Below are 1,133,145 nucleotides of genomic sequence, written 5' to 3' on the forward strand. Positions count from 1 at the left end.
ATGTGTACTATATGCCAATTTAGACTCATCAGCCAGTACCCAATTATGCCTAATTTCACAACACTTCTGAACTTGGTCCATTAAGAAAACTTAAAGTAGTATAACTCATGTTCTCTAAGGCAGCAAGAATCTGACTTTAAATGAACTGAATAGGAAATTGCCTGGTGACTGATTCTTCAATTTAATTATTTTTTTACTGTAGAAGTTAAATGTAGCACTTTGCAGGCTACTGAATCTAGGTCAAATAGATGTGATATTAATAATAACCAGTTCTTTGTGAAATCTATGGGTTATATTTAACAGAATTTTCATTCTGTAGAATCCTGCAAAGCCCGATTTCATGTAAGTCTTACACAGGACAAAGCCAGAATTGTCTGGACTTCTGTAGATATTGGAAACTCACCCAAAATCATTCTTCCCTGGTGTGTTTGCCTCCTCTGTGAGCAATCCTGGGCATCACAGGCACGGAAAGAAGGAGAGGGTCTCTAGGTTGCAATTTTCCTTATCCTTGTTTAATTTATTTTCTTTCTACCTGTTATTAAATAAGTGAAATTACCTATTATTAAATAAGTGAGAGAGACCCTGCAAACTGCCTCACAGAAGAATAACTACAAGTGAAGACATGGGTGCTTCCCTCAGATCCAGGAAGAAAACAGAATCTGTGCTGACCTGGGCAGGAGGCAGCTGAGCTGAAAGGCACTGGGTAACATCCAGTCCAGCCCAGCTCTCTCAAAAGGTACAAATCTAAAAAGAAGGCCTTGCAGGAAAGGTAGATCAATGAAAAGGTTTTGTCTTGTGTGAGCTGAAACAAAATAACAGACTGGGAAATACATAATTTATTTACGTACTGGGTCTGATTTGCTTTTTGGAAAGATACTGGAAGCTTTGGTGACACAATTCTTTATTGCAATGTGTAATTTGCTGTATTTGCTGTAATTTGCTGATAGATGATGTGCACACCTTGGGCTGGGTTCATTCTCCCCCAAGTACGCAGCAAGTACTACCATCCCTGTGGGATTTCAGGGTAGGTTTATTTCTACGCTTGACAGGTAATGATTTTGTACCAGGGATCTGATTAACAGCCCTGGTGACTGCCTGTAATTTATTCAAGCTTCTGGTCCAGATGGCTTAAAAAATAAAATAAAATCCCCTGCATCTCAAATAAGGATAGAAATGAAGAACTGGACAAATGACAGAAAGGGACTTTTAGACCGTGACTGGTAGAAACAGCACTTAAAGTTTTTGTTGAAAATGCAAAGATTTGGGGAGGTAGAGGTGGAGGATATATACAAAGAGTTGTGGGGTTTTTATTTATGTTTGTTTTGTCTTCTTTTTAAGTGAAACCTGAATAAATATGTCCCTTCTGGTGCCTCTTCAATTCACACCTTTTTCCACCTTGTAGATGCAGATGTAGATGCTCTGACACCTTGTTGAAATGCCAGGACAGACGGACACAAAGAAGACTTTTTCCAGGCTTTCTGGTGAGCGCTGTGTGTCCAGACAGGCTTTGGAGAAAATCCTAACAAATGCCAGGTGAGCCGATGCTAACCACCCGCAACGTGCATGTTTGGAGGGTGCTGTTTGCATCTTGTTGCTCTGATACAAACATTAGCAAAACAGAGAAAGGAGTGGGGAAATTCGAAATGTGGCCCTCTTACTGTTGTGTGAATGTGTTGGCAGCTAATGAGGATTTCACTTTTTCCCCCCCAAAATTCCCAAATCCCACAGTAAGCAGAGCCACGGTGCTGGTGGGAGGTTTGATGACACCTGGTGGCAAAAGGGGATAATGCGGCAGGGAGGACACGAGTGACATCGGGGTCACTGACACTGAAGGAAAACGAGATCCAGTGGAAGCATAATGTGAGCTGGAGCCTGACAGCAAGAAGTGGAAAATAATATGTTGTGAATGGGGTAGAGAAGTTTAACGACATTATTTTTAGTAGCAAAACCAGCTCTAATAAATGCGTTGCGTATCTTTATAAAATATTCTGTATAAAGAAACTGTAATGGGCTCTCTGGGATCAGTTACTGTCTATTTAGAAGCAAGTGCAGATAGCAGTAAGATATGACCAATTAGTTTAGCTGGGTAAAGTTGTCTCCTTGGATACCATTCAAGTGACTTCAAGCATTGCTCATGCAATATAACCGGGAATACGAGCTTCAGGGTAATAAATAGGGTGTTCTAGATAACGCTTCATGAAGTGAATCTGGTGAGGAAAAACCTCTGTTCAGAGCAGAAGTTGCAAGGCTTACCAGTGCTGGTGCATGCCTTGCAGCAGGGGAGGGAGCCAGCCCCAAGCCTGCGGTGCAGTGCTGGGGAGGAGACCACAGCCTCTGTGGGCAGCCCCGGTGAGCTGGGGGATGCTCCCCTTCACTTCTTCTATTGCCAGGCTGCATCTGTGAGGCTATTAGGCCACTATGCCAGCAGTTCCATTCCCAGGTATGATCCCTGAGGAAAACCCTTTTACTGAAGGCATGTGTTAATGCTTTTTTTGTTTTCTTTATTCTTCAAAAATAATCTTTGTGTTTTGTGAATGAATTCTGTAGGGAAGTCTGCCACCATTGTTACACACCTGCCAAACACTCCAATTTTCTATCCTACCTCACAAAGAACGACTTCTTTCACTGTAAAGGCTTTTGGCACCTTTCAGTAGCTTGTCTCTTTTGCACTCTGCATTTGTATGCTATTTTCTGTTTGCTTGATAGAAACAGCCCTGAAATCACCTCAGAAGTTTCACTTTAGCTCCTAGTTCCCATGTGATGTCTGCTAATAGATTGCATAGATAGGGAGATGTTTACATGGAAATGGAGGCTGTTGTAACACTGCCACGAGTATCATCCTCTCCATCTCTTGTCATGTGTCCTGTAATGGAAACACTGGGGTTGCATTCAGCCTGCTATCCTTAGGGCTAAGGGCACAACTGAGCCATCAGTTTGAGATTCCTCAGTTGACTGAACATTCATTTAAGAAATGTAATAGCTTATACTTCATGGAGAAGTGAAATTTAAGTTGTTTTCCTCTTTTATATCTCTGAAAATTTCATGGTTGACTCTTTCTCCATTCCATACTTTCTGTTACCTTAAATTGGGTGCTAGGCTTTTTTTTTTTTTGTCTGTTTGTTTTTGTTCAATTTGTTTGTTTTAAGAAGTCTGACTCTTCATCTAAATTATGGGTCTCTAAATTGAAATATCTAATTATCTGAGGGCACTGGTAATAATACGACTTGCACACTGACACACACAGCTCCATTTTTCTGTCAGAATGCCCTCATTTTCACTTTGCAGTACCACAGTTAGAGGTCAGCATTTGCTCCACTTTCAGGACTCTGCTAGAAAAGAAAGCAAGCAGTAAACTTTCAAACATTTTCTGTCCCCAGCAACTTCTCAGTAATTTTTCTCCTGTTAGAGCAATACTCCCAAGCTTTAAAAGCCAGATATGAGGTGTTCTTTTGTCTTACTTAAAATTTGTCTTGCTAATGTTTGTGGGTTTGTTTTTCCAAATTGTATAATTTAAATAGGTCAAACAAAAGTTTGTGAAGAAGAAATAAAATATCAATATACTCACAACATGCAAGCAAAGACTGTGCACAAAAGTGGCCAAGCTCTATCTTAGGCAAGTTGGACAAGCTCTAGCCAAAGCAAGAGTTATTTTTGCTTACAAGTAAGGCGAGAATTAAGCATGTATTTCCAACTTGGAGTCATATTTAAGGCCAATACCTGATCAAGCCTCAGTGACAGCAATCCTGGATTCCAGTGCTCTCATCTATGGAATAAACAAGAGCTCCTGCAGAGGCTTGGGTAGCAGGGATGGGATTTGCAATGATTTGTGGCTCCAGGGCTGATTTAGCTCTTTACATCACTGGACGTGGTGCAGATCCCATCCAGAACTGCTGCCACTCGCAGTGGGAGCTGTGTGCACCACACAGGAAGGGGATCCCTTCACTCCAGCCCCTGCACCCTCTGTGCTTACAGGTAGAGTCTGTAACAGGCTGCAGCAGAAAGGGAGGGAAGAAAGTGCTCTTCATGTTGACTGAGGCTAGCAGGACAGGTAACAAGTTTAAATTTGAGGAAGGAATATTTAGACATTAGGGGAAAAATTCTCATAGTTTGGGTGAGTAAGCATTGGCATTGATTGCTTAGGCTTTGTTCTCAAAACCTACATCAGAGATTTCATAACCTCTCAGCAAACTTTTGCCAAAAATGACTCACTGCAGAGTAATGTGTTGACTGGTACTTTAAGATCCCTTGCCACTACAGATTTTAACAGTCTGTATATGCACGGTTCATTGATTTGCTGGTTTGTTCAATCATTTGACATCTTAGACCCAGTAATTAAATCAAAAGTCTTATATCAGCCACTAGTGCGGTTGTATTACAGAGAGCTTTGATGCACTTTTACTAATTGGCTGCTTCTGTATTATTATTTAGTGTGAGTTAACTTGTAGCCTGACTCATAGAGAACACTTCAAGTGCAAGTGCAAGTACCAAACAATAATTAATGCTGTTAAAAATACTCTGCAGCAAAAAGCAGAAACTGAGAGCACTGAGTGAAATATTTGTTCCTTTTTTCCTCAAAGGCTCTAGAGTTAAAGATTTTACAGTGTCAACTGCTTGCATAACGACAAGGGCTTGTGGCCTTCGTAGTAGGTGAATGCATTTCCATCAAGGATACACTTTTTCTTGGAAAATCTTAGTTATTCAAGACTTCAGAGAACTAAACATTACCTCTTGCAGTCTTTCTGTTGCTTTTCCTGCCACGTACCTGGCAGTGCAGAATGGATGTGGGCTTGTGGGCAGCAACTGCTGAGAGTGGCTCTTCACTTGTGGGGGTGGCTCTCTGACAGACAGAAGTCACACATATCAAAAGCCATCTTCATTTTGTCTCCAGAGGCAATGAGAACAGCTGGCTAGCTCATGTTGTGAAATGTGTCAGGAAAGCCACTGGGACACAGTTTTAAGAAACTTGGTCCCACTTTCCCACTACCTCTAAATTAATAAAGACCATGAGATGTCCCCACTGCTCATTTTGCAGCTGCTAGAAGTGTTAGTCACAAATACACTTTCAGCCTCAGTCACAGGTCTATCTGATGGATAGGGAAACATAAACTGGGAAATAAATATTTATGATGTATAGTCTCTCACATTCTTTTATTTATAGATAGTTCAGTGCAGATGCCTATCACAACAGTAAAACTAAAGCTGAGCTAGATTTCAGCATTTATGATTCATTTGCCATGGAAGGCTTAAATCATCAGTCTACTAAATGGAATGGCTCTGAACTAAATTGTGAAGTCTTTATAAATGTCAACCTTGCAAAGAAAAGAAATTTGTTACACAGTTTTTTGCACTGACTGAAAAGGCTATCTGGAATGCAGGGAACTTAACTATCCCTTGAATACTAACAGCAAAACTGAGAACAACACTAGAAGAGTAGCTGCTGGAGCTGATGTTTTTCCAAGAAGACCATGGGATTCATCCGCAATCCCACCTGGCTGTACAACAGAGAGTTTCCAAAAGTTACTTTTGCTTTGAGAAATGCAGTATCTGTCCCAGATACAGTGAAATGTTGTTATGGTAAGTAAGAGGAATGAATAGTCAATTAAAAGCATCCTCTTCCAGACATTTTACTTCTTTGAAACCCTGGGTACTTATTTTTCATGCGGTTTAACTTTGCTGAGAGAAACGTTCATGTCTGGAGCTCAGAACTTCCTTATGAGTCCACAGTTCTCACCTTCACAGGCACTGACGGCAGTTAAAACACCTTCAAGGAGATGTTTCTTTGTGCCTGTAGCAAAGCATCTGAGTCTAGCAGGGACAAGGGCCTTCATCAGCCTCTCAAGTGAAAGGATGAATACTTTGGCTCTAGCCAATCTTAAGCAGGTAAGAAATGTGGTTTAAGTTAAGCAAAACATATAAAAATGGTTGAAAATAGGTTCAATGCTAACACAGTAAGTCTTGTTTTTAATGTATAGTGCTGGGTAAGCAAAACTTCTGTGCAAGACTCAAGCATCCATTATCATTTTTTATGTGCTGATAGGTAACTCTTAATCTACCCCAGCATTTCTTGCTGGGTATTTGTATTGCAAGTCATGTTAGCCAGCAATCAGGCATCCACTGTGCTTGTTATTGCTCATGCATATCAGAAATGATGATCTCACCCCAGAAAGCCTACAGTTTAGGTATATGACAAGACAAAAAAAAAAAAAAAAAAAAGGTGGAGGAAAAATGAATAGGACGAACAGAGAATAATAGTAATAGAAATGGCATTCCCATTCTGTTGTTAGCATGTAGCTATTGTGCTATGTCTGCATCTCTCTTCCACAGAAAGATCAGTCTGCTTTTGCCCATCCAGCTTTAGGGGATGAGTGTTCTTTCCGTGGCTTCTAGAGTGATCAGATCTTGTCATCTTTACCCCTTAGTTCACATTGGTGTCACTTGCTTTTAGGTGTCATTCACTCTTGGACTTTTTCTGCAATTGTTCAGGTTACTTTAAGAGATGCTGGTCCTTAGCCTGGGTAGATGTTTTCTCTGACCCAGCACCTTGTACTCACTTGTTTACAAAGCTCACTCGCTAAGCCTTCCAGCACTGTGCTTTTAAAGAAAAAAATAGCAAAGGATTGTATCTCCCACATGATGCCCTCCTGTGAACCCTCACTCACTTGTCTTAAGATGTGTCTTCCTCACTGAAACTGTGAACCATTTTTAGTATTTATCATTTTTTTATTTTTCAGCTCTGAAGAGGATCTCTTATCTTTCAAGGCTGATGTTAGGTTTCAAAATCGGATTTATTTCAATACTTGAGTTTTTGAAGACCAGATCCTCTGCTGCTCCCTTGCTACCTTTCCAAACAGGCCTTCATTTGCAGGTAGGGATTGTCACTTACAGGTAACAGGAACAATTTTCTACCAAGAGCTTTATTATATCTAAAGATGGATATTTACTAAGCAAGGTAGAGCTTCTGCATTTTTATAATGCATATTTAGAGTAGTTAAGCAAGTCGTGTTTCTTTGAGTTGAACTGACATGAGATCTCTAATATTTCACCCAGGCACAGTGCCTGTTGCAGAAAGCAGTTTGATCAGTACGCTGTCTTTCATAGATAGTAATGCTATGTTGTCAGATTTCTTTGTGTGTATTTTACTTATATATTTATCTTGTGGCACTGCAGTAGAAAAGCAAGGAAGTTATCAGGCAGGCCAGGGGGAAAAAAATGCCTAATCAACCCTTGAGTTTCTGGTGCTTTCACTGCAACCTAGAGTTCTATCCACTCTGACCACAGTCACAGAGTGAATAGAGGATTAAAAAGTGGGACTTTATGGACTTTTTTTTTTTAATCAGTATTGATTCTACTGTTTTGGTGCATTTTTTTTTTTAATTATCTTTAATCAGTATCGATTCTACTGTTTTGGTGCCTGGTCAATCTAAAGAGTGATTCTTGTTCTAAAGACTTTTCGAAAACTAAAACCTAAGATAGTTAGTCCTGTGGATAGACCTCTGCCTGAACACTTGCAAGCCTTTGTGCTATATGAAAAAGTTGGTTCTTGCAGCCTGTTTTGGTTTGAAGTGCAGTCAGTGCTGGTTAGAAATTAAACAGCACATCTGATAACACAGCTCAAGAGTTGTCCTTCTGCTGACTCTTTGGGAAATAGTCTCATTTCAGTTACTTGTTTGGGTTTTGGTCCAAATCAAGCTGTTTGGACACATCTCTCACTGTGATAATTCACGTTCAATTTCAGGTTTCTTGACTTAATGAAGCTGAAATCGCATCATTGTTTTTAAATGTGTATACTTCCTGGGTAGAAAAGCTCTACCAAATTTTTATACTTTTAGTTGGTAACTTACACTAGCAGGCTGCAATATCATTTGCCCATCTTGTTTTTTTTCTTTTTGGCTTCAGAAGCAAATAGCACAGAAATAGATTGGCTTGACTGAGGGAGACGAGACTGTTCTGGTGCCTAGAAACTAGCTTTGGCTGCTGCTTGAATACAGATGTTTGTGTAGGTGATAGGCTTAAAGGTCTGTCTTCCTACTGAGGGCCTCACAGAGAACTTTTTTTTTTTTTTCTCTGAAGGAGCCCAAATAAGCCTGTTTTGGTCTGTTTTCTTGCCATCATTCTGTTCTGAACACTCTTAGTGGGGTTTACAAGCAACAAGCTTCCCGAGAAGCAGGAGTTAATGCATGAGTAGTCCACCCACACAGTTCAAAGAGGAGCCACGTTTTGTCCTGCATTCTCTGCAGCATGGTGCAGCCACCTCAGTATGGCCACAGGTAACTGTGAGCCTGGTCTCATGCTTTAAAAGGTCACTTTCATTCCTTCCTGATGACAGAGGCCAGACTGTTTAGCTAATTTAGCTGTTCTCTGAGTTATTTGCTCTATAAGCAAGTCTCTCTAATGTGATGAATCACTGAAGGTGAAGAAGCAGGTCTAAAATAGGGGAGTTTAAAAAACTATTGTATCCTTCCCTTAATTAACGGTTTGGAGTGAGGCACATAGATGGAAAGAAGAGATAATGAACTTCTCACTTTAAAGGGGGAAGGAAAATCAGCTACGTGTAATCTTGGGTTTAAACATGTCTGGCAGAATCCCAGCCTGGAACTGCAAGCCTCCTGTGTGCTCCATGAGCCCAGGGAGAGCACCTAGTCCACACCAGGATGCTGATACTCCTTTACCTGTTCACGTGGATGTCTATTTCCATTTTTTTTTTTGAATTGCATACAGTTGAATTTCAGGCCTTCCAGGATTCATATAGAAAACTTAATTTAGCTGCAAGTAACAAAAAGAGAAACTAGAAATTCTTTAAAATAAAACATTCCTGTGACTATCCTACTGGAAGGACAGTGAAGGTGTAATATGAATAAAGAAACAATCATAAGAAAGATCTCTCTCTCAAGTGTCAAGAAGTCTACAGGACTAAGATCACTATGGAAATTCAATCTGCCTGCTGCTGCTTCTGCAGTGGAGGAGTCGAGCTGTCTCGTTCAGGCTGGCAGCAACAATTTCATGTTTGCCATGGCCATAGAGAACGTGCAGTAGCTTTTCAGACCTATGCTGACAGAGTGGCAATTCTTGCAGTGTTCAAAAGACTGAAAAAAAAGAAGGCTATGAATTGATACCCATGTGAGCCTCTTAAAATTCTCGTATCTTCAGTTAAGCATTTGCAGTCCTGTTCGACTCCTCTGCTTGCTGTAAGTCAGAACTTCCCACTTCACTGCAAGTTTGTATGGCTTCCCTTGCCTTCCCAGACAAACTGCAGAGAAATCTGTGATTTATCACATTCAGAGCAAGGAGAGTCTCTTTTGACAGTGACAGACTAGGCTAAGAGCAGCAAGCAGACACTGATACTGGTACTTCCTAGTCGAGCAGATCCTTCTACCAAGCGCAGGTGAAAATGTACATCAGGCTGGTTGCACAGAGCCAAAACGAAGCCAGCTCTTACACTGCTCATCATTAGACAATAAAATACTTCCTTGCTTGGGAATGTGTGGAAGCAGCGAGAGGGGAATCTTACCCTGCAGAAACTGGAGATGTGGTGTGTCACAGGTGCTCTGCATGGATGCACTGGGAGCCCACAAACCCCATTGATGAGTTCGTTGCTCAGGAAGAAGCTCATGGGGGTGTCCAGGCAAGGCAAGGTAGCATTGTACAAGTGCACAAAATGCTTAGATTGCAGAAATTGCCCAGCATGCTGAAAGCTGAGTTACTGTAGGTCAGGTTTCCTTTGCATGAGTTGTCTCACTTAATGGTCAGAGCAGAGAAGCAGCTCCAGTGTCTTATCTGCTCCTTATGGTGCCTCCGTGCCCTTCACAAAGCCTACAGTCATCTCAGGTCTGCTGAAACTGGTGTGCCTAGCTCTGACAGCCACAACTCTTGTGCTGTAAAAAGAAAGTGGCCTGCCTGAGAAAGGTCAAACACTGTGCAAAACAAACCAACAACAACAACAAAATTTGCTGTACAAGTAAGGGATACCAAATACAAGAAATCAGGGGGAAACAGGCTTCAGTAAAGAGATGCTGCAATTGTGGTCTTTGTGGCCACCACTCACCATGCCCCTTCTGTTGTGCCTTTTACAAAGGTAGATGCTTAACTGAAAATTCAGATTAACAAGGCCCCAGTGCACAACCCCTTCTCTTCCTTTGATGCTTTGCAAAAATCCTTTAATTTCTCTTGAATTTGACTTGTTTAACAGAAATGTAAAATGTTATGGTGGCAGACCTGCACCACATCTAATGCTGTGGAAGAACAGGTTGGATTTTTTTCTAGTGTTTTTAGTGGAAAAAAATAATATATATATATATATATTAACAGAGTTTGGAGGGACTTTGTCCTGAAATGGTTTTACCTGCAAACAAATATGAAAACAAAATCCCACTGAGTTTTTAGTTTTTATTAACAAAAAGTATTTCAGTGGGAAATATCAGGTAAATACTACTCTATTTTGATCAACACTTTCCATAGAAAATGTTCAATAAATACTAACTGCTAATATCTTTGCTCAAATGTAGCATAAAAAACAATGTAATAATTAAGTACCGAAGGGAATGTTGGTCTCTGGTATTTTATACTTAAGACTCTTATTGCCTTGGAAGGTAATATATATATAATAGCATCCTGATGAAACCCTGCTGTGTTATAGAGAAAGCTGCAGTGCTAAATTTTCAAAACTATCATAAACGTAATTACCTCCTGCTGAGAATCTAAATGCTTATTCATAGCACCATTACTTTCAATAATTAAGTCTGTAATTTCCTTCAGACTATGATTTGTTCCTTCCTAAATCATAAAAGCCAGGCCAAAAAAAAAAAATTATATTTGATCAGTTAATGTATAGAAATTTCATTAAGTTTGCTCCATGCCAGAATGTACGTTAAATCTTCACTGTTTGAAGTGAATCAAAGCAACTTTTAAATTCTGCCTGAGGTGGTAGGGAGCAGTGAGGAAGGAGGATGACCCACTCAAGGGAGGGGTGTGTGTGTGTGTTTCTGTCCATCTATCTGCCCCAGCGGTTTTTAACACCTGCCAGCCAGCTAGGGCAGGGTGCACAGATGTGCTTCTCCTCTTCCTTATGCAACAGCCAGTTGCACAGCAACAGCTCAGCAGAAGGCACAGGCAGGTTCCTGGTGGTTCTTGCTACCCGCAGAACTCTGCTCCAGGTGAGGCTGCCTTCCCCGGGCAGTGCAAGGAGCTGTGCTTGCCTACGGAAATTTCAGTCATCGTGACGCTTGTCTTTTTTCTACCTCTTTCCGCCTGTAATATGATATAGGTAAGAGAATATAGTCAGAAGATGGTAGATAACGCTTCTTAATGATAGGAAAATCTAAACTAGATTGGTCCTTGATTTTAAACGTGTAGGTTGAGTTAATGCTGTGCAGCAATTGCTGGTTCATACAGCAGAAACATACCCAGATCATTATGCGTGCTGAATGTTAATACAGTATTTCCTTTATTTTTTTATTCAACTCAATTTGCTTCCAATTTTTCTCTTCCTTTACATGTTGTTTTTTTTTTTTCTGTCCTGTCAGGAAAGAAAAATCTTACTGGTTGCTAAGTAACTCTTGCAGTATTGCTGCAGATGTGCAATAGGCGTATCTGTTACTACGATGCTCTTTAGTTTTTGAGTAAAAAATATTTTTCAGTAACATCAATGTGATTTTGAAAATAATGATGGCCTGATAAAAGAGGATGCTTCTTATCCCAGATGTTTCCAGCCATGTATTCATTCAGCTGACTGTAGAAAAAGGCTTTTGGAGGGAACTGGATTAGCCTACAGTGTTATTCTCCAAAGTTTTATGGGAATGCAGTGTAGGTGGCTAACACGGCAAAATGAAGTCCCACCAACTCATTTGCACAGCTCCTTGTAGGTAGCCCATCTGCTATTTGAGTATCATGGCTGTCCTTTCTGAAATCATTTCTCTGAGCACTGCAGACCTGTTTGAGCTCCAGGAGGCCCCACACCAAGCAAAATTCCCCCATTCACCACCAGCACTTCAATCTGTGGCCCATGGGGTGGCAAGTGGTTGTTTCCCAACTGCTCCCTGTGGGGAACAGCAGCGACCTCTGCCATCTTTTCCTCCTCTGTGTCAGAGCACTGTGCTGATGCACACAAAGAATAAAAGCTAAAGTCGCATTGATCATTCATTTGGGAGGAAAATACCAGAATACATACATAAAAGAGAATGATTGCACTACTGATAGATTTCATTTTAGCATTTACTAATTCTGGCATGTTTGACTTTGTACCTGCAGCAAGCTTTCCATGTAGATTCTTTTTAGCAGTAATTATGTATAGATAGACTCTCCTCTTAGCGTGGGAGGAACAAAATAGTTGTAATAGTTGACATTACTCAACATTAATGCATGGCATTTTAAAGATGTGTGTATTGTGTTAATGTTTCATTTATTGTAGCTGGGTTAGGAGGTTTCCATTTATCTATTTATTTATTGTATTCATTTTAATCAGATGTGTCCATTAAATGTAGGATGTGGCATTTGGATTTTTTTAGCGTACGCTTGCAGGAGATTGATTTTTGCCTGAGTTTGCAGAGAGTGAAGGAGTTTGCCCGTGTAATCTCCAAAAAGGTCAAATCTTGACTTAATAAATGTATGATTCAGGAATATAATGCTTGTTCTTTAGGACATCACATTAATATTTATTGGGGTCTGGATTCTACAAAGACCTACTAATTAGTTACAGTGTCTTTTGTGTATTGGTTAAACTGGCTTAAATCCAGTTCTGCTCAAGAGGGATTAAAATTGCTCCCATTATGATAACTCTACTAAGCAGAGGACTCATATTCCCATTAATTCCTATTGCTCAGATTAGTGTATTGGTACATCTTTCTGCCCCAGTAAATAGCTAGTGGTAGCCAACATTTTTAATAAACTCAGTGAAGAATATTTCCAAGGAAAAGCACCCATTAATGCTGATCTTGGAGTGAGAACCAGGTGGCCTTCCAGATATATCTGTCCAAATGTTAATAGTATTAAAAAAAAAAAAAAAAAAAAAAAAAAGATGGTTACCCTTTCGAGACAACTACAGAAAAGCAATGCTCACGCTGGAGCAGAGAGAAGGGTCTGCTGTCCAAGTAAAGGACTTCAAGGCACAGCTATCATTGCAGTACTGCATGGGGGAGGGAGGACTTACCTATATATCATGCAAGATGGTGTGGTACAAACTTCAGCAGGCTGAACTGAGCCTGTAAATCCCCCAGACTTGCTCTGGATGAGTCAGCTATATCTGCATAGCACTAACTAATCAAATATACCCTGCTTCTGGAGTCAGATCAGTTGTTTCTCAGACACCTTTGATTATAGAACTGAGTGGGTAGGAAAAAGTAAGATTAGACAAAACAACTAGTAATCTCAATGTGTTTGTGGAGAAGGAAAGAGAATGTACATAATGTAACAGCTGAAAAAGAGCGTGCCCTGGTAGAAAAATCCCTACAATGAGTGAACTTAAGACAGGCTTACAACTTAAAGCTCATGCCTTATGTTGAGGGAAGAAGCTACAGAGTCAAAATTGGGTTGAAAAAATAGGAGTGGAAAAGATCTAAAAAAGAATCATGTGGCACAGAAGGACACTAAATAGAATCACCAGAATCATCTAGGTGTTTTTTTGTTTACTTGTGTTTTTTTCTTAAAAACAAACAAACAAAAAAAAACAAGAGAAGAACACTGTCCACAGGTATGCCTCTAAAAGGAGCAAAGCAATGGGGGAATAAGAGTATGTTTTGTCAGCCCAGGATGCCCCAGGTGATCATGGTTCTTTACACGGAAAGCTGGTGATATGGACCAAGGTGGGGTGGATGCTGAGGAGCAGGTTCATGTCTCATGGAGATGCTGAAGCAGGGGAAGGAAAGTAAGTACATATATATGCCAGAGGAAATTGAAGAAAGTGTGCTCAGTCATAAGTAACTTCAGTAGACCAATGTAAATCTTAAAAGCACTTTCTGGACCAGGCAGTAAGAGGTAGGTACAGTGGGACTTGCCTGACCTTGAATCAACAGAAACTTCTTTGTTTTCATAGTGAACATAACATCTGATAACAGTGACTCAGCTGAAGAACTTTGCACCTCTGTGAAGTATCACCAACACTGTGGTAAGTCTGGAATGATAATGAGATTTTAAAAAACACTGGGATGTGGCTGTGGTAATCTTAACTCCTGTAATTTTTTTGTTTTGTTTTTCCTTATGACAGGTATTATTCTAGAATAGAAAAATATTATTTCATAAAACCACGTTTAAGCCCCATGGCCTGAATCTTTAGGAATTTCATCTCTAGGTGAATGGGAAAATAATGGGCAGGGAGCTAACCCATCTGCATAAACTATTTACCCAAGCTCCTAATGGGGTAAAACCACAGAGAATATTGGCACACAGGGAAAAGTCAGCAATCAGAAACCTTCATTTGCATCAGCTTTCAGATCAGCACTCCCCCACTGATGATTTTGAGCCAACATAACAGGAAGCAAATTAAAAATTAGTTTGGATAGTTAAGCTGAACTTAAACGTAGGGTTCAGTTCAGAGTCCTCCCTCTCTGCGAGCCCTTGTGGAGTGTCCCACACTATGAGCACCTCGCCTCTGCTCCGAAGTGGTGGCTGGCTGCTTGTATTCCTGCTGCAAGAGAGGTATCAAAATAATGACCTACCTCTAATACTAGCTTAAGGGAATATATTATGTATCATCTGAAACACAGTGCCAATGGCAGTGTTCAGGCTGAAGCTGTGTTTCTCTAATAATAATCTCTCTCTTGCTCACGCTCCCCACCGTTCAAGAATCCAGTGCTTGGAAGAGGGGAATAATTTTTAAGGGCTCTCAGAGGATATATAAGTGGTTCCAGAAATTCTGGCTGAGAGCTTAAAGATATATGCTAAAGACCCTGAAATGCACTGAACCGGTCTTTTTCTGGTTATTCCAATCAGCTAAGAGAGGGCTTATATGCTGTGAAGCTTCTGTTTTTTGTTAACACATGCTCACACACACAATGGCATTCTGTTGAATTGTATCCAGAAAGTTAATTATTCTTCAGAAGGATTTTGGCTTTCTCTGAGGACAGTCTGCACCCCCTCCCCCCTCTCTTTTTTTTTTTTTTTTTTTTTTTTTCCATTTGAGAAATCTTTTGCCTTTTTTTAACAAATAGGTGCAGTGGGGAAATACTTGCCTGGGAAATTTCTGCAGGGAATGAGATGCACAAAGATCTTGATGCTGCAGTCCAAGATAAATAAGACATTTTAATACTCTTAGCAAATGAAAATGCAAATCACAGAAAAGTAGAGGAGGCAAAAATATATTCCCTGGCCTGAACATTCAGTGAAAGGGAGCAGGACTGGGAGGTGTCTGACAAGCACATTATTTGCAGTCTCCTACTAATTGAGCGTTATCTGCATTGCTTGCGGCTGTCATTCCATGACCAAATGTATTTGTAGAAATGCCAGTAGTTTCAGAGAGATGATGCACTTACCAGAGAAAATTCTGAGCACTGTAAGGAGACTATAAGCAAATGCTAACTGATTGAAGGGATGTCCAGAAGGATTCTTTGCACTTGTCAGGAACCAGTCCTTAAAACCTAATTAGTGTGGCAATTAAATTTTACAACTGAAGATTGTAATTGGAGTTTTCTTTGTTTGTATACATGAGTTCAACTTATCAGCATGCAGTACCTCTCTACCACCTAAGAAAGAACTGCTGCCTAAGCAGTGAGATTTAGGTGAGGCCCAAAGGTAGCTGGCAAAGAAGGAAATATTTTTAAAGGGACTTGAGAAAGAGGTGACAACTCTGAGGTTTGGGAAGCAGAGAAATAAAGGAGAAAAAATGTAGTGTCAGGGAAGAATAGATGCGATGATGATGACAGCAGATATTTGAGAAAAGATGTGGAAAAAAAGAGGAATAGGAGTGAAAGAAGGAAGAATTGTGCAACAGTGGGAAAGACTGGATCATAGAGGAATAGAAATTAGGCAGAGGAGAAAGAGAGTATCTTTATTTAACAGATATGCCTTAACAAGTCTTCTGACATGTTAATTTACTCTCTGCAAATTGTAGAAATTATTATGTACATTTTTAATCCTTTCAATGGTAATACAATGTATGTTAATGTTCACTTTCAACTAGAGATCAGAACACATTTCATTTCCAGTGTTTCAACTTTGGGGGAGAATATGTTTTTATGGAGACAGAGCAATACAAATGACTGCATCTAAAAAATTCTCTAATTTCTATTGTGCGGATACCTAATAGAGGCTTTGAAAAATAAACCTTCAAACATTCCAAAGTTTCCAAAATCAGATCTGCATGGAGGCATCCCACTGCTAGCAATGCCACTTGCCAGCTGTCAAATCCCCTGATATATTGTATAGGTTGTGATGCTTTTGCCATGGATTATTGACTGGACCCTGCGGTCAGCACATCATTGGTGATGCTGCTCCTGCCTGCAGGCATGCAGTAGGTGCCTGCCTGCTCTAGCCGTACCAGTGCCTCTCTGTTTTCAACAGCATTCATCATTGCAGAAGAGCAAGAGGGATAACTGAAGTTCCGTGGGCATTTGAAATAGTTCAGCACCACTCTATTCTGTAAAGTCTGTCAAGCTTTATATGTTAGGAGGCAAGTTGAAATTACTGTTTGAACGAAGTATGCAGGCAGAAACAGATTAAAAGCTACTCTCAGCACATAGCACCTCTTTCAAAGTGCTGACCAGCAGTTTGTGTTTAGACAATAATTTGGGGCTGAGAGGATAATTTCAGAGCTATTCCTACCTGCCTCTGGCCAGTGTGAGGGTGTAGGGAAAGGGGATTTTGCTACCAACTGCCTTCACGGCTCTCCTGCTTTCCAGTGATGCTAATCTGGAAGGTCTGAGGACATTCAGGGACACTTACATGCCAAGTTTAAGATAACAAAGAGCCAAAACAAGATTGGACTCAACAGGATTATTTTTCCCCAAATTATGGGTTTGTTTCTTTGTATGCTTTTATAAATGAGGTAAGTTTTAGGACGTTATCTCACCCTCAAAGACTACTGGCATGTACTGTTGGTGAGGACTTGTTTGGAAGATGGCTTCTAGCATATGTTTACACAGATAAATTCAATAATGTAAAAACCCCAGCAGGAACTGCTGCATACAGCTCTATGTGCTTTAGATGATCCCAGAACAGTGCTGCTTACAAGCCACTACGGATGTACAATGTCTCCCAGACAAGTTGCTAATAAAAATGGTAAAGTACTCCCATTCTAATGATGCCATATCTCAAAACCAACCAACCAACCAACCAACCAAAAAAGTCCCACAAAAAGTTAAAAAAAAAAAAAAAATCCCTACAGGTGAGAATGATTTCTAAAGTGAAAATGGACATATTTTTGAGTGCCAGCAAGAATGAGGGAAAGAGCTGTTTATGTCTTCAGAGCTGATGAACATTGAGAAGAAGGAGAGAACTGAAAAAGTACCTGTCAGAGATTTGAGAAATTTTGTGTTAGCTAACATACTTGTCCTTTTGAAACAAGGAGACGTGCTATAATCACACTGGAAACAGTTATAGATCACAATTTGGTCACTGCAGGAATGAAAACAACAGAAAAGAAAGGGTATGGTGCAGTTCAAATATATATACCCCGAAGCCATGGCCAGTTTAAATCATACTGGAATACACACACAATTCAGCTTAGAAAGAATTGCCCTGTTCCTGTAAATACAGCAGAAAGTGTCCATTAAAAGAAATGAAATGTAATGACAAGTTCTGCCTACTATTATGACCAAACTGACTTTTTAATTTACGCAGCAATTTATGTTCTTACAAGGTTTCAGTCAAGCCATTTATTTTATCTCTTATTTTGCTGTTTCAAGAAAGAGCCAGGAAGATCAGCTGTAATCTTCTCTCATTTTAGACAAATGCAATCCTGATGGCTGTGGTCTAAAGGGCAGAGCTGCCATCACTCTGGAGGAGGAGGAGGAAGACATCGACATCTGGTGGCAGGACAGGAACAAAGGGTGGGCTCCAAGACATGCAGCTTGCTGCTGATGGTACAGGTGAGATACTTCTCTGTGCAATAAACAGGCATAGAATAATGCAAGAGAAATTGTGTAGAATATGTACTGCAATACTGAGCATAAGTCCAGACAACTTAGCTCACGTAAATGTGACTTAGTGAGCAAAAGGTGTCTACTGACGAGGCAGGACAGGAAGTCCGTTTAATGTCTCCTTTGGTTAGCCAAGCCCTGTGCACAGTCTGGCTGGAGAGCAGAAGGGGCTGAGGAGCAGGCGCCATTAGCAGAGCTGCAGTGACTACTTACATGAATTTGGAACTGCAAAGGCCTTCTGGGGCCATGGGCAGCCAAGGTAAGCACCAGCACAATCAGTACAGGACAACCTGTTTGAACCCACAGAGCTTCAGGAGCTGTAGCCTTGCTCCCCAGCAGTGTGGGCAACACCATCCCCTCTCCTGACAACTATAACATGACCGAGGTGTTACTATAAAATGACAGAAAGAGCTGCAGGACGCAGCACCAGAAACAAAAGAGAAGTCCGCTTGCACTTCTGGGAAGGAGTGGCTACTGGTTGTGTTACAGCGTTGCCCGGTTCCCACTTCCTCCTTCCCTCTTCCATGAAATACTGTTCTAATATTTGAGTTCATCTGTCAATTACAAGTGGGAATATTTAGCTCCCTTTGTTTTATATAAGTTTTATATAGGTTTCAGGGTATATGTTATATGGTCTTTATTTGAAACTCCTAAAATATCAATCTAGTCCTTTTTTTTTTTTTTTTTTTTTTTTTTTTTTTTTTTTTTCTGTCAGGAAAAACCTGACAGGGGGCTGTGTTCCCCCATCTTTGTAAGTATAGTATTTCCTGAAATATTTTGTGGTTCAGATTTGGATATTAAGCACTAGTAAATGCTCAGAAAAGTGGGAGAAGTTCCTTATGCTGCTATGTACTTCCATAAACTGCAGGGCATCACTGAATCTTCAAATTTGTTCTTGTTTAAATTACATATGTCAACACCTCCCTTCTTATTACAGCCTGAACAAGTGCTCTAGCTATTTCTAATAAACAGGAGGTCATCAATTGCCTAGCAGTTGTTTACAGCACCCACCATTACATTAAATGGCTCTGCAGTCCTTAAAACATTGGCTTGCTTTTTAGTGATGACTTCATACTGTCTACTGTGAGGCACCAGGAGGATAACAAGTGACTCGCAGCCAAAGATCAGTTTGTGTGAGGAGGCAGCATACCCTCCCTCCCTCCACGGGGTGAGGGATGGAAATGGCAGAGATGTTCATGCTGCGCCTTCCTTGGCCCAAGCACGGGGCGTGGCATGATGTTCTTCACAGGGACCTCTAACATCTTTTACATGCTTTCTTGCTCTTGTTCTGAAATACTCTGGAGTTACTCATTTTATGGACATAAGGCCTTACTCATTTGTTCCAAATTTCCGTTAAAGAACGGAAGAAAGCACGAAATGTAGGCCCCTGTGTCTACCCTGGATATCAGCAACTGCTTGTAGGAGAAATGAAATAGATTGTATTTTCATTTTTGTAACTTGAAATGACTGGTGAGGCATTTGTGTATCATAGTTAAGTTCTTTGAACCTAAATTTCAAAAAACAGGAGAAAAACCTGCAGCTTAATGGAAGTTACTGGTAGTTTGGTTATGATTTTGAAGTCAATCTATAGTCTCTGCATACTTTAGATTTGGACTCTGGCAGAGAACTATGAACCTCACATTGCAAAGGTCCTGATGACCTTCATAACAAGTAAAGTTGTACTTCTGTAATGGCCTCTTCCGTGTGCTAATTTCACATCAGAGAATGCTTGTCTATTATTTAGATCACCATACTTTTCTAGCCCATTTTCCAGTGTTGAAGTTACTAAGTAATCATCTGTTACTTCAAATAATATAAAAATAGCATGTCATTACCATTAAGCACCAACTGCAAGGATTTAATTTTAAACCATTTCTCCTTTCCCTGACTGAAGAAATGGCTCTGCGATCATTTTTAACCTTTCATCAGCATAATTGCCAAATAATTAACAATAGTTAAATGATGAGAACCTGAGAGAATTGATAATTATTATTGAAATATATATTTCACTGGAGCAATGACCTACATGAATGTTTCAAAATAAAAGCAATGTATATTTGGCAGCAGAGGCAACACACACTCTTTATATATGCTAGATGTTCTTTATATGTGCTTGTGTCTTAGTCACCTATAGCTGTATAGGCATAAAGACCCATCTCACTGAAGAAAACTGCTCCTCCAAGGTTATTTTATCATGCTTTGCAATGTCTTCATTTCCACTAACACAAATTACTTATTCCACAGAATAAGCAGTGGAAACCAGTATAAAGACTCTACAATCCCTTTCTAATTTTTGTAGCAGATACTGCTTCCTTGCTTCTGCTAGCAGAGCAGATTAGTCTGCTGAGTTTTTCCTGTAGTTTCTCCATTTTTCTCAATGAGATCCATGTGTTGATTTTATTTTTTTTACACACCCTTTAGGAGCTGAAAGTCATCAGCCTCTCCATCCTGTCCCATCTCTGCGAGTCATCAGGATTTACTCACTCCCCTTTGCCTACTAACTTGGGTATGTTTAGAAGCTGCTTGGATCCTGAAGACCTGCTCATCTGGGTGCTACCAGCACATCCTTTCCTGCTCTTTGTTCCAGGCACTCCTATCTATGTTCCACTTACACTAATCTTAACATTTCTACTCCAACTCTCTGCATAGAAAGGGTAGGAAGATGGGAAGGTACTGGGGGTATTTACTGGTGTCCGGAGGAGATCACATGTAGGAGAAACCAAGGGGACACAAATGTGTCAGAAGCTTGGCTGCTCCCAAAAGGAATTATTTTCCTCCCTTCCCCCTCCCCCCCTTTTTTTCAAAAGTTCAGGCACTTATCAGTGCACAGTGTTATGATGACACTATTAGGAATCCCAAATAAAACCTCTCTCTATGGATTTTCATCAGCTCCTTCTCAAATTCATTCTTCTTGTAGACGAGTTTGTCTTTCCAATAGTTTTTTGGTAAAATCATGGAAATTTCTCTGCGGCTTTCACTCCCCTTTTTAAGGGTGTGGATATATTTTATATGTAATCACACTTTCTGCAATATTCTTCTCTTCAGTTACATCATGTACTTTTAGTGGTGGATGTGATGCTGCAGCCAGTGGCTGATGCAACTACCCTTTGAATTGCAGTTCCTTCTGGGTTCGCTCAAGCCTCTCATAGCCACTTCTTTCTCTCTGCTTGCTTTCATCTATTGCCACACCATTCATATTGAGTCCAAGTTTATTTAATTTTCTGGCTAAGGTTTTGGGGGAAGTAGTGGTAGAAAGCATGTTTTATTTTGATTTTTTTTTTCTGCTAGTGGTTCCAAGGTACATTGCTGAAGTACCAGTAGTGCCTATACAACCCTAGTGATCCCTCAACTCCTGTCCTGTATTTAAGCCCTTGAGCTGTTTAAATCTGGAGCACCTGGCTGGAAACAAAGGCAAGGGGCTGTCTGAGTGTTTTCACAAATAGAAGTAATGTGTCTCCTGCTTCAACTACATCCCCGCCACTTCTTCATAGACTATTTAGCACAAGGGTGTTCAGCAGGCTTTGCCTTTGTTCGACACCTGCTCAGAAAAGCTGTTGAATACCAGAGTCCATTGGAGTACGGCAGCCCATTAATGCTTGCTTTTGAAAATGCAGGTCTAACACTAGCACAGCAGTTGTGATCCTTTGTGGGAAAGTGCTCCAAATGCAAATTTTAATCAATGCTATTTCCTTATAAAATCAGTCCCTCCAGCTCCCTAATTATCAGCGCCAGGCTCTGAATTGCCATTATACCTCTCATATTGAGGTCCAGATTGAAACTGATATCTTCCTGTGCTGCACAGGAAAGGATTATCAGCCTGATGCTCTACCAGGGATGGGAGCATACGTCAAGCTGATTAGAACATTTTCCTCTCTCCTGTGCACAAGGTTCCACCACTGCAGCTCTCTTAATGTAAAGCTACTTATTTTTATTCTTCTTATAAAAAATAAAATAATAAAAAACCCTACATGATGCTTCTGTGTATTGTCATTCATAGCTATTTTTAAGAAATGACAAAATCAAGATTGAGCCAACATTAAGCTTATTTTTTTTATGCAGTTCATAAGTACTGTGACCACACCTGCTGTTTCCCTTTCCTCCTATGCTAACATTTTTGCAGCCTCCTGCTTTCTCTGAACAACTAAAAGCCTCTAGATCAATAAAAGAAAGTAGATGTTCAACAGAATGGCTTACAGACACCTGAGCTTTCAAAACCACTGTGAAATAATTTCCCTCCCCAGTAAAATACATGTGAAACTCTTTGGCAAGCGAGTGCATGTTCTGCTTTGTTATGTGTAAATAGAATAAAAAAGAAAGCATGATTACTACATTTGAATTGTTTGGAAAATAATTGTATGCTACCTGTTTCCATTACCAACAAGAAGAGCTAATTTTTTCATTTAATAATATAAAAATCATCATATGCTTTTATTAGGTTGTTTAGTTTCCTTGTGGTTGGATATAACATTGTTATACTTAACTACTATATATATAATTTATTATTGGTGATAGTTATTGCTAATAAAATAGTCAATGAAAATACAAATATTATCATATTTAAAAAAAGTTGAATCCTTTTACTGCAACAAACTGTTTTGCACATTTTAGAACTTCTTTGTAGATTCTTTAAATGGAGAGTCTTAAGAGATTTTTGCAGAGCTTTGAGGAAAGTCTGTCTTTTTGCATTTAAACCTGAAATCAGAAATGCAGGTTATATTTTTACAAGATTTTGCAGCAGCTCAGCACTTGGAATATTGTAGTTTATTAATGACTTCTGGGGGCCTGCTCTGTCAGAGAAGCCTGAAAATGTAATTGAAAAAAAAAAAAGCATAGTGGTCACAGATAAAAATAAGGATATTAATGAATATACAGAATAGAAAAAAAAAATTGAAATCTATTTAAGGGTGAACGTTTTGAGGCATAATCTGGATTAAACCCAAATGCAATGTTTTATTTACCAACTACAACAGAAAGAGACTAGGCTTTTGTTTGCTTCTTATTTTGCTGTGCTGCAGATTAGCTGCTGCAAATGTTTAAAACTGTGTACCTGTGTCCTGCTCTGAGAGAGAAGCAAAGAGATGCTGTGTGTTTGCAGTTGTGATCTGGGAAGTATCCAGCACACTCCAGCTCTGGGAGGGAAGCAGTGTTTGTGAGGAGTAACTTGGGCTGGCCTCTAATGGCTGCTTTACAGAACAGAGGAATCCAAAGGTTTGTCAGTTTGACTATTATTTTCTGCAGCTGAACACTCTTTGTGTGCCTATTCCAAAGGACTTCTGGTAATTAGAAATCTGATTTTGTATCTTTTATATCGTCCATATACTTAAATGGTTTATAGGTGATCTAAAGTCTAGACCACAGCCATGCTAACAGAGCTACAGAAATGTCTGAAATGAACAGGGCTTCTTGTTGGCGGTGGCTGCCTATACAGATCCAAGCACAAGATGTGCACTCTCATGCAAAATATCTAATTCTGCGGATATTTTACTCACATAAGCAGCTTTATATGTGTGAATAGTCACCTTGAATTATAAATATAAGAGAACTAATTGTATTTATGAGGCCTAGCAAGACTGGAACAGGACTATTAAAAGTTTTTTCTTCCTATTCTATCAAAACTGGTTTAATTTCTCACAATAAATAGAAATTTAAAAAGAATGAAGGAAGAAGTCATACATGACAGCCTGGGGAATTGTTGTGCAGTATACAAATACTGACTGATTTTGAAGCTTCTCTATTACCAAACATCTCAGCATCTGTGCGATCTGCCAAAGGGTGTGATGTGCATTCAAAACCAGGAAGCTTGGAAGGCACCAAACTTGGGCTGGTTCCACTCAAGCTTCATTGAAGAACGAAGCTTAGAAAAGCCTGACGATTCAAATCGATTGGACAAGAGAAAAGTCTTTGAAGAGGAGACCGGCGAAGAACTCGGTGTACTCACAGGGAAGGGCATGCATCACTTAACAGGAGAGAATTGCTTTATACCTTCAGGTGGAGTTTGATGAGTGTGTCCTTGGTTAAAGTACTGGCTGAATCAGTCCCAGGGGGCAGAAAAGGAGCTATTTCTGACTTCGGTCTGTTCTCCAGCCTGGCTCACCATGCAGCTGCACAAACCAAAATACTCCCTGAAAAGGAAGGGGCAAGAGGGGCAGCTGCAAATGAAGCAAGGGCACATCAAATCTGGCCTGAGATGAGCACCTGCAGAGGAGAGACTGCTAGAGAAGTCTGGAGGAGATCTGTGCCATCCTTCAGGTTCCAGAGGTACAGGCTGGCAGGTAGCTTGGGCGCAGCAAGAGTTTAACCTAAATCCAAAACGTGTTTAGAGCAGGGAGGAAACCAAACAGAGAAATGCACAACCAGGCCTCTACTGTTAACTAAGTCAAAGCTGAGAAGGCCGTTTATTTCTGCTGCGGCATGGTACTGATGGGGTAATCGCTGGGTGCCGAACAGGTCAGTGAGTCCAGAGAAGGGTTTCGTGTGAGCTGGTGTCCTGGTTTCAGGTAGGACAGAGTTAATTTTCCTCCTAGTAGCTGGCAGGGTGCTATGTTTTGGATTAGAATGAGAAGAGCGCTGATAACATGCTGATGTTTTAATTGTTGTAGAGCAGTGCTTACACCAAGCCAAGGACTTTTCAGCTTCTCTCTCTGTCCTGCTAGCGAGCAGGCTAGGGATGCAGCAGGAGCTGGGAGGGGACAGACCCAGGACAGCTGACCCAACCTGGCCAAAGGGGTATTCCATACCATCTGACGTCATGCTGAACAATATATAGGGGTGGCTAGCCGGGGTGGAGGGGGGGCCGGCTGCTCGGGGATAGGCTGGGCATCTGTCAACGGGTGGTGAGCAACTGCATTGTGCATCACTTATTTCGTACACATTATTACTATTAATACTATTATTATTATTATTATTGTTGTTGTTGTTATTCTTTTCCCTATCTTAATAAACTGTCTTTATCTCAACTCACAGACTTCACTTTCCCGTTTCTCTCCCCCATCCCGGAGAGGGAGGGGGGAGGGTGAGCGAACGGCTGTGTGGTGTTTGGCTGCCAGCCGGGCTAAACCACAACAGCTGGTAAGGATGGTGAGGAAGGTGAAGGGGGAAGAGTTGCCACTAGTGTTAGTGCTGGTAACAGCAACCAGCAGGCATAAGGACATGTTTCTGGGAAGGAGTAATAGGTGGCCTGGGTGGCACAGAAGCCAATGAAAACAGATGGGCCCTGTTTAGCCTAAGGAAGGTTTAAATCCATGCTGCCTCTGATGACACAACCTCGGTATGCTTGTGAATTTTAAGTGGGAAGGTTCATTAGGACAATTTGCTGCAATATAGACAACTCAAATGCTTCTTGCCAGTCCTGAAAACTCTAACTTTTTATAGTTTTTTTCCTATAAACTTTATAGTTTTTATATATTTTAAATAATATGTTAGCAAATTATAAACAAAAGATTTGTATTTAGGATAAAAGGCAAATAGCTGTCTGGATCCAGTCACTGATTATTGCTGGAGGACACTGGTTTTCTTAATGATAAAGTGTGGAAGATAACCACAGTCAGTTATGAAAGAGGGTTTAGAAGAAGAATGAAAAACAATTATTTCATAAAATAATGTGAATTCAGCAGAATCCTTGTAAAATTTTTAAGCAAAAGAATTTCACATCCCTGCTTTTATTGTGTTACTTCAAACCTATCTGTATTTGAAATGTACTTCTGATTCAGTTAAAGCAAGCATTTCAAAAATCCTGAAACGCAAGGCCATGTAGAGATAAGCAATAAATGTCAGTAACAGTTTCAAACTCTTAGGAAGCAATGCATCTGTTGAAGAAACACAGAGCCTGAGAAGCCAGATTTCATTCAGTATAAATTCTGCTTCCCCCTCCATCTCAAACAACCTTGCAATACCTGAAAAGAAATAGAACTGCCACAGTTTTGCGGGAAGGCTTAAGTGTGCGATGTTGCAAATAGCTTTTCGGTGCAGTCTGAGGACAAACACAGCAGCCTGGATAGCTCACCCTAAAAGGATGTAGGAGCCAGGCAGATCAGCGGGACAGATCTGTTGGGTGGGCACAGGCAGGCTGGCGGGAGCGCTGTGAGTCAGCTGCTGCACGGCCTGCACCAGGAGGGGGAGGAAGGTGTCTAGCCAGCTCCCTGAAGCCAAACCAGTTACATGTAAGAAATAACAAGACCTTAGCTCTTATTCCTGAAACATGAAATGGATTTAAATGCCTTTATTCACAGTACAAGAAAGATGCTATTGAAGCAATAAGGTACCCATAGATATTTGTTACTGTGTAAGGAATCTGTTTGTATACATGCAAAAGGACAAATTTAAAATTTCTTACTTAAAGAAAGAACAGAAATGTTTTCTCACAGTGCCATGCCTTAGAAGCGGAGTTGCATACGTGTACATGATCTGTCTCTGGCTGTGCTCCCCGAGAATCCTTTCCCTTTATCTGCATGCACGTGGTAAATTTCCGTAGAATTTGTAAAACCAAAAGTTATTGGGAAGATGTAATTCATGGTACATTGGGTTTTCAACCTGCTCACTGACTCACAGGAAGAATATGAGGACTATTAATGGCCTTGTCTTTAGAAAGGATCATTTGATGAAGTAATATATGCTATGAGTCTGTAAGATCTTTTTATCCTTTTTTTTTTTTCCTTTACACACAGAAATGCACATTTTTTGTGAAATTTTGTTATATACTGTATATACATATATATGCAGTGATTCAGTGCAGGATAACATTCTTTGATAACCTTTCTTTTTATGGAAGTTTTTGTGTTACCTTATTAAGTAAAAATTGTTGCATGACTTCATTCATCTCTGCCCTATTTTTCCCATCTCTCAGTATGAGCTGTTCTGAAACTATGTTCATGTACTAGAAGTCAAAGTGCCAAGTACCTATTTTTGTACTCAACAGTTACATCCAAACTTCAGTTGTTGTTTAACACCAAATACTGTAAAGACAAAAAGCTCAAGAAATCCTTGCCTCAGACTAGAAAATTATCAGCACTTTGGTTTAGACAGTACTCGTGATACTCTGCTTAAATAGTACCTTATTACCAAAGTGGCCTGAGTGACTTTAACAACCTACTTGTAATGCCTGTGACCTCCTTGAATGAGGTCAGCATTGCCACCTGATTCCCCATGACTTCTGATGCACGTGTGCAGAGAAGCGACACAGGAAGCCCTAGGGTTACAAACTACTTGTAAACGGTGCAAAACAACTACCAATGAGTGGGATTTTAAAACACCTCTGTGGATTAGAAAAAAAATCCTGTGATTACCTTCCAAGGGTTTTGGATGTGTTTGAAAATCCTGGCCGTTCCGGGTAAGGTTTCAGAAATATTTTAAGGTTAAGGATCAACACAATGAATTATACTTGAGACTACTTTGTTTGCACACAACAATGTTGATAAAGCAATGAGAAATTACTTCCACACATTCCAAAATATTTTACTTCTCAATTATAATTACAGATGTAATTCCTTTCTTTGGTGAAATTGTTATTTTTTTAGGCATGAAATTCTATCCTTGAAGAGGATTTTTGACACATGAGGTGAACACCACATATTGAGTAACTGAACACCAAGTAACACCCTGTCTCTGTAAAATGACCACTCTTCTACACCAAAGGTTGCATTTTAAGACTCATAAATGCTTAATAAACTATGAAGCAAGGACGCTTTAAGAATATCCATAGACTAGCAGACACAGTGATGAATTTTAACCAGCTCAGGCATTTACTCTTAAGAATGGCTTTTTTTTTTTTTTTTTTTTTTTTGAGAGAGAGAGAGAGAGAGCAAGACAGCAAGGAGTTCTGGGTTATTGCCTCTAAAAATACTTCATATTTCTTATCCTCTTTCAATTCACCTTGTCTCACAATGATTGTGATTAGTATTAGTATACACCCTGGAAGCCAACTGCTGTTTGTAAAGTTAGAAAACCAATCTATAAAGAAGATGAACCTATATATAAAAAAAAAATTATTTAAAATCTGTAACTGACCGGTTCTTGTTAACATAGGCAGATGTGCTATTTTTACACTACAGAAAAAAAACTATTACTGAGACTCTCCTTTCAATGTATTCCCTTTCCAAATGATCCCAGTCTGATCCACAGAAGAAAAGCACAGATTTGTTTTTTTCTCATGAACACACTTGTTAACTCCTCCTGGTCAGAACTGTGCCAATCTCCAGAATCACCCAATATGGGGAATGTGCACAAAAGTGTAAAGCCATCTAAGACTACACTGCAGAACACCTGTTCCTTGATTTTTGACTTTTATCACCATCTAACCACCTTTATCCTGTCAACATTTTGCTATACCTGCTAGGAGTTCATTTTGAAGCTGGAAACTATATGTAAACCTAACGTAAACAAAAGAAAAGGTGGTGGTACTGCGTATAGCTTTTTCGATAGGCAAATGCTAATAAACCCCATGGCCAAAGAGTGAGCAAGCTGCAGAGAGTCAGTAAGTAATCAAGCTTCCTGAGAAAAGTATTTATTTATTTATTTATTTATTATTTTTATATGCAAGCAGAAGAACCAAGCAGTGCAGTTCTGGCAGAACGTTAGGCACTTTGTCTAAGAGTCATTCAAAAGCATCACTGATGACCAGTGCTCTCTCTGCTACTTCTAGAGTTAGCGCTTCAGAGTCCTGTTTTTCAGAGCTGTTATACCTTGTATGACAACTGGTATGGTGAGCATACTTGTTCCTCTTCTTCAGCAAGCACCACAGCAGTAATCCCTGATCATTCTGAGCCATCCATCACCAGGGTATGCTGTAGACAACCCACCAAACCTGCTCTGTGGGATGGCACAAGCACCTAACAGGACAGGTAGGTTGGTGCTCATCTCCTTCCCCAACAGGCACAAAGGTGACCGGAGGCATGCCCATCTCCGTTTTGCTGTCGGGTGCCTTCCCACTGAACCTACAGAGACCGGATCAAGATCCATACCCTTGTTATGCCACAGGGAGACTCAGGCCAGAGCTGGTAGACCATTTTGCTGCATAGAAAGGAGGATGTTCCCCTTATACTATAGGGGCTCGGGGTCTGTTGCCAGGCAGAAACTATTTCTCCTTTGCAAGCTGAAATAAATTCCTGAGGAAACTGTTGAAGAAATGTGCGCAGCAGGACGCTGACCACAGATAGCTTTGCTTCCCAGGAAACATTTCTGACATTTCTCAGGTAGCTAACACAAGCAATGCAGCTTTTAGGCTTCTATTTTATTTTTTCACAAGAAAGCCCTTATTTCCTCAGTAGAAAGGAAAGGACAAGTTATGAAGTATTTTATAGAAGATAAAAAGTAATTAAACAAAGTAATAAATCACTGCAAAGCTTGCTGCGGGACATGCAATCCAACAGGCTGTAATAGTACTTAGATGGATACAATGAGATCAGTGCTTTATTGTTTCCACCTGAGCACAAAGCATATAAAAAAAAGACACAGAATACAGTTTCTTCAGAATCTTGCAAGGATTCATACTACTGTCTCATTACAGACATGTCACTCATGCAAAGACATTTGTAAAACAAAGGCTTTATCTTTTTTAAAAAATAATTTAAGTGATGAACTTCAAAGTTATTGCCAACATGAGATAGCTATTTACAATATTGTTTTATGCACTCTTTGGCAAGTATGATCTTCACGAAACATAGGTGCTTCAAAACCTGTTGCCTTCACAGTGTGCCAGCCTGTGTTGATCAGTAAATGCAATCTCACTGGTTTGGGCTACCTGGGACACCAGTGTGGATTCCATTAGGAGTGTGATTTAAGGCTTTGTTGCAATTGTTTCAGAAGAACCAATCTCTTCTCGGTTCATGATTAAAAACTATCATTTTTAATCATCGCGGTCTACAACTTCCTCGCGAGGAGGAGTGGAGAGGCAGGTGACCTATTCTCTGTTATCACCAGTGACAGGACCCGTGGGAACGGTGTCAAGCTGAGGCACGGGAAGTTTAGGCTAGACATCAGGAAGAGGTTCTTCACCGAAAGGGTGGTTGCACACTGGAACAGGCTCCCCAGTGAAGTAGTCACTGCACCAAGCCTGTCTGAATTTAAGAAGAGATTGGACTGTGCACTTAGTCACATGGTCTAAACTTTTGGGCAGACCTGTGCGGTGCCAGGAGTTGGCCTTGATGATCCTTATGGGTCCCTTTCAACTCGGAATATTCTATGATTCTATGATTCTATGTTTTGTGTTTAAAAGAACATTGCACATTTTTATGCTAATAGCAGGTGAATGTGGCTACCTTCAGAATTCAGTGAGCAGTAGTTCACATATTGAATACTGTAGCAGATCTTTTGTTTGTTTCTGTGATGTTTTGAATGTGCTCTGAATGCTTATGTTTCTGTCAGTTTCACTTCCCAAGCCTTCTAATGTTTATCAACATAGGAGGGACTTTTCCCACTGTTTTGCCAACATGAATCTGCCTGTATGACAAACACGTAAGGCTTTAAAGTAGCAGATATCTTTGCTGCTTACCCGTGAATACGATACCATCTTGTTATGATCATAAAATGCCACATAGAAAACATTCACTGTTTTTTATTTACAATTCATCATTGCCAGCCTACACTAACCCTAGTGCATAAAGTTATTTACTGACTTGCAAATATACAATTTATGAAATGCAATGGTCTGCAACCTATATCTCTACTTACTTATGCTAGATAGTGCTAGCTTGTGCTAATTAACCCTTCACAGTCATTTTTGACCTGCAGGTAAAAACAATTGTCTATCTGCTGCATGGAGATGTAGAAGCAAATAGCAAGCAAGGCAGCAGAGTAAATCATTGCAGCTGGAGGATTTCCAGCCTGCCTGGTGCAAGGCTGTGCCCGGCAGCGCTAAGTGGAGCAAGAGAAAGCTGTGGGAGGCTCCTCTGAGTGTGGCATGGGGTGCTGCACAGGATGGCCACCGTCACACCTGGTGGCACCTGGGACCAGTGTCATGGTGAGGAGCTGCTGCCCACTAGAAGTGTGTGTGTGGGTTGGTTTGGTTTTCTTTGATGGCTGATTTTTCTGGAAGCACAGCAGCTGAAGCTGGAAGCAGTAACTCTATTGTGAGAGCATGGCTCTGCCTGTAACAAAGGCTCTGTTGTGCTGGCACACAGCACAGCTCCCAAGGCTCAGGATGTTTTCAGCCTATTTACTTCTATTCATAGTTGAGTAAATCTGGCATGGCTGCTGGAATATTATAACATGTATGCAGGCCTGTTTTGATCAGATTGATCCTTGATACAAAAATACACTGTGAGTTCTTTTTACTGGTAGTTTGCATGGCAAAGGCCACTAACTACAACTCTGAACTTCCAGTATAACTTCAAAAAAAATTATTCATCTCAGAGTCTATCCTAGCAAATCCCCCAGCAGAGGATACGTGGACAGTTCTTTATCTTCAGCTCTCGCACGTCTGATGGGTTGTGTTCCCTGAGAGAAGGAGAGCTTTGTGACTCAGCGGAGGCCAGGGATGAGGTCAGTACCACAGATGTGCTCCAACAGGGACGCTGAGGGCGAGTCCTACAGCAGATGTTGACTGGCAGCTACAGGGAAAGCAGTGGTGCTTTTGCAAACTGTTTTACTGAGGAAAACCAAACAGTTGGAGCCTCTGCTAGTTACAGTTCTCATATTCGGATTGAGATATAGTAATATTCAATCATTCTGCAAATAACAAGAGCAAGATTATTGTTAGGATGAAGTTTGTAGATACTATTTTTTATTATGAGCAATTACATAGCCCAAAAATGATGTGTTCAGCAGCTTTAAGACTGACACCAACTTGACCTAGGGCAGTTAGACTGAAAGCAAGACAAGAGTCCTGGCTGGTTTTCTTCAGATTTCTTTCCAGCTTGCACATTTTTGCTTGTATCATTTTAGTCTTGGCATCATGTAGTTTCAGGATGTGTGTCCAGGATAGGGTCAAGATGAGAGGTTATCAGCTGCAGTCCGGGGAAACAAATTATTAGCTGTGTGGTGACCGAAACACTGCTGTCAAAGGGCCACAACAGGTGGAGGTAGCAGATAACGGCTCTGCCCATGCCGTTATCAAAGACCACTTCTCACCTGCGGACACCCGAATCAGCTGGCGTCCAACACGCCGCCCGCAGGCTAGCTCATACAAGGGCCCTCAGTAATTAACGAGAAAGGGGCAGCACACCTGGCGGTATCTCATTTACCACAGGGTGCCTCGCAAGGCTGCGTTTTTCGGGGTAGCGCTGCGACCCGCCCCGCCCCGCGCAGCCGCACCCCCTCAGCCGGCCGTGAAGGGCCGGGGCCGGCGCTCGGCACCCCCTAGCGGGGAGGCGGCCGCGCAGTGTCTGCCGCCGGGGTGGGTGGGGATTCTCCTCGCCGGCTCTCGGCCGGGCCAGGACCCGCGCAGCGGCTCGGAGGGAGGGAGGGAAGGAAAGAAGGAGGGAGGGAAGGAAGGAAGGAAGGAGGCAGGGGCGGTCGGCTCCGCGCCCCGCAGGCGGGGGCTGCAGCGGCGCGGGGGCGGCCCCGGCAAGCCACCGTCTTCTTGCTGGCAGGGGAGGGGTCGGAGCCGCCCGCCCCTCGCCGGGGGCTGCCGCCGGCCCAGCGAGGCGCTGCGAGCCCGGCCGGAGCGGGCGGGTGGGTCCCGGCTCCGCCCCGCGTCCGCCCTGCCGCTGGCCTCCAGCCCGGCCGGGCCCCCGGAGCGCCGCAGCCCGGTGAGTAGGCGTCCGGGTGGGGGCTCTCCCCCCTACCGCAGCCCCGAGCGCGGCGAAGGCCCCGCGGCCAGGCCGCGCTTTGTTCCCCGGGAGGTGGCGGAGTTCTGTCGGGCGGTGGCTGGCCGGCTGCCTCGCGGCCCTGCCGGGTACTGAGCGGTGGTGGCCGGGCCCGGCGGTGGGGCTGGGGGCACTGCGCGCCCAGCCTCCCCGCGCGGCGCCGCCTCCTCGCCCGCCGCGGGCGGGCTGACGGCTGCCTGGCCGCTCGCTTCCCTGACCCCTCGCGGGTCTCCGGCCGGGGGAACCGGCGCAACAGGTCCGGGCATTGTTCGCCCCGGCGCTACGGACGGGGCCGCGGCGGGGTGGGGGTGTGTGGGGATGGGGGGGGTGCTCCTGGGGCATCACCGGGCCCCGCTTTTGTGCGGGCGCCGCAGGGCGGTGGCCCCCTCCCGGCCCGGGGCTCCGTCGGGAGCCGCCTCGGCCGCACTTGGGGCTCGCCCCGGGAGCCGCGGCCTTGGCGCTGCCTCGGCGTGGAAGAGCTGCCTGGTCGGGAAAGGTGATTCACGGCCGGAGCAGAGGCTGCTCAGAGCCGTGGTTGCTGTTTCTTTGGGTTTTGGCAGGTCTCTTGTCCAGCGATTTTGCCTTTTCTTCCTCTATAACCGTAGCGTCTCGTGATATCCACTAATAGAGCCTTTCAGGCAGATGGTTGTGGGCAGGAGATGCTTTAAAGCGCTCTGAAACAGTGTGTCACTGCGTGGAAGCAACTGTTTAAGACTTGTGTGGATTGCTGCAGTGTGGCTCTGTGTTTCATGAATTTCTCTCTTCCTCTCAGTAAGCAAAACTGGCAGTGCTTACACGGATTGGTGTTAATAGATGCTCTCATCACTTGCTCTTTCATCTTCATCCCAAAGGAAATACTGGTCCGCTGCGTTCCTAGCACTGCGGTGTTTGCATTGTCCTAACGATTGGATGCTGACTTTGTTCCCTCATTAAAATTCACTGTGGTGAGGAAGCACTGCTTTTTCCCCTTCCCTGTTCCGTGATGTCTGATTCTGATAAGGTTCAGTGCACAGTAAATAACAAATACCACAATTACGTTACAGGAACGGCTATAGGGATGAACTTGTGTGCTAATAAAGGCTGTCATTTTTCTGAATGTATGTCTCTTTATAGTACTAGTGATGTTGTCCATGCCAAGCACGAACTTAATAATGATGGAAGGGGGAAGGTGGACCATAGCGTAGAACTGAAGCTTGGTCAGAGAGGCCTGCTGCTTGTGCTTTGTTTTGTGGGGAAGAGCAAAACAAACAAAACTAGAGACAATTACAGTGTTGCTTCTAGTGATGGCTCTGGGGAGTTTGCACAATTCTTTACAGCATAAGCTGTTGCATCTTGAAGAATCCTGTGAAATCATCTTAGCCAACTGTTTTTCTTAAAATAACATAATAGTTGATGTTTTATTCACAGTTTAGATGGTCTGCGACATCGCTTTTCCGAGAAACAGAAATTAAGAAAACTTTCTGTGTCTTATAAGAAACAGTACCCTGATGTCTCCTTGCATTATAGGCTCTAATTCCAATTTATCTGTGGAATCATATTGCTCAGTAAAGCTTACACTAAGAAGGGAAATGCACATGGTTTTGGAGTTGATTGCTGTTTGCCATCAGCAGAAGGAGTAAGGTAGACTTCAGGTCAGTGTTAGTTTGTTGCTGCTTGAGAGGGAGGGGAATGGGAGGTACTTGTGGAAGAGACTAAACATGTCAGTGGTGAGCTTACTCATGATGCTACACAACTGGCAAAGTTTTTAGGAGTAGAGCATGAAGAGGAATAATTTTATCCCCTCAGTGACAATGAGTGGTTGGGGAAATAAGGCACACTTATAGTAGGCAGCTCCTGATAAAGTAGGCAAAGCCTGCGCAAGGATCTAGTAAGGGTAAGAAATGGTGGCACAGGTCTTCCCCAGCATCTTTGCTCAAGCTATCTTGAGCACTTGCTATTGATATTCTTGTTCCTGATCTATGGGTGTGTACTACTGCCTTCTCTCCGTCTTTCTGGTGTATTTGCCTGACTGGCAAATTTCTGGTAATATCTCTCTTTATGAACCTAAAACTTGTTGTGAGAGAGTGCTGTAATGACTGCTGCAGCTGAGTAAATATAAAACCTGTGAAATGTGTTCAACGTATTGGCTTCACCTGTGATACAATAAACACAGATTTGAGTTGTTGGATGTTATTGTTAGGTGGAATTTGATCATGGCTGCGACGTTTCATGCAAGTCTTGAAGCGTTTGCTGAGGTTTTTCATTTAATGCTTTCTCTTAATCCTGCATTTTCTAATATGTAGAGGGACTATATCTTGAGTTCAATTTCTAATTTGCTTTTTTAATACTAGTGTTTAACTTAGTTAAATTAGTTTGTAGGAATACATTCATCTTCTTTTCACAAAAAAACCCACACTGTTTTCCTTTTGCCTAAAACACTGTGTAGATTACCTCTGCTAGAGAGCGTACTGCAGGGATTCTGGTTCTTGTTACTTTCCCACTGCTTCCGGTGCTGCCTCAGGAGCATTGCCTTCTAATTATAAACAATGTTGATGTCTACCATATGTTTTGGTAGAAAATATGGGATTCCTGCTGTCCTACTCAAGTCGGATGCCTAGCTTATAAGTAAGTATTTGTGAATGTGTAGTGGAGAAGTTGTTTTCTTTATCACATAGCTTTCTAATAAACCCTTGTTTTCAGTCCCAAAGGAAATAAAATTTTAGTTTCAGGATCCATGTCTGAAAATATGGTCAAATACATTTTTATTTTTTAAATTTAAACTTGCAGTATCCAGGATCTGGAGCTCAAACTTTAATGCCTACAGAAAGCGGTGTATTCCAGTACCAATGGTAAGAAAGATCAATCTGTTCTGAAAAGTAGATTGTTAAAAACTTCATCTGACTTACTTGGGTCTTATGAAGCTGATGAATATGCTGTGTTGAAAATTATCTTTGCAGCTGGTGTTGCACGAACTTCTTTTTAAGCTGTTACTTTTGTGTTTAACTTACCCACTTGTTTTTTCATCTTGAGATGTTGTAAAATCTTTAAAACCTGATATAACTAAACCAAAGCTTCAGATACTGAAGTTGTTTGCAGTTTGTCTTTGGCATTATAAAATAGTGCAATTTGTGTTATTGTCTCATAGTGTTAGGTTTCAGAGCAGTGCTCTCAAATGTAGAGGATGCTTACGCAGAAGAATGGAGATACCTGGATTCTAAAGAGAGCTGTGATTGCGGGTGAGAGTAAGGACAGAAGTTCTAAAAGCATCAAGGTAAATTGTTGCTGCTCTGCTAATGATAAGCCTGTGTACAGAAGAAAAATAAGAGACTTGAGCAAGTAGAATAACCCACTGGCAAGACTTCTTAGTCTTAGACTAAATGAGAATGAGAGATCTTGAAGTGAGGATATCCTTATGGGAGACACTAAACTTGACAAGGAAACAAGTAAAAATGAATATGGAGTGTTGTTTTCCTTTTTCTAGGAAAGAAGATGAGCTGCAGCATTTTGGGCAAGCTGAAGTTTGGAATGCTAGGACATAACCTGTTAAGAAGGAAATCACAATAGTTAAGAGGTGATGAAGGTATGACTTAGGGCTTTGCAGCAGCAATGATTCAAGGGAGATAGATGTAGTAGGCACATGAGAATGCAGAGACAGGCAATGGTGTTGGCAGAGTTGACTTTGAGATGTGTTCTTAGAAAGTATCATTAAAGGATAAATATAGACCAGACAAAATAAGGCAAAAAAGGGCACTGGAAGCATAGGATAAATGGATTTGGTGTTAACATAATGTTTTGGTCATTAAATTGCCTGTATGGCTGAACTTGAGAGAATAAATGGACATTCTTAAGGGAGAGGGTCAGGAATAACATCAAATACATAGATTAAAGGTGCTGTGGCTTATCTGTTATTGGGTGTTAATGAAAATAATGGTTTCTAATCAGTGTACTCTTAATGTATACTCTTACTCTTGTCTGTTTTCCCTGTGCTAGCATAGCATTTGCAAATTCTTTCATGATATGTTCTGATTCAGCCCTAGAAAATAGTATCAGTGGAAAATGCATGAACTTGTTATACCTGTGCTTCAGGTAGCAGTTTTGAGAGCTTGACTTTTATGTTCTCTGAAACATGTGACCATCTATTTATTTATGACGGTGGAATACTATGTTTTATTGTGAGGGAATGGAAGAGAGGTGCTGTGGTTACTGCAGGTGGTTGCTGTGGCCAGGTTCTCTTGTGGTTTGGAGCTGTAATGTTCAGGATTTTTCACATGAGAACAAAATTGAAGATAACTGTTCAACTTAAGAAATCTTAAATCTTTCCTTTCACACAGTAACTTAAGGCCAGCACAGTTATTTTGTATAGCAATGAATCTGTAGTTCTGAAATATTTTGAAACTTACAGATGTGCATGAAAGCTATTTATGGCCCAGCTCTGGAATATTTTAATTTTCTATTTTACTTTAACGTTTGGTTAAGATTAGCAAAGTTCTCAAACTACTTACTTATTCCTTATGCAGGGATTTTAATTATCTTCATTGTGTCTACCTTCTGTGCTGTGCAGTGGGGCTTGAGGAAGGAGGCCGCTCCCATATATATTATTTGTAAATACAGAGGAAATTGTTCATGGTGCTTTGAGGCCCACATGCAGACTTATTTTGGAGCTAGTAACTTTGTTTGTCAGATATCAAACACGAAGTTTTAGAGATGTGTAAACAGTCTCTTTATTAGCCTCTCATTAGTTTTCTTTTTGTTTAGGCTATTTTCTCCACCTAAAAAGGATAACTGCTTTTGTCTGCTCTGCTTATGTCTGTGTTCCCCACTCGACTTTCCTCTCAAACAACCCCTTGGCCCCTGCCCCAGACTCTATCTGGCTGTCAGTTTAGAAGAGCATTTCTTTTTGCTTCCATGTAATTGTAGTGATATTATACTGGGCTGAGAAGTGATTCTGAGGGCCTGAGCCGCACGTACTTGTAACCAATGCCAAGTATGTGTATTGTTATGAAGTTGTAGAACTAGATTGTTTTCTTGCATAAATGTTATAAAAGGAACAAGAAGTTCTAATCTGGCACCCCCAGAGAAAAGTTATTTTTCATTTGCTCTAGACTGCCAACAATTGCACTCATCGGTGCAGCTGTTTGTCTTTTGACTTTGTCTTTTGATACAGCTGTTTATGGTATTGTCCAATCCCTCTCCTCTTACTGTCTATTTAGTTAGCTTTATAAAGTACTGAAGGCATAAGAGCTCTCTGATCTTTCATCACGAACTGGTTTTGGCCAGTTATTTAAAGAACTGGTGATAAGGGACTTGTTTTGGCCAGCTCTTTCACTCAAGCTTTTATGGCTGTTGGTTTGTTTTTTTTTTCAGTAGAGGGAGCTAGAGTAGGAGTCTGTCAGTTTATTTTATTATTCTATGAGTTATTTATTTTTCCAACCTGAAATGCAAACCATCTCTACGTGAGAGTTTGCAATCTATATGATTTCTGTCATGTTTCCACATGGTTTTCAACTAAGTAACATTTTAAGAGCTGAACCTGTGTTTTTTATGGTAATTAGGGAAGTGTCATGAGGGAGGAAAAAAAGTTTGTGCTATGCTTTGAACATAACATTTCAACTGACCTATTGGGAAGTAGAAAGGGATGGAAGAAGCCATCCCCCCTAATTGCCTCACTTTGCTTATTCTGTGGTCATTCGATGCTCTGAAGTGAGTTGGGACTGTTCCAGATGACTGCAGCTTCTGCTGCGTTGGCTGCCTGTTGCAAGGGAGGGAATAAGGTAGACCAGAGTCTTTTGCTGCCTGGGGAAACATCCAAAAAGAGCAAGCTATAGAGTTCTACAGAAAGGTAAACACCAGGGCTCTCTGTAGATGTGGCAGAAAAGGAAATATGGAGATCCATCCAAAACCTGAGACTGACTTTCTCTCCTATTGTAGGTTAAAGAAGCCCGGAAACTGCTGTAATTTAACATGTACCGTATGTGTTTGGCTTGGCCTGAGGCTGGAAAGGTTAGAAAACTCAAGCAAGCTATAGTTTTGTGTATAACATGTCATAGTAGTGTTACGGACTTCTGCATGTGTTTCTGTGGGTTGGTGTAAGACTGTCTGTGGATGTGACTTTTAAATCCAATGAAGTGCTGTTCCTATAGAGTGCTAATTGCTGCATAGTCCCGTGCTTGCCCTTACTCTGAGATGACTGAGGTTTAGGTACCTTGTGTCATAACTGTGGGTTGTTTGTTAAATTGTTTGTGCTCTTCCTTTTCTTTACCTCTGACATTTGCTCCAAGTCTGAGGAAAAGCTCTCATTCTGTGAAATGAATGGTTGACAGAGATCAAAGTTAAAACTTACGAGCACAATGTCTTTCTTAGGTTGCATAGCTGCTCTTACTCACTTGTTCTGTTTGCTTGCTCACCATTCATTAACTTGCTCATCACTTCTTTTTGCCAGTCATCATTTATTCACTGCTCACAGAATGTTGAGGGGGAGGAAGAGGGTGGGAAATGAATATGGAAGATGGATCAAATAGAGGAAGTAGTTGTTAGAGACAGCTCTTCTAAATTTTGTTGCTAGCTGTAGTTAATTGACAAAATGTCTAACTTAGGACTTGAATGTCCAGATGAAGATGGGGCAGGAGAAATTGAGTACTCTTTCTGAGCTTAAATTTGGTATGTCTGTGACAATGTGCTTTTTGATGGCTTGGCAAACTGTTAACGCAAATTTAAACAAAATTTGGACATGTTTTCCAGTTGGCATTCATGTGCTGTCACGAGTTGCTGAGTTAAAGTACTAATTGTGTGTCTGTAATGTAACTGACATTGTATGATTGTGTTTTGCTTTCAAAGTACATACTTTATATACTGATGAAATCTGAGTCTATAGCTTTTATTTTTTAACTCCTTAGTGTGAATTAACAGTTTGTGGAAGATTGGGAATAATTTCTTTTGGTACAATTTGAAAATCAGGCACAATGTAAAATTTGAGTATGCCTTCTCTTTTCCACTGATGATTTGGTCAAAAAGAATAATCATTTTATGACTGAACAAAATGGTTGGGGGGAAAAAAAAAATATCTTCCCTAAATGCAAGTTTTTCTTTTTCTGAGGTCTTAAAAGACTCTGACACTTAAAAATAAATAAGTAGTTGCTCCTAATTTGCTAGTTATCTGCATTTGAGTACCTAAGCTGATGTTCATCTACCAGGTTTTATGGTGAATTTGAAACTGTCCAGCTGAGTGACCCAGTTCTGTGTGCTCTTTAATTAGAGACAAAGGTAACAAATGAATGTTTAGAGTCTTTTCTCACTCCTTGGGTAGGCTTAGTGTTCTCAAATTGCCCTGAAGTACCAGTGCTGGAGATACTGTGTCCTTGTCTTTTTGCTACTTCTGATGTTGTCTTGCCCATAGCTTTAATGTAGCTTTAAAGGAAGGTGGAATAATAATCTACATGGATGATCGTGATATTCAGTTTTCTCTCTCACGCATGAATTTTGTGTTGAATGGATGAACTTTTTTTTTAAAGCTCATCCAGGTTGTTTGGGCTAATACTTTGTGGGTTGAAGTTAATGTCTGAAAGAACTTGCATGCTGGTTTCAGGGAATGAAGCTGTTAATTTTGAAGGTCTGCAATTCAGAAGTTGATTTTTAAAGAAAAGAAAAAAAACCTTCACCCTATATGATTGAGGCTTTCTTTGTTTTTGCAGTACTTCAGAATATCTATTGTTATTCGTGATATTGTTTGTGCCTGGACTTGCAAGCTGCTACAGTTTTGAATGTAGCTGCCCATCTGCTCTTCGGTTATTTATAGGCAAATCTATGGAACTCCTTATAATCTCCCAAGTCTGCAAAACATTAATGAATTAAACATAACAATACTCTTGTAAAAAGGGAACTAATGTATAACATCTCCATTTTACAGATGGGGAGATTGAATGAAGACTAAAAGGGATAAATGACTTGCTGAAAGCCATATGTATATTTCATAGCAGAACAAGGAATGGGAACCAGATTTTTTTCTGAGTTTTGGTCCTGCTTAGCAGACCAGCCATGCTGCGTTGTCTGATATGTGATGAGAAAATGGTGAAATTACCTGCTCTTTGAACCTTGCAGTAGGTATTCATGAACAGACTAACCCATTTAAGGATCTTGCTCTGTGTACTGTGCTGAATATTTCAGTTCTAACAGCTCTGAGTAATTGCATGTGTATTAATTCTCTGTGATCCTGAATTCATTTTAATTGTTGATGTTTTTACCAGTGGTTCCCATTGGATTGCTTAGAAAGAAAACACATGTTAATTGCAGAGTCATGTTCGCTCTAGCATTCTCAGGGCATCTTACTTCCAGTCATCAGGTTGGTGCAAGACCTTCAACTTCATCTGCCCTCTCTCTTTAATAGACTTTTAAAATGCTTTTAAACAGTGTCTGATCATTGGTTCTTATTTGGTTAGTTTTATTGTAGGAGACTGAAGATGTATACAGAGCAAACAATATTCTTCATTCATCAGAATTACACACTTTAACTCTGACTAACACACAGTTTTAATTGTAGGTCCTTTTTGTGAATTTGTTTTAATTTTTTAAAGGAATTTTTAGAATTTCAAACTGCCTTGAATTAAAAAAAAAAAAAGTAATTTACAGTCTTTCTAGAGCGTAGCTTTCCAGAGCTTAGAAATGACAGGAAATGCAGCCTGCCTAGTCATGATTTGATTTCACATTGGAGTGCAGCCTGAAATAGTTTGCATTTTTGTTCTATAATTTTTTTGACAACTTAGTGTATCTCCAGTCCTTTTTCCTACCCCTAAACTATATCTATTTAATTCAAGTATGTCTTCAAGAGAATTTTATTCTCAGATAGAATTAGTTTATACTTTGTGGGGTGATGGGAAGAGATTTCTTTTCTTCTTTCTCTGGAACACCTTTCAAATGTTTAGGTCTTAAATACAAATATTGTCTGGATTTAATCTTGCTGTATTTCCATAGAAATCTTCAAAAGAACAAATATGTTATTGGAGGTGAACTTTCATGTATTGATTTAAAAACCTGTAAACCCAGGTCATTCTAAAGGAGTTCATTGAGATTCTTTGGTGTGTTTCTTTTATTTTTAGCATGTTTCCTGTACCCACAAGTTTTATAACTTAGCCAATTAAAATACCATATGCCGAGTAGAAGGGAGGTAGGCATACAGCACTCTAGATTGTTTCTGACCTTGAGCAAATGGATTTAATCTCTTTAACTTGTTTCGTATCTGTATAATGAAGGATTATAAAAGTTAGTCTTTGTTTTGGAATGATAAAATGCAGCCTGTTGAAGCACTTGTCTTTCTGCAAGTGAAATGTGTTCTCTTCAGTGCTTTTGTTTTTCCTGTGTAGCTTTTTTCTCTGAGTCCAAATGCCTTTTTTAATTTTAATTTTTTAAAAATTTTCTTTTAATTTTTAAAGTAGGCACTGGGTCTGCAGCTTTCAGCTAGACAGCGTTACAATACTGAGCATCACATCATTCTTTCCTCATACTAAATAAAAAGCTTGAAGGTCAGCTTAAGACTGTCATTTTGTCTTCTTCCAAACAAGTTAAAAACTTTTTTTAATAGGACTAAATATACTTTTTTTTAACAGCATACTTTAAAAAAAAAAAAATACCTTTGACAGTTGCCAATGGAAAGTAGATGACAACTCTCTTGAAATTGTTTCACTTTCCAGTAGAAAAATGGCATTTAGTTTTAATTCAACCTGAGATTCTCTAGTCTGCTAGGGATAGTGAGAGACAGTAAATGTTTTGTTAGTCTTGGAGGTTTTTATCTGGCATGTTGTGATAGCCTGCTGTTGTGAGAGCTCTCTTCTAGATAGAACAAATCAGAGCTCTCACAGAAGAGAGGTAATTGAAAACTTCCAGAGGTTATGGAACAAAGGGTAGGTGTTTGAAATTATCATAGCTCTGACTCACCTCCCTCCACTCTCAATGAACAAAATACTTCCTTTGGTTTCAGGAAATGCTGAACAAACGAACTATTTTAATCTGCGGACAGTGCCACTATTGTGGCAGAAAATCAAGCAGCACTTGAATTTGAAATAAATCGGTGCTTTTACAACAGCGAAGTAATGTGTTCCCTAAAGTCACAAAGCTGATGCAAGCTTTTGTTCGTATGTGAAAGAATGAAAATTCTGAAGTGTGAGTGTGCAAATTTGCCTTCTTTGATTATAATACAGAGCCATTTGTAATAAGTTTGAAATCCCTCTTGAGAAAAAGGGAAAAATCATTACCAGGTGTGTGTTCCACATGTTAAAGAAAAATGAATACTGTCAAAGCTAAATTGCTCACACAGCATGGTTTGAGCATGGTTGTAGTGGAGAGGCAAAAATGTCTGCTTGAGTCATTCTTGAGTTTTGTATTTTATGCAACAAATAGCCCACAATTTTTTGCCTGAATCATACAGGAAGCTTTAATAGGATGCTTATCTGAGTAATTGTTTAAAGTGCAAGCTGTCTTGAGACTCAGTTTCCTGAAAGAGCCAGAACTTGTTTGTTTCTTTCTGTAATGTGTGAAATGTTTTATATAATTGATGAAAAAGACACTTAAATATGGAGATTTAGAACTAAGGGATGGAATGAACATTGAGAATCTTCACACATTAAAATAGGGAGGTAGGGTAAAAAGTTATTGAGATATTTTTGTTTCCTAATAAAAATAGTTATTTGGCTTCTTTCTGTCTGCAGTGAAGCTCATTTCTTTAACAAAAAAGCACTAATATATTTTGCCTTGGGTGTTCTGTTTGAGGCTTTTTTTTTCCACTTCCACTAGATCGCTTACAGTCTTGATTCTCTTACCTGTTCCTCTTCCAAGGAAAAATGTTATTTGTATACATAAATACAGAATTGCCCAGTGAGCTTCAGGTCTCAGTCTGAAGCCCTGTGCCTGGACACGGTTTTGTGTATTTTTCTTTTCCTTCTGGTTTGAGGTACGTGAGAAGGAAATGAACTTAATCATGTAAGGATTGAGTTAATTTTATATGTTCTTTGAAATTAGACATGCTTAGGAGCTCTGGGTCTTGCTTTATCCTTTCAGCTACAGCAAAAATGATCTTCCCCACTGGGATGGTGATCGTGAGCTACACAGTAGGAGTTAATGTAAAATAACAGTCACACTTTCAGTACTATCTCAGTGGGAGCATCATGACAAATGTATGGAAATAAAGTATTTGTGAAGTTTTCTCCTTGATCAGCCTTCTGTTTCTTTTCTTAGGTCTCTCTTCCATGGCTTTCATGTTTTCTTAAAAAGCTAGGGAAGAAAGCCAGCATGCTATTTGTCAACTGCTGCCTGGATGAATGTCTGTAGTTCTTATTCTCAGTGGGGCTGGGGTGGACTTCAGGTGCAAGATAACTGCATTGTGCTGCTGTGCACAATGAGATGGTAAATATTTTTTCTTTATTTGTATTAAAAAGAGTGGGTGGTCATTCTTTCAGGGTGAAAATCATTGTGTGATAAAGATGTGCAGTGATAGTCATTTGTTGTGCTGTAGGAGTGCTGTTTTGCTTGGGGTTGAGTGAAACCAAGTGCATGGCACAAGTACAGAAAGAAAAGACTCCGACAGCATTATATGACAGCAATAATATTATGACAGCAATTTTAATCTTCAAATGCAGATGTATACATAGAAGTGTATAAAGTAGTAAATTGACAGGGTTGTCAAATACTGGGAAAGTATAAATTGACAAAAATAATGGACAGTTTTTCTTGGCACAGTGAATGCCACCTGAAATATTTTGGCATCATTTTATCCAAGAAAGAGTACGGCCCCCAGTTTGAATGTTAGCAACAAAAAGCTAATCTGATGCTAAATCTTGGTGATCGTATCCTAGCCTTTTGTCTGTTTTGACTGGTGGACTGGAGCGTACCTTCCCAGATGTAGATCTGGACTTAGTGGAGGTTGGTGGAGCTGCCATGGAGTCGCCAAGGAGTCTGTGATACGTGGACCCCATATATCATTCATCCAAGGTGATTAAAAGCCACTCAGTTGAGTCCTCCCTAAATCATACATGCATCTTTTTGGGTACTTGTCACCATCTCCGGCATGCTTGAGAAAACACATTTATTTTTTTAATTGTTTCACATTTACCATTTATATTCTTAGAAATGCTTTTACTCTTCATCCCTAGGAACTTTTTTCCTAAAAGTTTCTGCTCTTTTGCAGCTTGTCATTTACTAGTGTTCAGGCTGCAGTTTTTGGTGTGGCTAGGACCCTAGTCTGTGTCAAAATTCATCCTTTTATTTCTGTGAAATAACTCTACCTGGTTTGTCTAAGTTAGTATTGTATCCTAATGTTCGGAATTGACTCCTGCTCTTTACTTCCTTCAGCTGCTTAGCTTACTCAGTAAGAGTCACTTCTAATATAGTTATTCTATATAATTCTGGTTTTATGTTGCAACAACAAAATGTATCTGTTTACTTCAGCACTGAGATTTTTCTGAAAACCAGTAAACTCAATACACCAATAACCAGTTTATGCCTAGTAAATGAAATGTTTCTCTGTGCTTTTAACTACAAATAAATTTCATGAACCAAATAACTTGCATGTCATTTTTGTGACACTTAGAAATAGAGGGGGAGTGGAAAGTAGTGTTCGAGTATCAAACCAGTTTCTAAAGAAACAGTGTGCTTTGGTGGTTTTCTTGGATGTGAGCCAAGTTGTCTTAATTATTTCACAATTGGATTTTCAGTTTGGTCAGGAAGATTTGTCTCTACGTGCTTTTCTGAAGAAAGTTTGTCTAATTGGGAAGAGTAAATGAATCTGAAAATTGTGATGCTGATCTTGGTGCAGGGGTAGTGGGAGGGTATGAATGACGAAAGTTGGGTGAAGTAAGTTTGTTACGGGGAAAGCACTGTATGTGGTGCTGTGTAGTACAATAGGACATAGTAAAAACAAGCATGAACTCAGATACTTATGGGAGGATGGCAGTTGATGCTTTGTGTGGGCTGGAAGACGAGGTTGTAGTTCTAGCATCCTGTTGATAGCCAATGAAACACTGAAGCATTATCACAGTGAACAGCGATTTATAACACAATGGAAGTGAGATGAAGGTAAGAAGGGATTTGGAGACAGAGCAGAAAAAAGAGCAGAAGCATTTCCATCTGTAGGCTAGACTTGCTTATTTTGGCTGTTAGATGTTTTTTCTTTAATTGAAGACTTTCTAATGGCATGGTAGCGACAGTGTCCTAGCATAAATGTGGCATAAGGTGTTTAATGACAATATCCCCGGTAATTTAAGGTAGACTACCCAAAAGTGGGTGAGAGCACCAATCTTATTCACACTTTCTGTATCTGAATGACAGAGCAAAAAGAAGATTTACATGTAAATTAATTGTACTTTAATGGAGTTGGGGAAATAAGGCTTTTATATGAATTTCTGTATCCTTGGTTGAGATTCCGCTTTGATTTTTCCTTTTTTATGAGGAGGAGGAAGATATGCTTGTTTATAATCTTATGCATTTTTCATGTAAGTATTTATTTTTTCCTCAGTTTTTACAATACTTAGAATTTATTAACTGTAATGAGCTGACTTTTGATTTTGGTGTTCTATATTTTCTTCAGAAGAGTATAGAAGTTCTTTGGCCAGTGTGCTTTCTAGTGAAATATTGCAGTTGATTTTCCCTGCTTGGTGACTTCAATTTCTTGTGTTTCAGAGCTGTGGAAATTAACTGCAGTAGAATGGAAGCGTCAGTAATATTACCCATTCTGAAGAAAAAATTGGCTTTTCTTTCAGGTACAGTTTTTCCTCAACTTGTTCCTTTCTGCATAATTTGGATGGGATTTTTAGTTTGCTTTCTTGTATTCTTTCTTGTATTTATTGGATGTATGTAATGGAAATAAATTATGGGCTAGCACTTCTTCATATTTCAGAAGCATCTGTGAACATTTTTATCTAGTAGCCAAGCTATTGTAGTTGACATCTAGCACTTGTTTTCACTGTAGCCCGTAACTCAACTACACTAAAGCTGATGTCATGAAGTTGCAGCATACAAGTAAAAGAATGATAATTTAGCAGACATCCAAGTATAACCCTTTTTGTTTTGTAAGTGGTTTTAGAAATGCAGGTGGTTAGTTTCAGGATTTCCTTTAGAAAATTTTTCCTTCCTTGTTACCCTTGCCTTTTTTCCAATGTAGAAGTAAATGGAAGCAGAATTAGCCAGGCATTGCCACACTTTTTTACCACCTAGTTAATTCCGGCAAGGTTTAAATGACTGTTCTTTTATTTATTCAAACTTCTTGAGTCTTGGATTAAATGCAACTTTCTCATCTCCCCAAGCCAAAGGAAAACAAAAGGGAATGCTTGAAATGATGAATGATATTCTTTTCCTGATTTCACTGCTGTTATAGATAGTTGTCTTAGTTCTTGGTGTTTAAATGTCCCCTTTAGGGAAGGTAGTTAATTTGCAGAAAACATCTCCACTTTACAAATTGAGAAGTGTTGCAATAACTAAATATTCTTCTGTTTTATTTTATTTTAGCTGGTCTATTTTATCCTGCCAATTCACTTGAAGGGAGGGGTGTTCCTTTTTAAATACAGTTTGTTTTTATTTGAATTTGCTCACTGTCCCAAGGAACTTCAAATCAAACAACTAATTAAAAAAAGAAATCAGCATATATTTACAGTCTGGAACAGTGGAAAACTTCTTCAGTAATATCAGTAGATGCATAGTATGGTTAGTTGTTCAGCATTATACTATAAGGAAATTCTCATTAACTAGAGTGCCTTTGCAGTTTGGCCACTAAAGCTGCCTGATCCACTTTGAAATATAGATGTTCTTAGGTGAAAAGTAATTTATTGAGTACCAGGTAAATGCTAGCAACCTTTCTGAACTTATGTAATAGGTTTGACCTCTTTGGAATTGCATAGTATTAATGGATGTTTTAATTTAATAAATGGTAAAGATTCATGCATTAGTTCTTTTAAGCATTCTTCAGTATAAGTAAAGGAACCCAGCAGACGAACCAGTTTATCGTGTCTCTTTAAAGCAATATTATTCTTTGTAGTTCTATAAATAAAGCCATAATGATTTAAAAAAAATCAGAAAAATGATATTTTAGGGAAAAGTTCTCTGGTGTTTGTATGTTGAAGCCTCTTGTTATTTTAAATTATGTGGGTACAAATGTTGGCACTGCCGCCTCTTTCTGGAAGCAGAACACAGTGGTTTCTAGTGGAACAGTGTCTCCTCAGATTTGGAATTCATGGTGGTGTGCAGACAAAAGAAGAAACAAACAACAAAACAAAAAACACCACCAACAAAAAGAATCACTTCAGTGCAAAATAAATTATGGAATTTCTTTTATGTTTTTAGTTGCTTTCTTTAGCTTACATGTATTTTTTTCTGTTCTCAGTTTGTAAACTGTACCACTTCTAAGTTATGGCAAATCACCATGATGTGTCTCTTGATTTTTTTCAGTTTTAGTTCTAAGCCTAGGGACTTAGCCTGAGAGTAGTGCTCTTTTGTAAGACAAAGAAATTCCAAGTTTATTATGCCTAAAATCATAATCTGATTTTGTGTTTCTCTCTCACCATTGTATTCTGAAGGTGGTAGTGAATGTTTATGGAATCTTTAATATTTAGAAAGGTGTTAAATGTAATACAGCTAAGATAAAAGAGCAATTTACTTTTATTCGATTTAATAGTTTTTGTTTAATGTGTTAATACTGGCAAATATAGACTGTATGATAGCTATCAATTCTTAACTGGTACCCTTAGGGTAATGTTCCTTTAAAGCCTTAGTTTTTCAGTATTTCCTTTAAAAATACAATTTTGAGTTAAAATGATTTTTAGATGGGTAAAAATGAGTTAGCTTTTATGTAAATCACTGGCTATCCTACACTGAAAAAAAGAATGAGTTATAATTCCTGTTTTGTCCTCATTTTATGCTATGACAGGTTGGCAGAATATTTACCTGATGTGTATTTCAGACAAGAAGGCAAAAATCACTGTGCAATCAGAATATAGATGTTTGAATCTTTTCTGCTAATGTTTACAAGATGGACGAAAAAAACTTCAGTTACTCAAGATTACTTGTACTGAAAATTAATAATTTAAGGAAATTATTCCAGTCTGTGTGAAATGTAAAGAGAAGTGTTTTTTTTGTGGGTTCAGCAAGTGCTGTTTTAATCTAGATATAAAAGTGAAAATTTCTGGGTGGCTAGTATTTTACACAAGTGGACTTCAAGTGCGAATTCTAAATTTTGACTTGTAAGACCCTTTTCAACACTGGAGTCTTTCAAGTCTGTAAACTACATATGAACTACTATTAATTGTTAACTTCCTTTGTGTGGATTGGTGCTAGTCTCATGAATCCAGAAATAGCACGTAGAAGAGCAAGTCTTTCAGCTGTGAATCAGCCATGATAAGAGTAACTTTGTATAAATGCAAGAACACATGTTTCTGCAAACCGTCCCACCCCACACTGCATATAACTTAAATGAAATGAACATCTTCAAGCCTCCACCTCAAGATTGCTCTTGAGTTCATGGGAGGAGGTGAAGAGGGAGCATTAGATACAATACCTACAAATCCAGAGCTGCTGCCATGGCTCCTGATGAAGTTTCTGACTGCAGGTCAGACCAAGGCCAACTTTCAGTTGTTCATTATAGAAACGCCTTTATAACTTCTGGTGTTATTACTTTTCCTATCATGAGCTCACTCAGTTTGATCACCAGCTTCTGTCCATTCTGTGTTTTTAATCTTTATGGTTATTTGTGACATTTTTCTTTACTGTGTTAGTTTTTCATACTTCTCCATTTTTGATACATCATACATCTAAACTATTTTTGAACTTAGCTGTTGCAGTTTTCAGCTTTTAGTTTCAACCAATTTATTTTCTAAATTCTTAAAAATTGTTGTCCTCCTGCCTTTCAGAACTTAAAAAAAAAAAAAAAAATCACAGCTTTTTGGATAGGGAAAGACCAAATGATGCCCAACCACATAGGGAAAGGCTTCATTCTTCATTTTAATGTTCTGTTTTTTTCTTGTTGTTGAGATAGCTAACAAGCTACTGTTGAATCAGTATGGCTTCTGAGGTATTATTTTACATCCACACAGCATTTTCCTCTAATTTGTTGGATTTAATGTGGGTTCACTAGCCAGTGTAGACAGTGGGGAGAAATCATTTTTTTCCACTCCAAGTGTACAGATGAGAACAAATCTCAATTTTCTTGTGAGGATTGAGTTACTTTTCCTTCCCTTTTTCTTCCCCTTCCCCTATCCATTTTTCAGGTTTTCTGACTGAAAAGGCTTTTGGCCTGAAACAGACAAGGATGAACAGTCTGTAAACAACTGTTCCTTCAAACTTTGAACTCCTTCATGGATTCTGGAGAAAGGATCTACGTGTTTATCCTGTCTCATATAGTACCACTCCTATGTTTAGAAATAGTTATTAAAATGTGTTATCAGTTTTCCAACAATTCCTCCCCTCCCTTGATTTCTACCCCCCCTCCCTCCCCAAAAAAGAAGGGGAGGGGGAAGGGACACAGCTGTTGGAATAGACCACCTATAAAGCAGTAGTTTTGAAGATGTGGAATAAACTCACCTGGATATCAGTAGATCTTCAATACTATTTGTGGAGCTTGGGCAGCTTTGGAAGCAAGGAAAAAATTGCAATTAAGATGCCAACATATATTGTGCAAACAAACTTTTCATTATCACACCTGCATCTCTAACATTTTGGGGGGAATTCTCAAATTATGCCAATTTAGATATATACATATGCAGGTGTTACTGTGCTGTACTTGTGTGCTTTGTCTTATTTCTCCACAGCGGTTGCTATTCTTTAAAAAGTTCTGCTTCCTGATTTTTTGGGGAGGGGGAAGGCAAAAACATGATTTCATGGCTTTAATCACATAAACAGCACATTTACAATTTGAGAATTTTTTTTCACCTTCAGGACACAGAAAAATTACTTTTCTTTCTAATCCCCAATGAAGCTGAGATTGTCATCACCTTGGTACAGTTATATGTTTTTTTAAAAAATGTTAATACTTTTTTTAGAGTAAGTTTTGAATAAAATGGAAAAGCCTTTCAAATGCTCCAGACTGTGGGAAACTTACTACTTTGAAGCTGGTTTAATCTAGAGATGGGTATTAGTATTTTTTAAATACAAACACCTGATAATTAAAGCAAAACTGTAATGAGCTATAAAGTCAAGCAGTAGGTCCTTCTGGAGTCTGTTCACATTCAATCATGTTTTTCACTTCATATGCAAGTTCTGTTCTCCACTTCTTTACTTTTTCTTCTGTTCCCCTGGAACAACAACAAATTAATAAAAATAGTTGGAGTCTGAAATAACCTTTTTTTAGCTGATTATAGACATTAAAAGATTTAAGGCTAGAGAGGAAAAAAATAGATAAGCTGATTTGCTCAAAATAGTGAATACATGAACTAGATAGGAACTGCTCCAAATTATGTGGAAAGATGCAGCACAGCTACCTCTGGCCTGTTACTGAATTTAGTTCTCCACGTTAACAGATATTTAGGAACAAATTTTTTGATCCCAAGGTCTTGCACATTCAGAAGATCAGCAATGATATCCCTGTACTTGGAGATGCAGTGAATACGGAAGAGTCTGCTGCACACCTGACTGGTTTTCTTCACACTACAAGATTTTCTGGTTGACCTTTCTGATAGAATAGACGCACGTGGTAGGAAGCTGTGTCAGTATTTATTTTTCATGTGATCTTGTTCTATTAAGTATTTTTAGCATCAGTTGCAGTTTAAACTATGAGAAAACTCAGTCCAAATCAATTTTGGTTGCTGGTTTATAGCCATGTGACTCAAAAGTCAGTCTTTTAGAGGAATCACAGAATATCTGGGTTGGAAGGGACCCATGAGGATCATAAAGTCCAACTTCTGTGTCCCCAAAGGACCATCAAAAAAAATAAAAGGAAAGGACCAAAGAGAAAACTTCAGCTGTTTAAAGAAAACTTTTTTCTATTTAAACTGTACTTTTCCAGAGACTATCTGGATCCTGTGTAATCAAAAATGACCGAAACCACAGCTGTAGAACATTCTACTTAAATGCAGCACCTTAGCATCACTTAACAGTTGATCTTACTGGATCTTTGTAGCTGTTACTGCCTGTATTACTTTTATTAGAAGGGTTTAAACACATACAAAGATTAAAGCAACTGGCTTGAAGTATTTATCTTAATTGTGAGGTGACTGTTACGTGTTTGTAAGTAGGTGTGGAAATCTTACGAGTTTGATGCTTGAATTACCAACTTAGAATATATTTCACGGGCAGCCTGTGTGGTAAAAAGATCCTCCTTTGTATAATGGGTGTTTCCAGGAGGTCCTATGTTATTATGTTGAGAGCTGCTGTGTGCTCGCTCACCTTGGAAGCTTACCATGTTTCTTTCAGGCTGGTATTGTAGATGGTTTAGGAAATGCTTTTTGGAAAACATTATCTAGATATGCAAAAATAATGCTTCTGTAAAACTTGATTTAGGGTGACGTTTGTGTTGAAAGCACAAAATGAAAGACTGACCAATATGAATGGGATCTATGCTCTGAAGCTTTGGTGATGCATTAAATATTAGTGTGGTGAATGAATTCTCAAGTCTGAGAGGAGAAACTTCACTTGTGATTTTCACAGCAACTAGAAATACTAGTTTCATGGTGTGTTTTGAGACCATGTAGCTACGAAGTTTTTTGGTGGTGGTTTTTTTTTTAACGTTAACTTTCTAATGACTTTTTCACCCCCCCAAATAGGAGGGAAGGACAGAAGAAGTGGCCTCATTCTGACAATTCCATTATGCCTTGAGCAGACGAGTATGGATGAGCTGAGTGTCACGCTAGACTACCTGCTAAGCATTCCAAGGTGATTTCAAAGGTGTTTGGCTCAGGGCTGCTTGCTTTTCCAGTGATAGAAGGGGTCTCTTGTTGTTTCTTTTTTTTTAATTTGACTTTCAGTACAAAATAAATTTTATGTAATTGGTTGTTTAAAATGTAATATAATTTGATTTAATCAGAAACATAAGTTTGAATAAACCTAGAGATATCTATTAAGGCTTGCCTAAGTCCTTTCATTCTCTGTATCTGGCTTTGGTTGTGGTGTGTTTTTTTTGTTTCGTTTTCCTTATGTATTTCTTTTGTTTTCCTTATGTATTTCCTCACTCCTTTCTTGGGATATTTTTGGTTATTTATTTCTAATGACAGTGCATTTAAATTGCCTTGTAAATTAATGAGCTACCATTGAAATTCTTAAGCTTGCAAAGGTATCATTGCAGTTGCTGAATTTACCCACACTAATAAAGCTTCCTCATCTTTTTTTACTTTGCTATATGCATACTCTTGGTAATCTCTAGAGTTTAAGCATGCACTAAGTTTAAAAATAGATGAAATCTCACTGAAGTTAATGAGTTTACTCAAGTGTTTAAAGTTGATACCGCTTAAATGTGCTGAATTACGACTTGAGTGTTCTGTTGTTCAGTCCTCACTGTAAAATAATTATGTTCTGCTCATGTAACTCTGTAAATTTATAATGACAGTTTTTGGCCCTAGCTTAGCTGCATTTTATTTCTTAAAATGTAGAGACTGGTCTTTATAGTTGCTTTGTATTTATCTAAAAAGGAAAGAAGCCCATCAACTAAATGTTTGCTTGTATCCCTTTAAGTATGTTTTTTGGAAATAAGAATAACTGAAGAACGTTTAGTGCACTTTGTTTATCGCAATCTACAAATGTGTTAAAAACATGGTTAAATAATCCAACTTCTTTTTGCAGTTAAGGCTGTTGGAAAAAAAAAGTTCTGGTTAGGGAGAGAGTGTCAAAGAATAAGTTCAGTATGTTTATAGATAAAACATCAAAATGTGTATGTTGAACCGCATTTTAGCTGTGGAAGCTTTAGGGTTTTTCAAAGAGCTTGTCTTTTTTAAAGTCATGAAAATCCCAAATTGTCATTCATGCAAGTCATCTCATTGACTTAAGGACTTGGCCACGTTTATGGAACAGATGCAGGCATTGTTGTTCTCGCAAGCATTAATTATTCTGCAGTCTCATCCTGGTGTATGTTTTTACATATATTAGCGTAAAAATAACTGTCTGGAAGTTCAACCAAAGCACTCTTTGTACTCTGTACAAACTGGGAAATCTGTTTGAAAGAAAAGTTGTGTTACCACTTTGAATGTTCTGTTTTTCAGTCATGTGGAAAAAATGACCTCTTTTATGGTGGCAGTATGGACAGATCGTTGTCATTTTTGTTTGCATTTTGTTTGGTTAGTGGGAAGTGTGTACTTTTTGGCCTAAGCTCATACCTTTTGTGTTCTGGAAAGAGTTGCTGAACAGTGTTTGAAAAGGAGGGATGTAGGAATGAATGTTGTCCCAACCCTGGATAGCTGTCCAAGAAACATTAATGTTACTTTTTTCCCCCCAAGTTCTATCTATAAGGTAACCTAGTATGTTTAACTTTAAATTTAGTTGTGCATGCTACATATTATAATTGTAACTGTTTTGTAAGGCAGGTTTTTTAGCATTAGTGGATAGTTGTTTCCAGATTTAAGAGGCATAACTGTTTAGTGTCTTGGGTAACGTTCTGTGTGTGAGTAACACTCGTAGATCTTCAGAAAGCACTTTTCTAAAGTTTCAAGTCACCTGTTACACTTTGCTTTGATGCTATTGAAAATTAGAGCCCTATTAAGAATATAAGAAAAGCAAAAGCAGCGGTGTTATCCTATTGCTTGTGCTGGTAAAAGGTTGCTTGCTTTGTTGTGTTCTCTGTACTGTAGTTCAAATCACTGAGTTTTATTTTTTCTTAAATTTTCATATAAACATTTGCTTGATCGGTTGCTGAACGTTTCATAAGTAGTAGCTCACTTTTGGATTTGATTTTTTTTTGGAATGGATTTAGTAGTTGTAGAGAACTGGTATGGATACCTGCAATACTTCAAGATGTTATAGTGCCACTATTCATCTTGTTCTTGAAAGTACTGGTAGTCAGTCTTTGAGTTCATTCTGAATAAATATTGCATGCACAAGGTGTGATTACTGTTTTTTTTTCAGAGTGCTTCCAGGAAAATCACATTTGATTTTACAGGTTCCTTAAGCAAAATCAAAAGGACTTAGGGATTGGCAGCCAACTTTGTAATTAACATTTTCCTAAATAGACATGTGAAACATAATGCTTACTGTTACAAGCAAGTTATGTTGCTTTTTGTAAGCTAAGGAAAAATGGCTTTGTTTTATAATTACAGGTTTGAGAGCCTGGTCACTAAACAGACTGTACAATGCTTTTCCACCTCATGTAAATGTCATGTTTTTTTAGTTAGTTATAACTTTGCCAGATATGATTTCTCAGGTTGAAGTTTTTCTATCTAATGTGGTAATTAATGCTAAAAAAATACAAACACCTTTCCCTGGCTTCTTCTGGCTGCTGCTGTGCTGATGGTCATATCCAGGGGTTGCTGCCACCTTTGAACTCTGAGCTGTTTTGGTGGGCACCTTGCTGCCTGCTTCAGTTAGGAATGAGCTTGCCATCTGCTTGTGTTAATGTACTGAGAGCAAGGAAAGTTTTTACTGTTTTTTTTCTCATTCAGTACTTAGAAATTCAAAAGCTATTTCTGCTTGTCTTTGCAACTGATTTTTAAGCAGAGCTCTTGTACGTAGTATGCCCAGACTCAAACCTTCTTATTAGAAAAGATGTCCGTTTAAAATACTGTTTCTAGATCTGTAGGCAAAGCCTCTGTCCTTGTAGAGGCTTTCTTTGCACTGTAACATTTAGACAACTTGTTCAGGGAAGAAATTCAAGGACGCTTAGATAAATTCCTGCTTGGAAATGCATCAAATGATATATAGCTGTATCCTCAAGTCTGTGCCAATTCACAGTGACCTCGTGAAAACTGGCATCCCTTTGCCTTTCATAGGAAAGGTTGATTTCCAGTTTCATGTCTTTCTGAGGATTTCGTGAAGTTTATAGTGAAGCGGTGAAGTTTATGGTGTAGTTATGAAACCTTTCCAGAGATGCTAAAGTTTAAACATATACTTTCATTAGTGTGAAATACACTTCAGTGCTACTGAGAAATTATGATTTGTATCTATTATAATTTGTAATAATTGTGCATTAAAATTGAAAATTACTCATAAGTGAGCAAACCTAAGTTTTGTAAATACTATTTTCATAATTAAAAAGCTTATAGCTGTATTTTCCAGTATATTTAAATCCAAAGTCATTGTGGTCTGACACTTGTTGATGAATTTTTTACTTTTTTCTAAGCATTTTTCTTCTTTTTAGTGAAAAATGCAAAGCTAGAGGATTTACTGTGATTGTGGATGGCAGAAAATCTCAGTGGAATGTGGTGAAGACAGTTGTGTTAATGCTGCAGGTAAATCAATTTTTATACATTCATGGTTTACAGATTAGTTCTATAGATGTAAACATAGTTGTTTTACTGTAGAGGTAGTAATTAATAGCGAGAGAATTTATGGCCTTTTACGATCACAGAATGTGTGTTCTGTACAGGAAGAAACAATCTGAAAAGGGAATGATTTCTTCCCTCAAGTGAGTGTCAAGTTCATTACCAGCTCAAAACATGAGATTGTAGATTTTTTTCTAAAACAGAGTTTTGGTTTAAAGAATACAGAAGTATGCTCCTGACATCAACAACTATGAGTAGTAGGAATGTCTGCAGGGGACAGTTGGCACTGGTAGTGCATCTAAGTAGGCTTTGATGCAATATGCTGTACTAATTGGCTTCCATTGAAATTGAGTGTAGTAGTTGATTTTGTTGCATGTAGTAGTTTCAGTCAAATTATATCTTGGATGCTATTCAAAATAGAGAGGGGAAAAAAGTGCTAATTCTCAGCTAGAGAAGTTCATAATAATATATTATTTTATCTCTTCAGAACGGTGGGGTAATGAAAAAGTCTTATTTCGGCTAAACAGTGTAGGTTATTTTCTGGTCTCAGTGGTCAAAGAAAATGCAAGATACAGCACACTGAAACAGAGGAGAGAACTTGGACTACTGACTTTCATACTGCATTTTTAGTGAAGCCAATCATTCATGTTTTTCTGTATTAGTACAGCATGGACTAGTGGTTGGACTTCAGGACTGGGAGTAAAGAGGTTAGATTTTTTTTTTCAGTTCTGACACTTTTTTGCTATGCAGTTTAATGCAATCTAATATTAAGTATGATGGAGCCAACATGGGACACAGATGCAGAAAAACTTGTTTAATTTCTATCTGCAAATGTAAGTTTTTGAATAGATAGTGACACTCAAATGGAATTCAGTTCTGTGGAACAAGAAAGCTAAATCTTGAATGTTTTACTAGTTTCTTCCCCCTCTCACCCCAACTTGTTTTACAGAATGTTGTTCCAGCTGAAGTATCACTTGTTTGTGTAGTAAAGCCAGACGAGTTTTGGGATAAGAAGGTTACACACTTCTGTTTTTGGAAAGAAAAAGATAGACTTGGCTTTGAGGTATGTAGAGTTTTGTGTTCTTCAGTCAGAAATACTATTTTTGGAATACTAGAATAATTGGATGCAAATGAATATAATCTTAAAATAGTTTTATTTTAGATGCTCAGTGTGTATCCTTAATAAACCACTGTTTTCGGGTTTTCTACTTGAAAATAATATTAAATGTAGTAATTTCAAATTAGAAATATTTTCCTCAGCAAGAGGATAAAACTGTATTTGGCTAATGTTTTGACCGAAAAATTGCTGCAGTGTTTAGTGTGAATTTTGTTCACGACTTTTGTAATAGATTGTAGAGATGCAGTGTTGTATAGTGTCACCAAATGAGTAGTTACCATTTTGCAGAACATCTTATTGCCGCTGAATGCCTCTCTCAACTTTGATGTTTTTTCTGACATTAGCAACAAAGGTTACAGGGTCTTTCAGCTTTCCAAAAATAAGCTGATAGTATTACCTCATGAGACAGAGTGTGTACAAGAGATTACACACTAATGTTATCAGTTCCATTTTTTATCTTTTTGGGAAGTTAATGAAACTTCAGTTTTCCCTATTTTTAGAAAATTACCCATATCATCAATCTTTCCAACTGTTTTTGAAGCTAAGCTTGTTTGAACTAGGACAAGTTTGCTGTGTTTGCCAAATACTAAAATGCCTGCTTGTTTTGTACAAGGCACTATGAAAGCATCTTTTTTGTGAAAGAGGTTGAAAAGAAAAGATTTTTTGCAGCCTTATCTTACACTGGTAAATTCTCTCAGATGGTAAGATTATAACGTTCTTAAATACTCCTGTAGAAAAGTTAGTTCAGGGAAAATGAGACTTGGAAATTGGCAGCTAAAGGTTATGTAACTAATAAGTAATATAGTCCTATATTAGGAAAGAGATTATCATCCAGATAAAACACTGTTAATTCATATGATTTTTGTTCTCTTAAGTCTTTTATCAGACTTTACGTAAAATAAATGGCTTCGTTTCTTTTTTTTAGAAACAATTCCTGCATGTCAAAGTGGTGTGAAGGAGTGGAACAGATGGCATGGGTTCTGATTTTCAGTCAAGTGGCCAACCCCTTTATTTTTTCATTTTTTTCATTGCATTACTTCATTTTCATTCTTGTAATGTGCTTTAGAGCCTTATAAGTAAGGAAATCCTACATCTTTGTCTTCAGGATGCTTATCTTACAGAATAAGATCATATTTTCAAGTAGTTCCCTAAAGACACTTTCCTTTGAAAAGTAGCCCAAATACAATAGAGCAATGCAAAGAACCCCTGAAAGCCCTGTCTGTGTTTCGGACAGCTAGGTGTTTGTTAATAAAGGTAATAAGGTAATAAAGGTAATTAAGTGCCTGAAGTTAAGGGCTGGAAGTGGTTCCAATTGTGGTAATATTGTGACTTAAGGTACAGTTGTGTTCTCCTGGGTTTCACAGATGCCTGTTTACGTTCACCTAAATCCCTTGAGGGGACTGGCAAGGGGGTGTAGTCAAGGTTTCTGTCTTGAAGTTCAGCGTGTAGCAGCTCAGTCATAGCCTGTTTCATGACAAAGAAGATTACCAGAGCAAAAAAAGATAAGTAGGTGATGTCCACCTATTATATGCTAGTCAATTGTTTGTAGCACATCCGAGATGAGCATTAAGAAAGCAACCGAAGCAACCATCTGTACTAAGAAGTTTATTGTTTTAATGCTGAGGCACCAGAATTTATAGTTTTCATGGCCTTTACCACAAATGGATATGTGACATTTGCATTAAGGAGCTTTTTTTATTCCCTAAAGGAAGCTTACATGGATGTTTTTATCATTTGGGGGGATCCTTTTGCATGTCCTATTGAATATTCAGAAGTTTCCTTTGCTGATTTTGACATCTGCCTCCATCTGTTTGCAGACAATTGATGAAAACGGTTGGGGAAAAAAATGGAAATGACGTAGAGGGAGAGTTCAGCTTTGTACAAACAGTATTCAGAGCTCTTGCATTATTAGAGATTAGTGTTAATGGCACTGTTGCATCAATCAAAATCATGCTACTAGAAAACAATAACTTTAGTGTCCAGAGGAATAAAATACAGCACTTCTACTTTTCCCCAAACAATTGTCTGTATTATTTCTGAAAAGGCTTTAACAATGTTTTGGCAGGCCAATATTGTTGATTAGAGTAGAACAATGATGAGAGGTGTTACCGCTCTTCTAAGTTATAAAAAGAAGCGAGTACAGATGGTGGCAAGCTCTGATCAGTACCAAATGGGACACATTTGAAACCTGTTACCAGTCACCTTACTAGCTGTCACTTTGTCAGAAGGGGTGGGCCGAGTGGGAAGGGAAGCAAAGACTTAAGGATTCAACAGTTAGTACTTTTCCCAGTCTTTGAAAGACCCTGTCTTGCCTTCTGTCCAGACCTATTCATTTTTCCCTTAGGAGATTTAAGATGTTCACATTATAGTCTGCTGCCCAAAGGCTTTTGCTTGAGATTGAAAAAAAAAAATAATTCTAAAGCCAACATAATAAGATCACTTTGGAAAAGAAAAATCAGTCCAGTTGTAAGCAAACAGTAGGATACTTCTATTTTTATAACTGTAAATTGTCTTCGTTTATACCTGTGTCTTAACCAATATTCAGAGCTGGCAATAGAGATGATAGCAATGGGAAGCCATCACAGAGAATGGCAGTCTTCACAGAGGAAAGAAATTAATGAAGATGTTCTTTGTGTTCTTTATGTTAAATTGTGAAATTCGGATGCAAAGAGGATAGAACGCTAATTCATAAAGAAAAAATTGGCAGAATGTGGTGATCTGCCATTAATTTTCACAGAAGGTCAAAGACAATTACTGTGATCAGATTTTGAAAAAGTTTTAGGGATCTGACGGCAACAGTTTGTATGCTCTAAGTGCTGACCTTACAATAGAATTGTCTAGAATAATAAGTAAAGACAGTCTAAGACAATATTCTATTAGTGTGTCTTTGAGAAGGTCTTATCTGTTCTACAACATCACACCTTCCAGTTTTCAACCTTTTTTTTCCCTTGCCTCTCAGCCCATGTTTAAGTAGAGATCTGTGGTAGCTAATTAAAACAGTAATGCAGAGAAAGTTATTAATGTAAAGCAAATGGAGGGAGTTAACATTAACACTGTCACTAGTCTAATTCAGTACAAGAGCTAAATTCTGTTGAGGAACCTCCCTTCCGCTTCCACTTCATCAAAATTTCAAATGATTGCTTTCCTTTTTTTTTTTTTGAAGTTTTCAAGCAGGCTTACTGCAGTTGTCTGAGATAAGTCAATAACTCCGTTAGCTCAAAGTTTTTGAACTGTAGAGAATAAATATTTTTTTTTGGAGCAACATCATAAGTTACAACAAGGCTTACTATTTGAAATTTCGTCATCTTCGAGATCTTGCTAATAAGATGCAAATGAAATTTGTGTTCTTTGATCAAATCTTACTTGTGGGGGGTGGGTGGGGAGAAAGATTTTTTATCTCGTTGCTAATATTTGTTAAATGAAGGTTTTGCTTTGCTAGAAAAGATTTTTTTTTTTTAATGTCTCCATGGAACAAGTTTGTAAAGCGTATCCCCTGCCTGGTCTTACCACTCCCTTAAAGTATTTCAATAAAATACTCAAACATAAGCAGTCTCAGTGCAGTCCATCCGTTTATTGAGGCAGTTTTTTTAGAAGTGATGTTTCAGTGGTATGAACCAGCTACCTTATTTACATTTGTTTCACTTCTGAAATGTCCCGAATGAGTAAATTAATTTTCTTTTTTTATTAACTGAGAGGCATGGGAACAATGTAAAAATTACTTAAACTATAAATATGTTCAGCACATTTGCACAGTAAATAGAGGCGCTTAACTTGTGCGGTATAAAGGACTGCAAGAGTGTACTGCAAATACTTTTACTGCAAGAGAATAGTGCAAACACTTCTAAGTACTTTGCAGCGTGATATCCTGCTACTAAGTTCCCTAAAAATAGATCATGTGAAGTATGGCTTAAGAAGCATCAGTTACCACAAAGAAAACAGACAGGAACCATGTTTATTTCTCCTGCTGTACATAGACAAGGTGGTACAGGTGGTTCTGTTAAAGGATTATGCATGAGATGTAGGCTGCGTATCAAAACTACATGCCTGGTTTAGGTCCCAGTTAACTGCAACCAGTCATAATTGATATGTTTAGCAGTAGGAGGGTCCCTTCTTGTGAATCACAGAGAAGTTCTGGTCAGTACCTCTGGACACTTAGCACAACTTGTCAAGTACTTAAGTATAAACATTGCCTACACCTGTACCTAAAATTTCTTCTATTGTTGCAGGTTATTCTAGTATCTGCTAACAAACTGACTCGGTATATTGAACCATGTCAACTAACAGAAGATTTTGGAGGAACTCTCACCTATGATCACATGGATTGGTTGAATAAGAGGCTGGTTAGTTTCCTCTTTCTTTCAAATGTCTCATTCTTGATCTATATTTTTATTTGTGTAGGAACTGCTAAGTGTATAGATTTTTCCTATGCATAGTATTGCAATTCAAATGGATGAATATACATAATTACTAACACTGGATTTTACTCAAGGGGGTGACTAAGCTAATGTAATCAATTTATTGAACTAGCGTGTTCCTTACTGAAGCTCTCTTAGACCATCACTCTAGAAGAGCCTGAATGTATGGTATAGTGGCTGCAAAGGGAAACTTTTTGCCTACTCATAGGAGAAATCCCAAGCAAGGAGGAAATACTTGGACTCTGCAGGTGTTTTAAAGTTTTCTTATGCCTCAGTTCCTGTGGACTGAGAGCCTGTCTTTAAGCTGCCCTACACTGAAATCTCTGTCAGTGCTGTGGATACAGGGATGCAGTAAACGTCTAGGAGCAAATACGCCCCTAAATCATTAATATGCATAAATTGTTACAGTGACTGTAGGTGCACATAGCACTGCAGAACGTTTCTAATCAGTTCTCCACTGGTATTTGTTTTCCAGTTACTTGAATCTTTAATACAACATTTAATCTTGAAAGAAACTATTCTCCTGTGCAATGTGTTCTTCAAATGTGTATCCTATAGACCCCTCTAGGGTCTATAGGTGGGATTCTGGACACAGATTCTCCACAGTGCTTTCCAACTCCAACTGCCCAAAGCCTTCAAAAGTACCATGCAGCCAATCTCATAATAGAACTTCCCCTGAAAAAAATCTGAGGGCTATACTTTTTTCCCCATCTGGATCTTAGCAAATTAAGATATAAGTGTTCAGACCCGAGGGCAGAAGGACAATCTACTGTGCAGCTTTTTTCTGTTGGACTTTCATCAGGAGCAGTATGTGTGTGTAGGCTAGGTTGTTTCTGCTTTTCCTGAAACCAAGAGAGTCTGGGCACATGTTAGGGCAGAGGATGGGGCAGGGATATTTAATATCTTCGTCTTTCATTTTTTTTGTCTGGTATATACAAATCTGGCTTCTGCTTACTACTACTTACGTTCACAGAGTTGATAAGCACAGTATTTCCACTGTAGCTGGGACTTCTGCTTTATACATTTTAGTTCTGTGGATTTTTGTTTTATAAACCACTCTTATAAATTAGGTTTTAAGAGCTGTCCACCTCTTGTCCTTCTTGTTTTTTCCTGAAATTTAACTGGTCCTACATCGGTTAAGGAAACTTCAGCTCTAGACCATGAATTAATAAATTATGAACATGAGAAAGACCTGAAAGTTACTGCCTATATCAGTTCTGGTACCAGATCATGTCTGGTTCTGTTAAAACTTTGTTCTAGAGGAGTCATGTGAGCAGTACCCAATGTCTGACTAAACAGGCCCTGCTATCTATACATACTCCTACATTTAAAGAAACTGATTAGGAGTATTTTTTAATTTATAACTACTACTCCTTTTATATCAGCTATTTATTACACTATAGCTCTTATTTGTAGCAATGAAAAACTGTCATCTTCACAAAGTTGGTTATTTTAATCCGTTCAAGCGAGCTGTTGGATGTTTTTGTAACATATTCATTCAGTATTATTGTTAAGATTTACTTAAAGATTGAGGCTTAAATGAAACGGTGGAATATATATGTCCATAAGGGCTTACAGGTTTTGCAAAAATCCAAAGATTTGTGAGTGTTTCAGAATTCAGCCCTTCTTTGTTATATTCAGTGTTCTATTTTTTATTTTCCTAAGGAATCTTAGTGCTTCTAAGTGTTCCATGAACAACCCTTTTTATTTTCTGCTATTTTTACTGTGCCATCTGAATGTTGGGCAACAATGTGAAGGTTGAAGTATATTATCAGAACTAGCGGATAAATTTGTAGTGATGCCTTCAAATACTGTCACTTAAAATTGTTTTTCTAAATGTAAAACATGTTTTATTTAGGTATTTGAAAAATTCACAAAAGAATCAACATCCTTACTAGATGAGCTTGCTCTAATTAACAATGGAAGTGATAAAGGAACTCAAGAAAAAGAGAGGTGTGTGGTTAGCTTCTTGAAATTAATGTTTTTGATATAAAATTTCATTGGAATTCAAAGTGATATTGAAAATGCAATAATGTCTTAAATGTCATACAAAATATGTAAGGAAATTTTCAAAGTTTAAAATACAGACTACAAAATTTGTGATATATGGATGCTTGCTTGGCTATTGGTTGCATATAGCTGCACTTCTGGTTTGATAAAAATGAGTACAGAAAGTGAGAATTTTATGACTGGCTGCTTTTACCGATACTTAGAATCAAGATGGGGGAGAGGGATTTACTCACAGTACTTTTCTTTCTAATAAGTAGTTGTGTACCAGATGTAAACAGGCTCCAAAAGAAACTAAGGGACTCTAAGATTTTTTTAACGTGTGTTACAATACATCTCTAAACAATGTCAAAGGCAAGCTGATGTTTTCAGTTATTTCCTGTGACTTTGATAAATGATAGCTCTTTCTATAGATTTACAAAGAGCCTGTTTAGTTAAGGTATTAGGCTGGGATGCAGGATATTTGTATTTCGGTTTTATACTTTGTTGGAAGTCTCTTACGACAGACAGTGCACAAGCTGGTGGGGCTATGATCTTGCTTGGTTATCCCTGCTGGCAGGCCACATTTAAGAACAAAGCCGCTGCCACTGTTATGCAGTTCTGTAAACTATGAATGCAGCTGTCACTTGATCCGTTCTTTACCTATTTTGTAGTATATAATATATTAGTTCTTTGGGGTGTGAAGGAAGGAGAGGTGTGGAGGAAAGTAACACAGAGTCTCTTAATGCTTTGTGGTAGCTCCGGTGTTGGTTGAAGCCTTGTAGTGCTACTGTATTAGAAATGAATGATTAATAACGTGTTTATTACTTTATTCAAGATCAGTAGATTTGAACTTCCTTCCATCAGTTGATCCTGAGATGGTACTGCAGACAGGTAAGTTGAAAAATAATCACGTTGGTTAATAAAGTTCATTATTCATTTTCATGCCCCACATGAAAGCACGGAGGGCATGATAACTATCTTAACGAACATCTCAATGTAATAAACTTACCAGTTAACGTAATCTTTAGGTTAAAAAAGAAATCTTAGCAAATACGTGGAAGAACTCCAAATGATACTTGTCTGTTTAAAATAGGTTTTAGTAGTGCTGATACCATTTTCACGGTGTTACCATAAATTAATAGGTTTAATTTGAGAATACATTGCTTCTAGATGAATCTAATATGTTGGCCTTATGTAATGAATTAATCTCAGTAGCTATCAAATGGCTACAACACAAATAGCATTTTCCTGCACAATTCATATAATTTGCATCAGCCATGTTCTGAGTTGACTATCTGTAAACGTGAAACACAGTCTTCTGACTCTTCACTGCTTGGAATCTCCCTTGAACCTTAAACAATTAATTTTCTTTGAACAAAATGTTTTTTTCAGGTGGATTTCTTATTCACCATAAAGTGCAGTGGCACTGTTGATTTGGAGTAGAAATTTGCTTAAAGATTTGTGCCTTTGTAGAGTATTAAGTAATGAACCATGTGAAGATGGTGATCAGAGTCTGAGGAGTGCTCAGAATCCTTATAGCCTCCTACAATGTAATGTGTGAGTCATGTAACATATGCTACAGAGAACTGCTGCCTCTGCATGCACTCTTTGCAAAGTTTTAGCTTATTTAGATGCGGAAGAATATTGTTTGAGTTAAAAAGTGACATCATAGTTACTTTCTGGAGTCTTTAAAGCTTTTAAAATACAAAGCGTCTGTAGACACTGTCAGTAGATTTTAGTCTAATTATATATCCTCCTCTAATGGTAAGATGTTTGGACAAAACATTTCAATTTGTCGAATAGGTGGCTCCCAAGGAAGTTTGGAAGCATTGTCTATTTTCTTAATTATTGCATAAAAAATTGTTGGAGCTTTTAAAATGTATTAACTTTTATCAAGTCATGGGAGTTCCTCACAGATAACTTTACTTTCTTTTTTTTTGTCAGCTCCACTATATTGAAAGTTAGAGAATAAAAAAAAAATTCCCTGATTAGTTTTGTCTCATAAATGCAAATATGAACAAACCAAATGAAAAGAAGGAAAAATGGTAAAAATTTGTTGGGGTGATGTTCTAAGGTTTTAAATAAAAGCCTTGTCTTCCGTAATAAGTACTGTTGCTTTCACAGGCTCCAAATCAAAGTAAAAACTGTAGTTCTTAATTTAATAAGAATCTAGTTTTAAAAAAAAAAAAGTTTTTACCTTGAAAATAGTAATTATTTACTTCTGAAAAAATACAGTAAAAATCAAAATTATCCTAGTATAACTGACTTGTAAAAACCTTACACTGCTTGCCCTGCAGCTATCTGTGCCTTGTAGTGTTTTATAAGATGGAATAAAGGATGTTTATTTCCACAGCATGGCAAAATGTATTTGAATTCTTAAGATAAGTTCATCTCACAATAAGAAATGCGGAGTAATTGCTTGCTGCAATCTCCAAAGCCTTTGGCATTTTGATTGTCTAGATGATACTGGTTGAATTTAGAGTCTATTTTTCTGCATTTTTCTCGAGGTACTGTAATTACTATTCTGGTGTCTTTTTTTGTTGTTTGCTTGTTTTGGTGAACTGGCATGTTACCGTTTTAAGACCTGAATGGCTGATGTGGGATTGGCAGATTTTTACTTGTACGTCAACACTTCTTTACTGACCAAACACTGTTTTATTTGTTAACTTGTTCATCAAGCTTTTGGGAGTACAAATAGGTTATCTGAGTTGACTAGTAGTATAGTATTTATATGCAGAAAATTTTACCACAACTTAACAATAACTTACATTCTTTGAACAGTTTAATTGGAAGACTAAATAGCCAACCATGCTATTTTCATATATATGACAGTCTTTACACTGCTGGGATTCTGTACCATAACATGGTGTTTAAAAGCACAAATTAAAACATGAGGCCAGTGAGAAAATATTTTTAATCAAAATACTTTGGATTCAGCTACACGCTTTCATAGGAACTTATGTGCATGTTATAAAATCTTGTCAGCTAACAGAAGTGATATGTTTAATTTGTTAGTGCTTTTAGATTGTTCATTTATTCTAAGAATACAAATTGTATGAGAGAAATACTTTGGATGCTATACGATATTTTGAAGTAAACCAGAATACTTACGGTTGTTTCTGACTCAGCATTGTGCTTTGCAAGTGTTCTCTTATATTAATATTACTGTCAGTGAATGTTAAATTCATGTTATCTCTGTTATATGTCTTAAATATACCACATTTTTGCCCTATTTTATGACTGGTACAGCCCTGCAGACTGCCTTGTGCTCTGCATGTTAATAAAATGACATCATTAAATGTGTACAATGTATGAAAGATTAGCTATGGAAATGTACTGCTGGGTGGTCTAAAAGTACATTTGCTGACTCATCACTTGTGTGCTTGTTTTGTATCCAAATTAACCATACCATTATACATTCCTTTAAAGGCCATGAGTTGCTATCTGAGCTACAACAGCGTCGATTTAATGGTTCAGATGGAGGAGTATCATGGTCTCCAATGGATGATGAACTACTTGCTCAGCCACAGGTCATGAAGCTACTAGACTCCCTCCGAGAGCAATATACCCGCTACCAGGAAGTCTGTAGACAACGTAGCAAGAGAACTCAACTAGAGGAGATTCAGCAGAAGGTAATGCAGGTAAGGATGAAGTTGTTCTTGAATAAGGTGGGGAAGAAGGCTTGAGCTCAAATCCCAGACTGTGTTCTCTGCAAAACTAAGAATCAGATGAGGAGCTTCTTGCTATTCTTCATGATTCCTTTCACTCCTGAAACTGCAGCATGCTAGTTTGACTGGATGCTTTATGTTTTGGCTACTAGGAGGGACTTTCTAAAGATTCCTCTGATACATGGGGGTGGTAAGAATGCAGAGCTCAGCTCAACCTGCTTTCACCCCCACATTGAAGAACCTTCACATTGTCCCTTTGTCTGTGACAACATACTCTTACGTTGTTAGAGGGTAGAAACCTGACATATTAGCAAAAGAAAGAACATTGACAAATGAGACACAGTTGACTGTAGTTTTGCTTGAGAGTTGGAAAACTTCCCTGACACGTTGTTGTCTGTTACTGTTACTGAAAGTTCCTGTTACATGAAGGTAAGCCATCATTTATTCCTTTATTTGTCTAGTGTTTGATGGTTTAACTAAGTTAAAGTGATTTTAACACTGTATTTTGAGGTTACTCTGACCAGAATGAACAGAAATCTTCCTAATCAATTGTGTGTTAAAGGTCATAATGAGTTGATCTGGTCCTTCGGAAACAGGCTTGTAATTGGCACTTTCAATATTTTATCAGCATAGTCTCAGTAGAGATAAAATTAATTCAATTTCTTTGATTATTTCTCAAGTGTTCATTACTTGAAATTAGATTTATGTTTTTAAGCTTCTGTGAAGCTTGACCATGCAGAAAATGGAATGGATATTGCTTTTAACCTTTACACACTGACATTTCTAAAGCACGGCAAGTGCAAATCAAGTACTCACACTTCAGTGTTCCAGGTATGGGAAGATAAAAACTAATCAATCTTGTTTTTATTTCTAGGAGTAAAAATATTAATCTACTGAGAGGAATCTTTTTCACTTGTGTAGTCATTCAGATCATAATAAAAAAATAAAAAAAAGTAATCTTCTGATATTTTGAGTTGGAAATAAAAAAAAATATGCAAAGGGTTCACCCTTTGTACTGTATAGAACGCATTAGCATGGCAGTGTATATAATGGGGTGATGAGAATTTTATTCCCTGTGGTAAAGTTATAGTGGCTGAACAAGATGTGCTGATTGAAAAAAGAAATTTATAACTAGCTTGGCCAACTGCCATTGTTAATGCATTTAAATAACTTGTTTACTGCTGCATCAGCCTCATTTTGCAATATTTTTATTAGAAATAGTCTTTTCTTTGCTCTGTCTACACTACGGATGCTGCATAGTAAGTGAACAGTCTCGGTACACAGCAAGAATGTGCTTTAATATTTTACTGAATTAATCTGTTTTATAAAGTGCATTTTATAGCTCTCTAAATGTTATACAAACTAAAAATTACTAAATCTATAAACTGATGTAGTTTCTTTTTGGCTTGTGGGGAAAAAATTGATCTAATAGAGAAAAGTAAAGAAGGTAATGATGGACTGTTGGAGGTAAACTGAAGTGGAATTTATTTTGTCAAAACAAACAACTTACGGTATAACATGCTTGCAGTATTTTCATTTGGAAGGAGTGTGTACAGAGAAAAGTTACTTGCTGTGTTGCTAATTTTTTCTGTTTTGATTTCCTGTTATTTTCATTACAATTGCATCTCTAGTCATTAACGATTAAAAGTATGTATTTTACAAAAATAACATTGCTGCCTTACTCCAGCTCCCTCGGTGACTCTTCTCAGATCAAATATTTGTCACACAAGGATGTTCACGTGCTCTGCTAAGCAGTAGTTTGAAATGAAGTGGTGGCCTTGGTCAGAGTGGAGACTGCTAAGCAGTGGTCTTGCACATGTTGCTGGTGTGAACCCAAACCATGGTTTCCATATGTGAGCTGCCCTTACCATACTGAAGTTACAGTAAGCTATCTAGGCGCCTCCAGTTCAGGTTCCTACCGTATTTAACAAGGCACAGCAGAGATGGTGAGCACACCACAAGGTTAATCTTGAAACAGAAAAAAAAAAAATCAAGAGCAGTAGGGTCTTAATATGACAACTGAGGGTTACTAGAAGTGATAAAAGAGGGAAACCCCAGGATGCTTTTGGAACAAACATTGTGTGTTCTGAAATGGTGCTGCTTATAAGAAGGAGGCTGGGGGGGAAACCACAGACATAATGAATAAGCATGGAGTGAATTGAGTTACCTTCGGTAAGGATGATGGCTCTTGCTTACTGTTACAAAGCGGCCTAGCAGCACTAGAAAAATTGTGCAGTTGTCTCCTGGGTGTTTCATTTATCTTTATAGTTACGGTGTTGCACTGTTACTGTATTTTTTCTGAAAAACTTTGGATCTGTTCTGTTGTCTTTGTTTAAACAAAAGATGCAGTAAAAAATCATAGAATCATGGAATCATTAAAGTTGGAAAAGACCTCCAAGATCATCTGGTCCAACCATCCTCCTTCCACCAACATTACCCACTAAACATGTCCCTAAGTGCCACATCCAACCTTTGCTTAAACACCCCCAGGGATGGTGACTCCACCACCTCCCTGGGCAACCCATTCCAAAGCCTAACCAAAGAAGAAGCTGGCTTCCAATGCTCTTTCATTAAAGTTCAAAATATGGGGGTATTCATAGATTTCCTTACTTCAGGACTTGGTAGTAAGAGACTTTCTTTAGGTTTCATTATGACTATATACTTCCTAGAAATTTAAAGCTTTATTTTCCCTTAAGGTATAATCTGGTAATTCAGATGTGTATAAATTTGAGATGCTCTGCTTTAATTTAAATAATATTAGCAAAAATGAGAATAGTTTTAATAATAATAAAATCTCATGTCATAATCCAAAACTCTATCACCAGGATCCTGCAGAGTTCTGCCAGGGCAGATCCAATAAAATGATGCCATTAAAACTCTGTAAGAGGCTTCTGTAGTTTGAGTGGAGCAAGTTGAACAAAATAAACACCTAAAATACTAAAAGTATAAATTTTGATTTCGGAATAAATATGTATGATGTACTTGTGTGTTAAGATGTTCAACAAAATTGGGAGAAAACTCTCAGGTGTGAGGTTGAATACAGCTGTGCATTGCAATTCAGTTTAAAAAAAAAAGTCTTGTTTAAGTGTCCGTATCAAGAAAATCATGTTTTAACTTGTTGTTGACAGATATGAAGTGACACCAATCTTTGCTAGCTGCCAACTGCTTTTATGGAGCTGACAGGCTAAGGTTAATGAAAAGTAACTTCTACATAATGCTTTTGAAGATACAAATGGATTTAACAAGATATATATATATATATATACGTATATTTCTGCTTATGTTAGAATTATTTTTATACCAGTTTTCATGTAATTGATCTGCTGTTTTGTTCTTTGTCATCTTTATCTTATTTACAGGTAGTCAATTGGCTTGAAGGACCTGGATCAGAACAGCTAAGGACCCAGTGGGGAATAGGCGACTCAATTAGAGCTTCACAAGCATTGCAACAGAAGCATGAAGAGATTGAGAGTCAGCACAGTGTGAGACTTCCACTGTCTTTTCAAGTAGCAAAACAATTCTAAGTGCTTGCAGTTACATGCAATGTTTTTTGGTTAGAGTACCTAGAAATTTTGGGTAGTGAATGATCTTATGGTTTACTAATTAAGCAATTTAGCAACTTATGTTCACTGTATGTAGATGTTATTTTGTTTTCCAGTGTAGAAAAATGATTTCTATTTATGATTTTTTTTTGTTTTATTATGGCAGAGCGTTTTTTTAAGGTTTCATGTAGAACAGGTGGAGTGAATTTTTTTCCTCCCTGCCTCTAGTTGGGCAGGCAGGGGCTGAGAAATCCTATATTTCTTGGGTGAATAAGTTAATATTCTGTTAATAACTTAGTAACTTCTGTTAATAAGTTAACTGTGCCTTAGACTACTTTGCTTCTGTTGGCTGCATCTTTACTATGCTTTTGTTGCTCAGATGAAGAAGCGTGCGTTGTAGGTATTTGTCTGTTTTGGTCAAGTGATCTCATCTCCTTTGTGTTTTCATTGCTTTAAGCTCTTTGAGCAATGTTCTATGTTGAAAAACAGTATCTTCTGAAGTTTAAACCATCTTACACTTAGAATCCTAATTTAAAAAAAAATTCAACTGCATTCTTTATTGACAAAAATAATTGTGAAAACCTTTTAATCATACAAGCACTTCAGACTAACAAGAGAAAAGTTAGAATAGACTTCGTTCTCACTGTCTGTAGCATAGAGAACTATGCTTTAGCTGTGGCTAAATATAGTCTTTGAAGTCATTGAAATCCCAATGAGGTTTACAATATGACCTATAGCTTGCTCATCGCTGTAAGGCACAGAAAATGCCAAACGTTTCCTGGTTCTCTGGTTCTGGCAGGATTTTGTAGAAATGGAAAAGTTACTTTCCATTTTTATACCAACAGTAATTATTAGGATTCCTGTTTATAAATTAAAACAATTTTTTGAAAACAGCAATGGAATGTGGTTGGCCTTTTTCTGTGATTTCTAAACATCTCATAATAGCTGGGTATTTTCTCTCCTAAAAATTGATTTGACATCTTGTTTTCTTTTTCATTCATCTTTTCTTTTTCATTTATTGCTGATTATATTGCTTGTATTTTAAAGACAATTCCAAAGATGCAAACAAGATTTGTTATCTTGTTAGATTTGTTATCAAAGTAGCCTTTTCTGCTTCAGTTTACTTTGAAAGTGGGGAAAAAAAAAAAAAGGTATTTGTTTTGTTTGGGGGTATCCCCATTTCCTGCCTGTTTTATTGATGGGCAGTATACTTGAGCTGTTATTTTTGAGTATTTTTTACATGGTTGAGGTGTCATGAACATCTTCTATATGTCCCTAGTGGAAAATATCAGAAATACACATTTTATTGGTAATTATAAACAAATATTATATTATTAATTAGATATTATATTATAAACCATATTGTATGGTTTACCAGTCTCTTAGTTGCACTGATAACTTGCTGAAAATCAATTACTGCAATCATTTTACTTTCTTTAATGATGAAAATTAATTGTTGACCTAGATTTTTTGTTTGACTTGCCATATTATATTTGATTTGTCATGCTTGGTAAGCTTGATTTGTATGTTCAATATCTAAAGGTAATAACAAGAGTTATGTTGTGTAAACTGAGTTTAATGAGCTTGTGTATCTATAGCACAAGTGTGATGATGGAAGATTTTTCAATAGTATGTCATCCTAGCTGGCTCTTCTGGGGCAGATGAAAGATTTATTCTGCTCTTAAAATTTTGGTTGATTGCCAATTTAACTTTTTTGTGACTTTTTCTTTCCTCATTGCATCTTCTTATATTCTTTCTTACTGTGAGCAGATGGTAGAGAAAGCTTTGGGTAAAAAGAAAAAAACAAACAACAAGAACATGAATATCTATATTCTATAGTTTACATGCTTTGTAAATAAATGAAGCAAAAGCTGAAGGCATAACTTTAAAAAAAAAAAAAAAAAAAAAAAGACAAACATCCTCACTGGAGATTGACAAGAATACTAATTCATTCAGATATTTTAGGCCAATAGATGGTGCTGTTCAATGTTGTTAGAAATGTATAGGGCATTTGAATGTCATTTTACTGCAGGCTAAAATAAAAGCTGTCGGGCAAACGTTTTATTTTTCAGGCATCTAAATAATGCAAGATGTGAGTGTGATCTTGATGTATCAAGTAATTTTTAAATCTCCTGGAATTGTTAAATATTTGAAATATTTGCAAAAGAAAGTACACTACCATGACAACATTAATTAACTCCTGTGTATGCATTCAGTAATCAAAGCACTTGAAAACGAAGTCTACACATTTTGAATTCAGTAGTATAAAGTCTTTCTTAAATAAGAAAGAAGGGTCATTTGAAGTTTCTATATACGGAAAGCCCGTTGTATTTAGAAGATGATGATTACTTTCACTTTGTGAACAGTAGTAGTTTTTTTCTAAAGGCTTAGGAAAATTACTGCCGGTTTCAATTGTGTCACTGAAAGTAACATCTAGATAGTCTTTTGAACACCCTTTGGAATGGCTTACCACTTGTCAAAAATTGCTTTATTCAATAGAGCACTATAGACATGTAAGTATTAGAAGTTTGTTTAAAAAAGGTGGAATTCTTCTGTTGGTTCAGTAAAGTAGTTCGAGTGGGAGTTTGTGCTGGGAGCTAGTAACTATCCTGCTTATGGTTTGTAATTTTCCCATCTTTCTACACCATTTTTTTATATTGCAGTACATGTATTATTCAAAATGTTCTAAGCACTTTTTGAGTTGATTTAAAACTACAAAAGTTCTCCTCTCCTGTGAGATTTCATAATTATAGTGTAAGCTGTAATAAAATCATTTTAAAATCTGATTATTTATTAATCTGCAGTTAGATGCATGCCATATTAAGAGAAAAATGTTTGGTATTATTTTAATAGTATTATTTTTGTGTCTGTAGGAGTGGTTTGCTGTTTATGTTGAGCTTAATCAGCAGATTGCAGCTCTTCTAAATGCAGGGGATGAGGAGGACCTTGTGGAATTAAAAGCATTACAGCAACAGCTGAGTGATGTGTGTTACCGGCAGGCCAGTCAGCTGGAATTCAGGCAGAATCTATTACAAGCAGCACTTGAATTTCACAGTGTTGCCCAAGATGTAAGTTGTTCTTCCTAACTTTTCACAGGCTCACCTGTCAATGTGTTATTACTGTAGTAGTGTAAGCTTTCAGTACATTGGAAAAGATTTAAGGAGGGAAGACATAGAATGTCACTTGGAAAATGCCCTAAGTCTTCGTTTACTGATTGAAACACTGGGAAGATGAATTTCCCATTTTGGGGAGAAAAGTTCATTGCGATATATATTAAATTTCAGTAGCATTTGAAATGGAATGGTTAGTAATTAAAAAAAATACATAGTTTTGCTCTTGCTTTTTTATTAAAATCATGTGCATTACCTGTACCACGATGATATATTCTCATTTTAAAGAGTATTGGATATACTCTTCATAGTTTCTTTTTAAAATTGATATTTATTCCTTTTTTATAGTTGTTTAAACAATCTTGGCTTTTTTTCCCCCATCTAGGGATGTATGCTTTTGGAATTTTATAAGCAGGTGGGACATTTGTCTCTCATCTTGAATTGATTTCCTAAAGATGTGAAAAGACACTTCTGAAATGACAGATTCCCAAACATTTAGGAAGTAGATTGCAGACCCAAGCATCTCAAGCCCAAAATTTCTTTTTAAACAGCAATATTTGTTTTTTGTTTTAGTTGTCTCAGCAATTGGATGGCTTACTAGGAATGTTGTGTGTAGACGTAGCACCAGCAGATGGAGCATCAATTCAACAAACTTTAAAACTACTGGAAGAGAAATTGAAGAGCGTTGGTAAGCATAATATTTCTGCATTTCAGACGGATACATTCTGATGAATGCATTACAGGAAAAAAGTGTCCTTGCCCCCCAAATCCCTTCTAAAAAGGACATCAGACAAAGGAGTCTTCAGATTTCTAGCTGAGTAAAGTTCCACCTAACTACCTTTGACTTGCTGGGCTATCTAGTCTGGGAAGTGTTATGGAGTTGTCTTTTAAATGTTTTACTTATAATTTATATATTGGTTATATACCATTACTATGCATTTCATCTGTTAACAGACTTTTTTTCCCACTAATAGTTCTTAATAACTTGAGAATATAGTGCTTAAATTGTCCCCTTTTTGTTCCAAGAACTGACTTTTAATGACTTAAGATTGTCTTCCACTCGGTTTTAGAATGTTTGTTTCTAACAAGTATTTTGCAGTGTTTTGGAATGTGTATGTTAATAAATGCAACACTTAAGCTTGTTACGCTGTCAAGCTTATGTGGAAGAAGAATTGTAAAGCAAAATTGCATATGGTAGAAATAATTATGCTTAGACTTTAACAGTGTCTTATGCATAAAACAGATATTCCTTTAGGAGAATGAATAGTAAACCTGCCAAATAATAAATGCGACAGCAGATTGTAACAGCATATTTCAGTATTGAAAAATATATCAACCATATCAGATGCGTTATAAAACACTAACTTCTGCCATGGTGGAATGTTTAGGTTACAACTGCCTAGCAGTGATGAACATTACGGGTATTGTGCAACTGTGTGGATGAAAGATGTTAATTAGCTTTTTGTATGCTGAAAATTTAACACTCACTGTCAGCTTTTATTCCTTTTCTTTTTATCTGCTAGATCATAAAATAGCGAAGACTTAGCTCTTTTTTCATCTGGAAGAATACTTGTGCAAACTTAGAAGTTGGAAAGGGTAGAGAAATAGATGTAGTAATGTCCTTTTCACTTTCCAGCCACCCATCTCAGAGTCTCTATTTCATTTCTTCTCTTGACTTGGGGGAAAAAAATAACAAATGTGAAAGTTAAATTTTTGCTTTTTACTTTTTTTTTTTCTTTAGACTTAGGCCTGCAAGGCTTGCGTGAGAAAGGTCAAAGTCTTCTTGATCAGATATCTAATCAGGCATCCTGGGCCTATGGAAAAGATGTGACTATTGAAAACAAAGAAAATGTGGACCACATCCAAGGAGTGATGGAAGATATGCAGCTTAGAAAACAAAGGTAATAACAGTTATAGTCACTAAGATTTTCATGTACTGATAAGTCATCTTAAAATATCTCTTTTTAAAAAATCATCTCTTATAAAAAAAAATCTCTTTTTAAAAAGTCATCCTAAAAAATCTCTTTTTTAGAGAGACCATTTTGCTTTATTTTCAGTTAAGAGATAGATATATTGCAATTTATACTATTCATAATATATTTTTAAAAAAGACAAGTTTCCATGTCTGGTCTACTGGAGCATATTCCTAAAGCCAGGCACCTTTGCATTTCAGTATTTGCTGGGAGAATTTGAATGCTTTCCTATACACATAAATGTTCAAGAATTACACATTCCTTTTATATGCAGTTATGGAACAGATGCAGGAGAGCTTCTAAATGTTATCTGTTTGAGATAATAACACCAATATACCAATACTACAGTAGTGATCATGGCTCTAAAAGTATGCAGTGGTAATGTTCCAAATTTTCTCCTTTCTTTCTCCAACCTCTACCCTTTTAGCTCTGTCGCCCCTGACCAGCAAAAGGGAAGCACAGTGTTCAGCTTTCAAAACATGTTTGGTGTTTTATGTAAGTTTTGGAAAAAGATAGGGTGGGGCATGAAATTTCAGTAGAGGAAAATGCTGGGGAGGATTGTGAGAAGGATGGATTTTGACACCGCTCACTTCATCCAAATTTTCAATTGATTTTTTTAAGATATAATAGTACTGCGGATTGGCTATATTACTGCCTTCTGCTCTATCCCCAGTCTGAGAGAATCAGATGATGATGCTCATCATTACCGTTGTAACACCTGAGACAATAAAGTACTCTCCATAGAAAGTGCCTGAACTTTGCAGATGATGGTCGAACAAAGAGGGGCAGCTAGGGAGCAACGAGGTTTAATGCGTGTCAAGTTGCTCGTTTTAGGAATTACTTCTAAACACAAATTGTTTTCTTAGGGAACTCGGTATAAGGAACCACATATTTTGATAGCACTTAACATCCTGTTTTAAGTATGTCCTCTGAATCCTGTTTACTTGCACAGCGCTGTTGTTTAGAGGGCCAACTGCACAAAGTTTTAGAGGACCTTGCGTCACTGCAGTAAAACAGCAGTTGGAATTCAGAAGTAAGAAAAGAAAAGTACATAGGAAAGGGAAAAACTTGATACATGTAGTGATGGACTCTGAACTAGCTGCTACCTCAGGAGACGAAAGTTGGAGAATTTTTTCAAAAAAGTGTTTTGTCATACTATGAGAAGCAAGTAGAATGCTAATTATTATTAGGAAAGGGGTTGAAAACTAAAAAGAAAACATCTTGGTGCCACTGTATAGGTGTGTGGTGCATTTGTGTTTTAAGTATTCTATAATTCTTGTCCCTCTCCTCAGAAGGGATATAGAAATGTAGGAAGTCAGAGGACAAAAAAAAAAAAAGCAATAAAATGCTTAGACAAATGTATGAGAAGGCTCTCAGATAATGAATGATTAAACCGAGGATCTTCAGCCTGGAAGGGAGACAAAAAGTAAGATAAAGGTCTGCAAGAAAGAGTGAGCCAAGGAAAAGATAGGGATAGTTTTTTTTTTCATTGCCTCTTTCAGTACAAAAGCTAAAGGCATCAAATGGAACTGGCTTAAGCACTGAAAACTAAAGCTGGTAATTAAGTATGTAAATAAGCTGTGGAATTCTTTGCCACAAGTTTAAGCTTAACTAGTTTCAGGAAGAGTTTGGACAAACGGTGGGAGGATAAACATATCAAAGGTTTTTAAATATAGATGCAGCTTGTGCCTCAAAGTCAATGGGCTGGGAATTGCTGGAAGCAAGCACACTTGCATTACTGTAAAATATTGCTGTATACTTAATCTGTTTGGATGCTCTTTCCTAAGTATCTGCTATGCCTATACAATTAAATAGGTCTTTAAATGCTGCCTCAACTCTCTAAAGTCAGTTACATTACATGCCTGTAATTCTTACAGTTGTATGAAGTGATTTGTGAATTCCTTGGTTGAGAAGAAAAAGTCCTGTGCATTCATATTTGAGAGAGCAGATAAAGGCAGCAACTATTTAGATGATGTACCTCTTGATTAAAATGTTGTAGAACATTGTTTTAGCTCACGTCTTCTCTGTTTCAGTCTTTATACTTCAGATTCAGCAAGGATCTTATAATCTCATGAATGTGTTTAACTTGACAAGGTTTCAAAACTAGCAGAAACTCTCATTCTGGCACATTCTGAATCTGACTTAATTGTCAGTCTCCATAATCTTAACCCAGTTGCCCTAGATTAACCATAGCTTCTTGTACCTGTTGTAGTGATTGTTGGAAATTTACTTGCTTTTGTGTTCAGTTTGTGAACTAGATTTTTTTTATGTAATATTGCAGTATATCAAGTGAAACTAAATGAAATTCAAATCAAGACTGAATAGAATCTGTACATTTTATTAGTTTTATCATTGTAGTATCCTTCAGATGGTGAAAAATGGGAATTTGAATTTTAGAATGGGAAATTAAATTTTTATTAGGTTCATGTAACTAATCTGCATAGCTTATCTTGTTAGCTGGAATAAGCTTAACCAGCCGTGTAATACTTCTTATCACAACACCAAAGGTTTCTTGGTTAAGTACATACGAGAGAGCAGGGTTTAGCAGTAGTCTTTTCTCATCAAAAAGATGTTTGTAGAGAGAAATAGAAAATAAGTGGTTGGGAAATTAATGTAATTTATTTCTGCCTTCTGACACTTGTTTGCAAAAGAATCAGTGCGACTTTACTTAGATGGAAAACAAAATTGTCTTAAGTTATAATTGGATAAAATCTTTTTTATTACTTTTATTAATTTAATTACCAAATTGTCATTGTCCACTGAAAAATACAGAAGGGCACCATAGTGTTCAGTAGTATTTTTTGACATTTCATTTTCCTCAAATTCAGTGGAATGTTTATTTACATATACATACAAGCAGTGTAATGTGTATTTCTAGGGACATTTTTCTGCCTTATTTATGCTTTCAGAACACAAACTCTCCCTGCGTTATTAGAGCAACGAATTTCATTTTTGTAAGCATTACAGCACTGCAGGGCACTTAACAAAACACAGGATTATAATGAACTGTTCTTTGGAAGTGCTTATGTTTGCAACCAGTTTGAAAAAGAGAGATGTGCATGCGGTCTTTAGCATTTGCTTATAGTGCTAACTGTTGTTGACATTAGTGATTTGATTTGCTGTGTGAGGCAGGAGTCTGAATCTTGCTGTCTACTTAGGCTCTGAAATTGAAGTAGAAGGGTCGTTCTGCTAAATGTTTTAACATTTAGCTCTCACAGTTGAAGGAAAATGGCTTTCAATACGTGTTAATTCTGGCTACACAAAACTGCAAAATGTTCTTAATTCAGAGCAAGAGAATTGGAATTAGTTTTTGTATGAATTAGAATCATAAGGGTTCAATTGCTGCAATCTTTAGCCTAAAAAATGTATACTGTGATTTTAAACAGTTTACATTTTATTCACCAATAAAGCTTTGTCACCAGCTGACAGAACAAATCACAATTATGGCAGGTTCAAGACAGCTTTTGCCTAAATACTTCAGCAGGAAAAAGTCTGTCTTAACCATGAAAGCCTCTGGCCTGCAAATCTCACCAGTGCAACAGGGTAAGGAATCTGGAAGGTCATGTATCTACTGCTGGCATTACTTTCTGTAGCATAACCATGTCTGGACTTGTTAAGATGATGATGTCTGTGGGTTGTAGCGCTCAGTTCTTTTTATTGCTTACTTGTTTCTTATTATTATGGCAGACAGTATTTATTTTGATCATTCTAAGCAGCACAAAAATGCTTTGGTCACCTTTCCATGAACACTTGCATTTTAATGTTGCTCCTTGAAAACGTTATTGTCAAACTCTGAGTGTATTTTGTCTGCTATGTATGTGCTACTGTTAAGGTGTGAGGATATGGTAGATGTGCGACGACTGAAGATGCTTCAGATGGTACAGTTATTTAAATGTGAAGAAGATGCCGCTCAGGTATGGAAATGGCTACAGAATTTCGTCGTTCTGGTCTTTGTAATCCTCTGGCTAAATTTAGGGGGGGTTGATAGTTGTACAGCATTATTTTTTGTCACTTTCAGATGCCTTATCTAATTAATTTGTACAGTGAAAATAAAGGATATGGCAATGACTGAAAATAGTGGTTTGGGGGATTTCATGCATGATCTACTAGTTTAACTGATACCTTAACTTTTTCCAAATCAAAAGTATACAGTAGTGCTGTAGTTAATTCACCCTGCTGGATGAATGTCATTTTAATTTCCTGGCTTTTATTCTTCTTCTTTTTTTTTAAGGCAGTAGAATGGTTAAGTGAACTGTTGGATGCTCTGCTGAAGACACACATCCGACTGGGAGATGATTCACAAGAAACAAAAGTTTTGCTGGAGAAACATCGAAAATTTGTTGATGTTGCACAGGTAAAATGAACTACTTGTAGCAGTAGTATGGGTTTTGTACAGTTTCAGAAAATGTCTTAAATAGGATTGCCATCTATACGTACAGTAATAGAACAGCTGTTCCTTGTCTTCATGTTTTGTTTTCATGCTTGAATGAATAAATCATGATTCCTGAAATTAGTGATGAGTCTAAAGAGATTTTGAAGTGAAGATTTTGGTGATCCATCACCTATAGTGATGCTGCAGTTCTACTACCGTAGTTTACTCGGCTATGCACATGCAGTGCAAACCACAGAACTTGAATTTCACATTGACCTTTTAAAGGCGTGTATTTCAAACAGTCTTTATAATGATTTTTGAAGGACTCCAAACAAAATGATGAAATGTTGGTGAGCAACATAATTTCAGTCTATTTGGTGCCGTACTTCATGAAACGGAGACTGTTGATTTTCCAGGTAGTTTATTATTGGCATACAATAGTCCTGCTCAAGGAATATCCCTTTAGTAAGTTTAGATCAGCTGTCCTGGCAATGTCCGCTCCCCACCTCTTGCACGCCCCTAGCCTACTGGCTTTGGGGGGCTTTGGAGGGAGTCTTGGTGCTGTGCTGGCACTGCTCAGCAATAGACAAAACACTGGTGTGATACTAGTGCTGTTGTAGCTCCAAGTGCAGAGCACAGCACTCTATGGGCTGCTGCAGGGAAAGCGAACTCCATCCCAGCCAGACTCAGTACACAGGTACATGTGAATTTCACCGAAGAGTAGAATATGTAAAAGCTACGCCTTCTTTAGGTGCTATTTCAGATATATACTGTTTTTAGGAATGTCTAAATCACTGTTGCTAATTAACAGATGCAATATTTTGTAGTTACACCAGTTACACTGGAACTGATTCTCTCTTTTGATGAATGGAGACCATGTAATAATGAGGAGGAATTAGAACTGACCATGACAAGGGAATAGCTTGTTGTCATAATTGTGTGCCATAAAGCACCTGGATGCTGTGTGACCAGAAACATGGTGACGGTGGTGTCAGTGAGACGGTCATCTTGGCAGTAGATACCAAGCATACAATGCAAGATACAAGCAGCTATTCTCTGTTTTCCAGAAGGTCTGCCATTTTGCCAGTATGAACATTAGACATTGGTATTTTTTCATTATTTTTGGGGGAGCATATTTTTATAGAACAAAGAACTGTTTGTGGTCATCACAATTTTATGCATGCTTCAGCAGCATTTTCTAGTAGACCAGATTTGTTCAACGTACTCGGTGGATCTAAGCTGAGGAGGTTTCACAAATGTGTCTGCTGTCATTTTAAGATAACTTGCTCTTAAGTTAAATGCAGAGTTCTTGTGTATCTTCCTGTCCTCCAACTTTTAGAGTACTTATGATTATGGAAGACAGTTACTGCAGGCAACTGTTGTGCTGTGCCAGTCCCTACGATGCACTTCAAGGTCCTCAGGGGACACACTTCCAAGATTGAACAGAGTATGGAAACAGTTTACATTAACTTCTGAAGAAAGAGTACAGAGGCTGGAAATGGCTGTTGCATTTCATTCAAGTGCTGAAAAGGTGAGTTGTGTTTTTGAGAAGAAAAATCTATCAATTTAAGGAAACAATGTAAGAAAAATGAAGTTCTTAGCATTTAAAACAACTTTTTTTTTTTACCTCCCTAAATATAAAAATAAAAGATTTAGAATCTTTTATTAGTTAATTTCAGTACTTAAGGAAAAAAAAGCCAACCTAGGACATGGTAAAAGAAAAAAATTCAGTCTGTCATTTAAGGAAGGCATGGGCTGCAAAGCAGGTTTATATGCTCCTTGCTTGTATTCGTTTCTTGTTTGTATAAATGGAAGATATTTTGGATCCATAGGCATTGGGAGTTGTTGGTGATTCATGAAAGCAGAAATATATCATCTGTGCTGCCGCAGATGGCTGGAAAAGGTTTTACCTGATATCAAATTAGAATTCAGTGGTTCAACTTAAAGTTGATTATCTTAGCCCATATTATGGATGTTCTTTCATTATTTCAGTAGTTAATTGTTATATTTTCAGGCAATTGTAAGCAAGTAAGTGGATGGCTGAAAAAAATTGTCTGTTCATAAGCGTGATTCTTCTAGCACTGTTGTGGCATTATTAATGAGACTGAAATTATATTGCTAATACCTATGGTTCATACAAAAAAATAAGAAGTGTCAGAGGGAAAAGTGGAAGAAAATATGGAATTCAGTACAAGTATTGGGTTCCAATCCAGTCTAGAAACTTAGGTTCATATTTTATAAACCAGTCTGAGTTTTCTGCCAGATACAGATATTTGTTTTGAAGCAGCTTGTAACAGGCCCTTCATAATCGATGTTTTTTCCATTTTATGTGACTGTCTTGCAAGCTGCTTGATGCGGACTACCATACTCATGCATTTTGAATTTGTTGTTGGAATGTTGTCTAGCAAAACTTACTTTTTTTAGTTCTTTGTTCCCACTGAACAGTACTGTAAAACATACCAGTACAGAATATTGGTAGCCCCAACCTATCTTCTTACTCAGTGGTAGCCTAACTGATGTTTTTTGTTCTGGAATTTTATGAATATTTTCATTGAGCTCATTTAAATGTGGCAGTGAAGATGCTGAAGGAACATTCACTCTGCCCTGTAATGGCACTTTGGCACTTAAATAAATAAATTACATTCTATGCCTTGTCTACCTTATTATATTTTTGGGGGTTTTGTTTTTTTATTACAGATACTGCAAGAATGTCCAGAGCAGCCTGAAGCTTTTAATGAAATAGAGCAATTTGACGAAATTGAAGCAGTTGGGAAATCGTTGTTGGACAGATTAACAGTGCCTGTAGTTTATCCCGATGGGTAAGGAAAATGTTATTGTAATGCCTTTTGAATATGTTTTGGGTAAATTTTCATAATGCTTTCAATATGCAGAAGAATCCTGAATGCTTATTGCTGAAATTAAAAAGATAATGCATTAATTCTCATTAATTTTTCCCATCTTTTCACAGAAAGCAGGCAGATCTGATTTCAGACTTTCCAAAGACAATGTGCCCACTATTCTCACACAGTAATTATTAGATATATGCAGTCATTACACCAGCGAAGTATGTAGAAGCAACAGAAGTGACCAGTCCCAGCGTCTCTCCCTGAAAAAAAAATAATCACATTTGAATTGTGATATTTGATTTATTCAGACTTTTAGCTGTCTAAAGTCTTAAGCCAATCCATTGAAGATATATTTACATTTGATTTATTCAGCTAATAAAACATCACTTCCCTCATGATCTACTCATACTAAGTTAAAATTGGTGGCTGTATCAGGCTACAAAACAAAACTGAATTTGGAATTTCAACCACAATAACAACTATTCTGTTCAGCAAACTAAAGTTGTCTGTTGCAATGTTGAGCTTGTGGTTAACTTCTTCCACCTTAGTATTATCTAGTCCTGGAACTAGTCTCTGGGTATGTAAAAGCACACCGTAAAGAATGGGATTTGAAATCTGGGTTTTGATTACTTTGAAATGATATCAAGCAACTTGATTATGGGCTACCTGAAGTTAATCTGAAAAATAGTTAAAAGAAGGTGGTCATGAAAATTAGTTTTGTCATATTGCCAAAATAACATGTTCCCTGTGTGTTGTAGTTTTCTTTGGCAAGGAGTATTTGAAGACAGACCAGCAGCTGAACTAGTAGTGATTTTAATGCCTTTCCAGTAGTGTATTTGAAAATAATGGAGTATTTAACAGCTGCAAGAAAAGAGAAGCGGAGAAATGTGTTATGTTTGAAACATTTTGGTTTAACTTTCATATAGCAGTTGTAGATGTATAATGACCTGGTAAATACAGTAACTTATTCTTAAAACTGGTGTAATTTGCAGATAGACTACTCAAGTGTAAACGGTAATGTTACTGTTTTGTTAAATTTGCGTGGCACCTGTTAGAACCTGGGAAAGCTCTCCATGAAAGAAGACACTTAGTGCACTTTGTGATTTGAGTCCTAACAGAGTGCTCTTATAATTCTAGATGTATATAAATATGTATTAGGTTGACTGAATCCTGAATGTTACTTAAGTCCCCTCTGGCATTTCAGATGGGTTCTGCTTGTCCCCTTTTCAAAGATGGGTGGGATCTTAGCTGTCCCAGATCCCAAGATACCCTGCTGATGTGCCCACAGCATTCTATTTTTAAAGCTAAACATAAACAAAAAATTGCAAAAGGTTCAGCCATTAGTACAAATAGTTTTAAAAATGTAGGGATAAAGAAAATGTCATAAAATGCCTGCAGGCATACTTCTTTAGTCTTCATTTTGGACTTAGGTCAGCGTCTTCTTGAAAGTCTGGGTCACTGTTCCCTGTCCTATTCATGGCTTTTAATCTGCATCAGACAAAATGTCTGCCCTTATTTGCGATCACGTTTGCAGCTGTGCAATCTATTGTATTTCTGGAGATCCCAAGTCAAACTAGTCAACTTCCATATGAAATAACTTTTCTGTCAGTTTATGTCCATACCCCACTCAATCCCAAGTCCTTTGTCCAGCCACCATTTCCTCTGTGCTTCATAATTAGATTTGATACCTGCTCTTCTGAAAGATTTCTTCTGTTCAAATCCTGGCTTTGCTGACAGCTCAGCTAGTGGTTTCCCTAACATTTCAGCTCTCTTTTGTTATATTTAAATAGGAGAAATCTGATTTAACAGCCATGTGTTCTTTTCAATTTGAGAGAGATTATATAATGTTACTGTCAGCATGTGGCTGACTTCATATATAGAGTCCTTCAATAAAGCAGCAATTGTATAACCTCAGTCAGAATTCATGTATAGACAGATTTCCTTGATTGTCATAGTATTAAAAACTGCAAGACTGGATTGGAGAATGGAGATGAAAATAGTGTTGGGAAGTCTCTAGTTGAGCTTACAGAATGGTGCCCTGCTGTTTAGAGAATATTTTGGATGTAAGAGGGTCATTTGCTATTTATAGTAATTTCATCAGGATTGCCAGACAAGTCTCATCACTGCATCTATAAAGCTTTTTAAAGGTAGTTTTTAAATTTCAAGAGAAAAAGTGCCTATTTTCCTTATGTTTCTTGTTTTATAGATTGTCATTTACATGTATATTTGCACAGTCTAACTTGTCACTGATTTCTTTTTTGTCTTTTTTAGTTCTGAGCAGTACTTCGGGAGCCCAAGTGATATGGCTTCTGCAGCAGAACACATTAGAGAGAAGATGAAGCTAGTTAGCCTGAAAAAGCAGCAGCTGAGACAACCAGAAGTCACTACCCCAGAGAGCTAATATTACCCTTGTCTATCAATTCATAATAGGACTTCAGTTTGTAATCCAGCATGTTGTTTGCATATTACAGAATTTGGCATAATATATTAAAATGCATTTCACAGCTGTTATGTCTCATCTTTTTTTCAAAGTAAATGTTCTCAGCATCTTAACACTGTACATCTATCAAGCCATAATTATTTAACATGCTATGAAACCATAGATTCCAAGTATCTTATGAAAAGGAACTGTAAACTTTGCACTGAAATTTGCTGTAAAGCTTTACCTGACCTGTCAGCTGCTTCTTAGTTAAACAGCTGATGCAAGCTTTGAATGGTGCTAATGAAAGTGTTAGGAGTTCCATATTACAAAACTGTAGTTCTTTGCTTCCCCCTATGCCCAGGTGATGTGGTAATTTTAGACTGTAGGTAAAGTACCTGCAGTGTAGACAGTGGTGATCCTATAATTTTAAGATTTTAATTTGAAATACTTTAAAATAAAAGAGATTGTTTATTGTGCCAGTATGCAACCTACCCATCAAATCTTTGGTATATCAGATTCATTAAACATATGTTTTCCTATTTGTATTGATAATGTATTAAAAGCTGTTTGTGCTTAATAAAAATCATCTTTTTAAAATCTAATATAAATCTGTTCTGGCCTGTGTTCCCAAATGTTATTGTTATATTTTGTGATAAATGGTAGTAAACACCCTCACTTCCCCAATATATTTACGCCTCATTTTTGTTATGAACTACACTCTTTAACACTGTACTTGTAAGAGGAACTGCTCTAAACAATTATTATACAGGAGTGAGAGGCTGTGCCTTTTTTTTTTTCTGATAGCAGAACTCACACAAAGGTAAGATACTATGTGCCTAAGTCAGTGTTTTATTAACAATAGCTGTCTTCCCAGGTAAGACTGATACACATCTCTTGTGCTTTATTTTTAGGTCTTGTTTCTTTTTGAATTGGGAATCTTGAATAATGTGAATGCCCTTGGTGTGTTGTACCTTTGAGGTTAAAGATGTTTGTCTAATATGAAATTGTTAACATGAAGTTTGTAAACATTGTAAAACCATGAGATTAGTCATAAAGTGAAATTTATTAAGGGAAGGGAATTGGATTGAAACAAAATCAGCTGTGTGCTTAATTTAGCTAACTTCTTATTCTTCAGGACTTAACCTGCATAAATTGAATATTATATTTGCTGGAAGGTGGTGTGGTATCTGACCATTTTAGAATACTGTGAGGAACAAACAACTAGATCTAAGCGTCTTGTGTTGTCATCTTACTATATTGTGCTCACAGTAAAGATCAGTGCCTGCAGGAAAAGAACATTTTATTGCTCACTAGGTTTTCTTGATGCATCTGTCATTCAAATGTTGTATTTACTTGTCTCAGTTTTTTCCATATTTTTTCCACAGAAAAGTGATGCATCAGATACAGCAATTTCTCTTCAAACACAACAACAAAACATTCAAAATCAATGGTTTCTCTTTGATAAAGTGATAAAGGTATTTTTTTCCCCTCTCAGGGTATTTTGGCAGAGGAAATCCAATTATTCTTCTGATGCATTTGATGTAGTGCTGCAGTATTACATTAATACTAGCTTAAAATCAACTGAAGTTTCACAGACCTTTTTTATATAGACTTTGTCAATGTAATAATTTAAAATTGGATTTGGTTGCTCAATTCTCTTTGAGAAAGCTGCTGACACTGTTGCTAATGTTTGGATGAGATAACTTTATTTTGAAGCATCCAAAACAAGAAAAATCTGATATTTAATACAAAATGCAAACACAGAAGTAAACTAAGACTATAGTCATTAATAAGCACTATGTCTCTAATTCTGCATCACTTGTTTATAAACTGAATTAGTTACAGTAATTAATGGTCTGCAGTATGAAGTCCTGTTAAAATAGTAGCTTATAATGAGTATGTATTACAAATTATATTTGCAAGGTTTTTATTTTTATTCTGTCAAGGGGCATAACATATGCAAAAAGAGAGCAGTATCAGGGGCTTCTGACTCATTCATGTGACTGCTTTGTGCACAGCTTGTAACTGATGACTGTTCACCCTAATAACACTGATGTTAATTGTGGCTCCATGTATGAAGTCCAGTCTTGAGGCTGTTCTTACTTGTCATCTGGCATTCCTGGAGCCCAGTGGAATTCTGACTTTCATCTTATCGTCTCTAATCAAGCCTCTGATATGACACCTTGGGCTATGCCAGCTTTGTGTCTCCCTCTCTGCTCTCCTTTCCTTCCTCTCTGGAATTCCTTGCCTTTAGGGAAATCAGTGGCTAGTAAAGCGCTATTTTACCAGCACTTGTGATTTTTTTCTAATTTTCCGTGCCTCAGGAGAGATAGCAGTGGCTTTCTAGGTCATGTTGCATGGATCTGCCAGATATTTCTGAATACTTCCTGTGAACTCTGAGGCTTCCTGTCCTACTGAAAAATGGAATAAACACCATCTGTTAAGAATGCTGTTAAGTGTAACAGATTCTTGTGCTGGTCTTAGCTAACTCATTGTCTACAGTTGTACTTGCTACCAAACCTTTAGAAATATACAACCCATAAGGGCTCACAACCTAAAATGAAACAGAGAAATGCTAAAATGTAAAACTGTACTTAAGTAATCTGTTGTAACTTAGCTGTGCAGGTACTGCTGCAGGCAGTAGTGTTGACTGATGGTGACTCTTGCTGCGCACTTAGAGTAGCTTTCTGATAGCAAAAACATTGCAAGCATTGAAGTTCGAAAGGATAGAAATAAGATACTTTTAAAATAATTGACTTGCACTGAAGGATACAGTGCTACATGTAAAATGGGGAGATACAAATGGAATACAGAAGGATTATTGTTATTGCAAGTGAACTGTGATTAATGACTTGAAAGTGATCGGGTCAGCCCTGTTCCATTGTCAATATGGAACGTGTACTCATGTTATGAAGTCAATAACAAGAATTTTTATGTTCCTGTGAGCCAACTTTGGATGTGTTTGAAATGTTTCAAGATATTTTATTTCTGCTAATGTAATCCTGAGTGTTTTTTGTGACAATGAACAGAGCAACAGCATTGATAGTTGTCATTCATTCTTAATAGAGTGTCAGTTAGATAGGTGGTCTTATCAAAATGCCTATACCTGTAAGTTCCTGTAATTGTGAAGTATGTGTGGACATTTGTTTCCATAAAAATGATTAATTCTATTTACTTGTTAGCTTTGTATTGTAATTAGGAGGACTAGTGGGATTATTTTTTTCTTGGGGGGCGGGGGGAAACAGGTTTGGAGCACAGAGTCTTGTATAGTAGGTGTGACTGACTTAGCATTCACATAGAGTTACTCTGGAGGTACAGCAGAGGATGGAGAAAGGTTGTCTGTGTAGTGAGGTTGTATAGCACTTTTTATACAATCATACTAGCCTAAGGATATCCCTATCATCTGGGAGCAAGATAGGGGAAGATTTTTCTAACCCAGTTTATTTAAAAAAAAAAAAAAAAAAAAAAAAAGGTAAAATTGTGACTAGGACACTTTTGTAAGCTGAGGTTGTCGTGGGCTTTCAACAACGCTAACATTGTAAATATTTTGCTACCTTCAGTTTCCTAAATTCTTCAAAAAGGATTTTTTAAAATAGTGTTGGAATTATTAGGAAGGAGGAAGAGTAGAAGCTTTTGTAGCTACAGTTGAAATACTAGGTGTGTTGAATAGCACATTACTTGAAGTCAGGAGCTAAAATGCTGGGGAAATGGAGATAAAAGAAAAGGTCTGTGATTCCTACTTTCAAAGTCTAGCTCCCATACATCTCTCCAGACTCTTGGAATAGTGAAAAGAGCCAGCAGTTTAGAAGCGCTCAGTTAAGTAAGATTTCTGCTCATTTTCTTAAATGAGAACAGAAGGTTGGTCTAAGCAGTCAGGATCTCAGCCCATAAACATATAATAGTTGTAAAAGCACCTAAAAGTGAACTTAAGAGCCAAAAACTGTTAAGAGTATCTGAATTTAAATACATTCTTCCACCAAGGTAATTAATTCATTATCTGTTGTCTTTTTTCATGTTTGTGGAAAAGTGATGTACTCCAAAAAAATTACAAAGATGTGAATAGTGTTAAGTAGTGCATTATGGAGATTCAAAATGAATACAGACTGGAAACAAGTAGACTGATTCTCTTCTGTATTGTGCCCCTTCCTTCATTTCCTAATATGCAGCAATGAAAGTGCTAGCTACTGCAGAGCTGCAGGTCTGTCATTTTAAAAATAAAAATTAATTCTCACAAGCATTCCACTTCTGTTTCCTGCACTGAATAGTCCATCATTATGGTACTGATGCTTTTCTGTCAAGACTTTATCTTAATTGATAGCTCTATTAAAAATAGACTGATTATATACCTTTTGCAAGGATATGGAGTTCGGGAGTTCTTCAAGATATTTTTCATCTGATGCTTGTAACAAGTAACTTGCTTGTAGCAACTAACATTTTTGTGAAGATTTATTGTCTGTGGATATACAGGTGAGAATAAATACCCACTCAAAATGAGTTTGATTTCCAGCTTCTTGCAGGTCCCTTTGTACAAATCTTAGATACATGGTAGCTTAGAACCATTTCTCTGTGACTTTATATGGGTGACAATTTTAAATATAAAAAATCAATATTTTACTTATCTGCAAGCCTCTTAGCTGTTTTGCAGACAACTAGCCACTGACTACTCTCATGCAATACTGATGCAAGCTCCTGTCAGGAAATATCTCATGTACCTTGGAGATGTATGTAAATAGAAGGAACATTATATGCTATGTAAAATATCCTTCTGATTTATTAAGCTCAAATATCTCTGCTTAAAATGTCTGAGTAGACCTAATGTATAATGTAAATATCCTTGGCTTCTAACACTTCGTATGTAACAGTCTTTCTCTGGTAAGGCTGATTTAGCTTCAGATCACCTGTAAGTCTTCTATAGTAAACTGTGCCACCGTCTGGATATGACCAAAATTATCTGTATGACTGCTTTTCACAGCTAGCTAACATAGTTTCTTTTATGGAAGTACAAATATACTGAGCTCCACTGAGGATCCTAACATTACATATCCCAATCTTGTTCTGTCTGTTCTGCTGCAATTACTGTCACAATCGGAAAGCAACATGTATGTTAAGCAAATTAAAAAAATAATCAAAAAGTGGTCCCATGGTAGCTGTGGGTCCTGGAACAGGCACAGTAGGCAGATGCTTGGGCAGTTCACTATTGGTATATATCACATGTTAGAACAAGACTGACAGCTCAGTGCAGAAGAGGCTCAAGGCTTTGTGAAGTACTGAGAATCACTGGCTCCATATGAACAGATATAAATGCTCACTAACAATGTACCTATAGGTTGGGCCTTAAAAACTTTCAGTTTGTTCCCACATCTTAAACAAAACACTAATTCTAATAATCTATGCCCAAGATGTTTATAGGAAAAGAGGGAGTGAATAATCAGTGCAACAGATTACCTTTCAATTCTATTTTCCCAATGGAATTCAATAAGGGTGAGTAGAGATCTCAGATACATGCATCAGTGAATAGTGCAAGACCTGAGGTGATTCAGGCTAACGGAAAGGTTTTGATGTCATGGAAATATGTAAGAACATATGTAGAAAGATGTTGCCCAGGGAAAAATAATGATCTTTGTGGTGATGGTGATTAGGAATGGGATTGATGTGAAAGATTCTCAAACAGTAGTAATTAAAGTTCTGGATTCAATAGTCTGGAAACACTGGGGGATCTCCATTGATAGCAATCTTTAAGAACAGTTAGGACTTACATGTGCCAAGAAATTGTTACCCCTCACTACACAGGTGAGGGGTCTGGAGAACAAGTCTTATGAGGAGCGGCTGAGGGAGCTGGGATTGTTCAGTCTGGAGAAGAGGAGGCTCAGGGGCGACCTTATCTCTCTCTACAGGTACCTTAAAGGAGGCTGTAGCGAGGTGGGGGTTGGTCTATTCTCCCATGTGCCTGGTGACAGGACAAGGGGGAATGGGCTAAAGTTGCGCCGGGGAGGTTTAGGTTGGATATTAGCAAGAACTTCTGTACTGAAAGGCTTGTTAGGTATTGGAATGGGCTGCCCAGGGAAGTGGTTGAGTCACCATCCCTGGAGGTCTTTAAAAGACATTTAGATGTTAAGCTTAGTGATATGGTTTAGTGGAGGACTTGTTAGTGTTAGATCAGAGGTTGGACTAGGTGATCTTGGAGGTCTCTTCCAACCTAGATGATTCGGTGAAGAAAACTGCAGGGTTGGTGTAGTTTGGTCCCTCCTTTTGAATCTAGCCCTGTTTGTGACTTTGATTCCGTATTGAAGGAACTGGTAGATCATTCTTGCATTAATTAAAAGTGCAGTTTCTACTCTGATTCCTAAATCATAGCATCAGTTTTAGATGCTCTCACCAACCCCAAGTTTTATTTTCAAAAACAGCTAACAACTTCCAGCTACACAGAACCCGGAAGGAAGTGTCACTCAGCTGTTTCACTGGTGTGATGGTAAAAGTTAAATTATAGAAATGAAATGGAGAATGAAGTTTATCTTAACAGTAAGAACAGCTTCTTAGAGACACTGATGGGAGACCCATTACTCAAGACACTTTACATCAGAACAAAGTATGAACAAATACTTCACCTCTCAAAAATCCGGATTTTTACTTGTTACTGTTATTTTTTTTCAGAATTAGTCAATGCATTAATTTCAGTGGTGTAACTTTTAGACATGTTTCACTTATGCAAGGTTTGTAGTATATGGTTTACCATCTCATTTGGCGGGATTTATTTTCCATGTTCGCTGTTCGTTTTCTAAATAAGAGTTGCAGATGCTGGGCAAGTGACAGCACATTCCCATTGTCATTGCTGACTTTCCAGGCATGCATGGATTGCTGATGTTCCCTGTGCCTCACGGGACTGGAGGTTGCAGAGCTCTGGTGGGTTGGAGAGCTCCATTAAGACATTTGTCTAAAGTATAATGCCAGGATTTATTTTTATTAAAGCCCTTGGCAAGTTGTAAGTAACACTTGATGTTCCATTCTCTTAAGGATTTTTGGACTGCTAGGAAAAAGAGTAACTTTCATGGTGTTTTGAGCATTTTCACAGACACACACAGCATGGTTACTGGATATTTATTATGGTTGTGTGGTGATGTGGGCCTGACTTTCAGAGAGACTTGGGGATAAGCCATGTTCTAAAACTGGTACTAAGTGCAGACTGTTCTTTCTGAACACTTGTATGCAGCTCTGCATGCCTCTATTGGATGATAGATAAGTGCAAGCTAGGCTCAGCAGGGTGAAGATTGTATAATGTATTCAACACATCTGACTGCTACTCCACTTATCTGCAGTGATGATGTGAATGTGATGCCCCACTGTCTGTTTTATATCGCTTGCTGCCTCTCGGAGCATGGCCTTCCTCTCCAAAACAAATGTATACAAAGACACACAGTAAGGTGGTCAGCTGTAGCCAGGGTTTTTATTACTGCTTTTCTTGAAATGGCATAAAAAGGCTGCTGTGAGCTACATGCTCAATGAGCCTTGTAAGGTTTTCATTTTTCTCCATCATATATGGCCAATTTGTTAGGTGGCAGCCATTTGTAGACATCATTTCATGCTGCGTTACCTCTGCAGGACCAATCATTTCTGAAGAAGCCATGGTTTCTGCTCCTGCAGGTAACAGAAATGTGAACTTCTGGGGTTCACCTTGGTATTGTTAGCTGTGGCCCCTTCTCTAAGTATTGTTTTGTTTCCCAGGCCTGATCAGAGAGATGTCCACATTTCTACTGCTAAATTTTCTTCTCTGCTAACGGTTTTGCAAAAGACCTTGCAAGTGATCCAACGTATACTTTAAAGAGTTCCTCCATTGTTCCCAAGGAAGAACTGGTTGAAATGGTTGCTACTTCCAGTGAGTGTGTGCGCGCGCATGCCTGTGTTGGGAGGGGATGACAGCTGAGTTCCGTGCTTCACAGGGGTGCTAGGAAGGAAACCTTATTAGCGTTTGGGAGTGGGTGAGATGTTATAGTCATGGAAGTCACGTACGTGCACAAAGGATATAAAAACTACAGCTGAAATCATTTTCATTTTAGAGCAATGAGGTGATGGGTTTTTTTATCCTATATATAGTAGTGAAATCTGAGGAGCACTGGTTAGCAAAAAGAAAGGAGGGGAAAACCATGCACATGTAATAAAACCAGTTGGTGAACTGAAGGGTTTTATCTGCAATGAAAACGTTTATACAAAACATAGTGCCAAACAGGTGGGCTGTAAGGATGTTTGGGAAGATCAAGCTTCTCCCTTGAATGCGGTTAATCAAATATCCTGCAAAGAGAACAGACCTAGCACAGCAAGAAAGAGTAACTCAGAGAAAAGATTTAACTACAGAATATTTAGTAAATATCAAATCAAGGGTTCAAAAAACTATGAATCCTATTAAGTAGTCCCGCATGCTGTTTTTGTGCCTGGAACACATCAAGCAAGGTTGTAAAACATGCCGTTCCTGAAGATCCTGCTGCATTGACTAGGTACATCAACTATCGCTGCCTTCTGAAAAGACTTCCATATAATGAAAGAATGACAGGAATTTTCAAGAGTTCGAATTAGTTTAGGCCAAGTTCTGGGCTTCTTCACTGAATTGAGGCTTTTAATCTTTTGATTCTCTCCTGGGACTGCTTATGTTTGATGAAAGCTCTGTCTTGGAATTCAAAAATGGAGGCAGTGAAATAGTTTATTTTTTAACTTCATCTTGATTTAGCTAAAGAAATAGAAAGCTCACAGTAATTGTATAGCTGGAAAGAAAATAAATCTTTGTAAATCTGACATTTTATCTTGCCTCTTTGGCTATGAGGATGATTAAAGATTTTTTTTCAAATCACAAGTATAATGTATAACACATTGCCCTGAAGATATCCTTGATATCTCCTATAAACCTTCTGTAAAATGTCAGTGGATTTTTAATGTGACCAGTCAAAACCTTGATATGAAAGTTATTTTGCGTGATGTGAACTTTACCTCAGCACTCTGGTGATGCTGTTGTTGCCAGTGGGGACACAGTACTGTTCTCAGGCCGTAACATTCAAGTAAATTAATGTGTCATCTGAGATTGTATTCCCCAGTACTCTGTCTCAAATAGTCTAATATTGAAAGTGGGTTAAGGTTAAAAACAAATCAATCACCTCTGTGCAATTTTAAAAATGCAAGGAAGGCTTTTTACATTTGTACTTGATTTGACACTTCCTTCCTGCCCCCAACCCTACTACATATGGAGGATACCCAGTGCTGCTTCGTGACAGGCTGCAAATTCTGTTTCATGTATAGAGTCTTGCATATATGTTGCCTGCCTTTTGTCACCATGCTGTGAAGAAGATCACAGGAGGTTATGCCAGAAAATCTTGCAACCACCGTATCTTTAAACTTCGGTTTGTATCCTTTTTCAGTGATTATTGTCCTGTGCAAACCTGTTTTCAAGTGTGAAATTCAAGGTAATTAAGCAATTCTTGGTTGAGACAGCTGACTGCAGAGCTCATTAGTGGACTGACAATTCAGAAGATACTTGTTTGAGAAACTGGAAAAAGTAGAAAAAAATAAAATATTCAGTGATTCACGGGACAAGACTTCTGTCAGGACAAAAGGATCCTGGTCACATTACTGGATGCTGTAAGAAAGTTTAAAGCTCTTGGAAAAGATACACCTGAGTAAATGATTTGTTTGATCAATGCTGGTAACCTAAGGTGAAAAGGGTCATAGCTAGAACTTCTGTCTTGCAGGTCTAACAGCAACAGAGGGGTCACAGTAAATTTAGTGATCAGGTTTGCAACAATAGTGCAGTTTTGAAGTGAATTTCTGACTCCTTTCACTGCATGTTAGGCTACCAGAGCACTGTTGTGATGTATAAAATTTATTTTTCAGAAGAAAACTAATCTGGAAGCTCAAATCCAAATATGATCTAAACTGTTCCAACTCTCGGAGATTAGGTTTTTGACTAATCTGTGTGTCACCTCCCCACAAACTCCTTCAGATTATTTCTGACATGGTTCTCTTGCTACAAAGGGCAAAGTGCTGCGTATGCCTTTGCACTTACTATTAGTTGTCTACCTCTAATTCATTCCTGAAGTTCTCAGCTTCTCCTTTGAAACAGCCTTCTCCTGTTTCAAAATGTTTTCCAGTCTTTTCTCTTTCCCATCCCTACTTAAATTCCTTCTTCTCATCACTTTTATTCTTTAAATTGTCCTTTTTTTCCTGGTTTTAAACCATTTTACCATGGTGAGAACTATGACTTCTGTCTCCTGCTGAATTCCAAGAGGAGAAACCTGAGGTCCAAAGGTGGCTAATCATTTATTTGTGTGTGGGGAGAGATGAAGTCTTTTAGAAACACAATTAGCTGGCTCCTACTGCCTTCCAAACTATTGTCAATTTCTCTTTCTACAGCTGTGGCTGCTCCTTAAGCAACTATTCCCAAACTTGCTTTCCCCTACCCTGTCTCATGGCAGCTTTTAGCAGACCAAGTGAGCTAACTCCTTTTAATCTCCCCTTTCTCCAGTCAGTTCCTCCCTGAGCAGGAAACAGTCACAGGCTCTCATCTCCACCCTGTCCACTCCAGTGGCTGAGGGCAGGGAGAGATGACATCTTTCCAGCAGCCAAGACCTATGGAGCCAGTGGATACCGCTCAGGAGAAAGGAGAGGAAAAATCATTCTTGAGGTTCTGGAGGAAGATATCAAAACCTCTAGCTAAGACATAGGAAAGGTGATGCTGTCCTAAGGATCACACAATCTCACCAGCCAGCCCTTAGATTTCCAGGCCCAGAGCCTTTGGTAGACCACGGGCAAAAATAAAATAAATCATGTTGCCATGCAGACAGCTTGGTCACTATAGTATCATTTGGCAGCAACATGAACTGAGAAGAGGGGTGGGAAGAGAGAGAGAGAAAAGGAGTCTTGGTACCAAGTTTGTCTACTGAACCGATCCTTTTGCTACTGCAGCCAGCAGCATTCATATCCAATGAACTCTGAGCACATAGTCCCAGAACAAGGAACAAATCACCTACTTCTACTGGCATACAGCAGTAGTTTTTGCTGTGGATGGCACATGGTTCCGTAGTGTGCTAATCCACCTGAACTTCAGTTAGTACTGAAAGAGTATTAAGGGGGGAAAAGTTTTTTATTATAGGCAATGCTTCCTAATTTTATGTGGGACTTAAATTATGCAGGGTAACATGCCATCCTTTGTAGGGCATAGGGCATGAAGGGTCACTTGGATAACCTGGGAAGAGAGGGGGCTAATTCTCATGTACTGTAGTCACACCCCAGTTACATTGGGTGTCAGCAGTGAGCGCACGTTTGTTTAACAACCCAGTTCCAGGCAAATGGGGTTGGGGAGGAGAGCTCAATTATTCCTGCTTTTTTTTTTTTACCTCTCGAGTAGATAACACAATTCAGCACCTAAGTGACGGGGACGACAAGGACCTGTTGTGTGCTCGCTGTTTGAGGTACCATGATTTGGAAGATGGAAGTGCATGACTAGAACGTATAGAGGAATGCTCAGCAGCATGAACCTTCAAGTAGCAGAGTTGCACAATATGGAGTTATCTTTTTAAAACAAAACAAAGTGCTCCTATTTATAACTTCACCGATAAATGACTTTTTAAAAAGCACTCTAAAGTCTCATGGCTCTTAACACTTGAAACTCAGCTACCCCATTGAATTTAGCTTTTCTGGATAAATTCTCCCTAGTATTAGATGTCTAAAGCAATGTGTTATTAGAAGTGGGGCTGTGTAACATACTTTGCTTTGTGCTCTAAACTTATCTTTCTGAAATTCGTGCCTATTTAAATCAACTCTTCCAAACAATAGAAACAACATGGTTTGACTTTTTTCTGTGTGTGTGTGTGTGTGGTTAGTATGTTTATTAATCTATAAAATTAGTCTTGTTAAATAAATGACTCATACAGATCTTTTTTGGTATAATTGCTCACTGACTACTTTTGAAGAGGTTAAACAGATGTCTCACTCTTAAATGGTAGACCCCAAACCTAGTTACCCTAATGGTATATTTTTGAGCAGTCCATGTGTTTTTTAACTGCTGGTTTTATTTTTTGAGTTTACTATATGCATCTATGTGTATAAGCATTGAAAAATAAAGGGAAATAGTTTTTTAATAAAGCTAAATTGTAAATATAAACCAGAAATTGGCAACATGGAGCATAATTACCTTATTAGCTGGACAGTTTGTAGCTGCCTTCAGACTAGACCTAGGTTACAATCTGCATCTTAATCTTTTTAAGGAGAAAACATCGCTTGGCTAACATCTATATTTGGTGCAGGGTGCATACTCCTCTGCAATAACACACCACATCAGGAAGGAATTCAAATGCTCCCAAGGAATTTAGTAACAAAAGTCCCGCTGACTTTCCCTACGTGCATGGGTGAGGGAACACACTAATCCTGTTTAATAAAATGTTCTTTTTCTCCTGCTGTTCATGAAGTCCAAATAACAGATTAATGAGCTATCTAATATCTTTGTTCTCCTGATAGAATTGAATGCACTGGGCCACAGTTTTTTTTTTGTTTTTGTTTTTGTTTTTTTTTTGTTTTTTCTGTTGACAGGCTTATACCTGTGAGCTAACTGTTAAAAACTGCTGCATTTTTGTATTCTACAGAATACAGGTGTCCTGGACAACTCCTGGTGAGATATAAATGTTGAGCTTCCCCTCTGGTGCTGATGTTGAAAGTCCAGTTTCCTCAGAATCATATGGAGAATGAAGGTGGTCTCTGCCATTTCTTCAGTAAACTTAAGAGGACACACGATTTGCTCTCTCCCACATCCCAGGTGGAATGAGATGTGATTGTTTCATGTTTCACGCTTGGTGTTGTTTTCTTTTTTGTTTAATCTTGTCACCCTATTCAAGTTAACATTTTCCTTATTTATGTTTTGCCATTACATTGACATTTGAGAAGTCATCAAGTCACTCTTTTTTTTCAGTCTTTCCTGTAGCTGTTATTTTAAGGAAAGTTATAAATCCAGCTTTTGTGTTTGTTATTTTTTTTTCTATTGGCTGTGACAGCAGAAATAAAATTAAACTTGAAAAGAAAAATGATACTGAGAAATTAATGTGTTTGGATTTGGAGACATCTGTTCAGATAAGTTGGTTTAGAGATGCATCTGTTAATCAGTCACAGCTGCCAATGTCCTCAGAATTATTGCAGAGACCTTTGTTGCTTGTCCCCCACCCCCTCTGTGATGCCTAGTGAATAAAAATGTAATTGGTCCCTATTTGTCAGCATTCCTTTTTACCCTGTATATGAGTCAAGTAAAGAATAGCAAGACCCTTTTTTTTTTTTTTTGGAAAAAACATTTTAGAAATAATGGTCTATTACACACAGGTTAGAAGCTGGACTTCTAAATTTAAAGGTTATATGACCTTCCTTAAAATAAGCATGGAGGCTGAAGTGATATAACATGTGGTTGTAAGCCCTAGTTAAATTTGGTGGATCTTTTCTATCATTGAGGAAATAGTAAGGACTTAGGTACTGTTTTGACAAGTGCCAAGTACAAATAGTATGTATAGTTTGTGGAACTCAACTAGGGTCCAATAAGAGGGTAACAGGGAAGAGAGTGCTTTGCAATGAAGGAGGAACATGAAAAATTAATGACTAATGGATGGAAAAGTATCAGCTGTCACTGCTTTCCAGGTCTGTTTACTGTATGGGTTGTTTTAAATGTTGTTGTTCTTGGAAGAACATAAATAGTGATTTTGCTCATATACACTGAATTAGCTTAAACTGTTTGCCAGTTTCTTGATCTCTGATACACTCTGATTTTACACAGCAGACTGTTTTTCTTTCACAGAGACACATTCAGTATGTCAGGGATCAACTAGGATAACTCTTTTTTTGGTCTTTTCTCTGCTTTATGTGACAGTGCTTTTCAAGTAGCTTTTTCTCAATGTGCTGTTTTTTTTGGGTGGCATGAAGTGTCCTCGGGACTGGTGATAATCTAGTGTGAATAGAAGGGTTTTCATTAGGGTGATGTATAGGATGAGTGGAAAGATACAAGCTATAATGTTTAAATATGCTAATATGATTTTAAATAAGATAAATCTGGGAACTGTAAAACAATAATTCAGACATGGATGATGGTTCTTTCTCAACACTTTTTGCTGGGGGTTGTCTCTTATTCCTTGGGCACTCTTTTACAGCTATTTCCCAGCCCTTTACTGGGATTTCTGTGCCTTTTCTTTTTGTAGTACGCAAATATGGCAAAAAAAAAAAAAAAGGGGGGGGGGGGCCACTGGGGTCGCTGTTTTACACATGCCTTTTCTTAAGCTGATGGACTTGTCACTGACAGGGAAATGGCTTCTGCCCATACTTCAACCATTATCCACATGAAGTTAATCTCCTTCACCTGGGCTGGCTCTTCCCCTCCCTTACAAATAATAGTAACCCTGCTCTCGTTCTCTTCCTTGCTCTGCCTTCTGAGCACTGGGACAACATTTTATGCCCAGCACCCTCTTGTCCTGTCTCTCTGGCCCTGAGTAATGGCTGAGGGTAATGTCTGCAAGTGCTTCCATTTCCTGCTGTTTTCTTGTAGCCTTCATAGCACAGGTCTCTGCAAGAAGCACTTATTTCAGTGTTTTCCCTGTACACATGTCAAAACTGTGATTAGGGTTTCTCTTGCCACTCTTCAAATCCTTTTTACAGTTGTTACAGATGATACCTGGCATTTCCCACAGAATTCTCCTGAGGAAGCTGGCTGCTCAAGGCTTGAACAGGTGTGCGGTTTGTTTGATTAAAAACTAGCTGGGTGGCTGGACCCAAAGAGGTGTGGTGAATGGAGTTAAATCCATCTGGAGGCTGGTCACTAGTGGTGTCTCCCAGGGCTCAGTACTGGGGACCGTTCTCTTCAGTATATTTATCAGTGATCTGGATGAGGATAGTTGAGTGCACCTTCAGTAAGTTTGTAGACACAACAAGTTAGGCGTGAGTGTTGATCTACTTGAGGGTAGGAGAGCTCTACAGAGGGATTTGGTTAGACTGGACTGATGGGCCAAGGCCAACTGTATGAAGTTCAACAAGGCTACTTGCCTGGTCCTGTACGTGGGGCACAACAAACCCATGCAATGCTACAGGCTGGAGGAAGAGTGGCTGGAAAGCTGCCTGATGGAAAGGGACCCAGGGGTTTTGTTCAACAGCTGGCTGAACATGAGCCAGCAGAGTGCTCAGGTGGCCAAGAAGGCCAAGAGCATCCTGGCTTGTATCCCGAACAGCCTAGCCAACAGGACTAGGGAAGTGGTTGTCTCCCTGTACTTGACTCTGGTGAGGCTGCATCTTGAACACTGTTTTCAGTTTTGGGCCTGGCGCTACAAGAAGGAAATCAAGGCCCTGGAGCGTACCCAAAGAAGAGCAATGAAGCTGGTCAAGGATCTAGAAAACAAGTCTTATGAGGAGTGGCTGAGGGAGCTGAGGCTGTTTAGCTTGGAGAAGAGAAGGGGCAGGTGAGACCTTATTGTATTTTACAATTACTTTAAAGGGGGTTCTAGTAAGGTGGGGATTGGGCTCTTCTCCCAAGCACCAGGTTATAAGATGAAGATAAATGGCTTCAAGTTATTCTAGGGGAGGTTTAGGTTGTATATTAGGAGAAATGTCTTTACTGAAAGCATTGTGCAGCATTGGAATAGGCTATTTAGGGAAGTGGTTGAGTCACCATCCCTGGAAGACTTCAAGAAACGTGTAGGTTTAGAACTTAATAGCATGGTTTAGTGGTGGACGTTAGTGCTAAGTTAAAGGTTGAACTAGATGATCTTTGAGGTCTTTTCCAACCTGAATGATTTTGTGATAATTTAGACTACAGAGACCTCACCTTTTCTACTGTTTTCCCAAGATTTTTATCTATTGTTTTTTGTTCATTTCTGTTCATTTGCTCTGTTTTGTTATTTCTTATGGACAGCTGGTGAATGCTACAGTTTCTTTTCATTCTTTCTTGTGTCTTGGAAGACACAGCAGTAGCACAGGGAAAACATTTCTCTTTACTAATGCAGATAACCTGCCTGTTTCTGGCTTCTAGCAGGATTTTTGTTTGTTTCAGACAGAGAAAGAAATGACAGGTAACTAAACAAGACTGAGAAAAGCATGCTTGTTAAATTTTGTTTCCCTAGACTCAGCTGAAGTGTATTATCATGCAATGCCAAAATTCTTAGATTTTCCTCTCACAGTTGTGCTGTAAGATCCTTTCTGATTCCTCGCTAAAATTTCTCTGTCTGGTACTCTATCTCATACCTGTCTGTCTCTATCTCATATGCTTTGCTTAAGCCAAATCAATAGAATATCCATGCATTTACTATTAGACATTTTGAATCATTTGACTCTGCTGTTGCCAAAATTGCTTACGGTCAACTTTTTGAGTGGTGTTTTTTCCACAATTTTTGGCTGTTAGCACTACAAAACATGCTTCCTCATTTAACCTGAGTGATAAAAATCTCATGCCTGGTTACTCTGAGATGATAGAATGACCCAACTTGTGCCATTAAAAACACTGTTTAAGTGTGCTTGTGAGAAACTCAAGGACACTTCAGCATAGTACCAAAATTGGCTGGGAATTCCTCTTATGAGACTAATTAGAGGCCAAGCTATTTTTTCCAGTAAGTTTTTCCAGCAGTCAATCCCTAATTGCTCTCAGTCTTCTCCACAGGTTGGAAAACCCAAAGTCACTGTCTTCTGGAATGTTATTTAGAAACCTTGAGTATTTAATAATTTTTGTACAAGGGATCTATCTTCTAATCAATCCAAAATAGGGCTTTCTATTCAGCTTTAGTTGTTGAGTTTTCTTCGTGACTATCCTCCAGTTTTTGAGTGGCTGTTAAATTTCAAACATTTTGTTCTGCCACGCCCATTATATGAATACCCACACGAGTCTCATGAATACCTATGTCATGCTTCTTTCAGTGGCAGGTATTCCTGGGCCTCTTGCAGGTATTACAAGAAATTTTAGAAAAGTACATATTTGTTTTCTTGATGGCAGATTTGAGGGTTCATGGTTCTCTTTTGGCACAAGGAATAGGTTCTGTTTTGGGAATTGTTCTGTTTTGCCAAGCCTGTTTAGTTCAGCACAAATCACTACAACACACTTCAGATACCCTGTTCCAAATTCAAGTTCTGAAGAAAAAATCAGATAAAGATTATAATTTTCCACTAATTGGAGGGAGGACACAATGAACAAGCAAGCAAAGAAAAAGAAAAGATTTGACGTATCAGTTCAAATTCCCTGTAACTAATTAAATTTATTCCAGTCCAAAATATTTTATATTTTTCTTCCAGATCTTGGTTTCACTGCAGGTGTCGGTTCTACTCTCCAATTAGCAAATTTAATTTAGATAAAAAATTTGTGTGTTACTTTTAAACAAATGAAGCAAGCAGATGCTTTGAGGAGAGTTACACATGTAGTTTGTTCAGTGGAATTGTGTTGCCTGAGTGACCTGCAAGCCCAAACACTGATGATGCTTTCTCAGCTGTTCTGTGGAAGAAAACCTAGCAGCTGCTGTCTCATACTGTAGGCTACTTGTGGCATGATCAGTGCTTCTGGCGATAGAATTAATATGCCAAACCAATAACGTTAATACTATTAATTTCTTACACTGAGTTAAAAGCTTAAGTGGATTGCAACCTTTATACAATAATTAAAGAGGTCTTTCTAACACTGATTTAGAACAAAATAAAAACTATAGAAACAATTTATGATTCAATTGAAAAGCAGATATAACAACATTAGGAGGGAATAAAAGACATCTTAAGAATTCATACGGTGTGCTTAGTTTCCTTCTTTGGTTTTTATGGTCACTATATATTTTAAAATTTTAGCTTAAAATTCCCCTGTCTGTTTTAGTTCAGCATCTGACATATACACAGGTTTAAATGCTCTGACTCAGTGGAAGAATTATGTTAAGCAGACGTATTCAATAACTAGCAAACAAGATTTTTTTTTTTATTTGTAGAATGTGAAAATTTAGATTGTATAGTTGCATGCTTTGAAACCTCAGAACACCATATTTGTCTGTAGAGCCTCAGTAGTATAATTGCTTCTAGCTCTTTTAATTTAAGAAACCTTTTTCCTTTGGTTAGTCGGTGCCTGATGAGGTTCACGGTTACAGCACTTGACACTTCAGATGGTGACAAAAAGAACAGACAGCTTAATGCTACCAAACTAGGGGTGTGTCAAATCTCTCTCTCAAGAATGATAAACTCAATGGAGTTGTCTATTTTTAACCTCCTGTTCTTTCCTTTTGGCAGAGTAATCAGTGTTAGCTGAGCTCTTTCACTGAATGAATCCAAGAAGCCCTGTTTGTTGCTTTCTGAAATGAACAGAGGACCTCGTAAGAGCGTTTCCAAGACTGCTTTAATGTATAAAGTCCCATTTTGAAACACAATGTCAAATGAAGCCAGTTTGGGGCAGAAGCTTTCTACAACAACTGTCAGTTCGGTTGCTGTTCATGCCGGGAATGCCAGTATCGTTATAGCTGTACTTAAGGTAAGGCAGCCAGTGCTAGCAAGTCTCATAAGCTTTCTGTTACTTTGTTAAATATTCTGCACAAATGAATAGTTGTTATAAAATGACAAGGCAAGGTAATTTAGTTAATATCTGATAGAGATTCCTTGGACATAAACACTGTTTCTGTTCCCATTTTTTATTTTTAAATAGAATAAATCATTTGCCCAAAATATGTAGGCTCTTAGAGGCAAGGAATTCCTTTTATTATTTTTTTCCATTTAAAAAGTAGGAGTGCCATGAAAATGTGTTAATAAACATGTATTACCTCTTGAGGAGACTCAACTACAATAGTTAATTTTAAGTAAGACTGCTTTTATGTAAAATTATTACTACCAACTCTGTAAATGCAGATTGCATTTATCTGTTTTGGAGTGTTTGCTGGAAATAAAAAAATACTATAACTGATAACGAGTGGTTATTTTTGAAAGCTGTGAATTCATATTCCCCCGTGTTCTTACAGAAGCCCTTATGTGTGTATATAGTTTTACTTATGAGAAGCTAAAGGCCTGTTTATGAGCTGGAATCTGCACCTTCATCTCACACAAAATTTGGCACATGGAGTAAAGTAAACCTGGAGGTCTAGGTACTGAATCCAAGCTGAAATTTTTTGGCAGTTTAATTATTCATTTTCCAGGCAACTTGGAAAGTACCCTAGCCTCAGCCACTGGAGTTTGTCTGTAGTGCAGAATAAGGTGATAATGTGTTAAGGCTGTCACCAAATTAGGGTGATTATTCAGGATGGGGTTACTTCAGTTGTGCCAGTGGGAATGTTTCATCTTCAGTTCTGACCCTTCCTGGGAGACTCCATCTGCTATCACAGGGCAGTGGTTTTGTTGCAAAGTTGCTTAAGTGTAGGATGAAGACACTAATTTTTCCCTTGAATGCTGTGGGTTCCTTGTGTGCTAGCTTTCAGTGGCAACACTGTTTTGTTCCTTCTCATCATCCTCTCTGACTTGTATTTCTCGGACTGTAGCAGTTCTGCAGCACAGGGAGGAAAGAATTAGTTATGCTTTGTGTTGCTGTCATGCTTCCTTTCTTTGTATATCCTCCAGGACAGTGTGAGAGATAGCTGTTTGGGTTCCTATTCCAACAGCTATTAATTGTCCCCACAGCTTTGTGCAATCTCTATATACCCAGTATTCAGGTATATTGGATCTGTGTGCTAGAAATAAAAAGTGGTATCAGAGTTACAGTATCTGGTTCCTTCCCAATCTGAGTTTCCTTAACTACACAGTCTTCAGCTGAAAGGGCAGACAAGTTGGTGGAAAGTTTTTAATTCATTGTGATAATCTTACTCTTCATAGGCAAAAGCAAAATCCCCTCGGAGGCTGAAGAACGAGTCCGTCATTTTGATAGCTTCTTCAAATAAAGCTAGGTTTATATTGTAACCTCTGTCTTCGTTCTGCAACTTAGGACGTGTCTGTGTGTACCTGTGATCCTGTTACCATGGAAAGTAAGTGTGAACTGAGAGTCTCTGTGAGTAAATAAATAAATAAAATCTTGTGTTTTCTGAACCTTGTAATTTTAACTTATTACAGTGTGGAAAATGGGTGAAGCTTCAGCTGGCTGAATCAACACCAAATTTATTAGAAATTGGCAGCAATCAAGATGAGACTAAAAAACTACTACGAGATCACGAACTCCTCCTAACTAAACTTAAGGTAAGATCTGATAAGGCAACACAAAAGTTTATTGAATCATTATATTTCAGATACAACAGTTGGCATAGTTGCTTGGGCCTCCTGTTGTGATGTGTTTGTTAGATCCACATGGTTGTCTTTGTTGATGTTTGTTAACTCCACATAGAAAAAATATCTCACCAGTTGTCAGTATAGTAGATCAATCTTAGGCCTCTGCATTGAAGAAAATATGTTCAATGACAATTATTATTATTCTGACAATAGAAGCAAAGGTGCACTATTTTTTCTGCTTTATGCGTTACTATCAAGTAAAAAGTTCCTGCAGTCTTCAGTAACTGCTAAATGTTTTTTTTTTTTTTTTTAATTACTATTTTTGCTCCAATAGTGTGAAGTTTGGTCGTGTTTGCAACTTCCTAGAAACTAACTAAGCTCTTCACAAGTGTGAAGTGGATATTCCAGGCACATTTTTATTGAATATTAATTGCTGTAAGTTATGGTAAGAATGATACTGTAACATTGAGTATTGCTTGTCTTGAGATAGGAAGATTTTAGCTAAGTAACAGAACTGAAATTAAATTTTAGCATTCGTGAGAGCAGGATATAACAGTTACATTTGGACACAGTGACGTGCTTGTACGAAAAAGCTGATGTATCTTAAATGTTGATGTGGAGAAGAATATAAAGTCTTACAAGAAGGAAATATGTTTTCCTGATTTGAAAAGGCAGATTGATTTTTATATGTGTAGACAAATTCCTTTAAAATCTTAGAGCTATGCACAGTGAATTATTTGTAGACAAATTCCTCTAAAATCTTTCAGCTGTGTGCAGTGATTTATCTTACTGGGGTCTATCTATTTTACTTATTAACTTATTTATTGAGATTAGATAAAAATCAGAGCTGACTGAGCAAACATGACCTGGATAGGTGTTCTCTTGATTTAATATTAGTGACCATGTGCTTCCACAGTCATATCTAAAACATATGTAAGGTAATTTAATATGGCATACTGAGAATATAATCTAATATAGTGTATAGTATGGAATTTGAACAGTATGAAGAATAGCATTACAAAAGAAAAAAAACAAAACAGTGGTTCTGCTGTCTTTACTTGTGCAAGTGTCTCATCTTTATGCCATCAGTGTTAGACTCAGGCATTCTTGGAACAAGCTGCTGTATCCTGTTTGAACAATTCAGAATTAGCCGAATTCTTTACACACTGAAAACATGAAACTGAATTTTGTCTTCTAATACTCAAAAATAATTGTAAAGCATGGAAAAAGAAAACATAATTCAATAAAAATCTTTAAAAGAAAAACAGATGTTCAAATAACATTTTACTGATGAGTCAAACCTTAAAACTTTATATATTCATATTAAATATTGTTTGCTGAGGGGAAAAACTACTGTAAATATTGTTCTAAGAGATCTTGTGGTGTTACTGAAACTTATAAGGACATGAACAATGACAGTAAACCAATAGAATCCTCTCTCTGGACTTCAACTTGAAATTACTATATTATAGAAAACAGAAAACTTTTTTTTTTTAAAAAAAGTATGCTTTGATTGGTGAAGTCCCTAGATGCATCCCCAAGCTATTCTTCTTTTTTTTTTCTTTTTTTTGTTTTAAAATCTTTAAACTAAAGTTAAGTCTTGGATGTTTCTTTTCATTGCAATTTGCTTAAATTGTGAGAAAATCAAATAATTCAAAAGCATTTCATGCTCTCTGATGCTAATTCGGATGTTTGACTAGTATAATCTTTCTATTCCTGTTAGTTTAGATGCATGGAGCCTTAAGTTTGTTTTTAATTTAGCAGCACTTACTTTTTCTACTCAAAACAAGTAGTAGGATAATAAAATAATCACAGATATTTTAGTTAATATTAATGAAAATACTAACATTTTTCACTCCCATTTTTGAAACCTTATGACTGGCTGCTTGAACCCAGATAACCCATCTTTATATGAGTTTGAAAAGCATGGTAGATTGGATCAGAAAGGGTATTATGCGTAAACTGTTAAAGAATCCTAATTGGTAAAAAAAAAAAAAAAAAAAAAAAAACACCACCAACAAAAATTCATGATTTCATATTTCATACCTGTTATCCTAGCAAAATTCAGGATTGTTATTGAACATTCTACAAAAGGATTAAGCACAAAATAAGTATTTTTCTCAATAATTTAAGAGCTGCAATAAAACAAAACTACAATGTCTTTATAATTCTTACTGACTGTGCGTTATCAGACATGACCCTTTCTGTCTTACAATAGTCTGTTAACTATTGCCAGTACTTATTGAGCCCTAAGTTACTAAATCCACTCATCAAAAGTTTTCACAAGAATGGTTCTCAATCTTAGAAGTATTGACAACTTTTTCCACTGTACATTTGTTCATGATTTATGCATAAGTTATGTGAAGAACGTTAAAGAGGTAGTAATGTTTTTCAGTCTTCAACATCTATGAACATAAAGTTTTGATTATTTATGAGAGGATAAAAAAGAATTTAGAAATGTGGGTAGGAGAGAAGTTAAAAAGATGACACAAAATTGCAGTTGTCAGATGACACATTTTGATGTAGTCCAGTAATTCTCTTTGGTCTTTTACCCTTAGTGAGAAACAAAATTTTATAAATCTTAACAATAAAGAATTATGCATAAACAGGGCTTTAGCTGCTATCTTATCCAATGCAGCTTTTAATGCTTTCCTTTGGGTTACAAATTGTTATAGTAATTCACTATCTTGTTCCAGCTGACTCTAACAATGTGGTCTTACAGCAGTTTGTAACTTGTATATACTTTGCTCTTAATTAAATCTTGTCATTCGAAATGTATTATAAATAGTCTAAAAAAGATGAAGCTAGGGTCTTGTGCTCTGGTACAGCTAGCCTTACTACAGTTTCATATAGCAAATCATAAATATCTTGTTAGAACAGCATGTTTATGAAAATGAAAGGTTTCCAAGAAATAAATGATGAATATCCTTCAAACAAGTAATTTTAGTTAAAAATAGTAAATTTATTACACTTAATATTATATTGATGACAATTGGAATCGCTTCAATAATTAAGCTTAACTGAATACGAAAAGTTGGTAGAGAACTTATTAGCTTCATTGCTTTTTATCATCCTTAAACTTTTTAAAAATATATTAGCAAGTTACAGTATAGCAAGAGGGGAAAAAATTTTTTTCTATTGTATTTCAGTAAAAAGAAGGATGTAATCCTTCTATTTTTGAATTCTGGAGCTGGAAATAGTTTACAATGGAAAACAGTGTAATTAAAAATGTCTCCACTTGGATCTCGAGGAAATAATTGCAATTCTATATGTCGTGCAATTTTTCAATCACTGGAATTTAAAGTACAACACCGAGTCATCTTTGATTTTTTTTTTCAGTTTCTCTTTCATGTTGTATTAAAAAAGATTGTGAAATGATCTGGGTGATCTGGGTTTTGATCATCCTTTTAATTTTTAGTTTTGTTAGTCTCATCCAAATATACAAGTATTGTAAGTTATATTCAAAATATTCAGTCCAAATTCTTTTGTCAGCTTTAAAAGTTGAGCTTTTGCAGGTATAAGGAAGGACAAAATTTGGCATGGTAGCCTGTAATCAGTTTATAGTAAGTCTGATGGTACAGGAAAAGGAATGTAATCCAGCTCGCTATTACAGGGAACTGTTATTGGCTCAGCAACGCCAACATGTTAAATAAAAAAAAATAAATAACCAGTTCGACACACAGGTATACAGATGGGGTACATTAAAATATATTAGGAGAAGACCTGATGACTGAGAAATAAGTAATTTCTGGAAAATTTATTCTCTGCTTTTGATTATCAGAATTATTGTGACAAAAATTGTGTGTGCATTAGGATATTAGGAAGAAAAAAACACCACATATACAAAATAATATCCTTTGGGAGAAAGTACTCAGTTATACTCATGACGGATTTAAACTTCTTCCATTTAATTTGGGATTGGAAACACTCTACTTTTTAAATGAAAAGCAAAATAAAACTTTTCAGAAGGTCCACATTTCAAATGTTTATGGATTAGGAAAGAGATATATTGTTAATAAAGTGAAAGAAAAAATGCTGAGGAGGAAATATGTACGTGGTCTTTACAGTATCTAGTTAAAATTCCTTCATGTTCTACAGATCTCATTTTATTTGTATGATGAGGATGTCCTTTAGAGTGGAATTATTCCATTTTGCTAAATTGTCATATTGACTAATAGCATCTCAGAAGGTTAATGAAACTTGTTTAGCAACAGACATTTAAAAGATAAACTATAGTTCAGTTGCCTTATTTTGTTCATTGATGCCTAATTGATCAGGAAAACCTATGTATACTCATCTTTTTTTTCTTTTTAGACAAACATACAGTTTTGTTTTCTTGTGGACATTAAATTTAGAGTTTGTATGTGTTAAAGAACTGAAATAAAATGTCTCTTATGAACAAGGTTAAGAATAATCATAAATGTTTTTAGGTTTGCAACCAGAGCCTTTTCTCTTTGTGATTTGACCATTCAGTATTGTCATCTAATATATTCTGATTTTAAACTAGTATGTTCTATTGTTTTGGTAAATTAGACTGTATAAGCAAAGGCAGTTTTGTAGGAAACATCAACATCTGTAATTTCATGCAAGTCTTTTTCCTGTCGTTCCCTTCATCTTTTTTTTTTTTTTTTTTTTTTTGTTTAGATCATCTTCATCAGGGTTCTGTGTTCTGGGGAGAAAACAAACAAAGTATGCGTTGATTTTTTACAGTCCCAAAAATGTGAGCAGAATCAACCCCCCAAAAGCTTTGGAGACTAAAATTCTGTGGGTAAAATAATATCAACTACAGTGCATATACTGCCTTTCTCCCATTCTCCGTCATTCAGTTTTTTCTAACAGAAGCTCTACCTGGAGATAACATGCTGTCTCGGTGTTTAAATCTCCCAATACTAATTCTTTCTGGATCATTAAAAAAGTGTGTGCACATGTATTGCAATGCTTTTGGCTATGACAATGTTAAAATCTCCAATAAAACAAACAGCAGCATTCTTGGTTTGTCTCCAAAGTTCTGTTTTTTATCATGAAGCAGACTTGCAGAAGTGCTACAAAACAGAAACAAATCCATTCTATAAACTTTAGCATCATCTCAGGGAGGATGGTAGTTTACAACACTGCAAATTTTAAGTTACAATATTCACTGTAAGAATCTGAAACTAGGCTTCCGTATGATATGATTTTGACCTTTTGTACTATCTGATGCATGAAAAGGACTGCCTGAAATTAGTGTTTCCAAGACCCAGGCACCTGATTTTTATGACCCAAGTGTCGTGTGATCTTAACAGAGGATGAAAATTCAAGGATCCGTGTTTTATTTGAGTTCACCTTCACCTCTGAGATCCTAATTATACTATAGTTAATAATATCTATCGTTCACATTGGCATAAACTACTGCAAATTGTGATTTTTTTTTATATTTTTGATCTTTTGATATATATTTTTTTATATTTGTTTGTTTGTTTTTGGTTTGTTATAAATTAGATTGGGTCAAGAGCTGAGTCAGGAGCTGCTACCTGTTTAAGAAGAAATATCAGATAGTATTTAAGGGCAAAGAATATTTTATGATAATCCTGTTGCACAGATGACTGGTTTCAGGAAACAAAAGGTAAATGCTTTACTGACATACAATTTTAGATTTTTTGAGATGCAAAGCAGTAAGGATTTTTAAGAAGAATGAGAACAGTTCTACTTAAATTCTAACTGTACTTAACTGCAAACACTGCCGTGCAGTATTCAGTGACTAATTTCAAATCACATGCCATGCTTGCATTACCAAAGCATAAATTCATATCTGATATTAGCAGCCTTCCAGTGTAGGCCAAAGTTAAATCCCTGTTAAATCCCTTTTACTTAGGAAAGTTTAGTAATCCAAATTGTTGGTAATGCCTGGAGGCCCCAGTCATAACATAACTGAACCTGTGGGATTGAATCACATTTTTTTCACTGGTTAAACAAATAAAAAATATTTTCATGCAATGAAGTAGGGAAATATACATTTTTGTTTAATTAAATAGTTAATTTATCTGCAAAACAAAATACTTGTATTCATTTTTAAAATACTTTGAGCCATTTTTTAACATAAACTGGGTTATGTTCTTTTTGTAATGAGACTGGTAGAACAAAGTTTCACAAATGTCTGCCACTCTTGAAAAGTAAGAGTGAAAATGCAGAATTTGACGTATTTTTAACTTATTTTCTATTGTTCTGTTTGGTTCAGTTGTATGGTATGCTAATTATGATTCTGTGGTATGCTATGTTTGCATTCTTAATTTTAGCTAGACCTGGAATATAAACTTATAGCAACTTTGTACTGAAATAAAGTGGCTCCATCATTCTTTAGTACTGCAGTAACTAAACAATTGCTAAATTATACGTATTATCCATTACTGTTACACCTTGTATTGCAGTACAGAAAACATAAAGACTGCAAAGCACTTAGTGTTGACTGCCAAAACACTCAGAACTGAAAAAGGTACAGTTTTAATCCTGTGCTCCCTCAGTCTACAGGGTCCTCCAGCCTCTGAAGCCCCTTCAGACTCTGCATGCTAGAGCTCCTCAGCAAAATGTGTACCCTGTAATGTTGTATTTTTCCTTCCTCTTCTTTTTAGAAATGATCTATTGTTTGTTTTAGTTGAAACTTTTCAGAAAAAAATGAGCTTGGCACAGATCCTGTTACATGAAATTTAATTCTGAACACTTTCTTTGGTAAATTCACAAGCAACAAGAGTCTTAAAATGACAGTGTCATAATTACAAGCATTACAGTCTGTCTTAGGACTCCATGACCATAAAGCTCCAGAATGCTAAAACACCATGACTTTGAACTTTTTCTTCAAGTGAACATACCAACACCAACAGAATGGTTCTATAGAGCTCTCTTCTGTTGTAAATTTATTGGCCTTCTAAATCAATCTTACTCTAACTTGTCCTCATAAATCTTGTCTTTTCGTTTAGTTTTACCCTGAGGTCAATAGCTCCATGCATCTTTTTGGATTGCAACATGCTCTATGCTATCACCTCTAGGTCCCTGGAATGTTAAAGGTCTAGTATCTAGTATCTAGTCCTTGTTTTGATCAGGAGTTTGCTAGTTTCTGACAGTGCTTCAAGCTCCCTAATAGCTAGTTATCTTGCTCTGTCTGCTCTGCTTCCCACTCAAGAAGCTTTCTCAATGCACAGTAAGGGTGTTCTGAAATGTTCACTCAGGAAGGCAGAATTTTGCATCCCTCCAGAGAGGGACAGTTTTCTCATTTCTTCAAAAAAATACAAAAGCCGTGCTATCTTATCCATCACAGCTTGCATAAAAAGATAACACAGGTTTCTAGACCTTCAGCTATTTCCTCTCTGTCTTTGGTATGATATCAGGCCAAATGGAATGCCCTGAGAATGAGTGGGGTGAGTGTTGTGTGGCTGCACAACTGCTGCATTTTGTGACAACGGTCATATATACCACAGGCCTGGGTTTGTGCCCCTGTTAGTTTCCTGTCAGTAAGTCTTAATCAGAACATTGTTCCTTTCAAGCAATCAGTGTTCCTTTATAGTATGGTGAATACAACAGAGTGGAAATGGAGAGGAAAAATAGCACCTCACAATGAAATTGAAATTGCCCTGTAGTTTTTAAAACAATGTTTTTCTGATGTGGTTTTACTGAGAGCAACAGAAGCTGCATGTTTGTACAAACTCCATTTTGATTACATGCCAGGCATTGCTTATATTGGCAAGCTTCATGCCAGCTCATCTGAGTTCAGAGAAACAGTTCCATTTTGGGGGCTTTAAAGGCAATGAAAGATCACAAAAGGAAACAAATAGTATATGAAGTGAAAAGTACTCTGGATGTGTTCACATCCCATAATTGTTAATCTGAGAAATAACAACATCATATAATCAGAGCTGTGTTTCTTTTCTTTCCCCCAACCTTAATTGGGTAAAAAAAAAAAAAAAAAAAAAAGACCTTTCCAGGAAACAAAATCTTCACAGATTTGTTTCATTGAAACAATAAGTATATCAAAATGTCTGGTTCTGATTTTTCTTTCTGTTATTTTAGAGATAGGAAGCCAAACCAAACCAGAAAACTAAAACATCTGATTCAAAAATAATTGAAATAAATTTAAGGCTTCATTGGAATGCTCTGTAAAGTTAAATCAATTAAAACAAGACAAAAAATACCTCCCCCAAACAAAAATAAAACAGCCCTCATCAAAATTCAGGTTACTGTGAAATATTTTTGCTTTCTATGAGTCAATTTTTTGAATGGAAAAAATTCTGGAAATTGGAAAAAAAAAAAGCACACTTTTTTACACTTTTTTTCTTCCTACTAAGATTGCTTCTAGCACAGAAAATCCAATTTGGAGGGGAAAAAAAGAAAAGGTAATTCTGATTAGATATTAGGGAAAAAACGTTTGTCTGTGAAAGATAGTCAAATACTAGAACAGATTGCCTGAAGAGCTTTTGAAATTTCCATTATTGATGTTCAAGACTTCATTCAATAAGTTCTTGTGTAACCTGATCTAATTGACAGAGGCTGTCAATATCTTATCTTGGAGATGGAGTATTTTAGTGGCAAAATTACAGATACTCAATAAGATAAAAATGTTTAAAATCTTTCTTTACATGTTTCATGAACTAGCTTTTCCGTATATTTCTCTGATGATTCAAATATCTATCATGAGTATGAAAGTGGTTTAATTGATATTAACTGAGTGTGGAAAAAACACTTGTGATTAAATTCAGTTTAGAGTCATAGCTACTCCTGATGAAGTAAATTCAGATCCTGGGAATAGTTGTAAGTCTGATGGGAGAGGGCGTTTCCTAAAGGACAAAACCTTTCCAAGGATGTGTGGAAATGTTCTGAATTTCCTCAGCAGGGACTACCAATATGTTTTTTCTATGGCCCAGACACAATTAAACGTTGCCTTTTTTCCTCTTTTCTTCAAAATAGCCTGTCAAAAGGCACCATAAATTCCATCTGCCCATTGCTGTTTTGCCTTTTTTTTTTTTTTTCAGTGCAGGTTCTAGTCTGAAATCTTTCAATAAAATAAATAAACCTAATGAACAGAGCAGATCACAATGCTTCAAGGCATTAGATTATTCTAGCTTCTTTAGATAAAAGTGGAAAAGCAGGAGCTGATTTCCTTCCACCGTAAGGGTCAATGCAAATATTGGGAGGTAGAGGAAGAAGAATGGATTTGCATATCTTACTAAACATTGTTATTTGGCTATGTTCTGCAAAATAAAAATACTACTTGTAAGGCTGAAAAAAGCATGTATGGACCATAAAGCTATACATGCAAACAGTGATTTTTCAGCTATCATGGTCAAACTCTAAATTGTACATTTCTGTAAATGGTCACAATAACTATGATGGGATTTAATAATAAAAAAAAAAGTTTTATTTTTATTCATCAATTGATTTAGCTCACATAAGCAATACTGAATTGAAAGTATTTGATGATATAGCATTCCATAATTGTTGCTCGGTTGAGAGATTCACAAACTATCCTCCTAACAAATGCCACCACATTTGTGCTGGAAAAATGATTATTTGTGCAGATTCTACTACAGCAGTTTATATCTGTAAAAGAGATGCCCAGGAACAACCTTGCATGGGTTATCCAAATGACTCTGCCATTGCTGTTTTAGCAGTGTTCTGGAGTTGTCAGTATAGGAATGGAGTGCTTCATTCTGCCTGCTCATGCAACCCTCGATGCTTTTTTAATCTAGCATGAAGTTTTGCTGTCTCAAGAAAAACAGAAATGAACAATGTATGTTTTTGGTTAGGAAGGCTAAGATGTGATTCACTACACAACTTCTATTATAATTATTGTTGTTGTTGTTATTATTACTATTATTATTATTATTCAGAACATTTTTGGCTTGGGAAAAACTGTTGTATATTTTTAGAGAGCTATTTAAGTTAAACTCTGAGTGAATTGAACATTAGAAGACCTAACTGTAAGCCATTTTACCTGTAAAACATATTGTTCTTCCTTACCCCACGCTCATTGCTGTACTGTCTTTGACAGTTTTCAAATATTTCTTAAACATGCTATACAAAGGTTAAAGCAAAGCACTTCCTTGGCCCCAGAGCCAAGGAAACATTTTTCTTCACTTCTCTTAATAATATACATTGTCTGAAAAACATTTCATCTGCTGTGCATGGAGCATGGAGCTGGCAACACCTGCCACATAACTCCATTTCACACACTATTTTTTTTTAAGACTAAATTTAATTTTAGTTTATGAATTAAAATTCAAATTGTACTGAAAGCATAAAGAGATCCAATTACCCTTTATTATATATTATATACCCTTTATTATATATAATATACTTAAATACGGGATAGGTAGCATCTGGGGGATTTATATATATATATATCATTCATTATATATGTTGTTATATATTTATTATTTTTAGATATTTGTATGTATTGTTATATATACTATATATTATTATATATATTATTTATATATATTATATACTTAAATACGGGATCTGGAGGATTTGATCTTGTCCTATGAGGCTATTAGGAAAGGGATTCAGCAGAACAATAAGAGCTAGTTTCACTGAGACATTAGAAAACAGTATTTCCCCTTCCTGGTATTCAGAAAATAAAATGGAACATTTGTATTTTTCTCTAAAACGCTGGGTTTTTATTAGGTGCTCTTTATCATGGGTTTCTCACCAAACAGTAAGTGTACTTAATTTCATTAGTGCCATTCATGCTGCTGCTAATAATGACTTTTCCACGTACTTCAGAAAAAGGAAGGTTTGCTTGGTGCCCATTTTGCCACTTATGATATGACAGATGCATCTTTCATATATCAAATTTTGGGTAAAGCCAACAAAAATTATCTAGATTCTTTTTTTTCTTAGTTATCAGTGTGTGAAGGTAAGTTAATTTCTTTTTTTTTCAGTAAAAGAATAAAAAATCCATATTTTTATACCACTCTTACAGTACTGCTCTTAGAAGCAGGTGATGAGCCTCTTCAAGCTGACAGTTTGAACTGTCAAGAGATTTTTGAGTTTTCCCATTTCTTAGTCTTCATTAGTCTGTCATGAGGGTGATTTATCATGGATTTTAATCTGCCTAATATAGATTTCTTTCCCCATTACAAATTCATGTGATAGCACTTGTAATAACAGCAGAAATTGACACTTTATTAAGTCATGTCTATGATGAAGACCTGAGATAGAAAAAAATTAAAATACAACAAACATTAATCAATCTTCTTGATACTAAACATTTTAATATAAGCTGGAAATGGCCCAGCAGTTACCTTTGTCATGGTGAAATTAGCAAAGGGAATGAAACACAATAGAATGATTGTTTTGACCAGAGAATATAGATTATTTGGTGGCCAGCCTTGGCAATATGCAGTAAGCTGATCCTTGAAACATTGCATGTATTTGGTGTTTTCTGGAGAATGCATGCATGTGTTCAAACTACTCTTTTCTGGATAGCATTGAAGTAAACACAGACTTATTAGTAAGTTACAAGATAAATTTTTAAAGCTTTGATTTTTTTTTTCTTTCCCTTTTAATATCAGTAGAGCATGATGGCATATGGAAGAAGATCCAAAATATTTGTACTGCTACTACTTCCAGGAATATTCCTGTGCTTAAGCAGATGTAAAAGTAAATGAGTCTAAATTTTAGAGAGAGAATGATAAATACCCTTAACACTTGTTTTCATATGAAATTTCATAAAAATGTCCCCTCTTAAGAGCAGAAGTAATTCAGAAGTTCACAATGAAACAATCATTAACAGCTACACTCATATCTTTAGGAGCTGGAAATCGAGCATGAATGAGAGATTTTGGATAGTTTCAGACCGACTGAAAAAGTATCCTGATGCCAATATCAGCACTGCATTTTGGGTTCTGTTTACAGAATTCTTTATCTTTTTCTTCTCAGGCTTTGGAAGACCAAGTGTGGGACCTGCTGCATGAAGCAGACAGGGCTGCAGAGGAGAACAAAGACAAGAGTCAGGTGTATGATGCCATGGCAGAGACACTCGGAGATGCATGGGATGCCCTCATCATTATGTTAGAGAAGCGACAGGCACTTCTGGAACTTACTTCAGTGTTCTTTGAAAATGCTCTGGAGGTTTGTTTTTAAATCAAATGTCTCTTGATTGGAAACGTCTTACAGAAACTCTTTCCATTGTATTTTTACTCTGTTATACATGTTAATGGTTTATTGCATTCCTAAGGGTTGAAGTGATTAAGAAAATAATAATCTCTTGATGTATCCTTTCTTTTCCTCCTACTTTGTAGTTCAGGATGAAATGGAACAAAAATCACATAGACTTAAAAAAAAAAAAAAAAAAGAAAAATCTTAGTCATGATTTCTCCAAGATTTGTACTTGACAGAAAAGTGACAGTGAAAAATGGAACTGGGCCAAAACCTAAAATGCATAATTCAGTGGCTGTGGACATTCTCCAGAGTTTGTTTCATTCATTGTGATTCAAATTTGGCACTGGAACAGCTGAATTCTCAGATGTCTTCGCTAACGATTATTAATGATTGGCCACAGAAGGTTTTACACTATAATATACTTACAGTCATTGTAATTATGCTTGCAAACTAAACCTTAATCTAACTTTCCAGGCCTTTACTCAAGACTTCCATGTGCAGAAATACACAAAAAGATATTTGTGTGATTCCAGAAGACAGATTTCAGAATGTTGTTCTTTCCCCTGCTTATTCATTTCTCTGTATCTCTTACCCGAACTTGTCAAAGTGGTGATAATTTCTGTAGCTCCCTGCCTTCAATTTTCCTATAATCTCTGGAATTTATAATAATTGTTTAATAATTCACCTTGATAAATTTCCTTCTACAATGGCTAAGGGTTACATATAAATTACCAAAGCAACCATTCAAATGCTAACTGTCCCAAGAGCTCCAATGAAGGATCTGTATGATCAACAGACTACTAATTGTTGTGTCCTGGCCGTGTGTATTATATGAAGAAATGAGTACAAAGTCGGTAAATAAATTCTGATATGATTCTATCATAACAATATGATTCTGATCATATTCTATATGATAAATTCTGTACCACAAAATGTTGACCTAGTGCAAATTAAATCCTTTAAGGGGTAGTCGAATTGTTCAAGCAACAGGCTTATATCATTAAAGCACAAGGCAGCAGCTGAATCGTAGCACAGATCATATCTGTTATGTACAGATGGAAAGAAAAAAAAACAACAATATTGATTTAAATAGGAATAACCGAAACTTCTTATGGAAAGGCTTTTCTTTATATGACAACCAGTGATTATGGAAATCTTTGTTTTATTGTGGTAGAACACAAACATTATCTCAAGAATTCTCTTTAATGAAAATCAGAAATCAAATCCCAAATGTTGATAACTAATACATTTCTTTTAGAGCAAGAGGGAAGGAAATCTGGAAAAATAGAAAAGGGAGAAAAAGCAGACAGTTTTTCATCTTCCTTAATTTCATCATGGGTTTCAACGTCTTTTATTACACTGAAATGCAAATATGAACTCTACTTGTTTCTTCATTCTTGAAATGAAGCAATAGAATTAATAAAGATTAGCTAAGATACATTATATGTGCCTAGACTCTGTCTGAGGTACTCATACATGAGTTGTGCCTACAAAGGTGCAAGTCAAAGAATTTCAATCCTATTTTTAACAGTCTTAGCAGATTACCAGACCTGCTCCAAGAAACATAGCATGTTTCAATATTTAAAATATGGAACCTATGGCAAAATGATTTGTAAGGAGTAACCTAACTTTAGTCTTCATTACAGAGATGCTGCTTCCCAGTATAGGCAATTAATGTTTACCATAATATTAGCTTAAATTTTCTACTTATTACTACCTTCAAAATATTGCTTTGAAGATTGTATCTGTCTGATGTTTCCCTCAAATGTTTCTTTCCATCAACATATTAACATGGGAAATAATTTCTGGGTAACACAGGAAATAATTTCTGGGAAGGAGATCTAAGTTAAATGCTTAATTCCTGTTAAATGAGATTTTACTGAAAGTTTTAAAATTAACAGATTTTTCCGTAAGACTATATATTTGCAGTGTGTTTGAAGACAATATTGAAAAGATGATTGACATCAACCGAAACTGTAGTTTCAGAGCATTACAACTGAATTTTGGGTCCTCTTAATCAATGAGAATCTCAAAAGAAGATGCACTGAGAACCTGTATTTATCAGTCATTAAGAATGCTTTTTTCCAAGAACTTACAAATTCTAACGATTTTGCCCTATAATACGGAAATTAGGATTGAGTTCTGTAAAAGACAGTTATATTGCATTTCCTCCCACCCTTTGTTTTCCTAATGCAGTTTGCTGTTAAAATTGACCAAGTTGAAGATTTCTTAAAAAATGCTCAAGAATTCGACAATATTGACACTTTGAGAGAACTCCTTCTGCAACAAGAGCATCACACAAAAGGTACAAACAATATTCTGCTCCTGGCGGTGTGTGTGTGTTCTGGCTCCTTGGATAGTTTTCCTTTTCCCCTGAATAATTTTTTGAAAAACATCTCAGAACAAATATGAAAATGTTCCTTTTTTTTTTTTTAATATGCTGCTGAAAGAATTTAACTCTCTAGCAGTTTTTCTTGTGTTAAATGAAAATGTATTATGCTTGTGCATGTTAATAGGTATGCCATTTTAAAAATATTTGAGTAACATTTGAAAAATGCTGTTAGATTTACAAATTATTATTTTTTCCTTGCGAAATTCTTTTCTTACAGAGCTCTTGGAAAAGTCGCTTACACTTCTAAACAAAAGCCAAGAGCTAACTGAATTTATAGAAGGATTCAAACGTGAGGGGCTAAATGCAAATCCTGAGCTGATTCAGGGAGCCCATAGCAGCTGCTTGAAAATTGACAATCTCCTTGAACTGCTACAAGACAGGCGGCGGCAACTGGACAGATTTCTTAAACATCAGCGCCAAGGACTGGAGCAGGTTCTGCAAATTTGTTTGTGGCATCAACAAGAGAACAAGGTAAGACATAATAGTACGGCAAACCACAGTTTAAAAAAAAATAAAATAAAACAAAAAAAAATCAAGGACTGTTTCACAGTAAACTATTATAGAAAAGGAGCTTAAGTATATTTATTAGGGTAACATCCCTGGCTCTTTTTTTTTTTCTCTATGAGATCCTAACTTGAATATTTGACTTCATATATAACATCCTCATAATTTATTTTAATATGTTTAATGCCTTCAAAGCAGTATTTCCATAGCGTAAGTTTCTTCTGTATTATTTCTGAAAAATATATCCTTCTCTGAGTTATCAAATGTGGTGCTTCAAACCAAACTAGATTCCCTTCAAATCAGATTCCCAGCACAGCTAGCTAAATCATCTCTAGCTAAATGAGCTATAACAGCAACTGATAATAGCAATGATAGCTGCAGAAGGCTGTTTTTGGACTAGCCAGTTAAAGAGAAGATATAGTGTAGTTAGCAAATTGGTGTGACTGAAAGGCTGACTGATTATTGTGTTCTTGGAGTCAAATCAAAAGTCTTTAGGTTTCTATATTGTTTAAAGGTTTTCCATGCCTGCAATCTCTTTTTCTTCTTTCTCCCAGCTTAGCTCCCATCTCTTATTGAATCTCTCAAATACATCTTGCTTTTGTACCTTCCTTTCAAAGCCTAGGTATATCTGAATCTTACTCTTTCTTTTCCTCTTTCCAGTCCTACTGCCCTTTTCCTTTTCACTCTTCGTCTCCCAGTGTTCAGATCAGATAACTTTTCTCTGTTTGTGGTGTGCATTATTTGATAAACTTCTGCAACAGCAGACTCTTGCCTGTCATTTTCATTGAGAGACACCACAGACTACCAGAGAAAAGATACAGGGAGAGTCCTGCTCTGCCGCCATGTCTTTGGATAGTAAGCGTGCTCTGAGAAGGGGGAACATATGCAAATTTAACTGCCAAAGTCTAATAAGATTAAAGCTGAGTTATTTTAAGTGTTTTGTTAATAGGTTAAAATTTTGTATGGACCACAAACAGTACAGTTCTGATTGTAATGCCTCTGTATTCATTCCTTGCCTCCAAAATAGTTCCCCATTATCTCAGTGGAAAACGCCATCCTATGAACCATAATCCATTCTGTAGGCACCTGCTTTGCCTGTGAGGTTGCTTAAGCTGAGAAGCACCTTACTCAACAAACAAAACTACTTGCAGTTTTGCATAGAGACAACATAATTGTTACGGTACACAAGCAAACTGAAAGCCTTATTTCTGGAGCACTCAATATCAGTAGCTGCGAGAAACAGAGCAAGAATTATTTAATGATTAGATAGAACAGATAAAAATAGTGTGGTCTTTATGCAAGTGCCCTAATCTCAATATCTAATTATAAAATAGCTGAAAAAAGCCCTTGATCTTATATGCTTACATGGAAATAATGAAAAATGAATGACAATATAGGAGGCTTTATCCATTTCTATGCAAATCATTAAAAAATATCTAGTGCCTGCTTAGAGATGCATATTGCTGTTACTGTTTTTCATGGCTTTTTTTCTTTTTCTTTTTTCTTTTTTTTCTCAGTATTACCACATAGCTATCGCATAAAAGAAAGATCTTAAGTTTAGTGAATTCTAATAAATTTACAACAGCAAGAATTGAACTTTCAGTATCAGTCTAACTCCATGTTGTTTTTCATCTAGGATTAAAAAAAAAATCCTTTGCATTAAAAAGTGTTAGGTATAAATACAACTACCTCATAATCCCTGTGTTGTCCCATAGTATTCAAATACAGAGGAACACTCAAATGGAAGCATTTTTGCTATTGAAGAGTAAGAGATAAATATGTGCAGGGTGTTTTTTTTTTTTTTTGACTCAAGCACACTTTTCAAAAACAATTCACATTGCCTGAGATGGTAAAGCCCACACAATTTCATGACATTTGCCAAATATTTCTACATGTCCTCATCATGCAAGGGCTAAATACTTGGGAGTAACCAAACAGCAGGTAGATAACCAGATAGGTATTTGGGAGCAACCAGACTGACCCTAATTTAGGCATAATTGAAAATACTGTGCAGTGAGTCGTGTGTGTATGCTTCCTTTTCCTTTCAGGTAGGTGCTCGTATCACAAAGAGTAAGAATAAAAACAGTTATCTACTGGCAAGTTTTCTGGTTATCTGGAAAGAGGGGCTAGTATTTAACTACCTGTTAGCTCATACCTGCATCCAGTTCGAGGCTGGTATACACAAGGAGTGACAAATTCAAATAGTTTTTAGAATCATGCTTTTTGGAATATACTTGTGTTTAGCCATTCAATCATGATTCATTACCAATCAAGCCTAGTATAATGTCTGCATCTTGCACAAGTAATATATTCATATTTAAATACAAACACTGGAAAATTAACTTTTAGAGACTTTATGTAAAATGTCTCCCTCTGGTCTCTAAGACATTATGCATATATTTCTGCGCTGACAAATTCAATTCTCAAAGCCTCTCAGCAGATCTGAAATCTAATATTTTAGTCTCTGTATAGGACTGAACTCCTATTGATGTCAAATGTTGCTACATATGTAAGAAGAGCATATTGAACTCCCATTGATGTTAATGAGAGTTCAGGAGATACAGAGAAAGTGGTGTACTGGAGATGAACTCTTGTGTGCAGGATATGAGTGGATTTTTGCTCCTGTGTTTTGCTATGCACAATTATTTGTGCCTAATGCAGAGGTCTGTATTAAAACAAAAACAAAACAGAAGGCTGTAAAGTTTGCTACGTATTAGCTGGGTTCTGAAGAACTAAAATGCAGCACCTTCCTTTGATCTCTAATTGGAACGTGATGATAAGATGATTGCAACATGTTTCTTTATCAGTATTTTCATATGTGTAAGTGTACTTATTATACCTTTAGAGAAGGGTGTGTAACCTTCTTTTTTGGAAGTGTCAGCATACTATTTTCTGATAATCTCATTAATGAAAATCAAAGGCAGATTATACTATTTTGTGCATAATTAATTATCTTTGGAAGTAGATTTATGAATGTAATTTTTTTCAATCGACCCAATCATGCATATATAAGACAATTAAAATTATTTCTGGTCCTTGGTAGCATCAAGGGCAGACATAAGAGCTGAGTAAAATTCAGAGTACAGGTGAGTACACCTACATTGGTTACCCAGACAGATATATAGGAAATAAACTATCTTGGTGTAAGTCACAGCTTCTTTTTTATTTTGTTTTCATTAAATACAGTTTAACTAACTAAAAAAAAAAAAAAAAAAAAAAGTAAGGTATCTTGGTGAATTATTCAGGGTGTTCTTCCCTTTTAATCTTTGCATAATAAATAGGTTTATGATCTTGACTACAAGTATTTATATATGTCAGAATATAGAAAGGTTCTGCTGTTTCTTTACTTGAAACCAAATTTCTGTTATGAAAAATGGATATTTGCATTCTAACATCTAGTAATTAGGATCCGGAAATACATACATGTATGTGCACATACATGAGAAGAAATCTGCAGCAGTAGCTAATGCACCAACACTGCTGTAGAGAATTATCTAAGCTTGGCCTACATCTGTTGGTGGTGTGCTCTTTGCTGATTTTTTCTGATAGCTGTGCCCAGCATAGTGCTGCTTCAGTAGCTAGAATGAAAGCACCAAGTTTAGCTTGGACAGTTTGGAGGCAAATATAACCATTGTCATTTAATGCTTAGAATTATTTGAATCATTAAGATGTATGAAGTTCATCTGTGAACTTTAGACTTCACATTTAATTCCAGCACATTCTGCAAAAGCCATTTTTCATAAATATCAAAAATTACATTTTACGATGAGTGCTGTCATGTAGACCTGAATATAGTTAAGTTATTCAAAATTCTATAATCAGTTCAAATTAAGGCTACTTCTCTGCTAGCTACTTGTCATGGCAAAATCACGGCACCAGTGAATTTAGCTGTAGTTCTGCCATTGTCTTTCTTATGGTCAAGACTTCTCCCCTTTTGTATTTCCAAATGTCTGATCCCCAGTGCTGTTTTTTTCTTAAAATGGTAATTTAGTTTCTCTTACTATTCTTATATATGCATGCAAATTTCATATGGTTCCCAGACTTTGATTCTACAAAGAACCAAAAAACCTAACACCTTGAAACAAAATGAATTTCTGACATCCTGTCAAATGAACCCCATTGTTGGTGAGACATAATCTTTCCAGAGAATATAGGCATTCTTAGTAAAGTATCATGCACCTACATGGGTTATTTGGTCTTAATATTTCACAGTTGCAAACATTCCCTTCAAAGCTGAAATTATTACTCTTATGAGTTAATATTCTAAATAATTTCTGCATTTGGGAATGTTGTCTAAACAGAAAGTCCTTAAAAAAAAAAAAAAAGACAAAGAAAAAGTACACAATGTTTCTGTGTACACAAATAAGAAACTTCACAAATGAGAAACTTCACAAATGAGAAGGACTGCTGCAATATACATGGACTTGAAATGCTTTTCTTGACTGGTATACATCACATTTAGTATTTTGTTGCTGTTGTTGTTGTTACCTCATCCTCCTGCCATTATTCATTTATTAACTTCCAGAGTCTGTTATAGCACTTCTCAAATTTGGTGTTACAAGTTCTTGGATGCTGCAGTAGTGATATTTCCTCCCTGCCCACCTTCTCACATTACATTTTATTACTCCTCTTCTTTACAAGTCTGTACTTGATAATTTTAAATTGAAGTGCTGCATTTTTCTTTTAAAATGTCTGTGGTCCCTTTCTGCCCTAATTTGTTATGAAGTTAATATATATATATATATATGAAATTAAACAAGAATGCTTCACTAGCAATATTGTGAAGATGAATACATTAAAGATTAGGGAAGGGTTTAGGTAGTGTGGTTATGAAGAGAGGGACTTAAATGTCCCCTAGATCTGTACTGTATTGCAGATTGTATTGATGATGTCTTCAGATCCTGATGAGAAAAATATTATTTGAAACTCAAAGTAGTAACTCAAGCATCAGCCACTCAAATGCACTAATGATAAAAGCACTATGAAAACACGGATAAATTCATGGCTAGGGAAAATCACCTGTTGGTAGAGAAATGCACACAATTGACACTGCAAGTAAAAAATAAGTTAAAAAAAATGGTATTTAACAAAAGTCAATAAATTGTGAATACAGTAATTAATTGAGAATAGCTCATCCACATGAAAATATGATGCTTGCAGTTTAGCATTAGTATGTCAGAATATATTTTACAGGCTGCTCAAGTTCAAACTGCCTGAATTAAGGTGTCAGACTTAATTTATGGTGTGTATACATGTGTGCTTTAATACATACTGGAAGAAAGGGAGTGAAAAACAAAGTTTCTCCTGATGTGAATAATTTTTATAAAGAAAAGTGTGTTACTTAATTTCCCTTCACTACTGCATTTTCAGTCTCACACATAGAGTCTGATTGTACAAGAGCTTCAGCATGGCATGGGACAACATATGTGTGTATAAGCTTTGAATTAACATGTGTAAGAATTCCCCTCCTTAAAATACCCACAGTTTCACAAGTGTACTTGGGTGCACACGCCCCGGTCTGGAAGCCGGTGGCTGCAGGGCAGCCTCGGTGAGGAGAGTCTGGGGTGGCGCTGTGCCAGACACAGCTGGTTCCAGCAAGTTCCAAGGGCGCCATGGTGGGACTTGGCTGAGTTCTCCGTTAGCGAAGCTGTTGGTGCCTCAGTGAAAGCACAGTTAAGAAAGGAAAAAGGGCTACACCAGCGGGGTGAAGAGTGAGGGTGGGGAAAAAAACTGTGAGGAACAGCCCTGTGAACACCAAGGTCAGTGAAGAAGGGAGAAGAGGAGGAGAAGGAGGAGGTGGTCCCACAGGTCTCTGAGAAGGACACCTGCAGCCCACGGAGAGAAGCAAGCTGGGAGTAGGTACCCAAACTGTGGAGAGGGTGTATCAATTGAGTAATCTGTGACAGAACAGTAGCCGCAGAGAGCCCATTTTGGAGCAGGGTGTCCTGACAGGACCTGCAGCCCCTGGAGATCTCATGCTGGAGGAGGATAAAAGTGTGAGGAGGAAGAAGCAGCAAAGAGCTGTTATGTACTGACCATAACTCCCTGGCCCCCCTGTGCTGCTTTGTGAGGGGAGAGATGCAGAAGAATTGGGACTGAAGGAGTGAGGTTGAGCCTGGAGAAAAGGCTGGCATGGTGAAGAGGGGGAAAAAAGTGTTTTCATTTTTGTCATTGTTTCTCACCATCTAAATCTGAAACTGGCAACAAATTAAATGAGTTTTCCTGATGTTGAGTCTGTTTTGCCAATGATGGTAAGTTGATACCTTTATTTTTATTGAAGAGCTTTTTCATCCTGTTTTCTCCCCCCGTTCTGTGAAAAATCTGCTTCCAGGAAAAAAAAAAAAATCTTCCGTCAGTAAGTACACATCTGGAGGATATGCTCAAGAAATTGAAGGCTTAGCAGCAAAATAAATTGTTTACCTTCCAAGCTCTGTTGAATAATTTGATAATTTGCTCCTTTTTTGTTTATTTTTTATTTTTTTTAGATGTGTTGGAAATATTTTCAGTTTTAAGGTTCTTTCATTCTTAGAATCCTTTAAATTTATTAAAAATAGCTTCTACATGAGCAGATAGGAAAAAATCTGGAGCATGCTTTAAAAATACATAGTACCTGCAGTACAAAGTAATTCTGAGTATGCTATTCACGATTTAATTATGGTGGTGATTTTCCAGACTTTGAAAAGAATGAAAGAAGTCTACTTGATACTACTATTTTAAAATGCAAAGCTTCACTCAGGAATTCTTGCCATGTGCTGTTTACCATGAAAGTGAGAGGTACCTAACATGAATCAAGTAGAAATAAATGCAAGTCATTCTGTGCAGTTTGCAATAGTTTAACTACTGAAAGTGTTTGCTATAGATATTTGCTAAAGTCTACATCTGTGAGATGTAGGATTTTTTTTCCTTTTGAAAGCTATTAAAGCTGTCTTGTTATATATATTCCAGTATGTGTTTATTTTGATCACAATCCTTTCATTATGTATTTATTAACTTTAAAATAATACAAATGCAAACATTTGAATAAAAGTATCAACATTAGGAATGAAAAATGAAAAGAATGAAAATTAGGGCTGCTTTTATAGATGAAACAGTGTTGTACATATTCAAAGAATGGACAGACATTTTTCAAGTCTTTCATTGACTGAGAATTCTTTATATTATTTATGTAGGTAACATCTTGGTACAAGAAGAACATTAGAGATTATGTACACAAGCAAAACCTAGGCTCGTCTTTATTGGAAAATGAAGAGTTACTTCAAGAGCATAAAGAAATGGAAGTCAAAGTGAAAGTAAGAAATATGATAATTGAATAGTGAACTAACTTTAAAAATAAATATCAAAACATGAACTCATGAGTTTAATATATGAGTAGGTACTCGGTATGTGTACGTGTGGCATATATTTATGTCTGAATTAGAATTTTTTTTCTTTTTACTTCTTTTAACAAAAACCTCCATGTTTGGCAGTATTTTTCACATTTAAAACTTTAAAAGCTATTTACAAGGCAAAAGAAGAGTAATCCTTTATGCCGTTTAATTAGTTTTTCAATTTAGTGGCAATTTTCTAGACTGGTAGTTTACGTATTAAACAACATTGCAAAAATTAAAGAAAAACAATTTAATAAAATGTATCAAAATTAAAATTTTGATAGAATATAAAAAGCCAGCCACTACTACCATAATCCATTGTTACTGAACTGCATATGTGGTTGAAACTGGTGCATATCCATTTATTTATTGGGTACAAAAGTAATTGAAATTTTATTTTCAATGTGAATATCAGTTTTCTAGAGAATAAATCTTTTATCATGACTCATAAAAGCAAGATGGTATCTAAGAAAATGTTGATATCAAAAAATTTTATTTTTATAATGTAAATTGCATATAGTTTAGAACATTTCTTTAGGTGCTCAATTGTGCTCTCATCAGGTAAGTGCTGTTGCTGGGTCAGGATAATTCATCATGATATCATTTCTAGCAGTTGTGTTTGGATAACTCACATGACCACACATCCTGTTTTCATCCAAAGACCATTCCTATAGAAACAAATACAGCATGTCAGAAAACAGATTTTCTTCATTTAGAGAAGTTTGTGTATGAAGAGCTAAATTCTGCTGCAATGCTCGCACAAGCAAAGCAGGAGAAAAGAAAAAAAAAAGGAAGCACACACAAAAAAATATTACATAAATGTGGTACAATTCCATCTTGTTTGGAAAATCTTGGAGCAGAAACTAAAAGTTTCTTTATTAAGAAGACCATGAACTGCACTAGTGCTTTAAAATTTCTCTTCTACAATTTTACTGAGTAATTTTATTACCTCTGATTCTTCAAGGTAAAAGTAGACACCAATTTTTGCTGTATATATATTGAAAGCAATCTATTAAGCAACAGGAAAAATACAGTATCAGATTTTTCTGGTAACACAAAAACTACAGTTAGAATTGCCCTCCCTTCAGGAATCCCTTTAGTGTCTTATATTCTAAGTAAGAAGTAAATTGTTAATATTCTACATTAATTTCAAAGTGAAATGTAGTTTCCAGAAGTCTTCAGAAGTTTTATTAGATCAAACAGATAACTGTTTTATCAGTTCATGTGAGCAAATATGAAAACAGTTGTGAAGAACTTTTCAGTTTATGTGCAGGCATAACTCTGAGGAGGACCTTACACAATACTTGGCTAATTAATTAATTACATGCTTTCTGTGGCTTGGTGATGGCTTAGAGCATAGCTGATGTCTGTTGTCATTTCTGTCTAGTTCCCTGATTCCATAAACTGTGAATGTTTCCAAAAAGCAATTAGTAGCTTTAAAATATTTTATTTACCCCACTGCAATAATAAAGGTAGATCTTGATTAGTGTCTTTCCCATACTGTCTGAATGGCCACTACAATTTCTAATAACATTCTATCAGAAGCAATAAGGACTGATAAAATAATCAATTTTGGGATTTCTGTATTAGGTCTTACAGTGGTGTAAATGCATCTTTTCAAGTAACATTTCATATGTATACTGTAGTTTTGAGAGTGTGGTGAAAAGTTGCTGTCATATAGACAAGTGTTAAGTGTTCCCATAGGGAGTAAGATAATGGAAAGTATTAAAACTGTGTTGTGAACGGTTTCAAACAGAAAATACACTTTCATTTACTTGCATGTATTTTTGCATTAAGATTATCAGGGCACATGATTTGTTTAAATTGCTCAGAGGCAAGACTAAAAAGGATTTAGACTTTTATTTGTGTGACTGGGCTGACAGAAGATAGGAGAATGGTTTATTACATTCTTAAGTTGGTATCTTCTCTTGACCTTGTTGCGAGGTGAAACCATTGAACGTTAGCACTATCTTGTGCAATAATCAAGAGCAAAAACAATGATTCATAAACGAAGGAAAAATAAAACAAAACAGTACAATGCCACCCTCGCAAACATTAAATGGAACCCCTACACACTCCCACTCCAGGTAAGAATTGAGAATAGAGGAGAGACAGATTGAAGGGTGAGTGATTCTAATTCTTTCTGAGTTCATGTCTGGAATTCATATTTCAGTGGGACTATGCTGGCACTTTCTGTCACAGTTCTGTGGGTTGCTTGGCGTGGTAGGAAAGAACCCCTAGCAGCACTTTGTGGCCAAATAGCTTTAGAGATGAAGAAAAGGAGTAAAGAGTGCTGGAATCAGTTCCCCTTTTAATAAGGATTATTTGGAGAGCACTTCTTTCCTGTATAATATATCTGCATGGTTATTGAGTCTGTCATAGCCGTCATAGGTAATAGCATGCTCTACCAATGTTTCAGGATAGTTCTTAATGGCAAAATTCAGTATCACCATCACTGATATTAACTATGTTTTTTGACATTTCATCCATCAGTTGTAACCCTCTTGAAAAATACCTGATCAATCAAATAAGCTAGGAAGAGCTTTTTTTTTTTTTTTCCAGATGGAATAGTGAAAGCAGTGAAAGTAAATGTTTAAAAGGCTTACTACTGTGAGGAAAAAAAAAGGAATAATGATATAAGCTAAGGAGACACATTGAATATAGGCATATACTGTGCATTGCATCTTCAATAGGTCAGAGGAATTCATGCACATTTCTTGTCAAATAAAAAAGTCAAAGTCATAATAGGCTTTGTGTTCTTTATAGGGGAAATGAGTAACAAGTATTTTAGTGCTGACAAACAGACTGTTACAAATTTAACATGTTGAATGCTGAAGTACAGAAAGAACAAGGATTTTTCTGCTGAGTTTGTATGTCCTTATTGACAGGAAGTATAGGCTTTTTATGTGTAGAAATCTTTCCTTACAAATAGAAAGCTGGAAATACTAGAAATTCTCCAGCTATTTTATAGAAAGTTGAACTGGTTTTGAGTGGTGATCAAATAGCTTTTAGAGAGATCAAAATACTTTTAGAGTGTGAAAGGTTGTAATTTCCATACTTTTTTAAAAAACTATAAATTATTGCAATAAATTGTGTTGTTTTATTTTGTTTTTAATGTGTGTGTGAAAAAGGTTATGAAAGAAGTTTGGCTGAGTATAAAAGAGACAGAGTTTAACCTTTGCTTCAAGATTATTTGAGAACTGCTATTGGGTAATATATACCCAATGGATTCGTGAATGTTTTTACAGTGAAATCTTCTTGCAACTCTACAAATTGAGTCATTTTCTTACAATTAGCCTTGCCTGCTGTAATGATGATTTACACATTGCAATACACTGAAACAATTCAGAACTTTTTTCTGTTTTTCTTTATCTGCTTCTAAGCTAACTCTAGAAAATTTCCCTTTTTGTTGCATTAAAATATGCCTTTTTCATTCTTGCATGAAATATTTTTAATTATGATATGAATAGCATAAAAAATGAGGATGCACATATACAACTGCACTTTCCTGGCCTTTTTTTAGTTTATTAGTCCCAGTTAAAAGCTCCCAACTGTAATGTTGTTTTCTAATTCTCATTAATGTCTATATGTTTTAATGTGAACAAAGCTTTTTCGAATATGACCACAGAATACATTTGGTACCACTCGTTCCAGTCACATGTGCTGGAAGATGATGATATTGTGCTGCCGATACAATTGTATGTCAGGGGTCCAATTTAACATGATTTGCTCATAACTAGGTCAATTAAAGTTGTGTGTATGGAGAGAGATCCTGTACTATTTCCAACATAGACACTTAAGGTAAACAGGAATAAATATAGCACATTAGACTATAATTAACCTCAAAAGCATCATTCTTGCTCAACATTACTTAGGTCAGAGAGACAATGAAAGAATTTTGTGAAAGGGGAGTTGTGCATTAAGGAATATAGTGTATGATTTCACTTGATTAAAAGTGCAGACTGAAAATTATTGCATCTGGAATTCATAAGTGGTCATTATTTTTTGTTTCAAATTAATATTAAAAAAATAAGGAGTTTGCTACAGCTATTTGTCAGTAACAGACAAAATGAAAATAATTTAAAAAAAAAATTGCTTTCATTGTGTCCCCGATTAATCTCTCTTTATTTCTCTAGTAAAATAGAGGTGTTTGGTTCAGGTTCTTAAGGAATATTTATACAGAATTAGTGTTTTCTTGGAAAAACGTGCAATTTCTTTGTGCACACTTCAGAGAGTTTGCATGGAAAAATTGCTCTCATACTTTTAGATATTTTTCTGTCTGATTTACCAGACATTTGATACAATTCTGTGGAAGGAAATGCTAAATGAATGTTTTAAAGTTTGTCTTATTTCAAAATACATTTAATTCATTACCAGAAAATGTGGAAGAAAGATGCTACCTAAGGCATGGGAAATTGCAGGATAATAGCAGATGCTCCTTTTGTTTTGAATAGCATGATAAGACACCAATTCTAAGTACGGACAAACACAGCAGGGTCAAAGTACATAATGTAACTGTTTTGGTATTTTATCATTTTCTTTATAAAAATGCAGCAAAATCAAATGACTAAAAACCAAAGCAGTAGTTGTAAGACAAGAAAAGGTAAAATTACTCTTAAAGTAAAACTCTTTTCCATATGATTAAACTCTTTTCTATATGGTTAAGTCATAACCTAAAAAAGATAATGGGACTGAATACTGTAATAGTATTTATCATAGGTTTAGGAAAAAAAAAAAAGTTTTGTGCATGAAGGCTTAATCCCTAAATTTTATGTATAATTTGGGTCAGAACACTAGAAGCACAAGTCAGTTCAGTGTGAGTAGTTGAAAAAAGAAATAGGAGTCAACATAGACAATCAGTTCTGATTAGATGCTTCCAACTGGTGCAATGTATGCAAAGTATATGTAAACTTGTACTGATTTAACTGAATCCATTTTAAAGCACCTCAGTTTTAAAGGACCTACCTCAATTAAGTGTCAATAATGTTTTCGACTGTGGCTTGAATTCCAAATTATGGTCTTCCTTTCTAAAGTACCTTTCCTTCTGTCTGTCACTACCACTAGGAAGGTTCAAGATCAGGTAAGGCTTTGAATGAACTTGTATTTTTGTCCATCAGGAAATCAGGGCAAATGTACAACTGAGAGTTTCAGGGGTGATACCACACTTCACTGTAAAGGGGAAGTCATCTGATTTAATTGATTGCCAGACAGCTCTCAGCAAAAGTTGTCTTACTGGAAGCAGCTATTACCCAGGCAATATTTTAATTTATTCTTTGATGAACAGTTGGTTTTAAGGGGATGTTTGTCATAAAAGTTTTTTTGGTTTTATGTTGTCCAGGCCATCTTGCCTGTGAAACTCTGTAAAAGAATGTAGGATGCCACCACTGACAGCTGTTACAAAAAACATAATTTGCTGAGAAATTCATCCTAGAAGAAATAGCTTCAAACAGTGATAAATTTCAGGCTTGTAAATGCAATATATGTTTTCAAGTATTAGTATGATCATTGTGCAGGTATATTGTTTTCCTATTGGTAGTTGATTAAAGCGGAATTTTTCCTATCAGGAATGGAGCTCCACTGTGGAACAATTAGAGGCTGAAGCACTTAAGATTTTGCTTTCGGAGGACTATACAGAAAAAGAACATCTAAACCTCACAAATCAGAAAATCTGTCTGTTGCAAGAAGAAGTGTGCTGCCATATGGAAGAAAGGAAAGCCCTGCTACAAGAGGCCAATGACTTTTTTAATGCTGCTGGCAAGGTTGGTAAAAAGCCAAGCTTATAATAATGTGATCATAACATTAGTGTACATTTGTGGGATGATAGATGTGGGATTATGCAAACAGTTTTCTAAACAATTTTGAATGGAGAATTGCTAATTTGATTACCCTTTAATGTTATCTCTTTTCTGAAACTTCTATCCAAAATGGCAGATGTATTTTTAAGAAACATTAAAAAAAATTATATTGAGAACACTCAGTTTCCCAAAAAGGTATTTGGGAAACATAGTTTGCCAAAAATTGAATTTAAAGGTCATCGTCTCTGCCATGATATCAGCAAGCTGTATGAAGGGACAGAAGCTGTTCTATAATACTCAAACTATTACAGGCTAGTTAGGATACCAGAAATCGTGTATCTTTACTCACAGTGGTCTCCACAGGGGCTAATGTATAATCAGACATGAGGAAAATCAAGAACAATATACAATTCCTCATATACGGCATACCATACAGTACATGGTCTATACATGACATAATAAAAAAGCAGTCAGTTAAGACACAAAACTCCCTTAATCACAGTGCTAATGATGAGACAAGGCCCATACTTGGGGTCCTTGCTTGACACTGAGGTCAGCAAGATAATGTGTAGGTAGTAATTTCCATCACAGGTGTGCTCACCTGCAGACAGTGATTCAGGTTCCAGAATTAGACTCTTATAGCTCTCAGTGGAGAAGGCTAAGAAGGGGACCTACCTGTCTACTGAATTGCTTGTTTTGTGGAGGTTGTTTAGATACACGCAGCCTTAACTAGTATCTCTATTTAATTTTAAGTAATTTCCTAATCTTGTGTGATGAAAATGGGTAAATTATTGTTGACAAAAAAAGGAATATTTTAAAGCTAAATTTTTTGCTTCTCCACACATCAAGTCTAATAATAGTTACTTGTATGAAAAATATTTTCATAAATTTGGCCATTAATTTTTGTTACATCCTACCTGCAATCTTTTTTTCCTCTTAAAAGGTCATTATCATATTTGGATACTTTAATACAATTTAAGAATTCTGTTTGTTATTTCTATTAGTTTTTTTATTAACTCTTGTGTAAGCATGATAGGAATATTCTTGTAGAATTACTCTTCAAATCCCAATTCCAAAGCAAAAATACCATTTTTTTTCTTCAGTCATCTCCTGAAGTTGTTTTAGGATAGTAATTTTGTAGTCTAATGTGGGTTGTATTTCTTCTGATATTTTTACTAGCTCAGGACTTAAGATTTTAAAATTATTTTAAAATGTTATTTGCAGCTAAAAATATAGAATTATTTTTTAAATTATATTGATTGAAGGGACAGCCCTTTTCATAGGTCTCCAGTTTAAAAAAAAAAAAAAAAGTAAAACGGTCAAGAAAAAAGACTTTTTTTTTAAATCACTCTATAGGAGTACAATACAATCAAGAAAGCACATGTAGAAAGGAATAAAATAATTGACATAATGGAAATGACCTCACATTCAGCCAAGTAGAATTAAAATGGTGAAAGTGTCCTCTTATGTGGAAGCAAAATGAGTCCTCGGACACCAGTGTCTTTGCTTCAAAATGCTCCTGGTTAAAATCTGAAATATTTACAGGCAGGTACACATGTTACTAGAAGTATATGCACTTGTTGTTCTTCTGAGCCTTTCTTTTTTGAGAGACTACATTGAATTTCAAATTAGTCTTCCAAAAAATAAAATGATCCACTGACCAATTGCTCTTGGTATAAGAAAAATGGTTGTAATCCAGTTTCTAGTGGATGTGTGCTCATATAATAAAAATCAAAATTCTCTTTAAATGCTAATTTGACACTAGCTTGTACTGTCTTCTAGAAACTCATCAGAGGTGAAAATAAAATTGAATAAGACAATTTTTCCCCTTTCAAATAGTACTTGAAAAGTCTTTAACTTCCAGTTTCACCCCAAACTGTTAGAACACCAGTGTTGTTCTAGCATTTAAAATGCTGGGGAGGGAAGGAGGATGATGCAGCGTGTCTGCCAAGTATACGATGAAAGTATTTTCTGGTATTGTGTTCTAATATTAATATGCAACAATTTGTTAAATGAACTCTAATTTAGAGCAGAAGGATTAAGCAAGGAACCCTCTATCAGACTGGTGAGCTCTCTTTTTAAAAATGGTTTGTCAATTTTGTTGCCTTGATTTGGGGCATAAACCTTTTGAAACATGAGGTGTTTAGCCAGCAGTGCTGTACCAAGTACATGTTACACAAAAGTTACAGAAAACAAGGACTCGTAAACTTTTTGGAGATACTAAGTGCTTAGAATCTACTATCTGAAGATATCCCATAGTCCAATTGATTTTTAAGTCCTTCAGAGCCTTGAAAATTTGTTGCTACATTTGAAAATTTTCTACTGCAAAGCAGGACCTCAAAATTAATGACCAGACTTAAAACGTGAAAGCTCTTTATTTCCATTTTACAATAAACCTGTTCTTCATGGGCACATACAGCAAGTAGTATTAGCTATGCAAACATTTTTCCAAAACTTTTTGGTTAGAAAACTAGTTAGAGAAGTTCCTAATTTAAGGTGGCCAAAAACCAAGTGATCTGTAATTTTCAAAGCACGTTCTTTGTAGATCACTTACAGAAGCTTTATAAGCAGATAATTTCCAGGGATAGCTCCAACAATAAACTTGATATATCTATTATATATGCTGAAAAAACAACCAACAGCCTACACTGATTTTTGTTTTGAGCACCAGGTGGGGCTCTAATCATGTGTCTTTTAACCTATATGTTCCTTCAGTATTTTTTTTATTAAACAACATGTAAGCAATACTTAGTATTGAAATTATTTGTAGACCCTTGAAGTGACAAAGATCTTTTCCTCCAGTAACTATGATCTTTCTTGATCTCATTTACAATAAAGAAACAGAGAAGGTTAGGTGGAAACAGTGCAAAAACTGTCCTTGATAGTGAATCCCCTTCTAATCTGAACAGTGAGCTACATGAATATAGGTCTGTTGCTTTGAGAGCAAAGGTAGCATCTTTTCATAATACAGGGCTGTGCTATGTGAAAGTACTTGATGAAGACAGGACTAGCTCTTGTGTGTCTGCTCAGCATGCTGCTACTCCTGTTATGTGTAAGAGTGAATAAAACGGGATCTGCTACTCCTGTGGTGCACTGAAACTGAATTACTTTAGTTCAGAAAAGACACATTTTCTATTTATTATGAGGGCATATCTGAACCTTTGGACTATTTACATGTAATGAACAAATAAGCAAAGCAGATTATTAGTTGTTTTGATGCTACTTTTCAGGTCACTGGAAAGCAGAATACTTGCATTGTGTTTGTGTTCATAATTTCTGGTGTGCATTTGGCCATTTCTATTTTTACTGAAATTACTGTTTACTAACTTTACTAATGGAGTATTTAAATGTTGCCTTCATTCAGCATTAAAAGGCAGGAGTTGTCTAAGAATACTTTTGTCACTTTCTTGTTATTTGAACGAGAACCTTCTTGCATTAAAGAAAAATGGAGAACAGGTATAAGAAAACAAAAGTGCATGTCTGCAAAATCAAAGACTGTTTTTAATAAAAATAGATTTAATTATAATTTACTTGTTGAATATAAGTTTGATATATTTAAAACATTAAAAAAAATAACGGCGAAGCTCCTTGAGCGTGCTTCAACAAACCTTAGAGTGCTAACACTGTCAATTGTATTACTATTGCTATTTTGGTTCTGCTTCAGTATTCAAGTGGCCTATTTCTGAAAATTGAATATTTTTAAATTCAAACTAATTATGATTTTGTATGCCCATACTTGCATGAACTTTTGCTGAATTATACCTCTTTTCTTCCGTGACCTGCAAAATCAATATCAGACCCTAAATTAAAATGTTGTTCTGAGAAATGGGGAAACTGAAGAAATGGGGAATGTTAATTGCCCATTGATCATCTGCTTATGTAAAAGAATTTATGCTTGCATTTTAAATAGAAATATTGACAACAGATTTTTTTTTCCAGGCACTTGATGCTCTTGAAGGTATTGAGAATTACCTTAGAATCCTTAATTCAGAAGGCTTAAGTCTGCCTGTCTTGGCAATGAAGTACGAGGAATTAAAGGAAGAAATTAAAGGCTGCACAGCAAGTACTTTGCGAAAAGGACAAACTTTAGTTAATGAAGCAGATTCTCACAGGTATTCCCTCCGTTTTTCATATTTGCTGTGTTTCTCCATATCTACCTGTTGCTTTATTACTGTACTAGTTAACTAAGTAAGTGTGGTTCTAAATGACCATTTCAGCCATACTTACCTTTCATATCTCGCTGCTGGCATTTATACAAACCAATCTATTTAACAAAAATGTTTAGGAACACTACATTCTACTTTCAAGAGTGGTGTCAAGTAGTGCAATTGATGGGCGTGGTTCAGAAATGGTGGTTTAGTTAACACCTAAAAAAAAAACATATGTAAAAGAATGTCAACAGCTGCAAACTCTTCCTGCAGGCCAATGTAATCCTCTTAGACCTTTTTTTCTGCTTCTAAAGAAAAAAAAAAAAATATATATATATATATATATGTATATTTTAATGTCTGCTTGCATCATAAAAATAGGTCCTGTTCTAAGAAAACAAACATAATATGACTTTTCAATGTTTCCCTGCTGTCATTAGACCTCATAGCACAAATATGAGTTTGCCATATATTTCAATGAGTAGTGCTAGTACTTCTGTGCATGTGGAACACTTTACGTGCCTAGGTATGGGCAATATGTAAGGATTACAATCATGGAATAATTTATATTGGCAAGGAACTTTGGAGATCACTTAGTGCAATTTCTTGTTCAAAACTTTCAGCTTAGATCAGGTTACTCTGGGCCAGGGTCTGAATATCTCCAAGGACAGACTTCACAGCCTCTTGGGCATCCTGTTTTAGTGCTTACGCCTTTTCCTTATGAAACGTGTTTTCCTTTTATCTAGCCAAAATTTTTCTTGCTGCAACTTGTGAGCATTGCCTCTTGACCTTTTGCTGTACACCTCTGAAAAGACTCTGGTCCTGCCTTTTGTGTAACCCCACTTCCTCATAGATAATGGAAGACAACATTTAGATCACCTCTTCACCTTCTTGTCTTTACTCTGCACAGTTCCGTCAGCTTGCCGATGTGCATCATGTCCTCCAAGCCCCAACCATCTTGGTGGCCTCTGTTCAGTTCAGCTCAGTTCTGCTCCAGCTTGTCTATGTCTTTCTTGTACTGTGGGGACTCAAACTGGCCTCCAGATGCAGCTTCTTAAGCCCTTAATGGAGGGGAGTGACCTGCTGGCTAGGCTCTCCCCGATGCTAGTTTTCAATGCCACAATGATCCTGACTCACGGCCAATTTTTTGTACACCAAGACTGGGTTTCTTTTTTTTTTTTCTCCCAATCCATAGCTTTTGGAGATACCCAGAATACTCCCAGCCACCTCATAAGCCTAGTAATGGCTGAAGCAATGAGTTCTGTCTGCAAATGTGATAAAGTGTTTATATTTTAGAACAATAATTTCCCCCAGAAATATTCATTTTGAAAGAGGGAAGACAGAGGCCTTTGTCCTTGTCATGTATAAACTAGTATGCTATCCATTAATACTGGCCAATATTTAGCCCAGTGATTAACCCAATGGGACAACAAGATTTGTATGAGCAGCTGAGGGCCAAAGGAGGAAGATTTGTACAGGAAACAGGACTCCTATGAAGACTAAATCCTGATACTATATTCTGTTCCCATTATTGTACAGTTCACTGATAGCCTTAACAGCCTTCACAAACTTCCCTTTTCCTACTTCCCTAGGACTGGAAATCCTGGCAAATACGGGCAGACGCCATTCGAAGGCAGTGAAATGGGTGAATCTGAAAAAATGTAATTACTTTCACAAAAAAACTGCTTTTCCATTGGACAGATGTTTATAGTAGTTGGACTGTGTTTAAGGATAGTGCACTGACTTCAGTGGCATAATTATAAAGCCAAATCACAGTATAAATGAAGACATAAGGTTTTATTTCTGTATTATTTTCAAATCTTAAAGCACGTTACAACCCTATACTGAAGTTGGAATTAGATGATCTTTAAAGTCCCTTGCAACCCAAACCATTCTATGATTCTAAAAGATAATACCAAGTAAGCTAAAACACTGAAAATATTCACATTGGAAGGGGAAGGGAAGAGGACAGAAGGCAATTCTTATAGTCCCTAGAGTGTTTCAAATGAAAATACTGATAAATCTGATTTTGAGCTCATGTTTTTTAAAATAAAAGACATATTTAAACATATTTAACATTTTTAAATTAAAACCAGCTAGAAAAATGAGGGTGCCGCAAAAAGGTGTATTTATTAGCTCTCTGAGCCCTATCTGAAGCCAGTAGAAAATTTCCTTTAATTTTAGAGGACAAAGGAAGAAACCTTGCATAAGTACCTGTATAAAAATAAGTTTATGATGAAACTAAACTAATGAAAACCTTATTTTGAACATTTGTCTTACAAAAATTCTCATGATGATTAAATTTCAGTTATAAATCAATTGATACATGGGTTTCTTTTTTATATCAGAACTTCAGGCCTTAATTGTATGCAGTAACTTTTTTTTACAATTTGAAGAGGATTGCCTCAAGCATCAGATTATGAACTGCCTACCTGATATTAAATGTTATAAATTACAAGACAAACAATTGTTTTGTCATCTTTTCTTCTGTTAAAACATCATCCTTAAAAAAAAAAAAAAGTTAGAATGTATGAGACATTCTTTGTCTACCTAACGTAATAACACTGAAATACTTAAAAGTCCAAAGAAAACATTTTTTTTTAAAGTAGAAATTATATGTTGTATAATTTTGCTCTTTTCAGGGCTGTTCTGCTTGTGGTCTCAGTCTTTAGATAGTATAACTAGGGTCATTGGAACTACTTGTAAAATCAAATATCTCAGTGGATGTGGATATATGGCAAGTGAATCTAATTTATGCAACTGGCAATAAAGATGTTTTTGGAAATGTCATGTCTGTGTGCTACTTGTTACCAGTTTTGTTGGCATTCAGGTTAATATTTTTCTTGATTACTTTCCTTGTAAGGGTCACAGCTTAAAGTTCTTGTGAAATTACTTGTCATAAAAATAATCAGAAAGGTTGTTTTGTTTTTTAAGTCATTAAAAGCCTGATTGCTGAGCAAAACTGAGAAATGCTAATAGTTGCACTTTTCCATTTTAGCTCTTGGGTAACAGAAATTCAGAAAATCATAGAGTATGTTCAAAAAAAAGTGGATCAATTACTCAGGCAGTGTCCAGATTATAAAGAACTTACTTTGAAGAAACAGCAATGGAGTACCTCACTTGAAGATCATCTAAATATGGTACATCATAACATGCCTTCTTGTTAATGTGTTAGCAGTGCATTGCATTTCCGTAATTTAACTATGTGAATATTAAGCTTAACTCAAATAACACAAGTTACAAATAACACTGGTTTGTTAGAGAGCACACAGTTTTAGTTAGAATGCTGAATGTTGTTATCAGAACCAGTGAACCTAAAACTGTTCTGAAAAATGTTTCCATGAGAACATTTTACCAACCATCTTTAATAAAGCAATGATTTGCTTAGATAATGAGCTATTAAAACTTGTTCTTTTGGAAATGAAGTGAGTAATTAGGACTGTGACTTGCATACAGGTTTGCTATACTGTTTCTGTCTTCTGTTTCATTGTGCTGCAGATAAAAGTAGAATTATAGCAAAATTGAGGGTTAATAAGCACGGTGACTGAACTGCAGCAAATTTTTCAGTTAGGCTGAAGAAGAGTGGATTCTTTTCACTAAAATAATTCCTTTAGTTCATTAAGATATGCTTTAAGGAGATCACAGCCTTTTTTAAGCTTTTGAATGTTCTGTGATACTGCAGACTTTTTAAATGATTTGTCAGAGATGAAGTAGACCCATGACTCCTAATTAAGGTTCTATATGTAAATTAAAAACAAATTAAAAAACTTGTAATCTTTTAACAAAGTTCATACGAAGGAAGCCCCAGAGTGTAGACCAAAAAAAAGTACTGAAATTTGATTACTGAATAATTAAGACTGTAATCTGATATTTCATATTTGCATGATGCTTATAATGAACTACTTTGAATCAAATGGGAAGGCAATTTGCAATACATTGGTCCCATAGCACATTTTCAATAGAAGAGGCCTCATGATATTAGAATACAATGAGAATATTGTTGAGTTTAGTTGAAAGTATATTTGCTGATAGCTCCTCTTGGTTTTGGAGCAATGATGTCACCAGCATACCATCAATCTTAAGCTAAAGCTACAATAATGAAGGTAATTTTTACTCAAAAGGTAGACCCTAATATTTACATGGTTTCATTCTGCACAGTTTGTTCTAATAACTTTGTTCTCAGTCTTCCATTAGACGATATTTTGGAGATTTAAGTCATAATACATGATCTTTCATTACAAGGAACAGTGCTCATTGTTATATTCCTACCAAGCAAAGCATTTCTAATCTTATGCTAATACAAAGTATCTCAAAGAACATGGTGCTAAATTCAGCTGCCCTGAGATTTACTTCATATAACATCTTACAGTGACAATGAAATGGAATTGTGTATGTGTATTAGCATGAAAATAGGTCTTCTGGCTTGGCAGAGAAGCTTTAAATGAACTTTCTGAAAAAAGAATGTGCATTCTTTTCATAAAATGGAGCATCACAAAAGTACTTATGCCGATATTAACATACCTAGATATTAATACAGCTGTGCCTTATAGAAATAACAAGCCTGGAGTACTTAGGATAAAGGAAAAGCATTCCAGCAAAATGAGAGCAGACAGGATTTTTTTCTTCAGTTTATGACTGTACCTGTTAGATGTGCAATAGGAGAAGTTTATTCTTTGGTCTTTTCATTTCTTAATTTCTCTGATTATAAAAAGTACACAATAAATAGCAACAGCCAAGTGTTACTTCCTTTTTTTCTCTGCAAAGTGATTTATTTTACTGTCTACTTATTTAAATTAACTATATAAATAATGCTTTCAAATAAAGGTATCACAGTCGATTAAAAAAATCACCCCGAAGCTTGCAGTTGGTGTGGAGATTGATTCCTGTTTGTCTGAGTCAGAAAGAATTTTGAACAAATACCTGGAACTGGCTAATCAAATGAAGGTAAAAAAAAAAAAAAAAAAAGGCAGATTTAATAATGTTAATTAGTCTTAAAAACAAATGCATACTGTATGTATTTCTAAGTAGGGTGAGAGCCTGAAGGTTTCTTGTATATTCTCGGAAAGAAAATAGGTCTATAGTTTTGTTTAAAAACACAGATAACATTGCAAGTCAGTCCTTCTTGCCCATGTTGTCTCTTCATCTCGTTATTTGTTTCTGCGTCAAGACTGTAATGTTGATAGGATCCAAGTGTCACTACCTCGAGATCCTAGTGTCAGCCCTTGAAAGAACAACTCCAAATGTGGATTCGTGCTCCCTCCTGAGGCACGAAATTTAAATATTGTGTATATTAGAGGCACAGAAAACTATTCTCGTGTCTTGTGGTTGTTATGCCAAATAAAGGGGATGAATAAGCAAAAAAAAAAAAAAAAGGGGGGGGGGGATTCTTCATGAAAAAGTAGTTGCCAGGTAGAGGAACTGCAAAGAGGGCTGTAAAGCTACCATCTGATGCATCCATTGGTCATGTAGGGAATGCAGACACTACATGAAAGCACTGCTGTACTCAGCTCTGTAACAAAGATTAGGTTGTTTTCAAGTCGCATCTAGGGCCTTTCCAATTCCTCTAGCAATGCTGCAGTATCTAGAAGTGGGTTAAAGCTACTCCACATTTCATTCCCTCTGTGGTCTTGACAAAGGTGCTTTTGTTGTGGTTAAGCTGAACAATGTTGCACTATGTAGTTTAGCTGTATCCTATGTTTTAGGAGCTCTTAAAAAACACATTACTCCTATGAAGGTGTTTTTTGTTTCAGGCAACTTTTCAGTAGATCAGCAAGAGCCCATTTTTGTAGCACATGACTGTATAATAATTTTTACTGTCTTTGTCAAATTGTTATTTGGAGGTAAGTCTAGGGTGTTATCTCTTTTGCAATGTACTATCAGCCTTGACAACAGTAATCTGTCACCTACCTATTCCTTCTATGGATTGTGATATGCTAGAGTTCGTGCACTTGGCTGAGTGACAGAAATAGATCTGCTAAGTGGTTTGAGTTAAATATTTAGAAGTAGATAGGCACGTCACTATAGATATGCAGTGATTCTTATTATCGAGAGGTATGACACCATTGTCAAAGGATCTTACAAGACAGTGTCTTACAATTTATGAGGTAATAATTCTGTAAAAATCTATTTTAAATAGGTATTGAATACCTTGGTTTCTGAAGTGATTTCCTGTTTCCCAGTTTTCTCATATTTGACTGAAACCTATTTACTTTGGCCTAAGCTGGATGTCATTCTTTCTTTACATTCTTCATATGCAGTTGAGAACAAATGGTTTCTAAAGTTCTCTTTTGGTGTACAATTTCAAGGTAACATTCAATAAGGGAAAATGTACGTGTGCTTTATATATGTTAGATATGATGCAACGGAAAAAGTTGCAACTAAAATGAAGCCTTCATTCCTTGAATGAAGCTATGAGTTAAAGCAGCTGAAAACTATAATCCCAGCTGAACCGTGGAAAATATTAGTAACTCCCAGTGTATCTGCATAGACAGCATACTGTGACTTTCTTCCGGGTTTGAGCAGTTGATGCAGTAACAGATATGACCTACTTTTTGATCCCAGTCTGATTTCAACAGGTTTGCCCCATGCAAGAAAATCTAGCTTGACAGGTAAGGACTAATCTGGAGCAAGGAAACAATTATTGATTCAACAGTGAAATCACAGGTGGAAGTTAGATTAATAAACCAAAGGGCTACAGGGACAGACCTTGAAACAATTACAGCAGTAGACTTATGAAGACCCAGAGACACACTCTAGAGTGTGACTAGAGAAAAAAAATTGGTATGAGATAGAAGCAGGTAAGGGGTATTTAGACACAAGTAATCAGTTCAGAAGATTGGGCGTTACCATTTATTCAAGGTAGCATATCAATTCTGGATAGCTGTGTTCCCATATTCTTGCACTGTGAAGTGGTTTACTTGATCTGAATATGGAGATTGCTATTCTTTTCCATTTAAAATGGCTATTATGATAACTAAATAGATAGTTTTTAGGTTTAAAATGTTGCAGGAAAGAAATGGTGTGTTTCAGCACACAATGGATATTATGAGCTCTTCAACTAAGTAATTGAATTATACAGAAGAAAGTGATACTACTGAGAATTAAAAATGTGTTACCAATATTCACAAGTTCATCATGGTCATTATACATTTTGTTCTATGTTTATGCCCTGAAAGGAAGCTTCACATGAACTGGAAGCAGCTAAGGGAATCATCAAAGATATGGAAGAGTTTGAACCCGAGCAAGTGGCAGCTTTTTCTAGCAAAACTGACTTTCTGAATGAAGAACTGAAAAAAATTGAAAGAAATATTAATTCAAAACTGAAAATCCTAACAACTTATGTAAACTTTTTAAAGTCAGCAGTGGAGGTACAGATTTTTTACTTATTCTCTGACTAAGCAGTGCAAAAATCTTAGAAGTGAAAACATGTTTTAATTTAGCTAAGACAAGTATCCTGTATACCACGACATCCTGTATGAGAAGTATGCCATGGAAGCTCCAGAAGTCTTTGTAAGCTTCTTTCTGCTTTAAAGGAGAGCTGTTCCACCAGGGCAAGCAGCCCTGATCATTGAACTTGCATCACCATCATGAGTAGCCTACGTACAGATTTTCTACTGATCTATATCACCATCATAGGAAGTAATATCACTGGATTTTTACTTTTTCTCTTGTGTGTATGTTCGCTCTTTTTCTCTCATTCTACACATAATAAAAATGCTTACATGTATGTACTCTGGCTTATAAATTTACCGGTTTTGTTTCATATATTTAAAAAATATTTCTCATAACATGTTTATGCAATATGTTGATACGGATATTTATCGCAGTCTTGCACTTCCACTGAAGTGCTGATTTGTCTGAATGGATTTAAAAATGAAATATAAACTAGTTCTAGCTGAAATCATAATCCATTAATACCAACAAAATTTTAACTGTGCTAATGATGCCCAGAGAAGTTATTTTTTCATTTTGAAGTAATGTTTGTTTTAATATTTTACAGCACTGTTGTTCTTTTGTATCTACAAAGAAATTGAGGATGGAATGGAACCTGTCACATAAAATTAGTCATAAGATTTATTTGGTACCTTGAGTTTAAAAAAGTCAAAAAATTGGATCATATCTACTTCTGATTCTTGCTACTGCCATTTACTTGATATTAAACAGATCTGTGAAAATAATTGCATGTGTATAATGTTATATAATATTTATGTAATGATATGTGACAAATTGAATGAATTACTGCTCTCTGCTTGCCATCTACTGGTTTACAGGTTATTTGAAACATTGTTTATTGTTTAGTGTTTGTATAGGTTTTAGGGAGGAAGATAGATTTTAAAACCTGTAAAAGATTCAGTATAACATTAATTTTACCTTCGATTTTATCATGTCTGTATACCTTCTGATTATGGCTATTGATTTTTTTTTAATGTTTATTTTATATCTTTCATAGGTGAATGACCATATTCAAAATCTGAAGGAATTTTATCAAGCAGAACCACTACAAACAAGCAGGGAGGTTGAAAATAAAAGTGCAATAGAGTCAGCTAATACCAAGTGGCAAAAGACTATAAAGATGATTTTTTCCACTGAAAATTTGGGTCACAATTTCCTTAATTTAGCAAATATGGTGAGTTTTTTTTTTTTCATGGAGTTATCACCTTTATCAAGGAACAAACTGAAATTATGACAGATAGGTGTATTGGTTCTGCTATCCTTCATCAAAGAACTTCTCTAAGGCAAAGTGTATTTGTTCTTTGTTTCAGTAAGGAGAGTAGGGAGTTGGGAAGATAAAATGACTGTGATGTTTCTATGGAATCACAGTTAAAACAGAATAATTCTGTAAATTTCTCATTCCCAGTTCAAGAGAAATTTCTCAGAATGAGAAACAATATCCATACTTTCACAGTATGGAGTTGTAAAAAAACCTTTGATTTGAAAATGTCAAAATGTTTACAAAATCGAAGTGAGGGAAAGTTTTAACCTGAAATGTTCATAAGGTGATCAAACATTTTGTACCACCATTTATACGCAACTATGTATAATATGTGGAATGACTTTGGAGATAGAACTTATTTCCCAAAGTTCTGACGTATAATTTTCTCATGTTCTGCATAGAATTGTTAGCTGTATCATGGTATTCTTCACTGTTCTTTTGCATTTACAAAGTGCACTCTGCAGGCTTGGTACTTACAGAAAGGGCAAGAATGTGGAGATGGAGACCAGGAAGCCAAGTTGTAAGACTGAATAAGCCAATCCTGTGGAGTTTAGGCAACAAAGATTATACAGCTAGCGATGCTATTTGTTTTGCTGTTGAAAACCTGAAATTTCACTGAAATCAGAGCCTGCAAATCCGTTGTAATGGAAATATGCCTTTTGTTGATATTAGCTGCGCAGTACAAAATCTGTATAGGTACAGGACCTCTGTGTAGAAATTCTGCAGCAAGTGGTCAAATTCATGGGTTGATTGAGCATCCTATCCTGGTTGATAGCTGGAAAGCTCATATAAAAAGAGTAAAAATCAAAGGAAGAATTCTGGAGGTTTTCATCAAGAAAATCTGCTGTGTGCCTTTTCTCTAGCAGGAGGGAATTGACTTCTTGTTTTCTGTGTAAATTAGCATAATCTGATGAACTGCACTGAGTATTTGATGTTTGCCTGTGATGAGGTTTAATCCTAATTCTGTGACTGATGGTTTGTGACTTCTCCAGTAGCTGTCGTTAAAGGGAGTAATTCTGCTATATATTTGTAAGATATGAAAGTGTGAGTGCTAATGGCATTGTAATTAATATAAAAAAAAATCTTGATTGGCAATGAAGTAACCCTTAATAAGTGACCCAATATATGCACATAAATATAACACATGGACATATCCATTTTGCTCATATTAGAAAGAAGCATATATGTAAGTGCAGGATTTGGTTTATTTTACTTCCACTAAGAGTTATTCTTTACCAATGCAGCGTATGAAGTTCTAAGAAAATGGGTGCTAGAGCTGCTTCCTTACAGATAATCTTTCCTGGTGTTGTTACATTCTTTCTTGGGTTCAGCTGGATTGCCTGGGCATCCTTATCTAATTTTCCAACGCCTCTTCATGATTGATTGGTTGAGATTTGCATACTGTCATTCCCTAAGCCATGCCTCCTGAAGTGATCTCAATTAATGTGGATAGCTTAGATACACAGCTGTTATTTCTGCTTTCCTTGGAGAGATTAGAGAGCAATTACAATGAGCTGAGAGGGTGAGAAGGGGCAGATGATCATGACAACATACAGGAGCAAGTAAGATGAGCTGGAAAAACCTACTCCGGGAAGGTATTCAGGCAGTTAGTGTGGGCTAAAGAGCGCGCTGTCACAACTGGATACAGACAGGCATAGATAAGATAGTGTACAGTCAAGCTGAATATGTCTCAATATGATGTCACTTAAAATCTAAATGTATATCCAGATGTTCTCTCTCTAAAGACCTGGAAGTGTGTTGCCACCATATTTTCTGCTACTCTCTTCTCATGATACTCTTAGGTTGTAGTTTTTAAGTGTCTGTAAGGATACAGATCATACTAGTAATCTACAAACACTTTTCTTAAAAGAGAAATTCTGAAATGAGAAAAGCAAAAAGAGCATTACCAGGTTTTCTACAGTGCTTCTGATATAAGCTGTGCTAAAAAGAGGAAAACCCACCAATATTCAAATGCTGAACATGTTATCTCTCCCATGCTTCAGTGCTGCTTTGGTTATCAGCACAGAGTGGTCTGTTCTTCATCCCCTTCACTTTCCAGCTGCTACTCCCCAGAAGTAGGTTTTTGGGTAGTTCTGTCTATTCATAAATTATTTAAAGACACCTAGAGTACCAGAAATTTTCAAAGAAAGTATGCTAGAATAATTGCTTTTTATTAATTTTTTGGGGGACTTTAATGATTTTTTTATTGTATTTTTTTTGTAAAAATTCAAATGTGGGAAAATGTGTGTTTATTTATTTGCCAGGCAAATGAGAGCTTAATATTAAAAGCAGAAAAAACTGTACAAGTAACAGAAGATACCATTACTAATCTGAGTAAAGGAAAGAAAGAGCTGACTGATCTTTGGGCAATCTGGAATTTTAAAATTAATCAAGTAAAACCCATCAAGCAACAGTGCTTGATATTTAAAGAACAACTAACTAAGGTAAGTAAAAAAGCAAGAAAGCAACTGCGACAAGCATTTCTAGATTGTTACTGGTTTGTCTGTGACTCTGTCATCAACTATTATAGGTATCATTTAAGAAAGAGAAATCATCAGTAAGATAATTCTCCATAGTCTATTCCACCACTCAGATAGTCATCAAAAAGCACAAAATGTTTTTGATTTTTTTTGCCCTTATTCAAACACATACAAGTCCTCATTTCAAATTTTCAGTTTTAATCAGTTCTCTATACTATAGCAGAAGTGCTTTTTATATGCTTTTCCATTTTTTAGCACCATCTTGTTGTAATTTAAGTTACCAAACTAATCTGTGTCCTATTACTTATTAAAGTCAAGTCCAACAATGTTTGTAAGAACAGAGGATTGAAACCTCCTTGGCACTCTGTACAGTGTGCAGTGTTCCTTAAAAGCAATGCTAGCTGTGCTAGTAGCAGAACCAGAGGCTTATGGGCACTGTTTATGTCCAGTGTGACTTACCACTAAACCACCACATCATCTGTTTTCACAAAGAATGCACTGTGTGCATAGGTGCTCCCATCTCAGTGTATGAATCGTTTTTGTGCACTATGTTCAAGATCTCTTGTCACCCTTGTCAAAGTCAGAGGGTTTGAGACAGAGGTTTATAGCCGGAAAAAAAAAAGTTAGACTACATGAAAAAATACAGCTATCAACTTCAGAATCTCCTCCTTCACCCCGTTTCCCCCCCCCCCCCCCCCCCCCCCCCCCCCCCATTTTCCTCCTAGACTCTGTTTTAAGGAAATTTACTGACAGCTTTTATATCTGGTTTGGGAAAGGTTCTTGTTACAAATTTAGATTTGGGTTTAACTATTTTTTATTTACTAAAGAAATACTGAAATATCTGATTATCTTTTAGACTACCCATGGGCTGAAGATTCTTCAAGAGGCTCTCAGGCTTATATCAACAGTTGATCTTGGAAGCGACCTTTGTATTGCCTTAGAACTACAAAAGCTTAACCAAATAAAACCACAGTTTCAGGTGAGAAACTGGGATAGCGGAGTGCATGGTGGATCAAAACCTTTTTTTTTTTTTTTTCTCAAGTAAATAACAACATTGACATTGCTTTTAGACAGGGTGCCTGGGGTCTATTTTACGTTGCAAATTGATTTTCCAGAAGGGAGGTTTTGTCTGTGTTGATGAGGTAAGGGAGAAGATGTTTTACCTTCAGCATCCACAGAATATCTTGTGGAATGTTAGCTGTGTATTGAAGTGACACACAGGCATTGAGGTGGGGAAGAGTACAAGGAGATCATCAGCTTTACACTTTGGAGTCAGAGCTGGTCAGAGGCTGAGGTATATCGTACTGAGTGTCCTGCATCCTCTGGATACTGTTACTGAGTTTTAGCGAGTAGGACAGTCTCTTGTTCCCCTAAGCATCAGAACTTGACACTGTTGTTTTGATTAAAGACTGTTTCTGGGTGATAGTTGATATTCAACCTAGCAAAGAGTAAAGAATATGGAGAGTATTTTAAAGAGGCATTTATTTTTCCCTAAGATAATTTACTTTTCATAGGTTGTTTTATTTCATAAAATGTGAGGGAAATTGTGCAAACGTATTTCTGTAATTTCTGCTCCTTTTTGCTAGCAACTGAATGCTGAACTTGAGTACATGATAAAAGTATTAGAATCGCCAAGTCAGAAAGGATTTCCTGTGAAAGAGAATTCTGAGAGAATAAGTGAGCTTATTCATCTGCATCAAATGGTAAAGAGCATGATGGCAGAATATGATGAGATTTTCAACAAAACAGTTAAATTCCATCATGTTAAAAAAGAAGTGAGTATAATCTTTTAAAATACATCTTCCTTTTGTAGCCAGTCTCTTTTTTTATATTGGTGTCTGTCATCTTTCCTTTTTCACCCAAATAAACAACATTACCCTGCCTGGTGATCAGAAATTTTGGATCTAAAGCTGCATGAAATTTGGAAAATTTAAAATAAAGATCTGAACCCAAATTTAATTACTCAAAATTTAGGTTAACAAGTTATGGATATGAAAGGAATAGTAAGCTTCCACTCACATTCAAAACACACACTGATTTTCAGTTTAATATATTCTAGCTGGAATGTCTATCAAAATCAGGAGAACTGGATATTCCTGAAATAACTGAGGGCCCTGAAGATGTACACCATGCTAAAGCCTACCTTTTGAATGCTCAGAAGAAGCATGCACATATCAGACAGCTTTATAAACTGGTTATTACCCAGGGAGTGGATATCTTGTCTGCAGTACAGCAAACTGTGAGTAGAATTAGAATGATCTGTGAAATCAGGGATAAATATGAAATAAGATTATAGAGCTATCTTATTGGCTTTTAAATGTACAACAATGTATTAATACAGTGAGAAAAATAAATACAGCGCTTTGAGAAAACTTTCAAAAGAAAACAAAATATAGAATCTATAGTAGTTAATCATTTGAAGATTTTTGCTTTTAGAGTTTGCTGATGTACAGCCATCAAATTAAACAAAACATCTGGGAATTATATTTATTCTTCATTAGTTACTCTCACATTATGAATTGGTTTTGCCAAGAAGAAAAACATGGCATTTTTCAAATCTTGTTTTAATTTTTTAATGATCTGTGAACAGATCTTACATCGGAAAGCCTCAAAATAGGTTTGAGATAAGGAGGAAGTTTTAAAAATATAAGCATTGGGGCAGGGAGAGAGAGAAAGCATGACTTTCTGTTCTCTAGTAATTTTTGTGCAGGTCAAGGCCCTGTTGGTCGTTTCTTGAATGCCACACCTATGTATTAGACTCCTGATACTTTCTAAAGGTTGTTTTGCATATTTATTCTCCTATAAACAAAGGATAAAAAAAGAACAAAAAGGAAATATAATGTGTTACCTTATTAGTGGATTCCAGACTTGCTTGTATTCTGAAATGGATATAATTTAGAAAGGAGTTATATATTCAGGGCAGGATCGTCATTGCCCTGTATCCATTTACTATGGAGAAAGCAAGACATTCCCTTCTGACCTGCTTAGGTTATCCGTATTGCCAGCCTGTTCTTCATGCTCCATGGCTTGGTTGGCAGCAGAAATGAGCTACCATCCAAATGGTAGAGACTTAGAGTATTCCAATTTCTCTTGGCTCAGAGAAGATACCATGTGTGAGTTGTGACTTTGTTTCCTGGAAATAACCCCCCAGAATACCAGTGAATGAAATGTCTATGTACTTGCTCTTGTTACAGGGGAGGTATAATAGTTTAATCTAAACCATTGTTACTATTTACGCATGCTTTGCCTCAAAACAATTTTCATTTTAGATTGATTGAATTAGTGTATGCCCTGAATTTCATACTTTGTCTGTTCTCGGTTCAGAATTGCTTGAATGTTTCTGTAAAGAATCTGAAGCAAGAACTTGCTAGACTTGAGTGCGACAGCATTAACTGGAGTTCCAAAGCAGATAAATATGAGGAAGAACTGTCACAGCATTTCCAATACTGTACCAATCAAGAGGAGATAAATGAGGTAAATGATATAAATACCCATTAAAAAGGCTATTTGTATGCTATATGTATATATTACGTATATATACATTACTGTTTACTGTTACAGGCTTTCAGTTCTGTCAGCTTCATCTGGAATGTAAGGATCTTCAGATGTCTTCCTTATTAAGCTAAAGTTTGAAACAAAAGTAGAATTTACACCTCTTGCAATTGTTAAGGCTGTTTCTTGTACTATTAAGAAGTTTCAGTCTTTTAATGAGAAGATTTCAGAATAATTTACTGCTTGACGTTTTGTCAGAAATCCAAGATGTGATGCTCAGAAAAATTGTTAGAGGAGAAAGAAATATTCCGTGACATAATATATTAGAATTTTTTATTATAGAACATAGGCTAGGAAAAATTTCTTAGTTAATATGATCATTAATTTAACATCTTAGTAGGCCAAATATAAATCCACTCACAATTTTGCAAGTAAAATGTAAAGACATTTGTCTCTGCAAAAATCAGTTTAGGAGAAATATCCCATAGAATGAATCTTCCTAAAGTGATCTATTAAAATGAGAGGTTGATGGCATTAGCAACTGCACTTGATGTTCTGTAGATGGCACTTCTGGACAGTACAGGAAAAGTACAGAAACTCTTACGTGGAGATTCTTACCTGGAAAGATTTCATAGAATCATTTCATAAAGTCATAGAATTATTCAGGTTGGAAAAGACCTCTAAGATCATCTAGTCCAACTTTTAATGTGGTGCTAAAGTCCACCACTAAATGTTCCCAGAAGTGTGAAACATATGTAGTAGATACACAAGAGGTGGTGTTTTTTGGAAACAAAGGCATTGAAAATTATTTTTTCTTACTTTATCTTTCAGTAAGTAAATCCAGACCTGAATAAAGCAAGACTATATTTTCTCAGAATCACCAACAATGAGGTGACTGAGATTTCTGTCCCAATTATTTTAATGAGGAAATTGTTTTTCTTTTCTTTTACAAAATATTTATGTTTGTGAAAAAAATGTAAAGGTAGTTTGAGAGAACATGTGCAACTATATATATATATATATATATATTTAATCTCAACAGCTGTTCTACTCCATTGTCAGTTATAATCTGAACGTGTTGCACCCTGTGATGATCTGTGCCTCAGTCTCCTGTGATGTAAATTCTTGGGTGATGGTATACGGCGATTAGAATGTCAGGTGATAAATTAGAAGCACTCAGGCTGAGGAGCCATGCTATAGAAATTAATGAAAGCATGAAGTACCTAAACAATAGGTCCTATTATGCTTTGCAGTGACACAGCAGATTCAGAATATTTGAAATTTGAATTTAACTATTCTAGTTTTTTTTGCTGAAAACACCTCTAATTTGCTGAAGAAAAGAAAAATGTTTGCTCAGCAGCCTGTGTGTAAGACTGGCCATATTTGGAGAGAAACTTGCATTAAATGGTTCTTGCCTCTTTCCTTTGTTTTCTGGATTATGTAATGAGTGCAGGAGAACGTGATTCCTTTCTAAGAATTAATTTTTTTTTTAATTTTCATTGCTCATTCTACTTCTAGTGAAAGCAGGATGTAGAAGAAAAAAAACAATAGTCTCTTTCAAATTTAAATGAAGAGCGTGTCAATGACACTTCTTACTCACCGCATGTCCTATATTATTAAATATGATGTCAAAACTTTTCATAGTTGATGGAAACCCACTGCAAAATAATTGTATAGCATACTTTTAATTACGATATTAATTATATATTTTAGATTTTAAGTTGGGAATGCCATCTTGGCTGTATAGGTTAATACATGTTACATCCAGACCTACTTGAATGTTGAGTGTAATCTAACAGAAATACAACTTGCCCTGTGAATATCTTTTTCTTTAATTATATTCAATTTCTATTGAAAGTTAGCATAGAAGATATTTCCTAAACAAAGCTAGGCTAGTATACCTGTATATACATTAATCCACTGCTATTTCTCTTCATTTTTTCATTAATTATTTATAACTAAGTCTGTTTAGAAAGAACAAAGACATTGCAACAAACTAAAAGTTATGAGTATTCACTTGAGTATTTTATATTCTGTTAATTTTAACATCAGAAGTTAGTCTGAATATTGCTAGTATCTGATAGAATTGTTTAAAATAATTTTCTTTACCATCTACTATGTCTAAGAAAATAAATATTTCATTTTATGTTCCAGCAGCAAGCAGCAGCTGCTCATAGCTTTCACAGAGTAAACAGCCAGACAGACAACTTAGTTGTGATTTACCAGTGTACAGAAACTTTAAAATGACAGAAAATATTTAAAATTGTGATGTAAATGTATAAATTCACATACATTTAATGTGGTGAATTTAAGTACATACAAATAAAGACATGTGGCAATTAGGACTCACTGGTGTTTGAAAATACCATACTTAAGTCAGAGTACTTTACTAGCTCCGTGTGTTTGTAACATATTAGTACTTTTACGAGAAGCACAGAAACAAAAAATTATAGCATAGGATACATAGAGTGGGTTTGGAAACAGTCTAGGAGGACAGAACACTAAAATGTATGTCTTTTGTGTGCTTTTGCTAACTTAAAGAGAATTTACAAAGGCCAAAAAATTATTTATGCCTTCTACATCCTGGTAAAGTATAAAGAAAGCTCTTATCACCTTTGAGATCTGCATTTGTAAATCTGGGCTTCCTGCTTCACTAACTAGCTTGAGTAGCAGCCTCTGAAGAACCACAACTCTACACAACATTACACAGCAATGACTTGTGAAAGAGATTAATCAAGCCTCATGTAGCTTAATACTGCATTGAATCTGCTAATGAGATTAACAGTTTCTTATAACCCTCTTATAACATCTTATAACCTTCTTTTAATATGATAACCCTTGCACTTCAAAAGCCTTTTCAATTTACAAATAACATTTGTGTGTCTGCACAAAACTTGTAACAGAAGAGTGACAGATCCTGAAATAGGTTCTCTGCTCTCCCCAGCCATCTCAATTCTTTCCTTTCCACTTCTTTATACACTTATAAAAAGGTATGACTGAAGATATGAATTTTAACCACAGAGAGTAATAAGCTATGTTAGTTCATTAGGCAGTAGGAGCTGATATTTCTTAGCATAATTCTTAACTTGTAATTTATAAATGCTTGTGGTCCCAGAATTAAATAGCCATTAATGACTTGAACAGCACCTTTTTTCTTACTTTCCATCTCCTGGCTGGCTTTACTTCAGCCTGTTCTTTAATCTTTGTCATGTTGAAAATCTGTTTTTAGCAACTTATTTTCATGGACTATTTTGATTCCTAGTGCTACTAAAAGTTTTGTGTGTGAATAAAAAGGGAAGGATAAGTGGTTAATGACACTGAAGTACCTCCTGGAAAGGAAACACAGAAATCAAAATGTTTTAGTGGAATTGTACTGTTAACAAAAACAAACAAAAATGTTTAAAGCAGTTTTATAGCTTGCTTTTTCATTTATGTCATAATTGTGTGATAAATCTTAGCAATTGGCATTTAAAACCCCTCTCCACCCATGACAGGCCAACTATAGTTAGGAACAGCTGCTGGATTAATGACTATGACACAATGGAGAAGTCACAAAGTTCCATTAAACTTGGCTGAAGTCACTGAAGCATATTAGGATGTATATAGACTTAAGTTATTCTCATTGTATTTTTCAGGAAATAGTGAAAAATGGAGATGCGGTCAGGTTTCTGTTTTCTAAAAATTCAGCTATATAGCCTTGGTACAGTTGCTGCTGTTAACAGGCATTGGGTACATGCACTCTGAGAGGATAATATACAAGTCTAAGCTGAAACTGGTTTTCTACTGAGGCTAAAAGAGAAAAGTGACAGCAGCTGCAGACCTTTGACACATGAGCCATCGTATCTGAAACAAGGCGATCTGATTTCACATACTTCTTTGAGGGGAGCTTCTGTCCTTATAACCGATCACTAGCTTATGTATGTGCCTAAGCCAGTGAATAAACTAAAACAAACTCTCGCTCATCTCTTGTTTTCCTCAAAATTAAATCAGCAAATAAGGCATTTGTGTTCTGAATACAAAATACTGTTCTACAGAGGTGGTTTTATTAACAGAATACTGTTAGGTAGATTTTATTATTCTGCATACTTAGGTGGGATAAAGAATTTAAACTAATTGGAGATCACAGTGTAGGTGATAGAATTCCCTTCCTTTCCATTACACTGAGTGTATACCATCTGTCTGTTCAGTGCTGAAATAATGTGAGAGAATCCCACTAGATGAAATGAAAATGAAAAGAATATCCCTTGAGGGATTAACATTAGTATGTGATGATAATGATGAATTGCTAGCTCTCCCAATAACAGCAACTGCAAAATGAGCATTCATTACTCTCTGGATTTGGAGGGGGATAAGGGAGGGTAGGGGAAGAGAGATCTGTAAAATGTGCTTCAAATATTTTAACTAAATATCAAATTGTGGGTGTCACCTAAACTTTTTAACATTAATCAAGTGAAGTTATTTTCATTTATTTTTATCTGGAAGAATAAATCCTAAAGTAATAGAACTGCTGCATTTCTTTTATATCGGTTCCTTTGGATAAATACCACTTTACAGAGTTTATTCTACATTCTTCTAAATGCAAAAGATTGTCAATCTGAAAGAAGTGAAAATCTCAAAAAAAAAAAAAAAAAATCTTTCAGTCCTTTTTATATTCTTCCATTTCAAATGTTACAAATTAACACTTCCACATTTTTTGTAATTATGGAATTGAAAAGTAATTAAAATAGTACCTTTTCTAAGGTATCAGCACCATATTTTAAGCAGGTATGGTTTTTTTTGTTGTTTGTTTTGTCTGGTTCTTTTCCCTGCTCATTAAAGTCATTTAAAAATAACTGTAATATATAAAAATATATTTTACAGATGTAAATGAAATTAAAATTATATAACTTCTAGAGAAAAAGAGTACTGGAAAAAAAACTTTTATACTTAAAAATATATGTATATATAGTGCTATAAATGTATTTTATCTGAGTATGTTTGATATGGTTCTTTATAGATTGTTACTAATACAAAGAATGAGATACAGTTATATGGTTTATTAAGTGTATATGGTGTACACACCCGTACAATGACAATGAAGCAAACAGATACTTAGAGTAGGAAAAAAAAAAAAAAAAAAAAGGAAAGAAAATGCAAATATGCTGTGTGTTATGGTAAAGAAATATAGTTAAAGCTCCCATGGTAAAGAAATACCGTCTTTACAAGTATTGATCGTGTATAACCCTTCTTTTTGGTGTGTTTTAAAATAATCCTGGTAAATTGTCTAGCAAAAAAAAGTGTAGTTTCCTCGAACTCATCAGTATTATTTCTATCATTCTGGATTTTTAAAATATTTTATAGATTGAAGAAAATATAGCCAAATTCCATCTAAGTAACAGAAAAGTTCTTCAGAAAATTTAGCAGAAGTAAATTTAATATTAATTATCTCATAGAATCATAGAATGATTTGGGTTGGAGGGGACCTTAAAGATCATTTAATTCCAACCCCCCTGCCATGGGCAGGGATACCTCCCACTAGATCAGGTTACTCAAAGCCCCATCCAACCTGGTCTTAAACACCCCTAGGGATGGGGCATCCACAGTTTCTCTGAGGAAGTCTCAGCTGATAGGTCCCCCTGAAAAGTCTGGAAAGGCACTAGTAGTTCATTATCAGAGCTACTAGTTCATAATTTATATTATTACAGTAATCATTTCCCCTTATGTTGAATTTGCTGTATCAAGCCAGTACTAACTGGTAAAAATACTGTCGTCGTACCATGTTTATGTAGCAGTAGCTGGGTGAGGTTTTATTTGGGTGTCTGTTAGGCAGAGTCGCTCTGCTACCATACAGAACACTTACTTAAAATGTAGGTGCTCATATAATCTACATCCTGGTTCTGCAAAGAACCAGATTCATCTTTGTATGCTGTGAATAATCGTGCTGAAATGTTTGAACATTTTGTTTGGACATTGTAAAATTGAGCACCTGTGTAACCTCTTCAGATGCAAGGTTTCCAGTCTTATTCCATTGCTAATAGCTGCTGTTTATTCCATCTTATTTCCCCACAGATTTTATTACATATTAGTCCATAGCTGCTGTAGTATAAGGATTATAGACTCACTGAACAATTTAGTTTGGGAGAGACTCCATCTAGTCTTGAGATAAACTCCGAAGAATCTATCAACTTTTCTGACTACTGGATATTAGTTCCCAGTATAGTGATAAATTCCTATTTGGAAAAAAAAAAAATAATAATAAAAATCTGACATAAGTGAAATATTGTACTGCAGGAGAAAGATACTATTTGTAAATACAAATATACTTTCCCAAACCCCGTAAAATGATGTTTTTCTGCAAACTAAATGTGGGTATACATTTACACAGCTACCATTTCCACCAAATGTACTAATGTATGTGTAAGTCACCTGTCTGTAGTTGAAGTCATTGAAAGCTCTAGGACAGGATTGGCTGAGCAAGGATCTCAACCTTTGAGTCAAACCTTTTTAACTCAGCCAGTCTGGAAACAATACTCAGCAGTCAGACTGCAAAACTTTTGATGTAGCAAGATTATGAGTTTCCACTACTAGAAAAAAAATCTGAGGAAATAAGGATGTTTTATGACATGGCACAGTGTTAATAATTTCTGTATTAAATTCTCAGTTTTCAGATTGTGGACAAAAAGCTCATGGAAAAAAAATACATGGAAGCGTGCTGATTTCTTTTTTTACTGACAAATATGCTTACTCTTTCAGCTCAGAGAATCATTTAAGGATCTCAAAAAGAAATTCAACAATTTGAAGTTTAACTATACCAAGAAAACTGAAAAAGCTAGAAATTTGAAAGCGCTTAAAATAAATATTCAGCAAGTTGATACATATGCTGAGAAAATACAGGTAATACTAGAAATATTAGTCTTGATAAAGGCTTGACTGAATTGAAATGGCCTGTGCTTAGCGGTAAGAGATAACACAAAATGTATTGAGTTTCCCTTTCACTAAGCTTGATATCATCCCCCTGTCTCAATCACGAAGACATATTTCATTGTTCTGTTCCTTTAATTCTTCAGTAAAATGATCTCATCCCAATTGCTGACTTCCTAAAGTTCAGTCCTTTTATCCTGTTTATCCTGTTTTTTTTTTCAGCATAACTTTTTATTCTTTCTGCCTCTATTCCTTCACAAGGTGTGACCTAGTTTTCTCTCTCCTTAAAATAAATAAATAAATCATATATCCTATCAAAATTATGAACAAATGAGCACATTCCCTTTTGTATTCATCTATTTTCCTTTCTCATTTCATCATGTAAGCTTTTAGAGCCCTTTTCTGAATCCATTACCTAGAGTTGATCATGCTTATGGCACCTTAGAGCCCTTCTCACTGGAAACTCTTCTTCCAAATCCTCCAATGGCCATTTTAGTAACCAAATTATCCTTTTAGTATCCGGAGCTAGCAGTGCCAGTGTCCTCCTTCATATTTTTTCTCAAGGTTTCGGTAGCTTCTGTGATTCTATTCTTGCTATTTATTTTGTTATTACTTCTGAAACCTTTTTTTTTCTCCTTTCTTGGTGATTTTATCTATAAATGTAAATTCAGATCACAGAATCAGTGGGGTTGAAATGGACTTCTGGAGATCATCTAGTCCAAACTCCTTGGTCAGAACAGGGTCAACCACAGCAGATTGCTCTGTGTAATGTCCAATATCAGATTCTTGTGCAATATGCTAATATTGTAGGGCAAAAAAATGACTTGGTTTAAATTGACTTGTATTTAGTTGAAGTAAGAGTCTGAAGGATTAATAATATTTCTTTTTTTTTTTTTTACTTTGCCTATTCAGTGAATGTTATTTTATTCAAGATCCAATGTTTTATTACCAGGGATATTTGTTTATAAACTGAAAGTTTAATTCAATTCCATATTTAACAAATAATTATGTTGATTTCAATCACATTGTAGATTTACTTTGCTTTTGGAAATGCACATTATACTTACTTGTCATTTTAAAATATGGAAAGAGAATTAGATTTGTATATTTTTCATAGTCTTTTAACTTTTTATTTCTAAAAACAAATATTTTTTGTGGTGTTTAACATTGCTGCATCTTTAAACAGGTGCTTAAAAAGAAGATGGATAATTTAGAGAAGAAATTCATTGACTCTGCAGCAAATGAACTTAATGGTAGAGTCCTCTTGGGGTCAATTAATGAGTTACAAAAACAGTTGAGTGACTTTGGCAAAGTTGTGGAGGATTACAGTCAAAATCTGAATCTCATGGAACATCTGCAACAGATGATGGAAGAGGTACTAGTAAACCTGAGATCCTCACTATGGCTGTAATAGTGATCCAGGGCTGGGGTAAATAAAAGTGTTGATAAATACAGGGAGAATTTGTGACTTCCAAAGGTTTGGAAGGTTCCAAAGGATTGCTAAAAATCTAGATTTTCTTCTGTTTTTTCTTTGTAACTTTGTAGAGAAAAGAGGAAAAACATGCAACTTGACTGTATTCTTGCACTGCTGTGCATAAGACCAGGTTTCAGCTTAGCTGTGATCATACTTCTGAGCTCATTTACTGTAGGTGTATTCTGGAGCATTCTTTGATAGCAGCCAAATGACAAGAGACAGGTCATCACAATACCCAGTTGTCAGGAAGAGCTGTCTGTGAAGTGTGCAATTTTGGAATGGAAATTTAAAATATTCAATAAATTAACAAAAATGTAAAACATTCAATATCTTAACACCTTTTTTTAATACTCATGCTTGGTAAACATACTTTTTTTTTTTTTTGGCCTGTAGCAAAGTCTAAGTCTTTGGGGGGGAATTCTCTAATTTAATATATCTGAGGACTGCCTTAATGTTGCCATATTTTTTTTTAAGTTTGTAAAAGTATTTTCCCTTGTGCCACACTGCATTGGTGCATCTGCTGTGAGTCAAGCACATTCCTGTCATCACTGTTTATTTTTAGAAATAACACTGTTCAAATCTCCAAATTCATCTAAATGTCTGATGAATAAATTCCCTTAATTATGGATCACAATACTAAAGTATGTTTTAAAACGTTTTCATTGTCCAGTGATCACATAAATGTGTTATTTCATCTGTTGTTAGCAAAGAAATTTAAGTTGTACATTTTCATTGTTTAACATATGCCTTGCCCAGCCTTAAACTTTGGAGAGCAGAACTTATTTTCCAGAGATAAACATCAAGATGTTTTTTACTCATTGTGAAGTAGCACCTTTTACTTGTTTTCTTTCAGAGGATAGACACAATCTTAAATGATAATTTTAATGGTACTTAAGTACACTGATTGTTAGCTGCTTGCCATAATGATGTAATGCAGATGATATTGAGTGAGTACCAGATTCAATTCTCTCAGTATTGTTAACCAGAAGTGTTTATTAAGGGTACATTCTAAAGACCTTTTTTGTAAGTAGAAAGAACCTCAGCATCTTTAATGGTTGCTGAGAGTAACTCTATTTGCCAGCAGACTAAATCTAAGCAATCTTGCTGCCCTTACACAGGTATAACTGTGGCCACGATATGAAGTCTGTGAAATTAGACAGTAGATGCACAAAATAGAAAGAACTCAGAAATAAAACGTGTTGCAAAAGCTTTAACTAATAACTTAATGGATCTAATGATTAAAGAAAATGTAGCAGCTATTAATACTTACAACAACATTTGTAATGAAAAAAATGTTTTCCAGGTTAAGTTGTAATCACAGTATTTAAGGCATAGTATATGCCACTGAAAACAAACAAAAAAAAGTCTAAGAATAGTCCAGTCTATTCTACAAAAGCTTGAACTGCTAATAATTATTCATTATAATAGTGTTTTATCCTTCTCAATCTACTTTAGTGTCAATTTTGCTTTGAAGATGTGAGTGCAACAGTCGTTAGAGTTGGCAAGTATTCTGCAGAATGCAAAACAAGAGAAGCAATAGAGACTCTCTACAAGCAATTCAATAAGTTTATTGAGTCTACAGTGCCTCAACAAGAAGAAAAAGTTCAGCAGATTATAGACTTGGCTAAACAGTTATATGGTGAGGAGCTGTCTGGAAATGTTGAAAAAATAAAAATAGAAACACAATAGCTTAGGACAGACAGAAGAGGATTCCTGGATTTGTTGATTTAAGAAGAAAAGGTGTTTTAAAGTATTGACTAGAAGGGGTGAAAGACTTCAGAACAAGTACTTAAAAAATAGAAATGTGAAAGTACTAAATAGTCTGGTAGCTATTTGGGTTTCCATATACAGACTGAGTTCACCCTGAAATCTTAATGTGGATGTCCATGTAATATTTTTGAGCTTGGAATTAAGGCTTCGTGGCTTATGGTAATTCATAATAGACCAACCCTTTGAAGTCAAAATATATTAGAGAGTTATACTTCAGTGCTGAGTGAATTTTTACTTTAATATTGTAAATAGCTAGTGGAATGTGATTGCTAACTTTATTAGCAAAAAAAGGTGGATTGTTCTGTAACTATTGAATTTACAATTGTATTGATTTGTAATGTTGACTTGTTGATTGAAAAGAATGAAGGTCAGCCAGCTTCAGGATTTTGTTTTTTTCTCCAGCTCAAAATGTTTGTATACCTGTTGAAGTTAACTTTATCCAAAAAATAAGGTATCCATCCAAATGTGAAAGGATAATATGTAGCCTAGAAAGTCAAGTAGTAAATATAAGATTTCAATGCTGTGTTTTTAAATTCCTCTAATTTTATGTCAAAAAGACTATTCAGAGAACTGATCACCTTTTCTCCTTCATTCCCTCCTTCCCTCCCTCCCCTACTCTTACCCTCCCTCCTCTCATACTCTCTTCTCCATTCTGTCTTTTGTTTTTTATAGCTTATAGCAGGGATCTAGGTGTCTTCTAGCTATATAATTGGTCTAATAGTTTAGGAGACACTTTGAGGGCAGTGGGTTTTTTAAGCAATGTCACTAATCAGACAGTAGTAATTCTGATCAAGGAGAAGCCCAACAGAAGACACGCGGATACTGTGAGGTCCAATCTCAAGTAAACTAGTAATAGGTTGGAAAACACATTGTTCTGCATCATTGGACTCCAGCAAAAAATAAACACAGAGAAAAATATAATTATTGCATTATATGGAGGATATAATGTATATTGAGTGTTATATGTCTGTTTGAGGTATTTGGGGTTTTGTTTTTCATAAAAGAACTTTTATGTTATTTTGCCTTTGCAGGTTTTGAAGAAGGAAAGAAGTATGTTGAAAAATCTGTATCAAAGTACAAAGAAATTCTTAATTCTGTTGATGAGTTGTGTAGATCTCTGAGAGAATTTAAGGAGATTCAGGTATTTTTCTTTTATCTGGAGAATATATTTCATCTGCATGAACATATCAGGTTTAGTGTCATCTATGGGAGTGTGAAACATTTCTTGATTCACTTTTCCATTACCTGAAGTAATGATTATAAATCAATGAAATGCCACTTCTTTGGACACTAGATACTCACTGTGTGCTTTTTTTTGTTTGTGGTCGATGTTGTTTGTTTTGTTTTTTTTTCCTGGACTTCTTTCAGACCTGTTACTGCTTTCAAGTAACCTTTAGGGGAAAGTGTCACAATTTCTTTCTTTGAATACCTAGACAAATACTTTTTTCATATTTCTTTTTCCCTTGGTACTGAAATACAGATAACTGCCAGATCTATAGAATGCAAAACAATGTAGTTTATTACATTATAGGAAAAATTATCCCCAAATACAAATCATGTTAAAACCAAAGTCATTTACATTTAAAAAGCCTGACTTATAAAGACAACAACAAATGTATTAGTTTTGTATTCTGGTACGCTTCTTTAAGCATACGTAGGTAAAATGTATCAACTAAGCCCAAATTATGGAAGACGGTTGGAGGGATAGATTTCTGTAATAATGACTCAGTCTACTCTATCCCTCAGTCTCAAAGTAATGCATCAAACCACATTCAGCAATAGATGGTGGGGTAACTGTGTGAAGTTAGAAGAGTTAGAGGCTTAAATATCCTGGTTTTGTTTATGTTGAATGCTGTTTCACTTTTCTTTGGTGGAATTTTTCATTATTTCTTATAATATAAAAACTGATCAACATTCAAATTATCCATTAATACACTTAAAAGCAGTAAGAGATGCCAAAAGTACAAATGAGTTTCAAAAGTCATTAAATGAATGGAAAGAAACTTTGCCTGTCATTACTAGCATAAATAAAATTGAATATAAATAACAATTAGCTTCTTCAAGGTTCTCCTTCTGGTTCACATGTACATAATGGTACAAAATGGTATTTTGTGCAGAGCAGTAGCACCTGGTTCTGTCAGAACAGGACTTTATCTTTTGATTTCTTGTTAGCTTAATACAATGTAATACTTTGACTAATTTTGATAAATGTAAAGTTATCTCTTTAACAGAGGTTTTTGGAGAACATTTTTCTTTTCCTCACATAATCATTCATAAATTTTTACTGATTGCTTTAACCTTTCATTTACGTGATTCTTGGAGATGATTAAAAGAAAAAATGCTTCTTACTCAAAATGAATATTATCAAAAGGGAATTTTCTGCAATAGAGAGTAGTTATGCAACTTTTTTCAGATGAAAGATTTTTTTTGTATTATATGGAGTATTCTGAGATTCTAAAACTAACGTTTTTATTGTTTTCCACTGCATCTCAATAGTTGATGTCTGAATCTTATGAGAAATCGTTCAGCAAATTATCCAGACAAATAGACACCATGAGTATGCAATGCCATGGATAATAATTCAATTTCCTGTCATTTTTAAACTAACAAATTGAAAGAAAAATGTCATATTGCCTATCCCTTATTTTCCTTTCTTTATATCAGGTACAAATGGGTTCCTCAGATTCTTGGCCACCCACTTGAGTTCCTCAGTCTTTAGTGTCCTGTGCTTTCCCTACCTTGAAAAAGATCCCCTCAGCTTTGAAAAATGCTTTTTTTTTCTTATCCAGGAATGAATAAATCAGGTTTTGTGGCATATTTTTGCCATAAGCCATATACACCTGTCCTGATGAAAGGACAGGTCTATTTTTATTGTTTAACTACACCACTGTACAGAGCATGAGTAACTACCAAGTACTACCTTCTGTTGTGTATAACCTTAATTTTCTTTTCACATGGCAGAAAGATGTGTTTGCTGAAGAGTTGGTTACTGTGCAAAAAGAAGAAGGAAATAGCCAAGATGCATGTGAGGCTGTTATAGATGAAGCAGAGGAAAAAAAGCAGCGGGTCAGTTCGATTTTTTTTTTAAAATTATTATTATTGTATTTATTTTTACCAGAACTTTATTTCTTAAAAGATTTTGTGCATTACTGGAAACTTTTTTTACTTTTCAGGCTTGAGCTTCCCTGAAATTGAATGCTCTCAGTGTAGTCTTGGTATTTTAATTTCTATTTCAATTTTTTTAGATACCCCTTCGCCCTCCATCCAATGGATATATTCTTCCTTACTCACTTTATTTTTTTTTAGACTTTTTACTCATCTATGTATCTTCTCATTCTCCCCCAACAGAGCACCACATTTATTTTTTTTGAAAATCTTCTTTTCATACTCTTTTACCAATTTTCCAATGTGGTACTATTACCACAGTATTCATAACACAGCCATCTTATGTTCGACTTTTCCTCCTTCCTCAAGGGAGAATACATTATGCACTCTCCTTAAAGGAGACTTAAGGGAATGTAGGAAGTAATAAAGGAGACTCCCGTTAGTATTTCTCAGAACCCTGATAGTCATATAACCTCTAGCGACAAGGTATGGAAGTATTTGAATTAAGAGTAATATGCTATGAGAGAAGACTCAGCTTAGAACTTGAACAAATAATGGTGGGAATTAAGATATTTTGAATCACTGAGGTCTTCATCAGAAAAAAATAAACATTTTCATTTCAGATGGGATCAGATATATTGCTTACAAATTCAAAAAGCGTTAGTGAGAAGAGAAAGAGCATGTCTCCTACCAACACTAAACAGGTATCTGCTTTTCATGTCGAGATTTATTTATTTTAAATCATATTGATGAGCATTGTTGTGTATTCTCAAAGGAATTTTACTCCTTGTTTCATTGCTTGTCAGAAATAACACATTTTTACAGACATTAATGGGCTTAGATTCTCTTAATTACAGTATTAGAAATCCAATACAAAGCCAGAATTGCTTCACTTTTGCAGCAGTGTGAATAACAGAAAAGCAGTCACAGCAAAAACACGATGTAACAAAACTACAGCTGTCAGTAGTTCAGTATGATGACATCACACAATCTGCTGTACTCTTGGTATGACATTATACATCAACAAAACAGCAGAAATTAACATCAAATAGTTTACTTCACTCTCACATCAAAACATTTTAGTTACATTTCAGTTGCCAAAATTCCATGCAACAGAGATCATAAGTTCTGAAGTATGAATTGCATGTTGAAGATCATATACAAAAGCAAATTAGTTATTAGGTATGTATTAGAATGGTAAAAGTTCTAGAAGACAAATGTCTTATTTATGAATACATGGTAAATGAATGTGAAAGATTTCAAATTGTAAATGAATAAATGTAGTCTTAGAAAGACAGGCTTTACAAAAATAAAAAAATATAATTGACTTTAATTCCTTTATCTTATAGAACATTTTGATGCCTTGGGGTCTTGGTCTGCAAAAGTAAATAATTCACTATGTGAAATCTTTCGTGAACATGTGAATGGATGTTAGTATATATAAGTCTTTACAAAGGTAGGATGCATTAGCAATTGATTTAGAGCTCTAAAATTTCTATTTTGCAAGCTGATAACGTAGACCAATACTACAAGACATTAAATTGTGTTTTATAGAGACTCAACCAACATTAACATTCCCTTCAGTTCAATACAGAATATCCTCTTCTCTGCTGATGAGCCAAAATTGAGTTTAATTAACTTTGTCACCTCTGTTCCAAGCCAATGAGAGTTTCACCATTGACTTGTAGCCTAGATTTCACTCAGAATTTTGTGTCTGTTCCAAAAAGCCACCCTCTGGAAAATCACCTCACCCAGCAGATGGCCATAGCTCTATTTCGTATTTTGCTAGGCCACAGCCCTGTCAGTCCTTGTCAGACTGCACATCAGCTGCCAATGGAAGAAGTAAAGGGTATGTAGAACAGCAAATATCAGATGTGAAGTATGACAACTATGATACCTCCACTCTTTTCATCACTCCATACTTCACTTAAAGAAGTAGCAGCTTCTTCTTACTAGGGCTTTTCTGTCTTCCATTTTCATGCCTTCTGAGAAAAGACCTGGCCCACTCCCAGCCTCTCATCCAGTGAGCCAACAGTATATAATTTTGTCTACACTTCTGCAAGCTATTTTTGCAGTATTAATTTGCTTCAGTAATAAGTAGCACCCTCTAGAAAGCGGGTACTTCTCGTGCTTATTTGATTGCAGGTATCACACCAGGGCTGAAAGACCTCATGCTGCCAAAGCCTGTCTGACAGTTGGCTCACTTCCCACCTGCAATTTTTTTCATCAGCACAACAGCAGTTTCCCTAGGGTCATTTTTAGCAGTGTTTGGAATAACTCTGCTCTATTCTGTAGCCCGCCCCCGAGGTGTGTTGACCATGAAACTGGCAGCACAGCCCTGCACTAGGATACTAGATTAGTTAGTGGAGTACTCCAACATCGTTTTGGCTTTCCCATAGTTGCACAAACGTATGTCAATGTGTGCACATATGCATATGCTCTTCAATAGGATGGATCTGGATCATTAATTTCATTCAGACAGTAGAAACTGTCAATTTGGACATTTTGATCTATGCTTTTTACATATACCTGCTCAGAATGTAATATTCTTGAGACACTTAATATTTAATTAGATTTGGTTTATTAAATTTTTTAGTGCAATTCAAACTATAATAGCCTGATTTTTGCTGCCAAAGTGTCTATTAAAACTTAATTTAAGAAAGACTTGCAAATCTGGTCAGGTTTATAACTGACATGGTTACTTAGAACAATACTGATAAGGATAAAAGAGCTGGATGACAAATTTGCAAACCCAAGAAAAATACATTGTATAAGCAAACTGAAATCTATTGCTAAAAATAACTATTTCCTAGGAATAGTTGACAATTAGTTAGAACCCCAGTAAAAAATTTGAATATATGCCAAGTGAAGAAGCAACTCAAGTATTTATTTTTTTCTTAGTAATTGGAAAGGTGAAAAATTGACATATTTCACTAAATTGGAAAGAGAATTATTATGTTTACATCCATGATATATTCATATTCAAAGATATTTTGGGAGTTGATGCTCATCAGAGGATGCATGTGGAAAGCATTTAATACACAAACTTGAGCTTCATCTTACAAGTGAAATGAATGTTTTAGATAAAATAGACACAGTAAAAAACAAACTTTCTTCCATTCATTCATTTGCATACTTGGCACCGGTCACCTGGCTTTTAAATAACGATTTTATTAACTTAGAAAAAAATCTGTATTAATTTTACCATATCTACAGATATGGGTGCATATGTACAGACCAAGTGTGCATGTGAGGTTCTGCTTTTTTCTTTTACTGTGGTAATTAGCGTTCCAATGATTAGGTTCTATAATAAAGCAATAAAACAAAACAAAACAAAAAAAGTCCAAACAACTGTGCTGCTGCAGTTGTGTACTGGGTACTGCCAAAGAAGTCTGGTTTGGAGAACAAAGACACCGGGTGTACCACACAATAGCGTTGAATGAACAGTTTATAGGTGACAGAAACATTGCTTAGTGGATTAAATATATTTTTAAGAGAACAAGAGAATACCATAAGAAAATATTGTGAACACCTTTGCTGTGAGCCCCGACACAAGTGAAGCCTGATAGGCCCGACTATGTGGTTACACACTAAACAAAAATCAAGAGGCAGACTATAATAAATCAAATGTCTTTGATGTTTTGCAATTGAAGTGAATGCACTCGTGATAAATCCAATTACTTGTAAAATATGATGGGTTCAAGGAAATAAAAAATAATTTTACCATTAATTTCTGTTAATATCTGAACAAGATCTTGTAACAACTGTCACAAAATAAGGAAAAGATAAAATGCTTGAAAAAATATCTTAAAGATTTAATTGTAAATCTTGAATATGACCAGTGACTCTCAAATAACAGAAGTCTAGTAACTTAGCTGTTAATCTATTTTTGTTATGTAACTGTTTCCCATTGAGATGTCATTATGCCATCTCCTTTCACACACACACACGCACACACTACAAACACTCTTATAAAAAGCACTCTTATAAAAAGAGCAGGAAATCCACAAGTTGTCATTTGTTTATGGAAAGAGGTACTTTTATTGTTACTGCTGTATTAAGTTCTTGTACTATGTTTTCTGCTAGTCCATCCAAACAGTTAGAAATTCCAGTTAACTTCTGCAAACTTTTCTAATGACTATCCTTTCCTCATGTTTCCTCCTGCTTCTCAGAATAATTAAGCTTAATTAGAGGAAATATTTCAAATATTGTTGATAGCTTCTGCATGAAAAGGCGATGCTTAGAACAGTAACTCATTCTTTCTCTCTCTGTTTTTCTTCTTTCACTTCTGTTCTGTCCCCTTCTAATTTAAGGAGAGGAATATTGATATTCCAATTATCTGCCCAGCTGGTAAGGATCTTGTTTCACAGGATACAGAGCTGTCATCTTCAGCCAAAGAGAAGAGCTCACAGACTGAGTTCCTGGCAGAAGAAATACCCTCTGGAGATGAATATGAGTGTATATCACCTGATGATATCTCTTTGCCACCACTTTCTGAGACACCAGAATCCAACGTCTTATTTTCTGAAACAGAGCTAGAAGAGCAATGCTGTTGTAGTTCTCATAATCTGCATGCCAGTTCCTATAGCTTGCAAATACAGAAAAACACTATTGGTAAAAAGTTGATGGAAGCATCTGATCTCCTAACAAATTCTGCTTATGCTGATGCTACAAATATTAGAATGGAAATTCCATCTGATCAGTTTGAGAAGTTTTATATCTCTTCAGCAGATTCTGATCCAAAAGTCAGAGCAGAAGCTCCTTTGGCTTATAGTTTACGAGCAATATCTGAGGCTAGCACTGCTTCCTGCACAGTGAATGCCAAACCAGTATATAGCATGAGGAGTGAAGTGTGCAAAACACATTTGCAACACCTTGAACTTTGTAAAAGCATGGCAGAAGCACAAGAACAATTGCATGACTTGAATAACTGTACTAAAACCCAGGACAGGCTGCATGCTTTGCCTGATGCATTCTCAGGTTTCATGTTTCAATCAGACGCCACCAGAAGCTGTCAGAGGCAGATGGTTACCCGAGAAGAGATTAAAAGTGCATCAGAAAAGAACAGCATGGCCAGCCTAACTGGACAGGCGCCTAACTTCTCCCAGCTTCTGTCTAATGTAACCGTCATGGAAGGTTCTCCAGTAACCTTGGAAGTAGAAGTAACAGGATTCCCAGAGCCTACACTGACATGGTGGGTAGCTTATAACGAGAAAAACTAAATATACCTATTAGTGAGGCACATTGAACCACTTATATCTATATTCATTAATCTATAGACTAGAATAAATGGCTTGTATCCTTACCACTCCACAGTTCTGCATGTTTCCCACTTTCAAAATTGTTTTGACAATTAACCTACTTGAAATAATCTCTCTGTACTTAATTTTATGAATAATGAGAGTATCAAACAACTGCAAGCATATCCAACATTCTTTGAGCAAGTATGTCAAGAACTTTTTATGTTCTAGGCTATAACAATCCACTTGTTCAGTAATGTCTTAAAAGAAAGACTCAATCCAGATTTACTGTAAGTAATTCATCTGTGTTGTTTCAGGAACTTGCCACAATATACAGACAGACACAAATATTTATAGTCACTATGTGTAGGGGTGCACACATTTATATATAAGTGAAAGAGTTGTCAAAACCAGGAGAGGTTACAGGTTAAAAAACCAAAACCCTAGTGTCTACACTATGAATACCCATTTTATATGAAATACTTGCTCTCTCTGTCTCTCACTCTGAATTGCTATATGTCTAATTAGATTTCTTTATACTCTATTGTGAGAAATACAGATATTGTAATACAAACATATTTTAATATGACTTTTTAAAAGTTCCATGCAAAGATAGATAGGAACTGAAAAAGGAGGCAGGATTCCGAGATTTCAGTGTTAGTCCTGTATTTGCTGGCCTATTTTCATAAACTTTTACCTTTTTTGCCATTCCTTCGCTTATTCCATTAGACTTTCACAGTGGAGGCCTTCCTTTAATGGATTAAAGTAAGATATGCCTCTTAATAATCTTAACTTGAAGACATTTCTAATACTACACATGTAAAACATATATATTGTGCAGAAGACAAAACAAGTAAACTATAAGCTCTTAGTAAGCTGAATTTTCTTCTATAGCACTGAGAAAAATACTGGACTCTGCAGCCTTGGTGGTATACTCTATTGGTATCAATAAATTTAATTTAAATCCAGTTATTCTACACTTTGAGGAGTATTGCTGGTGAAACAAGGTACCTTCAATTTTGTTTTATCATAAGAAAGCATTAATTTAGCTCAAAAGTATGTATACTGATGATACATGGTCTTTTTAAGAATAACATTCAACTGAAAGCATTTTGCAAATGATAAATTTATGAAAATAGAAAATTAATATCTTTGTGATAAAAAAAAATAGTATGGTAACACCAATACCATGTATTTTGTACTGCTATAGACACTTTGTTGGATATATAGTTGGAAAATCATGTATGCATTTGGATTAGGTTAAAAGCAGCTTATACTGAAACACTATCAGGCAAGAAGAGCCAGAATTTTCTCTCACTTCCAATTCATAAATCAGGAGTCAATACCAATACATGGTGACTGATCCTCAAGTGTTAGTATATGACACCAATTTTCTGAAATAAGTCATGATACGTTGTTCTACCCTGTCTATTATGTGAGCTAAGTAAACGTGTGGGCTCATGTGGAGGAATGGGTCCCTGACTGTTCTTTATAAAGTTCTTTATAAGACAGAAAGTTTGTATGTTGCTTGTGCATTTAAGATGCTATTTCCCCTGATTTGAATATGGATTGACTGAACACCTTACTAGCAAAAATGTTTCAGCAAAAAATTGAGGGGACAGGCCTTCGTGCTACTCTCTCCTTGATTACTGCAGTGAGATAACTGGGTGACTTGTCCATGCAAAACCATTTTCAGAGCCACGTTTTCTAGTGTTAAGATTGTCTTCTCCAACAATTTGAATAATTTGAATATGCATCCATATTTGTATATAACTTGGAAAAATGAGGATTGAGAGCATGACAGTGAACTCTCTCTTGCTGCCAACTTTGTGTTCTAGAGGTTTTCTGAATTTGGAAGTTTCTGCTTGACATACAATGATACAAATCTGACTTGAAAACTGACTCTCTGCTTCAGGTACAAGAAGGGCCAGAAACTGACTGCAGATGAGCACTTAAAGCTTTTACAAAAGGAGACAAAGCATACTTTACTCATTCAGAAGGTGTGTGATAAAGATGCTGGCCTCTATGTTGTTCGGGCTAAAAATTCTAGTGGCACCATATCATCAAGTGCCATTCTCCACGTGAAAGGTAACAGGCCACCTATTGCAAGAATAGACTGGATAATGCTGTGTGTCGTCTATATTAGCATATCACTAATGTACTGGCTATTCACAAAAGTACAATATTGACTGCACTGGACTTAATTCTCACATGCTAAGGCAACATGAAATTTATTGTCCTACACTGAATCTTTCACCATCTGTACCAAACTACTTTTATGCCACACTCGATATATTGCTTGTTTCTTAATACCAGTATTATATGATTGTTTTTCTTTCTCATAGTGATGTTGAGATAAAAATAAGTTACAAAGATTTTCTAGAATCTAAGACCTGGTTCCCATTCTAAATATGTTGGCAATATGAAGTGTTGAAAACAGTTTTAATGGCTATTACATGTCAAAATACACACAGGTAGTGCGCTCAGATCAACATATTTTTTATGATACAATTTTTGGTGGGGATGAAGGAGGACACTGAATTTTATTTTAAACATAAGATTTATTATTTCCAATGACATTTTTCTCATCTACCTTTATTTTTATTTTTTTTTATCTGTAAGGTAAAGCTTCTTAGTATAAAATGGTAATATTCATGATTGCACTGCCATAGATCAGATTTAAATTTCAGTCTCATTCCAGAGGATCATCTCCACAAATAAAAGCTGCAGTAGTTCCAATAGAGATGTGATAATCTGCACTACAGAGATTTGACCCAGAATTGTCAGGATTTGTATAAGCAGCACTTAGCATACAGTAGAACAAAACCTGTACATGTTTACAAAATGAGACCTTCCAACATATCCATCTGCTTAGAGAGATGCTTGTGATACTTCTCTGCCTTCTTAAAAATTAAAATTATAAGTATTTATGATAGTTCTCCATATTGTTAATATATAGGAAAAGAAAAATAATAGTTTATGAAATGAGCATTTATGCACATTTAAAAATTTTAATGCACTTATTTCATACAATCACATTGTAGAAATACTCAAAAGTATACTCACACCAAAAAATAATTAAAAGATCAGTCAAATAGAATTCTTCTGTAACTTCAAAGTAGTTAATCCAAAACAGAAATTTATCGACATATTGCATTTCATTCTTGACCAGGACAGCCGTAGATGTTATTTTTTAAGTACTTTGCTTAAATATTTGATAAAAGCAACATAACTGCTAGTGGAAGAATTCATTCATAAATCCTTAAATGTCACTTGAATCTTTCTTTACTTCTAGTATTTGTTTAAGTACGGTAAAACCAATTGAGAGAAAGACAGATGATTTTTCCTGCATCTTTGATTTTCATCTTTCGTATTATGAAATATTCTTTCTTCTTTCATATTATGATTATGGCAGTGTGGAAAATTTAGAGAGAGGAAATATTTACTTTCTCTTCCACATTTTGCTGAAAGAAAATAAGCCTTCTACTGTGCAGCATGCTGTGAGCAGAATACATATTGCAAATTGCACGGCGTCAATGAAATTGAACACTGACATTTAGATATTTTGGCCCAGTGACTGTAACTTTATTAAAATTCCTGTAACTTTGAAACAGGAGAAGTTCTTAAGGGAATACAACCTCACAACTATAAGAGGGAGCTGGAGGAAGAGGAGAGGAGGTGGTGAGCAAATGACAGAACAAAATATTTAACTAAACCCTGAACGAACAATTTTCTGAGTTCAGTCATCTCCTGAAAAGGTTGTTCCATTCTCCCAGCTGTAAAAATCAGTTCTTCTCTAAAAGTTTACTTTCCATTTCACAATAAAACTATTTTTAATTAGTACAATTTTGAATGTTTCAATTTTCATAAAAGTAAAATTCAGTTTAGTGTACTTATGCCCTTGTGACATTATCTGCCTTTAGTAGTTGTTACAAACATTCAGCAAAACCTTCATGAGCAAGCTGACTTACCTAACTGTTCATTCCATTAAGTAGTATTACGGTAAGAACAAACCCCACATGCCTCTCCTACACTCTGTAAGGTTTTGTCTGCTGCACAGCTGCCAGTGCTTGATAACTGTATCCTGTTTATAACACTTATTTTCTGTTTGAAAAAAAAAAATTAGGTGATGGCTGCCTTCAGTGCTCTGTTTTTACTGAGAATTGTGACTCTTCCAGAAGCCCATCATTCAAAAATTAAAAGTACTCATGGATGTTGTTTTGATTTGCTTTCTGCTTTCTAGCTAACTTTATAGAACACTCAGATCATTTTCCCAGGCATTTTTGCCTTCAATCTTGAGGCTAAGTTTATGCACTGAGAAAGGAAAAAATTGGGGGGGGGGGGGGGGCAGGGGCAAAAGAAACAGGAGTGAAAGCAAAGATGTTCTCTTCTGCCTTGCCACTTCCAGAATCAGGCCTTTAAATTATTCACTAACTGTCATAAAGCTAGTACCAGAGTCATAGCTCTGTAGAGGCTGGACTCAAAGCTGCATCTCTGTTTTAATGTGTGGATGCTTCATCTCGAAAACTACAGAAAGTTCATTGCTAGAATAATCATTGTTCTGTCATCTTTATATGGTGAGTGGGTGAGTTCAGCACAAAGTTGACATTTTGGTTGGAGGAGAGCCACTTGTGGAGCAAAACAGCAATGCAGGGTGAGCTTCTGTCCTTCAGGCGTCAAGGATTCTAATCCTGTTCAGAAGATCTTGTCACAACCTCACTTGTAGTTCTATCAAAGTGAAAAAACTTGAACTTTTCATCTTGTCATGGAGCAGAAACCAGAGGTAGCTTGGATATAGACTGGTATTCAGATCCAATTGCTTGATAGCACTTCAAGAAAGACTATTTACTATTTACAGTAATCAGCTCTATGAGTTGAAAAGGCAACAGACAACTCCTAGAGGGGTGTTCTTTCTCCTTCCTAATGTACATCCAGACTGAGGTATTACAAGGGAACAGCTATGCAGACCTTTTCTCTCATACACATTACATTAAATCTGTTTCTGCTCTTATTCTTAATGTTACTTAAAAGGCTTTAGAACAAGCAGAAGAGATCTCAGTTACTTGGTTCACGTGAGATTTGACAGACAATATCTAAAGGTAGTTTGCAAAATTAGGTGAGAGAAAGCTTGAACCCAAGTGGGATTTATTCAGTCTTTTCATTATTATTATTATTAGAAACTAACCAGTAATGTTATCTGATATTGGAGTTTGGGTTACACACGCACTCCCAAGCATAGCAAGGAAGACTGTAATCTTTGCTCCGAGAGAGGAAGAGATTAAGAGATGCTTCAGAGCAAGAGAGTAGATTTTGTTCAAACTGTTGCAAATCTATGCTCTGTATGCTTATGAACAAGTATATTCTACCTTTTACAGTAAAACTCTGCATATGTACCATGCTTCATATTTCTAGTCTTGTATACTTAACTTTTTCCCCCCCTTTGCAGAAAAACGTTTAAAATCTGATTTTCTTCTGAGTTATAGTTTAAATAATTCATGAAATGAGGATTGTTGCTAAAGATTGTGTTTTCCGTATTTATTTTTATCTTTTTTAAAATCATATTTTGAAAGTCCTATTGGTAGTTCATATACTGAACAAGACATGGAAGTAGCTTATCTTAATGGACTTTTTTAAGGCATTGCTATTTGAGTCTTGATTTGGGATGATAGTCTGGAAGACTTTGCAGATGAGGAAGCTGCATTGATGTGATGTCCCTATAGATGATCACCGCTATGATATGGTGTTGAAACACCATCCATGCTCAATTTTGTTGGCTAAAGAAGGACATTCTTAAGCTACTTCTGTCTAGGAAGTCACTAAAGAAAAGCTGCCCTCTGACTGCAAAACTACCAAGGAAGAATGGTAGTGAAAAGCCACGCTTGGTGAGGTTAACACTCCTTTTCCAACTTGAACCATAAATGCCAGTTCTAACTGACAAATTCCGTAGCTCAGATTTCAACAGATCGTCACCAAAGAGAGAGAGAAAAAAAAAAAGCCAATGGTGGTCTTGTCTCCAACTACGTCAAGCAAAGACAAAACAAAAATTTTTCCAATGGAGATGACTAGAATGCTGATAACAGTCTTTGAACACTGAGTAAAATTATATGCGTCTAAAGATTATATGGAAGACCGCAGTAGATTACCTGTCACCCAGGGAAGCCAGCTGCCTTTCTAAAGAAAGCAAGCAGTAGTTTTGCTGTTCAATTCAAAAGCAGATGAAGTGGCTTATAATCTGTGCCCTTGCCAGCACATCCACTTTCATTTTTACTCAAACGTGTTATTTGTGAAAGAATGAGTTTCCTACTATTGGATTAAATCCTAGAATTAAGCTTCTATTTAAATATTAAATAACATCTTTCAAGTTGTTAAAAGAGAGTGAGATGCAAAGGAATCCAACTTTCAAAATCTAAGTATACAGTTGTATTTAAGGGTGCACACAAGTATTACATTCATGCTGTTACTATGTGACACTGTGAAATTGTAAAAGGTCAAAACCAACATATTGTCTTTTCTGAAAATACCATTTTTGCATAGTTGGATATAATTATTAATCAAAAAGGTATAAACATAAGGTAAAAATACTGTAGCACGTCTATAGATCTTAAATCAGTGCAGAAGTTTTTAATCTCATTGTTCAATAAAACTTTCCTCAGAGAATTTGGAAATTTCTGTGAATTTTAGATTAACAAAACTTGATTTTCACATATCTCAGAGTGAGTACCGTATTGCATCAAACTTTAATCAGAAATATTTTAAAACGTGTAATTTTTAATAGTTATGTGGATATCAGCCACATTTTTAATAGCTGCAAGAAATAAAATTTAAAAAGAGGTTAGAGATACCGACTACACAGTGAGATTCTTGAAAGCGTCCTGGTTTTTAATGCTTTGCTTTGTAAACAAAGGTGTAGTCAATACTGAGTACTGCTTTGTTGGTAGTCTGGGTTAAATACTCTTGATTTGATGACTCTGAGTTCCCCCCCAAAATTGCTGTAAAATTCCTGCCAGGCTTCCCTCCCTCTCCCTGCCCCCCACACCTTTTTTTTTCTCTAAATAGTTCGTGTTGTGTATACCTTGCTTCCTCCTTCTTTTAACCATTCCGTACAAGCAGAATAGTACATATGGGTGTTTTGAATTCTGTTTTTTCTGTGTTCTTGTTTTACCATACTGAACTCCCACGGTCACAGTTTTGAACCTATAATTAATGTAAGATCCAAGAATATTTCCATCTTCCTGACTGCTGTCTTAAGGAGCAGTTTTAGATATCTCTTCAGACTCACAACAAAAATATTCTGCTTAGGCACTTTACTAACCTAACCTCCCTTCCTCCTTCCCCATATACAGGCACCCATTAAAAAAGAAAGTGGTGAACAAGATTGCCTGACTAGAAGAAGTGGAATTATGTGAAAGAGTGCTTACACAAGGTGTACAAATTTGGAGGGGAAAGGGGTTAATTCTTTTTATTTCTCAAAAGAAGCAGCCTGATTGTGGGCCTAGGTGTGAGTCAATAGGCAAAGGGAAGCTGAGGCATTCCTCTGGTTGGCTTTGGATCAGATGTGGATGGAGCTGCAGTGGAGAAGGTGGCTTCCTCTCAAATGACTGGTAAGGTATGCCTATTTCTGCTCCTTTTTCTGGAGACTTTGGTAGGCTAAGGTAGTATTATTTTGTGTGTGCGGGGGAGTTTTGTCTTTAAAAATTACAGCTCAGTTTCCTTTTTGAGGCTATACCATGGTATTCAATGAGACTTGAGCTCTGGATATGGTTATTTCCGATCAGCTGGGATCATCGACCCACTTGATGTTTCTTAATAAAATTCCTTGTGTGTTAGTAGCTTGACTAAAACAAAAATCGCCAAACAATAAAATACAGTTTCAAGTAAGAGTAATGCTGACAGAATCCAAATTCTCTGAGCAGCATGGTATGAATCTCAGTCTAGTCTAAATTTTTTTAGAAGATACAGTTAGAAGTTGAGAAAATTTCCTAACATCACATTTCAAGACATTCAGAGATTTGAAATTATGTGCACAGGGTAAACAGACTAAGAATAACTGTGAATCATAGTAATCAAAACTGGCTGCTGAAAACAATTTGGCTTGATCTGGTACCACCTGTGCTTGAGCATCAGTGGGGGTGGTAAAAAAACATGTGATGAAGTCAAGCCCAGGTTTTCCCCCCACCTGCAGTTTTTGCATTGTTCCAGACCTCTGAGTTTTCCTTTTCATGCTTGCCAGTTCCCCAGCTTGCCACAGAATTGTACTGTTTCCAACAAATATATAACATTTAATATTATGAATTGAATAGACAAATTTCTTGGATGAAGTTGACAGGGTGGGTTTTCAGTGGCCCTGACAACCTGAAATGTTGTTTCCTTCCATAAGGCAGGGAAAAAAAATCTGTTCCTGCTAATCCTTTGTGGTTCATACAATGTCTATCCTAGGAATCAATTTTAATTGGCAAGTTGTTTTAGCTTATTCTGGCATTTCATTATGATATCATGGGCAAATCACTGGTGAAATATAACCATATATTTCCTCTTGAAGGTTGCTGTCAGAGGAAGATCTCTCCTTTTTACATCAGAATGTTCCTTTATTGAGTACTGTAGCATGTTCCTCAAAGAGTTGTAGTTACTGCCACTTCATGGTTTTGTTTGCACATACTTTTCACTTTGCTGTCTAGAAACTGGTCATTTTAGTTTCTGTGTTCTGCCGATTTACTGATTCAACATCAAGATGTGATCTGATTGATCATTGTCACAGTTCCATTCAAATCTTTTATTCTTTGGTTGGTTGGTTGTTTCTCCTGTTGAAGTGAAGCTGCAGATTCCAAATCTCTGCAATGTAACAATGGTGGCAGCGTGTGTATGCTAGCTTTCAACAGCTGAGAACTCAACTGTTGATCTACTGAGCTATCTTAGGTTAGCAAGAGTATGAGAGTAAAAGTCACGTACTTCTGCTTTGTATTGTGGCCTCAGACCTACAGGATGGGAAGAATGTTACGCAGCTAAGACTTTATTGAAAGCTTCTTTTGAGTAATAGCTCACCTAAGCAAAGAATTTATTAATACAGGAGGTGAAAATGTCTGCCTCACCATGTTTGACAGTCCCACATTAGACAAATACATCCAAAGGACAGTGGCTAATAATCCATATATTATGGATTTAGATGTTGCTGGCTACTTTTGTGACGTATGCTGTTTTTTGTTTCACAATAGCATAAAGCAAAATTATTTATTGTAATACAATGGGGTGATGCTGGCATAGTTCGTAGTACATTTCAGTAACTTCAATTTCTGAAAAGACTGATGATTAGTTTTGCTCAATATTATGGAGATATATTATAGTTTATCATAAAGAGGAACAAGAATTAGGGAAGCAAAATGTTTATTTTTGTTGTGGTATATATCTTTGTGTGTGTTCTGTGTGTTAGCATCAGGGCTGCTTTGAATTCCCTGAGTCATGAATACTTGATTTGAATTCTGAGGTCTTTTTCTTCTTTTAATGTGGCCACGGAGGTAGAATTTAAGTGGAACTTTGGGTAGAAGTATGATGTTTCATTACATCCAGCTTTACAGCTCATTAAATTTATTGTCACATGAAGCAAAGCTCTGATTCAGTACAAACTGACTCAGATGACTGAAATTTCTTCAAACATTTCTGGTGAGTTAATTTGTATTGGCCAGACTTTGTACTCTGGTATTGGCTCAGGTATCATCTGTCCTCCTACAGTTGGCATGAAACCAATACAAACTCCACCTCATGTGCTCTGGTTATTGCAAAATAAATGCAGTTATGTGCCCATGCTTCATCTAAATCAAATATGTACTGCATAATCTCATAGTGTGTGGCCTTAGTGTTAATGATGGCCAAAATATTGATCTTGATGATAGTAGTACAGAGGCCGTGTTCTGGCTGTAATCATTGCTGTAAATATAGAACAATATATTTTTTTTCAACAACATTTTAGACTGGAACATTGGAATAAAAAAAAGTGAAGTGTGATGTATGACAGTATGCTAAATGCAAGTTAGCTGTCTTAACTTTTTTCCTTTAAATTTGTGTGCGATATTTATTTACTCTTCACTGAAACACAGTAATCCACATATATTAACCTATTACCTACACAAAGAACGTGATTCATTATCATTACCGTGGATCTAATATCACTGCTGATGCATGAAATTCTTGGATGCTTGATATCCATGTGTTTCAGCAAACTTTATATTATATAGATAAATGATGTGTGCTTACTCCTGTCTTGCAAACAAGTTATCCTGAGTTCCAGGTGTCAATGAAGGCTCTCTTTGTCATGGAATGTGGTAAAGTTCTAACTATGAGAATGGATTTTTGCTTCAGTTGCTTTAGTTTTGCCATTTAAAGTAGAGTGAATAATTTTTTTTCAGTACAGGGAAAACAGCCAAACTTCATACAAAAATTTGGACATACAACTCTACAAGAAGGAGAAGATTTAATCCTGCATTGCACTATACATGGAAAGCCCAAACCCCACGTCTGCTGGACTAAGGATGATATCCAAGTGGTAGCTGGAGATATCAGTGTATGTTCTAAAGTTCTTGAAATATTTCTTGGAGAACGATAATACATTTTGCTTTATGCTCCTTATAATTTCCTATGTGCATTCTATTGTTTTACAGATTGAGAAATTAGGAGATACCTATTACCTCTTAAAAAGAAATGTAGTCCTTGCTGATACTGGGAAATATATCTGTGTTGCCAGCAATGAAGTTGGGAAGGCACACTGTTCTGCTGTTGTAACAGTGATAGGTGACTCACCCTGGCCAGCTGCATGCTTTAAGGCACATTGCCATATTAATTGAGAACCTAATTTCCACTTACTGATGTACATGTCTTGTTTCAGAGAAAAATAAAACCCCAGAAATTTCCACCGTAACTCAGACTAAATCAGAATGGAAAGATGGATATTTTTCAGAAAAAGTGAATGTCACCACAGGTGAACTACTACAAACCCAGGACACATTTTATGTGAGAGATCAAAGGCCACTCACTAAACATCTCCCATTAAGGTAATTTGCAGCTTCTCTGTTCTACATCTTGTAATACTCAAATAGCTCTAAAAACTTTAATTTATGAAGCACCCATCAAACACTTTCTGTTCCTATGAATTTTTGCATAATGTAAATGAAGCACATATTGTGACTGCTTTTTGTGCTTAATCCTGCACTAGAAGGTATTAAATTTTGTTAGTTTAAAGACCTTGTAATACAATAGAAAAGTGAATTTATGTGGAACAAGATATTTAGTTTGGTGATTTATTTTTTATATCTAGCTATATTAATCTTAATATTAACCTACAACTGAACAATATTACCTACAACTCGAAGGTAAAAAGTATTCCAGAAGTTCAGGTTGATATCACTTAAGTATTTTTCCTTTGTTGTGCAGATCGGCTTTTGACATGACATTAGAATACACTGATTTTTAGCCCATTAGCATTTCCTTTTTAAGGGAGAAAGTAGTTGCTATACATATCTTTCCTATTTAACATTTGCAGAACACCGTTGTACATTTTGCATAAGCCTTGAATCATTTTCTTTGCAAGAGCATGTTGCCTAAGTAGAGCAGTTGATATTTTCTGTATGTGCAGATATATATGCATAGACACTAATTCTCTTGTATTACTGTAGTACATTATTCATTATTATTATTGTTTATTAAAATGCTAAAAGAAACGTGCACAAAAACCTCTAGTAGCCATTGATTTCTTATTCTTATTATGTGAAAGATCAGCATATTAACCAAATATTGGATCTCTAAGTAATCGTAATACTCAGGTAGCATGTGACCGCAGTGAAGGACTATTTGTCTGCAAAATAATCCCACGTTATGTGATCTACATTTAAAAATTGTGATGTATTAATGAATAAAATAGTTGAAGCCTCCAGGACAAAGTTGTGAAGTTGATAAAGCAGCTCCTTGTCTGCTGTGCCATGCAGAAATTTGTAATATTTTGGACCTTTAATAAGCAAAAGGAAAATGTTCCTTAGGAGAGTAGGCCTCATTTCAATGCCATACATCTAGAACATGAAGTCTCAATAAATGAATATGCAAGCAAAGTTTTCTACTAGGTAAGCATCTTTTTAGAAGTATTAGTAGCAATCCTACTAGCACAGGAGCAATTATTAACTGATTTAAGATGCCAAAGCCTTCCATTATGCACTTTGAGGAGATTAAGTGAGGTATTTCAAGTCAATAGTTTTTGTGTTGACTTCCTGCACAAGATTATATCTTGCCTTCTGAATTTAGGCTCTGATAGCCAACTGTAGTTAATAATGCTAGAACTTCATGTGCTTTGTAGTAATGTGTTCAGGGGTGAGAGAGTTTTTATATCTTGGGACTGTTACTTTATAATTTATGTTCTGTCTGGAGTCACTCTGCATTTGCTCTTTGATCTCTTACTGCCTTAAGACCAACAGCCTATGTCAACTACCACGGTGCTGATTATGAAAGGAAATGCTGCAACAGCCACCATTTTAAAATATAGGAAATATTAACTGGCTTTTTTTTAATAGGTTTAAAGAGAAACTCTGGCTTCAAGGAGTGTATCTTGAACTTGTGAGGCCAACAGAGGTTAGCTTCAATTTGGAACATGATCCTGTTCTTCTGCATGCTTCAGAGGATCAGATGGACTGAACCGCAAAATACCTGATTCAAGAGGGTGTTCATTTTGTTTGCTGTGTCCATTATTGGGTGCTGATCATGTGTGAGGAGAAAATGAGTCTTTGAGTGTTATTTGGTTTATATGTAGGTTACAATTTGTATTTTGGTTTCTCTATAAATCATCATTAATAAAAATTCACCTGTGCACAGCATTTGTTAGACTGGGATTTCTAATTTGTTTTTTTTTTTTCTTTATGTTTTTTTAGACAAATCTAATAGAATAAGATGATGGGAAAAGGGAGACATTATAAATAATGCATATCTCCTTGCTGATTCAGCAGTACCAACTGTTTTGTACTAATTCAGTTGATGACAATCCATCAATAGTTCTTCCTACTACTTTATATAGAGAATTCAGACATAAACTCAGCTTGCAGAATGAGAAATTATGAGTTTATACTGTTTACAGCATAAAGCTCGTAAACTGTAGCACAGTTTATACTGTACTACTTTACTGTTTATATCTATTCCTGTATAATAAATACTGTGTTACCTTATTTCTAACAGCATTGAGACATTTCCAGAAGGGGCTGGGCTTCTAAAGAACTGGTAGCTAATTATTGCAAACCTTGTCTAATGCATACTTAGTACAAATAACGTCTTCATGGAACAGGGAATCTCTTTAAGGCAGCATAATGGAGAATTATATAGCTTCTGTTTTCAGGATTGGATTGCTGTGACAAAGCAGTCCATTTCCAGTTGATGCATGTCATTGTGGTCCAAAGGAGTGGATTTATGAAGCAATACCCCAGCTAGTTTCTAAGCTCATCCTTAGTTTAGCCAAGGGGATTCTTCCCCAGTGGTAAAATTGCTAAAGACCTGCAGCATACATTCAGGATACAGACAAAACCTGAACTGAAAAGTCATTTGGATTGTAGGGCAATCATTAGCAAGATGAAATTTTTGTTTTCATCTCTTGAATTCAGAGACTAGGTGTCTTTTTGAGTTGGAAAGCTCCCTGCAGAGAAAGAGGAGGACATTTGGAGTGTCATCCACTTGCAGCATTAAAACAATTGGCTGAGGAAAAGACCTGTTTTGGCTGGCTGTTTGACTGGCACAGAACATCTAGTTAGACTTGGGACTATCTGTTCTTCACCTTGGTCCTTCTGATTCACGTTTTCGAAGTCATAGTTAGCAAATGATTCCTGTTACTCATTTATCTATTTAGTGTACTGCATGTGGCTTGTATAATACAACAGATGCACGTTTTTTCTCCAACTGCCTATTGTGCAACAATTTGTCATTCTTTTTATAAACATTGATTAGTCCTACACTGGATTTATATGTGACAACAATGCACTCACACTTCCCAGAGGGAGCATACAAGGGTTTAAGAAGCACAACATCTTTGTGCTACATCCAAGTTGATGTCATCTGTGCAAAATAGGGAATTAAATATTTTGACAGTTGCTTCAATCATAATACCAAAACATTAAACATGTTTCAAACAGTATGCAGGTTGGCTGGTAGAAACCTAGATTTCTCTCCAAATTAAAGCACAGTCGTAGAGAGGAAATGAGCTGAAAAAATATCATGTACATGTCTTCACCTGATCACATAAATCACTCGCTTGAAATTATAGGAAAGTCAATGGCATTCTGCCCATGAAAGAGTCACAAGGCTGTGTATATGTGCACATAAATATAGTAACTAAGGACTGATGTTCTTGCTCTTTTTATTTACACTGTATCTTTCACAAAAAAAAAAAAAAAAGTTTTTTCCAAAATGGAATGGAGACGTATTAAACACCCAGTGGATCCCATACAACTACATTTCTGCTAAACCCCTCCTCTGCATATGTTGTTTAAAGATTTCAAAGAATACATTGTTTCTAACTGTAATAGCATTCAGAGGACTGACAGAATACATATCAGATATCTCAAAGAATGAAATCAACCCACCCTATAATAAATGATCTTTTATCAGTGGAACTTTTAAGTATGGCTTATAAGATTTCCTGTTTAAAAAGCCATTCTGTAAAAATGAAAGTAGTATTCAGTGCCTTCTGATCTTAATACCTCAGCAAAGTTGCCTAAGGTGTTGGGTGGCTCTTGCTTTTCTTCTTGATTGTCAGTCTGTAGAAATAACTTGAACTTTATGTTATATATGAGGTGGGCTTTTTTTCCCTGATGCACATAACATGACTTTACTTAAGTAAATAAATAAATAATTTTCTTTAAACTTTTCTAAATAATACATAAGGCAAAACAGAAATCTGTGCCTCTGTTCTGTCATATGTTTTTCTTACGAAACAGTAGAAAGGTTTGTTTATAAACAGATAAAGAAAAAAACTGGCAACCTTCTTTTGCCAATGAGTAGCACAGCTATTGCTCCAAATGATCCCAGGGAATGTATCAGTTATGAAACACGTTAATTTTTTGATTGTTTGTTTCTTGGTTTGTTTGTTTACTTTTTTGCTTCTCTTTTTATAAATTGTTGATGCCCAGGCTGCTGGTAAAAGGTATGAAAAACTTGATGGGGCACATGCATCTATTAAATTCTAAGGAGTGTCTCTGTTCAAGTTAATATTTGTCCCCAGTGTTAAGATTTTAATTATTATTATTTTGCGAAAAGAAATGGAATGGTTAGACATTAGTAAATATATTCTTTACTCGGTGTCTCAGGCGTTGTTGATAGGACAACGTTTTCTCAGGTGAGGAGCTAAGTATTTTTTTTACATGCCTTCCTTGTTTTGCATATGTAAACATGTATTTGAAATTAAAAAAAAAAAAAAACACGTAGGGAAAACTTGCTAAATATGAGCTCTAATGCAATGTCTGTAAATCTTCTCCATAGATATTTCCAAGGATATGACAAGTGACAACTATCAACATGAAGTTATTGTATATGGATCCTGATAACTATTCCACACCCTTTCAAATCTAGTCACAGTTCTCAGTAAGTTGTTCAGACATGAAATAACTAGAGTAGTTTGAAAAATTGCTTAGTGCCTTAGGTATCTTTTCTATGGTGGGAGCAACTAACAGTACCTTTTTCAGTAGTAAGTAAAGCTATTTTCTTCAAGCAAGTTTTAGTTCATGTTGAAAAGGATTAATAGATCTTGCATTAACATGTACAATATCTCAGATAAGAGATGTTAGCATTTGAAAATGTAGCAGCTTTTCAGAAGCCAGCTGCAGCACACAAACATGGTTCTTAATATCATGCAGTTTATAGTGTGTATTTAAAGTTCCCTAAGTTTCATTACAAAGCACTGTTTATAGGATTTACAGGGGAAGGGGAGTTGATGAGGGTAGTGGAAATTTTTGTGTGTTGATTTCAGGTGAGAATTTAATGGTTTAATGGTTAAGAATTTTTTAGTCATTTCTAAGGTTAAAGAAGGAAGGACTGTGAAAGGGGAGGAAGAACTGAAACCAATTGTTTTTTCAGAAGTAGGCTTCAGAAAATTGGAAATTCAGCAAGGATATAAGATATAACTACGTTTCAAGTTGTGTTTTACCAGTCCTGTAAGGATTCAGGACAGCTTCTTATATGTGAGAAGTTTTATTTAAAATAACCAAATGATTTTTTTCATGGCACACTTGGGTTTATATATTCAGTTTGGAGGCAGAATGACATGAAAATAGTATACAGAAGGAGGTATAAAACACATCGCATAGGAAAGGACAAAAATTATGAAAGAACCAAGGGAAAGTAGAAGTAGAGAAGGAAATGAGAGAAATACTGGTTCTTTCCATGCAGTTTGCAAATTAACCTGTAGACAAATGAACAGAACCCTAGGAAAGAAAGCAGGGTTTATGTTATATTGGCTTTGCAGCTGCAGCACATAGCAAACCACTGCTGATTAAGAAATTATAAAGAAAATTTGTGGGTTTTTTTTGTTGTTGTTGTTTTAAAGCAAACTAGGAATTTTCATTTCACTGGAACTGAAATAAGTTGAAAACTTGCCCAAGCAGCTATTTGAAGCTTTCAATATTTTAGAAAGAAAGGTTTTGTTTCTAAGCTCTATTACTATTGAGCTTTCAAGCTACCTTCATGTGGGCCTACTCAAGTAATTGTTTCTTTCGTTTAGCTACGCTCATCAAGTCAATGGGATTATTAGAGTTGAACAAGGTGAATCACATACAAAGTGGTTGTTGGTATCCGTACCGCAATGTTTCATTATGTTTAACATCACCTGCTATTTCTCAAGTGTATTGTTGGCTTACAGTATAATATATATACTGTAGTAACATTGACAATAAATAGTTTCTACTTAAAATAATAGCAGCCTGAAGCAAATGCTGAAACTTGAATAATAATCCCCAGTTTTTCTGTCTGCCTGTGAAAAAAAAAAATCTTCGTCGTTATCTTGATCTAATTTTTCCTTGATCCTGAAGCAAAGAAATAATGTCATGTTTTTATTAGCAATGTCTTTGCTACACAGTGTGAACACTGAACTCGTCCTTCTCCTTTGTATTGTAGATACACTATGTGACACTAAGCATGCAGAAATCACACTGGGCTGACCGTCTGTTAAAGCATGGGATGTAAATTATTCGTATTTCCTTAAGAGAATGAAAGAAATATTTCACTGATCTCATTTCTGAATCCACCAACAAAAGAAAAAGTTGAGAAAGTACAAACTTTTATTAGGATGCAAATAGATTTAGTAGTGATCAAAGGCAATGTATACCTTCTGGGGAAAAAAAATGGGAAGGGACTTTTATTAAAAATCCAGAATATTCTGTTTATATATTTGAATACAGCACAATGCTTTTTCTTATAAATGTCTATTGTTAGCAATTGTTGCTGACTTGATTGAAATTGCAAAAATTGAACTTCTGGCCATCTCATCTTCAAAAGTGACAGTTTTCACATTTCTCTCACTTAGAAATTATCACAATTTCATAAACATTTTCATTGTTTATTTGACTTAGACATCATGAATAAGCTGGCATTTTTCTTTTTTAATTGTTAAATTTGCAGATTTTAGACTGTGTTTTCTCCAAGTTGATTTTTCACTGAATATTTGAGTGTTCAAGTACAGAAAAAAATGCCATCTGTTATTTTAGCATCTCTAGAATCAGACCTTTACACAGATTTCTTCAGACATTCTGTATCCTTTAGTAGAAGACAACTTTTCCTCTCTGCTAATGAGGTGCATTTGTTATCATGCTAAGTCTTATGCAGACAAATTAGGTTCTCTGACATCTACTTGCACCAGAAGTCAAATATGAGGCATAGTACTCTGACTTTTAACCTCTGCAAGAGTCTAGATGGTACCAGTATAAGAGGCTATTCCAGTTTCTGTTGCTGTTGTTACTGCTGCATGCCAGGTGTAGCAGTAAAGTTGATGTTAAGGAATGGATAATTTAAAGGGCAGAGACCACTGTAGTACGGATGGATAAACTGAAGGGCAAAGACCACAGCAGTATGTCCTTTCTCGTTTATTTCAGATCTGTTAGCCATAGTGTAACACCCTTCACAAGAACTATAGTGGTGGTGGTCTCTGTTGTTGGCAGTTTCTGGAGCTCTTGCTGAAGGTTCCTTCAGATCGCTTTCAAACACAAGTTTAGCTGGTATTACAAAACTCCAACCTGTGTTTAATTTTCTAGGTATTCTTTTTATACTGCCTTTCCCAGTTGTACTTTTCTTAATGTTTGGCATTTTACACTACTAGAGCCTTTTGGTTGAGAGATGGAATTGGTACTATGAAGCTGTTGGTCTCCTTCCTTCCTTAGTGGGAGCAAACCTATTATAAGGATAGCTCTCAGGGATGTGCTCAGGGGATCATTTTCAGTGTGGATCTTGGTAAAAGCACACAGCCACTTACCAAAAAGGCTAAGCACAAGCTTGACTTTAACCACATAAATAGTCTTATGAGACAATTATGTGCTTAAAGAGTTTGCTACATGAGTTAGATATATTCAGTTTTATAGGGAAAGAAATGGATCTTTGAATAAGACAACAACAATGAAAACAGGGAGGTGTGGAGCTGTGGTGATAAAACTCCCGTCTATAGACAAGAACACTCTTCTAATTCTGACCACTATTTCTGAGGGAACCAATCTAACAGTACAATTAGCTGCACAGACTGGAGAAGCTGCAGCAGTGGAAGTTTGCAAACTAATATGCTAGTCCATGAATGATTAAATCTTCAGTATGCACGAGGCCACCACAGGTCTAGAAAAAAATGTTGGACTTAAAATCTACTTTTTAAGCAATTACAGTAGTTATCTATGTTAAATTATGCTAACCAAGTTTTTACTTCTGCACTCTGGATACTAGTGTTTAAGCTCAACTGCTTGGAATATCCAACAGAAAAATCATAAAGGAAATAAAAAGAATCAATAGTCAAATCTATACATTTGCAAATACAATTTTACAATTTACTGTTATGGGGAAAAAAACAAACAAACAAACATGCATTTAAACAGTATATTCTAATAGCATACAGCCACATGGCTGAGATCAGTTTACTTATTTAGTCTGGTGATTGACAGATGCATTTGGTAGTTTCTTGTACGTTTTATAAGGCAAGAAAGTAAGGCTAAATCTCACTGACATGACTACTACTGACTTGCCTATGTCCTCTGCCAAAGTTCTTATTAATTTTTCCTCTTGTGCTTATAACTTAGGAAATTTGCAATGGCTTCTAAATTGTACATTATAAACCAAACTGAATTATAAACCAAAATCTTTGGAACAGATGCTGTTTCTTCAGTGAATCCCTTCTGTGCTTCTAAAATTAGTATTGTCAGTCAAACCAACAGGTGGTGTATGGTTACATAGAGTGGGTCCCCTCTCACAGGATACTTTCTTTTAGGAAACCAATCAGAATTGTTCCTGGTATGGTGATGTAGACCTGTCAGCGGAGCTGGGGTATATAAAGTAAAACAACTATGTTAGCACTTCTGAGCAGTCGTGCATTCCCCGCCTCGCCTCGGGTGTAGGGATTGCAAAAACAAAACTACACTGTCAAGACTGTGTAGTTTTGTTTTTATGGTTAGAGGCTCTACAATTCTCATGCTGGGATTGCCTAAAAAAACCTTACTCTGGATAAGGACGTCGTTCAAGAAGATTTCGTTGGGCTTAGCCCACTCCTACAGGCACTTTGAGAGATCAGGTTAGTAACACATTTCTCCTAAAGTAACAAGTATTTTATCAGTCAATAAGCCTAATGTGGTCTAATATCTATGTTTGCTCATATGGGGTATAGATTTCAGACTATGGACATGGATCAAATAAATTCTCTAAAAAGATTGTTTTAAATTTCAGGGTGTAAATTTTGATAATGCTCAGTAAAAAAGTTTATACAGAATGTTGTTAAAGTTGATTTAAATTAAGGTTTGAAAAGTGCATGGAAACATCTGCTTAAATTAAAAACTCCTTTCTGGTCCGAGTGTTCAAGGTTATGCCACCAAGAGATAAACTGAGAAGCTCCAAGAATAGCTCTGATAAAATGCATATGGTATCAGCTAAGCGCTGATGACTTTTTAAGGGAATCAACTGCTAAGGTATCAATTACATGGCAGCTCTGGAACACTTGTCTGTTGTCATTCATATCTGGGAAGGTTATTTCTGGAACATGACATTTCAGATGCATACTTTCAATCCTAATTGTATGAAAAGCCTTGTAAGATCAGATCTTCATCACCAAAATTTGCCTAGACAGTGAAATACATAAATTTTATGTGAACTCAATGACGATTATACTTAATTAAATGATTTCTAATCTATTCTAATGTCTTCAGATTTATGTATAAGTTTTCATACTGTTTACTTATATTGTAAGCTGATTTCCATGTATTTTAGCTGAGGTTCAAAACCTACAATTGTAACGGAAGTAGATCTCAGTGAATTACATGTGAGAGGTATTTTTTTTCACCTTCCTTTCAGAAAACTGCCATTGTGCTAGGACAAACCGTTGGCCATTTCTGTCTAATTTGAACACATTTTCTCCCTTGAAGCTGAAAAGTTTGATAGAAGGCTGTTCTCTGTCAAGCTTGAACAAGTATCCAGATAACTAGTAGGGGCAATAAAAAGCAGGTCAAAATCCCAATATAATATCCACTGATTTCAATGAGAGAGCTTGTCATGAAAAATTTTCACCCCTTTGAAAAGTAGCGTAAATGTGGCTTGTTGTGAAAGGAACTTCACCTTCTCATTAATCTTGAAGTCTGGAACTGACACAAAATCAGGTACAAAAGTCAAAGTAAACACCAGTAAATGTGTAAGATTAATTTGAAAAGATTATGAGGTTAACCATTTTTTAGTAAAACATGATATGCTCAGAGGAGTATTTTTTTTAATGAGAAAAATTGTAACTTAGATATATGATATTAAGATACCAGCTAAGTTTTAAAAAACTGCAAATTTAAAACCTTGAGTTTAACATCACTGAATAAATATGTTTGTGCAAATGTAAAATACTTCTGATAGAAACTTTTTTTAGTAGCAGTATGCTATTTCAAAGTAGGATCTAGTGGCATAAGAGAAGGCAAACTATTTTTCTTTCAGATTTCACATGGGTCTGCAGTTGTTCAAACCATCAGTGTCAGTGGCTACCTTATACCCTAGCTCACATTTCGAAGGTGGTTGTCTCCCCATATTCAAAATTCCACTGAGATACTCTCTAAGAAAGAGTAGTTTTATCTGCATGGTTCTGTGTAAAACGAAATTATTAATTCCTTACAGACTGAATTTCAAAGAGAACTTGCTGGCAACTTTTTAATTATTAAAAGCCAAAATAGATTTTAGACCTTCACATGTTAAGTTGCTGCTTACTGACCTAGTTCTCTTCCCACTGCAGAATGCAAATAATTTGCAATAACAAAATATTTTCAGATCATATCAAAGAACTTTTACATAGAGATTGTTTTCTCTTTAGATAAAGGAGATTAATGGAGAAATAGAGACTAGATGACCTGCACAAGGTCACACAATGAGTCAGGCAGAACTTCTGCTGCACATTTGTAATGCCAATTCACAGCTTTACTAAATATACGTTTCACATCCAACTCAGCTAAGCGTGCCCTAAGATTAACTTGCTATACAACTTTTCAAAACCTACATTTTTCCCCTTTTACCAGGTCAATGTGATTTAAAACTGATAAGTGTGAATTATTATGAGTACAGACATTTCTAATATCTAGCAAGAAGAATGTGTGCAGAGTAGCAATATGACCAGTGAAATCTAATTATGTTTTTGTTGCTTTCAGAGTGCCTGTAAAGATGACGACAAAAGCACCAACATTTACACAGCCGTTACAAAGTGTTGTGGCATTGGAGGGTAGTGCTGCAACCTTTGAGGCTCATATTAGTGGTAAGGTTTTGCTTCATTCTTGCAAGATTAATTTTTATTATTATTGTGATTGATAACATTTATGCTGTGGAAGACAAATGAAAACACTTGTCATAGCTCATAATCTGGGTAAAGATCAGTTGAAATATGAATGCATCCCCTCAGACAGTACCGGTTGGTTCTGTGAGGTGCTGTCAGATTTCCACAAACATACTTTACAAAGTTACAATGGTTCCCAGTCAATAGCCAATCATCCTGCCAATGAGACTGGTATTGCAAGTTCTCATGTATGTTACAGTTGTCAAAACTGGGGGAAAATAGCATAAAAAATGTATATACAGAAAAATGGGTACTGTTCAAATCAGGGACCTTCATATTGATGCAGAAAGTAGTCTTGTTTGGGTGATAATGAGACGGAATGAGAAACCAAGGTGCAAAAGTGAGGGCAAGTGCCAGTTCTTCATTGACCTAGTGCTAAGCCTTATTTTGGTTAAGGCATGCTTCTCGTTCTGTGCCCTTGAGTTTAGTTAATTTCAGAGTTCTGACAGGTTAGAAGCACAAAATCTAGGTTCACATGGCCAATGAGGAGAGTAGCAAACTCTAATTTGCTAGGCAGTAGAGGTTTATATTGATCATGATAGTAGTACAATGCTGGATTAATATAATCTAAGTTGTTATTGCAATTTGAAGATGCACCCTCATTTTATAGGATAATTCTTTTTGCCAATCCACACAAAATGAAAACACCCTAGCATGTGGAAAAAAACAAACAAACATGCAAACCCTGAGACAACGTTACCAGATAACCAACACTGTGTTCTAAGTGTGTCTCTGACCTCAGCAATGACTAAGTAGAAAAGGCACATGTTCTTGCTGAGGGAATTATACTGTCTTACAGGCATTAGCAATGTGATGATCCACATACCATAAAACACTCTTCTGAGTCTGTAACTACACAGATGCTCTGTGACAGGTGCAAACACATGATCTGTCCAACTATAAACCACTGACATCTATGGTCCACTGTGATTCATCACTTGGACCCTTTGGCCAGCACTGATTCACACAAGGTGTTTGAACACCTTCATTTCTGAAGACTAAATCTGTGATATTTTTTCATGTCATTTTTTGCTGTTTGGTCCTGTATCCTTCAGTTAATTGTCCACACCCTCTCTTGTTGTCTGTACATTTATATGAAAAACTTTTATCAAATAAATCCACTGACCATTACAAACAAATACATAAATATGCCATCAGAAACAGTTAGGATGCTAATATTATCGCTCAATGTGTGATTTCAGCTCTTTTCATTTGTGTAATATCATGGAGTACTTAGGGAACTTCATTTTCCTACTTTGAGAAGATATTGTGTTTTTTCTGACTGTATATACCATATTTACCATATTTTTATTTTAGTTCCAAATCTCATGTGAGGATATCTCTCATCAAATCTTACACACACTGTGGTATTTTGGAATACTTCTGCACAAAAAGCATTCACCAAGATTGACAAATTGGATAGTGGTTTAGTTTTTCTAATGCATAAAAAGTGACAGTTTTCTTTCTTGAACTAATTGCGTTAATAATGGGCTACACAGCTTTATTCCTGCTGCATTAGTCTGTCCTTCCCATCAGTCATGAACTATTAGGAACTTGAAATTCAAACTTTTGGTTTATCTCTGATGACTCATATATAAAGGGCAATGTTAAGTATTAATACAGAGCTGTCGTTTGAATGTGGAAAGCCCGGTTAATCTAAGAATACCGTGAAGAGTTTAGCAACTGCCTGAGATGCAATTTTGTGGTCTGTAAGGTGAAACTGTACTGTATTGTATCAGACTGTGCATTAAGTGCCGTATTGCAGAGGATTGATACCTGATAAAAATATCCAGTCTTTCTCTATGCACTCAGAAAGCACAGCACACTCAAACCCCGTGATTCAGAAGCAGTAAATGCTGGAGCAGCTGGTGCATAATCATAGGGGTAGCTCTACTGGGTGAGCAGTGGCTGAGGGGAAATGAGACAGCATGTCACTGTCAAGAAGGTCTGCAGTGCAGCAGGTGTTAGAACTGTGCCCATCCTCATGTCTTCACAGTACTGATCAAGAAGTTCTGTTTCTTTGTTTTGTTTTGTTTTGTATTTTCTTTTTAAAGAACTAATGAGTACTCTGCTTGACTTTCTTTGAACCAATATTTTGTTGTATTACCCAATGCAAGCAATCTTTACATTCCACATACTGTTAAAAGCAGCACATATATATATAGGTTATAGGTTGGCAATTCCCATCACTTACATCATTGTCAGGACAATTTAATAGAATTCAACTTCTTAAACAGTAAAGCTGAGACACTTCATGCTCATATTCTTCTTTTTTAGCAATAAATCTCAAAAAACTTAAGTCATAGTGTAATATGGTATGTATAAAAGTAAATCCCTACTCCATATAAACCAGGCAAAAATAGCAATAATCTGAAGTTGATTATATCTTTTAGTACCCAAGCTTTGTGGCATGGAACTCAGGTTCAGAGTTTCAAAATGGCTTCTAACTTTGGATCCCTTGAACATGACACTCTGAGAAATCAAAATAGCCTCATATTTAAAAAATATTTCCCTTGTTTGATTTACCACACAAACCCATGTTCACTAATCATGATGCCGCATAAAGAAAATAAAAGATATTGGCAATATTTCAAGAAGTTCACTACCTTAATTTCTAATCTCCTCTAACATTAGCTGCATTTTCTCATTCTGTGTGTGTGTTTATATTTTACATGTGTTTAAAAATGTTTTTCAGCTACGAGTAAAACTTTCCTAACCATCTAGTGTGACTACAGTCCTTCCTCAACAGGATTGCCAGAAACTGCAGTCCACTCTTTATTCAAGCAATTTCCTGAATGCAGTTGCCAGTGCCCTTATCCTAATGTTCTATGTATTTTGAAGTCTTTTCTAAAAAAGAATTTCCTTTACTATTGTGTCACTGGAGGTATAATCATAAATCTGTGTCTATGCCATTGCTGTAACTGTGTATGCATGATCAAGTATTTTGGTGGTTTGGGACATACAGGATTTCATAGAATCTCAATCTCAATTTCTCTTCCTTTTTCTCTAGGTTTCCCAGTTCCTGAGGTGAGCTGGTATCGGGATGGCCAGGTTCTCTCTTCTGCAACTCTGCCTGGTGTGCAGATCTCGTTTAGTGATGGCCGCGCTAAACTGGTGATCCCCACCGTGACAGAAGCAAACAGTGGAAGATATACCGTACAAGCCACCAATGGATCTGGGCAAGCCACTAGTACTGCTGAGCTACTTGTAACAGGTATCAGGCAGCTAAAAAAAGATGTTTCTCTCTGCTAGTAACGTGAGAAAGGGAGCAATAGCAGAAGTGTCACAGATGATGAAAAAGGTTGGATGATCAGCAAAGAAATTAAAAAAAAATTTTTTTTTTCTCAAGCAGCCTAGACTTCAGCATATATCCTCACCAATAATTTATAATAGCATCCTTCACACTTTAACTGTATAATCTTCATTTTGTAAACTCTTAATCAGAATTACAAACATCTGTCCTACCCCTGTATACTACTACTCATCTGATCTGTCGTATTGACTACATTCAAACCAGTCATAGAAGAAGGATAAAGTTCTGCAGAATGGAGCCCTCAATGATATTTAGAAGAGTAACTCACTTATAGAGTCAGACACCCTCTGTGGTTATAATCAATGTACTTCTAATTCTAGAAACATTTCTAATCATGGACATAATCAGAAATAACAGAAATGTTAAACATATGGAATAAAGTTAAGGGTGTTTGTGCTTTGGCAAATCAACTTCTAATGTTTTGAATATTTGAGAAGGTCTCTGTCAGTAGCACATGAAGGAGAAATAGACCTTGTGTGCTCATAGTAAAGAAAATACCTAGCCCTTATAATTCTTTTAAACTTAAGTTATTATTTTCTACTTATTTCTTCAATAAAACTGCAGCTGCAACAGCTCCACCAAACTTCTCACAACGTCTACAGAGCATGACTGCAAGGCAGGGAAGTCAAGTCCGTCTTGACGTGAGAGTGACTGGAATCCCTACACCTGTGGTGAAGTTTTATCGGGATGGAGTAGAAATTCAAAGCTCCCCCGATTTTCAAATTTTACAAGAAGGAGACCTTTATAGCCTAATAATTGCAGAAGCATATCCTGAAGACTCCGGTACCTATTCAGTAAATGCCACAAATAACATGGGACGTGCTACTTCAACAGCTGAATTGCTGATTCAAGGTAATGAAGCTGAGATTACAAACTATAAAAATAAGGGTATTTGTTGTTATAATGGTACAATATGCACCACTACATCAAAGTTAATTTATAACTTCTTTCTCAAGAATTTCTTATAAAAAAACGTTCTCTGGTGAAATCTGCCAAAGGTTGTTGTCTGAGAATTTAAAAGGACGCTTTATCCAACATAGGTCTTCTTTAATCTGAGGAATACCGTAGAGAGAATCAAGAGTGGAATAGTTTCTGTTGTTCTCTCTTTGTTCAGCATATTTAGCAAGGTTATATTTTTAATCTGGCTTTGGTAAAATAGATATATTACCCTACATAACTGTACGTGGTCTTGTAAGTAAGCTGGGTAAAAATGACAAATGTTCTTAGAGGAGAATTATAACACTGAATCATTCTACCCAGAGAAGCCTCACTTGGATTTCATCTTTGTTAGACTTCCAGATTGCCTGTGTAGTCTTTTGGGGTCCAGGACTGATTCTGAAGAATCTGCAATAAATGTGTTTTTATTTATGTATGTTCTAATGACATAGTAATGCAGAAAGACAAATATTATTTTGACTTTTTTTCACAATTATCATTCTATGGATATTGCAGGAAAAACAGATGACTGCTTTATTCTTTCTCCATTGTTTATATAGATTTTTATATAAATTGACCATTCATTTATTTCTGCAAATATTTATTGTTGCCATATGCAATTCTCCTGACCATATTTTCTCTTCCGAAAGGTGAGGAAGAAGCCGTTCCTGCTAAAAAGACAAAGACAATTGTTTCGACTGCTCAGATTTCACAAACAAGACAAGCCAGAATTGAAAAGGTATACTCTTCAAAAACGAGGGAGGTAAAGCTTAAATGTGAATGATTATGTCTACAGTATCTCAGACTTTTTTTCTTGGTTTCATTGCAGAAGATTGAAACCCACTTTGATGCCAGATCACTTACAAGTGTTGAAATGGTCATAGAAGGTGCAACAGCCCAACAGCTCCCACACAAAGCACCTCCACGAATGCCTCCCAGACCTACGTCAAAATCACCCACCCCACCAATAATTGCTGCAAAAGCTCAAATGGCACGACAGCAATCACCGTCACCTGTAAGACAATCACCATCACCCGTAAGACATGTCAGAGCACCAACACCCTCACCAGTAAGGTAAACCTCATTAATCTTTCAAATAATATTAGGTTTTGAATCACTTCCACCTACAGCAGAAATGCAATTGAGAGAAATGAAAATACACTGACTTAATATCGACTATGAGTTTATTCTGACTGTGAGCTATAAAATGCTGTATTTGACATTGCTAAAAAAGAAGTATGTACCTCCCTTCTGTAAATTTTCAATCCCATATGGAAGAAGAAATTTGTTTGGAGAATAAATCCCTTTTGACTATTTTACATACATCTGAAGTAGCACACAAAGCTCCAGGCTCATGATGAAAGAAGAAAACAGTTGGGCAGTTGTCCCTTGATGATTATTTTATACAAACAGAGGAAAGAGCAATGACACTTTGATGAGTGGCAAACAGAATGGAAGAATATATTAAAAATGTTCTATGTACGTGCTCGTAATGACTTCAGAAATCACATTTGGAATGTAGGCAGGGTGAATGTGGTTATGGAAAACGAAATCTAGCTCTGCTATGTAAAGGGTCTTGAGGAGGAAGGTGAGTGATTTGAAGAGCAGGACCTGTGGTCTGGGAGACCCTGGTAGGTGTATGCTGAGAGATAGGTAAAGAGATAATTGTTTCAGAAGTCCTGTAGTCCCAGCATCCCCAAGCAATATCTCCAAGCTCAGCAGAACCCCATCTAAATTGCCAATACTAGATGTGCTGATGAATTTTGCCCCAACGAGAATAACTTGCAAGTACAGACAAAAATGAATTGATGCTAACTACCTATAACTAAGACGCTAGGTGAAAGAATAACTCAATAGTGCCATCTAGAGTGCATGTGGAACTAGAAGTCCCGTTCTGCTATGCTAGTCAAACCACTCCTAGACCAACATTACATTAGAAAATAAATCTAAAAGTTAATGTGATGCTGCTGCCCCCTACTGCTGTAATACTGCAACATTTATGAACGTTATCTGGGAAATGAGGCATAATATCTCCAAGAAAATGTAAGTTAGCCTGTGAAAGGATTTTGAAAAGGCCTTTTATATCATTCCTATTAGGAGAATGAAGACAGAGGAAATAGAGACTAATAATATATTTTTATATTTAAATATATGTGCTTGTGTGAAATGCGCTTTGAGATTTGCCCTTATTTCAACTTGGAAATCTAAGCTACTGAAACAATGTGGTTACAGTGATGAGTAGGAAAAGAATACACATTAGGTATAATTTTAAAAATAGATGTATGTAATTTTCAAGTGTAGCACCTCAAAAGCTTAATTTATTACACTATATTAATACTATATCTTGTCATTAGGTCCGTTTCTCCTGCTGGAAGAATCTCCACCTCTCCTATTAGACCAGTGAAATCTCCATCGCCAATCCGTAAAACACAGGTAGTGACAACAGCTGGGGCTGAAGTCCTTCCTCCTTGGAAGCAGGAAGGATACAGTGCAACCACTGAAGCCCAGGTGAAGGAAACCAGAGTATCTACAAGTGCTACACAAATAAGAACAGAAGAAAGATGGGAGGGGAGATACGGGGTCCAAGAACAAGTTACCTTTAGTGGTGGCACCGCTGGTGAGGTTGCAGCTGGTGCTAAAGAGGTAAAGTCTATTTTTGGAAAGAACATTGTTTTTGCTCTGTGTGTGGACTCACTAGTGCTGAATCTGAGAGGCTGTGTATAAAGACTTGGGTGTAACTGCTGTTGAGAGAGTCCTGCTGCAAATCTTTGTTTGACTGCAGTGTTCTTTCTTTGTACTTGTTTTGTGCTTCTTTTGAGTGTATGCAAAACATGAAGAAATGTCTTCTGATGTGACTAATTTAGGTGAGAAAGGACAGTGAAAAAACAGCAGCTGTTGCTACAGTTGTTGCTGCTGTGGATCAAGCCATGGTGAGAGAGCCAGCTCCAAGTGTTGTAGAACAAACTGCTAAAAGGACAGCAATGACTGCAGTACATGTTCAGCCTGTTCAGGAGCAGGTAGAAGTAGAACACAGACATTCAATGATTTCCCCTTTATCCCTTCATCCAACATGCATACAAAGCATGATTCAATGTGAAGAATTAACAAGCTATTACCACAAAAGCATGCATACTCGTATAGAGCATCTGGACTGTAAAGAAATGCTCATGGATCACTTATTTCATCACTTCCCTTCATAGCAGGCTTGAACTAATTATTCTTAAACTTTTTCTAAGTTTAAGAATGCCTTCTATGAAAGTGATCCTGTATTTTCCCTTGTCAGTTTTTTTCTAACATTTTTCATACCCTCATGAAGTCTTTCCTCTAATGTCTTGTTTATACTTTCCCCACTAGAAATAAAATAATTCTCCCGTAGTATTTTTCCTTCACTTGCATTCCTATCTTATTTTTCCTTCTCTTCTTTTCATGATCAATTTGTTAAAATTAATTTTAAGGCTTTGGTTTTTTGTTTGTCTGTTACTACAAAAATCAGATGAGAAAGGAGGCAACGGTAGTACTTACCAGTGATAGAGCTACAAAACAAACAGTAATATCAAGATCTAGAGAAGGAATTGTTACTTCACAAGAACAAAGGCACATCTCTCATGAAAAGGTGAATACAGATGTTACCCACAATTTTCATACCCTATCTTATTTGAAAAAAAAACAAATATGAAGAAGACAAGCCTATGAACAATGAAAATGACATCCAGTGAAATTATTTTCTCCTTTGATATTTTTTCATTCTTCTAGTTTACATTGCTATCATTCTCCTGCCCCTCCTTGGTGATGTCTTTCCTTTTTTTTCTTTTTTCCTTTTTTAGATTTCATTTCCACAGTTAATACTTAAGAATGTGATATATAACTTTCTGAAAATTTAACTTAGAAAAAAAACTATTGTTTATGTTAAATTTTCATATGTTTCTAAGCTTGTAGCCTGCTTTGTTTGTTGGCAGCACAGTGGGTCAAAATAAGGAGGAAAAACTCATTCTGCATTGAAATCAGTTTTGACAATACTAGCAAGTGATTTGGGATTCAGGTTATTTTAGCACGTGTTTTATAAGATAAATTGATTTAATGGAATATAAGCTTTTGCAGAGAAATGTTACATTTGCATTCTGAAATGCTGAAATGTGAGGAAAAAACTGTAACCCATGAGTACTGAGAAACAAAAACCCACCTGGACAGAAAATTACATGCTTGAGTTCAGGTTACATCTGGACTTCTTTGCAAAATGAAACTTACCTAAAACTTGCTTTAAATATCCTACACTTTTTCAAAGTGATTATGATGCAGAACAGTTTTTCTGTGATCCAATTTCTTTTATTACTGCTTTCAGTAGCAAAACAAGCATTTTTTCAACGTTCTATGATTTTTATGTTAAATGCATATACATTTTATAAAAGGGTTATTTATGTTGTTAGCATTGTTTCCAGAGTAGATGATTTTGAAATCCAGATTTGGACATTTTTCCTCTCTTTATTTTGTGTTTATTTTTTTTTTCTTTCGTATCCTCTTTTCCAAATTTACAGAAAATCACATACCTTATATTTTGAACAATATATAATTTTAAATTCCATATTTGTAAACATCCAGGTAAGAAAAGAACCAGAGAAAACTCCAGTGCCCACAGTAATAATTGCCACAGACAAAGCCAAAGAACAAGAAAGAATATCAAGAGCTAGAGAAGAAGTATCTTCCAGACATGAGCAAGTGCACATTGCTCACGAAAAGGTGAGTAAAGACGTTATAGATTTTTATACTCTAACAAGTTTATAATACGTCATTCCTCATCAGATGTCCTCTGCTTCTTTATGAAGAGGAGGTTACAAAGTGAAAACTTTATAAAACAACCTATCCAGATATAGGCCCAGCGTTGCTGCTCCAGATCTACTGAATTCATATCAGCTCTGTTTACAGAGGAAGAATGTAGCTCTAGGTCCTGTGAGGATTATAGCTTTTATTGCCAATTTCATTTGATGATTAATGACCTTTGCTTTTCGTCTGAAAGCAGATTTATGAAGATAATTGTAAAGGTTAATTATCATGATAGGATAATCCTTATTTACATGTGCAGATTGATTTAATGAAGTTCATATTTGTGTGAGGACTGAATGCACCTGCTAGATCATATTCTGGAACTATTGTTCATTGAAGTAACCAATGAAATAGTTCCATGTACTGATGGAAATAAATTAAGTCATTTTTATTCAATCTTTTTCTACAAAACATAGTAATAATATAGTACAATTGACCAAAAGTGGGAAGATTCTTCTGTAATTCACACACAGATTAATGCAATATATTAATGGTTTTGAATGGACTTGGTTCAGCTAGCATGTAAGATAGGGTACAACTTGGACTGTACAAAGGAATTATTCCATTTCAGCAGTAATGTTTTTTTTTTTGTATTGATATACATTCTGAAATCTTGTCCCAATTTCATGAAAAACTGTGTAATTTTGATGACAGACATAATTGATTACTATTATTTTTCTTTACCATAAAAACTAGATAAGAAAGGAAGATGTGAAACCTTCTGTACCTAAGGTAGTAATTACCACTGATAAACCTAAACCACCGGTCATAATATCGAAAAGTAAAGAAGGAATTGCTACCAAACAAGAACAAGTGAGCATAACCCATGAAAAGGTGAATAGCACTATAAAAACCTTATTTGTTTTGTTATCCTCTAGTCTATGCAAATAGTTTCTTTCCCTGAACAAATACTAACTATACATTTACAGCTCATTTTTTTCTAAGATTTTTTCCACTTACAAACTTTTGGGACTGCCATTAATCAGATTATATTATTCCACCTCTCTTCCTCTGCTAAATGTCTTAATTAGTAGGATGTCCATAATTATTTTTGACTGACTTGTGGAGTGGACTGACTGACTCCTGAATTTTAGTTTTTTTTTCTTTTTTTTTTTTTTAAATCATGACTTTTATTTAAATAGTTGTCAGGGAATAACAATACTTATCAGTATACATTTAATACAGAGCTGTCTGCAGTGCACAAGGTTGTAACCCCTTAATTTACCTTCCCTGTTCCCATTCCAAAAATGCTTTTCCATTGTTCAAGTATCTTACAAGATAACTGAAACTTTTATTTCTGCTGTAATAATTAGATTAAAAAGGAAGCTAAGAAAACTACTGTAGTTCCGAAAATAATTGCCACTGATAAAACCAGTGCACCAGTCACAGTGTCCAGAACTAGAGAAGAAATTACAGCCAAGAAAGAACAAATTCATCTAGCTTATGATCAGGTGAATACAGCTGTTGCAGATGTGAAATGCGCTGTTACAACTTATCTTATCTGCAAAACTCACCTTTTAAGACCTACTTGAGTACAATAGAATGTATTCAAATTAATTCGTGATAATATGCGTGTTAGGTGGGTTGATGTCAAGTAATAGAGTCAGTGTGATTAATTAAGTTTCTAGTGATACCAAGATTGATGCCTCACCCTGTTAGGAAATGCCACTTTTAAGACTACATTCAGATATCTCTGTGAAAGCTTACTTACTACCAATGACTTTCAAGTAGTGTTTACTTGTCCAAATTTCTGACTCAGAAATCTTTTTTTCTACAAGCGGATTCCTTGCAATTTTATGGTTGTCAGATGAAACAACTTATCTATATTAAGGCTGGGATTGTATTGTTCTTTGTACAATGAAAACTTTAACATCAATTCAGTTCTGTCCAGTTTATTATTTCTGACAATCAGACACTTGTTGACACTGCTTTGTTCCAGTAGGATTACCATAGTAGAAAAGCTTTTCTACTGTAGTACAGCTAGGAACTCTTATCTATGGCAGAACACTACAGTTGCAAATAGCTTTTACTTAAAGTCTATCTACTTTGTTAGAAACAGTATGGTACATTCATGCAGTACTGTTATAAAATATAATTTAAAGATCATGGCATTTGAAAATTACTAAAAGGAATCAGAATGCAAAAAGATCACAACTAATTGGTAGAAGATGTGAATTGAGGACCAAATTCAAGCTGATATAAACAACAATTTTGAAATTGGCAGCAAACTGAACTGAGGTCCCTGTTACCTAAACACTAATGAAATAATTAAACAACATGTTTGTAAACAATCATATTTTGGCCTTGCTTAAGTCAATTTATTTTAATGCAATAATAATTTTGAAATCAACATTAAATTATAAATTAGTTGTGGAGGTTTTTTTGTCATCCAAAAGGCATATGTTTCATATGCTGTGTTGCTACAGAGGACATCCAGACCAGTTACAGCAATAATAATATACAGAAGGACTAATCATCCTAATATTTACTGTTCAATGACTGGACAGAAGTTTGCACCCTGATAACATTGAAGCTGATGTTATTCATCGGTGATTAGAAAAAAAAAAAGTCCTGATAAAAGTACATTATTTCCAATTTCTCAGAAAGCGTAGATTTTGTTCTTTAGTAAAGTAATTTAAAATAGATTAGCATCTGAATTTACAGATATGCTATGTCAGGCATGCTGACTTTAAAATTGTGTATACACAATTGTGTATACAACATAGCTGTTGTACTCACCGAAAGTAGTCATAAATGTGACTATAAAGTATTAAAAATGCACTTGCATAGAAATATTGATATGCATAAAGCATTCAAGCATAGTTATATTCTGAATTTGTGTAGACAGAGCTTGGAAAAAATATGTCTATATTTGAATCTACTGACTCTGAAGTGTATGGGTGAACATATTTGATGTTTGTTATTACTTTTGCATATCTGTGTATGGAATGTGCTATCTCTTTGTCTTGAATATACTTTACTGAGCAGTATGTGCCAAGTAAAATATAAGTATTTGCCAAATATGCTAGCTGTTAGTATAATGATGAGTATCTGTATAAATTCTGCCCATGTTATTTGTAGATTGAAGCTGGAAAAAGGGCTGAAGCTGTAGCTACAGTTGTTGCAGCTGTTGATCAGGCACGTGTTAGATCACCCTGGGAACCAGAGCAAGAAGATGAAGCTTATGTCAAGCAGAAAGGTTTGGAATATGGATATAAGGAGCATGCTGTAAGAGAACATGTTTCTGAGGCACCAGGAGAACATCAGGTTGTCACTAAAGAAGTTAAAACAGTCTATGTTCCTCCTGAGAAACATATTTCAGCTGCTGAAAAGAAGGAAGTTCATGTATCAACAGAGGTTAGATTCTGTTTATGTTGCATTCTTTTCCAAAAACTATGTCCTGATTAAATCTGTTTCAGTTTGGAGAACAGCATCACATTCTCAACAATCTTTTCATTGCTTCATGTAGATGAAAAGAGACATGGAAACCAAGATAGAGAAAACAATTCATATAGAACACCCGCGACCCCGCACAGCAAGTCCTCACTTCACAGTCTCCAAAATTGCTGTTCCGAAACCAGATCATACATATGAGGTAAGAAGTGAAAACAGTGTATGAAAGGAGAACAGCATGCTCATTTATAATAACCACTAGCCACCCATTTTGCTCTTCCTCCAAATCCAGTATGGTGCTTTCTCGAGAAGAAGAAGGGTTGTATGTTCTCTACAGTTGTTGTTGTCATCTTCTTTGACTAATAAAGAGTAATGCTGTAAACAAACACAAACTGCTAAAATGTGATGTGTAACTATTACTGGTTTAAACAAGATTAAAACATATATAAGGATTCTGCTTCAATATTTTGCCATGCAGTGAAACCATAAACACTTTTCGTACAACTTACATTTTTTAGAGAAGAAATATCCCTTTTCAAGCTTACTATTTGCATCACTTCACTAGCACATTGATAACAGTGCTTTCTTCTTTGCAGATTACCACGTGCTAAGCTATTTATAAAAAAAAATCCAGACTGCATTATATCGCACTGTTTTTAGTGTTTTTTCTGTTCCTCTGACTCCTTCACATAATATTAAAAGTTCACAATTAATCTCTCATTCAAGCAAACCTTTTCTCCTCATCTTGACTTTAAGAATGAGCTGTTTTTTTCTCAAACATAATTAAACACTATAAACTTAATAAATATTTCTCTATAGATTTATGCATGTTTTCCAAATTTATTACACCTGCAAAAACATTTTGAAATCTCTTCAGGTATTTTAATGCATGCCATTTATATGATTAGAGGTATAGTTTGATGTAGAATCTATCAAACTGATGAAATGGAAAGTTAAGGCCTAAAGTAAATAAATGTAGAGGACTTCTTACAAGTTTCACTTAAGGGTTTCTTGACTGTTCAAAGATCAAATTCTAAAGTAAAAACTGAGAAAATATTTGAATATTAGCCAAATAGTAATAATAATGGAGGGATTTTACATCTCCATTACTCTACTACTGCAATCCAAACCTACAAGTCATTTTCATAGATATAGCTTTTGCAGCATCGACAAAGGAACAAGGGGAGCAACTGTTGAGTACACAACCTGCTGAAGAAATACACTATGCCTTCTCTGAAAATAAGAAAACTACAAACTGCAACCCTTTCTCTTCTATTCTGTAGGTTTCAATAGCAGGGTCTGCCATGGCTACTCTGGAAAAAGAGCTATCAGCTACTTCCGCTGTGCAAAAGATCACCAAGCCTGTGAAACCACCTCAGCTAAAGCCACATGAAGTCAGGATAAAAGCAGAGCCAGTTACACCTCCACAGTTTCCCTTTGCAGAGACTACTGAGACCTATAAGAGTCATTATGATGTTGAGACTAAAAAAGAGACAGGTGTAAGCATTAAAGGTGAAGCAGCGCAGGAAGATCACTTGGTGTTGCAGAAAGAAGGCGAAGCAAAGGTATGTCGTTAAGCAAATTTCAATCACTCTGACTTTTATCTTTAAAAATGAAGTATAGCTTATTTGCTATTTCCTCCTTGCAGTTTTCTCACTTTTACAACATTTGACTGACTTTTATTTCTTTGCTGTTTAGCTCAAAATCTTCTAAGGACCTAATATTTACCTGTCTAATTTCTTTTCTTACTTAATTCTGCTGTTTATTTCCTTGGCTTTATTAATTATGTTTTAAACAACCTAGGTGACAGAAACTGCCAGAGTTCCTGTGCCTACAGAAAGCCCTGCTACTCCACCCACCTTAGTCTGGGTAAGGAATTTTTATGTAGATTAAGGGAGTTACACTATGTTTACAACCATTTTGTATCGTGATTTTTTTTTTAATCTTTGAAAACTTGACTGTGAACATTTGGTTTTATTTAATCTTTTTACCCTGTATTAGACATACTCAGCCATACGCTTAATCTCTTATACAAACTATCCTGAATGTGTGTTATGGGGGTGAGTGTTCACAATCATGTAACACAGTAGGCTGACCTTTGCTGTTCTGAAAAAAAATTCTCACCATGATCTGGAATAAACATCAAGCTACTTTTTCATTTTCTTTTTAATGAAAATAATGTTCAAAGATCCCAAATCCAGTTTCAAATACTTCCCTTTTTAAAATGCCTCTTTTTTTTTTTGATGGATACACTGCTGAACAGAACACTTTTTTGTAGTAGTCATTAAATTTTCCATTTAAAGAGGTTTTAGTTGTGTAAATATCTGTTTTCTAGTGAAAATGTGTATTGACTGTGATACTTATTTTTTTTTATACAGGGTCTCAAAAATAAGACTGTAACTGAAGGTGAGTCTGTCACTCTGGAGTGCCATATCTCTGGTCATCCTCCACCTACTGTGACATGGTACAGGGAAGACTACAAGATTGAGAGCTCAATGGACTTCCAGATCACTTTCAAAGCAGGACTTGCTCGCCTTGTGATTCGTGAAGCCTTTGCAGAAGACAGTGGAAGATTTACCTGCACTGCTACCAACAAGGCTGGGAGCGTCAGCACATCTTGCCACCTACATGTGAAGGGTAAGTATACGTATCACTGTAGAAAGATTATTATTTTATTAACTGCATATTACTTATAATGTAACTTAGATATTTTGTCAGTTGTCAAGTAGAAAACGTGCCTTGATTTACACTCCAGGGCAGTTAGGAAACAGAACTGGAAGAATATAAGAAAAAAAAAAAAGAAGGCTGACAGACTCTTAATTTGTACTCCCAGTGCAAGTTCCTGGTCCTCTGACCAACTAGCTACTTAGCCTTCTTCTTTCTCTTTGTGTTAGCTAAACTCATTTCTTAAGCATTATTCTAGTATTCTACCATTCACTATATCATATTTGCTTTGCAGTTTCAGAAGAAACTGAAGCTCGAGAAACCATTTTTGAGAAGGCTGTTACAGAAGAGAAACGGTAAAGTTACTTCCTAAACAGATTGGTCCTACTGTGGTCATTAGTTTCTTGCACTATATTTATGAGAGCTTCAGACATCAGATCACTTACCTGCACTTTAATCTTTTTTCAGCTATGTGGAGACAAAGGATGTTGTAATGGAAGACGTCTCTGTTGCAACAGAGGAAGTAACGGGAGAACCCATACCTCCTTTCTTCATAAGAAAACCTGTAGTACACAAACTAATTGAAGGTGGGAGCATTATTTTTGAGTGCCAAGTAGGGGGCAACCCAAAGCCACATGTCTACTGGAAAAAAGGTGGAGTTCCTCTTACGACTGGCTACAGGTATCTTAAAAAAAATGCACAAAAACTCTTTAAACATATTTTTAATAAATGTTTAATTGGTAATACCATAACTTTGATTCCTTATTGATGCTGAGCTAAATTAATCTGTCTTTTCACTCATTTCTGTGAAAATGATAGGATCGTGATGTGTAACTTGAGGTCTGCTGATTTTAAAAATATAAATATTCAAAAGATCATAAAATGAGAAATGCTACATATTTTAAAAAAAAATCTGGAAGAAATTGTTGTTTTATACTGTCTGTACAGTGTTTGCATTCTGTCTATGCAAATGTCTATGGAAAGCAAAACACTTTCTAGCAGAAAAAATATGCTTCTGTAAAACTGACTCATATATTGACTCATTTAATGACCCGTATTAGAATAAACTATATGCACACTGCATGTATCGTTTTACCATGTCTAATAAGTAGATCTCTGATACTTCAATTCTGCTCTTTGTATTTAATTTTTTAGTGACAGCTAAAAGAAAATAGGCCTGTGCTCTAGTTTCAGTATGGTTACTTTTCCTGAGCTTTTCTGCAGATTCATTGAGTTAGAATTGCCTGCAAAAGTTTCTCTCTTTTTTTTTTTTTTTTTTTTTTTGGTCTTGTATTAGTTGTACAACTAATCAGAATCACTGTTAAAGGAAATTCATGAAAAAGTCTGCTCATAAGAATTATGGAGATCTTGTACTTTTATGTTTTCTATAGATACAAAGTGAGTTACAAACGAGAAACTGGGGAATGCAAACTTGAAATTTCCATGACTTTTGCCGACGATGCCGGAGAATATACTATTATTGTTCGTAATAAACACGGAGAAGCTTCTGCAACGGTCTCCTTACTAGAAGAAGGTACATTGTAAATTAAAGGAATGGGGAAAATACTTTTTACAATTCATTTTAAAAAGACAAAAACATTCTAAATTGTGCTGCAAATTCTTTGCAGTTTAGTTTGTTCAGTTCAAGAAACATAAAGAGAATGTGCTGATACCTGTACTAACTGGTGGCTCTGTTTCTGCCAGGTAAAGAGTTTGACATCAGGTTCTTGATGGATTTATGTTCTTTTCTAGAATGTGTAGCTATAGAAATGTTCTGTATGTTATAAGAGTGTATGTAACACATTTGCAGAGTTATGTGGGGAAAGGAGGTTAAAAAAGTAACAGGCTTTTCTATTACAGGAAAAGAAGTTAGCTGAGATCCACACAATATCCTCATCTATAAATTGAAGAGAGATGGGTTTGAGAGGTGGACTATTTAGTGGATAAGGGATTGGCTGGATGGCTGCAACCAGAGAGTTGTGGTCAACAGCTCTATGCCCAGTTGGAGGCCAGTGAAAAATGGTGTCCCTCAGGGCTCTGTCTTAGGACTGGTGCTGTTTGGTATCTTTATCAATGACATAGAGAGTGGGATCCATTGCACCCTCAGCAAGTTTGTAAATGACACCAAGCTGAGTAGGTGCAGTTGATAGAACAGAAGAAAGGGATGCCATCCAAAGGGAGCAGGACAGGCTTGAAAAGTGGGCCCATGTGAACATAATGAGGTTCCACAAGTTCAGGTGCAAGGTGTTGCACCTGGGTTGGTGCAATCCCAGACATGAGTAGAGACAGAATGGGAGAACTCATTGAGAGCAGCCCTGCAAAGAAGAACTTAGGGGTTCTGGTGGACAAAAAGCTTGACATGAGCCAGCAATGTGCACTTGCAGCCCAGAAGGCCCTTTGCATCCTGGGCTGCATCAACAGAGGCATGGCCAACAGGTTGAGGGAGGTGATAGTCCCCCTCTACTCTGTCCTCATGAGGCCCCACTTCTTGGAGTACTACATCCAGGTCTGGGACCCCCAACATAAGAAGGATGTGAACCTGTTGGAGCAAGTCCAGAGGAAGTCCTCGAAGATGGTCAGAGAGCTTAAGTACCCTTTCTATGAAGAAGGGCTGAGAGAGGTGGGGATGTTCAGCCAGGAGTTAGAGTAGGCGCTGGGGAGACCTCACTGTGGCCTTTCACTATTTAAAAGGGGTTTATAAAAAGAGATGGAAATTGACATTTTACATGGGCAGATGATGATAGGACAAGGGGGAATGGTTTTATATTAAAAGAGAAGAGATTTAGATTAGGTGTTAGGAGGAAGTTCTTCACTCAGAGGGTGGTGAAGCACTAGAACAGGTTGCCCAGAGAAGTAGTAATGCCTCATTCCTGGAAGTGGTCAGTTCCAGGTTGGATGGGTCTCTGGGTAACCTGATCTAGCAGGTGGCATCCCTGCACATTGCATTGGGGTTGGAACTAAATGATCTTTAAGGTCCCTTACAACCCAAGCCATTCTATGATAAAATTCTATGATTATTTTCAGCTGTCCATGTAAAAAGCATGAGAATCATTTAGGTTGGAAAAGACCTCTAAGATCATCAAGTCCAACATTAACCCAGCGCTGTCACATCTACCACTAAAAGAGGTTGCAGGAGACAGAGCTGTGGGGAAGGAAGTAAATATAGTCACTAAAAGTGCTTTCACTTAAAGAACTAGAATACTTATAATGCAGAATAAAACTTTTACCTGTTTATAAAACTAATCTGAGGGCAGCAGTCTACATTTTATTATTAGTTGCATTTTATTGCCTAGGCAGACAGAATCTCTGCTCAAATCACAACCCTCCCCCCTATCATTGTACAAAATAACATCAGTTTTACTAATGTTAATTAATTTCACTGTTGTACAAAAGCAACAGTAAATTAAGTTTGTACTTCTTTTCTATTTCAATCCAGTGCAAACCACAAACACTTAGCAAAGTTAATGTTTTGTTAATTCTTAGCTGATTACGAGGCCTACATAAAATCGCAACAAGAATTGATGTACCAAACTCAAGTGGCTGCATATGTACAGGAACCTAAAGTGGCTGAGGTAGCCCCACCTATTTCATATGGTGACTTTGAAAAAGAATATGAAAAAGAACAAGCCCTAATTAGGAAGAAAATGGCAAAAGATACCATGGTGGTCAGAACTTTTGTGGAAGATGAGGTATGTCTACCACTCCATGCTCATTTTGTATCCTGACGAAAAGAACTGTTTGAAATCTTTTTTAATTTTACCAGTACAAGTCATTTCTTTTCAAGGTCATTACCTGACATATGGAACTAATGGTCTTGCTTTTCTGTACAGGAATTCCATATTTCTTCTTTTGAAGAAAGACTTATCAAGGAAATTGAACTCAGAATTATTAAGACCACCTTAGATGAACTCCTTGAGGAAGATGGAGAGGAGATGATGATTGATATTTCTGAATCTGAAGCTATTGAGGCAGGATTTGATTTAAGATTAAAGAATTACAGAACCTTTGAAGGCACAGGAGTTACTTTCCATTGCAAGACAACTGGATATCCATTGCCAAAGGTACTCCAAACCTGTATGACATTTTTGTATTTAAAAAAACTTCTGGTGCTCTACTTGAAAACACCCTTAACCATCTCACTGTCATAAATTCTACATTCTACACAGAAAATGGCAAATCTCAAAAGAAATGCCATCTTTTGTTTTGATATCAGGCTGAATTTTTCATTTGTCCCTTAATACAGCAGTGTTAGATTGGTTAGCTATTTCAAAGGTACGTTAGGTTTAACAGTTAAGTAGGTCTTGCTTCTGAATTTCTGTGAGTTAGCACTCACAAGTGGGGAGCACAGTAACAAGCCTGGTCTAGATCACTTTGCTCTCCCTCAAGAAAAAGGCTTTATTTCTGTTTCTAGCTCAAGAATATCAAAATTTATGTTTCAGGCTACTGTGGAAACATATTACTTTAGTCTAACATTTTTACTTAAAATAAGAAAATGTTAATACCTCTAGAGCAACAATGCATCAGCTGAAAAATAGAAAGTTGTAATTGTTGTATGTATGGGCCATTACTGGATATTTGTCTTTAGCAGGGTTCACTTAGCATTCCTGTTTCTTTCCATGCAGATTGCATGGTACAAAGATGGTAAGCGCATAAGGCACGGAGAGCACTACCACATGGAAGTTCTGCAAGACGGCAGTGCCAGTCTGCGTTTGCCTGTTGTTTTACCTGAAGACGAAGGAATTTATACTGTCTTTGCCAGTAATATGAAAGGAAATGCCATTTGCTCAGCAAAGCTCTATGTTGAGCCAGTTGCACCCACGGCAACTCCAGGTTATATGCCAGGACCAGAAATTATGAGAAGATATAGGTAGGTACACACTAATACACATTTCTTGAGAATTCACTCTTCTGCAATAAAGACTGTCCAAAACCTCATTATACAGAGGCTAAACCACTTAGGTTATCAAAGCTTGCATACTTCTGGAGAAGTTCTAAATGCTGTTTTCATGGCTTGCACTGATTTATGTGCCAAGTTAATGTCTGATTTGCCTTCTTAGTGAGCACTGCAGTTCCCAGAGTACTATCTTTCACATGCATATCCAGCCACAGTGTCAGATTTACAACCTCAATAGCCATATCTTTCTTAAAGTGGTTATGTTTCAGAAAGAAAAGAAAAAAAAAGAAAAAAAAAGAAAAGAATTGTATTTGGAAGTTTAGTACTGTATGCAACTCTTATTTCCCACTCTTGAAACAGCTGTATTTCTATAACAGAAAAAATCCAATGTTGCCATATTCTATCTAAATATACATATATGCACACACATGCAAAAAGCATACACTGGATTACATCTGTGTCTGTACAGTATCTGAAAAAAATAAATTTCACTGACTGTGGTGTATCCTAATACGATTTGTCAATACAAATTGCTGTCAAAAAGAAAGAAAATTGACTACACAATTTCTCACATAGATAAATTTAAACACTTTAAAATATCTTGTTAAAGGCAAAATTTGAGCTTTGATTATCGTGTCAGCCCATTGCTACATAACATTGCCATATCTTTTCTAATCCTTCCAGGTCTATTTCTCCACGCTCTCCAAGCCGTTCTCCTGCCCGCAGCTCTCCTTCTCGTTCTCCTGCCCGCAGATTAGAAGAAACTGATGAAGGACAGTTAGAGAGACTATATAAGCCAGTTTTTGTGCTGAAACCTACATCATTCAAATGCTCACAAGGGCAGACGGCAAGATTTGACTTAAAAGTTGTTGGCAGACCTATGCCAGAGACATACTGGTTCCATAATGGTACATCAGTTTCATTTTCATAAAAGAATAATTTAAAAAAATAATCTTATGAGAATTTTACATCTTGTTGGGACACATTCTGAGTGCATTCTTTTTTGTTCATTTGTTTCTGCAGGCCAACAAGTGGTTAATGATTACACCCATAAAATAGTGATAAAAGAAGATGGCACCCAGTCATTGATCATTGTTCCTGCTATGCCCGAAGACTCTGGTGAATGGGCTGTAATTGCTCAGAACAGGGCAGGCAAAGCTTCAGTATCAATGACATTGACTGTGGAAGGTATCTACTGTGCATGCTATTTTTAGGTCGCTGGGCAATGTTTTCTATTAAAAAATGTGGTTATGTCAATTCCTATTGTGGTAACCTTCCCTTGCTCTTTCAGCTAAGGAAGACCTAGTCAGACCACACTTTGTGGAAAGGCTGAAAAATGTTAGTGTAAAAGAGGGCTCTAGACTGGAGATGGCTGTGAAAGCTACTGGTAACCCTAATCCTGACATTGTATGGCTGAAGAATAGTGACATCATTGTACCTCATAAATATCCCAAAATAAAGTAAGCAGTTGTGGTTTTTGTTTGTTGGTTGGTTGGTTGGTTTTGTTTGTAATAGTAAAGCAGTTAATAATCACAGTCTTGTAAAGCACTGATTTCTCAGTACTCTGCAGGCAAAACTGCCATTGAATTCAAGGCTTCATATTATCATCGTTGTCTGCTTGATTTGTAGGCACTGAACTCATAAACTTGAATAAATGTAAGCAGCATGTCTAATTGCTCCAGTGAGTTGCCTTTGGAGACTTTGATCTCATTTTGGAGAAGTGCAAAAATGCGTAACAAAAAAGTGCAAAAATGGATAACAATGAAGTGCTAATGTTTTTTTTTATAAATTGTTTTAATATTTCAGGATTGAAGGAACAAAAGGGGCCGCTGCCCTTAAAATTGAATCTACTGCCAGGCAAGATGCTGCATGGTATACAGCTACTGCTATCAATAAAGCTGGGCGGGACACTACTCGGTGCAAAGTAAATGTTGAAGTTGAACATGCTGAACCAGAACCAGAAAGGAGGTTAATTATTCCAAAAGGGACTTACAAAGCCAAGGAAATTGCTGCACCAGAGTTAGAGCCTCTCCATTTGCGTTATGGTCAAGAGCAATGGGAGGAGGGGGATCTTTATGACAAAGAAAAACAACAGAAACCTTTTTTTAAGAAGAAGCTCACATCGTTAAGACTCAAGCAATTTGGACCAGCACACTTTGAGTGCAGGCTTACACCAATTGGTGATCCAACCATGGTGGTGGAATGGTTGCATGATGGCAAACCCTTGGAAGCAGCTAACAGGCTCCGCATGATCAATGAGTTTGGGTACTGTAGCCTGGACTATGGAGTAGCCTATTCTAGAGATAGTGGTGTGATCACTTGCAGGGCAACTAACAAATATGGTACAGACCATACATCTGCTACCCTTATTGTGAAGGATGAGAAAAGCCTTGTGGAAGAATCCCAGTTGCCAGAAGGCAGAAGGGGACTGCAGCGAATTGAAGAGTTAGAAAGAATGGCACATGAAGGTGCTCTTCCTGCAGTTGCAGTGGATCAAAAAGAAAAACAAAAACCAGAAATTGTTTTGGTTCCTGAGCCTGCAAGAGTCCTGGAAGGTGAAACAGCTCGATTCCGCTGCCGTGTGACTGGTTATCCTCTACCCAAGGTCAACTGGTACCTCAATGGACAGCTCATTCGTAAGAGCAAAAGGTTTAGACTCCGTTATGATGGGATTTACTACCTGGATATTGTAGACTGCAAATCATATGACACAGGAGAGGTGAAAGTCACTGCAGAGAATCCAGAAGGCTTTATTGAACATAAGGTGAGAGTCGAGATCCAGCAGAGGGAAGACTTCAGATCAGTTCTTCGTCGGGCTCCTGAACCCAAACATGAACCTGTAGTGACAGAGCCTGGAAAACTTCTCTTTGAGGTACAGAAGGTAGACAAACCTGCAGAGACAACAACCAAAGAGGTGGTGAAGCTTAAAAGGGCTGAAAGAATCACTCATGAGAAACTTTCAGAGGAATCCGAGGAGCTGCGCAGTAAATTCAAGAGAAGGACAGAAGAGGGCTATTACGAAGCCATCACTGCTGTGGAACTTAAGTCTCGCAAAAAAGATGAATCATATGAGGAAATGTTAAAAAAGACAAAAGAAGAACTTCTTCACTGGACCAAAGAGATCCCAGAGGAAGAGAAGAAAGCACTTCCTCCTGAAGGCAAAGTCACCATTCCAACATTCAAACCAGAGAAGGTTGAGCTTAGTCCAAGCATGGAGGCTCCCAAGATATTTGAACGAATTCAAAGCCAGACTGTAGCCCAGGGGTCAGATGCCCACTTCCGTGTGAGAGTGGTAGGGAAACCAGACCCTGAGTGCCAATGGTTCAAAAATGGTGTGCAGATTGAAAGGACTGATCGCGTGTATTGGTACTGGCCTGAAGATAATGTTTGTGAACTGGTCATCAGAGATGTGACTTCTGATGATTCTGCCAGCATCATGGTGAAAGCAGTCAATATAGCTGGTGAGACTTCTAGCCACGCTTTCCTGTTAGTACAAGGTAATTTTAAATCTCTTACTTTTATTCTGCTGTCTCTCATAGTGCCTATTATATTTAAGTTTACATGTCCACTGCGCTGTTGATTAATTGCATATTGTTTTGCAGCCAAACAGTTAATTAGCTTCACCCAGAAGTTACAAGATATTGTTGCTAAAGAGAGGGACTCCATGGCAACATTTGAATGTGAGACATCAGAACCTTTTGTCAAAGTGAAATGGTTTAAGGATGGAATTGAGATTCATTCTGGAGACAAATACAGGATGCACTCAGACCGAAAGGCTCACTTTCTTTCTGTACTAGCTATTGAAGTGTCTGATGCTGATGACTACAGCTGTGCACTGGTAGAAGATGAATCCATAAAAACTACTGCAAAGCTTAATGTTGAAGGTAAGAAGCACACAGCTCCATACCATGGAGTACTTTTAAAGTGAAATTTGCTTCAGGAAGAAATAAAACAATTTAGACTGATGTGTGATGCATGAAGTGTTCTAGCTACTTTCATAGTTTTGAAATCCGGTATTAAAGTTCATATATATATTTATGTAAAGTGGTTACATTTTGTGTGTATATATGTATTTCCTTAGGCTCAGTTTTGTAAGAAATGTTTTCATCATGGGTATCTAATCAAGCTCATTCAGGAATGTAATTATTTTTACCTGTAGGTGCTGTGGTTGAGTTTATTAAAGAACTTGAAGATGTTGAAGTCCCAGAATCCTTCTCAGGTGAACTTGAATGTGAGGTTTCCCCAGAAGATGTTGAGGGAAAATGGTATCATGGTGATATTGAACTCACTTCTAATCATAAATATGTGATTGCATCCCGCCGTGGTCGGCAAATCCTCACTATTAAAGATGTTAATAAAGATGATCAGGGAGAGTATAGCTTTGTTGTTGACGGGAAAAGAACTCACTGCAAGCTAAAGATGAAGCGTAAGTATTTCTAATATTTATATCATCTATATTAATGTGTTTTATATTATGTATTGTTATATCTCACACTCTCTTAATATTCAATATTCTGCTTATCTGTTTTGAGGATTAATTAATTTCATTTCATTCCATAGCTCGTCCCATGATTATTCTTCAAGGACTTACTGATCAAAAAGTATGTGAGGGAGATATTGTGCAACTTGAAGTTAAAGTCTCTCTAGAAAATGCGGAAGGTGTCTGGATGAAAGATGGACATGAAATTCAATCAAGTGATCGCATTCATATTGTGTTGGATAAACAGTCTCACATGTTGTTGATAGAAGATGCAACAAAGGAAGATAGTGGAACTTACTCTTTTAGTGTTCCTGGTCTTGGTCTATCCACCACCGGACAGGTCACTGTGTACAGTAAGTCATTATCATGAATTTGATTTTGTGCTTGATTTTTTGAGTTCTTTATGATAACTCTTTAAAAGTATAGCTTTTTCATGATGTTTGTTTGTGACTTGGCAGGTGTGGAAATAATAATACCCCTCAAAGATGTTCATGTAGTTGAAGGAACAAAAGCTGTTCTTGAATGCAAAGTTTCAGCACCTGATGTATCTTCATCCAAATGGTACCTAAATGATCATCAGATAAAGCCTGATGAACGTGTACAAGCTGTGTGTAAAGGCACTAAACAGAGGCTAGTGGTTACCAGAACCCATGCATCAGATGAAGGGCATTACAAGTTGATGGTTGGCAAAGTTCAAACAAGTTGCAATGTCACCGTTGAAAGTAGGTTTTGTTTATGGTGCAATTATTTTTGAAATAATTTCTTTAAATACAAAGTAGTGGAAGAAACTAATATATTTGTAATGTGCTCTTTTCTGTAGAAATTCAGATTATCAGAGGTCTTCGTGACATCACTTGCACTGAAACACAGAATGTATCTTTTGAGGTCGAGCTTTCCCATTCGGGGATTGATGTAATTTGGCATTTCAAAGGGCAAGAGATCAAGGCTGGTCCTAAATATAAAATTGAAGCACATGGCAAAATCTACAAATTGACAGTGGTGAAAATGATGAAAGATGATGAAGGAGAATATGTATTTTATGCTGGAGAGAAGAAAACATCTGGAAAGCTGATAGTAGCGGGTTAGTAGGCTTAAAGTCCAAGATTCTTATTTTATTGTGATTTAGAAACAATGCTCAATGTACTGTAGTTTGTAAATGTAGCAATTGTGTTATTTCTATACTTTCTTTGCCTTCATTTTATCTTTTATTCTGTTTTCCTTAATCTTCCCCTTATCTTTTCTAATCCATAAAATATGAATTCAACAGAGCTTTTAAGTAAGTGTTTATACATTTTGCTAAATCAGAATCATAGTAACAAACACTGTAATATGCTTTTGATAAAATTAATGTAAGAAAGAAGGTTTTTTTTTTCTTAAATGTTTGGTGTGCCTGTGTTGATAGCAAAAATAATAAGTTAGAATAACTAGGATAGAAGTAAGAAATATTTTTATGACGTTCAGGTCAGATTCTATTCTTGATTTTTCACAGAACTCAGAATGACTATGGGCACGCTGAAAACTAGGGCAGAGAATTGTATTCAGAACCTGCTTTTCATGTGGTTGCATTTCTGTACAGGGGCAAACTGAACAGATGTGCAATGGCAACAAATGTGCTTTTGCTTTCCAACAGGCGGTGCCATTTCAAAGCCTCTCACTGACCTGACGGTGGCTGAGTCCCAGAGAGCTATTTTTGAATGTGAGGTAGCAAATCCTGAATCGGATGGCCAGTGGCTAAAAAATGGTAAACCATTACCTATGACAGATCAGTACCGTGCTGAATCTGATGGTATAAAGAGGAGGCTTAATATCCCTGCCACAAAACTAGATGATATGGGTGAATATAGCTATGAAATAGCAAGCTCAAAGACGTCTGCTAAACTCAAAGTTGAAGGTCAGTATTTAGTGGTTTTGTTTGTATAATAACTATCTGATGCCTTTAAGACAGTCTAGCATCACTCACTGTGTCTTAGATCAGGCCCTGAGATACAAACATATTTTATTTCATATTTTGAAAATAATTTTGTTTTACGACACGCTTTGTGAGGTAGCAAAACTTACTGTATTTCAGACTGTCCATATTTGGAAGTTAGCATGATATTTTAATAAAAAACATTTTATTTGTGGTACTGGCAGGTAGAAATAATTGCTAGCATATCAAAATTGCTAACATATCAAATAAATAAAATTTCTCATGGATAAATAAATAAATATATAGTTTCTCATGGACAGTACAAGTAAATGTTCTTTTTTTGTGTTCCAAGCACATCACTTTGGTGGAAACTGTATAAATTAATATATACATAATAGATTTTAAAATGAAGCACCATAATTCCATTTTATTAAGATTATTATATTTACTATAATTTTTAAATTTTGGTCTGTTTTATCAATACTTTATTTTTTTCCCAGCTGTTAAGATAAAGAAAACTCTAAAGAACTTGACTGTGACAGAAACTCAAGAGGCAGTTTTCAGTGTGGAACTGACTCACCCTGATGTGAAAGGAGCTCTGTGGATTAAAAATGGTGTTGAACTTGAATCAAATGACAAATATGAAATTTCAGTGAAAGGAACTGTTCACACACTGAAAATCAAACACTGTGTTGTCACTGATGAGTCTGTTTATAGCTTTAAGCTTGGAAAAATAGGAGCAAATGCCAGACTTCATGTGGAAAGTAAGTCAATCTATTTTGAAAATTTGCTTTAATGAGTGGTTTGAAATACAAATCAAGCACATTGATGAATCTTGCTAACTTTCTTCCTTAAGCTGTCAAGATCATCAAAAAACCAAAGGATGTGACTGCTTTGGAAAATGCTGTTGTCTCCTTTGAACTAAGTGTATCCCATGATACGGTACCAGTTCGGTGGTTCCACAAAAATGTTGAGCTTAAACAAAGTGATAAATACAAGATGATATCTCAAAGGAAAGTTCACAAGCTGATGCTGCATAACATATCTCCTGATGATGCTGGAGAATATACAGCTCTTGTTGGACAACTTGAGTGTAAAGCTAAGCTGTTTGTGGAAAGTAAGTATTTTAAGTTTGTAAGAAAGTAATTATATGAGTTGCTATACCAACTCATATAGAACAACTTGATCTCACACTTCATAGACTTTACTCTTGTTTTTTGCTGTCTTGCACACATACTGACTTTTAAAAAATACTTTTTTCTTTTCCTTTTTTTTTTCTTTTTTTTAACTCACAGCCATACACATCACAAAGACCATGAAAAATATTGAGATCCCTGAGACCAAAACTGCCTCTTTTCAATGTGAAGTTTCTCATTTCAATGTACCTGCTGTCTGGTTGAAAAATGGTGTGGAGATTGAAATGAGTGAAAAGTTCAAAATAGTGGTCCAGGGGAAACTCCATCAGCTGAACATCATGAACACAAGCAGTGAAGATTCTGCAGAATACACATTTGTCTGTGGAAATGACAGAGTCAGTGCAACTCTGACTGTAAAACGTATGTGAATATTCAATTAACCAGAATATTTTACGGTTAGCAATAATAGAATTTATTTTAATACAGGTAGTTGGTACAATTCAGACAAAAACAGCAGTCTTGTGGAGATATTTTCAAATAACTGTATGCCACATAAGTTACATTTTAAAAAGAGATATAGAAGCTGTGCGCTTGAAAGTCAGGTCCTTGATCCTTCTGTTTATACCAACATCCCTAAGCACCAGGTCACTATAGGAGACAGATTTGGGATTCCTACGTCATTCAGAAGCTTTAGGAAATTTAACTGTAGTATTGATTCTGGACACAGAGACTCAGGCTTTCATTTTCATATTTCCAAAAATCAGGATCTGTCTAAAAGAATTTTAAACATCTCTAAGTTAGTGTGTTTAGAACAAAACAAAACAAAACCCCAAACCCTAAACCAGGTTCATTTCTTTTCTTTTAGCTATCCTAATTACCTCCATGCTGAAGGACATCAATGCTGAAGAGAAAGATACAATAACATTTGAAGTTACCGTTAACTATGAAGGTATCTCATATAAATGGCTCAAGAATGGGGTAGAAATAAAATCAACTGACAAATGCCAGATACGAACAAAGAAGCTCACACACTCCCTCTCAATAAGGAATGTGCATTTTGGTGACGCTGCAGAATACACTTTTGTTGCTGGAAAAGCAGCTTCGTCAGCCACTTTATATGTGGAAGGTATTTGCTGTCTTGATTTGTATATTTAGTGGCTTACAGTGGCTTAAATAGAAGTATGGCTCTCATTCTATTCCACCCTCCCACAGCTCGTCACATTGAATTTAGGAAACATATTAAAGACATTAAGGTTGTGGAGAAGAAGAGGGCTATTTTTGAATGTGAGATTTCAGAACCTGACATTCAGGTTCAGTGGATGAAGGATGGACAAGAGCTTCAGATTGGTGACAGGTAAATGATTGCTTCTATACCATATAGCCTTTTGTTATATGTTTTCTCCCAGGAAATAACTTGTTCACTTTCTTTTCTGATTTCCTTAGGATGAAAATTCAGCGTGAGAGATATGTCCACCGTCTCATCATTCCTTCCACAAGAATGTCTGATGCTGGTCAGTACACTGTAGTAGCAGGGGGAAACACATCCAGTGCCAATTTGTTAGTGGAAGGTCGTGATATTCGTATCAGAAGCATCCGTAAAGACATTCAGGTACAGCATGCATAGGAGAATAAATATTTCATAACTTTATCATTCTACTCAAATAATCATGCAAAGGAAGAGCAACAATATCTAACCTGCAAATGTCCTAGCAGGGCAAACTGTAAATGTAAAGTCAGAGCATTCCTCTAGGAAGGTTTATTGAAGTGTGAGAGCATCTGTAAATACAAAATGCTATTTGTAATATTTCTAATACTTGTTCTTAGGTCGTTGAGAGACAAAGAGCTGAAATTGAATTTGAAGTTAATGAAGATGACATTGAACCACAGTGGTACAAGGATGGTATTGAGATCAACTTCCAGTATGAGGAAAGATACAACTATGTAGTGGAACGGAGAGTTCATCGAATGAGCATCTTTGAAACCACTTACTCTGATGCTGGAGAATATACTTTTGTTGCAGGACGTAATAGGAGTTCTGTTATTCTCTATGTGAATGGTACGTATATCCAAAACCAATACTTTGACTGCATTTATTACCCTTAATTTTTCTGATATTTATATAGCTTTTCTCAAATTCTAACCTTGGAAATAAAAAAATAAATCCAAAGGGAATTTCATCTATGGAACACTGCCAGAATCCTCATGTACCTGGATGTTTCTTGCTCTACTGAAATAGCTGTTTAGCTGCTGAAAATGCAGTGACATTTCTTTTTCCCTCTGTATTTGTTTAGACCGGGAAATTCTGAAGTCCAAATAAAACTAATTTGCTCATATGGACAAATACACCTTGACAGAGGGACCAACCAAACAGTCACTGGAGGCATTTTGCCAAAAAACACTTATTTTAATGCAGCTAGTTCTGTTAAGGCAGTTGTTTATCATTCTTGCTTCTACCAAGGGCAGATTTTCATGAGCAAGCAAGATTGGGAACAACAAGATTAAAATTGGAAATTTCCTTGCTAATATTTTTGAAGCCTCAGTAAATATAATTAATAAGATTTTTCTGTCTTTTTCTCCCTCTCCCTCCTCCCCTTCCCCTTGCCTCCCAATTTGCAGCTCCAGAGCCACCTCAGATTATTCAGGAGCTAGAGCCAACCACTGTGGAGTCTGGTAAACCTGCCCGCTTCAGTGCTATGATATCAGGCAAACCCCAGCCCAAAATTTCCTGGTACAAAGATGATCAACAGCTTTCTCCAGGTTTCAAATGCAAATTTCTTCATGATGCACAAGAATATACTCTATTGCTGATCGAGACTTTCCCTGAAGATTCAGCAGTGTACACCTGTGAAGCAAAAAATGACTACGGAGTTGCTACAACTTCAGCTTCACTTTCAGTGGAAAGTGAGTTTCCCATGCTCACATCGAGCGTGTCTATGAAATGACATTGTCAGTAATTAGCTGTATCTGATCTTCATCTTGAAAAATGGCTTCCTTTTTCTTATCCTTTAGTCCCAGAAGTTGTTTCTCCTGAGCTAGAGGTGCCAGTGTATCCACCTGCTGTCATAATACCACTTCGTGATGCTGTTACATCTGAGGGACAATCTGCTCGTTTTCAGTGCAGAGTTACAGGGACAGGTGGGTTTAATGAAATACTGTACATCTTTTCACCTCTCAGAATTTTTCATCTTCAACTCAGAAAAAATGCTGCACTGTATGTACTGAAATCAGTCTTTCCCTAGAGGTACAGTTGTCTGATATATACACACTGCAGATTGTTACTCATTGACGACTAGCTATTAAGCAAGTTATACATCACAGGGTGGTAGCAAGCATGGAAATTATATTCTGTCTTAAAAAATAAGTATTTCTGAAAAGAATAGCACATCTGATTAAAAAAAAATGTGTCTTGGAGACTTCGGTGTTTCAAATGCTATCCGAAGTTGCAAAACTTTGTCACTGTAATAACATGCAGACTTTATAAACAGAATATCAAGAGAGAAAACCATTATCCTGTTACATGAACATGGCAAAGTTTCTGATGTCACACAGCATTGCATCAATTATCTGAAGAAACAGACCAAAATTGTACTTTGATCACCCTATTATTGCTGAGTACTTCTACAAACTCTAAACTGCCACTGCATTATTTTCCTAGCTTTGTAAGGATTTCTAAGTGTTTACTCATTGTCTTTTTAAGTGTAGAATTTTCCTTAAATACATTTTCTACTTTTAAGTAAATAGGATATCATCTTAAAATTTAAATAATTCCAAGTTAATTAAAAACCAAATCAAACTACATTTCTTCACTTCAGCAAATGGTCTTGAGTATGATTAGTAATAAAATATTCACATGGTAAAGTGTAGAATAAGATCTAGGTCCAATCCCAAAGAATTTGCAATTTTAAAAGATAAATAACATTCCAACTTTAGAAATAATCTTGAGTGATATCTGTATAAAAATCCACAATAAATTGTTAGCACGTGTGTGTGTGTATATATATATATATACACACAGACAAATATATAAAAGTTGCATTTCCATCACTTAAAGTCAAAATTCAGTTTTGATATGTTTCTCCCTTTAAAAAGGCTGGACAAATCTATTTCTGCCATAAAAGTGATGATAAACTCAGAAAATACATATTTGAAAGACTGGCCTGCCCTCTGTGCTAAGCATGCTGATTTAACTTTTTTTGAAAGAACTATATTTATGTAAATGTTGCAGTTTTATTTACAGCACAGAGCATAAGGAACCTTTCATCTAACTCCCCTTTTTTGAATACCCAAATGGATTTGCATACCGCTCACTTGTGTTATGAAAAATGTTTCTATTACCTTAAGTAATACACTATTAAAAAACATTGTTTAATGGTGCACGCTGCAGCTGGCTATTGAAAACACTGCCTTTTTCTTCTAATGACAGTAATCACACTATTTGTGTGGAAAAAAAAAAGATTCATAATATAATACAGTGACAGGTAAAGAAGCACACTTAAAGTCTGCTTCATTCCTTTTCTTTTCCAAGTGTATGAAATCTACAGAAATAACACTTCTTATTTAGGACTATTACAAAGAATCAAAGACAGGATCTTTCTGGAGAAATATGATCTGTAAAACTTACGATATTTACGATAAAAAAGGCAATATATTGTCCTTCTCAGTAAAAAAAAAAATTAAAAAAAAATCCATTTTCATTTGTTCAAACAGTTCAGCCTGACCTAGTGATTTTATAATCTGTTTAATCAGGCAATTGTAGCATAATCCCTTTTAAAAAATGTGACTTTCACTAATTTTAGCAGTAGAAAAATATTTTTAAATTTATACTTTAAGAGAGGAAAGGGAAAAAATGATTTTTATGCAGGACTATAGCCGCACTAGAATAAATTTTCCCATACAAATATTTTCAGGGTAGAAATCAAAACTTAAAAACCACATAGGCCATTTTCCAGTGATCATATGTTATCAGAGTAATGCAAGGCATATTCAAACTGATACTTGAGATAAAGATTGAGATTTCTCTCACAAATAGAAATATAAAAATAGTATTTATTTACAAGTCTCATATCATAACTTACAGATTTATTTTTTTTCTTTCTGTTGGTTGAGCAGATCTGAAAGTCTCTTGGTGTAGCAAAGACAAAGAGATCAAGCCATCACGTTTCTTTAGGATGACTCAGTTTGAAGACACTTACCAGCTGGAGATTGCCGAAGCTTATCCAGAGGATGAAGGAATCTATACTTTTGTGGCTAGTAATTCTGTAGGACAAGTGACAAGCACTGCCACACTGAAGTTAGAAGGTACAGTGTACAATTAAAGATGTCTTGTTTAGGTCATGTTCCAATACTAATCTTAATATACACTGATGATATGTGAGTCATTGTCTGTTGTCTTTTAACTCAACTAGTTGCTACCGTTTACAATGTCCACAACATACATGTTATACAAAGGAAAAAGTATTTCACAATTTTGCAATGTTCCATTCACATGACCTTTTCTTTCTCTCCAGTATTATAATCTGGCATGCACCAAACATGGTAGTAATCTTCTCTCTAATGGAAGTGCTTTGTTTACACATTCTTGCTTTTGATTGTGAGGAGGACCTAAGAAGAGATTTTGTGTAAAATATATTACTTTGAAAATTTTGAAAACATGTTAAATAAGGATGTGTACCAGCCTTGGGAAGCTGAAAAGATATAGTTCACATTGATACATAGAATGGTTTGGGTTGGAAGGGACCTTAAAATCATCTAGAAATACAAACTGATGAAACATTCATCAAAGTTTTAGAGCAGAAATATTGTTGGGAGAATCTGATATTTAAATTTTGTATTGTCCTTGATATTACTTAACCATAAACATTTTCTTTTTTTTTCTTTTTTTTTTTTTGCAACAGATTTTTTAAATGATGCGTTAGAATAATTAATGCTGCTAAGTTGCAAGTAAGAAAAAAATCTTGAAAGAGAAAACATAGCGTAGAGTAAGAAATTAAAAGTTGGCATGCTTCTTTTCAGGATTTAAAAAGGTTGAAGAACTTACAACAAAGTCCCATTGGCATGTTTCTTCATCTATTTCACTTAAGGAGGAATCTATTGGCCAAAGGCCCACCTTTATCCAGCCTATTTCAAGCTGCAGGGTATGCAGTGGGGAAACAGTCAGATTTCAAGCTAGAGTCTCTGGCATGCCCAAACCAGAAATCCAGTGGTTTCATAATCAACACCTCATGTTACCAACAAAAGACTTAGTTTTCCACTTTGATGAGTCTACAGGTGCAGCTATGCTCATAATAGTAGATGCTTTCTTAGAGCATTCTGGCCAATACTCTTGCAAGGCAAGAAATAGTGCTGGAGAAACAACTTGTACAGCTACACTTACAGTGACTGAAGAAGGTAAAGCCCCATTTTTATTTCAAAGGGATTCAGTTTGTTGTATACCACTCTTTTACAATGCTACTAACGTTCTTTCCTCATTTCACACCTTTTCTTTAGCAGCTAATGTTATTAGTACCTACTATCTGTAACCCAGCCACTCTCATTTATTCTGTTTAAACTATAACATATTTGAAGATTTGCAAATTTCTATCTTGATGTAGATCAAGAAATAGAATCATTTTACTGAAGGAGTTCAGATTTTTAAAAATGGAATTAAGTAATGGCTGTAGCATTGACTGAGGTATTTTGCATTATCCTGTAGAAAAGAAAAAGAAAAAAAGAAAAAGAAAATACCTCCTTTAAAAGTTCCATACTAAGCTATCTAATACTGAAATTCACAAGTGAAAGAAGAAACAAGCATCAACTGTGTATCAACTGCATGACTAGACTAGGCATCATTTGTCATTCACATTTGTGAATAGATATTCTTTCTGTCAAGAGCATAGTACATCTGGCATGCTGAGTTTTCAAGTGAAGATCATTCATTTTCATCCTCCGTGCTGTATGATTTTGTTCACATCATGGCCCAGTAAAGTTCTTTAGATACTAATATTGTTATTTTTTGTTACTTGATTACACAGTGCAATCCCTAGATAGGAAAAGTTCTGGGAAAGATGTAAAAGATTCTATGCGGTCACGGGCTCTATCAGAACTTCATGTTGCTCCTTTCACAAAGAAGAACATTAAAGCTTTTCAAAAAGAATTTAAATCAGTGCAACAACCATCACAGGAATTGAGTGTACAGGTTTTTGAAAGCATATCTGAAAGTTTGACCATGAAAGCTACATCACTTGAAGAAACAGAAGCCATGCACACAACAATCCTTTCCCAAACATCTCAGGACACCAGAATCTCTATGGCCACTGCTCAGGAATTGAAAGATGTTCCTCCAAAGATTCTTCTGCAACTCAGAGACTTAAATGTGAAATCTGGTGACATTGCTCAGTTCATATGTGCCTTAGAAAATGAATTCTTCTCCGAGTTTCTTTGGGCTCATGAAGGTGAAAGGATAGAAGTGTCTGAAAAACTGAAGATATCACAAAATGGAAGTGTCCTACTGCTCACAATCTTAAATGCCCAGCTGACAGATCAAGGACTGTACAGTTGTACTGTATATAATGATCATGGAGGGACAACAACTACTGCAATACTAACAGTCAAAGGTGGTTATCTGACTTTAAAAATTATGACTTACCTTTTGCAACTTCATTATCACAGCCTATAGCTCACTAATATTTCTTTAATTATCAGCATTTAATTGAGAAAGCTCTAGTAATAATTCTTTGGGTTCCCACACGCACATACATTTATGGCTCTATTCATAAGTGTTGTAACTTCACACTTCTTCCCAGTACGTAACAGAAGTCTGTGGCTTTTTATTCCTCATATCTTTCATGATATGCAATGAGATGTAAAGTAGAACAGGCTTGTAGGAAATTTTGCATTTTGAGAATTCCTGAAGATGGAGTTTAAGGGAGATAGGGATGTCAGGTAAGCAATATTAAACTACGTCCCTGGTCATTTCAGATTGTAGGGGTCCAACTTGTTTCGCATTAATCAGGATTGTAATTTGCTTGAAAGGATTAATGGGTGCAGGTTCTGTATGACTGCACTAATGGATTGTCTTCTTCCTTTCACTTGCCCTGATCTAAGTATTTATTTTTGCCAAGGCTCCTTTCCCTTCTTCCTGACATCAGCATATTAAAATGTTAGTTGGGTTACTGGTGAAAACTCAAAAATCTATTATCACTACAATAGACAGGTTATAGTATTTCTGAGCTTGAAGGAATCAAGAGCAGAAAAATAATGAGGAAATTATTGATGCAGTGACATTGATTTGGCTCTTACATGCTGACATTTCTTTATTCATTGCTGAGTTGTGCGTAGTAGTTTACATAATTTTCTGCTGCTACTTTTCTGCAGCTACTTCTGCTGTTACATTGAAGCTCTAAAAAATTGAAGATAGGTGTGTATTAGGCCTTATGGACCAAATCTTGGTCCCATGAAAGTCATATAGACTCAACAGGGACCTCAACTTAGCCCAGCAGGAAAAGAGCTCTTAAATGTGTGATCAGTCATATTTAATAGCCTTATGACACTAACATGTTAGACATTCTTTTCAGTACTAATTAATGCTTGTTTTTCTTCCCTGCCTAAATATAAGGATGCTTTTTATTCCTGCAAAACATCTGACCTAATCCTTTTCCTAACTTTATTCTTACCTAGCTAAAGAAGCACAAGCCAAAGCAGTAACAAAAATTACCCTTGAATCAGATACTAAAAGCTTTAAATCAGCCAAAGATTGTCAGTTTAAAACATCTGAAGTTAAACAAGAATCATCCAAGAAAACCTCAAGCTTATTTATATCTACCTCTCAAAGACTACATGAAGCTGAGAAGCAAAGAAGCAGAGTCTACTATCCTGATGTTGTGCCATGGGAAGACATTGCAGAAACTGATGCCAGAGCACCAAAGTTTCTTGAAACTCTGCCTTCAGAAACCATTGTAAAAGAAGGAGATGATGTTTTACTCTTTTGTGTAATGAAGGGTGTGCCTACACCTTGTGTGCTCTGGCTGTGCAATCAGCTAATAGTTGAGGAGTCTGCATTGTGTTCCTTAAAACATGATGGGCCACTGTGCAGTTTAAGATTGTTGAAAGTTGGTCAGAACCACAAGGGTATATACAAGTGCAGAATAGTTAATCCTGCAGGACAAGCCGAGTGCAGCACCCATCTGAGAGTGACAGGTTGGCAACTGCATGCTCCTTCCAAGTATCAATTCCTCTTTCATAACATCATTGCATTACAGTACATTCATTCCCTGGGAGATGATAAAGAACGAGAAACATCTCATAAGCCTGTGGGTTGCTGAATGTTTTCTTCAGGAATTTAAAGCATGATAAAGGCATGTTACAATAGAAACCTTCCCTCACCCTTCCAAAAAACAGAAGCAAATCTTGTAGAAAAGTATACATTACAAACAAGTTTGAAAGCATTCAATTACTCTGTTCTCAAAGTTTATCAAATATTTGAGTTGTTTGGCATGCATTTATGTGTATTTATGTGTGAATTTCTGTATCTTTGCAAGAAAGAGTGAATGTTTTTACTTCCTAAAATGTTGGCTGGTACATTTAGCAATTTTAGCTCAAAAAAATCTGTTGTTTTTTTTTTGTTTTGTTTTGTTTTTCTAGCTCCTGAAAAAATTATTCATGAGAAGCTAGAGGAAGAGATTGAAATGGAAGTGAAAGGTACAGTCACTAATAATGTTACACTGAATAAGTAGTTACCAGTATTTAGTAACACTGAAAAGTGTTTATCTGCTTCTGTGTAGTGTCTGATGGGGAAAAACAGACAAATTTTAAAGCATATTGGAACATGTTGCATGTTTGTTTTGGTATGCAAAGGATTACCTGCTTTATAAAGTTATTTAAGTTTTAAATTGTTTAAAACTTCAAATTTATAATTTTGCAGCTATATTCTGAACTTTTACTTCATGCTTTGCAGCTATTCACAGAGCTTTTATTTGTTCAATTTCCTTTTGAATGCATGGAATAGTTTACTTCAGAAGGAAGCTATACAATTTTTAATCATATTATTTTTAAGCAAGTTATCAACCTAACCTTAATCAGTTCAATGGACGTTATCAGATGGATGAATTCTACTAGAAAGCATTTGTTGTTTAGGATATGTGAAAGCTATACATTCCCATGATTCTTTGCACTTCATTTACATTCATTAATTCATCATTATACATCTCGTACCCTGGCTTGCAGATAGCATATGTGGTTCATGTTGCTTGCTTTTTTTTTTTCCCCTGTGCATAACACTGTGAAGTTAGTGGCTGTATTAGTTCGAATAAACGCCTTCTCATTTCATGTTAGCTAATTACTTATGTTTTTTTGTATATCTTTCAAAATATTTTTTCTCAATTGTTTGAACATTTAATCTATAAACAGAAGGGTCAGAAAGGGCGTTTATTCTACTGTCTGCAAGTCAGGTAAGATTTTCTTCTTTGCTACCCAAAGACACACAGCTTTTCCAGGCAGCAAAAACACACACACAGAAGAACGTGTTATTTTGAAATTCATTTTTGCTTGTTCAAGAAGAAATTTCCACAGTCTGAAGAAAGAAAAGACAACGAACGATTTTCGTGTCAATCTTTTAAACAGAGCAAGGCATTGCGTTTATTCGAACAAATATGGTGAGTGAATTACTTTTTTTTCCTGGGTGTGTGATGAAATGTTGCATGCCCATTCTTTAATTCAATATATTGCTATTTAATTTTTTCAATCAGATAGCAGGCAGAGTGGGGCATGCTGTAATCCAATCTCCTTTTCTTGCAGGGCAGCACAGCAAGTTGAACCTCGAGGGACCTGAGGCAGCAGCAGTGCTGGACTGTCCCCAGAACTGCAAACCCACCTTCATGCAGGGCCTCAAGTGTAGGTCTGTTTTGGAGGGGGACCCTGCTGTCTTCCAGTGCAAGCTGGTGGCATGCCCGCCACCCCACATGGCATGGTTTCACAACAACCGGCCAGTCCACCAGGACTGCCGCAAAGTGATTCGCACTGAGAGTGAGGAGCACATGCATAGTGCCAGCCTGGAGGTGCGGGATGTGCGAGAGCATGATGCTGGCAGCTACAGGGTATTTGCCATTAACAGTGAGGGCTCAGCTGAATCCACTGCCTCACTGCTAGTGGCACGTAGTGGTGAGCTTCAGGGCTTGGGTTTCAGGGGGAAAGTGGAGTTGATGCAGGAGAGCTGGGAGTGCCTGCTGCAGCAGCGGCAGCAGGACCGGCTGCGGGTCGTGCTTCGCTGCACTGGTTCACCCTTTGACAAGGGGCAGGAGGCTGAGCAGCTGCTCCAGAACCTCTCCCCAGCCCAGGGCAGGGTACGAACCATCCGTTTCCAGAGGTTGCCACTAGTGGGATCTCATTGTCTGAGGCCAGCATGTGGTGGGGAGCAGAGAGACACAGTGATGAATGCTGATGAGCTGTTAGATGAGGAAATCCGCTGGAAGCTGCAGCGGCTGCGGGAGGCAAAGAGGGCAGCACTGAAAAAGAAGCAGGAATCCTTCATGTCTATGCCCCAGGAGGGTCCTGCTGGGAAGCTCAGCCCACCTGAGGCACCTGGCAAGATGGATGGCTCTGAGTCCTTCAAGGTGCAGGTGATGGAAGGGTATGGCAGGCCCAAGGCAGCAGGGAAGCGATGGCAGGCACCAGGTGGGCTCCTGGAGCCCTGCCCACCTCTCTTCGTCCAGGAGGTCAAGCCCCAGGAGGCTGTTGAGGGGCACAGTGTTACCTTTTCCTGCCTCTTCCATGGCCGCCCACAGCCAACAGTCACTTGGTACAACAATGCTGAGCCTGTGGGGCGCATCCGGGGCACCGCAGTTCACACCACAGGGTGCCGCTCTACACTGACCTTCCCATCTCTGCTCCCACAGCATGGTGGCAGAGTCACCTGCGTGATCTTCAACCCACTGGGCACAGTCAGCACCTCAGCTGCACTTCATGTGAGGCGGCAGATGCCAGCCTATGAGGCCATTAAGGAGAGGGAGAAAGAGGAAGAGAAGAAAGAGGGGAAAGAAAAAGAAGAAGAGAAGGAGGAGGAAAAAGAAGAAGAAGAAGAAGGGGAAGAAGAGAAGGAGAAGGAGAAAGAGAAAGAAGAGGAGAAAGAGAATGAGGAGGAGGAAGAAGAGGAAGAGGAGGAAGTCAGCCTGGCCTTTGCAGTGGAGCAGGGATTGCCAAATACCATTCCAGACTCAGACCTACTGTCACTGCCTGTGGAAATCAAAATCACTGCCCCCACTCCAACACCAGAGCAAGACACAGACATGAGGGAGACCACACAGCCCTCTCCAGATCAGGCTGCACCTGCCATAAAGCACAAGTTCAAGTTTTCATTTGATGTGGGAAATGAGCCACCCCAAATTGTGGCAGAAACCCCAGCACGCATCCATTGCTATGAAGGGGAGGCAGTTGTGTTGGAGTGTGCTGTGTCTGGGCAGCCTCCACCTGCTGTGGCCTGGTCCCAGAACAGACAGAGTCTCTCTGCAAGTGAGAGGCTTATGTTTGAGGAGGGTGAGAATGGCATTCATCGCTTACACATCCGAGGGGTTTCTGTCTCAGATGCTGGGCTGTATTGTTGTGTGGCCAAGAATGTGGCTGGAACAGCCCAGACTGTCTCTGAGCTGACAGTGCAGCCTAGTGCACACAAGTTGTATAGCAAGGATGGAGGTACTGAGGAACTGCCTGGCATGAACCATACCCCGCAACTCCAAGGCCTCAAAAAACTTGGGAAGGAGGAAGAGGAACAAATCACATGCTCCAAGGAGGAAGAATCCCATCTGTCCTGGCCCTTGCAGTGGTCTCCATCTTCTGGTGAGCAGGTTGAAAAGGATTTCAGGGAAGGTAAGATGGAGGAAACAGTGGTGCTGGATATCATGGAGGTTTGTTCGAGGCAGGAAATGGGTTATACAGAAGAGTGTGTAAGGGATACAGATGATATTTCTAAGATGAGGCAGCATAGGGGAAAAGCAGCCTCTGAGGAACGTGGCTTTGGAATTGATGCCACTGTCCTGCACCCAAGCATGTCCAGGGAAGAGCATGAACTTGTGGCCAAGGACTCAGGTCACTTTTCAGAGGAGCTGGAGGCTGAAGGAGACAAGCTGGCACAACATACAGACAGTCTGTCCTGGGAATTCTTGAAGTCACCATTTATGGAAGTGAAAGGGCAAATGCCTGCCTCTGAGCAGTCTGCTCTGACAAGTGAGTGTGAGGATCCACAGTTTTTCATTCCTGTATCACCACTGGTGCAAGAGGAGAGTGACAGCTACTTGGAGGAGAGTGATGCACCTGCCTGGGAGGCAATGCCTTCTGATGGATCTCCTGTAGATGAGCCAAGTGTGCCCCACCTACAGGACAATATTACAAGCACACCCACAAAAGTGCCATTAGGCTTTTATAACTTCTGTGCAGAAGAGCAGCAGGAGGAAAAGGCTAAGGAGCAAGAGAGATCAGTAGATATTGAACAGAACATTGAGGTTGATGACCATCTTCATAAAGAAGAAATGATTGGTGCTGGGGATGCTGCACACTGGGAAATATACAATGATAGACAAGTGCTGCAGGAAGCAGAGCCTGACACAGGCAACTACTCTTTGGATCTAATTCTTACTCCTCCTGGCATAGCAAAATCAGGTCAGGATTTTACTGAGGAAGTTGAAGTTCACCCAGAAGCTCATTTCAAAGAGCAATTACTGTCATCTGAGACCGATGATATCAGTATCATATTTGATTTGAAGAAGTTTGTGGAGCCTTTCCCAGCTAAAGAATCTGTGAACACAAAACAGGCACAACCCCCTGCAGGTTTGGAGAGTGTTCAGCTGGGAGAAACAGGGCCCATCTCTCCTGTGCAGAAACATGAAGTGCTTGTGGAAGAGATTTCTCTAAGTGAGGAGCTGTGTCAGATCTATAGGATGCAGCTGGAGGAGGTCAGTGTCCAGGAAGAAGCGCAGCCGACAGAAATCAGGCAGCCTCATTTGCGAATCCCCAGTGGGAACGTTGGCAGCATCACACTATCTGCTGAAGAGAGGACTTCTGCTGAAGAAATTCATGAGTCAGAGGCAAATGTCTTTGGGGAGGATTCACTTGAGGGACAAAATCATAGTTTTCTGGTGCAGCCCACAGCAGATTTCCAAAGGACAGTACAGGAAACACATGTGTGGGGGAGTGGGGAGAGGCTGGAGTCAACAGACACTCAGAGTGACAGCTTCATCAGTGACTTGAAAAAAGCTGCACTTGAGAGGAAACCCCAGCCTGGGCATCAAACAGAGGAGGAAGATGTCTCTGGGGTAGAAAAGATCTTTGAGAAAGTAGTGAGCAGTTCCACTTGTGAAATAGAAAGCACAAGTTACCCTGAGGGAATGCTCAGAGACATCCATCCAGAACCAAACACAACTAAGGGTTTCTCCTTTGGGCAACTCCAACTTGGTTCGATAATGGATGATTCTGTGGCACAGAAGGAGCAAAGGAAGGACTGTGGGGGCAAGAAGAGGACTCCCACTAAGAAAGCCTTTGAGAACAGCTCGGATGGTGGAGGACTATGGGAAGATGTTTCTGCAGGTCCAGAGCCCAGTGCTGTTCAAGCCTCAGAGTTGGAGCCTGACTTCTCCCTGACCAAGTATTTAAGGTCAGCGGGGATGCAGGAAGCTCCAGATGTCAAAGGCACAGCTCAAAAGAAACAGCGAGAAACCATCACTTCCCTGGAAGTGGAGGAGGTTACCTTCAGCATGGTTTATGACTATTACAACAACCAGCAGGAGCTGGCCCGGCCCTTCTCTCCTGAGTCAGAAATGTCCATAGAGCTAGAGAGTGGGAATGGAGAGGAGTCACCTGATTCAGACCGTTTCTACACACCTCCCTCCTCAGTGGAGATCTTTGAAACTGCTTCATCAGCATCCTACCACACACCACTCAGCACACCTGAGCGCTATTCCACTCCATCTGAGGGCTCAGAGTATGGCACACCACCTGAGCACTACTCTACACCATCTGATGGATCAGAGTATAGCATGCCACCTGAGCACTACTCCACACCATCTGAGGGATCAGAGTACAACACACCACCTGAGTGCTACTCCACACCCTCTGAGGGTTCAAAGTGCAACACACCCTCTGAGCGCTACTTCACACCCTTCGAGGGACCCAGCTCTGCATTAGGGGACAGAACACCACCAGAGCGTTACCGGACACCCACTGGAGAGTATATGGATGCCCTGGCAATGTTTACTCCCTGTGAGGAAAGCTGTCAGACTCCAGACCACTCATGGGCTGAGGTGTTTAGGACCCCCCGTGAAGCCCTGGAGCCATCAGGCAATGAGATGCCACCTGCGTTCCTCAAGGCATTGAGCAGGAGGAGGCTGTACAAGGGCAGCACACTCAGTTTTGTGGCTGAGGTGGTGGGTGTGCCTGATCCAGGGGTGAAGTGGTATCATAATAAATCTCTTCTGGAGATGGATAAGAGAGTGCGGATAGAGAAGGATGGGAACAAGTGCATGCTGGAGATCACTGACATCCAGAAAGACGATGAAGGACAGTATCTGTGCCATGCAGTGAACATTGTGGGGGAAGCTAAAAGCATTGCCCAGGTGGAAGTTTTGTCTGAAGATGGGCGATCACTAGCACTGCCACCCCCTGTGACCCACCAGCATGTTATACACTTTGACCTGGAGCGAAACACATCCTCACGGTCACCTTCACCACAGGAAATCCTTCTGGAAGTGGAGCTGGATGAAAATGAGGTGAAGGAGTTTGAGAAGCAGGTCAAAATCATAACTAGTCCTGAGTTTAGCCCAGATAAGAAGAGCATAGTGGTTTCCCTGGATGTCCTTCCACTTGCCCTGTTGGAGCAAGTTTCAGGCTTGGCCTCAGAGGAGAGTGAGGATGTGAAAATTGATTTCCAAGTGACAGAAATGCCTCCCCGCTTTGCCGTGCCCTTTGCAGATGTGGAAGTTACAGAAAGCTCAGAGGTAGTCTTTGAGTGTGTGGTAACAGGTACTCCTGTCCCAGTAGTGCAGTGGTTTAAAGGTGACACCTGTGTGACACCCACCTCAGGGAAGTATGTTGTGAGTCAGAAAGAGGGACTTCACAGTTTGAAGGTCCTTAATGTAGGTTCTTCTGATGGTGGCTGGTATCACTGCCGGGCGATCAATAGGCTGGGAGAAGCAATGTGTAAAGGCTCCCTCATAGTCAGAGCTCAGCAAGGAGCAAGTGTTAAGTTAAGCAGTGAGGCAGACATGAGCAGTGAACCAGAGAGGCCCCAGAAGTGTGACTTGCTTATGAGTAAGACTGTGTCCCCAGGCAACTGCTCAGAAGTAGAGCTGGAATTTAAACCACACATGGAGAACTCGGAGAGAGCAATACAGCTGCTTGCAGTGACTGAACAAGAGCAAGAGGTGGAAGGGCAGAAATATGTTGATATTAGTTTTGATGTGTTTGGAGAGCCATCCCAAGAAGAACAGATTGAGTTTAAAGCAGAGGACTCAGAGAGCTGCAGCTTTGAGTTCCAGGCCACAGAAACCCCTCCCAAATTTCTGAGGCTCATTTCTGACTACAGTACATTTGTAGGTGCCTCAGCTTGTTTCCAGTGTCTTGTGATTGGTTCCCCTTACCCGAGTGTTCATTGGTACAAGGATGAGATGTTGTTGGAAGGAGACAGGTACTGTGTGCAGGAAGAGCAGGGGGGTTCTCATAGCCTAACTATTGAAAATTTGATGCAAAGTGACAGTGGGAAGTACAAATGTATAGCTACGAACAGGGCAGGAACTGCTGAGACTTGTGCAGTGTTAACGTTATACTAAATGTCCATAACTTAGAGTCTCTTCTGAAACACTAAATGTTATATACTGTTGTTCACTACAGGTAAAAATGCAACAATCATTTTAGGGGCATTGTTTTTCGTCTCTTTAGGGGTGAAATTCACTCCACATGGGCATGTTTCTATCTCATTTAAATTTACTTTCACTGTGAAATTTAAGTGAGATTTATGGTGTGCATAAGTTTTATGCACACTTTCTGTACTGAGGTACATTTCAGATTCCTCCCAAGCTCCTTACTCATTCTTGTAAAGATATTTTAATTGACGTTCATATATATAGGAATCATCTGTATAGTGTACATATCCCTGTGTGTCTGTAGCCATGCAATTATTATTTTACATAGGCTAGAAATCACCTAAAAATGCTGAATTTACCTTTTTCTTGTAATCTGACAGTATGGAATACTGACTTAGGCTTACTTTTTAGTTTGGACATAATTCCATGAAAGAACTCCTTAAACTGGTATTTCCCCTTCTCACAATGTTGTGTCAGAAAATGTGAGTCTCTCTGATTCAAATCCTGTGTCTACAGTTTCTGTCATTGCAAAACTCTTACATTCATTGGTCTCACTCTGTTGACTCATGGAATCCTATGATTTATTTTTTTTAATTAAGTCAAAGAAAGTATTCTGTTGCAAAGAAAAGTGATACAATGGAAAGAGAATAGAAGTTTTGCTTTAGTAGAGACTGGACAGGATTTTTACTCTATTACCAAGTAATAAACATAAAAATCTATTTTGTACTGTATCTTTAAAAGTTAAAGAGAAAGGAGAGGGAGCTTAATAAATCAATGATGTAACTGTAAATTCATTAATATAATTTTTTTGTCCCCATATTCCAGTGTCATTCATAGGAAATACATAGTAGTAAAAAATGTAAGAGATTTTTTTATGCAGTATTCTTGTTTCACATTAGAACTAAATCTCTACAAATTCTTTTTTTTCCTTTCCTTTCCTTTTTTTTTTTTAATTTTATTAGTAAAAGTTAGGTGTGCTATGTTTCAATATGACCAGAAATAAATAGAATACATTCAATTGTTACCTCTGGCATTTTCAAAGATTTTTATGTTAATGTTCTCAGTTTGAGTATATATTTTTGTATTTAAAACTAATATTTAGGAGGAGGAATCAGCAGTAGCTGACATAATTAAATCAAAACTAAAGTAATCTGTCTTACATAAGCAATGATAAATTGATTAAGCAAGTATGTTAAAGGTATAAAAGTTATTAATTAATATTTATCAGAAGTTAAATAACTGTAATGCATGTGCCAGTTTTCCAGTTGCCTATATGCCAAAGTGAAACCCTAAACAACCCTTAGCAAAAAATACTTTTACTTTAATTATTTGTTTATGATGTTCATCACATTATTTACAAATTGCTGTCTGTTGCCTTGCAAACCTCTTTAAGGAGAATGGTGATTTTAAGTGTGAGAGAACTATTACTATAGTACAGCCAGCTATGTTTATGCATGTTCTTGTTTCTGAGTTTGACATATCCTCACAATGAGGTCAGTGTGCCTCAAAAACTCAGTCTTTTAAGATAATCTCATCACTTACTCAGGATAGCCATTTTTGTTCAAAAGATTCACTTTGCCCAATTGTGCTGCCCAGTATAAACTCAACTTGTAGGAGAGGCAACTTCTAATGACCCAGGATGTGACTGGAGTGGTTAGGTTAATACCATTGTGTCACTTCGGTTTCTTCCCAGTCATGACCCCATAATCAATATTTAAGTATGTTGTTAATAGGTGGAGATAATTTTAATTTTTTTTAGGTAACATTTGGTAGGAAAGAGAAGTGGAAGTGTCTGACCCAACATTGTGATGGGAGTTAATCGCTTCTCTATCTGTCCTTATCCATTCCGTGTGCAGATGTGTAACACTAACTGATTCATGAGGCAGCAGAGGTCCCTAGGGAAGTTGGCATGAATTGTTCTATGCTATGCATTAGCTGTGACATGAGTCTTTTAGGTACAAAGTCAATGAGGCCAGAAAGCCTTTGGTTAGGCCCTAAGCAATTATGACCTGTGTTTAATTTGCACATAAATTAACTGATTTTTTTAGTAGAAATAGGTCTGCTTCAAAGCCTTGTATCCAAACAGGTCCAAGTTCGTAATCATATCTGAAATGTATGGCCAGGCATATTTATCTCTATCTGTGCAGCAGTGTTTGTGTTTTTTTGTAAGTTTAAAAGTCTAATTTTAAGTTTCATACATTGGCCAGGAGCACAATGTTGTGCTTGTGAAGATAGAAAGCCTGACCTAAGATACAACAGTATAAATCTGGAATAATTCTAGTTTAAATAAACTTCCTCTGGGGCAATTGGTATAGCTTTAAGCCATGTTTGATCACCTCCCTTCAAAATGTTTTGCTTTCAAAGGAACTAAAAATATCACAATTTTATTGTCAGATTTAATGTCTTCAATTTTACAAGTCATGTATCTTAAAAAAAAAAAAAAAAAAAGGATGAATTATGTTTGCCACCAATGTGTAAATGTTAGCATGTATGGCTAATTTGTGAAATAAATATGTAAAATATTTAAGTCCGTCGCTTCTTGTACTTTATTCATTTCACAGACATAGCTACAATATAAAATAATCTGTATTTTTTGTCATAAATATGACAAACATGAACACAAAAAAGTGCATTAATTTGTACTCCACTCCTGTATATAATGCCTTCTCATGTCTGTTATCGTAAGTTCCCTTCTGCAATTTTTATACTTTCTTATGGGCCCCATTTCAATTGATCATCTTCAAGTTCACTAGCACATTGTATTTCTGAGGAAGCTGCTCTACTGGTTTAATGAGGCTTTTAGTTAATACTAAGGGATAGATGTAATTTTCTTTTTTTTTTTTTCTAAGTGTCTCTTCTGTGCAGGTGATCACTACGCACTGTGTTATGTCAAGTACACTATGATGTTTGTAGAAAGATTAATAATTGCTAAAACCAATGAGAAATAATTGGGTATGGCATATTCTGTTCTTCTCCATAGCTGTGAGGACAACAGGATTTGATTTCCAAAGGTTTTATTTGCATTGTGCTTTTCCTGGATAGCTTGTTTTGTTCCTGGAAATCTCAGAATTCACTGATGTTTCTAGTGTCTAGGATCTGCAGAGGACAGACAACATGTTCTTTCCATGATGTCTGTTTCCTCACATTTCAAAATCACCATTAGAACAAAGCGGTTCATCATATAACTGTCCAAGTTCACAAAGGCAAGAAGAAAAACCTTGAAGTGCTCTAATGTATTTTTCTTGGGTATAACAATGGTTTTAATATGCAGAATAGTGCTAGGGAGGAGTTTAAAAGCAGAAAGGAAAATCAATGACATTAAATCAAGAATGTAAACTCATGGTTTTAGTAATAATGGTGTTGTAACGGCAAGGGTCTACTGATTAAAAAAAAGGGGGGGGGGGGATGGGGGGCAGGACAAAGCTGGTAAGGGAGTGGAAATATCTTGTGTTAGACAAAAAATAGAGTTGAAAGTAGTGAAGTAACTGCACCAGAAGGAAGTCTGGTGTGCTGTAAAGTTTGTCATATTTTTCCAAAACTAAATCTAACAATCTGTTTTTTCTTGGTGTTTTAAATTAAACCAGAGCCTTAGCACTGTTCTCCTGTACTTGTTTGTATGACTGTACATATAAGTATCTACGGCACATACCACTTTAATTATATTTTTGAAATGCATCAATGTTGTGCAACTGTTACTTGCAGCATACAATGAATACCACAAGAGGTTATGACTAACCCATACTGTGATGTTAGGTTTAAAGAGATGCCCATGTTGATCAAGATAACAAGTTCATAAGTAACCTAACAGCACACTGTGTGTGGTTATTTATGGTAAGTGTGTATTTAACAGAAGGAGGACCTTCTGTTCACGTTCATTGTTACCTGCTGCACAGGAGATTGTTACCTGCTGTGGAGAAAACCTCCACATATACAAAAATAGTTGCACTAACAGAGTTGTATATTACTCTTTGCTGTTTATTGCTGCCTTCAAGTGGTCACTTCAACATTCTAGTAAAACTAAACAATTTTTTTTTCCCATACAGACTTCTCTAGTTCTCTTACTGTGTCTTCTGAGGAGGGAAGAAGTGAAGGCTACAGCAGCAGCCTTCAGTTGCCTGATAGAGAAAAAACACTTGAATTTGAGCCTGAAAAAACAGTTTATTCCAGCCAAACAAAGATGAAAATGGAGGAGGGGGGCAGTGCACCTGTTTTCCTCACACAGGTCTCAGATGTTGAAGTCTGGCAGGGAGATGTAGCTAGGCTTTCTGTTACTGTTACTGGAAGTCCCACACCCAAAATCTTGTGGTTTTTCAGTGGTGTCAGGTTAACCCCATCCGCAGACTGTAAGTTAGTGTTTGCTGGAAATGACCACAGTCTCATCCTCCCATATGTGGGCATGCAGGATGAGGGCAAGTACACGTGCATGGCCAGCAATGTACATGGTGAGGCTGCATGCAGTGCCCACCTCCATGTGAGGCAGCGGGTACCTGGGGCTCCTTGTTTTGCCAGGGCACCAGACAGTGTGCAATGTGCACCAGGCTTCACCGCTGTCTTTGAGTACACCGTGGCTGGGGAGCCATGCCCTGATGTGGAATGGTTCAAGGGGACCGAGCGGCTTTTCTCTGATGCACGTCGTTCTGTGTCTCACCACCCTGATGGCTCGGGCTCCCTGACGGTGTGGGAGTGCATGGAGGAGGACACTGGTCTGTACACATGCAGGGCAGTGAGCACCTTGGGTGAGGCTGCATGCTCCATTGAGCTCCTTGTGCTGCCTGAGGAACATGCTGTGTGTAGGCAGAGCCCAGCCTTGCAGCACTCTGCAGTGGCAGAGGACCAAAGCCCCCTCTCCTATGAGGAGGCCAGCGAGCTTCCCACTGTGAAAGAAGCACTCAGTCTTGAGGCCATGAGGGAGCCCGGGGCTTTCTTCCAGCTCCAAGTAAGCCAGGTGGAGCACATGCTGCCCAAGGAGGGCATCTTGCCTAACCTGCCACTAGCCTGCCTCGCTGTGCAGAGTGTTGAAGAGATGCTGGCCCAGGCAGCCACAACACAAGAGAACAACAGACTTCTGGCAGAGTCCCTGCAAAACCTTCCTACTGGCTCCCAAGGTGCAGTGCCTGGAGCAGCAATTGAAACACAACTGCCAGGCTGCCTTGGGACTGTGGCTGCACAGATGCTCTTGCCCAAAGAGCAAGTCATCCCTGAGGAGGAGGAGCAGATGGCTGTCCTGGAGACAGAAGTTTCCCAAGCCCTTCTGCAGGTGTCAAGCACCACTGAGAGTTGTGCCATAGATGGTGACCACTTAAAAGTCCTAGAGGGCTTCCACGCAATGAAAGGTGAGCTAAAGGCTGAACCCGGATTTCCCTCTGAATTGGCCTGCACTGGGAGTCAAGCTGTTCCCTTGGAGAACACTTCTGCCCTGGAAACAGCAGAGGAAGATTTTGCTGCAAGAATTTGTGAGGGACAGGCTATAAGATTTCCCTTACTGCTAGAAGAAAAACAGCCATTGGAGGAAGAACATGTCGTCGATCTTGCCAGCCCACTTAGGCAGTGTCCAAGGGTAGAGAGACAACCACGTGAAACAATGTACACTCACCAGCTCCAGGCAAGCCAAGTCCTTACCAAAGAGAGCCAACTCACTGATCAAGTTCCCAAGAGCTGCAGCCTTGACATAAAGTCCCAAATTAGAGATGCACTAAAAGCTGCAGTTGTACGTGAGCAAAATGTCTTGTTTACAGAATGGTTGGCTGATAAAGAAAGCATTGAAGTACAGACAATAAAAATCACCAAGGAACATAAACACACCTTGTGCACCTATGTTGTGACCACAGGAGGACTCACTCCCGTAGAAGTCCCGATCTCCCTGGCAGAAGTCAGCATTCAGACAGCAGACCAGAAAAAAGTCTTGAAGGAGGCTTTCTATTCTCTTATTTATGAAGAAAAACATCTCTTAACAGATGAAAAATCCAAAGCATTCCCAGTCCATCCCCATTCACTTAACTCAGGAAAATCCTGTGATGAAACCTCTGAGTTGGAGCCCCAGCAGGCTGAGAGAACTATGGAGGCAGAAATACCCCTGGAGCAGCCTTTGCATGCAAAAGTAATCAATACTGTGACTGAACATGGTCAAATCAAGGATGTAGGGGCAGCTGCAGCCACTGCTGACGTAGTCTATGCAGGTGTTCCTGTTGAGAAACCCACAGAAATACTAAAAAGGAAGGAGAAAAGGGAAGAAATACGTGAGCAAGAGGGCAGAGGGGGTCTGGAAAATAAAGGTGGGAGTCTAGAGGATGAGCTGGGCAAAGAGAATTACCCTATTATATGCAGCAAACTGGTCGACACTACTGTGGAAGAAGGGGAGAGTGTCAATCTAGTGTCTGTCATAACAAATGTCAGAGAGGTGAATTGGTACTTTGAGGGTAAACTGGTGTCTTCAGGCAACAAATTCAAGTGTTTGCAGGATCAAGACACATACACACTAGTAATCAGCCAAGTGTGTGGGGACATCCACCAAGGAGAATACACATGTGAGGCACTGAATCAAGGTGGAAAAAGAGCAACAACAGCAAAAGTCACAGTTGTTAAAAGAGGTTGGATAATGGGGATAAAATTCTGCCTTTCTAATACACTGTTGTACTAATGAAACTGCCCTACTCTGTCTATCTGGATACAGATACAATACTAATATAATCACAACACTAATGACAGGATCCCCTTTCTCTCTGCATTTATGGTCTCCTTTTACCACATTGCAGTCTCTTACTCCTGCATCACACAAGCAAGATCAGGACAAGATATACTGCAGTCCTGACTGCTTCATCCCATGATGAAGTTCAGCTATACTTGCCACTTTTCTCACTGCTGCATCCAGTCTTCAGAGTCATTACACTGTTTCAGCACAATTTCTTAACCACACCACCATTTCTCACAGCTCTAAGATAGTGTGTATATGTTAATATTGCAATATTACCACATTGCTATTAAACAGTTTTCCAGTTTCACCACTGTGTTTTCTGATGTCATTATGCACCATGACACTGTCTGTCCACAGTTTTTTTTCCTTTACAATCACTTAATGTGGATTGCAAATAAATAATCTGTTTTGTTTCAGTTAGTCACTTCACTGTTACTTTCTAGAATGCCAGTATGCATGGCTTTGAATTACTCTCTGCTTCTGATTTCAGTTGCACCAATCCTGAGAAGAAGGCTTGAATCTCTGGAGGTGGCCGTAAACCACGTGGCCAAGTTTACCTGTGAGGTAGAGACTGCTCCCAATGTCAGATTCCAGTGGTACAAAGCTGGCCGAGAGATATATGATGGGGACAAATATTCCATTCACACCTCCAACTACCTTTCTACACTGGAGATTCCGAGGCCTCAGGTTGTTGACTATGGAGAGTATAGCTGTAAGGCTTCCAACCAGCATGGCAGTGTAAGCTCTACAGCCCTTTTAACGGTAACTGGTAAGTACAAAGTCAAAAGCACTTCTTGAAAAAATGTCTTGGTATATTGTAATGCTTTCTGTGGGGTACCTACAAACATTTGTGGTAGTGCTATTGATTGTCATTGTTATACATAATCCATACCTAATTTTGATGAGTACAAGCACAGAGAAGAAATAACTTTTGAAAATGCTGCTTTTAGGTGTTTTTTTTTGTACCTAGTATGAAAAGTTTCAGGAGGGAAGAAAAATGGGAAAAGAGACTGGGAAGAACTATGTTGTCTACAGAATGGGATTGCTTTGTGAAAACATTCTTGAAGAGAGTTTATTGTACTTCCAGACAACAAGCAAATGTGCAGTTTTATATCTGATTTATTTGGTGTAGTAATCACTGGGCAATTACCCTACAATCTTACAGTTATTCTTCAGCTATACTTGTGAGGCAGGCTGTGTGGCGATGCTTACCTAAACATCTGTGTGCCAGAGGAAACTCTGTGTGATGGGGGAATAGATCATCTTAAACAAACAAAAGACAGTTCAAAAGTATTTCATTTTACAAAACTTTTTTTTTTTTGTCTATTGATAACTATGCAATTATCTTCCTTTTTTTCTTCCTTTTTTTTTTTCTTTTAAATATCTTGTGGACCTTTGTGGGTGCATTTTTTTTTATTATTCCTATTCTTCTTTCTGTGGGAAGAGTCTTTATGTAGTCTTTGCTAAATGCCAGATGCTAGAGACTAAAGAAGGGTACTCAAACTGTGCAACATATGCAAACTTGTCTATCTTAAGGGAATCATGCACAAACATGTCACTCTTGGGAAAGGAAATTCTGTCGTTTGCTTTATTTTCCTTTGGTTTGTACATTGTTCCAGAGTCAAAATGCCTTCAAGCTCTAGAGCAATATACAGACCCAAGAAGTACAAAACAAAAAGCCAAAATTCATAATCTTTAACATCTCTTTTCTCCTTCACTGCTCTGGCCTCTTTTGCTTAAGAGTGTCTAAAAACAAACTGCCCCCTCCTGCTCTCTGTCCTTGGGAAACTTGGAGAAACAGCATAAGCTCTATTCTCCACCTCCAGATAACAATGAACCCCTTTATTTTGCAGAAGCACTTCCACCAACATTTCTTACCAGACCCGAATCTATCACCACTTTTGTGGGCAAAAGCGCCAAGTTCCTGTGTACTGTTTCGGGCACTCCAGTCATTGACGTCGCCTGGCAGAAAGATGGCACGACCATTTCACCTTCGGACCACCACAAGATCTCCAAAGTGGAAAATAAGCATGTCTTAGAAATTTCCCTTCTCACCACCAGTGACAGAGGGGTTTATACTTGCAAAGCTTCCAACAAGTTTGGGGCTGACGTTTGCCAGGCTGAAATGGTCATTATAGACAAGCCCCACTTTATTAAAGTTTTGCAGTCAGTGCAGTCAGCAGTCAATAAAAAAATACATCTTGAATGCCAGGTAGATGAAGACAGGAAAGTAACAGTAGGATGGACAAAAGATGGAAACAAAATCCCTCCAGGCAAAGATTATAAGATTTACTTTGAAGACAAAATAGCCTCGCTTGAGATTCCTCTGGCTAAACTCAAGGATTCGGGCCATTACGTATGCACTGTCTCAAATGAGGCAGGAAGCAGCTCCTCTTCTGCCAGTGTCACAGTCCGAGGTAAGATTGTCCTAGGTACTGTTTACCTTTGCTCTTCTTCGGTTTCTGCTTTTTTGTTTTGCAGGTGAAGTCTTCTCTGGGGTGAAATCACACTGTGAAGTCTTCTGAAATCTTTCTTGCTCCATTCACCTCTTGCTTTTTACCCAACTGTCTTCCAAAGCACTGTGTATTGCTTCAATATTTCTTTTGTTAGCCACATCCAAGAGTCACTCCTGCATGTAGGGGAGAGATGGTGGGAGAGGGCAAGAGAGACCACAAGAACTGCAGCTCAGCAAATATTATGCTGATCTTTTCTAAAGTCATGTTTTGTTCTTTCACTAGGAACCAATGTCTTTAAGGCTTTGTATTTCAGACTGCTTTACTTTCCCTCTTCTTTTTCCCCTTTTCCATTTTCTTCTTCTCTACTCGCTCTCTTCCCTTCCCTTCCCTTCCCTTCCCTTCCCTTCCCTTCCCTTCCCTTCCCTTCCCTTCCCTTCCCTTCCCTTCCCTTCCCTTCCCTTCCCTTCCCTTCCCTTCCCTTCCCTTCCCTTCCCTTCCCTTTTTTGCTTTTCTTCTGTTTTCTTCCCATTTTTAGAACCACCATCTTTTGTGAAGAAGGTCGATCCGTCTTACTTACTGACCCCAGGTGACTCTGCACGCCTTCAATGCAAAGTCAAAGGGTCTCCTGAAATCCAAGTTACTTGGTTCAAGGACAATAAGGAAATCCGTGAAACCAACACACACAAGATGTCTTTTATCAATTCTGTGGCTGTGTTAGATATTTTGGAGATGAAAGTTGATGACAGTGGAAGCTACTCATGTGAAGCTGTAAATGAGGTTGGAAGTGACAGCTGCACCACAGAAGTAGTTGTCAAAGGTCTGTTCTTCCTGCTACTTACTGCCAGTCACACACTTGAGGAAAAAGCTTCTTTTTTTTTTTTTTTTTCCTGGGCAATTAATTCTTTCTTGCTGCTTTTATAGAGCCTCCATCTTTCATCCGAACACTCGAACCAGCAGAGGTAGTGAAGGGAACAAACGCCGTTCTTCAGTGTGAGGTTGCTGGCACTGGACCATTTGAGATTAGTTGGTACAAAGACAAGAAACAGATTCGCAGTAGTAAAAAATACAGGCTGACCTCTCAGAAAGCTGTTATTTCCCTGGAGGTGTCATCATTTAATAGTGCGGATGTTGGTGAATATGAGTGTGTGATAGCTAACGAAGTTGGAAAGTGCATTTGCAGTGCAACATACATCTTGAAAGGTCAGTGGGAGAGAGAACACTCCACTTACTGCAGGGAACCTCTTATTTCTTATAATGTATTTTCTCTGAATTTCTGCGTAGCTAGGGTGGTTGGGGATGGAGGGTATCTTCTTCTCTTAAAAAAATTGTATATATCTTAACTCTTACCTGGCATTAAACCCATTAATTTGAAGAACATTGGGCTTAAAGGAGTATTACTCTTATGCTTAAAAGCATTACTCTTTAAGCTGGATAATGCAGCTCTTCCCTTTTCCTGCTCTTTAGCTGAATTGTGCCATGTACTGTGTACATTGTCTCATAAAACTATCTTTGAGCATTAGATTTCATGAAAAGGTGTCATAGCAGATGCATATTTCTTTATGTCTTTTTTCTTTGAACTAGAACCACCATCTTTCGTTAAAAAAATCGAAAATGTGACAGCTCTGGCTGGAGACAATATTACGTTACAAGCTGTGGTGAAAGGGTCAGAACCTATTTCTGTGATGTGGATGAAAGGCAAAGACATTATTCAAGATGATAACAAAGTGAGAGTGACATTTGAACATGGGCTAGCAACACTGCAAATTACTGGTGTCCAGCTGAGCTCTGGTGGTAAATACACCTGTGTAGCTGAGAACGATGCAGGAAGTCAGTCTTGCTTTGGTGAACTAGCAGTTAAAGGTCAGTGGAGGAGTGCTGCGACTTCTGCATTGTCTCCCACCTAAGAAGAGCAATTTACTTTTGTTCTTAACACTGATTGTTTAATTCTGTTGTAGAACCTGCCAAAATCATTGAAAAATCTGAAGTGATTCAGGTGACAGCAGGGGATCCAGCCATTTTGGAGTACACTGTCACAGGCACTCCAGAGTTGAAAACCAAATGGTTCAAAGATGGAAGGCTACTACCTGCCAGCAAAAAATACAGGATCAGCTTTAAAAATAACATTGCCCAGCTCAAGTTTTATGCCACTGAAATGCAGGACAGTGGAGAGTACACCTTTGAGATATCAAATGATGTGGGGACCAGCTCTTTTACTACCAGCTTTACGGTGCTAGGTCAGTACTGACCCTTGGCAAAGAGGCCTGTTATTCTGCTCTGAGCCCAGCAGAGCCAGAAGCAGAACTGTATTCTCTTTTGCTCATGTGTTGGTTTATTTAATTTTTTTTCATACCCAACAGATCGCACTCTCCCTCCCTTCTTTACCAAACCACTGAAGAATATTGACAGCATCATTAACACCTCATGCCATCTAGACTGCAAAATTTCTGGCTCTCTTCCAATGACCGTCTCTTGGTTTAAGCAGGACACTGAAATCACTTCAAGTGCCAAGTACACAATACACTTTGCAGAAGGCTCTGCATCTTTGGAAATAAAACACCTAGATGCAAGTGATGCTGGAGTTTACATTTGCAGAGCCACAAACTCTGCTGGTAGCAAGGACAGCAGTAGTACTTTGTTTATAAAAGGTTTGGCAATGTTTCAAAATTCTTGCTTTTTTTTTATTTATTATTTTCTTGTGATAATACTTTTCTTCCCCACAGTGCAAGCTGTGTGTCTTATTCTTGGCAATTGTTTCCTTTCAATGCAATCTAGAACCACCCAGCTTCATTGTAGAACCGGAGTCTCAAGATGTGCTGCCAGCATCAACTGTACGTTTCAAGGGCACATTTAAAGGCACAACACCACTGACAGTGAAATGGTTTAAAGGTGATACTGAGCTGGTGACAGGAGGAGCCTGCTATATTATGACAGAGGCACTAGCAAGTTACTTGGAGCTTTACGCAGTCAAACCAAATGACTCGGGAAAATATATCTGCAAAGTCTCCAATGTAGCTGGTTCAGTAACATGCAGTGCAAACTTGTTTGTAAAAGGTTTGCATTCTTACTCTCTTTTTAACTTTCAGCTACTGGATTGACCCAGTGGCACTTTTTGCTGCCTTGTTGATACTGAAAGCTTTTCTTAAATCCACAGAACCTGCTGCCTTCAAGGAGAAGCTAGAGCCAACTCACCTGGTCAAGAAAGGTGGATATGCTGAGCTGACCTGTAAAGTCACTGGCACTCCTGAGATTAAAATCACGTGGTTCAAGGATGACAGGAAACTGAAAGAGAGTGACAAACACAGGATGTCTTTTACAAAATCTTTGGCAATACTTCATCTTTCAGAAGTTGAGACTGAAGACAGTGGCGAATATATTTGTGAGGCCAAAAATGATGCTGGGAAAGATATTTGCAGTAGTGTTGTTACGATCAAAGGTGTGTGTGACATCCAACCACTCAACCAGTTTTTCTCTTTAAACTCAGTGCAACTTTCCAGGCTTCCAAAGTGTGATTAATGCAAACTACACTCTCTCTTTTGCACTGTAGAGTCACCTTATTTTAGCAAGGAGTTTCAATCCATGGAAGTCTTGAAGGATTCTGATGTGGTTTTGGAGTGTGAGGTGCTTGGCACACCTCCCTTTGAAGTGTTTTGGGTGAAGGATGATAAGCCTGTGCGGAGCAGTAAGAAGCACAGAATAAGCACTGAGAAATCTTTGATTAGCCTCCATGTCTTCAGGTTTGATGCTTCTGATGTTGGAGAGTATCAGTGTAGAGTAACAAATGATGTTGGAAGCTGCCTCTGCAGTTCGGAGGTCACACTGAAAGGTTAGTGCAAGGTGGAGAATGCCACTAGCATGATCTTATGCTGGTGTGGGTTTCATGCCACATGGTCATGTACCAAACCTGTACTTACTTAGCCACTTTCTTCCTGCTAGAACCCCCACAGTTTTTGAAGAGGATAGAAAACATTAGCTCCCTTCGAGGGGGCACAGTCGTGTTTCAGGCTGCTGTTAAAGGCTCTTTGCCCATCACTGTATCCTGGCTGAAAGACAATGATGAAGTGATTGAAGACAATAATATCAAAATGACCTTTGTGAACAACATTGCCACTCTTCTGGTGAGGTCTATTGAACTGAAACATGATGGAAAATATTTCTGTCAAGCTAAAAATGAGGCAGGAATTCAGAGGTGCTCTGCTCTGCTGACTGTCAAAGGTTGGTCCTACACTGAGTGCTGGCAGTGATCTCAGACAGTTCTCTTGGTTTTTTTTTGGTTGGTTGGTTGGTTTGGTTTGGTTTGGTTTTACAGATGCCCCTAACTCTCTTCTCTGTATCTCTGTTTAAAACAGAGCCTGCTACAATCACGGACAAGGCTGTGTCCATAGATGTGACTGAGGGAGACCCAGCAACCTTGCAATGTAAATTTTCGGGAACAAAAGACATTACAGCCAAATGGTTCAAAGATGGCAAGGAACTGACTTTAGGCCCAAAATATAAGATCAGTGTTACAGATACCGTCTCAGTCCTAAAGGTGCTCCATGCAGAAAAGAAAGATAGTGGGGAGTACGTATTTGAGGTTCACAATGATGTTGGGAGCAGTAGATGTTCTGCCAGCATCAATGTCCTAGGTGTGTATGAGCTGTCTTTTAGTATTTGTTTTTACTTACAATCTCTTCTCCTGACTTTGCGTCTACTACAATCATGGTTGAATTCCATATTTTGTCTTTTTACTCTGTCTTGGATAGATCTCATTATACCACCTAAGTTCACCAAAAAGCTCAAGAAAATGGACAGCATTAAGGGGTCTTTTGTTCACCTGGAATGCATAGTGGCTGGTTCACATCCTATAAGTATCCAGTGGTACAAGGATGGCCAAGAAATAACAACAAGTGAAAAGCACAAATACTCTTTCCATGATAACACCGCCTTTCTGGAAATCAATAAACTGGAAGGCACAGACAGTGGCTCTTACACCTGTGAAGCAACAAATAAGGCAGGAAGCAACCAATGCAGTGGGTTCTTAACAGTCAAAGGTTTGAAATTCTTCTTCTTCTCTTGTGTTAGGTTGCTTATTCATAATTTGGGAATTCACCTATCCTTGAGTAATCCTCTTTCTTCTTTTTAACATGTTATAGAACCACCATATTTTGTGGAAAAGCCCCAGTCCCAAGAGGTTGTGCCCCATGCTAGGGTTCAGTTCAAAGCAATGGTGAAAGGCTCTACTCCTCTGCAGATAAAGTGGTTTAAAGACAGCCAAGAGCTCCTTTCTGGAGCCAATCGCTCTGTTTGGAAGGATGACACATCTAGTGTGCTGGAGCTCTTCTCAGCAAGGATGTCTGACTCCGGGAACTACACTTGTCAGATAAGCAATGATGTGGGGACTGCCACTTGCAAAGCAGCTCTGTTTGTAAAAGGTGTGAAGCCCAGTGTTCTTCTCATTGTCGTGTTTCTGATTTTTCTGTGAAATCTGGGGGGAGGAGGTAGGAAATGCTTCTATTTCCACAAACTACCATGAATATTATAAAGCCTCACCTTTTCTTCTATCTTCTAGAGCCTCCAAGGTTTGTTCAGATGCCTACTCCTGTAGTAGCTTTGCGTGAAGGACAGTCCACCACTTTTGAGTGCCAGATAGTAGGCACACCAGAGATCCATGTCACGTGGTACCTTGATGGGAATGAAGTGACTGATGGAGCTAAGTATGGCATCTCTTTCATAGATGGTCTAGCCACTTTGAAAGTCACTCAAGCCAGAGTATCGGATAGTGGTATTTATGTCTGTGAAGCCCACAATGATGCAGGTAGTGAGAGCTGCAGCATCGAGTTGAAAGTAAAAGGTTGGTCTTGAACATTTGTCACCACCCAGCTATGCCATGTAGTTGGGGTGATGGAATAAAGGAGACCTCTTCTTCCTAATAACCATCAAGGTTACTATCTACTTTTCCCTTATTCTTCTTTGTAGAGCCTCCAACATTTGTTCGGGAGTTGAGACCTACCGAGGTAGTAAAGGGATTGGAGGCCACACTCGAGTGTGAGGTGACTGGTACTCCTCCATTTGAGGTGAAGTGGCTGAAGAACAATAAGGAGATGTTCAGCAGCAAGAAATATGCCATCTCCACCAAAGAATCAATATTTACCCTTAATGTGACCAACTGTGATGTCTCAGATGTTGGTGAATATCAATGCATTATATCAAATGAAGGTGGGAGTTGTTCTTGTAGTACAAGGCTCAGCTTGAAAGGTCAGTCACTAAGAAATGTACCCCAAACATTGTATCCCCCAGATGAAATGTAGTGACTAGGATGACCTTATATGATCTCTTTTCCCTCTTCCCTTTCCATGACTTCTCTTCTAAACAAAAAAACCTCACACCACAGAACCACCATCTTTTGTCAAGAAGCTGGAGAATGTCACTAGCATTTTGAAAGGCACCGCGTTCTTCCAGTGCATTGTAGCAGGTGCTCAACCCTTATCTGTGTCATGGATAAAAGATGAGAAAATACTGGAAGATGATGATTACCACCATATTACCTTTGAGAACAATGTGGCTACACTGAAACTTACCAATGTTGACCTCAGCCACAGAGGGAGATACACCTGCCAGGCAAAGAACGAGTCTGGAGTGGAGAAGTGCTTTGCTTTGCTTTTTGTGCAAGGTGTGTAGAAGTTGTGCCCCTTCAAGCTCATCCTGGATGAGTGCTTTGGAAGTCAGTCACCTCTCTGTAGCTAACAACCATTTTTATACACTTTGTACCCCAGAGCCTGCACGGATCACAGAAAAGGCTAAATCACTTAAAGTAACTGAAAGAGACCCCGTAACTTTGGAGTGTACTGTGGAGGGGACACCAGAACTCCGAATAAGATGGTACAAAGACGGCAAACAGCTTCTGCCCAGTAGATACTACACAATGAGCTTTGAAAACAATGTGGCCAGTTTCAGGATTGAACCTGTATCAAAGGAGGATAGTGGTACATACAGTTTTAAGGTTGAAAATGACTTTGGAAGTAGCACCTGCGAAGCTGTCCTGACTGTGTTAGGTTTGTATTTGGCAAATTCATGAATCCAGCAGGGAGGGATTAAAAACAAACTAACAAACAAAACAAAGAAACAACTAAAAATAAGAAAAGTTTCTGAAAGATAAGCAATAAGGTAACCGTTATGTTTTTGCCATGTTTTGTGTTGGGCAGATCAATCAATTCCACCCACATTTATCAAAAGGCTAACCAAAAAGGATACTGTTCTGGGATCTTCTATCAGAATGGAGTGCAAAGTCTCTGGATCACTTCCCATTACTGCAAAATGGTTTAAGGATGGAAAGGAGATAACTGACAGTGCAAAATATAGAAGCCTGTGCCATGAGAACACCATGTCACTCGAGATTGCTAATCTAGAGCTGTCAGACAGTGCAAATTACACATGCAATATCTCTAACATTGCCGGAAATGACTCTTGCAGTGCTGTCCTGACAGTGAAAGGTTTGAAACTCTTTGCTACTTCTTACTGGAGATGAATGCTGGGAGAATATATTGTATCTTGTGCTAACATAACACTCTTATACTTCTTAATACTAATGCTGAAAACTTGGTCTCCCTTTTCTTACTGTGGATCTTTAACTTCTTATGCATTCAGTGCCTCTGCTTGCCTCACTAACTTTCTTCATTCTTAGACATTCCTGATTTAACTGAATATTTCTTTTTCTTAAAAACTGCAGAGCCTCCAAGCTTCTTACTAAAACCTGAAAGCCAGCAAGCCATCCCAGATTCCACGGTGGAGTTTAAGGCCACACTAAAAGGAACGCTGCCATTTACAGTAAAGTGGTTCAAAGAGGACTTAGAACTTGTATCTGGTCCAACTTGTTTCATTGGGATTGAAGGGTCAACTGTGTTCTTAACCCTCTATTCAGTGGATGCTTCTAGGAGTGGGCACTACACTTGCCATGTTTCAAATGATGTTGGCAGTGACTCTTGCACTACAATGTTGATGGTAACAGGTGTGCACACTTTCTAGTTGTTTTGCAGTCTTTTCATCTATTTGTTTTCTTTCCTTTCTAACAAGCCCACCTTAGTGATCTCTGATACCCTGTCAAGTGAATTCTCTGCCCTGTGTTTGCAACCAACTCTTGTTTGTTTTGCTCTTTTCCCTCCTCTTTCCTTTCCAGTATTAATTCAGACCTTCTGACACCACTTTTCTGGTTTTTTAGAACCACCCAAGTTTGCTAAGAAGCTAGAGACAGCAAGAGTAGTCAAGCAGGGCGATTCAGCCCGACTTGAGTGCAAAGTAAGTGGTTCTCCAGAAATGAAAATAGTGTGGTTCAGAAATGACCATGAAATTATTGCCAGTGAAAAATTCCGGACCTCGTTCATCGACTCTGTGGCTGTGCTTGAAATGAATCATCTCAGTACTGATGAGAGTGGTGACTATATCTGTGAAGCTCACAACCCTGCTGGCAAGGCCAGTTGCAGCACCAAAGTCACAGTGAAAGGTCAGCTGTTCTCTTGTTCTCCAGTTACATCTTTTTCTTTTTTTTTTTTTGTGCGTGTGTGGTTTTCTTCCTTGGAAATCCATAGGAACATGAAATTAATTCCTTATTTAAGGGAATGTCTTTTTCTTCACATTCTGTTTGTTTTTTGATGACCCCTTACCTCCTCTGCCATGGTCTGTACAAGGCAGTTGTTGTTGTTAATACAAACATGTCCTAGGCTAGGTGTTCCCCAGCTCTATGATTGCAGGGTCCAAGACAGGTAGATCTGATATACCATGAAGCCAAAATAAGAAGTAAAATAACAGACCCAAACTGATCAGTGTCAGATTTACACCCTGCATTTGAGACTACTGACAGCTAAATGGGACCTATATCCTGTCTATCAAGGGTCACCCTTCTGTTTACCTTTTATACAGAGGAGCTCAGAGCTCTGAATGCTCGCCTGCCTGTTAGATCATTTCATGATGTGCGCAGAAAATGAGGAAAATCATGTCCCGTTCAGTTAGTTTTCCCAGCAATCTTGTTGTGGAAAAGCTGATATCAGTAAACTGTTGGTCAAATACCTTCAGTCTCTTTTCTAAAAATGCTCCTTTCTTCCCTTGGTAGAACCTCCTGTCTTTAGCAGGAAGCCCTCTCCGGTAGACATGCTCCGAGGAACTGAGGTTAGTCTGGAATGTGAGATTTCAGGAACACCACCATTTGACGTTACCTGGTACAAAGACAGGAGACAAATCCGCAGTAGTAAGAAGTATAAGGTTACAGCCAAAAACTACCAAACAAGCATTCACATTCTTAACGTTGAAGCTGCAGATGTTGGTGAATATCAGTGCAAAGCTCAGAACGACGTAGGAAGTGACACTTGTTTTTGCACTGTTAAGCTGAAAGGTAAGGTATTGGCACATATGCCTTCTTTAGTGCTCCCAGTGGCACTGTATTGCTCTTCTTTTACATGGATACCATAAGTATTTACTACAACTGCATGTTTCTTATCCAGAACCACCAAAATTTCTGACAAAAATAAACAGCGTGACTGTTGTGGTTGGCGAATCAGTAGAGTTACAAGCAAGAGTGGAAGGCACACAGCCAATTTTTGTACAGTGGCTTAAAGACAAGGAGGAAGTTATTAGAGAAAGTGAAAACACAAAGATCACATTTATGGAAAATACTGCAACTTTACAACTTGTACACACAGAGACAAGCAGTGCTGGAAAATATATCTGTCAGATCAGAAATGATGCTGGAAGTCGCGAGTGCATGGCTACCTTAACTATTCTAGGTTGGTAAAAAGCATAAATTCATAAAAAGATATATATATATATTTTAAGTTAGTAACTTGTTAATTTAATATCAGCTGCATGCTTTGCTTATAGCCCTGACTTCAAATAGTCAAAACAGAGAATCGTTGTGTCTCCATTAAATCTTATTTGGGTTTCTTTTTTTCCAGTTGTGTAGGGATAGTAGTGAAAAAAAAAATACAGGCCTTTACATTATGATGGAATTCAGTTGACTGTATTCACAGTCACATCTTCTGCTCATGCCTGCTTGGAAGAGGACAGATAGGTGTATTTCACTCCTAGGAGTTCCAAAATATTTTTACTTTATTTTGGAGAGCATCTGAAATCTCCAGATTAGGGTGGAATAAAGGGTGGAAAAAGCAGACCTGAAAAAATTCCCAAACCCAATGAACTGAGATATCCTTAGTATCAAATGTATAAGCCCCATCTTATAATGCAATAATACTTATAGCTAGTACTAATCAAATCCAGTTTTCACCATACATGTTACTTGTCTCTCCTTCCAGAGCCTGCAGTCATTGTAGAGAAGGCAGAACCAATGAGGGTTACTATAGGAGATGCCTGTACTTTGGAGTGCAAAGTGGCAGGCACACCAGAGCTTTCTACTGGGTGGTTTAAAGACGGCAAAGAGCTGACCAGCAGCCAAAAATACAGAATTACTTTCCTCAACAAAGTATCTACGCTTAAAATTATGGATGCAGAGAAGGAAGATGGTGGATTGTACACTTTTGCAGTGCAGAACGACGTGGGCAAAAGCAGTTGCACAGCATCAGTTGATGTTTTAGGTTGGTTGGGTAGTTTGTCTTCATCTTTTATCAAAACTTTCTTTTGGCCATGTTCTCTTTTCTTCCTTCCATTCATTTACTCCTTTTCTCTCTAACAATGGATGTATTATATTTTCTTATGCAGATCGAATCATTCCTCCTTCTTTCACAAGAAAACTAAAGGAAACACCTGGTGTCCTGGGTTCCTCAGCACTGCTGGAATGCAAAGTGTCGGGTTCACCTCCTATTTCTATTGCCTGGTTCCAGAATGGACTTAAGTTAGTTAGTGGGGAAAAACATCATATCACCTTTTCGGATAACCTATGTATTTTAGAAGTGAATTCACTGAGCAACTCAGATACTGGAACTTATACCTGCAAAGCTACCAACATAGCTGGTTCAGATGAATGCAGTGCTGTATTGACTGTACAAGGTCAGTATATGATGGTCAGCAACCTCTCTGAGCTACTCTTTTCTCTTTTCCTCTTGAAATTTCCTGTGGCCTTTTGTAAGTATACTGAGGAAAATGTATTGACTAGAAAGTAAAGGCTTTGTTCTTTATCTTTGGTAGGTGTGTGGAAATGCCAGGGATACGCTGTATTAGTCTGTCTTATCTCTCCTTTTCTCTTGTGTGTTTAGAACCACCTTCTTTTGAGAGAACACCTGAACCTTTGGATGTTTTGCCAGGCACAAGCATAACTTTTAAAGGTGTTATCAGAGGAACCCCTCCTTTTAAGGTGAACTGGTTTAGAGGGGCCAATGAGCTTGTGCCAGGGGACAAATGTAATATCTACTTGGAGGACTCCATTGTGGAGCTTGAGTTATTTGATGTAACCCCTCTCCAAAGTGGAGAGTACACTTGTCTAGTGACTAATGAAGCTGGCAGGGCAAATTGTACGACACACCTTACAGTAAAAGGTTTGTAAAAATTGCATCTCTATATTTACCCTAAAATGTTGTTTCCTTCCCTCCATTTGTACTGCTGTGCTCAACATTTGTGACTTCTTACCCTTCATTAGAGCCAGCTGTCTTTGTGAAGAAACTGAGTGATCAGTATGTGGAACCTGGCAAGTCCATCATCCTGGAGGGCACTTACACAGGCAGCTTGCCCATTTCTGTGACATGGAAGAAGAATGGCCACACACTCGCTCAGTCTCAGAAGTGTAGCATCACCACCACAGAGAAATCCTGCATCCTGGAGATCCTTGACAGCACCAAAGAGGATGCAGGAGAATACACCTGCCATGTTGAAAATGAGGCAGGAAGAGATGTTTGTGAGGCTGTAGTCTCTACCCTAGGTGTGTGCTCCCTTTGCTTCTTTTTTTTCTTGCCTGTTCTTTTGAGTGTATGCTTTCCAAGGCCTGGCACTATGATGAGCCTTTCTAATTTCTTCTTTTTTTAGAACCTCCATATTTTGTTACACACTTGGAACCTCTTGAGGTGTCAGTTGGGGATTATACAACATTGCAATGCCATGTTGCTGGAACACCAGAAATTACTGTGTCTTGGTACAAAGGTGATACAAAACTCAGGTCTACTCCTGAGTACAAAGTGTTCTTTAAAGACAACGTTGCTACACTCATTTTCAACAAAGTGGTTAGCAATGACAGCGGCGAGTATATCTGCAAGGCAGAAAACAGTGTAGGAACTGCATCTACAAAGGCTCTCTTAACAGTTCAAGGTGATGATTTATATTTACTTGTTGCAAATTCTTCTTTACAGTACTTTTTCTCTTGAAAAAATATATTAAAAAAAAAAAAAAGCTTCCTGGTGCATATTTATCTTTTACTTGCTTTCTTCCAGAGCGCAAACGACCACCTTCCTTCGCAAGAAAATTAAAGGACATTGAACACCCAGCTGGCTTACCCCTAAAATTTATGTGTCGACTCAATGGCTCAGAGCCCATTACTGTGACTTGGCATAAAGATGGTGTGCTGCTAAGCGATGACCACAATGTGCACACATCCTTTGTAGATAATGTAGCAGTGCTACAACTGGCACGAACTGAGATGAATCACACTGGACAGTACACCTGCACAGCCACCAATGCTGTGGGCACTGCCACCTCAAGTGCTAGGCTCACAGTGGCAGGTGTGTTGGCTTGCAGAACTTTTGCCCAGATCATAGGCACCCCCATCCCTTTTTATGTGTGCAATGGTATTTGTATGTTGGATTAACTAACTTTTTTTTTTTATGAGGTATGAGTATTATTTTGTTTTCTTATGTTTCTAGAACCCAAGCAGGCACCTATCTTTGATGCCAAACCAGAATCTATTGATGTGCCTTTGGGAGAAAGTGCTGACCTTGAATGCCATGTTACTGGAGCCCAGCCAATACACATCACCTGGTCCAAGGATGGTCGGGAGATACGAACTGGAGGAAATTACAATATTACATTTGTAGCTAACACAGCTCACCTTCGAGTGCTCAGAGTGGGTAAAGGAGACTCTGGCCAATATACTTGCCAAGCTAGTAATGAAGCTGGGAAAGACTTTTGCTCAGCCCAACTCAGTGTCAAAGGTATTGAGATTAAGTCACCTTCATTTGTTGTTTTTCTTTCGCTTGGATATAAAAGGTCTCTTTGTTACTGAGCTTCATCTTCCACCCATTCCAGCTTGGACATATATGGAAAGTAGCTTTTCAAAAAGCAGACATACCATGAGGTAACTCTCTGCTTCTATAATACTGCATGGCAGTAGAAGCCTTGTGTACCTGCAAAATCTCCAAGGGGACAGGTCTTCTTGCTAAGCTGTTTGTTGGTATGGATAAATGCACACAACACTTTCCTGCTTTTTACTTTATCATTAGAGCTTAAACTACGATCGCAGGGGTATTCATACATATCATTACTATATGGAACAAGAGTAATAGGGTAAATACAATTACTTTGCATTTGTAGACCAGTATTGGTGTCTCTTTCAACTTTTCTGAATGTTTCAGTTGGAGTAATGAATTGCTGATTTAATCTAGGCTCTAAATCGTTTAAGTTCTTCAAGTAGAAATACACTTTAAAGATGTGCAAGCAAGTGAAACTGTACATACCATGTTTCTGCTGCTCCTGGGGTAAGATCTTGGGGGTGATGGGATTGTTGATGCTTTCATGCTGGCTTGGGGACATTTTTGCCCCCCAAAGGAAACTGCAAAAAAAGTCTCTTGGGTACAGCAATCATCCTGCACGTGTCTTTTACAGCTCCAGCTGTCTCAAGCAGCAGGCTCCAGAGTTGATAGAACCTAGTTGTAGTTGGTTTTGCTGTCTTCTCCTTGCATCGTTTCTTGAGAGGAAGCTCTTGTTGGAGATACAGCCAGCTGCTGTAGCAAACTCACCTTGTTGCACCCCAATATTCTTGCGCTCTCTATGACTCTTGCTCAGCACTGTAGATTTCACATGGCAAACGTGTTGTCACTCTCTACATGCTTATTTGTTCTGCAGAACCTCCTAAGTTCATCAAGAAGCCTGAAGCTTTGCGATTTGTGAAGCACAGAGACACAGTTCGACTTGAATGTAAAATCAGTGGCACACCAGAGATCAGGACCGTGTGGTACAAGAACGATCAGGCACTCCAAGCAAGCAACAGGCTCCACATGTCTTTTGTAGACTCCATAGCGGTGCTAACTATCTTGGATGCCAGCACTGAGGATGGCGGCGATTACATATGTGAAGCCCAAAATTCTGCCGGCACTGCCAGCTGTAGCGCTTCAGTAGCAGTGAAAGGTTAGCAGCATGGCTCCGCACACAACTAGAATCCCCGGCTCCTGGTCCTGCTCTCAGGGGCACAACCACCCCCCCCCCCCCCCCCCCCCCCCCAAACAAGAAGCTGCTGCTATGGCAGTCAGTGGCTGCCAGGGCAGTTTCTTTCCAGCTGCTCTCAGATTAATATGCTGATGCGTTGTAGACATCAGAGAGACTAGGCAGGAAATGGTAGTGGGTGTTGAGCGCTGTGCAGCCACTCCTTTGCCTTCCTGTTTAAGCCAATTGCAAGCCGAATAAGGCAAGGTTGTTGGGTCACATGGGATGTGTGAACTAGATGAAGCACCAGCCGTGGTGAGAGAGATGGACACACTTTGCAGACATCCCTCTGCCTGTTTTTTATGTACAGTGATTCTATCAGGAGTGAAATTTAAGAAGCAAGAGAGGGCTGTTGTACTGAGCCTCACTGGTGGTAGCTTTCATGATTGGAAAGAGGTGGGGAAAACTGGAATATGGTCCTGAAGAAAGGGGGGAGGGGCCCTAAGTACTAACTCCAAACAGGTGCAGAAGTGTCATATTTTCTGCCCTTGGGAGTGCTTGGGATGGCTTTCTGGGAGATGCCGGAGGCTCAGCATTTTTTAGAGATGAGACCACATAAGATGAGGATGCTAAATATAGGTTTACAAGAAGAAGTGTAGGCCCCCTTCCTGAGTATATTGTGTCTTGCTACTATCCAGAAACCTACTCAGGGAAGCAGTCTCAAATGTTATGATGTGATTCTTTTTTTTTTTTATAGAACCACCTGTTTTTAGCAAGGTGCCGAGTCCTGTGGACACACTTAAAGGCTCGGATGTTATTCTCCAGTGTGAGATAGCAGGGACTCCACCCTTTGAGGTGGCTTGGTTCAAGGACCGGAGGCAGGTCCGGAGCAGCAAGAAGTTCAAGGTGACAGCAAAGCACTCCATTGCCAGTCTTCACATCCTCAATCTGGAATCTCAGGATACTGGAGAATATCAGTGCAAAGCAATGAATGAGGTGGGAAGTGACACTTGCACCTGCCCAGTAAAATTCAAAGGTTTGTATGGTAGAAGACCAACAGCACCAGCACCTTCTTTTCTTGATCTTCTGGCTGTACCTCTTCCAAGCAGGCACGCGTGATTAACCTTCCTCTGCCTCCTTGTTTTTGCCATCAGAGCCCCCACGCTTTGCCAGGAAGCTGAGTGACACTGCAATCTTCGTTGGAGAGCCAACAGCTCTACAGGCAGTGGTGGAAGGATCCCCACCAATTTCTGTTGTCTGGCTGAAGGACAAGGGTGAAGTTATTAGGGAGAGTGAAAATGTCCAAATGTGGTTTATGGACAACATTGCAACTCTTGAGATTGCCAGTGCAGAGGGAACTGATGTTGGAAAGTACATCTGCCAGATCAAAAATGATGCTGGCATGCGGGAGTGCTCTGCTTTTTTACAAGTCCTAGGTGGGTATAGCCTGTTCCACAAGTATTCTATCTTGCGGCTCTCACAGTTGTCTCTGCCACCCCTTGTTTGCTGCTTGTATCCTGTGCTCACTGGTTTGCAGGTGGATTTCCTGGTGACACACTGTCCCCTCCCTTCCTATTTCAGAACCAGCAGTAATCTTAGAGAAGACTGAGCCGATCACAGTGATGGCTGGCAACCCTTTTACCTTGGAGTGCAAAGTAGGAGGAACACCTGAACTTATCGCCAAGTGGTACAAAGATGGCAGAGAACTAAGGAGTGATCGCAAATACCAAATTACCTTTTTCAATAATATCTCCACTCTGAAAGTCTTTTCTGCAGAGAGGGGAGACAGGGGCTTATATACTTTTGAGGTGCACAATGAGGTGGGGGACAGCAGCTGCACTTCTTCAGTTGATGTTTCAGGTCAGCTCTATATCTTGTCTTTAAAAACAGTGTTGTTTTTTGTTTGTTTGTTTGTTTTCTTGTTTGTTTTTGTTTTCCTTTGCACTGAAAAAAAAAAAAATTCTTATTCTTCTTCTGCCTTGTCTTACTTAGATCGCCTTGTTCCTCCTTCATTCTCAAGAAAATTAAAGGAAACAAATGGGGTGATGGGATCTTCAGTGCTGCTGGAATGCAAAGTGTCCGGCACATCCCCCATATCAGTGGCGTGGTTTCAGGATGGGAATGAGATTGTTAGTGGAGAAAAATATGAAATCTCATTCTTGGATAACATTTGTGCTTTGAAGCTCAATGCCCTGGATGTCACAGATACCGGGCCATATACCTGTGTGGCAGCAAATGTGGCTGGATCTGATGAATGTAGTGCCTTCTTGACTGTACAAGGTCAGTGGAAGGATATTACAGCCCCTTCTGCAGAACACTTCTTCCCTCTTTCTTTCTTACCTCTGATTTCCCATGGCTTCTTTTTCATAGTTTCTTTTTCTGTTTTCTCCCTTGTTATTTCTATTTCTAACCTGCTTCAGTTTTCATCCCAAACAGGAAATCTCCTATTAACATTTTTCTCCCTCTTCACTTCTTTGTGTGACACTTAGAACCACCTTCTTTTGTGAAGACACCTGATCCCCAGGAAGTTTTGCCCGGATCAAGTGTGACATTCACCAGCTACATCAAGGGCAGCACTCCCTTCAAAGTCACCTGGTTCCGAGGCATCAGGGAGCTGGTGCTGGACAGCACCTGTTCCATTTCTCTGGATGAGTCTGTGGCACAGCTGCAGCTGCACAACGTGGAGCCGGGCCACAGTGGAGATTATGCCTGCGTGGTCACAAATGATGCTGGCAGCGTCTCATGCACAACTCAACTCTTTGTGAAAGGTGTGTGTGTGCGTGCATGTGTAGGTATCTCTCTCTTCATGCTCTGCCTGCAGCCCTGCCACATTGTCCCTCTCACTATTGACCTGTGCCTCCACACAGAGCCTGCAGTCTTCATGAAGAAATTAAGTGATTTCAGTGTGGAGCAGGGGAAGTCCATTGTTCTGGAAAGTACCTACGTGGGCACTCCTCCCATTTCTGTCACCTGGAAAAGAAATGGAATGCCTATTGCTCAGTCTCCACGCTGCAGTGTTACAACTACTGACAAATCTGGCATTCTCGAAATCTTCAACAGCACCAAGAGTGATGAAGGCGAATACACCTGTGAGGTGGCAAATGAGGCCGGTGGGGATGTTTGCCACAGCCTTGTATTCATCTTAGGTATGCATCACCCCTTATGCCCAAGGGGACCCCAGTGATGCTCTGTCTCTGCTCACTATGCTCTTTCCTCCCCTAGAACCACCCTATTTTGTCACGCACCTGGATCGTGTGGAGGTGAAGGTTGGCGAGCCTTTGATTTTAAAATGCCAGATTGGTGGTGCACCAGAAATCAAGGTGTCTTGGTACAAAGAAGACACCAAGCTCAGATCAACGCAGGCTTACAAAATGCACTTCAAGAATAACGTGGCAACACTGGCGTTCTCTACTGTGGAGGACAGTGATGTTGGAGAATATACCTGCAAAGCAGAAAATAGTGTTGGCTTTGCTACCTCCACAGCTTTGCTTGTCATTAAAGGTGATGGTCCTGGGGCCACTCTTTCCTGGGGTAGTTTGTAGGAACTCTTTGTTGTCTATAGAAAGGGGTTCTTATTAAGTTCAGTGTTAACTAATTCTAGGTTGACAAGGTAGCTTCCTACTTATGGTGATGATTATTATTATTTTGCAGAACGTCAACTTCCCCCTACATTTGCCAGAAAACTGAAAGATATTCAAGAGACCGTTGGTGCCCCAGTGACTTTTGATTGTCGCATAAATGGCTCAGAGCCCATCCAGGTCTCCTGGTACAAGGATGGGGTTCTTTTAAGCGACAGTGATAACATGCAGACAACCTTCTTAAATAATGTTGCAGCTCTTCAGATCTTGCAAACTAGCATGGCTTACTGTGGCCAATATACTTGCTCAGCGCAAAATGCTCTGGGGACTGCATCTTCCAGCGCCAAGCTTCTCCTCACAGGTCTGTAGCTCACACCTAAAGATATTTTGTACCTATTTGCGCTCTTATTCTTTTACTCTTTCTCCCATTCTACCCACTGCATGGTGGTAAGGGAGTGCGGGCATGGCATGGTCAGGTGTGTGTTGAAGGGGAGCTTAGTGGTGAGCTCTGCCATGCTTTCCTCTTTGCAGAACATCTACAACCTCCCTTCTTTGATGTCAAGCCAGTATCTACTGATGTGGCACTAGGGGAAAGTGCAACCTTTAAGTGCCATGTGACTGGCTCTGTACCTATGAGAATTACATGGACCAGAGACAACAGAGAAATCCGCCCAGGTGGCAACTACAAGATGACACTGGTGGAAAACATGGCCAGCTTGACGGTCCTAAAAGTGGGTAAAGGAGATGCTGGACTCTACACATGTACTGCTAGCAACAGCGTTGGAAAGGATGCATGCGCAGCTCAGCTGGCTGTACAAGGTATTGCTGGGATCTTTACTGTTCATCAGGCATTTCTTTGCAAGGCAGACACCCACAAAAAACCCTGAATAGTGCAGACACGTGAGACTAACAATCTTTACAAGATGTCATGTTGAGATCTTTCATTTCATTTAAATGTTATTTTAAAACCTAAATGCTTATCCATCTTTCTTCTGGTCTGGTACAGTGAGTCTTATCAAGGGAATTCTGTCACTGAGATATTAACTCTGACTTAGTACCCTGTTGTGCTTTTATTAACAACTGTTGGCCAGCAAAATCTGTCTGCCTTAAACTCTTTCTCTAGTAGTGTCATTTGCTAAGTTGTCCAGAAGAGGGAAAGGTAGCTGAAAGAAGCAAGTTCACTTATGAGGCTTAAATGTATTTTTAACGGGTGTGCAGTTCCTGAAAATATTTGAAAACTCCTGTTGTTGAATAGGAAAAATTGAAGGATCTGAGGGCAGACTTGGTGACAAATATCTGCTCTGCCAACACTTTACTTCTCTACATAGTGTGTGGATCTTACGATTTTCAAAGATCTAAATTTATAACTGGATCAAACTGTCCTGGTACAAGTGACACTTGTACCTTACTGTAATTTCCTTGATGTAGGTGGGAACCTTGAATTTATAAATAGATGTTCCGGATACTTTATTCCTACTGATTTTATTAAAGGGCAAATGTAAAATACACTACTTAAATGATGCATAAGTTTAAATGTCCCTGTTGTTTCAGGGCATTCTTCTTTTCTCTCTCTCTCTCTTTTTTTTTTTTTTTTTTTTTTCCTCTGTATAAGTTTGGAGGGGAAATCAAACACGTTACAAGAATAAATATAATGGCTTTTACTCTCTGAGACAAATAACACAAGAAACTGAACTACCACTAGCAAGATTTTTTAATAGGTGCATGTCAAATGTATTATGTCTGGAGTATATTCTATCCATAGGGATTTTTCTTGGTGGGGGTGGGAGGAGTGTGGAAAACTGCACTACCTGTGGACTCAATGGCAAATAGGGATGCTGTTATTACACAGTTTGGCTTAAAAAAAAAAAAAAAAAAAAAAAAAATTGAAATACTGTAGCAAGAAATCTAAGCTCTTTTAAAGATTTCAAGTTTGTTTCCACAAGAATCATAATTCTGTTTATTATTAATGATAACAGTACTAATAGGTTAATTTGACTGGAATTACTCTACATAAAATGATCCTAACTGACCTTATTCATTTTCTTACTCTTCAACTCTTTACTCTTCAACTCTTTATTCATAAAATTGTAAATTATTCTTTTATTACTTTTTCCAGGATTATTTTTCCTTTAATTCTTTAGATTTTGTACAGATTTCCCAATGATGTAAAATTAATTTTGCTCATTGCTTGTCAGCCTATTCCTACAAAACTTGGAAGTGCAAGCTCATATGCGCATTGATTTGCATGGTTTTAATTTGAGAAGATGCTGTCTTATCTCTATGACGTACAGTCTTTTGTTTGTAGAATCAAGATCTTATGTCCAATTGACTTTCAACACCTCCCTACCACCCCCCCTTTTTTTTTTTAAATCTAGTGTTCCCAATCTGTAGTTTTAACACCTGCCTTAGGTTCTAGAAACTACCTAACATTCTAAGTATATACTTTACTAACATATACTCACATTTTTGGAAAGGAATGGAATTACTGTGTGACTAGTCAGCAACTGTTAGTATGCAGATAGGTAATCAACTGTTTATCAAATGAAATCTGAAAACAAAGTAATGAGATTCCAAGAGTTCTTGTGTTAACAAGACAATTTCTATTTTTAGAAATTCTAAGGAAGTTTTGTTACTAACAACATAGGACGTTCTGCAAATGTCCCACAGATTGAAGTGACCCACAGTAAAATAGATATCCTTCCTACATGTTACAGATACACAAAAAGGCAATTCATCCTGTTCTGTAGAGAGATTTGTTAGTTGTTCCCACATTACCACCTCTTGGTTTTACTACTTTTATCTTTGATTCATGAGCATTCAGTCTTGTGATTCTGAATCGTCTCCATGGTACTTTTGATGTAAAGTGTCAAACCTCCCTTTCTTTCTCTCCTTACAGAGTAAAATGTAACCATCTGGTTTACTTTCCAGTCATATGACCTTTAAAACCAATTTCACTAATACCAACCATCTCATAATTCTTCCCAGCATGACTGTTTTGAACTTCTCTTATTTGCTACCTAAGATCCTTGACTTTTAGTCCTTATATGCACCTTTATGTTTGGCTTTGCAATAAATGTGCAAAGGGTTATAACTCAAATACACTTATTGACTGTATCAATTCTTAATGACATATTAAGTTATAAAGCAGTTGCTATAATGCTCAGCCTAAATTCTCTGAACAATAGTACTTAGATGAACAGTTTGGATTCTTGAATTTCCATCAGGCATTTTTATTACCAATGTACTACAAGAGGATATTACTTAAAGAAAACCACACGTGTCAGCTGAACATAGAGAAGTAGAATGAGAAAACAAAATAAGGAGAAACTATCTAAAATGCAAATAGAGAACTTGTTTGCTGCCTAATCTACATTTTGGACAAACTTCAAATCATCTAAAAAAAAATGGCAATTACAAAATAAGAATGATTGCATAAGTCCCCAAAGTTTATATTTTCTGTTAGATATTTGCCTGTTTATTCAAAGAATCTGTGCAGTTAAAAACATCATCTTCCATTTTTGGCTTTCCAGAACCACCAAGGTTTATTAAGAAACTAGACTCCTCAAGACTTGTGAAAGAGCATGACTCCACTAGGTACGAATGCAAAGTAGGGGGATCTCCAGAAATCAAAGTCATCTGGTACAAAGGTGAAACTGAGATCCACCCCTGTGAAAAATACCGAATGTCATTTGTGGATTCAGTGGCAATCATTGAAATGCACAACCTCAGAGTTGAAGACAGCGGTGACTACAGTTGTGAAGCTCAGAATCCAGCTGGTAGTGCTAGTACCAGTACCTCACTGAAAGTAAAAGGTCAGAATCCCAGCTCTTCCCTTGCCTTTCTATCTGTATGTGTACTCTTGTGTGGAAAAGCTGTTAAATCCCACTTTCTTTAATCAGACAGATCAAAGCCTGTCTGAAAAGATGGCAAGTCTCTTGCCTGCTTGTTATATCATGGGAGATCTCTCATAGTGTTCCTTTGCTGCTCACTATCAGTTTGGCTACTTGCATACTCTCTTCTTTAATATCATCAGCTCAAATAACACAAACTTTAACTCCTTTGTTTCAGCACCCCCTATTTTTATCAAGAGGCCCCATCCAGTCCAGACCTTGAAAGGGTCTGATATTCGTCTAGAATGTGAGCTTCAGGGCACTCCTCCATTCCAGATTTCATGGTATAAAGACAAACGAGAAATTCGGAGCAGCAAGAAGTACAAGATCATGTCTGAGAACTACCTTGCTAGCATTCACATTCTCAGTGTGGATACTGCAGATGTTGGTGAATATCACTGTAAAGCTGTAAATGATGTGGGAAGTGACTCCTGTATTGGCTCTGTAACACTGAGAGGTTTGTATAAGGACTGTCACCTTCTTGGAATTTCATTTTTCCTGTTATTTTCCTCCTACTTTTCCCCTCCTGGAGTGTTTTTTACTGTTAAATATCTTCTCTTAAATAGCACCACCAACCTTTGTGAAGAAGCTGAGTGATCTCACTGTTGTAGCTGGGGAGTCGATCGAACTGCAGGCTGCAGTTGAAGGATCACAGCCCATTTCTGTTCTGTGGTTAAAAGACAAAGGGGAGATCATTAGAGAAAGTGAAAATCTTTGGATTTCCTATTCAGAAAATGTTGCAACTATGCGGATTGGAAACACAGAACCAGCCAATGCTGGGAAATATGTTTGTCAGATAAAAAATGATGCTGGAGTTCAGGAGTGCTTTGCCACACTTACAGTGCTTGGTGGGTAGCATGGTATAAAAAACATAATATGTTTTACAATGCTTAAAAATTTTAATTTTTATGGTGCTAATTACTATTGCATTGTTGTTTTTAAAAATGCTGTGACTTGCGTCTCATTGCAGAACCTGCAATCATTGTAGAGAAACCAGGCCCCGTGAAAGTTACAGCTGGAGACTCTTGTACTCTGGAATGCACAGTAGACGGCACACCAGAGCTTACTGCTAGATGGTTTAAGGATGGGAATGAATTGTCTACTGACCATAAATATAAAATCAGCTTCTTCAACAAAGTATCTGGGCTTAAGATCCTCAATACAGATCTAGAAGATAGTGGAGAATATACTTTTGAGGTGAAAAACAGTGTTGGTAAAAGCAGCTGCACAGCTTCAGTGCACGTTTCAGGTTAGTCGACTACTCCTTTTGAGTCACATCTGATCCAAAGTTCTTTTATAATGCCTTTAGATAGCATACTGTTTCCCATGACTGGCAGTCTGGGGGACTCACTGCTTGTATAATCTTTGAATGCTTGGCACTCCACTGTGACAAGCATCAGGAACAGATGCCTACCTAGCATCGGAGGGGCAGGAGTTATAGCGAAGTTTGATTTCTTCAGCTTTAATCCATTTGTCTTTTCCAGACAACTGGTGCAATATTGTTTCATATGAAAAAGAACTGCAAAAAGAAAGGGTATTCCTTAAGTTGATTCCTTAACCATCAACTATTTATTTTTCAGTGTTTTAGACATGCAGGAGCAGATTGCTAATGCAGATACATCAAAATAAACTGGTTTTATTATGCACTGAAAACCCTCTGTATTTTAAGCTCCTGTACTGTAAGTTTTTTTGTTGTTGTTTGTTTTATGTTTAAACAAATGCAGATCGTATTATACCTCCTTCTTTCACAAGAAAACTGAAAGAAACGTATGGTCAGCTGGGTTCTTCTGCTGTACTGGAGTGCAAAGTTTATGGGTCACCACCTATTCTTGTTTCCTGGTTTCATGATGGACAGGAGATTACCAGTGGAGACAAGTATCAGGCTACCCTTACAGACAACACCTGTTCTCTGAAAGTGAATGTACTTCAGGAATCTGATATGGGAACTTATCTGTGCACAGCTACTAATGTAGCTGGATCAGATGAATGCAGCGCATTTTTGAGTGTTAGAGGTCAGTATCAATAAGAAGCCAGAGCTGGATGACTCAAATTTGTTTTCAAAAAGACTTAATTCTTGGTTTTGTTATATATTTCTGATTATGCTCTTCATCGGAAGCTGAATGTACTTCTTCTCTGTTTTATTTATATGCTTAGAACCACCATCTTTCATGAAGAAACCTGAACCGCTGAATGTTTTCTCTGGGACAAACATAACATTTACGAGTATCATAAAAGGCTCCCCTCCATTGGAAGTTAAATGGTTTAGAGGTAGTGTTGAGCTAGTACCAGGGCACAAATGCAATATAACCTTGCAAGACTCACTTGCAGAGCTGGAGCTGTTTGATGTACATCCACTTCAGAGTGGAGACTACACCTGCCAAGTCTCTAATGAGGCAGGGAAGATTTCTTGCACAACACATCTTTTTGTCAAAGGTTTGTCCAGGCTACTGTTTCTTATGCTTCTTAAAGAAAAAAAAATCTCCTGGCTTTATTTAATTTATATTTTTGTATTGTTCATTATAGAACCAGCAAAATTTGTGAAGAAGGTGAATGATTTAAGTGTAGAGAAAGGGAAAAATTTACTCCTGGAATGCACATATACAGGTACTCCACCAATTTCAGTGACATGGAAGAAAAATGGAGTAATATTAAAACACTCTGAAAAGTGTAGCATCACCACTACAGAAACATCTGCCATACTGGAAATCCCTAGTAGCAAACTAGAAGATCAAGGGCAATATTCTTGTCATATTGAAAATGACTCTGGACAAGATAATTGTCATGGTGCAATCACAATACTAGGTGCGTCATCAAGCCACCATCACTTCATCAAGTGTTATTTCAACTACTTGTGGTCATTGTGCAATACCTTTTTTTGTGCTGTTTGTTCTTCAGAACCACCTTATTTCATTACACCCTTGGAGCCAGTGCAGGTGACTGTTGGGGATTCAGCATCCTTACAGTGCCGGGTTGCTGGAACACCAGAAATGATTGTGTCATGGTACAAAGGCGATACAAAACTGAGAGGAACGGCTACTGTGAAAATGCACTTTAAGAACCAAGTTGCCACTCTGGTTTTCAGCCAGGTGGACAGTAGTGACAGTGGGGAGTACATCTGCAAAGTAGAAAACACTGTTGGAGAGGCTGCTTCATCATCTTTGCTCACAGTTCAAGGTGAATTATTCTTTTTTAAAAATTAGGAAAATGGCCTATATTTCTTCGGTATGTTTGTTCTTTCAAATACAAAGATTGTCTTTTAATTTTTAAAAGCTCTATTCTTTTCTGACCAGTAAGATAACCTGTGGTAATGTGTTCTATTAACAAAGGTCTAACAGTAAACCTAACTTAAATATATCTCTTACTGACCACATTTCTTCTGTAGGGATAGTAGCTTCTGCATCTTCATTCCCCATTTAGGATATTGTTTTGACTGTTTCTGCAGTTCAAGAATCCTGAGATCATAAGCTAGCTAGGCAGTCCTGGGGCTTAAATAGTCTCACTGGGTGTAAATAAGGGCAGAATGGTTATATATTTTCTTGAATCCATATGCACTGTGTTCTTTTCACATGAGCTCCCAAATTAAATGATGTACATTTAAATGTAACATTTTTAATAAGTTAAAAGCAAAAATCCACAATACTCTACAGTATTGGTGAGTACAACAACAGGTGCATAGCTTTTGAAAGACCTCATGGTACAATACCTGTTTTCTTACAGAGCGTAAACTTCCTCCTTCTTTTACCCGAAAAGTAAGAGATGTTCATGAAACTGTTGGCTTACCAGTTACATTTGATTGTGGCATTGCTGGTTCAGAACCTATTGAAGTATCTTGGTTTAAAGACAGCGTACGTGTAAAAGAGGACTATAATGTTCACACAACCTTCATAGATAATGTAGCAACTCTGCGGATTTTGAAGACGGACAGGAGCCTTATTGGGCAATATACCTGCACAGCAACCAATGCTATTGGAACTGCTTCTTCTAGTGGAAGACTTGTCCTTACAGGTTGGTGGGCTGTGAAATATTTAATGGAAGTATCTTAAAACTTGCTTTCACTTTATACATGTATTAAATATTGTACAAATAATATTTATTTCGAAAAGATTTAAAGCAAATTTTGATGTTAAAGTGATGCTTTTTAATCTCTTTCACTCTTTAGAAGGGAAGACTCCTCCATTCTTTGACACGCCAATTACATCTTTGGATGGTATTATTGGAGAAAGTGCTGACTTTGAGTGTCACATTTCTGGAACACAGCCTGTTAGAGTCACATGGGCAAAAGATAACCAGGAGATTAGAACAGGAGGAAACTATCAAATCAGTTATGTAGAAAATACAGCCCATTTGACCATCTTGAGAGTTGACAGGGGAGATTCTGGAAAGTATACATGCTATGCTAGCAATGAAGTTGGAAAGGATTCTTGCACAGCTCAACTGAATGTTAAAGGTACTGAGCAGATAATACATTGTGTGTAATTTTTCTTCTTTTAATTGTAAAGGAAGTTGGCATTATTGCTGCAAGAAAAGTTTGAGAAAAAACTTTAAACATAACTTTTGAGATATAGCTCAAAAATATCTATCTGGATGGTATAATACCCATGGATCTTTAAAGAGAAATTGAAAGGATCATTAACAACAAGGGGAGGAGGAAAGAAAGGATATTTTCTTCAGCCTAATTTCTTTATAGTCTTTCTATTCTATAGGCTTATTTCTTCCTTGATAACTCATCAAAAAATCTTGTGTTTTTAAAGGCATTTGACTTAGATCAATCATCAATCAATCAAATAGGTGTGTTTTTTTTCCTGTTGTTTTTCACAAATAAGAAAATCCACTAACACAGTGACTGTACAAGTAAGACACTTGCCATTGATCTTGGAGTACATTCACTAAAACAACAACAAAAAAGTCCTATTTAAATGAGAGCAACTATTGATTCCCCAATGTTATTTTTTTTTCTTGAAACGCTTTCTTTAGAATTTTTTATTTCAGCTTTGGTGCATATGTTCTTTTTTGACAGAACGAAAAACTCCACCTACTTTTACTAAGAAATTGTCTGAAGCAGTAGAAGAAACAGAAGGGAATGAACTTAAACTTGAGGGCCGTGTTGCTGGCTCTCAACCTTTGACTGTTGCTTGGTATAAAAACAATCAGGAAGTTCACTCAAGTCCTCATTGTGAAATATCATTCAAAAACAATACCTTACTTTTGCATATAAAGAGTGTAGAGCAATCAGATGCTGGTTTATATACCTGTAAAGTGTCCAATGAAGCAGGAAGCGTGTTGTGTACATCCTCTGTTGTTATCAGAGGTTAGTAGAAATCATGCTTTTCTTTACTTCTTAATTTTCATTCTGTGTTAGCTGCAAGTAATTAACAATATTATGTTAGCTGCAAATAGCTTCTGTCTTATGAGTTTGTGCAGCCAGTAAAATAATTGTGCTGTGCTTAATTGTTTTTATTTGCCTTAATATTAATAATTTGTACTGAGATGGACATGATAAAACTGCGTTAAACCACAAAATCAATAAATTCTTTTGATTTTGTGATTTAAATTTGTGTGTGTAGGAGCTTCTTTTTCAGTACTTGCTATGACTGATCTAGAGTAAACATTGAAATCTGAAATCTTTAATGTGATGTTTTTTTCTTCTTTTTTTTATTTTGCCTTTTTTTAACTTTATTTGTTTGTTTATTGAAAAACAGTTTTTCTGTGCAATTACAACTAAGCTTGGGCAGCTTTGATGGTGTGTTGTGGCGGCATGGCACATCATCCTAATACTATTGTAGGAGATTGCGTATTTGATTCTCCACAGGTGCCTATGTAGTTTTGCAGTCTAATAACTGTTTTAGTTATTCTAACACTTTTTGCATGCTACTGTCCTTATTTTGTGGAGAAAAGATGTGTTATATAAAACATTTCTTGCATGTTTGCATGCAAAACATATACTGTCTTGTTATTAATTCTATTTTCTAAAACTGATTCATATTCTCAGACTACTTCTTATCCTTGTTCATTGCTTTCCTATGTCTTAAGAATCGCATGTATTTCTTTTTCTCCTATGCTCTTCATATTTTCCTTCCTTGAATCATAGAATCATTAAGGTTGGAAAAGACCTCCAAGACCATCTGATCCAACCATCCCTGTACCACCAATATTACCCACTAAACTATGTCCATAAGCACCAGGTCCAACCTTTCCCTAAACACCCCCAGAGACAGTGACACCACCACCTCCCTGGGCAATCCATTCCAATACCTGACTACTCTTTCTGAGAAGAAATTTCTAATTTCCAACCAAACTGAACCTCCCATGGTGCAACTTGAGTCCATTCCCTCTAGTCCTATCACCAGGTATCTGCGAGAAGAGGCTGACCCCCAGCTCCCCACACCTTCTTTTCAGCTAGTTCTAGAGAGCAATAAGGTCTCCCCTGAGCCTCCTCTTCTCCAGACTAAACAATACCAGTTTCCTCAGTCACTCCTCAGAGGACTTGTGTTCCAGGCCCTTCACCAGCTTCATAGCCCTTTTCTGGACGTGCTCCAGAGCCTTGATGTCTTTCTCGTAGTGAGAGGCCCAAAACTGAATGCAGTTCTCAAGGTGTAGGCTCACCAAAGCTGACTACAGAGGAATGATCACCTCCCTGGTCCTCCTGGCTACACTATTCCTGATACAAGCCAGGACACCGTTGGCTTTCTTGGCCACCTGGGCACACTGCTGGCTCATGTTCAGGCAAGCATTGACCAGCACCTCCAGGTCCTTTTCCTCCGCGCAGCTTTCCAGCCACTCTGGACCCAGCCTGTAGAGTTGCATGGGGTTGTTGTGACCAAAGTGCAGGACCCGAGACTTAGGCATATTGAACCTCATCCCATTGGCCTCTGTCCGTTGATCCAACTTGTCCAGGTCCCTCTGCAGGGCCTTTCTACCCTCTGGCAGATCAACATTTCCCCCCAACTTGATGTTGTCTGCAAACTTACTGAGTGTACACTCAATTCCCTCATCCAAATCATCAATAAAGACATTAAAGAGGATAAAAAGAATTCACTGAAGCACTTTCACCTTCCAGAACCTAAAAAGCCTCCAGTTTTTGACCAGCCCCTTCAGCCAGCAACAGCAGAGGAAGGTGGTAACATACAGCTCAGCTGCCACGTCCAAGGATCACAGCCAATCCGGATTCAGTGGCTGAAGGCAGGAAGAGAAATAAGAGCTTCAGACAGATGCAACTTCAGCTTTGCTAATGGAGTAGCTCTTCTGGAACTTGCTGCAGTTACCATATCTGATTCAGGAGAATATGTGTGCAAAGCTTCAAATGTGGCTGGCACTGATGCTTGCAGATCTAAAGTGACTGTTAAAGGTACAGTAACATGAACAAAATCAAGGATTGTGACGGAAATTTAAAACTCCATCCTACTTTGTTTTGTGTGGAACAAAGACACTAACGTTGTAATAGCAAGCAATTAGTATCTTTTGGTTCTTTTCAAAACTGTAGAATCTGGGAAAACAGTACATTTAACAATAATTTATATATAAATAGCAACATAAACAATGGAATATCATTGTCAAATCAATAGTATATTCTTACCAAAAAGATTAAGAATTTAGTTCCTATAGCTAAACACAGAATTTAAGAAAAATGCAAGTAAGTGAAAATTACTTGGGTCTGCATATTTTATGGGAACAGTGGTGTTTATTTTAAAAAGTACAAAAATAATTTTATTGACAGTGTGGCCTTAGAGGTTAGCTGCTTCAAAATTATTACAGCTCCAACACCTTTGGGAATTTTAGCTAGAAGTAAATGTTGCCTAAGCATGAGAGCTTCCAAGCTTCCATGTAGAGTCTTGTTTTACCATCGCATTCAAGATATGCGGGTTCAGTAAGATGTAGAAGCAGCATCTTTTTCACTACATGGGTGGCAGCAGAGCTAAGAACTAGTCAAAAGAAAAAAAAAAAATGAAAAAAAAAAGAATTTAACACATCAGTGTTACAAAAAGTTCAGATAACTCTGAGGGTGAGATTTCCAGAAGTAGAAAAGAGAACACCTCGCTAAAAAAAATGATTCATTTTAGAAAATTCTTCTTATTTGCATAGCCATCTATGAGCTTGCATCTATGCAGAATAAAAATGATCTGACTGATGTTAGTGGAAAACATAACATGGCCTACAATGCTCAGTTTCATTTGCAATGTAAAATACAAGTTACTTAAAATATGAAAATACTTTACATTTTCTGTATTTCACATAATATTTTGTTTCATCTTGTAACTCATTCCTTTTCACACAGGTAGTTTTGGAGATTTTCAAAAACCATCTGGACATGGTCCTGGGCAAACAGCTTTAGGTGTCTCTGCCTGAGCGGTTGGAAAAGATGACCTTCAGAGGTCCCTTCCAACCTCATCCATTCTGTGATTCTGATAAAACAGTCTGTTTAATTATTTGACTCATTTTATTTATTTATTTATTTTAGAAAAAACAGCAGCTGCACCAGCAGCTAAGAAAGCAGAAGTGGAGGGAAAACTTTATTTTGTGTCAGAGCCTCAGAGTATCAAAGTCATGGAAAGTAAGAACTCTTTTTCAAAAAATTGTATTGTCTTCTATTTGTCTATACCTGTTGCTTGAGATTCTGTCCTGTTGTCATAGAAACACCTGCAAAGACTTATCTTCCTCATTTGCATCTTTCTGTAGAGACTGTTGCAACATTTATTGCAAAAGTTGGAGGAGACCCAATTCCAAATGTTAAGTGGATGAAGGGGAAATGGAGACAACTCAACCAGGGAGGTCGTATTTTCATCCAGCAGAGAGGAGATGAAGCCAAACTAGAAATAAAGGACACAACAAAAACTGATTCTGGCATGTACAAATGTGTAGCTTTTAACCAACATGGGGAAATTGAGAGGAGTGTCAACCTACAAGTTGAAGAAAGGAAGCAAGAAGTCATTGAAGGGGATGTCAGGGGGAAACTAAAAAGGTATATGCAAAGATTTTATAGATTACTTTGCAATCAACACAGAAAAACTTTCTGATTAAATGTGTCAGATCAAGATATAATATTTTGATATTCATGATAAAAGTGTAACTGTGTACTTAAAATAGAAGCACCTAACCAGGTTACTCTAAAAGAGTGCACTACATGCAGTAGTTCTAAGTTGATTCATTTTTTCATTGAACATCTTTCTAGAAATGAAGTATTGTATATTTAACTTATGTCATTGATTCGAATAGAACTCCAACAAAAAGGAAGGAAGATGAGGAAGATCAAACTATTGATATCTTGGAACTTCTCAAAAACGTTGATCCTAAAGAATATGAGAAATACGCTCGCATGTATGGAATTACAGATTTCCGTGGCCTCCTACAAGCCTTTGAGTTACTAAAGCAAACCCGAGAGGAAGAAAGCCATAGATTGGTAAGATACAGTGTGACTACAGCATTGGCTTTGTTAAGAGTAACACAGCCCCTGTGAACAGACTTGGTGTCCATGACGTGATGTTACTGTGTGAACAGGATTTTCTCGTAGCTGTTTAGATCTTTTAGTTCTCAAATTCTTGCATGCTCAAACTGAAAAAGAAGGAATGGCCCTTCTGGCCAGGTATGTTCTGTCTTGACAACTTGGTTGCTATTTTTTAAGATGAGAAGATAGGCTAGATACAGTATGGCTACAGCAAATTTGATGTAGGAACCAGTTTTATGTTGGATAAAAGTGACAGCTTGACATTTAGGATCCTTTAATCTTTAAGTACATTCTGTCTTATTACAGGAAATTGAGCTTACAGAAAAAGCTCAAAGAGAAGAACAGGAGTTTGATGAACTTGTATCATTTATTCAGCAACGACTGTCACAGACAGAGGTAACCTATTTTTGTCCTGATTTGTGAAATATTCAAACCCATAACAGGGAACTTGAAACTAATTTAAATTAATATTTTTCAGCCTATTACTCTGGTCAGAGACATTGAAAATCAGACAGTTTTAACAGATGAGGATGCTATCTTTGAATGTGAAATTAAAATTAACTATCCAGAAATTAAACTTTCATGGTACAAGGGAACACAGAAACTGGACTCCAGTGACAAATATGAAATTAGAATTGAAGGTGATCGCCACATACTGAGAATCAAGAACTGCCAACTTGAAGATCAGGGAAATTTCAGAATAGTGTGTGGACCACACATTGCCAGTGCTAGGCTAACTGTGATTGGTAAGTGTACTTTTGAACTAAGTATTTGAATTCATTTTCTCTTTGATTATTCTACTGTCTGATGTCTGCTAAAAATATATATATATTTTAACATGCTAATAGAACCTGCAGTTGAACGGCATCTTCATGACACAACTTTCAAGGAAGGAAACATATGCACGCTCTCTTGTCAGTTTTCTATCCCAAATGCCAAGTCTCAGTGGTATAGAAACGGGAGGCCCATTAAGATAGGAGGGAGATACTCAACACAAGTCTCCGACAAAGTACACAAACTCATCATCAAGGATGTTAGAACAGAAGACCAGGGACAGTATACCTGCAAGCTTGAGAATCTAGAAACAACTGCAGATCTGGCCATTGAAGGTTTGTAAAAAGATGTAGAATCTCTTTATTACATTAGTGGTAAAGAGTTGCTGGATGTTCCATTAACAGAACAAATGAAAATAAAATGGATTTCTTAGAAAAATATCCTTGAACTCGGAAATGGATTAAACAAGAAATTTTGTTGTTCTTTCTCACTGAAAAATAAATATGTGACATATTCCTGTAAGTTAGTATTTTTAACTAAATCATCATTACTAATGACCCCTTGCTCTCAAATTGTTTGTCATACTTTCTTTTATCTTCTTTTATTCTGTTACTCTCCTATTTTCCTCATATTTCCTCTTTTTCCTTAATTATTCTTTATCTTCTCTTTATTTCCCTAATGGCTTCTCTTGTATATTTTCTCTACAACAATCGTATTATATTTTTATTCATACATCTTCTAATCTTCATTCTTATGTATAATATTTCATGGTAGATGGAATTCCTTTTCTCTTATTTGTTATTACATCTCATTATACTGTAGCTATTTTTATGAAAACAGTGAGAAGGGATTAGGTAAACTAAATGACCTGGTCTTAGTTAATAACAGATATTTTTTTGTTGTCCCTGAAACAGCTGAACCAATCCAGTTCACAAAGAGCATACAGAATATTGTAGTGAGTGAACACCAATCTGCAACCTTCGAGTGTGAGGTGTCTTTTGATGATGCAGTTGTGACATGGTATAAAGGCCCCACTGAACTGAGAGAGAGTCCGAAGTACAGCTTCAGAAGTGAAGGTCGTTGTCATTATATGACTATCCACAATGTTACTGCAGAAGATGAAGGTAAAAATTCATGGCATATTTTGGCTGTGATTTTGTGTTCTTTTTTTTCTAATGATACAAGCATATAGATATGAAAATTTGTGTCTGGTGCAGGTGTATATTCTGTAATTGCTCGTCTTGAACCAAGGGGAGAAGCAAGAAGCACTGCAGAGCTCTATCTGGTAACCAAAGGTTAGCGAATTTTCTAAACAAATTTATGATCCTAGCTACATACAAATTTGTGAGTTTGAAACATGATTCTGGAAAAACAAATAGTTCTAAAAGAAATGTATTACTCTTTTGCAGAAATCAAACTGGAGCTGAAGCCACCAGGTAAAGATAATGCACAAGATTACCACAAGATCATGTCTGTTATCTGTCATAGATATATTGCATTGTTCTGCTTTATCCTTTTCCCCTGGCTATAGTAAGTCAAACCTACAGTCTGGAAAAATATTCCTCAGCCGTGAATATGAGGAACTATTTATTCTTATACATAGTGGCAATGACTACTTTGATAACTCTGAAAGCAGTGATTATTGTTGTGTCTGGGTCTTGTTTTGTACAATATGAGAAGCCACATTCTCTAACACAAACAAGTATATTTTTATTTAAATGACTGAGGAATAGAACAATGAAGAGGTACCAATGAATACATTCAACATCTTCTGCACAGCTGAAAAACAGTTAACCAAGGAAAATCAAAATGGGTAGCAATCATCTCCTTATGATATATAATGACCTTCCTTTCTGAATGTTCTTAAGAGCCTACTCCAAAATGAGGCAAATATATATATATATATATATATTTAATATATATATATATAATATTTAATTTAATATATATGTATATAATATATATATATATATATAAATAAAATGAAACCGTGTAAAGTTTGGCCAGATAGAAAGATTAATTCAAGTAATTATCTATACATTGGATTGTTTATGCTTCAGGAGCAAGTTACAATAATTGTATGCTAGAACATAAACAAATAAAGGCCCGTGAACTAATCTTGGGGATAGCAAATTCAGATCTGTATTTTTTATTCAGTTAAACATTTTGATTTTCCAGATGTTCCTGATGCCAAGGTTGCGGTTCCACCTCAAAAAACAGCTGAAGGTAGGATAAAAAACAAACAAACAAACAAACAAAATACTTGTTGCATAGTGCTCTTTTATATCATCACTGAAGCAGCAGAGTCTTGGGTACTTCAGAGAAAAATCTTACACAGCTCCAGTGATAAAATCTAGTTGATTCTCCCTGTAGAATTATTATAAGAGCAAGCATTGATGTGAATAGACTTCTTTTGCAGCATCAGAGATGAAAATTATACACAGACAAGAACGAAGCTATGTCTCTTAAAAAAAAAAAAAAAAAATTGCCCATCATTCCAGCTTGTTTTCCTGTCAGTCTGCTGTTAACTCCACTCTCCCTTTATTTCTATTTTCCTGTTACAATCATTCTTCATTTTTACCACATAAATATCTTTTAAACAAGCTCTCTGAACTGCAATTTTGAAAAATAAAATAAAGTAAAACAATAATAATAAATTGAAAATAAATGACAAAGTCTTCTGAAGACAGAATAAACAGGTCACATGTGTATTGTCAGTGGACTTCTCTATCCAGGCCCTGTTATTGGTCTACAGACTACAAACATTACAAATGTTTCTGCTAGATTCAATCATTTAGTACAGATTGAGAAGTGCAGTGTTCTTGGTTACATTTCCATGACAATTTTGTAAATGCTTGGAGTGGCAGCAGGAGGGAAAAGACTGATATTTAGATGAATAACTATCAGCAAAGATAGGAGAGTGATGGTAGTAAAGAAAACAAAGCTGTGAAGGGTTGGGGTTCAAATAACGGTAGACTGGAGATTCACATTCAAAATATATTGTTCCAGATACAGTGGGTGGTCAGAATGAGCACCATTTTTCCTTTTATTCATAGTTGCAATAAAATAATCTCCTCTGCCTATTTTCCAAATGCACTAAGATATTTCTTCAAGAAGACAATACCATACTCACACTTTATTCTAAATATATTGTTTTTCTCATAAGCTGCTCCTATTCCTATTCTTCTGCCTCTTGTTCCACCACCAGAGGAGAAGAAGCCAGGTAAGAATATTTAAAGTATTTGGATAGTGTGTGTATGTTTAATTATGACTGTGTTGTTTTGGTTTGTTTTAAATAAAATTTTACTTTTTTTTTTTTTTTCTAAGCAGAAAAGAAGGTTTCAGTAAAGAAAGTCTCCAAAAAGGTGGTTAAAAAGGGTCCTGAAGACGTCCAACCACCTAAAGGTAACTTTAAAAAACAAACAACAAAAAAAGTCTCTTAAGAATAGTAAATTTACCTTCTGGAACAGACATTTGTTTGATTTCTGTCAATATGTTAAACACATACACATTTAAAATCCAAGCTGATTAGGACTGCTGCGGGGAAAAAAAAAAAAAAAAAAGGGGGCACTTAAACTAAACTGTCCGTAAGGGAGAAATCATTTCATTAACTGTGAACATCCAATACACCTTGCAGATTCCAGGCTATATTTTATTTATTTATTTATTTATTAAGTTCCTGACGTTCTGCCAGAGAAGCCCAAAGAGGTCAAAATAACATCTATGGCAAGGAGAGAAGAGATTCATGAAGAAAAAATGGAAATATATGAAAAGTCCAAAGAGCCTTATGAAGAATGGGAAGATGATTATGGAGAAGAACATGATTATTATTTCAAGGAAGAAGGTTATGATGAAGGGGAAGAAGAATGGGAAGAAGCTTATGAGAAAAGAGAAGTGGCTTATGAAGAAACACGAGTCATTCATGAAGAAGGTATGAAAGAGTTTTAATTATCTTACAGTTTGAATCTTAATACGCTGCCAAGTTGTGATTGCTACTTGATAATACAAGGAGTATGGTATGGCAAGATATAGATGCAGATAGAAAGTGATACATTATAATATGATTACAAATGGACTTCGCAGATTGGACCATTTTTAAAACTTAATATGAATTTCTAGTTTGTAAGGTTATGTGTTATTTTTGGTTGTTTTAGTAATTTCTCCTATCATTTTCATGCATTCTACATAAACTTGATTTAGGTTAGATGTTTCAGACATCAATTTTTTGATGTTAATAACTGGATAATTTTGCAAGTCCTTGTACGCTTTAACTGTCTAAGGTGGTAGTAATGTGTATGCCTCTAGGACTAGAAAATGGTTCTGATGAGAAAACATCAAACACGGAAATGAACAAAAAATTTTACTGCAACAGTTAGATCTTCAAAACTCTGTGTATGTTTCAACTTCATAATCATATAATAGTATAACTAATTACTTTTGTCCTTAGTGAGCCTTTAGACAATGCATTTTTCATCATTAAAAATTGTTTTTATTTTTAAAGTGGTTGAAGTTCCTAAGAAGCCTGTTCCTGAGCAGAAGCCTCCAGCAATTACAGCAGAAAAGAAAGAAAAGAAAGAAGTAACAGTTCGTAAAGGTATGACTTTCCTGCAAAACTAACAGCAACATTCAGATTTCTCTCTCTAATACATCCCCTTCAAGCTGAACTGTGATTGCTATTCAGATATCCTTGAACAGGAATTTTCCTCATGTTGGACAGTTACATGACCAAGGGTCATGGCAAACCTTCCTCTTCTTCCACCTCAGATTTTCCAGCAGAGAGAGAATACTGGCAAAGGTGGTTGAAGCAAACCAAGAATTGCTAGCAAAATCAAGCTAAGCTTCGGTTATCTTTCCTTCTCACTATATATTAGCCTTGGGCCTGGGTGGTGTTTTTGAGCCAGTGAAAGCTGCACTTCTGAGAAGTGTCCTCCAAATAGATCACGGCATATCTCTCAGGGGAAGTGGGCCATATCACCTGTTTCACATGTACCTTTACCATTATTGTAGTGAACAATGCCCTAAATAAAGTATTGGATACACAAAGTTTATCACAACTTAAGCGGGGGGGAGGGGGGATCCAGTTCTACCTGTTTTATGTCTAGAAAATAATTTGCAAGATGATTTAAATGATAAATATATATGAATCACTTACAGTTGTCAAGAAACCTGTTGAAGAAAAAGTTGAGATTACCACTCAGAGGGTTGCAGAAGAAAAAGTCAAACAGGCTGAGGGTAACTACTGTTTAAATGTCATACTGTTTAGTGTCATCTTTACATGAAAGTTGCAGTTGTTGTTACTTAGGTGACCTGCATATGCTTTGTCTTCATTTAACATGGATCTGAACAATTTTTCAGCCTGAAACAGCTCTAGTAAAAGCTTCTGGTGAATTGTGTAAAAGGAAGACAAAAAATTTTTAGGGGAAAATAGGAAATGTAGATATTAACATTGAATGCTTTAAAACAGGAAGGGAGCGTAAATTTGCATCAAGTGACAAAATATGTTCCACTCTTAGCTCAAGAAGTGAAATCCCTGTCTTCCTCAGCTTTCCACCTTGACTTGTCTACCAGGGAGTCTTGAATAAATGTTTGAAATAAAGATGCGTCCTTATTCTCTTGGTAACTCACTCTTCTTGTATAGCATTTACCATTCTGCAGCAGAAGCCTGTTGAATAGAATTCAGAACATATCGGGATATGACCTTCTGTCATACATCCTGAGCTACCCACCCCCTTTAGAAGGCAGCAATAAAATGAATGAAGCAAACACATTCCTTCTGTTGCTTTGCACAGTTCTGAAGAGCCTGGCTTAGCTGCTGAGCTAGATTGTTTGTCATGTTTTTTGTGTTTTCAGCATTATTCGTAAATAGCTCTAGATTTATTTTGATCTCCTTGACAAATACATGACTGATTAACCAAATTTAATGTCAACAGTAACAAAGAAAGTTCCACCACCAAAACCTTCAATGATCGTTGAAGAAAAAGTTATAAAAAAGGAAGGTACAGATCAACATCTTTCAATTGCAGTTTATGTTTTCACCAGCACCCTGAGTATTCTTGCATCTCTTGTGACTATGTAGGGCTGTTTATGTACCTGAATTTTTTGTACTGGTCATTCTGTGACTAGTCGCATTGGTTAAAGCATTTGTGATTGGCCTTGTGATTCATCTTTAAATAACTTATAGGATATTGCAGTGTGATTTAGTTTTTTCTCTTCATATACTCTGCCTGCTGACATATGCTTACATAATAATGGCCCAGTGTCCCAACACTTCTTTGAAGAAATGCCTTTGGTGTTATTCTGATACACTAGTTCTGAAAGTCTGTGCATGCATTTATTTTAAATTCTGGGGTTAAAAGTGTCTGTGTCTTTAGACTCTTAATAGATACTACATTTTTACTTGTTATGCTTGTTTTGTGTTCAGTATTTTAGAATGTGAATACTGACTGTCTAAATATGTCTAAGATTTAAGTACATAATACAGATAGAGATTTTGTAAAAACTCACATGCTTTCTACCACTACTGTGGATCTAGGATATAAAATACTAAAACAAAATCCTATCTTTAAAGTACCGACAGTAGAAACATGGACTGTTTCAGAAGAAAAGATGTCGGTTTCTGTCCACAGAGAAGAAGAGTACTCATATGTCACAGGTATGTACAAAACCAAAAAGCTGTACAACCCAAAAAAATAAATAAATAAAATTAAATACAATGAAAAATAAAATTAAAAAAAAAATCTACCTTGCTATACTTTCTTTAAATCTATTTTTATATGTGGCAAATTACATATTTAGACATAATGTACATCTACGTTTCAATATGCATTGCTTCTTTTTGTTTGTTGTGTTATGTAGCCTCAGTTTTCTTTAGATTAACAGATGTTAATATCTAAGCTATTTTACCTTGTTAAAATGCTTTTATTTGAAGAGCCAGCAGAGCATGAGAAGACAGTTGAAGAAAGATTCTTTGAAGCTGTTTACCCAACTGAAGGTAGATCGATTATAATGAGAAGTTAATATTTAAGATTTTTAAAACATTTTGAATTCATTTGTCAATCAAAACTCACTGTGAGATTTGCACATGCTGTTAATTTTCTGGCTGCCTTTTTCTTAACATATTAATGTATGTGTTTCAGTGGACCTTGGTGTACTGGATACACATAGCATCTTCTTAAAAGTATTTCAGATTTACTACAGACATTGACATTTCATATCTCCAAATTTAACATCTTTCAAATTCCCATTGCAGCACGTAAGGAAGTCAAAGAGGAGGAAGAAGAAGAAGAGGTCATTTCTGCAGAACTGGAGATCCCTCATGATGAAGGTGAACAATATCATCATCAAGTGCCTAATTTTTTAGAGCTTTCATCTTATTTGACTGTACTACTCTTTACCAAAGGAGAGCATATTAGAATTCAGATCATTCCATTTCACTATGGCTCTACTCCCAAAAGTTCTATACCTACTGCATTTCTAACCTCTACTTCTTCATGACTGCTTTAATTAATTTTCTGAATATTTTTTAAATGAGACTGTTGTATCTGTCTGATAAAACAAAATATTTTTTGACATACCGTGTTTGCTTACCAAGCATGTTGAAGGCAGCCTACAGTGATTTACTAAATATTTTCAGACTTCTAAATGTTCACCACTTCTCTCTTCAAAGTGCCTGAGATACCAGAGAGGCATGTATCAGAAGAAAGAAAGCCTGTTCCTGTCCCAAAAGAAGTTCCACCAGCTAAAGGTATTTCTACTGCCCTAGTATAAAACACAAACAAACAAAGAAAAAAAAAAGTTATTGTCTGTCATCATATGTTTTTTAAATTGTCTTGAATGTATTTATAAATTTGATATTTATGTGGTTTTGGTTCTGCACTATCTCCTTTCTCTTTTTTTGCTTTGTTTTATAACTTTATTTACAGTGCTTAGGTGTCTCAGCTTTGGCTCTTCCCTTTCCTAACAATTTTGTGTTTGTTTGTATTTAGATTGTGTGGATTTTGCAGATAAGTGTAGGGTGTTTTTCCTTCAATACAGTGCCATGAAAGATGATAGTACATTAATATTAACATTGATATTTTATACTGTATTTTATTGTCTCTCCTAAGTAGTCTGCTGCATGTCCAAAAGGTTGTACAGTGCATTGTGCTGTGGTGCTCAGCTGCTTGTCCAAATATTATGCTTTATAAAGCAATTTTGTCACTGAAATCTGGATAAGTGTTACAAAAACTAAAGCTCTCTCACTTTGACAATGCTTTCCAAAGTGCCTGAGGTACCTAAGAAACACGTTCCAGAAAAGAAAGTTGCTGTTACTAGAAAGGAAGTGGCTCCCCCAGCAAAAGGTACAGCATCTTTTGAAAGTGGACTTTTACCAGTCCTGTACTATTGTTCTAACTTCTAAATATATGTAGACTTTGTGTGCTATGTTATATGTCTGTTCTCACCTAAGACAAATTCATAAACATTGGAAAGATTACTGAAACACATTTTAATATCTTTAAAGTGCCTGAAGTGCCTAAAAAACCTGTTCCTGAAGAAAAAGTACACGTTCCTGTTCCTAGAGAAGAACTTCCACCTGCCAAAGGTATACTTGGTGATGGACTATACATGTACCTCTTAAATATCTGTTTCTGTTGTTGTTTTTGTCACTGTTCTTAACTTATCTATGTCAGGAAAGTACATATATATGTATATATATTTAATGTATAATTGTGCATATATAACACTTTTTAAGGCCAGGTAACATACTTGAACAGCTCTTTCTTCAGTTAAGAAATCAGTTTCAAAACACGTTGCAGTGAACAGTTTAATATTTTTTTACAAATATTTGTTGATCATCTTATATCTTTCCATGTTAAGTGTATTATTTATGTGTTCTGTGGTGTTTCTTGATATCCTTCTAAACAGATGTCTTTCTATAATACTCCAGTAGATCTTTCAAAAACAGAATTCAGTTGTCTTACATTTTATCTTTTTTAAGTGCCAGAGGTGCCCAAGAGAGCTCCCCCAGAGAAAAAAATTTCTGTTCCAAAAAGAGAAGAAACTCCACCACCTAAAGGTATACCTAAATAAAATATCACTCTTTTCTTGTTATCTTAAACATCTTGATTGTGTGGGTAAATTTTCATTTTGATTAAGTGAATCTGGTTTTGGTTGTACTTCAGTTATATTAGCTATGTACCTTTTGTGTCAGTTTTGTCATTCCTTTAGATGTAGTCTTAAAACACCTGTAATTTGAGTTATTTAATATTATTTTAATTAATATACCTGAAGTGCCAGAAGTACCCAAGAAAACAGCTCCAGAAGAAAAACTACCTTATGCTCCCAAAGTAGAAGAGGCTCCACCTGCAAAAGGTACAATATTGTTTATTGTAGTCTTCAGAACATTAATATTTCCTTCAATTTGCTCAGCTGTTGTTTTGTAAAGAAAATATGTCCATGTGTAATCTTCTTTTTCAATAATACATTTATGTTTCCTTTTCCAGTTTTGCACTTTCTAGATCCTAAAACTAAACGCTTTTTTTTTTTTTAAGTGCCTGCAGTTCCTATAAAACCTGTCCCTAAAGAAAAAGTACCTCCTGCTGTTCCTAAGAAAGTTGAAGCTCCTCGAGCTAAAGGTACGCTTTCCAGTAGAATGAAAGAATATGCTGGTTCTCACCTTCTGTGTGGTGTATGTTCTGTGCTGTTTTCAGTCATTGATTTGTGCTTGTTCTGTGAATTGTGCTGTACTGATTTTGTGACAATGCATCAATGGATTATTTTGTATGTGTTGTGCAGTACTTACAAAAATACTATTTGTAAATATTGAATCTCTGTTATATGTTATTTGCTCAATGCCCTTAAGTGATTCTTTGGAAACTTAGATTTAGCATCTCGCAACATTGCTTCCACACTAGGATTAGAAATTCATCCATTTAATGTTATTATCTTTCAAAGTGCCTGAAGTGCAGAAGAAAGCAACTTTTGAAGAAAGAATATTCACAACAGAAGAAAGAATATCTGTAGCCATTCCAGAGGAAATTCCACCACCTGAAGGTACTCTATAAACAAACACTAATGAGAAACTTGTGCTTTTACTAGAAGTCTGTTGTTCTAAAACCAAGATCAAAATAAGCAAAAAAAAAAAAAAAAAATTGTGTTATTTACCTTGAATGAGTTTTCTACTGGAATACTTTATGGACTTGCAGGCAGTTAAGATCTTCTGAGTGCCACTTACCATTTCAGTCCTGAATGCCAGGATCCCAACCCATTTACATGAATGGAAACTCTACCACCAAACACAATGATCTCAGGATCAAGTTCTCATGAAATCATAGTAAGATGTATGTATAGGTGTATAGTGTTGAGGTTAGACTCCAGTACTTAGGACTGTAGCTATGGATTTCTTATAAGCCCTACAATGTTCTCTGAAGCACTGCAGATAGATAACAGTACTATTCTCTCCGCAGCTTTAGCTTCTCACTAGCTCTTTTAGATCAGATTCTCATACTCAAGGGAGGTTGAGATCACTTATTTTAAGTTGGCATAATTCCAACAAAGACCTGTTTCGAGATATCCAAAATCAACATTCTGACTGTTTTCCTATCCCATTAATGACTTGCCAGTCAATACAATTTACATATTCTCTTCAAAAATAAAAATAATTTTTAAAAATAGTTATGGAAGTTTAGTGGAGGACTTGTTAGTGTTAGGTCAGAGGTTGGACTAGGTGATCTTGGAGGTCTCTTCCAACCTAGATGATTCTGTGATTCTGTGAAGTTATCCCTGTCAAATATGAACATGCAAATACATATATTCATATGGGTAGATATACTGTTGATTTCTGTCCCCTGCTTGTCAACCTTTTACCCTCAAACAAGTTGATGTTTTCCCTGATACAGTCTCATTTGTAGATATACGTATGCCAGGTTTTCCTTTCAATACTTGACCTATCCTTATCATCTTGTTTTTGTCCCTCTTACTTTTATGTAGCTGGATCAAAGAGAAACATCTAATTCTTTGGCCCTTGTCTCCCCACATCAGTTGTTGTGATGGAGAGGTTTGGGGAGTTGAGGCATTCTGATGTACTGACCATTGACCAGCGAAAGATATTTGAGACAGATAACAGCACACAATAGGGTACATGAGGCATGCATAACAGACATCATTTAGTGCAAGTCATACTTACGTGTGTGCATGTCAGTTTGATAGAATGAATCATAGAATGGCCTAGGTTGAAACAGACCTTAAAGATCATCTAATTTCAACCCACCTGCTCTGGGCAGGGTTGCCAGCCACTAGAGCAGGCTGCCCAGAGCCGCATCCAGCCTGGCCTTGAATGAAGGCCAGTTTCTGTATAGTATGCATAGTTTCTGTATAGTTTCTGAAACTTCTGCAAGTTTCTATATGGTATGCATATCTGCCAGTGTCATACAGAACTTTTCTTGGTCTTCTTGCCCATCCACTGATCCATCAATCCATCCACCAGAAACACTAAAACTAAGTATTTTCTTTAAAGAACCAACAGTTGAAGAATGGGCTGAAGAAGAAATGGAGGAAGTATCTATTTCCATTCACAGAGAGGAGATTTCTGAAGGTATGACCACAATTCAAGAATACTGGGCAGAAGCAAACAGAGATTTTTATTTTATATCAAAAATATCATAGATTAAGATTTATTCTATTTAAAAGGAAAATTTACTACTGCATAAATATGCCTTAAGTTTCATATCTTATAAACTTTAACACTACGAATGTCTACAATTTCTTTGACTTGCTTTTGAAAAGTGCGGTTAATCCTGTTTTAACACTGTGAAAATAATGAGTTATCTCTTGGGTGTTGAGAATTATCAGCCCTTCATTATTTTTTACAAAAATTCTCTGTTGAAAATTACTCTTTCACCTTGTTTCTCAAATGAAGTAAAATCTCTTCAGAATATCATGATGTACTCTGTTTCCTCAGGCTGTTTCATGGCAAAATGACTAAGTTGTTTCCACCTGTAAATTCATTGGTGGTAACATACCCTGATTGTCTCAATTACCTTTACAGGTGACACCATAGAAAGTATTTACAAAGGATGGCTTTAGCCAAAAAAATTTCTCAAAATCTGGGAGAGAGGCTTTCTCAAAATAGACAAATTCTAATATTAGTGAACTAGTGAATGGAAAGTGCTGATCTGGCATTTTAAATGCTGAACATTTTCAAATTCCACAGAAATACAAGATAGGAGCTCAATCTCAGTTCCGTTTAAATTGCTTGGACTTGTTTCATCAGCTTCAGAGCAAGCAGGAGGGTTTGAATCTAGTTTTTGTAACCTAGTAATACCAGAGGTGTCTTTTAGTAATGCACACTGCTTATTCTTGTCTTATCAAATATTTTATTACTTACAAAGGCCATAAAGACGGTAATAAATGTCAAATACTGAAATTCAAGTATCTTTATTTTACTATTTGCAAGTGACTGAAGAAGAATCTTACTACATAGAGGAGAAGGTAGCTCTTCCTAAAAGAGAGGAGGTCCCACCCTCTAAAGGTACACATTAATTTCATTTACGAAATATTGATTGTTTCTGTGTTCCTTGTTTCATCAGTCTGAGTGTTGTCACTACACGTTTCTCTAGTTGTTTTTTGTTGTTGTTGTTTTGTTTTTAATATATTAAGGAAATGCATGCATGTTGAAGTGGTACTATTCCTCTTTGTAAAACTATGTATTGTAATCTCTTAAAGTGCCTGAGAAGCCTAGGAGAGTTGTTCCTGAACCAAAAATTCCAGCTGCCCCTCAGGAAGCTCCAGCAGCTAAAGGTATAAAACAGTTCCTCATCTGGGTCATGTATTCTTGTTTCTTCCAGGGGGTATTGTTTGCCTTACTGTCTTCTGTGTTGACATGTGCAATGTCTGCTTTCAGTGATGAATGGTTGTCTCAAATTCCATCTTGTACTATGAAAAGTTTGTGTTAACTCAGTAAAATGTTACTAGTTAAAAAAAAAATAGACAATTACAAATGAAGCAGTGTTTAGTATTCTTTCTCATCTTTCCATCTTACTTATTTTTCTGAAGTGCCTGAAGTTCATAAGAAAGCAGCTCCTAAAGAGAAAGTACTGATCCCTGTTCCTAAGAAAGTGGAGGCTCCACCAGCAAGAGGTATATCAGTGGTTTGCTCCTGTTGCAAAAAAATGACTTTACTGCTGCATTCTTTCTTTGACATTTATCATGATATCTATCTATCTATCTATCTATCTATATATCATACCAATTTTCTTCAACATTAATAACAAATTTCATCAACATTAAACATGTGCTTATGTCTGTTTGTCTACAATGTGGACTGTGTTCTCTGTCTTGCTGATGGTATTTATATGCTATTTCATCTTTTATGTTATCCCTTTTGGTGAGATCAATCCAATTTTCTAAAGTTGCACAATCTTTTTTAAGAACCTCCAGAAGAACAAGTGTCCACTTTCGAGACAGATGTTGAAGAAACTCCCTCAACCAAAGGTAAACAGAGAATGACATCATGGAGCATTTTTTGGTTGGTCTTGTGGTACTTGTATTTAGGCATTTTACATAAAATTTGTTTTTGTTAATATCTGAAATCTGTCTGCATCTCCCCGTTCTTTTGGTTATTTACTCTGCTTTGTTTGCACTGTGCCTGTAAAGTACACTCTTCTTCAGTGTCTCATTTTTGTTATTGAAGTTTCTTTAGCATTTTCTGTTACGAAAAAGTCAGATGAAGTAGAAAAAATCAAATATGCCTGCATTTAAAATACTACAATTAAATATTCTTATTCTTTTTAAGTGACTGAAGTGCACAGGAAAATTATCACAGAAGAAAAAGTTGCAGTTGCTAAAAGAGATGAGACTCTACCCAAAAGAGGTATATAATTTTTCAGAGCTACACAAGAGAAGTCTTGTTTCAGAATACTGATTTATATTTGTAATGTCTGATTGTATAAAACAAGTTGTTTCAATGTTTGCTGTCATTTCTTTATTTGACTTAAAGAATTGCCATGTCTCTGCTTTTGTGTTTTGTCATCTGATCATGTTAGCAAACTGTGATTAATTCAAAATCTTTTAAAATAAGAATTTGTTTAAAAATAAATAAAAAATAATAAATAAATAAATAAATTTAATGCCAGCAGTGAAGAAGACTGTGCCAGAAGAGAAAGTTCCTGTTCCAGTTTCACGGAAAGTGGCAGTTCCACCAGCTAAAGGTATATAAGTTCTTTTGAATGTAGAGAAGGCTTCTAAATATCAGATGTATGCATGCATCATATTCATCATCTGCCTGGGTAATAAAACCCCAGGCTCTCCCAACTTGATTTTAAATGAAAAGCAGCTTTGTCATCTCCCTTGCAAAAAAATGCAGAAGGTAATGGAGAACAGTCACACACCTGCGTTCCTTGTATTTTCTAAGCTGCTAGTAACTTAATTGATTATACTATCTGCTTAAGAGCTTTGGAAAGCTGAATGAAGACATTTACTCAGCGAAGACAATTTATTCAACAAATATCAACACATTTAGAAAAAAACTATCAATGTTTTATAACAGTCAATATTCAGAGTGGAGGGTTTCGGACTTAGAAATATGTCTTCTGCTTCTGTCTTTTCTTGTGTCTTCTGCTTTTCTTGTGTTTGAAAAGTAATTTTGTAATGTATGCTTTATATGTGGTGTTTTGTGATTAAATAATATTTCTGAAGAGCCTGGAGACATCTCACCTTCATCTCCATCTTTGTATCTTCAAGTTGTGTCAATATGCTGTTTGCTTTATGATGTGATTTGTATTTCTATTCTGTCTCTGTATTTCTTATTCTAATATTTTATGTATTATTTTAGTATCTTATAATATTAACACTTGATGATATTTCTGCTGTTACTAAACTTGCAAGGTGTTTCAAAGCATCAAATTTACCTAGGGAATTTATTCTTGGAAAAACCCCAAACTAATCCTATACAAAATACTTAATGCATATATAGCTACTATGCATTAAAATTTCAGCTGGTCATTTTCTCTGTGAATTAAATGTCTTTATCTTTGTATGTTCAGTGTAATTGTTGTGTTTATTATAAGATAAGTATCCTTGATATGTAAAAGTGTACTATTTCCCCATAATTGTTTGCCCTTAATTCTTTCCTATGAACTTTGTATGGAAGTGTGTTTTTCCTTTTAGAATTTAGTATTCTTACAACTATTATCTTTTAAAGTGCCAGAAGAGCCAAAGAAAATTATCAAAGAAGAAAGAGTATCCATTGCTGTTCCAAAAAGAAAAGTGTCACCACCACCAGAAGGTATTCCTGCCCATGGATTAATCTATGAACCGACTTCCCTAAAGCAATACCATCAGAGCTTCAAACCTGCCACTGGCATGTTACTTATAGTTCTACTGCCTCAGCATCGTCCCAAATGAACCTTAACAGTGCCTTTGAAAAACACTAGATTTTCCCCAATTACCCTGGGTGTGGGAGGTGTCAGGAAATAATAATTAGTTTTCTAAGAAACACTTAATGGGATATTTATTATTCTACACAATATTGCACCGGAGAAAAAATATTAAAGTTGGACTCTGTCTTTGAAGTACCAACAGAAGAAGAACACTGGGCTATGTCAGAGGAAGTATCCATTTCTCTTCACACAGAAGAGGAGATTTCATACACAGGTATGAACAGACTAAAAAGATTCTATGTCCAAATTTACAAATTGTCAACTACTTAGCAAAACAAACAAAAAAGCAAACAAACAACAAAACAACAACACCAACAAACAGCCAATCATAATTTCTTGTCCTATGCAGATCACCAGTAATTGGTTTATCCCAAAGGTATATCTTGTAGAGTACTAAAGGTACCAAAGGGATACCAGAACAGCATTCCATTCTCACAAAAGGCTGAAATTTCCCCTCCTGGTTTATTGCTTTTCTCATAGCGGAAGACCAACCATTTCACTAGCCCATCCTTTGGAAATCTTGCCACCTCTCAGACCTTTGAGGAAAAAAACAGCGCAGCCTTTTTCTTATTTATATTAATATGCTTTCCTCTTCTGAAAAGAAAGTGTGTGCTTTCCTCTTCTGTGACAGCAATCTCCCACCTAAATCTGAAAGTCAAAGCAGCAGCCTTTACCTTTGCTCTGTTTCCCAGCTGGCTAAGACACTTAGCACAACCCCATGTATTGGACGTACCAGTTCAATGGCTTTGAAGAAAGTCTCTTAATTCATTATCCTATTACTTTGGGTAGCAGTCTATTGATTTGTGGAAAATGAGTCACAAGATGCCTCATATTTACTGCATTCAGTCCTGTTGCTGTTGATAAACATTATCAATCACTCTGAACATATCAGTATGAATTGAAAGATTAATATAATCACACCAATGTGAAGTTAAATAATTTATTTAGTCTCTCTATTGGAGAATGATGAGGGTAAAGGCAGATCATGATTATTATAAGGATAGAAGGGGACCTTTGACCATCTATAAGGCAGGAATAATATTCTAGCTGCTGTCGTAATAGAAGGGTCAAAGCAAAAGGATGTCAAATTCAACAGTTCTCCCATGGGATGCCAAAGAGAGGTGGTGTAGCTGGGACAAAACAATCCAAAATATACTTGAGTTTCCTGACAAGGATACTGACGCACAATGCAGGTTTTGTAATCAAATCAGCTGAAGTTACCAGGTCCAATCAGTTTTAGTTTAAGATTTTAAATGCACAAGTACCTGACCTTTACAACTATACATCAGGAAGGATTCTGCGAGAAAATCTTTAAGGAGGTGGTCAGTGTTCACGTTGCCCTAAAACTAACACCCACAGCAAACATCAAGAGTCGTGGTAGCCATTCACTTCACCTCTACCCTCACTGTAGCCTACCATGAAAAAACCTGTATAAATTCTCAAATCTATCGCTGACAAAATGGATTCCATCTCTAAATATCAAAATATCTCTGATCTGTTAAGAAAAGTCCAAAATTATCATCTTAGCAAGCCCAGCTGTCTCCCAGGTGTTAAAATGCTTGAGTAATTTTTTTGTTCAGTTTCCCTTGATATTGGTCACAAAGTCCCATGAGACCTGCCTCAGAAGACAAAACCTATGCACTGCTGCTCTAAAAAAAGAGAATATGCTGCTTGAGTATAGTGTGCATTCTTTCCTGAATAAATCTTACAAACTGAACATATTTGTATCTTAAACTTTTGGAACTTTTTCTGCCATTATAGGCAATGGTTGCTTGCCATGCCTGAATAAAAAGAAATTGTATAAAGCAATTGACAGAAGACAAACAATACTTTCCCCACTGAACAATGAATTCTTTTGCCTTTAATTAGGCCAGAACTCTTATCCATTGTCATCCACTCACACAGCTTTTTTTCTATGTGCTCCTTTTTCTTCATTTGGAATTTCCTTTGCAAATCTTTTGTTAGCAATGATTGAGACTTTGCTCTATTGCTGAGGTAGTATAAGATGTCACTGTTGTGGATAATGGCAGCCACAGAGGACACAAATGGAATTTAGTGATTTTGTAGCTGGTTGAATTTGGATTTTGAGCTCTGCCCGTTAGGAAGCTTAAATCCACTGCTGGCAGCAGCAGATGAAGCAGGAATCGTCTCAGATACTTATGTTGGAACCTTGAAATGTTTGTTGTTGATTTATTGAATAGCAGTCTAATTGCTTCCTTAATTACGAGTCCATTGTCAATATATGTGGTTGTCTTCTATGTATCAGCCATGTATTTGTAAGATATTTTTAATGTGTTTTGACAATAATATTTTTGCTCTTAAACACCACTTTTTCAAGTTATTAAATATAAATGTACTGTATTTTTTAAGTGCCTGATGTACCAGAGAGGGCTATCATTGAAGAAAGAGTACCAATTTCTCCTCCTAAAAAAATGCCAAGAGCACCAGCCAAAGGTATACTGGATAGACTGAAATATGATATAAATGTTTTTTGTGTCTTGTATGTTCCATGTACAGAGAATAATACTCATTTTTTTTCTAAGGAATGTTTGTCCTTTGGTATATTTTTTACTTGACAATGCTTGTGATCCTTAGTGTCAGTAAGATCTACATGCTATATTTTAAGATTCTTTTCATTGATATCTTTTTAAGCGCCTGAAGTACGCAAGACAGTTGTCCGAAAAGAAAAAGTGTATGTTGAAGTTCCTCAGGATGAAGAGGAAGAAGTTCCACAATATGAAGAAGTAACCAGATATGAGAAGGAAGTAATCCATTACAAGGAGGAAGTCCACCCTTATGAAGAAGTTAGTCCCTATGAGGAAGAAGTTCCTCAGTATGAAGAAGTTTCTCAATATGAAGAGGAAGAAGTCACCCATTATGAAGAAGAAGCTGCTTATTACGAAGAGGAAGTTCCTCAATATGAAGAGGAGGAGGTGGAAGCTCCCCAGTATGAACAGGAGGCTCCCCCACCAGTTAGAGGTATACTTTAATTTTAGGACTGTGTGAGGAAAAAATAGTATCTGTTTCTTCAGTTAATGTATCCAAGTTTTGTTTCATATGTTCCAGTTTGGTTTACATCTTACTTTTTCCAAGGCATTTTATGAATAGAATATATTGTAGAAAACAAGCTGGGCTGCTGTATGCCTACTCTTCACTATTACTTCTACAAATTTAAATGTTCTATGCCATAAATGTTCATTCCTCTTTACATAAATTCTGTGTAACCCACTAAGAAAAATTAATTTAAATTTATCTTGTCCTTGTCTGAGATCAAATTTTCCTATCAGTCTCTGTTTGAAATGTTTAGAATTGCATATGAGAACTGTGTGTCATGAACAAAATTATTTGTATCTGGAAAATACGTGGAGTATTTGAAAATAAGTGATTTTGGAACACTAGTCTTTTTTACTTCCTCTCAGAAATGTTTGAGAAAATCTATATTAATGTATTTATTTTTGAAAGGGAACAATATATTTTCATGGAACACAAAACTACAGAAGTTCTATTAAATCGCCATAGTTAAAATCTCTTACGTTTAGATGTTTTCCTTAGGAATAATGTATATAGTGATGGTGTAAATTTTCACTACTTAGAGAGGACAACCAGTTTTGGTCTAGGTCTTGCTAATAAAGTTTTGCTACATGAAGACATAGGCTAACTATATCTATTTTTCCAAAATTATATAATCATCTAAGAGTACATAAAAATGTATATTTTCCAGTCCTGATTCAAATCACATAGTGCTTCTTCTCCAAAAGGAAGTTCAGGATTTCTTTTGACTAACTAATGAATTTCAAAACTATTTTTAACATTGTTTGCACTAGAATTTTGATACATTGGTTAGCACATTTTCCTAGTAAAGAAAGGGCCATGCTGCACACAGCAAAAGCGAAGTTTATCCTGAACAGGAAATATTAGGATTGGCTAAAGTTTTATTGACTTTATCCTAGCAGTTAAGTTTAATTCATATGTGCATCAATCTTTCTCCAGTATGCTCAGATCAAATGATTACTCTCCTATCATCATAAAACTTGTATGGATATTTAGCCATTTTGGAGTACAAAAACTGTTAAGATAAAGTTTAGTTGAAATTTTTGCCCCACTGTAGTTAAAGGGAAAAATTCTACTTATTTCAGCATTCAGGATTTTATTTTATTTTATTTTATTTTATTTTATTTTATTTTATTTTATTTTATTTTATTATTTTAATTGAAGTACACCACTCATATACAATGTCGGTACCCACCAAATTGTGGTATAAACTGCTGTGTATATTTTGTCATATATTGTCATATATATATTATACATTATATTATATATATATAATATATATAATATATATATTGTCATATATATATTGTCATATATTCATAGTTGTGTGTTAGAGTTAAATCAATTAACAAACTTGATTGGCTTGCTTTTTATATGTAGATAGCACTTGGAAAAATCTGAAAAATAAAATGTAATCGGCAATATATATTCAATATACAAAACCAGCTTATTCAACATGATAAAATTAGCATATTACATGCCTGAGAAGTGTTAGCATCATAGCTCTGGGGGAAAATAAGGAGAAAAGTAGTGAAACGTTAAAGTATTTAATAAAGTAATTAAAGCAGGCTTTTATTGCAATGTTTGTTTTCATCCACTATTAGCATTTTAAATTGCTCCAAAAATTGGAGGAAAAAAATTAAATTTGTATTTTTGCAAGTTTCCCTGCCATGATGTTTCTTGATCTTCTTTAATAGCTGGTTCTAAAAAGTCACTCTCTGTCTTACTCTAAGCAATAAATAAACCTTTGAAATTAAAACTTTTTTTTTTTTTGATGGCATTAGTGGCTGAGCAGGAAGAATGGGCTTAAAAGCAGTGAATATGTCCTGTTTGCTGTTTTATTTTGTCTTAGTGCTCAAACCATTTTAAATCATAGCTGTATGTTTTGGTTATGTACTTGGGATTTGTGCTAGGGGTGCTTGCTTGCGCTTTATTTTCCTGTTGTTTTCCAAGTAAATACCTAAGATATTAATGGTATCTTTCAAGTGCCTGACGTGCCCAAGAAGGCTGTTCCAGAGGAAAAAATACCAATTCTGAAGAAAAAAGAAGCTCCTCCAGCAAAAGGTATATAATCTCTTGATGTTAGCAGACATTCTCTGAATGTGTAATTCACACTATATCTTAGATTACTTTTTCTGTTCTTTTTGGAGGGGGCTCTGCATATGAAATATTTGTGCTGCTGTCTTTTTTGTTTTATTTCTGTTTTAAAAAGTTTGTGGATTATGTTTTAATCAAAATAATGTTTTTGAAGTGGCTGAGGTGCCGAAGAAACCTGCACCTGAAAAGAAAGTCCAAGTGCCAAAGAAAAAGGAAGCTCCCCCACCTAAAGGTATAGCAACTTGTATTAGCTGTGATCAGAAAGGTCTTCTAGACTTTATTTATCTTCTCACTTGTGTTAAACCATATGAAAGCAAAAGGATTATTGATCTTAAGAATGGTGGTTCTATGTGTTTGTGTTAAATTGTTTTGTGTCACTGGCTTTTATGTAAAGGTGTTTTAGCTGATTATTCTAAACTCATTTTACAATAATATCTTTAAAGTTCCTGAAGTGTCAAAGAAACCTATGCAAGAAGAGCAAGTTCCTGTTCTTGTAAAGAAAAAGAAGGATGTCCCACCAGCTAAAGGTATATCAGCTCTTGCCTAAATGTTTGATAAAACAAAATGTTCTTTGTTCACCTTTCCTCTTTAACATAGTATGAAGAATCTATTCTTGTTAGTTCATTTTGTCATTCCATTATATTGATTCATGCCATTCATATTGATTCATTCCATTTTTATTGATTCTTTACACTGTGGTGTAATGAAAAATGAAATTCTTAAACTGTAACTATATTTTTAAAGTGCCTGAAGTACCAAAGAAACCTGTGCCAGAAGAGAAGGTACTTGTCCCAGAAACTAAAAAAGTGCAAGAGCCTCCACCAGCCAAAGGTACACCAATTTCTGATTCAACCAAGTAATTCTAATTTTATTTCTTTGGCTTTAGAAGACAGCAAGTAACAAACCCATTCCTCTTCACTGTATTGTGACTCTTTTATGAGCATTTCTTTTTGTCATGGGTGATATACTTATTCTGTGCTGTGAAAATGTCTATGTTTGTGTCGTACTATTGTTTGTCTTTTTTGGAGAGGAACAAAAGATAATTGTTATTTACATATCTGAATTCTTTAAATGTACTTGCTGTTTCAAAAACAGCTGCTCCAGAAGATAAACAATATTTATCTTCCAGAGATAAACATTTCAAACAGCCAGACTTCCCCCCAACCTTACTACGTCAATTTGTAATGTGGTAGTTTGGATGTTTGTAAGTTCGCATCTGTGCATAAATCTGTGGAAAATTATATACTTTTAAATCAATGATTTTTTCATACACAATTAAATTTATCATATTTGTGTAGTTACCTTATGTTAGTTGCACAGTTATTGTTTTATATTACACTGAAAATGAATTTCTTAAACAAAAATATCTTTAAAGTGCCTGAAGTACCCAAGAAAGTTCCAGAAAAGAAAATACCTGTCCATGTACATAAAAAGCCAGAAACTCCAACAGCTAAAGGTATCTTTTCTCATAAGTGAACCCATGGACAATGTTTCTTGTTGTTTCTGTATGTTTGTTATTAGAATTTCACTGAAGTATCATAGCAGTTTGTGACAAATGTACTTGCTAATTTAAACTCTTCATCTTCTGTGTAAATCATCCGTCTGTGTCTGATGTTGTGTTTAATCTTCTTACAATTAAATACTATCTTTGAAATGCCAGAAATATCAAGACCTCCCCCTGAAGAGGTACCTGTCTTTGTTCCTGAGGAAGAGGAAGAAGAGGAAACTGTTCCAGAGATACCAGCAAAAGGTATAGCATTTCTTCCTGAAAATTACCAAAGAGCTCTGTCCAGTTAATTAAAAGACCTTCATATCTGTTACTTGTTTTAAGCTGGATGTAAATCTTAATTATCTTTTTGAAGTGAGTTTTCTTCTTCTTACGGGTCTTTGTGATCATTTTCCATGTTTTTAGTAGTTTTGATGCTCTAAATATAATTGAAAATTTCTTATCAAAACAATATCTTTAAAGTGCCAGAGGTGCCCAAGACAGCTGTCCCAGAAGAAAAAGTGCATGTTGCAGTTCCTAAAGTAAAGAAAATTCCTCCAGCTAAAGGTATATCACTTTGCAGTGTGTGCAGATAATTCCTCTTCCTTATATTTTCGTATTTCAAAGAAATCTCCTTTTAAAGATCAATTTATAGTCATTCAAAGTCAGGTCCTTGGTTCTAGCACACTTTTGCTTCCCAGCAAGCAGTACTAGATCGCAGATAGGGCTTGATTTTTCATTTTGTTCTTGACCAATCAGAACTCATGTTCCCAAGGAACAATGTTTAAACAATGTTCCTGGAATAATGTCCTATGGGACTTTATCTGGAAATTCTTCAATTCAGAGAGATCTTTCCGACATGCACCTTGAGAATGTATGTTAAAATTTCAAGCTTATTAGCTAAATTTATACAAAAATAAAATGAAAGCACAATGGACTCTATAAATAACCAGAAGATGGACCCTGTCAGCAAACACTGACAATTTTTTATGTTAAAAATTAGACTAAAAATCTTCAACAACCTCTCATTTGTAGCAAATGTTGGTAATACGTTTGGCAATGATGATGTGTAATTAAGAACTGGGCAAAAGAGCTAACCCTCATGTAATTCTTATAACCCAATTGCATTTTGGTATCCTTAGGGAAAGAATGAAAAATAACGAATTTAGTTTGCCTCATGTTTATTAGTGTTGTTATTTTAAAGTTGGTGTCCTTGTGTTTTGTGTTGTGATGTTTTCTTTGGGAAGTTGCACAAGTAAAGTTTTTAATATCTTTAAAGCGCATGAGGTGCCACAGAAAGTTGTGCATGATGAAGAAGAGGAAGCTTTTCCAGAGGAAACTGTACCAGCAAAAGGTACAACATCTCTTGCAAGTTACCCATGTGATCTTTTGAGCTGATTAAAATGCTTCTTTATTTCTTTTTCTGTGTAAACCTTGATGATCTTATCAGGGAGTTTGTGATCTTGTTTCATATTTTTTAATGTTTTTGGTGCTCTGAAAGTAATTTTAAAATGTGTTTGCAAAATAATATCTTTAAAGAGCTGGAGATTCCTAAGAAACCAGTCCCAAAAGAAAAAATACCTGTACCCACTCCTGAGAAACTGGAGCTTCCTCCATCAAAAGGTACATAAATTAATAACTAAGAAAACAATCTGTGCTGTTAGTCTCATTCACTAGCTATATTTATTTTATTTTATATTGTTTGTTATTTATGTTATTTTTGTGTCCCTGCTGTCTTTCTGTATTGATGTCTCAGAATACCTGTCAGATTTGTGGCAAAAAATAATTTCTGAAATGATCTGACTTGCTCATAAAGTCTCGCATGGATATAAAATGTCTTTTTACTTCAACTTCTTTTTTAAATACTTTAAATATGTTCTGCAAATCAGTTATTTCGTTATGTATGTATGTATATGTCTTCTGTTGTCTTTCTAATATTACTGGTAGAGGACATTCTAAAAAGAAAATAATATCTTTAAAGTGCCTGAGATGCCTAAGAAACCCGTTTCTGAAGAGAAAGTACCTGTTCCTAAAAAGGTGCCAGCTCCACCAGCCAAAGGTATTTCAGTTTGTAAATGCTGTGTCATTAATAGATAATATTCTTCATACAAGTTGACCTTAGCACAAGACTTAGTATGTCTGTCTTGCATTATCTTTGTCACTACACTGTAAGTTTTTGTTCTGCTGGTGGTAAGCTTCTGGGTTTGTGTTTATTTAAAAACTGTGCAGCAAGTACACTGAAGTCAGTCATATCTTTAAAGTACCCAAGGTGCCTAAGAAAGTTGTTCCTGAAGAGAAGGTAACTGTTGCTCCCCCTAAAAAAGTGGAAGTTCCTGCTGCGAAAGGTACATATGCTCCATAATGTTATTAATATACATGCTAAAATACTTTTGACCTCCTTCGTTCTAACTTTTGTTTTTGTTATATGAGATTTCTGCTCTAATTTATGTCAAAACTCTTCAGTATCAATGTTTGCATTGTAAAACCATAACACTGCTTATTGTGTTTGTTTTTGTTTTTACTTATACTGCTTTAAGTTTTCATTTTAATTGCTAAAAGAAAACCATATCTTTAAAGTCCCTGAGGTGCATAAAAGAGCTGTTGCAGAAGAGAAAGTACTTGCTGTTGTCCCAAAACCCAAAGAACCACCACTGAGTAAAGGTACAGATATTTTTCTTAATCACAAATTTTTTTTTCCTCTTTCCTCCTAAAATCTTTTAGAGTATATATATTGTTTCAGGAGCATGTTCTTTTATTTTAAAGTAACTTATGCTTGTGGTTATCAATCACATTTTCTGTTCTGTGTGGATGGTCTTGAACAACTGTAAAGGATATTAAATAATTGTAAAGTTAGTAACAATAATACTGTCTCTAAAGTGCCTGAAATATCCAAGAAACTCATCCAGAAAGTCCCTGCTCCTGTAGTGGAGAAGTACGAATATACATATGAGGAGTATGAGAAGTATGAGACATATGAAAGTATTGAAGATTTTGAGAAGGTTGAGGAATATGAAGAAATTGAAGCTTATGAGGAACCTGAAGAACCTGAGGGATATAAGGAGATTCAGGAACAGGAGTATGAAGAGGAGGCTGAGGAGAAGGAAGATATCTATGAGAAGTATGAGTTTAAGGAGAAGGAAGAGATCTATGAGAAACATGAGGAGGTTTACGAGGAGACTTACGAAATCCCACCAGCTATAGGTACATCATGTCATGATTTCTTTATTCTTATCATTGTTTGTTGAGTTTCCAGCCGCTGCTTAAGCCTCCATTTTTATATATTTCCCCATTTGTACACCTATGTATGTCTGCTGATGATGATGATACATCCATTCAAAGGTTGTTTGTGTCCTACTCCTTCCTAAGGAATTCTTCCTTTCAAAGTGGAATAGAAAGATTCCCCATCTGACTGACAGAGCTAGTGTAGATATGATACAAGCAAAGTAAATTATAATTTTCTGGTGCAGTTCAGATTCAGTCTGGATTCAACACTTTCATGTGTCAATGTGTTTCTTTTTCCCAGTTTAGCTCCAATGAGTTACAGAGATGTTAAAACTCAAGTAGGGCCTTCCGTCTTATCATGTTTACGATTACAGGATCATAGGATCCCTCATGCCAAACAGAAATTGCATCCAAAATGCACCAGAAACATGTACACTGAAATTTCTTAGCTTTTGTTGCTCAAGATCTGAGTCAAATGTCTGCTCTCCTGTCTCTGCATAAATTAGGTGATTCTTCTACGAGTGGTTGCTCTGCTTGCTGTCTTTGTGTCTGTTGTAATTCCTCATAAATAATTTAAAATCCATAATTAAATATTTCTTAAAGTGCCTGAGGTGCCTAAAAGACCTCTGCCAGAAGAAAAAGTACCTGTTCCTGTTCCTAAAAAAGAAGCTCCTCCAGCTAAAGGTACATGAGCTATAAGATAAATTTGAAAACACAGTCCTTTGTCTTCTCAGAATCCCCAATCCAGTAGTCAAATCAGAATAGATTTATCAGAATTTATAGGTTTCTTCTAGTGAATGCTGAAATATATATATATGATTTATAGTCAAATCAGAATAGATCTATAAGAATAGATTTGACTGTTAGACCCTTAACTTTTCTTCCCAATACGGTCAAAGACTGGGATTAACATAATAAAAAGATAAGTAAATACTTCTTAAATGAATCAAAACTTAGACAAATTACATGCATTCTGAGGGCAAAGGAATTGTGAGGAGGACCTCCACTATTTAATTAATACCACCAGAATGTAAATTACATTTTTTATCTAATGATTGAAAACAAGCAGATGTAAAAATCAATAAAAGTCTAATGATTGAAAACAAGCAGATGTAAAAATTAATAAAAGTCCATTGAGCTCAAAGTCTATGTCAATTAAAATCTAGTTTCCCATCAAATCCCCAAAACCAAGGGCTTTATTCACCCTAATTACATGCTGGAGTGGGTATAATGTTAATATGTGTTCACTGTTCAGTCTTTATAAAAGCTAAGGGTCATGAATAGAAATTGTCAGTGTATGTTAGTAGAGTTCCTGTACTAGTCCAGAGTTCTGTAGTTTTCTTTTCAGAGCACTTAATTTGCCAGAAACTCATCTTGCACTCATTTTTTTAGCTGTTTCTCATTCAAATTATCAGAATGAAATCAGTGGGAAGGGGGTTAATTTTTGCATGATGACTTGGAGTTAATTGATAGAAAATTATAACTTTACCATATTCCCAGCTGGTATTAATACAGCTGACAGTCCATAAAACCTTATTATTAAGGCATATCCTGCTCAAATGTTCACCAAACAATCAATGTGAATCCAAGCAAAATATCTGAGATCTGTGGCCTTCAAGGTCACCACCAAATAGCAACTGAGTACAGTGTATTTTTATTTTTCTAACTTCTGTGACTCTTTGCATTGCTTGCTTTTTGTTTACCTTTTATTCTTACATAATATTAATACTGCAAATATTCTTAAAAACACAACAATGTTTTTAAAGTGCCAGCGGTGGTGAAGAAGCCTGTTCCAAAGGAAAAAGTACTACCTACTGTCTCTAAAAAGGAAATGATTCCACCAGCTAAAGGTATATACTTCCTCTGCATTGTCCTCACAAACCATGAACTCTGATTTCAGTCTTTTGTCCTCATTATTTGTTGAGAAACATGTGTCTGTCTTATGTCTTCATGGTGCTTTTTCAGCTGTTTGTGATTGAGTCTTTTTTGCCTGTTTATGTCAAGTCATTTTTTGAAAATATGTGAGTTGCATTGAAAAATGTGTGTTCTGTCTTCAAGATACATATGAAAGAAGTTCAGAAAGAAAGAGTATTTTTGGTCACTGTGAAAAGGAGGCAGATTCCATCATCCAAGACTATGGCTGTCTTTCAAGAAAATGTTTTTAATATGTTATTCTTCAGTCTAATCTTCAAAATTAACATAGATATTCTTTCAGGAAACATTTAATCCTTTGTTGCTTCATGAATCTGTCGTAGATTTGTTAGATTTGTTCTTCTTTCTAACTTCTTCCAAGAAAATTTAAAAGCCCTAAAAGCAAACAATGTCTTAAAGGGCTGGCTGTTCTCAAAAGACCTGTTCCTGAAGAAAAGAAACCTACACATGCAGCTGAAATAGAAGTTCCACCAAAGAAAGGTAGAACATTTGATATGAGATTTTACGGAAAGGAAATATTTGCATTGTTTACCCCAACTAACATCTTCTAAAAGAATCCTAAAATTCTTTAGGCCATGACAAGGATATAATCTAGTCTCTAACTGCAGATTCAGTTCTGAGTGGTAAATTGAATGCTCTTAGGCAAACATTTCATATATGTGCTATACATGTGCTAGACAGTAAATACACTGATTTATGAAAGAAAATGTGATGAGAACGTATCGCTACTTACACCATCTGTACATAAAAGCTTCAGTGCTTTTATTTTTGTGATGTAGTTGTAAATTCAGTTTAAACTGGGAGTTGGAAACAAGTATAATGGTCATGATATTCTGAGAAGTAATACGGCAAGAGCAAGTTTAAACCAATAAATCTGTTATAAATATCAGAAGGAAATATCAGCATGAAGATACAGTGTGAAAAGCAAATGGCTTATGCTCTTTGAGAGCAGAAACAATGAATTTCCTACATAATTCATTGTTCTAGACTGTATAATATATCTTTCATCAAAATGCATAGTATTTGGGCCATCAAAAAATCTTAGTTTTCTGGGTTTATTTCTGTTTGGGAATTTAAAAGTTGAAAAATATTTTGAGGTTACTAAAAAAAGGGATAATATCTTTTCAAGTTCCTGAGATTCACAAGAGAGCTGTCCTTGAAGATAAAGTATCCACCTTTATTGTTGGAGAAGATGAACCTACTTTGTATGAAGGTACATCAATGAAATATCTACCAAGAAGTAAACTGCAGAGATTCATGTTCTAGGTTGTTTTTTAAAACATGAGACATTTTCAATTTATGTATTATTATTTTTTAGTTATTTAAAAGTAATTTCTATGCATGTCTTTGAGACTCCCTAACCCCAACATTTATAGTTTAACATTTTTAGATGTTCTTTTCTCTCCTGTTGTTGGGTGAAAAAAGCATAAGAGAGAAACTAAATTTCTGATCCAGGAAAACCCTTCAGCCATATTAGAACAAAAAAATGGACTAAAGTAGATGTTGGCTTAAAAACCATCCTGAGCATGTCTTAATTAATTTTTGAGCTGGGATATAGATAATTAACTCCAGATGGGGAAATGGGAAACTCAATTCAAATACAATGTCCTACGTAACACAGAGAACTAAGTAACTAGAAAATCATTTGATCAGGCTGAAATGAGATATTTAAATAATTTATGTTCAAACAGGTCTTTGTCTATATACATGTCTGTGCATTATAAGTTGTCTGTCTAATTTTGTCTTGTAAATAATATTAAAATCCATAAAATAAACTAATATCTTTAAAGAGCCTGAAGTTTATGAAGATCTTCCAACAGAAGAAAAACTCCCTGTTGTTATTCCTAGTAAACCAGAAGCTCCAGCAGCTAAAGGTACTGCAACTATTCAAACAATATATAAAGTGACGTGTACCCTACAAATCAGTTATTCATTGTCATCATTCCATCTGTGCTCCAGTCAGCTATTTAATGTATTCATTCTAATGTTTCCTTAGATACTATGTGCTTGTCATTGCTTCTTTGTTTTGTTACTTACATTTTGTTATATGATAATGTTCTTAAAAATATAATATCTTTGAAGAACCTGCAGTGACAAAGAAAACTGTCCCACTTAAGAAAATACCTGCTGCTGTCCCTAAAGAAGCTCCTCCAACTAAAGGTATACGATCTCCAAATGATTTTTTTTCTATTCTCTCAAAATTGAGGTACTAAGAAACCCCTCATGCTTGCTTTTTCTGAACAGCATTATAAAGTGCTATATACACACAGTTTTCTTCCCTTTGATTTCCTATTGTAAAAGTAATTTATTTATCTCAGGAAGAGAACATGTATACAGGGAGATCAGAGATGAAAAACATATAATCGTTTTGCAAACACAAAGAAATCCAAATATTTCAGCAGCTTTCTTCATATGTTAAACTAATGAATGAGCAACTACTAAGACAATCATTCATCATTCAGGAAAACAAATTCAATGATCATTCTGTGTAAATTCTTATTTTTGGCTTGTGTCAGGGACTGCTCAAACATATTGATACATTTTGCATAAAGAATTTAAAATTTAAACAGACAAATTTATACAACTACTCCCCCCCTCTCAGAAAATTAATTAAATAAATAAATAGATAAATAAATAAATAAAAATTAGTAGACAGGTAATTCATTACAGGCCCAGGGATTAACCTTATATTTTTTGACTTCTTGTCATATTCCATTTCCCAAACTACATTCTATGTTGCTATTAAAAAAAAAAAAAAAAAAAAAAAAGCTGTGACAGAGCTTGTTCCTGAAGCACATTTTCCAGTCATGTCAGGGGTTCTGATAAAGATTAGGTTAAGACTTCAATTCAGAAAAAAAATCAAAAAACCCACAAAATATTTTATAGAAACAGTTTTGTAATAAAATACAATTCCAGAGTTGAAAACTTTGACAAAATATTTGATTAACTTCACTGGAGTTTTGCTTTGCCTTTTTTAGGAAATTTTTAAAGAAATAAAAACATTTGAATTGACAAAATTCCTAAAGGTTGTTTAATAACAACAACAACAACAAATATTATCCTTTCAGAGAAGAGAAAATTCAGACCTGTAAGTGTTAGGAGTTCCAAAAACAGAGAAATGCATGAAGTTAAGTTGCCAAGTTGTATTCACAGCTTAATACTATATATTTTAATATTTTTCTAGTAGCATTTTTTATTGTTTTACAAAACTGTAATACTTATTTCCTAGTGCAAATTTGTAAAATAAACCAATCTTTTTAAGTTCCTGAAGTACCAAAGAAAGATGTCCGCAAAGAAAAAATACCTCCTGCTCTACCAAAAGAAGCTACGCACCTTAAAGGTACAAGACATTCTGAGTGGGGTTTGAAGGATAAAAGATCTGTTTTCATGTATATATCTTTAATGATTTTGAGAAAATTCTACGTATCATAACCTAAAGTGTAGTTAGCAGCCATGGTATAAAATTTATATATATATATATATATATATATATATATATATATATATCACCTGGAGTTGTTCTTGAGGGGTAAAAATTGTTTAGATTTAGGGGCAAAAAGCAAGGGACCCTGCTACATGAGATCAGTCCAAGGAAGGCAATAATTATAAAACAGACATTGAAAAATTGATAGAGAGTAGTCAGAGAAGTCCATCTCTCAGCACTCAAGAAGTAACTCAGTTTAGGACATAACAAAAATCTTTCTTCTCGCAACCTGCAGAGGTCGGATCATGGTAGTATACAAGGTTATTTCTTCCCTCACTTATAACAAGACTAAATTTGAGGGTTGATACAAAATAGACCTGTGTGTCTTAAGCTGAGCTTGAATATTTGATTTTCTCTGTTATTTGTTTTTCACATCGTCTTGTTGTCTGAAGATATTACTCTGAGTTAATTTAAATATTTAAACTAATATCTTTCAAGTACGTGAAGTTTATGAGGAAATGTACATAGAAGAAGAAATTTCTACTGTTCATAGAAAAGAGGAGGCTCCACCACCTAGAGGTATATGATCTTCTTGATCATCTTTCCTGAAACTTGCAAAGTAATGACCTCCAAAAAAAAAAAAAAATAATAATGTCCATAGTTTAGGTATTGTTCAGTATAACTAATATTTGTGTTCATTCTTTTTGTTCTTTACTTATTTGTCAAACTTATTTTTCTGTGTGACTTGTCTTTCTGTCCTATATAAATTCTTAAAATGAACTAATATCTTTAAACTGCCTACAGTAGTTAAGAAAGATGCTTCAGAAGAAAAAGTGCCTATTGCTGTGCCTAAAACAACAGAACCTAGACCAATGTCTAAAAGGCCAGAATCTCCTCTATCTAAAGGTATTTTAGTAGCCCAATAAACCTGAGGTCTTGTCTTTTAATGATAATATATTTTGTGTTTCTTACGTAGTTACTCATTTAATATTTTATAATCCACGTCAGTTTTGTGATACTCATGTTACACATGCCTGTTCTTCTGTTTCCCTACTAGTCTTATTTATTTGTATGTTTACTTTAAATAATAAAAATTAAAATCAATAAATATGTTTAAACTTCCTGAAGTGCCCACGAAAGGTATCCCTGAAGAGAAACCTGTTCTTCAAACTTCAATTTGTTTTTTGCTGAGACTTTTTTGAACATATAACTGTTGTCAGACTGTCCTTTAACATCTACTTGTTTTGTCTTACTTCTCTGTATTCCATGTTTTATTTTTCTATTTCTCAAAAGTACATATCTTTAAAATTTCCAAGCTACCTAAAGAATCTGTCTCAGAAGAGAAAGTACCTTTTGCTGTACTTAAAAAGACAGGAGTACCACCTGAAGGTTATATGTCAATAAAGGTGACACTCTGAGATTTCTCTTTCTCTTGGGCAGAAGGGTTAACATGAAAATAAAAAAATACCCTTTATTTCTCATTTATAAAAATTCCTAGTACTGTGTAGTACTATACAAATCTTTTTGCATTGCATATTTCTTTTCATATCTAATCTTTTGAATCTTGACAATATTCTTCTTGTGACACTCTTTCTTCTTAATATCACATATCTTTAAATGCCTTAAATGTAACAAAAATAAATGTTGTTTTCTTTAAAGTGCCAGAAGTGCCCAAGAAAATTACAGAAGAGAAAGTACCTATTACTGTGCCTAAAAAACTGGAACCAACACCAGCCAAAGGTATGTTTCATTACATAGAACTAAAACATGGAAGAGAAAAACAAACAAACAAACAAAAAAAACTCTACCTTGATTTGGTGAATTAGTTTTTGACTGTATGTTTTGTACTATTATATTTATTTTCTGTGGCCACAGTTTGTATATGTTACTGCTTTCGAAACTCTCTTTCTTGAGCGATAGCTGTAATTAGCATATCGGTGAGTTAGAAATGCTCATGTAACTGGGCAGAGATGAGATCAATCCTCAAGAACCACAGCAGAAATCTTACAGTAAAAAATTAGCTGCAAAAGAGTGTTTAAGAATCTCAAAATACACAGTGATACAGTCCTCTAACACAGGGGAAAACCCTCCATGAAGAGACAAAAAATTGATAAAGAGATGACATCATCATGCATAGAAGAATGTGACAGGGAAGGCAGAATGGACAATGGCAGCCTTTAGTCGAATGCAGATGCAGGGAGGTCATTGACTTAAATGGAAAAATAATTTAATGTAGAGGGATGTGTTTAAGTCAGCCACCTTGCTGATCTGCATTTGATTAAGGCTTTAAAAGGCTCTGAGGTTTTACCTCAGACTTTACAGGGGCATAAAGGAATGTAAAGTGAATAAACATATGAAATCAATGGTTCCATTAATTTTCAATTTCTACTCCAAAGTTTTGAACATAACTGTAAAATCCTATATATTGAAAATATATATTGAATATATATTTGAACATAAACATATATATATTTGAACATAACTGTAAAATCCTATATATTGAAAATAATTTTTTTCCTCAAAGAGCCTGAAGCACCCAAGGAAGTAGTTCTAGAAGAGAAAATCAAAGTTCCTGTGCCTAAAAAGCCAGAAGTACCACCAGCTAAAGGTACTTGTCATTAATAAATCCATAACAATAATTTGTTTTCCTTCACTGATAAAATCTTTTGATACTATTTCCCCATCTTTTCTATCTCCTAAACTGTGATTTATATACTTCATTTTTGAAGCAGACTCTTTTTCCACTTTCAAATGTCTATCAATCTTGATTGAGAGCAAAAAGCATATTTGGTAAAGGATATTATCTTTAATTGATCCTACTTGGTGTCCTTTTGTTTATTTCTTTTTCTAATTTAATGCTATTTAAATTTCTTTATATTCTTTGTATTAACTTAAGTATTAATTTTAAAGTGCATGAAGAGCCCAAGAAAGTCCCAGACAAGAAAATACCAGTCATGGAGCCTAAAAAACCAGAAGTTCCACCACCTAAAGGTATTTGTCATTATGGAGAAAAATAAAATAATAAAAAACAAAATGGAAAATATTGCTCTTTATTGTTTTGACACTATAGAAGACAATACCCAAGTCCCTTGTGGAGATTTTCTTCTGTTGTCTGAGGTTTTCCAAGTGAGCAAATGTTTTGTTTTTCAACATGGAAAAAGATAATCCTTGTAATTGGTGTACTCACTAACACTATTCTGCTGTTGTTCTTTAATGCTGTTCATGAAATTCTTATAGTAAAAGTTATTAATATTTTTCAAGTGCCTGAGGTACCAAAGAAAGTGGTCACAGAAGAGATTTCAGTCAAAGTACCAAAGAAGGCAGAACCTCCACCAGCTAAAGGTAACTGCTGTAAACAATGAATGACAGAAAAACCCTTTGAGTATTATTTTAATAAATTAGTGTATTATTTTAATAAATGGTTATTTTCTTGTATTATAAATGTTCTATATTTGTTGTTGTTTAAATTGTACCTTTTATATGTGTGAGAGAGATAAACAAAGAAGCTAACCTATTTGTAGCCCGTAAAAGACCATTACCTCAGAGAATATTTTCTGTAGGAATACGAAAAAGTTGATATTTACATCCAAAACCACTGATGTTGTTGATGTCCCTGAGTTTTACTTTTTATGTCCCAAGTGCTAAAGACACTCTGTTTGAATTTCATGCAAATAACAGAAATTACTTTCTTTAAAGTGCCTGAAGTGCCCAAGAAAGTGGTTCCAGAAGAAAAAGTACACACTGAAGTTCCTAAAAAAACAGAACCTCCACCACCTAAAGGTACATTTTCAGTACTGATAAAGTCACACAACATTTTAATTGGTTTATCTGAATGTCATCTTTTTAATTCTATGTTATCCTCTTTGTTATATTCTAATATTTGTAGGTGTTATGGTTTGTGTTGTCATCCCTTGTGAATAACTTATTTAGCAACAATGGCTATTATTGGTGCACATTGGGCAATATTAAAAACAAATAGACTATTTATGAGGGGTATTTTTTTCTGATGTTGTCTGATAATTTTCTCCTTGGAGCTATTGTCTCCTTTTTAATTCCAATTCTTCAAATTCCTGAAAGTAAAATAAATAAATATTTTTAAAGAACCTGAAGTGTCGAAGAAGCTTGTTCCAGAGAAGAAATTACCTGTTCCTAAAACACCAGAACCTGAGATTTTGCCTAAAGAACCAGAACCTGTGGTTGTCCCAGAACCAGAGGCTGTACCTGAAGAACCGAAATCTCTACTAGAGGAAGGTAAATCTCAACATTAATAAAATAATAAGAGCAATATTTTCCTCTTTTCTTAAACACTGTGGTTTTCCAGGTCTTCTGTCTTCTGAGAGACCGGACTGTATTCGTTCTATGTATCTGCATATCTGTGTGAAATAGGCATACAGGGGTCTTTTTGAAGAATAGTGACAAATTCGGGATGTCTGAATTACCTGCATTTTTCACTTCAATTCTTCTTACTATTTGGATTATTCTTACCATTCTACTTACTACATGCTTCAGTTCATGAAAACAACCGTAACTAGTATTTTTCAAGTTACACTAGTAGTAGAGGAGAAACTATCCATTATAGTAGCTAGGAGCAGAACATATCAATATACTTGAAATATCAGAAGCCCTACCAAGAAAAGCTGGATGCCATCACTGATAATTCTTGAGTCTTCAGCTTATTACCTGCAAAATTATTAGTATCTTTTGTCCTGTCCACTTTGTTTGTAAATACTGTGAATTCTACGTAGAGCTTAAGATATACTGTCATTGCATGTGTATGCTTACATATGTGGGGGCATGAGGTGTGTATGTGTGTGTATTTGAAGGAAGAAAAGCCAATATGTGTTATCTCCATCCTTAAAAAGGCTAACATAAATGCTTGGTACCTCATACGTTTTTAATGTTTCCATTCCAATTGTCTTTTTATGTTTTATGATTTACTTAATGTACGTATTTGTGTCTGAGCAACTGTTAATTTAGAACTAATATCTTTTATGTACATAAAGTGGTCAAGACAGCTGTTCTAGAAAAGAAAGTACCTGTTGCAGTTTCACGAAAACCAAAGGACATTGCAGGACCCCCCAAAGTAAAACACTTTGTGGCACCTCAAGAACTAGGACCTGTGACAGTGGCCCAAAAACCAGTGCATGCTGTGTCACCTGAGGTTACAAAGTCTGTTGTGGCTCCCCAAGAAACAGAGGGTGTTGTGGCATCTGAGGAGCCTGAGGCTGTCTTGGCACACCGAAAAGCAGAAACTGTTGCGGCACCTGAGGAAACAGAGCCAGTTGTGGCAGCCCAAAAAACACTACATGTTGTGGTGCCTGAGAAAACCGACCTTACTGTGGTACCTGAGGAACCTAAGCTTGATGTGGCACCCCAAAAACTAAAGCATGGTGTGATGTCCCCAAAACAAAGGCATGTTGTGGCAGCCAAGAAAACAGATCATGTTGGTTTACCTGAGAAACGAGACCTTGCTGTGGTACCTGAGAAACCCGTGCCTGATGTAGCACCCCAAAAAATAAAGCATGGTGTGGTGCACTCAAAACAAAAGCCTATTGTGGAACCCTCCAAATTGGAGCCATTCATGGCCCCTGAGGAACCTGAGATCACTGTGGTGCCTGATGACTCGGAGGCAGCTGCAGCACCCCCAAAAACAGAGCACATTGTGGTGTCCCCCAAAACAAAACTTCGTGTGGCACCCCAAAAAGCAGAGCTTGTTGTGGCACCTGAAGAAACAGAGTTTGCTGGAGATTTCAAAAAATCGAAGCCTATTGCAGTGTCACAAAAATCAAAGCCTGTTGCGGTGCAAGACAAGCCAGAACCTGTTATGGTGCCTAAGGATTCAGAACAAATTTTGGCACCCCGAAAACCAGAGAATTTTGCAGCACTTCAAAAACTGAAACCTGAAGTGGCACCTGAGAAGCCAGAGCCTGTTTTATCACCTGAGGAACCACCACTGGCCAAGACGGCTGAAAAGCCAGAGATTGTTGCCATACATAAAAAACAAGCAGCTCCACAAGCTAAAGGTACATCTTATGAGTAGGATGTCTATTCCTTCTCTCAAGTATAGTATGTTTCACTGCTCATAATAAAGCTTAATATGAATAACTAAAATATACTAATATCTTTAAAGAGCCTGTAATGCCTGAGAAGGCTGTCCCAGAAGAGAAAATTCCTGTAGCTGTTCCTGAAAAATCAGAACCTCCATCAGCCAGAGGTACATATTATCATGAATACATGATAAACACACCTAATCTTCTTAAATATGATTTTAACCTCTTCTGTCATTTTGAACCTTAGATTTTAAATTGTGCTTGCCGCTACAAATCACACTGAGCATGTTTGTGACAGATTATTTCACAAGATTTCACATCTTCTATGTTTCAGTCTGTGTACATATGTTTAAATGTATTTGAATTGTAAAATGAATTGAACTAATATCTTTGAAGTGCCTGAGAGGGCTGTCCCAAAGGAGAAAGTGTCCGATGGTGTACCTAAAAAAGCAGGAGCTCCACTTGCTAAAGGTACATGTCATCATGAGCACCATCACAGAGATGGCGGTTTTGTTGTTCCTGTTTGTGTATTTGTCTTTCTTTCTTTTTTTTTTTCTTTCAATGAATCCCATTTTAAATTGATCTTTTATAGTCACACTCTAGCATCTAAAATGTGAGAGAAATGCACCAGATATGAATTAATATGCAAGGTTGTCAAATGAGGACTTGATTTTCTCAGAATACTCAGATGAAAGATGTTAAAGTTGAAATACTCAAAAACTGTATGCACAACAAATTGATGCACTGCTTCACCGTTTCATTACTTTTAGAAAGTCCCAAATACTGTCTAGAGAAGTAAACATTTTCTCTAGCACCATATTCCGTCCATCCAAAACACAAGGACGTAATTCAAGTGAAGTGCCATTTGCCAATGATGACGTTCAGAGTATTTAAATACTATAAATATTTAAAATGAATATTACATGAAACAGCTGTAAGCAGCATATAGTGTAATACTGAAACAAGAAATGAAAAGATGACAATGAAAGCAAACCCAAGCCCATAGCACACAGTCATGAATGCTAAGCAACAGACCTTCAAGTACAGTTGGATTCCATTAATAAGTTTCTGACCAGCTGTTAGAAAGATGGGGTGTGTTTTCTGCATTTCCACCTTGCCTCAAAAACTGAAACTAAACAAAGACTTCCCATGTCCTGCATGACATCTTTGACACCCTTGGCATACAATGTGTGTGAAGCAGAGCACAACCGGTGACTGAGTGTAAGCACAGCGCTTTCTCAGGGAAGACTGTGTGCGCATGTTATTGATTGTCTTATTGTTTCATATACATCTGTACAGACGACAAAGCTAAAATATACTAATATCTTTGAAGTGCCCAAGGTACCCAAGAAGGCTGTTCTGGAAGAACCCATACCTGTAGCTGTGCCAAAAAAGCCAGAACCTGCACCAGCTCGAGGTACTTGTTGCCCTGCACATTGACCTGAACAAGACTGTTTCTTACTATCTGAAATGTTACTTCTGAAATCTGATGTCCTGTCCATTTGTGATTACCTGAAATTTCCAAGTTCTTTGTGTGAATTGGGAATTCAATTATTTAGTATTTCTATGAACAGCCCAAAAGATATTTTGAATTTACTGTTTCGCTTTCATATTCTAAATCTTCAGACACAAAAATTTGATTTTTAAAATTTGATCATTGTTTTTTTGTAGAGCATTGCCAAACATTATCTTAAATTAACAACACAAATGTCCCCATGACTATTTTGACAGTCTCAGTGACTGTGTATCATAAGCATGAGTCTTTCAGAATTTATAAAACAAAACAAGTTACTCAGAAATGCACATACGAAGGGAGTTATAAGAACTGATAGCATATTAAGTGCTTAAAGAAATATCTGATCATTTCAGAGAACGTAGTGAAGAAGGAATGGTTATAAAATCCAGTGAACCATATTAGCTGTGGGAGTTGCCACAGTGAGAGGAGAATTGAGGGATGAGAACTACTCAAGATAAGAAAATAAACCAGTGAAGTGAAAAGCATAAAGAAAGAATGGGAACGGAGAAGGACAGGAATAGAGATGAAGGAAAACCAGTGGGATTTCTGTTCCTCTCTGTATCAATGCCTGTATGAGGAATGACAATAGATAAGGTATGGGCTGAGGTTGTTCCCAGCGAACCATCAGATCCCAGCAGGGCTGAGAATGACAGTCTCTCTTCCCTGGGAGGGAAGGCTGCTGAGTACATGGAAGGGTACCCTTATTCTCACCTCGCCCTTGAGTCGTACATAAACACAGGCACTCTGTATCTGTTTGTGTTTTTGTGAGCAAGTGAGGGAGAGGTGGGGTTGATACCATGAGACCAGTTTGGTTACTTTCTCGAGGGCACCTTTCGTTTATGTTTCACTGTTCATCATCCTGTTCAATGTATAAAACTGACTGTTACTAATATCTTTAAAGCGCCCGAAGTGCCCAGGAAGGCTATTCGTGAGGAAAAAATACCTGTGGCCGTTGCCAAAGCCCCAGAGCCTCCAGCACCCAGAGGTACCTGACTTCATGGATAACTTGACAAAGAAGATACTTTATCTCCTTCTCTTAAGTGTTGTCCTACCCTCTCTTGGCCTGTCTTTGGCTTAAATCTGAGACTTGCAAAGTTATGCATGCTGGGCGTACTGTGCTGTGCGTGTGAGGTTTTGAACAGGCTTTTGTGGTGTCAGCGTCTGCGTTGCCCTGTTTTTTGTTCCTACTTGGCATGTCTTTTCAGCAATGTAAAATGAAACACACTAATATCTTTGAAGTGCATGAGATGCCGGAGGCAGAGGTCTCAGAAGAGGAAGAGGTGGAAGTACCACCAGAGGAAGCGGTAGCAGTTGCCGAGCCTGGAGAGCCAGAAGCTCCTCCAGCTGAAGGTATATGGTGGTGTCCCAAAGTGCCTGCTGTGCTCTCGGTGTTGACACAGTACTGACTGCTCTTTGCCCCTCTGCCTTCTGTGGGGAGGGGTGTGAGCAGCATTTAGCCATGCTGTGTCTGTACGAGTCCGTATGGGCCTGGGGCAGAGGGTGGGGCTGGTCAGCAAACGCTCTGTCATAAGCCCCCGCTTGGGCTCTTTGCTGCAAGTAGTCCACCTGAAGGAAGTGGTGTTATCTGAAAAGGACTCTTCCTTTCCTGCTTCACTGCTTACCATTAAGCTGTTTGCTGATCTTTGTCCCTGTCAAGTAAAAGGAACTAATATCTTTAAAGTGCCTGAGGTGGTTGAGGAGGAAGAGCCAGAAGAGGAGGTGTCGGTGGTTGTTCCCCAAAAGCCTGTGGCTGTGCCCAAGAAGCCTGTGGCAGTGCCCAAGAAGCCTGTGGCTGTGCCCAAGAAACCAGAAGTCCCAGAAGCTAAAGGTATATTTGTGAGAAGAGCTGCTTTTTATTTTAGTATCTTGATCAATACTTTAATTTCTTGTTAGCCACTTTTTTTGTGTAAGATTTCTTATGTGTCTCCAGCCCCAGCTTCTACTGTGTGTAAGGCTGCATATGTAATTAACCAACCAGTCACTAGATGAACCTCTATCTTTAGAAATATCTAAACTCTTTGCTTCTGTCATCAGTTTTATGATCTTTTGTATTTTTCTAAACTGTGAATTTAAGAGAAAATAATGTCTTTAAAGTGCTTAAGGTGCCCAAGAAAGCTGTCCCACAAGAAAAAACACCTGTTGCTGAACCCAAAAAAACAGAACTACCACCAGCCAAAGGTATATATCATCATTATACTGTCATTATTTGAAATAAACATAATGCTCTTCTGGAATTAAATTGAACTAACCTTATGAATTATGCTCTGAGATACGTGCTTAAGTAATATGAAATGGAGGGGCAAAAATGTGGCATGCATTACAGATAAATCTACTTCATTTAAAAATAACATCAGCTTTCTGACCTTCTTGTAAACTTTAAAAATTAAGATTTGCAGAATGGTTACTTTAAAGAGTATAAAAAGTTGTTTTGAAAAACAGGCTGCAAATATGGCTTCAGTTTAAAATACATAATTTTGCATCCCAGAATCTTTCAATAATCATTATTAATGGATGAGAGCAGCCGTATCAGTTCTCTATCTCTTTAAAAGTGAGTAAATTCCACTAAACTGGAGGTGGACTTACTACCAAAAGACTGGATATATCTGCTGATTTTTCTGTTAGCACATGAAAGGGCAATTCATTAATATCAGCCAACAGAGGGGAGAGAAAGTACACATTTCTGTAGAAAGAGGGATCTGCAAAGACAGGAACTGTGGAAAACTGAAAATGAAAAGGAGGTTAAAATACTGGAAATAACATAGGAAAAAAGAGGGTAATAGTTAAAGCAAATGGAAATTTCGTTAACAATTGTTAGAGTTGACAAAGCAGTCATGAATGCTAAGCAACAGACCTTCAAGTACAGTTGGATTCCATTAATAAGTTTCTGACCAGCTGTTAGAAAGATGGGGTGTGTTTTCTGCATTTCCACCTTGCCTCAAAAACTGAAACTAAACAAAGACTTCCCATGTCCTGCATGACATCTTTGACACCCTTGGCATACAATGTGTGTGAAGCAGAGCACAACCGGTGACTGAGTGTAAGCACAGCGCTTTCTCAGGGAAGACTGTGTGCGCATGTTATTGATTGTCTTATTGTTTCATATACATCTGTACAGACGACAAAGCTAAAATATACTAATATCTTTGAAGTGCCCAAGGTACCCAAGAAGGCTGTTCTGGAAGAACCCATACCTGTAGCTGTGCCAAAAAAGCCAGAACCTGCACCAGCTCGAGGTACTTGTTGCCCTGCACATTGACCTGAACAAGACTGTTTCTTACTATCTGAAATGTTACTTCTGAAATCTGATGTCCTGTCCATTTGTGATTACCTGAAATTTCCAAGTTCTTTGTGTGAATTGGGAATTCAATTATTTAGTATTTCTATGAACAGCCCAAAAGATATTTTGAATTTACTGTTTCGCTTTCATATTCTAAATCTTCAGACACAAAAATTTGATTTTTAAAATTTGATCATTGTTTTTTTGTAGAGCATTGCCAAACATTATCTTAAATTAACAACACAAATGTCCCCATGACTATTTTGACAGTCTCAGTGACTGTGTATCATAAGCATGAGTCTTTCAGAATTTATAAAACAAAACAAGTTACTCAGAAATGCACATACGAAGGGAGTTATAAGAACTGATAGCATATTAAGTGCTTAAAGAAATATCTGATCATTTCAGAGAACGTAGTGAAGAAGGAATGGTTATAAAATCCAGTGAACCATATTAGCTGTGGGAGTTGCCACAGTGAGAGGAGAATTGAGGGATGAGAACTACTCAAGATAAGAAAATAAACCAGTGAAGTGAAAAGCATAAAGAAAGAATGGGAACGGAGAAGGACAGGAATAGAGATGAAGGAAAACCAGTGGGATTTCTGTTCCTCTCTGTATCAATGCCTGTATGAGGAATGACAATAGATAAGGTATGGGCTGAGGTTGTTCCCAGCGAACCATCAGATCCCAGCAGGGCTGAGAATGACAGTCTCTCTTCCCTGGGAGGGAAGGCTGCTGAGTACATGGAAGGGTACCCTTATTCTCACCTCGCCCTTGAGTCGTACATAAACACAGGCACTCTGTATCTGTTTGTGTTTTTGTGAGCAAGTGAGGGAGAGGTGGGGTTGATACCATGAGACCAGTTTGGTTACTTTCTCGAGGGCACCTTTCGTTTATGTTTCACTGTTCATCATCCTGTTCAATGTATAAAACTGACTGTTACTAATATCTTTAAAGCGCCCGAAGTGCCCAGGAAGGCTATTCGTGAGGAAAAAATACCTGTGGCCGTTGCCAAAGCCCCAGAGCCTCCAGCACCCAGAGGTACCTGACTTCATGGATAACTTGACAAAGAAGATACTTTATCTCCTTCTCTTAAGTGTTGTCCTACCCTCTCTTGGCCTGTCTTTGGCTTAAATCTGAGACTTGCAAAGTTATGCATGCTGGGCGTACTGTGCTGTGCGTGTGAGGTTTTGAACAGGCTTTTGTGGTGTCAGCGTCTGCGTTGCCCTGTTTTTTGTTCCTACTTGGCATGTCTTTTCAGCAATGTAAAATGAAACACACTAATATCTTTGAAGTGCATGAGATGCCGGAGGCAGAGGTCTCAGAAGAGGAAGAGGTGGAAGTACCACCAGAGGAAGCGGTAGCAGTTGCCGAGCCTGGAGAGCCAGAAGCTCCTCCAGCTGAAGGTATATGGTGGTGTCCCAAAGTGCCTGCTGTGCTCTCGGTGTTGACACAGTACTGACTGCTCTTTGCCCCTCTGCCTTCTGTGGGGAGGGGTGTGAGCAGCATTTAGCCATGCTGTGTCTGTACGAGTCCGTATGGGCCTGGGGCAGAGGGTGGGGCTGGTCAGCAAACGCTCTGTCATAAGCCTCCGCTTGGGCTCTTTGCTGCAAGTAGTCCACCTGAAGGAAGTGGTGTTATCTGAAAAGGACTCTTCCTTTCCTGCTTCACTGCTTACCATTAAGCTGTTTGCTGATCTTTGTCCCTGTCAAGTAAAAGGAACTAATATCTTTAAAGTGCCTGAGGTGGTTGAGGAGGAAGAGCCAGAAGAGGAGGTGTCGGTGGTTGTTCCCCAAAAGCCTGTGGCTGTGCCCAAGAAGCCTGTGGCAGTGCCCAAGAAGCCTGTGGCTGTGCCCAAGAAACCAGAAGTCCCAGAAGCTAAAGGTATATTTGTGAGAAGAGCTGCTTTTTATTTTAGTATCTTGATCAATACTTTAATTTCTTGTTAGCCACTTTTTTTGTGTAAGATTTCTTATGTGTCTCCAGCCCCAGCTTCTACTGTGTGTAAGGCTGCATATGTAATTAACCAACCAGTCACTAGATGAACCTCTATCTTTAGAAATATCTAAACTCTTTGCTTCTGTCATCAGTTTTATGATCTTTTGTATTTTTCTAAACTGTGAATTTAAGAGAAAATAATGTCTTTAAAGTGCTTAAGGTGCCCAAGAAAGCTGTCCCACAAGAAAAAACACCTGTTGCTGAACCCAAAAAAACAGAACTACCACCAGCCAAAGGTATATATCATCATTATACTGTCATTATTTGAAATAAACATAATGCTCTTCTGGAATTAAATTGAACTAACCTTATGAATTATGCTCTGAGATACGTGCTTAAGTAATATGAAATGGAGGGGCAAAAATGTGGCATGCATTACAGATAAATCTACTTCATTTAAAAATAACATCAGCTTTCTGACCTTCTTGTAAACTTTAAAAATTAAGATTTGCAGAATGGTTACTTTAAAGAGTATAAAAAGTTGTTTTGAAAAACAGGCTGCAAATATGGCTTCAGTTTAAAATACATAATTTTGCATCCCAGAATCTTTCAATAATCATTATTAATGGATGAGAGCAGCCGTATCAGTTCTCTATCTCTTTAAAAGTGAGTAAATTCCACTAAACTGGAGGTGGACTTACTACCAAAAGACTGGATATATCTGCTGATTTTTCTGTTAGCACATGAAAGGGCAATTCATTAATATCAGCCAACAGAGGGGAGAGAAAGTACACATTTCTGTAGAAAGAGGGATCTGCAAAGACAGGAACTGTGGAAAACTGAAAATGAAAAGGAGGTTAAAATACTGGAAATAACATAGGAAAAAAGAGGGTAATAGTTAAAGCAAATGGAAATTTCGTTAACAATTGTTAGAGTTGACAAAGCAGTCATGAATGCTAAGCAACAGACCTTCAAGTACAGTTGGATTCCATTAATAAGTTTCTGACCAGCTGTTAGAAAGATGGGGTGTGTTTTCTGCATTTCCACCTTGCCTCAAAAACTGAAACTAAACAAAGACTTCCCATGTCCTGCATGACATCTTTGACACCCTTGGCATACAATGTGTGTGAAGCAGAGCACAACCGGTGACTGAGTGTAAGCACAGCGCTTTCTCAGGGAAGACTGTGTGCGCATGTTATTGATTGTCTTATTGTTTCATATACATCTGTACAGACGACAAAGCTAAAATATACTAATATCTTTGAAGTGCCCAAGGTACCCAAGAAGGCTGTTCTGGAAGAACCCATACCTGTAGCTGTGCCAAAAAAGCCAGAACCTGCACCAGCTCGAGGTACTTGTTGCCCTGCACATTGACCTGAACAAGACTGTTTCTTACTATCTGAAATGTTACTTCTGAAATCTGATGTCCTGTCCATTTGTGATTACCTGAAATTTCCAAGTTCTTTGTGTGAATTGGGAATTCAATTATTTAGTATTTCTATGAACAGCCCAAAAGATATTTTGAATTTACTGTTTCGCTTTCATATTCTAAATCTTCAGACACAAAAATTTGATTTTTAAAATTTGATCATTGTTTTTTTGTAGAGCATTGCCAAACATTATCTTAAATTAACAACACAAATGTCCCCATGACTATTTTGACAGTCTCAGTGACTGTGTATCATAAGCATGAGTCTTTCAGAATTTATAAAACAAAACAAGTTACTCAGAAATGCACATACGAAGGGAGTTATAAGAACTGATAGCATATTAAGTGCTTAAAGAAATATCTGATCATTTCAGAGAACGTAGTGAAGAAGGAATGGTTATAAAATCCAGTGAACCATATTAGCTGTGGGAGTTGCCACAGTGAGAGGAGAATTGAGGGATGAGAACTACTCAAGATAAGAAAATAAACCAGTGAAGTGAAAAGCATAAAGAAAGAATGGGAACGGAGAAGGACAGGAATAGAGATGAAGGAAAACCAGTGGGATTTCTGTTCCTCTCTGTATCAATGCCTGTATGAGGAATGACAATAGATAAGGTATGGGCTGAGGTTGTTCCCAGCGAACCATCAGATCCCAGCAGGGCTGAGAATGACAGTCTCTCTTCCCTGGGAGGGAAGGCTGCTGAGTACATGGAAGGGTACCCTTATTCTCACCTCGCCCTTGAGTCGTACATAAACACAGGCACTCTGTATCTGTTTGTGTTTTTGTGAGCAAGTGAGGGAGAGGTGGGGTTGATACCATGAGACCAGTTTGGTTACTTTCTCGAGGGCACCTTTCGTTTATGTTTCACTGTTCATCATCCTGTTCAATGTATAAAACTGACTGTTACTAATATCTTTAAAGCGCCCGAAGTGCCCAGGAAGGCTATTCGTGAGGAAAAAATACCTGTGGCCGTTGCCAAAGCCCCAGAGCCTCCAGCACCCAGAGGTACCTGACTTCATGGATAACTTGACAAAGAAGATACTTTATCTCCTTCTCTTAAGTGTTGTCCTACCCTCTCTTGGCCTGTCTTTGGCTTAAATCTGAGACTTGCAAAGTTATGCATGCTGGGCGTACTGTGCTGTGCGTGTGAGGTTTTGAACAGGCTTTTGTGGTGTCAGCGTCTGCGTTGCCCTGTTTTTTGTTCCTACTTGGCATGTCTTTTCAGCAATGTAAAATGAAACACACTAATATCTTTGAAGTGCATGAGATGCCGGAGGCAGAGGTCTCAGAAGAGGAAGAGGTGGAAGTACCACCAGAGGAAGCGGTAGCAGTTGCCGAGCCTGGAGAGCCAGAAGCTCCTCCAGCTGAAGGTATATGGTGGTGTCCCAAAGTGCCTGCTGTGCTCTCGGTGTTGACACAGTACTGACTGCTCTTTGCCCCTCTGCCTTCTGTGGGGAGGGGTGTGAGCAGCATTTAGCCATGCTGTGTCTGTACGAGTCCGTATGGGCCTGGGGCAGAGGGTGGGGCTGGTCAGCAAACGCTCTGTCATAAGCCCCCGCTTGGGCTCTTTGCTTCAAGTAGTCCACCTGAAGGAAGTGGTGTTATCTGAAAAGGACTCTTCCTTTCCTGCTTCACTGCTTACCATTAAGCTGTTTGCTGATCTTTGTCCCTGTCAAGTAAAAGGAACTAATATCTTTAAAGTGCCTGAGGTGGTTGAGGAGGAAGAGCCAGAAGAGGAGGTGTCGGTGGTTGTTCCCCAAAAGCCTGTGGCTGTGCCCAAGAAGCCTGTGGCAGTGCCCAAGAAGCCTGTGGCTGTGCCCAAAGTAACAGAACCTATTCCTGTTCTTAAAAAACATGAAGTTCTGCCAGTTAAAGGTACATATGTCAGTGACTGAGGCCATCCTTTTTTCTGTTCTCTCCATTCAAGTTTATAGACAATGCTTAAACATCCGAGTGTGTAATTTCACTGAAATTTTTATTCTTCATATTTTGAATCTCTTCCTCATCATTGTACTTTTCAGTATTTTGCATATATATGCATCTTAATATTCCCAAAAATGAAAATTAACTAATGTCTTTAAAGCACCTGAAGTGCCACAGAAAACTGTCCCGGGAGAGAAAGCGATTCTTGCAACACCTAAAAAGCCAGAATTTAAACAACCAGAGCCTCCTCCAACCAAAGGTACATATTGCTAGGAGGTTCCCCCATGAAAATACATCCTTTCTATTCTTTTCCCTTTTCTTTACTTATAACTCATTATATAAAATGTGTCAGTTATATTATCTTCTTGACTACCCAGGGAAAGATCTTTTGGAGCATAAACACTCTTTGATTGTTATGGACTCTTATTCACTGTAATTTTCTGTGTGCTAGTTGTCTTTGTCTTTCTTATGTTTCGTACGTATCTTTATACACATGCATGTAAAACGACTTAATATTTTTTAAAGTGCCTGAGGTGTCCAAGAAAGCTGTCCCAGAGGAGGAAATACCCATTGCTCTTCCTAAAATACCTGAACCACTACCAAGTGAAGGTACAGGCCATCATGGCTATTATTGTAAAGATAATCGTTTTTCCAGTTCTTCCAAACATAAGCTTTAAAAATAATTTGTCCTCTTTTTCGCCATTCTAGTGTTTGTAAGTTTTTCACTTCATGTTTTAGATTATATCAGTCTGTTTCTTATATCTAATATTATATTTTCATATATGAGAGTAAAATATAGTTTTTTTAATTAAGTATTTTCACATGATTCTGCATGGAATATTCTTGAGAATGAGTATCCTATATTATTCTCTTTTATACAATAATCAATTCTCACTAAATTCAAGTCTCTTGAAACCTACTATTTGGTATTATATTCATGTTATAATCTAGAATGAACTGAGAACATTACCATTTTTATTCTTTCCAGTAACAATTACTCATCCACAAATTTAATATTTAATTTATATTGTATGCATAAAAAACACTATTCTTCACACAACCTTGAATTAAAATTACATATAAATAGTTTTCTCAAGGCATGCATTAACTGCAGAGGTAACAGTATGAACAGATTCTGAGTGATTATGTATCCTAATGTGTTATTTGTCTGTGTATATTGAATTAGTGTTCTTTTTAGTGATATTTGCATGTTCATGTGAAATGATCTTATCATTGGAAACTTACACCAGTTATCAATGTTCTTTGAAGAATATGAAATCTTAAAGGAAGTTGAACTTGAAGAAACAGAAGAAATTTCAGTTGCAGAAGTAGAGGCTTTGCCAGCCGAAGGTATACAAAGTACCTAGAGGCTTTCAGACACCTTTTATTATTGTGCATTATTATTTTTTTCTTGCTCTGTTGTATGTATACCAGTATGCTCTTATTTTAGTTGCTTTCACTTTGTTTCCCGTCAACTGGAGTCTTCTCATCATTTTGTTTCCCACATTTGTTCTCATGTTATTAACACGTGTTTTTTTATATCAACTTGAATATTTGTGTTGTGTGCAAGCTACAAAGCAATAGCCTAAAGCTCTTTTATACTCCAATTAATTGTGTGATTTTTCATTAACTTCATTGGAAATGGAAAAGTACCATCTTTATATTTGCACTCTTCACACACCTACTGTGGTAGTGAGTTTACACTAAATCTACCTAATGTTATTTAAAGTGCCGGAACCTGAAAAGAAGCTTCCTGAAAAGCGAAAACCAGCAGCACCTACTCCACCAACAGAAGATATTAAATTGGCAAGAGAACTACTTAAAGGTATAAGCATCTGAATCCACCATTAACAATGGGAATTCAAACATATAATCCTTTTTTAATTATACTGATGAATCTTGAAAAGCGTGCTTTAAAACATATCACCATGGTTCTTTTTTTTTTTCTTATTTTTTATTATTCTAATGGTGCGTCTTACTAATGCTAAAGCCTGTATGAATTTTCACCATATTGTGGATAAATATTTTTTACTTCACCAGTGTCATGCCAAGTCAGTTTACATGGGTTCTTTTCAAAACTTATTGATTAAATCCATGTATTTAAAAAAAAATCTTTTGAAAGTTAACACATTCTTCTATTCTTAACATAATTCTGCTATCTTTAACACATTCTTACAAATGAAAAGAACTACCAGCAATAATTTACTGGTGCTACTTTGTGAACATGGTTTTCAGATCAACTGTGATTCATCAGACTTCTAAACAGTTAATCAGCCAGAATCTTAACTTTGTAGATCTTGTCTTTCTACTAGGTCAACAGTATTAATCAGTTGTTTGATTTTTTTGGAAAGTTTGAGGGTTTTTTTAATCTAGTGATGTGTATGATAAAATTCAAATAATTTTCTTTAAAGCTCCTGAATCAAAGAAGAAAGTTGTGACTGCAAAACCTGTTGAGTCTCCGAAATTGGAACCCCCACCTGCTAAAGGTACCTACCTAATAGAAGCGTCTTACTTCATTGAAGCCTCTTTTGAGCCCAGAGTTGTAGCTTTCAGTATCCTCTTCAATTTGCTTAGAAATATCAAACGGTGTCTTTATTAGGTTATAATTCAAGAGTGTACTCCAGTCTTGAATATATATGTTCATGTTGTTGTATTTATGTTCACTTTAATTTCCCATCAGGATATTAACAAACTGCAAAAAAGATAATCACAGAAGAGTAAGAAAGAGAGTGGTTTTATGAGTTTGTCACTTGTGTAGATGTTCATTTCAGTTCTCTGCTTAAAGAGAAATAAAAAGTACTATACTGTTTAAATGTGTATGGCATAGTTCAACCATAGTAACTATTTGTCTGAAATGTAACTTAATTTTGTGAGAAGACAATTTAGAGTTGGCAACGAATTATGAATTGAGCAAGCAGCTTTACGAGTATTCCCTTATATTTTTCATATGTACTGGACCTTTAGACAAACTGCTAAGCAGCACAGTAAACATATCTTGTTAATGCTGCTTAAAGTTTAGCAACTAAGCTGACTGTATCTTTATGAGTATCATAGACAGTGCGGATGAGCTACATAACCATGTAATTCAAGAGAAAAAGGTGATTAAAATGTAACTATAACTCTCTTTGAATACGTAACTTTTCTAGTCTTGTTAGACCATATTTCTCTTTTGTTGTTTTGTATGAAAATTTACCTTTATGTATAAGCCTGTAAGGCAACTGAAAACAAATAATGTGGAAAAAGGATTAAAAATAATTGACTTCAATCTCAGCAGTTTTACCTTTGCTTTGGATGTTCAGTAGTGGACCATCATTTTATCTTTGTGTGTTTGGAGAGGTTAGTTGTTGATTAGCTCTTACTACTGTTATGAACCTGTAATAAAATCTGGAATAATATTCTTTTAAGTTCCTGGACTTGTAAAGAAACCTCGCAGAGTAATTCCTGAAGTTACCCCACCACCAAAAGAAGAAGTTGTTTTGAAAAGAGGTATAGTAGCTTGTAGTGGTATAAAATCCCAGCATATTAACATTGCTCAGTGTATTCCCCTAAATAACATTGCTTTGTATGGTGTGAAAAATTACATGAACAAAGTACTACTTCATGTATGTTTATTGGGGAAAGAGTTTATAGCTGCAGGAATGAAGCAAGAGAATCCCAAAGTCTAACAAATCCAAAGGATCTATGCTGAAAACAGGCAAGAACACTGAAAACTGCTTCCCTATTATAGCTCTCTTCTGTTTTCCTGTTCCATGTAAAGCTTATGGAAAATTTCCAGTGTCTTCAGCTTGTGGACACTTAAATATTTTCCAGCAATAGTGTAAATGTTCTTAAAATCACATAAGTAAAACAGTATTCTCTGTTACGGTTTTCTTAAAAGTACTGCACCACTCCCAAGGGTTAGTGGGACTGTTGGACATCAGTCCTGTTTTCTGCAAAGTCTGGGGCCTTATAAATTACTTTGTGCTCAGTTACTGCTTAAAAAATAGGTAGCACTAATTCCCATTCTCTTTGAAATACGGGCAGGGATCATTATTCATGCCCACGTACCTTGCAGCTCACCTTCTAATTTCAGACAGTCTAGTAAAACATAATGTTCATTTTTCTGACATGTCTCATCAGATACCCAAAATGGATATCTGAGAGGACAATTATAAGTAAAATGAAAAACAGTCACAATAAAAATTTGAGCTCTCCAAACACAACAAATTATTTAGCCTTCTTCCCTCACTGAAGTCAATAGGAGTTTAATCCAGAATCCTCTGTTTTGTCCCTGAAAATTGCCTGTAACTTCAGTTATTAAGGCATGATTATGTACAGTAATTCATCGTTCAAATGTACTACTTGTCATTTTTGGCAGAAGAAGGCATGGGACTGACAGAAGTCATTCAAATATTCTATACAGGCACTTGTCTGCTGACTAAAACTTCAAAGAATAAATCCAATATTTACTCAATGTAGATGCAAAAATACATTAGGAACAGTTCCTAAAATGTATTGAAAAGCAAGCAGTAGGAAACTGAAGTGATGTTATTTAATCTAACACATTTTTAATCTCATACTGGTTATGAGTTTGTAGATTAAAAATAACTTGACATGAAATGTCATTATTAACTAACCTACTTTACGCATATACATGTGTGAATAGATAATGTTATTTTTTAAACCTCAGTATTATAATAATATCTTTTACTGTTCTTCCAGAATATATACCCACCATATCTTTTCCATGAAGGTTCTGCAATAAGAAATTTTATGCTATCACAGACAGTTAACATTCACATCTTTCCTCTCAGAGGGAATGATCTTAAATAAGCATCTTTTTGCTCTAGATGACTTTGAATTTTAAAATGCTTTCAGAATAGTATCTTACTAAGTATTTTATGTGCTTAGTTCTTTATTGTTGTTTACATATGTTTAGTCTTGTCTTGCTTGCTACACTATTCTTTTGTTTATCTGTGCTTTAAAAACTGAAATTCCTTTTCTTTTAAAGTTCTTAAAAAGAAGCCAGAAGAGGAAGAAATTAAACCAGAGAAAGAACCTAAACCTGAAGTTAAACCAGTACCTACACCAGTAGAAAAAATTAAGAAACCTGAAGGTATTAGTTTTCATTCAAATCTATCTGGTGAAACATAATACCAAAAATAAAAAATTAAAAATATATAAATAAATCCCACAATATTCTCTGAAATTCAGAGTTCAAAATTCTCTGAATTTTATAATTCATATTTTAATGGGTGGCTGTCATAAACCTAATTGTGTGAGTTAAAGCTTTGCTGGAAGCACATCCAAATTTGTCATCGCCTTTTCCACATTTGGATCTGGTTTCTGTGTCATGTGATTACTTCTCATCTTCACTGTTAGTAGAGAACTTTACAAGTAATTTATAACACTGATAAAAATATAACTATGTTGAAATAGTTAATCCAAATATTCTTTAGTTAAGGTCTTGCAAATATTTGTCCTTTTGCCCCCTTAGTGTTTCTATTCAAGTCCTCGTCTTAAAGATAGATGTTCCCCAAACTTACAAACATCTAAAACTCAAAGTCTAAAAAGAATGAAAACTTTTAAATATATTAGAGAAATTGGTATTTGGGGATGCAAGAAGTTTCAAAATATCTTACAAAATAATATTTTAAAGTCCCAGAAGTTCCTAAAAAGAAAATTGAGATACCTGTCATAAAAAAGGAGGAGAAACATGTACCTGAACCACCAAAAGGTACGGATGTGTGGTGCTATTTTCCTTATTGCAGCAACTAAATTATATTCCTTGCTGCATTTCATGCTATATTATACTAATACATTACTGTCATCCAGTCTGTCTGTGACATATACTGATTAACCACTTTGCATTCTTCTGGATTTCTTTTTGTCTTTGATTCTTCAGTGCTTGAAAAATTCATCATCTTTTTTTTTTTTTTTTTTCTGTTGTATCTGGCTTTACCAGAATTCATCCCAAGTAAATTTCTTGCTTTTTGGCTAAATAAGATACAAATAAAGTCTGTCTTCTATTAACTTTCTCTGCAATGTTGCTTCTAATTTTAATATTCAATGAGATTTTAAAACATGTAAATTAACCTATTTGTAATCATTGTGTTTGAAATGCCAGAAGCTAAGCAAGCAGCTATCCCAGTTCCTGGGCCTGAATCTAAGCCTGCAGTAGGTAAGTCTTCTTTAGTCATGAATACCAATGCAGCCTTTCCTGTGCATCTTTTTTATTTTCCATTCAGAATTTTAAATTCGGAGATTTCTGGTTAAAAGGACATTAAAAATACATCTCAGCTTTAGTACTATAAAGACTGGAACATTCATACATTCTGCAGAACATCTTAGAGAACACGGTGCCTAAAACAAAATTATTTATTGAAATAAATAAATGAGAACTCCTTTTTTTTTTTTCCCCTCCAGCTTTAAAATCTCCAAAACCAGTAGCAGAACCAACGCCAGCTATTACTACTCCAGTGACAGTCCCTGTGGTTGGAAAGAAAGCAGGTATTTATGTTAGTTCTATTCTATTCATAGGGTTTTTCTCCCTTAGATACATAAATACCTTCAAGATAAAGAGAATTAATTACAAGCTGTACAATCATACAACTCATTCATTACAAGGAGATTTGAGATCCTGTCCCAGGATCGTGTTATTCTTGATACTGCCACCCAATGTAAAAGAAGCTTGTCTCTGTGAAAAACCGTTGAGATAAATCTGTACTCTTGTTTCTGGATGGTTAAATGTTTGCTTTTATTGTCAAAAATTAATATGAAACTATGAAAATTGTGTTTTCTGTTGATTTCTTTATGCAGTTCTGTGTTTTGATGTATGTCTTCTGACTCACATTTTAAGTTTTCTGTGTAGCAAATGAAAGGTTACACGTATTTCTAAACAATTCCTGCATTATTTGTTTTTTTGTTTTATAAATCGTTATTGAAATCATGAGGAACAGTAGCAGTAGTCTTGAAAAACTAGAGTATTACTAGTTTCCTGTTATATGCTTAGGATCCTAGGTCATATCCACTGTGGAAAAAAGAGTCCTTTCTCCTGGAAGCACTCCAAGTCTGAAGTCTGTCAATAGGGCTGATGTACATGCTGCTTGCCCATCATTCAGAGAGCCTTATCTTAAAACACAGCTCAGACCTTGGGCACTTGAGAAGCCCGCTCATGAATGTCTCATGGTCATTGATTTGGTGATGTAGTCAGACCTGCAGTGGCACCACTAAACCATTCTATATAGATGGCCATGTCTTAGAACCATTATTTTCTGGTACTTTCAACCTGGATTAGATTTCGATTGGCAAACTAGTGGGATGATGCTCTGCACCATAACAGAGGTTTCCTTGAGTCCTCTGTGCTGTTTGTGTGTGCAATTCTTATCTTTTCTGTGTGTGTGTTGTGTTGTAAATTTTGTGTTATATGAAGATAGTGTTCTATGTTCATTTTATTTCAGGTATAGCTGGAAATTTTGTCTTAAAATTTATTACTCTTGATGCTTATTCTTATGGATTTTAACTCTCTAAATTACCTGTGAAACCTTTGTAGCTGCAGAAAAGCCCGATGCACCATCTGTACTAAAGCATAAAGGTAAAATGTCCCCAGTGGAAGAAGACAAGACTGAGTCAATTGTGTTAAAGAAGATTTCAGTTGAGAAACACATACATGTCAAAGAGAGAGTAAGTCCTAAGGAGACAGTTCTGGATGTTCAAATGATAGAGCCACTTGAGTTGAAAATCTCACTGGAAACAGCTGATGGAATACTGAACCTAGAGAGAGATGATCAAGTGGCTCTTAAATATTTTGTGCTGACTCCTGAAGGAGGGGAGCCAGAAATGACACACACAGTTTCAAGAAAAACTCCTACCCCTACAGGTGAGAAAAGAGAAGTTACAATAGATCACCTTATTTATGAAAAGGATGAACCACTACTACCTGATGGGGAGTTGAAATTGATCTATATGTCATCTGAATATGAGGAAAGTGATTCCAGAGAAGAAAAGGGCGGTGGAACTAAATTGGCTGTTCATAAGGAACGTGCTATAGAGAGAGTCTCTGACAAGTCTAGGGTTCTTCAGGAAAGAAAGATTCCTGTGCATGAAAAAGGAGAGGAAACTGAGTCAATTTATGTGCCTAAACATATACTCAAAGAGCCTTACGAGCCCGGAGACCAAAAAAGACTAAGAAAAGGGAGAAAATCAAAAATCAGTTTGCACCCTGAAGAATCTCCCATTAAGGATGAAACTTCATTTGTAAAGAATATCACAGAAGCAAAAATAACTGAAACTCCTCTGATTAGAAGTGAGGAGAGTGGAGGATTTACTCTAGAGAAATCTGAAGTTCCTCTTGAAGAATCCATGAAAGACAGTGACATATTGAAGAAAACTCAACAGATAAAGAAATACGGTACTACAGTAGCTGAAATTCGTATTGATAAGATTCTTAGTAAAGAAGCAAATAAAATGGAAACTATTCAAGATGATGAGAAAATGGACCTTACATCAGCAGAACTATATTCCTTAGAACTGTTGAATAAGACTACTGAACCAGCATTGAAAAAAGGTGTTGATCTAGAATACCCCACTGAAGAAGAGGAGGTTCCCAGAGAAAAATCTTACAGAATCTTTGAACAGTCTATTCCTAAGCCACAAATAGTGGAAATGAAAGCAGGAGCTAAATATTCTGCACAGGAAGGAGAACCCACTGAAGTTCATTATGTGGAGGGTTCAGAAATACTGACTGAGAAAGCTCTACTAAGTGATAGAAAAATCAGCAAGAGGATAACATCAGAGAATAAAGACAAAACTACTTTCAGCACCCACTTAAAAGAGAAATTTAAACAGTCAAGTGCCCCTGAAAAGTTGCCTGTGGAGAAAGAAGAATTTGATACAGTGATTACAGGAGGAGGAATGGAAGGTGAAGTTTCCATAGGAGAACATGAAAAGGGAGTCACAGATGAAATAGCTGACAGAACTGAGTCCGTAAAGAAAACGCCTATTCAGCCACCAAAGAGCCAAGATAAAGAACAATTCCATAAAGCTCATACCTCTCCAGATGAAAGTGAAGAAGCTCCATCCCTTAAAGGCAGCAAAACTAAAACTGAAGAAAAGAAAGACTCTTTGACTGTGGAAGAAGTGAAGATTTCTGGAAGAGAGCTTCAAGGTACAGAACCTACTTCAGATGAAAAAACAGCAGCTAAAAATGGCATTAGAAAAAGCACATCTCTTAGCAAGAAAAAAGAGAAGGAAAACCTTCCAGACAAAATACCATCAAGCAAAGGAATCTCTGCAAGTGAAACAATCACTCACTCCTCAAGCATAGGTAAGATAATCACTCCGAAGAATGTAGGAAAGAAGGAGTGCTGGAAATCAGAACCCACTCACATGAATGAGCAAGCCAGTAATCTTTTAAGTGAGGGCAGGAATTTGGATGCAGCTGGAGAATCACATGAATTTCTGGATGTTCCTGCAAAGTCTCATGCAAAGCGAGGTGAGGAAGACTGCTGCCAAATTCTTCCACAAAGTGCTCATATTATTTGCTTCAAGAGAAAATACCATTTTCCATTGTGATGTTTGTTTTTCTTCTTTAACACCATTTACATTTCCATCCAGTGTATTAGCTGGCTGCATTGGCATTCAGCCACTCTCGATATGTTTGTCTTACTCTATGTATGTATATCCATGTAGTTTATGTTCATTGTCTGAGCCTTACATTTTTGTAAGACAGCATAAATCATGTTACATGTCATTATCTCCTCAGAAAAACTAAAACTTTTCTCCTAGTATTCATTTTTCCATCCACTGCAATAAAATCTGTCCTGCATTTCATTCACATCATTCTGACATTAAAAGTGTATTTTATATTTCCTTACACAAAATGATGATGAGAAGCAGTATAGTGGGGGAAATATTTTCAAAAGTTTTAGATGTGTCGTCACAATTTGGGCAACTGATGGAACGTGTGAGAATGTCACATTGTACCAAAACATATATTTAATTTTTACAACTTATATTTTTGTTGTCTTCATTAGTAAAAGTGTGTGCTTTTCTCAATTAACACATTTTTTAATAGATACTTGAACTATTTTGGTTGATGGGTGAGTATTGATCAAGAGTTTAATTGTGAGAAAAGTGTCAGGGAATGGCAGAATTTTACAAAATAAGGGACAAGAGAATAAATTGAGGAACTAGGAGTTCCTAAGCTGCCTTTCGTTCCTCACTGCTGAATATATGACTTTTCCACCCTTGAAGATACTGAACTTACCATTCAGATATAGACTGTATAAGCTGTATAGATATATATTTATGTCTATATCTTCCTTCCCTTGTATGTGTATATAACTAAAGAAAGAGAATATCTGATTTGTAAAAAAATAAAAAAAAAAATAAAAAAAAAATGCTTGTCTTAATTTTCATATGTAAGTCTATTAAACTCCATTCCTAATGCTATTGCTGTTCTGCTTCAGAGGCCAAGCCATCAAAAGAAGAAACTCCGAAGGGTATCAGCCCAGTCAAAGGTAAAAATTATTATAAAATGCCTGTGATGGGGAATGACTGTTAACCTTTCCATGCTTGTTTCAATAGTTAGACATTATGAGAATATTAGATAGGTCCAGAGTCAGATGTAGTATGTATGTAGTTAGAGGTTGTGCAGCCTCCCAGCACAGCTTCATCATGTAAGCAAGGCTATGCATTCCCCTTCAGGGCACAACTAGTCCACTCGGGGCAAAGAAGAGACAGTGGCAGAACTACTCCACCTCCTTTGAAATTCATAAAAATCAAACAGTTGTGAAGTTTAAACACAGTTACCCTCAAAATACCTATCCCTTCAGATTCAAGACATAAATGCATGATTCTGTTCTCCCATGTTTTGGTCTCAGTAGATGAGATTTGGTAATCAGGAGTTTGAAAGATGACATAATAAAACTTGGTCAGCACAATTGTACTAACAGAGACCCAATTATTTCAGTTCAGGTAATATGACAAAAATTTAACATTACTTGCTAGCTCTGTTGAAATTCCATTAAAGGCATAGGGCCAGCAACACTCTGAAATGCATCAGTGAAACAGGTGGGTCACAAACCCATTCCAGTTTGGCTCTGCAGAATACTTACAATAAAAGCAATAAATCAGGGTTAGATTATTAATTTCTGTGTCTGAATTACAGCCAAGAAGACACCTTCACCAGCAGATGCAGAAAGAAGGAAACTCAGGCCAGGCAGTGGTGGTGAAAAACCTCCTGAAGAGCCTCCATTCACTTATCAACTCAAGGCTGTGCCACTGAAGTTTGTCAAGGAGATGAAAGATATAGTCCTGACAGAAGCAGAATCTGTTGGGTCTTCTGCAATCTTTGAAGTCCTTATTTCACCATCCACTGCAATTACCAGCTGGATGAAAGATGGAAGTAACATCCGAGAGAGCCCAAAGCACAAGTTTATCGCAGATGGCAAAGATAGGAAGCTGCATATTATTGATGTCCAGCTATCAGATGCTGGTGAATATACTTGTGTGTTACGACTGGGTAACAAAGAAAAGACCTCTACAGCCAAACTCATTGTTGAAGGTAATCCCTGTTTCAGATCTGTCAATAATTTAAAGGCTAGCTACTCCTAAAGCTTTCTAGCTTTACTGGTACATTCTGAGTTTACAGTGATTGTTAGATGCATTCTTTGATTTTCATTGATCACTACACAATTCGATTTAATATGTAAGATATTCTGCATCACACATTCTGTATACAAATGAGACAAATCAAAACATTGTTTTTCCCACAGAACTCCCAGTGCGGTTTGTGAAAACACTTGAAGAAGAAGTCACTGTGATTAAAGGCCAGCCACTGTACTTGACCTGTGAGCTTAATAAAGAAAGAAGTGTGGTTTGGAGAAAGGATGGGAAGATCATCAAAGACAAGCCTGGGAAATTTGCTCTGGGTATTATTGGTTTGTCGCATTCCCTCACCATCACTGATTCAGATGATGCTGATACTGGCACCTATACTGTTACTGTGGAAGACTCTGAGTTGTCATGCTCGTCTTGTGTTAAGGTAGTAGGTAAGCAATCAAAATCATGTTCTCCTTTCTCTGTGGGATATTGGGGCTGTTTTAAAATTATTATTTTCCACATAGCATTACAATATAAACTGGCAGATAACATTTAACAGATATTAAAAGCTTGTTGTAATATAAAATCTGTAAGTTCTGTTTCTTCTATTTTATTTATATTAAAAGTCCATTAACCTGTATTCTTGTGCAACTTGTTATGCAGAAGTGATAAGAGACTGGTTAGTAAAGCCTATAAGAGACCAGCATGTGAAACCAAAAGGAACAGCTACTTTCACCTGTGATATTGTCAAGGATACACCAAACATTAAGTGGTTTAAAGGAGATGAGGAAATTCCTGCTGAACCGACTGACAAGACAGAAATCTTGAAAGAAGGAAATAAAATTTTCCTGAAAATCAAGAATGCTGGCCCTGCTGATATTGGAGAATATTCAGTGGAAGTTGAAGGTCGCAGATACCCAGCTAAACTAACCCTTGGGGGTAAGGAACCTTTTATTTGCTTTATATTCAAAAATGAAAAGTCAAAATTCAAAAATCTCTAAACAAACAAGCAAAAAAAGAAAAAAAAGAAAGAAAAGGTAACCTGACTTCCTATAAAGCTCTATCAAAACTTGCCCTAATTATTTATGTGCTAATTTGTATATTCTAGAACGTGAAGTTGAACTTCTGAAGCCGTTAGAGGATGTCACAGTTTACGAGAAAGAAACAGCAAACTTTGATACAGAAATATCTGAGGAAGATATTCCTGGTGAATGGAAGCTGAAAGGTGAAACCCTGAGACCCTCACCTGTAAGCATCCTTGATTTAATAACAGTTTACTTAAAATTAAACACTGTGATCAGGTTCGCTTCAGTCATTGTGGTATGATCTTTGCAGGCATGCCATTTTTACTCAGTCCAGAATGTAGAAAGTCTAAACATTTTGGTTATTAAAAAAATGTTTATTGAAATAAGAGTTATGTACCTTAAAGGCAATCTTTTGAACTGCTTTATTTTCTCACAGAATTACAGCATATTATTATGACAATAATAAAAACATCTTACGTACATTGCAGAGGACCATGCTGACATTTAAAAAAAACTCTGGAAGGCTGAAGAAATGTGCTCTTTTTTTATTATTATTATAATTTTTGAGTTAAAAGTGTTACTTTTAACTGAGGAATAAGTCCAGTCTTCTTTCTGACTGACTCATTACTGTGTATCAAATATTTATAGAATTCCTTTATTAAAAATGTATAGCAGCAAGGTATCTGCATTTTATTTACCAAAGTCTGTCATCCCTGCAGACCTGTGAAATCAAAGCTGAAGGAGGGAAACGCTTCCTAACCTTGCACAAAGTCAAGTTAGACCAAGCTGGTGAAGTCCTTTACCAAGCACTTAATGCAGTTACTACAGCTATCCTGACCGTGAAAGGTACAATGCACCATGAAATGGAGTACAACATCAACTTAAAAAGAATTCACTTTGAGTATGTTACAAACTATGTGTTCCATTTTGTTTCCAGAAATTGAACTGGACTTTGCTGTTCCCCTAAAAGATGTCACTGTCCCTGAGAGACGCCAAGCAAGGTTTGAATGTGTCCTTACCAGAGAAGCCAATGTTATATGGTCTAAGGGCAATGATATACTGAAAATTGGAGAAAAATTCGACATCATTGCAGATGGAAAGAAACATATTCTTGTAATCAATGATTCTCAGTTTGATGATGAGGGAGAATACACTGCTGAAGTTGATGGCAAGAAGAGCACAGCAAGATTGTTTGTGGAAGGCAAGTATCTTATTACGTACAAAACAACAAATAATAAATATGTAAATAAGTATCTTTTAAAATCACATTAGCCTTTTTTCCAGCGGTACTTACGTGTGCCTTCTTTCTATGCTATAGGTGTGAGGCTGAAGTTCATTTCACCTCTACAGGATCAAACAGTGAAAGAAGGAGAAACAGCTCACTTTCAGTTTGAGCTTTCTCATGAAGACATGCCAGTGAAATGGTACAAAAATGATAAGAGACTCCACACAAGCAGAACAGTTGTAATTACTTCAGAAGGCAAAGTTCATAAACTAGAAATGAGAGAAGTGACACTTGATGATATCTCCGAAATAAAGGCTGTAGTCAAGGACTTGAACACACAAGCAAACCTCAAAGTCTTAGGTAATTATAGAAACAATATAAAACACCCTATAGCGTAAGTATAAACAATGTTAATAAGTGGAGCATGACAAAATATTGATCTTTTAGTAAATTTATATTACTAATTTAATATTTCATATCCAATATGCCTTTTGTAGAGGCTGATCCATACTTCACTGTGAAATTACAAGACTACAGTGCTGTGGAGAAAGATGATATTACACTGGAGTGTGAGCTTAGCAAAGATGTTCCAGTAAAATGGTACAAAGATGGTGAAGAACTAGTCGCTTCAAGCAAAATTTCCATAAAAACAGATGGTGTGCGCCGTATCCTAACGATCAAGAAGGCTGCAGAGAGTGATAAGGGTGTTTATGAGTGTGACTGTGGAACAGACAAGACAAATGCTAATGTTGGCGTTGAGCGTAAGTCATCATGCCTTGGCTAAGGGAAAGTACTGAAACCTTTGTAAAACGCTGTAGGCAAACAGACACTCTCTAGAGTACAGCAGCAAAAATTGTGCCTTTAGAAAACATGTTGTTATGATGACTAGTTGAAATATCTAAATTTACAATTGTCAAATATGTTTATGAGAAGAGACAGTATATCTTAAGATATATAAATGGCTGTTTTAATGACAGCGATGATCATTTTTTTCTCTATGTCCATTTACAGTCAGGAGAAAAAAAATCAATTGAACTGTAACATATAAGTTAATTACATGGAAAAATATTCTTACTGAAGCTAACTAAACTTTCAGACATATTACAGGAGGAGGTTATATACTGCCCAAACTCGAGCTTTTTTAAAAAGAAGTTAGATAGATACTTGTCGGTGATAGTATATGAATTTCCTAAAGAAGGGTTAATAAGAGAGCTGAAATCCTTTCCAGTCCTGCATTTCTATGTTATAGAATGAATAAGTAGATGTGAACTTTTTTTTTTCTTTTAGCTCGCTTAATTAAAGTGGAACGCCCACTGTATGGAGTGGAAGTATTTGTTGGTGAAACAGCACGTTTTGAAATTGAAATTTCTGAGCCTGATGTCCATCCTATATGGAAGCTGAAGGGAGAGACCCTAACACCTTCACCTGTGAGACTGCTGCTCTATTTTTAGATCATAATTTACACTAGAAAAACATATTTGATGATAATGTTTGCTGAGTAGTTTCCTAGAATACTCATATTTTGATGGGTTCTTTTTTCTTTATCACCAGGAGTGTGAAATAATTGAGGATGGGAAGAAGCATATTCTTCTCCTTCATAACTGCAAACTGGATATGACTGGAGAAGTGTCTTTCCAAGCTGCTAATGCTAAAAGCGCTGCCAGTCTGAAAGTGAAAGGTAGAGTCTGCAGTTTGCCAACATTTCCGTGTGTGTTTCAGGACACTAGAACAAATCTAGTAGCAGAAAGATCTATATAAACCTATTACAGAACTGAAAGTGCTCTTCTTTGATTTCAGAATTGCCTCTCATCTTTATCACTCCACTAAGTGATGTGAAGGTCTTTGAGAAGGATGAAGCCAAGTTTGAATGTGAAGTGTCTAGAGAACCCAAGGCTTTCCGTTGGTTAAAAGGAACACAAGAGATCACTCCTGATGAAAGATTTGAAATTATTTCAGATGGAACAAAACATGCTCTGATTATTAAATCTGTTGTGTTTGACGATGAAGCTAAATATAGTTTTGAAGCTGAAGATAAGAGAACAAGCGCAAAACTAATTATCGAAGGTTTGTCTGACTTTGCCTTTCTAGGAAAGAGTTACACCATAGTTGTCCTTGAACGGTTTTTATTGGTAGCATTATTATTAATGAAATGTTTTGTTGATATAGGTATTCGCCTGAAATTCATTACTCCTCTCAAGGATATAACAAAAAAGGAGCGAGAAACTGCAGTGTTCACAGTGGAACTCTCACATGAAAATATTCCTGTTGTCTGGTTCAAGAATGACCAGAGATTACATACCAGTAAAGTGGTTTCAATGACAGATGATGGAAAATTTCATACACTCACAATCAAAGATCTTACTATTGATGATACTTCTCAGATTAGAGTGGAAGCTATGGGCAAATCCTCAGAAGCTAAACTCACTGTTCTTGGTAAGCATACCCAAAAGAATTCACATGATGTATATTATCAGAAGTATTATTAATGAAAAATGAATAATCATCAGAAAGTCTTGGGATTTGTTTGATTAGGGGTTTGGCCTAAACCTAATTGGTGATTTTTGACAACTTGACAATTTGCTTGTCTTCCTTGGGGCTCCACTTTCCAAAAGGATAATTAAAATCTCTTCAAAATTTCATCCAAGTGTGGTGAAAATAGCTATAAAATACTTGTATGGTGCTCTGAATCTACCAGAACAGCAAAATCATGTTGTCAGTAGCATAAGTAGTACACTGAATTTTTTCTTAGCTATTTGTTATTCTCTCTTTTTGCAACATAACTATGCAATAATTATAAGGACCGTATTTAATCCCCCTTGCAGGGCATAAGCATGAAATGTATCTTATGGTAAGAACCCTTTTCCTTTCTGAAAGACTTAATCTTCACATTAAAAGATGTCCTAACTTTTACTTGCAGAGGGAGACCCTTACTTCACTGGGAAGCTTCAGGATTATACTGCTGTAGAGAAAGATGAAGTGATTTTACAATGTGAAATCAGCAAAGCAGATGCCCCAGTGAAATGGATGAAGGATGGCAAACCAATTACTCCGTCAAAGAATGTTGTTATTAAGGCTGATGGTAAAAAGAGAATACTTATCCTCAAGAAAGCTTTGAAGAAAGACATTGGAAAATATACTTGTGATTGTGGTACTGATCAAACCTCTGCTAACCTCAATATTGAAGGTATGGTTATTTTATTGGGTTGCTATGTCGAAGAGAACTTTTGGATGTTTATTAGTGACTGAGGTAATCAATCACTTTTTCCCACCCGCCTCCCCAGACAGGGATATTGAGATCATACGTCCGCTGTACAGCGTGGAGGTGATTGAGACAGAGACTGCCCGTTTTGATATTGAAATCTCTGAGGAAGGTGTCCATGGCAATTGGAAACTAAAAGGAGAACCCCTGACTGAATCACCTGTAAGCAGATATTTTAGGATGTTTCTTACGTGTGGCTCAACAACTTGCATGGAACTGGGATGTGAGGGAGAAGCAGACAGCTGCAGAAATTAAGTGAAAACTCTTTCTGCTATCTGTAATCATGTATCTGAAGTGCTAAGACCACATAGAATTCGCTTAAAAGTAACGGCATTTAAAAATTGAACCTTTGGATTCGGTGCATTTACCTTTTGTTTTTTTGAGTTATGTTTGTTTTAGATAGATGTGGATCACATTTTCAAACTTTTCACTATTGCTCTGGTAGCTGAAATTTGTTTAAAATGGCATAATGCTTAATTAAATATTCTTAAGTCCTAGCTGGTAGGATATGGAAATTAAAAAAATGGTACAATCATGACTGACTGTAATTTGGCAATGCTTTGATGTTAGAGTACTGATGTGAAAAATACACAAAGATAAAAAGTTCCAAGAAAATCAGTGTGAGGGTAAAAGAAAAAGACCCTTCTCAAGGAAAAGGGACAACAAAAGCTTAGTATTTCCTATTTCTTCTCAGCCTTCTGACTGGTCTGCATCTGCATATATTGGCTAGTCAATCAGCCATACATGCCACCCTCATTAATGCATTGCTTCTTGCCCTTTCTTGCTAAGAGGAAGTAGATTGTGTTAGAACAGAGGAGACTGAAAGGAAAGGGGCTAGACTATGGATGAAAGTTTAGAGGGCATATTTTAGGGAGTTTGGGTCTGAGTTTTGTGGAGGAAATAACGGATCCATGGTATGAAGAGAAGTATGGGCTCTTGTGCTGAGCATGAAAAAGATACTGAAAAAATTTGCTTCACTTTTCTTTTTGAAGGACTGTGAAATCAAGGAAGAAGGCAAAAAGCACTTCCTTACACTGTATAATGTACGCTTAGATCAAGCTGGTGGAGTAGATTTCCAAGCAGCAAATGCTAAATCTGGTGCTCACCTTCGAGTGAAACGTAAGTGTCTTTGAAATTACCTAAATGAAAACAAGGTGGAAAAATCTCTATACTATACTCAACCCAGAGCAATTATTTCTAGAACAGCAATTCAAATATTAATTACTCAAGCTGTCTTCACCTCTTTAAGTTAAGGAATGTTCTTTCTTTCTCCATTTACTTATTTATTTATTTGTAATTTATGTAGTTTATTCATATAGGAAAAGAAAAAGTAAGGAGATGGCCTTGAATGCTTCTTCATGGTCTGGCATCATATGCAGTTATGAAATCAAAGTATCATAAGCAGAGGCTTTACAGCATTGAAATATCATGTTAACCTGAGAGGATGGGATCACAGTGATATCTGGGGATAGGGTTAAGAATGTGATGGACAGGGACAGACCACATGGTTGAAGACCACTTGTTTCCCACTCCAATCCTAGCCCTCGCTATTTTGGAAAACACATGCCTTATCTAACAAGAGGCATGCAGGGCTTGGCAGAGAGACAGATGCACAGCAACTTTCCTGCTGACCTTGTTCAATTTAAAGAAACGCACTCTGCAAATAGGAAATTTTCGGTCACTAGCCCTCCCCCTAAAGCCCCAGGGTGGCCCCTTCTATTTAGGGAATTAAACAAGCAGCACTGCGATGTCTGTCTCTCTTGAGGGAAGCCACCATGGAGATTAGTACATAAGGACAGTGGTTCTCTCTTGGGTACAAGTGACTAATCTGAAAATAATGTTGTCTTCTTACCAAGCTCGAGTAATAGGCTTGCTGAGACCCCTCAAGGATGTAACAGTGACAGCTGGGGAATCAGCAACCTTTGACTGCGAACTCTCTTATGAAGGAATCCCAGTAGAGTGGTTCTTGCAAGGAAAGAAACTGGAGCCCAGTGATAAGGTAAGGAGACTAAACTTTATTTTCCCTCATGTTTGCTACTCCTTCCTCTCTTTCACTCTTCTTCTCCATATTATTTCTCATTTACTTTCTGCCAGTATAATTACTAAGTCACAAGAATGTAATAGTGCTACTGTGTTGAATGGAAAAAATGGTAAATCCTCACTGAATCAGACATGGCTTTCTTTTTTTTTTTTCCCCTGGAGAAGTTGGAGGATCTGGAATACTATAAGTTTTTATTGTACAACGGGAAACTATGACTTAAGTGCCTGATTCTGTGGGAGACTGAGCTACAGAGATACTGAATGATTTTTTTTTTCTCAGATTAATTTCAGTAACAGTGAGGGGGTTTTGAAAGGTTCTATCAGGAAATGCTTTTTTTCTCCTGAATGCTGAGTTGCAGTCCAATTCTGCATATAAGGGGATTAAGAGGATTCGAATTCCATTTCAGGCATTTGTTCTGGCTCTCCAGATAACTTTCTAAGCAGGTTTGCTTGTCAAGCACTTCTCACTAACTATTTTTAACCCTTCATCAAGTGCTGACTCTTAGCTTTGAGATCTGAGTAGTGTGGAATGCAGCCAATTTAATATTTGAAGTTAATGGGAGAGGAGATACTGTAAAAAGCTAAAATAAAAAAATGATATGACTGGTTTTAAGACTTATTTCGTGTTTGTTTGTTTGTTTGTTTTTTACATATTAGCCCTAAGGGAAGTAATGCAAATGAAAGTATCAGTTGTAAACCTCATACAAAGCAAACTTTAAAGGCATCATATGACGTAGCAAAGTTTAAGAACCTGTAATAATGTGGCTAACAATACTTCAGTACATATTTTTTACCTTAAGATATAATTTTAACAGTTTGTTTTCAGTTTTGGAAAATAGATCTTTCAAAGCTTCACCAAATTTGCTTAAATTAAAACTATTTCCTACAAAAAATAGAATATAGAAATCAGAAAAAAAATCATCAAAGAAGTAGCAACCCCATTACTATGTTTAAAGATAGATAGGCAAAACTGAAAATCAACAGAAGAGACATTTAATAAATCAAGGTAATCACTTCTCAGTCTAGCTATAAAAATATGGAAAGCTATTAATCACTACAGTGACTTGTTAGTTATTACTGCCTCACAAGATACTACAAGTTCAGTAGTTCTGTATGATGAAATATTATTTTGTTCTTATCTGTGTTGTCATTTGCATTACATGAAAAAAAAAATTTCCTTCAGCTTACATACACACTCAAAACTGTCATTTGTCTTCAGCTGAAATGTTATGAAGTGGTGTTTATGTAGGAGTACCCTGTTAAAACGCATGATTGCAAAGAATCATGTATTTTAATCATGCAAAAAAGCAAACAAACAAACAAACAAAAATTGAAATGTTCTTTTAGGCAGAACTTTCTACCAAAACTTAATAATAGAAAGTCAATTTAGTATTTGAAAAAGGGAATATGGGGAGGGTGCCAAACCCCTTTAAATTTCTCTAAAAGTTTTTACTTTGATGTAGACAGGAATAATAAATTTTCCCATAAAGTTATAAACTTATAAACTACTTAATTTGGCATTTATTAGTACATGTTCAAAATGAACGTGATCTCAAGGTTCATTCTGAATTTTGATAGTAAACTCAGGTTTTCTAATATAAAGACAGAAGTAAAATGTGTGGTAGCATAAAATTCCAATTTCTCATAAGTGAAAGAAAAAAACAGAAATGATTCTCAAAATCCTCACGACATTTGTACCTTGAGATATATCTAGTGTATACAAAAGGAAATAGTCCAAACTTCATATAAAAGTAAACAAAAAAACTCCACAGGTAGTAATAAATAACAATTAACTATTCCGTTAAATATTCCTCAAATATTTGTTCTAGATATTTACGCAAGTATTTTTTTTATGTACTTTGTAAGGTTGTCACACGTGCTGAAGGGAGAGTTCACACGCTTACTCTTAGAGATGTCAAGTTAACAGATGCAGGAGAAGTTTCACTGACTGCAAAAGATTTCAGAACTCAAGCAAATCTTTTTGTGAAAGGTAAGTCAGTCGTTTTAATTATACCATAGTCCCTATTAATAGTCTGTTCATGATTCACCCTGCAAAAGGACATAATATGTATATGTTATATGTACACCATATATCAGATTAGGAGGTTCATACATGCAATACTGGACTGGTAGACAACTTTCATGATTAAAATATCCACTTAGTTAAAATGTTTATGCTTCACAGAAGGGCTGGGGAAACAAAGGAATACTGGAAACATGTCAGATGTGGGAGTTGAATTAAGGTTTCCAGGGCTTCACTGAAGATTTGAACATTCAACTGGCCTCAACATGACCCATGAATACTGGCCATTATATCTCCTCACGGCTTGCTTCTGATTCTTGCATTAGAGTATCTAGAAACCTGAGAGTACAACTATGACACCAGTCAAGTGATACAATATTGGCTAGATTTCTTAGCTATGTGAAGCTAAGAAGTCAAAAAAAAAAACTGCACACGCTTCTAATTTAGCTATTCAAAGAAGAAAAAAGTTCCTAAAGTTCAGGATAGAACTTCAGAGTCACTGAGCTCACATGGCTGTAGTGTGGCTAAAGAAACTGAGTTGCAAGGCTTTGTGATAATGATTTGTGAGTAAAATCCTCTTGGACAAGGAGATCATTGAAACTATTTTACAGTAGGCTGAAAATGAGGAAATTGGCTGAATTAACTGAATATTATTAGGGATTAAAATAATAAAAAACTTTAGTAGAGAAGTCTAAGAGCGTTGTTAATTATTCAGTCAAAGAAAAAGTTAGTAAACCACATGGGAGAGTTCTGTATTAGCAGAAGGCCGGATAAAATTTGGATCTTTTCTATCAAAAATCTGTCTCCTCCTTTCAGAACCTCCAGTTGAATTTACTAAACCACTTGAGGACCAGACTGTTGAAGAGGAGGCCACTGCAGTACTGGAATGTGAAGTTTCCAGGGAAAATGCAAAAGTGAAATGGTTCAAAAATGGAGAAGAAATTCACAAAACAAAGAAGTATGATATCATTTCTGATGGCAGGGTCAGAAAACTCATTATCCACGGCTGTACACTGGATGACGCAAAAACATACACCTGTGATGCTAAAGATTTTAAGACATCATGTTTTCTCAATGTAGAACGTGAGTCATTTATAAATTTCTAGAAAATAAGTACTAGAGACACTATGTACTATTGTCTATGCATATAGACACTATGTACTGGTGTATATGACTAGCAATAAATAATGATATCAAGTGCAGCAATATGTCTTCTTCTTTTTTTTTCTTTCTTTTTTGTAGCAATTCGTGTTGAGTTCCTGAGACCACTAACTGACCTTGAAGTAAAAGAAAAAGAATCTGCTCGGTTTGAATGTGAAATTTCTCGTCCAGGTGTTAAGGTTAATAATAATATTTCTTAATCTGAGTAATTCCTTTTACTACAGGTTGTTGGGGTTTTTGTTTTGTTTTGTTTTTAATTCACAACTTCATAGTGTTGCAAAACAGCACACAACTGAAATCTATTGTAAGTGTATAAATGTTAATAAGCATGTCAATTTGTTCTAAAACAGGTGAAGTGGTTTAAGGATGGCATTGAAATTAGAAAAGGCAAGAAATATGATATAATTTCCAGAGGCACAGAACACATTCTTGTTATCAGTAAATGTGTCCTTGATGATGAAGCTGAATATGCCTGTGAAGCAAAAACAGCTCGAACTTCTGGCCTACTTACAGTGTTAGGTGAACACACCTTTTTAATAATCTAATATATGAAGAAGAAAAAATCTTATTTTGATGAAAGGTTTTAATTGTTTTTTTCCAAATTCTTGTTGCAGAGGAAGAGGCTGTTTTCACAAAAAATCTTCCTGATCTTGAAGTAAATGAAAATGACACTGTGAAATTGATCTGTGAAATCTCAAAGCCTAATGCTGAAGTTACTTGGTTTAAAGGAGATGAGGAAGTGCCTGATGGTGGTAGATTTGAATACATTTCTGATGGTAGAAAGCGAATTCTTGTCATACGTAATGCTCATCCTGAGGATGCTAGCAAATACACTTGCAAGCTCCCAAGCTCTAGTACAACAGGAAAACTTACTGTACATGGTAAGAGAGTTACTTTTGTGTCTTCGTTTTCTGAAAAAAAAAGGTCAATAAGAACACACAATTTGGTTTATTCTCTTCATAAATAGAAAGTAAAATGTTTACCTACAAAAATATTTTCTTTCAGAACTTGCAGCAGAATTTCTTACCAGACCACAAAATCTTGAGGTTCTTGAAGGAGACAAAGCTGAATTTGTGTGTTCAGTATCCAAAGAGGCAATTACAGTACAGTGGCTTTGGGGTGACACAGTTCTGGAGCCTGGTGATAAGTATGACATAATTTCAGATGGCAAAAAGAGGATGCTTGTGATAAAAGACTCTACTCTAGGAGATGCAGGAAAGTATACTGTCATGGTTGGTGAAGCTAAAGCTACAGCACGCTTAACAGTGATTGGTAAGCTTTATTTTATCAATGTACAGGTACATATTTTACTGTATTCCTTCTACTACATGATGTCATATTTCTTCTGTTTTCTGAATTTCAGAAAAACTCAGGATTATAACTCCCCTTAAAGACCAAGAAGTTAATGAGGGTCAAGAAATTATCTTCAACTGTGAAGTCAATAAAGAAGGTGCCAAAGAGAAATGGTACAAAAATGATGAAGCAATATTTGATAGTGCAAAATATATTATTGTCCAGAAGAATTTAGTTTACACTCTCAGAATCAGGGATGCACAGTTGAAAGATCAAGCTACCTATACTATCTCACTATCAAACCAGAGAGGAGAACAAGTCAAGAGCTCTGCTGCATTAACAGTATTAGGTAAATAGCTTCCACTGTATTTAAGCTGTTTAATCATCCTGTATTCAATTTCACATAAGGATAATGAGGATGTAAATTAATCACATTTTATTTTTTGTCTTAACAGAGGAGGATCTCAGAATTGTTGAGCCCCTTGAAGATATTGAGACCATGGAAAAGAAGACTGTCACATTCTGGTGCAAAGTCAATCGCCTTAATGCAACTCTCAAATGGACAAAGAATGGTGAAGAGATCACATTCAACAAGCGCATTTTGTATAAAATAGATAAATACAAACACTCGCTCATCATTAAAGACTGTGGCTTTATAGATGAAGGTGAATACACTGTAACTGCTGGACAAGACAAATCTGTTGCAGAACTTCTCATCACAGAAGCACCAGCAGACTTCATTGAACATCTCCGGGACCAGACAGTCACTGAATTTGATGATGCTGTCTTCACCTGCCAACTTTCCAAGGAGAAAGCTAGTGTGAGATGGTACAGAAATGGCAGAGAAATCAAAGAAGGCAAAAAGTATGCACATTTTATTATGCTTGTTAATATGCTAAACACATTTGCTTTACTTTGTATCTTTATCTGGGTATTATAATGCTGCTTACTTATTTTCTCCCCATAAAGATATCAGTTTGAAAAGGATGGAAACCTGCACAGATTAATCATAAAAGACTGTAGACTAGATGATGAGTGTGAATATTCCTGTGGAGTGGATGACAGGAAATCTAGGGCAAGACTTTTTGTTGAAGGTATGTATAAAATTAAATAGGATTAATTTGTTCATTATTTAGTGATAGTAGAAATGACACACTAATACAACCAAATGAATTGATGTTTATTTCAGAAATCCCTGTTGAGATTATCCGACCACCACAAGATATCTATGAAGCTCCTGGTGCAGATGTCATCTTCATGGCTGAGTTGAACAAAGATGGTGTGGAAGTCAAGTGGCTGAGAAACAACATGATTATTGTTCAAGGTGACAAACATCAGATGATGAGTGAAGGAAAGGTCCATAGGCTGCAGGTGTGCGATATAAAGCCCCGTGACCAAGGGGAATACAGATTTATTGCTAAAGATAAAGAAGCTAGAGCTAAACTTGAATTAGCAGGTAAGATGTCTGCTTTGTATTTATTTTATAAAATTTGAGATCGGAGAATTAACTCTTCAAGTAAAGTTATTAAAATGAATATGAAATCAGGCTGAGACAAGTGCAAGTCTGTTAAACTGTATGAATTATAATTCAGACAACAAATTTTTTTTATTATACCATGCTTGTCCAGCTGTCAAGGAAATTATCAGTCACTTTTCAATGTCTACAGTAAACAGTAAAGAGCACAAATTGAGCTTACAGGATACAAAATCTTTTCATTAGGTCACTGCAGATGTAAAGTATGCAAATTATTTGACCTACTCATTTCAGTCATATAAGAAAATGAGTTCCTCATTTGTCTTTTACAGGATCAGACCAATAAAATTAATGGTCAAAAAGCAGCTCCCTCTTCCTTCATTTTATAGGAGACATAATGTCTGAGTTTCTTGCTCTCTGGAGCAATCCAATAAATATATGAAGGAATTTCTTTAGAATTGACATAACAGTTCCTTTTACTTTTCTATGTGTGCTTCTTAGATGACTTCACACGTACATCATTCTTATAATTTGTAAGTACTCACTTGTCATATTGATCTTCCTTAGCTGCTCCTAGGATCAAGACTGGTGATCAAAACCTTGTCGTTGATGTTGGGAAGCCTTTAACTATGACTGTTCCATATGATGCCTACCCAAGAGCAGAAGCAGAATGGTTGAAAGGGGAGGAAGGTCTGCCAACAACAACTGTTGATACAACAACTGACTGCACTACCTTCAAAATTTATGAAGCAAAGAAATCAGATAAGGGAAGGTACAAGATTATACTTCGAAACAAACATGGCCAGGCAGAAGCATTCATCAATGTAGAGGTCATTGGTAAGAGCTCCCACTGTTAAAACCTTGACTACCATTTTTTAGGCCAAAACAAATAAAAGATGGAATGCACTAAATTATTGTTGTATGTTTCTTAGATGTTCCAGGTCCAGTTAGAAACTTGGAAGTCACTGAAACTTACGATGGTGAGGTTGGCCTTGCCTGGCAGGAACCAGAAAGTGATGGTGGAAGCAAAATCATTGGCTATGTCATTGAAAGACGTGATATCAAACGTAAGACCTGGATTATGGTCACTGATCGTGCGGAAAATTGTGAATACACAGTTACTGGACTTCAAAAAGGAGGAGTTGAATATCTCTTTCGTGTTAGTGCACGGAATCGAGTGGGTACCGGTGAGCCAGTGGAAACAGAGAGACCTGTGGAAGCTAAGAGCAAATTTGGTGAGCGGAACTTATGAAAAACTCAGTGTTTTATGACTGTGTGGAAAAAATACTACTAACTCTAGAGAATAGATAGAGAAACACATACCTTGTTTTTCCTTTTTGTCTCTAAAATAAAATGCAGAAGTTCCTGGTCCTCCTCAAAATGTAGAAGTTACTGATGTGAACAGGTTTGGTGCTACACTTACCTGGGAAGTGCCTGAGTATGATGGAGGAACTCCAATTACTGGCTACATTATTGAACTGCGTAACAGAGCTTCCATCAAATGGGAGCCAACTATGACCACGGGAGCTGATGAACTGTCAGCTGTCCTGACTGATGTTGTGGAAAATGAAGAATATTTTTTCAGAGTAAGAGCTCAAAATATGGTTGGAGTTGGCAAACCAAGTCCTGCTACACGTGCGGTAAAAATTATGGACCCAATTGGTAAGTATGCAAGTTCTATTATGATTGCATTACAAGTTAAGGACATTTTGGCTATTTAAATACTAAGTGTACAGGAATGTTCCCAAAAGCAATCAGAGAAATGGGTGCTGAAAATAACGGGTGTAGCTAAACTTCTCCTGACTTTAGTATTTAAACATACAAGAAGTACCTTACTATTATTTGACACAATAAGAACTTCCAATATTTCAGCTTTGAAATTAGGACCGAACCCCAATTTAAAAAACAATTTGGAAAAAAAACTCTGCATAGGCTTTAAAACTAGTACTTTAATATACAGACAGCTGATATGCAGAGATACGCTCCTCTACCAGTTGCCAACATTTGTTTCTCTCAAATTATTTTCAGAGAGACCAAGTCCTCCCATTAACCTTGATCATTCAGATCAAACTAAGACATCAGTGCAGCTCACATGGGAACCTCCTCTCAAAGATGGCGGAAGCCCAATCTTAGGGTATATTATTGAAAGGCTGGAAGAAGGAACAGACAAATGGATCCGCTGTAACCCAAAGCTAGTACCAGCTCTTACTTTTAAGGTAAGATGTTTGATTCATCAACAAAGTACACAAAATGTGTAGATCATCTTTAATATGAGTTACTAAATAATTATTTGTGCTTTTTAGGTAACTGGATTGAAACCAGGATCCCGTTATTACTACAGAGTCTCAGCAGAAAATGCAGCTGGTGTGTCTGACCCAGCTGAGGCTATTGGGCCATTAACTGCAGATGATACTTTTGGTAAGCCATATGCTATGTATCAAAGATATTTTATCAGAAAAGATGCACAATGAAAGCGCATCATGTGGTTAAGATGCATATCTTTCACCATCAGTGATGCCAACTAGCAAAAAGAACCTTAGACCTTTGAGATTCTGAGTTATTTCTCCTTCGTCTCCTTCACTTCCTCCTGAAGGAGGAAAAGGCAGAGAAGACTCAAAAAAAAAAAAAAAAAAAAAAAAAAGACTATAAAGACTATAAAGTTTTTATATTAAAGGATAGATTAATCTCCTATCTAGTAATGATGAGATAGCTTATGATCTGACATATTTCTACAAACAAAAACAAACAAACAAAAAAAACAACAACAACATTTAGCTGGGAGAGTTAGGGAGTCATAAGCTACAGCTGCCTAGACAGCTGCAACCTGCTAGCAGAGATACAGTCGGAATAAGCCAGAATAATACAGAAATAATACAGAAATCATACAGAAATCATTAGCCATATTCAGAACATCTGAAAATATTTCATGGAATTAATTTTTCACTTTTTCAGTTGGACCTACAATGGACCTAAGTGCATTTAAAGATGGACTGGAAGTTATTGTTCCAGAGCCAATCAAGATCCGTGTTCCTATCACTGGCTACCCTGTGCCAACTGCCACATGGTCTTTTGGTGATCAAGTCTTAGAAGAGGGTGATCGTGTAACAATAAAGACCACTGCCTCCTTTGCAGAACTTGTAATTACTCCAAGTGAACGTCCAGACAAAGGAATTTATACCTTAACATTAGAAAACCCTGTGTCATCTGTTTCAGGAGAAATTAATGTTAACGTTATTGGTAAGTGGACGGATTCATATATTGCAACAATAACATTTTTAGATTACTAATGTGAAATCACACAACTTCCAGTAAACCAAGAATATTAAAACATAACTAAAAACTAGAAATCCATCCCATAAAAGTTTTTTCTTGTTTTCAACATCCAGCTGTTAGTTGTTTCAGGAAGAATAACTAAGTATGGTAAGTCTTTTGATGGGTAAATGAAATAGAGATGATCTGACAAGTTCTGATTACAGAAGAATTAATAAAATTTCTTTGATTTCTAGCTCGCCCAAGTGCACCAAGAGAACTTAAAGTTTTAGACATAATCAGGAACACGGTTCAGCTGTCATGGGAACCTCCAGAAGATGATGGTGGAAGTCCAGTTACTGGCTATATCATTGAAAAACGTGAAGTAAGCCGGAAAACATGGATCAAAGTAAGTTCATTTTTTCTCAATTCTGCTTCTGTTTGCTATATTGTTTCCACATGTGCTACTGAATTTTATGTCATACTTTTGTGATTGTTCTTTGGAAATAAATTTTAGAAGCACAGTGGATTCTTCCGTCTCTTTAGGTTATGGATCATGTCGTTGACCAAGAATTCACTGTTCCTGATCTCATCCAAGGAAAAGAATATTTATTTAGAGTTTCTGCATGCAATAAATGTGGCCCAGGAGAACCTGCATATATTGATGAACCTGTAAATATGTCAGCACCAGCAAGTGAGTCACCTTTTTCACATTGTTGGTGATTTTCTTGCTGACTGTTTCTAAAAACATTGCTGATTTTCTTTATGATAAGATAGAAAAAAAAGTCTCCCTTATATGGTATCTTAGAAACTAATCTGTATTTAATTTTCAATAGCGGTGCCTGATCCACCAGAGAATGTTAAATGGAGAAATCCAACATCAAAAGGAATCTTCCTAACATGGGAACCTCCCAAATATGATGGTGGTGCCCGCATCAAGGGCTATCTGGTAGAAAAATCACAACGTGGCACAGATAAGTGGGAGACATGCGGGGAGCCTGTTATTGAAACAAAGTAAGTAAATTGACATCTTGTCCTATCACTATCTGCAAGAAGAGGCTGACCCCCAGCTCGCCACAACTTCATGAGTTGTAGAGAGCAATAAGGTTTCCTCTGAGCCTCCTCTCCTCCACACTAAACAGCTACAGTTCCCTCAGCTGCTCCTCATAAGACTTGTGTTCCAGGCCCTTCAACAGCTTCAGAGCCCTTCTCTGGACACACTCCAATGGCCTCGATGTCTTTCTTGTAATAAGGGGCCCAAAACTGAACACAGTACTTGAGGCGCTACCTCACCAGAGCTGAGTACAGGGGGACAATCACCTCCCTGGTCCTGCTGGCCACACTGATCCCAGTACAAGCCAGGATGCCATTGGCCTTCTTGGCCACCTGGGCACACTGCTGGCTCATGTTCAGACGAGTATTCACGGTGGAAATTAGAAGAAATTTCTTCTCAGAAAGTGTGGTTAGTCATTGGAACAGATTGCCCAGGGAGGTGGTGGAGTCACCATCTCTGGGGTGTTTAAAGGAAGACTGGAAGTGGTACTCAGGGACATGGTTTAGTGGGTAATATTGCTGGTAGGCAGACATTTGGACTAGATAGTCTTGGAGGTCTTTTCCAACCTTAAGGGTTCTATGATTCTATAATATCCCTTCAAGTAACTGTATCATCTGCAACACTTTAAATATTTGTTTGTTGATGTTTTTAACAACCAGAATGGAAGTAACAAAACTGAAGGAAGGAGAGTGGTATGCATATCGGGTTAAGGCTTTGAACAGAATAGGAGCTAGCAAGCCAAGCAAGCCAACAGATGATATTCAGGCCATTGATGCAAAAGGTAATTTACGTATATCACTGAATTACAATAGACACTTTATTTCTACCTTTATCACTTTATTATGTGATATATGGTTTCTATAACAATGGCTTACTTTTCTCCTAAATCAGAGGCTCCAGAAATTTTCTTAGATGTGAAACTGCTCGCTGGACTCACTGTGAAAGCTGGAACTAAAATTGAGCTGCCAGCTAAAGTAACTGGAAAGCCGGAGCCCCAGATTACTTGGACAAAGGCTGACAAAATTCTAAGACCTGATGACAGAATCACCATTGAAACCAAACCTAATCATTCTACAGTCACTATTACAGACAGCAGAAGGAGTGACAGTGGAACCTATATTATAGAAGCTGTAAATTCCAGTGGACGTGCTACTGCTGTTGTTGAAGTTAATGTTCTCGGTATGCCTGTATTTTATATTGTTTATAAAAATCATCAGTAACATACTGAGTTATGCAAGCAGAAGATTAACATTTGCATCTTGTCTGCTACAGATAAACCTGGTCCACCAGCTGCATTTGACGTATCAGAAATCACAAATGAATCCTGCCTTCTGACATGGAATCCTCCCCGAGATGATGGGGGTTCTAAAATTACAAACTACGTCCTTGAGAAAAGAGCTATGGACAGTGAAATATGGCATAAGTTGTCATCAACTGTCAAGGACACAAAATTCAGAGCTACAAATTTAACTCCTCATAAAGAATATGTTTTCCGAGTCAGTGCTGAGAACATGTATGGTATCGGGGAGCCAGCACAGTGTAGCCCCATCATTGCAAAATATTCATTTGGTTAGTGGATTAAATGAATATTTAATTTTGACAATATTTTAACAGAAATAAAAACACTTGTGATGGTTTTGATTTTGTTGTTTTTAATTTGTTAATTTATACAGACCCACCAGGCCCTCCAACAGGTCTCAAGCCTATAGAGGTCACTAGAGATTCAGTGACCCTAACGTGGAATGAACCAGATGAAGATGGTGGCAGTCCCATAACTGGCTACTGGGTTGAAAGATATGATCCTGAACAGGACAAATGGATAAAATGCAATAAAATGCCAGTGAAAGATACAACATTCAAGTAAGATATAGTCACTTTAGACTGAAATAGGTAACAGAGATATATAAATGTAAAAGTAGCCTTTTAAACAATTCTTACATTGTGCTTGCTCTTTTTTCCTTGCTTCAGTAAGTTGAGATCCAACTAACATCCGGTGACATACTTCATTTCATAATTAGTTTTAAAAAGAATAATGTCTTTACAGAAGACTGAATCATTCATTTTTTTTTTTAACTGTTATGCTTAATAACTTCTGTGCTTTGTGATTACTCATAAGACATTCTAAAATCTCAGACATAACTACCTAATGCATTGGTTTGCTAACATCCCTTTCTTTTTTCCTCCTGAAACATATTAACTAACAATCATGCAACAAGCAGAAATGCAAGATGGCTCTCAACACATTGATTTATCTATCACAGCACACCATTCTACTGTTGGCATTTTACCTATTCTGAATGTTCACCATTTCATATAATATCATTAACAGTAACCTAGGTAGTCTCAGATTGTCAAAGAAAATTATAATATGAAGAGTATGGAGGATAACATTTTAGGCAAGAGTTAATGTGTAGATTTTGTTTAATCAAATTTAATTTTGATTTCCAGAGTTAAAGGTCTTACTAATAAGAAGAAATATAAGTTCCGTGTCTTGGCAGAGAATCTTGCAGGACCTGGAAAACCAAGCAAGGAAACAGAGCCAATCTTAGTGAAAGACCCAATTGGTATAATAAACACATCTTTTTACTGGTTTAGTTTAACAATATATAAATATGTATGTTTGTTTTCAATCATGTAATTAATATTGGGCCCCTGCCTAGATCCACCATGGCCCCCTGGAAAGCCAACAGTGAAAGATGTTGGCAAGACATCATTATTCCTGAACTGGACAAAGCCAGAACATGATGGAGGGGCAAAGATTGAATCTTATGTCATTGAACTATTAAAGACTGGAACAGACGAGTGGGTGAGAGTGGCTGAAGGTGTTCCCACAACTGAACACTTCCTCAAAGGGCTTATGGAGAAACAAGAATACTCATTCCGTATAAGAGCTGTGAACAAGGCTGGAGAGAGTGAGCCCAGTGAACCCAGTGACCCTGTGCTGTGCAAAGAGAGGCTGTGTAAGTACTGTTTCAGAATGTGTTGCTACTGCAAGTACGCTCTCACTATATTTTTAAAAAGCCCTATGTCTGCCTACTTGTGTAGGTACCAAGTGAACTCTTCCAGGCTTATGAAATACTAAAATCTACCCTACTTCATCTAGGAAAACACAAAGTTTTTATAGTTTCAGTATTATTCTGTGTCTTCCAAGATCTTTTTCTGGGCAATATATCAACCTTTTCCTTGTATTGATATTTTACAGATCCTCCTTCACCACCTCGGTGGCTTGAGGTTATTAATATTACTAAAAACACAGCGGATCTTAAATGGACAGTACCAGAAAAAGATGGGGGTTCCCCAATTACCAACTACATTGTTGAAAAGAGAGACGTAAGGAGAAAAGGCTGGCAGACAGTTGATACAACAGTAAAAGATACCAAGTATACAGTGAGCCCACTGACTGAAGGCTCACTGTATGTTTTCCGTGTGGCTGCTGAAAATGCCATTGGTCAAAGTGACTATTGTGAAATTGAAGATTCAGTTCTCGCTAAAGATACTTTTAGTAAGTATGAGATTTGCTAGCTGAGTGGTCAGTAGAACAGCTCACTTGTCATGAGTTCCTCTTCTTTTCATGTGCGTATGTTTTTTTCTTTAGCAACCCCTGGGCCTCCATATGCTCTTACAATAGTTGAAGTGACAAAAGGTCATGTTGATTTAAAATGGGAACCACCTAAGAATGATGGTGGCAGACCAATTCAAAGGTAAGCTCATTTTATGTTTCTGTAGTGTTTCCTGTAAATGAAGATTTATTTTTTAAATTTTAAATGGACACATTTTATATGAAAAAGAGGTGAATTTATGTTAAAAAAAAAAAAAAAAAAAAAAAAAGCAGCAGCTATATGGTTACAGCAATTAAGAGTTTAAAGTGGAAATTATACAAATAGATATCACCTAATGTGCATAAACAGTGAATGTGTCTAAACATCATCAAAAGAGCATCTAATCAAATCAGATGAAATTGGATTGTAAACAAAATCAAACTTTAACACAGCTGTAGTCTCCATCTCTAGCTGGACCTCTAGCCACTTGGCCCCATCTACCAAGTAACATTGTTACATTTTCCTTTTGCCTGAGTTTCTCATTCAAACTCAGCTAGTGCAAAGCCTCATTGTTTTATGTTTATTCTCCTTGTTAAATTTTTCAAGCAGACATTTTTCCTCCTTTGGGTTTCTTCTAGCTTCTCAATTTCTGTGACTTCTCAAATATCTGAGCTTTGAAATTTATCTTGAATACTAGTTAGATTTTTCTCTTCATATTTTCACCATTCCTCTTCTTCCCAATCACAGCAAGCATATTCTAAACAAACTGACAACTACAGAGCTCTGCCTGAAGCAACATAAATCACTCAATTTGCATTAATTTCCCATAGCCTGTCATAGACAAAATTTTGACAGCTGAAGAACTAATAGATAATATCTACAAATGTTCTCAGTGGAACTTATCCACCGATGACTGAGCTAGTGAATATTTAAGTTTAGCATGGAGGTTCTTTTCTTCACTTCTGCAACTCTTCAAGACCTGAGAACACAGCAGAAGTTCAGGAACAGTCTCTCAAAATTGGCTCTATCATTAATGTCAACCTCATTATATCCAAGACCTACTAGGGCAATCAGGAATATGTCACTGATATATGAAATAAAGCCTACTGAGTCTGTCACACATGAGTGTCTTTACCTTTCAATTGGCCACATCATTCCAGTCTCTCACTATCTATTTTATTGAGCATGAAGTCCAAAATGTTCATATTTCACATGCCTGATATTGTTTACTCCTATTTATTCAGATATGTTATTGAAAAGAAGGAAAAACTAGCTACCCGCTGGGTAAAAGCTGGCAAGACATCTGGTCCAGATTGCAATTTCAGAGTGACTGATGTCATTGAAGGTACAGATGTACAGTTCCAGGTTCGTGCAGAAAATGAAGCTGGCTGTGGTCATCCCAGTGAACCAGCTGACCTCATTCATATTGAAGATCCAACAAGTAAGTAGTGTTGTAACGTACAGTGAATGAGTTATGGAAACAGGGTGTCTATCTAGAACAGATATTCTGGGGGAAAAAATCAAACAATTCTTTTTGATTTCTGCAGGCCCTCCTTCACCTCCTCAGGATTTACATGTCACAGATGCAGGTCGAAAGCATATTTGCATTGCATGGAAACCACCAGAGAAGAATGGTGGAAGTCCTATTATTGGGTACAATGTTGAGATGTGTGAAGCAGGAACAGAAAAATGGATGCGAATCAATTCTCGTCCAATAAAAGATCTAAAATGCAAAGTGGAGGAAGGTGTTGTTCCAGACAAAGAATATGTGCTGAGAGTCAGAGCAGTCAATGCTGTTGGAGCTAGTGAGCCATCAGACATCTCAGAAAAAGTTGTTACCAAAGACCCAGACTGTAAGAATAGATCTCCTTTTTCAAACCCGCATAACTGATAACTGAAAAAAGACTTCGCTGTTTGGCAACTTTCTAATAATATTATACTTACTTTCACAGGTAATCCAACAATTGATCTAAAAACTCATGACATTGTTGTTGTTAAAGGACAGAAATTAAGTATCCCTGTGCCCTTCAGAGCCGTTCCATCCCCAACTATAACATGGCACAAAGATGGCAAAGAGTTGAAAGCTGGTGACAGAACAACAATGAAGAGTGATTACACTTCTGCACTGCTTGAAGTCACAGACAGTGTTCACGCGGATGCTGGTGTTTATACAATCACATTGGAGAACAAGCTGGCATCAACAACTGGCTCAGTCAGTGTCAAAGTCATAGGTAACTAGATTTCGTTCATTCTGTGAGAGAGACTTATCTCCACCTGAACCCACCAACTGATGGGAGAAAAGACTAGTAAAATCTCTTTTCCATGGCGTAGAGGAATCACTTCAACTCAGACGCCGTGTAAATTGCTGTAAATACCTTAATGTTACAAAATCCCACCAAAAAAACACTTTACCCCAAATTGTTATAACTGCTATTTAATGGGTATTGTGTCTGCTCAAAGTCCAATTACTATGAATATTCCTCGTATAAACATAAAAAAAGCTTTTAAGGATTATGGTTTTCTCCACCTTTAAGAACATAAATTCGTACATATGCTGTATGGCCAACATTTGTGGGTTTGGTCTGCTTTCTGCAGAGCAAAGAAATGCAGTATAATTGTATATTTGTAATAATACATATCCCATCTATTTAGTTAATTTTTGTATTAATTAATTTTATTATTTTTATTACAGGTCCACCTGGACAGTGTAAAGACATTAAGGCAAGCGAAGTAACTAAGAATTCTTGCAAGGTAACCTGGGAACCTCCAGACTTTGATGGTGGTACTCCTATTCTGCATTATGTTCTGGAACGCAGAGAAGCTGGTCGTAGAACGTATATCCCAGTTATGTCTGGTGAAAATAAACTTTCATGGCAAGTCAAAGATCTTATTCCAAACAGTGAATATTACTTCCGTGTTAAAGCTGTCAATAAAATTGGAGGAGGTGAATATCTTGAACTGAGAAACCCAATTATTGCAGAAGATCCAAAACGTAAGTTTGCTACTAAGTGACCTAGCAAGATGAATTTCAACTAAAATTTTCATGTTTTTTTTTTTTCTCATATGATCCCTTTTTTGTTACTATTCCACAGAGCCACCAGATCCTCCTGTTGACCTTGAGGTCCACAATCCAACATCAAAATCAGTAACGCTTACATGGAAACCACCTTTGTTTGACGGTGGAAGCAAGATTATGGGCTATATAATAGAAAAGCTTGCTAAGGGCAAGGAGAGGTGGGAGAGATGCAATGACTATCTAGTACCTCTGTTAACCTATCCAGTGAAAGGTCTTGAGGAGGGGAAGGAATACCAGTTTCGTGTTCGTGCTGAGAATGCTGCTGGCATCAGTGAGCCTTCTCGTATTACTCCTTTTGTGAAAGCTGTGGATCCTATTGGTATGAATTGTTTTTTTGATTGTTTTTTGTTATTGCCATTCATCCTCAAACACGTGGGTAGATTCTACTCTCAATTTGTCATTCTGTATTATTACAGAGGCTCCAAAAGTTTTCCTTGCTGCAAACCTGCAGTCTGGCCTTGAAGTGAAGAGAGGTGATGAGATCATACTTGAGGCACATATTTCAGGGTCACCTTATCCATCTATCACTTGGCTGAGGAATGATGAAGTTGTCAGACCAGAGGAAATTAAAAAGAGAGTAACGACATACACTAGAAAGAAGAAGGGTGAAGCTGAAGAAGAACAACCTTTTCAGCTTTCACTGCAAGAACGTATGAGTATTGACAACCATAAAGAAGGAGAGTCTGTGCTATCAATTCGTGACTCCATCAGAGCTGACCACGGCACATTTACAATTAAAGTGGAAAATGATCATGGTGTTGCAAAAGCCTCCTGTGACGTCAATGTGTTAGGTGTGTAGTGAATGTGCTTGTAAACAGCTACTTGTTCAGAGAGTTGTGTGACAAGTGCACTAAATGAGTATTCATCATTTTTCCTTGCTTTACTAACAGATACTCCTGGACCTCCAATAAACTTTGTATTTGAGGATGTGAGGAAAAATTCTGTCATTTGCAAGTGGGAGCCTCCCCTTGATGATGGTGGAAGTGAAATCCTGAACTATGTACTGGAAAAGAAAGACAACACAAAAGCTGAAATGGGTTGGGTCACTGTCAGTTCTACACTCAGGCAGTGTAAATTCCATGTAACAAAACTGATTGAAGGGAAAGAATATCTCTTCCGTGTATTTGCTGAAAATAGAGTTGGATCAGGGCCACCGTGTGTTTCAAAACCACTGACAGCGAAAGACCCTTTCTGTAAGTTTCCATTTTGAAATACAGTCTTTTCAGAAAACCACTGTAAATCTGCACAGGCTCTTAGAAAATTCAACTTCATCCTTGTGAAAGTTTCCCAGAAGAAAATTGAGCAATGTGATTATTGAACACCATGGAAAACCATTATTGAAATCCATGGAAATAAAGGGAAAAAACATCCTAATTACAATAGTGAAGAAATAAGAATAACAGTCACTGTCATAAAACTTTACATTTACACTGCTTAACATCTGAACCTTGATATTCTGTGTTCCATAGACTAATATTCTTACCAAAAGAGAGAACCAGTGCAAGTTTGATGACTGATTGCAGTTAGGAATCAAAGTTACTATGAAAGAGAGTAAAATAATTAAGAATTCCTTAAAATCAGTCATTTCTCATATCTTTGTTCTATCTTAGCTCTGAATAAGACAGCAGTGATGACAAAATTATAACTTTTTTTTTCAGCTCCACCAGATCCTCCTAATAAGCCTGATGTGGAAGATGTTACCAGCAACAGTATGTTGGTTAAATGGAATGAACCAAAAGACAATGGCAGCCCAATCATAGGATATTGGATTGAAAAACGTGAAATTAATAGCACTCACTGGGCTCGGGTCAATAGGAACCTTGTGAATGCTCTAGAAATTAAAGTTGAAGGACTGTTGGAAGGGTTAACCTATATCTTCAGAGTATGTGCTGAAAATGCAGCTGGCCCTGGTAAATTTAGTCCACCATCAGATCCAAAAACTGCACAGGACCCAATAAGTAAGTAGCTTAACAGAAGATGGTAGCAGACTGATGACAGAATAGGATTCATAAACTTTAACTTCAATTTACATATATTTTTTTTATAGTGCCACCTGGTCCACCCATTCCAAGGGTTGCTGATACAAGCTCGACTTCTGTTGAGTTAGAATGGGAACCTCCTATGTATAATGGTGGTGGAGATATCACTGGTTACCATGTATACAAACAACTAATGGGAACAAAAGAGTGGTCACGCTGCACAGAGAAACCCATTAAGGTTCGGCAGTATACTGTTAAAGAAGTCAGAGAAGGTGCAGACTATAAACTCCGTGTTACTGCACTTAATGCAGCTGGCGAAGGACCACCTGGTGAAACGGAACCTGTAACAGTTGCAGAACCTCAAGGTATTGCAATTTTCAAGAAATGTCCAGCTCCTAAAGGTGTATATGAATCTCTGTTTTGAACTAATGAATTAACCATTTCTTCTGCAGAACCTCCCACTGTTGAGCTGGACGTTTCTGTCAAAGCTGGCATTCAGATCATGGCTGGGCAAACTATTAAAATTCCTGCTACTGTGACAGGGCGTCCTACTCCCACCATTGCATGGACTGTTGAGGAGGGTGAATTAGACAAAGACAGAGTTGTTATTGAAAATGTTGGCAAAAAATCAGAGTTAACTATTAAGAATGCACTGAGAAAAGACCATGGAAGATATGTAATTACTGCTACCAACAGTAGTGGTTCCAAATCTGCAGGAACAAGAGTAGAAGTATTTGGTGAGAAAAATATTTTCCGAAATCAACTAAGCATTTCTTTTGGTAAAATAATCTTTGCACTTTATCCTACTTGTTTGATTTTTATTTTCAGATGTTCCTGGGCCAGTCCTTGACCTAAAGCCAGTGGTCACAAACAGAAAGATGTGTTTGCTTAACTGGTCTGATCCTGAAGATGATGGAGGAAGTGATATCATAGGCTTTATTGTTGAACGGAAGGATGCCAAAATGCATACATGGAGACTAGCTATAGACACAGAAAGATCTAAATGCGATATTACAGGTCTAGTTGAAGGGCAGGAATATAAATTTCGTGTCAGTGCCAAGAACAAGTTTGGTACTGGTCCACCTGTTGAAATAGGACCCATTCTTGCAGTTGATCCATTAGGTAGGATAATTAATTATGTTTTTGTTGTTGTTGTTGTTTTTACATAATTTAAATCTCTAGGAATACAGGTTAATAAAACAATAATGCTGTGTGGATTGCTTTCTATACAGTTACAGTGTATTTTCTTTCTCACTACCTGGATAAGGCATCTACCTTTACAGATCATTTACTTAACTCAGATCTGTAAAACAGTTCTGTAAAACTACTGTGTCTCTTTATGTAATGAAATACCAGTGTCTACTGAGGCGCTGCTTGTTGCCTTTTTATTCGTATACATTAGAAACTTTCTAGTATCCATAACCATACTCAGATATTTTGCATATGAAAGATGCAGCTTTAAAAAGCCAGAGCTATTGTAGCTACTGTATTGATATAATTTAAAATTATTTAATATTGTCAATGTTTTTTCCTTATGATTTATCTGTGTTAATAGGTCCTCCAACAGCACCTGAGAGGTTCATGTACACAGAGAGGACAAAGTCAACCATTACACTTGATTGGAAGCCTCCACGTAGCGACGGTGGTAGTCCTATCTTGGGATACATTGTTGAGAAGAGGAGACATGATTCAAAAGACTATGAAAGAGTTAACACAAGGCTCTGTCCTACCACATCACTTCTTGTTGAAAAACTCGATGAGCTCCATATGTATGAGTTCCGTGTCAAAGCTGTTAATGCCATTGGAGAGAGTGAACCATCGTTGCCTCTCAATGTAGTTATACAGGATGATGAAGGTATACCTGCTTTAAAGGGATCCATACAAATATCTCCAAAAACTGCAATACATTTTCTGTTTCATCTCAATCTTCACTGTCTCTTTGTCTATGTGTGTGTGTGTGTGTTTGTGCTTTTCAGTGCCTCCAACTGTAACATTACGCTTGGCTGTGAGAGGAGATACTATCAAAGTGAAGGCAGGAGAACCAGTTAATATTCCTGCTGATGTGACAGGACTGCCAATGCCAAAGATTGAATGGGACAAGAATGAAGTTTTAATTGACCAAACATCCAGTGCACTTAAGATAACCAAGGAAGAAGTATCTAGAAGTGAGGCAAAAACTGAACTTATCCTGCCTGCAGCAGTGAGAGATGATAAAGGCACTTACACCGTGCGAGCTTCCAATCGTCTTGGTACTGCATTTCGCAATGTGCATGTTGAAGTGTATGGTAAGGATGTGACATTTAAATAAAATGACAGCTAATAAAATGTTTTTATCTTTTTCTTAATGTAATTCTGTGTTCTTTTGCTTTCATGCAGATCGTCCTTCTCCACCAAGAAACCTTGCCGTTTCTGATATTAAAGCAGAATCATGTTATTTAACATGGGATGCACCTCTCGATAATGGTGGTAGTGAAATTACCCATTACGTTATTGAGAAACGTGATGCTAGTAGAAAGAAATCTGAGTGGGAAGAAGTCTCCAAAAGTGCTGTTGAGAGAAGATTTGGGGTAATTTATAAAATATTTTTATTATATGCTTCAGTTTGCTTAAAAAAATGGCAATAATTCACACTAAATGAAAACTGCTACTTGCATAGATACCTATGCTAGTGTTTCATTTAGAGTCCATAATTACTGGATGCGTGTTGCCCATCTATGTGTATGTATTTTCCTCATGTGACAAAACAAAATAAGTTGTTCCTTTTTGCTGTTTAATCTCAGCTGAGTTTGGATGACATCTTCTTTTCCATTTTTCAGTCTTATTTGCAGCTTTACCAAATGCAAAGAGAAACCCGGTGACATTTTTATTTATATTTGGTCCTATGAACACGAAATAAAAATATAGCCAGGGCATGGCATGCGGCTATGTAGCTACATATGTAAAAGTATATAAATAATGTTCCAAGATATAATTTAAAGCCAAAACCCCTAAATAACTGCAAATAAACTTATTCTGAAAATAGACGCATGTTGACTGAAATCTTATTTTTCAGGTGTGGAATCTTGCAACAAATGAAAAGTATCAATTTAGAGTCCGGGCTGTAAACAAATATGGAATAAGTGATGAATGCCTCTCAGAAAAAGTTGTTATTAAGGATCCCTATGGCCTTCCTGGACCTCCTGGAAAGCCAAAAATTTTAGATCGCACTAGATCATCAATGCTGGTGACATGGGAGCCTCCTTTGAACAACGGTGGCAGCCCAATAACTGGTTATTGGCTGGAAAAGAGAGAGGTGGGAGGTGTTTACTGGTCACGTGTTAACAGGGCTCCAGTAACAAAACCATCAGTAAAAGGTCTAGAGTACAACGTGCTTCGTTTGGCTGAAGGTGTGGAATACCAGTTCAGAGTTATGGCCGAAAATCTTGCTGGAATTGGCCCTCCCAGTGAACCATCAGATCCTGCTTTAGCAGCAGATCCTATATGTAAGTCTATAATTTGTATGCCTACTTTTAAGGACTGTATCACACTAGAACCACAGTGTGCTAAATGTTGAATTTAGTGCAGTTAATCAAATGCATTGTTTTCCTTAAACCAAAAAGATGTTGTTGATGCAAAATAGTTGCCTATTTTGCTGTTTTTCACTGTTTTTAAGATAATTAGCTAATTTTACTTTCTGACATGTCCTTTATGTACATTAAACTGTGATTATATCTGTGCAAATGTTGCCAAATATACCTGAGTTCAGAATCAGATTTTTATATAATTATTTTCCTTTGTTGTTAGAGTTCAACATTTGTGCCTTTTACCTTAAATATTCCTCAATAATATATGTAACATATGTAATTACTATGCATGTTCTAGAATTATGCATTCTATGTATGACTGGAAAAAAAAAAAAGTGCTTGCATTCTCCTAGAAACTATTCAGGAATACATAGGTAGACACTAACTCTCAGGTAACTTTTGCTTGCTTGCTCTTGTTTTACAAGTTGTGCCTGGTCCACCATCTTGCCCCGAGGTCAAAGACAAAACCAAATCATCTGTGGCTTTAGCATGGAAGCCTCCACAGAAGGATGGTGGCAGCCCAATAAAAGGATATATTGTTGAAATGCAAGATGAAGGAAGTACTGATTGGAAAAAGGTGAACGAAGGAGACAAACTCTTTCCCACTTGTGAATGTGTTATACCCAATTTGAAAGAGCTCAGAAAATACCGGTTTAGGGTGAAAGCTGTAAATGCTGCTGGAGAATCAGAACCAAGTCCTGCAACATCTGAAATACCTGTCCAAGATATTCTCGGTAAGTGTTTTGGGAATTATTTTAGATATTTATATCAAAATGCCACCTACTGCTGAGAATGGTTGAGCAGGAAGACAATCAAGCAGAGTCAAAAGCAATCAAGTAATTATGCAAGAGTGCAATACAAGACTGACATTTTGGAAAGTGTCATGATGGTCCTTACGAGGGTATGATACATTACAACACAGATGAGCACTGAAAGCTATGTTACAGAAATACTTCGTATTTTATGAAGAAATTACTACCCCAAAAAAATGCTTTGTTTATATACTTCCCAGCTTTTTGCACACTCAGCTTTTTCACATAAACATGCATTCTGCACGTGTGACTAGGAGTTTAGACTAGTGCTGAGAGAAATTTACTCAGTAGCTCTGAAAATTTATATACTAAAATATTTTTGCAGAGGAGCCAGAAATCTTCCTTGATATTGGAGCACAGGATTTTCTCTCTTGTCGTGCTGGCACAACAATTAAAATCCCAGCTGTTATCAAGGGTCGTCCGGTTCCAAAATCATTTTGGGAGTTTGAAGGAAAAGCAAAGACAACAGCAAAGGTTAGGAAAAGAAAAAACTTTCTTTTTCATCTATTGCTAGACATGTTAGTATATCGCCTTCATATTTACTTTTTCCCTTTATTTATAGGAGGGAGGTCATAATGTACCTGAAGAAGCTCAGGTAAAGCAAATATTTTTTTAACTTCAGTATTGCAACATCTTTCAAATGTAAATATTTAAAGTTGGTCTATAACTTCTTTTTCTTTCCATGATGCACAGGTGGAAGCAACTGATACACGTTCAGTGATTATCATTCCTGAGTGCAACAGAAGTCATTCTGGACGATACAGTATTACAGCAAAAAACAAAGCGGGACAAAAAACTGTGCATATCAGAGTCAATGTGCTTGGTATGGTTTACACATACTGAAATGTTCAAATAGTAGGTTTTATTTTATTTTTTTTCTGTGTCGTTATGTGACATTGTTTCTATTGCGCTTTTACCTTAACAGATGTCCCAGGTCCACCCAAAGACCTAAAAGTAAGTGATATCACAAGAGGTAGTTGCAAACTTTCATGGAAGATGCCAGACGATGATGGTGGAGATAGAATCAGAGGATATGTCATAGAAAAAAGAACTATTGACGGGAAAGCCTGGACAAAAGTCAATGCAAACTGTGGAAGCACTTCCTTTGTTGTACCTGATCTCATAGCTGGCCAAGAATATTTCTTCCGGGTACGTGCAGAAAACCGTTTTGGTGTTGGCCCTCCTGCAGAAACTATTCAACGGACCACAGCCAGGGATCCAATTCGTAAGTTAAATCAAGGTCAATAGAATTCTTTGAAACCAAATGGTACTGTACGGTGTATTTATTCACATTTCTGTTTCCTTTGTGAAGATCCTCCTGATCCACCTATTAAATTAAAGATTGGCCTTGTAACCAAGAACACAGTGAGCTTGACATGGAAGCCACCAAAGAATGATGGTGGAGCTCCTGTTACTCATTATAATGTTGAATGTCTGCGCTGGGATCGTACTGGAGAAGTGAAAGAGACTTGGAAACAATGCAACAGACGTGATGTAGAGGAAACAAAGTTTACTGTTGAGGATCTTGTAGAAGGTGGAGAATATGAATTCAGAGTCAAGGCTGTAAATATAGCAGGTCCTAGTAGGCCGTCAGCCACTGTTGGCCCTCTCATTGTCAAAGACCAGACATGTAAGTAGTAGCTAATACCAGTAAATACAGATTCCACTCTACAATTATGCAGCATTTTTGTATGTTAATTTTTTTCCAACATTTCATCATAGGCCCACCATCTATTGAACTCAAAGAATTTATGGAGGTTGAAGAAGGAACAGATGTTAACATTGTGGCTAAGATAAAAGGTGTACCCTTCCCCACATTAAGGTGGCTAAAAGCTTCTCCAAAGAAACCAGATGACAAAACACCAGTGCTGTATGACCAACATGTCAACAAGATTGTTGGTGAAGATTCTTGCACTTTATTGATTCAACAATCTCGCAGAAGTGATACAGGCTTATATACTATAACAGCTGTAAATGATCTAGGAACTGCTTCAAAAGAGATGAGACTAAATGTTCTAGGTAGATATCAAGAACTCTTATATGTTACACAAATTGATAACATTCCTGTGACACTTTATTTGAATCACATTTGAAATTAATTCTTCTTTATAAAAATTTATCTTTTAGGTCGTCCTGGACCTCCAGTGGGACCTATTAAATTTGAATCCATTTTGGCTGACAAAATTACAATATCATGGCTTCCACCATTAGATGATGGTGGTTCTAAGATTACAAATTATGTTATTGAGAAAAAAGAAGCAAATAGGAGGACATGGGTACCAGTTACCAATGAGCCTAAGGAATGCTTATTCACTATTCCCAAGTTGATGGAAGGCCATGAATATGTGTTCCGCATTATGGCACAAAATAAATATGGTATTGGAGAACCTTTGGATAGTGAACCAGAAACAGCAAGAAACCTTTTCAGTAAGTAGGAATTTCAAATTATGTCAGTTGTCTTCATACACTGGTCTGTGTGCAGCATCTGCAAAATACTACTACTGCTTTTCTCTCTTCACTTATGTAAACTTTCTAGAGTAGATTAAAGAGGTCTATCATTAGTATTTGGTTCTTAAAAGCATGTGTAATATTGGAAAAACACTTTTTTTCCCCTTGCTATAAATTTAAATTATTTCCAGTTTTTTTAAGGTGTAAATATACAAATAAGGTTTTATCTTAAAGATTTAGGTCAGATTCTGTTGTATTTGAGATATTATTGATCTTATAGATCAAAATTTTTCTGCTTTGAGTATTGAAAGAGAAATTAAACCAAGTAGCTCTGATGTAAAAGGAATGTTAGACTGACGAGAGAAATCAATTTTTAAAACATTCAAGATTAGGCCAGACATTGAAATGAGGTACTGGTCAAGGAAGGCAAGGAAAACTCATTCTTCACTATTGTTATTAGAAAGAAAGATACTTTTTCACAGAAGTGTACATACATGAAAAGGGATAGGAAGATGAATAAAGGAAGGAGTCTTGTGCAGTTGGGTAACTACCTAATGCAATTACTATCATGTAACTGCACAGTTGTTTTGTACCTTAGATGTCTTCATTTTCCTGTAGCATTTTTTTCCAAGCTATGTGTAATTTTTTCCCCCCAGCTGTTCCTGGACCATGTGAGAAGCCAACAGTTAGCAGTATAACACGTGACTCCATGACTGTAAACTGGGAAGAACCAGAACATGATGGTGGCTCACCTATTACTGGTTACTGGTTGGAGCGCAAAGAAACTACTGGAAAGAGATGGACCAGGGTTAACCGTGATCCAATCAAACCTATGACACTGGGTGTTTCATACAAAGTTACAGGTCTCATTGAAGGCTCTGAGTATCAATTCCGTGTATCAGCTATTAATGCAGCTGGTGTTGGTCCACCAAGCATGCCATCTGATCCAGCAATTGCTAGAGATCCTATTGGTAAAGTTTTTAGGTTCCTATTTTTGTATTTGAAAATAATAAAATGAGAACATATAGTATACTGTTATGCTGCAACTGTGTAATGATATCTTTCAGCCCCACCTGGCCCTCCTATCCCAAAAGTTACTGATTGGACAAAATCTTCTGTAGACTTGGAATGGACACCACCATTAAAGGATGGTGGCTCTAGGATCACTGGCTACATTGTTGAGTATAAAGAGGAAGGAAAGGAAGAATGGGAAAGGGTAGGTGAAAAATATTACAGAATCTGAATTTCTTCTCTCAGTGTGTTTATCAAATGAAATCCCTCCAGAAAATACATTTTCACAAATTTTCATTATGCAAGTTATTTTCTAAAACTTCATATTTTTGCACCATAATTATTTTCATATGTTTAAAATATAAGACCAAATTTAAAAGTCAGTAAGTGCCATTGTAGTTTCCTAATCTTAGATTTTAATTCTGTATTTAAAGATGTGACAAAATAGGTAGGTATCTGTGATGGTTTTTTTAAATTCCATGATTAAATATTTGGCAAAGGTATGTAATCTTTGATAGAAACAAACCAAAAACAAAACAAAACAAAAAAAGAAGAAAAAAATAAGCTATCACTGGATTAATCTGTGCCAAATTATTTATAACTACTATGTCCCAACATTTTCCTTCTGTTTTCAGCAATGCATTTCTGACAACTTAAGTGATGCATACCTTGGCCAGTTTTTTGTATCTCCATAGACACTGGGCTGCATTTAAAGTAATACCTAAATTTCCTGCATTGTTTCCTTGCAAACAGGCTTCATATTGGGGTTTATAAAAGAACAAAGAATTCCCTTTTTCCACCGTAGTCACTTATATAAAATTATTTGATAAATAATTCTTCTGAGACTACAGACTATTGTAATTTCTGTAACCTTCTTGGTTGTTAAAAGTACCAAAAATGTCAGTCTTCAGAACAATAGTTTGTATGTCCTGTATTTCTTTGCAGTTTCTGAAGACTAACATATGAGCTAGATCACTGTATGCTTAATACTGTCTTGTGCTTATAAATGCAAAAAAAAAATGTCATCTGCTTCAAACATCACAAAGAATTTGATGGTACCTTGATGGTGGCTGATTTTATAATATTTCTTCCAGGTAAAAGATAAAGAAGTTAGAGGAACCAAGTTTGTTGTGGCAGGATTAAAAGAAGGATGTTTTTACAAATTTAGAGTTAGGGCAGTGAATGCTGCTGGCATCGGAGAGCCTGGAGAAGTTACAGACATTATTGAAATGAAGGACAGAATTGGTATTACATTTACATTTTTATCATTTACATTTACATTTTTAGTTACATTTTCTCAAAATGAGAATAAAAAACACTGATTTTTTTCTTGCCTCCCACAGTGGCTCCGGATATTAATTTGGATGCTAGTGTCAGAGACAGAATTGTTGTTCATGCTGGAGGAGTAATTCGGATTATAGCATATGTCTCAGGAAAACCAGCCCCAACAGTGACTTGGAGCAGAGATGACCAAGCTTTACCTGAAGAAGCTAAAATTGAAGAAACAGCTATTAGTTCTTCTTTAGTCATCAAGAATTGCAAAAGGAGCCACCAGGGTGTATACACTCTTCTGGCTAAAAATGCAGGTGGTGAGCGGAAGAAGACCATTATTGTTGATGTGCTAGGTAAAGAGCAATTCCACTTCTTGTGAACAAGTTAAATTTCATAACATTCAGTATGTACACTTAAATACTCCATTTCTTCTTTGCTTTCAGATGTGCCAGGCCCTGTTGGCATGCCATTCCTTACTGAGAACCTAACCAATGATTCTTGTAAATTGACATGGTTTACTCCAGAAGATGATGGCGGTTCTCCTATTACCAATTATATAATTGAAAAACGTGAATCTGACCATAGAGCTTGGACTCCAGTAAGCTATACAGTTACAAGACAGAATGCTACTGTTCAGGGGCTGACTGAAGGGAAAGCCTACTTTTTCCGAATTGCAGCTGAGAATATAATTGGCATGGGTCCATTCACAGAGACAACAAAAGAGATCGTCATTAGAGATCCAATAAGTAAGTACATTTGACGGTTTAGATTATTGTCATATGAGACGAATTTGCAGAAAAATTTACCATATTTACCATATTTTTTACAAAAATTTACCATATTTACCATATTTTTATATTTGTTCACAGCTGTTCCTGACCGTCCAGAAGACCTGGAGGTAAAAGCAGTTACCAAGAACTCTGTTACATTAACTTGGAACCCTCCAAAATATAATGGAGGATCGGATATCACCATGTATGTTCTAGAGAGTCGTCTCATTGGAAAAGAGAAATTCCACAAAGTTACAAAAGAGAAAATGCTTGACAGGAAATATACTATAGAAGGCTTGAAAGAGGGTGACACCTATGAATATCGTGTGAGTGCTTGCAATATTGTGGGGCAAGGCAAGCCATCATTTTGCACAAAACCAATCACATGCAAAGATGAAATTGGTATGTATATTTCCATAATTTTTTTTGAAAACAGTCATCACGTTTACTGATTTCATATTTTTTTCTTATTAATATTGTTGACATTTGTGGACATTGTAGTTTTTTAATTTCATTTTTCAGCTCCGCCATCACTTGACCTTGACTTTAGAGACAAGCTTATTGTTCGGGTTGGTGAAGCATTCAGCCTGACTGGACGTTACTCAGGAAAGCCTACACCAAAAGTTACTTGGCTAAAGGATGATACTGTTGTGAAAGAAGATGACCGTACAAAGATCAAGACAACTCCTACAACTCTTTGTTTGGGGATACTAAAATCTGTCCGTGAAGACTCAGGCAAATATTGTATTACTGTAGAGAACAGCACAGGATCAAGAAAAGGGTTTTGTCAAGTTAATGTTGTTGGTAGGTTTTCCTGATAAATAGTATTGTCTTTGATGTTTTATAGTGATTAGAATTCATTGAATTTGTAAAATGTTAATGCATCCTTTATTACAATATTTTGATGTATTGCAATTGTATTTTACTGAAATACTATTTACTGATTTTGATTCATAGTTAACTCTGACTTAGTTTATTCAATATGAATAAGTTAATATTTTTACATGCACTTAAATAGTGTCAGTAGAAAATGTCAGTCATCAAATACCTTATACACATTGAGGAATAAGATCCAGTGAGTCAAACAAGTTTTAAAGAAAAATAGTCTTGAGGTTTTGACTCCTTATTAAGAATATGATCCCAGGTTTCTGTTTTCATATTATATTTACTATATTGACACTATTTTAATCTACATCATTATCTGAAGTTCTTATAAAAGCATAAGTATGATTTATTTATTTTTTTCTTAAACAGATCGCCCATCACCTCCAGTGGGCCCAGTTATATTTGATGAAGTTCATAAAGATCATATGGTAGTTTCCTGGAAACCTCCACTAGATGATGGAGGTAGTGAAATTACAAATTACATTGTTGAGAAGAAGGATGCACACAGGGATCTGTGGATGCCAGTTACATCTGCCACAGTTAAGACAACATGCAAAATTCCTAAGCTGCTTGAAGGAAGAGAATATCAAATTCGAATTTATGCTGAAAATCTATACGGCATAAGTGATCCTCTCATCTCTGATGAGATGAAAGCCAAAGACCGTTTCAGTATGTCACTCATTTGCTACCTTATTTTGATACTTTAATCTTTAACCTGTTTGTTGTGCTCATGAATTCTTGTTTGTTTGGTTGTTTTTTTTCTAGATGTTCCTGATGCACCTGAGCAACCAATCATTAAGGACGTTACAAAAGACTCTGCAGTGGTGGTTTGGAACAAACCATATGATGGAGGCAAGCCAATAACAAACTATATTGTAGAAAAGAAGGAAACAATGGCAACTAGATGGGTCAGAGTTACCAAAGACCCAATTTTCCCCAGTACTCAGTTCAAAGTACCTGACCTCCTTGAAGGCTGTCAATATGAATTCCGTGTTTCAGCAGAAAATGAAATTGGCATTGGTGATCCTAGTCCACCGTCAAAGCCAATTTTTGCTAGAGATCCAATTGGTAAAGTATTAAATTTTATTTCTCATTGAATTTTTAATGCATTCTTGATTTTAGTTAGAAATCTGTATTAACGGTTTTCTTTTTTCCTTTTTTTTTTTTTTTTTTTTTTGGTTCATTTTTTAACAGTAAAACCAAGTCCACCTGTTAATCCAGAAGCAGTAGATAAAACTAAGAATACAGTTGATTTATCTTGGCAACCACCACGCCATGATGGTAACGGCAAGATAATTGGCTATCTTGTTGAATATCAGAAAGTTGGAGACGAAGAATGGAAAAAGGCCAATCTTACAGCAGATTCATGTCCCGAAACAAAATATAAAGTCACGGGACTTACTGAAGGTTTGACCTATAAATTCAGGGTCAAGGCAGTCAATGCAGCAGGTGAATCTGAACCAGCCTATGTTCCTGATCCAATAGAAGTAAAGGACAGACTTGGTGAGTATAATAAAATCACATAAGTTTACTTAAGATTTTTTTTTCTCTCATTTTATAAAAAAATACCATTTTGATTCCAGAACCTCCCGAGCTGATACTGGATGCTAATATGGCCCGAGAACAGCATGTAAAAGCTGGAGATACCCTGAGACTTAGTGCTGTTATTAAAGGTGTTCCATTCCCAAAAGTTTCTTGGAAGAAAGAAGATCACGAGGTCTCACCGAAAGCTGATATTGAGATTACAGGAGTTGGCAGTAAACTTGAAATTCGTAACACTGTCCATGAAGATGGTGGAATTTACTCCCTGACAGTTGAGAATCCAGCTGGTTCAAAGACCGTTTCAGTAAAAGTTGTTGTCTTAGGTAATATTTTTGATGTTCCTTTTGTACTGCCTGGTTTTACTCTTTAATTAGAGATTAAGAAAGGAATGTCAGGAAAATATCAGTAAATTAAGATATAAGAAATTACAAAATACTCAGTAGGGAGAAAAACTGAAGCTTATAGGAAATACTTTTTCTCTTGAGGTTTGCTAGTTGTTTGTTGTTGATTTTTTTTAATGCTTTGATTATCAAATAGATAACAGATTTGTTTTTGGCAATATTAGATAAGCCTGGTCCACCTAGAAATCTGCAAATCAGTGAAGTTAGAAGTGATTCTTGCTACCTCACTTGGAAGGAACCAGAAGATGATGGTGGTTCTGTCATTACCAACTATGTGGTGGAAAGGAAAGATGTAGCTTCTGCACAGTGGGTACCCGTCTCATCATCCTCCAAAAAACGTAGTCACATGGCTAAATATCTGATGGAAGGCACTCAGTATCTCTTCCGAGTTGCTGCTGAGAATCAGTTTGGTAGAGGACCATATGTGGAAACGATCAAGCCAATTAAAGCTATAGATCCACTGCGTAAGTGTTATTCATCTGTATTATTTGTTTGTTCAAATTGCTTTAGGTAATTTTTGAATGATTTTGTTGGTACTAATGTGAACGTGGTATGCTGCTACTATATATCGGCCATCTAGTAACTGGTTTGGGTTTTGTATTTTAAAAGATCCTCCAGGGCCACCAAAGAATCTACATCATGTAGATGTTGACAAGACTGAAGTTTCCCTTGTTTGGAATCGACCAGATCGTGATGGTGGTGCTGAGATAACTGGATATTTGGTGGAATATCAAGAAGATGGTGCAGATGAGTGGACAAAGTTCCAGACAGTCCCCATGCTAGACTGTGTTGTTACAGGCTTACAAAAAGGAAAAATATACAAATTCCGTGTGAAGGCTCAGAATATTATTGGCCTTAGCCTTCCAGATACAACTATACCAATAGAATGTCAAGAAAAACTAGGTAATTTTTAGTTTTTCATGTTGTTTCACTGATTCTTTCTCACCTTTAAGTATTCTCTCTGAAAAGCATAACGTAATTTCTGTGTTTGTTTTTTTTTTTTTTTTCTAATTTCAGTACCACCATCCGTGGAACTAGATGTGAAGTTAATTGAAGGTCTTGTTGTTAAAGCTGGTACCACAGTGAGACTTCCTGCAATTATGAGAGGTGTGCCAGTTCCAACTGCAAAATGGGTTACTGATGGCATTGAAATTAAAACAGAAGGCAGACATAAGATTGAGACTGATAATTATTCAACTGTGCTTACCATCAAAGACTGTGTAAGAAAAGATACAGGAGAATATCTACTCACAGTATCTAATTCAGCTGGCAGCAAAACTGTTGCTCTACATCTTACAGTGTTGGATGTCCCTGGCCCACCAACAGGTCCTATTAATATTCTTGAAGTAACACCAGATCATATGGTTATTTCTTGGCGCCCTCCTAAAGATGATGGTGGGAGTCCTATAATAAACTATATTGTTGAGAAGCGTCAATCAAAGAAAGAAACTTGGGGAGTGGTTAGCTCTGGAACAAGTCACACAAAAATTAAGATTCCACGACTACAGAAAGGCTGTGAATATATTTTCCGTGTTCGGGCAGAAAATAAGATAGGCATTGGTGCACCTCTTGATTCAGAACCAACAGTTGCTAAACATATGTTTGATCCACCATCCCCACCTGGTAAACCAACAGTTTATGATATTACAGAAAATGCTGCAACAGTGTCTTGGACCCTACCAAAGTCTGATGGTGGAACTCCAATAACTGGTTACATACTCGAACGTCGGGAAGCATCTGGTAAATGGGTGCGTGTCAATAAGGCTCCAATACTTGATATGAAATACAGAGTCACTGGTCTCTTTGAAGGCAACACATATGAATTCAGAGTTTTTGCAGAAAACATGGTGGGCTTAAGCAAACCATCCCCAAGCTCTGATCCAGTAAAAGCATCACGTCCTATCACTCCTCCTGGACCACCCATTAATCCAAAATTAAAAGACAAAACCAAAGAAACAGCTGATCTTGTGTGGACAAAGCCCCTCAAAGATGGTGGCAGCCCAATTCTGGGATACATTGTGGAATGTCAGAAAACTGGAACTACGCAGTGGAATAGGATTAACAAAGATGAACTCATTCGACAATGTGCCTTTAGAGTACCTGGGTTAATAGAAGGAAATGAATATAAATTCCGAATAAAAGCTGTCAATATTGTGGGAGAGGGAGAACCACGAGAACTGGCAGAAACTGTACTTGCAAAGGATATTCTTTCTCCTCCAGAAGTAAACCTAGATGTGACCTGTCGAGACTTAATTACTGTCCGAGTAGGTCAAACAATCCGTATTACTGGTAAAGTAAAAGGCAGGCCAGATCCTGAAATAACATGGTCTAAGGATGGAAAAGTACTGGTCCAAGAAAAACGTGTTGAAATAGTCCATGATCTACCTAATGTTGAACTGCAAGTGAAAGAAGCCAAAAGATCTGATCATGGCAAATATATAATAGCAGCTAAGAACAGCTGTGGACATGCTCAAGCTTTTGCCATTGTTAATGTACTTGACAGACCTGGACCATGTCAGAACCTGAAAATAAGCTATGTTACAAAAGATTCTTGCATGATTGCCTGGGAAAGTCCAGTGGATAATGGTGGCTCAGAAATTACAAATTATATAGTAGAGTACCGTCAACCAAACCAGAGGGGATGGTCAATTGTGTCTTCTGATATCACTAAACGGTTAGTGAAGGCAAATCTTATAGAGAACCGTGAATATTTCTTCAGAGTTTGTGCAGAAAACAAAATAGGTCCAGGTCCTTGCATTGAGACTAAAACTCCCATCCTTGCCATAAATCCTATTGACAAGCCTGGAGAGCCAGAAAATCTTCACATTGCAGAGAAAGGAAAAACATTTGTATATCTGAAATGGAGAAGGCCTGATTATGACGGTGGAAGCCCTAACTTAAGTTATCATGTGGAGAGAAAACTGAAAGATTCAGATGAATGGGAAAGAGTTCACAAAGGCAGCATTAAGGAAACACACTACATGGTAGATAAATGTGTTGAAAATAAGATCTACCAATTCAGAGTTCAAACCAAGAATGAGGCAGGTGAAAGTGACTGGGTAAAAACCGCTGAAGTCACTGTGAAGGAAGATCTGCAGAAACCAGTGTTAGACTTGAAGTTAAGTGGGGTGTTAACTGTGAAAGCAGGTGATCCAATTAGAATTGAGGCTGGAGTCAGAGGAAAACCACATCCTGAAGTTGTATGGACAAAAGACAAAGATGCTACAGATCTTACCAGATCTCCAAGAATCAGTATTGAAACAACTTCTGACACATCTAAGTTTGTTCTCACACAATCCAGGCGCAGTGATGGTGGGAAGTATGTGATTACTGCAACTAACACAGCTGGTAGCTTTGTGGCATATGCTACTGTTATTGTTTTGGATAAACCAGGTCCTGTAAGAAACTTGAAAGTCACTGACATTTCGAGTGATAGATGTACTGTTACCTGGGAACCTCCAGAGGATGATGGCGGTTGTGAAATACAAAACTACATCCTAGAAAAATGTGAAAGCAAGCGTATGGTTTGGTCTACATACTCTTCCTCTGTCCTAACAAACTATGCAAATGTGACACGTCTCATTGAAGGTAATGAATATATATTCAGAGTTCGTGCAGAGAATAAGATGGGCACTGGTCCGCCAACAGAAACACAGCCAATTATTGCAAAAACTAAATACGATAGACCTGGACGCCCTGACCCTCCGGAGGTCACAAGAGTTAATAAAGAAGAGATGACTGTAGTTTGGAATCCACCAGAATATGATGGTGGCAAGTCAATTACAGGATACATTTTAGAGAAGAAAGAGAAACGATCATTAAGATGGGTTCCTGTTACTAAGACTGCAATCCCTGAGAGACGAAAGAAGGTTACTAATCTCATCCCTGGTCATGAATATCAGTTCCGCGTCAGTGCTGAAAATGAGGTTGGACTTGGAGAACCAAGCTTACCATCAAGACCAGTAGTAGCAAAAGACCCAATAGGTATCGTACTACTGTATACTACTGTTGTTTGTTTGTTTGTTTTTAATGTTAACAGATTGTTAAATTGCATAACTATATTCTTATCTGTAACTTCTATTGTCTTTCAGAACCGCCTGGTCCTCCCACAAACTTGAGGGTGGTTGATAGCACAAAGAGTTCCATAACCCTTGGCTGGGGAAAACCAGTGTATGATGGTGGTGCTCCAATTATTGGATATGTTGTGGAAATTAGACCAAAAGTGGAAGGTGCTGATCCTGAAGCAGGATGGAAACGATGCAATGTTGCTGCCCAAGTTATTCATACAGAATTCACAGCCACTAGCCTGGATGAGAACCAATTATATGAGTTCAGAGTTTCTGCCCAAAACCAGGTTGGCCTTGGCCGGCCAGCTGAACTGAAAGAAGCTGTGTCTCCCAAAGAAATACTTGGTGATTTTTCCCATCTTCTTCATGAGTACTTGCACATAAAGTTTATTTGCTCTGTTTTTCCTTTTTTCATGTACTAAACTTTGCATTTTATTTCTGTGAATTTGTCTTTCAGAACCTCCTGAGATTGAATTGGATGCAAGCATGAGAAAGTTGGTCACAGTCAGGGCAGGTTGCCCTATTAGACTTTTTGCTATTATTAGGGGTCGCCCAGCACCAAAAGTCACCTGGCGGAGAATGGGTGTTGATAACGTTATCAGAAAAGGACAAGTTGATCTAGTTGACACTATGGCCTTCTGTGTCATCCCTAATTCAACACGTGATGACTCAGGCAAATATTCATTGACACTTGTTAATGCAGCTGGGGAAAAGGCTGTGTTTGTGAACGTCAGAGTTCTGGGTGAGTAACTGAAAGAACTACATGTAGACATTGTTTTAACTTTTTACATTGTTTTAATTATATTGTATGTTCTACACAAAAATCTTTATTCCCCCTAATGCTATAATTTTTGAGTACAAATGTATCAACTAATGCTACCTCCCCCTGTCTAAGAGCCTATTAACCCCCTTTAATTTTAATTTATTAAAGAAGAAAAGACTAACATAAATTGAAATTCCTTTATAGATACTCCTGGACCTGTGTCGGACTTCAAGGCTTCAGATGTCACCAAGATGTCATGCCATCTTTCATGGGCACCTCCAGAGAATGATGGTGGTAGCCCAGTGACTCATTACATCCTGCAGAAACGTGAGGCTGACAGGAAGACCTGGGGAACAGTCACTGCAGAACTAAAGAAAACTAGTTTCCAAATTGCTAATCTTGTACCTGGAAATGAATATTTCTTTAGAGTAACAGCAGTAAATGAATATGGGTCAGGTGTTCCAAGTGACATACCAAAACCAGTCTTAGCAACAGATCCCCTATGTAAGTATGCCTTTATGCACATTTTATCATTTTCTCAAATTTAAGTAAGATTTTGCATTTATGAAAGCAGTTGTTTCTAAACAGGGCAATGCTACTATCTACTTAGCAACAAGCATAAATATTTGTGTCAGTTACTTTCAAATAACACAATCTGTGAATATAGTACCTTTGCAATCATTCAAATTTTTCCTCTTTTCTGTATTGTCCTTATTGACTTAGCATAGATAGTATCCAGTATTTCAGAAATTCTTGGTAATTCAGTGTTTAATGTTTCCTTTCCTTCTCCCCATCTGCAAAAGGTGAACCTGATCCACCAAGAAAACTTGAAGTTACTGAAATTACAAAGAACAGTGCCACTTTAGGCTGGCTGCCACCACTGCGTGATGGAGGCTCTAAAGTTGACGGGTACATTGTAAGCTACAAAGAAGATGACCAACCAGCAGATCGCTGGACAGAATATTCAATTGTCAAAGATCTCTCCATTGTTGTAGCTGGTCTGAAAGAAGGAAAGAAGTACAGGTTTAGAGTGGCAGCTCGAAATGCTGTAGGAGTAAGTTTGCCGAGAGAAACTGAAGGAGTATTTGAAATTAAGGAACAACTCAGTAAGTAATTAAATACTACCCATGTTGCAATACTCTCTTTAATAATGAAATGAACAACCATGCTTGTTCTTAGACTGAGAACCGGAAAGTCAAATACTTTATGAAGTCAGCTGAAGGATTACAGTTAACTGTACTGAATATTTTGACAGCTCAGAAAGGATGATGTGTGACCACTAATTGAGAATCGTTAAAGAATTTTGTGGGTGTGGTTTCAGTTTGAACCAGAAGATGAGAGAGAGGGAGAAATAATAAATACATCCAATTAACTAAAAATGAAAGAAAAAAACAGAACAGTAGTTTGGGAGATAAGTGGGCCCAGAAGTGGGCGTTGTTTTAAGACAATAGAAAATAAATTGCTTATATTGTAGAGTCAGTTGGGAATGTAAAGCTAAACGTACCGAGGACAAACTGGGGAGACCCTGAGGTACAGGAAGATGCAGGAGTATGGGACAGATAAGAACAGCCTTCTTCATCCGTGACATGGAAATAGGTACAGGAGCAAGAGACTGAAACATAGCCAATGGCAGGAAGAAAAGTACACTAAGCATATAGCCAGGCATCTTTTGCTATAAATTGGGAAAATTTTGTGCAGAAGAAGTGGGAGAAGGGGCTCTAGTTGAAGAATAATTCAAAGGTAGTAAAAAGAGGCTGCAGAAATGGGTTTAATTCAGTGAGAATTCCAGTCTTTCTTTTCTCTTCCTTCATGTCTGTCTTGTAGAAAGTCAGCAGGAACCCATATGTCCAGTAGGTTAGCAATGACAAATTCCACATACACATGGGAATTATGTGTGCTGGAAGGTGATCCAAACTTTAAAATATTCTCTTATAATCTGGATGAGAATGTGAAAGTAAGACTGGAGTGGATATTGCACACTGCAGAATCTCTAATTGTTCATAAGTGGAACCTAAATTAAAAATTACCAAGTCATTCTTACTGGTGATTCCACTTAACGGAAAAGGAAGAGAACTTTTACATGAAAACATAAGAAAAAGTGAATTAATATGTCACAGAAGTTGAATTTATATGTCTCTGTGTATTTTTCTCCAGTCCCGCCTAAGATCCTGATGCCTGATCACGTTCATATTAAAGCTGGGAAGAAACTGAGAATTGAAGCACATGTATATGGGAAGCCTCAGCCAGTCTGCAAATGGCTGAAAGGAGATCAAGATGTAATTACATCCAGTCGCCTTGCTGTCCATAAAGCAGAAAAGTCTTCTGTTCTTATCATTAAGGATGTGACTAGAAAAGATTCTGATTTTTACACTCTTACTGCAGAAAATAGCTCTGGTACTGATAGTCAGAAAATCAGAGTGATAGTCATGGGTATGTTTCATTTAATTATTTTAAATCCAGCTTTATACAAAACTAGTTTTAGTGTATCCCAATGTTTGCCATTTTCCCTTATACCTATTTCTTAATGTATTTCTTTGTGTAGATAAGCCAGGTCCACCACAGCCCCCATTTGACATTTCTGAAATAGATGCTGATGCTTGCACTCTTGCATGGCATATACCTCTTGAAGATGGTGGCAGTAACATTACAAACTACATTGTTGAAAAATGTGATGTAAGCCGAGGAGATTGGGTAACAGCTTTAGCTTCTGTCACAAAGACAACCTGTAGAATTGGAAAACTGATTCCCGGAGAAGAGTACATGTTTCGTGTTCGTGCCGAAAATCGTTTTGGGATTTCTGAGCCACTTAATTCTGGCAAGATGATTGCAAGGTTCCCATTTGGTACGTCAGTTTTTAGTAGCAGCATTTCTCTTTTTAGTCCTCCTAATAAGAAGGCATGTGATTGATATCCAATTTTGTATTTCTTTATAGATGTTCCCAGTGAACCAAAGAATGCACGTATTACCAAGGTTAATAAGGACTGCATTTTTGTTGCCTGGGATAGACCAGATAGTGATGGAGGCAGTCCAATCACTGGTTATCTCATTGAGCGAAAAGAAAGGAACAGTTTACTGTGGGTGAAAGCTAATGACACAGCTGTTCGCTCCACAGAGTACCCTTGTGTAGGGCTCATCGAAGGTCTTGAGTATACTTTCAGAATTTATGCGCTGAACAGAGCTGGAGCAAGTAAACCTAGTAAACCAACTGAATTTGTCACAGCAAGAGCACCAGTCGGTAAGTCAAACGTATCAATGATTTGCAGCAGGCTGTTGTTTTTATGGTTATTTTCAGTATATCTGCAACTCTATAATCTTCAGTTTGCATTTACATTTATGTTTTTGTGTTTGCTGTGAGTGCACTGTGTGGTTGTACTGTAAACAGGATCCATCACAATTAAAGCCACTTTTTAATATGTTAACCCTTTTGGCAAAACAGACTATAACATGATCTTACTTGCCTTAGATCCCCCTGGAAAACCTGAAGTTATTGATGTCACTAAGAGTACTGTGTCACTGGCATGGACAAGACCAAAGCATGATGGTGGTAGCAAGCTTATTGGCTACTTTGTTGAAGCTTGCAAATTACCTGGTGATAAGTGGGTCCGGTGCAATACAACTCCACATCAAATACCCCTAGAAGAGTACACTGCTACTGATTTGGAAGAAAATGCTCAATATCAATTTAGAGCAATTGCTAAGACAGCAGTTAATATTAGCAGACCTTCAGAACCTTCTGATCCAGTGACCATTCGTCCAGAAAATGGTAAGAAATGCAAAAGCATTTAAGAACTCTGATGAGAGTCTCTCCATACTGAATTCATGTGAAGAATGAGGTGTTCACCTCATACTATATTGATTTACTCTTTTGCTTTTTCCCTTCAGTTCCTCCCAGAATAGAGTTGGATCTATCTATGCAATCACAGCTTACAGTAAAAGCTGGAACTAATGTGCGTCTGGAGGCAAATGTATATGGAAAGCCTATGCCAAGCATCACCTGGAAGAAAGAAGGAGAAGTTTTAAAGCCTTCAGAAGGTGTTAAGATCACTACTAAAAGAAATCTTGCTACTGTTGAACTGTTCAGTGTTAACAGGAAGCAGACAGGAGACTATACTATTACTGCTGAAAATGCAAGTGGATCAAAGTCAGCAACCATTAAGCTTAAAGTACTTGGTAAGCTAAACACTGTCTGTTAATAAATACATTTATGGTTAAATGATATAGCAAGAACTGTAGCTGTAATAATGGGATGTTAATTCTTCCAGATAAGCCTGGCCCTCCAGCCTCCGTAAAAATCAAACATATGTATGCAGATCGTGCAATGCTTTCTTGGGAGCCTCCCCTAGAAGATGGAGGTTCAGAAATTACTAACTACATTGTTGACAAACGTGAAACAAGCAGACCAAACTGGGCCCAAGTCAGTGCCAATGTACCCATTACAAGCTGCACAGTGGAGAAACTAATAGAAGGACATGAATACCAGTTCCGCATATGTGCTGAAAACAAATATGGTGTTGGAGACCCTATCTTGACTGAACCAGCAGTTGCTAAGAATCCATATGGTAAGTGTTTTGTAGGATAGTTTCATGAGTCACTGTTTTTTTATGTACACTTACACATATGAAAATAACTTTCAAATAAATCTTCACAGATGTACCTGGACCTTGTGATCCACCAGTTATCAGTAATGTAACAAAAGACTTTATGACTGTTAGCTGGAAGCCACCAGCTAGTGATGGCGGATCCCCAATAACTGGTTATATACTTGAGAAGCGTGAAACTAAAGCCCTTAACTGGACAAAGGTAAACAGAAAGCCTGTCATTGAAAGAACTGTTAAGGCTACAGGACTCCAAGAAGGAACAGAATATGAATTCCGGGTGATAGCATTGAATAAGGCTGGACCTGGCAAGCCTAGTGCACCATCCAAAGCCGTGTATGCTCGTGATCCTCAATGTAAGCTAAAAGTCTCAGACATTTTCTATGGTATTTCCAAATACTTTTGTATAGCATTCGGTATGAGTAACTTTCTGCTCTTTTAATTCTCAGATCCTCCTGGCCCACCTGCCTTCCCGAAGGTGGTTGATAGTACTCGTAATTCAATAAGCCTGTCATGGAGCAAACCAGCATATGATGGTGGAAGCCCTATTATTGGTTATCTAGTGGAAGCAAAAAGAGTTGACACAGACAACTGGGTCAGATGCAACCTACCTAAGAATTTACAGGCTACACGATTTGTGGTAACAGGGCTGATAGAAGATACAGAGTACCAGTTCCGCATTTATGCTGTCAATAAGATTGGATACAGTGATCCAAGTGATGTTCCTGATACACACACTGCCAAAGATATTTTAAGTATGTTCACTGAAAACATATTGTGATATTAACTTTTGTTTTAATTCATGGGATGGCTTCTAAATGAAGGGTTTGTCACAGATCACCAAAAAAAAAAAAAAAAAAGATTAATTTGGAATGTGTCATTTCTCAAATAAATGTAGTTTAAAAGTGGCTAATTTGGAAGAGAACGGGGCAGTTAGGAACTGAGAAGAATCTTCCCAGTGTCTGCATTTTTAATTTGTATCCCAGATACTCTTCCACCTCCTGTTTTGTTTTTTTCTGTCTGATCCTAAAATCAGACTTTCCATGCCTTTCTTCTCTTCTGAAAACTTTAGTCTTCTTCGTGTCTTCTAAATAGTTTGAAGCCAGACTATTATCCAAAAAATCCACTGACACACAATTTAATTATATGACACATATTCCTTAAGAGCCATGCTGGCTTCTGTATACATTTTGCTATCTGTAGAAAAGCATTGCTTCAGAGAATTGCCTCAGTTCAAGAAAAGCAGTGCAGTCTTTGAAACTCCTTTGGATTATAGAGGAAATGGGAGTCCTTTTCATATGATAAGCAATGTAAATGGTGGAAAAGACAGAAGAAAAGCAAGTGAAATCACTGGAAAAAAAAAAGCAGGTTTACAAATGAGCTTGAAATGGGAGTCAGGACATTAACTCATTGATATCATCATGACATAAGAACAAGCTAGTTAATCTAGTGAAATGCCTGTGAAGAGGTACTTCATGTCACAGACTCTTTAGTGATAGTCTTAAAGATAATGTTTTAATCACATCTTTTTTGTTAAACACAGTTCCTCCTGAAGGAGAACTTGATGCAGAACTAAGGAAAGTCCTTGTGTTGCGTGCTGGAGTCACAATGAGGCTTTACGTGCCAGTAAGAGGACGTCCACCTCCTAAGATTACGTGGTCTAAAGTGGGTGCAAACCTAAGAGATAGACAAGGATTAGACATCAAGTCAACTGACTTTGATACCTTCCTACGTTGTGAAAACGTAAACAAATATGATGCTGGAAAATACATTCTCAGTCTGGAGAACAGTTGTGGCAAAAAGGCATACACCATTGTTGTAAAAGTACTTGGTAAGTGTCAGTTTTCCCCAGTATAATATATTTGTTCACTTTTTAACTGAATTTTTTTTTGTACTTTTGTTTACTAAATCAAATTGTGGTGGGGGGATTGTGTTCTTCCAGATACTCCAGGCCCTCCTGTTAACCTTATTGTAAAAGAAGCATCTAAGGATTCTGCCTTCATTACATGGGAACCTCCACTAATAGATGGTGGCAGTCCAATCACAAATTACGTCATTGAAAAACGTGATGCAGAGAGAAAATCATGGTCCACAGTAACAACAGAATGTCCAAAGACAAGCTGCAGGATAACTAACTTAGAAGAAGGCAAATCCTACTTCTTCAGGGTTTTTGCTGAAAATGAATATGGTATCGGTGACCCCTGTGAAACTCGTGATGCTGTTAAAGCCTCTGGTAAGAAAAATGAATCAATTTCTCCTATTTTGGTATTCAAATCATTTTTATTTTTAGTTTGAAAGGACACTTACTATGCTTTTCTTCCTCTTCTAGAAACGCCTGGGCCAGTTGTGGATCTAAAGGCTTCAGCTGTAACAAAATCATCCTGCAATTTAGTATGGAAAAAACCTGTCAGTGATGGTGGAAGCCGTATTTTTGCATATGTTGTGGAGGTTCTCATTGGTGAAGATAAATGGCAAGAAGTCATGCGAGCAAAGAACCTCCATTTTTCAATGAGAGATCTAAAAGAAGGACAAGAATACACTTTCAGAGTAAGAGCCCAAAATGATGCTGGATATGGAACTCCAACAGAGATCACAATTGTGGCAAGAGATGATGTTGGTAAGAAACAACTTCGGATAATTAATTCTTTTATCCAAACCACATTTATTTCATGCATAACATCATTGTTATGCATGTGTACAAATCAGATGCCTTTAAAAAAGCATCTGAATTTTATCAGAGTTTATGCATAGTTGAATAATTGGTGCCTTGATTTTTCACAGTGGCTCCTGATCTTGATTTAAGAGATCTACCTGATTTGTGCTATGTAGCTAAAGAGGGTAGCAATTTCCGTCTTAAAATCCCAATTAAAGGCAAGCCTGTCCCAACTGTAACTTGGAAGAAAGATGAAGACCAGGCACTTACCGAGAGTGGAAGAGTTGCATTTGAATCTACAGCAGTTAACACCACCCTTGTAGTACGTGACTGCCAGAAAGCTGATGCTGGAAAATACACAATCACTCTGAAGAATGTCATTGGCAGCAAGGAAGGCACTATTTCTGTGAAAGTTGTTGGAAAACCTGGCATACCAACAGGTCCAGTAAAATTTGAGGAAGTCACAGCCGATGCCATAACCTTAAAGTGGGGTCCTCCAAAAGATGACGGTGGTTCAGAAATCACTAACTATGTCCTAGAGAAGAGAGATAATGTAAACAATAAGTGGGTGACTTGTGCCTCTGCAGTCCAGAAAACTACATTTAGAGTTACAAGACTTCACGAAGGAAATGAATATACATTCAGGATCAGGGCTGAAAATAAATATGGAGTAGGTGAAGGTCTTAAATCTGACTCTGTCATTGCAAAACATCCATTTGGTAAGTATACATTATAATTTTCAAAAAAAAAAAAGTTTTACAGGTAATACTTATTTTTAATGCTTCTTTTTTTATGTTGTTTAGATGTGCCAGATGCTCCTCCACCTCCCAACATTGTTGATGTTCGGCATGACTCTGTAGCTTTAACTTGGACTGATCCCAGAAGAACTGGAGGCTCACCAATCACAGGTTTATTGTCTCCCCAAGTCTCCTTAATATTACAGTTCTTAATACTTCTTTCTCTTTGCCAAAGGGTAAGATAAGGTGTTTATTATTTAAACTGAGTGAGTGAGTTAATGATTTCACTGTTTTCCTTCCTACTCTTTCTGTATGATGAAACTTTCAAAGGCTTACCTTAAAAATCAGGAAGAGACTAACTGAGAAACAGTATTTTTGCAGAGAGACAAAACATCTAAAGAACAAATAACAAACTCAACTACATGATACATCACTCGAGGCTGTAAAATCAGACATTTGCATTTGCAAGCATCTCATTCTTGCAATTACATACATCTTTAATGTATGTTCATATCCATTTCTTAATCTGGTTTTCAATGTTGTTCCTGCGCAATTCTTATGTGGCATGCCATACAGACATTATGATATTTTGCAAAGCTAGGTTAAATGAAGATTTATTGAAAATTCCTCATTTTCACCTCATCATTTATCTTTTAGGTTATCACATTGAAGTCAAAGAAAGAAATAGTCTTCTGTGGAAGAGAGCCAATAAAACTCCAATAAGAATGAAAGATTTCAGAGTGACAGGATTAACTGAAGGACTGGAATACGAATTCAGAGTAATGGCAATCAATATGGCTGGAGTAGGTAAACCAAGTCTGCCATCTGAACCAGTTGTTGCACTTGATCCTATTGGTAAGCCATCAGAAGAACAAAAATAAAAATTCTGAAAGTTGAAATCACTCTTGTTTGACCATGGTTCATTGTTTTTTCTTTTAGATCCTCCTGGGAAACCTGAAGTTATCAATGTAACTAGGAACTCAGTAACACTCATTTGGACAGAACCAAAATATGATGGTGGACATAAGTTAACTGGCTATATAGTTGAAAAGCGTGATTTGCCCTCAAAAACTTGGACGAAAGCTAATCATGTGAATGTTCCAGACTGTGCATTTACTGTAACTGACCTTACTGAAGGCTCCAAGTACGAGTTCAGAATTAGAGCTAAGAACACTGCTGGAGCTATCAGTCCTCCATCTGAATCCACAGGAACCATAATATGCAAGGATGAGTATGGTATGTGGAAGATATCAGAAATAAATTTTATTTAACTCATTAAAACTTTTTTTTTTTTACTTTCTTCTTGTTATGACAACCTTGTTTTGTTTTGTTTTGTTTTTTTACAGAGGCACCAACAATTGTTATTGATCCTACTTTGAAGGAAGGTTTAACAGTGAAAGCAGGAGACACAATTACAATGTCTGCTATTAGTATTCATGGCAAACCACCTCCAACTTCAGCATGGTCAAAAGCTGGAAAAGATTTTAGACCTTCAGAGCTTGTGCACATTGAAACCACACCAACTTCTTCTACTCTAAACATCAAATATGCAACTAGAAAGGATTCTGGAGAATACACGATCACTGCAACCAATCCTTTTGGCACTAAGCAGGAGAGTGTACATGTGAAAGTTTTAGATGTTCCAGGACCTCCAGGGCCTATTGAGATCAGCAATGTTTCAGCAGAAAAAGCCACTCTTACATGGTCACCTCCTGCAGAAGATGGTGGATCACCAATCAAATCATATGTTCTTGAAAAGAGAGAGACTAGTCGACTGCTCTGGACATTAGTTGCTGAAAATGTTGAGAGTTGTAGGCATGTTGTTAGCAAGCTGATTCAAGGAAATGAGTATGTTTTCCGTGTATCAGCAGTAAATCAATATGGCAAGGGTGAACCAGTACAATCAGAACCAGTTAAAATGGTGGACAGATTCGGTAAGTAGAACAAGCTAAAAGGTTCAAGTGTGCTTTTATTAATCTCTGAAGACTTGATTTTTGTTTAAACTTTGTACTTTTTTCTTTCTTACCAGGTCCCCCAGGTCCTCCTGGAAAACCAGAAGTAACAAATGTGACTAAAAATACTGTGACAGTTACCTGGAAAAGGCCAGTAGATGATGGTGGAAGTGAAATCACAGGTTACTATGTGGAGAGGAGAGAGAAGAAAGGTTTAAGATGGGTCAGAGCAACAAAGAAACCAGTTTCAGATCTTAGGTGCAAAGTAACTGGTCTCCTGGAAGGAAATGAATATGAATTTCGTGTCAGTGCAGAAAATAGAGCAGGAGTTGGACCACCAAGCGATGCTTCAAACTCAGTCATATGCAAGGATGTTGCATGTTAGTATCATGCCTTTTGTTTTTCAATAGTGTGGTGGGTGGGGGATAAGTTCAGACAGTGTAAGAGTGACTTCCTCTGTAATGTAATGATGTCGTATAATGTGGTATTTTATCTTTTGCTCACTTTTCAGACCCACCAGGTCCACCTGCAAATCCAAGAGTGACTGACACTACAAAGACAAGTGCATCTTTAGCCTGGGGCAAGCCTCATTATGATGGTGGTCTTGACATCATTGGCTATATAGTGGAGCATCAAAAGGAAGGAGAAGAAGAATGGGTAAAAGATACAACAGGGACTGCTTTAAGAATCACTCAGTTTGTTGTTGCTCATCTGCAGCCAGGAGCCAAATACAATTTCAGAATCTCTGCCATGAATGCTGCAGGTGTTGGTGAACCAGCAGTAATTCCAAGTGTGGAAATTAAAGACCGGGAAGAGATTCCTGACTTTGAATTAGATGCTGAGCTAAGAAGAACACTTGTTGTTAGAGCTGGATTAACTATTCGGATTTTTGTGCCAATTAAAGGACGTCCAACTCCAGAAGTTACGTGGACAAAAGATGATGTTTCACTCAAAGGACGTGCCAGTATTGAAAATACAGACTCTTTTACACTCTTGATTGTCACAGAGTGCACCAGATATGATGCAGGAAAATATGTAATGACTCTTGAAAATGCTGCTGGTAAGAAGACTGGCTTTGTAAATGTAAAAGTCTTGGATACACCAGGTCCGCCAATAAACCTTAAGCCTAGAGAAATAACGAAGGACAGCATCACCCTCCAATGGGATATGCCTCTGATAGATGGCGGTTCACGTATAACCAACTATATTGTTGAGAAACGTGAATCAACTCGGAAAGCATATTCAACAGTCACAACCAACTGCCAGAAGTGTTCTTTCAGGATTCCTAATTTGGTGGAGGGGTGTGAATACTATTTCAGAGTGCTGGCTGAAAATGAGTTTGGTATTGGTGAACCAGCTGAAACTGCAGAACCAGTAAGAGCTTCTGAGGCACCGTCCCCACCTGAGAGCCTTAATATTATGGATGTGACACGAAACTCAGTTAGCCTGGCTTGGCCAAAACCAGAACATGATGGTGGTAGTAAGATCACCGGGTATGTAATTGAAGCACAAAGAAAAGGAACCAACCAATGGGCACATATCACAACTGTAAAAACACTGGACTGTATAGTGAAGAATCTAACTGAAAATGAAGAGTATACTTTCCAGGTTATGGCAGTTAACAGTGCTGGAAGAAGTGCCCCAAGAGAAAGCAGACCAGTTATTATCAAGGAGCAAATGATGCTTCCAGAGTTTGACCTCCGTGGTATCTACCAGAAAACAGTCATTGCCAAAGCTGGTGACAATATCAAGATTGAAATCCCTGTGCTTGGTCGTCCAAGGCCAACTGTGACTTGGAAGAAAGAAGACCAGATGCTTAAGCAAACACAAAGAGTAAATTATGAAAATACTGCAACTGCAACCATACTAACCATTAATGAATGTACACGAAGTGATAGTGGTCAATATCCACTGTCAGCTAAAAATATTGTCGGAGAAGTTAGTGAAGTTATTACAGTTCAAGTTCATGACATACCTGGACCTCCTACTGGACCAATCAAGTTTGATGAAATTTCATCTGACTTTGTTACATTTTCATGGCAGCCTCCTTTGAATGATGGAGGTGTACCAATAAGTAATTATGTTGTGGAGATGCGTCAAACTGACAGTACCACATGGACTGAATTGGCAACCACAGTGATACGTACTATATTTAAAGCTACTCGTCTTACTACTGGAGTAGAGTATCAGTTCCGAGTTAAAGCTCAAAATAGGTATGGAATTGGTCCAGCCATTACTTCAGAATCTGTTGTTGCAAACTATCCATTTAAGGTACCTGGGCCTCCTGGTACTCCTCAAGTGATTGCAGTCACCAAAGAAACCATGACCATTAGCTGGAATGAGCCAGTTACTGATGGTGGAAGCCCCATTCTGGGGTATCATGTTGAAAGAAAAGAACGAAATAGCATTCTTTGGCAGACTGTAAGTAAAATGCTGGTATCAGGCAATATCTTTAAATCAACTGGACTTACTGATGGCATTGCATATGAATTCCGTGTTATAGCAGAAAATCTGGCTGGCAAGAGTAAGCCAAGCAAGCCATCTGAGCCTGTATTTGCTCTAGACCCAATAGATCCACCTGGTAAGCCAATACCTCTGAACATTACCAGACATGCAGTGACGTTGAAGTGGACTAAACCAGAATATAATGGCGGTTTTAAGATAACTGGCTACACTGTTGAAAAACGAGACCTTCCTAATGGCCGTTGGCTGAAGGCTAATTTCAGCAATATACTAGAGACTGAATTCACTGTAAGTGGTCTGACAGAAGATGCTGCCTATGAATTCCGTGTGATTGCTAGGAATGCTGGTGGAGCTGTCAGTCAGCCCTCTGAGCCATCAGATGCAATAACTTGTAGAGATGACATAGAAGCACCAAAGATAAGGGTGGATGCTAAATACAAAGACACCTTAGTGCTGAAAGCAGGTGAAGTTTTCCGACTTGAGGCTGATGTTTCAGGTCGCCCTCCACCATCAATGACATGGACAAAAGGAGAAAAAGAGCTTGAAGACACAGCAAAATTAGAAATAAAAATAGCAGATTTCTCTACTGTTCTTATCAATAAAGATTCTTCAAGAAGAGATGGCGGTGCCTATACACTTACTGCAACAAATCCTGGTGGCTTTGCCAAACATATCTTCAATGTTAAGGTTCTTGATAGACCCGGTCCCCCAGAAGGGCCTTTGGCTGTGTCTGAAGTCACTGCAGAAAAATGTGTGCTGTCATGGTTACCTCCACTGGATGATGGAGGTGCAAAGATTGACCATTATGTGGTTGAAAAACGTGAAACCAGTAGATTGGCATGGACCGCTGTAGCCACAGAAGTTCCATTAACTAAACTGAAGGTTACTAAGCTGTTGAAGGGCAATGAATATGTGTTTCGTGTTATGGCTGTTAACAAATATGGAGTTGGCGAGCCTCTGGAATCAGAGCCCATTCTTGCTGTAAATCCGTATGTGCCACCTGATCCACCTAAAACACCTGAAGTAACAGCAATTACAAAAGATTCTATGGTTGTCTGTTGGGGCCATCCTGATTCTGATGGCGGCAGCCCTATAACTAACTACATTGTGGAACGTCGTGACAGAGCTGGTCTTCGGTGGGTAAAATGTAACAAACGGGTTGTTACAGACTTACGTTATAAGGTGTCGGGACTAACAGAAGGCCATGAATATGAATACAGAGTCATGGCTGAAAATGCTGCTGGAGTCAGTGAGCCAAGCCCAACCAGTCCATTCTACAAAGCTTGTGACACTGTGTTTAAGCCTGGTCCCCCAGGTAATCCTCGTGTTCTGGATAGCAGCAGGTCCTCTATTACAATAGCATGGAACAAACCAATATATGATGGTGGTTCAGAGATCACAGGTTACATGGTTGAGATTGCACTGCCTGAGGAAGATGAGTGGAAGATTGTAACTCCACCAGTAGGTCTAAAGGCCACTTCTTTTACCATCACTGACCTAAAGGAAAACCAAGAGTATAAGATCCGGATATATGCTATGAACTCTGAAGGTCTTGGAGAACCTGCTCTTGTTCCTGGGACTCCAAAAGCTGAAGAAAGACTGCTACCTCCAGAGATTGAACTTGATGCAGAACTACGTAAAGTTGTAACTATTAGAGCCTGCTGTACTCTAAGACTCTTTGTCCCAATTAAAGGAAGACCAGCACCTGAAGTAAAATGGACAAGAGAACAGGGGGAATCTTTGGATAGAGCAAGCATTGAATCAACAAGCTCTTATACTCTGCTTATTGTTGAAAATGTAAATAGATTTGATAGTGGGAAATACATGCTGACAATCGAAAACAGCTCAGGTAGTAAGTCAGCATTTGTGAATGTCAGAGTTCTTGATACCCCAGGGGCACCTCAAGATTTGAAAATAAAAGAAGTTACAAAATCATCTGTTACACTCACATGGGAGCCTCCTCTCATAGATGGTGGCTCTAAAATAAAAAATTATATTGTTGAAAAGCGTGAATCAACAAGAAAAGCTTATTCAACTGTTAATGCCAATTGCCACAAGACCAGCTGGAAAGTCGATTCATTACAAGAAGGCTGCAACTACTACTTCAGAGTCCTAGCTGAAAATGAGTATGGAATAGGCCTTCCAGTTGAAACTTCAGAATCAGTAAAAGTCTCAGAAAGACCACTTCCACCAGGGAAGATAACCTTGTTGGATGTGACAAGAAATAGCGTGTCCTTATCTTGGGAAAAACCTGAACATGATGGCGGTAGCAGAATTCTGGGCTACATTGTAGAAATGCAAAGCAAAGGCAGTGAAAAGTGGTCAACTTGTGCTACAGTAAAAGTTACTGAAGCCACTATCACAGGACTGATCCAAGGTGAAGAATACAACTTCCGTGTTTCAGCTCAGAATGAAAAAGGTATCAGTGATCCTCGCCAGCTGGCTATACCTGTTGTTGCAAAAGATCTTGTGATTCCACCAGCTTTCAAACTACTGTTTACCACTTTCAGTGTTCTAGCAGGAGAGGACTTAAAGGTTGATGTTCCTTTTGTTGGTCGGCCCAAACCAGCAGTGTTTTGGCATAAAGATAATGTGGCATTGAAGCAGACTACCAGAGTAAATGCTGAAAGTTCAGAAAATATCACAGTGTTAACAATAAAAGAAGCATGCAGAGAAGATGTGGGAGCATATTTAGTTAAACTTACAAACTCTGCAGGTGAAGCAACTGAGACCCTAAATATTGTTGTCCTTGACAAACCAGGACCTCCAACTGGCCCAGTCAAAGTAGATGAAGTAACAGCAGATAGTATTACCATTTCCTGGGAGCCACCTAAGTATGATGGTGGTAGCTCTATCAATAATTATATTGTCGAAAAAAGGGACACATCCACCACCACTTGGCAGATTGTGTCAGCTACTGTTGCAAGAACAACCATAAAAGCATGTCGGTTAAAGACTGGCTGTGAATACCAGTTCAGAATCACAGCTGAGAACAGATATGGGAAGAGTACATATCTTACTTCAGAGCCGATTGTAGCCCAATACCCATTTAAAGTTCCTGGTCCACCTGGAACACCTTTTGTAACAAGTGTCTCAAAAGACAGTATGGTGGTACAATGGAATGAACCAGTCAATGACGGTGGTAGCAAGATCATTGGTTATCACTTGGAGCGCAAAGAAAGAAATAGCATTTTGTGGGCCAAACTAAATAAAACACCTATTCCAGACACCAAATTTAAGACAACTGGCCTTGAGGAAGGTCTTGAATATGAATTCAGAGTTTATGCAGAAAACATAGTGGGCATTGGAAAAGCAAGTAGAGCATCTGAATGCTATACTGCACATGACCCATGTGACCCTCCAGGTCGTCCAGAACCTATAATTGTCACAAGAAGCTCAGTAACACTTCAGTGGAAGAAACCCGTATATGATGGTGGAAGTAAGATCACAGGCTATGTTGTTGAAAAGAAGGAGCTACCTGATGGTCGCTGGATGAAAGCAAGTTTTACAAATGTCATTGATACCCACTTTGAAGTAACTGGTCTGGTTGAAAACCAGAGGTATGAGTTCCGTGTTATAGCACGAAATGCTGCAGGTGTTTTCAGTGAACCATCTGAGAGTTCAGGTGCCATTACAGCAAGAGATGAAGTAGAACCACCTCATATAAGTATGGATCCAAAATACAAAGACACAATTGTAGTACATGCTGGTGAGTCATTCAAGCTTGAAGCCGATGTACATGGGAAACCAATACCTTCCATTCAGTGGCTAAAAGGTGATCGTGAACTGACAAATACTGCTCGTATGGAAATTAAAAGTACCGATTTTGCAACAAGTCTTAGTGTGAAGGAAGCCATTAGAGTTGACAGTGGTCAGTATATACTGTTGGCAAAGAATGTTGCAGGTGAAAAGAAAGTTCCTGTTAATGTCAAAGTTCTTGATAGACCTGGACCACCAGAAGGACCTGTTGAGATTACAGGTGTTACTGCTGAAAAATGCATGTTGTCATGGAAACCTCCACTACAAGATGGTGGTAGTGATATTTCACACTATGTTGTGGAAAAAAGGGAAACCAGTCGCCTGGTTTGGACTGTTGTTGATTCAAATGTGCAGACCCTTAACTGCAAAGTTACTAAACTTTTAGAAGGAAATGAGTACGTTTTCCGCATCATGGCAGTAAATAAATATGGTGTTGGTGAACCTCTTGAGTCTGAACCAGTACTTGCAAAGAACCCATTTGTAGTGCCACTTCCACCAAAGGCACCAGAAGTCACCGCCATTACCAAGGATTCTATGATAGTTGTATGGGAAAGGCCAGCTTCAGATGGAGGTAGTGAAATCCTGGGCTACATCCTTGAAAAACGAGATAAGGAAGGTATTCGCTGGACAAGATGTAACAAACGCCTAATAAGTGAACTGCGATATAGAGTGACTGGACTGATAGAAAATCATGATTATGAGTACAGAGTTTCAGCTGAAAATGCTGCTGGTCTTAGTGAACCAAGCCTGCCTTCCATTTACTATAAGGCATGTGATCCTATTTACAAGCCAGGACCGCCCAATAATCCTAAAGTCATGGATGTTACAAGATCATCAGTTTTCCTTTCATGGGGCAAACCTATCTATGATGGTGGCTCTGAAATTCAGGGATACATTGTGGAAAAATGTGATGTAAGTGATGGTGAATGGGCAATTTGTACACCTCCAACTGGAATTAAGAATACCCATATGGAAGTAGAAAAACTAGTGGAAAAACATGAATACAAATTCCGCATCTGTGCGGTTAATAAAGTAGGAGTTGGAGAGCATGCAGATGTTCCTGGTTCTGTTATTGTGGAAGAAAAGATGGAGGCACCAGACCTTGACCTTGACATGGAATTAAGGAAGATTGTAAATGTGCGTGCAGGAGGTTCCTTAAGACTGTTTGTTCCCATCAGAGGTCGTCCAACACCTGAAGTAAAATGGGGTAAAATGGATGGTGAGATCAGAGAAGCAGCTATTATAGACACCACTAGCAGCTTTACTTCCCTTGTTCTAGACAATGTTAACAGATTTGATACTGGAAAATATACTCTGACTTTAGAAAACAGCAGTGGAACAAAGTCTGCCTTTGTCAGTGTAAGAGTACTGGATACCCCAAGTGCACCTGTTAATTTAAAAATTAGAGAGATCACTAAAGACTCTGTCTCACTTTCATGGGAGCCTCCTCTCTTGGATGGTGGAGCAAAAATAAAGAATTACATTATTGAAAAGCGTGAAGCGACAAGAAAGGCATATGCAGCTGTTGTAACAAACTGCCACAAGACTTCATGGAAAGTAGATCAACTTCAGGAGGGCTGCTATTACTTCTTTAGAATCTCTGCTGAGAATGAATATGGAATTGGCCTCCCTGCAGAAACCAGTGACCCAGTTAAAGTTGCTGAAGTTCCACAGCCTCCTGGGAAAATAACAGTGGATGATGTCACAAGAAACAGTGTTTCACTAAGCTGGGCAAAACCTGAACATGATGGTGGCAGCAAAATCATACAATATATTGTTGAAATGCAGGCAAAGGGTAGTGAGAAGTGGTCGGAGTGTGCTCGTGTGAAAACACTTGAAGCAGTTATCACTAACCTAACTCAAGGGGAAGAATATCTTTTTAGAGTAATGGCTGTAAACGAAAAGGGTAAGAGTGATCCTAGAGCCCTTGCTGTTCCAATAGTTGCCAAAGATCTGGTGATTGAACCTGATGTAAGACCTGCTTTTCACAGTTATAGTATCCAAGTGGGACAAGATCTTAAAGTAGAAGTACCAGTTGCAGGTCGACCTAAACCAACTGTTACTTGGCTAAAAGATGGCCAGAAATTAAGGCAGACAACAAGAGTCAATGTTAGTGATTTAACTGATCTCACTATACTTAATATTAAAGAAACTAGCAAAGAGGACAGTGGCACTTATGAAATCACTGTGGCTAATGTTGTTGGGCAGAAGTCTGCCTCTGTTGAAATTATAACTCTAGACAAACCTGACCCTCCAGTAGGACCCGTGAAGTTTGATGAAATAAGTGCAGAAAGTATTACTCTGTCATGGAATCCTCCAGTGTACACAGGCGGTTGCCAAATCACCAACTATGTTGTTCATAAGAGAGATACCACAACCACTGTTTGGGAAACAGTTTCAGCTACTGTTGCAAGAACTACACTGAAAGTGACTAAACTAAAAACTGGTTCAGAATATCAGTTCAGAATATTTGCTGAGAACAGGTATGGGCAAAGCTTTGCGTTGGAATCTACACTGGTTGTAGCACAGTACCCCTACAAAGAACCAGGACCTCCTGGCACACCATTTGTGACAATGGTTACAAAAGACTCCATGGTCGTACAATGGCATGAACCGATAAATGATGGTGGCAGTAGGGTGTTGGGCTACCATCTTGAGAGAAAGGAGAAAAACAGCATTTTGTGGACTAAAGTGAACAAGACTATTATTCAGGATACAAGTTTCAAGACAACTAACCTTGAAGAAGGAATTGAATATGAATTTAGAGTTTCTGCAGAAAATATTGTTGGTGTAGGCAAAACAAGTAAAGTTTCTGAGTGCTATGTAGCTCGTGACCCATGTGATCCTCCAGGTCGCCCAGAAGCTATAATAATAAAAAGAAGTTCTATTACTCTACAGTGGACCAAACCAGAATACGATGGTGGAAGTAAAATTACAGGTTATATTGTAGAGAAACGTGACTTACCTGATGGTCGCTGGATGAAAGCTAGCTTCACAAATGTCATTGAAACTCAATTCACTGTAACAGGGCTTACTGAAGACCAAAGGTATGAATTCAGAGTAATTGCAAAGAATGCTGTAGGTGCAATAAGTAAACCTTCTGACAGTACAGGGCCAATAACAGCAAGGGATGAAGTTGAACTTCCACGAATTTCAATGGATCCAAAATATAAAGACACAATTGTTGTAAATGCTGGTGATACATTCAGACTTGAGGCTGATGTTCACGGAAAGCCACTACCAGCTATTAAGTGGTACAAAGGAGATAAAGAGCTTGAGGAAACTGCTAGATATGAAATAAAGAACACAGATTTCAGTGCATTAATAATTGTAAAAGATGCTATTAGAGTTGATGGTGGACAGTATATTTTAGAAGCTTCTAATGTTGCAGGAACAAAGACAGTACCAGTAAATGTAAAAGTCCTGGACAGGCCAGGCCCTCCTGAGGGGCCTGTCCAAGTGACAGGAGTTACAGCTGAAAAATGTTCATTGGCATGGGCTCCTCCTCTTCATGATGGTGGCAGTGATATTTCTCATTACATTGTAGAGAAGAGAGAAACTAGTCGCCTAGCATGGACTGTTGTTGCTTCAGAGGTTTTACCTACAATGCTCAAAGTAACAAAACTCTTGGAAGGAAATGAATATATTTTCCGTATTATGGCAGTTAACAAGTATGGGGTTGGTGAGCCATTAGAATCTGTGCCGGTAATGATGAAAAATCCGTTTGTAGTTCCTGGTCCACCAAAGGCCTTGGAAATTACCAACATCACAAAGGATTCTATGACTGTCTGCTGGAGCCGACCAGATAGTGATGGAGGTAGTGAAATCATAGGTTACATTGTGGAAAAGAGAGATCGAGCAGGCATCAGGTGGATAAAATGCAATAAACGACGAATTACAGATTTGCGATTGAGAGTTACAGGATTAGCAGAGGATCATGAGTATGAATTCAGAGTTTCTGCTGAAAATGCTGCTGGAGTGGGTGAGCCAAGCCAAGTTTCCCCTTACTTTAAAGCTTGTGACCCCATATTCAAGCCTGGTCCACCTACAAATGCCCATGTCGTAGATACCACCAAAAGTTCAGTTACACTTGGTTGGAGTAAACCTATTTATGATGGTGGTTGTGAAATCCAAGGATACCTTGTAGAAATCTGTAAAGCAGATGAAGATGAATGGTCACTTGTTACTCCACAGACAGGTGTACGTGCTACTCGATTTGAAATCACAAAGCTTGTTGAACATCAGGAATATAAACTACGAGTGTGTGCTCTCAACAAGGTTGGTGTAGGAGAGGCTGCATCAGTTCCTGGTACTATCAAACCAGAAGACAAACTTGAAGCTCCAGAACTTGATATTGATTCAGAGCTAAGGAAAGGGATAGTGGTTAGAGCTGGTGGGTCTGCAAGGATTCATATACCATTCAGGGGACGACCAACACCTGATATCACATGGTCTCGAGAAGAAGGTGAATTCACAGATAAAGTTCAAATTGATAAAGGCATAAACTACACACAACTCTCAATTGACAACTGTGATAGAAATGATGCTGGAAAGTATATTCTTATGTTGGAGAACAGCAGTGGTTCTAAATCTGCATTTGTTACCGTAAAAGTCTTAGACACACCAGGGCCACCACAAAACTTAGTAGTAAAGGATATAAAGAAGGATTCTGCTGTATTATGTTGGGAACCACCCATTATTGATGGTGGTGCAAAGGTGAAGAACTATGTAATAGACAAGCGTGAGTCAACCAGGAAGGCATTTGCAAATGTCAGTGCTAAGTGTGGCAAGACAAGCTTTAAAGTTGAAAATCTTACAGAAGGAGCAATCTATTACTTCAGAGTCATGGCTGAAAATGAATTTGGAATTGGCGTTCCAGCTGAAACCACAGATGCTGTGAAAGCCTCAGAGCCACCTCTGCCTCCTGGAAAAGTAACTCTCACTGATGTGACTCAGAGAAGTGCATCACTCACATGGGAAAAACCTGAACATGATGGAGGTAGCAGAATTTTGGGATACATTGTTGAAATGCTGCCTAAAGGAACAGAAAAATGGAGTGTTGTTAGTGAGACCAAAACATGCAGCGCAGTTGTGTCTGGTCTGAGTCCAGGACAGGAATATCAATTCCATGTGATTGCCTACAACGAAAAAGGCAAAAGTGATCCCCGAGCACTTGGAGTTCCTGTCATAGCTGAAGACTTGACAATTGCGCCAAGTTTCAAGTTGATGTTTAATACATATAGTGTACAGGCTGGAGAAGATCTAAAGGTAGAAGTACCATTTATAGGTAGACCCAAACCTACTATTACTTGGACAAAAGATGAGCAGCCACTGAAACAGACAACCAGATTAAATATTCAGGATACATCAACATCAACTATCTTACATATTAAGGAAAGCAACAAAGAGGACTTCGGTAAATATACAGTAACAGCATCAAACACAGCAGGTACAGCAACAGAGCACCTGAGCGTCATTGTACTGGAGAAGCCTGGCCCACCACGAGGACCTGTGCGCTTTGATGAAGTTAGTGCAGACTTTGTTGTTTTATCATGGGATCCACCTGATTATACTGGTGGCTGTCAGATAAGCAACTATATAGTAGAAAAGCGTGACACAAGCACTACCACGTGGAGTATTGTGTCAGCAACTGTTGCAAGAACAACTATCAAATCAACAAAGCTTAAAACAGGTTCTGAATACCAGTTCAGGATTTCTGCTGAAAATAGATATGGAAAGAGCTCTCCTTTGGACTCTAAGCCAGTTGTTGTGCAATACCCCTACAAGGTGCCTGGGCCACCTGGAACACCATTCGTAATAGCAGCTTCCAAGGACCATATGATTGTACAATGGAATGAACCAGTTAATGATGGAGGAAGCAAAGTTCTTGGCTACCATCTTGAACGTAAAGATAAGAACAGCATTCTTTGGATGAAACAGAACAAGTCACTCATTGCAGACACCAAATATAAAACAGATGGCCTTGAAGAAGGTCTTGAATACGAGTTCAGAGTTTCTGCTGAAAACATCGTTGGCATTGGCAAAGTCAGCAAAGTATCAGAATTGTTTGTTGCCCGAGATCCATGTGACCCACCTGGCTGCCCCGAGGCCATTGTCGTTACAAGAAATAATATCACACTGAAGTGGAAGAAACCAGAATATGATGGTGGAAGCAAAATAACTGGATATATTGTAGAAAAGAAAGAACTACCAGATGGTCGGTGGATGAAAGCCAGCTTTACAAATGTGTTAGAAACAGAATTTACAGTAAGTGGTCTTGTTGAAGACCAACGATATGAATTTAGAGTCATTGCAAGAAATGCAGCAGGTTGCTTGAGTGAACCATCTGAAAGTACAGGGCCCATTACTGCCAGAGATGAAATTGAAGCACCATGGGCTTCACTGGATCCTAAATACAAAGATGTCATTGTTGTTCATGCTGGAGAAACCTTTGTTCTTGAAGCTGATATCCACGGGAAACCTATTCCTGACATTGCATGGTCAAAAGATGGTAAAGACCTTGAAGAAGCAACTGCAAGAATGGAAATGAAATCTACCATTCAAAAAACAACTCTTACTGTCAAGGACTGTGTAAGAGTAGATGGAGGTCACTATAGTCTTAACCTCAGGAATGTGGGTGGCACAAAATCTATACCTATCACTGTAAAAGTTCTTGACAGGCCAGGACCTCCAGAAGGACCTTTGAAGGTTACCGGTGTCACAGCAGAAAAATGCTACTTGGCATGGTCTCCACCTTTACATGATGGTGGTTCTAGTATCTCACATTATATCATTGAGAAGAGAGAGACAAGCAGGCTTTCATGGACACAAGTAGCTACAGATGTGCAGGCTCTTAACCACAAAGTAACCAGACTCCTTGCTGGCAATGAGTACATTTTCCGTGTAATGGCAGTGAACAAATATGGAACTGGAGAACCCTTGGAGTCTGAGCCAGTTGTGGCTCGTAATCCGTACAAACCCCCTGGTCCTCCTTCAACACCTGAAGTTTCAGCAATCACAAAAGATTCTATGGTTGTAACATGGGGTCGTCCAGAAGACAACGGGGGTGCCGAAATCGAAGGTTACATACTTGAAAAACGAGACAAAGAAGGTGTCCGGTGGACAAAATGTAACAAGAAAAGGCTGACAGACTTGCGATTCAGAGTAACAGGTCTTAGTGATGGGCATTTCTATGAATTTAGGGTTTCTGCTGAAAATGCTGCAGGTATAGGGGAACCCAGTGAGCCATCCATTTTCTATCGTGCTTGTGATGTATTATATCCACCAGGTCCACCAAGCAATCCAAAGGTTACAGATACTTCCAGGTCATCAGTTTCCCTTGCCTGGAGTAAGCCCATTTATGACGGTGGTGCTCCAGTTAAGGGATATATAGTAGAAGCAAAAGAAGCAGCTGCTGATGAATGGACTACCTGCACCCCACCAACAGGACTACAAGCAAAACAGTTCACTGTAACAAAACTTAAAGAGAACCAGGAGTATAACTTCCGCATCTGTGCCATTAACTCAGAAGGAGTAGGAGAACCTGCTACTATACCTGGTACAGTTATAGCAGCAGACAAGATTGAACCTCCTGAAATTGAACTTGATGCAGATCTCAGAAAAGTAGTTACTGTACGTGCTAGTGGTACATTACGTCTGTTTGTCACCATCAAAGGAAGACCAGAACCTGAAGTTAAATGGGAGAAAGCAGAAGGAACAATTAGTGATCGAGCTCAGATTGAAGTCACCAGTTCCTATACAATGCTGGTAATTGACAATGTGAATAGATTTGATAGTGGTAGATACAATCTAACTTTAGAGAACAACAGTGGCAAAAAATCAGCTTTTGTTAATGTCAGAGTGCTTGATACGCCCAGTGCACCCATAAATCTGACAATCAGAGAAGTGAAAAAAGATTTTGTAACACTAGCCTGGGAACCACCACTTATTGATGGTGGAGCTAAAATTACCAACTATGTAGTTGAAAAGCGAGAATCCACAAGAAAAGCATATGCCACAGTTACAAGCAACTGCACTAAGAATTCCTTCAAAATTACTCAACTGCAAGAAGGATGTAGTTACTACTTCCGTGTTCTAGCTGTAAATGAATATGGGGTTGGCTTACCAGCAGAAACACCTGACCCAGTTAAGGTTTCTGAACCACCTTCTCCACCTGCAAAGGTCATTCTTGTTGATGTGACTCGCAACTCTGCTTCAATTAAATGGGAAAAGCCAGAGAGTGATGGTGGCAGTAAAATTACTGGTTATATAGTAGAAATGCAAACCAAAGGAAGTATAAAATGGAGTGCATGTACCCAAGTGAAAACATTAGAAGCAACAATAACAGGCTTAAGCATGGGAGAAGAGTATAGTTTCAGAGTGATTGCTATTAATGAAAAAGGAAAAAGTGATCCAAGAGAACTTGGTGTCCCAGTTGTTGCAAAAGATATTGAAATCCAACCATCTGCCGAGCTCCTTTTCAACACATTCACTGTGAAAGCTGGAGATGATCTTAAGATTGAAGTGCCATTCAGAGGACGACCTCTTCCATCCATTAGCTGGAAGAAGGATGGGAATCCCTTAAAAGAGACAACCAGGGTAAATGTTCAGACATCAAAGACTTCAACTTCACTATTCATTAAGGAAGCTTCAAATGAAGATTTGGGACATTACGAATTACATCTTTCAAATACTGCTGGATCATCAACAGCTTCTTTAACTGTAGTTGTCCTTGACAGACCAGGACCACCAATTGATGTTCATATTGATGAAGTTAGTGCTGATAGTGTAACTCTGTCTTGGAAACCTCCAGAATATGATGGTGGGTGCCATATTAGCAATTACATTGTAGAGAAGCGAGAAACTACCACAACAACATGGGATGTAGTATCTGCAGCAGTTGCAAGAACATCAATTAAAGTAGCTCGACTTACCACTGGTTCTGAATATCAGTTCCGTATTTGTGCAGAAAATCGGTATGGGAAAAGCACTTACACTAATTCTCCATCTGTTGTGGCAGAGTATCCATTTAAGCCTCCAGGACCACCTGGAACTCCTCATGTGGTACATGCAACTAAAACTTCCATGATTGTAACATGGCAGATACCGGTTAATGATGGAGGTAGCAGAGTACTAGGGTATCACTTGGAGCGTAAAGAAAGAAGCAGCATTCTTTGGGCAAAAGTCAACAAAAGCCTTATACCGGATACACAAATGAAAGTTACAGGTCTTGATGAAGGACTGCTATATGAATATCGTGTATATGCTGAAAACATTGCAGGCATAGGCAAATGCAGTAAATCATGTGAACCAGTTGCTGCAAGAGATCCATGTGATCCTCCTGGTCAACCAGAAGTTACTAATATTACAAGAACATGTGTCTCACTGAAATGGACTAAACCAGAATATGATGGTGGAGCTAAAGTAACAGGATATATTATTGAACGCAGAGAGATACCAGATGGTCGCTGGCTGAAATGTAATTTTACTAATGTGCAAGAAACGTATTTTGATGTAGGTGGACTTACAGAAGACCAGCGATATGAATTCCGTGTGATTGCAAAGAATGCTGCTGGACTTTTCAGTCAGCCGTCTGAATCAACTGGACCTGTGACTGTAAAAGATGATGTAGAGGCTCCAAGAATTATGATGGATGTCAAATTCAGAGATGTTGTAGTTGTGAAAGCTGGAGAAGTGTTTAAAGTCAATGCTGATTTTGCAGGACGGCCAATTCCAGTGATTTCATGGACAAAGGATGGCAAAGAGCTTGAGGGAAAAGCTAGAGTTGAAATAGCCTCAACAGACCACACTACTGCAATAACTGTTAAGGACTGTATCCGAGGTGATTCAGGACAGTATGTACTAACATTACAAAATATTGCAGGAATAAGATCTTTGGCAATTAATTGCAAAGTACTTGATAGACCTGGCCCACCTGCAGGCCCACTGGAAATAAATAGCCTTACCGCTGAAAAGTGTCATTTATCATGGGGACCCCCTCAAGAAAATGGAGGTGCAGATATTGATTATTATATTGTAGAAAAACGTGAGACCAGTAGAATTGCATGGACTCTTTGTGAAGGAGAGCTTAGAACAACATCCTGTAAAGTGACAAAACTGCTGAAGGGTAATGAGTATATTTTTAGAGTGATGGGAGTTAACAAGTATGGCGTTGGTGAGCCTCTAGAAAGTGTTGCTGTCAAAGCCCTAGACCCATTTACAGTTCCCAGTCCACCTACATCTTTAGAGATAACCAGTGTGAGCAAAGATTCAATCACTTTGTGCTGGGCAAGACCTGAGACTGATGGAGGCAATGAGATCTCTGGCTATGTAATTGAAAGACGTGAGAAAACTAGCCTAAGATGGATCCGGGTAAACAAAAAGCCAGTTTATGATTTAAGAGTGAAATCATCTGGTCTCCGTGAAGGATGTGAATATGAATTCCGAGTTTATGCAGAAAATGCTGCTGGCCTCAGTCTTCCGAGTCAAAACACACCATTGATTCGGGCAGAAGATCCAATTTTCTTGCCATCTCCCCCATCTAAACCTAAGATTATGGATTCTACAAGGTCAAATATCACAATTGGGTGGACAAAACCACTATTTGATGGAGGTGCTCCAGTAACTGCATACACAGTTGAATACAAGAAAATTGATGAAACTGACTGGACAACTGCTATTCAGAACTTAAGAGGTACAGAGTACACAATAACTGGGTTAGTATCAGGCTCTGAGTATGTCTTTAGAGTGAGATCCATCAATAAAATTGGTGTCAGTGAACCAAGTGATATCTCAGAACCTCAGGTGGCAAAAGAAAGAGAGGAGGAACCTACTTTTGATATTGATAGTGAAATGCGGAAGACACTAATTGTAAAGGCTGGTGAATCATTCACAATGACAGTTCCTTTCAGAGGCAAACCAGTCCCAAATGTAACATGGAACAAACCAGATACTGATCTCCGTACACGAGCAAGCATCGATATTTCAGATAATCGCACATCTCTTACTATTGAAAAAGCAACAAGAAGTGATTCTGGAAAATATACATTGACATTACAAAACATCCTCAATGCTGCTACCTTGACTTTAGTTGTCAAAGTTCTCGATACTCCTGGCCCACCATCTCATCTTGCAGCAAAAGATGTAACTAAAGAATCTGCTGTGTTATCGTGGGATGTTCCTGAAAATGATGGTGGGGCACCTGTGAAGAACTATATTATTGAAAAACGAGAAGCTAGCAAAAAAGCATGGGTCACTGTGACCAATAATTGTCATCGTCTGTCATATAAAGTAACTGGCTTACAAGAAGGTGCCATTTACTACTTCCGAGTTTCTGGAGAAAATGAGTATGGTGTTGGAATGCCTTGTGAGACCAAGGAGGGAACTAAAATAACAGGTATGTTTCACTAATAAAAATAATTTAATATTATGTAGCAATACATATTCTAAAATGTTTACTTCAAAATAATATAAAAACATGTTAAATCTATTAACTGTAAGAAAGGTAAATATGTGGTGGTTATGTCTGTGGTTTTACAAAAGTAAATGCTAAGTAATAGCTTGAATGTTAAGTTTTGCTTGCATTTTACTTAAAATGTTTCTAATATAAAAATTCATTAAAAATATATTTTCCCAATCCAGATGGCATTCCTATGTAATTGTAACATAAAAAGGAAATACTTCCTATATTGCTTAAGCTGTTAAACTTTTTTTTTTTTCTTGTCAGAAAAACCCAGCCCACCAGAAAAACTGGGAGTAACAAATGTCACAAAGGACAGCGTTTCTCTTTCATGGCTAAAACCAGAACATGATGGTGGAAGCAGAATTGTGAGCTACCTCATTGAAGCTCTTGAGAAAGGACAGCAAAAATGGGTTAAGTGTGCAGTTGTAAAGACAACTCACCATGTTGTCCATGGTCTTAAGGAGAATGTTGACTATTTCTTCAGAGTGTCTGCAGAAAACCAAGCAGGTTTAAGTGATCCTAAGGAACTACTGCTCCCTGTTACAGTTAAAGAACAATTAGGTAAGCTTCCTGACATGAGACAAAAGTTGATATACGTTAAATTGGGTTCATACTTCAAAAGAGATAATATTTTTTAATGATTTGAAAATGTTTTCTTTTTCAGAATCTCCTGAGATTGACATGAAGGGCTTCCCTCATAATACTGTGTATATTCGAGCGGGTTCAAACCTGAAAGTTGAAATTCCAGTTTCTGGAAAACCATTACCAAAGGTGACATTGTCAAGAGATGGTGTCCCACTCAAACCCACCATGAGATTTCACACTGAAACTACAGCAGAAAGTTTCATTATTAACCTTAAAGAAAGCGTAGCTGCTGATGCTGGCAGATATGACATTACTGCTGCCAACTCGAGTGGCACCACAAAGTCATTTGTTAATATTGTTGTGTTGGATAGACCAGGTCCTCCTGTTGGTCCTGTTGTCCTTAGTGATATCACTGAAGAGAGTATAACACTCAGATGGCAGCCACCAACTTATGATGGTGGAAGTCAAGTTACCAACTATATTGTACTGAAAAGAGAAACAAGCACTGCTGCCTGGTCTGAAGTGTCTGCAACTGTGGCTAGAACTGTTATTAAAGTCATGAAGCTTACAACAGGAGAAGAATACCAATTCCGCATCAAAGCTGAGAACCGTTTTGGCATTAGTGATCACATTGACTCACAATGTGTGGTTGTCAAGCTTCCTTACAGTAAGTAATACATTTCTCACACTGTACATCAACATTTTAATGTTCAGATGTTTGAAGTCTCATTTTGTTAACAATTAATCAATTCTTTTGATATCATCAGCTACCCCTGGTCCTCCTTCTACACCATGGGTCACTAGTGTCACCCGAGAGAGTATTACTGTTGGATGGCATGAACCAGTCACTAATGGTGGCAGTGCAGTCATTGGATACCACCTGGAAATGAAGGACAGAAATAGTATATTATGGCAGAAGGCTAACAAGACCCTCATTCGTACAACTCACTTTAAAGTCACCACCATCAGTGCTGGCCTCATCTATGAATTTAGAGTTTATGCAGAAAATGCAGCTGGCATTGGAAAAGCAAGTCATCCATCTGATCCAGTCCTTGCAATTGATGCTTGTGGTATGTATTCTCCAGAAGATGAAGAAGCCCAACCACTGAAGTAATGTTTACCCATCCCCACCCCCCATGATACTCTGTCTTGTACAGGAAGCCAAAACAGCCGTTATTCATTACAAATACTTTCATGTTTCCTACTGCAGAACCACCAAGAAATGTTCGTGTCTCAGATATCTCGAAGACTGCTATTACTCTGTCATGGAAGAAGCCAGCATTTGACGGCGGTAGCAAGATCACTGGATACATCGTAGAAAAACGTGATCTTCCAGATGGCAGATGGACAAAAGCTAGCTTCACCAATGTTATTGAGACTCAGTTCACAGTATCTGGTCTGACACAGAATTCTCGGTATGAATTCCGTGTCTTTGCTAAGAATGCCGTTGGTTCCATTAGTAATCCATCAGATGTAGTGGGTCCTATTACATGTGTTGATACATATGGTAAGTGTTTTGTAATGATATAATGGTATCATTTTATGTTACTAGAAAGCTTAAAGGCAGCACTATTTTGCAGAACCACAGCCTTTTTAATACGGAAAGCTAATTTACCTTGATTGATTTACTAAGCATGAATGATTTTGAGCTATTTGGGCATGGTTGTAATGAGCATCTTTGGCTGTATCTGCATTTTTACAGTCTTATGATATTTTTATTCTTTTGACAATGGAAGTCAGCCCATGGCCAAAGTGATAATATTTATACATTTGGTTGCCTTTTTGGTAGTGTTAGTTCTAACTTGTTCTAGGATTCTGATTTAAGTTATGCATGCTAGCTTTACTTTAACCAATATTTACAAAATGCCTGTAACTGTTCACTTAGAAAAAGTATTATTTATTTTATCTTTATTAAATACAAATTTAAAATAACTATGTTTTTTTTTTCTTATTTTTTCTTAAGGTGCACCTGAAATTGATGTGCCACCAGAATATACAGAAGTGGTAAAATATAAAGCAGGAACTTCAGTTACATTAAAACTAGGCATCTCAGGAAAGCCTGTACCTACAATTGAATGGTTTAAAAATGGCAATGAGGTACAAACCAGTGCACTACTCTCAATGGAAAACACAACAGAATTCGCTTCTATACTCATCAAGGATGCAACCCGACTCAACAGTGGAACTTATGAATTAAAACTGAAGAATGCCATGGGTTCAGCGTCAGCCCATGTTAGAGTACAAATACTTGGTATGTCTTGAGATATGACTGTACTACATTATTAAACAGTAATCTACTAATAAATACTTACATATGATTTCTTGCACCTTCCACAGACAAGCCAGGACCCCCAAGTGGACCTATACAGTTTAAGACAGTCACTGCTGAAAAGATTACAGTAATGTGGGACCCTCCAACAGATGATGGTGGTGCACCTGTAACACACTATGTTGTTGAAAAGCGGGAGACAAGTCGGGTTGTATGGTCTTTAATTTCTGAAAAACTGGAGGGGTGTATTGTAACTACAACAAAACTCATCAAAGGAAATGAGTATGTGTTCCGTGTCCGTGGTGTGAACAAGTTTGGAGTTGGTGATTCACTGGAGTCTGAACCAGTTATAGCCAAAAATTCATTTGGTAAGAAACATATAAGATAGCTAATGTAACTGGATCATCTTGTGTATTATTTGTACATGCTATTGATCAACTAACATATATGTATTTTTATTTCAGTTGCGCCTGGACCACCTAGTGTACCAGAAGTCACAATGATAACCAAAAATTCTATGACTGTTGTCTGGAATAGGCCCACTGTTGATGGAGGCAATGAAATATCAGGATATTTTCTTGAGAAACGTGACAAGAAAAGTCTTAGTTGGTTCAAGGTTACTAAAGAAACCATTCGTGACACCAGACAGAAAGTAACAGGTCTGACTGAAAATAGTGAATATCATTTCAGAGTTTGTGCTGTCAATGCAGCTGGACAAGGTCCATTCTCTGAAGCTTCTGACTTCTACAAAGCTGCAGATCCTGTTGGTAAGAGACAATCCGCAATATGTCTAATTGGTTAGAGATCAATGGACAGCGAACAATTAGGGTGGCTTGCATAAATATAACTGAGACAGATTTTTTTCCTTTTTATGATTAAATGTAAGTATGTCTTTTGATTTTATTTTTTTTTAACTATAACTTACAGATAAACCAGGCTCACCAACAAAGTTGAAGGTTGTGGATACAACGAAGACATCTATCACCCTTGGCTGGATTAAGCCTGCTTATGATGGAGGAAGTCCAGTTACAAGCTATGTGGTTGAGAAAAGGGAGGGTGAAGAGCAAGAATGGACTGTAGTCAGCACTAAAGGAGAAGTGAGAACAACTGAGTATGTTGTATCCCACCTTCAGCCAAGTGTTAATTACTATTTCCGTGTGTCTGCTATAAATTCTGCTGGACAAGGAGAGCCTATTGAAATGACAGAACCTGTTCAAGCTAAAGATATTCTTGGTACTGTACCTTTCAGTGATTTACCACTTTTCTGTGTTTTGATTTTTCAAAGCACTTTTTATTTTACATTCCAAATATGCATTATTCATTTTTATTTATTTCCACAGTGGCACCAGAAATCGATCTGGATGTTGCCCTCCGGACCTCTATCGTTGCTAAAGCAGGTGAAGATGTGCAAATAACAATTCCATTCAAAGGAAGACCTCCTCCAACTGTCACATGGAGAAAGGGTGACAAGAATCTTGGGACTGATGAAAGATATATCATCCAGAACACAGAATCATCTACATTACTTACTATTCCTCAAGTTACCCGAAATGATACAGGAAAATATGTTCTTACAATTGAAAATGGAGTTGGAGAACCAAAATCATCATTTGTGAATGTAAAAGTACTTGACACGCCATCTGCCTGCCAGAAGCTACAGCTTAAGCATGTTTCTCGTGGAACAGTTACACTAGTATGGGAGCCACCTCTCATTAATGGTGGTTCTGAAATAACAAATTATGTTGTGGAAAAAAGAGATGCTACAAAGAGGTCCTGGTCAACTGTAACGACAAAGTGTTCTCATACCACTTTTAAGCTAACTAACCTGTCAGAAAAGACTGCATTCTTCTTCCGTGTTCTTGCTGAAAATGAAATTGGACTGGGTGAACCTTGTGAGACGTCTGAACCAGTGAAGGCTGCAGACATACCTGGACCTATAAAAGACCTAGCTATGAAAGATTCTACAAAGACATCTGTTAAACTGCAGTGGAGCAAACCTGACTATGATGGTGGTAGCATTATATCAGACTATGTTATTGAAAAGAAGCTGCAGGAAGAAAAAGAATGGACATATGCAGGCACAAGCAAGAGCTGTGAATTTGAAGTTGAAAAACTTAAAGAACTTTCTGTCATGGAATTCAGAGTTTTTGCAAAAAATGAAAAGGGCATGAGTGATAGTGTTATGGTTGGACCCATTACAGTGAAAGAACATACAATAACACCTGAAGCTGACCTTTCTGACATTCCTGGAGGTCAAATTGCTGTAAGAATTGGACATAACCTGCATATTGAATTGCCCTATAAAGGTAAACCTAAGCCATCAATGAGCTGGCTCAAGGACAACCTCCCTCTTAAAGAAACTGAACAGCTTCGTTTCAAGAAAACTGAAAACAAGATAAGCTTAAGTATCAAGAATGTGAAAAAGGAACATGGTGGCAAATATACTTTGATTCTTGATAATGTCATCTGCAGAAAAACATTTGCAATCACTGTCATCACTCTTGGTCCTCCATCTAAGCCAAAAGGACCTTTAAGACTAGATGAAATCAAAGCAGATAGTGTAGTTCTGTCATGGGAAGCTCCTGAAGATGATGGTGGAGGAGAAATTACTGGCTACAGTATTGAGAAAAGAGAAACTTCACAAATGAACTGGAAGCTGGTGTGCTCGAGTGCTGCTAGAACAATTTTCAAAGTACCAAACCTTGTTAAAGACACTGAATATCAGTTTAGAGTTCGTGCGGAAAACAGATACGGAGTAAGCCCACCTCTTGTCTCAGCAGACGTTGTGGCAAAGCATCAATTTAGACCACCAGGTGCCCCAGGCAAACCTGTTGTATACAATGTAACTGCTGATGGAATGACCATAGCTTGGGATGCTCCTGTTTATGATGGCGGCTCGGAGATTATTGGATACCATGTTGAAAAGAAGGAAAGAAACAGTATTTTGTGGCAGAAGGTTAATGTTGCATTAATATCTAACAGAGAATACAGAATTACTGGACTGCTTGAGGGCCTGGATTACCAGTTCCAAGTATATGCAGAAAACACTGCTGGTCTAAGCCGAGCTAGTGAGCCGAGCAAGTTTACTTTGGCAGTTTCTCCAGTAGGTGAGTGAATGACCAGTCACACTTCACCTAAGAAAATTCTAGTGTTGTAGACTATGGTGAACAGTAATAGAAATAAACATTTTCTATTTTTTTTTTCCAGACCCGCCTGGTACTCCTGATTACATTGATGTCACCAGGGAAACAGTCACTCTTAAATGGACCCCCCCACTGCGTGATGGAGGCAGTAAGATTGTGGCCTACAGTATTGAGAAGCGGCAAGGAAGTGAAGACCGTTGGCTCCGATGCAACTTCACTGATGTCAGTGAATGCCAATATACAGTTACAGGACTCAGTCCAGGTGACCGATATGAATTTAGAGTTCTTGCAAGAAATGCTGTTGGCACAATTAGCCCACCTTCACAGTCTTCAGGCTATATCATGACCAGAGATGAAAATGGTAAGATTTCTTAATATAATTGTATTTGGGTACTGAAGCCAACTAGAGCTTCTGGAAGATGGGAGGCCAAAGTGGGAGGAATACATGACTGCCCTTCCAGCCAACTCAGAATCATTTCTGTTTGAGTCCAAGGTGGGAGGAGCTAAATTTAAGACCTAAATCTGGTAGACATAGGTAATCAATTGCTGTGTTAGAGTAAAGCAGTAATTTTTTATTCAATGTACTAATAGACTTCTTTTTGTCTTATAAATAGAATTTCGCTGGGATTTATTTGAAAATGAAATATCATCCTACAATATGTTTTTGATGTATTTATGGTTTTGTTACTCTGTGGCAACTTTAACAGTTCATATCATGTACTCTCAGACTTGGCAGACTTAGTTATTCTGAATGGCAGCCCTGTGGTTTTCCTTTCCAAAGTTTCTGATGATTGTGACCTTCAGGAAGGTATTCAGAGTAATTTAAACCTGTCCAGGGAAATCAGTTTCCAGATACTTTTGCTGAAAGTCACGGCACGCTACATGTGTTGGATAAGAAGCAACAGAAAAGTTGGAAAGGAATAATAGACTGTAATAATCTGATGCACTGAGTAATTTAGAAATGAAAATTTGACTCAGCTTGACATGCTGTAACAACAAACATTAATTTATTTCACCTATGGTAATACATTGCACTGATTGCTAACAGGAAAAATAAGTTTACAGTTCATAATTCTTTATACAACAATCGTTTATAATTACTGTGTTTAAAATAGTATCAGGAAAAATTACTTAGCTATATGAGAATTGATTTATGTTTTCCTTTTTTAGTTGCTCCAACAATTGAATTTGGCCCTGAGCACTTCGAAGGCCTTACTGTTAAAGCTGGAGAGAGCATTAGACTTAAAGCTTTAATCAAAGGACGTCCAGTACCTAAGGTGACATGGTTTAAAGATGGTAAGGAGATTGAAAAAACAATGAGTATAGAAATAACTACAGCTATTGGATATAGCACAATCTTCATTAGAGATGCGACCCGGGATCATCGTGGAGTGTACACAGTAGAAGCCAAAAATGCATCAGGCACTAAACGAGAAGATATTACATTCAGAATACAAGGTACTGCACCAAACACTTCCAGCCTATATTTTTTTTAATAGAATTTTAATCTAAGTGCCAGCAAATTTTAATTCTGAACCTTTAATTTTGCAGACACACCAGGAAAAGTTGGTGGACCAATACGATTCACAAACGTTACTGGAGAAAAAGTGACATTATGGTGGGAGCCTCCAGCTAATGATGGTTGTGCTTCTATTTCCCACTACATAATTGAAAAACGTGAAACCAGCAGGATTGCTTGGGCATTAGTTGAAGACAAGTGTGAAGCTTGCAGCTACACTGCACTTAAATTAATAAAGGGCAATGAGTACCAGTTCCGTGTCTCTGCAGTAAACAAATTTGGAGTTGGCAGACCACTGGAGTCTGATCCAGTTACAGCACAAATACCTTACAGTAAGTTTCCATCTCATTCTGTAAAAGTAACTGTTGAGTTAACATTTTGTATTTCTAACGATGTTTTTCTTTTTATTTTTATTTTAGCTCTTCCTGATGCCCCAGGAACTCCAGAGCCCACGAATGTAACAGGAGACAGTATCACACTCACATGGGAAAGACCAAATTCAGATGGCGGAAGTGAGATAAATGAGTATATTCTAGAAAGGAGAGAAAAGAAGAGCATGCGCTGGGTTAAAGTATCCAGTAAGAGGCCCATTGCTGAGAACAGATACAGAGTAACTGGCCTTATTGAAGGCAACGAGTATGAATTTCGTGTCATGGCTGAAAATGCTGCAGGAGTTGGACCTCCAAGTGATGCTTCAAAGTTGATTAAATGTAGAGAACCCGTGAGCCCACCAAGTGCTCCTAATGTTGTAAAGGTGACAGATACATCAAAGACTAGTGTAAGCTTAGAGTGGACCAAGCCAGTTTTTGATGGAGGTATGGAAATAATTGGGTACATTATTGAGATGTGCAAAGCTGACCTAGAAGCATGGCAGAAAGTCAATGCAGAGACCGTTCTTGCTACTAAATATACTGTTGTTGATTTGGAGGCAGGAGAACACTATAAATTCAGAGTTAGTGCTGTCAATGGTGCTGGAAAAGGAGAAAGCTGTGAAGTTCCTGCTTCAGTCCAAACTGTGGACAGGCTTTCTGCACCTGAAATTGATATCGATGCAAACTTCAAGCAGACTCATATTGTACGAGCAGGTGCAAGCATTCGTCTGTTTATTGCCTTCTCTGGAAAACCTATTCCTACTGCTGTGTGGTCCAAAGCAGATGCAAATCTTAGCTTGCGTGCTGACATTCAAACAACTGATTCATTCAGCACATTGACTGTGGAGGAATGCAATAGAAATGATGCTGGCAAGTATGTCTTTACTGTGGAAAACAACAGTGGAAGTAAGTCAATTACATTCACTGTCAAAGTTTTGGACACTCCTGGTCCACCTGGTCCTATTACATTTAAGGATGTGACTCGAGGATCTATTACTTTAATGTGGGATGCTCCTGTTTTGGATGGAGGTTCACGTATCCATCACTACATTGTGGAAAAACGGGAAGCAAGTCGTCGTAGCTGGCAAGTGGTGAGTTCAAAATGCACTCGACAAATCTTTAAGGTCACTGATCTGGCAGAAGGTGTCCCATATTACTACCGAGTGTCAGCAGAAAATGAATATGGTGTAGGTGAACCCTGTGAACTGACGGAACCAATTATAGCCACTGAAGAACCTGCTCCACCTAAGAGACTAGATATTGTTGATACAACTAAATCTTCTGTAGTTTTAGCTTGGCTTAAACCTGACCATGATGGTGGTAGTCGTGTTACTGGATACCTTCTTGAAATGAAACAAAAAGGATCTGACTACTGGATTGAAGCTGGTCAAACAAAACAACTTACTTTCACTGTTGAAGGCCTGGTGGAGAACACTGAATATGAGTTCCGGGTCAAGGCAAAGAATGATGCTGGCTACAGTGAGCCAAGAGAAGCTTTCTCTTCTGTTATTATTAAGGAGCCACAGATTGAACCAACAGCAGATCTCAGTGAAATAAGCAGACAGCTCATAACATGCAAGGCTGGAGGCACCTTTACTATTGATATACCAATTAGTGGCCGCCCAGCTCCAAAAGTGACATGGAAACTTGAGGAGATGAGGCTGAAGGAAACTGAGAGAGTGACTATCAAGACAACAAAAGACAGAACAACACTTACTGTAAAGGACAGTATGAGAGGTGACTCTGGGAAATACTACCTCACACTTGAAAATACTGCTGGTGTGAAAACATTTACTGTCACAGTGGTAGTCATAGGAAGGCCAGGTCCAGTCACTGGCCCAATTGAAATATCGTCTGTCTCTGCTGAATCCTGTGTGCTGACCTGGAAAGAACCTGAAGATGATGGTGGCAGTGACATTACAAACTACATTGTAGAGAAACGTGAATCTGGAACAACAGCGTGGCAACTGGTAAATTCCAGTGTAAAACGTACACAGATCAAAGTCACTCATCTTACAAAATACCAGGAGTACAGTTTTCGAGTAAGCTCAGAAAACAGATTTGGTGTCAGCAAACCCCTTGAATCAAAAACTGTGGTAGCTGAGCATCCATTTGGTAAGTGAAACTTTTTTTAAATCTGTTGTTTTCCTCGGACTACTGTAACTATTTGTAACAACTAACATTCTCCTCACCTCCCATTTGTGTTTAGTCCCACCAAGCCCACCCTCAAGGCCAGAAGTCTATTCTGTGTCTGCAACTGCCATGGCAATTCGCTGGGAGGAACCCTATCATGATGGTGGCAGCAGAGTCATTGGATACTGGGTTGAAAAGAAGGAGCGCAACACTATTCTTTGGGTGAAGGAAAACAAAGTGCTGTGCTGTGAATGCAACTACAAAGTCACAGGACTGGTGGAAGGCCTAGAATATCAATTCAGAACGTATGCTCTAAATGCTGCAGGTGTTAGCAAAGCTAGTGAAGCTTCCAGACCTGTAGTGGCTCAAAATCCAGTTGGTAAGTATTACTTTCAATAGTTGTTTTGTTAATTAAGTTAAAAGAGAATTACATTTCTCATTTTTTGTTTTATTTCTCCAGATCCACCAGGAAGACCAGAAGTAACAGATGTCACCAGATCTACAGTTTCCCTGAGCTGGTCAGCACCCCTTTACGATGGTGGAAGTAAAATTATTGGATATATTATAGAGCGTAAACCATATAATGAATCTGGTGATGGACGCTGGCTGAAATGCAATTATACCATTGTCTCGGAAAACTTTTTTACCGTGACAGCTCTTAGTGAAGATGAAGCATATGAATTCCGTGTACTAGCAAAGAATGCTGCTGGTGTGATTAGCAAAGGATCTGAATCAACTGGTGCTGTCATTTGCAAAGATGAATACTGTAAGAAATACTCATTTGGAACAATTAAAAAATAACGTTCCATTTTTAATACTGTCATGTAATTTGTTTTTAATCTCTTTTTTTCTTTATGACAGCACCACCAAAGGCTGAACTCGATGCTAGGTTGCAGGGAGAAGTTGTGACCATTAGGGCTGGATCTGATCTTGTTCTCGATGCAGCTGTTGGTGGGAAACCAGAACCAAAAGTCTTCTGGTCCAAAGGCGACAGGGAACTGGACCTATGTGAAAAGATCTCTCTGCAATACACCAGCAAACGAGCCATTGCAATTATCAAGTTCTGTGACAGAAGCGATAGTGGAAAATATACTCTAACAGTTAAAAATGCCAGTGGGACAAAACAAATTTCTGTTCTTGTCAAAGTGCTTGGTATGTATTCCATGATTAATATTCCTATATAATATACTGAAAAAAAAAAAAAAAAGGCATTATTTTAAATAAGAGTGAGAAGTTTTTCTTAGCTGCTAATAACAATACCTATCTTCACCTCTATTCAGATTCACCAGGTCCATGCTCAGGCAAAATCACAGTTAGCAGAGTAACAGAAGAGAAATGTACTCTGGCATGGAATATTCCTGAGGAAGATGGAGGTGCACAAATCACTCACTACGTCGTAGAAAGGCGTGAAACCAGCAGACTTCACTGGGTTATTGTTGAGGCTGAATGCCAGACGTTATCATGTGTGGTAACAAAACTTATTAAAAATAATGAGTACATCTTCCGTGTCAGAGCTGTCAACAAATATGGGCCAGGTGTTCCACTTGAAACAGAACCCGTCATTGCCAGGAATGCTTTCAGTGAGTGTTAATACCTTCCATCCTGTGTCAGAATGTGTGGAATGTTTCTCACAGATTTAAAAAAAAATTGGTAAAACTTTTTTTTTTCCACATTTAAAAAAAAAAAAAACCAGCTATCCCAACGCAGCCTGGTGCTCCTGAAGAAGTGAGTGTTGGCAAGGAACACATCATTATTCAGTGGACAAAACCAGAATCAGATGGTGGCAGTGAGATTAAGGACTATCTTGTAGACAAACGTGAAAGGAAAAGTCTGCGCTGGACACGAGTGAACAGAGATTACACAATTTATGATACTAGACTGAAAGTCACTGGTCTTATGGAAGGCAGCCAGTACCAGTTCCGTGTCACTGCAGTGAATGCTGCTGGAAACAGTGAGCCTAGTGAAGCTTCACAATACATGTTATGCAAAGAGCCATCATGTAAGTTGCCACATTTAAAATATATTTTTATAAATATATTTAATATAAAATATATAAAAATATATAAAAATATATTTTAATATAAAATATATAAAGTGTGAAATGTTCCCTGCACCAATATGAAATACATTTTCTTCTTTTTCAAAGATACTCCTGCACCACCTTCAGCTCCAAGAGTTGTGGATACTACCATGCACAGCATAAGTTTAGCATGGTCAAAGCCCACATATGATGGTGGTGCTGACATCTTAGGCTATGTGCTTGAAATGAAAGAAGAAGGTACTGAACAGTGGTACCGACCACATACAACTCCCACTCTGAGGAATGCTGAGTTCACTGTAACTGGCCTTAAAACAAACCAGAAATACCAATTCAGAGTTGCTGCTACAAATGTGAATGGTATGAGTGAATTTAGTGAATCATCAGCAGAAATAGAACCTGTGGAAAGAATAGGTAATTTGAAAACTCAGTGTGTATCTTAAGGAATAATTATGTTTTCCTTCAAAACTACTAAAAGATTAATTTGTTCTGTTTCTTACACCCCTTCATCAGAAATACCTGAGCTTGAGCTTGCTGATGATCTGAAGAGAACAGTAACAGTGAGAGCTGGTGGTTCCCTGCGCCTAATGGTCTCTGTGTCTGGCAGACCTGCTCCTGTAATCACATGGAGCAAGCAGGGTGTTGACCTTGTAAGTCGAGCTGTTATTGATACTACCGACAGTTACACTCTACTTATTGTGGATAAAGTTAATCGGTATGATGCTGGAAAATACGTCATTGAGGCTGAAAATCAATCAGGAAAAAAATCAGCGACTATTTCTGTAAAAGTGTATGGTAAGTACTGCTACAGTTATGTATGGGTATTACACCACTCATAGTGCATGTTGCTTGGGAGTAAGAAACTAAGTTATTTAAAGGAATTTTGCAGTTTAAATAACATGAGAATGTTTGGGAACTCAAAGAAACAATTCAACCCAGAGGAAAATAAGTAGTTTTTAAAAGCTGTGCTAGTTTATAAATCAAATCCAAATGTTGTTTTTCCTCTTTTTTTATTCAGAACTGAATCATTGACCAGAAGAGGAAAAGATCTGGAAGAAAAAAAATAATTTGTTGTTGTTGTTGTTTTAGATACACCTGGTCCACCAGCTGCAGTGAGAATTAAGGAAGTATCAAAAGATTCTGTGACACTTACTTGGGATATTCCAACCATTGATGGTGGAGCCCCAGTCAGCAATTATATAATTGAGAAACGTGAAGCTTCCATGAGAGCTTACAAGACTGTCACTACCAAATGCAGCAAGACATTTTATAGAGTTACTGGACTTCTAGAAGGAGCTTTGTATTATTTCAGAGTACTGCCAGAAAATATTTATGGCATTGGTGAAGCTTGTGAGACATCTGATGCAATACTAGTATCTGATGTACCTATGGTACCACAAAAACTTGAAGTGATTGATACCACTAAGTCAACTGTCACTCTTGCATGGGAGAAACCACCACATGATGGTGGAAGCAGACTGACTGGCTATGTTATTGAGGCCAGCAAAGCTGGAACAGAAAGGTGGTTGAAGGTAGTGACAGTGAAGCCTACTATTTATGAACATACAATTATCTCTCTCAATGAAGGTGAGCAGTACTTGTTCAGGGTCAGAGCACAGAATCAGAAGGGTGTGTCAGAACCACGAGAGATTGTCACAGCAGTGACAGTACAGGACCAAAAAGGTAGGCATCTACTGTTAAAAATAACAGCTGACACCAAATGAACGTGGTATTTATAAAATGGTTACCAAAAATATTAATGTTTTTCTTTTCTTAGTTCTGCCAACAATTGACCTTGCTGGAATACCTCAGAAAACAATTCATGTACCTGCTGGCAAGCCCATTGAGTTAGCTATTCCAATTGAAGGACGGCCACCTCCAGCTGCATCTTGGTTCTTGGCTGGTTCTAAACTAAAAGAATCAGAACGCATCAAAATGGAGACTGTTGCCAAAATGGCTAAATTAACTGTGCGTGAGACCACCATACATGACACTGGCGAGTATACACTTGAACTGAAGAACACAACTGGAACAGTTACTGATACAATAAAAGTTATAATCCTTGGTAAGAACTTATGCAAGTAATTGTCCACGATCTTTAACTGTCTGAACTTTGTCACCAGTGATATGATTCCTTTTCTCAACATTATTTTTTGGCCTTTAAATTTATTTATTTTTTCATAGACAAACCTGGACCACCTGTTGGACCTATCCGAATTGATGAAATTGATTCAAATTATGTTACCATCTCCTGGGAGCCACCTGAGCTGGATGGTGGAGCTACACTTAGTGGCTATGTGGTAGAACAGCGTGATGCTCACCGTCCTGGATGGCTGCCAGTGTCAGAGTCAGTAACCAGGACAACATACAAGTTCACCAGGCTTGTTGAAGGTGCAGAATATGTATTCCGTGTGGCTGCTACAAACCGCTTTGGAATTGGATCTTATCTGCAGTCTGAAATTATAGAATGCAAGAGTAGAATTCGTAAGTCTACCTTTAAAAATATAAAAAAATACATGTACGTGGGCTTATGTAGCCACACAAAAATACAATTTTCTAGATGTAACTACCTCTTTTGTTCAAATAATATACATTATCATGCACAGTAGTCTTGTTATACTTCCAGGGAACAATGCCATCCACAAACCTGTGCAGGTATTATAGATGCACTGCACAGAACCTGGACAGTAAAATTGGATTTTATGCTCAGGTCTACAGTTGACCTTCAAAAATTGATTTACCCCATTATAAAAGCAGGATTATTTCACTGATCTAGTTTCTAAACTACTTTGATATCTGCTGATAAAAAGAATTTGATAGGACATTGATATTACCTTGTCCTACATAGTATGTTCAATATTTCTGTGTGTGGAACCATCTGGTGCTTTCTTCACTAATTCTGTGTTTTCTTTTTACAGGTATTCCTGGCCCTCCTGGCACTCCAGAAGTGTTTGATGTCTCTCGAGATGGCATGACATTAACTTGGTATCCTCCAGAAGATGATGGTGATTCACAGATTACTGGTTACATTGTGGAACGCAAAGAAGTTAGAGCAGATAGATGGATCCGTGTAAATAAAGTTCCTGTTACTATGACTCGTTACCGTTCCACTGGGTTGGTTGAAGGATTAGAATATGAACACCGGGTTACAGCAATCAATGCCAGAGGTGCTGGGAAACCCAGCCGTCCTTCCAAGACTGCCATTGCCAGAGATCCAATTGGTAAGTAATTTCCTGTATAGATTAAGCACATGATAGCAGAATGGAAATGATCCTACTAGAAGTCACTCTTTTTTGTAATTTAGAAATTTATCTGGCTATGAAAATGAATGTCAGGGGAGATTCTGACTGGAGGAAACCAAGGAAAACATTAGTGAAAATCTTTCATTTCAAGTTGCCCTATATAAATCCTATTATGACTTAATACAGATCATATGCTAGAAGTTAGCATTTGTTATGTCTTTTAAATGTTCATAAAAAAATTCCCACTGAGCCTCCCCCTCCCCACCCCCCCCATCTGGTCTTCTCTTCCAGCTCCTCCAGGTAAACCTCAGAATCCAAGAGTCACTGATACTACAAGAACATCTGTCTCCCTGGCTTGGAGTCCACCAGAAGATGAAGGTGGTTCTAAAGTTACTGGCTACTTAATTGAGATGCAGAAGGTTGATCAATTTGAATGGACCAAATGCAATACTACTCCAACCAAGATTCGTGAATATACCTTGACACATCTCCCCCAAGGTGCAGAGTACAGATTCCGTGTGCTAGCCTGTAATGCTGGTGGGCCAGGAGAACCTGCTGAAGTGCCAGGAACAGTCAAAATAACAGAAATGCTTGGTAAGACACTTGTCTTAACTCCCATTGAAAGCTGTCCTAAAGACCTATTTGCCTAAAGGAGGCATATTATCTGTAAAACAGACATAGCATAACATGTTAATTTTCTTTCAGAATATCCTGACTATGAACTTGACGAAAAATACCAGGAAGGTCTCATGGTGAGACAAGGTGGAGTTATCAGGCTTACAATACCCATTAAGGGTAAGCCCATCCCAATATGCAAATGGACAAAAGAAGGACATGACATCAGCAAGAGGGCCATGATTGCAACTTCTGACACTCACACAGAACTTGTGATCAAAGATGCAGAAAGAGAAGATTCCGGCACCTATGATCTGGCACTTGAAAATAAGTGTGGCAAAAAAGCTGTGTATATTAAAGTCAGAGTGATTGGCATACCAAATCCACCAGAAGGGCCACTTGAGTATGATGATATACAAGCTCGTTCTGTCAGAGTAAGCTGGAGACCTCCTACAGATGATGGTGGTGCAGATATACTAGGTTATATTGTTGAGAGACGAGAAGTACCAAAGACTGCCTGGTACACTGTTGACTCTAGAGTAAAAGGGACATCATTAGTAGTGAAAGGGCTGAAAGAAAATGTGGAGTATCACTTCCGTGTTTCTGCAGAAAACCATTTTGGTATTAGCAAATCTCTCAAATCTGAAGAACCAACCATACCAAAGACACCTCTAAGTAAGTCCCCATTTTATATTTTTTAAATATTTTTTTACTACTGTTTACTTACTACAGTATGGTTCTAAAAGTGCCATAGTCTATGCAAATTTTTTAATGTTGTCATTATTATTTCTATTACTTATGTTGTTATCATTATTAACAGATCCTCCAGAGCCTCCAAACAACCCACCTGAAGTACTTGATGTCACAAAGAGTTCTGTTAACTTGTCCTGGTCCAGACCTAAAGATGACGGTGGTTCTCGTGTAACCGGCTACTACATTGAACGTAAAGAGACATCTACAGAAAAATGGGTCCGGCATAACAAAACACAGATCACCACTACAATGTACACAGTCACAGGACTTGTTCCAGATGCTGAATATCAGTTCCGTGTCATTGCTCAAAATGATATTGGTGAAAGTGAAGCAAGTCCTGCTTCTGAACCAGTAGTTTGCAAGGATCCTTTTGGTAAGAAAATGTTTGCATTAACAATTAATTGCTTGTGTATAGCAACTTAGTGACATTCAAAGAGGAATTTAACTTCTGTATATTCTGCAATTTTCAGACAAACCAAGCCAACCTGGAGAAATTGAGATCACTTCTATATTTAAAGACAGCATTACATTAGAATGGGAACGACCTGAAAGTGATGGTGGCAAAGAAATCCTTGGCTATTGGGTTGAGTATCGACAGTCCGGAGAAAGCACCTGGAAAAAATGCAATAAAGAACGGATCAAGGACAGACAGTTTACAGTAGGAGGTTTACTAGAGGCCACAGAATATGAATTCCGTGTTTTTGCAGAAAACCAGACTGGACTCAGTAGGCCTCGAAGGACTGCTATGGCCGTGAAAACTAAACTAACATGTAAGGAAAAAAAAAAAAAAAAAAACACGTAATATTTACTGTGATATTGCCATGATCTTGTGTTTCATAAACCATGGTGCTGCACTTAATATGCTGTTTGCTTTACATGTTATTTGCCAACATGACTGTCTTAAAGCACAGCCCAGTCATTCAAATATAAGAGGCACAATTTTAAATAAAGGTTAAATTCCAGTACCATAGTAATAGAGGAACATTTAATCTTCATTATTTTTTAATGAGGAACATTTCATCTTCATTATTTTTTTAATTTTCTTTATTTTAGCTGGAGAAGCACCTGCCATAAGAAAAGAAATGCAGGATGTTACAACTAAACTGGGTGAAGCAGCTCAACTGACATGCCAGATTGTTGGGAGACCTCTTCCGGATATTAAATGGTATCGCTTTGGCAAAGAGCTGCTGCAAAGCCGAAAATATAAAATGTCATCTGATGGACGCAACCATACGCTAACAGTAATAACAGACGAACAAGAGGATGAAGGTCTCTACACTTGTATGGCTACCAATGATGTCGGAGAAATTGAAACTAGTGGCAAGCTATTATTGCAGGCTCCTCCTCAGTTCCACCCAGGCTTTCCGTTGAAAGAGAAATACTATGCGGGTGCAGGTGGCACCCTCCGCCTTCACGTTGTGTATATTGGCCGACCAGTACCAGCAATAACTTGGTTCCATGGCAACAAACCTCTGAGAGGATCAGAAACAGTTACTATTGAGAACACAGAACATTATACTCATCTTGCTATTAAGAATGTTCAACACAAGACTCATGCTGGGAAGTACAAAGTGCAACTCAGTAACACATTTGGAACAGTTGACACTGTACTTAATGTGGAAATACAAGGTAACTTTATGTTCAGTATTTTTGTGGAATATTTTATGAAATATTAACTGGCAAAAGAACTAAAAATATGCTGCTTTTTTCTTTTACAGATAAGCCAGATAAACCAATAGGACCAATCATTATAGAGTCTATACTGAAGAACTCTGTGGTGATTAGCTGGAAACCACCAGAGGATGATGGAGGTGCTATGATAACAAACTACATCATAGAGAAACGTGAAGCCAAGGAAGGAACTGAATGGCAACTTGTTTCTTCAAGCATTTCAGGCACAACCTGTAGAATTGTTAACCTAACTGAAAATGCAGGCTATTATTTCCGTGTTTCTGCTCAGAATACATATGGCATTAGTGAAGCACTGGAGGTCTCATCAGTTGTTGTTATGAAGCCTCCATTTGGTAAGTGAACACCAAAATATCCAGTTGTGTATGTCCCTATAATTACTAAGGCAAGCTCACTTAATCTTTGAATTATTTTATTCTTTATAGAAAAACCAGGACAACCTGGTCAGCCAGTAGCAAGTGCTGTCACAAAGGATTCTTGTGTTGTCTCATGGAAGCCACCTGCAAGTGATGGAGGGGCAAAGATTAGAACTTACTATCTCGAGAAGCGTGAGAAAAAACAAAACAAGTGGATTTCTGTCACAACAGATGAAATTCGTGAAACCGTCTATTCTGTGAAAGATCTTATTGAAGGTCTTGAGTATGAGTTCCGTGTAAAATGTGAAAATCTAGGTGGTGAAAGCGAGTGGAGTGAGGTATCACAACCAGTCATTCCAAAATCTGATGTACCGATTCAAGCACCACATTTCAAAGAAGAACTAAGAAATCTGAATGTGAAATTTCAAGCTAATGCCACCTTTGTCTGCAAAGTCACTGGTCATCCTAAACCAATTGTCAAGTGGTACAGGCAGGGCAAGGAAATCATGCCAGATGGTGAAAAGATCAAAATACAGGAATTCAAGGGTGGATATCATCAGCTGGTCATAACAAATGTAACAGATGATGATGCCACAGTATATCAAGTTAGAGCTACCAACCAAGGGGGATCTGTGTCTGGCACTGCCTCTTTAGATGTTGAAGGTAATGAAGGATCTTAATTCCCAAGATAAATTATTTTTTAAGTTTTGAATATTTAAATTATTGGTGCTCTTTTCAGGTGTTTTTGCTCAAGTGTTGTTTTTTCCTTCCTCTTTCCTTTCCAGTTCCTGCAAAGATTCACTTGCCCAAGAACCTGGAAGGCATGGGAGCTGTTCACGCCCTCCGAGGAGAAGTAGTGAGCATCAAGATTCCGTTCAGTGGCAAGCCGCACCCCGTGATCACATGGCAGAAGGGACAAGATCTCATTGACACTAATGGACATTACCAAGTCATTGTTACACGATCATTCACATCTCTTGTTTTCCCAAACGGTGTTGACAGAAAAGATGCAGGGTTTTACATTGTTTGTGCCAAAAACAGATTTGGAATTGATCAAAAAACAGTTGAATTAGATGTGGCTGATGTGCCTGACCCACCAAGAGGTCTAAAGGTAACTGACATTTCAAGGGATTCAGTTAACTTAACCTGGAATGAACCAGCTACAGATGGAGGAAGCAGAATCATAAACTACATTATTGAGAAACGTGCTACAACAGCAGAGAGATGGATTCGTGTTGCACAAGCTCGTGATACACGATACACAGTGGTGAACCTGTTTGGCAAGACCACTTACCAGTTCCGTGTAATTGCAGAAAACAAGTTTGGCCAAAGCCAGCCCTCTGAACCTACTGAGCCAATTATAACAAAGGAAGATAAGACCAGAATAATGAACTATGATGAAGAAGTTGATGAGACCAGAGAAGTTACCACAGTTAAAGCGGCTCACTATTCTACAAAGGAACTCTATGACAAGTACATGATTGCAGAAGAGCTTGGACGTGGGCAGTTTGGCATTTCACACCGCTGTGTTGAGGCAGTTTCAAAAAAGACTTACCTGGCTAAGTTTGTCAAAGTAAAAGGTGCTGACCAGGTTTTGGTAAAGAAGGAAATTTCCATTCTAAACATTGCTAGGCACCGAAATATCCTATATCTTCATGAATCATTTGAGAGCCTGGAGGAATTGGTCATGATCTTTGAATTTATTTCTGGAGTTGACATCTTTGAAAGAATCAGCGCTGCTTCATTTGAACTGAATGAAAGAGAAATAGTGAGTTATGTACGGCAGGTCTGTGATGCACTAGAATTTTTACATCGCCACAGCATTGGACATTTTGATATCAGACCAGACAATATTATTTACTTCACAAGAAGAAGCTCAGTAGTTAAAATTGTTGAATTTGGTCAAGCCAGACAATTGAAGCCTGGAGACAGCTTTAGACTTCAGTTCACTTCTCCTGAATATTATGCACCTGAAGTGCATCATCATGATTTGGTCAGCACAGCGACTGACATGTGGTCAGTTGGTGCTCTAACGTATATACTTCTCAGTGGCATTAATCCTTTCATTGCTGAAACAAACCAACAAGTTATTGAAAATATTCTAAATGCTGAATACAGCTTTGATGATGAAGCATTCAAAGACATAAGCATTGAGGCCATGGACTTCATTGATCGCCTACTAGTAAAGGAAAGAAAAGCTCGGATGACAGCTACTGAAGCACTTAACCACGTGTGGCTAAAACAGCAAATAGAAAAGACCAGCACTAAAGCCATCAAGACCTTAAGACACAGGCGTTACTACCAAACTCTAGTAAAGAAGGAGTGGAACACGGTTGTGTCAGTAGCCCGCATTTCCTGTGGAGGTGCAATTAGATCTCAGAAAGGTGTAACAGTGGCTAAAGTTAAAGTTGCACCAATAGACATTGGTCCTATTGCTGGGCAGATAAACCATACTGTTACAGAAGAAGGAGGGCATGCCAAATATGTATGTAGGATTGAAAACTATGATCAGTCCACACAAGTCACCTGGTACTTTGGTATGAGGCAATTAGAAAGCAATGAGAAATATGAAATCAAATACGAAGAAGGTGTGGCAACCATGTATGTCAAAGATGTTTCTAAATCAGATGATGGGACCTACAGATGCAAGGTTGTAAATGACTATGGTGAAGACAGCTCTTATGCAGAACTTTTTGTTAAAGGTGTGAGAGAAATTTCTGAGCACTACAGATGTAGAACTATTAGGAAAGTGAAACGCCGGGTTGATACAATGAGACTACTAGAGCGTCCACCAGAATTTACTCTGCCTTTGTATAATCGCACTGCATACATTGGAGAAAATGTCAGGTTTGGTGTAACTATAACAGTCCACCCAGAACCTCGTGTAACATGGTTCAAATCAGGCCAGAAAATCAAACCTGGTGATGATGATAAGAAGTATACTTTTGAATCAGACAAGGGTCTTTACCAACTTGTTATCAATAAAGTCACTGAAGAGGATGATGCTGAATATAGTATTGTGGCACGCAATAAATATGGGGAAGACAGCTGCAAAGCTAAGCTGACTGTGATTCCACATCCACCTCCAGCAGATGCTACACTAAGGCCGATGTTTAAAAGACTGCTGGCAAATGCTGAATGTCAAGAAGGCCAAAATGTCAGTTTTGAGATCAGGGTATCTGGTGTACCAAAACCAACACTGACGTGGGAGAAAGATGGTCAACCTCTGTCCTTTGGCCCTAACTTTGATATAATTCATGAAGGTTTAGATTACTATGCTTTGCATATCAGAGATACTTTACCAGAAGACAGCGGTTATTACAGAGTTACTGCTACAAACAGTGCTGGATCTACAAGCTGTCAGGCTTATCTAAAAGTTGAACGCTTGAAATATGTCAAACGTGAGTACAAGACTGAAGAAGAGCGGGAGAAGCATGTACAGAGGCAAATTGACAAAACCTTAAGAATGGCAGAAATCCTTTCTGGGGTTGAACCTGTTCCATTGACACAAACAGCACAAGAGGCTCTCAGAGAAGCTGCTATCTTATACAAACCAGCTGTCAGCACTAAGACTGTCAAAGGTGAATATGAAATTAAGAAAGAAGAGAAGAAGGAAGAAAGAAGACTTCGTATGCCATACGAGGTCCCAGAGCCTCGCAAACATGTGCGCACTACTATTGAAGAAGATCAGAACATTAAACACTTTGTGCCTCTGTCAGATATGAAGTGGTACAAGAGGCTGCGAGACCAGTATGAAATGCCAGGAAAACTTGAGAGAACTGTTCAGAAACGCCAGAAACGCATACGTCTTTCCAGGTGGGAGCAGTTCTACGTGATGCCACTGCCACGCATTTCTGATCAGTATAAACCTAAATGGCGCATACCAAAGCTAACACAAGATGATCTTGAAACTGTGAGACCAGCACGTAGGCGTACCCCATCTCCAGATTATGAATTTTACTATAGACCAAGGAGGCGATCACTTGGTGACTTGTCTGATGAGGAATTACTCCTCCCTATTGATGACTATTTAGCCATGAAGAGAACTGAAGAGGAAAGACTGCGCCTTGAAGAAGAGCTTGAGTTAGGCTTTTCTGCTTCCCCACCAAGTAGGAGCCCCCCACGCTTTGAATTGTCTGCACTTCGGTATTCTACTGCGGGAGCACAGGTCAGTTCAGAGGAAGAAAGAAAGAGAGAGATGAGGTATTCAAGCTACCACATTCCAATTAAAGCTGAAACCAGTGCAAGCTATGCAGAGCTTCGTCAGCGGCATGACAGGGCTGCCTACAGACCACCAAAACAAAAACAAAGAATAATGGATGAAAGAGAGGATGAAGAATTGCTCCGTCCAGTTGGCACTGCTCAACGGCTCTCTGAGTACAAGAGTGAGCTGGAATATATGGCAGAAGAGGAAAAGAGTAGACTTAGGAGAAGGAGGGAAAGAGAAATAACTGAGATCACATCAGAAGAAGAAGAAGAAGTAGAAATGGTGCAACATGTTCACAGGGAATTTTCACCTCCCTCTAGATTACTAAGAAGAAGAAGATCTCTCTCTCCAACTTACATTGAGTTGATGCGCCCTGTATCTGAATTAATTAGACCCCGCTCACGGCCTCCTGAAGAAAGTGAGAGAAGATCCCCAACACCAGAGAGAACTCGACCTCGCTCACCTAGCCCAGTTTCTAGTGAAAGATCACTCTCTCGGTTTGAGAGGATGGCAAGATTTGATATATTTTCTCGATATGAGTCCATGAAATCTGCTTTGAAAACTCAGAAAACTATGGAAAGGAAATATGAAGTTCTAACTCAACAGCCTTTCACACTTGACCATGCTCCCCGCATCACCCTGAGAATGCGCTCACATCGGGTGCCGTGTGGCCATAATACCCGGTTCATTCTGAATGTCCAGTCAAAACCAACTGCTGAAGTGAAGTGGTACCACAATGGTATCGAGCTGCAAGAGAGCAGCAAGATACATTTCACTAATACCAGTGGGGTATTAACTCTGGAGATTCTTGACTGCCATATTGACGATAGTGGAACATACCGGGCTGTATGCACAAACTACAAAGGAGAATGTTCTGATTATGCAACATTAGATGTTACTGGAGGAGACTACACTACATACTCTTCTCAGCGGAGAGATGAAGAAGTACCAAGATCAATTTTACCTGACCTGACAAAAACAGAGGCATATGCAGTCTCCTCATTCAAGAAAGCATCTGCTACAGAAGCAAGTTCTTCAGTAAGAGAGGTCAAATCAGAGATATCAGCAACAAGAGAATCGCTTTTATCATATGAACACTATGCTTCTTCTGAAGAAAAAATCACTGCAGCAGAAGAAAAATCATTGGAAGAAAGGACTGTACACAAAGCATTTAAAAGCACTCTGCCAGCAACAATCCTTACAAAACCACGATCGATCACGGTTTCTGAAGGGGAGACTGCAAGATTTTCCTGTGATGTTGATGGTGAACCAGCACCAACAATAACATGGTTCCGTGCAGGTCAACCTATTGTTTCTTCAAGGCGCTTCCAAGTAACACGCACACAGTACAAGTCTACTTTTGAAATTTCCTTGGTCCAGATGTCAGATGAAGGGAGTTATACTGTTGTGGTGGAAAACTCAGAAGGAAGACAGGAAGCACACTTTACTTTGACCGTTCAAAGAGCAAAAGTTCCTGAAAAAACAATTACATCACCTCCAAGAATCAAATCTCCTGAGCCCCGTGTAAAGTCTCCAGAACCAGTTAAGTCTCCAAAACGAGTGAAATCTCCCGAAACCATCAGTAGCCCCCCAAAAGCAAAGTCGCCACCTGCAGACAAAACAGTACCAACAGAGAAAGTACAATTACCAACTGCTTCTCCTCCAAAGATAAAACAGCAGCTGAAAGCAGAAACTCTTGGAGATAAGGTAAAGTTATCCTGTGCAGTTGAAAGCAGTGTTTTAAGTGTCAGAGAAGTGGCTTGGTATAAGGATGGCAAAAAACTGAAAGAAGACCATCATTTCAAGTTTCATTATGCAGCAGATGGCACCTATGAGCTCAAAATTCATGACCTCATGGAATCTGATAAAGGAGAATACACCTGTGAAATTACTGGGGAAGGAGGCATTTCAAAAACTAACTTCCAGTTTACTGGACAAGTATTTAAAAATATCCATTCCCAGATAAGAGGGGTATCATCTGAAACTCGTAAATCAGTTCAGAAAGAAGATGAAGTACTTACAGTTTCTACCCAGAAGAAATCATCAGTGGCAACTGAAGAAAAAGCAGCAGTTCAGGAAGTCATTAAAAAGTCAATTGTTACTGAAGATGTCAAACAACTGAAAGCAGAAGTTAGAGCTTCTTCAACTCAAATGACAGTGTCTGAAGGACAAAAAGTGACTTTGAAAGCCAGCATTCCTGGTGCCTCTGAAGTAAAATGGGTGCTGAATGGAATGGAGCTAAGAAATTCAGATGATTACAGATACGGTGTTTCTGGAAGTGATCAGACACTAACTATCAAGAAGGCTAGCAATAAAGATGAAGGTATACTCACCTGTGAAGGTAAAACTGACGAGGGCATTATTAAATGCCAGTATGTTCTTACCTTTTCTAAAGAGCGCTCAAATGAACCAGCATTTATCATGCAACCTAAGTCTCAAAATGTCAATGAAGGACAAGATGTATTGTTCACCTGTGAAGTTTCTGGGGATCCTTCTCCTGAAATTGAGTGGTTTAAGAATAATCAACCTGTAAGTATTTGCTTAAGGTATTTACTTGAAAATTTAGAATTCTTCATAAATCCGATCTTAATGAAACATTTTTTTCCCTCCTCAGATTGCTGTTTCATCACACATCAGTGTAACTCGCTCTAAAAACATATATTCTCTTCAGATTCAAAATGCTGCAGTAAGTGACACTGGAAAATACACAGTCAAAGCTAAAAATTACCATGGGCAGTGCTCTGCTACAGCATCTTTGACTGTACTCCGTAAGTTTGTTCTCTGGGTCTTGTGTTCAGACTAATCAGGACTTTTTGCTGTGGTGCATCTACTAAAAAGATTTTTGATAAATAAAACTCCGGTAAAGTTGATACAGGTAGTTTAACAAGTTTCTATTTATTTTATATATTTATATATCTGCAAAACTAAAACAGCATTAGAAATCTTCCCACAGAGGAGCACACAGATGCTCCGTTACATCCATAGATGAGTGTTAACAGAAAGCTGTGAACATTCCTTCTAGGATGACCCTGTTACTAAGACCTTGGTCTGGCAAGTACTCTTTTCTCAATTGCTAACCAGAATCTGTTTTGATAAAGTAATTCTGCATTTAAAAACTGTTACGGTAACTTATCCATAACTGAACCAGGTTTAGGATTTTACTGGCTGTACAAGGACATCTCTGTTCCTAGCACCAACAGGTTACTATAGTTTGTTTGGATGAATGTGCTTGTGCTTAAAGGAAAGCTGCAGTGACCGATCTCTTCTGCTTTCTTTGATAGTTACAGAACAGTGCAGTGAAGTATAGAACTCACAATACCATACCTGTAAGAACTTGAAAATGTTTCACAACTTCTACAAATATGAACTGAACACACAATTTCTCAATATCAAATTCTACTAATAGCTTTAATAGGAAATGCTGTGTGATGACCTATTTCTTCTTAAGTATGTTTTTCCTTCAAGCTCATATATACTAGTAACAGTTCTGCTTCCTACTTGTTTCATTTACAAATTAGCATTTGTAACTTGGACATCTTGAATCAAATGATCGTAAAGAATTTTATTCTCCACTGCAGTTTTCCATTGAAAGCAAACAATGCGCTCTTCATTTCTGTGAAATTAACCGTATAGACTGCATGACTTCTTTAGTTAATGTGATGTTATTGGTTTTTCTTCTATGTTTGCGATGCTCCCAGCTCTAATTGAAGAACCTCCAAAAGAGGTAGTATTGAAGACAAGTGGCGACGCAAGCATGCGCGACAGTTTTTCTTCTCAGTCCTTTCAAATGGCTTCTTCTAAACAAGAGGCTTCATTCAGCAGTTTCAGCAGTAGCAGCATGACTGAAATGAAATTTGCGAGCATGTCTGCCAAAAGCATGTCCTCCATGAAAGAATCCTTTGTAGAGATGAGCTCCAGCAGTATTATGGGGAAATCTAGTGTGGCTCAACTGGAAAGTTCAACTAGTAAGATGCTTAAATCAGGTCTGAGAGGTGAGCAATACAATTATTGGTAGAGTTAGTGCTTTGAATATCCTGAAGTAGTCCCTAGAGTAAACCTGCTGCATGTCAAAAGGGCTTAGTGGAAACAGACTAACTTGATATTTCTTCTCCTGTTTTGTAAAGGAATACCACCCAAAATTGAAGCTCTCCCATCTGATATCAGTATTGATGAAGGAAAAGTTCTCACAGTATCTTGTGCCTTTTCGGGTGAACCTGCTCCTGAAATAACATGGTACTGCAGAGGAAGAAAAATTACCAGTCAGGACCAGCAAGGCAGATTCCACATTGAAACCAGCGAAGATCTAACCACCTTAATCATCATGGACGTCCAGAAGAACGACGGTGGACTTTATACCCTGAATTTAGGAAATGAATTTGGTACTGATTCTGCCACTGTGAATATTAATATTCGATCAATTTAGAGAGCTTGATCTGTATTATTTACACTTGTCTTTTTACAAGTGATTAATATATGGACTGAAATATCTGATCTGTAAATAATAAAAAAAAAAAATATTTTTGTACCTACCTGAATGAGACAAAGTCCAGAGATATACATTATGACTTATAGTCATTATTGACCTAAGAATTTTAAACACTTTTTTCACTGACATGTACATACTGTATATAGCCGAAGTTAACGGTTATGAAGTTTTGTACCATTTATTTTATGACATTTTGAAATGTAACTTTTGGAATTAACAGTTGGTAGGAGAAAGTTTCCTAGCAAACGACTACCCTGCTCAACATTTAACTAATTTTTGTGCCTCAACTCATTGTTGATGTCTAAGAATGCCTCAACAGGTAGAGAGGCTCCCTGTTGAAGATTACCTACACCTAAGAGATGATACTGTGCATTGTATTTCTTACGTGCACAAATATTTATGTTGAATCAGAAATGTAAGGCATTAGTGATGTTTGCAGTTACCCTCCTGTAAGCATTGCTTTAATGTTTTACGTTTTATCTGATTATGTCATACTTTCCATGCCTGACTGACAATTTTTGGACAAAGTGCAAGCGGCCAACACTTTGTTCACCCACCGTTTGGGTACTGTTTCTGACACACTGACTGCCTGAATAGCTTTAAAAAGTAACATCACCTGGCCATCCCCTTAATCAAGAAAGCTATTGAGGTACTCAAGTGCAGCAGCAGTACCAACTCTCGGAGGTTCATAGGGTGCAGTGATTGAGTTTGTGTGGTAGTATTAGATACCTAGTAGTCACTTCCAGGCAACTAAGCAGTGAACCACAGTTTGAAAACAAACTGTTGTTACAACATCAAATACCGCCCTGCACTTCAATTTGCTTTAGTTCTTCTAATGTAGTAATAAATCTTGTTAGCTGTTGAGCCTCCTTGAGATAGAATTGTTAATTTGAAATAAAGCATGCTATCTGCACCTTAAAATGTGTGATTCCTTGTTATTTATTTATTGTGCTTTGCTTTTATAGTTCATGTACTATACTACAGAAAGAGAGTTGCTGAAAGAAAAGTCTGGGTAGAGCTGTGATTCCCCACTGTAAGCTGGGTAACTGTTGAAAATTTAGCCATCTATCAGAAACATCCTGGCCATCAGACTATAGAGGACTAACAACAAAAAGTAAAAAATTTTTCATAGGTTCTTCACTGACTAAGGATAAATTCTAGCACATGCCTAAGCATTATGCTGTTTTTATTATGTCTCTGTTGAGTGAATTTCCAGGCCTTCCACTACGCCCTATATGGAAACATTAGTAATCTCTTTTCTTAACAGCTGGTCTCTGCTGGAAGCAGTTTAAAAGCTGCCTCCAGGAAACCCAGCTATTGGCTCCTCTTTTTGGCAGCTGCAGCTAGTGTAGACTAGTTGACATTGACTAATTGCTTGGACCTAAAAGTTCTCACCTGCTGCAGGTCATTAAGGGCCCATACCCCATCAGCTCTTCACCCTTCAAGTCAGCTGACACACCTATGGGGAGCAAAGCTTTTACATTCTGGGGCAGGGGGAGAAAATCACAAATCCCATACAGGCAGGTCACAGTTTTGGGTATGGGAAAAGAGTATCAAGTTCAAAAGAGCAATTCTGTTTCTAGAATTCACTCTGATCAGTAGAAAGAGCTTAAGAGCAAAAACTCAGAGCAATGCAACACTGCTTCAGAGCCTGTAGAAGTCTCATAAGTGGTGCTGGGGAGTTATTTGAAAACACCATGTATTATGACTCCCAGCATACTACTGCTAAAAAGAAAGATCCCAAGTTTGCCAAAAGCAGTAAACACAGGTAGTATGTTTAAAAGCTTATCCTAAAAAGATGCACTAGAGAAACAGACTGATTCTTTTTTCTTTCCTATAAGCCTATATACTATCAACCACTAGCTATCCAAATGATACATTTTTTTATGTATTGTGTAACAGACAACAAATAACAAAAAACCTTAATTACTTCAGCAAGTACCTATGTAGGGCAGTTTTAAACTTAGATGAGACAAACCCTGCATTTGGACCAAAGTAGCAAGCTGTTACTAAAGCCACCACCTCTCCTCCCTGATCCTTGCTACTCTACACTCTTACCAGGCAGGGCAGTTCCACCCCTGGGGCTGGGAGAGGGGGTCCGCACTCACCTGACATTTATCTTCCTTGTTGTTAACACATTTCTAATGGCCACCACAGACAAGCTAGTAGGGATATAAAACAATTCTGAAGAAAATTTTATAGTAATAGAATTTGATAGGGCAATTTAAACAAAGCTGCTTGTATTTAATAATTTTAAGGTACTTAAAAAATAAATAAATAAAATCACTATTTGAAGCCACAGCTTGAGTGTAAATGCCCTCAAAAATCATCTGCTGCAGCACTCATACCACTGTAAACCTACCAAGAGCATGAGAACATGTTTTAGCTGAAGTATGAAACATTCCTAGATATGTTGTCATAGCTGGGGACTTATACTGTGCAGTGTACACAGAGGCTTAACACCCTCAAGCCCCATGCTAATCAGCCTACCTAGGTTACCAGAAACACAAGATCTAGCACCATTCACCATCTGGGAAAACAGACCTTGCTTCTCAACAGGGTATCTTAGCTTAGTGCTATACAGCACTAACAAAGCTGAAATCATCCATGGTGCAAGCTCAGCATCACACGGATAGTGTTAAAGTCACAAAGCCACAGCCAAAGTGAGCTGCTCTCTGGCTAATAAATGGCGAAGAAACAAGGTCTAAAGTCAAAATACAGATTTCAGAAGCTAAGTTTTGGGTCAGGACAAGATCCAGACATTTTCAAGTGATGGAACCATTTAGAAGCAATGAAGATGACAAAGGATTGTGAGAGTGTGCAGTACTTTTTCCTTACAGGCAAAAGTAAAAATGAACAACAAAGTAAGGTTTTAAAAAGGCCATTAATTTTAGTCGTTAAAGCATTCAAAGGGGGGAAAAAAAAAAAAAAGCTCAAGAAACCATTTCATTCTAATTCCATTACAGGTATTAAAAAATAATTTTCAAGACAACACACAAAGATACACAGGTACAGCCAGACAACCTTGTTTCAGCAACTTGTATGCACATATATTTGACAATATTACCACTAAAAATGGACTAGCCAGTAGTCTCAGCAGAAAGTAATAGTCACCAAAAAAAAAAAAATCTGCAGACTTGAGCATGGATTCTATTCCGCAAATGCTATTGAAAATTCAGTCTTCAATGTCCTCTACTGAATCTAGACACATTTCCATGATCAAGTGGAAAACATTCTGGTGTGGCAGGAAAAGCAAGTTTGTTCTGTCTGTAATGATGCCTCAACTCTGCATGGTACTTAAACAAGCACACCTAACTTTAAGCTGATGAGTCACTCCCGCGCCTAAAAATAGAATTTAAAGCACTTACAGGATTTGCTGAAGTACAATTTTAATAGATAATTCTACATGCCAACCTGCTGAGCCATTGTTTTTTACAGGACTACTAAATGAATGCTAATGTAGAGGTGACATTGATAAAGTCACAACATAAAGCTTCAGTCTTCTTCAGTTTCATAGAAGACATCCCAAAACAATTCTCAGATTACAATTCTCAGACAACAGATTAAGCAGTCTCTGAATAAAAATAAATACATAAAATGAAGCACGAACATTTGAAATTATTTGCCTACTCTATTCAGGTAGAATACTGGGATATTTTTACTTTACAGGCTGACACTTGCTCTGTTTAAAAACAAAACCAATTGCACTACAGGACCAAGTTCACAAAAATATACTAGTATATGCTAGCACTGATGTCTGAAGACATTTAGACAAAGAATGACACGTCACAGTGGCAGTGCATAGAAAAATGAGTCAGATCCATGTAAGGTAACAGCACCCTGCTTCTGCAACTGTCATCTAAACTTTGCAGAAAATGTCTGGGCAGCCAAGAAGGTGAAGATAGATACAGAAATAGCCAAAGCAACATTTAGCTCAAGAGAATATGGAAGAAATGATGTGACATTCTTAAATCCTGACCCTCCCACCCCTCCCTTTGAACTGAGAATTACCTTTGACACCCTTAATCAACACCCTTGGAGCCATGTATTTACCCTTTTCTTTAAACATAACGCATTTAATTTGCTTGTTTTTTAAACAGAGCCATAAAATACAGTTGTGCTCTTACCTTTAGCGCTCTCTCCCATATGAGTACTAGTTAAGAACGGTCAGGATATGGCTACGAACGTACTACGGTGTCCTACCCTGAAGAAAAACAAGGTACCAGACAGCAATGCAGGGAAATGGTGTGACTACTTTCTTATGGCACTCACTCGCCAAACAATATTCTGAATTGCTCATGCAGGCTTAACAAATACTAAAATGCCAACTGAAGCAATTAAATTCCTAAATGGCACCTTCAAATCAGTATTGTACACAGTGGGAACAAAAATTGTAATACATTTCTTTTAGCATGTTATAAAGTGGAGCCCAGTACGCTCACTTTCTAGTAAACTTGGTCATGCTTGTGTTATTAGACATCCTCTACAAAATAATGAAGAATGGGTCGCTCTGCTCTATGGGTAGAGGAATGCTTAGTTTCTGAATCTCTTATCATTTCATTGCTTAAACTAGCTGCTAAGCTGCTGAGTCCTTCTGAGACAGTGACAATTCTAAGGGTGTTGTTACAATCATCTGACGAGCTTTACAAGTGAAATAATAATCTGTATGATCCTTTGGTCTTCAGCGTTAAGCAGCAGATATTTTCAGGATAGCAGCTGTGGCTTTGGTCACTCAATTATTTCTACACGACACCCCCTCCCCTTTAATCAGTAACATTCTCTTCTAGAGGTTGATCTGAAATGCTTAGGTTCAGCCCTGGAAGTAGTCAGCAAAGAATGACAGGTACGTTTTACATTAACTCTTTTAAAGCTGAATAATGAGGATCGCCTGAAAAAATAGATTTCAGACAAAGAAGTTTCCTCCATTCGTGTATTATACCTCTGTAAAAAGTTGCTAAGTGTAAGTATAACATCAGCAGTAACAACAGCTACAATACCTATACTGATTGTGGTGTAATGAGCAAAATGTAAGTTCACAGTTTGTGAAATTAACTGTAACACAAATAGTTATGTCATTTTTAAAATACATTAAATGCAAAAATTGTATGCATTGCAATGTATGTATGTATGTTTTGGGATATAGCAATGCCTGTATTCCAAAAACTGACCTCCACTCAGGGCGGGGCAGGAGGGAAATCAAGCTGACACTATAAGCTAATTTACTCACTATACTTCCATACGACGAGTGAAAAGAAATACAAACATTAATTTTCAGAGTTTTAGACTCTGAACATTGTAATGTAAGTATTCATGAATTTCCAAATTATTCTGAGTGCTTGATCATTAATTCTTTATAGAATACAAGCTGGTATGTCATTTAAGTGCACTCCATTTCTAATCATCTACTGTTAGAAACTTCATAGATAAAAGTCAGTAACTAGAAATTAGCACTTTTAGCCTAAGTATATGTAGTATGCTTATATCCTTTAAGTGATAAATGCTTTAAAAAATGAATTTGGTTTCACTGGGAGCTCTTCGGAAGCAAGCGAGATCAAAACAAGAAGCATCAATTACACATCCTATGTTGACATTCAGCTCCCATTCTCCACCAGAAGGAGTAACAATATAATTATCAATTGCTGATTAGCTCTCCCCTAACCCTGGAAATGAAAAGAGCATATAGAGTTTTCTAATCTTACCATACATGGACCACTGTGGTTCTTCCACAGTACCATTTTCCAAAATTACTTCTTAGATCCTGATGCCAAAAGTATGATGGCATATCTTCACTGATTTCCTTTAAATACATTTTAGGATTTTAGCCATAGAGTTTAGCAGAGGTAGATAAAAAGGATGCTCTAACTTTAGCAAGAACATGTTGCATATATATTAAGACATAATTCTAGCTTCAGTCACATAAAGAAACCCAACACAGTGCTGAAGCAATTATATAACCGTTGTGCTGGAATCTAAGCCTTACAACCTGTGTCTAACCAATCCTATTACAAATATTTTATCAGCAGTATTTAAAATGCTGATTTATAACTACATGCACAAATCAGTCTCAACGATCTTTTTTCGCACAATGTGGAGTCTGAACTATTTTTTCTTTAGTAGCTGGAAGCCAGAAATAGATACCTGTTGATGTAACATGAACTTAACTCTGTACAATCTGGAAGAAACCTCAGTGAAATTTCAATAAGTAGCTATAAAACAATATATATGATTCAATGAAACAGCAATATGTTGTTTACTTCTCTGAACATGTCTTTAATACTTATTTTTACAATTAAGTGTCATACAGAATACATTAAAGCAAAATTTCAGGAAAAATGTACAAGCATGTGTGTGGCTGATATGCAAATGCTAGTTGCATGAAAACTGAGCACAAATAACAGCTCTGAGCTGGTATCCATAAATAACTTTACTCACACAAGACCTTCAATTCCATTTGACCCCCAACATAATGGTTCAAAACCTGTTAGGCTAGACAGGCAACAGGTTCTATGTTTTTCCTCAACATTTGGACCTATTTTGATTTAGATGAATCAACGTAACAGAAGTTTATAATGAAAATTTCCATTCCAAGCCCATCTGTCTTTTCCACACTGCTTCAAAAACACCAAATTATTCATATACACCAAAGGAAGACAAGATAGACCAAATTAAAGACTGGTTTATAAAAACAGATTTTGGTATGTGCTTGAGTGCAAAAAACCCTGTGCATTTATTTAGGAATTGTGTAAATCAAAAACAGTAAATGGCTTCCTTAAAGTGCTCTACAGCTAAGACTTCATAGACCAAGTTTATCCCTAAATGAATACCCCAAAAAAAATCCCCCAAAGTTTACAGTGCTAACTCTAGCAACCTTACAGACCAAGGTGCTAATAGGCACTGTTATACTATATAACTCATGAATTATTCAGAGTCAGAATCCGATCTCACTTACAGTAATGCAAATTTACACTGATGTAACTGAGAGCAGAATCCATCTCATGGTTTATACCACCTTGAAATGATATAAAGGAGTCACCAAATCACAAGCTTCCTCTTGTATAAATATGTCATAAATAAAATATGTATAGATACAAATATCCATTTCAACAGCAGCTTCATGGTCTAATAGGTTCAGCTCTTACTTCTATAATACTTTGCTAAAAACACATCTCAAGTGAGCAGAGTAAATCTTAGCCTTGTTGCATTAGCTACTTGTGATGCTACACACCCCAGAAACAATTTATGGACATTTTGAAGCTTTTAGTAGATCCTCGGATCTTTAGTAGTGAAATTAGGTAAAAAAATTCTGATGCAAAAAAGAATAAATAAATAAAAATTATTAAATATCCAATGCTTGGTACAAATGCTTCATATTGTTATTTTCATATTTTTGTTTAGAAAAATACACTAAATATTTCTACTTTCATTGGCTAAAAATAAGGACCGGATTATGTATATCCTTGTGTTTTTAAAGAAGGCAATGTCAATTACCATTAAGCTGCTAGAGTAGACTTATTAGTGCCCAGTCCCACAGCCCTTATGCAGGCAAAAAAGCCACTGCAGGGCTATCAAAGCTCCAGGCAGATTGCTTGTACAAATGACCAGCAGGCCCATGGCACAAATTGCATTTTCTCCAAAAAAAATAAACCTTTTTGCTAAAGTTTTTAACCTGTAGATTTACTAATGTATCAGTCAGACCTTCACACTTTAAAAAGAGCAACATTTACAAATGTAGATGCTTATCTGTTAAACCATCATTTGTTCCAAAAAATGCACATTCAAACTGTGAAATATTAGGAAAATACTCTTGCAAATAAACTATATAAAGATAAAATACACTTCGAAGATAGTTTTTATGTTATTCTATAAAGTGCAGAGAAATCCTTCTAAAAAGGGAAATGACTACTTTCTATAACAACAGTATAATTACAGCAGCCTTTGCATAGCATTATTTATAGAAAATTGAATACTTTCAATTTCTTCATGAAGAAAAGGATGAGAAAGTCTCTTCCAGTTCAGATCTTTCGTTTGATACTGATCTATTTTCTTCAGGAATGGTTGATGATACCACCAGATCTCCATTGACAGCACTTCTAGAACAGTGAGCAGATCCTATGAAGATATCAATAAGTATTTAAATTTCAATGAAAAAACCCTCATCCAATCTGTCAGTTATTCTATTTGCTATTTCCTATTGGACTTCTCCCAAAATACTTCAATTAATACCACGGCCAAGGGTGACGGATACAAAGAATTTTCAGTTAGTATAAATGTGGTAACTTTTTTCTTTTAAACAATGATTTTTATATTATGAACAACAGTAATCTGTGAGGTGCAGACAAATTCTGTATGATGAAGAAAAATTTTTTGAAGAAAAACTGATGAATCAATAATATTTAATTAAAACATTTTCTATTATCAAAATGAGATGGATGACTTCCTGCAAGTTCAGTATTGCTAGGCTACCTGGCACAAAAGAGAATGAACTAAGATAACTAAAAAGTAGTAGAGGGAGCTTCTAACAAAGGAAAAAAATAAAAAAAAAGAGAAAGAAAGTGAGCTAGAAGCTAGAGCTAGTAAGGAACCAAAAACGTCTGGTATTAGCAGAAACACACAAGACTTCTCAGCAATTCTGAAAAGAATCAGACTGGGTGACCAACCCCAGGAGAAGATCCAGATGTTAACAACAGACTTAGGTTACAGAAAGCAAGACTGATCTGCAGCTACCTAGGCAGTGAGATGCAGACTGGGGTCTAAACTAAGTTTATTAGCTTGGGATAGGTGCTAGCAGACCCTAAACAGGTGGCAGGTGAGATGAAAGTGGTGGTTGTCCTGCAATATGTGAGCATCAGAGAACCAAGAAGATGGTTTGGCAGTGCAAGTACTTGTGCCGTGATAGTGTAAAGCATTAGTACCTCTTTGGACTCGCATGGACTTTCAGCACTGCACAGTCCCCAGTTTTTTTTTCAATCCAAATGAGGCACTAGGAACTTCAGAAGGAAGCAAGACTAAACCAGAACTAGCCAAGAAGAACTAGTCATGTTAAAGTCTCCCTGAGAGGAGTTAGGATGGAGTCAAAAGGAGAGCAAGATTCAAGGCTTAAAAAGACAGAACTGGATACTAACTCACTCAGTAGGCCCCTCTAACCAGTAGGGTCTAATATTCTGAATATGACATCACTTTATCATTTTTTTGGTTGTTTTTATTTATTATTAGCAAGGCTGCACTATTTCAGAACGGTGCTGCTCTCCACAACAGGCAAGCAGACACTGAAATGAATGATCTTTCAGCAATGCACTGTGAAGAAATTAACCACACCCCCGCCCCTATTCAGAGGGACCAAAGAAAGGAGAATTTTTTTAGTAATAACAAGCAGATAGCAAGTAACAGTATACCACATCACATACCAAAATAATGTTCATGCAAGGTCCTTTTAGTACAAACACTCTTGTTCTGGTTGGGTCTCCATTTTAGATAACAAGCAGTCCTACTGATTTCAGTACAACTGCTCCAGCTGTAAGATCCTTTTCAACACCGATGAAAGCTAGCAAAAGTCAGCTACATAAAAACCTACACAAGTGCTTCGATTTATAATGTTGCAACCTTACAACCAACTCTTTTTTCTCATACTGATATCAGCACTAAAACAGTTGCTGTAAACAGGGTAATAAATTCTACAGAAAGATAAAAAAGAAAACCATCCCTTTTCCAAACTTACTCTGAGAATCTTCCAGGGGATTATCACTGTAAGATTCTGCATCTGAGTATGTTCTTCTGCGTCGCTGTGATAATCGGTGAAGGGATGAAATTGGTTCTTTTACAGAGTGATTATTCCTACAAATGAAACAAGATATATTAGTAAGTAAATTCTGTAACAACCCACACAAGCTTAACATACTTTAAAATAATTCTGGTTTTTAGTTTGTTAATATCAATAATGTTTTTCACTAAGACAAAAATAACAGAGTCAACAGAACATTTTGATTTTCACAATTTCAATGCCTGAAAATTGAAATAAAAATGTAATATAGTGTTTGCAAGCAGAAGAAGTCATTTGCATAAGGTTTCTAGCATGAAGAAATATTTACAGGGCAAGTATGAGAGACATTATGACACAATGAGCTCCATTATTTGCCACTGACACCAATAATCTGCTCCTTAGTTTTCAAAATTAGATCAATTTATGCCATTTAATTATTTTCCCAAGTGAAAAATTTCTCTCATACTTTTATTTTAATGCCAGCATGTTCAGGGAGGTGTTTTAAGAAATTAAGAAAAAAAATGAAATAGAAAATTACCTTTCTGAATAACAAGGACCAGGGTGGCTAATGGAACGCTTCATCTAGGAAGAAAAAAAAATGCCACAAGCTACTTTCAAGAATAGTATACATACCTACACTAATTTATACTCTATTTACAGCCTCTACAAAGAGGGTGGGTAATCTCTCTTTTTTTTTTTAATATAAATTAAAAATAACTGTTCTTAATGGGAAGTCTGCTTTAACTATATGGAAATGGATGGATTGTTACCAATATTAAAAGTTTTAAAGCATTCACACAGGAAATGCAATTTACTACACAGAATACTATCTAGTTAGAGAGCAACTTGTAAATTGACATGATATAGAAATATTGAAGTATTTTCCCCCACCAAAAGCCAGTTTAAATTCTCCATTACACAATAAAGCCAAAAGTCTGCCTCTTGCTTCTTTGCAGCTCTTCTGATATCACTGCCAAATCTCTATGTGTGAAAGTTATTAAGTTATACAAATGACATACAGAATTGTATGTCGTTTGATGGGATGGAAGATAAAAGGACAATATCCAAGTACAAAGAAAGGGACTCCCACAAGAGAATCCTACAACACAGCCTATCTTAGAAACTACATACGTGATCAGTAAGACATTTAAGATGATCTCACATACACTGTCCTCCTAAAAGAAATAATTAGTAATGAAGAGTTATGCGAGTATCTTTACCGTTATTTACCTTTTTGATAAATAAGGGCATGTTATATTAATATGAACATTTTTGAATTATATACATTGAAAAACAACCTTTGTTGCTGAAGTTCTTCAAGTCACAAGGCAGTTGTATGTTTAACCGAGGAAAAATTAAATCTCATTTATTTATGAGATATCTCAGTACAGGGTCTTGACACATATGACAAATTACCCTGATTATGTGAATGGTAGCAAACGAAGACTGGAAACAGAGAAGTATTGATTTATAAAATATTTAGGACCTGCACTGATCACAGTAGTGTCAAGATTTCATTTGCTGATGTCATAGCACACAGCAATACTATAGTCTTCTGCCATTCTACCCCACATCTAACCAACTACATGACACTTAGAAAAAATAGTATTTTAAAATGTCTAAACCATTTGGACAGGTGATGGTGACACAGGAGAAACCAAGGGATCAGGGTGAGGCAGCTGGAACATTTCTGGCTTAAACTTGGCATTAGCAATCTTCACACATTCTTCAAGTGTTGTGATAAATGTATTACAGGTGGCACTAAGCAAGGAAGAGGCTTCATTCATGTTCTGAAAATAAATGAAAGCACAAGCATAAGCAAGAAAAAAGAATGCAAATACAATTCCCCCCCCCATACCCACTTATTTCCCTCCTTACCACTAAGAACTAGTGAACTAAGAACTTCCATTTCCCATTTACTTAATCAAACGTACACTTACATTGAGGTCAATTAAGCAACTAAATGTGACAGCACTCTTTCTGACATCTGAATTTTTTAGGGTATCAGCCAATGATGCTATAATGTTTTTATTGTAAATACAAGAAGCTTGTCTCAGAATAGCTATCTGGTATCAGAAGGTCAGTGAAATAAAAGAATGGCATGTGAACAGCTTTATCGCTCCAGTGCAACGATTCTGCAGGCCAATTTCACCTTACTGTTGCAAACCGACAGCCATTTTCTCTGTTGCGACAAAGTGTCGACACCTTGCTTTAATTTGCCGTAAGTCACAGAATCATAGAATAGTTTGGATTGGAAAGGACCTTAAAGATCACCTAATTCCAACCCCCTGCCATGGGCACGGATGCCTCCCCCTAGACCAGTTTGCTCAAAGCCCCATCCAACCTGGCTTTGGGAACTTCTAGGCATGGGGCATCCACAGCTTCTCTGGGCAACCTGTTCCTGTGCCTCTCCACCGTCTATAAAGAGTTTCTTCCAAATACCTAATCTAAATCTAGTCTAGTTTAAAACCATTAGTTTTAAACCCTTTAGTTTAAAACCATTACTCCTTGTCCTATCACTACACTCCCTGATAAGGAATCCCTCTCCTGCTTTCTTGTAGGCCCCCTTTAGGTACTGGAAAGCCACCATAAGGTAACCCCAGGGAAGAACAGCCATGTCCCTGGGTGGGCTTCAACCACCACCATTTCAGTGAAGTGGACAACAGTATTTTCCACACACTATTCAAGAGTATAAAGAATGAGGCCCAGCATTAACTTTCATTCAAAAACAGAAATACTAGAATACTTTTATTTGTGTATATTCAGAGAGACTTTGCAGGTTTCCGATTGTAGTGGGTTTACGTGGCAAGGTTTTGGTAGCAGGTGGCCATAAGGGTGGCTTCTGTGAGAAGGATCTAGAACCTGCCCCATGTTTGGTAAGGGCCCCACTGCTGACCAGAGCTCAGTCAATAAGTGATGTTGTTTTGCGCCTCTGTGAGAGCATATTTAAGACGGGAAAAAAAAAAACGCTGCAACACACAGCAGCTGGGAGAGTGAGAGGAGTGATGAACAGCGTTGCAGGCGCCAAGGTCAGTGAAGAAGGAGGGGGACAGGTGCTCCAGGTGCCGGAGCAGAAATCCCCTGTGGTCTGTGGTGAGGACCATGGTGAAGCAGGCTGTCCCCCTGCAGCCCGTGGAAGAGACCACGATGGAGCAGGTGGACATGCACCGACAGAGACTGCGGCCTGTGGAAGACCCCTGCCAGAGCAGATTCCGGGCCGGACCTGTAGCCCATGGAGAGGAGACCACGCAGGAGCAGGTGACCTGGCAGGAGCTGCTGCCCGTGGGGGATCCAGGTTGGAGCAGTTTGCTCCTGAGGGATGGACCCCGTGGTACGGACCCATATCTGGAGCAGTTCTTGAAGAGCTGCTGCCTGTGGGCAGCCCACACCGGATCAGTTCACCAAGGACTGCATCCCATGGGAGGGACCCCACAGCACAGGGGACAAGAGTGATCGAGAATGAGCGGCAGCGAAGAAGCGCTATAGACTGACCATAACCCCCATTCCCCCGTTCCCCTGCACCGCTCGTGGAGAAGAAGTGGAAGAGGGTGGATGGGGGGGAAGGTGCTTTTGGTTTCTTTCCTTTGTTTCTCACTTCTCTAGCTTGTTAGTAGTAAGTAATAAATCTTACTATCTCCCTATGCTGAGTCTGTTTTGCCCATCATGATAAATACTGCACGATCTCCTCGTCCTTATCTCAACCCTTGAGCCCTTTTCATCGTATTTTCTCCCCGTTCCTCTTTCAGGACGGGGAGTGAGAGAGCGGTTGTGGTGGAGCTCAGCCACCCACCCGAGTAAAACCACCACACCGATACCTGTAACACTAGCTCTCACTGACAACAAAATGGAATACTCTCCTAAAGGAAGAATGGACAAACAAGATAGATAGTTTCAACCACTCTGCACATAACAGAGATCTGAAACAAGACAGATTACTGTATAGCTGATGTGACAGCTCTTCTGGCCTTTTAACCAAATGACTCAATAACACAATTGATTCCTAATACATTTTATGGTTAAAATTAAATCATACAGGTTCTTTGTGCACTTATAATCAATGTCAGCATTATGTACACACAACTACTCAAAATCTGACTTAAATCTGAGTTAAAACTCCCAACATTCAGAAGAAGGGAAAAAAGCATAAGATGTCAGCTGAAACTTCAGTTGAACTATGTAATCAGGTTCTCCAATGCCATTCTAGAAATTCAATACCTCGATGCTGGGAGGAGAACGAGTCTCATCACGGTGAACAAATTCTTGTATTGTATGAACTTGCTGCATTAAAAGATCACAGTAGAGACGAAGTTCAGACATTTTGGTTTTAAGAGATTCATTGGTCTCACTTATTTCTATAAGAAATAAAGGAAATGTCAATTTATGCAATATCATTATCATATTACATATTCTAATTTTTTAAGTGCACTTCTCATTTAAATTTAAATATTGATTTAAAAATTTGTTTAAGCTATCACTTGAATTTGAGAAAAATTGGATTCTGCAATGAATCAAGAACTATACTTGAAGCAGACACCAGAGTTTGTACTTTTTGATAACTGATGCTACTTTAATGACCACAATGACAGAGGCATATAACAAGAAAAGATAAAGTTGAAATCTTTCTTAGTTACAGCGTAATGTAGGAAAAAAATCAGTAGATGAAATTTATCCCCGTTAGAGTGGGTAAACGGTTACATCAAGACATTCAAAAAAATATATGTTCTCATGGGTTATATTGACTTCCTTCAGTGGAGGTCATTTCATCCAGTGTGTTTTAGTGTTTTTGTTTTTTCTTCCTCCAGTAAAAGGAAACTTGTACAACGTCCACATACTGAAATTCTAGATGCCTTACTGTCAAGGACAGAGCTGAATACATTCAGGAATTTTAACAATGAAGCATGTGATTGGTTTTACATACAAGTGATTTTTCATAACTTGGACAGAATAAAGACACAGAATATCACCGCTGGAATGTCTGTAAAAATAATATTAGGCATATAACTAAGATGCATGTATTTTCTCAAAAAGGGCCCAGGGAATTAGACACCTAAACCCCATGGACTTTGAGTTTAAACTCCCTGTCCTTCTAACTGTTAGACTCCTAGTCAGACATGCGTATTTGTAGAAGAGAAAGGAGTCTGAACTGATAGCAACTGATACAGGTTTCTTTGAAGTAAACAGAACTCATATTCATGGCAGCTGTGAATTTGATACTTCATATGGTCACAGCAACATTCCTAGAATGCCACACAGATATGAGGTGCAGGACAAATCTGAAGACAGCACAGAAATCCAAAATGGAAAGGCAATACAGAAAACACAGAAGTGATAACGCCTATGATCAGCAAAATAAAGTCAAAAACAGACTATGTAACACAGTGATTTGCATCATTTACTAGCACAGTTCAAACATCATGGGGAAACTTACATTACAGATGGCTAGAAATAATTTCAGTTCATATTTTAAAGACAATAGTACTCAATTTCTAACACAATATTTGTGCTGAAAACAAACATTTGAAAAAGTGGTTAGCTTGTGCGTGCTCAAGGTAACACACATACCTTTTTCTTTTTTTGTTCTAGTATCTGCTAAACAGGCTTTTGCACTCCCCAGTGCTACCAGCCACCTCTGCCTTTCAGCTGCATTAACTGCTTTCATATAGAAATGCTGTTCCCCTGGGATGATTAGCTCCATTCTGGTGTTGTCTGTTGCATGAACTTACGATAGAGAAGAATAAAAGAACAACTTTGAAAAAAAAAAAAAAACACAATCTGGTAACAATTATTTATTAAAAACAAATCAAAGTATTTAGTAATACAGTACACCACAGTAATACAGTAAATCACAATGTGCTGCTGCCAAATAACAGAAAGCCCATGCCTTCAAGTGAAAAGGCAGGAATAACAGACACTAAACAAACAGTGGCTAAACTCAAGTAAAATGGGGTTCCCTTACTGCATTAAGAATTCACCGCATGAATCTGTAGTAACTTTTACACTCCAACTCTGATCTAAATATGGGAAACTGAAGAGTTTTGTTGCAAGGACAATATTTACGGAGGACTAAAAACTGAATTGCCTTTCTACATTAAACCTGTCTTCAGGTCCCAGAGTCCTAGAAACAAGAACTGAGGTGGACTCCATTTACAGTCCATTATATTCATATAATATGATGAGTTCTAAATCTCAAAAAAGAGCTCCAAGTGTGAAAAACATTTTTCTTTGTCCCCATTTCATAATTCACATTTGTTATTATTTGTAAACTAATGACATTGGACTATAAATATACAAAAACAGAGGAGAAAAGTTTGTAATGCAAAATTGATCTCTTCTTGTCTCCCTGACAGCTAAAATTTCTTCTAGCAGAAACGTAATTCTTACCTTTTATTTCACACACAGCCATCTTTATACTTCCTTTGCTGCCTTTGCAAACATCATCTTGTGAATCATAGTATGACAATATCCCATTGTCTAAAACAAACCACCGAGGCTGCCAACCTAGCAAGATCAAAAACAGGAAAAAGAACGTTTAGTCTAATTACTAAATTGCAAATTAAATTCAGCTCTTTGGCTGCTAAAACTTTTACAAAAGATGCAAACATTACACTACTCCCATGACACACCAGGAAGTAAAGAATCTGTGGTCCAAAGACCGGAGCTGCTCTACAATCAAACCAGTATTATACAGCTATTTCATTCCCATTCATTTTGAATGACAGATTGGCAGTATTTCAGTGTTCACTATACTCCATTCTACCGCAGAATGAAATTTTAATTTAGCCACTATGGAATCCCATTTTGAAGACTGATAAATCACATACCTCTGAAGAAAAATCCTTTTTTAAATATATTTTTCAGGTAGACTTCCTTTAGATTGTAGTCCTAGAAATAAATGACTGTCGTCACAAACTGCTATGTTCATTCTCCTCTCTCTGCCTACTATATTTCAGTGAAAATGTCTATATTTCACACTTAACTACTGACATACTGTTTTCTCTGAAAGTAGCCCAGCTCCACTGTCAACAACAATTTAATGGCAGGCATTGTGCTGGGAATTGAGACATGGCTTACATTACTAAGAGTCCACTTGTGAGGACAGCATACACCAGCTCCCCTACTACTGTTTTCACCAGCTTTACATCAGCAAAACTATTTAATGATCTCTGACTTCATTATGTCTACAAAAGAGAGCAGTTTACACATGCACATGCAACTCTCTCTGAGAACTCTATGCAGCATTACACCAAGTAGAAATGCTGATTTATTTTAATCAGAGAGGGCCTTGACAATAATTTATCTCTTAATTTATTTTACAGCTATTTCATAAAGCTCAACACTCAGTGGATGGGTACTCTATTTTTTAATACTACCAGATATGAATATTTTTGCCTAGCAAAGCACCTTGGTTTCTAAAAACAACCTAGAACTAGAACATTCCAGTAGAAGACAGCAAGCACTCAGGCCTATTACAGCCTGGGTCGGCTAGACAATAGGAGCAGACTCTCCCTCTATTTTACAACCTGAGACCAAGCGTATACCTTCCTGCTTGGCTTATGGCTTGGAACAGCAGTAGCGGTGCAGCCAAGAACTCGACACATCTGGCGATATGACAGTGTGGTCCGCGGTTTTCACCATCCTGTCATCCTGAGAGAACAAGGTGCAGCCACCCGGCAGCACCGCACTCTAACACCGGAGGCTTCCTCAGGCATCCACTAGAGGCTTCATACTGCTCACGTGCAGTCATTACCAATTTTAACACTAATTCAGAAAGTGCAGGACCAGACCACATTACATCATGTCACAGTTCCAGGATAAGGAAATTATAATGCGTAACTTTATTTTTTTAAGTTATTTATTAGCTATAATGGTAAACATCTTTATCATTCAAAATGCAGATGAGTAATTAATAAGCAGATCCACATTCTCACAGAAAAAAAGAATTAAAAAAAAAAAAGTAAAAACACTGAGGGACCCCAGTTCCCACAGGAAAGATTTCAAGTTATATGGGCACACCACAACTTACACCAGAGTAATATGCAAACAGCCATGAAATGACTGTATGGAAGACCCCGTCGTGTAAAAGGCAGCTCAGAAACGTACTCGTGTTTTTTTTAAGCTATGTCGTGTTGCAAAACATCGACTCTGTACTGTCCTTATCTCCTAAGTGCATGTCCATGTCAGTGCCTTTCTGAACAGTGTTATTCTGATAAAAAGGGACCCTATATGGATGATTAATTCAGCCTCATATTATGCTGGCTTTGAAAAAAACATCTGCAAGGGATTTAAAGGACCCCGGTGCCTCACAGAAGTAAGTAAAAGAACAAAGCCACTTCTTACTTGAATTTGGGCAAATAAAGTGTCCTGTATTCAACAAAATATTTAATAAATTCCTTCACAAGTCCTTAGATGAACAAGTATTATTTAAGTAAGAAGGAGGAAACTAAATAATGTTTTCCACAAGCAACAATAACAAGCTTCTTTGCTGCTTGGCTTCTACTGTAAATAGTACCACAAATACCGCAGCCTATTTTTGGCTACAAAAACATATACCAGAGTAACAAGAAAGTTGATAACAACTTTGAAAAAATTCACTGATATGCTTTTTTTTTTTTTTTTTAATTTGTTTCCCTGATATTCAGGAAATTCTGGGGAATTTCTGACACTATAATTTTCAAATGCAACTGGAGCAGATGCTGTCAGCTGGGCTACACACATGGAAGGAAGGGTTCTGCAGTTCAGTATATTAGAGGACTGCTGACTTTTAGTGGCAGTTAGCTGCATGTAAGTTTTTATCAAACACCGCAAAGGTTCATTACCCATGACCTTTTACCTTTCACCGAATCACTTCTGGTCACAAAAAATGGAAGTGAGAAATACCATTCTATTTTGAAAAGAAATTTGCACTCATTTTCATACATAGCCACATTTTTTTCCACTATGCTATCTCCCCGCATTCACTGTGAAGCAACCAAAATATCTTATCTAATAGCTATTTAATTCCAGCGCAAATATGGAATCCTTTCACTGGAAGGCCAGTATATGTGGACATGGATTTGCTCTGAAAAATACAAAACTACGTACATTTCAATTCCAAGCAAGCACACAATCCTTGCAGTGTGGGGCCTGCACTGTATAAACGCTCAGAACTGAGTTTTACACCACTCCACATTCAACAACTGAATTCACCGAATTTAAAAAAACAACACAGGCAAAGACCGAGAGGGCAAAGAAGGCACAGACACACTGCCAAAGCTGCCCAAGAGGCCTGGTGAGGCACAGTATGTGATCCGGCTCTGATCTGCTCTACAGGCACAATTACAGCATCAGAAGAGGAATCTTCTTCCCCTTGGAAGTACAGCCTGTCCACTGCTATCTCCAGGGGGAGGTGACGACTGTTATGACAGAGGGTGAACCAAACACTTCTGACAGCAAAAGCAGGCCTTTGGTGCGCTTCTGCCCACAGCACTTCACAAAATACATTTAATTTACCCAGAATGTGTCCTCCAGAACCAAAGTTTGTTTGCATATTTCACAGGTTAGGATACAGACGCAGGGAGTCCAAAAAATTACCATCCCAAATCGGATCAAGAGAATCCAGCCTCGGTAAGCATTTAGCACCCAACATTTAAAGACCGAGCCCTGCGTGACTCCTGAGCCGCACGTGGGGACACCGGCAAGGCTAAGCGCCGCAAACATAAGATGGAGGGGAAAGATGCAACAGCCGCAACGAGCCGCACGGGGCAGCGGCCGCCCGCGGGACGCCCGGCAGAGCCCCCGGCCCGGCTGTCAGCCCCCGCCAGCCCCGGGTGCCCGGAGCCCGGCGCCCCTCACGCAGGATCCGCCGCGCCGCAGGCCCGGCCGCCCCGAGCCGCCCCCGGCCCCGGCGCCGGCGCCTACCCGCCAGGTAGTTGGTCCACTTGTACAGGGCCCCCTCCATCGCTCACAGCCCCGCACCGCCCCGCATCCTCCTGCGCCGCCGCGGGGAAAGCGCGGCCGCCGCCGCCGCGGGGATGGGCGCTCCCCTCCCGTCCTCGCTGCTTCCTGCGCGGAGGCGGAGCCGCTCGGCCCGGCCCGGCTCGGCTCGGCCCGGCCCGGCCCGGTTCAGCACAGCCCCGGCACGGCGGCGGCCCCGGCGGCGCCACCCGGCCGGCGGGGCGCTCCGCGCCTCCCATGCGCGCCCCCCCCGGCCGCTCCCCGCCGTCCCCCTCGCTTCCTGGGGCCGGCCCCGGGAGCCGGCCCGGCCCGCCCACAGCGAGCCGGCCCCGCCGCGACAGTGCCACGCCGGCGGCCTGCGCGGAGCGAGATGGGCCGCGACATGATCCTGGTCCCCATCCTGCTCCTGCGCCTCCTCGCCATCGCCCCGTCGCGGGCCGAGGGCGTCGCGACGGTGGCGGAGGAGGTTAAAATAGAGGTGCTGCACCTCCCCGAGAGCTGCGGCCCCAAGAGCAAGAAGGGGGACCTGCTGAACGCGCACTACGATGGCTTCCTGGCCAGCGACGGCTCCAAGTTCTACTGCAGGTGGGCGGCGGGGCCCTGTGTGCGGCGGGGCAGCTGGGGCAGCGTCTGCTCCAAACCATGCTGACATTGATGCTCCAACCTCCCCCCCCCAAGCCTTCTTTATTCTATTTTTTTTTCCCCTAAACTGAGCGTTGAAGGATTTCTGAAGCCAGCGCCTGGCGGTTTGCTGGAAATAAGTCGTTTTGGACAGAAATGTCAGTACAGGCTTCTGCGTGGTTGGCATGGCGGCTGCCCCACACCAGGCCGCTGTGGAGGCAGCGCGGTTGCCAGGGCTCTCCTCCTTGCACCCATCTTGCCGTTTGAGCGTATGCTTCTTCGCCTCGTCCCATCCATCCGTCAGCAGGCTGTCTCTGCTCGTTTTGCTGAAGCCATTGTGCAAAAGCTTCGTTTTATTTTTAGTCTTAGTTTTAACAGTGCCTTGCTTTTCTTGTTGGCGCATCCTGCTGAGAGTGGCAGGACTCGCTGCGCAGAGCTGCAGAGGGGAAGTCTGCCTTCTTCAAGCTCGTTGCTTGCCCGTATATCACAGATCTGACTGGCATTGATGGGCCTAGTTTATTACCCAACCTTGATTCATCCCCATACTTGTATTATTTAAGAAAAAATCAGTAGAGGATAACGCTACATTTAACTGCCATTTGACTTGCATTTTTTTCCTGTTGGAGTGGATAATTTTGACACATTTAGTGCTGCCCTTTGACTTTTGAGCTGCTCATTCACAGCTCAGTGTAGCTCCCATAGTGGGGACACCTCCTATGAGCAGAAGCTCGCTCAGACACTGTTTTAAGTGAACAGAGCAGCAGGTGAGCACACAGCACCGTAAGCCAAGCTTTCCACATTCCCCCAACACTCAGTTGCGTGCTCTATCCCATCCCATCCCATCCAATCCCATCCCATAGTGAGCTGCTGAAGTCGTTCTCACTTCACAGCAGTGAATTCCTCCCAGCTCTCCTCTCACAGACTTCCTGAAGTAACACCTTGTTTCTGGCATGCAGTATGTCTCATGAGGAGGACTGAACGTTTTTAGTAAGGAGTTAGTTTTTTTACATGTCCTTTGATTTTAAAAGGAGGTTGCCATTTATACATATCGAGATTTGATCATAAATAAATTGTGAGTGTGGCAGAAAAAGTGTTAATACTTAGGATATTCTTGCACTCTAAACATTCTTGTGTTTAAATAATTTAATGCATACTTTTATCAACTGCTAATTTAAAGTCCTTTAAAAAATACAAATGCTAAATTAATTGTTATCCACTCACAATTGTTTTTAATAGTCGGACGCAAAATGAAGGTCATCCAAAATGGTTCGTTCTGGGTGTTGGACAAGTCATAAAAGGGTTAGATATTGCTATGATGAATATGTGTCCTGGAGAAAAACGGAAAGTGATCATTCCTCCATCATTAGCATATGGACAGCAAGGATACGGTAAAAAAAAAGATTTTAAATACTAAACTTATTTGCTCTGTTTTACTGCTCTGAAGTCAGGTTTGAATTTATGATGCTTAAGTGTGCAGTCCATTAAAAAAAAAAATGTTCCAGTAAGAGTATTATGCAGTGTCAGTACTCAGTTGTAGATAACTTAAATTCAGCTCTGGCTTGGGTGTAGTAGTTTCTCTGAAAAAGCAGCTCCTGATGTGTAGTAATTATTTGGCAATGGTATTGGGTTAGAACCGCATGCACTGGTTCTCTATTTGCTAAAATTCCATTCTAGCCAATGAAGTTTAGTAGGAATAATTTCTTGTCCCTTGAGCGTAATGTTTAATAAAAAAGTCTTGTAACAACAAGGAAAAACACTGACACAAAAATACATTCTTTAAATCTAATACTAGCGTTAACTGTTTGTTCTAGGTAGCACTTCAAGAAAATACTGCTTTCCTACAGCATACTTGTCCTCTGTCTCAGCGTATTCCTGCATGTTGGGGAAGATGCCTGCCTAATCTTGAATTAGAAAAGATGCATGTGGCTTTCTAAATCTTTACATGTCTTTCTTTTGTTGGTATGTATATTTGTAAACTACGGGCACCGAATTCTAGTACTGTATCTTTATTTAGTAGGTAGTATATAAACCATGACATATGTTCAGATATATTTAAAACTTCTACACATTCAAGCTTGTAAGATTAAAATCTTTTGAACTCTGAAGCCTGTCATTTTTATACAGATATTTTAGATGAGAAGTGCAAGTAATAGTTTTGTTTGCCTTGTGCTTATAAACAAGTTTATGAAAGATGGTCACAAGCTCAAAATTCTGACAAAATTCTGAGGTTACAATGTCATACTCCTAGCTTTGGCTACGAACAGAAACAGCTTGCATGTTTCCATTTTAATTTTACACTGCATGATTTCTAGATGCTTTTTTGGCTTTACTTTCAGACCTCATTAATTTATTCTTGTCTCTTCCAGTTCCTGTTTTGGCCAGATGCATGATGCAGTGACCTATGCTTATAGGCAAATGCTCTGACACAGGAATAATAGTGTCTAACATGTTTTGGTGTCTTTTTACTAGAGACCAGACAAAATATTCAAGTAGTTCTCTTTTGTTTTTTTTGTTTGTTTTTGTTTTGTTTTGTTTTTTGGTGAATCAGTTGAATTACACATTACTGCTTCTTTCTAGTGAGATGCATATTTAAATCACCATTTTGCATAATGTCCTTTAACCACAGGTATAATTCATAGTAAGTTTGTAAAACCTGATATTACAAGCTTGTTTCTTCAGACAGAAAATACATATGAGTGTTGGCCTAGTACTGTAATCTTTTAAATCACATTACAAATATTAAATAAAGTTATACATCTCTCTCAGTAAGCCCCAGCATATGACAGTATGTGAAATAGTGAGAAGTTCAGAAATAGCTATTTTTCATAACGCACAAACTCTTCTCAGAATCATATACATCTTCATTTTTAAAAGTACCTGAATTGATATGATCAATATAGTTTTGTTTTGGGGAAGTATATTGTTTGTAAATCTCTCTTAAAGTCATTTGTGTAACACAGTTACCTGCTCAATGCATGCCATTTCTGTCTTGCCAAAACATGAACAATCATCCTGTCTAGCTGTGTAATATTTAAATCCAGAGTTTAATCTGAATATTAACAGTCTTTTGTAGTAGGAAAAATAAGACAATTTACATGTGCATTTACCATATGTGTGATCACTGAACATTTTGTTTGATTTCTTAAATGTGTTCTTTCTTTTATTCATAGCACAGGGCAAGATTCCACCAAATGCAACATTGATCTTTGAGATTGAACTTTATGCAGTAAATAAGGGACCGCGCAGTGTTGAAGCATTTAATCAAATAGACAAAGACAGTGACAGGAAACTCTCTGAACTCGAGGTAATAACTAAGTTGGAATAGATTATAAAATTATGGATATACTTCATCAGCGTTATCTTTACATGAGTTACCTTTGTTGCAGTTCATCATGTAAAGCTTCTGTATACTTACACAAACTGTACAGTGCTATGTACATATTTGCTTTCATACATTAATAGTCCCAAAGTTGGTAGGAGACAAACTTCAGACATCTGCACAGCAACTCACACATATACGACAATGTCACAGTAACTCACACATATAGGACAATGGTCTTGAAGATAGATAGCTGCTGAGTACTGCTATAAAAGCCACAATAGTTGATTTTTTATTTCTTCTCTTCTAGGTAAGCCAGTATTTGAAAGAAGAATTTGCAAGAGATGGCAAAAAACGTCACCCCTCAGTCCATGATGAAATCTTAGCTGATATATTTAAGAAGAATGACCATGATGGCGATGGTTTCATATCAGCAAAGGAGTACAATGTCTACCAGCATGATGAACTCTAAACATTCATAAAATCTTTGGCTGTTTTCTGGACACTGAATTTAAAAAAAAAATCCAAAGTAATATTTCATCACAAAATCTTTTGTATTTTTTATAGTGGCATCTTTTTATATCTAAGGTAACTGTAAAAATCTTATTTTTAACACTCAACTAATAAAATATGTTAGGTGTTGCAAAAGAAATAAATACAATTGGAACATAACAAGAACTATTGTTACTGATTTGTCATTTCCTAATCTACACTATTGCTCAGTTGTTTTCCTTAATGTGTAAATTACTGGTCAAAATAATTGTTTCTGTCCTGTCAGTCACCAAAAAAAAAATGGTTCCAGTAGTTGTTGACAAAATGAGAAAATAACTGGATGAATACTTCTAAGTTCCCTGTAAAATAAAAGGAGAAAACAATTCCAGGAAGGTAACTCCATTAAAACGCTGCACAGGCCATTGGCCATTGCAGCAAATTTGTCTATAAAAAGCCTTAAAATAAATGAATCTTGTCTGTGGAATTTCAACACAAAACCACAAATGTTTTTAAAGCAACTTAAAATACCCTCTTTATAATATTAAGTTGAAGTTTGGTGTTTATGAAAATACAGTATTTTCAACGAAGTTTTTAAACTTTGTAATAAAATTACTAATGCAGTTAGCCAGATTGTTCAGCAGCACAACGCTGAAAATCTACAATATCATATTTTATTTGAATGAGGTGGAAGATGATAGGAGATATTCTATATAAGGTAATTATCTGGGCATGAATCTGTTTTCCCTCACTTTGGAAAAATGCAAACTAACACTGATAGTTAATATACGGTACTTCCGCTTAATGAGCTGTTCTGTGTATGTAGATGTCATCACAACACTTCCGTAATGTACCTTTCTAGTGAGAAAAATGATCATTTATTTCAACATGAAATAAGGAGATGTACACAGTGAAAATGGCAGCCTAGGAAAAAAGATTTCTATATATGACTTATCTTAAAACCATTATAAAACATACAAATAAAATTTAATTGTCTTTCTGCTTTAACATAGCGTGGGGAAGGTTTGAACAGTACACTCAACAGCACTCCCAATCTCTGTATTGGGTGCTATTCTCTAGTGCCCCCTGGAGAATATATTCTTAACATCACAAACTTAATTTGTCATAGTTGAGATCTATAGATGAAGACCATCAGCCGGAAGTCTAGTTGGAAGGATTTAGTTCTGTTATCTTTGTAACTTTCATAAACATTTCCTGCTAAACACTTTTTTTTCTGAACACATAAATGGTATGAAAGTCATGAGTAGCTATGACCTAAAAAAAAAAACTCAAAAAAGGTAGACTGGCTGGTACTTATTAGTAAAGACACTCTAATATGAAACTCCCATCCCCAGTTTTAGTTCCCTTTTGTGAATGAAACATTAGACGGAGCTAAGCTTTAGCATGTTTTTTAATCTGATACTTCAATGAAACATTCATGAGAACACTAAATTATTAACAAATATTCTCATTTTACCATTCTATGCCAGTGTAGATAAAGGCAACATTTTGGGGTTTAACAACAAATTTATGTAAACAACTTACTTATAGGTAGGTTCTAGCATATATTTTGACATTATGAAAATACAGTTTAAAAGCACATTTTTAATTATGATAATACAATGAGAAGGTACTAGAAAAAAGAAAAGCAAAATGTCAGGGAATGCATTAGGACATTTTCAAGTAATTAAGGTCATTGTGAAGCAAATCATTTGTATATAATAGTGTTATAAAAAGTTTTGCACTTTCACTATTTTGCATTTAAACAAAATGAGTCACATTTACTAATTCTGAAAAGTCTGTGGCACAGTTATTTATGCCCATGTCTGCAATAGGCACTTACCTACATCAGTTACTTCACTCTCTTATGCCAGAGGTCAAAACAGGGCACAGCATGCAGTCGTACATACTTTTGTCCATTAAAAGAACACTCTAGGCATCCATAGACTGTTTCCCTTTTAGAACTTCCCATTCCACAAAGGACACAGGGACCTTTCGGGATGTTATTATGAAGTAAATTAATCCGGATATGAGCCCCTTCTCTGAGATAGCTTGTAGAGAGATCGGTCAGGCTTGCAGCTTTTTCATAATAGTCTGTAAAAACGTCCTCCAAGTAAACATCAGAGTTAACGATGGTATCCACTACTCTTTTATCTGAAAAAGAAGGCACACAAAAAAGAGCAATGGTTTATCATTACATTATGAACTGCTCACAAAACAATCTGTAAATCTACTGATGGAAATGACAACTGATTCATGAAACCGTTCTAAACATGTCACATCATAGATGACTTCTCATCAAAAGCCCTGCATGATGAAAATTTTCCTTTATTTTCACAAAAGACATTGGCAGAAGCTGGAATTATTTTTATATATGACCTGTATAATAGTAATATTTTTTTTTAGAAATGCACCTAATCAATCACAAATCGCCAAATCACAGCTGTGTACTTTCCTGTTTAAACATTTTCATTTTAGTTTTTCTAATTTTGTTTTATAAAAATTGTTAATTCTGTTTATTTAAAGAAAAAAAAAAACACCATTGCTTAAAAGATTTAGAAAATTTGGAGGACTCTATGCTGCCCTCCTAGAAGACTTCTGAGCATCCAAACACCCCAGGGAGAAGTCACTCTCAGACCGACCTGCTTTTCTCCTCTTTCTTCATGGACTAATTAGTTTAGATTGGATGATAACTTTTAAACAGCCAAAACTAACAATACATAGCATACCCACAGAAGATTTGCTCCCTTAGCATAATACTGGAGCAGAACTGAAGGCTTGGTCCATAAATGTCCTTTGGTCAAGAATGGGATACAGTGGAGCAAGGACACATGGACAGAGCAGCCTTTAGAAGGATGTCTTTGAGTCTTAAGGTTTATCTTCACTTTCAGCTTTGCAGCTTTCCACAACGCTTAGACTAAAAAGTCTTAAAAAAAAATAGGATATTGTTCTACATTCACTAGAACAAATCCCCAGATTTGAGTAATACAGAGTCAGAGATATCCCAAAGAAGACATAGCTACATAAAGTGACACTTAGCATTGTTGGATGTTGTGTTCGTATCAGAATGAGAAAGAGAACTATGATGCTATCATGCCCATATCCCTGCTACGTGAAGATATAGCCTAAAGAGTACATTCTAATATTTAAATTAATGTTGTTTGATACTTAAACTTAGTCATAAAAAGTATGCCCTGAAATACTATTTATAGATTATAACTTGTATTGCATAATGCTCTATGTAAATTGCAAACATATGAAATAAGCTTAATATTAACTGATTAGTTGTATAATTGCTCAATACCACTTTATCATCAGCCATGGACTAATAGATTTTAAGATTTTTAATTTTAATGAACAGTAACACCATAAATTTGTTATTGTGAAAAAGATTCTGTCATAACTTGACAATCAGTACATAAGAAATTGAAGTACATTTTACACTGAAATTTTCTCATTTAAATGTTCATCTTGCACACAAACTAAAGAAACAAATATCTACTCTTCATGCATTAACTAAGACATTTGTGTATAAATACCAAAAGCCATACTTCGATGGAAGAGATTACTCTTTAACATCCTTAATTTGTTCATTGAAGATGATCTGGATTTCTCTTTTTCAAATCCTCCTTTTGAAATTGGAGTCACACATAGTTCTGTAAAAATGAAACATAAGCTTTTAGAAGAATGCAACATGAAAGCAATAGCTGCTCAACACAATTTGATTTGTTTTTCTAATCTATAATAGGTTGATGAAGCTAGCAGTGATTAAATTCAGCTTTGCTAAAAATTGTAAAGGCTAGTACCACTGTCTAATACAAGTCTGCACTCAGCAATAACACATAGAATCAAATGACACGTTCAGTAGGATTTTTTAAATGTTCATGGCTTCCAACATACATCATCAGTTTGTTTATAGGGTTTTTTTATGCAATTCCTGCCCACGTTAAGGGTTAATTCCTTAAATCATATTGATGGAGCTCCCATTTCTAAGGAGAAGTATGTCCATAATCTCTGTAGACTCATTTGAAACTAAAAATAAGAACTTATAAGCAAGGGTGCGAGATCTATAGTCCTCTCTTCCAATGGAGATTCAACTGCCAAAAGTTATATTTTTGAAATAAAAATAAGTATCACCTTAGTTTCTATCCATAACTTGAAAGAAAAACTTGAAAGCAAAATATATGGATAATCAATTACAAGGAACTGAAGAAGCAGGATTTCAATTGATAATTATTTTTAATTGAGTTAGACAGATATCAGCTTCATTGATGATTTCAATGACTTAGTTAAAACATTATTCTTGTGCATGTACCTACCACTACATACAGGTAAAATAAAATCAGAGCACTTCAGAATTTGAAGTTAATGTTGAGCTTTATGGAACTGAATATAAAGAACTACTGTACTGTATTCTCTCTTCTACTTTTAATCCAGTAATTAAGCCTGACTGGGAGTGTATTTAAAGTTTTTACAGTAAAGTTCTTTCACTGCTCAGTAAAAAGGTGCTTTAAAACACAGAGTTTCTGTCATAGAATTTGAATACTGCATATGCCAAAGAATACAGAGCTATTTGCAACTTCTAAAACTGGTACTACTGTAGAGATCTGCAGAGTCACCTGCAGAGGTACCGAACACTTCCCCAATCTTTTGTCTTGCTATTTTAAAAAGGCCACAATGATAATCAGAGTCGAGCAGTTCCTGAAACAATTTAGTGACTCTCACAGAGGTCCCTGTATTTAAGTACGTGTAAATTTGGTGGTTGAAACACAATATAACATTATTTGGTTTTACCAAGTTCTATATCAAATCCTAAAATTGAATTTCTGCTTTATTGCAAACAACACCAATAACATTACAGGCTACACATGTAAATGTAGTTAGTGTAAATAATGTAAACACATAAACTCTATCCTTTCTCCAAAAGGAGACAAACTTACAGGAGCTGCATAATGTTTTCCATATTTGTTTTCAGTAATTCTGATTATTTCTTTGTAAATATCTTCAGATAGCTATACGTGTAATGATATATCAGACTGAAATTACAGCCACAACAACAAAAATTCTTAGCTTTGCTTAAAAGTTCTGCACACTTTCTTCTTTACTTAGGTCTTTTTACTTTCCCATGTTATGCAAGTGTTCAGATGGTCGTAAAAGTCTCGAAAGATAAATAAATGATTTTTTTGTTCCTTGCAAATGGAACATGTAGGATGTAAAAAAAAAAAAAAGGCAGTAATACTTAAGTTTTAAAAATATTTCCATGGCAAAGTATTTTCCACTACCTGCTTTGTTTATCTTTTCAGTAATAATCATTTTCCTCAGAAATTCAGCCTACTTATTTTCATAAAATTAAGGCATACCCATTTTATAGGATTGAGGCTTATGTAAATGAAGAGCAAGAAAACTGTTGAAAAAACTCAAACCACTTCAAAAAATGACAGTAATGACAATAATGCACGACTTACCAAAATTACCATCCAAATGAATATAAAGCTCAAATACACTAAAAGCAATTGTTGTATGTGCAGGAAAAACAATGGCTTTGTCCCGTCCTTTATAATTTTGGTCTTCAATAATGTGAAACTATAATTTAGAAAATCATCAAGAGAAAAAAAAAAGAAATAAAAAATAAACAAAACAACATCTTAATTGTATATATTGAGAACTATAATACCAGGAGGAAGCTCTGAAACTGAAGATCAAATTTCATCAATTAAGAATTTTATACTATCAGTGTTGCATTTATACAGAGACAGTAATTTAACTTGCATCAGTCACCAAAAATTATGTGAATGTTATAAAAGCTAGCAATGGGCAAACCTCAGAAGTTTCAATTATTCAAACGTATTGATGACAGAGAGAGAGAGAAAGAGAGAGAGGGAGAAATGGGACAGGGAGTAAGATGCCAATCCTTGAAATAATAACAACCTGAAGTTGTAATGAGTTATAGAAGATGTATATAGTAATAAAAGATATGTTATATGATTATCAGAGTTTCAAACTGAAAAGAAGAAATTTCCGCATTTTTGCCGAGACTTCACCCAAAGAAATGGCTCATTGTCTAGCCATCCTTTTATGCATTTTCCCTTGCTCACTCACATAAACAATACGAATAAAGAACTTCTCATTCAGTTTTATATCAGTGCAATAAATTCACTTTATTCATCAGTGCATCAATTCACTTTAGAATTTTTCTGAGCTTACTTCTGTAAAAATGCAATTAAATCCAGCCATAAAATCTATAAAAATGAGCTTATTGTTTGCCTGTTCATTTGAGTTACAGAACTTTATTTATCCTCAAACATATTTACCCTCATTGTTTCTCCACGCATTCCAGTATGGACAGTTAATGAGCACTGCCTTGTAGTCCTAATACTTTCCATGACCACGCACAAAATCTCCATCCTACTTTTTCTTGATTGATGTACTAGACAGTGATCAAAGTTTATTTTTCTAAAATCAAGAGGGAGACAAGGAGGACATTCAGAGATTATTAGCAATTTGCATAATTGCATAAATCTTGTATAATCAATAACTTGTATATTATATATATCTTGTATATTAGTAATACAGTTATGAATTTTATAAGTAAAAGTAATAGCTTTAATGCTCTACCTTTGGGCTTCCATAAAGCTTATAACTGTGGAAAGTTTTGGTTAGAAATCTAAAATGATAACTATATAAACTGGCATACACTGAATGGATTAAAAACTAGCTGATGTGTATGAACTATAACTGCAAAATGCTATATGAAGTACGAACATGAAATGATCATCAAGTGTGTTTCTAGGAGAATCTCTACAGGCACTGGCTCTTAGTCATATAACACTGAATTTTTTTTTTATTTGTTTGTTTTTATCGGCAGATTAAGATCTCTTCTTCCTAATGTTATTTGAAGTAAATTTCAAATTTGCAGTAGTTGGAAATTTAATACATAGGATCTTTGATGGACTCGTCCTCTCTAGATTTTTTTCTTTTTTTCTTGGAAGATGCACTGTAATTCAAATAAGAATTAATTCAGATAAATTCTGTAGCCTCTGTTATACTGGAGGTCATGTGTCTAATTGCAGTGATTTAATCTGAGACTTGTTAGTCATATGAGAAACCTGGAAAATATCTGATGGTGACTGCTATTTATTGTCTAAAAATAACCAAAACCTAACCCTTTTTTGTATTAATAGATTTTGTTCAGAGATTCAACCTAACTGTATGAAATATAATTATGGAACTAGAAAAAAAATATATATATATATAATATAACCTTGTAGTGAGTTCTTTAAGTAATGTCGGTACTTCAACCTCATGTTTGGTCACTATGCCAAATGAAGCTTTAAAGGCAACAGAATCTGATCCAGCAACATCAAAACCAACATCGTTCATTATCTGATTTCCTCTTCTACCATTGAGCGTAACATCCGATTTGTCTTCATAATTGAGCAACTGGTAAGATGAGACACCTGAGTAAAAGAAGATAACCATTGTGTGATGAAGATCTGAACACAGCACTTTTACATACCGTTATATGCTTGTAACAGGACACTTTAATTATTTTAAATTTATACATAATAAATGTAAAGAAGAGAATAAAGTGCACTGTTCCTACTGTACTTAACCATTTTGATATAAAATTCACAGCTCCATTATGTGCTTATTTATCAGTGCTACTACTGATGATTAATGGAAAGAGAGTGTGTGGGGTCTGAGGGATCTCTGTGCCTCTCACTGGCAGAGTTTTGCCCGTAGTCCCACATGGGATATACCTTAAGAATGAAATGGTGATTAGGAATATTTCTGCATTTCTGTGCTTAGTGCTATTCTCCTATATCAGGAGATATAGAACAAACAGATACGCAGTGTGTTCTGGGTTTAATGAAACACATTACTCTGAAACACAAACAAAATGATTTAGTGAAGACTGCACAGAATATGAAAACTAGGAATAAAGAGAAAGCCAACATGGCTGATAGGCATCATGTCCATTTACTAATAACTTCAGTGCAGCTCTGGTACATAGCAATTCATTGTGAAGACTTACTATACAGTAATATATATATACATTACCTGTGTATAGAATACACAGGTAATTTTTCCTTTTTTCTTATTTTTTGAAGAACTAAATGTTTTTTAAAGTTGCATTTACATATTTCCCTTGTAAAATAATGTTAGGAAATTCTGAAATTTTCTGGATGTAGTACAAATGAACCTTACATTGTTTTTCATTTTTGCAATACATGTATAAAGTACAGGTCTGCCAGTAACATTAACTTTGCCTTTTTCCCTGATAGGTCACAATCAGAATGTCTTGCCACACTTTCAGTGTGTCCCTAGTCATTCTAGAGAGTGTCAATTTAATCTGAAGGAAAACAGATTAATTCTGACTTACTCAAAAAAAAATCTTGCTCTATTGTACAATAGAAGGGTGGGTTCCAAAGCATTTTTTTTTATAATATAACATTTTCTTATATAATATATGTTATAATATAACATTTTCTTTATAACTTTAAATACCATTACACTAACAGAAAAAGATTAGAACACATTGGTTGCAAAATTAATATGAACAGAGCAGGTAGATCAGGGAATTAGGCATCCAACTACATTGAAGAATCCAGGTTTTATTAATTTTTGTCTTATTCTTTGAAGCTTTTAGGATAAAGTGACACTAGAAAGTCATCCAGTATTAATCCTGTTTGTCTTTATTTTTAACAACAACAAAAAAAGTTCACGTTTTTTCATAACATTAAAAAGATTGCAAATGTTTATATTTGTCACAAAAAAAAAAAAGGAAATTCAATGAGAAATGTCTTTGCTTACACTAAAGGACAAAACCTTCTGCACATGAAAAGACTTTACAGAGAAGACGAAAGGTTTTGTGAGATTTTTTAATGAGATTTTGACTCAGACTTTTCCTCTGACTTCTTACATGAGATTTTTCAACTTTTTCAGCTGACTTGTTCTGAATGCAAGACTAGTAGCATTGGTAGGATTCCAATTTTGTTTCATATTGCTTTCATCCTGAAATCACCTCTTTGTGGAGTCAGGTGGCATTTCTGTCTTCCTGTGCACATACTGGTTTGTCTTAGAGTTTGTAGTTAATGCATTTGTTGTGTAATTAATACCTTTTTTTAAATGTATTTAAAAAAAATAAAGCGATGAAACTGTTTTGAGAAAACATATGCTATTATAAATTCCACAGACTTTTCAAAGGAAGGTACAAGAAAATATAGTTCAATTTTGCACCTGTTAATTGTCATAGGATCTTCTCAAAACTTTCTGACATTGCATAGCAAAAGCTATTTAAATAGTGTTAGCTCTTTAGATATGTGAAAAAGATTACAAACATAGAAAAAACTTACAGAAATCCTATTAGTTCAGTCAGATATCTGCTGTCAAATGTTTCTGCCTATGCAGAGATTAGTTCAAAACATGAGACCACAAGCATGAAACAGATACCAAACTGAGTTCATTGCTACATATTTAAAAGAGAGAATATAGAGAAAGGTGCAAAATAAAAACAAATATTAAGTAGCAGTTAATCATACATGCATAAATAAATATGCATCAATACATCTTTCAGGAACTTGTGATTTGGAAAAAAACACAAAGCTTAACTAAATCTGTTGTGTATTAGTTCCTATCAAGGTTTTAAAATATAACTGACTTTTTTATACTTCTTCCAGAAGTTTTTGTTTGTTTGTTTGTTTCACCAGTCTAACTTATACTTTTTTCCTAAATATTTATTATATGACGAAGCAACATACATTATATTACACATATACTAAAGAACCATCATACTACCAGTACAGACTAAGCCATAACTACTGGTCTGTATTTATGGGAAAGCATGCATTATTCTGCTTTCAAGAAAGATAGAAAACTTACCTGCAGAAATTTCTTTCTCCCCTTGAAGAATGTCTTTTAATGTGAAAGGTGTTGATGCAAATTTAGATTTTTTTGAAAGCAAACACTTTCTTTTCTTAATCACAAGGCTCAGAGGCTGGTATTTATCAGCTTCACTGAGACTGGGCACTGGAACTAGTCTTCCTCCGTCACCAACCTGTTTAACAAAGTTTTTGGTTGCAGCAGCAAACATATTACAACATTAGTGATGATAATAATAAAACCCTCTGCATCAAGTGTAACTTCCAGACCTCAAACCCATGTTCAATTTCTCTTTACAATGTTCTTTGAAACAAAGTAATATTAAAAAAAAAAAAAAAACTTTTTTTTTCCTTTTTTTTAAAGCAAGTTATATTTTACTTGTAAAGACTTGAAAGCATCTTAACTATCCAGCTTCTAGATGTGTTGCTGAAGACCTCTCCCAAAGACCTTCAGCTAAGCTCTCTAGTTCTGCATCATGAATAATGAATTACCAATGTAAACTGATAGGGAAATGCTTGTCCTTTCCTCTGCAGTTTAACACCACTGTTTGGAAACCAAAATAAAATCTTAGAATGAGAAGACAGCAACTTCCGCAATCCTTAGCTTCCTGACAGGAGTTATTGATGCATTGCTGTTTATTGCATCCTTGCTGCAGCCAAATCCTAGCATGTTTTGCCACCAGCATCAGGGAGAGCGCCTCAATTACACATTTGTGGAAGCAAACAGACCTGCTGAGGTGGTGTTTCCTTTCAGCAGCAGCTGCACTACAGAACCTGCTCAAGCTCAGCGAGGGAGTCAGTGGCACGGGGCTCTGTGGAAGCACAGAGGCCAAGCGAAGGCTGGAAATTGCTGGAAGGCAGCGGTGGGCTCTCACTCAGCGCATGGTACTCTCCTCCCATGGAGCACAGGACTGGTTTTGAGACAGACCAGCTGCATATATTTGGCTCTGAATTTGAAATTTCCAAATTTTCAGTAAGAGCTCTCAGAAAGTGTATAGAGTGTACTTGTGGAAAACAATAAATGTAAAATTACAGACAGAAGTGAGATTATTGATATTAAGGAGCAGCTCAAGGATCCTAGAGGAAAAACACTAGTACAAAAAGATAAATTGTAAAGGGAAGAAAGAGGGTCAGTAGGCATCACTGTGGTGGATGCTGCAGGAACTGACATATCCCCATGGAATTATAATGGTCCAGCTGGCAGGGACTTGAACTTCTTACTTCTTGCAAGAGTGGTGAGCACACAGCTGCTTGGTGTTGGAGCACTTCTTTTTGGTACTTCTGCAGTTACAGAATATAAAATATCAGCCACAGCCCTGTGAAGTTACACTTTGATATGAATATTATCACTTGGTGCTGGGTGAAAAGTTTTGTTTGGTTGGCTTTTTTTTCCCGAAATACAATTTCCACATGAAAACATTTTTTAAACTGTTTTAATAATAATATCATTTATTTAATAATATAAAACATTTCAATTTTGTTCTTTCCAATACTTTCATAATTATTTTTTAAATGGTTAGAGTATCAGGAAGTCCAACACAAAGGGAAAAAGAAAAACAGAGTTCCTCAGCTGCCTGAGATGGAGACAAAGGCTGTCAAAGCTTCCTGCTTACTCTAGAGGGTGCTGAAAAATCGAAGCTGGATATATAAACGTTGAACTGAACTCATGAAATGCTGCAGCTCAGTCTGACTGTCATTCACATTACACAACACTAACAACAACAAAAAAACTGTACATATTTACTCAAAACAAATCAACAAAACTTCAAAAAGCTATAAAGAGAAGGAAATGCTAACAAAATATTTAAGTTAAAATTGATTATGATTTACATTCATCTCATGTATGTCTTATAATAACTGTTTGACAGAAGACTATTTTTTCTACAGGCTGCCTCTGTTTATTCAACATCTTTTTGGTAAAAGACCATACTCATTCTGATCCTAGCACTAGTTCTGTAAATAGTGGTTTCATTGGATATGTTTATGTGGTGGTATTCATGTTACTCCAACACCCAGAATGTCCACCAGAAATGCCACAGCAGCTGCTTGTTATTCTCATGCTACAAGTCAGAGAACTGGAGTGCAACTATGTTAACTTTGCCATTTCAGAAAACATTTACTAATTTTGCACATCCAAGTGAAAACTAAGTTAAACTGAGATGGTGTATGCCTTGAAAGAGTTAAGCTCACATAAACAGTACCAAATTATGCCAGTAAATTGTTTCATACCTTCTTAGCATACAAAAAGGTGCTATCAGTTGCCAGACCTCCTGACGTAAGTGCCTTTGAGCTATATTACATTTACCCAAAGATCTTTACCAAAAAAAAGTGCAAGAATTTAACACTTAAAAAAAAAAAAAGGAAAAAATGCTAGTGAAAGATTACTTGCAGAATTCCATAACTTCCCAGCAGATGGCATGAGTATTTCCCTAAGAAGCAAGGGTCTCAGCAATATAGATCCTGTTATATTTCAGAAGCTAACAAAAATAACATCTTATGGGACTTATTCCATATATGCATCATTTTATACTATACCCATATTTGTAAGCCGATTTAAAAGTTACATTCATTTAAATAACTAGGTATAATCTAGTTATTAGAATAGAGCTGGAGGTGGCGTTCAGCAGCCTGGACATGCCTGAAGCTGCCACAGACCCTTGGCAGAGAGGAGATAAGCCTTGTATGAGGAGAAGGGGACACTAAAGCAACAGAGGTTGGGAGACAGGGAGTTTGTCACCAAACCTCCACAGAGCTCAACAGGCGAGGAAAAAGTGTCTTAGTGTCCACCACCGGCACTAAGAGAAACCCAGAGGAAGGGGTGGGCTTCCCCTGGGACCATGAGAGGGTACTCTGTCAGCAATACTGCTTTCTGTGCTTTGTAGGTATGTTGTGACATAACGTATTCCAACGTAACTATCAAATATTTTGGAGAGATCATGTTTATATCGTGCTATTATTAGTCACTGGTACACTTCTCTTTTGTGATCTGGGTGGCATTTCAATCTATCTAGATGCAAAAGAAAGTAGTCTGTATGTCGTGGTAACTGTGATGCTGTGAGCAGAGTTAGGACTGAACTGCTGTACACCAGAGCTGGCCAACCTTAGATTTTCTTTCTGTTTATGCCTGTTCCAGAGATGGCTGAAGACTGACAGTTCTACTCACCGTGGTCTCACCAAGCCTGCTAGACTGTTAACATTTTTCCCCTTTCATTTTGCTGTCTCTCAGTTTTCTCTTACGTACACAGTTCTTCTCTCCCTTCTTAAAGTGCCTTTATTTGAGCTGCAGCATGACATTCTGCAGGTAAGAAAGAGATATTCTCCTTGTTAGATGGGACTACCAGTACCAAAGTGAGCAAAGATTTTTGGCTTCAAGCTGAGATGCTGTTAGCACTATAAAATACTGTCCTCCAAATACAGATGTCACAACAAATGCTTTTACACCCTCATATACATATATTCTGACAATGCCTGCCAGAAAACTCTTAGTTCAGTTATTAGGAGATAATTAAAAACATCTAAAGCCTGGTATACAGGCATTTTATTCATGTTCTGGACAGGAAAATAACACACTGTAATTTTGTTTTCCACTTTGCTGACAATTGCTCTAGCCACAGTTCATGCAGAACGCGTGCAAAACACACGAGGGGCAGGGAATAAGATAGACACTGCAGGTCCATAGGACTGCAGTGCGTGTCCTGCTGTTCCTCTTGGATTTCCCATCTGCATGGGAATGCTGTCAAAGTAGTATAGTACACAATTCAGACTCTTTCGCTGTTCTAAGCAGTTTTCAAATCGGTTGATTACTTTTTTTTTTTTTTTTTTTTTTTTTTCCCCAAAGTGGTGCTTGTCCAGCAATTCTCTTGTATAAGCAAAAACAGTTTAATATGGTGACTTACATCCCTCTGGAACTCAGCACCAATGCCATGATAAACTCCTGGTCCAACAGTTTGCCAGGACACTGGGGTCTCTTGGCATGATGCTCACGCTGACTGATGCTCCCAAAACTGCATGGTATTTAGAGACTGTTGTGGGAAGAACAGCAAATTAAAGCCAGATGAAAGCTTTCAGCAGACTTGGCTTCAGCACGCATATACCTGCATGTTGGATTTCTTTATTATCTAATTCAAATGCAGTGAAACTTTAAATCAGTTCACAAATGCTATTTCAATTATGCAGTATAGTGGAACAATTAAACTAGCTATGGCAGTATTTTAATTTTGTGTAGACTTACTTTATTAAACTCTCAATTTGGTAAAGTTACTGCCTGTGTATCTGAAACTTAATTAGTTCATTATGGAAACTTCTCTAGGCGGCATGATAAATATGCTGTATCATTAGAGAGCTCAGAAATTAAAGGATGCAACTCATAGGAAGCCCAGTTTTAAGTCCCCACATTTAAAGTATGTTCTACTTGTGGAGTCAGATCCTTTTGAATATTCCACTACTATCTATGTTCCCAGGAAAAAAAATAATAATAATGAAAAGCTTCAATAGATAGATACTTTAATAGACTTTCATGTTTTATGTATATGGGAACTTTGTGATCATTTTCTTCACCAATTAGAAAGGATCTGAAAAGAAAAAAATTAAAAAGTGTGGGAAACACTGTTGTCCAGTTCTATAGCGTTCTATCACTCTTCCAACAGATATCTAAAATGTATCATTAGGGCTGTTCTTTAGCGGAATATGTGTCATCTTTAAATGTATTTATCTGATATAACCATGAAGGGAAATCTCTCTTACAGCTTTTACAGTAATTGTCCCTTGTTCTACTCCTTACTTCATTCTAGTTACTCAAGACAGTAAGTACACATTTCTCCAGATACGCATACCTTCAAAGATAAATACTCTGATGTCACAGGAATGTTAACTGAGTAGTACCACTTAAGTCAGTGATCACGATAATTAAGTTGCATTTAACAGTCCGTTTGGAAGACAGGCGCACACGTACTCACTGTAACTAATGTTTCTTCTATAATACTCCTCAAGTTGACAGCTCAAGTAAACTGCTGGAGCCTCCTTGTACGCTGTGTCACAGAACAGACTGTGATAACGCATATTCATAGCCCATCCTACAGTACATACAAAAGGCAAATTTCGTGTCAGGAGGTGCTGTATTACAGTGCAGCACTTGCCCAGCAATCAATGTATTAAAAGCTGACTTTTACAGTAAGTGTTACACCAATGAAAGGCTGCAAGATGTGGAGTTACCTCGCTCCTTTATGGCTTCTGGTTGGCATCATCCCCTGCTCACCTTTACACAAGCAGCTTCTGTTGAGTTGATGAAAAGGGAAGGAACATGTTGCACAGCCGGGTCCTTTGTACTACCTCGCTGCCTTTCCGTGAGAGCCACATTAATGATGAGGAGGGAACACAAAAGAGATCAGGGAGCATACATTCTGGTGGTAGCTTCATCATCTCTTCCACAGACTCACCTTTCAGGTCACAGAGCTTTGTTTGTAGCTGTGGATGTGAAGATTACTTGATCCGTGCTTCAAGCATACATATTGCAATAACACAATATTAAATGACCACTGCTGGTTGATGTGTACAAAATATACCAGCTTTTGCTTCTAATTGCCCTAATTTTATTGGCAATGTTTAGAATGGGCAGATGTTAGCTGTAAAGCATTTACTAGTAAGAAATGCAAAAGTAGTACTTTAGGGAGAGATTTGCTGAGACAGCATGCTTGCATTTAAACTTATTAACGACGAGGAGAGGGCACATATTTCAGCCAAAATAAATGGTCTGTCATTTGTTACATAAACAATACTGCACATAACAAGGCTACTTTCATCATCTAGTATTATTAGGTTAGTGAAGACAGATCTCCTGGAAACAAACATCCCATTGTGATTTACTGTGGGTTTATCACTGCCTTTCCTTTAGAGGATGCTGCCCTACAGGCTCAGTCCTTCTGCCAGCATCTGTGATCAGGCGTCTCTGCGTTGGAGGACAGCATTGTGGGCTTGAGCAACCACCTGCAGAACTGTAGGTGCTGTGTCACAATGCCTGAAGAAAAACTACAAAACAAAGGACTTGTTTACTGTGATATAATTCAAACTGTCCATGCTGGTCTGTCTGATGTGCACTGGTAAAGGTAGCTCTATACAGTACGTCCTTCAGCATAGACATTGTGCTCCTTGCTTCTTGTTACATTTTCATCCGAGCAGCAGACTTAACTCTATTTATTTTTGGCGTTGCCACTGGCCACTCTGTGATACTGGGCAATTAACCTCAGCCTATGAAACCGACTGTATGCGGCTGTGGTAAGAAATCACTTCCCCAAGTAGGATCCTGCAAGAACTGACTAGTATTGTAAAGTACTCTCAGATCTTTGGATGGAGACTATTTATAAACAGATTAAATAACGTAGGTGTTTGTAGGGCGTGCAAGAATTCAGCATCCTCTTTCATAACCATCCCTAGTCTTATTTAGGTTGTTTCTTTTCATGCTACAAGAACACCTCCTCATCTAGTTTCCTTCCCTCCCCGCCCCCCCCCCCCCCCCCCCCCCCATATAGGCATAAAATAATATACTTGAGCAGTTTGCAGATACTAAACATATTAACAGACAGATCACATAAAAAATGCTTGTCACCAAACATAAAAAGCAGGCTGACTAATACTGTTGTACTGGGCTGGCTGTTCAGCATTTAAGTGAAATCAGCTCCTAAACTAGAACTGAAGAATGCATGTGCCCTTGTGCTGTATCACTTCAGTTTCTTTGACTGCTAAGTGTCATGCTTGGCACTCAAAAATAATGTACTTAAAAGACAATCCATACCTTAATTTTAACATTTAAAAAATAAAAAAGCTGGAATGTCCTTACCAGAATTTGCTATGCACTTACAGTAGAAAAAGGGTAACCTCTTGGAAATGTTATTTTTTCCTCCACATACTCACCAGAAAACCTGCTCAAGAAAACTGGGGTAGCTGTGAAATTTGAGCTACTAATTAGTGTAATTTCTTTGCTGAAGAAAGACATATACCCAGACAGACAGCAATAAGAAAAGCAACTAAGTGTCTGATTTTACTTTGGAAGATTTCCACGTGAATAGGCATTGATTACAAATGTAATCTAATCACAGGTAAAACTGTTTTCATATCAGATTCATGCCTGTAACACTCTTTCATCTGTCCTGTATTAACTTTCTCTGAACACTTGTTAAATTTACCCTTAATAAAAAGCACTTGAGATATAGATATGGATACAGAACCTAGCCTCCCTCTTCACTACTTAGCTTAACAGTTACAACGTGTACATAACTTTCAGAAATAAAAAGCAGTCTAAATGTATGACATTTTATTTACTGGCCTTGAGTAAAATTAGACTCACCACTCAGTCTAAATAAATTATAGGGTAATTCATCAGTTAGCCCATTGTACCTTATTAGTTTTGAATAACATTTCAAGTTAGTGTCTTTTAATCTTATTTAGTAATGATCACTTAATGGGAAAAAATAAATTTGCATATTCAGGTGCAGGAACAGTCAACATTGCATACTTGTGGTTTTTAACATTTAGACTATTTTAAATATTAATAAGCTAATAGGGACTTGGAGAGCCATGCATCTTGATATGTCGGCTAGGCAAAAAATGCTGTGCATCATCCCATCAGAACAGATTTTTGTACCGGCAGTGCCACCGGGAGCGGCTTTCTGTGGGCAACTCCTTTAGCTGAGTCAGGATGAAATCCTGTCAATAGCTTCCTACACTGTCTCACTTCACCACACCACTGCGCCTACGTGTTTGTGGTGAAGAAGTATCATCTGTCTCTTGGTTAGATTAAATTTAAATATAAAACTGATTCCCATGCTCAAGGAATAGTTTTTCTGCTACTTTAGATGTCAAGAGAGAGGCAGAACAGCAGTGCTGCCTCACGGGCCTCTTGCACTCTCATCTCTTCCCAAAGGTTTGGTGGTTGGTTTTTCAATTAAGTAATGACATTTAACTTTTCCCACTTTATTTATGCACACCGATTTTGCTGAGCAACCGTCACTGAAGATAGTTAGACTGTTTTTGCCAAACATTGAGAGGCAAAGTACAGGTCCAAACTACAGAAATGTGAAACCCAAGCTGAATTCCACTAAAAGAACTGTTTAACAGAAAATTAGCTCAGGGCCTACAACCACGCTCAGAGCATCTGTTTGGATGACATCAGACATATACTCTGCCACCATGCACAATAATAATAATAATAAAAATTTTTTAATTGCCATTCATGAAAAAAAGTGTTTTTACTCCATTGCTGTTGCTTCCAGGCAGGCAGCCTTCCAGACTGCTTGAACACTTGTTCTTTTATAATGCCAAGAAACAACACAAACTTTAATTTCTGCCCCAAAACATTTTTTTTACTGTGCTTTCATTTTAAATAAAATGTAATTGATTTAAGGGCTGAACAACAGACAAGAACACATAATGGAAAAATCCCACATACTGTTGTTTTTTCCAAGATATCAGAATGGGTGGGTGTCTAGTAACTTTTTTTCCCCTCTATTTCCACACCTCTTTTTTTCAGTTCTATTAGAGAACATCAGGAACCCATTTCCCCCACTTGAGAAACATACCACAAGCTCCTTTTAATCACAAAACGCAAGCTGACGTGAAAAAAAAAAAAAGGCAAAAGGCTCTTACCAGCCGTAGCACGAAGATAAAACTAGGAACTGCCAAAAAGAAAATTGTCTTCTTTGAGGCCGCAATTGGTAGCTCCTGCCAGATTTAAAGGAACTGCACAGAGAGTCACATGGCACAAGTATTATAAAATAATCCTGCAGTGGAAACAGGTTAGAAAGGAACAGGATGATGCTTCTGAGAAGCAGCTGTTTCAGTGCTATTGCTGCCACTATCACCCACCTCTACAAAATCAATCTGCACAACGTATATTCAGAATTATATGATTAATAGCCAGTCCACTTATCTAGTTACAAACAAGTCATTCAAGACTCATATTCTGAGGCATTTCTCATGTTAATAAATCAGAACGTAGATGACAGCAGTTTAAACAGTGTACATTGAGTTTTATTAGAACAAGCACTAATAGCAGCAGTGTACAGAGTGATGGAGACAATGTACTGTATGCACTGAACAATAATAATTATACAATTGCACTTCTTCAGAGATCTATTAGAAAATGCTTTTCAGTAAACAGTTTCCCAAATCTAGCATTGTTTGGATTTGCCTCTGAGGAAAAAAATACAAAAAATATGCTTTTTTTTTTTTTTTGGTAAGGCATTAGCAACATTCATTGGCAGGCTAAACAAGTCATTTGTACATGCATTATCCAATTACATTGCAACAGGTAAAAGAGCATCATGTTTCCTCAAAAACTAAAATTATGTGTGTGTTTTTTGGACACAATATCCTGATAAATCCGGCTCAGCTTGAAGGAAACAGATGACATCTTTTGTCACATTTTAGAGCACAACAGAAACTATAGCATAGCCAAGTTCACCTTTATTTCCTACTAGAAGCTATAGGACCTTCCTCAGTTGGAGCTGGTATTGTGGGTATTGTCTATACCACACGCATCACTGGATTGAACTCCTAATTAATTTCTCTTGTTTACTACTGCCTCCACTACCACCTCCCTGAATCACGTGTCCAACAGATGCTCCTGTTGCCGAAGGATCATCACCAACACCCACTGCTGCATGAGCTTGTTATTTATTGCACGAGAGGTAGTCGGCGTGAGGCCTCATCTGCATTCAGGGTTACTACAACAGCATGGTCAAAAACAACTCATGGGTGCAAAGACACAGAGTAAGTGCATTGCAGCTGCGCTACGTGAGAACTCGAAATTATTTTTTTCATTGCTGTTTCCCAGCTAGCAAGTGGGTTTGATCTCTGAAGTAGCCAGAGAACTCAATATCCCGAAAACAGTAATTCTACTGATGTGCTAAAGCCTAACAGGAGAGAGGGGAGGCACTTTCTCACATTCATGCTTTTTGTAGGCTGAGATTTGGAGCATGCTCTTAGTTAGCCATCCCTTCTTCACAAGTCAGCAAAAGTAGTCTCCTGCTCCCCTCGGCATATGGCACTAGCAGCCTTTGCTCTGGCTCACACCAGCCTGAGGAGAGCACAGGGAAACAGGGACAGGAATTGCAAATATTCGCACAATTAAGCTTGCCAGAGTGAGACATAGTATGATTAATTGTCAATGATCTGATCTCCTGCTTTTTCTTCCACATGTCATACATAATTGATCTTTGCAGAGATGTGAAGTTAACTGATTCTTAAACACTGTAAGCCCCAGAATAAGGTCCCAAAATGTAAAAGAGCCAAAGTTGAATAAATTGCTCTGACTGGCAAGCAGTGAAAACAGCTGCATTTCACACATTGATCTTCCATGAGACTGTCCACATGGTCAAAAATAAGCTCAAGTATAAGTAGCTGAATATCTATGCTGGACTGTACGATAAGCCTGAAACTGAAATATGATTTGGGCAGCCAGACCATCCACTCCCCTGGAAGCTCACTGAGTTCAATGGAGTACCAACAGGAGCTGCTCAGCCTCATCTGCATTGGTGTTCATTTGCTTAAGCACATAGGGATTAGAAATCGAGTGCTACAAAGCCTGGTGCAACCACGTACATTGCTTTGACTTCTTAAAAGTGTCAACATTGAGCCTTTTCATTTAAACATGAATATCTACAACTTTTTAACTGAATTCAATGAGACAACTTGCAATAGGTATCCTAAGGATGTACTGGCGCCTGTGCAAGATCAGAGTCCAAGCACAAAAAAAATTGGGGTGTACATTGCTGATTAGCTATTACATTTGAATTAAAGGTCTAATACAAATTATATCCTACCTATGTTTTTCATCAACTGTTGATGCTTAGTAACTGTAAGCAGTAGAAGTGCTTTTTACAGGCACAATTATAGTCAGTATTTGGAGCATAGGATCAAGAAGATGTAAAGAATCATCATCCTGAAAGATCCCCCAAAATGGCAAACAGTCAAGCAAAAATGAGTGAGCATTTGCAGGAAAGCAATCAAGATGAAGATATTTTTATTATTATTTTAAATTACTGAATGTACTATGAATCACTAAATTTAAACCTTTAAGAATTGCAATACTTTAAGTAGTTTATACAGCTTTTAACACAAAGATTTGCACATCAATTTTCAATTGAGTCATTTAGAAATTATGGTACTGACTTTTTTTTTCCCCAGTATCCTTTTCACCTTCATCTTCTTATGGAAGTCCACAGTGAACTCCTGAGCATAAAATGAAGGGTGCTGCGGGTGCAGTTTAATATTGCAGTGTTCAAAAATAATGTTTTCGGCAATGTTTCTGTATCTGGATACATAAATGCTTCTTCTTTTCTTTTTTTCCTTTAGTGACAGTTTTCTATTCCTTTTAAACAACATAAAATTTTTTGTCTGGTGCATCAAGGTACATAGACCCTTTGCAGTTACAGTGTTACTGCCCTCCAGAACAATCACTGTCTATCTGTTACTCAAAAAGCAGCACTGACTCTTTATGTCGGGTTTCTTAGAAAGCAACTATTTGCTTTTAAAATTCATCTTAAAAAAAAAAAAAAAAGATGAAGCAAGTTTCTATATACCTTTCTAGCTACCGCAATAGTATAATCACAGTGGAAAGACTCTGAGGACTTCCTTTTACAAGGATGCTATACAAAGGTGCACAAGAAATCAACAGAGTTGTTGGTGTGGGGGTTTTTGTTCTTTTTTTTTTTTTTTTTTTTTGGTCAAATAAGCACAGAGATATGGAAAATCAGCAAATAATTCCCATTTAGCTATTTATGTTTTGACATTTTTACATAGTAAAGAAATGGTGCGAGGTTGTTTCCCATCTGAAAGTAAATGCTGATAAAAGTAATGAAGCTCAGTAAGCAAAGTAAAACTGACAGCTAATCTAAACCTTACTCTTATAATGGCATTTTCAGCATGTGAGCTATCTATAAATACTGGAATTTACTACGTCACATGTGTGCGTATGGGAACTAATCTCACCATAAAGTGTGACATTGCTCCCACTTTGTGCAAAAGGAGAGAAAATACAGAATTCTCTGCTGTTGAAATGCTCAGAAATAGCAATTCACCAAAAAGATAATTGTTAAAATACAAAGGGAAGTAGATACAGACTGAAAGAAGAAAGCTTGCTACTGGTTTCAACAAAGCGAATGTACCTAATCTCCTAATACAAAACTATCGTAATGATCTCTCTGGATGCCACAGTAGTTCAATTTTATGATGGCTTCTTATACACTAAATAAAGCATCTGCTTCAGAAAACCTGCTGTAACAGTTAAAGAACAAGCAGTTTGGTGAAGGAAAAGATTTCAGACATAAGATGCTAACAGCTTGATTTCTCACTTATTATATAGTAAATAACAGACGCAAATCAATATACAAAAAGGAATCCCATCCAGAAAAAAAAAGCCTAAAAGTATTTATTTTGGGTCCACACAAAATTTTAGTGAATGATTATTCTAGGTCTACCTTGATCTGGGAACTGGAGGTTTAGCAAGATCTGAACATCAATTGCATGAGAGGAGAACCATCCTCCATGTCTGTCAAGTTCCAAACACTGTTTAATTTTTAAAACTCAAACTTGAGAAGTAATTAATTCTTAGTGGGAAATGAATGCTTGAAAATAATTAGTCTATAAATAATTTTAAAGAAACAAGAACACCGCTTTTACTAATTATAGCAAAAGCTTAACTAAGCTATTAGTTGCTATCTTTGCATATATGCCTGCATACCAAAATACATTCATTAACATCTGTTCTCAGCTCATAGTCACATCTTGTTTGAAACTCAGCTGAATATTAAATTTTGTTGTGATCTGAATTTGTTATGCTACCTTTAAACCACCAAAGAATATCAGTCACACTTATTTTAAGAACTAAATAGACCTCAATTTTATCCTCATATTAAAATGATAATTTTCAACACTAACTTCAAGATAGGTGACAAATGCATGTTTAAAATTTTTATGTATTATTTCATTATTGCTGGTCTGATCTCAAAATATTTTTTATAAAATATTATGCAAATACAATGATAGTTGTACATCACATCTCTATTTATTCAACACAGTTAAAGAAGCTATCCTGAATTCTCCTCTGCCCAGAAAATACTGAAGGTTAAACTAAAATTAACTTTTTAAATGCTACTGTAATATTCCTGGTTGAGGTGAATTTACCAAAGGAAGAGGACTATGAGACAAAGGAACAATTTACAATTTACAATTTACAAGAAAAGAAATCTGAACTTGCAATCTTGTCTACTGCTGACTGTCCTTGGTGGGCATGAGAAATCAGCCCAATAGGCTCCAATTGTCACAAATGCAATCACAAACAGCAATACAGTTCCAGGAAAAAAAAAAAAAAAGGAAAAATATTTATTTGTGGCTGAACTGACAGGCACAAGGAAGAATTATTCTGGTTGAATATTTATTACTCTAAGTGCTGCTTTTGTATGACACTTTCATCATAAGGATGCCCAGAGTATAAACAATTAAGTTACCCAATTCTGCGTTTTTGCAGGAATCTGCTCACCTCTTCACATTTTGCATCCCTAATAGTTTGTGGCAGGAAGATTATAACTTAGCGTAAGATATCCCTCATTCACTAACGCACACTTTTACAAGTAGCAGTAAATATGGAAATATGTTTTAGTGTTTCATGGGCGACGACATCTGGATCACTGCTCTAAGGGTATATATAGGTAGCTTTGCCACTGAACTGTTCAAAGGTCATGACAGAATATATTACATGCTGCTGATTGGAATATATGTTCCAACTTCATGGTTTCTCTGTTTATAAAATCTATAACTTTCTTTGTCCACATTACCAACATACTTTTACCAAAATGTTGTCTACAGTAGTTTTTATTTATAAATGGAATAAAACTTTCCCTCACCTTCAGAATTCGTTCTGAACAAATGTCACCAATCCTCCCTTTTCTCATGCTGTCATGAATCAGTGGAAAGAGAAATGGTATTAACATAACCTGCCTGGAACAGATTTAACAGCTGCTCTGACATTTTAATTCATGCAAGTTTGAAATTTTCCTATTTTTTTCTATTTTGTTACAATGGTGTCACTGACAGAATTGCTGTCATTAGTTTCACTGTTCTCTGTTGCAGTCTTTCTCTCCCTTCTCTGAGGTATGTCAGAGAACACAAGGGAAAAAGAATTAAAGACATGATGGGTTTAGTAATACCACAAAACTTGACAAAGGAGGAGATGGGTATATAAAGCAGCTACAAGTACATTGCTGTCACTTTTTAACTTACAAGATACCGTATAAAAATCTTCCAAAGGAGGTTTTAGAAAGAGGTTTTCAAATTTAGTGGAAGAAAGATGGAATGTGTACCAAAGCTCATCAATGAAGGGGTTTATACACTCAAGTTTAAGGAGCGAAGAATGTGTTTGCTTTTGTAAGTAGACCCCTTTACAGTATATAACACAAAATAAAATAGACTGCTGTAAATAGGCCATTTCTTTCAGCTTACTGAGATTCTTAACATTCTTATGGATGCCATTCACTTCTCCAAGGTAGCTCAGGGAGATATCCTCCCCAGGAATAATTAAACCTTTATTCACACACTTAGTCTAGATTCTTCTGTTAAAAACAACTATGACAAAAAAAAAAAAAAAAAAAACTTTCTCCATTAAACTTATGAGTGATGTGAAATTAAATAAAAGTAACCAGGCATTCCCTTGCAATTTTTAGCAGATGAACACAAAAATTTAGTAGCAATTGTATCCTTGACCACCTCTACTTTTAACAATATGCACTCAAAAGAACAAACTAAAGTTTTATACTATTTTGATGACTGTTACTTAATGCCAGCCAAGAAGAAAATGCTAGATAGCAGCTCCAGTAGTCACTAAGATAAGCAGAAAGTTGTTAGCTTTCTCCAAGGTCTGTTTATAACACAGGCTGACTGGTGAGGACATTCCAGTGTTTCTTACACAATTTTGTTAACGCTGATCGTTTTTCCCCTAGCCACGTGAAACTCTCTTTAACATAATCCTTCCATTTTAGTGTATGAATACAAATAACTACCTTTCAGGTAGATTTAATCTAAAAACTCTTCTTGCTTTCATTATGCAGCTCCAGTATTAATCCTGACAACTGAAATAGAGGTAATTCCTCAGCTTACAACTGCAGCCAATGACATTTTAAACAGCTAGTGTTGATCTCTGTCTCTGATCTCACCAGTGCTGGCAATGTGCACGTCCTGCAATACTTGACATCAGCCTGGTATCTGTTGTTCAAACAGACCTCACAAATAACATAAAAGTTCATTCAGAGTCAGAAGATCAAAATGACGAGAAAAAAGGGTAATGGTATTTGTAAGATGACCAGAGTATTACAGTAGGATTACATTTTTAAAGCCAAATACAAAAATAGTTTATTTCATGCAACCTACATCAGTCTAGAAGTAGAATGGGTGTTGAGATGACTTTTTAATCACAGTAAAACTATGAAAATCAACTCATATTCAAATTTTATCTCCTAGTGAGGTAACAATTTCTAATACACAGAAAAATCTGCCATCTTGTTAATATGGATCCAAAATAGGAATGAAGTTAAGTAAGATGGCATGACTTTTGATGAAAATAGCTATTGTTAACCAATCATATCTGCAGTACCAGAACAAGGAACAAACTGAAGTACACTTTAAAATATTAATTGAAAGTACATGTCACTATTGTTGAACTAAAGTATAAGGGCTGTGTATTTTATACACAAATATGTACTTTGAGAAAACAGGAAAAAGCGAAAATGTCTTTGTAATAAAAGTCAGAACTTCTTAAATTGTTTAAGAGTTTTTAAATACACTAATTTTCACCGTATACTAAACCTGTAGCAATTAAATCTACTGAGTAAGTAAGCATCTTTTATGCCTTTCCAAAGGAAATACTGCCTGGCTGAATGGAGGAGTTTTCAGTGGGCTGAAAACTGCCTGAATCCCCAGGCTTGAAGGGCACTGACCAATGGCTTACACCCCACTGGCAACCAGCAAGGAGGGGTTAATTCTGGAGCCTTTATTGATGGATATCTCACCAGTGACCTGGGCAAGGACACAGATTACACCCTAACAAGTTGGCATTAAATGAGGATTCAATGGCATACCAAACAGCAGAGCTTCTGTCAGGAGGACCTTGCTCAGCCTGAGCCCTGGGCCATAAGACACTTTGTGAAGTTCAACAGAAATAGAAAGGTCTCCACCTGGGGCACAAAAATCCCACAAGCTGGCATGGACGGTCAGGCAGAAGCAACCCTGCCAAAAAGCAGCAAGTGCTTACAGCAGGTGCCAAGGTGCAAAGGAGACTTCCCACCACACCGCAGGAAATCTGAGTGCACTGCACTGGCAGAAGGGTGGGCAGCCTGCCATCCCCCTCACCTCAGAGACGGTGAAATCTCACAGGATGTCTGCAAATCATAGTTTGGGCACGAGCCCCAAGACCTGCCTTTTAGTAATCCATTCTCTAGAAACAGCAAAAATATGTCCCAATATCTCCCCAAGGTTGCAGGAAAAAAGTAATCGATTTTACACAGAAAACAGAGAATTCTGTACTATAGGAAACAGCCCTATGGCACACCTGCTGGCACTGTTAGAATTCTGGTAAAGACAACAATATCTTGCAACACTTTGCTTTGCAATTCCTCTAGCTAATAATTAACTAATTTAACAATCAGTTAATTTAACATCCAGTAGGTTTAAACAGTTCCTTCAATAGAAAGATTAAGCACATCGTGTTTTTTTAATTCTAAAAATTTGAAAGCTATTTTTCTTTCAATGAGTATCAGATAAATAATTGTAAAAGAATAATTCAAGCAGTGATAACAACCTCAGTGTTCACCAAGTTTCAGTTTGCATTGCAAAGAATGGCATTCAGAAAACACTAGAACACTAAAACTAAATACCTTATTTCTATATTTAAATTAAAAGACAACTTTAAAAAAAAAAAGAGAGAGAACATGCAGTTTCTGTCCCTCAAATGTACTTGCAATCATGCACTCATAATACTTTCTAATATCACAGAGAACTGCACACAGACTGGAGTGTAATGTGGGCAAATAATAATGTTGCATTTAAGGGAAGTGACGTAAAATAATTGCTATTTTAGACACAATGTGCCAATTTGATTCATAGTGTAACGCCATTAAAGGAAGTATGATGAAGTCAACTAAATATGATTATAACAAACAAACCTTTATATATTTTCTTTTTCTTATTATAACAACTGCAGAAAAAAATGGGTTCAAGTAGGAAAGAAAACTACATCATTATTCAAATAATTCACAATTTTCTTTGGAAGAAATCCTGGTAATCTGCACACAACTTTTTATACCAAGTATTCATAAGCCATGTTTAGTATTCAAAATTTTTAAAAATTCTACCTAATATTTTCTTTAGGTTTTCATACTTGTTCCTGATAACATAACTGTGTGAAGAAGCTGGAATACATCAATAGCTAGTTGCTCTGCCTTACAAACAAGGTCGAGAACCAAATGGGTATTAAATAATCACAGTAATCTCAGCTCTGTAGGGACCTGACTGTGCAAAAGGAAGAGGCAGGTAGAGGGATGGGTACATGTGGTATTCCACTGAGAGCTGTTCACGCAACTCTACTGGCAGGATCACATAGCTACCCAATCATTCTTTTAGGTCTCATTACTGGAATCAATCTTAAATAGAAAAAAAAAAAAAAAGGAGTGCATTATGTATGCTGTGTATATGTAGAATGGAAGACTAAGTCATACCATATGAAATGTAATTTTTACCTAATAAAGTTATTTTTTTTCTTTTGTTAAAACCTGTCTTTCTACTCTTTAGTGTTTCCAAGATTTTCATACAGAAAATGCCAAGACTTCTCCCACATATATTAACTGAGGCTTAGCAACACATATGAGACTTGGTTCCTAACCAAAAAATATAGGATCACTTTATGAAAAACTGTAAAATATAATCTTGCACAAAAGTTATTTTGGCAACACAAGTAGTAGTAGCTATCTACAATGCATGGGAGCCTCTTCCCTACTCTCAGCTATAAACTTAGATAAGAAGAGTGGATGGGGAAAGAATGGAGCCAGTAAACAGCATGTGTGGCAGAAAACAGTTGCATTTAAAGTACTATCCAACCTCTGGAGCTAAGCCAGAGACCTTCCCACGAAATCTTTCTGTGTTTTAACACTGTTGCAAAGCTTCACGGAATCCTAATTGTATAAGCAGTTACAGAGAAATGAGATTCGCTGTAAGACCATGTCCACTCTGTGGTAAGAGATGATCACATCTCAGAATCAGTCATTTAGAATATGAATTTTCTGACTAGCTATTCATATGCATTTACCAAAATTGCCTCAAATTTAACCAGTTAACAGCTTCTTTTCAGTCTGATTATACAGTCAGCTTCCCAAAGTTAAAGCATGTACAGTAGATCTCGTTTCTCTGAAATACAGTTTTGTTTGTCTTTTGATTTTAAATAATACAGGTTCTCTAATATTTATAGCATGATAAAATCCTAGTGCTTTAAAAATCTGCCCTTCACACAAGCCTAAGCATACATATTTTAAAATGACTTATTGTACATCTTCATATTTTGTTTAAGGCATGAACAATGGCATGTGAATGGGAACAGCTTCCAGAAAAGCATATCTTTTTGACAAGGTCAGTCCAAGCACATCACACCAAAGGACTAACCTGAAGCCAGAAATGACAGTGTGGTGACACAAGAGTTTTTAACAAAAATAGTTGAAACAAAATGGATTTTTTTTCTGTTTTTCTTCCTCTTTTTTTTTTTAATTTAAATTACATTACTCGTAATGTCTGTTTAAAGCACCGGTTGCAGTTTTGTGTTTACCACCTCTTCCGAGTGACTTTGGATAACTCATCTGCTTCTCTTGTTCTGACTTTTCAGTGTATGAAACTTTAAAAGGTTTCTGTTTTTTCCTTTTTCTTTCTTTCCTTTTTTTTTTTATTATTTTTTAATGGCTGCTGCAAAATTAAAAAGATCCAGAAGTGGTCAGGGGCCTGGTCTAATGCACTTTCAAAAGTCCGTTATAAAGATGAATATAAATGCAAATGATAGGTTTTTCCATAGACCCACAAACCACGCTTAGCTATAAGAATCACATTGTGCATAGTTATTTTTTCTTCGGAGAGTGATATGTTTACTAGATCTACATTCTCAGTTTACCAGAGCACGGGAATTTCTACTTTACTAAATCCAGGATCCTTTCGCAGTTCCCAGTAGGTTTCATTGGTAACCCAGGCTTCTCTTTGATTAGCATCGATAACTTTTCTGTAGAAGAAAAAAGAAAGATAAAGGTCTGACCATAGATCTCTGCTCCTATACAATATGCAATCAAATCCCATACCTCTCTGATCTAACCCCAACATTAAATCTGACTTAATATTTCAAAAGGAGGCAAGAACAGTCAGGGATTTAAAAACAAAAATCAATCTCTGTCTGTGCCAGAAGTAGAAAGTTTAGAAAACAATCAAACCCACAAATCCATTGTTTGATCTTGGTAAGCAGGTTTTAGAGCTACAAAAAGCCTCTTTGGTCATAACAGATTCAGGTTCTGTGCAGGGGATCAAAAAACAGATCTAGCTTGCAGAATACTTGATTGTTTGCTCTGGATTATGTTCATTTTCCACTAAAAAAAACACACCAATCACTTTCAATCTGTTCACTTCTGATTCCCCAAGCTATCACAGTATTTGACATTTGATATTCTTGATTCAGAAGAATGATTAATTAAAAAACTCCACTCTCAAAAATAAATCAACTGCAATTTAAATGCATATATATACATTTATATATACATTATATGTATGTGTGTGTATGTATGCTTTTTTTGTTCAGGTCCCTATTTATTACTTTGTTTATGCAATGGCTTAAAACAATAGCCTCCTAAGAGCTAGCAATGATCTAAGCTAACAGCTCCTAGAATGTTATACTTCTATTCCATTTCAAAGTTCAAAAACCATTGGCCATGTGGTGCAGCAGAATTGTTAGCTGTTGCCCATTGTGAGAAAATGATCAGATACTCTCCATTACAAAGCTTTAAACTACATAAAAATTGCTTCAGACTGAGACTAGGTATCTGATCATTACAATTGCCATTTTCCAGGCTTTCATGATTAAACAGATTATGCTGGTGGTAATTCATGTAGTTCTTTGTCCAGTTACACCACTGAAAACAGAGAGAATTCTACTGAAATGAAAAGACTCACTTAAAAAATTTGGGTACATATTCAATGCTGTTTTCTTCCATGTACCGCCTCCGACTTCTCTGGAGTTCTTCTATTCTTTGTTTCTCTGATGCTGCTGCTTCTACATTTCCTTCTTCCAGAAGCCTGTATGGATAACAGCAGGCCCTATAGCAATCATACAGTATCCAGAACAGGGGATTTTCCAGCAACAGTCATCACAAAAGACGAGCAGAAACCAAGCCTGTTGTCTGTGTTTTACTCACTTTAAGATCTAGTCAGAACCCCATAAAATGAGAATAACTGATATTTGACTCCCCAGTTGCACGTACTTGACCTTCACCCTTAGGCATACAACTTCTTTAGCTACTTCAATGCATCACAGATGCCGAAGTAGTGTGAACTGAGAATTAGGAGGGAATTAATATTGCCTCCATTCACAGCTGGAGGGCATGACGTTACAGAGCATGTCTTTCTAGCTTGTCATGAAGAATCCTACCTCTGCTAAGACTTGTATTATAGCTCTACAAACAGGATACTTTCTACTCTCCCTCAACTGGGTAAAGCAGAAATTTGATTGCAGTACTGAGTACCTTCTCTGCTAGCAGAATCCTCCAAGTTCAGACTGTAGTGAAGACAAACAAAATTCAATACTCAGCCAAACCCAGCCTTAAAATGACCAAATATTAGGTGTTTAAACAAGCATTCTTGCCTTTGATCTGGCCTGAATCGTGCATCTGTTGTAGGAAGAAGATCTTTCAGCACAGGATCTAACTCATTGAGCTCAATAGCAAACCTCGTGAAGCCATAATAACGTTCATAATTGGTTGGCATGGAGCCTGTATGCATATGCATGAGAAACAAAGAAGTTTTTACTATTACTATTACTCTGAATATGCAAGAGACTCATGTATTTATTAAATTATAAAAGCAAAAAATACTAATATATTTTACCCTTATATACAGTTACTAAGCATCAAGAGCTATTCTCTAGATAGAAAAACGTTCACTCAGTATTAATTTCAACTGCTTATTTTTCATAGGTTGTCATTATATGCTAATAGATTCAAAATGTTTATGATCTTTAATTTTTAAATAAAAATTACTGTTTTTAAGATTTTTAAGCTAAACAGTTTCCCGGTCCTAGGAAAGCAGGCTTATCAGACATCTATATAAAAGCTAACCCTAGCTAATCTTCAGTGTTGATTTTGGAACATACACTTGCTTGAAGACTGATTGGGCACTGTTCTGAACCTTTAGCACTACGAGCAATCAGAGCAGAGTGGGTGCAAAGCATTAGCAATAATGACAATTCCTGGATAATCACTCTGCACATATGAAAAATACTGTATGTGCAAAGGAAGAGTAATTTAACACCAAAGTCTCTAAGCAAGCAATAAGGAAGCTGAATTCAACTACTGAAATTACAGGAGCTCACCATCTCTGAAGACCAATCCTTCAGTTTAATAAAGGACTAAGACAGCAAACTTGGTAAAATGGTATTTCCTATTCTGTTGAATCCAAACAAGTTACCCTCTCTCTGTGAGAAAGCAGTCAGGCAGACCCAGACACCTGATTATTTTCTTAATTTTATTCTTAGGTTGTCCCCCAAAACATATGACCAGAAGTCAGACCAAGATGTAAAAGTCTAGGCCCTGTAGGAGCATTTCCATTTACCATTATTATAAACTCCTGCAAATTCTTATTTATTTATCTAGTCAAAAAATTATTTCCCCCATAGTATTTTGTGTATTTAAAATGATGGCTCAAACTGCTTTACAAAGTTTAGAGTTATACCATGGTGCTCGCCAGGGTTTATCACAAGCTTCTTACCTGGCCTCCATACACATTTGGCTGAAGGTGCAACCCCACAGTAAAGACCTTCATGCCATTTTCCAAACAAGCGATGCACCACCTTCCCTTCTTGATCTATCACAACACCTTGGACTTCATTTACATTTGAATTCCAGTAGTTTACCTGTAAGTTTAATGAAGAATTACTAGTCAACTATCATGTTACTCTGTACCAAAACAGTTACTGCATGAATCTTAACTGCCCAAATTTTGTATTAGAAATGCTCAGCTGAAACCAAGAATAACCGTATTCAAAATTCAGATGATTTGATTATTAATTGCTTTAGTTTGAGAAACCTTGAATGACTTGATATGTGGTTTCGGTATAAGGTATTCAAGTACAGTTAATTACCAGAACATAGGGGAAATATATTGTTGTTCATTAACCCAAATCCCAAAAGATAGAGCAGTAAAAATGACACTTTGAAAGCTGCAAGATCAGAAGTACCTAACTCTCTTCTTTCCAGATGGGGAGATACTGAATATATATATAAAGGAAACCTTTGATGGGTCCAGCACACTACTGTTTGTAGCAGGGAAGACTCTCAGCCAGTATTACTTGGTATTTGCTTTCTGTTTCTCTCTTCCGTTTTGCTTTACTTAGACACATTTAACACCTTCATCTAGTGTTGGTCACTCATCAGAACATCCAACAACACACAAATTTCAGATTTGCAGTGATACACCATTGGTCACACTGCAATGGTATCAGTATGTTTTGTCACAATACAAAGACAAACTTGTTTTAGGGAAAATAATTGATACTAACATATCTATACATTCATCTGTTTTTATATATGGTTCCTGCCTGGATATTAAAATAGTGTGAGCTATTGAAGCCGAAGAGATAAAATACAAATGGCCAAATTCTAGCAAAAGCAGAAGTAATATGGCACAGAAGTCTATACCATGACTTTGCATTTTCATAGTATTAATAGATAAGAAATTTTGTCATTTTATTTTTAACCTAAAAACAACAACAGTATAGCACACAGGTGTATAGCAATGTAAGACATTGATATCAAACGTACCAGTTCAATGGAAAAGTCACACTACTTGACATTGCACTCTTACTTGACGATTTAGATATTCTCAAATGTTGGTAAGACAAAATGTGGAATGTGGATTTCCGGAATATTGAAGAAACACCTCTATACATACTTTAACTGTATACTTTTATAAATAGATGATATGCATTAGAATACATACACTACCTTGACAAATGTGAGTTTACAAATACAAACACTGCTTTTTGTGTTTCTGATAGTAATCTCTCCATAGTGCTCTATCCACCTCCTTCCACTAAGGATGTTATGTATGCACGTAGTGACTTTGTTCCAGACATAGTAATCTCCATACCTAAGAACAGATTAACAAGTAGTTGGTAATATAAATTAATCAAGATCATAAATGAGAAAAAAAGTAAGCCATTATACAATTTCATATTCCTCAAAAATGTTTGAAACAATAGCTTACTTGATTAAAATCATAGGTTCTGGGCACATTACTGATCCTCCATGGAGGAAGTCACCTATGGTCTAGTGTGGAGAACTGAGGAATGATGCTATGAACCACAAATCAAGATAGCATGAGCCACTGAAGTCCTGCACGGCAAATTCACTTTCCCCAGAGCATTAAGGTGCTTTGACCTTAATTCCAGGAGCGCTGGACCCAAAGATCAACATAAGGCTGGATTTAGGCCACAGGCAGACAATGCAATTGAATTACAAATAGAACAAAATAAATGTGGAAGGAAAGAACAGAAAGGAAGTAGGCAGGAGCTAACCGGCACACCATCCCTTTTCCTTTGTAACAACTACTCGCACTCAGAGCACCTCTGTTGTCAAACAAGGGACTAAAATGAGGGAATTCTATTGTGCAAAGCACATTCTCCTTCAAAGACTGAGGGACAAATATGGAGACAGAAGACAAAGCTGCTCACAAGTGCATTTACTTCAATTTCAAGAGATGAATAAAAAGGTGAAATGGAGTCCCAAAGAATGCCATACTGGTAGAGTCAGAAAGAAAAGTGGCTGCAACATATAGGAGCAGGAATAGCACTGCAAAACCTGCAGATGTATTTAAAATATCCTCTCCTTGCATATTCTCAACTTACAACCAGCTTTATTTGTATTGAAACTTCTTCCTCTCACTACTCAGTCAACATCTGAAGAACATTTTTGGGCTTTGACATTTTGAAAAATGACGTTGCATTATCAGTTCTTCTGAGGAAACAGCACTACTGAGAGCTTTAGTAAGGACAGTATTAGCTGCTGACAGTCCTATATTGCAGCCTTGTTTTGAACAGTTGATCACTACTGTATATGTAGAACTTGTGTTTTCTCTCCTAAAACATTTCTATTCTCCTGTTTGTCAGTTTCTAGAGAGTTCATACATTTTTCCTCCAAAAACCCAAATGAATCTTCAGGCTTAGCAATGCTTCCGTATCCCCATCTGTAGACTCAGGAGAAATTTGAGCTTGGCGCTGTCACCCATACAATTCATGCGATCTCTGCATACACTTTACCCAATCCAGTCACAAAGCAGCTTAGATTAGACTACACCAAAGACCAAACCAAAAGGAAATAAAAAGGAGCTTACTTTGGAAGAGTCACATTCAAGGTTCCAACTGGCAGAATTTCCATTGATTTTCCCCAAAACTTGTTCTTCCACCTGATATCTGAATATAATAGTGAAAGATTGTGAAAGATGTACAAAACCAAGAAGACCAAAGTCTTCCATTCATAGTGATCTGTGGTAGATGATGTGATCTATACTACACCATCCAGTTTAAGACAGGGCCATATGAGGTTGTCATGAAAATACAAATAAATAAATAAATAAATAAATATAAAACAACCTAGAAAATGGCATGAGGTCAGAAAAAATAAAGAGAATTTTGATTTTCTTCTAGGAGTTATGCCTGTGTTACATCACTGTCAAACCTCTCATGAGAACATTCCATATAAATTAAATGCAAATGCCAGTAGAGACAAGAAAAGAAACAGCTGCTTGTTCAACTGTGTAAAAAGAACTGCTTGTGTTTATAAGAAATAACAATTTTCTTGATAAAAATCTTTTAAGCAGAAAAGTATAAACAGACTGCAAGTGACAAGGAAAGTTGTAACACATCTACTCACTCTTCAAAATGAGAATTTGGAGTGAAGTAATTCAGAGCATGAGTTTGTAATATGTTACTACAAAAATTGTAAGTATAAAAATTTGGGGTAAGTTCCAAACACAAAGCTCAGCTTGTACAAAGTTTTTACTTGCTAATAAAACAGGTTTTATGCTTTTGAATTAAAAAGGTATACCTTGCCAAAACACAAAGTTCTTCGATTCACAGTGACAGGCCGAAATGGGAGGATGGTGGCTAACCTGAAAAATAGTTTGGCTGAGTTAAAAGCAATTAATTTTCATTTCTAAGACAATACAACTGTTACTGCAATATAACAATATTAAATAGCCCACACTATCTATTAGCTTATGTTGCTATGAAAACAGATGAAACTTATGCTTTAGTTTTACACTATGTACTTAAAACAACACTACTACAGTGATTAATATGAAAACATACCTTCTTGTATTTAATGAAGTTCACACATACCACCTTTTTTTTTACTATCAAGAAAACAAACCTTTTTTAACCAGAAAATAAAAACTAGGTCAATCTATTAATCAAAGAAACCAACCTCTAAACATAACCATCAGTGTCCATCTAGAAATAAGCCTTACCTGCTCTGAGAAAAATCGAAATCCTTTGTCTTCTCTAATACATTCATAAGTTTCACCAAGCACTGGGTTAAATGGCTTGCTTCCCGCTCTAAAGTATGTACAGGCATAACCTGACGCTGCAAAAGCAGCTATCAGAACCTGTTGAAATGAAGACAAGAATATAAGAAAAAATACGCAAAGATTCCTGTGCATGTACCATCACTGTAGGGTATCACACATGTTTTTTGTGAACAGGAAGAGTGAGAGAGGACTCTGCACAGACCTCCACACAACAGCTCCCTCTTTAATATAGACATAAGAAGTGCTACGCTAAATTTATTACCATGCGTTCATAAGGATCATCTGTTTCTGCAGCCTTGTCCAGGAGTTCACTGTATTCCAGCTCTTCACAGAGGTGTTGCAAGGTATTCAGAGGTTCATTTAGCTCAACTGGCATGGATACTTTGGAAAGATCTTTGCCAATGTTATTTCTCAAAATATTCCACAGATTGATGTTACTGGTGTCAGGACTGGGAGCTGGGAGACAAGTTCGCCGTCCGTTCCTGAATGCACCTCCTGTTAGCTCACCATTGAGAACTGAGAAGAGAAAAAAATACTATCACAACAAAGCACCACATTAAGAAAAACAGATTTATTCCTTGAACCAAATTCACCACCAGAACAAGCAAGCAGCAGAGTTGGTCTTGTATAGAGAAGCAGTAAGTCTGGTACATGAACAAAACCAACATTATTTCCCAAAGTTCAAAACATAGCAATATACTTTGCCGAGAAATGTTGTCTGCAACACTGGTGTTGTCCTCTGATATATTATCACTCACATCGCTGATATAAGATTCATCATCAGAAGCCTAAAAAATAAAATATCAATTAAGTCAAATATATATAAAGAATACTGACAAATTAGACAAAAATAATTACTTGAAACACTAATACTCAAAGAAATCATCTGTACCCAATTAGATATATTTTAACTAAATTAACTAGATGTTTCAATCAGTCCATACTGCCAATTTGCTAACAGTGTCAAAACAAATGCTATGCTCTCCTTATGTTCTTGAACTGCTACTACGAAGCCAAATGTAGGCATTAAATTTGCAAAAGGGTGACTTCAAATGAGATCATGGATCAACAAAAAATTGACAATACAACACACTGGGGTTGGTGGTGAGAAGAGACTGTCAGGCTCCTGGTCTTTACACAGAACCCAACATTAAAATGTAGCTTGTATGTCAGCAAAAAAATACATAGACATTGACCTATCATTTTGCAAAACAAGAACTACATTAGCATTAAGACTACTTTTAAGATTTTTTTTTTAAACATACGGGCAGCCCGAGCTCTCAAACTCTATAAATGACTTATTCTTTTACATTTATTAGACAAATTTAATTACAAAAGAAAGGATTTTCATTTTAAGAAAAAAAGTTTTATTGGAGTCCGATGGAGTGTCTGCCATTCAGATCAGCTGAAGTGAGCCAAAAACAGACTCCAGTTTTGGGGATTCAAAGGCTTCTACTGCAATCCAGAGAAACTGATATTGAGAAAAAATTAATAGTTTATCATGAGCCCAAAATGGGATGAAATTGCTCATTTTAAAATTTGCTTTAGAAGGGCAGTGCAATTTTACAGCTGAGGAAAATAAACCACTTTTTTCTGCCAAATTTCCTGAAGAGTTTAGCACCTTTAGCACCTAATCATCCACTTGACACAAACAACAAAAAAAGTATAGAAGACTTTTGCACACTTTACATTCTAGATATTTAAACTCTTTGTCAAAAGGGAAAACTCTGGATTTTCCATAATCTGGAAGGACTGAGAATGTCCCCATTTTGTTTATTTTTGAAATGATACTTTTACTCTCAACTGCTTTCAGCCTTGAACGTGTCTCTTCCCTATCCTGTTTCTCTCAACATTGCTTCACATTGCTACTTTTAATGCCACAGGCTCTTCTCTGTGCTATGAGAGCAAGCTATGGCTGAGGCTGAAATTGAAACTAAAGCTGTCAGCTTCAGGTAGACACCCTGAGGTCTTTGACATATGCCTGACAATAGGCAACAGCACTCTCCATATAACATAAAAGAATTGAACACTGTAATTGTTTCCCATTATAAGGCAGCAACTCTGGACAAACCCACCCCTTTGGCAAGCTCATTTTCTGCATGAAGCTGCTATGGTCACAAGCCAGTTGAACTGGCAATTTGTAACATGAAACCGGATTTTCAGGACAAAAAAAAAAATGCCATTTGTTCCTAAAAAAATTATACTGGACAGTGACAATTTACAAACAGGATGTTCTCCACTGTCTGAAACTATGGCTTGCTTTTAATTTGCATGGTTTGGAAAATAAAGCTTGAGAAACTCTAAACCTGTGAAATTTTGACATAGCTCAACTGCTAGCAAGTTAAAGAGATCGATAATGAAGGTGGAAGCAAACTATAACAGTCTGCTCTGCAGACAACCATTTTATTTAGAATCATGGTAGTTTGTGATTGAGTTTAGCAGTTTTGTATACAGCTCTCTTAGAATTAATTATAATTAATCACAGATGATTTTCCAAAACTCACATGGAGAAAACAGGTAAGTATGAACAACAAAAAAGACAAATTGGTAATCTCCGCTTGTCTGATGCACAACTTGAATAGGATGCTGAAGTGCCAACCCACAATATACCAGGTCACTTAACAAGATAAATTGCATGGGAAAGGTGGGGACAGCCACGTGACACAGAGCCCCAAAAGTATCCAACTGTTTCACCTTCGAGCTTCAATGAGGCAATTTTTTATGCTTGTCTACTTCTCTGATTACAGAGAATAACCTTATATGTATGATAGAAGACCTTTTCTTTGTTTTTAATGAATATTTTAAAATCAAAATCTGCATAGACAGACCTATTTGGTCCTGTCTGTCATCCATCTCTGAAACTGCCATAGTCTATCAAGGACATGTACTGAACATACATTAATTATACAACTTTCAGCTCAGTTTTATACTTCAGGAAACCTCTGCAGCCCATCATGAGTGAGTCTCATGTGAATTTATCTACATCTTATGCATTTTGACACCTTTTTACTCTAAGCAGCATTAAAAATAATCATCCACTAGAGGCAGCAATACCTGAATCCATCTGACAGCAAAGCTGCAGCATGCCATCATAGCCTACCTCATTTTCTGATGAGCTGGCAGACAGAAGCACCTCCTGTGCATCAAAGAACTCTGACACTGATTCAGACATAGAGAGCCTGCTCTCATTAGAAACCTGCTGGGACAATGGCAAACTGACATGAATTTGTTCACCTGTCTGCAAATAAAGCACAGAAAAATAAAAGTATTATTTACAATAATAATAAAGAAATATGTATAAAAGGGGTAAATCATCTGAATATTTTTCTATGTCAAATACAGTAAAGACAGCATTTTAGCAGGACTTTTTGTGTACCAAACATGTGAAACTCAGACAAGTACGAAATGAAGTGCAATCTGAGCAGTGACATACATGTCTTCATTTGAGGCCTGCTCAGCATCAACTGCTAAGATTTAGCAGCATGAATAATCACAGAGCTAGTTTTGTATCCAGAGGAACGATTTTGTGGACAATAACCGGATTGTGTCAGACAAGTTCAACCACAAAATTCAGATGAAAAAGACATCTGATCATAATAACTAATATTATTGGGACCTAGCCTTGATACAACCAAAACTCAGAAAGACCAGGAAGTTATAAATTACTTTCAAAATAAATAAATAGCCTTGTTAACCAGTTTCGTAATGTTTGAAAAGTTTGAATATTCAAGAGGATGGCTATAATAAACATTTATTTGCCTTTATTCCATATTTGTATTCCAAACCTCATCTGAATTAATCAATTAATTCTGACTTGCTACTACTAGCGGGAATGTACTCTTTATGGCTTATTATAAAGAGAATTGAACAGCAAAGGTAAGAATTCCCAAACTGTGCCATGTGTATATGGGGACAAGCTAATTTAAATAGCTTGACATATCTTCCTCTTCTTGCTATTTATGGGAAGAACACCACCTTTCAAAAAGTTACCCAACAAGCTTTAAGAAGGGAGAAAAAAAAATTAAGATTCTCTCCCTGTACCATTCCACCAAAGTAGCTGCTGCTGTGGAAGCAAACAGGTTTCTTCTGACTTAATCCCCCAATTTATACAGCATAATGCTTCAGGGATAATACAGACGAAACTACTGAAGCCCTTTTAAACACCATTACTCTTCAGATGGGAATGCCACTCCCATTCATCTTACTACAGAAGTCCTGCAAGTGATTTTGTTGACATCTTAATCTTGCCTCTATATAGTTGCCTTAAAATGCACTAACAATAAAAAAATCACAAACAAGCCAAGAGGTCAAAAATCTTTCATTTTTCCCTGGGGTTTTCACTTCGGCTTGTGGCTGGGTTTTGATTTTTGATGAATTATAATGGAAACAGAAGCTCATTTCAGTATTATCTTTACAGAAGTGATTAAAATTTTAATTTTTTGTACAAGCTGGAGGGACTTGGAAAAATACACATGCCCCTACCTGAAAAGGATGCTTGCTCATGTATATATCTACAAACTGTAACATTATATTTATAAAGCAATCAAGAGAGGTGAGAAGGAGACCTGGGATCCTCTTTGAAATACTCCTTCAGTCAGATAAACTTGTACCAAGATAACTATGAATATAATGAAAGGAAACAGCTAACCAACAAAAAATACAAAATAGAAGAGACGGTCATTGCTCAGATCCTCACTGCCAGATGATCTGAATGCACGTGCTGTGCTGTGGCACTGCATCACCTCTATGTTCTGTTACCAGTGTCCAACATCTGGGCTTTTAGAAAAATTGTATGGACATTTTCAAAAATCAAATAAATAAAAGTAACCAGAAACAGATTTTCACCTGCCTTTCTTGTTGGAAAAAATAATTAGGAGAAAACATTATGTTAATTGAAACAGTGTATGCATAGAAAATAATGAGTGGAAATGACAAATGGAAAGTATTTTGGTAAAATGCAAGCAGAATGGTTGTCAAAATGACAATATTAATTGCAACATATAACTCACAAATTCAGATCTGTCCTTCTTGTGAGGAAGACAGATTTGAAATTAATATAAATGTTTGGTAATCTGTTGACTCAAGAAAGCAAAACAAGATAGACTATATGTTGCAAACGTGCTATTAATATAGTGCTTTGTTCATAGACTGAACTGTTTGAATGCCACTCAAGAAATTAAACATCAAGCAAGCCCTTAAGCACTTGCAAGATCAGGCTATTAAATGCTACACTGTTCTGTTGATTCGGCAAGAAACTAAGATATAGAAGTGGTTACCTACTGTGTGTTATTGTGTGCTACATTCAAATACAGTAAAACCTCACTAATTCCCACACTCAACAATTAATATTTCAAAGTTGCAGTCCTTCCCTATTTCTCTGCAGAGGCCAGAGTTATTTTGTTAGCTCTGACATACACAAAAGACAGAAGTTTAATTTTTATATAGAAAAAATATAATCTGAAAATTTCTATAAAAATCTACTTTCCAATCTTTAAGATTTGATAATTTGCCAGGTGTGTTTCAGCACTTTCACTTCTCACTTTCAGTGAGAATTAGCAAGGTTTGATTGTACTCTAAATCCATTAAAGGCTGAAATCTTACCTCATCAGGACTAGGGATAATATTTACACTGACAACCTGATCACAAATAACAGATTCTGAATGTATTCTGTTCAAGCGACTCCTTAGTTCAGCATTCTGGTTGAGAGCCTTAAAATAAAAATTGCACATTTCATTTAAAATTAAAAAGCAACTGTTAAACAGGAAAAAAGAAAAAAAAAAAGCTTATTCTCAGAAATTTTCTAAGAAATCACAGAACTTCCTTTCTTCCGTTTATAGATATATACCCATTTTGAGATCCTCTCTAACATGACTCAACCTTTTCGTTGGCTTGCTTTCAGTAGTCTTCTAGGGTCAGGGGGAATGGATATTCTCCCACAATATTACAGTTACATTCTACCTTGATTCTTTAGATAGCTCCTTGGCAGCTATACCAGTGGGTTATGTACATCACAAAAATGGAGAGTGAATGCAGCAAGAAAGAATGAAACTGCAAAACAGCTAACAGGAACCACCTGCGAAATTCTTGATTTACAACTCTATAGCACTTTCTGAATGAAGGTTATCAATGCTAAGAGCCCACAAAAGGAAATGGCTTGCTTTCCAGCAGGGAAAAATAAAAATAATGATAAAAAAAAAACATAACCACTAGCATCACTAGGTGACTGTCTATTGAGATCAAGCTGATAAATTTGCATGTATGTGCTCAATTCAAACTACTGATTCATTTGGTATCTGCTGTTTTTTCTCCTTTGTTAAAGCCCAAGCTAGATTATAAATTTGGGTGCACATACACATCACCTGATGTCTAGAAGCACCTCTTTGTTGAAATCCAGAAAAATACAATGTGTTACCCAGAACATGAACTGACTTAAACCTAATACACCCTCAGTGCTAGGGATTATAGAAGCAAACAGCAGACAGATATACTGATTTAGTGGACAGTGTCTTTTATAATACAGTAATAATCTGCTTCTCCCTCCCCCAAGAGCAAACTCTGAAATAGATCCCATGATTGCACTGAAACAAAGTAGGACTAATAGGTTAGCTTAAACTGTCTCTGAAAACAGTTTAAATTATCCCATTCTGCTTTATTCTGAAATGGTCTGGGTACGTTCATAATTGTCATCTACCAGGTGAGCAGATACAAGGTTAGACCACTAACAACAGCTGGGCTGTAGCTTCTTAAACTCCTCAAATCTGGTCACGAGACTGGTCAAACCCATCTGTCTGACTGTGCCAAATTTCCACTTACTCACCATTGAGACAATGAAATATGTTTGAAAATTATTTTTAAACTAACACTGGAGGCCAGCAACTATAAGAACGTGACCACCTATTTCATACACGTTACTAGTGAGTCTCGACAGGTCCTGGTTAAATTTTTATCAATAACCAGAAATGGTTGCCCTCATCTTTAGCCTTAACCTTTATTACAATATACAGCAATCAATCTGCATAATGTGTTATGCATCTATGTCTACAGAAACATTATGCATCAATTTTAATCTCACAGCAATAAAAAAAAACAACCCCAGTAACAATAATAGTGTTGGAAATTTTCTTCACATTTAGGTGAAGTTCTGTTTGCCTTTAAAGCTCTGCTTTCATTTCTTGCAGATGCAAAGTTCCAAAGATATCCACTTTTTATAGTAAAATCTTTCACTTTTCCTTGTCTATGAAATCAAATGTTTGAGTTATTTTGCAACCGAAAGATGCATCTCATGGAATGGTGTAGGGTAGGAGTTCACCAGAGCACTTACTGTTGCTTCATCTTTCTTTCCAACTAAAGCCAATGACAATTTTCCTTTTGGCTTAAGTGGGAGAGACACCAGCCAGTAACAAGTTAGTATCTGAAAATCCAATTTATTAATGATTATTCTGTAATCATGTAATAACGCATGACTCCTTTTGCAGTTGGAGATATGGACATACAAAACAAATCAAAAAATATACAGTCAAAATGTAAAACTTAATTAAGAAAATGAGACTATCTCCTTGACTGTGGTGGAAATAGCTCCAATAAAAATATATATCAGTTGCATAAAAATCTTTGATGCCCTTACTTTACCTTGGAAAACCATAATAAATGCATGCTTACACAAGCAAATTATATTCTCCACATGCACTGAGGTTAGGCCTATGTTCTCATGTCCACAACAGAACATATGCCATAGTTCTGATTAAGAACCTGGCTATTTTCTTGGCTCCCTCTACCTCAGGGAATGGCCAAAATACAAAAGAAATAGTGCATTTGGCAAACTAGATGTGCCTGGAATCAAATCAAGAACATACCTGAGAGAGGGACTGTCTGAGGTGTGCTATTTGAGCATTGTGACCTGTAAGATCCTGTTCTGAAACAATCTGCTTAAGCTTCTCCTTCTCTATAGCTATGCTGTTAAAGGCAGACTTCAAAAGAGAATGCACTAAGGAAAAATGAAACAAAAAAGAAAACAAGTGTTGTCTCAGCTATGGATCTGCACATTTACATTTATTAAAATATTTCAGCAATAAAGACAGAGAGTGAGATTTCCATCCCACAGTTACATAAATTCGTAACAAAGATCTGAACTTCAAGTAATCTGTGCCCAAATTAAGTACAAACACTTACAGCTTACAGGTTGTAATGTGCATACAATATGTTCACATATGTCATCTGAGCATATTCTTGATGCTGAGCATATGGAAAATTGTATATTTAGAAAACCTGTGTCCAATGTTGTCTTTTTTTCCTGTTTTTTTTTTTTCAGGGTAATAAAATCTAAAGTTCTCATAAAACTTAATATTGCACTGATAACAAAGATTACTTGGCCTTTAAACAGATTTTTGATAATTTTAAAGAAATTAGTGTCACATTTTTCCTGTGTTTGTTATGTAACAGATAGCAAACTGACTACAAATACTTTTTAAAATAGCATTTTTCAGTATGCAGGATCATTCTTTTATTAGCAATACAATGACATCTCTAAAGTACATTCTACTAGTAAGCACTACTTCTGTTGTTTCCATTGATGTAGAGAACATCTCACAAAAACTTGTGCACAAAAACACCCTGCAAGAGATATATGGAGTAGTGGCATTTTGATTCATCTTTTGGAAGAGGTAAAAAAAATGTTTGCAAATTCAATCATGTATTTACAAGGTGCAAAAAGAAATTTGGAAGTTTTCTAAAAAAAAAAAAAATCCCTTATCAGACAGACTTTACCTATCTCCATATTCACAACATCCATGGAAAATATATTAAGGACAACACGTCATCTTTATGTAAGCCACATGTCCAGCTAAAAATTCTCGTACAGTATCATCTAATACAGATGAATGTCTTGGTCATAACTAAGTGAAGGAAATAATGAAACACAACAGAGAAGCATAGTGAAGGAAAGGCTTGACATTTCCAGTTACCTTTTTGAGCCATCAGGCAGAATTCTTCTTGAAGTTTCATGTACTCAGTAGAGCACTCCAGAGGGTCTGTTACATGGCTTGGGGGAGTCTGAAACTCGATGTCTGCACAAAGGTTGGGATTGGATGAATGCAGCCGAACAGGGGACATCGTAGCACTGAAAGGGACCTACAGAGAGAAACAGTAAATAAATATTGTTTAAGGTACAACCAACCATTTGATTCTGTTGCAGCAAAATATAAATTCCTTCTGAAAACAAAATACATGATTCACAATGTGAAGAACATAGTAAGAAAAAACATTTAACTTTTTACTGTCCAAAATCTCAGTACAGTCGATGTAGAATTCCTTGTACTTCTTGAAAATTTTCACTGAAACAGACAAAAGAAAGCCTAAATACAGAGCTAACTGCTAACAGTGGAGTATTTAAATTCTAACATTTACAAAAATGGACCGGCTCCTAGTGCTTAAAAAAGGATTGGAAAGTTGAACCACCAAACATGCTGCTTTATATTTTGGCATATTAGAGTCCATATCGTATGAATCTGTCTTTACAATACCAACATCTGTATGCAAGTATGCAAGTTCCTCCACAGATCTAGAAATAGGATACAACATTCTCAAATATATCATTAAAGTTTTTCAAAACTACTGGTACACCTTGAGTTGAAACCCACTGTACTAGCAACTATGAATAGGGAAAAAGCATGTAGTCTTTCTATATTCTTTCTAATGAAACAAACAAAAAATAAATCAAAACTCCATCTGACTTTCATTTAAAGTGTATAAGCCATAAATTAATGCAAAGAGATGCAGTTTAGTAAAATGCAGCAAACATTTTAGATTATAATTTCCACTTCTCTTTTTCCTTTTACACTTTTTAAGTACAGCAATATATATATATATATGCATGCATACCTTATTTATAAGTAATATATATAAATGTATCATATGTACTGAACGGTTACCTATATGCTCCATATGCAGTGTATGGATACTGTTGTTACATACATGATGTGTGTGTGTGAGAGTACGTTTTATTTTAATTTCACTATTTACATACATTTGTATAAAAAATAGGCCAAGAACCTAATTTTCAAGTCTAAATGCAAAGGGAAGGCATGCAGAACTACATTTTGTTACTTCAGTATTAAACACTTTTAACCACATTCAACACATTCAATCTAATTTATTTTATGATATTCATCAAATGTATAAATAAAGAATTTCCACACTGCAGCCCAATGTAATTATTCAAATATGAAAAATGGGGACAAAAAATAAAACGTGTCTTCTGGCGCATGATAAAAGTGCCATATAGTATAAAAAGTCATATTACTAAGATATTTTTTTTTTAATCAACAGATAAGTTATATACTGCCATCAGTATTTGAAATCGGTACCTTGTTATTTGATTAGATCAGAGAATGGTTCTATAAATCCCTTCCCATAACACTTGCCATCAACATATGTTTTAAGTCTCTTATTCTCTGATGAAACTCTCAAAATCCTATTGGACCTAGTCATCATATCCCACTTCAACCTGGAGCACTTTCTGCAAAATACCACTTTCCACCCTGCTCTTCAACTTCCAGGTATGTACAGCACAAACTAATGGCCCTATGACACCTATCCAGTGTCAACTTTGTCCTCTTCTCTCATGTGTTTTGATTTCTAACTATACCAACAAAGTAGGTATTTTTCATTGGACATTATTTTTGACTCATATCAAGAAGGCTTTATTAACAAGGGATGTAGAATAAATTCCTTCCATGCAGGCTGGACATTTGTCCCGTTATCTTCTTTGCCAGTACCAGACTGCCTCTCTCAGCAGCCAATCAAACTCCCTTATAGTTTTTACACAGCTTAATTTTAAGTTTCCTTTACAAAACCTTATCTCTTCTTACACGAGAGAATACATTTCCAAAACTTTCTGGCTGGGCGCACTGCAAAGGTCTAGTTGCTCCAGGCGGCTCTAGGACAGCAGAGTAGGTGGCTACAGCATAGCACTGTGTGTGGGGAACATGTCCCCAGTCCTCAAACCCATCCTGAAGGCAGGAAAGAAAGCTGCCCTGTTATAATGCAGGAGCTGGAGGGAGCCCCGCAGCTCCACGTGCCCACAGTGACAGGGCAGGCTGCCCCAGCCCCATGCAGACTGGAAGAGCTGTGGCCCTGCTGCCTGCACGTGGGGGTTTCTTTAGACACTTCTTGATGAACCTGACTGAAGAGACCTGCTCTAGAGTCATCATTTCTGCCCTGTACCTCAGCTGGCCAGGCCGAAAAGCAATGTTCCTGCAGTGAGGTTTGTGGAAAAAAGAACATGTTCTACAAATATTGTCACACTGTTCACAAGAAATGTACATTTACATGACAGAGACAAGTAGCTGCTTTGCTGATCACTTTAGATACAAGAAACAAAAATTCTTAACTGTTGACTGATATGAACTCTCCTCATCTGCATCTTTCAGGACAGTTTCCAAGTTACTTTTCACAACTGATGAAAAACATCAACACTGAACAAACTCATTCCCTTGAAGTCTAAGAAACACTGCCACATATTTCTCTTCCCTTTTTTCCTTTCACTGCCGTGCTTTCTCTTATGGTGACTTCATACTGCCTTGAGTACTTGTTTAATTTTTTCCTGTTTTTAAAATATTTAACTCCTTGACGCATCCCTCTATTTTTTTTCCTCCTCACTCTTCTAGACACAACCACAGGTGTACCTTGTCCTGACTTTCTGCTTTACTCCAGAGGCTGAAATACCCACTCATCCATCAGCCTCTTCAGAATTAGATATCCATGTAGGAACAGACTGTTCCTGGTAGTGTGGTACAGGAACCAGTGGTACAGGAGTCATTTTGGTGCCTCCAGCTTTCCTCCCTCCTGCATTTTTTCCAGCTCTTCCAAGACCTCCCTCCTCAGCTCCTCACGTCAGCTGCAGGTGACAACTCAGCAATCCCCTGGACATCTACCACCCCTTTTTGATGCTGGCTGCCTTGCAGTCCAGGACCAGCTGTATTTGGTCCACTTGAGCACTCCTTGGCACAGCCCTTGTCCAGGCTGTTTAACTCCTACTGAACTTTCTGGTCGAGCCTCCCATTGACACTGCTCAGCCATGAAGACTGAGATGGGGGTAGATTCCGCTGCTAGGTGGGCAGACTGATGAGGTTGGACTACCAATCAATTATTGACTGATATGCTGCATCAACACCCGGCATCAACTGATTACAGGAGATTAAATTTAGATGAGTTAATTTTGGAACTGGAGTAGCACTGACTTCTCTCATATTTTTCATGAGGACCTAAGAGTAAATGAGGTTTGTGGTTCAGGCAGCCAGGCTTAAGCAGAAGCTGTGTCTGATCTAGCGGATTTTAGCTGTGGGCTAGAGCTGCAGACCCTCGAAAACTTTAGCTTGATGTTCACTGCTTGATCTCAGCAAGGGTTTGTGTTTAAAGCTCACTTTATTCTTTAGTTACACAGAGTTCTTTTTTCTTATTTGTTTTTGTCTTCCCTATCTAGCTGTTGCACTAATCAGCTAAGGGACTAGCCTAATGTCTGTATTGTGCATTCCCAATAATTGCTTTCCTGACAAGGCAGCAGCTGAAGATATACTTATGATGCTAATTTGATTTCACAAATAGCTCCTCCCATCACAATCAGCAGCCCCCACGTTGATTTCAGAGCTCCAAATTTTGTTTCAAAGACTTGGAGAATTAGCAAAATGAAATACAGACATTAGTGGTAGTAATATGACTTTTTGGGATAATGGAATGTAAACAGAAAGTGTCTTAAATGGAAAGGCTAACCTTGTATTACTAAAAAAAAAAAAAACAAGAAATTTCATGATTTCATGTTTGTAGCAAACCTCCTTGGTTCTGCTGTCTTGCTATGGACTGTCACAAGAATCTTTTACAGAATTTGATCATTTCTTTCCATTTTGAATAATAAAGAGAGAGTATATCAAAGCTATGTTCAAAGAGTGCAGGGCCTGAGTCTAATCACCACCTGCACTTGCCCAGAGGAGGAGGGACATGTACCACGAAAACAAGCTCAGACCCATATCTGTGAAATTCAGTTGTGTCAGGCCTGACCACTTCTAAGTGACTCAGCTGAGAGTGGGTAGAATGGACACCTCCATAAAGCGTAAGAAACATCTTCATAAGCTTATTACACATTCAAGTTACACAGCTTCCCATCTTTAGAGCTATCCCTTGATTTTTAAATCCACTCACTGTTGTAGCCACTGCAGCTGCTAGTCTCTGCCGGCGTCGTGTTGTGCTGAACTGGCCCTTCGGTGCCGGCCCTTCCTGACAGTGAATGCGAGAAGAGAAGGAAGTAGAGGAAGAGAAGGGAAGGGGTGATGGGACACAGGAAGATGAAAGGTGATCAGAAAAGGGAGAGGGAAAGTCTTTAAGTGGATTTCAATTTTGTTAACTCGTATGGCCTACACATTCTGAGAACATACAGCATGTTCACACCTGTGTACGCCAGAGACTTATATAGCTAGGTACTTTGCTAAAATTATCTCCATAAGAGGTGGACTGCAGTGCACTCACTAAGACTACAATAAATAAATAAATAAATAAATAAATAAATAAAATAAAAGTTAGCTCTGCATTTCAGAGCTGTAAGACAGTTATGGAATAAGAAAACAAAAAGGATGCTATGGCATGGCAGAAAACAAAACCAAAACTCCTTCTTGGGGTCACTTGACCATCTAGAAAATGAATTCTGGAAGAGATCACTTTGCATTAGTGGAAGTGCATGAACTGCGTTTACTGGAGATGCATGCATCTCAATGGTAAAACTTGTTGGGGTGTGCGTTATAGGCAGCTCGCAGATGTAAACATTCCTCTGCAAAGCTCTAGAATTTCTGTGTCCATCCCTGGGCTTATTTGTTCATTCTTCCCACACACCATTCTTTGAGTTCCATAGGATCAGATTTCTCCTTCTGTACATTACTAAAGGCAAGGCTTCCAAAGCAATGCAAAATCTCAGATAAAGCAATGCAAACGAAAACTAAGTATTCTAACAACTACTTCCTTTTCCGCATGCCTAACTTGTGTCCTCTTCCTGCCTAACTTCACTTGTATTTTACTTTTAAGAAAATTCATCTTGGTACATCAAAGTCAAGTACATGGTACATGAACTCTGCCTAATGAAGAAGAGCTCCACACCTATCATAAAGCCCTTCTATTTTATGTCTGATCAAAATGATACTATTCTGAAGTCATTTAAAGAATTTGGAAGACTAGAAAAGCCACCTTTCTGCTTATAGGAGACAATTTTTAATTCCTTTACATTCTTCTTCACCTGTATCTTCATCTACAGCCACTTCAGTATTTTTAAATCTATATACATTTTTACTTGTTTTTTCTGAAAGCTACATGGGCACCATGGAAATAACAATGGTATCGACTGGACACATGGACATCATACTGAAGAACAGAATACTGTAGTCCAATTATTAGCTGAAGGCTCCATACCCTCCACCCTCTGGTTGATGCTTCTGGCAATGCTACAGACTGTGGAAGGTTTTTCTGATGATGGCAGTAAGAGAAGCCTTGCTTTGCACCTTTTTTGTAAAACTGTTATATTAAAAACATGTATAAAACCTCTAAAACAGAGAGTACCAACTTCATTAAAGTAGATACTGCATCATATGCAGAATACAAAGCTCTCTGCCCTACAGAAGTATGTCTATCCTCTGAATAGGAATTTAGAAGAACATTACAGTTTAATAGGGACATATATGAATTTATACATACACATACAGAGAGAGAATCATGCACAAATACATACATTAAGCACTCAAAATCTGCAAGATGTGGAATGCAAGTACACTTTATTAAACTTGGAACAATGAGATCTGCAGAACCACTACCCCCAAACACAATATAACATGAGGTAAAAATCTGAGTTATGATTAGTAACATTTATATAAGTAGTTATTTAAGGGAAAAGGTAGCAACCCAGTCTTTGGGTCTGGTTGTTTATGAGCTGAAAGCCTCAGTAGAGCAAGCTGACTTTTCAGGTCACTCTGTGCTAAATAGTTTTGTTAAACAAATTCTCCCTCCACCCCCCTTTAAATCAGTCTTGGAACTTTACATCTTGGAGCACCGAAGGAAATCAAATCAATGATAGTTCATTTTGATCAGTAGTACTGTTCAGTAGTATTTTATTTTTTACTTCCTTTGAAGATCTTTAGAATGCCATGAGAATGACAAATTGGTCTTTTACCCAAAGAAAAAAGAATGTCAGTTTTTGTACAAAAATATCATTTGTAAAATGAATGAATACAGATCAACTAACCTGTTGTTGCAGACTATTTTCTTAAGACATTTTTAAAAAAGACTCTTTAAAAACAAAATAAACCTCCTTTATGTAAGCAACCCTTCTTCAGAGAAGCAGTCCAAGTATTTTTTCTTTTGAATTTAAGCCTGTTATTTAAGCTGTTTATTCAGAAATACTAAACCCCAAATCTTACAAAAGTATACACATATTCTATGGTCAATTTTACCCGGGGAAGCAACCCCACTTTCGTCAGGGGGATTAACTGTGTGAGCAAAGTTAAACATATACAGAACTGGTATACCTAAATGGTAAATATGTACTTGTAAAAAAAAAAAAAAAAAAAAGTAGTCAAACTTGTGTAAGTTGTGTAAGTACAAAGTGTTTAAAATATACTTTTTTTATACACCTACCACTCATATTCTACAAACGTGTTAGCAGGAATACAAAAGCTATCTTACTGACTCATTATGAGTACAATACAGAACCTCGATGGGAGAATTCTCTTCTTGCATCTTATCCAGTGGACACGGAGCTAGAAAAAAAATTACAGCTTTGTTCCCCATTATTTGTGAACAGGTCAGCTATTTACAGAGCTCCCTAATTTTCAGGCTCCCTGGAAGGACGTCTCTCAACGTCATACTGCCAAAGGCTCTTTTGATGGTAGTTAACAATCACTCTAAAATACATTGGTGCGAGTATTTCAAATAGAAATAATAGTACAACTAGCTGAAAGTTAGAATGTTAGTATTAGCATTATCCCATAAAACTAGTGAAATGTATGGAGGAATGGGGAAAGGAAAAGGATAACAAGCATTTCTGGTATCAAATCTGTCCACCACTTATTAGCAAATTATGTGTAGCTCCCATGAAGAAACAATTACAAATTAGACAAAGTGATTCTAAGTAGTGGATGTCCTTATAAATAGTTTATAAAGAGTTGGCATAGTCTTGAAAATAATTACCTATAAGGAAGGCCATGGAAACTAGAAGGCATGGCTAAAAGAAGAACAAAATGGGACTGCAAGCTTAAAAAAGCCTAGGCATGTGAAGGCAGTAGAATAGCAACATGAGCAAATTATGAATAACACAAGCAGTCAGAGTGAGGCCATCTTGCACAGATCACAGCTTTAGACCTTTCCTGGGACAGGACAGCCCTTGGAAGAAATGTATTTGAGCTCATAAAGCTAGTTACGATACCAGAGCAGCCAAAAGGGAGTAAACATCCTTCAACTTGCATGCAATTTAGAATCATTTTATTTTTTCTGTTTCCCTGCAGATTAATTTGTAAATCAGTCATCAATAATGTAATGCTTTGCTTTAATAAAATAAGCTTTATATTTCCACCATTAAACTTGCCAGAAGTTAATGCCTGCCAGGAGCTATCTCTGCTGTTAAGCAGATTTCTTTCTCTCCCCAGCAGTGACAAACCCAAGCAGAGCAGTCCATGCACACAAACTCTCCCAGGGGAATCTGCAAAGTGACCATACTTGAGATATTCAGGAGCAGGAGCACAAGACCTGTCAAGCCACCAACAGCAGTTTTAGAGTCGGGTGCCAAAAGGACAGTCTCCCACAGAAAGCCCAAGATGGTGTCACTCTGGCAAGGTGCAGGCGACACAAGAGTGACTTGCAACTCCTCATGGACCACACTAGATGATCATACATTGACTGCTTTCATCATTTTTTCATCTTTTTTTAATTATTATTATTATTTTATTTATTTACTTATTTATTTGTGGAGAGGAATTTCTCCACGACCACTGTGGTATGAACGAAGAACATGCAGTATTGACTTTCTTTTCACAGGCACCAAGTACTTGCATCCATTTTTCAGGTATTTATTAGTAGCCTATATTATTCAGCAGCAGGAAAACATAAGTGATCCTTCAAATGCTGGGGATAGGGTATGACATCAATCACCAAAATTCCTTCTTTACAAAACGAAGCTTTACAAACCTAACAAATAAAGCCTTCTAAGCCTAACAGATGCTTTATTGTACAACCTGTTATCATTTATCTAGTATAACTGTTAGACGAAAAGTCACCTAAAACAGCTGCAATCAGAAAGCTGGTGCAACAATTTCTTCTTTCCTTAAGATTGTCAGTCTTAAATGAGCCACAGAGTACTCTATATTGTGCCTCTGAGTCACAGAGAAGTCCTTATTGTGTCCCTAGGGAACATATTAAAGGCTTTCAAAGTTTGCATGAATTTCAAGGAATTTAAATGGATTAGAAGTTGCTGACATTTATTTATTCTGCTGCAGACAGCACTGTGGTGATTGTTTGCTCCTGAAGTCAGTTGACTATAGTCTTCATTAGAACTTGCTGATTTATGAAAAAAATATATTTTTTTTTGGATTAGGCTTCAAAACACACACTGACTTCTGACAAAACACAGTAAGACATCCTGGATCGAGCAGTGATCTAAGCTTCGTATGCTTATTTTTGTGCTTTTACTTTTAATCTCTAAGGCAGTAAGGATGGGGTAAATTCTTTTTTCTTCATGTAATTTTTTCTTTAGTTTATTCAATTTGTTCCCATAGTAGCCTCTTCCGTAAGAGAGGGCTTTTGAGAATACTTCTAATTGGTAACATTCCTAGTATAGGTCTTAACAAAGACAACTGGTATGTTTAGTATTTCAGTCATGTTTTCTACTTTTAGCTTGATGTCACCTGTCCAACTGCCCTTCTTGGCAAGTTTAAGATGGAACATCAGTATCTCCGTGTGCTGCATGCATATTGCCTTTTTTACACCTTAATTGACTACTGTTCAGCTTCTCCTCCTATCCCTAGATGGCAATGTTTTCATATGAATGAAAGTAAAATCAATACATTTTTCACTATCTTATCTAGGTTTTAAACAACCAACTGAGATTTAATTTACATCATCAGAACCATAAGGTATATGTATAAGGTATATGTATAAGGTACATTGACTTCCTACTTTCAGTTAATATAACATTTCATGCTTAAAAATTAATCTCAAAGTACAGTGAAAAAGAAAGCATTGTGCATTCAGTACCTGAAGTTGAATTTTTGCATCTTTGCTGACACTTTTTGTTCTCCACCGTCTTGTGACCCGCTTGTCTTTCTTTGAAATATCTACACAGTTAGCCTACATTACACAAATAGTTAAAAGCGACAAAGTACTATTACGTTGACACAAGCAACACAGACAAGTACACCAAGTTAGTAAAGAACTATAGAGTTAGACATTGACGAATTAGAAAGTAAGGAAAAGAATGCTGCTGCCAGGGCCCACAGCTACAGCAGTGACCAGGTGTAGCTACCCATTCACTTCTATAAACTAATGGTTTATTTAACTTATTTAGCAAAACTATTGGTATACCTTCTTCATAGTGCACAATATTTAGGACCAGATTTTGAAACTCTTATGTATTTCTATTCTGTTACTACTCCAAGCAATGCAGGGTTCACCTGTTCCTGAAACCAATGGTAAGCCTCGTTATCTCATTGGATATGAGATATGGATGACTTTCCAATGCAGCAACACCACTGGGAGATTTGTGTACTCAAGGGGGCTGAGTGAAAAAAGGAAGAAAGTATTTAGGACTTAGGATCTGCTGTTGCTTTCTTGTGGTCAGAAGGAAAACTCACCCTGAACTGGGAAATGGTGCAACCCCCTTAGGACCTTTGTGACTATGCCCTTTTTTCTAGAACATGCAGTGTGCTTCATCTTTGAGGGTTTGGGTCTCCACTCCTTAAAAACTTAAAACAGTTTCTTACTCAGCACAGTAGCAATTCCTTAAATATAATTTCAATGCATACGTGTATTTCTGTTGCATTAGTTCTTAGTTCTGCTTTTGCAAATGACTTAATCATTTGATTCATCCTATTTAAATCAAATAACATTAAATTAATACACCTTATCTGTTTACACATTAAACACTATTACATACAATTAAGATAAACACACAATTCAGATAAACTTTTCATCCAAGAGTTCCTATGATTTCAGAAAATCATTCTAAGTCAATAAACAATGTTTTTATACTTCCCTTAACACAAAGAACAAATTTTTCAACATGATTACTTATTCTCAAACATATTTACCTGCATGTCTGTGAAATTTGGTGCTGACTGAGTTCTCTGTAGTATTTCTAAATTTTGAAGAAGTTTACTGAGTTCCACAAGGTTTGACTGACAATGAGCAAGATCTAACATATATGAAACAAAAATACATTAGGTGCTTCAGTTCAGACATATTTTTTTTGCCATGATGTCCACCATTGGCATTGTATTGTGTAAGAGTTAAATGCCCCAAACCCTACTAAGTAAGGCATCTAATAACCTTATTTTCAGAGATGTTGAGCGCTTTTTATTTTTGAGTCAGCAACAAGACTGAACCTCAAAAGTTGATTGCATTTTAACAATGATATCCATTAAGATTATATAGATTATTCAAATAAATTTTAAAAGCATCATCCCACCACATGCAAAGAGGGAATTTCCCACCACAAGCATCTAAGTACCTCAAGAGCTCCCTCATGTGCAAGTAAAGATGAAACTTAACCACTTTCATTGACCGTATATTATTTTATACCAACAAGATGTTTTGCTGAAAGAGTTAGGCACAAAAAAAGTAAGGACTAACCTTCTGCACATCTGTCCATCTCTTCCGAATCCTGCAACCAGGCTGCTACTTTACTCTGACCAGTAGTGCAAGTTGCAGGAAGACTGTTACTGCAAGGTATAGGAGACTGCCATGGGAAGTTATTTTGTTGTACCTAAGACAAAATAAAATGCTTACACTTGCTGTTGCATGTCTTGCTCAGTCAGTGTAATCATCATACTACTTTCAAATAAAGAAATAAAATAGGCATTGTGATTTCAGTGGTATCTGTGATTTGACTATATACTTCCCCAAGATGCAGGGGTTTCTGTAGAGCATATTGAAGAAACAAACTAAGCACAAACTCAGAAGCACACTGCATTTGCTAACCACTATGAAATGGTGTTAGACAGATTTAGACCAAAAAATAGATTTATTTCCAATGCCAAAGGCTAGAGCAAATTTTTTTGGAGCCATTGAATTCTTTGCAGGATCTCTATAGCAGCCTCTTTATGAAGTCTATGGTACAGATAAATTAGACAGTCTCTCAGCTGTGTGCTCTCAGCTTTTTGCTGGCCATCGGTTCCCCCAGCAGAAGGTCTTCTCTATTGGCATTACCAGCAGAGCCCACTGAAACTGCCCTTAAGCAAGCCCAGAAGGCATGAGTTTCCAACAAAAGGACACTACATACCTTTCCATCCGATACATTAGCAGCTGGTGAAGACTCTGTAGTAGAGGCTGAAGGGAATATATGGAAGCTAGCATCTCTTGGAGATCTCACAATCTCGTTCTGACGGTACAACCGGTGGTGGCGTAATTTTGAAACCCATGCATCAAATGAATCCTGGGACTTCACCTAGAAAGAAACTCACTGTCAAGAAGGTATTCAAAATATTACTCTTTCCCCCTAACTTTTACTGTGTTTTTTTTTCTAATTATTATTATTTATTTCCACTGCAGATGAAAAGAGAATAAACATTTGCACGATTTTTTACCTTCAGATGATAGATATGTTCTTCTGTGTCAAGATCTATTCTGCGAGCCTTCTTTTTGATGGACATAACTGATAAACCTACATCAATGCTCCCGTGTACTTTGCCTTTCTGTATCTGAAATCAAAAAGCAGGGTAAGAAATTAGTAGTATCATGCGCTTCACTACAGTTAAGAGAAAAATATCTTGTGCTGATGTGTTTTCCCATTTTAGGAATATTTTAATATAAAGCCACATAAAAATTAAAACCTCAATCAGACTAAGCACTTAGTGTTTTTATAGATGAGAAAAACATCTCACAAGTGGTTAGTGCAGTCCCAACTCCAAATGAAAAATGTGTTAGTTCACACCAGCACACAACTACAGGTGAGAAGCTGAGAAAATTAGACCGCTCTTAGATCTCTGCTGTTACAGCTTGATGGTTATTGGTATTTAATGTAACTAATTTAATGCTACCCCCTATATCTCAAGTACATTGTATTACTTCTCTGTCCTATCCACATATCTCAGAATAATCAGCTCTCACTAACATTAAAATTGAAAAAGTAAAATACGTGGTCGGGCTAATCTCTCAAGCACCTTCACTGAATAAATTACTTTAAGAAATGTAGCTTGTATTTTCATAGAAGTGAGAAAAGCCAGAAACTGGGGGGATATAACTCAACCAAAACCTCACACACTTTATATAGCTCTCTCTCTGAATCCATTAACAACTTTCATGGGTGTGATGTCATAAGTATGCCTAGTATGAGAATGAGGTTTAATCGCTCTAGCAGGTTGAATTCAAATACAAATTTTAAAATAGTCTGCAACTTTACTTACATCAATTGGTGACTTTGAATATTTTAACAGTCCATTATCCAGGACAAAAAATCTCTGAAAGTGGAAAAAAAAAAAAAAAACACCTTACTTTATTCATGAGCAGATGCAATTTAAACTATGTACAATTATTTATCTGCTAGAGAAAATGATTACCCTGTAACAATTAAGAGTGTTTATGGGTTGGAAAGAATATAAATATGGTAGTGAAAAATTTTAATTCTTGTTCTATCATGGCAATGATCTTCTAAGCAAGAAAAACTAGATTCTCTGTTTCCAACAGTATGTTCTAGGTTTAACTTAAGAAACCTCAAAAATGAAGGTTTTTTTTGTTTGTTTTCCAGTCAATTCAATAATGTCTACAAGAAAGACACCATAGGCTGAAAGAGTTATGTGTTTTTCTTCATTTTCTTCCTGTTTTTCTTCCCAAATTATTATCCAAGACTCTGTAAGCCATCTGACATGGAAGGGAATGACAATGTTTTCCTGATGGGAGCCTATTAAATTGACAATATGAGGAGGGTCAGTGCTTGTATGGCAGAAAATATCTCCCGAAGATGTTTCTGGAAATGATGTCAGTTGCACAACAGATAGTACCAATATCTCACACACGTTGAGAAAACAGTGCTTTGCTGGAGACATAACTTCTTGAATAAGATGTCAAAATAACAGGGTTGTGTTTTTTGTTTTTTTTTACTAGGTATGGTCATTAATGGACTTCAGAAAAATATGGTATTAATTTCTTATTCCTCTGCCTCTCTAGGTTCCACACACCAATGACCTTTCCTCATATTCCATTTCAAAGCATACTGAACTTCAGAAAATGGTGAGCTAATCTGTAAGTTGTACACATTATATCTGATATACCACTAAAGCACATTGTGAACCATCAGAATATGACATAAAGCATTCAGTAGACAGCTGATGGTACAGCTTTGCTAGCAGGTTACTAGCACAGCACACGCTAAAAGTACTGTCTCTCGAATTCACTATGCTCTCAGCACAAAGTATTGTAACAGAAACTGCAGGATATCAAAGCAGTAGTTGAAAAAGAAAAACCTTATTAACAAGTCCACAGTTTCTAACCAGAAGTTCAGCATAAATCCCTAAATGAAATGTAAGGCAGAATGAAGGGGGATGCTGAACTGTGAAGCTCTTACTACACTAAAAATTATTTACTGGTAACTGGTATTTTCACTGGTAACTGCTCTAAAGTCAGCACGAAAACCAGATTACCAGTAGTAAACTCCTTTACAGAACTGTGAAAATTAGACTCCCCTTGTTCTCTTGTTAAGTTCCTAAAACAGACATTTGTCTAAGAAACAACATATTAACATAATGTATTTTAAAAGAGTGGAAGCAGTGAGTTATCCCATAAGTTCTTATGTATTCGATTAATTGTTTTTTGCTTGTTTGCTTTTAGTGTTTTGTTTTTAAATAAGCTCTCCTTTTATGTTCTTTCAGTGTTTAAATATAACATTAGGCAGCATGGTCTGCAATGTTGAAGCCACAAAGCTGTGTGTACAAACTAATTCTTTACACAATCTGAAGAAAAAGTCATACACTGAAATCCTGGGCATTTATTTTACAGCCCTTCTATTTCCTCTAGACAAAACATCCCAACTCACAAAATGAAGTAATAATCCTTTGACTGTTTTATGAGACCTTTACCTTGTGCCAACCTTTTAAGGGCCATTTTCTCTTTTTCAGCATGAAGCCTTCATGTTTGTCTGGCTTCTGGACATTGGTCTGGCCAATTTTCAGACCCTCTATGATTTCCCAGCTGTCAGGTTCCTGGTGAAAAAGTATGAAGACACATTGATTAATAACTGTGTGTACACATAATATAAAACGGCATTTATATGTAGCACAAATTCTCCAGTGCAAAACAAAGAGTATCTCCGCACTGTAAGAACTAAAAGGATTGGACAGATGTTACAAGTGGAGCACAGGCAAAATCTGTGTGTTAAAAATCTACCTTTACTCAGAGTATTCCTTCTCAAAAAAATAATGGGATCGTGAAATAAGATGAGATGAGATGAGGAAGAAATCTTACTGCTAACTATATGTAGTGTGCACTTTGTGGTATTCCCTGATCATAAAAATGTGTAACTTTTCTGATCTTTAAAGTACAATCTACATTGATTCTGGATGCTCTGATTTTTCCTTAAAATCTGACAAACAAGCAGAAGAGGTTGGTTTGTTGTTGCTTTGAACATAGCCTAGCTCTTGTCTTCAGTTACATTTCATGACACAGAGTTTCACAGGCTAATTGCACCTTTAGGAATCTGTAAAAGGAAATTAATCTTTCTAAAATTTTCCTGTCATTCCTTTTCACTGCATTAAGAGAAATGCATAGGGAAGCTAGCTAATTTCCCCCCTAGAGAAAAGAATATGAACTGTATTGTTTCAGACACAACCAGTTGCACGCCTTTCTGAGAGCCAATTAAAGCACATCCCTTGCACACACCACTTGTTATGCATGACGACTTGTATGACTTGAGCCTGACTTGTGATATACCATAATGAACAGATAAAGAACAATGTTTTTAAAGAGAAAAAAGAGCCATGCCTTTATTCACATTCTCTTGCTACTATTGCAATCAACAAAATTATAAGTATACTAGACAGTTTTAAATCGGCATTTTCTCAACTGCCACAACTCCCAGTGATATAATAAGTTATTGGGAGAGGAACGAGGTCATCCTGCATCAAACTTTTAAAGAAAAAAAAAGTTTTCCTCTATTTTCCACAAACCTGTCCGAAGACAAGCACTGTCAGCCTTTCCTAACTTTCCAAGTTACACAGCCTTCATAACATGAACATTACTGTTGTGGAAATACGATTTTAAAAGTAACAACAAGCTATACATTTGCAAACGTCGTTAAGGAGTTGCTAATCTGACAAGGATGAAAAGCTCTATTCCAAAGAATACATATGCAAATTTTAATAAAAATTTTTACTCAGTTTAACTTTCCCTGCATAACTGCAAACTGGAACTATCACGGTGCTTGTAAACACTGTGCTCAAGAACCATCTTTTTGATTTCACTGTGTTTTGCTTGGACATTCTATTTCCATTACTGTAGAGGGAAGCACATATGCATTATTTTTTCCCTATGAAGAAGCACTTGGCTCTTGAGGGAGGAAATTAAACTATGAGTCCCCTGGGGCAAGCAGAGGATTTCTCTCCACTACTCTGCCAACTGACTCCTCACCATATTGATTTCTCCTTTAGAAGATCAGCTGCAGGCATAAGTCTTTTATCTACTAGATAACATCAGTATTGATTACTTCTCAACCGGAAATCACACAATCTCATACAGCTATTCATTTAAACAAAAGGCCAGATACAGGGGGACAAAATGAGCCATTATTCAGTGCAATACAAATACCTGCCTTCTGCTGCACCAGTGCCACAAGCTGCTATAAAGCCACCCTGACAACCCTAACTGTGGCTCACCCCAGTCCAGGTTTGGTCTGAATGTGCCCAGTAAGAGGGACATTGTGCCATGGACCCTTCTGCTGCAAGAACAGCAAGAAGCAAGGGAAAAACAAGGTGATGGTGATGTGCTTGAAGGGCCTCCATCTGATGTTGGCTCATCCAAAGCACACCTCTACTACTTCAGGACTTCTGCAATTTAATACATATGCAAAACAGCTCGGCACAGAGCAGCAGGGCCAGGAAACACACACGTAACTTACAGGCTCAGGTTCTGCTTATGACCCAGGTTCTGGCAATGAGGAAGCCACTACCAAATATTTTTTTCTGAACTTTGTCTTTTTGTATACAAAGTTTCTTTTGTTTTTTTTTTCAAACAAAACAGAACAAAACATTTCATTTTACCCAGTGGAACAGAATGTTTCATGTGGGATTTGTTTTCCCAATACTGTTTCAGAACTTACACTTTTTTTTTCTTTCCTGCCAAGTATTCCATAACAGTATCCTCACATTTTCAGTAACAATCGTACTTTCTTATTTGAAGTATCTTAAAATGAAGTCTTGTTTATGAAGCATTAGACTTATCTGGAATCAGCTATTCCAAAATTCAGGAATTCAGCCAGGAGGACATTGACTGCAAAGCACTGCACACGAGACTGCATCTTTCAGAAACCGGTGGTGTTACCTCTACAGTTCTATCAGCAACAGATTTTTTTAAGAAACTACCCATGAGGAATACCATTAGGAGGACTGGCCTATTTTTTTTACATTAATATCATTATTGATTAACAGTGCTTTTGGACTTAGATATGATATGCTCTGCCTTTAGAGGATTGTACTGAACATTTTTCAAAGACCCTGCTAGCTCCACATTTTGACACTATAAAACTTGGTCCTGGGAGCCATTCATGGGGGGAAAAAACAACCACTACCATCCAAATCCTTAATTTTGCTAATACAACATCTACTAAGGATTACTGACTTCTCTGAGACCTCAGCTGGCAAACAGGAAGCTCCAGGACAGGCACATAATGTATTAAATAACAGGATCATAAAAACCAATATCCCAAAGCTGTTAGTCAAACTAGGTTGTAACCACAGAAGGAAACACCACCTAGACCACAGCCTGTGCTTTTGCTTACCTTGGATAGAGAGATAGGGTCAGTTTCAAGGAACTGCTTGCTTAAAGAAGGGTCTGTGCTCCCCGAAGAAGCCTTCCGCTCCAAAATATGTACACTCTAAAAAAAAAAAAAGTTATTAAAGATGACTACTTATCATTCAATGGTATTTTTTTTAAATACATACTCAGTAATGAGTGACTGATCATTATACCCTTTATAGAATATAATTCAAGGTATTATAATAAAGTATAAAACTTCCTATCAGCATCATGGCTCAAAACATATATAAAGTACTACCCATGCATAACGAAACTGCACAGTTTGTCTTCCAGGGCAACAGACGTCCCTTTCCTTCCCCTCTTTCATTTCTTATCATTGGTTCTAAAATTAACTTATCTGTTCAATCTAGAAATGACTGGGAACTAATAAAATAAAATAATAAAAAAATAATAAAAAATAAAATAAAATAAAATAATAAAATAAAATAAAATAATAATAAAATAAAAATAAAAAATAAAAAATAAAATAAAAGCCAGGAAAGGCAGGTAGTGCAGTTCTTGTCTACGGAGACTCAAAGTGCTCCCAACCAGATCAAGCACATTTTCTGTTGAGCTATGAGACACTGACCATACATATCATGCAGTGGGCACCGCCACACATTCACTTCCAAAACAAACCATTACGCATAAGTTATTACTGCCCCGAACATATTCATTATCACATCTTGGCTTTTTGCTGAAGTGAGGTGAAGTAACTCATTACTCGAGTGCTTGCAACAGATTATAGGTGATCACAAGATCAGTTACTGGGTCTGTGCTGACAGGCTTGCTGGTGAACATTTACACGGCAAAACAACCTCCAACCATTACAGATGTTTTTCTAAATAAGACTACTTCAAAATTTTGTATCTTTAAAGACTGGTATAAATGTGAAGTACATAATTTCAAAACCAGCCTTGAAAAAACATTCCTTTAAAAACAAACAAAAAATAAAAGACGTCTTCCCATTTTCCAGAAAAGTTTTATTCATATTTTGTAAAAGAAAAAGAAAAAGCATTCTTGCTACAGGTTGGGAAAAAATAACCTCATCCTGCCTGCTTGGGTTTGCATTTTGTTCTCTGGTGAAATTTTGCTATATCTCATGCTAATATTTGGTATTCTACCACAGCACATCAGTAGCACCTCTGTGGAATGATAAACAACTGTTTCGTTTCCAGCACATGTAGCACAATGACAAACTATTGCAATTACAGTTCTCTTAAAAGGGCAAGTTTTTTTCAACTCAAACAACAATTACATTTTTGTTCACAATTAAGCTTCTTTATATTCACTGAAGAAGAGATTACACAGGTACAAGTGAGAGCAGAAATAAGCAGGAAATATAAAAATACATATAAACAGAAGACTAAATGCTATTGTTTATACAGACAACTAAGTACATAAGGACCATAATCAAAGCAAATTATAATAAACATAGCTATTCACATAAATGCACATATAACACAGGCTGCATCTTGCTGCAGAGAGACTCACAGACCTTTCTTTTCTCTTTCAGTTTGCAACTGTGAATGAATAGGAAAACATGGGGACTGACCCTGCTGTCAATGAAGATTAATAAGCATCCCTGCCACTGTGCAACAATAATTGGTATTTTTTTCAGTTACTTTTAATTTAATTTTACAGTGAAGAATTAGGAAAAGCAGCAGTGTTATTGTATCTGCCACATTCCCCAGGGCCAACAAGCAAGAGCTTTGTCATCTGTGCTTTGAAGTCTTTCTGCTTTATCAAAGAAAGGCCAACTTCATTATTTAGCCTAATGTCCACTACCAGCCAGATAAGAAAAGGGTTATGTTTATTTAGCACAAGTTCCTACATTACATGTTGAAGAATTTAATATATTCATTTGAGCTGAGCACCACATGGCTACTAAGGAAAAACTATGGTAATTTTTTCTCACTGAACAGATGAAATACTACATTTCCACACACAGCATCAGATTTGAACAATATACAGCAAAATCTTAATCCATTCTTCCAAGGAAGATTAACATGCCTCTTGATTATCACAGTCAGGACGATTCCCAACTTTCTTGCCAGTTCTGTTTGGCAGGCAGGAGCCCCTCCACCTCGAGATGGAGCAATGCCCAACACAGATGTTCTGAAGGTCTTGCGTGTAGCAGCCAATGCAGTTTGTTGTTACATAAGTGCAATTTCATTTTGTAAAATATTTAGAGTGGAGCAACCCAGCAGCCCCTGGCCTGCCAGATTTCCAGTGACATTTTCAACTACATGATTCTAAGGCAAGGTTTTTGTGTGTGTGTTGTGTTATTTTTTTTTAATCAGCCCTCTGTTATTACAGTTCCACTTCAGTTGAGAAATACATTATTAGCTAACAGCACTTTAATGAATGCTGACTTTTTCAACTATTTGTCTGGAAATCAGAAAATGAACACTTTTAAAATAAAATTGCCTTCTTTACATGCCTTACTTCAAGAAGTGTTATCTCATTTTCTGTAAATATCTCCTTTCCAATTCTCTTCTGTCATAACCACCATTACATTGACACAAAATAATTCCTTTAAATTTATGACATGTCTCTAGCATAATATTAAGACATTATTTGGTGCAAAATGTTTTCCATTAATGTATGTTATATTTCTGCAAAATTACTGCTAGAAATTACACAATTATTTGACATTTTGAAAAGCAGCTATTTTTATAATGCAGGAGTTTCTTTACCTATTTAGCACCACAGAAATAAGAATTATTTCAATCTAAAAATTATTATCAACTTTTTTGGTTTTAACAAGAAAAAGTCACTAAAAGAAGCACTTAAAAAAAACTTATGGGAAGAAAGAGGCAGATCAATACAGCTTCTGGGTGTTTTTTATACGAACAGAAAACTGACTAATCCATGAATCCAGGCATATTGGCCAGCCTGGAACACTCACTCATCCCATCCCAAGAGCACAGGCAGACTATTTCATGTCTGCATTGCTCAGTTCCAGGCTTCCCTCATGCTTCAGGATTACCTGTGTGCTATTTTTGTCCCGGTAGAAAATGCCAGCAGTTCTTGGAAATTAATTCAACAAAACTATGAGTTTGACTGAAACCATTTCATAATCCCATTCCTAAATCTTAGTCCTAACTGTGACCCTTCCTTCAACTTTGAGATTATTCACAACATATGTAACAGACAAGACTGCAAATCTGCTCCAAAGTGTCCCTAGGAGCCCTACACATGGTGAACACAAATGCTGATTCTTTCCTGTGTTTATTTCATGTTGCTTCCCAAAGACGGGTGAAGGAGAAGAAAGTTGATGGACAGAATAATGATGTGATGATGTTTCATATTCTCACCTTTTCTAGAGGGCAAGAATGAAAAATGTATTTTACAGTATAAAAATATCTTTCTAGATAACTTGGCTCTACATAACTGGCTTTACATGCCAATTTTGTTTCTCAGTGAAGAGTTCAGTGACCCATCCACCTCATCCACTAGAATAAATGCTGGCATAGAGCATCTGGTCTCTATCAGGCCATAGAGGCTGAAGACTCTAATGCTTTTTAACTGAATGTGACTTCCCCTGTAGAGAAAAGACATTCAAGTGTGTTTTCAAAGGGAAGGCAAGGAAAGAAGAGCGACGTTGGGTAAGTAAAGACATGAAATCCAGTGAAGGACAAGTCCAGCACTCATGCCTCCCTTTCTGCTTTGCTTCTTAATTACTTAATGGAATTAATTATACTTAATGCAATGAATTCTCTCTTATTTGATTTACAATTTATTGATTTTCCAAAAAATAGACAATCTGGTGAGGAATTTATTGCTCTCATCAGATTCAGATTCCCTTTAGTTAAAAATATGCACAATGTGGCTATCAATTAATGAAAATGGATTGGTGGGTCACTCTCTTTGCTCACAGCACTCAGCAATCTTCAACACCCATAACCAGAGAATGCACACAGACACTAAGAAAGCAATGTAAAACATAGTTTTTCGCTGTTTGTTGTTGTTGCGTTGTTTTTTTTGTTTGTTTGTTTGTTTTAGTTTTATTTTTAATCCAAAGTACTGACTAGTGCATCTTCATCTGCTATTCACTGGAATTCTTTTTACAACCTAGCTACCCCTGCACAGACATGTGTTCTGTATTTGAATCCTGCCTCATATGAAGTGCAATGCTTAATAACTTTGTCATCTAAAAACACAGCATTCTTCACTTATCTGAAAAACAGCAGTAGTAATAGGGTAGATACAGATTTAAATGCAGTTTTTGCCATCTTTTAAATAACACTGCAATACATGCTTTCATCTGCAATATTATTTCCAAATGGAATAACCTTGAATTTGGTTTTATCTTAGGCTACATCTCAGTTTTCTCCAGCTTTCCTTCTGCTGATGTTGGAATAAAGACAGAGTCCTGAATATCACTGTAAGAGAAGGGTTAGTACAAAACAAAGTAACCATGTCTCCACCACTGTATTTCTCCTTTCTTTCTTCTAGCATGCTTTTTTTCCTTTGTATAAGACAACCACAGTCCTATTTTTATCCTCAATCTCTCCTATCGACCCTGCACCATACCTGTCTTCCAACAATCTGAGCTATCGACCAACAAACAAAGGAACTTAATACATCTTAATACTTACAACTTAATACTTACAACTTAATAGCACATGTAGTTCATCTTTTTTTCACCTTGTAACACATGCTCACCTGGTATAGAAATGTGCTTAAGAGCAGTTCAATCCTTAAACATTGTCTCTTTGTAACCTTTTTACTGAAAGACAGATATATCTAAGCAGTCGTTCTGTACCATATTAATAATATACAGGTATGTAGGTATCCACCAGGTAGAAAATAAACACTTCTTGTATTACAGAAATGTCAAGGATGCTCAGGAGCTCTCTATCAGCCCTTTCTGGAACTCCAGTTTTGCATTGCAGGCAGTATGTTACAGGCAGTATGCTTTTAGCTGCTGGAAACAAAGACTCCTTTGCTTTTAAAAGATTTTTTTGACAAAGTGAAGAGAAGTAAGCTCCGGCTCCTCTGAAGAGCGTCTTAGAGGGAAGCACTAACAGAACTGGACAAAGCAGAGAAGAGCTGTCATTGTAACTGCAATCATAGCTGGAGTGACAGTGAGCTTGGGATGACTACCAAGTTGCAGCCTAAGTCTTTAATGACAACTTTCTTCTTTCACATTTTAGATTTTGACAAGCTTATCTCAAAACAAAGCAAACAGATAAACTGACAATATCTGACTGAGAGAATTTAAATGTTTGCTAATGATAGAAAGCTATATTTTGACTATTGAAGAATCACAATTCAAAAGACTGAGATTTTTCTAAATAGTTCCAGGCTAGCAATTCTTTTTATTAATGCTAATATAGTAAAAGAAAAGGAGGGAAAATAAAATCACATGCACACGATAAAACTTCCTTGCTATGTTAATTTGTTAACTAATACAAGCATTCTAGACATGGTGAATGGCCTTCTTTAGAAAATATAAGCAGTTTTCATTCTAATAGATGGTTGCAATCAAATTTAAGTTAACACAAATCAATGGACAAAGTTGGATGCTCACCTATGTGTGTAGGTTCATAAAAGAAAGCCCTTTCTTTCTGGGGCTCTTTCACATCCTACTGTAAGCTACCCACTTAGACTCTTTCAATATCATCTAAACTTTCATATATGCAGCAGAATAATATGAGGTGTTAAAAAAAAAAAAAAAACAGGATATTTGAAATTTTTTTGATCATCTTTTTTTTATTTATTTTACCTAAAATCTTTTTCAATTTTTCAAGTTTCAATTTAACAGCTTTATTTTCAATGCCAGTATTTAGTAAAAAAGTATTTAGTAAAAACAGTAAAGCTACTTCCTGTTCTGACACCTCTCTAAGGCACACATTTATTCTGCTCAATACATTTGTATGTCTTGAACATGGATCCTCCCAGTCTTGCACAAATGTCTTGAAAACGGAAGCCTTCATATCATACCTGCCATTGCTCCCATCTTCTTTCCACTTTTGTGTCTTTGCTGTCCACTGAGGAAATGAACAAATCATGCTTCCTTTTCTTTCCAAGAAACCATAAGTCACTTCAAAAGTGTTGCACTTCCCTCCTCAGAATTCCTGTGTGTGTGTACATGCACACATCAATCCTCAGAAGCCCATTTGGGACTGAGTTAGAAAATGAGTGCATACTACAGTAATCTCAATCAGCGTTTTAAGACACTGGAATTGTATGACTTTTTAAAAAATTATTATTCATTTATTGACGTCCAAGCCAACCTTTTAATTTATGTTCTCAAGAAGAAGAAGGAAGACATTCCCATGTAGGTGGATGCATGGCAGAGGGGAAAAAATGGAACAGGAGGAAAGCAGGAGTGACCGTGTTCTAAAAATACCACTTTAAATTATCTATCTTAATTTGCATGGGTAATTGAGCTTTTATGTAAGCAACTTCCTGGGTTTTGTAACAGAAGATAGCTACATAGACCATTTCTAATTGAACTGACAGTTTAAAAAAGGGAAATCTCTCTTCATAGCAGACCTGTGAATCTCAGCGTCCCCCTTGTAGTGTCTGAAGCATTCCTAGAGCCAAGATAACTCCGACTGCCACATGCACGAGGCTCAGACAATGTGCACACAGCCCCGCAGGACAGCACTGCCTGCACACTATCGCTGTCATGGATCAGACCCATTCTGATGCTCAGCCTGCTTCCCACACTGTGCCAGTGTGCCTTCTAGACCAGCCTAGGCTGTCTCTCCTTCACTGCTCCAGCCCCTTTTATTTCTTCAGCGGCTTTAGCACAAAATCTTTCTTAGAAACGGGCATCATCTCCCTGCTGTTAATCGCCAGGATTATACTCTGGGAGATCTTGTCCACAAATCACTATAGATATTACTTAGTGCAGGAGCACTCATGATCCAAATATCTGCTGACTGGAGAGGACCCACCCAGTGCACGTGGACATGGACACACATCTTCTGGCTGCCATAAATCTGTTCTGCAAATTCTAGGCAGAAATAAAGGCACAAAGTGAGGATTTCTGGGTATGCGGTGCTGCCAATCTGTGCCAGCAGTCCTTGCCCTTGGGACGCCCAGTGCTGGAGCCGAATTTCCTCATGCTTTTACTGCACCCACCAGCATGTGTTCTGGGGGATGCTTGCCTAACCTCCAGGGTCCATTTGCACCAGTTCACTCTGAGTCTTATTTACACAAGTTCCTACTCCTGTCTCACACTCACAGTCCAAAGAGCTTCACTCTGGAAGTTCGTACTTTCTTCTGAAGATCTAATTGTAACACTCATAGACACTTACTTGTGGATTAAGTTCACTTTTAACCACTGAAATGGTAAACGAGGAATCTAGCAGGCCTGAGAGTTATGACTTCCTTTAAGACAAGTGCTATGGCATTGAACATTCAGAGATGTCCTATAGGTTCCTAAAATTACTCTATTCATCATTTCAGGCATTTTTTCAAACACTGAAATAAAAGCCACTACCTTCTGAACATAATGAACATTTTCAGACTGTATTAAATGCAAAGGATTATCAAAAAGACTTGTAGAGTAGCAGTAGTTAGCTGACTTGAAGAATAATTGCAAGTTTTTGTTACCAATTTTGCCACTTCATTCTTTGGCTCCCTCAGAAGATTTGCTTGCTCCAGTGAGTTGTTGCCATTTAAAGTATTTATTTAACACTTCCTGCTCTAATGCTGCTTCATCTGTATCATCTGAAGAGAGTTAATTAGGAAAGAGAGGGCAAAAGAGAATTACATCACTGCAACAACGGTACTTGGCATTTAGCAGCATCTTCAGTTTGAAGCTCTCAAAGAGATTAGTAATTATTATTGAAATAATTCTCACAAACTATTGAGAAGTAAAAAGGCTCATAGAAGTCTACACTTTGTTACAGTGCAAGGCTGGGAATAAAGCTCCCTGTTCTCACGTCCGTGTATTAACTACTGGACAACCATCCATCCTTGCCTTTCTTTCATGACTTTTAAAGTGACAAGAGCAAATGAAATTTCCAGGTAAACATCAAGAATTTTTTCACAGATGTCATACCAGGTTGTCAGCAGTGAGCAAGAGTATAGGTTTCTATAAGTTTCTACTCAATTAAAGAATAAAGAAGGAATATAAATGTCACAGAATCACAGAATCGTCTAGGTTGGAAGAGACCTCCAAGATCATCTAGTCCAACCTCTGTCCTAACACTAACAAGACCTCCACTAAACCATATCACTAAGGACTACATCTAAACGTCTTTTAAAGACCTCCAGGGATGGCGACTCAACCACTTCCCTGGGCAGCCCATTCCAATGCCTAACAACCCTTTCAGTAAAGAAGTTCTTCCTAATATCCAACCTAAACCTCCCCTGGCGCAACTTGAGCCCATTCCCCCTCGTCCTGTCACCAGGCACGTGGGAGAATAGACCAACCCCCACCTCTCTACAGCCTCCTTTAAGGTACCTATAGAGAGCGATGAGGTCTCCCCTGAGCCTCCTCTTCTACAGGCTAAACAACCCCAGCTCCCTCAGCCGCTCCTCGTAAGACTTGTTCTCCAGACCCCACACCAGCCTTGTCGCCCTTCTCTGGACTCTCTCGAGCACCTCCATGTCCTTCTTGTAGCGAGGGGCCCAAAACTGAACACAGTACTCGAGGTGCGGCCTCACCAGAGCCGAGTACAGGGGGACAATCACCTTCCTAGACCTGCTGGCCACGCTGCTTCTTATACAAGCCAGGATGCTGTTGGCCTTCTTGGCCACCTGAGCACACTGCTGGCTCATATTCAGCTGCCTATCAACCAGTATTCCCAGGTCCTTCTCGGCCAGGCAGCTTTCCAACCACTCATCTCCCGGCCTGTAGCACTGCTTGGGGTTGTTGCACCCCAGGTGCAGGACCCGGCACTTGGCCTTGTTGAACTTCATACAGTTGACCTCAGCCCATCGGTCCAGCCTATCCAGATCCTCCTGCAGAGCCTTCCTTCCCTCGGGCAGATCGACACATGCACCTAGCTTGGTGTCATCTGCAAACTTACTGAGGGTGCACTCGATCCCCTCGTCCAGGTCATCGATAAAGATATTAAAGAGGACCGGCCCCAGCACTGAGCCCTGGGGGACTCCACTAGTAACCGGCCTCCAACTGGATTTGACTCCATTCACCACAACTCTTTGGGCCCGGCCATCCAGCCAGTTTTTAACCCAACGAAGCGTACGCCAGTCCAAGCCGCGAGCAGCCAGTTTCTTGAGGAGAATGTTGTGGGAAACAGTGTCAAAAGCCTTACTGAAGTCAAGGTAGACCACATCCACAGCCTTTCCCTCATCCACCAGGCGCGTCACTTGGTCATAGAAGGAGATCAGGTTCATCAAGCAGGACCTACCTTTCATAAACCCATGCTGACTGGGGCTGATCGCCTGGTTGCCCTTCAAGGGCCTCGTGACGACATTCAAGATAATCTGCTCCATGAGCTTCCCTGGCACTGAGGTCAAACTAACAGGCCTATAGTTCCCCGGGTCTACCCTCCGGCCCTTCTTGTAGATGGCGTCACATTTGCTAGCCACCAGTCGACTGGGACCTCTCCTGATAGCCAGGACTGCCAATAAATGATGGAAAGCGGCTTGGCCAGCTCCTCCGCCAGTTCTCTCAGTACCCTCGGGTGGATCCCATCCGGCCCCATCGACTTGCGTACATCCAAGTGCTGTAGCAGGTCACCAACCATTTCCTCGTGGATAGCAAGGGCCACATCCTGCTCCCCATCCCCTTCCACCAGCTCAGGGTACCAGGTATCCAGAGAACAACTGGTCTTGCCGCTAAAGACTGAGGCAAAGAAGGCATTGAGTACCTCAGCCTTTTCCTCATCTTTTGTAACTAAGTTTCCCCCAGCATCCAGTAAAGGATGGAGATTCTCCTTAGTCCTCCTTTTTGTGTTGATGTATTTGTAAAAACTTTTTTTGTTATCTTTAACGGCAGTAGCCAGATTGAGCTCCAGATGAGCTTTGGCCTTTCTAAATGTCCTCAGACTTCCACATGGAATATATTATGTTATATTGTGTTGCAGCCTTATATGAGCAACATTTTCTGAGGCACACTGAACAGATAGGCAGGCACAGTAAAAAGGCCCATCAACTATATTCTCACTGTTTATGAGGCAGAAATCTATAACAGAGCCTCAAAACTGTCCTTGATAATGTGCCTGTGATCATAACTGGTCATAAAGAGAAAGTTGAGTTTGAAGTAACTCATCAACATACTGAAGACAAAAAAATAAATTACACAAGTATGAACACTCCTTTCACCAACTTTCCTGTCCTTCCACCAACTCTAGTGTCCAATTACTTCAAGTGTCCCAGAAAAAGTACCAAAAATGCTAAATGAAACAGGACAATGAAAAGAGAGAGACTTTTTCAAATGACAAGTTTCCAGCAACCAAGATGGACCTGTGTACATGATATGCCTCACCCTGCCACTCTAGCCTACCAAGAAAAATTGCTAGTAGCTGAAATCTCCATTAAAAATAAATATACTTAAAAGAAACTTTTATATATATATATATATATATATATATATATATATATATATATATATATATAAATCACATACCAGTAACTCACAGAATCTGTTTCGGATAGGTGATTCATAAGTATCATCTTGATTACAGTGGCCTTCAGCTAAATTAAATGATACAAGAACCATTGCAACCTTCTGTCACAACAGCTCTTTATCCAATTGTACATCTACAACTGGCAAGTTGTCTCTTCTTCCACACCTACATCAAGGGGCTACAAAAAGAAATGCTTCAGCATTTTAACTTTAATTTCCATATTCCGGCTCCCTCCTCCTTTCTCCTTAGTGGAACATTCAGGAGCCGGTTAAGTACATGAGAGCATCAGCTAGACTGCAGCTCAGTGAAACTAGTTCTGGGTTTCTACTAAACTTCCCTTCCATGAAAACTATATCTAGATATAATAGAAACCTTCCCTCCAAAACCTTGATGGCATTTTTCTTTCCCAAGAGACTTCCCTTCATAACTTTCCTTTTACTCTTCTCAACATTAGCCAAACAGAGGAAGCTGGAATTGACATAGAACCTATGGTACTCTGCTTTTATGCACATCTCTTCTCATTATGTTTTGTCATTAGTTGATGAAATAGACAACAAGTCACCTCTGTATTTCTTTTAAACCTTCTAATCTATGTTTGTCCCATCTAATCAGCATTTTATGTTAGCAACTGACTTTTATTACGTGCTTAACATAGTGCCTAGCAGTGAGATGCCTGGATTTATACTGTATTCCTATATCCAAGTAACAATTATTAGTCCTTTTTTTCCCCACATACTATACATTTCACCTCCAGATTCGCCTATTGCAATAACTTTTTTATGGTCTTCCAGTTACTCTATAAACTAAGGTTTGGTTAAGGGTGCTGCAGAAAAACGACTCTATCCTTCCATCATCGTTAAAGCCCTTATTCCTATAAAATGGGGATATTTGCCTTAGGAGAAACTGCTTTCAGGAGACTACTTTGTCAACTAAAATACAGTGGCTACAAAAAGCTAACATTTCCCAGCACAAACCTCCAGGCAAGATCAGAGTCTTGACTTTGGAATCGCGCTCTCTTCCTTCATTTCAAAGCCAGGTTAACATCTCCAGTCCAAACTCAGCCCTTTCTCCATCCTTTGAGTACACCCTCTTCTCCTATTAGTCATTATTACTCTTATAGAAAGATAAAAAAAATTACATTAAAATCTAAAAAGCAGACGATTGCTGCTCTAGGAAATCTATTCTCTTTTTCCTTCAAAGACCCTTCTATCTTTCAGTCTTCACATATGGCTGAAAGACAATGTTCATTTGTTATATGAAAGCACTGCCAGCAGAAAGGTGACCATACAAGACTAAATGTAATAGGACTAAAAGCTATTCTAATTTTGTGTTTGCTGTGTGGAAAAAGAAACACGGTTTTGTTGAAACAGCAATCTGACAGAGAGAAACAGAAAGATAAAGAGATAATAGATAATCGTGTCTCCTCCCTAAAGGACCAAAAAGAAAACTGAGACATTAGAAGAGAAATCCTCACATGCAAAATAGCAGACACTGCTAAATCTACTTTACATCATGTATTAGCTAACCTTTACAAGTGGTCAGAAAAGCCAAACTCTTGTCTTTGTTCACAATTTCATTATTATTACTCTCCTCCTGTATTACTCCCTCTTTGTTCTGTGACTGCAGGCTTAATAGCCTGGGGTCAGGCCCCAATTTACCAAACTGCACAACATTAACCCTATAACCTACATGCTTCCTTCTGCCTTCTCAGCACATTGTTACTTCCTATGCCTTGCAGTGAATATATAACATATTACAGTCCACAGTATTACTTGCATGTTCAGTCAATAACTATAATATAGAATATTCATAAAGAGCTTGCAATCATCAGATTGAATGCACAGCATACAATTTATGATATTCAACTGTACTTTCTAAAAACAGCACTAGTTTTCCTCCAAATAGTTAAGTGAAACAGTATGACTAGCCTTTTCAGAGTCTCACAAGGAATGGAGAACAAGAACCTCCCCTTCCAGCATGGCCCATAAAAAAGGTTGTTAGAATTGCAGTTTTTACATTCAGTTTTGTAAGGGGACTCAGTTTTGCTCAGGAGCTTCAGTAGTCCTGACACTTGAAATGACAGGGGCTCTATGCTCTGCAACAGCTCCACAGAAGGAAAACCTGCTGCTGCTTGTCTCTGCAGTGTTCCCATCAGCACAGCACAACTGTCCTGCAGAGCTGCTCAGCTCAGGAGTTAACAACATGGGTTAAGCCTGGGCCTGTCCAATCAGCCTAATTAACTAAGATTTCAGTGAGAACAAATGATGCTAAAGTTCCTATGATTATAAAAATCTGAAACCATTTTTTTTTTGTCTATTACTGGCTCCAGTACACTCTGTTCATTTATCAATTACTTAGTCATGGAGGCTGCAAATTGGCAATGTCAAAGCTTCTGCTGACTGCTAATTCTCTTAGGTGATGTATATTGCACAAATAAGAAAGCTACATTAAAATGCCAGCATTATATACAGCACAACATTTTCCACTCTCTCTGAGATGATTTATCATAGTCATGCTCACACTCATTCTGCCTCCTGCACCATAATTTATTGGGAAACTGTTCCATAATTGCTGGTATGACTTTGACAAGAATTATATGATGAGAAGATTTCAGTCATTAACCATCTAGAAATATCAAGTGTTATCCTCACATATGACAATGAAAGCTACATGGACACTTTACCCAGTCATATCACTTCCCATATCCATAAAGATTACCCCTTCAGGGAGGGTGCTTTTCTCCCAGCTCCTATGAAGAGTTCAAGGAGGCAGTAAGACAGAATTTTCAAGCCTTCTCAAAGCAAAAACCAAGAGCCCCTGAAACAAAATCCCCCACAACCCCAACTAGCACTATGTTTTGGGGAAATCCTATAAAAAACAAAATGTATACAAATAGTGCCATAAGTGAGGAAAGAAATCAGACATATAAACATTACAGCAGATGGCCCAAAGAAGCCAAATGATTTGCTGCATCTAAGAATATGCACAAAGAAAACATTCATATGTTTACTTCCTTGGGTATAGTACCATTGCATCTCATGCTGTACTGCTTACTGTAGTTCATTCTCCTGGGTATTTGTCTGCCTGCAACGCCAAGGTAAAAAAATGAATGCCTGGCTGTAGCCTTTCCAGTCCACATCTACGTGCCTAAATAAACTTGCTAAGCATCATCAGACATTACTGGGTCCAAGGTAGCTCCAGATGCACCACCACATCATCAACCACTTCAGGATTATTTTAAAATTATGCTTCATGTTTCAGTGACCAAATACAGACTTAAAGCTAAGCATCCATTTTATTACAATGACAGCTATACCTTACACTACCCCATTGCCATGGTAACAAATACAGTAGACACTAGATTTATGGTAAAATGTATTCCCAAAAGGTAATTTTTTTTCATTCTCTCTTGCATGATCCTACCAAACTACATAATTACAAAGAATATTCAGAGGATATGCTCTTAGCTGAGCTCAGCAGCTCAGTCACAAGTCCTGCATTCATTTTCTTTGGGTTTAATAAAATACACTGACGCTTCACACAAAAGATGTCAGAACTCTGGATTTCAAACAGAACTACTGAAAAATTAAGAGGAGACTATGTGCTGAGACTTAACTGAGTACAGCTATCCCAAGTTCTGTACAACAGGAAAGGGAAAGTATTTATCATCTGTGAGGAAACCATTTCTGCCTTCATTGAAAGGCGATGGAAATTATTTTTAAAAATCCAGGCACATTTCCTGCCTGTTATTGAACACACATCAGAATTCTTTTGATTGTTTAACGTTTTTTACATACCTTATGGTGAGACTATTTACATTCAAAGCCATAAATGTTATAGTTTTCATCAAAATTTTTACAAGTCAAGTCAGGTAAAAAAAAACTATCAGCAGCTGAGTAAAAAGCATTCCAGCTGGAATACAAGTTGCTGGAAAACATTCCTAAGCTATTGCCATTCAAGTAAATGTATATCACACAAACACTAGTTTAAGTTCTTTTCCTGCCTCTTTTTCTTGTCAAGCTGAAAAGAAGTCAGTATTGCATGAATAATAATATTTTCACATTATTTAAAATTATAAAGTTGTAAGATTCTTACATACAACAATTCTTTTTAAACAAAATTCTTATTTTTTTAATTGTTAAATTAGAAGCTGATTTAGTGTTGAAGGTTTCCATAGATCCAATCTTCAAAGTACGTTTTTGGTCTAATCAGATTTTCAGTATAAGACATTGCATTTGTAACAACTTATCTGAAATCTGATAATAGATCTGATGCTTCCAAAGGGCCCCCACTGATGCTGGAGCCAGACTATACAGCCAGCTCTCAAAAAACAAACAAACAAACAAACAAAAACACATTAATGTGTAGGTTGTTTTGAGAGGAAATAACACAGCCCTTGTCTGAGAGGGATCCTAGAGAAAAGGTGTGATACATCCACGTAAACAAGAGCTTCTTGATAATGGAAGTCTAACAATTAGACTGGCACTGCATGACGTGGGGGCAACTGGTGTAAACGTGTAGTAAACCAAGTATTTAAAATGTTATGTGCTTCCATAAAGGATTAACAATGGAACATTTAAATGGAATTGAAATATGCTGTGGAAATAATACATCTCTGTAGTTAGATTAACAAAAAGAGATATTCATTTAGGAGGAAAAACAGTTTGAAGCAACTGTAGGCTCATGCTGCCAAAGAACCCACTTTCCAAAAGATGTTAGAGCTCATTTCCTACTTGTCCACATGATTATATCCTTCCTGCTACAGTACTACACTTAGTGCTAATGTTGCTTCTGAATCTTTTTTCCAACCCCTGTGGGAAGTGGGGGAAAAAAACACAAAAGCAATGGTTCTTGGCTGTAGTGATAATATCCAGTGCTGTGAGGAAGAGAATTTGGAGCCAGCAACAACAAACTGCCATTCTACAGGAATAAATGAATCCTTTCACCAGATGTTACAAACATTTAGATCTTTTCCTTACCTGCCTCCTATCCCTCTGAGATGATGACGAAGAGGAGGCACTTCTGTGTGATGGAGTGGATGTTTTGTGAGCAGGAGATACACTCTTCTCCTCCGAACTCATCTTTGCAGCAAACTTGTAGTAATGGTCTTGTGCTCTTACCATTCATGTACAAAAAAGCAAGGGATACTCTTCTGCATCCTTCTGTTTCACAGTTTACGGAGAGACGAAAAAGAGTTCAAACTCAGCTGAACTGCACCTTAATAATAAAAAATAAAAAAAATAAAAAAACAGATGTGAAAGAGTGAATGAAGACACCTTTGCCCCAAAATAGTTCTGCAGGAAATAAATCTGTTGACAGTCACTATTTATTCCAGCAGATCTCCCGATTTTTTTTACTTCCTTTCCTAACATTACCCAACACAAACACAAATGCATTGCTCAGCATTCTCACAAAAGATAAAAGTGATGTTGTGTTATTTCAAAAAAAAAAAAAAATGGAAAGGCTTAGGCAATTCACAGCAATTCTCATGCAAAGTTTACAATCCATGACTGGGGATCGATAACCCAATCTTGCATGATACCATAACACTATCAACAAACTCCTTAGTAGCTGCACCAGGGGAGATGGATATTCATGAAGGAACTGCAGCTTGTGGGGAACCCACGCCAAGGTGGGGAAACGCATGAGGAGGAAGGAGTGGCAGGGAAAACTGCTCTGTGCTGATTGTAACCCACCACCCACTGCCACATCCCGTAAACATATTGGTTTAAATTGGTTTAATTTGGTCTTTGATTTCTCTCTACCCAGATCTATTTTATTTAGCGATAAATTAAATTCATTTTCTCCAAGTTGAGACTGCTTTGTCTGCAACAGTAATTGGTATGCAATCTCCCTGCCTTTATCTCACCCCACGTACTTTCCCATCCTATCTTCTCCTCCCATCCCACTGAGAGAGAGGCTGGATGGGCACCTGACTGCTAGCAAGGGCTAAGCCACCACAGCCACAAGGACCATTCTCTCTCCTGCTTACTCAGCCACTGCAATGTGCATTACCTCTTTACGAGTTTTCTCTCACTGACTCCTCTTCACCCAAATCTTTAGTTTCGATCCAAGAATGGAAACTTAGATACATATAGCAGCACAGAGGATATTTACGTTGATTATAAACACTACTAAACATTGTGAGTATGTCACCAGTACACTGCAACGGTTCAGGAACAGAGTTACAGTTCTCAGACCTTAACAGATTACTTCAGACTTGCTTCAGCTGATAGATCGTGTGTCTGTTCTTCTATTAACCTTGGATAAGAACGTTCTTTGAATGATGTCCTTTGCTTGAAACTATTATCTGTCTCCTCCACCTCTCTTTCCCTAGTTTTAAACTGGCCTTCCCTTTGCTATGCATTCCTCCCCCCCATCTGAGCTATCTTCTGCACTATGTTCAGCTACTCTGAAGCCTCAAAAGCCAAAACAAAACAAAAAACATCCCACCACAAGCAAAAAACCACCTCCAGAGCTACTGTAATTCTTCTTGTTTTGCCACACCTGTTTGAAGACTTCCATTTGCATTTGGTTAAAGACAAGGTATACATGATGGCATCGCTGCGAATCTTGCATTTTTATAACAAGTTGTATATGGCAAAAAAATACTTAGCATTTTTAAAACATCCAGCATCAGGCCAAATCAACTTTTCCTGAGAAAATATATTTCACTAAGAAGTACTGAACTTTATCTTTCATCACAGGAATGAGCAGGAGAAAGTTGACATTTGTCTCTAAGGAATAAATGAACAGCATTAACCAGCAGTGCTGTTTTTTTTTAAAAAAAAAAGGCCGCACAACATATTTGTTTCAGAACTTCAGAGATAAAATATAATGAAGTTGCATTCTGAGAGGCTTTTCCTTCCAGCCTAGCATACCAGGGACTGCTGATCTAGCTTCACAGCATTTTCATATCCTACAAGTGCATCAGGCAAATTTCAGCCAAGGATGTGTACTGACGATGTCTCAAGACCTATGCAAATTTTCCTACAAATAATGACTCAAATTACAAAAATTAGAAATAGTGGAACACTGAAATAATAATCCCAGTTCACAAAGCTGTGCAGAACAGTTGAGTTATGAAATAGCTATAAGGACAAATTTTCAGTCACTTCCAGTCATGAGGTCACTGAAAAATTTTTAGCAGAGCAGCCTTTGGGCAAATGAAAATCAAGTGCTTTTTAAAACATCTGATCTTCACTCAGTTGACTCATGTGGAAAAATTTATATTTAGCATTGGCACAGGAGGACAGCAATCTGGCACTTCAAGTTTTTTAAGGCTTTCCGGAAGCATAGGTGCTGTTGTAAGAAGCAAACACAAAGCTAGCAAGAGGTACTCAGGAGGAACAGTTCACTGAGTCTGTTCTCACCGGGTTGGCAATTCTGTGAAGTATCTGCTTTTTCTTTTGAATGGTATTGAAACCAAATAAAACAGTCACACCTGAACTAAATTCCCCAGTGGTTCTGTGGTGTTTCCCAAGCATGAGCCTGAAGCTTACCAAAAACTCACTTAAAGCACACTAATTTGTCAATAGCAGGCTCTCAAAAAGGACATATAAAACAAAATCTTACCCTTCACGCTACAAGAAGCAAACTGCCTCTTGCCCTATTTAACAGCAGCAAGAACTTCAGTACAAAATTGCAATTACTTATATGTAGAAATTTCTGATAGAAGAACAGTTCAGGGTTAAAACTTAAAAAACACAAGACATTTGAGAAAATGAGCACTGTAAGCACAACAAAAGTATTTACATAAACTAGCAAGAGCTAGCATTGAGCTTTTTGTTATTGTCCTTGCATGTTAAGTTTGGATTCTGTTTCTCTACATTGCTAAGAGCTTATCTTCCAATTCTGGCTTAAAATTTGGGTAATACATCTTTTTTAGAGCATGTTAGAAGGAATAAATGTAGTGAAACTGATGTAAAGAGGCGCCACTCTCTCCATAACAAAGATTGAAGCAAACAATTATAAATCTAATTTTTTGCCCAACCAATTCAATTTACCAAAATGAAACTAATGCTTTTGAGGCATTTTTCATGCACTTTTTTCCAAGCGTCACTGGCAATTTTGCTATTGGCTTCAGTGGGAACAGAAGCAAGCCACACACTGTGTTAAAGTATTTCTACACTACTTCTAGAAAACACGAGACAATCTAAGACAAACATTCAGAAACTGTGATGTTAGGATCTTGAGCAGGGAAATATTATTATTCTAATAATTGTGCATTTGTTCTGATACTGTTCCCTGACAAAGACCAAAATGTCTGAATTCATTGTAGGAGGTCAATTTTACCATCTCTACACCACAGGAAATCATCTTAAACCTGAAATTATTTTCAGTGATTTCAGTTGGGCAATTCAAACAGAATGGCACTACCCTTCAGAAATCAGGGTGACAAAATTGGCCATTGGATACTAATTGCTTCTTATCCAATTATCATTGACCTGTAGGCTGCAGTTTGCAACCATGACAGCGAAATCCCTCACAAACTGCTAAAACTCACCATCAGTTTAGGACCATCACTTGATTCAGCCCATCAAATGTGACTGGCTCACTTCAAAGCTACTTTGCCATGAGGTCGCAGGGTGGGAAATACATTAATCACTTACAAAGAGAAACAGACCTCCTAGAATGCAAAAAACAGACACTGCACAGAGATTTTGGTCATCGCAAGTGACAATCACCTAGCTGGGAGTTCTGTCTTCACCTTTTTTATTTGGCATCTCAACTATTTTGAATGTAAATCATCATTGGTTATTTAGCAATTATTAAAAAAAATACTCATTCTTCAGTACAATCTTTTCTCAATCATTTACTTATTTTCTAGGTAAAGCAATGGATATAGAAAGGTAAAATGCCCTACCCAAAGTCCAACAGAGCAGGCAAGTCTTGTAACCAGAACATGCAGTGAAGTGTTATAATTCCAATGCATAAATAAAAATACCATGTGCCATGACTGTAACATCCTCCATATAAGGCAAAACATCTATATCTGCTGTTATTCATAAAGGAGTACACAATGACTGTATGGAAACAACAATAAGAAATTATTCAAGAAATATACTTAAGATTATAGATTATTTACTGAGTTATCAAGAAATTTTTTATTCTTTCTTTTTATTCTGTTTAACCACCAAACACTTAATACACTTAATTCTTACTGTTCACTCCTACTATGCTTGTTTTCAAGCTAGCCTTTGAATTCAGCTTTTTTTTTCCAGTAATGTTTTTGTGTTTGATCTCAATTGTTACAGTTCTTCCAAGTCTGAAAAAAAAAGGAGGTGGAAACATAGAGATTCCCTTATTCTACCTCTACTTCTAAAATATTTTAATACACAGTAACTTTTTTCCATTTCTTTTTGGTTTATGGGGTTTTTGCCTTTTTTTCTGGTGTCTTAAGTCAAGTACTAAACACGTCTTAAAAACAAAGTGATTATTCATTTTCTTTCCATCCACAAAGGGTTGTGGTTTCTTTTGGTCTCTTTCTGGCTAAATAAATAAATAAAACTGTGATGTTTTCTTTTCTTTATTTCTCATATTTTTTTGACAATAGAGGTATTATGTTAACCCAGAAGTTCTGCTTTCTACCATCAGAAACAATTGTTTCAGATGCATCAAAATAACCTATCCAATACCAAGAGGTAGTATGATTATTTTTTTATTACACAATGTTACACTAAATAGTTTGAAAGGCAAGAAAGCACTGAGAGCTACATACTGATTTCTCTTCACCTTCTATCCCATGATACAATAATATATATTATTTATCATCTCTTAAAAGAAATTCTTGGGAATTTTGTAGACTGGACCTTTCAGAATTACAGAAATATTGAGAAGGCACTTGTTCTCAATATAAAAATTCATTACTCTGTAGCTTGCTCAGCAAAGAAAATAAATTATATCTAGAGTTGTATGTGATGCAAATTTTCATTTTAAAATTAAGTATTTTTATGTTACTAGCTAAAATTAAAAAAAAAGAGAGATTAGAATGGGGAAAGGCTATTTCTATTGGGAAAAGTTTGTGTAAAAAAATATTAGTGGAAATAATGAAAACATACAAATACATGATTTGCATAAATCCAGAGTTATAAATAAACCTGCACCTCATATAAATAGAAGTTTTCAATGGGTAACTCCAAATGAAGTCTAGCTTCAGACAGCAGACTTCTGTGATAAATGCTGTGTTGTTTCTCACTGGCTGTTTGTTTCCCTTGATTGATTCTTCTCTGCAAGAATGCCCAGAACGCCTTACAGTCTGTTTAATATCTTATGCAGTATTGGAATAATTTGAGAAGACAATATAGGGTGCAGAATGGAGTCTCTGGACATAAATGAAATAAAAATATGTGACCATCACTGGTATTATTCCAACCGAAGCATCTTCACACAGATCTGTCAACATGGGGCTGTTTTTCACTGGGAGGGAAGAGGTTTTATGTGGTGCTCTGCAGCTGTATAGCACACACATTCTGTATTCGGGCATCCAGTGGAGCCCACCCTCTGTTCTCATTTTACAAGGAATACACAACTGCATGTTCTCCCCCTCTAACTGCTGACCTTTCATACAGGGAAATCATAACCACGCTTCTGCTGCAGATCCCGAATGTTGCAAACACAAGAATATAATAGAAATAACACATTTCAATGCTGTGGCAATGCTGTGGTGGTTTCATAGTCCATTTATGGGAAACAAACAATTGTCCTTTTTTTTTTCTTCTCTCTCTCTCTCAATAAAGCAGTGAATCAATCACTTTACAGCCGCTATTTGAGAATCAGCCACATCAGCATTTACAATTCAGCTGAGCGAGACAAACTCTGTAACATGCTCTAGGTGTACAGAGACAAGAGAATTAAGAAACAGTGTGAAATCTGATCGACAATTAAACCCAAAGAAGCTGAAAGATGAGCAGAGACCGCACAAGTAATCTAGCAAACAATTCTGGATTCAACGATTTAACAGCTGCATTTGGTAACTAACAGCCTCATTTGGTTACATGAGGATACTGGCTATGACGAACTTCTTCAGTTGTACTTTCAACTGATTTTTAGCATAATGCTGAGCAAAAATTCGTGTCAGATCCTGCATCTCAAAACCAACCGTCCAGGAAATAACTGTTACCAGATTGCCATCACTCTAGACAAGTTTCTGCTTCTGGTAAAATCAGAAATAGCTATTCTGGATACAAGGTTTTATGGAGGACTTAATATTTGCTGCATTTCTATGTCTTGTTAAACATAATTCATTAAAAAGACTACACCAAAAAAAAAAAAAAAAAAAAAAAAAAAAAAAAAAAAAACCTCTTTTCCAAATAGGTTTATCACTTTAGCAAACTATCAACTTTTTAGGAAACAGCTTTAATCAATTAATTTTAAGATATATTTTATTTACAGGTCCTGTCAGAAATCATACAGATCCAATTCTGGATTCAGGAGAATTATTGGCAACATAAGGCATATTTGCAATATGGAAGAAAAAAAAAAAGAGCATCTTTTTCTTTTTAAAATTCACCAATTCAGTAATTCCCATCAGGAAAATCAGTTTCCCACATTTTTAGCATATTTTTAATAGCATAATTGTTCCGGTAATAACTTTCATGGCTAATATTCAACATAGTCATCAAAACTCAGGTCCTAGAGCTCTGACCAGTTCATTTTAAATCCTAGACAGATACCAAAACAACACTCTTGCTCTAACAGAACACTGATGATTTTCAGGTCCAATATTTATGAGTAGGAAAAAATGACTAAGAAAAATGGTATTACTAGCACTGAATGTCTTTTTAAGATAGAAGATACCATAATTCATATGGCTATGTTACCATTGGCTCTTTCAAGTATTTTTAAAGCTGCATATTCAAGGTTTGAATAACAAATGCATATCTAGTTGTCTGATGACAGACAAAAGTAGTCCTTACCTATTTTCCACATGCAATTTTCTGTAAAATTTTCTAGACCAGATTATTAATTGGCTAAAATACAATGTTTAAGACCAAAGTCTAAACCTGTATCACTATTCCCAATTACACTATCACTTCTTCTAGACTGATACTCAATATTGCAGCCAAAGTAATGAAGGAAAAAAATCAAATTTCGTAGCAGCCATGTTTTAAAACCCTACATTTGACACTCTCCACAACAAGCATTTGTTGAAAGAATTATCAAAGAAACTAAAACTAATTAACATGGCATTCCCCCAAATGGTGACTAATTTAACTGATCTTATTAAATGCAGTGTTTATTTTTAACAGTCCTTAGGTTTTGCTTTGGTTCTTTTACTGGGGATCCTTGTGCATTTTGTTTTTGTTTTTAAGGAGGTCTGTTTGTTTATATAGTCTCTATCACTTAAAGTGCCTACTCCACAGAAGACTGCAGCATCAACTATCATCACTGAGATGCTCTAACTTTAATGCCATCCTCTAATGGGACTTGGTGCTCCCCAACACGTCACATCTGGTATGATTTCTTTAACACTGATGTTTTTTTTTTTGTTTTTGTTTTTGTTTTTTTTCCAGAGTTGTTAGTCTAGGTATGGCTCAATAGTAATAAAAATAATATTTTTAAAAATTACTTGTGTGCATTTATGTCTGTAAAATGCACAGTTACAACATACTTCATCAAATAGATGGATGAGGTCAAACAGCAGATAATCAGATTCAAACAAGAAGAGGTCAGTACAGCATCTGCCTTTCCCATTTTCTGCTTGCCTACATGATTAAGCAGAGTTTTCCGCCCTTCCAGAATCCCTGAAGCACACATGGCAATTAGTGGCATTCCAGCATGTCCAAAACCTCCAGCTTAGATGATAATTTCAAATTAAGCCCTCAGCTCATTTCCAGGCTCTGAGGATTGCTTCAATAGCTGAAGCGACTGTAGGATTTTCATTAGGATTCCTTTGTTGTTCCTCACTCCTCAGGCTGTCACAATAATAGAATACTATTGATTTGCATGGCATGGAAATTTTTACATACTCCAGAGGCAGTGTTTTGACCTGTGGTGCATGCATTTGTAACAGACTGCTGTGAGTAGAGGATTATGCAGCGTACATACTTACAAATACACAAATACAAATATGCACTATAACCCAATTAGATATAAAACAGGAAATATTAACTGCTAGACATTATCATCCTTTCTGGGATGACATAAGACCATAAGACTCAAACAGCCTTAGACAGGAAAACAAACAAACAAACAAAAACAACAAAAAAAAAACCCACTGTCATCACACGCTGTCACATTCCTCCAACCCTTTTTCAAATCCAAAACATTTTAGGGGAAGGAGGTTCTGTGAAAAATTTTTGAAGAATTACATCTTTCAGATTTTTAATGTAAGCCATAAAGAGACAGTAAATTGTAATTAAAACTCAGAATATCATTTAAAGGAAAAAGAGAGCAAGTTTCATGCATCTTGATTTTTTTTATGGATAACATAACACAATTTTCAGCAAGCTCTTAAAAAAATACTCTTAAAAAAAAATAGCCTCTTCTCTTTTGCTTAATTTAGTGATTTTTTTTTTAATCACTGGGCAACTTGGACAAAGAAAACAGTTTAGAAGCCTAAAGACTCGGGTTTCTTTCAAATAAGAGTTTCAACTGGATAGTGATCTAAAGCACAGAACTTAATTTACCTTATAAAGGGGCTGCCTTTTACTGCCTTTTTTATTATCCTGTGTCATTTCCCTGCATCCTGTATTTCCACTGCCTCATCACCTTTACATTTTTGCTGCATTTCAAACCTACCAAGTAAAATTTTTGATTCCTATGTGTCCTGGTTTCAGTTAGGACAGAGTTAATTTTCCTCCTAGTAGCTGGCAGGGTGCTATGTTTTGGATTAGGAAGAGAAGAGCGCTGATAACATGCTGATGTTTTAATTGTTGTAGAGCAGTGCTTACACCAAGCCAAGGACTTTTCAGCCTCTCTCTGTCCTGCTAGCGAGCAGGCTAGGGATGCAGCAGAAGCTGGGAGGGGACAGACCCAGGACAGCTGACCCAAACTGGCCAAAGGGGTATTCCATACCATCTGACGTCATGCTGAACAATATATAGGGGTGGCTAGCCGGGGTGGGGGGGTGGCCGGCTGCTCGGGGATAGGCTGGGCATCGGTCAACGGGTGGTGAGCAATTGCATTGTGCATCACTTATTTCGTACACATTATTACTATTAATACTATTATTATTATTATTATTGTTGTTATTCTTTTCCCTGTCTTAATAAACTGTCTTTATCTCAACTCACAGGCTTCACTTTCCCGTTTCTCTCCCCCATCCCGGAGAGGGAGGGGGGAGGGTGAGCGAACGGCTGTGTGGTGTTTGACTGCCAGCCGGGCTAAACCACAACAGCCCATTTGGCGCCCAACGTGGGGCTCGAAGGGTTGAGATATCGACAGATTTGACCAGAGTGTGTTAAACTAAAATTGGTATAAGTATTCGACCTGCTTAATAGTTGCTAGTCACAATGTTGATTGCCTTAATCTCAAGTCTGCTGTGCCTGTTTCCCAAATTGAGTTTTATAGCAAGTTACTTTCTGTATGTGCTCCCTGTCGTGCTGTTTACCCTTTCCGGGCCCTGGTTTAAGATTGTTATGGTACTGTGTGGTGTAACGATGGCTTATGAAATGATGAAGTATCTGGTCATGACTCTAACCTGGTATTTGTACTCAGCACTGTCGTCGACTCTATACTTCGGAAACCATATCTCAGAAACTATTAGCAATTACACCTATTGCCTTTTTTCATCAGGGAGTCAGTCTCTGGAGGGGACAGGGGAAGATATTTTTTCCTACCTGTTCACTCTCCCTTCCTCCTTCACCACCCTCTTATCCCCCGAGCTAGTTACGGTAGCTCTCCAAGATGTTGAATATCCTTGGGATACTCAGACCAGCATGTTCTTGTTGTTATGTCTCCTGAATGCGCTTCAGGTTTTGTTTAAGGTTAAACAACTACTTAGGAATCTCATCTGGAGATCTGTCTTGAGGCGGGATATTTGCGAGTGGCAGGGAGTGTGGGAGGATATGGGCAGGTTTCTAGGGCAGTGGGCACCTCCAGTGTTTTGGACATTCACCCCTGAACAACTGCAAAATCCTAAAAAACTGGTAGAATGCTTGAAAAAAAGGTGTCATGACTCTGGCAGTTCCAAAGTGACACAAATCACTGTGGCGTGCTGGGGTCTGGCTTGTGCCTATCGAGCTGCAATTGATGCTACTATCAACCTAGTGACAGACCCTGCGGCCGTTCCAGTCCCGGCTCCTGCAGCCACTCCAGCTCCAGCTCCCGCAGCCGTCCCAGCTCCAGCTCCCGCAGCTGTCCCGGCTCCAGCTCCCGCAGCCGTTCCAGCTCCCGCAGCCGTTCCAGCTCCCGCAGCCGTCCCGGCTCCAGCTCCCGCAGCCGTTCCGGCTCCAGCTCCCGCAGCTGTCCCGGCTCCAGCTCCCGCAGCCGTTCCAGCTCCCGCAGCCGTTCCAGCTCCCGCAGCCGTTCCAGCTCCCGCAGCCGTCCCGGCTCCAGCTCCCGCAGCCGTTCCAGCTCCCGCAGCCGTCCCGGCTCCAGCTCCCGCAGCCATTCCGGCTCCAGCTCCCGCAGCCATTCCCACTCCTGTGGCTGGGTCAGAGAAACGAACTGTAGCAGTGCAAGTTGCCCCTGCAGAGGGTACTCCAACCCCTGTGGCAGACCCTGTGGCTGGGTCAGAGAAACGAACTGTAGCAGTGCAAGTTGCCCCTGCAGAGGGTACTCCAACCCCTGTGGCAGACCCTGTGGCTGGGTCGGAGAAACGAACTGTAGCAGTGCAAGTTGACCCTGCAGAGGGTATTCCAATCCCTGTGGCAGACCCTGTGGCTGGGTCGGAGAGGCGAGCTGTAGCAGTGCAAGTTGCCCCTGTAGAAAAGGTGAAAAAGTGGTATAGAGACGCAGGTCGTTTAGAACGCAGAAAGTCTTCTGCTAAGTCTGGGTCTGGAGAAGACGAGGCTGGGCCATCAAGTGTGCAGGAGGATGAAGATGAGGATGAGGATGTCAGTAAGTCAACAGTAACTACCCGAACCCTATACCAGCGTGAGCTACGAGATGTGCGAAAAGATTTTGGTCGCTGTATAGGTGAACAGCTTGTCACCTGGCTGCTCCGGTGCTGGGACACTGGAGCCAATGGTGTGAAATTAGAGGGCAGGGAAGCCAAGCGGTTGGGATCCCTTGCTAGAGACGCAAGCATTGACAAAGCAATTGGAGATGGAGCACGATCTCACAGCCTCTGGAGGCGTCTCCTGTTAGCTGTGAAGGGAAGGTATCCCTACAAGGAAGAACTTGTATGTGTACCAGTCAAGTGGACCACCATGGAGAAGGGAATTCAGTACCTGAGGGAATTAGCCGTACGGGAAGTAATTTATAAGGACTTAAACGATGCACAAACATCCACAGATCCAGATGAAGTCCAGTGTACTCGACCCATATGGCGGAAGTTTGTACGGAATGCACCATCAACATGGGCCAGCACATTGGCAATAATAACCTGGAAAAACGGTGAAGATCCCACAGTGGGTGACATGGCTAAACAACTCCGGGAGTACGAAGGAAATCTCTCCTCTTCCCTACAGGCCTGCGTCTCGGCTGTGGAGAAACTCTCTGAAGAGTTCCACCAACTTAAAGAGAATTTATCTTCCCCCCCACCTGAACAAACCAGTGGCCACCAACTAAAAGAGAATACTTTGGAGAAACTTTTTGAAGAGGTCCAGCAACTTAAAGAGAGTGTATTTTCTTCCCCACCTGTACAAACCAGCGTCTCAGCTATTAGGGGTAAACGTGCATCCATGCAAAGAAGACAATATGGTGGGTACACACCCCGCACCACCCTGTGGTTTTACCTACGTGACCATGGAGAGGACATGAGAAAATGGGATGGAAAATCTACTGAGACCCTAGAGGCACGGGTACGTGAGTTGCAAAAGAAAACAATCGGGAGAAAGGGGTTCTCTGAAAAGTTTGCTGCTCCAACTTCTAGCAGGCAGTCTTTTAAACACAGAAATGAAGATTCTGACCAGGACTAGAGGGGCCCTGCCTCCAGCCAGGGGGAGGAAAGGGACAACCGAGTTTATTGGACTGTGTGGATTCGATGGCCTGGCACGTCTGACGCACAGAAGTATAAGGCTCTAGTAGACACCGGTGCACAATGTACTCTAATGCCATCCAGCTGTAAAGGGCCAGAGCCCATCTGTATTTATGGCGTGACAGGGGGATCCCAGCAGTTAACTGTATTGGAAGCTGAAGTGAGTCTAACCGGAAATGAGTGGCAAAAGCACCGTATTGTGACTGGCCCGGATGCTCCGTGCATCCTTGGCATAGACTATCTTAGAAGAGGATATTTCAAGGACCCAAAAGGGTTCCGCTGGGCTTTTGGCATAGCTGCCTTAGAGACAGAGGACATTAAACAGTTGTCTACCTTGCCCGGTCTCTCAGAGGACCCTTCTGTTGTGGGGTTGCTGAGGGTTGAAGAACAGCAAGTGCCAATCGCTACCACAACTGTGCACCGGCGGCAATATCGCACCAACCGAGACTCCCTGATTCCCATCCACGAGCTAATTCGTCAACTGGAGAGCCAAGGAGTGATCAGCAAGACCCATTCACCTTTTAATAGTCCCATATGGCCAGTGCGAAAGTCTAATGGTGAGTGGAGACTAACAGTGGACTATCGTGGCCTGAACGAAGTCACGCCACCACTGAGTGCTGCAGTGCCGGACATGCTAGAACTCCAGTACGAACTGGAATCAAAGGCAGCCAAGTGGTATGCCACAATTGATATTGCTAATGCATTTTTCTCCATCCCTCTAGCAGCAGAGTGCAGGCCACAGTTTGCTTTCACTTGGAGGGGAGTCCAATATACTTGGAATCGGCTGCCCCAGGGGTGGAAACATAGCCCTACCATTTGCCATGGTCTGATCCAGTCTGCGCTGGAGCAGGGGGAGGCTCCTGAACACCTGCAGTACATCGATGACATCATTGTGTGGGGTGACACTGCAGAGGAAGTTTTCGAGAAAGGGAAGAAAATAGTCCAAATCCTTCTGAAGGCCGGTTTTGCCATAAAACAAAATAAAGTTAAAGGACCTGCACGAGAGATCCAGTTTTTAGGAATAAAATGGCAAGATGGACGTCGTCAAATTCCAATGGATGTGATCAACAAAATAACAGCTATGTCTCCACCAACTAGCAAGAAGGAAACACAAACTTTCCTAGGTGTCGTGGGGTTTTGGAGAATGCATATTCCAAATTACAGTCTGATTGTAAACCCGCTCTACCAAGTAACTCGTAAGAAGAATGCTTTTGAATGGGGCCCTGAGCAACGACAAGCCTTTGAACAAATTAAACAAGAAATAGTTCATGCAGTAGCCCTTGGGCCAGTCCGAACAGGACCAGATGTAAAGAATGTGCTCTACACCGCAGCCGGGGAGAATGGCCCCACCTGGAGCCTCTGGCAGAAAGAACCTGGGGAAACTCGAGGTCGACCCCTGGGGTTTTGGAGTCGGGGATACAGAGGATCTGAGGCCCGCTATACTCCAACCGAAAAGGAGATATTGGCAGCATATGAGGGAGTTCGATCTGCTTCGGAAGTGGTCGGTACTGAAGCGCAGCTCCTCCTGGCACCCCGACTGCCGGTACTGGGTTGGATGTTCAGAGGAAGGGTCCCCTCTACACATCATGCAACTGATGCTACATGGAGCAAGTGGGTTGCACTGATTACTCAGCGGGCTCGAATAGGAAACCCCAGTCGCCCAGGAATCCTGGAAGTGATTATGGACTGGCCAGAAGGCAAGTACTTTGGGATATCGTCAGAGGAGGAGGTAGTCCGTGCTGAAGAAGCCCCACTGTACAACAAGCTACCAGAAAATGAGAAGAAATATGCCCTGTTCACTGATGGGTCCTGTCGTATTGTGGGAAAGCATCGGAGATGGAAAGCTGCTGTATGGAGTCCTACACGACGAGTTGCAGAAGCTGCTGAGGGAGAAGGTGAATCGAGTCAGTTTGCAGAAGTGAAAGCCGTTCAGCTGGCCTTAGATATTGCTGAACGAGAAAAGTGGCCAGTTCTCTATCTCTATACTGATTCATGGATGGTAGCAAATGCCCTGTGGGGGTGGCTACAACAATGGAAGCAGAACAACTGGGAACGCCGGGGCAAACCCATCTGGGCTGCTGCATTGTGGCAAGATATTGCTGCCCGGGTAGAGAACCTGGTTGTAAAGGTACGCCATGTAGATGCTCATGTGCCCAAGAATCGGGCTACTGAAGAACATCAAAACAACCAGCAGGTGGATCAGGCTGCTAAGATTGAAGTGGCTCAGGTGGACCTGGACTGGCAACATAAAGGTGAATTATTTATAGCCCGATGGGCCCATGACACCTCAGGCCATCAAGGTAGAGATGCAACATACAGATGGGCTCGTGACCGAGGGGTGGACCTGACCATGGACACTATAGCACAGGTTATTCATGATTGTGAAACATGTGCTGCAATTAAACAAGCCAAACGGTCAAAGCCTCTCTGGTATGGAGGACGATGGCTGAAATACAAATATGGAGAGGCCTGGCAGATTGATTACATCACACTCCCCCAAACCCGCAACGGCAAGCGCCACGTACTTACAATGGTGGAAGCAACCACCGGATGGCTGGAAACATATCCTGTGCCCCATGCCACCGCCCGGAACACTATCCTGGGCCTTGAAAAGCAAGTCCTATGGCGACATGGCACCCCAGAAAGAATTGAGTCAGACAATGGGACTCATTTCCGAAACAACCTTATAGACACTTGGGCCAAAGAACATGGTATTGAGTGGGTGTATCACATCCCTTATCATGCACCAGCCTCCGGGAAAGTTGAACGATACAATGGACTGTTAAAGACTACACTGAAAGCAATGGGTGCTGGGACATTCAAAAATTGGGAAACACATCTGGCAAAGGCCACCTGGTTAGTCAATACTAGAGGATCTGCCAACCGAGCTGGACCTGCCCAATCAAACCTGTTACGCACTGTAGAAGGGGATAAAGTTCCTGTAGTGCACGTAAGAAACATGCTGGGTAAGACAGTCCGGGCTACTCCCGCCTCAGGAAAAGGCAAGCCCATTCGTGGGATTGCTTTTGCTCGGGGACCTGGATGCACTTGGTGGGTAATGCAAGAGAATGGGGAGGTCCGGTGTGTACCTCAAGGGGACCTAATACTGGGTGAGAATAGCCCATGAGTTGAATTATAATATGTTAATTATCATATAACACTGTATGTCATCGCTACCATGGTTGCTATATATCATAGATGAAAATGGTGATTAATTAGAAAGTATTGGAAAGAGTGTAACCTGAGCATGACATAAATGGTATGGAATAAGGGGTGGATATCTGTCCTGGTTTCAGTTAGGACAGAGTTAATTTTCCTCCTAGTAGCTGGCAGGGTGCTATGTTTTGGATTAGGAAGAGAAGAGCGCTGATAACATGCTGATGTTTTAATTGTTGTAGAGCAGTGCTTACACCAAGCCAAGGACTTTTCAGCCTCTCTCTGTCCTGCTAGCGAGCAGGCTAGGGATGCAGCAGAAGCTGGGAGGGGACAGACCCAGGACAGCTGACCCAAACTGGCCAAAGGGGTATTCCATACCATCTGACGTCATGCTGAACAATATATAGGGGTGGCTAGCCGGGGTGGGGGGGTGGCCGGCTGCTCGGGGATAGGCTGGGCATCGGTCAACGGGTGGTGAGCAATTGCATTGTGCATCACTTATTTCGTACACATTATTACTATTAATACTATTATTATTATTATTATTGTTGTTATTCTTTTCCCTGTCTTAATAAACTGTCTTTATCTCAACTCACAGGCTTCACTTTCCCGTTTCTCTCCCCCATCCCGGAGAGGGAGGGGGGAGGGTGAGCGAACGGCTGTGTGGTGTTTGACTGCCAGCCGGGCTAAACCACAACACTATGTCTCAGAGCAAATTAAGAATTGCCTATTTTATTGATCTTGAATTTTGAACAGTGCATCATCAAATGCTTGTAGGGAGGATGCCACAAAAGTCACTGCTGTCCCAACATAAATTCTGCATTTAATGGGAGCAAATCCAAACTTGATGTTGATGGAATTTGCTCAGGTCACAGAGAATGGAGTGGGGATGCACAAAATTGGTGGATCAGTCAGAGCTTCCAAGAACCTAGTTTTTTGGGGTGCTAAATTGAAGGTCACATCCAGGAACAAAAAACAGGGTGCAATTACACAATGGGAACTTCATTCTTGGAAGCAATTAGTTTCACAAACATTAAGTGTCATGGCAGATCACAGCTGCACAGGATAATATAGTTAATAGCTTATATATAATCTGGGAAACATCAAGAAGGAATAGGGAGGTTGTATTACCTCTGTGACTGCTACTAAATCACTGTGTTCAGCTCTGCCACCAACATTTCAAAGACATCCACAAATGGGTTCAAGAGAGAACCATGAGCGTGATGACAGGATTGAAAAACATCACTACTAATAAATAGTTTATAGAGGTACATATATTTAGTTTGTCAAAGAGAAGATTAAAGGGTCACTGCATAACAATCTATAGCCCACTACATGGGGGAGAAGGAATTTATTATTAGCATTCTTCTCAAAATATATAACAAAAACTAATGGGACAAAAAAAAAGGGTGAAGGGTAAGCTAAATACGCAGACTAGAAATAAGGCACACAAATATAATGGCAACAATAATTGAACACTAATAAAATACACTAAGGCTTATACTGGGTGTATGTAGGGGATGGGTAGGCACTTTTTGATCAAGACTGGAATTCTTTTTTTGTTTTGTTTTGTTTTATATATGTTCCAAAGCTCAACCACTGCTACTAATTTGGAAGCAGGTATTCATACAGGGAAGTCTGATTGCCTATTCCATCATATAAGGTCAGATTACACTGTACTGCAAATGAATCAAACAATGAAATGAAAAATGGAAAAAGAAGGATAAACTGAAAGGAATAAAACTTTTTCTCCTTAATTCTGATCTTTGGTGCACCCCATTAATCTCTCCACTTGAAGGACTACAATTTTATCGTCCTATGTCTCTAGGCATTTATGAAGCCTGATACTTTGTATGGAACAACGTTAGATGTTCATGAAGTCTAGAGAAACTGTCCTGGTTTTAGCTAGGATAGAGTTTATTTTCCTCCTAGTAGCTGGTAGGGTGCTATGTTTTGGATTTAGGATGAGAATAATGTTGATAACACACTGATGTTTTAATTGTTGCAGAGCAGTGCTTACACCAAGCCAAGGACTTTTCAGCTTCTCGCTCTGTCCTGCCAGCAAGCAGGTTGGGGGTGCAGCAGGAGCTGGGAGGGGACAGACCCAGGACAGCTGACCCAAACTGGCCAAAGGGGTATTCCATACCATCTGACGTCATGCTGAACAATATATAGGGGTGGCTAGCCGGGGTGGAGGGGGGGCCGGCTGCTCGGGGATAGGCTGGGCATCGGTCAGCGGGTGGTGAGCAATTGCATTGTGCATCACTTGTTTCGTACACATTATTATTATTATTATTATTATTATTATTTTATTTTCTGTCCTAATAAACTGTCTCTATCTCAACCCACAGGCTTTAGTTTCTCGTTTCTCTCCCCCATCCCAGAAAGGGAGGGGGGAGGGTGAGCAAACAGCTGTGTGGTGTTTAGCTGCCGGCCGGGTTAAGCCACAACAGAAATATATATTCCCATCACTGCTAATATTTGTTTTTCTTACTACTTTAATGAAAACTGTCTTACTGACGTATATTTAAAGCATGTGTCCATGAAAGAGCAGGTGCACATGATAAAGTCATTTTCTTATCTCATTACTACGTGAATTTCTTTATAACTCATTCAGTGAATGGTTTCATGAGAAAGACAGAAAAAGAAAAATAAACTATTTCAGTTCGTGCCAAAGCAGCACCAAAAATGTCTTGAGTGCTTTACAATAGCATTAGGAATCACAGGAATGGCTGAAAGACCATGAGATGGAATAATTGCTTCTGAAGCTCCTGCAAGGTCTCAGATACATTAACTGGAATTAAACTGAGCACAGGAACAGGTGGATTGCTCAAAAGTAGCTTCCTGACAGAGCAAATCAGTGACAAAACAAACAAACAAAACAAAACAACTTTCCTTGTAATACACAGCTGGTTATCACAGCTCTCCTCCATGAGGGCAATGCATAATATTTCCCATAATCACACTATTACTTAATACAAAGACCAGCACACATCAACAGTTAAATACGCTTAGTTCTTCCTACTTTTGAAATACTAATAAATCAGCATTCAGCTGCACTGACAGAAAACATAGTGTAAAAACACTCAAAAGTAACATTCATTTGTCATAGCAGGAATTCTCTACCTCCAACATTATTAGTAATTTCAGCTGAAATTACACAACATTAAATTTATTCCACCTATGTACAGAGCATAACCTAATATGAGAACGGAAATGTCCTCAGGCACTTTGCCCATAAAAAATATTTCTGCAATCCTAGAGTATTCTCATCATGGGAAAGCTGTACACTGTCCATCAGTTATTGATTTCCAAAATGTATTATAGACAGAAAACTACTCCTAATATGTATTGATTTTTGTACATAAATAGGTTATAAAACCAGAAGAGACTACTGTGGCCATCTAACATAAAAAGGGTCACGGGAATTTTCAAGATTAGTTACTCTTAGAGATATACAATATAATTTAGCAAAACATCCAATATCAAGGAAAAAGCATCCAGTGGCAGGCAGTGACCATAAATCCTAATCAGTTCTTGCACAAATTAATTTTCCTGCATTATTAAGTATGCATATGCCATTTCTGCGTTAAATATGTCTGACTTCAAAACTTGGCCAAGGGACCTTCTTAAACTTGCCAACTACATGGAACATCCCTCCTCAAACGCAAAAGTTGCTTATGCACAAATACACCATATTTAGTATTTACACAGGAATATAGGCATCTAATGTCAGTTTTCAGTTTTCTTTTTAAGATTTTTAACAACGTTGACAAATTTTAGACAAGAATTGACATAATTAAGGAATTGACAAACATTTTATAGTCAGAAAGGTCCATGTTCTGTCCAAGAGAAGCCAGGATGAAAGGTTACTTGGCTGCAGTGGTAACTTCCCTGGTTCCCATAGCAATACATTTGTTTGTGCATTTCTGGAGTTCAGCATCCTGCTCAACCACATTGCACAGGCAGCTTACAGTCAAGTAATTGCCCTTCATCAGCTGTGAATCCCTTCAGTGAATAAACAGCTCTTGTGGGCAGTGCTCCTCACCCCTGTCTGGATGAAGGGGCTCACATGGTATTTCCCTATGCCTGTGTCCCTCTGGACCACCAAACCACCCCTGATTTCCCACTTTAAGCCTTGGCTACCTATTTAAGTATTGTCAGACACCCGCTGTCTGTAAGATGCCATACCTGTCCTCCCTGCGGCCACCGGGTGAGGAGGTACCACTGCCACAATGCTGCAGGCAAGGAGATGCTCCCACCAGGCAGAGGGCAGCGTGGGGACATGCATGAAGCACAAGCAGCAGGCATGAGGTTGAGGTGCTTCGATGGTATCACAGTTAGAGGCATGCTTGAGCTATTACTCTGACCACAGGCACATTTCACAATAGCCAGTTGCTCAGATATTCATATTCACCCGCTCTACGTCTCACATCACACATGCATGTAAAACCAGTGCAGGCTGTGCAGGACACACTCCCAAATACACACTCCTTGAGAGGCTGTGCAGGCTTCACAAATTATAATAAGAAGTCTGAGCGATATAGGAAGAAAATGTAAATTAGAAAATGTAAAAAAGCACTTCGACCACAATTAACAATTGCACAGCAATAACTTGGCAATATAGTAAACGTGCCAGCTGGCAAGCAGTACTCTCCATGACTTTTTTTCTGTGCTGGGAAACAATCATGCTTCCCTAATAACACCTAACATTGCTATTCTCTTTGAACACCATATACAAAAATTCTACTTACACTTTCCCTTAATTAAGGACAGGAATCTCACATTCAGTACCTTTTGGTGTCTTACAGAAAGCACCCAGGGTAGGAATGCCCACCTGAGAAGCCCCTTTCATCTCTCTCTAAAAACATGTCTTTTAACACTTCAGTGAGGGATGACCATTGTTGCATGACCTGCTGCATTAGCATCACTTGCAACACATGAAAATATCTTTTGACTATGGCACACGATAAACCAGAACGCATGCAATGGCAGCAAGCAATAAGATTGAGACTTAGATGGAGCTACACAATTGGGAAATGGGGTACATGGAGCTCAGTCAATCAACTGAAAAATGCATTAATTTTACACAGGCCATTGAGAAAGAGTATTTTGTGTTAGTGATCAACAATCATATCTACCAACCTTGCAAGATGCTTGCGAGCTCTTTAATGCTTAGTAATGCCTCCGTCCTCCAAATGCTATGTGAATACCCTGTGTTAGCCAGCAGAGACTTGTAGGGATAGCAGAGAAGCAGAAACACAAATCCCTAACACACCAGTATGTATCACCCATGTCTCAACTTTTCAGTAGATTCATTTTTTCCCTCTTCTGCCAACCTCATGAACACCCCAGATTCCCACAATACACCGTATCTTGCAGACCCATCCCTCTGCCCTCACTCCTGTATTTTTCATTCTTCCTCTGCCTCATCCTTAGACCATGAAGCACACACTGTGAACCCTTTTGCCCTTTCATATTTCAGGACCATGCCAGGTCCCTTTTTCTCTTTCTTTCTTTATGCTACTCTCATAAACTTACTGAAATCACGACCTCTGCACTTTATCTTTCCATTTGTCACCCAAGCTCTATACTTGCCCCACTTCTTCATGTTACACAGCACATCCCAGATTGTCAGTTCAGAGCAACAAATTCTTTTAAAACAATTTTAAACATATTCTGTATTTGCAAAATCCTGCTCTTCACAGGAGAGGCCATGGCTGCAGAGTCAAGTCACAGGAAAAAAATGAATAAAGGAAGAGAACCTACAATTAGAATTAAAAAAAAACAACTTCTGTGTCCTACCACTCTGCAATACAGATGTGTATGCCCCAGACTCTCTCCCTCCAGGGACAAGATATGAGAAGGCTTTTCTTCAGCATGATCCAAACAAAATTTGAGTGGCTTTGAGTGGCTAACAACAAGCAAAATATGTCTCATTTCAATATTACTAAACCTGAAGTGCACTATCACTTTATCACAAACTATTTGTAATTTTCTTTGCAAAATAGTTTGCAATGAGGGGCTTACAGTTACACCAGCAACGCCAGCACCTACACAATGCTTTTCATCTGTAGCTCTCAAAAGCATTTTAAGAAGTTTAATTTTAGCATGAAGTCAGCCACAGCAGATGCAGTTTGCAAGTTGCCATCAATTCTCACAAAGTCCTCATTAATGATCTGAAATAGCAGTTCCATTCAAGCTCTAAATGGAAAGTGGCTGCCAATTATGCACAACACTGTTTGTCATTGTGCTTTAGCTGAATATTTACTGAGAACTAATACATTTTCTTTTGTGCCCAAATACAAGATTCCCAAACTGATATCAGGAGAAAAATCTGAAATGCCTAATTTCAATACCACTTTAAAGAGACACGGAGGAATTATTCTGTTTCACCAGTAAGAAACAAGTTCCTTTTTTCACAACTAAATCATTTTTCAGGTTTGCATCTAATTTGCTAATGTTGTCAACAAATAACTATTACCTAATGTTATCAACTAATATAAGGAATTTGGCTTATTTATCAAAATTTAGTACACATTCTTAACTAAAAATGCCACTCAAATACAGTATTTCACATTCAGTTACTAATTTTTGAAACTTTGATTCATCAGTCTACTAACTGAGAAAAAGAAATATAATCCTTTCTTTTCTTTAAGGAAATGTATTTTAAAAAACTCCATGTATCATATAGGAAACTAAATTTGTCAATTTTAATTTTCTGAACTTTCCAAATCATTATATTATTATCTAAAAGGTATAGTTTGCATTCTAACTACATTGATAAGAACATTTGATAAAAAAAAACATTTTAAAAGCCCTGTGATTATTTAAGGTGAATTTAAATTTGTTTTTAAAAACAGGTCACACATAAAATGATATATTGATCTTCCTCTCTAAATGCCACAATTTCACACTTTACATTTGCAGAAGTAGACGTCATTAGGGACCTTTTAGAGAGCTACTCTGAGTAATAGTGAGGCAGACCAACCATAAAACCCTCAGCAAGGTTAGACACACATCACAGAACTTGGAAGGAGAAAATTTGCTTCTTTTAAGGTACGATGAGAGAGAAGGTGATTGGATTATTATAGAGAAAAAAATATTTCCATCTTTTCCTGAGAACAGACAAGTGCCCTGAGTTGGTCAGCTGCTCACCAAACATGAGCAATCAAATGTGGACTTAAATTGCCAAGGCCGCACTTTGAGCACTTTGCCCTACGGTAGGCGTTAACGTCCCAGCAAACTGCAGCCAAAACGAACAGCCAAGAACCAGCACGTCGCCCGCGATGGCCAAAGGCAGGGATTTGACCACAATGACAGCACATTGGAAGGGACAGAAGCAAAATCTTGCAGTCAACAGGAAACTAATGAAGTTAACACACAGTGCTGAAAGAGCTCTTCTGCAGTCCTGACCATTTCTACCTGGGTCAGCTCGCCAGAATGAATCATCGGTCATAAGCCAAGTCACATCTTTTCATCAACCATGATCTTGCCTAATGCATAAAGGAAATGAAAGATTTTTTTTCCAATACTTTCAAGGTTGAAGTAACATCAGTTAAGGATGAATTTAGATGAAATCTCTTCTGTCTATAACCCTATAAATGAAAACTTCATGTTATCTAAAATAACATCTTGCCCTCTGATGATCATGAACATCAGTCAAGTAACAGAGAGACATGACTGTTGAACCTCTTCTCTATTTCCAATTTTATAAGACACTTACTTTTAAATCACATGCATGTGAGATGTGTAAAAAGCCATGTAATATGAACTACAAGGTTTTCTACTAACTCAGAAAATACAATCTTTCGTGCATGTGAGGGTAACAGAGGATTGACCAAGATTCACTTAAGTGCAGTGGAAGCTTAAATCCGTTGCCATTCTGGCTAAAGGAATGATCAACAGGGCAGGATCAAGCTTGAAAAAGGAAACAGAAAAACAGTTGGCATTGCTCCCATCTTGTGCTACTGGAACTATTCAAAAAGGCTGATTTTTATTTATTTGTTTATTTGGGGGGGACTGTTGTGATGGAAGTACTATTACCTCTTTATCAAAAAAATAGCTGTGGGAAGTTAGAGGGCATCAAAATAACAGAAATTATCACTGGCAGAACAAGGATTATGACTAATTTCCCATACTAAAGTTTTTATGCACACGACTTACAGCAAAACATTATTGAAGTATTCCAAGTGTTTGGTGGTGTTTTTGTTTTTGTTTTACTATTTTTATTAAAGTTGAGTTATAATGAAATATTTATTTGACTGACCAATTATTAACTTAAAGTCTCCTCATCTGCAAGGTCTGCATCCAGAAGACCACCCAAAAAAAGGAGCATTTCAGTGAAAGCATTGTCCTTGAATGACCACACCATCCTGAATAGAAGTATAGGAACACTTCCACCTGCACTTCTTGGCTGACAGCATCACTCCCAGACACAATGCCTTTATTTTCCTCTCAGTGTAAATTCCCATACGTCCTTTTGCTATAAATGGCCCGTGAAACATATTTTCTACTTATCTTTCCATTACTAACACATTTTATCAAATAGAAAACATAATGGCAAAACAATTCTTATGTACTTTTAATTAAACAAAATAAATTTAAATACAACCTGTTTCCCAAGCAGGACGAACAACCAAACAGGGAGCTGCTCCAGGTCTCCTGCAGTCCACGAATCCCAGACAGACTGCAGGATTAGGCACAGGTATCATATGTCTGTTGCTTCCTAGCTTCTTTAGGTTACCCCTGCCTCTGTTTGCAACGCCACATGTGATTTCTGCATGGCATCAGGCGCATCAGCATGAGGGCTCATGGAAAGCATTCACCTGGAAATTTTTACTCTCATAGGTTATATTATGTCCACACTAAACAGACAGGCTGGAAACACAGCCTTTCTAATATTGAAAGTAGCCTTCTGGAGCGAGCCTGTAAACCCTTCATGAGAAGGAAGTAAAGTTCACTTCCAAAATGTAATTCAGAGGATTCTATTTTTAAAATGCAACTTAATGAGTAATTTAGAAAAAAATGTTTCAAACACAAAGCGAATTGTATGATGCCTCACCTTTGTTTCACAATACAGGCAAGCAAAGCAGCCCAATCTAAATTTAGCAAGTAACAAATAACCATAAATTAGACCTCTGCATTAGGACCAGTAAGTGACTGCAAACCAAGCTGCATCTGCAGATACAACGAAGGCAATATGACTTTGCAGTATTTTAACCTTGTTCAGCAGTTCCCAAGATTCAGGGCAGTCTGCTCAAGGGGAGAACGGCTGGTTCTTTTGTGATGCAATTGTAATGAAAAGATATACTGAGATTCAGGGTGTACAATTTTTAAGTGCTGGAGAAAGTACCAGAGAAAATCACAAAATTAACACATATCTGCTCTCTCAAATAGTTTGAGAGGTTGCTATACTGTATACACGGGATAGTTTGTGCGCTGGTACCCAAAAACGTGGCTGTAAAAGCGCCAAGTACTCTCAGTGCAGCACCAAGCAGCTTCCAGCATTTTGTCCTAAACAAAATGTAATAGAATATGGCCCTCATTCATTTTTTCAGTTTTGCAGCAACCCATCAGAAGCTTTTACAATCAGGAAGTGTTTGAGGGACAATATAAGGTAGTAGCTTTGCACTCAAGTACACAAATTCCTAGCAACAATGTGAAGCATTTCCAATTTGCGTTAAATAGAAACAGAAATGAAAAAAGCAATTTTCTACAGCCCTACAGCAACTGCTGAGAATGTGTTATTAAAAAATACCCTCTGTGTTTTTATCCAGTGCTGATACGCATCTGATTTCAAAATGACCAAGTACATCACTAGCATTTGTGCTTCCATTACCTGAACAAAATCCCACTACCTATTTCCTCAAGCACACAGGGACTCTGTATCGCATACGTCTATCATTTGACAGCCCAATCTTCAAAAGTAGTCTCATTACTGACAAAACCCAACACATTTTTTACTTTCTCAAGTTTCCTCTGCTTTCAATTCCTCTAGTACCTTTGCCTCAATCCTCCCATGAAGTTTCACAGCTGACAGCACAAGAGCATCACATTTCACATCCATCCTTTGCTTTCCAGAGTACATCCTCACCTGTGGTTGTTGCATTTACTCTCCACTGAAAGGATACACATATGACAACTGTACCAACATATACGTGTTGTGCTGCAGGAGTCATTACTAATATTGCAATGGTTGTATTAATATATATCTTAAACCTCAACAACAACAAAAAATGTCTCAAAGTACGACCAGCTAAAGTTTAAGAGTTTGTGCAACTAATACACTCCAAAGATAAAACTGAATGGTAACTCCAAACATCCCAGAGATTACCCCAGAATCAGCATTTACAGGTTTTTGTAAGCACAGTTCCAAAGTGTTTTACTATACTGGAGTGAGGGAAAGTGGAGACTTCCGGAGTATGGACTATAGACAGACAGATATGCATACACATGAACTTCTGAGAGAGTTAAATCTCATTAAATGTAAAACTCATTAAATCTCTCTTTTTTTTTCATAATTATGTCACATTTCATATGGGTATTTTCCTAATACACTATATGGCCTACATTAGAGATCCTGCTGCTGACTGACTGCTCCTAAATATAATCTGGCTTCTGCAGCACAGGAATGTAAAATCAGAGTGTACATCAGAGCTACATCCAGAGGGCAACACTGAAGTGAAGATTTCTTTGGTGTCAGGGAAATGACAGCTGGATATGAGGCTTTGTTATAGCCTGAAAAGGTATTTCTATTACTTATCTTGCCTGCCTTTTAAGTGTTGAGGTTGTATTTTGTCAACATGATCCATAAAACTTGTTTCCCGCCCCACAATGCTCCACAATAAAACACTGTCCTGCCTGAAATGCTGTTCCTGGCACAGAACATTAAGCTGAGCTCTACCACCAACCTCCAGAGAACGTCTCAGTGGGAGTTAATACCCAAAGCATTTTTATGAAGAGGACAAGCTTGTTTTCCCAGACCATATTTTCACATAGAGGCTCAAATAAAAATCCTATTTCATTATTTATAATGATTATGCCTTATCATTTTCTAACTCATTATAATGAATATGAAAAGGAAGCTATACAAAACTAAAGAGCTTTTATATTAATTAATAAAGTAATTATACGTTGTGGTTTTTTGCTTAAACAAGCCATTTCAGCCTACAGTGGTTACCCTTAGAAACCCAATCTTCCTGTGGCAGCCGAGTGCCGATACCACAGTTATTTGCCATAAACCGTATTAATCTACATGCCAAAAAATCAAAGACTAAGAATGTCACTGAGACCACATCATTCATTTTACCTACTAATGTTGATTGTCAACTTCCATAGTCATGTCCATTAAAGTACAAATAAATGGCACAGAAAAAACGTTTGAGAGCTGCAGCAAGTATACAAGAGCCTGTGCATGGTAATGAACTGCTGTAATAAAATGAACCTGAGGGAAGTTTTCAGTGGTCATAAACATTTTGGTAAGAGAGCTTTACAAAATACACAGAAATTTTAATCCAGCACCGTCAGGGATAGTAAATGCTCAAGGAAAGTCAATTTATGATCGAAGCCTGCAATACCCATAGGTTCAAATTTGTTTTGAGGCCTCCTTTACAGCCACAGCATAGAAAAACTGAATGATGAAGTGCAAATAATAGAAGGATTACCAAGCAACCGTAACGTAAGATTAAGACTGCAATACTCACAATTGCAGGATGATTCAGCAGATAGTAAGAGGATGCATTACAAACTACCTTTACATTGTCTTTGAAATTTGATTCAGCCAAATACAATGATTAATACAGCCTATCCTCTAAATGGGGACATTGCAAAGGAAAGCACCGGTGAGAGAAACATCAAGTAAAATATTCTGAGTTTACATTTTTCCATGTATATCTAGCAAATACTCAGTTATTCCCTTGACTTCAAAATACAAAGCTAAAGCAAATAGCTAGCAAACAATATAAAGTCTAATATTTATATTTCATTTTCTTAAAATGTTTGCATGTTTTCTAAAGACCTTCACGAAACTACTTTATAGTTTGTCCACCACAAACATGTATCTTATTTTCCTCTCCTCTTCCTGTTTCTCCTATTGCACTGATGACTTCATCAAGGTAGAGCTGGCAGTTAAGAGGTTTTCTCTTTTCAAAGAGAAAAAGCACTGATTTGTGAATGGCTTGTGACTACATGCAAGACTAAGTCAACAGTGAATGCAGAACATGCCCCTATCTAGCACACACAAACTGGCACGAGCGTTGGGGTTTTTCTGTAAAGGCTCACTCAAAACAGGATAGGGAGGGACAAGGACAGGAGAATGACCCTGTTCTACCACTTCTACATCAAAAAGACCACAAGGACTGCACTTTTGTATGTTCCATACATCAGAGCAAAAGGGTTGTCACTTTCTGTTGCCTTTCTCTTCCCCTACCACCACCTTTATACATTTACATGGCAATCAACTACCCCCTTGCTATCCTGAGGAACATTAACTGAAAGCTAGCAGTTCACAGATTTTTAGCTCAGAAGAGTAACCTATCATATGTAGCACTTCATTAAGTCAACTACAATTGGTTGGTTATACAACACGAATTATTTCAAGAATATTCAGCTAAATCGTTTGTTGTATTATCAGATTAACAGTAGTTTCTGTTAACTGGAAATAGTTTTTTGAGCAAGATTTTCTTCATGACTTCATCCACTAGAGAAATAAAAGCATTCAGAATGGAAACGCTAAGAGAATTTGATATTCAGATTTCCCACATTCCGTATTTTTATTCTGTCCTGGATGTCACTATCATTTCAAAGCCAGGCTTCTTCACAGATATTTTTTTCTTTGCCTGAGTCAGAAATGACTCATCACATAAGTTATGATGAAATGTTCAAAAAGATGGTACATTCAAGCGAATGGAATAGAGCCAAAGGCTTTATGTACCCTTTCTTTCAAACATCTTCCAGCTACAAACACATTATCTCTTCCACATGGATATAAACTAAAGTTAGTATTCTTTCTCTTAAAAAACCTCTGATCATGACCCTACTAGATAAAATGTAGGAAGGGGGGAAAACCAACCTGCCTACACTGAATGTTCTAGTTCTACCTCATCAGCTAAAACACTCTTACTTTTTGCTACATGACATCAGGATGTAATTATGATTTAGAAATCAAAAAGAGAATGCTACCTTGACTAAAGCCATATAAAAGCCTGCTACAAATAGAAACTCCAATATATGATCAATTACCTGGATATTTCTGCCTACAATTTTGAAGCACCTACTAACATAAAACAAAGAGGGCTGCAATAAATAAATAAATAAATAAATACAATTCCTTATGTTGTCCTGAGCACAATACACCCCAACAAACAGTATTCACAAACTTTAAACAAAACTGATTGCACTTCACTATGAAGAAGGTAGGTTATAAACAGAATTATCCAGGTAGTCCACACCTATTTGCATGTCAGTTCAACTCTTTTTGATCTAACTATTGTGCATGTCATACAGCATATACTTCATAATCCTCAACTATTCAGCCACCACAAAGACCTGTCTAAACAAGATTGCACGAGAAGTGGTATTCAAAATGTCTGTCACTGACCATCAAAGAATCTCTCCTTTTTCCATGTGGTTGGGAACTGGAGAGTGCAACTGCTACTTCCATTCAGAATGGGTTTCAGGAAATCAGGGAGCTCCAAGCAGCATGGAGAAATTAAAAGAACAGAGAGCACAGGATAGCACTCATCAAACTAACATCTTCATACAGTTCTCTGCAATTGAGAAATTAACTGAACAGTTCTCCCTTAAAGAAAACCACACTCCAAGATATTAACTGCTACTCCAAGGGAAATAAAAATTGCATGCAACTACATTCTCTCTGTTGACAGAGTTACTGAACATGGAAGGTTATTAAAACATCAAATGTAAATACCACAATGACATTCTACAGCTTAAGGAAATGGACAGAAATAAATGACACCTACATTTTGCTGTATTTGCCCTACAGACCTGTATCTATTTCATTGTATTTTAATAGCAGGTGAATGTCAAACTACCTCTCTTCCAACTGTTGTTTAGCCATATAGAGGCAGATGTTTGTAAATCTCCAAATACTCAAACAGCACTTCTCTGTGATGTGGAGAAAATGGTACAATACTACAGATCTGCATACATATTTTCTACAAAAAAAAAAAGCACTTTTCTTTTTCTTCATATGTTTAGAAAGAAAAATGAAATAAAAGGCAGAAATTAGAGGAATGAGGGATGTTTTATAAAAGTTCCTAAATTTGTACATTTTACTGTGCTTCCATATTAGAACAAACCCAAGATTCATCATTTTATTTATAAAAGGAATCCTAGTTATTTCCTATACAGCTAAGCTGGCACATCCATCTCAAATCAGAGCTGTAATTCAAAGCTCAGGAAGAGTCAGAGACCACTAAGTCACAGTTTTAAAACAGACTAGTAGCAACAAAATCTCACTCTTCACTAACACCAGTTAGTGGTCTACTATATCCAAAAAAGTCACAGGAGTTACCAATGCAATATAGAAAAGCTTTGCCATCACAAAAGCCACTAGAGCAACTGGCACAATCTTGCCTGAAAGCCCCTGGGGAGAGCAGCCAGAGCTGAGGAATGCAGGGTTTGCATTATTCTCCCTCCTACGAAGTCAGCTAGGACAGTAGCGTGTCTGTGACTCACTGCCCATGCTCCATGCTGCCAATACCAGCAGTGCTCTGCAGTGCCCTAAGCACACATACAAATTAGACATTTTACTCACAATGGTACTATTCAATTTTGAAGTGTCTTATTTATCCTGAAATATTAATGTTTTAGATTTTGACCGTTCACACATCTAGTGAGCTGAAAGAATTTAGCAAGAACCAATAATTAGAGAAATACTTTAGTTCAAATATACTACAGTGCCAGACTGGAGACTTAGTATTATTAAAAGCAGCATCCTGGCTGAGATGATTTAATAAATACTTGAAAATAGAAATGTTGACAGACAAAAATAAAATGTCTATGCATTGGTACAGCCAGTTCAAAGATATGACACACATATTTGTCACCAGAACAGCATGAATGAAATTGACACTGTCATTTAACAGGCCTCATTTCTTACTCCAAGAGGTACATGGAAAGAACACAAATACTTTTGTCACTGTGATCTGTCCCACAAAATAAACAGATCCATTCCTAAGGAACATATCACTTGCAAAGCAAACCCACCAAGAAGAAAACAGTGTCATTAAATACTTGCTCTTTGGAAGAGCTAACATGCTTGTGAAGATTAACAGCGCTACGAAGCTGCTGCAAAGCAGCAGGCGTTGCTCGTGTTTTCTTTCTTGAGCCAGAAGAGCCTCGTCAGATGCAGTATACAATGGCCAAATATATCACCCTTAAAAACAATGGGACAAAACCAACCACCAATAACTTAAGACGAGTACAGTGTCTCATGTGGTGGTGTATATCCATCATTATCATGAGCAGCACAGCTGGGCCACCAGATGTTTACCTGCAGCTCCTTTACACCTGGCAATGCCACCCACTCCTTGAAGCCATACAAGGTAAGTGTGCACCCGTTCCAGACTAAGGAAAAGTACAAATCACTTATAAAAGAGCATCTTCAAACTTGTCACGCAAATAAAAATATCAAAAGAAAGAGAAGTCAAAACGATGAGCCCAGCACTATATTGAAAGCATTCCAATTAAAAGTATGCATGTACCAGAATGAAAAACAGAATATATACATCTAAGAAATGGCTTTCCCTAAGTATAGATAATTAGTGTTCTTCAATAGCTCATATTGTGCTCATATCTGTTGATAGACTTTGTTGCATTATTTAATGTCACTTGTCATTCAGAAAGAAACACAGATTGTAAATTTTCAATTAAAAAAAATCAGTCCTTTAACAACTAAATTTGCCTGCAGTATACGAACTGAAATGCAAAGATTTGAATAATACACACATATCTTATTAGGCTATCAATAAAACTAATACTCTAAAAATAAATTCTCTCAGAAATTAGATCAGCTGTAGTATTGTGAGAATCCACAGCTGAATCTTTAAAACAATTATTTTGACTAGATTTTGTAACGCATAAAATCCTCCCTTCGTTTTCTTCCTATTTGAACATAACTTTGCTTATTAATTACTGTTATCCTGGAAAATACAATGAGCTAAAATTATGACAAAATCTACTATTATCCATTGTATCATAAACAAGTGCTACAAAAAATAACAGCACAGGAAAGACAACAGACACTGCTGAAAGGTATGTTGAACAACAATGGGTTTGCTGTTTCTTTTTCCTTAATTGAATGGGATCATGTTCCACCCTTGGTGCCAGCAGTCTGTGCACACAAGAAAGTGGCCTTTTTCTCCCCCACCACATTTCTGCAGTTGTGAACCATCAGAGACGTATGGAAGATACAGGTCAGTTGTATCAAGAACTTGCACACTTCCAGGGCTGATCTGATCACCAGATCAAGACTGGTACGGTTTCCTAGGATCAAGCACAAGTTCTTCCTCTTGCTCAAATTGCCAGGACTTATGGAGAGATTGCAAGAAAGCAAGCAGCATGGCATGTGACAGGTGAGTATGAACACCGCTGGAGACGTATCAACACTTCCAAGTCACTGCAGTACCTCAAGACAACGAAGACAGTCTTGCTCTCTTCGTAGTGCACTGCACTTCCATTTCTGGGATTTTGATGCAATAAGACTTACGATGATGGGCATATTTCTGACTTCTGGTAGAGCAAGGGCTTGTATAGACCTTCTGGATTTAATGTCCACTACAAAACTGCATATGACACTGCAGGCTGAAAGCAGTACCTCAGGTGGTTTCTTCTACTTCCATAGTGTTATGTTTCTAAATAAAGTTGGTAAAAATGAAGAGCAGAATTATTGCTAAAAATAAATATAGTGCAGCTCAATTGGATATCACAGGATTGTTGCAGGAAGTGAAGGTTTCTATCTTGTGTTATGTAGCAGGCCATCATCAGAAGACAGCTATCATCTCTTTCTATATTCTTAACTCCCTGATGTATAAAAGTGCAGTCCTATTCTGAAAGTTGCCTGTTAAAAAAAACTTTTTATACTACTTGATCAGTTTCTGACATCAAAACTCACTACGTAGTTATTAAAAAACTAATTCTGGAAGTATCAATGCTAGAGGCAGATCTTGAACTGCATGCAAGAACTCTGTTACTGGCATTTAGTTTGCACCCTTTGCCTACGACCTGCATGCCAGTAAATACTCCTCCTTATTCTGTTCTGTACATGTGCTACATATGCCACAGTAACATTTTAAGAAATAGTAAAAATATCAGTGAAGTCAAGAGATGATTCATTACCAATGACCATATACCTTTGAAGAGTTAAGTAAAATGAGGTGTTTTTTGACTCTTAACACCACAGTGACTCACCAATCCACTTGACTTGCATAACAATATATGACAATGCACTCCAGCGTATGGATACAAGCAAATAAATAAATAAATTAAACAGCCCAGGGAGTCCCTTCCCAATTACATTAATAGCAGACATACAGAAATGGTTTCAGGAATTCTATTTTAATCTAATAAAAATAATAATACATAGAAATCTCCTGGGAAATATGGGATCGGAAGAATAGAAACTAAGAAGATTAATCATGCTGCAAGTGAGGGAGATAAATGGAAGAGGAAAGAAAAAAGTTATACAATTATAGAATGGTCTTTTTTTTTAAAGGAGGTTAAAACTACTTTGAATATTATAATGAATGTAGTGTTTAAAATAGGAGATAATCTAGGTACACCAGGCAGAATTTACTGAACAAGCTATGAAATACACAGCTTTGCAAAAGATAAAGTAACCTGCTGTTGTATGAAAAAGTAAATAATTTTTTTTCTACCTTATTTTTTTTCCTTCTAGTCAATGGACGAAAATAATGATTTTTTATATACACATAACAGAGAAGGTAGAAGGAAGAAACACTTCAGTAGAATGTATTCTAAGCACTGGGAAAATTAAGCTGGGCCTCTCTGTTTCTTATTTATAACACATAAGAAATGATAGGAAGAATGTTATCTACAGCCACACTGTAAAAATATATAATTCTTTATTCTCTAAAATAAATAAATAAAAATCTCTTTTATATAGAGATGCTTTATACTGTGGACAGTGCATCCAAATGTATCATCTTTTCATTTTAGTTAGTTAGGTTTTAGAGATTAAAGTCGATATTGGGAAAAAAATATATATCCTAAAAATAACCTCCTAAATCTGTATTTAGACCTGAAATCTGAACAAAACAATAATTCCCAGCAGTAGACAGCCTGGCTAGAAAGCTGGCTGCACAAAGCTCTTGAGAGAAATCTGCTCTAATTCATACAGCAGAATGACTAGTTTATATGCCTAGCTACTTCAATTGCTTCAGGTTTATAAACATGTTAGCAAAAATGGAAACAAAATCAAGCCCAGACTCTCCAAAAGATGAAAACAGATCCTTTGAAAAGGGCCACTCTGAAGACTGAGTTTAGAAGGACAGGGCAAAAACTTCACCAGCACTTTTATGTAGCAGATTTGTTATGTTCTGCTACCGTGGCAATTGATGTTCCTGTAAGTAGCTGAATAGACAATCAAAACTTCACACTGATATCAAAACATCATGCAATAACATGGACACTAGTCAAATCATAAACAGGACATGAACAGGAGTGCCCTATAAAAATATCAAATAAATTCCTACCACCTATTTAGCAGTCTGGAGAATGGGGGTGATTTTTGCTGTAGCTTGTGATAGAGCCCTGTAACTTGTAAGCCAGTGCACCCCAATTCCTAACCCCATTTCCACATGCATGGCTCCCCCATAAAAACTTGTGATTGTCTGCAATAGCAGCCACATTAAAAGTAGCTGGCAGAGCAGAATACTACAGAAGACCAGTGAAAATTAGATTTTAATAAATTAGGATGCACATCAGTGTAACAGGTTTTGTCGATCACATCAAACCACACTACTGGAGCAAAAAGCCTTAAGATGACATCATCAGTAATGAAATGACACAGCAGAAAAGCAGTTAAAGGAGAACACAACCAGTTCTGGACTAACAAGGAGTGTCTTTCTGCAAGAACTGAACTGGCATCTAAATTGTAGGATAAAGTCACTCTTAGTGACACCTCAGGTGACACACTAAAAAAGATACACACACCTTTCTCAGGAAAACTAGTGAAAGAAGTTATTTCTTATTTAATTATTTTTCTGCTGTTCTCTTCTCATGGGTTAGCTTTTATTCTGAAGGACTTTCACATCGTGTAATTCTTTGCTGGCTGAAGAAAACAGTCAATTCTGAATTGCTCAAAATGTATTAAAAAGCTCAAATGCTCTCAACAGATATATTCAACAAATACCTTGAACAACACATGAGCTATCCAAGCGGTCACAGACAGTGCGTGTATAAAACCAGGAAAATAAGCTGGGTTAGCAGCAGTAAAGCAGCTACAGCATCCTGCTCCGGATGCAGAGACGTGAGCCTTTGCCTGGCCTGATGCCAAGGCCTGCCTGCGGTTATCCTAGCTGTAAGTAGGTAGCTCTTCATTCAAGCTGGGAAGAAAAAAGGCAGACAGATGTGGTACTAGCCATATTGCTCCCTTGTGTGCTGTTGGCTACAAAATACAAGAGTGCCTTAACCACACAGAACTGATAAGCCACCTGCACCCAGAAGGAATCTTTGGCAGGTTTTGTATCAGGGAAACAAAAGCAAATATCAAAGCACCGATAAGGCTGTTGATTTCTTTTTAATAACAAACAAAAGAAAACAAAACTGAAATAGAGATTTTTCAGCAATGACAAAAAACTCCCATGAAGAAATGCAGTTTTAGCATAACAGTTCCAAGATGCTTGGAAAAAGATGTTTGTTTTTTTTTTACCCATCTATATCACTCTTTAATATTTCCCATGTTTTCCTTATTCTCCTTTTCTAAATGGTTTTCTATGCTCTCCTCTGTTTGATTTTTTCCACTGTTTTGCTCCTTCGTCCACAATGAGGAGCATCTCCCCGCTCCTTCCCAGGGGACTCCTTTCCTTCTTCATGTTGCTTTTTACATTTTTTTCTACTCATCTGTTTACTCCATGCCTCTGATTATTTTCCACCGCTTCATCAGAGAAGAGTCCAAGCAAAGACAAAAAGCAAATGGGAAGCAACAACATTCCTTCGATGCTCCACTGTTTTGAGCATGGAAGCGTGCCACTTCTGATGAAAGGTTCCAACTGGCATCACAGCGATCGCGATCCCTGTGGTATTCGACAAGGATGTTATGTTGCTCAGGCAACCACTCTTAATTGTCTTTTGGGATGCTGAGCAAACAAGACGTTTTTTCCTGGGCTGTGTGAAGGTCACCCTAGCATGGTGGAACCGAACACAGGTCAGTGCTACAGCAAGTGAGACACTGGAAAAAATAGATGAGGCAGCCCTGAATGCAGTAACATGTCGATCATGTATAAAACTCAATCTATTCTGCCACTACAGCCATCTAAGATAATGTGTGCAACACAGTTGTCATTCAGGACTAAAACAACTACCATGCCAGAAACATTAATGCTATTCTAGACTCAAGCTGAACACAAATCTGAATGTTTCTCATGGCTTGAAAAAAAATAAATTAAAAACCTGTTTATATACAACAGCATCCTACAAGAAATAGATTGTCAACAACAGTTTGGCAGGGCACTATTAACATCTTTTAGAGATTAGGAAGAATTTTTTTCAGAAAGTCAGTCTCTGTTGAAACAAATAAAGGCAGAAGCTTTGAGAGCAGTAGCTATTGCTTCAAAGTTCCTCCAGAAGGTTCATCTCAGTATATGAATATTTTGCATCTTAGAAGAAATGCACCATATGCTAGGATGGCTTTTCTTAACTAGAAAAGTCTGCCTTACATTTTTGGAACAGGCAAGTTTTTCCTCAGGCATGTTTATTGACATATTTCATAAACCTCAAACACTTAACTGAAAAAAGAACCTACTTTGGCTGTATAAACAGTGGATTTTTTTAGTTCAGGGACCAACAGAAGGAAGAAAGACGAAGTTTCAAGTAACATGGAAGAAAAGTCCATTTCAACATTAAGACATACCAATGTGAGCATTCCATTGCAAAATTACTCAGATGAAACTTCTATTTTTTTCTCCATTTTTGCTTTAATGAAATTGTTTGCTAAATTTAATCTGAATTTACTAACAAAGGTACAAAACTTCAACTTTTTAAGGGATTCAGCATACTGAACCCATAAACTGTGCTTTTTAATCTAACAGAATTAAAAATCATCTGTAGATGCAAGTCCTGCCTCTGCATTTTCTGCCTGATCCATGGCAAGTTCAGATCTGCCTCTATGTCTCTGGTTCTCACTTACACTGGAGAACCGTGTGATAGATGCTAGGCAGAAACTTCCAATAGATAATTTAAGATGTTACCACAAATATAGAACATATATATATTTTTTTTAATCTGCGTTTACTCTGTTTTCACTTTAATCTCTGCTCTGTAACACACAGAGAATTCTCCAGCCCTCATTCCTTTGTGTAATGTCTATCTTCCCTGACTTTCTTCAAACATACACACACTGTAGCACTGTATAATAAGCACATATACATACGAAATATAAGGTCTAGGAAGTAATGGGACCACCTAGTGAGGGCAAGATGTACCTCGACCTGAGACGCCTCACAGTCCCACCCCGCCAGCAGCTGAAAGCCCCTGGGGAAGCACCACAAGAAGTGTGCTGTGCAGGGATGCCAGTGACACAGGGCTCAGCAGAATTAAGGTGCCACAGCTATCGTGTGCTCAACTTCCACATGGAGGAGAAAAATATTCTCAGAACCATTCACAGTACGTTTCTGAGGAAGTTGCCTTAACTATAACTCAAGTTTTTTCCCATGGATCATTCCAGTTCCCAAAGCCTAAGAATAGCTCTCACTCAATATAGTAAAAGATACAAATTTAGTAATTTCTGATGGACTTATTTAGACAATACTGGTCGTGAAGCTCCTGTAAGATCTTTGTTTGGCTGGATTTGCAAGCACTTGCAACCATTTTTGGCCAAAATTTTTTTGACCTCTCTTACTCCAGAATGGTGGTTGTTTCTTATATTAGTTTTACCTTTTCAGATAATTTTCACTGTCCAAGGAAAGCACTACAGTTCTTTAACATGAGAAAGCAGATTCTACCATTGAGAACACTTGAGCAAGACCCTCTAAAGAAGCCCATGTTGTAGAAAACTGACTATTGAGGTGTTGTGCATCCTGAAACACTGACTCCAACACTTACTACACCAACAAGGTCAGCGATATCCTGGCTTATCATTCAGTGGCTTTCAACTTTCACAAAACATATGCAGAGGCATTTTCAATTTTATAATGAAACAACATACAGAATATAAACAGATAAGAAAAGACATTTTCTCATTTAAGTCTGGAGGAAGAGAAAACAGGAGTCATAATTCTCTATTACATATTATTGTGCATTCTGGAACACTAATAAAACAAGTGACAGTGGTGAACTGCATTCAGGAGATAAATAAAAAGAAAATTAAAGTAAGAATTTTCCTTAAAATTACTACTACTAACAGTATATTAATTTTCTGAGGACCTATATATGTAACTGAGGAGTTAAAACACTCCTTGCATTATTTGGCACTCTGAAAGGGAGGAGTGAAAAACAAACAAACAAACAAAAACATTAACAACGTGTTTTCATGCATTTTTATTTTGTTTTCAATTCTGAGCTGATTTGGGGAAGACGTTTTTGCTGGTACAGATATGTACATGCAGAGCATGGAGTTTCCAGCATACACGGCCCTTCATCTGCTCCAGTGGGACTCCAACAGGATAGTGTTCGAGTGCTTCCAATTGCAGGACAGAGACACTATAGAATCACAGACTTGTGCTGTTCTTGGGCATCCACACTCATCTTCACTTGAACCAAATCATTTTTAGGGACTTTGTACAATACTTAGAGGCAGGAAGATGGGACACCCCTCCCCAGTTAAAAATAAAATAAATCAAAACACAACATAAACTACCAAACAATTTAAATGCCATATTGTTTTCATATCAAAGACTATATGTTGAAATTTAATAAAATATACTAGCAGCAAAATGAACAACATTCTGTTGACATTCTGTACTGACATATTGGCAAGAAAAGTAATATGTATGGTTTCTATCACTTAGATTAAAGAGTGATCTAAATTACACTGCATTTCAGCTAACAAAAAGACCTCCAGCAGTAAACAGCTGAACAAAAATCTGGTTGTTTCAGTTACTATTTAATAAAGTATTAAACATACCTGCAATTCTAGCAGGACTGAATCTCAACCTGAAAAGGAAGCCAGGAAACTAAGCATTTTCTTCCACGATATCAGACTTCTACACTCTTGTATCACTGAATTCCCCAGTTGCCAGGATCCTACCCACACCTCCACCTCTGCTGGTAACAACCACTGCACGACTTCATTTGAGGTCTCGGCCAGAGCCAAGACATTACGCTGGCTATCACCTCCTCTGATCAAAGCAGGTCCAGCAAGTATTGCTCCGCTCCTTGTTCACTGACCTTGACAAATCAGGGAGCTTCCTCGCTCTGAGAGCTTCCTACTCTCACTTGAGATGCTGAGAAATTTAAATATTCCACCACAAGGTTCAACAAAATATTGACAGGCTGTAAGGATAAATTCGCATGCATAAAACTGGTGGCCAAAACACTAGCATCCTTTTCCCTGTTTCAGAGGAAGGGCACAGATTTATAAAATACCACAGGATAGAGTGTTTTACTTCATGTTTTGCTGGCCCTGAAGACCTAAACATTTTGAGTCTGAAATTGTATCTCAAACCATCAGTTTTTCCTGTACTTCTAGTGCCACACAACTCCTGGTTTGAAGTTCAGCACCTCGTTTTTAAGTCTCTCTTACTGTTGCCTACTGATTTCATAGCTACTGAGAAATTTTGTAACGTTATCTGACAGCAACATCTAGGCATAAGAATACTCCTGAAAAATATATTACATACAAGAGTAACACCAAAAGTATTAAATACACTACTATATTAAAAATGATAATATATTAAAAACCATAAAGGCACAGCAAAAATGGAAATACAGCTAAAATTTTCTCCCTCTGCTCCTTGTCTCCATTCACAAGTTACGACCTCTGGTTATAGGCAAGGCAACTCAGCATTTGTCAATTCACAAGAATAAAACTGTCTGGTTGCATTGACTGTGAGCCATCTACCATCTAAACAGTGAAAATACACAATGATATACCTATTTATACATAGATGTTACCTCAAAAAATTATTGCGCATTATTACATATTATGCAGTCATAATTCTGGCACGTTTACAAATAAATATACATTCAGAATTTTGCATCAGAGGACTCAGTTGCAGAGAGGTATCCGTGTTCTTCTCAAAATTAGGTCCTAGTCCACGTTTTTCAGTTGAAACTCTTCATGAATGTGTATATTTCCACTCAAGAGACAGACAAAAATATTTCATTTATCCACTTTTTTTCTAAAGAGCACTTCAGGACAATTTCATACCCGAATATCATAAAATATTTTGTTAACCTTGCCACTTATTTTATCTCAATATCAACTATCAAGTTCTGTTACAGAATTCTTTCTTTCTTTGAAGGAGAAATCACTCCAACTGCAAGTCACTCTTTTTAAGTAACTCGTTTTATTTTTGTCACACTCCCTAGTCCTAAGTCACCATGTATCCAGATATGTGTCAGAAACCTCAGCCAAGATGCCCATAGCCATTTATACAGAAGAGAAACTCCCATGCTGTATGAAATACCTGTTCCAAAATTAGTCAACATCAGAAAATAGCAGTAAAATAATTCTTGAAACACCACCAAACAAATAGGCCAGAAAAAAGGGCTTGTAAGATTAATTGTGTTAATGCTACATAGCGACACCTGACAAGTAAGTGTTTTGGGACAGCTTCCCAAATACCAGCATTCCAAAAGGAGGATTAATAAGAAGACAGGAAAAAGAAGAAAAATTAAAAAAAAAAAAGCAGTTTAGATACTCAGTTGGAAATGGCAGTGTTCTGGAAAGAAAAATCTCATTCATCCGCATGTATGAACTCTTTTTAAACTCTCTCTACAGCTAGGAAATGCACTGGTCTTCAGTTCCATGCAACTCCAGCTAGAGCCTCAGCAAGTCAATGGGCAACTGTGCCAAATGGCTGGTATGAGTTTGAAGTCTGTTATTCATTCCTTTTAAATTTTTACGTTTTAGTCTTTGAACTACTTGCAAAATGTCATGTTCTCTCTTCAATATAGTAATAGCACTGGGAATGATTTGCTTAATTTTGACTTTGTCATTTACTTTCTCCTTTAAGCTCTTTTCTTTGAGAATGACTTTGTCCTTACAGCTAGACTGTTTAATAACAAAGATGGAAAAATGTTTTTGTGTGCAGAAAGAACTGGAACATGGTACTAAATGTACTGAAGCATGTACAATGTTTATTATAATGAAAAATACTGAAATATGGTGCTCAACTTGCTGCAGCATTACTTACCAAAGTATACAACTACGGAGCTTTGCAGATACAAGCACATTTCTTGGGGCCATGATCTGAGCTACTGCTGGGTGACGCTTCACTGCCCAGCACAGTCCTGCGCTGCAGATGAACAAGGAAGGCAGCTTCATAAACTCAGGCATGCCCCAAAGTGGAAAATATGCTCTCTCTGCTTAAATTTTCTGGCACTGCATTCCCAACAACAGAGCCACTCTGCTGAATACATAAGAGTTCGGTTGTTCCCCACATAGCCTTTTTTCAGAGATCCCACATTCCCCATCTACATTTATGTAGGTCTTTGTAGCTCATTGGGTGAAACTTCATACCACACAGTCCCTGTAAGCCACTGCTACAATGTAAGATTACCCTTATGTTCAGGCAAACATTGCAGCAAATATCACAGGAGAAACTTTAGCAATATTCTAGTATCATTGCAAGATCCATCTCCTCCTAGAATGGAGCACTGTTGACCTGAAGTATTTTCTCTACATGCATCTAGCAGAGCAAGATGCAAGCTGGTACCTCCTGCATTCTGCTTATATGCATATATGCTCTTATTAGCAAAACAAAAGTAACGAGCAAAATCCAAACGTTGACATACGCTATCTTTCACTTTTGACCTGCCGTGCTACTTTTGATCATGCTGTTCCCTGCTACTCTTGATAAACCTATAGAAACAGAAATGCAAAGTGCATATTTGCTTCAGAGAAGAAAAAAAGTATTTTCTCTAATTCAGACCTAAGGTATTTTCAAAATATGTTTATAGGGAGATCTAGAAGATCATTAAAGCAACAAACAGTGTAATAAAAATGAAATACATCTGGCTTGGTCATGGCTCAAATAAAACATTCACCCTCCTAACCTGAAGTACTTGAACAAAGGCTTTAAAAACTTGCCACAATTCCAACATGCCTTGAGTATTTAACGCTTAAACACAAGCTATGGTTGGCAAAGAGAATAAAATGACAAGCACTAAGTATGCATTATACAAAATATAAAGATAAATACAGATTAGCTGTCTGGGAAATGCACAGAAGCCAGAGAAGACTGGAAGCCTCACACTTCCTCATTTATCCTTTAATGGAAAAAATTGACATTAGTTGAAAAAGTATTGATTTTCTGTGCTGCAATCTGTGGGAACCTGAAAAATTGAAAGTCATTTTTTGCAGCATACTGAGATTGTTTAAAAAGAAAAACTTCAGAGAGGTCTGCTTGAACTACTTTCTGGATCTCACAATACAAATACATTTATTTATGTTCAGACTTGTCCTTCTAAACAAGAAACATTTCGAAGTTGTACCATTGCTTTCAATTCTGCTTCTGAATTGTTTAAATGTACAGCCCACCTCAATAGAGCGACCAACATAAACTGCAAAAATATTTCACTCACTGTCATTAAGAAACAGCATCTGACATTGCTACTAGGTAAAAAGTCCATCAGGAAAACAACTGGTTTTCCTTGATATGCTCACTCTGCAAATTTCAAGGCATTTTGTTTACACTTCATTTCACTTTTTCCCTAGAGAGTGAGCTGTGTTTCCATATTATCATAAATCAGTAGGTAAGAAAGGAAAAAAAAAAATGAACTGGTCAACTGGATTGTGGTTAAGATCCAACACGTCATAAATCAGAGGACAAAAGCTGGAGAAGCATGTCTCAGTGCTGGAAACCCAGATTACTAATGAAAGACAGGTCAAGAACACACTCCTGCTGCATTAAAAAAAAAAGTTTCAAAAATTAAGTTGCATGTTTCTGAGAAACTAAACAGATTTATCTAACATTTGTGTTTTCTCCAGTGTTACATCACACACCTATGACACATTTTTCACTCCAAACTATCCAAGAAGCAGCCAAGAAGACTGCACGTTCCTCAAGATATCTGTGGCCTAAGCACAGTTCGTTTCGATCAGCTTTCAACATGGGAATATTGCCAGAAATGCTAAAGTATGAAATGAATAAAGCTGCCACGCCCTCCACAAGCATTTCTGCATTTCTCAGCACAGTACATTGTGTCCACAGCCAGATGAAACAGAAGAACAGAAGAAAGAAAAATAAACCCGTACAGCTTGTCAATGACACACGTGGTGGCATTGATAAATGAAACTTCTTTGTCATGAGATGCTGCTCCTTTTCTCGAGTGTGCTGGGAGCCTAGCTTGCATCAGACGCAGCTTAAACAGTTCTAGCTTACCAAGCTTTAAACCCCTTCAACTGTTGTAATATTATAGATTAATTCTGAAATTACTTCTATTCCTTAAACTCCCAGGCATTGCAAAAGCATGTTGAATTACTGAAGAGTCACGTAAAGGCTTGAGGGTTAGTCAGCTTGACTAATTCTAATCCTCAAATTCTGATCTGAGGCCTACCCTATTAATCCTGAACTCATATTTCGCAAAATACACAAGCAGGATTGTGTCAATTAGAGGCAGAAACCACACATTTCATTTTGTTTGTAAGTTCTGTCACACAGCAGTATTTATGGTGACTGGGCAGGGACATATTTCTTCCTGAAACTGCAATGTGCAGCTACTTTTAAAAAAAAAAAAAAAAAAAAGCATTGCATGTCACTCTGAATTGTATACTGCAAATTGACCACTGGCTTTATGTGTAGGGTGCACTGCCAGTCATAAAAAGGACCAAGAAGCCTGCTCAGTGGACTGGCATATGCTTTATGTTTAGCTTCCCATAGTATATGTGCAAAAATACAGGTCACAGGGAAAGTCAGAGAACATTATTTTTTTTTTCCCAGATAACTGAATATTTTTGCTTGTAATTTTGTCATCCAAGAACATTAAGCCAGGTGCAACTATGACCTGGACATAGTTAACATGAGTTACACATACAAAAAGAAGAAAAAAAGCACAGTTGTCAAGTGTACGTGAAGAAAGATAAAATTCAATTAGCTGACAGGAAGAGGGGAAAAAAAAAAAAGAAAGGTTTTATGCATCAACAATTATTACAAGGAAAGTCATAGAATTTGTCTGGCTACAGAACTAACCTTCCAGTATCAGAGGCATGCTGACACTTTATATCCAGACTCATTCTCTAAATAACATATACTCCATTTTATATCAATCCCATCCTGTTTTCTGCAACTATCTTCTGCACAAAGTTTGCTTTCCAGAAACATATTAAAACCAGGAAACACAAACTTTAAACACGGAAGAGGTAGAAACTGAAGTCAAATTACCAGCTTAAAATCATTCCTGTAATACGTTCACAGAAACTTCTCTTGACCCAAATCCTCTTTATCATCACCTTACCCATGCTGGGATTGTCACAGGTGAATGGGGTGGGGTGGCTGCAAGAACAGAAACTCTGCTCAATGTCATGTAATCTAGTATTGCTTTATTAAACAGGACATGTGGCCATAGATTTCTATTCAGGATTGCCTACCCTGTGAAACATGCACACAAATCAAGGTCCAGGTGAGACTGGCACCAGAGAACCAGGGGAAAATGACACTCGTCCCCAGTGACTTGATGTGTCGAAGTCCTGGCTGGTGGCCTGGGCCTTGTACCAGGCTGCTCTCCCTCCAGCTCAGTCTTCTAAGTGTCAGAGGTATGCTCATGTCCTGTGTCATGCCCCCTCCACCTCCCACCCTCAGTGTTAATGTTTTAATTATTTATTGCTTTCTCATTTAAACTGTCAGCATGAACCACCAAAGCGAGCTCCAACTCCATAGTCCGTCTCTAAGTCCAATTAGCAGTCACCACCACAGTTTCTACAACTGTTTGTTCTCCCACCCCAATTACGTTACAGAAAGTGTGAAGTAAAGTTCTTCTATTGATTTTTCGACTGGAGTGGACTTCAATTTCATAAATGTGAAATATTTAACTGAGGAACATATAACCTTCAAGAGATGCTCAGGGACAGCACTCTGCTAGAAACACAAATACCATCCCCCAAGCAAGGATACAGCAAGAAAACTGTTTCCCAGAAGGAAAGTGATTTTTTGCCAGAAAACTTACTCTTGGAATCTAATACACCACGACACCTGTTACTTGAAGTCCCTGCAGCTCTATACAAAGCTCATAATCTACTAGAGATTCCTTTACACCCCAAGTTAATGAATCCATTATTTTCTTCAAGAGAAGCATTCTCAACTAGTATTAAACTATATTCACCTTTAAGGAACACACACAAAAAAATATTTAATTTTGTTCCAGAATGCAACTGTTCTCTCTGCTGCAGTGAGGCATTTCAAAGGATCGCTATGAAAGCTCTTCTGATCGTTAGGCCGTTACAACTGTAATACATTCCCAGGGAAGTGGTTACAGCTCCAAGCCTGCCAGAGTTCAAGAAGCATTTGGAAAATGCTCTCAGACATGTGGATTAATTTTGGGGTGGTACTGTATGAAGCCAGGTGTAGAACTCAATGACCCTTGACAGTCACTTCCACTCGGGTTATTCTAGGATTCTGTGATTTTCCAGACCCCTCCTCTCACTCTTTTTTATCTCCAGCTTCCTCCTCCTCCTTCAAAGATTCACTTCTTAAAGCCATGAATCCATACAAGAAATAAGATACAACATTCACCAGTTTCCAACCTGGTGATGGAGGCGCTCACGTTGAAATCATTTGAACAACCAGTCTGCAGCTTTCTCAGAAAGACAGGCTTGGAAATTCTGCACCTTTCTCAAGAAGACAGGCTTGGAAATTCAGCAGCTCACTCCCTGCTGCCACACTCCATAACCACATACACCTCTCAAGCACATACTGACACACTTCACTTGGAGCCAGCACCCAAACTAGTTGCAGGTTCTCTGGGGTTAATACACAGAGAAAGTAATTCAGAGTTACTAAGCTCCATCTATTTTTCATTGTAAGGTGCAAGCAAAAATGTCTGGGTTATGCCAAAGCAGTCAGAATAAGTCAGGTTGGAAGGAATCTCTGGATGCCACTTCATTCAAATCCCCTTTTAAAACAAATAGGCACACACGCACATGCTTCAACTCTGTTTTTTCTTCTTTCTTCTTTCAGCAGTTGTCTCCAGTATTTTAGTATTGTTCACTTTTTTTTCCTCTACCTCAATTGCTAAACTGGTCATTCAGCCTAAAAGTTTCCTTAAAAGACGCTGGTTTGACTGCCTGTACATCATGACCCTCGTGTTCTTCTCCTATCTTCTGTATTTCACGCTTTAGCTAACCTCACTTTGACCGGCTTATCAGCTGCCAGCACTGAAAAGCTCTTCCACTATTTTTCAGCTCTTCTGAAAGGAACAACCCTGAAGAGGGACGTACTAGAAACACCGTTCAACAGGACAAACACAGCAGCATTTAAAGACGGCTCTTAACTGCCCTTATGTCTACATTCCGCCTTTATGTGTATATATGTCTATATACTGAGAGGAAACAGCTGAAAGCTGTGGGTTTGTATTCACAGCTTGGAAAACCTAGGTATGCAGACAGTTAAATTAATTACAAACATACATAGATAACATTATTTATAGCACAAACACTACTGTAATTTAATATTCTTAATGTTTCATAATATTTCAGACAAATTCAGCTAGCCTCAGCCACCCTGTCATTACACAACTTCCTCCCCATTACACCTCTTACAGTTGGACTTTCCCCATCTATCACCACAGCTGTTTTGAATCTGCCAAAAATCCAACACCCTTCACATGGCCTGAGTAAAATTACTCACATTTGTATATATTACCTCTTGCCACTTTCTTCAACGTTTAGAACCTTGATGTTGCATATTCAACCAAAAAAAAAAAAAAAAAAAAAAAAAAGAAAGGTAAGCATTTACTTTAGTATTCCACTGGGAATGACTTTTTTTTTTTTTAAAATCTCATTAAAACCCATCTTAAGAAAAAAACACAAGCCTGAAGGAAATTCTCAGAGAAATTCGTTTTAGAAGTGCAACTGCCCAGAGTAACATTCCCCATGAAAATTATCTACAGAAACTGCTGCCTTTTCCCATGCCAGCATAGTCAAAAACTTCAAAAACATTCAGTTACCAGTAAAATAAATAAATAAAAATTAAGCCTCACAGGTTTTAATCATTATATACACCAGAAACTTCTGGGAACTGTTTGAATTGTTCAATGTTTAAAAAAAAATATGTTAGAAAAGACAGGAAAATCAGACAATTATTTTCTAGCCTATATATAAGGCTTAAGGGTTAATTAAACCATCAGCACAGACTTACTGTGTATCTGCACACACACTACAAATGCAGACGTACACCTTCAGTAGCCTTTCCTACCTCCCACTGCAATGCCAGGAGCAGTGACAGCAGGTCCCCCAGTGGGGCATGGCAGGACTGACCTGGAAGGCTAATGCTCCTTAGGAAATACAGCTCTCCTGAGACAAAAACACATGATACCAGAAGCCTAAGCTCTCAGAATCTAAAGAAATATGAAAAAAAAAATTAAAAAAAAACACCACAGAGATAACCCATGGTAGTATCTCATGTATTAGGCAGCACAACAGCTAAGCCATTCACATCTGTCACACTAAGAAATCCGGTGGCAGATCATACTTCAGAAGAAACATGAGGCACCACGGGATAGATACACATGCACATCCTATTCATACACGTGCCGAAGAACTGAAGGAAAACAAAGCAGTAATATAAATATCCCCTGCCTCCATCTCCAGCCTGGGCTGAAGGAAGAAGTCACATCTCCAGCAGCACACACAAGAGAGCAAGAGGCGGGGATGGCCCTGCTGAAGAAGCTGCGATGCTTTACCTTTCCATGGTCACAGTGCCTTTGCAGCAAGGCCCGAATGGGCTGCTCAGTTGCAGAGAAACACCTGCGAGAAATGTCACATTTTTGATGGTTGTACAAACAACACATCCAAACATATAAACGTATATATAGTACAGCCTTTCAACACCAGCACTTGGAAAAAACAAACAAAAAAAAAAAAACCACTCATTCGTACAGGTACACAAATCAATGTTTGCTTATCCCTGGGTGGAACTGAAGCAAAATAAAGATTAGAAAAATGGCAACAGAAACTTGGAGCATCACAGAGATGTATGAGTAAGCTATGAATGGGCTAAGAACTAAGAAGGGCGAGTGACAAGAAAGGCTGCTGACAATAGCCCTAATGCTACAGGGCTCACAAGCCCTGTGAAGCATCTGGGAGTATACAGTAAAACACTAAAAGGCAATGGAAGAAGCGAGCTTGAGGAACTCCAGTAAAACCAAAGGTACTTTTTGTAGTCCTTAGTAGCAAGGAAATCATTTTAGAGGGTCTTCAGTCACAAATCCTGCAGTATTTTGTTTTTCCAGGTATACATCACACCACTTACTTGTACAGAAAAAGTAATTCAAATATAAACCTCATTAGGATATTTTAAATAATAAATGTTTAGGTTCTTCACATCTCTTAATTTATCTGGAACGGAGAGAAAAGAGATGGTAGCCTTCCTCTTGTGCAAACTTCTTAAACCAAATTAAAAGAAAACCCTATGCATTATATATACATAAAAATAAATGTCCTATTAAACTTTTAAGATCTTGTCATCCATACAACCACATCTGCTTAACCTCTAGAGGTCAAGGTCACGTCATTCATACCAAGATAAAAAAGTCTAATTACAGTATCTCCAGCTACATGGACAAAGACCAGTTATTAGAAAAGAACTATTATAAACCAAACACAATTATATTATACAGAAACCATTAGATATTTGATGAGATTTTAATCTTTGAGCTGGTGTCATTCCGCAAGTTAATCATCTGGAGAACAGAAAATCTGTTAGGAATGCAATTAAACATACTAGTTCCATTAAAATTGAGCTGATACAGTTGATTGTACTCCCAAAATAGCTATTTCCTCACACCTTCACCAAAGAGTTTTCTTCATCTACTCTGTGAGTGTCTGCTGCCGACACTGCCTGTCCCTTAAGCCCTCCGCTAGGAACCGCGGATACTTTTGCTCCGTTGGGCTCCCCACGCAAGTTGCACTGCAGCTCGCGGTTCGACCTTGGACTCCCAGCTTGCCCCAAGAAGTGCAGCAAGGTCTTTTGTTTCACGTACTATTAGTCCATCGCATCTGCATTGCCGAAGCTTTGGGGAAGAGCATCAGCGATGTAGTCATGCAGCACGCTGAAGCGGTTACAAAATAAAATTAAACGATGGGCCAAAACGATGGGCAAAGCCCACGTCAGATGCTCACTTTAAGCATCAGCACTTCTGGGAAGAGGATGCTTTCCAAGCCAATGCTTTAATGAATTCATACGTAGTCCAAGTGCTCACACGGGTTTTGCAGCAATGCCAGGACAGTGGGAACGCAGGCCATCCCTGCCGATATTTTTGACAGAGAGGGAGAATGGACACACAAAGGTCCCCTGCGCGAGCACCGGCTCCCTCACACCGGCTCTGCGCAGCACCCAGGCGGCGCACGGACTTTGCGGGGCCATGTCACACCGCTCGCCTTGGGGGGCCGGAGCTGGGGGGGGTCTCCAAAGCGCGGCCCGGCTCGGGGGGAGACGCGGGGCCGGGGGCTCCCGGCCGCCGGTTACGTAACGCCGGCTTCGCCCCGGCTCCGCCGCGGCGCTCGCTGCCGGATCAGGCCCCGGCTCCCGCACCGGGCCCCGCCGCCGCCGCCTCCCCCCGGCCATGCTCCCACCCTGATGGCGGCACCGCACCCCGCTCCCCTCCGCACCCCGCTCCGCTCCGCACCCCGCCGGGCCCGGCGCCGCGCCCTCCCGCCCGGCGCCCCCACCTCGTCGCCGGGATCCGCGGCGCATCCCCGCTGCGGCCCGGGCCGCTGCGCCCCGCCGCCGCCGCTCCCGCTCCCGCCCGCCGCAGCTCCCCGCCCGTCTGACGGAGGGAGGGAGGGGGCGGGCAGCCGCTCCGCCACGCCGCCGCCGCCGCCGCCGCAGCCCCGCCGCGCCGCCCCCCGCCCCGCCCGCACAAGGTGCCCTCGGCGCCGCATGGCACCCGCCGGCGACAGGCGGCGGTGACACGACAGGACAGGGCAGGGCAAGGCAGGACAGGACAGGTAGCCGCGGGGCTCGGCGGGGCCGGGCGGAGGGCAGGGGACCGGAGGGGACCGGAGGGAAGGGCAGGCGGCGAGACCGGAGCTCGTAGCCGTGAGCGGGGCAGCGGCGTGGCTGCGCCCCGGTGAGGCCAGCGCCGTGCCCGGCCCCGCGCTCTTTGTCCCCTGATAACGGCAGCTGCTAGGTGCTGTCACTAACCGCAGGAGAAATTGCTTCCTTAGTTTAATTAGCTTGATTTTTTATTATGTTTTTTTTTAGCCCTTGTAGATGCTCCGTTACAGCTCCCGTGACTGCCCAGACACCCCTCTGGAGGCAGGCGGCTGCGCTCCTCCCGCGGGGCCGCCCCCGGCTGTCACGGGTGGCCGTGGGCAGGCTGCAGGCTCCTGCGCTGTCCCGAGGCCTCCTACGGCACCCGGGGCGCCCCCGGGTCTGTGCTCCGCTTCCTGGGAACGCGAGGGGACCTCTGTGCTGCTGCCTGAGGAGAGGGACCGAAAGGCCAGGAGGACAGGATGCCACTGAGGACAAACTTCAGGGCTATAAGGGGGGAAGAGTAGGAATGGCAAGTTCCATGAAAGTAGTGAGAGACTTACAGGATTGCAGCAATCTAATGACAGGGCCTGGACAACTCAGTAAGCTGAGATAAACAGGGTGTATGCCGTTGGGGTGTTTTCCCCCCTTTCTCAAACTGGAGGTTCCAGCTTTGGTACCATTGTTGTACAGCAGAAGATCGTCTGGGGGACTGTGGCGGATGAAGAGCTCGGGCTGTTTTCATGTTGAAGCGGAGACAATCAGAGGAGGTTCTCTTGACACAGCCCCCTTAGTCTACAACAAGCTTCTCAGAAAAGAAAAGAAAAAAAAATCCTGTATTCTCTCAGCTGATGCTGCAAGTCTCATTTTAAATGCAGTGGAAGTAAGTACGGGAGTTCATTAAGTAACATGCTTTTTTGTGTGTGTGTGTGTTTTTTTTTCTAGATTCAGTTTCCAAGAGTGGAAAAACATTAAGCAGGATTTTGGGAGGCATAAAAGTAAGCTAAGTCAGGTGGGCACTCAACATTACTAACCTGAAAAAGAGGACACGGACAGAAAGAAGCTTCAGAAAAGTGTACTTGGTAATTAGCTGTCTTGTTTCAGAACAACACATTCTTGAATATTCTCTGACCATCTCAATACCAAATTCTAAAGTTGCTGTCATACAGAAATATTTTTCTAACTTGCCCATACTTAAACTAAAGAGAAACTAACATGTAGAAAGGCAGATTAAAAACGTTGTTTAAATGATATGTAATTCTGAATCTTACATAATTATTTTAGGCACATCTCCCAAAGGAAAGCTTTAAAACACAGTTTAATTCTCCATAAAAGATAAAACGTTTCCACGTTAAATCAGAGAATTATTTCCATAATTCTTAGCAGGACACAAATGCCTTTCAACTACCCCATTCTTTAATGAGGGAAGTTTACTAAATATATTAAATGTTTTTCTACCATCCATATGATGAGGGTAAGTAGATCTATGGGCATTAAAAATATTTACTTGCAGAAACCCTAAAGAAATATTTATCTTCTCCTGTAGTAGAAGTATTGTTTTTCTTTGTTGCTGTTTATTGTTAGGGTTTGTGCATGTGTTTGGAAAACCACTACCTGCAGGCAAGGCATAGATCCCAGATGTTTTTATTAAAGATTTTTGCAAGCTACACCTTGCCTTTTTTGCAGATTAATTCGAATTATGCAAAACTGCGAAAGTACAGCAGCAGTAGCTAGTGAAGTGGAAATGCTTTGAAGAATGCGCACAAAGCAGAGCACCAAAGAGCACTGAGGAGTGGCAGGCAATAAATTAGGCAGAGCGAGAATTCAGGATGTGGTGGGACGATCACAGCAGTGCAGCGAACAATGCAAAAGACAAGCACAAGTGATGGAAAGGATGTGTCCTAAAGTTATAGGAGTGCACAAAGCTGAAAAGTCATCTCCAACGATCAGAAAGCACAGCTGACATCATGACTGACATCACATACCTCCATCCCGAGTAGAAAACCAGATCAACCTCCAGTTTCTTTACCAGATACTGACTACCCAACACTACATTATTGACTTTCTTCTTTGAGTTCTCCTTAGGACTGAATGGATTAGAGTACTTCTGGATGAAAAGCATTGTACTTGAATAGCCTAAAATTCCTTCTGCAAGGACCAAGAGTCTCTAAAGTTTCCTAATGACACAAAATTATTCATGGTAAACAGAACTGAAGCTGACTGTGAGCAGTTGTAGAAGGATCTCACAATAGCAAGTGATCAGGCAGCAAGATGGCAGATGAAATTCTACGACAGTAACTAATGTAAATAGCAATGAAAATAACCCTAACTAAACATACACAATAATGGACTCTAAATTAGCTTTTATCAGTGGGAGTCATTGTGAATAGTTTTCTGCAAACATTAGCCTACTACTCAGCAGCAGTCAAGAAGGCAAACAATGTTAGAAATGACTCCAAAAGCATCTGAGAACAAAGCAGAAGAGCTCGTTAAGCTGCCATGTAAATCTCTTGTGTACTTGAGTAGTGTTTACAGTTCTGGCTCCTTCATGGGAAAGGGGGGATCTAGAAAACATACAAGGCTAAATACTCAGTGTATGGAAATGTACAGAAATACGTTTGTGTGATGAGATAATTTCTAACTGGGAAATGGAGGGAATAAGGATTGTCTTCAGATTCATGAAATCATGAGCGAGATGTAGGAGCCCAACAGGAAATAATCATTTGCTATTTTTCATTACACAATACGTAAGGGAGACGCAGTAAATGATCAGGCAGCAGGTTTAAAACAATGACTGGGAAGAACCTTTCCATACAAAGCATTATTAAATTGGATGGCTTGCTGTGACATGACAGTATGGAGCTGAAGACACAGATGCTTTTAAGCAGGGATTATAAGACAGAATGAAGGATAGCTGTAGCTATTAAGCACAGTGGTTTCCTTTTCAGATCCTGCTTAAAAGTGCCTGCCTGTTGCCTGCTGAAAGTTGCCCAAGGAAGGACACTCTACATGCCTTGTGTCAACACTCTCAGGCATGAGATGGTTTATTCTTTTCTTCCTGCTCAGTTAAGTGTGAGAAAGGAAGGACAAACAGCATCTCTAGGTATGAAAACATACTTCTACTTTTCCCCCATTCTCCCTGGGAGTAAAATCAGAATCTTAGTCCTTTATCTTGTTTGTGTGTTTTTCTATTCCCCTGAAAAGAATTTGGAAAAAAATGCTTTCCCCAGTTCTTATCAATTTGCTCTTTGGTGGTTAGAGCCATTCAGTAGTGACAATCCACATGCACTGGCCTATCCATATCAGCACTATTTTTCTCTCTCCTTTACACAAAATGGGGGTACTACAGAGAAAGAGAAATCATAAAGTGGAATAACATCAGACATGTAAAGAATGTGTTAGAAATACTTTCCGCAGTTGTCGATCATCATAGGAATAAGACCTAAAGCATTCTTCAGCATTCTGGAAGAGAAAGGGATAGTAATTTCTTCTCATTGAAGAAGCTGGAAAGTGAAGTAGAAACACCCAGAGATGCTTTAAAACTCAAACAATAGGTAAACATCCTACAAAGATAATCAGTTTCTAAGAATTGTATTAAGGATACCCCTATTAAATACAAGAAACTAGAAATCTGAAAAGCAAATCTAAAATGACGTTTGGCAGAATTCCAAGAATCTTTGAAGACAAACATATGATAAATCATCTGGAGCGGTTAAATCTCATATAAACAAAATCTGTACGGTAGATAATCTGTATAGCTAGTTATCTGCACCCAGAGAGAGATAAGGAAAAGAGTTTGTTTCATACTTGATTTCAGCAATGGATAGTAGTGCTTAATCTTCATAGGCTTAATCTTCAGCAGAACACGATTTCTTTTACTGTTCAGACTACAAAACCAAAACAGTATAAAATCTTTAAGGAAGAAAACTAGGTAAAGACTTAAGTGAAAATTTCTTATGCTTCTTATATACACGTAAGTAAATCAAGTCTTACATGGTAAAACTGAAAAGGTATTGACTGCAGAAGAAATCTGAGGAATAGTTTTAAATTGATACAACTTATTAAAAGTGTTCTTACCATTTTGTAAAGCATGTGTATGCTTTTAGAAGTCTGTGGACTCTATTAAAAGCTTTAAAAAGTCATTTGTTCAAGATATACAGTGCATAGGGTTTTGGTTTTTTTTTTATGCCATTGCCTTTGATTTTGTTTCACTGGTTAAATATAACCACTCCACACCTGCTGTCCTTATATGTAACAGACACATTAGGAGGGGGATTTAGTGTGCCCAGGATAAGGACAATCAAAATTCTGATACTTAAAGTAACTTTCAGTTTTCCTACAATTTTGTTTGTGAAGTTGCTTATCATTTCACTTTCAGAAGATATTTCCAGTATATATTTGCATTTCCAAATAGAGTTTTTATGTCCCCATGACTAAATACGCTCTGTTAACATTGTCCTGGATTTCTTAAAATGACAGCTGAAAAATTTATTCATTAGCACTTCCAGAAAAGAGAACTCCGTCAGAACAGTTGGAAGATTTCCCAGGATATCTGTATCTTCTTTACTCTCATGTCAAGATTTGTAAACGCTTTAAATATAGAGTAGGGTCTGGTTGGCAATTAACTCTTTCAGTCTTAGCAAGGTCCTGCAGATGTTCTGTATTAACAAAAGGCTGCTCCTCTGCTATTGCATCTCTGGTCAAAGATCACTGGAGGTAATTTTAATAGAGCTCTCTTTCTCATTGTTCCAGATCTCCTCTTCAACAGTTAATTTTTATTTTTTCAAACTACAATCCTTTCATCTGTTACCTGTAGTTTCCAGTTAGGTGACCAGTTAGCCTATTGAGACTCAGTTCATTTTCTTATTTTTACATTCTTCAGGTCTCACCTTGTATTTGAATACTTTACAGTGTGGGTGGTACTAACTCCCATATATCAGCAGGTAAACCACGTTTATTCTTAGCCTTATGCTCCTTAGATCGGTTTTAAAGACGCACCAAAGAACTTGCTACAAGAAAAGAGCACAATGAGTCGACAAAACAACAAGAGAGTTTATCCCAGAGTTATCTCCTAGGAAGTCTATCATTTGCAGTGGTTTAGTGGCATCACAGCTAAAAGAGCTGCTTCAAAGTTTTACCCTATCTGCTTTCAGTCTTCTGCAAAATATTTATGGGTTGTTGGATCATCCCCTCTTAGAACCTCAGGAGAGCTGAGAACCTAATCTAAGGCATCTTGAAATTGCCGCAAATAGCCTATGCAAAAATAAATAAATCGGTGTTTCTTATCTTGTCTGGTGTGCCAAGGAAACAGACCACAAGAAACACTGGGGTCGTTATGCAAGATAGGAGGTAACAAATCAGCTAAGAAGTGAAACTCATAGATTTCTTCCTAAACCCAAGTCTGCAGACTTTAAAGAAAAAAAAGTCATAGTAAGAGAATTGAGTAGCCAGATGCATGGTGCTAAAGTAGATGACAATAGCCTCACATCAATATCTATTACCTTATATCTACTACCTTATTGCAGACCAATTTACCCTAGAGTACAAAGCAAGCAATTTATAAAAAATATCATTAGCTCATTCACCATTTCAAATATATTCCCCTGTTAATGTTACTCTTAATTCCTTGCCTATGTTTAATAAGTTTTCATGAGAATTTTCTGCTGGCTGAATTTGACTTCGAGATCACGCTATGTTGATTTACTACTCCATTAAGGTAGTGTGTCAATATGCTGCACCAGGTTTGCATGCCAAGATTTTCTTTCATCCTCTATTCAGCATTTCAGGTGTTAAAAGGAAGTGATGGGGCTATTATGTCAAAAATTGCCAAGAACGACACGCATCAACAACAATCAGATAACAGACATCCTATTGACTTGGTAATCACTTGCAATCAAAGCAGTGTGAGTACCTGCTGCATTATTCCTGACTAACAACTACATAGAAAGAGGTACCTCAGCTACCCTGTGACCCACGATAGATTTTAGATCAGGAACTTCCAACCTACATGGATCCATGAGAGGATTTCTTTAGGGTATATATATTCTACCCAATTTTGACAGACAAATCTTAGAAGATTCCAGCTATAAACATGCTTTGAATGAAACCATTGTTTAGTTTTGTTCCCTGAGCTAAAAGCCTTGTTGTACAGCAAGAATAAAGCAGGACCCCTTCTGCAACCAGTGATAGGGCCCAATATGAGATAATACTCAGATTGCCATGTAAAACATTATTGTAATAAGTAAATTGCATTTCTTATAAGCTATATCTTCATTATATGTCACATATTTCATTGATTTTCTGTTTAGATTTTAAATAAACTCTTCACAATTAGGATTTTTAAGCTCAAATTTAATATCAAAATGTAATTATGTTTCTTGAAAATCAATTTGAATTGCCAAAAGGGCTAAATAGTACAACTTTAAAAGAGACAATATATTTCAATTTTGTAGCCATATTACTAGCCAGCATGAGATGGTCTAAACTCTCCCATTCCTTTAAAACTGTTTTTTCCCCTTATCCACAAATTGTATCGTTCTCATTTTTTTTCTCACTTTTCCGTTTTCATAGCAATCATTAAAAGTTTCCACATCTAGAAGCAGTATTTATCAGAATTTTACAGTACTACTGGTATCAGACTACGATCTGTGCTATGCCATTTTGTCTCTTAACACCCTCCATTAATTTATGGCATTTCAGGCTTGTTTGTTTGTTTTTAAGTCTTCACCATCAATGTAAAGCTCCTACTTCCAAGTTAATGGAGACACAAATACAGGAAAGTTATCTGGTTTACAGTCATATGTATAAACTGTATAACTTTTTTTACCCTTCAGTTCAGCTGTTTCTATTCAAGAGTCAATCTGACAGTGCCATGCATGGGTGGTAGGGCTGTGAATTTGAGCTCTGAGATACACGGATTGTACAGTACTGAAAAGTTATTTTAAAGCTGTGATTTATGGTGTTTATAAGGCCCCAAGGCCATGAAGGCCATCATCCTTACAAGCAACTGCTTCTTACAGCTTCCTGCAAAGCATTTGTAACCAAGCAGAGTGCACAGCTGAGCACTGCTCTTACAGTCACCCAGCACAGAGCTGTTTCATTTTTATCTTCCACAAATTCAGCTGGCAGAGCTGTCTGGAAACACCTTTAGTGTTTCATGTGCAGTACAGCATAAGTCTGGCCCCAGGAGGCCTGATCCTGCCTAACTCAAGCTGCAGTTGTTGTATTTGTTCCAGCCAAAAGCACAGGCTGTGGATGAGCTGCCTGATGCGAATTTGTGCTGCAAGCATTTCAATGAACTTAAGGCAGCTACAGCCACAGGGCAGGCTGTGAATGCAAGGAGGAACAGAAGCACCACACAGGCAAAGAATGAGGTTACCCAACAAGATAAAAAAGCTCAAGAGAAAGCAGACATTTTGGAATAACAGATAAGGCTTTAAAAGTAATCTTTGTGCGGTGGTATTATGTGCATATGAAAAATACATGGTGCATGACATGGTGAGTACAGCTCTCATGCTGTGTATTTTAAAAGAAAGGATAAGACAGCAAAAATAAAGCTACTACAAATCAACTTATGAGCTTATGTGGTTCATTCACGAAAGACAGTCATCCAAAAGACTCCCAGTCCTTAAACCCAACACCTGGAAGCAAATGGCTTCCAGATCACCACAGTTCTATCTTGTCTGTCTCATGACAGAAATAGTTTATATTATCCTACTTTTCCCAGTATCAGATTTGACTTTCCCCTGGAAACCCTCCATGCCTTACCTCTTCAACTATTTTCTATTTTGTTGCCTCAAAATCAAAAATCCATTTTTTAATTATCTTTTTTTTCCTCCATATTTTGTGTCTTTCTTCTGGTTCTCTTCCTAGTTCCTGCTCATTCCCTCACTCAATCTTTTACTGAAAAATGACAAAAATGTTAAGTAATGGTAGAAAGAAGTGTTCTGTATGTGTTGTTTTCAGGTGTCTACTAGAAAGTTTTCATAATTGGCATTATTTTAAAACTATTTAACTAATTCTGCTCTTGTGAAACCGTAAAAAGCCTCTAGAACAGCAAGTAGAAAAGTTACACAAGTGGGACTGTGCAAGCAAGACTAGATTATTTCAAAAATAAGAGGCTGTGTAGAAACAAATGGTTTAAAAACAATTCAGGGAAAAGATAAAAGTTAAACTAGGATTCTGTCTTAAGTACTTTAAAATACCAAAACAGGATTTTGAATTACGTTTGAAGATGAGAATCATCATCTATCAATCTGAAAATAAAACCTAACATTTTCTAATTCTATATTCAGATTGATTATCTTAGAAGGAAGTTAGATATTTTAAAAAGTAGTATCAATTTTGAGTTACATCCTACACACATACATCCAGGAGACCAGTGACCTCTGCTGGTGTAGGGGGGATTACCTAGCAATGCTGTAGGCTCCAGGATCACCCTTTGTGCCTTTGCTACAATGACATTCAAAGAACTTTGACCCTCCTTCATTTATTTATAACGTCTCCAGTTTGTTCTGGAGAAAGTTTAGCAGTGCACCTGCAGTTCAAATATGGCATTCTGTGAAGAACTCCAGCAGAATCTTTGTCAAATATGTTTAATAAATATAGAAAGTTTACAAAAATGGTATGCTGAGAACATGAAATGCATTCCTGAACTGGACCTCTGCACATAATCACATGCTGTTTTCACCTTCAACTGCTTCCACTTCTATATGGTTATTCCTCCTGTCTCTTATGTATTGATATAAGAATCAGAAGAGTGGAGGTGCCTGGCATTGCAGACATTAGATATCTCTGTAAACTGAGCAGACATAAGATGAAATACCTTGGGTCAGAAAATGGACTATTAACAAGAAGAGAGAGGAAGCATGCAAGGGAAACTGAATTCCACTGTGCATTACAAGCCTGGGCTCTGCCCCCACTTCAGGTACTCCAGTAGCAGCTTGTACCACCAAAGGAAAAGGTCTCAACTAGGAGCCACAAGACCCAGTGCGGGAAGCTAATTGCAATCAGACTTGCAGATCACATTCTGGATACACAGCCCTCTTGAGAATGGCCTCGTTTCACTTAACGATCAGAAATACTTTAATGTAGACATTCAGGCAACATAAGCAAATTAGTATCTTTCTACAGTTACACTAACAAAAGGCTGTTCTGCTGACCATGCGGATATGATTCACTAAATAGATAAAATAATTTCTATGGGACCTCATTTAGCATAATTTATGAAGTCTGTACTATCTCATTTTCAGAAGGTTCAAAAGCCCTGTTCAATGCCAACAGAAACTACAGCTGATGAACACAGCTGAAATCCAAATCACTTACAGATAAGCATACGAAATTCTACTTACAACCATTAAAGTGCTATTACTACAAAAGAGCACACGCGCACACAGAGTAATCTGTGCAGTTCTTGCCAGTTCACTAGCCACCAACAACAGCAATACGGATGAAGATTTTTTTTCTCCCCCAGTACAGGAACCTAATGCTCCGCCCCCCCGGAGCAGACAGAGTTAGCACTTACTGATGAAAAGACCTGGAAAAGCAGTGTGACAGCTACTTAGCTGTAGTGCTATAGTACAATTTAAGTGGTATTATGAACACCACATCCAACCAGAATTGCTGTGTGAGTTTAAAGCAACAAAACGTATTTACACAAACTAGCATTTAGCTGGGGAAGACCAGTACATCTAACTAACACTCTCCTGAGTAGCTGTTCAAGTCATTCAGTTGATTCTTCTTTCACATCTTGGATGGGCAAACTCAGACACCCGTCACTTCAGGTTTTTCAGAGCACTGACACTCCCAGGGAATGTTAACATCGCCTAAACAAACAGGCAACTTCAGGGTCACATTAGAACTCCGGATCCTGACATAGGACAAAAAAGGCAATTAGAGGACACAAATTAAGTGGTTTTTTTGTTTGTTTTGTTCTTCCCTCCCCAACTGACTGTGCAGAGACTCTCAGTATTTCACCTGGCACCTACATCACACACCCACCAGTATCCTATACTTTAGAGCACCACCTCAAGCAAAGACCATTCTGCTCCAAACCATCTGCTTTGAGCAAACACTTCTGCATTTTATATCCAGGCCTTCTATTCAATAACAGAAAATAAGTACAAACACAAGTCCCGTGAACCTAAAGGAAAAGTTTAGTTTAAGTGCCTGTGTAGCATGATGCATATAATTGCCTCAGATTTGTCAAAAAAGAAAAACCATCAGATCTCCTACACATACACTGCAAAGATGTTTGCACTGGCACAGCACACCACCACTTGTAGGCTGTGTTTTAGCTTACTCCTGACACGCACATACACTGCATCACACACACTCAGCAGCATGCCAGACCTGCTATACAAGCAGGGTGACTGTCACGTTTGTACAGCAGAACCAAAGCTTTCTAAAAATATTGGACTCACTGCACACATGCATGCATACACACACAATATAGTTAAGTCTGCAAAGATGCTGCTTGATGATTCTGGAGTTTTGGATCTATGGCACACTCGTCAGAATTGTTTCCCCTAATCAAACACAAGAAAGCCCCAGGTTTACCTAAAATTTATGGGGAAAAAGAGAGACAGCGATGGACAGACAGGATTTTTCCAGAGGAGCTTCAGAGAAACGACAAAACTCCTCACAAACAACCTCAGGGTTACAGTCAAAGATAAGATCCAATTCTCCAGGCTTAACCATAAAGCACTTTGATTCACTATATAATTTCTAAAATCTGCAACAAGTTAAGCAGGAATTTTACAGTCTCCTTTAACCATGCAACCTCAATTCATTTTCAGTCTTTGTGCTGAACGAAACAATTGCTCTTGGGGAAAAAAGCTGTTGGTGAGTCATCAAGGACTGCATCATAACACACATTACGGGAATGAAGAGGAGCAAGAGAGGTTTCTTAGGCAACCTTCATTCTGAAAGTTCCTAATGCTTGCGCATTTGAATTTTAATACTCTTTTAGCTTAAGAAATAACGCTGTTCTGCATTAAGTACAGCTTCTGTCACTTCAAATCTAAACTTCTGAACCACTACAACAGCAGCCCATTCTCAGCTACCTTCTCTAATGCAAAAATACTCTTACCAATACCTCTTTATTAAAAAAGCTTAATGTGCCTGTATCTTGCATCAGAGAACAATTCACTAAATACTTTAAAATAATCACAGCACTAGAAGAGTTTTGCACTCTGCCTGTAAATATTATTCTAATTGTATTAATTCAATAGTAGGTGCGCTCACATTACATTGCTAAAAGGCTAGCCTAGTTTTTTTTATTATAGCAGTATTTTGAGACAGCTGACTGTAAAGCACTGAATGGTAAAGGTGTAAGTTTTGAGTAAGCACGTTTTCCAGTTAAAAAGATTGTATCCAGCTCTGCTCTTCTGCTTGCTCCTCTTCCCTTCCTTTCCCTCCCCGCCCACCCCCAGCCAAGTTACTTTGATGGGTACATGCCTTTTGATGCTGTAAAACACTACAGAAAATTTTTTTAAAGGGTTTTACTCTCAGCTCTTAGCTACTTACGATTGGAAAATACCAAAACCTTCTTATTTCCTCCCTCTCCTTGAAGAGCAAACAAAGCAAGAAAAGGAGGTCATCTTTTGTACTTAAACACATAGCTTAAATTAAGAGACAAGAGAAAAATCACTAAATAAAAGGCATCGTGCTCTTGCACGTCAGTTGACCATCAGGACTGGGAAAGTCAGGAGCTTGGAACACTAGAAATAAGGCTGCAAAGATTCCCCCAATAAGAAATAGTTGTCTTGAAAAGAATAAGGGGGCCTAAGAAGATGAAGAAGGCAAAGACTGTAAAGAAGGAGTATGATCCTGTAGCACAGAGAGCTGCATAGAAACAAATGCCAAAGCCTTCCCAGGAATATTAGATAGTAGGACTGCATTCTCACCCATTTTCCTATGGATTGGGGAATTTTTGGAAGGAAATCTTTCCAAAGGTGCTCGAAAAGAGAGCAAGTTGTGGCTGCTCACTTGTCTCCCCCCATTTGATGATCGAGGGACCACGAATGGAAAAATTGGAAACCAGGCACATGTTTCCAGAAGAGCATGCTTGTACACCAGTGTGCATACAACTAGAATTCATCAATTTTATCTGTAAGAGTTACTTTAATAATGAGCATATATTCAATTCAACAAATAGTACTCAGGGTACACAGAAGAGTATTTGGTGTTTGAAAGTTATCTGTGCAAATAGTTATCCAAATTAAGTTTGTTTACTCTTCGTCAATGCTCAAATCCTCTTTGTCCTGTCAAAACACCGAGTTGTTCGATTATCTGATTCTTAAACAATGTATTCATCGAAAGATTCTTAAAAAAAATAGCACTCAAGCACTCAAAGATGGAAAAAAAAAGTCCCCAGACTCCATGATCTCCCCATAGTTGTAATGAAAGGGACTCAAGATAGTAAAGGATAACATAAGCAGCTCTGATAGCCTGTCCCACAGTCAAATGTCCTTTGCACTAAACAGCACATAAAGCTTAATGAATAATTTTGGACCAAATGAGTGAAATATTTAAGAGCATACTTGAATCATTTTTATGAGTACAGCTGTTCTCTTGAATTTGACTTAATACTGACAGACTTGCTAGTAGTTTTTGAAAGTTATTTAATTTTAATTTATTGATGTACTTCAACTTAATTTAATGATGTACTGGCCATTGGAAGTGCCTTCTATTTTAGCAGTCATAATCTGAATCATTATCAACTAACAAATCAAGCCCCAAAATGCCGACTCCTTTATCCCCCCTCCCATCATTGTACTTTCCCTGTTAGAGGAGGAATTTAGTTAAACACAAGAGATATATTTCTGTAATACAAGATGACAGGTTACTACAAGAACAACCATCAGCACACAATTTTAGAAGGCTTAATAGGGGCTTTTTGTTTGTTTGTTTTTTAAATAGGTGCATGGCCATATTTTTGAAAACAAAGTACCATGTGTGTATATATATATATATATACACACACACATACACACACACACATATATATATATATATATATATAAAGATCAATTTTCTTAACAATTAAAGAGTCACTGTCCACAGGAACCATGTCTAGTCACGTTTTCAGTCAGTCAGTCAGTCAGCTGAGGGTCATGTCATTATTTAGTTTCTGTAGAAAAAACACAAAAATAAAAATAGTATAAAAAAACAACTATAAAAATAGTATCAAAAAGCAACATACCTATTTTTGTTTTAAAACATAATTGTTACAATAACATAAGTGAAAAAAACTTAACATATTTAGAGAATTATATTATCATATATGTGCTTCTCTGTCTTTTAGAGAAGTACCTCTTTTTCTGAGCAGTGTGTGAAAGCCAGAATTTTTCTGCAGTGTACTATTGATAAGAAACAGTTATCTTTAAAATATATATATATATATTATTTATATATATATATATATATATATATATGTATATTTCAACGATGATACAACTACTATTTAAGAGTATTTTTGCACGGTAATGAATCATTATAAATACACATTAAACTTGGTGCTTTTAATAAAGCCCTAACACAAAAAAAATGCAAATCAAATCAGTGATGTAGGACTTTCAAACTTCTCAAAAGTCACTCTGGAAAAACGTGTGTATGGGTGCACAAAGGTTAACTTCTAAAGTTCTTGCTATAATGGAAAAACATTTCAAAAATATTAGCAAATATTCCTTTTAGTTACCTCAGTAACCTCTACTAGTACCCAAATCCTTACTGTGAATTTGGAAGTCGAACACAATCAATTTTTCCCTTCTTTTGATGTTAGTGGTGTTATGAAAATCAGAAGGTAAAAAAGACAATTTTAATAACAAAAAAAAAAAATCTAAACAGACACATAGGGCTAATCCTCTCCTGATTTTTTCACATTAGTGTAGTAGAAAAAGTAGCTTCTGCAGTCAATGGAAGTCCTCTATTTTGGTGTGATAACCAATACTTTCCATTCTATACCTGCTCTTCTGCTTATCCCATCTGCATATATCCTCTATGGCATATATGACATTCCCAGTTGTTCATTGTATTATAGTACAGCTTAAAGCACCATAATACACTTTATTGAAATGTTAAGCAGAAAGCACTATCACACATTCAGTTTGATTTCTTAAATATCTCAAGCCATAGGGAAAAAAAAGTCTTAGTCTGGAATCAAGATACAATCATAACTTATCTGTGCCTTGCAAAACACATTATTTTTCCAATGTAAAGTCATCAAATTGGTAATTACCATCTTAAAAAGCTTATTCTTTATTTCTATCTTGTGAATATGCCTCGCATCAGCTTCCTACCACAGGATCCTACAGTTTTAGGATCCTAAACTAGCCTTTGTTTAGTGAAAAAAAAAGAAACACCAAAAACAGCCACCCACCCACCTCTTATCTTTGCTTACTTAAGCATATTTATAGATGAAGTTTAAGCCATCTCTTCAGTTTCTGTTCTTCTTCTGAACTCAGTTTTTTGTCTCTGAATAATTTTTCTGTCGTCTTAACATCCTTCAGACTGTTAGATGACCTTTACAGTGTGGACAGTAATACTTTCTCTCCAATGCTAATATTCCCTCCTATTACATTCACAAATTCCTCAATAAACCCAAGAATTCTCAACTCTTCTACCTACTTCGTTACAAAGGGAATAGTTAATTATCTGTAAGCTCTAATACCCTTCAGAGTCATTCCAAGATGAGTGAGAAGATATAAGTATAGATTATCTTACTAACTTTGGATGTGTATTACACCTACACTTTTCTAGTAAAAAGTAGTCTTTTCCTACTATGAAAACAGACCTGGTATTACATTATACTTTACGTCATCGTTTTTCTGCTAGTGACAAACAGGTTGGTCTTCTATTATTGGAAGTTTTAAAAAAGTACCTTTAAAAACAAAAACTTGGTAGATAAAGATAAAATCATGGGTAAAAATCGCTTGAAGTTACATTCACCAGAGCTAAAAAAAAAAAAAAAAAACACTTTCTAAAGAGTGTTAGCACCAATTGCATGCAGAAAGAAAGCAAAAAATATGTTTGTTTTCAAGTAAGTTGTATATAAAGACTAGGAGGGCTTTTAGTAACTTCTGCTTAACAAAAGAAGAACATAGAAGTCCTTAGGAAAAAAAGGGAGAAGAACACTGCAGGTAAAGTCTCTCTTGGTCTTTATTAACTCCTTGGTCATAGAAAGTATCTACATAAAGATAGGTACAAGGAATGAAACTTCAAGTAAAATATTGATGTGAAGAGAGTTAAGATTTTAAGTAATGTTTTTTGACTGGGTCAAAGGGGGTAGAAACTTGTATTACACTACACTAATAATATGGCTACTGAAATTATCTGGGACTATAGTCCTCTTTCGGTAGAGGCCTGAGTATAAAAATATATATATAAATCATATATAAATTTTATCTAATTTGATTCAAGCCAGTATTTTAAAAGAACAAGTGAATTTTGGCTCCTGAAGTCTATGAAACCTTTCTATATGAGCTCTGCCAGTTTTTATTGGCCATAAACATAAAACATTCAAATTAATTAACTTAAGCATACATCTCAACCCCACCACAACAGGCTCCACAGTATCTTCTTCACCGTAACACATTCCAGCTACACCCAATTTGTGAGAGTCCAGATTAACCAAGTCAAGGCCTTTGGTTTCACCTGGCAACATTCCCTGTTCTTTACACGTCCACTTTATTTATCCCTTTCTTCATCTCTCTTTCAAGGTTAAACTCTGTATCCTTATCCAACACCATTCTTAGGGCATGTGTTTGTAATGAAAGAAAGACACGTACAAGCTGATCTCATTTATACTGTTTATTTTTCAATGCTCTTTTCAGTAAGATCTGATACTTTATGCATATAAGATTATTTCTATTAATCAACTGGTTTATATTTGTTCAAATGTTACAAAAATAAAGATTTCTTTACTAAAATAGGTGTGTATACATAAGCATACACACAGCCATATATATTATATATGCACACACACACAAATTATGTCTATTTCTAGCTAACAACTAAACTTTAAATTTCAAATGAACATGACATTCACAACTAACTTGAAAATGCTTTGCCTCTAACTATTTCAAGTAGTTTAACTTGAACTTAAGTAACAGCTCAGAGTGGGTACTCACCTACTTAGTAAGTTCTTTGACGTTTGTTAGATTCCTCCGTAGGCGAGTCTGCCAACCTTACTTTAAGCCTGACACCATTCACAATCTTGCCGTGTAACGCAGTTATGGCATCACTGGCACTTGCTCTGTCTGCAAATTTTGCATAGCCTACATTTTTTCCAGCCACAAGGTAAACTTTTATCAAGTGTCCAAAACGACTGAAAAAGTAATAAAGATAGTTAGGTCAGAGGTTTTGCTGCAGCACTGATACTTATTATCCAACCTCAACTATATGCAATTTCATAGTTGTGAATTCAACATAGCATACATACGAGAATATAGTCTTGTGCTACCCTGCTTTAAAACCCCCCAATTTTCATATTCTCTTCTCTAAAATTCCACACAGGAATGGAAATAAAACCAAGAGCTTATAGGCAATATCTTCCATTGAATGTTACGATAATTCACTGGTACTTGTAATTCTTATTTAAAAGAATACATAAAGCTGTTCTATTTCATAGTCAAACAGTAAATAGTACTTAAAAAAAAAAAAAAACAACACAATGACAGAAAACCCTTACCCTCACAACCCCAAATAAAAAACACCAGACAATTCAGGGGCTATACTTCCATCTCATTTAAATGAACTTCTTCAGCTTTGATTCACCTTTCTGAGTCATTTCAGCAAGACATTTCCAAAGCAAGAACTAAAACCTTGCAGAAAATCCCAAATTCCCTAGGTCTCAGGAGATTCTTAGCAAACTTTAAAAGAAAAAGTCAGCTTCCTTCATGATGAAGTTATACAAGTGTCAAGACCAGGAAACACAGCCTTTTTGTTCTCCAGTATACTGCTAAGAACACTGAGTACATCATGGAGGTATAGCTTTAAAATCCACACAGGTGCATGTTTCTTTTCCCCTCCTGGTGCCTTGAATATATTTTGGCTTTCCAGAGAACTATTGCAAATGCCAGCTATTAAAAAAGGGAAATGTATTTTTACTATGCTGTTGAAGAAAAGTAGACAAGCTACTGGTGAACAGCTGAACAGCTATAAATTTGTTTTAAAGATGGCAAGAACTGTTCAGCTAAGTCTTTGCTCCTCATGTAAAGGTAGCATGAAATGACTGTTGAAATATTGCCCGTAAGGTGCAAACTACCAAAATGTCTCAGGACATCTCAGAAAAAAATTCAAAACTCTACTGTGGAAATCTATCAAAATACTAAAATTCCTTATGGAAACATTTTACAAAAAAAGCTAAAATGATTAGAATACAAAAACAGGAAGTACTATGGTTTTTGTTTAAAAAATTGTTATGAGACTAGACATTCTCTTTCTGATAACATAAATCATTAATTAACCTGTTGGACTGGTAATGTTACAATCTGTTTCCAGGCAAATTCCATTACACACCTGTTTCAAAAACTATTACTTATTTATCACTTACTTTTGCCATGCATGTTCTTTTCTGGAAAGAGTTTCCCTGACTAAAACCTTTTTTATTTTCAGGATTTATTTTAAATAAATATGGTTAGAAAACACTTATTTGTTTATGGGCCTTACCAGAAAACATCCTCCAATACATTCACAGGTAAAGGATGGGGATGAAAAAGTATGAAAAGCCTTTCTTTTACAGAAGTGTCAGGTGGAACTTTTTTTTTGTGTGGTGGAAGTATGGCATCAGTTTGGGGTTGAAGTAATTGTGATCCAGAGGTTCCTCCAAAAGCCTGCTGAGACAGGAAGAAAAGAAAAAAGGCAAATATAAAATAATTGATAAAAACTGACATTTTTTTTTGTTATTCAGTTTACAGTTTTTGTCCTTACCACTGGACATAGATAGACCCTAACAGTTAATTCTAATCTTAGTTCATTTATTTTGGTTATTTCGTTAAATTGGAAAACGAATACAAATAAGGTCAGACATTTAAAGAAAATAGAAATATACAAACCAACCAGAGGTATCTCTTTTAAAGATGTAGCATCTAAAGCAGTGAGCAACGTTCTGTACTGACATATCTTATCGTCAGTAAAAACTCCAGATATTAACAGTATCCACTATATTAACTTACAGGAGGTGTCCTATACTGCTGAACAATTGGATTGTTATTCCGCAACACTGAGGACACGTGTGCTGTTACCAGTTGTGTTGCCATTTTTCTGATGAGGCTGCAAGAAGTGATAATAAACTACTTTAGATAAACAGCTAAGTAACAGTTACCTTAACTTCAGCAAGAGAAAAAGATTTTTTTAAGATGTGCATTAAAATTTGAAAAAAAAATCCGTAAACTCAAGTAGATAATGAGAAAGTCTGGCTTTCATACTAAATGTGGTCTGAAAGTACATACACTACCTGGAACTCACTGACAACACTTGTATTTCTACAGAGATACAAAACTTTCCTCTACTTTTTCCAGTACTATAGTAAAAAAGAAAACTAACTACAGAGCCCACAACTTTTTGTGAAGGGTGCCTAGAAGAACAAAGGGACAAATTTCACCTGTTTCTTTCAATAGAGAGCACAGAAATTCAATTCAGAAGTCAGAACATTAATCGCAGGAAGTTCATTTCCAGCTCTCATTCTCCAGTATTTTTTCCTTTGTTCTACTGGGGAATAAGAAAAGCAATTGCATATTTGCATGGATTCATAGCCTATCATAGAATATCCTGAGTTGGAAGGGACCCATAACGATCATCGAGTCCAACTCCTGGCACCACACAGATCTACCCAACAATTCAGACCGTTTGACTAAGAGCACAGTCCAAACGCTTCTTGAACTCCGACAGGCTTGGTGCCTTGACCACGTCCCTGGGGAGCCTGTTCCAGTGCACGACCACCCTCTGGGTGAAGAACCTCTTCCTGATGTCCAGCCTGAACCTCCCCTGTCGCAGCCTGACACCATTCCCTCGGGTCCTATCACTGGTCACTAAATAGATTGGCGCCTGCCCCTCCACTCCCCCTCGTTAGGAAGCTGTAGGCCGCGATGAGGTCTCCCCTCAGCCTCCTCTTTTCCAGGCTGAACAGGCCCAGTGACCTCAGCCGCTCCTCATACGTCTTCCCCTATAGGCCTTTCAACATCTTTGTAGCCCTATGTTACAAGGCCATGAAGTAATAGGAAGTACCGAAAAGTAAAGAAAAACATTTGCAAGAAGGATGGTTGCAATGAATTATCATTTTAGTTTAAAGCAGGCATGCACTTCTGAAGTGAATCTCCCAATTGTCCCTCCGTACAGTCTTTTCATTCATATCCCGGAATAGCTTTGATGACAAACTAGATTCATTTAGGATGAAACTAAGCTAAAGTTTTCAATACTGGAATGCACCTAAGCCATGCCAATTTCTAATGAGCATTCAAATCACAGGAACAAACAAGAGATGGTTTAAAGTAAAACCTGACAATCCTCATACAATGCAGGTATCAGAGCCTCAGCACTAACAATTTTATTCTACCTACATGATCTCTTGGCAGTGCTTGCAATACTAAAAACACTGCCAATAGATCAAGTAGGTGATACTTGTTTTTAAATAGAAAAAGACTAAAATACATATTTCTAGGATATATTAGAAGAACTTGAATTTATTGAGAATCTTTGTAAAGGTCCCTGTATTGTGTAACAAGGCCGTAATGTGTTTTAGATGAGGTTTTCTTTCTCTACCAGGCTAAGAAGTGTCAAGAGATTCATTCTAAACTATTAAAAAAACACACCTGGATTTCAGAAAATATTATCTCCAAATATGAAACTATATTAGTGACATGGCTGTTCCTTTTCATATTTAAAGGAAAGAGTAATAATAGTTTTGCTCTCTAGAAAACAGGTTACAAGTTTTTCTATGTATTAGTACTTACTCTGAACTATCGTTCCCATCTTCTAGAAAAATGACAGTTAATCTGTTTCCAGGAGGATACTCAAAACCATGTAGTTTATACTTGGCATATATAGCTGATGCAGCAGTACTGTACTGAATCACAGCATACCCTACAAATACAGTGCACATGGTTTCAGCACAATACAAGTACATCCTAACAAACTACACTCACATAAAGCAAGTAGTAGGATCAAGCTACACATTAGTCAGTCATTGATGCTACAAAATTCCTAGGTCTCTTTACCACACAGTACATTCCTTGCTAGCAACATTAATATTTGTTAATAAAACTTCTGTGAAATTAACTAGTGATAAATCAGCTTTATTTATATTAATTTGAAAATATAATAATAACGCAACATAACAAAACATGTCTTCTTCCCCAAGACAAAACTAGAAAAAAAATGTTACATATTTCAGCTTAAAATGCAATTATTCCATCAACAAATGAATCTAAAGTACTGTAAAGTTACAACATAACACTCTGAATTGTTTCCATTTCAAGCTTGTTTCAGTAGAGCACTCTTTCATGCTTCTCTCAGCTATAGCAAAACAACAAGACTGAAACAAAATCAATCCTTCCAATACAAAGCAAATTTTGTTTGGAATTATTTCATCCTGTTTACTCATGTCTGCTCTTAGACAAATACACACACAGCTATTTCAAGATGAAAACTAAATTATCTGTTTACAGAACATTCAAGCTAGATGTTTAATTTTCAAAATTTTTCTTCTTCTATTATACCCCAAACTATTAACTTCACTTGACCAAAAAGTTAATTCTCGTATTTTTGATTCTGCCCTTCCTGAGATTCTATTAACCTTATTTATATTTATTGTTAGTTATCTGTAAACAGGTGTTCAAACAAAACTGAATTTTTGGGCTTATGCATCAGTAATAGCAGCCAGCACTGGTATATAAGAACATTAATTCTTTCCCACAACTACTTTATTTTGCAATCTGAATATACTGGAGTACAATTAAAAGGTGGTGTTCTCTTCATAGGAAAAAAAAAGTGAAGATTTTTTTTGTACTTTTACTTACCATTATTAGTATGAGGATCTCGCTGAACATCACAATACTCTAGTCCTGGGACTAGATCAAAGAGGGCAAACAGCTGCTCTTGGACGAAAGGAAGCCGTGATACCACTGACAGACGTTTGGAGACTGACTCCTGAATTCGGCTCTCATTTTTTTCAAAACTACAAAACTCTGGGTGCCCACCTCAAGAATCAACATAAAAATAAATAAATCAAAGTCATCACACTAGCAAGCCTTCATTTCAAACTTATTTTTCATTCAACTTTTAAAATTATTCTAAGTGAATTAAACACTAAAGGTAACATGTTTATTTCATCAATGCGGGTCTTGAAATAATCAGGCAACTAGAGCAAAGCAAACCATGAAAATACTGAAATGAAATGCCTGACTCATTTTCTAACTCAATCTATTAGTTGTCAAACTAAACCTCCATTAGCCTCCCTTCTACCAAACCGCACTCTTACATTGCGATTGAGACTACAAATCATTTTTACTATAAAAAGCTGTGACTTACAAAATGGAAATGCATTTCCTCTTGGTTCTTGTCTTGTGTTATTACTATAGTATTCATGTTCAAAAGACTCTGATGACTTATTTTTAGGTTCAGCCAAAATGGCCCGGTAGCCTAAAAGAAACAATCACATATAAGAACACCTCAATGTACCCAAAATATCTACAACCAGATCTGCATTCTCCAAGTACTGTATTTAGCAATATATTATTCAGAAAACCCATTTAAGTGCTATCTTTTAATGTATAACTCTTGAACATTGACATAATCAATGACATGAAAGTTAACATACTCCACGTAAAACATATTCACGTGTCAAGGGCAACAAAGCCTACTTATTCTGGGGGTGACCAAGCATTGGAACAAGTCACCCCCGAAAGCTGTGCCATCTCCATCCTTGGAGATATTCAAAGCTGCCTAGACATGGTTCCAGACAGCCTGCCCTAGGCTGCCCTGCTTAAGCAGCAGGGAAGACAAGACCTCCAGAGGTCCCTTCCTGTCTCATTCATCCTGATATACTTTGCAGGACCCAGAGATGCTGTAGAGGCAGTCAGATGAATTTCCACAGAACTGTAACTGCTCATTCATGTTTTGTACTGATCTAGGTTCTGCTTATCAATAATTTAGGTATTACTAACTAAGAAATAAAATTTAACAGCTAAGCAATCTCAGGCTCATATTTGTGACAATTCTTGTAAAGGGATAAAACATTTGTGTAGAACTACTTATGATATACCAGGTATATTACTTAAACCAAAAACAAGCAAACAAAAAAAACACCCACATGCCAAGGTGTTTAAAATTTGTGATTAAGTGAACGCTGAACAGGAGGTTGGACTAGAAGGCTGCTGCTAAGATTTGGTGCTAGGGTGTAAATGACAGTTGGTTGATCATGAAGTGGGGCCAAGTCTTACTTTCTGTAAGAGATTAATCTTTGAATTAAGTTTAAAAAATAAATAAAAACTTCAATTAGCCTGATTTTGTTCTTAAGTAAATGTAATCACAACAGAATCCCTAAGGATTATCAAATAAAAGTTTTATGTCAAATACAGCGATATGTTTTTGTTGGAAAACAAATTCTCAGGTATACATAAAAATCAGGTTCTCCTGTGTATGGAGGCTACATTACAGACTGATGATACTTCATGTAAGAAAAGCACTGCACTCGTTTACCAAACTCTGTAAGTAAGATCAGTGAAAAGAGTTTGGAATGCAAGAATTTAATCAGGTGAACATTAGTAATACTATTTTTACTTGCAATATATTTTTTTGTCTCAAAACGTGCTTACAGCATAAATAATTTGCCTGCAAACAAAACTGAAAATTAAAAGGTATACAAATGATGGTACACACTCATCGTGAGAAACTTTGAAGAATTCAGTAAGATTCTTACTTCTATCACACTCTTCAATTGCTCGGGCAGCTTGTGATGGTTTTAAATACCTCACGTAGCCCAAACCTTTACTTTCTCCAGTAGTCTTGTTTTTAATAATGCTGCAATATTCAATGTCTCCATACATCTAGAACAAATAAAAAGTGCATTAATTAAAAATATTTGAAAAAGCCCTTCTGATAAATTAAGAAAAAAAAGCTAGTTTAAAATAATAATTAGCAAATTAGTACCTTAAACTTCTCTCTCAGATCTTCCTCTGTATAGGACTTTGGTATCATAACAAAGATACGTGTAAGCTCCTCATCTTCAACATCTCGGTGGCTTCCAGAAGCTCTTGACTGTGCAATAAATACCTAACAAGAGAATTACATAAACATTAATTAATGGAAAAAAAGGGCTTAGTCACATATCAAGTTTGTTTTTAAAACAAATCTTTGCATTTATCTTTCACATAATGCAGCCCTTCTAATGTGAACAAGAACATCTCTCATCATAGACGCACCTGCAACAAGAGACCTACAAGTATGGTACACCCCCACTGGTTTCTCAAGCAGAACAGTGGCCAGAAGTTCTCACCTGAGATAACGAAAAACAGTCAGGAATATCAAAACTCAATCCAGCATGACCAATGTTACAGGGGGCATCTGAGGTAGCAACAAATGCATCACTGCAACAGGCCAGCCCTAGTATGCAGTCTTAACAACAACAACAAAAAAAAATTAATTAAAACTTTGTTCCTGCAGTTCACCTGGAGGCGTTCAAGATCAGGATGGATGAGGTCCTGGGCAAAATGATCTAGCAGGTAACATCCCGGCCCATGGAAGGGGGTCTTTAAGGTCCCTTCCAACCCAAGCCATTCTGATTCTATGTTTATTTGGGGACTATGAAAACAGTTCGAGAGATTGAAACCTACCAGCAACTGATCTAAAAAAAAAAAAAAAAAAAAAAAAAAGTTTCAATAAAACCTGTGCCTAAGATTAAAAGCTCCCTGGTTTAAGCTCCCAGCGGCGCTTCGCTCTCGCAGCCAAGCTGAGGCAGGCAGCTCGCTGCCCGCTTCCCCACGAGGAGGGCAGAGGGCGCTGGGGGGGCTGCTCCCGGCCGACCCCCGCCCCAGGCGGCCCCACGGGGCGGCTTCACCTCTGTACGTGGAGGCCACCGCTCCTCGAAGCCGGCAAGCCCGGGCCCGGCGGCCGAGGCCTGCCGCCCTCCTGCCGCCATGCTGAGAAGGGAGGGAAGCTGGGGCCCGCCGGGCAAGGGAAGCGGTGGCTGCTGCAGCCCCGTTCCCGGCAGGGAGGAGGAAGAGGAGGAGGAGGCGCGGTACCTTGATGGGCTTGGTGTCAGGGATCAGGCTGCGGCCGTGCATCTCCTCCATGGCCCGGCAGGCCTGCGAGCTGCGGGCGAACTTGATGAAGGCGATGCCGCGGGACTCGTTGGTGCGCTTGTCCCGCAAGAGCCAGATGTTCTGGATGTCCCCGAAGGGGGAGAAGCGCTCCCGGATCAGCGCCTCCCCGGTGTCCTTACCCAGCACCACGAAGACGCGGCTGTTGGGCGGCTCATCCAGGCACTCGGCCGACAGCCGAAAACCGCTGCTCTCCTCCATGGCGTGGCCGCCGCCGGGCTCCCGGGCCGCCGGGGCTCGCTGGCTCTTCTCGGGGGCTGGTGGGGAGCGACCGCAGCGCCCTTTCCGCCGCGGAGACAACATGTCCTCCGCCCGCCTCCCCGCGCCCACTCGGGGCCAAGGCCCCGCCGCCGGCGGGCGGAGCTCGCCTCTCCGCACCGCCCCGTACCGCCCCGGGCGGCGGGGCTGGCTTGTGGGGCGCTGCCTGCGCTGCCGCAGGGGTGGTGTCACGGCACCGGGGCGCGGTGGAGCTCGGCGGGGACCTATGGGGGCACCGTGTCCGCCCCCCCGGTCAAGCCGGGCCACCTAGGGCAGGCTGGCCACGATCGCGTCAGCTTTGGAGCATCTCCAAGGAGGGAGGAGGCTCCACAGCCTCTCCGGGCAGCCTGTGCCAGCTCTCGGCCTCTGGTGTTTGTCCCTTGTCCTGTCCCGGGGCACCATAGAAAAGGGCCTGGCTCCTTCTTGGCACCTTCCCTTCAGACATATATATATGTAAGTCCCGGGGCAGCCTTCTCCAGGCTGATCAGCCCCAGCTGCTCTCAGGAGAGGTGCCCCCGTCCCATAACCATCTCCGTAGCCGTTCGCGGACCCCCTGCAGCAGCTCCATGTCTCCCGTTCCGCGGGGGGCCCCGACCTGGGCGCAGTACTGCAGGTGCTCAGAGGCAGGACCACCTCCCTCGTCCTGCAGTCACACTTCTCCCAGCGCAGCCCAGGATCCTGTCCTCCTTCACAGCCAGGGCACTGGCTCACCGTCAGTTTAAGCATCCACCAGGTCCTTTCCTACAAAGCTGCTTAGAGAGTTCACCACATCTCTAACAGCTGGGTCCAAACGCAAGCAGCTCTCCAGCAGACCACCAGGGCAGCCAGGGTGTCGTGGCCGTGACCCGAGGACGCCATTTGCTGGGGGCTCCCAAGCCTGTGCCTTGCTGCACGTGGGGCCTCCGGCTGCCGGCGGCCCTAGCCTGCTCCTGCCTGCGGCGGAGCCCGGGGGCACCTCCAGCTCGGTACCGGCCATTGAACACCCCCCGCGGTGCCCTGCCGCTGGGACCGTTGCGACAGTTGCGACATGGCACGACGCCCGCTGCCGCCCGCTCCCGCCAGAACAATCGGGAGAGGCGGCGGCCAGCGGCAGCCTGCGGCGGGCCCGTTGGGCGCTGGGCGCTCCCCGGGGGCGGCACCGAGCCGGCGGCACCAGCCCCGCCGTCAGGGCGCCGGGCCCTGGGAGAGGCCTCGGGGCGGAGGCCCCGTTAGCACTGGCCAGCTGAAAGGCGACAGAGTAAGAGGGGGTCTCTGAAGGGACGCGGCCTGAGCAGAACTCTCCGTTTTACCTATTGTTTTCTGAAGTTTCAAGCTGAAAGATAGTACCCCTTAAAAATCTGTTTGGAGACAAATCAACGAAAACATTTTCTTCCTCATTCTTGATAAGGCACTAGAAGAAGTATGGTCCATGGGCTGTAATCGCACACTGGGCACTTCACTTTCTAATTATACATTGAATTTATTATTTTAAAAAAGGATGATACCTACATAGTAATTTAAGTAGGGAAGCACGATCATGTGGCTGGCTGTGGCTGGTCCTGCACTATGCTGTTGTCCCGTTGAGGCTTCTGCCCTGCCTGGCGTGGCCTCGCTTCGCGTGACGTGGAGTTTGATCCAGTGTAACTGCTGACCCTGGCTTATGCGGCTGATGCAATTTGCCTTTTTGTGAAGAAAAACACAGCATTTGTCCCTTTAATATCGTGATTTCTTAAGTATCTTAAGTAGTATGTTCTATCTTCAAATTAGGGGCTTAGATTAAGAACTCAGAAAAGAGTCTTCCAAGATACACATATGTTAGGGCAGAGTGGCTGTGGCTGTCATAGCTGGCACCTTGGCATTTTCAAAATCATGCTGCTTTCCTGTTAGCACAAAACAGGATTTCAGGATTTCCTTTTTTTTTTTTTTTTTTTTTTTTTTCCCTGGTTATGTGAAAAACTTGTGCAAACAGGCTGTGGAATTCTGTGTTGTTTTCTCAGCTATGCCAGTTCCTGGCTGGTTCACACTGTGTGCTGAAGCACTGCTTTATCTGCTAGTCAACCGTGCAGACTGCATGCGGGAGAAAAAAAAAAAAAAAAAAAAAAAAAACCTTCATTTTTTCTAGATAATTGGTGCCTGTTCACCACCAGTGGTTCTGTCAAGTGAATTTTAGCTGTTGTTTTATGAATGGATGAGGAAAACTGCATTTGTCTGCACTTTTGCAATTCTAGTGCACAGCGTGGTTATCAGTAACCATTCTAAAAGAATGAGGAAGGGAATGGTCTCCTGTGATAGGGACTGTGCTGGTTCTTAAATAGTTCTGTGCTTTATCTAGATCTCAAATAGCTTTCTAAAGAAGGTACAGATTGCTTTTGCAGAGATGGAAACTGACATACGAGTAGTAGTTTCTCTGCCACCAGACCAATGCTGCGTATAAAGCTCCAGTTCTCTGAGCTTCTGTCCAGTACTTTTTTCCGAAAGAAACATTCACCTCAGAAGAGATTTTTTTTAAAGGCTAACTTTTACTAGAATAAATGTCAAAACCCTGTAGTGGTTGATGAAGACTCTTTTCGAATATATTCTCTAGACTATTAAATTTTTAAAAAGTTAGAACTGAATGGTAAAAAGTAAACCTAACATTGTTCAGTAAGTCAAACACAGTGTGAAGCACGAATATCTTCTTGGGCAAATACAAAGAATCCACAGCTCCCTTTTATATAAAATTAATCACTTTATATTAGTGATTTATTACGCATTGTTGGTTTAGTTAACATTGTCTAACATGCATCTGTTGAGTGATTTTTAATTGGCTGATCACTGTATCTACACTGCAGTGAATTTCTGTCATTACTGTTGTTTGATCAGGTTGATTATATGTCTTTGAATACTGTGTTTGAACATTTCCCAATTGGCATGTCATCATCAATACAATACTAAGTTGTCTTGGATACAGCAAACATTGTTCCGTTTTTGCTTTATTAGACTACAGATAGCTTGCCTCTGATTGCATTGTTTAGCAGTTTTATTGATTGCATTCTCAAGTGCCCCATTACTGAAGCTGTGTATCTACAATGACCAGACTTCATTTTTCAGGCCTTTATACATTGAAGCCATCCTTTTAATTCCTTCTATCTGGATTTGTTTGGAAAAAGTGTTACAACACATTTTATACTTGTGCACAAAAGCGTCCCTTCTGGTAAAGACCTAGTTCTTGTAAAATAACACATTAAAACTGTTGTTTGTCATTGTTTGTTATTGTTTATATTCAGTTTTGCTTTTTTTTTTTGTTGTTGTTGTTCTTTTAATTTATCAGCTTTCCTGTCCAGTCCTCTGATTTTGAATTCATACTGTCTACAGATGTTATTTATAGGACCTGTAAGGGAGCATATTTAAAACAAAATATTTGTGAAAACAGTCTTCAACAAGTTCTGCATTTTTCATTACAATGCTTTCCTGTCTAAATAACAATTTCAGCATATTGCTGTATTTGGTTCTCAAGAGTATTCTTTTTATTGTTTAACTGAAGACATGCTTATATTCACATTGTTATAAAATAATTGCATGGTTTTAATAAATCCTAACAAAATGTATTCCTAAGTAAAGGGGAAGTAATCACAACTTTTCATTTTCCCATACTAGAAAAGCAAATGCTTGTACGTGGTTATTTTGATGTCAGATTAGAGGACATTTTTGAAAAGTCCTTCTACATAAATTACCATAGAAAATAACATCTAATCAATAAATATTAAGGTTATTCATCAAATATTTTAATGGTTACATTAATATGTTGTATTAGAAAACATTAAGCTTTGCATCTCCCTGTGGCTTCTTCCTGTGAGGTCAGGGTGAGGTGCACCTAGAAGCACCTGGAAGGGCTCCTAGAAGTTTGGTTTTCTGGCTGGGAATAATCCTTGTGAATCTTCACATCTCTACTGTGGTGGCAGCTTCCTTCCTGCTTTCAAGAGATTTCCTGGGTATGGGAGGATAGACCGGAGTGAGGGATGTTTTGGATAGGTGATGTGAGTTGAATTCTACAGTTCTGGAGACATTCTCAGTAGCACTGTGACCCACTGGGAAATCCTGAGGTGCTGCTATGTTTTAAATAGGTCTTCTAGACAAAAGTACATTGACCTTTACTCTTACCATGTAAGTAACTCAAAGCTACCTTAACTTCCAAAGATGTGAGTGGAATATTCAGTATCCCTCAGAGATGCAGCAAAAAACTCATGATGTTTTTCCCTAACTGTAAGTTAGATCACTTAAAAAAAAAAATTTAATGACCATCAACAACCAGATCATGTTAAGAAACTTTGCACCTTAACGAAGCCTTATTGAAACTTACATTCATAATTAAGTCCAGGTCAAATTTTCATTAGTTGGAGGCATATTATCTTTTATTACTGTGCAAGATGGAGATATTTTCTAAAACTGCAGAAGGAGATGACAAATATAACAGCGAACATTTCTATAACATTGTGCAATTTTATTTTAAATTTTTTGACAGAGCTCAAAATGGGTGACGTTGAAAAAGGCAAGAAGATCTTTATTCAGAAATGTTCTCAGTGCCACACAGTTGAAAAAGGTGGAAAGCACAAGACAGGACCAAATCTTTGGGGTTTATTTGGCCGCAGAACAGGACAAGCTGCAGGATTTTCTTACTCAGATGCAAACAAGAACAAAGGTAAAGCTAACAGATGACATGGATGAGGTGCAGTGCTGGAGAGAACATAGATGGGGAAAAAAAAAAAAACATTTAGAGGTACAATACCAAGGCTTAATCACATTGAGTTACTCTCACAACCATCTACTTTGCATTACCATACATGAGTCTGAACTATAGTTTCAGAAACAAAACTATTCGTCCCCTAAATTAAAAAGAAATTCTTGCAGCATTTAGCATGCCAAGTCAGAATGTATATAGCTTCCCAGAACTCTGTAATATCAATGGGCAGATTTTCATTTCTGTTCCTTAAGAATGCTTCTAGATTTTGTTTGCTGGTCACTACCCTCTGCTGGCATTGTGGCGTGCTGCAGTTGTTTTACTCAGCAATGTTTTACTAAATACCATCACCTACTAGTAACTAATGACTTGCCTTGTGTATTTTAGTACAGTCAGTCTTGAAAGGTGATGGAACACCTAAAAATGGAAAATAATTCTGTGTATTAATTTTGGGGGGTTGTTGTTTTATAGATATTGTTTGAATATAAATTATATTTAAATCAAGCTATTAATTACAAATACAGTCTTGTTTTTTTTCTGGTTACTATGGTGTTGTAGAATTTACTGACTTTTTACTTTCTTTTGATTTCTGGGAGCTGTTTTTTGACATTCACTTTATAATGGTAATTCCTTGGTGTGAAACATCATGTACTTCAACATCTGTTAATTATGGTTTTTCATTGAAAAATTAGTGAACAAATAATACAGATGTTAGTAGTAATTTTTGACAGAAAGCTAAAAAAGTCATATCTAAATCCACTTGAGGTAATGGGAAGAGTCAACTTTGAAGGACAGAAGATAAAATTGAACATGTCATTATGATGAGGTATTTCGATAGTCTTCAGCACAGCAGCAGGCTTCTGTTGACAGAGACAGAATTTAGCTGTGTTGGAAGAAAACACTAATGCTTTTTCAGCTTCTGTGGAGATATTCCAGGAAGTGGCCATTGATTACTCTTTTTCTAAGGCCCTTCAGCGGAGCACAACTTTGATGAATTTAATGTTGATCTGCAGACACTCATTTTCAACAGTTGAATAAAATGATAGTTGTATCTTCTGGTTACTGGAATTGCAAAGATACATAGTTTAAAAGCAGTAAGTAGTTTTATGTTAATTGGCTCAATGACTTGCAACTCTTGATGATGCTAAAAAGGATTTGTGTTTGATTTACTAAAATGACTCGAACACGATCTATACCTTGTGCATTTTATATTATGCTACACTCACGTTCATGTTTCTCTTGAACTGTGGGCACGTTATGTTCAGGAGCACCACCACACCTTAGACTTTAGACCCTTGGTAATTGTTGTAAATATATGATGTTGGGCTAGCCTTGCAGTTTACCGTGGGGGTTTTTTGTTTGTTTTTCAGGAGTTACCTGGACTGAGAGTACACTGATGGAGTATTTCGAAAACCCTAAGAAATACATTCCTGGTACAAAAATGATTTTTGCTGGAATTAAAAAGCAGAATGAAAGAGCTGATCTTATTGCATACTTGAAAAAAGCAACTTCTTCATGAAACATGGCTGCAGCAGCTGTAGTAACAGTGCAAATGCTTTTAATTTTGAGTAGCTGCTATGTCAGGTTTTAGCATTTTGATGTTTATTGTTCATTAGGGACTGGCCTTAGCAAAACCAAAGAAATGTATGTTTTAAGATGCTGCATCCTAATAAATAACACTGAGAGGTGAGCATTATTTATATCGTGTCATGTAGTAGTTCATAGACCTTTGTGGAGTGCACTACAGGAAAATATTGTTCCTTTCTCTAAGGAGATCTGGGAGCCCAATTCTGCAACTAGTTATTCAAACACTGAAACTATTATTATCTGGTTGTGGCTACATAAATACGAAAGCTCCTATAAGTATTAGAACTGATGACTAAATTAAGTTTTTCTTTTGGAGAAAAGCCCTCAGTATTACCATCTGGGAAGAAAGGTACTATATACAGTAGACAGGAGAATATGACGTTACATTAAAAGAACACTGTATGAAGATGATGGAAGTGGAATATCAGGAACATCAAATATGTTTAGGGGACAAGGAACCTTTCAGTCATTATGTTCACCTAAAAGAATCTTGAGATTCTTTTTGTTTTTTGTGAATCTTCTTGTTTTAAAAATATAACCCTTCTCACTGTGTTGTTAGTGTTCCTTCATGTATTAAAACAACATAATCATCTACCAGTCTTCTTTCAGAGATGTGGATTTTTTTCTCCGCTTGATGCTAATATATGAAGGTATGCTCAAACATGTAGAATGAATGAGGGCTGACTAGCTCAAGCAATTGAGATTAGTAATACATATTTTCACGAACAGTGGAGGATTGATGAAGGTGATTAAAGCCCTCCTAAAACCTCCTCATAAATCTCTACTCTACCACTTGAATTGGGATTTACAATGTAATTATCTGTTTACACAAATGATTTTAAAATGATTAAAACAAAACTCTACTCAAGCAAGGTTTCCTTATGTCATCACAGAAGGGAGCATTAGTACAAAACTAATCGTATCTGTTCTCAGGTACTTATTTTATCAGTATTGTTCCAATGCTTGCCAACTACGGGCTTTAACTAGTTGTCTTACCGTGTTCCATAGAGGTGAATTCTGTTTTTAACTAAGGGAGTAAGTGAGAGTGGGGTAAAAAGTTCTGTGACAAGTGAATGAGTACCTGCTTTTCTTTTCTTTTGTACTCTAGCTGTAAGATACTTTCCACTTTCAATTTAATAGTTAGGACTTGTTCTATTGACTGTTTAGACAATTAAAGTACCTGCCTGAATGACAAAAGTTTTCTCAAGTGCTTTCCTCAATTGCGTTTTGAAGGGTGCTGTGCCCCTGCCTTTCTCAATCGAGAAATAGACTCTGCCTGAGAAATGCACTGACACTTCTGCTTGTGCTTCGTTTAGAGCATCTGTATGCTTTGTGCCTTTGGAGACCGGGTGAGGCTGTCTAAAGCCTGCCTTGCTGTCAGAGTTGGCGTTACGCATCCACACCGATAATAGGTGCATCATGCGTAAGGCGCATCGGATACACGCTGCCTGGACCTCACTGCAGCATACCTGCAGAACTACAGCAGCAGCACAGCGAAATTGTGTAGCCAACAAAATCCATTTGTTTTTTGTCCCTCCCACAAAAAAGCTGTAGCTCATCTATCCCAGGCCCACACATGAATCTGCAGCCCAGAATACAGTGAGCTTGGTGTACTCATCCTTCAAAGGGAGGCATCCTTTGATGTGTGCCAGGATGCAGAGACAAAGGGTCTCTCCTAAAAGTCACTGAAGCACACCAGGCCAGGTGTGCTTCAGTGGCAGGTTTTACAGTGATAGCATGAAGCCTGCTCAGTTTACAGAACAGACAAACCACTGTGATAATCTTTGTCACATTTTGTCTTTAAAAGAGATGAGTATAATTTGTACACAAATCTGGGGCTGCAGAGTTCTATACAATTAAGATATTACAGTAAATTGTTGTCTGTATACTTCATTCATTACTTCCTGCAGTCTTGATTCTTTTTGAGAAATTGCCAACAGGCAGATTTTTGCTTTAATCAAAGCACAAAAAAAATACAGAAGTTAACTAAAGACACCAGAAGACTGCGCGAAGAATTAAGGAAAAGGCTTGTTTATCCCTAACCTTACAGAAACACTAAATTGCTTTAAGTGTCCACGTACAGTACTGCTGCACGGTAACCATTTTGTACTAAAACCCTGGTGTGAGTGCTCAGGCCAAACCTCACTACACTGAGATGGTAAAAATCATCTACGCACAATTAATTCAACTGTACGCAGATGCCAGAGGGCCTTGCTTGAGAGATGGAGGTGTGTACCTGCCAGGCAGCTCGAGCTATTTCTTTGTGCAAGCGGCGTGTCTGTGCCAGCGCTGCGAGAAAGCAAATGCCCCAGGAAAGGCCAGGCAGGGGCCGGCGGTGCCCTGCGCGAGCGAGGGTTCCACAAGCGGCGTCCCCGGGCTTTCTCCCCCAAAAAACAGCGGCAGGTGGTGCTCGAAGGGGGGCGCCCCCGCCTCGCCGCGGGCCGGTAGCGGGGCGGCGGCCGCCTGCTGCAGCCGCCCCTACGCGGGGGGAGCCGGGCGCGGAGCTGGGCCGGGGGTCGGCTGAAGCCGGCGAGCTGCAGCGGGAGGCGGGCGCCTTTGTCCGCCGCTCCCCGAGCAGCCTCCGGGCCGCGGTGCCTGTCCTCCCCCCTCCCCCAACCCCGCTGCTACTGCCCCGGAGGGGCTGCAGCAGGGGCAGGGACCCCGGCAGCTCGGGATCGCCGCTGATCGCGGGTTTGCCCGTGTGTTTCCCCGGCCGCCCGAGCTCCCATTCATGAATTTCTGTGAAGCCGCCTTCATTCAGTCTGTGGTTAGCGCATGAAAGACATTTTTCACGTGTTAGGATCCATGACTCCGCGGTGTGTTGGTTGTGTGTTGTTGTTTTTTTTTCAATCGCCTGTGCGTAGGCATCGATTTAGCACTGAAACGTGCTCCACGTGCGCATAAAAATAACCCCGCTCCGGCTGCCTCGGTGCATGCGGCCGCTCTCCGTCTGGCAGCCGGTGCCGCAGGACCCCGCACCCCCGCCCGCAGCCGCGGAGCCCCCGGCCCCGACGGGGGGCGGCTTCCCCGCGGGGCCCCGCATCCGGCACCCCCGCACCCGGCCCCGCACGGAGCGGGATCCGAGCAGGGGAATTCAGCCGGTCTGTCCCCAAGGGCTCCGCTTGTTCCGCCCGTCCTTTGAAGTGCTCAAGTGGCGCAAACGCTGCCATAAATTAACCCGCTGTAACGGGAGCACTCGCGCTGCCTCTCCCGCAGCCCCGCGGGAGGCTGCCCCTTCCCCGCACCCGCGTGGGCAGACAAAAGCACACCGCCCCCCCCCCGTTCCCCGCTCCCAAATTCCCGAACGAGCCGCGGATCACCCTCCCTCGCTCCGGGTCCCCCCGGTGCAGCCCCGCCTCGCCCCGCGGTGCCTCCCCCGGCAGCCGGGCTCGGCGGCGCCCCCTCCGCCCGCCGCCCCCCCGCGTCCTCCCCCCGCCCTCCTCAGCCTCCCTCCCCGGCGCTCCGCCGGCTGGGTTACGCAGCAGCCGCCGCCAGCGCTGGCAGCACTTGGCGGGAGGGCTTCGCCCCGCCGCTCCCGGAGCATCTCCAGAGGCAGCGCCCAACGGGGAGCCGGTCCCGGACGGAGGGGGCAGAATCGGAGGAGGGCCGGGAGCCGGGCAGCAGAAGAAGCACCCAGGCTAATACGCACGATACTACCACTAGTAAAGAGTGGGGCGAGGAGGAGGCGCGGCCCTGAGGAGGAGCCCTCGCCCCCGGGCAAGAGCCAGGGGCGGCGCTCGCCGGCAGCCTCCCTCCCTCCTTCCATCCCTCCTTCCCTTCCCCGCGCCCCGGGCGCCCGTCGGGGCATGGCCTGAGCCGCCCCCGCCGCCGGCACCATGGCGGCGGACGCCGGCCTCGACGTGGCGGCGGTGGAAAGTTTCCTCGACAGGCACCCGGAGCTGGTGGAGAAGTGGCTGAAGAGGAGAAACTCGGTGCCCAAGGCGCCCGCGGGCGGCCCGTCCGAGGAGCGGCGGGGGGGGCGGCGGCGGCTGGGGCAGCGGGGGCGTCCCCGGCGGCGGGGGGGCTGCAGCGGCGGGCGTCCCACAAGGAGCTGCGGAAGAGCTTCGCCCGCTCCAAGGCCATCCACGTCAACCTCACCTACGACGAGCATGTGCACGCCCGGGCACAGGAGCCGCTGAGCAGCGTGCGGCGGCGGGCCCTGCTGCGGAAGGCCAGCTCCTTGCCCCCCACCACGGCGCACATCCTCAGCGCCCTGCTGGAGTCCCGCGTCAGCCTGCCCCAGTACCCCCCGCCCGCCCTGGACTACAAGCGCTACCTCAAGGAGCACAACGAGCGGCAGTTCTTCCTGGAGCTGGTCAAGGACATCTCCAACGACCTGGACCTCACCAGCCTCAGCTACAAGATCCTCATCTTCGTCTGCCTCATGGTGGACGCCGACCGGGGGTCCCTCTTCCTTGTGGAGGGGGCGGCCGCCGGCAAGAAGAGCCTAGTCTCCAAGTTCTTCGACGTGCACGCCGGCACCCCGCTGCTGCCCTGCGGCTCCACCGAGAACAGCAACGAGGTGCAGGTGCCCTGGGGCAAGGGCATCATCGGTTACGTGGCGGAGCACGGAGAGACGGTCAACATCCCCGACGCCTACCAGGTAGGAGTCGGGCGGGCCCCCGGCTCCCCGCGGCCCCTCCTGCCCCGTCGGGGCCCCTCGGGGTCCCTCCTGCCGCCCCACGGTCTCCTTCCTTCCCTCCTTCCCTGCCTCCCTCCCTGTCGGGGCGGCGGGGCTCGCCTTTAGCCGCCCGCTGGGTTTCCCGGGAGTGCTCGGCGGCTTCACGCCTTTTCAGAAAGTCCTCAGGGATCCGCTGGAGAAAAGTTCAAAAAGATGCTCGCGACAGTGCCAATGATTGTAGCCTTAAATCTCGGTCTCGCCTAACGTTCCCTGCCTGCTCGCTGCCGAAGTAATCTCCACCGCTTTCTAAAGAGCATATGTTTTCACCGGTGCATGTGCCCACTCAGACCGCATGGTGTGTATTTTCAAACCGCTTCCTAGGAGTGATAAAACCATACCCATTATTCTCTTGCGAGGAGTTCCCCCACCTTGTATTTTTACAGAGGCTTCGGCTTGAGTTGTGAAAATACAGTCCTGGCTTCAGGGCAAAAATTCTGAATTCAGCAGAGACAGAAGTGCCCTGTCCCGAGAGTGTTAATGCAAAACAGTGCATTCAGTTTACTAGCGTGAGATTTACCACCCTCTGTCTCAGTCCTAGGGGTTGTTTCTACTAGGTACTAGTGTGAGACACTACCAGCAATGTAAGATTCTGTAGAAAATTAAGAATCACAGGACTACACATTTTATAAATTAGCATCTTGGAAAATTTTAGAAAGGTGTGAAATGCATGTCCTTAATAATTCAGGTAAAAAACATTGTTCGATGTCTAACTTCGCTCTAGAGTAGTTCCAAAAGCAATAAACATTAAAAAAAAAAAAAAAAAAAAAAAAAAAAAAAAAAACGATGCTTAATAACAAACCATACAAGGAAGAAACTTGAAAATAAGACTGGATAATTTTTGTTTGAAATACAGAAGAGCTGGGCTAAATGTGTTTTGGGCTGAATATTTATGTATTTGTCAACCAGTGAAAAATACTAAGCTCTTCACAGATACGGACCGAGAGGTTTCCAGCCCACAGAAAAAGGAAAGACTAGAGCTTGGCAAAAAGGCTGTAATAGTCAGCCTAAAATGACTGACTGTTGGATCACCTTTGAAAAAATCTAAGCTTGCTTTCTTAGTTTCTTTTTTCCTTTTCACCCATTATCCACTTTCTCTTACCATCTGATTTTTTTGTAACTTTCTAAAACTGTACTCTTCCCAAAATATCAGCTCTTGAGGCCAAGCAGAAGATATTCTCAATAGTCTCAAGTGAATAAACAGATTAAGGATATCTGAGTTTGGTCGGGAAAGAGCTCTCTCTCTCTTAACTCTGGATAGATCCAGACACTTTTTCTTTTGGAGGTGAGAAAGCCACTGGGAAGGCAGGGTGTTTTTCTAGTCCTAAGGGACTGTTATTTTCCTTAAGTGTGTGTTCACTTTGCATTCCCTTCTCTGTGAAAAAGCCCAGCTACTTTAAACAGTTTGTCTGTTTGGCTGGTTCACGGAGAACAGTGAAAAACAATCCACGCAGTTGCCATTCCCAGTACTAGTTATATTGTACTTTTGCCTGCCTTGTATTCTTTATAATCAGTTATAATAAATAATACACTTTGTTGTATGTCTAAGCCCTAAGTACGTTAGTTACTGTAGAAGGGAAAGTTCTGAGCCAAGTTTCTTCTGTAATTATATCTGTTGCAACTTCACCACTTTCCATGGAGTTACTTCTGAACAATTCTAGTGCAACAGAAACTTCAGACCTTGTAACATTAGTGAAAGTTTTTCTTGCTAATAAAATGAGGGATATGCTTTCTGTTATGTTCCCTAGTTAGTACAGTTTATCTTGTCTTACCTGGCATGTATATAACCATTGTGCATCATTAAAAGGAGACCTTTCTAATTTAATAGTATAAAGAGCCCTAAGGAAGGCCAGTTATGTGTACGCAAAGAAGCTGTTCCACCCCAGATCATTGTAGTGCTCACAATACAGCTCTTTAAAAATTAACAAATGTGATTATATGATTTTTGTCAGCATTGCCACCGATGATGGAAGTGTTTAATCAACCATCAGGTAAAAAAAAAAAAAAAAGCACCACCAGGAAACTTTGTCAGGCTGACAGATGAAGTTGGAGAAAAAGAGGCAAGAGAGCAGCACCATTTTGTCCATTGAAGAGAATGTTTACATTGACGATACTTACTTGGTAAGAAAAGGCCTTTTTGTAATAGAGACTAGCATCTCTAGATTAAAGGCTCTTTGCTTGTTTTTTAAATTAAATAATTATAGGTAAAAATACTTCAATATCATTAATTACCTCATTTACAATATTGGGAAATTTGTTTTATTGTTGTGCAGCCATCTTTATTTGCTCAGAGCCTGATCAGATACTAGTTGAAGTGACTGGAAGTCCTATCAACCAGTATGGATTGGGTGGCCAGTTTGTGCACAGATTATTGCCAGCAACTACTGGCATTAGTGAGACTTCATAGGAATAACATACACATTTAAATCCTGTCATGTCCTACAGTGTGTTTCATGCAGGCAGTTCCCTGTACCCCCATACAGAGTTCGATAGGCTTAGGAAGTTTGTAAGTGATTTGCAGTGTCATTTTCAAAGATAGTGTAAGATTTTCAATTACACATTTATTTTTCAAAAGAGAAAACATTTGAAATAATAGGCTGGGGCTTTTTCGTGATTATTACTGTCAGCGGGTCTGACTTTCCAACCCTGCTCATGTAAACTGTCTGAGTTAATTCAATGTGCATAGCTAGATACAAGATTTGGAATCAATATTATGTATTGAGGACTGTATCACAGTCAGGATTTTTTTTAATAATATACAACAACTTTGGATGCCTCATGGTAATTTGATCTATGAAGTTTATGTGAAGTAATTGACCAAACAAACATTTTGGAGGTTCACAGCACCAGAGAATTTGACAAATATTTATTTTATGGAGAGGTTTAGGTGAATATTATATGACTGATTCAGAAATTGCCGGATTCATTCATGACTCAAAGTTTTATTGATTACATTGCAAAGTCATGTGATGAAAGTGAGGTTTTATAACTGTATAACAACTTGTAATATATTTTGTTTAATCTATAAGAGTTAGTACTACAGAATTTGTCGGAACAGGAATGGAGATACGTACTCTCTTTGCATTTTGGAGTCAGTCTAAAACTCTTTATCCTGCAAGTAATCTAGTTGTAGATTGGACTCCTAGTAAATTTAAGTTTTAAAATATGGCCTTGGATCCTTCCCTTGTATTAATTTTGGGAAGCATTACTGACTCCTTATTCTTATGCAAATAATGTGGTATGTCTTGAGCATGTGTGTTTGAAGAATCAAACACCATTATACTGGCAAGGAAATTAGGACCCAAGTGTCCTTTTGAGACTCCTTTTAACAGAGCATAGATGTAGACTTTGCACTTGGGTATGAAATGTATTAAATATATTGTAAGTATGTAGGCAGAGGCAATATTAAACCTTTATCTGCAGGTCTTATGAGTTGTTTAAAAATTTCACTTTTTTTTTCTTTGCTATTTAAATCTGTATTTTTCATGTCATCCCTTCTTCTTACAGATCTTCTTCTATGACGTTCAGCTGAGGCTCCTGATCACTTCTATTTTGTTCCATCTTTTAGAGTATCACTTAAATAAATTTAAAAAAAAATCACAAGGAATGTTTGGTTATTGTTATAATTTAATCTGTGCAAAAGTTTGGAGATAATAGCGTCCCACATCCTTCTAACTAGTGAAAAAATCTTACTCTTTAGAATAGTAAGCATACATCAGGAAGCATTGAAAAATGTTCGGCCATTTGCCAGTGTCAGCTAAAAAAAGTTTTCTGTATACCTTATGTTAAATTTGGAATTTAAAAAATAGTTTTAAATAAAGATAAAATGGCTTACCAGATGGATGTTTTAATAAAGTGGGGAAAAAAAGAGAGAAGAAGTATTAAAAGGATTTCCACTAAGGCATGGGTTCTTGGGGGCTGGAGAAGGGTCAGTAAAAATGATCAGAAATGATTTTTCAGAACAGCTCAAGACTTTAACAAGAATAATAGTTAAATATTCTAAAATATTTAACTATAAAAACTAAAATAAAGCAAAACAGAAGACATTGATCTCTTCTCACTGTTTTCTCTGTCAAGTTTAGGCCAAGTGGCATACACCTACTGCAAACACAAACTGTTAGAGGAAATCTTAAAAATCCCTGATCACCTGGGTATAGGTGTTGAGATTGTGTCATTTTTACAGGAACTCTGGGTGACCTAGGAGCATTCATTTTCTCCTGCTTGTGTTGGATGGTATTACAATTACAGAGTTACTGCTTACAGGTGCAAACTCCTTAGCCTGGCTTTTCCCAAGTAAGAGCTGTTGGCATAGGTGGTGATGAACAGATGGGAGCCACATTATCGCACAGGTTAACTGCTTCTTACTATCAGTATTAATGGTGCATCTCTTTCCATTTTAAAGAGCAGCTACAGCATTCCTGTGAGGGTTTGGTCCTGTGGGTTGGAAGCACTTAGGAGCTTCCTTGATCAGCAGTGCTGGAGCAGCCGGCACTAGCCCTTGCTGCATATATTTCCACACTGGCTCTCAGGAAGGACAGAGGTTGCTCCTTAGAGACCACAAAACATGGCAAGCAGACAATCTCCATGTAATACACAAAAAAATGAGAACAACTTTTACTGTGCATTAAACATGACTAGGAAGCACCACAGGGAACACAAGAGATAATTACAGCAGTAAAGAACTAAATTGCTCTAACATGCTCTCCAGGAAAGGGCACCCCAGTCCACCATGCAAAATTTAGGAAACATTAAAGTTATGAGTCTCTAGGAAGTGGCCTTGTGCCATCCACAGCTGAGAGCCACAGCAGCGGCCACGGAGGTAGGGAGGCATGGCTGCTGTCCATGTGAGGCGCTCAGAGGCCCCTGCACCTTATTTCACCTTCCTTGGCCTGTGAGCCTTCTCAGGGAGCAGTTTCTGACTGAAATGTAAAACTTCCTGGGCCGCACAACATGCTGGTGCTGGTGACAGGTGCAGGTACTGTGATGGAGCAAACCCACCTCTCACATGTCTGTGTGGAGCAGGCCAAGTTACCTCATGGGCCAGGATGGCGGTCACCTGTCCACCATGGCAGGGCCAGCTGCTCCCACCCAGGTCATCGCTTCATGGCTGCTCAGCACCTGGGCATGCCTCCCTTGTTGTCTAGAGACAAAAATCAGGGGGTTGGCAGCAACTGGGTGCAGGGTGCCCAGGTGGACCCTGTTTAATGCAAGTCCACACAGTCCTGAGGCAAAAAGCTTGGACTGGAACCTGCCCCCTGCTCATGTGTAATGAGTTTTGCGATAATTTGGTGTTGCTGGGAAGTTATAAGCAGTGGTGCGGGTCTTAATGCACTTAAAGTCAGCGCTGAAGCATGTTGTGCTGCCTGATTTTGGTGCTGGTATGAGGAGGTGCTTGTGGAGGGGTGCAACTTCCTGGGCAAGCCTAAGTGTGGAGGACTTCAAGGTATCAACAGGTTGGTATTTTTTGTTCATTTTGTTTTATCATTTTTGTTATTAAATGTGTGGCCTGTTTTCTTAGTGACCTCACAGAGCAAGTAGTTGGTGCCCTGACACTTTGGCTACCAAAAAAAGTGTGGTGGTCATGACAGTCTTCTAGCTCTCTTTTCCACAGAATGCCTATGGGCTAGTTCTGTCAGGCTTTTTTTTTTTTTTTTCCCCCCCTCTGTCAAACTGACATACTTCACCAGCATATCAGTTAGCTAGCCTGTTTATCTAAAGACACAAACATTTTTAGCTTACTTTTCCTCAGCTCCTGGTAAAATTTCCTCACAACATGAGCAGGAAACTGGTCCCTCCCTGGCCTGTGATTCCCTAGGAGTGCAGGCATGCCATGAAGTAAAGAGGCTTTGAGTTGTACGATGGTGTACTTTGATGCCAGGAAGGGGTGTGGTTTTGGATACAGGTCTGAAGCCTTTTGATCTGCTTGCATTACCTCACTATAAAAACCTCACAGATTTTAATAGTGAAAAAATAAAATTAGGGAGGCTCCAGGAAAAACCTCTGAATACTCATCTGGCTTCACCTCGTGCTGGAGTCTGTGGTGACTTAAAGGAGCAGAGACAGTTGCCTCTTGCTTTCCTTCTGTCCCAAGTAGCTTGCATTGGACACTTAGTGCAGGCCTCATTACTTTTTGAGGAATATATTCTGGAAGCCAGCAGCTACAAAAAAATTTACCTCGGGCTGTGGTTTCTGGATTACTGAGTACAAGTCTTCTTGAGTAGTGTAGTAGAGATACTGGTATGATGTAGAGGGAATAGCAATCCAGATTATTCCTATCTGTGGCTTTTTGTGCCCTCTCCTGTGATGTTGCCCTCTCCTCTCAGTGAAGTTCACTGTTCCAGCTAGAGGTGGGTTCTGAATCTCTTCAGTGAGTGGTTCTTTTTCCTTGTGTATTAGATTTGTTTTAATAGGGAGGAGGTAACACTTGTGCGTGGGGAGTGCTGTTGGAATCCCTACTTCTGGAAGGGCTGACCTGGATTTTGTCTCGTTGCCATTCTGTATTCTGCTCTGCAAATTAACTGCAGGGTCTGCTTCTACCTGGCTGCAGCTGATACATCTTCTGGTGGTCCTCTCCTGGTTCTGCTTAAACTGTGGAAAAGACAGGGCCTATGAAAGGGGGAAGGAGTATTTATCCCTCTGTTTCTGTCCTTCCTGGTGAAACTGATGGCACAGGTGAGGCTGTGCTTCTCATCACTTAATTTAGAGTTGCTGTCCTTTAATCAGTGTAGTGGTTTGGGATGCCTTTTTATAGATAGTTAAATTTCCTACAGCCTAAGTTTAAAACACTGAAACAGTAGAGTATATAGAAATGCAGTCTAAGCAGTTAATAGCCTCAACTTTATGCTATGGTGTAATATATGATACAGTATAAATCTGATACTTAAAGACATAGATTTTTAATATTTTTCCACTTTTCTGGTGTTGCTCTATCTTAGTAACTTCATTACAGGTCTTCATATCTCATTTTAGAAGCAATGAGCAAGAACTCCAGCCAAATGAAAAAGTAGACTTAATTTCTTTCTCATTAATACAGCTCTCTTATGAATGTCAAATGCTTCATTTTCTCCACACACTCACACTGCCCTGTAATTCTTACATTCTTGTGCTGTGGAGTTGCTTATATGTGGAAAAAAAAAAACACACATGACTACATGCAAAAGGAGAAGATAACATGTCAGTAAAAGAGTTGGAGTAGAAAAAGAACGAGGATATACATAAACTAAATGTTAAATGGCAATCACTTATTTAAAATAAGTGAGAATAACTTCATGAAATGAGAGTTTAGAGGATAAGTCAGCACTGCTACACCACTAGTCAAGTACAGAAACGATTTAAGATTGTTGCTTAGAGCCTTGTGAGAATTCAGACACGACTTCCTATTGCTGTCACTGATAAAACTAGCTGAAAGACAAATTTATGTCAATATTTTATAGTCATTTAGCTGGCTTCACTACCCCCCCCTCCATTAGACAGATCTGACTTTAGTTGCACTCATGCTTTATTGCTCATTATCACTCATTTGTTTAGGTAAATTCTGTACTTATCTTAATTAGAAAAATGAATATCTAATGTATATTTAGCGCATGGCTGTCTTTTGCATACACAGTTATTTTTTGTTGTTTGTTAATTTTATTCATGTACTTAACTAGAAAGATGTTCTGAATGATGTGTGTGTGTCTCTAAGAACATTATTTGAAAAAAAAAAATCGTAGTCTCTCAGGACAGAAGAGAAATATTTTCCACCTGTATGGCATGCAGCATTGTGGCAGTGCAGCATAATACAGTTCAATTATCTATTTGATTACAGTATGTCAGCGATGGTAAAAATGAAGGGTCTGATTCTGCAGTTCTAATTTTAGCAGAAATCCCATTACAAGAACAAGACTGAATTAAGCCTTTAGTTTTGCTTGGTAAAGGATTTTGCTGTTCTGTTCGATTGGTTTTCAATTTCCCAAAACAAATGTATGTTACTTTGAGTTATTTACATTTGTATGTTATTGTGCTATTTTTCTATGGAATAGCAGAATTAAAACAAGCAAACATACATGCATTGTTACATAAGTTAACTTGTTTTACTTTTCTGCAACAGCCCTATTGACAAACTGAAATATAAACAGCTTGAGCTCGTGGATCAGCAGAGTTGTGTTAGGAGGGTAACAGCAACTGTGTACGATGTGTTTAATGTCTAATGTCCCTACAATACACCTTTGAAAGTGAGTGTGGCTAAGGTTAATAACACTACTGGTTTGTCACAATAACACTTTAAATTTATTATTCAAAGACCTTATTATACTACTTTAAATTTTTAAATTATATATTTTATATTTTTATATTTATATATATAAATTTAAAAAATCATCCTGTGTGTTTGGGAGAATGGCACTAAATGGCTGGCACTAAATGGCTGACAGTGAGGCTGGCATGATGTGGGAACACGTGTGGTGGTGCAGCTGATTCCCAGCAGGGCTTCAGCATGCCCACTGCATACAAGGGCACGGAGAGCCACTGTGATAGAGCAAGCAGTAGTGGGTGTGATCTCTAAATATTTAAAACTACAGGAAAAAATTATTCTCTCTTCAAGTTTCTTCTCTGATAAAAATGCAGACAGAGCAGGAATGCACAGCTGTTGTACAGGATCAGACTACAACTTAACTTACTGCAGTGCTATCAGCAATCTAATGTTGGTTTGTCTTGAAGGAAGAACAGCAAAACCATTTTGTATTGGACCTGGATAATGTTGTCCTGCAGAGGAATCTCTTCTTATTCCTGCTGTTGATCAGCTCAGACTATGAAGCATAAAATGTGATTATGTTTATTAACTTGATATTCATGTCTACAAACTTGATAATGCTTATGAAGATATTTTTTTCCTTTCTCAGAAAAAAATTACATATACTATTTTCTCTGTTAATTTTGTGCCAGTGCTTGTACAAGTAGTCAATGTGTGCTGTTATTTGTCTGTTGTCTAACTAGTAGATGAAACTGTGGTCAGAACCGGATATAGATGATATAATGCATCCCCACCAATCAAAATAAAAAAGAAGGCCCAAACAGATACATTTAACAATAAAACATGAATTTTATCATTGCAAGTGAACTTTTTTTTGCCCCCAAGAAAGTCAATAAGTCTTATGTATTTTTCAGCTTAAATTATATATGGACTTAGTTTTAAAACTGGAAGTTAACAACTTTAAGGGCCAATGTTCCCTACCCTTTTAGGGAATTGTTTTGGGAGTGAAGAAATAGCTTGCTGAGCTGTTACATGCTTTCTTATCTGTTTTATTCATTTTATCCTATAAGAAATATTGCTGTCGTATAAATAGTAAATAACTGGACTATGTGCTTATTTACTTGGGAGAATTAGGTTTTAGATGCTGGAGAATGACACTTTTGTTCTCCTGCTGCCTTTGTCTCTGGGGCCTTAGGGATTTGGGGGGAGATGGCAGGAATGGTTGCAGCAATCCTTACAAGGAAGTCTCTTCAGAGATTGGTTTACTTAGGTTTTGCCCCCCAAAAGCAAGTAACTATTTTCAACAAGGTTTTGCCCATATCTACTGCAGTGTTTTATTGCTTGGTTTCTGTTCCTTATGTACTACAGACCTTGCACTGTATGTGACTTTTTTTTTTTACCTTAAAGAGAAGACTACCTAGAGCAGATGCCTTCATTTATTTACTTTTAATTTGTATTTTGGCTTTGTTATACTTTGAGTCTGGATAATATGCTGTCTTTTGGGTTGTTCCTTTCCTATAAAAGCTTGAATATTGTTGTATGCTCATAGGAAACGTGATCAAGAAATTGAATAAATCTTTCTACTTCTACAAGTGTCAATGCTGCTGCAGCCTGGCTTCCTGTAAAGTCAAGGAATAAGAATATAAAGATTCATTTTCTTTTCCAAGTTCCAAGGGCTATGTTTAGAACTGTACTTCTGCTAACAATTTGTGAATCTCCTACTTAAAGAACTGGATTTCAGTTTGATTTTAACTTTTACTCAGAAATTAAAACATTCTTTATTACCATCGTAACTTATTCCATGACTTTAAATCCCCCCCAACATTGAAGTTAGATTAAGAACAAGAACGCAACAGTTGGTTTGTTTCATTGGAGTTATGGAGGCTCCCTGCGGCCTTCAGTGGAAGGGTGCTTCTTGCTAGCTTTTTTGAAGAGTTTATTTTAAGTTGGGAATCATTAGAAAATGTCTAGATGCTGTTAGTGAGTGACAGAAATAATGACTTGTTAATGAGATTTTCACCTCTTTGTGGTCAGCATTAATTTATTTTTTTTTTTTTAGAGTTCCTCTAAGTGTAGAGGTTCAGTTCTCACAATGATCAAAGCCTGTTATTTTGTGACTACAGATTCATGGCCAATTTGCCATTGCTTTCCAAGTAAAGAGGATTGGGCCTTAATAGATTTCTTTGCACTTCTAATCCTATCAATAATACAGCTGATCAACTTTTTTCAGTCCTTGCCCAATATTTTTATAGCTCTCAGTCAGATTTACAAATTAATCTTATGAGTACAGAGGTCAGACCAGAGGACTTGAGACAGCTCATGGGGATGGGCAGTATTTTGAGTTTTCAGCTGGTATGATGAAGGGTAAGGGATCTAGAAAGGTGAATTTGAATGTCCTACATCACTAAGATGTCCTTCTGCTCACAGCTGCTGTTCCAGGCCCTTGCATTTCTGATGCTTATGCTCTTGATCACTTTCAGGCTGTCCTTTTAATGTTATTCACACAGTTACAGAAACTAGAAACTTAATGTTTCTTAATGAAGGTTGATAACATTTATGATTCCAGAATGTAACTGTCTGTACCCTAGTTTAGCCTTTTATAGAATAAAAGCATGAAACTTTTCAGCAAGAGAAAAGAAACATCTTTAATGTCCAGAAGAACTGAGACTGCAGTGTTACAGCTCCTACAGCTGAAACACAAGTGCTTGAACTGATGAGTCAATCCGGCTCTCATCTTTCCTTGACTGACCATTGAATTTTACAGGGCAATATTTCCCCACAGAAGAATGACAATCAATAAACAGCTTTAGACAAGGTGAGATTTATCCTCTAGAATAAACATTCCTTGTTGGCATTTCCAAAATTCTAGTTCAAAGTGCCTCAGTCACTATACTTTGAATGTCTCTAGCATCTAGAAATCTCATTAGATAGAACAGAGTTTTTTTTTTAAAAAAAAAAAAAAGCTTGTGAGTTTTAGCAGTGTTTTTTAATAGTCAGTGGAAAACTTGACTTTATAATTCCTGGGTGTTCTTGCATGAAAATACTGCCTGTACAATTACAGTTATAGTGAAGGCTTTTGAAAATATGTATATTTTGTCTGGTCTGTCTCTGATTTCTGAATAAGCCTTGATTATAAAAAACTTAAAAGCAAATGCTGCATTCATATCATCAACATTAATATTCCTTAGCAGCCAGGAGCCCAGTGCAGATGAAGACCTTGTTGTGCCATGGGCTGTTCTAACAAATGGGATAATAGTTTGTATCACAAAATGTTTGCAGCCTAATTGAGGGCTTCTCTCTGATTTAGCAGCTTTGTTATCAGCTGCTAAACAGGTCTCCTTGCTCAAGGTTACTACCTTGTAAGTAGGGGTGGATGTAAATTTTGTACAAGCTCCTCAGCCTTCACAGGTCACACTTGAGTATTGAGTTTTTATTGATGCTGTTAAATCCAGCTAAACCTCTCAGCTAGATCCTACCGTGTACATCCTATCACAATATAATAAGCGATGGAAGAAAGCTGAGGGGGGAGCATGGGGTGTAAAAGGAAGGTTTGGGACATAACGCAGGTCATCTAGTCATTCAGCTTTCTTATGTGTGTATTGCTTATCTCAACAATATTAACGCTGGCAGAAGTAATATTTTTGTTCACGTCTCCTTCCTCATTACTCTTCCCAAACATCACTAAAATGAAATTCCTGGCTGCTCTTCCACAAAAATTCAGGGACAAAGTTTCACCTGACATCTTGATTACTTCCATCTTTGTACCAAGTTCTTGATGAGGCTTGTCTCGATCTCTTCCTTTTTCTACCTAAATGCATTAGCTTCTCTATAGTATGCTTATTGTACCTTTACTCTCTGTTCCAGAGATGTAATGTCCTTCTGCAAAAGGTAGTCCAGTTCTCTAGCATAAGTGAGTAACTTGATATCAATGAGAATATCACCAGAGCAGGTCACTGCATATCTGGGATTGAGGCTGTCTGCTCCAGGATTGCTGTGCCTCAATTCTTCTGTTGTAGACGTCCCAGCAAAAGATAGAAACAGGAAGCTTCAAAAATCCACTTGAAAGAAAATACAGTATAGCAGGAACAAAAAGACCTTGCCTTGATTTGAGTCATTAAAAATAAACTTGCTATCCCAGGAGGCTTACCACAGCTGACAGACTTGTTCTGATTGTGATGGCGAGAGGACCAATGGCGATTTTTTACAGAGAAATTAGAATGTCAGTGTCTCGTGTCATGGGCGGTGAAAAGTTTTCTCATACTGTGTGGTATTGCTGAGGGAGATGACTGCTGTATTTAATGTGGCTGTTGTTCGGGAGAAGCCCATTATGTAGTGAGATGCTTTCAATGTGTGGGTTTGCCCCTTTTATGAAAGCTCATCAAGTGCCTTACGCTCACTGTATGTGCCTGGGCCCAAACTGAAAGGTGATTGTTAGTCTTCATAAATGTAGAACTGAACCTGAACACTTCCTCATTTTACAGAATAAGGACCACAGGTGTGACAAACTTTGTGGACAAATGCAGCGTCCAGAATAAGGATGGAATGTGACTTTCTACGTACCTATGAAAAAGTGTAACTTATTACTCTAGTTTGGGGGGTAAACATAAATTATTCTTGCTATAGAAATTGTAAGCAAGGGAGAAGCTTTTGACAGTGCCCTTTCCTGAGTAAATAACAGATTGTAAGTTACAATTGGATTAAAATGCTCATTGTAGTGAACCTTGTTACTTAAACAAAAACTTTTAGTTAAACATAAATTTGCTCAATTTTTAATCTGACCTCTTTTGTCTTACAGTAATGTATCTATTTTTAAGTGCGCTCAGATAAAACAAATCCCAACTTACTCTTCAGTTTAACTCCTCCTTGAAGATTTCTTTTTTATAAGGCTTACAATTAACTAACGCTATTACTAGCCAAAGCTGCTTTTCAGTTTAGTTGTTCTCTATGTACTCTACAGAATTTGTAGAAAGCAAAACAGAGCAGGGTCTGTGTCTCTTCAGTTACACTAAGCATATCAATATTTCAGTCACAATAACTAATTCTAAATATTAGTTCAGACATTACGAAGAAGTAGTTGGGGAAAAAAAGCTTAATTTATTCATTGGTGAAGCCTACTGTGTGATAATTGCACTGCAGTTCACTTCTGGTGTATAAGTAGCATGCCTTTCTAGGCAGGTTTCTGTACAGTGCAGAACAGTTCAGCCTCTATTGAAGTTGATATCAAAGTGCACAAGAAGCATGCAGAAAGATCACAAGATCAGGCAGGTCTGGGCCCCTGATGTCGTTATTAAAAACCATTCATCACGGGGGTTCTGTTTCTCCTAAGGAAACTGTTAGGCACAAATAATTCAAGGGAATCTCATTGCCTTATCAAAGACTGCATATTAGTAATCTGCTTTTCTTGGAAGCAAAGGCTGTTAATACGCTCTAGAGGCAGAAATAGGTCTAAGGAAGAACAACAGACCCTAATGAAGTTATAGAATTAAAACAGGGAAAAAAGAATGGTATAATAAAACAGAATCAAGAGCTTGGTGTTCTGTGGCAAAAATGTTATATATGAATATCACGGTTGGTATTAATCCCTTATGGTTAAACTGTCTGAAAATTTGTACAAAGGTATAAACTAAACAAATGTGTATATTATGTTGAGTGAGTGCAGATCAACGGTTACTTCTAAATCATGTCAATTCTAAGGTGACTAAATGTTTCTGTAGCATCTACAAAGAACAGATGGAAACAACGATAGAAGCAGATAGAAACACATGTTTCTATAGTATCTGCAATCAGGGAAATAAAAGTAGGAATAAGATTGCCAGGAAAAAGTCTGTCAACTTTTAGTGTCAGTAAAGATATAACGAATTCTCTCCCTCATCTTAATCAAGTTTTATCTTACATCAAGGACTATATGGATTGTTCTTCTACCAGTGGACGCAAATGTACATGAATATTTCATAGCCGATATTGCCTAAACCTTTGGAAACAAAGCTCTTGCTTCCTGTAGAAGAGCTCAGTTTTCTCATGTTAGGGGAGCCAAACTATCTGCAACATGAATGCTAACTTCACCCTGGAGGAACGGAGCTGATGCCTGGAAATGGCAGAAGTTCCCTCCCTGGCTGATGGTTATTGAAGATGATCCTCTCCCATGTGGGCTGGAGATGCTGTTAGCACTACCTCTTCTGAACTTCACAGGCTTCTTTGAGAAACCAATTTGCAGTTTGAGTGGTACGGTTCCAGAGCAGAATGGATTTCTGTATACCACCATGTTTTTAAAGGAAGTTTAGTTCAGTTTCCTTTAGCTTTTGTCAACCTATAATGAAAGTTATTTTCTCTTAAGATTTGAGTCTTGCTCTGAGCCTTTTTTTCTTACTTTAAACGTTATTGTGCTTAAGAAAAACAGACTGTTTAATGGTCAAAAGTACTATAATTTCCCCTTACTCTTCTGGTAAGCATAGAAAGTTGTATGAAGAGATATTTAATACATCTTTTAAACACTTATTTTGTTTGTTTATATGGTAATCTTTCTCCAGTGGCAACTAGCTGTGTGGATCCTGCAGAGGAAATTTAAACTGTAAATCCAAGCAATATGCATAGCCATGTCTTCAGCTACGCTATACACTGAGAAATATACTGGCATGAGGGGGCTTTTTAAAATTGGATGTTCCTATACTTAGATTTCCAGAAAGAACTGAGGTTTTTATTGCATTTCTGTGAAAAAGCATTTTTACCCAATTGTAATATTAGCCATCATAGCAAGCCTTGTCTGTTTTACTAAATTTAAAGTGCAACAGGCAGAGAAGTAGGGCCACCAAGTGTCTCCATCTGCTTGGTGGAGAAATCACAGGCATCTACAAAATACAGATGTGAAATGGCAGCATGGTCTAACATGTAATGCAATCATATATGCACATACTAATCCTAGATATCAGTCTTTGCTGGATGTCGTTCAGTAAGTGTTCCAAAAAGTAGTGGCACTTCATTAAAGTGATGAAATTTATTCATTCTAAAGATGTCATGTTGTTACCCTACATGTATTTTTGTCATTTCTAACTGGTTATAAAGATGGTAGTTTGTCATCCTTGTTTACAATTTACTACATTCTGGAATTCCTACAAGTATTAAAGCATCTGTTTTGTCGCTAAGGCATGAGGCACTACTTCTGATGTTTTAGGGTAAAATGACTTATGTTGGTTGCTCCAAAGCAGTGTGTTAAACCTGAAGTGAGGACTATCTATACACAACTTATTTTTTTAATATATATTTTTTATGTATTAGACTTAGTAGTACTTGCTATTCAGACTCTACATCTAACCCCAAAGCCATTCAGATACTGTACTATACGTGCAATGCTCTGACCCCACATGAAAGAGGAGAGGCAACAAAAAGCATGAACCAGTGCTAGTTTTAATAGATTGGATTGTGCTGAAATTTAATGTCTCATTTTAATGAGAGGCAAGCATTTATTCTCCTTATTAAGGTAGAAATGTGAGACTTTACACAATTGCACTCACAATGCGTTGTACTGATCCTCTTAGAGAGAAATGCTGATTTTTATTTTATATATATATATATATATATTAGTATCTTAACTGAAGAAAAACAGCTAATAGAGGATAAGGTAAAAACACAGATGCAACAGCATAACTTTACTGTATAAGACATTGAGGAAAATAAAGTACTTTGCTACCTGAAGAAAACTCAGATGTATGACATGCACATTAATACTTCCTTATTTTCTTTTGAAGGATCGACGCTTTAATGATGAGATTGACAAACTCACTGGATACAAGACCAAGTCACTCTTATGCATGCCCATAAGAAACAGTGATGGAGAAATTATTGGTGTTGCCCAAGCAATAAATAAGATTCCTGGAGGTGCCCCCTTTTCTGATGATGATGAAAAAGTAAGACTGCCTTTTTCTGTTTTCTATCTTTAATATTAATAGCTTGGCAGGGAGACTCTTCTAGAGGTACTTATTGCAGGTGTTATGAGTATAATCTGTACATCTTCTAGACTTTGTAATTGGGTTGTAATTAGTTAATTTCTCAGATATGATACCACCACAGCATTTTATTGATGTACAATTTTTCTTCCTTTTTGTCCCTATTAAAGGGGAGGGAAGGGCTGATGTTAGTACTTATTCTCTATGTCCAGCTTGTGTCTTGATTTTTTTTTATCATTCCAGGTTACCTGTCTTTACTTAAACCTGCTACTGATCTGTTTTTAACGCTTTCTCAACTCTGGGGGGGAAAAAAGTCAGTAGTCCTAATGTCTTAAGATGTTATTGCAGCTGTAAAGCAGAAAAGCTGACTCTTGTTTCAGGAGACCTGAACTTGGTGTTGTACTACTATCACTTTTTTTCCTGATCTCTTGTTTAAAAATAATGTTGACTTCCATGTTAGCTGAATCACTTAGTATGCGCTGCTAACCTCAGATTAAGCTAGATCTGACACTGAAGAATCACTTTGCATCCCTCTTAAATTAAATCTTAATCATTCCGAATTTTAGCTTCCTTACGTGTCTTGGAGTTTGTTACTTATTTGTGTTTGAAAACACCTATTTGCATGGGTGCCTTTCTTTATCAGCCAGCCCTTCGCTATGTAGCCAGTTTAGTGTAGGTTAAGTTTTTGTAGATGGTATCTTGCTGTGTAGAAACTCTAGTTTCGAAGACCTATCCTCTAGTATACTTAGAAGTTATGAATTAAGTTTAAGGGCTCAGGGAAAATATGTGGTCATTCTGGGATAGTTCAGAAAACTAAGATCTTAAGTTATATTTAGAAGGAAAGACTAAGAACTTTAGTACCTAGGCACTCTATATAGATGTTAATGCAAATACATCCCTATTATAAGAATAATACCTTGTGTGCTTTCTGTCTCAAGTAGTTTCACTTCATAAAGAAATGAAACATGAAGAGGGCAACTGACATAAGGAAGAACTTGTACCTCCAATAAATGAGGTATTAGGTGCTGATTCATAATTAAATTGGTAGAAGTTCTTGCTTTAGGTTCAGATTACTTTTTTGTCATCCTATAACTATTTTATGAAGATCGGGTACACTGAGGAGTTCTAACAGATATAGGGTAGTAGTCCTTGTGTTAATGTTTAAGTGCTTAACATAAAAAGTACAGGTCTTAACATAAAACATACATCTGTTCAATAAACACAGGGGACCGTTCATCTGAAACTTCAGTTTACCACTTCATAAACTTCATGTGGACTTTCCATGAAGTAAACTTTAATAGAAAAACTTGAGTTGACTCTTGAATAAAGTTTGTTAAGAAATTAATTTTTTTAAGCAATAGTTTCTCTTTTTATATAGGTACTCTTTCAGTAGAATATTTGGTGAAAAATTTTAGTAGAACAAATACAATCTTCTGTTTGTAAAGAAAACCACAGCATGTTTATCATCACTGAATATTCACTTTTCTTTTTTGAAAAACTACCTGTAAGAATAAGTTTATAGGGAAAACTATAATAAAGAAAATTCTAAGGTTGCTGACTTAAAATCATCACCTTCTCTTCATGTTCTCCATGGGATTAAATGCCTGTAGCATTTACTAAAACTTTAATGGAGATCATACATTTACCCTGTTGTTATCACAGAACAGAAAAGGCTTCCAAGTGCCTAGGAAAGGATAAAGAGGACAGAAAAGGGAAAATAGGTGTTTATAAAGTTAGAACTGGCGAGTAAAGGGAGCTCAAGTATCAGAATAGAGGGAACAGCAAGGATGGAATTTAAAGGTAGGGAAAACAGAAAATGGTGCTGGTGAATGCAGAGAGCAAGGAGGGGAAAATTAATTTTTTTTTAAAAAAAAAAAAAAAGACTAGGGAAAAGTAAGGTAGGTCAGCAAGCTGTGGAGAAACAGAATAGCAATTCCATCTGACCAGGAAAGAGAAATAGAGTATCTTTCAAGCTTGTAATGGGAAACTACACACTTCTGTTTATATTAACATTGTATTGAATCTTATTTTTGTAGAAGTGTAGGTAGAGGCAGACTTGGCCCCTGAAAGCTTCTTATGTCGATTCAAAAACAGTTAATACACTAACAAGGTCTCTCTGTCAAGTATTTTGTATGTGTTGACATTTCCATGCTATGACGAAAAGAGGTGTTATGTAATACCTGTTGGAAAGGAAAATCCTACCTTACTGGTTCATCTAAGTAGATGATCCTTAGAATCAAGATTGTATGATGTTAATGAAAAGCATTGTAAAGCTAAACTAACAGTTTATGAAATTTTAAATAGCTTGTGAAATATTACACAAATCAAACTTGTTTTCCATAGAACATATGTTAATTATATTTTAAGTACTTCTTGAAGTTGCTATTACATCTCTATTTTTTACCTGTTATATCTACAGAGATAAATTTAGGGCACAGTCCAGAGCCATTTAATAGTTGTTGGAAACAAAGGTTTGGTGAGAATAGTCATACAAAGATTCATATTCTTAATGTCTGTTAATAGCATCTGGTTTGTGTAGCGGGAATAATTCAAAATTGATTGTCTTTTTTGAAATTTCATTACATGAAGGAACTTTTTTGCAGTCCTGGTGGGAAAATCCTTGCCAAGTGAAATATTAAGTGTGTACACTAAAGTTGAGAGAGTAGAGGACTAATGATTATTTTATACCTCCTATTAGTTATCAGATTTCTTCCAACAGAAACAGTTATGAGCAAATTTCTTTATATTACTTAGCAAGCATGTGCTATGTTAAATAATCTATCAAGTGGAGATCTTCAAGCAGTTATTCTTAGCAATACCTACTTACATGTGAAGAGCCAGCTTGCTTGCTGTGTACCCTCATATGCTTTTGGTGTTTTTCCTAAATCTTTCATTGTTATATTGTGATCTGTTGTGCTCATGAGCTGTCTGTTAACTTCTTGTTAAGCTTCAGATTCTCATTGACCTAGCTGTTTGAATTGGAGGTGAAAGATTAGACTTGTAGATAGTTTATCATATTCTTATTTAAAGCACATTCAACAAATAAAAGGAGTGAAGTATAAGTTAGGCAAAGGGCAAGAATGCATGTGGTATGACAGACTAATAATTCAGACAACTCACTCCCCAGTTATTCTGAGGTATTATGTATGAGCTTTAAAAATATTTTGTTAAAGCCAAGTAACTGGGGTTACCATTGACACAAATATTAATATTTTAAAACTGAAAAATTATAAGGGCAATATTAATTGCAGTATGTGTATTTGACATCCTACTTTGGTTAATACTTTATTCTAACTATGTATTGAGTAAACAAGGAAGAAATTCAGTTCTGTCTCTGGCAGTATCAACTATTGTGGTACTGTGTTAAAGGTAACTTCTCTTACATGAGAATTTTTCCTGTGAAGATAACTCTTCCTGTTTCTGCAAAGTGTCTCTGTAATTGATGGTGCATAGTACAAATAACTTCAAAAATAACTGTCAATTTTATGTTGCTACTTCAGACATCTGAAAAGACCCTGTACGTTTAAAATATTTGCTTTTGAGTTGCTTTTGATTCTTGAAAATATTGATGTGGAATATTGATGTATTAACATACAAATCTGGCAGTGCATGCTACAATAGGTAGTCAAATGCAAATTAAAGAAATGAGACCCTCTCTAAATATACCCTTTATATAGGCACAAGGTATACTAATAAAGTGCAGAAAAAAGTATCTTGTTCAAAGTGTTGCTTTTATGTTCTATACATATCTTTGGTAATACATTTGATTATCATATGTTCAACAAGCAAAACTGTAAATGTGCGTTGTGTATTACATAAACATGTTTATGTAAATATTTGATTATAGTTCAGAGCTGGTGGTGTCTGCTTCCATTCACTGACTACTAGCAGTATGCAAAATCAGCAAGTTTTCCATACCTTGATTGCATCTTTATTCTTGACTAGTCACTTATACCATTGTTATAATTAGAAAACAGTGCATTAAAACTCTTCAAGAATATATATTAAATGAGCTCTCACATGTAGAGTTTATGGAAAAATAAATGAGAATGTAAATGCTATTGTGCCCCATAACAGATTTCAGATTTAATGAGGCTCAGCAGTCTGTGCTGTTCTTTTTAAACCTGTGCTTTTAAGCTTCTTCCCTCCCTGTTAAGAGGGAAGAACACATGGTAGAAATGCATGTTTTATCTCTAGGAAGCCAAAGGAGGCACTTCCAGGAGAATGTCTTGCAGGATGAGCACTTTGATGATGATATCAGCAAAGGTGTTTGTAAGGAAAGGGGGCAAGTGAAAACTAGGAGGAAAAAAAATGGGAAATCTCTTCCAGAACAATGAAAGGAAAGATCTGCCTGGGTGCTAAGGTGATTCATGCAAAAAAGTCTGATAACTTAGCTAGCAAATGAAAGAAGCCCAGCTTTATATTGATATTATAATATCTGACAAGTAGCATGCATCAGTTAGAAAATGAAAAAATAATAAACTACCCCTACTCTCCCTACCCCTGAGCCATCTCAAACAAATCTCACTATCAAATAAGTATGTCTTCTGTTTGAAGTGTATTTCTATACTCAGTATTATGTGAAGCAATTAAAATAATTTGTTGTTGTTTGTTTTTTACAAAGCTACAAGACTATTGTATAATGAAATGTCACTTGGGGGCACTAGTGTCTTGAGTCAATAGGAAACAAAGAATTATGTTTTCAATTAGAATTAAGTAGATACAAGCATCACTTCATGTATTCTTTTTAGTTATTTTCTGGAAGTTAAGAGCAAATAAAATATTTAAGATTTGAGGAGTTTTTAATGCTCCCAAGCTGTAACCAAGTTTGTATTTTGCAATATGTAGAATGGTAGAGTATTAGATTTCAAAGCTTTTGTAGTTTTGTTTTTCATGGCAAACTTTCAGGGTTTTTTATATCTCTGGCCACAGCGTTAATAACATAGCACTACGAAGTTAATTTCCTGCGTGTAATGATTGGTTTCCAATTGCCAAATAAACTCTTCTCCCTTTTGGTATAAGGGACACTCCAGCCATTTCCTTGTTTAAGAACAAAACTAGACCTGACAGGCATTGGCATGAGAGAAATTGCTGTCTCTCCATGAGTTTTGCCTCCCTAGTGTCAGTGGCTTGATTAACCAGACTGATGTAGAGATTTCTACTTTGAGATAGACAGTAATAGAATAGAAGCTGTTGCCTTATTACATTATGTTATGTAACTGGTAACTCTTCAAAAAAAAAAGATATATTTTTATGTATATTTTACAAATGGGGATACCTGTTCATCTGCATATAGGAAGATTGGAGAGAAAAAAAAAAAAAAAAACCTTGAAAAGAACTGTGCAGCCTGTGTGTGTTCCCAGTGCTGTCCTGAAGAGTCATTAAGTATTTGTGCTGTTTGCTGGTGAGTCATACTTGTTCCAGGACTGGTGAGAAACTCGACCTAGCAAGATCTTGACAGTCTGTGGTTTAGATTATTGTGTGCCCTTTAGAGCCCTCTGAGATGTGGTGCCAAAACAAATCTAATCCTCCATCAGAGGTTTAACAAGCAGCAGCTCCACCATCCCTTAAACTGGTGTCCTTGTTCTCTCTGGCTCTGGCATCCTCCTAGCGTGAAAGAAATGAATCAACTGCAGGGAGATTACCCAGGGGCAGCCAGTCTGAATTAAATCCTGCTTGACTTAATGAAAGACAGTAGTTTGAATGCAGCGAGATCCTTCCTAGGAGGGAGAAGACCAACTAGATTGGTTGTCTGTGCTCTGTGGGTAGTTTTCTGAAGAGCTATATAACCAAACTCCAGGATTCAGTTAGTGAACTTTGTGGTTTGGGGGGCCTTGAAGATACCGTTCTTGCATGCTCTGCCATTTCTAGTTCTTACATTCCTAATAACAGCCCAGTGAGTCTAAATAGCCCAATTTAATGTGCTGTTCTTGGTTAGTATTGGCTAAGGCCAAAATATATTCTATGCTGGGGTTACTATAATGATGAGTGACTTGCAGAAATTTTGCTCTACCTGCTAATTTGCCTTCTGTGAATTTTTACATGATGGGCTTAAAGTCATGCTGGGAGGTAGTTATCTGTAAGTCAGTTAGGACTGCTTCTTTACCTTATGGAAGTAATCAACTGTAAATAAAAATGTCAGGAGAGGGAGTGGTTCAGAGCAGGCTGACATCTGACTTGTGAAAATGGTGCATCCAGCTCTGAATATGAAGAATATAACCTAAAAATTATTTTGAATGCACTAGAAAGGAATGTAAAACATATTGGCTAAAGAATCTTTTTGCATGTTTTGTACATTCAGTATGTGATGATTTTGGCCTTGAATGCTCCTGCTAACCTCTGTCTTGGTTCTCTGATAAATCTGCATGGCAGTGAGACTCCAGAGTCTATTATTTAAAATTGGCATAATTCTCAAAGGCATCACGTGGACTCTATCTCATTGCATGATATGAATTTGCTGAAAGAAGGCAGAAAATAACAAAGACATTTGAAGGATGAAGGTGCTGGAGCGCTACAACTATCTGGGAAAACTCTAATGGTCTATTAGGCACGGTTCTTGAAAGTACTTTCTACACAAATCTAAATTAAAATAAATCACAGTAACTGAATTCTCTTGCTGAGGGAGTTTAAAACAATTTGTCACTAAAATATTGATTTTTATCAGGGCAGCTTCACATCACTGGTTTGCAACCAACAGCACCAAGTGACTGCAGTGACTTATTTGAATGGACTTCTTTGTCTTGTATACATTGCCATACCTTCAGGTTAATGGAGAATGCTTAGTTTTCTTCTTAATAATAATAATAAAAAAAAAACTAAATGTGCTTTAACTTATGTCTCAATATCTTTGTTTTGAGACTGGCAGTTAATATTTGAATTGGACATCATCTCTGAGGAAGGAAGGAAACACTTAAGACGTGTTACTGATATTTTAGTGAAATATTTAATTTCCAGTTCTAAATGTGTATCCATATGCTTGGGCTACTTTGCTGTATGTGTTTATGGTGTGTAGTACACTAAATCCTTAATACCTGTTAGAGACCTTTAGGTGCTATCATCAAGCAAATGTGCTGTCAAATTTGGCTTCAGGAAGGATTTTTCCACAGAATAGCTCGGTGAAGCTTGTTTTGCTCCATAGTGAGAGTGGGGAAGGTTTCTAGATTCTCCCTGCAATTGCCACCAGGAATCTGAACCTGTTGGCTTTTCCTGTATTTTCTGTGCCTGTATCTTAATACAGAGACTTGGACAAATAAGTACTTTTTTATCCCCTGTAAACCTAGACTGTGATTTGGCTAACGTGTTTGTAGCATTTGATTTGGAGGCTGACTCAAAGCTCAAACTAAATAGAAGAATTTCTGCTGACTTCATGGGCTTTTTAAACAGACTTTGAACATCTGCTTTAGGAGTATGTCACTAAATGCATACCCTCAAGTTTGTTCTATGAAGCTTAAATTCATTTATGTCAGAGCACTAATGAACCAAGCTGAAGATCAGTTTTGGCTTCTGTGTCCTTCCATGATCCAAACAGACTCCAAAAGGCTAAACACAATTTGTGGTAGACTGCTGTTGATTAAACAAATCAAACATCTTTATTCGCTAGATGCAAAGATGACTGCTTAATTGATTTCATGAACATTCATTTGAAAGGCAGAAAAGTGGAGAGATTATGCTTAAAGGTCAGCATCTCCCTAAAGTTAAGCTCCCCCTCCGAAGTTGTTTTGTCAGCTGTCCAGAGTCTAAAGATGTCTCTGAATTTAAAAATATATATATCAGATTTAGAAATGGTTGTCACTCCTGGAAACTGAGCCACACAGAGAGCTGTAAGACAGAATGTTTTGACATTGACATGTGTTTCTTTCTACATTGGACCTCAGCTCTACAAGAACTGTGCCAAACATAAAGATAGTACAGGAACTGCTGATTTTCTTTGTTGGAAGTTATATGCAGGTTATGTTAAATCCATCCAGTGGACATGTTGGTTCATCTTCAGATCTCTTTTAGAACAATTGTTTCAAGCTGATTAGAGAACTACCAAGGCAGTGTTGTACTGCTTATGTTAACAGCATTCACAACTTTGTAAGGACTGAAGATCAAGTATTTCTTTAAAATGCAGAGCTGTGGAGAGCCCCGAGCCACCTACAGGCTGGTGGTGGTAGTAGGCAGCATCGTATGGCCTGGTCTAAGGTTCTTTTCCTTATTCTGTTTGGCAGGTTGTGGAAGCAGCCTAGCTGATTTCCTAGAAAATCAGCACTTTTCTTCAGATGACATTAAATATTTGAGTCTACTGCCACATTTAATAATATAAACAGATTATTGCTTTTATTCATTATTAGGTCAGCATAGGTCACTTGATCAAAAATAACAGTTGCAAAGATTTTGATTCACCATGTCCCTGTTTGGCAAAACTTCAGAGGATTTATGAGGATAAAAGATCTATCAGAGACATTACATTTCTTTAGTTATGAAATATTCAGTTGTACCTTGGTTCTAAATCATACTAAGATATTTGGGTCTTCCTGTAGATTCTGAAGCATAAACTTGCCCTGGAGCTTGTGCCGTTTCCCCTTTCTTTGATACTTGCAGGGGATTGCAGCAGGCATGGAGAAAGGGGCCCAGATTTCCTGTGAAGTCTGTTTACAAGTGGAAGACTAGTAATGTAACTAAATGCAGTGACTATAGACTTTTTCCTTACCTTTGTATATCCGTACTGCACTCTTCAAGTGAGTGGCGGAATGGCTTAACATTTTTAACAGCAAGCCCCAAAGCCAAGAGTTGTGTGGTTCTGATGGTAACCTTCAGACACTTCAGTAACCAGGAAGTGTAATGTTTTAGTTATTGTATTTACAGACTATTACTTTCGCCTTTCTTAATAAATAGTATACTAATAGAATTTTAACTGATAAAATGTCTTCAATGCCAAAGCAACAATAATACAAGGCGTCAGGTTAGAATTTAGCCTGATTCATCCACCAGCCTGCCACCAAACAGTGTGAGAGCTATGGTTTGTGTTATAGTATAACTCCTAGATACTTCCTACTTAATGAATTGACTAGAAGCAGGTTTTTTTTGTGTGGCTTTTTTATACTCCCCCCTGCCCAAAAAAAGTCACATTACCAAAGGGATAAGATTTTCACCTTCAGCTGTCTTCTTTCTGGCTGGCAAAACTCCCTTAAACCTGCTAAATTATTTTTGATCAAGTAACTCATCAGAAAAACCTTGTTTGCTTGAAGTTGAACTTGTGTTGGGACACAGTTATGGAAGCGTGTAAAAGGGAACCTTTCTGGTCTGTGGCTGGTACATCCTTAATTTCTTACAATTACTTGAGGTGTGCCCTGTGGGCCAAATGGGAGGAACTTGTCCCTGGTGAGGTGCTTTTTCTGAACTTCTGTCGGTCTATTCAGTTCTCCATAATAGCTGTTCTTCACGATAAGTTTAAGGGTTGATATACTTCTAGAAAATAGCATTTCACATCTCCTGTGAATTGCTTATCTTTCCTGAAGCAGAATGAAATGTTCGTACAGCACTTCCTGCCATCAAAAGTATTTCCCCCTGGAATAGTGATGCTGAGCCTGTCTGTAGCTATAGATTACGTGATGAGATATTGAAAACTGCTTAGCAAATCCTTTTGCTAAAAATTAAATCAACCTCTGACCTTCAGCATGTTCTTACAAGCTTCATAAGAAACTGTAATTAAAACAGTATTCTGTCATTCTGGCACTGACTCATGGTATGCCCTTGGGCAAATCACTTAGGCTCTCTTCTGAGACCTAATGCTAAAAATGGCATTAGGTGGTTCCATACTTAATGTCTATCTTTTTTTTCCTTTTTATGAGGTAAGAATACTTAAAATTAAATGATTTTCCCCTTCTCATTAAACTTTGCCGCAACTTTTGAAGTCTTGCTGAATGCTTTTCTTATGCAGTGACAGTAATCTGGATGGATCTGGTTAGAAAACAAAAAAGCAAAAAGCAAACACTTCAGCTGTTTAATACTCTCAGCTTTACATATTCCCATCTCTGTGCAAATTGTGCAGCCCTATTGTCCATGACTTGTTTGTGAAAGTGTAACTAGCCTAAAGTTGGTGAACTTCTGATTGTATGTGAGAAGGAACTCTACTCCTCCACACTCTTTGTTATTGCTAGCCAGAAAAACTACTGCTTGCAGACCCAGCAGTTGGAATATTTAAGCAACAACATGGAGTGTACAGGAATGTGTTGTATCTATTTGGAAAATTGCTTTATTTCTGTCACCACAAGTGAATAAAACTTGTCCCCTTCCTTCATAGGAACATAAGAAAAGATTTGCCTCCTCAAGCGAAAGGACACTCTAACCCAGTGACCTTTCTGTCAGCTGTTCAAAGGAGATGCCTTGGATGAGGCAAGCACGGGGTGGTATTTTTCTGTTACTCCACTGGTTTCCCATGATTTGCAGCTCATGGCCAGATGTGGTATCTTTTGTATTTATTACTACCCAAGGGATTTTCCACTCAGGAGTATAGTTGGGTATTTCTTGAAGCAAGCTAAACTTTTAGCTTTCAAAACACCTTGCATATCACATGAGGAACCCCTTCCTGACACTCATTAATTTCACGTTATTCCTCCTTGCTTTGCTTTTAGTTAACACTGTGAAGAGTTGCTCCCTATTCATTTTCATGCCAATTGTTTTTGCCCTAAAAATCTTCAGCCTTGAAAAGAAAAGCTGTGAAGTTCCCACCTGGAGCAGCAGTTGTCCCTGCAGTGGGTTGTTTGCTTTGGCAGGAGCAGTGTCCGCTCCTCCAAGGCCTGGGCAGTGCCTTCAGTTTGCTGTGACAGCACTTCCTCTGGCTGGAGAAGCAGGAAAGACTTAAACCACTTCTGTGCATGCTCTAGCCTGAAAAAAGAAGTGCCATATTTTTCCATGATGTTCTGGGCATTCTTATCAGTCTTTGCTGCATATTGGCATTTTGATGCCACTGCATCACAGAAACATAAGGTTTTGTTCATCATCCAACCTGGTTGGTCTGCTTTGCTCTGACTGTAGATTTTGGCAAAAACTGTTGTTGTTCTTAGGAAAGATTCCAGAGCACTCTGAATCATGGTGGATGTTGGGAAGTGTGTTATTAATAAAAGACCTTAGAACAAAGCATAATAAACATGTCAGGTCACCAGTGAAAGTTAGTCAACAAGGATAATGATTAATTATGCAACAAGAGTATGTGTTGCAGAGTGGAGCTGACTAGAAATATGAAAGCTGAAGTAGTTTAACCAATTAAGATGATGATTTCACTGCTCTTGCCTGGCTGCCAAATGCTACACTGGAGTTAATATTATGATAATTTTTTTAGTCGGACCATTGTTGCAGGTGTCACAGATAACTAAGCCGCATTGTTTGGAATCATGAGCAGTGGTCAGATTTCAGCAAGGCAGTTATGCAGTACAGTTGGGTAACCCCTGACAGAGTAAGCAAACTGTGTTTAGAACAATATTTCCTGTGAACAGCACAGTGATACTTGCAGGGGTACCAGGAAGAACGCTCAATTTAACAGTGCTTTGTGGAAGCTATGAGTAAGCACCTTGTCAACTCAGCCTGTGGGGAAGCCTTTTACTTATTTATCCCTATACATTTTTAGCAAAGCAAAAAGTGTTGATACTGGCAGCTCTCAAGCCTTACATTCTTTGGGCTGAATTTGACATGAATTTAACCTCTGTTAATTTGCTGGCAATTTGCTGTCTGTGTGGTAGCACTGAATGAATAAAAACAAATCTTGTTTTTTCTTTCTTGTTGGGAGAAGAAAAGTCTTTTGCTGTGTAAAAACGGACTAGCAGAATTTTGCAATGCTGGTGTCATGGTTACAAGACAAATTCAATGATAATAGCTCTCTGGCATGATAATAGCTCTCCAGTGTTGTGGCATGCATTCTCACCAAGAGATGAGTGGAAATACCCTGGAGCCGTGGCGGATAGGGCCCTTGTGTAGGGCAGCGAGGCGGGGACCGAATAGGAGGCAAGTGCAGAGCAGTGACAGGCTTGCAGAGGTCTGAGACCTGAGGGTGTTCTAGTTGCCATTTTCTCAGTGTAATGGTTTCGATGAGTTTGTGGGTGGTGTAACGTGGTGAAGGGACAAGGGGCAGAGCATAAGTTGTCCATCTTTACCAGTGTTGTGATGATATGTTGCCTTTTTTATTCTTTTTGCTGATGTAAGTTAAGACTGACGAATGCATTTTCATCAGTGTATGAATGTATGATGAACGTGTATTCCTTGGCGTCAGTGGGATGTCCTGCAGGACAGCAAGTCTGGGTGTTGCAGTTGGGGCTGGAGTAGCCCTACAGCTTATCCAACAGAGCAGGAGTGTTGTGAATATGATGCTTCCTTCTACTAAGGGAAAGAGGCTTTGAAAGATGAAAGACTGCCAAGATATCACCATAAACACAATCTGAATTTTCATTTTCTATCACACAGTAGAAAACATGTTTAGTGGTTAGTGGGGGACTGTGTGTTTGCTTTCATGCCTGAATCACAAGGGTTTATAATATGCAATAGGCAGGGTTTGCAGGGCTTCTCCTTCAACTCAAGAAGTAAAGTTGTGAGCATTTGGTCCTGTATGTCCAGAAGTTCCCATTCTCAGTAATGGCTGAGACTGTTGCTGCTCGACTGGATGGACACAGCAGCTGAAATGTAGCTGCAGTCTTGCTGCAGTCACAAGCAGGGTGAACTCTGATCTTTACGCTCTTAAGCAGCATTGAATAACGCTGTGAATCAGGGAGTTTTCAAAACTTGACAAAGCAGCAGGCGATGTAGATGGCTTGTAACAGCTGAAGCCTGCCTGCAAAAGTGTTAAACCAGCAGGCTGGCAAGAAGTTTCTCACTAACAAATAGAGGAACTGAATATTCTATCTAATTGAAGTTTTGGAACAATATGCAATGTAGAGACTGTAATTTTCCTTAAAAGCAGAAGGATGTTCTCTGTTTCTGTGTGATCTCATGAATATCTGACAAAACCCAACCGCTGAGTGGTAAACTCCATGAACTGCTTGGGCTGGCAGCAACTGTTTACAGTTGAAAGCATTTTATTTTTCTGAAGTGGGCTTTGGAAAAGCACTGTAAGCAGGGAGCAAAGGCTATTCCAGTGAGATGTGAAAAGGTGTCCAGCATCATCACAGCTTGTAGAGGTGGGGGCTGGAGCTCATTCCACATGCTCAGCTGTTAGTGTTATGAGATTTTTGGAACAATAAAGAAAGGTTGTTTTTTTTTTTTTTTTCTCAAGCTATTACAGCTTCTCACATTCTATAAAAATTAAGGTTCATTTCTAGAGAAGATATAGAGAAGAAGAATAGTAGGAAACTTATAAGCCTGTATACTGTTTGTTTAGGTAGGATTTGCTGTGCACTAAAAGAAATTTTTCCACTCACAAATTACTTAGTAATTGTCTTTGCTGATGTAATACTGAATTAGTACATCCTGAACATAAAGAGAAAATATTTCAATTATTGTTTCATCAGGTACTTAGACTTTTTCTTTTAATGATAACTGAACTAGAGATGAATAACTTGGATTGTTGATTCTAATTCAATTAGTTAATTTGCATGGCCTTCTGTTTTGCTTCTGCTGTCAGTTTTGTGGATTTTATGAGAATAGATATGTCAAGTCATACTAAGGTCTATTTTTGCTTATATAAAAAGATTAATTTAGATGTGAGATGCTTTAGTAGCATGTGATGTTGAAGCTGGAAATATCTAACTGCTTTAAAATATCCATGAGATGCTGTTTTGAACACAACCTGCTTTTCTGGGGTGGTTGCTGTAATTCTGCAGTGAAGTTAATCAGCATGATTTTATGTGAGTGACTATTAAAGGCATGAAAGTCAGTACCAGGAGCAATAAACAGGATTGGGTATCCAGATGCATCTTCCACAGCAGCAGAGTTATAGCAGGAGGACTGTAGATTGTGTTGTGTTTTGCTTTTAATGGAATTACTTTGCATAAACTTTTCTCTTGACACTTTAATTTTTTGAGTTGATCCGGTGTTCTGCTTCTTCTGGAGGACAGAGCCCTGTGCCTGCTGGGTGGCTGCCACTGGGAGCGGCTGTTGCCGTGCGCAATAGATGGTACAGCTCTCGCATCCCCACTAGGCTGGCCCTGGGACTGCTGAGTTAGCACTCGCTTAGATTTACTCTTCTGATTAGTATTGTTGCATTAGAGCTACAAATTGCTGCCCAATCACTTTCACTTGCAGTTATTTCTATCATCAAGAGCACAAACAGCCCGATTGCAGAAGTGCAGATATGAAGAACTCATGCCTCTCCTTCCTGTGCCACCGTGATTGTGATACTGAGTAAAAGGAACGTGTAAGTACACAGCAGTGCCTTCCAAAGGTGTGCTGTGCTCTTTCCTTAGCTTGGTGTTTCTGGCATATTCAGCACTTCCCTAGCCCGCATGGCTGCCAGCTGCTGGGTGCTCCAGTGGTTTCTCCTTGCCGTTGGGTTGCACCGATGCCCTGGTAAACTTTGCAGTGCCGACATGCATGTCTAGTTCAGATGACAACTGCAGAGGCCTCTCGTTTCCTCCCACAATACTGAAGAAGCAGAGTTAGTTCTCTAAAACCGTGCACTTCTCTGACACAGAAAGTCAAATGAGATTTTTTTTTGCTCTGTAGTTTGTCAGCAACTGACTTACTATATGAGGCTGATTTTTATACCCTTATGTGTGAATTACTGAGATGTCAGCTAATGTAGACCGAGATACTCAAAACATAAGGAACTGCCAGAACTGGGCGCCTTTACCAACTGCATTCAGAGCTTTCCACAGGCAGTGTTTGCTTAGAGCAATATTTTGCTGTTTGATCTCCTGTGATTTTGTTGCATTGCCTCAGACCTTATTTGCTTCCCACTTTTCAGTCTTCTGAAGAGGATGAGATGAGGATGTGATCAGATCCAAAAATGGACTCAGAGACCCCAAGCAGCAAGACTTCTGTGTACTTCAGGCACCTTCATTGAAAATAGCCTTATGGCTGCCTGATTCAAGAAACGCCTTAAATTCAACAGCTACCTCACTGTTCATCTAGTTATCCAGCGTGTCTGCATGAATGAGGCTCCAGTCTGGCAATGTTATCAATTTTAAAAATTGAACAATTTTTCCTTTATTAGACGCTAAAAATAGCTAAACATTTTCCAACAAGATAATTGTTCAATTACTTACGCATCTAAAATATGATAAATCTGTAACGTGAAATTTTCCATGCTAGATTTTCTCCTTGGGCAGAAACTTTTGTATTTTGCCTTTTTTTCTTTTAACCTAGACAAAATACGTTTTTCTCTTAAACTATTTTTAAAAGCCTATCCCTCATCAAGCTCTTGCACACCAAAGTTCTGGAACTTGACATTTGGCTGGGAGCTGGGGTGCGAATGGCTGTATATATGTATGTCATAGCTACTGCAAGAAGCCCAGTGCTGTCTGTGTGGGGTTTGGGGGGAGGGAGGAACTCTGCTATTCTGCTTTCTAGCTTGTGGATCACTCTACAGCTCTTTAAAAGTTCTCCCCCTTCAACAGCTGTATCATCCTTACTAAATAGGCATTATACCCTGGTGCTGTATATGAAGCTGGTTTTCCCTCAGTGAATTCCCTTTTATCTCATTGCTTTTATCCTTTTGCTTATGTCTGTTTTTACTCTACACTTCATACAGATGTGTGTAGTTGTGAAAGAGGGGGATTCATGATGGGCTTGCTGTTTAGCAATGACCAGCATGTATCGCTTCTCACTCAGACTGAAACGTGGTGGTGGCAGACAAGGTCCTTCCATAAAATCTCTTGGTGTTACAAGAGCTTGTGTGTGTTCATTAGATTTCAGACCAGTGAAAACTGCTACTGAGGGTTATTGTAAGCTGTCAGTGTTTGTCATATGGCACTGTATGTGACATGGTGTGTCTCTCCAATTTCTAGGATTACCGGAAATGCATATAAGGGTTTATATAGAATATACTATGTTCCCAATGCATTATTTGCAGATAGGAACAACTGCATTAATTTGATCTGTATTTGATTTATTGTATATAATGTACAAGTTAGTATATCCTTTCTTTTGAGCCTTTTTAAAGCATTTTAATCATTTTATTTTAGTATTGTTTATAATCTTCCTTTGTGTTGCTGTCGTGTCTCTGCTTGAATTTGATTCTTATTCATGTAGTACTACTTCATTTTTAATTTAGCTCTGCAGTACAAAGGGATCTTCCTACTCACTGTTTGTCTTGTTTCACTGATTGTAGTCATACTAAAACCCAAAAGAAGCAATACAAAGGGAAGGTATGGTACTTAAAAAAAAAAAAAAAAAAAAAAAAACTTTAGGCACAATATCTGATGAAATAAAGGAAAGACAAATAAAAAGAAAAATCAAGAGTATGTAGGAAGCATGGAAGTAGTGACTTTGTAAGACAGATCAGCAGAAGGACAGCTCACTTATTAAAAGCAGAAACCAGACAAGAGAGAGGATCCGCCAGACACCAAGAACAGAAATGGTCTTGATTATAGTAGCAGTCGTGAAAAGTGTTTATGACAGCATCTGGGGTACAGGTTGACAGCACGGGATAAGTCTTCTGCTTGCTGGTCTAAATAATAGCATAGCTGAAGGGCTGGTCCTATTTTCTATAATGCGCAGGGGGAAGGAATGTAATAGGTAGAGTCCGGTGAGCAACCATGATATGAGCTGATATAGGGAAATTTCAGTTAGAGAAAACCTGTCTTGAAATCACAGGCAAAGCCATAGGAGTTTTAGTAAGATATAATGTTTTGCTTTCACGCCCATTTTAAGAGGTTCAATTGGTAATAACGTTAATCCACTTAAATCTTCTTGGAAACATTTAGAAGAAATATTTAGAAATGTGGTTAGGATCAAATGTAACTTAATCACTTTTTTCTTGTCATGTTGTGGTCAGGACTAATGCTTTCAGAAGGTATTTGTCATGATGCTGAGTGAGAAAATCCTTCAGGATAGTTGATTCTTTGAACTCGAGTATTAACAAACTTATTTCTAACACATTCTGGTGTCTGACCTTTCATCACTCAGCATAAGTTATCTGTAACAGTTAATGTTCAGACAGGTGGCAAAAACGTCTCATGCAAGTTTATGAAATTCTGCAGGAAGTCACCTTTTCATTCTGTCACTTTGTATTTGGTTGACAGCTTTGGTTACTAAAATGCTAATGCCTTCTCCAGGGCCCAAGTTTTTTTTTATCTTTGTAGAGATGAGAACACCTCCTGTCCTAGGTTAAATTAGACTTAAAAAAACAAACAAACAAAAAAAACTTATGCGCATATGGGAGGGAGGTAGATAAAATAGTAGTCAAAAAGAGCCAATTTATAAGTCAAAGAGATGCTTAACTAGGTTGTCAGTGTGATCTTGCATGTTATATCATGTTTAAAGGAGCAAAATAAAAGGCTGTAGTTTTGATATGGAAGCTAACATAGTTTTAAGACCCTTGAGGGTGTTTTTCTTTTGTTGTTTAAACAGGTAAAACTATTTAGGAAATACTACTGATGATGTACTTGTTTTTCAGGCAAAAATGGGAAGACTGCTGTTTATTTCTTAAAGCCCCCAGCTTGTCTTGTGTTGTTTCTTAGCTTTGACCTATTGCTTTTAGCCCCACCATATTTCCTCCTGCCAAAGATTGCTGCAAGGGCAAGGAGATCCTGAAGATAATGCTGTGCTTAGACATAATCACTGTGTCCATATAGGATTCTTAGCCTACACCTGAATGCCAGGAAGTGCTCCATGTTACTCCAGATAAATTCACTAGTCAACCACAAATATGGAATCTAGGCTTTGAACCTTGGCATTAGTTTAACCATGGTGGCACTTGAACTGGGTCTGGCACGGGGTGGTGAGGATTCATTTCAGGGCATTGCAGCTCCTCCTTGGGTGCTCACTGTGTGCAGGTTCCAAGCCAAACCCATAAATAAAGATATGGTGTGCTTCGAGTTATCATTAATGTGCGCTACTCTTGAACAGCCCTAAATGAAATTCTGGGAATGAAATTGAATGTTATGACTTCTCTTTAGGAAATCATATGCAATACATTGACTGACTTAAGTAAATATTTATCTTCACTTAAGAAGCTAACAGAAGTAGTAATCCTAATGAGAAAAAACTTCAATACAAGTGTTATGGGGATGAGAGCCTCAATGTTTTTAGGCATATTTATCTTTTCTTTGAAGAGTATATCCTTTATTTCACGTCTGTATACTTTCACCTAGAAGCCCCACTGATGAGCACTGTAGGTGTTGCACAAGCGGTGAGCAGAAGGCAGCTGCTTCTGCAAAGAGAGGGTAGGAAGTATTACAAAAATGATAGATAGGATGTCATAAATACGTGTCTGCTGACCTTTTAGTAGGCTTCAGAAGATCTTTTGGACACTTTGTGGGAATTTAATTTTTGTGCTGTATAAATTTTTCAGCTGAAAGCAGGCCACATAAATGTCAAGGGAAGAAGGAAAAAATCATGTAATAGCAGTCATAACTGAGAAATTGTAGAGGTGGCAAACTCTTCACCTCCAAGAACGAGACCAGGGTTTCGGATTGGGCTGGCTCAGGTAATCGCAGGATAGTACCATTAGGCCACGTGGTGGATCTAGTCTCACCAGGGACAGAATGACAAATAGGTGGCTGAATTTGCATTAATGCAGTTGTATATTAGTGGGTAAAATACAATAGAAGGGTCTGATACAGTGTTTGAGATTCTTTCTCAGATCTATCCAAAGCATGCTATATGTTTTCCTTATGTTTTAATGTGGCAAAAAAACGTTTTGATGTATTTCCTGTATTAGACAGTTAATGTTATCAAGACGGTCTCTTTGAAACTGGTTGTTTGGAATACTTTTTTTTTTTTCCTGGAGCAGGTTCTGTAAACTTGTTCTCAGTTCATATTGTTGGATCAGCATACCATAATATATTACTGCAATCTTGTTGCCATACCATATAGTTATTTGTGATCGGCATTTATGTATGCTGGAGTGTGGATGTAGGAAAAAGTTTATCCTTTCTTTTGTGGAGGCATGGGGATTCTTTTGGCAGGAGTTTTTCTGAGACTCCAGACAAAAATAACTGGTCTTTTGTAAAAGGAAAAAATGGCATTCTTGATGATTTTAACCTTGTTATCAGTATTATTAAAGTGTAATAATATATGCCTGTGCAGTACTGAGTAATAGACATACAAACCTTACTGATGCTAATGAGAACTCAGGATTAAATCTATTTACACTGTGAATTAGACTTTACTATAATATTTCACTATCATTTGTTATCCTTTCTTATAGTATGTGTTTTGAGTGAAAGATTTTAACGTTCTCAAATTAGTGAGGAGAATGAATAGGTCTTCCTCTGTAAGGTTGTTAATAAAGCCATAATAAGAAACTAAAATTGTATTCAGGGTATCATGCAACCAAGAGTTATAAAATAACCAGATTTATGGCGGGGGGGAGTACAAGTGGTTTTGGGTGCTTGTAAACCTTATTAACAAATGGCCTATTTACTTGTAATTTCCACCAACTTCAGAGTGTACCAACTGTAGCGTTTGGTTCAAATCTGCAGTCCTTAGCTGAGAATTGATTGTACCAGGCGAATCTTTATACCTAAAGGCCATTTTAAACTTCCAATATTATTTGATAATCTGGAGGTCATCACAATCTTTAGTAGACATTAGAACAGTCAAACTCAAAGTCTAACCTATCACCGCTTCTCTGGGCTGTCTCTGCAGTCTGGAACAGCTCCAAATGCCACCTTGAACTCTGTCCTACCTGCTTATATGCATACAGTTCTCACCCATGCATGTCTGCTTTCCACCTGCATGCATCTTCTATGACTTATAGGGAAGGGGGGATGTGGTTCCCTGAGTTGGGACAGGAGTAGAAAAGGTCAGGATTTTTCCTCTTTAACTAAAAATCCATCACTTTAATTTGCAGGGAGCACTCCATTACTGAGAAATACAATTTATTTTCCACATGAGACTTTAAGTCTGTGTCTTTAATGCTGTTGAATTAGGACCCCAATTGTATTCTGTATTATACAATATAACAACAATAACTGGGTTCAATACCATTAGCCAGTTGTATTAGCAGCTGTCAGAAAGGGCAGCAGCCCACATCCAAAGAACTCTCAGACACTCAGATTATAGACTTCCACACAGCTGGAAGTAAATGAATGTGGTGTTCTGCAGCGTAGCTGAAATCAAGGGACTTTTTATGCAAGATGACTCACACCATAAAACAATCACAACACTGTTCTTATATCTAAAACAAGGAGAGTGCTTTTCCTTTCATTGGCTAATGGAATAGTAAGTGCATTATAAATGTGCATATTGGTATTGTCAAGTGTTGGGCTGAGCCTTCTTAAAGTTAATAGCTTTGATCACAAGACTTTTCATTTTTGATAGCCATTTGAAGCAATTAAGCTCCTTTATGGAATGGAAGAGACAATCAGCAGATGTACTCAAGCTGATGTGCACTTGTCACAGTGCAAAACGTGAGTGTTCATGTGGAATGTGCTTTGAGAAGCTCTCTGTGACTTACAGATATAAGGTTTGTGGGCACATACTAGTGAGAAGAAACGTGGCCCTGAGTAAGACAAGAAGAAAGTTGTTGTGTGTTTTTTGTCTGAAGGCTAACTCAGGGTTTGTACTTGAAGCAAAAAGTACTTATTTATGGCTTCATTTAAGGTGATGAGACTTAATACATTGTTTATATCAAATGTTGCTTTGAAGCAACTAGTTCTATTTTTAACGGAAACCACTTGCAGTCACAGTTCTGCTAAATGGGTGAAAAACATAATCAATGTTCAAAAATTCAAAATTCAGTGCTTCTATCAAAAGAAATTTGTACCTGCTATCTCAGTGTTTAATTTTCTCCTGATGAGGAATACCTCCTCAATGAAACAAGTCCTCTCCAAGGTCCTGTGTTTGAAGAAAACTCCCCAAACACATGTTCCTAGAAGCTGCAGAAGTGTCTGTAGTAGCTGTTCATGTTTTAGCTGTAGTAGCTGTTCGTATCTTTCAGTTTCAGAAAGCCAAAAACATGAGATGACTGGCTGCTGCCCCTTCACATTTCTTCTGCACTTAGGGAACACACCAAGTAAGCACAAAGTATCAGCTTGCTACTTGTATTATTAGCATAATGCTGTTTCTATTTTCTGTCTTCATACAGTGTGTGGGAAGGGAAAGATTTTTTTTTCCTGTAACTAAGAATTACTTACAAATGTAAGCATAGCCTTTTTTTTTTTTTCCAAGAATGTCAGTGCAGGCTGAACACATCAGTAGGAAATTGATTTTATATTCGAAATGAAGCTTCATGGGTATTTATGTTTATTGCAGTTAGTCTCCTAGCTCTAGTGTAGCTGCTGGTAACATGCTAAGAGGATGTTTAGTTAAGGAAGGAAGTGTAAGACTTGTCATCTCAAACACAAGTGCAGGATGACTGTGAAATTCTGCTTTCGGTACACATGTCCACATATTGGGCAAAGTTTTGACACAAACTCATGGTTTCAGTTTCCTTTGAGTTTCTGGCACTTCATTTAGCAGCTGTTATCATCTGAGCATAGCATGTTCCTCCTGAGGAGACCTTAGAGCCATGCCACAGCTACTCAGTCCCAGAGAAGGGAAAAGTTACTGCTCCTTTTCACCTGCAAGTGGATAGGTCTAGCACTTCTAAGGCTGGAGGCTATAATCCACAGTGGTAACTAACAGTGAAAACAGACAATAATTGCCCAGTGACTTGGCAGTTCCTCTGTATAGAACAACTGGGGGAGAAAAGAAATAGCTTACTGGGGCAATGGAGAAAAAAATGCATCATTCTTACTGATGGCTTTATCAATGCGGAAGTTTTCAAGTTTGTCAGAGATATGGAACATACAAAATCTATTCTTCAATGAAGATCGTTTGGGAAATGAAAATGTTTTGTTCCCTGTCCTCTTGTGGTGCTTTAACACTACTTCAAAAATCTTGTAGTGACTTTCATTTAGATGCAGTGGCTCCCAGTAACCTTCCAGGTCAGAGGTAGAGCCGAGAAAGAAACCACAACTCTGTTTACTTCTTTGTATCCTGACCACTGGAACTAATCCTCTCTCCTATTGATAAGAGAAAGTAACTGTATGATATTCACAATGTGAACTGGTAACTTGGGCTAATAAGTACAGTTCACATGAGTAAAAGTGGATTGTAGAATTCATTTAAAAGAAATGCACCAAACTGATTTTAATTCACTGAGGATCTGGGACAGGAGCTTTACTGAGGTATAAATTTGCTCTTATCTTTCTCAAAAAAAAAAAGTTAATTTAGCACAACGATGGTCTAGGTCATCTTGTGATACTTGCATTTCATCTTCTGTGTTTGTGTGTATTTGAACAGCCAGACACTGAAATAAAAATGTTCATTGAACCAGAAGGTAGCACCTTTAAAGGCAGGAAAGCAGTGGTTCTAGGAAAACAAATGAGTACAGCAGCAGTTGGAAAAATTAGTTACTACCTGGTGTGTGTGTCCATATTGCTTATGGAAGGAATAACCCTGAGTTTCTGCTGTTTGCTGCTGCCAAATTATTTGGGCCACCTAACACCCAAGTTAACATCTTTTAACGTGTTTTCTTGTGATACCATACAGCCAAGATGACAATTTTTTTTACTGCAGCCTACATAATGCTTTCTGCTGTTCAAGTGTGAATGCTGAAGGATTTAGAAGATGCAACAGAACTGTTTCAACACTTTCCTCACTTATCTTTGTATGCAGCATAAAGTTTTACTTTAAAGAATGACAATTTTTTTCTTCGTTCATATAATCGTTATAAAATACAAATGACAAAAATTTACCCATACCTGAAATAACACGTTTAAATGCAGCAGCCAGATATTCTTTCCAATGCTGTTGATGGTCCTGTGATAAACATGGAGGTGTCCATTAAATGATGCGCTCTATTGCTCTTGCTCTCTCCTGCTTGAGAGGCTACAAAGTCTCCTTGTTCTTGGTTCAACCTGCCCGGTTTTCTGAAACACAGTATTCCCATGAGGTGAGGATGCAGAATCTCTCTCCTATTCAGGTATTTCATATAAAAAAAATCTAGTACAAGCCACTGGAAACCTGTAACATCAGGCAGACCTCAAGAATAATATAAAAGGAAGATTTCTCAACGCTGTGGGGTAGGAAGTGAAATTGTGTTGAATGACATAGAATAGCAAATGTTACATCCATTCTTCTCATCTGTGAACTCTCTGAAATGCATAGATATACTGAAATTGACCACTGTAAAAGTTAAAATTACTGTTTACTCCTGTTTTTCTTCTTTATTTTGGTGTAATACTATTGAAATCATTGCTAATATATTTTTGCTGTGAGGTAGCTGTAAGCAATATAGTTACAATATGAAAATGTGTTATTTATTCACTTCATAATTATTTTGTTTAATTATGGCACCTGATGTGTGCTAGTTGTCTCTGACATAACCACAGGTTTTGCAGAGTGAGCTGGGAGTGAGACTGTTTAATCACAGTAACTGTAAATTTCAGTGCTATCCTTTTTATTACCTATGAGCTGAAATAGCATCTTAGGACTCAAAATTCATCCTGAGATGCTACTTGTTACGCCAAAATACCTTTTATTTGAACTTTGCAAAAAATTTTAACTAGAGGTCAGTGTAGAACTTGATGTATTTGAACTCGTTTATTGGGGAAACATGCTTTTGATTATTTTGAAGATCAATACATATGTGCACTGAGGAGGGAGCACTGTGCATCAATATGTAATATTTTGTTTGCATATTAATCTCTGAAACCTAGTTTTCTTTTGTTCTATTCCTAAAGTGCAGTGGTCTGGCTTATGAGGAGGCAGCTATGTTTGCTACTATTAGCTTAGCATACAGCTTGAAGTGAGATCCTATTTTGAATTATTTCAAAACAAAATGTATCGTATGTCTTGCAAAATGAGCTCTTAGCTAATGTGCTCATTTATAGCATTTTTTGCTAGCAAGGTGAGAATAGGAGGGTTTAAAAGATTTACTTGTGTTATTATATAAAAGTACTTTTATATATTCCCCTGACTCTCTTTAATGTAAAATGGACTTAGTAAAAATAAAAGTGTGAATATGGACTAGTGAAAGGGCCAAATTTAAGTGCTTCATCTATTGTGTGCCAACCTTGTGGATGGCAGTAGGGAAAGCTGGAACCAGCCCTGTGCCCTGGAGCCTCCTTTCTTCTATTGGTGTGGGTGCAGTCCTTAACTTTCAGCAAGTCTGTGTGGGGGTAAAGATGGATAGATGGAAGGAAGGAGTGGTTACGCCAGTAGTAAAATGGATAATGGTTTCCATGGTAGGCCAGCAGTTCTTAGAAATGAGATTGATAAAGTAGTTTTGTTTTTCTTTTTTACTTCACAGTAGCTGAAGTCTGATTTGTAGTTGCTAATTAAAAATGAGCTGTTTTCAGATGCAAGAATCTCTCTGCGCGCACAAAAAAAAAAGGGGGGGGAGGTGGAAGTAAGCTCCTTATTCAAATGCCTCATGCAATTTGTGTAAGGATATAGAGCTCTTTTAGTCCTTTGGATTTGGTTGTACTGGCACCATCTATTGGTCTTTTTTCAGTGAAATCAATTTATGGTTTGAGTTTAGTTTCTCAAATATGAAGTCCACAATCATGCAGGTATTGGTAAAAATAAATAAATAAACTTGTCGCTTCCAGTGGAAAAAATTAACAAGAAAATCCTATTTACTTGTCTATATAGTATTTCAGGACAGATGACAGATAAGACTAGTGTGCAGAATTCACTGCCCTTTCTTGGGCTTTTCCAGTTCCATAGATAAAGAGAAGTCTGTCTTTTTTGCAGTAGCAAATCTTACCTTGTAAAAAAAAAAAAAAAAAAAAAGAAATCAGAAGAATTAAAACAAAAAGCAATATAAACTTTTTTCCTGAGAAGCAGTAGCTACATGAAAATTGGTTGTCCCATAAGCAGAAAGGGAGTTGGAAATAAGAGTTTTGAGGAAAAGAGAAATAAACCGGTATTAGAGTACAGAAAACATAGGAAATGGGTGTAAGGGCTGCAGCAAGATTGAATGCATGTTGAAAGCTAAACTGAGGCTGATATTTTCCTAGTTTAGATGAAATTCCTAGACACTGGGAAAATCATTAAAATTATATGGAAAAGGAATAAAAACAGAAGGAGAGCAATCTTGTGCACATGTGCAGTGAGCTGTATTTAGATTTCTCCTTGCACGTTTGCAGTTCTATGCAGCCATACGAAGCAAAGGTGTACGATGCAGGGCACATCCCTGATCATTCAGGCTCTCCTTGGTTTGCATTTCTTGTTTAACAGCAGCCTTTACAGCCCAAAACCATGGCGGGGAGAGAGGGAATGAACAGTCTACTCAAACTCTAATCAAATTAAGGAATGCTACTCTTCTGCATTTTCTCTCCTCTTGGATATTTCATTTAAATAGCCTGTACAATGGCAGGACAGGCTCTGTTTCTGTTATTTCTGTAGCTCAAAGACCAGGTAATACTTGTTTGTATGCTGTTTCCTCCTTGGTACTGTGGAGTACCAGGGCGCATTCAGCCTTAGCTCGACTACTTAAAGGTTGTAGCTGGAAATGAAGTCTTGTTTTGCTGGGTGCTGTGTAAATGTTTAACGTAATTTGGCTCTAGATTGAACAGTAATGTAGGCACAAGGAAGCCCTTAACATCAGTAATTTCACACCAAAAATGACACTGGCATAATGACTTCTGAACACAATTCACCTGCCTGAATCAAATGCCCTCTGGTCTGCAGTTCAACAGCCATGTTAATATTAATGCCTTACTGTTTTTCTTGAGGCATGCAATGAGGTATACATAAATATGTTTGGAAGAACCTTGTGTTGCTGGAAGCAAAATGCATGTCTGTATAAATAACTGTTACAGGCTTGCTTATACACCCAATTTTCTATATAAAGGCTTCCCACCTTCCCCCCCTATTTATCCAGAGCTTTTTTTAGATACACAGTCACCTTAATCTGAGATTCAAAACACCATATGATTTTTCAGCATTAAGGTGCAGGATGCTGTGTACTTACTAGGTGTAAGAATAACATCTTTCAGAGCTTACACTGTAACAAATCACTGCTTTATTTCTCTGAGGATGTAACTCACTGTATGGTTCATAATGCTGCTCTCGGAGAGAGGTTGTTCAGTCAATTGGTTTGAACTGTTTCTTCTGTGCCCTTCACCAAATTACACCAAAGAAAGAAAGGAAGACAAATGGCATCTGCATTTTACTACATCATCTGAAGATATAGTAAAACACTTTGTGGCCAGTTGCAGAGGAAGGAGAAAAAGATATGTAATTGCTACTGGAGGCTGATGCTTCTGCAGTCTTAACTAGGAGCAGCCTCTGAGCACTGGGGAAGAATTTCTGAAAGACTCTAGTGACAGTGTTTGAATACTTCACTGGACCAGCAAGTGAGATGCTTTAGGCAAGATTGCAACCACAAACTTGGGGCAACAGTATTTGTGCTTGAATAAAATCTCTTTTTGAAAATCTGTCTGAAATCTTTGTCTGCAGTGGCCTGCAGCAGATAAGTCTCTGGGTATAAACAGCTTATATGACAAACAAGTCCTGTACCTGCTGTGAGAGAAGATAGCGTGATATTTTCTGTGTCCAGTGGACCTCACAGATCTGTGATAATGTTTCTCATGCAGCCAGGTAGTGCTTTACCACATCAGATTGGTAGCAGTCTGCAATATTGCACTGTGGATTTTATCAGAGAAAATGCACCTGGTTTTCCTTGCACCTGAAAAGAGTGAATTCAATGTCACCAGATTCCTCTACACTTTACAGACAGGTGCTTTAGGTAAATCATGATCTGTATAACTATACCACCAGGATTTGGCCCCATAGTCCCAATTTATAAATATCTTTGCCTAGAAATCGGATAGCATTTGCAGGTGTGAGTCATTAGTGCAGGAGACACAATGATGTGTGGAAAAAGCTTGGCTAACATTCAAACCAGCCCACATGCTTTCATCAGCACCTTAAAGTCTGCAGCACAGACAAGAATTGATTTTTTTTTCCAAGTAAGCCTGCTATAGCCCACCCAGTCCTAAAACTCAAAGGTGCAGTAACATGCAGTGCAGTGCTTCTCCTGGTGCTCTGTCAATCAGTGGTGCTCAAAAGGCAGTTTTGGAAGATGCTAATCTATTGTCTGAGTTAATTACCACAATTTCAGCTGAATGGGATAACATTCCCCCTCCCCCAAAATGTGTATTCTCACTTAGATTTTATTTATTTTTATTTTTTAAGCTACATTATACTTTTTCAATAACAAAGACATTTGAAACTTCTTAAGGTTATCAGTGCCAGGTAATACCTTTTCAATTAGTAACAAGAAGAGGTTTACAGTGCAAACTTACATCATTTGGTGTTATAGAGGTTAACTCTCCTTACAAATCTTACTCATACCATTCATTAGACCGTTCATGTTGTAACATCTGTATTCTTGCTACAGTGTCTTTGAATTTGCAATATGTAGGTACTTATAACCAAAGGAATGTATTTTAACTATAAAAAAAGCACCTCAGTCTGATCAATGAGATGCATAACTTATTTTTCAGGATGTTTATTAAAAAAGCTGTTCTTAGTTTCTGAGAAATCTTTCACAAATTCTGACCTCAGCTGATTTTCAGGCATGTTTCTGCTGGTCATGTTGCAGCAGTGATCAGAAACCTTGGAACAGCTCACTTAGAGACAAGCTCTTCCATTGTGATAATGATCCAATGAAGGATCCAGAAAGGAATCTGAGATAGACTTGAATGAGCGGTAATGTGTTTCGAGCATTTTTCAAGACAAAAAAATCTGTCAGATGTCAAAGCTGTGTTCTGTAAGTCAGTATTTTAGAACATGCATTTGAAAGTTCTAAAGAATTAGGGAAATACCCAAACTATTACTTTGTTTTATTTTTAAATTTCATGAGCTGAAACTGAAAGCAGTTAATGATATTGACCTCCCTGACTGCAGAGTTAATTGAGGCTGTAAGAAAGTAATCAGCAAGTACCAGTAACATCACCCTATTATAAGTGCTGTTCTAAAGAGAATTCCCGATGTCCTCGGGTAGAAAAAAGGAGATTTTAGTTCAGGAATAGAGCTGGCTTACCTCTTACTGCTCTGGCAGACTTTATTCTTCTAAGGCCTAACATCAGCTGAAAGGGGATACCTGAGTCCAGAAGGTCACGGCTCTCATCCATCCAAACTCTGATTCTTACTTACTGATGTCTTGTGAAGATTCTGGGCAAAACAGTAGAATTCAAAAAGTTATTTTTTTTAAGCAAAGATTAAAGACAGAAGTGTATTTTTATATAGAAACAAATTTGCTTTCTCTAGCTGGTACGTTTTCAATATTGCAGACTGAATCATTGTTTTTCTTTATAAATTGCACATTTTACTACGTGCTGCATAATCTTTTTTTCCCATATATGTTCTTTTCCTATCTGTGCAGTGAAGATAGAAAATCAAAGCACAGCTTTTACACTTTCTTTTACAATTCTTTCTTTTACAACTGCATCTCTAAATCTTACCAATATATAACATATATTTTTCTTACTTGCTGTTACTGAAATCATGGTTAGGATTCCAAGTTCTGTGCAGAAATGCTTGCTTCCTTTCCTGTTTTTATTCAGATGTTCTTGTGCACGGGCAAACCAGTAAGATGTGAGATTTAGGCACTCTGGTAGTCATAGAGCAGAGAGAGGTATGGAGAAAGCAGGAAATGTCAAACCAGTCAGGCTGTCTTGCAGATTACATGGCTTCACAGAAATTTTGTAAATGTTTATGCTCAGCTTCTTCTGACTGGCATCTGTCTGGAAAGGGTAAAATATATTTTAATGTCAAACTGTCTTCTGTGAAATTGGTACAACCAGAGCTGATGAAAATGTCCTTGAGGCATCAACCACCTTTCCACACCTTTAAAGAAGACAAAGTTCTATAAATTACAACCATGTAAATCCAAATTAAAGTGTCAGAGGTATTACTGAAAGCTCACACTGATGTAGACGAGGGCAGTATTTGGTTCATATCCTTTTCTTCTGTTGTTCCTTTAATTAAACTGTGCTCATAGTGAGGAAAATGAGAGAGGATAGAATATAATTGCTCAACACTTTCTTCAAGTAGATGCATTAAGAAAACAGTTAAAGAATATTTCTGTACTTTGTGATGGTCTTTCAGAAGTTCCCTTCATCTGAAACTGCGTTTTTGTGTGCTTTTTTTAGTCTTGTGGTTTAAGAAATTGCTCCATTGTATTGGTACTGCATCAGTTTTCATCTGTCCCTAATTGGATAGTTACTAACCTTAGACCACTAAGAATGACGCTGTCTAGATTTTATAGATATGTTTCCCTCCAGCAAGTTCTCTGTCACTTCGGATAGAAACTGTTCTGAAAATGCTATTATTGATATATACTTCTCTTTTCATACACAAGCTCAATGGTGGGGGGTTTGTGCTTTTAAAATTAAAGGTTTGTAGGGTTTATTTCCCTCACTTCACGTGGCAAGTGAACACTCATATGAAAGGTAGAAATTAGAATACATGTTATAAGCATTACAGAAATTCTTAATTGGGTCTGAAAAAGCTGTAATAGAAACTAATTCAGATTATCTAATTGGTATAGTTGGATTTGAAATAGTCAATTTTGCTACTATAAAAAAATATACTTTATGACAAAATGCAGAAACATTACATTTAAAAAAAAAAAAGCTATATACTGGAAATGCATTGTATTCCTTACAGAAATGAAAGGAGAACAGAAACAGCTTTCTCTGGATAAATATATGAAGAGCTGGCAGGAGAAACTCAACAAAATAACATAAGAATCTGTGTCAAAAATATGCTGTATTTCGGTGGTAGTAGTGATGCTTCTGTGTATTATGAAAGAAATGGTCAATAAGGTAAATAAGCACAGGAGCATCAAAGTGGGAAAAGAGGCATAAAATAGTGTGATATAAGAAATAGCCCATTACGCCATATGTTGTCCTTTGTGGACTATTTCTATTCCATCAAAGGCTTTATCCATTTGGGCATAAGGTTTCTGTAGCCTATGAAATACTAAAAATGCTTTGACATGGAGTAACATAAGGGAATATAGACAGAGATGTAGTTGTTGTCACGAGTCTCTGGCTGTCTTTTAAGCTATCACCCAGACTCTATCTTGCTTGCATAAGAAAACTTGCTTCAGATTTTCTTCTGGGAGAACAGAGAAGCTAAACTTATTCCTACCTGCTAAAATTTAACCTAAGAAATCTGGTTGGTTTGTGCATTAGACTCAGGCTTTTGTATTCCCATTGGGGTTTAAGCCAGGAGAATGTGCTCTTAGCAAGAACACCTGCCTTGCTGGAGGACCTCAGCATGGCACAGGATCAGGGCTCTGCAGTAAGCTCCTCCAGAAACAGCCTCTCTACCTTTAAACAAATCCAATATGAAAAAGTATATGAAAGAAGAACCTGAATAGAAACATAGTAATACCACTGTGATCTCGATGAGGACTGTTATATACAGATGAGCTAAATTCTTTTTTAAACTGCACACAGTATGCAACAGCAGGATTGTTTCACTCACAACTCACAGTAACACATGCCTGCACTCTAGCTTAAAAGACAACTTAATTTGTAAGAAAAGTGAAAGAAGACATCTTTATTCAGTAAGATGCAACAATTAGTAGAAGCGTTTTTTTGCTTTGCCTGTATACTCTCATACTTTAAGATTGCAGCAAGAAGTATATGAATATATCTTGTTCTCATTTTTGACAAGAGTTGGGAGTTGGTAACTGAATTGTAAGTAGAATTGTGTGGCTAACTTTCTCAAAGGGTGCATGTGGAATTTATTTTTGTTTTCAGTACAATTTAGTTATCATGATAAGCTATTACAGGTAGTACCCATAACAGTAACACCACGGATGTATGATGCAATCTGGCGAGGTAAAACAGAAATTTGCAATTGTGTTAACGGAAAAATCAACTTTAAAATGGTGTTTGTTAATCCTTCTATATAGATCTAAAGTTCTGATCTACAGCTCTGTTTTATCAGTAATAGTATCATTTTTTCTGCTCTTATGCTGCAGAACTAATACCAATATCTTAGTCTCATGCAACAGCAGTTATGAAACTTTTATAAGTGTCTTTGGGCAGGCTGGGTACAGCAATTCAGGTGTGGTGGGAACCAGGAGCTTTTCCCTAATTTTGACAGTCTTTCTTTGTGACCTTCTTCCTTCCCTCAGATAAATCATTTCATCTTTCTTTGGCTCAGTTTTCCTGTCTCCATAAGAAAATTACGACGTGATATTGCTGCTGTAAAACTTCACCCCCGGTCTGCCAAAGTGCTTCGATATACTGAGATTTAAGGCACTGCAGGACTGCCTGCCAGTGCTCTTGCACAATGGCTGCGGGCTCCTGTGCCTGGGGACTAGTCTCTAGTGGCTTATCTTCCAACAGGAGATAACAGACAGGCAGTAACAGCCCCTTTTTTCTCTTTGGAAAACATTATGCAGGTAAAATGTCCTCTGTGAACCCTGTCAACTTGACTTTTATTAAGGTGATGATATAATTTGACTGCGTCAAAGACTGAACAACGGTCATCTTTGAAGGACAGGAAGTTAATTGGTAAGTAGGAGCTGTGGTTCTGAGGACACTTTTCTGTCTCACGATGCTGCTCATTCATGTTATTTCAGATGAACTAATAAAAGCTGCCTAGCATTTTTCTGTCAGGTCTTGCCACAAAGGACAGTGCCCTGCCAGCTTTCAAAACCAATAGATGGAAACACTAGACCTGACAAAGAAACAATGGTTGTGTTGATTGTAACTGAACTGTGTGTCATCACACAGACATGGTGCATACCTCCACCATCCAGACTTGGTGGAGACTCTGAAGCCCTCGCAATGAGGCATCTCCGTGGCTTTCAACTTGCCCATAATACAGAAGCATACCAGCTTACTGGTTTGATCGTATTAGGTTAGCTTCACAGTTCTCATTTGGGCTGCTTGCAGGGTGACTTTTTTCCTTGCTTCCAAGCTTGAAGTGCTTTGCTGAACCCCCAGGACTAAGTGCTGCATGCCAGGCATGAGGCTTAAAGGTGCTTATGCTGTGACTGATGCTCCTTGTGGCAATGCTTTTTTCTTTGCCACCCCTACTCTTCCTCACTTCCTTCACGTTTCATTTTAATCCTTCATATCTCATTTTAATGGAACCAATATTCTTCCTTGTCCAACTCTTCTCCTTCCCTTGTCCCTGCTTTTCCTGCTGCAAATCCAGATTGATTTCACATGTTAAATAACTGAGTGGTAACCTGAAGTGTTTGCTGGGACAGGACTTATTATTGGGCATCACTTACAGCGTGTGAGTCAAACAGGGAAAAGCTTCCAATGCAGATAGAAGGATCTCTGCACGTATGAGACCAAGAGATTTGATCCTAGATTAGTAGCCATTTTACACATGTTTAAATTTGGAGGGGAGGGTGGGGGGAAGTTCTAGTCTAGAAGAAATGCTGTCATGTTTCAGATTTATCTGGATTAAAACAGTATTTGAAATAAGGTACTCAGTGGAAATTTGCCCTACAACTTATTGTCCTTTCCACTTTATACCAAATGCTAAACTCAATGCAATGTTAAATTTAAGTGTCTTATATATTACCAAAAATAGATTTAATTAGACCCCATCAATGTTTTTGTGTGTATGACAGAATAACTCAGTGTGGCTTGTTTAGATTTTTTGAGCTTCATCTCTTGCTGGTGGTGGCAGGTATGAATAATGTTTAGCTGCAAAATGACTGGGGCAAGAAACCTCCAAATATCTGCCAGAAAAATGAAATAGGATTAGTAGATGTGTGTAGTTCTGACTGTATAAACAGTCTTACTGTAAATCAAATTAGATGTGTTCGCTTATTTCCTCACTTTAAACATCTGAGGTGCATAGGGGGAGAGAGAGGAGATGGGGTTTGTGCTGTAGGGCCTCCAGAAAGGCTGGAAAGGGACAGGGGCTGAGGCTGAACCTGTCCACGCTGTGCTTATGCCCCCTCCTGCCCCTCGGTCCTGTGCGCAACACTTTCCAAGCACCATGGCTTGTGAGGACAATGACCTACATAGGAGTCAGGTTTGTAAAGCTGCAATAAGTCTGTTCCTGCAGGCGACGTGTATTGTAATCCGTCTGGTGACGCAGTTATCTCATTTGAATGCGTGCCAGTAATTTTATGAGGCAGCCAAGCCCAGAGTCAGGGCTGAAGAAATGCTCCTGTGCTCCTTTTCAGGCTGTTTACAGCAATCAAAAGCTTCCACAGTTAGCCAGCTTTATAGGACAGAGACAGAGTCATCTGTTTGTGAATATTAGGGCATTTTTATGGCACCATGTAAATAACCACAGGCAATTTTAATAAATAAATAAATAAGCCCAGGGCAATAGAGAATTGGTCCAGGAGCCTCTGTAGGTTCACTGATGTGAGCACGAGCTTATGAGCTGGGTTGAGTTTGTATGCCCCATAATTCATGGGATGTCTCTACCAAGCAATGGTTCTGTCCATGCTTGGAATGGAAAAATAACTTTGGAAAACATTTCTGGGAACTGCAAATCTAGGTGATGATCAGATTTTATCAGAGGTGTGGACAGCTGGCAGAAGGCAATGGAGTTTGGATGAGTGCTTGTGCTTAATGTTTTTGCAATTTATTTTGGTTTCTCATTTTCTGAATTATTTAAAATATTTCACTTGCTGAACTTATTTTTAACACCTCAGGAAGTGTTTCAAGGGGCAGCTGGTTTCTCTGACTTGTTTTTAAGTATGTTCATTAAACATAACTTTAAGCTATTGTAAAAATATTTACCTTACGAAGATATTTTTTTCTCTTTCTAGGAAGCCTGTACTACCTTGCTTCCCTGACAGACTTACCAAGCAAACTGTATAAAAAGAAGTGACTGCTGCGGCCCCTAAAGACAACACTTGAACCAGACAAGTGTTTGCTGAGAGTAGTATATCCTGAAGTTTGTGCCAGATTGGGCACCCCAGCCTTCCTGAGAGGCATCTTATCCATCAGACATCCAAACTGTTGTCTTTTGTGACCACAGGCAAGGGGATGCTTGGAGCATGTTGGAAGCCATGAGTTAGCCTATATCCATCAAATAGTTGTGGTACTGAGTGCTCTTGGAGAATGCTTAGTGTGGGCAAAACTGCATGTGGGGGAGGCAGGGTAAATGTCACTGCACTTAGCTGAAGCTGAATTCAGGGCTTCTTTCCAGCCAGCAGCATGAAGCTAGCATTTTACCTCTGCAGTGTGCTGCCATTGCAGCACTGGCTCTTTTTCACGATTAGCGAGTAACTTTCTGCATTGCAGGTCTGCATGCGTGCAGCTAGCTTTATTGTCTATACCATTAGTTATCGTTTAAAAAAAAAAAAGAAGGCAAAACACATGGAGATCTGCAGATATGAAAAACTGCATCCCTATATAGGGTAAGAAAAATAATTTCATACTGCTTTGTGGTTGATGTGGAGCTTGTATTATTTGAGAGGGGGAAACAATACTGAGGTTAGAAAATTAAAGTCCTTATATACCTTTTGTGAGGTGAAAATTGCAAAACGTAAGCTATTTTCCATGAGACACCCAATTCTAGAAAATAGGCTTTTTTTGAACTTTGAAAGTAGGAGCCAGCAGTGGGGTTTTCATTGGCAGCAGAAAGAAAAGTGTTTGCAGGTTCAGTGAAGCACCATTGTCCCCAGGCTGTATGATGAGGGGGAAGTTGGTGTCACCTGTGGCCAGGCATTGTCAGAAAGAGCTTGATCAGAGGTCTGGTACTGCCTGTTTCTCTTGATAAAAAGGTTTATAGCATGTATAAATTACTATGAGACTCAAGCCCAGATCACTAGAGAAACTCTTCTTTTTTAGCAGTTAGAAGGAACATTGTTAGGCATCTCTTATAACCCATGTTCCGACTATGTCCCAGTATCTACGAAAAGGCAAGTGAGTGCTATATCCCAAGACACTGGGATGCTCTAGTATAGGTGTCCCAACACTGCAGCCAGGTATAGAACTGTTGGTCTATAAAATTGTGCTTATGAGCAGAGGAACCATAGGGAAGGCTGCCCTCTGAAATTTTGAAGGACTGCTGTGCTTCATCTGGACTTCAGAACTGATGCCATACAAAACAATGAAACAAGGGCAGGTTTATTTGCAGCTTTCGTTTCCTAGCAGTTAATACAGTGGAATTTGGGAATGTTTAGTACTTTCAAATATAAAGCTACAGCTTCAGTGCTTATCTGCAGATTTAAAGGTCTACCTTTGCTTATAACAGTTGGAAAATTTTGGAGATGTGTGGAGATGATAAAGCAATGGGAATCTATCCTTCTGCAGGAAGGAAAAAGTAACAGTGGTCAGGACAGCCATTTGATCTCACTGCTTTAGTTTTGCAGAGAAGATGCATCATCTTCAGACCTCAGCTGAAAATTAAGTGATTGCATATTGCAGCTTCTAGTACTTATCCTGTTCATTCCTTTGGTATATGTATTTTAGTACTCCTAATATAAAATAATTCCATAACAAAATAAAATTCAGAAATGAAGAGGATGAAATATTGAATTGGTCCCTATCGCTTCACCTTTTTTCCATAGAGGGTTTCCTCCCCTGATAAAATATTGAATACTTTGTAGGTGAATACAGCTTTTTAGCTTTTGTACGCCATTCTGAATTTGAGGTGCCTGTAGTTGCTACCTGAGGATGCTGCACTTGTTGGACTGTTAGGTATGAGAAATGTGTCAGGTTACCTGGACCCTGTATGCTCAAGTAATTCACAATATAATCTTGTTAACCTGCAATTATCTGAATGCCTCATAGCTGGCACCAGAATAAATGGTTGTCCCTTCCAGCATCTTAGTAGGTTCATTAGATTAGCTTATTATTCAGACTGAACATTATTTTAATAAAATATACTATTACAAATTTACTGATTTGCTTGTTAATATGCCGCAAGGTACTGTGATGAATCATTGCAACTAATCTTATTTGCCAAAATAAATGAACAAAGTATATCTAGTAAAGCTATATTTTTGATGTTTTCATATTCTGCCTATTCTCTTTCTTAGCAATTTGCTTTGTTTAATAAATCTGCAGGCTTTTTTTCCTGTCATTAGTTCAAATTAGATATGGAAGGAAACTTCCTTTCAGGAACACTCTGTTTTCCTTCAAAAATATTTTTAAAAATCTCCTTTAGGCAAGGGAAGATAATTTTATGCCTTTTGGAAGGGTATGTCAGCTGTTTTTCCATGAATTTCACACACACATTGTGCATTGGTGTAATGAAAACATGCAGTGTACTCCAGCTTTGAACTGGGTGCCAGTGATCCCTTAAGTTCCAGCATCACGTAGGCTTCACCGTGTAATATAACAATTTGGTAGAACCTGTACAGACCTTGGCTGGTAGAGGCAAGCCGGCCTGACCTGTCTAGTGCAGCGGGAAGAACAGCAGATGGAGAAGAAAACAGCTCTTTCTTGAAAAGATCATCTCACTGAAACAAATCAAAATAAGCATGTGTTATCTGGGTCTGCTCCTGTGACGCACTGAGTAACAGTGTATCTATGACCAGCCATAATCTGTCCTTTTTCTAAAATTTAGGCTTCTGCCTAATTTATTTGCTATTACCAAAAATCAATAATATATTACCAAACCATATCTGTGCTGGAGATTTAAGACATTAAAATATGGACTGTGCTTTTATGCTTACTATAAGTAAAATGCTTTTATTTAAGAAGCAATAGTAATGATCAGCAGGAATGGAAATAGAATTGCAGTGCATTAAGATTCTGTATTGCAATGTATTGGAGCACCAAAGGATCTGTAATTACATTCCTGTAACTTAAAGAGTCGTCTCCAGTTTATAGTGTTATATGCTATTTCCTCAACTCTTTCTTTGTGTTCCCCTCAGAGGAAAAATCCTTGAAGGGAATCTGCACAACAATACCAGCTCATTATAATGTGTGGTTTGGTCAGAAATGAGCTGAGTATTGTTACTTCATATTTGTTGGAGTGTCAACAGCTGTAACATCAGTAGGTTGGAGGTGCTTGTAAAGACTTTCTTTCTCTTAAAACATGACAAAATAAACCAGAAAGCAGTCTCAGGCACTGCAGACTTAATTTTGTAATTTGAAGTCAAAATGTGATAACTGCCTTCTACTCCATTCTGTAATTTTTGATGAAAAAAATCTTATTTAAAATTCAGATACCATTAGAAATGTCTATTCTTTATTTGGTACTATATTACAACTTGCCAAAGACTGTTTTATGCAGCAGTTGTCCTTATGGCTCAGAAGGTACAGAAGAGGAAAGACAGTAGGCTTTTGCTCTTACACTTGCTCTTTTGTAAACGGTGATAATTGATTTACGTCTTATTACAGCTTACTACAGGATGGTTCCTCTCTAACTGATGGTTGATTTTATATATTTTTTTCTTAATACTTGTTGACATTTATTAATTTTTTTCTACTGATTATATTAAACAGCTTGGTGCTTGATGTCTGTTTTAGTTGTGCTAAACCTTACACAATTAGTTTGAGTGGTGGGAAAAAATGACGTAAGTCAGCTTTTTCTAGACTCTTGTCATTTCATGAACCAGTGTTTTATGGATGTTGCTTTCTGTATAGAAATTGGAATTTGTATTCTGGAGAGTGGTGTTTTTCAGTATTGCAAAACTGTATTTTCTTCTTGCTAAATAGATGTTCTTGCTAGCTGCTTCTGTGATGGCTGAAGGTTCATAAACTGCTTTCCATTGCCATGGTGTCACATCATATTTGGGAAAATAGGTTGCAGAGTGGGACCAATGAATACTAGTATTTACTTATTTTTATTAAGTAAAAATTGTATATAGTCTCACTATGATATATATAATTACTCCAATATCAGATTTTTCTCAAATTTTTCTGCTCTACATACATCTTACTTGGCTGTGGCATTTAGTATTATTACAAGGAAATACAGATAGGTTTTTGCTTCATTTTGGAAGTAAAATCTACACGTAAATATGCAAAATTCTCTCAGAAGTTCTTACCAGAAAGAATGATGAACCCCTCAGGGATTGTATTTCAGTCCTTGCTTTTCATTTCTCATGCTCTTTCCTGCAGGTCTGTGTGATAGTTGACCAGCTTAATTACTACTGTTGCACGATGATAAGGGCTTGTCAAGTCTGAAGTGCCTCACTTTCCTTTAGAGGGAACCATGGTGGAAGCGGACTAAAGTAAAGTGTTTGCAAACTCGCAGTATAGGTGTGTTTGTGTGGATTCATAACGTCTGTGGTTACTCTGACAGAATGGCAGCTGCAAAGGTGCAAAATTCAGAGGATCTGAAGATCCTCTTAGAGGACTCATCTTTACCCCAACACAAATGAACTAGTTCTGTAGCCTATGGAGCGTTTAAGGAAGATTAAGTAGAACAGCAATTGCTGCGGAGTGTTCTGATTCTTCTGAGAGATTACAACTCTTAATTTTTTCCTCATATAGTCTTAATAGCCCACTTCCCTGGGTTAGCAGTAATTTTCTAATGAAATGGAGTTTCAAAGACAAATGCCAGTTTCTCTATGCCAGAATTTCTCACAGGAGAGGATTGCTTGCAGTAGATCTCCCAGTTGACAAAGACTGGGGAGAAGAATGGTTAGTTGCTGTAGCATTACTTTATTTTTTTTTTTAATTGGAAATGCTCTTTCACTTAGAAATCACACTTTATTACCAAAAAGGAGAATGTCATACACCTACAATGTGAAATTAATGATGGTGCTACAGAAATGATTACATATAGTTAGTTTAAAGATCACAGTGATATGCTTCAGTGCACCTCACTGGAACTATTTTCAGGCTATACGCTCTATTTTCAATTTTCACTCAGTTCAGGATGGGAAGTCCGCATGACTTTTATGTCACTCCCTGCAGTGATGCTTCCTGCCAGCCTGACTTGTGCCCTGGTCCCTCCTCAGTCATGCCTAGGTGTTTTGCAAGTAGAGGTATCTTTCAGAATAGATCCAATGGAGCAAAGCCGAGTAACCCTTCTGAATAAGGGTCCCTTCCCTTGTTGGTGAAGTTTATTTCAGTGCTCATACTATCATCTATTTTGTCCAAAGACATCAAGGTGGACTGAAGCTCTCTCTATCAACCTTCTCATATATTCTACTAACCATCTGGTGAACTTCTGTATCGCTTCAGGTACACAGAGGATCTGACTCTGTAAAACACAGAATACTCCAATTCCCGCTGGCTTCACAAATGTTGAGACCATTCAGCACCTATAAAATCTACTTAATATCTCAGACCCAAGTTTGGAACTGCTTTGCAATGACAGTGTGTTACAGACTTGTTATCAGTATGTGGCTTAAAAATGTTATTATTGGACTGTGTTCCACTGTCATCCTTGTGAAAGTGCAAGTCTTACAGCTATTCAAATATTTGACCAGAATGGTTTACTCATGTCAAACAGAACCAGCCTAAAGTATGGTCAGCTTGTGCCTCAAAATATTTTCCCAGTCCTTCTTGTGTAGTCTCTCTTTCTTAATGGATGGTGATGTATTAAGCCCCAGCTTGCTCCCCTTAAAGGTTTAAATACGAAGGTTCTTGCAGGTCTAAGTCTTGTAATTCTTTTCATTCATTTCAATTTAACTTCCCTATCCTTTCTCTTCCCTTGTATTTTCTCAAGCATATCTGTAACCCTTTCCCCACCCCCTTTTTCCCCCTCACTGAGAAGACAATCAGCTTTCTGACTAAGAGTTTTGGATGGATGTGTTATGTTCCACAGTGCTGGTATTCTGCAAAATCTGTCCCCTCTAGAAATCAGCAGGAATGTGACTCAAGCTTGCTGTTTTCAGTTTTTACTTACTTTAGATCTTAGAACAAAAGCAGTCCAGAAAAAATAAAGAATACTTTTGCTGGGAAAGCTGCAGTGCCTACAGTATTTTAATATAGTCTTCAGCAGACAATTGCTAGACTTGAGAATCTGCAATTTTCCAGACAAGTCATAGAGGAAACTCACTGTTGGGACCTATGAAACGAAATACATTCATTCTTTACTTCCAATTGGTCTTTGTTCCACCTGTTTTCTGTTCCTTGTCTATGATGATTTTGCTTTTTGTTTAGTGTTCTGCTGAAGAGTGAGCGGGCCAAGACCTTCCTGGGAAATGCAACCTAAGTTTAGGTCTCTTTGCTAATAACATGTCTAATTGCAGTTGTTTTTAATGACTGGGAATTTCTTCTGATTCTAGGTAATGCAGATGTATCTCCCATTCTGTGGGATTGCCATATCCAATGCCCAGCTGTTTGCAGCTTCAAGGAAGGAGTACGACAGAAGCAGGGTGAGTAACAAAACGTGTATTGGACCTTCTTTTGTTCCTTCAGATTCCAGTTACGTATATGTGTTTGCTAAACAGTTTTGACTATGTTTTACTTCAAAAAAAATGCATTTCTAACAGATAGTGAACTTTACTGAGGCAGCAAGCAGAGAACGTGGGAGGGAAACACTCTTGTTGGCGGCTATTGTTTCCTGGTGTCAGTTTCTTGTTTTGTAGCACTGAGACAATTGTGCTGGTGACACAGACAGTGCGGTAGAAAGTTACACTGGCAGCAAGTCAAACTCTTGTAAAACTCCAGAAATATCAAACCTTTTGGTATGCTGGATTTGTAATATTCAATTCATGTGCAAATAATGTGGATGTATCCTTATAAAAGTAAGCAAGCAAAAAGACCTCTACGTGAAAGATTTTGACAGCGTGTCTGCATAGATATGTTACATTACTCATTGCTGATGCCATGCATGAGTTGGGGCAGGAGGCTCCAAAGAAGTGAAAATAATATTGAGCTCACATGCCAGTTGCTTCTTGGAGAGGTCTTTATTTTTTAAGAAACGAAATGGTCATTTGTAGGTTTTTTCCTAATTGTTGAATTTCTTTCAAATCACCTTTCCTTCAATGACAGATAATACTTTTGTGATTGTGGATCATACCTCATCAAAGCTTCAGTAGAAATACCATCTGTGGTGTTGAACTACTCTTGCTTCACAAATCTGGGGAAACTATAGTCGGGTGGGTCCTTATATCAAGTGCTAACATTTTCATATCCACGATTTTAGTACTTTCCACTACTCTGAAAACCAAAATTAACCCTTTCTAATAGTGTATAGATTTAAGGGTCATTAAGTATTTGAGCTTGCCTTCTGTCTGGGTCTGACTACAGATTACTATATTTTGGGGTGGAGACGTGGAACAAACAGGAAAAAAAGCCTGTCTGCCAAAGTGTTTTTTTCTTTTTTTCTTTGTTTGATGTTCAAACAAAATATTTTTTTGATTACTTAAAAACTTAAAATTAGCTACAGATTCCCAGCCTGCAGGGAACAATGACAGACTTTTGAGGAATTGGCGTTTATTCTTCTAAGGGAGGCATTCAGCAGAAAAATATTATGTATGTTCTCATTCTTCATAAGAAAGTGGTAAATTCTGGTGGGTGGACACATTAGGAAATTGGATTAGAGATGTGAATTTTTGTTTCTTGTTGCTTTAGCTATGGGAGGCATAACAAGTATTTGTTGCCATTTGACAAGTACACGGTAGCCTGTACTTGTGTTTTTGACTTGTTGTTGGTCTTCAGCTTTGGCTAGTCCATGGCTGAAAATAGTTGAGTAAAACATGATAGACAGGTCTATACTTTTCTCCCCCCTCCATCAACCTGCACACTGGTGGTGGCAATTTCCAGTGACTGTGATCAGCATTTTGATGACCACTGCACTTGGGTGAGCTAAGCCCACTAACATTGTTATGCTTACCTATATGGGTGTCCATTAGTTTCAATGCCCTAAATCAGAACAAAAGAAAAAGTTTTGGACTTTAGTTGTGATTTAGCTCTGGCAGGCGGCTAAGTACCACATAGCCGCTTGCTCTCTCTCCCCAGGTGGGATGAAGGAGAGAACTGGAAAGGTAAAAGTGGAAGAACTCTTGGGGCTGAGATGAAGACAATTTGCTAGGTAAAGCAAAAGACACACGTATCTAAGCAAAGCAAAACAAGGAATTCATTCACCACTTCCCATCAGCATCCACATCCAGGGAAGCAGGACTCATCACATGTAACATTTGCTTGGGAAGATGAACACCATCACTCTGAACATGTCTCCCCCCCCATCCATGCCCCCTTCCTTCTTTGCCCCAGCTTTTATTGTTGAGCATGTCACCATGTGGTATGGAATCTCTGGCCAGCCTGAATCAGCTGTCCTGGCCATATCCCCTCCCAAATTCTTATGTACCCCCAGCCTCCTCTCTGGCAGGGCAGCAAGAGAAGCAGTCCTTGGCTCTGTGTAAACACTGCTCTATAACAAGTAAAAACATTGGTGTTTTGTCACCAATATTTTCATCAAAAGTCCAAAACACAGCATTGTGTGAGCCTCTACAAAGAAAATTAACTCTATCCCAGACAAAACTATGAAAACTTACTTTGGTCTCATAATAAGAAAGAACATAGCCTATTATTTTTATAGGTAATGAAATGAGAAGCTCTTCATTTTAAATCATCGTATTTTACAGACAAAGTTGTTAGTGGTAAATTTGGGATCAGAGTGTTACTGGAATATAGAAGTCTTGATGTCATCTTTTCTCTCCTACTTTGAACATGCAGAATGGGAAATAAATGAATAAAACAAGTATAAATGCACCAGCAAATTCAATATAGCAAATCAAGTAACTCAATCTATACTGCATACTTGGAGAGTTGCATTACAGCCATTGTTTCATTTTTGGATCAAAATGGAATGGTTTGAAAGATTCCCATTGTTTGCTATGAGTGGTACTGTGCCCGGCGTTGAGCTTAAAAATGAATACTTGTTTCTCTCTTCAGATACACCCACCACCACCACCCCACACACATTGATTCTGTTGAAATGATCATTAATAACTTTATGTGAAGGTTTCATTGTGTCACTCATCAAAATCAAGCCCAGAGATTGACTCCTTGCGATGCTCCATGTATTTATTTATTCTGCAACCAAAACAAAAGGTTTCTATGCTTATATATAGGCTTTGCTGGAAGTAGTGAATGACCTCTTCGAAGAACAGACTGACTTAGAGAAAATTGTCAAGAAAATTATGCATCGGGCCCAAACCCTACTGAAGTGTGAAAGGTGCTCCGTATTACTTCTAGAAGATATTGAATCACCAGTAAGTATGTCTGCACATCCTGCAGAAGGGCTAATATATGAGTAGTGTAGCAGCTTTTTTTTAATGGGGAGAAGTTGTTTCATACCGTATGTAAGTGTTGGTCAGCAAGAATTATTCCAGCATATAATTCTTAAATGTAAATTAGATACAGGTTGAATCTTTATCTAATACCACTTTTTGAAGGGAAACTGAAAAGTACATTTATATTTCTTTCAAGTTAACTAAAGGAATTTAATGGATTGCCTGTAAGTTGTTGGTGGATCCAACTGTGGTGTGATCCAGCAGATAACCTATGATTTGCAGTTTTCTGTGTCATGGAATTTGTCTGTACTGCAGAGCAGCTAGGACAGCTTAACTGAGAAGCAAGGCACTTCTTTGGTCTGCTTAAAAAAAAAAAAAAAAAAGTGACCTAATTTGTTCTCTTTTATTTTTATTTTATTTTTTGTAGTAGAAGGAAAGAAAAGCCTTGTCTGTAGATTCATTTACATTTACCTGGAATTTATCGCCTTGATGTTTTCAGGCTAAAGCCTCATTAAATAGGTGGTGCTTCCAAACAGTTTTAGAACCATACTTGTTCTTGTGATAGAAGGAAGCTTTTTACATTGAGCAGATGAAGTGAAAACATGACTTTCAGCATTATTGAAGTATTCTTGGTTTGTTTGTTTGGTTTTTTTTTTCAAGTGCTCTTTCCACTTGATCAGGGAATAATTATTTTGTTGTACAGCTCTTAAGTTGAACAGATGGAGGTAAACTATATGAAAGTATATATCAAGAATTGGATTTCATGCATCACTTTTACAAGGACTTTTGCTGGGACACTGTACACACTGCTATTCGCAGGGTATGAGATCTTTTAAGAATGCTTAACATTGTTATGATTATTGTAATCAGTAGTAAAATAAGTGGCTACCTTTACATTGGTAGCTCCATTCCGTGTTTTGTGGCTATTCAGCACAATCTATCCTCCTTTCTGTTGATTTGAGAAGTAGTTGACAGATTAAAATGTTTGTAATAACATTTTTTCTATCCAAGTATCTTTGGATTCACTGACTCTGTAATTGATTTGCTGCAAGGCTATGACAAGTGTAAATGATTACCAGAAAATCACAAGACTATATGTATAGCAGACAACATTTGATTTCCTGGAGGAAAGATACGATTCTCATTTCATTTAAACTAATAGAAATTAAATACTTTCAATGGAGTATCCCTAAATTACACTAGCATTCATAAAAGCAAGATCGAGCTTTGTATTTCATGTATATATTCTGTTACAGAATTTTAATGTTTCCAGTTTTTCTCATTCTAGACCCCCCCCAGATTTTATAATTACAAAATATAGTTGTACTACATTCCTATTTTTGCAAGTATAATATGAATTTTATTTTTCATAGAGCAGTACACTGTGTTTGTAGCAAGCAGGCTGTGGGTGGCATTTCAATTTTTTTCTGCTCTTAGTACTATTTCTACCTTTGAACATGGAGGTTTTTTTTCCAAACCACACACAATGAGTTCTTATTCCTCTGGAGCAAATCCTGAAATGTGGACAGACAAGGTATTCAGATAAGCCTAAAAAAGGTCAATCGCTTTCTTTTTCTAAATAATCATAACTCTTAGGTTAAGTTGGAATAGAATAGCAGAATAGCATCTTGCTGCACAATTGAGCATTTTTACAAGTGGCAAAACAATGATCTTCCTGATTCTGCCTGTTTTGGGGCAGTTAATATATATATATATATATATATATATATATATCAAAGTGGGTCTTTATGGAGTAACTGAATGCAAAGCCATGTCTAAAATACCATCTTTCATATATCACATGAAAGACTTTTACAATACAGAACTGAAGTAGAAGGTGGATATTCATTAGCATCCAAAAATATTATCTGTGTCAAATCAGCTACTCTTAAAATGTTTCATTTGTGTGCTGTTGGCACATATGTTCAAGGAAAATAGGTTACAATTAGTACTGGAAAAAAAAAATCTGTTTATTTTCCTATATATAAAAACCAATGAAGTTTGGGTAAAGCTCTGTAATTCATGTTCCAAAGTTTTTTGAGGGGGAGCATACTGTTGCAGAAAATAACTTAATGAAGGAATATCAAACTATTTCATTTAGTTTTGTTTGTTTATGAACAATGCATAGTGTGTTTGAACATGAATTCTCCACTGTGGGAACATAGAGTTAATTTTTGTCTTACGATCACTGGATAAAAATATTATTTAAATATAGGAACTTTCCATTAATGTTTACTTGATATATCTATAATTTTAATAACAATTTTAAGTTCCTTTTTTATGTGACAGGTGGTGAAATTTACAAAATCCTTTGAGTTGTTATCTCCAAAATGCAGTGCTGATACTGAAAACAGGTTAGTGCTCATTTCTTATATGGTAATGGATTGCTTCATTTTTCACATAGTTTTAAATTTGCTTTATCTTAGTTTTATTTTACTATGGAACTTTGGGTAGATTTGATTGAAGAATGTGAGTTTACTGTCTTTACCAGGACAAGACTCCTGTACACTTCAAATGGAAAATTGCTTGTGTCAATATTGCTATATACATACTAAAATTATATCAGTATCTCAGAGGAGAAACCAGGAAATAACTAATGCCTTTTTATTGATGAACTTGTGGAGAACACACAAATGTCATTTTGAATGGTTAATACTGAAGTAAAAATTACAAAATTGTTTTAAAATTGTTTGTTGATCTCTTACAAAATGCCTCCTTAGAGTTGCATTGAAAGACTTCCAGTAAGATTTGATTTCTGTTCTTGTCAAGTTGGAAAACCTAAAAACCACAGAGAACATGAATTTGCTAGAAATTGTGTTCCTGTTACTGAATCTGGTGTGGAACCCCAGACAAAATAAGTGTATGTTTTGCTTAGCAGGATCTGTATTTAAACATTGACAAAAAGCTAACTGTAAGAAGTAATCGATATTTCTGTGGGGTTATTGTATTAATTCCTACAAGATAATGAAAACCAGTAACAAAAGTTCACTTAAAAGTTCCTACCAAAGGAGTGGATGAAGATTCAGGGTTATTGTGAGAAAGTTTCTCCTCTCTTTTAGGGCTCAAACTCAGGGATTATATCATGGAAAAAAAAAAAGTATGTAGAAAAATATGTATGCAGAAAAATCATACTGATTCTGAATACTTATTTCCCATGCAGAATGATTGCCATAATGGTGTAATCCTAACTTCTGTCCATCCTGCTTTCCATAACTTAGCAGGCTTGAAGATTACTTTGTGCTTTGCTGTATGTAAGCCCTTCAAACAACATTCAAAATGTATTTATGGATTTATTCTGCTTTTAGTGCTTTACTTCTTTACCTCCAGTATGGTAAGAAGTTACCACTTACAACATGCACGTTCACCTTAGCCAAGGGCTCCAAATTGTGACAGTTCCTAATTATTAACGCTTTTCTTGGATTGATCTTAGCATTACAAAAATAGTAGCTTTATTTTATTGTTTTTATTTTAGTATATTGTCAGTACAAGCTGATGGCAGAGTATGGGTCCACAAAGAAAGACAGTGGTAGAAACTAGATCTCTTCCATGCCCTATCCACCACTGAAGGGCGATGGATTGGTGAGATAAAATGGGAAAGAAAAGTAAGTGATTAAAAACATAACTTTAAGGTTTAAATATGAATAAATAGTCTGAGAATCATAAGCTACTCCTTTTGACAAAAAGCTTCAGAGTAGCAATTGTTCTTTCCTTGGTCAATTAAAAGGGTGAAAATAAATTCCTTTTGTTAAGGGACAGGGGTGTGAATCAAGGGATGTGGTTGTTCTTGTTTTTCTCAAACTTGATCAGTAGCCAGATTAGTCAACACAACGTAGAGTGGTGTCAAGATAACCAAGCCGGCTCATTTCTTGTTACCATAGTTATGCTAGCATGTTACCAAAAAGCAATTTGTAGTAGCCTGCTCTGCATGTAGTCAAGTAAAGATTATTTTAACTTTGGTCTGAGGCACGTGAATAAACAACCCAGTAGTCAGTGTAATAAGACTTATAAAGGTATATTTCTATGCATCTTAATGTAAACGCTTACTGGTTTTCTTTCATTTTCCATCTAGTGGAGAGTGAAGTTGGTTTTACAAAGATCAAGTTTAGACTGACAGATATGATGTCACATTTGGATCTAGCACAGGCACAGCTTGAGTTGTTGGCACTATAGTGGTAAAATAAAGGTTATTTAGGATACAGAACAATGCCAGGAGCCCTTGACATTTGAGCATTTCTTCTAATGAGTTTTGCCCTTTCCATTCCACATTCTACATCCCTAACTGATGGTAACATCATGAGATATTTTATGTAGGCAAAAATGGCAAGGTGACTTTCTTCATCACTACTCTAGTGAAGATAAATACAATTTCTTTGAAATTTTAGTGGAAATCCAAAGATTATAGGCTGAGAATCATTCTAGTTATAAACTTTATCTGAAGGAGAGAGAAGGTCCAAGGACAATGTATCTTTTTATGTGCTAACACGTTTTCTTGTTTGGTTTTAGAAGAAATTAGCTTTTCTTTTGCCTTTCTTATCTATGCCTAATAACAGCTCACCTGTTTAGTCCTTGAATATTGTAATGAATACTCGCATCTTATTTTATTTACTGTTGGTTGTAAAGAAATACCTTGCAAGGACACACTTGCATTATTCTGTTCAGTTCAGCAGATGCCAACACACACCAGGATTGAGTTCAATTCTTATTCGTAAGATGCTCTCCTTTTTGTCAATCACATTGTTCTTGAAGAACAGTTTTGCCATATCTCTTAGTTTTTTCTCTTTGGAAAAAAAAAGCTACATGACTTGTAGAAGCCTTGAGGGTTCAGTTTGGATGTACCAGTGAGAAGATGCTGTGAGCTATATCTTTCCTGCACAGAAGTCATTTTAGCAGCTGATGTAGCTGAGATTACTATTCTGCAACCTAAGTATCAGAGATTGAGGGAAGGTGAGCTGCGTGAGCCAGTGGGTGGGCTGCTTGCTAAGGAAAATATTTGTGCTCCCTCCCAGTTGGACAGGTACAAAGAAAGTTCTGAAATCCCTGCTACTGCTGTTTCACTGTCACCATCCCTGGGGATGACACTCACTTGCGTATTGCCTGATTCCTTGCAGTGTTTTTGTGCTGTTTAAGACATCTTTTTGCTGTCTTAGTCTAGGAGTTGAAAGGGTTCGTGTCACATTAGAGAGGATTGAAGATACTCATGACTCTGGCAGTACAACCTCCCTGCTGTCCCATGTATGTTCTGTCATCCCTATCAGGGAATATCGCTTTGGGGAAAGTCCATGAGGATGCACCTGCGTGAAGGGAGCCTGCAGCACCGCTTGGTGCTCTATCTGGGTTTTCTTTCCTGTCTGGCACATGGTGCTGCTGCTTGTGTGTGGGCAAGACATGGGGGCAGTGGTGTGCAGCTGCCTGCATCAGTCCAGCAGCACTCACTTGTGGCTTTCCACAGTATAGAGAAAATTGTTGCCTCTAATTTTTAGAGGAGCTTTTGATTGTTCGGAGTTGCTGAGGATGGAGAGGGAGCCAGCTGTCTGTGATTTGCATCAGAATTAAGCATTGATATTTCCTCCTGGTGAAAGTTGAGTGTCTCTCTCCAGAGAGCAGTTGTAAAGTACTTGCTAGGACTGGGGGAAACATAGTAGAACATGCTTTTAAAACTTCTTCCTGAAATATATCTTGGTTCTTTTACTTGAATTTATTTGCCACTTAAAATGCGTGACACTCATAATCCAGTCCTCATTTAAACTGTCTTACATTATAATGATAATATCATCCAGATTTTTAAGGTATGAATTGGGAGCTACACGTTTGAAATTAGATTTTTATCTTTAAAGATTTTTCCTTCCTCTCAAGTATATTGATGCCCTGAAATAAATCTTAAATTATACAAATAAATTTTATTACTTAGCTCAAAAACATTTTACTTCAGTAAAGGTTCCTGTCAAAGTGTAACATTTATTACAGTCACTCAAAATCCTTATCCCAATTGAAAGCTGATACACTTAAATTTCTTTGTGTAAATCATTATTATTATCTTTATTTATAGCCTTTTAGGACTATTGAATTTTCTTTCAAATAAATGACTTAGTTGAATTAGTCTCCAGAAAATTAATGCGGCCAACAAAAATCAATCCTTTCACTTTGATTGAGTCTTCCACGCATTTTACTGTGCATCCTTCATCCCTATCCATTATTTTGAGGTTTCAAGCCATTGCAGTCTTTTCCATAGCTGCTCAGTGTCACTTTTTTTTTTTAAGTAATGTTTCTCAGGTGATGAAAATTCATCAGTTTTCTTCTCAAAGCTAAGATAATATGCATTTATTTATTTACACACAAATAGGTACCCCTTGCCAATGTCAAAAACCTGTTTACAGTAAGTCAATGAGAATTTTCCTGTGGATTGGATGAGGACTTGAAAACTGTGTCTACAGAGACCTTAAGCATAAGCTGTGGTGGAGTCTGGTGTGTCAAGCCCATAATTCTGGTGTCTTATGCTTGTTTACTGACATTCATAGCTCGTATATCCACCAGAATCCACCTACTGTAACACACTTGCTTTATTGATTTCAAGACTTATTTAATGATCTCTTCCTCAGCCACTCTGATCCAGCACTCTGGATCAAATAAAAAATAAACAAGACATTTCAGATGACAAAAAAAAAAAATCATTGGAAGTATGGATTTTAAATAACGCAAGTTATTAGCCTAATTTGAAAAATTAAAATATGAAATTTTGTTTTCAGCTAGCTCTACAGAAAACTTGAGAACTGTTTTCTTTTGATGAGCAGAAATGTGGAACATAATCCTTCTCTTGATTCATATGTCAATGCATTTTATTATTAAATGTATTTATTTTACATAAGAGGTCAATGCTATTTTCAGTAGAAAGAATTGTGCAAAGGAGAGAATTTTTTGGTGTACTGTTCAAATAGATACCAAGTTATTGTTTCATAGATAATGCTCAGTAACCATTAATAACTGTGAACAATTCTGCTGTTCCTATGAATATGCTTGTAAGACATTCTCAACTTTCAAGCAATGTTGACTATTATTTTCTTCTCTTCCTATGCCTTTTGATAGTTTCAAAGACAGTGTGGAGAAATCATCATCTTACTCTGACTGGCTAATAAATAATAGCATTGCTGAACTTGTAGCTTCCACGGGTCTCCCAGTGAATATCAGCGACGCTTATCAGGATCCGCGCTTTGATGCTGAAGTAAGAGAGTTTTGGAAATGTAAATATACTTCGTATTTTTGGCATTGCTACTAATATAGTAAAGTTTTATAGTTATATCCAAGTGGCTATAAAGTGTGCATATTGTTTTTGAATTATTTTTCCTTGCTGTATGTCCTCCTTCTGGTCTGCTGGTGTTGACATGGCTTTATACAGTAAAAACAGGTCATAGAATTAGTGTATGAATATAGGCAGTTATTAGTCTGCTTGTGATTTTTTTTTTTAATTTAAGCAATGCTTTCCACTGCCAAAGTGCTTTGAGATTGAGGCAAACTGATTTTTTATTGCTGAAAATTCTTCTGTTGTTGTTTGGTGTCAGCAATATCGTCATTGTTAGCTGTTGGGGTGACTGAAACTATACATAGTGTGAACAGAACCAGTATCTAAAGAGATAAATGTTGTTTGTGATCTAACTTAGACAACTGCCCTTTTAATTTCATAATTTGCACAAAACAAATACGCACGATGAACTTGTTCTTTTCACAAGATGCTTTTCACTCCTAATAAATGCTCCACGTGTATCCTAACGTGTTCATTCCAGTCACAGTTTGGAAGATACAGATGCAGATAAAAATGTGTGTATGCATGCCCCTAAGTAAATGTTAGAGGCATAGGGAAGGACAGTCATCACTGCATTCTGTCCAGCGAAGCAGTATTACTCTGGGACACTTCACCAGCAGTTGGGCAGCTCATTAATCAGTGGGCAGTCTTGGTCAGCAAGCTTGCCACTACTACAATAAGCGTGCTTGGAAGCGTTTCATGCAAGAGTTTCCTTGGTTCCAGTTTTATTGCATATGTCATTATGGGTAATAGCTCTCACACCAGCAGAATTTGTCAAAACAAGAGAAATAAAAGGGGATAGCTGTAAAAATATATGGGAAAAATGTGTTGATGCTAATTTATTCAGAATTTCAAAAAGTACAATTAATGCCTGGGGTTAATCTCTTGCCAGAGAGTTATGCTGAAATAAAGCACATCAATTCTTGATATGTTTGCGGTTGTACTTTTAATATGTTATGTCCTGAATAATTCACCCATCTCGTATCTGTTTCACAGTTAGTCCATTCAAAGTTAGAAGTGCTACCCAATTTGTAAACAGAATATAATAACTTAATAAAAAGGGCAGCAATTTTTTTCTGTTAGTGGATTCATGTGAAAATTTTATTCTTAAACTCAGTTATTGCAATGAATTATTTCTACAGAAAGTCAAGTGTAGTAAAGGAGGAGCATAATGGAAGCTCTCATTTCTACGTTTTAGGCTGACCAGATTTCTGGCTTTCACATAAGGTCTGTTCTGTGTGTTCCTATATGGAATAGCAACCACCAAATAATCGGTAAGGCCTTCTGAAGAGCTTCCCCAATTTTTGTGCTAATGTGAATTTAATTCTGTCTTTTTAATTCTGTGTTCCTTTTTCTTCTTTTTCCCAGCTGAATATTGTTAAGAAGTTACGGTACCTAGGATGCATGCTAAGTATCCAAGAAGGGATGTTTTGACTTGGATACTGTATGGACTTTTTCAGCTTTCCCACTGCGTTATTGTTAAGTTATATATTGTATTGAAACTTGAATACAAAATTAGATGAAAATTAAAATGCTAACACTATTAGTGAAAAAATGTTCCATAAGTTTTGATACTTTTTGACAGTCTGCCTTTTTTTGTGTACAACTCAGGCAACTGTTTCTTCAGTCCAGCAAGGTGGTCATTTCCCTCTTTAATGATAAAATACATGGTCAGGGCCAACTTACTGGAGAGACTGTGGCAGCTGTCAGGGTTGCCTGTGGCGGTGGTGTGGGCTGGATCAGGACATGACAAGGTTTTATTGCCTGTTTGATAGGATGCTTCTCAGCTTCTCAGCTATGATGCACCTGCATTGACCCTGTATTATTACTGGCTTTTGCCCCCAAAAAGGAGCACCATTTATAAATAAGTGCCAGGTTTCCTCTGTAACTTTCCACAGAAGAATTCAAGTCAAAACTATAGCAATTTAAATCTGCAAGAGCAAGACCTGTGTGTTGTGGCTGTTGGTGAGAGCTGAAATTGGTAGTGCTTTGCTGAAGGTGCTCAGTGCCATGCAGGATCAGGATCTTTGAACTTAATCAGCAGAGGTGACCTGGGAAAAAATCCTTTTAAAAATATGGCTTGTTGTGAAGTGCATATTACCTTAAAGAAGTAGAAGAAAAACTCAACCCTCTATTGCTGATAGCTTTTAGTGTTTTTTTAAGGGCATACTGTAGCTAAATGAAACAGAAATGGTTTGTTGCAGTATAACTCAGTATTAGTTCAGCTAGAGCCAAGAGCTTTGAACACTTTTTCAAGTGGTTTAAGGAATGTCATTTTTTTCATTATTCAATAAATTCATGGACCAGTCATGAAGAAATAATTTTTTAAAAAAGACTTATATACCCAGGTGATGCCAAATTAGCTAATATTTAGGAATGAAGATACTACTCTGGCAAATTATGTAAGTAACTTCAAATTGCTAGGACAAGTTACCTGATTCTGTTTGCCAAGTCCTTAAGTGCTTTCTCAAAGAGATCTTTAACCTTTTGTGAAAGGCATCAGTCACTTTGTTTAGATCTCCAGTATTATACTTACAGGGCAAAGAGTAACAGTTGAAAATAATAAACTGAGCCCTGGTAACAAAAGTCAGACTTTCACATATCAATGTGAAATGTTTTGTATCAATGCTTAATGTTTTTCGTAATAAATATTTTCAATTTTGCTTTTCTGTTTGAAAAAAATGTGTTAGAAAAAATGTTAGTAATGAATAGAATATTCTGTCTTATGAATTAATGAATAAAGATTGTAATTCATATTTACACTTTCTAAAGGGGTAGCTCAAGTGCTGAACAGGCTTGATGGGAAACCCTTTGATGATGCTGACCAGCGACTGTTTGAGGTAAGAGGTGTTCTGTTTTGTAGCAGTAACAATTCTTCAGCAGAATTTGGTATTTCTGGGTAGTGCTACTTCAGCCTACTTTAGGGAGGTGGGAATAAGTTGTCTGTATTTGCGGTTTACCATTAGTTCTCAGAAGCTCTCAATAAGGTTGCATCCTAATCAAAACATTTCTCGCATCTGATCTTTCTCATCTTTTTGAGGCCAGTGACTTGCATACATTCTCAAGGTAACCTGTCTAAACATAATTATTGCTAATATTTCCGTGTACTTCCTTTTCAGTTGTTAAGTATTCATCTTTGTGTTTGTATTATAACAGAATGTAAATTGATTTCTTTTTCTCCCCTCTCCCCTTCTCTCATTTCAGGCTTTTGTTATTTTTTGTGGCCTCGGCATCAACAATACAATTATGTATGACCAAGTGAAGAAATCCTGGGCAAAACAGTCTGTGGCTCTTGACGTACGTGTACATCTTAGTGAAACTTCTCGCTCACAAGTGTCACATGTAAAGAAAGCTACTGCTTCTGAATTTCTTGTAGTTAGCATAATTTTCTATATATCTACCTCTGCACGTGAGAGCAGTTTCTTATGGTAATACTGAAGCAGAATTTCCTCAGAGTATACTTAGCTGGGGAACTCATGCAAAACTCTAAGTAATTTTGAACCCATCTTTCACATTTGATTTCACACCCCTGCTTTTTGTATTTTTTTTTTTTGTTAATGTTAGGAGGGGACAGTGATAACAAACCAATTTCTTACAGATGTAGATGTAGGAATGAGTCTAGGTGTTACATTTATTTTCCTGTTCATCAGTAACTGAAAATTTCTTAAATTTGATATTTTACATAGCCTGCTGTCATTTTTTTTTCTAGTGCCATAAAGTGTAAATGAATAGTACTGTGAACAGGGAAAAAAATTGATCATCATAGGTTTTTCAAAAGTAACACCTGCTTGACCCCTTATCAGATATGGCTTGCTAGAATAAAGTCAGAGCAGGATCTCTAGCAGCTCAGTAAGCTCTGATGTGGGTCAAAGCAAATACATAATGCAAGGTACCTGGCGTTCCAGCACACTGCCTGTCTATATAAAATGCATATAGAGTAGCAAAATGGATAAAAAGGTTTCTCTTTTTTTTTACCCCCCATCTTTGTAGGAGCTACTTTCCTTGTGTTTTTTTCCCTATTCATAAAGAACAAAACCTACCAACCCCAGTAAAACAAACTCTAAAAATTCAAAAAATGATGGCTATTTAAAGTCTTATAAGCTAATTCAACAATAAAGTACTGTTCTCTATTATATTCTGAAGTTTTTATGCATAAGTATATTGAAAATAATCTTGGTGAGAACAAAGCTTTGAACTTTGAGGATAGATTTGCAGATTTACATTATCCCTGCTAAATCAATAATGGAGGATGGTTTGAATTAAATTCAAAATCTTTTTAAAGGCATTATGCAAGACTGATATTTTTTTAAAACATTCTTTTAATGAAATGGTAACATTGCTAAGATCTTAGTATTGTTATAAATTCCACATCTGATAACAGAAGAAAATGATCTAGATATCCCTGATGTGTGCACAGTAACTGTAGAACTCTGTTGAATTTACACAGTACCCACCATTGTGATAAGAACCACTAAAAACAGTGTTAGTCTGGATGACATACAAATTTCTCTCTATATTAAATCAAAAATTAAACCAAACTGGATTTCTATGAAGACAGCATAATATTTTTCCTTTCCTTTAGGGTTGAAGATATTTGTCTATGTATTGGGAATCAATCCTGTAAAGCATGTAGATGTGAATTCTTTTTAAATCAATAGGACTACTCATGTTAGAAAACATTCTAATCATGAGAAGCACTTTGATTATTCCTATTTATTTATTCACTTTGGAGGAAAAATGAAAAACTTTCCTATTTGGGCCTTCAGCAAGATTCCTTATTCTTTACATATCACAGTCTTGAATTACTGTAAGCCTTCATATGCTGCAGTTATTTGTGCAATATTACAGCTTAGACTGAATGTTCTCCCTGGTAAGAAAACAAGCAGTGCCAGCTTTCACACTTAGATACATAGGTATGAAAGTTAACACAGAAATTTATTTACTACTGAAACCAAGGATATTTAAATTTCTTGCTTTAGAATACAGCTTCTTTCTTATATCTAAAAAAAGACTAATAGTCATATAGCTTGAATGTAGATTATACATTTGATAAATGGCCACTATGCTTCAGTGAAGAGTAATTCTATCTATAAATGAGCAACAAACAACTCACAATAATATTTGTGTAAAGTGATTGAAGACATAGCAGAGAAATACTGAACAAAAGAATGGTATATGCTGAAGGGCTGTGAATCCATTTTTCAATAATAGATTATTTTATTACTATTTATGTACTTAGCTAGGATGACAGAGTGGCATTTCGAGATGACATTGATATCAGACATAAAATAAATCAATTTGATTTGTACTATGAAAATATTCTTATCCAAATATACAGATTAGACTTCTTGTAAGCCTGACTAATAAATAGAAAACCTAAACGTAAATAAATGATGGGGATAGGTTGACAGTAGGGTGCCATATGGTTCTAAACAGGTTGCTATCTTACACATTAAGGATTCAAAATTGCATATAATTAAAGTTAGAATAATGAAAATTAGGAAGGACTATACAAATCTACAGGAATATGAGTTCAGATAAAGGAGAAGCTTGACAAGAATGTCAGTATTAAGTGCAATCTGTCATAGCAGAAAACAATTTTTACTTATCTTAGATTTCTGACAAACTACAGTAGGGTTGGATAGAAAACTAGATGGTCTTTGAGAAAAGATTATATATACATATTGAAAGTAAAACATGGGACAGAAGTAAATTGGCATTTATTTATTCTTCCATAGTGTGGGGATGATTTCCAGTTAGTAAAAGAGAACGCCTTTATAACTGATATGAGTAAATACATCTTGGACTTATTGCCACAAGGTATTGCAAGCCAAGGGCATTTGAAATAGAGTAGATTTTAAGATGAAAAATTGATGAAAAATATTTCTAATTTTGAAATTAATAACAAAGCTTTGGTACACAAGCAGACCATGTGTTGCTGTGGAGTGAGGAGGGCCTGTCCTTGCTAGGAATGCTCTGTGTGTGCAAGCTTGCTTGTGGACTAGCACCTTGTCCCATGCGCAGTCAGACCTCAGTCGATCCAGCATACAGGATTAGCTTTTGCACCTTCTGGAGTGCTTGTTCAATGCTAGTATCTTCATATAAGGATATAATGTATTCCACATAAATGTATGCATACTTTTAGGTAATAACGCTAGGTGTGTGTTACTTTGTGTTATATTTGATGCTTTCGTCTCCAGAATGGTAATGGAGAGAATGTCAGGCATAGAATAGAGGTGCTAATTTGCATGTGCTGACGTGCCATTAGCAGAGGCATTAAAGCTCTACAGTATAGCAAAAGGCATTATTTAAAGTCTATATATCTACAATTTTTTAAATTAAGTTATTTCTCTTTTAATTGTAGAATTCCAGAAGAACTATGTAACAGCAGTTATAATATTCAATTACTTACTGGCCATGGTTCCCTGTAAAACTACCTGCAACATAAGTGCCAAATGTATACACAGTAATGTGTAACTAGTTATTATAAAGTGACATTCAGAACTGAATTATCATGCATAAATATTAAATTTGTTTTAAAAATCATTGATTAGACTGCTGTACAGAGCCCTATTATTTCTACTTGTCAGGTCTGAAAAAAATTTAATCTTTTTTTTTTTTTTTCCTGGGACAGGTGTTATCTTATCATGCAACTTGTTCAAAGGTAGAAGTGGATAAATTTAAGGTAAGGATTTATGTTTTTGGTTATTTCTGAGAATATAACAGTAAATTAAAGTGCATGCAGATTAAAGTTTTACTTTACAGTAAGCAGAAAATAATTAGCAATGTTTTATGGAGAATGTATTACATGTTAGGCTGTTATGCAAGGAAGGTAGAAAAAAATCTTTGAAAAAGATGAAAGAGCTGCAGTGATGGGTGCATAGCAGCTTTTCATTTTATAAACCACAAATGACTAAAATGACGACTATAACCTAGAACTGCTTAAACTAAACTGAGATATTTTTTCAGAAGAATATTTCTCTCCTATATCTAGGTGACTTGCTTTCAATTCCTGACAAAAATGAGTGCCAGGTAGTCTTTGTTCATGCTTTACACCAATGACTGTTTTTTTTCTTTATATAAAAAAAAAAAAAGAACCAGCTTGTCTTATGGGCCATCAACAGAGGGCTCATCCCTAGAGAGGGCAATCTATCCATGGGATGAAATTGCTCCCATCTTCCTCGTTGCAGGGCTCTGGCAGCTGATCTGCCTGCCAAGGTCTCCTGGGTCATCCTGCCTTGAAATCTGTTCTTTTCACTGTTTATTATATTGTTATATTTTGTGTAAGCCCCATGTTATATTAGGGTCATCTTGTAGACTTGACTGGCTAGTAAACAATTTCTCCCTTTGGAGGTGTTTGGGGCTAAAGTGTCCCCTTTCCTTTCGGTGATTTATTGTCACATGCCAGTGGAAATGTCTGTTATGATTTACCTACGTTCTGGTTCAGTCAGAACAGGAATAAACACCCTTTATAGAAACATCTGAATGAGGGTAATGCCAGTAGTTCACTACTGGCTTAACTGACATGGGACCTAACAGCAGTTAGTGACTTTGGAGTGACAATACATTTCAGCTGACAGCTTTTCAACATTTTATCTCTAAGCATGCAGGAACTGCACACCAAGAGCTTAGAAATAATTACATATTCTTCCTGCTAGTTCAAGCTGTTTATTTCTGTCTTTGCCATCTTATTTCTTTATAGCCTTAATAAAGTGGCTTTCCAAAATTTTTATTTGCCCAAAGTCTCAGGAATATTCTGATACAAAGCAAAAAATTGCAAGTATATTTGTACTTGCTCTATCTTTTAGCAATGAATTAATAGTATTGCATTACAGAAAGCCTGCCAAGATTAAAGTTCATTTTTACTTGAAATTTTGTCAATAACTTCCTACTGTTATTGGATGAATTCACAAATTCTTATTATATACCTGGTATGTTTTTAAGAATTAAAGTTCATTACCATGAGCAAGTTCCATGAAGTAAATAACATTTATTTCAGTTGCTACTAATCCTGCTTGAGAATTAATAGAACAACAACAACAAGTAAGAAAATTTGCAGTAAAGCTTTTGGTATTCATTAGCAGGCACACATTTCTCTGGAGGCCAGCGTGGGCAGGTGTGGTGCTGCTGGCCCAGAGGGGCCACCCGCTGGGTCTGCTGCCAGCACCCAGGCAAGTGGGAATGGAAGGTGCACGCTCGTCACCCAGAGAGCTCATTTTAGCAGTGAGGGAGGGGGCTCAGCCCTCCAGGCAGACACAAGCAGTATGGCAGAGATCTGGATTCAGAGCCTGAGCAAATCCCTTAGTCTTTGCAGGTAATAGTCTGGCCCTAGGGAAGGTAATGGGAGGTTTGCCATTGATTTTAGTAAGCCAGGGATGTCTGTCTGTGGTTTCATTTGGCATCTGTAAAATTGCAAAGCGGTGATCTCCATCACACCCTCCATCCATTTACTCGTGGTAGTCAGTCTTTTGCACTGTGTTTTGATAGAACAAGATCTCTTGAAAAAAAAAATATTAAAATTTAAGCTCCTGTCCTCTTTTTATGCCAGTTTAAAATGTATTTTAAGTTTGTACCAACTTTGAGTTGGTGTGCAGTATAAAACAGGCCCTTTTTTTCCTGAAAAGTTCAGTTTTTAAGATGGGGAAAGAAGCTAAGTGGAAGCTTAATTGATGGAGTTTCAACAACAGCCAATTGAATCAGGATTATTAATCAGAACTAATTGTGGCATGCCTACCATTATTCCTCTACTGGGGATATGCACTGTACTTCCAGGTTGTAAGAAAGAGGATGTTTTTTGAGATGTATGGAATTAAAATAAGAGTAATGAATACACACAATTTATAGTATTCTACATAGACTTTCCATTGCTAGATTATTTTGCTACCAAATATTTTTCAACCTTGATTTTAAATTTAAATTATGATGGCTTCCTTAAAAAATAAAAATAAATAAAAAAAATCATCAGATATGCTGCTAAATTCTTCTAAACTGCATAATATTTTATTTTTTCTTGCATTTTGCTGCATTACTGTGATAGGTAGATTTCTGATACCATTGCTGTAGGTCTAGGAAGAAAAATTATTTTTTTGTGAGCATTTGCAAGTAAAACAACAAAAATCTACCTTGAATGCAAACATTTATTACATATCTGAGGATGACTGTCTGATGTCTGAGCCTGATTTATCACTACACTTCTCTCATCTACACGACTGCATTAAACTGGCACTGAATTTTGGCAGGATAAACTAAGGTAATGCACCAATGAATCATACCCATATCAATATTATTTTTTTGGAAAAGTTAGAAATATGTATGATTTTTAAAAACTGGCAACTCAGTCTTCTCTTGTATTTTAAACTTGGAAATGACAGAATTTTTTATTTTATAATGTACTAGTGCTACTGTTTAGCTATAAGCATTTGTAGTATTGGAATAGAAAGATCTAGGACTAGTGAAGTCTGATTGATGCTATCCTATAGCATTGTCCTGCAGTGCCAGGTTTCTTCTCATTGAAATGCAGACTCTCCAAGCCTAAAAATAGCTATCCTTTAGGCAAATATAGAAAGCCAAGCTACATGAGTAAAGAATGCAGAATTGTGTAGGACAGGATATTTATAGCAAGAGTTACTGGCTTCTGAGACAGTAATGAACAAGTCCTGTGACTTAAACAGCAAGCAGTCCCACAAACACACATCACCTTTAAATTTAATGTAGTTTCCAAAGAGAATATGTAAACACTGTCCTATTATGGGTAATATACAAGAAGCTATTTTAAAAAAGCTAACCTAATTGTGCAGCTGTGAATGGTATAAGCCAGATCAATATTTAATGACTATGATGCATTATTTATAGCCCTGTGAGAGATTCCCTTTTTTAGGTCAAACAGCACACAGGAGAGCTACACAACAGAAAATAATGTATCACCTGCTTTACAGAGGCTTCGATTCAAAATGTATCATTAATAACAATCCCTGTATTTCTCAATTGCATAGCCTGAGGTGTGGCTAGTTAGGACTTACCTTTGCATGGGGAGGCTTTTGTATGTCTCTCAAAAATACAGAGATTAACTGAGTAAAGACGAAGAGATAAACCAAAAAGAGAAACCACCTTTAAGACTGCTACTGTATATGACAATGTAAACAGTTGAATACATGAAAAATGACAGATTTAAGTGAATTTGATACCAGGAGTGCACTACATGTATGAGATGAAGTGAATCTGCATTTGTCATACGCTGTGTCATTACAAGTTTTACACCCACCATTAAAAGTAGAACAGTGGCAACACAATGAGAAATATAATTTTATGTATTAATTTTATCTCCAGCCTCTGTAAGGAGGGGGAAAGTATTCCTAGACTATATTATTCTCTGTTGTGTCATCATCTTTCAATTTAGAACTATTTTAGTTACTTTTATGTTGTGGTAATTAAATCATTTGTAGTTGTTTATAATAATTGCATTATAGTCTTACTTGGTAATTAAATTTCAGAAAGACAAGTTGCCCTTTGTTTTGGACCACTTATGAACTATTAACAGTGTTTATATGTGTATAGCTGGAAGATGAGATTTTTCACACTTGGCTGTGTAGGTGACACTGTTTCAAACTGCCGGGGAGCACGGATTTAACAAGGACCGCAGGCATGTAGGCGCGCTGCAAAGTCAGTATGGCAAACAAAACCCAGCCATGCATACGGTGAAGCACATACGGTTCTTTGAGACCCAAACCTCTCTGTAAGTGCATGAAGTTATTCACACATTTAAGTAGTTTTAAGGTTGTCACTAAGACCAGTCACACAGACTCTTTGACTCCTCTTTGCTGTCACAGGAGGGACTGTGCTGACACCAAGCTGTTCCCCAGTGTTATTCTAGCAGTTCAGGTTTCCCTGAGCATAGTGGCAATGGGGAAAATAAGGGGAAATCTAGAGGGCAAACAAGGCTGAAGTGTTAATATCAAGCTGTGTCCCCCTTCCCTTTTGAGAAACACTCCTGCACAAGATGTAAAGCACAGCTTATTTTTCTCTGCTTTTCCGCATGCACTGCCTACGTAAGACAAGACCTAGAGCATCGTGTTGAGAGCTTCATAATTCATGAAACTGAGATCCTTATTGTATTACATGATTTCATACCCTTCTACATGTGCCTATGTCTTCAGTTGTCATGGAAACAAGAAGTCAGAAATGCATTGCATATACTGAAAATGATTACAAATAAAAAATAATGATTAAAAATAAAATACTGCTATTTTATACTAGTTTCTGAAATGTGAGGCTCTCATCTGGTGACATCAGGCTAATGCTCTCTAGTTCAAAGATATGTAAAACTGGAAAATTGTTTTAAATTTCACTGAAGAGAAGGAATGGCAAGGCATGGTGAAGAGGAGTAAAAGACTGCTCATGATCTTTTCTCATACAGTGTATTTAGGTTTGAGAGCATCTAATGAAATTATCTGGGGTACAGATTTTAATCTGACCAAAGACCTCCCTTCTGTAAATGTTTAGTTAACTATGTGACCTATCACTGTAGATCTTAATAAGTGTAAAAAAAATAAAAAATAACAGAAGCAAAAGGCAAATGAGGACTGTTGCACAGAGACAGTTGCCTCTGGCTTAGGCGATCTCTGATGTGCAGCTCGCCAAAGTTGGGAGCAGTGCACATGTCCATCACTCTCAGAATTAAGGTACAGGGCTTAGAAAGAACCTTTGGTCTGATAGAATACAGCCAGCCTTACGTTATTAACCAGTGCCTTCCAACAGTGTTGTTTGGAGAGGGAAAAAAAACCCTATATTCTTTGCATCACTTTGTCACCCAGAAAAGAGACTATGCCCTTTATGCTTAAGTTGCAGAAGAATGCTCTTTGACTTCTTTGTTACTGTCATAAATCTCAGAAATTGCAGATACAGAGTCTGATGAAAACCCCTTAGTTTGCTGAATTGTTTGTTTTAGTAAGAGCTCTTTCCCTTCCTTTCTCAACCACCTGCTTCTGGAAGTATTTCCCAATCGCCCTACAAAGCTGTTCTTCAGCTCTTTTCTGCAGTCCTGGGACTATCAGGTGCGTTTCTTCCAATGCAACAGTCCCTCTCCCAGCGTGAAACCTGATCCGGTGTGATAGGATTTACTGAGAATAAGGCATATGAAAAAACACTAAGGCAGTTTATTGAGGGAAACTAATCTATTTTTGCTTCAATTTGTTCCATGAGGTATTATATCAGAAATAAGGAAAGTGGGATGACTTCACTGTGTCAGAGGCTTGAGAGGCACCTGCTTATGAACTACTGTTAGAGCAGTACTATCATACGTCAGTGCCTACCCTAATGTTAGGGATGCTTGATAGAAAACAGTGGAATTTCTAAATTTGCTTTCTGAATTTTAAACATTTGGCTTTATTGAATTTAATTTTATAGTAGCATTGTAGTTGATCAAGATGAGATCAAATTGTTGCAAAAGGTCACTGGACAGATTTTCTTTTTTTTTTCATGACCACCTTTTTATTTTTTGGTAAAAACATGAAGCTTTAGGGTAGAAGGTTCCCTTCCCTCCAGAGCAAGTGAAGTATGTGTTTTCCAGGACATTGTGGAGGGAGGGTTTGCATGGAATAATTCAACCTGGTGAAGCTTGAGTACTGAGCTGCCCTCCAGAGGGGCTTAGACCTCTTTATTGGCTACAAAGCAGGTTAAGTGAGGTTATAGCAGTCATGAGGAGCACATCCACCACCCCCTGCCCACCTCTGAAAACTTGCAGCCTAATTGGATAGGCTCCTTGCTCTCACACTGTTGTATCAGTGGTGTGCAGCAAGGTGCTTCTTCATGTAGCGCTTTCCCAAATACAAAGAGGGGATAGATACAAAAACACTCCTGTTAGATATTTCAGCATTTCTTTTTTATGATTACAAAGGACTGTTATGTTTCTGTTATAAGCCTGCATAAAACCAGTTTATTTTGAAGAGTAGGAGATAAGTAAATCCTGGTTTTGAAAATTTTTCTCTTGAGGAAAAATCATATTATGAGAGTTGAGGAAAAAGTGAGAAACCTGTGGCCTGGAAGCTAGATAAAGCCCACAATTTGATCATATACCTATGCCCAGACTTTTTTTTTTTCCTGTTAGTTTGAGTTAGCACGGGTCATTAAATAAACTTGGGAAGGAATGGTCTTCCTTCAACAAGGAAGAAGTTTCAGTCTACAGATTAAGTCAGGGTAAGGGAGTCATGCAGATGTTAACAAGAAACTTTCTGTGGTAATATGTTTTACATATGCAAAGGAAAAATGTATTTATTTGTAAGTGTCTACTATACAGAATAATCTCTGCACGTATTTGCACCGTATGTTAAAAAAGGGGGGTTAAGGGGTTAGGATTGAAAATGTGAAAAATCAATATTGATATTCTGACTGCAGAGTAAGGACATGGTAACTAGAAATATTAAGTAATGAGTACATCTAAGATCAATTTCTTCATAGTTATACTACAGCTTAATTACTCCTGTTAAACACCTTGACAAGTAATAAACTTCTATTACTGAAAATAACAGAAAATTAAAAGTACTTTCATGGTCAGAATGGGTCCTTATACTACTTCATTTATTTTTTTTTTAAAAAAAAGCCTTCTGAAAAGCTGAAATATATTTCAATTGGTTTAGATTATAATAGAATTCTAGGAATTTCTGCCGTATTTCATTATTATTTTACAGTACTAAAGTATTTGAAGCAGTTTAAAATATTGCTGACTGCCTTAGATAGTGGCTGCTTTTCAGTTTCTTAGTAATTACACATACTAGTACAGTGATACTTCAACAACAGAAATTTTCATCAGAGGAGTGAGCAATAAACTTGGTTATTAATTTGCCCGTACTAAAAAAAGTGTGCTACTACTTTGCTGCTCTCAACTAGTATATTTGTTATTAAAATGAGAAGTTTCTTATTTGTTGCATATATTTTCCTATCCAAAACCACGGTTGGTCCAGGACTTGAGAATGCTTAGGTAGGCAAATTAGAAATAGCAGTTGTTGGGGACATAGCATTGTTCCAACTGAAGGTGAAATGATTAATTCTCCAACAGACCTGTTGTCTGTCCTTCAATCTGATCAGCCATCATACCCTACAAGATTCTCTTGTCAAGTGGAAAGCACTGAGGAATAAATACAGTTCAACATTGCTACAGTGTTTAGCCAACAACCATGCAAAAAGCAATAAGGCTAGAATACGTTTAAAGTGTCGTGCAAGGCTGAGGAATATCTGAAGAATTGTTTTTAAAAAATCAACACTTGTGAAATGATAAAGTAGTATGCTTTGGTCCATAACAGATTTGGGAATTTATATTTGGAAAGATTTCCAATCAGGAAGAAAAATCTATCTAGAAAAGACTCGTGCACTTGAATTGCACCAGAATAATTAAAAACTGGGATACTTCATTGAAAGATGCTACTTTAGCAGGTCTTCACTGTGGGTTTGTAATGGTTCTTTCACTGTCTACAAGGGGTGAGTTATTCCCACACAGTTAATATACATCCCTGTGGAGGAAAGAATTCTTCAAAGAAATGCAGGAAAAAAAAGTATAAAATTTCAATAATATTTTTGAATAATAATTTCATTTAACTGAGCTTAGATTCTTTTTGTAGCTTAGATTCCTTTTTGAAGTTATAGCTGGGAATTTTCTGATTAAAAAATCAAGTTGTTTTTCACCAAGCTTTATTTGGATAGAAATTTAATGCTTTGCATTAATATTATCAAAATTGATTTTAAAATTAAACAAGTTCCCTAATAGCAATACTGATTTTTGAAACCAGGATGGAATCATTCATTTTCCCCCCAGCATGTACCCTACAAAAAGACAGAACGCTTTTCTTTATTTCTGCCTGGATACTGTGTTCTGGCTGCAAACAGCTGTTTGTCATAAATTTTTGCTGGTATTGATTTTAAATTATTAATGGTAACATATCTGTAGGCATTTAAAAAAATATTTTACAAAAGAAAAAAAATAAATGTCCTTCAAAGAAAGAAGGCAGCGCCCTTAAAAGGCCTTTTACATTGCCAACTGGTTCACATTTAGAGCTAGAATCTTTTTATAATTAAAGCCCTAGAAAGTGAGGGATGAGAGAGAGCTGAGAAACGTTTTTTCTGAGATGAGTCTGTTTGGCCACTGGGTGCCATCCTTGCTCCACTTTAAGTCTGAGCATTTAGTGTTTTTGTTAGGCTGTAAAATCCTGGAAAAGGTAATACCAATGCAATTTCACACCATCGTAACGTTTGTGTGTGTGCATGTAGTGGAATATGTTAGCAGCACGGACAGCGTGTCCTTCTTGAATGAGTCACGGAGAGAATTGGGAGAAATATCCTGACAGGTTCAGCCATGTTATGTCCCCAGCAATATCCAGCAATTTTTATTATTTTTTTTTGCCATCCTCCATCAGCTCGTATAGAGCACGGCAGTGCTGGAAGACCTGATCCTGCACACAAGCATGTGAGCAGCTGTGTTCTGTGCAGTATTAATTTAGGCTCTGGGACTATTTGAAAAGAAAAAATGCATGGATGCACAGTTGTTTCCTAAATAGGTTCATATTTGGGGTGTGTTGGTCTGTGTCATCCAAGAAAAACTATATCTAGCATATATTGTGTTTAAAAAAAAAAAACACTTTTGTTCATTATTTATTCTATTGCTTCATTGTCTCTGGGGGATTTCTGAATTGTTTTAGTCTCAAAAATCTCTTGTTTTAGTCTGGGCAAAATCCCAGACTGTGTACATGTATTTTCTACCAGAGAAGTTATGACAGTAGTTCTACATTTTTATTTTTTTAAATTAAAAGTGTAAACACTTAAAATGTGTGAGAAATAAGATCTAGCACTTCTTTTTTGCTCCAACTGTATGGAAAATGCACAGATTGTACCCCAGGCAAAAACAGAAAGCTGAATATTTTATGAGGCCATTTCTGTGAAGTGTTCCGTCATCTTTTGCATTGCAACAAGCTATGCCCAGGGCTGAATGTGCACAAAAGAGCTGAGAACATCAGATATCAGTGTTTTCCAGCACCTTTGTGATCCCCCTGCACGTACTGCATTCTGTTTGGAGTACTTAAACTTAGTATAACAAACCCTGCTTTCTGTGCTGCTGTGCAGTAGTGTGTTTTATCCCAGGCATACAACAAGCTCAAGGGCATACATGGGGGGGGGAAAAAAAAAGGCTATTTCCATTTTAGAAATTATGCATATATATTATTTCATATACACTACCATTAGACTGATTGCAAGTATCTGCTCATGTGTCTGCACTTCACCTGTGGTGGTGCTGGTAAGAAAAGTCTGTAAGTGGCATAACCAACACAGTACTGCGGCAGGACCTGGTCTGTGGGTAGCGCCTGTCCCAGGGATACGTGGCACTTACCTGGAGGAGACCCTGGTGACTACCTCCTGGTGTGGCCCAGCAAAGCAGCCTTGGTAGGGATCCGTATCCAGCTCCTTGCCCGGCCCATTTCTCACTTGTCTGCTCATTAACTGCATCTCTGAGTCGGTGGTGGCTCAGGTGTTGGTGCAGCTTTGTACCAGGCATGGATAATCCTCAGCGTCCCTGAAAGAGTCATACAGACAGACCTTGTCACTGAGATTCACACCTCCACATCTCTGCACCTGATACGGCCTTTCCACAGCACCCTCTAGGCATACAATGAGAGGATATATTCAAAACATTTGACAGACCAAAGGTATCTAGGTGAAAAGGAGCAATAATATCAGTCAGATATCATAGTATTGTGATAGGGGCCAGTTAATGTGTATTTGTAAGATCTTCATTAAGAATTCTATCAACAACATAAAAGAAGTATTTAAAGCTGTGTTGCAGCTTTCTACCTCAAAATAGCAATAGATGAATGGCAACTTTTGTTTAAAGCAAATTTATAAAGCTAGTAAGATCTAGGTAGTAAGTAAAGACCTGAAAAAATACAAGATTTAAGTGTCTGTTTATTTTTGTTGAAAGAGCAGGATGCGTACATTTTGTATTTTCTCAGCAACAATGTTGTGATGAGGCTGTGAGCTGTGTGTGAAGCAGAGCTTCCTGCTGCTCTGCAGGTTGGGGGCCTGGACTTGCTCTGCTGGTGGGCTCCATGGGGCCGAAGGGTGCTGTGGAGAATGTACGTTGGTTCCAGCGAGGGAAATTGGGCTAATCCTCCTGGCTTGTTAAAGCTGTAGCAAGATGAAACTGGTTTGGGGTTGGGTGTTTGTTTTTTTTGGAGGATGCTGTGTTGAGCACTCCTGAGGGTGCCTGGGGAGTGATTTATAGATCCAGAATAGGAAAGGTGGATTTATTTTTTTTTAAACCTGATGAGAACTAAGGAGAAAAAGATAAAGATGAAACATTTAAAGACAATCACTGTAAGGTTCTCTATAGCTTTTCTGTAAATGTATGTTGAAAGTTTGAAGGCATTTTCAGCATTACTTACTGTCTGCCTAGCACTAGTCTGCTATAGCTGTCACTCTAGCAGATTTGAAATAGGAATTTCTCCCCAGCTGAGTAGCAGCCCACTCACACTTGCTTACCACCAGTCACCAGTTCTGCCAGTCTGATTTGTCACAGGTGCTTAACAAGAAAACCTCAGTGGCCAGCAGGAATGCCATCCAGTGCCACTGCTGAGTGCTCTGGCAGCACTGCCGTGGCCCATGAGCAGTGCTCCTGTGGATCGTGACAAAGTGCTGGGGTGTTTTGTGCTGCCTGAGTAGGCTGGGACAGAAGAACTAGTGTAATACCAGTTCACACGCTATTGTGGCACTGGTGGTTTTGTTTGTTTTATTGTTTTGTTTTCTTGTGTTTTTTTTTTTTTACTCTCTTCTTGGCAATGCCTTTGCTTCTCCCTTGTGTCTTCACACTGTACGTGTTCTGCTGGGAATTGCAGGGCACGAATTGGGCTGTTTGCCACCAAACAAAACTGGTTCCTCCCTGCTTCTTCACATCTTCTGTGAAGAGAACCCTGACCCTGTTCCTTCCACCCTTAATCAGGCCTTTTCCTCTTCTGAGTCTTCAAGGAAACAAACAGAGCCTTCCTTCCCATTCCTAGGTCGTCTTGTGGAGGAGAAGGCTGTCTTGTATCCCTCTGCACTCACCCTCTCAAATTTATAGGCACAAGGGGATCAGTGCTCATTACCCATTCTGCTCTTCATGGAGCAACAAAGCTGACTCTGCCTACCAAAACCAAGTAGGGCTGTTGTGGGAAATGGCAGCCTTGCATGCCTGACACTTATTTTGTATCACAGAGAAATATTTTCCCTAGGTTTGGTGCTAGTGTTTGTTTAAAATTCTGGGACGGAGACTGAATAGACCCTTTTGTATGAGCTTCTCATCTGCACCAATGGTCATAAAAAGTCGACAGTTGCTAGCCTGTAGTATGTGACACACTGGCTATTTTCTAATCACCATACGCCAAAAGGACGTGAACGCTCCCCTGCGCGCCTCGGGAGATCATTGTGTGCAATGTGTATGCCCTGTAAAACTCCAGTCCTAGGCTGCTGTGGTTATGTACTTTGGCCTTAAGAATAATAGATACTCAGACCATTAATTGCTTTTATTTTGTGTGTCTGTTCTTTTAAAACAGAATTTTCTTGTTGCTTTTATAGGCTGTCATATATTTTGTTTCTATGTGCTAAGAAACAACTGTAATGCTGTGGATCAATTTTTAGCAACATAAATAATGTATTTTGTATCTTTTCCATTATAGTTTATAAGAAAATTTTAAGTGTAATATTTTTATCTTCATCAAATTCATTATTCCTTTTGATGGGTCCCAATTTGAGAAAGTAGCATGTTCAGGATTGATTGATCAGAAATACACTTCCAGCTTTTCAGCTATAGTTCTGGGCTTACATTTGGAAATTGCATGTGAAATGCTGTGATGACATATCTTCCCTTGTCCTTTTAAAATAAAAGTATAAAAATACATTCTTTTCTCAGGTACATGTAGCTTTATACCAAAAAGTAAATACCATATTTTTGTCCTGAGCCCACAGTGAAGTAGATATATTTGATTTGACCATTTGCCAAGCATAACTTTTTGAAACAAGACCAAATGCAGCTTGCTTTCTTCTACAATTTGTCTAAATTGCATCCTGCACTGCTAGTTTGCTCGTTGAGGATGTAGCAGTACACAGCAGTACACACTGCATGCACATGCTTGATTTGCAGGTTTCAAAGCTGAATGCAAGAGCAGCATTATTTTCAGTTTACAGATGTGGAATTCTTGACGTTAAACAATGACCTTTTCCAGTAAAGGGCTCAGACACTCACTGTGGGACTTGGGGCAGAATTTGGTCATTCGCTTTTGCGATTGCAATCCGCTGCTTATCTGCTGGATTACTCTGGAAGAGCTCAACATTCATAAGCCCTGTTCTAGGGACTGATGATATCTTTCACATCTGAACAGTTGTTAGATAAAACATTCATAGTGTCCAACACAGAAACTCGGAGTTCGGTAGATCTGGTGGTGCAAAGCAAGTGTGCCAGGTCTCCACATCTCATGCTTTCATCCAACTGCCTTCAGAGGGGGCCAAAGCCCTGCTCCTGTTTCACTCCAGTCTCCAGTTCCAGTTATTTGAGTATCCCCCTGTTCAGGGAATCAAAATTTGGCAAAAGTTGTTGAAGGGCAAATAAAGTATGATTTTTTTGACCCTGTTTGAGCAGGGGTCTGGACTGGCTGGTGTCGAGAGGTCCTCTCCAACCTAATGGCTCTGTGACTCCATGTGATCTCTCTCCAGAAGGCAGCAGTGATAGTCATGTTAAAAGCCCATTAGAATTAAAGTCCACAGAGGAACATACACACACACTTTGAATCTGTTCCACAGCCACTTCCCTTTACTGTAAATATTACAAGCTTTCATTTAAATGCTGCTGTCCTGCTCCTGCTGGGGTTGGTCATTGGAACAGAGGCGCTGACTCAGCGCTCTAAAGGCAGAGAGGCGCCAGCCGCAGCCTGCAGTAACAGATGGAGGCCTTTAAAACCCGGGTTGCTCTGGGCATTAAAACATCCCTGAGCTGAAACATTTGATTCTTGCCCTTTGGAGAGAGTAAGAAATGTGTCAGACTGGAACATAACAGACTTTGGTCTTCCATGGCTGGGAATATGTGCGGAATTTGTCCACTACTGCTATCAACTGACTATAAAAGATACGTTGTAAAAAATGTCTGCAGATATAAATATAAGCAAGTATTTTTAGAGGCCTTTATACATGAAAAGAACCCTTTACAAATCAAAATCTATGCCATCAGAAGTTACTGGCTCCAGTATGGTTTGGTAGATGATAAAGATGAAGGCATCACATTTAAACATCTGCTTTGATGATTTCTTTGCAGTTTTTGATGATCAGTCTTTAAGATTTTTTCAGGTCCTGATCTTCTGAGAGCTACAGAAGTACTCAAAGAAGTACTTCTGAGAAGCTACAGAAGTACTTAAAAGGGCCTCAAGTCTGACTTCATCTCAGTATCAAATATGGAATACATAAGATTGCTAGGAATATACTGTTACAAGTATTAGTTCAAAATCATTTAGCCTTCCCTGCAAATTATATTTTGTCTTGTGTTCTCAGTATCAAATGGGATCAAAAGCTGCGTTTCCATATTTTATATATAATGCTGAATGGAATTATTACAACCAGATCCTTCAGCTGTAGGTATCTTCTGTGTAAGAAACTTCTTAAGCTGCCTATCAGTGTGTGATGACCGGTGAGAAATATGGATGGAATAAAAGAAATTTGGCAAGATGGGAGAAAATGTAATCACCACCAAATTGCCCTCTTTCCACTACTCAGCCAGAATGGTCTCATAATCAAATTCTGCTACAGGAGATTGCTAATTGTCCAAATTGCTATTTCATATTTGTTCCTGGAATGATACAATTGTCCCCCTACATGAAGAGTTATCTCCCTCTGAGCATTTTTTGCACTGGTAACGTGGACTGGCCTGCTGGTCTCTGCTGAAGGTAAATCTGAGTAGCTAGAATAAGAAGAGTTTAGCTCGGTATAGCTTTCACATGCTGAAAACTAGATTTCAGTCTCACACAGGGTATGTTTGGTTTGTAAAACTTTGTGGATCGTTAGGGAAACCCATAAAGTTCCTTTCCTATTTGGAAAGACTGGTAATGTTTCCAGATCCTAAAATGGAAAGACACCTATCACACGCTTATGGCAGCTATCAGGCTATTCAGGAACTTTGCCCCCTTTCCATTTACCCATTTCAAGGGATTGTTCCTGTACTATTTATAACTATAAATTGATTTAAAGTTAATTTGTTTTTCTCAGTGGCATTAATGAGTGTAAGAGGTCATTTAATGACATGTTTTGCATACACTTTCTCAACGTCTATATTGGCCGTTATGAAGGTGTTAGGGTAGTATATGGCAGAAATTGAAAGTAGGATTAAAAGGAAAGCAATTTGTAGTAACGTTAACCAAGCTGAATGTAAAACCTATATCTCATTCAGGAAACGTGCTCAAAACAGCAGCAGAAGTCTCTCCTTTTGCTTGTGTTGATTGATTGGTGTTCCTCATGAGCGCCTCATTCAGCCCTTACAGGGAGAACCTTGTAAAATTCTCTGCGTGCGTGTATTACACTGTGCTTTTCTGACGTGTATATACATGTACACATACTGTCCACAAGAATGAAAGAGTATGAATGAATACTTTATTCTTGTCTAGTTCTATGCTACCGATATAAAGAAAACATTTTATACCACATACATTTTATATGTGCTTCTAAAACTGTGAAACGCTTGTTCTCAGCAGCACTAAGGTGTAAGCATCAAATAGTAGGTTTTATATGAAGTATTTCAATTTTTAGTGTTTCCATAAAATTTTTGACTCCTTGGTTTTCTAAAGTTCTCCTTTTTAAGTTCTACTCATCCACAGCAGCCCAGAGGCTTACTAATACAGAACCAGAACCACAAGTTTTCTATTCCATAGGCTCTCTTTGATAGTGGCCAGAATTGGGATTCTATAGTTGATAGAGTTGCTCTATGCATTTGGAAGTATGATGGTCATTAATGACATTCAGCTCTTTGGTGACTGCTGACGTAGGTTTGGTTAAGGTTCAACCAGTCACTTGTCTCCTAGCTGTTCACATGTGCCAAGCAGGCTGTGAAGCAATTTACACGATAGTGAAGAGCAACGAGGAAAGGAAAATCTGCCTCCTCTCTGAACTGACTACAAAGGCACTATTCCCCCCTCCTGTACCCATCCCACCCCCAGCCCGTGCACATGTGAGTATGGGGCAGACACAGACCTTGTCCCCGTGCACTCTTCCAGGGGCATGGCGCCCTTTCTCAAGTTGACTACAAGTGGTGAGAGTTTCCCAGCCTGGGAACAGCCAAGTTTGTACTTACTAGGCAAGACCAGATGCCTTCCATGGGTTAACCCCAACTTGTGTTCATGGCTCCTTTCAATATGTATTTTTTCTTTGATTCCATGGAGTACTGGGATGTGACCAGAGGAGTCACATCCAGCTTTAATTTACTATAAGCTGATAGGAGAGTCATGTGAATCTTTCTCAAGGATGAAGAGCCTTGAAATTACTTGGTCCGCAGGGTAAAAAGACTTCAATGTATAATGTTCTTAATTGTTTTTAGAAAGAGGAAATTGAACTTCAAAACATTCCAAAGGAAGCAAGCCTTTTAAGTGATCCTAAATCACTGGGGTGCTTTAGAAAATAATTTCACTGTAAGTTGAATTTTAATTGCCTGCCCCTTCCTCTTATTGTCGTGGTACTTTCATCCCCTCTGTTTTCCTGGAAGAGAATGTTATTATTGCTGTTTATTTTAAGAAATCCACTGGAATTTCTCCTGCAGTGCAGCAAAATGTTAGGGCTGGATATGTTTTAATATTCAGTATTATGAATATTTTTTATATCTTTGTAATTAAAAAAATGAAGTTTTAATGACTGCTCTCCTATAAACCCTGGACTGCTGCATTTCCAACATAAGAAGCACAGGACAGACAATGCCAGGTGCAGCCAGAATATTGCTTCAGCCCCACAACATATCAATTTTTTTAACATTATTCAAATTAGTCTCAACACTCATAATTCTGTTGTTTCCTTTATTGCTGTTGTAAAGCAAATGGTTCTTTTATACAAATGTTATCTCCTGGCTATTAATTCAGCAGTTATTTTGGATTATGGCACTCCTGTTAAATTTAGGAATGTAAAATCTCATAAATATTTAAAAGTTTCAGACTGACATGGGAAGAAATTGTTTTTGACTTGCTTTGTTAAACTCTTGTTCAGTTTGTAATAGATTTGGAATATATTGTTAATTCTCCACAATCTGAAAAAGGGAAAAACAGTTGTAGCTGAACAACTGCTTCAGTTGTACTCCCTTGAATTGTAACAGGTTGGTAAACGTATTTGTTTTCATTGAAAAATAGCAAGGGAAATATCCATTCCCTTTTAAGGGTATAGAAAACATGAAAATGTTAATCAGAGCCCACTTCAGAGTTAATGAAAATGCAGCAATAGGTTTGTAAAGATGGTTTCAGTGAAGCAATTTCAAGCAGGGCTGCTTACAGCCAGGCAGTTCTGTTTCAGCATCTTTGTTCTTTAAACTTCTTTCTAAGAAACAAGTAAAATTGACAAATGCTTTTCTTCCATCAAAGACTTTCTGTATAGAGTACGTTTAAAATGCAGTGAGTGTATCCATAGAATAAATATTTTAAGTGACTGATAAAAAGTCACAATTTTTGTAAGACTGCTGAAGGTCTAGGTGTCAGCATTTGGGCCAGCATTCCTGTTTCACATCTAACAGCATCTTCTTTTTCATTACCTCAGAAGTAAATGTGTAGCTTTGCAGCCAGATCTTAAGGAGTATTAAGGCATAAATTGTGTTGGTGTCATTTAGAACTATTTCAAATATTCAACAATTATTCAAATAAAATTTAGAAAAAAGTATTGAATTGATTCAACCTGAATCATTAGGCTAGTGGACAAAGTATGTATATGATTAACCAAGATTGCTTCTCTCCTGCATGCTCCTGAGGTTCTTCAGCTGTGTCCTGGAATGACACGTGATGGGTTGTTTTATTTCCCATGTCAATTAACCTCACTGGCATAACACCGTGACTTTTTGTGGTATTGGCATGCAGCACTGGGCACTGAAGTGAAAAGGCAATTTTATTCTAGTTAGCAGATGGGTCAGTACCACAATGTTAATACTGTTCTATGACAGGTTTGCGCTATCTGCTTGTACATGGTACGGCTGAACCAGCTTAATCTTTGTGTAAAGTAACTATTGAGGTGGTACTTTTCCTTTGCCTAGAAAAAGCTTTTTACTTGTAACTTGTCATAGTTATGGTGCAGTGTTTCAAAATAAAAGTTCTTAAAAAGGAAGCCATAAGGTCACCATGTAGAAACCCATAACTGTGAAGGTGAACTTAAAACTGCATGAACAGGTATTTTTATATGCCAATGAGTACCTGGATGTGCCATGCCAGCTGAGTCCCTGCAAGTTTAACAAATTCAGCATGGTACAGCCCATGGGCCAGACTCAGCTCCTTTGTGAGATTTCTACCTGACCCATCACCTTCTTGCTGGAGGAGAGCGAGAAGAGATGCTTCTTCAGCAAATGCAGGCTCCTCCACCTGCCCTCTCTGGAGAGATGAGTGGCAAGTCTGAAGGGGCATAAGGAAGGGCAAACAAGCCCTTGAGGGTTGATGGCACCTCCGCCTGGCTCCTGCAGATGCTGCTGCTGGGCCACCCAGAACATGTCTATGTGCACAGCTGTATTCATCAGCCAGTCCTGCACAACCACCTTGTATGATTTTGTGTGCATGAAAAGCCCATTCCTCTATTACAAATGGAACATGAATCTGCTGTCATATGGAAGGAGAAAGATATAAGGCTTTTGCTATAGCTTATTAACTTACTGCATGATCAGAATGTTGAAAATTATTTTTATGTTCCTTTGGAAAGTATTTCTTTCCAAACGCTTCTTGTATTACTGTTTTGGTTCTGTGAATGTGTAGTGAACAGTATAAAGTGAAGGGCACTTGTACGCTTATGAACATAAAGGCATTTGGACGAAGAAATCCTGCAGAGCAGTATATTTACTTTGCATTTCTGAATGGTAACGATTAAAATTCACAGCTGCTGGCTGTCCAGATGCATTTTTCTTTCTTGCATTACACCATTGTAATTTGCATTGGAATATATTGTGTTACTGCAATAGCTGTAAAGTGGACAGCTCTTCCAGTCTAAATGCTGTACGCAGGTTCCAGTTGGGATGGTGAGCATATTTCCTGATTGTATCTGGTTCTTCTCCTTCCCATTGTTCCCCTTCTCTGTTACCTTGCCCTGTTGGTATTTCTCACGTGAAGACTTGTATTGGTTGGCATTCAAATCAAGCAGGGTTGATTTGAATTGGCAGGTCAGAACAGCTGTATGGGTGGTATCTTGTAAGAGTGACATGGAAAAAAAGGCCCAGGATTTGAATCAGAAGTTTCCCTTTCCCCTTGGCATTTTCAGGCAGCAAACATCCCTCTGGTGTCAGAGCTTGGCATTGATGACATCCATTTTGATGACTTCTCACTTGATGTGGATGCCATGATTACTGCAGCCCTGCGGATGTTCATGGAACTTGGAATGGTTCAGAAATTTAAAATTGACTACGAGGTAACCATCTGCTCTGCGGAGATATCTGCTGCTTCTGTCTTGGCTCTGCTCTGTCCATTTGCACACATTTAGTAGCCCTGGTAAAATTTGTACTTTTCATTTCAGACACTGTGTAGGTGGCTTTTGACGGTTAGGAAGAATTATCGAATGGTTTTATACCACAACTGGAGGCATGCTTTCAACGTGTGCCAGCTAATGTTTGCCATGTTAACTGTAAGTATCCAGCTACAGACACAATCCCGTAGGAGCTTTTATTGCCACGTTGCCTTACCTGTCTAAACATTTTCTAACATTTCTTTTCTAGTTATTAAGATATTCATTCATTTGCAATGGATATGCACGCAGAATTAGGTTATTCAACTTAAGGCAGCACATATTTGGCAAAACCTTATAGTGTTTTAGTGACAGTGATACCATAGGCACATTAAGTGACTGAAAACAGATGGCAGTCTCGGAGTGAGCTTGTTATTATGGATCTTGATCTTACAATAATGTTTTCCTTTTGGAACACTTTGATTTGACATTTATTTTAGACTCTTAAATTGGGACGTACTAAAACATGGAAGATTAGAATCCTAAAAGAAGTATTTATTATGTTGATATTAAATATTTTCTTCTCCAGCTTCATCTAGATAGTCGTGGAAGGTACTGCCTTAAAACATTCTAAGATCATCTTCTAACTTAGTGAATGAACTGAACCTTGTACGTTGGATGCTGTAACACTGCTGCGTTTTATTAACCTTTATCTCCATCGGTAGCCGTAACTTCTCTCAACATATAAGTTAATTCTTTGAAAGTACCAATGTTTCTACTCTCCTTCCTCCTACCCCACAGCAACCTCACGACATGAAATAATGCATATTTGACCTGTTAATTCTTGCAAAAGTATCAGTAAAAAGACTGGTGGTTCTGGATTTTTAAGGTTCTGGTTAATATAGCAAAAGAGAAGCAGCCTGATATTGTGTGATGCAGGACTTTCACTGTGCTTTCAAATTTTTTTGTCATATCTCCAGATAAAAATAAGAATTCAAATTAAATGAAATGTTAATGCTATAGTAAATCTCTAATATTCATAAGATGCATTGTCAACCATCTTTTCTTATTGAAGATGGTTGACACATAAGCTTATGTTATATAATTAGAAGAATATTTCTCATTTAAATCTTAGAATATTTTAATGAGGAACCAACAGACAGACTCCCCAAAGCAAAGGCTGCACTTGCAAATACAGGAATATTTTCTTTCCCAGGGACAGAGGAACATTTGACAGAACTAGAAATAAAATTCAAATTTTCTGACTTGTTAACGTAGTCTCTGGTGAACAGTGCTAAACTGCTCACATCTTAACAAAGGAGAAACAAGTTTTTCTGTAAACCTGGGAGATGACATTTTGTAGACAATAAAAATACCTCTGGGCTACCACTATCACCTGGCTGGGGAGCTGTATTTTGAAGACATCCTAATCAGTAGGTGTTACAGAAGTGCCCTTGCTGAGGCCAGGGATATGATGTGCTTGTTCCCTAATTTTTAATCACTGAATTTTTACACTCTTGTTGCTGAACAGCCTCTGCATCGAGGCTAGTGTTCATGTGCCATCAGTCTGAGCATTATCGGTGGAGACTGCACAGTCTGTGCTGTTCATACAGCAGCACAGATCACCAGATCAGTCTGTTCCCTGCTGAAATGTTTCCGCTGTGTTAAATGGACATTGGATGGGCCATGGCATGTTACCTGTGCGTGTGGGGCACAGCTGTCTCTGGTGTGGATTCCAAGCTATCCTCCTCGGTTTGGCACGGTCTCTGTGGCACAGCTGCATACCCTGGTCAAGAGTGAAAACAGAGCATGAAGTCCCCTAGCAGGTAAATGTGCTAGGTCTGTTTTGCTAGCTAAAGCTACAGGGGCTAATTTCTGTGAGCATTTACAAACGTGTAACAAGTTGTTATACACCGTGAGACAAAGCAAACAGAGATCTTAAATAAGAGAGAAAATTCACCCCTTTTGGGGGGAGTGAGGTTGTTCAGCAGAGAAGAATTAAAGTTGTTTCTGTTTTCCAGCAGACACTCTGTGACTTTAAGCAAAATCTCATGGTGACATGGGGGCATTGGTAGTTTTTGAAGCGCTATAAACTTGACATGCGCTTTTTTTTTTTTTTTTTTGTAATTTATCTAAAGATGAAAAGCTTTTCATTCTGAGCAATAAGTGGGAAGTCAGCAACGCCATTTGAATGGGAATAGCATTAATTTCTGTTGAATACTCCTGGAGATTCGAGGAAGCCACGTCTCCCGTCTTCACAAACCTCCTCTGTGAGGAGAAGCGTCCTCTAGATGGAGCTCCGAGGCCAGGTTTGCGGCCGGTTGTTGTTTTGGGTGGGAAAAGCTCTTTCCTACCAGGCACTTCCATCTCAGCTGGAAGTGACTAAATCGGCAGCCAGCAGGGAGGAGGAAGATTTCGGTTTCTTGAACAGCCAGCAGTAGGCCTGCGAGGCTGAAATCTGAATCTACTCCTGTAGTTCTCAAAGCAGAATCGCAGGATGCTTTTAGCAATCAGCATGGGGATACAAATATCTGTGGGAGGTAATCTAGGATTTTCAGGCCAAACTCCTTTCATTATCCACACTTCTGGTGAATTGAACAAGCGATTGCAAGTGAGTAGCTGGGCACATACACTAGGCATTTGACTTTCCAAGTTCCACCCTGCTTTGCTGCTGCTCTGATAGAGATCTGTCTAGTGTGGATCTAGTGTGACAGATCTAGAGATCTGTCTGCTCTGATAGAGGTCTGTCCAGTGTGGGACCCACCTCGGCTGCTCTTGCTTCCAGAGATAGGAAGACTGATCTTGTGAAAAAAGACATGAAAGTGATAGCCGAAAGACATAATAGCACAGGGCTCGCTCATACTGCATTTGCCTTGTTAGGCAACATCCTAGTTAACATGCCTTGGTGTTTTATCTGTAAAAAGGGAAAATTCTCTGCCTTGCAGAGGGGCTTTGGTGATCAGAAAGGTGCTGATTTGTGTAGGATACTTAGTTTTGCAATGTGTATACGAATGTATGTCTATGTGCAAGACTCTTTCCTACAGTTATTGTAGCCTATTCCTGACTTCTCTATGAAAGTCAGCAATATTAGCTGTACCACAAATATAAATAAACAGGTCTATTTTAGGGAGTTTTCAAGAAGGTCTTACCATAGCATAGTAATTTCTAAACTGTAACGTGGTAGCCTGACCACATTCCCACTGAAAGCAGGAGCAAAATTCAGCTGGGCAGAACAAGCCAACCAACAGAAATCCAGCAAAGCTTAAACCAGTTGTTTCACTCCCATGTCAGCCTTTGGTGTGTCTACTGTATATTCCTGTATGTCTAAATATACATGTTCTGTCTCTCCAGTTAGACACTGGAGAAATATAAGCCCAGTCCTATGAGTCATACTCTTGTACAAGTATTCTGAAGACACGCACTGAAGCAAGGCTGCTCCTGCGAGGTAGGAACATCACATGAGAGTAAACCACAGGATCAAGCCCAGCCTTCATTATCAATGCCTTTGCCTAACCCAGTTCATATTGATACTTACTTTTTCATTTTTACTTTTTGAAGTAAGTAATACAAAATTAAAATCCCATCTGGTGTGCTAATAACGAAACATATAAATGTGGAGCAAGGTATAATGAATGCAATTCATTTCCTCACATGAAAGAATGACCTCCATAACTCACTGGAGACTCTGCCACTCATGAGTTATGGGTCATTCCTTTTCTGGTGAAAATAAATTTTACTGCACCATCGTCTATAGCTATGTATTTTTTCTCTCTGCGTAAATTCAAAAAATGGGGAAATGTAATCCTTTGGTCTGAATATAATGCAAGAAAACAAATATCCTCTTATCATAACATTGTTTTATTTTAAATGATCTTATTAAGTGAAATATGCTATATTTCTCCCATATATTCAATGACAAGATTTTTGATTAAATGTTGAATTTATTTTTGAGATATTGCTACTGTTAATAAATTCCTTAATCAGTTTTCCTGCATTTATAATGCAGGTTGAATCCTGAAGTTTAATCAAAGCTTCTGTTATGCTAAAGGCTATTTATTGCACCATCAATTTTCTATTATGAAACATCTATTTTAAGTTGCTTTAACACAGCTTTTGAACGTTTTTTCTAGATTGAAACTTGACACATGGTATGTTGTCAGTTACAAGCTTATTTTTATTTTTCTAAATAGACCTTGCTTATTCTTTGTTATATAAGAGCAATATTTAAAAAGTAAAAAGAGAAAACACTATTTTTTAAATTATTTTCTCTGCCTGGGTAGCTGCTACAGAAATTTTAAAAAGCAATGCTGCTAGGAAGCAGGAGAAGCCCTTTCATAAATATTCAAGTTAATCTGAACACCAGTGGACACTTCCTGAATGGAATCTTTTTTCCTCACATTTGATCTTTTTGATATATAAACTTTGATGCGCAGTTATAAAGCTTTTGTAGCAAGTCCTGCACTTCTTCAGTTCACATTAAAATGTTTTCCTGAGCACTCAGGGAAAGTTGGTTCTCTGTACTGCCTAAGAATTAACTGCAACTGCCTTTCAGACTATGAAAACAGAGAATATTGGGGTTTGGATAAGCATTTATTTAAGTAGAATTTATAGTCTTCAGGGTGAATAGCAGAGTTTTCACATGGTATTGCAGCAATGACTGGCATCTAGGCAGTATGTTCCTACAGAAGTGTAAGGACACCAAATGCCACAGTTATTCATTGTCTTTGTATCGCTTAACACTCTTCTTGCCAGTGGGTGAAAATATTCCCCACTCAGAATCAGTGGAATTAAGGATTTCTTATGTGGTGTTAGTGTTCAGCCTAGCTTTGATCTTCCAATGTAAATGTATTTTATATTTCTTTATTTAATCTCTCTCATGCTAACTAGAATATGTGGCTAGTCAGAGAGTGTGGTTGGAGCCTGGCACTATGGAAAGACAAGTGTTAATTATTTTCCAGCTCAGTCAGTCCTTTTAACAGGCAATGTGCCCTTGTGCTTCTGAAGAGCTGAAGTACCAGGTTGTTTCTGCTGAGGGTAAGGTGCAAGGCACCAGACAAGGGGTGTCCCACGCAGCCTCCAGTACCTCCTCAAACAGGACCTGTTCAGGATGCCTGAGGTTAGCAACAGCAGCAGTGTTTCTTCTCTGGCATGAGACAGTTCAGGGAGAAAAACTGCTATAGCAGGTCTCCTCTACAAGGAGAGGTATAATGGCAAAAAATGTTGGTAAGTCAGCTCTCCATTCACACAGGTGTACCTGAGGTGGTCATGGGGAATTTTGGTACATACATTTTCAAAATTCTTTCTCAAATTCAAGAGGGTATCTGCAGCAGAATTATGCAATTTGAGGTATTTCCCCTTTAAATCTTGTCATTTCATTTCGTATGTCCCAGATAACAAATCACTTAATAGTTCATAATAGTTCCATAGACTATATTTTAGCTGGCTTCTTTTATACCTCTTTTGATTTAACATCTTAGTGACTGTAGGGATTAACTAAAATGATCACCTCAGGATTGAAGAAATCTGTGTTAAAGTACTTCTCTGAACAATAATTTCAAAACAAAATCAATTTTGTTTTGTATTTCTATGGTATGAAATTTCAGTTGCTATCTTAGTGTGTAGTTATTGGTGGTTTTTTTCCATCTCTTTTTGCCTTTAGTGCCTTCTGGGTCGTGGGGAAATGGCATGCTGGAAATGCAACAGAGAGATAATAACAGATCACTCCAAGAACGTTATCTATTCTGCTAACCATCTAACATACAGCAGGGAACATAATATGACAATAAAGCATTTATCTTCTCCTTACTGAAATGTTCATGATATCAAAACAAAGTTGACTGTTGCTCAATGGACTATCATTACTTATCCTTTTTGTTACAGATAGTTACAGATGCTATTTTTTTCTGCTTTCAGACAGCAGGATTTCAGGAGATTTTGACTGAAATTGAAATTTTAGCTTTGATTGTGGGATGCTTATGTCACGACCTTGACCACAGGGGAACCAACAATGCCTTCCAAGCCAAGTAAGTTTTCTAATTGTTTTTACTTTAATTTGTTTTTCTTCCACAGAAGAGCAAAAGGTGACCAAGGATAAAGAATTAAGCATTAATTTCAGGCCTCCCAGGCCAAGGCTTAAGTATTCCTATTCCTGTATATAGTAAGGGACTATCCATCTTTATAATTCTCTGTTCTTTGTGGTAACTGTTGGCTTGTCCTTTGTATCAGGCTGTCGATTGGGTTACTCCTTGTGAGCAGACACCAAATATTGAAACAAGGTACCAAAGCCTGATGTTTCTCTCAAGCTCAGGTATCTCGCAGGCAGATTCTTACATCACCTATATGACATCTTGCTCTCTGGATCATTTGCAATTCTAAGAATGATTTTTATTCTATTCAAAGTGCTTAGGACCCGATCCGGCAACCCTGATTCACACTTATTTTTACTGTCCAGGCTGCTGCCCTCAGACATGTTACTGAAGTAGCCACAGGTTAATGGAAAGTTTGTGGGTACTTCAGACTGTGGTGGTAAGGGAACTCTGTCGACCAAGGTCAAATTGTTTCCAAAATCTGTGTTTGAAAGGTAGTAGGAAATGTCCCCTGACAACACCCTGGACAAATTGTGAAATGAAGCTGTCAGACATAGAGATTCCTTATCCAAATCCTGTGTGGTTTTCTTCGCTCCCTGGGCCCTCTACAGTCAGAAAATGAGACCCTGAGGCTCTCTTGTTCTGCAGAACTCAGAATGTGTTTGCAGATTTGTCTGTTTTGCATTACTGCTAATCCTACACTGTGACAGGAAGTGGTCAAATGGTTGTCCAAAGTATTTGAAAGACAGGGTGAAGGTATGTTGGCCTATTGTCATACCCTTTTATGTGCAAAGATAGCCTGTTTGTTGCAGTGTATATGTGCACTGGCTGCGGCATTTCTGGGGGTGAGTAGCCTCAGTGAACATCACTCAAATTGATGTTTCTGATATTCGCTAAGCCACCATTTCCTGAGCTATTGCTGCTGCTGTACAGTTTCAATGAAACAATGACACTGTCTGGATCTTCAATCACCACAGCAAGAAAAATCAATTGCAGTTCTCAAGACAGAGCTCGTGGTGCAAAGGTTACCAAGCACCGCTAGATGCATGTTTGCAGCTGAATCTTGAAGAGAATCAAAAAAGACGAGACAAATGGGAGGTTCAGCTGATTGATGTTTATGTTCCTAATTTACCAACATGAGACCTAAGATTTACATCCAGACCTTTTTAGGCTCTGATTAAGTTAACCACTTCTCTACTGTAATATTACCCAACCGTATCTCCTGTGCAGAGGGATGGCTGAGTTAAAGGTAAAGGTTTCAATGTTAGACTGCTATCACTTATACTTCTTTGACAACTGAGTACAAAGAGGAGACTACCATTTTACGACTCCATAAAGAAATTGCTGAAGACATTTAACAAAAGACAAACATTACTACACATATAAAATATCCCTGAAAATAGAAGTTGCAGTTTTCATACAGCAGCTGTTATTTATTCCTCTAACTTGACTTACAAATTTAAGCATCACATTTTCCTATTTTATCTTCAGTGTTCAATGCTACTGTTCTATGTGATGAAAGTTCAAGAGGTATACGATGAAGGCAATATCACAGCTGTCTGAAATGGCTCTGTTATATATCTCAACACTGTGTTCCCTAGGGATGATGTTTCCTGGACATCCTTCTCTCTAATATAGCTGCTTCTGATAATTAAATATCAGTATGGTGCAGTTTTATAGTATATGCTCCTAGGAGACTCTTTCTGTTTGTCTGTAGCATAATCTCTTATTCTCATTTCTTTGGAAAGAAAACCCATCTTGTCACTCAAGGCTGGGTCCCAGAAGTGAAGTAATGGTGAACAGTAACTGTTCTGACAGTCCAGTCCAATTCTCTGCACCTCCCAACAATTTTCAATGCTACAATTGGTCATACAGTTTTCAATTGCATTGTCTAAGTTTTTGCTATTTAAACTTGAAAAATCCACCTGCTCTGTGCATTTTGAAGCTTAATTTTGTTTTAGACAATAAACATGATCAGAAAATACATTCTAGACAGAGGCTAAACTTTTATATTTACTGCTCTCACTTCTGGTTTTATGTCTACCTTAATTTTTTAAGTGTATGGTTTCACATATAGACAAGACTTTACAGCATTTGCAGTTGTTTTGTTTATTTGTTTTTAAAGCATTTGTAGCCACCCTTTGTAATCCATTGTTTTTACATCTATTAAAAACTGAAAATGAAAGGTAATAATAGAAGAGCTAGTCCCTTGGCACCTGCTCAAGGACATTACTGCCTGCTTTTACTGCATAGTGGTGCGTGCCTGTGCTGCTGCATTGCTGAGGTGCTTTGGAAGTTGCATTCCAAAACTTCATGGAGTTCCAGGAATATCTTTAGTCAGATGATGGTATTTAGCAAGGTCTGGAACATAAATGCCGTGTATTTGGTTTTAAGTGACTGTTTTGCTCTGGCCAACTCTCTCAAGTATGTTTGCTGACATGGAGAAGGCAAGTGTGGCTACATGCTTTCATTACTAAATTGTCTCTGAAACCTGCTTCGTAAGCAGACGAGCAGTATTTGTTGACTCCCTGTGTTCTGTTTCAGGAGCGGATCAGCCTTAGCTCAGCTCTATGGCACCTCTGCTACCTTGGAGCACCACCATTTCAATCATGCTGTCATGATTCTCCAAAGTGAGGTACAAAAGCATTACTATTAATCTCACTGTAAGCTGTTGGGCAGTTTCAGCCAGGGAAAGGAAATACCACACACAGTACCTTTTTAATGCCCTCTCCTTGAGGAATTATTTATTGGTTACCTCAAAGGTCACAACTAGCACAAAATTAAACAACTACAAATGCTGATCATAGATTCCAGAGATTATATCTGTCTCAATCAGCTAGGGGCAAGGAGAACATATCCTAATCATATTGTCAGTTTTTCTCAGTCTTCTAACATCCTGCTCAGTGCTGTACAGGGAGACAAAATGAGCTCTTACCTTTCCCCACAGGTGTTGTATTCAGTGTATCTCAGTCCTTTACTGGACCAATTTAATTTCTTTGACAGACTTTATGTAATCACTATTTTTGGGGTGGATTTGCATTATTTTCCTAAATTACTTCTTTTAAATTAATGTCAGCAATATTGTGTTGTCCAAAGTACACTAGCTGTTTTGCAGATTCATATCAGGACACAGTTCCTGCCTAGAACACCTTATGTGCAACAGTATGCAGCATGTAGTACCCTAGAGATGTCATAAGTGGGAGAAGTAGAAAGATGCACAATTCTTATGAAACAGTGGATGCATTTTTTTAATATACGCAGATAGCTTGTTACAAAATCCATTCAATATATACAAAAATGAAAGTGTTGTTCATACAGCACAATCAGAGACTATATGCTGATCTGCAGTAACTTTTGAAGAGCATCTGGGGATGTCCCGTGGCAAATGAGAACAGGGTGATGGCTTTACCCTGTATGCAGTGTCACAGTGATCAGTCATGAGATGCTGACTGTGGTTTTAGTGTTCAGTTGCTCAACATTATATTTAAAATGTAGAAATGGGAAAAGAGAGCCCCAGCAAGAGATTTAAACAACTCAATCTGCTCAGTTTAGCCTAGCTTGTCTAAATGGTGATACCCAACTAAGTGGCTCCTTATACTAGCAGAGAAAGGTATAACAAAAAGCAGCATTTAAAGGCTAAACAGACTAGTTCAGAAAGGGAAAAAGGAAGATTTGTTTTAAAACAATGAGACTGTTCGACTGCTGGAATAAGCTTTCCCACTTCTTGAAGTTATCATGACTGAATGTCCTTCCAAAGATAGGCTTAATACATGGATGACTTTATGCAAGTTTATAGCTCATGTCAGACTACATGCTTTAAAAGAAAATCCAGCTTAGAAATAATAATGAAAAAAAATTACAAAATAATGTTTTGTCTTGGAATCTACTTCTTTTCTGGATTCTTCCTGGAATCTAGCTGCTTTTGTAGATGTAAAATATTACTTGAACCAAAAGTCTGCTTTGGTCATTCAGGCAGCTTCTTCTCCTCATCTGTGGACCAGAGAATTAATCACAGAGGATTTTTATCCAATAGATACTGTCTATTAATGGGGACACAACACCACTCGGTTTGGAATAAATACACATTTACATCTTCCAATGCTCTTACATAGATGCACCAACTTACACCATCTGTGCAGTCAGTCTCTTCCCTCAAATAAGTTGAAACTAGATTATATCCTGTGCACTAATACTGATATTCTAGTCTCTCTTTACTATCTAGGATGAAACATAGAATATTGCATTATTTCTGTAGATTTTTATCATGGCGGACAAAAGAGCTATTTATCCTTTACTCTTGACATACTAGCCTCAGTATAAGCGATATTGAACTTTGTAGAGGTATGGTTTTATACATGATGAAACAGGTCAACAAGGTAAACAATGTTATAGATTAACAGACACTTTGGTAAATTACTCCTATTGTAATAGCTGCTGTTTTCCTGATACTTTTTTTTTTTCTGATTACTCTTGTTATAAGTTTGGTTTTCATAGATAAGCTTTAGATTTTCAAATCTTTCTCATCACTTAGCTAAAAATAATAATAAAAAAAAAATCAGTCACAAAGAGATCATCTTTTATGTATGACAAATTATTTTTTAGACCAACAATTAGCTGATTTATTTAAATAAATAAATTATCATTTCTACCTCCAGACCTTATCTTGTCTATGTCCTCACACCATCATGGTTATAAAAATTCTGTTGCTGGAAAATTCCCATTTTTAAGTTCATTTTAATATTCCTAAGCAGTAGATGGCAGTGCATACTGAATGCATGCATTACAGTGCAAAATGTCACCAAAATAAGATTCTGTTTAGCAATAACATTGTTGTTTCTACAGGTTATTTAAAAAAAAAAAAAAAGTATAGTACTTTTATTTACGTGAATTTAATCCTATGTGAATAGTGCCACAGAAATCACTTCTGTAAGATTACTGTTAGAATTTTTCATTAATTTCGTTTCTTTCAGCTTATTTTCTCCAGGATTTCATAGAGAAATTGTAGGATCTCCGTCCCTATTATTTTTTCAGAATTTGTTACAAAAGCACCTCTATGTTCTTGAATAACAGTATTAAATGGTTTTCTTCCCTTCATTCTGGCTATGGAGCACCTTTCAAATTCTTAGCCCATGACCCATAGGAAGTAGCCTATTGGGCCTTTAAACCACATAAAGTTGCAGTTCTTCAACCTGTGTAGGAAAAGCTGTAAGAATATACAGAAAATATGCTGTAAGAATACAGTAATGCTGTAAGAATACAGTAATGGTCAGAGTGAGCAAACAGGCTGTTTTGAATGAAAAAACTGATTTAGTGTCTTTGGCTGCTCTAACAGCAGTTTGTGTGCCTGCAAGCTGCAGCTCAGATAAATCTATTAGGAGCACAACTCAAAAGCTGCAAAGCACAGCTCCCAAAAACATTTAATAAGAGGGAAGATTGAGATGTATCCATAGTTTTCCTCCATAAACTGAGACTGTGCAGGGTCAGAGCAAAGAGTAAATCTTTTCTCAAGAGGCTATAATTTCAGTAGAGTTTAGAAAAACATCCCAGATGCTTGATTACAATCGTCAACTCTTCCTCCCCAAAGTAATCTCCACAGTATTAACATTATTATTTTGTCATAGTTTTGCCATGAATCAGAAAAAGCTTCTGTTAGAGAGAAACAGTAGGCTAAAGAGTTAGAAAACCTTTTAAAAACCTATATTGATTGCTAGTCCTTTACCTCCTTTATCTCTTTCATTATAGGGTCACAACATCTTTGCTAACTTGTCCTCTAAGGACTACAGTGACCTTATGCAGCTTCTAAAGCAATCGATATTGGCAACAGACCTCACTCTGTATTTTGAGTAAGTATTGGCATTTCTTGTATTTGACAAATGAAAATTCGAAGAACATACTCTAATGACCTATTAAATACCAATGAGGATATATAATATGAGAAATTAGTCTTTAGCTGTGGTTGAAGAGATTTAGTCTAATACTTACTATATTTTAGGCTAATAGAAATATCTCAAGTGTCCAAGTCAGTTTTGCTTTAATGTGTAACATCTATATCAACAAAAATCAAATGAAGTCCCAGGCTCATACTTCAAAGCGATCCCGGGAATCAGCTACAGTTTGGTCCCATAATTCTCTTGTCCCTTCTGTGATCGTTTTTTCAGGCATGTAGAAAATCAATGACATTTTAGAATTATTTTCCGCCATTTCAGACTTTCTAACCACCTATGCTAAAATTACTGTATTTAATAAAAGAGACGGATGCTGAGGTAATGAAAGCTTACATGTTACTTCTTTGAAGACAAATTATGCCAATTTGCATCAGATGAGAAATAAGATTAACTGTAGAGAAGTGTAATAGGATCCCTTTCATCCAGTTATCTTTTTTTTTCTCATCTGCATATCAAATCTCTAAGCAGACTTAGAGTTGGTTCTATTTTGTTTTTCAAACACTGCTAATTATTACCAAGTTATATTTGCAGTGAGACTGTGTGGGAGTGTGCGTGTAGCCGGAGGAGTCATGGTATCACTAGCACTTTATGCTTCTGGATCACCCCTCTCTGGCACATCTGTGGCTGGCTTACAGGGAGAGTATTGGCAGGTGTGCAGCTTTACGTGCTGCCTTCTCAGCCTTGACAATGCTCCATCCTTAGGGATTCTTGTTTAGGATCCTATCTCATACGACTCTGGGTAGCATTTGGTAACGTTTTTCTCAACTTTTAGAGGAGGGGTATACATGTATTCCCCCCTTTATGTGTGCTGATGGTTGATACCAAACCAGTTTTCTAGGTAACTTCAGGCATAGTTTATCTATTCAACTCTCTATATCAACATTGTATCTTTAATTGTTAATTGCAAAAATACTAAAATACTAATTGAGATGCTGTGATGTTGTCCTTTTTTTTTTTTCTTCTCCCAGTATTGTGTTACTTTGTTAAGGGCTACTTCTGAACAATACTGGCAGTAAAGACACTTTTCTTTGTTTCCTGCAAGTCTGTTCTCAGAGAAGCTGTATTAAGAAAGGGTTTTTATGAATAGTTTTACTGTAAATAACTTGTAAAATTAGCCCATGAAGAGGTTTCTACTAAAAATCAGTCTGTGAAGAAATTTCTGCTTGTTGACATGAAGGTCCACAGGAAGACAAATAAACCCTTTAAAACACATTATTTTTGAAGCTGTCTGTTAGGCTAGCTAGTGATCTGGAGGGCTGGTATGGCAGTGGAATTTGCTGACAGCTTTAAGTGAGATACAAGGACCACAGGGATGTGACAGTAGAGGTTCTACTGCCTACCTGCAAATAATGGGGACTGCAGAATTGGTTTGTGCTGTAAGGAGAGGATGAGGGTTAGTGGGCTGAGAGGGCAGCTGTCCCAGCATGGCCCCATGCGCTCCCGCTGGCCCTGCAGCCCCTGAACAAGCTGGAGACTGTGCCCTGGAGAGCGCCTTAGGAGGCAACCCAGGCATGATGAAGCTCTTTTCCCTGCCTGCCTTATGCTGAAAAACTACGTGGTCAAGTTGTCTTTCTAGTTTTAATACAAAGAAATAAAGTCCAAAGAGGGACATCAGTTGAATTTCAAGATGATTCTTCCCTGCTTGCATAATTGATTTTTAGTTGCTATATGAATCAGAAAAGTTTTAGTAAATGAGACCTCTTTACTCGGAAGTCTGCAAATAAGTTATCTTTTCCTCTGATGTTATGATTCATTAATCAGATGGTGGTTATGCTACTCTACTTCTATTAGTGCCTGAAAATGATTCCCTGAAATCACTGTTGGTTTACACTTCTAAAAGCCACCCGATGTGAACAGGTGTTTCCACACAAGAACCTTGCTATTCTAACTTGTTTTTTCAGTTTGCCATGTCTTCAATATTTTTGTAGGGAAGGAAATTATCATATCAGTATTCTTACAATGCTTAAACCTAATGAACAGAAAATCCAATTAGCAAAATAGCAACAAAATTTCAGGCAGATCAAGGCTTTATGACCCTCTCAAGGCACTGCTTTTCTACAAACAAACAAAAAGATGACTTTCAGCAAAAGATTAGATGGAAAATGTACTTGATTTTAGCAGATAACTTTAAATGATGTTCATAGATAATACAGCAAGCAAAAGAATGGAACCAAAGTGAAGGTTATGGAAATTAGCTGAAATGATGTCTTGAGCTACTGAACTGTAAAGCAACTGCATTTGCTATATGTAGCAAGTCAACTTTCCCTTTCAGGCTAAATACAAGAGTCAATGCTACTCAAAAACATTCCCAAATCGTTATCATTCTCTTTATTTCTTAAATCCTGTCATGTTATATTTGCTTAATAGCAACAAACCTCTTCCTGTTGGATACCATGCCTGAGTAACCAGTAGGAAACACTAAACTGTTTCCTTATACATGACTGCTTTCCTCAGGTTGACTCTTTCCTATACTAGAAATTCCCTATGGAGTTAGTCTAATACATCTACATCTATCCCAATGGATGTCAAAGCAAATTCCTAATTTAAAATTTTCATCTTATTGTATGGCCCTGAGACTCGCAACATTTTCAGCTACTGTTTATGAATCTCTGTATTTTAAATGTGAATGTTTGAGGTTTCTGAGATGTCAGCTTCCTGACATCTTTAAATCCTTTCAGCTTTAAAAATTGTTGCCCATTTTGTGTCCAGTAACATATGAATTATGCAGAATAACCAATACTACAAAATGAAAGAATTACCACATTTTACACTTAGATTGGGCACTGAAATACAGGATGCAAAAATCTACCACTCTCCCTCTTAATGAAGTACATAGTTATTGATGATCAGCTCAGGATTTGGTTGATTTAAGATTTAAGTGCCAAGTAGTCTTGGCCATTAAAATGTTCATCACTGCAATGTTTATTCCCAGTGGGGCCACGATGCTATGAATTTGTACATGAACTGAATTTTGTTTTCCGCATGTATGACTTTGCATTGTACTCACAAATAGTCTAATGTAAAATTCTTTTACATCTCATTTCAAGAAGCATAAGGGATTAGATATCACCATGTAGTCCCTCTCTCTCCCTGTTCTAGTTGCTGTCATCATACCCATTACAGAAGGGCCCTCAAGCAGGAGAGACTGGTCATATAACGACACTCAGGGACCAGAATAACACAACAAGTTCCCTGTAAAATTCTGTCCATTCGTCAAGGGCAATGTTCCCAAAAGCCTGCATCTCCTTGTGTATAAAACTTGCACTCACTGTCATCAGACTGTGCTTTCAATAACTACTGTTCAAAATTGCAGTCCAGCTGACATAAATGTGGAAAATAAAAAGCCATAAGCTTTCTCCAGTGAGGAATCTAGTAATGACGTGCCCACATGGCAAGGAGATAGATAGCAGTTTCCCATGAGCTGGGGCACTGGACTGGCACCCAAAACATAGGGATTTTGTTTCCAGCTTTGGTGCTAATATGTTGTGTCACTCTAAGCAAGTTGTTCCATGTTTTTGTACCTCAACTTCTGCTGCATCTGTGGCAGAATCTGCTTCACACTGCATGTGTAGTCACACTATGTGCAGTAAGAGCCCACTGAAGTTCGAGTGTGAGTTGTGATAAAAATTACAGACTATGATGAGTCCAAATTTTGGTACTTAAAGGCACCAAGCGAGCATTAACATGTCCTGATTCGTGTTTTGTCCATCACTGAGGAGATTGGCAAGATCTTCCAGAAGACAAAGCATGGGGTCAAGCAGGGAGACCTAATTTAAAGTCAGTGAGGACTACTGACTCAGGACATCCACAGCATCTCGGTGTTTTGTGTTTTGGAAATAACTGTAATTACAAGGCTCTAAAAAATCCTTCAGGATCCAGAAGTAAAAAAACATTTTGCAAGGACAAGTAAAGTGAAGTGTGCGTATAATTCAGGGGTATTTCTATTGTCTGTCTGTCCACTGCTGTAGTCAAACATTTCATGCTTCCATGGAAGACTGAACATTTTTGTATCATTTATTTCCTTATCTTCAGAGGCCATAAATACAGTATTGCTTTTACTAGGCAGCTCTGACATTGATAACAGACATTTATAGAACATTTTCAGAAATTAGTATGTTTCGCTTAAATGGACTGTCAGTGTAACATCTTTAACAATAATACATGAGGTTCAATGGTTTCATATCACTCAGAGAACCATGTTTCTACTGCAGTGCTGCACTGGAACTATCCATTTGCCTCTCTGATAATCTGTTTTGTTGCAGGAGAAGGACTGAGTTTTTTGAACTTGTCAGTAAAGGTGGTTATGATTGGAATATAAAGAAACATCGAGAAATATTTCGGTGAGCACTAACATTTCTTGCTTTCTAGTTATTTCAAAGTGTAGACTTTGTTTAAGGAATTTCTTATGTTGTGGAAAGAAGACTACAGTAACAAGAGAAGGCAGCTTGGTTTAAAAATAAAAGATGATATATATGATATGATTTCTAAACATTACCAAACTTAGCAGGGATGTAATTAGTATAACCTCACCTTCTCCATTCCCATTTCTGCCTCTGCTGCATATTTTTCCCCTTCTCCCAGCCTCACCAGTTACTGCTCAGCCCTTCTGATCTTTCTCCAGAAAGCATCAATATTCTGCCTCTGAACCCAAAGGCCTTTCTTTCCCATTTCCTGTTTCCTCCTCCTCCCAGCTATTTTCTTCTGTGGGCTTTTGTGCTCCTGTAGTTTGTAACTGGGAATTTGCAGATACAGTACTCTTCTAGCCCTCAGGAATGATTGGAGCATGCACCCTACAGACATTGTGGCTGGTTTGGGTACACGCCACTGTTGAGCCATGCACGTGCGTATTTGCATATGCATATATGATTATGTCTCAATTTATCTGAAATTTCATTAAAATTCTATTTCCTTTTGGGTGTCTTTTTTTTTAACTGAAAAAATGGCCATTTTCTATTTTCCATATCATTTCACTCATTCCTGATTTTAGATTCAAGCAATATATTTGATGCTTCATTTTCAGTGCCCTTGTTCTTCGTTTAAACTTTCTTAGACTTTTATCTGCATCATGTACTGTACATAAACGCTTTCTCCAGCTGAATGGTTTCTTTCTTCTAATGCATATAAAACATGGTTGTAGCTAGGTATTAAACTACAGTGGAACAGTACAGCTCATTGTAAATCTTAAATTTTTATTGTAGACGAGCAGTAGAAACTGCTTAAGCAGTGTCTGTGTTGCCTCCTGTGATTATAGGTTCTGTTGCTACAGCAGTCACTTACAAATAGGCATATAAATTAATCCAGTTTGCAGGTATTATTGTATAATAATACCCTTACTTATATCATGTGACGTACATGCTTTCGGGTATATTATATGCATTTATATAAGTAGTGGCAGGAGTACTGCAAAATTAGCAGTTACTCCCGTGCAATACCATTTCTTTTCTAGTGTGCAGTGCACAATACCAAAAATTCATTGTCTGATGACCTGCAATACATTAGCCTTCCCAGGCACAATTGTGATGTAAAAGCCATGCTGATGGCTGAGATTTCAAACATGTCATTCTTTTCTGGAGGAAAAGAAGGTGCCATGGCTGACATTTTATATATGTATTATTTATTTATGCACCCAGAGCAGAGTTGTTTAGAAATCCAACAAAGGTTGATTCAGCTTGTATTGTTCATTTCTGTTTTTCAGATCAATGCTAATGACAGCCTGTGACCTTGGAGCTGTGACCAAACCGTGGGAGATTTCAAGACAGGCAAGTCATGATTAATAGCAGGGCTGGGAGAAGGCGGGACTGGTGGGACAATATTCCCAGGGCCCTGACTTACAAGGGACCAAAACTGGAATCAATTTACAGCAGTATTAATGCTATAAAAAATAGCAGGGGGGTTCTGCAAGAAATAGTTTATTGCTTAATCTTTCTATGTGCACATGCTGGTGAACAGTATGTAGGTACCTGAAGAGATCCAGCTTTACAACCTCTCCTCTTACTAACCTTTTAGATCTATATTTAAAAAAAAAAAAATAATAAAAAAAGCATGAGCCACATACAGTTGCACTTCCTTGGTTTGTCCCAAAGTTCTTTTTGGCAGTGACAGAATCTTTCCTGAATCAGCAGATGATCTGCAAACTTGGATTAACATCAGATTGTTCCGTTAGAAGTACGTTCATTGATGGAAAAAAATTGCAAGTGTTTTGTAGAGTTTTGTTTAGCATCCTGTACTTAGAAACAAAGAAAAAACTCAGTCTTCTGCTGCTGAGAAGGCCTTTTAGAAGCATATACATAAAACTCGGGTCCAAGCGTTGACTACAGGAAATAATTACAATGTGGGAAAGTAAGCATCTGGCTTACTGGATCAAGACTTGTCCCAAGAGTCTCGTCCTTTACCACACAATTTTCCCACTTCTAGGCATCTTTCCTTACTCAGCACCCATCATTAATACTTCCTGTTTCCCATGCTAGCAATTCTGTGTCCTTCACTGAGGTCCACAACCACCCAGTAGAAGGCAGGCTGCATAGGGAAATAGGGGTTTGGAGGAATATACACCATGAAGAAGCAAATAGGAAATACACCAGTACAGCTGAGTGTAGGTGAGCAGCTGGAGTGAGTTTGATTGGCTTAATGACAAAGTGACAGTTAAGATGGGTTGAAGACGATAAGCTAGACAAGAGAGCTAGTGAAGTACAAGCAGCCAGAGTTCTTGGAGAAGGACAAGGATGTGGCAGCTAAGAGACTTGCACTCCTTTGCAGCAAAACTATGTGCACGTTAACTCAGTAAAAACACATTCATGTGCTGAGGGCTTCAGCTCCACTTGCAGTTTTGTCAGATGAACCTTTTTTGCTTTTATAAGCAGACTAGAACAATAGTCCATCAAAGGCTATTACTCAGCCTGAATGCAATCACCTCACAGAAATCAGGGAAGTTGCTCTTATCCTGCAGTGGGAAAATGAGTTTCAAGACTTTTCAGTGCCATCTAGCCACGGCTGAGGTCCAGGCAATCCCTCCTCATTTCTCCTCTTTAACCCAGTTAGCTTCTACATTTTCTTTGACAGCTAAATTGTCAGGTAGAGTCTGTTTTCCATGTTGTGGCTCTGTGTTACGGTGCTGAATTAGTGATGAAGTCTCTGGCAAACTGTTATTTATTCTTCCCATTTTTGGGGTCTGCAGGTGAAAATTCCCCTGCAGCCTAGTGTACAGGTTTACTTTATATTGAAAAATCCCATCTGGGATTGATTGAAGCATTACCTGCCTGAGCAGAGAAGCTAAATGGTCCACAGAGGGAAAGTAGGGGCAATAGTTGGACCTCAACTGCGCCTAAAGAAAAGGAACATGAAAAGCGAGCTAAAAAAAGATTACAATATGTGAATCAAAAGGAATAAAGATTAAAAGTGAGAAGAAAAAAATCAGGACAAGAAGATAGATGAAAGAGAGAAAGGGACACAAGGAGAACAGGATCAGAGTAGCAGTAAGATGGGGTGAGACTATATATTGATTATTTTCATACAATACACTTGGCAAACACTTAATTGCTGCTAAGTTGTTAAATTATTCCTCTATATGGAGTATTGATCCAGAATGTTATTAGTGCACTGGGATTACGTTATAAAGTTCCAAACTGTGTGATAGCCAGGCTCAAGATTTAAGAATACTTTATAACATCACTTCACCTATTTCTAATATATTTTGATATTCCCTGGTGTCAATTTTAGCAAGCTTAGGATTTGTGAACATTAGCTACTGTGCAGTTGCTACACCAAGACATTTTGAGATTTTATGAAGTTTTTTATGAAGTGTAGGTTCTCTCAGTTCACCCTCTTATGTCTTGGTGTTACAAAATCATTTCCTATCTTGAAAACTCTTGAAAACAATAAGCAGACATGACAGAAGCTTTACAGACTGAATGCCATCTTCAGTAGGTGAGTTTCCTTTTTTTATATCTGAAGTGTCACGTGTACCTACCATCTAAGCCCTGCACTTGAGGAAAGCACAGTTCATAAGGCTACCATATCAGGATTGCTTAGTTTGGTTTCTTAAAATTCCTGCTGTTTCCATAACTAATTTTGTTATTAAATCTCATATTCTTCTGAGGAGCACAACCATCTGCTGAGTAGAATAACATCTTCATTCACAAAAATCAGAAAGACATCTTCCAACCTACCAGTTCTTGCTTTTGATTAAATATGATAATAACAGTCTGAATTCATATTTTATATTCAGGTCCTATAGTGATGACAGTCATGGGGAAAAAAAATAAAGTCTAGCGGGGAAAAAACCTTTATGATTTCACATTAAATTAAGACAACAGAGGTTACTGGTTAACTAAATTTCTTTGACAAGTGAAGTTGTTTATACAAGGCAACGGCCTGTAAATACCCAGAGAGCTCTTGCACACTTTACAAAGCATTTTTATAGATGTAATTATGCATGCCAACAAGAAGTTACCATTTTCTATTCTGTTCTCAATACTTTAATAAATTGCATATAAATGCAGTGAGTGCTACCTGTACATTGCAATGTGATTCCCCAGTCAGTTCCCTACCGAAAGGTGCTAAATGTGCCTATTGGTGGTCATGGCTATTTACACCCACTTGTATGCCCAGCTCTGAAAAGTATACAAACATGCCTTGACATCAGTCACGTAACTGGGGCTATTAACTTCTTTACAGTTAAGCACAGACTGAGGTCATGCTCTGAGCAAGAACTTAGTACCCGAAAAATTACGTTACAAGAACTCTAATCTTTGTCACAATTTATGTTTTAGGCGGCTGAGCTGGTAACCAGTGAGTTCTTTGAACAAGGAGACAGAGAAAGATCTGAACTGAAACTCACCCCGTCAGTAAGTCTTTGTCACTTCTGAAATAGTTACCCACTTGAACAGGATAAGAAAATATCATTGGGTTCATTCAGAAAAAATAACTGGTATAAAAAGAAGCATCTTGAAATAAATAAGAGCTTTGTTGAATAAGGAGATTCATTGAAAGCCATATATTAAAAGCTCTCCAGTCAACTTGGTCACTTTTGCTTTGAGCCCAACCGCATTTTCTGTACCTAACCCCAAGGTTATTCTGTCATTTAATTTTCTAAGCAATGGGTATTATTTTTCATACATAGAATTCAAATCAAAAATCACCAGATACTTAGGGACATTTAAACTTTATGCTGCAGTTGTCTGATATCTGTGTTATTTGATATATCAAATGCTGAAAAGCATTTCTGTAGATATGCAACTAAATACAACACTTTGAAAGAATAAATTGATATTAACTGGAATATAGGCAGATGGGTATAAAGTTTCAAACACGAACTAAGAAAAAAATTCATAAAGATTTTCGGTGAATGATTTGAAGAGAAAGCCTCATCCAGGTTAAATACTTCAAAATGTTTACAAACTTGTCTGGAGGAAATGTGAGAAGAGAAACTAGAAAGTCTTCTAAAGAATTTAACTTACAAGCTATTTGCAAATATGCTTATGCTTCCAAAAATAAAAAAGACCATTCTAGTGGCTCAGATTTGTTCTAATTTGGTAACTGGCACATGAGCGTACTACCTGTGGGGATGTAATGAAGTCAAAAAATTTAAAAAGCTTGTAGAAAATGTTCAGATAGAGAGTTGCTAGTCAGCATGATAATTTGATATCTTAACTTAGAACTCATGGAATTTTTTTCTTGCATCATCCTTATGAAGATCTGAAAAGGACAGTATTTTTCAAAATGATTTTAATAGGAAATACAGAAATATCCTAACTGACATGCAAGATTCTCATTTAGGATTGAATCCTCAAATCTTAGCTCCATGTCTTATTTAGATAAACTGTGTGATAACTGTGTATGTTAGAAAGAGCAGGCCACAACTAGAAGACTTCAACCATGCATTTACTACAATGTAGTATATATAGTTTGGAGGTTCTGAAAGGTTGAGAAGGAAAGTAAGTTTCGTCAGGAGACATCAGTTTGGAGGAAATGGGCCCATAGTAAAACCAGATTTTCCACATAAGAAGACAGGAACGTTTAAAACCTGGCATATTCAGAGAATAAAAGAAGAAATTTAGTGATAGACCACTAGAAGGAGGATTAAGATCCCATAGAAAAAAAACTGATGGACCAAGTAACCTTAGGGAGGATATGGAGGAAATTTATGTTTGAACTCTTCAGAACTAAGTTTCTTCCATCTTCTATAAGGCAGTACAGCCAATAATTGAGCCTCTTAAACATTGACTTAGGTCTCTCTAATTTCCTCTTTAGAGAGTGCAGCAGGCAGTGAAGTAGGCTGTATCCAGAAGAACAAATTGCTAACTACTCCCCAGACTGCTCTGTTGACTCCCCATGCTTTGGATTCACAGACATAGCTGGTTCTGCAAAAAGGGTCTTTAATTGGGAGGGAGGGAGGAAGGGAGCCAGGCCAGATCCATCACTGTTCATTTTGCTGAGCTGGAAGACCCTGTACGAGGAAAGGAAAATTTCTCCTCAAAGGTATCTACATTTATACAGAGGTGGTTTTTTTGCTTGTTTGTTTTTTTTTACCATCTCAACTCCAACTGCAGAGCATTTATTTTATATTTCAGAATTATAAAATTTAAATACATTCAGCCTACAAATTTCAAAACAGAAATGAAAATAAACAGTTTATTTTTCATGCCAGACAAAGCAGTAGGAAGACTGCTGCAAAGATTGATTATGGTTTACGAAGTGTTCTGGTTTTGAGAATTTGATCATAGCTCCGAAGTGCTGGATGATGTATCTGTAAAATACTCCAGTGTAATAAAGCATGACAGTTTTGTTCCCTTCTCAATTCAGGCCATTTTTGATCGGAACAGGAAAGATGAACTACCCAGGTTGCAGCTCGAGTGGATTGATAGCATCTGCATGCCATTGTATGAGGTAATTTTTACTTACTGCTCCTTGTAGAGTCCAGAGAAGTTTGTTCCTGCCTCTCTAGGGAAAAAGAGCTTACTGTGCAGCCTTGAAGGCCCTTGGAATGAATGCTTTATCTCTCTTTGACTTTACCAAAAGTCTGAATTCTATGCAGAAATCTTCAGTTTCCCTGAAGGCCAGTAATATCTGCAAATATAATTTCTCTCCAAGTTGTTTAGGCAACTATTTATTTTATTATGCTTGACACAAACTGATTCTCATCATGGCGAGGTGTGGGGTGCTCTGCTGAGTGGTGCCGGTGGGCTGGACTCATTAGGTGCTGCTGTCCGACTTGTGCCTGGGCACATGTCCAAATACCTGTGAATCAAAAGGAGACACGGGGCCTTTGTGCTCCCTTCTGCTTCCTTTCCAAACTGTTAAGGGGCACTCTAGGCTATGCCTTTAGGGTCAGTGGCAAATGATTTGCGATATATGCTGCGTGCTGCTTAACTTGGAGTTTACTCTTTTAACAATGCTTCTGCACAGACTGCTTGGGTGTTTGGTATAAGGTGTAAACCCTCAAGTACTACTTAACTAGGGCTTTGATTGACCAGAATAATGCTTCCCTCTTTTTGGATTAGACCAGCTTCAGAACTTGATTCCTGCGTAATGTGAACTTCACCATTTTAACTGTTATCTATATAGAAAGCAGAGCTACACAGGCAGAATGATAAATGGAAAATAAGGCTAAAGCAACTTAACCATTGATAACTGTGTCCGCCAGTTTTCCTCCTACACACTGAAACCACACAGACCACCTTATGTCACTAAAGACTGCCCGTTTGGTCATTGCTATCTGTAAAAACATGGGGATGGCCATTTTGGGGGAACTGCAAAAATACTCTCCCTGCACCCCAAACTGCCTCATCTCTGCAATGATGAACAAAACCAAGAGCTGGAAAGTAGGTACCAGCTCCCATGTTAATGCTGCACTCTTGAAATTGTGCACGAATGTAGCCTCCCTGTCCACACAGGAAAATGGATTAGCAGTTCCTTTTCATTTTATAGACCAGATATGTCACCAATAGCAAAAAAGGTAAGAAGGATGATCTGTTTACCCTGCCCTCCGTACCTCGTGGCATCTGAGGCTGCCTAGTAGCAAAGACAACTCCTATTGTGTGACAGGAAGAATACGTGCTGGTGTAAATAGTGAAGTGGACTAATGCTTTGCTTTGCCAATAGATCTGGTCCCTTCCTCAGGTCCGAATTTGTCATGATAAAATAAACTGTAAATCCATGGACTTCAAACAATTAAGACAAAGCAAGCACAGAAGACCCATAGAAACATACTTTTTTTCTTTTTAAATAATAAGCTCATCTTGGACACCAACAGGGGAGAGGGAGGGAATGACACTGGAGGAAAACTCTTAAAAACAATGTTCTATTCAATATAATAGTTCATATTACATTATAATGCATATTATACCAGAATTCATGATTTTTAATCCCAAAAAGTACAATAAAGCAGGAAGAGCTGATCATCAGACCATCCTCTGCAGGAGAAGACTAGATCAGAGCACTAATGCTCTGGTTAGTTAGCTCCATCTTAGCAGGAGATCTCTGGGGAATATATTCACATCTGATTTCCCTGCTTTCTGCTGTCTTTGCATCATGCTGTGCAGCTATTAGCCTGCTGCTCAACAACTTAAAAAAGAGACACCATCAAACCTGGAAGTCATTGCAGCACCAGCCTTAGGGGTAAACAGAAAACTTGATGTCATAGTACCACACTGCGGGAGATTCTCTCTTGAATGTGAAGCCAAGTTTTAATTTTCATATCCAGCTTAATCAAACCTCAATACACATATCACATCAGCAGTGTATTCAGACACTGTAAATCCTCTGGTTAGGGCTGGCTGAACACACTACAACTATGGGTAAGTCTTAAATTTTTATTATTTTTTTTTTCATTCTAAATATATTCCTTAAAATTCTAGCCTTTATAATGTGTTGTAGGGACAGAATGGGTTACATCATTACAAATGCAACATAAAGAGGCAGAGTGGCAGCTGACAAATTAGTAAAACCTTAGCAGTGCTTATATAGCTCACCAGCATAGTGCTTATAAAAACCTTATGTTTGACAAACATTTGACGCTCATTTTGATACCAAAATTACAACATTAAACCATAGAGAAGAAACTCAAGGCTTTTGGATATAGTTATTTCCATGCAAGTGATTAGAAGTCCTGAATCCGTATGGGCAGATCCTGGTGTCCAGAGGCCTGAAGGGAACTCTGCAGGTGAACACATGCTTCCATACCAACCCAGCTGCTGTGGCAGGACCTAACACTGTGCTTCATTTTACTTGACACCCAGACTGTAGAGATGGTCCCAGCAATCAGTGAATGCTGGCAACTACCATTACAGATAGAGAGGAGTTTTACTTTAAAAAGACCAGCAGAGCCCCCTGAAGTTTTCTTTACCCAAAGTAGTCCTGAGGGCAGGCTATCCTTGGCAGCTGCACATTTCTGAAGTACACAGTATGGAAGGAACTTCACAGCACAAACTTGCAGGAGTGATCTGACACCACCCTGGTGCCACTGACTACGCTGTAACAAACCATACTTTCTCCAGAGTCCAGAGCTAAGTCATATGTCAAAGTGCCCACAAGGAATATCTGATAATTCGCAGAGCTTTCTAGAGAGTTCTGGCCTTCCTTGCCTTAAGCTTTTTTTTTCTTTGCCCCCCCCCTTTTTTTCCTCCATTCTGAAACATTCTTTGGGATTTAATCAGTCTTCTGGGGAGACTTGTCTCTACTTCCTCTATATGCATCTGCTCTCCTCTTCCTGCTTTCCTCAGGGTAGCTTATGACAACCCACCCTGAGGTGTAGTTTTTGTCCCAAGTAAAGGATGACCTAAGTCTCCTTTATTAGGCAGATGTGTATCACGGCAATGTGATAGAGCAAACACATGGCAGGAAATGTGTACCTCTGCTCATCTGGCTGGAACCATTTTCTGAGTTTGGCCCATTTTGTTTTTTGTAAGAATGTTTACAAGTGACTAGTAAATTCTCAAGATCCATGCACCTTCTGCTAGTCATCCTGTTTGACTGCTGTTTGGAATGTCAATCCAACCCTGAAGAAGGTTACAGCTGTATAAAATGTGCTATATAAGCTAATGTGAAGCTTGAAGCTGAATATAAATGCATAATGATAACTAGGATATAAAACAATAATAATAATTATACACAGATTTCCCATATCCAAGTGACTAAATCAAAACCTTTTTGTTTTTACTCTGTAAGCCTGACTCTTGGCACAAGGTAAGCTGTGGCTCTGCTCCCTCGATCTGTCCCACATTTGCTGCTCGATGTGGGAATTAAGCCACCTCCAATTTCAAAATACTGTAGTAATCAAATCTGTTTCCTTCATACTGTATATCAAAGGATTGTGAAGATAAAAGCTTCCCCATTTTTGTTCATTTCTTTTTATTACACTTTGGACGTTATAATTTTATTGAATTTACTTTTTTGTTACCGTAGTGATCACTGATCAGAGTATTTTTATGTGACAGTGAAGTTTTTGCCTTGAGTAGCATAACAGCCACCCATTTACTCTGAAGTTCTGATTTTAGGGGCTTTAGTTATGCTTTACTGCATCACATTTGCTCTTCATTCAAAAATGCCAGCAAGGAAAGCATTCATCAGTAGACAGATGAGAAACAAGCTTATTAGAATAATCATTTATAAGGAAAAAATGCATTTTTTGATCTGTAGAGCATTTAAAATCTACTAATGTAGCTTCAGTATGGAGTAATCATCCCCTTTTTTGGTAGAACACTACATAAAGGCGAATCACATGCAACTAAAGCAGAAAATCTGACATCCTGCTGAAAATAAAGCACTATGGCCACACTGGCAGCTGCATTCACCATGCAGGGAAAGTATTATGTACTTAATTGAACATAAATGTTTGTGTTGTATAACGGGAGCACCATTTCAATCATTAAGACAAATTACTGCTCTGAACCTCCTGTAAAGAGATACTAAGAGTTTCAACACCAATAGATTCCTCTCCTGGACTCTGTGGTGTGTGTGTACCTAAAACAGGATCAGCCACAGATTTTTCCTAACTCAGATCAGATTTCTCTGTAGGGAGCAGACAGAGCAGGAGAGTGAAGATCTTATTCTTTTTAATCATTATTTTTCTCACAAACAACATCAAAGCGTTAGTGATTCACTTCAAACAAAAGATGCTAACAGAAGCCCAGCTCTGTTCACAGCATTGTTAGGCAGAGACAGTAACACTATGAATAGCAGGGCCAAAGGCCATGCACTCTGCTTCTGGGCAGATAAATACATAGTCAGGTAGTCAGTGACAATGACAGCAGCTATTTAAATTTAAGGGAGATGTCTTTGTGGAAGATAAAGAAGCTCACGGCACATACAACTTATGTGTGCCTGAGATTGCCCTGCTCACCTCTACCTTGGTGCTCCATTGAATTGCTCTGTTTTAGTGCTATTCAAGATTTTCTTGGGAAGTAGGAGCTTTAAACACATAATGGTATATACAGAAGTGAAGTTGCATTATTCCTTCCAAGATTCTAGGGAGAATCTGGGAAGAGCAGAAACATTTATTTTTAATTCTAGCAAGTACTTTAAATGTTTTACACTTGAATGAAATGTTGAAGGACAGAGCCCTTCTTTATCACAGTTTGACAGACTTAGAAAGAAATCTAATCACTCTGTCTACAACTCCAAGTGCTCTGATATGCCTGCCTTCCTACAGACGATAATGTCCTGCCTTGTAATTAAATCCATCTTTAGAGTAATTCCCCTATGGTGATGTAGCTGCAAAAACATCTATCCTACTTGTTAGCAGATATTAAAGGAATGGGGTATAATAAGTGGCAGAGCTTCTACAAAGTGTAGAAAAAAAAGGACAGAAGTCTCCAGCTATCATGGCTACATCTTTGCTTTAATTTCTCCAGTTCAAGAATTGACTTTGACCCCTGAATTAGAACTTCATATTCACACACAGTGATTTTTTCCCAAAAGTTTATGCTCTAGCTACAATTATAAGGCAGGAGATTAACCTTTTAATATTTCTTTGCAGAAAGGAAGGAGGGGTATGCTTTAACAATCATGTTTACACTGCCGTGTCCTGATACAGCCCTTCTTCAAATACCAAATCTATCCTTTTCCCTCAGTCCCTCAATGACAATTTTGCATAAGGAAATATTGTATAAGAAAGTCAGGGTTCAGACCACTCCTCTAGAAGTCCAAAATGGGCCGTATGGTATGGCTTAGTACTTATCCAAGCAAGAGTCACTGGATGTAACCAAAACAATTTATTGGTTTGAAAGTCTCTGTCCTCAATATAGTAATAACTAAAAAAAAAATAAAAAAATAAATTGATTTAAAGGAGGAAGATCTTATCTGTATGAACATTTTGGCAATGGCTTGCTGTACCCGGCATTCACCCAAAACTGGGGTTGCTGACACAAAATTCAGAGCGCTGCTGTTCTATTTTGTTTGCACCTAATTAGGGGACAGGGCTAGCACTATGTAGCGAGCTGTTCGCTATGAACAATACACAGACATTCACTGAAACTTGTACGCGAGTTCTTGAGGAGTATTTCAACAGAAAAAAAAAAGGGGGTGGGTAGGTTTGGGGAATCAGGACTAAACTGGAAAAATGTGTTCACAGGGAGGAATTTCATCAGCTCCATGCGATTCTCATTGAAATCAGCTTTTCCCTTATAGAATGTTGAGGGAAGAGCAGGATAACTTTTGATAGATCCTAATGAACACCAAAAAGACATTAGCAAGGCTTACTTCTGATATATGGCTTGGACACAAAGAGTGAGAGAGAATGCCTCTATGCTTCCTGGGACTGCCCAGCTGACAAGGATTAGTAAGGCAGATAGGCTTAGGATGCAGTCTGTGATAAACCACGGACTGAGGCTGCACACACATTGGCAGATTAAATTAGTCTCACTTTCTGTTGAAATCCAGGGGGTAATGTTATCTGAGGATGAGCAGGTGCAGCATATTCTGCTGTGTTTGTAAGGAATCTGCTTCAGAGGAAATTTAATCAGGCAAATTATGCCAAATGCCAGTGCTGGGGGGGAGTTGGTAGCTAAGGATTATGTTAGGGATAAGGGTTTGTCACAGAGAAAAGAGACATTGCACTGCAGAACGATCTCTCTGTAGCCCTGAAATAGCGACGTGGCTGGGCTCAGCACATTTGTTGCCCTGCTGCTTGTCTACCAACGATGAACGTAATCGAGGCTACCTGAAATGAACGCTCTTGAACTTTCAGAAAACTCAGGTACTCTGACTATATTACAGCTTCCAGTAATGGGATAAACATCGGCAGACTGTTTTTGTTACCTCGTTATTCTTAACTTAAGAGTCTATTTTTTCTGCTACTCATATACTAATGGAGAGAAGAGGTGAAGAAGAGCTATACAATAAAAGAAAACCAGAAAAAGAAGAAGGAATGCTTTTACTTGTAATTCTCAAAGTCAGTCACTAAGTGATATGGAAAGGCATAATTTTGCTGGTTTCGAAACAAGGATTTTTGTGCCAATAAGTATCACAGACAGCTTTTTACAAGAGACACAAAGATCTTCATCCTCTTTTCTCATTTCCTGAGAGCAGGCAGGGCTTCTTTTTGGTTTTGGAAATTATTTTTGTTAGGATTTTTGTAATTTGGTGAGATTACTGATGAAACATTGTATTAGTATTGACAACTTCAGGAATGTACCAGTTTTCCCAAATTGGTTGGAAGAAGAGACAGCAGAAACATTTTTCTCTTCAGACAAGGGTATTTTTCAAATTACTTCTCAGTTATCTAATGCCAGAAAGATCTCAACTGAAAGGGCAGGTCAACAATTGAGATATTTGAGAGAATACAGAAGAATGAACATTTGCCATCAACTTTATTGAAGCTTGGCTTCACTAAGGCTTTCACCATGATCTGTGAGAAGAAGTGAATAATTCATAATACTACAGTTTCTGTTGCTGTTTTATTTAGGATTATCTGCTCAATGTGTTGCGAAGGACATGCAGTTGTGTATGGAAATGCATATAAAGATCTGAGGAAGTAGATTGAAAAGTTGGCAGATAAGGTAGAAGAGACAGCCAATAGAGGGAACTCAAATTGTACAGCAAATCTGAAAGAAGATAAATGGATAATTTAACAGCCATTCAGTTTTCAAGAAAGACAAAGCACAAACTACATTGCATCAGAAAAGGACTAGAAATGATGATGGATGAAACACTTCAAGTAAGTGTTTAACACAACAGAATCACAGTTGCCTGCAGAATTCCCAGCTGAGGGCAAATTCAAAGAACTAAATAAGGATATGAGGCTGATACGGTTTGAAGAGTTTTTCAAAATCCATTTAATAGTATGGCAGAAGACATTGATCGGCTGCTCGGCGAAAATGTTGAAAGGAGAAGGCGTAGAAACATTTTACATTTTGCACACTTCAGATGTAGAATCAAAACCATAAACAGTAGAGACCAATAAGAAGTTGTTTATGAAACACTAACTCTTCTGAGCAAACCCTCAGTTTCATGAAATTATTATGAACGCATGAATCATTTACAACTCTAGCAACACATCAGTTGAGCTACTTCGGTAGGTACCACTCCTGTATTGCTCTTTCCCTTTGACAGCAAAGCAACATTGATATTGGTCAGAACACACTTTGCTACCAGAAACTCTGTACATATTCCCTCCCCCCAAAGTACCTGGCATATCTTACTACCAGAGAATCTTATAATCAGCCTTCCATAGTATGTACGTTTAGTTACAAAGTAGTGCAGCATTATTCTTGCTACTGTACCATCACCAGAAATGTAACATTGATTCACAGCAGAAGAGCTGAATGCTCATATGTGTATTAGATCCCTTTCTGTTCACAAATAGCTCTCTTCCCCACCACTAACGATTTCTATACGGAACATAAAAGAAACTCCCATTTTCTATCAGGAAAGTTAGTGTATTCATTTCACCTAATTACAGTTTTAGGCATCAAAAGAAAAATCACTGGCAGAAATGCAAAAACAATGCACATCTGCACTGTGTATTTGACTCCGTGGAACTGCCCTCAGCTAGCCCTAGAAGGAATAAACAAAGTCTCCATCAACAATGAGATCCCAGTCTTTTTTTTTTTTTTTTTTTTTTCCCCCATGAACTCAGCCGCCTCCCAAATACAGTAATTTCTTCTGGAACCTAATGATTACATATGACCCTGAATCAGTAGGGCAAATAATTAAGTCACGTGCACACAGTCAAAGGTTCATATAAGTTAATCCCTGCATCTTCTCTATATCACTGTATTTTATGTATTCTGCCTACAGAAGGTAGAATTTTATCTGTTTCTTTGGTTTTAGTACACAGACACGTGTGCAGAAATGCTTTTGTTTTTTCTTAACATCTTCCATCAAATATTTGTATTATGAGGCTCAAATCCGTGGATGACTGCAGTACAGATCCCTTTTATCTGAACTAATCTGAAGTTCAAGGATTTTCAGATAGATGGCTCACCTTTGGCCTATGTATTCTTACATGAAAGCCACTTCAGCAAAACTCAGGAGTCCAATTCAGCTTTGCTGTAACTGGTCACGACTCTCTTGACTTCAGCAATGCTTCATATGCTTACACCAGGTCTGAATTTATCCCTATGGCTTCTCGGTCACTAGTCCTCCCTTCCAACTCAGAAACTGCCTACATAATAAAAGTGATTCATTAGAAACCACTGGGTTCCAAAGCAGAGTGAACACTGCGACCTATAACTTTTTGATATGTGTTCAGTCGTAAAACTGAATTTATATGGTCTTATTCCATAAACTCGCTTTACAAATATTAGACCCGCAACCATACTTCCGTGAGCCATAATCTTGTCAAGGCGCATAAGTTAAACAAGGTCAGAACTGGGCAATATTTGGATGAGAACCTCAAAAAAAAAAAAAAAAAAGAAAAGAAAAGAAAAAAGGAAAAAAGACACCCTCTGGAGGTCCTGCAGTGTTTGTAAGCTAGGGCATGCAATGCGCCCTTTAAAATGATTTGGTGTTAGTCTCAGAATACAACAAAACGTTGTCTTTGTTTTAGCAGTAGTTTAGATTCTGGCCACATCTGTGCTGCACCTTGGCTGGTTCAGATAACATCCTTTCCCCAAGATGACGCTGATGTAGCGGCTGCAGTCCTCTGCCCCTCACCACTGCCCTTCCACCCAGAAGGCAGAAGATCTACCAACAAATGCCTCTGCTGCTATCTGTCACTCCCACCCTGAAGGTTTTGTTTGGTGGTTGTTTGTTTGGTTTTGGTACTTCTACACTTTCTGCATTCTCTATGCTTTAGTTACAGTGCTGGGTGGGTGCTGAAGTGCCAGTAACCTTCTGTTGTAGTGGAGGAGCCTGTCCATAAGAGGAGGTTGCCTTGTGAAAGGATGTTATGGGCAGAGCAGTACACAGTCACAAAAGAGACCTACATCACTGAAGGTGACAGGAAAAATTCAGAGCTGTACAGTAACTTTCTGAGAAACAGCTTAGCCACATACCTGAGGTAACACATAGATGCAGAAGAGAATTGCAAACCTATCTGGCTTTTCCTAATGCTGGAGCACAAGCCACCAGCATGACCGCTCTCCTGGCATGCTTTATCACTCTGTGATGATGAGCAGCTATTACAGGAAAGGGGGTAAACCTGTGTCAGCTGTTGAAGACCAAGTCTCTTCCTATTGAAGCAAAGAATAAATTGGCCCTTAAGAAGCTGGGTAGCAAATTAGACAGCAAAGCAGTTTGTACAAGGCATGTATCAAAAATAGTGGCATGGAGGAGCAGTACATCAAGGGGGGGTTCATGCAGTAAAATGGAAAGTAAAAGTGCAGCCAGGAGGCAGAAAACCCTGACTAGGCTACAGCCAAATAAACCTAAATAGCTTTAGGAATAAATTGGTGGTTTAATCCGGATCAGGAACAGGTGCTATGCATGTAATTCAGTAAATAGTCGAGAACCTGCCAGAAGGGAGAGAAATGTGTTGCTTTTGAGATAATTTCCCAGAAGCTTCATAAAAGAAAATTGATTACTGGAGTTAAATAATTTAAACAGAGCCAGAAATATAGTAATCAAATGAGTTTTTAATTACATCTCAAGCAGAAGTAAAATCCAATTTGTGTACTTTGTATCAGAAAAGTCCTACTTAAATGCTTTGCTAGCTGGAAAAAAAAATAAAAGCTAATTTCCATAGGAATTATAGTAGTTGGTTTAATTAAAAGGCTAGATCAGAATGAAAGAGTCCCAAAGTGAAAGGATACTAAATACAGAAGCAGTGGTTTAAACATCAGATCAATGTCTGAATAAAGACGTTTTATAGATTAAGTGCAAAATCTGCACTGTCGAGATCCCTATTCTAAATTAATGTATAACAAAATAAAGTTTCTTAAAATTACACTATATATTTTGTCAGCATTCCATAGAGTTAATTGCTTGTGCTATGGTAAAACTGAATATCAAAGACATGGTTTATTCTTTCTTAAATATTCCTTTTAATTTATTTTCATCACAGTTAATGTTATTAGTTACCCATTCTGGTTATTTACCTAGTGACCTCTGTTGTGTCTGGGCTATCAGACTCCATAATATGCAGTTAGGAATACATTTCTGGGAAAGCTATGTATTGCCTTTTGGATTTAATAACATGTTTACAGTTCCTAAGATGTGGTGATTACAGGGTGTGGGTGCTTCTTGAATCCATTACTGATCAACTGGGGCTTCTGCTGTAGCCAACACAAAGGTAGTTGATCTCAGCAGCTCAAGCACCCACTGTCCTCCCGGCACCTTTGGTCCCAAGTGAGATGCAGGTTGCCTGTCAGAAGCTGGTCTCCTACTGTAAGAGCATGGCACATGCCTAGGCCTGGAGGGGCAGGCAGTTGGTCATGCCCTGATCCCTGTTTGCTCCCTGGCTCTAGGATTGAAAATGTGGTTTTGTGCTAAGTCTTGGTAACAAAATGGTACAGAAAAGATGCAGCCATAGCCTCGAGCGGAGCAGACACGCTGAGACAGAGCCTACGGTCCAGTGAACTCCTCCTCTATGCTGCCTGTAGGCAGATACAGGTTGTTGATACGTTTGTGATGGAAACACTGCACGGCATTTTGTGCTTGTAGATCCTGGGGCTGATGGGGTGTGAATGCCGTATTTGTGCAGAGAGATGTTTGAAATGCACTGATTTTCAAACACAGGATAAAAATCTTAAGCAGATACTGAAAAAAATGCTTCACAAGAACTTTTTGAAGATTCAAGAAATGCCAGCAAGCTTAACTCTGGATGGATACTGTCTTCGTACAGAATGGATCTGCTAAGTTGCTGTCAAGATTTGAATGTTTGAAGTGCTACCTCCAGACACTTGATTTGGCAGAGGCCATGCAGGTGCTAAGCACATCAGCAGTGAGCTCGTCGGACAGGTGTTTTTATTGCATTGCTGATCCTGTTTTTTAGATTCCACCAAACCAGGTTTGGAGAACACATAATGGTATGAAATAAGGAGCTAAAACAGGGAGCTGTGAGGTATGGTGCCAGGAGTGTTACATCCCACAGCCACTCTTAAAACAGCACAAATGCCACCAGGGAGCAATAGTGTCCATGGCAGAGACCGCAGTAAGCACTACCCCTTACTTCAGTCCCAAAGCTGCAAAATTATCTGCCCAGTCTGTGCCATATTCTCAGGAAATAATTTCAAGCAGATTTGCTTCAACTTCCACACAAATCAGCTACTTACTCATGGCATGATTTTTCAGAAGTGCTGAGCATTCATATTTGCTACCGAAGTCAACTGAAATTGCAAGTTTTCAGCACATCTTAAAATCAGGCCATTAACCTTTAATTATCATATAATAGCTCAATTAAAAATTTACCGAGACTTACTTCAGTAGCTAGCCAAGCTCCATGGCTTACAGGCTAGCTATAAAAAGTCCGGTTCTTTAGTGGTGTCTGAGCTCTGGGGACCATTTAACATGGTTGCTGTTAGGCCTGCTATTTAAAGCACACACAAAAAAAGAAAAAAAATAAAAAGAAAATAATTAACTGCAAAGGTACCTTCTTCCCTTCTCCTTTTCTGTTCTCCCTTCTTTTCATTATAATTTTCTACACTTTTAGAAGATAAACCTTTGCTGCCTTCTCCATCTTTTTTTTTCCTTGCACCAATCCTTTATTTCAAATGGCAAGTATGCAGTTTCCATGCTATCAGAGAAAGTGCAATACCCAACTTTCATCAAAACCCATTTCTTCCCAATGAAACAAGCTGCAAAAGAAAAATACTTCTTCTGTCCTGAACCAGCACAGCACATGGCCACTCTGGGGGCAGCTGTTAACCCTCTCTTTGCATCGTGTGCTGCTATTGATGGGGTTCTGTCTCTCTTCAATGTAGGGACAAAGCCATGTGAAACACTTACTGTCTTTCCACAGAAACATTTGATATGAAACAGGAAGTTGAAATAAACTTCTAGCAAAAGAGCACAGGGATTATATCATTTGGGGGCTAATTCAAATCCAGCTGAAAACAGATAAAAGACTCTTACTGGCTTCTGTGGGCTTTGGACTGGGTATGTAGAAAAGAGGTGATTTCAGTGGAATTTAAAAAGAAACCTTTCTTTTTTTTTCTTTGAGGACACAGAAAGGGATTTTTTTGCCACCTTTGGAAAGCCTGGTACTGTTGTGGTTTACTCATCTATAGCAGGAAATAAGAAGCTAGCACATGGGAGAATCTGAAGCTTATTTCAGCTTTGTCCAGCTTGCCATCCAACTAGTTCATAGCTACCAGTAACCAAGAAGCCCCAGGCACTTGGGGGATGCCTCAGAAGGACTATCTGTAAGGATTACAAGAAAGCTCTAGTAGTTGTGCGGCAATTCTGCCACCTTATGTGCTTTTTTTTTGACATTTTTGGTGGCTTACTTAAAGGCTCAAGTCAAATGAGTATGAGATAAAGAAATCTCAAAGGGAATGAAAAATTTTACCTACGTGGGAATTTACAGCCAGGGGCGAGGAGGGTGAGGGGCATGGTGCAGATCAGGCTCCTTTTACCATGTTACTCCCTAGTCTGTCCATCAGCAGACTAGAAATACCATCAATATTTTTTTTCTCTCCCCCTCCCTTTTTTTTTTTTTATTTTCTTCCAGTCTCTAGTGAAGCTGAATGCGAAACTGAAGCCTATGCTGGACTCTGTGGCAGTAAACAGAGGTAAATGGGAGGAGCTGCACCAAAAAAGACTTCCTTCTCAGGCAGCATCCTCGACCTCCTTTTCCTCTAGCTTTACCGTGTCTCTCAAAGACATAAATTAAGCCTGCAAATGTCAATGTCTATTTATGATAAAAGCTGTCTGAAAGGCTTCCGTAAGCTTTGGCACACCACTTTTTTTAAGAAATGCTTTCAGAGACATGCTTAATTGATCGGATATTATCTTGATGGCAGCCTAGTTTGGTTTTACTCAGAGCTTTAGTCAGTCTGAAGGGAAGGCCTGCGGTGAGATTGCGCTGGTTTCCGAAATGACATGGAAGACAGCACAAGAAGCATTCATTCAGCTCCGCTCCATTTCAACTGCTGCTGTAAAAATCTGTAAAGCTGACAACAGACTGAAATATAAGAACTTGCAGCTTAATAAAATTAATAATACAGAGCAGAACTGGGATGCAAGCTGGTCAATTCACATGCAAGGAGCTGCAGGAAAGCAGAATAGTATGTAATTACATTGTTTTGCATCTCTTCAGTACATGTTATGAATCAATTATGCCTGCTTTTGTGATGTTCCTCTCTCACTCTTCCCTCCTCTTTTATGCCTGGATGTTCTGAAAAGCCTGCTTTGTATTCTGAAGAAGTATTTTTTTACAACAAAGCTTCTTAGTGATTGATCAGGGCCTTTAGAATTGCCTACCTTTGCTACATTTAACAACAAACTTTATTATCTTTAAAAATACCAATCTGTCCCTGCTTCCCTGAGAAATTCATATTAACAATGCAGTAAATTTCTCAGCAACGGGAAGCTTGCATAAAAGCAAAATATTGCATGGTAATTTTAGAGGGTTGTTGTTTGTTTGTTTGTTTTTAAATACTCCTTTAACACAGTTTTTTAAATTACAGTGTCCCCTAAGGAAAAAAATAATGGGCTTCAATGAAAATAGAATAAAAATAAAAAAGAAAATCTGCTGCCTTATGCTTCAGGTTTATATTATATTGAAAACTGGACCGTGGATAAGCCTTTCTAGTATAATCTGCAGCTGAATGAGTATTTTGAAATGACGGAGAGAAAGAGTATCATTGGACTGACTACCTCTTCTCTTGCAGTTCTTTCAGTACAATTTAAGATGGTTATTATTACAGCTAGTGCAGTCCTAGGGTCACACATAGACATGTGCAGTAGAGGGATTCATTAAAGTTTAATCAAACACGATAGGTCACAAAACCAAACATGTCCAGTTCTATGTCATGATGCTGGTATTATGTGAAAGTTGGTCTCCCTCCATTAGTACAGGGATCACTAGGGTAGCAAAACTGTGATCTACGAACTGAGGGTGCTTTCTCTGCTGCGTGACGGGGCACAAGAGGAGTCGTGTTGCAGTGCTTACGAGTTCCCATTCATGGGAGAAGAAAAGCCTTTGTACTCCATGAAAAATGCGATGCTAAATATAGCATTGTCTGGCAGCAGAAATTAAAGCTGAATTCAGCTTAATTTTACACCTGTGACAAAGTCCACTTACTTCATGGAGGTACCTTGAACTGACACCAGCCTCATGGAAATCAGAACCTGGCCCAGTGGACCAGATGCTATAAGGAGCCTTCCTGCTTTCCAATGAAAGTGAGTCGTTAGCAGCTTTGAAAAGCTGACTACATCTGTCTGATAATCAAACAGAAACAACAAATCTGCTGATCACTTCCTTAAAAAAAAAAAAAAAAAAAAAAGAAAAAAAAAGAAAACACAGACCAACAACAAAACAAAACCCTCTGTGCTATTAATCATATGTATAGGGGAATAGCTGGGAATTTCAGTACCGTTGCAAGCCAATATGTTACCATGCAACTGAACCACATCATTTTCTCTATCAGAAAGAAGCAGGGAAGGAGCAGGGATCCAGATTGCACAGCAGTGAATACATGCACCAAATAGAAATGTTTCTGCTATTATTTTACCACTTCTTTCTTCCCTGAATAAAGATAGATGCAGGATAGTAAGCATAAAGCCATATAAAACTTGTAACACATGCTTTATGGGAGAAACACATACTAGGAATTGACATAGTACTGCTGGCAGGTACACATAGCTTTCCTGAATTTTGATACTGCATATTGCTAAGTGTAACATAATTTATAGCGCGTGCCCTCCGGCTCCCCCCAAGGTTGAGTTTCCCCTCATTTCCTCTCCTTTTTATTGGCTTCAGTGCGCTGTTGCCCATGGCAACACCCACCGGCAGTGATGGGAATTCAGCACCACCGCAACCTGACATACAGTTGAAGCTCTAACAATGTCAACCATCAATCAAGTGACTGTTTGTAATTGCCTCCATCTATTTCTCCTGTCTTTTGGTATCTTTGCTATTGTGGGTCAAAAATCAGAAGTGCTGACTAATGTTTTGGTTCCGTTCCTCCATCACAAGGAGGAAAATGAGAGCACACAGTTAGATCTTTATCAAATTGTTCTCAGGAAAAACAAAGCAACCCTGCTGAAATCAGGAGGTCACAGTGACGTATCGCAGAACAGAATTTGATGTCCGAAAGTGATACAGCTCAGTTTTAAAAAATATATATCTTAAAACATGCTAAATGTTTTTAACACAGTTTAGGCATCAACGAAAGACTCGTGTTTGAAAGAAAAAGAAAATCCTTTATGGAATTCTTTGTCAGGTAAAGAAGCATATTCCAAGTTTCTCGTATTTAAGATGCTGGGAAACATTTTTTAACTAGTGCTTACTATCCCAAGACATACTCAGCACAGACGAGATGACTATGGGTTAGGAAATCGGAATTCTCCTTCGACTTGTTTCCCTGCTGACTGCACGAGCACAGATGAAAACCCATTGAAATCACACTAGTTCTGTGGCTGCATACAAAACACAGGACCAGCAGAGGCAAGGACAAAGGACACAGGGCGAAGAGGACAGAGAGCCCACTGTTACCCAGCACAGTACTAGTAGGGTGCCTCCCACGTGGCCTCGCCTTGGAGATGCCCACCACGGGCTGTTCTGGCTCAGCAACAGAAGAGTCCTCCCTTCCTTGCCCCTGCCGTTAGTGGAAATTTTGCCTTGAATGGGGACTCAAGTATTTGCAACTCCAGTGCTAAAATGCAGTGAACATGAGGCACGTCCATAGGGTCACAGGGCCTGCGTTCTCCCCCAGAGGTGCTTTGAGCCAGTTCAGCTGCAATGCAGTCCTCAAAAATAGTTCTGGACAGGCAGCAATTCCACTCAGGATTCCTACCTGTGAGACTGCTGACCAAAATCAACCCTTCCTCACCAAAGAAAACAGGTCTAAATGCTACAGCATCACTTAGGGCCATCAGAAGGGAGCCTGGTGTTCAAGCCCTGTTTGGTTTGGAGCAGGCTTCAAACTGCAGGTGCACCTTCTTCCCCACCGTCTGGGAGGGAGCCACAAGGGCTTCCCATGGAAGCCCTTTACAGGTGCCCAGCAAGGAGACAGGAGGTCCGCCAGGTGCTGCCACTGTGTGCACCTCGCTCCTGGGGAGCTGCGCAGAGCCGAAGGGTTTTGGTGGCACAGGAGGGGCCCTGGGTGCATCCTCCTGGGTTAAAGCACGCCCCTGCAACACAACACTGTGACCCCAGCTGGAAACCCAGCACTGTTCGAGGCAAAGACCACCAGGGCCAGAGGGTCTCCTACACATCAGGCAGAAGGAGGGTTTCCCACCTCCCACAGACAAGATGGGTAAGAGGTAGGTGTCTTTGGTCATAGTACAACCAGAAAATTTGCCCTCAAAGTGGACCATCATTTTGCCTTTCTCCCAGCCTGGGACCTACAGGCAAAAGAAAACTTCATAACTTGATCAAGACCTAGACATCTGCTTCTGGCAGGACACAGTTTTGTGTCACACACAAGGTTAAGCAGCAGAAGCTCACAAAAGTTTAATTTGGATGCCTAATGTGGCAGTTAGACACGTAACTCCCCATCTAGCTCTGTCATAGCTCTTACTTCTTTGCCGGACCAGGGATCTTGCTGAGAAGGCCATTAGTATGTTTTGTGCCCTGCAGAAAATGACTATAGAGTAGAGGAGCGCGTTTCTTTTTAGCTCAGGTATTCATTCAGATGGTGTCCTTGGTACATCAGCTGCGTTTTCCAGACTGTTGTCCTTGCTAATTGCTCCTTCTTATAGTGCACTGCAATTTCATAACGTGCCTGTAGTTATCAGCAAAGCCAATACTAGTACTCACAAACTGTTTTTGAAAACTGCAACCAGCAGTGCCTGAGATCATTTTTAATATTTAGACTAATTAATCCTAGTAGAAAAATTGGAGTGTTTCAGCCTGCAGGCCAAATATTTATTTTCCCTCCATATGATTAAACAAGTTATAGACAGTTTATGCACTGAGTACAGATTAGAACAGGTTTCTTTCAAGGCTACATAAAACATGTTAACAGACACTTCCAATGCTAAGAATGTTCTGGGCAAGAAAATGTAGAGTGTAACATGTTTTTATTGGCTTTTCCAAGAAACTGACGATTTTAATAGTAAAATCGTGTGAATGGTTTCTAAGAAAACAATGAAATTTGAGGTATAAATCAGCTGAAAGGAGAGTCTCCAGAGGTTTTCATGACTTGAATGTGACAGTATTGGAATATATACTGTGTATCGCTTGTTACCTTTTCTTTCTTGGATCATCTTGTACTTAATTACCAATTTATAAGTGTGTTGGACACTGCATCTTACAGTTGTGTGGGGAATACCATTGTAAGCTTTGAATCTTTGTGTATGGGAAACAACTGACACATGCACAGAAATAGTGTGTGTATTTTCTAATGCAAGTGTACCCTATATACTTTCAAAAATGAATACTGAGAAAGACTTCTGCCTCCTTTTCCTTTTTGCATTTTAAGATAATTACCCTCATTGTTTTGCTTTAGTAGATCAACCAATGCTGATTCAGCTTTTTAAAGCATGTTTTTGAAATTAACAACTTGGTTTTACTGGTCTCTCTAAAAATAATAAATCACTTTAATGGTTTCCTGTGATTTATTTTTTTTATTTATTTTTCATTGAAACTACCTTGTCAGAATGAATCAGAGCTGTATGTATTGATTTCTGAACTACGCAAATAGAAGAGCAGTGAAAACACATGTGACTGAGCAGCTCAAATACAATTTTTGAAGCATGACCTTGCAGCACTCATTCCTGGGAGCAAACCTAACTCTACCAGCTGCACTTGGCATTATTCTGGAACGATCAGAAACCAAATCTAGCCAATGACTTTAACAGAACTATTTACTCGTATAAAAAATATACAGATTAGTACAAGTCTGTGATACCAGATATGTCATTATTCTGTAGAAATACCATGTATCCTTGGGGAAAACACCACCACCACCACCACAAAAAAAAAACTATAGTTCCCTCCAAGGAAAAAGGACACTGTCGAAATAAGCAATTTCAGAAAGTAGGAAAATATTTGATCTAAGCTTTTAAAGCAGTAGGAGAGCTGTCAGATTCTGTTAGGATACCAGCATTGTTCCTTCCATCAGCCTTTACAAACTTAAGCTCTTGACACCTTGTAAAGGTTTCATATTCAAAAAGCACAAGACATCAATAAAATATTTCTTGTCCTGTGTTCTAGGGCTGCGCATTTAGCTTAGGGCTTTTTCTTATAGTATCACTGCTTAGGAGTACTTAAAGTCAATTACTCAAGATTTAGAAATAAAGGATTTGAAAAACATCAGTAAATTTTAACTTTACTCTCTATTCTTGTCGGCTTCAGGAAATACTGAAATGAGGAAAATATTCAAGTCTAAGTAGTGTTTTAAGGACACTATTTCTATTTTAGCTGCTGTAGAACTGTTATTAAACTCTCCGGTTTATTACTTGGAAGATAAAAGCACAAAGGGGAACAGAAAATGATAGGCGGATATAGAAAACGCAATTTCTTTCTAAGGCATCAGGTCTCATTCGCATCGTGGCTGCTAGAAAAACAAGGACTCAGCCACCGTAAACCCATCTTATTCCAGCATTAGGCCCTTAAAGTGGCTTTTCCGATGTGGCAGAGCTGATGTGGGCACACGGCGGGTTTGGCCTGCTCTATTGTCTGTCCTCAGCCGCGCTTCTCTACTGCTGGGCACGAGGCCTGTCGGGTCAGGGAGCCTGGCGGAGGCCAGCGAGGGCAGCAGGTGCCGGGGCAGCGGGCGCGTTGCTGGTGCATCTATTGCCAGGCTCTGGGTGCCAGCGGCACCTTCGGCCTTCTCGTGCGGGTGGGCAGGGGAACTCATTTCTCCAGGTAATAGATTTTGGTGATTTTTGTTGACTTCGGGCAGCTGCTGGATTAAGTACAGAGCTGAGGGACAGCTGAGTTCGGCCACTGTCGCAGTTTGCCTGAAGGCGAGCAGAGCACCTTGGCGGGGCCGTGCCGTTGCCCCTTCTCTCCCGGGCCGTGCAGCAGCAGCAGCAGCGCCGGCTCCCAGCCCCGGGTCCCGGCGCCTACAGCTCCCGGCGCGCCCCGCGGCCGCCGCCTCCCGCTGCCGCTGCCCGGAGCCGTTCCGGGGCGCGGGGCCGTCGCCGTGGCAGCGGCGATGGAGGCGGCGGTGTCGGACGGGCAGTACACGGCCGTGGTGTACGGGCTGATCCGCGGCGGGCGCTGCGCGGAGGCGGCGGCGCTGCTGAGCCGCGAGCTGCAGAGGGGCTGCCGCTCGCGAGGCGGCCTCTCGCTGCTGGGCTACTGCCACTACCAGCTGCAGGACTTCGCGGCGGCGGCAGAGTGCTACGAGCAGCTCTCGGCGCTGCACCCCGAGCTCGACGCCTACCGCCTGTACCGGGCGCAGGCCCTGCACAAGGCCGGGCTCTACGGCGAGGCCCTGCGTGCCGCTGGGCCGCTGCTGGAGCGGCCAGCCTACCAGGGCCGCGCGCTGCGCCTGCAGGCCGCCGTCCGCTACGCGCAGGGCGACCTGGCCGCGGCCGAGAGCCTGGTGGAGGAGGCGCTGGCCGCAGCCACCGAGGGCGGTGGTCCCGGGGCAGCCCAGGACCCCTCGGAGCGGGCCGATGCCGAGGTGAACCTGGGCTGCCTGCTGTACCGGCAGGGCCGGCACGAGGAGGCCAGCGTGAAGTTCGCCGGCGCCATGCAGGTGCTGGGCTGCTGTCCCGAGCTGTCTTACAACATGGCGCTGTGCTGCTACGCCGCCAAGCAGTATGCCCCCGCCCTCAAGCACATCTCCGACATAATAGAGCGCGGCATCCACCAGCACCCCGAGCTCAGCGTGGGCATGAGCACTGAGGGTATCGACGTCCGCAGCGTGGGCAACACGCTGCTCCTGCACCGCACGGCCCTCGTGGAGGCCTTCAACCTCAAGGCTGCCATCGAGTACCAGCTGCACAACCTGAAGGCGGCCCAGGAGGCGCTCACAGACATGCCGCCCCGGGCGGAGGAGGAGCTGGACCCGGTCACGCTGCACAACCAAGCGCTGATGAACATGGACAGCCAGCCCACCGAAGGGTTTGAAAAACTGCAGTTTCTCCTGCTGCAGAACCCCTGTCCGCCAGAAACTTTCGGAAACTTGCTGCTCCTCTACTGCAAGCATCAGTACTATGACCTGGCGGCTGATGTGTTGGCAGAGAATGCCCATTTGACCTACAAACTGCTCACGCCGTACTTGTACAATTTCCTGGATGCCATTATTACTTGTCAGACTGCCCCCGAGGAGGCTTTCCACAAGCTAGATGACTCAGCAGGGATGCTGACCGAGCAGCTGAGAAAACTCACGAAGCAGGTACAGGAAGCTAGGCAAAACTGGGATGATGAAGCTGTAAAAAAGGCCGTTAATGAGTACGATGAGACTCTGGACAAATATATACCTGTCTTGATGGCCCAGGCAAAGATTTACTGGGACATGAAGAACTACACAATGGTAGAAAAGATATTCCGCAAATCGGTAGAGTTCTGTAATGAATATGAGGTATGGAAGCTCAACGTGGCTCATGTGCTCTTCATGCAAGAAAACAAGTATAAAGAGGCTATTAGCTTCTATGAGCCAATAGTTAAAAAGCACTATGACAACATTCTCCACGTTAGTGCCATTGTGTTGGCTAATCTCTGTGTTTCCTACATCCTCACAAGTCAGAACGAAGACGCCGAGGAACTGATGAGGAAGATTGAGAAGGGGGAAGAACAACTGTCCTATGGTGATCCTGAGAAAAACACCTACCATCTCTGCATTGTCAATCTAGTCATTGGTACCCTTTACTGCGTGAAAGGAAACTACGACTTCGGGATTTCAAGGGTCATTAAAAGCCTGGAGCCGTATAACAAAAAACTAAGCACCGATACGTGGTATTATGCCAAAAGGTGTTTCCTGTCCCTGCTGGAGAATATGTCCAAGCACATGATCATGCTACGTGACAGCGTTATTCAAGAGTGCATTCAGTTTCTGAAGCAATGTGAACTGTATGGAAGAAACATCCCAGCTGTCATTGAGCAGCCACTCGAAGATAAGAGGATGCACAGTGGGAAAAATACAGTTACGTATGAAGCCAGGCTTTTGAGGGCACTGATGTATAAGATTGTTGGATGGACTCTGTAAATGAGGTTCCTGTGCAGTAGAGATTAGAATCTTGTGTCTGATCTTTTTTTAGATTGTGGGGTGATGCTTACCCTGGTAGTACTTAGTGGTCTGCTTTTTTTCTTGATTGCTTGCATTTAAATATTTTGTCCTGTATTTTAACAACATTCAGTGGAAAATAAAATATTTGCGTGAAATTAACATGCACCAAAATAACTAGGGGCATTCTCAGTCACGTCATAAACACCTTAAGATTCACTGACCAAGCACTACAGAAGTACCATAGAGTTTTCACCTGTAAAATATTTTATCCCTGTGAAATTTTCACCAAGTTTCTTTACATTGTTCACAGTTGAAAATAATTTGCTCACCATCTCTCCTAGCACAGATATTGAAGAAACAGAGTTATTTCAGTTCTCTTATTTGTGCCTGCGTGTGAAAAACTTCCTTCTTTTGCTTCTTTCAAGCTATTTTTAATATGTCACAGACTATGTTCGTAGTATATTCAAACATTAAAAGTGGCTTTATAATAAAAAATCACTCCTACAAAAATTAACATTGCCTTTTGTTGTAAACTCAGTAATCAGCATGATTATTCTGGCAAGTTGTAGACCTAATACAGAGACCAAAAATATATTCCAAGGAGAGCATCATGAGTGGGCATAAGGAGCTATAGAGACACTGCCTGGTGCTTCCTGTTCCCCTGCTGTGATCCCCAGCATCCCCTTGCCAGCACCATCCACGTAGCACCTGTTGCCTGCAGACCTGTGTGGCAGCACGTGCTTGCTACATGTGCAGTCTTTCATTTGCGGCCTGGCCTGCCCCTTTGCTCTAAGTATACCAGCATCTGGTACAAGACCGTGCAAATGTACAATTACATTATTTTCCATATTGCTCGAAAAGCATATAACTACAATTTCAAGTGAAACTTACCACTTCTGACCTTAAATGGAAGAAATCCACTTCTCAGTTTCCTCCTTGTATTACTTACTGTTCCTGCTTCTCCAATAGCTTTCTGAAACCCTGTTTATTTACTTAATTCCTTTACTTATCATTTCCATCACACTGGTATCAGACACTTTATTCAGAGTCTTCCCATACCTTTTCAGACATACTACATGTTCTACACAGAGGTGAAATCAAAATACCTTTCACTCTTTTTTGAAATCTCATTCTGTGCCCCTTTTTGTTTATTATTCCTTCTGAAGTAATGTGTGGCCTGAAGTTTTTTAAACAAGGGTCAAATATCTGTAGCTTTAACTCCTTTGCTTACCTTTGACCCTGGCTACCTGAAGAGCTGTCATGGGAATTTCAGAATGAGACTTCATGTCTCTCAAAATCCAGTTTCTGTGCCACCGTTTACCTGGAAAGGAAGAGGACAGCATTTTTTTGAAAGTTGTTCTACTATCAAGCAATGAAATACTTAATCCTTCCAGGGAATTGGTGTATCTGGAGACTATGCCTGTAATTATTTCAACACGTAGGAAATCAACTCTGCTTTATCCTGAGAGAGAAACTCATCAAGGCTGAGCATCTCCTCCATAGCTAAAGTAGATGGCTGTGGGTTAGGAATGTTACAGTTTACTCAAAAATTCTTCTAACAGCAAAGTAAAATCAACTTTAGCACAGTTGTCTTTAGTGTCAACAATGGGAGAACGTTCTACTGTAGGCAGACCAGCAGCAGTATGTCGCAAGGGGTCCTGGAACGGCCTCTGTAGCTTGTTACTAGTCCATAAGTCATCCAGGACCCCCCATTACGATGATATTGAAATATTTTCCACTACTGCTTCCATATGAGGAAGAGACCTGTGATTTCAAATCTTGTTCACCTTCATGAAGCACAGCAGCTGGCTGGAAAGTATGTTTCTAATTTACAGTAGAATTGTATTACATATTATGCAGCATAAACAGCATGACCTTTAAAAAAAAAAAAGTTTTTAAAAGTCACACCACATAATGGAGTATGAAGTGCGGGCTATGGGCAATGACTTAGGGAACATCAGAGATTTTTTTCATATTCGCTGTGCATATTCCGTAAAAGTCAGTGGACATTTAAAAATAAAAATAAAAATAAAAAATCCCTCTGCAGATTGGTGCTTGTGAGAATGTTCTATGCCCTTTGAGCAATTTTAAAGGGAACTGAGAGCAGGACAGAGACTTGTCCACAGCCAGCTCTGGCACACAGCTCCTGCTTCTGTCAGCTGCTGGGGAAGGGGCAGGGTCCTCAGCCACAGTGTGGGGAGGGACTGCAGGGAGAGATGCTCCCTGCGCTGTCTGCCTTTCCTGTTCCCTCCCAATGCAGCTAACAAATACCCCAACACCTGCAGCAATGCTGTCCACAAAGCAATGTCTCCTCTTCCGTAAGAGGGACACTGCTCTGGCAAGTGGCTCTAACACACCCTGCCCACATCTAGTGACCACACAGCGTTTGTGAAACACTGGTGTACAGCATGGAAACAAATGCGTGTGGCAGGTAGAAGGCTGTGCCTACAGAAAGCGCTTTGGAGCCAACATCAGCTTTGGTGGATTTACTGAAGAAAGTGGCTGAGCAGCCACTTTGCTAATTGGAGAAAACATCCCCATGAAAGGAAATGGAGCTCCTCAGTTATGCAAGATGAGGCTGTTTCAGAAAGCGTGGCTAGAGGGCAGTCGGCATCTCTGGAATATGCTTCATCCTGCTGCGACAAATCAGATGTACAAAAACCAAACCAAAACAAAAACCAACCATTGAAAACCCCCGGGGAAAATGTCAATAGAAATACTTTCCCTGTTCTTCCCTTACATCACGTTTTTATCTGCTTTTCCTCTCAAAGTACAGTGTGCAGCCAGGACTGGCCTGGACCTAACCCACGATTACTTAGCAAGTTAGGTGGTGCTGAATGTTACGACCCCAATGCCAAGCGGCCTCTGATGTGGAAAGGAGAGAGGGAAGAGGCAGGACTGAGACATGCCAGGAGGAGACCTGGGACACACTTCCTCCTCTGCTGCTATGTAAGGACTTCATGTGGTGCTTCTCAGCTGGGCCTCCTCCCTTCCTAGCAGCATTTTCCACCCCAACCACCAAAGCCTGTTCCTCATCAGCTTCTCCATGGCCAGGATGGACACCCCGGCCCCCATTTTGTCCTAGGCAGCTGCCCACCCTCTGGTGCCCACAGAGGCTGGGTCCAGCCACTGTAGGTTTTTGCAGTGTATTGCTGCTTGCTGTGCAAAACATGCATTTATGGCATCTCCAACTGCAAAGCACTTTGGTCATGAAAAATATATAAATGTTACAACCACTTTTATTACTGCCTTTATACTGCATTTAATGTTTCACTATGTGACTTACACACAAAATACATTTTTAAAGGAAAACGCATACGGTTTTATTTGGAGGAAAGGGAGGACACAAAATAATGGTTTATGCTTCTTAGAAATACAGTAAAATCTGTCTAAATTAATGCCCTAAGCCAGTACAGTCCTTCTTTTGTTCGTAACCAAAAATCATTATTTTCATTTAAAAGAATGCAAACAAACCCCACCACCTACAAGCAGCTGGCCCTATTCCTGGGGGGCTGCCGGGGGCAAACACCTGGAGCTGAGCAGAGCGGAGCAGAAGTAATGGATGCCGGGGCCACTTGTGGTCAGCCCTGCAGTCAGAGCTGATCAAAAAATGTCAGTAATCAAGGGGTGGCTGACTTTACACTGAGACATACAAAAGCCGAGACAAAAGAGTCTTCTTATTGTATAACTGGGGGCGGAGTGTGGCCAGAGACTTCCTCAGGGAAGATGTGGGTATTTCTGCAGGGTAAGCAAGCCCCATTAGGAGGTGGAAGAGAAGAATGCTGTTTCTCTAAAAATGGTGACATTTACAAGAATAACAGCTGAGCTGAGCATCCTGCTTCACAGCATCTTACAGCATCCTATTTCAGATGCCCGAGTTCAAAACTGTATCCTCCAGCAATGGCAGCAGAGTCCAGCCCTGACTAACGGTTTCCAGATCTAGGGCACGGATGTGATAGCACGGCCGTGTGGGCTGAAAGATAAGCACTGAAAGATCCATCTTCTCTCCCCCCACACTTCTCTTCCTTCATCTCCCTTTAGACTTTCAGCAAATAAAACCTCCAAATTTTGTGCCTCTGCTAAATTCTGCTTGTCTCTTAAAGTAAGGAGTGACTGCTCCTGGGACAACATGCATCTTCACATCGTGGTGAGTTGTTCATATAGAAAGAAAGACAAACACATGAATACCATCTGGCTTACCAGGAACCAGGACACAAAAACAATTGCCTGCAAAAACACCTTTTAGCACAAAGAGCTAAGCGAGGCTGGCAAAATACCACCTTTTTTTACAACCAGAGAACTGTGAGGGGCAGCTCTAGGCTTGCCTTGCACATCCACCACGTCTAAGTAGGCTCCAGCAAGGTGCCCCCTGCGCCTGCTGCAGTGCTGGTGCATTGCTCTCGGGACGTGCACCTTTTCCTGTGACTGCATGAAGTGCTGCATCGACCTTCAGGAGCCACAGCCTGGCTGTGCTCCGTGGGCACGCATGGCTTGGTCCCTCTGCGCTGGTGCAGGGAACCCAGGAAGTGTTGGAAATCTTCCAGCTTCAGTCAAGCTATCATGACTAAGTGATGAAGGAGTGCCCAGTGGGCACACGTTCTGCTGCAGGGAAGTTTTCAGACTGAAGTGCTACAACAAACAGCTGGTTTTCAGGCCTCTGCACCTTGTTTGCGACCTAGCCTAAGCTCCCAAAGAAACAGTGTCTAAATGAAGTAAAAGAGGTGTTGGGTCCTGACAAACTTCTAGTGTTCACTTTCACCAAAACAACTCTTTTTTTGGCCGTCCCTTTTCCATTAAGTAGAAAAATTGAGACATTTGGACGCATTTTACAAAGAACCTCTTGATTAGCATCATTTTCCTTAACCTTGCCTGAATTTTAGCTAACAAAGCCCCATTACAGAGCAGACCCTGCCAAATCCAACAGCTTCAGTCCAGAATGTTTCTATTCTGGGGTTCTTTAAACTCAGTGGAGTTTATAGCCCAAACTGAAGCTCAGCGAAGCCAATAAAAAAGTTCCCATTGACTTCAGTGACCTTTAAATTGACACCTTAGAAAATATCCATTTTCATAGACTGCTATTTTGGGCCATCCAGGAGCAGCGTCTTGTAGGTACTGAAATGCTAGAACCCCACTCAAATCCAGTGAGAAAACAAAACAAAACAAACCTTGTTTCCACTCACATAAAATGCTGCTCAGAGCACCCCTTACCCCGCGTTCCTCCTGGTGCAGCCGCTGCACGTTAGGAAAACATCGCTGCTGCTGCAAAACACGAGGCACGGGGCTGCGGCGTGGAGCCGGGCGGCTCGGTGTGGGATCGCCCCGGCTACCATTCCCTCCGGCCACACGGGAATCATCACAGGGCATTGAGAACTTTTAAACTTTCAGGAGTGAATTTACACACTTTCATTCTCTATTGCATACAGTCATCCCCTTCTCCGAATTTCAGGCTTTTTTGCTGCTTACCTTCCCCTCTCCCCCTGCCTGCTATGCCTCTAGGACCCTTGCCATCCTGTGTCACAAGCAGGGAACAGGTTGACTACCAGCTTTTTATGAGTCAGTTTTATTTTATAGCCCTCTTTCCCGTGGGAGAGGGCAAAAGGGTTTGGCTAACAGTCAGATCCTGTTGGGTTCTAACAGTTGCCTTCCGAATTAAAATTAACGCGGCTCGGATTTTTCTTAAACGTGTTTATCAGATGCTTCACAGGGCTCTTTGTGTCCGCGTTCACTGATTCACAGCTGCTCAAACAGCAGGCAAACAGAAATGCAGGAGCTCTGACATGGCGTATCTGATTTTCTTCCAGTGCCAGTGGTATTTATCACTGCAGCTTCTAAGTACGGTTGGAGGCCCTACTTCTCCGTCAGGGCTGAGGGACACATAAATCCTCCGCGCTTCCACACACCCTCAGATGGCTGTCACCCAAACACCAGCTCCGCCATCCCGATAGCAAGGAGATAACAACCGTGCTGCTGGAGCCACATGGCGCCCTGTGGGCAGGGGGCAGGTGTGGGGCAGCTCTGCTAGGAAAACGCCTGTGCGTGGCCCCAAGGCACCAGGCAGCGGGAGGCAGAGCGAGCAAGTGACCCCTGAGGCAGCCAGCTTGCTGGCAGAGGGATATGAGCAAGTGCTGGCAGCTATAGCAGTCGCTCCAGACACAGAATGGAAACACGGCCTCTTTGTTTTTTTGTTTTTTGTTTTTTTTTTTTTCCTAGCCCACGCTAGAGTTTGCTACTCCTCCTGTTTGAAGAGGAGGGAGGAAAAAAGGGATGCCAAAATGCCTTCAGAGTCGTGGAAGGCACTCCTCTCCGTCCTGAAGAGATGGCTGCTCCTCCAAGCACAGCTGTTGCCCCTTCTCTGGCTCCCCAGGAGCTCCCTGTTGCTGCTCTCCCCATACTTACGGGGCCAGGATACTTGTGGGCAGGCAGTGAGCTCCTTCTGCAGCCGCTGGGTACCGCTGCCAGCATGCTGGGGGGCAGCCTCATCGTCCCCAGTGATGCAGGTGAGGCCGTGCAACCCATGCCTCCAGCACCCCTCGCAAGCCCCTGTCATGCTCCCACAGGAGTGGCCGCAGCGTCTGAGCCAGACATGTTTTGGGGGTCCCCAGCACAACACAGGCTTCACCAGAGATTCTCCGGGAGCACTCATTTGGGGCACCCCCAACAGCCTCTAATGAACCCCCACACTCGTGTGAGGGTGCAGGGGGTGGGGAATGGTCACAGCTCTACCCAGTGTATTGAGTGGCAGCTTCTTTTATGCCGCGCTTAAAAGCCTCTTGGCCTGCTCCTGCCCAAGAATGAAATCATGACATGAAATGCCAGTAACGAGAGTTAATAGCAATGAAACAGTCAACAAAATATAAAGCTGTTAGAGTGGGGCTGGAGTCCCTGGGAACGGAGGTGCTGGAGCCCTGCCCTCAGCCTTTGTGCTCAGTCCAGAGCAGAAAATGCAGCGACGCCTCCCTGATCTTGTGAAATGCCCGCGAGTGAGTATGTGTAATGTACTGTGAAATTTTTGTCACTTGCTAGGTTATAAAGCTGGTTATAGAAGAATTTAATAAAAAAGGAAACCAGTTTATCTCTTTTTGATAATTTCTCTATGGCCTCAGGGTCTCATTCTAGCTTCCTCCCCATGCCTGGAGAGGTGATCCTAATATTCAGTGTAAAACGTACCGATTCCCTAAAGGGAACTTGAGAGAAATTCTCTGCTTCAAATTCAAACCTGACAGTACATATCACATCAGGGGATCCCTTTTATCAGCAGGATATTCAGAAGGGATGAATGATTTACTCACATAATCTCTTAAACCTTTCACTTGCAGAGTCTAAGATAGAATTTATAGCATTTTTATCATTTGGGCCAAAAAAAAAAAAAAAAAAAAAAAAACCAGTAAAATTCCTCTATGAAATCCAAAACCCTACTCACTGATTTTCTAGCTGATGAAATTTCAAAGGAACGTGTTCTTCCATGATGGGGGAACGGGGGAACAACAGGCCTCTGCCTTGGCTCTGGTGGTTTCTCATGTCAGAAATCAGGTAATTCCTCCCTCGGGAGGCACGTTAAATGGATACCTCCTATCTCTGCATTTGAAAAGACTGAGGATTTGGATTAACCTCCCATAATTTAAGACTGTACCAAGTTCCATGGAATTTATTCCTCTAATTTCCATTTGCCAAACGGACATAAATTTGCACCAAAAAAAGCAAAAACAAACAAACAAACAAAAAAAAAAACCACTAATGCTTTCATTTTTAGTTTTAACCTAAGAGATCAGCTTTGTGTTCAGGATGGTGGGGAAGGCAATCTACGTGACCACATTTGCTTAATATTTCTGCCATGTAACTACTGCAGAAATATAAACCAAAAGTGGGATCTGATGTTTTATTTCCCTTCCTAAAATCCTTTTGCCCATCTAATATGTTCTCCCTTTATCTGATGAAAATATAAGCTGGCCTAATTCCAGGTGTTGCTTGAACTGTCATAATAATAGAGTGGTGTCACATTTTTTATTCTTGTAAATTTTATTTTTGAATTAAACTGGGGAAAATGAACTCAGAATGAGCATGCAAAACAGATCCTCACCTAATTTCCCATCAATGTCTTTTGTTTGCTGCTCGAACCTAGAACCATTGGGTGTTAATGGCAGATGCTGGCTAGTACAAGGAAATACGTAATAATAGCTGTAAAAATAACCTTTTCTTCATTTGACCTTAAGGAGGTGTCAGATGCAGGAGGCAAACAAGCATGACTAGATTGGTAATAAACACATTAGAAATATTCAGAAGTACCAAGTGGAGCAAAGGAAAGTGAGATTCATTTTTAGCTGTTAGTGTGCACGCACTCAGCCTGTCAGAAAGTATCCGTGTGTGAATTATCTCCGGCAGGGTGTCCATAAATGATGACGAGATGCAGGTTAGAACTTTGCCGTGCCAAATTGTCCCCTCAGACCACATCTATAGCAAATCCTGTCCATGCTTGCTGAGGGGCAGAAAGCTAACTTCGTGGCTTGCAACTACTTTTTTGTTGTTGTTTCACAGTGCTCCTGAGCAGACTCCACAATCTATCCATTTACTCAGCCAGGATCCCGCTGACCTCTCCTTTGCACAAGGCAGCGCTCCTCAGCAGCTGCTAAATTATGCTTGCACTTGGCCCCTTCAAGCCCCAGTTCCTCCATCCAATTCAGCAAAACACACTCTGATTCACACCAGTGTAGTGACAGCAGGATCTGGCCCTGTGGAGCAGGCTCTGTAAAGCTGGTGTAAGTTCCTGTGGCTCAGTTTGCATTTCTAGTGCCACATTTACTTCTTTCCATTTAGTATGTGGCCCAAGGTTATTTTAAGAAAATATTTCACTGTCATAATTATTCCCATGAAATGGGAGTGCACTTTGCATTTGGCAGCCAATGTCACTTCCCATGCCTTGAGAGAAGCTGGCATTAGTTTCCTGACGCTGAACAGCCAGAATCCCTCACAGGTTTTCCTCACTGCCATTTTCTTCTCCTCCTGCCTTTGAACCCTCACAACCTGAGCCAGTCCTGGAGGAGCCTTTCCTGGCACCAGCACCACCAACAATACCCACATCTGCATTTGGAGATTAAGGAGCAGCCATCTGGAAAAGTATAGACTTCCATAAACAGGGAAGGCCAAATGTGACCCAGATTTTGCATGTGTACTGGCTATACTGCGCTCCCCTCCAGTCCCTTGGCCCTGCATGCAGGGACACGAAGGGGGATCTGAGCCACACAGGTGCTGAGGCAAAGCCCTGGGTGCAGAAGTGGCATATAAAGATCTTTGTGCCCCGCTGCCATTTGCTTCTCTGCCCCAAGGACACGGATGAGGTAACTGTGGGTGAAGCAAGGGAGCCTGCAGGCTGAGGGCATTACGGTGTGCAGGCACCTGATCCTCCCTGGTTCAGCAAGAGGTTCCCAAATATCTTTGGAGATCTGTTCCTTGGGATACGATGTGCCAAGACACCATCTGAATGTGCATATCTGCACGGGTGCATTGTTACTGCTGCAAGGTTGCTCATCCCTGCTGGGGACGAGGAACAGGCCGGGCTTCGCCTCCTAGGGCCAGGAGCAGCCCCCTGCCCCTCCCGGCAGCAAACCCTCACCTCCTGCTCAGGGCCTCGGAAACAGGATGCTCGGCCAGCCAGGCAGAGGGAAGGACAAGGGGAGAGCAAGGCTTGCAAACCCGTGGGATGAAATCTGCAGGTTACAGCTGCTACTGGCGGACACCAGAGTGCCAGGATTTCCCTCAGCTTTGGCAATGCCTGTACAGTTTGCTGTGTCAGGAGAGGCCCCCATGCACACCTAGCCTCAGCAACATTTTGGGTGCTTTTGGAGGGCTTATCTCCTCAATTGGGACAGCTGTCATCGCACAGAAATGTCTCCCACCTCAGTTTTTGTAAGGGTGTTACAGCAGAGGTTGACAGGTGTTGGGAAACCTGATGGTTTTAACAGAGTTCAGCAAGTTTCATATCCCAGGACAGGTTTTACGTATTCTATGCTCATTGGCAGTAAATAAAATTGTTTTTCCCTGCCCACCTCTTTACTGTGCTGTTCTCTTTGAAGCTGCCCCTGTACACATCCCTGGCAGGAGCCACTTGTGTGTGTCCCCAGGGAGGAAAGTCCCAGCTGGAGACTGGCCGTGACTTGCTTCGGATGGGAAACATGGGTGCGCAGAGCACCTCGCACCTCTGAACCCGCTGTCGTCAGGAGATAGAGAGGAGATCTATCGACACGTGTGAGCATTCAGGAGTTAAACCACATTGTAGGGGCTGTCTGCTGATTTTACAGAGCTGCTGGCGGGAGCTGGGGCAAGGGGAATCCCACCGGTGATTTGTAGTTTGGAAACAGGAGGAGCGGAGTTGCTGAGCTGCCAGGAATTTGATTTCTGGCCGCAGCTGTTTCTTCCATCGCGGTCCTGCCCCTCCTCGCACCGCAGCCCACGCCTCCTGAAGAGGTGCACCGTGCACTGCTCATTTTTATCACATCCCAGAAATGCCTGATTTTGCTCACTCTTTTTCCGTATGTTTAATGCCTGCCAATTCTCACACCTCAGACAGAAAACATTCAGACCATCCTCTGCTCAGCTTTTGCGTTTTAATTTTTTTTCCCTAGCAACAGGATGTGCCCCGAAGTATTCCTGATGAGAACAACTCTCATCTCAACACAGGAGAGGACCTTGGCTCTGTATGATATATGCCCTAGTTAAAGTAAACACTAACATTCATATTTTCCTGTAGGCTGCACCAGAGCACTGGTCAACTATTCAGCAAGTAGCCCATATTTCTTATTTCAATTTATGGCCTTGAGATGGACAGGAGCTAATGTAAATGTCCTCAGCGCTTGTGAGGGATGGTGCAGGGCACATAATGGCTTTGCAGTTACCTATGCTGAGCAGATACACAGTTCACTGATCTGTTAAGCACTTCTGAGATCATGCAGTGTGTAAAAAAAATACTACGCACTTGTAAATGTCAAGAGGAGTTAGTGGTATTTATAGAAAAGAAACTGTTTTACTATTTCCAGTTCTGTGGAGCAAATACGCTGTATACTTTAGGGTTCAGCTCCAGCAGCTCGGTAGTTTCCATGGGATCAGATTTTTAAGGTCATAAATAGATGGAGATGACCCAGGCAATTCAGCACTGTGCCTGAGCCATTTAAAGCCCAAGGAAAGACAAGTGACATTTAACGGTGGGAAAGAAAGCAAAGCCAAGCAAAGGCAACGAGCAGGTTTGTATGTGATGATAAAAGCAAGCCATGCACTTTTCATCAGCTGCGTTTCAGAAGGAGGTGGATCCTCCTCTCTTCTGCAAAATGTGCCAGGGCCTACGAATTCTTACGGTAGTCCCAAACACCAGACACCTTGCTAACAGACCTGGCCAAACTCAGAACCAAGTCAAGCAGGAAAATGAGGGATCCAGTCTAACAATAAGCACACATTCTGGTGATCACGACTCCCTAATTTAATGCGCCACATGGAAGGCTTTGTGTTTTAATTTATCAGTTTCTTTTTAATTGACCAGATTAATTATTTCCACCTTGCCACTTGGCAGGTAGGTCACTGCTCCTTTTCACAGCATTAATGAACTAATTCCGTTTTTCCCCTTGTAATTAAAAGCATTGAGTTACAGAGATCACATTTATAAATTAGCTGGGTGCACAATAAAATGTACTCTTTGTGAAGTTAAGTATAACATCAGGTATTTCTTGTACCAAAAGCGATTTCTTTTCTTTGCATTTCTCCACTAGCAAAAACATGACAAGAAAAAAAATAAAAACCAACACCCTATACTTTTCAATCAATAAAAATGGGTAAAATAAAATTACCCGCTGACTCCTGAACACCCCCGTATGTCCCTTGGGGATACCAAGCTCAACTACAAATGGGAAAGCAATCCACATCACCAATGTTTTATGCTCTAATCAAGGTCTCTGGTGATCAGGTCAAAAGGAAAGACTTGCAAGCATCCTGCTACGTTAGTTGAGGACGACGCACTGCAACCAGCCCATTAGCTTTATCTGTTTGCTTTAAGAGAGGCTGGAGGAACATCAAGGCTGCTGGCTGCCATCAACACAGCAGTCAGACTCACTGGGGTGGCTGGCTTGGGGTCTGCAGCACTTTGAAAAGCTTGTTTTAGTTCTTAAATTGTCCTCTCAAATCTGTGTGCTTAAACGCCAGCTTTTCCTGCCTTGTGATACGGTTGTCCAGTGAACTCCATGTAGTGGCAGCTGATTCATGTGGAAGCTAGATCTCTTTTCTGCTGGTTGTACTGGACTGGCTGGAGATACTCCGTGTGCCAAATATGTTTCAGGAATGAGCAATAACATTAAGTCTACTTGTAGGTTCTTGTGGGTGTAGGGCAAAAGCTGTCCTTTAAATGGGCTTTCTCACTGAATCCCTTGCCTCTCTGCACAGGGTCAGAGCAGCTCTCATGGGGCATGGGCAGGAGGTACGGAGCGAAGGCGAATTGCTAGGATGGCAGAGTAAAGAGAAGGGAAACTGAAGGGATATGAGAAGGTCAGGGGATGCTGGAGAGAGTTAAAAATGAGGGTACAAATGCGGGCCTGGGAAAGCAACTATTCCGGTCACCAGAATTACAGCTGCCTGAGCACAAATGTGGCTGACAGCCCTCTGCCCTTTCTGCTCCGCGTGTGCATCTGAAGCCCAGCTGTTTCAAAACATTGGTTTTGTCTCCATAGATTGCATTCTTTTTTCCCACAAGGAAAGAATAGGCAAATACTTAAACACATAAAACAGCCTTTGGACTAGTTCTCGGTCCATCTGTGAGACCAAGATGAATTCAACAAGGTTGTGAATAAAAATACAGCGACTGGTATTTCTAATTCTATTTCTCAGTGGAAAGCTTCTAGTAACAGCTAATAACTAAGTCATACTAATCAACTCAGTGACAGAACCTCTAAAGTATGTAATATAACATAGTTTCAGATTTTTTTTAATGGAACCTACATGTTGCAATCTCCTACTCTACAGTCATAAAACTTTATAGTGTTCTCTTTTGTCTACTGAGATTTCAGGTGTTTAACCACTGACTTCTACCCAAACAAAGTCTCCAGCAACACTAATGCTATCCATGTGCTCCAGTAAATGAGCAGTTCAGCCTGGCCAGCAGTTCTGGCTGTTACACACGCACGCAGCCACAGCAGCCCACCTTCCGCTGCGAGCTGGTGTAACTTCACTGTGACCTTCACGGTTGTCAGTGGAATTACTTCTGATTTACTTCAGCATGACTGAGGGAAGAGTTTGGCCCCGTTTGTGTGCCTTTATGGAGAGAAACCTGGAGGACAGTATCTGTTCTTGTTTAAAGTGCAGCAGGAGTTGCAGTGTTGGTGAAGAAAAGCATACAAGCCACAGCTGCAGCCAGCAGTGGTGTTGCTATGGCATGCCATCCTCAAGCTGTTCTTAAAAGCTCAGCGAGTTTGGTACTTTGCCCGCTGCCTGTGGGACCGAGGCATGCTAAAGCACTCACGTTAAGTGACTTTTCAATTTGACTTTGACCCAGAGGCACCTCTGGAGAGACAGTGGTGGAGGAGAGGAGGGACAGTGCGTGGGGATCTGAAACAATTAAAGCTGTTGTGTGCATTCCCAGCACACCTCTCCCTGTGCGCTGCCTGGTATTACGTTGAAGCCTGGAAAGTTTGGTAATAAAAACACAGGAGTTCAATTAAATAAACTCTCCAGGCACAGGAGTGTAACAAAACTAGGGAGTCACCTAAACTTGTTATCAGTCCTCACTGGCCATAGTTCTTCTGCAATGATAGAGAGTCATTACAAACTCTTATAATTTATTTTCCGTGCCTTACCCTGTTAGAAAGGTCAAGGGACCCTTCTAGCAAGTGCAGTCCCATTGGCCATGGGGAAATCTTCACTTGGTGAAGTTCTCCTCTTTTCCTACAACCTGAATTTCCTTTAGGTAGGAATAGAGAGCAGCCACAGCACTTGCTGCGCTGCTATGCCTTTGTGCAGCCCCTACTAGCACAGCTCTGGTTAAAGGCCTAAGTACATTCAATAAAATAACTTGCTTCAGGGTTTCGGAACTTGGTTATAAAGATTTGTTTGTGGCTGAAACTTTGCGCTCTGGTGCTCTGTCGCAAGAGAATGGCAAAAATAAATTAATAACTAAAAATATAGCTCGACAGTTTCACGGTAACAGTGCAGAGAGAAGGAAACCAGAGCCAAGCTGGAACGGCACAACTCTTACTCAGTTCTGCAAAGTTCAGATTCTTGTTCCATTCATCCAGCCCTCGATAGGAAAGATTTAAACTCTAGAGAAGAACTGCCTTAAAGCCCAAAGAATTTGTATCCATTTTGATTTTATCACCACGCTCCCAAGTATCCCAAATTTCCTGGAGTTATGCCACTAAAATTAAAGACTGGCTTCTCCTTTCCACAAAGTCGCTGGGTGTTTCAGGTAGGAGAGGCCAGTGTCCTCCTCCCACTGCACTGCACTCACGTATTCCACCTCAGCGCGTTGCTTCCTGCTGTCCACTGAACACCAGCAACGTGCAAAACAAAGGCATCCTAACCTGAAAGGAGCAGCCTAAAACTCTTCCATCTGGATGCATGTGCTCCAAAGTGGCTTTTCACAGTCTGTTCATCCCTATTGACTTCTTGGACACTAGTGAGGACCAACCAAAGTCTGCAGCACACCAACAACTCAACAGACATAGGTGACCCCACCTGATTTCTTACCTACCCACCTGCCTTCCTGGTGCATGGCTGAGCTAATCCTAGACAACTACAAAAACCACCTGCCACTTTCTCCAAAAAATGTTTGCTCCTGACGCTAGTTATGCACTCCTCAGCTGCCACCACGTTCATCCCATTCCTGAATTGGTGCCAAATGGAATCACCAAGCCTCGTGACAGAACAGAAACACCTGCTCCCAAGCGGTAAGGCAGGTTTCCCTGTGTACCCCAAGTATCAGTGCCTGAGTCTTTATGCTGCTAGTTATACAATGGGAAACAGCTTCTGTTGGATTGAGCTCCCACAAGGGAAACAGGTGAAGGGAGATGGGACACTGCACGAGGCACCTGCCAGGACAAGCTGCATCTCTGGCTCCCAGCAGCCTGTGCATGGGGACAGCCTGGAGCCAGAGGCAGCAGCCCTGCAAGCACATGGGGTCACTGCAAGGCTGGTACGGTGTAGCAGGGCACAATTCTACGGTATCAGTGAACTCTGTAAAATCAGGTTTCAGGAGCTCATTAAACTGGTGCAAACTGCCTGGTACCAGCGTTATTTTGATTTAGAGGGAGTTTATTTCAGCTCAATGGGAGCATAACCCTGATCCAGATGAAAACAAACAAACAAACAGGCTAGGGTGTAACACTAATATGAAAGGAGATTTAAAATGCACACTTAGCTTTTCCCTGGAGGGTAATCACAATATAGTACTAACTAAAATTAGACAACACTGACAGAAAAGAAAAATAAAAACAAAAAGCCAGCCCAAGCCACCAATTGCTGTTGTTTCCAGATCTTCTGATCCCAATTAGTCTGCCTGCAAATCTATAGAGAGTCCTTATGATTTTATTAGTCAGAGCTGTCCTCACAACTGGCTCGCTGTGCCCCCATAAAAGAGCAGTATGGTCTGGGCATATCTCCGGTAATTAGCAGCAGGATCCCTGAAGACAGGCATGAAGCCACTTCTGCCAGCTTGCAGTTTTTCACACAATTTCCTATCAAAAGACCTTCTGGTTTTCTTCAAACCATCAGTCAGAGCAGTGTTCTTAAAGACGAATAAAGACTTGGGGTAAACAGGCTTCACCCTGCTCCTGGGTACATCAGATGATCCCACACCTTTCACTTTTCTGCCAGGTCCATGAACCCGCTGCCCGAGCGGGAGGCTGGGGAGAGAGGTGACAGCAGTGCCCGGGGTTGGACCTGGCCCTTGGCATCCTGGGGACAAGCTCACCACATCGAGGGGCAGCATGGAAAGGAAGCTTTGTGTTTAAGCGTGGTAGCTATTAGAAGGACTTTAAATTCAAAAGTAAGGAAATTAAAATCTTTAGACTCAGCATGGAAGCTATTTAAGAAGCTTTAATGCAATCACGGAAAGCACAAAAAAGAGGCGTGCGGGGGTGAGGGAGGCAGGAAAGTATGGGGGAAAGCAATAAAATGGTCAAATGGCAAGATATTGTTCAAGCCAAACAGGTGCCTTTCAAAAAAAAAAAAAAAGGCAGCCCAACTGAAGTCAATTGAAAGGGAATATGAACTAGAACAAATAAAATGTCAGAGCATGAGAGTTAAGAAGGCGGAGAGTGATTATGAACAGCCACTAATGAAAGACATAAAAATAAATAACTAGAAAGTCTTTCATGAGATCAGCTGCTGCAGCAGGGCTTAGAAGAAGCCTTTCATAGTAGGGACAGAGCAGAGGAGCTGCGCGATCCCTCAGCATCGGGCTTAATTTCAGAGGCACCTCCTGCAGCTACATCTTACCCATTATTAAAGCTGAGAAGCTGTCAGAAGAGCGGTTAATGAAACCGTCGGAAATGCTAAACCGGCCGGGCGCAGGCGGAGAGGCATGTCCTCCGTAACACTACCGTCAGGCACAAAAGGCTCGCTTTTCCCCTGAGGTTGCTAGCGTTGCCATAGCAAGTACGAGCGTGTTTATTGGTGTGAACTGGAAATGTCGGAGTGATAACATCGGGGGAGATGACTCATATTAGCACTCTCTCAATACCACTTCTCTCCAGGAGAGAATAATTGTCATCCAATATTGCTTTGGTGGTCCAGAAGCACACAAGTCTCCTTTCAAGAATGAACGCTGAGTCCTTCGGTGAGCCACCCCCTGCATCCCCTAAAAAGTGTCCAGAATAGCATCGCAACTCATGTCTTAACACCACTCACCTTTCTTCTCACTTGCTGTAAATAACAAATAAATACCTGATCTCAACATCCAGTCCAGAGAACAAACTTGGTTACACTTTAAATTTTGTTTTTTCCTAACTGACTGCATATATCTGGCAACATTAGTTTACTGGTGAATTCATATCGCAGCGAGCTCAGCCACTGCGTTTATTACAGGGTATAAGGCCTAATGCCTCTTCTGCATGCCCTGCATGCCCTAGAAATAAAGCTACCACTTATCAATATTGAAAAAGCAATATGAATTCATAGATGAACTAAATCCTGCCAGACATATGCAGACAGGCATGCTCTATATCCATTGTCACTCTGATTTCAAATAAGGTGAAATGAAGAAAAGGTGAAACAGACACAGAACATTTGGTCCACATATTTGAAGAAAATAAGGGTTTCTGCATAATAACTTAAGGTCCTCATGCTTGCAGCATTTGGATTGAGTTGTGGTGGCCACAAGGTGTGATTCAATTTGTTTTTAAATTCTGTTTTGCCACACTGTAAATGCAGTCACTGTTACAGGTCTCCGTAAAATCAAAAGGTGGGGTGGGTAGGCAGGCATGTGGGTAAGATATTCCCCTGGGATATATAAATGCAGGGACTGGATCCAAAAAGCACTAACCGAGAAAGCCATCAAAAAAGAAATGGGGGGGAGGGGAGGGAAGTAGGAGGGAGCGACAAAAAACCTGCCCTTAAAAATAACAAATATTTAAGAGTAGGCAACTTGTAACTTCCATTTAATTTCACAGAAATTGAAGGTCCAAAATCTGTGTAGGTGGAGAACATGGTTAGATCCACAGCATTTAACTCTGAAAAGGAGCTGATTGGGGTTCAGCTGTTTGTCCACAACTGAGCTCCCATACCCTCCTCTGTAGATAAGCCAGCCAGTAATAACAGCAAGCACAAGGGTGATTTTTATTTATTTTAATAACATGAACTTTATTCATCTATTCAGGTGTTTCGATCTCCTGGGAATGGGCCAAGCAGAAGAGGGGTCATGAAGGGTGCTGTGAATGGCAGTGACCCTTGCCAAGGGAGTGGAGAGGAAAGTACCAGGTAGAATTTTCCTATTTGGATCATTTGTCTGGGAAGAGTCAGAAGAAAAATGAGTGGCTGTGCACTTAGAACTAACCCAAACATTAAAGGATTTTACCTTGTGTTAAAGACTGATGAGAATATTATCGTTAGCAGGAGTTGAGGTCTCCCCCTAATCTTGTGTTAGGCTGAGGTCTCCCCCTAAACTTGCGTTAGCTAAAAGTACCTCTTGGACAACTCAAAAGCTCATTTTAAACAGGAAGCATTGCCAAGAAGGACCCCAACCAGTTTTTGAAGCAGCAGTGTCCTCAGGAACTTAGTTTTTCTCTGTGATATGCGTTCATCAGCTTACACAGAGTAAGTCAGATGTTTGCTGTGATTTAAAAATTCATTATATCTTGAAATAAGGAGAGGGCTGAATTTAATCACATATGTGTCAAAACATAGCCCTATTTTGAGACTGCTGCCAGTTTTCCATGCTGATCCTATGGGAGAGGAAAGCATACCCATCCAGTAACAGGAACAGAAGCTTCAGGAGAGCAATCCGCTGCAGAAAGACTAAGTCCGATCACAAAGCCTGCTCTGATGCGGTGCATGTACTTTATGGGTAGGGCATGCCCAAGAGGGTGTAAGCCCAGCACTTGGGCTGTAGATGGCCTTGAATGGATTGCCCAGGCCAGTCAAACTATAGGCTGGCACGGGACCAAAGGTGACAAGTCCTCACCTTTATTGTCATCCCGTGTGCAGGGTACAGCTTAGGAGCAAATGCTATGTTCTGCTCTAGGAAATCTTTCATAATGTGGTCGCATAAACTATATGAGGCAAAATAGGCTTAGCTGTGCTAGTCGCTCATTCTGACATTATTTTAGCTCTTGTTTCATATGGTACTTCAGAATCAAATGAAAAACAATCAGAGGAAAGTTACTCGTTGCGCAGCCTTTGAGCCCAGATTATGTCTGGTTACTTAGAGAAATTAAGACAGAGCATTTGTTCAACACATATATGGAAACTAAGAAATCCCTGAGGCAGCCTGAAGGTATGCCCAAGGTTTTAGCATGTTGCTACTTCTGAAATACCGATGCATCAAAGATTGAAGGCAGGTCACGCTAGCTGTTGAAGAACTGGTTGCAGATAGCATAAGAAGTCGTTCATGGAAGAGCAGTCCTTCTCATTTGCGAGATACAATTACCACCATGGGAGACAGGGCCAAAAGGGTGATAGAAAAATCATAGTTGATGGGTCACTCCAAATCACAGACCACTGTCATTACTATGGTCACGATGAAGACACTGACATTTCTGGAATATCCAACTCCACGCTGCTGTTCCCAAGCCCGGCATTCTCAGCAGAAATTGCTGCTGCTAAAGCTAGACACATTATTGAGGGGAAAAATAATGTTTTACATAGAGACTTCATGAATAATGTTAACTATGAGTCCTGCTGATTTGTTGAGCAATGCTGTGTTTCCATCAGCTAATCTAATTACGCAAAGCCTTCTGTATTAGAATCAGCCAAATCACAACAATCGCATTTCAAATGCACACGATGTGTTTATAACTCTCGTGAGACATGCTGTCCACTCCATTAAAAATAACAACCTTTGTAGTTATGCATGCTAAAGTATCAGTAATCAAATCTCATGCTTCATGGTGTAAGATGATCACTAGAAGTGTCAGGAAGAAATTATTCCCCTAAGAGATGGCACAGCAAAATATGTTTGTTGCCTTTGAATCATCCCATGTTGTCAGTACAGCATACTTGTGTGTTAGATCATCGATCCGACAATTTGTTATAGCAAATTCTATAATCTGATGTTCCGCAACTCAATCAATTCAAGACAACCGAAATATAAATCTGCTTTCCTCACAAAGTAGCCAGCCCTAAACTTTGAAACAGTGAGGAATGCACATCTGGCTCCAGAATAGGTTTTGAAGGATGTACTTATAGAAATGGCTAAATCAAAACTCCCAGTCTAAAACCTCCGCAAGTTTGTGGGCACCAAGATTTGGCTCTGAAATTTGCTGCTTGCGGCTGATCTCTCTCCATGCAATCTTAAGTTTTCTGTAACACTTTAAAGCTGCCCAAGATGAGCACAAAACCCTCCAGGGCAACTATATTGGAGCAATTTGAACTTGTATGGATGAATTAATTTGTGTCCGCTGCTCTTATGATGGTTTCTAGGGAAATTAAATGCAGCAGAACCGACCACCCCATACAGCAGCTGGAACTGGTGAGGGGGAGGACTGCTGACCCCGTGGCATACTTCACACCTCGCATTAGCCTCATTTGCCACCGATGGGCTTTTGGTAACTGTAAGAGGGAGAGATGATCTGTAGTTGATGGGATCCTTCCCAACAGACGAAGACAGCAATAACAAAGATGCATGATTTTTGTCGCCGGAACACGGATGCTAGTTTCTGGTGCCATCTGTGCATTAATCCTACTGTAAGTCTGGTATCTTAAATTACTCAAAGAATATTTCTGGAAGAAGAGATACAGAGCATTGGCTCTTTGGTAGATCCATCCCAGAGCTTTAGAAATTACCCTCACAGAACTGTCAAATTTCTTAAAATTAAAATAAATTGCTTATTCCTGGAAGTGCCTTCAGAAGCAGCATTTTATCATCAAACTGGCACTTCTTGCTCACGCTGGCTGCTATTCAAAATCACCCTGGCACCAGAGCCCTGGCCAGACTGCAGTTTCAAATCACCTGGCACCAGCAGCCTAGAAAGTGTCCTCTGAGATAAACGACCTCTGTGCAAAATAGCAGCATAAAACTGGACAATAAAATGTTGTCCCTTAGAGAAATAATTCTGATACTGTGAAGTGTCACAGTTTCTCCCTGTCCCCTCCTGCCAGCTCCCCACAACCTGCCTGAGCCCCCTCTCCTCACAGGGGAGACCTCTTGTGGGGCTGAAGGCTCCCTGCCCTCAGGACAAAGGTGCCAAAGGTGCCAGCCCCATGCCGCTGTCCTGCTCACGTGCGACAGAGAAGCCCTGGGGTTTGACTGTCAGAAGATCGCAGAAGGGCTTCCTGCCCAGCACTGATGTCCCAGTCGACCACCACCAAGCACCCTGCCATCCAACAAAATGCACCCTGCACTTGGCTCCCCATCAACCCTCCCAGCCCTGCAGCAAGGGGAAATCCTCTCATCCTTCCTAGATTTTGGCTGTTTTGGAGTGTGGGCAAAAAGCCGTCTGCTAACGTGCATTCTGCTGTCTTGCCTGCAGTTTTAAATTCTTTGGCTGCAAGTAAGAGAAGAAAAATCACAGGTTTTGTATCCCAACCAAACGAGCAGACACCACCCAGATTATAACACATTAAGAAGCTGTTATGCAGGGGCCTGTTGCCTTGGCTCATTTTCATTCTTTTTAAGATCTCACAAAGACTGAGCTTGTTCTCAGCAGCTCTTTGGAAACCCACAAAAACCAGCTAGGGCTGGCAACAAACGACAACAACAAAAAAAAAGGACAGGTGCAGGAGGGTTTGTCTATTCTGAGACACCGGTATCCTCAGTTCTGGCTGCTGGCGCATGAGCTGACGCTGTGGGCACTCGCAGGCTCTGCAGGGGCTGCGGAGCAGCCAGCACATTTTACACACAGCTCTCAAAGAAGTCTTGTACAATAGGTGACAATAAATAACATCATCCTTCAGGGGGAACAGCCAACAAAAGCCAGGGCTTCCACATTCAATCCCCAAGTACAGGTTTGGGTGCCAGATACGCAATCACTCCTGGGAGCTGTGGGCAGGCAGGGTTTCTGAAAGCACAGCCACTCGGGTCACTGCAGCGCGGCTTCACACCCCCAGCCCAGAGCCCCGCTCTGCTGGCACCGCCGCGGTGCTCACAGCTCCCAGGGTTGGGCATGGCGGGGAGGACCGCAGAGCCTTTGTCAGCCCACCCATGCTGGCCAGAGCAAGCAGTTATGTTGTTTATACAAAATACCTTTTGATTAATGGTTAGAGAAAGGAAAACTGTAACATATGTTGTTCTCTGTATAAATTCCTGAGTGTGTCAGGTTTACGGTGCATCTGGCCAGGACAGGGGGTACAAAGATGTATTCCTTCTGCTATGCCCCCTCCCCTCCCCATTTCAGCCTGAGCCCCCCAGGTCATTCTGCCTATAACACTCTCATATGACTCAGAAGACATCCAAGCCTGCTCTCCCCCTCAGATGCAGCCAGGACATCAGAAAGCCCTGGGACAGAGGCAGGATGCTACCAGACCGAGCAGTGCATCTGCAGCAGAGCCGGGGACTGCCCGGCCAAGGCCCCGCAGGCAGCAGCAGGTGGGGATGGCAGAAGAGGTTCTTGTTTCCCTCCTTCTGAAGGGATGCGTTCGTTCCCCTGGGGAGGGCTGGAAAAGGCCAGCTGTGCACCTGGGACTGAGCACACAAGTGGTGAGAGGCACTGCCACCCTCCGCTTTGTGGGCGTCTGTCCCAAGCGGATCTTGTGGGAAGACACAGGGAGACTGCCACATGTGGATGGAGGTGACCAGAGGTCTTCTCCTCCCCAATTAAGACAGCTCAGACAAAAGGGAGGGCTCAGCACCAGGAAGAGCTCAGCACCCAGAAGAGGAAGCTCAGCACCTCGACAGTACTCGTACTTTTCTCAAACACACATTTTCCAGAAGTCTTTTTATTGTAACACCAACTCCTGTGGCATTCTCACAGAGGTATTTCTCCCTGGAAAGGGGTTTACATACCAAAAAAAACTTTTTTTTTTTTTTAAAACCTTCAAATAAATCAGGGGGTCTAATAAAAGCTATTACCCCTCTCTGGAAATTTTATCTCAGTTATAAATAAGACATTGGGCCACATTCTCAGCTGGTATAAATTTTGGGTTGCTGAAGCAAAGCCCAGTGGAGTTGCACCAATCCGGGCTATTGTCTGTAATACAGATGAATAGAGGAACAGGACTCTGAACCACCTAGCTGTAGCCAAACCACAATTTCAGGCGCTTCCTTGCCAGCTCCTTGTGCCTGGGGCCACAGATCACAAAGTCACAATACAGATCAGAAAAAAACCTGAATCTATGGACAGCCCAAGCATTTTAACTTTTGAACAAATCCTTATCATAATGAACAGAAGCAACCTGAGGAGGAACAAAGAAAGAGCAATATCCATTAACAGTGAAAAATTCAAATACACAACAAAGTTAGGACCAGAAAGATCCTGTCCATTCCCTGGGGAAACAGTATTTATCAGCAAACTACCAGAAATGGTGCTTCAGAGATCCACATGCTCTTATTTCTGCAAGGCAGAAGCCCTGTTAAACTGCTCAACCTAAGAGAATAGAAACAAAAGCTAGTGAAAACGATGGGACAGAAGTAAAGCCAAACAGCAAACAAACACATACCCAAGCTACAGCCTAGAAAGAATGAAATAAAGGCCTGTATCAACCCCTAACATGTTCCACTATGTGCAATTGCTCTGCCAGGGCCCATTAACAACTCATAACAGTAACCCAGCACCCACAGAAAGAATTATATTTTCATATAAGACAACAAAACCAACCCATAAGAGGAAGTCTCCTCTCTGGGGTTGCATGCCTTGTTGACCATGGGACTGCAGCAGCGAGTGAGACCAGGAGAACAGACCTAGAAGCGACTACAGCGAAGCTCAAGGGCTCATCGAAAGAGGTAGCAGCCTCTGTCAGCAGGCTAATTCTGACCCAACAGGCTAATTTTTCACCTAACTAAAGCTTTTTTTCCTGGATGTTTTCTAGAACTATCCTTTCTGATGTTGCAGTTTAGCATCTTGTTTAGCATCTCTAATTCTTGGCCAGAGGGGTCCTGAACTGCAGTATTTGTACAGGGGTTTGGATGCCTCCGAGTTTGGGATCCTTGCAGCAGATACTCTCTTGAGGACTGAGCCAGGGTAAGATCTCTGTCAGAAGAGAAGCCAGTGAATTCATGTTTATAGTGAATTGCCCTGTGCAGGCTGAATTCACATTAGCTTGTCACAGACACTTCATTACTCATGGCTGGGCTAGGGGCCCACCAAACATTTGAGGAGTTGCTGGCCTTTAGTAAGGCCGTTAAAAAGGAACAGCACTAATAAATTCTCCTGTTGTTACGCTTCAAGAGAGCCCAAAGGTTAAAAGTACTGGGAATCTTCCTTCTTCTCTGACCAAGGGTCCTCCAGATCATGATGGGCACTGGAAAAGAACTGATGGAAGGAGCTTGCCAACCCCAGGCGATGCCTTTCTAGGGTATGCTGACAAAAGTAATGATCAATTTGCTTAGCTTTTCTGTGAAATGTTAAGATTGTTGCAGAGTATAAAAGCAATGGGACAATGAAGGCAGTGATTTTGAAAGGCATTTACTTAAAAAATCTTGTTAATTCCGGAAAAAAAAAAGTTTTATTCACACCACCTAAACTCATTGCAGAAAACCAAGGTACTACCATCAGACTGATCTCTGGCTAAGTGGTGGCAATAACAAACACATTTTAAGAAGAACAGAAAAGTCCAGCAGCCCTAGGCAAACACTCTAGCATCCTGGCTACTCTCATTTGTTTACCAACATCATCTCAGCATTCAAACCTCCACCATCTGGCTTTAAAGTGGGAGCTAACTGTGCAGTCATCAGGCCTTTGATCTAGAGGTAAATGAAGATTTACTTTATTCTCAGACCACTTCTGGCCAGTGCTGCAGAAGATAGAGGAGATCTCCCTAGCCAGCACAGCAGGTAGGAGAGGTGGCAGCTGTATTGGTCAGCGAGGGCTTAGCACAAATGCTAAGAAGCAGGGTTACTCTGCCAGGGAGTGTATAGACAGCTTTTATTGTAGCACCAAATTATGAAAAGGTCAGTCTTTCTGAAAGTGGCTGAGGATGGAAGCAGGCCAACTTGCAGACTTGTGCAGTAATGGGCATGCCTGGAAAAGGGCCAGAAACATCCACTGTGGCCACTCAAACCACGACACATGCGTGCAAAGCAGAGGGGACCAAGAGGTTCCCATGCTCCTCCGAATGCTGATCATAGTGATTTATAAGCTGGCTTCTGCTGTGGTGGTCACTACTTACTGCACTGATTCAATATCACAGAATGGCCTGTGTATCTTGTTGCATCTCAATTTTTTTTTCCTCCCCTTTCTTTCTTTCAAGGGAAGGAAAGAGGTAAAAAATAGAGATAAGACCATAGGCATTACTAGGCATTTCACGATAGATTTGTATCACCTAACAGAGCTCACATCTTTTATTCTCACTGAGCTCTGATCTGCACTCCTCTCTGAAAGCAGTCATTTTGTGTAGCAGTTAATCTTTATCACACTCTTTGCTGCTCATACATTTTAAAATCTGATTCCAAAAAAAAAAAAAAAAAAAGAAAAAGCCAATTACAGATATCCCAGGGGTAAGAATACTCCAGGCAATTTCTGCACATTGTTTTACAAGCTAGCCTGCAGGTCTACATTAAAATAAACAAGCTACGGAAAAAAAAAATATCTTAGAAGTATGTCGATTTATGAAAAACTCATCCCAGATATAAGTCAGATAGAGGGGTCTTTCTAATCTAGAAAGAAGACAGAGAGAAGAGCTGTGGAGCTGAGATATACTTCTTCACAAGCACACTGCTACGAGGAGCCAAGCTCTTTCAAAGTTCGAGCTCAGCCCCAGATCAGTATGCCCTAAGTTTCTCAGTGGTGCTGAGATCACATCTCTCTTACCATGAATCCCACCCAGCCCGCTGCAGTTTCCCAGGCTCGTTCATGATGCCCAGGCCACATTCTCTCCCATTTTTGATCTTTGCATATCACATTGACTTTGTTGGGAGACCAAGTTCAAGGAAAAAAAGCAAACATCTTTAAACAGCCTCTCAACGTACCATTGATTTCTTGTTTAGGAAAAAATAAAAAAAGAGAGCTACCAGTCTGGACTGCGTTAGCAGAGGATGGAAATCACAGCAGAAGTGCAGCTCTGTGCCAGAAGTAATTCCTGTCTAAAAAATGCAAACACAACCAGAAGTAGTAATTTCTGGCAAGCAGCATGGACTTTGCAAGTACTGTACTAGACAGAGAATTTGCTCTAGGCAAATTTCTAGGCATTTACACATCCTGGGTATAGCACTTAGGAACACTTGACCAGAAATGTACCTATACTCACTGTGGCATTCAGCTTAATTCAGCTGGGTTCACACGCTTGCTTTGCAAATGCCCTGTGTTTTGGTGAACAGAGCCTCATTTTGACAGCTGTGGGTGTATCAGGTACATCAGATGCATCTTTAGAAATATAACTGCACAGACTGAAATAGCCTAATTTCAAGCTTAGTTGCATTCCTAAACTGCGTATTTTGATCCAAAGTGTTACCCAATATACATTTGTACCATTTTTTGTCAACTACTGCTAAGGGCTTGCCAAGTCTATAGCAAAACCTGCTTAGTCTTCGATGAGAAACAAGCACACATTGCAACAGACATTGATGAACTTAAATTGGATTTGGCGAGCTTAAATTTGAGATAATTGTATTTCCTTTTTTTTTTTTTTTCATGTGCAAAGTGATCAGTATGGACGTTGGCATCTGTCTTCACTTTTAATCTGTTTAAAACTTTATTGGCACGTTCATATGAGGTAAGTAAATATTTTTTTCATGAGCCTATAAAACATCATTAGTTTATTTTTTCATCCTGTCAGCTTGGATAAGTATCTCATGGTGCCTGTACATCTTCATGAGGATTTTATTATTTATTTTGATTTAGACTAAACTAAAATGAAGACCTGTCCCAAAGCCCTGGGCTTCTCTGACAGTCTTTAAAATATACAGCAATAAAAGTGAATTAACATGCTCTCAGTGGCTTCCAGATGGCAATGCGCTGGTAACAGCGGAGAAGCCACCAGAGCGTTAGCCCGCCCCATTCTGCCCCAGCACTGCAGCAGACATCTTCTGCATCTCTCCCATCCCAGCGCCAAAGGACTGGAGGGCAGCGGGCATGGGGCAGCAGGAATGGCACCCTGCTGTCAGCACAGTACCCTGCCCACACTCAAATGCCAGAAGGGAACATTGCTCTTGCAGACTACTGCTCAACTGTGCAATTTTTGAGAAACAATAGCTCCAGGACAGTTCATTTTGCATTTTAACCACATAGAGGCATTAGCACAGTAAGCTGGACAATGAATTAGCAACACGATGGTTGCCTTACTCTGGCAAACTACATTAATTCTCCACGTGGACTATGTTGATGTGAATTAAAACCACCAAGTATGCATCTTACCCCAGATTTGAGGAGAGAAGGGTCTGCACTAGGAGAATCAGGAAACACAAGCACAGATCTGCCGTAGGTTCATTCTCCAGCTGATGAAGCATGAGTGCTCCTACAGAGGACAGTCCTGGCTCAGGACTCTTCATTGTAAATCTCATCTTCCATATAACTGAAATAACCTAAACCATTTCCTTTCAGCTTTGTAAACTAGGCAAAAGGGATAAGTTGTTTCCTTTGAATTAATCAAACACCAGGAGAACCAGTGATGCAGGAGAATGTCGTCCTGCATGAGAAAGTGACACAACTTTACCAGTGCAGACTCAATTAATGTCCCTATCATCCAAAAAGGGATCTGCCGACAGATGCACAGGAATTGTTTCTGCTGGTGTAACCTACAGAAAAAAAACAACACCAGAATACAGTACTAGCTGGCACAGTATAAAAATAGGGCAATTTTCATTTGCGAACAGGTGAAAAATTCATTTTTGTGCTTGAAAGCAACCGTAGTGTCTATGACAGAGGTGACTAGCCTCGCTAGCCACATATAGATGGCACTGCTATGGATTCAGAGCAGCATTTTGGCATGGTGGTGAGACATAGGTTTGATCCATTACAATCTGTAGGTCTTTAAAAAAAAATTTAAAAAAGGACACGGCAATTGGAATTGGGAGCTGCAGGACTGAATTCTATAAACTCACTTCGATAAACAAATAGGGCAGAGAGACCAAGCAAACAATGCCAGAAGAGCTAAATAAGTTTTCTAAAGTCAGGTTTCCACTCCACCCAGGTGATTCGTCCTTTTGCATCTATGGCAAACACATTATTCATCCCTTTTGGGTACAAGATTTACCTCACCTACTTAAACGCTTCCCTGCTCTGCCATAGCCTTTACCTCCTTCCTCACACAGCACACTGGAAAATGCTCTTTTACAGCAATTACTGCTCCTTCTGTGCAAAGAAAAGTCATGCAGAAGAATCCGGAAAAGAAAAAAGGGTTCTCCCTCCTCACCCTAGCAGGTCCTGAAGTGAAAGGGAAGACCCTCTATTCTGTGAAATCAAGCAATACACATCAATAAGATCAACAGGTAACATAATTCAGTACAATCTAAAAGGTTCACTCCTGCTGCCATTGTTACTGGAGCAGGGAGAAGTCTACTCTGAATGTTGAGCCTGGCTAGTCAGTTTTCCATGTTTTTCTTGAGAAGTGAGATTCCTTAGGGAAGGAAATCAAACATCTCCCCCCCTTTCCTGCCCACAAAAGCAACTTGCTGATGCCCCAAGTCCACTGCCCAGCCAAGCCCGTTCCCCCAGCACCTGCATACAGCACCCTCACCTGCATTCATCCCTCCTTCCTGTGCCCCAGCTGCCTGCTGCTGATTACAACACATCACAGGTGTGCCCATATGGCTGCAGAGTGGGACACAAGGGGGTTGCTACAGGGAAGGTTTCCATTTTGATACAGTGTGACCTGCAGCCCTCACCCTGATGCTGTGTGCAGCGTACCCTGAGGGACCAGCTCTCTGCCGACATCCACACCCAGGACAGTGGTGGGGGCTCCCCACCTTGTGCAGCTGCCTCCCTGCCAGGGCTGGGGAGGTTCAGGAGCTGCAGGGGGGACACCCTCACATCAGGGCAGGGGCCTGAGGCTTCCTCCCCTGCGGTGGAGTAAGGCAACCTCTGGGCAGCCCCGTGTGGCGCTGGTGCCAGATGGTGGTGAAACAGGGAGCTATAACAAACTCTGCGGTTTCCTTTTACCGCTCTATTCACCCTAATTTCTCCACAGCATCCTGAATGCTAAGAGCATCAAATGCACAAGCCACCACCGCAGTTGGAAAAGCATAGGTATGCAACTTAAGTAAATATAACTCAGTTGTACCAATAAAATTGAAAACAGAGAAATGACATAAAAGAATGTACATTATTTTAAATTGCAATTTTTTATATGTTCACTTTTATTGCCTCAGTCTTTAAAATAAATCCAGGACCTGATTTACTTTAATAAAAGTTTAATTTCGCATCTTGGTTTCAGTTCTGTACTCTTAATTTATTCTATGACCAGCCTTCCGACAGGAAAGGAGCTCGAGCAGCTGGGAAGTTTTACAGGCAGGTTCTACCCAAGTCACAGTAATACAGTGGTTAAGAGCAAATTCAATTGCAGCTTCCACTATATATGAATTTTTGTTGTTTTTGGTTGTTGTCTTGTTTTTCCATACATATTGTTTTCAAAAAGCAGCAAAGACTGAAATGGAGCAGTCTTTCAGATCCACGTGAGCATGTGCCACCAAAATTTCACCATCACACCTTTCAAAGTCAACAGAAATGGACTGCAAAAGAAGTATATTAAAAACCAAAGCAGAAATACATCACCCACAAACAACATAGCACGGCAGGAGCAGGAGCCTCCTTTTTTCATCAGACCAGGCAAAATTGGGATACTTTTTTCTTTTTTAATAAAAGAAACTTCTTCCAAAAATCACCAAGCGATTTCAGAGCACAAGTAATAATTTATCCACGGGAGAGAAGCTGCTTTCCTCAAGCTTATTACTAACCTAAAGCCAAGTGCCAGGAACACAACAGCAGCTCTGCTCTTTCTTGCCCAGCAGCCTGTGGCTGGGTGCTGCCACACGCTCTACCCAGGCCCACAGCACCACTCCACCATCAGGCACCAGATTTGGGGCACCCTTGCGGTGCCAGGGGGACGTTTTGGCAGGGACTCACTCCCCCTGCACGATCAGTCCCCTCTGCCCTCTGCTGCATGGGAACAGGGATTTCGTGCTTGTCTAGAGCCACGTGTGAAACAAGAGCCAGAGCCAGGAAACAGCCACCAACGCGCAGATAACACCACAGGAGAAGGCACCAGGCACCCACACTTTCTGAATCCATGTTTTCTCACACATTGCCACTGCCCCAGGCAGACACTTGGCTCTGCCAAGCAGGGCAGGGGCTCCCCAGCCTCCACAGGCCAATCCCTGGAGAGCACAGCTCGTGTGGGGACCCCCTTCGCCTGCCCCCCCCAAGCCCCTTCGCCCCAAGGCTCTTCTCACTACACCATGTTTGGCCACGGCAGCCATTAAACGTCTCTCCCTTCTCGCCTCCCCCTCTCTACAGCCCACACTGGGCACCCGCTCCAAGCCCTCACCTTAGTAACAGCAAACGTTCAGAAAGACATAAAAATAACTTTTGTCCTCACGACCACAGCTTTCTTACCTTGAGGGGAGCCCCTGCCAGCTCTGCTGGGCCACACTGCTCTGGAGAGCGCCTCAGGCCTGCAGCCCCACCACAGCCCTCGCACCTGGGGTGGGGCCGTGAGGGACCCTCGGACACAGGTGTGCAGGGCCCTGCCTGCAGCCCCCTCCCCGCCCTGTGAGGAGGGCAGGTGAGGCTTGCTTGGGCAAGCCTGTGAGGGAAGCACCAAAATACAGCTAGACAGAGCAAAGAGGGTCCAGCTGGAATAATGCTGACAAACATTTTCAGCTGTAGGGAATGAAAACAGCACTCATGAGATATTTCACTGAGCTCTCTCTGTTAAATGTCTACCACAGTCCAGCCTGTGGCCTATGTTTGCTTTGAGTTCAAAAACCCTGGGCTGTCTCTTCACGTGATGCCCCAGCCAGCCTCACAGGGCCACACAGTATCATTTTGTTTCTGAGGAGTTTGTTTGCAAGGCCATAAGCAAAGCCTGGCCCTCACACTTGGGGCAGAAGCGTACCCCAGAGGATCGGTTCACCTCACACAGCACCCACACCACACACACAGCTCTCCTGGCAGGGGTTGGTGGATGCAGGCAACGTTGTTTCTGGATACTGTTTCCTGCTCTTGCTTGTTGTTAGGGAAATTTGCTTTTAATTTCAACAGTGAAAACTCAAGGCTTTAGCTGAAGATCTTGCTGATTGCAAGTGTCTCTGCAATTGTGCTACTCATTACCAATGCATTATTCATCACAAGTTTTGCTACCCCACCACTCACAGCTGTTTCAACTTTGCTTTGGGCTGCCTGGCCTACAGCTGTAGCTTATCAGCATGTGTTTTTAAAACAAACAGAAGAACAACAAAAATCTAAAGCAAAGCTTTTGCTCTTCTACTATTTTTTGGAGGAGTGGATAAAAATCTGTCTACCTGTTCTGCAACAGCTATAAGGATAGATTTGGGCATAGCAAAGGAAAAATCATGCTTAGAGATGAGGTGGAAGGACCCAAAGCACTGTAGGAGGCTGTCCTGCTCAGCTATGCAAGTGCTCAGCTGTGAACACCTGAGTGCTGACTGCTCGAGCCCAGATACATAGGGGAGTTTTGCAAGAGCTACCAGAAAGAACAGGAAATAATGTTGTGTTTTATGCATGTCCACAGAGCAGCACACAGTTCTACAAATGAAGAGATAGTGATTTCCTCTCATCAGCCTCAAAAAACTACTAAGTTGTAACTAAGTTAGCAGATTTGTTACCATCCTAAATTTATCGTTTCTCTATAGCAACCAGGTCCCTTCTGCTTGGCCGTTGCTGCCAGATGTTCATTTCAAGGCAATTTAGCCATAGACACAAGACACTGGCTTTGCACTGCCCTCATTCTGTTTTCTCTGTTAGTAATTCTCTTGCTTCCTGGTCACTATTTCTTTAGTAATAAGTCATGCAACAGACAGGCAAAGCTGTACAAAGAAGTTTTTATTAAGCATGCTGATAGACTGTGCTGCCTGCTGGAACTTTACAGATGGAAAGCCTCTGTGCTCCAGGTTGCAATGCTAATCTTCATACCACACAAAAGCTCTTCTCGAAAGCCTTTCTCCACCTCCTCTGGTGCAGCAGTCACTCATCTCCTCCACCTAAAACTGTAAACCCTGCTTCCTTAACCACATGCTAGATAACAACACAGAAGGTCTCCATATCTGTAAAGCTAGAAAAGCTAAAGACTTTTCATCATAATGGCTAGGACTCTATTAACACACATACAGAATCAGCTTATTGCTGTCTTCTTCCAGTGTCTTCTCTCTCCCCAACCTCTTTTCACAGCTTGTTCTTGTCCCCTGTAGTCTGCTTTAATGCTATACTAAAGGGATTTGCCCTCTGAAGGAGAAGACTTTCAACTAAGATCCTTCCAAGGCACTTTTGCACATTTAAACCATGCGCAAACCAAACAAATACAGCCCCAAGGAAACCAGTTAGCTTCTGTGTTAGTCCTATGCAGAACTAAAATTGAGGACTTGGTCATAGTATAGTTACAAGCATAAACAAAGACAGGCAAAATGACTATTTATTGAAAATATCTTGAAACAAAAAAGCTAACTGGAAGAACAGTGCTGTCCTGTATTTCTTGAAACAGCAGTACTGTAAAGAAGAGATTGCATTCTGGCTGACTCACTCATTAAAGTATTTTATGGGTTCAAGAAGAACCACATAGCAGAGCACACTGACCATCTGAAGGGATGTATAACAACTAACATTCATTTTTCTACCACACAGATTTTCTTGTATTAGCAAAGGCTGAACTAACATTTCAGCTTTTATCTTGCCAGCACAAAATTAAAGTTGCTGTTTTCCAGAAAGACATCTAGGAACTTAATACATTGAGACTTCTACCCTATTCAAGTTTTGCTGAAGCCTTTCACAAAGCTCAAAATCTTTGGTTGGGAACAAAAGTAGACAAAAAGAAGAGTAAACTAAGCAGTAAAAAGATTGTATTTGCTTTGCTTTCTTAAGAAATTTGGCTAAACACAGATTTCTGTCATAAGCAAGTCAAGGAAAAAAAGTTTTGAATATATTTAGGACTATGCTCTAGCTCTGTAACATGGTCAGTATCACACACAACTCTTGTCAACAAATGTCATTCTAAACCTGAGGTTTTCATGCAGCATTCAGCTCACCCACGTCTTCCTTACATTTGCTTTCTAACATTAGCCAGATTTACTCCCCGTAATGACTGGCTTTTATTGCCTCATCTCCACATGTATTTACCCAGCTGCTATGTATTTGCTAGGTGAGCATGTGTATCACTTCATGTTTCAGAAGGGCTTTTAACCCTTGCCTCTGGGCAGCCAGGATTTCCTGTTCAGCAGCAGTAATAGAGTGAAACAGGAAATACTCATGGCTGCTGCCACTGGGTGGAAGGAAAAAAGGTCAACTGTTGTATTTGTACCTCCTCATTACCCCCATATCCTCAGACCTGTGGCTATTCAAGATTGCTGTTCAACCATTTATCAATGCCACAGTCAATAATCAATTTATGGCTAATTAAATTAGTCCAATTGTCCTGCCTGTGCACAGATATATCCAAGTCAACTTTTCATCTTTTCAGTAGTTGCAGAACTTCACTTGAGTATATTACATCAATGCCATTCATTGTCTTTAAACTGCTTTGAGCATTTACTTTACTGAACTAGCACTGACTGGTACGATAGCAACACCCAATGCCCACACACACAGTGTCTGTGTTATACGTGGGAATAGAGCCAAGCCCTTCCAATAGCCTGAAATAAGAATACTTTTATCAACACCTTGTCTTGAGTCTGTGTCCATTTTATATTTTACTCTGTAGTAGCAAGCCAAGTGATACCGAAATGAAGTGCAAAATTTGGAAAGTCATTTGACATTCTTCATCATTAGAAAAATAAGGAATTTTAAATGAATTTTAAACTTCTTTTTTCCACTCATCTTCTAATTTGAAGTTCTAGAAGCAGCAGCAGCTTATACCTCACATGATGAGGTGCATCATAGGGTTTTGTCCATCATCTTCTTGCATACATGTAACTTCATTGCTGTGACCAGCACTTCCATTTTTATCCTTTAGAAGGCTACTATGAGATATTTTATAGTACTACAATAAATACATTCATTTAAAAGCTGTTAAATCCCAACACTTTCACCAAGAAAACAGAAATAGACAGGATGCTCCTCAAGTAGGAATATCATACTGGAGTTTCTGAACTATCAGTTGAAATAAATTTTGCTTTATTCTGAATCAAAATTAAACATTCGTAAAGCTTCCCATAAAAAAAGTTCAATACTTTGTTTTTCACACCCCCCCCCCCCCCCCCCCCCAACAACTTCATAAGTGAGACATTTCACAGCATTACAGTAAAGGTACCTCTTATTGCAACTTGCACTAGTAAATACAATACTTTAAATCTTACTTGCAGGATTCAAATATTTTTGAAACCAAATTGTTAATTTCAAACTAACAGCACTGATATTTTTCAGAAACAGTATTGCAAATATTTTCAAATTACCTCTGACCACCATGTCAGACCTTAAAGCTGAATGTGAACAGAGCAACCATTTGACAATTCTGCTCTGCATGAAGAGCCTAACAGTAATTGATGGCTTTCCCTAAAGGTAACATGGAACTGAGAATCAGTAGTGGGACTACAAAACCCCATAAACAGCAAGCCTTTAATATCTACACAGCTGCCAGTTCAGGTCCAACTTGTATAAAACTTAAATGAAGAGAACACCGATGGGATCTGAATGTCATCCTGAGACAATCATACCAGCATCTAAGATCTCCTTCGTATTAAGTCTATCTAGACGTAAATAACAAATGCTGCATTTTATGCTGCTAATAAGAGGGAAACATACAAATGAAATGCTTTCATGACAAGTTTTTTCCATCCTGTGAGCAAGGACACTGGAAATTTCAGATAATATTGAGAAATTTTTTTAGTTCTACAAATGAAACCATGTCATTAAGACTCCTGTCCCCTGCATACTATGTCTTACAGTTTTTGTATAAAGCGCATTGAATAAACTGCATTAACACAAAACACCTGAACTGATCTTTCAAGCAAGATGTAACTGCACCCATTTTAGCTCAAAGGGCATAAAAGTTTTATAGCAACAATGCAGATAACTGAGAAATCTCTCTTCTGCATTTGTAGACACAGCACTTTCAAACAGATTCCAGGACCTTGACCAAGTAGTTTTTAAATCAGATGTGAACACAACAGCAGGAAACCTAATGCCTTTTCAATAGTTTAACACAATGGGGTAGGGTAAGATGAGGTATGCTCCCGTATTATATTGACAGAGCACTGGAAGGTGGCTTTGTTGCTCAAACAAGAAAAAACAAGGAAGAGAAATTTCTGAACTGAGTAGGCTAAGGTGTTCAAGTGTTGTTTTACCCTTCCTTCACTGAAATCTTCTCACATGCCTATTTTGCATTACATGGGACACAAAAGCAGTGGTTCTATTAGCACATATTTAAAAATTCATCCTCCTCTCTCTCGAAAGGTGCTCAAACCTTCCTAACATTATTCCTTAGGAAACAGTTTACCACCAAATTAAAACAAACCAAAGATGACAAGTTCGGTGAATATACTTTTTCAGCTTCAGCACAGAAACACATACCGGTTTAGGCCCATTTTCCTTTTATTAATAATATAAGGTTCTATAATCTCTTAACATTACAACTGAAAGTTTTACAGTTAATCTCACACTAAAGTGACAAACACTGTTTGGCTTTATTTGCAGAAAGTTGAATTACAACCTTGATAAACATACATTTCCAAGATTGAGAAATGACTTGTGTTTTCTGGATTTCAGTGCTCATGTATCCCTGCCTTTGAAGCTGGTTTCAGTTAATTAAAATTGATACGGAAGAACTATTTGGCCTGACCTCTGTTCACAGCTGTAAGGCAAAGATGACATCTCTAATGCAACCACTATACTGTAAGTAAAGTCAAGAAGAGACAAGTTTTTCTTAGACTAAGATGTAGACCCTGTGGCAATTTTTTAATGGATTTTCTTCTATGATATCCCCCTCAAAACTTTTAGAAAGCTCTCTCCAATAAAAATACATTTAGTAGTCACGCTATACTCACTCTGCACTTTCTTCCTTCCAAGGGAACAGACACTGTGTAATAGAAAGTCATGACAATCTTAATTAAAACTGCTTGTAACTTACACATAGCCAAAACAGTCAACCAAACAAAAAAGTGTTATGCCAAGATACCCTTCTGATCTGCACAGATCAAGCTCTATCTCTGAACAGGCTGCAGCTAACGGAAACTAAGTCTTTATAAACAAAGAGAGGATGCAGAAAGAAAGGAGTAGTGGAAGACTACTAGTACTAGAAGAGGGAAGATTTCTTTTAAACAGGCTCTTGAACTTGCATTACACTTCCCTGTTTTCATTAGAAATTTAAATGTGAAAGAATTGAAGACCATCAGTAATACATGCATTTCAACTGTGATTTCACTAAACTCAGACTAGTTTCTAAGACAGAAAAAATATTTAGGAAGACAACTATCAGATGGCCATTAGAAAAAAAAAAAGTGTCTGTTACAGTCATAGTTAATCTTTTCCTCAGAGCTATGCAGTGACATAGCTTTGGGACCCTTATAACCTGTTATTTCACCTTCCCGTAGGACAATTGATGTGCAGTAAAAATCTTTACTGCATTTTAAATCACTTCAGCAGCCAGTGGCTATTTAAGGGTTGGAAATAGAAAGCATAAAGAGGTTTTGCCTGTGTAACTTCAATAAAACAAGGGATGGGGAAGCCATAGTCAAAGTTAAGAGTCAGGGAGGAAGTTGTAGAACAGTGTAGTACTTCAAGTCAAAATCTTAAGACAGGTATTACTGAGCTATATGGACTTGTTCTAATTATATTTGTGCTGTCATTCTGCAAAAAGGCTTCACACACTTTCCTTCAAAACTGATTCTTCATAGTTAAACAAATACTTTCATTGAGGCACATAATAAAACACCCTTCATATTTACCAGCTCCTTGAAAGGTTTCAATTTGAGAGTGATACTAGTCATCTGCAAGAGTCCAGCTGTGGCCAAGTAGCCACCACTGTGCAGCACGTGAGATGAGGAATTCCCCTGCATAAACATGTACAGATTCACTTTGCTGAGACACTTTGAGTACGTAACAATTAAGGAACACTTGCCACAGTGCGAAAAGTCAGTTTTCTAAAACAGACTACACCCATTGTTTTGGTTGCTGCTGAAATACGAACTCTATGGGCCAAGAACAAAAATACAAAAGACTAGATTATGTTGAAATGTTGTGAAACGGCATTAGAAATAAAGCTAGCCGCATTACAAACATCACACTAACATCCCATTTTATGACCTGCAGATCATAAAAAAAAGTTTCCTTTAGTATGTTGACAGCATACATTTTAAAGTGATGTTTTGAATATTCATGGGCTTTTGATCATTTTAACTACAGAATTGAAATTAATCTTCAAACAAGTTCAAAGTTTTGTCTGATATGCAGTATTTTGAGCATTTTATACTCTTTTTGGTGTATTACCAAGATTGAGAGCTAGTTAGACAGTATCCTGAAATAGTTTAAAAATAAATATGCGATTTTATCTTTCTTCTTGTTAAGGGAAAAAAACAAGACACCTAAAAAAAAGGTGTCCAAACTGACACTACAGAGCTGTGAAGCAGTTGGCTAGAGAGACCTTGTGTCCTCAAAGGATAGTCCTTATTTTTTTCTATCCTATGCAATCATATACATTAATTATCAAAAAGTTCGATAACTTGCTTTAAGAAAAGAACCCACCTTAAAAATGGATCATGAGTACTGACAAATACTTTTAGTTTGTTTTACTGATTAAGACTCAAGTTTCAATGTAAAAATGCTTACATACCGTACTGATCAAGAAAATCTCATTTTCTTAGTTAAATGGACAATTATAGTTGTTGCTACTAGTGAAGTAGATAAATGATTCATCAAGGCCATAGGAAATTGTACAAAACTAAAAAGGGAAACCTCACTTTTAGGATGATAGTATGCTGTCCACTTAAGTTTTATTAAACGGTTGAGACTGTTTCAAAAGACAGTGCTGGGCAGTTTCACTTGAATAGCCAAAATTATTTTTTTACTGAAAAAGATATTTTGCATCTCTGCAAAACAAACAAAAACAGAAGCAAACCCATACACACTAGGACTGTAGTACAGATGAAAGCAAAGTTTTGTTACAAACCTGTTTTCAACATACAGTGAGAAATGTCCTTTGTACAAAACTTATAGTGACTAACCTACAATTAATTTAAGATTATCCCAGCAATGCAAATACAACTCAGAACAGCTCAATTGTTTATGATTTTCCAATTGTATTAAGGTGGGAAACTACTGAGTTTTCAGAAGTGGTTTGACTTGCATTGTCTTTTTTGACCAAAATCTACATTTGTGCTTTAAGTTTTTGCTGGTTACAGGTCTGTTACATACCTAATCCTTCAGCACAGAGAAGTACTCCTTGGTGTAATCTCATCTGTCTCCTAGCAGCTTTCCTGTAGCAAGAGGCTGGGCTGAGCAGCTGCTTCTGTAGAAAACACTGTTGTCAGTCTTTGTTCTCCTTGCAGGGGATGCTTTAGTAAGAAACAGCTGGCTGTATCCAGCATTGAAAATACTGTCAGCTGTGTTGCCTAAACCAAACTTGGAAAACCAAATTTGCATTTCCGAGTTGGTAACATACTTTGTGCCCACCGGGTTTTTTTTTTTTTAAGAGTTTAAGACCATTGTAAGTAAAAATCCATAAACATTAACAGTGATGTTTACACTTTATTGGGGGAAGGGGGTGGCAAAATCAATGTAAGATACTAGTTTTAAAGTTTAGGCTATGTTATATTTGATTACTGGGATATCAGTACAATGAAAGTGGCGGAATTTCAACAGTAATTTTGAAGAAGTTTTAGTACATCATATTGTGCAGGGTTTTATAAAAGATTCTTGTTTCCAAAGATGTTACTGGGGTCCACATATTCTTTAACAGATCTCAGCATTCCCAGGCCAACATCAGAGATGCTCTCCTTCATCCAGCGCTTCCGCAATTTGCCTACTGGAAAAACAAAAACAAAGTGTTTCAATATATGGCAGGATTCTAGGAGCCAATCAATCTTGTGACCATGAATGAATAAACACTGTGTGATAAATGCTTTTATTCAAAAATGAGAAATGTTTTGCTTTATTTGATTTATTGAGCCCACCAGACTATCAAGCTCATTAAGCTCAGCATACTCCCAGAGGAAGACTGTGTTCCACACTGTCTACTTTCTTTAGAAACTAAGAAATTTAGATTAAACTTAGGCTGAAATCACATGTTCTATTAAAATAGCGACTTGGCAGTAAGTTTTGAAAAGCTACCAAACTAATCTTTTGAAGTAGGAAACCAAAGATGAGCTTACTAAAAAGAAGAACCCCCACGCCTCTGAACTGCTTTAAAGTAAGAATGTTCTCAAAAATCAGAAACAACCTTAAAACAGCATTGGTTTAAATAATCAAAATTTATTTTCTGAAGAGAAGGCCTAAAGTCTAGTTTTCAGTCAACAGAATATCTTATTTTATTCCAAAGCTTCTACACAGGCTGGTACTCGCACATGCTATCACACAAAAGCTTACTTTCCATGTTAAAAATGTATATTCACAACACACAGCAATTATAAAGCAAAGCTGAAACACTAGCCATTTAAGAACTCATTTCAGTAAATTCCCACAATAGTTCTGTTAAATGGCCAAGTGTTCATATACTAATTAACCAAGTCATCAACTCTGATTTAACAGATCATGCAAAATAAAGGCCATTCTTTCATTAAACACAGTATAGCATTTAGCTTGTCAGCCTAAACCACAATCCATTTGTCAGTATGATGTGATATAGTAAAGGTTTGAGAGGCAGATGCTTTAAGAATATCTGAAGCTAAATTCAAGCCATCTTTTGTGCCCTGTTCTCAGGGTAGCCATCAAACTGTCATCAGAATAATAAATTACAGGGACACCTCTGGAGAGCAGAATATATTTGTTTATACCTTAAGGAATGAGCTAGTTACAATACCAACTGAAAAAGCAAATAACGTGAGAAAGAATGAAATTTGCAGTTTAGTAAGAAAACAACTATTACCAGCATACATGTCAAGAGCAAAGATCATAACTGAAGGACAAAAGCATTTTTTCATGCAATAGGAACTGTGGCTGTATTTTGCAGCTCGGCTCAGAAAATATCCCCATCTGTAGATAAACCATCGCTACAATTAGACTGACCAAGTTGATTCAGTTGAATTTTATCTGGGAATACTCTGATTCTAATACTACCAAAACGCACGCACAAACAAACAAAAAACACCACACACACAAACAACCAGAGATGTATGGATGGGGTCTGACCATCACCTCAAGTCAGTTACACTGGCTCATACACAGGCAGCTGAAGAACAGTCATTATGATTCTCAACTGTTATCTGTAATATAGTTTCAGTGAATGTGTCCTGTGGTTATGGATGTAATTGTCCTGAAAAGACTGCAAACAACTGCTCCAACAAGATGGAGCACATTAGAATCACAGCAGGATGCCCAACAGCTAGCATGCCTGCCTCTTTTACACCTCCAGTAATAATGCAATTCCACAAGGAACTGAACTACTGTCTGAGCAGCACCAAACAGTCGTTGCATATTTAATGAAGTCGCTCACCAAGTGCTGGAAAACAGAAGGTGCTTGGAGTGCATCATTAGTTCTGTCAAAGTGATAATTTACACATCTATCTTGTCAAATTTTCTATGGTTTATACTTTTGCAATAATAAATCTAACATACATTTGGTTAGTGAACTGGAAAGAAAAAAAAGCTGTACTACAGTTACCAGTGGTCCTTCACAAACATGTTCAATGAGAAGATTTTAACCCCTTGATAACAGCAGGTTGAGCCCCTGCTTCTAATATTCTTGCCACTAAGATATATGTGGATTTTTCAGCTACTCCAAGTTCTTGTACCAGAATTAAAAAATAAGCTGAAGTAATTTTGCTTTTCAAATTCTATGTAATTGGATGGACCTGCTTAGAAAACAGACTGAATGAAAGAAAAGATTTGTGCAGATGACAGTACTATGAAGAAAAACAACACAGCTTGTTTCACTTCAAGTTAGTTCTGCCTTTTGAGTATTCTTTTCCTCCTCCACAGGAGGATACAGTTAAGTTCAAGGATGAGAAAGGAAAAGAAAACACCCTAACAGTAAAAGATATTACCATGAATGTAAAGTAATTCCAAGAAGCAAAATTGCTTAACTCCACTCTGAGCCTTGCCAGAGAATGGGTTTGGGCTCAAGGAAGACGCAACCTCCCCAGTAACAAAAGGTCTCAGTTAAGCCTGATTTTTCCATGGACTAGATAAAACCTTTCAGTTTCTACCTACAGAAAGTTTTAAGTTACAAAACTACATTTAGTTTTAAGGGCTGGATGATGCCATTTATCTAGAACTGACAGGAGATAAAATTCACCTGATTTTATATGCTACATCACAATGGAATTAATAAGGTTCTCAAATCAGCATAACATTGTCCAGGCACTGTAAACTGAGCATACAAGTTACCCTGCTATATACACCATTATACACACAATATTTGTTGAACCAACTGGCAACATATAGAGTCTTACATACTTTCATCTTTTTCTTCTGAAGACACCTAATTTGGCATCTTAGTTATCCAAAATGATTTATGACATACTTAATTTTCAAGTCTTAAACCTAGCAAGTACTCTATTCCTGAGGTGTGCTATGCAGTCAGCCACCCCATAAAACATTCATTGCTAGGAAGCCAGAAAGTTTGTTAAGCAGGCAACAGGACTGAGACAAGCCAAATTCAATGTAAAGCCTAGCCTGTATTACATAGAGTGCAGACACCCTAGCATGACAAAGAATCCACTTCAAACAAATCAAGTACCTCAGACCAGAAAGCCAACAAGTTTGTTCAGTAGCAACTCGAAAAAGACAGTCCAAGACCTATTTTTGCAGTTAATTTTCAGGTTTTATTATCGTTATAGTCCATGTATGAAACAAACGTAATCTGAAAAAAAATTAACTCTGGTCCAGCCCATAGCTGGTTTTATTAGAAAAGTTGTTCATGCTTTTAGGGAATAAAATGCACCTTGGTGAAGTGAAGCCACATACTGCTCCTGTAGAAACACTAACATTACACTCTCTGCCAAAAATGACAGTTTCCTATGTGCATGACTTTTCAAATAGAAGTGCATTAGATGGACATCGCATACCTGCTGGCCACAAAGGAAGCTAAAATGGTAGAAAAGTTCTACTGGCTCATAAAGGCTACGCTTGCTTGTCTTTGAAGATGCATCTGGATGGTTGCAAAAAATGTGGCTATGAGTGGAGCTAGCAAACAGCAGGCAGCAATTGGTTTTCTCACTTTAGGAAAATCAAGTACATGAACACACAAATGGGCTTGTAAGGGAAGTTTTAGTGTAGCTGATGGATCCCAGGAATAACTCTACCCCTAGTGCAGATGAAATTTATAGCAGTGTGTGGTCCCAGGGGAAATAGGCTCTAGGGCCATGTGCGGTGCCACTAGGCTTCCTCTGCTCCAGTCCTTCCAACTTAAAGAGGCCGTTATTGGAGAACAATAGCTCTGCAGAAGGAGAAACAGTAGCATAGGTCATAAAAAGGACGAGGCTCTTCCAGCTGTTGAATGCTCTTCCTGAAGCTGGTTGTCTCTATGGGAAGCATCTTTCCTCTCCTAGAAGTTGCTTAACAGGTTATTACTCTTCCAGAGAGCTCTGGAAGAGAGCTGAGAAAGGTCAGTGCATTAATCTAATACTTCAGTAGAAATGGAGTACATTGCACCAGCATACCTGGAGTCTACTACATAATTAACACTTCCCATTACTGTCCAACATCTGGCACACTTTTTCTTGATGCCTGAACAACTCAAGTTCTTTCAAGTTCTGTGTTGAAGAATCAGAAAGTCCTCTGTGTTTATTTGGTGAAAAGGGGCATTGAAGATAACAATACCATTTAGACTTTCTACAGACTAAGGAAGAAAATACGACTGAGCGATTATACTATTTCACATGATAGGGTTACTTCAGGTCTGACAATTGTCAGAGTTTAAGCTTCTCAATCTAATTAACAAGTAAGCTCTTAATTTATGAAATAATAGTATGGTCAGTCTCCAGAGCTTAACTTAAAGCTTAGAGGATATTTTTCATGTGTAAAGAAAAGAAGACTCTGTCCAATTCCACCATCCTGCCCCCCAAGGAAATTTTATAATTGCAGATTTTGTAGTTTGTGGGGATTACTGTGCTATACGGCTTAAGCCATGGCCTCTTAATGATACCAAAGAATTGCAATGTCAAACATGCAACTGAAGGCACATCAGTTTTACTGCTTTTTTTTTCTGCCTAAGTTTTTCTTCACAAACTACCAGGAAATTGATACTATACCTAAACCTGTGGAGCCTGAGCTACATTAACCTCTATTCTAGTCAATCTGTCTAGAAAGTGGAAGAAAATTAGTTCTATTATGTTAAGTATCTAAATGGAGTCATTTTGCTCAAATCCACAAACTGATAATTGTTTCCTTAAGTAACCAGTTCTTAGTTAGAACATTCCCTGCAATGGAAACAATCTATTTTTATTTTTACAGAAGTGCTTAGATTGGTAATACAGAAGGAATCAAGCCCAAATCCAGCCAGCTCCCTTCAGATGGCATACTCCAAAGCAAATACTATATATATATATATATTATCTACATAATATTTATAAACCAGTCCTACCTAGTTATTATTTCCTCAACACGTTATTTTATCTATACAGAAAAGCATACATTTCATTAAAACAGGGATTCAAGAATGCAAGGAGTGACATCATATGGGCAGTCTTAGGACTTGCCATTAGAAAAATTGTTTACCTAAACTTAAACTTGTATCTACATTAAGTTGTCATTTCTAATGCTGCATTGAAAATGCTGAGTTTCTAGGTGCTAACTGACTCTAGCAACCTGTACATATAGGACTTTCAAGTCTAAGGACACTCATTGGCCAGAAAAACGAAAGGATTAAAGCTGTGTTCAAAGACGTACATAATCACTTCCTAAATGCAGGACATAGTGAAGGCAAGGTGAAAACCGTGGTCAAGACTGTAAAAACTTATGTAGGAAAAGAAAATAAAAAATGCTACAACTTGTACGTCTACTACCTTTCAAAAACGTTTTAGTTAATCGCATATTATGCCATAGCATTGGCTAAAAGAGACAAAGAAACCATAAGAAACCACTTCAAAGTCACACATTAAAAACTCCTTTAAAACCTGTAAAAAACTTTTCATCAGTTTGTTCACAAAAAACTAGCGAGAAACAGACCTACAACATTTAGACAAGACTGCCGGGATCATGAAAAATCTGATAACCTGCTCTACAAGGAATCAATTCCTGATGCGCTGGGGTATGGCTAAGTTCCCCCAGCATAAGAAATGCTTGCTTGGTCAGCTATGTATTTTGGGTGCATTTTTATAGCAACACACGTGCCTTAGACTGTTCATAAATGCAAGTTCTGTACATTACATAATCCAGAAACAGTAAGTGGGAAAAAACAATTCTGACATTTACTGATTAGATGTAAATATTTGAAAGTCAAGAGTGAGAAAGTTCAAAAAAGAAACAATTTGATTAAAAGAAAAACGTCAGTTTTAAATTGCAGCATAATAGAAATGATATTCAGATATTATCCAGAAGTCTGGATTCTCCACCCCAAAATACAAGTTATTGTTATATTGAAAGGGCAAGTTCATTACACTAATGTGTATGTCTGGCTTTGCTACAGTGACTTGTGTCCATGAGATGCTTGCTTTAACAGGCTAGTATGGATACACTTCTGCAATTTCTTTACAGGAATGTTCTTCCACTTACATATTGCAAGGTGTGATCTGAAGTGTAATCCATTAACAAATTGCAGTTATGCTTCTTTTAAGTTTTAAAACTCAAAAGCTGTCATGGGGGATCAGGAAATACTCTCACAGCATTGCTGAGTCCTGCCTAGAAGTTAGGATATTTTTCATTAGCTTGGGGGAGGAGGGGAAGAGAAGAGATATTGGGATTAACTTTCTTAAGTTAATCCTTATAAAATTAAGAGCATTGCTATTTTAGTTTTCATTACACAACAGCTACTATGGGTATCCTGCAGTTAGTACTTTTCCAGATGTAAAGTAATTTAGAGCTTTACACATCTCAAGCTGTCATATATGACCACTTCTTCACTCAGAGTGGATGAAGATTGACTCAAGCAGGCTTTGTATTTCCTATAGCCTCAAGTCCCAGACTACATCTGTTTTCTTTGATACACAAAACCAGAGTTAAAATAGCTCCATTTATCACAGCATGATTGTAGGCAGACAAACCAGCCTGTCTGTTTCCAGATAGTGAAAACAACTGTTATTAATCACAATTACAAGACAAATACTAAAAGAAATTGCACCAGTATTTTCTTTTACCCCACACAATAGACTGGTCTTCAGTGCAAGGAATGACAAGGCCTCAAGGTCGGTAAATAAAACTATTAGGCTAATTCTCAGCAGCACATCTACTAAGAACAGGGTGAAAAATGGATCTTGTGTATCATACACAATCACGCACTGCCAGACAAAAGACACTTAAAGCAGAAAATATTTATCAAGAATTAGGCAGTCATGTATCCAACATGAGTACGAGAAGTCTGATAGAAACCAAATTTTCTGAATCTGTGGAGCCAAAAAGTAAGTATGTAAGTGTGTGAAAATGCTACAGAAGTATTTTTTTTTTGTTGTTGCTCGACATGCTGTAAACAAGATTTTGTATGGTGAGGGCAAATACATCCAATCATGACAAGCTACAGCTGCATCTGAGTTAATGGATGAAATGCTAGTCACAGTAAATCATGGCTGCCACAGCAGGAGATAGCACACTAGTAGATCAAGAGGGCAATTCCACATCCATGTGTGAGAACTGACCAGTCCACCATAATACAGTAAAAAGTCAGAGGACAATAAAAGCATATTAGAAAAATATTGAAACCATTTCCACTCAAGTTATCACTTATCTACATGTCTTCCAATATCCTGATATTGCTGAAGCAGAGACAATTCCAAGTTCTATCTAAGATGTATGCCTGAACACAGCCCTAGATTTAAGTTTCAAGCCCAGGAATTCACCAACGTGTTTTAAAACATTGCTTCTACTCTTCAGGTTTCCCCTCCATATAGAGCTTTCTTAGAACTACAAAATTTTGATTTAATTTTACACCACTAGAACTCTTCCCTCTTTGCTCTTACTTCTGTGGCCAGGCAAGACCCCAAGACAGTCGAGAGAGAAGAAATGTATTTTAAGCTAAATAGTTTAAAGAAGTTAGCTACACAAATCAAACCAAATTCAAAAAAAAATCTTCCTGACATTTGAGTTTACATCATTATATAGGGCACATGCAATCAAAATTATTAGGCTACCTGAATACGTGGAAGAAGCCTATTTAAATTATCAGGGTAACACTTATACATGGCATTGGTTCTTAACATTACTATTAAAGTGCAAAAATAGTTTGCAAAGAGACTAGTAACTCATGACAAATTGTTTCCAAACCACAAGAGAAGAAACCAAATAATCACAAGTTAGCAGACAGGAAGACAGTACTGTCAATACTTGCAGAACATCGATTATGCAACAGATGGTAACCTACAACATAATCCAGTTAAAGTCTCCAACTCTTTTAGGCAGATACTTTTACTAAATGCTCTGGAAATAGGGCTAACAGTGTTCACCTAGCCACAGGGGACATTAAATTGCTTCTCCTAGAATTATGAAACTGGTATTCTAGTCTACGCAAGTGAATGTGCCTTTGTTTGCACGAGGTTTAGTAGAAGCTTATGACTACCTTTTCAGGTTCTCAGACAGCCTGTAGACTTCCTATCAACGGTTGGCATTCATAAACATACCATATTGTGTGATTGGACATCAAGCGAACTGGGTGTATTGACATTTCCCCTAAAAGTCTGTTAAAGGACTGGGAAGTTCCTTGAAAGACTTACAAAATATTTTTCCGGTAATTTCAATTCATGACTGTGAAATATTTTTCAAAATTCTATTGAAAAGTATTTGATGTACTCGTTAATATTTAGCGGTATAAAAAAAATTAACATTAGACTGAGAACAAGAACAATACCTCCATGGTGATGTGACAAACTTCCTCCATTGGCAAGTATTTCTTCTCTAGCAGCCCTCTAGATGTGAAAGATAAGGTATTCAACATTAAATGCACAAGACGTTTGGTTTTAGTGAAATGCTTGCTATGGTACTCATTTGAACAGGTATATGAAAAAATTCAGAAACAATTAGGGTACACAGTAAAGGTGAACACTTTGGTTCAAGTCTACATATATTAATATAAGTGGGGATTTTCAAAACAAACATTACTAAAACCAAGACATTTCAAAGCACATCTGTTACAATAAAGCTATTTTTCCAGAACGGAATATCCTGGATCACTTTCCCCTTGCCAAAATCAAAATAATCTAGTGGGCTGGGGAGCTCATCCAGAAGATGGGTAAGTGCCTACTGAAAAGAAACCTAAAAAAAAAGAAAAGTTTGAAAACAAAAATCCCCAGAGTGACTGAAGTTCTTTATTCAGGCTGGAGTTTAGACCAAGATTTTCAAGATTCTGAGTGAGGTACTTCACAACTGACTACTCTTCTGCGTGTAAAGTTTTTGGCAGAAAGCAAAATTTAAATTTTTATGTTGATGAAGAAATATTCAAACACTTTCAAGCTAAAACACTCACCTTGCAGTCTTTCTACTACTTGGTGCACTGTTGAGGTGTGCCTCTTTTCCTAGCTTATGATCAAAGCTTTATTAACAGACTTTTGTGATCTTTCCTGCAAAATTCAGTTAGCTTGGCCAATGGGTCTGGCATATGCTAGGGAACATCAGCTTCAACCCTCCCCCTTAACTGTTGTTCTTGTATACATTACCTCAATTTCTTCATAGACATGAAGAGGATCACTAATTCCTCTGTAGTTAAAGGCGAAGTAGAAGTAGACACATGCACCCGCATCATAAGTTTGTGTGACCCTGTTGAAGAGAACTGCATTACAAACAGAGCTTTATTGTATTAATCCAGCCACTATGTCATACTACACAATCCATAATGTCACTCATTTGATTTTAAAAGGTAGCTTTTTTTGTTTGTTTGTTTTAAGAGTTTTGTTTCCTTTTTGCTCCTACCTCATAGGAGCAAATCCGAATCAAGGCTATCACTTTCAAAGAGCTGAAGCTCTTATATTAATCCTGTTTTGCTTGTGGGCACCAGATAGTAAAGTATAAGTGTCAAGACTAATAAAGTGCCACTATTCCCTTTAAATAAGTACTCTTATATGTAACCTACTTGCAGGTTAAGGTCAGGATCACTAGTGTTTGTACTATCACTAATAGATGCACTTTAAAATATCTACTAAGTAGCAAGTTTAACAACTTCTGTAGTTCCGTTACTAATAAAAGATCCAGAAAAGTGAATATTTAAGTTGTTGAATAGCTTACCTGCAGGTGGAAAAGGGAGCAAACTGAACACCCTTTTCTTTGCATTCTCTTACTATCCTTTCCTTTACGTTCCTACAGAGGTCTAAAACTCTGTAACAGAAAACACGTTAAAATATAAAATCTTAATACGTGATTTTATACCACTTCCTAAAGAAAAATGTAACTTCAACATTGGTAAACCTTATACCTTTTAAAAAAAATCTAACAAAAAGAAAACCACCTTCTAAAACTAGTTTTAACCACTTCATATTTTATTCTAAGAATAAAACAATCCTCCATCAAGACTTCACCAGCATACCATTCCTGAATAGCAAATCTACTCTGAAGTACAGCAAGGAATGAAAGCTCTTTTCCATAAGGAATAGAAGGCAAAAGAGTTCAGCAGGAAATACAGGTTGCCCACTTCTGTCTTTATTTTCTCAGCAAAACAGCCTCAAAAGTAGCTCACAAACACAACTCATAGTAGAAAGCTTGCGAGGTCTAAGACCTTGTATACTCAGCTAACGCCATAGCTTTGATATGTTGCAAGGCAAGAACTGGAGACTCCAGCTATACTCTGCGAGCTTGAAACATTATAGTATTAATATGGTAGTGTGTTATTAAAGCTTGTCATAAGCCATATTTATTTTGCTTTTAGTGATTTGTCTTTCCCTCCCCACCTCAGCAGACCTGCCAGGTACATTCAAAGCACTAGAACAATTTAAAGAAAGCATTTTTCAAATTGCTATTTCTTTAGTTATGTATTCTCCCTCAAAGGTCTGCAGTACTATCCATCCTGTGCAGTTCAGATTTTTAGACATTTAATGCAGATTTAAAACTACTTTTCCGGCTGACAGGAGTAATATATACGAGAAATTTATCCATTTAGTGGATGAGCAAGTAAAGTTAAATATTTTATTCAAGTATCTTCAACCAGTCAGGCAGAGTAACTGACTGATTTGTGGAAAACTGCATAGCTCTTATGAGTCAAAGTAGAAAAAAGTTTTGAAAGCAGTTGCTTTGGTAAGCACAATTTAAGAAAAATATTTGAAATTCTTACATAAAAACTCCTTCTCTCAGGTAAAACCAAAATAAACTGGTAACTAACCAGTTAACATATGTCAAGATCTATAAAGCTAAACAAAAATAAACAGCAATTTTGCTTTAAAAATCACCCTCTTCAAATCTTTCCCACCCACTGGCTTACCAGCTTACATCACACTTTCCATAAATTCCACTTTGCATCAAAAAATGTCAAGCTTAACTTAAAATCAGTTCAGATCCTGCTTTAAGAGGTTTCTGGCTTACCAAATGGACAGAAGCATCCAAAATCATTTTGTATGTTAAACTGTGCTATGGTCAAGAGTTTCTCAGCTACAGGTAACAGATGAAGTAACTTTTGCTCAGGATTAAGATATTTATACCAAGCTTATCTTTTTATTTCTTTCATTTCCCTGCATTATTGGGTGGAAAAACAACTTTTAAACATACTTAAATATTTTTTGTGAGCTTCACTACAAACTTTTCTGCTTGAAATACACTGCTGATCCCATACATGCGGCTGCTTACCCCACAATACTGCTATTGAAGCCATTACCCAACTTACAAAGCTGGGCAATTTCAAGTGCTGGATTTGTTACAGTAAGTTAACCTAAACAAAAATATTACTGAATGCTTGCCTACATCGCATTTAGAAAACTGAGACATAATTTACCAACAGCTTTAGCAAGAGCACAGCTGCAAGATTTGAGGCACATCAGGGAGCCTCCAATACACATAAGGCCTAAATTAAATTAAGTTTCCTCATGAGTAAGCATGAGTTAGGAATAATTTGAATGAAATCAGGTACAAGGTTTTAAGCAACTCTGAAGAATAGTCAGTTTACCTATCCCAAGGAACAGATGTCTCAAATGATTCTCCTATTACATAGTAATCCAGGCCCAGGTCCTAATAAATACAGAAAGGAAATTATCAGTAACATTCAGCACCAACATCTGGAATTCCAGTGTAGGCTACACGGCTAGCAGTTGAGCAACTTGAGATTGACTTTCTGTGTCTTTCTCATTCAAGTCTATTTAGCAAAAACAGCCATCTGTCCTAGTGACATTAGTTTACAGTTATGGATGTAGGGCAGATCTTCCAAGACACAGACAACAAACATTTTGATGTCATGGCTATAAGAAGACAGCTTGCCAGAGTGTCAGTACACTTGCACTAATCAAATATTTGCGCCACCATCATCAATCCAAGAGCTGCACTGTTCTAACCAGCAACATAATTAAATTTCAAATAAATATTTTCTATTAAGTTCTACGTATGAAAAAAAAAAGACAAGAAATAGTCTGCCCATTTTACCTATAGCCTGCTGAAATAAAAAGAAATTAAGTGATTTGTACCAAATACAAGCCAACTAAAATGTAGCACTCAGGATGTATATAATATTCTGAAAAAAATCTCTTAAATCCACTAAGACTGAATTTAATAAAAACAGCTGCATCAGTTCAGACTAAAATCCATTTGTCCTGGAATTCTGATTCAAACCATGGCCATAAGTGGATGTCCATAGAGAAAGAGCTGAGTGTACGTGCATATTTTGAGTACTCTCCCAGGCTCAGATTACTTTCAACCTGTAGATTTTTAAGTCTGATCTGGTTTATTTAGCAGCCACAAGTAGACCCTCCTTCAAACTTGTTTGTTTTTTTTTTTTTTCCCTAACCTGTATTGGTAACTGTTTTCTTAAGTTTTCAAATTAATGTTTTTAAGGTATTTTGCAGACAAAATTCTATGAGATGGAAGAGATACAATCCTCTGGTGACAAGCTTAAGAGATCATTCAAGGCAACCTACATACAGAATTCGAGAGGATCTTCAAAAAGACATGTTTGGGTGGTGTTTTTTTTTTTTTTTTTATTAATTAATATAAATTTCAGCAGGAAGGCAAGAGGTGACCTACCCGAATGTAAGCAATGACAAATGTCAGCATATATCCTCTCTGTCCGTTATCTTCTCCAGCTGCCAAGCCACTGCAATTAAAGAATTTAATTAAACTTTCCAGCAGAGTATTCACAGGTTTCCAAAAATAATTAGAAAAATCTATACTTTGATTATCAAAAATATGTGCAAGTTTAGCTGTTTCTAAGTTGTGTTACAATAGCCACTAGTAATAGCATCTCTGTAAATAAAAGTCACATTTTCCACACTGAGATTTTCATAAAGAAGAAAGTTGGGCAGAACAAGAAAAATCAGGGAAAGAAGTCAATTCTCATAGGAATAACTTTGTAGTGTAGTCATTCATAATGCAACATCCTTCAGACTATTCCTTTCTACCAGCTCAGCTGTCAAGACTAAGGTGAGGCCTTCAAACTTCACAAAAGAACAAAGGAAACAGAGTTAGACATAGTACATATCCCAGATGTTCCTGTAAATGAACATTTGTTCAAATTATGTTTCTAAGTGCACGTTGGATTTGTGCACTTGTGTTCTAACAGGTCATCATAGCAAGACTACTGGCTTAAGATCCCAAAAGTTTACGTGATGAGTGGATGAAAAGGACAGAGCCCTAAAAAGAAAAAGAAAGCCCTATTTTCACTAACCTAACAAATTAAGAGCATTAATAGTCTTTTTTGCTTGCTTTTAAGTACTGGGTTTTTAGAACAACAAAGGGCAGTGTATCTATAATCTGTCTTCCCAGAATTTCCTATAAATCTGACGTGTGTGGGGAAAACCAGACAACTTTAAGAAGGACAAAATATATGCCTTTTAGACACAAAACTAGAAGGTTAAACCATTAAACAACTAATAGCCTGAAATGATGTAGCACAGACAGCATCCTCTAACAAGCCTTTAACGGACAAATTTCCTTCCCTTACCAGTACTTTCACTGTCTTGAATTACCCAAATACAAGAGGACTTGTAGTTGAAGCCTCTTCTTGCACACAACATTAAAATTGAAGTGCCCTTTAAGATGAAGGGCAACGTTTTGTCACTGAAAGGTAGCAAGCTGCTCACATGAACTTCCATTTTTATAAAACGGAAAATTCAAAGCACAAATTTCAGAAATCATAGCCTTGAAATGGATGAGACATTTTTGAGTAGCTGAGACTAATACAAGCAATAACTTTCTTAAAAAGAAAATAGTACGTTCTTGATATATCACACTTTAATGATAGTTTTCATCACTGTTGTAATCAAAGCAGATAAACAGAAACTCAGTCTACTGCTACAGTGAAGTATTTTCTATTCCTTTGTAAGAACAGAAAATAGCCTGTAGGACAGAGAAAATCAGCACATTCCTGTAACTACATGAATGCCTCTTTTAAACAAGCTTTGTGTATTCATTTGCTCACATCAGTCCTGCAAAGACTTAATATAAGTCCTAATACCCTTATGATTTTGTCTTTCCATCCTCCATTTTAAAATATATAATCTAGTATTGCAAAGCATACAGCTTCCAGGCCCGTAAGCAATTACAAGGGCTAGTTTCCATTCTAACACCACCAATTCTGTATTTAGTCAAATACTCATTTTGATGTAGTATATAGACAGCTGAAGTTTTTCTTTAAAGCTACCTATTAAGAATTAACACAAGACTTATTTATTAAAGGGAACACTCAGTACCTCATCAATTATTCCCACTTCAAACTAGTAAATTGAGAACAGATCTACGTGCTAATTGCAACAAAAATGGTAACCTTGTTTTCTCCTGGACAGTTAACTCTCAGTTTCATATGAAAAAAAATCTTTGAAAAGCATACCCAAACTTGGTGGCAATGTCATAGACTTGTTTTTCATGCTGAAGAACCTTCTCTCTGTCACCCTCGAAGAGCAAGGTAGCTACGCACAATATGTTGGGATCAAATCCTTTAAACTGCAAAGAGAAAATCATTGCATTGTGTCATAGCTTATGAGGTAGAATGCAAGCAACAAGTTTTTGCTTTTCAAATACATAGCGTACCCTCTGGTTAGTAAATGCTGTTGTAACTATGAGGAAAGATTAGGGAAAAACATCTTTCAAAAAATCACCCCAAAAGCAAGCAAATTTTTTCTTGACAGGACATTTACAAGCCCACTGAAGTAACAGAGTTGATCTGTCACTTTTTTTCCTCCTGGCAAAAAAAAAGCAAGATAGACAACAGCTGTATCTACTCCTGAAGACAGAACATCTCATAAATGATTTGAGCAATAAGGAGACATTTATATTCTATGAACTATTCCTTTATTAAAGCACGCGGATGACCATGACAACAATAAATGTCACTGCTCTCAAAACAGTTTTATTAGCAGTGTGCCACAGAAAATCTCTAAGTTTGGGAAGTGCTATGGAGTGAAAATAACCTTTAAACTTGTGGCAGGGAGCATAGCCCATTTGAAAGGAGAAAACAAAAGGTTTAACAGTAAAGTAGTCAGGGAGCCTGTATGGCTTTCTTTCAGGAATAAGGGCTGAAGAGGCAAGATCCATATCTGGAGGTGATGCCAGTTAAAAGCGTCCAAGTTAGAATTTCTGAAAAGGATCCTACCACCCCAGAAAAACACCATGAACACTAATATGAAACAATACATCTTCCTAGGCAAAGAATCTGTCTCATTCATTAGTCCTACAAAGCCAGCATAGCTAACATAAGTAGAAAGAAATACTGTTACTACAGTGATAAACTCCAATCACAGGAACAGAAGTCTACTAAGATGCCATTCACTGTCCCTTCTCATTCTAGAACTATTTGTATTTCATCTAGTGTGAATTTTTCCTTCTGTTCTGCTGTCTTGACTGTAATGCTCAGGAAGCACCTTACAATTCTCTTGAAGAGGCACCAGAGGAACTAGCTACAGCGTGAATTGGTAAACGCAAACAATACCTAAAGCATTTGTGAATCAGTGAACAGTCCCAAGCTATATGAAGGAATAAACTGGGAAGACTGTCCCTGTTCTTGTAAGTGGTATCTGTTAAATGACTCTTCCATTCAATAAAAAGCATAGAGCATTAGTCTAATGTGCTCTGTATTCTGATGTTTACTTTAAAGCTTAAAGTACTAGAGCTAATGTAATCAATGGTATATTCAAGCAAGAAACCAAGACACACAACAGTCTTCATATGGCAAGAGATCTCAGAGCTTGCCACTATCCATAATGAGTCACGACATGAATTAGGGGGAGCAATTCATAGATGAAATAAATACGTGATAATTTGAGTACCTTGGTCCCAGTACACCTGCTGTATCAATCTCACAATCATTAAAAATGCTTTCTCTACTCCCAGCTGGAAGTATCACTGTGCTGTATAGTACTATATAATACTGTACCCAACTGGGAGCATCTCTGAAGTGCGAGTTGCTTACACACATCAGGAGACTGAGCCCTAGCATAAGAGCTCCAGATGTGTCACCAGCTTGGAGCCTGTGTCAGTGTTACATAGCGTTTCTTTCATTTCTTGAAATGTTCCTCTTGCAGAGCTGGAAGGACTGGAATTGCAGCGGACCACAAGCTCAGTAAATTGGTTCCAGTCTCGCTCTGTCACTGCCTTACTGTTAGACAAGACACACTAATCTCATCTACAGGTGTGAAAGGTGAAAACACCTGTGAGAATCTCTCCTATGGAGTAACTCCTCAAACAGAATCTTATTTTGGATTAAACCACCCTGAGATTCTCTAACTAATCCTACAATCTGTTAGACAAACTCAGAGCTGCATGAGACAGCATACCCACAGTCTTGAATTCTATGGATAGCATGCAAAGTTTCAAGCAGTATTAAACCCCAAAACAGTTACCTTTGTGATGTAGAATTTTTTCAGTCCATCCAAAAATGATGTAAAAATGGAAGCAACTTGTGGTTTAAGAGCATGACCTTTCGCAAAAAGTAGAAAAAACGTGTTAAGATAATCAGTGCTCTTAAAATTCTAACTTCAAGGAACCAAAAAAAAGCTTGGTACATAAAATTGCAAGAATCATTCAGAGCACTTAATCATAATCAAAGGGACCTTTCTGAAGATTTCTGAAGATTTCAGAAAAGGTTTTTATTAATTTTTAAGAGGCATACATACAACTGCGCACAAATATTCCATTTGACACTTTAATTAAGGCTGTCGTAGTTTAGATCTTCACAAGTATATTGCACATGGAAAATTTTGAAAGAACACTTAATTAGTTTTATACTATAAAACTAAGCAAAACCACTGACCTTTTTTAAAGTTATGCCAAAACCACTGAAACCAATAGCCAAAAATGGTGCGAGTTGAAGAGTTAAGCAGTTTTTTCCTTAATGGTTATGTCACTTGTGCAAAATTTTCTACATAAAGCTAGTAATTGCTTCCTTAATCACATACGGAGAACTAAAATTACCAGGATATATAAATGGTGTCTTGGAGTCTGTTAAATTAACATCTCTGCCTCAGGACTGGGTTTAATTGAGATGAAAGCCTTTTACTGTTTGTTCCATTGTTTTCAGTCACAAGCAACTTCTGAACTCCCATTACTGCTTCATTTTTACAGTCTTGCATCTGGCCTACACGCTGTGAGCCCAATTCATAAAAAAAGTTATGCACCATTTACACAATACTTCCTTCTAAAATACTTCACGAAGTATTTCCTCCTGAATAAAGCACGAATTTCAGTAATTCATTTGCCTCCTTCCCTCTTCCGTAAAGAGGTACTCTCCCTGCAGATATGAGAAAATGCCAAGGAATAGGCCTCCAAGCACACTTAAGTGAGGATACAAAAGCAGCAGATAACAAAAGGACATTAATTTATTAAAACACGATCTGTAAAAACTAGTGGAGTTAAGCCTACTTAATAAAACCACAAGAAAAACTTAAGAGTCACTTTTTGCAGATGATTGTATAAGCCGCAACATCAGATCAAAGCCAAAGAAAAGATCTATTTATCTAGGGTTGGACTTAAAGCTTATAATTGGTCAAGCTTCCTCCCAAATAAAAATAAAGAAGTGCATCTGCCTTCTGTTGTACATGTTTGTGAGAGAGTACAACACAGTGATGACCAAAGCAGGCAGCAATGCTTGCTGGGCTCTCAGGTGTTACAGATACTAACTTGGTTCAAGAAACAACTTTCTCACCTCCAGATTAAAGCCATTTAAAGTCAAGATTCATTACTGAGACTTTTCTCGAAAACAGGTATCAGATTCTGACTTGTTCTCGTAGTATTAACATTGAGGTTATCAAGGTCAATCACAATTCACTTTTTCATCTTCTGTGCCTAATCAAAATTGCATGGCCTAGGAAGTGCTTTGAGTCCTATGAACTACTAGTTGTGTGTTGTGGAACTTTAGGTTCTCTCAAAGAGGGCCCTGAGCCAGAACACATCTTTTGCCAAAGTTTCTACCGTTAAAAATGACAGCTTTCCATTAAAAAGGGCTCAAAAATGATTGCTTTGCATGTCTGACATCGTCCTATTTATGTAATGTCTAGCTTTAGTAACACTCTAGTAGCTTCACTGACTTTCTATACTTAAAAAAAATAAAAAAGCCAACAGCTTAGTTCTGTTTGCATACAGTTATGGTATTTACCACATCTGAACTTTTTTAAAAAAAAAAGCCAGACAGCTCATTTTCAACATGTGTCATTGCCTCACCCCCGCCCAAACAATCATTGTCACATTAGAATATTTTCAAAACAAACTGCTACTTCTCAGGAATCTGTACACACTGTGACGCTCTTAGGAAATTTACATCAACCAATTTTAACCAACCAACTTACCTTCAAAGTAAGATGCCTGCATTCCGAATCTCCCCTGCACTCTGATACCCAACTTCTTCTTAATATTCTTCACAACCAAATGTTTCAAGAACAATATTTACAAAACTATCATTTCCACTCCTTTAGAGCAGAATAGAGGTAGTGCCTCCAGTATTTCAAAATTCCCAGAAGACTATGTGCTGTTAAATGGAAAGGTTGCAAAAAAATCTTACACATCTATATGCACAGCAAGGCTCTTTACTAACTATTGTAGTTGACAGCATTTTTCTAGAGGCTAAGACACATTTCTGTTTCTGAAAGTACATATTATAGCATTACCTGGAATTTGAATGTAGGGATCGTTGCCTTCTTTGTCTAGTTTTGAGCAAAAGAATTCCCAAATGATACAGACTTCAAATACTAAGACAATCAAAGCTCTTGGGAACAGGTATCCACCTGAGAAAATCTACCTACTTACCAAACTGAAACTGTGCATTGTCAACAAGGCGAATTGATGCAGGAGCACATCTCTTGGAGGCAGAGTTAGGGGAGTGAGAGGAAGGAAGAATAAAAGGTTTATGAACAGATGTGCCAAAAATCATGACAGCGACATTTTCATTTAAAAAGAGAATAGAAGAAGCAAACTTAAGAGATCTATGGCCATTATCATCATTGAAAATTGATAAACTTGTTTTCATTTGAGAAGCAACACCTATTAGGCATGTCTAAATATAATGCATTGAGAATTTTCAGTTTACACTCAAGGCAACACAGGCATAACCCCAAGATCTTTAACCTTCAAGTACTGAATGTTTTTCTATAAAATAGCTGTATTGCCATAATGCACTGAAGATACCACATTTGATTAGAGTATCGAGCTTATGCTGCTATGTAATCACAAATATATATACATTACAAATACATTGAAAAGAGACTAACTATTGTGGGTTAACCCCAGTAGGCAGTTAAGCATCACACAGCTGTTCACTCCCTTTCCTCCAGTGGGGTGGAGAAAGAGAACCAGAAAGGCACAAGTGAGAAAACTTATAGGTTGAGATAAAGGTGGATGAACAGGTAAAAGGGAAATAAAAACATGAAAACAAGTGATGCAAAGGCAATTGCTCACCACCAGCCAACCGCTGCCCAGCTAGTCCCCAAGCAATGGTAACTCCTGAGGAAATTCCCCCAGCTTTATTGCTGCGCTTGACATCATGTGGTATGGAATCTCTCTCTGGTTGATTTGGACCAACTGTCCCAGTTGCATTACCTACAAACTTTTTGCCCACCCCCTAACTACTACGGGAACAGAGTAGTAAATGTAGAAAGCCTTGCCACTGCATAAACACTCTTCAGCAACAGCTAAAACCTTAGTGTGTATCAACACTGTTTTGGTCACAAATCCAAACATAGCATCATATGGGCCGCTATGAGCAAAATAACTCCGCTCAGACCCGGTACACTAAAGTTCTGTCATCAGGTCACAATTAAAATCCGTGCCTGGGTTCAATCAAAACTATGCTCTATATAGAAGTCTGAAAAACAGTAAGAATAGCTGCCTTCTGCTAAGCAAGCTTCTAGGTCATACATATGCTTACAACATGCAATCTGTGATGGCTGTGTTCAGTCATGTAATGAAATATATAGCTAGAGGAATACAACAAAGCATGGATTTTAGGCTAGCCTTCACCTAATCACAAAGATATAGAAGTATTCCTCTATCACTTAATTTGATACATGTTCACCCTCCATCACATTGCTAATGTATATTTTGTCACACAACAGGAAAAAGGACACAAGGAGAAAGTAAAATAATATCTTACCAGGCAGGTTGACAGAAAAAGGCTGGATGAGTGGTTTTAAAGACACCAACCCAGCCTACAACCTGCAGGTAGCTTTTTCTTACATAAAAGTAGACTAATAAATACAAAAAATAGCTTTTCTGTTAGAGATCTTTGTAACTGCTAAAAAGATTGATGTGAGCAGCACCAAAAGAAAAGAATAAGTAGTTCAGACTTTAGTAAGCAGTGAAACAGAAGTAGCAACAGAAGCTTAGAAATGGAACAACATCAGCAGCTAATATTGTGGGTTTTTTTCCTCTTCTAAACCCATAGTTAGGGAATAGACACTAGTTCCCTAATTGACTTAAAATGTTGATCAGCCATACAATTAAGCATTCCGAAACAGTCTGCTTAGATACCTTTAATAGGAAGAACAAGCACTAGCAGTAGAAGCATGTGACAGAAGAACTGGCAAGTGCTGCTGAATAGCATATACATGTCATTCACATACCAGTTTGAACATCTGGCTTGGAACATTAAGTCATTAATTTAGACCCATCACTGGAAAAATGTAAAGCTGTATTTAGTTTGGCATTAATTAAAACATTTCTGAAATTACTTCCCCAATTCAGGATATATATTCCTCCTTTCACAGAAGTGATTTGGTACGTTTTGCACAGTGCCAAGGAAAGTTAGCCTAGGATGATAAAGAAAGAGGCTAGCCAGTGTAAGATTTGCTCGGAAGCAGAGCCATCGGGAAAAACATTACAATTTGAATACCCGTGTCCAAGTTTTGTTACTTGAAATCCACTTCCCTGTTGTCTGATCATGCTACTCAGAAGGCTCTACTTAAATACTAACACATAAGTACAATTCCACCTTAAAACAGCCAGCTCATCTGAATACACTGCCGTGCTTCAGGTAGTGCTTTCTATCCCCTGTAAACACAGGTCACATCCTTCCACTGCATGACTTTTGTTCCTTTTCACTTTAGAACCATGAATTCAACTGTCCTTTACTTGCATGCTGCAACTGAATTCCTCTAAATACTGGTCACTTTTTACATAGCCTTAAATGAATCTCAGGATAAAGCTCTTCACTGAAGAAGATACAGAGCCAAAATCTCTGTGCTGAGATATGCTAACAACTCCCACTTTTTAAAAAGAAGTCATCAGAAGGCATATCCACAATTTGGCTAAGAATGCCAAGCAAATGATGGTCATGATCAATCATCCATCGCATCATTTCCAAAAGCCTCGTTGGCCATACATACTTATGAGGTTCATATCCTCTCAACTCCTTTCCAGTAATTGGTAATTTAGACTAGAGCATCAGCATACTTCTAGTCCTAGATCCTGGACTAGTTAGAACCAGCGTTCTTGCATGAATTCAGCATAAAGCTTCTCCTTACCTGCTTTGCCACTTCCCTCAAGCAGGCCACCCCTCGTTCAAAGTTGGGGAAGACCACAGAGCCATACTTCTGGTATTCAGGGAGTGGGCGAATCTTTATTGTAACTTCAGTGACCACTCCCAACGTTCCTTCAGAAGAAAAGGAAAACTCAGTAGTAAAGCGCTGCAAGACGGAATTCTTGCAAATCACACAACTTAACTAGTGTTTACCATAGTGTTATGAAGTACCCTAAGTCAGAAGTCCCAAAAATTCAGTACTGCAGTAGTAAGCAATTTGTTCCTGACAATTTACATGGTGAATTCTTACAAACACCCTCTAAATCATGATGTCTACAGTAGATGTGTACAGTAACTCCACAGATCTGTTTTAAGCACTTTTCAGAGTTGCATAACTTTGGTCCTAAAAAAGGTCTCAATGTATCATCCTAACACAAAACTTCATGCCTGCAGAATGCCACCCATAGACACACCAGAAGCAACAGCATTACATATGCTCAAACCATCAAGCCATTATAGAAGCTGAATTAAGATGCACTTATGTGAAGTTACTGAGTTATACCTTCCGATCCCATAATGAAGTGATGGATATCGGGTCCTGTTGACATGCGAGGTACTTGACAGTTTTTTTCAACTATTCCTCTGGGAGTTACCATTTTTATATGAATCACCTGTTTAAACAATATACAATGACTATACATACTAGCATTAAACACAGATTTTTTTTTGTATGATATTTATTTTTTATCAAGCATGACATGCATTTTATACAGTTCAGCTCTGCAGACTTCATACTTTCTGTAGGCAGCCCCAAAAGAACTTTCAGGATGACCTCAGGACTGTTACAAACAATTATCTCTAATGCAGCATGGTTTGCCCACACAACAGATTGCTCCAAGTTCTATGCCAAATCCAATCAATTGTTGGCCACAAGCAGACAGTACCAGTTAAGGCTGTTTTGTTTCTCAGTGTAGACAGTGCTCGCCATGAATACTAGCATTTAAATTCACAACACACACAATACTGCAGAGAGGAAAAAAAGATGGCTTGCAGCAGAAGAAATGTTATTTCTTGCTTAAGTTTTGCTTTAGAACTGTTGCTTGATAAAGCTAATCTAATTTAGACATCAGCTGCTACAGAAATACTTCTACTAGGAAGAAGGAAAACAGTGAAATACACTGTCAATATTACATATGTATCAGTCTTACTGAAGACTTAAGATTTTGTTTTTATTCTGTACTAATTTCTTTAAAAAAAAAACCTTCCTTGGTGCAAGTGAAGCTTTCAACTACAGTAAAATTACTGCATTTCAACCAGTGGCATTAAAAATTTCAGGCACATGTAGCTAAGTAATTTTCATCCTGTTCTGAATTGTTCAAGAATTTTGTTATATGTATTTTATGAACTGGTGATTCTGTAACAAGTGGATTTTAGGCAGCTTATATAACACATTATTTCTAGATGTAAGATTTTCTCAGAAAGTAAACACCTCCCCAAAACTTTCTCACTGTGACATTAGGAAACATGAACGTTTCTGAGTCAACTTTCAAACCTATCCCCTCCTAATGAAAATTTCAGAAGCTACATTTTAGTCTGAAGTTATGCTCCTGCGATAGAAAAGCCTTCTGCTTCACATTTCCCAATCCAAGAAAAACAACACCAGACAGGAACACTTCAGGCAGTAGGGTACAGATGATACAAGTGCTAGCAGTTTTAGTTCAACAAGACCTACTGAATAAAAACTACTTATTTGCTGCCAAGCTCATTCGCTGATAGTAAAGTGTTTGTTCTGTGCACAGAACAGACATGTTTGTGAACTACAAGATGATGAAAAAGCCTGAGGTGTTAAAGATACGACTCAAAAAGTGTGCTGCAGGAAAGGGAAGGGAAAAAGAGGCAAGGAAGGGCTATTATGAGAAAGAGCTAGAAGTTCAAAGCAAGGAGGCAGGATTTGACTTCGGGATACTCACTAAAACAGAAAAAGTATTTTTTAATTCAAAATGCTTTAGGAAACAATTTACCTGGTTGAATATGAAGATGAACCATTTTAATGCTTAAAACAGATTTAAGAGTAGAATACTGCCATTCCCAGTCCCTTGCTTCCTTCCTCATTGCCCCCACATACTATGCAGTGGGATTACAATTCACTGTTGTGTGCACACAGGATCAATTAGATCAGTGTGCTGATTTGAAGAAAAACAATCTACTAGCCTACGGAAGTGGGAAGGCAGATGGAACTAGCTTGCTGTCAACATGTAGTGATTCCACCAGACAACTTCAAGAAAGCACAACAGGTAGGAGAGAGCATGCACCTTTTGAAACTACCCTACATATTTAACAGAATTATTACACTGGATTAATAGAGAGCATGAAACAGTGGAAGAAGGCAGCAAGGACAGGATAAGACAACACAGTTCCTGAAGCTAGCCAGTGGGTACCAAAGTGAAGCTTTTAGATAAGCAATAATGCTTATTAGTACTAATACCAAAAGCTAGCAAACAAGCTCCTGAGTCAAGATTTGATGCCAAAACTGTATCACTTGTTAACAGAACTGCAGTGTATTCTCCCTTCTCCCTCTCACTTGATGTCATTACACAAGTTAAACCACCAACCAAAAGAGTAATTAATTAGAAAAAGTATTAGAAATATTTACCAGATCTTCAATGTTTCCGTAGATGTTTTTTTTCATGCCTGATGCTCGTGTTGCTACCCATCCTCCTAGTGAACTGAACTCCATGGAGTCTGGTTCATGGCCTGTACAGAAGCCACTTTCACCAAGCTGAAGAGAGTAAAAATACATTCTACAGAGCTTGCATTTGCTTAGTATTGAATATTTTAGGTTTATTTTCTTTAAAAGAGCAAATATCCTGATAACACACACAATTATTCAGGCGCAAATTTTGTCTTTGATATATAAATGAAATGCAAATTGATTCTGCTCCTCCTGGGTATATGTTGTGCTATATATCAACCTATAATACTCCTCCTCCATATTTTAAAACTAAGACCTCTATTGTTTGTAAGAAGGTGAGAATTCAGATACATACAGAAAAAAATCATAACTAAGTAACTGCCAACTTTGCACAAATGCTGCCAATAAATAAGGCACTTAATCTCTTGTTCTTTCCATTCTAATGTGATATGCAGCAGGTCTGCAGAAAACGTGAGCAAATTGCCTGTACTTAATTCTCTCAAGGAGTGATGTGTTTTAATATACAGCCATCTGGTTGGGCTTCCTGTATGCAACGCTGTCAACTATTTGTGATGCAGATCACGCATTCCTGTACATTAAGTAGTCACTTGTTTCTCATTTTTCTGTATTAGCTTGGCTTTGCCATCTGCACAGCACCTGAGGTTGATTGGATGCCCTTAGAATTGCAATACCAAAACTGTTGGACAGAAAGAATTAAAGACCCAGCACTTTCACATTAAGTGATAACTGTGTTAGTGTTTGAGATGATCAATTTGTACTGGGCAACTCAAATACCCACATCCAAGTAGATACCACATAATGTGGCTTATTAACTATGTTCTGTACCACGAAGTGATTCTAACTTTAGTGATTGAAAGTTATATCTATGTAATGTCTATGGTGACTCATCCAGCTCATGGTCCTTTCTCTTACTGGAAGAGCTTGTGACTTTAAGTGCTTCCTGATCACATTAGGGAAGTGTTGAAGCCTTGTCATACCCTCAGAGGACAAGAAGTTTGCTTCAGTCACAGCTTACAGATGTCTACAAGTTGTACAAACACAAGCACAGCAAGAGACCATGTTTTTGAATACTTGTAACTGACTGGGCATGCACAAAGCAGTAGATCCAAACTCATGCGAATTACACGTTCCACCTACCTGCCACCAGAACTCAATTTCTTCCCTCCAAGCCTTGCCTGTTTCAACTACCTGTACTTACCACATGTTCATAGTATTGACCTTTGAGGTTTTTTTGTTTGTTTGTTTGTTTTACCCTACTCATCTCTATCTTGCTCATGCTGCCCTAATGTGAAAATCCCTCTGTGTTCTAGTTAACACTAGCAAGCTGCAAAACAGTCTTTCAAGCAGTTCCCTTTGCTGCACTGTCCAAATGCGTATCTGCATTCTATCTGTATTTCAGTGGAAGTTTGCACAGGTGTTAATCATCACAGTACTCAAATTGTAGTACACAAAACAAGCACAATGTGTCACGCCTGGCAACCACAAGAGTATATCCAAGGTCTGAAGTAGAAAGCATAGTGACAATTCATAGGATGTAACAACTTAGTGTACATGTCTTTTGCGGCTACATCTAAAAGAAAAATTGTAATTTAAAAATGTGTATCAAATACAGCATCCAACGTGGTTCCTAACTATGCACGTAATGTTCATAACCATGTATGTAATGCAGCGATTTAGACAAGATATGAGGAACAACAAAGAATGATATGGAGAAATACCAGATGTTTGACAAGTTAAAAAATACCTGTTTTTCCAAATCTTGTCCAACAATGCCAGCTTCCACACACGCTGTTAAGTTTTTCTCATCTATCCAGAGAATCCGATTCTGTTGGAAAGCCAATCAAAACTAAGAATCAGTGTTAAAGATTTTTGTTTATTTCCTTCCCTAATGCTACATGATCAAAAATACTTGGTCATATAAGTTACTGTTAATACAGTTCCAGTTATTACAGCAGCAGAAGCTGAGCGCTCACTCCCTCACACAGTGATACAACAGGTTACAATTCACAAAGTCACTATTGTAAGTGAATAACATTATAGTTATTACTCAATTCATACTGGGAACGTTTACAGAAACAGTGCAGAAAATCCAGAAAATATTAAGCCAAAACTCCTACAGATATTAAGCAATACAACATTTTTCCACAATGAACACAATTTAAGGTGCCTGAATCCAAATATGTGGACATTGGATATACGCCAAGGAAAGTATTCTTGAGTATAATCCCTGAGTTAAACAGACTGAATGGGACGAAAGATATGCTACAGGATGTCAGAGAATGTACACACTGAAGAAACTGAAAACCTGGAAGGATTATACCATTTTACTGACCCATCAGCATAATCTACTAAACAGGGAAAGAAGCAAACACTAAATGATACACTAAGAGTAATTATCAATGAGGACAATCCACGTGAAGTAGAAACTTAAATCTGTTTTTAGCTCTGTGTATAGCAAGAATGCCACAGAAGCTTCAGCTTCAGTTCTTCACTGATAAGTAATTGTAGAGTTATTATCCAGGACTGAGAGTTCAGAAAAAAACAGCTTTATGAAGATAAATCAGTAGAAAAAGGAAACATGCAACAACCCTTTACTTTGCAAATTCTGGAACAGACTACAGCATAAATACTGTATTTATATTAACATGACATCACAGAAATGAAAATAATAGTATGTGTACTATGTACTATGTCTGTCTCCCTGAATAAAGCTAATATCACTCATTTTCAACAAGAATTACCATCTGAAGGACCACTAGAGCCACATTTTTACATTTATATATACTACCATATACTAAGTGTAGATATTACACATTCACACAGTGACTTGGTAGGTAAACTGCTGGCAGTTTGGTTATTCAACTTCAGCATCTTTCAGAAGTCTTAATTATCATACAGAACTTAAGCCTTGACTTGTTGACAAAAAATACATCAAGCTTCATTTGCCAAAAACAACACTGCCCAACATTCTTCACATTTCTGGATACAGTTCTTCTACAGTCATGTATGCAGTTTCCATATAATACAGCTAAAAACTCACTATTTCTTAATGCTTACAGTATTTATGCTCTGAACTACATGCTCCGTGGTGCATTAGAGCTGTCTACTGCAGCAGAAGACTGCTGATTCACCTTTTACTCAAAGACATTTTATTTTTATATGTATGCCCAAATTGATGTCAGATGAGAAGTTTATTATTGAAATCAACAAATTTCATGAAAATGAAAGGATACAGGGGAGCTCCTACAAGTGTTCCAAATCACTTCTATGGCACTTGTATAATTTTGCATTATTATATTGCATAGAAGGAGAACAGCTCTAGCTTCAGTTTGCCTTGCTTTCTCAAGTGGCAAATGTGGACATTTTGTAGTCCAGCTTAAACTATGAACAATTAACTTTAAAACAATTCTCTCCCCTCAATAGCAAGCTGTTTTAACTCTGAAAACACTTTCAGTTTCAACATGGACTACTTAACTGATCTGAGATGCTACATAAATGAGTTTTTATGCAACACAGACCCTACATGTAAGACAAAGATAACCATTAACTGCCTATTAAAACAGTAAAACTTGTCTGATCAACTTAATTGCCCCGGGAGTGCTTTCCACCCTAGTTTCTTTATTTTCACTCCACATCAATGACCACAAAAATTGCTTGGCAGCATTATTCAAGATGCATTCAAAAAAGCGGTCTGTTTCCTGACCTGATATATATAATTACATGTCTAGCCAACACAAAAGGATCATAGCAGGAGTTTAGTACATTCCTCTTCCACCCCCAAACCAGACATTAGTCAAAGCTGTGGGCGATGAGTCAGTAAGTTCAAACAAAGGCCTGAGCCAATATTGTACTCTGAATTTCACCCCATAGGTGAATGAAGAGTTTCCTTCAATGCACAACTACTGCCTTGTAGAAGAAAAGTCACTTTGTAGCCAGAAACACTCAGAAGCTACTAACTTAACCCAACCATCATGGAATAAGCAGAAAAAAGGGAGCCAAAACCCAGGTATTACTTGAAGGATAAAGGAGTTAAGTTCTGCAGGAGCTAAGAAACAGTACAGCTTAACATTAAGAGACACAGAGCTGTTTCTGAAGCATCTCATTACTATGTAACCACAAAATGGTCATTTTACAACTATAGAAGTTCTTTATAAAGGAAAGCTGAGAACTAGGACTAAATTTGACAGAACTTAATTTCCGGAATGCCGTAAAACTATGAACCTCACGTTCTTGAGATGATATCTACACAAATTCCAGATTTTTATTTTATTTCTTAAAAAAGTTAATCCTGCAGGTTGAGTTATAGATATTACACCATCTTATCATCCTTCACTGTTGAAGTATATTTTTAGGTCTGTAGAAAACAGCGTAATTTACAAGAACAAATAGCTTCCTCCTAGACTTTCACTTAACTCTGACAATTCCAATATAGAAGAATAGTATCTTCCTCTGATTTTGACTTAAGTAAAGCTGCCACAAGAAGGTTCAACAGTAGGAATTTTTTTTTTCTAAGTACACAGGTCATATAAAGTACAGGGCTAGCTTAAACAAAATATCACTTTAACTGAAGGAGCAGTGATTTAATCATACATGGTACAAGTTAATACTTACATCTCAGATTTGTTCTTCAACAAAGAAAGAAATTTCAACTTTTTTTCCCCCCAGAAGAGATACATACCATTTGCGATGTATCCAGTGAGACAATTGTTCTTTTTTCTTCTTCAGGGCATTCAAGGGCACTAGAGACACTTGTTCCCCCTGAAAATATGCGAGGGATATTGCAATTGTAAAATTCTCAGGTAACCTTTTCCCCACATACCCATCCTTCTCTCCCTCATTTCGAACATTGAGCTTAATAAAGTAAGATCACTGAAATTAACTGTTTGAAGCTAATGATTAATATTCTAAAGCTGTCCTTCTGAATTGAGAGTTTCACAAAATCAAGGCAACACTGTAGCAAACAGAAGGCTTTAACAGCTCTTGATAACAAACCATGAAATTGTGACCATCTCATCTGCTGCTGTAAAGCCTGGAGCAGAATTTACAAGCAGGGAGGGATAAGAAATGAAGCCACCCAAGAAACAGAGATAGCCGTTTCTATGTATTCTTCTGAGAGCACTACAAAGGGCACTACAGCCCACTTTCTAGGTGGAAGTGAAGAGGTCTACTTAATTTAGGAATGCAAGACTTACCTGAAAGCAAGAAACAAACTGAAAGAGTGTAACTATAAATATGGATGAATAAAAACAAATACCAAACTTCTCTGGCGGTTTCTAGTGCATCTTCATTGCATGTTGCAGAACAGTGTCCAAGAAGCCTTTGGCTTCTCAAAGACTCCAAAAGCCATAGGAAAAAAAGAGACTAGAATACTACAGAGAAGAACAAGCAGCGGCAAGTACAGAGATGGTGCCAGCTAATAAAACACGAGTACTCTTCAGCTGCATCAAGACACATCATCTTTGTTTCCAATAACAGGAAAGATGATATTTTAATACCAACCCCTACAATAGCTTTGGAAGTTGACCGTAGTTAAATATACCAGATTAGACAAAATCTGAAGATCTTCCTGTATCCCCATCAGTGAACATGATCTAGTCAATATTTCTGCTCTCACCTATACTCATTTACTGGTACCAAAGATGATTTGTAGCAGTCATACAGCTCTCCAAGTGTATCTGGCAAGCATTTTAGGGAGAAACAAGCATCATATCAAACTAATGGAGCCGAAATGACGTTTATATTCTCAAATAGTAAACATCCTTCCTACATGAGCCTGCAGCATAAGCACCAAGGCCTAGACTTATCACACAGAATTAAGAGTTCTTGACAAAACACTTTTTACAGAAATAAGCTTGTGAGAGCCAACATCCCATGTTACCTGCTGTCCAAGTCAAAACCAGGTAACTCACACTACCTCAGCGGGTTTAGAGGAAACAACATACACAATTAATAATGTGAGCTTCCTTAGAAGTTATTTAGACTGAAAAGGACCCAGATTATACAGGCTTTTGCTTATGTTCTACAAAACCCAGAACATTTCCTGAAAACCCCTTACAAGAGAAACATCTATTCTAACTTCCAAGTTGATTAGTGTCTAAAAAGAAATTAGAATTATGGTTAACAATTTTGCAAAATTGTGTCTGACAACTATCCTCCTTGGACCTATGAGATTCAACGATACACTGCACTCTGATGAACAAACTAATTTATAGGTGTTTGTGGGAACAGAGCACAAGAAATGTATCCAAAAAATACCTTAAACATAGATAATTGTCTCTCTTATTTCCTAGAAGAGTTCCAAGCACAGAGGTAGATTTCAACCTCTTATAACCTCTCCTTACACCCCTAATATTCATGGTTTTTACACTTCTGACTTTTGCTAAACTGAATAGAGCAGCTTTTAATACTGCAAGAAAATTGACAGCACTCAATGTACTGCTAATAGATCTAACTTTTGAACTATAGATACATTACTAAAACTGCAGATTTAATTGAATTGAAGTACAATACTTTTGCACTAGTGATTTTAAACAGATTTGAGATTTAATAATACTTACCACCAAATGGTATTATGCAGAGATTATGTTTACATGCTAATTCCACAATTTTAACTACATCTTCATGGCAAACTAAAAACAAACAAACAACAAACAGTTAAAAAGAGGATTTGGACTTATTACTGTTGCTTAAATATCAAGAGTCTAGATACTCAGCAGCTCCTCTTCTGACACCAGAAAGGAAGACATTTCAAAGAGGTAGACACTAAAGGGCTGGACCAAAAATTAGCAAAGCTCTACAGTAAAAGAATTGTTTCACATCTAAATTATAAAGAAATTACTATAGACTTGGTCACTGCTCACAGATTGAGACCTTCTGGGAATTCTCAGGGCAAGACGGGCTACCAAACAGTTAACAATTGAGGTATCTTGGAGAACAAGTTAAGTTCAAAGCTTTATTGAAAATAGGTTGTCCAATCTATTTTAAATGAAATTAATCCTTTTTGAGAGCTGAGCAACAAATATTTTTCTTCCTGGTTGACGTTCCATTTCAAAAGTAGACCTACTGGTCAAATTTACTTTTTCAGAATGTATTGTACATCAGGTCAAAGGCGGAAGCAGAAATGCACGTGCACAGGGAAGGAAAAGGACTATCAAATAAAGATCAGATGTAACACGTACCTGAGTGTTTGCAAACAGCAGAGAATAAGCAAGACTGACTACATAGGCTTACAAACTCTGGCTATTTTGCTCTGGCCATACAGATCAGCTCTAAACCAATACAGTCATTTTATTTCAGTTGCTTTCAGAGCTGCACAAAATAAAGTGGAGTGGTAATGAACGCTGTTCATAGTCACCAATGCTGTCATGTCAGTAACTGTCCTCAAATCTTCAGAAGCATCTTACAGCGTCTCTTTTTATCCTTCCCATGCAATTTTGTTTTCCTAAATAAAGTATGAAAACTGAGCTAAGACTAATCTTGGGGTTTCTAATACAGTGCAGCTATTGAAATTTCAGAAAGTAATAAAAGGAAAAAGAAAAGTTGGATTCATACAGCTTAGGTACTTAGACCAGGTGCCTTTTTCATTAGCTACTGAAGAACAGCACATGGAAAGTAGGTCCTAGTGACCTGAGAAATCTGACTTGCAAACAGAAAATTCACGAGTTAGCACATAAAGTTTTATCAGTTTAGATATTTGTCTTCTACTAGATAAAACCAAGCATTACTTTCTGCTACACGTTCTTACCTACAACGGCATTAGCGATTATTCTGTTCTATTTAAAATGGGTCTAGCCTGTACTCAAGATTGCACTGCCATTTCTTCAAGTCAATGATCCTTTGTAAAGTCTTCTGATTGGAGTCACAGGTGTCGTACTTTTAGAATTACTTTTAAAGAACTGCATGTCATAAGACCAAATTCTTTAATACAAAGATTTCACCACCTTCCTATCATCACATTCTCCTTTAAAAACAAGATTTAGGGTGTCATTTAGACAACTATTCTTGCTGCACATACAAGTTCACAATATGCTGTGGTTACTCAAGTCATGAATTCAGCTTTCATCTGAAACTTCAACTACATTTAATAATGAATTCAACTTCCTCATGAAGCGAATCCTTTAGGTTCTCTAAAGATGAGTTAAGTCAATGAACAAAGATAGCTTCCCCATGACAAGAAAGCACAAGAATTCAGAAACAGTTGAGAAGGAAGAAGAAAAAAATAGTTAAGCTTACCAGGCCATACAACTATATCAGGAATTCTCTTAAACATTCCTTCCCTGAGAACAAATATCTCATGTAGGCAGTGACCTGAAGCACAAACAATAAGTTAACAAGTTCAAACAGGAAGCATCTAAAGTACACTTATATAAATGAAGTTCTCTTACCATGAGCTCTGAATACCCTATCTTCCGCATCCTGTGAATATGAGATATTAGTGGCTCTAAGATCCTGAAGAAATTCTTCATTTACAATGGATGGAGGTACATCATTAACATTTAAGGACGCCTATGATACAAAAAATATGTTAATTAAAGGTAGGCTCCCTCTTACCACATTTCTGTACAAAATAAAAAATAAAAAAAAAAAAACAGTTTACCACTAACTGATACCAAAACATAGCTATTTGAAATTAGAAATACAGAAGTTCTTTTCCTCATCTTCAGCCACTGATCCCATTTGTCCTGCTTAGTATTCAGCTGACTAGATGCACACAAAGTTTTATTCCAGTAGCGCATTCTTTCCCTTTTTCTTCCTAACAGATTTGGGGAAATGAACTAGCTTATGAGGGCAGACTAGACAAAATACTTTGTTTTACAGAATTCAAGAAAAACAACTGCCTGAATAGGACTAAAGACTCTCCTGTTGATAAAGGTTAAGGTAAAAATTCCTTTTTGAACATAAATTCCTCCTACAATACAGAGAAATACATACTAAGGCCACCATATACTATGCAGCAGATTCCAGTACTTTTAGTTCTCGGTACTTTCAGTTCTGTTTCTACCAACCCACTTCCCCTCCTTCTGTCACATACCAGAAATTTAAGTGTGATTGATCTAATATAACAGGAATGCTTTAAGTAGACCTCACACATCAGCAAGACTTCATAAAATCCTAGTGCAGTCATTAACATGCAGGTGTTTTCAAAAAACCTCTAGATAGAAGTCCTGATCAGCTCCTTGGAAAAAAGTTTTTCAGCCTTCTACATAAAATATATATATATATATATACATATATATATATATACACACACACACACACACACACACACACACCCATCCAAGTTTCCTTTCCTGGAATAAAGAGTTTCACTCCTCTTTGTTCTGCATATAGCCTCCAGAAGTGCTCATACTTTTTGCCAACATGTAACTGGGGGCTTGCTAAAATAAAAGCATTGAAGATAGCACCAGTTACCAAGCCAACAGTGAGAGGGGAAAAAAAAAAAAAAAAAAGATTATAGTCTCACATCTGCCACCATGGCAGTCTGTTCTGAAAGGGATGGTTCCTAGAGCAGTGAGATCTGAAAAAGAGAAGATTTAACCTTCACCAGGAAAGTTTTCAAGTAATTAGATCCACAGGTTGCCTACCAGGGTCCACCTCAGAAGAAAGCACAAGGTTACACAGAAATTAAGAGTACTTATAGGGATCACTTAAGGAAAGAATATTTGCGTTAGTTAGGTTCATGTCTGATGGCTCACAAAGCCTCAGAGGCACAAAATGATAGCCAAGTGTTTGTTTTACATTCTTCATACGGGACACATGACCTAATGAAAATACAGTTTTAATAATGATTTACTCCTGGGAAAAAGAGAGAGGTGCTGTTTTGAATGGCTTTTTAAGGGTGATGCTGTACTTGAAATACGGTGTCAGACATCTGAGAAAAAGGCTTTTCCCTCCAACATATTCACGCTGTCACCTACAAATAGAGAAGCTAGAGATTGTGTTGTTCAGGTGAGAGGCATGCTGCTCTTAAGAGATCATGATTTTAGGGGCCAGTCAGAATAAACAGATGGGAAGTCAGGTCTTGGATTGCTGCTCTTAGCTCTTGCTAGTCTGCTATTAATGCACATTCACACAGCACCGTTTGCTAACCCAAAGAGCAGAACTCTTAACAAACCTGGAAAACATGAGAAACAAACCAATATGAAATGAACAAAGATCTTTAAACCACTTTGGTAAAGAAAATCCCTGCTAGCTCTGCTTACATTTTCTAGTTTAAACTTGTTTCTTCATGGATTTTTGTAAACAGAACCATTTTGTTTCATTTCAAGTTGAACACCAAATGCTGGAAAATCTTGGTTTTCAACAGGAGGAAGATGAACTATTTAAAGCTATAGCATTTCCCTATGGATAACTAAGTACCTTGATTTTTTTCTTTTTTGCAAGCATTTTAGTCCTCTAATTTTTCACCTTCAAGACTGAAAATTTAATATTCATATAAATCCTATGCAGAATTCCAGGCAAAAATAATTTTATTTATTCTTATGGGAGTGAGATATTTTAAAGATTTGTACACTGAAAGGCTTGACAGGAAATCTACATGAACCAGGTCTAAACTGCTGTATGTAATAAGTCTAGACTGAAAAGGAAAAAATGTCATCAGGCCTTGAGCATCAGAAAAGCAAGTACATTTACTATTGTTAATTACAACAGAAAGGTTGCATGCAACAGGGAACCCTTGCAGTCCATAGAACAGAGGCAGGAAGAGATGAGACAAAGACATATGGACCAAGAGGTCCCTTTCCTGCTGTTGTTCCTATACCTGAGTTCCTTTATGCTCTGATGACAATAGATGGTGAAAACCAATACAGTATGACAACCTGAAATATAAACCAGGAGCTATCAGAAAGACATGAAAATGGGACCTGCAGTAGTACTTGAGAATAGCTATGAGAAGTTAGATATGAGAAGTCCAGATACACACTGGAGACTCCAAAGAATTGTGTTCTGCATCAAGGTAGCCAGCCTGTTTCAGACTGTAACAAAAGCATCAGAACCAGAGGTGCATAGTATAACAGGAAAGCATGCAACACTGATGGCAGATATCCTGCGAACCAGCTCTTCAGGGTGTGTTGTGGAATCAAGATAGTATTCAAGAATCTGCCCTAGTCCCCCAATTCTGCTTTATTCTGTATTTTCTATACATGTAGGAAGGGAACAACTGCCCTCAGGACCACTGGTCACAGTGAATTAAAGCAATTTTGCTCTGAGCACCTGCCAGTTAAGACCAACCTCAGTCGAGGAAAACAACCCCATCAAGACAAACATTTCTGAAATATATTGGCACATGGAGAGACCATAAGTTATAGCAGATGAAAGAATGGCTTGACTAGCAGAAGACTGAAGTGCTCAAGTTTTCAGGCCCAATGAGATGACCTGCTTCAGGGAAAACAAAATTTTAAACTCACTCAAGTAATGGCTAAAAAACCATTACCAAAGCAGTATCGCTGCAGTCACTATACAGTCATCATACAAGTATAGAGCACAGCCTGCTTCCAGTGCTGCTTAGGCAGTTACTGAGTCAGAAGCCTGCAGCCTCAAAGGAATTCTTCCTAAAATGACCTCACTCCAAGTTGAGTTATTCTTTTTGAAAAGCATAATATGTATACTTAAGAAAACCCAGAATATTCTGACTTTTTTTTTGAACATTCAGTTCAATCTTAGGTATTCTGGTAGCCAGTTTTCAGTATCCAGATGTGAAAAAATATTACTGTCAAATAAGAACTTGGATAACATTAAATACACTAAAAACACCGTACAATTGAATGTCACTGTATCTTCCACCTATGTTATCACAAACAGTCATACCAGTTGATCTAGAATGACAAGTCAAGCTAAATCATTGAAAGTTTCATGTAATATTTCTACACCAAATAGCAACTCTGAAGTGTTATAATACACAATTTAAATCATTTATATAGAAGGCGACATTCAGGACAAACAGCTGAATCATCTCTAACAATCTGGTTTTGACAATCACCACGACTAACATTCAAGGGAACTGGTTCAGCTATTTACTTACTCTAGAGGTAGTTTTGTGCTCCAGACTTGCTCCAAAGGTTTTTTCTATCCATTCCTTAAAAGTTGGCAATACCATACCACCTAATCTGTACCTGAAAAGTCAATATTACATAGGGTCATTTTAAATTAAAAGAATGTATGTCAGATACACTTCTTTTGATTCTAAGTAAGCACAAATAGTAAGTTAGATGAAAAACTGGATTTAAAGAAGTCTGCAAAGCTTCTGCTCATTTAGTTTTCATGCAGCTGCATAATTTCTTTGTATTTATATGTTCTATACTTCACACAAAAATCAGATCAAATGTCAACAACTTAGAAATTATGTTCCTTCACGATATTTGGGAATTGCAGCATGTGGCTTTTCAGACATTCCACCCCCCCATCTTCATTTTTAAGAAAGATCTCCCAGTAATGTAGAAAGTGTCATAGTTTACAAGTCAGTTACAGATAGAGGGCATGTATGTATAGACACATTGAAATGTAAACCAAAGCAACCTCAGACACACAAACCCAGCTCAATATACCTTAGATGGTTTCAAGAAAAACAGAGTCAAAGGTTCCGCTCTCACCCTCAGAATGCATCAAAACCCATCAAGTGCCATGAATGTGTCTGTCACAACCCCCTTGGCAAGAGCTTAGCCATGTGACAGATGAAGAGTTAGTTACAAGACAAGGGACAGAGAAGCTGTTTATAATCATGCATACCAAATGCAAGAACAAGTGAGGCTGAGCCCATACTTAAACCCTAGTGAGGTAGAAACTTAATTGTGTACATCTGCACACCTTGTGCATGTTTATGATATATGCACAAGCATTCTCTGAAAAAAGGAAAACAAATACCCTCCTTTGGTATCACGAGTTTTCAGCAGTTGAGAATCCTATAGTATATAACGTCACTGCATTAGGCCCCATGGATCTTTCTTCTACGACTATTTAATTACCATAGCTATCCAGTTATGACTCTGTCCTTCTCAGCTACAATTAAGTCACCAGTTGTGCAAAAAAAAAATTCCTTTTGTTTCCTCATCTTAACTACCTTCCAGCTCACCTCATTGGAGAAAAAAAAAAGTATTCCTAGAGATGAAAGGCTACAACTATATCTTAACTCAGCTAGACTCTTCAGCTTGGAAGGCTATGTTCTGTGATCCCTCTGATCCCTCCTGTGACTGCTGTTATATATCATCATATCCATACAGAACAGGTAAGTGAATTCTGTAGACAGGAAAGCACAATAAGCAACAAATGTATACGACAGAAGTTTAACGTAAATTGGAAGTCTGCAATGGTATAGAGCATCTTGGCTCAGCTTGGTGTTTCTTCTCTAGACATACTTTTTGGTGTTGCCCACCTATTGCTACAGCTAGCTTACAAAGGTAATCTTAACTTATTCAAGGACAAATTAAAGGTAACAGAAATCTAACAACTTCTAACTCAAGACAGACAAAAGTCCCAGGAGAGAGGGAGTTAGTGAATTTACTGCACAGAACACAATTACGATTAGTTACTCAGGGGTAAGCTTTGTACATATGTTGATCGTGCAAGAAGTCCCTGAAAACACAAAGCAAAACAAAAAAGCCACCTCACTTTCCTCCCCGGAAAAAACAGGTTTATTTGTTCAGACAAGTATCTTCTACCTCTGGTAAGATAGTAGAGCCAGTAATAAAGATCATTTGACAGGTAGATAAGCATGGTCTATTGGGACAGTCAGCATAACTTCCATAAAGAGAATTCCTGTTTCACTAACCCCTCGAGTTCTATGACTGTGTGAAAAGAAAGTGAATAATGGCGATGCAGTGAACACACTCCTCTGGATTTCCACAGGGGTTCTACCTCAATTGCTAGTAAAGAAAATATGTTGCTACAGTACTGAAGGAAAGGTTCTTCTTCAGGCTGAAGGGTCAGGGCTTATTGATCACTGTCCAAGAGAGACTCAGGAGTGCAACTTGCCACACACTGGTCCTGGGTCCAGTTTACTTAATTCCTGCATCAGTGATTTGGAACGAACAGTGGACTCTCCAAACAGGTGAATGATACTAAGGTCTTCCAAGTAGACATAGCACACTGATAGTATTTTTAAGGTCCCAAGCTCCGTCCTAACTGAGCAGACAAATGAAGAAAGATGAGCTGTGATGTAACCACAAGAACAAACAAACAAACGAATAAAGCATTACATGCATATTTTGCTGAACTAGACTAGTAGTCAGTAAAGAAAAAAAAAAAATCAAGGCAGGTACGAGAAGCAAGACAGATGATTTTTTTACACTGATCTGCAGAACCCTGGTGCATCTCCATCTTGAGTGCTGTGCACGCTTTTGGCTCTGCATTTCCAAAAACATGTAAAAGAGCTGGAGAGGGTTCAGAGAACAGCCACTGTAAAGACCAAGAGGCCTTACAAGCACAGACTGGAAAGGGCCCAGGACTCCTCACAGCATGGAAGGAAGGTGGAGGAGGGGATACAACTGAGTCTTGTGCAAACAACAAGACTGGATACTAAAAGGCATCTCCAACATAATCTTTGCAGATGCTACTGGATTACAAGCGCAATTGATCACAAGAAGCCAGGCCCCCATTCTTTCTCTAAACAGCCCCACCTTTCTTTCACCACTGAGAGGAACTACTCCATGAAAACCACACTGGTGGGGGCCAACATGGCCTTTCTAATACTTTCTCATACAGTTAGAGAAAATGCAGGTGGGGGGAAAAACACCATTCTCCCCTTTTTCTACAAGGGGGACTAGTACTCATCAGTTAAACAGCAGCCTCAGTGCTTCCTCATGAAAAAAAAAAAAAAAATCAAGTCTAGCCCTACACCTTTGCCTCTTTCAAATCACCCTGCCTGAATTCTTCCTGTGCAGCGTAACCTACCCCAGATAAACTAAAGACATCAGATGAAAGCATGACTGGCAGAGTGACAAGGGTCAGAATCCTGGCAAAAGGAGAGATCGTCACGATCTCCCTGAATAGCATACAGTAAACTCATGCCTTAGTTAAGGCTTTGCATTTTAACCTGGGCCTGAAAATTAAGAGATTCAGCATTAGTGTTCAACACCAGAGACAGATTTTTGCAGCTTTGATTCAAACTAGCTAATGCTAGTTTACAGAAACTCAAAGAACAAGGAGGAGTTTTTCTGAAGGACAGTACCCTAGCAAACTTATTGATCTTCCTTATTATCATCATCATTATTTTTACTCTTACTGAAAGTATATTATTTTTTTTAAACTAAAAAGACTGCAAGACTCCTTTCCTTTCAGGCAAAAGGGAACAGTAAGATACCAAGTGACAGGCTTAAAATACACTGGAATAAAGTAAAGAGATCTTGAAGTAGAGTTAATGCTGTCTTTACTGAAATGGATATTTCTCAGAAAAACAAACTTGCTCTATAAAGGGCTAGTAGGCAATAGATCAAAAATGTATGCTGCCACCACAAAACATGCAGCTGTAGAGCAATTTTTGTTTTTAAAACTAGGAGGATAGAGTAGCTCCATGCACAAAGGTTAAGAAACCTAAAACAAATCGGAAGTTTAAGTAAAGCAACTTGCTGACTTTCATGAGATTCTCAAAACTGGCCCAACTCCACAGAACTGCTGCATGTTTTCCTAAATCTTTAGGTGGTGGTGCAGATTCTTGGTCTGATTCCACTCCTCCGGGGTAAGTTTCACTGCTGTGTGTAAAATTCAGTAAACCTGTTAAGTGCAGAACTAATGACCTATTCTATGCGATACAGGAAGCTTTCTGCTGCTTTCAGCTTAACTGAACAGTGCAGTTTTTAAACGCTTTTCAAAAAAATTACTAAATTAAATACTTTACTCCACTGATATAAGTTTCCAGCTTACCTTTTTCCTGTAAATTCTGCTTGACCCTTCTTATTGAATATGAATTTTGAGTCATTATACCCCCATCCATTCCACTTCAGAAGTTCTTGCCTTAAAGGAGAAAAAAATATATATAAATAGTATAAATACATATAAATATAGTATAGTATAAATAATAGTATAAATATATATAAATAGAGTGTTACTGACAATGATCAGTGGTGACTATTTCAAAAAAAAACTTTGCAACTCAAAGAAACCTCTGCCTCAAGGCAGCTGTAACTCCAGCTTTACATGCAAGGTAACTGGGTGCTGATCAATTACCAAGGGCATTCATTACAGAGATAACGCTAACATGGGCTGCTGACATACTACCTGTGCTGTAATTAGACTTGCCTTAATCAAAGCCCGTTTTCTTCAAACTGCCTGTACACATGGCCTTTAAGGAATCAAATGGAAGAAAACATGGGCACTTAGTACAGCTGTTTGAAACCAACATTTCAACAAGCCTTTGACAAGCTTAGCACTTCTTAAGCAAGCTTTACAGGGAACTTCAAGTACTTAGTAACTGATACATTTTTGTCAAACAGCCAGTGCACGTTGCTCCTACACACTGAGGAATTGACTAAAATTGCAGCCAAATTAAACTGTTCGATGAAACAGTGTCTAGGACTGCAGTCTTTGTCAAGGCAAGATTTCTCCCTCTGGCGACTGAATGGAATATTTCTATACACCTGATCTCTGGTTTATCAAATTATGTAAAGTCAGAACAGACCTGATACTAATAAACCAAATTTGAGAAAAAGTTAAGCAGCGTCACCCTATTTTTGAAGGGTGGCTCCTTCAAGGCAGTGCCAAAATAAGCTGCTAAGTGTGATGCATGGAACAGGGCAGAGAAAGCAGCAACAAAGCTAGAGGTGATCAGACAGATCAAGACACACAGCACCAGACTAAAGGAGCTGCCGACATGTGGTAAACCGAGTAAGTGCAGCTTTGAAACTACCACCAGTCCTGATGTCTGTAGGGACAGACATCTCTCCCCAAATTCAGGGGAGGCACTATTAAGGCCGTGAGCAGAGATCCACTTAGGAGCTCTTTCTGCTAAGCTGACTTAGTTCCCTGTTCCTTGCCCTTCCTGCAGGCCTGCTTTCCTAGGTTGGTGTTAAAGTACCTGGTGCTTTCATCAGGTTTTAAAATACCAAATGGAGGTTAAGAAGTCAAATTTTGTAAGTTTTCAGGATCGACTATTCCTGAATGAAATAAGCATATAATGGTTTGCTCTGAAAGACAACATAGCTCGTTAGTGGTGTGTTGAGAGTAATTACATAAAACTAACACAACAGTTAACATGTTTGCAGAACAGCTGGTTCTGAAACATCTCAACTACCTCCTACCACACAGTCGGGCATTCCCCCCGGCATAACGGACAGCTTTGTATCTCGTGACAGGTAAACACAACAGGAAGTTCACTGCAAACATCTAATTTTCACATTCAGTGCTATACCAAGCAATTCCAAGGTTTCTGTTTGGAGGCAGCAAGGGCTGTTTTGTACTGAGTCATCTGACATTTATTCCCTCCTTTGTTCCATCACACCAGGGAGCACTGCCAATCTGGGAACCGCTATCTGATTTACGTATAGTGGTTCCTAGCACCTCACGCCTACGCTACACGGAGCTAGAGGAAATACTGCATGTGGCTTCCTAAAGAAGAAGCCTAGAAGACCAGAATATAAAGGAAAGTGTCTGATTACTCAGCTCCAATTCATAAATGACAGGGCCTCTGGTAAGCAACATGGCCTCTCCCTAACACTTGTCATTATTCTTGTTTTAAACTCAGTGCTCCTAAGTTTTATATCGTACCTGAGTTGTCTCATTTAAAGATGACAGCTTTCCTGTTCAGCTACATTGACTTCAACAAAATGTCAAGCTCATTAACCCTACTTTTGTCTTTGACATATATTGACTATTTTAGCCAGAAATGTTAGAAAGTGATCAGTTCTTCCTTGCCTTCTAACTTTGAAACGCTAATTTCAGTACAGAAATGGATGAAGTGCTAAACATAAAAATGTTAAAAGCAAGCTTTGGTTCACATTTTTGATATTATACATACACACACTTACATATACACACACATAATATATGTGTAAAATAAGTAATGATATTGCCTGAAGGGAAAAAAAAAATGAAAGAAAAAAGTTACCATGGAAACAGTGACAATAGGAGCAAGTGTTGCGGAAACAGCATGCTTAGGTTAACTGAATTTAAACATTTCACTTTCGTTACAATGCCCAGCATTGAAATACTAGTTTGACTTGATGTAATAAGAGTTTATATATATTTGCATTTTAACATCAAAGTCTTTTCAACAAATAAAATCTCTCTTCACTTTTCTGAAGAACTGGCTATTGAACAACCACAGAGACATGAGGCACGAAGCTGTGCAGACCACAGCACACACAATAAATAAAATAAAGGCGTTTAAAAATCGCACAGAAGCCCACGAGGTGGCAGCCTTCCCCCAGCCGGGGCAGGCTGAGTCCTCCAAACCCAAGCATTTTAACTAAAACAACATCTGCCAGTTCTCTCCAAATCTCCTGTTTTAGTGACAGGCACTATGACTGCTTGAAAATGTTTTCCTTTCCCTAGAAAACTGAAGCAGCAGCACAGGGCCTCCAGCAGGAACCGAAGCTGAGCGTCCAAAAGTTTAACTCCCATGGAAGTTACAACATAGATGCTTATTTTCAGCAGTTCCAAATTCATGCAACAATTACACACCAAATAACTACAGACACAATACATAGAACTGACAATCAAGAAGGAGTTTTTACTTTTAAAAGAAAAAAATATCACCAACAGTTAGTTATAGCCTTTTATCTTCCAGGTGGGTCTAAAACACATTGGTAACATTAGAAGCAGACTTTTTTTTTTTTTTTTTTTTTTACTTATGAAGTTACAAGATTACGTTCTGTGAAATACTGGAACCAAGTTAAAGTAATCAATGAATTTTACTTCAGCAGCAGCAGCAGCTGATTTAATGAAGAGTGCCAATGCTGAACTCCTTTCCTTGTTATACAGATACACTGTCCAAGCACACAAACCTCAACAGAACTCCCTTGGCCTTCCACAAAAGAACTTGAAGCTCTAGTGCATCATACAAACTGAAAGACTACTTTGCTAAACGGGCAATGATCATTTCTCTCATTTTCTTCAGTGCAGCCACCCTACGGCAGGATGGAAGATGGTGCCATCCAACCAATCAATGCGACTCGGGTGGAGCGGAGCCAAAACGCCCACAGCGATTTCCCCACAATACCCACCAGCGTTTTCAATTCAGTCATTAGGTGACGCCTCGCCTTTAAGCACCACACACCTAAGACACACACCACTCCTGTTGTGCCGCCCAAGAGCCGCACGATCTTGGAAACCAGACTGAAGCGGCAGCTGGAAGGGCTCGCACGTGGGCTGGCGCGGGCTGCCTGCCTCACATCGCCACACGAACACACGTGTCCTTCCGGCTGCGGTGCTCTTGCGAGGCCGGGAGCAGGTGTGGTATTATGGTGCTGCGTAAGGAGTCGCAAGGCAGGACGTTACCCGACCAGCAACTCAAAGCTCACCTCAGCTGGACTTTTGGCTACCAACTCAGAACACCTACAGGAGAGGGTTCTGAATCCCCTGAGGTGACCACACAAGGTCGCCCTCCCTCTGCTGTGGGGCACAGGCCTGTGTGGGTTACACAGGCACACCTCTCAACCACACACCGGCCAGCCACTCCAGAGAGCTTCTGGAGACAGCAGTAAATTAGGATTAGGCGTCTGGAAATTAGGAAAGGGAACGTAGCCCAAGGAACCACTTCAAGAACCGCTTTGTGAAAGCATTATTTATCCAGAGAAGAATGACAGGCTGCAGGCGGGGAATATCTACTGTGCTCGTCATACTTATACTTCTGCCCTTTTGCAGAGCCTTCCCCTGCAGCAAACCAGAACTAACCGTTCTCAAGTCAAGTAAGATGCCTGTTTTTATAAATTGAGACACATTGAGGTTCTTCACCCTGCACTCCAGACAAACCCCTGCACTTACACATACACCTAATACTGTTGCTATTCTGTTTGCTAAATACCTCGTACAGCAACATGAACCTGGGTTCACATTTACCGTAGTTTAAATCTACTGTAAGCTGAAAATGCAGACACAACTTTAGGCATAAAAGACTTGACGGAACCAGGTACTCCAGAGTACTGTTGTGTGGTGTTTTTTTTTTTGTTTGTTTGTTTAAAACTGTTCTGACAAAAAAAAAAAGTTAATTCTCCTTACCCATGATACTAGCCTCAACTACTTCATTACTCCACATTTCACCATGTTTTAATTAGCAAAGCCCCAAGGAACAAGTAAATTGGTGTTTCTCCACTGCTCTGTTGTAGAAAGCTTATGTTATTTAGTGAATTAAGTGAATTAAAGATTAACCACTATAATCAGTATGAAGAAAATCAAGATATTATACCTATGCTTCTCAGTATACACTTAGCCAAATTATGATCCTTATGCAAGGGACTACCTTAAAAGAAGCTATTTCTATTCCATATACTACTTCAGTCAATACCAGTTTCATTTTTATCTTTCAAGGGATTGCTCTACTGCAAAAATACGTGCACATGGCTACTTCCAGGCAGTAAAGGAATAAGCACTTAAACGCTTCTCAAACACTAGAGATCAGTCTTGTAAGAAGTATTTCTTGAAAGCTTCCAAAAGCAGGAAACCTGCTTCACTATCTTCAAAAATTCCATTTAACAAATGAACAGTATGCTGCTTATTTTCTCAAGTAAAACAAGCTCAGATCCTGGACAAGACTGTTTTACCCATTACATAGAAGATTTTTAGCATGCTCTGTAGCAAATGCATCAGATAACCACTAAATAATACTTTTTGGCCTATACAATCAACCCAGAAGGCTTACATACAAGAACAACGTTTGGATGTAACAAGGCCACAGAGACATCATGCTTGTCCATCACATTGAATTGACAACTGATTTTTTCATATTTCACATTATTTATTCTCTACTAAGAGGTATAGTAACATTACAGTAAATTCCAGCTGACTGCAACCCTTACACACATGGCAGATGTTTTTAGTTTACTTCCGGTCAAAGTAGCTTCTAGGAAGTCAAAGTAATTATTGTAGTCTATTGTGTTAGCAAAAGATTGTTCTATTCAACTTAAGCAAATCTTAGGCTTAACTAAATAGCTATGTACATTCACTTTCTTGTGCAGCAGTTAAGACTTCAGTAGATATCAAGAAGTTGATCTACAAAATTCTGCTTTTCATGTAAGTAGCTACTTATTTTCATGTAATAATATATATTGTACTTTAATATGTTAAGCATGTTTTACACTTTTATTTGCATGTTTTTTCTAGTAAAACGTAACCAATGAATACATTCACTTTGGTTTACTTGATATCAAAAGATCTATCAGGATAGTTATTATATTTATTTAAATTCAAGTCTGACATTTCTTACGTGCCATCTGCCCAAAGACATGACTACTTAAATAATAGATAGAAGTTGCTGTTGCATATGAAGTCATGTTTGCCTTCAAATGATGACATCTTCTTTAATCAGGATAGTGTTTCTGTGAATCAGATTACCTTATCTACTCCTATACTTCAAGCAATAACCTTAACAAGCAATTACCTGCTTTGATGCAATCACAAAAAGCCTCCTGTGAACTGCCACACCTTCCTCAATGCAACAGGCTTGTGCTCTTTGATTTAAGACTCTAAAGGGACCAGCCCTTTCCTTCTTTGCCTAGTTTCCACTACCTTAAGCTCAGAAGCCGGCTATGCCAGGATTTAGCTTAATGTCAAGTTTTGCTTAAAAAACACTGTTTCCTAAAGAGTTAGTGCTATTACCAACACTTAACAAGTCACATATGGAATCTAATCTTTCAAACAAAATTTTGATGTTGCTTACTGAACTTAAGATACTTACAGTAGAAAAGCTAAGCCTAAGAAACACTCCCTCCGCTCCCCAGACTTCCTTCAACCCCTGTTGCTCACCTTACACTTTGGTGTTATCATCCTCCAGTCTCCAATCTTAACAAATCATGAATTTAGCTCAGAATAAAAACTGTTATACAAGAAGTCTTTAGAAGTTTTAAAGTACTCATAAGAGCATAGATGCGTATTCCTGCGAATACCAGGAATTCCTCTTTACCAACCGCAGTAAACTATCCTAAGGAATGCAGTAACCATGAAATCACAAATTAAGCCCTTCATTCAGGATAGGTTTCATAGAACAGCATTTACAGATCAACTAGAATAATGCACATTTACCTCATTAATTACAAACTAGCATTCGCACTAGACATCGTTTAAATTTACATGACACAAAAAGCATACTGCAAAGAAGGGTCTCAGTATTGCTGGTAATATGATCCCTCTTTTAAGTTACTTGTTAAATTCAAGAAGCATCTTTATACACTTGGCTTAGCATCTTTATACACTTGGCTTATACACTTCTGCTTGGCATAGTCATCATTGTTATCAGCAAGAATTGCAAAAGTCCAGATAAAGACATGTTGATGTCAACAAGTTACCTTGAACAGCCTGGGTTTGAACTTGCTAAAGGGCAGATGGCTGGCTGTACATTCACCCCTTGGCTTATCCTAGATAACAATGTGCCCATAACAACCATAAGAGAGCCACAAACCTCTTTTCATCCCATAGGAAAAAAGCTTCCCCACAAAGAGATGGGAAAATCAGGAAAATCCTGCCCTGCTTTTTTTGCTCCAGGACAGAAAAAATTTAAGCTTATGAACCAATGGATCAATCTTTTATTACACTTCATCAATACTCCCTTTTAACAAGGGATATTTTTTTTATTTTCATTTTTAAGTTCAAGTTAGTTACAATACAAACTATTACAGCTAGATTAACATCAGTGCATGGTCCACCTCTGAAGCACTCTTCCTTTCTAGCATATATAACAATAACCCCGGTACAACTGTGTCCTGAGGAATTATAGTACCTTACTGTTTGCAAAGTAGCACAAGCTGAACTCTTCGTGTACTTAATCTTCAGAATAATTGCATATCAGTTTTTAGCTTAAGTCTCACCAGGAAAATGGACTTACCAGTCACCAAAAGTCAACAGCATAACGTAAAAAAAAAACACTTTTAAGGAAGAATTCTTTTCCAATTCAAGATTTTAGTAAGTTTTTTAGCAGGCCCATCAACTTTTTAAAGCTCAGACACACAGCAATTTATAACTGTGACCCCCACCTTCCACTGCAGCACTGAATTAAAATATAAAATTCAAACCAGGAATGGTACCAAGAAGTAACATCTCTCCACTCTTGTTGTGCATAATGCCCTCCATTCACACAGTACACTCTTACAGTGCATCCTTCCTTCAAGGGAATGATCCTCTAAGCATAGCGTAGCTTATATTTTCTGATAATTTTTTCCTTTTGATAATGGTAATTTTATAAAATAAGAAGCACACTACAATCTTTAAACATACCAACTTGCAAACATATTGGTTTGCCTTCACAGGCATTTTTATTTTGAAATAGGGACAATTAGATGAACACCCACAGAAACTCAGATACTCTCCTTCCTATCCTCACTGGTGATGAAAAATGGCTGGGTAAGATCCTTACCCACATGGTCTTCAGACTGTCAAGAAAGCAATGTTTCTACAGGTCAGTGTCTAGTGACTACAGGATAAGTATTAGAACATTTTTTTTTTAGTCATAGCAAGTCTTCTACTTTGCAGAAGCAATACAATACAAAGGGAGTGTTGTATATAGATCTGGTGTAGGTGTCTCTCAAAAGCTTTGACTATTCAAAACACTACAGGAAAGATGCAACAGGCCTAAAGAACACAGAATTTTGATTAAGGTACCTAAGCTGCAGCTTTGCTAGGAAAAATTCAACTAATAGCTCAAAAGAGGTAGAAAAGCTGAATCATCATAGACAGATTTAATAGGAGACTGCAGGAAGAAAGCATCTGGGTTTGGATTGTCGTAATATTGCTGAAAGACACGCAGCATCACTGTACCATCTATAGATCAGTTAGGCTTAACAGATTTTTCAGTCGAGCTTTTCAGTAACTTATGAAAACACTGTCTTCAGGATATTCCTAACACAGGATGTCACATTAGTTTCTGAAATCCTCACTATTCTTCCCTTGAGTGGTAGGTAAAATAGCTGCCAAGTTCAGTATTGTGTCTCTCTCGAGTTGCAATTACACAAAGATATATGCTTAAGCCCTATTAAACTAATAGACTGGAAAAAAAATATTAACTCGATATCAATATAAAATTTGGTACAGATTAACCTGTTTCAAGCCTAAAGGTAACTTACAACTTGGTGCAATAATTGCACACTTGGTAAGTGTGAATATCCATACAGACCAAAAGTTTTCCAGAAGCACTTCAGAAGTTTCAAGCTTTATTTTAAGCAGTCTCAGGACCTTGTAACCTGCTTGAAGACCTAAAGACACTCACAACTCTGACAAAGTTAAAGTACTTAGGTGTCTTCTGTTACTTGAAAGAGCAGCTTCACTGAAGTCTAGACACCTTTGAATTGAAATAAAGAAGTATTGCCAGAGCAGGTCAAGCATGGAACATGGCACAATCCTTTTTCAGCAAAATATAATTAACCAAAGAACCCAACCTCCTTAGACTTGGCTTTACACTTCAAAGATCTATTGTATTTAACCAGCTCATCTCCTGCATGCTCCATTGCTCAGTACTCACATCCTGAAATGCAAGTTCAGCTATTAACCTTTCAGGTCTAACACATTTTCTACAGCTTGTATACACTCAAACAAGTGCTCTAGCACTAGTTTCTTTATGCCTGATCACCACCTCAAAACCCCCACAGGAGCTCCAGACCTAGCTTCTTACACCCAACATGACCTCAGAGATCAGACTGTCTCCCTGCCTGATTCTCCAAACTTTTGTTTAAGAGGTGCTTTTTTGTTGTTGTTATCAGTTTTGCTTAGGGGCTTACCAAACGAAGGAAACCATATATTCAAACAAGGACTATTAATTATACTTTTGCCAAAGATTTCTGTCCACACAAAGAGCTCTGGGAAACTTTCATTGCATTCATCATAGCACCTAGCCTTATACAAGTGTCTTTGCACTACCCAAGCAAAACCACCACACAGGCGGAAGTGAGCTTAACTAAATGCTGAGAGAGCCCAGTACTAAGCCTCTCACCAGCTGAACAAAGTTAATAAGCTGATTTCAAAAATTCCTTACTATTAGCAAGCTTCAGATATTTGTTATAGTCAGTCTGTAGCATTCTTCAATTCCATCCCAATAATCTCTTTACCTTCTCATTCAAGCAAGAGCACCTTTGTTAGAATTTAATAATTTTAAGGTGAACAACTTCAGAAATAATGTTATTTTTTCAATATAGTTTAACTTTCATCTTGAAATCTTACCCTATCCGTCCCACATCCTCTCCAGACTCCCTTAACACACTTCAATTTATAAGGCCGCACAGAAGACCTTCCCAGCTGTCCATGGTTATTCCAGACCCCCTAGACCTTCTCCATCTTCACCAAGTAATCTCAGCCACCAAGACAGCCACTCAGACCCACATATAACTGACAAGAATTCTTCTGTCCAATACGTTCCCAATCTTCTGAATGGGACAGCCAGCTCCAGATCAGCTGGAAGTTGCTGGAACAGGACTCAGGCATTCATCACTTACCACGTCTGAATCACTACAGGCAACAGAATCATCTCCACCTACCCTCCCATCACTCACTTCAAAACTTATTATCTTGAAATACAAACTCTACCTAGCTCCTCATACCCAAGGTAATATTAAAGTATCACAGACTTTTTAACACCTACCACCTCAAATATGTTTCACCTAGACTTCATATTCAGAGGGAACACCTGAAAATAAGAGGTACAGATCCTCTAAGGTTCTATTTCCATACATACAAAAGTGCTGGGCTCTAGGTACATCAAGACAGCTGCACCTATGACGGGGATCAAACTTTCCAGCAGCTCCCTTACACCCTCACAGCAAAGCATCCTGCAGTTGCATCACTTTGATCATAAATTCCTTGAAGCTACATAACATTATTAATCTAGAACAAGTTGTATGGTGCAGAAGTATCAGTTCTTCACGTTCCTACAGCGAATACCAGTATGGGAGGCCAACGTCATTAACTTGTAGAAGAAGTACAGGTGTAAGTTCACCATGCCTTTGTTTCCACAGAAGAAGCTATCCTTAGGGTCACATGCATCTTCACAAAAGCATGTTTCTGCCGCTCTTCAGGGATGCAGGAACTGGCTGTAGAAATTACATGAGAATTCATTTAAAGTAAATCTTTGAGAACTAGCTAAACTGGTATTTTTCAGAAACAAGGATTTCTTCCTAAGCTCAAACCAAAGAAAAACTCAACCTGGAATCCAACAATTTTAAAACAACCCATTTCTCTTAGTGAACAGCACTGCTTGATGCATCTCCTGCAAGAACATCAAATCCCCTCAGAGGGAGGGGATATCAAAGGCTTGCAAACTTTGTCATATGCATGAAGTCAAACGTTACATCCCAGTCCTCTCAAAGCAGCAAGCTTGGCTTGGGCCATGCATGATCCGTTAGAATAATTCAGACCATCCCTTGATCTCACAAAGCTTGCTTGAGAAAAGAGGTTCAGAGCAAATCACAGGCTGAAAGGATTTTCCTCAAAGGAGCAACAACTCTCTTACCCACTACTTGCCCTACCTGCCTCCTGAATGCCTCCACATGCTACCAGAACAGACCAGTGCCTGTGCACAGCCTGACGGAGAGCAGTAGGCTGTCTACAACCCATACCATAAGATGCTCCTGTGGGACTGCAAGCTAACGCGTGCATAGGAAATCCACATCTGAAAACGGGGAAATCGTGAAATAATCACAAGATCATCCTACCTGAAAGGTGAGCCTCATGATGACAAGTTACATGAACCTGTATCACGGTGCCTTAACTGTGTCACTCAATTTACCAGAGAAATAAATCCCAGAGCTAGCAGAACAATTCACAGCTGGACAGCTGTGCCGTTTGCTGTGCCATTTGCCCTCCCTCGCTCTCACGTGAGCTGAGATGCTCAGCTCCTAGGTGCCACAAGGAACAGAAAGAGCGGCCGACAACATGCTTACAGCTGAAACTTCGGGCAGGGCCAGCATACACCGGCAGCACACCGGTGAGGTGCGGGCTTCCCGGGTCTCCCAGCCGGGCGCAGAGGGCCCCTCCGCCAGCCCGCCTCCCGCAGAGCCCCCCCTGCCCACGCACCCCTCGCTCCGACGGCCGCAGGCCGGGGCCGCCTTTCCCGGGCTCCCCCGGCCCCTGGGGCCGCCTCAGCGCCCGCCCCGGGTCCCGGCCCTCCTCCGCCGGCCCCGCTCCGCCCGCAGCGGGCAGCCCGCGGCTCGCCGCCCGCACCCACCGCTTCTTTGGGATGGAGCCGGCGGCCGGCCCGGCGGGGCCGCCCTGCGCCTTGCAGGGGCTGGGGGACAGCGCGGCCAGGCCCGAGCCCCGCAGGTGCCCGGAGATGATGCGCAGCCGCCGCCGGGCGGAGGACGGGGACCCGCCGCCGCTTCCCGCCGCCTCCGCCGCCATCGCGCTTCCGTGTTGTGCCGCCGAGCGCTGCCGGGTGAGGGGTCAGGCGGGCGGAAGGCGCCGAGACCCGGTTTCGGAGCCCCGATCCCCGCCGAGCTGAGGGTGCCGGGCCGGCCCGCGGGGTCCCCGTGGAGGCTCCTCGCAGGCACCTCCGTCGCGGAGGTGTTTGCTCCTCAAAGCGGAGATTGCCTCAGCTCATTACGAAACGCTCGTTGGTGGCGTTAGCGTAGGTGGGGTGCTCAAGGAACTGGTTAGTGGGGTGACAAATTGTCCTACAGAGTTACAGATCTTATCGCTGCTGCTGACAGCAGTGTCCCAGCGTGTGAAGGGAGATCTGCCGGCCCTTCCCTTTCCCCTCAGCTTACAGGTGCTTTGCTGAAATAGGCAGAGAACCTGCGCCTCAGTACGCTTATCTGCAGTGCACGCATACAGCAGTGGAGTTAGGAACGTGCTGATACCACTTCTACCATAGATTTATACTTCAAAAAATTTACTATTTACATTATTAGATGGTATCAGTACAAGTGAAATGTTTTGCCCCAAAATAATCATCACCTAGGTTTTTCACATAGGAAGATGATCATATTTTAAACTTAAAACTCAATATCCAGGTAATAGTGTTGAAGTTACTCAGATTTCTGTCATAAGTGCCATAGTTGCAACAACAGTAACAAAGTCTTCAAATGGTTATGCTATTTTGTGTTTCTACTCAAGGACTGTTCAGTCTAAATGCAGGGCCCCAGCTTTCGTTGACAATGTCTGCATGATCTCCAGACAAAACACTGAAATGCTGAAGTTTTCTAACAGTACCTTTGGCTGTGGAACAAGCCAGGTTCCTATGCCAAGTGTCTGCTGACTTCACACACTCAAGCTACCGTGTTGTGTAGTTGTCTTGGACTGCCTCACGTGTCCCAGTCAAGTGATTCGGGCTGGTTTGCATCTATTCCGTTGAAGACTTGGGGGTTTTCAAGACAAACAGGTCCACCCAACACAGCCACCACACGGGTTGAGGAGGGCTCTGAGCGACACAGGCCCTGCGATCACACACCCACCCCAACCTGGTGGCTTCACACACAACCCATGATCATGCCAACATCTTAACCTGGCACAACTCACCAGCCTCTGCTTTGCACTCAGTGCGGACCTATGCTGCCTCTTGCAGCTGATGCGGTCTTTCTGGCAAGACTCATACCTTTGAGATCTGCTCAGAATTCCCTGCAGGCTGTAGGACAGGGCATGGACTCCCCTGGCAGGATGAGAACTTGGGACCACTGGCTGCTTCTTCATTCCAAAGAGGCTTGGAGGTGAACAACTGTTCCACCTAAAATGGTCTGGGTTTTGCATTGTTTGTTTGTTTGTTTATTTATTTATTTATTTTCTTCTCCAGACATCAGCCTAGCCCATAGCCATTGCTTAGCCAAATCCCCTCCTGTGTGGCTTTATGGGAGAGAAACAAACCCTGGTGGGTGGGAATATATTCCTTTCTGTAGCCAGGACAGCCAGCACCATGTACAGAACTGCCATACAATCCTGATCATGAGACAGTATGAACAGCTGGGATTCATCCTGTAATACCAGCACCATCAGAAGGTGGCAGTCTTCAGGGACAATGACCATTCTAACCCTGCAGAGCTTAGTCTTTCCTGATTACTGACTGCTGGGCAATCTTTTCAGTTTGTCCAAATCCACCATCGGCTTAATGATAAGCAAGAAATATAATAACATCATATGGCGGATCCTTTCATTATCTGTAGCATCCGTGAGGTCATGGGGAGGGCCATCCTATACAGATTCCTAAACTATGAAGAGGGAGAAGTGGGATTTAAGGGAAGATACAGATGTGATACCAACTCCAGATAAGGTCTGCTGCAATGAATCATGCACCAGTGTGCTTTGGTCAACTTTGAATTTCCACTTGGGAAAAGATGGAAACTGGAAAGATTTTAAAGGGGAAGAGAAAGAATGGCAAGAGGGTTTTGTTTCTTTGCTTGTTTTTCTTTCATCAGAGAAAGAAAAAAGACTGAACAAACTGCGTTTCTTAAAGACGTCTCAAGAAAATATGTTATCAGTCTTCAAATATATAAAAGACCGCTGTGAAGTAAAAGGGACCAGTCAATCTGTCCATCATGTCCCTGCTATGTTGGTGAGAAGCAGTGAGCTCAAACTGCAAGATATTACTTCAGTATTTGTATGTATTAGACTACTTTCCAATAGCAGTGAAAATGAAAAACTGTGGTAGCCTGCCTAAGAACGGAATGAAGTCACCTCCATTAGCTTTAAGAACAGACAACACACCATCTACCAGAGATGGTACCAGTAGAACCAGATCCGCTCAAGGCAAGGCAGTGGGCTAGCGACCTACTCAGATTAATTCCAACTTTGTGAACTGAAATACCTTACACAGTTGAGGCCTACTTTGTTATCACACACAACCTACTTTCATGATTAGCTTTAGCAGTTTGATGGCACCAGTCAGCTTTATGGAAATGTTGAAGTGGAACGCTAGTATCTGTGTGATTATTAATACTTTCGTAATGATATTTTGCCTATCACTGCTGGTTTATTTGTTCATTCCTTCCTCGTGCACCCCTATGCTTGTTCTGTCATGTGTATGAAATAAATCACATGAAAATTCGTAAAACTCTTACCTTATCCTCTTTCAAATCCCTTTCAAGGACCTATTTCTCCCTTGATAGTTCAGTGTGATACCTTTCCATTAGCTAAGTAACTAGCAGAAAGTTCTCTAGGGAGCAGCAACTAGCAGGAAGTTCTCTGGGGAGCAGTATGTAGTGCACAAGCAGAGAGACTTTGGTTCAGTTCCCTACTTCACATGCAATATCGGTGTCTCTTTGAGTCATAGCTCTCCATAAAGAAACCAGGGGTAACAGTATCTCCCTGCAGAGATTGACCAGAAGATAAATACACTAAGGTCTGTGTGACAATATAGGATCAACCACCGTAAGACGTTCTGATTGAAAGCTGTACATAAAAGCCAGGTATTATTACCATTTGTTTTGCTTTTATTCTCACCATGGCCAATTCATCTTACGCCTTTTGTGTGCTTGACTAGAAAATGGTCTGTAATTTTCCTGGGGCAGGAATTGCACTAGTTGCAATGTGGTCTCAGCTTTAGGTTAGGTTTCTGGTATTACTGCAATATAAACAGCTGTTCCGGCAGTTTGATAGTTTGGTTATGGAGTTAAATTTCCCCCTGTGAGTAATTTGTATACTACTTTCTGAATTAACTCATGCATATCTGCATTTAACTATCTGCTGCTGTGGAGGCAGTCTTTAGGGAACAAACACAGATCTCTCGACTGAGTTTCCATTCACACTGTTTACTGAAGTGCTGGATATAGCTGGAGGGATTTTAAGTCACTGTTATCTAAACCGTTCCACATTGTGGAAGGTTTGCAGACAGATACTACGTTCACTGTAGTAGGCTTCAGATTTTGCTAGAATCTTTCTCTGCATTGCACTCATTGGTAAGGAACAATCATTTGTAATGGGCTCGTTTATTTGATCCTAATCATAGGAGGTTGCAAGTCAAAAATAGAATATAATATCTGATGAGAAACATTTATCACTACCTCAGAACCTAATTCTCCAAAAAGTTCCATATTAGTTTTCAGGCGTGTGCACCTGGAGATTTAACTGAGGGGTCTTTTCTTACTGTGAGAATGAAGAGTTCCTGGCAGCACTGTGAAGGCATTCCTCAGCGCCCTTGGAAGGACGGCAATCTTCATGAAAAGGAGTAGGAACATAATGTATTGGCAGATCATGAGTCTGCTCTTTCTCACCATTTGCCTGAAGTGAACCACTGATGTATTTTCAAAAAAAATGTCTAATTGGTTCATATAGAAGTGCTAAAAAGAAAACTTAGCAAGCACAACAACGTTGAAAGTAATGTAATTGTGACAACAAAGGGAAATACGATTTCAGTAAAAAATCCAGCAGATCTACAAGGCAGTAGTTTGAAGCATGCTAATTGTTGCCAAGCCAAAGCAGCAGGATTTACTGTTCCGTGAGCTTTCTTTCCCACACACCTGAGTGAATCTGAAAGTGTGAGTGGGATGCAAACTGCATTGCAGAAGCAATGAGAAGAGCAACCTAAAGAATCCACTGTTTTCTAGAAAGATGGGAAATGTTGGTTTTCTATGACATGAACTAGTTTTTCCTACACTGGTAGGAAAAAATAGAGGCAGAAGAGTTAAGTAAAACACGCTGAGCTTTAACTTCTAATTGCCAAGATTTCAGCAGGTGAAGAGCAAAAATCATGGAGCATCACAGCCATTGAGTCCTTTGATAGTTTAAAAGTGACAGGAAAGAACAATGCAGAGGTATTGTAGGGTATTATAGATCACATTTCGTGTAACAATAACCAGCAATCTTCTGCACCTTGTGTTAGACAGTTCTTCACAAGGTAAAGTTATTGTGGGTTAGGAGTTTAATATGCTATCAGTAGTGGTAACTATGGCAAGCAGACAATGTAGCTTCAAACAGAAACAGAAAAAGCAGTTAAATTTACAAACAGATAAACTTTAATTCAAAAGACTTGAATGACCAAGAGAAATGTTGACAGTACCCAAGAAAAAGGTTATGTTAGTACAAGGGATGCCATCAGGGGCCTGGCAGCACTACCAGGCCTCACTGGCCCTCACCAGCCTCACTTCGCTGTAGCCTGTTTAGGAAAATCCCTAAAGTGAAAATGATTAGGTGATGGCAGAATATTAGGGGGAGATATCACATATGCTTTATCTGTTCTTATTCTTCCAGATGTCTGTTTGTGGCCCGCATCAGAGACACAATACTCTGCAGGATGGACTGTGGTCTGAAGCAGCACGGGGATTCTTCAGTCCTTATCCCTGACAGGTTTTAAAATATTAGCTTAAATATTTCATGCGTCAGTAAAATGCCATTTTTCTCCTAGATACACTAACTGAAAAATACCATTTTGAAACAACTTCCAAAGGAACACCACTACATTTTTCTGTACATTGTTTGGAATGACTACACCGTAATTAAAATGCTCTTTCTCAGATTTTTAGTGTACAGCAAAAGTAACGGATTTCTTCATAACAGATGAGCAGGACATGAACAGAGCAAAAGAACTATTTTTTTTTTCAAGATTCTTCATTTCATGGGTCTACTTGCAAGGTTAAAACAGAAAAAAACGCCTACTCGAATAAGGTGTGTTTTAGATGTTTCTCTCTCCAGTCCAATTCAGATATGATTGACACTAATGTATGAGGAACACCTTTTTGTTCTGTATTTCTACAACCCTGTACAATAAGCCAGCACCTACAGAAAAGGTGGGGTTTTGGCTGTCCTAGGAACAGGATGGGTGTGGAACATCCACGGCTGAATCATGAGCTCAAAAGAGGCTTATGAGGCAATAGATGGGGTAAAAGGGCATAAGCCTTTGAGCTCGCCTCTGGATTAGTCATTTTATTCACCAGAAATGTAGAAAGTTTACACCTGTTGATGAACATGTCATTCAACACCAAGTAATTCATGCCCTGGGAGGAGTTTTGTTGATATCTGAATGAGCCCATAAATTTTCCTGAAAGGAAACAATTTGTCCAAGATTTATCAGGTTTTGTGCCGTTTTTACAGTCAACAGAGACCCTGAAGGAAAGGCAATGCATCCATCCATCCACCCGTCTATCCATCCATCCATCTACTACCAGCTTATAGCAAGAGGAGGCTCAGGTGGCTGAACAACCTAGAAGTATGTCTATATCTGAACAAGAATCATTGAGAAGCAAGTGCTAAATCCTTGTCAATGATGTATTAAAAAATGCATATTGTGAAACTTTGTGAAACTGCTGCAACTTCACTAAGTCCTCTGTTATGACCCAGGGCAGAGTTAGTATATTGTTGTTATCCATGTATTAATAATATATCTGGATCTATTTTATGTATACTGTATTTTGCATACAAGAAAAATACTTGCTAAATAATTAAATATATGCATGGATGAGTTCATGCATCAATTGTTTCAAGGCAGGCCATTGCAAACTGAGTAAGAGACATTTCTATTTGATTACTCTGTTAGCTTCTGGTAGTAAATCCAGCTAAACTCCACCACTGGTAACAAGAGTGGCAGATAAGTTTGTAAGTTTACATGCTCTGCAAGTTCCCAATGAATTCTTATTTCACTTTCTTCATTCTGCTGTAACGACAGTCCTGGTGCATCCAGATAACTGAAGGGAATAATGGCAAACTTCCTAGAAAACTCTGTGCAGAGATGTGCATCCCTGCCCTGTTTCAACCCTTCCACAATGCATGTCAAAAGCCTGTCAAAAGAAAAAGGTTTTGTATTTGTTTACTGAGGCAATTCAACAAAACCAAACATAGTTACCACATACGGCTTCCTGTGGCTTTGTTGGTAAAAGTAAGCATAATTTGACATTTACAGACATTTAGCTTTCAAGGTGTGCATCCCAAAGAAGCTCAAGTGTGGTTTCCACGCTCTTTTTTTATTGCCCCAAGACTTTCTCTCCTTCTCCTTCTTTAACAGAGCTGTCAATTAAAGTGAAATGCAACTGCCCAGCATGACAAAGGAGCCTCTATGGAAACTATTTGCCTCCTCTATGCTTTCTTGGCTGTTGCAGCTCTTGTACACCTGCATTTTATCTTGGTGACTTCGTTTCATAACTATTCTCAGTTCCCTTTATTTGCTTTCAGAACATCCATTTTTCATTCCAGCTTTATGCCCTCTTTTGGAAGAGTCTGACAGGAAGTGTTGAAACAGTGAAAATCCATTTTTGAGAATGAGCGTTTTCATAGCTTATGAATTTCTCCTGAATAGAGTTGGCATTAATTCATAAAATGATGATTCTCTCCTCATTCGGGTAGTTATGTGTGTTTGGAAAGGAAATATGCTTTCCTTCCTATGTTTTCCTAAAACGTATTGCTTTGTTAGCAGACAGTTGAGAAATGTTCCATGTAGAATTGATGCAGGAGAAACTGGACGCAGTGCACACTAACCATGTTCAACAGTTTGCCCTGACAATCCTGTATCCTGGCACTCTCCTGTCACCTACATTCTAAAGAGTATGGACTGTGAGATAACTCAAGATACAGCTAGGATCTCTACGTACATCACACCTTTAGGGGAGACACTGGAAGCTAGATTGCATTATAGCACTTTGTTAAATAATCCACTCTAAGTATGCAGTTTGATGCACTAAAATTCTCTCAATCTGCCACAATTTCTCAGAACTTCCAAAAAAGAAGAAATTACCTAATAATGGCACATGCTTAATTCTGTATCTCCTTTGCTTATATCCCTAAACATACTGTTGTTGCTAAAAAACATTGTTTTACCTCCTCAGGCTATACAGCATACAAATTGTACTGTGGAAGGGAATGCTGTGTATGTTTTAAATAGAAAGTCAATTCTCATGTATCTTTTTGAGAAGTCTGTAGGTATGACAAAAGCTCTGCTATGCCTGGGTAAGAAATAACACCTCAGGAGGAGGAGAAATACAAGGGTATGGAAAGGGCTGACGGTGCTGGAATGCAATTTAAGTCTGTTGGATTTTTACTTGTTTAATTAAAATACAAAAAAAGTGCTGATGAAAAGTCTAGTATATTTGTGCAGCTCTTGACTGAGTCTTAGCACAGAATTCTGTACTGTGGAAAATTAACATTTACCAGATAACTGTAAAACTTTTTGACATATTTCAGTTAAAGATATAACATTAACTGCTGTGGCTAACTCAAAAAAGAAAAAAAAAAAAAGGCAATGAAAACACTTCCTAGATCAGAGAGCAAGGGAGCTTAACAAACAAGTCAGCTACTACAAATCCAAATTCAGAGTTTAATGAGAAGGAACAATTTCTTCTAGTGTCTATTACATTTTAAGACAATTACCTGAGTGTGCTCTAGGGAATACCAAGGTACACAACATCAGACACACAATTAAGCAGTGTAATTGTGTAAACACCATATTTGGGACAGGAGAAGTGTTTGAATACACCATGCAAAAACTATTCCCAAATGGAGGCTGATGAGTAATCATGTGAGTCTTTAAAATAAAATAAAATAAAATAAAATAAAATAAAGTAAAATAAAACAAAACAATTAATGTTAGCTATATTTGAATCAAGTGTTTGATTCTATCATGGTTCCCTTCACATAATTCCATTGTTTTAGCCACTTTCCACTTTTTATGTGAGACAATTGATATTTTTTCCCTCTGCTTAAAATCCAAGTTTTTTCCATGATCTTTATGGAAAGAGACGTCAAAGGAGAATTAAGCATCTGCAGCTTACAATAAAACTGTTAACATTGTCTCAATATTATCTATATTATTCTCATATGCTCCTATATTTCTCCATAATTATCTCCCACACAATAGTACAATTGTCCTATAAAGGTAGATACTAATGGAAAGTTAAGCTTTTATAACTATTAAAAAGTAATGTTATTAAACATCTGAATTTCCCAGTGCACCTTGTGAAAATTGTAAGGACAACGGTAAGTACAACTACCCTGAAGCCTCTGCATTTGTTCTTATAGATGTAAGCACCCATATCCTTTTATACTTCAGATCCATAGTCTTTCAACACACAACTGGGAGTGAATATTATCCCTGCCATTAAGGTCTGCTGCGGTGCTAGGGGCATGGGTAAAGCTGTGTCCTAACATCCTATGGTAGATCTGCAGTTTATGCAAGGAGCTGTATGCGCTCTTATCCATACAGCCACAATTAACCTAACCTACTGTACTTGTACCTTTGTATATATATATGCATATATATATGTATATACTGCAAAGTATCCTGCAGTGTTATATCTTCCCTCAGTGTTCACGCAGTAATTTCCTGTCCAGCCTTCTTTCTAGATTAACCCAGTTTATTTTTGCATTGCCACATCAGAGGTACCTCCTGGCAAATCAAAGATGCTTTCCCAGCATGCACTAACTATATATAGGGGAATAATACTTTTTCTGTTCATTTTTGGAGACATACTTCAGGACTGTAATTTTAAAAACATATTCAAGAATATATGCAAAAGATGATGAGAGTAGATCAGGCAAGTCAGGAAGAGTGTAGATGGAAACAGGTCGTGGTATTGGGCATCTAATGGTCTCTCTTCATGTGCTGTCCGAAGAGTGGATCAAGAGGACCTGGAGGCACAGAGCTGTGAACAGGGAACCTAACCACAGCTGGTGAGCGCAGCCCACCGCATGGTGTTGCACTCATGTGGCTAACCACAGCAGAGAGAGGGAATTTCCTGGTTTACATTCAGATACATTATCATTATACCAGTAGCGTACCATTTGCCTTTTGCTTTGAGCAGAAATACACAGCATTAACACCAAATTTTCATCCTCCTTTTCCTGGATTTGTATCCAAGCTCTTCAGTTTTGCCCTATCTGAGGAACAAAAACAAGGAGGAGGAGACAGGCTGAAGTAGTAATAATGAGATCAAGAAGTAAATCAAGTTCCTTCTATGAAACAAAACAGATGTTGATTCAACCATAATTTAGGCTGGGGAGTGAAGGGCAGCTGAACAGAACATTTGTATGAGTGAAAGCAACATTGCTGCTTAGAGGCAAATCTGCTGCAGTTTTTAAAATACACTTTTAGCATCAGAGATGCTAGTGAAAAGGGATGATCTTCAGGATTTTGCAAATTACAGCACAGTATATTAAGAGGAATGAGTGGCAATTTATCTGAATATAAACTGGCTATAAACTGAAGCTGTTCAGCAGCTGCTCCACAGGCAGCAAAATTGTCTTTGTGATGACAGTGAGAGCCTCCTGGAGAAGGGCAGGGTGGACATTCATGGGTAGGAACCATTAAAAAGCATCATTACCTATAAATAAGCAAGCACTCCTAAAGCATACTGAACCATATGAGACACTAAGACAGTCTGGAAGGCTGTCTCCCTTTCACTTTAGGAATTACTGAGTATTTGTTGGTTTTAACTTTTTAAATTTTTATTTCGTTCCTTACTATGATGTGATTTTAATTCTTCTGCATATTGCAGAAGTTTAATTAAGTATATAAAATTAAAGCATAGCTTCAGCTTGTACTGCTGAATGTGCACTAGCAGGACACCTTAAACGCTCTTACTGCTGCTGCTTTGCCAGACCTGAGGACTCCAGTCTCAGGCACTGTCAAGCCAATGCTGTTCACCAGTGCTTTGTTTCAACAGAGAAATGTGGTGCATACAAGGGATAACAAAGGCAGCTCCTTTTTTTGAAGAACACAAAATAGATTAAGCTGGTCTCAGCTGAAAAGGATGCCATCAATTTAGACAGCAGCCTGCTCTTTCAGCTGAAAACATGGGAAATGGAGCAGCACAAATGGGTGAACTGCTTGATTCTCCAAAATATTTGTGAGATAATTAATCTCTACTGCTTTCTCTGTGTGATAGGGGACCAGCTTACTGCTCCATTACATGCAATGATATCGTTGAAGAAGGTAGACACTTTCAAATGAGTGAGAGAAAACAGAATTTATTTTCTCTGTAACACAACACTCTTTGTATGTTGAGAAGTTGAAAAACAAACTGTCCTTGTGTGCATGGCTCCTCAGCACAGGAAGTTTAGGGGCAAAGGAACAATTGCAAAACAGAAAGTGGGGGTAAAGAAAGCAGTGCCAAACTTAGAGGGAGAAAGTACTACTGTAAATATATCTAATGACTAGGCATAAAAAGAAGTACTGAGTGACTCCTCGTGTTCTTGTGAGCTGGAAGCAGCTTGGTGAGAAACCTCAGGGCAATCATTCCCAAGCCTGCTGGAACAGGGACTGTTAAGACTCCAGGATAATAGTGTTGGCTCCCCTACTGGAGCACTCCCTCCTGGCTAATGTATGGATTAGTTTGAAGAGGGCAGTTAAGGATAATGGTACAGCCCTGTGACTGAGGGAAGAATAAAATTGTGATAATAAATTCAGCCGAGGGAGAGTTAGAAAACTGAGACATTTATCAAGACGATTGTCTTGCTGTGACAATAGCAGTACTTGCCCTGGATATCATGACATGAAGCAGCTTGGGCAACAGCATTAAAACTGCCCTAAAACATCAAATTTTAGCTGGAATGGAGAGAGTGAGACTTTCGGTACACAGGACAGCAAGACACCACTGATACGCCTATTCTTGAGTCACTAATCCGAATTTTTCTTATGTGCTTATGGCTAGAGAACGTTTCAGTCATTCCTCCAATAAGATGTTTAAATTTCCTCGTGTACTGCTCAGTACGTCACTCAAACTCTCCAACAAAAGGATCGCTGCTGAAAGCACTGCTTTGTCATGCTGGATCTTTGATGGAGGCCTCGCTGATCTCAGAGCAGGAATGCACAGACATAGCACGTTTCTTCCGTAGAAAGCTTTTTAGCAATTGTTTGTTAATTATCTGAAGTGTGTATTTGTTTATTAGTAAAGTATTTTAAAACTTTATAACTTTAAACCATTTTTTTTACATTAAACTTTTGTTATAATGTCAAAATATATTTTAACATAGCTTCTAACCAGTTTCTAAATGTTGTTAAAAAATTAAAAAGGAAAAACTAAGGGCCTCAGACTTCTTTTCCTGGTCATAATATGTATCCCATAATGTATCCTGCAATTCCTAAGCATCCCTGGACACAAACATCTCCCAGACTTCTGGAGTGCTGAACTGATTTGAATCAATGCCTCTGCTGTGAGCTACTGATGCCCTCTCCTCAGCCCTGCAAATCCCTGCATCAGGATCAGTGGTTCTGGCAGACTTTGCTGCCTTCAAATCCAATACCAGAATGCCCTTTGAGGACTACAGATGCTTGCCTGCAGATGTGCCTGCCTTGAGTAGCTGACGGATTCTGTCAGCCACGTGCACTAACAGCAAGCTTCTGGCTGCGGAAGACAAATGGTCCCAGCCCAGGACCTGGGACCCCCCCAGTAGCGTGGACATCCCTGCCTCATGCACCGGCATGCAGGGCCTGAAGCTGTACCCCAAAATCTCATCTTTTCATATCTCCAACCGCATCTAGGGGCAGCAATAATCTTACATAGGCAGCATCTCTATGGGAACAGCATTTCAAATTGCACAATACTGAATTCTGACCTAAGGAGATCTGGTAAACTCAGCAGGGTGGGTTAACAAATCATTTCCTTATCAGAAAGAAATTACACGGCCTAAATGTATCATTTGCAAGGACTGTGTGGTATTTGTAACCTTTGCTTCCAAACGCAACAAGGCACAGCTTTCTTTTTACCCAGCAGATGGCCAACTGCTCTTGGTTAGAGAAAATAAAACCTAAGCAGAAGCTTTCTCACTAACATTTATAGCCCTGCAGATGGACACATTGCAGGAAAGGCAGCTTTGTAAATAAATCAAAAAAAACTATAATAACTTTAAGTTCAAGGCCTACTCATTCCTTTTTTCTTTAGACAACTTTTCTTGAGCAGTAAAATACATGCAAGGCCTCAGGGAGCTCAGGGCCTTGTTGTGTGCTCCAGGGATGAGTGGTATTTTACTGCCCTAAGGAGTATGAAAGGCTGAAGTAACAGGAATGTTAGCCTTCGTACCACTGAAAAAACTCAGAAATATAAACCTTAATTACAGGAGAAAATATAAGTAAATGCTTTGAAGTTTTGCTCAATACAACTCTATCCACCATGCCCTGATCTTGTTCTCTGAAAGTTCTCTTTATTCACCAGGGTATTGAAGATTTGGGTAGTCCCACCTGCATTTGGTGACTGCAGTTCTGTACAACGCCTATGACTCTAGATGAAGTCAGAGGGTGCTCCTAGAAAGGAACATGGAAATCTAAACTTGATCTAGTATTTTCTCCAAAGTTCACATTCTGGATTAACCCAGCAGCTCAGGGATGGTATTAATACGTACAAGCACTCATCCTTAGGTGACATGCTCCTCTTGCATACTTAGCGTTATCCCTAATGTTTAGTCTCTCACTATCAACTTTTAGGCATTAGGTAGTTATCAGCATAGGCAGACTGGCAGGCACCTACCAGCATCAGCAAAGGTCTCACAATGACAAAATGGACTAGTTAATGGAAGAACAAACTTTCATCCACACCCAGGACACCACACAGTCTAATCTAGCATAGCAACTGCTAGGAGACACTCAAAACCTGGGGCATGGAATGCTCAAAAGGCTTCAACTGACCCCAGTCACAGGCTTTGTCCGCCCACATCTCCAGGAACTGAGGACAGAGTAGATGCCTGTTCTCTTCCCAGAGCTGCTCTACTTGCAGTAGTTTTCCCTCTTCTGCTTTTCCCTTGACCACACAGCTGTTACAGTGATATTTGATCACCAGGGAGGTGTATGTATGCCCCATCAGAGATTAGTGCACTAATCTCTGTAGTGCAGAGATTACAGATAAGTTTCCTGCTTTATTAGATATAATTTTCAGCAAAATTTGAGTTACTGTTTTATTATTCTTACATGCAGCCAATTATTTTTTTCTGTCTGAGAATCTCTCAGATGGCAACACAGCAAAGAATACAGAGTGAGACAGTATGACTGTATGTTAGGAAACTAAGAAAATTAGCAGGACAGTTACAGGCAGATGAAGTAAATAAAATAGCATTAACACTCTTAGAGAAGCATTACAGACTTTGAAATGACAAAGTCCTTTTCAATAAGCTTTGTATTACTTACACACCAATGCAACGTGTTGTGCAAACAGTTTTAACTCTAATCTTACTGAAACAGGAGATTATGTAACCAGGCCACAATGCACACATTGCCTTTTGAAGGGAAGTGTAAAAGGCAGTAAAGTATTATGAAAGTGTTGTTACAGGAGTAAAAGCTCTTTAGAATCATTCTAACTCCTCCTTTCACAAGAGAAGGAGGTTGTTTAAACTCTGTGCTGTGGTATATTTAAGCCATAAAAAGAAACTTTGGGAGATAGATATTGCATGCACAAATCATAAAGGGTGCCATAATCATTTGCCTTTCAGAGGTGGAAAATTATATTGGAAGTTATACAAAAGTATAACTGAAATGGAACAGACTGAACAGTATCTAAAATTGAACAGGTGCCTTTCTACGAAAAAAAAAAAGGGCTAAGAAATGCCAAACAGGAAGAATGAAAGGTTTCTGGAAAGCAACTAATCCGATGGGAACTTCTGCACAAGCAAGGTCAAGTGTGCTTCCCTACTCTGCCTCCTGCTAATGTTCTCTGCCGTTCTGCCCTTCTACCACAGCATCTGTTACCATGATGTGATTTTACTATTTCTTGCCCTGCCCCTCGTCTCTAAACTTAGTTATTGATTTTTGGCACCCTTTTCCCTTTCATGCTTATGTTTGTTTCAGGCAACAGCAGCTGCATGGAATAAATCCTTTGGGTTTTATAGAGCCATTGTTCAAAGCTGTTTTAAGAGTGTTACTACATGTTTGCAATAGTAAACGACAACATAAAGAAACTGGAATTAATAATAATAAAAAAAAACATAATAAAAAGGCAGAGCTATATATTGCTATACAGTGAAAACAATTGGAAGTATGCATGTACAAATCCACTTGTTTGATTAGCATGTCATGAAGGAATCATCATTTTTAGAGGAAGAGCATGCAACACTTATTTCATCCAGCAGTGAATAAACACCACAGGGCAGAGATGTTAAATTCTTCTTCTTCATTTTGTAAGTAAATGTCACCTTAGGTCCTCTTTCAACCAATTAGCCAGTACTCTGTTGCATACTGGAACAGCCACAGGGATGATCTAGCTATGTTCAGAAGACAATTGTTCCAAAGGGAGAGATATTCCAGCTAAGAATACAATCTACCCTCTTTTCTATTATATACCCTTCCTGCAGAAGAGAAGCGTTTGGCAGACAACTACTTGGGGAACACTACACCAGCTCAAAGGCTGCCTTACAACAGAGCTATACCTGGGAGTCCATATTGAACCTCACTGCTGGAAAAGGAGAATGGCTTGGCTGTACCAGAATTTTCTCTGTGGTCTTTGTCTTTTTTTTTTTTTTTTGACTGGGTTAGCCAAAAATCACTAAAAGTAATGGATGCTTAGAATCGATGAATTCAGAGTTATCAGTGAGATTTGCTATTTTAAGGACTGTTTACCATTTTACAAGAAAAGAAAATGACAATAAATATCTTTTGATAACCTTGCATATTCCGCTAACATAGCCAATTCTATTTTGAGAAAAGCTGCAGTATATTGTGTGCATTTTTATATTAGCTAGAACTTCAGAACACAAGATGGCAGTGTACATTGTAGTGAATTCAGGCTTCTAGCTGCTCCTGTTACTCAAACAGAACGTATAACATTTTATTCAGTCATATATTAATCTGATCGTGTAATTGCAGTATTAGAAATAAACCTAAAAGTATTTATCAACAGCAGAAACAAATGCAATTTGCCAATAAATGAATATTGCATGAACAAGTGTTAGGTAAAGCTTAATTCAAGCTTTTATCGTACATAACAACACTCTGGAGACATTAAAGCCTCTTATGGAACTCCTCAATTGCAATAACAAGAGAGTATCCCTTTATGAAGGAATGGAAGCTGGCTCAGTCACAAGAGCTTCAGAGCAAAATCGGCTGCTGGGGAAAAGAACATAAGAGAGCTGGCAGCCTAAAATATGTAAAAAGCTCAGGGCTCTCTGAGGAGCACTGTAGACCACTGAAATGGAACAGACTGAACAGTGTCTAAAATTGAACAGGTGCCTTTCTATGGAAAAAAAAAAAAAGTGGACAACTGTTTGGCATGACAATTCAGAAAAAAAAATCCACTGAGAAGCACTGAATTAGAGGAATAAGTCTCTGGCCGAGGACAAAATTGCTTAAACAGATACAAGGAGTCAGACCTCTCTGTACACAACTTCAGTTATGCAAAGTCTCCCTGAGTACAAGTGGCCAAACAGAACTGCAAAAACAAACTTTCTCTGTAACTACTCGCTACTCTCTCTTCTGAGGTTGAGTTGAATGTCTGAGTCAGCAGGTATAGCTTGAAAGTTGTCTTAGCTATCCTTCTGAACTGAATTACTAGCATTTGGTTATACACACATCAATGTATTAGAAAGGCTTGCTACATAGTAAAGAAAGCCCTAAGAAAAATAGCAGCATTTCAGAGTATAAAGTCATCATGGAAAACATTATCCCCAGGGGATGTGTAACACTGACAAAATTCCAGGCAGCCCTGCTTTCTCCATAGGTGTTGCTCAGGTTACTTTACCTCCCTACATCTGAACTCACAGTGCTAATGACAAATGAGACTGACCTGGATCATCAAAACTCAACACCAAGCCCCATCATTTCTGGATACAGCTCTTAATTTAACGTAGTTATTTTGAATTAGATTACGAAAATGTATAATATCTCTCAGATGACTGTGTCATAATTACTTCACATTTTTCTCTCCAGAATGGGGATATTTGTAATCTTCCATTTTACTGGACAATAGAGAATATCAAAGCAGTGTGAGTGGAGCATGGCATGCAGAGCTTGGCCAGCATTTTTGAAAGAAGGTGGAATTGGGAATGCTGGTCCACAAGTCTACTTTTCTTGTAGTCATCCGTGTGTCAAAATATCACCCTGTTCCCAACTCCACAATCACAGCAGTTCCAACAAAAAGTTATCCTACTTTTCATGGTGGTCCACTCCTGTTGTTACTTCAATTGTTGCTTGTTATTGCCTTATGTTCCCACACATAAATCATTGGTTTTATTCCAAGACTTTTTTTCCTCTCTCTTTCTGAATTTGCATAAGATTGCATTTGGCATTGATTCAGGTCAAATAATTCAAACATCATTTTTTGCCTGGTATTTAAACTAAGGCTGGGTGTGGGCTCATGACTAAAATAAAGTGTCTAACCTAGCTGTTTCAGTCACCTGGTCTATTTATCACAGTAGATTACAGTATGTGTGGTATGCACAGAATTATGCATGTATTTCTCAGCCATCTAAAATGGAGGATAAATTGAACGTGTCATGGTTTTAGGGCAGTAATTTATATTGAGTACAGGGCTTAGAATGGACCCGAGCCAAAACCTCAGATCTAAATTACCCTGAGTTCCAGGGAAATTTTAATCCGAATAAAAACTTCACAGCTGCTCATTATATAATTAAGTGAACCAACAAAAGACCATTTCTCAGCACTCTCAAACTAAAGCATTTACATCCACATTTAAACGCTGTGGCTTCACCCATGGATGCCCTATACTGACCCTAATCATGGAAGTTCTTGTATGTAATTAGTGCCTCTCAGATTCTGCTGTCTGATACAACCATTCCGAATGTTTCTGCTGGCTTTGAGAAGATCCCCATTATGTATATTATTCTTTAACCTAATGGTATTTCCCCTCTGAGAGTATGTTACAAGGATTCACAAATTAAATATTTTTCATGTATGAACTATTGAAGTTGGTCTCACGGCCTCCTTTTCATTTCAGGTTCTTATTGAAGATTTGATTTTCAAGAGTATGTCTTCCTTTAGCAACCATGGGAATTAACTTCTGAGTTTCTGTGAATGCACTTGAGTTGTCCAGTCCGGAGAAAAGGAGGCTGAGAGCCGTCTTCGCTGCTGTCTGCAACTTCCTGAGGACAGGAAGCGGAGAGGGAGGTGCCGGCTTCTGCTCCTTGGGAACAGACGGCAGGGTGCACAGCAAAGGCACAAAGCTAAGCCAGGGAAGAGTATTCCATTCCATTCCATTCCATTCCATTCCATTCCATTCCATTCCAATTTTATGTTATTTGTCAGCCCACATAGACACACAGTGAAATTTCTTCTTTAGGTAAAATAGTTCTTACTTTTCTATTCAGAACTAATCCTAAGCTAGCCTTCTTTTACGAGGTATAACCAATTTCCCTATAATCAAAGATAACCTCCACTCCCCTCACAATAAAATTTTGCTATAAGAGCCCGCCCCATGAATGACCCCTTCCTCCCCAGACTTTGACAAAATCATCTCTTTGACATAGCCCTACATAAATCAAAATTAATTTATTTCCTGCAGTCCAAAACAACTTCTTCCCTCCAAAATAAATACTTCTCTGAACATTAAATCCTAATTACACTTGCGAATTCAGGAAGCTGTGGTGCAGCAGAATGATAGCAGTCCTAGAGGCACTGTAACCTGTTCATTTACTGAAAGCATCATCTCTCTGCCTTTCATCAACACATAATGTGAAAGACTAGGTCTGGTCTATGAGGGCATGGAGCAGGAAATGTGAGGGGGCAGGAGACTGCTACCTCTTGGTCCAGCAAGACCGAGACTCCAGCTGGGGCTGCAGGCTTTAGAGCTGTTGGGACTGGGGGTGGCTAGGATAAAGGATGCTGGGGGCTAGTGCCACCCCAACATTCCCCAAGTAAGCACTGATTGTAATAATTGTTAAAAGTAAAAGGCAATACATTTAAAATTGGCAAAAGTAATATGCCTATGAAACATGCTGGCAAATGGTATTGCTGAGGCCAAGTGCTTAGCAGGATTTAGTAAAAGGTTATACATACATATTCATACATTTATGTGGGGAATTAGATTGGACCCGATAAAAATTCATAATGGATATAAATGTTCGCAGTTCAGGGCATAAATCAGCCACCAGCCTGAGGTTAGAAAATAACTTCCCCTACAGTCAGGTTGTTATATAATTATCCATTATACTGGGGGGGGGGGGGGGGGGCGGGGGAAGAGGTTGAAGAATAGGGCAATTTCCTCAGCGACATCTGGGAATTACTATTGTCAGACAACTAATTTAGATTTGATCTGGTATGGAAGTTCTTATTACATCAAATAATGTAATTTAGAATTAAAGAATATGATTTATTTTTTATTTTTTACTCTTTATGTAATCAAGTTCATGCCTGAGGGTAACTGCAAGCCTTTCCCATATAAGCAGGCCAAAGTTAGCAAAATGTACTCTGCTGTGCTTTCTCACAGAACCTCCTTAAAAACAGCTTCAAATTTTCCAAGGAAGGCAGGCAGAGTCCCAGGAATTCAGTTTGTTGAGATGCTAGCCAACTAATATAGCCAACTTACTGGCTATATTAGAAGAGAAAAATTTCTGTTCTTGAGCTACAGTAAAAATCTCACATCCTGAAACATCCTTATTTTTGTTAAATTTGTTAAATTTGGAGAATAACATAAAAAGACTGGCAGAGCTCCTAAACATCACAAATTATAGCACTAAGGCTACTCTGTGCCTGCTTTTTCTACTTGGTATTGTCAGCACACCTAAGCAAATCATACGTGTTCCTATGGACTTGTTTACATCAAGCAATATCTCTTCAGCTGTCTTGTTGAACTTACAAACTGTGAAAGCTAACATAACACACACCAAACTCTAATAGAAACATCCTTTATGACCTTGAAAACAAATGGTTTGATTGAAAATGGCTTGATTAAGACTTTTTAAATGAATACAGGAAAACATTCCTGTGCAGGAATTCAGTGCAGGAGTCAAGGGATATTGGCTGCATTCTGCTATGGTTTCTAGAATGTATGTGCTACACCTACTGTAATTATAGCATAAATTATCATCACAATAGATGTGTGGAACTAAGGAACATTTATTAACAAACCATCTCACAAATTTTCAGAAGAAAAAAGTGTGATACTTGGCATCAGTCTCTTAGAGTTTCTGTTCCTAGTGAAATAATACTAGAAACACTGCACAACAATCACACATCTGGAATGTTTAGGACCACAAGCAACAAACATTTTGGTTTTATGAAATAAAAATCTTTGTGTGAAACTTGTGATCTGTTCAGAGAGATTTATAAAAGGAATAGCTGAAGAGAAGGCAGCAGATGTAACATAGCAGATTTTTTTTAGTTTCTGTGTTCCATAAAAATCTTGAAAAATTAATTCAAACTGGCTTTGATAAGAAACCTGTAACTTCGCTTGCTGCTACAGACCACCTGTCCCCTGAATGCAGGCAAGCAGGCGTCTCCTATCAGCTGGGGTCCGCCCAGCTCCATGCCAAGCGCTGTAGGTGTTGCTGGCACTACACTTTGCAGGCTCTAGTTACCAGGGTGTCCTCATTTAACACACAGGGTCTGCAGAAGCAATGGGACTGCTTTATGGCTTTCTCAGAACAAATAGGGCAACTCCCTTAAGCACAATTAACTCTTAACAGTGGCAACATTACCAGCCCTGCAGATGAAACCCAAATGAGGGTTATGACAGTATTGGGTGGGTCTTGTTGGGACCGTTTGACAGCAGTCCTCTGCCAGTCACATATGCAGTTTTGTTGTGTCTCCTGCCTCCTTATGTCCTCCTGCTGCCACTAATGACACCCTGCCAGCAGCAAGCTATTTCCCCGTGAAGCTCCCAGGCTGTTTATCACCCAGCTGCCTCATCCTGCCAGCCACCAAACTGCAGCTCCTGCTCTCGTGTAGGGTTCTCCCTCTGGAACTTGGCTCACAGTACACTGGAAACCCCAGCATAGACTGGGAACCTCAGTACAGTGTGGCAAAGACATAGGATATATTGAACTGTGAGGAGGTGTTTGTGGTGTGACAGATATAGGTGTGAGGTCTAATTTTTTTAAATGTCTTCATTGGGAAAATAAAGTAAACTCTAGTGTGCGGCTGACATTTACAGTTGTACTTTGCGTAAAGCTTCAAACACCAGTGAAGAGAGAATTAGAGACGAGGTGTAAAGAAATTAACACCCAAAAAGTAATAGTTTTGATCTAGAATAAGGCAAACTGATAAATATTGTACAGATAATCCAAATAGTTTTCCAGTGGAAGAAATAACCTCAAAAAAGCATGAATTAGAAAAGAGAATGATGGGAAACTTTCCTTTTTCTCCCCCTGCAACTACAAGCAAGTTTGCATGGGATATGGCAAGGCAAAAGAACAATGTAATTTTGGCTCCATATGAGAAGCTGTAACAGCAGAAGGTTAAGTCATTTTCTTTATGTTTTTGGCCTTAAATATTCAGTTCCACCCACAGCACTATCAAAGAGACAAAGATAAATGAGAAAGAGTTCTGAAAAAAGCCAGGAAAATAATCAGTGGCTAGAGGGCCAGATTTATTTGGAAATATGTGCATACGTTTAACTTGTCCAAGCCTTTAAGGGTGGTTAAGGCGAACTCGTATTGGACAACTTATTCTGGAACAGAGCACTTAGAAATACAAAGTTTAAAAAAAAGGTTAGCAGGTAGTGGGCTGCCAGAGATCCCAATACTGCTCTATTAGCTGCTGCTTCTGAGCAGCCACCAAATCACTCTAGTAGCAAATCCTAAAACAATGCATAAAAATAAGGGTTGCATTTATATTCTGAGAAATTAGTTTAGTTTTTATTTCCTCAGAAACTCACTTTCAGAGACAAACCTCCCTGTCTCTACCCTACGCTTAAATAAGTAGTAGGTGCACACACACACTCCAGTATAGTGCTGAGGATCACATTGATGGCTTGATATTATTTGACATTCAAAACACAGACTTCTTTCATAGCAAGGCCTATATGTTACACTCTCCATATAGCACACTATATGGAGATGCTGATGGGTAGCAACACCACGTACATAATAGCATATTTAGGACAGGACAAAAAGATGTACCTTAAGCTAAAGAAAGGTTTAAAACAAGCAAACAAAACAAAAAAAAAAAAGAACTATGCAAAATACTAACAGAAACATCATGACTCCAAGGATTCTGCAACTCTGACCACTCCTTTTAGACAAAGGCATGGAGGACACATTGATGCTGGAAGCAAGTCTGTGCAAATTGTTCAGACTATTACCTACGCAGCCTAGCTCAGAGTGAGACTGGAAAAGCATTCTTGGGCAGAACAGCAGTCTGCCCTCCTGCCTGTGCCAACCTTCACAAATACGAGCATGTTTAGAAGTCTGCACTCCACCAGATCCATCAGGACAGGCTTGCCACTGACAGCTGCTGATAGTTAACAGGCTGTCTGCATAACAGTCCTGTGGACAAGAAGCAGAGCATCCTGTGCATGTGGCTGCTCCAAGTGCAGCTCTTTCAGAACAGCGTGAATAGTCAGCAGGCTGCTTATATTTGAAACATTGTAGGTAAGAATTGCTTGCTGGGTTAGCAGAACACATGGGGCATGACAAGAGGGTGCAGTAGTAAACAACACATTATATTCCCACATCATGTGACTATCAGGAGGAAAAAAAAAAAAGTGGCTATAGAACACCCAGATTCTCCCCTATTTAGCAAACACTTCTGTTACAGCAGGGTATATATACTGAGTTTAGAGAGTAAGGTCTTCTCTAGCAAAGATTTATGAATATTATCACAGATTAAACACTATTTGATTTATTAATGCTATTTCTATAGACACATCTAGTATACTAAAATATTTTGATAGGGCAGATATTCTAACCAATGCTTATCTTGTCTTTGGCATCAGAAAATGCAAGTCAAAGAGAACTCAGTACTGTTCTTACTTTCACATTTTCTATTTTTGGGGGGTGGAAGGTGCAACAAAAAAATGTGAACAATTATAGTATGCATTTGTGAGATGTCTAGGCTCTCTGAGTTCCTGAGAAGACGTGAAAATTGACAGGGAAAGATGAGCAGTAGCTGGGTCAGCACACTTATGACATAAAGGTATTCAAACACTTTGAGGATGGTGGTGAGTTCAATAGCTTATCAAACACGGGAGTCTTACTACAAAGCACGTGCTACTCTTCAAACTCTTTGTAATATATTTATTTATAGTTAGGTCAGCTTCAGCGGTTGATGTCGCAAAACGTAGTCTTTCAAAACTTTTTGGAATACATTCATTGGAATGCAGGTTGAAAAAGTTCCTATTCCTGGAAGTTAATTCGGATTTTAAATTGCTATATTACAAGGCCATTCACCTATTTTAGCTTACTTTAATATTTAATTCTGGGACAGTTATTCTGTTCTAGAATTATTCCAGAATTGTCTTGGCTCCAGAAAGTCATGGAAGCATCTTTCATTAGACACACCTATACAGTAGTATGCCCTGGGTAAAACAAGAATTAGGATTCTAGTTGAGTTAGGAGTGCAGATCACATAATTTGTCATCTACAGATGCCAGGACGTTAAAACTTTCAATTGTTTTCCCACCAAACTGAATGAGGCATTTCATTAACACAACTATATCTGTATAACTGGAAACTAAATCAATGACGACTGCATGATTTGAATATTACTTTAAATAATTTCACTTCTATTATGCTATTTTGTTGTAAATGGTATCACCAAATAGCTTATTCATTTTCCTTCTGCTTCTGATTTGAGCTTGTGCTTTTCTTTAAGAAAGACACAGCACATTTTCAACCTTTCTAATTTTCTGGGATACACTATGCATGACTTTTAATTATTTAGTCTGATACACATTAACACTAAAAGTTCATAGAGCACAGTGAGGTAAACAGGTGAGAAGAACCGGGTGGACTGTAACTGACCCAAGAAGCTGAGTGAGTACCAGCAGTCTCAGGCAACGCCCTTGCAGGAAAACAGGAATTTGGGGTATACAACCAATGCAGGCCTTTAGTTCTGGGAAGGAACTCCCATACTCCTTTCAGAGGAGTGGCCCTAATCACTGCCTGTTAATTCCTTTGGAAAGATGCAGCTTTAAAGTATTTGGACATGTAACAGGAAGAAAGGCCACAGGCTACTTACTCTGCCACACTGGGTCTTTGAGGAGAGCTTTGATGGTTTGTTTGTCTTCTCCCACAAATTCAATGCTCAGTTCCTGACTAAAAAGTCCATGAAGCTTCAGATTTTCCCTTATCTGTAGAGGATTTAGAGAGCGATGGAAGATAGCTGTTAGCCCACAGGATTGAACAGTTTTTAGCCTGACTAGGAATACAAAAGTATCACAGAAAGTAAATTAAAAAAAATAATTGTTTCATTGACCTTTCCCAAAAACATGCTTTTCACTGCATGAAAGACATAATAAGCTCAACATTTAAATGTCCTTTATTTTGCTTTTTATCAAGCTAACTTAAAACTCTTACAGTGTAACGTTGGTAAAATGTCTACTCAGGACTGCATGTTCATAAGCATTACAAAAAACTTCTGAAAATTGTTATCTGCCTGATGGAACAAAATTAAGTACAACAGAGCAATACTGTCACAACAGCAGTCCTTCTCCACTGTGAATGGAAAAGGGGAGTCCTCCAGAGCTCCTCCAAAAGGCTTCTAAAATACTAAATCAAAATGGCTAAATTGTCATTACAAGCTCTTTTATCTGTTTTAAACACATTATTTTCAAGAATTTCTCAACTTGAAAGGAATTTAATTTCTAAATTTAAGCCATCAAGCCTTAATAAGATGGAAATTCTGACAGTCAAGAATTCAAAGCGTTACAGTGTCAGTTTATTCTACAGGATAAGACAAGTACCAGCAGAAGATAAACCATTTCTGACTCCTTGAAACTGAATTGGAAATTGAACCTTCCTCAGGAAGAAAAAGCAAAGGTCTGTACTCTGCTTGTTCATACTCATGGACAAAGTCCTATGACTTCTTTTATTACCATGGTTCCAGGGAATGAAATCATAACCAATACAGTTTGGGGCATGGGAAAAGATTACAGGATACAGTTACTTTTCTGGTAACCACAGAGACAGAGTCTTCTTTGAGAAGTGAAGAAAGAACCAGATACTGTACTTTGAACAGGACATTAACTTCATCTAACTTTTAGATGGTAAGGGTTAGGGAAGATGAATTCCAGCCACCGTGGCTGGGGACATACCAGCTCTTCTGTCAACAACCAAGCACTGATCCATGGTCCATCTTATGGCTTTGCAATGTAAGACAGGAACGGAGCTTGTAGCACATATGCTGATTCCAGGTCCTTGTTTTACATCTCATGCAGACCTCTCTATAAAACAGAGGATGTGTCCTTATCACTGAGTTGAAAATAGATTTTGTCTCACTCAATACTTTCATCAGTTTTTTTCTATTGTTATCACAGGGGCTAATTTTAAAATGAAATTCCTTGTTAAGAATATAACATCAAAAAAAGTTCTAGCACAAAATCCCAGATCCTGAAAGTCACTTCTCAAAACAGCCTCAGTCAAAATAGTCACTGATTCAAAGCTCAGAAATTCAGTGTGACTGAAATTCACTCAGCAAATCAGCAAGTGTCTCCAACATTCTTCAGATGTTTGAAATATTTTACACCAACAGAATAAATTTTTCCTCCATTGCCCTTTTATTTGAAGACACCCAAACTAGCAAGGTTTTAAAAATTTCAACAGTAGGTGGCACTGTGAAGTTTCTAGCTTCATAATTATTCTAATAATATAAAATGTTATACAGATCCTTTAGAAAGAACTTCATCAAAATGTTAGTAGTCCTTCATCTAAAAACATTGCTCAGTCTTTCCTTTCTCCTTTCATTTTAAAAAGACCATGAAAACATTTTAAATTCTGATAACAAAATAAATGCTTTTCTACATATTAAGATTGACAGAAATTCTAAAACAAGAATAGGAATAGCAAGAATGTCACATATAAAAACAGGCAACTAATAAAATTTAAAATGTCATAAAAATATCCTCTATACTCTTTGTTACTCTTCAGTAAAGTACCACTATGGTTTGCTCTTGAATACATTAGAATTAGCTCATGTACTGAGCTACTTCAAATTTCCTGGAAATCTTAGCACATGAACTATAATATCACAATAATGGGTGTCAAGGCATATGAACACAGACTAACAGGAATATCTCAAATGGAGACCAAAGCATTATATGTAGGTCCTTAATCCTCTCTATATACAATATGAAGATGCTACTATATGCCAAAACAACTCCTGGATCAGAAACATGCAATATTAATTGAAAACATTTTTTTCAAAACTTTACCATACTAAAAGCTATGAAGGGCAACTAACAAACAAGCATGTGTTTCCAGGTATTTCAGATTGTCTAGACAAATGAAAATAACAATATTGTAAATTTATTGCTTACATTGATTCAGAAAGCTCTGAATGCCATACACCCAGCTCAATAGTGGTGTATGGGAGGAATAGTGCTGCGAGATACAGCATTTTCATTAAGCTGAGTTTTGGATGGCTGCCTTGCTCATCAGAAATGATACACTGGTCTGCCTAAGCTCAGGGTATGAAGATAAGGAAAGGAGAAAAGAAATTAAGCAAGGAACACAAATGAAATATATAGTCAATACTCTTTTATCTGGCCTGGCCAGCAAGAGTCGTTGCTTTTTTTTTTTCACCCCAGGCTCCAAGCAAGCTGCTTAGCTTTGCATGGAATTTCTGCACTGTGATACAATCTACACCAGCGCCTAAGATTCCTGTTTGTTTTTATTTTGCTTTCTATTAAATAAAACATGTAGAAAAGACACCTTTATAGCTTCAGGGCAATTTTTCATTAACTGACATTGTGTATTACTCATTTTATGTGAATGTGTTCTGTCTTCTGATTGCTGTTTCTTTTTAAATACTGAAAAAAAAATCAAAAGACATCATTTGCAAGGAGTCCTGAGCTGGGAGCAGCTTTACCCAAAAGTTTTTTTAAACTGTGACAGCCAATTTGTGTTTTAGAGGCCTGTTTCTCCAGAGTCTCCAACACAGTCTTTTCAGTTGGATTCTGTAGGGTTCACTTTTAGACCATATAATAAACTGGTACTACAAAAATAATAAACAGAAATACACTTAAAATTTTGCTGCTGGTTTTCCATTATAAATGATTTATTGTTGCCATGCATTATCCCTCCATGGAATCAAGGACATGGTATTGTAAGAGCTACTTCAGTACACCTAGTCCATTCAGCGATGCAGCATGTGTTCTGCGTGGACCTCCACAAGATATTTAGTGGCTCTATGTATGTGCTTTAACTAAACCTTCATTGTAAGGCAAGTGTTTCCACTGCATCTGGTACAGTTATCAAACATGCATATAATAAATCTACTGATATTACAGGTTCTTTCTTCAAATGGATATCTTAATTTTGCATAATTGCAGCAAGCACCTTCTATATTTTTGGGTAAACACCCACCTGCAACATGCTGGTACAAAGAAATTTTTTAAATTATTACAGATTTACCAAATCTACATACTTGTGCTATATTTTTTTAATTTATAGTCATACTCTTGCACCACGTGGGGCAAATGTGAAAATTAGCTCTTCACACTAGCCCTGTTTTACATTGGCAAGCTGAACTAACGCAGCTCAAGCATTGTGAATACCCAATGCAGGAGTATTGCACCAGTCTGAAGAGAGTCTACAGTAACATCCAGGCTTCAAGCCATAGAAGCTAAATAATTGCCTGCAATGGAATAGTTAGATTTTCTATTAAAGATCGTAAGCATCCCTATTTCATCTTATTTGGTTATATTAGATCATTGAAAGGAACCTCAAAAATGTGCACAAAGGATGATCCAAGGATCATTTGAAAGCTGTACATGTGAAACTTTGGGAAGCTGTTTTTCCAAAATGTTCTTTGGAATGAAGAATTGCTGACACTTCATTTATTACTCCTGAATTAGTACTTCCTGAGAAAATGCTCCCTGGGGAACCTGCTGCAGGTGTTGAAACATCTTGAGCAGGACGTTGAACCAGACGACCTTCAGAGGTCCCTGCCAACCTCACCCTTTGTGCGATGTACTGCCGGGCAGCCTACAAACACAATGGCAGTGGCCGTGCCCTTTCAGACCCATATTCAGAGCACTGAACTGATCAAGCATTTGACCGCTACTTGAATTTCCAAGAAGAATTCAGCTTGCATTCCGATGCATGTCATTTGTCAAGTAATGGCAGGTTATTTAAGATAAAACACTCCAATAATTTGGTAACTACGACACAGCAGGGATGCAGGCCTGTGGCCCACCAGCTCTAAAATATTCCCCCTCACTTTTAGGTGTGCTGCTCCTCCTAAGAAATACGATACACTCTTGAATGCTTGTTAAATACCTGTAGAAGTCAAATCCTTGACATTACCTGTTTGACAGAGACGTTATCAGCACCGCTGACATTACTGCAGTGTGGGGGACAGAGTCTAAAGGTATCAATTCAAAACAATTTGTGTGTATCAAACCCTTGATTATCTTATCTCTCTTTTGGCTGGTTTGCAAGTGTGGTCACTTGTTTGGAATTCTCCTACCGTGAGGAAGGAGGCTGATATGTAAGCAGGTCTGCAATGCCGTTAGTGTTGTTCCAGCTTTGTTATTCTTAACAAACCTCCCCACAGTTAAACACCAGCAGTTGTAGGTTATGTCTGCGTTGCATGGGGCATTGGTGTGACTTCCATCTTTCCTCTGCCAGTGCTGAGCTCACTGTTCAACTGGACTCTAAGGACACCTAGCAAGCACTACATGAAGTGTACGTAGAGGTGTATCCGCAAGTATACAGCTGTGCTAAGGCCAAGACTGAAGAGGGTATATAGAGATGAAGTTTTCTCCTAATCTGATCCCATGCCAATTGAACACCTGGCTGATAAACACTGGTATTGAATGCCAGGAGCGTTTCCATTACATCCATCTTGAAAATACCATGCGGGAGATTCAAGTGTGTAAGTCAACCCACTAAAAAAGGTACGCCGATGATTTCAACACCTGTAGCGTTGACTGGGGCCGTAATACAGAAACAGGAGAGACGAGGGAGTCGGGGCACTTTTAGAGGAGGCATTACCTTGACACACAAGGGAAGGGTGTGCAGAGACTGCGGAGGTATCTCTCGGCCCCAGCCCCAGCAGCCTGCAAGCCGTACTGCTGGAACCTCTCCTCCCACCCGGGCCCCGTTCCCGTCAGGGCCGGCGCTGCCGGGAAGGAGCCGCCCCCGCGGGCTCCCGCCGCCGCTGAGTGGCCGGGCCGCGGCGGGGCGGAGCGGGGGGTGGCCCCCGGCTCGGCTCGGCCCGGCCCGGCTCTGTCCTACCCTGCCCGGCCCGGGCCGCCCCCGTCCCCGAAGGGCGCCGCAGCGATCGGGCGGGCGGTGCCGGCCGAGCCGCGATCGCACCGCACCGGCTTCCTTCTCCTCCTTCTCCCCGTGCCCGCGCCGCCGCCGCTTCCCCCCGCGCGATGGAGATCGAGCGGCCGCCTGCCGCCCAGGTGAGGCGGGAGCGGGGCCGCGCCGGGGACCGGGGGGTACCGGGGGGGCCGGGGCGGGGCGGTCACGCGGGCGGCGGAGCACATGGCACCGCCCCGCCCCGGGCCGCGCTGAGTCACGGCGGGGGCGGGACCGCGGAGCTTACAGCCCCCCCCCCCCCCCGAGGTCTGTCCGTTCGTCCGTCTGTCCGTCCGACCTGCGTGGGCGGCCCCGACCGCCCGCCCGTTCCCCCCGGGATGCCCGGTAAGGAACCCGTAAGCGGCACGGCCGGGGGGCAGCGGTTGGAGCCGAGGGGCTGCCCTCGTGTGTGTGACCCCACGCGTGCCCGGTGCCTTCTCAGGGCGCTTTGGGGTCGGAAAGGAGCTGTGAGATCGTCTGGTCCAACCGGGGACAGCAACCAGGGCACCGTGGCTTGCACCCCGGCCTGCACCCTGGGCAGCACCGTGTGGCATGCTGGAGGCAGATGGAGCTAAGAGGTCAGCTTGTGTGACCCCTGGTCTTCTTCTCAGGCTTGGGGTCAGGCAGCGGACCCCATCAGCAAGTGTCTGGTCTAACGATGGGTGCTAGCAACTGCAGCTTGAGTGGTCTTCCTCTTTAGTACTGCAAACCTGGAACTCGAGAGCCCTGAGGTTCCTTCTGCGCATATCTGTACAGTAGGTGCCACACAGTGCATTATAACACCTAATGTGCTTCCAGCATACCGTCTGCCCTGCTTTTAGGATAATGCGAGTAGCTCCTACATGCGGCATCTCCTTAACAGTGTCATGTGGACTCCATGCAGCTCACTGAATACCACTGCCTGCCCCCGGCCACAGCAGTTCCACCTGCCAGCAGGTTTCTCTAACCCCAGCTGAAACAGTCCGGGCCTCCACCTTCCCTCAGTGGCTTCTGGGAATATATAACAGCAAAAGTCAAACTCATGGGCTGGGTTCCCCATGAATTTCTTCTTGCCCATACCATCCAGCCACAGCAAGTTTGTTCTCACTTCTGAGAAAATCTTGATGCTGCTGATTGCCATGTACCTGCTTTTGTGTCACCTTGCCCCATCTACCAGGACTTCTCTGCCAGCACACCTAGACTTTGTCACTCATTTGCCTGGTTTATCAAACTCTTTACAGAGCCACCTGTTATGATTTTCCTCCCTGAGCTCAACAGCTGGTGGCTTCTCCTCTCAAATCCATTCTGAAAAAGCAGTGTATTTTTTGGGTGGTAAATGGATTAACTTCTTTTAGATATAATTTAAAATGTTTTTGTTAAATGGGGAATTCAAATATATTTTCTCATAAATTGTTCCCTTAGAATGAAAGACAGGGAACACCGTGTTTAGTCCTTCAGATGTGGCGAGCCGTTGACTGGGAGGGGTGTGTACTACTACAAACACCGTGCAGGCCCTTCGTCTTTCGTGTGCCTGGCAGCAGTTGTCATAGCAGTGAAGGTGAACGTGGAGGCCTGGGACTGCTCTAGCTCCATAACCAGAATGTAATATCACTGCTTTTTGCTACATGCCTCAGCGGGAGTTAGCACAACTGTTGCCTGCAATACCCTTGGGGTAGAATACTCCTTTGTTGTAGTGCTTTTCCTGTAAATAGGGCACATCTCTGTGTGCTGAGGTGAAATGGGATGTTGCCTAGTACACACTAGTAATGCAAAACACCTAAGAAAAAACACACAGGAATGTGTGTCAAGATGTTTCAAACCAAGTTTGCAAAACCATTATGTTCTCATAGTAGTAGTTTCCCTCTTCAGTAAACCTGAAGTTACCAAAATTGCTATTCCTGCTGCTTTCAACCTCGTAAGACAGAGCAACAAGCTCATCAGTTATCATTCAGTCCTGAGCCTTGTGAGAAGAACAGAGCAAAAAGAACTTAATTTCCAACACAAAGAATGAAGCTATGAGCTGCATTTACACTGAAGTAACACCAAATGTATGACATAACCAAGTAAGCAAGTAATTGAGTATATATATTTAGGGTTTTTCTACCTACAGAACTACCCGAAGAGTCTCTAGTGCAATTAGTGATCTCTTCAGTCTAGAGGGCTTTAAGCAGGTATTACACACACATTTTTATGATGTGCTACATTAAGCTGTCAAGTGAATGGGTTTATTTTTGACTCCCTAATGGCCTATTGTTTCCACATGACACAGATTATGCAGGCAATGACAAACAAGTGTGTTGCTCAGGCCTGGCAACAAGCCTTTGATTTTTTTGTTGTTTCTTGATAACAAAGTTGAATAGAAGCATCTGTTGATAGATGAAGATATCTGTAGAAATATCTAACTATCCATCTATATTTGTAGACACGTTTCAGTATGGAAAAATACCTCTATTTTTTATTGTTATCTCTGAAGGAACTGAAGGCATGGGGGCTGTTTAGTCTGGAGAAAAGGAGGCTGAGAGGAGACCTCATTGCTCTCTACTGAAAGGAGGTTGTGATTGTGAGGAGGGTGTTGGCCTCTTTTCCCAGGTGACAAGTGATAGGATGTGAGGCAAAGGCCTCAAGTTACACCAGGGGAGGTTTAGATTGGGTATCAACAAGTTCACGGAAAGGGTGGTTAGGCATTGGAGTGGGCTGCCAAGGGAGGTGCTGGGAGTCACCCCCCTGGAGGTATTTAAGAGATAGGTGGATGTAGTGCTTAGGGACATGGTTTAGTGGTGGACTTGTTGGGTGGATGGTGGGAGTTAATGGTTTTAAAGGTCTTTTCCAACATAAATGATTCTGTGATTCTTAAAATTACAGAGAAGTGTGGCTGAGGAGGTAGATGAGAGTATCACGAGTTCTGTCCTAACTATGAATGCATTTATTCAGACATTCTCAGTTCTTATGTGCTTAACCATGGTGTGATGCTGCACCAAAAAAGGTTTCTGCAAAACCCACAAAACAATGTCTTTCAGTTAAACTAGTGGTAGATGTAATGCAATGTATGTTTAGCTGAAATGAATGTAGAATAATAGGAGATGACCATGGCAATTCTTTCAGGAGAAGAACTGATTGGGTATTTTTTGTTCCTGTAACAAATGTCCATCATATGGACGCTCTTCTGCATGCTCTCTGAAATGAGCTAAGAATTTACAGTTATATTGGAAATTGGTGGTAGCACAAGGAGTTAGCTGCATCGGAAAATGAGCCATGAAGAGGCTTGTGGTTAGAACCCAAAGTTGGAGAAGACTTTGGCTTTGGAAGTTTGCTTGAAAAATATGTGGAAGAGACCAAACTGGAACGAAAAAGAACATTCAGTATAAGCAGAGAGCAGCTGGATGATTTCGTGTGCTTTAAAGAACTTTAGATGTTTTTATAGGACTGTGTGGGTGGTTAGGAAGGTTTGTGTACGTTTCTCACCGGCATTTATGGGCAAGAATAAATTTTGTCTCTCTGTCCATAATTTTTTTTTAATTGAGAAAACAAAGATGGTACAACATTTATCCTAAGTAAGAATGCAGTAGGCTATATATACTACTGAAAGCCAAGGATATTGTGAAAATCATGTTAGATTATTATAGGTGGTGTTGCCCTTGAATACCGTTTTGGTTTCTCCTAGTTTTTTTTCCTCAAGCTCTGTATCTTAAATTTGCAAAGCAAAATACTGCCTGGTTTATAGGCAGTGCTACTTCTATGGTCCCGACTAAAATTAGTGTAGCAATAGCGCATTGAGTGTACTTTGTTAAAGAAGTCTCTGATACCTTTGTGGAATATGCTGGGGTTTGTGAGATGATGAGGAACACTAGTCCAACTTGAGGAGTTGGACTTGATGATCCTTGTGGGTCCCTTCCAACTCGGGATATTCTATGATTCTATTCTAGAAGTGGAAGGAGCTAAATGAAATGCTTCTTAATTCGATTTCTCATTCAAAGCAGTTTGTATTCTTGGTTAATATCATTTCTTCCTATATATAGTAGTCAAATTTTGTTAGATTTGGTCCCTCAAAGTAAACAACCCCCAAAACAGCAAATCCTGCCACAATTTGTCATTGAAAAATATTTGCAGTGCATTGATTTTTTTTTTGTTTTTTTTTGGAGGGTGAAAGAAGTTGACTGCAGGTCCAGAAAAGGGTGAGCTTACACAGGGGAGAAGGAAATCTTGTAGAAAATTCAGAAGAGAAGAGTAGATGATACCGCGTGCGTGTTTATAACACTAGATGTATCCTTCATTGAAAAGGAGGAGTTTGTTTGGTTTTTGTATCTAGAACATTGGTTCTTTCCCTTTTTCTTTGAAATTAATAAAGATAAGCTCTAAGGTGACTAAACCATTCACTAAAATTAGGCCAATTTGTGAAAGTGTGATGTCTTTACAGTAATTGTGCTGGCTGAGGTTAGTGCAGAACAAGTCTAGGCAGTAACCTGTTGGCATGGATTAAATATTAATCCCCTGCTGCTGTGGTTGAATTCCAGCCAGCAAAAAGCCCTCCAGAGTCTCCAGGTTAATCACCTGGTTAAAGTTTGTTTTGGCCTCCACCTCATTCCAACCCTAAGTAACCTGTTATTCTAATACAACACATTCCTAGAGAACTTAACTGAACTGACTTCAAACTGCTTTTTCTGCTACAGGGTATTATATCCAAGTTGGACTTTGTGCTATGGAATTCAACTTACGGTGAAGGGAAAATACAACACATTGGTCAGCTTAGTTGTTTTTTTTGCAATAATCTAGTTTAACTGGTTTTGGAAACAATTCATCTGCTACTTGCGCAAGTCTTTTTCCATAAACCAATGAGAAGTCTGGTGGGAGTAGTTGGAAGTCATGACTTTAATGCTGTGTTATCCAGAGATGACTGATATACAGTGGTAAACTGAAATCCTGTTCAGGGTTGCTCAACAATAATAGCTTTATGGCATATTTGTTGATGAAGGTAAACAATTAAAGCATCCAATAAGAAATGAAGCCAGCAAAATTATCTGTAGTGTATAAAACTGTTAAAACATGAAAGGCTTATTTGAAAGAGACATGGGCAATTGCAATTCAAGTAAAGACAGTCGTTGTTTACTTTTTTTCTTTCCTACCCAGTACCTGCTTTCTGTACAGGAAAAGCGGTAGTAGTACTTGCTAACTAATGGGATAGTGTGCAAGCTTTTCTATGGTGTAAGAACAGTGCTGGTACTCTGTGTAGCACAGTACTCAGGCAAGCACAGGGGTAGTTCTGTCCCTGGATTTCTTTGCTGTGGAGGTTTTTGGATACAAATTTTAAGATTTTTCTTTACTGCTTTTAGAAAAAGAAAAAAAAATTTCCCAGCAGAGTATGCCATTTTAATATTCATTTAGTTTTACCATGATATACGTAGCCCATCAGTGCTTGTTTCAAATAGAAGCAAAGTCTCTCAGAATCAAAATTGGCACCATATATTTAAATATTAATTTGGATAACCAAGAAATGTATAACAACGTCAAGTAAGGAGAAAAATGTTTCATGTATCTGACTTCTTCAGAGAAGAGGATTTGTCTTCATGTTATGAAGCATGTTCTGTTTTCTGTCTTCAGCCCTTTTGAATTCTTGGTAAAATATTTGGTCAGTTTTCTGTAACAGATACTGACTTTTGCATGGAAGTGTTGTGCTTATACATGGGCTTTGTGTTCGGCTGCTAATTTCTACTTTAATATTCAGTTTAAAAGAGTTAAAATATTTCAGTATGTTGACCATAGAAATGTTGGAAAACTTATAGGAGCTAATAAGAGTATTAAGAGCGCTTAAAGTTAAGTTAGCGTTGTTTTACCAGCAGAGTATAACTGCTCCTCCGTGGTGTATTGGTAATCCCCAGTGCAAATACGGATTGGCAAGATGGTATTTGAGAAAAATAGTGGGTACAATTTATATACTACAGATCTGTTTGAAGTCTTTCATTAACTTAGTTTAGATTTGTGATTTTGGCCTGATTAGCTGCAGTTTTTATACTGGGAAGAAGGAACATAAAATAATGTTTATTTTTAGTAAAGTAATTGGAAAAGCAGTGTAAGCGACTGTTAATGTCTTCTATCTTTCCAGCTAAACTAAATCACTTCAATAATTATGTCTTTGTTGTTGATGCTATTACGGTAGTGAGGGAGTTGAGACCACCCAACTTTGCACTTGTTTTGCAGAGTGTTAAGACTTTTAGTCCCACTTCTGCAGTATTATTATGAGCAGTGAAATTAAAAAAGAGGAGTAGGGAAAAACTTCTCTTAAGTTTGGTGTTTTAGCAACAAGTTGTGTAGGATCAGTTTGAAATGATCGCTTTCAAACCTTTTAAGGAAGTATCTTCTGTATGGCTATGAAACGTAAAGATAACAAATTTTTCTCCCTTGGCCTCACCTCTGTCTTGCAGTTTCAAAGTTTTATTGCTGTTTGCTGTATTAGTATTACATGCTGTCTCTTGTAAGTATGAAAAAACCCACTCGTGGAGATGGCTTGCAAAACAAAGTTTGCATACTTGAGAAATTGACTCAGAAGGAGCTTGGTTGATAGCCTGCCTTTGAGAAGTTTGTTTTGTGATTAAGGGTGTGCCTGTTTGCTGTGTTTGAAATTAATTCCCATTAAATACTGAAACAGCTACTTTTCTATGACTGAGTTACATGAAAAGTTGCCATGACTTCGATTTGCTTCCTGCTCAGGTCATCACCGTGTGAAGCCATAAAGAGCTATGATAAAAAGATCCCCAGGAGGGTTGCTTGTTTGAACCCTTGGGGTAAAATTAGTATCTCCCTACTTACTGCTATAATTAGAGTGGAGCAATTCCTGTACTGCTTTGGCTGTTTGAAGATCACTGCCGCGAATTCACAGGCAGCATGTGGCTGATGCGGGTCTGCTGGTCCCACATAAAATGGTGGCCTTTGCTCCACAGCTGGTATTTGCTTCTGTTTCACCCGGGCACTCGGCCATTTCTTCTTTCTGTCTTCAGGAATTGTGTCCTTGAGTTGTGCCCTGTTGGGTAAGAAGGGTGAATTCTGTCCTAAAACAGGGTATTTCCAGTTAGATCGTGTGCAGTTGTATGACCAGACACAAGTTCCCCAGTCAGTTGGGTAATAAAGTGAGGGGCAAAAGTGGGTGGTGGGGTTGGACAGGCAGCTTTGTGGGCTGATGCAGCTCAGCTGGGTAACAGATTTCCAGGAGCTTCATCAACAGAAGGAGAACATGGGAACCTTAGCAGCAGAGCCCATGGTATCAAGGTGAGTGCACCCCACCCTAGCTTCTTACACTAATACTCGTCTTCACCAGTATCACAGAAGTAGTGACAGATACATCCCAGTGCAGATAATGCAGCCATTAAGTGTAATGTAGGTCCTGGTGCGGTCGTCTGTGATTTATTTAATGCGAGGTGCATGGGCACGTTTGCTTAAAGCTGTTTTATAATGCTGAGTTTTATTGGTACATTATTTTTTTCTGCTGTAGGTGGGCCTCGAGCAGGTCTGTGTGTCAGCTGTGGAATTTCTGGGAGATTGTTCTGCTGATACTTTTTAAAACAAAACAAAAAACTTGAAACTTCTGAAACAAGTATGATTTAAGATACTTAAGGATAAGGATGTTTAGGTGTCTCATACCTTTGTATGCCAAAGCACAGTAACTTCTGATGCTATACTTTGTAATTTGTTTTGGCTATTTGAACTAGAATATAATACAGGATTATTGGGTTAATTCTTCAGCTAGTATAAGTTGTTGTGACTCTGGACTTCTGTGGCTCTGTGGAGTGTTTTCCGGCTTGATTTGTGATCCTTTGCAATCTGCCACTTTAAGAATATAGTCTGCACAAATTCCACTTGGGAATCCTTGCTCATCTGATAATCAGTGTGAACATCTCTAGATATCTCTCATCATCTCTGTTTCTTTTTGCTGGTAAACTGAAGAATGGAATCTAATTAAATAATGAAGCTGTTAAGGGAGATACAAGAAATCACTGAAGTACTTTAAATTATTCTGAAAAATGGTGTGCTGCTAGGATTAGAGCCATAGAATTATTTTAAATTCAAAATGAAGCTTGGGATGAGAGTTTTTGATAAATTGTGCGTGTATGTGGCAGAGATGATGAACAAGGTCTTACAAAATGCAAGTAGTAATGACAGAATTAACACTTCATATCTGACTTTGTGAGTAATGATTTACCCTAACAAGATAACAGTCTCTCATTGTCTGAATTAATTCTGGTGTAGAAAAATTGTAGTCTTGCTTTTTTTTTTTTTTACTGGCAGTTTGCTGCAATCTGGTTTTCCCAGTACTTACTGAGGCATAAGGAAGTAAAGTGTTTTGGTCAAAGACTGAAAACTGTTTGAGATCCAAACCTGACACTTTCTTTGAATTCCATGTTTTCATTTGTTTCAAGTGATCTGCATTTTTTCCTTTTTGCCTAAAAAATGGATTTCAATTATATCTGGAAAGCAATTAAATCTTTTGTAATTTCTACCAGAAAAAGTCACCTGTAAACGCTGATTTTAGAAACAGGCTGCTAAATAAACTTATTTTGTTTAACTGGGGGACTTGGCATAAAAACTCCGGTTTGGCGGCAGATATACGGGACAGTTACTTATTTTCTATTTGACACACCAGCCAGTTGCTGCCCTTCAGCTGCTGATAGATACGCCTGCAGTGTGCAGGGATGTTTCACCCTGCCTTTAGAGATTAAACACTTTCTTCAGAGGCAGCAAGGTAAGTCTGTTTCTTCTCAACCCCTTCTGCCATCAAAATGGGATCGTTGTTAAGGATTTCCTTTTCATTTTATTATGCTGGTTAGAGTAACTTTTACAATAAAAAACATGTCTTGCTCAAATGGCCTTAGTGTAGTTTACCTCCAAAGACCAGCTGCAGAAGTTGGCATGCAGAAACTTAGAGACAAAAATGGGTAAGATACCTCCTTGAACCCCCAGCTGTAAGGAAGAAGGTCCCTCTTCTTCAAAGCCAGGAAAACAGAAGGAACACATGGAATGAATTAAGAACTTTGAACATTGTCTCTGGGGTTGGTCTGCTGTTGGGACAGCTCTGCCTTGACTCACCACCGTCTCTTTCTGTGCCGAACTGGGAATACTGTGATGGCAGAGTAGAGGAACAGAGAGCAGAGAAAAGGTAACTTCGCCTCATATTACAGGAGATGTGAAAGAATTCACAAGGGCATTTGATCTAAACTTCAGTAATTTTTTTTGTGATGATGCAGGTGGAGGGGAAAGGACGCATATAGTTTGGATGCTTAAGCCAAGGATATGAAAATAGTTTGTTTTCAACTATTTGCTTTTGTTACAGGATAAAAGATTTACTATGCTACTTCATTGGATACAGAATAATTGAAAGTGTAGTACTTTTCTGAAGGAAAAAGGAAGTTTAGCACTCTCCCTAATTCTCTTGGCAACCTGTCTTCTTTATCAGAGTTCAACATTCTCCTTTCAGAAGCTGCAGTGGAACGCCTTATCAGGCTGCAGCTTGTGGGCATGGGAGATAAAACTTTGCAGCTCTAGAAAATATCTAAAATGCTCTGTGTTGCCCTGCAAACTGTTTGTATAGAGCAGCCAACCAGCACATGCTTAAGGTTTTAACTAAGTTAACGTTTATTATGTAAATATTTTGTTTTATAAATGTCCAAAAGATCAGTTCTTTTTTTTTTTTTCAGATAACAAACCCAGTTATCAACTAAAAATAAATGTTTAACAGGTAACACTGAGTGGCTTTGAATTTAAAAGTTCTTGATTTTCTGTAATATTCTTGCAAGCTGAATAGCTATCTCCTCTGCCCTTCATCCTCCCAAATATTTAATGTTTGTTAATCAGGAGCATGTTTGCTTATAGGTGGTAGAGGTGTATCCATATGTTTATTATTCAAGACAAACAGTCTTGTTTTGGTCATCGTAGCTGCTGGTAGAGGGTATGAGGCAAAATGTGTCAGGGATTGGCACCCACCTTGGTTTCTCAGGTACATCTGTCTATTTGATTGGAAGGCTGAAGGAGGCAGCCCTGTTAAAGCTTGTTGTATGGGCTGTGAGCCAGTGAGATGTTGGTCTGGGTGGAAGGACAGAATTATCGATGGCTGTGTTTGAGGGGGGGTGGTGGTTGTTCTTTGAGTGCATGAAGAATTATTGTGTTAATAGTATTTGGTAAGAGTGTTAAAACCGTTTACTTTTTCTGGTTCATGTCCTGGAAGATGAATTAGCTCTTTTTGCTTTCAGAGTTTATAATGTGAGAACTACACAGGAATTTAAAAAGTGAGGGGTGGATTGCACAGCACAGATAGCTTTACTTTCTTATACGGTGTTGTTCAGTTCCCCAGTGTTTACCTTTTTTAAGCAAAAGCCATCTTTGCGTTCAAAAATGATAAATCGTCACACGGACATGTGGCATGGTGGCCCTTCTTGGCCTTTCTTGTTTTAGTTGTTTAACTGTGTAAGACCTTCAGGTTGAAAGAGTTTTCTGAAACCTTCATAGGGATTAATGATTTTTCGAGGATTGCTTTTTGTTGAGAGAGAGATGAATGACAGTGCTTAAGAAAACGAGCAAATAAAACATATCCTTGCCTCATTCTGTGGGAAAACAGTTCCCGTCATGCATCTCTGTGGCTGAAGGAGGGGGGAAAGCTGTACTAACTCCTTTCATGGAAATTTAATCATGATTTCTATGATGTCTTGTAAATTTGGAGAATGCATTTTTGGTCATCAGCACACAGTTGAGCTATATTGTTATTTACTGAAACTTTAGTGTGTCATTAATGAAGGTTGTGCATGGTGTCAAATACACCATTTAAACATGAATTACTTCGTTGGAAAGGTAAAGTGTTACCACAGAAAAGCTTGCCATGCTGGGCTCCCTTTCTGAAATCTGTCACGATCCTGTTGTTCCCAGTGGTGAGCAGTTGCATAGCAATGTATTTTGGCCTTTTCTGTGTTTTTGTTCCCTCACAGAAACTAAACTGCCTTTTCAAGTATATTTGAAGTTGAACACCCAAAAAAGTGAGTTCAGTGAGCTGAACTTTTCCCTCCATCATATGCTTAAAGGTAATCAGAAATACGCGGTTGCAATGTTGGGCCCTATTTATTTCTCTACGCACAGTATGCACTGACACTAAATTCCCAGCATTCACTATCAGCACAAATGATGGATGTGAAGAGTGCACATCAGTTGCAAGGCTCTGACCCACAAAGGTGTTTTATACCCATGCCCCACAGAGTTCAGTGGGAGGCAGGCATTGAAGCGCTGCCAGATGTGGGGTGCCGTGTATGGAGCGCGGTGCAGCTCAACGCCTCTGCAGCAGAGTAACTATGTGGGTGCTGAGCATTACTGTCTGCTATGCACGGGCACGCTGGGCATTACTGTGTGCCGATCGACACGTTTTCTGGAACTGTATGTTAAATATAAAAAGGAAGAAGCAACAAGACAAGGGCAATGTAGAGCTTTGAACTGGGAAGGCAATACAGAGAGTGGGTCTGGTCAGACTTGGGTGCCATTGGGGAGTACTGTTGTACGAGTCATCTGAGATCACAGAGAACATCTTGGTAATTTCCAAAGCAGTGAATTGACTTGGGAGTTACCAATCTCGATAGAACAGCACAAGTTCTCGCTTTGTGTCCAGGCTACTCCTGCAGGCTGCTCTGAGGATGAGGGTGACAGACGAGTCCTGCCTCAGAAATAGGGGACTGGGATCCTGTTAGTTGTGGCAGGTTTCTTTCTGTTCATTTAATGTTTTTGTTGCTTAGTCCTTAAAAGTGTACAGTGCCTCATTAATGTTCTCTTAATGGAGTATTTTTAATGTAGAACAATCTCTGATTTTTTGTTTACCTTTGAATTATTACTTTTTATTCTTAGGCTCGTATTCTTAAGACATGACTTCTAGGTTGATGAGCTGTTTGTGTGGTGAGTTCTCTGAGTTTGAAGGCATCCTTGCTCTTTCCTTGTCGGCTGGGTTTGGAAGCATGGAGGAGTTTTTGTGATGCAGCCCTACGGGGTCGATGTCTGAAGGAGGGATGGTGGATGTGTACTGGCAGTGCAGTTAGTGAACCTCCTTTTCTAACCCATGCAGATATTCCAGTTGTTTGCCCTTGTAGTTTGGCCCATAAACAACGACAAAGTTGCTTGTGAGATTACTGGAGGGAAACTTGGTGAGACAAGCTTCTTGTTACGCTAGAGCTTACAGTTTCCATATCCAGGCTGTTGTGTAGCTGTAAAAACACATCTGGTGCCTGTCCCCATAACTTGCCCAGCCATCAGCAAAATGACAGCTAAGTGTGGGCCTAACAGTAAGATTGCATTGGAGTGAAAACTTATAGCTCAAGAAAGAGTGTAAGTAATCCTTGAGAATATTTTGACCCATAACAGATACTGTGTTCTCATGTTTGGCTTGAAACACGCTTTTCCAAAAAATGTAATCCTAGTGAAAGCAAAATAGTGGCTAATAGTTTATAACCTGAGGTTAATACAACCTTATAAATGTTATTTACAGTTTAATTAGGTTCTTTTCTCCGTTTGTGTCCATGTTTTCTTTCTTCCTGATTAGTTTCATTGGACATAAGAGCATGTTATAATTTGACTGGGTCGGGTTTCCCAGATGACTGAGCCATTATTGTAAGCAAATCCTCTCCTAGATAAACTAATGAGTAGCCTGTGGCAGTGTCCGCTCACAGTACATGCCTGGCTGGGAGCAGCAGGATAGCTTGAAGACAATCGTTTAACAGGTAATTGTTTTCCTAGTACTGTAGGTTCCATATACAAAATGAATCGGGACACAAAGGCTTCTCTGTTAGTATGGTTGAAAGATCAGCAGTACTTTCAGATGCTGTTTATTTTTTACGTTATTTGTTACTTTTATATTTGTTTGCCTGTTAAGGATATTTTTGCTGTATAAATGAGAAAATCCAACAATTGCCATTTTTTTACGATAAAGTTTTTAACTTGGGAGAAAAAAAGCAAAGCTAATAGGACCAGCTTTTCCTGAAATGAAAAAGACTTCTGGCTGGCTGCTATTTGCATGTCTTTCAAAATGGGGTTATGTGGTGCAGTACATGGTGATTAGACAGCAGCTAGAAATTAAGCCACAACAGAATCACTCATTTTACTTGCTGGGGCAGCAGAGCAGAGTTTTGTTGATGGATCAAGCATGTAAAAACAAATACACAGCCTAACCCACTCTTTTATAAAACAATCCCATTTTTTTTCCCAGCCTCATTATGCAACTTGTGCAATGGATTGTAACTTGTATACATACTTCATGTGCTTATTGACTTAATCATTTTGTAATGCTGCTGGTGAAAGAGTAAAGAAATTGCAAGTAAATGGCTCTGTTAAGTTGAAAGGGGTTTGCAATTTGAGTAGGGGGGCAACAACACTGGTATGCCAGCCAAATACACTGCAGAAAAGTGAAATTTAGATTAACACAGTGTAATTATGATCTGAAGGGGAAGAGGGAAGAATGGAAGCCATCTGACTGAAACAGCAGAGCAAAGAGGACGTGTCAGATTCATTGCTTTAGACACTGATGTTCCAGAAAGCAGTCTGGGACTCCAAGAGATTTAGGATGAAGTTTGAAGAATCTGGATGACACCCATAACCATTTTTGGCTTTTGCTTAGTACCCAGGGTAATACTTATAAATATGGGCACGGTTAGATTTAGTAAGAAAAGTTCATTGTCATTAGCTTACAACATTAGGCCTCACTCTGCCTTCTCCTTTAGGCTAGGCCAGAAATAGGGGGATAGAACGAATGCATGACAGATTTGTCCATGAATACTAGAGAATAACTTTAAAAAATCAGATATTATGCAAACAAAATAAGTAGTGATATCAGAGTAAGACTCTGCATGCTGCAAGCCATAGAAATGAGTGTGCTTGGACTATCTTTTTTCCTGAAATTTTTAAGATTTTGAGGAATGATCAGTAGTGGGATAATTCAGCACCTGGAAACCACATTCTCTATATTAAACTCAATTAATGTAAAGCTACTTTCTAAAAATTGATTAGATAACTTAGAAAAACACAGTTGCTTCTGGAGCATGCGAGAGAGTACCAAAGTCTCCAGCAAGGAGATCTGTAGCACTGAGGAAGAATTCCCTCAGCTGTTGTACCAGAAATGGACTCCTCAGGGCAGACCAGGCATGGGGCGGCAAAGGATGTGTGTGTGTTTGTGATCATGGAGACAGATGGGCTGGAGAGGAGGATGCCACCACTCCTCCTGCTGCTTGGCCCTGGGCTGTGAAGGGGTGCCGGTGGCCTTCTGTGCACGTTCAATGTTTTAAGGAGGGGCATGGAGGTGGGGGTAGATGGATTTTGCAGAAAAGAGAGCTATTGTTGAAGTAAACTGCTGTTTATGTCCCTTCTCTTTCTCTTTGCTGTCTTTGTGATGTTATTTTTGTCACTTGTGGGCTTGCTCTACTGCTTGCATTAGGAGTTTGCAGCTTTTGGGGTTAGAATGAAGGTAGGCCTGGCCTATGCATTAATGACCATAAACATCCTAAAACAGCTATTCTTTATGGCAGTTGCATTCTTGCTTGTTTTACGTTCTTCAGGCTTAAAGAAAGCTAGCTGTATTTTCACAACTGTTGGAGAATATATGAGGTATATCTTGTTCCTGGCAGTTTGGAAAGCTTGCTTGCCATAGCATGTATCATATGGGAAAGCCATCACGTTTACAGCTGTACGCAAAACCAGGTCTTACAATCATTGCCTGTGTTGATACCATTCCTGGAAGAAGGCACTTCAGGTGAAATATATAAATCCACTTTTCAGAGGAGTTATTTCTGGAGCAAGGGTTGGGAGGGTGGCAGGGCCCGGGGTGGTGCAGGGGCAGTGGCCAAGTATTGCTTGTGGAGGCAGATTGTCCTGCCTGCCTGTCTGAACCTCTCCTGGTCCATGTCAGAAGAATCGCAAGACAACACTCTCTGAAGCTTTCTTAAGAATGCTGGGCAATCTAGCAGAGTAGTTTCTCAAGTGATTTAATTTATAAGAGTATATTCTGATGATTTGGCATTTATTAGGAGAGCTTGCTCGAGTACAGTCGGAGCTACAGTCTGAAATACGAGATGTATGTTAGGAGAAGACAGAGGCTAAACACTTCTAGCTAATGAAATACCAGGACTTCTTGTGTTCCTGGCCTGGCAAAGCACTCTAGAGCTTTCTTCGGTAAGAAAATGAAATTTGTGTACAAACATTTACGTTTCGGTGACTGAGCTTATTTCATCTGTCTCTGTTGGGGCAGAAGAATGTTGCAAGAAACATGGCCAGCATTTTTCAGTGGGCTTGCTTATATAGACGTGGAATGGAAATTCTCTTACTGCATTTGTTCTTTAAAGCTGTCGCTTTCCAATCCTTTTAGAGTAGGTTTTTTTTTCAGGTAAGCCAGCCTTCTGGAGCATAGATCTTGGTCAACGAACTCTTTTTAAGGCAGCCAAAGATCAATTAGGGCTAGGAAGACAAATGAGCATCAAGAAGCAGGCGATGCCTGAGATGTATTGGTTTAGTGTTGGGCATACTAGTAGTGCTAGTGGCACAGGTATGAAGGACAGAAGAAGGACTGCCCCTACCCAAGCATGCAGTTTGCCCCTACGCTGCCTGGAAAAAGGTCTTGGTGAAGAATGCGGGACAGCAGGCAGTTCCACAGGGTGGTCAGGGACTTGACCTTGTGGATTCACGAATCACAGGTTGCTGTCATGTGGCATTCTTTGGCAGCTGTCTGTCCTGTCACGTTTCCAAATCCTAAATCTAGACATCTAAAATTGATATTGTCCCTCTGCCCTCCAGCATAAATAGCTTCTGCCATTCTTTTCCCCATTTTGAAGTGCTGTTTTTTCATGTCTCAAATTAACTTCTATTCTTCGTATTTCCAGTTGTAAGGCATTGAAAATTTTGGGTTAGCTTTCAAAACTCGTTGTTTGTAAAAACTGAAAGTGTTGGGATAACTTTATCTGCTTTCTGTGCTTTCTCTGAGTCATGGGGCTTGTGTGTCCATTTTTTTTTTTCTGTAATTGACTTGCAATTAACTAAGTAGTTTACCTCAGTGAAGAATTGCCAGACTGGAAGATCTGGAATACAGAAAAACAAATTGGTAATTATAGTGATTTTGGAGATCATATGAAAACATCAAATGATTTATAAATCATCCTTAAAACCTACTTCAGCAAAATCAGTTCCTCTTGAGGATAGTGAAAGGAAGATGTTCAGCCATTGCTCCCACTGCTTTTTTGAGTGGTAAGAATGCTTCCAGCTCTGTCTCTTGGACTTGCATTGTTACCTAATCCCCTCCCTTTCATTCTTGTCTTGAAGTATTTCTGGACTTTGATCTTTACTTCCTAAACGGTGTTTTGAATACAGCAAAAATTTAACATGCTTTTTGTTTGTTCCTTTCCCTTTCTGGAAAGCAAATGGAAAATGGGTGATATGTTGCCAAACTCTTTTTGTGAATAAGCTGTAGGAGTGTTTTCTTGCTCCTTCTGGGATCTTCTTCTGAGCTCCCTGCTGGATGCAATATCCATCAATTCTATTGCTCTTTCTATTTATTCATGCTGGTATGTGACTTTTTCCTCTTAAAGTTAGGTGCTAATGGATCATGGGAAAGAAAAAACGTCTTTGCCTGGTGAGAGCTGTTGCTAACGTTGTCCCAGTTTATATTGCAAAAAGCATGACTTCAAAATGTAAATGTGCCAAACCCATGGATGTGCTCTGTATTAAGGGGATAGTTTGAAAGCTCTGTCAGAGATAGCAGATTGTTTCTCTACTGACACTTGGGCCGCTGGATGTTTCCGCTTTGCTGACTACCTGTAAGTGGCTTATAGTCCAAACAAAAATGAAACCAGCTAGATAAACCAAACAGGCATGAAATGGAAAGATTAGCATTTTGTTTTAAGCCACAGAAGTAAGTCTAAGAAAAAAACACAAAATAACATAGGGTCCCTTTCTTTTGTTTACCCTACTGCAAGTATGTTTTCTTAGGAGCAATAAGAGTTAATTGTCAAACTTTACAATGTAGTCAGAGATTTTCTCATAAAATGTATAACAGACTCTGCCCAGATGGCAAATGCTGATATGTAAATCTAAAACATGAAAATTTCCATTGGGGGCCAGATGGTGGCTTAATGTGAATTGTTTAACATTTATGTTTATCTTATTAAAACTGCCTTTATAAGTCCAAACTAAGCTATCAGTGTGGTGGGAAGAGCATATCACTAAATGAACAAAAAAGCAAACCACGAGTACGAGGCACCTCTTGTGTGGATCACGGGAAAGCAAAGCATGTCCTCCTCTGCTGAGAGGCGGTCTTCTTCCATTTACAAAATTGTGAAGAAAACACTAGAAATAAAATCACTGCTCGTCTGCATAGGAAAAATATTAAGAACAAGTTATTCTTCCAGAAGTTAGGAATATTGGGCAGCAGAATTTGTATTAAATGCCCTAATTTATTTCCTGTCAGAACCCTGGGGCTCAGGGGGAAGGAGCCGAGCTGTGGTGCAGGGGGAAGCAGTGCAGCCGAACCCCCCTCCTCGTGCTGGGGAGGGCTGGCTGTTCCCGGGCCTCCTTTGGCTCCTGCCAAAACAACCACTTCCTCTGATGCAATTCAAGAAATTACACAACGGAGGAAAGAACAAACGGGCACTTGTGGACTAAGTCACATGAGGGGCTGCTGGCGCCTTTACAGTAAATACGTGGGATATTCAGGGAAGTGGTGAGTGGGGCTTCACAGTACAGTAGCCAGCTGCTGTTCAGGTAAAACCTCCACAGAATTCCTCGTGCACACACTTGAGCTGGGCTACAAACCTCTGCTGGGGTTTCCCGCCCTGTGAATCTTCTTGAGCCTAGCACCTCGTGTCGAGTCATCCAAAAATCAGAGGGTAGCTGTTGCACAGGCAAGAACTAAAACACCTCTTACTGGCTTTAGTTAAACGCTAAATAGAATAATGGGTATCAAATACACGGTCACTTCTGTGACTTTTCACGGTGAAAGGCTACAAATGCTTCAGTGATAACTTAAAACAAGGTGCCTGCATAATGTGGATACATCTGTGTGTGTGTGAGTTCTCAACAAGGCTGAGAAATAACTGGAAGTGGAAGGCTGTGGGAGGCCGAAGGAACAAAATTGCAAAATATTTTCTTCAGACTGCAATTTCTTTTTTAGTTCTTTGCCATCACCTCATGCTGGGGGTGGTGAGTCACTCATCAGTGAATCACTGGTCAATGTTGACTTCATTAACTTTGACCTGGGGCTTTGGCGTAGCGCCCAGAATTTTTTCTTTTCTTGAAAAGGGCTAAAATCATTGGCTGAAATTATAGATAAGTGTTAGATGGCAGGTTTTATTTATATAACATGCTGTTTGATGATTTTAAATATTAGCTTTCTGAGCAGTAGAACACTTCCTCCATGCAACCCATTCATGTGAAGAGTAATTACTTGCACTGTTGTTAGAATTTAAGGCTAATATTGTTGTGTCTGTGTAGAACTTTCCAAGCTGGAAACAGCAGGACTTGTTCCCAATTATAAGGTGATCATTAAAAACAAACCTTTTTGGTCTAAGTGCCACAAGAAGAAATACATTTTTTTAAAAAATAAAAAATAAAAAAAACTTCTGACAGGCATCTTTCTACAGGGCACAGGCATGGTGCTGCTTAGCAAAGCTCTGAGATTTGCCAGAGGTTTGATACTGAGCTTTATACGGGGCCTTGAAGAGCAGCGATACAAGTTGGTCAGTGCTGTGACATTCCTCAGGCAACAGCCCTGGGTGTCCTGAAGAGACACAAGCGTGCTTGCTTCCTTCCCTTGATTCCAGGACAACGCTGAGTGCGGTGCTGCAGCTTTCCAGGGGTGGCGTACAGCCACACCATTTTGCTTGTCCAGCTGCTGTCTGCGGAGTGCTCTCATTCCCCAGACAAGGCAGCCCCCAGAGCTCCTTATTTTGCTAATGAATGCATCCAGTAGCATGGCTGAAGGATCTAGGAGCTGTGCCTTAAGGTTTTGCATTAAGGCAACATGTTTTTCTTCTTAAGGAAAACATGCTATGCCTTCTGTACATCTTTTTTGATCACTTGTGTGTTTTGTGATTTAAACTGAAACTGCACAGCAGTTCTGCTATTTTTGTGCGGTAGTCTGTTGCAACTCGGAGAAAAACAGCTCCTTTAATTCACAACCTCATGCATTATACACACACACGCACAAATCTTTTGAGTCACATTCATAATGGTGCCTTGTAAATGAATAATTCAGAAGTGAGCCCTAAAATCCAGATCCTGCAGTTTTATCCAGAACATATTGCAAATGCTCTGAGCCTAGGAAACAGTTTTGAATCTGCTGCAGAAGGAGACAGTGAGCAGCTGGTAAACTACTGGCCCTTAATGAAGCTGTACCATACTGCAGCATCTCCAATTACTGCAGAACTTAATTAGTTCATTTTACCCTGCCAATCTGGAGAGACCAAATATTGTCTTGGGCAGCCACTGCAATTATTTCAGCTTCTTCATGGCTGGCCATTAAGTTTGGTCTCTCCCAGCAAGGTATATTAAATATGTCTTAGATTTGAGAATTGCATTGTGTTTCATAGGTACTCTACATAACTGCCTGATTTTAAAGTAATTTTTTAATAACTGATGGAATAATTCATGTGACGTGTACGTACGAGTGTTAATGGTACAGAATTTGTAACGAAGAGAACGCTGTCTTGGTTGGTTCAAATGTGCACCTGCACTGAAGCTTTTTGTTGTAACTGTTGTATGGAAGCAGTCATTTCGGATGGCAGCATGGCGTGACACTTAGGTCAGTTGGCTTCTCTACTTGAAAATACTCTTGAGAGTAGAGAATGTTTTAGTTTGATACGGTGGCAAAATTAAATCTTTTGTTGGTATAGAACTGTTAACAGGGTCAGTAAAGTTCTGTTCAAACGAAATGTGCAAGGAGGGTGTTGGTCCCTCTTCTCCGATGACAAGTGATGGGATGCGAGGAATTGGCCTCAAGTGTCACCAGGGGAGGTGTAGATTGGACTTTAGGAAGAATTTCTTCACGGAGAGGGTGGCCAAGTGTTGGAATGGGCTGGGCTGCTGTCACGGTTTTGGCTGGAATCGAGGTAATTTTCTTCATAGCTGTTGTGTTTTGGATTTTTGATGAAAGTCGCAGTGATAACAGCGATGTTTTTCATTGTTGCAGAGCAGTGCTTACACAGAGCCGAGGACTTTCCTGCTTCTCGTAGAAGGGAAGTGGAGGAGTCCACTGGAGGTGTTTAAAAGACGTGGTCGTGGCACTAAGGGACATGGTTTAGTGATGGGACTAGGTAGGTCAGGTTCATGGTTGGACTTGATGATCATGAGGGTCTTTTCCAACCTAGATGATTCTGTATTATTTGTAGTGTACTAACCCGGTAAGAATGCCTAAGGTAAAACATTTTTTTGTGCGTTGCTGCTAAAGGGTAATTTTAAGAATAACAAAATATGCCAAAAAAATCAATGTCGCAGGTACCAGCTAGATTTTCTTGTCATTTACCCAACTGACAAATGTGGCTACCAAGTATTAAAATTTTCTATCAGCTAACATCCAGATTGATGATTTCTGAGTGTTCTTTTTACCTTGCAGAAGAAAATAGTCTAAATGTCAGCCCTTAAAAATACTGAGCTCTTAAACAGTTCAAAAAAAAAAAAAAAAGACAGAGCCCAATTGATTAATAAAATTTGACACCGAGTTTATACTCAGCTCCAAACCAACCACACTTAGAATGTCAATTTAGAGAAAGCTTTAAACTACAAATTTTTAGTAATAGTGTTATTAATAGCGTTTAGTTTTAGTGTGATATTATGTCAAGCAGTGAGTTTGAAACCAGGTTATTCTCCAACTTTGTAGCCCTGTTCTGTTGATCTTTGAGATTAATACTTAATACCAGCATCAAACATAAATATTTTAAAATGTGTTTTGCAGTATGGTGGTTATAGCTACTTCAGACAGCCCCCTATAATGTTTTTAATCAGTTTTTACAATTTCTTGAGATGGTGCTGAAAAAAAATTACACGGGCAAGCTTTTTAATTTCTATTTTTTTTGTCTTTTTTAACTTTGTTAATGTGACATAATCCATTCTATAGTTTCATGTTTCCTTTAAGATAATGTTTTAAAGAAGAATGTATTTATCCTCTGGCTAGTTCGTGTATCACTTTACCAGTTGTAACAAATTGCTTAGTTTCCGTGAGCCTGTGTGGGGGCCACCGCAACCAAACCATCATCAGTTCACACACTTAAGGTCGTATAGAGACATCTTTTATTTGGATAATTTTGTAGGATTAAGAGAATAAATCTCGGATACATGAGTCTACATGTTTAATACAGAATTTAAAAGCTTTCTTATTGTTCTAAACAAGTTCTTCTGGGGAGGAGGCTTGCTTCAAAAAAGCATTTCTATTACAGGACATGAACTTGATTGACATCCTTTGGAGGCAAGATATAGACCTTGGGGCAAGGCGTGAAGTTTTTGATTTTAGTCAACGACAGAAGGAGTATGAACTCGAGAAACAGAAGAAACTTGAAAAGGAAAGAGAAGAGCAGCTCCAGAAGGAGCAAGAGAAAGCCTTGCTGGCTCAGCTGGAGTTAGACGAGGAGACAGGTGAATTTGTTCCAGTTCAGCCAGCTCAGCGCATTCAGCCAGAAAACACTGAGCCACCAATCACTTTTTCACAGGTAAACTCTGTTTGTGAGTGTGTTTCAATCTCTTTCCATCCACAGGAAGACGTAATGGTAATGGTTACCTAAAATGAATTTGCATTCGTTGGTGTAATGGAAGATTCTTCAGTTATTCAAAGATAGTGACATTTTTTCATAACTTTCCTATTTAGAGCACGCATACTTCAAAACCAGAAGCAGAGGCCTTGTCCTTTGATGACTGCATGCAGCTCTTGGCAGAAGCATTCCCATTTATAGATGACAATGAGGTAAATGCTCAGTACAGCGGTTTTGTGGGTGGTCTTCCAGGGGATCAGTCTCACATTTTGTCTTCACTGTAATATTAATTTGTGATATTTGTTTTGTCCCCAAGCCAACTCCCAACTAGAATAAAGCAGTGCAGTAGGCTTAAACTAGGGCTGTATCAGGCGTGGGTAGCATGGTGCTCTTGTGCTCATTGAGTCCTACTGCCAGGATTCAGTGTATAGCACCAGCTGATGGCAGTCACGCCAGTTACTGCAAATAACAATAGAAGTTTTGCAGTTTGTTGCAGCGAGCTTAGTTCAGCGCTCTGAAGTTAGTGTATTTGGGTTGCTTTATTTTGATGTACTGACCCAGACTATTTGATGTGTAAAGATAAGTCCTTCAATGGTCAGTTTGTACTTTTTTCCTGTTTCTGTCTTTAATATGAAAATTCCTTTCACAGGAATACTTTTATACTATACCATTATTTACAATAAATGCTTTTGTTAAGAAACACCTGTCTGTTCTGCGGAAATGGTAGAACAGCAAAACCAGATTTTTGTTTTGGGAAATTCTAAATGTGTGTGTGTTTGTTCAATGCTCTAGGCTTCTTCAGCTGCGTTTCAGTCAATGGTTCCTGCTCAGATTGATACTGACCCAGAGTTTATTTCCTCTAATCAAACTCAGTCACCTGAATCACCTGGTATAGTTCCACTTACTGATGCGGAGAATATGCAAAACATAGAGCAAGTCTGGGAAGAATTATTGTCCCTTCCAGAGTTACAGGTAAAGGTTTAGTATGATAAGCATCTGAAAAAAATAGCAGGGTATTCCAATAGAGTATGGTATGTCAGATAATACAGTATAATAGCATCTTAAGCAGTGGTGATTATGGCTAACTTGTTGCACCCTATACTTGTAGGATGTCTGTAACTGAATATGAGCTTTAATTTTAAAAAATAAATTGAAGAATTTATAGGGGGAAGGAAATAGTTTTTCATCAGAAGGCCTTAATAAAACACCATATATCTTCCCAGTCAGAACTTCCCCATGTTTGACAAACCCTTGTTTGCATCTATATGCAACCTGTTATAGCACAATCATAATTGAAATTTCAGCTGCCTAAAAAGGAACATTTCTGAATTATAGAACGTGAATTGTTTCTGCATTACTGTAGATGTATTTTTTTTCCTCAGTGTTTAAGTAGATTGAGTGCAAAAGTAACCATAAATGATTTACACAACCTTTATCTAAGGAAAAGGTTTTGTGAAGATAATAGAACATATAGTTAGATATATAATTATACCCAACTCTTAACACATGTAAGCAATAGCTATATATAATGCTAAATATAAATAAGCTATATGATATAAAAACTGTATATAATGTACATGAACTGAATATTTCGGAGGAACAATAGACAGCTAAAAAATCACTGACATATTACTAAATTGTGCATTACAGAGGGCGTCTAGTCTGATTTTTTTTCAGTATTTTCTATTTCTATTTTACTTAGATTTGACTATAAAATTGAGCAAATTTATTTTCATGTATATTATTGTAGAATATTACCATGCTTTGGCTTGATGTTGCCCTATGTCATGCTGTTATCATGAGGTGAATGCTTGGTGGAATGCCTGTGAACCCAAATCATATTGCCCAATCATAGTTGCCCAATTCTTTGGGGACAGCAGGCGCACTCACTTCAGCTAAGAAACTGCCACGCTGTTGGAAAGAACGTTGGTCTTGTAGCCAGTGAAAGCCTATCAATATAACAGCCTTAGACACTCGCATAGATGTTAGCCAGCTTAACTAAGAGTATGTGGGTGAGTTAATGTTTGTAAGGTTTCATGCTTTTTTAACTTCATGGAGAATGACATTTCTCTGCACTGAACAGCTGCTTCATTCTAAATCCTAGAAGAATCTTGTCTTTCAAGAAAAAGGGATCATCACATAAAATTAAGTTAAAGATTGCTAAAAATACTTTGCTATGAATGCTGAGTAAGTCTCATTCAATTATTTTACATTTGCTTTACTGAGGCCATTATTAGTAGTGATGCTTGTGAGAAGTTCAGACCTGACAGACCCACAATCCCTACTAGCATCTTGCCATGATAGGAGGGCTCTGTGCAGTTTCCATATAGCAGAGTGTGTTGGGATGGATATCTTCTTCAGCATCTTGTTAGGAATTTGAGAGGTTCTGATGTTTTATTCTAAATAGTGTTGTCCAGAATAAGTTGATTCATACTCTGCTTAGGTATCTATTCTTCCTAGATTATCTCCCCACAGTACAAATACATTCTAGTCATCTAGGTTACAGCAGTGTTACAGTACCCCGTGTGCATGTCGATGGCTAAAATATTTAATGGTTGTGGATTCTATAAAAAGATTTTATCATCAATTGGTGATGTGTTGCTCAATTCCTCTCTTAACATTTCCCATGTAGTGTCTTAACATTGAAAATGATAACCTGGCTGAGGTAAGCACAATCACAAGCCCTGAAACCAAGCCAACAGAGATGCACAACGGCTATAATTACTACAACTCATTACCCATCATGAGAAAAGATGTTAACTGTGGTCCAGATTTCCTGGAGACTGTTGAGAGCCCTTTTTCCAGCATTTTGCAACCAGAAGACAGCAGCCAGCTGACGGTGAACTCTTTAAATAACACATCCACCTCAAGCCCTGATTTTTGTGAGGATTTCTATAGCACCTTTATTTATTCAAAGGGAGACAGTGACATAGCAACAACAAACACTATCAGTCAATCGCTTGCAGAAATTTTAAGTGAACCTATTGATCTTTCTGATTTCTCACTGTGGAGAGCTTTTAATGATGAACACTCAGGAACTGTACCAGAATGCAACGATTCTGACTCTGGTATTTCACTGAATGCAAATTCTAGTGTAGCATCACCTGAACACTCTGTTGAATCATCCGCCTGTGGAGATAAGACTTTCAGTTGTAGTGATTCTGAAATGGAAGATGTGGATAGTTCTCCTGGAAGTGTGCCACAGAACAATGCTAGTGTGTACCCGCTGCAATTCCACGATCAAATATTTTCTTCCGTGGAGCCAAGCACTCAACCACCTAGCTTGCAATGTACAAACACACCAAAGAAAGACCCTCCTGCTGGTCCAGGCCACCCTAAAGCTCCGTTCACAAAAGATAAGCCTTCAGGCCGCCTTGAAGCTCATCTCACAAGAGATGAGCAAAGAGCAAAAGCTCTGCAGATCCCTTTTCCTGTAGAAAAAATCATCAATCTCCCTGTTGATGACTTCAATGAAATGATGTCTAAGGAGCAGTTCAGTGAAGCCCAGCTTGCTCTTATTCGGGATATACGCAGGAGAGGCAAGAATAAGGTGGCTGCTCAAAATTGCCGTAAAAGAAAACTGGAAAATATAGTGGAACTGGAGCAAGATTTGAGTAACCTAAAAGATGAGAGAGAGAAACTGCTTAAAGAAAAAGGAGAGAATGACAAAAGCCTTCGTCAAATGAAAAAGCAGCTAACCACCTTATACCTTGAGGTTTTCAGCATGCTACGTGATGAAGATGGAAAATCTTACTCTCCTAGTGAATATTCACTGCAGCAAACTAGAGATGGCAATGTCTTTCTTGTTCCTAAAAGCAAGAAGTCAGAGACTAAACTTTGAAGGGCAGCACAGCTGGCTAGTGTTCTCTGAGTTACTATTTTTGTATCATTATCCTGATAGCTTTTCCTGTGAGGTGGAATGCAGAATTAGGTAATATTTTTCAAGTAATTTCTATGCAATGATGATTCTAAAATTAATAATTAAGTTTAAGGAAGATGCAAGTTTAATAGTGTAATGCAGATGTATGTATGCAAAATTTGTAATCTCACTTTTTTAACAGGCATTTCCTCCTTTTAGCACCACTTTGAGTAGTTTCCATATATGTGTAAATATTTAAAGATACCATATTTATATACTGTTTCTATCTCTTGTTATAGATTTGATATATATATATATATATATATATATAATGATTTTAGCCTCTAAATATAATTCCTTGCAAGACGAACAGTATGGCTTCTGACACTTTTTTTAAAAAAAATAAATATGCAATAGTGTTTCCCCTTTTTCTTATGCATTTATATTTGCTTTATATTTAATATGATTTTAATTTAGTATAAAAGTTGATACTTAGTGTTTGATTTTGGTTTGTCTTACCAGTTCATTAAACTTTTTTCCACTCTTTGTATGCATTTATTTCCCTAAAGTAGATTATTTGCTGATTCAGATATTCTCACTTGTTTTCCAAGGATAAGTCTTCTTGCAGCAAATACGCTTAATAACCAGAGATGTATCACACAACATTGCCGTTGTTGTTAGTGCTTCATCATAATTTTAACTCCTGTTTGGAAGGACTGTGAAATTTAAGTTTCAAGTGTATGCTAAGTTTACATAACTTGTTTTGCTCTTTGAACACTACTTAAAAGCTCATGATGAGATCTTTCCTCCAAAGGCATTAGAATCTGTGAAATAAACCTTGTCAGCATTATGCATTTTTCCAACTAAAAAATTCTGTATGCTTTTCAGTAATTTTTCTAGAAATACATTATGCATATCTGATCAGCAGGCATTGTTTGTCACTGCTAGTACATTTGGGGTCATGGAAAGAGACATACTAACTTTGAGGCAACTGCACTATTTGGAACCTGTTCTCAATTAATTGAAAAAATGTTGTGGAGGTTGAAATTGAAATAAGATTAAAACTTGGTCAAATAAATATCATTGATTCATTTACCCTTCAAATGGACTCACTGTAGTTGATCATCGTGGAATTTTTTTTAATACAGAAAATGCATAATTTTTAATTTAAAATACACATTGATCTGAACATTAAAAACGTATCTTTATCTTTTCTGTGAAATGTCTAAAAGGAAATGTTTTTTCTGCCACAGGTGCTCTGTATCATCTTAAGTATATTTTATATCTTAAATATTATGCATAATTTCATTCAATAAACACCCAAGATGCTTGACCTATTGTACATTTTCTTAAAATGAAGATAATCATCCTTTTTTTTCAAGTTAAAGAGCTTTTTGAAATCAGCCAGCCTTGTTTTTCATTTTAACTTAATCTGTAACTTCAAATGCGCAACTTCAAATGCACTTGAAAGGGCTGAAGTTTTCAAAGAAGAGGAAGGATGGGGGCTAGTACAGAAAGCTATAGTTTCGATGAGTATTATTGTATCATGGGATGCTATGGAAGTTCTCCTTTTTTCTGCTTTTCTCTGCTGGTTTTGTACAACTCTATCCAGTGACTCAAAGCCCTCTTGCCCAAATATTATTAACTAGTTTGGAACCAAATGTGTAGTTACCAGTTTTGTTTTTCCCTTTAGGCACTGAATTTCACATGATATTTTATTGTCTAGTTGGTCACAATAATATCAGTGTAACTCTTCATAATCAGCTTTTATTTTTATTACAAATAATTTTGTATTTATACTTAGTCACCTGGTCATTTACCTTCCTGTTCTCATTTACAGATTCTGCATAAGAGGCCTTTCTGCTACACATGGTCTCTATTGTGCTTCATCTGCAGTGCAACTTTTAGCTAACCAGAGAAGAGCCAGGAGTAGGAAAGCAGTTCAGTTACAACAGCTTTACCAATAAGGTAGTTACATGATGGCAAGAACCATGATCCTATTGACTGTCCTCTTTAAAAGACAATGTAATGGCATAGTGCCAGTACCAGGAGACAGTCCTCTTCACTTCAGTATGCAGCTGTCAGAGGCTCCAGCCCTGCCTGTCCTTAAAGATCCAGAGCACAGGTAACAGTTTTACACAACTTTTCATACTGTTTTAGTTCAAACCTTCCGAAGTAAGGTCCTGCATCAAAATGTATGTATCTGAGGCAGCAGACACAGTGAAGTCATGAAGGGGTCAATAGATACACAAGAAAAACTGTCTTTCTTGAAATTTTACTTTACAAATTGTTTAAAAATCTGGAAATTCAAGTTCATGCTATGAAAACTGGTAGTGTCATTTTATCAAACTGACCTAAATTCTGCTTTGGTGTTGTAACAGCATCAGACAACTCCAAACACTGTTCTCAAAAACACATCAACTGTGTTAGCACTTTATCAGGTTAGTCAAAAGTTCTGCTAGGAAACAATGATTTCACTTGTTACATCCATGATCTTTACCGTTGTGACTGCAGGCAGGGGGAAGGGTAGTCCTTGGGCAAAAACAATGGTAGTTTCCACTCTGCATTATTTATAAAAAGGGGAAGAACAACTAATTCTCAAAAGCACCTCTGAAAAGTTCAAAATTGGAGTAAAGAAAAACGCTATCCTAACTTTTAATCTCATGTAACATGGCTAAAGAATAACATGGAGGTCTCTTTTTTTATCCTACAGAACGAAAGCTATTAAGCCCTGAATAATTGTAATTGTACTGGCAAGATGCTCTTGTTCAGTTAGGTCTCCAAGCAAGGCAGCCCTGGAGAGGCCTGGCTGCTCTGGTCAGGCATTCCAGGCTTACCCAACTGCAGAGATTTGCTGTGGCCCTTTCCTGAAGTACTTAGTGAATGTTTGCAACACTGCAGTTCCCTGAGATGGCCCAACTTGATATAACAGCTCACTGCTACCAAAAGGGGAAGAACTGGCTTCCATCCCTTGCCTTGCTGATAGCTGCACATTCCCAATCTCATGCTAATTGTAGTTTATTAAATGCTGATTTGGGTTACTAACTCCCCAGAAGGTTACACTGGTGGAGCAAAGCAGACATTCCTTACACATACTGCAACAAGGGCAAGCTCACAACCATACAAAGAAAGCAGGAAAGACAGACTTCTTTTGTAATGTGAGCGCACTAAGCTCAGTCATGTGCAAAAACTGTCACTTCAGATGTGCAACATCCCTGGAAGCTGTAGGAACCCTGCCCTCTACATTCAGCAATGTTTATTTTTGCAGGTGATGTTTATCAGGAAATGGAAATCTAGGTGACCTAACTGGCACTTTGAGGCTACTTACCTTTACCAGCCTTCTTCCTTGTTAACAGCATGTCAGTCCATCCCACTGTACAGTCCTTGACATACTCCAAACACAAGAACTCCAAACACAAGACTCCTCTTTTTGGAGCAAATGGTCAATACCAATGGTTGAAAAAAAAAAACAGCATTTAGATTTGATGGATGAAGCAGCTTTATTTGCTCTAGATAGCACAGCTGGTCACCAGATTAAATCAAAGATACTGCAGCAGTGAGGGGTATTTTTCTTACTATTGTTGTTCAAGTACATCTGTGTTGACTTTGCACTCAACACTGCCTAGGAAAGCAGTAGGAGGAGACTGCTAGCAGTTACCAAGCCTGTCTGAAACACTACAGGAATGTGAGACTCCAGTGCTATTTAAAGCAAGACAATCTAAAATTGTCATTCTTAACATCTTAGAGCATAAGCATTAAGGAAGAAGCACACTGAGCTATGGCCCTGAACCATCTTTCAACAGTGATACACAGCAGCTCTAACACACAGCAGCTCTAACACAGAGGTAGGTCTAACAGCAGAGAACCTAAAAAGGAAAATATTCCCCCCCCCCACACACACACACATTAACTAGGCTATAAAATGTCTCCAGGTTGTAGAGAAAATGTTTTCTCTACATACAACATAAATATTTTAATCACAAATTAGGTATAAACCAGACCTTGGTAAAACCCTGCCCTCCATTTTAATTTGGTATTTATTTTAGCACTAACACAAAAGCCTATGGCAAACATGCTTACAGCCTTTGCCGAGGCTGCTATATTTGTACTACACACATTTATAAAACAACATAGGGATACTTACTCCATTACCAAGATGAAAAGAGCAATAAAAAATATATATATATTCCCACCCAACAAACTGCAGCTAATGCAGAAAACTTGTTTGAATTCCACCTCGCAAAGAATCAGTCTTAAGACTGCAACAACATGCATTCAGGTGAAAGCAGTACTTTTCATATGAACACGAAGTTGGTTGTACTCACATCAAAACACCCAACATCATTAAAGAAGTATTCCACATTAATCATTTTGGTATACATGAAAATATCAGCTTGCAAACTGTAGCCTTCATTTATTACTATGACTAATGTACAATGTGCTCCCAAACCTGGGAAAGACCAGTGACATTGCCAAGTCCTGTAAGTTCTAATGCACCCCAATGTTGCCCTCACACACTGACATGTCTCCATATGCAAACCATTTATTTCTTTATTAAGTCATTCAGTTGTGAAGCTGCTAAAGTTGTGAAGCTGCTAAAACGAAAATTCAGGAGCTGGGTTGAATCAAGGTTAACTTCTGACTCGCAGTTCCCAGTTGGAAAGATGATCCTGCCAGTGTGTTGCAATTTAAGATCAGTTTGTGCTCTTCACAGCACTAAACAAAAAAAGGTGATGGCAACACATTTTAGATTTTAAGTCATTTGACAATGTACACTTTATTTTGATACAAAAGTGAAATAATTTTAAACAAATTTCAATCCATTATGGACTATATTGAAATTTTTAATTTCCATATTTTTAAACTTGTTTAACCACAAGTTATAAGATTTTACCATACTAGCACCATTGCTCTTCAAGTCTTTGCCAGTTATTAAAATATGTTATTCTGTTTCCAATCTTGCGATATTATCTTCTACATGAAGGTCATTTTTCTTCTACGGAGATACTTGGATTACTTTAGTTGAGGAAAAAGCTAATCTTAGATAGAGATGTCAACCTGTAGTACCCACAGCAGAAAAAGAATGATCCATCAGATATCTGAATTTTAGTAATACTCAAGATCTTTCATGCTCCACACAAGATACACATATTTGTCAGAGACCACAGATTGATATGTAAGTGAATATTCCATTGCAGTATAGACAGTATATGAATAAAAAGTTAACGTCCTAAATACAGGAACCAAAGACAGCAGCAAGTCAGTACATCACACAAGCGATACTTGAAAGACCAGGAGCATTCCCCTTCCCACCTTAAAATATTCAAAGGATATCAAAGTTAAGATACTGTGATTAATTTGTTATCTAATAAAACATTTATCAAATCTGCATCTGCCTGGACTCCTTTTGGAGAAATACATGTTTATTACCTGAAAGTATGATTTGCTTTGAAGTTAACATATAGCTCTAGGTATTAAATAGGGTCACGTAGAACTCTAGCCTAAGGACCAATGCTTTGTAATTTTATTCACATCTCCATTTACAGCTGCTATTTTCAATAGCAACTACTACAGAAAAACCTAGTCATTAAATAATATTCTTAACTCTTGGAAGTGCCTCTTGGACAAAGATACACTTGACCAAATATTCCTCAGTATTAAGAATTAATGTATTAAAGTATTCATCTTTGACAAGGTTTATTTCTGAGAGAAAAAAAAGGATATCGTTGAAATGAAGCAAATCAATCAGTAAGAGTTGTAAATCCAAGTGTGAAAGTAACTCTAAAAGTGAGTATCTAGTTACACAATTAGTGCAAAAAGAACCCTCAAGAGCACAGTATGGAAAGGAAATTTATACACAGGCCTCTAATGGGATGCAAACCAGAAACTTTTGCTTTGCTGTAAAAAAAAAAAAAAGTAACATTCCTCCTTCCCCGCGGTACAAAAGCATTTGCCTGTAACTGAGTAAGCATAAGCCACATTAATGCTTTTCCTTGTTATGTATTTCTACCTTTACATGACTAGATGAGTTCACAAGAGCACCTCTGCATAGCAGAGGAAAAGTGTATTTCACCTCTGGTAAGGAAGCAAGCTCATCACCTAAGCAACAAGTTATCTAGTATACTACACAAAGGAGAGACTGGGACCTCACTGCAGCAGGTTTGAATTTTAGCTCAACCTTGGCTAAGTAAAATAAAATGTTGGCAAGTATTTTAAGTATACACTAACTGTGAGATTTCCATTTAGTAAGTAGCTCCTGATTATATGAAAATTGCACATTACCATTGTAAAATACTTCAAGTTAACTTCTGATTGTACATGTTACAATGTGAAGTTTGCTTTCTAGATATTCACAGACAGCCAGTAACAAGTTTCACTAGTGGAATCAGTCTGCAAATTTTCCTAAGGCCCGAGTTAAACTGAAATGCATGTATTCAATTTGCCTTTTTCTGAGTAACTTAAGCATAACCAACACTAAATAACCAACTAAAATAGAAACAGATTTTTGCAGGAATACTGCACAGATGTGAATATGTGCTGATAAGTTAAAATAGGTAACTACTATCCAAAAAGGAATTGGAATACCCCATACCTGTAACAGTCCATAATACAGAACAGGAAATACACATTCCAAGAGTTAAGAACCCACATGCATATAAATCAGATTCCATGAAAAGTTATTTTATTGCCATTCATCCATATACAGTTGTGCTTTCGGCTGAGTATCACTCATCAATATTAGCCTCCACTAAACTACCCTGAAAGCACCAAAAATCTGAAAGGGAACTAGATATTTACATTTGAATACAAATTCGCTTGGTAAGCTAAAATTAATTTATTATGATGGAAACCTCTGTTTTAATAAATGCAAAACGTGTTTATGGAATTAGTGCAGAATCAATACAATCTGTGAATTGTGATGAGCTGCTTAAGAGTGTCATAACCTTTTCATATCACACTGGGTAAGGCTTCCATTTCTGTTACAAGTTAAAGTACAATTTTTCAAAAGCAGACTGCACACTCTTCATGGTAACTAAGAGAATGTATTTCAAAACATTTATCGTTTCTTTTTGTTGATCTGTGACACACAGCAATTTTGTACCTGCCAGGAAAGGAAGATTCTTGAACAGCAGTTATGTCAGCAGACACCCCTAATCCAGAACAAGAAACACTGGATGACATACACGGGAATACTTGTTCCTTTATACTTAAGGCTTTCCCTACTATCAAAAGGCTGGTAAAGGAAAGCCTAAGAAGGAAATGAGCATTAAACACGTGTTTTACTATGCACTACAAATCTTACCCAGTCAGAAACCTTCAATTGAAGAGGATGTGCAAGACATTCCCCATTTTGTCAAGCAGCAGCTTCTCATTCAACCTGAAAATTAAAGAAATTACTCTTACCTTGTTAAAAAACCTCCCACTACTCTTTTTAATTCATGAAAAATTTAAAGGCAAACCTTACCTATTCTCATTGCCCTTCCTTTCAGGTCTAAATGCTAGACCTATTGATTTTGAGTCAACTCAAGTAGCTATCACTCAAGGAGGTTCCAAAAGGTGAAGAACTCTTCCTAGACTTTCTTCTCGACATTTCAGCTGTGATAAGCGGATTTAACTAGCCTTTGGAAAGCTGCTCACTATCAGCACAGTATCTTATGCCTTCACTTTTCTGGAAGTTGAAGCTGTTGCTCCTGCTGCCTTGTCATTCTTTAATTATGCTGACTTCTCCATACTCAATAGGCTGCTGAAGTCCTGTCTTACGAGTCTCCTTAGCAAAGTATGGATCAAAGAAGTACATCCTAGGTTCTTTAAAACTGGTTAATCACTGTCCTCACAGCTTACACTTTTTCCACATCACAAACAACAGCTAAGCTACCCCACCCACCTACAAAGCGGTCACTTACACACTCCATCTCTTAAAAGGTTGCATACAGATCTTGTTCATAAAGTTTATTATGACACTATTTTTCAAAGTTAACATTGTTGTCACAGTACAGCTACAAGAGGCCCTGTTAAAAAGAACACTGTCAATACATTCTAAAAAATTTTAGAAATACCAGATCAATTTTCAGAAGGGACATCAAACCCAACCTCCAGTTGTCCCTGCAATCAGATGCAGGCCCCAGTTACAAGTCTACACATCTTCTAGGTGTAGTAGTATACAGAGCAGGTCAGTAGTTAGGTGTCTCACTCCCTAGTGAGATGTGTTTTGGTTTTGAATGTGTTTTCAAACTCCAAAGGGGTCATTTAAAAAAAATGCCTTTATTGACATACAACCTCCCCACCCCCACCCCAACCCCAACCCAATCCCAAATTATGTACAACAACAGAAGTGTTCACTAAATCAGCAATTCTTGCTTTAAGTTATAGTTTAAAACTCCACAGAAAAGAATAAGCAGACTTTGAAATCCAGTTTGGAGGCTACCATCTTGACAGCGGTTCCTTGTTTTAGTGTACTGCAGTCTAAATACACTCCAATAACATTGTTTAAATAACATTGTTTAATTTTTTCAAACAACACACTCATTTTTCTAATACTTCTTAAAATTATAATTCATTATTAATATGACTGATTACGCCTTGAGTCATTTCATACATCTTTGCAGATTCATTCCTACACTGGAATTGCATTTACCTTATACTGCACATTGACCCAGAAGTGAAACAGGTGTGAGTAATTCCAATATCAATCACATATTGTCAAGTGTCTGAATATTTCTTCTATTGACTGTGTCCCTACTCTTCTGATTCTGAATTGTCAGAAAGCACTGTCCTGGCAATAGTTGAGAGAGAAGTCACGTCAGCTGACAAAAGCACAGACTGTAGTGCCTTAATTTGGAGGTCAGAAGTGAGAATTAAGTACAATTTCTAGCCATATGTGCTGATAAGATTTGCTACTCCAGTGCATCAAATCAAATTGTAAAACACTATCATACTGCCTATGGAAACTTAAGACTGTACCATTCTATGTTGTGGGAAGCGTTTCTGGTCAGTAAAATACAGCTAGATCATGTTTTGTTTCATCTTCAGGCTCTTACCTGAGCTTAGATATTCATAAGGGAAAAAGCTTGAGGACTATGCTACTTAAGAGAGCCCATCGAAAATGGGCTTTTGGAACGCATTACCTGGGACTGTCAGTGATTACACCTGTGCTACCCTTGGCTCCCAGTCAGAAGAATGTGTCCAGAAAATTGCCTAGGGTGCATGCAAGAAAGTATATAGCCATTAAGTTATTTAGGAACATACCTATTACTCTCACTATGACGCCTTGTTTAATTGAAACAGCACAATCTGGTGTGAGGGAGAGGGAAATGGGGAGAAAGGAAGGGGATGAAAATTCCAAGCCACCCTCCCCAAAGTATAGTTTTATTGAAACAGAATCATTGTATATCCCAAGGAAACAGGCACTTGATTCCCACCCCACCTTAACTTCTCGGGAATTACAATAAATAAAAAGGTAAAAAGCAAGTTTCTTTTTCTCTTCACCCAGAACTTGAGCAACTGCAGTTATCCCTTATACATCTCAAAGGAGACGGTAGACAGCTTGAATGTGACTAAAGTTGGTCTTGTTAAAATATTTATCATGCCTTATTTTCTTGAAGCGCTAGTACTAATACAGAACTACAAATTAAAAAAATATGCACAAACCAAAAAGTAATTTGAAATTTTCATTTGAAGGTAAAGCTTAGTTCTATAATTCACAAACACTAATTTGAGTAACTCAATCCTAGTTATACATCTGAACAAACTATAATGCAACATACAGATGTTTTCCCTCTGTATGCCTATGTAACTCATATCAAGGACAGTTACATATATACACTGAGACTAGACCCCTTTAAGACTGCAAATCAATAGGTGTTTCTATTGTTAACTTTAAATTAATACAAAATAGTAATTGAGAAATGCATTAATCCTCTCTATTAACTAACAAGGAAACACCCTAAACTACATTTTATTTCTGTTATAGAGTTCTCTGTACTAAATGTGGAAAAACTGAACTACACAAATATTGAAAAGTTAAAAATTCCTTAATTTGTTTATTCCTGGTACCACTACCACAATTTACAGGGCAATATACCTGATGTAATGGGAAAATAAAAAGAAAAAAGAAAGACAAAGCTACAACAGATAAAGACCTCAGGAATGTACATCTAATTGACACTACATTGCATTAATCAATAGCTGCACTTTTTGCAAACTGTGGCTATGACAGTCCTGAACAAGAAGGGTTTCCTGTTTAAGCTGCAGTAACTTTTCTGACTATGGATCATCGTTCCTTCTGTGGCAGATTTTACAGTTCCTCTAATGCATTTGGGACGACTGTCTCAAAGTAACCTGCAGCTTTCCTGACAACTCCTCGCTCTCTCTCCTGCTAAGAACTGTAGCCTGTTGAATACAGGATAAGAAAATTATTACTCTCAGTGAACAGTTGTACATTATTCATCATCATTATAAATATGAATTACACCTACCCTTTTTCTGGTAGCATTTTTAGAATCTTCTACCACCATAGCCCCCACTTCCACTTCCAGATCCATAACCACCTACAAAGAAAACAGGGTACATATTGAAACTTAAGATTAATAACAAGGAAGTTTAAACAAAAGAAGTATTTTCTGTACAGAATTTTATTTACCACCATAGGGACTGCCTGAACTTCTACCACCAAAGCTGCCACCACCTTTCATGGGACCATAGTTAGACTGCTGCTGTCCACTGTAATTGCCAAAATCATTGTAGTTTCCACTGCCACCATAATTACCTAAAACAAAAGCAGGTGTGTGAATTTATGAAGTCTGTAAGATTATTAATTTCAGTGTAATTATCAGTATTTTACATCATTTTAGAATAGAACTGTAAGCATTGTGGGTGCTTCCTCTACTCACAATGTGCAAATTACAGAAAACCCTTAGCATTTCTAAGATTAGAAACTGGTATTTCACTGAAAATGAAAAGTAGCAGGCTATATTAGAAAGCTCATACAGGTTTGACCTGCAATTTGAAGTCACCACAAGAGGCCAAATTTAATGCCTCCAAACTCAGGAAAGCACAGTAGTTTCTCTGCCAGCCTTCCACACTGCTCAGTGCTTTGCATGTATGACAATCATGTAAACTACAAGCCAAGTATACAATTTATTTGCTGTAAAACGTGACAGAGCTGTATATGTTGCATACCCATTACATCGAAGAGTACTAATATAATATGCAGCAGATTTTGCAGCTAAACTGCCCAAACTTGCACTAGGTCCATGCAAGTTCTTTTCTAGAATTCTTGGGAAAGAAGCAGTAAGAATGTCGTATGTTTTAGTATTTGTGGTATATTCTAATCGGAAACATCTGACATTAAAGGCCTCTAAAGAAGTTACCACAGGTCTAAAAAAATAACCTTAGCATTCAGAAACTCCTGTAAGGAAATTAACACTGACAACACAGAACAGGAACATGGCTAAACTGATCATTTAACAGGACATAGCTAGATTTATTTTGATTTTGTTTAATGTCTTCCCTGATAGTATCTACTCATCGAGGGTTTACACTAGTTAACACTGTAAAAGAGTACTGTAATGAAATGGCATCCAGTTAGTCCAATTAGAATGTGTAATTGGCAAAAGAACCTCTTTTATAAAAAAATTAATCAGAGTACCTTGTTTCACAATTAAACAAAAAGCATAACTTTAAACATTTAGTCCTTATGAAGGACATGACCTACGTGGTGTGAACAGATATCCAACAACACCACCATATTTCAAGTGGTCAAGTTTGAATTCTCCTACTCTACTTCCACACACAGATTTACAGCAGCTGCTTTTAGAAAAGTAAGTTACAGGCAAAGTAACGTTTTATAGTTTAAGCAAAGCTGATCCAGAAGGGAATTTTCCTTGTTTAACACACTAATCTGCATTAACACCTAATTGTACAACTCATCTTACGCAGCACCATACTTCAGCCACTGTACTACTCAAACCTGACTAAAAAAAAAGGTTTGGTTAATTAGAGCTGTCATCTTACCACCTCCAAAATTTCCTCCTTCGTTGTAGCCATCATATCCTCCTCCTCCACCTCCATATCCACCACCTGGGTTTCCATATCCTGGTCCTCCACCACCACCATAACCTCCTCTGCTGCCATACCCAGGACCACCTCCATAGTTACCACCTTTGAATATAAAAAAAGTCAAACTAAGCACATCAAAGCTAAATATTGGTTAAAAAAAAAAAAGCCCATTAACACACACACACACACAAAAAAAAACCACAAGCACACAAAAATGTCCCAGTGTTTCCCTTGCAGTGTATTCATTGTGGTTGCATCATTTACCTGAACTGTTTAATCCAAACAAAGAAGCATTAGCTTATGTCTACACCCTAGAAGCATGATCCTTGAAGTTTTCTAGCTCATGCACAGTACACAGATATACAACATGTAATAGCTGCCTCTTTGCACAAGTGGCTGTCACTACTGTAAACCATCCTCTTTATTCCTCTGAACTAAAACTGCTCAGTAGGCAAAGCTCTCAAAATAGTTCTGGTTTATATTTTTTATCCAGACATACAACTTTATTTACACTTGTGTCTAAGCTACCAGATGCTTTTTTTTTTTTCCAAGTCACCAAGAGTACCCAAAAGACTTAATATTCCAGATGTTGACTTTTTCTCAGACATATCAATGGAGTACTTGTGAACTGGGAAACAGTCCCAAAGAACTCAGGATCACTACATGTAACCGCTTACACAATCACGACAAACAACTACTTGCCGCTTCCCCTATTTCCCTCCCACACACATGAAAATGCTACTATCACAGCTGTTTGGCAGCTTCCACACTTCTCTTCAGATGGATTTTGGATACTCGTTACAACTTCATCATGAAAAGATAGTAATGAACAAGTCTTAGAGTTGACTGAAAAGACTTCTGGGATGCCAGGTGGTCACTGCTTTGTTTAGTTTTAGTAATCTCAGCTGATGCCAGTATCTTCATTCAATTTTCTCAATGACAAACAACTGCTACGTGACCTCATGACATGAGGTCAAAGGGTAAATATAGGGGAGTATTTTTTCACCCATAATTTTGTAGGGAAATCAAAAACCTCGACTCTTCACAGCACTGCAACGTACATTATCACTAAAGTAGACTTGGTGTCCAATGTGGAGGTAAGACTTTAGAGCTGGCTACGCTGGCAGGAGGCAGGGAGAAGGAGCAATACACTTACCATCACCAAATCCATTGTATCCGTCACCACCCCCAAAGCTTCCTCTGCTCCCACCACCGCCACCACCACCCCCATAGCCGCCTGGAACACAAAACAGATGAGATTGTTGGCTTAAACACTTAGCACGTGTTCAGGAAAAAAGACTCGGCAAATGTGGAAATCACGTTCTACAGAAACATTCTAGTCATTTACCTCTTCCACCAAAGTTTCCTCCTCGGCCAAAGTTTCCTCCACCGCCTCCAAAATTTCCACGACCCATGAAATTGCCTGAGCCACCCCCACGACCTACAAAATATTTTGCTTAAATTACATTAAATGAAAACCAGTCATGTAACATAACCCTGCCTAACTCCAAACTTACCTCTCTGAGAGCTAGCAGTCTGCATCTCTTGTTTTGAGAGTGCTTTTTTCACTTCACAGTTATGTCCATTTATAGTATGATATTTCTGAACTAGAGAAAATTTGAGAAAAAGGACAGCATTAGAAATTCAAATAACTGAAAGCAATATGCTGTACAACTCTCATAGAAAGCTACTGTAAGGCATGACCCCAGTTTTCAAAGGAATATTAAAGCTATCCCATTGCTCACAATAGTCAAATAGCTCATCATGCCAACATCTTACATTCCATGCATTGCTTTTTTGAAAGCTCAAGTTACACTTTTATCCTGCAAGTCATTTCTCATTAAAGAATTACATACCAACTATTTTATCAACTGTATCATGATCATCAAAAGTTACAAAAGCGAAGCCTCTTTTCTTTCCACTTTGCCTGTCTTCCATGACTTCTATGGTTTCAATCTTGCCATATTTTTCAAAGTACTCCCTTAAGTTATATTCTTCTGTATCTTCTTTAATTCCACCAACAAATATTTTCTTTACTGTGAGATGCGCCCCAGGCTTTACAGAATCCTGCAACACCAAAAATTACATTCAGCATTTTAAATAATTAGGTAGAAATTAAGAAATAAGCTTAACTAAAACCCTAACTTACCTCCCTTGAAACTGCTCTCTTTGGTTCAACCACGCGTCCATCTACCTTATGTGGTCGAGCACTCATGGCAGCATCCACCTCTTCCACACAAGAGTAAGTCACAAAGCCAAAGCCTCTGGAACGTTTTGTTTGTGGGTCTCTCATCACCTAAAAAAATACAGGGGGCACTCTGCATTTCTGTACTAGATTAAGTACCTATATCCTTTCAAAAGCACAAACTAATTTTGGACACTTTACCACACAGTCCGTGAGTGTGCCCCATTTTTCAAAGTGTTCTCTCAAGCTATCATCTGTTGTTTCAAAGCTCAGACCTCCAATGAACAGCTTTCTCAACTGCTCTGGCTCCTTAGGCTCATGGCCCTACAAAATCAGAAATCAAATACATATTTTGAATACAAACCACAGAATTAACATTTCACATATTTACTAAAACTTATCTGTGCACATAACTACAAATAGGTGGAACACATTTACATAAAAACAATGTCTTCTAATGGTTGTAGACAGCAGCATAATAAGCTTAACAATTAACGAGGTGTGATTTTAATTAAACAGTAACTAACTAACAACTTAAGATGCTCAAATGCAAACAACAGTAAAGAGATTTCAATATACTAAATAGTTTAGTTGCTTACTTTCCTCCTCTCCAAGAAGTGCATTTGTTTTATGCTCATCTTATGTTCGAGTTGCATATTGCTCTGTAGGGATTAGCAATGAAGCACTGCTAGATAAAGGGAAGTTCTAACACTTCATGAAGCACAATCATAAGGAACAATCAAAAAATTAGGAGCACAGTATGCAAATGGCAAAAAAAGGTTGCTGACCAAATCAAGCACTTAGTCTTTTGGACTATCTGATTTAAAACTATTTTAAAAGTTTATTTTTATGCATTTTAAAGAAAATTGATCAATTCCAAATTATTTAATAATGTAAATTTGTACTTGGATAAATTTCTAAGTTAAGCACATGTAATCAAGAAAGGAGAAGTACAAATCTGGTTTTCAGTGTTGTGGACAATACCTCTTAAATGTGAATTAACAAGGACTTATGTCTTACAGAAAAAACGTCTTGAATGATGACTAATCAATGACCAGGCATAGGGATAACTACTGGAGTAAGACTGGTAACTTAACAAGCAAACTTGAAACTTCAGTTTAATTGAAACTCTTTACAGTATCAAAAAGATACCTGTTTATAGAACAAATAAAGTGGGCTTAAAAATGCATTAGTGTTTCTGCTCTGTTACATATTTTATTTAGTGTGCATTTGAAAGGCCCTTGTCAAAAATCATTTTACAACTTTCTCCCATCCCCAAAAGAGAGGAGTCTTCTAGCAAGCAACCATATTAAGATCTTATTTTACAATCTGGTACAATTGTGAGTGTAAGACATCCTGCAACAAAGTGCTGACCAGCTACGCTACATATGACTTCAATTCTGCTGCAGGAATGAACACTGGGCTTCACTGTTTCTGCTGTGCTGCGTTAAGAAGCACAAACTTTAGAGCTGAGCTACATAAAACCAGCCACAGACTTCTACATATAGATGCCTTGCTTTAAGACTGCAGGTGAAATGCTTTAGCTTCTGCATGTTTAAATAAACGTGGCGGTAGTGCTGGTATTGGTCAGAAAAGCATACATCCCTTTGAGTGCTACACAACCACCCTACAGAGCAATGAATACTGTGATGTAATACATGATAAAAGAAAATTTTGGAATTATATGCTGCTTTAGATATCCATTGGTTTATAACTTTTGGGTTGAACTACAGGAAACAATGCCTAAGATTATGAAAAGCTGGCTGGGACAAATCCTCACTCTTGTTTATACCTGCTAAACTGAGCAAGAGCTAGCCCCAGCATTTTTAGTAACAGTTTTTTATTTAAGGCACTAACTTCATTACTACAGGATTATCTGATAGTCAATGGCACCATGACTAAAATAAAACTTCCTTTCCGTGGTCTCCTAAGTGGTCTGAACTACAGAAGTATTATTAAAAAATCTCCTTTTTAATTACATGTAAACTTAAAATCTTGAAGGGTTAATACACTTACTGTATATAGAAACTGCTTTAGGTTCAGTGAAATATTGTTTTCTGTTGCTAACTTCATTTTTTTAAAATCTACTTACACTACTTACTTTTTAGCTGGTTATGTTAAAGCTGGGAATCTTGACTCTTTTAAACTCTCCTATTCTTAATAAAAGGAATCTATTATGACTTTACTATTATTAATATTGAATTTAGACTTTTCCAAAACCAGAAACCTCAGAAAAAAAAGCTTTTTATTGTTCTCTAATGCTACTTAAGTCTGTGGCGTTGTCAATTAGCAAGTCAGACTGCTTTTCCATTTAAAGAATGACCCCAGAACTCTTCAGGTCACTCCTGAAAGGAAAAGGGAAGTCCTTTTCCATTTATTTTATTACATGCACACGAACTTCAGTTCTCATATAGGAAGAAAAACACTTGATGTTATAACTTCTCTCTTCCATCAGAAATGATTATCCTCAGAACACATCTATGTTATAGGAATTCTCCAGACAAATAAAAGGTGGTACTTTGTTAGGGATGAGTTGTTTTTCAGGCATTTTGTTCTCGCTGGGGTTAAGCATCTCTAGGGCTTTCAGAGTGCTCTTCTCTGTCACACAGGATGCTGTTTCTCAATCCTTCCGCTGCAAACTAGTTACAACAACAGCCTTTCCTGTGCAGCAAGCCCTGTACAGCAAGATGTCTCTCCCTCTCCCTAGCCTAACTACGACACTGCCTCAGCAGGATCAGCAGGCTCCCTCCCACTCAGAGGCTGCGGGCCAGCACGCCATTTTGCAGCACTCCATCCGGGGCCGGGGGGGAGGGAGGGGGGGCTAGTCGGTAATTCCCTGCCTGCTTGCAGCCAGGGAGCTGGAAAGAGACTACATTCCTCCCCCTAAGCATTTTAAGTGCTTTCCCAAACACATTAATAGGTTCTGCGGAGGCGGGGAGCTTTTCTTCCTGCCATGGCTAGCTACTTCCTTCTCAAGCCGAAGCCCTGCACGGCACAGACCGCCTCCATTTTGTGAGCGATCTGATCTGTCTCCTCCACACTCAATATGGAGCCGGAGGGGTGGGGCCATGGCAGAGCGGGATCGCACAGACAAGCAGCCCCTGGCCACGTCCCAGCACCTCCCAGCACCGCAGTGGCACTGCAGGAGCACCCCTGCAGCCCCCGCCTAGCCTGACAGGGCAGGGGGGCCACGTTACGGCCAGCAGGACAGCCTGCACTGGCGGCAAGGCCGGCATTTTGGGACTGCGTCTAGTTCTCTCTGCACCACCCTTTCTCACAATCGAAATCGGACTACAGGCTTCTATATCCTACCTAAAACCCCAAATGCTTGGTTTAGTCTGCCTGTACCTCTCTTAGAAGAGATGAAAAAAAGGCAGCTAGCACCCGCCTGTGATTCCTGTAAAAATCACAGTCTGGGCAAAATTAAGAAGAATTTTTTTGGACAATACTGCTGCAGATATGCATTGCCTTTATTCAGAGTTTGCAAGAAACTCAACCTTCATGTGGCAGGGGTTTTGCATTTGATCAGCATTTTGAAATTGCAGCATTTCTCTCTAAAGGTCCTGTTTTGACATGAAGTCCTGCCATGTACTGTATCTTTAGGAACCAGCTAATCCCAAAATGCCTGTCACTGTGCCTAAGTTTATGCGCAGCTAAACCCTAGACTGACTTCTGGAGCTCAAAAGCTTGTGGACAACTGGGGTTAATCAACTTTCTTTGTGAAATATTTTCTCTAGAAACTTTATAGCATTTATGTGGATTCCAGGCCAAGCTACTTCTGTAAACTACAAAAGTTCATTTTGCAGCAGCTGAGGAACCCCAGTTACATTCTAGCCGAAGTCCAAGGGCAGCGAAAGGGTTGAAACATTCCTTTGCAAGAGGACTTTACACACATTTCTTCAATACAAAGTAACCATAAGCTACTCAGATACATGCAACTCAGAAAAGGTTTGTTCTTAACTCTAACCCTCTGACATTACAGCAGTGTATGATCACCAGAGAAAGATGGGCTTAACTAGCTAAAATACTCAGGCATCCTGGAAAAGTAACGTTAGAAAGCAAATAAATCAAAGTATATAATCAAACAGGGTCTCAATTACAAGCCATACAAGCATAGTTAATACCCTCTTTGCTAATCTTAAAATTCAGTTTATACTCTGAAGGGTATCAAGACTTTTCCCCCCCTCCCACTTCCACACCCTGCCCCAAAGTAACTAGCTCCCATCCTCCCAGAACAGCCCCACCATCTTCTCTATACTACGCACCTTATTCAGTCTACGGTATTTCTGCTAGAAGCAAAAGAAAACAGTTATTTTTACTTAGTACAGCCTCGCTTTCATTTGCAGTGACTATTAGGCAACCATTTTTTATTAAAAAAGAACCTGTCTTCATTCCCACTAAAAAAAAGATTGTGAAGATAGGAAAGAATCGAGTTCCTGCCAATATTCTGAGGATGCATCTATTTCTTTAAAAGAAAAATAATTACACCTTTAGTCACAAACATACATTTACACATTTAGTTATAACAAAAATATAAAAGCAAAGTTTCCCCACTATACTTAACATCCCACCCCTTAAAATTGTAACTACTATACAGCACTTTAAGGTTATTCTGCTATTATGGGGATGAAGAAGGTAGAAAAAAAAGTTCTGAATTAATGCATCAGATAGAAACAGTTAAGTAAAACTATTTTTATTAATCTCTTCCCCTTAAAGCTACTTGTTTTTAATTAAAAAAAGCAATTCTCTCACCTGTGAGGATCGTCTTCCTTTTCTCTTGTAGTCTTCCACATCTCTCTCTTCCTTAAGAGCAGCCATTTTGGAAGGGTACTCTAACTCGGCCTTTCTTTTAGATTTAGGAAACCTAGAAAACAGGTTGGATAAGTCAGTACTTACCCCAATTCCTATGAAGTAGGGCCTTTCTCTGGCTGCAATGCACAGGTGTGGCTTTACAGAATGGGAAAGGGGCAATGAAAGTATAAAAAAGATAAGTATTTCAGAGGGTAAAAATCCTCAGCCTATTTTGCCTAAGAGTAGCTGCAGAAAGAGCATCTGCTGCCAGGTGAAAGTGTTAGAATAACTTGGTACAACCTAAAGTTATAATCTGCAGAGCAACTTATTTCAAATATTGCCTTATGTAACTATCACGAATACAACTTGTACATAGTAAATAATAAATCAAATTCTACTTCTCCAGATTTAAAATCCAAAATTTTTGCAAAACAACATTTTGCAAATAATGCTTATTAAAATTATCTTATGTGTAACCTACTGAAATCAGTAATCCAGCAGCCTACAAACTGGAACACTACAGGATGTGAAATGTTTTTTGTACTGAAAAATATTTTCCACTAACTCCAGTGGAAGGACCCTTTAGAGATTCTGTTCTTGCAGAACTAGAAATTTGAACACTTGAACCCTAGCAATCTGTAGCACTAGTCATTTGTGTTACTCTTCCTTGCAAATTATATATTTCATTACTACTTCGTACTCTATTTATGTGCCCAATTTTTATCAATGAATATTAATGAAGTTACAAAAAGCATTTCACAAGATAAACTCAGTCAATGCATCCATATGTAAGCATTCAAACAAAAAAATCACATTTGCTTTCACTTTGTTTTTTTAATATCAAGTTTCCTAAAATCATTGTTACATGATTTCTCTTAGTATGCTATATTGCTATCTTTGGAAACAATTCACTATTATGCCAGGTGTTTCTTGAAAATCATTACATTAGCCAAAGTCATCAACTAAATAATATGATACTGTAAAATTGCATTTGTACTGCATTAAAATAATTGATATTTACAAGATTCAGTGTATTAGTTTTCATTTTTTGTTTTTGAAGTTTTATTGCATAGGGAAAGACAGGTAGGTCTTTACTAATGACTCATTTATTCAAAGTTAAATAATATAATTCCATGTTTAAATTCAAATTAGCGTTCAAATTAAGACCTTAATATTAAAGAGCTGTGAAATCATGAGTATTGTGATTGAAGGTGTTAAGAATCTTAAAGGTTTTATGAACTAATGTCAAGGCATTTGTAATATCTTCAGTTCCTCTCTATGCCATACGAACCTGCTCTTGAAATCCTTCAAATAAAACTTAGACTGACTTAGCTGAAGGACTTGGTATCCTAATACCTCCCAGGCTGTTCAACTCCTCAAATCACACAGCAGTCAAGGGCTTTTAAAAAAAATGTTGCTGTATGGCAAAATAAATCTTTTGGAATTATTAGGGAGGGAAGGGCTAGGCCTAGATACCTTTTTAAGTAATTAAAAGTTTGCAAATGCTCTCTTATTTCATCACCTGTTGCTTTCCCCAGTGGGGCTCCATACTGACCACCATAAAGCTCATAGGCATGGTCTCTACAATGATGGCATCTGAAGGCTATGATGGGCAAAAAAAGAGCTGTTTCATTACTGATGAGTACCATCAGCTAAACCGGTACACAGCCCTGTGCAGCCTTCTTTCACAGGAAACTTAAACAACTGTAAATACTAGCATTTTTATAATTTGTATCAACAACATGTTGTTTTTCACTTTGATTTAAAATATTCAAAATGTTCTTATCAATTGAGTTTAACTAGCATTGAAGCAGTTGTATACTGCAACTTAAATGACAGAAATGAAATGGAAGTAATCAGAACAAATTTGTTGCTATAATGGTTCCCAGGAACTACCTAATTACTAGAAGAAACTTATAATGCTACTCTCTCTTAGAGAGACAAGAAGCAATGGTTGAGAGGAAACTGACATTCCCAAGATGGAAATGTACTTGTCCATTCAGAGAATACTATGGAGATGTATTGATCTTTTCTGTAAAAAGACGAAGTTGGACCTAATGTGCATATAGTGTATCTTGCCAAACATAAGATTTAAAGCACCAAAAGAATAGGCTTTCGGCTCTAAGTGCATTTGCAGTTTATTCCCAACACCAACAGGAACATTTCCTGGGAAGAAAAAACAATATATTAGCTTAGTAACTGATGTGATGGGTTACCAAACTTTACTGAAGCACGTTCAAATGCTTTGAATTCATCCTCCCTCAAATTTGTCAGTGTTCAACAATCCTGAAGCAACTAAGACAATTGCTTACATGGAAAACAGAGCTATTTTTAGCTGTTTTGCTCAGGGATCCAATTTCTTCTCAGCTTTTAACGGAACAGAAACCAGTGTGAGCTGTCACGTCTCTGTTCTCAATTCTACAAGGTCTGAGCTTGCAATGGAAGGGTCACAAAACCCAGAAAAAAAACACTGCACCATTTTTACTCACCATACTTTGAGCATTTCAAGTTACTTTGAAATGCTTAAAAAAAAAAAAGGTTTTGAGAGGAAAGGGAGAAGAAGCAAGAGGGGGATGTGATTGCAGTATTTCTCTCTGGGTAGGGCATGGATGATGGCCCCAGTCTGGACTTGATTTTGACTTGGTTCACGTTGGGGAAGTTTTAAAGCAAGGCCTGCGTGCAGGGCCGCTCCTTTGTGCTTCCCACCGGGGCCATGGCGGGGTGCTACAGAAAGAATGCCGAGGCTCCTGTGCATGTGCGGCTGGGGGCGTGGAAACAGGGAAACGGGAAACTCTGCAGGGCTGCCTTGCCCTGCTCCCGGCCATTAGAGGGGCCCTACACGTGCTGACGGCAAGCGCCGCTACGTGTACCGGGGCACGGCACCGAGCGCCCCCCCCCCAACAGCACCGCACGAAATGGCGGCCGCAGCCTCGGCGCCCGCGGGGCCTCGCAGCGGAAGCGCGGCCTCTCCCGCCGCCTCCCCCCCCCTTCCCGCCCGCGCCACGCCGCAGGGAGGCGGCGAGGAGCACGGCGCGGCCGCCATTACGCGAGCCCGCTCTGCAGCACGGCGCGCGCAGCACCCCCACCCCTCCCGCCTGCCGTCTTCCCGCCTAGGCGCGGTGCTGCAGCCTCAGTGCACCACTGCTGCTGCTGCTGCGCGGGCTGCGGCTCAGCAGTTACCTCCGTTTTGTGCACGCACCCGCCACCGCCAGCGCCAATATGGAGCCGAGGGAAGGGGGGGGTCACGTGGCGGGAAGGCGGGCTCGGGGCTCTGCGCCACCAGGGCGGAGGGGGATTGCGCGGGGGGTGCAGAGCTGGCAGCAGCGCGCGCCACGGCCGTTGCCCCTTTCTTTCCCGCCGCCCCTCCCCTCCCCCACCCGTGCCGTTAGCCCCGGGCCGCGCGCGGCGGAGCGGGCCCGTCCCCACCGTAACGGGTGTGAGGGAGGTGTGAGGGGGGGGGAAAGAAGAGAGCGAGGATCAGCCGCGGAGGGAAGGTGGGGATAGGGGAGGAGAGGTGAGATAAGAAAAGATATAACCGTGCCAGCGTCCGTCCGAGCGCCTGCCCGCCCTCTCCTCGGTCCCACGCCGGCAGCCGGCCTGGCGCACTCACCGCCGCCCGCTGAGGGGGTGGAGACGCCGGCGCGCAGCCGTTACTGGCGGCGCGCGCCCGAGCACCGCCTCTTCCCGTCACGTAAGGACGGCCGCCAGCCTCCACCCGCCCTTCTCCTTCCCCTCCCTTCCCCCGCCTCGGGAGAGAGGCGCCCGTGAGGGCTGTGGGGAGAGGGGGGGCGTCGAAGCGCTGCTCCTGAGGGAAGCACCTCACAGAGCTTAACGGCAGGGAAAAGAAAAAAAGGGGGGGGGGCGGCGTGCCACAGGCGTACCTCCGCGCGAGTCTCGGGGAAGCCGTGAGGGGCCCCGAGCCCGCCGGGGGAGATTTTTTTGTCTCCTGGCGTCTCTTTTGTCTTGGGGGTGCTGTGGAAAGATGGCTGTGCAGAGGCTGCTCAGCTCGCACCCTTTGGAAGCGGGCGTAGGTTAGCGTAGGTTATTTCGGATTGAGTACCAGAACAAATCCGGGCGGTTCGACAAACGTCTCTGTAGCTTCGTCAGCAGAGGCATCGCCTGTATCTTTTAGTGGGTTTTGTCACCACAAGCTAACAGAGGTGAAAAGAAGGGTTTTTCTTCAATAATTTGATGTAGAATAAAGCAGAGTAAAGAGTTAAGCACATACATAAGCATTTTTTCCTTATCTGGAAAATGACATGAGGAAAACAAAGGCATAAAAACGTACCCTCTTCAGTCTTGTTTATGCCTATCCTCTCACGGTTCCAGTAACTATTTCAGAACAATGACCTAACCCAGCTTTCGGCACTTACACGCATTAAAAAAAAAATCATCTTTGTGCATTACAGATGAGTATGCCAACTGATGTGGTTTCACTGAAAGGTCCCTAGGTGGGTACCCCCATATGAAGCACTAGACTGAAAGGGTTATAAATCACTGGAAGTTCAGTATTAGCTGCAGATTCATGTGTCTGTGTCGTTAACCCGCATTTCCTACAAAGAAAAATTGGAGAATACGATCTTGGAGTTTCAAGTTAGCACCTTTACTTTGACTTATGCAACAGCGTCAAAACCTGTTTAACTTCTCTAAAAAGATTTTTTAAATATGTAGAGATATTTACAATAGGTTTAGAAATGTTCTTTCTACTATACTGTACCTCAGTTGAAATATGTTTTTGAAGTATTAAATCTGTCAGAAGATGGGTGACTTCCTACAACATAATGTTGCATGGAAATCTTAGCAACCTCCAGATCATCTTTGTGGTACAACTAAAACCATCAATTTCTCATCCTCATCTCTTCTCCCCAAGTATAATGCACAGTTTAACTTTTTATTTCAAATAAAATTATTCATTTATGTGTCACTTATGTTCCTTGTTCTCTTGCTAGTAGTGTGAGACAGACAACAGCGCTGGCAATATGTGTCTTAAAATACTTGTCAATTGCAAAGATTCTTGTTAGTTTATACTGGACTTGCCTCACAATTTGAAGAATACCTCATTAGTCTGATGTTATTCGTTTATCGCTTAAGTATCAGTCATGGAGGCTGACTGTCTTGTAGTCTGATTTGGTTGCACAGCCATAGGGAGATCACATTTGAATTCTATAGTTTCAGTTCATGATCGTCCTTCCCCATGTGTAATCAACTGTATAGAATGTAATCATTTTATAATATTGTGCTGGCTACACTAGCATAAAAGGCAAACCAATAAATGAAGGAGTTGCTTATTTTACAGAGTCACAGTTGCTTGTGAAAATTGTCCACAAACAAGTCTGAGGTCTTAGATGAAAAATTGTACTTTTGATTTCAGGCAAACAATTTTCTGCTGGTAAAGTGTTTTGAGGTTGGTTGGTACCCAGAAGAATATTGCTTCACATATTGGATCACACAATTCCTTAAGAGAAAACGTGGCATTTAATACACTTCTATCTATTTTAGCTGATGTAGTTTCATCATTATATGTAGTTTCACATTATGTAACGGACCTAGCGTTGGTTATCTGTGCAGATGATTGACATGCTTTTTTTTCTTTTCCTAGCAGCGTTTGCAAATGTACTCTTTTCTTTGTAAGCCATAGGAACAGTAGATTGTACCTGGTTCAAAAAATGTGACAAAGGCCTTTAACTTTCATATATTTTCATGGCTGAAATTTCAGTCTTTTCTTCATCCTCTTCTTTTAATTGTTTGTTTAATTATTTATTTTTGATTGGCTCTTACATGGTTTTAGATTGTGAAAAGATTCTTTGTGTAAAGAAATATTATTGGTGAAATTGTCCAAAGGTTTGCTTTTCTTTGTTTGTTTTTACTGTTACACAGAGATTATGAATGTGACTATGAAATTGATCTTGACTTCTACTCTCCAGAATAGTAATGTTAACAGAATCCATTTGATGAACGAAGTATGTTTTTCATAAGCCTCTTAGATTGCAGAAACAAATTGACTTATTATTAATTAAATGATTGTATTGTGATGGTAGTTTTGTAAATGTAGTTGGTCTAAATATATTTAAGTTTCCTATGTTGAAAAGGACACAACTGCAATTTTGATCAGAAGGCCTGCATGCTCTATACTAAAATGTTCAAGTGATTTTCAGGACTAAAGATCATTTACCATTCTGTTCTTTTTTTCTGGGTTTTAGAAATGCAGTATATTCAAACATAGGTGTTACTGTAGATGCTTGACTACTGTGCAAGCAACTGCAGCTTCTGTTACCTTCTTCATTTAGAAACAATTGTTTTCACCTCTGCGCTTCATTTAAATTGCTGAGCTTCGCTGAACAAAGACAGGATAATATATTCATGTAAATTCTGATAACAGGTTGGCAGTTCCTGTGCTCATATGCAGCACAGGCTACATGAATACTATTTACGTCATTAGTTAGAAAATACGTTTAACAAATAACCTGATTATTGATACCAGAATTAGTAGTCTGATTATGCTACTGTATTCGCTTTAGTTCAGAAATTGTTAATAATACTCTGTGTACATAAACTAACCCTTTCCGCTTCAGATTGTGCCATTTCAAGTGTTTTCTACTCCAGAACACTGGCAGTTTGTGGAAGACTTAGTTGCAGTGGTTTGAGGTAGTATTTCCCCTCTCTGTTTACTTTTTTTCTACTGAAGTCACAGAATGAGTGTAGATATGTAAACCGCTTCAATTTAGTCCCATACATTAACTCTACTAACTAATATGTCAGTCTTTGACCTAGTTTATCTGAAGGAAAAACACACGATTGTCCACCAGACTAATACAGGCTTAATAATCTCAAGCAAACAATTGGGGAAATAACACCGAAATCTTGTAACATTAGACTCCATCTGTCAGAGACCTTAGATCGTTTTTGCATGACTTATATTCCTCAAGAGTTACATCTTAGAGCTGTGATCTAGAAATTGAGACGGATCAATTAGCGACAACCTCAATTAGAAATACTTATAAACTGCTTTCCCTTTGTATATTTTGTTTTTATTTAGGGACGTGGCATTAATTTTTTCTACAAGTTGTATCCTCTTATAAAATGTTTATTCTTTTGAATATTTTATATGTGGGCCAGATATGTACCATGGAAAATAATCCTGCATTTGGGATTGCTGTAGAAATGAATACAGTCCTAAACATTTTTTTCCCCCAATTGTTTTTCCATTCTTTGGGTTCTAATTAAATCTGAATGTATTTAGACTCTATTTTATTCCATAAACTGCTTTGTCTATTTTTTTTTTATCTCAGTTTTTCTTAAAATTTTACTTGTTAGAAACCTTCTGACGTAAATAAAACAAGAATTATCATTGGGAATGATAATGAGGACTAACCAAACAATAAAACCTCTAGCAGGGAAGGAAAGATACCTTGCTGAGATGCCACTTTAACATGGCTGGCTTTGTAACTTTGTGCACATTTCATTTACATTTATGGTCTGGATCTTAGGAATTTTGTTACTAGCACAATTATGCGCTAGACAAAGTGTAAGGGTGTCATGTTAAAGTGACAAAGATCACATTTATGAAGCTTACTTGTGATAAAATAATGTATGTCTAACATAGTCTATGATGCTTGATTTACACTAGGCTCTAGGGTAAATTTAGGGCTCTCTTAAAAGGAACATACTTTGTTTATGCTAGACTTCTTGTGTTAGCAAACATATTTTCTTTAAATCTAGATCAAACAGAAAGAAGCATATGTATTAGGGAAAAAAAAAGTCATTTTTCAACAGCTTTAATCCTGTTGTAATAGCCACCTACATGTTGAAAACTCCAATTAAAATAAAAATGAATATGTTGTGTTTGAGGTACAAATATATGTGATAAAATCATCACAGCATGCAGAAACGTAAGAAATACAAGCTATCTAGAAAGAATTTTAATAAGAGTACATGTTTTGTTTACAGAAAGAAAAAATCTTATAGAGGAAGGAGAAAAATGAAGGACATAGCAGGTAATATCCGCTGTTCTTGAGATCAAAATTCTTGAAAGTAGTATATAATTTTACTTGACCGTAGTGTTCATTCTTTGTTCCTATGATTTGGAAAACACTAGTTAGCAGTGGTTGTACTACTAGCTAAACAATAAGTATTATTGGGCATGTTTTATTAAGGGGAGGAACTGCAGGTGGATTTCCTGCTTGCCTATGTAGCTGTGCAAGAGAGTAAGGCAGGGGAAATAAATCTTGTTCTTTCCTTGACTGCAATGCAGATCTGGCTCTGGGAGGGGTTTTCAGATCTGCATGGCTCAAACACATGGTCAGTGTTCAGCCAATAGTTAGCCTTACATCTGGCAGTGGATTTGTGCAGCTCAAAATGTATTTTTTCTGGCTGCTAAACATGAAAACCTCTCTCTCTCTCCTTTTTTTTTTTTTTTCCCCTAAATTGAATTTGCACACAATCTTCAGATTGTGATTTATATCAAACATAATTTTAACTGTTTATCTGGTATACACTGTGGCTACCCTAAAAACTACATAGCCAAGGACTGTCACAGACAGTTTTGTTTTTTTTAATAACAGCTACATAAAAGATTCCTTTCTTGTGCTTACTCTCCCAGCTATGCTTAGGATGCTAGGATCATGCTTTTTGAGGGGTTGCTGTGTTTTAATCTGTTTACATCTTGTACTCCAGTTTTGACTATTACACCTCCCTGGGAAATCAGATATTTGAAAAGACATAGAATTGATTTTTTTACATAATTATTTACTGTTGCTGCTGAGAAACATTTATTTGTATTTGAGATTTTTAGATTACTGTAATTCAAGAACATGTGTACAGTCCTCTGTATAAGGACAGCAAGAAGCATGTGTGAATAAGGTTATGCATTTCAAAAGTTGCCAAAATAAATTTAAATTCCAAGGGGCAATACCACAAGCTCTAACATTTGCATCTGGAACTTTAAGTCATATCTGTTAAAAAAAAATATATATATATATCTAAAGTCTACGTAAATATTTTTACAAGATCTTTCTTCTTTCTTTCCTAACAAAGAAATTTTGTATTAAATTACAAATAGATATAGCTAAATACAAAATATTATCCCCTAAAATATGGGCGGTTGTAATTTAAACCAGTATCATCAGCATTGTGATAGTTTCTGCTAAGTATCTTTTAATTCTTTCTTGCTACATTTAAAATGATTGTACTGATCAGTACCAGGAGTTCAGTGAAGATGCTGGGTAAGTAGAATAAAACTCTACAGAATGTCAAGAAACAACCTACTCATTGTGGCTGATTAAATCACTTAATTAAGAAAAATATATTGAAACCACTGAGAGAATATAGCCTAAGGTGAGGAAACTGCAGCTGACAGTCATTTGTACATTCAGAGACCTCAAATGTATGAACTGATGTATTCCATGGAAAATTGTGATACAAATTTAAAAAATGCACTGTAATGCTAGAATGTACATCACAGAAATGGCTGTACACACTTGTTTACCAAATATTGTAGGTCATGTGCAATAAACACAGTTGGAAAATGCTGAGTAGTAGAAATGTTTATGGCAATATATAACGTGATGACATTCTGCCTTCGGGACACATGGTTTGAGTTCCTTGGACATATAATTAATCATTTTCTATGTGTTAGTAAGAGGATGGTAATATAAGCAGATTATGCAAGAGAAGTCTAACATAAGGTAAACTGTCTAATACTTTAAAAGGTATTCATGTTTAAGGCTGTAACTTTTAAAGGAGTGATGTCATATAAATGGGAGCAATTCACATTTTAAATGTTGCCGTTTTACTTTGGGGAAAATGACAGATGACTGTTTTCTTGTGGAGTATCATTTGACCTCCTCTGAAACCTGTTGAAATGTAATATAGACACTAGCACCTTTTTAATGTTTGCAAACATAATTATGTTGTAGCTATATCATCTGCATTTGACATGTATTGTATCAATCTGTATTATCCAGATGTCAGAGGACTTGGTTACGATATCTTGTACCAGATGAAGTTAAAAGTTGAAGTTTGAATTTGTGGTCTTTAAGGAACTTAAACAAACCACGTCACAATGTCCCCAAAATGTATAAAAAATTCTGGACGAAGGATTTAGAGTGATGGAATCAGATTCTTACCTAATGTACATTCCTTGGACTTTATGTTGACTAAGGACGAGGCCTACAATCTAAGCAGTCCTAAGGTACTTGCAGATATTACCCATTTCCATATTCTTTTTGGGTGCAATTTCAGAGACTTAGTATACAAAACATGCAGATAAATGGATCTGTTTGTTTCACTGCAGTGGGACCAACTTGAGGAAGGATCACCTTGGACTCTGTGACTTAGAAGTTTGTAGGTTTATTCAACAAAGAGGGCTGTACTATTTCAAATACTAGATGTAGTTTTACTACAGATTTTCCAATGGTAAAAATGGTTTGTTTGGTTTCTAATATATATTTTGGTGTCTCCCAGTACACAATATTTTATTAAAAAATCAAGAAATGTGCTTGTAGTATAATTATAGAAGACACACAGCTGGCTATTTCTCTAAAACATGTTTAAAGCTGCTATTTTATCTAAGAATTAGCTACTTCTTGTGACCTTCCCATACAGACATATGCTAATCCTCCAGCACACATGTTGTTTTTATTCCCTCCCCTTTGTTACAGAACCTATTGAAGTAAAGTTACTTTTTCTTCCATTCTGTAGTCCCGTGCCCAAACAAAGACTTTGTCTTGCTTTTTTTTTTTTAATTTTATTTATTTTTTAAGCTTAATACCCTCCCAAGTGTTTAAGCAGACATGCAATTACATAACACATCCCAGTGGAAAACTGGGAGTACTGTATCAGGCCTGGAGCAGCGAGGCAGTATTCCAGGCTGGCTGCTGGAAACCACAAATCTTGGCCATTACTGCAAAACTTGTGATGGGAACACAGAGGAGAGTGTTATTAGCCAGTCATGGAGTATTAAATTACACATGACTGCAGCACTGCTGAAACACCAGCCTTTTTCTGTTTTGTTCACTTCAGTGACATGAGGTGGATTTTTCTGTTTTGGCCTTTGAAATAGATCTGTCAATATTGATTCTAAAATTTGCCTACACTCCATCTTCTGAATCCAACTATTTCTGAGTGTGTGTGCGTATGTGTGGGATACCTATCTGAGATCCTGTCTACACTAAAACACAAGCATGTATGTTGCCAAGTGGTTTACATGCATAGTCTTAGGATGCTGAGGGAATTTTGCAGTACATAAGGAGAAAAATAACTGTACGTTTCACCCCATTGTTAGGGTTTTACTTCAGTGGTGTTCCAGTAAGAATAGAACATAAACTTTAGTGCATTCTACCATGACCCATGCCATGACTCTGTATGTCTACAGTTGCAGTCTTCTTTACTGGAAGTGAATTATTGGACCAAACAGCTGTTGCTGAATTACTTCTCTTTGAAGGGTAAATAGGAGAAGGGAATATTTTGGTATTATGCACATTTTTGGTTGGAATGAGTGTGTCACTACTACATGCTGTCAGTTCTTGTTTGTTTGATAACAGTCCCACAAACATTCAGTTTGTAATATCAGGGATCATGTTCCTTTCTTGTCTGCCTTACATAAATGATATTAGTATGCCAGAACAACCAACATTATTAACCGCTGTAGGAATGCCAGCAGTGCAGAAGTTTCCTCAGACCTTGCTGAGGCCTTCCTGAGGTTATACCATTCACTGCTGCTCCTCCTAGAGCTCTGTGAGTATTCCTACTTCCACTGAGGACAGTATAGGAAACTTGCAATCCACATGAGACTGTAGGACTGCCACCTTGTTACTTCTAAATCACAATTCAGTCTTATAAGGTTAAATCTAGTATGCTGATGTGGGAAGAGGAATAAGCTAGAGTTCTATCTTTGCTGTGACAACCAGCAGTGCTTTGACCGTTTTAAGAGTAACTGGGTCATAAATGCACACGGAATTATGAGTATTATGAAAAATTAAAATAATACATAATTGCTCATCGATACTTCCTGGAAAACAACAACGAAAACCAACTACCTCTTTCTAATAAAAACAGTCAAAACACTGCTTTCATAATGCTGAATTTGAATACCTTTTTTGTTCACTTGTTTGTTTGTTTTCACTGACAGATTGGTTGTGACTTCAGCTATGGTAATTGAGGGTGTTTTCCTACATCCCTAAATCTAATGTGTTGGATAGTGAAGTGGCTGACATGTAGGCCCACGTTCCTCTCTCCTTACTATTTTCTGAAGATGATAAGTTCCAGCAGGGGAGGTGTCAGACAAAGGCAGTGTGCAAACGACTTAAATCTCTGCAGCTGTTGGCTCATTTCTATTCTGGTGCCACATGTTGTTATCAGTAATTTGTGACATTCATCAAAAGTGGAAGGCAATGTTTTCTCCATTAAAAAAAAAAACACTGTGATTTTTTAGTTGTTGTTGTAATGTGTGTGCTACTATTGCAATTAAGCTGAATGTTAAAATATTAATGCAGTTTGTTTGTCACTTTGGCAATACTGCCCTAGCAATTACTGCTCAACAGGCAGACTGTTGAGAAAAGAAAGTCAAGGTGACAGTAAGGAAAAAAAGTCATTAGCTGTTAGCTAATCAGAAAGAATACCTTACCTTTCTTCTTCTTCTTCTTTTTTTTTTTTTTTTTAATTTTCTGTTCTTAATAATTATATATAGTAAAGGAAAATGGTATTCAAAAAGGGGGCTTGATGAATTTAATGGGGGGAGTTTACAGAAAGAAACAAACCCCTTTGTTTTCTTTCCATATGAATGCTTGGTGAATTTCAGACTCTGAACTTTACTGGAACTGTATTTACAGATAAGGTAGCTGATGATAATTCAAGTGGAATTAGAATCAACTTAGAGTACGTGACATCAGAATAAACTCCCTGTGTACTTTGCTCAAATATATTTATATAATAGTCTAAAACTTCTCCACAAAACCTTGTATCCATTATATTACTGATATGTCCTGTCTCACAAAATTTAGAGTCAGAGCCACGTTTTCCAGAATCTGGAGTAGTTTTGTTTGCAGGTTTGCTTTCTGATGTCTTGATAGAAACTGTCTATTACTTTGTTTTTACTTATGGATGGACTGCAGCCCAGTTCTTTTATACCTTCCCTTTATTTTCAATTTTTGATTGTGTCTCCAATTCTTATTGCTATCCTCTTTATCCTGTTTAAAAAAAAATCTGTTTTCAAAAATTTTGTAAAGTCAATCATACTTTTATTTTTATATTTATCACTTATATTTTTCTTCATTCTCTTGATTTTAAAATCAGATAGCTGACATAGCTCTGAGTAAGTTTAAATAAGTGTTAAAGGCTAATGAGTGTAATAAATATATTTTACTTGCAATACCACATTAGTATTTTGCTCTGAGGTCTGAATCTGAGACTTTACTAATTGTATGCAGATTTCTAATCCTTGCACAGCATTCCATTGCAGTTGGTACTTCATAAAGAAGGAATCCTTCTTTCTAAAACTGATTGGATGACCAAGAATCCACATTATTGCTGAATGATAGATCTAATCTAAATTATCGTAATTCCATAATCACAATGATGGTGTTTTAATATATCAGTTCCATTGCAAAGTAAAATATTTCAAGCCATAAATTCAGTCCTCTTTGTTAAAATAATCTATTAATTCAAGAGATGTACAAAAAATAGTTTACCTTGTGTGATTCTTTAGATACTACATTCCTAAACCCTGTAATGTTTCTGCTCATTTTGACAGAGATCTAATGGACTTGCAAACTTAAATGCTAGCTGTAGGAGTACAATTTGTCTTTTACTAATAAAGCTGGTGGTAGCATTAGTCTGTCAGTTTATGTGTGGCATAATATTCAAAGCTATTTCCTCATACCTAGATTAACTAATTAAATATATTAAGCAGCATCAGATTTAAAATCTTGTATGTTTTGGCACACATCACAAATATGCTAGATTTATACTATACTACACCTTTTCTGTATTTCTTTGGGAAGATTCAGAACTGTGAATGCCAGATCTGAATCCCTTTTGCAAAGTAAAAGGAAGAAATTAAATACTTTTGACTCTACTGCAACAGTATTATATGAAATAATGTTATCATCTTGAGTATAAACGGTTTGGGTCTGTAGTACTAAGGCTCTCATCCAACCAACTTTGATGCTGCTTAGATGCAAAGTTGTACTATAGGTCTCTTACCAGACTTAATGTATACTAGAATTGAAGAAAGGGTTACTACATTCCTAAAAAGAGGATGATACCTCGAAAGTATTAAGTTAAAAAACAATGCATTTGTCAAATGAACCTTGGACAGTGATATATACATTTGTTTTATTCCCCAAAGAGCTTTGTATACAATTTAAAGCAGTGAGAATTGCTGGTATTATGAAGCCTGGTCTAGCAGTGTGAATGAGTTTTTTTGGCTCTTTTTTTTTTTTTCTTCTTCTCACAATTCCACATATAAATACTGAGAAGCTTGGCATAAAGAACGCAGCCTGGGGCATACCCCATAAAACTTACAATGCAATTAAATGAGCAATTTCTACTGGAAATAAAATGGGTATGTTGAGTAGAATATGAATTAAGCCAAGCAAGAACAGAGTCAGACAACCTTTGATAGTACTCCAGGCTCTTCAAAAGAACCCCCAGGGTCAGCAGTACCAAATGCAGCTGACAGGTCAAGGCCAATCAGTAAAGAAAGATAACTGCAGTTTACAATGAAAAGCAGGTCATTCCAAATTTTGATTAATGTAGTCTCAACGCTGTGGTGTCCACTTGAGTGGGTTAGCAAAATAAAGACAGATAGCAGTGGATTAACTCTAACACTTCTTTATTATTCTGCAGCCGTTACAAGCTTCTCTGCTGCATTTGCGAAGACAAGGTTTTCTCCAATTTATGATCCTCTGTCTCACATTGCTGTCTGTCCTGAATTCTATGGAATTAACTCAGTTACAAGGGGCTGCCCTGTTGACTATTTGCAGAACTGCCAAAATGACCTCAAAACAACTTTGGAACAGGGCAAACCCACCATATTCTTAAAATATTATGATTAGTTGATGTTGGCAATGTGTTTATGCTGTGGAGCACATGGCAAAAAGGTGTCTGCTCCCATGGCTTTGGAAAAACACTAGAGGCAACTAATTTGGAGTTTGTTTTCAGATTTTGTTACACAAAGTGAAGACTCAAAATCCCTGGTTACAGAGTGAACATTGCAAAGATAACTTGCCAGTGGCAGGAATCTGAGAGGTTCAGATATAATGAAGAAGTGTTGCCACATAAACTTTCCTCTTATGAAAGAACAAATGTGTTCCCTATCTGTGTTCCTTAGATGTTATTTTTTTGAAGTAGAAGAGAAACAAATATGGTCTCTTAGTTTTTCTTTTCTGTTCTAAAATAAAGTTATCAAAGAAGCATTCATGTGCATACCAGCCAATGTGGGATTGAAATAATTCTTTACAAAACACAAAATGCCTATGTGAGTGAAGGATAAAATTCACTAGCAAATATGAAACTACTCCAAGAGATTTAAAATACCAAAATAATTTGACATAAATAGATTTCTTTCATTCAGATTTCTTTCATTCCTTTCATATATATATATATATATATATATATATATAAAATTTGGGGGGGGGAAACATTTTTTTTTCCTTTTGGAAGGTAAGAATTTGTGCCATACCAATTTGAATATATATTTATATTATAATTTTGTTTTTTAACCCAAATCCTGGTGTGCTTAGTTTTCCAAGTCAATTATATTGAAGGTGACCTGTATAATTCTCAGAGTGAGAATTAGTGTTTTTTTGTTTGTTTGTTTGTTTGTTTGTTTTTTTACATAACTGTGAGTAGCTCTTATTCTGTGTGTTTGTTCTCTTTTTTTTTGTTTGTTTTTGTTATTTTTCATTGGGTAAAGAATACACATATTGAATAGTAGTGAGTAGAGAGCTATCAGCTAGATATTTTAGATATTTCAACTGCAGAATTTGTAACTCTGCTGTTCAAAGTGTATGTTATCTTCTCTCTGGTTGTATGGAACATTGTAAAAAAGAATATGTGTAACTTTATGAGCTATGCTGTTTAATGGTGCCAAGGCCAGAACAGCAGGGTTCTCTTGAGGTAACTGCCATTACAGACATAGAAATCTTCTCTCTATGTCCCAGTTTTCAGAGTCACTTTGGTTGGACAGCTGCAGAGAACCTGCCCTATGATTGGAGAAAACTTCATTTTTAGAGAGGATTTTCTTGCACTGTAGAAGTATTTCATTGTCTATTCACACCACAGCTGACAGATCAGCCACCAATATGATGTATTTGTACATGAACAGTGCTCTGTTATTGGTATTATGTGAACATTTATGGGTTTCTTTCCCCAGCTTGTAAATAAATATAAAATTCAGACAGTTGGCAACAGTTGCCTGAATTTTTGCTTGCTATCTTCTAAGGCAGAGCAGTAGATGACTAGCTTGCTGATTCTCCTGCTTTGAACTTTGTATGCATCTGGATTTGAGTGCATGTGCCAATGCACATGTCAGATCAGTACGCAGTGACACCCTGAAAGAATCAGAGTAGAATGCAGCCATGAAGTCTATTGCAATGTCAGGACCACTGCAGTTAGAGAATGGAAACCTAGGACTTGCCTCTAAGGGCATCTGTGTCCTGCCAGCAGACAATGAAAGCAGCAGTCTGGTCTGAGAAAGGGAAGCCAGTGAAGGAGGCAGACTGCATGCTATTTATTAGCTAGCACAATAAAGCAGTTTCTCTAGCAATGAACCTGAAGTGTCCATTGAGTTAATATAGGATAAAAAAGCCCGGTGAGGTAGGCCGTTTACTGGGGTTCATCCCCTTCATAATCCAACATAATGACTTCTATGTTGTACTGAACTCCCAGCAAGTAGCAAAAATATCAGACTCTTCTGTCTGTGCACAGTACAGTTTATTTTCATTTAATAAAAACAAGCCTGAGTCTGTTAACTATTATCCATTTCCCTTTACAGGATGTATCTTACCAGTCATCACTGAGAATATTGCTTTCAGACTCATTTTAGTTTATAGCTCCAAATATTTCTCATTTGCTTTGAATAATTGTTTTCCGTTGAAAATTATATAGCTGGCTTGTTAATTAGTAAGATATAAACAGGACACATCACTGCATTTTTAAAGCTGTGGTGCCAGCTAGTGGTGAGAGATGACAGCATTTCAACCTTGACATTTATGTAAGTGTACAGTCTGTTTTTATTTGCATCGTGATAATGTGACATTAAATTTTATTTTTCAGTTATCACTACTTTGTGACACAAAAAAGACAAAATAAAATCAGCAGCTGCTTTCATTTTCCAGTCAGATTTGAATTGGGTATTGTTTATTTGAAATCTTCCTGCCGTTATTGATGGAATGATTGCATCATTCATCAGGCCATTTGCCAGTGAAGTTTTTTAGTCTGTAGTTTCTCATTTGTGAGCATCAGTTATGTGTTATAGACCTGCAGGTGCTGTTTTAGTTTGCTAGAAAAATGGATTTAAAAAAAGAATGAAGTAGGGTTTAGTTTTGAGCAGCAAAAAAGATGCTTAGACAGTCTCTTGAAAAGACTGGGGAGAGCTCTAGTGTGGCTAATACATGGTAAAACTCTTCATTGATTGTACTGACTTGTAACTGATGCACCATGTTAAGATGAAAATCCTGTTATTAACATATAAGGAAAATTCAAACAATTCATTATTCATATGCACTGTCTGTATCCAAATGAGATCACAACAGAAAAGGAAAACAAGCAAACCTTAAAACATTTGTAGAGAAATGGAAAAAATAATTAATATCTTTTATGTTTTTTGAACAAAGAGTCATTGACAGGCCATCTTTCCTAGTTTAATTAAGCAATAACTGATCTCAGTGAGGATGTGGAAGGCTCTTGAATACTAATAAATAAAACCCAAAGATGAAGCATTTCTTTCATTAAATAGTGGGAGCTGTTTATAACTCTATTACTTACTGCTAAAATCAATTATTATTACTAATACTCTACAAGTAATTTATAACTGAAGGCACACTGAAGGTTGTAAAGCAGAACTTTTCTTTTTAGATGTCAGACATAGCCATGAAGGTCAGCTGTTGTGAATAAGGACACCTCAGATGAACACACTTGTAATAATATTTGTGAAGATAGATCTAGTGTTAGTGACAGCTGCACACAGTAACCAGAGCTGTCACAGTCTTACTTCCAGTCTAATGTGTATCACTACACTGGTGTAAAAATACAGGATTGTATTTAATCTAAAGGAATAAAGAAAATGGATTTTTTTTTTCCCCCAGAAGATTTAATCAACCAATGTAAACACACAGGCAATTTATTTAAAAGAAGATGCTTGAAATATTACCCTATGGAAGAAATACTCTTCCATTATTAAAATAAATTGTAATCTAATAGGTATGAAAGAATTTCAGGGAGCCACAGTGCATTTTTGTTTCCTTGTAAGTAACCAGCTGAAATATACTGTCACATTTTCATCATACACTCCTTTTCATCCACTTTCTGTAGGCAATATGTTTGTGATAGATGTGCACTTTTTTTTTTTTTTTTTTTTTAAGGTGCTGTTGCAACATAGTTGTTTCAATTTGATATTGCAGGGAATATCTAAAGGAAAAATCCTCTCTCTCTTAATGTATTAAAATGCAGGCATGACCTTAACTGATTTCTGTTAACTGTGGGTTTTATAATACATCTTTCACACACTTTCCTGATCTTTTACTTAAATATAAATCCTAGATTTGGGATATTCTGTGAGTTGGCACAGTGTCTTGAAATTTACATAACTGTTGATTCAATAACGTTTTAGCTTTTCAGAGAACTTATCATGAGTTGCCCAACCTTGAGAGTTGTCGAAAATGAGATGTGCACCTTTGACATGATGTGACCTTTGACAAGATGTGACCTTGACCTTGTTGTATTTTGAGACCAACAAGTGGTATTCTCCAGCTTATTTTTTTTTTCTTTTTGGTGATTTAAATTGGGTAACTGTCCATAAATGTTGTATTGGAATGTAATTAGAATGACATATATCTTCAGGACTGATGACTATAATCCTGTCAATACTGAGGTTAAATTTCTAAGATATTAGACCTTCAAACAACGTAAAGTGGAGTTCAGAGATCTAAACACGGTGACCAGTATTTTTAATGTTTAAGTGTCCATTTGGATCAACAGTTCTTTAGCTATCATGGTAAAGTCACTCTAAATTCAGTTCCTGTCCAAAAGACATGGTTTATGCAGATGACAGGTACAATATTGAAAGATTCTTTTATGAACCATTTTTAAAGATCTTTTAAAGTTTGTTTTTCATATATTTACTGGATAAGATACAGATTTCACAGTTTACTTTCTTTGCTACTGTAGAACATGTCTTGTTATAATAGCACTGAGATAATATATTTCTAGGGTATTCTAAATGGGACAGCCTTGTGCATCTAATAAAACGCTGAAGTTTATGAATGTAAAAAAAATCTATGTAATAGTTTAAACTCAGCGTACTTAGAAGAATTCAGTTTTTAAGTACAAACTTTGATTTAGGAAAAAAGGAAAGAAAAAAGCCCAGAGGATATTGAGTAATTCCTTTACATCCGCTGATGTTCTGTTGGAGCTGAAACTGATGCCATGACTGATGAAAAGGAAAAAAATATTGGCAGTAGTTTGGGAGTCAAAAGGAATGTGTTTGAAGGCTTCATGGCAAAAAAAGAAAGGTGCATCGGAATTCGTAGCAGCCCAGTATGGGAGTTGGCCACATCTGTCAGGAAACTTACAGATGGTTCAACTCATTAGCTGACAGAACTCCTAGCGGACATCAGCAAAGAGTATGGGGACCTCACTTGGACTAAATGTTAAGCTTGCCTCCTGTTCAGTGCTGCTACATTTCTCCAAAATAAAATCCTTAACCATTTCTATTGGTCCCTGGGTACTCTTTTGAATGTAACCAGTCTGCAACCCTGTTTTACACAATTTGCAAATATGACAAATTTAAATTAATACTGGTTGCAACATTACAGGCCCACCCAAACAGTGTCTCAAGCATAGCTCAGCCTATCTTTTAAATGTTGGCAGTATCTGATATTAGTATGTCTCCATAATAATAGAAAAACTGGGATGCATGAAGTCCACTGCATTTCTAATATAGATCTATAAAACCTTTACTTTAGTATTATTTTTATATTGTTACATGCGGCACCCATGCATGCAGTACTTCTTATCCTACCTTTCTCCATATTACTTGGTGTTTCTAGCAAGGTTGTAACATATTTATGTCAGCGTAGTTAGCAGCAAACCACTTAACTGCAGGTGTGTTTCACAGTTGACTTTGCAGCAGAGCCAGCAGGGGGAGCATACACTTCAGTGTTTTATGATAAGGATTTTGGCCGTTTTTTTCCCTGTTTTTGCAAAGATGTATTTTCATATATGTAGTTATTAGGGAAGACAATGTAGTCAAGTCTTTGTGCTCTGGAACTGCAGTAACTGTAGAGGGAAGCTGAGCTGTCTGTTTTATGATTACAAAATTAGCTTTGATTTTGCAAAATCTTGCATATATCACTCTGTGTGATGGGAGTAATTCTTTTTGGACCAAATCTTATTGGACCCTGGACAGAAGAGACTTTCCTCCAGAAAAAACAAAAGTCTTCCATTATACCCCAGAATACACTTTTTTTTTTTTTTAAAGCGACATAAATTTAAGGACAGGTTAATATGACTTCACATACTTGCAAGGTCAAGCCTTTAATAAATCACTATACACATTGTGTACAGTTCACCTGTGTAAAACAGGTTGAAGAGACTGTTATGGTTTTAGTTGATAATTGGAGATACTTTTTGGGTGTATACAAAATATAGTGTGCAAAGATCTCTTTTTTGTTTATACAGATGCTTAGAATGCAGAAATGCTCTGAAATCCTTCTCACATTCTCAGTCACTGTGTTTTGGGCCTACTTCCAAAGTTGACAGGACTTTTGCTAGGTGAAGTTTCAGGCCAGAAAGGTGGTTGTTTTTGCACAAACTTATGTGTGTTTAAACAATATAGTGAATTAAGTATTAACCTTGGAAATTATGTAGTTTGTGTCATGATTTAAACTTTATTTAAATACTTTTTTTTTTTTTGTATTTAGCATTATTACACTATGTGCTTGGCTAAGCCAGGCAGGGTTGATTATCATTAAAGTGTTATTTATTTCTATTTTATTAAGCCCCGTTTTACATTCATGTTACAGGTTAATTTATACTTTTATTTCATGCACTACTTGGCTTTACTGATTAATATGCCCCATGGCATTCAATAAAGCCAGGCAGTGGAGGAAATAAGAGTGGTATTAATTTCTAACATTGCTATAAATTTGCCTTAATAAAACTAGCTCAATAACACTGCAGTAGTAATACAATGGATGCTTCCAAATTGTTAGCAAAGACACAACTGAAAGAACATTTTTTTTCCTGAATTTAAGAATGCTGTGCTGTCTTTTTACTAGTTCAAATTAGACTACCTGTTAAAATACTTAATGCTCTTACATTGTGTTCTAAAAAGCAGCATGCATTTAAAAAAAAAAAAAGTTTTTTTTTCCTTAGTCAATCAATTCAATCAGATGTAGATAAATCCTCTGGATTATGCAATCCTTTCAAATGCCTTGCAGATTTTCCTGATCACTGTTACTTCACAGACTGCCTAAAATCAGCTTTTAAAATATCAAAGAAAAAAAAGAGAACATTCTAGAGTGTGAGGGCAAACAGCAAACAAGGAAAATTAGAATAATGGATTTTCTTTTTAGCAGTAAAATAACTGCTATTGATTTACAATTCCCAGTATTTTCCATTGATTTACATGTTGTTTTGTGGCAGAGTGAAATTCTCAAGACAGAAACACAGGTAGAATTGCTGAATGTTAGCTTTCGTTCTACAAATTGTTCATTACAATGTAAATATTCTTGCTATATTTTATTTATTATTTACTATAACAGCTATAATTTTTTCAGGTGTAGACTGTGACTTTTTTTTTGGAATGAAAATCTCAAGTAATCTTTGCCAGATAAAAACTAGCTGTGACAAACTTCTTACTCATGCCTGTATTCCTTTCTTGCTCAAACTCATATTAATTTAACTGATTTTTTTTCCTCAGTAAGAAAGTTTTGGATACAGCTTTTATTTGACCTCAGTGCAAAATGAAAGCATGACGAAGAAAGTTAGCGTACAAAAATCTGAACACAAGTGTAGTCCAGGAGAACTGCCGAATCCTCAGAACTTGATCCTGGAAGGTGCATGGAAAAGCCCTTAATTGCTTCTGAAGCCAGTGGGATATGAGCCTTCTCTGCACTTTGCTGGGTCAGACCTTAATAAATCACTCGACACATTTTACAGGGAATCACCTATGGGGTGAAAGGCAGCAAATGTTTAAAAGGATTAATATAAACATTATATATCAAATGGAACTTATTTTTACATTCAGGCAGCTATGAAAATAATACTGTCACTTTGATAAGTGTATTGGTTAGTTAAAATCAGATGGTCAGCAGACTATATTCTACCTTTTGATTTCACTAAATAAATGCACTTATATACATGTACACAGTCCAAAGGCTGAGGATCTACCAATGTAGATTCAAATTCAAATTTTAGGCATTATGTAATAATCTTTGCTTAATATAGTTTTCCAAATAGCTACAAAAACTGTAAAATAAATATCATTACCTTACTTAATATAAAACTCATATATGTCCAAACATACCATTTAATTTTCTTATATGCTGGTGGTGGAGTTTAATTCTGGCAAATGACTTCATTCAAGTGTTCTGTAGCCTGTTAATTGTAGAGTCACTGAAGTTGGAAATGGAAATGATATCTTCACGTGCAGTGCACATGCAGTGTGTGAGACTCTTGCAGAATTCCATTTTATCAACTGTTTTTTTTCCAGAAGAATATTTAGTTTCTAACTGAAAACTAAATGTCTTCCTGGATCAAGCTTTAAATGACATTAGCCAACAATAGGAATAATGACATTTACAGTAGCATAAGATTCAATGTTTTAAATGGGGATATAATCCGTCATACTTTGGGGAAAATTTGCCAACTGCTGTGCCAAGCTGGATAGCTTATTCTGGAATTGTACTTCATGGGAAGCTCCTCTGTATGCCATTGGAGTGATGGAAAATTAGGTTAGGTAAATAGACCATTGATTAGATTGTTTGGCAGTTATTTAATTTGCCAGAATTGCTGAAAATCTTTACCACATAGTAGTATCGGTGAGATATGCAGACACTTAATGCTTTCTATCTCTCATTGACAGTGCTAAAAGTTTGGACTAGTCATTAGCTCTGGATAAGGCTGCAACCTTGTATGTGGGGTGTATGTAAAAGACACTCAAAACGTTCTATTTTTAGCTACACAGATAGGCAGTTGATATGATTATAAAGGAAAACACACGAGTAATTTTTAGTGTTCAACCTCCCAATGCAAAGCTATATATCTGTTTTCTTCTTGCATTGTCACAGCCATGCAGAATAAGCTACACTGCTTGCAAAACAGAAAAATGCGTGTTTGGGCTGTGAGGCATAACACTTACAGCTAAATATGAAAAGATCTCTTTATTTAACACTATGAGGAGCAGGGGGCGGAGTGAGACAGAATGCCTCATCAGCCCGGGTACTGCAAATAAAGCATGGAGGGTTCAGGCAATGTCTTTTTCCTTTGAGAGGTTTTTGCAAAGCGGTCCATTTTAAAGGGGTGCCTATAAATTAAGAGATTAAATGGAGGAAGGGTAAATAACCGCCACCCCCATCTCTTGCACTGTACTTACCCACATGCAGATGCTGAAACAAGAATATTCATTTCTGCTTCAACTTTTCTCCAAGCGTTGTTTATTGGTAGGGACAGGATTAATATTTTAATTTCTTATGCTTTTTTTTTTTTTTTTTGCCTCCACCCACATAACACACCTATGATTTTATAGACCACAGAAAAAAAAATCCATGTTTTGCAGAAGGAAATACTTACTGATTTGCTATTCTGCCTCTCCACAAAATGCTTCCCTCCCCATTGAATGTATTTTTATGGAATTAAAAGGTGTTGCCTTTATTTATTGGTTGGCAATAAATATTACATGTTTTTACACCTCTTTCTTTACAGCACAATCCTGGAAGAGGAACTGTGGTCCAAGCATTGTTGTTAAGTTTTATATTTTCAGCCATGCATTTAAGTAACTTTTGTTTCAAAAGGAATAGATCACTTGTAGGGTGACATTTTCTGGGAACTAGAACCTTAATTGCGAAAACAACGCAGCCAAGTCCCTGCCTGTACCTACAGCAGGAGCTAAGTCCAACCGAAGAAACAGACACGATGGTCATTAGGGTCATTAAAATATTTTCTGGCCATCTGAAGCAAAAGTGCAGGTAACGACGCGGCAGCGTGACACCCGGAGCCTCAGGACAGCCTGCTGACCTCAGCCGCCGCCTGCTTAGGCCTGCAGCCCGCACCGCGCCCGCCCAGCCCCGTGCCGCGGGCCCTGCCCGGTACCGGCCGCAGTCGGTTCACCCCGCAGCTGCCGCGGCCCCGCCGCCAGCCGCCGCCCCGGCCCCGCTTCGCCGCCGCGAGGTGGCGCCGCCAGCCCCGCTTCGCCACCCTCCGGTCCCCTCCCCTGCGCCGGGGGAAGCTGCGGAGGCGCTGGGCGCTGCGGCTGCGGCCGTGGCCGTCGGGGTGATTGATGGGTAACAGTCAAGCTGAGATAAAATATGCAATAAACTTAACGTCGCTCGGTACAACTCTTAGAATACGATCGTTTGCTAGGGGTCATTATGGGATCACTGTACTGAAAACGGTATTGCCGCCCGTTAATTCCGCGCAGCAGAGCTGCGCCCTGCAGCCTTACTTCAATGGTAGCGTGCTATGTGTGCCAGAGCCGTGAAGTGCGACACTGCCTTGCAGCTTTGCAACAAAAATTATCTGCAAATAGTCACGGTCTTCCTAAGGAGATAGGAAAATAAAGGTGGGATGGGAGGCGAGGGGTGGGGAGAGATGTTGATTTGTATATAGCTGTAATTCTTTTCCTTCTTTGCTTTCATGTTTGTTTAAAGTCCTGGTTGAAAAGCAGGTGTGGAGAAATGTCCTGCCCTATAAACTGTTGTAAATTAACCTCAGTTGATGGTTTCTGGAGTAACAGTAGTGTAAATGCAATCCTGAACACACTGGATATAGAGATGAATTTAGGAACATTTTTAGAAACATCTGTCTGGAGTTTATGGAAACTCCTTCCTCTTGCATGGGCTGGAGATGCACGTATGTAAATGTGAACTTCAGTTTTGTGCTTATCACATTACTGCTGCTCCTTACATGATAATAAATAATGATAATGGTAATAACAACAATAACAGCAATCAGTGTGAAGAGCAGGGCAAACAAAAGAACTTGCTGCTAGGGAAAAGCATCAGACGTTCTGGACAGCTCTTCCAATCTGTTTAACCCACAGAAATAAACTCTTCAAAATCTTTAAAATTCAAGCAAAACAAACTCCTGTTTCTTTTTGTCTTGTCTTTTGAGGCCAAAAGCCTTGCCTAGTCTAGCCTTAAGTAGAAGGTTATTTGGTAGATCCTTAGGGAGTGTGAATGTGGTTTAGCATAGCTCAGCCCAGTTATGGAGTCCTGCTCTAGCTGCATGATGCAGGCACTCATTGATAATTGCAAACATAGGGCCTTTCTGATCAAAACTCAATGGGCCTCATTTTGTTGGGTCTTCCTGGGACTGATGCTGAGTAGCCACACCATTTCTTTGTATTTAATCAAACTTTTTTTTTTTTTTAATTGTTATACATATATATGTATATAGATGCGCATACATATATACACTAAAAACAGATATTGCCTAAGGAACATGAGGAATATATCACAGATGGGTGCTCTCAGCCTGGTGCTTTTAGTACAATGACACAATAGGTCTCACCAAACTTTTGATGTCAAGGCATCTGAGATAATATGGGCAGCTTGTGTCTACTATAATTCTGTTGTATTATGATCCCAAGTCCTAAAATCCACCAACTTTTGTCTTTGGATCTTCAAGCTCTTATTATAATCCTGCACAATAAATTCAGCTAGTGAATTTAGGGAGGATACATGGTTTTGTGGCTTCAAAATTCCATCCAAAGAGATGCATCTGAAAATATTCTCTTTTCCATGGTTATTTTTGTCCTGTTCTTTGTTAGAGAAAATATGTAAGAAAGATGTGTTTCTAAAATGTGTTCCCAACAGTAATAGTTGTTACAAAGCAGGGCTTTCTTTTTTAAACTCTAGAGTATGTTCTTCCAAATTGCAGCTTTTTTTTTTTCTTTTTTTTTTTCTGGAATTTGTTACTTGGAAAAGAAAAGTTGAGAATGACAGAAGGAAAAGATGAGAAATAGATTACAACAAATGGAATAATTCTTTAGGAGCAGTACACTTTTCACCTCTGGGTGCCACTGTTCAACTGTTTCTTGTTCAGTGACCATCTGCTTAGAAGTCCAGCTCTTATTGGAGAAATATTCCCTGAAAAAACTATTAAAGAGATATTGCCTGTATCTCTGGATAATCAAGAAATCAAGTTTCCAGTGCACAGATATTTGTTATGCTGTGTTTTGATATGCTATTTACATACTGAGCAATGAAACAGTAAACAACCCACATTTGTCCAGTTTAATAAGTGGTCTGATGGTTTATTTAGAATGTCTCTTTCCTCTTTTGTTAGAAGTTGAAATGAAAATCTCCTTTTCTCATACATAAATGAGTCCTAATGCATATTTATTAAATATACAGATTTACTGTAATCATTCTGTTGGTTTAAACAAGTTTTACAATATCAACAATAATTTGCTTTATTGCCCACAACCTGCTTAATTCAGAAATCTATTGACTGATACCATTTCTTTTCAACTGCTGTGGAACTGCTAATATTCAGAGCAAAATTAATTGCAGTCTGTGTATCCAGCTGTTCCACCAGATTAATTATATTATGACTATTTCTCGTAGAAACTCAGGCAGGGCAACTCATCGCTAAATGACACTAGACCTCATCTCTGAACTGTACTGTGATTTTAACTGTAGTCAAATAGAAATCTTCTATGAATGAAACCAAGTGTGTCATTTAACTCCTTCATTGCTATCAGGCTGTGTCTTGGGCAACATTTTCGAAATAATAATGATTGCATTTTGGGTCATAGTGATCTATATCTTACCTCACCTGGAGAGAAACACTGATGCTCTCTTGCTCATACCTCCAATCTAGAAGTGTTCTTCCTGCACACTACTAAGTACAGCAGTCTGTCAGTGAAAGCCAGAAAGCCTTTTCATATCTGCACACTGACAATGGAAAGTTCCATGATAGCCTTGTAAATAATAGGCATGAGCTGTATTTATTTGTGTTTAGTAGTTGCTGAGGGAATTAAATTCCTTGTATTGGTTAGATCTGATGGTCTGTTATGTTCTTCCTCCCTAAGCATTTTGCTATCCTACTTACTATATGTACATTTGGTCAAAATGTTAGAGGAAAAACCAGACTAAAACATCTGCTAAAAATTAATTTCAACTTTGTCCCAGATTTGTACATTTTTCTATCCAGTTTCATCGGAAAATCCCAAATAAATAGAACACTTCAAAATAAAAGAATTTAACTTTATCTTGGGAACACGAAGTTCAGGTTTTGGAAGGGGAAACGTAATAAAATGCTGTTCAAATGAAACTAGTAAAGCTGTAACATACGTAAGTGGAAATTTTGAGGAAACTGGCAATGAGAAACTGGAAATCAAGCAGTAATTTAAGTTTCACACAACCACCCTTTGCATGCGTGAGTACAAAGGAGAGACTGGGCACAAATGTGAGTCAGAACCCTCCTCTCAGGAACTGAAGGGACAGAGATTCCCAGCATCTGTTTCCTTAACTATCACCCAGAGGATACTGGTGGTAAATCACAGTGAGTAAAAATAGAATCAGAAAAGTAGCTCAAAACAAATGAGGTACTGTATTTTGCAGTACTTTTGCAGTAGATCTGTATCCAGCTTAGCTTTTATCTGTGTTCAGATTGGATGTGTCAGATCACATTTATATCTAAACAAATTGTTAATATCACAAGCGTGGACAATTAGGATATCCCACAGAATAGCCAGCCAAATTTGGTGCATAAATGGGAGATTTATCCTGCTCACATGTTGTAATGACTGCGTCAGTGTCATTGTTGTAAAACAAGATGGCCAAACACTTCAGTAGTGTTTATCACTGCCCTTCTTTTGAAGTGAGTGGGCCTATGTTGAGTTGAATCTCTGGTCCAGCCAAGAGACTCCAACTGGAAGAGCTAGTTTGTTTGTGTGAATTATTTTAGACTGTACATTGATCAGTACAGATTTTCCATGTCATCAGTGAAAGCTGAGGTAATGATGACTTTGCCTTGAAGGACTCTAGTGAAATTTAATTAAATGGGGAGTTCTTTTGGAAGACACCACACAGTTGCAAGGAATTCTGATCCACTGTAAGAGTTCTGAATTTATACTTGAACAGCAAACATTTTAAGTAATGTTTTACCCGTTTACTGCAATGATGATGCTTTATAAAAATGTCAAATATAGAATCAACGTGTCTTTAGTATATCCTATTTGCTGTAAATAGCCTTGTTATTAGGTATGTAAATATAATGTGATTGTGGGACTTGTGAAGAAAACCCCAACGTTTTATTTTAGAAATAATGTGTAAATAGTGTGAGATATTCATGGACTCTATAATATTTTAGAAAATGACAGCCACAGATTTCAAGAAATACAGCAGGTTTAATGAATTAGATTTCCAGTTAAGAGAAGTTAACTATATTTAATGGAATTGATCCAGTAAGTTATCATTGACAACTGTTAGTAACTGGCATTTCAATATATACTGTTGTCAAGAGAGAATAAAAATTTTATATCTGCTTTTAGTGTTTTGCCTCCTCATATTTTGAGGATATACCTTTTTACCCATTTTACTCATCATAAAAGCTCATTTAGTTTTATTTCCAACACACGATGCTTTAAGAAAAACCTTTTCTTCTAGAGAAGTTCATAATTCTAGTAGCAGTAGCCCTAAAAATTCTTGTGGTCGAGGAATATTTGATAAAACAGTAAAAAGCTGATGAGGGAGAGAGAGAAAGAGAGAGAGAGAGAGAGAGAGAGAGAGAGAGAGAGAACAATCCTATATGCAATAAATACTAAGAATAAACCACTGTTGGTTAAAAACCCTCAAGCAGAAAATAAAAAGTTTTACAATGAGAATCACAGACAGTCATTCTGCTATTGCTGTTATTATATGGAGATAATTTGATTTAAATCAGTATCAAATAATGCAGTGGCGAGTTAGCAATGCAGGTGTTAAAGAGTATTTACATGATCTGAATCTTTTAAAAAATCTTATTTGAGTTTCAAATAGAAATCTAAATCTTTAATATACAAATTTTAAGATTTTGAAAAAATATATTCTTCCATGGTTCTGAAACTGACAAACTCACTAATGTTACTCTCATCTAACCATAGGAATTTGTCATTTATAACTCTTTTCTTCTCTGCAGTCCATTTAGTCTAGTTCATCACGGTTACTGTTTTAAGGCAATTTTCTTTTTTGGCACTTATATAATTCAGAATCTGGACCTTGAGTTGAATAGTACATATTAAAAGAACGTATTTATTGCATTTTTTTTTTTAAATCCAGATTAACAGATTTCAATTATTTTCTATTTGGTACTTTGCTTAATTAGAGGCAGAGTTTCACAGCACTGTGTTCTTATGCTATATGATGTTATGCAAACGTTAGCCCTGAGACAGAAGTCTCTGTCGAAGAGAGACTTTCTGAATATACTTTCTGAATAGGCTTTCAAAATCACTAGTTGCTGTTGCATCAATGCTTGCAGTCCTGGTGCCCTTCGGCTTTACAAAGTATCATGTTGAGTAATCAGCTTACTTCAAGATAGGAAAACATAACTGAAGAATATTCAGAAGTCCTGTAGACACAATTATGGTCCATCTCCTGTGGTTCTCTTGTGCTTACTTTTGTTTGTGACGTGATCATTTCTAGGGATTTTTTTTCCAGTAATATTTGAGTCACGTAGTGTGGTGAGTGTACCACCTCCTTCAGGTGCAGATAGCATTTCCATTGTATGCTTCTCTGCCATTTGGTATTTGTTTTCCATTTTGTGTTTTGATTCATTTGCTAAGGAGCTTTAGCAGCAGAAACACACCAGATTTCATTGACCATCACACATGTTTTGTCCTCTGTCTGCTGCTGAGAAAAAGGTGTGAGAGATTGAGAGAAAAGTGAGGCAAACAAGGCATCGAGTAAATTAAGCATTCAGATTTTTTCTACTCAATGTACCTCATTTTCTTGATAAAAAAATGAAGAACTTCACCTATATTATACATATTTTCCATAAAGTTAACATGTATTAATTACCCAAAGCAGCTCCCCCCCTTACCCCTCTTTATCCTGCTCCTGCCCCACCCCCCACCCCCAATTCTATGAATTCTTGTTATCAGCAAGGAGAACACCCTAAGGGTTTAAGGCCACTATTGGTCTGCAATGTACACATTTCTATGTTTTTCAAAGGACTTCTATTAAACTAAATTGTTTTGCTATGCTTTATTCCACTGATTATGCAGACAGCAACGCGTTTTTGTATTTATGCTGCTTGTTTTACTATTCTAGCTCTGTTACTGGAATAAAGGAATTTGCTGATTCATTCACTAATGTTTTGCAACATCCATTTTCACACTGTACTTGGTTAGCAAAACCATGTGGCTCTGCATGACTGTGAAGCTCTGCTCATAGCTCCAAAATCAAGAGCTATGAAAAGACCGGACTTGTCTGCAGCTTGTTTAGTCAGTGGAGGCAAGATTTAATGAAACTGTTGACTGTTGTATTGTAGGAACTTTTGTAAGCAATGCTACTCATTTCTTGTCCTAAATGTGTGTCTAGGTTTTAGACATAGCCTTAAGTATTTGTTGAACTAGGTTTGTGTGTATATATATACACGAACACACACATTACATAATGCATATCTAAAATACATATAAATACAATACAAACATATGTTAAATATGTGTATAAAATATGATATAAACAATTCCAGTAGTTTCTGAAAGATGAGTAGGTTAATGGAAATTGGATGCAATCTCAATACAAAATAGAATGACTTCTGGAAATTCAGATTCACAAAAAAGCAACCTATTGTTATGCTGTCTTAAAGAGGGCACTTTTAAATGAGTTGAGCAACAGGGTTAATATTGATGTTAAAGCACTTTTTTGTCTGCTTTCTGATTGGGTCCTTTGCTACAGGTGAACAGGAAATGCAGTGCCTTAAAGCTGTGGGAGGACTTTTATCTGCTTGTTACTAAAGGCTCTAACACATTTTTCTGTACAAAATCATAACCCATCCCAAGAAACAGGAGGTTTTCCCACGGACTTTCTTAGAAAAAAAAATATCAAAAAAACAGAAGGCAAATTCTGCTCTGTAAAATTTCCTTTCTGTTGGAGCTTAGTTTAAAGCTTCTTTTAGTTTTAATCTGAATTATTAATGCATTTCATCATAAAGTAATTATATTTTTATATCCATATTAAATTTAAGCCGTGCAGCCAAAATAGTAAGGGGCGACCACATACTTAACAGCTGGGCAGGCGGATAATGCAAAGGAAGCAAAATGAGGAGAAAGGACTTGATGTACCAGTTCACCACACTGTCAAAAGAGAGATGTCCTGCTCCAGCGCCCCATGTCAGCTTCTTCTCTCCCTGCCTCGGTGTACTTTACTGCTTACTTTGTGGCAGCTGTAATGCTCATTCCTTCTCTGTTTGTAACTAAGGATTTGGTGAGGAATAGGGTGTTGCTGATAGTGAGTTAAATGGCCTTGCTGAGGCATCAAGTAAGCACCAGAGCTGTTAGGAAGGAGATGGTATGGTGATGCAGCCAGATAAAATTGCTGAGGGAAGAAATCAGGGAGACATGCAGGGGAGGGCATGGGGGGAGACAAGATTTCCCTTTCTTGTACAATACATAGTAAAATATTCTAGATTCTCTCATATAAAACCTTAACTTCACTGTCACATAAGAAGTTTTGTAGAAGTTAATTATGTTTAGCAAGTTGATGCAAAGGGTGCTTAAATCTATCGGAGTTAGGCAACTGAAGATTTTCTCATGCATAACACCCAATCCTAAAGGCTGTATTTAGTTCTGAAGTAAATTTTCCCCTGGCTTCAATTTTCTGGCAAGTTTTCAAGAATAAGTAGAAATCTTATCCAAGTGTCAGATTTGGTAAATAGCCAATATTTTATAGAAATATGCATGTAGAAAACTGGGGAAAGAGACCAGCATGAAAAAAGCACAGCTGGTAGCTACATCTCTAAAAAGTACCTCTCTACTGAAAGGTGAAGTGGTCTTGTATGTGGCGTTTTCTCATTTGGAAAACTCTGCATGTGTATACTTCTAGTGATTCATTCAGTTTTCACTTAGGTTTTAATTGGCTGCCTTTAAAAAGAAGAACAGAAAGTCTGCAGGCTGTGATCCTTACATTCCCAAGGTGTGTCCTTTTATCTTCACAGAGAGGTTTTGCACTATCATGCCAGCTCCTGGGGCTTTTCTTGGCCTTTTAACAGCCTAATCTAAGTTACAGTTCATTTACCAAGATTCCTGCTGCTCAACTAATAAACAATTTTAATTTTGTCTTATTGTTCCGTAGGCACACTTCTTTACAGCATGTTACTAGAATTTTTGGTATCAACATTGATTCCCTCCTGACCTTTACGCAGCACTCTTTGCTTGTCACACTAATGTTCTTCAAAGCAATTAATATATTTTAACCAAAATTTTGGGAGATAAACTGACGTTATTTCAGTTTTACAGGGGCAAAACTGAGGCATGTAGAAACAACAATCAAAAGAATTACTAATTCTGGTAACACAGTTTGACACCGCTATGGTTTATTTTTTCAGAGTATCTAGTATTACAATACCACTGCATTATACAATAGCACATTCAAAGCACAGTTTCCACTGATTTCAATTACTCCTGTCACGCATGAAGAACACACATTTAGTGATCACTAACAAAAAATTTGCTTTGAGTGGCTTGCCATTGCATAAGAACTTTGTAAGTCAGTGATAACATCTAATTCCTTAGGGCAGGTTTCAACTGCCTTAGACAAGAAATCGTCCATTCTGTTTCTAGTAATGTTTAATTCTTTTAACTACAGAGTTTAGCCCATATAATGTAATGAATAAGGTTGTGTCAAAAAGATCTGAAGTGGGAGATGCCAAACATTATAGGAAAGCTTTATGAGAAAGCAACCCAGGCATCATTAAATCAGTTGTTTTATGCATGTATTTTAGGTAGGGAATCTGATCTGAATAGACTTACAAGGTTCTGGAGTAATTTCTGGAAATATCTGGCTGAAATCTGACTCGCTAAAAGTACATACAGTGACAATCATAGCAGCTGGAATCCTAAGTGCCAACATTGCACCACGTGAATTTTCACTGTCACTCCACACTGGGAATACACCTGCACCCTTTTGCCTTCTGCAGCAAATGAAAGACTTCTATGATAATTCTAGCACAGAGCGGTTCCAAACTGTGCAGCTTGACAGGGTTTCTAAAAGACCTGAATTTCTTTTTCTTTCAGTTCTCATCATCCACTCTCATTCCCACCTGCAGTTCTGTTTTTCTCTGCTCATCAGGATACTTCTAGGTCTTACAATGACTTCTACTTTAGTTATGCTTATGGAGAACTTACAACTTCAAGTTCTTGTTTTGATGTTGAAGGATATTTTCAGCAAGTAACAGTCAGCTGGATCTGTGCCTTGTGTACCAAGTTTTATCACCTTGGCTGCTACCTATAGACTCTCTTGTGAGAACTGTTCATTGTTGACAAAACTGATGTTGGTGGTGGTTTGGAACAGCCTGTAGATTTTTTGTCTTTGGCTTTTGTATAATTGGTTTTCTGCCTGCATACCGAAACTATAAAAATCTATATATTTCAAGCAATCACAAACAGAATGGGAGGAAATGTTTCTATCCAAAACTTGATTCACAAAGGACACTTGGGTTAAACATTTATTTTTATCTGGCTATTTATAGTGACTAAATGTTATATGAATGTGTCTTGCAGGAGCTGTTTATAGACTAATGGTTGAATCCAGTCCTGATGGAAATGTGTGGAACTCTGCTGGCCACATTCAGTTATAACAGGTCTGGAACTGGGCCATTCAACTCAGTAGATTAGTGCAGGATGCAAATTGGTGTGGAATTTGATTCACTGTGATTATTAGGTGTGTGAATATGAAGAAAATAGGGTCTTGTGGAAAAAATATTAACAGCTAAAATTCAAAAGCAATATTTCCAATGGGCATTCCTCCAGTAGGTGTTCTATGAAGCGTTAATAATAAGCAATTAATTTTGTGAATGCAGCACGTGCACTTTTTTTTTTATTAGGGTTTTGAATGTTTGTGAAAAAAGGCTCCTTTAAGCTCTTTACAAGACAGTGAATATTCTGTCTGCTTTTTAAGTCTTGTTTTTTTCTCTTCCTGGAAATTTGAAGGAGGACAGACTTCTGAGTTTACTGCGTATACAGATGATTTGGACCAGCCCTGCCTCTGATACACATTATAGAACCAGATTATACTATTTCAACACCCTATTATAATACGAAACAGAACATTTTTGTCAGGCACAAAGTATATGTGTATCAAATGTGTTTATATGTACATGCATTTCTTGAGACCTGAAGCCTCATTTCTCCATTGTTTCCAAATCGTAGAACAGTCTTTCATTTATTCTATCTGCATGCTCATGCACCTATTGTAAGTTGGATTGATCTTTGGCTAAGAAGGAATGTTTCGAGGACATGACAGAAATTTGTGAGCAAATGACTGAGCAACTTTTATTCTTGCTTTTGATTGAGCATGAATAAAAGGATATAACTCTGATGTTATATTTAAATGAATGCCTACACAGTCAGTACCTTATAACTAGGATCATAATCTGTCCAATGATATCCAAGGATTTTTTAAAAATGATTACTACACCATTTTTAATGAAAGAACATAGAACATCTGTACAGATAAATATTAATGTTTTTGGTTTTGCTGCATTTTTAAATAAAATTGTCAACAGCTGTGATGTAAAATTGGTAATTTCCTGTTAGTTAACATTCAAGTTTCCCATAATAAGATTTGTTTTCCTAGCAAACTGATTCCTTGGTACCCTAAGATAAAACTTCTAAATAAATTCAATGAAATGCCCGTATTTCCATTTTTAATTGTTGAAGTCAGAAAGGGAGCAAAACTACATAATTGCAAGGGGTTTGGATTTCAATTTAAAGAGAAAACTGTCATCTTAAATAAGTCCAATACCTCCTGGGAGCTAAGATCATTTCCAAAAGATAATAACTTTGAACAACAACAAAAACAACAACAACAAAAAACCAACACAACCTCAAGTGATGTATATTTATAAACAGGAAAATCATTTTCAATTGAAGAGTGGTCTCTAGAGATCACTAAACTTCCACAGTAAAACAATTCTCAGCTTGAATCCAATCCAATTTCATTGCTTTCTACTGTCCTAGCATTGTACCCTTATCAGTTGAGATGCTAATTATTTCCCCTTTGACCATATCATCTGATTCTGATGATATCAAAACAAACTTAAGTGATTAACCATACAATTATTGGACAATTGACGTCATCCAGTGGCAAGGTTCACTTTTGCCTCCTGTTCACTTATAATGCTATTGTTAAAGTACAGTATAAGTCCTTTTGTATTGTGACTTTAAACAGTATCTTTTCTATAAATGCTGTGCACGCTTATTCCTTTCAGGAAGCAAAGGAGAAAAAAACACTTCATGTTATGAATGTGGCTTTTTACACTCTGACTTAACCTTTAGCAAATGAAAAATACAAGGTCAGATGGTAGTTATGTCAGAAAATATTCACCTGGATTGCTGTATTGATTTTTTTAAAAGGGAAAGCCAATAGCATATACTTACAAAATGCATTCATTAGCCCTAATGGCATGTTTCTAACACCAGTGCTCTAGCAGTCTTTTTCGCCCTCTTGCTTTTTTTTTTAATGGTTACAACACAACATTTACTGAGAAGCAAACTGTTCCTTTTTGTTTTTGTTGTTGGTGTTGTTATGTAAATTATAAATTTGGTGTTACACGAAGAGGTAATATTTATCTTACACTTCTATTGCTTTTCTGTGAAAAAAAATGCAAACAAAAAATGAGAGAATGGGAAGCTTTAACTAATTACTCATTCACTCTTAATAGATTTATGTGTTTGAGAAAAAAAGGAGCACCTTTGTGGACCAACAAAGTAGGTCAGATTCTCATTTTAGACTTATACCCATTAAAATCATGCTGGACAGTGTAAGGAAAACCTAAGCAAAGAACAGTTTAAATTTATATTCACCTTTGAAATCTTTAGATTGACAGAGTAGTGAAGTCTGTAGGTACACCTAGTGACCAGCAATAGCCAATAGTAAATGCCTACGAACACATTTTGAGCAGAGGTAAAACCATATATATACACAAAGTTATCTCTGTTGTAGTGTAGACACTGAGATCTTACAAAAGTTGGAATTATAGTAGAACCTGATGGGAAGCCCTTAAAAACAATAGTGTCTTTTCTTCGATTTTGAAGGACTTTAGGTCAGCAACAACTTCAGTTTTTTGTCTTGTTCAAATCACAGTATCATCATCAGCCAAATGCTTTCCTAGCATTGATAAAACATTGTTTCAACACTGATTTGTAGGAGAAAGAAACCACTTGCTGAATCATTGAGACCACTTCCTGAACATTTTAATTTTACGGGAAAAAGAAAATAGTCATAGGATATTGAAAACAATAGGCTCAGCAGCTTTTTGCTGGGGAAGTCTGACAATAATGGACTTTGATTTAAATACTGTTATGCAAAAGTAATTTATCTTTCTTTAGGAAATCTAAGAAAACAAGGAAAATGCTACTGAAGTTTCATCTACTATTTTACCCATTGTGCTCTATAAAGTCAGATTTATGATGTGAGTGATAATATCAGATATATAACTGTGAATCTGAAAAGTGCTCTTCCTGAATATTGCCTTAAAATATTGAATATATATATATATTTCTGAAAAAAGAAAACAACAAGAACCAGAAACAAGTTAATGCTAAGTTTTTTTTTAATTATTATTATTTTTTTTATTTTTTTTTACCCCACTTGAGGTTTATTCTCTAGAAAATGTAAAATAGATTAATGGAAGAAATCCAGAACTATGTTATACGTATATCAGTTTTTTCAAGAACACTTGTCTTATTTCAGATGATAGAAATTGGCTATAAGTATTTAAAATTGTGAATTATTTTACCACTGAATGTTATATGTTATGTATTTATGAGGAAAAAGGTAATATGGAAATGTCTGTATCAGGATCTGTTTCTGTGAATATAAATCAATTAGGTTATACAGAAGCTTATATTATGAAATATAGCTGGTCAGCTAAAGCAGGCACTGACTGAAGCAGTTTCCTTGGCTTTCAAAAATCAGTGAAGAGTAAAGAAAAGGGCTTAGTATTGATAAGTATTATCAAGTTGTGTTTGTTTCTTTGTTCGTTTTGAGAATTGAGGTTCCAGAATTGGCATACTCAAATCTTGATACTTATATCTAACTTTGACTTAATTATTCATTTTCATATGTCCAATAATCTCTAAAAACATGAAAATTTTTCATGTAATGTCCTTGCCTATCTGTGGTGCTATGTATAACTTAAAGTTTGCCATTTATGTTACTAAAAATGAAGTCCCTTAGCAAAACAATTGCATGATATTGAGACTGGGCTATAAATTAAATGCTGATAAAAGGAAAGCAAATAGCATGGGAAGCAAACATTTCCAGCTTTATATATGCAGGAATGATTTTTGAAATGATTGTTATTTTTCAGGAGAGAAATAACTCCACCATACTAGAGTTATGATAGCTAGTTTTGAGAGGGTGTCTGTTGAGTGCTGGGTAATGGTCAAACTGAATAAAATATTAGGAATTATTAGGAAAGGAATAGGAATCAACCATTGTTAAAAACATCATGCAGCTATATCTTCAATACTATTTGCATTTCTGATCCCTTTATTTAAAATTAAAATAGTAGAACTAGAAAAGCTGTAGAATAAGACAAGAATGACAATAAAAAGAAGAACTAAATAGATTGGGATTATTCAGCTAAGGAAATAGACAATGAAGGGAAATAAGATAGAGGCCTGTAAAATCTTAAGTGGCACAAAGAAAATGAATAGAAGTTGATTGCTTCTTCTAATACAAAAGTGAGGGGATATACACTTAAGGTATAGGGAGACAGGCTTAAAACAGTAGTAGTTTTTCATACAGTTTAATTTGGCTGTGAAAATTTTTGCCACTAGACATTGTGGATGCTAAAAGTTTACCTTGGTTTAAACAGCAATTAGATAAATATGTCAAAGAAAAAATCCATCAAGAGCTATTGAGCACAAATAATACCTGTAGTTCAGGAAGTCTCTCCTACAAATTGGTAGGAGGTAGAAGAGCATACAGGGAAGTATTGCTATATAATTGCTCTGTTTTTATACTCTTCTTACAAGGGAACTTTTTTTTTTTTTTCCTGGAAACAGGATACCAAGCTGCCTTTGTTTTGACCTGTCATGTCTATTCTTATGATCTGCCCTGAAAATAGCAAGCATTTCTATTGAATATTTTCCACTGAAACTCAAAAATCAACATCTTACATTTGGGATAACACTTGGTCCATAGAGATATCCCAGTTCTAATATTTTCAGCCAAGTGCTTTTGTGGCCTGTAATCAAATGTATGTGTATGCTTACATGTATATAAATCTATGGGTATGTTTACACACATATCTTTGTGTGTATGCACACAAACACACCTACATATACAACATTATTGCCATTGTCTTTACCTAAGATTGTATGGTCTTAAAAGTTTGTGATCCTTTAACACTGTTCATAAAGATGCGCTTGAAATCAAAATTTGAGTAACGCAGTTGACTTCAGGTAAGCTTTCATATTTTGCTGAAACAGGGCATGAAAGTGTATGGTGAGTATTATTATTACTAAAGGTAAACTGACCCACTGTTAGTCAACATTTCCATATCTTCTTAATGATTAATTCTTTTTTCTTAGAAATAAATAGATATCCAATCAATTTTCAGAGAATTAGATAATAATGTGATGCATGAATGAATGTGTATGCAGCTGTATGTTTTCTGATAACTGTGTCACTGCATAGCATAATCTGATCTGCTGGTGAATCAAAGCTGGTCGATACAGTAGAAAGACTTTCAAATGAACTCGCCAGTCCTGAAAGTCCTCATTCACATGCCTACTCTATGTTTGCACAAGACAAGGGCATACCATCATATTCATTCAGTCTGACTGTGCAAATCATGCAACTTTTATTCCACCTGTAATTGAAATCCATAATTTTACTGTCGAGCCCATAACGTCTTTTTAGAGGATATAGCCACACAGTAGACTAAAATAGTTGCACTTTATACAGAGAGAAACAAAAGAAGATACTAAACCTTTTTTGGAGCAATGAAACAGATGTTGGCTGTATCCAGCACTAGAATCCCCAGGGAAAAAAAGTATTCTCTCAAGTAAGTGTGCATCTGCCTGCTGCTTCTGCTGCTATGATGGATAGTTGCAGGAAATAAACTGACTCAGCAATGGTACTTAGAATCTCTCTCCCTTCTCTACTCATGCTACTTCCTTCTATTCAGAATTAGTAGATAGATACTCTGATTAAAACCTACTGTCTAGATACAAACTATAACACTGATTAAATGGATCATTTTGCCAAGGGAGATGTAGCTGAATTGCCCATTTTTTCATTCAAATGTTCAAGCTTAGAGAAGTAGCTTCCAGCTCTAAATATATTGAATCACCATTAACCCAATGAAGAGGGTAGGTACTCAGATACACACTTCTTATTAGATGAATGGAGTTGGTTGTCTGATGATATGAACAATTAAATGGTGCTGTTTATTTAGATTCTTTTAAAATGAATTTGATATAATTCCACATGACAAGGTGTTGATTAAACACAACAAGAATTCAAGGTACCCTCTTAAAGTATTTGTATAGTTTTATTAAGGTTCCACTATGCAAAAGCTGTGAATATGTAATTGGATAAAAAAAAAAAAAGACGGAGAGACTTGCAAGAAAATAGTTACTACTCATTCACAGTTGAATAGAAGCCACATCCCATAGGAATCAGTGATTGAACCATGTTCATTCCACTCTGTAAAACGATTACGACATAAAAGTAAAGCAGAAATCTTTAAGAACAAAATAAAATGTACACACAACTTAAAATCACAGAGTTTTGCTCTGTGGAATACATTTTACATAGGAAGGAATTGCTTTGGAAAGGTAATGAAACATCTAAAGTTTTATTTGTACTTCTGTTTATTTCAGATAGTATTCATTCTGGGTTTCTTTAATGCATAACAATTTATAATGTGTTAAAAGAGAATTAAATGGATATATTTGTGTTTATTAGTCATGAGGTTTTAATGTAGCTCTCCAGATTTATAACAGCTTTAAAATGGATTCATAGGGGTTTAAGGCCAGAAGATATGGTTATCATTATCTAGTTTGACCATAGACCATTTCCCCTGGTGATTCCTCTTTGACTTTGATGACTTGTGGCTGAACTACAGTAAATTTTATAGAAAGATAGTAGTAACAATATGAATTAACTGCACATTTTGTATTTAGTACGATAATCTTAAAGCACCTTACGTGTCTTTCCCATGCCTGAATATTTTCATAGTTTCTATTGCTGAATATATGAATGCATATGAGGGCTCAAAGTTTACTTCATAATTAGTTGTTTTGCCTATTTATGGGTGCTGCTATTCTTAGCACAGAGTAGTAAATTACTTGCCCAACAGAAACAAATCTATGACTAAGTTAGTAACAAAACCCTTATGTAATGTTGATTCTGGTCCCACCCAGTCACCCTCCTCAAAATACTGCCTCGATCAAAGTATTTAAATAGGTGGTGTATTTTCCAGTAGTTTATATGAAATCGAATGAATGGGCAAACTACCTGAAAGGAAATCTATCTTAAAATAGCATAATATGAAAAAATAAACATGCCTTCCTCATGTTAAAAAGGATATGGTATAGACACCTTTGCACTTTTAGGGTTAACAAAGAAAGCAAAGAATGTCAAAGCCAAACAGAACTGAACTTACTTCTTGTTGATAATTGCGTGGCAGACACTTATCCAGCAGGCTTACACTTTTGGTGGTTTTGTGCTAAGGATATTAAATAAGAGGTCTTAGAGATTAGTGCAGTTTTCATTGTCAAAGATATAGGAAATGAGGAAAATGGAATTTCATTTGGCAAGATTTTGGTAGGAAAACATTCCATTAAGATTATAATGTTCAGGCTATTGAAATCCTACTTGTAGTGAAGAAAAGATATAACAACTGTTGAAAGTAGTATTCCCTTCAAGGATGAAGTTTATTTTAAAAAAGAATCACAGCCATGAGAACATGTTATTTCTCTTTATGTAACTGAGAAGTAACATTTTGTGTGGCATTGGAACCAACAAGTGGCAGCATTGTGTTATGCTTGAATTTGATTTTTTACTTGAGTCACTGTTAAAAGTTTTTTTTTTTTGCCATTTTTATCATGTGTATCAAAAAAAAAATCTGACATTAGTATTCCTAGTAATATCTAATGCGATCAGTTTCATATGTAACTTTCTATTAACATGAAACACAAATGAATGCACTTTGTTTAATGAATGGAGTTCCCAGAAGTGCAGAGATACTTGAAAGTAACTGTGTTGACAAACAGCTTTGGACTTGTTTTTTTTTTTTTTTTTTTTTTTTTGACACTGTTTTTGGCCTCTTAAGAATGTCAGAAGCTAAAGATAAGTTCCATTCAAGTCAGGAGGAGAACATTAACATATGTGTTGGAGTCATATTGTACTCTTAAGACTGGCTTAAAGATAAGGAACCTACCTCTACATGTGATTGAGTCTTCCTTCTGAAGTTCAGGCCTGTATGCCTTGACCTAAAAGATAAAGATTGCAGTCTCAAATCTTTTTCAGGTGTATGTCCACATGTTCTTGTGCAAAGGATTTACAGAACAATGTCTCTGCACAGAATTGTTACATTAACTTAGTAGGGAAAGCCCTATACTAAATGACCATTACTAGTTAAAGAGTAATCCACAACACTGAGGAGACAAAATGTTACTTGCATCTTAAAAAATGAATTTGCCATTTCTGCCTCACTAAGAAATCATTAAATGTTGTGATCCAATAGAATTAATTTCTTTCCCCTCTGCTACAACCAGTGAAAAGGGAAGCTTCCCTCAGTAATGCTTTTTGTATCGCCTCCTGATCTTAGCACTGTAGTTGCATACTGGGCTGTGAGATGTTTCTTTTATTTATTGCTTGAAGCAATTGCAAAATGGTATTTCCTTCTGTGGTAATTTCAAGTGAATAAATACAGAGATCGTTTTCCACTAGTATGAAAGGGAAGGAGATGCTTGGTTTAATTGTTTTCACAATATTGTATTCTGGTGTTTTGGCTGATCATAATGATTGTCATTTGGTTTCTTTTGACTAGGCAGCTAATTAACTAAACTTCCCAAAAATGGAAATTTAGTTAATTAAATATTTATTGGCATGTGAGTTACACGTGAAACTCAGCTCAGTCCAAAGGTAAACCTTCAAACTGTGACTGCTTCAGGTTTTAGCTGTAACTCAGAAACAGGGTTAGGACACAGTGTGCGCTAATCCCACTCTGATTGGAAGTTGTAAATTTTCATTTCAGCAGCACTGGGTCAGTTCGAGTTCAGTTATGTTGCAGAATGAAGCAGTTTACATGTTAAATTACCATTGCATGCTAACTCATTCTTTCAGTACTGTAGAACTGATTACCAGATGTCATTTGTGGAGGTAGAATCTCATCAAATATGAGAGTACTGTTCTACTAAAAAGATACAAATGCCATTTGGGGAACTATTTAAGATACTAAATTGAGATGCCTTTAATTATAAATATATTTATTTTTAAGAATTTTATTATTTTTTAATTTTTAATAATGAGCAATAAAATAAAAATGAATAGGCCACTTTATGAATGTGTGGCTGTTTTCACCTAATAAATGGCATGCATCACATTGAAATTCCTGGTAATATTTTAGATATTGAAAATGAGAGATGAAGAATTTTCAGTCAATACCTGTGGTGTCCTGCAGTGTTTGAACATATGCAGCAAACAGCTCTATGTTATGTGTAATTAGAGCATGTTTTGTTATGTCAGTATTGTTTCAGAGTCCTACTCCACTTAAAACAATGAGTTGTTTTTTTCTTTAGAATAACAATGTAGTCATTCTGCCTCTTTGTTGCCTGGAAGAGGGGCTAATTTTTCACTCTTGCTTAAGAGCCACCTTATAATTCCCAGATTCCACAGATTCTTTGCTATTCAGACCAAGGCAGAAGTTAGGAGGAAGCATGACAGACACATTTGTAGCAATCTGATTCTGAGCTGGGAAGAAAGCTAACAACACTGCCCCTTTCTCGGGACTGACTGAGAAAGGAGCAGAGTCTAGTTTTAAAACGACTCTGTTAGGTCTTGACCAAGAAGGAAACTAGAAGTAAACTATTGGTTTTGCTCTCTGTTAAGTTTAGGTCTCTACTTCACCATGGAGCTTCTCTGCTGTTTCATTTCGAGATACTTTTTAAGAGAGAATTTGAAATTCAAAAGCCCCCCAGGTTACTTACGTGTAACAGAAACTAGATTTTAACTGATGTTTATTGTTTCAAAAGAGTGTCTATTAAATTTGTTCCCAAAATACTATTTGAATTTTAGTGAAATGATCTGTAGCAAATTTAAAAGTTCATGCAAGAAAGACAAATCACTTTCTCAGACAAAAAAAAAATGCATCAGTGGTGATGCATCATTGTCTTTTATTCCTTCATCATCATATCTTGTTACAACAATATGCAAAGTTGTACAATACACAGAGGGTTTAGCAAAGTTTATTCTTTAGCGGTTTATGACTATTGATCTTATACATGATTCTGCAGAAGAAATATCTTGCCTACCTCCAATGTTATTTACGTCATGTCTTAGTAACAGGATCTGTTTCACATGTAAGTAGGAACTTAAGGCTGAGCTCAAAGGTGGTAATCAGTAGTATGAAGACCATCTGGAGGCCAGTAACTAGCGGTATACCCCAGGGGTCAGTCCTGGGTCCAATACACCTGAACATCTTCGTTAATGATCTCAATGATGGGGCAGAGAGTATGTCAGCAAGGTTGCTGATGACACAAAACTGTGAGGAGTGGCTGGTACACTAGAGGGTTGTGCTGCCATCCAGAGGCAACTTGACAGACCAGAGAAATGGGCTGACAAGAGCATCATGAAGTTGAGCAGAAGTGCAGAGACTTGCACCAATGGAGGAATAACCTCAATTCACCAGTGTGTGCTGGGGACAACCAGCTAGAAAACAGCTTTGCAGAGAGGGACCTAGGGGTCCTGGTGGCCACCCAGTTGACGATGTCCTAGTGATATCCATGATATCCTAGTGGTATCCTGGGCTGCATTAGGTGTGTCACCAGCAGGACGAGGGAGATGATCCTACCCCCTCTACTCAGCACTGGTGAGATCAAATCTGGAGTGCTGTGTCCAGTTCTGGCCCCCCCAGTAAAAGAGACATGGAGCTACTAAGAGAGTCTAGTGATGGGCCACTAAGATGACTGTGGGACCAGAGCACTGTCATTTGGGAAGGCTGAGGGAGCTGGGACTGTTTAGCACAGAGAAGAGGATGCTTAGAGGGGATTTCAGCAAGATATATAGAAATATCTGAAGGGGGGGTGTAAAGAAGAAGAAGCCAGGCTCTTTTCAGTGGTGTCCAATGACAGAAAAAGAGGCAGTGAGCATAAACAGGAGCACAAGACACAGGAGCTTCTCTCTGAGTACGTGGGTGACTGAGCACTGGCACAGGTTGCCCAGTGGGGTTATAGAGTCTCCCTTCCTGGAGATACTCAAAAGCCTGGACATGGGCCTGGGCAAACTGCCCTCAGTGACACTGCTTGAGCAGCGGGTTGAACAAAATGATCTCCAGAGGTCCCTCCTAATCTCAACCATTCTGTGAAGTCAGTACCTGTTAAAATTATTCAATTAAAGTGACTACATAAATAAAACATAAGCCCTCACTGCCAAAAATGGTGTGTAACTGATAATTGTTTGTTGTGTTGCTTCCATGTGTTTTGGCAGAACAGTGTGACATGGAAGGTTGAGTTCTAACTTCTCATTAACCTTACTTTCTCGTTTGTCTTTTTTTATTTTTTTTTCTCTTAAACTGTCATGACACTGCCTAGTAGCAACAGAAAAGACAACAGACCTAAACATTGTACCTCAATACAATTTCAGAAGTGTGATAGCAGTTGCCATCAGTTGAGAATTTGGCACTAAGAGCATCAGGAAATGTTTTTAGCAAGATAAATATTTACATAGCAATCTCCATTACTACAAACTATAAATAATGCCAGCCTAAAAACATGTGTACCCTTGGTCTGTTTCATGACTATGGTTAAACCTCTGTTTACCACTGTTTGAACTGTTTGAAGACAGCTAGCCACACCCACTCTCATTAAGAAAGAAATACAGTGAAAAAAAAGTTTCCAACTTTTTTTTTTTTTAATTCTGTCGTATTTGGAAGCTGGCAGAGGAAATCTTTCACATGTACAGAAGAAGCTATACTTACACGCAGAGAACTTCATAAATATCACCCTTCTTATTTTAATTCTGCCTGTCTTGTTCTTGGTTCGGGGAACCTGGAGGTCAGATGCTGCAGGGAAGATAGACTTCCTGGCAGTAACCCAACTTTGTAAAAAAGAAAAATGCTTTGCAGAGAATGATGAAGATCTGGCTTTCCAAAGTTTGAAATAATTTTATCAATTTACAACCAAAGCATGACCAGTGATCGTTACCATATACATCTATTATAGCAAATGAAATATATTATAGTAGGCAGCTGAAATATACTTATTCTAAAGAGTAAGAATTCACTGAATAACTGAAAGAACAAGAAGTCTGTGATCTCAAGGAGGAACATGTAGGCAGGTAGGTGCTGCTAGATATTAGCTGACTCATTGATATGAAGGCCACTAAGAGATCACCTTTAGTAACTTGTCTTGCTTTATGAAGATCTATCCTTTTATTAGAGTGAGTCATACTTCTGAGGACAAGAGGTCACTGTGGAACTGGTACCACAGTGCTGAGAGGTGGCAGAAGCAAAAATATACTAGTCATGATGGTTAGATATGACTAAATTTCTCTTTTTTTTTGTGACTACTACCTTAGGTATTCAGGAAAAATATTTGCTTTACCTATGGCCCATGAAATCATCTGAAGAACTTTTGCATTAAATTAAAATAGAGACCACATCAACTTATGCAAACCAAAGCAGATTGAACAGTTTCATTATTTTGAGGTATCTGCCATTTATATTAGGAAAAGTTATGAATTTACAACTATTGCATGCAAGTTCTTCTCAGATATCTTCTCTTTCGCATTTATGGGCTTAGATGGAAATCTGTAATATTAATCTAGTTCAATACACTTTCAATTGTATATTGTTAAAATAATAAGCAAGCAAGAATATTGTAATGACTAATTCCATAATCAAACAACTCATAACAGGCTATGAATAAATCTGTTAACCTTCAAATCAATACAGAAAGATGTTAAAACAAATTATATAGTTGATGTAAAAAAGTTATTTTCTTTTTTGCCTGTGTCAGAACTTTGAAGGAGCAATTTTTTTTCCTTTAATCTAAGACCCTAAAAAGACCCTCTACTTAGTGTTTTAACAGTGGTCTTTATGTAACTGGTGAAGGACACAAATATTGGTTCTGCTCTGAAATCATACTCAAAGGCAGATGACAATTTATGTGGTAAAATTGATTTAAGATTCTGGGAAGTGCAGAGAATATATAGGTTTCTTTATGGCCCATAACATGAGTTTTTCTAAATGCAGCTCCCGTTGCATTAGTTACTGTTATTTTCCTTGATCCCTTCCTTGCATAGAACTCACAAAGACATAGAACAGACTGGTGAAGAGCTTCAATTTGTACAACTTTAAGTAGACTCTTTAAAACTTGTCAGAAGGTACAGATTTGGGAGCCATGATATTGTTCTTCCAAGTCTACATGTGCATACACAGTCTATATATTCACATGCTGATAGGGGAAGAATGCTTCCATCTCATAAAATAAGCAATGATAATTGTTTTTCAAGTGTGCTGCCAGTTCTCATGCATTGTTTTCTTCAGGAACTTTGGTTGCTCATTTTTGTTGTCCCTAAAATTCAGCGAAAGAATAGATTCACTAGATTGGGATGGCAGTAGGAGTTGCACAGGAAACGGTAGCTTCACTGACTGAAGTTTTTCACTTTTTACTCCTGTAAAGGGCCATTAATAGAATGGTGAGGCACTTGTTTGAAGTATAGTGAGTAAACTGAGAGACCACAAACTTATTTTATGTGTTCATGACTTCCTGGTCTGGAGGGAGCATTCTCCTTCTTCTTCTGTGAAGACAGACTGTCAACAAGTGTAAGAAAAGTCATGTGGCCCGATCTTTCCATACTACATAGGCTTCAGATCTCGTCCTACTTGTAGCATCCTACTTGTAGCTTCCTACCAATCCTGCAAATTCTACTGATGTATCTACCTATCTGGTGCTTTCAAAAATGTATAAATAAGATCAGATTGACTCTCACTATGAAAACTACTCTCTTTTGATGTATTTATCATGGGGACTAGTGCTTCAAAAAATAGTCAATGACATCGTTAGTGTCTATATTTTACCTACACAGACTTTTAAATGCATGACATTTACTTCCTGGCAAGAAATGGCAGAAGTAACATGCGGCCCAAATCAGAACAGAATTTATTAACTACCTCAGTGGCTTTTAACCTAGAGATGCAGAACTGCTTTATCTTTATATCAGAATTAATTTGTTTGAAACAGTTCACCTTTTTCTTGTTCTTTTAAACTTTTTCTTCTTTATTGGTCTAGTAGTGTTTGGTTACTATCCTATTTTTTCAAATGATAGACAATCTTTAGTATCTGCTTTTGTCACTGAATGTTGGCAGATTTCAGACACCATGTGCAGTTCATATTTCAAAAACTGTAATTGCAAAATAAGAGCAAATTCAAGGAGGATTTCTGCCTTCCTGTCAGCTGCTTTCAGATGAAAATCTAGCATACTTACTGAGTAACCACGTTCTTGGTGTCCCCCAGACACTTATATAAGAAAACAACTTTGAACACTTGTAAAATTTTATATCTATCACATACACTGATTTAGACCATTAGGCCAAACTGCATTTCTGTAACTGTTTTGTGAAAGTAATAGACAGAGTGTCTTACCAAGCTTGGAGGAAACCCAAGAATTTAAAATACCAAAGTACTTTTTAATAATCCTCTTGGGACTTTTTTATCATATGCTATACTCTGTGATCTGCGTTGTTATGTTCTTCCTACCTTTATGCTCAGAATGGAATATAATCAATAAAAAAACTTAATGCCAAGCTCATTTCTTTCCTGTGTTAGTTAACAGCTCAGCTGTAATTCATTGTGATATCCATCTTCTGTGCTATACCTCTGAAAGTTTCACAAATGCTCTACTCTTCCAGAGCTTTTGTGAAAAGTAAAGCTTAGAGACTCTACTGGAAATTAATAGCAGCTAATGAATTCAGCAAGTTTTCAAATATTCCACATTTATGACTCCTTCAGGATAAAAAAAAAAAAAAGAAAAAAAAGTTATTTACATCATGGACTCAAAGAAGGATTTCTTTCTTATTAACTAAAAGGGCTGCAGACAAACTCCTACTGAATTCAGTGACCACTGAGATTGCCTGGAGAAAAGCTGCACTTGGAATGCTGTAGATGTAGACATTAAAATAATAATAAAAAACAGGCTGTTGCAATAAATAGTTTTCATTAGCACATCAAAGAACTACACTCTTCTTTCCTTGCTTTGAGTCTGACAAACAAGCAAAATGTCAAGAGATCTGCTTTCTGCTTGGCTTGTGTGCATTTTTTTTAGCTCATCTTCATTATTTCCTGCCTATAAAAATTGCCTCATAAGGGTTAATTCATTTTTATAAAAGGAAGTGAGATTTTTGGGTGGAATTCATTGCAGAAGTGAAAGTTATCACTACTGATTTTTGGAATCTTGAAAACAAAATCTTTCTATGTAGATTTTATTCCTACTCTTTGCAAACATAAATTATTTCTATCAGGTACTTTTACGAGCTACAACATGTTTGAAAAAGATCATAAACAATTATGTTGAATAGGCAAAAATTTGCATTTTGGACTGAAGAATTTTAGTTATATCAGTGATAATGTTGATCTAGCACTTGCCTTATTAAACGAAAGAATTATTTTTATCTATTTTTACTGGGTGATAAAGAATGGTAGGGGAAGATAACATATGGAAACTTTTGGAAGACTCAGTGCAGTAGAGACATATGAAATAGCTAGAGTGTAATAAAGAAGTGTTAGGGTTAATCCATTGACATCCATCTTTATTTTCTATTCCACTCCATTGTAACCACAAATATGAACTTGACAGATGTTAGTAAAAGACTGGATGTAATCCAGGCTGCAATGGTTGCTGTGGATAGAAAGTTTAAAAGTTTTGGCTCAAGGCTGCAAGAAGCTGGGAAAAAACAGAGAGAGAATTTGGGCTCAGTGACTGATGGACAAAACACGAATTAAATTGATGAACTGTAAAATAAATTCAGATTGAGAAATATAAGGTTGATATAGCTTCATGAAAATAAAGAATTGGATAGCTTGAGATCTGTTATTTGTTGCTAAGGCTTATAATGGTGTTGAGAGATAAGTAATTTATCACTTATTTTACATTGTGTGGTGGGACTTTCTATGCTGGGATTGGTCAGTTGAACACGAGTATAGTATTAGTGTAATGGGCAAGCCTTAGCATTAAGGGATAGAATGTCATAATTCTCATGTAAATATGAGTCAAGAGTTCAAGTTTCAAAAATCATATTTTAAAATCCATGCTATAGTCCAATATTTCAGCTTAAGTAAGTGTTTGTGATTGTCAGAATGAGAATAAAAAATACGAGCTTGGAACACAGCTCACCCTCTCTTGCCAAGGTAAGGATAAGCATATTTCTTTCTTTCACCTCCCCAGTGCCACTGATTTTTTTGGCCACGGACATGGAAATTATATCTACCTTAAGAATACAGGAACGTCTTTGTAAAAGTTGATCTGTTAATAATTCTGTCTTTGTTAACCAGGACCCTTTCTCAGCTACCACGTATTGTGATGCTGAGATCAATTGAAACCTCAGCAGTGAACTTCTATGGTATTAGAAGTGTTACTACTTAACTGAGCTACTCTCTAAAACTTTAAAAGCCGTTTCTAACAAAATAATAATAGCTTTCTCATCCTTGCTAACATTGTATACTTGTTTGGTTCAGGAAAGCATGAAAACCTTGGACTTTGGCCAGAAAATGTTCCTATTGTTTCTGCTGAAGTGAAGAGTTGGCAAAAAAACCAGCTTTTAATTTTAACTCAGTCTTCACTGCTCTGTTGCAAAACGTAATCTAAGCCTCTTTACAGATGATAGTCTAGAAATAAGAAAATACAAGCAGTAGAAACATATATTTGTAATGAACTCCTATATCTTGGCTCTTTCCCATTTGTTCTTGGCTGTTTTTCTAGTAGTAATGCATCATTTTGTTATCTGTCTCATATATCTCTAACTTAAAAGTCCATCAGCTTATAGGGTCAATAGAGCTGAAATCCAGAACTTCATTTTTTGTGACAATGCCTCAGTTTTGGTTGAGGCATTTTTTTCTATTATAGGGAAGAAAGCAGCTGAAGCTGAAGCTGGTTAATTATCCAGGAGGGTAACATCTTTTATGACCAGTAGGTATTTTTAGAAGAAAGACAGAATGTTCCTTCAATAGAGCTTGAAGATTTTTTCCAAAAGAATGGTGCCTGTTTGATGGAACAAAAATGTTCCACAGGAATGCTCATTCTGTCACAGCTATCAACAGAAAACAGGCAGGGAGGTGAGCTTTTATTTTCTTGCCAGGTTTTGTACCAATCAACCAGCCTGTCAACAGCTGGGTGACCTCTTTTCTAGGCTCTCTAGGCTCTTAACCTAGCAAGCTCTCAAGCTCCTCAGTATCCCAGTCCATCACTTGATGAGAAGCCAGCTCTTTCTCTGGCTGCCCGTATGGATCCCAGCAGCTTGCTCCTGGCTTGCCTAAGCGTCCAAGTATCTTGCTAAATGGCTGTCTTCCCTTCTTCTATACAGGTCCTCAAATGCCACTTCCTCAGACTTCCTAGCTCCTCATCGCCTTAGCTTTTGAGGTGTAGTTATTGTGCGTGGCCTGTTGTCCACCTACCTAGCTCCCAGCATCAGAAACCCAGCTGGCTTGCTCACCAGGAGTTGCTTCCTAGCTGGTTCTCTGTTTAGCTGCTGTATGGGTTCTCTCTAAGGCTTACCATCCCAGACAGCTGGTTCCTGCTGATGGTCTTCTCTGGAATTTTTATGGGTTTTCCTACACAAATCAGTGATTTTTTAAAAAAAATCTATATAATATTTAAATATAATAATAACATAATATTTAAATATGATAAACACAGTTTTCACAGGACAGTCTTAAGACTGTAGCTACCTGTGTTCTCCAGAGAGCAGCAGGTTTTTCAAAAGAACACAGTAGGTTTAAAAACCTTAAAAAAATAGATATTTCACCTCTATTTTTTGCTAACTGACATGTTTTATCCTCTTATTAAATTCTCTTTCTCCCCTGAGTTTCTAGAAAGACTCACACAATCAGGGAAGGTGACTAACTCTTGAGGGATAACATGTTATAACCGATTAAACAAATATTTACCTTAAGAAAATACTCTTCTGTTAATTAGAAGTTTTATCAGTATATGTGCTAAAAGTAAATGCAATGTGAAATAATTCAAAAGGATTTTTAAGATAATGGAATTTACTTTAAAATGTCTCACAAGTAAGAATATCATCTAGCAACATTAAAAAAAAAAAAGGTTATCTAAAAGTTATCTCACTATGTCTGGCCTGTGGAGGGAGAGGCAAAGCTTGTATGTAGGAGCAGGATAAAGGCCACTTATGACATCACCATTTAGAAAACTTTGATTTTGAATTTCCTCAATTTTGTATTTATTGATCTCCTTTCTGGTAGAAATACTATTCTTTATTCCTTTCGTTTTCTTATATTTACTCACTCTTACTTAAAAAGGCCACTGAGCTTCCAGTTGTCTTCTACTGGCTCCCCATAAGCTTTAGTGAGTTTTTAATTTATATTCTGTGTGAAATATCTCTCAAAAATGTACACATGCACTGGTGTCCTGAAAGTTTTGAAATCTATTCTAGAACTGTACCTATTTGCAAATGAAGGCTTAGCAACATAACATTTTAAGAAAGGCTGGGATTATTAATTCTAAGTGTCTTCATGAGGTTCTGCCCTTGCATGGAGCTAGGCAAATTTTCACTTATTGCCTGTTTGAGTTATGTAGTTTTTGAATTAGAATTGAAAAATTTAAAAATTTCAGAAGCGTGACAAAGCAGGAGAAGAATCTGCATGTCTGTAGGCCCACGAACAAATGCTAAGTAAGGTTTTTAAAAATTGTCTAAATTAGTTACTTTGACAAACAAAAGCCTCAACCTACTGTTTATTTAATTAGGGCAAAACAAGTTTACTGATTAAATAGCAGTAAATACATACATATGGACAAACATACATATTTTAAGATTTTATAATTTTTATTTAAAGATAAAGATGAAGAGAAAACACAAAATGTTACTTAGTTTCTAAACTGAAACTAGGTGATGTTTCAGGATGTTTTTTCAATTATGCAGTGGGCATTTTTGTTTGACTCTCTGTTTGCTTTTAAGATACCTGCCCTTTATAATCACATTCCTGTCTCCATTCCTGCCCTTACAAGGTCGTAATTTCCCTTCCCATTTAAAGACAACCAGAGACGATGCATTTCTCCTAGATACAATGCTCTGATGCTATGAGTTTCTCAGCAGCTAGAGATTTCTGCACTGTGGAGGTACAGGAATGCAGGATTTTCTTGCCTTAGTACAGTAATAATCCCCTTTTGTCTTAAAAACTGCTGTGAATGTGGCTGGCTATTGTTCAGTGGCTCCCCAATCCATGCCACGTCTTCAGAACCCTGTTTCCTGCTCAGCCTAAGATTTTCATTTCCTTACCTTAGCTTTGAGATTCATCTTAGGAGCAACGACTGCCCTCACCATACAGTGGCACCGCTCTAAACACATACAAAATCTCAGGTACCACACAGAACTCTTCAGAGGGTGCGTATAAGGAGTTATGCATCTTTCAACTCCAGCAGCCATGTGATGACCTTAATCCTGATCCCCATGTACAGTCCTGTTTTTGGATGCTTGCGTACACAAAAAAAATTATTTTTATCTGTGTAATGAGCCAAACAGCTCCTTGAATCCAGTCTGTTGGTCAGAATCTGTGTTCCTTGTGTATTGGGCTAATTATTAGTTACATGGGTGCAGTGTGAGTGGGGAATGCTGTTTTGCGTGCTGGCTGGTACCTCTTTGCTGGGTGCCCCTCTGGCTGGCCTCAGCAGTTCTGGAATGAGCAGCAGCAGAAACACAAGCTCCACAGACTTCAGCACATGTACTCCTGTCTGCAACAATGAACAGTCTGCAACCAGTCTTCTGTCAGTACATCAGTATTTCAGAGTATTAGTTCTAACAAGAGGTGAAACAGTAACAGAGCATCAGAATGGACTTCTAGGGATCTTCGAGCCAGCTCCTGTTCAGCTCACCTCCCTGTGAGGGGAAGGCTGTTTTGTTCACACGACTGCTATAGAGACGTGAAGTCTTTCTGAAGAAGGAGTGCTCAATGGAGCAAAGGAAATTCACACAGAAAGGGGCACCTCTGAGTAGCTAAGGGGATGAGGTTGTAAGGGGATGAGAGAGAAGTTGTTTGTAGAGGTGTTTTGAATGTTTATTTAAACAAGTTATAAATCTTTAGTGAGCAACTGTTCATACCAGTACTCACCCAGAGCTTCAGGACCTAATGCAGGCATTGATTCACATTCTTGCTCTTTTTCCAACACTTCAGACTATTCAGTGTGTTCCTCTTTGGCACATGTTAGAAAATGATAAAAAATGTTACAAATCTCATATCTGTATTTGAAGCTTGGAGAACTATAGTGCACTCTTGGTATTTAGAAGCTATTTCCAGTAAGCAGTCAGGCCAAAAGAAGGTATACAGAGTATACTGCAGAGATTTAAAAATGTATCTTTGGCTCAACCCACCCCCCCCCAAGTCATACCAAAGCAGCATTTGTGTACCTCATAATTAGTGTGAAAGTTTGTATGGTGTCACAAGAAACTCTACACCTGCTATTTGGCATCATTTAGGTTGGAAAAAGGTGACAACAAAGCTGTGCAAATGGTTAGGAGCAATTTTGTAAAAGCGAAGCAATTAGATCAGCTATTATGAAAGTTCTGGATCCGAAAAACAAGGCATAGTTTTTCAGAGTAACTCTGTGAACTGTGGGGCTTATGGCAACTTTTATATTCTAGGAAATAGTTGAAAGTGATATGCTTTTATGTATTCACTATAGGAATAGAGAAGAGGATATTATTTTCAGACGTTAGAGCAAGAAATAGTTCCTGCTTCTAGAAAAAGTCACTTCTGGAGAAAGAATTTTATGCATTTATCAAACAAAAGTGTTTTTTGGATCTGGAATTGGAAGTTCTCCTCAGCTGACAGGTCCTTGCTAATTTAGTAAGTAGTATTTATCATTATGCAAATATTCATTATTCATGAGGTTTATTATTCATTAATAAACCATCAGATTTTTATGGTATCAGACAACTATTTTTGCATACCATACCTAGCATTGAAGTTACAAATCCTGAAAAAAAGCTTTATCTAACTAAAATATAACAGTTGGTCTAGCTAGTAACACTGCCAACACTTTATCCAGTTATACTATTTTAGCTCCCGATGGTTTGGAGCTCACTTCAAGCTTGACCATAACAGTCTGAAAAAGTTATATCTTCACCACTACAACCTTGTCCATGGTGACCTATAAAACCAAACAAAGTGTTGGGCAGTGTGGGAGGACTTATGAATACGTTCATGTGTAAAAAAGAATTTCACAAAAGCTGGATATGGATTCAGTAACACAGTTCTATTTGAGAAGGAATTATCTCAGACTTCCATACTAAAATCAAACTTGTCATTTAGTTTTTCTACTTCAAAATTTCTCATCTGAACCGTTTGGGAGATATTATGTAAAATACTACATAAAATTTGCTGAAAGAATTTTAGAACTGGTTACAGTAAGTTTACGTAGCAATCTGAATGCTTGCCAATGTTAGTGTTTTAGAAAAAGAGTTTCTTCCTTTCCACACCCTTTAAACATCCTTAAAGTATTTCCAAGAAAAGAAACAAGTGTAAAGATCATACAGTATGTTTGGCATTTCTGATAAAGAATGCCTGATTTATGAGACTTTTGCACACCACTCATGTTCCCAATCCATAGAATTAACCCTCTTTTTGACTTGCACAGGCAATTTCCTTCTGTCTCATAAACAAAGTTCTTGAAGGCAGGTGAAACTAACTGGCTTACACAGCTTATGTAATATTCTGTCATGACAAACATGCAGCACAATTATTTTCCTTGAAAGTTCCTGGTATGATGATTGCAGAAATAACTGGTTTGCGTTCAGTCTACAAGCAAACACACAAGCACAGAAAAGGTACTCTAACCACCACTAGGGAAAGCCAGCGCACTCCATTTGTCCAGAGGATACCAGCCTTTGCTTCCTATTAATAGATCCCAGAAGAAGTAAGAGGCTGGAGCTCAAGTTCCCCCATTCTGCAGTTAGTGGAATCAAAGGAGTGATGATGCATGTATGACATCCCATTTTACCGAGTTCTAGGTAAAAGACTGTTTCTGCAGTTCAGTAGAGAGTACTTCTGCATAACTGTTTCTTAAGGGCCATGAGTAAATTTCACAGCCTAACTTTCAGATTTTGTTGTGTGTAAATTACTCTGATAGGGTTTTATAGCTATTTTTCTCTGTGTTATTTTCAATGTTTAATTAGTGCAGCCAAATACATATGAAGCTCTTAGACCCTCCAAAGAAATTTTAACTCCTACCTGTTTGTTAGCATTCATGCTTATTTAATTTTAGACCAAAAACTTCAAAAATATATTGATCTTTTGTATATAAATGTGTTGCATGGATTCACTCAGGATCTGAGGTAGTTCCCCAAAGGGGGCATATTGTTTGGTGTTACAAGAGTGTATAGTGAAATGAAGCCATCTGTGTGACGGATGCGCTGCATGAAGTAAAACTGTCTCATTAACCTTAACCACAGCATCATTAAACTGGTCAAAAAACAAGACTGTGCAACATTTTGGCACACAATTAATTTATTCACTAATCTTTTTTTAACTAGGAACATCTTTCTCAGCTGTAATGTTTTACTGAAGGTATTTGTTGGCCAAGAGAGCAGTTAAAAAAATTACATCTTGTAACTTCTGGCTTATTTACATAGTGCCTGAAAGAGCATCAGCAAAAATATACTTACTGGATACATAATACAATTATTATTTTTTTTTACTTTTTTTTTCCTCTTTTCCCCACACCTGTGTGATGATACACATAGTAGCTGCACTTTAAAATAAATCCATCAGACTGATTTTCCTGATCTGATATACTAAGTAGTTATTAGTTTGTTTTATGTCCTGACTGGTTCCTGTCATTCTCTCCTTTGCTGCATGCTAAGAATCCAGTCTCCCTTGTCACCATGACTCATTGCCAAATCTGTCATTAGTTTTCACCTAGATTGCTACAACACCACTTGTTCTCACTCCAATTCGGTCCCCAAATGGCCCCATAGTTACCTACATTGCCAATTCACTTGCCCCGTCTCTTGAATGCGCTGTTCATCTGAATGTAGAAACAATGTCAAGTTTTAGCCTTGTTCAGAATTTTGGTTAATGTTAATCCATGGCATTACAGGATTTTGTGTCCTTCCTTGTCATCTTCCTCATTTGGGTGGAGAGATGTCAGCTGATTTTCAGGTGGCTGCATACCATTTTAGATTTTCTGTTCAAAGTGAATTAAACTGAAGAAAATGAGCTCATGAGTATCTATTGAGAGACTGTACAACTCTACAGGAGTTTTATTTAGCTGTGGTGTAAAGATACGGTTCACTAGAGGGAGACTAAGTAGACCTTGACACAACTGACCATTGTGGTCTTTTGACAGTAATATGCATACTGAAGAGAAGTCATTAGTCCACAGATTGGAGTCTCTTGCACTGCTCCATGAAGAATTCAACTCTGTATTCTCTCCTGTTACCACGTACTGATAATATACATAAAAAGTTTATTTTGTATGTGCTTCCCAGTGGAAAAAAAAATATTATGGATCACTGAGTCTTAGAAGTATTCTTGCGGAGCTTTCATTTTACATTAAAACTTTATACTGCAGGAAAACCTTATACTACTCATGATTACATGAATTCAAGACAATAGACATTGTTCTCAATATTACTTTACTGTGTAATTACTCTACCATTTATTTCATAGCTTAATTCAGGCAAAATAGAAAATATATTTTCTAAAAGGAATAACCATCTTTCTAGAAAGAGTAGATTGTGTTAAAGGGTTAGTATATATTCACAAGGGCAAAGACAGAATTCATATGGAAAATTTGCTGTTAATGCATAAATATTACTGGATTGTCAGGTATGGTGCACCACACATTAGTTAATATGTTGCAGTCACTCCTCACTCCTTTGAAAAAAACGGCATTTATTATTAACTTTGAATTCTCTAGTTCAGTGGGTTTCTCAGAACCTTAAATTTATGGATAATTTATTAATTTAGTTAAGGGATATGTACACTCTCCACTCTCTGTGATCTTGTCTGGAAATCACTCCTTATCCTTTAAAGACAACAAATAAAAAATGACTATTAGTAACGTGTGAATTCCCAAGGACAGGAAGTCAAGGCATTGCACATACATGTGCAAATCATATTAAAGAAACAAAACTGAAGTTTGTTTAATGGCTGCAATCAAAATCTCCTGAGTTTTCTGTTCAAAAAAAAAAAAAAAGCTGAAAAGGGGCATGAAAACAGCTTTATTTTTAATACTTCCACTGTTTGCTTTTCAACTCTCATGAAAACATTGTATACACACAGTTCTCAGTCTTTCTAAGCCTTACCCCTATTTTTAGTTTTGGCTTTGTCTGGATGTGAATAAAAACATCTTCATGGCAACAAGTGGAAAGTCAACAACTGAAAGATGCTTTGAGAAACTTTCTATTGACCCCTATGCATTGGGAATGTCTGAGCATTGAATGCAAAATTGTAGTTCAGTTTTTATTTTCTTATATTTCTGAGGAGGGACAGATAATAAGGGTGGAAGTATTTTGTATTTAAACCACAGAAAAACTAATCGTTCTAGCTAGGCAGAACATGCTGTGGGTACAGACAATGGCAAAATAGTGCCTTGGGCCAAGAGCCACGTGCCACAGTAACGATGAATCAAGTAGGGGCACTGCATTCTCCTGTGTCCTGCTCTAGGCCAATGGATCCTTTTACCCAGTTGTGGATTTATTCATTGTGCTGGTGCTCTGTTCAAGTACCCTGATGTCCAATGAACTCAATCTGGTAAGATTCAAAAGATTTGTCCTCCTATTTTGATTATAAAATGGGAGCTCTTACATTCAAATACTAGGATGGCACTGTTATATTCATAATAGAGATTATTTATTGGTAGTGAAAATATATCAAATGTACAAAAAAAAATGTCTATGACTTTGTTGGAAGCTGTGCTATTAATTTGTTGCTTAGATTTCTGCTTTTGCTCATTTGGACATATGAGTTTTGTTATCTTTTCATATAAAGTGCTTAAAGCTTGTACTTTGCTGAATGCAACTTACATAAAAGCTCAGTTTTGCTTGTGCTTTCTGGGTCATCTACAAGGAAGCACAAGAATCAGCAAACTTACTTACAAAGCAAGTTGTTTGTCCTAACTCAGGTCAAACCACCAAAAGTTTGTGAATGTTCTCTGAAATCCAAATGACTTATTATCAGGCTTCCTTTGCTTTTGATCCTGTTGTAGGATGATGTGTTTTCCTAATGATGCAGAATCTCTCATTAAGTTCAGGAAACAGGATATAAGGATAAGTCAATTGACTCAATTTATGGGCATAATAAAGCAGGCCCTATTACATTCAGCAATCAAGGCAAGACGAGGTGAAACACAAAGCTGTAAAGTTGTTATGACAAATAGTTTAGTATTTACCTGCAAACACAGAGTTAATACACTGTGTTTTTGAAGTAGAATTTGAGGCATTATAATCTGAAAATAATAGTCAGAGTCTATTGTTTCATCTGTTGTCTAAGAATATTTCAGAGTTCATTCAAAGCCAGAAATATCTACTCTTAAATCATGATGAACTACAATAATTTTTTGAAGTATTTCCTAATGTCTGCTCAACATCTCCTTTTGGCCTTTCTGAGTTGGTGTTAACAGCTGGGGCATTTTTTTTCTTACTTGTAATTAAAAACAAATTTAGCAGCAGAATAGAAGTTTTGTCAGTTGGAGGCCTGTTAGTTTTTAGGAAGGTGATTGGCAATGTATGCAGCTGTTCCTGACAATTATGAAGTTAGAACAGGGAAACAAGGGAAAGAGACTAAATTTACCAAATATGGTTTCCTTTGTATGTCAGTGACAACAAATCATTGGAGTGGCTAGAGTTTTTCATGCAGCATGCATGAATCAAGCTCTTTTACACATACGGCATTACAGAAATTATAGTTGAAATTTAATATCTTCCCAGAGAAAGCAATACAATACATGCTTCCATATTGCATGGAACACAGTAGCTGGTAAAGAAAACATTGGCAATTGGGATTTAGGCTGTACTGTCTTAACAGGAAAAGAAATTCTTTTATTTTCAGATGGAATATAGTCCAAAACCAGCACAGAGAGATGTTGCTTATTCATGCAATTAAAAGTTTCTTTGAACTTCATCTACCTATATCCAATGAAGTTCAAAATTATGAAAAGAGGTCTTGAGATTTTGCATAATTAGGTCTGTCATGGTGCAGATCTTGCCAAAGGGGTAAAATAGGGCAATAATGAAGGAAATGTGTGAAGCAAGTTGTCAGCCATCAGTACTATTATTCCCTATTATTGAACTATGGTGCTCAGGAGCAAGGCTATTTGGAGGTGTTCTTTCTCTGTATCTGTTGTTATTTTGGGGAATATTTAATGCAGGGCTTTGACCACCTATGACAGTTTCTGTAAGGAAAGATACGTTCATCTGGAAGTCTTATGTCCAAATCAAATTCAGACAATAATATTTCACTTATGTTATTCTGGACTGCTTTGAATTGTCTCCCGTAGTGTGACACAGGAAGTAGACATTCTAAGGAAAATGTTATGAGTGACCCTTACATATCATTTTTATGTTTGTAAAGTGCTTTTGAGTCTTAAGGAACTGTAAGTGCTAAGTGCAAGGCATCATGAATATTACATAAATCTATGCTCATTAGCATTAAAAATTCAAAACCAAGTTATTTTCAGTGACAGAATTTCTTCTTATGTTCACTCATTCAACAGGCAAAATTAAAGTAAAATACTAGCAAGACAATTCCAGTGCCAAGAAAGGCACTGCATTTCAAGACCAGGGGCGAAGGAATTAGAATCGACATTGTAAATATTTTCATTATCCACTTCATACAACTGTCGGAAAAAATCGTCTTGTAAACTCACTAACAATGTCTCAGTTTGCTATTTTTCTCCTTTGATATCAGAGCCTACACATTTGAATAACTATGGTGAAGATTTTTTACTAAGGTGGTCAAAATAAAATATAACAGCAGGGACAGTGCAGCTGCTGTGTAAGGTAAATGTAATAATGATATTGATGATTTTACTAACTTACTTAGTGAACCAGAATTTACCTTGGGAATAGGGATTAGTTTGTTGTCCATCGTCATTATTTCATTCATCAGATAGATGTTGCTCTGGGCAACTGCTATATGCTATGCTACTTGCCTCTCCTAGTTTTAGCTTTTTTCTTTTCTTTTTTTTTTTTTTTTTCCAGAGTGATTTGCATCTATTTTGTTCTCTTCATGTACGTGCTATGAAGAGTAAGGAAATGGAGGCTTTTTCTGTGAGGAATGTGAAACAACCCTTACAACATCTAAAGAACTGGAAAACCTTATGATCAATGCACTAAGACGCATTTTGGGGGCAGAAGCACAGCCTCTTGATTGGGCTGATTTTTAATGTTTAAATTTGCAGGTGAAAGCAACTTCCATTGGCAAGGGCAAAATATATGCTGTTGCATTTACATAGTCTCCTTAAAAATCAGTTTGTTGTTGCTGCTGTTGGAGAACTTGAATAAATTTCGAATGTTGCTTGTGATCAAAGATCAGGAGAGGGAAGAGAAATGCACATTTTTCTTCTTGTTCATATGCTCATAACAGTCTTTTCTGCTATTGATAAGTGTATGTAACTCCCATTCCTCTGCTTCATGGACTCTCCCTCTCATTTCAAACCTCATTTGAAACATATTTTCTCCCTCCTTTTCCTTCTTACTTACCATATTTGTTTACAAGCACATAGAGTAATATTGAATGGCTTGTGAACATGAGTGCTCTTTACTGCTTTGCCTTCTCAGCTACAGCTGAAGAAAAATAAAGATTTACTTTTTAAAATTTAAGATTTTGATGTGCCCACAAATTAAATATGTGAAATTTCATGTATCTCATCAAAAATTATTAATTGTTTTCAGATTTAGGTTTTTACCAGCACATTCCATTTCACCTTCTAGGTTTTGAGAACAGTATAGGAAAAAAACTTCCTGGCTTTTCCCCAGTATAGGAAGGTTATAATCAAGATAAAGGTTTAATTAAAAAACAAAACAAACCAAAACAAACAACAACAACAACAAACAACCCTCCTAAGCATTCTGGGAGAGTTTCAAACAATTTCAATGAACTTTGGACTGACTCTTCAGTAGAACTAATAATGCGGGCAAAATTTAATTCTACAGTGGCACAGACTTTTGGGGGAAGAACAGAATGAAGGCTTTGAGGAGTCTAAAGATGATAGGGGGGAGGAAGGTTCAGATGTAGATCTGAAAGTGGACACTGGTCAGTAGGGCTTCAGAGGGAGCATTGTAAAAGATTGTAGGTGAAGGTGGAGGTTTCTGGAGTCAATAGAGCTCTGGAGAACTCGAGGTCTGAGAAATCATGGCATTTGATGTAAGAAATCCTAAGAAATCACTTCTGCCATGTGCATGCAAAGTCTGGGGGAGAGCTTAGTCAGATAAGAGGAATGAATATTCTGAAGGCATTCAGTTAGGTGAAAGAGATTAGAAATAAGAGGTCTCTGGATGTGCATCTTTGTTGAGTCTGTGGTTGGTGACTGGGCAGGTATATGGTTCTATCTGCCCCTTTCTGTCTTTCTGGGGACCCTTTTTTTCTTCCAAGTAGAAGTTACTATTCGGCTTTTTGAATCTTCTGGAAGGGGAAAGAAGAGAAAGAGGAAGAAGGGAAAGTCAGCTGCCTTTGCATGGGAGGTTAAGATGAGAACTAGCTGTGGGAAAGAGAGGTGTAAGAACTGTAAAATGAACTGTTCTTGGTAGAGCAGGGCTTTCTTCCTCTGCCTTCGCAGAGGAGATACCAGAGTATCTGCTGGTACTGAGAGCAACAGGCCACAGCAAACACTATGCCACACACTTCCAAGGGCAGCAATGCCAGGAGCAGTTGGCTGTGAAAGCACAAGCTCTCCAGACTAGGTCCCTGTCTCCTTAGAAACAAACAAGATGGATGGGCAGTATGCCAGTGTAGGCTGCTGAGTGCTTTATTGCTTGAGTCTTGTGGTCATGTGTGAGCAACCTACAAAAGTTTTTAAGCCCTTCCTAAGGAGTACATTGTTGCCATTTAATCTAATGGTTGGTTGGTGTGTGTTTTGAGGACAAAACAATTGGGATAGAGTTTAGAGTGTATGTAGCAAATGTTGACTTCCAGGCAGTTATATTTCTTTCTGAAGTAGCATAAAAGAAAAAATCTATAGCAACTTTATGAGATAGCAAACACAGATCCAAGCAGTGGCAGTACAAGCTGTAGGTGGTTGCTGAGTAGCCAACATTTATATTTCAAAAAGTCAGCGCACATTTGAAAAAGTTCACTGCACATTCATGTGTCACTGCATGTTTTTATGGCCCTGCTGTGCATGCAGAACTGTTGGTTTTCTTCAAATTGAAAATAGTGTGAACCTGACCAGCGCTACATAATAGCATGGACTCCTCTTGCAACTTCTGGTTCCCTTCATACTGTAATAGACAAACAGCTAAACATTCAGTGGCTTAATTCTCTTTCTTTTTGTAAATCTGAGGCTTCAGATGCTTATCAGATCCCAACGGGCTTGCTGTTTTTACTTAGGCAAAATCACTACTGACTTTGAAGCCCATATCAGCTTTGTCTAGCTAATGAATATTGACTTGAGAATTTGGCCCCAAATTCCTTTTATAGATAAATCATCTGGAGCTCTCACATAAGCAAGCCGACTACTTATGTTTCTAGTATTTTGGGCGGTTGCTAGCATAAGGAGTGTCACAGAGGCAAATGACCTTTCTCACAATCCTTCAATTTCAAGTTGGAATTGGGAATTGAAAATAGGTGTTTATATAAAATGCATTTTTTTTTTCTGGCAGGAAAGTGAATAAGTTCAATAACTTTGTACCCAGGAACACTCCTACAGAAACAGATAGCAGTAGTGTCAGCCTTCAGTGGGAGCAGGAATGACAAAGAATACTAAGAAATAGTACCAGACCTAGGAGGACCTACAGCTGCAAAACATTATATAACATGTGGGCAGCTACACAGGTGTTATAAAACTGCTGGAGTTGAGGGACTATTTGATTAGCTAATTACCCTTATAAAAGGGCAACTTAATCTGTGTGAAACTCCCCCAGCTGAAAACTCATTTTGTCATTCTATTTTCAGATTTTCTCTCCACAAATTGCAGTTAAAAATAATTGGAAATTTAAAAGAAAAAAGAAAGAAAGAAAAAAGAGAATCTAATTTGTCCATAAAAAAAATCAATTTTAAATTCCTCCCTGGTGGTCTGGTATTATTAAATATTCGCCTTGATTTTTTTTTTTTTATCTTGGTTTATTGGAGAGAAAAACAATTATCTGTAAACGTAATTTTTTAATGTATGGTAAAAAATAAATGGTACAGCTTTGCTGCTGCTCACCTAAATCTTCTTCCCTGGTGGTCTAGTGGTATTAAATAATCTGTTCCACATGTATTCATCATTTGACAGGAAAAGGAAAACTTTTTACATTTTACTGTCTACAAAACAAACACAATGTTAGTTAATCAGTGGAGAAGACTTTTCTGAGGCCCACTCAAGAAACAAAAGAAACATTTTCCTTTTCCAGCTGGTGATTTTTACCTCTGTTAATTTACATGACAATTAGTATGAAACTAGAAGGGCAGAAATTATTTCCAGAATGCCCTTTGTGTTCAGTACTATTTTGGCCAGATAATGTTTGTTATGGTTTTATTTTTTTTCAACAAATTAACTGAAGTAATGAGTGTTTGCCACAAATTATCTCAGTGCTGATGAGTCATTCCTTTGCTTTAGGATATTTACTGTCTGCTTTACATTTATAGATAAACTTTTAGAAGTAAATCTCATAGTGCTTTACTAAATTAGATTAACAAACATTGTCCTTCCTATTTCAAAGACTGCTAAACTGATCATTGTTGATGCACAGTGTGAGCTTCCCTATAGCTCTGTGGCAATGCCATGGCAAGAGCACAAAATGAAGAACCTCAGTCTCTGTTTCTTCCCCTATCTCATAGACCAGTAGTATGTCCTAATTCAAAAATCTGAAGTTTTTATTTTCCATGTGTCCTTATAGAAAAACCTTTTGGCAATGGAAGTTAATTCCACATTAGTTCTTATTAATCTTATTTTTTGACATTTGTGCTTAAAAACAAATTTTCTCTTGACCAGTTTTAGACAGCATGATGTCATAGCTTTGTGTACTCTCAGAGAAGACAGACTGAAAATCACTGATTTGTTGGATGGAGTATTATATTATTAACACTGAGTTTTGAAAATACATGTCCATACTGTTATAATTTTGGTTTTGGCATAAAGTTCAGTAACAAATTTTAGAGATTTATCTGTGATAACTGATGATTCTTTTTATTTTGTAAAACATATATGATTTACTTATTAAATACAAGCTGATATTATTAACATATAAATCTCAAGTATTATACTGGATGTATACTTCATATGGCACATTGGGGATGTTGACAGAAACTGCTTCATTTCCTTTGGGCTGTTTTACTTTGATACAGTTTGGACATTGAAAACAGCAGTGGGTAGAAAATACATACTGGATCATTTTTACAAAAGCTAGTGCAGAGGTTTTATTTTTCTAAAAAGCCTGTAAATAACAAGAGCATAATAGACTGCCATGAGATGTAATTTTGATCTCATTATGCTGTGAAGGCTTGATAACACAAGAGAGGTAAACCACAGGAGAGGAATAGATTTCTTATCACAATGATGTTAAAAGTAAAAAATCATTCCAAAGGGTTTGCAGCCCATTCTTGGAAGCACAAATATTTTGCTTTAAAATAGGAAATATGTACATTTGTTTTTAAACATGAATTGCTTTCATCTCAGAGGTATAAAATAATTAACTTAAACTCTGATAAAATCTGTAGTTTGTAATTGAAACATGTGCATTGTGGGACCAGTGGAATGTTTCCAGCCAAGCTGTGTGGCAGAAGGAATCTCTACAGAGCTCAAAGCATTCCTGGTTTTATGGTAAATGTCTCTCTCTCCTCACTGAATTCTTATTAATCAGTTTTTTACATGGCGTTGTAGTGATCTATTGAAGGAAAATGCTTTAAAAACATTTTGAAAGAGACATAAGAGTCCTTGAGGGAGTAGACTTTAATTTAGCAGCAAGCTCCTTTGTAAACCACTTTCAGTGATAAGGCTTTAAAAAACACGAACTTCTTATGTATGTATGTACATATTTGTTTTCTACTGATGCTGTTGGGGAGACTTTCTGGGAAACTCCTTTATAGTGGAGCAGTGAATGAATTGTGTGCCAATGATACACTTTGTTAGAACTTAATTTTTTTTTCACATTAACTACTATGAAAATATTACAAAAACAACTGCTTTCAGGGCACGTGGTACTCAGGGATATTAATGCAAGCTAGAGCACTGTTTTGGGGGCAAATGTCACATTGTTAAATGTGAAGATGGAAGAGGAAAACCTAATCTAAAACCGTTACTTGTCTCTATCAAAAGGCTTCTTCTTTTTCTATTTTCTTTTTCCTGTTTTTTCCCAGAACATTGCCTTTATTGAATATTTTATTCAAAAAATATAGCTTCTAGAGACTGTTAAGTTCTCAGCGAGGGAGTCTGTTGTTGGTTTCTGAAAATGCCTCATTGAAGATATTTAATTTATTTTCTAATCTGGTTATCTTTAGTAGCATGAAGTTGGTTCAGTTTCAGTCCCTTTAACATTCCTGTGGAGATGATCTTTGAGCAGTTATGTAGTAAAAAATTCAATCTGGGTTAAAAAACCTTCCTAGGACCAAAGTAAAAATGTGGCAGCTTGCCTGTAGGAAATCATATGTTGCTAGGGCTATGGTGCTATCAGTATTTTTTTTTAAGATAGTTCAATGCAAGCTCAGATACACCTACATGATTGTAGTTCAACTTTTAAACTGTAACAGAAACACATTCTGATTTGTTTCTAAAATACCAAGTACCAGCGGGTTACAGTGGAGAGTTTATGAAAAAAACACTATCTGATTGTAATGAATACTGGAAAATATTTATCAAACAAAGATGTACAAGCTTTTCAGGTACTTAATTAACCACAATGTTTTTAAAAAGCATTGTGATAGAAATGCAAATTCCATTGCACAGATTCCAGAAAGATTTCTGGGGTGGTGACTATGACACAGATCTTTGTACCTTAGGTGAATTGAGAAATTAAAAGTAACTGTTAGAGGTACTATTTTCTCAGAGATCTGCCACAACTCAAGGGGAGAAAAGCATTTTTGGTAATGAACTGTGTATTAAGGCAAAGGAATGTAATGCTTTATCCTCTGTTCAATTATTATGATCCTTCTGGTCTCACTTTCATAATCTTTGCTTCTGAAGGAGAAATTGTCTTCAACCCCTTTGGCAGAATAGTCCCAGTGAACACAGTAGGAACACTGTTGGGAGGCGCCTCAGTGCATCATGACAGAGGGCTTCAGGATTTGAATACTTAGAGCCATGTATTGCTATCCTCTGGCAAACCTCATTCAGGCTTCTGCAAATGAAATTTTCAAGGCTTTAAAATGGCCTGATGCAATATGACTTCTCTAAAAGACTTTATGGTTTAGTTACAGTTTTTTCACTATTGGAAAACAATGTAAACAACTTCATGCTTTGGAAAGACTTTGAATTATTATTGTTGTTATTATTTTCTCCCAAATCAGTCTGAGATAGAAAGTTATCGTAGAACCTTCTCTCTGAAGCCATTGAGAAAAGCTTTAAGTCTTCGGTGTTAAGCTCTTAAGTTTGGCAAAAAGCTCTCAGCTCTGTTAAATACACAGAGATTTCATAGAATAACAAAGGTTAATAATTTCAGGGTAATAATTCATGACTAAAACTATGAAATAACCATGTCCTGAGCCCATTCAGCTCCATCCACTGAATCTGTTTGAAACATTACATTTTTGTAAAAGCTAAAATGGATTTTTAACTACAAATAAATAAACATGACACCTACCATGGTGCTAATATTTTAAGTACCAGGAACTTATGGAATTAGAATGAAAGTAATATTATTCTAGTATGAATGGGAATCCAAAAGAAGCTAGTGGGTGTTCAGTTTGAAACACACAGAAGAGATCCACTTTCTTTCAGAGCAAAGTAAGCAACGGAGTTCCTTACCTCCAAGTTTAGGTTTAGTATTTGACATACGAAAAAATTATTTTGATTAAGAAAACCTATTAGATAAATTGCTGAAAGAAAAAAAATATTAAATATAAGTATACAGCTTTGGCTCAGAAAGTGCCTAAAATATGGATTGCTAGAAGCTGGAAGACTATTCTGGAGAAATATCAGTATATGATATATACTCATAATCCTTCTAAACCAGCCTTATTGGCCGTAACGGAAGATAGGATAGGATTAGATAGATGTTAGTATAGCTATTCTTCTGTTGATATACTGCTGTAATATCATTACTTTGACAACACCAGTCCTTTGTCATAAAGTAATTCTTCTTACAGTTGTTAGTCTCTTTGATATTTGTACTAATATCAAGGACATAAGTCTTTGCAGTTAAAGCTAAGAATCACAAGTCAGTATTTATGGATGTTACTCGTATTTCTGTTATTGCCTCCTTATGTGATTTGAGGATATTCATCAACTTATGTGCCTCTGTTTACTTATGTTAAAAGCTATTTTTGAGTTTTCATTAGCTGAGTGTTAGTATTCTTGGTGAGATTAAAATAAGAGGCATGAAAAGGCTCTACTTAATTATTTTTATTTAGCATTGCACTCCTTAATTTTCATTTTCATGTCTGCATTTAAGTCGCTAAGCGTAAGCGGTGTGCAAAAACAATGATGAAGAAGGATACCAGCAATACATCTGGAGAGAAAAAAAACCACACCAGATTTGGATGGGAATCTTCAGTTATAAGCTGTAAATCTGAGGAAAGTATAATAAACATCTAAAAAGTCTTTCAAATAGAAAGTTGTGTAACATTAACCTGTCATTATCCACTCTGAGCATGACATGAATAAGCCCTTAATTGTATGGAATCAAGACAGTGATGACACAGAAATTATTTTATCAAATCTTCATAACTTTCTGTCATCTCAGCATATGATATTCCTTCTTCAGGGTAATCATGAATCAAAATGTCTCACACTTTGGATTCTTCTCTGAAGTCACCTGTTGATTCAGCAGGGATACAAAATGTTTCCGCTGGGAAGTCTCAGATATCTGACAAAAGAGGGGTTTTGCTATATTAGAGGCTCTGAACATTGCTAACCCTTCCAGCCCTTTTGTTTCAGGCAGTTTTTGTTTTGAACTCACTGGTGAAGTAGTTTGAGCAGTCCAATTGTACAGGCACAGTACCGCTTCAGTAGGTATCTGAATGGGAGCCTTCTGTTCTTTTAAAGCTATCATATGTAACGCTTCATTGTAGCAGTAATAATGTTCCTAAAACAAGTCTTCTGTCTTCATGTATGAGTTCTGGAAAATATACTCATCCTCAAAACATGACAAGAATAAAAATATTGTTAGATAGACAGAAGTCACAAATAAATCCAGTGGGATCATTGTTTAAATGAGAAATCTGAGCAGTGACTCTGAAATGATCCCAGTTTGCAGACCTGTGGATAGGAAAGTTTAAAGTGCCAGCATTACACTCTGGCCATTGCAGATCTAAAGGTAGGAGACCCACCTGTATGATAGCCGTGTATGACTTGCTGGTCCTTGCCTACAGGCTTTCAGTTCTTGTGGTTGTAGTCCCATGCTGGTGGACCTATTTTCACAAGAGCTCTGTAGCTACCAAGGATGCAAAACTGCCCTTTTGCTCCCTGTTAGTGGGTAGGACCTTATACCGGGAGAACACAGTGAGAACGTAGTCATTGAAGAATGACATTCAGACAAACTAAAATATAACATTGACTAGCTTGATCCAAGGCTTGCATCATGTCTATCAGGTTGCTGTCTGTACTGACTGTTGGAAGAAAGGGCTGAGTCTGGAAGGTTCATTCATGAGAAGAAAACATAGCTCTTCTACTTGTAAGGATTACATTCAACAGTTGTAACTAATAAGACCAATTAGCTGATGTCATCAGCATAACTCAGCATGATTTTCTCAAGCTATAACACAGGTTGAAAATTGAACCTATCAAATATAGTTTTACTTTACCAGATACAAATCAACAAAAATAGTGTCACTATGTAAGTGCTTTTAAAACTCAGTGCACAAAAACAAATATCATGCCCTTTCTGCTAATATTTGCTTTGTTCTGTTCCACAACAGTGAAATTGTTGACTCATCTCTCAAACTGCTCTACTGCAAGAGAAATAAATGTAGCACCCATTTTCTAAGTCTTTCCTACAATGCCAAAATATTCAAGAATACCCCTAAAATTGCTTTGTCTTTAGAACTAGAATGAATTTTACCTTGAGAGTCCTGAGTGGCACCTTTGATGCTGTTTGTGGAAGAACTGCTAATATTTCTGTTTCTTGCCTTACTTCTGAAAATCTACAACCTCAGAGAACTGCTCAACCAGTGCTGTTGTACAGTGAATGTGTGACAGGCTCATTCCCTCTTAGAAAAGCACAAGACTGCCCTTTTCACACAGAATATGTAATAGACTGAAATAGACTTAATTGCTTTTTGTTACTAAATATTAGTAAAGTAATATTATACAACACTGTAGTTCAACTTTATTATTATTATTATGTGAGGGTCAAGTGAATACAAGTGGAGGATTGAAAAGTAAAGGTGAGAATTGGCTGGTGGAGTTAGTGTTGAATGTACAAAACAGCATTGCTTTGGCAAGTGAAAAGTCATTTTGTGTGGTCATAAAGTATTCCACAATGCATATCAGAAATGAAGAATTTAGTTGATGGGTTGGAAAATAAGGAAAGGAGTACAGGTGAACACAGAGAAATCTTCCTAGAAAGGGTAGGATTGCTCTTCCTTTGTAACCTGCTGGCCAGCAACTGCTTCCAATGCAGACAGCAGGAGCCACGCTGGTGGACCCAGCTACTCAGCTGCTCTTAGGCGTGCATTTGTCTCCATAGCTGCAGGCCAGATACAGCTCCCAGTGCTAGCCAGGAGAGCTGCTTTTCCTGTGGCTTCTTGCCTTCATTGTCCTTACTGATAGAACATACGGACTTGTTCTTCAAGCTGTACTTACATAAAGGTAAACAAGGTTCTTTATGTGAGAGGAAGAGATGGTTAGAGATACATTTTATGTGCCATTTATACTTAACCTTCAAACATATCAGCTAAGCTGAACGATGTCAAACACAGGATTGATAAGGCATAGAGAACAACAGAACTAATAGGTTTTCTGGATAGTTTAACTCTACCTTTTTTCTCCTTCCTTTATCTGCACCTTTATCACTTTAAAGTACACCTAGGTGCTAACTGCTCATTAAAGAATGAATATGCCTATGGTGCTCTATAAACTAAGAGCAGAGCTTCAGTAGTGCTGAGGGCCTGGCAGCTGATGTCAACAGGAACTGCAGGTGCTCTGTGCATCTGAAAATTCAGGCCTCAGTTTTTTTACCAGAGACCTGTCTTAAGTGTGGCTGTATGTGTGTTTGGGGTTAAGTGTTAAAAATTCCAAAGTAAATACCTAATTGCAAATGAAGAAAAAAAATGTCTTCATTATGTTTCCATATATACACTTGAGATAAATCTTTTACTATGTCAAAGTGAAAATAAAATCCTTCATTTTCATATGACTACTTGAAGATACTTGCAATATTCTGAGCATAAATCAGAATAGAGGAGGAGAGAGGGCTAGCCATGCAAACTTGCAGCTGATGTCCTGGGGACAGATCCTTGCAGTGGGGAGCTCCATTATGCGCTCAGGCACTGGTTCACATAGTACTCCTTGAAAGAGAAGTTCGCAGAGACAGACACATCTGAGATTTCAGCACTTAAAATGAAAGTCAAAGGGCATTGTTGTGCTTTGAATGTAAAAAATTTAAAAGTGCTATGGATAGTGATCTGCAAGTCAGGTCATAGCAACATTTTATGAGCATCCAAAGATACTGGTAATATTTTTTGTAACTGGTAGCTAATTCCTGCCTTTTTTCTCCTTTCAGAAAAATAAGAAACTAGTAGCACAAGAAACAGTAGTACCTTATTTCATAGATTTTGGCATTATTCTTGCTTTTTAAGAAAAATACATTTACATTTTATTGAGGAACTCTTGAGAGAGGCCTACACAGAACTGAGAAATTCTGTATTTGGGGCCACATGTTCTGCGGGAAATATAAAGAAAAGACTGCATAAGTATTCATTTGCTGAATGAGGCAGAGATCTTTGGAAAAGTGCTGCATGCAGTCATCACAGACTATGTGGAGCTTTCTGCTAAACTTTGGCTGGTTTGATAATTTAGTATCAGCTTTATGTAGCTGTGTAAGTGTGTAACTATACTAACTGTCATAGGATAATCACATGGCTTAATGGGACTGTCCTCGCAGGAAGATTGTAACAGCATGGATATCACAGGGTTGGGGCATTATAAAGTTGCTTAATATAGTAACAGCCTTTCCTTTGCCTTCTAAATCACATTTCTGAAGTGCTAAACATACTCAAAATCTAAAAACTTGTCCCAAACTGAACAGAATTAGCACTGATTTTGTTTCAGCCAATGCATTTATTTATTAAAGTCTGTTACTTAAGCAAGCTCCTGGCCATGTTTACAAATACCAGACAACATAATTATTTTTGGTGTATTACTCTGCTAGCTATTGGCTGTGTGAAGGATATGCCTTGCGTTTTTCAAGTACTATGAAAGAAGTACTGATGTTAAAGGCGAAATCTCAAACAAAACAAAAAAAAACCCGAGCGACTGTGCCAGGAAAAAAAAAAAAACACAAAATGAACAAAAACAAACAAACAAAAGAAACAAACAAACCAGTAACCCACCAGTTCATTTTCATAAATTACATATAACCTTTTTTGGAAACAGAATGTGATTTATGATAGATCCAATTGTAGGGGTCTGAGCCAATGTTGGAGACCAAAATAGAGTCCTTGAACCGGCAGTGTTCTGTCCCTTTAAGAGTCTCAGCTTGCTTATCACAATGAGTCTGCATGCTTCAGAGAGACAATAATTTAAGTCATGTTTTTAAAAAAATGATTGGAAAAAATAAGACCTCCTTCATCACCAGGATTTCTAGATACTGAAATGGAATCTGCGTTCCCCATCTCATCTGCATCAGTGTGCCCTCCAAAATCCTGTTTCTTTAATATTTTTTTAAAGTGCTGTGGTGAGATGTCAGTAGGCTGCATATATTACTGATAAATTAGGATGGAACAGTAGTTTTAAAAGGTATAAAAGAAGAAAAATAAACAGAAACATGAATGGTAAAAAGGAGAAGGAATACCGAATGAATAATAAAATATTTAGTGCTTTTCAATTAACTGTTCAAATGATTAGTATACTAGTATATTATATCATAAAAATCATGTCTATTAATTTTTTGCAGCCATTATCTTGACTGTGATTTAATCCTCTCAAATCATTAACAATGCTATTAAAAATGTGGGTATAGATGAATGTTCTGGATAGTGTGCAGGAAAATAGCAGGATTGTGGCTGAGGGTCAAGAATAAAGCTGAGAACCAACAGATTTTTGGGGACAGAGATGGGGGACTGGAAAGGAGCAGACATCTGAAAGGAGATGAAATGAAGAGGAAGAAACCATGATCTGACTCTGTCCAGTTCCTTACTGTAGCAAAGTGCTTTTCTGGTAAGATTCCTCCTCTCTTCCCCCAAATGCTGCAGTTTAATCTCAATCCTGAAAAAAATGTTAATTTCCTGAAAGGCACAGCCTTTTGGAATCACACAGCTTTTCTTCACAATGGAAATCTGTGTGTACATCACGAAGAAGATAAATATGTGTATGAATAAGAGTCCCTGGGGTCTTTTCTGAAGCAATGAAGCATCCTCGTTTCAGGTTACAATGGCAGCTTGAGGGCAGCATTTCCATCCAGAAGAAAATGGCTGTGACTCTTCATAAATAGAGGCCTTCTTTGAAAATGAGATAAAGTGCATAACTAGGAATGTGTTAACCAAAGAGAGAAGAGAAAGATCAGCAAATTGAAAATGAATGGCTGACGCTTATTTGGAAAAAGGTTACCAGTGGTGATTTCTTTGTCTGAGTGGTCTTTTTTTGGTACAGATAGATATGTTTTTGTCCTGACTATTATGTAGTAATATTAAGCTAGTATTAATTAAAATTTTAATAAAATTTCCTTGGTGCTTTTCACACCTGAAAATGACAGTCCTTCACGCAGCTTTAAGGATTCACTGAGTCAGAGTTTTGTGTTAATGTTAACATCTTATGTTCAGGTAATTAGACTGTGCATTTAAAGTGAGATCAGACTTTCTATTTTTTATTTTTATTTTTTCATTATAGTTTGGAGTAGAAAGGTTAGACTGCTACCAAAGAGGTAGTAACAATGCCTTGTAAGTGAAAAAGTGAGTTATATTACAAGGCCCACAATTTGTTTGGCACAAACACAGACTGGTTGGCTGGTGGGAGAAAGAGGAGCTGGCCAGCCTGGCAGAGGGAGGTTAACAGCCATTTCTCTGTACAACACGATGGCTGAAGGATGCGGTCTGCAGCATGACTGTCTGATGAACTCTCCCGTGTTTGCCTCTGCCCTCCCTTATTGATTGATACCAATGGCAGCAGAGCAAATGTGCATGCTTACATATGTTTTGTTACACCTTTTAGCACAGCTCTAACCAGTGGGCATGCCAGGGACTGTGTTGCCTGCAACTTACTCTGCACCTTAGACATCTAGGGAAGCTCGTGGGTTTTTAACTCTAGCAGTTATCATACACCTTTGCAAGGAGGGAAAGAAAAAGGATGATACTTTTAATAGTAATTAAAAAACAAGAAGTTGTGAATATGGGACACAGCTGCTGGTTGCAAGAGCTCCTCACACTGTCTCAGCTCCTGGTTCTGAACAGTAGAAGGGACCCTTTTATTCTTACACATCAAAAATACATGCCTATTTCTCAGCGGAAGTCCAGCTGGACTCTACCCCAACCCAGCAAATAGTCCTTGGAGGAAGAATGGACTCTGGAGTCCACAGTAAGGGAGAGAGAAATTTGGAGAGTGAAAAATGATTGATAACAGTAGGTAGATGAGTAGATGTTTTCTCACTATATGGTTTTGTTTTTTTTGTTTGTTTGTTTGCTTGTTTGTTTTGGAGACTTGTCTCACAGGGCAGGTTCGTGCCTCCCTTTACACATATTTGATGGAATGAAGATGGAGGGCCTTAAACAGCTGATTTTCTCACACTTCCATATGTTTGAATATGTGCTTTCAGTAATTTCTCTGAGCAATGTTAAGTGACTTGTTCCTCTGCATTTTGAGTTAGCATGTGTTTATCTCTTTGGAAGAAAAAAAAAGTTATCATTCCTTTTAACAACAAGCAACATTATGGTGATTATTTTTGTACTGTTTCATTGGAATTAATATATTTAGATAGATAGCATAACCTGATGTAAGGAGAGGGATCTTTTACAAAATTTTGAACCTCCACAGAGGCTAATGATAATTTTAACATCAGTACCATGACATAGTATCATCAATCAGCTGCTTCCCAGAATGCTGTCGCTTCCATAAAGGTCAGTGTCAGTTTAGAGTAAGTAATCTGGCTCTGAATGTGCCAGGTAAGTTACACCACCAAGTAACATAGTGGTTGACTGGATTAAAAGATCTCCAGAGAAGAGCTATTTGATTTTAGGATGAATGACGGGCATATTAATAAGTACATGCTTTGTAACATAGAGTTTTCTATGTTTGACTGTGCTCTTTATATGTTAAAAGCACATTAATCCACAATTGTTTCTCATTCTTAATTGCTTTAATAAAGAAACAGGGTAAAGAGGTGAGTGCAAATATGAAGTAAAGGGGTGATAAAATTTACAAATGCCATACTAAAGTCAATCAAATTTTCATTTAGCTTGACATTCAAAATCTGCTCTAAGAGAGCCTTACTTGCTGTCTTCTTGTCTTTGTTTGATGCTTCAACCATTACCTTCATACAAAAACAGTTCAGCAAAGGGGCAGCTTTTACAAAATTCTGTATTCTCACGAATATGTGCCATAGTTTAATGTACCTCCTATCACAAGATTTCTGCTGCTACCTTATTGCCAACCCACTTAAATTATTTCTATATCCTAGCACCTTCCTTATCCATCCTCTGGCCTTCTGTTGTTTACCCTTTCCTTAATGTGCTGATGTGAAGGCCAAGCTAATAAGCCTCAAACCTTTTAAAATTGTTTTACAGCACAGTTTGTTAGCCAGCAGTGCAACAGTACACCTTTGATTTGTCTAATTAACTTTGAATTCATATATATTTTTGAGTTCTACAGTTTAATTATGCAGTCTATCAAAAAGCACTTTTTCTTCATTGTTTGCTTGTTGATTATTCCTTGAGAATTTGCAGAATTTTCTGTAATCTGTTCTACACTGAATGCACATTATATCTAGTATTAAAACTGGTCTGAAACAAGGCAGTTGTGATTTTCTCCATTACTATGCTTGTTTCTCCATCGAAGTTGAGAAAATCATAGTCTTTCATTAGCTGAGATGGTGGTAATACACAACATTCTTGCAAGCAAAAAGTCCCCTTTTTGGAAAGAACGACCTTCAAAAACATTGTCTGTATCTCATCAGCCCTATTTCTGCTTCCATTGAAGTCAAAAGCAGTTTACCATATGTGATGTATTTTTGTTTTATTCTATTAAAAGCAATGCAATATTTGAAAAATCTCCATTAAAGAGCAATTATAGTGCTTATTACTATGTACATAATGTCCTACATTTTATTTCTCTTTTAATATCTCTTTCATATGCTGTCATACCCAAACATATCCCAGTCTTGTATGCAGTATAGACATGAATACTTCCCCTAAAATCTATTAGAATCTTTGCATAAGTGAGTCTTCTTGGATAGTACCTATGTATGTGCATATTTTATTAGTTGAATGAAAAATATGCAGTGAAGCGAATATCAATGGATTATTTTAACTGTTTATCTGGAGCACTTGTTCTATTAGTGCTCCTTGTAAGGAATACTATAACAGCACATGCAGATGTTGAGTTAATAGTAACAACTTTATGTCAACTTTCATACTCTGGATCATCTCATAAGTGACATAAAATCCCAAAATAGGCCACAGATAAAAATCAGTTCTCTTCATATAAAAGTCTGGATCCTGCTCCAAAGAGATTGAAATGAAGACCTGATAATAGTGAAATAGTGACCTGACAAAAATTCAAAGTATGTAGAAACAACACAATGGAAGAAGTATAAAATTTTATTGTAATAATCATGAGATGTAAATATACAGAAAAATACTTTTTTGATCTTTCAGTGGTAGGATAATGGGTACAAGTAATAAAGTTTGCTTGAAATGTCTTTTAACAGCATGTAATAACACCGTTTAGCCTGAGGGGGAGCTCTGAGCCTATTTTAGAGCTCTAACGTTACTGTGGCTGGCATTCTGTCATTATATAATTGCATCCAGCTGATTTCTTTGCAGTAATCCCGACATTTGTTAAATAACTCAAAACACAGAATGACAAAATGGTAGAACTCCTCCTTTCCTCCCTTCCCCCAAACATATATTAAGGCTGCCTTTGGCTGGTTCTTATGTTTATCTTTGCCAAATGCTTGTGATTCTTTCTCAGCCTAGAAATTCCCCTCAGGAAAGTTAGTTTCAGCTTTGTTTGCCTATTTTTATTTTATTTTATTTTTCAGCTAAAGTGAGGCATATAATTAAAACACACTTTTTAATTTATAAAATGGATAGATACCTTACCATAAACATATCCTTAGTATTATTGTTGACATTTGTCCATCTGTTGCTTGTCTTAATTTGTATTTAAATACATTGCATGGTAGAAAGCCACACGTTTCTTGTTTTCCACTGTATCTGGAGTCACACTCAGTGAAGGTTTATGCTTGTAAATTGGGCTTGGTTATCCACAGATCTGAAATGTGGACTTTACTGGTATTTTAAAGCTTGGTGACATTTGGAACTAGGAGTTTGATTCTGGTCCACTGCTATTCTTAATTTTACTTGTTTATTACTGACAGTGTAATAAATGTGTTTCTGATGCCATGACTCTGGTTGTCCCTAATACCATCAACCTTATTCTTAACTTCTTATTATGGCAAGAATGGCCTGAAGGAAGTATCACTTATTATTTCAATTGTAAGTTTTATTCTAATGGCAGTAGGCTGAATCTTCACCCAGACCCGTGAATTCTTTTTGTTTAAATTTGGTCAAAGAGTTACATCCTCTGCCTATATGCCATACAATTGACATTTTAGGTGATATTTCTCTTTTATGTATTTGTGCGTTAAAAAGTATAATTCCTGTAACATATTTTCACATGGATCAACCATGTAGTGAAGGTTATTATAAGCATATGTCTTGTCTGGTATGCCTACCACAAACCATAGCATGTCTTCATAGGGAGGCTATTCTAAAAGATAGAAGATTGAAAAGAGAACATTGAATAAAAGTGTAAGACATGGAAATAAAAGGGAGAAAGTGTTCTCTGGAGGCCAGTAGCACTGCAGCTAATAAAAGTCATACTGTAGTACTTCAATACATTTTATTTTAAATATGAAATTTAATTTTATTTGGATGTAGCATAAATCCAGTGACAGCAATTGTTAGATTTAAGAGACCTCAATATGTCAGTCTTACAACCAAACAGAGAGTACAGATAGTTGTCACTGAACAACTTCCTGTGATCAGAACTAATGGTTCTGGAGAAATAATTAATAATACGAAGACAGGACATGCCCATTTACATTCGAATAATTTTAGTAGGAAATGTAGACTGCTGTTTTCCATGTACAAAAATATATAAAATGTATTTTGTTTGGTGAATTGCAGTCAATATGCAACGGACGTCACACAGGTGAGTGTTCTCTCTTCTACACATTTTCATATTAAGACTGTCTTGTTATTAAAGCTCTCTGGGTTTCTCAGGAAACATAGGTTTAGTTCCAAGGTTCCAATATGTTTAAATGATGTTTGTCATCATAGTTCTGGGCTTAGCAGTTCATGAAGCAATGTGACTAATATCTGTCATATGTTGGTCGTTCTCTCATCCTCTCCCCAGCGAAGAAGCATGTGCAATGGAAAGTCGTGTTTTGCAAGAGTTTTTATTTTAAAATCCACAAGTTGCTGTGTGCTTATTTTAGGGATATCGAAGTCAAATAAATGTGCATTGCATTGGGACTGGAATGGGGTGCGTTTTTTGTGGTGGTCCTTATTCTTTGTGGGAGTTTACTGCATGTGTTTGGATGAGCTCCTGAGAAAAATCCATGCTCTGCAGACAAACAATCATTTATTATTGAGTTCTACTGGTTTAGGGAAGTGTAACAGTTGGCAACAGCCTTCTCCTTAGAGCTTGAGGTGTTTTTCTTCTGTATTCTGGGTCCAGACTGTTGAGGAAATGAGTACGTGATAAAAATAGCATGTGGATATGCTTGCGATAGCTCTGTATGAGCTGCCTCAGAGCCTTTGAAACCTTTGACAATGTGGTATATGGTCCTGTGGACAGCCATAATACAAACCCAAACCCTAAAAGAGTCAAACTTAGAATGCAGGGCTTCATTCCCATGTAGCTCCTGGCCTAACATTCACACAGAAGGGGCATTTTTTCTGGTTATAAGAGGAGACGATTGTATACATAAATACACAAAATATATTGGTTTGTATTCCAGAGTACTTGGAATTGTCTGTTGATACCAGTCTTCCTTGTCTTGTCTGTTATAGTGTGGTGTTAAAGAATGAAAAGTTTTACAGTGTGATGGGAAATAACATTGAAGAGTACATTACTGTACTCATTGTGGTAATTATGTCTATAAAATTGCAATCCAACCTTGTAAATTATTGTAGGATGACTCATAAGTGGTGATAAATTGTTATAACAGGTCTTTGGTGAGTTGGTATTTGCAGAGCAGGTCCATGATTATTGCAGGATCCAGAAAGTGTGCTAACATAGAGGTAGTTTCTGTGAGGATTTGAAGTCAAAAGGAAAGAATTTCTGGCACTTACATGATTACAAGATCAGGTCTGTAATGACTACAGTAAGAGGGTACAGCTTGCTTTTTTTTTTTTAATTTAACTATGTGTAAAATATTTTTAGTAAATATAAATTTTACAAAACTTTTCATTCTTAATAAGATAAAATAATTAGTGGAATGTTCTGTCCTTGTGCTTATTAAAGATTCTCCAATCTATACACTGCCTCCATCAGCTAAATAAGTGTGCTGATGTACTGCTTCTCTGAGGATGACAGAATCTGTTGCACAAAAAATAGCCCATTTGGAAACAGTGAAATCTTTCTCTCCAAAATGATTCTTGGTGTGTTAGATAATCACTTAATAGTCATCCAAAAGAAAGAAAACCAGAATAATGTGCCAAATCTGTTATATATCTCCAACCTTATATCATAATGCAAATGTGATTTTAACAAAAAATAATTTATTGCAGGGTAGAAATGGAGTACTAAAATATTAGTACAGTTCACCCACTATACATTAAAACATGCTAATATTCTCAAAAGTGATATTTTCTAAGGAATTTCAAATGCAGAGAACACCTGGACTAAGTATGACATGGAAATGTGTGCTATTATTATGAATAATACCCCTGATTCTGCAAGCACTTGCAAGAGTAAAGAACTGCGAGCCCACTGACAGCCCACTATTTCTTTGTATGACTGATTTCACTCAGAAGTTTCCAAGGGTGCTCAAACCTTTGATCCTGGAAACATCCATGAACTGTACCTTGCTCACCGGAGTAGCTTTACAAATGTTAACAGGCCTACTTACATCAGTAAGACCAGTGTTTGAATAACTTTTGAGGAAGTGGTGCCTAGATATTAATGTAAAATATGAACTATTAACTAATTAATGTGCACTTGCGAATGGTGAAATGCTGCTGCAGATGCCTATGGACAGTCTCATAAATTTGCTAAGACTAATCATGCATTAATGCTACTAATATATTTAGTTGTCTTCAGGTTTGGGCCATGGTCTTCAGTATAGTGTTAATTTAACACAATTCTATTTTAAGCTTGTGACAGTTTAATGTTTAGACCAATCAATGTTTAAAAAGTACCCTTAAAAGTGTCTGTTCCATTGTGATCTCTGGGAGAAAGAAAGCATAGTGGAAAGAAAACACATCTATAGAAGCGGTTTAGTAAGATCTTTCATAAATATTCAAGTGTGCAATTTTCAATTGCTGGTTTGATTACTAAAGAGCTAAGATGAAATATATGAAGTGTTCACTGGTGAAAACATTAAAGAGCAAGAGAGGTCTTACAGATGTTTATCTACTACAAATTCACCCAGTAGACAATAAACGCTTCCATGCAAGTATGAACACGACACCTTGTTTTAAATTTGTGCTCAGCATTACTGGTTGTCTTGTGCTGTTTTGCCTTTCTGATTTTTATTTCTCTGAAATCAAAAATAAATATTAAGATAGGGCCAAATCCAGAAAAATTCCTTGACTGGGCCTGAAGAAGGAGGACCTGAGAACAAGAGATGAAGGATTTAAAGATGTCATCCTTTGAGGCACGTTGACTCACAGGAGATTTACACACTCCTCCTTACAGGGCAATGTACTAGTGCAATTTTATATGTATTTGCTGTTTTTCTGACCAGTCATGTTCTGTTCTGTATTCACACTTGGAGGTGTATGAGCTTCTGGCAAATATCCAAAGATGTCTCCTGCATCTATCTGTTCTTTCTGGCTCCAATTTCCCATTTAGTTTATTTTTTTATACTCATTTAGTTACCCCCTGGTATCTATGGAAGTTCTGCAGCCTGTTTCAATGGGAAACAGCTCTCTATACTCCCTCTCTTAACTGCTCAGCAGAGTGCCACTGATGTGCTGCATATTACACTTTACAACAGTGAGAGTTCCAAATTCCCCCACGTTATTAGTGGCGTGAAGAAGGTTCTTAAAAATCATGATCTAGCATGACGCTGTTTAGATCTTCAGAAGTCTAGTACATATAAAAAGGGTCTGCTGTTTATTCCCATCAGCTGTTTCTAGTACTTCCACATAAGAACCAACAGGAAAAGTCAGTATTACTTTAGAGTTCCCAGACATTTTTTTAATTATTATTATTATTTTTTTATTCTGTGCATGAAGGTTATGATATACAGATGGTAGATGACCGAATGCAGGGTTCAAGGACAATCACTCTGATGCTGAAAGACTGCTTCATGATTGGGATTAATATAAACATTTAATTACTAGTATTTAAATATTATGGCTTAGATGTGTTAATAGCGTGCCCAGTGCATGCTAAGTCCACATATGAAAGTGTAATACAACCATTTAACAAAAGATTTGAGTCTGGAATGGCTCATTGTCACCAAGAAGTTGTCCAAGACACCTGCATGAAGTTCCTGGCCAATTCACAATCCTGCTTCTATAGAATAAAAACTGTTAAGAAATTTTTGGATCTTGTTATTTTCCATAGAATTTTTCACAGCTGGGCTCTCAACAGGGTACAGCAGGAAATTATTTAGGAATTACTTATATAAAAATAGATTTAGAAAATAAACCACTTTATATAATGCATGTATTTCTAAGTATCTCAAACATGTTACATGCTATCACCATTTATATAGATTTTTTCCACAGATAAAAACATGACTGAAGTTAATGGGAATATTTAATGTTAAAAGTGCAGACAGAAATGACAAAGTTTGGTTTGATTTACACAAGCATAAATGCAAAATGACTGCACTATCATTAAAGGAATTGTGTTAGATTTACAGTATTATAAAGTAGAAAAGAAACTGGCCCCAAGTAAGCACTTTAGCAGTAAAATGCATCTTTTTATAAGGTGAAAATGTACAGCAGTATGAGATATGAGGAAACTAGGGGCATTCAGTTGGCAGGGCCATGAGTTGCCCTGCAAGAGCCTGCTGTCTAGACTGACTTCCACAACACCCGTTTCTGGTAAGACTTTGAAAAGCTAGAACGCAAGTGTTACCTATCAAAAATTTGCCAAGGGGAGGAAGAAGCAAAACCTATGGTAGCACAAATTATCCACTGTATTGCTTAAACTACTGATGTCCAAGGTATAATCTACAGAACTATAGCGCCTTTTTAAAGTGTAGAAGTGACAAAATGTTATTTTTCCTTATAATTTGCTTAAGGTTAAACCAATGGCAATCTTTCTTAGGTATTCATTTTTGGTAGAGACTTTGTGCACTCTAATCTTATATAAAATTGTTTAGAAACAAGTTAAAACCTTAAAAATGCTGTAGGATGGTACAAGAGGTCTTAAGCAGTAAGCTCTTTGATCAGTATTTGTCATCACTTCTGGTCTTTGCCTGGGCTCATAATCTTGAAGTTCTATGAACATGGTAGAGTCAGATTCTGATAGTGAGATCTTGAGAAACACAAACCTCTATCTTCCTACTATGGATTTAATTTTAAGTGATTATCTTTCCGCAGAGATAAATGAAAGTACTGGTAAAAACAGTATTACAGTAGTCTGGCTGGCACTCCACCATTGTTCCGGTAGGTACAACCATCCGGAGCAGACACTTCCAGGATTGATAGCAAACTTCAGTCGTTCAATACAGCTGGAAATACCAGTCCATCTTTAGTGAAGGGCACTATTAATAGCCAGGTAAAAGCATTTGTGTATTAGAAGATTCCAGTTATGGTCATATTGTGTCAGGAAGATGTTAAAGTTCTATCTCGTCTTGCTACTAATGATCGCTAATACAGTACTTACAGGATAATAGATGAGGAGGGATGGATTACAAAGTTACAAATCAATCAAACTTTTTGTGATACATTTATATGCTTTTGTGGCTTGTTAAATCATCAAAACCCTCCGATTGATTTTTACTTTAACAATCAATCCTCTCTATGTTTTTTAATGTGCAGTCAAGAGTTAAATTTTTGTAAACTACAAATATTGAGAAGAGTATTATGACACTAGCAGGAAGATTTATTACATTCTGATGGCAGAGCTGGAAGGATGTATATGCTATACCACTGCAGTGTTGAGATGCAAAGGTTGATTAGTAAGAAAGAGTTTGTTTTACAAACAGGAAACTCATCTCTATGTTCATCACCTGATATGCAGCAGGAATGCATCTGCACAAACATTTATACTCACAAAGATGGTCTGATATCAACCTCCTCATAGGATGATGTTTGAGTCTGTGTTGAAAATATTTATAATATTATCTGTGATGAAGCTACAGCAGTACACAGGTAACTGTCACATTGAAGGCTGTGCAACTACTCAGATATTCATCACAGCTTCTGAGAAGCAGTAAATGACCCTCAAAGATTTTGACTTTCTGTTCACACATTTCCTCAAAAGATGAGATTCCAGACTGGGAATTCTATTAAGGCAAAGAGAGAAATTCTGTCCCTGGGTGTAATCAGCTACTAGAATTTAGGCTTACAAGCAACTTTTGTATTTAAATGCCGTCCAGTTATTATGTAAAAATTTGACAGTTGAGATTTTGACAGAAGTTTTGCAATTGAGACATAGATAAACTGGGAACAAGACTAAACCTACCAGATATGTCCCATGCACTTAGCGCAGCTTCCAACCCAAAATGAGTTTTTACTAATCATATCATTTTAATGTGAGAATTAACCTGTGCAATGCTTAGAAAGTATGGCATTGCAACTTTGTCTCAGGAAGGGAATTCTGATAAGGTGGATGCTGCAGATCATTAGTTAGGAGGTTCATGTTAATGTGGTAGCTTGTTACAGGCCTCCCTTGTAGCTCTACATTATGTTTCCATCTTTGGCCCCATCTGAGCCATGCGGAACTGAGAAGAGTTTAAGTGTGGCATGTACAGAATCTTACACTCATGAGGAATATGTCTTCACTGCAGCTGTATTCAGCAGGTAAAGTGCACCAGCAATCTGAGTTAGAGATATGTCAGGTGTGTCACGTTAAGTGACTCTGCTTGAGTATGGCCCATAGCAATTATGTAGTGAATGTCCTAGCTAATCCAATTCTGCTTTAACTAAGCTGTTTTACTTCTCAAATGGGACAGGCAAGTAGGATGCATATATCCAGTTAATAAGTGCTAAACTGACTATAATTTGCAGTTACCTTCTCCTATCTTTCACCTTAAACTATTTTGATTAGAAAAAAAACTCGTATTATGTCAAGTTAACAGAACAGTTTTTAAAAGGATTGAAAATAGGCTAATGACAGATATCAAAATATACTTGTACACAGGGAGAGATTAATTTAGTAGATTTATTTCCAGTGGAGCTCCCTGGAGATCTGGGCTTCTTTTGGCACTAATATTTTTGTCAAAGAACTAGGCAATGATGAAAAGCATTAACTACTGAAGTCTGTAGATGAAACAAACATTAGTGAATTAGTAAGGAAAAAACACAATTGTTAAATGGATCTCAGTGACCTGGTGACATGGTCACAGACCAATAATCATGCTGTTATTTCCAAATGTATGTTAGTATCAATGTAGATACTATACTATAGATACTTGTGATACTATAGCAAGAAATACCATGCCTAGAAACTCAGAAAGTAATCAGTAATTCTATATTAGAAGAATGCAGTAGCTTATGAATATTTAGTTTAATATGAACTATCAATGCTTTAACTAAAAGAGGCAAAGGGATCCTTGGATGTATGAGAAGGAAAATATTTACAGAAGTAAAGAAGTACAAAAAACATTGTCAAGATTCCTAATAAGATTGTGTTGTGTCCTGGTGATTACCCTTCAAGAGGTAGATGTGGAAATAAGAGAGTTTAAATAGAAGCCATAAAAATTATTCAGATGCTAGAAAACAATTCTTATTCCTTGAAAAAAAGTGCAAGGAGTTCTATTTGCACTGCTCCTTAAAGATAGGGTCAAGAAGCACACAGATACTTTTCCATGAAAACAAATCTGATAATTGGGCTTTTTTGTCCTGCTGACAAAGCATAACAAGATCGAATGGCTGGAAGCTGTGAGAATAATTAGACTCAGGAAATGTTTCCCAGGTGAGGTGGAGGACTCACCATCATATAGATTTTTAGGAAAGAAGACTAGATCTCCTTTTCTAAAAAAGCTGCAATCCAGCTTCAATGAGATATTGTAATACCTGTGTGTTTATAGGCAGAGGAAATGTAGGGATGGTAGTGAAAGTGCATTGCTGGAGGTTTCCAGTTAATTTTACCATCATTCAGGTTTGTAAATCTGAGTTCCTTCTTTCTTTTGTTGGTTGCAGTAAGCACTGGAATGCTTGCATTGCTTTCTGTGATCTTGTGACGCAGGCAGCTCTGTGTTAAGACAATGATTATAGACTTCTCAAGCTTCAGGTCTTCAGTCAGTCAGGAGTGAATTTCCCCAGACACCCAGTTAAGTACATAGACCCAAGGATTTTGTTTGTTTGCAGCTTTCTCTAAAGGCTGACCATAGCTAGACATGGGGCACCAGGTAATGTGCGCCAATGCTTTGAGTTGAACAGAGATACCTCTTTGATGTGGCTGACTTATCTTGCTCATGTACTTGTGTTAGACTGACTGCTCTCTGGGAGGGAATACACCTGCAGGCCAGACGGGGAAGACCCTCGGTAGTGTAGTCTAAAGTTCATTTGCTGGGGTAACTTGGCATATCTCACGTCATCCATTTCCTGCCAATGTGGGAGTTCTGCCTATTGGATGCTTATTTGCACTCCTCTGCTTTCTGTCTCAGCAAGTAATTTAATACCCCAAATATTTTGGTTTAACTTAAAATGTTGGGAATTGATGTGGGCCACCCGAATGAAACTTAATATTTTCAGATTAACAGATCGTCAGCCGGAAGCATTTAATAATTCTTTCTGACTTTGAACTTTGAAATTTTGAATTATATCATTTAATGACTTTTATTAGGGCTGTCTGCTTAAGAGGATTAGAGCTGTGGCCCCATTTTCTTCTTAGGCTGTTGCTCAAGATGCTCTTACAACTTTAGTGATTGTTATTGTCCCACTAAATACCTCTCTGAAAAGTCCTGCATGCTTCTCCTGGAAATTCTCAGCACTGTTTACTTGGTGAGAGGTGTCAGTAAAAACAGATGCCAAAGCTTCTGCTGGGCAGAATGGATTGCAGACTGTGTCTGAGCAACTGGGAGGAAGAGATGCTGGTAGATGCATGCTATGGCAACATAGGGTGTCAGGAAAAACATCCTTTGGTCCTTGTATGTCATCAGTATGTGAAATATAGAGGGGTCCAGAGCAGCTTCATCACTTTCTCTAGTTTTACTGGAAAGGAATAAAAAATGTATGCTTTTGCAGTACAAAGACTGAATGAAAAGGGTACTGCTTAGGGGGAGGCTCATGGCAGCACTGTTTCCTAACATATGTGTGATATATGCTAGTATGCTCTATTTACTTTGTTACTTCTAACAGAGGTTTACTGTATAACCAGTGTTAGTGGCAAACCCAGCTTTTCTGCAATGGCTTGATTTCCTTTAATAAATGCAACAAATGACGTAGCCACATTCAGCTTTGTTCAGAAAACCGAAGGCGTTCGGGAGCAGGCAAAGAGTAATTCAGGTGACTGCTGAGCTGTCGGTCTGCTGAAGCATATGGTCCAGCAACATTTAAAAACAGATGATGTTTTCAGTTCCTTTACCTTTTGTTTCCTTTCAACCTCACATTATGAACAAGCCTCCTTGTTAGGTAACAGTAATCCCCTGTGACAGATCTTGAAAAACAAGTTTGTTTTTAAAATTAAGATGGAGGAAAAGAGTGAATGTTGTGTGCAGCACAGTGTCTCTGTTTATTAGAAAGGTAAAGACAGTGAAAGAAATACTAAGAAATTCAGGCATTTTTTGCTAAGATATTACCCTAAGGTGTGAAATTTGCCAGCTGTTGTAAACTATTTCCCTGTTTCTCTACAATGAACGGGGCTGACTTAATATTAAAAACACAGTTTGAGAACAAACAGTTCTTTCTGCCCAACCTTCTGAAACTCATCTTCAGATGCTTTTGGTGAAAGTTTCCTGTAATGTATTCCGTTTGCACTACAGATTGTAGATTGAGTATCATTTTATCTTCCTCACTATATGCATGTGAACAAGGCTATTTGTGTAGAACAGTGTTATCTGTTATTCTTTCCATTTTATTTGAAATGTTACGTGTTTTTTTTCCTCAGCTGAAAAGAGTGCTAACCATTTATTATAAACATGAATGTGATTGCATTTACTAGACAGATGACAAGAATAGAAAGTAGTGTAAATTTTTTTTGACGATACACAAAGATTTGTTTAGTGTTCTTTAAATACATTATGATTAGTTAATAAATTAGTGAAAGTGACAATCTGTTTTGTAAAGGATTTGCAAAGAGGAAAAGAGCTACATCTGTCATGTTTCCAAGAGAGTAATGTGACCAATGATAGCACTAAAATACTTATCAAGAAAAAACTCCTATTTAATAGTAGTCCCCAAACCTGAGCCCTATAGTTATTCCAAGTACCTGAGACCCAGATTTAACTGTATTCACCAAACTCTTCATAATTAATCTGAAATGAAACTACTGCTTTGGATGCTCTGTCTTGCTTGTCTAGCCATTAAAATAACTTTTAAAATGCATTTCTGGTTTTGTTTTCTGTTTTGGTAATGGCATCTGAATTTTGTTAGTGTTAAAAATCAAACATGCAAAAAGAATAACGGGCTGCTTAGGATAAGACATTTTATCACTGACATTCTCTAAGATTAGATCAGACTTTTCAAACAAAAAATAGCCTGTGAGCTGAGAAAAATATAACTTATTTGGATTATTTTTATTGTGTCTCTGCCTCTGTATCATTGCAATAAACTTCAGCTATAATGCAGATGTTTCATTCTGTTCACATACTTTATAGAAAAACAGCAAGACTTCTGGTCAACAAACAAGATAAGCTTTCCTGAAATGCTTTTCTTTTTACATTGCTTCCTTGTGTTTTGTTGATAAAATATTTTGGAACTTTTTGACTTTGTAACAAAGTTGATTTTTTTAATTGTTTTTGAAATGGTATATAGAGGGAGAAAAAAAGCATCACATAAAAAGGGATCAACTGAAAATGAAGCAAACTCCTGGAATAGTTGAATGACATTTTAAATTAACTCAAAATTATATTTTCCATTATTTTTTGGCCAATATATGACAAGATTTACTTTTGCTTTTACCTAAACTTTTTCTCTTTTTCTCCTGCTATGTCTTTAGCTTCAGACACCAAATAAGGAATGCCTGGTTTTCCCAGCTCTTGCACTTTTGTTTAGGCCAAGAGCTTCAGCTGGATCTTTCTGTATTTTGCCCCAGGCATTTGTCCCACTTTCCTTTGACAGAAGAATAGAAAACCACATTTGTAGTATTTCTAAATTAATTATACTTTTCAGGCTTAAAATACTTTGACAGATCAACAAAACGGTAGCAGAAAACTAATTCCTTCAAAAAATATGAAAAAAGGAAGTTGAGTAAGATGGTGTAATTAATCTTGCAATAAAAATAATTGTTTACAGTTAAAATTAATGTAACATGCATTCCTCAGCAGATAATAAATTATGGGTTTTCTCATTAGCATTTGAATTGATTTCCTCTAATTTGTGAGGAACACATGAGCATGTGACTAGATTAAGTTTAATTGGACTACAGCTGGTGCTGATTGTGTGTGGATAGTGTGGGGGGGGTGGGGATTTTGACTGATTTTGCGTCTTCCTGCATTCTGTCTCATTGTCTGTTTCTTCCCTTTCTGCTTTTTGTGTACGGATTATAAGGCACTGTGAGAAACATTAGAGAATTAAACTGGAAAAGAACCATCTGATTTGTGAGCAGAGAAAAATGTAGGTGAAGTACTTATAGAGGGTCTGTGTTGTCAGCTAGGGAGTGGGCTGAAAGCGAGACAAATGTCATGCTTTTTAGAGCCAAGCTGCTATACAGTATGACTTGCAGATGATACAGACGTTATCAGAAGAGCATTTGTGAATCTTATTCTAGCTGTGTAAGACATTGCTGAGTAGCTGTCTGCCGCTTCCTTGCTAGCTGAATGTTACTGCTGTTGTAGGAGAAAGTTGTCCAACATCTGTACTATGCTCCAAAGCCCAGTTCAGCCTTTTAACCAAAACAGTGAATTGGAGCAGAAGAGCCAGGAGTATACTAATTCTTGTTGCATAGACACCGACTTGGGTCAGATGACAGGATTTTAAAATTTTGCTGCTAGCATTACCAGAGTTCTATCAGCCTAGAGAGCCCAGTGGCTGCTAATAGCTGCCGTCAGAAGGACATGAGAATAGGTCAAACACATAATGGTATTCCTCTCTGTTCTTCCGGTCTTTGTCAATGTATGGCTCCACTATTTTCTGAACAAAAGGTGGTGTCTTTGCGCTTAATAGTCTTGGATGGGTTTGTCTTTCATGAATATATATAACAGCTTTTAAAACCCAAGTTGAATCTTCAGCACCCACAGCGTCCTGCATCTGATTTCATTAGTTTAATTGTGCACTGGTTGAAGTTGTATTTTCATTTTTGCCCTTTTCTTTACATCTTTGAATGCTGCTACAACTTTTTAGCTAGAGAATCCAAGACTGTATTCAGTACTCGAGTGACACATCCCACATCCATACAGTGACATAATGATATATATATATATATAATTTTTTTTCCTCTTTTTTCTCTATTCCTTTCTGAAGACTGTACAGTCATAGGGAGTATCATACTATTCAGTGTGACTGGGTTGACAGAAAGAGGACTACTGAATATAGAAAGAAATAGAGGGCTATCTGTTAAGAAGAGCATCAAACAGGTAGTGGATAATTTAAAGACTACTTTTCTCCTCTTCTTCTACTAAGATGTTTCACGTACTGAAGACGGAAACAGTTTAAAGAATTTGTAGATGACAAAATGAATTCAGAGAAGAAAGTACTGAAGTACTGGGGCATATGGTAGGGTTATTAATGGGAAAGGAAAGGCTACAAGGTATAATGAAAAGGCAGATGCTTACAGTGAGCAATTTAATAACAAATGCAGATAGAGAACCAGGCTCACTCACAGTGTAATTCAATTTAGGTCAGCATCTGAGGAAACATGAAGAATGAATTTGGTTCATGCTATATAATTTTGGTTTTGATTCTGTCTGCCATCTTTTGTCTTCCAGGTGCTTTCCATCACAGGTAGAGATGGAAAACAATGTTTATTGTTGGTTCATGCTATACTTGAAACATGTAACATATGTGAGGGGAAGTAAGAACATGTTTTACAAGTCAAATTTAAATAAAAGTATTTTAACTAGTAGGTTCCTCAGATAGCTTCCTAGAATTGTTTTTCAAATGTCTACTGAGAAGGCAGGCAAAGATATTCTAAGAATGGTAATGGGACTAAGAGAATTTATATTCTTGGCATTTCTTTAGACCTTTCTTCTTAAGTAAGGAAATCCTTTGATAGATCAAACTTGATTAGAGTGGGAGAAAGCAGAAAAAGATGATACAGGAGAATAACCTTACCCCCCAAAATCAAGACAAGAGCAAAGAACGGCTAAAAGATATCTCGATTTTGCTTGTATTTGGATTAAGGAGTTGCCCCATTTTTTAAGTTCCTCCTTTCACATATCCTTTGCAGATCATAATTGGAAATGGTGCACTTGCAACTTATGAAATATTTGGTGCTGTCTAATGGACAGCAGAAACAAGAACATATAGAAAATATATAATTTAGTGTATATTTTGTTCTACCTATTTTGTCCCCTTTTTCTGGGAGTTTGATACCAACTTTTGAAACACGATCTTAAAATTATGTTTGAGACATTTGCCTGATACATGTATGAAATCAAGTTTAAAAAAAAAAATCATTCTTCCTTCTTGGAAAAAATTTACTCCCTGAAATTAATTTCTCCATATGAGAGTCTGGCCAGTAATAATACAGTTGCTCTGAGAAACATGTAATGGCATCTTAAACCTCTGTGAACACTGAGGAATGCAGTTTTACATTTCACCTGAAAATTACAACTCCAGCGGTATATTGTATGTTAGCACCATGCTGAGACATGGGCTTACCACTAACTTGAAAAAAAGACTACCCCCTGTACATGGGCTAACACTGACTCTTCCAGCTGTTTTTTTTCATGAAGTATTTTCTGCCAAATACTGATCAGACATTTGCTAGGTGTTAGAGGTTTGTGAGATTCAGGGAAGTTAGAACCCTACATCCTCTGGTTACAGGCCAATTTCTAGGGACCAGAGCTGTTAAAGGAACTTCTTGTAATAGGGAAAACATCTCAATATCTAACCTTAAATTTCTTAGTTAAACATAGATATAATTATCTATTTAACTATACATAGCTGTGTATTTAATTATTTATTTATTATTTGTATGAGAGTAGTGCCTAGAAATTCATGTCATAGAAATGCTACTTACTGTGTTCAAATTTTACAGACAAAAAGGCCCCAGCTTGTACAAGGTGTTTTAAGACTATTTTTGAGCACTGTGCGTGTGGGGTTTCCTGTGCATGCCAGGGAAGACAGGATTACCAGGCTAGGGATCAGCTGGCAGTGGGATGACCTTTAGAAGCAAGGCAAGATTCAAAATAGGGAAGTAAACAACAGTGATGTTTTTGCTTCCAGAAAAAGCCAACTGCTGGTACCATGCCTGCAATAAAAATAATGTGCTCCTTACTGTTTCACTTAAGCATGAAATATAATGATGCCAAGCTTAAAAATAAAACAGCACTAGAAGTAGTTGGGGGGGGTGGGGGGGGGGGTGGGGGGAGGAGGAATGAAAGCAGTTAACTGCAAGTCTGATCAGACCTGTTCTGTGTTGTGCTTTTCTGCATTTTTTGTATCCCTCTTATTTCATCTCCAGCTATGAGCAAAAAGAATCTTTACTGTAAAGTACAAATATCCATCTTATATTTCAGCATTCATTTGGAAAGATGCCATGAACTGCCCAGCTTACCAAGGTTATTGAAAAAGTATTGCAGGTTACTAGGGAACCTTCTGCATTCAGGGGCTCATACAGCCTCCAACCTTCACCAGATTTTTTCTTCTGTTCTCAATTTATATGCCTATGTTCATGTAAATTTAAAGATTTTTCACTAGTCTCAACTGGTCTCTTGTTTCAGTGACACCCTCTGATCAAAGTATATAGTACAGTTTGACTGCAGCAAAATGTGCCGTGTACCATCTCTAATTAGTTGGGCTGTCAGTACAGGATTTTAGCCTGCCCAGAACTTTCAATCTTCCGTGCTTTATGTGCATTAAATCTTTCACCATCTACAAAATGCCTTACCTCCCCCCCTTACTTTGTGCTGTAGGAGAGCTATAGTCCATAACCTTTGTTTTCAGTTTTATCATAAATTGAAATACACGCACACTTAAATTTTCCTAATAAATAAAGTGCTATGTTGTTCTAAAGCTGCCTTTTCACCTCATTACAGCTCAGCGGAGTGGAGAGTGATGTCATGGTTGACCCAGCACCAGCATGCCCATAAATGATACAGTATGTTCCCCCCTTTACTTCCTGGCTAAAGCACTGGGAAGGAGCTTAATATGAAATTCATGCCGTGATGACAGATTTAAAAGTTGCTACAGACTGTAACAGACAGCAACTGCATTTTGCAGACATACATGACACATACCACTCTCTTGTATTCTTAAGTGATGACATTTTCAGTTTAAAGAGTTATGTTTCTATTGCGTATTATGGCTGTCTGTCTACAAAATTAGGCGGGAGGAGGAAAGGAAAGGACAGGACAGAGACAACACTGAACTTGATATAGATCTCTGCTTGGAGAATATGTCAAATATTAATCAGTGGTTGGAGGGGCGGCACACACCAGTTTTCAAGCAGACTGCACTTCTGCTCTGTGCCTTTTGGGGGATTTGGGCTGTTTGGAGGCAGAAAAAGCAGTTGTACTTCATCTAGAGAAATGGGCCCCTCACACTTTTAACAAGGAGACTCTGAATACCCAAACAGTGCTAAACTGTAAATCTGCAAGCAGGAAACTAACATGCCAAACTTGAGACACCCTTCTTTGGCGGGGCTTTCCAAGCAATTAAATAAATAGCCATCATGTGGTGTCTCCAGGGCAATAAAACATGCCACTGAGGAGAATTTACAGGAATGGGCCGGGGAGGGTTTTGCCTGATAGAGAGCTCGGATGTTCTCCACTTACATCTATGTCTGTGCTGGAGAAGCTTCCCATGAAAGTGAAGCTTGACTATAAATATGAGATCTGGTTTATAACCTTGGCATCTTCCTTCACCCTCCACAGGCTGTCCTTTTCTTCATCTACCTAGTATCTCACCATACATGACAGGTAAACAGTCACTCAAATTGAAATAAAGCAACGTTATGCAAGTAATGGTGGATTACTAGGGTTGTGCTGGATCAGGAAACACACTGACATTGGTTTCTTTGAAGGCCTTTCATACCGTTACTGCAGTTTATGCCAAATATGCAACCTCCTGCATTGGAAAGCATATATATCAGTTTCCTTCAGGATTCTTAGATGCCTGACAAGGATTTCAGAAAAGCTGAAGAATACACTTGAGAATCCTTCCAGGTTCTATTCGAAGATACATGAGTACAGAAACAAGATTTTATGATTTTTTAGATGCTAAGCAGCCTTAAGCCAGAGTGGAAGGAAATCAGCTCCTTGCAGAATTATGTCTCTAGCATGGTAGGAAAGCCCAGTCACAAGAGACATGATCAATAAAGCTTATGGTTTATGTACCTCAATATTGAGTTTCCACATTTTGATTTAAGGAGTTCCCAGTAACATACCCCATGGGGGCTAAATTTTCCCCTCTGCATGAATGAAATGTTACCATTCTGTTCAATATGCAGGTTATTTATCATCTGGAGTCCTCCACATATTACTAAGCCAAATTCCTTCATGGAAAGAGGCTATTCTTACAAAAGAGCATAACACTTCTGCTCCAGTAAGATACCAGCTAGTGAAAAAAAAGCAACTCAAATTAAATCAAGGCAGAATCAAATCTTGAACCCTGTTGAATCTGTATTTTTCTCTTTCAGACAAGATTTTATGTCTTTTTGAGTTTCAAAGAGTTGTGAAATTTTTGGCCTTATTAAAATCATGAAGTGCTGGAAATCTCATCTAAAGATGGACTATATGAGATTTCCATCTTTGGTCCTCAGTTGAATTTGTGTGCAGAAAGGCTGCTCAGACACAACTGCTTATAAACATCCAGTTTACCTGGATGACAGAGAACCTGATGTGATATTTCAATTTTATGACCTGTCTTTCAATATATCCTACAAACTGGAATTTACTTGTCTGAGGGCAGAGTAAAACCTGTGTAAAGACCTAAACAGTCGACTCTGTGATTTTGAAGATGTCACACTACTTTTACCTGCCAGTCTTAGCAGAAATGTTGTAAATAATTTTGACATAGATGGCAGGGTATGTTGTTTTCTGTCTTCTGTACAGGTGCCAGACTAATGGAAGTATCTTTTTAATTCTTTGTTCAGTCCAGATTCCCACTTCTATATCAATTTATCTTTGTCTCTTGCAGAGCCTCACTTAGCTGAGTGGCTCTCATTTGTTCCCTGACCTTTGACTGCTACTGGTTACGTTAAATATAGGATAAGGAAACTGCCATGAGGAAGGTGTCTTCTTTCTCCATCAGTCCCTTGAGGAATTGAGCCTGGTCACTGCAGAACATGTAAGGTTATTTTGTAAGATTGTAGGTTTATTTTCATTCCAAATGGTGTTTTAAAAAAAAAATATTGCCACTGCAAAGAATATGAAGTATTATTTAGGAAAAAGGTATAATATTTGTATTTTCTGAAAAGTCAGCTAAGGATACGTTACAGAAGTCATGCATATTTTCTTCACATCAGAAAAAATGCTTTGACACTGAATGTCAGATTTTGTAAAATTACTGTTTTACACTGGAAATTATTCCATTGCTACCAGTTTGCAAGTTTTGTTATTTTACAGTGCATGGAGTACAGTTACTAATTTTTCAACATTAAGATATTTAAAAATGAAATAAAGCTGACACTATAAAATGCAGGGAATTAGAGAGTATTTAAAACTAGTGGCCTGCTTTCCAAACCTGGAGCATGGATTAGCAGCATGTGAAAAGGGAAATCACCAGGGATGAAGTATTGACCACTCTAGCAGGTCCTTGTCAAATGAAAGTATAACAAAGTTGAACATTATTAATCACTACTACTTATGTGTGCTTTGATTTTTTTTCCTAATTTTCCTATCATTAATTGTGAAGTCTAATATATTAAGTATAGTTCTGTAAAAAAGATTGCTAATTCTTTGTCAATTTAGTTATCCTTACTTTGATTCCGGCCTGGCTCAACAGAGAGTTGCGGCTTATGCTTAGCAGGAAAAAGAGGGTTTATAATCTTTGGAAAAAAGGGCAGGCCACTGAGGAGGACTACAAGGATGTAGCGAGGCTGTGCAGGGAGAAAATTAGAAAGGCCAAAGCTCATCTGGAGCTCAACCTGGCTACTGCCATTAAAGACAACAAAAAATCCTTTTACAAATATATCAATGCGAAACGGAGGACTAAGGAGAATCTCCATCCTTTACTGGATGCGAGGGGAAACCTGGTTACTAAGGATGAGGAAAAGGCTGAGGTGCTTAATGCCGCCTTTGCCTCAGTCTTTAGCGGCAATACCGGTTGTTCTCTGGACACCCAGTGCCCTGAGCTGGCGGAAGGGGATGGGGAGCAGGATGTGGCCTTCGCTATTCATGAGGAAATGGTTGGCGACCTGCTAAGGAGCTTGGATGTGCGCAAGTCGATGGGGCCTGATGGGATGCACCCGAGGGTACTGAAAGAACTGGCAGAGGAGCTGGCCGAGCCGCTTTCCATCATTTATCGGCAGTCCTGGCTATCGGGGGAGGTCCCAGTTGACTGGCGGCTAGCCAATGTGACACCCATCTATAAGAAGGGCCGGAGGGCAGACCCGGGGAACTATAGGCCTGTCAGTTTGACCTCAGTGCCAGGAAAGCTCATGGAGCAGATTATCTTGAGGGTCATCACGCGGCACTTGCAGGGCAAGCAGGCGATCAGGCCCAGTCAGCATGGGTTTACGAAAGGCAGGTCCTGCTTGACGAACCTGATCTCCTTCTATGACCAAGTGACGCGCTTGGTGGATGAGGGAAAGGCTGTGGATGTGGTTTACCTTGACCTCAGTAAGGCTTTTGACACCGTTCCCCACAACATTCTCCTCAAGAAACTGGCTGCGCGGGGCTTGGACTGGCGTACGCTTTGCTGGGTTAGAAACTGGCTGGATAGCCGGGCCCAGAGAGTTGTGGTGAATGGAGTCAAATCTGGTTGGAGGCTGGTCACAAGTGGTGTCCCCCAGGGCTCGGTACTGGGGCCGGTCCTCTTTAATATCTTTATCGATGATCTGGATGAGGGCGTCCAGTGCACCCTCAGTAAGTTTGCAGATGACACCAAGCTAAGTGCGTGTGTCGATCTGCTCGAGGGCAGGAAGGCTCTGCAGGAGGATCTGGATAGGCTGGAGCGATGGGCTGAGATCAACTGTATGAAGTTCAACAAGGCCAAGTGCCGGGTCCTGCACCTGGGGCGCAACAACCCCAAGCAGAGCTACAGGCTGGGAGATGAGTGGTTGGAAAGCTGCCTGGCCGAGAAGGACCTGGGAGTATTGGTTGATAGTCGGCTGAATATGAGCCAGCAGTGTGCTCAGGTGGCCAAGAAGGCCAACAGCATCCTGGCCTGTATAAGAAGCAGTGTGGCCAGCAGGTCTAGGGAAGTGATTGTGCCCCTGTACTCGGCTCTGGTGAGGCCGCACCTCGAGCACTGTGTTCAGTTTTGGGCCCCTCGCTACAGGAAGGACATGGACGTGCTCGAGCGAGTCCAGAGAAGGGCGACCAAGCTGGTGAGGGGTCTGGAGAACAAGTCTTACGAGGAGCGGCTGAGGGAGCTGGGCTTGTTCAGCCTGGAGAAGAGGAGGCTCAGGGGAGACCTTATCGCTCTCTACAGTTACCTTAAAGGAGGCTGTAGTGAGGTGGGGATTGGTCTGTTCTCCCACGTGCCTGGTGACAGGACGAGGGGGAATGGGCGAAAGTTGCGACAGGGGAGTTTTAGGTTGGATGTTAGGAAGTACTTCTTTACCGAAAGGGTTATTAAGCATTGGAACGGGCTGCCCAGGGAGGTGGTGGAGTCACCATCCCTGGAGGTCTTTAAAAGACGTTTAGATGTAGAGCTTAGTGATATGGTTTAGTGGAGTGCTTAGTGTTAGGTCGGAGGTTGGACTCGATGATCTTGAGGTCTCTTCCAACCTAGAAATCTGTGTCTGTGTCTGTGTGTCTGATTATTGCTTTAAAAAAAAAAAAAAAAAAAAAAAAAAAAAAAAGCTATTTGCTATTTCTAAAGTCTTCCCTGGAGATCTGGCACTGAAACGGTCACGGGAAAATTTTGCCAAATCTTTATTTGTTTGAATAATCCCACCAGATATTTCTGACAAAATGGGCTGACCTAAATAAACACCATTTTACATTTGGAATGAATCCTGTTTGCAAGTGGTAGCAGTAAGTTAGTAAAACTTATTACTGGAAAGAAAATCATGTTCTTATATATAATCTGTAACTGTTAAATCTAAAGCACCAGGACCCAGCATCTGACCAATTATACGCAATTTCATGAACTGAATATGATTGTACAAAATGTGATTAGCAACTTACATGTTTATCTGGAATATCAGATTAACTCTGTATGGTAAAACCTTTATTCTGGGAAGTGAACGTAGTCCTGCCTTGCAGAAATAGTCTTCTGCCTTCCAAAGAATTAACAGTTGCTTGGATATTAGCAAACAGTGGAGTGGTTTTAGCTAACTCTGGTTACTGTCTGCGTAGTTTAAGAGTTCTGCTGGAGGTGCCAGGTGAACAATGGAGGAAACAGACAATGACTTGCCAGCATGAAGACTTAAACTTCTTTTTATATAAGGACAAAGAAATCCTTGATGAATGGTTGAATTTTAATAGGTTTCAAGTAGGGATCTGAGTGATGAAGGAAAATGTAGGTTCCAAGCCTGTATTCTCTTCTATGACTACAGATTTGGGAAGAGAAGTCTGATATGAAAGACTACCTATATCTGACAGTTTAACTGCTGGAACGTATTGAATGAGAACTTTGCAACTAGTCTAGCCATAGATATACAGATAGATATACATAGATATACAGATATATAGATAGCTACAGATAGATATATCCATTGTTCTCTTCCATTTTCCTTTTGGCATTCTAATGAATTGCCTGTATTAAAATGTAACTACTCTTCATATATATATTCTGTATTTATCTTCATATGGGTTATGTTCAGGACAATTTCATGTCTCTGTCAACCCTCAAGGATATCTTCTTCTCTGTGACTGTGAGCCATGGAGGTAGAACATCCTTGTAGTGACTGGCCCATTGTACTCAAAAGATAACAGACTGCTGCACCATAAACTGCCTGGGCCAGATTAGGATTTGGAAACTGGCATGGAAGAAGTGTCTTCCAGTGACTTGTATTGGACAGGCCAGCTCCTTGGCCTGCTGCATGGTAATCAGGAAAGTACCCGACACCTGAGAATACCGAAGGCATTTGTTATAGGAAATGTCCCATAAACACATCTCAGAACTTTGCTGATGTGTGTGAGCGTATAAATCCTTCTGGATTTACATGTAAATAAATATATGTTGAATGCATTATATTTTATTTCAGGTAGATATGGTGCAAATCAAATTATAATGACAGAGATCAGGGAAGATTGAGATCAAATCTCATTAGCATAGGGCTGAAGATGTATACATAAATCATCCTATATTCTTTGTTTAAGAGACACTGGAAGACACCGGAATGTCTTGTCAAGACATTTTGACAAGACGCCGGAATGTTCTCTCTGATCTTCTTTAGTTAATCAATGCAGCTTTGAAAATATGGCAAACTAGGAGGACAAATACTGAAACCAGACCGGCCAATCTACTTCATTTTAATGCATGAGAGGTACAGCTGATTCATGGGATGTTGTGATACAGGGATGTTGACTGCATTATGAATGTTTCCAGAAGTGTACAGCATTTCCAGTTTGATTTCAGTCTGTATGACAGGTAAAGTTGTGGTGCAAAGCCAATGAGGTTCAGGAGTTAGGCTTTCCTCTGGAACTCTTTGGTTAATACAACCTAACTGGTAGGAACAATATCAGTTGCAGTGAAGCATGGCAGCATATGTAAGGCTTCAGGAATTCATGCATGAAACTGCAACTGAAAACAAACTAATTGCTGTGATGTTGGTGTGTCAACACACATTCATGTGTTGACACCACTGTTTTTGAAGACTGGGAGATGACGTGAATATTATATTGACAGCATGGGAAAAATAGATAAAGATTTGGGAGATGAAGAAATACCCAAATGACACAAAAAGTAGGAATAAATTATTGAATCATAGAACGGTTTGTGTTAGAAGGAACCTCTAAAGCTCATTTAGTTCAACCCCCTGTCATGGGCAGGGTCATCTTTCACTAGACCAGGTTGCCCAAAACCCCATCCAACCTTTCTTTGAATGCTTCCAGGGATGGGGCATCTACAGCTTCTGTTGGGCAACCTGTTCCAGTGCCTCACCACTCTCATTAAAAAAAAATTCTCCCTTATATCCAATCTAAATTTACCTTCTTTCAGTTTTAAACTGTTGCCCCTTGTCCTGCCACCACAGACCTTGGTAGAAATTATTTCTCCATCTTCCTTATAAGCACCTTTTATATATTACAAAGCTGCGATAATGTCTCACTGAAGCCTTCTCTTCTCCAGGTTAAACAATCTCAACTCTCTCAGCCTTTCTTCACAGGAGATATCACAGAAGAGAGATCAGTACTAGAAGCACCTCTTACTATTTTCATTCTATGTACAATAAAAAAACAAAAACAAAACATACTTCTCATTCCACTTGGAATGAATTCTTTTACATTATTCTTCTCAAAACTTGTGTGTGTGATGTCTACAAAAACTTCTTAGCAACATAGCCTAGCACGCTGACAAATTTAGCCTCATTACTTACTTGCATTTCCCTGTTGGTCTGTCAGTGTCAATCATCTTGTTTTGGAAACTGAACTCTTAAAGACCCCCTGTCTTTTACAGCACTTATCACAGTCGGTCCAAGTTCATGGTCAAGTTAATGCAAAACATAATAGATGAAAATTTGTATCAGTTAATAGGCAATATTCAAACACATACTCAAAACTGGGATGGCAGATTCAGAGGCTTTGAGTCAGCTGTGGTGCTGGGAACTACCAACAAAAGATTAAAGGCTGAATTCTACTGATGTCAAGTAGTAACTTTTATTTCACTGATCATGCAATTGGAATGAACAGACAAAGTAAATCAGGATAAAGGATGGCAGAAGATGACCATCAATGACAATGCAAAATGTTTTTTTAATGGTAGATGGTGTTTACCTAACAGTGACTAGGTAATGGATTTACGGGGGGGAAAAAAAGTCTAAGCAACTGAAAACTGGAACTATACCACTTAAAACGGCATTTTATCTTTTATTTTTACCTCTTTATCTAATACATTTCATACAGAGCCACTGACTTTTGATAACTAAATCAGAAGTCAAATTTGCCTAAAATTATCTGGAAATGGGATATGGCTTATTTCTATTATTTAGAGCTGATCATCCTAATCATCAAATCATCACGGGGGTTTTGCAAAGCTGTGTTGTGAAACTCAATTTTGACTAGAAGCAATGCCACTTCATATAGCTGCTCTCCAATAGTTTGGAAGAACTCATGTTACTGTACTTTCATAAAATTCTTTCTCCAAGCAGATTTTCTGCTCTTCTGCTCTTCCTTTCCCTTTTCTTCCTGGCATACAATGTTTTTCTTCTCCCTTTGCCAATGTGAAGTTTTGAGTAGAAGTTAACATTAGCAAAAATTTAGAGATTGAGGACTGAAATCTCTTACAGGCAAAATAGTTTATATGAAAGTCTATTTGAAGCTTTCTCTCTGGCTGTTCACTACTATAATTAGTCAAACATTATATTCAAGTTTCTATAAATGAGGAAGCCTGGATTTGGCCTAGGTATTAACTGTGTGACTTGAAATGATCCTTGTGCCATTGTACTCTTGTACTCCTTAACATCTGTTGTATTTCAGTTGACTGGTAGATAAAATGACATGTACCCAAATGTAGCAAGATACATCTGTGAGCTAGCAGGGATAAGTTGGACAAAGGTTGTTGGTTATTTTGGGGCAAATGGAACATACTAATCCCCCTCTTCTCTGGCCCAGAGATGATCCCTTTCAAGCTATTTTGAAGATGAATTGCTGTATTTTTTGGCATTTCCAAGACCAGAGTCAGTGAAGATAATCCTCTCCCAAAGCTCATGGTAGGCTGATTGTGATTTTGATACAGCTTTTATGTATTTACTTAGTGAATCTATTTGGAGTTAGTTTTAAATGTATCAAAATTTAGTACAGTTGATTTTGATAGTTATTGTTAGATATATTTTTTTGAAGTCTTGAAAGTTAAATCTGTAATTAATCTCTTATCACCTAAATATATTGACTGATAGCCGTACTCAAAGAAAACTGAATTTTTAGTATGGGGTACTGGTGTATTTCAGAAAATGTTTAAGATGATCTTACACTCAATTTTGACTAGTGCTTTAATCCCATTTCATTGTGTGTTGCTTGACATGTATGCCCCTTTTCTGACTTCATTTGATCTCTCATCATGTCAGGAATGGACAAGACAAGTAAATATATTCAGACTTCTGTCACCTTATTTCATAGGCTTTGAACAGTGTGTTTGACTGCTTTCTTGAATCTCTGGGGAGACATCTGTGATTTGCAGAAAATCTTGGTAACCTTGAGTTATCCCTTGTGTCCTGAGGGAGAAAGGAAAAGGTTTGGGATTTAGCTGAAATTCTTGTAAGGAAATACTTTCAATGCTTTCAGTTAAGACATGTTTTAAAAATGTTTAAATGGATGACTTCATGCTTCATTTTATGGCATTCCTGGAATCCTGTTACAAATACAATAAATGTTCATTTAATCACGACTACTATGCTAGCTGTCATTCGTGAGACAATGCAATAAAGTCCTCACAAGTTCTAAATGGGCTATTTTATATAGAATACGATATCCTTAAGCTATAGCAGTGATGTTCACGTTAAACTCAAGGATTTAAGTTTTAAATTGAAGGGTCTTTCTCTTATTTCACCATACACATGACTTCCCGTAGTAGTTAATCACTAAATGCACCGAGACCTCCCATTTCATAACATATTTATATAGGGGAAGATAATTGCTCTTGTAGTGCTCTTTGGTCTGATTCTGTTACATTTATCCTAGAAATCTTTCATTTATAAAAACTAACAAGAGTATTCACATCTAAACAGTTTTCCTGTGGTAGTGCTGCCTAAACATAACAAGTGAAGCTGATATGATGTGTAGTTTATGCATACACTTTGTACAGTTGTGAGTGACATTTACCATTTGACATAAGATACTTACACCCGTTCATCAAATTCTGACTCATTGCAGTCTTCTAAAGCTAACCAGTAATATGCATGATTATGGTAATTTGAAAATGAAACATAGTGTAGGAAAAGAACATGCTAAATGCATATCATCTTACTCTTTATGGCTCCGGTAAATTCTATACCGTAGGCTAGACTGAATACGTTTTGAGTTTCCCATGCAAAAATCATTTTCAAAATGAGTCAGTCAACAGGCTTTTTCTTTCTCATTACCATTTAGCCTAAAGATCTTTGGAATCTGTTTTTGTTTCATTATCAATTTATTTCTGACAAATATCATTGTTTTTACCTAGTACTAAAATTATCATTTCCCTTCAGTTTGTAACTGGGACAGAAGTAAATTATCTACCAATTCTGAGAAACTACTTCTATGCCTGGATCTTTCTTTCTCTGTGTGATGCTTTAATCTATAAATTAATATAACAGATACCCTCGAAGAGCCTCAGAAAGAAGGAAAAAAAGGTGTTTTATATTGGAATCAAGCAATCAGCTAGATACTTTAGTTCTTTTTATTTGCAGAGCTGTAAATCCTTTTAGCAAGTGGAATAAACCAGTGAGAATAACTCAGAAGGCGTTTAGTGAATTACACAAAGGGTGTGTGGTTTAGACCTTTTCTGGAACGCAGGCTGCAGTTTAGCTGTCGAGGCACTATCATTCTCCTCAAAGGTGAAATGATTTAGAGGCCTAGAGAAACTTAATTTTTCTTGATCACCATGTGCAACCTGGAATTTTAATGGCAGGCATAATTAATTCTTCTGATGTTAATCATCAGGGCTGGGCTCCACAATTATCAGCCTAGTGCAGCTGGGGCATGGTGCAGACATGAAAAATTAGGAAAATGAATCAGTAATAGGGTGGCAGATTTAATCTGCATCATGAAAACAAAGTTAAAAAGAGGGAGATCGAGAGAATTTCAGCTGAAGCTTTTGTGCCAATGAGCACTGACAGAACTGAAAAATGTTGCCGATGTCCAAAGTGATTGGTAATTACCAAGCCATTGAATTTTTTATTGTCAATTTATCATTGCGCCAGAGGTTAAATTTAACATCTTCTTCTAAAGCCATCACTCTAGGAGGAAGGCAAGCTTTGCATCACGTGGCCCGGGAGTCAGTGAAAGGTTAATCAGGTATTCCTTTAGTTTGTGTGTGCTTCCAAATCAGTCTTTCTTTTTGTGTCCTTTATGCTGTATACGTACTGTGGGGTATTTTCTAATTTATATTACCTGTACATTTCAGAAAAATATTAGATTGCATTCCTCAGCACTGCATCATCTGCCTTGCTCTGTATTTATACTGCTGTATTTTCGTACCTCGCTGGGCATATTTTACACACATTTCAATATACATATGTATATGGAAATTATATATATACAAAGTACTGTATGATATAAGGCAGGCATTTCCCAAGTAAGGAAAAAATAATATTAGCTTCTAAAAGCACTGCAGGAATTAGAAAAAAAAAATCTGATATAATTTCTTTTTATTTCTAAACTGTGTTATTTGGTTTGCACTTGATTTTTGATTTGTTCTGATGTCATGCTGTTTGTGAATGGTACAGTTTAAGATCAGGGTAATATCTGAGATGCTATAAACTGCTTTTGGGCTGAAGGACTGTGAGAGAACGGTTGTTTGCATTTTGCATCTTGTACAATGCTGAGTACAGTTTCTGCACTTAGCAAACAAGCAATATTCACGATTCATAAAGGAAGCACAAATTCCTCCTTTGAATCTCCCCCCCCTCAAGAACAGTTAGTAAATGGTAGCGTCTTTTTTAATGCAAAAGCCTGAAATAAAAGGCTGAGTAAAAGACTGGATAAAGCACCAAAACATCCTTGTGATATAAATGTGTGACATAAATATATTCATATGTTAGGGACCAAATTGAACCCTGAAGTGGAAATCTGTTCACTGAGATGGTAGGATTTGTACTTCTCTCATTATAGGGGCTGGATCTGCCCTGAAAATCCCAAATGCTTATTATTATTATTGCTCTTTAGATGTCTTTTAACATAATGTTAAATATGTCTTCTGTCTACCTTAATTCTCACCTTAATTCTGCTCAGTAATCTCACTTACATTTAGTATTTTTGCATGTGTGAGTGTTATATTTATTTTAGATTCCAGACTATTCTCTGATTAAAGGAATTGTATGCATTTTCTATAAATTAAAAATGGAAATGGCCTTTAGGGGAGAGTCAGTGGAGGAATCAATGCATGCATTAATTACTGCAATTCATTACCCAAATAAACACAAGACTCAGCCTTTTGCTGGATACAAATTTAGGGACATACGATGTTTACAAGAGACAAAGGCTTGTGATCCTGCTCATGTTAATCTGCAGATCAAAGTATGTAAGCCCATTCCTAGTGGAGGCTCCTTTGGGGATACCATAGCTGGGATCAATCCCCACATGCAGGCAGTGAATTATTACTGCTGAATACAAAAGCTGATCACGTGACATCACTGTCCCCTAACAACAGGGACACTTGCTCCAGATAATGCTTTAGAAGAGCTTGTTTTCTTGATACCCCACTTTTCTATAATTAAACTCAAATTGTAAAGCAATACCTGCCTGTATGTTGACCTCTGATTCCCTTCATAAAAAAAAATATGTTTCAGTTCATAGCAACTACTGAGTTGTTTGGCGGAAAAACATAGAAATGTAATCTTTTGCTTCCCAGAGGCTTTCTAGAATATAAACAGAAGGCTAGAAAATATATAGCAAATAAAATTATACAGAAAAGATTCAATGATTTATCGAAAAGATTTCATAGTCTTCTGAATTAGTATCCTTTTTTTCCTTAAGAAGAGACTAGAAGAGCGTTGGAGGAATGCAATTTTTCTAACAGCATTGTGATGTCTTTCTTCATCATATTTTATAGATGGAGGATAGATTACCATATGAAGGTTTGTGTTCAAACCAGGAGCACAGAGCATGATTTGAATCTCACTGCATTGTGCATAGCTGCCATTGCGGGTGCAAGCTCGCCCCAACTCTCAGCAGCTCACAGCACAACACTTGCCAGTTCCTTCTTTCCTGCTGGAGCACTCAGCTATTTTAATGGGATTCCATCCAAAACTGCAACTAATTAAGAATCAATTCAGGACCATTAGTAAGTGGGACTAAGCTAGCCAGTGTTGCATATTTCAAAAGAGTTTGCTTTAATGAGAGTTCTTGGACAGGGGAAAAAAACCCACACAAACAGATTAAAGATAGTGTAGGGACCTTCTCCAGTTAAACTAAACAACTAATGCTACACAGAAAGATGCTGAACTTGTAGTCCTCTCTAATTGATCTACTTACTGTTCTTAAGGAAATTAAAAAAAAAAAAAGAGCAGGTATTAACTGTTAGTCATTAATAGCTATTTATAAACATAAGCAATTGTTACATTTCAGAGTCTCTCTCTTCATCAGAGAAACATATGTTATTTCTTTTCAGATGTATTAACCTTAGAACTGTCAAACCATTTTCTCTTCTTTGGGCTTTGTACTTCTGCAACATCTGTTTATCTGCACTGTATTGCCTGCAGATGGTATCTTTTAAATTTGTTAGGGGTTTAGGATGCCATATTTTTGACAGCTGTAGTTTTGTTTCACCACAGAATGAAACAGCTAAAAATGAAGTGCTTCGAGGGAATTATTTTCTTTTCATTATTTCATTAGTTATCAATTTCTCCTCCTAGTCTCTTGCTATTACAAGTTCTCTAAATGAACTCATAGCATGTACATGTAATTGTTTTAGGAGAAATGGAAGAAATAACACATGGCTGATTGATTTGGATTATTACTGTGGGAATGCGTACAACTATATTGAGGTTGAATACAATATTTAAGTACTAAAATCACTATACAGTAAATTGAATGTACAAGCCTGAGCATATTACATAGTACGTTCTAAACTTTACAATCATCTCAGCTCAAGAGAAACTGCTTGGACAATGTTTCTTGGTTTGAGATAAAGTAAACACAGTGACAAATCTACCGTGAGTGTGCTTAAAAGAAGTATGCCTTTATACTTGATAAATATTTTAGATATTTTATAGAAAAAATGAAGAATTTAAACATGTGTTACCATGAATATTTCTTATTTCCAAAACAACAATTCATTTGACTGAAGAGGAAGGAAAGTGCTACAATGTCTTTCCAGTATGCCTGTTTGAAAGATGAACATCTTGGCTATTTATTTATATTTTTCTGTTTTACGTAGGAGCTGTATAGCTAAACAAATGGTGTGTGCTCAGTAAAACATTCTGTTGCAACAAATAGCAATCAGAGCAATCATAAAGGGACACCATTTACCTTTGTAGAGAAAGTAGACCTTAGCCAAGAGCAGCAGGGTTTCCCTGTCACTGTCATTTACATTAGTCCTTGCTTTGGATACATGGCCTCTCAATACAGAGACTGAGCGCATCTTGCAAGTGCTGTTCTAAGCTTCTTTAACTTCAGTGAAAAAGGAAACAGCATTTGTGGTTTTTAACGACGGTTGATAGTGAGAACAGCAAAAGAGGAAAAGAAGCTAGAGGGAAAGGAAAAAGGCTGCTTTAGTGAGGCTGGAAATAAATCAGGACTGTCTGTTAAACATGCATTTTTTTAAAATCTTAGTTGGGTATTCCATTTTTAGTACCACCAGACATATGTTGACAGGGCAAATGGCTGACAGAGATCAACAACTCTAAAGTGTTTTTTTTGTTGTTTTGTTTTGTTTTCTTTAAATAAAGTAAATAAATAATTTTGGCTCCTTCTTTCCTGTGGGTTGTGTGCTAAGATCTGAGAAGCATAAAGAATACAGAGTCCTCCCACATCCTGGTCACAGCTTTTGGCTTTTACAAAATAACAAGGAATGGAGCTAAGTGTCACCTGAGTGACACTTGAGAAGGCTGTTTGGAATGAGGACAGACCAGGAGAGTGATGACCAGAATTTTCATATCAGCGGTGATCCGCAGACAAAGCACCAACCTGCAGGTGAGTATGTCTCACACCTACAGTGCTAGGTGCTATAAGAGCTATTGTGAATTGGTTGTGCAGCCATTCCACATCTCATGGGAAGATAATTCTGCTGACCTGACCCATGCCAGAGGACAAAAGCAATATTCTTTTATTTCTTTTATAATGTCTTAGAGATGATCCAAATATTTTTACATTTCTATTCTGCCATCAGTTAGAAAAGTAAAGCCTCCTTGCTTGATCTAAATGCTCTCTCATCACTTCAGTCTTCTGGGGCATATTTTTGTCATAGAGTTAAAATGCCTATTTTTACTGTAGGCTAATCTACCATAAGCTGTGAAGATCTTATGCTCATTTATGGTCAGCTTGTCCAGCATAAAAATATACCAGCAGAACTATAAATGCCGTTGAATTTAAGACTCTTTCTCAGTTTGCATGTGGTGTTCTTTAGATTTAGTTAAGAACATGTTTTTTATACAACTTCAGTTTCTGACATCTTCCTGGCTATTCGCTTGCTTCTAGGAGTCCACTGAAGCTCAAGTTTTTTTTTTTTTTTTTTTTTTTTTTTTTTTTTTTTTTTTTTCCTCCAACGTAGGAATCCTGGTAATTGTTTCATGGTGATATCTGACAAGGGCTTGGTAAAAAGGCTCATACTGGAAGTCTTATATCAGATAAATCATGATTTATCGTCTAAAATTTCTGATTCTATGGAAACTGAAGAAGTCTGAATCACCATTATTTTTACTTTTACTTCTTGGCACATATTTACCACTTAACTTTCCCATGCAGTTTGCCAGCAACTTTTTCTCATAACTGCCAGCAACATGGAGATTGCAACAGCCTACAGTTGCCTTTGCCTTCCTTTCAGAAATCCATGAAACACATTTCACATTCTTGTAGGGAAGATCTTTCTGTCTCTAAACAGAGATTGAAGGAGGTGAAAGAGTGGGAAGTGCAGCTTTTTCCTGTCCTCTGCTTGGACATATAGCCCTGCTTTATTGGTTCTCCTCCAGGACATGTTCCCTGAGGAGACCTCCCCTCCTCTGTTGCAGTGAGGGCCATCTCCTCTGTCCAGGAGGAGGAAGCCAAGGATGGTCACAACACAGGCTGGGCAATAGCTTCACTTACAGGGAAATGGCACAGAGCCCCTGAGCCAGGAACGCAGAGCAGGGTGGTGACAAGGACAGGTCCTGTTGATAGCCCAGTGATGACCAGGCAAAGCAAGGTAACAGCCAAGTGGAAAGTCAGTCTGGGAAGGTCAAGCAACAGTTTAGGAGCAGGCTTGCCAAAAACTGCACCTATGGTGTACCTCAGGCAAGGAGTGGGTGCCCAGGCCTGGACGTATATTGAGCTCTTGAGACCCTGGACAGGGCTGTGTGGAGGACCCAGGTGGAGCAGTTAAGGTCTGTTAGAGTACTTAAGGCCCAGACAGAACTTCATAGTTTACAATTCAGTCTGCATTTCTCCTGCTTTGTCCAGCCTTTCCATTCTTTTTTTCTCTGCCACCAAAAATGAACTTGTACAGTGTCTCTGCACTTCCCTTCTTGTCCTCTGCTCTTCAGCTCTGCCTTTCTTCACTGGTCTAAGACTTTTAATACAAAGTGACAGCATGAACAGCAAAACCTTGTTATAATGTCACTTGAGGTTTGGATAGAAAACAACATTTATTTTAACAAATCCATGACCTCGCAGCAATTTTGCTGTTGGCGCTGTGCTGCATGCCATGGCTACTTGGAACTTCACAACCCCAGCAGACGCCTCTACTTCCCAACCATGGCTGCTTCCTCAAGGAAGACTAGAATCTTATTTGCTAAGGGAATGAGGTTTATGATCACAGCTGAACCCATCTGATACACTCCAATAGAAGGCAGGAGTGCACATGCACTCAATCAAAATCATTTTAATAAATCATAGCCAAAGGGGGGGGGGGGAAGAGGGCAGGACAGACAGGAAATAGGTATGTTAACATTCATTTGAAATGATTGTTGCTGATAAGGGCATCCTGCTGGCTCTCCCACTTTGCAGGATAGTAAAGCAAGGTCACAGAGCATTAGGAAAAAGGGAAAAGCAGTGATATGATAATCATTGACTTTATAGGCAAAGAACAATATTATTATGAATTGAACTGAACAATGGCAAGGGCTGCATATTAGCCTATGCTTTGTTAGTGCTGATATGGGTGTTCAAAGCAAGGCTTTAGTTTTTAATGAAGTAAACACCTATAATAAAGTGACTAATATATAATTTAACATTAATTACATATATAAGTTTGACTTTAAAATACTTTTGTATTTGTGCTATAGTAGAGAAAAATCATAGCATACCCCTAGTTGGAAGGGACCCACAAGGATCATCGAGTCCAAATCTTTGAACTGAAACAAACAAAAGATGAATGGAATTAAAATTGTGTTGTCTCCCTCCCACCCCACTGAACTCAGCCGTAGTTTCCTGAGGAAACGCACTGAAGGACAGCCCAACTTAATTCTCCTGTGACTTCTATTGCAGTGGCACCGTAAATCCAGCATTTAAATGAAATTCTTTTTTCATATATTGGCTTTTACAATTTACCATCTTCTTATAAAATAAAATTGCATCTTTAATTTTTTTTATGAATGGTAAATACTATTGCAAATACTAGTGCTACAGCATCTGAACAACTTTTTTGTTGTTGTTGTTTGGTTGGTTGGTTTTTGTTTTGTTTTTTATACCAGTTAGGGAAAGTCTGCCTGATTTACATCTATTAAGCCAGTTAGCTCCCACCAGTACCAAATAATAAACAAAAAGTACATGTATGCTTATGAGACACAGTGGGCTAGGAGGCATAAAAATATACATCCTCATTACAAGTCTCTATAAATTTTCCTTGGGGAAGAAACAAAACAACAAAACAAACAACAAAAAAGACCTCCAGGTACTTGAATAATAAAGTTTAGTGTTGAGAAGAACTTGCGTTACCACAAAACCTGTGCAGTCTGCACTTATTTGAGGATTTTGGAAGTGTGGTTAATATATACTAGATCAAACTAATATGTTTTCCATTAGCAATCACTTGTCAACTATCCTTGCATGCTATTAAATTAAGGTAGAATGGAACAGGACATATATAAGGGTAAGATATTAATGGTAGGGGCATTCCTGGTGTTCAGGAGAAACCTCCTCTCGTTGGTGCCCATTCAGTACCTCAGCCTTTACCCTCTCCTATCTGACTGGAGAGACAAAGGGATGTGGTTCACCTTAAGACAAACCATGCCATGTGATGGCATGTCCAGTTAATCACTGTTAGTCAAAAGAGTCCATGGGGTAAACTGGCACCTGATTTGCCCAAAGGCATTATAAATAGTCACTCATTCTGACCTTAGAAATTGTGAATATCTGTTCACCTTGTATATTTTGTTTTCAGAATGTGTTCTGGCACCAAAACATACAGACGTAACTCATTGACCCCAGGAGCTTTTGCCAAACTAATTTCCTAGATTGGAATATGGCAAGCATAAAATCTTTAAATAGCAGTTTTGATCCCAACATAAAAAACTCTGTGCAGCAAGGTCCTTATCTTTTATTTTGATCAAACTATGTGGTTGCTGTACCTGTTAAGAGGAAGTGGAGCTCTATGGGATGTGTGCAGCAGTCTACTTATGCAGATCAGAATGAACAGCTAGGGGCTAAAGAACTGAATGCGATGGTCATCTAAAGTACATATGCCTTTTAGTGAGAATGAGGTCTGTTGTATGATTGATGACTTATGTTCATTATTCTCATTCAGGTAAAACATTTTCTGCTGGCAGGATTATTGAAAAAAATGCTTAGGACTTCTTTCTTTCTCTCTTTCTTTCTCTGGGGAACAAAGAAAGGTCCACAGAGCAGTGGTTTTTAAAGACAAAGCCAGACCGAGTATTATATCTTACCAGTGATGCACAAGTGTTAGTCAAATGGAGAGATGACAGTGGAGTAAGGAAACAATTAAACTTCAATAAAAGAAAATAAGGAATAACATTCCAGTCAGATCTAATCACATTATGTATAGCATAACTTTCAAATTGGAAGTCCTTAAAAACCAACCACACCTCAGCCAGTTTGTCTGGCATCCATCCTGTATAATAACCCAGAGGTTCTTTGTGGCACAACTCCAAGGCAGTTTGAAACCATGTCTGCAGCGGGGATGGCGCTGAGCCACATTTCCAAAGAAGCAGAATCATTTTTCTGGTGGGAAAGGTCAGGCAGTACAGAGCCATGAGGGATTAGATTCCCTTTTTCAGCTTTTCCTCCATTCTTATTCCTTCAAATATATTACTTTAAATAGTAAAATTAATTCACAAACAAAAAATCTGTCATTATAGCAATGTTAAAGAGCCATTTAAACTGACAATCAGCAGGAAATCCAGAACCCAGGCAACCTGGCTTGTATTGTTATAAAACTTAGCAAGGAATTTGATAGGTTGCTGGTTACTTTTCCCTTGTCCTGTAAGTCTCTTCCCTAACAAACTGTTTAAACTTTTACCTAATTCAGATTAAAGAAAAAAAGAGACTGTAATGGATGATCAGATTCCCATCTTTTGTATTTGATATGTGCAAGGCATGCATCAATATAGTAGTTAATTTACATTTATCTTTCATTTTAAGTAATAATCATATTCATAATGCATAAATGGACTCCATATGCTACCAGACAAATCATTCCTAATTTTCATTGTGGGAATACATATGTGAGCTGTGCTCACCCAGGGTAGAATCCTGACTCTATTGAAGTCAATGGCAAAATTCCCACTAATTTTGCAAGGGCCAAGATTTCACCCTTGATGTTCAGCCACCCTAATAATACAAAGAGCCAGTGTTGAGAAATATCATACTCTTCTTCTCTCTTCCCTTACTTAACATAAGTTTGAGAAACAACTGGGTTATTGCTGAATTAATGTAATCCACTTGTCTGAGTTTTCTAGCTTGCATTAAGTTCTTTGCTTGGTTTGAGAGGGATACTGATTTACAGTCACTGTATCCACACAGTTGTCTGTAAATATTAGTAGTGCCAATTATTTCAAAGAAGAGGAGGAGATGACTAAGAAATAACATAAGAACTGGTGTACACTGAAAAGGAAGGGCAGTATGGAACATGTCTTAGAGAAAGCAGGTCCATGACATCTTTTGCCACAGTCTGTGGGTCATGACTGGATCTGGCCCAAAAGAAAAAATTGTCTGACCCATTGCTTGTTCTATGTGCCCCTTCTTGGAACCCTTCAGGTGTGACTCTTCAGATGTGTAGCGAGTTGATTACAGGCATATGAATTGGTTTTGTAATCTGATTTCCCAAGGGCCCTAACACACTTCTCTGTAATGCAGGAGGAAATGCCTTCCTCATGTGGCCAAAATGCTGTCCACCATGGGATGCATCCAGTCATTTGTCATGAGTGCAGATGCTTGGGTCATATGATGGGCATTGCACAAGCAGTCCATATTATTTGAAAGAAGGTATCTCTGGGTCATGAGACAGGTACATTCTTAGTCACATCATGGAGCAAAGATTGACACATGTGACAGCCAGAACTCTGCATGTCCTTCCCCCACTGAAAAGCTTGGTACATCTGACATAACAGCTTCTCAATCTCAGTGGCAGGCAGTGGTGTGGATTCAGATTACACACCCTCTCCACAATCTGTAGAGTTCCTTCCCCAAAGGGCAGTTAGGCAGCAAAGATGACAAGAAAGGAAATAAATAAGGGACAGAGAAGGGAAAAGATACAGTCTTAGACTCACTTGTCAAAGTTTAAGAGAAAACTCAGGAAGCGTGAATTTGGAGCAAATCACTGTGTGGCCCATGTGGAGCAGAGATAAAACGGTTGTACTTTGGTTGCACTCAGCAAGAACCAGGAAAAAGCTCAAATTCCTATTAATTTCTGTGTTGCAGTCACAGTATTCCAGCATTGCTTCTTGCACACAGCCAAGGGAAGCACATTGAGAGGGACTTAAGTGAAACCGGCTGGGTCAATATATTTTCTCTTGAGCTAGATGGAGCTTAATTTCAACCATTCCAGAACTGGGTGGCTGATTTTCAAGACTGACCCTGATTCAAATTCAAGCATCCTGAAAATTCACATAAGCCGAGCCTCTGGAAATCTTTCACATATAGAGTGTTTTAAACATAAAAGCTACATTTTCTTTCCAGAGCTAGCAAACAACTGACATTCTGGTTCACAGAACAAATGAAATATTTTATTTAATGTGTACACACTTTTAAAGTTTTCACAAATTAAAAATAAACATCAGCTTGAAATCAAAAATCAACTTCTTCCAGTTAGAAACTGTAAAGATGTTTTGAGGTTTTTGTTCTTTTTGTTCTCTGTTTTTGATCGTAAATATCAGTCTCATTCAACTAAAACTCTTGAATCATTCTCATCAAAATGTAGTTTTGACAAATCAATTTATGATTTGAACTTATGAAAACATGTCACACAGCCTAATTACTTAAGATCTGTCATTTTGGAGTCCTTTTACTAGAAAAAAAACTCGTTAAGCTAGTCAGCCAAATTCTTGGCTGGTGCAAATCTGAGCATCTCTACTAGTGTTCCTGGCAAGATCTCTGAAGTCAGCACCATCACATCACTGTCAAGCAGATCAAGCAGATATTTTCCATGTGTAGGGATACAAGATCAAGCGTCATTTAATATGTGGGAAGCTGGTTATTAAAAAGTTGGAACAATAAATTATATTAATAACTTTTTTTTTTTTTAGATTATAGATAAGTTGTCTCTGCAAGGTATTATTCCATTTTATTTTTTCTGCATTTTTATTTTTCAGCACTAGGACATGACAGGCTGTGAATTATGATCTATTCATTCATGCCCAGTTTCAACACAACTGGGTGTGAATTAATACTTCATAATTCATACAGTGGAGTGTCTTATTACAATTACAAAATTTTATTAGAAAATGTTTTTTAATATTTATATTGTTAATTAAATGATGATGAGTCTCATAAATTCTGAACAATGAATTATGTTGTATTAGGCACAATTCAGATTTCATCTGTTAGCCAATCAACGTACACAGAACTCTATTATTTAGTACACTATTTAATAATGTTGGGCTATGAGATTTCTCTTTAGTATGTGGAATTTCTTACGCAGTTGGACTTTATCAGAAAATTTTCATTATCAGTTTATTAACATAAGAGTCAATATGGAAATATTATTTCCTTTTACAGTTATAAAATCATAGAATGTAGGAAAGAGTATTTAACTCTTCATTTAAAAAGTAGGAACAACCCAGGTCACCTAAACCTTGGGCAATTGAGCAGTGTTTTTGAAGGCACTGTCTCTCCTAAGTATTTGTCTGCTAACTTTCCTAGAGCACTTTAACCTTCAATATTTTGTATCTAGCTCTGTATTTCATCTCCTGTGTAAATGCTGTGAAAGCCTCATTCCATGTCTGTTTGTGAAAGCACTTAAACATGTGCTTAAAGTCAAACATATGCTTCAGTGTGTCCTAAATTAGAGTGAGATCTACAGTAATCTCAGGCATATAGAAAGAAATTGAAGATCAGATGCATACTGGGAATTGTAATTCAAGATAGATATGGATTACGTGTCATAACTAGGGTAAAGATATCCCAATTCTGATTGTTACTTATGAAATCAAAACCATACCATCTACATAAGTGATATGGAAAGATGCATCAGCCAGAGTACATTAGATAAAAAGGTGACATTCAGTGAAAATGTGAGTGTCTTTTTATGGTATAAAAAATATAAAATTATACCCATTCAATATCTATGTACACATTTTTAAAAAATTCTCATACCTATTTCTAATTGGTTTCTACAAAAATTTCAGTTTAAATTTAATTGTACAAGCTTGTGGATGAACTTAATGCCCGTGTGAGTGAAATTACTTTGCGCCAGATGAAGTGAAGACCTGCAGAGACTTACCAATAACTTGCCCACTCCCCAGCCTTTGACACTGTTTTGATTACAGGTGGCCTAAGGGCCCAGTCCCAGGCAGAGTCACAGCACAACCAATGGGGGGCTGAGTCCATTAAAGCAGTGGGTTACGTGTGGTAGCATCCTTCCTGACAGGTGCTGCTGTTGCAAGAGTGCAGCCAGGGTTGCCCACTGCTGCTTCATTAATAATGGAGCGCTCACATAAATTCCATGCAAAATTGATTTTTGAACAGTGTATAAGGATCCAATATGAAGTCTTAAAATGTCAGTGAGAAATCTGTTTGTAATTTACTTTGCCTATATAAGAACCTACTGCTCCACTATAAACAATTTTACAGTATTTCTCCCCATTAAACAACCATTCTTTGAATATCTGTCCAGCCTTCTTTCTGTGACATGTCACTGTGAGCTGATAGATATTTAAAGCAATATGTAGACTCCCTTTCGTTTCTTTATTCAAATGGCAAATGACTATCATTTTCATCACAGTGCAGGTGAATAGTGTTAATAGCTCATTATCTAATGCGGAATGTTAACTGATGAATTGCAAATGTACTGTTTGGAGAAGAGTCAGCATGCTTCTGGAGCAGCAGAAGTTGTTCGTGTTTTTTTTTAAGCTTTGTAAAGAAAAAAAAAAAAAAAAAAAAAGAATGTAATAAACACAGTAAAGATTCCTGGGGTTGAGGGCCAGGACAGGGAAATGGAAGAGCTTCATTTACATTGTTCTGGGTCCAAAGCTTACTCTGTGACTTGAATTATTTACTGAGTGCTTGATTTAACCTCCCATTCGTTGTCCCAAAACTTTATCAAAATAATTGCAAGTGCAATTTTACATTCAACCCCTAATGATGCCTCTGATTAATAATATGCATGTATAAACAAGCTCTAGGCATTTTTTGCAGTTTTTAAAAGCTGAAGATATTTTTTTCTTATTTTCTTATTTCAGACCTGAAAATAGTGTTGGAAAATAAAGATATGTTTACTGATGTTTGCACAGATTTCACAAGTATTCTGCAAATGCATATAATTTTATTTTCTGTGTGGGAGATTGAAGAATTTTAGTTGACAGCAGTCTGTGTGTATGGCTTCCTTGCTTAATACGGTGCTTCTAGTACTAATGGACTGAGAAATAGCATTGCTTGAGCTTGTTTGTATAGCTGTTCACTCCCCAGCAGCTGGACTGTGGCTTTTGACTTTGTTGCATCTGACAAACCTGTCAGGATTATGAAATTCCAGAACTACTCCACATGAAAACATCAAAGACATGGCTCTGCCGATTAAACCTAGGGGTTTTATAGCAGTATGAAAGAAATTTTAACAGCCCTGTCCAACATTTGCTACTACTTGTATGACTTGGGAGATGGAGATTCCAAGAAGCTAACAGTTATTTCTTATTTTCTAGAGTGTTGCCAACAGAAGGGTTGAAATTTAATAACTTGGAAAAATAGGGGACTTGCAGAAAAAGCTAGCTGGCTTTATATGTTACTTAACTATAGGTTCTTGATCAACTGAAGAAAGGTTTTTTTTTTTTGTTTGTTTGTTTGTTTTTACCTTCTGGATTAATAGCAAAATTGGAACTTTGCATATATTTCCAATGAATCTTCAGCCAGGGGGAGACTTTTAACACTTGACCTGAAAAGAGTAGCTCAGGGTTACCTTGTTCTGAAACTCCACTTCAAAGTCCTCTTATTCTAGGTATAAACACAAAACCCACCAACCCTAATCCCCAAAATAATCTTCCAAAACAATCAAAATATACCTCTAAAACCAATGACTACTAACGAGAAGAGCAACACTTATCTTCCAGAAAATATTTACTACAGGAGACTTTTCCTAGTAGGTTTTGGACGTTTTATTACGATAATTTTGCTACTTGCAAATACTCTTGGTTAATGGCTGAGCAATTACCCAAGCGCTTTGATTGCTCCCACAGCTGACCAGACTTTCCAGTCCCATAAGTACATTTGCACTTTGGTAAAAGCAGTGAGAAGAAGCCCATGCCACTGGGCTTGCTGCTGAGGCAGACAGCTGGTGCCGAGGGGGGGCAGTTGCTTTTAAATGGGAGGTTGGATCATTAGGTACCAACCAGTTGGTAATGGGTTTCGAAAAGTTATGAGGGGAAACATATCTAGTAGAATGGTTTATCTGTGTATTAAACATGCTTCGGTATGCAGAAAATTGCTTGGAAATGAAGGCTCACAGAAATCTGTGGAGGCTCCTGTGAGCTTGGTCAAAGACAGAATCACAGAATCACAGAATCACAGAATCATCCAGGTTGGAAGAGACCTCCAAGATCACCCAGTCCAACCTCTGATCTAACACTAACAAGTCCTCCACTAAACCATATCACTAAGCTCAACATCTAAACGTCTCTTAAAGACCTCCAGGGATGGTGACTCAACCACTGCCCTGGGCAGCCCATTCCAATGCCTAACAACCCTTTCAGTAAAGAAATTCTTCCTAATATCCAACCTAAACCTCACCTGGCACAACTTTAGCCCATTCCCCCTCGTCCTGTCACCAGGCACGTGGGAGAATAGACCAACCCTTACCTCGCTACAGCCTCCTTTAAGGTACCTGTAGAGAGCGATAAGGTCGCCCCTGAGCCTCCTCTTCTCCAGGCTGAACAATCCCAGCTCCCTCAGCCGCTCCTCGTAAGACTTGTTCTCCAGACCCCTCACTAGCCTCGTCGCCCTTCTCTGGACTCTCTCGAGCACCTTGACGTCCTTCTTGTAGCAAGGGGCCCAAAACTGAACACAGTGCTCGAGGTGTGGCCTCACCAGAGCCGAGTACAGGGGGCCAATCACCTCCCTAGACCTGCTGGCCACGCTGCTTCTTATACAAGCCAGGATGCTGTTGGCCTTCTTGGCCACCTGAGCACACTGCTGGCTCATATTCAGCCGACTATCAACCAGTGCTCCCAGGTCCTTCTCTGCCAGGCAGCTTTCCAACCACTCATCTCCCAGCCTGTAGCTCTGCTTGGGGTTGTTACGCCCCAGGTGTAGGACCCGGCACTTGGCCTTGTTGAACTTCATACAGTTGACCTCAGCCCATCGCTCCAGCCTATCCAAATCCTCCTGGAGAGCCTTCCTACCCTTGAGCAGATCGACACATGCACCTAGCTTGGTGTCGTCTGCAAACTTACTGAGGGTGCCCTCAATCCCCTCATCCAGATCGTCGATAAAGATATTGAAGAGGACTGGCCCCAGTACTGAGCCCTGGGGGACTCCACTAGTGACCGGCCTCCAACTGGATTTGATTCCATTCACCACAACTCTTTGGGCCCGGCTATCCAGCCAGTTTTTAACCCAACGAAGCGTACGCCAGTCCAAGCCACGAGCAGCCAGTTTCTTGAGGAGAATGTTGTGGGAAACGGTGTCAAAAGCCTTACTGAAGTCAAGGTAGATCACATCCACAGCCTTTCCCTCATCCACTAAGCGTGTCACTTTGTCATAGAAGGAGATCAGGTTTGTCAAGCAGGACCTGCCCTTCATAAACCCATGCTGACTGGGCCTGATCGCCTAGTTGCCCTGTAAGTGTCGCGTGATGACACTCAAGATAATCTGCTCCATGAGCTTCCCTGGCACTGACGTCAAACTAACAGGCCTATAGTTCCCCGGGTCTACCCTCCGACCCTTCTTGTAGATGGGCGTCACATTTGGTAGCCGCCAGTCGACTGGGACCTCCCCTGGTAGGCAGGACTGCCGATAAATGATGGAAAGCGGCTTGGCCAGCTCCTCTGCCAGTTCTCTCTACCCTTGGGTGGATCCCATCCGGCCCCATTGACTTGCGTACATCCAAGTGCTGTAGCAAGTCGCCAACCATTTCCTCGTGGATAGTGCAGCCACATCCTGCTCCCCATCCCCTTCCACCAGTTCAGGGTACCAGGTATCCAGAGAACAACTGGTCTTGCTGCTAAAGGCTGAGGCAAAGAAGGCATTGAGTACCTCAGCCTTTTCCTCATCTTTTGTAACTAAGTTTCCCCCAGCATCCAGTAAAGGATGGAGATTCTCCTTAGTCCTCCTTTTGGTGTTGATGTATTTGTAAAAACATTTTTTGTTATCTTTAACAGCAGTAGCCAGATTGAGCTCCAGATGAGCTTTGGCCCTTCTAATTTTGTCCCTGCACAGCCTCGCAACAGCCTTATAGTCCTCGTGAGTGGCCCGCCCTCTTTTCCAAAGATTATAAACCCTCTTTTTTCTCCTAAGCTAGAACCACAACTCTCTGTTCAGCCAGGCCGGTCTTCTTCCATGCCGGCTCGTCTTTGGGCACGTGGGAACAGACCGCTCCTGAGCCATTAAAATTTCCTTCTTGAAGAGTGCCCAGCCTTCCTGGACTCCTCTGCCCTTCAGAACCACCTCCCAAGGGACTCTGCCAACCAGTGTCCTGAACAGCTCATAGTCAGCCCTCCGGAAGTCCAAGACAGCGGTTTTACTGGTCCCCTTCCTGGCTTCGCCAAGAATAGAGAATTCTACCATTTCGTGGTCACTTTGCCCAAGACAGCTCCTGACCACCACATCTCCCACCAGTCCATCACTGTGAACAGAAGGTCTAGCGGGGTACCTCCCCTGGTAGGCTCTCTAACCAGCTGTGTCAGGAAGCTATCTTCCACGCTCTCCAGAAACCTCCTAGACTGCTTTCTCTGGGCTGTGTTGTGCTTCCAGGATATGTCTGGGAAGTTGAAGTCCCCCACGAGAACAAGCGCTGACGATTTTGCAACTTCTGCCAGCTGCCTGTAGAACTCCTCATCCGTCTCCTCATCCTGGTTCGGCGGTCTATAACAGACCCCCACCAGGATGCTTGCCTTGTTGGCCTTCCTGCTGATCCTAACCCACAGAGACTCAACCTTATCAGTCCCAGCCTCAAGTTCCACAACATCAAAACACTCTCTAATATAGAGAGCCACACCACCACCCCTTCTGTGCTGCCTGTCCCTTCTGAAGAGCGTTTTCTGAACGTTTTTTTTTTTCTGAAGACCATTTTCTAGGCTCTGCAAATGCCCAGGAATACAGAATTTCAGTGGCAAACCAAGTCCCTGGTTCTTATGCTCTAGTCACTGCTTTAGAAGATGGGGAAAAATAAGACATACTAGTCAACTGTATGCTAGGTCAACAGACTTTGGCAAGTGGAAAGATGAATCTTATGTCTTTTTTTTTTCTTTTTTACTGAATAATAACATTATAAAAAAATTCATCTTTCTGTCCAATGTGTCTAAAACTTTTGGCTATATAATCAACTGCAACAGGGTGTTTTTATCTATTTTGTTTTATATTTTTCAATATGTGTTCGCATTCCATATTTTTCATGTTGTGTTAACAGCTTATGATGCTTGGTGCTTTTCTGAAATTCCTAGATCTTCTGATTCTGTGACTGCTTCCATATTTACTATATCAATACCTTTAGACCTTGCTTTCTATAGTGCAAGTACTAAAACATAAATGCTGCAAAAAATTAAAAAATCAGTAAATTTACACCAATATTTTATGATTTCTTGGGGCTCTCCTGACTGAGAACTTCTGAATCCTTGGATTTAGAAAACTAACTTTTAGTGTGAATATTGAGTTCAGATACATTTGATTACTACACCTAATCCACATTTCATGTTTATAAAATCTAATGCCAATAAAATAACATTTTTTTTCTCAACATGCTGAAATTGTAATGCAGTTCCAACAGGGCCAAACATCAAATACAAGGTTAAAAAAAAAAACAAACAAACTGTACTAAGTTACAGCAATTCCATTTACAATACTTGGAAAATTTATGTAATAACCCATCATATGGCACTTTTGTGAATTTATCATCTAATTTTAACACAGTTACAATCCACTTTTTGACAGTGATGTGTGACAGTCATAAAGATAAGAGGTCTGATCTTTTAGAACATTTTTACTGATTATATCCCTGTGTATCGGAAAAAGCTCTTAACATTTCACACTTCTCCCCATTCCTTTGCTTTTTTCCATTCTGAGAAAAAGTAAGCTGCATTGGGCTGGAGCCCAGGAGATGTATGCTCCATTTGAATGTCTCCCACAGCCTTTTTTGACCTGTGCACGTCACCCTCCTATGCCCATTTTTACCTGTCAATAGGTGATGGCAATCATTGCTTCAATTGCCTAAGTAGTCTCTGAACTTTGGGAATACAAGCTGTGTGGAGACAGCAGCCAGTACAATGGTATCCTTATTTTGGTAGATGCCTTTAAAATCTCCTGTACCTAAAATTATATAACAAAAATGCAAAGGTCTTGTAAAAACAATGTGTCCTTTTCTATCTGTTGTGAGTAGTTTCATAAGAACTGTGCAGAAAAATAGAAGGGGAAAAGAAGGTGACACAGTGGAGTTCCACTATGAAAACCTGAAAAAACATTTTGGAGTTGAGACCTACTTTTGATTACTTTTTTCCCTGCCCATGAAAGCAGTAGCTGTTTTTGAGGAAAAGCAGTAAAAAATGCCATGAAGTGCTTAAAAGGGACCACTATATGAATCTACTGTGCTGTGTGGATACTGTTTATTTCTAGAATAGGAACAAGAGTCTGAAGCTTGGCAGGAATAATATAGGCTATGACTAGTTTCATGCATGTCTTGGCTTCCTGCTCTAAAAGAAATCATTTGGTAAAACTGAGCAGATCTGTTTTGCTTCCTACAATGTCTGATGAACAAGAAAATCTCTAATGTTTGGCTAATCTTTCAAAAACTTTATTGTGCTTTCACTGTTTAGGGAAATTTTTAAGTTAGCATTAGCATGAAAAACTACAGATGTTAGCTTTTTATCCTTTGTCTAAAATCAGATTTATCTAGCTAACCAACAATAAAAATGTGTAAATTTGTGGCAAACACAATGAATCTTGAATATATTAAAGAAACAAACAGATGAACCATCTGGAAACAAGACATAGATCTGAAATAACTATGCCAGTGGCACAATCCAAGCATAATCCCTGGCATAATTTACACAGAGCAACCATATCAAGAGCCAGAAACTATTCTTCTAGAAGGCTGAATTTAATAATGACTGCACATTATCATTCCACTTGCTGGGTAAATATTGACAAAGGAGTGGCACATTCTGTAGAAATGTATCTACATCCTGCATTCCCTCTAGAGAAATTGTATTTTGAGTTTTCCCTACTATTTTTTTTCCCCTTTTGTCTTTCCCACCCCTTTCTCATCTAAAATGATTTTAGTAGGTTTAGCTCTGCAACTACAAGAATCACTTTGAAATTATTTTTGATAACTGATACATACACATTATAATGCATAATTGATTATGCACACAATGCTTAACATTATGTAAAATATGACAATTTGATAAGTGGAGAAAATTTGCACATCTCCATTAAGTAGACCTTAATTTTGCCATACACCATTAAAGATTCACACAGAATTCATCAGCTTTTCTCCTGCTTCTATCACCTGAAGAGATTTCAGGTCAAATAAGACAGTCACATAATCCCAGTGCAAACTGCTGATGGAAAGTGCTAGGTTTTACTGTTACATGACTAAGTAATGAGTTTCAGCTGGGTGCATTTTCCCATGGCACTGGGCTGTTTTGGCAACTCTCACTTTTGTAGGTAGTAATCATGGAACATGAATTAGCTCTTGTATTTACATCTTTACATTGCTGACAGAGGTGAGACACCTCAACAAACAGTGCATCTTGAAGAGTATTTGTAAGGTATTTTGAATGGTGAACATATTGCAAACCTGGAGAGGAACTAGGTTGCACTATATCTTAAAAAGTGACTGATTTAAACCCATACCTAATGTATTTTGTAGGTTAGCATTAGTTTGACTTGCTGAGTGGGTGGAATTTATGGATGTAGTGCATTGCACTAGGCAAATAAAAACATCTTCCTTCAGTAATAAAGGTGAAGGCAGGCTCCATACTGGCAAGCCAAGCACTGTCTTCAAAGCTTTAGCTCAAGCTATATCCATTTTACTCCTGTGGCATGGTGATGCAACACACTGCAAATGACCACCATCAAGAAATAGTGTTCTGGCTTTTGACTTCAGACTTAGTTTTGTTGGTTTTATTTTTTAATCTCCATTCAGTGTTTGTCATGCCTACTTCAACATCCCATTTTTCCATCTTTTTCTCCTTCCTTCACTCTTTTCTATTGCTCTTATCATCTGAGTTTTCTTTTTCCTCAAGGTATTTCCCTAAGGAAATATAGGTATTTTTCCTAAGGTATTTCAAGTTACCTTATTTCAGAAGCTTTTGCTGCCTTCTGTCTTACTTTTGTTCTTGTCTGACTTGCTTTTACAACACATAACAACGAGCAACATTAAAATGCTTGTGCTAGTACTTACCAGTATGTCATGCAAGCATAATCACAGCAAATATAGGCTTTGCTCTGGAAAGCTTACAGCTTTAATTAGGCTTGCAACTTTAATTAGATTTCCAGAACAAACCTTGGAAATGGACATGGAGAAAGGGAAAAGATTTTCCACATGGGTAGCAAGTTTAGAAAAACAACCTGTGTCTTTTGACTAATTACTGTACTTGGTCTTTCTACTGATGGTGCTTTCACTGCTACTCTTTCCATAAGGAAATTGGCCTCATTTTGCCTTTCAGGAAAAGATTACATGTTTATTGTGAAAACTCTTCTACAAAATTAAGGGCCTGACTTATTGAAATGAAGCTCCATTACACTCAGACCTGAGCTTATACCAAAGACCTAGTTAGGACTGTACTTAAATTATGAAGTGTTTGTCTGACATATAACCTATTTGGTAGCTTGATTCTTCCTCTTCAATAGGAGTTTGAGAACACAGTTAAATAATCAGAATAAAATAAAGTTGTTTCAGTCTGTGCAAATGGGTTGGATGATGACTTAAACAGGTAGATGAGATTTCCCTTCATTTTTCTGAAAGCTGTATATGTATATCCAAAGATAGATGTGTTGAGTATTCTTCATTTTTCCCTCTTTCTTTTTTTCTTTTTTTTTTTTTTTCTTTCACTTTCAGAAATACTTTTTGGAGGCTGGCAAGTGTCTACTCTTTCCAAAATCTATGGAAATTATGATCTGTGTGTGCACGCCTTTGCCTGTGAGGTCAGCCAAAGGATTTTTGCCATTGCTGGGATAGATATTTTTAAGGTCTAAATATTCCAGATCCTATCAAATTCAAGAGAACTTATATCTTGCAGGAATAGCCCAGAGCTCTGTCAATCAAAACAATGCATTCCCTCACTAATAATGGAAAACTTCAGGGGTTTTGGCAGCTGAGTTTTGTTTGCTTGGCGTTTTGACCCTGAACACTCTAAGCCTAAACAATTCCATCTATTCAAGTGAGCTGAACAAACGTACTGAGGCAAATGAAGTTTCACAAGTGCTTAAGAGCTTGCTGGCTAACTTTTCGAAAGATATGCTTTAGTTCAGCCACAAATTACTTGGCTAGACACTGGAATTGCTGGGTGAAATTCTACGGTCTGTTTTTTGCAGCACTTCAGACTAGATGACCGCAGGGGTCCCTTCTGACCTTGAAATATGTGGGCTGGGTGTTAACCTAAGTTAGCAAAGCCTGAGTGAGAAATATAGGAATGTGGATTTTTAGAATATTAAAGCTTGCTCAGTTTTTGATTTTAATTTTAACAAATACCTCAATCAAAATAAACAAGTTGTCTGGAAGACCCAAAAAACTACTTGACAGTACTTAACCAATTGCCCAATTCAACATTAAGGAAAAAAAACAAACCAAATCAAAACAAAACCACCACATGGGGAGATTTTTCTGACTTCCTTTCTGGTATTTTCTCAACGTCTTCACATTGCCAGTCCTTTAGGAGCTCCTTATATTACGGAACCTGCATGGTCTTGAAAGTAGCACTTACTTCTGTGGGGCTTGTAACAAACACAGTATGTTTGAAATCAAACACATGGTATATCCCTATAATTTTTCATCTTTAAGTTATTACTCTTTCTAGTTATAGATGGAGAAACAGCTTTCTTGTCCATTAAGGCAATTCTGTAATGGTGTTATTCCAAATGAGAAGTTTTATACCACTTTTGTCATGAGAAGGCTTATCCTGTACTTCTTACTGGGTAGGTTTCAACATGATTCTCCCCTTTTCCTGAGGTGCAATGGCAAAATGTTTTTTTTTTTTTTTAATTTATATTTTTTGATACACAAGCATTTTAAAGCACAATATTTAAATGTCTGGTACAAAAGTTTCTATACTTCCTTATACTGTGATAAGCATTTAATTGCAAGTGAGCTAGCATATTTTGAGCTTTCAGTAGAAATTCAACATACAATTATACAATACGTCTGTTATTAACAAGTAAGCATCTAAGATCCCGTTTCATATTTCTTGACAGTTGGGTATGTAAGCTCCCTTTTACACTGCTTATTCACTTTTTGTAAGCTGAAGTTTAGGAATATATTTCAAAGATAACTTCTGATTCTGTTGGTGAGGGAAGACTGGTTTTGAGGATGTTTCCTTTCTGATACCTGCAGCAAAGATATAAAAGCCATTTACAACCTCGTTTTCTTCTCAGGCTTTAACTTCTCTTTATCTAAGCTGCAGGTCAGAGGTGAGAAGAATAGAACTGGTGTTGCTTAGGCTGGAAGGGTAAAAATCCATCTCTGTAACACTGGTTTGAAATGCAGAGTAAAGAGAGTCTTCTTTCTTATAAAACAGTAGAGGATTGGCTGCTCTTCTTGCATGGCCATTCAAGTGGAAAATGTATCCTTCCTTAGTGGTAACTACTGTGAGTTGTTATGGTTCCCCTCTTTCTAATGTGAATTCAGAACTGGTTTTCAGTGGATAACCATTTGTTTCTAGTTGGTAAACAAGGCTGAATGCTGAGTATATTAGACTATTAGCATACGGGCAGTTCAATTACTGTGGAAGTGCACCAAGAGTAGTTTCTAGTGCTGCTATTGATGGTTATTATGTTACGTCAACTCACAGTGAAATTCAAAAACATTGAAAGGCAGCCTGTATCAAGCACTTCTGACAGCTTGTATCTTCCAGCTGGATGATTGGCTCACTTAAAGGCTGGGCTTGTTGTGGTTGTATTTCTGCAACGTGAAAGACTTACTGCTTTTTCACATTTTACAATATATGTCAAGTAGGTTTTGGCGAAAAGAAAGGACTGCTGACTGCACAGTGAAATACAGAAAGATAAAAGGTATGAGGTATTATACTTTTACCTGCAGACTGAGGTGAAAAATGATAGGTATCATGGTCTCCGTGAAATCATGGTCTCCATGTTGTCTCACTGTAGCTCATCCCAATACAGTAATACTATGTCTTAGGCTACAAGAGAGCTCTCTAAATCAAGATACTGTAGTCAGGAACATAAACCATGTACTTATTGATCAGAACCACAGAACTGCTTTAAAAGTCTGTCTCTGCATTCACTGAAGTCAACTTCTTCATTGTTTCAAGGACCAGCTCAAGACGCCAAGAGGACTGTGCCTCCATGGAACAGTAACCTAAAACAGCCTAGATATGCTGGCATTAACCCTAGAATAGTGTCAGAGTTTGCTTTTTTTCTCTTGATTTTTTTTCAGTCTATCCTATTTTCTATTTTTAGTATGGACCCACTGTAATTTCAACCACTTTAACACAGCAGTGAATGGTACAACTTATGCATTTCAAATTTGCAAGAGAAACCAGAGTGAAACCTCACAACAGTCCACGAAAATGATAATGGAAACTTTGCTGGGTCGTTGCTTCTGCTTAATTTTCTTTCCACCATATAATGGCCAACATATTTCGTCACTGAAGAAGTTTTTAGCTGCCATAGCCCATCATAGAAAAAGATGCCAAACTGTAGGAGAGCTACCCTTTTTACAAATCAAACCCCAAAGTTTTGGTTTATATTGCTTTTTTAGAAAACAGCAAGGCAGTAATTAAACCATGCTTTCTGCACTATAATCAGGAACAAAACATTTCTCCATTTTATTAACCACATTTTTTTTTCTAGAGTGTCCTTGGTCACTTTTGTACAACTTATATGACTGTTATTGATCAAACAGGAACCTGAATGACTTATGCATCTGCTATGGAAAGTGGAAAGTTCCCATTATCCTAGATCAAGCCTAGACTTGAAAGGCACTTGTGACTTTTTTAATTTTTTTTTTCTTCTCTTTGATAGAAAGAGAGGATTCCCTAAAAGCTTTTAGGCTGCTGCAACCAATCCTCAGCTGATAAGGTAGTTACATGTGTTTCACCTCCTTTTAGTTTGCTTGTTCCGGTACAGCATCTCCCTTTTCTGGATTGTATATCAGCCAACCAGTTTCATCCAGGCCCCAGTCTTGGCTAGACGTTGAAATAGACAGGAAATAACACACCCTGAATCTAATGAAAAAAAGATGGGGAAGCTGTCCTGAGTATCCTGGTGACATTCCAGCCTGATCTTTTTGACACTTTTTGGGGAGACAATGGCAAAGAAGTTCAATGAGAAGGGAGACAAACAGAGAATCTTACTACTTATACTTACTACTTATACTTTCTACTTACTTACTTACTTACTAAATGATCTGTCCATTTTCTCTTCCCCGCCCCGCCCCCCCCCCAAGCTTTTTCATTTGGGTTGTACTAAGCTCAGAAGTTTCCCCATCTTTTTTGGAAGAGAGAAAAGGAATTTTTTCAGTTCCCAGTGAATTTGTCTACTTAACATCCCTGATGGTTGAATCCTGTTTTCCCACTGATGTAGTAGAAGATGAATGTAATTAACTGCATTACCTCTGTGTAGGAGTTATATAAACCTACTTGGGAGAAGAAGACTCAATAACGGGATAATTTCCTCTTTTGATATGTCTGACTCCTATTGATTAGAATGAAAATGTGTGTGCATCTGAGGTACAATTTACATGTAGAAGGGCCTGAACTAAAATCTCTAGTTTGACCTACTAAATTAGATGGAAGATCAGGAGACAAACTTTACTCCTCTTAAAGATCTCATTTTACAAATAGCTGGAAGTATACAATATTTTTCAAAGTGCCTCATGTTAACAGATAGCTCTAATTCTGCAAATAACTGTGAATTGATACAGTTAGACAAATCAAATAAAGTGGATTTTTTATTATTGTTTTCTTTCATTTCCCTGTTTCGAGCATAAAGGTAAATTACTCTAGGAGTAAAAGTAGTGACAAATCATTAGGTATTGTATGTGATGTTTTTAAAATTAAGAAGTAAATACTCTCTTCAGTCTGCAACCTTTGCAAAGAATGCAGAAACATTCTCAAAGTAACAGGATTCTCTTGACATTTTCAGCGCTATTATTCATCATAAATTCTTAATTAATCCAGAGATTCACCATTTTTGCCACACAAAAACTTGCTATATCTTCTTTCCTAAAGGAGAGTAGGGGTGACATGAAAACTCTTCTAGGGACATGAAAGGACCCCAGTGCAGGAGTTGTGTGAAAGAGCTTTACAGTGCTTCTTAGTGCCATCTCCAGAACATTCACATTTTCCACAGCCTTTGGTTTTGCTATGGACAGAACTGGATGCGGAGCCCATCATGCAGCTGCTCCAACCTCTGTGAGCCTTCGTGCTCACCACTAGAAATGACCCCATGCCATTTGCTACTTCTACGCCGTCTGCTCTCCTGGAAGAATCACCTTATCTGCTGGACCAATGAGACCATTAATGGGAACTCTCTCGTATGCCATCAGAGCTCCACTTCTTGATCAATAGTTGTTTACTTCTGAGAGGTCAGAGCTTGGCTAATATAGCCGAATATTTTTATTGATAGATAACATAACAATGAAAAATAAAGTTTAAAATGGAAGATGAATGAATTCAGTCCTTTCTTCAGGGATGAATATTATTATTTGAAAATTTTAATAGCTGGTGGAATGCTGAAAGGGCAGACAACAAAAGCATTGAATAATTGTCCTAGGACTATAATCAGACTTCCATTATTGACCTCTGCTAATATTCTACTGTAACTGTCTGCTAAATTGGTTCCTTGGGGCTTGAAATATACAGTGATGTTATGAGTTCCTATTGTAAATTGCCACACAGAAAAGTAGCAAGTCTCTGAAATAGCACTGGCCCTGGTCTGATCAATACTCAATTCTAAGCAGTGCAAGAGGCAACTGTTGCCATAGAAACATTGATGTCACCGAGGTTGAACAGTGGCTCTTACAACAAATCATTTCCTTTGAGCAGTTGTAATTGACTATATGTACAGTTTGCTGTCACCTGAGACTATTTACATCAAGCCAGTAAGAGAGCTGCATTAGTTATTCTGGGAGTAAGAGGGTTAGCTCTTCTTTTTGTGACCTTACAAATACCTGGGAGGATGTTGCCAAGGCAACCAGTGAGGTACCGGGATGAGCAGGAAGGCAGTTACATCGTGCAGTGGCATTCTTTTGGAGCATCAGGCGTAGTTCTAATAAACTTTATCTAGCCATTGCATAATATAAACATTACATTAAATGTATGTCTGTCAAAACTTTTGGTTTCCAGAAGTGTTACCTTTGGCATGGGTAAAAAGCAGAAGTCCTTGAAACGTGCTGCAGAACTTAAGTGCTACCTGTTTTGTACTGAGATGTTACAGAAACACATTTTAGCAAGATCAGGGAGTGATTATAGGATGGAGAGCCTTTTTCTGCTTTCAGATGTAACGTTCATCTGTGAGTAGCACTGGCTTCAGAATTTGTCTGAATTGTTAAGGTTCACATTTCATTTAGCAGAGGATTATTTTAAAGTATTTTTCAAAAATAAAGTCAGACATGTGGTTAAACACATTATGTCACAATCCTTTACCTGAAAGGAAGTTTTAAAGTAGGCATTCCACAAGCTCCTTTAGTGCTTCCCCCATTGCATCTGCCTTTGTTCTGTGAATGATTCTTCTGGGGCCAGTGGACTGTCACCGTGCCCTGCAATGCCTGGTAGCTCCACAGAAGGGTGAGAGCGGGTCGTAAAGCACCTGCAGTGTCCAGCAGCACCCCAGAAGTTAAAAGGAAAACCTCAGTAGCACCTAACTTAGAAGCTCTCTAAATGCAAATTGCTGACCTTGCCATGAAAATATATACTATAGTACTTCTTAAAAGAGTGGTGTCTGATGTGATACCATAATTACCCAAACCTGCCATATTCTGTAGTGTAAACATAAATTTAATGACTTGTCAGTCAGTCACATACACTACCATTCTCTCGTACATTAATAATAAAAATAGTGTGAATGTACTAGCTACTAAATTTCAGGCTTAAACAGCTAGCCTCCACATGCCTATATTTGCATCTATATACACAGTTTTCGTGTTTTTTACTGAAAAAAATGTAGAATTAATATAGTTGCTTATTCTAATGGTACAGTACATATATAGGCTTAATAGCATCCTATAAGTAGTGAAGAAATGATTGAGATATACAGGTTTTTAAAATACAGTGACAATGAAATCTCACAACATCTCACAATTATCTCTTCTTTCACAAAAGGCCATGTGCATGTACTTATGGTCCCGTTTATGATAATGCATGGTTGTCTTGTGGAAATTTATAATCACAAGAGATCAAGGTTTTCAAGACCTCTCTAAAAAACAATAACAGTGCAACAGCCATTTTCAAAAGTAACATATATAAAAATAGGACATATTAGAAAAAGGTTGTTTTCATATTCTAGGACATATCTATTTGACAGGAAGGAAGAAACTCCCCTTAGTCTATCCTGGAAGAATTCAGGGTTTCTTGGATTTCTTTCTGAAATTTATATTATTGCTTTCTGTTACAGACAAAATCCAGGGGAATTATACCACTGGTACAGCAATTTGTATACAAGAATGGTTTGGAAAGTTATTGGATCATTGCTTTTGCCCATTTCTTCAGGTGAACAAATTGTGACATTTTTTGCTATTTAAAAATACATTTTATGGGAATATGTTTTTGAAATGCAACATGAAATCACAGCTGTGTAATATACAGTATATAAAATAACTGAAAATAAAGTATGTGCTGACATCTTGATTTAGGTGCAATAAAATTAATTTACAGTGAAGAACTGAGAATGCTACGTTCTTTCCTTCCTTCAGTTTCAAACACAGGCTTCCTCCTTCCCCACCCAGCTTTTTTTCTAAGGAAGGCTCCATAACTTTACTGGGATAACGAGAACAATCTCTAATGTTATATCATTTTTGTGAGACTGTCACACAGATGACTGAGAAAGAACATAGTCCTGCTGATACATTTAAAAAATCCTCTACCAGAACCCAAATGAAAACAGATTTTTTTGGTGTTCAGAGGCTGTGCAGATGAAGTTTTGGCTCTGACTGTTCTCACTGTATTTCTGGGTGGCCATGTCAGCTGTTACTTGGTTCTGGTCTAGTTCACGTTTTGGGCTGAGCAGAGTGTTCTGTCATTCTGCTCTGCTTCTGCTGGATCACTGATAGAGTGCAGATGACCCAGATGACACAGTTCTCTCTGAAACACTTGTGATTGGTTTGGAATCGTTTTGAGGAAAACCTGAATAAGAATGTGTATTGAGCAAACTGAGATGACATTTGTGTTTGGACATTCTAATACTGTGGAAATATTTGAGTTCTGAAAAACAAAGTTGAATCATGAACTATAAACACTGTGGCAGTAGCATCAGACATATATAGGAGCTCAGAGAACTATTTCTGTGAATTACAGGCATGCTTAATGAGAATGCCGCTGTTTTGTTAACTGTAAAATGTTGTCAGTTCTTTGTGTAGTCAGAGCAGCATAGCAGTGAGGACAAGGCAGGAATATCAGGTGCTGATAGGTAGGCAGAGCAGCAGACATAGAGAAGCAGCAGCACCACGAGTGAAAAAATATTGAGATTCTGTTCTCTGTCATTACAGATGTCCTTGTGTACCCTTCATGATTCACTGGCAAAGAAATGCAGATACAGTACTGATAGCCTCTCTGCTGAAATACAGGGTTTGGGACAGGAAGAAGTATTTTATACATTAGATGTGCTAATGCAGGCCAGGACTGTGAGCTGTGAGTACAGTATAGCCAAGGGACAGCTCTTGAAGCTTGATGAGCTCTACAAATGTGTGTGTGAAATACTCAGCAGAAAGTTTTAGGTTGCCAGTAGTCTTTGGCGAGCATTGTATATAAACTTTCCATGACCCACAAACACAGCTATGCTGATGGAAAGTGTTGAAGAGGTTGAAACTGAGGGTAGGGTTCTCAGGAGATGGAGGCCTAGAGGAGGAGAGCAAAAGTCTCAAAGCCGATCTTAGGCTCTGTGTAATGACTTCCCAAGGCTCAATTAAAATGAACTCAAACCTAATTTTATTCAGCACAATATTCTCCATTTTGGAGGTTTTGTTCTTTGTCACAAAAAGGAGATACAGGAAAAGGAGCAAGAGAATGAGAAAAAAAAAAAAGTGAAAAGCCAGCACCTTCTTCCTCTCATTATTGTCCTTCTATCAGTGGATACACTTCACTGTTTCACTGCGACTGTGTCTTACTGGCTGCTCTGTTAGCTGCTGTACCTGTAACACACTCAACCAAGTATTTTGTCTTTAAGAAGCTTCTACAATTTAAAGGTCTTAAGGAAATAAATGAAATTGTTTCCCAAATGTGAACACAATAGAAAGTCAGTAAGGATTTTTTTTTTTTTTTTTTGCTTTTGATATCTTTTATAGCCTGGAATTTTGAAAGCAGTTGTTCCATCTCCTTCTCCATTCCCTTTCCTCCACTTGTGTAACTTCTCTGAATTCAGCGTCAATTACTCTTGATCGACTTTGCTATTAAGTAGATGCAGAATCAGCTCCATTGTCTTCAGTGGAATTTTCCTTTCCAGTTTTGGCACCTTGTCCTTCCCAGTGTTGCTGTTACATTTTAATTTGGGTCTGCTTGTGAAAAATGCAGCCACTTAGAGCTCTGCTATTATTACATTTATATTCTTTGTTACAACACAAACTACTAAACACTTTGTCAAAGGAGGGAAGAAAGGCCAGTTAGAAGAGAGATCAACTCTTTTTAAGGATCTTGTATAAATGCTTGTATCCTGGAGAAACAACCAGCATTAAATTTTTTTCCTAATGTTGGTCAAAAGTATGTGGATTTCTTATTTGTAATGATTATTATTTTTTGTATTTATTTTTCAGAAAGTTTTGCCTTTTCTGGCAAAAGCTGGACCAAAAAAATCTTGTTTTTGAGAAATCTGGAAAAAGTTCTGGAATGCACGTTGAATGTCTTCTAAATCTATTTGTTACCCCTTGGAGAGCTAAAGATGACTAGTTACATCCAACCTATAATTAGCTATGCTGCTGTGTTTTATGCAGGAGACTTCTTCTTGAATGGCTTCGGCAGTTTGAATAGGTATGATCTCCAGATCATGATATTGTGGTGGCAGTAAGCCATGTGTCTACAAAGCTATTGACTGACGTGTTTTATTTTGTTTATATGTGGTAGGTTTTTTGACCAGTAACAAGTACAATTTTGCTGGTATAACCTGGGATCACACTTCCAGCATGCATGTTGACATTGTTTCCTGGCAATCCTGCTGTGGTCAAACCCTCCTGTGAGAGATTCTTCTACCCTCCCATCTAGGAGGTTTGGGGTAGGGAATTTTTGTGTCATGATTTATTCTGGAATTTAACACTAGTTTCTCTGGGCATCCAGTATCTCTGATGCTAGGGGACACATTTGCTATCTTGCTGGTGATAAATTGCCTGCCGTAACAGACTGGGCATGGTACTGCCTGAAGTGATGGTAGTGTTGCAGAGATCTGTCCCACCCTTTAGCTTCCATTGTTTCCAATGGATGCTTTCTCTATGCCAGTGACTTTATCTGGCTGTTTCCTTTGAATTTCTAGCTTCTTCTTCCTCATTGTAAGTCTCTGGGGCTTGTCTGAGCTATCTCCTCCATGCTTTGGCAGCTCAGGCTTTTACCTCCTCTCACTGCTCTCTTTAGTCAGGTGTAAGATTGCTAGAGCTTGATGCTGTGGCTGGTTGGCTCATTGGGGTTGGTTGCTGGGTTTTGGTTAGGCATGGGGGCTTCCTGTAAACCTTGAATGAGAGTGGCCTGGCTCCTGCTCTGCAGAACCATGGGTATTTATGGAGACTGCTAAAGACTCAACCTTGATTAGGTTAGTGTCCTTCTCTCCTTCTCATTGTCATGTGATAAATTCTTTTTCCTGGGACCCACGCTGAGATATAATGGGACTGAAAAATGAAAGGGTTTCCCATATGACATTACCCTAAACTTAAAAGAAAATAAAGGGATGAGAGTGCAAAATAATTTTTCATGAGGAAAATAGTGCTGCAAATTATAGACAGAGCTGTGTGACAGCTCTTTGTATGGATTACTGGTAGAAATCTCTTGATAAATCAGATAGTTGCTTCTTTAGGACCAGAAAAAAAGAATTTTCTGTATAATCAGAAAAAAGGCACTCTTTCTTAAGAATATTTCTTTTCATTAATAAAAATTTGGGGTTAGCAGATATCATAGATGCACATTGAGAAGGGCAGATCTGCAGTGGTGTGAAAGACTGTCATCCAGCTGGCCGTCACTGGTGATTAGGAGTCCACAGCCATCATTGGCTTCAGAATGTGTGTGCATGGGAGAAGTGAGGAAATGAATTCAGGAAAATGGAAAGGGTGCTATTCTGTCTGAGAAAGCTCTGTCTCAGCACAACAATCTGTTTTAATATTGTCTCAAGTGTTCTTGGTGTGTGCTAAGATGCCTGGAATACTTTTCCATGATTGAATCTTTCAGTGCTGTAACCCTGATAGTCAAGGCAGCTGCATGTTTTCCCCTGCACCCCTATTTATCATAGCATCTGTTTCAGGGCTAGTCTTCTGGACAAGGTTTGTGTTCATCTGTCCCTGACTAAACAGTGCACAGTGGAGGAAGAACAAACTTTTGTGGCCCGGATACTGCTGAGAAAAGGTTCTGTCAGGGTTCTTGGGTCTGTGCTATCTGCATGTGCTTTGCCTCTAAAGAATAGGGAAGCCAAGTGCGTCCTCCATGTCTGGATCCTGAGTGCTGACTGCTCTTGGTGATCTCACACATTTTTATAAGGGAAGTAGTGAGTATTTCATTTATTCCTGCTATACTGAGACCAGAAAGACAGGCACAAGCAGGGTGGAGGTGATGTCTTGGGTTTCACAACCTCAGTCAAGTATTCTGGCCCACTCTGCTTCCCATTGCTGCCTGCTGGTCATAACTTGGCATCTATGTCCTCCCCTCGGGCAGTACTGTTTCCTGAGACCTTCTGTCATGCTGCCCCAGAGAGTGTGGATGTTCATTCAAGGTCTTTTACAGAAGGAAGTTTTGACAGCTATGATGAATGACTGGAAAGTTGTGAAGTAGCAAAAATCAGGTGGAGAGGTCAGGAGGCAATGACTGTCTTGCGGTCCTGGGGCTACCTAACTGTCTAGGACAATGTAAAAGGGATACACATTTTCAGAGCTGGACATTAGTTGTCCATAGCACAACCTATTAGCTATGGAAGGAAATTGGTTGATTGGCAACTACTTGCATATTGGTTGGCTAATATAGAGGTCGTTTTGGGAGCTTTAATGTAAATTTGATCTATACCAAACTCAGACAGAAAGCCAGTGGCAAAACAACCAATGTAGCCTGTTTTATGTATGAGTTCCTTATCACAGAATTGGCTTTTCCTCTTTATCAAGGTGTTACAGGAGTCCTTTTCCCATCCCTGTCAATGCCATTTCTCTTCTGTAGTGTTTTTTACCCGATGGACTTCCTAGCAATTCTAATTTTGGGTAGCCTTCAGTCAGTCTTCCCTGCTGATGACAAATATAAGTACTTTGATATAAAACAGTATTAAGAATTTACATTGGCACTAGCCATTTCATGAATTAACCTTCTTCAACACTCCAGTATTAATTGTTGCTTGGCAATGGATGATAAATTAATCTTCATATTCAAATTCTTTCTATGCAGTTGATATTATTATCTGTAATGGTTTTTTTTAGCCTAAGTATGTAAATCTCTGACTATGCTATGGTTTTACCAGAGCTATATAACAACCTCCATGTCTATGCTTAAGTGAACTTTTCCTTTCCCAAAATAGGAAATGCTGACCTCAGAACAGTATGAGTTATGGATTTCTTTTCGTGGCAATACATGATTGACTTTACCCAGGCTATAGGAAGAAAATACAACAGAAACTGTAATGAAAAAAATGCATTCCATTTGTTCTTCATGCAGCCAAGCATGGCGTTCTCAGAGTGTTATATATTTCATCCACGTTGGTATCAGTATAAGATTATTAGTAGATAATAATATTAAAGTTCATTGTGATTAATGTAATTAACAAGCATACAGAAAGCAATAAAGATTAGTCTGTATTACTGGAAATGCTTTTAGATGCCATTATGGTCTCCACCATTGTGTATCTGATATTTAAGACTGCTCTTTCCTTTAGCTGGAAGCTTCCTTCCCTTTCAAAAACTAGAGGTGGGCTGGACAGTTCATCTGACATAAAGCACCTCTGTGCCGGAATACTTATGCAGAGGAAGGAACTTGTTCACTTAAGAAAGTGGTGGGACATGCTGCCTCCTTTCCTGGCCAGGCTTATGCTGTTATTAAATAACATAATAATATTAAATTATTAATAGCAAATGATACTTAGCACTTACATATGCAGTTTATTACCAAGAGGTGGAGTTAGGCCTTTTTTATTTGCAAAGTGCAACAGGCCATATTCTCAGCTTTTAACCTTGATTTTTTATAAGAATGTCTGACCTATTGCTGTAGTTTAAAAATAACCTCCAGAGGCCCAAACCAAAGTGGGTAGAATAGGTTCCATGCTTGTCATTTAATCTGAGAACATCTAGAGCGACACCATGGATGTCACAGGAAAAATTGCACAGTGCTACTGCTGCTGTCAAAAAAGAACCTCTGACAGTAGACATGTGAAGGTCTGTGTTAGAAAGCTGAGTTGGTTCTGGTTAACTACAGGTTTCCCTGTCCATTGTTTATTATAGAGATAATTTGAGTTTAAGGGGTTGAAAATGAATCACTTCAAAAGTGTCTGATTCTTGTCAGAACAATAGTGTTCGCTTAGTAGTGGACAAGCAAACCTGCCTTAAGGACACTAGTGAAGAAGTAGTAGCAGAAGAAATGTTCTAACAAGGTGGAGGAGGAAGCTCTGTGGATGTGTTGAAGCAGTTGCTCAGCTAGGCTAAGTTCTCGTTGATCGGTGTCTACTGAGAACACGTTAGTCTTTTATCTTCAGTACATTAACTTACCTGAGTAAGTATATTGAGTGCATTTACTCCCATCAATTCAAGATGTAACTCAGAAAAATCTTCTGTTTAGTCATCAGGCTCCTCAGAAAATGTGTGGGCTTGGAGGGGAAGAGGAGCTACATTTGAGGAATATGCTGGCTAAAAAGATAAAATATTTCTGACTAAACTGGGCAGCCATGCATTCCCATTGTTAAAATATGGAACTGTTGATCTGTTTTGGTGTTATGAACTGCTTTAGAACAGCCACGATGCTTGGTTAGCTTTTGATGCTTTGAAAAAAAAATTATGTGTTAGGGAGTATGCTTCGAACTGCATCACAGGCTCAGTAATAAATGATATTCATTAGATGCAGGTATATTTGTACAAAAACAAACCCTGTTCTTTCTGAGACTAGCATGAGATCTGCTTCTTTGCAGTGGAGAGCTTGACTGATGTAGAGAAAAGCTTAACACATATCTAATTACAGAGCAGACTTCCCCTTTCTGAGATTCAGAGGCATTAATTAAAGAAAGAAATTTATTACAACCTGTTCCATTATCTCCAGTCACCTTTACACAGATGAAGACTAAATTCCCTCACTTTCTAGCAGAGTTACGAACACAGAAGCATAGCAGTTCAATAGAGACTTTCTACATTATGTGAGTGAGGAAAACAGGATTTATGATAGACATTCCACTTGGTAGATCTACTTTTAAAATCATATGTTTATTCTCTATCTATTCTCTGTTTCTTGGAAGGCATTTAGACTATGAACCCTTGGGTTAACACCTTTTTTTGGAAAAAGGTATTGGCTCCTGCTCAAATGTCCTGGCAGAAACATTCAGAGCAGGTGCCATACTTGTGCAACTGGCACTGGTATTAGGCTCAGGTTGAATGCTTTCCAGCACATTGTGTGCATGGCACAGGTGTTGGAAGCTGATTTCTTTGAACTCTGTTGTGTCACTCCAATCTGCCTTGCATCACTGTAGCCCATTAGAGGTATTACCCTGTCCTCTAGATGAGAAGGAAGGTGCTGATTTCCAGATGTGGAGGCTTGTTTCATGGTTTTGTATGATGAATTGACAGTAGCTCCAGAGCACAAAAAAAGTGTTATTCTTGGGGGTAACTATCCTGAACAACTCCCAGATGGCAACACAGCAGTTCTGTGTGGGAAAAGAGCACGGGGGGACTGTAGAGCTCAGAATCTTACACTGAGAATATATTCAAGAAGGAAGACACTTGTAACTGATACAATACTTTTTAAAAAGTGTTTTCAAATATATTAACATGTCAAATATCAGAAAATCTCTTGCTGACCTCACAGAAAGAGGCTGTTGGCAAGGGGAATGCCCCGAAATTTAGCATACAATTTAGACAATACCCAGCAACTGCCTGATGCAAAGAGGAAAAAAGAGAGAATTCAAACATGGGACCCAGCCTTTCTGTGTGATTAGAGTTAGGTCCTGTTAGGTCGACTTCCACAGAGTACTTCCAAACAAACTATTCATGATTAATCGTAAGTATGAGTCACAGCTTTTTTGCAGAAGGCTAGAAGAGTGGTCTCTTGCTGAGGCCGTCTGGAAATCCTTTGAGTCTAGTCAAAACAGCCAAGAAAGACTACCTTACCCTGACAAAAACACGGAGCACAGAGGCCATATTCTAGCTGGGCACTGACAACTAAGTAAGAAGTTGACAGTGCTCTTGTAGAACTAGCTATGTTTATAAATATAACATAAACAAAAATAAAAGGGACTGAGACTCTCTTGAAGTTCTTGGATACCAACTATATACAACTGTCTGACCATGAACTGGATAAACTGTGTCAAAAACATACTTTATAAAAATATAGATTTTAGGCCTGGCACAGTTCATTATCCTGATGCTTATGCTTCCAGCATGGAAATCACTGGTAGCTGCTGATGCAGCAGTCTGCCCCAGTGTCCAATTTCTGGAGAAACTGTGTTCGGTGCTTGGTCCAAGTCCTTCTGAGCCCTTTCCAGGTCGGTCACAAGCTTGCCTGTTGCATCTTCATTCTCCAGTAAATGAATAGTGTGGAATTTCCAGGTCTGTGGTAATATCAGCCTTTACTTGATTTTCTATTAAGAAAACACCATGTGAGACTTTCTTTGTTTTCTGAGTTCGGCATGAAAAGGCTTCAGGATCTGCCAGGAGCTGAATGGCTGGCAGATATCATTTGCATGTGCTATTTTGTTGCTTGTGTTAGATCTGTGTTGTAGGGCAAACCTGGAAGAGTGCTTCATGCCTACACAGCAAGGATGAGGGCACTTGTGTCAAGTTGCCTCAGTAAGAGTGTCCTGGTTTCAGTTAGGACAGAGTTAATTTTCCTCCTAGTAGCTGGTAGGGTGCTATGTTTTGGATTAGGATGAGAAGAGCGCTGATAACATGTGTTTTAATTGCTGTAGAGCAGTGCTTACACCAAGCCAAGGGCTTTTCAGCTTCTCGCTCTGTCCTGCTAGCGAGCAGGCTAGGGATGCAGCAGGAGCTGGGAGGGGACAGACCCAGGACAGCTGACCCAACCTGGCCAAAGGGGTATTCCATACCATCTGACGTCATGCTGAACAATATATAGGGGTGGCTAGCCGGGGTGGAGGGGGGGCGGCTGCTCGGGGATAGGCTGGGCATCGATCAACAGGTGGTGAGCAATTGCATTGTGCATCACTTATTTCGTACACATTATTATTATTAATACTATTATTATTGTTATTATTTTTCCTGTCTTAATAAACTGTCTTTATCTCAACTCACAGGCTTCACTTTCCCGTTTCTCTCCCCCATCCCAGAGAGGGAGGGGGGAGGGTGAGCGAACGGCTGTGTGGTGTTTAGCTGCCAGCCGGGCTAAACCACAACAGTCTATATGGCGCCCAACGTGGGGCTCGAACCCACGACCGTGAGATTAAGAGTCTCATGCTTTACTGACTGAACTAGCCGGGCAAGTTAGACAACTGTTTAATGTCCTCTGTCTCTAAGGCAGCTATGCTAAAAGCCCAGTGGAACCCTTTTGGGTCCTTGAAATATCCTCTTCTAAGATAGTCTATGCCAAGGATGCACGGAGCATCCGGGCCAGTCACAATATGGTGCTTTTGCCACTCATTTCCGGTTAGACTCACTTCAGCCTCCAATACAGTTAACTGCTGGGATATTTGTGCGTCGTCTAGGTCCTTATAAATTACTTCCCGTACGGCTAATTCCCTCAGGTACTGAATTCCCTTCTCCGTGGTGGTCCACTTGACTGGTAGACATACAAGTTCTTCCTTGAAGGGATACCTTTCCTTCACAGCTAACAGGAGATGCCTCCAGAGGCTGTGAGATCGTGCTCCATCTCCAATTGCTTTGTCAATGCTTGCATCTCTAGCAAGGGATCCCAGCCGCCTGGCTTCCCTGCCCTCTAATTCCACAGAATTGGCTCCATGGAGAAGGTAGTTACGGTAGCTCTCCAAGATGTTGAATATCCTTGGGATACTCAGACCAGCATGTTCCTGTTGTTATGTCTCCTGAATGCGCTTCAGGTTTTGTTTAAGGTTAAACAACTACTTAGGAATCTCATCTGGAGATCTGTCTTGAGGCGGGATAGTTGCAAGTGGCAGGGAGCGTGGGAGGATATGGGCAGGTTTCTACAGCAGTGGGCACCTCCAGTGTTTTGGACATTCACCCCTGAACAACTGCAAAATCCTAAAAAACTGGTAGAATGCTTGAAAAAAAGGTGTCATGACTCTGGCAGTTCCAAAGTGACACAAATCACTGTGGCGTGCTGGGGTCTGGCTTGTGCCTATCGAGCTGCAATTGATGCTACTATCAACCTAGTGACAGACCCTGCGGCCGTTCCAGTCCCGGCTCCCGCAGCCGTTCCAGCTCCAGCTCCCGCAGCCGTTCCAGCTCCAGCTCCCACAGCCGTTCCAACTTCCAGCAGGCAGTCCTTTAAACACAGAAACGAAGATTCTGACCAGGACTAGAGGGGCCCTGCCTCCAGCCAGGGGGAGGAAAGGGACAATCGAGTTTATTGGACTGTGTGGATTCGATGGCCTGGCACATCTGACGCACAGAAGTATAAGGCTTTAGTAGACACCGGTGCACAATGTACTCTAATGCCATCAAGCTGTAAAGGGCCAGAGCCCATCCGTATTTATGGCGTGACAGGGGGATCCCAGCAGGTGGATCAGGCTGCTAAGATTGAAGTGGCTTAGGTGGACCTGGACTGACAACATAAAGGTGAATTATTTATAGCCCGATGGGCCCATGACACCTCAGGCCATCAAGGTAGAGATTCAACATACAGATGGGCTCATGATCGAGGGGTGGACCTGACCATGGACACTATAGCACAGGTTATTCATGATTGTGAAACGTGCTGCAATTAAGCAAGCCAAACGGTCAAAGCCTCTTTGGTATGGAGGACGATGGCTGAAATACAAATATGGAGAGGCCTGGCAGATTGATTACATCACACTCCCTCAAATCCGCAACGGCAAGCGCCATGTACTTACAATGGTGGAAGCAACCACCGGATGGCTGGAAACATATCCTGTGCCCCATGCCACCGCCCGGAACACTATTCTGGGCCTTCAAAAGCAAGTCCTATGGCAACATGGCTCCCCAGAAAGAATTGAGTCAGACAATGGGACTCAATTCCGAAACAACTTTATAGACACTTGGGCCAAAGAACATGGTATTGAGTGGGTGTATCACATCCCCTATCATGCAACAGCCTCCGGGAAAGTTGAACGATACAATGGACTGTTAAAGACTACACTGAAAGCAATGGGTGCTGGGACATTCAAAAATTGGGATACACATTTGGCAAAGGCCACCTGGTTAGTCAATACTAGAGGATCTGCCATCCGAGCTGGACCTGCCCAATCAAACCTGTTACGCACTGTAGAAGGGGATAAAGTTCCTGTAGTGCATGTAAGAAACATGTTGGGTAAGACAGTCTGGGCTACTCCTGCCTCAGGAAAAGGCAAACCCATTCGTGGGATTGCTTTTGCTCAGGGACCTGGATGCACTTGGTGGGTAATGCAAAAGAATGGGGAGGTCCGGTGTGTACCTCAAGGGGACCTAATACTGGGTGAGAATAGCCCATGAGTTGAATTGTAGTATGTTAATTATCATATAATACTGTGTGTCATCACTACCATGATTGCTATATATCATAGATGAAAATGGTGATTAATTAGAAGGTATTGGAAAGAGTGTAACCTGAGCATGACATAAATGGTATGGAATAATGGGTGGATATCTGTCCTGGTTTCAGTTAGGACAGAGTTAATTTTCCTCCTAGTAGCTGGTAGGGTGCTATGTTTTGGATTAGGATGAGAAGAGCGCTGATAACATGTGTTTTAATTGCTGTAGAGCAGTGCTTACACCAAGCCAAGGGCTTTTCAGCTTCTCGCTCTGTCCTGCTAGCGAGCAGGCTAGGGATGCAGCAGGAGCTGGGAGGGTACAGACCCAGGACAGCTGACCCAACCTGGCCAAAGGGGTATTCCATACCATCTGACGTCATGCTGAACAATATATAGGGGTGGCTAGCCGGGGTGGAGGGGGGGCGGCTGCTCGGGGATAGGCTGGGCATCGATCAACGGGTGGTGAGCAATTGCATTGTGCATCACTTATTTCGTACACATTATTATTATTATTATTATTATTATTATTATTATTATTATTATTATTATTTTTCCTGTCTTAATAAACTGTCTTTATCTCAACTCACAGGCTTCACTTTCCCGTTTCTCTCCCCCATCCCAGAGAGGGAGGGGGGAGGGTGAGCGAACGGCTGTGTGGTGTTTAGCTGCCAGCCGGGCTAAACCACAACAAAGAGCAAATGTCAGTTCTTTTCTTTCTTCTCTCTTGGTGCCCCAAACCTACTTGGCATAGGCTTCTCTAGGGATGAGGCCATCTCCCTTCTCTTTGTGTAAGCAGAGGTGTCTGGAAACACCCTCTCTGTTTCATTACTTGGGGGCAAAGGAAGCCAGCTTCTCTCAGATGGGCTCCTTATCAGCTTCCTTTAAGTAATTACTCAAGAGTGTCATGTGCCTTCATACTTCCCTGCAAAGGCCTGCAGCTATCATCCTCCTACCCTTGGTCTTTGTCTTCGCTGTCATAGGCCTCCTCTTACTTTTTGACTCTCATCTGGTGCCAATCCTAGTTCCACCTTTATTGCTGCTGGGACATCTGGGTATAGTGGATCTTAGCAATCATGGCTGTAGGACAATTTACTGAAAACATGAGCCCATGTGTTGGTTACTAAATAGAAAGAAGGTTGTTGCCTCATCCGTGGCCCAGATGGCAACTCTGAAGATAGACTTTGAGCTGCTGGTACAATACAAACAACTTACTGTAGCCTCTATCTTAACTTGACTATCTATGTTTTCTCAGGTGTAATGCCTTTGAAATGGCAGTGGAGGCTGGAGGTGGTGCTTTGCAGAGCATGAGGACACATTGGAACAATTAGGCCACACAACTTTCTGGGATATGTGCTGGGGTTGAAATCAGAGTCATCCAGACTTCATCATTGGTTGTTTTACAGTACTGATGCAGACTTTGTGGCCTCTTCACTCAGTCTCCCAGTATATCTGCAAAGATGAGCCGTATTTATCCATTGATAAAATGGGACTTCTGGCTGATTCTTGCTGTTCCAACATTTGCTGTGATGAATATCAGATTGATTGTGGTAGTATGCAGGTAGGAGAGTGTTTTTTCACCAGCTTGTTAGTGTTACTGGGAGCTTGCTTTATTAGCTCTTTCCTAATTCATCTAATGAATTTTCAGCTTTTAGAGCCCTCTATACATATATTACATGCTGAAGGGCAAGGAGAAGAGTTTTTTTTAATTGCAAGAGAAGTAAATAATTCTGAGCAGCGTTGAACCCTGCTGCCTAGCCCTGTGCTTTACAGATAATTGTTCATTGATCTGTCTGGTGGGAAGGAACTTCTGGATCTCTTATATCAACATCCTGTTGATCCTGGGAGTTGGGTCTATTTCCTTGTCTCTCTCCTCTCTCCCTCACTGTACATTTTTTAGATTTCTGTTTCTGAAAGAATGCCAAATAGCAGGCTAAATAGGTCAAACACTGTAGGAAAGGAGGAACGTGGATGGAAACTTAAAACAGACAGAGAGCCTAGGGAAAGAGTCTCGAGGAAAAGAAAATGCATTTTACAGTTTCTCTTCAGCTATTGTATGTTTAGGATAGGTGACTGATGGCATAATTAATGAATGGGCAGGATTACTGTGTTTATGTGATGGCATTTTCTGCAAGTGTGCAGTGATGTATTGGAGACGGACTGTGAATTACCTGAAACTGGACAATTGTATTAACCTTAGGCAAGTTTCTTTTCCAGTCAGAGCCTTTCTCATGTTCCAAAACACAATGTTGTCTTCTTGCTTTGTGGTCAGTAGGGCAATAATTTTGCCATTCTTTATAACTGAGAGGATAAGTAGGATACCCAAGAGCTTTGTCTAATCATTTAGCTAATGATCCTGCTCTGTAATATCTGTTCGGGTGTTTAATTCAGTTTAGATTGCTACTGTGATAGTCCTTTCTGGCTGTTGGTTTTGATAGGACTCACTTTTACACTCTGCATCCCCTGAAGAAGGAAGGTCATATCTAAACTCTGAATTTCCTGGCAGTTTCTTATTTTATATTATGCATCACTGCTGGGCATTCAAACTAACTATTCATCTTTAATTTTTATTAATATATCTTTAATTTTGTCCCAGGGTTCACACGCATATTTTGTGTGTGAAAATATTTTAAAAATGTAGTTTATAGCGTAACAGGGTATCCAATTATCTTACTTGTGGGGAGGGAGGAAGCACTCATGCTCCATGTAGTAATCACTGTGGGTGTGTGTCAGAACTATTCTGCAGACAAAAAGCCCCCAAACCCTCACACCCTGAAGCACTTAAAAAATATGGCTCTATAAAACGCTGCAGAGTTTATAGGATAGAGTTAGAAGAACAAGAGAAGCCTGTGGGCAGAGGCAGGAATCACAATGCATTGTTATTCCCCTAAACATGAGAGAGAACCTCATATCTTTGAAGCTAAGACATCTTTTGTATTTGAATATGTGGGACCAGACTCTTGGCTAGAAGTTTAAAGTACTTTCTCTGATGTGCAGAACTTCATATGTTTTAATGCTTCATTTTGAAATATTTAAAAATTCCTCTGACACATCACCTGCTTTATTTTTCTCCAGTATCTAAGCAAGTTAGTTTCTGGCTAATTAACTGCCAGTTTTCTACTTCAGAGTAATATATTCTGAGGAAGGGTGTTGTGATATACTCTTTTATTATATCTTCTTTGATATTGTCTTCTTTGAAACTTTTTAGCAAAAAGTTTTAACAAAAACAAAACCAAAATGACTAAACAAGTGTGATTGGAAGGCTCGATGGGTCCCCGTTTCACCTGTCATTGAAAAGTCATTAAAGTTGTGGCTAGTCAGCGAATCCAAAATCCAGCACCTGTTTGCCAGATAAAAAACAGCTGCACTGTATGTATATTATTTAACCCATCTGCAGTACCTGTTATTTAAGTTGCTTTCCTTAAGGTGTTTTGGGATATCATGTTTTTATCAAAGATGAAAGGTTGATGCAGTAGAACAAAACTTCTAGTATGACTTTGTGGTATAATTCTCTTGAAATCTGAGATTACACAAGGACTGAATTTTAGATGAGAATTTTTATTTTTTCATTTTTCATTGCAATTATCCAACCTATATTTTTGGTCTTAAATTGTATTTCACCTCTTAGCTTATTTATTATTTGTCTTTGATTAGGTCATGGCTTATTGAAGTGAAATAAACTCTTCCTATTTTTCTTCCAAAATAATAAGAAAAGAACAAATTCCCTGGGCAGGCCAACCTGTTGGAATTCCCCTAGTTTAATGCACAGGGGACATTCCTGTGATATGAGTTCATTTTGAAATTGTTTCTTTTCCTTTAAAACAGAACTGCCATGTAAAAATGCCTTTCCTTTTTCTAAAAATTTTTGTCCTTTGAATGTCTAGAACTCTGGAACTGAAGTCACAGAAAATATTTCTTGTCTACTTTCTACCTACTGGCATTTTCTGCCATCCTTCATTTTCACATACATTGGTAAGGGTCCTATACAGTTTTTCAGTCTGTGACGTAAGATCAGATTTCCTACAATGACAAGTCTGAAATGGCACAAAAATACAGACAGTGCTAGAAAACCTGTGTTCCAGAAGACAACAGGAAGGGAGTGGGAATTGATCTGAATTACATATTGGATAGCACAATACTTGACGTTCCTAAATATATTTAATATTGTCTTCTGAATAAGTTTTCATTAAACTGTAAAGAGTACTGATCGTAAAATAGGACATTTATTTGTGAGATTTTAGTAGATGGATTCAGGCTTCGGTTCTGTGTGAGATTTACTGTGTGTGCTTGGGCAAGTTGCTTAGTCTCCGTGTAGATAATTTTCATACTGCAAAGAAACAGAAGCAGTAATATCTTTTTTTTTTTTTTTACTCTTACTCACCATGATCAAACTGGTGATACTCTGTTACTTACCCCGCAGTTATAATGCAGCCGAAATCTTTAGTCTACGGCTTAATGCTATACTGTCAAAAACTGTTGAAAAATAGCAGAGATTAATCTTGGAGATTCTGAGTATTTCCTAACACCTTCAGCTCCATATCATTTCTATGGAAATCAAGTGTTATCTCACAAAATGAGGACCTGATTTTTAACATTTTAACAGAAATCCAAAGAAGCGACACCACTGGTGCAGTGATTATGATCTGGTTATTCTTAGAAACTTCGTATTGTGCTGGCTTTTCCTCTTTTCTTCCTGGTGCTCAATTATGATAAACGCCCATAAATCCTTCCCTGAAATCTATTTTGCATGTAAGGAGTTCGTAAGTGATTATTGCAGAGCTGTTTGTCAAGAAGAGAAGCAGCAAGTGATCTGCATAGTAGTAAGCTGTTTCATATGACAACCTTGGTATTAAATATGGGCTTGGTGATTCAGCACCATGAAACAAATTCCAGTTACCTATAGGTAATGGGCAATTGCTAGAGGTATGCCTTGGTCAGTAACTTTCTATAGTATCATAAACTTAGGTAAATTCATCTTTGGTATTGCTCAATTTAGACAAAAATAAACTCAGTTTAAATGGCTTGTTTCCAAAACCTCATCCTAGTATAATTTACAGCAAATCTTTTTAAAAGCTGCATTTCAAGAAGCAGTCACTAGTCAATGCCTACTGTCATTTTATTTTCATGAGAAATCTCTTAAAGCCTTTTCCTATTTAAAAGCCAGTTTCTACTGCATACAGTATATTCTTGGTCTCTTTGTGCAAGCACAGAATAGTAACGTCAGCTTTGACATCAGTGATTTCTTAGAAAAGACATTTGAGCTAAACAGAAGGGCAAAGCAAGGTCACTGCATTATGTATCTACAGTGAGCTTTAAGAAATGAGTCAGACTTACAGATGGAATGATAGTTTGCCTTGTCATGAGAACACACATCTTCAAAAGGTTCCTGCTTTGGAAAAATAAAGTAAAAACCATAAGGAACCACTTAAGGAGGCTGCATAAATAATTTGCCATTTGTGAGCAATATATGCAAAACGATAGGACTGCAAGGACTGTATTTGATGGAAAAGCTTCTAACCATTTAAACTGCCATCCTGGTGTTTATTACCTGAATCACCTCCGGGAGTCTGATAAACACCTGTGATCTGCTGGTAATTCAGGAAAGGAAGCAGCACTCTGCATGACCTGCTTTTTTTCTCTCAAGCAGTCATGGTGTAATAAACAATGTACAGTGATTTTGAACATGCAAAGAATATATTTAGATAAGTTAAGGCTACTACTTTTGGTTTAACACTTAACAAAGCTAACAGCAGAAAGTATGTGATTTAGCACCTCAGTATGATACACATTGAAATGGAGGAGTGAAAGACAATAGGAGTCAGTGGTACTTGGAAGGTAGGTCAGTCATTTGGATTAAAAATGAGAGTAAATGGTAAATGCCTTGAAGAGAGATGAGAAAAAAGATAGGATTTCTTTCAACCCATACGTTTTATAAGTTACTACATGACCAGTAAAGTAGTAATTTCCTGAAAAGCAATATTTAAATATATCCATCATCATTTAGATCTTGGACACATACTTAAATATTATTGATTATTTGCAATTGTGTGCATCCATGTGTAAGTATATTAAACAAAAAAGTAATGGTAGCGTGTCAGTGATTGGGATAAAGTGCAAAAATGGAACTGGAGTCTCTAATTACTAGACTTTTTTTTTTTTAATTAAGAAAGCCACAAGCACATTATAGACATCCAGTTTATAGCATTGCAATATTACAGACTTGCTCTCATGAATATGGTAATTTTTTATTTTACGCCCTCTTGAGATGTCTTGTTAAAAACATTTTATTGGTGATCCTAAAATTCAGTAAATTTGAAGCCCTTGGCACCCTGAAGATAGTTAAAGTTCTTCAAAAAATGTCAGCAATAAATATTTGGCAAATATAAAGAATATGCACATTTTTCCCAAGTGGGTGATATATTTTTTTCCCAGTTCTTGTAGTCAAGTGATGACACTGCAGTTCAGAATATAAGTGCATATTGATATTTTCTTCCAGAAACTGCATGTGCTGCTTAGAGTGCTTCTCCCACAAAGTTATTTCTGTGCAGACACCTGGAAGTGGTTGCATACTTGCTCTGGCTTGCAGACGAGTTTTAGACAGTCAGGTGTATGTATGAGCAAGTGGTCTTTATTTGGAGCAATTAAAATTCTAACATTCTCCTCTCTTGACATGCAATTACTAGGGCTTTGCTGTTCCCGCTAATTGCTCTTGCTGGGGACATTGGTGAGGAGCCAATGATTTTGATGGGTAGTGGATTATCATTTTTACTCTGCTACCTGAGAAAAAAATCATTTGCAAAATCCCATGTGTAATTAGCAAGGCTCATGATTAATTGTCCTGCAAAATTAGCTTCACTGTTGCTTTTATTTTACTGCTTCAAATATTAATTAATGTTAACTCCTTTCCTTCAGTTCTAGCTTTTGAATATTCAACGTGGCTTTGAAAAATTAGTCAGGGCTTCTACTTGCGTTAACATGCCGGAGCTTTGATTTCTGAATAAGTATTCTGATTTAAAAGATCACACTTGGGTCATAAATAATTTTTATAGGAGGACAAACAAAGCATCAAAGCATCATGGGAAGGCATTCATGCACTAACTGAAAGTAAATTGTTTCAGTAATGATTCATTCCCCCAGTGCTTTTGGGGAAACATCAGCAAATATGCAAAACACTGCATTGTGTGGGGCAAAACAACTATTTAATGACAGCAATCAATGTATGTATTTTGAAATAAGCAGCACAATGAAAATAATGGTGGACTAATACCTTTTTAGTACCAAATCATCATTTTAACCTTGTGCAGTTGCAGTATCTACTCCCTGTATTTCAACAAATTGCAGATTCTTAAGTTTGACGGTGTAAGGTAAAAAATACTAAATACTTATAGTCCAATGCTATCTGTCTTGGTGCTCTCAAAATTCTTCTGTGTTTACTCTTAATGTTTAGCCATAATGACTATCACAGGGTCAGAGAGCACAGAAAGGACCTAGTGAAGGTTGTTCTTTGGTCACTAGGATTCTGATGGATTGACTTCACAGGATAGCTCATTAAAACCAGCACTAAGATCTCCTGAGAACCTGAAAAGCCTTAACTTCTATTTTAGCAGTGTTTTCATCATGCTAGGTTAGCTCACACAACACCTCACAACAACATTCTTTTCCAGGAACTACTGGTTCCTTCCAGTATAGCTGTAGAGCACTGCTGCACAGTTATAGGAATAATTTTGCCCCTGCAGCAGTCCTTTCTTTACTTCGTGTTTTCAGCATGCAGCTAGTCATGAGATTCTTCATAATTCATCAGTAGAGCCTTTGCCTGCCTAAATATTCTTCTCATTATACAATAATCTCACTGTTACCTTGTCATAAAACCCAAAGTTGAGTATTGGAGACAGTAGTAGGGGTGAAGCTGACATCATGGTATTTTGGGCAACATACTTGGCTTCATTATCAAATATAATATAAGAATCAAATTTAGGAAATTTTGTTTCACCCACTGTTCTCATTAAACTGTACAGCTCTTCTGGTGGCTTTTGTCAGATCTTGGTAAAGCAGCAAGACCCAGCAAGCCATAGATATCACGGTTTTAGATACTTCAGACTTCTGTAACTGGGGACTGGTCTGACCTCTATGCCTGTAAAATGACATTGCAGCCAGTTTACCTATCTTCTTTAAAGCAGTTCTGTTTTCCAAATCCTCACATATGAAATAACCAAAAATTGCTCTTTCCAAAAATTGCTTGAAAATGAGTGCTTGCCTCAAAGTTATGCTGGTTAGTTATACAGTTGGGCACTCTGCTGGTTGCAGAAACCACTTCTAGTCTTGTCATGACACCTATTTCTGATGACATGACTTGTTCATTTGAAAAGTGTATGTGTTACATAAAGGAAAAGCATTCCTCCATTAAACCACATGGCTGATTTTTCTTGCTTTTTTAATCAAGTAAATGAGTGCTTTTAAGGCTGTTCTAATATTGACCCGGGAGATCAATGACAGAAAAATAGTGTTACCTTTGTAGCAGAAATTAATTAAAAATTAGAGTTGAATCTGGCCTTTGTTTTGATGACACTGTCTATAAAAGAAGATTCCAGAATTGTTCCTTAAAAGCTGATTTAAGAACTTGTGTCTTCCTGCATAAAACTATTTTGCTACAACCTTCTCAAATCTCAGCTTTAAAGACTGAATTTGGTGTACAAGCCTCTTGATCTTCTTTGTAGGTTCAGATATGTCCTTCTTTTTCCTAAATTAAAAAGGCCATGGTGTAGGCACATTAATTCAGATTTTTTTTAGAGCCTTAGAATGTCTTTAATAGGTAAATATCAAGAAATAAATTCCCAGACACCATGAAAATTTCACTTTTCAAAGCTTTGTACTTGGAGCTTTGGAGATCTTTGAATAAATAAAAGGCTCCAGAGACTACTGCTTTTCATCTATGTAATTGCTTGGTCAGCATAAGATGCTGCCACGATGTACAATTGATTCCTATGCTTTTCTAATTTCAGCAGAAACAGCCATGTATAGTAGTGGTTGCAGAGAAGGAAGCAGGAACAGTTGCAGATGTGCAGGCACAAGATGCTTGTTAGAAAAATTCTTGTTATATCTCTGTCACGTGCTCTAAGATTCTTTTTGTAGCCAGAAAGGTGCTGCCACCTATTCTCATAAGAGTACATCGTGCTTTGTGTGCTGTCATACCTATTTGAACAATCCTTTCCAAAGCAATGAAAGGCTTTTTTGTTCTTAAGTATACCATTTCAAAAGGTAAGTTATTAACTGTACTAAAGCTTCTCATAAACTAGTATCATGCTGCTGACTCAACCTGCGAATAAGTGAGGGATTTGTATCACAAGTTGGGTCTCAGGAAAGGAGAGTCATTTGGGAATTTAAATAAGAAGTATTTCAAATTTGGTCCTTTACAAAAATGAAGGATTTTATCTACTAAACTGATAGAAATTAAAGAAGCACAGAAGAGAGGCTGAGATACAAAAATGTTGAAGGTTGAGACCCTCCTGTTTTCACAGCTGCCACGTTTCATGGTCAAGCTTCCCCGTAGGCATTTCTTAGGTGGCAATGTTTGGCTGGGCTCCTCTTTCTTTTCCTTATTTAATTTGCCCTCTCATTCCCCTGGACTTCCTGTTGTAGAAGCGCACATACTCTAAAGTTCCCATTTCACAAGTATTCCTCCTCAGCACTACATGATAATTAAAATAAACTTTTTTGTACAACAGAAAATAAGTAAAATTCTTTAGAAATCGGAGATTATACCAGTTCAATGTCAGAATTTGCCGTTATGTGATGCAGGAACTTTTTCATCACTTTTGAATGTTTTCAGGTCTAGGCTAGAGTTCTCTCACATATTCCCCTGAGGATGCAGCTTTCCTCCTCAGTCACAGTATCTACTGCTTGTCCTTCCTTGTGAGCTTGTTGCTCACTGGTTCATTTTGACCCATAGTTTGGTGCTCTTCTGATTTCCATCTATGTTCCCTACAAGAATGTTCTGCAATCTGAATCTCCTTTTGTCAGTGTCATCAAATAAAGAAGTCTCTTTTTTGGTGATTTGCTGTTTACACCATGCTGGAGCACTAGCTGGAAAAGTGGGTTTTCCTTAAGTAATAGAAATCTTTTTATCTAAAGAGATCTAAATAAATCTTTAGATACATTTATATGGATTAGCATCATAGTTTTATGACTCTATTTCCAGCCTGGTAGTAGATGCAAAAAACTATTTTGTCACATCCTATAGGTCTTGCTGCAAAATTGAAGCAAAAGAAAAAAGATCAGCTAACCTTCAAACTTAAAATGGAGCAGGTAACACTGTGCTAACATAATCTTCCATGTATGAAAGAATTCATAATCTCATGCGTCATGCAATTCTACAGGAGCAAGTGGCTTTGAGCTTACAGTCACAGACACTCTGGTCATTATCCAAGTTTCTGTATTAGTAAACAAATACACTGAATACATGAGAACCCAAATAACTGATTTTGCAAAGATCTGTGTAACTACATCTGCTCAGGGAAATTTAATGGTCTGCAGAATCTGTCTTTAAATTAACAACAAAAAAAAAAGTTCAACCTTTCACATATTCTTTTACTGTATTAATCCTTTTTATTTATTTATTTATTTTTAATCCGTGTTTGCGAAGAACAACCATTTCACAGAGTGAGGATTTGTTTTGGGTTTTGGCTGTTATTCTGTTGTTTGAAGGTCAGATTCCATCTTTAGTTACTTTTTTTTTTTTCCTTTGCATCACATTGTAGCTGTAATAGCTGTGGATTTAGCTGTGCTATGTTATATATGTGCACCTTTACTTTTGAGAAGGGCAAGGCTAAATCTAGGAGGGTGTGGAGAGTTCCAGCAGGCGCAAAGCTGTCTCTGAACAGCCTGCTGCATTACACACATACTGAGTAGCCTTTGGGGAGACTTTCTTTCTCTTTTCCGCTTTTCTTCTCTTTCTCTCTCGCCTATATGAAGAAAATTCATGGCCTTGGCTTTCTCTTCTGAGCAAATACCCTGTCTGCTTTTTTTTTTTTTTTTTTCTGATTAGCACTCCCTTAGGTACTAGCAAGAAATGCAAGTGTTTTAAAATTTTTAACAAATAATGTAAATGACTGTTTGATGTGTGGGGAAGAGCAAAGAGGAAGAAAAGGTTTTTCACATATTTCTTTAGCTCTTATGAATCAGATACAGCTTATTCCTTTGAATTGGCCTCTATCAGCAGGCTAAAATGCCCTGAAGGTTAGCTACAGCTGCTGAGATGGTATTTACTGGATGATGAATATATTAGTTCAAATTTAAATTGATTCTATGGAAGGGTAATGTTGATACCATATTCACGACTGTGTTTCAGTAGTGTAGGCCAATTCCTTTGTGTGGAGAGAGTGGGAAGAAAATAATGTAAAGGTGACACTGTCTGAAATGCAGGAAACAAACAGTAGTTTATAAATAATATATTTCTCCTATTATGCTAATTTTTCAAAATAATATTAGAATTAAGTGTAAAGTTCGATCACTAGGTGCATCTATACTAGAATATTATTAGTCTGTTTAGTCACATCTAGAAATATGTTCTTCATGTTTGTGGTTGCCAAAGTAAATAGAAATCAATGAAAGCAGCAAAATTGCTGAAGTCATTTCAATAAGTGAAGTGCTCATTAATTTAAATTTCACACTTGACATTGTTATGGACTAATCATAGAAAATAAGACATTAACTTCTAAATATGTTCCAAGACTAGGAGGAATCCTGCAACTTTATTTTCAAAGTGGCATTGACATTAGAAGGAAAGACCTCTGACTACAGCACTTTAGGCAGATGTTAATGATATGGTAAACTTTCGCAAAAGCCTAAATTCCATTCATATGGATGACATAAGCTTGTGGAGTTAGCAAGCAAACAATATTGAGACACTGGGACTGAACATGTTCTGAAACATCAAAAAGTTCTGCCTGCCGTTTTCAAACATTTAAAAATATGTGTGAAGCCTGTTCACAATTTAATGGGAGATATACAGAGAGCTTGGGGGTGGTTATGCAGGAAATTAGAAAAGCCTCATCTCATCTTAGTGAAATAAATATGCCATTGTATAAGAAAAGTAATTGGAGGGGTGTGTCAGTTCTGTTGATGTCAAGCAGGTGTCCATAAATTAGAATAAATATCTCAATTGATATTAGTGATAAGAAAGTATTGTAAATTACATTGAAAAGAGAGACCTAACTTGTTTCTCTCCCTCTTGCAGACTTCTTTTTCCATTTAAAGGAGAGGATTGGAAAATGCCATATCCCTCAGCTATCTTTTCCAGTGTTGACTGATCCAATTGCATGGTCTTCTGTAATATAAAGCAAATCACATTGCATAATGTAGGATGCAGTGAAGATAACTCAGAAGGAAGACAACACTACAATTGCAAAAATTATCTTTACCTATAGGTAATGGGAGGCAGGGAAGACACACAAAGTTGCTAATTTCTGATTAATAACTGCAAGCATGCTGTCTCATTTCTGTTGTCTAATCAGTTCATTGGTCAAGGAGAACTCCTATTCATGGGGAATTAATGTACTTTGTTCTCACTCTCTTGAAAACATCCTCCATATTGCTTAGAATATTCTTTAACACCCCAGCATAGATGCTATGAGGGTCTTGACACACAGATCCCCTTCTTGTCACCCCTTCTTAAGAAGTAAAGTCAATTAATGTTTCTCAGACTTGTTGAGAGTGCAAGCCCTATCTAGTATTTAGTAGATTGTCAAGAAGGTGCTGCTAACTTCAGTGAAAATCTTTACAGGATTTGCAGGCTAACTTCAGTGACAATCTAGTACAGGAATCATGACCTGGAGTTTAACTATTAATCTAGTGGTGGGTCTAGGATAACTCTTATGGCACAGGTATTTTTTGCTGTTACGATCTCTTGCATAACACAGGAATAAATTAGTTAAGAACTGCCGTGGCGTGAGAACATGGTGTGCCTCTGAATGTACTGCTAGGTTATCTTAAGTTTTGTATTTACTCAGTTCTTCAGTACTGGATACAGTATTTCCTGATCAAGAAGCAGAGAAATATAAAAACTGCACATGGTGTCTGAGTACCTCACCACATTACAGCTCTATGTGGACTTTTTTTTTCCAGATTCCAGTATAAATTTGAATAAACTGTCAATATGTCAATATGCTGTCAATATGCTGTCAATATGTATTGGAGACAAAATCTAGCTCAAAATTTGGCCATCAGTCTAATTTTATGCGTCTGGTTTACATTACTGTTGACTTTAGGTTTTATAATTTTGCATTGACCTTTTTATTAACAAAATTTCAGAAACAATTTTGACTTCACATTTACATGCTTTTTTGAACCTATATTTTTGGATAAAGCTGACATTTATTGAGCCAGTGTTTGTTTTTATCTTTGCTTAGTAGAACTTGGAGTTACTACTTAGAAACTCTACATTTTACAAACCTGTCCAATTCTATTCCAATATGAAATATTAGTAAAACGGCTTTCTCTTGGAAGGGTTGTGACAATATTTATAACACGATTACATTCAGAAAGCAAACTACTACTTTTCAGTAATAAAGAGAGCTCTTCTACTGAATGGAGCAGTAGATTGAGGATTAAATGTAAAATGTTTAAAGGAAAATTTAGGTATCCATTGAATTGTGGAAAATGTACAAAATTCCTAAATCACAAATTTTGAACTCAGGTTAAGAATACTGCATTAATTTCCTTACTACAGTCTCTAGATATTTCCATGAATGAAATGTCATATATATTTACTAATATAATGCAAAAACTAAACCGATATATTTGTAAGAACTTATTGACATGTTGCTGAATTTAGTGGCATACATTGAGAAAGAAAATATCTGGAGTTAACAAGATTGTTTTAGTACTCAAATGACTGCATTTCCCTGTAAAATTTAATTAGATCGGTTAAGAGAAATACATGTTGATTAGTTCTCAGAAAAAATACCAACACTTTAATAGAAGCTAAAGAAGTGAGAATGCCAGAACTGAGGAGCTGTATGGAGAAGAGCTGGCTGGTATGTCATATGTATCAGAATTCTATGTAATACCACTAGTGCTTTCAATTTTCCGTCATGTTTCTATTAAGTCAGGTTTCAATCAAGTCCTCAGCAGATTTTCTTTTATACTTGATTTAAAGTTTGTTTTGTGTGCCAGGTGTTTAGGCCTGCAGTAAGTCATACAATTTATGGGATGGAGGCCCAAACTGTGTTAGTGTTCTTCTCGCTTAACTTAGCTTCTTCCCTTGCTGATTAGGATTCAGCTGAGTGGTTGAAAGGTTGCTGAACCCCTTGCTGAAGAAGGTAGAAGATGTGTAGTTATCAACTGCTCTACTGGCCAAATGTATACCTGAGAATGTGATTCTGTTTAATATAAAAGTTTATGGCAAGCTGTGTTGTGGTGTTTTTTTTTGTTTTGTTTTGTTTTGTTTTTTAATATCTGAAATGAGAATCTGTAAATAATACCACTTGGGAACTTAGTGTAGACTTAGGATTATAACTTTAACCATCTTAAAAAGCAGATTCTTAGACCTATTATTTTATTACTGTTTGACTCATCCTCCTTTTAGTAGATTTGCAAAGTAATCAATAATGGTTTATAAATTTGTCATTAGGACTGTCACTAGTAGTGTGCTATCGTTTGTATTTTTGTAATGGCTTCTTGACTTCCCTTATTTCCACTCTGTACAACTAGGATGGGAAGATATTTTGTTTTCTATTCACTCACCACTTTAATATCCAAATAACTTTTTAATTTAACTTGTAAATTATAGATGATTTTTACATATTTGTCACATGCTACCTATATGATTTCACCATGTAAGTAGTGCCAGAGCCTTCCCTGTGAAGCATCTACATCCAAGGTCTGTGCAGCACTAAGGTTTTAAGGCAGTTAGGCATGCTGAACTGTATTTCTCTCTAGTGGTTCTAGTGGTTCTGGTGGAGGTTGCTATGGATGCTTGCTCTGGAAATAGATGCTTTGGATGCCCATGGAAAGAAAGGGAAGATTCTATAAATTTAAGGTCTATATTTACAATCTTTGCATTTGCTTCCACAGTGTTACAATATTTATATGTTTAAATTAGTGTACTCTCCATATATATGGTCTTTTCTGCTGTATATCTAGATCTATCAGATGTTTTTTAGTGTTCTATTTAAAAACTAAAGCCATAGTACATAGCAATAAGCTGATGACAGGCTAAGCCTATAGCGACAGCTCTTTCTGACCATTCAATTCAGCCCAGTATCAGCATGTCAGCTTATGCTGACAGCCTCATATGGCTTGGTATCCTGCACACACACACACACACACACAAGTACACTGGTTTAGTGAAATATTTGGGGTTAACAACTTGCATCCCAATTCTGCAGTACTTGGAGTCAGTGGAAGTACTGCCAGAAGGAGGATTGCACAGTCAGGCTTTGTATGAAACAACTAAGAAAACTATAAAATTAATAGGATAATAGATTACTAATAGTATGCTACAGTATAAAATTTTGAGGTAGCTCTTAAACCATAAACCTTTTTATGTGACTCAAGTAATGTCTATCTTGTGCACCTTAATCTGTAGCTGCAATAATGGCTACACAGGCTTTAATATGCCTTTTATCAGTACTTTGATTTCATGGGTTCTCATGAGCTGTTTTGTTCAATATGCCCCAAGTCTTCCAACAGAACAATTGGGAGCATCAAATTGAACTACTAGGAGCCAGAGTCAAGGCAAACCAAAGGACAGTGGTGTCCTTTTTGCAATGGATGTCATATCTTTGGAAATTTTTGCCAGAGCACGTAGTAGATACTTAGAGTTTACAGTGGCTAAAAAAGAGGGTGGAGTGGTTCATGGGAGAGAGGTGCATTGTTGGTTAGTAAATGCATAAGAACCACCTCTGATTGTCCCCAGGCTGAGAATAGCAGGAAACAGGAGAATATGAGAGGGAAGTATTTTTCCCTCTTCATATTCCACAGACATCTGCCTTGGAGACAGTGAAATACTAGCTGGACCCACTGAACTGGAGCAGTATGCCTGTCTTGAAACACACTGGAGCTCTAATAATTACATCTTTAAATAGCAACATGCTAGTAGTTTTTCTGGTGTACAAAGTGAAAATAAAATCTATCTGCCTTATTGTAACCCGGATTTGGTATATTTAAGTAATTTTCTCACTGAGTTTTACAAGACGATAAACTTACAGACGGAAATTCTTTTAAGCAATAAATACCATGCATGCTGTCATGCCTAGAAGTACAAATAAAGCCAATGGGATGTTAAAAACAGTTGAAGTGCATTCCTTCTCTACCTGGTTCTCTCAGATGAAACTGTCTGCTATCAGTTTGGGCGTACGGTGTTTGACCCCTGCTTGTACATATAAATGAAATAGAGCTCCTATCACTATGCACTGGATGACAAATTTGTCTACAGCAGTTGACCTGAAAAGTGGAGGCTTAACCTTACATGGAAGCCTCTGAAGTTCTGTGCATCTGCTTTATCTCTGTAAACATTCTCCAGTCTTTCCCCATCTTGTTCATTACAGACAAGGCTCCTGGGACTGTATGGTTGCAGATCTATTCTCTGAATTTTATATTCTGTTACACTTTTCTTAATTTTGTGTTTTCCTGTGATGTGGCTCTGGAGAAAAAGGATGGAGTAACATCCACGTTATGTGGCTTGGATTTATGCTATTCTTTTACTGAGTCCAACATACATGTTTTGTTGTTGTTGTTGTTGCTGTTTTTTAATTTAATATAATTTAGGATATGCATTCTATGTGTATGTTTTTTATCACACTACAGCATTTGCATTGTTACAATTCTTTAAGATTTTTCCATCAGTATGTAATATAGGTAATAAATTGTACTACCAAGTAATGCCGTGTTTAAATAGAAAGTTGCAAGAATAATACTTAGAAATGATATGTATACACATTAACTTTTACTGATCCTGAGATCCACACAGAGGTACAAGAAATCACCTCCAGGGTGTGAATACAAAGGCTGAACAGCATTGATGGACATTCTGTTAAATTTCCTGCATATGGAATTAGCATGTTATCCGTTCTGATTTTGCATCACAGTGAAGAGAAAGTGAACAGAAAAACAACTTATGGAGTCAGTGTCTTAAACCTCTAACCTTAAACATTCACAAAAAGAAATATCATTTCTCCTTGTGCTTTCTAAAATTCCGCATTGCGTATAGAAATGCAATTGCAACAGCACATTTTGAGGATATGGAAATTCATGGACAATTCACAGATAATTCTTTTGTAAATTGGGAGCATTTACTGAACGCATCCTAGGAGAACACTGATGTTTTACACCTAGAATATTATTTACCCAAATGTTTTCCATTCACCTGGGCCAAGGAGATGGGAGTTTGATGTAATGCTACCCTTTAGTTCTACTGTGTATTTGCAAGTTTAGGAATAAAACACTCCCAATTTCACAGTTAAATAAAGAGATTGCATGTTAGTACCTTTCTTATATTTATTCAAGAGAAAGTATTTTTCCTCCATCTGTTTTCTCATTGTATGCTTTAGATAGTTCTTGGGCCTTGGGCAACACTTGAAAATACATTCCATGAGCTGAAAGCAAAGGATTCCAAGGTGGACAGTTCAAGAAACTTTGCTCATTTTGATCAGGTTCCTGACAAATTTCTAAACTTCCATTGCTCTCTAATATGGGAAAAGGTCATCCCTATCTGTTTCTGCAGTTGCTTGTCCAAATTTACAGGGAGAGTAAACAGACTCAAAGTTATGTTCTTCAGGTCAATTATAGTAGATCTTTCCACAAGACTGTGATGGGGAGTTGGACTGGGGACTTGACTGCTAATCTTAGAGTTCCTTTGCTCCTGTATACTGCACTAAGTAGATCATGAGCAGCTTGGGAAAAACAAAGCTGAATTTCTTCTTCAGCTTTTCATTTCTGTGGAAGATGAAAAATATATCTCTTAGAGGGGAGCAGTCCTGTTCTTCCTATGTGTGCTTATGACTATTTAGCACGTTTATTAGTGTGATTTATGTGTGTATAATGTAAGAGGAAAAGACTGTCTGTACTACATTAGATCAAGGGTCTGTTTTGCCCAGTATCTTGTCCGTGCCTGAGGAAGACCAGAAGGACAAATCAAGCATGCAGTGATACTTCCCAGAATTTCTTGCAGAATTCCCTGAGCTACAGCTTGACATCTTCCATGAGCGTAACATTCTTTCTGAATGCATGCAAACATTCTGCAACCATGATATAATCAGGAATAATTGCATGTAAAATACCAACATACTGGTTTTACTAAGAAATGACTGCAGAAGGTTTGGGCTTTCAAAACAATAATACAGTTCTGAATTATGACCCCATTTAGAAAGTTCTGATGTGTCTTCTTGAAGACTATGAACTGAAGGTTCAAAGACCCTCTGGAAGCTGGAATTGATCCTGTATCCACAGAGACTCAGGCTTCCTGTTTGCTTTTCAACTTGACAAGTCACTTCAATGACTTTCAGCAAGGTAAAGTAGAAGGAGGATCATATTAGAAATTCCCCTCCATCTCTCCCTCCTTGCAGGCACAAACCATTTCCTGAGAAACAAATTTTCTCAACTTCATCTAGAAGGGATCAAACACCTTCTGCTGTTGTTCCCAGGCATTGTTAATTGTTGTTAATTTCCAACACCTCATTAATTATTTGCTATTAAAGATGTGAGGCAAATGCCCTTCACACATGGATAGTCACAAGAATGGACCATTAATAACTACAGAAAATGTTTTACTTTTTTAGTAGAAAGGGAGCTTGTATGAAAGTCACTTTGTTTGCCAGAAAAGCCTGATGCAGCATCAGGGTGTCATTTCATAGAGCTGGATATGATCAATGCTTTTGTGTGGAACACACACAAAATGCAAGGAACAGTGGTAAAACTGGAGTTGATGTAATCAACAAAAAATAGTGGTCAGAAGTAACCACCTTCCCTCTGCATCACTTCTCATTTAACTTATTTTATAAAACAATAATTTTGATTCAGTAAATACTGACAATGCTTCCAATTTGTGCAAAGGTTCAGCCTTATGGAAAACACATAGTAAACTTTATCCTTTAATATCCAAAGGAGTATGTTACGTTAGTATTCTTATGATGTTAAGACTGAAAAGCCTCAGTCAGGACTGAGACTACATAATATTAGCAAAAGCAGGAGTAGAAGAGAGCCTGCAATCAAGGAACTTCCAGCATAGATAGACAAGTGGATGATGGGAGCTTGAAAATTCTTCAGAAGTCTGAATGTGTTTCCTAATGTAATGGTCAGGGAATTGACCTGTATCCTAGGAGCTGGAAAAGGATGCTCATTATTTTCATAACAGTAGCTAACAGAAAAGGAATTTCCTCTGTCCCTTCCCAGGCTTCTGTTTTCAAAGCTGAGCCTAACAGAATCATTTCCACAACAACAAGGCTTGGATTTCTTTGACAAACTTTTGCCTAAATCTAGAGGTAGTGTACAATATTTTTTTCACTCTTGGCTTTGACTTGTGGGTCTGCTTTACCATGACCATGCAGCTGTTGTCAGAAGTCCATCAGATGTATGTTGTGGGATTTGCTTGTCTTTGACTGTTGGTAACAGATACTCAGGTGAGATGGCAAGCTTTGAGGCTGTTACTTCCCTCATTTCTCTCTTCTGGAAAAGGTGCCATCAAGATCGTATTAAAATATAACCAACCATTTAGTGGGTATATTCTTTCTCTTTCTCTTTTTACCTCTGTCAGGTTTCACTTTTATCTGGAACGTTTGGTTACTCACTGCACAGATGTTTGGTAATGACAACTCTGTTGTTGGCTTAAAGTCAGTATTAGATTATAGCCTGAAAACCAGAATTGGATTACAGGCTGGTCATCTTTCACTGCTCTAGCTGCAGGGGCTGTGTGACTGCCAAAGAGGGGCAGTAACTTCTTCCAGGGCTGCAGCCAAGTCCAAGTAGGGCTGTGAATCAAAGTCTTCATTTGCCATTGTTCACAAGCTGGTATATTTGCTTCAATTAATTGTTTTTTAAATTATTTATATTAATATGTGAGGCCATGAATTGCAGCAGCTGGGAAGTTTACACAACACCCCTCTGTGCCTCTGTTATGGGCTCCACACGTTCTCCAGAGAGTGGGTGGGTTGTAGTTTCAATAATTTCTACAGAGTAGTAATTTCTTTAGCTGCTGCAGCTTATTCCGAAAGGGACTGTGAAGCTGAGCCAACAGGTCATCTGGGCAAAGACTGAAGAAACCTGTCTCTTTAAGCCAAGTTGCTTATAGAAAGAGTTCCATAAACTGTCCATTGCACAGGAAATCTGAAGTGGAGCCAGGAAACGTATCCATGTCTTCTGAGCCACATTACACCTTCTTAATACCAGAGCTATCTTCCAAAGCCAGGCTTGAATTCAATGAATTGAGCCAGAATTTAAAATTCTCTGACATCCAGCTTACAAACTGGTCAGTGTAGGGGAGTGCAGGCTGCTCCAAAGCTGTTATTGCAGTCTCTGCATGCTGCAGAAGCTCCCGTTCTCTCCTCTGAGAGGAGGATGGAGTTTCATGATGATGTTGGACTCAGCTAATTAGGATAGTACCTAAGTAGTACTACTTTTGTCTTTTCTTTTCCTGTTCAGCGATGCGAAATAATAAAGTAACACAGACTTAAATCTGCTCTTCTCTAAAGACTCCTGTGCATACGATTTATATAAACAGAGAGATTTTAAGGCTCAAAAGGGCCATTAGATCTTCTGTTTATTTCTATAGGTCATAGAATTTCAACTCTCCCAGCATTGCCTCACACCTCTTACTGGGCCAGAGGATCTTTTTGATAGGTCTTCAGGCTTGTTTTGGACTTGGTATTGTGACTTAAACTAAGGAGTATGGAATGCAAACTCAGAGAGAGCTACATTAAAACTCTGATCTATATCCTATAGTCTCATTTTTAGAGTTTCACTTTAGAATAGAGGAACCTTCCCAGGAAGTATTTTCATGCCAGGTCTGCGTTTGTTTTGGAAGAGCTAAAGTATAATGAAGTACCTGACTTAAGACTTTACAAGATAAGAGTGCCTGGTTGGTGCTAAAGCTTCATTTTTAATTAATTTAATTATTATGGGCGTTGCTCTCTGAGTCTGAGCTGCGATCAGGAGCAGAGACAGGACAGATAAGGCACATGCACTCTGCCCTGAAAACTGACAAACTAGCATAGCTGAGCAGTCAGTAATACTGGAGACAGATCTCTTTCAGACACTAGTTCAAGTTAAATTTATTCCCAGTCACCTCCAAGAAAGACTCACTAAAAATGGAATGCACTGCAGTGGTATATGACTTTTAAAAGTTTATAATCTATGTGCCCACAGGTTACTGTCAGGAGGTAGTAAGTAGGAAAGGGAAAAGAATATAGCTGTACTCTACACATGTGCATTCCAACATGCCAACATAGATATGAGTACTCATATGTGTATAAATAATAATTACATATTACAGTATTTATTACCATGGATTTTAGATTTAATCAGACAAAATCCCAGATCAAATGGGTTAAATGAACTAGAGAAAATGAAACCCAGCAAAGCCATGAAACTGTACGGGCATTCACTTTAAAACATTTTGATAAAAAAGCTTTGTATTTGGTTTGAAAATTAATTTTGTGATCCCAGTTTGGTTGCAGATATTCTGTGCTAATTTTGTTGTTGTTGTTGTTTGTTTTCATAATGACCGACCTGTACTCCTTAGAGTTTACTTCACCTCTATTGCAATGCAGTTTCTTTGGGAAGGATGCAATGGACCATTATTTTGTACAGTACCTAGCACAGTGGCCCTAAATACTCTGATATATTACTTTGGTATAACCAATGTATGGGAAGTATAGTCATGAGGTTTTTAGTTCTCTAAGCTATTATAAATTGTATTAGAAACTGAATTGGTCCTTGGCTCCTGTAAAGTTGATAAAAATTTAATATTAGGCAGTCCTGAGCCTGAAATTTACGTTTATTTTGACTTCCTGAGCTTGGGACATATAGGTGATGTACTCCTTTATCAGAGAGTGGTAGAAAATCTTGCACTTCTAAATGGAAGAGAATCCAAGAGCAAGAAACACTTTAGGAAAAAGGAAAGTAGTAGCTTCCTGGAGGTGAGGCACAGCAACTAAATGTTTAAATGAAGAAATTTGCATATGCAAGTACAATAGCTGTGTCTGCAAACAGAATATGGACAAGTGTGTGTCTGTAAAGTAAATGTAATGAGAAGCTTGGTTGGGATAGACCAAAACTTTATTTCTTAATGTTCTGTGGATATGTTCGTTTTTATGTTGGGGTGTGTTTACCTTTAATCCAACCAGAGAGGGTGAAGTCTGTTTTTTAATTATCAGCATAACATTTTAAAATTCTTTAGTTGTAAGCAACCACCTTTTTCCACTGCAAAATAAAAGCAGAAATCTTGCAAACAGTGTATTTATCTCTCTTCAGGGGCTAGGGGTTAATATCCAATAGCTCATAACATCTTTATTATAATGCATTTATAATGATTTACTGGAATGATTCTGTAGCTAAGTATCTAATGTCAAAGACTAGATTTGGCATGGTAGAAAATGTCGTATCCTTGGGTAGCTCTAGGGAAAATAAGGCCACAGCCAATGCTTTCTGTGTAATTCTACAAACTGTAATAAGGATAGGGGTAATTGCATTAATGTCAATTAAGCTATTAATAATGCCCATCTTGTCATTCCTAAATATAGCAGTCACTCATACACATTACTGTCGCCTGTAAAGGCTGTACATAAATGAGATCATGGCTTATTTATGCTTTGAAATCTGGCTGATAGCCAGTCTTGTATCTCTTGTATAACACTACGACAATGATTATTTTGGAGAGAAGCAACCTATGGTACTTGAAGAGGCCATGTCTTATAACTGTGATGCTGATCACCCCATGCTAAATACACAGCTCCTATATAATTTACAGACCCCCAGAATGCCAGAAGGGCACTCTGTGACACTTGCATTCATGCCAGATGAACCTTTGTCATGACTGACCAGAAAGATCTTTAGAATATGGACTACGTTATTTTGGCTGTATTTGTGAAACAAAATTCTGTCTCTAATCCTATTTAGAGAGTTTTAATTTTTCTTAAGCAGGATTGTCACTAGACATTTTAAAGACAGAAACGTGGATTCATGCAAGTGAAGATGTAATTGCCATAAAACATGCACAGCTCTTTATTTAAACAGTTGCTGGGAATTGGTGCAATAGTTTCACAAAAACGAATGCCTAGTTGGTGTGTTGTTTGGTTCTTCAGAGATGGTGGTCAAATGTTCAACATAATCAGTTACAGGGCATAGCCAACCATCATTAGCAGGTTGTAGGGGTTATTAAAGGGGTCACTCTCAGAACTGGGCTGCCTTCAGGGAAGAGGAGAAGCAAATGTGAGAGGAACCATTCAGTCAGAGCTCGTGACAAACAGCAGTCCTAGGCCAGTTCCCACAGGAAGAGAAAGAAAAGTACCGTGATCTTCCTACATCAAGGAGCAGGAAAGGAGGCAACAGATGATGGAGCAGGAAAGGAGGCAACAGATGATGTGTATGCATCAAGGGTGAGAGGGCAAAGGGAAGCGAGAATGAGACTGGAATTGTGTGTGAACATCTCTGATATTCTAATGCTGTTTAGCCCCATACCATCTCCAGAAAGCCCTGGATACGTCTGTAGTAGGTGAAGTCATTTTTGTAATAAAGTTGGCTGTGGCTCTAGGTCATAAATCATTGGTGCTGGTGCTACAAATTATTATACATTTCTCTCTTACCTCACACTCTCTTTCTATTAATACTTTGATTTGGATGAAAATTTTTACTGAATACAAAGGCAGGAAGAGTGAATAATTCTTTCATCCCTGTACAGAAGAATACATTTACATATGACTACTTAGGATTGTTTTCAAAAGTGTGACATTCTGTCTTCTTCTTCGAAAGGAAAATATAATTCCAATGAACCTGCTACAATTTCCATCTTATTTTAACTGACTTCCTACCACAAGGTTGTAATGAGTCTACAGCTGCTGTGAGTGGTAGCCTTTAGGGGGACTGCCCACTGCAAGTTCGTATCCTGCAGAACTGAAACTTACTCCTGACTCAGCTTTCATTTATTCCTTCTGTACTCATTTATTCCTTATTCCATTGAAGTAAAACTGTTCCCAGTAATTCACTGTAATATAAAACAAAATAAACTGGCATCTCTGCAATTATTAGCATTTTAAGAACCATTCAGTGCACTGATACCTCCTTGTCTGTCTTTCTTGCTTTTGAGTCAGAACTTATCACCTTTGTTAACTAGGCATATTTGAAACAGCTGTTTAAACCATCTTCCCCCATTTTAATTTCTTTCATAACTTCTCTGTATAAGTACAGGTCCAGTAAAAAATGGCTTCTCCCTTTAAATAAGGGTCCGAGGCAGAATGAGAATGAATGTTGTCATATGAAGTGCGTTTCAAATGTAATAAAGCAGAAAGGAGTTCCTGGCCCCTGTGTCAGTTGTAAGAGGGTACATAGTGTGATCGCTATAGCTCAGTGGCTGCAAAGCAGAAAATGAAGATTGTAAAAACGTCACATAAAGAAAAAATGCACAGTGGATTCGTTTTGCGATGCTCATAATTCAGTAATGCCTTTAAGTAGCTAGAAGAAATATAATAAATGTTTTTCCACAACATTGATCATACTGTATCAGAGGAAATATTAGTGTGCAGGGAGCCATGATTATGCTGGTAGTAATTCTCAGTGCAGAAAACTCCTAGAAGATGGGACCCTTTATAGGCTGAACTTTTATTGGCTGCAGTTATTTACTTTTAAGAATACACCTAATACACTGTCCTATAGCTAAATATTTTTGTGAAAACTCAAACCAGCAACTGTCAGTAAATCAGAAACCCTGCTACCATTTTATAGAATTTATATTTTTCCTGTGGACACTCCAATATGTTCTGAGATACAAAAAATGACCAATTGACCATTTAAAAATGGAAGAACAGTTGTAAAACATTTTATTTTTTTTCTTTTGTATTCTAAAATCTGGTTTGGTCAGGCAGGTTTATTGTGCATGATCCCATCAAACTCTTGTCTGTAAGTATAAGGTATCCTTAAGAAATTTAATACCATGTTAGATTAGGCAATATAATAAAGTACATGGTTATATGCAGGTTATAAGCAAACATACATGGACTGCTATGAGCTTCTTATTTACCATACTGAAAACCCCACCATAAGTCACCAAAGCATGTCTGGGCTTTGAAATTTCAAGAGAATGCGAGTATTGATTCCTAATGCCGGTCTCTTGCTCCTCAAGGTGGCAGGACCTGGTAGTGCTGGGGAGAGGCCCCTGTGGGAAGGGGCTGGCCTCCCAAACAACCAGCACCTCTGCCTGATGGCGGATGGGGTCCTGGCCCCCACCCAGCCATGCCTTGCTCCAGTGATGGCACATGGAGTGCCTGAGCTCAAGCAAGAAAACGTAGGTTGAGATGAGGAAAGTGGAGGGTACCAAAATGTTCTTCCATGGCTGCAGAGATGGCCCTTCCCCTGCCCTGGAGGGGAGATGAGGCTGAATGTGATGATATGCACAGGTCTAGTGTGCCAAAGAGCACGTTACTGGACTCTGGTCTCTGAAATAGCCTGATCTCTCTAGAGAAGGCACTAAAATATTCATGCTCATTTATCATTACGCTCGTCTTCAAAGGAATGGTTGAACGTGGTCATAACATTAAGCAAATAACTATGCCTATGTACTTCCAAAGTAGTGCTCACAAGCCTAAAACAGCACTCCTGCAACATGATGTGCTGGTCTGAGGCCTAAATGAGCAAGTTTTCTGTGCTGATCATTGGCTCAAGCCCTGCCGAGCATCTGGTGTTTGAAGATAGGGATTTGTTTTGCTTCGTTGATAGATGTTTTAGGCAAGAGTTTGATGCAATTGCTTCCCTGAGCAGATGATCCCTCAGTCTTCAAACTTTAACTGTTTTTATTGTTTGGTTAGTTGGTTTTGTTTTCCCTAAAACACACTCTATGGTTTCTCAGATTTTTTTTTCTCATTTTGAATAAAAAAGACCAACCCTCTTTATCTGTAATGGCCTTGTAGCTTGGGTAGAGACTAAAGGTCAGTCCTGCTTGATCTGTTCCTTGGCTGTACCAGTGGTTTGTGACAGGATGGTGGCAAGCTGTTTCAACTTGCCATGTTTTACTTTATCCATCCTTGAAGTGATTGAAATAATTGGTACATCTGCCAGGAGTTATCACATGGGATTTAAATAGTTAAAGGCCTTTGGCAGGTTGTGTCAAAAGCAGGAAATTGTGCAAGGCTGAGAACTGTTAAATGCACAGATTCTGTTGTGAATCATCATAGACCTTTTATAAAGCAATGGGAGGTATTTACTGCTCTTTACGAATGAATTGTTATGATAACACTTTTTTCTGCATGGTTCTATGTGAAATACATGCATCCATATCGGTTGGGAGAGTGTTTATCTTCATATGAGCATTATATAGAAGAATTTTAAATGTGACAGTCAAGCACTATCTAAGTACGAAGTACAGCTGTTGGTATCATTTGAAAGTCAGTGCCATACAGGGAAAGGAGGGATGGTTTAGGGTCCTAAACTAGCATTCCTAAATTGTAATTGTTCCCAAGATGAGTCACGGGAAGTCCTGCTTCAGAGGTGAACTCATGCTGCAGGTAAGCCATAATCTGGTCAGAACGCTGGGCAGTTCTGCGCACTCTGAACGCTTCCTAGGCCTGAAGCTCAGCTCGCTCCCTGCCATGAGGCAAGCCCGGCCCCTGCACACACATGCACCCCAACTCTGAAAAGAGCAGTCTGAGGGGTTGTGCTGTCAAATGTGCCCCTGGATAAGTGAGAGGAGTTTATAACAACTCAGGCTGTACTGCATTGATGCTCATTTAATCTGAATGCAGCTTTCTGCCTTTCAGGAAAAAAAATAAAAATAAAAAATATTTATTTGTTTTATTTTAAATAGTAATTTTGCTGTATTCCAGTGGAATATACGTGTGAGCAGGCCGAAGTGCCACTGGATGGCACTGTTGCACATATCTGGCGGTAAAAATCTTACCTCTTGAAGCCCATTTTGAAAATGGGGTTTGGGGCAGTTCAGCATACCTGTCAGTATGTGATTACCGAGGGCACAAGCAGCACCAGAACGCTACACTCATGCACCTAGGCAGGAGGCATCAAAAGCTGTTTGTTAACATGCGACTCTGATATTGCCAACTCTTCTGGTAGCTGTCCTAGCACTTGCATGTTCTCTCACTGCAAAAAGGAGCACACGTTTTATAACAGGTTGACTTGATTATTGTACAGAAAATGAAATACCGGTGAGAATGAATATTTTAGTTCCTCTACATACCCCTGTGTGTGCACATGAAGAGAGAGGAAGTTAACTCATTGTCAGTGGGGCCTACTTTAAAACCAACTAGAGCAAACCAATTTCGTTTTCATTACAAATAACAATGGGATTTGTAATTTTGCAAATAATTTGCTCTTATAAATCTTTTTACTTCTTTTGTTTCAAAGCATAGGTGAAGGTTTACATTTAACTTGTTTGGCCATTTTATTTGTGTCTTAAGAAAATTGGCTATGGTATCTTAAGAAATAAAAATAGGAAGATTTTTTTTCCCCTCGGTTCTAGAACAATTACAAGGCATATATTGTCCTTGTTGTTCAATTCAGTCTTTAGCTTCTGTTTTCTCATGCTTCTATGAGAATGTGCATTTGCTACTGAAAACAAGAGTTTTCTTTTAATTGTATTGAGAAATTTCACATTGGTATGAATTCAGCTGGACCTCTGTCTTTTTCTTTTCCCTTGTCTTTTTCTTTTTCTTGAATGTTAGAGTACATAAATTGTAGAAGAGGCCTAAATTTGAGCTTTGGGATTTCTTTCTGTTCATGTAAATTATCACAAAATTATGTTGCCTGCCATCTATGGGATGCTTTGATCCAAAATTTCAGTCATTGTTTCCACATTTAGGGGCTGGAATGAACATCAAAGAAATGGGTGTACTGAATTTACTGAATGCCAAAGCAGTACAATAACATGCAAAGGATATAAGCAAATCCCAAGGGTAAAATGTGCTGCCAAATCTTGCACATAATAGAAGCTCTAAAGTGACAGTCTATCTTTGACAAATGCATAATGATATCAATGCCAAGGGAAGGAACTAGCATGCTGAAAGGTGAATAAAAGGGTTGGGAACAATTCGCTGCATTTACACGTTTCCTCGGTGTATTTTCACACAACAAGAGAACAGATTAGACAAATGCATTAGGTAATCATTGGAGAACACTGTAAACCTGCTAAGTTTTTTTTTTACTAACCTGAATCTTTCCTGGGCTTATGATTATTTGAAAACAAAACATGGTTAGAAACAATTCATATACTGAAGAAAAAAATACTAGCCATGAAGAATGTAAAAAATGGTTTATACTTTCTTCCTTTAACAAGTTCACATTCAATGCCCATATGGTACTTGCAATATGCTGCTCTCTTTCCTGGTTGATGGATTCCTAAATGCTTCAAATAGTCACAGAGGAAAGTTAAGGGTTCCATATGTATTCACCAGTTTTTCCACCACTGTGGACTAACAGGGTAATTTAAATGGGTGCTATAATGTAAAATCATGAGAGTCACTGCACAAAAACCATCAACTTAACTTGTAAAAATCTGAAACCTACTTGTTAAATTCATTTTATTTTCCTTTATTGTAAACAAACAAAACCCAAAGCAAATAATAGCTGTAAATCCTTTAACAAAAAGCTTCATTTCCTAGCACACAGAACACTTAGCAGAGGGTAGTCTCAGGTTATTTAGCATATCCTAGTGTTCTGGAGTATAGAGGTTTTTTTCCAAGCCTGCACGTTAATGTTCATCAGAGGGAGTTTTGACAGAGGCCTGCTGAAGTGTGGAGCTCCTGCTGCAGCCAGCAGAATATTCAGAAGGAAGTTGTGCTGTAATAAAACTTCAAAGTGAAAGCTGCAGAGGACCTGTTCTTCCCCCGTTAGTTTTCTGCCCTATCTCTGGCAGCTGAATAGTCACCTCCTGTTTTCACATGGCAAGAAAACTGCCCATCTTGACTCTTCCCGTTAGGTGACTGAAAGCATGGCTGCCACATGCCAAGAATGCTGCTCAGGCGGTAGGTACATATCCATCCAGCCAGCAATTTGGCCGGCTGTTGGCCATATTCTGGTCGTATGATAAAAAAGGCTATTTGATCTTTGACAAAGAGAGTGCCAGCCTTCTGCAGGAAAAAGCGACATATTCTTACCTGAGCTGTAGAGTTCCTGTACTCCAGATACAAAGGTCTAAGGAGCAGTTTAATAGGTCTAGGCAGGGTAACATTCCTTCTGCTCAGTGACTGAGGAAAACTCTTCTGACTGGCATAGGGCTATGTCGAGAGTGAAGGGAGTGTTTCCATTGCCTAATTATGTGGATTTTCAGTTGCTGTTGGCTTTGGGGCAGCCCATTAACACCTCAGGGTGCACCATAACTTAGTTACTTGGGCTCTTGAAGCATCCCCTGGAGGCACATATATGGTTTAAAGCTTCCTCTGTCTTGCTCTTCCTCCCCCTTTTCCCTTCCACCCTGAAACTACAGGTTTTCTACTATGCTTTGGTGAAGTGCAGCAAATAATGTAATTCTTTATACATATAACATCCTGGTTTGTGCAAGCAATTAGGAAACTGAATGCCGTGCCCAGATGGGGACCTGATCCTGTATGCCTTGGCTCCGGTCCTGCATTAGATTTGCAGGGAGTGCAACCTACATTCTCTTCCAAAGAAGGCTGGGTAGGAAAAGACATCTGGTTTGGATTGTGGTTGCTGGTAAAATCTCTTATGAAGCAGGGAAAAGAGCTGCAAGTGGTCAGGCAGAGATGCATCTGTTATCATAAGACAGGATACATACAATCACTGCTGAAGAAAACAGACAAATAGATAAGATATAAGATAAGCTAGGTATTGTCCAGCAGTGAAGGAGGAAATGTCTAATCTAGTGTATTTTGCAGGCAAATAGTGTCTGACCCCATGCTAGCCACCTGCTAACACTGAGAGTAGACCTGTTCTAACCACAGTAAGATTGAGTGCCACAGTGGTAATGAAATAAAAGCCAAAACTGTCAAGAACTGTGAGGTTCATGGACAGGCAGCCACTTTACCTAAAGGGGAAAAAAGCTGCTTGCAAATAAGTCCCATCACTTTCAGTACAGAGTTAATAACTCCTGACTGTCCCTAAAGACATACTGCTTCCCAGAAATCTGGGTCAAAGTGTCACTAAGATATTTCTGCAACTCATCTGCCTCATTGATCTCTATTGCATCCTCCTCTTCCATCACAAAGATACTGCTGGAAGTGATGCTGGGCAGATCAAAAGATCTGCAGATAGGGGATGCAGATATGGAGATTAGAAACTCAGGTGGGACTACCGTGAAACCTCCCATGCCTATGACACCGGTAGGATATTAGTTTACCTTGACTGTTAGTGATATCCTGTATATCACTAGGTGCAAGGCAAACACTGAGCCTACTGAAAAAGAAAAACATCTTAGAATAGTCATCTGCTTACCTGTAAAGAATGGCCTTGATCTAAGAGTTAGAGGGTGCACTGTCGCAACCCTCTACACAAAAATAAACACCACCAACTTGCACAAGTGTCAAAAGACTACAAGTAATAGAGAGCTATTTATTCAAAATAAAGTCACAACAAGAACAAGAAGCAAATCTGTAGGTCAGTCATGAGTATATTTAATATTCATACCAATGGAAAAAGTATAAAGACTAAACATGAAAACCTGAAAAAGTTAATAATTATCATGATTATAGCTGAAATGGCAGAACAGAGACATGGTGGGAGAATTCATATGGCTGGAATATTAATATAAAGGATACAGATTGTTCAGGAAGGACAGGCAGGGTAAAAGCAAGGAAGTATATTGTGCTCTGATGTCTAAAATGAAGCTCAAAGCATATGCATGATGATGAAGAAGAAACAGACATGGGCAATCTCCCAGTTAGGATCTACTACAAAGCTTTAAATCTGGAAGATCAAGTGAAGGATGTTTTTTATAAATACCAGAATCTTCTAAGGCTCTATACTCCATGGGATTTATCTACCCCACTGTTGGTAAATGAACACCGTGAAGTGCTGGCCAGCAAACTTTTGGTTGTTGCTAGTTAAAAAAGAAAGAATGGAAGGTGAATCAGTGTTGCAAATGAGTCTTTTTTTTTTTTTTTTTTTTTCTCCCCTGGCAGCTGTTTTCCAATTTTTAACAGGCTTCCTCAGACATTCACTTACTGGCTTTCTCTTGGCCTAAGGTAAACTTCAGGATCTTCTGTAACTGTTGAACAGGTCCTAAGCATCTTCTGTGGTCTGAATTAGGGAATTCACCTTCTCTAGCAGTGTTCTGAATAACAAAAATACAGGGACCATGTTTAAAGCTCAGTAAAGATCAGGCTCATTTTAATCCTAATTCAGCTTAGCTGCAGAGTCCCTTTGTTTGGGCTTTTAATTCAGGGCCAGACTTCTCTTATTTTTTACCTTCATCAGATAAATTATTCTTGTCAGACCCATGACTGAACCAGGCCTCTCAGCCAGGACTAGATGAGTCACAACGCATCTTTCTCAATTTGCCAGTTGGGGCCCTATTCCACATTACTTCATTTTTCTGCTCATAATTGCAGGCTGCCTTCATGAATACTGTACACAGTGGTCCTGGGTGCACACTGTAACTGTGCCTTGACTTTTTAAAGTCCTGAAAGTTGCTGTGTCTCAGAGAGACAAAGGATGGAATTCATTGTCAGGCAGTTGATGTCAAGTTCCTGTTTCACTCAGTCAAGTAATGTTTGTTTCTGATTTTCATGGCCATTGAAAGGACCTGAGCAAATGTTCATTATTTACCTCTCTCTGTGGATGTTAAGGAACTGAGGTCTGGGGAAGATACATAAAAAATGACACTATTCCATTGCAGAACATCGAGGGCAACTTCATTTAAGTAGTGTGATTGTGATAGAACTCACAATGTAGAGGAAGAGAAGCTAAAGCAGCAAAAGTAGGATAGTCCTCAGGAAGAGAAACTCTGCTGAATATAGACAATTGCAAAGCTCCAGAGAAAAGGAAATAGGTTGTTGTGACAGTGGAAATATTCTGTACCTGTATTAGATCAGACTCTACTAAATGCATCAACTGTGGCAGCTGGCTAGTTTAATTAATACCAGTTTAAAAAGGATAAAACATCAGCTTAGGATAAAATAAGGTCAGGATAAATGTTTTAATATATTTTTGACACTTCTTAATTATCCCAGAATGAAGTTCATCATGGTTACCTCAGATTTGCCAGTAACTGTTTTGAAGGACATAGGGAACACCAATGAGAAAGATTGCAAAAAGTCAAATGTAATGCCAGTTCCTTCAGAAAGTGAGAAACGGAGCAAAAGAATTCTGGTCAGCCACATACATATTTATCCAAAGATTTTTTTCCATGATTCGTAGTGAATTTTTAAGCACCAAAAGACGACAAAGAAATAAGTAGCAGCCAATATGAATTTGTGAAATTCACCACTTGGCAAATAGGAATTTGTCAGGAACTAATCATATTAAATCAACTTCAGTTCCTGTTAATACAGGTTAACTGGCCACAAAGAAAGTGGAAAAGTGATAGGGAACAGATACTCTGACTGTACTGTTTGACACTTTTCTTACATGACAGTCTTGAACAATCTTAGTACAGCTTAAGGCCTGAGCTTGTATACTATGTCAGGTTTTGTGAAACCAAGCTCCTGGAAAGGCACAAATAAGTTAGAGAGTCCAAGGGAGAAAAACCAGGTCACAACAACATGACATATATGAAAAATTGGAAGAGGTGTATTGTATTTCTTTCTTTAGAATAATGAAGACTGATGGACTATAAGAACAATATTTGATTTTATTTACAACAGTCTTTTACAGGAATTATTTATTCACTCTGGTGGATAAAACAAATTTGCTCTGGCAAATTCAAATCAGGCCTTAAGAAAAAGCTTTCTGACTATAAAGATGGCAAAACACTGATTTTTTGAGAAGTCTGTGGAGTCTTCATCACTGGAAGTGTTTAAGAATGAGTTTAAGAGGAACATCTGTCATAAGTTAAACCTGGCTGGAGAGAAGGGAGAGACCTCCCAAGGGTGTCTTATTTTCCAGTGATTCCTAAGGGTGTCTTGTTTGCCAGTGATTCCCGGAAACGTGAAGTCAAATGCCTGTAAACTGTGATTTCTGTGCCATCCAAGGTAGGGGGTGTATTCACAGCACAAGCACAGCACATGCTTTACGTACCGCGTGTAGTGGCAGAGACTAAGTTGATATGCCATTGGATTAGAAGCTGAAGTGTCCAGCCAGGATCCCTGATTTGCTTTGTTTTCACTCATAATAACTAACATTGTCACCTCTGCTGCAGTCAAACTTGTCCATGTGTGATTCTCCTGTGGCATTCACATATCTTTGAAATACAGCTTGGTTTTAAACTTCCCTTTTTACTAGATCCTTTACCATCCTTATGTTTTCCCCATTCATTTGCACTGCAGCCTTCTACAGCTGATAGTGGGTAACAATGGAATTTAGCTTTGCAGAAAGTCTTGCAAAAATATATAATATTTTTGAATTGTGATTAGAGTTTTCAGAGTCCCAGGTAAATTACAGCATTTGGCTTTTTCCTGTTTCAGAACTTATTATTGAAGTATCTAAATGTTCAAGAACATAAAAACGTACAAATGGGTGTTAGTTGGATGGATGTAGTAAGATTTTTCTAGCATGAAAAGCACAGTATTTATGAGTTAATTTAATCAGAGAAGAAAAATATTGAGTAGGTGACGAAGTAAAAATGATGACTCTGTATTATGTTTTTGCCATGCAGCTGAACAAACACATTCAATGACAGACTTTGGCAGGAGCTGCAAAGATGTTCTTGACAATGGCATGAATAAATATTAGGTGCTGTACACAATTCACTGCATTCCAGACCTTGAGCAAAACCAGGTGAGCTTTGCCTGGAAAATGTGGAAGAAACAATGTAAGCATGTCGGGAAAATGTAAACATCTACAGTATTCTCCCCAGTTGCTTTGCTGTAACGTTTTCATTTGCATCAGCAACAACTCTGTCATTTTTTATCTGCTCTACTTTCATTGCACTTCTAGGAATCAATTAAAATCCCAGCTGCTTTAGAGTTCATGGCAGGCACTTCAACAATATTGCCTAAATAAAGGACTTTATACCTGCTAAACAGAATATAATGATCAGGTTTCATTTCCATTGCTGCAACTGGTTTACAAAAATATAAAGGAAAACAAACACTTTGAGGTGCTCAGTGGTCAATACAGAAGCAGAATGGATGTCTCCTAATAATTTAAGGTGAAGAAGGGAAAACAGAGAGGCTATTCCACGTGCATGTGGGCTGGATGTGTAAGACAAAAGCCTAACAATATATCTATTAAAAGAATGAGTATGGCAGCATGGAGGAGAATTTCCTTGTACTGATTATTTTTTCTTCAAAGCTGGTTTACAGCAGTAATCTTTTTCCAGACCCTACAGCAGTATTGGTGGCTCAAGCACAGCTGACTGTTTGTTAAGGAGAAAAGATAGATGGGAACATTCTGCCGTAGTTCTCTACTCTTCATTCTGGCTCCATTGAGTAGAATTAAATTCAAGGTTGGTCTTCTCGCATCTTCAGTATTTGAAGGGGTGGGGTGGTACCAAGAGTTCTGCTTTAAGCTGCCCAGCCTATAGCTCCCCTCCTCACTTGTTCCCCCTATTTTGTGGGGGATGTGAGGGTTTGTGAGGATGTATATACGCTTCATGGATTTCCAAAAGAACTGGGCCTAGCATATTTTGTTGTGCCTTTTTTTTTTTTTTTACTAAAAAAAAAAGCAAACAAACAAAACAAAACAAAACAACAACAACAAAAAAAATGGGGAAAAAATGAAAATCCATCCGGTGATTTTGGCTGTTTCTCCCTTGTTCCTTTCAGAAGTAAAACCAAACCCTTAAAACACACACAGAGAAGAGCGCAAACTGCATATAATGCCATACTGGTAAAAATTCTAAAGATTGTGTATTTAGATGTAATCTTGAGATTTCAAGTTAGTAGATGTATAATAAAGAAGGACTAAAAATAGGTCTCTTCAATCTAGAAAAGTTTGGGTAGATGAGGATTTGTGCTCTGTTGCTATATGCAATTATAATTTCATGTTTGAATATGAGCCATTTGACTTTCTCTTCTAATTTTGTAGAGATGGTTGATTTACTCGAAATGAACAATATACCTGTTGTATGATATCTATTCCTTAGTTGTTTTCTGTTATTATTAAACAAGTTGGACAGTAACTGTCTGTCTCAAAAGGACCCCAAAAGGCAGATCAGGAGACATCCTGATCTGTTTGCAATTGGCTATTTCATGGGGAGAGTGGAGAGTTTGTGAGATGATTTCATCAGGCCATTATTATACCTATTAGAACCATTTCCAAATACCTATCACTATGCAAAGTTCTTCCAGACTCTTTCTGTCTCACCTATCAACCTATATGGACTTGTTTTCAGGTACGCTTGACATGCCTTTTTTTGAAAAGATTGGTGCATATTTTGGGAATTCTAGTGTAAATTATATTTTTTGAGAAAAGCTTGAAAATTTGTGCCCCAGAATTATTATCAGTTAATATAATGTTTGCTTCATAATAATATTTGTTACATTAACTCCGTCTAGAGGAATATTTGCATCGTATCTCCCTAGGCTCTTGGCAACAGAGAGAGCAGTCGGGGAACATCAACAGCATATGTATGGCATCTGTGATTGTCAGAAGTGTGTGTTGGATACAGAGGAAAAGTGTTGCTTCAAGCCACCTTTTCTGAGATATTTTACATTTCACCTGTCTGTTTTGTGCAGTGGTAGGTCTAAGCATACTTAATCTGAAAGAATTCTTCCATAAGAGGGGACTTCTGTTCTGATGTTGAGTCCCGTTTTTAGACATAGTTTGGTGCATCCTGAGACTTCAGAAACTTTATATAAAGTCTGATGTTCATCTTGCATCTGCATAAGCACTTCATTTTCCTTTGTCCAGGATCTCCTCCTCTTTTAGACTCCATTGAGCCACTGTTGTTATTCTTGTTAGATTGGATATTAGGCTAGGGTATGCATGTGTGCACTTTTTCAGACTGGTGTGTCTAGATACATAGCAGGCAGATTACTGGAGCAAAGCTTTCCTTGTTTCTGAACTCTTTGTGAATGATTCCTACCATAAGATACTGATTTTCACCTAGCCTTCAAAACATATTCTTTGATTATTCTATTTTTTATTTTTTTTTTCAGTGTATCAGTGGTACATCAAGGGCAGGGGGAATTTACATGCTAAGAGAAGTGCAGGATATAGAACTGTGAGAGTTTCTCCATGACTGTTTTTTGAACACGGTATGAAGGCACAAGTGGATATCAGCTCCTCAGATGTGAATAAAGTCATGTGCAAAGAACATGTAGGGTCACTATTGTGAACCAGCTCCAGAAAAAACACTAGAAGGTTTCCGTACTTGAATTTTGGAGCACAGGTTGCTATCCTATTTTACAAATGTTAACTATAATAAGATGAAACATCATTTAAGAAAAGACCAGCAAGATATCACTAGCAGGTGAGCCAGTCCCAAACCCTGACTATTGACTTGCAGAACTTTGCCTTTATTACATAGTTTTTAATTGCAGGTCTTTATCCAGAGAGGTAAATTTTTGAACTAATAAAGCTACAGTTTAGCATATGAATGTTTTCAGGGGTGTAGTCTGTTCTCAGTGTTAAACTGGTATCAATTTTTATTGATGTTAATGAAGCCGTGTTGGAGAATTAAAGGGTATGCAGACTGAGTGAATAGGCACAACTCTGAATCGACTTAAATGCCAGGTATGTGAGCACTTTGGTTAGATGAGATACAAATACGCTCAAGACTTGAAGGTTGCAAGGGATAGTTTCTCAATTTTTTTGCGAAACTTACATCTAACCATGAAATCCACTTGTTCAAGTAGACATTGCTTAAACGCTGATAATCATCTGCTTTTTTTTTTTTTTTTGGTATATCTCCCATGACAACACTTAAATAAATCTAGTAGGAAAATAGATGTTTTGTGTTTATTCTTATTTATTTATTTATTCTTCTGATTATATGACTAGACTCAATTGATTTTCTCAATGGAGAAAATAATTGTTAGATATTTATTCATCAAATAGAGCAGTTTCAGAAAGCCCTTATAAACAGATATTTGAATAGTTTTAGATACTGTATCTGCAGGTACATACCTTTTTCCAGTGGAATAGCCTTTTTTTTTGAAAGATTGTGAAAGTTAAGTCTTGATTTCATGGCAAGATATTTAAAACTATAGTGAATACTTGTAATGAAGCATGCTCCTTTGATTAACTCTGCTGCTGACTGGAATTTAAGTCTGATTACATTGCCAATGTAAAGTTCTTGACTCTGCATGCCTCCTCCTTATTTCTACAGAATTAAAGAAATGATTTGATCACTGAAAATACCAGAACAAATGGTGATTCCATGTTCAGATCTTTGCTTTTTCTATACATTTTTGTGTATAAGGATTTTGTTGAGTAAATTATTGCTTACAGTCAATAAACTGATTATACTTTAGAGTTAATTTGAGCTCATATTTACAAGACTCATATAGAAACAATTGTTTTGTAGACACTGCTCAGGAATTTTATATAAACAAGCAGTGCTAATGACTTTACAGTGATTAGCTTATAATATACATCTGATCACAGTACTGGGAGAACTCTCTCTTCATATCTCTCTTGTATACTTCAATAAGTATACAAGCAAATTAGACCTCATAGCTGTCAGCTGTATGAACGGAGGAGGAATGTTGGAGATATGCAAACAATTTCTGATTACATTATTACTTCAATTCTTCTTTAAGGATTTTAGTCAGAAAAAAATATTCTGTGTTACATTTAGTATTAAATAGATTAAACAGAAATTATAATTTCCAGAACAGAAAATTTACAAGTCTGCCTATCCCCAGTTTCATAAGTTCCTGTAATGGTGCAGACTCACAAACCATAGAACAAAGCTCTTCAACTCACTGAGCTACTTTATAGTTTCTTGGCAACTGATGATAAACAGACATTGCGTGTTAGGAAATCTTTCTTCCTTTTTCTTTTTCTTATTTTAGTTGTAATCTGGAAGGAAAACCACTGCTGTCATCATACAGACTCCAAAAACAACAACTACTAATAAAATAATATTTATAATATAACTTGGTACTGGGCTAAGCTTTAAGGCTTAGCCAGATTGGAGCAAAAGGTGGAACATAAGTTTTCCAACTCTAAGCAAGAAGCAACCATGGTTAAAAAAAAAAAAAAAATCATACTCATACTCCAGGCTTTACCTCTCTCACCTCTCTCCTGCACATTTTCTCCTGGATGAGAACAAAAGCTGCTTTTTAAACTTAAGTCCTTTGAAACTATTGTCATGCACTGCAATATGAAACCCTATGATAGCTTTGGACCTCCATCTAAGATCCTTGTAGATTTGATTAGCAGAGAAAGGAAGTGTGACTTCCTTGTTTGAACCAAAGGCAGGGACACTAGCCTTTATGAAAGATGGAACAAGCTGAATTGGAATTTAAAATAATAGAAAAAAAAAGAGTTTACAAACCATCCCACTCCTCATGTAAAACTGAAAGACATTGACAGTCAAGCTCAACCAATGCATATTGACAGATTAAAAAGAGGGAATCTGACATTTGAGTGAAATAGCAATGCTTGATAAAAAAGAAGCCATACAGACAGAAATGATCACCAACTTCAAATTCAGATTCTAGGAAATTGTTTTATCATCAGATATTTTAGCAAAGCAAAACAGGCAACAAAAGATGCAGGCAGACACTAAGAATCACAACAAAAACAGGACTCCTTGGGGCAGAGAACTGAGTGAAGGACAGATTAGAAAAATGTGTGCAAACAGTGTTCTTACTCTGCTGATTTTGCACAAGTTTTTCATAAGCATGACTGTCCAGAACAATATATCTTAATAGTATCATCTTCTCCCTTTAAAAGAAGCAATCCTACAGGTTCCTAAATATCAGACAATTTTATCTACGATTTTTTGTCATTGGCAGAATTTCAACCATGTTGTGTGTCTGGATACCATTAGTTTAAAAATTCCACTGGAATTTAATGTTGGTGATTTTTTGTTCCTGTTAAAAGAAGTTGATGCAGTAATCAATAAAATGTTAACTCCTATAGAGTTTCCTACAAGAAGACTAGATATTTAAAAATATGGCAAAATATGGATTTAAACTTTGAAAAATAAGGTCTAAAGAGCTAAGTAATTATTGATGAATGGTATTATGTAGAAATGCTAAATATATTGTTTTATGTGGAGCCAAACTCTGAGAATTTGATTTGAGTAAATTGTGAATTTACTGTGGAATAAAATGTGTCAGCATTTGAACTGCATTTTTATAATGATAGTTAATCTTAAAGAGTTATGGAAAATTGAGGAAGCAGGAGAAGATCTTTGTAGACCAAAGTTTTCTAGGGATTTTTTTTTTTTGAATCTTTGCTCTCTGCCAAAAGTTTCCCATACAACTAGAATAGATTGTGCTCTCATCTTGAAGTACAATATAATGCAAGTTTTTGCATTAGAAAAAAAGCCTTCAAACTAAAAAAGCACAAAATCATGCTATTGTAATATAGCAAGAAAATATACCTAATAAAACTGTAGAGTAGAATAGTCACCTACAGCTCTTAAAACAAATAAATGAACCATAGGCATTCAAGATTCTGCAAAAAATGTTAAAAATAGTAATCATTTGAATTAGTGGTCAAGCAGTTCCTTTAACAAAAACATTTCAAACATCAGCGGCACATTCTTAAGATTGACTTGAACTCTCTCTTTGCATTGCTTTGTAGTTAATGACAAACAGGACTTTAACCTAACCTCCCAAGCTCTATATTACTTCTTCTGTAACTAACTAAATAAATACAGTTTAACTGTGCAGTTTCACATTCTTTGTTTTAAAGAACAATATTTAAAGAGTGTCTGTCCTCAGCTAGTTTTTCCTGACCTGCACCTGCCCCTCCAAGTACTTTCATGCAAATCTTTTTAAAGAGGTATAAGAAAACAGCTGAGGGAACAGATTCACATTAAAATTTTTGTCTACTGTTTTTGTCTACTTTTTCAGCACTGTTTTAAAATGAGACTCAGTTACTTGATCAAATTCCTGAGTGTCCCTACCAACAATTGTGTCAGCAAAAATGAAAGGATGAGGCAGGGCAGCAATAGGGGTTATGAGTAGAAGAAAAGGGAGTTCTTTACACTGGAATTGCCACTGAAAATGATTTTAGGTTTCAGCTGTATAGCCATCTAAAGCAGAAAAAAGGAAAAAAATCTATGGAAACTTAGTTTAAAAAGATAAGAAAAAGAAGAGATTCTACTTGCAATTCACTAGAAGCACAGGAAGAAGCAGCTCACATCAATGCACCTGTTCCCCATTTTTTTTGGCACAACATAAAAGATTAAATGTTTCGTTCTTAATATATATTTTCTGGTGTATGTGTGTGACAACACACACATGCAACAGACACATGTGCAAGTCTCCCTCCCTCCTGGTTATAGTGCTTGGCATGGGAGCTAAGCAGTGAGGCCTGGAAGCAGGGGCTGGAGGTGGCTCCTGCCATGGAAGGTGCTGCTGGATCTGGTCCTGCCAGCAAAAACAAAGGGAAAGAGACTGCTGCTGGAAACAAGACTTGGATGTGGTTTTGACTTAAGATGTGTATCCAGATAATTAAACTGAGAAAAATATATTCATTTTGGGAAATGCAAATGTGACAAGTTCTGTCAGCTTCAATTCTATCTGCATGATTTTTTGAGATACTGTTTTTAAACAGCGATGCATACTTTAAAATGCCTAACTCCTTTTCCTTCTTTAGTCTGTGGAATGTAAGCAGCCATTCAGAAATAAAAAGATCACACTCCAGATTTCCCAAATAACTTTGAAATTGGAAATATTTAGACTGTAATCATTATTTATGGGTTCATATGACAATGTGAGATAAATTTTAAATGAACAGCTCATTTGTATTTTTATATGTAATTTAGTTTTTTAGTTGTGTTTAGTTTTAGTTATGTGTAATTTATTTAACATTTAGAATATTCATTTAGAATATTCATTCTTTCTAAGTCTTGACAATAAGAAGTTGATTTAGTTGGTTTTCAAGGAGCTCTTTAGTTCATTTGCCATTATTATGGGGCATGCATCATCTCCCATTTAATTATTTTCTTAGATGACAAAAATTATTTAATGTGTGGGGGTTTTTTGGTAGCTCTTATTGTCTTATATCTACTCCCCCCACTGCATGTGTGACTGCTCTTTTCACATTGTCTGGAGGAGGCTTTTTTAGTATCATTAGATTTGTCTTTAAAAATTCTACAAATTTCTATTTGAGGTTCCATGACTAGTAGGGAACAGAATTCAGACCTTTAATTCTTTCAGGTGCTGTTATTTATTTTACAAAGAATTTATTTGACAAGTCATAGGTTTGTCTAGCTCCTGCAAAGATGTTCATGTGAGCAACACATCTACCCAGCTGGGCTCATAGTGTCACTGGGTCTGCAGGGTGGCCTTTGGAGGATGTGTCCCATGCTGGCCTGGGCAGCTGCCCGGCCCAGCCCGGCCCAAGACGTTCAGGCAGTTCAGACCTCCCATGGCCTTTGTCTTGCTCCAAGATGACTGGGTTCCCACAGGGGCCCCAGAGCTTGCTTGGCTTTCTTCTACGGGGTGCTTACCCTTCTGAATCTCCCAGCAATGCCTTCTCAGTTCTGCACTTCATCAAAACGCACCAGGAACAAAGGATGACTGTAACAACACAGTTCTTTCTGATATAGACCGAGTGAGGGAATACTCCTGTGAGCTGCTGAGCTGGTGGTAACTGTGAAAGGGTGGGAGAGTTGGGTGATAGGAAGAAGCTTTGACAGAGTAAATCGCTGGTGAGACAACAGCTGCTTGAGGATATGTGAGCCAGCCCTGGGTATGCCGTGTAGGGGATGGAGCTGCAGGTTGTTTCTCCTCAGGTGTTCCTTTCCACATGGGCTAAGCAAGCAGGCAGCCTCATACAGGTCATATGAAAGCTACTGGTGAATTCAAAAAACAAACTCTCCCCACTGATGTGTTCCACACTGCAGCTGTATTATTTCTGCTGTCCACTAACATTAGTGAGGGATTTTCTACTCCTTCCCATTTTAACCAGCCCTGTACTACTTTGGAAATTTCTTCAGCAGTTCTGCTAGGTGCTTTAATCACACTTATGCTATCTAGGTAGTTAACAGCAACACTGCACTGGCTTATGGGAAGTCTATTAGCTTCATTCCAATGCCATTTGCTTATCATTATGTTAATTACTTATTCTAGAACTATACTTGTTTTCAGTAATACACTGGATTTTCCAGATCTAGTGGACAAAGCACCCCATTTGGTTAGTTCTTAGCCGTTTCTTTTTTCATAAGCCACTTTTTTCTGTGTTTTGTTTGGTTTTTTTTGTTTGTTTGTTTGTTTTGCCAGTTTCCAAACTTTAAAATAGACTTTATAATTCCTAGATAGAAGGACAAGATAGAAAGTAGCTGACAAATAACTTTGTTTGTCACAGGAGACAAAAATCATTTTCTTTAAGTGTACTGCTGTTATTATTAAGCTATTTAAAAAACAGGATCTGTTCTCCCAAGTTTGAGATGATACCCTCTTTTGAGTTATAATTTTATGTGCTTATGTATGTATGAACTGCAGGTGACTATTCAATAATTCCATTTTTCTTGTCATTAATATTAGAAGATATCCAACTTCCACTTACATGCTTTATTTATGATCAAGTTCTTGCAATCAGCATTGCGATCTTTAATAAAATGAAATGTATGTGTCTGATTGAAAAAAGCATTAATCACGCAGAAAGCAACCAATACACATTTATTTCTTTTTGCTATATTGTCACATTGCATTTCTGTAGGTTAATCATGATTTGTAAGCAATATGTAAACATATTTCCAAAGCAGTACTTTCCTGTAATGCACTGTGTGGCCAAATAAGAGTATGTCCAGTTTTCTCTCCCATTAACAGAGCAGGGCAATTCAATGTCTACTTACCTGCACTTTACTTCTAGTCATTTCTGTTATCTGTCATGTTGTGGATGCCAAACTGATAGATCTGGAGTTCTTTGGAGGACACTTTTCAAATATTAGTAACACAGTAAACGGATTCTAATTTTCCATAACCTTACCAAAAGTTAGCCTTCTCTTTGTAATAAACATTGGTGCTCTTTGAATACATATTAATGATAGGTATTGATAATTTGTTTATTTACACTGTTCCATCATGTTTAAAACACAAGTAATCTGTGAATTTGTGAATATTCTGCTTATGGAATGTTTATTTAGCACTAAATTTATTTTAGAGCTTACTGTTTTGGCATTTGCTCATTGCCAAAAGAACACCAACCTTTCCATTGAGTGAACCATAATGTATTTAAATCATAAAAATATGAATCACCTAAAGGAAAAAAAAAATGCATTCTTGGCAGAGCTGTAACATCCAAGAAGGTGCAAATGAAAAATGACTGAAAAAATTCTTTCACTAGTTGCATTAATTTCTACAGGAATTAATTGCAGTTATCATTATACTCTTTTGTGCGCACTGTCATCAACAGCCACTAATCAGTTGAATCTCACAGGCCCACACGTTAATGTAAAATGACCTGCACAGTCTTCTATTCTAGGCTCAATTTGGCACTGGTATGCACAGCTGACTAGGGCTGTCTGTTCAAGAAACAGAAAAAGTGTAGCAGGATCTCTGATCAGTCATGTCTAGGCCGTACAGCTCAGCTCTTGAATGCTGAGCAGTTTGTGCTACCTAAACAGATGAAAACATTAAAATCAGACAAAAACCTGCTGTGTGCCACTGATGGAATGCTGTCAGGAAGACACAAAAGCTTTCCGTGCTGGGTTTGAAGGCCAACCACTGGGTGCATAAAATGGAGATATTCCTATCACCTGTTCCTCCTGCTTATGCAGGGTCTACCACATACAGTGTAACATCACTTGCATAAATCTGTGGAAGCATGAGGGGATCCTGGTGCTGGAGACCGTGAGGGGCTTTGGCACAGGCCTGGTATGAATATGCTGAGCAATGCCAACACTGAATTCTTTTGAATATGGCCAGAACTTTGAGTACGAGTCAGCCTGAAAGTGCAGGTGCCTTTGGTTTTTGGTGACTGGGAGACTGTGTGCATGTGGGCAACTGAGGATCTAAATTTTGAACTTAGAAGCCTACAATGGCAATTGGATCCTATATCCACCTGAATCCCATCCTTAACCCTCTGTGAGTTGGAACATAATTTCTGTGAGGAAAGCCCTAAGCACTAAATCCTTAGTAGCTGTAAATTTGCATAGTATCACTGAGTTATTGAAGCTCATATAATTTCCACTAGAAGAGGGTCTGGCCTCTGTCGTTGGACTTTTCTGTAGCCGAGTCAGGAGCAGGTATTAGAGGCACCCTATTACAGAGAAACCACATTCACCCCTGTTGTCTCCCTGGGAGGTCTTGTTCTTTCATGATTTCTGTTGCTGTACCAATGTACATTAAAGGTCATTGTCACTTAGAAAATAATTATTTTCTTTCAGAATAAAGCTACACGACAGAAATTCTGGCTGATGAGGCTCCTCTCTGGGCTAGGGGCTGTGTGTGTGGGAGGAGAGATTTACAAACGTATGCAACTGGCCAAGAAGAATATCTGTACATGTCAAGGATCTTTCTCTTCCCTTTTTATTTCTCCCCTCCTCACATTTATTTTCTCCTTCTCTTCCTTTCTTCCTTAGTTCAAGAACTGTTTCTTTTCAGCACTCAAGAGCCATTTAGGACTGGTGCTTGGTGAAATACAGAACTGTAGACATAGCAGGACAAGCAGGGCTTTTGAATAACTGATGGTTGAAAGGCACTATTTGGCAGCTCTAATTGTTCACAGAGTATTGCTCAACTGCTTCGCTCTATTTAATGACTTGTCATTGTATATATTTTATAATCCTTTGTAAGCCTTGAAAATTTGCTTAGGCTGATACCCAAAACTCAAAGTTAGTGCCACAATTTTAATTGAAGTATGAAAATATTCCAAACCCCTGCTTCCTCTCAATAGTGACTGTGGTAAATTCCCCACAATTAAGAAAACTCCCAAGTGGTCTTCTCAAAATGCTGCTGCCTTTTGTTTCAAATTATGGACCAGAAGTCTTGTATGATTGCATACAGTAGATATACTCTAAGGGGAAGGACTCTGATGAAGTAACTTGTTTACTTCAGAGAAAATCTCACGGGTCTTTCCCATCATTTTGCTCTGTTTTGATAGTAATTTGCAATAAGAACAGCAAGAGAATTCAAGTGTTGAGCAGGAGTTTAGAAATGGCCCTATTTTGAGACTGTTTAGACATAAGCAAGAAACTCAGGGAATTAGTTTATCTGCACTTTGAACACAAGGTAGTTTTGTTGTCTCTTATTCTGCAAGTGAGGCTACCTTTCTGAATTCAAAGTTGCACTTTGTTTTTGCCATCACTATCTACCTTCTGTGGTAAACACAGCTGACAATAAACTTCAGTGGGAATTTAGTATGTCATGCCTGCATTTATGCATTTCTCCTCCAACTAGAACTCAGTGATGAAAAGGTTCCTAGCTGCTTCGAAAATGGGAAGGTGAATTTAAGCACCTGTCTGTGTAGAAAACTTGCTGGTATTATTGTACTTCTGTGGCTTTTAGAAGTGGAATACAATATCCCAAATACAGCACTCATAACAGAGGTGGCAGTGAGACCTACTGATTATACTGACATAACTACAGTGATATACTTATACCAGTATAGTAATACCAGTAAATTTTCTTGTTTAAGCAAGTTTGAAGTCATACCCTTAACATTCTGAAATTTTAGTTCTGAGGTATGAATGATAATAGAACGATAACAGTTTATGGAGCTTTAGTTTGCAGAAATATTTAGTCCATCCACGGTGGGCCAGAACAGGATTATATCCTCAGAGTGTATTAGTGCTTTGTTTCTTCTAATTTTAAAAGTCTCAGGGGAATGGAAATTTCACCATTTCCATAGAGACATTATTTCACAGCCCATAGATCTTTCTGTCAGGAATATTCACCTTACAGTCTCTGAAGTTTTCCCTTATATGTAAGTTTGGTAGCATTTTAAATTATCTTGGATAGCTTTATATGAGAGAGTGGAAGGGGGAGGAAATAAGGAGGGAGATGCCAAAACCAGTGAAGGCTAAAGAAAGCTCTAAATTTCCTCATTAAAGAAAAAAAAACGTCATAGCACCAGAGACTGAATGTTGCTGTCATCAGCACCTTTAACAGTCTGAATGCTGTTCTCATTAAGTATAAACAAACAAACAAAAAATCATAATGCCAAATTGATTAGGAATTCTACAAAAACAAGTAAAAAATCTTCTGGAGATAAAAGTAAAATATCCCTCTGATTCACTTTAGAAAATTTCCTCATATAATCTAGTATATTAGTATATCTGCTTTAAACTTGAAGGAACTTGAGCTGGTTTATAGACAGTAAGACTTGCAGTGAAATGGGGAAGTGGGAGTTAACTTTACAAACATACTGGCTTTCTCCCAAGCAGTGAGTGCTGACAAGTATAACCATATTACTAAAATCACATCAGCAATGTGATATATTAAATAAAAACATGATCGTCTACAGCCAAAGTAGTTTGTATTTTGTCCATGAAAGAGAATTGTCTTACATCAATCTGTCCAAAAAATGGGGCACATCAGAAAACAATGTTAAGAAGGCTTTTAAAACACATCATTGAGATTACAGCACCTTTAAAAATAAACAGCACTGAATACCAACACAGGTAAAATGTCATTGTGAAACCCAGATCTGAAATTCAACGGCATGCTTTATAGCTTTCCAGTGTGTGATAAAATCTGTTCACCAGATGTACTATCTGTCTCCTGTGTAGCATACTTGAGCATCATCTAGGCCTGAGGCCCATTTATTTCATGTAATTGCCTTCCCTGTGCACACCTTAGGGCACCCTAATTCTCCATTTTATTTCAGGCACTGTACAGGGTACCATCTGGTAGTGTTAAGCTCATCTCATTTTATTGCACTATTGCAGGGGCCATATCCAGCCCTATAGTATTCTTTCAATGGAGAGTCTGGTTACTGCCAGCTATTTATTTTTGCCAGGAATAAAGTAGTTTTTAACTATACGCATGCAGAGTTCACATGTACATCAGTCTCAGCAGAAACACAGGTCACTGCTTTCCACTCCACATAGTTAAAAATAAATACATGAATGGTGACATGCTGATACTCAGGCAGAGCAGCAGGACTGGGATGGCATGTTCTTCTGTTAACTTGTAGAGTAGGAGTTCTAAATTCTTCTTACTCCTCCAACTAATGATATCATTTTAGTATCTCATTTTTATTATTTCTATTAAATGAGCAAAAAATATTATATCATACCTAAAAAGGCACCTTACAGAAATAGCTTAATATTTAAAAATAGCAATATACCTTTCAACTGTACTTGTTACAAAGTTCATTTGCTGTTTGAAGCCCAAATTTACTACTGTGCCTCACATTCCTGCTGTTATCCTGTTGTTTATTCTTGTAAATTATTGCCATTAAAAAATGGAACTTGAGATTGCAGAAAACTTCATCCATTTTGTGGTTCTTCTTCATTGTCTGCCATTTTTAATCATCTCCCTCCTTTTGGGTCTTTGTCACATATTTTCATGGCTTGATTATTATTTCTAAAATCCCTTTAGTGCCAGCAATTTTGCGCTCATGGTTATTGCTACTTAGATGTGTAACTACCTGATTGTGCCTACTAACTAGGGAGTTAGGAGTTGAAATACCATTAATTGCTCCCACAGTTTTCATGTGCAAAAAATGGAGACCGGTTTTTCAAACTCTAAAATCTGCTGGCAATATGTTTGAAGCACATCAGGTTTAGAAGCACAACACTCTTGTCCACTCTTGAGCCAAATTCTACTTTCCTTTAAACTCTGTTGACTTCAGAATAGCTGCATGTTGATAAGGCAGGTCAGAATTACCCACGTTACTGCAGCTTTACCACCATTGGAGAGAAAAAAAAAAAAACACCTTTAATAAATAGTGGTGGAAACATTATGTGAAACACATTTGGCTCCAAGTCAGATGACTTACTATAAAATACATGAATAAATAAAATACACAAATTTCACTGTTTCTTAGATGTATGATCCGATCCATAAAAATACACTGCTTTCCATCCCAGCCCAATCTTATACTCCTTCTGAACCAACCCCAAAGTTCTTACATATACAAAGGGATTGCTGACTATACAAGGATAAAGAATCAGGTGAGTAGCTTTGATTAAAATAGATCCCATTCCTGATGTCAACAACAGCATGACTGAAAAAGAAAAGAAATACTTTTCTCCCCCAGGCTTTTCAAAACTTTTTAAAATCACATTTTTATTGCATGCTCTTCCCCCAGCTCTTTCTCCCAAGGCAACTTCGAAATGAGATTAAAGTTATCTGGATGCCGGGTAGTACCTCCCCTCCTCCTTCCCCTCTGTAGCTCTGTCTCCTCTTTGGAGTGGTAGTTGTACAGAATACCATCCTTTGAATAAGTATTTATAAGTGTTGTTTGGGAGCAATAGTTTTGTCTGACAGTGTTTCCAGGCATAGCTCAGGTGGTGGAGTTTTGCCCAGTAATCACAGCTAGAGGTGGCATCTGTGATATCTTATCCTGTCCTTTCTCACCCTGGGCAATAGCACAAGTTCCCTTCTACTGAAAGACAGAAATGTCCCTCTTCTTTTGAATATCACTCCAGGCTCTCTGCAAGCTCTGGCTGATGCCACTTCTTTGCTGCTGCTCAGTTCATATGTGCCACTTCTCAGCTGTGAAGGTCTGGATGAAACTTCAACGTGACTGAATGCTCATGGAGCTGGGGCAGTGTCTGTCTTAATCCATCCCTAAACAAGACAACTGATGAAAGAAATTTTGGGGGCCTTTAAAAACATAGCCATTGTTGATTTGGGTTAAGTAAGTAAGTCTTCCTGCCATTTCCAGGCCTGGAAAAATCTCTTTCCATAAACTTCTGTATATGACAAGAAGATGATAGTGGACCTTCTCAGAAAATGGCTTTGTAGAGCTCTGGAGTCCAGCAAAAACAAACTTGTCATAAAACCAATTGCTGTTCAAATACAGTGATTTTTCCCTTTCTCCTGACTTTCTTATTCATTGATTACTAAGAGCCACAGCATGGCATTAACAGATATGTCTGAAAATGCCACCTTCCCGGTAAATAAGCTATAATACAATGACACTTAAAGAGGTGGAATTATGCTCCTTTCTGTGAATTCTGTATGTTTTGTGTGCACTGGCAATGACAAATGTAGATAGATTCACCTGAATTAGCTGTCTGTGTTGATCTAAAGGGCAGGTGAATGAACAGAATAACTCTCTCTTTCATTCTTTGTTGTAGGGAGAGTTTATTTTACTGTTTTCATTCTCAGCTAAAATCAGGAGTAGTGGATTGTGGCTTGACAAGCTGTGATTCTTAGCAGCCATACAAGGTGCATTTTTCTGTAGCGCTATAAATCAGTGGAAGTGTCCAGCAAACAAATAGGTTCATATTTATTTCCCTGAAGATTTCCACCTCTCTTTGCTTTCAAGCTATCTCCTTCTATAAAAATGTTAATGATAATCACAGTATGAAGACTCTTTTCTGCCCTTTACCTCATCAAACAGAACATCCCATTGATTCCATATACATCCATCTGCAACGAGCTAAATGTCTGAACAAAGCCACTTAGCCCTTAGAGGAGTCAGAGCTCAGAACTTCTCGTGGATCACTGAGTACAGAGATTTTCCACATACCAAGAAATGATGCTTGATGAAGGGAAGAGAACTTCAGAGCTGGCAAGGTGCATTAGACAGGTGTAGATACAGCAGGGTACCAGACAATATCTGTTGAAAGACTGGAGACTTAAATATAATTAAGACTGTTTATTTGGCATACCAAAAAGAAAACTCATAGATTTTTATTGATAAAAATGCAAATGTGATAATTTGAGCTAAAAGGGGGAAAGTAACAGTACACACACATTCCTGTTAAATTTATTTTCCATTAGTAAAATGCTAATTATAACCATTAATCATTGGAATATGCAGCTCAAAAGCAAATTGTCTAAATAAATACCACAGTAGCCAAAGTGTGAATTGAAGCTTTTTTATAAAGAAGAAAAGTAGAAATGGTTGTTTCCTCTTACAGAAATTGTAGCTGTGACATGCACACAGCCTTAGTTACAACACCTAAGAGTTATGACTTGTCAGTCAATCTTTTCCTGTGAGTGCCTGCAGTTAAATGGAAGTAACACTAAAACAGACTTACCCATCTCTGCAATCAAACTGGGAGAAAACTGTCTTGGGATTCATTGGACAGTAGAATGTGAAAGCATCACATACTTACAAAGGTTCCCTCTGAGCCCAAAGGATGCCTTCCTAGCACTCCTGACTTCTACTCTGAGCTCATTTCTGCTCCACTTCCTTTGCACGTTTTTGCATGCATAGGTCCCTTGAGTACTGTGCAGCCAGACCTGCCTGCATTTTCTGTTTATTTCAGTCTCTGGTTTGATATTGGAAGTAACATCTCAGCCTAGAGGTATATTAAATGAAGTGTGCATGCAAATTACTAGCAAACTATCTTTTCCATTTTACAAAATATTCTTGTTCAATTGGTTCATTTTAGGACTAAATTCCATGGGATGGGCTAGGCCTCTTTCCCATTAGAAAAAAAATCCCTAACAACCAATCCACATCTGAGATAGTGAAGATTAAAATTAAGCATTGTGTAGTAGATGAGAAGTAACTATTTTTCATAGGCTTTTTACTGCACATTTGAGATTATGATTTCATATTATGCAAATGCATTTTATGAAACCATAACACAGAAATGTGTACTATTGTTAATACACATTTGCAGCCTAGCATGGGAAGTCTCCAAAAGAGCTATTTTGGTGTCTTTGCTCATTGTGTATTATGAATAATAAACAAAACATGGTTAGACATATTCTGTATTACAGAACAATAATAATAAAAATTGCATCCTGTCATTAACATGCATCAACAGCGTGTATCCTGGTAGCTCAGAAAGGCATCTCAATATGAATACATGTTAAACAAAAAGAAAATGTCTAAATCGTAGTATGGACAGGGACTGCTTGGGACAGCTCTATTTGTTGTACTGGGATACAAGGAAGGATAATAAAAATTCTTTTTGTTCTTCATTTCTTTCGGCTTCATGATAGTATTATCTTTGTTATTGGAGTAGTTGGCTGCATGCTAGGTCCTGTGTATCATCGTCATATTTTGCAAAGTACTCTACTAGGCCTCAAAATAACTGTTCTTCTATAAATAATTCCAAAGGAGCTACTGGTGTTTGGACAGCCTAGCTGCTACTGCAGTGCCTTGTCTAGCATGCTAACTTATTGACAACACCACATGCAAAGGTTAGACTGACGAGGCCATTCAGACAGGGAATCACAAATATGTGTCATTTCTTTTTAAATTAGTAATAAAAAGGGATGAGATTTAACAGATTTCTCATTTCAGCCTGGTCTAGAACTCTAGGTACAAAAAAAAATATAAAAATCATCATCATAGGATCATAGAATCATAAAATATACCGAAGTAGAAGGGACCCAGAAAGATCATCAAGTCCAACTCCTGGCACCACACAAAGACTCCAGCAGGCCTTATAACAAACAATTCATTGCACAATCCTGAACAGTAAAAGGGTGAATTCCTGTTGAAATGTAAAGCAAGAAAGGAAAAGCTTTATTGCTGTCATCAACGTTCCTGAAAAAATCAATATCAACACTGCCCTCTGACTTACAGGTGTGCTCCCATTGCCACTGATTTCACGCATCTCAGACCTGTGCAGAGTGTCCATTTTCCTATATGTTACATGCAAAGTCATACTAGCTGTTTTTTTTCTGCTGCAACATACAGAAATGCATCTCCCTTTGTCAGCCACCAAGCTGTGCCATATTGCAAATAAAACCAGTAGCCTTCCACTATTATTAATGGTTTTTACTGATACCCCAGAATGATATCTGACCTTTTGTGTGCTTGCCAAATCTGAAATAAATGTAAACAAAGGGGAAAATGGAGCTGCTCTCATGTTTCCCAGATGAGGTCTTTAATAAGGACACTTTTTCAGAGTGGATGAAATGTTCATGTTTTCTTCTTCTTGCTCAAATATATTCTGGTACTATATTAGGTTAAATCTATTTGCTGGAGAGGTTTTCATTGTAGTCTTGCCCATATAAACTGAAATATTCCAAAGGCTTTAAATGTATTTTGTAGGTTATGTTGACCACAGGTTCTGGATATTACTACTTGAGTATAGTTATGTGAGATTTAACTAGAACTGCCTTGCAACTCTTTATCATAACAATCTCTCTGCTTGTAAAGATGGAAAAAGATGAACTTAATAGCACTGTTCAGTAGAAAAAGCAAAGAGGAATAAACTCTGGAAAAATATTATTTTAATTCAAACGTATTTTGAAGATTCCTACAGGTATCAATTAAAAAAGAAAATTGCAATAAAGACATTATTTCTAAACTTGAGGAGAAATTACATGAAATTATGTGTTCTGTGTAATGAAAGTTACCTACTATAAAGTTGTTGGTTTTTTGTTTTGTTTTGTTTTGTTTTTTCTACTGAAAAAAGCATTTGTGAAATTAATTTCACCAGACATTTGGAGATTTTGAAGTACTCTTATGTCTATATAGTTCTTTATCAATGGTTAATTTTTATCTTCGCTCTACTCAACTGAAGGTTTATAAGACTTTTTGGCCTCATTGTTAAATACAGTTGTCCTAAAATGACTAACATAATATTTATTCAGTTACCCTTTAAGTACTTTCCAGCTTACTTCCATTTTCTCCCTCTAATTTTGCTTCCACTAAAATCCCATTTTTTTCTAATCTTGTGTGCTATTTTAATTAGTCAATTTTCCCTTATTTGTACTAGTAAGCACTCTTATAAGTTTGAGACTGTAAATCATTCATCCATTAAAAACTCTATTTCCTCATATTGCAAGTTCGATTCGTTTAGAAAAGAAAAAACCTTGGCGTGGAACAGAATTATGCAATGTCATGGACACATTAACATTTGGATCAAAATTTTACATTGTGTCAGCCAGTAAACAGTATAAATGGTTCAGATTTGCAATAAATAATTGTCTATTAATACCTTGGCGTGGTGTAGCAAATTAAAGTTTCACTTCAGTAAGCACAGATGTAGGTAAGAGCTGGGGCCTAAAGAAAGCAACTGCCATGCAGCATTAGAATAGAAAGAGAGCATCATGAAGCATTACCGTATCTTTCCAGTGATGGGAATAATGTATACAGATTTAAACAGCAATAGAGAAACTTAGGGGGAGGTAGGTTGTAGATGCATTTAAGTCTAATCAGGCAAGATTTAGAATCATTTGTTTTAGATGCTCTGGCAGACACTTTCCTTGTAGAAGATTAAGAGAAGCATTTAAAATGCAGCATTGTGTGCTGTTGCATACAGAGTAGAGCCTGTAATTCAGGAAGATGGGGACATCGGATATTTAGGGACCTCCTGGGTCATTAAGCTGGGTCCTTTGCTGTGGTAGTCAAACACCCCAGTAATCTCATCTGTAAACTTATTTTGTTAAACTGTCATATTTTGTAGCTTTCAAGTTGCTGCCAATCGTGTTGAGATTTTCACAAATTTAATTGCTGTCTGAAATTTTGTCAGGTTACTTCAGAAACTTCCTGCCCCACATTCAGCATACAGGAACTTCCTGCCCCACATACAGGAACTTCCTGCCCCACATACAGCAGATAGTCCTGAACATCTAATATCTGAAACTAAAAATTCAGTTTCTTAATGCAGATTATTTCTGTGAATGTTTTAACAAGTAGACATACCATTACTTCAGTACACAAATAGATGCATGAAAAGAGATTGATTTACAAATTGAAATATATATAAACAATTAGGTATTAACAATTATTTAGCAAGTTCCAGTTCATACTATTATATCTCAGTTGTCTGTAGTGGTGTCATCTATGAACCATAATTGGTGTTACTGCAGTTTTGAGCATGTTTTTTTCTTTTGCGTTACCAGCTCAGCCCATAATCCTGTAACACAATCTAGCTTGTCCATACACTAATGGGAAGGCATTAATCAAACATTGTTCTCCGTTACATTAACTGTAGAGCAATATCTCCTTATTTTGTATTTCTTAATGGTTTCTTTGTCCAAGTCTGTGTAAAAATGCAGCCTCAGTGTGCTGGACTACAAGTCTTCTGTGGTCTATGCTTGATTGGCTGAGTAATCTCTCTCATTTTCTTTGGCACTTTGTGTTCTTGTCCTTGGTCTCCAGAGCACGAGTCAGTGGGTTTTTAGGCAGAGTACAAGGTCTGTATTTTGTAGGCAAAATGGCTTATTTAAAGTAGGGCTGAGGCTAGTCCTGCTAGTTGCACAAGACGAGGACTTAAAGATCCTCTGGTGTCTGGCTGTTTGCAGGCCAAAAATAATGTAATGTTTGCTCTGAGAGAACTCAAGAACAATCTGCTTTCTGCATTGCTTTGTGCAGTGGGACTAGATAAAGAGATATAAGTGTACCTAGGAGAGCCAAAGTCTGTGCACTTGGGAGCTCCCTGAGTAGCCTTGAGTGTTTCTTCCTTAGCTGCTCCAACAGGGTTATGGCTCTGCTCCAAACCTCTGAGGCTATTAATAAAAAACTGAAAATCATCCATCTAATAAAATTCATGTCATTCCTTGAAACACTTAGACCTCTTCAGCTTACCAACGATTTGGTCTGCTTGTGCAGCATACTCTGTTGATGCAAGGCCTTGCATAGTTACCGTGCAATAATGCATGTTATTACCTGGTTAACCACACAGTAACTTCACTGGAAGCAATGGTAATTACAGTGTAAGTTGTGTTAACCCTCCTGTGCTATTGTTTGGTAACTGTGTAATTAGCTCAGGTCACCTGTGCAAATCAAAATTGTTTGATAATTTTTCTTTTCTCTCTTCTTGTACCAATTGCAAATGAGTCAGAACATTGACGGTATCTCAGCAGGGTGTGTAGAAACCGATCTGGCAGAGCAACACATCACTTTCTATAAGCAGCTCCTGGTTTTAATGTTACCAGAAGAAAACTAAATACAGGAAGAAGGTTAAATTTGCCTGTATGAACAAATGTATCTCCATTTTTGCACCCTCATTGAAATCTAATTAATGTTACAGTGAATAGAATTCCTTCCCACCCAGTTGCTGTTTACGGACTTGCGAACTCCCACTAATTTTGAGCAGGAAAGCCATGAGTTTGGTTGCTACAGTACAGCTACAGTGAAAGATCTAGTGCAGGATTTCAAGGAGGCATGGCTGAGGGATGCTATAGCAATTGAAAGACAGACAAAAGCCAGTCGGTGCCATATTTTTTTTCTATCGACAGAGACCGCAAGTCACCAGAGGTGACAGTGTGACTTTTTTTTGCATAAGCAGTGAAGTTTACACATTCATAATGTAACATAAAAATCAAAAATTGTAGGGACATGACTTTACATACATAACTTTCTTTAATACTGCCTGAGCTGCATGTTAGAATGTAAAGAGTTAATTACAAGATACATAACCAGTTCCCATCAGTGCTCCAACAATTTGTGCAGGACTATTTAGGATGCTTTCCCTATGACACTTTTTCTGTGTCCAATATATCACATAGCAAACCCAACATAAGAGAGGCACACATATCAATGTGAACAATATCATCCTGGTGCTGAAATTTTCACAGTTAATTAAAAAAATCAAATATAAGCAGTCCACTTCTTACTAAACTAATTAAAAATATAAATACAATAAGCCCTGACTGAGCTTTTGACAGGTCATTAAAAACACAAAATTGAGTCAAGTACAAGGGCTATTTTCAATATGTAATACAGTGAAATAAAACAGTGAAGCTGTGAAGTTAAATTAACACTGTTTTTGTTTCCATTGTTGCTCACCTGTTTTCTGTGGCTGAATTTACACAGTGCTGTTCTCCAAAAGTAAAGGCCGGGGTGGTTTACTCTGTAAAGTAGAAGAGGCGATTTCCAATTCCTTTTGGCTTTGTATCTCCTTCCTTAGCAGCATTACTACTTCTGTGTGTTCCATGCAGTGTCTTTTTAACCACAAGGTTTGAAGTAATTTTCAATCCTCTGGAATTATTTCAGCAATAGACATACACATACTCCCAACATTCTAAGTGTGTTATTTAGAAATGATTCTGGTTAAAAGTAGAGCAGTCCTTTGTTGTGTTAGCTTAGTTTTTCCAAGCAGGAATAAGATCTAGCAAGCATTTTCCTTCTAGCAGCTTTAATACTGTGTGATGCAGCTACACTAGGCAGTCCTACTAGCATCCACTTTGTTTCCCATGGGAGTCCCAGTCCTGAAGATATCCATGCTGTATATAGATTAGTTCATATCTGAGCTCTTTCCTAGGAAAGAGCAAATAAGCTCTTTCCCTGATTAATTCAACTTCTTAGGTTAGTTTGTTGTTTTGCCGTAAAATGTGATTCTTGGCACCTTTTGATGCTACATTTGTAATGTGATAAATTCTCCAATACAACCAAAAAAGAAAAAAAAAGTGTGGGTGTAGCCACTGTGATTATTTTTTCTGTTGGCCTTGAGTTATCAATAGCATAGTGAATGTCCTGAATATCTATGATTTGCATTTGGAGCTTCAGGAATATTCCCTATATCGTCTGGAGGAAAGTGAATGAACATATTGTTTCCTAGCATGTTCCAGCTTTCATTTACTGACATCACACATATATTCATTTGTATACAACATCCAAGAACAGTATGTAACATAGTTCTGCTGAATTTATTTCCAATTTGGCCTGCCTATAAATTGGCACCAAACTCAGTATTTATGGATCTGGACTTGAGAGAGGTTGTTTTCTGGTGTTAGGAAAGGAGACGGGATCAAAACTATCGTCCTTGAAAAAGCATTGAAAGAGCCCCTATGCTGAGCCAAAAGGATGGGGTGTATACCAATAAAATGTTCCCCAAACGACATAGGAGTTTCTGCCTCTGGGCATGTCTACTTCTTAAGTTTCCCTGCAGCAGCAAGCAAGAAAGTGAACTTAGCACTGAGCTGTGTAACACCCCTTGGAGGGGCCACAGGAGGAGGAATTGCTGTAAAGCAGCTGAAATGCTGTAGAGTCACATTCTTGCTTGTTGCTTGCTAATGCAGACAAAGCACTAGTACCTTCCAAATCTGTCTGCCCAGCACTGAGCTTCCCAGTCTGAAGGAGTCAAAACTATTAACATCTGTCCTTCTTCCTGTGCCCCATGGGATTTGCATATGTTTATGTGTATGTTTGCTTCAGAACGCCAGAGTCCTGCACCAAGTTGTGCCTTGAATGAGGAGATTAATCCCTAAAACATATCTTAGTCAAAGAGTTTAGATACAGATCCATAACTTAGCTATGGTCTAGTACAGGAGAGGCCTGAGAAAACATGGCAAACAAATATTAATGCTGGATCCTCCTCATTCTCTATTCTTTTCTGCTGCCTCTACATCAGATGGGTCTCCTTTTTATCCCTAGCATTAAGTTTTTATCACTTTACTAAAATACTATAAATCAATAAAATAGGGCAGAAAATTGTTTTCTTACATCATTGCACCAACATGCCGCTTGTATGGTCTGGAATGACAATGAGACATCCATCTTTTGTGGACAAAAATGCCAGTTCCCAGTACAATGACATTATATATGGCTAAAAAAATCCAAACCAAACATTAGCCTCTGCTGAAATAAGAAATGCCTCCTTCACCTTTTTAATGTTCTGAAGATCAAGAGAAAACTCTAATGATCTAAACATAAAACATTATTAATAAATTAATACTTATATTCCCTCCTAAAACTCTTTTCCTAATCATTCTTCTTCCAGATAATATTTGCTTGAATCTCATGCCAAGCTCTATAAAGACCTTTTTTATTTTTTTATTTTTTATTTTTTATTTTTATTTTTTTTATAATTTTTAAATATACTCACTAGGGGGAATGCTCATAAAATTCAGCCTCAGCCACAATCTGGACTATGGGCTGCCAAGCTCCACATAAATAAATCATCAAGTCATTCTGGCATCTTCTGGGCCAGAAGGAATATCTTCGGGGTAGATTTAAAGAGACATTGTCTTGTAAACTGTGTCCTTTGCACAGAAAAATAAGCAGTAGCTTAAAGGCTACCTTGAATCTCAGATACTTGAATTCTTGCAGGTAACTGGTGCAACAAATCACAGTGAAAGACCTTTCAATTCCAAAATCACAGCTACTTTAGTTAGTCTTCCCTGCTGCTGTCCTAGCAGAAATGAAATTGAATACCTGAGACCTCAGAGTAGTGTGAGTGGGTGATACTGGAGATGCCAATTTTGTGCTAAAATGTCTGCAGAACACACAGCAAGTAGCCATTTGAGATTTTCTCTTAGTGATCTGAATGCTGAAACAGGGATAAAGCAGCCAAACATTTCTTGGCTTTGCACTTCCTAAAGCCAACCTAAACACTGAGAGATGAGACTGCTCCAACTGCAGTACAACATGCTGGGGCTGGCCTGACCAGATGTTGGCCTCTCAGCTGCTGCACCTCATCCCTCTCTCCCTTACACCCCACGGAAGAAAAACCTGGGGGTAAGTTGAAAGACGTCTTCAAGCATCCCAGGGATGACAAAAGTGCAGGAACACTTGCGTGTACCCTGGGGTCCAGGCTCAGAGCTGTGCCTTGTTTGTGGGATCTCCCTGCTGGCCAGGCATGATCTCTGTATCTAGCTGTGAAATGGAGCTTTGTTAACCTACCCCTTGTGGGGGACAGCTAAAACAAGGACATGTAAATCAGATAATAATCAAGAGAAAACGAGTCTTAGCTGGTTTGTCAAGAGGGGACCTTGAGCCACAGTCCTTTCTGCCATTCACAGTTCACTGAAATCAATGGAGTTGTGCCTGCAATTACACCACAGGGAATTTTGATCATTTTATTTGGACTGTGGGAAGTTACTGAACAGTAACAACAACACAGAGGAAAATTGCCTCATTTCAGGTTTGGTTAAAATCCCCAGCTTTGACCAGGTTCACTGAAAGGCTCTAAGCCAACAGCGGTGCCTGAGGCCATTGAAGAAGGTTTGAGTGGGCAGCAAGAAGAGGTCAGGCAAAAATGAGCTGAGTTTTTCTGGCTGTTCCTTCATTCATAAGAAAGGAGGAGTCTGAATTTCCTGAGATCATTTGGAGGGTGAAGTGAACATTTGCAGGTGCACTGTAGATGTGCACATGACGGGACCAGAAACGGAGTGACAAATCCAGAATAGCATCCATGTGTAGATCATCAGGAAAAGAATGAGTTGTGGCTGGACCACTAACCACCTGAAGGAAATTCCCTGTGCAATAAAAATCAGTGCAGTCTATGTTGCCTCTCTTCCTAGATTTCTGACATGCAGAGGAGTCTTAGCTGCAAAACTTGAAACTTAGAAATGATCAAATCTTAGGAGCTGTGATTTGGCCCATTCTAAATAATAATGACCTCCTGGAAGGTGAAAATCAGATAATTAAGTAATGAAACACTTTCTTAGTCTTCTCACAAAAAGTATTCTGCTAAACCTGTGCTTACCAACGATGGTAACAATTAGAGGTATTTTAGGTGATCTTCATATGATCCTATTTTCAAAGACTTAACGTTACTGAAAATGCAACCATGCAAAGAAGTATCCGATACTCTTTCTGGGTTATGATGAAGTTAAATCTTTGTTGTTTTTTAGCAGTGGCATGCTGTTGGCACCATATTCATTGTATATATTTCTGAGTCGAAAAGCTGCACTGAGAAATACATACCAGGCAGTTACAGGTTAAGGATCATTTACATAAATTAGCAAATTTGCAAATGAATTCATCTAGTGAAAAGTAAGACACGGGACACTGCATTTTAATAATTGACATTCCACATGAAATGCAATGTTCTTGAGGAGGAAATTGAGCTCCAGGTTGCTATTAGAACCAGCGGAGCAGCAAGAGCTGGAAAGAAATGCCATCTCATATTATGTGAGTTACTGCTACTGAATAACAACTATCTTCCATTCTGATAGACTTTCTTTTAATAAAACTAGTACTAGGATTTTTACAGAGGGAGGGAATCAAGAAAAATCCAGTCATCAACAATACTGGTCAGGAACCAAAAATCCAAGAAATCTTTGTGTTATGGTCCTGACATTCAGCTAGTAATTCATTATGCTCAAAAGTAATCTTTCTTTTTCTATTTTCCTTGACAGAGAAATTTCCTTACTTTTCAGATACACCAAGTAGTTACAGGATTACTTCATAGTATGCAACACTGACAGAAAATTATAAATTATCTAAATTTTTTGTTCCCTGTCACAACATAGGTTAAATTGCAAAATAAAGATAAGTGATCCACTTAGCTGCTTCCTGCTGTCCTGATCAGTTTAAGAACACATTATGTTACAAATATTGTTCTTGATACAAAAGTAATGACTTTCATAAGGTGCTAGTCAGTCATTCAAAGTCACAATACTTTCATTGTATGCCATAAATACAAATTATACTCTCACAGAGAGCTGGAAGCAAATCTGTCCCTAGTAGTGTTTCTTAGTATAATTTAAAAATTAACTTAAAGTGAACCAAATCATCCTCTCAATGATATACTTTTTCCAAGATCACATACAGTAAGTGTGTCATATCAGTGAAAGCCAGTAAATTTTCTACTCTTGTAATATTCATAAATACTGATGAGAGAGTTTTTGTCATTAATCTGACTGCAAATCTGATATCATGCATAGGGAGTACTGTATTAAACTTCCTTAACTGAAAAGATACAGCAACAAATTGTTGCTAGCTGCATAGAATGGTTGACATGTTGTCCTAACTTCCTTTTTACTTCTGTTTTTATACAATTTATTGCAGCAAGATGGACAAGCTGAGCGAGTTCTATTTCTCTTTGATTCTCTCCCTCATTTCAGGAATTCTTGAACAGGTTGAGAAGTCCCTTTGAATGAACCAGCTACATTAATATTATTTATTTTATTGAATGATTCAGATGTTTGAAATACAGAAAATAAGATTCTTAGCTGTAATGAGCTCAGGCTCAATAAATGAGTAGGCTGACTTTCTTTCTCTTCAACATTTTGGCACGCACTCCAGTCCATATATGCAGGTAGAGCAAGTACATTTATAGCATGCAATGATGCCCTGATACACTAAACTCACTGACCTCACTAGCACAGGAGCAAATTCCTGTGACTCTCATGCTAACAAGGTGCAGCTCCTTAGCCCTTTGGTATGAGGTCTTGTAGAGAAGTATTCTCCTGTACTGATTAACAGACTGAATGAAGAAAGCTTCCATTTTTAACTTCATTCTTAATGACACAAAAATAACTGTCACAAAAATAGAATGATCCTGAGGTAGTTTTATTTTACAATTAAGGAGAAAGAAAGCAGTTCTTAGGCTTTTTTTCCAATGCAGAGTATTCTTTCCCCACCAAAGCATCACTGTAACCTAGATCAGACAATCCCCTGTGCTGTACCCTACGCAGAGAGGTAGTCAATAGGCTTTGTGGAGGTCCACAGCTTCACCTAATAAGACTTTACCTTTAAGAGTGCAGTAACACTGTGAATGCCTTTTCACCAGGGTGTCACTGATGGATCTGAGCAGCTTTTCATGTATGTGTGCTGCAAACTCTTTATATTTTTACATTCTAATAACAGCGAACAGCATAAATTATCTCTAATTCTTGGTTCTGCGAGGAAGCAGCCATCTGGTCTAATACCACTGTGACAGTGATATAGGACTGAACACTCTGTGCTTGGTCTGCTGCACAGAAAAGGACAATAGGACATATTTTAAAATGTCAGGATACATCAGAACCATATTCAGGAAAGTTTGCGTTTATGAAAATTGATAGTATTAGAGATATATCATGATGCAGATGTAATCGTGGCTGCTGGTATGGTGAATTAAATTAAGAGCTGATTTGAATTTTTCTAATTAAAGATGTGTTATTCCTTCTCTCCTCATGTTTTCTTTTTTCTTTTTTTTTTTTTTTGGTAAAAGAAGCTTATTGAACAGTATTCAGGAAAGCTTTGTGATTCAACGGGTTAGAGCTTTAGCAAAAAAAAAACTGCTGTCAGTGGTAGTTTGTCTCAGCACAATATTCAATGTGCATTTGTTTGTATTCCAAAATAAATGCTGATGTTGCATAATCATTGTTTGAACTAGAGAGACTTGGGAATAAGCATCCCCAGGTACTGCAGGGTGGGGTTGCAGCAGACACAGCAACCCAGCGCAGCCTGCACAAGGCTGTCTGTGTCTTATCTCTGGCCCTCTCAGGCCTCTCTCGTCTGCCTGTTGTCAATGCCTGAAATACACTCACTAAAAAAAAAGGAAGGACAAAAAGAAAAATAAATTTGACTTATGTGGGAGTAAGCATGCTTTTAAACTAAGCAAACATTAGTTAGATCAAAATCTATCAACTCGTGATTTGCCCCAAGACATTAACTATAGCTTTGCTGTCATACTTATATAAGTAGCTTGTTTATGTAATTTCTCTTGTTTAAAGGTGTTTGCTTGTTTTTCAATAAATCCAAATACTTTTCAAGACTTCAAGAGATTGGAAACGTAGAACATCTTTTCTGAGGTGTCACATAGAATGTATTTCCATTGTTAGCCTTAATGGCTTTAAGAAACTTCCTGTATTATTTTAAAAATAAATATGAAATAGTTCTTTTCACAGCATGAATAGTAGTTAACCTATAGAGGTAAAAGAGTTAAATACTGTAATGGGATTTTTAAAGGGACTTCTTAATTTTATGACCAATAATATCATTTGTAACTTTATGTACTAGGAGGGGCCATCAAATTCATACTCCAGGGTGTTAGCTGATCACAGGGATAAGGAACACTCCTCTCATCCCTTTTTGCCATGTAGGACATTGTGTAATTAGCCAGTTGTTTTCTTTGAAGTACCTAACCTAGGCCACTGGTGAAGGCAGAATACTGAGCTTGAAGGATAATTGATCCAATCTGGCACAGTAATTCTATGTTCACTTGTTGACTCTTAAAATATATATTCTTCGGATCAAAGATGGAGCATTTCTGAGTTTTTCATTTTCTTTTCTGTTTATAAGAGTGCCAAAAGTATACATTACATGAGTCCTTTCAGAAGGTGGTCCTTCTGGAACTCATGTCAGCATATTTGCTAATTAGAATTGTCCAGTGCTGTGACTATCTTTAAGGATCTATAGTACAGAGAAATACTGCTTGCATTACTCTTAAGGATGCTGGTTTTGCTATTTCAGGTTGTCAATTGTTTAGTCATGCTTGCACTGTTCAATCCCTCTTGCCTGCTCACCTTCTCACTACCGTAACATCCCATAAGTGCTGGATGATTTCAGGGATTTTCTGAAAGAGATTGGTATAATCACCTTTATTATAATATTATTTGTGAAGGGGAAGGGAATATAAACAACAGCAAAGGCTAGTGACCTTAGCCCAGCTCCTGCCTTTGCAGGGACAATCTCCTGTGATACTTCTGCTTCACAACATCAGAGATGGTTGTATATATACCATAAGCAAAGAAAGAACACCTTCAGAGCTAAGCATGGAAAAGTCTGGAGAACAATCTGGCATCATTTTGCATGCCATTTTTCTGAGTGAAAATGCAGGGTCTGGCTAGCCCTGGCTAGAATCTTGCATTAGTGTGAAGGGCAAGGGGCGCTTGTGTGTGCGAGGAAAGGAAATGGCCAGCATCTTCATGAGTAGTTAGAGGTTTTCCAGAGATGAATGGGAAATTAATTGATTTATTTTTGCTTAAAGCTTTTGTCCCTTAGAGCTTGACGGAAGAAGTTTATAATCTTTATAAAGTTTCTGCAGAGTTTGTTTTCCCCGTTAACTTGCAGATAGATTGTGTGAAAGGCAAAGATTCTAAAGATGAATTATTTGTGGATTTTATACTGTTACATTCCCAACTGGTCATAATTTTCTAAATGCACACATACACTAAAAAAGGTTATGAACTCAGTTTTGTTTTGTTTTGTTTTGTTTTTCTGTTCCTTAAATGTGTCGAGAAACCCACTGGTTTTCACTCTTGTTTCTTTGCTTTTTCAGAACTGAAGTAAAATCTAAGCAAATCTCTTGGGATCTGTGAAAACCTAAACTCAAGCCTCTTGCCATTTCTGGTAGATAAAGGGGAAGCAATGTTAGTTTCTGAGACCACTATCAAATGCTTGCAATATATATAGTTAAAAAAATGTGTGTATACATATATATATATATATATATGTATATTCTGGAAGCTGGAATTAGACAGAAATTGGATAATCACTTGTGCTCAACATTTCGCCATGTATATTTGATACCTCCATCAGTGTCCTGTACATATAAGTTGAAACAGAGTTTTGGAAAATCTCTGAGTTTTGAGCTTCTTTTCTCTTCCCATGCATTACACAGCGTGGGCACCCAAAGTTCAGAAGCATGTCTTGTGGCAGAGCTTTTCCAAGTTATCGCTATTACAGATGGGACAAAGCCATAGTCCTTTTCTGGTTCTGCCTCTACCAGTTTCTGACCATACTGAGCCAATTCAAAACATTGAACTAGCAGAAAAATAACTTGGCAAGAAAAACTCTATAATTTTTATTCAGTTTGTCAGCTGAAATGAGCAGGGTGTACAGCAGTCTCTTTTGCTGACAATATGTTTCATCATTTTGGCTGTGGTGCTTAAGCAAGCACCCAAGATGCCTGGAAATGAAGTAAAGCAATTGCAGTTAGATGGCATTACTTTGAGATTTTGTGCTTTGGTCTCATCAGGTTTCTCAAGTCAGAGAAGGTCATAGCTGGTCAGACAAGAAATCCCTCACTTCTCTTCTTTTCCCTTTAAAAGCCACAGCTAAAGCTAATATGTACCTGCACCCTGCGCTGATCTTCCATTTAGTCAGAGAGACAAAGAATGTGCAATAGCAAGCCTTTCATTTGGTTGAGAAATCAAAACAGGGACTTGACTTTAAATAGAATCAAACTATGTCTGGTCCAAGACCCTCAAACATCTGTTAATCAGACTCAGGAAATGCTAATGAAATTAGAGTTTATAACAGAGGTACTGCTAACAGGTTGCTGTGTAACCAAGAAGGATCTGTATTATTTGTCGTCATCTCTGAACTCTCCTACGTCTGGATAGAAGTTGCATGTGCTCATTAGCACAAGTTTGTGGACAGCAATGAACTAAAACCTGGCAGTCTTTTCTCTGCCTGGACAGTGTAAAATAGTTGGTGTGTGCTGTATCATTTTTAGAATTTCTAGAGGTTGCTTTACCATGGCCTGTATTTTTTTGTTAAACCAGTTTGAATAATTTATGCAATCTGTATATGA

At 38.1% G+C, this 1,133,145-nt stretch overlaps 14 protein-coding genes, 9 long non-coding RNA genes and 1 other non-coding gene across 107 annotated transcripts; 13 read left to right on the top strand and 11 right to left on the bottom strand.

Annotated features, from left to right (window-relative positions):
* Positions 1–13,980: 13,980 nt before the first annotated feature.
* Positions 13,981–21,068, top strand: LOC121072599. Its single transcript, XR_005821338.1, has 3 exons — positions 13,981–14,095; positions 17,870–18,011; positions 20,484–21,068. It is a non-coding gene; the product is annotated as an uncharacterized LOC121072599 (long non-coding RNA).
* Positions 21,069–32,600: 11,532 nt separating this feature from the next.
* SESTD1 (SEC14 and spectrin domain containing 1) lies at positions 32,601–86,195 on the top strand. 20 transcript variants are annotated; one of them, XM_040561232.1, is made up of 24 exons: positions 35,360–35,404; positions 36,261–36,359; positions 38,708–38,779; positions 40,683–40,872; positions 41,020–41,114; positions 44,000–44,167; positions 44,617–44,752; positions 46,439–46,518; positions 52,504–52,612; positions 56,019–56,109; positions 57,092–57,205; positions 61,486–61,599; positions 63,533–63,627; positions 64,499–64,554; positions 67,093–67,304; positions 70,691–70,813; positions 73,747–73,941; positions 74,557–74,671; positions 75,725–75,884; positions 79,789–79,870; positions 80,188–80,310; positions 81,668–81,859; positions 83,026–83,147; positions 85,446–86,195. In XM_040561232.1, exons 8-24 carry the CDS (start codon positions 46,464–46,466, stop codon positions 85,573–85,575), a joined length of 2,088 nt encoding a protein of 695 aa, XP_040417166.1. In that variant the 5' UTR covers positions 35,360–35,404; positions 36,261–36,359; positions 38,708–38,779; positions 40,683–40,872; positions 41,020–41,114; positions 44,000–44,167; positions 44,617–44,752; positions 46,439–46,463; the 3' UTR covers positions 85,576–86,195. The 20 variants fall into 20 exon arrangements, with proteins under 20 accessions (XP_040417178.1, XP_040417162.1, XP_040417164.1 ...); XM_040561231.1 differs by lacking the exons at positions 35,360–35,404; positions 41,020–41,114 and adding an exon at positions 32,641–32,743; XM_040561241.1 differs by lacking the exons at positions 35,360–35,404; positions 41,020–41,114 and adding an exon at positions 32,736–33,056.
* Positions 86,196–100,068: 13,873 nt separating this feature from the next.
* Positions 100,069–184,140, top strand: CCDC141 (coiled-coil domain containing 141). Of its 4 annotated transcripts, XM_040561822.1 has the most exons (30): positions 100,069–100,158; positions 100,255–100,325; positions 103,837–104,074; positions 105,634–105,756; positions 117,694–117,885; positions 120,112–120,220; positions 120,525–120,778; positions 127,981–128,100; positions 133,743–133,937; positions 137,913–138,085; positions 141,120–141,261; positions 142,946–143,065; positions 145,297–145,488; positions 146,571–146,747; positions 149,099–149,278; positions 150,171–150,293; positions 150,901–151,089; positions 151,374–151,553; positions 152,639–152,788; positions 159,539–159,679; positions 160,893–161,081; positions 162,636–162,819; positions 163,982–164,091; positions 165,912–166,016; positions 166,679–166,759; positions 170,369–171,249; positions 173,211–181,847; positions 181,945–182,074; positions 182,169–182,334; positions 183,841–184,140. In XM_040561822.1, exons 3-27 carry the CDS (start codon positions 103,973–103,975, stop codon positions 173,482–173,484), a joined length of 4,686 nt encoding a protein of 1,561 aa, XP_040417756.1. In that variant the 5' UTR covers positions 100,069–100,158; positions 100,255–100,325; positions 103,837–103,972; the 3' UTR covers positions 173,485–181,847; positions 181,945–182,074; positions 182,169–182,334; positions 183,841–184,140. The 4 variants fall into 4 exon arrangements, with proteins under 4 accessions (XP_040417756.1, XP_040417758.1, XP_040417759.1 ...); XM_040561824.1 differs by lacking the exons at positions 100,069–100,158; positions 100,255–100,325 and adding an exon at positions 103,687–103,756; XM_040561825.1 differs by lacking the exons at positions 100,069–100,158; positions 100,255–100,325; positions 103,837–104,074; ... (2 more) ...; positions 120,112–120,220; positions 120,525–120,778 and adding an exon at positions 126,392–127,062.
* Positions 184,141–190,907: 6,767 nt separating this feature from the next.
* On the top strand, positions 190,908–437,105 carry LOC121072380 (titin-like). Its single transcript, XM_040561912.1, has 256 exons — positions 190,908–191,057; positions 193,153–193,256; positions 196,345–196,548; positions 197,212–197,499; positions 198,234–198,322; positions 198,413–198,657; positions 199,938–200,231; positions 200,453–200,600; positions 201,077–201,196; positions 202,180–202,317; positions 203,098–203,235; positions 203,715–203,852; positions 205,483–205,758; positions 205,871–205,996; positions 207,078–207,359; positions 207,598–207,663; positions 208,173–208,431; positions 208,754–208,814; positions 208,927–209,139; positions 209,850–209,992; positions 211,942–212,147; positions 212,289–212,519; positions 213,081–213,325; positions 214,037–214,260; positions 214,376–214,540; positions 214,644–214,812; positions 215,159–216,849; positions 216,955–217,236; positions 217,512–217,778; positions 217,913–218,185; positions 218,291–218,554; positions 218,653–218,913; positions 219,463–219,723; positions 220,242–220,505; positions 220,598–220,858; positions 221,037–221,297; positions 221,743–222,003; positions 222,090–222,231; positions 222,321–222,486; positions 222,702–222,933; positions 223,494–223,778; positions 223,887–224,012; positions 225,987–226,175; positions 230,496–230,552; positions 244,876–245,154; positions 246,239–246,802; positions 247,377–247,658; positions 247,763–248,041; positions 248,423–248,701; positions 248,797–249,075; positions 249,199–249,486; positions 249,614–249,892; positions 249,993–250,274; positions 250,386–250,664; positions 250,775–251,053; positions 251,188–251,466; positions 251,584–251,871; positions 251,974–252,252; positions 252,390–252,671; positions 252,797–253,075; positions 253,212–253,490; positions 253,594–253,872; positions 254,023–254,310; positions 254,547–254,825; positions 255,036–255,317; positions 255,924–256,202; positions 256,312–256,593; positions 257,119–257,397; positions 257,522–257,809; positions 258,016–258,294; positions 258,396–258,674; positions 258,779–259,057; positions 259,180–259,467; positions 259,609–259,896; positions 260,807–261,088; positions 261,861–262,139; positions 262,258–262,539; positions 262,685–262,963; positions 263,096–263,383; positions 263,593–263,871; positions 263,971–264,249; positions 264,326–264,604; positions 264,755–265,042; positions 265,213–265,500; positions 268,212–268,493; positions 268,750–269,028; positions 269,138–269,419; positions 269,542–269,820; positions 270,296–270,583; positions 270,726–271,004; positions 271,095–271,373; positions 271,467–271,745; positions 272,289–272,576; positions 272,731–273,018; positions 273,589–273,879; positions 275,629–275,916; positions 277,027–277,119; positions 277,245–277,527; positions 277,782–277,965; positions 278,317–278,406; positions 278,489–278,756; positions 278,859–279,119; positions 279,699–279,908; positions 280,002–280,079; positions 280,194–280,220; positions 280,963–281,010; positions 281,951–282,007; positions 282,112–282,189; positions 282,461–282,715; positions 283,286–283,378; positions 311,072–311,152; positions 311,937–312,020; positions 312,674–312,754; positions 313,109–313,192; positions 330,536–330,640; positions 331,184–331,261; positions 331,652–331,705; positions 331,951–332,034; positions 335,994–336,044; positions 336,695–337,090; positions 337,302–337,577; positions 337,792–338,067; positions 338,237–338,376; positions 338,873–338,999; positions 339,091–339,354; positions 339,472–339,738; positions 339,876–340,139; positions 340,666–340,805; positions 340,930–341,056; positions 341,176–341,442; positions 341,545–341,811; positions 342,296–342,562; positions 342,660–342,799; positions 343,630–343,756; positions 344,494–344,636; positions 346,544–346,667; positions 347,517–347,783; positions 347,943–348,040; positions 348,212–348,380; positions 348,476–348,742; positions 348,867–349,133; positions 349,225–349,503; positions 349,610–350,018; positions 350,124–350,248; positions 350,344–350,610; positions 351,196–351,465; positions 351,561–351,863; positions 351,988–352,290; positions 352,657–352,844; positions 352,932–353,046; positions 353,581–353,865; positions 354,135–354,286; positions 354,424–354,571; positions 354,714–354,891; positions 355,591–355,712; positions 355,823–356,110; positions 356,204–356,500; positions 356,605–356,791; positions 357,380–357,495; positions 357,592–357,891; positions 358,134–358,433; positions 358,527–358,632; positions 359,715–359,911; positions 360,018–360,323; positions 360,423–360,701; positions 361,163–361,462; positions 361,563–361,865; positions 361,963–362,337; positions 362,437–362,739; positions 363,205–363,504; positions 363,594–363,890; positions 363,978–364,262; positions 364,354–364,647; positions 365,081–365,380; positions 365,502–365,810; positions 365,902–366,092; positions 366,578–367,007; positions 367,514–367,822; positions 368,226–368,374; positions 368,463–368,495; positions 368,594–368,723; positions 368,826–369,125; positions 369,213–369,530; positions 369,623–369,919; positions 370,028–370,327; positions 371,005–371,319; positions 371,416–371,564; positions 372,454–372,604; positions 372,703–372,984; positions 373,075–373,377; positions 373,501–373,803; positions 373,924–374,205; positions 374,656–374,955; positions 375,052–375,354; positions 375,481–375,789; positions 375,870–376,151; positions 376,394–376,693; positions 376,839–377,132; positions 377,247–380,213; positions 380,321–380,641; positions 380,754–381,038; positions 381,264–381,563; positions 381,863–382,165; positions 383,214–383,489; positions 383,602–383,901; positions 383,992–384,294; positions 384,523–384,822; positions 384,942–385,229; positions 385,322–385,618; positions 385,708–386,010; positions 386,104–386,409; positions 387,198–387,485; positions 387,597–387,887; positions 387,984–388,271; positions 388,436–389,026; positions 389,111–389,215; positions 389,702–389,899; positions 389,984–390,280; positions 390,391–390,978; positions 391,074–391,376; positions 391,508–408,613; positions 408,944–409,240; positions 409,344–409,931; positions 410,032–410,334; positions 410,475–410,771; positions 411,228–411,515; positions 411,602–411,901; positions 411,998–412,300; positions 412,461–412,766; positions 412,874–414,640; positions 414,741–415,037; positions 415,847–416,134; positions 416,228–416,527; positions 416,615–418,681; positions 418,776–419,078; positions 419,160–419,465; positions 419,561–419,851; positions 419,980–420,279; positions 420,393–420,698; positions 420,846–421,151; positions 421,251–421,532; positions 421,827–422,420; positions 422,515–422,802; positions 422,922–423,221; positions 423,656–423,958; positions 424,271–424,573; positions 424,685–425,269; positions 425,415–425,720; positions 425,818–426,117; positions 426,401–426,976; positions 427,066–427,371; positions 427,462–428,055; positions 428,178–434,128; positions 434,214–434,367; positions 435,298–435,591; positions 435,724–437,105. Exons 2-256 carry the CDS (start codon positions 193,166–193,168, stop codon positions 436,020–436,022), a joined length of 94,326 nt encoding a protein of 31,441 aa, XP_040417846.1. The 5' UTR covers positions 190,908–191,057; positions 193,153–193,165; the 3' UTR covers positions 436,023–437,105.
* On the top strand, positions 285,354–286,108 carry LOC121072382. The gene is made up of 3 exons (XR_005821178.1): positions 285,354–285,436; positions 285,713–285,775; positions 286,034–286,108. It is a non-coding gene; the product is annotated as an uncharacterized LOC121072382 (long non-coding RNA).
* On the top strand, positions 307,811–309,296 carry LOC121072383. Its single transcript, XR_005821179.1, has 3 exons — positions 307,811–307,862; positions 308,071–308,148; positions 309,251–309,296. It is a non-coding gene; the product is annotated as an uncharacterized LOC121072383 (long non-coding RNA).
* On the bottom strand, positions 434,989–440,898 carry LOC121072381. The gene is made up of 2 exons (XR_005821177.1): positions 440,528–440,898; positions 434,989–435,835 (listed from the first exon to the last, which is right to left on the bottom strand). It is a non-coding gene; the product is annotated as an uncharacterized LOC121072381 (long non-coding RNA).
* A 1,431-nt stretch (positions 440,899–442,329) lies between these two features.
* PLEKHA3 (pleckstrin homology domain containing A3) lies at positions 442,330–455,910 on the bottom strand. Of its 2 annotated transcripts, XM_040561915.1 has the most exons (8): positions 455,740–455,910; positions 452,224–452,340; positions 451,405–451,560; positions 450,058–450,194; positions 447,468–447,632; positions 446,381–446,424; positions 445,801–445,916; positions 442,330–444,194 (listed from the first exon to the last, which is right to left on the bottom strand). In XM_040561915.1, the coding sequence occupies exons 1-8, from the start codon at positions 455,777–455,779 to the stop codon at positions 444,064–444,066; spliced, it is 906 nt and encodes a 301-aa protein (XP_040417849.1). In that variant the 5' UTR covers positions 455,780–455,910; the 3' UTR covers positions 442,330–444,063. The 2 variants fall into 2 exon arrangements, with proteins under 2 accessions (XP_040417849.1, XP_040417850.1); XM_040561916.1 differs by lacking the exon at positions 455,740–455,910 and having other exon boundaries at positions 451,405–451,588.
* A 165-nt stretch (positions 455,911–456,075) lies between these two features.
* On the top strand, positions 456,076–458,354 carry FKBP7 (FKBP prolyl isomerase 7). Its single transcript, XM_040561917.1, has 3 exons — positions 456,076–456,360; positions 457,633–457,784; positions 458,208–458,354. Exons 1-3 carry the CDS (start codon positions 456,146–456,148, stop codon positions 458,294–458,296), a joined length of 456 nt encoding a protein of 151 aa, XP_040417851.1. The 5' UTR covers positions 456,076–456,145; the 3' UTR covers positions 458,297–458,354.
* Positions 458,355–460,115: 1,761 nt separating this feature from the next.
* On the bottom strand, positions 460,116–471,514 carry PJVK (pejvakin). The gene is made up of 6 exons (XM_040561914.1): positions 470,087–471,514; positions 467,466–467,661; positions 466,516–466,657; positions 465,670–465,787; positions 463,756–463,860; positions 460,116–462,358 (listed from the first exon to the last, which is right to left on the bottom strand). Exons 1-6 carry the CDS (start codon positions 470,295–470,297, stop codon positions 462,057–462,059), a joined length of 1,074 nt encoding a protein of 357 aa, XP_040417848.1. The 5' UTR covers positions 470,298–471,514; the 3' UTR covers positions 460,116–462,056.
* A 53-nt stretch (positions 471,515–471,567) lies between these two features.
* LOC121072387 lies at positions 471,568–476,883 on the bottom strand. The gene is made up of 3 exons (XR_005821180.1): positions 475,041–476,883; positions 473,982–474,107; positions 471,568–473,380 (listed from the first exon to the last, which is right to left on the bottom strand). It is a non-coding gene; the product is annotated as an uncharacterized LOC121072387 (long non-coding RNA).
* Positions 476,884–481,258: 4,375 nt separating this feature from the next.
* On the bottom strand, positions 481,259–587,329 carry OSBPL6 (oxysterol binding protein like 6). Of its 9 annotated transcripts, none has more exons than XM_040561918.1 (25): positions 587,232–587,312; positions 537,720–537,957; positions 522,162–522,257; positions 519,250–519,372; positions 517,582–517,635; positions 516,763–516,876; positions 516,459–516,623; positions 515,810–515,942; positions 515,269–515,372; positions 514,217–514,309; positions 509,135–509,209; positions 504,904–505,069; positions 503,797–503,927; positions 501,544–501,651; positions 499,043–499,180; positions 496,643–496,730; positions 496,205–496,458; positions 495,883–496,020; positions 495,462–495,525; positions 494,749–494,827; positions 493,362–493,506; positions 492,127–492,271; positions 491,006–491,132; positions 490,318–490,440; positions 481,259–489,379 (listed from the first exon to the last, which is right to left on the bottom strand). In XM_040561918.1, exons 2-25 carry the CDS (start codon positions 537,861–537,863, stop codon positions 489,271–489,273), a joined length of 2,916 nt encoding a protein of 971 aa, XP_040417852.1. In that variant the 5' UTR covers positions 537,864–537,957; positions 587,232–587,312; the 3' UTR covers positions 481,259–489,270. The 9 variants fall into 9 exon arrangements, with proteins under 9 accessions (XP_040417852.1, XP_040417853.1, XP_040417856.1 ...); XM_040561919.1 differs by lacking the exon at positions 587,232–587,312 and adding an exon at positions 541,607–541,624; XM_040561922.1 differs by lacking the exon at positions 514,217–514,309 and having other exon boundaries at positions 587,232–587,329.
* A 69-nt stretch (positions 587,330–587,398) lies between these two features.
* LOC121072394 lies at positions 587,399–595,101 on the top strand. 3 transcript variants are annotated; one of them, XR_005821183.1, is made up of 4 exons: positions 587,399–587,510; positions 587,767–588,418; positions 589,222–590,638; positions 593,314–595,101. It is a non-coding gene; the product is annotated as an uncharacterized LOC121072394 (long non-coding RNA). The 3 variants fall into 3 exon arrangements; XR_005821182.1 differs by having other exon boundaries at positions 587,767–588,617; positions 589,222–595,101; XR_005821181.1 differs by having other exon boundaries at positions 589,222–593,867.
* A 1,012-nt stretch (positions 595,102–596,113) lies between these two features.
* On the bottom strand, positions 596,114–612,205 carry RBM45 (RNA binding motif protein 45). Of its 2 annotated transcripts, none has more exons than XM_040561931.1 (10): positions 611,775–612,203; positions 610,684–610,806; positions 610,454–610,580; positions 609,064–609,174; positions 608,553–608,732; positions 607,488–607,617; positions 605,712–605,808; positions 605,206–605,372; positions 603,666–603,862; positions 596,114–597,403 (listed from the first exon to the last, which is right to left on the bottom strand). In XM_040561931.1, the coding sequence occupies exons 1-9, from the start codon at positions 612,153–612,155 to the stop codon at positions 603,670–603,672; spliced, it is 1,509 nt and encodes a 502-aa protein (XP_040417865.1). In that variant the 5' UTR covers positions 612,156–612,203; the 3' UTR covers positions 596,114–597,403; positions 603,666–603,669. The 2 variants fall into 2 exon arrangements, with proteins under 2 accessions (XP_040417865.1, XP_040417864.1); XM_040561930.1 differs by lacking the exon at positions 596,114–597,403 and adding an exon at positions 599,646–600,667 and having other exon boundaries at positions 611,775–612,205.
* A 134-nt stretch (positions 612,206–612,339) lies between these two features.
* Positions 612,340–619,590, top strand: LOC121072393 (cytochrome c, somatic-like). The gene is made up of 3 exons (XM_040561932.1): positions 612,340–613,347; positions 616,591–616,767; positions 618,177–619,590. The coding sequence occupies exons 2-3, from the start codon at positions 616,599–616,601 to the stop codon at positions 618,323–618,325; spliced, it is 318 nt and encodes a 105-aa protein (XP_040417866.1). The 5' UTR covers positions 612,340–613,347; positions 616,591–616,598; the 3' UTR covers positions 618,326–619,590.
* A 2,217-nt stretch (positions 619,591–621,807) lies between these two features.
* PDE11A (phosphodiesterase 11A) lies at positions 621,808–753,215 on the top strand. The gene is given in 22 exon segments (XM_040561928.1): positions 621,808–622,367; positions 622,369–622,407; positions 622,409–622,996; positions 639,044–639,202; positions 679,458–679,547; positions 682,251–682,391; positions 684,702–684,766; positions 689,493–689,628; positions 690,905–690,980; positions 692,479–692,546; positions 692,911–693,003; positions 696,341–696,391; positions 715,177–715,323; positions 715,429–715,536; positions 721,270–721,379; positions 723,987–724,077; positions 727,185–727,285; positions 731,650–731,727; positions 733,083–733,146; positions 736,156–736,230; positions 738,188–738,271; positions 751,434–753,215. Coding segments are annotated over 22 exon segments (2,664 nt in total). The 5' UTR covers positions 621,808–622,229; the 3' UTR covers positions 751,596–753,215.
* Positions 753,216–756,557: 3,342 nt separating this feature from the next.
* On the top strand, positions 756,558–760,567 carry TTC30B (tetratricopeptide repeat domain 30B). The gene has a single exon (XM_040561929.1). The coding sequence runs from the start codon at positions 758,032–758,034 to the stop codon at positions 760,030–760,032; it is 2,001 nt and encodes a 666-aa protein (XP_040417863.1). The 5' UTR covers positions 756,558–758,031; the 3' UTR covers positions 760,033–760,567.
* Positions 760,568–798,612: 38,045 nt separating this feature from the next.
* On the bottom strand, positions 798,613–879,132 carry AGPS (alkylglycerone phosphate synthase). Of its 6 annotated transcripts, XM_040561936.1 has the most exons (22): positions 878,993–879,132; positions 875,092–875,220; positions 874,017–874,128; positions 838,853–838,942; positions 835,020–835,110; positions 831,385–831,505; positions 831,233–831,307; positions 829,558–829,629; positions 827,679–827,758; positions 824,745–824,825; positions 822,941–823,066; positions 820,850–820,958; positions 820,292–820,419; positions 817,581–817,632; positions 815,183–815,259; positions 813,175–813,287; positions 811,374–811,443; positions 810,307–810,368; positions 808,443–808,532; positions 807,878–807,977; positions 807,073–807,130; positions 798,613–798,945 (listed from the first exon to the last, which is right to left on the bottom strand). In XM_040561936.1, the coding sequence occupies exons 5-22, from the start codon at positions 835,092–835,094 to the stop codon at positions 798,824–798,826; spliced, it is 1,611 nt and encodes a 536-aa protein (XP_040417870.1). In that variant the 5' UTR covers positions 835,095–835,110; positions 838,853–838,942; positions 874,017–874,128; positions 875,092–875,220; positions 878,993–879,132; the 3' UTR covers positions 798,613–798,823. The 6 variants fall into 6 exon arrangements, with proteins under 6 accessions (XP_040417870.1, XP_040417868.1, XP_040417873.1 ...); XM_040561934.1 differs by lacking the exons at positions 874,017–874,128; positions 875,092–875,220; positions 878,993–879,132 and adding an exon at positions 850,284–850,648; XM_040561939.1 differs by lacking the exons at positions 874,017–874,128; positions 875,092–875,220; positions 878,993–879,132 and adding an exon at positions 848,100–848,117.
* Positions 879,133–879,189: 57 nt separating this feature from the next.
* NFE2L2 (nuclear factor, erythroid 2 like 2) lies at positions 879,190–905,408 on the top strand. 10 transcript variants are annotated; one of them, XM_040561943.1, is made up of 5 exons: positions 879,190–879,408; positions 900,697–900,966; positions 901,122–901,217; positions 901,798–901,977; positions 903,638–905,408. In XM_040561943.1, exons 1-5 carry the CDS (start codon positions 879,379–879,381, stop codon positions 904,844–904,846), a joined length of 1,785 nt encoding a protein of 594 aa, XP_040417877.1. In that variant the 5' UTR covers positions 879,190–879,378; the 3' UTR covers positions 904,847–905,408. The 10 variants fall into 10 exon arrangements, with proteins under 10 accessions (XP_040417877.1, XP_040417874.1, XP_040417879.1 ...); XM_040561940.1 differs by lacking the exon at positions 879,190–879,408 and adding an exon at positions 879,572–879,649; XM_040561945.1 differs by lacking the exon at positions 879,190–879,408 and adding an exon at positions 879,663–879,882.
* A 3,989-nt stretch (positions 905,409–909,397) lies between these two features.
* Positions 909,398–927,634, bottom strand: HNRNPA3 (heterogeneous nuclear ribonucleoprotein A3). 35 transcript variants are annotated; one of them, XR_005821184.1, is made up of 14 exons: positions 927,434–927,634; positions 923,859–923,970; positions 923,372–923,395; positions 919,308–919,430; positions 919,071–919,217; positions 918,778–918,988; positions 918,439–918,528; positions 918,270–918,377; positions 918,078–918,158; positions 916,877–917,023; positions 915,504–915,629; positions 915,340–915,411; positions 912,168–912,242; positions 909,398–909,922 (listed from the first exon to the last, which is right to left on the bottom strand). XR_005821184.1 is itself a non-coding variant. In XM_040561954.1 (13 exons), exons 2-12 carry the CDS (start codon positions 923,922–923,924, stop codon positions 915,359–915,361), a joined length of 1,176 nt encoding a protein of 391 aa, XP_040417888.1. In that variant the 5' UTR covers positions 923,925–923,970; positions 927,434–927,634; the 3' UTR covers positions 909,398–912,242; positions 915,340–915,358. The 35 variants fall into 35 exon arrangements, 31 of the variants coding, with proteins under 31 accessions (XP_040417888.1, XP_040417903.1, XP_040417900.1 ...); XR_005821185.1 differs by lacking the exon at positions 923,372–923,395 and having other exon boundaries at positions 916,880–917,023; XR_005821186.1 differs by lacking the exon at positions 923,372–923,395 and having other exon boundaries at positions 918,270–918,362; positions 927,434–927,633.
* Positions 927,635–944,715: 17,081 nt separating this feature from the next.
* LOC121072399 lies at positions 944,716–948,461 on the bottom strand. Of its 2 annotated transcripts, none has more exons than XR_005821188.1 (3): positions 948,217–948,461; positions 947,713–947,851; positions 944,716–946,285 (listed from the first exon to the last, which is right to left on the bottom strand). It is a non-coding gene; the product is annotated as an uncharacterized LOC121072399 (long non-coding RNA). The 2 variants fall into 2 exon arrangements; XR_005821189.1 differs by having other exon boundaries at positions 948,213–948,461.
* A 45-nt stretch (positions 948,462–948,506) lies between these two features.
* On the top strand, positions 948,507–958,976 carry LOC121072400. The gene is made up of 3 exons (XR_005821190.1): positions 948,507–948,897; positions 958,045–958,124; positions 958,474–958,976. It is a non-coding gene; the product is annotated as an uncharacterized LOC121072400 (long non-coding RNA).
* Positions 958,977–992,653: 33,677 nt separating this feature from the next.
* LOC121072401 lies at positions 992,654–997,758 on the bottom strand. Its single transcript, XR_005821191.1, has 3 exons — positions 997,605–997,758; positions 993,207–993,383; positions 992,654–993,113 (listed from the first exon to the last, which is right to left on the bottom strand). It is a non-coding gene; the product is annotated as an uncharacterized LOC121072401 (long non-coding RNA).
* Positions 997,759–1,065,329: 67,571 nt separating this feature from the next.
* TRNAK-CUU lies at positions 1,065,330–1,065,402 on the bottom strand. Its single transcript has one exon. It is a non-coding gene; the product is annotated as a tRNA-Lys (tRNA).
* Between the last annotated feature and the right edge of the window lie 67,743 nt (positions 1,065,403–1,133,145).

The sequence above is a fragment of the Cygnus olor genome, chromosome 6, assembly GCF_009769625.2.
Source record: "Cygnus olor isolate bCygOlo1 chromosome 6, bCygOlo1.pri.v2, whole genome shotgun sequence".
NCBI lineage: Eukaryota > Metazoa > Chordata > Aves > Anseriformes > Anatidae > Cygnus > Cygnus olor.

Excerpts from the sequence above, each read along its gene's own strand:
- TTC30B (XM_040561929.1), top strand. The coding sequence starts at position 758,032 with ATGGAGGCGGCGGTGTCGGACGGGCAGTACACGGCCGTGGTGTACGGG.
- PLEKHA3 (XM_040561915.1), bottom strand. The coding sequence starts at position 455,779 with ATGGAGGGGGCCCTGTACAAGTGGACCAACTACCTGGCGG. Across the intron at positions 447,633-450,057 it reads GTTCTCCTCCCAGCATCGAG|AACATGAATGAAGCCTCTTC; the intron begins GTATTGAATTTC and ends ATTTATTTTCAG. Across the intron at positions 444,195-445,800 it reads TCCCCTGGAAGATTCTCAGA|GATCTGCTCACTGTTCTAGA; the intron begins GTAAGTTTGGAA and ends ATATCTTCATAG.
- PJVK (XM_040561914.1), bottom strand. The coding sequence starts at position 470,297 with ATGTTTGCTGCTGCAACCAAAAACTTTGTTAAACAGGTTGGTGACGGA. Across the intron at positions 463,861-465,669 it reads TCATTTGGATGGTAATTTTG|AACTATGTGTGACTCCAATT; the intron begins GTAAGTCGTGCA and ends TCATTTTTACAG. Across the intron at positions 462,359-463,755 it reads GAGTAATCTCTTCCATCGAA|ATAAAAGAGTAGTGGATACC; the intron begins GTATGGCTTTTG and ends CTTCTTTTTCAG.
- OSBPL6 (XM_040561918.1), bottom strand. The coding sequence starts at position 537,863 with ATGGTAAGAGCACAAGACCATTACTACAAGTTTGCTGCAAAGATGAGT. Across the intron at positions 516,877-517,581 it reads ATTCAAAGTCACCAATTGAT|ATACAGAAAGGCAAAGTACA; the intron begins GTAAGTAAAGTT and ends TTTTGATTTCAG. Across the intron at positions 515,373-515,809 it reads GATGGACAGATGTGCAGAAG|ATCTTGCTCATTGTCAGTCA; the intron begins GTTAGTCCTTAC and ends CATATATGTTAG.
- CCDC141 (XM_040561822.1), top strand. The coding sequence starts at position 103,973 with ATGTCAAATGAAGCCAGTTTGGGGCAGAAGCTTTCTACAACAACTGTC. Across the intron at positions 133,938-137,912 it reads TTTTTAATGCTGCTGGCAAG|GCACTTGATGCTCTTGAAGG; the intron begins GTTGGTAAAAAG and ends TTTTTTTTCCAG. Across the intron at positions 164,092-165,911 it reads GAGAATTTAAGGAGATTCAG|AAAGATGTGTTTGCTGAAGA; the intron begins GTATTTTTCTTT and ends TTCACATGGCAG.
- LOC121072380 (XM_040561912.1), top strand. The coding sequence starts at position 193,166 with ATGACGACAAAAGCACCAACATTTACACAGCCGTTACAAAGTGTTGTG. Across the intron at positions 259,897-260,806 it reads AGCCCAACTCAGTGTCAAAG|AACCTCCTAAGTTCATCAAG; the intron begins GTATTGAGATTA and ends TTTGTTCTGCAG. Across the intron at positions 265,043-265,212 it reads CGCCAAGCTTCTCCTCACAG|AACATCTACAACCTCCCTTC; the intron begins GTCTGTAGCTCA and ends TCCTCTTTGCAG.
- LOC121072393 (XM_040561932.1), top strand. The coding sequence starts at position 616,599 with ATGGGTGACGTTGAAAAAGGCAAGAAGATCTTTATTCAGAAATGTTCT. Across the intron at positions 616,768-618,176 it reads AGATGCAAACAAGAACAAAG|GAGTTACCTGGACTGAGAGT; the intron begins GTAAAGCTAACA and ends TTTGTTTTTCAG.
- SESTD1 (XM_040561228.1), top strand. The coding sequence starts at position 46,464 with ATGGAAGCGTCAGTAATATTACCCATTCTGAAGAAAAAATTGGCTTTT. Across the intron at positions 52,613-56,018 it reads TACCTGCTAAGCATTCCAAG|TGAAAAATGCAAAGCTAGAG; the intron begins GTGATTTCAAAG and ends TCTTCTTTTTAG. Across the intron at positions 64,555-67,092 it reads TGAGATGGTACTGCAGACAG|GCCATGAGTTGCTATCTGAG; the intron begins GTAAGTTGAAAA and ends ATTCCTTTAAAG.
- FKBP7 (XM_040561917.1), top strand. The coding sequence starts at position 456,146 with ATGGGCCGCGACATGATCCTGGTCCCCATCCTGCTCCTGCGCCTCCTC. Across the intron at positions 456,361-457,632 it reads GGCTCCAAGTTCTACTGCAG|TCGGACGCAAAATGAAGGTC; the intron begins GTGGGCGGCGGG and ends TGTTTTTAATAG. Across the intron at positions 457,785-458,207 it reads ATATGGACAGCAAGGATACG|GTAGCACTTCAAGAAAATAC; the intron begins GTAAAAAAAAAG and ends TGTTTGTTCTAG.
- AGPS (XM_040561934.1), bottom strand. The coding sequence starts at position 850,456 with ATGGCGGCGGAGGCGGCGGGAAGCGGCGGCGGGTCCCCGTCCTCCGCC. Across the intron at positions 813,288-815,182 it reads AAAAATTCTACATCACAAAG|TTTAAAGGATTTGATCCCAA; the intron begins GTAACTGTTTTG and ends TTCTCTTTGCAG. Across the intron at positions 798,946-807,072 it reads TTTGTCACATCACCATGGAG|TAGGCAAATTGCGGAAGCGC; the intron begins GTATTGTTCTTG and ends TTGTTTTTCCAG.
- HNRNPA3 (XM_040561954.1), bottom strand. The coding sequence starts at position 923,924 with ATGGCTGCTCTTAAGGAAGAGAGAGATGTGGAAGACTACAAGAGAAAA. Across the intron at positions 919,218-919,307 it reads GCACACTCACGGACTGTGTG|GTGATGAGAGACCCACAAAC; the intron begins GTAAAGTGTCCA and ends GTATTTTTTTAG. Across the intron at positions 918,159-918,269 it reads AGGAAACTTTGGTGGAAGAG|GCGGCTATGGGGGTGGTGGT; the intron begins GTAAATGACTAG and ends TTTGTGTTCCAG.
- NFE2L2 (XM_040561943.1), top strand. The coding sequence starts at position 879,379 with ATGGAGATCGAGCGGCCGCCTGCCGCCCAG. Across the intron at positions 879,409-900,696 it reads AGCGGCCGCCTGCCGCCCAG|GACATGAACTTGATTGACAT; the intron begins GTGAGGCGGGAG and ends TTTCTATTACAG. Across the intron at positions 901,218-901,797 it reads CATTTATAGATGACAATGAG|GCTTCTTCAGCTGCGTTTCA; the intron begins GTAAATGCTCAG and ends TCAATGCTCTAG.
- RBM45 (XM_040561931.1), bottom strand. The coding sequence starts at position 612,155 with ATGTTGTCTCCGCGGCGGAAAGGGCGCTGCGGTCGCTCCCCACCAGCC. Across the intron at positions 605,809-607,487 it reads GATGGGAACGATAGTTCAGA|CCTCATCAGAAAAATGGCAA; the intron begins GTAAGTACTAAT and ends CACTTCTTGCAG. Across the intron at positions 603,863-605,205 it reads GTATTGGAGGATGTTTTCTG|TCGTTTTGGACACTTGATAA; the intron begins GTAAGGCCCATA and ends TTACTTTTTCAG.